At 43.8% G+C, this 989,933-nt stretch overlaps 1 long non-coding RNA gene, 2 other non-coding genes and 1 pseudogene across 3 annotated transcripts; all 4 read right to left on the bottom strand.

Annotated features, from left to right (window-relative positions):
• Positions 1-161,635: 161,635 nt before the first annotated feature.
• Trnas-cga lies at positions 161,636-161,710 on the bottom strand. The gene has a single exon. It is a non-coding gene; the product is annotated as a tRNA-Ser (tRNA).
• Positions 161,711-217,920: 56,210 nt separating this feature from the next.
• LOC124619372 lies at positions 217,921-765,226 on the bottom strand. The gene is made up of 3 exons (XR_006980074.1): positions 764,667-765,226; positions 330,071-330,136; positions 217,921-218,032 (listed from the first exon to the last, which is right to left on the bottom strand). It is a non-coding gene; the product is annotated as an uncharacterized LOC124619372 (long non-coding RNA).
• On the bottom strand, positions 404,405-404,522 carry LOC124620468 (annotated as a pseudogene).
• Trnat-ugu lies at positions 457,953-458,027 on the bottom strand. The gene has a single exon. It is a non-coding gene; the product is annotated as a tRNA-Thr (tRNA).
• Positions 765,227-989,933: the final 224,707 nt, after the last annotated feature.

Genomic DNA, 989,933 nt, shown 5'->3' with positions numbered 1-989,933 from the left:
AAGAGAGTATTCCAGTCAACATTGTCAAAAGCTTTCTCAAAGTCTACAAATGCTAGAAACGTAGGTTTGCCTTTCCTTAATCGTTCTTCTAAGATAAATCGTAAGGTCAGTATTGCCTCACGTGTTCCAACATTTCTACGGAATCCAAACTGATCTTCCCCGAGGTCGGCTTCTACCAGTTCTTCCATTCGTCTGTAAGGAGTTCGCGTTAGAATTTTGCAGCCGTGACTTATTAAACTGATAGTTCGGTAATTTCCACATCTGTTAACACCTGCTTTCTTTGGGATTGGAATTATTATATTCTTCTTGAAGTCTGAGGGTATTTCGCCTGTTTCATACATCTTGCTCACCAGATGGTAGAGTTTTGTCAGGACTGGCTCTCCCAAGGCCGTCCTTAGTTCTAATGGAATGTTGTCTACTCCCGGGGCCTTGTTTCGACTCAGGTCTTTCAGTGCTCTGTCAAACTCTTCACGCAGTATCGTATCTCCCATTTCATCTTCATCTACATCCTCTTCCATTTCCAAATATTGTCCTCAAGTACAGCGCCCTTTTATAGACCCTCTATATACTCCTTCCACCTTTTCTGAATACATCAATAAGAGACAATAATTTATTACAACTGGTAAAAATGTCTTCCTCACGTAAGAGGCACATTACACATGTCCCGGAAGATTTCCAGAATGAGATTTTCACTCTGCAGCAGAGTGTGGGCTGATATGAAACTTCCTGGCAGATTAACATTGTGTGCCGGACCGAGACTCGAACTCGGGACCTTTGCCTTTCGCGGGTAAGTGCTCTACCATATGAGCTACCCAAGCACGACTCACGACCCGTCCTCGCAGCTCTACTTCTGCCAGTACCTTGTCTCCTACCCTCCAAATTTTACAGAAGCTCTCCCGCGAACCTTGAAAAACTAGCACTCCTGAAAGAGAGGATATTGCGGAGACATGGCTTAGCCACAGCCTGGGGGGATGTTTCCAGAATGAGATTTTCACTCTGCAGCGGTGTGTACGCTGATATGAAACTTCCTGGCAGATTAAAACTGTGTGCCGCACCGAAACTCCAACTCGGGACCTTTGCCTTTCGCGGGAAAGTGCTCTACCATCTGAGCTACCCAAGCGCGACTCGCGCCCAGTCCTCGAACCTTCACTTCTGCCAGTACCTCGTCTCCCACCTTCAAAACTTTTTCAGAAGCTCTCCTGCGAACCTTGCAGACTTGCCCGCGAAAGGCAAAGGTGCCTGATCCAAAGGAAACTTATTCTGCGCTTACATAATGAGTGCAAATCTTCTTACGAGACTGCTTAAGTAGTCGGTAGACCTAGATCGACGGTGCAGTCGATAATAGGTCGATTTTGCGCAACAAATACATTTAGAAACCAACAACGTACCGGACGCCCTGACAGGTTCACTGATGCAGATGTGAGATTTATCATGAGGGAAATGAAGAAGAAACCTAAAATCAGCGCTCTTAAGTTGGCTGGGGAGTTAGAGTCTAGGGGAAAGAGGGTATGTGCCAACACGATCAGAAATACCTTCAAAACGTATGGGTATCACAGCCGGGTACAGCTCAAGAAATTTTGTGCCAGTGAACACAATCGAAAGAAACGTCTTCATTTTGCGATGGAACATAGATTCAAAAAGGAAGAATTCTGCAATAGAGTAGTATTTTCTGATGAGAGTAAATATAACGTATTCAGGTCGGATGGCAGGCGAATGGTGTGACGTAAGAAGAATGCGGACATGTTGCCACGCAATTTTGTGCCAACGGTTTAACACAGTGGTGGCTCCCTGATGGTGTGGGGCTGTATGAGTGCTGCAGGTGTTGGAAAATTACATTTCATAGAAGGTACAATGGATCACCGTATGTATATCAATGTTTTAAAGGACAATCTGAATCCTAGCTCCGAAAAATTCGATCTGCAAGGAAATTACATTTTTCAACAAGATAACGGCCCGAAGCATATAGCTCTAAATAAAAGACTGTGGCTACATCTACATCTAGTGTGGCGGAGGGCACTTTACGTGCCACTGTCATTACCTCCCTTTCCTGTTCCAGTCGCGTATGGTTCGCGGGAAGAACGACTGTCTGAAAGCCTCCGTGCGCGCTCTAATCTCTCTAATTTTACATTCGTGATCTCCTCGGGAGGTATAAGTAGGGGGAAGCAATATATTCGATACCTCATCCAGAAACGCACCCTCTCGAAACCTGGCGAGCAAGCTACACCGCGATGCAGAGCGCCTCTCTTGCAGAGTCTGCCACTTGAGTTTGCTAAACATCTCCGTAACGCTATCACGGTTACCAAATAACCCTGTGACGAAACGCGCCGCTCTTCTTTGGATCTTCTCTATCTCCTCCGTCAGACCGATCTGGTACGGATCCCACACTGGTGAGCAATACTCAAGTATAGGTCGAACGAGTGTTTTGTAAGCCACCTCCTTTGTTGATGGACTACATTTTCTAAGCACTCTCCCAATGAATCTCAACCTGGTACCCGCCTTACCAACAATTAATTTTATATGATCATTCCACTTCAAATCGTTCCGCACGCATACTCCCAGATATTTTACAGAAGTAACTGCTATCAGTGTTTGTTCCGCTATCATATAATCATACAATAAAGGATCCTTCTTTCTATGTATTCGCAATACATTACATTTGTCTATGTTAAGGGTCAGTTGCCACTCCCTGCACCAAGTGCCTATCCGCTGCAGATCTTCCTGCATTTCGCTACAATTTTCTAATGCTGCAACTTCTCTGTATACTACAGCATCATCCGCGAAAAGCCGCATGGAACTTCCGACACTATCTACTAAGTCATTTATATATATTGTGAAAAGCAATGGTCCCATAACACTCCCCTGTGGCACGCCAGAGGTTACTTTAACGTCTGTAGACGTCTCTCCATTGATAACAACATGCTGTGTTCTGTTTGCTAAAAACTCTTCAATCCTGTGCAATACCCCAAAACAACTTAACATCCCTCCTCAGAGCGCAGACACTAATCCTGAAGATACATTTCTAACAAGAGAGACCTAAAAGAAGCACTTCAAGACGAATGGGACAAAATTTCAGCCTCTCTGACGACAAACTTGGTCAAGTCGATGCCCAGATGACTGCAAGCAGTAATAGCTGCAAAGGGAAACCCCACTAAATATTAATTTTTGTAACTGAAAACATATTTTCAGATTTTAAATTAAAACAAAAAATATGAGTGGACGAATACTGATTGAAGTAGCCCTTGAATACGTTCTCCATTTTTTCAAATTTTTATCGTTATGGGCGTATTTATTTGCTTGTCCATCAATAAAAATGGCTTACCAAGGTTCGTTGCATATGACTGGCTGGTCACATTTTATGTTCCCTTCCTTTCACGTGACATATAGTTAGTATTTTTTAAAAAAGTACAACTAGACGAATACTTTTTGGACTCACTGTAGCTCTTGGAGCGTCCGGTGTGTAAGGCGTCCCCTGCCAAGTGCGGCAGCATCTATATAGGTCCGAGAATTCACTCAGTTGCAGAGCGTTGTACCGAGCACAAGAGACATATTAAACTAAGGAAGCTCGACAAGTCGTCCATAGATGAGCACTGCGTGGTAAACGGACACAAATTACAGTCTGAGAACACGCGAGTCTCGGCTCATGCTCAACATACTGGGATTCCGTTATGAAACAGGCAACTGAGATCAGAATGAACAGCAACAGTTTTAACACAGGCCAGTTGTACACACTTAATAAGGGGAGGGGGCGGGCTTTGGATGTTGAAAGGAAGTAACGACGGATGCTTGACGCTTGTATGGAGACTAGGTCCCGCACCGCGGCCCACCAGAAAGACAGGTCGCGGCGCGCAAGTCACGACGATAGGCCTTAGCCGTCGGCACACGGACCGTGCATCCGAACGTTGAGCGTTGAGCGTGCCGAGTTTCTGACGTCATAGCGTGGAATAGCACGTCCGGGAGTCTTTCCGAACGTGCAGAGCAATATCTGGCATGTCAGATATTCTGAGCGTGCGTCTGAGCGTTGAGCAATGAGATGGCCAACGCCACCTACGTCACACGCACGCCGTCTCCCTTCAGTACAGAGTCGTGAGGCGCGATATTGGCATTCATTTCAAGCCTATATGTATATATGCCGTTTCTGAGCACCAGAAAATTGAGAATCACTGGAAAACCCGTTGTTTACTGTATGATCCGTTCCAATAAAATAATGAGAAACATCATATTCGTGGCAAAAGAGTTATTGTAACTTGCGTATTATGAGAGTAGGCATTGTTCTTGGTACAATTTGTTAAAATTAAATTTCAATTAGTAATTATCTACGATTAAGGTTTCCAGCGTGCAATAAGATACTATCATTGGAGCCAAGGATTTGTTGTTGGTTTAGCGTAATGAGTAGAATCACCGACTTGTAATGAGATGACTGTTGGGGTGGTGGTTCGTGTCTAGACACTTACAGATCTTTTTCCCCTAACATTGGCGTTTTTATTAGGTTCTGATGCTTTATTATTAGTTTAATATAAGTATACACTATAATATTTGATGTTATGTAAATATAAGTTCACCTTTTTTTGAGGGGTGACTGTTCGATTGGCTTAATCTACTAGACAGCTTGCGCTACTTGTATAAAGATATTTTGCTCCTTTTTCGTTTACGCTTCGTAAGTCATATGTTGCAAAGATTCTGCTACTGGGTAGGAACAGTGATCAAGTAAGACTAACCTTGGGGTTTTACTAAAATGTGGGAATGATGAAATAATAAACATTATTTATTATTCTTATGCGGAGAAGTATTCCAAATTTGTACCGCACTGTTTGTAATGGAAGTTTTATAAGCCTGTGTCCTTATTGATTGGACATAGTACTTTCCTTTTCGTGGGCGATGGAGGAAATGTGCGTTTTAATAGAGCTAACGTGGGAATTTTACGCTGGCCCGTTGAGTAAACAGTGTGATTTACGAACTACAAACATCCCTCAACTGCCGCCGGAGTGCGTTGCGACGTTGGGGCCCACGTACCGTTTGCATAAGTCACATCGTTTCTGAGAGTTCATCAGCACGTTGAACTTGGCACGCTCAACGCTCAACGTTCGAATGCACGGTCCGTGTGCCGACGGCTTAAAGCTCGCTCGCTCAGCTCAGCAAACTGAATGCGTTTCTAAACCTGTTAACTCACCACTAAGTGCTTACATACTTATGAGAATTACGTCTTCTACAGAAATCTGCTATTACAGAGTCTTACTGATTACTAGTAAGAAAATAGAATACACAAACTCGGCAGTATGCTTTGAGATCTGTGCTCGACACGAATGGTATAACGACTTGTTTACAGCATTTAGTCTCTTCTGCTTAACAGTCCTCATTTCTACAAGATGTGTTGACTCATGCAACCGATAATCATAATGGCACAATTCTAATTTTGTTGTACCGCAGTACATTCGTGACAAATCATTAATAGGTCTATGGACTACCGATCGTTGGAGGTCTAAAAACAGTAAGACTTCATAATAGCGGATTCCAGCAGAAGGTGCAATTACCGTTTGTACGTAAACACATAGTTACCAGTTAAGAGGTGTAGAAACGCTGAGTTGAGCGACCAGAGAGAGCTCAGGCCTACCTTGTACGGGCCGCGGCCTGTCTTTCTCTTCTCTTGGGCGTCGGTTCCGCGGCGGGCCGCAGCTGCTATGAGCTGCCCACATCCCCTTCCCCGCATGCCTCGTTTCGGCCCTCTCTGATTGGTAGCAGCAGCCGTAATCGTGGATATATGAGCGAAAAACCATGCCAGCGCCGACCCTCTCTGATAGGTACCAGCAGCCGTAATCGTGGATATATGAGTCAATAGTTTTACTCCTGACGACGATGGTGGAGATAGCCATCGAACGCTGGAGAATTTTATTTGAATTGACGCGGCTTGAAAACCGACAAGATTTTATTCGCTCTGGAGGGTGTCAGGCGAAAATTAAGCTGCACTTCTTAATTTTACTGTAATGGTTTCATTTCTGTGATTCGACTTTAGATTTGCAATTAATTTAACTCGAAAAGATCTCTGGGTGAAGACAGTGATAACGAAAGACTGAAAGGTGTAGCGTCATCAAACATATCAAAACAAGTTCTTAGCATTTTTGGAAAGAGAACATAGACTGAACACCAGTTTCGTCATTCTGTATAATGGGAAATGATGGATAACCAAAAGAGCCCTTTTATATCATACATTACTCTGCCAGGTTATTAGAAACGTATAACAAATACCAAGCTACGTTAACGAGACAAAATTCGTCTATTACTGGATCAAATACGCATTTAAGACGAGAAAAACGTCTAGAAATACCTTCCTAACGGTATGTTACTCACGAAAACACTGTAACATTTTCTGCTTGAAACAACTGTTCCGTGCACATGATGGAAATTAAAAAAAAAAGAACCGTAAAAAGCACCCTGCTAATGTTTTGGGGCATGTAACATGGCGGCGACGGCTTCAAAGCAACGTACAGCGCCAGTCTGTAGCGTCATCTCTCCTCATTATACACAGGATGAGTCAGCTTTACGCAATCTGCAGCGCCTTCAAAAAACACGTGCCGGATTTTCATATTTTCTCGCTCGCTGCGCACAAACTATTAGTTCTACAGAAAAACAGGACAGGATGTTTTTGTACGAAATTTAATATATTGAAATTTTGAATTGGGATACGTTTCGCTGGAGGTAATGTTTTTCGAGTTACTCGAGAAAAACGCGGTTGAGGGTCACTTTTGTACATTTTTCTTGAAAAATTGGAAAACTAGAGCCTCCAGTACAGAATTTTAACTTCATTAAATTTGCTACAAAAAGGTCCTCTTCATAATTTCTGTAGGACTAACAGTTTGCTGTAGTGTGCGAGAGAGATGAAAATCTTGCATGTGGTGTTTCAAGGGTTTGCGGATAGTAGCATAACACGCATCGGTAGCGGCAAATGAATCACCCTGTGAAGCTCCACGATTGTTATGGTCAGACACCACAGAAGACGCACAAAACATGGACTACGTTATGATTCCACCATACGCCACTCAATAATTCCCAATTGGACGTCAGTTCGACAAACGTAGATATAAATGGACGCACAGCTCCACTCAGCCGCGCGGGATTAGCCGAGCGGTCTAAGGCGCTGCAGTCCTGGACTGGGCGGCTGGTCCCGGCGGAGGTTCGAGTCCTCCCTCGGACATGGGTGTGTGTGTGTTTGTCCTTAGGATAATGCAGGTTAAGTAGTGTGTAAGCTTAGGGTCTGATGACCTCAGCAGTTAAGTCCCATAAGTTTTCACACACATTTTAACATTTTTGAGCTCCACTCAATGTATCAATACCACGCTTCAAGACGGCGTCAGGCCTATATACGGTCGTCTTCCAGAAGAGCCCAACTGGGGATGCACGACTAGATCACTGTTCAAGGTCAGAACAGTGTAAGTGAACTTTAGCAACATTTACAAACTTTATCATCACACGCATGATATAATATGTACATTTTCCCTTAATACATTACTGTAAACTGTTGCTTTCAGTTTTGCTGCAGGTTTCCTAAAACCTACTCGGCGCCCTGACGAGGCGCTGTATCAGCTGCGTGCAAGTGAGCCACCTCAAGAACACCAGCTACTATCGGCGGTAGGTAGACTTCTGCCACATTTATGTTTGGCGTCAAAGGTACTTGGTGAGTATACACTGAGCAAGGCAAGGCAGAAAGGGAAAGACCCTACGGCCAGAAGAAAATAATAAATACTAACTTTCTAAAATGCATAATAATGATTCTCATGGCAGCGACGTCTGTCATACAGATATTAGCATCTGAAGACCTACTCAGAGCCGGCCGGAGTGGCCGAGCGGTTCTAGGCGCTACAGTTTGGAACCCCGCAACCGCTACGGTCGCAGGTTAGAACCCTGCCTCGGGCATGGATGTGTGTGATGTCCTTAGGTTAGTTAGGTTTAAGCAGATCTAAGTTCTAGGAGACTGACCACCTCAGCAGTTAAGTCCCATAGTGCTCAGATCCATTTGAACCATCTGAACCTACTCAGATAAACGAACTTAACGACTGCGCGCCAGGGGATGGCCTGATGAGTTTGTTACTGAAAGAAGTAGCCATTAGACAAAATAAAAATTGCGCCTCGATGCCAAAGCAAATAAATTTGTCCTGATTGTTTTGCTCGCTGTTCCAACTGATAAAATGTCGGGAATATGCAAATAAGTTCTACCAAAAATGGTATCTTCCCTAATACACTATGTGATGGAAAGTATGTGGACACCTGGCTGAAAATGACTTACAAGTTCATGGCGCCGGTATTGCTGGAATTCAGTATGGTGTTGGCCCACCCTTAGGCTTGATGACAGCTTCCACTCTCGCAGGCATACGTTCAATCAGGTGCTGGAAGGTTTCTTGGGGAATGGCAGCCCATTCTTCACGGAGTGCTGCACTGAGAAGAGCTATCGATGTCGGTAGGTGAGGCCTGTCACGATGCCGGCGTTCCAAAACATCCCAAAGGTTGTTCTATAGGATTCAGGTCAGGGCTCTGTGCAGCCCAGTCCATTATAGGGATGTTATTGTTGTGTAACCACTCCGCCACAGGCCGTGCGTTCTGAACAGGTGCTCGACCGTGTTGAAAGATGCAGTCGCTATCCCCAAAGTGCTCTTCAGCAGTAGGAAGCAAGAAGGTGCTTAAAACATCAATTTTATCCTGTACTGTGATAGTACCACGCAAAACAACAAGTGATGCAAGCACCCTCTATGAAAAACACTACCGCAACATAACCCCACCGCCTCCGATTTTTACTGTTGGCTCTACACATGCTGGCAGATAACTTTCACCGGGCATTCGTCATACCCACACCCTGCCATCGGATCGCCACATTGTGCACCGTGATTCGTCACACCACACTACGTTTTTACACACTTCAATCGTCCAATGTTTACGCTCCTTACACCAAGCGAGGCTACGTTTGGCATGTACTAGCGTTATGTGTGGCTTATGATCAGCCACTCGTCTATGAAATCCAAGTTTTCTCACCTCCCGTCCAACTGTCATAGTACTTGCAGTGGATCCTGACGCAGTTTGGAATTCCTGTGTGATGATTGGATAGATGTCTGCCTATTACATGTTACGAAACCTCTTCGGCTGTCGGCGGTCTCTGTAAGTCAACAGCCGGCCGGAGTGGCCAATCGGTTCTAGGCGCTATAGTCTGGAACCGCGCGACCGCTACGGTCGCAGGTTCGAATCCTGCCTCGGGCATGGATGTGTGTGAGGTCCTTAGGTTAGTTAGGTTTAAGAAGTTCTAAGTTCTATGGGACTGATGACCACAGCAGTCAAGTCCCATAGTGCTCAGAGCCATTTGAACCTTTTTTTGTAAGTCAACAGACGAGGTCGGCTTGTACGCATTTGTTCTGTACGTCTCCCTTCACGTCTCCACTTCACTATCACATCGGAAATAATGGACCTAGAGATGTTTAGGAGTGTGTAAATCTCGCATACAGACGTATGACACAGGTGACACACAATCACCTGACCACATTCGAAGTCCGTGAGTTCCGCGGAGCGTCCCATTCTGCTCACTCACGATGTATAATGACTACTGAGGTCGCTGATATGGAGTACCTGGCCGTAGGTGTCAGCACAATGCACCTAATATGAAAAACGTATATTTTGGGGGGTGTCCGGGTACTTTTGATCACATAGTGTAGCTTCCTGCTCTGTCCGTGACGCACGTCTCCGATTTTCTTTCCTACTAACGGGCTGCAATTGAGGCAACACTTTCTGCTCTGTCATAGTTGACTTGTATTATGCCTCTTACGAGCAAACAGGGCACGAGAGGAAATTATAACAATACCGAGATAAGTCGTACTCAAATGCGAATAAAATAGCTTGTGAGCTTTAGAGCGCATACAGATAAAGCTCACCGGCTGATTTAATGGCAGCGAAATGACAGGCGCGGAGAGCCTACTTTACAGAACTTGATTCCGAGAATATAACCAGCCGATCTTGTCCTAATTATTGGATATAATGGAAATCACAGCTAAATAAAAGCCTTAAATGAGGACACACACACACACACACACGCACGCGCACACGAGAGAGAGAGAGAGAGAGAGAGGGAGAGAGAGAGAGAGAGAGAGAGAGAGAGAGAGAGCTCATGTAACGATACAATGGCAGCAGAGCATTCGGCGTTATCGAAGCGGCAGGAAGGACAGTCTCGTGGCTCGGTAACTGTCTTACATTGATATTATGATACTGCTATCGTTTATTTAGCCAACTTTATCATGACTAGAAGAGTAATAACACGATTAAAATCACTGCTCGTTCAAACGGTAATTTTTCCCAAAAACTTTTCACGCTTCGGCACTCAGGTAGACTGCTACTAACACGACGTCTAAATTGTTGATCTGTGTGTTCTTGTGACTGACTAAGCCGACCGCGGAAAGACGTGTTGCTCCTTCGAAGTGGCAGACAAAAGTTGAGGACATCTGTACTCGTCGGTCCGGTTTAAAAGTCCCTGCCCAGAGAAAAACCAGGGGCTGACACAAGAGGCGTTACTTTCTATGATCACTTTAACCGGTTTTCTTGAAAGATCACTCTGGGATGTTGCGCTGCCAAGCTCCGGCTACAAACTTGCTGCCAATTCTACGTTGCAGATGTATCGCTACCCGTTTTACCAACAGAGACTCTTTTTCAAGGGAAGCTGTCATACTGACGAAATTGGTAAATTGTTAATGCATTAATCATTTAGTCACAAAAATGGGAGAAAATACCTCTATACCTCAGATCATCATTACGTTATCGTCAAATTTATATTCAATTTTTGGTACTTCATAAATTACAATGTCTTATTACTAATTTTTGACTTTAATTAGTTCTTCTACCAAATTCTGTGTAGGTCTTGACTTAACACTCGGTGTCGCCAACTCATTAGCTAGCCGGCCGCTGTGGTCGAGCGGTTCTAGGCGCTTCAGTCCGGAACCGCGCTGCTGCTACAGTCGCAGGTTCGAGTCCTGCCTCGGGCATGTGTATGTGTCATGTCCTTTGGCTAGTTAGGTTTAAGTACTTCTACGTCTAGGGGACTGATGATCTCTGATGTTATCCCATAGTGCTTAGAGCCTTTTGAACCATTTGAACCTCATTAGCTGCAATGCCTTGGGGATGTGAAGAATAGAATGAACAGCAGCATGAGCACAGAATATGTGCTGAAGGTAAACCAAAGAAAGACGGAAGTGTTGAGCAGTAGCAGATACGAGATCAGCGATAAACTTAACATTAAAATTGGGGGCACGTTCTGAAAGATAATTCCTTTTTCTAGTGTGGCTGTATTACGATAACAGTCATTTATTTCACACGAGAAGCTGATAGGCAATATGTAATTTTCATGTGATTACTCGTAAAATCTAGTTCCGTCATTTAAACATATAATTGTTGTCGTTAAAGACTGGAACGAGAACAGCGTTCCATTCTCGTCACGTAGTAGACGATATGCTGCTATCTACAAACGAAAAGTAACGCATGACGGATGAAGTAAAGGTAATATAACAGGCATGGGCATTCCTCGTAACTGAATTAAGTATATCAAACACAGGCATTAATTAGAGGAAGAGATTTCAGAGAATAGACCTGTGACGCTCAGCACTGCATGGAAAATAATTATGCACTGTGAAAAATCCGGAGAAGAAGAGAAAGTGTCTGAGATGTGGTGCTAAAGAAAAACGTCTAAAATAAGTTGGACTGATAAGAAGAAGGGACAGGTTGATAAGACGTGTGTTAAGACACGTGTTAATACACCAAGGAATAACTTCCACGGTACTAGACGGAGATGTAGAGGGTAAAGACTGGAGTCAATGACTGGAATATATCCGACAAATAACTGAGGGAATTGGGTGCAATTGTAATCCTGAAGTGGACACAGGAATTCGTGGTTCGCCACATCAAACAAGTCAGAATACTGATGATCATCCCACTGCCGCCCCCCCTCCCCCACCACCCAAATAAAAAAATGAAGCTACGAGAAGATTGAAAACGTGTAACTGAAATCTTAAAAGACAACCACAAAGCAGCATGACTTTGAATATTCCGGCTGAAGAAAGGAACTGATATCCTGCATCTGTCTTCCAATTTGTAACCATATGTCGAGCAAAGCAAGGATTTAAAAATATATATAGGTTTATCCGGACCGAACATGTGGACACTAGCGTACATAGACTATGGATAAAGTCCATGAAAGAAACCGCTAAATATGAAACAGTGCAAGTGGGCTACTGCTTTCAGAAGGAAACTGCATAGCCAGTAGCATCCTTAGATCCTGATTTTGTGAAACTATGTCTTAAAGTCAATAAACTCGTAACCAAATAGACAATTTTGTAACGCAGTCTGACTTCGAGGACAGAAACAAGAATAGCCACAGTAGCACGTACTCACCATAAATCGGGCAACTAGGAATTTTGGCTGGCGCAGTTCGTATAACTGAATATCAAATATTATGAAAAACACTCCTACGATCCTATCAAAGTTAAAGAGCGTACAAATTTTCAGCTTGTAACTGAACGGAGTGCAATACTATACTGACCCTTTATTGTAATAACAATGCTTTAACATGAAAATCGTTAACTGTCGATAACACCTCTTCATATCATTTAAATAATGACGTGATTCGTAAGATTAAATTTGTATGAGCTACTACGAAATACTGAAAGGATCAGTACCATGCTCCGTGCACGTTATTTCGTGGGGAAATGAATATACACACACTGTAGGAAAAGTCTGCCATCGCAACGATGCATTCAGAAAACAGTGTCAGAACTTAACTTTACACCCAAAGTTTGTACGTGCAGAGAACGTGGTATTTATTAATATTAATGTGGGAACGCTGTATGCGAAATGAAGCATTTCCTTATCTGCACTATTCGTAGCCATCCGATCGACAAGAGGAGAATGGTTGCAAAGGTGTGCAGACGGTAATGTCAGACAAGGAAGTCACAGTAAATACGTGTAAATCTGCAGTAAATCCTGTGGGAAAAGCAGAAATGAGTAACAGAAAAGTCAAATGAATTACCTATATTACCTTCAAACAGCAGTGGACTCAACCCACGTGCGATTGACAATGTATGTGCGACAGAATATTCACGTTTTATATGCGATGTTTCCACCAAAGTATAGAAAAACCTAAGCGCAGGAGACAATGACAAAACCGAATGCATAATACTTCGGATTGAATGACTATAACATGAGTCAGCAACCAGTTTCTAACTCACAAAAAGCACAAGAACCCTTAAACTCTGTAACATTTAGCAACTAAATATTGGTTCAACGTCATTCATCATAAGTTTATCAAGGGAAATGAAAGCAAAACAAACCGTGCGACACGAATATCACACGAATGAAGTGTCACAAAACCTTGATTTACAGCAATTACTGCAAATCTGCGATCTACTACCGGAACATATGAACTGTTACCACTCCTCGTTCAACAACCCGAAAGAAAATGCGTTTTTCAGGTACTCAAAAGCATGACCCACGCTAACGGCGTACGCAAAGACCACATTAAAAAATGATTCAAATGACTCTGAGCGCTATGGGACTTAACAGATGAGGTCATCAGTCCCCTAGAACTTAGAACTACTTAAACCTAACTAACCTAAGGACATCACACACATCCATGCCCGAGGCAGGATTCGAACCTGCGACCGTAGCGGTCGCGCGGTTCCAGACTGAAGCCCCTAGAACCGCTCGGCCACCCCGAACCACATTACGAATGACACAAAAAAAAAAAAACTGTAGCAATTATTGAAAGTTCTGATTAACACGCAATTTTCAACGTGATATTGGAGGTTTGCATTGAACAGCTGTCTTAAATACTCTGACGGAAAAAATGAAACATCAAAAATCGGTTAATATAGAGTAATGAATTTCTGGATAAACATTTGTCACGATGACACACTAACAATACACGATCACAGGTTGACGTAAGCGCGAGGTGAGCCATCGCAAATGTAAAATACTGGTGCATTAATAACGGGTGTAACCGTCAGACTGTTGAATGCAGCCGCGCTGGGTAGCCGTCCGATCTAGGGCGTCTCGTCACGGTTTGCGCGGCTCCCCCCCCCCCCCCCCCCCCCCCCCCGGGGGTTCGAGTCCTCCCCCGGGCATGGCATGGGTGTGTGTTTTGTCCTTAGCGTAAGTTAGTTTAAGTAGTGCGTAAGCCCGTAAGCCTAGGGACCAATGACCTCAGCAGTTTGGTTCCATAGTCCTTACCACAAATTTCCAATTTTTATGAAGTGTGTCGTACAGATTCAAAAATGGTTCAACTGGCTCTGAGCACTATGGGACTTAACTTCTGAGGTCATCAGACCCCTAGAACTTAGAACTACTTAAACCTAACTAACCTAAGGACATCACACACACCCATGTCCGAGGCAGGATTCGAACCTGCGACCGTAGCGGTCGCGCGGTTCCAGACTGTAGCGCCTAGAACCGCTCGGCCACTCCGACCGGCACAAAATTCCAATTTTTGTTGAATGCAAGCATTCAAATGTGCATGCTGTGTGTCGTACAGGTACCCGATGAGAGTCTGTGGGATGGAGTTCCACTGTTGAACTTGGTCGGTCAATACGGGAACGGTTAAAGCTGTTCGCGGACGATACTGGAGCTGTCATCCGGTGGTGTCCCACATGTGCACGATTGGATACAAATCCAGCAGGTCAAGGGAACGTGTCGACACTCTGTAGAGCATTTTGGGTTACAGCAGCGGTATGTGGACGAGCATTATGCTGTTGTAAAACACCCCCTGGAATGCTGTTTATGAATGGTAGCACGAGACTCATGTACAATTTCGCAGTCAGGGTGCATAGGATAACCACGAGAGTGCTCATACGAAATCGGACTCCAGACCTCAACTCCAGATGCAGGTCCAGTGCGTCTAAGACGCAGACAGGTTGGTTGCAAGCCATCAGCTTACCTCGTTCTAACCAACACATGGCCGTCATTGGTGCACTGGCTGAAGCGGCTTCATCAGAAAATCGTTCTAACCAACACATGGCCGTCATTGGTGCACTGGCTGAAGCGGCTTCATCAGAAAACACTAAAATCCTCCAACAACCAGAGACCTCCACCCTGCCCTGCAATGAGCTCTCACGTGATAATACTAGAGCCGGAAATGGCGGTTGTTTGGTGTCAGTGGAATAGGCGCTACAGGGCGTCTGGTTTGGAGCTAACATTGAAGTACACTCTTCGTAACGGTTCGTTGTGTCACTGTGGTGCCGGCCGGGGTGGCCAAGCGGTTAAAGGCGCTACAGTCCGAAACCGCGCGACCGCTACGATCGCAGGTTCGAATCCTGCCTCGGGCATGGATGTGTGTCATGTCCTTAGGTTAGTTAGGTTTAAATAGTTCTAAGTTCTAGGGGACTGATGACCTTAGAAGTTAAGTCCCGTAGTGCTCAGAGCCATTTGAACCATTTTTTTTGTCACTGTGGTGTCAACTATTGGTCAAATTGCGGCTGCAGATCCAGTACGATGCGCCAGAGTGAACACGACGGTCGTCCCTCTTGGTAGTGTCGCGTGAACGTCCATGCCCGGTCTTCTTGTGGCTGTACATTCACGTGAATAAAGCTGTCAGCAATCATGTACAGAGGCTACATTCGTTCTAAGTTTTCTGCATATCGCGGAAGGATCATACAGCTTCTCCTGGACCTGTTACACGACCTCGTTCAAACTCAGTCTTTGTTGTCTTAAGGGGAGGTTTACTATCTGTGGCCCGAAAAAAGCATGTATCTTGAGGTTTTTTTCTCGGGATGTGTTATAGATATCAATTTGGTCAAAATGTTTATTGATATCTCCTCTACAAACTGGAATCTTTTCGACCGGAAACGTCGAAGAGCATCGGCGGAAGTGCCGTTGGAACGAAACAAAATTTCGATGTAGACCTCCACGTGCGGTATGTCACAGGTCAGCCGGCTCCTCTGAAATCAAAACTGAGTTGACGTTAGCAAAGTATATAAGATTCTTTAGGAGTTGTACGTCGCTTAAGTTATTTGGATCATAGGAAACAAAATGGCGGCCATTTGAAAAAAAAAAATAGGGTTTTCCATCGATTTTCCGACTTCGTCGGCCAAGTAAAATTTTTATGGTTGATGGATCGGAATAAAAGTGGTACAACTCCTAGACAATTTAGTTAGCTTCGTCGGAAACAAAGAATCATGCCAATCGGTTCAGTAGATTTGAAGTTACCTTATGGCGCCATACAAAAAACGTCATTTCGAGAAAAACGCGTTTGAAGTTTTGACTGGATATAAATGCAACATTATGCAACGTACGTTCAATCTGCTATTCCGGGTCCATAAACCAGTCCTTCCTCATAGAGGGCGTTCTGCTCGAACTGGGCCATCCTGCGCTGCTCCAGAGCCGCTCGTACGGTCGGTGACAAGCGGTTTTCGGCCGCTTGAATCCGGTCGTCGTCCGAATGCTTGGCGAACTGCGTCGAACAGTGTCCCAGGGTGACGTCCATCGTTGTCATGGTCTTCAGAATTGCTGAATACCCTTCGTTGAAGCTGCTCACTGCCAGTAAAGAGCAATCTCCACAGTCTTCGCACCAGAATGCAAATGCTTGGGGGCTAATTTCCAAACACACGCGTTGAAACTTTCAATTGAATTTTGTGCTTCCTCCCACGCACCGGTACAATAACTCGTCCTCCGAAAGAAAAAAACTGGTGCGTGAAAAAGGCCGATTTCAGGCAGGTGCATTTTTTTGTTCAACTGCGATAACAAACATTTTCGTTCCGTATTCGGAAAAACCGTTTCAGGGGTGGATTCTAAAGACTTATATGGATCCAAAAATGCAATTAAAAAAATCGATTTTTTGAACCAAAAGATAGTAAAACTCCCCTTAAAGGCATTCTTGACTATCATCAACTCACCACGTCCAGTTCCGAAGGCAACTAACCCTCCCGACCGTTACAGTGTGTATTTAAAGGTAACTTGATTGACAAAGGTGTAAGTAGGCTGTTTAGGTTTTTATGTTGGTAACGCCACGTAGCGCTCTGTATGAAAATCACTGACTGTGCTGTGTGCAGTCTGTGGCTGGTTTGCATTGTTGGAATTTGCTATTGTAGTGTTGGGCAGTTGGCTGTTAACAGCGCGTAGCGTTGCGCAGTTGGAGGTGAGTCGCCAGCAATGGTGGATGTGGGGAGAGAAATGGCGGAGTTTTGAGAGCGGATGATCTGTACGTGTGTCCATCAGAGACAGCAAATTTGTAAGACTGGATGTCATGAACTGCTGTATATATCATGACTTTTGAACATTATTAAGGTAAATACATTGTTTGTTCTCTATCAAAATCCTTCATTTGCTGACTACGCCTATCAGTAGTTATTGCCTTCAGTAGTTGGAATATTTTATTTAGTTGGCAGTATTGGCGCTCGCTGTATTGCAGTAGTTCGAGTAACGAAGATTTTTGTGAGGTAAATGATTTGTGAAAGGTACAGGTTAATGTTAGTCAGGGCCATTCTTTTGTAGGGATTTTTGAAAGTCAGATTGCGTTGCGCTAAAAATATTGTGTGTCAGTTTAGTGTTGATCAGAATAGCTAAAGAGCGAAATGTCTGAGTACGTTCAGTTCTGCTCAGCTGTTTGAAAATCAAATAATGTAAGAGGTTTATCAGCACAGTAATTCATTAATTTTTCTAAGGAGACGTTTCAAAGGTAACATAGTGGCGCTAGGAACTCACTATTATACGACTGGTGCGAAATTTATAGATATGATCAGATGTAGAAACACGCCTACCAAATTTCGTTTACGTCGCACAACTCCTGCTCGGCGTGGTGATTTTTTTTCCGTCAGTGTACATTACTTTCGGCTCTGACATTGGTCGCATCTACTGTGAAGCCACCGACAGATCAACATGGAAACTGTAACAGGCAATAATTTACGCAGTATCTAAAGTTGGAAAATCTGAAAATAAAACGCCTTTTCGCCACGGTTAACTGGTGCGTGTTTGGTGGTGAAATGTAAAAATTGCTCCGCGTTTCACTTTGGCCGGGCAGAGATTGGACGCTTTATATCCGGCGTGCCGTCCTCGCTAATCTTCGCAGCCAGGAGTGAAATCGTTAGCACCCAGGCTGGCACAGCGAGGCGACGTTAATCAGGCGTGCGCTTGGATTGCAGGTAGCACGTTACACGTGCTTAAATAAACCTCCCCAGCCCGGAGCACCAGACTCCGATGCACACGGAGAGCCAGCCAGCTCCATGCATACTAACTAGCAGCTAGCAACCGCCACAGAGGGAGCACTGGCTGAGCGTGGGGTGGGGTGGACTGGGGTGGAGTGCCACGTATAAGCCACTCTACTGAGGGCACGACATCCTTGTATACATCGGTGCTCATACAATGTGTGTAGATCAAAATGTGTTTAAAATTTTAGAAAGCTTTCTTTCAGTGGAGAGTGAATAGCGAATAATTTAAATATTAAAATTTATTAAAACAATCTTGGCTGCAACAAATATTTATTTTGGTTGCCAACTAGTTTCGGTCTATAATTTAGCCCATCTTCAGGCCGTAGGCAGCGTGATGTCGGCGGGTGGCGATGGACAGAGCAAGATCAGTAAGGACACGGACGTCAATTGTAGATTATTTAGCTGAATTTCAAAATGTGTATATCATTTGTGGCGACGAGTTACTGCCATAGTCGCAAACTGTGAGATACCAATTCTTTGCTTATATTTGTTAAATCATTTATTTATAGTGGTTATACTGTGTTGTTGTTGTGGTCTTTAGTCCAACGACTGGTTTGATGCAGCTCTCCATTCTACTCTATCTTGTACAAGCCTCTCCATCTCTGAGTAACTACTGCAATCAATATCCCACTGAATCTGCTTACTGTATTCATCTCTTGGTCTCCATCTACTATTTCTACCCTCCACGCTTCCCTCCAGTACTAAGTTGGTGATCCCTTGATGTGTGCCGGCCGCTGTGGCCAAGCGGTTCTAGGCACTTCAGTCTGGAACCGCGCTGCTGCTACGGTCGCAGGTTCGAATCCTGCCTCGGGCATGGATGTGTGTGATGTCCTTAGGTTGCTTAGGTTTAAGTAGTTCTAAGCCTAGTGGACAGATGACCTCAGATGTTAAGTCCCCAGCCGGCCGTTGTGGTCGAGCGGTTCTAGGCGCTTCAGTCCGGAACCGCGCAGCTGCTACGGTCGCAGGTACGAATCCTAACTCGGGCATGGATGTGTGCGGTGATTTTAGGTTAGTTAGGTTTAAGTAGTTCTAAGTCTAAGGGACTGATGACCTCAGCTGTTAAGTCACATAGTGCTTAGAGCCATTTGAACCATTTTGTTAAGTCCCATAGTACTTAGAGCCATTTGAACCTCGATGTCTCAGAATGTGTGCTACCAACCGATCACTTCTTCTTGACAGTTTGTGCTATAAATTTCTTTTTTCCCTAATTCTATTTAGTACCTGCTCATTAGTTACGTGATCTACACATCTAATCTTCCGCATTCCTCTGTAGCGCCACATTTCAAGTTTATATTCTCTTCTTGTCTAAATTGTTTATCGTCCATGTTTCACTTGCATTCATGGCTACACTCCATACAAATACTTTCGGAAAAGACTTCCTGACACTTCAATCTATACTCGGTGTTAACAAATTTCTCTTCTTTAGAAACGCTTTTCTTGCCATTGCCAGTTTTTATTTTATATCCTCTCTACTTCGACCGTCATCTGTTATTTTGCTGCCCAAATAGCAAAACTTATCTACTACTTTAAGTGTTTCATTCCCTCATCCAATTCCCTCAGTATCACCTGATTTAATACAACTATATTCTATTATTCTTGTTTTCCTCGTGGCAAGATTAAGACCAGTAAAACCTCTCTTACACCAAATAAGATACTCTTCATATACTGCCTGACAAGAAACTGAAGCACCCAGAAGGGGAACAGGAAATTATTTCGGTGATTACAAAATCGAGACAAATTCGCGAAATCTTTGCGGTATGAGCCCACTTATCAGTATGACGTTGCAACCGCTCAGGCCCGGTCGCATACTTTGTTTCGGTTAGGAAGAGTGTCGCTAAGTCTTATTGTCTCCTGAGACAAATTGCTCTGCAGTTTTTTTAAACTGGTCTTTAACATCCTGGATAATGTGACTAGGACGATTCTGACGTACGAGCTGATCGCGTACATGCTATATCGCGAACATATCTGGCAAAATTGCTGGCGATGGGGTACCGCAACATCACACGCACACTATGCAGAAGACTTTGTAAGCGGGACAGCCACAGCCTGAATATGTCTTTCATGGGGATACAACCGCTTCAGCTGTAAGTACTTCATTTACAAGCACGATCGGTTTCACAACATTTTAGCTGCACCATAAGGTGTAATAAAATCAAGTCATGCTCTGAGCAAGAAAAGATAACAGGATGACCCATCGTTCATAGTCAGCAACTGTTCGGTAAGTAGCGGACGTCAAATTTAAAATAGCATAAAACACTGTGGGAGCAGGTTGCTTTGGTGTGTTAGTGAGTTTTGTGGCATCGATAAGGTTGGCTTCAGAGCTATATGTTCTGTGATATCACAAGAGACAAAAGAAGATTGTATTGTTTTTGAGAGTTGTAAAATGTATCGTTTCCTAAGCAACACACCGATTCACGTCTTATAAAATGTTATAATAAAGAAGTTTTAGGTTCTTATTTGTGTGTGTGTTTACCTGTGTTAGACGGTGACCCCGACGTAATCGGCGAGACAACAAAAGAAACCCTACAACGTAACTGTCGGCGAACTGTCCAACGCGGGATCTGCTGGGATTCGGCGCAGATGTGTTCAATAAAATACTCAAAATGCAATCAGGAAGTTGAAGGGGACAATCCTGTGAGTACTCCGGAAATTAATAAGGTAAGCGTAAAGCTTCCTCCCTTTTGGGTAGAAAAGCCCGATATTTGATTATGCCAAGCCGAGGCTCAGTTTAAAATCGCTGCCATAGCAACGGTAGCAACTAAGTTCAGTTACCTGCTGGCCCAGCTTGAACCGAAATATGTCGAAAACATCTGGTATCTGGTAACCAGTGATGAAAATAATTAATATTCGCTGGCAAAAGAACGACTCTTAACAATATTCAAGGAAAGTGAGGAGCGTAAAACAAAAAAACTGTTGAGTGGGTTGGAACTTGGTGATATGAAACCTACCCAGTTATTACGAAAAATGCGAAACTATGCTGGTACCAACTTGTCGGAGAATGCTTTAAAAACATTGTGGCTCGATAAATTTTCTAGTAACAGTCGAAGTATATTAGTGATATCGGAAGAAACGACGGCAAGATCACGCAGATGGCCGATCGTATAGTGGAGATGCAATATGCTGAGGAGTTTCAAATTACCTCAGCGCAATTAGTTCCTTCCACATCCTTATCAGTCCAAGATCTTGTAAAAATTAAAGATGTAGAGGTAATATCGGGAGTACCGCAGGGAAGCGTGATAGGACCTTTATTGTTTACAATATACATAAATGACTTAGTTGACAACATCGGTAGCTCCGTGAGGCTATTTGCAGATGACACGGTTGTCTACAAGAAAGTAGCAACATCAGAAGACTCGTACGTACTCCAGGAGGACCTGCAGAGGATTAATGCATGTTGCGACAGCTGGCAGCTTTCCCTAAACGTAGATAAATGTAATATAATGCGCATACATAGGGGCAGAAATCCATTCCAGTACGATTATGCCATAGGTGGTAAATCATTGGAAGCGGTAACGACCGTAAAATACTTAGGAGTTACTATCCGGAGCGATCTGAAGTGGAATGATCACATAAAACAAATAGTGGGAAAAGCAGGCGCCAGGTTGAGATTCATAGGAAGAATTCTAAGAAAATGTGACTCATCGACGAAAGAAGTAGCTTACAAAACGCTTGTTCGTCCGATTCTTGAGTATTGCTCATCAGTATGGGACCCTTACCAGGTTGGATTAATAGAAGAGATAGACATGATCCAGCGAAAAGCAGCGCGATTCGTCATGGGGACATTTAGTCAGCGCGAGAGCGTTACGGAGATGCTGAACAAGCTCCAGTGGCGGACACTTCAAGAAAGGCGTTACGCAATACGGAGAGGTTTATTATCGAAATTACGAGAGAGCACATTCCGGGAAGAGATGGGCAACATATTACTACCGCCCACATATATCTCGCGTAATGATCACAACGAAAAGATCCGAGAAATTAGAGCAAATACGGAGACTTACAAGCAGTCGTTCTTCCCACGCACAATTCGTGAATGGAACAGGGAAGGGGGGATCAGATAGTGGTACAATAAGTACCCTCCGCCACACACCGTAAGGTGGCTCGCGGAGTATAGATGTAGATGAAGTTAAGACGCTCCGAGAATCAAATAGATCCAGGTCGCGCAGCAGAAGTAGAAACAGAAAACAGTTAAAAAAAAAGGAAAGATAAATATTATCACTTCAAATTTGGCTCACGGTGTAAACCTGAAAAGTGTGTACAACCTTAACAATAGAAAAATAAGGAAAACAAGGAAGGGTAGAGTCAAAAGCGGCTGAGTGTTCTACCCTAGCTCCTACAGTAAGCCGCCAACATTGATTATTTGTTAAAGACAGAACTTATGGACGATCTTATCTGGTAGATAGCGGTGCAGATTTGTCTGTTACACCATTGGCAAAAACTAAGAAATTTGAATCCTCTGACTTTAGTCTCTATGCCGCAAATGGTTCTGAAATAAAAACTTAAGGGTCAAAGCTGTTAACCATTGATTTAGCTCTTAAACCTAAGTTTGAATGGCCATTTATAGTTGCAGATGTATCAAAAGGAATATTGGGAGCTGATTTTCTTCATCATATTGGTTTACTCGTAGATCTGAAAAATAAACATTACTAAGATAAAAATTTCCGAATAGGTAACCGCTGTGGATGCTAACGATTCAGTACGCTCATTCTATGCAAAATGTCAGTATTCAAAGCTGTTAAGAGATCTTTCCTGAGCTAACAAAACCATCTATAGTGCCAAAGGTGTTAAAGCATAAAGTACAGCATTATATCACTACTTTTAGTGGTTCAAAAATGTTCAAATGTGTGTGAAATGTTATGGGACGTAATTGCTAACGTCATCAGTCCCTAAGCTTACACACTACTTAACCTAAATTAGCCTAAGGACAAACACACACACTCATGCCCGAGGGAGGACTCGAACCTCCGCCGGGGCCAGCCGCACAGTCCATGACTGTAGCTCCTCAGACCGCTCGGCTAATCCCGCGCGGCACTTTTAGTGGTACACCGGTGTATAGTGAAGCTCGTAGGTTGGACCCACATAAATTGCAAATAGCTAAGAAAGTTCCTGCTGAATAATGGTATTACACGTCCATCACGATCGCAAAGGGCTAGTCCACTGTACCTTGTTATGAAGTCAAATGGTCAGTGGCGAGTGTGGAGATTATCGTCGGCTTAGTGACAGGACTCTCCCAGACCGGTATGCAGTCCTTCGAGTAGATGAAGTAAATTTGATGATACAGAATAAGAAGATATTCTCCAAGATTGACCTACTAAAAGCGTATTATCAAATTCCTTTGGCCAAAGAAGGCAAAGCAAAGTCAGCGGTTATTACTCCTTTTGGTCTGTATGAATTTAATTATATGCCCTTCGGACATCGAAATGCACCTAGCGCATTTCAAAGGTTTATACACGAAGTTGTGAGAGAGCTGGATTTCTGCTTTCCCTATCTGGATGATATTTTAATAGCATCAGAATCTCCCGAACAACATACTGAGCATCTAAATTTACTCTTTAAACAGTTGAATCAGTATGGTACGGTAATAAATGTTGCAAACTCCGTATTTGGAGTGCAAGAACTCACATTCTTGGGACAATTAATCGCACCCTCAGGAACTAAGCCGGATCCAGAAAAAGTGTCTACGCTAATGAACTACAAGCGACCTGAAACTGTTCGCGAACTTCGAAAATTTTTAGGAATCATCAATTTTTATCGTAGATATTTAGAAAATGCTGCACAAAACAAAGCCTCGTTGAATGATTACCTAAAAGGAACAACTAAAAATGACAGAAGACATATTGACTGGACAGAAGAGGCAACTGCTCAGTTCCAAAAATGTAAAGAAGATCTCGCAAATGCAACACCTTTAACATTTCCGGGTTTGCACAGCCAACTCGCATTATTTGTGGATGCATCCAATTCTGCAGCTGCAGTTGGTGCTGTGTTGCAACAATGGCAAGATGAACAATGGAAACCTATTGGTTTCTTTTCAAAAAAGTTCACGAATCTACAGAAGAAGTATGCCACATATGACAGAAAACTACTTAGTATATAATGGCTGTCAAGTATTTCAAATATATGTTAGAAGGTAAAGACTTTGTTATTTATACTGATTATGCCCCTCTAACATATGCATTCAAGCAGAAGAATGAGAAAGCAACGTCAATCCAATCTGTCACATGTGAATGATCCACGAATCTGGTCATTGTACACTTCGACAGCCGTTCAAACGGAGACCTACAAGAAGGCTCCTTCCAAACTCTGTCAGGTGCTCATAACGCTGTCTCAGTTCAGTACCTCTCCGCCCCCGGTAGCTGAGTGGTCCGCGCGACAGACTGTCAATTCTAAGGGGCCGGGTTCGATTCCCGGCTGGGTCGGAGATTTTCTCCGATCAGGGACCGCGTGTTGTGTTGTCCTAATCATTATCATTTCATCCCCATCGACCCGCAAGTCGCCGAAGTGGCGTCAAATCGAAAGACTTGCACCGGGCGAATAGTCTACCCGACGGAAGGTCCTAGTCACGCGACATTTTCGTTTTTATTTAGTTGACTACGTGGCATCTCCACGTTCTTCATAGCGATCACTCAACATGTGACGCAGTTCACGCCCCTTATCTACGCTACGAGTCCTGGTAATAACAATAACATGAATCCACTGCAGTAGCCGTTCTACCTGTCACAGTTAACTGCAATTCTAATCAATTATTATTGGTTTCTCCGGCTTAGGTTTTTTACACCAGACGCGTTTCGTGTTTATTTGGAAGCATCTTCTGTGGACATTCAGGAAATACGGACACGTATGTTTATATATATTTATACAGTTTCGTTGTTGAAGATTAAAAAAAAAAGTATTTCTCTATGAAGTTGGCATGCAATTTACTTCCTGTCGTTCTGCCTATTATTCATATCATTTACATAGGTGCCAACTGTGTGTACGTGTACGAAGTTACGCCATCCGACCATATGCGTGCTTCACGTTTCTTGTCAGGCAGCATATTTTATGTTATATATATCACCACAAGGGTGATATAAGTTACACCTAATATAGGATACAACAATGAGAAATTGCTTCAGTGCAGAAAAAAGACGCAGTTTAATTTCTTTCGCGATGAATACACACATCAAAAAAAGTTTTGCATCACCGCTGTTCCCAGAACTCTCGATGATAGACGTTGACTGTGGATACAGTATCACAGACACAATCTCTTTGACTGTTCAGAGATGTCACTAAGCCCACCCAAAGACGTAAACAATCATGCATGAGCAGCGCCTAAGACGGAGGGCGTCCGACAGCCGACCAGTTCCAGTCATTCCACCACGAAGGAGGTACACGGCTCGTGTTGTCTGTAGTTCAACCATGCTGATACGGTCGATACCGTGGTTCGATCACGTCTGCATTGTTACTTTGTGCCAGGAAGGGCTCTCAACAAGGGACGTGTCAAAGCGTCTTGGAGTGAACCAAAGCGATTTTGTTTGGACATGGAGGAGATACAGAGAGACAGGAACCGTCGAACATGCCTCGCTCAGGCCGCCCAAAGGCTACTACTACAGTGGATGACCGCTACTTACGGATTATGGCTCGGAGGAACCCCCATAGCAACGCCACCATGTTGAATAATGCTTTTCGTGCAGCCACAGGACGTCGTGTTACGACTCAAACTGTGCGCAATAGGCTGCACGATGCGCAACTTCACACCTGACGTCCATGGCAAGGTCCATCTTTGCAACCACGACGCCGTGCAGCGCGGTAAAGGTGGGCCCAAAAACATGCCGAATGGACCGCTCAGGATTGACGTCACGTTCTCCTCACCAATGAGTGTTGCATACGCCTTCAACCAGACGATCGTCAGAGACGAGTTTGGAAGCAACCCGGTCAGCCTGAAGGCCTTAGACACACTATCCAGCGAGTGCAGCAAGGTGGAGGTTCCCTTTGTTTTGGGGTGGCATTATGTGGAGCCGACGTATGCCGCTGGTGGCCATGGAAGGTGCCGTAAAGGCTGTACGATACGTGAATACCATCCTCCGAGCGATAGTGCAACCATATTGGCGAGGCATTCGTCTTCATGGACGTACCCCAACCGTGCACATCTTGTGAATGACTTCCTTCAGGATGACGACATCGGTCGACTAGAGTGGCCAGCATGTTCTCTAGACATGAAAGCTGTCGAATATGCCTGGGATAGATTGAAAAGGTCTGTTTATGGATGACGTGAGCCACCAACCACTCTGAGGGATGTATGGCGATTCGCCTCTAAGGAGTGGGACAATCCGGACCAACAGTGCCTTGATGAACTTGTGGACAGTATGCCACGACAAATACAGGCACGCATTAGTGCAAGAGGACATGCTACTGAGTATTAGAGGCAACGGTTTGTACAGCAATCTGGACTACTACCTCTGAAGGTCTCGCTGTATGGTGGTACAGCATGCGGTGTGTGGTTTTCATGAGCAATAAAAAGGGCGGAAATGAATTTTATGTTGATTTCTATTCCAGTTTTCTGTACGGGTGCCGGGACTCTAGGAACCGAGGTGATGCAAATATTTTTTTGATGTGTGCACAACAATAAATGTAGATTAGTTGAAGACAGTTTTCAACTATCAGCGCTAGCAGTAATGGACGTGAGAGACAGAGGAGCGGAAGAAAGGAGAGGAAGTGAAATATTATGGAAGATAAAGTAAAAGAAAACAGCGTGATTTATAGAGAAAGGAACAGAGAAAGAAGCGTAACTGGCCTTACTGTTTGACAGAGGGCGAAATTAGGCATGTAGGTTACTGTTTTTGGGAAATGTTACGAGAGTGACAGAAGGAGGTGCTGCAGCTTCTACTTAAAACCAGCAGGACATTTAACTGTGTGCAGGGTGCATGGTAGTTTGTTCCTGAGGCGGGCGGCAGCAACAGAGAAGTTAGTGAGTGATTTATGGATAGGTACAGGTAAGTGAGATCTTACGTTTAGATTAAGATAAGATGACAGGTACTTAATCTCGGCTGCGAGGTACTGGGTATCATGCGTACTGGGAAACCGATCAAACAGGCACAGCGTGTGAGAGCCATGTAATTTGTCTGGCCGCAGTTGAAGCCTGGGCATGGTCGTGCAGGATGTCCCACGAGGAATGTTAAGTGTTCAGGAGTATGACAAGAACGATCATTTGAGGCAACAAAGCCTAGTAATTGGGGACTCCGAAATGCGTGTCTCAAGAGCACTAACCACTTCTTCATCTTCGATACTGTAAAACAAATGTTTTCTGCTGCAAGTTCTTTGCTCTCCATTTTTTGGGAGTGGGTAGTACGGACTAAAACAGGAATAAACATCCATTGAACACGGGCACTAAAATGTAAACCTTAAAAGCTATGAGCTCTTGTTCAGTACAATGACATGCGTTTCAGAAGAAGAGCAATTAATCATAATCTCTTAATGCACTTCAGAGCCCACATTTACTGGACAATTATTTCTTGATCTGGTGCTCGCAAAATATGCCAATCAAAAAGCTTGCGGTAGAAATTTGTTTCACAATATCAGTAGTGGTCATAGCTCTTAAGGTACACATTTTAGAGCACATGTTTACTAGAATTTCGTTTCGAATGATCGTTTCTGTAATATCCCAGAATATTGGCTATTTCTTCTGGGACACGCTGTACATGAAGTAGTGCATACAAGCTTTCATGGCTATTTCCAACCGTCTAAAGTTCTTTAAAAATTTGGCATATTGCCAAAGTGGAAGTATGCGATATTTTAAATATATAATAATAATAATTATTATTATTATTCTTTTTTTTTTTTTTTTTTACAAGTAAGAATTCACATCCGTCTGGCGTTCATTTAAGCGCTACTTGTAAGGTTTCGTGAGAATTTTGCGATCGGTATGTTCAAAGACTGATGTCACTCTATTATTAAAAATGTAATTTTCTGTATCACGCACTGTCCATTTATTGTAGGACACTGCTGTGTAGAATACACAGATTTTGTTTGCCATTCGTTAGCAACGGGTTCCTGACGGGAGCGTTACGACGCAACTTGTTTGCCCGTCGTCATGGGAGTGTTTCTCTCTTCTGCTTGCCTCGCAGTTTCATCGAACTGCAATCCGGTTATGCGACAAGCAGTCTGCAGGAGAGGGGTTCGCATAGGAGTGGGTCAGGGGAGCAGCAAGCGGGCTGGTTCTGCAAGCTACGTGTGTCTTCTCCTGTGCGATTAACAATTCATCTACTGAGGGCAGCGACTTAGCCATACAGGCATGTAGTATGAGATTCTGCTAGTAACTTTCGTCTGAACCACAAACATATGTATTTTTTTCGTTTTGACACTCAATTATTTCTCAGAATTCCGTTCCTCGTGGATGCAACTTTGACGCGAACGATTCCTTTATTGATATGCTGCAAGAGAAAAGCACACGTGGTCTAGGGGTAGTGTCTTTGATTTGTAATCAAAATGCTCTCTGTCCCGGGTTCGAGTCCTGCCACCGCTTAAAATCTGAGTAAAAATCATCAGCAACGGCAGCCGAAGAATTACAGCAAAAGAAGTAACCCCCATTCTGCCAACGGTCTTGTGAAAGAGTGGAGGAGCGGATAAAGATTCAGCGGACCCACTTCTATTTGGGGTGGGAAAGTACACCTAACGGCAAAAGAATCAGCAATGATGAACGGCATGAGGATGCAGAAGGCAATGAAAGCCACTGCATTGTTGTTGTTGTGATCTTCTGTCCTGAGACTGGTTTGATGCAGCTCTCCATGCTACTCTATCCTGTGCAAGCTTCTTCATCTCCCAGTACCTACTGCAACCTACATCCTTCTGAATCTGCTTAGTGTATTCATCTCTTGGTCTCCCTCGACGATTTTTACCCTCCACGCTGCCCTCCAATACTAAACTGGTGATCCCTTGATGCCTCAGAACATGTCCTACCAACCGATCCCTTCTTCCAGTCAAGTTGTGCCACAAACTCCTCTTCTCCCCAATTCTATTAAATACCTCCTCATTAGTTATGTGATCTACCCATCTAATCTTCAGCATTCTTCTGTAGCACCAGATTTGGAAAGCTTCTATTCTCCTCTTGTCCAAACTATTTATCGTCCTTGTTTCACTTCCATACATGGCTACACTCCATACAAATACTTTCAGAAACGACTTCCTGACACTTAAATCTATACTCGATGTTAACAAATTTCTCTTCTTCAGAAACGCTTTCCTTGCCATTGCCAGTCTACATTTTACATCCTCTCTACTTCGGCCATCAGTAGTTATTTTGCTCCCTAAATAGCAAAACTCCTTTACTACTTTCAGTGTCTCATTTCCTAATCTAATTCCCTCAGCATCACCAGACTTAATTCAACTACATTCCATTATCCTCGTTTTGCTTTTGTTGATGTTCATCTTATATCCTCCTTTCAAGACACTATCCATTCCGTTCAACTGCTCTTCCAAGTCCTTTGCTGTCTCTGACAGAATTACAATGTCATCGGCGAACCTCAAAGTTTTTACTTCTTCTCCATGAATTTTAATACCTACTCCGAATTTTTCATTTGTTTCCTTTACTGCTTGCTCAATATACAGATTGAATGCCATCGGGGAAAGGCTATAACCCAGTCTCACTCCCTTCCCAACCACTGCTTCCCTTTCATGTCCCTCGACTCTTATAACTACCACTGCATTATCTACACATAATGTGTATCCACAGGACATGAGGCCTGTAACTGAAAAAGCATTATGATGATCTCTGCATTGGCACAACAATTCGAACTAGTCCCCCATTCGGATCTCCGGGAGAGGACGGACAAGGGGAGGTGAAAATGAGAAAAAGATTGAATATCCACCGAGAGAATAACTGTCTACAAGCCGGGGCGTGGAATGTCAGAAGTCTGAAAGTGCTAGGCAAGCTAGAAAATCTGAAAAGGGAAATGCTAAGGCTCAATCTAGATATAGTGGGGGTCAGTGAAATCAACTTGAAAGAAGACAAAAGTTTCTGGTCAGATGAGTATAGGGTAATATCAACAGCAGAAGGAAATGGTGTGACGAGAGTAGTATTCGTTATGAATAGGAAGGTAGGGCATACGTTGGGTTGCTGTTGTTCTCTATACACATACATGATATGGCTGATAGGATGAACACCAATCTTGCGGTTGTTTTCTGTTAATGCCGCGGTGTACGGTAAGGTGTCGAAGTTGGGTGGCTGTAATAAGACACAACACCACTTAGTCAAAATTTCCAGTTGGTGTGATGAATGGCAGCTAGCCATAAACGTGGACAAATGCAAGTTAATGCGGATGAGTAGGAAGAGCAAACTCGTAATTTTCGGATACAGTATTACTAGTGTCCTGCTTGACACAATCAAGTCGCTTCAATATTTGAGCGTAATGTTGCAAAGCGATATGAGATGGAATAAGCATGTAAGAACTATGGTGGGGAAGGCGTATGGCCGACTTCGGTTTATTGGAAGAATTTTAGGAAAGAGCGATTCACCTGTAAAGGAGACCGCATGTAGGACGATGGTGTGACCTACTCTTGAGAACTGCTGGATGTTTGGGATCCGCAGCAGGTCGAATTGTAGGAAAACATCGAAGCAATTCAGAAGTGGACTGCTGTATTTGTTACCTGTAAGTTCGAAAAACACGTAAGCGTTACGGACATGCTTCAGGAATTCAAATAGGAATCCATGGAGGAAAGGCGACGTCCTTTCCGGAAAACTGTACTGAGAAAATTTAGAGATCTAGCATTTGAAGCTGACTACAGAACGATTCTACTGCCACCAACATACATTGCGCGTAAAGACCACGGAGATAAGATACGAAAAATTAGGGCTCATACGAAGGTATACTGACAGTCGTTTTTCCCTCGTTCTATTTGTGAATGGAACAGGCACGGAAATGTCTAATACTGGTACAGTGTACCCTCTTCCACACACCGTGCGGTGGCTTGCGATGTTGATGTAGATGTGAAGAGATCAGTGATAGGATTGTTCTCATCGGAATCAACAGCAAACCATACCGACAACGGTAATTCGCGTATATATGCCGACGTCACAAGCCGAAGATGAAGACATCGAGAAAGTATATAAGGACATTGAATGGGTAGTTCAGTACGTAAAGGAAGATGGCAATCTAGGAATCAATGGGGACTGGAATGCGTTTGTAGGGGAATAAATAGAAAAACGAGTTACGGGAAAATATTGGCTTGGTACCAGGTAAGAGAGAGGAGAAAGGCTAATTGAGTTCTGCAGTAAATTTTAGTTAGTAATAGCGAATACTCTGTTCAAGAATCAGGAGAAGGTACACTTGGAAAAGGCAGGAAGATACGGGAAGATGCCAGTTATGTTACGTCAAGGTCCGTAATAAAATACTGGATTATAAGTCGTACCTTGGAGCAGATATAAACTCGGATCACAATTTGGTAGATGCGGTGAGTTGGCTGAAGTTCAAGAGACTAGACAGGAAGAATCAATGCTCAAAGAAGTGGGATACGGAAGTACTAAGGACTGAAGAGATACGCTTGAAGTTCTGAGAGGCTGTAGATACTGCGATAAAGAACAGCTAAGTACGCAGTTCGGTTGAAGAGAAATGGATATCTCTAAAAGGGCAATCACAGAAGTTGGAAGATAAACATATGTACAAAGAAGGTAACAGCGAAGAATCCATGGGTAACAGAAGAAATACTTCAGTTGATCGACGAAACAAGAAGGTACAAAAAGGTTCAGGCAAATTCAGGAATACAGAAATATAAGTCACTTACGAATGGAATAAATAGGAAGTGCAGGGAAGCTAAGACGAAATAGCTGCATGAAAAATGTGAAGAAACCGAACAAGAAGTGATTGTAGGAAGGGCTGACTCAGCACACAGATAAGTCAAAACAACTCTCAGTGAAATTAAAAGCAAGGGTGGTAACATGAAGAGTGCAAAGGGAATTACACTGTTAAATGAAGAGGAGAGAGCGCTGACAGATGGAAAGTGTACGCTGAAGGCCTCTATGAGGGCCAAGACTTGTCTGATGAATTGATAGAAGAGGAAACAGGAGTCGATGCAGAAGATATAGGGGATCCAGTATTGGAATCAGAATTTAGAAGAGCTTTGGAAGACTTCAGATCGAATAAGGCAGTAGGGAGAGGTAACATTGTATCAGTTTTTCTAAAATCACTGGGTAAGGTGGCAACAAGACGACTACTCACTTTGGTATGTTGAATGTATGAGTGTGGTGATATACCATTTGACTTTAGAGAAACATCATCCACACAATTCCGAAGATTGGATGAGTCGACAAGTGCGAGAATCATCGCACAATCAGCTTAACAGCTCATTCATCCAAATTGCTGACAAGGATAATATACAGAAGAATGGAAAGAAAAATTGAGGATGTGTTAGATGACGATCAGTTTGGTTTTAGAAAAGGGAAAGATGCCAGAGAAGCAATTCTGACATTGCGGTTGATAATGGAAGCAACGCTAAAGAAAAATCAAGATACCTTAATACACTCCTGGAAATTGAAATAAGAACACCATGAATTCATTGTCCCAGGAAGGGGAAACTTTATTGACACATTCCTGGGGTCAGATACATCACATGATCACACTGACAGAACCACAGGCACATAGACACAGGCAACAGAGCATGCACAATGTCGGCACTAGTACAGTGTATATCCACCTTTCGCAGCAATGCAGGCTGCTATTCTCCCATGGAGACGATCGTAGAGATGCTGGATGTAGTCCTGTGGAACGGCTTGCCATGCCATTTCCACCTGGCGCCTCAGTTGGACCAGCGTTCGTGCTGGACGTGCAGACCGCGTGAGACGACGCTTCATCCAGTCCCAAACATGCTCAATGGGGGACAGATCCGGAGATCTTGCTGGCCAGGGTAGTTGACTTACACCTTCTAGAGCACGTTGGGTGGCACGGGATACATGCGGACGTGCATTGTCCTGTTGGAACAGCAAGTTCCCTTGCCGGTCTAGGAATGGTAGAACGATGGGTTCGATGACGGTTTGGATGTACCGTGCACTATTCAGTGTCCCCTCGACGATCACCAGTGGTGTACGGCCAGTGTAGGAGATCGCTCCCCACACCATGATGCCGGGTGTTGGCCCTGTGTGCCTCGGTCGTATGCAGTCCTGATTGTGGCGCTCACCTGCACGGCGCCAAACACGCATACGACCATCATTGGCACCAAGGCAGAAGCGACTCTCATCGCTGAAGACGACACGTCTCCATTCGTCCCTCCATTCACGCCTGTCGCGACACCACTGGAGGCGGGCTGCACGATGTTGGGGCGTGAGCGGAAGACGGCCTAACGGTGTGCGGGACCGTAGCCCAGCTTCATGGAGACGGTTGCGAATGGTCCTCGCCGATACCCCAGGAGCAACAGTGTCCCTAATTTGCTGGGAAGTGGCGGTGCGGTCCCCTACGGCACTGCGTAGGATCCTACGGTCTTGGCGTGCATCCGTGCGTCGCTGCGGTCCGGTCCCAGGTCGACGGGCACGTGCACCTTCGGCCGACCACTGGCGACAACATCGATGTACTGTGGAGACCTCACGCCCCACGTGTTGAGCAATTCGGCGGTACGTCCACCCGGCCTCCCGCATGCCCACTATACGCCCTCGCTCAAAGTCCGTCAACTGCACATACGGTTCACGTCCACGCTGTCGCGGCACGCTACCAGTGTTAAAGACTGCGATGGAGCTCCGTATGCCACGGCAAACTGGCTGACACTGACGGCGGCGGTGCACAAATGCTGCGCAGTTAGCGCCATTCGACGGCCAACACCGCGGTTCCTGGTGTGTCCGCTGTGCCGTGCGTGTGATCATTGCTTGTACAGCCCTCTCGCAGTGTCCGGAGCAAGTATGGTGGGTCTGACACACCGGTGTCAATGTGTTCTTTTTTCCATTTCCAGGAGTGTAGTATTTGTCGACCTGGAAAAGGCGTTCGACAATACAAAATGGTGCAAGATGTTAGACATTCTTAGAAAAACTGAAGCAGATTATTGGGAAAGGAGGGGTATACACATTTTTTATGTACAAGAACCAAGAGGAACAATAAGAACGGAAGACCAAGAACGAAGTGCTCGAATTAAAAAGTGTGTAAGCCCTCCCCCTTACTGTTCAATCTATACATCTGAGAGCCAACGACGGAAATAAACGAAAGAATCAGGAGTTGAATTAAAATTAAAGGTGAAAGGATATCAATGATATGATTCGCTGATGACATTGGTAACCTAAGTGACAGTGAAGAAGAATTACAGGATGTGTTGAATTGAATGAAGATGGGTACAGAATATGGACTGAGAGTGAATCTAAGAAACAAAACTAATGAGAAGTAGCAGAAATGTGAACAACGAGAAATTTAACATCAGGAGTGGCGATCACAAAGTAGATGAAGTTAAGTTATTGTGCTACCTAGGCAGCAAAGTAACCCATGATGGTCGGAGCAGTGAGGACATAAAAACAGACTAACATGGGCGAGATAGGACATTCCCGGCCAAGAGAAGTCTATCAGTAGCAAACACAGTACTTAATTTGAGATAGAAATTTCTGAGAATGTTTGTAGCACAGCATTGTATGGTGGTGAAACATGCGCTGTGGCAAAACCGAAACAGAAGAGAATCGAAGGTGCTGCAGAAAAATGTTGAAAATGAAGTGGACCGACAAGGTAAGGAATGTTATGGTTCTTCGGAGAATTGGCGAAGAAAGAAATATATGGAAAACACTGACATGGAGAAGGGACAGGATGGTAGGACATCTGTTAAGACATGGGGGAATAACGTCTATGGTACTGGAGAGAGCTGTAGAGGGCAAAAACTGTAGAGGAAGACAGAGATTGGAATACATCCACTACATAATTGAGGAAGTAGGTTGCAGCTCCTACTCTGAGATGAAGAAGCTGGCATAGGATAGAATTTCGTGGCGGGCCGCATCAAACCACCAGGAGAAGACTGATGACTAATAAAAAAAAAATAGTATCCATAACCGTTAATACGTTTATGCCACGGTGAGACAAGGCGATCAATACGTTCACAGAAAAACGTTTGCAGTTGCCTATGGGACCATGGTTGTACCCAGCTGTCCACCTCTTCGTCTGAAGCAAATCGACGGCCCCCAATGTCTTTCTCTAGGGCCCTACAAATATGGAAATCGCGTCGGGAGAGATCGGGATTGTATGGAGTGTGTTGCAAGAACGGGCCCACATATTGGCACCGCCGTTTTGACTACACAGCAGAAGTTTCGCTGGACGTCTTACACACCCTCCGTAGAGTCCCGATCTCTTCTCATGCTATTGCCTTGAAGAAAGATATTCGTGGCTGTCGATTTGCTTCAGACGATGAGGTGGACGGCTGGGTACAATCTTTATTCCGTGGGCAACCGCAAACATTTTCCCATGAAGGCATTTACCATGTTGTCCCAAAGTGGGATAACGGTTATGAAGACTATTGTTCATATAATAAATAGGTTAGTTTTTTTTTCATCTGTTTCGTCTTCATATGTCTCCCACTTACTGAATAGCGCCGAGCTTTCTAAGACTCAGGCACAAGCTAGTGAAGGTTAGACTCTCAGAGAGTGAGCACACGACATGGACTATGTTATACATCCGACTTACGTCACACAAATAGTTCCCAAGTCGTTAGCTACGTAGCACCTCGCGACGTATCAGCGAGTGTCTCAGATCCCTACTACAGTGCAGCCGCCCCCCCCCCCCCCTTCCCAAGAATAGTCAAACAGATTATTCACGTGATTCTCGGTTATTAGAACTGGGACTGTACCAGGATTTAAAGACAAATTCGTGGATGTGAATACTGATCGATATGGCGACACACTGACTCCATTCTGAAGTTAAGTACTGTAAAACGTTTATCAATAAATCGTTGTAAATTACTGCTGATCTGAAAAATTCTTCTACGACTGCCAAAATAGTGTTTCTGTTACATAGAATTCTTGCCTCACTAGGATATAACTTTAAAATTTCTCACTACTCTGTGCAGTCTGCTAAAAACTGGCACGGATAAATGTATTTTTAAACGTAGTAACACAGATTAAATCAATGTCTTGCATTTTAAAGGTACAGTTTTTTGATGAAACTGAATTAATTACGTTGTCAAAATCTATAAGAACTGTGCATCACTTATAGCTCCATTGTACAATATCGCGCACGGTCTCACATGGTTCCCCTTCAGAAAGCATGAAGTATCTGAAGAAATAACCCAAGGGCACCGGCTGCTCTTCAACAATCCTAAACGTCGCGTAAGCCTGCTACCTGGTCCTCTGAGCGACTTTCCTGTTTCTGTGGGTTCCACCTGGGATCTGCTCTCCCCCCCCCCCCCCCTCTCCCCCTCCGCGCCCCTACTCACCCCTTCTCTTCATGAAGAAAAAAGCTTCATTAATGAAAGCACCGGCTTCAAAACTCGGGATCGTGTCTCAGTATAAGGAAAACTGAATTCCTGTCAACAGATGCGACGGTATAGATTTTCCGAAGGCAAATATCATCAATTACCTCGGCTCATAAATCGCTGCCGATGGCTAAATCGTTCCCGAGATGACAAATCGCGTTAGCAATGGATGGTCTAAATGGCGGGCAGTGACCAGTGTGCTTTGTGACAGGAAGATCCAGGACCGAACCAGGTCGAAAAATTACCAACATGCAATCCGCCCATTTGCCTCATACGTTGCAAAATGTTCGTCCACAACGAAAGAGGCAGAGTAACGATTTGCTGTAATGGAAACCAAAATACTTCGGTAGACATCTGGTCAGACACTTTATGTTCATGTGAGCAATGATGAAATTCGCAGGCGCTACGGGGTGCCACCTGTCCTTGAGAAGATGATGCAAAGCAGTCTACAGTAGTGCGGACACGTAATTCTGGCAGATCCAGAAACAATACCAAAACGCTAGTTTACGCTGAAAGTCGGTGGTAAACTAGCTATTGGGGTGCCCGAAGCATCGGTGGCTAGATGCTCTTCGTATAGACCTCAAGATAGTGGATCTCCAACCCGACCAAGTGCAAGATCGTGCCAAGTGGAGTAAGAGACAAACGGGCGGATCCCGCTACGCTGCAGGAAAAACGTTGAGCAAGAAGAAGGAAATAAATGTTTCACAATTTGCGAATAGTTTATTGTGGTGTGCCTAACTCTAAAACCAACTCGTTTCTTTGCGCAATTAAGATCCTGTGAGGTAACGGGCGAGTTGTGGCGCCCTGGAAATACAGGGTTATTACAAATGATTGAAGCGATTTCACAGCTCTACAATAACTTTATTATTTGAGATATTTTCACAATGCTTTGCACACACATACAAAAACTCAAAAAGTTTTTTGAGGCATTCACAAATGTTCGATATGTGCCCCTTTAGTGATTCGGCCGATAATCAAGTTCCTGCCACACTCAGCGCAGCATGTCCCCATCAATGAGTTCGAAAGCATCGTTGATGCGAACTCGCAGTTCTGGCACGTTTCTTGGTAGAGGAGGTTTAAACACTGAATCTTTCACATAACCCCACAGAAAGAAATCGCATGGGGTTAAGTCGGGAGAGCGTGGAGGCCATGACATGAATTGCTGATCATGATCTCCACCACGACCGATCCATCGGTTTTCCAATCTCCTGTTTAAGAAATGCCGAACATCATGATGGAAGTGCGGTGGAGCACCATCCTGTTGAAAGATGAAGTCGGCGCTGTCGGTCTCCGGTTGTGGCATGAGCCAGTTTTCCAGCATGTACAGATACACGTGTCCTGTAACGTTTTTTTCGCAGAAGAAAAAGGGGCCGTAAACTTTAAACCGTGAAATTGCACAAAACACGTTAACTTTTGGTAAATTGCGAATTTGCTGCACGAATGCGTGAGGATTCTCTACCACCCAGATTCGCACATTGTGTCTGTTCACTTCACCATTAAGAAAAAATGTTGCTTCATCACAGAAAACAATTTTCGCACTGAACACATCTTCTTCCACGAGCTGTTGCAACCGCGCCGAAAATTCAAAGCGTTTGACTTTGTCATCGGGTGTCAGGGCTTGTAGCAATTGTAAACGGTAAGGCTTCTGCTTTAGCCTTTTCCGTAAGATTTTCCAAACCGTCGGCTGTGGTACGTTTAGCTCCCTGCTTGCTTTATTCGTCGACTTCCGCGGGCTACGCGTGAAACTTGCCCGCACGCGTTCAACCGTTTCTTCGCTCACTGCAGGCCGACCCGTTGATTTCCCCTTACAGAGGCATCCAGAAGCTTTAAACTGCGCATACCATCGCCGAATGGAGTTAGCAGTTGGTGGAACTTTGTTGAACTTCGTCCTGAAGTGTCGTTGCACTGTTATGACTGACTGATGTGAGTGCATTTCAAGCACGACATACGCTTTCTCGGCTCCTGTCGCCATTTTGTCTCACTGCGCTCTCGAGCGCTCTGGCGGCAGAAACCTGAAGTGCGGCTTCAGCCGAACAAAACTTTATGAGTTTTTCTACGTATTTGTAGTGTGTCGTGACCATATATCAATGAATGGAGCTACTGTGAATTTATGAAATCGCTTCAATCATTTGTAATAGCCCTGTATTCTATGTTCGGAGTTGGGGCGGCCGCACAGTACGCTCGTCAAAGCCGCGCGCGTTAGCAACAGCATGATGCCGCACAATAGCTGGAGCACGTGGTTGCTAGCCGACCGCCTGGCTGGGAATTCCTTGATGAGACTGTGTCGATGAAAGAAACCTATGTGCCGAGAGTGCCAAAGATGGCGGACTTTTTGAAACCTTAATGGCAGACATTTCACATTTCGTGTAGAAATTAATAGTAGCCAGATGAATCATGATATCTCAAAAAGAAACATGTACATTACCATTATTTGCAAAACGATTCTGATGGTGTAATCAAATTTTCAATATCTGTATTAGTTTAAAGTTTAGTATCTGACGATAAATTATACAAGTAACACCCAGCAAATAATTTCCAAAATCAAAACGGTTCATCCGATTTTGTCGATCGACATGTCCGTAGAAAGCTATCAGTATAAACCTAAATTGGTGTGAATTACAGGCATGTAACTTGAATAGTACATGAGTTATTGGTGATCAAAGTGGCCGAATACTATCGATCGCGTCAGGCTATAAGTACTCCACAGCATGCTTAAATATATTTATTCATCTATGTCTTTGTTTATCTCCGATTTATACTATTCATGAAGAAATTGGTTAAATATTTACTGTGTTTTAGAAAGCACAGAGACGTTAGGCTACTGGCCTACCTTTTGTTTCTATTCCTTTGATATATGTTTATTTGATTTGTTTATGTATTTAATAACGTGTGTTAGAGCGTGTTTATAGTCCAGCCGTAAGAATATTTATTTAATTTCAAGTTATTTGAATGTAAAGCCAGTATTTCGAATGTTTTTCATTATGTTTGTGAGTGAGCGTTGGCTTGAAAACGTGACGGGAGCGCTCTAGCCAGTCACAGCGCTCGTAAATGGGGAGACTGGGTGGAAGTGGGAGTTCTGAACAGTGCTGCGCGAGGGACAGGACGGCACAAGACACGGGGAGTGCTGGACGTGAAGGCGCGACGCACGGTCCCAGGAAAGACTTGGAGAGTGGAGCAGTTTGCGTGTGGTCACGGTAGTTAGAAATATTTCGTAGTGCCGACTTGTGCACTTGTGAGATTTCCGTGGCTTCTGCAGTGAAGACGTAGTACACGTTTGGAAGTGAATACCTCGCGAGCTATGTTGTTGTTCATAACTAATTATATGAAGTAGGAATCTATTGTTTCCCTGTTATTCAACTTATATTTTATTTAATTGCTGGACCATCGACACCAATAAGTGTTTTACAGTAATAAAGGGCATTCTTAAAGGTACTTCTGCTATCGAACTCATCATTTAAAGTCTTTAAAATAGTACCTACAGAATTTATTTAATTGCAATGTTTCATGTATAAATGTATATGTAACGTTCAAAATTCTCAATTGCCAAGTGATAGGAACCTTCGACCATTCGATTCTTGTGTATATTCATATTGTATACTGTAGACTCAGCAGTATTTGGTTTGTAATGCGGCAACTACGTATCCCAGCCTCTAGACGACGAAACCAGCCAAAACTTTCAATGTTTCGACCCTGAGTCGGAGGGTACGTAGTTGAGAGCCACCATTTCATTTAGTATTTGAAAGCCCGCAATCCTAAGTCTTTTTCCTAATCTACTGACTAATGAATATATCATATAAAATACATAACGAACTGAGAGGTTTATTTTTATGTTTAGTGTGTTTAGTTTCTAGTAATGTGGGACAGTTACAGGTTATTCCATTTGAATGAGACTGTCTTTCTCCGTAAACATTCCGCAAGCAAGAATGTAGGCTTTCTCGCCGAATCTCTATGACAAAATCTTCTCGGGCTGACAGCCGAGTCAATGCGTCGTTCTCCGGCAAAGTTTCAGCAAGTTTCTTGCTTGCCATCTTCGCCTGAACTTGCTGAAACACTGTCGGAGAACGACGCGTTGACTCGGCTGTCAGTCCGGGAAGATTTTATCATTCCGTAAGCAAATTTAAAAATTCCTTTTAAATTACTTTGCGTCCAGTTTAAAGACGTTCAGGTGGCTTTTCGCTCTTCATTCATCAGTTGCTTCATACGCATCACCTATTAGTATTTCCAGCATCTTACTGAGACCATGTACCTTAGTATAAACTTGGTATGACTTTGGAACACAACTCTCCACTCTTCAATACTGATGGCTGTGCACACTGCAGGAGCCGTTTAGTTTCGATGTTGGACGAGTGTGTCCGCTCGCCCTCTGAACCATTTCATGATACAGCCAGCCAATAAAAACGTAGTAAGGGAAGAACGAAAATCAAGGAGTAGAACAAGAGTGGCGAATACTGAGTCAGGTCTACGGGCCAGTTCAGAAGCAGTGCCCCTTCGATAAAGAGAGCGACAAAGGAATTGTGCGAACGGACAGAAATGATTATCGCTAGAGAGACAGAGAGAAGAGGGTGGGAGGACACCAACGGAGACTGGGTGAGGATGAGATGAAAAAAGAGAAGGGGGGGGGGATGAGAGGGAGAGAAGAGAGGGTGCTATATATGTGACATACACTCCTGGAAATTGAAATAAGAACACCGTGAATTCATTGTCCCAGGAAGGGGAAACTTTATTGACACATTCCTGGGGTCAGATACATCACATGATCACACTGACAGAACCACAGGCACATAGACACAGGCAACAGAGCATGCACAATGTCGGCACTAGTACAGTGTATATCCACCTTTCGCAGCAATGCAGGCTGCTATTCTCCCATCGAGACGATCGTAGAGATGCTGGATGTAGTCCTGTGGAACGGCTTGCCATGCCATTTCCACCTGGCGCCTCAGTTGGACCAGCGTTCGTGCTGGACGTGCAGACCGCGTGAGACGACGCTTCATCCAGTCCCAAACATGCTCAATGGGGGACAGATCCGGAGATCTTGCTGGCCAGGGTAGTTGACTTACACCTTCTAGAGCACGTTGGGTGGCACGGGATACATGCGGACGTGCATTGTCCTGCTCGAACAGCAAGTTCCCTTGCCGGTCTAGGAATGGTAGAACGATGGGTTCGATGACGGTTTGGATGTACCGTGCACTATTCAGTGTCCCTTCGACGATCACCAGTGGTGTACGGCCAGTGTAGGAGATCGCTCCCCACACCATGATGCCGGGTGTTGGCCCTGTGTGCCTCGGTCGTATGCAGTCCTGATTGTGGCGCTCACCTGCACGGCGCCAAACACGCATACGACCATCATTGGCACCAAGGCAGAAGCGACTCTCATCGCTGAAGACGACACGTCTCCATTCGTCCCTCCATTCACGCCTGTCGCGGCATGCTACCAGTGTTAAAGACTGCGATGGAGCTCCGTATGCCACGGCAAACTGGCTGACACTGACGGCGGCGGTGCACAAATGCTGCGCAGCTAGCGCCATTCGACGGCCAACACCGCGGTTCCTGGTGTGTCCGCTGTGCCGTGCGTGTGATCATTGCTTGTACAGCCCTCTCGCAGTGTCCGGAGCAAGTATGGTGGGTCTGACACACCGGTGTCAATGTGTTCTTTTTTCCATTTCCAGGAGTGTATATGTAAGCGGATGAAACTGCGGGTAAAAAGCTCGTAATAAAAATATATCAGTAACCAGACGCCACGCCCTGATGAAGACTGGTTGTAACAGCGACCGAAACGTTGACGGTTTTATTACATGACGCGGGCACACAAGCAGAAGAATTTTACTAGAATGGTCTCCGGCAACGAAAGTCTATGATCTCATACTTCGTGTTCGCCTCTTGCACGTGGTTGTTGTCTGCCAGTCTTTCACATCATCTAGGATTTCAGCTGTAGGTATAGAGCGTACAACAGATGCGCGCAATATTCTCATGCAAGCGAAAGAGAACCGGCACGTTCTTGTCAACTGCAAACGTTGGAAACCGTTCTTTTATTTCTCTCTATACTGCGAGCGTATTTCCAGTAAAACAGAAATGAAACATGTCGCAGTTATCCATTCAAAACACTAATAACGGTATTTAATTACGCTCTACTTAACGAGCATTGTTTCTAGAGTTCCTAGCCTCTATGCGGGGTTTAACGATGTTCGATAAAGCTCAACGCGCGCTTTTTGTTCTATTACCGATACGTTTAGTGAAATACGGCATTCTAACCACAATACAAACGCCATTACTTGTTACTGTTCAAGTGGAGTGTTGTTTAACAGGATGATTAAATTCTTTGTCTGTAATAACCGTACGAGTAACGATATCTTATGTTGTAGCCTTCGTTTTAAAATTAATGATATTGATAAATTCCATGAAAAGTTCTCAAAAGCATATGAATCATCATTTCACCAATATACCTTTCATTATGGAACAGTTTGAAGGTTGTGACCATGCTAATAGGTTTGCCATATCTTAAGTGCAAAGCTACAGGAAACACGGACAGTAGATTTAACAAAACTTGGTTATCGGAGTTATATATTCTCTCCATCAGACTATAGTAAAGCAGTAACTACTAAGCTATAAAAAATTGTAATAAAGATAACAAAGCTGTCTTAATAGGTTGTGTAGTGTTTATTGTTTTGAATTTGGCAACGTCTGGATAAGTGTTACCAACGCCTACAAGTGTCTGAAAGCAAAAATCTTTCATTCATTTAATTAGAAAATCGGAGATAGGGCTTTTGTGCTGGCCCTGCCAAGGTTCATGAAAACAAAGACAAAAAACACATTAGTTTCAGCTACTTTCTTTGCAATGTCTTTGCATTCTATTGTATTAAAGTTCTACTTTAATAAATATCGTAGTATAGTAACAGATGAAGTGTTAAATCCCAAAACAGGTACTCCGACAAGGTCATAATGATACACTTGTAAATAGTCGCTCAGTATAGAAGTGTTCTGAAGATGCGTAGTGATCTTATGTGGAAATACCTCGACGGAAAATCATACTTTTTTTCGTTTAACGCTGTTGGGAAAATTAAAGGAACCATTGTTCTTGGAGGACTGTAAAACAGCTCTACTGCCAGCGCAGTATACCTCGGCAAATAAACAGAAGAAAAGGATCAATGAGATTACGACGTGTACGAAGAAACGTAGAGTTATATTTTCCCTCGCGCGTTTCGTGAACTCTGCAGGAAAGAAAGATGAAATTGCAGTGTGCAGTATTCGAGCACGTAAGCTTTCAGACTTCTTATGCAGATGTGGTTATCTGTGATATTCAGCTGCAGCCGACAATAAAGAAAGATCGTGAGTAGTGAGACCTGAGCAGATATCTGCAATAATATTGTCTTCGCGGATTAACTGAAGCCTTCGATACCGCTTCACAGACTCACAACAAAACTAAATGTGACTCAGTCTAACTTAGACTTTCGGCAACGCTACAGGGCAGTATTACCACAACTAAAATATCTAAATAATGTTTTCCGCCTTCGACAATGCACGACCAAACTGTGACTTTCCACCCCAATAGAAATAAATCTGTCACCACAAACTACCTTCAAAAAATAATAAAGACGCAAGAAAAAATGTGATTGAAAGTTAAAAGACAAAGTCAGTATTATTTTTCGTTTTTTATGTATTACACGCGTCGGTAATAATAACAGTAATAATGAAAACAATAACATATGATATTACATAATAATAATAAGTTATTATTATTACCCATTCCGGACGGAATCCCGAAATATTCGTTTGAAGGGAACAAAAGAAAAATTTGGAGTAGGAATTAAAATCCGCGGAGAAGAAATAAAAATTTTGAGGTTTCCCGATGACATTGTAATTCTGTCAGAGACGGCATAGGACCTGGAAGAGCAGTTGAACGGAATGGACAGTGTCCTCAAAGGAGGATATAAGATGAACATCAACAAAAACAAAACGAGTACAATGGGATGTAGTCGAATTAAATCAGGTGATGCTGAGAGAATTAGATTAGGAAATGACACACTTTAAGTAGTAGATGTGTTTTACTATTTGGGCAGAAAAATAACTGATGATGGTCGAAGTAGAGAGGATATAAAATGCAGATTGGCTATGGCAAGCGTTTCTGAGGAAGAGGAATTTGTTAACATCGCGTACAGATTTAAGTGTCAGAAAGCCCTTTCTGGAAGTATTTGTATGGAGTGTAGCTATGTATGGAAGTGAAACATGGACGATAAATAGTTTAGACAAGAAGAGAATAGAAGCTTTCGAAATGTGTTGCTACAGAAGAATGCTGAAGATTAGATGGGTAGAGCACGTAACTAATGGGGAGGTACTGAATAGAAGTGGGGAGAAGAGGAATTTGTGGCACAACTTGAGTAGAAGAAGGAATCGGTTGCTGGGACACGAACTGAGGCATCAAGAGCTCACCAAGTTAGTATTGGAGGGACGCGTGGAGCATAAAAGTTGTAGGAGGAGACCAAGAGACGAATACACTAAGCAGATTCAGAAGGGTGTAAGTTGTAGTAGTTACTCGGAGATGAAGAAGCTTGCACAGGATAGAGTAGCATGGCGAGATGCATCAGACCAATCCCTGGACTGAAGACCACAACAACAACAACAACAACAACAACAACAGGTGCGGTATCCTGGAGATGGGGGGCGAGTTATTGACAGGTGCGAAGACTAAATATGGCGACATGGCATCTAAGCGATTTTCTGTACAGTTACACTTAAACACTGCTTGCTTTGTACCAGTAGCTGCTTACGTCTTAGGAATTCTTAATTCATTTGGATTAACAAATGTTACTTATGTAATTAAAAAACAATGTGCCAAGCTCGTAACGTGGTACGAATGCTATTCCACGACAATCCCTTAGAATCTTCTCTTCATGGCCTGATTCCCATGTATGTTTCACATACGTCTCAATAACATACGGTACAAATATTTGCAAGTGTAGAATGCAATAATGTCACATTGGTATGTGAAGTACTTTTAAAGGACTTAACGTCATCGCGGATTAACGTACATTTGATAAACGAACCCATATGGCTAAAATTAAACATTATGTAAGATGTGACGACTTATAACATGACTTCATTTGACTTACCAATGTTGAAGTATTCTGCAGAGACTGCAGTAAACTGGCTTCAGTAATTACGTCAGAAAGTTGTTGAGGGACGTATGAAGAATATGACGAAAATATAGCGCAGAGGTAATCCTGTAACTTCATAATTCCAGCGTACCGAATGGGTTAAATTATTTTACAATACCTTAATATCGGAAGATGATGATTAAAGACTTGCGGATATGTCTAAGGGACTTGTGAATGCAATGCGGGTATGGGTATCATTGCCGGTATCCGTGCTAACCTCTACGCATGAGTAACTGGTTGATTCGACCAGTTCTAAGTGGACATACAATTTAACATGGAATCCGTGTCACAATGTATTTGTCTGGGGATAATCATTCAGTCAACCTGCCCTAAGACGATCTTACTATCAACTGAGGATAAAATTTTGGATCCTTGTTTTATTCCAACACTTATCTGCAGTAATTAATGTGTATACAATAATGGTTACTGCTGTTAAAATGAAGATTATAATAACTGATTTATGTTGAAATATTTCACTTTACACAAAATCCTGTTATATAGATAAATAGAACAAATATAGAACCAAGAAATGCTAGAAACATAATACATGATAATCAAAATCTTTCTAATTCTGTTTCTGTTATTAAACGAATAAGAAATGTTTGTAAAATAATAGAGAAAACAGTTACTGACACAGAATGTCTTAATGTGACAGATTTAATATTTATTACATCTGATAATGCTATAATTCGTATTTTAATCGTTTCAGAGGTTTGCTTATTAAAATATCAACTTTGGGGACAGAGGATAGGAATATTTTCCGTCTGTTGATGTTTTAAATGTGGGATTCCGATTTACAATACTGATTTTTTTTGGAACTATTAAAATTAAGATTTATTGTTTCTGTTTTTATTTCCTTATTGGTTTATTTTGGTGGTGCTCATGTTTTTTCTTCAAAACAAAAAAAATAATAATTTTGTTAAGACTGGAATATATTGTGTTTTATCTATTTATATTAACTGTTGTTTTTCTTACTGGCTTTGACTCAGTCTTTTTTACGTTTTTCCTGTCTGTTAAGGTACTTTAGGTCTTTCCGTTTTCGTTTCCATATTTTGTCCGCAAGGTAATGATTTCTTTAATTCTTTTGATTTATCTTTAGTACGTAACCATTTCGTTGATACCTCTCTATTTGTTATATAATTATTGAAGATTGGTTCATACATTGATGTTTCTACAACTTTTCATAGATTGCTCTTTATAGTTGTTACATTATCTGAAAGAAGTATGTCTGTGCCATCAGCTGTACAACTGTCTTTTTATTCACAGTAAACATACAGCTGTACACCTAATGGCACGAATGTTCTTTTTTCAAAGTTAATGTGTATGTATAGCTTCTTTAAATGACTTGTGCTTATTATTATGCTGCTTCAAATATACATAAACATTACTTAGGTATCGATTATTTATTTGGATTTGTTCTTTAATTATTACTGATAGAGACTTATTTACCTTCTTACCATTCTATTTTTTTCTTTTTATCGTTTAAGCACATGACACACCTAATTGGGAAGTGAGCGCGATAACTGTCCTCCTGGGGATGGTCTGATGATTGTTACCCATTAGGCGATGGTTATGGCTAACCATTGCCTACTGGATAACAATCATCAGGTAGACGAAATAAAAATTTGCAATAACGAAGCAAATATTTTTTTGTGATTTTGTTGGTCGCGTATCCAATGCACGGTACGTCGGAATATGTTTATGGTTTTAATTTTAACGGTTATGTTGTGCTGTTCATTTGCTGTATCGAGTTTCACTCTGTGATAGCAGTGGTAAATGCTATGAATGTGAGAGTACAGGCAATTGAATCAGACGTGGGGAACTAGTGATTCATGGTTAGGAGACGTGAGGCGCGGGCGGCGCGGCATACGAGGCGTGAAAGTGTGTCAGCGTGCACACAGCGCGGCGGGCTTAACGACGTGCTGATAAGGCGCTAACGCCGACACATGCGGACGTCGGCCCGCAATTCGGCCGGCAGGCACGTCAGGGAGACGGACGCGCTAAATCGCTCGTTCTGATTCACGGCGCCAAGCGGTGCTTGCCAGATACGTGGTCGCCAATACAGCTCACACCACACTTCCTGGCGATACACTGCTTTGCTTTACTTGCTCAGAGCACTGTGAGGGGGTGCTGAACAAGAAAAACACAGCCTATTCGTGTCAGTATTGTTTTTCATTAGTGTTGTTTCATTTCCCTCGCTCGATGCAGGCGGATGGTGAGCGCAATCAGCGAGAAAATAACTCGCTTTTCAGCCAAAGGGTTTACGCATACACAAAAAGGAAAAATAATAACAGTAATGGTGAAATATTTACAAATGTTTTAAAAATTTGTAAATGAATGGCCGGCCGCGGTGGCCGTGCGTTTCTGGCGCTGCAGTCCGGAACCGCGAGGCTGCTACGGTCGCAGGTTCGAATCCTGCCTCGGGCATGGGTGTGTGTGATGTCCTTAGGTTAGTTAGGTTTAAGTAGTTCTAAGTTCTAGGGGACTGATGACCTCAGAAGTTAAGTCCCATAGTGTTCAGAGCCATTTTGTAAATGAATGAATTATACGAAGGCTTCTATACAGGGTGTTACAAAAAGGTACGGCCAAACTTTCAGGAAACATTCCTCACACACAAATAAAGAAAAGATGTTATGTGGACATGTGTCCGGAAACGCTTAATTTCCATGTTAGAGCTCATTTTAGTTTCGTCACCTACTCTTCCACCTACACTCAATGGAGCACGTTATCATGATTTCATACGGGATACTCTACCTGTGCTGCTAGAACATGTGCCTTTACAAGTACAACACAACATGTGGTTCATGCACGATGGAGCTCCTGCACATTTCAGTCGAAGTGTTCGTAAGCTTCTCAACAACAGATTCGGTGACCGATGGATTGGTAGAGGCGGACCAATTCCATGGCCTCCACGCTCTCCTGACCTCAACCCTCTTGACTTTCATTTATGGGGGCATTTGGAAGCTCTTGTTTACGCAAACCCGGTACCAAATGTAGAGACTCTTGCTCGTATTGTGGACGGCTGTGATACAATACGTCATTCTCCAGGGCTGCATCAGCGCATCAGGGATTCCATACGACGGAGGGTGGATGCATGTATCCTCGCTACCGGAGGACATTTTGAACATTTCCTGTAACAAAGTGTTTGAAGTCACGCTGATACGTTCTGTTGCTGTGTGTTTCCATTCCATGATTAATGTGATTTTAAGAGAAGTAATAAAATGAGCTCTAACATGGAAAGTAAGCGTTTCCGGACACATGCCCACGAAACATATTTTTTTTCTTCGGATGTGAGGAATGTTTCCTGAAAGTTTGGCCGTACCTTTTTGTAACACCCTGTATAAGAAGAAAATGTTTCATTGTACTTCCACTACAAGTTGAACGACTGCACTGGGAGAAATTATTATTATTGTTTTTTTGTTTTGAGGGGAAAAAGTGTTAGGTGATCTGTAGTGCAGAAGGGTGTACGTAAAAGTAGTCTATAGATGTCGCGTATTACCTATGGAGAAGGCGTTGGAGTGAATGTTGGAGCCGGGCGGAGTGGCCGCGTGGTTTGAGACGCCATGTCGCGGATTGCGCGTCCCCTCCTGCCGAAGGTTCGAGTCCTCCCTCGGACATCGCTGTGTGTGTTGTTCTTAGCGTAAGTTAGACTAAGTTAGTTTAAGTAGTGTGTAAGTGTAGGGGCCGATGACCTCAGCAGTTTGGTCCCTTAGGAAATCACACACATTTGAACATTTGATGTTGAGAAGACGGGAAGGCAATAGTACTTTAAGGTGTGGGTAGGGCTATGGCTTTTTTTTTTTTTTTTTTTTTTTTTTTGAGACATCGGTATTCTGACTGGTTTGATGCAATCAGTCTACCACAAATTCCTCTCCTGCGCTAACCTCTTCATTTCGGAGTAGCACTTGCACCCTACTTCCTCTGTTTCTTGGATGTATTTCAGTTTTGTCCTCCACAGCTCGCCCTAATGCCATGCAAATTATTCGCTGTTGCCTTAATACATGTCCTATTATCCTATCCCTTCTTTTTCTCAGTGTTTCCAATATGTTCCTTTTTTTGCCGATTTTTGGGGAACCTCCTCATTAATTATCTTATTAGTCCATCTAATTTTCAAAATCCTTCTATAGGACTACATTTCAGACTCTTCAGTCCTCTTCCCGTGTTTCCACAATCCATGATTCACTAAGATACTGTGCCGTGCTCCAAACGTATATTCACAGAAATTTCTTCCTCAGGTTAATGTTTGATGTTAGGAGACTTTTGTTGGCCAGGAATGCCCTCTTTGCTATGCTAATTTGCTTTTTATGCCCGCCTTGCTTCCGAGGTAGCAGTCAGCCTTAACTTCGTCTACTTCGTGGTTTCATGTTAAGTTTATCGCTAAGCTCATTTCTGCTACTCCTCACTGCCTTTGTCTTTCTTCGGTTTACTCTCAGTCTATATTCTCTCTCTATGCTGTTCATTTTTGGAACACAACCTACGACCAGCTTAGAGACAGAAGTGATGACACTTTCTGCATGACCTGTCCATCATTTTGTAGGACAATGCTCAAGCACGTACAGTGCAAGCTATTACGGATTTGTTTGACTGATGGGGCTTGCTAAGTGCTATACCACCTACTGCACTCCCCTGGCGTAACCCCTCGTAACTTCAACTCAATTTCTAAGCTGAAGGAAACACTTCACAGCATTCGCTTCAGAACTGCTACAAATTCGCCGGGAAATAGACCGCGCCGCTCGAACAGTCAACACAACTGGCACAGCTAAGAGTAGCCCTCGACTTCCACATCGCTGACAACGGGCTATACACAATGCTGGTCAGTAAAACTTTGAAACACGTATCGATTTTGTACGAGCGGCTAAATAAATAGTTGCCTCTATTGAAGTTCCAACCTTCGTATTTTATAACCGGTGTATAGTATGACAATCCAAGGTTACAGAAGGAGAACAGGCATGTCAGTGACAAGACAGAAAGTTCATAGTTTTAAGAAAATAAAAATGGGCACGAGGGAGTTTTGGACAAGGATTTCTCGCTTTACACTGTGGCCGCAAAACGACGACTCCGCGGTTATTCCGTCTCGCTCGATGTTGCACTTGTTGAGTTTGGGCGGTTCACTGTTTCTAATTTTCTTGCTTTTTCACAGTTCGTACACTTTCTGTCTGTTTTCATGCTTCATATGTGTTCAGTTTTCGACGGATTTTCAAGAAATGGTTCAAATGTCTCTAAGCACTATGGGACTTAACATCTGAGGTCATCAGTCCCCTAGAACTTAGAACTACTTAAACCTAAGTAACCTAAGGACATCGCACACATCCATGCCCGAGGCAGGATTCCAACCTGCGACCGTAGCGGTCGCGCGGTTCCAGACTGAAGCGCCTAGAACCGCACGGCCACGCCGGCCATCGTACCACTAAATCTGAGAGGGGTGCGAAGGGGTTCTCCCCCGTTAGCGCTTCCCGTGCGAAGGCGGTGCGGAGCCCTAGGATACATCTACATTCATAGTATGCAAAATTATGAAGTTAATGGTAGTGTTGCAAGATAAGCTGCGTTGTAACAACAGGCGTTGGCTTGTTTTCGCGTTTAATGTTTGTATTGTACAATAAAATCTTGATTAAGAATACTTCTCAGGTTATTTAGGCTTCTCAGTACGTTTTTCTGAACTTAGGGATCGATTATTAAAATTATAGGCAGTATTTTTCTGAACGAGTGCACCGTTAGAGCACGTAATTAATCTTGCAACGACAGACCGATAGGTGTTTTTTTACAATTACGCCCAACAGGGGTAAAATTAAAGATTCTGCACGTCTCTGCACGTTGTGTTGTTGATAACAGAGATAGGTGGTGTGCTTTCAGTGGGCTTAGGAGAGTGATTTTTATTTCGAATCGAACTGCCGAGTTACAGTGCGTTCCAATTATAACGCATGGCTTGCGCATGGGAGGGGGGGGGGGGGGAGGGGGAGAGAGAGAGAGAGAGAGAGGAGAGAGAGAGAGAGAGAGAAGGGAGGGAGGGAACGCACAGTATATGCTACGTTCGCCGGAACGTCCGGTTCAAAGCGGTTTGATATATCTGCAGTTCTTAGAGGGAAATAGCGATGCGGACACGATGCTTCGATATAGCAGTCGATAAATTCTGGGCGAGTTAGGAGCTCACAGTGAAAACAATCACAGACGATGTATCATTTTCGTCCTGTGTTGGTCCCGTAAATAGCTGCACGCACTGTAAATCAAAAGCAGAGATCGCCGGTGCAAACTGTCGCCGTTCGCTTTCGTCCTCACACATCGCCTCTACACTGCCACGCCCTCCCTTCCCCTGCCCCCCCCCCTTTCGGTATCCCATTCCGCTTGACTCTCCCTACGTTGCTACAGTCGTTTCTGTTTGTTCCGATTCCAGATAACTGTTGGCCGCCGGAACCATTACTTCCATTTTTTTTTATGCGACCGTCCGGAGCTGACATTTGAAACGGGAAGCTCCAGGAATGAGAAGCAAAATCATTTCCAGAGAAATATATTCGGTAAATCAATGCGTACACTCACATTTTACTCCTATTTTAAAACCAATGCAAGCAGGCATTATATTAAAAAGCACAAAAATTTAAGAATATCCATAAAGCTACTATCAATTATTGTTTCGTTTCCGTTGTTATGATTTATACACGCTAGTAACATTTAAATCATCTACGATGTAAGTGTATGCAGAATTGATTAACACAACCAAACACATCATGAAAGGAAATGATCGTATGGCATTACTTGGCCAGGAGGCCCCGACTGCGTTTGTTCAGCCGTCTCATGCAAGTCTTTTATGAGACGCAAATGATTAAGACAACATAAATAACAAATCCATCAGCGAAGGATTCTCCGACCCGGCTGGAAATCTAATCCAGAACCTTGTAACCTGGGAAGAGCGGCGCTAACAGACTACGAGATGTGGACGGAAGACGACATAACCTCAATTAATGCAAGTCAGTGCTAGATCCATATCCAACTCGAAACACAGTAAAGCAGTCTTGCAGACGTAGTAAACCCATGCTATGTGTGGGTAGCAGTTCACAGATTTGTGCCAGGAAATTAAAATGCAGAGAATATACTCCAGCTTTTTCCACTAGGAATACTGTTGCCTACCGTCTGATCAACAGTAAAAATAAGATTTCACTTTTAGAACAGACTGGAATTTAGAGAATTTCCTGCTATCAGTGTGGCAAATCACGCTAAGGCTCGGAAAAAACAGAACATTTCGAACGACTAGAGATACGACGTTCGTATTCACAGGAAATGTACATTAGGATGTTCTACAGAAATGATTAACATTTCAGTCACCACGGTTCAGCATGTGTCAAAAATGGTTCAAATGGCTCTGAGCACTATGGGACTGAACTTCTGAGGTCATCAGTCCCCTAGAACTTAGAATTACTTAAACCTAACTAACCTAAGGACATCACACACATCCATGCCCGAGGCAGGATTCGAACCAGCGACCGTAGCGGTCGCGCGGTTCCAGACTGTAGCGCCTAGAACCGCTCAGCCATCCAGCCGGCTCAGCATGTGTCCTGCTGCATAGTAGGCAGAGGGTCCGCCATTTCTTGTCCCGTGAGTGATAGCATCGACGCATATAAAGCGCGAATGGCGTCCTGTGGTGTAGCCATCCATGTTGCGTTCACCTGAGGTTGGCATTCGGTTACAACGCTGCGCCTGTCGTTTCACCATATCCCACACATTTTCAGTTGGCGACAAGTCTGGTGATCTGGCGGGCCAGGGCAAAAGGCTGACACCCTGTGACACCAAGAAGGCACGTGTTTGTGCAGCAACACGTGGTCGTGCTTTATCTTGCTGAAAAATGGCGTCTGCTGTGTTAGGCAGAAAGGAGTGACGAATATGGCTACGGGTCGCTGGATGCCATTTACGTAGGTCACACTTGTCGCAGTGCCCTGGACACGCCCCAACTGTGACCTGTAGTTGTACCCAATAGCACCTAACGCCATATCACCCTGAGTTAGCGCTGTATGTCTATTGCGAAATGCAGTCGTCGTGATGTTAGCAGAATATGGAATCTGTGGGTTCAGGAGGGTAATACGGGACGCCGTGCTGGATCCCAACGGCCTCGTATCACTAGCAGTCGAGATGACAGGCATCTTATCCGCATGGCTGTAACGGATCGTGCAGCCACGTCTCGATCCATGAGTCAGCAGATGGGTACGTTAGCAAGACAACAACCATCTGCACGAACAGTTCGACGACGTTTCCAGCAGCATAGATTATCAGCTCAGAGACCATGGCTGCGGTTACCCTTGACGCTGCATCACAGACAGGAGCGCCCGCAATGGTGTACTCAATGACGAACCTGGGTGCACGAATGGCAATACGTCATTTTTTCGGATGAATCCAGGTTCTGTTTACAGCATCATGATGGTCGCATCCGTGTTTGGCTACATCGCGGTGAACGTACATTCGAAGCGTGCATTCTTCATCGCCATACTGGCGTATCACCTGGCATGATGGTATGGGGTGCCATTGGTTACACGCCTCAGTCACCTCTTGTACGCATTGACGGCACTTTGAACAGTGGACGTTACATTTAAGATGTGTTACGACCCGTGGCTCTACCCTTCATTCGATCCCTGAGAAACCCTACATTTCAGCAGGATAAATCACGACCGCATGTTGCAGGACCTGTACGGGCCTTTCTGGATTCAGAAAATGTTCGACTGCTGCCGTGGCCAACACATTCTCCAGATGTCTCACCAATTGAAAACGTCTGGTCATTTGTGGTCGAACAACTGGCTCGTCACAATACTCTTGATGAACTGTGGTATCGTGTTGAAGGTGCATGGGCAGCTGTACCTGTACACGCCATCCAAGCTCTGTTTGACTCAATGCCCAGGCGTATCAGAGCCGTTGTTACGGCCAGAGGTGGTTGTTCTGGGTACTGATTTCTCAGCATCTATGTACCCAAATTGCGTGAAAATGTAATTAGATGTTAGTTCTAGTATTATATATTTGTCCAATGAATACCCATTTATCATCTGCCTTTCTTCTTGGTGTAGCAATTTTAATGGCCAGTAGTGTAACTAGCGTTCGATCACTCTATTTGAGACAAATCACTCTACAAACAATGTGGCATCTACCATTCGAAATTCGCGAAATCAAAAATTTACAAGTGACTGTATTGCAACAACTACGAAATAAAATTTCGAATGGCAAATGCACACATAAGAACAGTTTTGGAATTTTACTCATCTGTGGGAGGTGTAACTCGCTTATATCCTGATTGCATGATAACTGCAGTGATTAAGGCAACACATTTTGAAATTACTTTTCGTTCATTGCTTCTACTTTCACCAGATAACTGAATACGTTATGATACGTTTCGAAACACCTAACACATATTACCTAGTCAATGGAGGCTAAAATCATACTAAATTGGCGGGCGTTGCCTCCATAGTATAAATAACATATACCTGTCACCACATTATTCAGTATTGTTTAGATAAGTGTATAACCTGAGCTACAATTAAAAGTTCTAAATCTCAGCTTATTCGAATACAGAAGTCGTTATTGTAAAACATGCTTACAAATTGTGCGTAAACAGGCTTTCGATAACAATGTATTTTTACATTAAAAGTTAATGAAATACATTTAGTAAACAGTTAACGCGAAAAAGTTGATTTACATTTCAATTATTCAGTTATTTTACCTGCCAACATTCTCTCTGGCTCTTTGACACAATATTGACAAATTTATTCAGACAAAAGTTCTCCAGAAATTTCGTAAGTATTTTTAAGTTAATCTCAAGTTACTACAAGATATTCTGGAAAGAAGTTTTATCTAGAACATAATGATCTGAAGTTTAATGATACGGTATTCAGCATGATTACAATTTCAGACAGACGATACACCGAACTTAGAGGATGACCGCAGTTTACAGTAAGTGCAAAAGTTTACATAATTCCGATCTATGTATCAGTTCCCATTTCAAAGTTAGGAAATCAGACAGAATAGCAGTTTGTAGCATTACGACAATAGCAGCCATAAAATACCTAGGAATAACCATCCGGACTGACGAAATATAGGAAGATAGTACGAAAAGCAGATGCCTGATTATTTATGTCCAGAAACTCAAGGAAATTTAATCCATTCACCAGACGTTTGATTCATTCTTGATTATTGTTCACCAGCCTGGGAGCCTTCTCAGGACGGTTTAATTGGAGAGACAGGCAAGATCAACGAAAAGCGGCACGTTTCGTCATGGGTTCGTTTAATCAGAACAGGGGGCCTTTCAGTTTTTCAAGGAACTCCGTTGATAGGTGCTACAAGAAAGCGCCGAGCGTTGCGGTGGTTTTTAATACTGAAATTTCGAGAGCGTACGTTACAAGTTGAGTCAGGCAACATGTTACGTCTACCAAACACATCTGGTGAAACGACCAGTACGACAAAATCAGAGAAATTATGGCTCAGATGGAGGTTTATCGACAGGAACAGGCCGGCCGCAATGGCCGTGCGGTTCTAGGCGCTACAGTCTGGAGCGGGGCGACCGCTACGGTCGCAGGTTCGAATCCTGCCTCGGGCATGGATGTGTGTGATGTCCTTAGGTTAGTTAGGTTTAAGTAGTTCTAAGTTCTAGGGGACTGATGACCTCAGCAGTTGAGTCGCATAGTGCTCAGAGCCATTTGAACCATTTGACAGGAACAGGGAAAGATGGAAGGAGGTGGGGATAGTGGTAGCAGAATACCCTCCGCTACACACTACAAGGTGGCTATTGGATTATAAGCGCAGAGGTGGAAATAGTGGGTGTAGTGTAACTACCGAACATTGTTACGCTGCTTTATAAAAAGAACAGAAATAAATTCCTGTGGGGCATCCAAGAAGGAATAATCGTGCTACTACAATTTATAAATAAGTCTGTGTTCGCTTCACGAAACGCAAACGCACTTCTTAAAACGTTGTTCACCTTTCGAGGAATCTCATGATGAAGTACTTCTTAAATTACTGGAAGCAAAACAAACAAAATGTCGCTCCAATCAGGACATCTCACTTTTAACCAGCATATGGGGGAATTTTCTTTAGATGTTTTCTCCTTTAAACCACCGATAATTATGTGGTCAAAACAAGTGAAATATTAAAATAAAGTAAAATATTTAGAGGAATGAGAAAGACACCAAAAAAACAAACAAAAATAACACACGCAAAATGGAAAATGAAATTTTGTGTTAGCAGTAGGAGTTAGTTAAAATGTCAATGTTTTGAAAAATAAGTCAAGGCTGCCATTACGTAGTGTGCTGGCGTGAGCTGCCACCAACACACCGGTCGGCAAAGATGAAGCGCAAAGATCGATTAGTAAGCGCTGGATCAAGCATGGCTGTCACGAGAGAGGCCAGAGACACATCCACAAGCAATTAGCCGCCAACGCCCTCTCGACAGCATGCATTTAGGCCGCCACCGCTGACCAAAGGACCTCACTCAATCGTCCAGTCTGGCATCGGTCAGTTTACTCGCATAGCAGGTTTAGTTCATCACAGGCTACGACAGTACATAGCGACCGGGTTAGTGGCTGTAGTGGGACTATTACTGAAGAGCTATTACTACAAACATGGACTCTGTTCAACTTAAGTAAATGTTCCATTTTGTGTAAATAAAGAACTACATTAATCCACGTGTGGATTGGTGTTGCAGAAAGAGGATATCGGCCACCAAGAACAACATACACTCCCTTGCTTCCTTGTGGTACAGGACTCTACACGAAGTCTATCGCCCATTGGTGGTGATAAATTCGTGTGTTAGTGCGACGAAGTTCTATCAAGCTCATGTTCTAAATCTGCGCGCCGTTGTTATGGAAGCACGTAAAGCACTGAACAAACAAGGCGCAGAGAAGTGACTTTGCGCAACATCTTGCGAGATCTGTTTGTGCGGCATCTTTGTAGTGCAGTGTCACGTGTTGGCAGAAATTCCATTCCTGGAAAAGGCGAGAGGCGAAAACATCCACAAGTTTACGTCTCTTTAGAAGATGGAGGTGTTATTAAGGAAACGAAACGAGAAAGAATACATACACCATCCGTCCGAATAGTTCCGACGCTGTCGTATTCCCGGCGTATAACTTGACATCAGCGCAGTAACTAAGGTAGCAGCTTGAACCAACGACTGTAAACAACAAATGTGCATTCGACTAAGCAGTCGTGAACCGGCCCTGTCAGGTAGTGCGTCAACGTTGTGTCACAAATCGCAGTGGAACAATATCTGTAAATCGTGTGTTCAACGCGTTCTCCAGAATGATTTGGAGAAAAGTGTCTGCTGAGTTTGTCCCGTATACCTTGATTCCCGAAGAGAAAACAACGAAGCGTGCACGCCTGAAGCGACTTAGCTGAAATGCAGAACTCAGGCAATATGGAAAAAACCATCATGGGTGACAAGACTTGGTACTATCAATAAAAACCTATCACAAAGCGACAAAATGCAGGAATTCACATGAGGATCAACTCACTGACTACGTAAGTGACATTCAAGCCAGTGTGATGCGCTGAGGGACACATCCGAAAGAAGAACTTTTCTGGCAGTTTCGCATGGTTGTGTGAACAATCTGTGCGTTGTACTCTCTCTCTCTCTCTCTCTCTTCTTCTTCTTCTTCTTTTTTGTTACTAATCCAATCTCGATACGTTTTGGACTGACATCTGCAGCTGCGGAAAAATATTTTTTAACTCTAAAATTGAATTTTATCTTACGTGGGCCGGGGAATGGAGCTGTAAAACGGGACGCATTGTATGTGTTATAAATCCTACTCCCGAATAACATCTCTGTGCCGTAGAGGATACGAGCGTTCGTTATCAATCAATGGAAAATATAAAGTAATGGAAAACAAAAAGGGATGCTTCGGGAGATATGGCACCAATACTATAGGGGAAGAAAATATGTACTTCGTACTGGAGGTAGTAAATCCATTTTTAATTCTCTCTGTTCTGACACTTCACTTATTTGTGTCAAATTAGATTGAAATTCAAGACAAAAAATAGCCCCTATTCGAGATGCAGGTTTGGTGTCCTACACGAAAATCACATGGTAAGCGCATAAAATTGTACAATTGAAGTGTAGATAAAGACTGGCTGTGACCGAAGATGAAACTATTGCAGTCAAAAGTCGTTCTAAGTCAGCCGCACGAGGATTTTTTTCTGTGTTGTTTTTTCATTGCCATATTGGAACAGGCAGACAGGTCTTGAAAATTGCAAAGCTGAAATTACATAAAGGAGAAAAATATGTAGATGTTATTAAAAAGAGCAACGTTAATGACTATAACTGCGATGGTGAAGTTGGTGTGATTCGCTGCAGAGGATGTTAATGGAGCTACTGCGTTTCTAAAGCTGATGAAGAGCTCGGAGTAAACAGTACAGTGGAATGAGATTGTGGAAAGGAAAGTGGGGGCGAGGACTTGGGAAATGTAAGAGGGTCTCGCCGTGTCTGTGGTGGGGATCGGAAACCGCTGGTTTCGAGATGCTGAGCAGGAGTGTGATTACACCAGGTTACAAAGGTGGGAGCAACTGGAATGGGTATGTGGTGGTCTTATTCAAATGAAGTACAGAACGAGCAATCAGTGAAATTTGCTGGAGGACAAGAGGTGGCTCAAAAAGCAGGGTGCTTCGCAGAACGGTGTTTATAAAACGGATTACATCTTCACCGGCGGAGCAGACAGGATGCTGGAACTCGGTGGGAAGGAGTAAGGATCGAAAGTTTGTGATTTAACGTCGCGTCGATGACAAGGTTAATAGTGACTGTTATTGTTTAGTTTCCTGCAGACCAGTAGGTGTTGTGGGTCTTGCTGTTCTCCACACTCGCAGGGCTCGTCTGCACTGATGTAGCCCCATTTTTCCAAGTTTGCTCTGCATCTTGATACGCCTGTTCGGCTCTGGTGAATGTCATTGACAGTGAGATCTTAGTAAGCTAACAAGAGACGGCCACGATGTGTCGTGGCGCAAATTATATTAATGCATACCGCAGTAAATAGAGCAACAAAATATACATACACCATAAAAATTGTAACTGCTATCGACTATTAGAAGAGGAGGTATCAGTCGTCGAAGTTACGATGAGAATAGTGTAAGTATGAATGTTCTATTACAGGAATGGATTATCTGAAACAAATAGTCAATAATATGACATTAAACACTCCGTAGCAGAGTTTACTTACTTGACTCACTGTCGGAGGCAAAAAATATGCAAATCAGCAGTAACAGCACAGTCAATGCATAGCTAGTTCTCACAGTGGACACAGTTCTCATGGAAACACTTAAAGACAAAATTTTTTACCTAAAGTAAATGACGTCTATAATCATCGCAAGCGGACAGTAAGAATATTGTGTAAAGTGGATAACTGTACCTTTCACAGAAGCCTTTTCGAGCATCTTTTATTACAATCATTTTATCAGCACAATTACTTCTCAGAGATTTTTGTTGCTGACAGTAAAAATCAGTTTGATCTAAAACTGTGATTCAGAATTGAGTGACGTAGTCGGAAAATGCACTGGGAAAATATTTAACAAGCATCCCTCAAACATTAAGCCAAAAATTGGGAATACCTACCAATTCAAAAGACAATTAAGAATTATCTGTTACTCTTTGTTTCAACAAATTATCCGAATATGCAGATTCAGGGACTGAAGAGTTCTGTCAACTACTAGTTATAAATGTAGGTACGTACACTGGTGTGCACATCTTAGGACGAAAGTGTCAATGCCAAGTGACCATAGCTCCATAAACTTGGACCATAGGCAGAAAGAACTGCTCAGTATACTACAGAAGATAACTGAAAAAGGAACAGAAATGACACTTTTATTCAAAGATTATAATTACTTTGAAGTACTGCGATTTATCATGGTCCGCTGGACATTACAAAAGGCAAGACATGGTTCTTAATAGGGTGTTCGATCTCTGCAAGATACTTCCATACTGGCTACAAGGTTTCTAAGGAGTTTGTGTGGGAGGGCGTTCCATTTCTGTACCAGCGCGGTTGACAACATTAATTTACATTTGGTGCGAAAAATGGCAGCTTGCTCAAAATGTTGGAGTATGTAAGTTAATGTTGATCAGTAGGGAAAACGATCCTGTAATTCCCGAATAGAATATTAGTGTTGTGCTACTTGACACTGTTACACCGATTAAATATGTAGGCGTAACGTTGCAAAGAAACATGAAATACAAGAAGCGCGTAAGGTCGGTGGTAGAGAAGAATGGTCGACTTCGGTGTACTGAGGGAATTCTAACAAAATGTTGCCCATCCATAAAGGAGACGTCGTAGAAAACAGTTGTGAGACTCATACTTGACTGATGGTAGAGTGATTAAAGGAAGACATCGAAGCAGTTTCGAGGCGTTCTGCTAGATTTATTAGCGGTAGGTTCGGTCAGCACGCAAGTATTACAGAAATACATGATAGATAAACTCCAGTGGAAGACTCTGCAGGAGAGACGCTCAGTAGCTCGGTACGGGCTTTTGTTGAAGTTCCGAGAACATACCTTCACCGAGGAGTCAAGCAGTATATTGCTCCCTCCTACGTATATCTCGCGAAGAGACCATGAGGATAAAATTAGAGAGATTAGAGCCCACTCAGAGGCATACCGACAATCTTTCTTTCCACGAACGAGACTGGAATAGAAGGGAGAACCAATAGAGGCACTCAAGGTACCCTCCGTCACACACCGTCAGTTGGCTTGCAGAGTATGGATGTAGATGTAGAATACTCCGTGAACACGAATGGGGATCGCTGGAGGGAGAACGACGTAATTTTCGCGAAAGACTATCGAAAAAAAATTACAGAACTGCCATTTGCGGCTGACTGTGGAACACTGTTTGGCAATTCTGGACGCACCATCATATACCGGGACGCGGGAGCATGTAATTCACTCAAGAACAGTGTCGAAAATGATTGTTGTGTTGGTCCAAGTGTCAAGATGTGGGGAGGCATGGGCGTATTGACATCCAAATCTTTGAACGCGTTGCACTAACGGATCAGTGTTATTGTAACACTACTCTTTCCCCATGTATGTCTTTTGAGGGTGCATTCGGCCACGACTTCATTTTAATGGATATCAATGGGTGACCGCATCGAACAGCGCAGGTCGTGGAACTTTTTGAACCAGACGATATTCGGCGAATGGACTGTGCTGCTCGATACCCCAACTTAAAATTCATCGAGAACGTGTGGGATGCGTTGGGAAGACGTAGATCAAGTCCACATGCACCAAAGGCGCACTTGGGAAGACTTAGATCATGTCCACATGCACCAAAGGAGTAGTGTTGCCATGAAGGGCAACAAAACGAGGCGCAGAATTTCGTTAACCTACCGCTGGGCTCTAAAGAGGAAACCAAAAGGGTCCTGGTATGAAAAGAAATGTCACCTCAGACCTCACTCCTAGATGCCGGGTCGTGTGGCGGGCGACAGGTTGGTATCTCACCGTTGTCTGGAGCGTCTCCAGATCTGCCTTCGCTGATTATCGGGGCTCAGTTCGAAGCGGGAAAAATCACTGAAGACAATTCCATTCCAGTCAATGAAACTCCGTACCTGACCTGAGGGTTGCCCGTCATAAGGCCCAACAACCAGGTTTGATGTTCTGGGGTGCCGTTTCTTTTCATAGCATGACCCACTTAGTTGTCATCACGTCACATTGCAGCACAAGGGTAAGTCGACAAAATTCTACGCCCCGTTTTGTTGCCCTTCATTGCAAGACATCTACGTTTCGACAAGATAATGCCCGCCCGCACACGGCGAGAGTCTCTGCTGCTTGTCTTCGTGCTCGCCAAACCCTACCTTGACCAGCTATGTCGGCGGATCTCTCCAAAATTGAGAACGTTTGGAGCATTACGGAAAGGGCCCTTTAACCAGCTCGGAATTCTGACGATCCAACGCGCCAATTGGACAGAATTTGGCACGAAATCTATCTGGAGGACGCCCAGCAATTCTGTCAATCAATGCTGTGCCGAATAACTGCTAGCATAAGGGTCAGAGGTGAACAGCGCATTACTGAATTGTTGCTCTGTCTGTGGAGTTCTTTCTCTTGAATAAATCATCCAATTTTTCTGAAATTATAACAATTTGTTGTTCCATACTTGTACAACACGTCTACCGAATTCCGTCTCACTTGGGGAACCTTTTTTTCTAAATGGACCTCTGTTAACAGTCAGCAGTGGGGTACTGTGTCAAACACTTTCCGGTAATTTAGGAATATGGAATCTAACTGTCGTCCTCCATGCACGGCTCGCAGAACATCACGCGAGAAAAGGGCAAGATCATTTTCCACGAGCGATGATGAGTTGTGGAATGAAGTGGGAAGCCAGTGAATTTATAATACGAACTTAGTAAGGCAAACGTTTTATAGACTAGTGACTGATAAGTAAAGGGGGCAGGGCTTCAGCTGCAGATCTTCCTGTGATCGGCAGCCGCCAAAGTGGGGCCACTCGGAAACAAAGGCCCGCCGGCCCGGCCTCGGCGGCGCCTCGCAAGACGGATCGACCAGCCACGCCGCCCCCATCGCCGCTCGTTCCACTTCAGTCGAAAACACGTCGCTCCAATTGGCCCATCAGTCTGACGAGGAGGCACTGCACGGTCGACTCGAGAGATCCCTCGGATTTAAGGCGCTTCGCCCCAGACAGATGTTACTGTGTACTGTTAGTTTCTCGTGCCGCTCCTAAGGTAGAGACACAGTATCGAAGGAAAAGTGTCGTACTATCAAAAGTATCGAAACAAAAATATCGATACCTTGAAGTAACTTGTTATTATCTTGTTAAGTAAATAATTGTACCTTGCTGTTCTGGTGATTTTTTTTATTAAATACTTTCTCGTTGGAAGTATTACCCAGAGACTAAAAATTTCGAAACAGATTTTTCACCTCACTTTATTATTATTCAGTCAATCGAAATACTGCCAAGTTTCAGTTTTGGTAGGCGCCATTCTGTCTACTGATTTAGTAGTTCTTGCACTTACGCTGCTTTCAACAACAATACCATAACAAGGAAAAAGGGTACTCTTAATTGCGCAATAATGTTCACCATCTGAGATCAGTTGAAAATTAATGAATGATTGTTCTGATAAACCCCTTACGTTATTTGATTTTCAAACACCTGAAAAAAACAGAACGTGCAGAGACATTTCTCACTTTACTTATTCAGATCATCAATAAACTGACACACAATATTTTTAGCACAACGCAATCTGACATTCAATAATCCCTACAAAAGAATGGCCCTGACTAACAATAACCTACACCTTTAATGAATCACTTACCTCACAAAAATCTTCGTTACTCGAACTACTGCAATACAGCGAGCGCCAATACTGCCAGCCAAACAAAAGATTCTAACTACTGATGTCGCTAACTACTGATAGGCATAGTTAGCAAATGAAAGATTTTGATAGAAAACAAACAATGTATTTACCCTAAAAATGTTCAAAAGTCATTATATATATATATATATATATATATATATATATATATATATCAAAAATGGTTCAAATGGCTCTGAGCACTATGAGACTCAACTTCTGAGGTCATCAGTCCCCTAGAACTTAGAACTACTTAAACCTAACCAACCTAAGGGCATCACACACATCCATGCCCGAGGCAGGATTCGAACCTGCGACCGTAGCGGTCTCGCGGTTCCAGACTGTAGCGCCTAGAACCACACGGACACTACGACCGGCATATATATATATATATATATATATATATATATATATATATATATATATATATATATATATATATATGCCGGTCGTAGTGTCCGTGTGGTATATATATATATATATATATATATATATATATATATATATATATATACACTCCTGGAAATTGAAATAAGAACACCGTGATTTCATTGTCCTTGGAAGGGGAAACTTTATTGACACATTCCTGGGGTCAGATACATCCCATGATCACACTAACAGAACCACAGGCACATAGACACAGGCAACAGAGCATGCACAACGTCGGCACTAGTACAGTGTATATCCACCTTTCGGAGCAATGCAGGCTGCTATTCTCCCATGGAGACGATCGTAGAGATGCTGGATGTAGTCCTGTGGAACGGCTTGCCATGCCATTTCCACCTGGCGCCTCAGCTGGACCAGCGTTCGTGCTGGACGTGCAGACCGCGTGAGACGACGCTTCATCCAGTCCCAAACATGCTCAATGGGGGACAGATCCGGAGATCTTGCTGGCCAGGGTAGTTGACTTACACCTTCTAGAGCACGTTGGGTGGCACAGGATACATGCGGACGTGCATTGTCCTGTTGGAACAGCAAGTTCCCTTGCCGGTCTAGGAATGGTAGAACGATGGGTTCGATGACGGTTTGGATGTACCGTGCACTATTCAGTGTCCCCTCGACGATCACCAGTGGTGTACGGCCAGTGTAGGAGATCGCTCCCCACACCATGATGCCGGGTGTTGGCCCTGTGTGCCTCGGTCGTATGCAGTCCTGATTGTGGCGCTCACCTGCACAGCGCCAAACACGCATACGACCATAATTGGCACCAAGGCAGAAGCGACTCTCATCGCTGAAGACGACACGTCTCCATTCGTCCCTCCATTCACGCCAGTCGCGACACCACTGGAGGCGGGCTGCACGATGTTGGGGCGTGAGCGGAAGACGGCCTAACGGTGTGCGGGACCGTAGCCCAGCTTCATGGAGACGGTTGCGAATGGTCCTCGCCGATACCCCAGGAGCAACAGTGTCCCTAATTTGCTGGGAAGTGGCGGTGCGGTCCCCTACGGCACTTCGTAGGATCCTACGGTCTTGGCGTGCATCCGTGCGTCGCTGCGGTCCGGTCCCAGGTCGACGGGCACGTGCACCTTCCGCCGACCACTGGCGACAACAGCGATGTACTGTGGAGACCTCACGCCCCACGTGTTGAGCAATTCGGCGGTACGTCCACCCGGCCTCCCGCATGCCTACTATACGCCCTCGCTCAAAGTCCGTCAACTGCACATATGGTTCACGTCAACGCTGTCGCGGCATGCTACCAGTGTTAGACTGCGATGGAGCTCCGTATGCCACGGCAAACTGGCTGACACTGACGGCGGCGGTGCACAAATGCTGCGCAGCTAGCGCCATTCGACGGCCAACACCGCGGTTCCTGGTGTGTCCGCTGTGCCGTGCGTGTGATCATTGCTTGTACAGCCCTCTCGCAGTGTCCGGAGCAAGTATGGTGGGTCTGACACACCGGTGTCAATGTGTTCTTTTTTCCATTTCCAGGAGTATATATATATATATATATATATATATATATATATATATATATCAGTTCATGATATCCAATATTACAAGTTTACTCTCTCTGATGGAAACAGGTCCAGACCGTCCGCTCTCAAAATTCTGCCACCTGTCTCCCCACCACATCCACCACTGCTGGCGGCTCACCTCCAACTGCGCAACGCTACGCGCTGTTCACATCCAACTGCCCAACACTACAATAGCGAATATTACAACAATGCCAACCAGCCACAGACTGCACACAGCACAGCCAGTGATTTTCATACAGAGCGCTATGTGGCGTTACCAATATAAAAACCTAAACAGCCTACTTAATCAGTGTTAACGGTTTGTGTGACATACTGAAGAAGACTATAGACGAAAAACTACTGACACCCGTTCAATGTATTGCGAAATACATTGTACTACATACGCTTGGTATTGCGCGATTACACCCTAGTTCTTGCCAAGACCGAGGGAAATTCAATTTGCACCGATCGAATTTCCTGCAGAGAACTAAAATATGTAAAAGGAAAAATATTATAAAGTGGACTGAAGAAGCACATGAAAGCACTGTGCGGTACCTCGAAGACATGAAGTTCCTTATTAATAAGGAAACGGCACATACCTCAGACACAAGGCATTTGACACCGTTCCTCACAAGGGACTTCTAATGAAACTGCGTGCCTACATCGCCTCAGTTGTGTAACTGAATTCGTGATTTTCTGTTAAGAACGTCACAGTTCTAAATAACTGGCGGAAAGTCACTGCGTAAAACAGAAGTAATATCTGGTGTTCCCCAAGAAAGTGTTATAGACCCTCTGTTGTTCCTGATCCACACAAATATTTAGGAGACAAGCTGAGCAGCCCTCTTAGATTGTTTGCAAATGGTGGTGTCATCTGCCGTCATGCAAAGTCAACATATGATCAAAACGGATTGCATTTAAACAAGGTATCTGTCTGGTGCAAAAAGTAGCAATTGACTCTAAATCATGAAATATGTGAAGTCATCACATGCACACTAAAACGAATCCGGTAAATTTCAGTTATACGACAAATTACACAGATCTAAATGCTGGAAACGCAACTAAATACTTAGGGATTACGATTACGAATGACTTAAATTGGAACAATTACTTAGATAATGTTGTGGGGAACAAACCAAAGACTACGATTTATTGGCAGAACACCTAGAAAAAATAACAGGTCTACTAAAGAGACTGCTTCACTATGCTTGTCCGCCCTCTTCCGGAGTACTACTAAGCGGTGCGGGATCCGATTCAGATAGGACTGATGGAGAACATCCAAAAAGTTCAAACAAAGGCAGCTCGATTTGTATTCCCGCGAAACAAGAGAGAAACTGCCACGGACATAATACATGAACTGGGATGGCAGTCATTAAAACAAAGGCTTTTTTGTGCGTCAGAACCTTCTCATCAAATTTAGATCATTAAATTTCTCCTCAGAGTGTGAGCATATTTCGTTAGCACCCAGGTACGTAGGGAGAAATGACCATCATAGGAAATCAGCGTTCGCATGGAAATATTTAAGTGTTCGTTTTTTCCGCGCGCCGTTCGAGAGCGTAACTTTACAGAAGTAGTCTGAAAGTGGTTCCATGAATTACAGAACAATCACGCCGATGTAGATGTGGGGAGAGCTGCTAAGAAAATGCTGCTATAGGTTTGAAAAAATTTTTGTTCTCGCTTCTTTAACCCATCTACAAAACGGATTTCGATTGTGATGGAAACCACCCATCCGAAGCCTTTCTGGGTTCCTCTGTGTTCAGAAATCATCTTTCTTTGAGATGTTTCTTGGGGTTTGGGAGCAGACAATAGTGTGAGGGGGCCAACTCAGGTGAGTGGGGTAGATGTTTGAGGATTTCAAAATGAAGATCTGCCAAGAGGGACATTGTCTTGCTGAAACAAGATTCCTTTTTATCACCTTCCCTAAACGTCGGGAGCCCAATTATTGCTTCAGTTGTTCAACATAGCACATTGCCGTGATGGCTTTACCATGTCGTAAGCAGTCAATAATTAGGATTGCATCTTATATCTCAGAAGACAGATGTGAGCAACTTGTCTGCTGATATTTGTGTTTTGAGGGTCTTTGGATGTGTCTCCGTTCTTTGAATCTACATCACAAGTGTATATCCATGTTTTATACACGGTGACGAGACGTTGCAAAAATCACACAGGATCCTGGTGAAATTGGACCAAAATGGACTAGGAAGCGACCACTCGTCCACGCTTTTGGTCTGCATTGAAAGATTTAGGGACTCATTTGGTTGAGAGCTTTCACATGTCCAAAATCTCATGACCTGTGTAACCCACACCGTCTTGGGATACGCCCAGGGTCTCTGCTAACTTTTTAGCAGATATCCTACAACCAAGATCAGGGAATGAACAGTATCCAAGGTTTCCAGAACCGGCGACTTGAGTTGGACTCCCAGGACGTTCTTCGTGTTCAGTGCTGAAATGCACTGTTTTAAGGGCAGTAGCCTTATTCTTGACAGTGGAGTAGGAAGGGCAGTTAGTACCAAACGTACAAGACACATCATTATGAATTTGCTCGACCGTGTTTCCTTTTTCACTTTGAACTCTGCATTTTCTTGCGTTGTATTCACTTCAAACCAACACGGAAAAATAGGAACCAAACTTACCGCTAAGGAGTTACTACATATATAATGAAAAGAACAGGGTTTACTGTTGAAACTTCGGAATTAATCTACATCCACCTTAACTTTGGAAAATCACGGACTTGTCAGTACACCTTGCAGCAGAGGAAACTGAAGATAGTGGCGTCACGACAGTCAACAGAATTGTTTATTTTACCTGTAGCGCTTCTCATCAATGTCACATAAGAGCCCGTCAGCTGTCCAGTGAGCATAAATGTGTATTTTTCTTGCAACAGCACCATAAACAGTAGTTACAGTACAGAAATATATAGAAAACAATCCACTGACATGACTAATTTTACAGTTCACTTGTTTAATTAGTACTTCTTGTCGTTTACGAATCAATGGTGCTATGAATGGCCCACTGGAATCTTAACTGAAGCTTTTCAGGAATGTTTTGCCCGTTCTCCATACTTTCTGCCAGTGTTTTGAAAGTTTAGTAACTGAGTTACTAAACAGTCGCAATACTCACGTACATTGTCGACCGAAGAATTGTTCACTGTGAAAGCGAAGTTCTAACCGACGCGTTCCGGACACAAATATTGCGCAATGATATTGAACATGTGGCCATTAATGAACTCGAATCGTAAAAACACCGGGGTACCAAGTGAACGAACTGCGAACGAAAAGTTGCAAAGGTTGGCGATGCACCGCAAATGTTTTCGTACACTCATTATATTGTTCGTGTATACACTGCACGTTCTATTGTTGGCCTGTTGCGCTCGCACGTTCAGTTATTGATACTGCGAGTCATGCGGAGAAAATTTTAGGTAAATAATAAAAATGTAATAACCATTACTAAGATCATTCGATAGAAAAAAGTGTCGATACTTTTTTTCCGTGCCCCTATCCGGAGCACTGTATCTCGGAGCTCGCAGCTACTCTATCTCTATGCTCTCACACAGTCGAACATGCTTGTACACGAAATGTAACAATATACCTAACATGCACAAGTACTTGGTGTGCATCGCGCAACGTCGCAGCAGTTGTTGCAAATATTCCGAAAGCACATTGTAAGAGTAGGATTATCGATACTCCGCGATATCACGAATGTGCTAGAGGGTTCTGAACGTTACAGATTGGTACCAACGGTGGGGCAATCAAAGAAAACTGCACACGGTTTCGAGACATTGGAGTCAGTCTGTAGCTAGTGGTCAAATGGAGGCGGTCGGGCCATGGCTGAGAGACACGTGCAGAAGGCTAAATTTGAATAATATATAGTGTCCAAATAATACAAAGAAATATTCTGAGTCGCGATAGTAAACGAATATTTACAGGAAATAATATTGCGAAAGTAATTGTGAAGAATAAAAAGTTGCAAGCAGTCAGGAGGTCCCAGAGTGATACGTGTATGGCAGGCATTAATAGCACACTGCATTTTTTTTACATAAGTTGGATATCGGAATAAGCTTGAGCAATTTCGAGGGAAGTATTTAAATAATTGAAATATTTTTAACAGGAACTAGAAAGGAATTGGTTTTGATGGTTAAGCAGATGAGTGATTTTGTAGAGACAAATAAAATGTAACTTACCAGTGTAATTTGATGATGGACATTGGAAGGAAGTACAAAATATAAAAATTTACAGGTGAGTACATTTACTTAAAACTATAATTTTTGTTAAGAAAATAACGAGCTCCAGGCGGGCGCTTACCACACGAGTGTGAAATGGCTATTGCTCGGAGTTATTTCACCATAATGTAGCACTCACCTGAAAGAAGAAAGAGCAAGGGTTTTAGTTCGTACAACACCGTAAAGTTACCAGTGTGCAAAAGTATTACAGCATTGTTATACATTACGGAGACACTATAAATAAATGTGGTGTGACTAGGTCCTCCCGTCGCGTAGACCGTTCGGCGGGTGTAAGTCTTTCGATTTGACGCCACTTCGGCAACTTGCGCGTAGATAGAGATGAAATGATGATGATTACGACAACAAGGGCCCTTAGAATTGACATTCTGTCACGCTGACCATTTTTTTTTTGTTCGTTGTTGATCGTTGTGTTTCTTCGTTGAGGACGTCAACATCCATTCAAGTTCGTTGTTGATCCTTTCACTCAGTGTTTTATTGCAGAGGCCAACCAGCTCTCTGACCGAACACGCTGAGCTACCGTGCCGGCTTCATTTTGTTCTGTACTGTTCGTTGAATTTTGTTCGTGGACGACGTCCGACGATACCGGCTCGGGTTGTTCGTTGATCCGTTCACTCAGTTTTTTTTATTACAGAGGGTAGCTGAACCCTCTGACTGAACACGCTGAGCTACCGTGCCGGCGCTACCGGGGTGGAAACGGAGTCACTGAAGCATAGTTCAATCCCGCGTCCGGCCATCCTGATTTAGGTTATCCGTGATTTCACTAAATCACTCCAGGCAAATGACGGGATGGTTCCTTTGGAAGGGCACGGCCGACTTCCTTCCCAGTCCTTCTCTAATCCTATGGGATCGATGAATTTGATGTTTGGTCCCCTCCCCCAAATCAGTCAGTCAGCCATTTTGGAGGCTACGTACAGTGCTGCCGCCTACTGTAAATGTGTTAACGGACTGAAGCGGAAATATTCCACTATGTGGAGAAAGGAATGATCCGCGCGCGCGCGTGCGTGTGTGTGTGTGTGTGTGTGTGTGTGCGTGTGTGTCAATGAAATCCTAAGTCTGGTACCAAGTCCTTTGCGTCTTACACGACGATGTACAAAAGAAGCAGTTGCTGGCTACGGTCTATGTCTCAGTATAGTTAGTCAAGTCGACAGTGCGACCTGGTGTAGAGCTTTTCGGTGGGGGAAAACGGGAATGTTTTGGGGTGCTGTACCCAGTCAGGCTTTTGCTTGTGTGAAACATTTTGCGAAAACATTAGTTGGAGCCGAGGGGATAGGAACTGTTTCAAATTTTGTGTTAGGTGTAGTATATGTACACTCCTGGAAATTGAAATAAGAACACCATTAATTAATTGTCCCAGGAAGGGGAAACTTTATTGACACATTCCTGGGGTCAGATACATCACATGATCACACTGACAGATCCACAGGCACATAGACACAGGCAACAGAGCATGCACAATGTCGGCACTAGTACAGTGTATATCCACCTTTCGCAGCAATGCAGGCTGCTATTCTCCCATGGAGACGATCGTAGAGATGCTGGATGTAGTCCTGTGGAACGGCTTGCCATGCCATTTCCATCTGGCGCCTCAGTTGGACCAGCGTTCGTGCCGGACGTGCAGACCGCGTGAGACGACGCTTCATCCAGTCCCAAACATGCTCAATGGGGTACAGATCCGGAGATCTTGCTGGCCAGGGTAGTTGACTTACACCTTCTAGAGCACGTTGGGTGGCACGGGATACATGCGGACGTGCATTGTCCTGTTGGAACAGCAAGTTCCCTTGCCGGTCTAGGAATGGTAGAACGATGGGTTCGATGACGGTTTGGATGTACCGTGCACTATTCAGTGTCCCCTCGACGATCACCAGTGGTGTACGGCCAGTGTAGGAGATCGCTCCCCACAGCATGATGCCGGGTGTTGGCCCTGTGTGCCTCGGTGGTATGCAGTCCTGATTGTGGCGCTCACCTGCACGGCGCCAAACACGCATACGACCATCATTGGCACCAAGGCAGAAGCGACTCTCATCGCTGAAGACGACACGTCTCCATTCGTCCCTCCATTCACGCCTGTCGCGACACCACTGGAGGCGGCATGCACGATGTTGGGGCGTGAGCGGAAGACGGCCTAACGGTGTGCGGGACCGTAGCCCAGCTTCATGGAGACGGTTGCGAATGGTCCTCGCCGATACCCCAGGAGCAACAGTGTCCCTAATTTGCTGGGAAGTGGCGGTGCGGTCTCCTACGGCACTGCGTAGGATCCTACGGTCTTGCCGTGCATCCGTGCGTCGCTGCGGTCCGGTCCCAGGTCGACGGGCACGTGCACCTTTCGCCGACCACTGGCGACAACATCGATGTACTGTGGAGACCTCACGCCCCACGTGTTGAGCAATTCGGCGGTACGTCCACCCGGCCTCCCGCATGCCCACTATACGCCCTCGCTCAAAGTCCGTCAACTGCACATACGGTTCACGTCCACGCTGTCGCGGCATGCTACCAGTGTTAAAGACTGCGATGGAGCTCCGTATGCCACGGCAAACTGGCTGACACTGACGGCGGCGGTGCACAAATGCTGCGCAGCTAGCGCCATTCGACGGCCAACACCGCGGTTCCTGGTGTGTCCGCTGTGCCGTGGGTGTGATCATTGCTTGTACAGCCCTCTCGCAGTGTCCGAAGCAAGTATGGTGGGTCTGACACACTGGTGTCAATGTGTTCTTTTTTCCATTTCCAGGAGTGTATTTGATGGCGACAGAAAGGGCATCCGGCCACCCTTAAAATTAACGCGCCAAATCCGGTTAAACACAACAGCAGCCCCCGCCAGTCGCGATTAATGCTTGGAAAGAGAGAGAGAGAGAGAGAGAGAGAGAGAGAGTAAATGTATTTGCGCCTTTGTTTGTGAACTGTGGAAATTTTCTTTAACGAAGAGCTTTTTGTGAATGGAGAAGGAAGTGTTAAAATATTGCTAGTGTACAATTCTTACGTCACGGTATGTCATTAATAAAACTCTCAAGTCATGGTTAACGCAAAGTGGCATGTATCAACTAGATGCCTTTTTTTCGGATAACACGTGCGCACGGATATAACAAAACTTTATGACTCTGGACTGAAGTCTAAATTGCGGCAAGAAGCGACAAATCGATGTGACACATCACGCCTATTATGAGTGAACGACTCAAAACAGAACTGCTATAAGTTATATTATTGTCCAGAATGAGATTTTCACTCTGCAGCGGAGTGTGCGCTGATATGAAACTTCCTGGCAGATTAAAACTGTGTGCCCGACCGAGATTCGAACTCGGGACCTTTGCCTTTCGCGGGCAAGTGCTCTACCATTTTTTTTTTTTTAATCTAATTTTGTTCGGTTTTGTTCGTTGCATCTGCTCGGGGCGGACGTCGTAAGACATCCATTTAAGTTCGTTGTTGATCGATTAACTCAGTTTTTTATACCATCTGGGCTACAGTAGCACGACTCACGCCCGGTGCTCACAGCTTTACTTCTGCCAGAAGGTAGGAAACGAGATACTGGCAGAAGCAAAGCTGTGAGCACCGGGCGTGAGTCGTGCTTCTGTAGCTCAGATGGTAGAGCACTTGTCCGCAAAAGGCAAAGGTGTGTACACTGCTCCATTGTTCTTGTCACTTCTTATAGCACTGTTGAGACTAATGTTCTGCTAACTACTATTCTTTATTACTCTTTTACTTCCACGCACTTGAAAAAGGTTTTGGTTGCTAATTTATTAGTTGTATATTCAAATTGTTTCTATTGCTGACTTCTTTCTTGCTTTATAGATGATTCTCGCCCCTTTTTTGCTGGTCTTTATGCAGTTAATGTAATAGTTTGATCTCTGCTAACGTGTTGTAAGCTATGTATTACAGCAAAGTCCGAATTTTGCTTCTATCTTGGTAGGTGGAAGAATGCGATCTCACACAGAATAATAAGACGTGAATTGTATTTTTGGCAACAGGTATCCTAAAGACTACAAAACGGAACAATACATCAGATGCTGTGTCGACCCTTACTATTTTTAAAAATTGTCTTTCTCTGCCAGGTAAGGTGCAGTTACCTCACGTCATTTCGTTCATTAGTTTTTGCTCTGTTTACATTAACTTACGATCATTCATGCCCGTTGATATTTTACTAGCGCTTCGTGCGCAAGAACGTAACTTCATACATTACGAAGATAAAGAATTCAAAACAAACAACATTCTCGTTGGCGCATATCAGATAAAGAGACGAGAGGCTTTCTCGCAGCTAGGTGCGCTAGTGTCGCTGCAGCCGTCGAACGGAACAAACTTCTACAGCAGTGTTAAGACTAGTTTACACGACGACATTGGGTTGCGCCACTCGTTGCGTGGAATGAGCTGCACCCAAATGGTTTCATATATGACTGTAGACACGGCGAAACCAGTATATACACCAGTTTCGTCGTTTTGTGGGTTCTTGAGTCGTGCCTGAAATGAAAGTTTTGGCAGCTGCACGCGCACGAGTTGTGATGGGGTTAAAGCTTGTTGCGTGGAATCGCTGCATAAGAAAAACATAAGGAACGTATTTCGATTCGTGACTGGATGGAGAAAAAACGTCAGCTCGGTTGCTCAGCATCCTTGCTCAAATAGTTTCTTCTAAATAGAGTTAATTGTGCGATAAGGAATAAAGGTACTGTAATGCATAAAACACTGTCGCCAGAGCTGAAATTACATATCATATTGCATGCACTACAATCGAGAACACTCGGCATGCTATAAGATGCGGTTAAGTTGGTGATGATGCTTTTTCATTAACACCAATAATTATTAACATTAACAGCAATAATTATTAACATTAAGAGCAGTAATTATTCGAAGCAGGCCGCATTAATAAGAGATTGGTTTACAGACGACTCTCTTGAAGATAGATCTGAACAGTGGCAATATTTCAAAATTCTAACATATGTGAATGGGGGACACTGCAGCGACGTTTTAAATAGATGAGTTTTAAAGAAATAATGCAGCTTCTTGAATTTGTATAGCCTTCCCTCCTGTCAACAATATTGCTTAACAAAGAGTTGGGCAAATCGAACGGTGGATTTCAGTCTTGTAGAGGAGAGCATTGCCACAGCTAGAATTATATTTGCTTGTACTTTTCTTAATTCAGTTGTATATGTGCTCCTAATTCAATAAATTTTGCCCTGCAGCTCAGATATTGTCAAACTATCTATGTTGTGATCGCACATGACGGTCTCAGGAGCAGCAATATGTTGCCTATTTTTGTAACCAGCATCACTGAAATCCCACTAACACCTATGCAAAGCATAGATATCCAAAAAGCGAACATGGTTCTCCGTTCCCCACTCGGGGAACACACAACCGCAAAACTCATGCTACTAGTCTCGCCAAAGTTGGAACACGCCGATACTGTTTAGTTTCACCAACGAGTTGCGCATACGCGCGGCGCGCATGCGCAGTGGCTGGTGGCGCAGTTGCGTGCAACTTAGTGTTGTGTAAACTAGGCTTTAGTCGCCACTGTGGTAGGAGCTCCCGTGTGCGTGACTGGTAGCCTACCCGCAGGGGCGCGGGTCTGGGTCGCGCTGCAGCGCAGCGGCTGCGCCCGCGCTTAATAATGCAGCCAGCAGTTCTTCCCCGGTCCCCGATTCTTTACGACCCTCGCCGGCAGTAAACCGACAGCCGCGCGAGGCGGCCCGTCCAGGTACAGGTGGCGTCTGCGCGGCTCGCGGCCCGGCCGCTAATGGAGCGCCCGCGACACGATTATTCACTTAGCGCCCCCGGCGTTCGTCTCAGCCTGCGGTTACGCCCCGCACCTAGGGCGCCCCATATTTTATACAGTGTTTGCCTAACTCACACTGTCGGTGTCCCTCCTTCAGGAGTGAGCGAGGACCAGGACAGCGTAGAGGAAATCCTGAACATTCTTGTCAGCTTAAAAAAACTCAGTGTCAGACATATTACGTACGCTAAGCGGGGTAACTGCTCTAGTGGGAGAGTTATTCAAGCACGGTATGCAAACACACTCTGGTGTCTAGACAGTCACTACGAAATATTTTAGCCGTGATGGATTTTTTTTTTCTGTGTAACTGCCTCTAACATGTGATGGAGTCTGGAGTCAGCCACGTTAGGTAACGGCGGTACTGTTACAGGCGCCAGACCACCCTTGACGTTGTATCAGCTTAAAAGGACAATGAGATATGTTCTGTTTTACCTTATAAGTAAGTTTAAAGAGTGATTCATTTCTGAGTAAAGGAGTGATTCACAAGGAGTTTGTTGCTCGTGGACAGACTGTCACAGGTGACTTTTACGCTGGAATGCTCCGCCGCTTGAGGGATCGAGTTCGCCGCGTCCGGCCGGCGGTCAGGGGCGACTGGATTCTCCACCACGACAACGCTCCCGCTCACACGTCGCGCGCCGCCGCCGAAGTTTTAGTCAAGTACAACGTGACGATACAGCCGCAGCCATCCTGCAGCTCCGACTTGGCTCCAAGTCACTTTTTCCTCTTCCTTGAATCTAGACGGCCTAAAAGGGAAGCGATTCGACTCCATCGACGCCATCCAGCAGGCCTCGACGAGAGCCCTTGACATGACGCCCGAGACCTTCCAGAAGGGCTACGAACAGTGGAAGACGCGTTGGCAGCGCTGTGTTGATGCTGAAGGATCATATTTTGAAGAATTTTAGTTCGCTGCACTTAAATGTCCAATAAATTTCTAGTTCTGAGTTAAATCTTGAATCTTTTGAATCACATGGTACAATTTTGCTCCCATATTTTCGGTGAGTTACGTCATTTTCATGTAAATTGTGTTTTTTCAATTTTTTTCAGATACTCTTTTGCCAGAGATTTTGTCATGATGGTCTATGACCGAACCCGGTAGACGACATACAGGTTAAATAAAACACCTTATAGTTAAAATAAATTTTCTAAAGATCTAACCTTTGTGTTGTCTCATCTCCTTTAGTCTTTAGGATTACGTACTACTCGCTACTGAACACCGTGAAAGTATCTGATAGACGAACCTTTGTCGTAGTGAGTTGCGCAGTATCACAGGGAATTTTGTCGCCTGCATAACGAGCGATATTTTATGTATTTCATCTAATGAATTTATCATCAAACCTTTTTTGTTTGATGTAAAATACAAAGTGTTTTGTTTGTTTTTATTTGTTATACCCGTATGTAAGTCGTGGAGGTTGTCTAAGCGCTGACGAGTACGCTTTGCAGGAAATGACCTTATCACGGCGTCGAGCAGAATACAGTCGCTAACTTGGGACTATCTCGCTTAGATTTTTCCAGTTATTTCCGCATCTTCTTCCGTTCCTTCTGTCGTCCGCAAGCGCCAGGCAGTCCAACTGGGCTCTATGGTCCTGCTTGTGCCCTTTCCCCCTCCTCCCCCTCGTCTGCGCCTATGGTATTCCCATTTCCTCCTTTATTTTTCGCGCCGTTATTTACAACATCCCTTTTCCTTCTCAGGGCTTAACTGCTGTTCTGGAAGATAGTATTTCCGCCCAAAGCTTATCTCGTAACTTTTTCTTAATCCCTTCGCAGATCAGATTTGCATAGCATCCGTTTTTTCAAAACTGTTATTTGGTACTGCTGCATTCAGCAGTGTATCGTTCATCCGAACATACAGTGAGTGGAGCGTAGCAAAAAGTTGTTGATTTCGCTGTACACCCTGATTTATATTCCAGCTTTATTAACGGTGAAAAACGTAGTTCGTTTTTAAAACGTAATTTCCGCGCTTCAACCATGTTTACTCGCATCTACCTAGCTCAGTCAACATATCGAGAGCAAATTAATAGTTCGGCCAATAACTTCCACCGGAAGTTACACATTTTGTCGACAGAGTTCCAATTAACAGACTTTTTTCGCTGGATGAGTACAAATATCTCTTTTAGAGGTATATTCCAATATTCACTTCTGTTTACATTTTTTCCAATAGACACGTATTCTGAAAGCGTAGTGATCGCTTTTTACATGTCACGTTTACAGTTATGCCCACGACCAAAACCGATACGACTGCGAAGTGACAACAATCCAGTCTCTGCTACAGACGGGCTTACCCGCTCTTGTATATGCAGGACAAGGGTGATCGCGGCTTCTTTGAATGTCTGGTTCACGCCCTGGCTCCCTACTACCTCAGTAGCGAGCCAGGATGTAAATCCTACATTCAAAGGAGCTAAGATCCCCCCTGAAAATGTCCTACGCAGATGGGGACGAAACGTTGGGTTTTAAGGTGAAATCCATTCGATCACGACATAATAGCCCGGAACATTTTATTAATTGTAATCGATAAGTAAACCCATAGCAACCGGAATAACAAAATGCAAAGCAAGACGCTACGAACTTTTGCACCAACCTAATACTTGTTCTGCATTTTGTGACGTGCAACATTCTACTTTTCTGTACCTTATAGGCAAGTTACCATCCTTCGCACCACGCTGACGTACTATGAATATCAGGCTGGATACTGGCGGAGATTATTTCGGATAGTACTTCATTTAGAGAACTGTATCACAGTTACTATACAGGGTGAGTCACTAACTATTGCCACCAAGAATAATTCCGAAAGTATGATAGGAGTTGGAAAGTTTGTGGGACAAAAGTTACATGGGACATCGGGGGCCGTAATATGACAGGTTTTTGGTTGCTAGGTGGGGTCGCTTCAGAGGTATGAAGGTCAACTTTGTTTTTTTTTATGGGTGGCTATAGTTTAGTATTTATTTTCTGATAGCGCCTATCGAGACGAATACAATGATGTTTAACAGTGAGGTCTTTAAGGTCAACGAAGGTCACAAAGGTGGCATGAGCGTCAATTCAATTGACAGAAGGTGTTCGAAGTGATGACCATTGGTATCACTCCAATGCTGCAATCTTATTGTCATGGATTGAGTGGTATTCCTTATCACATCAGCACATGCTCTGACAATTCTCTCTCGACTATCTACAAGTGTAGTTGGATCGTCTTTATAAACAATGTCTTTTACGAATACCCACAATAAAAAAAATCCAGAGACATCAAGCCTGGCGAACGAGCCGACCACGACACATCTCCTCTGCGTGCAATTCAACGATTTGTCAACGGTCTCTGCAACTCATTTCTAGCCATAAGCGAAAAATGTGCCAGACACCCATCGTGTTGATACCAGATTCTGTTCCTAGTTCCTAAAGGTATTTCTGACAATAATAGGCTTAATGTTTCTTGCAGGAATGTGGTGCACTTCCTACCATTAAGATATCCTTCGATGAGATAGGGGCCTATAATTCTGTCCTCCAGAATCCCACACAACACCATACATTCACCGATCACGGTTTTTTGTGTGCAACTTGCCGCAGCCAACATGGATTTTCAGTTGCCCAATAATGTATGTTATACAAATTAACATTTCCATTGTTAGTGAACGTAGCTTCATCAGTAAATAAAATCAAATTAATAAATGTGTCATCTCGCTGAATCTGAAGTTGAGCCCATCGGCAGAATTCAATGCGATGCATACAATCCGTACCAGTTAATTCTTAGATGAGACTGATATGGTAAGGATGATATTTATGGCAATGCAGAACACGAACAACACTACTCTAGCCCATACCAGATTCCCTTACGATTTGACGCGAACTAACACAAAGATCTAGAACCACAGTGGCAAGAATACCAATTTCAGATTCCTCGTTAGTAACTTTCCTTCGTCGGATATGTTTCCGATGCGTTAAAGATCCAGTTCTTCTGAATTTATCATATATTTAAATGTACGTTAAATGTACGACGTGTAGGGTGAGTACGTTGAGGATATCTTTCAGCGTGTAAGTCTCTAGCTCTCAGTGAATTTCATTGACAATCTCCGTAAACGTGAAGCATATCGACTTGCTCTTCGAAGGAATACATCATTCACATTCGCTTGATTCGACGATACTAGCCTTACGTTCTTATTAGTGTTGTATTGCGAAACCGTCGAATGGTGTTTACATATCAGTGGCACGGCGACTATTTACTATTTGCACGATATACGAGAGAGAATTGTCAGAGCATGTTCTTCGATAGGTGCCGAAGTGATAAAGATTACCACTCAATCCATGATAAGAAGATTGCAACATTGCATTGATACCAATGGTGATCACTTCGAACACCTTCTGTAAATGGGCGTTCATGCCACCTTCGTGACCTTCGTTGACCTTCAAAGACCTTACTTTTACATATCATTTGATTCGTTCCGATAGTCGCTATCAGAAAATAAGTACCAAAATATAGCATCCCATTTAAAAAAACAATTTTGACTTTACCTCTGACGTGACCCCACCTAGCAACAAAAAACCAACGTCATATTATGGCCCCCGTTGTCCCATGCAACCTTTGTTCCACAAAGTTTTCAGCTACTATCATACTTTCGGAGTTATTCTAGGGGGCAATTGTTAGTGACCCCCCTAAATATTATAGTTGCTATGAATATTGTCTGCGGGTAAAAAGGAAGGGTCCTAGTACACTTCCTTGAGGTATAGAAGAAGTTATTTCTAGTTCTGTCTATGGCGCACCATCCAAGATAACATACTGCGTTCGCCCTGTCAAGAAATCCTAAATCCAGTCACAAAATTTCTTTCTTACACCATATGACTGAAATTTTGTTCGAAAATTTAAATGAGCACCTTTTAAATGTTTACGCATTCTTGCACTGAAAAGGTATATTCAACCATATTAGCTAGAAAATACGCAATTTTGATCAACAGTATGTTGAGTGACAGGGAGATAACAAATACTGATCATATAGAAAAATACAATCGTTGTAGCTATAGTCGTAGTAGAAGTACTACTTCTACATTAACAAAAGTAGCAGCACTAGTAACACCAATAGTTGTAATTATTTTTAAATTGTTCAAGTTGTAGTAGTAGTGGTGCTAGTAGTAGTACCAATAATAGTAGATGACAACTGGCTTGGGACAAAACAAGTAGTCATAGTTGTGAAGTCATCGTAATATTGTGTCACAATATCTGTACGGAGATTATGACGCACCAGTGGTCCAACTGCGGGATTTCTTTAACTTAAAAACACAATACTTTTCGAAAAGGCATGTTCTCATTATCACGTTCTTAAAAGTTTTATGGTTGCTTATTGTTCTGGACTGCCTCTAATGGCGTAATACTTTTAACAACTTGATAAAGGCATCATATTTTCAACTGAAGACATGAAGTCTGTAAATGAGTCCGCAATCATTTTTATTTTTGGTACTTTTATTTTCACAAGTTCGTCTTGATAACACAGATTTCTTTACACTGGCTATAAATATTTTATATTTTTATATTTCATGCATCATTAATAACGTATAGATTTAGTCTTAACTAACTGAACATGGTCGCTTACACAATATTTATACTTACAACAGATTTGAAGATGGCGGTATGCCGAAACCGGTAATAAAGTGTAAAGACATCTGTGTGATCAAACGGACTTGTGAAAATAAAAGTGCATCATGTTTTAATCGACACATCTCTTATAATCTACCTGATTTTTATTTTGGCAATCATTAGCCTTTGCTTCACCACAGCACAATGAATGTTTTTCTCCGTGCTTATACTGTACTTGGGTAAACTTGAGTTTCTCTCATACCGTAACTGCTACATTCTTGTTACGCACAGTATTTACATATTCACTGTATCGCTATGTAAAACTAATGGTTGTATGTGAAACATTAAGTTTGATTCCATTAGAAAACTGCTACAATATAAAATTCATTGAGCAAAGTAAAGAACTTTTTAACAAATTGAGCTGTTACTCTTCAACACAGTTCACAGTTGCAGCGCTCTCCAAACATGTTGAAATTAATACCTCCGTAATTACTTTGTGTAATGAAACATTACGAAAAAGAATTCACAGTCTCCCAAGATCTGAGATGATGTTGAATTATAATCTCTGTGCAATATTTTCGCTATGTTTTCTTTTGAAACAACTAATAGGTTTGGCTCAGTTCTTCTTGTATCACTTACTTCTTAAAATCTTTTCTGTCTGACGAAAAGCAAGAGGTGATGCTGTTACGCAGTTTAGATTAACTACGTACGATTCTAAGCTGTACTATCTTTGTTTGATATTACTAATATTTCCTATCCTAACACCGTTTTAAACCCTTAACCTAAATTTAAGTTCCAACAGCCTAGGCCCAAAATGTAAACACGACCGTCCGCTCTTCGAGCTATTCCACGATTCCGAAAATCGGTCCGACGTCGAACGAATCGCGCACGACTTACACGTGTAAAATCGAACTGGTCTAATTTTGTGAAATGTTTGATGAGTAATTACAACCTCGTGTACTAATTGTGTTAGAAATACAACGCAAGATTTATTATCAGTCAGTAGAATGTAACATAAATCAGTACCATTTATCTCCAATTCCTGAATAATCAATTCACATAATCAGCACTCTTACAAAAAGCAATAACACAAGGCAGTGACCTTCAAGGATGCAATATCTTTCGAAATATACGGTACATGTAATGGAACTTTGCATATCTTGCATTACCACGTTCTTTCACTACGTATTTTTACTTTTTGTGCAAATTTTATAGAGTCTTTATGGCTTTGATTTTGATGCTGTTGGGTCAGTGTGCTTATTAAAATGGGCCCAATATTGCGCATGCAGTCTCCCTGGCAAATCTAAGTACGACAAACATCCTTGTCCTTTGTAATCTGCGTCTGCCATACTCTTCAGTAATTATTCGGCTATTTCAATCATATAATTAACGTAACTCTGTTTTTTTCCCTTTATGTATTTTGTTGCACAAAACGTACGAATGGAAAACACCAACATCGAACAGATAAAATTCAAATTTTTTCTGTATTCTGTCAAATATTTTCTCATATTTGGGATGCATGTCAGAATTTGGTCGTTTACCCATCAGTTCCAATCCTTCCATTTTTTTACTCAACAACAGAAGTCGATTTATAAGTACGATTGGCACATTGAGTAATAATATCCACTGTTTCGTGATTTGTCGTCATAATATGGACACTTCGCTTACATTTCCATTTTACAGATGGTTTCAGCTCCTTATTCTGAATTCCCTCCTCTTTCATTCTATTTAAATCTTTTTGCATATTCTTTCTATTGCACGTACTGTACCAATGCCATTTATTTTATAATTGTGCGATAGTGTCATAAATGATTTTGGTGAAGGGTACCAGTTACCGAGGTGTAAAGTGTGCCAACTGTGTAACATCGACTGTTATAGCACTTTCATAACACTTTTGGAGGCGTTATCATCCAATTTATCTTATCATGGCCTGCATATATTTTGAAGTCAAGAACCTGAATCTGACTCACATAATTTGTAAAATTAAATACCGAATCGTGCCAGACCCATGCAGTTTAAATTTCGCCTGACCGATGTACCGCGGTCCAGGCCCTAATACCGGACCACGAGTCTTACAAGTGGTTAAATGTTTACACAGCCTTTCAAGAGTGCCTAATGAAGATAGGTGTTATTATTACAGCGATGATATTGATCAGTTGCCATTGCTGCTGCCTTAAATGCATACTGCATGAACACCAAAAGAACCTGCGTTTATTTAAAATACGTTTCACGATCCTTTCACAATAAGTGCTACTACGCATCGCAAACACTAACGCTATGATACCGATATTTATTTCACGCTGACGATTCACTCTGTTAGTAAGGGACAAACAATTACTATCTGTGCCCATTTCACCGCCGCTACCGTCATTCCACTTGAGGCTAAACAAGTGCTTTATGCAAGAGGTACAGAGGCTAGCGTGCGTCCCAAGGATTACCCCAGTTCGCTAGTACCAGCGCTACGTCACCACACAGTAGCGCTTGTGCTCGACATAAAACGATGGTGCTGAATAATAAAACTAGAAAGCTAAAAACTCCAGAATGAGATTTTCACTCTGCAGCGCAGTGTGCGCTGACATGGAACTTCCTGGCAGATTAAAACTGTGTGCCGGACCGAAAATCGAACTCGGGACCTTTGCCTTTTGCGGGCTAGTGCTCTACCAACTGAGCTAACCAAGCACGACTCAGGACCCGTCTTCACAGCTTCAGTTCTGCCAGTACCTCGTCTCCTACCTTCCAAACTTCACAGAAGCTCTTCTGCGAACCCTGCACAATTAGCACTCCTGGAGGAAAGGACATTGCGGAGACTTTGCTTAGCCGCAGCCTGTAGGATGTTTCCAGTATGAGATTTTCACTGTGCGCTGATATGATACTTCCTGGCAAATTAAAACTGTGTGCCGGACCGTGGCTCGAACTTGGGACTTTTGCCGTGACACCAACAAGCTACCTCTATTAGTTTTCAAGTTATTTACTGAAAAACAAATCTGGAACGAAAACGTCCTTATTCTTGGTGGATTAAGTATCATTAGTATTTGTAATAGGAAGTTTTAATTACAGCGCTCAATTACATTCATGAAATAACACAGCTGTGCTATGTTTCAAGACTGTACTGTAAATAGCAACGATTACAAGAACGAAATCAGAATTATACGAATACCTTCAGCTGTTGACGGGCCACAAGACTTACATTCTCACCTTGCATGTCCACACATTACATTCGTAGTGTCCCACCCCAACACTCTCATTACTCGTCGAAGACATACTTACCAAGTCCCGTAAGAGTTCGGGGAATATGTGTGTATCCGCACAGAAGAAGGAGGTCATGGCCGGTATTGCTAGAACTATATACTTATGTGGATATGGTGTCTGTTCTTTCGGACATGTCCGAAAGAACAGACACCATATCCATATAAGTATACGATTACAACATGTCATAAAGAGGCAGTTCAGAGATTATGTTCTACTGTCGGTTCCGTTCTAAAAATTTTAGCCGACGAAGTTTAAATGCAGTAGAGCTAAATTTTTTCAGTAACTAAAGCACACTTAACTCTATTTATGCGAAAATTAAAAGATTGTAAATTGTTAAACGACAGAGATATTAATTAATACGAGACACTTCGCACCGAGATATAAATCTGTTCGCGTCAGCCAAATGTCTACTTGTGTTGTGCCTTGGATGACGTCACAGCTGAACAGACTTGAAGGCGTTTTCGGTAAAAGTAGGAGGTGACCTCTCGAGGGCTGTACACCGTCCAGGATCGCTTAGATTTCACAGAAGTAACAGTTTGTGTGCCGTCCGTAGTGTTGACAAAACCGCGTGGCAAGTGGTGAGATTATTTTCCACTTTTGTGGCGAGCAATTAACTTGGATGGTTAGAAGTAAGGTCGATAGACCATTTTAGTTGAAACGTACCGCAGAGGTCCCCTCTGAACTGCTAATAGTGTTGTTTCTGATGGGGATATTAGTTGCAATACAAAGACTTATATTTTTTGTGCGTGAACATTCACAGAATACATCAATCAGTTAAAGCTCAAAACTTTCATTTATAGTCATAGTTCCTGATCCTGTTGGGTAACTAGCAAGTAGGAACATTGTCTTTCAGTAAGCACAACGAGTAATGTGGACTTTGAGACTGGAAAGCATGGTCAATATATTTTCCATCACTTTATTGCTGACCGCAAAAATAGTTTTCAGGCTCTCGCAGACGGCAAAGGTAGGTGGAAGGCACGCACAGACAATTAAAGAGTCTTTTCACAAGGAAATAAACGAAGTAACGATCATTTGATTACTACTCGCCGCCATCACACGCTTTCTCCTCTAGCTAATCACATAAAACAAATACAAGGTGTACAACTTTGCCCCCGCCGTTTTTTCCCCAACATATGAGGCTTTAATGAAACAAACTCGTTACACATGTATCATTCAAAGTATTTTCCATCACTGGCCACTACTTCTCCCATCTTTCGGGCAGTGTACGAATCCCGCGTCGAAAAAATTGTTCATCTTTTCAAGCGATCCACGAATCGATCCAGTTTGTGACTTCTTCATGAGATCGGAAGTGTTGGTCAGCCAGGCCATGCGCCATTGATCTAAACAGGTGATAGTCAGAGGGAGCAATGTCTGGAGAATACAGCGGTTGGGGTAGGACTTCCCATTTTAACGTTTCCAAGTACGTTTTGACGTCTTTCGCAACGTGGGGTCGAGCGTTGTCGTCCTGCAAAACTATTAGCGTCCCTCTCACTGTATTGCGGCCGTTTGTCTTTTAATGCTCTGCTCAAACGCATTACTTGCGTTCGATAACGAGCACCTGTGATTGTTTCACTTGGTTTTAACACCTCGTAGTACACGACGCCGAGCTGGTCCTACCAAACGCAGAGCATGATCTCGGAGCCGTGAATATTCGGTTTGGCCGTCGATGTGGAAGCATGGCCGGGATATCCCGATGATTTTTTGCGTGTAGGGTTATCGTAATGAACCCATTTTTCGTCCCCGATCACAATGCGATGCATAAATCTCTCCCGTTTTTGCCTTTGAAGCAACTGTTCACAAACACACAAACGCCGTTCAACGTCTCTTGGTTTCAGCTCACACGGGACTCAAGTTCCTTCTTTCTGAATCATGCCCATTGCCTTGAGACGTTTTGAAATGGTTTTCTGTGTCACTCCCAGTAATCGTGCCAATTGTTCTTGAGTTTGACTCGAGTCTTCACTCAGCAATGTCTCCAATTATGCATCCTCGAAAACGTTCTCTCCTCCACCACTATTCCGCCCTACGGCGGTAAAAACACCGTTCTTGAAACGTTGAAACTACCAACACCACGTTCTTTCACTAACATCGTCCTTACCATACGTACCTGAGAGCAACAACTCAGGTGAAGAAATTACAAGTTTGTTTTTACACCAAGGATACGCTTTGTGTTGTTATCCTCAGTTTCTCGTTTAGTAAACCACTGTTTCAGGATTCTATCGCAATTGCAACAGCATTAGCATGTTGAAGTTTGTCAATCGATTTTGTTTCTGTATCTCAAGATAGTGCACAATCTTTATGCACGTGCCTGCACCTGCCCCCATTCAAAGTGAACTCCTGTACTGTTTCACATCGAATATCTTTTGATAAGTTAAACATGCATTTTGATTTTTATGAATACTTCATATCGAAACAAAACAGTAACACCTCCCACAAATGACGAGAATTAGGCTCGTAAACTGACATTTTCAGTCAAGAACAACTTTATCACAAATCGACTAATGTTTGAAAGAGGTTATGTTGACCGAGGTCCAAGCTAACTGCCTGACGTCTGCGCGCTGTTTCTCTCGACCTCTACTTACCGTTGTCGCCACCTATCGGCAAACGGCGGAAGCAAAGTTGAAAACCTTTTAGCATTTAACCTTTCACCAAAGAGGAGGAGGAATTATGTGTATCAATCAAACCTGTAATGTTATACTTTTTCCGCATTCGAGACGGTAAGCAAAAATGCACTGAGAGCCAGTGTGTTTGGCAAATGTGGAACAGACTCCAAACAACGTGTATGGGTAGAGCAGCAGCGCCGTAAGCAGTCAGTCGTTATCTCGCTGCTCCACGCGCCACCAGCGTCGTGCCGTAGGCGTCGGCCGCGACCTGTTTGTGGAGCAGTGGGAGGCAATTAAGCGGCGCCCGTAATCTCACCAACCTGCACCGCCTACCTCCACCGACTCATACTTCCAGCGAGGGATTAGCACGGCTAGCGAGCAAGCCAGATCCTGCTAGCACTGACTGCACGACTCGATACGCCGGCAGAGTGCCAAAGTGTAGCCCCAGATAGTACACTACTGGCCATTAAAATTGCTACACCAAGAAGAAATGCATATGATAAACCGGTATTCATTGGACAATTATATTATACTAGAACTGACATGTGATTATATTTTGACGCAATTTGGGTGCATAGATCCTGAGAAACCAGTACCCAGAACAAACACCTCTGGCCGTAATAACGGCCTTGATACGCCTCGGCATTGAGTCAAACAGAGCTTGTATGGCGTGTACAGGTACAGCTGCCCATGCAGCTTCAACACGATACCACAGTTCATCGACAGTAGTGACTGGCGTATTGTGATGAGCCAGTTGCTCAGCCATCTGATCAGACGTTTTCAATTTGTGAGAGATCTGGAGAATGTGCTGGTCAGGGCAGCAGTAGAACATTTTCTGTATCCAGAAAGGCCCGTACAGGACCTGCAACATGCGGTCGTGCATTATCCTGCTGAAATGTAGGGATTCACAGGGATCGAATGAAGCGTAGAGCCACGGGTCGTAACACATCTGAAATGTAACGTCCACTGTTCAAAGTGCCGTTAATGCGAACAAGAGGTGACCGAGACGTGTAACCAATGACACTCCATACCATCACGCCGGGTGATACGCCGGTATGCCGATGACGAATACACACTTTTAATGTGCGTTCACCGCGATGACGCCAAACACGGATGCGACCATCATCATGCGGTAAACAGAACCTGGATTCATCCGAAAAAATGACGTTTCGCCATTCGTGCACCCAGGTTCGTCGTTGAGTGCACCATCGCAGGCGCTCGAGTCTGTGATGCACCGTCGAGGGTAACCACAGCCATGGTCTCCGAGCTGATAGCCCATGCTGCTGCAAACGTCGTCGAACTGTTCGTGCAAATGGTTGTCGTCTTGCAAACGTCCCCATCTGTTGACTCAGGGATCGAGACGTGGCTGCACGATCCGTTACAGCCATGCGGATAAGATGCCTGTCATTTCGACTGCTAATGATACGAGGACGTTGGGATCCAGCACGGCGATGCGTATTACACTCTTGAACCCACCGATTCCATATTCTGCTAACAGTCATTGGATCTCGACCAACGCGAGCAGCAATGTCGCGATACGATAAACCGCAATCGCGATAGGCTACAATACGACCTTTATGAAAGTCTGAAACTTGATGGTACGCATTTCTCCTCCTTACACGAGGCATCACAACAACGTTTCACCAGGCAACGCCGGTCAACTGCTGCTTTTGTATGAGAAATCGGTTGGAAACTTTGCTCACGTCGACACGTTGTAGGTGTCGTCACCGGCGCCAACCTTGTGTGAATACTCTGAAAAGCTAATCATTTGCATATCACAGATCTTCTTCCTGTCGGTTAAATTTGGCGTCTGTAGCACGTCATCTTCGTGGTGTAGCAATTTTAATGGCCAGTAGTGTACATCGAAACCTATCTTCTTATTCATCTGGATGTAATTTGCTTCAGGAAGCTCATTAACAGCGCCAGTATTTGCTCACACAATAAATATTTTGACGATTCTACCTTGAGCAGTCCACCATTTGTTGTTGTTCACTATTTTCCTCATACATAGCCTCGAGGAATCCCAAACTGTTAAACCTTGAAAAAAACCATCAGATGCTGATCAAACTTTGTGGAGGTGACATTCACATAAAGGGTATTAAATAATTAAGCTTTGCTTCCATTCGAAGGACACTCACACCCACGCTCCCACCCACCCGCCCACACACACACACACACACACACACACACACACTCTCTCTCTCTCTCTCTCTCTCTCTCTCTCTCTCTCTCTCTCTTCATGAAGATTGCTGGCTGGATGCTTATGAGAAAGTATATACCTTCCTATTGCATCCGAGACACACTCAATGGGCCAGGTAGGCCAGTCAAAAATCTGAGACACGAGTTTCCCCTGGCGTATACAACTTTCAAATAACTTCTGGGAATTCATCCGCGGTCGCTGAAAGTGTTACCTGGCTGAATTCCCGGAAGTTACTTGAAAGTCAAAAATCTGTAATTGGGTGAAATGCAAAAATTATCTTATTGAAATATGCCACTTGGTGCTTTGGTCATGAAGGATATCACAACAGGCTTCTCCACCTCTTCCTTATCCTTACCAGAACGCAGCTTCCCTTCAAAAATTACCAAACCAGTTCTGTTATATACGAATGCATAAAAGGAGGCCATAGTGATTGGAATGTTTGACAACACCTTCAATAGAGACGGTGGGATCCGGTGTTGAGGGAGTTGAAGCGGACCCGGCGGTCGCGCGGCCAAAATAATACCATATATGGTGCAGGACCGAGCACCAGTGACGTCACGAGCGACGGCGCGGCTATATAAGAACGGCAATGACAACCACACGACAGTCATCCACTTGACAATGGTAGAGGAGATCTCTGCCGAAAGCTCGTGGGCAATAAACCACTTGACACGGCTTGAAACCCGAGAATGTTTTGTTAACAGTCCTTTTATTACATGCAATTGGTTTCCATATGATGACCATACAGCATATTCTTTACAGACACATTTGCGGCGTTCTGACAACCCCAAGGAGAAGCAAGACTCATTGCAGAACACCTCAGAATGCTACTCAACATTTCAGATGGCCGGCCGGAGTGGCCGTGCGGTTCTAGGCGCTACAGTCTGGAACCGAGTGACCGCTACGGTCGCAAGTTCGAATCCTGCCTCGGGCATTGATGTGTGTGATGTCCTTAGGTTAGTTAGGTTTAATTAGTTCTAAGTTCTTAAGTCGCATAGTGCTCAGAGCCATTTGAACCATTTTTGAACATTTCAGATGACTCTGGCAATACGCCACGCATGTCTCTGTTGAGTGTGATACGATGGTAACGATGGACAATGCTTGGGAATCTAAGATATCAACCCAGCTTTTAATAATCTGTTACTGGTTTTTTGTGGTGATATTCTGCCCATAACCTCTGCCGGGGTATCTGCTCTTGTCACCCAGTTGAACACTCATACGATCTTTGTGGTGTAGTCCTTCTGAAGGAAACAACGAAGGTAGTGTGGTACGGCTGGCTGAAGATCACGAATGGCAGATTTAGCTGCCTAATTGGAAAAGTTTTTCTTGTCTTTCATGCTCATTGTCACCTTTCCTTCGCCAACTGTGAAGGTGGGTGTTTAAGGGTATCTCGTAAGTGTTAGTGTCTACAATGTGTGTCTGTGTGTATGTGTGTGTGTACACTTTGATGTCATACTGCTCTAGAATAACACCAAGGGGCTGCCAAACTTAAAGGGCGAGCACACAAAGGAAATTGATTGTGGAGGCCAGCACGAGGCAGCTTAAAGCAGCGCAAAGAATTTCTCCATGTCACCCAGTGGAGCCGTACACAGTAGCAGCCGGGTGGCAGCACTGACTGCAGCGGAAGATCGCCGGCCATGTAGCAAGAATGAAACAACTATTCTTTGCCAACTTCAGCGCTGGAGGTGGCTGATATGCTACACAGTGAAATCGGCAGCATGGTCACCTCGTCTGCCGGCCGGAGTGGCCGAGCGGTTCTAGGCTCTTCAGTCTGGAACCGCGCGACCATTCTGCTCAAAGGACTAAAAAAAACTACTACGTAAAAAAATTATACTTTCGCATCTTACAGCTGCATTCCTCAGTTCCACTGTGCAGTCGTTAAGATTTCGTAAATGGTCACAGTTGTTGTCATATTTCACAGTTAAGTAAGAAACTGCATGGAATTCGAGTAGACTCCAATGAATGTCAGAGATCTCTATGTTTATGTTTGTTGCAGTGCTGTGTATAAAATAGCTAACACATTGAATTTTTCTTTAAACTTTGCAAGAAATGTATATCTACATTCACTCTCGAGAAGATGGATTGTATGTAGTCCATTCAGTTATATTCGTAGGCCTACATGCTAACGATAAAGAGAGAATGAAATATTCATAAAAGCCATTGAATCTCCTAAACGGTTTGGGATATCGAAATGAGTTTTTGCCAAATGATGCAAAGCGGAGAGTATTTCGCCGTATGATTAATATGCAGAACTTTTTTATTTTCTATGGATACAAGTAAGTAAAGACTTTTTGAGTAGAATAATGTTATTTTGTTAAGGGCCACAGATAGATGGTGAAATGAGAATTTGTGTGGTATTATAACAACTCAAGTGAAGAAATTACAAGTTTGTTTTTACACCAAGGATACGCTTTGTGTTGTTATTCTCAGTATCTTGTTTAGTAAACCACTGTTTCAGGATTCTATCGCAATTAGCATGTTAGTGAGATGACATTGTGTGAACAGTCCTGTGTTTTGGCAAAAGGAGGACATTTTAACATGACGACAAGAGAAATTCGACACAAGTGACGCTTCTCTGAAGAAGAAAGAGGGTAAGCAGTCTGGGGCAAATAAATCACTACTCATGTAATTTCGGCAGAGTCCTGTAACCCAGGGCATTTTTAATAATGAACAACGAGAAATGAAACTTGTCAATCGATTTTGTTTCTGTATCTCAACATAGTGCACAATCTTTATGCTCCTCCCCCATTCAAAGTGAATTCCTGTACTGTTTCACATCGAATATCTTTTGATAAGTTAAACATGCATTTTGAATTTTATGAACACTTACAAGTGGCTTATACAAGGAATTAACGATGTAATAATGAATAGAACTATGTGATTTTTTACTATCTAATGTAGGAAGGAAATTTTGTAGAAAGAAGATACTTTGAAAAGTTTCAGTACAAGCTCTTCATTATTGAAACCACACTGCGTTACAGGAATGTGCTGTAACGGCATCAGAAGGAGCGATTTATCTTCACCTACTTTGTTAACCCTTTTTACTTTCAGAGAAGCGTAATCAATGGCCAATCTTAAATAACAACAACATTTCTCTTTTTTCGATATCAAAATTTGTTCCTTTTGCTTAAACACAATGGAATTTACCGAGTTTCGCCCCACTATTGTGCAGTTGCAATCACGATACAATCCTGAAACATTGGACAGGACATGAAAAGCACATACTTGGTATAAAGATAAACGTGTATTTACTTCACTTATATCACTATCAATAATTTGATGATCGCTCACAGAATCCTCTTAACAATTTATCTCCATTGTTGCCAGTCTTCTGCATCTCAGAGTAGCTGGCTCGATGTTTCGTTTGTGTTCTCCTCTCTTTGGTTCATCTATCGGCTCAGTAACCTTCCCCACTTCAGCTTGGTCCATTGAATACGTCTGTAGTTACTCGTATATCACAGTAGATGAAAGTGTTTAACAATATAGCAAAACACTTTCCTCTTCGTGTGCTATCATTTAGCAAAAACTCGCTTCGGTATCCTGAACTGTTTAGGAGATACGATGGATTTTATGAATATTTCATTCCCACAGTATGATTAGAGTGCATGAGTAGAAGTGAATGTGCTACGCACAATTTATTTGCTCGAGATTGGAGGTAGATATAGCTCTCTGGCAAAGTTAAAAAAAAAAATTCTGTATGTTGTCTACATCTCATACGGAGCAATGTATGACCTAACACACACCAAAAATAACCTTATAGCGACTCCCATTTTGCATTAAGACATATTCAAATTTCGTGCATTGTCTTGCTTAATTGTGAAATATGACAATAGCTATGACCATTAACGAAATGAAGGCACTTCACCACGAAGCTGAGGAATGAAGATACAAGATGTGAACGAATCAGATCTTTTTACTGAATAGTTTCTTTAAAACCATGTTAGGAAGATTTCAGAGCAGCTGGAGCGTACGCGACGTTCCGCTCACCGTAACGTAGCTCCGAGGTGAGTTATCAACTGCACTTCTATTCGCCTGCACGCACCTCTGGAGCCATCAATCACCCTGACCCCTGACGCACCACGCTTGCCTCAGCGCCGGTTTTCGATAGAGCCATTTTGCCATGCGCGGTATACTTAAACCAAGGCGGGATGCGAACAGTTTAAAAACTTGGCCACTTAGAAACCTCTCTTGGGCCTAAAGCCAATGATCACGCCCTTCTGGAGGTCATATAAATCGTTCTGTTTCTTCATTACGACAACAACAGCTGCTTTCCACGTCCCCTCATACTTAACACACCCTCCATTTCCGTCTCTGAACGGTTATTGCACACTGACGTCGAACATAGGCGGTGGTCACTTTAATGTGACTGGACAGTTTACACGTTCAGCACCCCATATTAAGTCACACCTGGTATGAGCTGCACACACAGGAACAACATTCTAAAATGGAACACACAAATGTTATGACCGCAATCACCTTTGTAAGTTGACTGCCATTTTCCAGTATGATGTCCACGAACCGAAGTCTGCCACCCGATTTACCTACGAATGAGGCAATGTGATCGTTCCATTCCATAAGCCTACAAATTTTTACATTAAGGTATAATGAGAAGAGCAATTTCAGCTGTGAGCCACTGATATGTAGCCACAGGATACTACGTCTTTTCGTTTTATGAAGTACACAATTTTACAAATGGTTCAAGTGGCTCTGAGTACTATGGGACTTAAAAGCTGAGGTCAACAATCCCCTGGAACGTAGAACTACTTAAACCTAACAAACCTAAGGACATCACACAGATCCATGTCCGAGGCAGGATTCGAACCTGCGACCGTAGCGCTCATGCGGTTCCAGACTGAAGAGTCAAGAGCCGCTCGGCCACGACGGCCGACACAATTTTACATTTTTGAACATTCAAAGCAGGTTTCCAATCTTTGGATCACTTTTAAATCTTATCAAGATCCAATGAATACGTGTGCAGCTTTTTTTAGACATTATGTCATTATAGATCACTGCATCCACTGAAAGAAAGTTCAGATTACTATTAATATTGCTTGCTAAGTTATTAACATACATCGTGAACAGCATGGGATCGAATAGACTTCCCCAGGGCATGAAGTTACTTTTACATCTGTCGATGACTATCTATCCAAGAGAACATGCTACGTCCTCCCTCCCAAGGATCCTCAATCAAGTTTTCGCTTGATATGTCATATGGGCGCATTTGCGATAGCAAGTTTAACTGTGGTACCGAGTCAAATGCTTTTCAGAAGTCAAGAAATACTATATTTTCCTGCCTGCCTCGATCCATGACTTTCAGCATGTCATGTGACAAACGCGCGAGTTTGGTTTCACAGCATTTATATTTTCGAAATCCATTCTTGTTTGCATGGTTCAAATGGCTCTGAGCACCATGGGACTTAACATCTGAGGTCATCAGCCCGCCGGGGTGGCCGAGCGGTTCTAGAAGCTACAGTCTGGAACCGCGCGACCGCTACCTTCGCAGGTTCGAATACTGCCTTCTAGGGGACTGATGACCTCAGCAGTTAAGTCCCATAGTGCTCAGAGCCGTTTGAACCATTTTTTTGAGGTCATTAGTCCCCTATAACTTAGAACTACTTAAACCTAACTAACCTAAAGACATCACACACATCCTTACCCGAGACAGGATTCAAACCTGCGACCGTAGCGGTCGCGCGGTTCCAGACTGAAGCGCCTAGAACCGCTCGGCCACACCGGCCGGCCTTGTTGGCGTGGATGATGTCATTCTGTTCGAGATACCTAATTACATTCTGGCTCAGAACATATTCTAGGATTCTGCGACAAATGTGCTTTAAGGATACTGTGTGGTAGTTTGTGAATCACTTCTGCCACCTTTCTTATAGACGGGTATGGCCTATCACTGGGGACTGTTACTTGTTCGAGGGATCTACTGTATGGCATGGTTTAAAGAGGGGTTAAATAAGCAGCAAATTCGGTGAATAATCTGATAGGGACACCATTGGGCGCTGAGTTTTGCTACATTTTAACAATTTCAGCCGTTTCTGAACGCCAGGGACACTAATAGCTATTCACTAGAGAATTGGTCTTCTACTTTCTGGGCGATAATTTCTAAATGTGTTTCAACAGTAAAATTTGAGGCCTCTCTCTCTCTCTCTCTCTCTCTCTCTCTCTCTCTCTCTCTCTCACACACACACACACACACACACACACACACACACGCAGAGCAATTAGAAAATCAGTTTTATGCGCTTCCGACGAAAAAACACAAATTGATGCATCAGATAAGAAATTTATTAACAGGACACTATCCACACAGTTTGGTATTAACAATCTAAATGTTTCATACTCACATAACACCAGAAACTATCTTTTAAGTTACAACATCCTGTTAATCCCAAGTTGAAATGTGGTCGACCATTCCGTATCATAGGGGGCTACATAAAAAATGTGAAGACAATGTTTATCAGCAAAACATGGGGAGGGACGGGGAGAAACGACGTAAACATTAATTACGGCCGGTACTTCCTCCCCAGGAAGTGCTGAAACTGGCCGGCAAAATTTAATTACAGGGTGAGCAATGTATTACGAGGTTGCCAGCGGGGGTAGCAGCTCGGCTCAGCGAGGGAAAGAGGGTCTGAAAGTCACGTTAATATGCTGGTTGACATCTCCGTGTAACCTGCAGCGCCCTTAACTGATTATGTTAAAACGAGGAGTCCCTAGGGAGCAGGGGAGCATCTGTCTCCATTTGGGAATAGCGTGTTGTCGGGGCGAGGGGAAGATAGGCTGAAGCCTGCCATACAGACAACTACAGGTGACGATGGCCTCATATCGAGAGGTTTCTAAACGCGTACGTAGAATGAGAAATAGTTGTTAAACACGACAGCACCAGAGAGCTTATCTGTCGAAACAACATGTGGCATACATGTCTATTAAGTACGTGCACTCATAAGTTAATAACAGGGGAAAAAATCTTAACAGTCATAAACAAGAAAAGTAATACCATACAGTTTGAAGTAACTGTAGAAAGCATTTCAGGCGATTATCTATGCTAGAGAAACGGCCTTGGTCCAGAAGGATTGCAGAGGTCACTGATGTCACCTACATTTAAAAAGGAGAATGGAATGATTGCAGAAACTACAGATACATAAGCTTAAAACACTTAGGGTGTAAGATATATGCCAAGATATTACCCAAAATATTAAATTCTGTAGCTGAGACTTTTCTTATAGAACCGCCAAACGGTTTTAGACACGGTAGATTATTTATGGGTTGTGTTTCCTCTGTAACTCAGAACTCAGATAATACAAAAGCATGGAGAATTTATATCCCAATGTATCTAGATTTTGCTGATTACGAAAAGGCCTTCGAACAAATGGTGAGATATTTGTTATTGGGAAATTTTAGGAGAGTATGCCGATCGTCTGCATTTAGTAAGATCAGTTAAGATTTTGTATGTCGATAAAATATCGTGATGTGTCACAGATCAACAACTATTACAAGAATGAGAAGAAACACGCGAGCAGCCAGACAAGGGTGTCCTTTATTGCCCACCCTGCTTAACATACGAGGGATATTCAAAAAGTAGGGAAAGTTTCCGTCTGACGCCGCTAGGTGCGCGGCGATCGCGTATATTTTGGTATGTGCGTGCTCGGCAGCTCAGTCGGCATCCATCTGTGACAGCGGGAACGTCTCTGCGCGTCTGGTTTGTTCGATATTCGAATTTGAAATGTGCGCTGCAATCGAGAATCCCGCCAGTTGTGAGGTGCGTTCTGTGATACGGATTTTGTGGGCAAAAAACCTAAAACCTATAGAAATTTATGGTGAACTGTGTGAAGAGTACGGAAACAACGTAATGAGTGAATGTTCCTTCAAGAAATAGTGCATTCGGTTTACAAATGGCCGAACCAACGGTCATGATGAAGGGAAGAGTGGACAAGCGAGCATTGTGACAGACGATCTTGTCGCTAAAATTGATGAAACGATTCATGAAAACAGTGGCTTCACAATAACGGAGCTTTTGTTTTCTTTTCCACAAGTTTCTTGGACTTTTCTGTTTGAAATTATCACTCAAAAGCTAGGCTACCACAAATTTTGTGCACGATAGTTGCCCAACTCAAAAGCTAGGCTACCACAAATTTTGTGCACGATGGTTGCCCAAAATACTAACAGAGCACCACAAAGAAGAGCAAATGGGGGCAACGTTGGCATTTCTGGAGGCCTACCACAAACACGGTGATTCATTACTGGATGGAATCGTAACCGGTGACGAGACTTGGGTGAAACGCGTCAACTGCGAGACAAAATTACAGTCCATGGAGTGGGGGCACACAAGGTCCCCCCCTAAAATCAAAAAATGTTTGCAAACCTTGTCAGCAAGGAAGTTGACGACGACAGTGTTTTGAGTTAAGCAAGGTTTGCTTCTTATTGACTTTCTCGAACGTGGAGCAACCATAAATTCTGCCCGGTAATGTCAAACTTTGCACAGCCTTAGGAGAGCAGTTCAAAACAAACGCCGAGGAAAGCTGACGTCCAAAATTTTGTTTTTGCATGACCACACACGGCAAAGTGCACTAAAGAACTCCTTAATTCCTTCAAATATGAAATTTTGCCTCATCTGCCTTACAGCACCGATCTTGCACCAAGGGACTCCCACTTGTTTCCCAAAATGAAGAACTGGCTTGCAATGCAGCGCTTTGATGACGACGCGGAAATCCAGGCGGGCGTGACTCACTGGCTGAAGTCTCAGGCGGCAGAATTTTACGACGAAGGTCTTTCAAAGCTTGTCCACCGCAATGATAAGTGCCTCAAGGTGTTTGGTGACTATGTGGAAAAGTCGCTCTTTCAGATGCATATAATAAAATGTATTCTTGTAGTTAAGTTTTTTTAATGCCAAAAAGTTCCCCACTTTCTGAATAGCCCTCGTACACTGATAAAGTCATGGGATAGTGAAAGGAACATTTACAGACGGTGGTAGTATCACGTACACAAGATATAAAAGGGAAGTGAATCGGCGAAGCTGTTATTTGTACTCAGGTGATTCTTGTGGAAAGCTTTCCGACGTGATTGTGGCCACACTACAGGAATTGACAAACTCTACACGCACAATGGTAGCTGGTCCTAGACGAATGGGACATTCAACTTCGTAAATCGTTACAGAATTCAATATTCCGGGATCCACAGTGTGACGAATTTGCAGAGAATACCAAATTACAGGCATTACCTCTCACCACGGGTAATGCAGTTGCCGACGGGTTCACTTAACGACCGAGAGAAACGTCGTATTGCGAAGTTGTCCGTGACATCAGATAAGCAACACTACGTGAAATACCCACAGAAATCAATGTGGGCCGTACAGAACTATATCGGTTGGATTTTTTTCCCAGTACTCTGACTGGTTTGATGCGGCCCCCAACGAACTCCTATGCTGTGCCAATCTCTTCATCTCGGAGCAGCACTTGCAACCTATGTCCTCAGTTATTTGTTGCTGGATGTATTCCTCCTTTACATCTCCCTCCAGTACCATAAAAGTTATTCCATCAAGTCTTAATGAAAGATTCTCATCTTTGCCCCTTGCTCCGTCCTCCTTGAGTTATTTTGCTGCCTAGGTAGCAGAGGTCCTTAACTTCGACTGCTTCTTGATTCCCAATTGTTATGTTAAGTTTCTCGCTGTTCTCATTTCTGCTACTTGCCACTACTTTCTCTTCGATTTATTCTCAATCTATATTCTGTATTCATTACATTGTTCATTTCATTCAGCAAACGCTGTAATTCTTCTTTGCTTTCACTGAGGATAGCAATGTCATCGCCGAATCTTATCATGACGTCCTTTCACCTCCAATTTTAATCCCACTCTTGAACCTTTCTTTTATTTCCGCCATTGCTTCTTCGATGTATAGACTGAACAGGAGGGGGGAAAGATTACATCCCTGTCTTACACCCTTTTTAATCCGAGCACTTCGTTCTTGGTGTTACATTCTTATTATTCCCTCTTGGCTCTTGTACATATTGTATATTACCCGTCTCTCCCTATAGCTTACCCCTATTTTCCTCAGAATTTCGAACATCTTGCACCATCTGACACTGTCGAACGCCTTTCCAGGTCGACGAAACCTGTGAACGAGTCAGATAAATGAAGAGCAATATCGACAGCAGCAGAAATGGTATAACTGTAGTAGGTTCAAATGGCTCTGAGCACTATGGGACTCAACTGCTGTGGTCATTAGTCCCCTAGAACTTAGAACTACTTAAACCTAACTAACCTAAGGACATCACACACACCCATGCCCGAGGCAGGATTCGAACCTGCGACCGTAGCAGCAGCGCGGCTCCGGACTGGAGCGCCTAGAACAGCACGGCCAGCGCGGCCGGCTAACTGTAGTAGGATTTGTTATTAATAGGAAGATAGTGCAGGGAGTGACTTACTGTGAAAAGTTCAGTGTTAGGTCCGGGAGATACGATTAGACACCAGACGATTGGAAAACAGTGGCCTGGTCAGATAAGTCCCAATTTTAGTTGGTAAGAATTGATGGTACGGTTTGAGTTTGGCACAGACCCCGTGAACACATGGATCCAACTTGTCAACAAGGCGTTGTGCACGCTGGTGGTGGCTGCATTATGGTGTTGGCTGTGTTTACATGCAGTGGACTGGGTTCTCTGACTGTTAGGCAACATGGGAGACTTCTGCAGCTATTCATGGACTTCATGTTTCCAAAAAGCGCTGAAACTTTTATGGATAACTATGCGCCATGTCCCCGGGCTACAGTTGTTCGTGATTGGTTTGTCGAACATTCTGGATAATTCGAGCGTGTGCTTTGGCCACCCAGATCGCCCGACACGAGTCGTAAATGTACCACGGATTTGTCAAATCCATGCCAAGCAGAATCTCTGTCGTATTGCTTTCAGCAGGTGGACCAATGCTCTATTAAGCAGGTGGCTATGATATTTTGGTTCACCAGCGTATTTTCACCATATGGCGAAAATTTCATTTGGCTTTTATAAATAAAAAAAAGACGTAAGAAATAAATGACTGAACACTTCCCACCGCGCACAGCCAGTTTAATTATAAAGATGCGAGCCAAAAGATGCTGGGAGGGGTAGTTTGTGCGGAACGCGGCACAATTTCCGCGTCCCTTTTTCAAGCGGCTGCCTCGCTGTCGCCGGCCGCGTCGCTGCCAGGCCCTTGTAAAACCGCGCAGCCCGGTATGCCCGCCGCCGCCGCTGTTTTTAATTGCCACGACGTGCGGCCGGACGTGCCGTGTATCAGCCGCAGGCATCCCCCGTTCTGCGCTCCGCAGTTAGCGAAAATGATTCCAGCAATTACCGGCGCACCTGCGAGAGCCCTCCGTTAAATTCCGCGCACGGCAATTTTTTTTTGCCCGCATCGTCACTGCGAGAGGCCCGACCGCACTGCAAACATTCATTAGTAGGTCGTTCCCTAAGCGCTGTTGCGTATATTTCGAACAGCAGACGATGGCTTGCAAGATGATGAAACAGATTCTAGTACAAGAAGACATTCCTCTTATTAATTTAATATCTCGATAATGCGAGATTTAAACGCATAAATGCGACAAAAACTGAAAAAAAGTTCTCGTTGGAAAATTAAGAGTAAAAAGTCTGTGTCTTATCATACGTCTAGATGAGAAACTAGATATTACCCAAATAATAATTTACACCAGTCTTCTTTTAGTCCATCTCCTTCTACCGGCCTCTCTCTATCTCTTCCCATCCCCTCTATCAGCCAACGGCCTTCCCGCAGTGCTAACACAGGTTCCTGTCAGATCACCGAAGTTAAGCGCTGTCGGGCTGGGTTAGCCCTTGGGTGGGTGACCATCTGGTCTGCCGAGCGCTGTTGGCAAGCGGGATGCACTCAGCTCTTGTGAGGCAAACTGAGGAGCTACTTGATTGGGAAATAGCGGCTCTGGTCCCGGAAAGTGACATACGGCCCGGAGAGCGGTGTGCTGACCACATGCTTCTCCATATCCGTATCCAGTGACGCCGGTGGGCTGAGGATGACACGGCGTCCGGTCGGTTCCTCCGGGCCTTCATGGCCTGTTCGGGAGGAGTTATCCCCTCTATCCACCACCTTCTGCCCCTCTCCTCTATCTGTCCCTCCTTTGTCTGTCCGTCTCCTCCCCCTCTGTCCTTTCTCCCTGTCCATCTCCTCTCCCCCTCTGTCACGTCCATCTCATACCGCTCTATCTGTCCATGTCCTACCCCATTTCTCTCTGCTCCTAATCCCCCTTTCCCTGTCCACATCCTCCTTCCCCCCTTCTCGGTCCACCACGCTGTTATCACTGCTATCTGCACCCAGGCTACAGTCAGTCTGCAACCATGCGACCAGTACCGTCGCAGGTTCGAATCCTGCCTAGGGCATGGATGTGTGTGATGTCCTTAGGTTAGTTAGGTTTAAGTAGTTCCAAGTTCTAGGGGATTGATGACCTCAGAAGTTAAGTCCTGTAGTGCTCAGAGCCATTTGAACCGTTTTAACCGGCACCCAAATCCGAGGTTGATGGTTTTTAGTCCCACAGTACTTCTTTCCAAAGTAAGTAATATATCCACCAACTTTGGCTGAAACTTATCCAGGGATTTCGAAGAAAATAGGTGAATTTGACTTACGCTGCACACGTATATGTCTGATTCTCTGCTGTTTTACACCATACAACTCCAGACAGGATGTTAAATTTACCTGTTGTATTCAGCTGGCTTGATCTGAGGTACCGAAATACACTGACAAGATTATTAGCTCGTTGTGTTGCTCACTCTCGCGACCTGGTTGCCACACTGAACAGCACAAATAAGAGACAAACAGCACTTCCTGAAAAATCAACTTTGCCACGATCGCTTGTAATTCTTTTTATTACGATTACTGGTTTCCACAAATCTATGCTGTCATCATCGGATTTTGTAACATTATTAGCTGTACGTGCTTTTTGCAAAGCTGAAAGTCACATAGTTATTTTGTGTCAAATTCTATTAAAAAAGTGCCAGGGAAAAGCAGCACATGTTACAGACAAAAAAACCACACAGTAAAAATATATAATATGTTGTACTGATGCCCGAGCGTGCGCCACATTTTATAATAATATGTGACTTTCAATGTTGTAAAAAGTACGTACATCTAATACTGTTACAAGATCCTAGGATGACAGCGTAGATCTGTAGGATCTAGTAACAGTAATAAAAAGAATTACTAGCGATCCTGGCAAACGTGACTTTTCAAGAATAATGTATGTAATGTCGGCTACTGTGGGAGCCAGCAACGACACAAACAAAGAAGGAAAGACGTTGCGTTGGCCAATGGCAGGTAACACTTACAGATTGTTGGAACACTTTATTTCTAAAAAGGGAAGAAACGTAACTTCTCTTTATGAGGTGGCTTGATGTGGTTCCGGTGCCTCCTACATAAATTACTTTTGAATACTACTACTACTACTCGCAGAACGCACGTTAAGTATCGTCTTTATATTACTCAGTAGCGACTTTTTCAAAGTCTGCAATCGAACTAGGACCCGACCAGCGATGGGCGGCTGGTTAAGCCAGCGTTGACAGGTGGCACTGAACCCTGTCTTCTTGGATGTTCTTGGATGTGTGGTGCTGCCTGCTCTTCCTATTGGCGCGAGGGTAACAGCCTTCTTTATTCCGTTTCGCGGCGCAGCGCTGGTTAGTGCGCAGTTGATTATTTAGGACTGCACAATATCCCCCCCACCCTTCCAACGAACGAAAACTGTACTTCATACTTTTAAAAAGTTTGAAGTCAACTAAATACAGGAAGTAAATACCAATAGGTCATTTTCGAACATTTTTACGTCAGCATTTCTCATCATACGCATCATACCCCCATCCCTAACGGTAGCGAGGAATCTCACTTCCACAGTATTATTGTATAGACAATAAGTCGCGTCGTTAACAGATTTGGTTAAAATTTCTGCAGGCGTTTAAAACTGCTCCAGGTGCTCCTGCGTTATACTTCAGTGTCACCCTCTTTTCAGTCCCACCCCTGTGGGATCTAGGCTGTTTTTAGTCTCACAGTGCTTCTTTCCGGATAGTAAGTAGCCAGTAAACCCACAATTCTTTAAAGGATCGAACACCGCTGTACGAAAAAACTTCAAACTTCTCATTATTTTACAAACGAGTTAAGGTGCTAAGTATATGACGTTAAGCAAGTAAGCGAGAAAAAGTTTAGGAAAGGTTTGAAGTTATGTTTCAAGTTAGCTGGAAGTAGCTACGTCCTCTCGCTATCAAACACTAGATGAGTACAGTCTGGGTAATTTTTGCTCCATTTTAAGGAAACATTTTTTCAAGCATCTCAGTGTCTATAAAGTGATGTTCCTGAACTGTGTGTCATTGTTGTATTTGCTGTTGGGGTCTTCAGTCCAAAGACCGGTTTGCTGCAGCTCTCCATGCTACTATATCCTGTGCAAGCCTCTTCATCTCCGAGTAACTACTGCAATCTACATCCTTCAGAATCTTTTTACTGTATTCATGTCTTGCTCTCCCTCTACGATTTTTACTCCCCACACTTCCCTATTGTACTAAATTGATAACACCATCATGCCTCAGAACGTGTCCTACCAACCGATCCCTTCTTCTAAGTCAGGTAGTACCACAAATTTCTCTTTTCCCCTAATTCTATTCATTACCTCCTCATTAGTTATGTGATCTACCCACCTAATCTTCAGCATTCTTCTATAGCGCCACATCTCAAAAGCTAGTATTCTCTTCTTGTTTAAATTGCTTATCGCCCTATTTCATTCCATACGTGGCTACACTCCATACAAATATTTTCAGAAAGGGTTCCCTGACACTTAAATCTACACTTGATTTTATCAAATTTCTCTTTTTCAGAAATGAATTTGTTGTCACTCCCAGTCTACATTTTATATCCTCCCTACTTCGACCACCATCAGTTATTTTGCTTCCCAAATACCAAAACTCATCTCTAAGTTTCTCATTTCCTATTCTAATTCCCTCAGCATCGTCTGATTTAATTCAACATCGCCTGATTTAATTCAACTACATTCCATCATCCTCGTTTTGTTTCTGTTGATGTTCATCTTATATCCTCCTTTCAGGACACTGTCCATTCCATTCAACCGCTCTTCCAAGTCCTTTGCTATCTCTGACGGAATTACAATGTCATCGCCTAACTTCAAAATTTTTATTTTTTGTCCCTGGACTTCAATTCCTGTTCCAAATTTTGTTTCCTTTACTACTTGCTCAGTAAACAGATTGAGTAACATCGGGATTGGCTACAACCCTGTCTCACCCTCTTCTCAACCACTGCTTCTCTTTCGTGCCCTCGACTCTTATAACTGCCATCTGGTTTCTGTACAAATTGTAAATAGCCTTTCGCTCCCTGTATTTTACCCCTGCCACCTTTAGAATTTGAAAGAGAGTATTCCAGTCATCATTGTCAAAAGCTTTCTCTAAGTCTACAAATGCTATAAACGTATGTTTGCCCTTCCTTAACCAATCTTCTATGAGAAGTCGCAGAGTCAGCATTGCGTGTTCCTACATTTCAAAGGAATCAAAAGTGATCTTCCCCGCGGTCGGCTTCTACCAGTCTCTCCATTCGTCTGTAAAGAATTCGTGTTAGTATTTTGCAACAGTGACTTATTAAACTAATAGTTTAGTAATTTTCACAAACGTCACCACCTGCTTTCTTTGTAATTGGAATTATTATATTCTTTTTGAAGTCTGAGGGTGTTTCGCCTGTCTCATACATCTTGCTCACCAGATGAAACAGTTTTGTCATGGCTGGTTCTCCTAAGGCTATCAGTAGCTCTAAGGGAATGTTGTCTACTCCCGGAGCGTTGTTCCGACAACGCAAATTTTTCACGCAGTATCGTATCTCCTTTATCATCTTCATCTACATCCATTTCCATAATATTGCCCCCAAGTACATCTCATATAGATCCTCTATATTCTCCTTTCGCCTTTCTGCTTTCTTTTCTTTGCTTAGGACTGGTTTTCCATCTGAGCTCTTGATATTCATACAGGTGGTTCTCTTTTATCCAAAAGTCTCTTCAATTTTCCTGTAGGCAGTATCTATCTTAACCCTAGTGATACATGCTTCTACATGCTTACATTTGTTCTCTAGCCATTCCTGCTTGGTCATTTTGCACTGTGTGTCATACAATGATATAATTTTACAGGCCACTTAGGGTGTATCTATATATTGCACGCAAAATGTGTTGTGAACAGAATTAGTAATAACGAAGTAATAAATTAAAAAGTCATGACTTATGCGGCGGTTTTACTGTATGAACTGCAAAATGTAGTAAGCGATAAAAGTTTTTCATCATTTTTTGGAAGGTGCCAGTGAAAAAAGTATCATAAAGGTTTGAAATTACGTGTAAATTTGCTTTCAAGTTGCTAAGAGGTGTCACTCTCAAATTTGGATGAATATAATCACGGGATTTGCGTGCGATACGTTGCACTCGCTTTCCGTCCCCACCCCCACACTTTGAGAGGCAGCTGGTTCCTACCATCTCAGAACTTTTTCCCAGATAGCAAGTGATATGTGTACCAAGTTTGGTTGAAGTCCATCCAGTATTTTACGGGGAGATGTTGAACATACATACCAAACACAGACACATACATTTTATATGATGTAGAGATAAAGACATTGTTGGTCCTAAAGCAGTTTATAATTTGAAGTGATCCCGCGCTAGTAAGAGGCCGAATAAAAATAAAGCTCTAAATAAAAAATTTCATCGGATGTGAAATCAGTTATGTATATCACGAGAATTTATTTGTTAACAAGATGTTTAAGATTAAAATAAGAATTTAGTTGAACATGTTGGAAAATGAAATTATATATACTTTTAGGAAGGGAACAATAATTTAACAAAGATACTGTGTTAAGGAACAAAACATGTTGGAGATACGAAGACAGAAAATTAAAAGAAAATTTGAAATGGAATGAGGCAGCTGTTTATGAGAATGTGCGAATTTCAAGCCAATTGTAGTAGTAACATGATAAATTACGCTGAAAAAGAGCAACTTTTTGATCTTTTCCAGTTCTAACAATCAGAGAACAAATATGTTTTACATGTTGTGGGCATTTCTTGGTCTATGGAGTTGTACTTTGGTAAGTTACTGCATAACGTATTCATGTGCATATACTTGAATATACAGTTTAGTTTGATTTTGTATTAGTTTCCTAGTATTTTAGTAACCCTCTTTTGTTTATTTTTAAACATATCATCCAACGATGAGTTACTAAGAAGTCGGAAACAAACAGTGATGATACCGTTTGTGTATTATAATGTCGTTAATAAACCTGAACTTTAACTGCCGTTTGAAACTTCTCTTAGGTTTCTTTCACTGCTTGCTCAATGTACGGATTGAAGAACAACTGTGTCACTCTTCTCAACCAATGCTTCCCTTTCGTGTTCCTTGACTTATTGCTGTAGTCTGGTGTGTGTGCAAGTTATAAACAACTCTTCAGTCCACGTATTTTCTCCATCTCCAGAATTTTGAGCTGTATATTCCAGCAAAGATTATGAAAAGCTTTCTCTAAATCTACAAATGCAATAAATGTTGGTTTGTCTTTCTTAGGTCTACCTTCTAAGATAAGTCGTAGGGTCAATATTGTTTCACATGTTACTACAGCGCTATTTTCCCGAATCCACACTAATCTTCCCCGATGTCGGCTCGTATTCTTCTGTAAATAATTCGTGGCAATATTTTGCAACCATAGTTCACTAAACAGTTGTTTCGTTAGCATCCTACGAGGTGTGCTGAACAGTAATGTCCCCGAATTTTTTATTCTGTTCTCGATATCAGTTGAGGTATTACCTGTCATGAGTATTACTCGGTCGACTTCCCGTCTCGCCGACGCAAATTGCAACCCTCTACCGCTAGAAGGCTCCGAATTGTAGCGTCAACGTCTCTGTCTGTAACGTAACTATGTGTGTGCGTGAGAGAAGCCTAAGAAAACTGAAAACACGAATTCGAAGATTACGTCCACATATGGAGCACACTTTCAGCATGACAATGCTCGACGGCACACGAGCGCTGCGACATCTGCAACAATTCAGTGCCTTGGGTTCACTGCCCTCTATCATCTTCCATTTCGGGTAAGTTATTCATGATTTCCTGCTTCCTAAAACGACCCTGACTCAGACAAACGGCGAAACGCTGTTGCAAACATTGAATGCTGACGTTCTTGTCGGCGGGGATAGGTCTCCTGATACAACCTTGCTGCCCGCCGCCCGTTCCCATTTGCCTTTCCGTAAGTAAAAACTATGTCGGTAAGCTCTCGATTCGGATAAGGAACCATTGTATACAACGCTGTACCACATCCACTACAACGTGAGTCAGCAACAGTAGTGAATCGGACACAACGTTACAAATTACTATGGCAGGAGAGGACGCTAGGGCATGACGCATGAGGAACAGTACCACCGCCTACGAGGAAACCATGCATACTACTCTATGATTGAATAAATGGTCCCTAGCTTGAAAACTACGCATTTCCGGGCGTAAGATCATTAGACCTTTTTTGACCCGGATTATCTCATTGATCAGTCCGTAGAGTTTGTACACGGTGGAAAAAATCATCCTGTATATATTGCAGCGCATACCGACATCATTTGCATTGTTGTACAGATGTTTTCAGTGTAATGTAGGCACAAAGGTAAATGTGAGTACAAAATCAAAAGAAATGAAATTACTCTGCAACGGACCACCGGAAAGCACCCTCCAGATTTTGTCTGTATAAAACAGCACGGACTTGAAATTAAAGAGACTGCAACGCAAACTTCTGCAAATGTCAGTGGCGGTCGCATGGCCGCGTACGCGTTGCAGAGAGATCAACGGAAGCAGCGTTATTAGTTTTTGCATATAAGCGCGACCAGAGGCAGGGCAAAGGGGGAGAGTAAATAAGAGGACCTGTGCGCTAGCGACTAGCAAACGCCGTGACGTCATTTTGCCACAGGCACTGCCCAGTGCAGGAGCCACGTTCACAGGCTGCATTTGCAAAGCGCTGATGGCACCGTGGGGGCTGTCGCCCCTTATTAAATGTGACCACGGCACGTGCGTGTCACAAGCGCCGCCGTCCAACGGCCCGACCGTATCGACTTTGTCCAAATAGCCGCACGAACCGAACTATGCGCCAAAAATTACTTTCCGAGAGAGCCGTCAGAGGAAAAGCCGTTACAAACCGTTGGTCTGGTCTTAATAGAGTAACTCGGACGTGATAAAAGACCGATTTTCCTCTATTATAGCACAGGACAGTCAACTTGGCGAGATTTTCTGTTTATAGATTGAGAGACCTACCAGTAACAAATGCGCATCGAAACTGACTGTTTCTGTCTGCTGTTGATATGTAAACAACTGAAAAACGTATTTTTACGTGGGGCGTTCAATAATCAATGCAACAAATATTTTTTCTCGGCCATTTTAAGTTGAAAAAATGCGGAAGCTCTTGTGGGACATCGTGGAATATTTATGCTTGAGCTTCTATAGTTTCATGAAGTTTTGGCAAATGGCGACACTGTATGTATCCTCCAAAATGGCGTCTGTAATGGAGATACGTTCCAAACAGAGAGCTGCCGTTGAGTTCCTCTTGGCGGAGAACTCGAGCATCGCAGATATTCACAGGCACTTGCAAAATGTCTGGCAGTGAACAAAAGATGGCGAGTCTGTGGACGAGGCGTTTGTTATCATCGCCACGAGGTTGCGCAAACCTGTCGGATCTCCCGCGTGGCGGCCTGCCGCACACATCTCTAACTCCTGCAGTGTTGGAACGTGCAGACACTCTCATTCGGGGTGATCGACGGATCACAACAAGCATCTCGGTGCGCAACTGGACGTCTGTTGGTAGTGCTGACATATTCCTCCACCACGCGGGAGAAGCTCACAAAACTTCACTGAACTGTTCTTCCTCACCAGTCCTACAGCCCGGATCTCGCACATTCCATCTGTTGGTTCCAATGAAGGATGCACTTGCGGGAAGTAGTACGTGCATGATGGAGAGACTATTGCTGCAGCAAAACGTTGGCCCCGACGTCGACCAGGAGAGTAGTACCAGTAGTAGCCGCGACCGAAGTGAACTATGAAAGACCGTTCCTTAGAATTCGCTCCTCGCTCGTTCCGTTCATCTTGGTGAACCGTTCCTTTGGACCCGTTAGTTCGCGAACGACCCATCTCTAGTCGGAAGAGTCCAGGCTGGAGGGATTCCCTGGGCGATCTCGTCATTGTGGAAGGCACAGTGGATCAACACAAGTACGCGTGTACCCTTGGGACCATGTTCCCCTCTACATGCAGTTCGTTTTACCTCGGTCTCATGGAATCTACCAGCAGGACAATGCAATGCGGCACACAGCTCATACTGCACTTGTATGGTTTGAAGAGCACCAGGATGAGTTTACTGTACTCCCCTGGCCACCAACCTCCCCGAATTTAAGCCCAGTCGAAAATCTGGAGGACCACCTCGACCGAGCTGTTCACGCCATGGAAGCTCAGCTGAGAAATCTAGCGCACCTGGGTACGACACTGGAGTCGGCATGCCTCCACATCTCTGTCGGCACCTTTAAGACTCTCATCGACTCTCTGTCTGCACGTTTCGCAGCATCCCGCGCTGCAAAACGTGCTTATTCAGGCTTTTGATGGGTGTTCACATTAATGTAGTTGGCTAGCGTATAACGGTCAGCCTGGGTGTGGCTTTTAGACCGTTTCCCACGTTTGTTTAGGCAAATGCTGCGCTGGTCCACAACTTTCGACCCTCAGAATATGACACACTAGCAGGACTTCCCTCCATTGGCAACTGTGGCGTCAGAAAGAACACCAGGCAACAATATTAAATAAAATAAAATTTACCAATCCTTGAATCAGCGGACTCCGTACTGGACAGAATAAACGCTACAGATAAGATGTAAAGTGTGTCGGACGTCCTCATCCAATTCCAATGGAAGACGTTACATGTGAGGCGTTGTGCAATACAATGTGACCTGCTGTCAAAATTCCAATGGGGTACGACACTGGAAGAGTCAAACGATTTATGTCTCGAAGAAAAACCATGAAGGCAGAATCAGAGAGATACGAATTCATGTGGAGCGTTACCAACATTCGTTCTTCATATGGACCATTCCTGATTGGATCAGGAAAGGGGAGAAATGACAGTGTTATTCAAGGTACTTTCCGCCACAAACTACAAGCTTGCTTTAGGAGTATAGACGTAGATGTAAAGCACTTTTCAGGTTTGAGCAGCACATCCGTCTGCTCTGTACTATGAAATTCAAGCAATAAATATTTTCTGACTGTTGTAAACACAATCAAGTCAGGTTAGTTCGATCTCTTGGCAGCTGCACTACGCTACAGATAACACCTGTTCCCCTCGCGGAACAACTGCTAGAGCGCTGACTACACAGAGGGTGGGGGCGGAGAGCAGAACTATAACAAGCGACAAGAGGAGGCGCCCCCCGTTGTCTGCGTCTGTGCTTACCTCCAGGGCTGCCCGCCCTGAGGGGGGAGCGCCCTTCACGAGTGCGTCGTTGTTGTTGCTGTCGCGTTGGCAGCCCTGTGCAGCGCGCCACACGCCCAATTAGCGTCACAACGGGCTGGCGACGGCTGCAGCCGCCCCAGGCTGCCAGCCAGTTTGTGACAGGGGCAGCCCCGCCAACGACGTTTTGTGTTGGCAACTCGCCGGTTCAGCGTCGCCGCACCGACGAGTATTTTGACTTTCGCAGGTCCAGCTGACATATTTCTGAGAACTGTGATGACATTTCGCAGGTTTTTCTTACACTATCTCTTAAACGTTATCCGTACACTTACTTGTAATGCGGAATTGACCACTAGATGTCACGAGGGGCAATTCCACCACTATAAAAAGAGGCGGAGATTGTTGCGTTGTCAGTAGGGAACCAGTAACAAAAGAAATGATTGGTCAGCAGAGCTCAGAGACTTGAAACGTGGACTAGTCACTGGAGCTCACCTGAGTAACAGGTCTATCAGGAATACCTCAACCCTTTGAAGCGGCCCAATTCGACTATTGACGATGTGATTGTGCACGGGAAAGAAGGCAAGACGCGGACGTCATGTACTGACGAACAACGTCAGTACAGCGTAGCAGAGAGTGATGGTGAGACATCGTATGAAATCAGCGAAGAGATCACTCCTGAGTTCCAAAGTGCGACCAGCCGTCCAAGTTTGATTCCATAAGGAAGTGTTGTGCACAACGACTGTAGACTATAGAGATGAAGAGGCACACAGCAATCCCATTAGTTTTTATTACTCTTGCATATCTCGATTTCGACTATAAATTTCCATCTTCAGTGCATTTGAGTTACTATCCAACAAACTCGACGCAGTACATGTCACCATACGCTCTTACTGGTGTGTAGTTGAGTTTCCTTCTGCCTACACAACAGTAAGATCGTATAGTGAGATGAACTGCTGTGAGTTTGTTCGAATGTATCTCAAATGCGTTGGAGATAGCTGTTTGTAGCTAAAATCTAGATATGGAAGAGTAATGAAAGTAATAGCAGGGCGACTGACTGCTGATTGCCGGCTGGCCAACTAGCACACTGTGAGTTCGTTTTCTCTGGTCGTCAGTTTTCTGACTGGTTTGGTGCAGCCAATCTTGTATCAACTCCGTCTCAGAGTAGCACTTGCAACCTTCGTCTACAATTATTTGGGCGATGTGTTTCAATCGTTGCTTCCCCTATAGTTTCTATCCTCTACAGCACCCTCTAGTACCACGGTAGTCATTCCCTGCCGTGTTAACACATTCTGCACCTTCGCCTTGTCCATTTTTCCAAATGTATCTTTCTTCGCCATATCTGGGGAAACCTTCTCATTCCTTATCCTATCAGTCGACCTAATTTTAAAAATATTTCTAAATTACAATATATCAAACGCTTCTATTCTCCTTTTATCCGGTTTTCTTGCATAATTTACTACCATGCTGTGTTCCAAACATACATTCTCAGAAATTTTTTCCTCAGATTAAGTTCAAATGTGATTCTTGAGTTTCTCCTGGCGTATTTGATAGTCAAAATATCCACGGGTATGCTGCCGGTCTATAGTGTCCAATGGGCACAATATTTCGGCGATCATACATGTACGCTACGGCTGCTCAGTTCCCTCTGAGCAGCCGTAGCGTACGGATCTCCGTGCCGGCGCGTTCACAGGAGCTCAGTCCGTCAGTTCACCTGATGATGGCGACATGTATGATCGCCGAAATATTGTGCCCATTGGACACTATAGACCGGCAGCATACCCGTGGATATTTTGACTAAGTTCAAATGGTTCAAATGGCTCTGAGTACTATGGGACTCAACATCTCAGGTCATAAGTCCCCTAGAACTTAGAACTACTTAAACCTAACTAACCTAAGGACATCACACACATCCATGCCCGAGGCAGGATTCGGACCTGTGACCATAGCAGTCCCGCGGTTCCGGACTGTAGCGCCTAGAACCGCACGGCCACCGCGGCCGGCTCAGATTAAGTCCGATGTTAGATACTACCAGGCTCCTGTTGGCCAGGAATGCCTTCTTTGTCCATGCTAATCTGCTTTTTGCATCATCCTTGCTTCGTCCGTCATGTGTTATTTTGCCTCTTAGGTAGCAGAATTCAATCAATTCTAATGTTAAGTTTTTCGCGTGCGTGCGTAGTGAGTTAAAAAAAAATGGGGGGGGGGGTGCCATGATCGAGCAGCTTCTGGCCACACACTTCTGCAATCAATTCTAAGCGATCCTTGAGATAGCGTAAAGAGCAATGCGATTGGATAGTACGACTGGATATGAATAATTTTTTGGAGATAAAATCACGCAATACCCTGTGGCAATCCTATGGAAAGGCTTTGGTTTCACAAATAGCTGGAGAGCGTCGCCTGGCATTATGTTTCGTGCTAACAGTGACGTAAAGAGCAGGTAATTTCACGATAGGGGGGTTGTTTTTCTTATTTAGGGCGCGGTCCCCTCAGATGGATTACGAAAACGCTAAATGCCACAAGCTATTAACACATTTTACAGCTTTGTGTATTGCGTACAGCAGGGTAACAGTCTGGAGAAAATGACTGTGTTAGCATGACAGTGCGCCCTGTCATAAAACAGCATCCATCAGGTGACAGTCTGTGAGCAATAACAGTCCTGAAATGCGCAGGCCAAATACGAGTCACGGTCTGAACACAATGGAATACCTTTGGGACGAGATACAACGCTGACTTCGCTCCAGGCTCCAGCAACCAACATCACTGTATTCTCTGGTTTCACCTCTTTACGAAGAATGGCCATAGAGGTCCTGACACATCATGGAAAGTGCCCCCAGTAGAGTTCAAGCCGTCAGTTAGGTGAAGGATGGACACGCCTCATATAAGTGTCTACTAAAACTTGTGCATATACTTTCGATCAGGTACTGTATGTGTACTTTTGATCAGGTACCATATGTGTCGCCATCTTTTTGCTGTAGATGATGGCTATCACTGTTTGGACCTGTGACAACGCTCCAAAGTTGCAAGAAACCCTCCTCTTAACAGCGATTACTTTTAGCAGCAGTTGCTGAAGAATAGTTTACTGATAGCTTTCTCGAAACGGAATGCTGAAATTGAAGATGGAGCTGGTGCCGGCGCGTGATCAGCGTTGAGGGGCATAGGCAGGAAAACAGTATTTAGAACTCTGAGCGTGACGAAAACTTCTAGATGATTCACGCTTGGTTCTGGACAGGCTGTATGGTGTATGACCACTACCCTTACACTCCCCCTTCCGCCTCCTCCCAACTCCCATTCTTTAAGAAATCGAACTGCTAATCCTCCGACACCTTAAAAAGTCAGATCACTTTACAAATTTACAGGTTCGAAGTTATATTTAAAGGTTGTTGGAAATCGCTAAAAGTGCTCTGTTGTCAAACACTATATGTATATTAACGAACTCCTCGTTCAGGCCTTGATGCCCCTGCAGACGTCGACCGGTGCCGTGTCATCCTCTGCCTTGCGGCGAAATGCGGATGCGGTATGGAAGGTCATGTGGTCAGCACATCCCTCTCCCAGACATTCTACTGACTCCCGACCTTGCAGCCGCTATTTCTCATTCAAGTAGACCCGTAGTTGCCATCACCAGTCCCCATCAGCCAAAAGTCCTTAGAAGTACTGGCAATCGAACCTGGTCCTCCGTATGGCAGCCATCTACGCTCACCATTCGGCTATTGGGGCAGACATTCGACGTATATAGTTTGGGTAACTTACGCACATTTTAAGAAAGGGTAGTTCGTCACGCATCTCAATGTTTATGACGACTTATTTCCTAAGCTCTATGTCGTTCAGTGGCCTAATATTGCAGGTGCATTCTGTGGTGGATGTGAATACTGTCTTCAAAATGTGTTACGAATACAGTTATTAGCAAAGGAGTAACAAGTCAAAAAGTGATCCCCGAAACTGAAGTTTTACAGTATGAACAGCAAAAATGTAGCAAGACATAAATTTGATTTTTTGCACAATTCTGTGTGTGTGGGGGGGGGGGGGGGGGGGGGAAGGGGGGGGGGGGAGTCTGTGAAGGTGTCAATGAAGAGGAAAGGTTTCGGTGGTGCAGTTCTTAACGCAACTGCCTTGTAAGCAGTAGATCCTGTGTTAGAATCCAAGTCCGCCACATATTTTGACTCGTCAGTGCTGATTCTGCATTAAATCCCGATGCTGCTGACATCATAAATTCCTTCCTTTTCTTTTCCTTTCTCCACTCTCCACCTTCAATTTACTTATTTTCAGTCAATAACTATATGAAATACCGATAATCAAATTTTCGTAGCCCCTGAAGTCGTTGGCTAGGTAACATGAAATTGGGTTGGTAGCCGTTTTGCAATATATACAGGGTGGTCCATGGATCGTGACCGGGCCAAATATCTCACGAAATAAGCGTCAAACGAAAAACCTACAAAGACCGAAACTTGTCTAGCTTGAAGGGGGAAACCAGAGGGCACTATGGTTGGCCCGCTAGATGGCGCTGCCATAGGTCAAACGGATATCAACTGCGTTTTTTTATATAGAAGCCCACATTTTTTATTATATATTCGTGCAGTATGTAAAGAAATATAAATGTTTTAGTTGGACAACGTTTTTACACTTTGTGATAGATGGCGCTGTAATAGCCACAAACATATGGCTCACAATTGTGGACGAACAGCTGGTGACAGGTAGGTTTTTTAAATTAAAATACAGAACATAGGTACGTTTGAACATTTTACTTCGGTTGTTCCAATGTGATACATGTACCTTTGTGAACTTATCATTTCTGAGAACGCATGCGGCTACAGCGCGATTACCTGTAAATACCACATTAATGCAATAAATGCTCAAAATGATGTCCGTCAACCTCAATGCATTTGGCAATGAGTGTAACGACATTCCTCTCAACAGCGAGTAGTTCGCCTTCCGTGATGTTCGCACATGCATTGACAATGCACTGACGTATGTTGTCAGGCGTTGCCGGTGGATCACGATAGCATATATCCTTCAACTTTCCCCACAGGAAGAAATCCAGGAACGTCACATCCGATGGACGTGCGCGACATGGTATGGTGCTTCGACGACCAATCCACCTGTCATGAAATATGCTATTCAATACCGCTTCAACCGCACGCGAGCTATGTGCCGGACACCCATCACGTTGGAAGTACATCGCCATTCTGTCATGCAGTGAAACATCTTACAGTAACATCGGTAGAACGTTACGTAGGAAATCAGCATACGTTGCACCATTTAGATTGCCATTGATAAAATGGGGGCCAATTATCCTTCTTCCCATAATGCCACACCATACATTAACCCACCAAGGTCGCTGATGTTCCACTTGTCGCAGCCATCGTGGACTTCCGTTGCCCAATAGTGCATATTATGCCGGTTTATGTTACCGCTACTGGTGAATGACGCTCCGTCGCTAAATAGAACACGTGCAATAAATTTGTCATCGTCCCGTAATTTCTCTTGTCTTAAGTGGTAGAACTCTACACGACGTTCAAAGCCGTCGCCATGCAATTACTGGTCCATAGAAATATGGTACGGGTGCAATCGATGTTGATGTAGCATTCTCAACACCGACGTTTTTGTGATACCCGATTCTCGTGCAATCTGCCTGCTACTTATGTGCAGATTAGCCACGACAGCAGCTAAAACACCTGCTTGGTCATCATCATTTGCTGCAGGTCGTGGTTGACGTTTCATATGTCGCTGAACACTTCCTGTTTCCTTAATTAACGTATCTATCAGGCAAACGGTCCGGAGACTTGGATGATGTCGTCCAGGATACCGAGCAGCATACATAGCACACACCCGTTGGGCATTTTGATCACAATAGCGACACATCAACACGATATCGACCTTTTCCGCAATTGGTAAACGGTCCATTTTAACACGGGTAATGTATCACGAAGCAAATACCGTCCGCACTGGCGGAATGTTACGTGATACCACGTACTTATAAGTTTGTGATAATTACAGCGCCATCTATCACAAAGCGAAAAAAGTGGTCCAACCAAAACATTCATATTTCTTTACGTACTACACGAATATGTAATAAAAATGGGGGTTTCCGTTTCATAAAGCGCAGTCGATATCCGTTTGACCTATGGCAGCGCCATCTAGCGGGCCAACCATAGCGCCATCTGGTTTCCCCCTTCAAGCTAGACGAGATTCGTTCTTTGTAGATTTTTTCGTTTGATGCTTATTTCATGAGATATTTGACCCGGTCACTATCAATGGACCACCTTGTATACGGAACGTGTGAATATTAGATCAGAATCGTCGAACCAGAATACAATATACACCTGGCAAAAATATACCTCCAGCGTATTTCGACACGGGAACGGTAACGGCGTTTCTGACTATGGAGAGCCGTCAGAAACTGCATGCATCGTTCAGCATTCTGCCGCGTGCGACGGAGTATAGTCGGTTGGCATTGACTGTCGGAAGCGTACCACAGCTGCTCATCCGCGACGCCGCCTGGCGGCAATAATTCGAAATATACGAGTGGCGACAGCTGGCGCCGTGTGGTTATTGCCGCCGTCGCACTGGCACACACAGTGGCCGGAGGACTCGCGACAAAATAGCGCCGCAACTGGCACGCGAGTAATGAAATACAGCGACAGCGGCGCTGCAGCGAGTTCGAGGCACCACGTGCCGGCGTTATTTATAGAGCAGTGTCCGTATCATGCCAAACCCCCAACCTGATTCTTGGAACGATGGGAAGTGTTGTGTTACAGTGTAAAATATTATTTGCGCCCGAGCGTTTGAGCGCAAGTAAAATATAATGCGCATAGCAGCAAATACGATGTAGTGTTTGTGTAACACTAATATACGGTACTGGCCATTAAAATTGCTATACCAAGAAGAAATGCAGATGATAAAGGGGTGTTCATTGGACAAATATATTATACTCGAACTGATATGTGAAAACATTATATGCAATTTGGGTGCATAGATCCTGAGAAATCAGTACCCAGAACAACCACCTCCGGCCGTAATAACGGCCTTGATACGCCTGGGCATTGCGTCAAACAGAGCTTGGATGGCGTTGTGTACAGGTACAGCTGCCCATGCGGCTTCAACAAGATACCACAGTTCATCAAGAGTAGTGACTGGCGTATTGTGACGAGCCAATTGCTCGGCCACCATTGACCAGACGTTTTCAATTGGAGAGAGATCTGGAGAATGTGCTGGCCAGGGCAGCAGTCGAACATTTTCTGTATCCAGAAAGGCCCGTACAGGACCTGCAACATGCGATCGCGCATTATACTGCTGAAATGTAGGGTTTCGCAGGGATCGAATGAAGGGTAGAGCCACGGGTCGTAACACATCTGAAATGTAACGTCCCCTGTTCAAAGTGCCGTCAATGCGAACAACAGGTGACCGAGACGTGTAACCAATGGCACCCCATACCATCACGCCGTGTGATACGCCAGTATGGCGATGACAAATACACGCTTCCAATGTGCGTTCACCGCGATGTCACCAAACACGGATGCGACCATCATGATGCTGTAAACAGAACCTGGAGTCATCCGAAAAAATGACGTTTTGCCATTCGTGCACCCTGGTTCGTCGTCGAGTACACCATCGTAGGCGCTCCTGCCTGTGACGCAGCGTCAAGGGTAACCGCAGCCATGGTCTCCGAGCTGATAGTCCATGCTGCTGCAAACATCGGCGAACTGTTCGTGCAGATGGTTGTTGTCTTGCAAGCGTCCCCATCTGTTAAGTCGGGGATCGAGACGTGGCTGCACGATCCGTTACAGCCATGGGGATAAGATGCCTGTCATACGAGGCCGTTGGGATCCAGCACGGCGTTTCGTATTACCCTCCTGGACCCACCGATTTCATATTCTACTAACAATCATTGGATCTCGACCAACGCGAGCGGCAATGTCGCGATACGATAAACCGCAATCGCGATAGGCTACAATACGACCTTTATCAAAGTCAGAAACGGGATGGTACGCATTTCTCCTCCTTACACGGGGCATCACAACAACGTTTCACCAAGCAACGCCGGTCAACTGCTGTTTGTGTATGAGAAATCGGTTGGAAACTTTCCTCATGTCAGCACGTTGTAGGTGTCACCACCGGAGCCAACCTTGTGTGAATTCTCTGAAAAGCTAATCATTTGCATATCACAGCATCTTCTTCCTGTCGGTTAAATTTCGCGTCTGTAGCACGTCATCTTTGTGGTGTAGCAATTTTAATGGCCACTTATATATATATACACTCCTGGAAATGGAAAAAAGAACACATTGACACCGGTGTGTCAGACCCACCATACTTGCTCCGGACACTGCGAGAGGGCTGTACAAGCAATGATCACACGCACGGCACAGCGGACACACCAGGAACCACGGTGTTGGCCGTCGAATGGCGCTAGCTGCGCAGCATTTGTGCACCGCCGCCGTCAGTGTCAGCCAGTTTGCCGTGGCATACGGAGCTCCATCGCAGTCTTTAACACTGGTAGCATGTCGCGACAGCGTGGACGTGAACCGTATGTGCAGTTGACGGACTTTGAGCGAGGGCGTATAGTGGGCATGCGGGAGGCCGGGTGGACGTACCGCCGAATTGCTCAACACGTGGGGCGTGAGGTCTCCACAGTACATCGATGTTGTCGCCAGTGGTCGGCAGAAGGTGGACGTGCCCGTCGACCTGGGACCGGATCTCAGCGACGCACGGATGCACGCCAAGACCGTAGGATCCTACGCAGTGCCGTAGGGGACCGCACCGCCACTTCCCAGCAAATTAGGGACACTGTTGCTCCTGGGGTATCGGCGAGGACCATTCGCAACCGTCTCCATGAACCTGGGCTACGGTCCCGCACACCGTTAGGCCGTCTTCCGCTCACGCCCCAACATCGTGCATGCCGCCTCCAGTGGTGTCGCGACAGGCGTGAATGGAGGGACGAATGGAGACGTGTCGTCTTCAGCGATGAGAGTCGCTTCTGCCTTGGTGCCAATGATGGTCGTATGCGTGTTTGGCGCCGTGCAGGTGAGCGCCACAATCAGGACTGCATACGACCGAGGCACACAGGGCCAACACCCGGCATCATGGTGTGGGGAGCGATCTCCTACACTGGCCGTACACCACTGGTGATCGTCGAGGGGACACTGAATAGTGCACGGTACATCCAAACCGTCATCGAACCCATCGTTCTACCATTCCTAGACCGGCAAGGGAACTTGCTGTTCCAACAGGACAATGCACGTCCGCATGTATCCCGTGCCACCCAACGTGCTCTAGAAGGTGTAAGTCAACTACCCTGGCCAGCAAGATCTCCGGATCTGTCCCCCATTGAGCATGTTTGGGACTGGATGAAGCGTCGTCTCACGCGGTCTGCACGTCCAGCACGGACGCTGGTCTAACTGAGGCGCCAGGTGGAAATGGCATGGCAAGCCGTTCCACAGGACTACATCCAGCATCTCTACGATCGTCTCCATGGGAGAATAGCAGCCTGCATTGCTGCGAAAGGTGGATATACACTGTACTAGTGCCGACATTGTGCATGCTCTGTTGCCTGTGTCTATGTGCCTGTGGTTCTGTCAGTGTGATCATGTGATGTATCTGACCCCAGGAATGTGTCAATAAAGTTTCCCCTTCGTGGGACAATGAATTCACGGTGTTCTTATTTCAATTTCCAGGAGTGTATGTGTGTGTGTGTGTGTGTGTGTGTGTGTGTGTGTGTGTGTCTAATACTTTAAGATGTGATAATATTCATCGAAATAAATTTAAAAAAAAGTCCAGTAAACATGGGTCCAGAAACGTGTACGTCCTGCGATAAAGACGTGTGTACAAGAGGTGTTCAACAAGGCGTCCATTCATGACAATGCACCCTTGAGCTCTCCGGTGTAAGCTATGACGCACCCTTTTAAGTACGTCCGGTTGTTGTTGTTGTATCTGCTGGCACGCATGGAAGTCACGACCCGGTAGTGTCCGCACATCGTTGACTGGCTTGGCGTACACTAACTCCTTGAAGTCTGCCCATAATTAAAAGTCTAGGGAATTGAGCTCTGGTGATTTAGCATGCCTCCCCTCCCCCTCCCTCCTTCCCTCTTTCCCCCCTCCCCCTCCCCCCTCCCTCCCCGAGCAATCCAGCGGCCCTGCTGAAATGTCTGCTTCCGATTCCCCCGCACATTGTGACGATAGTGTGCAGGCACGCCATCATGCATGAACTACATCTGTATGGTTCAGCCTCGATCAAGGTAGGCAATACATTAATGAGAAAGTCCATGTAATGCGCCCCACGTAACCTTTGTGGTGGCACGTGTGGCCCTATTAATCTACCGCCAAGTACGCCTGCCCAAATGTCTATTGAGAGTCGGTGTTTATGCCCTCTTTCCTCAATTGCTTGGTGATTTGCATCTGCCGATACATGCTGATTATGGAAATTCACAACACCATCTCTTGTTAACCCTGCCTCATCGTAAATAAAATCTTGGATGTGAACTGTGGATCTGCGGCACACTTCTGCAACAGCCATTGACAGAACCGCAGTCTGCAGCGATGATCCTGTGGCTTTAGGGCCTGAACACTCCGTAGATGATATGGGTACAGCAATCGTTAGTCAAGTGCGTCTCCCCCCCCCCCCCCGCCTCTCCACCTTATAAAAGAGTGAAACACGCGTTCTGCTGCTGCTGTCCGCAGCTCGTGGTCTCGCGGTCGCGTTCTCGCTTCCCGAGCGCGGGATACAGGGTTAGATTTCCGGCGGGGTCAGGGATTTTCACCTGCCTGAGATGACTGGGCGTTTGTGTTGTCCTCATCATTTTGTCATTATTCATCAAATTGGCGAAATTGGGATGAGCAAAGGTTGGGAATTTGTACGGGCGCTAATAACCACGCAGTTGAGCGCATCGCAAACCAAACATCAACATCATCAACATCTGCTGCTGCTGATCATCGCACACTGGTCCCAGGGGTTTCTTCCACTGAACGTAGCACACGCTCCTCCATGTCAGGCGTGCGGATCGTGCGGGGTCTTCCACTGTCAGTCTTCCAAGGTGCTAGGCTACCTATGTCCCTCAGGCGCTGGAAAAATCTGTCGAACAGCTTTTCACGGGGAACTCTGTGCTGTGGGTATTTTTCAGCGAAGAGGGCACGGGCTCGCAAGCTACGTCGAGTAGTAGGCTTCCTTTCCTAACAAGAGGTGGAAGGGAGAAAATGTAAATGTACTACATCATTTGTATGTACAAACAGCGCAAAACACTCAACACATCAGTGAATCCGCTGTTTGGAAGAAGGTAAAACACCATAATGCGTACTCAGATTTGACAGTACTGTACAGTAAAGCGCACAAACACGTCGAGAACTAACGTAGCCTTCAACGTGACTCGAACCACACAACTGACTGAAGACCGCCTAATGGTAGGTAGAGTACAATGAGTAAGGCATCAAAATACCCTGCCGAAACATTTGACGGAGCACCAACGCAACGACTGTGCTAATATCAGCACCCAAGCGTCGCGCAGCCCGTCCTATAAACACGAGTTTATCTCGGAATCTTCTTCTTCTTCTTTAAAGAATGTTTGGGAAATCTTATGGGACTTCACTGCTAAGGTCATCAGTCCCTAAGCTTACACACTACTTAACCTAAATTATCCTAAGGACAAACCCACACACCCATGCCCGACGGAGGACTCAAACCTCCGCGGGACCAGCCGCACCGTCCATGACTGCAGCGAAGTGTACGTCTCGGACCCATGTATTTTTTCTTTTTTGGATGAGTACTGCCATCTCTCAAAGTATTCTACACTTTGTTTTCGAACACCCCGTGTATTTCTCTATAATGAGTTCGAACACACTGCCCACTCATGGAGAGTAAAGCGCGAGCAACGGCAGATTGCTAGACCAGCAAATACATTGGCGATGTGCGCCTGCTGCCGGAGAACAGAAAAACTAGACCAAACACGCTTAGGCCCGTGCAGAACTGAAGTTTTCGAATGTACCGCATGTTGGAAGTATCAGATGCAAACTTATCGCCTACTATACAACCAAACATACAACAAGCAATGTCTTAATACACGCTCTTGTTGTTTGGCTCTTACTTCCACCATTTCCTCCTATTCGCCCAAACCGCTCGCTTCTTTGTTATTAACATTTTAATGGTCGCAAAAGCGCTATTAGACCCTCCTTAGAGTTGAATCGAGGCAAAGCTTCATGCTTTGCCAATGTACAGTCTGTTAAGTAAGATCGCGGTCGGGTTAGTCAGCAAAAAATATATCTGACAATAAATTAAGCATATACACCCATAATATATTAACAAGAGAAAAAATGCAGCTAAAGTTAGTAATACGTCCATTCACCCGCAGCGTCGATAATTGCTTGGGATCCCCGAGTCATGCTTGAAACCAAGTTTTCCTCGTATTCACTTGGAAGAGACCTAAAAATGCATCGAATTTGCGTGAACAGATGTTTCAAAGTGAACAGCTTCTTTCCTTGCAACTTCTTTTTTATGTAAGACCATACATTTTCAACAGAATAAGTGTCAGGTGACTGTGAGCGCCAATACAGTCCCTGCATACCTTTCTCCTTTTCACAGTCGCTGCACAACCTGTTGCGATGCTTCGGATCATTGTCTTCCTCTAGTTTTCAGTCTTCATTTTTGTCGATAAACCAACGTTTGACAGTCGGCATCAAACATTTTTGATGAACGCGACGCGAAAGCTGCAGTCATAACTCTTCTTGTGTATCTCAGTCAAGAATTCAAAGTAAACTAATGCTCGATGGACATTGCGTGAAAGACAAAGGTTCCCTCTGTTGGACTGTGAAAGAACTATGGCGGTATCTTTTACCACCTATGTGTAATGTCGACCACGCTCTTACCTTAAGAGACCGTATCACTTTCACCTTTTATTTAATCCTGGTGTGAGTGAACTGAAAGTGGATTCAGTAAGAGAGGAAAATAAATGTCGTTTGCTTAGGATAGAAGTTATACATTTTTGCGTAATTAGTTGGAACGTAGGTTAGCCAGAGTCAGCGTCTGAAATGGAACTTATTTCCCTGTTTGGAATGTCTGAAATGTAACTGAGAGCAGTGTTAGAGCGGCCCCTCGAGACTGTTATTTTATTTTTGTTTAGAATTTCGATGCAGCTAGACTTTAGAGCGTGGGCCTATTGAATTCTTCATGAATGTGCAGGATTCATAAGTAAGCCACATACCTTGTATAATGAATATAAATAAAACACATTTATTGTTGAATTACTCATTCTTTACTGAAGTATTGAGAAGCTAAAGAAAGTGCAGATTTCTCGTAATTAATTAAAGAATACGAATGCGACAACAGGCAGAAAAAATGTTAGAATAATAATTTAACTGTGGCGGACTTATCTCCATTAGACAACATGTCCAGTTTTCATAACATTGATTTTTACAGTGCCTATACTGGCCACGTTCGTTGCGGGTGTATAATGACATCAAAAGGAAATGAGGTGGAACAGCCCACGACAAAAAGTTAGACCCACTACAGTGAGCCATTTGTGAGTCCACTGACGCAGTTACGCACTGAATAACGAAAATGGTGCCATACCGACCACTCTGAGTTCGTTGAAGCATTTGCAAACATCCCAGGACACTCAGACATAGCTGTCAGCGACGCAAATGACGGTATAATTTATGATGTAATTATCGCTGGTTTTTCACCAGCATACAACGACGATGGTAATGCTTGCTTGGCTGACGAAGTTGGCGTTTTATCTGTAGACTTATGGAACAAAATAATGGTTTATTTGGAACGTCAGGTAAAAACAACTTCGGCCAAACTAACGTTGGAGAAACGCCTGAATTATCTTGCGAATCTCGCTGAAAAGATATTTACGGATTACTGCAGAGTATAAAATTCGTTGCTTTTTTCCCCTCGATCACATCATGTGAAACTAATCTGTAATTCGTGTGTTTACGTGAAAATATAGCGTGTGTGCTTATGGTATTTAACGAATTTCCCTCACTTTTTTTCTGAATTTCCTGATTATTCGGCTTACGTTGACCCGGATGACATAGTGTCCCATCTAACTCCGAATAAATTATTTTACACTGTAATTGTAATTGAAACTGCGACATTTACGGAGAAACCGTCTTCATCTTCTCGAAATTTAGCTCTAGCTTTAGTCAGTAAAACGATTGGCACAGTACTGTATATTTTTCGAGAGTTCAAAAAAATGGTTCAAATGGCTCTGAGCACTATGGGACTTAACTGCCGAGGTCATCAGTCCCCTAGACCTTAGAAATACTTAAACCTAACTAACCTAAGGACATCACACACATCCATGCCCGAGGCAGGATTCGAACCTGCGACCGTAGCGGTCACGTGGTTCCAGACTGTAGCGCCTAGAAACGCTCGGCCACCCCGGCCGGCTTTTTCGAGAGTGTGGTAGTCCTTGAGCCGGTACGATATTGGCAGCGACTTGCCGCCACGTGACTTCACGGTCTCCAGCGCTAGCTCGGCTCAGCCTCGACGATCACCTGTTGATCATCGCCGGCGTTAAGGGGATTCACGGGTTGATCTTTGGACGCTGCCCTTTAGTCCACGAGGTACGGTACTGGAGCACTAGCAGAGTTTATTCTGTAAGCTCCAGTTCTTTTCAGCCAAGACATGATGGGATTGCCACCCCTATTTATACTGAAGCACCAAAGAAACTGGTATAGACATAGGCATGCGTATTCAATTACAGAGATATGTAAACTGACAGAGAATGGTGCTGTGCTCGTCAACGCCTATAAAAGACAACAAGTGTCCACGACGTGCTAGACAAATATGTGCCTAGCAAAAATATAGGGGAGGGAAAGGATCCACATTCGTTCAACAAACATATTAAGAAGTTGCTGAGGAAGCAAAGAATTTTGCACAGTCGTTTTAAACGTAGTCACTGCCCCGCTGATAAACAGAAATGATGCAAAATGAAAGCAGCTGTCAGAAGGACAATGAGAGACTCTTTTAACGAGTTTGAAAGCAATATATTATCTGCAGATTCTAAAAATAACGCCAAAAATTTTGTTCTTACGTAAAATCTATGAACGCTACAAATAATTCAATACCTTCTCTCGCTGACAGTACGGGTAATGTAACGCATGATGATAAACTGAAGGCCGAAATTCTAAACCTAGCTTTCAAAAACTCGTTTACGGTAGAGGACTGCAGCACCATTCCCCCTATCAATAATCGAACAAACGCAAGGATGGCAGACATAGTGTTTAGTGTATCTGGCATTGTAAAACAGTTACGAGCCTTAGACGCCAGGAAGGCATCTGGCTCAGACGGTATCCCCATAAGATTTTATGTTGGCTATGCTACAAATATAGCACCATTCTTATCCACCATTTATCAGAGATCATAGGAAGAGCGGAAGAAGGCCCAGGTCATAGCAATCTATAAAAAGGGTAGAAAATCGGATGCACATAATTACCAGCCGATTTCACTGACATCGATTTCTTGTAGAATCATGGAACATATTTTGTGTTCAGACATAACGACCTTTCTAGAGAAGCTCATCTGCAGAAACCAGCACGGTTTTAGGAAACAGAGGTCATGCGAGACACAGCTGGCCCTCTTTGAGAATGATATACAACAGGCTCTAGATACCGGCTCCCAGGGCGATGCCATATTTCTCGACTTTCGAAAGTTCCGTCTGGTTGATAGTATTGACAGCGACATTAGTCTGTTCGCTGATGATGCTATCGTCTACAGGAAAGCAGTATCACACGAAAGTTGTGAACAAATCAGTGAGGATTTTCAGAAAGTAAATGCATTGTGTAATGACGGCAGTTATCTAACAATATTAGTAAGTGTAACCTGCTGCGTATAAGAAAGCGAAAATCCCCTCTAATGTACGAGTACAAAATAAATGCCCAGTCTTTGCAAGCGGTAACATTCGTCAAGTATCTGGATGTGACTATTCGAAATGATCTCAAATGGAACGATTAGATTACACAAGTAACGAGTAAGGCGAACTCTAGATTGCGGTTTATTGGTAGAATCCTGAAGCGATCCAGTCCTTCAACAAAGTACATTGCTTACAATACTTTGGTTCGTCCAGTCTTAGAGTATTGTTCGTTTGTATGGGACCTCTACCAGTTGGGTCTGATTCAAGAGATTGAGAAGGTCCAAAGAAGAGCGGTAAGATTCGTGACTGGTACATTTAGCCATCGCGAGAGCGTTACAAATCTCATAGAAAGTTTGAAGTGGGACACCTGTAGATAGACGACGCGCTAAACGGAAGGGGCTGTTCACTAAATTCCAAAATCCGATCTTCGCCGAGGATGTAGAGCATATATTATTATCACTAACTTTCAAATCGCGCAACGATCACCATTCAAAGATAAGGGTCGCGCGATCCGCGAGTGGAACAGAGGGAGCGTGGGGGGGGGGGGGGGGGGGGGAATATGACTTTGGCGCGAATAGTGCCCTCCGCCACACACCACTTGGTGGCTAGCGGAGTATATATGTAGATGCACAATGGCAGGTTATCAAGATCTGAGTCAATTTGAACGTGGTGTTATAGTTGGCGCACGAGCGATGGGACACAGCATCACCGAGATAGCGATGAAATGGGGATTTTCCAATACGACCATTTCACGAGTGTACCGTGAATATCAGGAATCCGGTAAAATATCAAATCTCCGACATCGCTGCGGCCGGAAACCAACGACGACGGAAGAGAACCGCTCAACGTGACAGAAGTGCAACCTTTCCGCAAATTGCTGCAGATTTCAATGCTGGGCCAAAGTGTCAGCGTGCGAAACATTCAGCGAAACATCATCGATATCGGCTTTCGGAGCCGAAGGCCTACTCGTATACCATTGATGACTGCACGACACAAAATTTAACGTTTCGCCTGGGCCCGTCAACACCGACATTGGACAGCTGGTGACTGGAAACATATGCCTGATCGGACGAGTCTCGTCTCAAATTGTATCGAGCGGATGGACGTGTACGGGTATGGAGACAACCTCATGAATCCGTGGACCTGCATATCGGCAGGGGACTGTTCAAGCTGGTGGAGGCTCTGTAATGGTGTGGGACGTCTGCAGTTGCAGTTATACGGAACCCCTGATACGCCAACATACGACTGTGACAGGTGACAAGTACGTAAGCATCTTGTCTGGTCACTTGTGTCCATTCATGTCCATTGTGTACTGCGACGGCCTTGGGCAATTCCAGCAGGACAATGCGACACTAAACACGTCCAGAATTGGTACAGAGTGCTCCAGCAACACTCTTCTATGTTTATTTATTTCATTTTATTTAATGAACGCCAGGAGCCTGATGACGACAGCACTGTGCCTTGAAACGCGTAGTTGAACTGCTTTTTTTTTCTTTCTTATCATTAGTCTTGATAGATTTGCTGCAGGCCGCCACCAGTTGGTCTCCTGTGCAAACTTCTTCATCTCAGAGAAGCATTTGCTACCTACATCGTCAATTAGTTGTTGAGTGTACTTCAATGTCTGACCTATCAATCGATCCCTTCTTATTGTCAGTGTTTTCCATATGTTCCTTTCTTTGCCGATTTTGCGGAGAACTTCCTCATTCCTCACCTTATCAATCCACCTTTTTTCAACAGTCTTCTGTAGGACTACATCTCAAAAGTTTACATTTTCTTCTATTCCGACTTTCCCACAGTCTGCTGTGCATCAAATTCTCAGAAATGTCTTCCACATATTAAGTTCGACGTATGTATGATGTAATTTTGATATTGCTGAGCTGTATTAAGTGCTATCAAAGTGTCTGAATACAAATAATTATTACTGATAAAGTGTAACAGCAGCTACTTCACATTAAAAAAATGGATAAAGTTAAAGAGAAGAAAGTTTTTGTGGAATGTAACTTAAATTGTAGTGACTTAATGAATGAATATCTTTACCCAAATAGAGAGTAGTAACCTTCTCAAAATATCATTGTGAAAAGTGACAGGCTATACGTAACAAATTACCGATTACCACGCGGATTGGACGAACGATTTGAGGCGCAGCGTCACGGATTGCGCAGCCTCTCCCGCCTGAGGTTCGAGTCCTCCCTCGGGCACGGGCGTGTGTGTGTGTTGTTCTTAGCATAAGTTAGTTTAAGTAGTGTGTAAGTCTAGGGACCGAAGACCTAAGCAGTTTGGTCCCTTAGGAATTCACACACATTTAAACATTTGATTACCGATTTCAGGAAACAGAGCTCGGTCTTCGTAGATAAAGGTCTCACCCCTCTCTCCTCCCCTCCTCCCCACCCCCACCCTTCGGCCGTTCCCAACATTCCTAGCTCTCATTGCTATCAGCTGCACTCGCACCGTCCGGCAAGCACTCACGGCTCCATCTGGCCCTCAGTAGATCCGTAAGAATGGCTGCAACTTCTGAGCAAAGCCAATTAGCGGGGGATAATGGAGGCGGGCGAGGTACTAATTAGAACGCTTCTGCGGCAGGCCGTGCCTCGCAAGGGGGAAGGACGGAAAGGCAGTGCTTCCCTGCACGTGACATGGGATGCTGTCACTGTAGAGGACGTGGAAGGGCCGACTCACACCAAGGACTTCCCGGCGCTCTCAGCGCTGCGGGAAGTGGGAAACTGCAGCAATAACACATAGCGCGACGTGCACTGTCAGGTTTTGAAAGTACACAGGTGTGCAAAACAGAAGGTCGAAAGTAACGGTCTATTGACACACAGTCAACATGAGTTTAGAAAACATCGTTCCTGTGAAACACAACTAGCTATTTATTCACATGAAGTGGTGAGTGATATTGACAAGGTATTTCAGATCGATTCCGTATTTCTGGATTCCCGGAAGGCTTTTGGAAATCTACCACACAAGCAGCTCGTAGTGAAATTACGTGCTTATGGAATATCGTCTCAGTTATGTGACTATATTTGCGATTTCCTGTCAGAGAGGTCACAGTCTTAGTAATTGAAGGATAGTCATCGAGTAAAACAGAAGTGATTTCTGGCGTTCCCCAAGGTAGTGTTATAGGCCCTTTGTGTTCCTTATCTATATTAACGATTTTGGAGACAATCTGAGCAGTGTCGTCGGTTGTTTGCAGATGACGCTGTCCTTCATCGACTAATAAAGTCATCAGAACAGCCAGCCGAAGTGACCGTGCGGTTAAAGACGCTGCAGTCTGAAACCGCAAGACCGCTACGGTCGCAGGTTCGAATCCTGCCTCGGGCATGGATGTTTGTGATGTCCTTAGGTTAGTTAGGTTTAACTAGTTCTAAGTTCTAGGGGACTAATGACCTCAGCAGTTGAGTCCCATAGTGCTCAGAGCCATTTTCATCAGAACACCAAAACAAACTGCAAAACCATTTATAAAAGATATCTGAATGGTGTGAAAAGTGGCACTTGACCCTAAATAACGAAAAGTGTGGGGTCACCCACATGAGTGCTAAAAGGAACTCAGTAAACTTCGGTTACACGAGAAATCTGTCTAACAAGAGCCGTAAATTCAACTAATTACCTAGGCATTACAAATACGAACAACTTAAATTGGGAGGAACACATAGAAAATGTTGTGGGGAAGGATAACCAAAGACTGCGTTTTATTGGCAGGACACTAAGAAAATGTAACAGATCTATTAAGGAGACTGCCTACACTACACTTGCCCGTCCGCTTTTAGAATACTGCTGCGCGGTGTGGGATCCTTACCAGATAGGGCTGACGGAGTACATCGAAAAAGTCCAAAGGAAGGCAGTACGTTTTGTATTATCGCGAAATATGGGAGAGAGTGTCACAGAAATGATACAGGATTTGGGCTGGACATCATTAAAGGAAAGGCGTTTTTCATTGCAACGAAATCTTCTCACCAAATTCCAATCACCAACTTTCTCCTCCGAATGCGAAAATATTTTGTTGACACCGACCTACATAGGGAGGAACGATCACCTGGATAAGATGAGGGAAATAAGAGCTCGTACGGAAAGGTATAGGTGTTCGTTCTTTCCGCGCACTATACGAGATTCGAATAATAGAGTATTGTAAAAGTGGTTCGATGAACCCTCTGCCAGGCACTTAAATGTGATTTGCAGAGTATCCATGTAGATGTAACTTTCGAATGACGTGTCACTGCCAAGGAACGTAACCAAAAGTATCAGAAAACCTCCAAAAACATACGTTTTTCATATTGGGTGCATTGTGCTGCCACCTAATGCCAGGAACTCCAGAGCAGCGACCTCACTAGTCATTAGACATTGTGAGACAGCAGTATGTGGCGCCCCGCGGAGCTCCCGGACTTCGAACGTGGTCAGGTGATTGGGTGTGACTTCTGTCATACGTCTGTACGCGAGATTTCCACACTCCTAAACATCCCTAGGTCCTTTGTTCCGATGTGATAATGAAGTGGAAACGTGAAGGGACACTTACAGCACAAAAGCGTACAGGCCGACCTCGTTTGTTGACTGACAGAGACCGCCGACAGTTGAAGAGGGTCGTAATGTGTAATAGGCAGACATCTATCCAGACCATCACACAGGAATTCCGAACTGCATCAGGATCCACTTCAAGTAATATGATAGTTAGGTGGGAAGTGAGAAAACTTGGATTTATGGTCGAGCGGCTACTCATAAGCCACACATCATGCCGGTAAATTCAAAACGACGCCTCGCTTGGTGTAAGGAGCGTAAACATTGGACGATTGAAGAGTGTAAAAACATAGTGTGGAGTGACGAATCACGGTACACAATGTGGCGATCCAATGGCAGGGTGTGTGTATGGCGAATGCCCGGTGAACGTCATCTGCCAGCGTGTGTAGTGCCAACAGTAAAATTCGGAGGCGGTGGTGTTATGGTGTGATAGTGTTTTTCATGGAGGGGACTTGCACCCATTGTTGTTTTGTGTGGCACTATCAAAGCACAGGCCTATACTGATGTTTTAAGCACATTCTTGCTTCCCAATGTTGAAGAGCAATTCGGGGATAACGATTGCATCTTCCAACACGATCGAGCACCTGTTCATAATGCACGGCGTATGACGGTGTCTTTACACGACCATAACATCCCTGTAATGGACTGGTCTGCACAGAATATTGATCTGAACTTTATAGAACATCTTTGGGATGTGGGATTTGGAACACCGACTTCGTGCCAGGCCTCACCGACCGACATCGATACCTCTCCTGAGTGCAGCACTCCATGAAAATAGGCTGCCATTCCCCAAGAAACCTTCCATCACCTGACTGAACGTGTGCCTGCGAGAGTGGAAGCTGTCATCAAGGTAACGGGTGGGCCAACACCATACTGAATTCCAGCATTACCGATGGATGGCGCCAAGAACTTTTAAGTCATTTTCAGTCAGGTGTCCGTATATTTTTGATCACATAGTGTAGCTCGATGAAACTTCGACATTACATACGAAGGGAAGTCAGAAAGTGAAAGGACTTTTGAGAAAAGCAATAGTTATTCTAATGATAGAAAACTGACACATACAGTATTTTTCTACGTAGCCTCCCTGCACTTCAACACACTATGTCCAACGTTTCACAAGGTTTTTAGGTGCATTCGTAACCAACTTTGCACTGCAACAATGGCTGCTACATCTGTTGCAAATCATCTTCCACTGAGCGCTTCCTTCAATGGCCCAAACACATGGAAACCGTTGGAGCCAGGTGTCGACTGTGTAGAGTCTTGTACCGCAAGGAAGCGAGGGAGAGGGTGTTGCAATGGTTAGCCGGTATCCTCTTTCTACGAGGGTCATTCGGAAAGTAAGGAACGATCGATCGCGAAAGGGAAAATACAGTGAAAATCTGATGAAGCTTTGCACAGACGCGTTGGGCACTGTGTGTAGAACGCCCGTCGATCGCATCATATCGCTCTTTTCAGTTCTGAACTTACAGTGAGAACGTAAAGATGGCTAGAAATTAGCGTCTCCCGCCAAGAATGAGGGCCTGTCGAAAGATTTCGCCTGAAGATATGCAATCCACATAACATACCTGTCATGCGGTTCGTTCTACACGACAATTCTCGGCAGCGCTCTGCAGGGGCAATAAAGATGCTCCTGCAGCGTTTTCGATGGTAACTGTTTGATCACCCACAATACAGCCCGTAATTGGCTACCCCTGAGGTTCATCTCTGCTCAAATGAACTGCTGGCTATGAAGACAATATTTTGACACAGACAACGAGCTGCAGTCCACAGTAGAAAATTGTCAAAAAGCATTGGCAGCTGTCTTCTATAACGAGGGAATTGAGAAGTTGGTACAACGCCACGACAGATGTCTAAGTCTGAACGGCGACTGTGTAGAGAAGTAGCTGGAAGCTGTAGCTAACCGTTGCTAATAAAACAGTTTTGACTTTCCCTGTGGTTTCCATTTCGCGGCCTATCGTTCCTTACTTTCCGAATAGCCCTCATACAATGCAATTGCACACGTTGATTAATATGGTTCTTTATTTACATGAACTTGAAAGTATCTACTTATCTTGAATAACGTTCATGTGTTGCAATGTAAGCTCAGCAGCAACAGTCCTCTTGCAGACAATATCGGTAATCTTGCTGTTACAAACTTCAGTCTCACTGCAGGTAAGTATAAACCTCGCTATAGGCACTAATCTGGTCGCTATGTACTGTAGTAACCTGCGACGTGAACTGAGCCCGCTCGGCGAGGAAACTACCAGACGCCAAACTGGAAGTGTGAGTCAGTCGCGAGTGAGCGAGTGAGGGCCTCCGGTCAGTGGCAGCAGCCTAAATACTTGCAGTAGAGAGAGCTTTGGCGGCGTGTTGCTTGCGGACGTGTCTCTAGCTTCTCTCGTGACAGCCGTGTTTGATCCAGGGCTAACTAATCGATCTTCGCTTCATCTTTGCCGACTGGTGTGCTGGCGACAGTTTATGCCAGGACAGACGGTACGGCGGGTGTTATAGCAGTTCGAGTCCCAACTCCTTTATTAATTCGACCGTCCGTTTGGCAGAATGTGGCCGACCATTATCATGCTGCAAGATGACACCTTTTGCAGTTCTCTGCTACGTTTGGATCTGATTGCAGGTTTCAGTTTAATCTCCAACATATCACAATAGTTCTTACTGTTCACTGTTTCGCCTCTTAGGGTGAAATCTATGGCCACCACACCTTCCATGTCCCAGAATAGTGTTAGCATAATCTTACCAGCTGATGGCTGATGTTTAAATTTCTTAACTTCTGGTAATGATGGGTGTTTCCAAACCATGATCGCACCCTTACTTTCCAAATATTCATCTACAGTAATGATTTGCTGTAAAAATCCATCTCCCTCGCGATGATAACAGGCCAAATATTTACAAGAGATGTCCATCTGAAACTCCTTTATTAAATTTTTAATTATACTGAAATAACTAGGAAGGTGAAACTTCTTAATTTAACTCTGAAACTGCTGATTGAAATTGAAAGCAAGTGAACCTGGTTAAACTACTGAGTGACACCGAACATACTGTCACTTTGCTTGTCTTTATCATTTCATATCTGACCTGAATTATTCCTGACAAATACAACTCAAACGCAATCTGACTGCTCAGATAAGTAACAAAAAAGAATGGCCCTGAATTAGAAGAAATCCTAACAATAACCTATAAATTTCGTAGGACACTTACCTCACAGAAAATCTTCATTACACGAACTACAGAGATACAGTAAGCACCAATACAGCCAGCTAAATAAAAGATACTAGCTACTGTAGGTTCTAACTACTAATAGGCATGTGGTTAGCAAAGGAAAGATTTTGTTGCAGAGCAGACAACGTATTTAGCAAATTTTGCCTTAATAAGGTGACATCCGATTCAAAAATATATATAATCGTCCGCGACATCCAGTTTCAAAAATTATATGATCCTTAACAATACTACATTTGCGTGACGGACACATGTCCAGATCGTCTGCTTGCGCTAACACTTCTGACCTCTAACCTCCATCACTGCTAACTATTAACTTCTAGCTGCGAGTCCGACCAGTCACAGAGTCTCTTACAGAGGGTGCACAGCGCTGTAGTGATATTAATGCAGTCTATCGCGCTGCCAACATATAAACAGGCTACTTACACATCCTTTGCGCCTTATGCTGCGCTGACAATTCTTCGCTACCCACCTTGCGCACACTATTCGAAAATTTGACCTCTAGTGTATGGTGCAATACACTGAACCATGACTAATGTGTGAAGTATTGGCGATTTCGTCCACTGTAATTCGTCTGTTTTCCAAAACCATACCCTCCATGACTCCCAAACTGCCCTCAGTTATTGACGTCTATGGCCAGTCCGATATTTCCTCGTCACATAGAGAAGCTATTCCCTGTCTTAGGCGCTCTATCCATACGTAGATCTCGCTACGCGATGAACAGCTATCACCATACTGCGCTTGCATTCGATAAATAATTTCCGCATGTCCGACACCTTCCGCAGACAGAAAGCGAATCACTGCCCTCATTTTCTCCTTGGTGCACATCGACAATGGAGCTGACATATTTCACGGTCTGCTACAATACAACGACTAACGCGGGAATAAGAGTGATACGTTGTATAGAATTGTTGCAGACGACAATACTTCAGACCTGGATACTAGCAGCGTTACCAAGCCCTCCGGCAAGAAATTGCAAAAGTCCCTTTACTTTTTGACTTCTCCTCGTAGAAAGAACAACTACAGTACAGTACAGAACAGAAGGCAGTTGAAAGATATACGCTTTGAGCCGAACAGAAATGACACTTTTATTCAGAAACAATGACAACACTGACATCACCGCGATTCACGATGGTCTCCAGCACTTTACAAAGGGGCCGACTTAGTTTTTAATAGTGTGCGATCACAAGAAATGACAGTACATGCTTTGCACCTTACGCCCATGCTTGCCACAAGGTTAGTAATGTGTTCACGTGGTAGGACGTTCTACCCCCCCACCAGCCCAGTTCACAACAGCTGCAAGATCGATGGTACACCTGCGGAGTTTGCGCCATCGCACTATTCGCACCGATGTCCTGTTTTACTTATTTTGACGGCTTACCCTCTTCACGGTCTTGACATTTGACTACGAACGTTGGGCGCGTCTTGAAGTCCTGATGCGACACTGTTTTCACCTGTGGATACTGTTGCAATGCAGCTAAACCCGTTGTGACAATAAAGAAATCACCAACTGCTGCTACCTTGCAGTTCATTTTACTTCCATTCGTTATGACCTCTAGGATGAGTTATAATGCCCACATCGCTCCAGATCCCAGGGTGCAACATCGCTAGCTTTAGAAGTTTTGGCTCGTGAGGAAGAATGGACTGGCATTCCTCTAGAGGCATTCAGATAGATAATTGAAAGTGTTCCCAGCAGACTTCTAGCCATCATAAAGGGAAAGGGTGGAAGCTCTACGTATTAATATCCACTAAAAGGTTTCCGAATGCCTTTGATCAGGTAGTCTACCTAGGCTACTGGAAAACGGAAAATATACAGAGTGGTCCATTGATACTGACCGGGCCAAATATCTCACGAAATAAGCATCAAACAAAAAACTACAAAAAAGGAAACTCGTCTACCTTGAAGGGGGAAACCAGATGGAGCTATGGTTGGCCCGCTAGATGGCGCTGCCATACGTCAAACGGATATCAAATGGGTTTTTTAAAATAGGACCCCCCATTTTTTATTACATATTCGTGTAGTACGTAAAGAAATATGAATGTTTAAGTTGTACCACTTTTTTCGCTTTGTGATAGATGGCGCTGTAATAGTCAAAAACATATGGCTCACAATTTTAGACGAACAGTTGGTAACAGGTAGCACTTTTAAATTAAAATGCAGAACGTAGGTACGTTTGAACATTTTATTTAGGTTGTTCCAATGTGATACATGTACCTTTCTGAACTTATCATTTCTGAGAACCCATGCTGTTACAGCGTGATTACCTGTAAATACCACATTAATGCAATAAACGCTCAAAATGATGTCCGCCAACCTCAATGCATTTGGCAGTACGTGTAACGACATTCCTCTCAACAGCGAGTAGTTCGCCTTCCGTAATGTTCGCACATGCATTGATAATGCGCTGACGCATGTTGTCGGGCGTTGTCGGTGGATCAAGATAGCAAATGTGCTTCAACTTTCCCCACATAAGGAAATTCGGGGACGTCAGATCCGGTGAACGTGCTTCGACGACCATTCCACCTGTCATGAAATATGCTATTCAATACCGCTTCAACTGCACGCGAGCTATGTGCCGGACATCCATCATGTTGGAAGTACATCGCCATTCTGTCATACAGTGAAACATCTTGTAGTAACATCGGTAGAACATTATGTAGGAAATCAGCATACATTGCACCATTTAGATTGCCATAGATAAAATGGGGGCCAATTATCCTTCCTCCCATAATGCCGCACCATACATTAACCCACCAAGGTCGCTGATGTTCCACTTGTCGCAGCCATCGTGGACTTCCGTTGCCCAATAGTGCATATTATGCCGGTTTATGTTACCGCTACTGGTGAATGACGCTCCGTCGCTAAATAGAACGCGTGCAATAAATTTGTCATCGTCCCGTAATTTCTCTTGTCTTAAGTGGCAGAACTCTACACGACGTTCAAAGTCGTCGCCATGCGAGTCCTGGTGCATAGAAATATGGTACGGGTGCAATCGATGTTGATATAGCGTTCTCAACACCGACGTTTTTGAGATTCCCGATTCTCGCGCAATTTGTCTGCTGCTAATGTGCGGATTAGCCGCGACAGCAGCTAAAACAGCTACTTGGGCATCATCATTTGTTGCAGGTTCAAATGGCTCTGAGCACTATGGGACTCAACTGCTGAGGTCATTAGTCCCCTAGAACTTAGAACTAGTGAAACCTAACTAACCTAAGGACATCACAAACATCCATGCCCGAGGCAGGATTCGAACCTGCGACCGTAGCGGTCTTGCGGTTCCAGACTGCAGAGCCTTTAACCGCGCGGCCACTTCGGCCGGCTTTGTTGCAGGTCGTGGTTGACGTTTCACATGTGGCTGAACACTTGCTGTTTCCTCAAATAACGTAACTATCCGGCCAACGGTCCGGACACTTGGATGATGTCGTCCAGGATACCGAGCAGCATACATAGCACACGCCCGTTGGGCATTTTGTTCACAATAGCCATACATCAACACGATATCGACCTTTTCCGCAATTGGTAAACGGTCCATTTTAATACGGGTAATGAAGCACGAAGCAAATACCGTCCGCACTGGCGGAATGTTACGTGATTCCACGTACTTATACGTTTGTGACTATTACAGCGCCATCTAAGCGAAAAAAGTGGTCCAACTAAGACATTCATATTTCTTTATGTACTACACGAATATGTAATAAAAAATGGGGGTTCCTGTTTTAAAAAAAGGCAGCTGAGATCCGTTTGACCTATGGCAGCGCCATATAACGGGCCAACCATAGAGCCATCTGGTTTCTCACTTCGAGGTAGACGAGTTTCGTTCTTTGTAGTTTTTTCGTTTGATGCCTATTTCGTGAGGTTTTTGGCCAGGTCAGTATCAATGGACCACACTGTATAATCAAGGAGTTGACGCAAGAGACTCAATGGGGACAGTGACAAAGGGCAATAAGGCCAAAATTTTCTGACTACCATGGTTATGTTAAATGTTCCAGAAGCTTAGTTCTGCACAGCTTGCGAGAAAAGTGAAATTCTGCGGATTCTTTAATGCAGCGCTGGAAGGATACAACACCGCCACGCTATCGGCTAAGCCCCCGCATACCGCACGGAATTCTGGCGAAGTTTGCTCAAGTATTCCGAGTCCTACGTCTGGCCGCCGCTGGCATTCCCGTCGATATGAGATACTGCGCAGCAACGTAGCGGCTGGCGAGCAAGTTAACGATAGCGTGGCGGGCGGGCAAAGCCCTGTGGAGAGCCAGCACAAACATCTGCAGCCGCAGAGCAAATTTGGCCACAGCCGCAGACAGAGCCACTACACTGATGACATCTGAGGGGCGGGTAAATTGCGTTTGAACGCACGATTTGCTTCTTGGAGCAGGCTCCCGCCGGAACTGGTGGCTGCTGGTATTACAGAGGCGCTGTCGTACAACTTCATTTCTGGCCATTAAAATTGCAGTTCCATGAAGGCAGCTTGCAACAAGCGCCAAATTGGCGCGAAATGTGCTACATGCCTGGATATGCAAATGATCAAACGTTCAGCGCAATCGCACGAAGTTGATAGAGTAACGGCATCTACATTCTGTGTATAGAGGAATATCTCAAAAAGCACAAGCGATAGCACCGAGGAGCGTAGACACATTCATGTAAAATATTCTATGTTGTTAGGTTGTGTCATAGTCCTCTTCAATTTCTTCACGGTTACGTGAGAATCATGAGAATCTTCTTCATGATATTAACCAGATCCTGAAGAACGTCCCAGCAAAGGGGTGGAAATGTCAGTTGTGTAGAAGAAACTGAAGACAAACATAACACGGCCGACCATCCAAGAAGATTTTACCATCAATGTGTCCATACTCTCTGGCGCTAGTCGCGTGGATCTTCTCAGCTCTTCCTTAATACACAGAATTTAGATGGCATTATTCCTATTTTACCTTCTTTGACAACAGCCTCAAACCTCTGCAGACATTGATACAGACATAGTTCGCTCGGCTGTCAGGAAATGAACTTGTTTGCAGCGAAGCTAGTGCGTGCACAGTGCAACGACGCCTGGTGCACCACCGACCGTCGGTACGAAAACCATTGTTGCGGCTTCGCTTAACGCAGCAATAGAGGAAGGCGGCCGATAACTCAATTTAGTGGCACCAGGTTGTCTATTCAGACGAGTCCCAGTTTCGCGTACAGCGTCACAATGGATGAATCAATGTATGGAGGCTCCAAGTAGAAATAACGTTGGCAGACTGCACTCGTTATCCTCGTAAGGATCCGGCACTGGTTTGATGGTTTACGATGCCGCAGGGTACATAACGTGAGCACCTCTGCTTCGCATAGCTGGTAACTTGGACATCAGCCGTTTCGTTTCGGAGGTTTTAAGGTTGATGCTTTACCCTATCTTCGAGGTCTCCCCGATGTTGACATTCAACAAGATAACAAAACCGCACGATGGTCGCACTAAAGTGTTTTGCATCTGTGCAGTTAGTGTTCAACTGCTGCCCTTCAACAAGATAACGCAGAACTGTATGATGACCGCACTGACGTGTTATGCCTCATACAGGGACTGTTCGACCGTTGCAATAGCCTATGCGTTTTCCGCCTCTCTTACCCACTGAAAATTTCTGGCCATAGGTCACTGGGAGACTGGACGCAGCGGTGACTGCTCTTGCACGAATATTCACCAGTTTACAAATGATTCGCTGGAGATCCCGCGACATGACATACAGACAGTTGCTACAGCGTGGTCAAGGGAGTAATACCAGGTACACTTAACAGCTATTTGCTATAATTTAAAATACAGTCACTTTTTGGTTTAAACTGCTTACGCTATGAGGTTCATATGTTAATTTCGATTATTATCCACAGCTACAAAGGCTGGCCAATGCCAGTTTCCCGCCAAGTGCAGCCAACACAGGTGTGTAATTTTACTAAATCGATAGACTCGTCTTGAAAGAGTTAAGCAACTGTATACGAGAAGATACGTAAGATAATTTTCATTTACTGTTCCGTCTCAGTTGCATATTTTTTAAAATTTGATTACATGTTTCAGTCGCTCTGGATCATCTTCAGATTGAAGTATTGCATCTGCAACCCATCTTGTCTACTCAGAACAACATACTTTTAAATAGTGACTACTTTTGATCAAACTTTTCTAATAGTCTGGTGAAATTGGATAAATATTTTTTGAAACACCATGATTTCAATGGCGAAACCGTTTTTATCTTCTTAAAAACTGAGTTGACAAATAAAGTAGACTAAATAGAAGAGTTCAGTCTATGGAAGGTCTTAACCAGAAGGCAGACTTAAGCGCGACGTATGGTACAGTGTCCAGGAGTAATTAGTTTGGCGCAATAGAGGGGAGTTCAGCGGGACGCATTCTACGGTGTCCAGTAGCAGTTACCTTGGTGCTGGAAGGAGTCCATCTGCAATTCCAACAGAAGGCGACACCTTTTGTGGAATCCTTGCAGTCAAGTATTTAGGAGAGTCGAGTTCAGCAAATGAGAGGGAGAACTTGGCAACAGATACCAGATGCTCCAAGTTGGAGAGGATCTACCACTCCCGCAAGGGCATTTACATCTCCAAACTTCCCCCTCCAAGAACGTTAAACTTAAACATCGAAACTCATTAGGAGGGCCTTCCGTACTGTACGACTCAGAATACCTATTGATGAACAAGAAGTTTTCGAACACACTGACGTGCATCATTGCGGATCAGTGTCTTTAAGCAATCTTCTTAAAAACCCGCAGGTCTTCAAGACCGTGAAGAGTCAGTAATGTCAAAACTAGCCTCATTAAAACGAGAATACCATCTTCTTGCCGTGCTCTGTCCAATAGCATTATCCCCATACACGCCGCCCATGTTTCTGGCTGCCTCCGCTTCTCTCAACCCTTTACCGAACTCAAACAGAAGAACACGTCAGGAATGTTCCGATTTCTCCACTTGGCGTTCCATTTTCTAGCGTCTGCAGTTCCATTCATTATCTCCAAACGATAAAATTACAGTATGTAAACCCGAATAGCAGCAGTGAACTACAAATAAAAGTTGACAATCGATACTTAAACTCGTACCAGTCGGAATACCAACATGAAAAAAGCACTTGTACGACCCATGCTAGAACTATCTTGAAGAGAGTGGGACACGTACCAAATGCTGAACGTATACAAAGAAGGACAGCACGAATGGCGACCGGTTTGTTTGATCCAAGGGAGAGTGCTAGATGCTGAGAAAACTAAAGTGGCAGATCAATGAAGATAGACGCAAACTATCCAGAGAAATTTTCAAGAACCAGCTTTGTGTGTTTAATCAAGGAGTGTACTACATCCCCTTACGCATCGCTCCCGTATGAATCGCGAGGACAAAATCACGCTAATCACAGCGCCCACAGAAGCTTTTAAGAAATCATTATTCCCGCGCTTCATATGTGGATGGAATGAGACCCCTAATAACTGGCGGAATGGGAAGTTCCGTCTGCAACGAACTTGTTCTGCAACTGCAGAGAGGTGTGGTATCGGCGCTGGCTGGAACGGACAGGGACAGCAGCAGGTGTTGCGTGCCTGCCAAACACAGCCCCCAGGGAACGGCCGCGTAATTAATTCGCGCGGCGCATCAGCCGGGCCCGGCTGCCCGCTTTTATATTGGCTCCCCGCAGAGGTGGTGGCTGCTCTGCCCCGAAGCACAGCACGCCGCCGCTCTCAATATGGAAGCCACCGCAGGTGTCCGTGCCGCTACATCGAGGCAGGGCGGAGAATTACCTACCTAATGGTCAAAGTAAGTTTCTATTGCATCTTAAAAATTATACACGGAGTTTCAAGGGGAATAGCGAATACACTGATGGAACGTAAATCCCACCACCAAGAAATACTTAAAGCAGAATAAAAAAATTCGGCAATACATTTGACTAGGTAACATGTTTCAATGCTGAAATTCACAACTTAATGTCAGCGTGTAACAGTACTGGCATATCGCTGGCTTAGTTGTGGAGTATCTTTGCGGGCAGCCGCGTCTGCAGAGACGAGCGCGAGATTCGGAACTTTTATGTTGTGTTGTGTGTAGCTCTGCATGTGAGAGGCATTGTTAGTCTGCAAATTGAAGTGTTGCTACAAGTGCTATTACATTAAAGTGATAAAATAAGCAAATGCTTCAGAGGAAAGTGCGTCAAGAAGTAATTAAAAGATGAGCAGTGGCGCCGATAACGTACTTGTGTATCCTCTCGTTGCGTGTCGTACCGCACGGTATCAATCATCCGCGCCGTGTTCGGTCTCCCAGAATGAACTGATGTAATCAGAAAGAAATTAGTTACCACTAAAGAGTGCAGTCAAGTGCCGGTGTCTTGTTGCGAGCGTGAGAACGTGCGTTCGGTCATCGCGTTCCGCATCATCAACAATCAACAGCGCCGCGACGGTTGGCGCACGCTCGTACAAGTGAGAACTGAAAAATTAACTTTACGAACAGTGCCATATCATTACTAGTGTCTAGGAGGACTCGTACCAAATATTTGTGTATGCATGACGAGCGTAAGAACTTTCGTGCGATCATTCGGCTTCCACACCATCAACAATCACCCGCGTCGTGTCGGTTACGCGTACGCTCGTCTGAGTGATATTGTGGACTGGTAATCATCCATTGATTGGGATAACACATCTGATTTAGTATGTAAACAGTGCAACCTGCGATTTTCCTTTAATCGTCTCAGAATATAGTTGTTCATACCAGACGTCCAACAGTGTTGTGTTTTAACGTTGAGTGGCTCCCCTAAACTCGCTTGCATAGTTCGATAGATAATTTCAGGCCAGCCAGCAGCCACCTTGGGGCACAACAGTACGACCGCAGCGGGATTATCAGGTACGTGGTATGGACAGGGCGCACGGTCCGAACTGAGAACCAATTTAAGGGTCCCCCTTCCCCCATTCGTACTCCCGGGCGTGTTACAAGCGCAAGGTAAGCCACTGAAAAAGTAAAATACTGGTACATTAATGACCGATGTAACCACAAGAATGTTGAATGCAAGCATGCAAACGTGCATGCATTGTGTTATACAGCTGTCGGAGATCAGTTTGTGGGATGGAATTCCATGTGTGTTGCACTTGGTCCGTCAATACAGGGACAGCTAATGCTGTTCATGGATAACGTTGAAGTTGTTGTCCGATGATGTCCCGTATGTGCTCGATTGGAGACGACACTATGCAGAGCATGTTGGTTACAACAGCGGTGTGTGGGCGAGCGGTATCCTGTTGGAAATGGCAGCACAACAGGTCCAGTCATCAGAACGACGTACAAATTTGCAGTCAGCTTGCTGGGGTAACCACGAGAGTCCCGATTTCACACGAAATCGCATCCCAGACCGTAGCTCCAAGTGTGGGTGCAGTGTGTGTTGCAAGGAGACAAATTGGTTGCTGGTCCTCAACTGGCTTCCTTCTAACCAACACAGGCCATCACTGGCACCGAGGCAGAACTGACGTTCATCAGCAAACACAACGTACCTCCACGCGGCCCTCCAACGAGCACTTGCCTGACACCACTGAAGTCGAAAACGACGGTGGGTTGGGGTCACTGGATTCCACTCAACCGGGCGTCTGGCTCGGAGCTGTCACAGAAGTAACGAATTTGTAACAGTTAGTTGCGTAACTGTGTTACCAACTGCTGCTCGAATTGCTGCAGTAGATGCAGTACGATGTCGCACAGCCATATGCGGAACACGATGGTCTTCCCTCTCGGTAGTGCCACGTGGACATCCAGAGCCCGGTCTTCATGCTACAGTGAACACCGCTGAGGGGATCAAGTACAGTGGCTACATTCCCGCAAGTCTTTTTTTTTATACCGCAGAAGAAACATCCAGCAAATCTTTAACAAAATGCAGCGCTTCAGCAACCGTGAATTGTTCAGACAGTAAGAAATTCAGCCTTCAGTTGCAAGGTAATATTTTTTTAGTGTACCTAGGTTTCGATGCTAATAATTGCATCTTCTTCAGAACAAAAATTATACTTTGCAACTGAAGGCTGAATTTCTTATTGTCGAAACATCCAGCAGCTCATAAGCCTATTACACGACTTCGTTCAAGCTCACTAAGCTGCCGATAACGGTGTCCTTCGTCGTATTAAAGTCATTCTTGTTTAACATCAACTCTCTACGTCATATCTCAAAGATAACTAAAGCTCGTGGCACTACTAGCGCCACTCTTACGCAACTGGAGCGAAATCCATCTTTCAAGTGTATAAACACGACTGCCAACTTTCAATTATTTCGCATAAATCCTTCATGGTGTCATGTTTTTTCTACCAGTGTATTTTATGATACGGTTTTCATCATCATCATCAGTCTTTCGGCTGGTTGGCAGCTCTCCATCGAGATCTATTATAAGATAATTTCTTCTTTCTTGCAGAATTAGAGAAGTCTGCATTGTGTACATGTCGATTTCAAAATGCAATTCGTGGTCTTCCTCGGGCTATTTTCCTGTGTAATGTTCCTTCGAGCGCATTTATAAGGAACTGTTTGTGCCGTATTATACGACCAATTCACTCGTGTCTTCTTCGCTCTATTGTTCCCGTATCGTCTTTCTTCGCCAGTTCTTTGAAGGACTTCCTGGTTAATGGCGTTTTTTTTACACATGATCTTGAACCTGTTCTCCAACACAATACCTGAAATTACTGAGGTGATTTCATTTAATTTTTTTATCTATTGTCCATATTCCACAGCCATTCAGCGCTGCGCACCACATGCAACTCTTAATAACCTTTTTCCTCTCTTCAATGTTTATGATTTTTTAAAAAGGCATTTTTCTTTTATTCCTGATAATTGATTTTGCTTCTCTAACTCTTTGGTTTATATCTCCTTGCTTTTTCCTTCTTCATTTATGTTAATATCTAAAAATTTCCATGATCTTGTTTATTTTGTTTTATTTCCTCTATTTTTAAAGTTTATTTCCCCATGGAACTTGACGTGTGCCAGTATTTGTGTACTTTTTAAGTTAATTTGCGTATAAAAGAGTTCCGAGAGTAATTTTCTTCCAAGCGTATAAGCGACTTCAGTGGAGCAACTATGATGCCAACTTGAACTAACGACTGTAAACAAGAGATGTGTATTCGAGCAGCCATTTGTGTAGTGATCGCATAAAAGTAATCACAGTTAAGGTCATTTAGTCACTGGAAGTGTAGTCCATCCACAAAGGAGGTAACTTACAAAACACATGTTGGATCAACCGTAGCAGATACGACAGTTAGAGAAAACAGAGAGGATCCAAAGAAGAGCAGCGCTTTTCGTTGCAGTTTCATTCAGTAAGTGAAAACGCGAGAAGGAGATGCTCAGCCAACTGCAGTGGCAGACGCTACAAGAGAAGCGTTGTGGATCGCAGTGTCCTTTACAGTTAAAATTCCTACAGTGTAGGTTCTTAGCAGAGTCAAGCAATATATTCCTTCCTCCTGTGTGTATCCCAGGAAAAGAACATGCAAGTTAAATTTAAGGCGTTCAAGTTCATACTAAGCTTTAGCAACAATTGTTGTCCTCGCAGATCATTCGTTACTGGAAAGGGAAACCATAATGTGGCTTGCGGAAAGTAGATTTATATGTATAGATCACACACACATTCATGGAATATCCACAGGGTGGTTCAAAAACAAAGTACAGATTTCAGTTGCTTATAACAGAGAAACGATGAAAGATCATATTGCGCATGTCACTGGATAGAGGAATACTCAAAGTTATATGTTCGCACAGACAGTATACCATACACTCGACATGAGCACTAACCGTTGCTCGAGAAACATCGAAACGGTAGTCCATTTCATTCCACATGTGAATCAACAGGTCGCTAGTTATTGAATCGATAGCTTCAACAGTTCAATTTCTCAGCTCTTGAAGAGTAGTTGCCATAAGTGGGACAAAGAGTCTGTTTTATGCACCCAAAAAAAAAAAAAAAAATCTTAAGGTGCGGGGTCTGGTGAGCTTAAGGTCAAAAAAATGAACAAGATGTTGTTGCCCACCTCACCCAGTCCAAAGCTGAGGGATGATGTTAAGATCACACAGTATCTCACGGTGAAAGTGAGGTAGGGCGCAGTCATGCTTAAAAATGAAACCTTTGGAATTAACGTGAAATTAAGGAAACAGTCAATTTTGCAACATGTCCAGCTATAACATTCCAGCCAGAGTTTCCTCTGCAACAAAGGAAGGTGTATAAACTTAGTGAACGGAAACACATTCAGTGTCTGCGAGTCTCTTTCACGTTCGACTACGACTCTAAGATCTTTTGACACCCGAAGTCTTACATTATGGTGGTTTACTTTACCGATAGATGAAAAGTCGATTCGTCCGAAAAGATGACTCGTTCGGAAAAACCGTCCTCTCCCATATCTACATCTACATCTACATGGATATTCTGCAAATCACACTTAAATGTCTGGCAGAGAGTTCATGGAAACATCTTCACAGTAATTCTCTGTTGTTCCATCCTCGAACAGCGCGCGGAAGAAACGAACACCTATACTTTTCCGTGCGAGCTATGTTTCCCCTTATTTTATTATGATATTCGTTTCTCCATACGTAGGTCGGCATCAACAAAATATTTTCGCATTTGGAGGAAAAAGTTGGTGATTGAAATTTCGTGAGAAGCTCCCGCGGCATCGAGAAACGTCTTTGTTTTAATGATGTCCACCGCAAATCCCGTACCATGTCCATGAAACGCTGTCCCTTACTTATCGATAATACAAAACGTGCTGTTCTTCTTCAAATTTTCTCAATGTACCCCATTAATACTGTCTGGTAAAGACCCCACAGTGCAGCAGCACTCCAGAAAAGGACGAACAAGCTTACTATAGGCAGTCAGGGGATCGTTCAGCACGAGAGTATTACGGAGATACTCAACCAACTCCACTGGCAGACGTGACAATAGAGGCGTTGTGCACTGCGGAGGGACTTACTATTGAAACTTCGACACTTTCCGGGAAGGGTCCGACTACATCCTACTTGCCCCTACATACGTCTCGGGTAACGGCCATGAGGAGAAAATTCGAGAAATTAGAGTCAATACAGAAGTTTGAAGACAATCATTCTTCCCAAGCGCTATTCGGGAGTGGAACAGGGATGCAGGACTCAGTTAGTGGTACGCGTAGCTTCCGCCACACATCATTAAGTGGCTTGCTACTGGCCATTAAAATTGCTACACCAAGAAGAAATGCAGATAATAAACGGGTATTCATTGCACAAATATATTATACCACAACTGACATGTGATTACATTTTCACGCAATTTGGGTGCATAGATCCTGAGAAATCAGTTCCCAGAACAATCACCTCTGGCCGTAATAACGGCCTTCATAAGCCTGGGCATTGAGTCAAACAGAGCTTGGATGACGTGTACAGGTATAGCTGCCCATGCAGTTTCAAAACGATACCACAGTTCAAGAGTAGTGACTGGCGTATTGTGACGAGCCAGTTGCTCGGCCACCATTGACCAGACGTTTTCAATTGGTGAGAGATCTGTAGGATGTGCTGGCCAGGGCAGCAGTCTAACATTTTCTGTATCCAGAAAGGCCCGTACAGGACCTACAACATGCGGTCGTGCATTATCCTGCTGAAATGTAGGATTTCGCAGGGATCGAATGGAGGGTAGAGCCACGGGTCGTAACACATCTGAAATGTAACGTCCACTGTTCAAAGTGCCGTCAATGCGAACAAGTGGTGACCGAGACGTGTAACCTGTGGCACCCCGTACCATCACGCCGGGTGATACGCCAGTATGGCGACGACGAATACACGCTTACAATGTGCGTTCACCGCGATGTCCCCAAACACGGATGCGACCATCATGATGCTGTAAACAGAACCTGGATTCATCCGAAAAAATGACGTTTTGCCATTCGTGCACCCAGGTTCGTCGTTGAGTACACCATCGCAGGCGCTCCTGTCTGTGATGTAGCGTCAAGGGTAGCAGCAGCCATGGTCTTCGAGCTGATAGTCCATGCTGCTGCAAACGTCATCGAACTGTTCGTGAAGATGGTTGTTGTCTTGCAAACGTCCCCATCTGTTGAGTCAGGGATCGAGACGTGGCTGCACGATCCGTTACAGCCATGCGGACAAGATGCCTGTCATCTCGACTGATAGTGATACGAGGCCGTTGGGATCCAGCTCGGCGTTCCGTATTACCCTTCTGAACCCACCGGTTCCATATTCTGCTAACAGTCATTGGATCTCCACCATACGATAAACCGCAATCGCGATAGGCTACAATCCGACCTTTATCAAAGTCATAAACGTGATGGTACGTATTTCTCCTCCGTACACGAGGCATCACAACAACGTTTCACCAGGCAACGCCGGTCAACTGCTTTTTGTGTATGAGAAATCTGTTGGAAACTTTCCTCATGTCAGCACGTTGTAGGTGTCGCACCTTGTGTGAATGCTCTGAAAAGGTAATCATTTGCGTATCACAGCATCTTCTTCCTGTCGGTTAAATTTCGCGTGTGTAGCACATCATCTTCGTTGTGCAGCAATTTTAATGCCCAGTAGTGTTTTAGGTTACATACACGAGAAGGGACTGGAACAGGCGACCTCCAGCTTACGATGTAGCAGCAGTCGCGGAGGCCCAGTATTGGCGTAATTTTGTCGGCCACTGCACAGTTGAGTTCCCTCTCCTCTTCTCTCTCTCTCTCTCTCTCTCTCTCTCTCATACGCACGCACGCACACACACACACACACACACACACACACACACACACACACAGTTTCTCAGACAGGGATCACGCTGGCTGCCGTGACCCGCCTCAGCCGCTGCCGGACAGTAAGCAGGCAGGCGCTCTTTAATTAAGACGAAGCGCTTTAATTAGCGTGGCGCCGGCTGCCGGGGCCCCGTTTAAAGTAGGATCGCGTCCCGTCTAGTCGCGTGCATTATGTACCGCGGCGTTCCACCCAGGGCTGGCGAGGGCCCGCCGCTTGCCTGGCAGAAGAAGCCCACAGCTCGCGGCCTGCGGTCGTAACTCAGCGCCCGGCGCGCGGCGGAGAGTTGTGAAAGATTTAGCGCGCCATGAGGCGCCGCCGCCGCCGCTCCAAAATGTAAATGCCGCGGCCGCCAGCCTTCGCAGCTGATAACGCGGAGCGCCGCAGATTTAGGGGCTCGTGGCGGAAACAAAGGAGCAGTTTTTTACTGCGCAGCTCGGAAATTTCTTGCGGCACCATTGCCAGGAGGAAAAAGAAAGTCCATACGTTTAATGTCCTGCGAAATATGTGAATGTTTCTCGAAGGGTACTATCTACTAACAGAGGGAAAAGAAACAACACCAAGAATGAGTTGTGCGACCTGAACGAAAGTTGGTAGACGTGTTTCTACGTCTGAAAGATGCTGTCTGTTCAAATTTCCCGCCAGTCGCATAAGAGTGCAAATCAGGTTTGTTTTAAATACAGTGGTGGAAATATTTATTGCATCACCATGAATTACTTCGTCTTTTTTGCCTTTTGCAGCAGTTTCCTTCAGGTTATACCGTTGCTAAACGCTGTTGACATATTCTTGCCTTAATAATCTGACTTCTTCGCGCATGTTTTCCAACAATACACAACTCTTTGTTGTTGTCGTTTGGTTTTACACTGAAACCAGTGTTTATACTGCCATTTTGAGTTGAGACTTTGCAGTGAGAAGATGGGATTGTCAGTTGAATTAACTCCAGAAAAGAAAGCTGCTGTACTTGCTTATCCGTCTGTTGGTCTCAGCACCAGAGAGGTAGTCTCTAAGGATTTAATCAGTCTAAGATTTCGAGGTAACTGAAAAAGTACAGGGAAAAAGGATCGTGAGAAAGGAAGAGGTCGGAAAAGGACGTCTACTGCCAAACAGGACAGGGTATTGAAAAGGCTTTCGCTCAGCGATCGTTGCCTGTCATCAACTGAAGCGAGACTGGGAAGAAATATGCGACATCTCAGTGACAAGTAGAACTGTAAGAAATAGGCTACTGGAGGCTGGACACTCAGGCCGTCGTCCTAGAAGGAAGCCTCTATTGACCAAGATAATGTGACAACAGCGACTACAATGGGAAAAGGCACATGCAACATAGACACCAGAGTTGTGGAACGAAGTAATCTTTTCAGACGAGTCCAAATTTAATCTTCATGCTCAATGGAAAAGTGTTCGTGTGTCGAAGAAAAGGTGAAGAATTTTTGCCATCATGCAAACACATACAGTGAAACAGCCACAAGGACAGATGGTCTGGGGAAGCATTTCCAGTCAGGGAGTGGGTGGTCTGGACTTCATCAATGGCACTGTCAACGCAGACGTCTACATAAGCATCCTTGAAAGGACGCTTATGCCAACCATTAGAGACCAGTTAGGAGATGTTTCCAATTGCACTTTTCAGGATGACTCCGCTCCTTGCCATAGAGCTTTTAAGGTGAGTCCTATGACTAATATTTATTCCAAACACAAAGCTGATTACTTTCTTGGTTATTTATCACGTACTTCTACATTTCAGGTAAAATCTTTCCTTCGACAAAATGGGGTTCGGTTATTAGAGTGGCCTGGAAGCAGCCTCTGTTGAGAACTGTTGGGTGGTTGTGGTAAATGCTATCACCAGAAAGAGGCCACGGAATAAACGGGAGCTGTTGGAGACCCCTGTCTGTGTGTGGTTTCATGAACTGAGTGAGGAGTACATTAAAAATTTAATTCCTTCAATGCCTTCACGATGCCAAGCGGTGATTAAGGCGCGTGGTGGAGCAACAAAGTATTAAATGCATCAGTCTGTTCATATGAGGCAATACAACATTAATATGCAGTGTTTCTTTCAATATTAGTATTCATATTTCAGAATAGCAAACAGAATAGCTGACTCATTTCTCAAGAAAGTGTTAAATTACAAAAAACAAACATTTTTATAGAAACAAAAATTAAAAATAAAAACAAATTGAGATAAATTATTGTGTGTATTCATTTCTAACAGAAATCAAGAGAAATCAGGCGAATTTAGCTCAGTTATTCAATGATTGTAACAAAAATTGTTAATTGTAAGAGGTGATGCAATAAATATTTCCATCACTGTACACGCTGTAGCGCGCTAGAACTTTAGTCACCTTCGACACTGGACGTGGTGAGCTGATGTTAGTCAAGGACACCATTACAGCAGCAAAGAAGCGATTGTCAGCATTTCACCGAGTCTGAACGAGATCATGTATTAGCGTGACGAGAAGCTGGACGTTTCTTCTACCATATTGCAGGAAGAATTGGCAGGAATGTAGCCCCTGTACTTGACGGCTGGCAGCGGTGGATACGGGACTGCACAGTTGCAAGACGACCGGGCTCCGGACGGCCATGTGGCTCTGGTGCATCGTACTGCATCTGCAGCAGCAATTTGAGCAGCAGTTGGCAGCTAAGTGACACAACGAACTGTTACAAACGGTTACTTCTAGGACAGCTCCAAGCCAGACGCCCTGTAGCTGACCCCAAACCACCACCATTTGCGACTCTAGTGGTGTCAAGTGAGACGTCATTGGAGGGCCAGGAAGAGGCCTGTTCTGTTTTCTGACAAAACCTGGTTCTGCCTCGGTACCAGTGATGATCTTGTGTTGGTTAGGCGGAGGTTAGTGGAGGGCCTGCAACCAACCAGTCTGCATGATACACACACTAGATCTGCACCTGGAGTTATGGTGCGGGGTGCGATTTCGTATGGTATTAGGAGCACCTTCGTGATTCTCTCATGCATCCTGACTGCAATTTGTACAGTAGTCTGGTGATTCAACTTGCGTTGCCATTCATGAAGAGCATTTCAGAGGATGTTTTCCAACAGGATAACGCTCGCCCACATGCTCTGCAACAGGGCCGGCCGAAAATTCTGCACATGTGCATACTTATCAGGTATGTAAACACGGAATCGGAATCGTCATCGCTCATTTAGTGTATGTTTATAAGCACAGATATCGCCGTTTCTCTTTACCCACTAGCTAGGACACACTGTAACTGGGGCACTCTCATGCTCTTCTCATCGTGTACAATAGAAACGTATCGCGTTATTCCATCGCTGAATCAACGAAAGCAACGGTTCTAAAAAGAACTAAAAACAAATGGTGCATAAATATGCCGGATTGGTTTTACGCCCACGTTAGGTACCTAAACACCCTTCATGGCTAAAGTATCAACCACGCCTCTCAATAATTAACGGATAATTTTTATGCATGTAAGTATACCTTCAACAATGGGTTTAATACCAAATTTTTAAGGTAACACTGTTCGCCCATGTAACTTGGAGTAGGCTGAGGTTCAATTAGTAAATAACAGTTTTAAATTAGAAAAAAAAAGAAATCCGAACCATGTCTGTTATTGGTGATAAGAAATCCAAGTGATGTCTATTATTGGTGATAAAGTCAATGACAGGTACGAAAACACGCCACAATGATAAACGCTAACAGTTGCGAAGATTTTTCGTCACTAGTAGTCCATCAAAACTTTGATTTATTCATTTTCATTACGAAGAAAAACTTTTCACACACATAAGTAGATCACTACATGGACATAACTCGAGCAGATTCGTGACGCAGGCGTGGAAATTCTTGCTGTCGTAGAAATGTACTTTGCACTGCAAAGAACTTATCCCTCAGCCGTGTACTGCACTATAAGTCGATCAGTTCCATCTGTAGATCATTCAGAGCGACCTAAACTGATGAAAACCCACGAATGATAGGAGACACACTCGAAATATCTACAAATCGCGCTCGATATTGCTCCTTAATTTTTCAATTATTGACGCGTTTTCTTCAATTATAGCACTTTCGTTGACCAGCCAAGGGTGGGGAAATGTACATTGTTTTCAGACAATAGTTGGCTCTCCCAGAGAGCAAGCTTCCTTTCAAAAGCTTTTACTTACCGACACCATCAATCGCTTGCTCGATGGCTTGGAGTAAGTTTGCACATGTCGTAGTCCCTTTCAACGCTACCAAGTTCAAAACGTCCTCTGTTGCATACAGAGCGTTAGCGACACCTCGTATGTATACCACTACCTGAGCTGCATCTGTGACATCTGTTGCTTATTTATGAACTGCCTGTGCACATCACTGTCCATAATACTTATACGTCGTGTCACTGTTCGTTTGGATAGGCCGATTTCTTGAAACTCGCTAACGTTCGTGGGCCAAAAAAATTCTGCAGCATTAGTGAGACAGTCTTTTACAAACGTCCCTTCAAAAAACGCTTTCCCAGGTCTTGCTGTTTTTAATGTAATTTTGAAACTTGCTCGCAGTTCAGATGTACCGCGGTTGTCATTCTGGGAAATTGAACACCGTTGTAGAGTAATATAGATACGAATGCAACACAAGAAAAGAAGAGTTCGAGGCATCAATTATAGAGGTTTACATCAAAAACCTGATGATGAGCCCAATCCATTTTCTTAAGCGCACTTAATTTGGCTTACCGTTCTTCACTGTTCAGTATGCTATACTTTTCTGTATGAAGTGAATTGTAATGTCTTTCAGCCGTGAACTTGCGCTGGCCGCCAGTCATTCAGAGACACAGCAAACACTGTGTTTTCGCCTATTGTAAAGAAAAATTACAGTTCCCATTCGTGTTTAAATGACTGAGAACACACATATCCCGTTATTATCTTTTTTTAAAATACTCGCCATTTCTCAGCATGTATAAAAAAAATGGTTCAAATGGCTCTGAGCACTATGGAACTTAACTGCCGTGGTCATCACTCCCCTAGAACTTAGAACTACTTAAACCTAACTAACCTAAGGACATCACACACATCCATGCCCGAGGCAGGATTCGAACCTGCGACCGTAGCGGTCGCGAGGGTCCAGACTGTAGCGCCTAGAACCGCTCGGCCACTCCGGCCGGCAGCACGTCTCACGTAAGGCTACAGTCGCTAGAGGGAAGCAAGACTGGATGTGCTTCGCTCCTCCTGGTAGCGCGTAAACTATGAATCGGAACCGTTGCCGCTCCTTTTGTGTGCATGTGTAGTCAGGCATATCGTTGTTCCGCTTTACTCGCTGTGGGTACCTGTGCAACACTTTCACACTTTTGCACATTGTGCAGCATTTGGCCGGCCCTGCTCTACAGAGTCTCGAAATGTTGCCTTGGCCTGCTCGATCACCACATCTGTCTCCCATGGAGCAAATATGGGACAAAATCGGACGAAAGAGCTTTAACCGTCCCGACCAAGTGCAACAAGCAGGCACTCCATTCCACGAACTGACATCCGGCACCTGTATAACTCACGCACGTTTGCACGCTTGCATTCAACATTCTGGCGGTTACGCTGGTTATTAATGTACCAGCATTCCGCGTTCGCAATGACTCAACCCGCGCTTACATGAGATGAGAATAGTGAAGGGGAAGTAACCAAGATACCATTCATATGTCTCGGGCAGCACTAGAGTAATCTCTAGCTCAGTTACAGACTGTCGCAGATGCAGATGGTTGTTACACTGAGCAACATTTGCAACCTGGAAAGTATACATAGTACGGAATTACGCGGTGATGTTAAGGTAAACAAGTACCCTGGTACTTGTTAATATTAATCACTTACAATGTTAATCACTTAAATATATTAAATATATTCCCGAAATTTCATTACTACACATATATTATTTTTTGGTGTTTGCGATTTTTTTCGTCAATATTTTAGCAATAACTGTATACACGACTCTGTAGGCGGCCTCATCTTTCATACCTTACTCTCATGATACCTACACGAGATGTGCAATGGCGGCAGTAGAGCCTGCCGAGAACACCAGTTTTTCTAAATCCCGCAATAACAGCGTCGCCATTCTTCTAAAATTCCCGCGACCCTGTGATACACTTCACATGCGCTTACCCTAGCAGCGCGTCTTGGGTCTTTCAATGTCTGCTGTTATTTCTGTTTCCTAAATACAGGGTGATTACAATAAAACTTTCGCTACTTGAGAGGGCCTCCATGGTAAACGGATAATCGTAGTACAATGAAACTTTGTGGAAACGTTTGGAAGGACATCTGGAGGAAAAATAACGAATAAAGCATCGAACGAAACACACATTGTGACTTTTGTTATTAGTCGACCACAATAGTATTGAACCTGAGAGTGAGGGCGCTTCGGTTGACTTACCATGAGTTTTTACCGTGATATTTTACAAGGACACTCTGAACCGGTTGATAGTATATGCATAACTGTCCTGAAAACATTCACAGTGCGATGCGATCCTTAATCACCACGGTATTTGTTTACCTTCAGATCACCGCGTGTTTCCGATAACGGCCACGTGAGGCCAAGTGCAATAATATCACTGTCGAATAGTAATTCCGTACTATGATTACTTTCCAGGTTGCAAATGTTTCTCAGTGTAACAACCATCTGCGTCTACGACAGTCTATAACTGAGCTAGAGATTACTCTAGTGCTGTCCGAAACATATGAATGGTATGTTGGTTACTTCCCCTTCACTATTCTCATCTTCAGCCTCAGATACGTATTAGAGCCCGTTGGTAAAACCCACGGCCAGAAATCACACAACTTTAAATCTGGTGATCTTCGCGACCAATCAGTTTGGAACGATCCTCCAATGATTCGGTTTATCTCCAAATGTATGACAAAATAACCAAGTGACCTCATAAGCAATGTGTTATGGAGCTCCATCTTGCACCAAACAAGTTAAGTTCAAAGCACCTCTCTCCCGTAGAGCAGGGTTCACATGTTAGCGAAGCAGATCACAGTAACGTGTGCCGTTCACGCTGCATGTCCTCGGTCCTTGGGGTCCGTGTTCCAGTACCAGAAACCGCCGCCTAACGGCAAGTCACGCAGCGCAGAATCTGAACATCATTCCTACAAACTTATGTACCCATATGGCAAACAGTTTTTCGTCTACACTGGGTAAAGTAGTGAAAGTTTGATTATAATCACTCCGTACTCCAAATGATGGAATACAACTCTGGACGAGATCGCCCTGTATGGTGTAGGCGCTTTCCTCACAGAGCAATGCACTTTTCCAGAACGTTTCCCACAAATTTAGTATCGCAATTTGCTTTTTCTAGTACTGAGTAGGTTGTAGCAACCAATGTTCTTACGTCTTCGCCAATTACAACATAAGTCGACAACATCGTCAATATTATTCCGTCACGTATTTCAGTTTTGGAGTTATGAAAGTCTGCTACAGTATTGGTGCCATTGTTTGCAGCAGATTAATACTAACCTTCATGTAGAGAACGTTTGTACGAATCATCTGTGTCCTGGTACACAAATTCTTTGTCCTTGGCTTTTACCACTACTGGAGGTCGGTTTTTCTAATCATGCAACGCCATCTATCGAGCTTGTAGGCATCATCTTCACTAACTTTCGTATTCTTCATACTTCGGACAATCGTCAACCAGCTGGTTTGAGTTCTCCCTCTTTTCTTTTTAGCGATGGGAAGGCGCTTATCCATTACATAGTCATCGCGTCTTCGCCTTCTGTGTCCGCCTCCGGTAGGTGAATGGTGCCGGCACGGTAGCTCAGCGTGTTCGATCAGAGGGCCAGTTGCCCTCTGTAATAAAAAAACTGAGTTAATGGATCAACAATGAACTGAAACGGTTGTCTTTCGACGTCCGTCCAGAGCAGATACAACGAACGAAAACGAACAAAATGAGATTTAAAAAAAAAGTGGTCAGCGCGACAGAACGTCAATCCTAAGGGCCCGGGTTCGATTCCCGCCTGGGTCGGAGATTTTCTCCGCTGAGGGACTGGGTGTTGTGTTGTCCTAATCGTCGTCATTTCACCCCCATCGCCGAGCAAGTCGTCAAAGTGGCGTCAAATAGAAAGGCTTGCACCCTGCCAACGGTCTACCCGACAGGAGGCCCCATCCCTTACAACTTCGTCCTCGATTCTGACAGTTTTTCATTTGTGGGGAAGACTTTGAAACTAACTATTTGCGCACTCCTTCTCTCAGTGTTACTCCTCTCCTGCTCATCTCAACATGCGCCACTTCTGGTGAATGGAGCTTCTTTTCGTGAATCTTTTATGATGGCCCGATCGCACTGCCATACAATAACACCGGTCTTACAGCTGTTTTACACAGTTTGCCTTTCTGTGGGCAGTTTTGCTCTACACTGAACTCCTGAAAGCATGCTTCACTGTTCCAACCAATGTTTAACTGAACAGTCCTGTGATATTACTGGTCCAAGATACTTAAAATGTTGAACTCTAGGATGTGTGACATCACAAGCTTGATATCTGAGGTTAGTGTTGGATCGAGACTGAGGTTGCACATCATGAATTCGTTATTTGTTCTACTAATGCCTAAGCCATTTTTTTCTAGTGCCTTCCCCCATACACCAAGGTTCGGTCGAATTTTCTGCGTGTTATTGGATATAATGGCTACATTATCAGCTTAATAAAGATTCCACAGTGTTGGTTTGTGTTTCTACATCTACATCTACTACTTCATGATTAATCTGCTATTCACAATAAAGTGCCTGGCAGAGGGTTCAATGAACCACCTTCAAGCTGTCTCTCTACCGTTCCACTCTCGAACGGCACGCGGGAAAAACGAGCACTTAAATTTTTCTGTGCGGGCACTGATTTCTCTTATTTTATCGTGATGATCATTTCTGCCTATGTAGGTGGGTGCCAACAGAATGTTTTCGCAATCGGAGGAGAAAACTGGTGATTGAAGTTTCATGAGAAGATTCCGTCGCAGCGAAAAACGCCTTTGTTTTAATGATTGCCACTCCAATTCACTTATCATGTCTGTGACACTATCTCCCCTATTTCGCGATCATACAAAACGAGCTGCCATTCTTTGTACTTTTTCGATGTCATCCGTCAGTCCCATCTGATGCGGATCCCACACAACACAGCAATACTCCAGAATAGGGCGGACAAGTGTAGTGTAAGCATTCTCTTTGGTAGACCTGTTGCACCTTCTAAGTGTTCTGCCAATGAATCGCAGTCTTTGGTTTGCTCTACCCACAATATTATCTATGTGATCGTTCCAATTTAGGTTATTTGTAATTGTAATCCCTAAGTATTTAGTTGAATTTAGAGTCCTCAGATTTGTGTGGCTTATCGCGTAATCGAAACTTTCTTTGCGGTTCGATAATTCATTACAAAATTAGACGGTAAGGAACTTTCCACGCTTCCCTGATGAACACTTACCTTAATATCAAAGCCCTTTGATAAGCCTGCAGGCCTTTATAGGCAAGCAGGAGATTGTTATGCATGTCCACAACAAGTCGTTATTAGCACTCCGTGACATTATGTGCGATGTGCGAGCAAGTCAAGAAAAGTGGAGTACGAAAAAACCGAAAAATGACATCACTGACACAGAGCTATGGAAAGTAAACCACCACTAGATACAGATAATTTTTTAACGGAAATTGCTTATTCACCTCTCTGCTGATAACGCATATGCGTCCGAAGATAAATTACCTTTAAGGCAACACGGTGGCGTCAATTTTCCACTGCCCTAACTGCGAATCGAGTCAGTTACAAACGGACAAACCTGCTGTTCCGTAGAAGAGTTGTGCACTGAAGTATATTGGCTGTTATGCACCCAGACAGTCTAACAACGGACCGGCAAAGACACACGGGACTCGTTCACAAGCGCTCCCGGGGCATCGTTAAAAATAATGGTGGGCAACCCAGGGCAACAAGAACTCAAGTCGACAACGTCACTAGTTATCATGAGAACAGTCCGTTCTACTGCATATTTCCATCAATTTAACTGCTCATTTAAGCAACTTTAACCTGTATTACGTCAATTTACCCGTTAATGTAATTGATTTTGACATCTTACCGATAAAGTCGAACATATATACTTGATTTCTTTAATTCTGAGATTAAAATCGGAGGATATTTTGAAGTGTAAATTCAATACTGATGAAAGGTGCAAATGTATTTCCATTGATGGAACAACGGTACTGTGTTCTAAAACCATATCACTCTCCGCTGGAAGTAACTTCAATTGTCTCTTCGAATTGTGGATCTTACAACCCAGTTGTTGCTATATAGCGTGGAATAGCTGTAATAGGCGCTTGCATAGAGCAAAACTGAGTTTGTGTTGTTGTGGATAAAATGCAGTGAATCGAAGGTAAAAATGAAATATGGACCTACTAGAAAACCCCCAAAAGAAGAATCGAGATTAACGTTCTCGTTTTCACTTGACCTCACCAGTGTTTTCCATCTAACTACAACATACGATCATTCCTCTAATTAGCGAAAACTACTGTACAACAATTATATTAAATTTCAGCCCCCAGTTGCATAAGCAAAGAAAATTTACCTAGGTTTCGGCTATAATAATATAGCCTTCTTCAGAAATGTCACAATATGGAATTAAATTAAAACATGCCAGATATTGGCCTTGTAAAACTTAAAATGTTAGTACTACAGTACATAGTCATAAGACTGCGTCACTTCTACTGATGTTTTGCCGATAGGCCACACCAACGGGCCAGACAGGTGGGACACGGGTGCCCAGTTACTACTCCATCTAGTGGTCAATTCAGCATTAAGTACAGGTGTTCGATAGATAAGCTTCTGAGGTTGAAGTGTTATAGATGTAAATGAATGGCTGCGAAATAAAATGACGCTAGTTACTTTGTGATTCCTGTTGACGAAATTATAGCCGTTTGTTCGTCTACAATGTCAGTAGTGATGACGGATTATCTACGAAATTGGCGCCGAATCTGAAGAAATTATGACACAAACGGAGGCAATGGGGCAGTCACTCAAATTAATTGTCTGGAACGCCGGTCGGAAACTATTCCGGCCGAACTAATGCTGATGAAACGTTTACGCGATTGTGTTGCCCATCAACGGTATACGAATCTGACGCAGAAGAAACTTACAGATTATTTCAGTGCCTAAAACTCCCTCTTTTTTTTTAAGAAAAAATTTAGTCAACATTTATATGAAATAAATATAACATACATGTGTATATCATGTACTTCATGTATACTATTTCTTTCTTTTTTCAGGTTTATACGGATTTTCGATTGTACAGATGACCTGAGTCGCACCTGTAAAAGTAGTAGTAGTAGTGTGGATCCTTTTTACAAGGATATTGGACAAGTGAGTGGCATTACAATTTTAGCACAAAAAGGCATCATAATTTATACATAGAGGCACTTACATAGTTACAGGTCTAGTTTGCCAAGGATGCAGAAAGAGGAACCATTCCGGAATTTGCCTGAGTAATTTAGGGAAACCACGGAAAATTTAAGTGATGACGGTTGGACAGGTGATATAGACTTCCATGTTCCCGAACAAAGGGTTAGTGTGTCTAAAAAGGCACAACTCCATTCGATGTATCCCAAGTGTACAATATTCTCTTTTTTATACATTCTTCCAAATAACGCAAACGGTTGGTGCTACACTATTCACTCACTTTCCGACACCAGTTACTGCACATACTAATCACGTACTATTTCGTAATATAAAAAGCTGGTACAACACTACTCACTAACTTCCGTACATCAATGACTGCTTACATTACACTCTCCCCAGCGGCTGGCAACAGGACTGTGATGCTAAAACAATGGCTCGACCCAATGGGAATTTCCGCGATGGAGGCAAAACCCAATAAAACCGTGTCGGCAGCGTTGATCCGCGGAAATGCATGAATATTTAACACTGTCCTGGAGTCGCTCGGATAAAGAGGAGGAGACGTTTCGAGCGCAGGTTTTCTGCGGATGGAAGCTGAGAGCTTTCCTGGGGCGTCCTGAGGGACGCGGTGGCTGAGACGCTAGTGGTTCTGCTGTTTCAGTGGCAGTCGTGCTCCAGAGGGAGTGAAGGATTCACGAGTCAGGTATTTAGAGGTAGTGCGTGGCGCGGTTACATTTCTTTTCGTGGCTACGACACTTCCCCATTGGGAGACCGTAGCAAACAGAGGAGATTAATTACCTGCCAGAGGAGGCTACAGTCGCAAAGAACGCACTTGTAGACGTTGAGTCGACAGAATAAACTGTGACTTACGAACGAAGGTTTTGGGGGCCGTTATCGTCGATGGAAAAAACTTCTTGTAGAATCTATTGGTCTGACATTTCGGACTTCTCCCTGCAGCCTTCTTTCAAAACCTGGCTGCACAATGTGGTACACTGTCAAAACGGAGCTAATTAAAGAAAAATAATAACAGCATTTCCGATGAAACTTCCTGGCAGATTAAAACTGTGTCCCCGACCGAGACTCGAACTCGGGACCTTTGCCTTTCGCGGGCAAGTGCTCTACCAACTGAGCTACCGAAGCACGACTCACGCCCGCTACTCACAGCTTTACTTCTGTCAGTACCTCGTCTCCTACCTTCCAAACTTTACAGAAGCTCTCCAGGTTCGCAGGAGAGCTGCTGTAAAGTTTGGAAGGTAGGAGACGAGGTACTGGCAGAAGTAAAGCTGTGAGCACCGGGCGTGAGTCGTGCTTCGGTAGCTCAGTTGGTAGAGCACTTGCCCGCGAAAGGCAAAGGACCCGAGTTCGAGTCTCGGTCGGGCACACAGTTTTAATCTGCCAGGAAGTTTCATATCAGCGCACACTCCGCTGCAGAGTGAAAATCTCAATCTGGAGTATTTCCGATGTTTATCGCTATAGATGTTGATGACTGGCTATTTAGAGAATTACCGGTCACAATTTGATTGAAGTTTCTGATATTGACAAAACAGACAGCGCGATCTATATTTAACTTGAAGAAGAACCTTTTTATAATCAAGATCTCATCAATTAATATTTATTGATGACAGAGTTCGACGTACAGACCTTAGTGTAGTGCTGCGTGGGGAACCGTGCCATCGCCAAGGATGGGATAGCAGGTTTTTTGAGCGGTAGAATCTTAATTTTTAACATGTCCCCAAAAGGACGAATTAAACAAGACAATGAAAGTTTCGTGCAAATGAATAAGTGTGTGAATAAGTTGCAAATACAAATAATCCACAAAATCTTGCGTTTTGTGTCTGGAAATTAAGTATTTTGGAACAGATGACAGTGGAAGTGCTGCAGCTGCGCCTTTCAAAATAGCAAAGACTGCAACTCGCAGTATTGGCAACTCCATTTCAAACATGCGGCTACACAACATTTGAAGTGTACCTACGTCAGCTTGGAAGGCCCTACAGAAGCGAATAACTTCATAAAAAAGAAACAAATATAAACGTCAGCGTATGATGGCCTAATGATTATATAAAATACTTATAGAGGTATCGCTGAGAAAAACCCTTCGTAATATACATAGAAAGAATAGGTAAAATATGTACTGCCCGTCACGTGACATAATCTTTTGAATCCAGGTGTAGTGATTAAGGGACATTTACACGTGGGAAGATACATTGCGTCCTTCCCACCGCTCCCTCGCCTTTGGATCTGCCATGATTATTACAAGGCTTTCCTACTTCTTCTGACGGTCCTGTAAATTAATTTTTCTGCTTTGTCTGTAACTTCTTTTAAGATTTCCCTCACTCCATTTATTTTATCGGTGTTGGAGCCGTAATCAGTAGGTGTTAAATTTAAGATAATACGGAGAAACCTGTCAGACGTTATTTTGAAGCTGAAGCAAATAAAAATATACGAACTGTTTATCCAGTTTCATCGTATTTCAAACTGTTTACGTTCCAATAACTTTCTTTAGCATAGAACCGTTACTTTCATTACAATAAATGAACGTGCTTTCAAAACCGCTTGTGTTGAGCCGTAACTCATGGTCGTGGCATGTAGGAAAGCACGCCTTATCGGTATTCGACCACAGCCGTTCTTCCTTTGTGTAGTAAATGGCCACTGGCGATTAATACATTGATTTTCAACAGATCAAGCATTTATACAGTAGTCACTCTCTGCCCTATGACCTTGCACTCCGTACACAAGAAGCGACGACGATATACCATCGACAATGGAGTACTCAACCGTGCTGCAGGTCCCGCACAGCACGCTCACTTCTGCTCAGGGAACGAGAAAAAGTGAACAGGTTTTAGTTGTACACGCTGTGAGTATGTATGACACTGTAAACCTTCCGTTTCGCTGACTGGTACCCTATATCTGGCTGGTTTTTAAAGAGTTACCGCGTCAAATAGAGCTATGAGTACGTACGTATGTGAAAGTAAAGTGTAGTGTCTGAAAAGAAGACGTCATGGGTGAATGACGTTGTGAAAATCGTTGACTACGCCTGAAACTGCAAGGATGGAACAGGCCCCTTGAGGGTGACGAGGGGAAGGGGGGGAGAGAGAGCGGCGCTTGAAAATTCCGCACGAGGTGGCAAAATTCCTGAAGCCAGCCAGCCCTGACACCATCTGCTCACAAAAAACCAACATTCATATGTGATATCTGAATACGAAACCCACAGCTTAATTATTCTTTATGTACCAGAGGTTCTCAACCTTTGCTAGACCACTACCTCTAAGAGCAATCAGACACTATGCAGTACCCCCCCCCCCCCCTCACCCCATCCGCACCATCATCATCACCAATATTTGTGCCTAGTTATACTTCAGAATGGAAAAGAATTTAAACTTTTACTTTTAAAGTGATGAAAGATGGTCGATTAAAACGCGAATTAATAAGTCATTGAGACAATTGGTACAGCTTACTTCTAACAATCTTTTATTTATTTTTTGTCAGTTAGTACACATCGCAAAACATGCTCTAAGTCCATTCAGTTCCTTGTTTTCATTGCCTTCACAGTTAAAAATCCAGTTTCCCACCTATAAATCTTGAATGCCTCATTTCTTTCCCATATGCTGTGTTTGGGTAGTTTGTGTGTCTGGGGGGGTGGGGGGTGGGGGAGGGGGGGTGCATCGAGAGTGCTAGCTAAAACTCTTGCTTTCGCAGCTAACTATCCATAGTGAGGGCAGACACTTCCTACTAAACACGTTATCGTTTTCTCTCCATCACTCCTGACCCTAGCGCCATTTGCGTCTCCCATACTCTGCACCCCCATCCAAAAACAACCAAGTTAAATTTTGTGTGCACTATGCTTTTATAAATCACTTGATTGCTGGACTACTTTCATTCTGAATTGTCAGAAAATGGAAGACTGTACGTTGTCGATGTTTTGAGTCTGACCACTGCACTAATAATAATAATAATGATGACGATATTACTGTGTACAGTACTGTAGTGCCATCATGTAGTTACTGTCGTGTGGTACAGTCATTCAGTTCATTTATCTATAGCGATGCCAATAATGAATCAATTTCAGGCATATTGCAGGAACCATCTACAACTTGCAGAAGACATTTTGATCAGATGCTTAGCATTTGTGACGTATCCGTCTTACTTTTACTGTCTTAGATGCATGGCATGAAAGACAACGTACGTCTCTCGTGGGTGAAGTATGTGAAGACGATGTTGTTCATACATTTGTCTACCAAGCAGTGAACTCCACCGCATTATCACGCATTAGTGCTATCAATCGAGAAAAAATGTTGTTACTGACAACTTGTCTTGTATTTTATGTTAACCGGTGGCCTAGAAATGACGTAGAGGCTCTGTCCCCGCCGCAGCCGCAGTGGTCCACAACTCCACGACGACTACCTCAGTCCATTTCACCCCACCACCGCCCCACACCGAACCACTCTTTCAGGGTTATTGTGCGGTTCGGTCCCCGGTGGATCCCCGGAGGGAACGTCTCACACCAGACGAGTGTAACCTCTATGTTTGCGTGGTAGAGTAATGGTGGTGTACGCGTAGTGGAGAACTTGTTTGCGCAGCAATCGCCGATATAGCGTAGCTGAGGCAGAATAAGGGGAACCAGCCTGCACTCGCCGAGGCAGATGGAAAACCGCCTAAAAACCACCCACAGACTGGCCGGCTCACCGGACCTCGACACAAGTCCGCCGGGCGGATTCGTGCTGGATACCAGGCGCTCCTTCCCACTCCGGAAAGCCGTGCGTTACACCGCGCGGCTGACCAGGTGGGGTATTGATAACTTACTCTAACAAGATTAGAGTTTTATAAAATTATGATTATAAAAAAGATCTTCTAAAATTAATTTAGTTTCATGACAAACAAAACGGATCATTTTGGTTTCTGTCCCTTAGAACGTTTCATTTTACACCTGATGGGGTTATTACCCCGACGTTCGCAGCCACTGTCATATACAGAACGCAGGTTGCGTTAATCTTATGTAATTGCGCAGAAATGCTAATCGTATGTATTACCCAATAATGCAGTAAGCTCCATGCCAGTTTCACGAATGTTGTGTGCAGTCTTCACGGTTTTGCAATTTTAATGGCCAGCACTTACAACAAGACTAGTTTATGTGTTGTGGTACGCCGGCCGAAGTGGCCGAGCGGTTCTAGGCGCTTCAGTCAGGACCTGCGCTGCTGCTACGGTTGCAGGTTCGAATCCTGCCTCGGGCATGGATGTGTGTGATGTCCTTAGGTTAGTTAGGTTTAAGTAGTTCTAAGTTCTAGGGGACCTCAGATGTTAAGTCCCATAGTGCTCAGAGCCATTTGTTGTGGTACACCGACTACATAAAGTTTTACAGTTATCTATGCGAACAACACCAGTGTGCTACGCTGTGATTGTCTTCATCAAAGCACTAGACAGGACGAACGAATCAAACAGCAAAGATATTACAGAATTGTTTAAATATTGCCTCTCAACCGTGTACTTCAAATGAAACGATGAGTTCTATGAGCATGCGGATGGCATATCTACGGGGAGTCCCCTAAAGCCCAGCTATGGCGAATTTCTGCATTGAAAACTTCGAGGAGCAGGCATTAGGAACTGTAACAAGAAACCGAATATTTGGTTCCGGTAGGTGGATGATACATTTGTTTTGTGGAGTTGTGATACAGAGCAACTAGGTCTTTTTCACAACCGTCTCAACGGGATTTATCTTACCATGGAGGAGGAGGCAGGCGCAATACTAAATGTTCTCAACAAAGAAGTTCTCAAGAAAGAAGATGGTAGCTTGAGCCACACAGTTTACCAAAAACCCACGTACACCAGCCGTTACCTACACCTACACCGGGATTCGAACCACCATCCACAACAAAATCGAGGCATCATGAAAACGCTGGCGGATAGGAGAAGGAACATCTGCGAACCACAGCTCCTTGAAGCGAAATTAAAACATCTCACCAATGCATTGCTCAAGAATGGTTATTCGTCCGCAGTGGTCCGCGCAGAAACCATAGTGATGCACAAGCGCCTGTGAAATCCAAATTTTCGTGTTTTTCATTTAAGGAATGTACAAACACACCTATAAGATTCAAGATCTTCTAATACTGGCCACGGATGTTCGTAAACAACCAGAAAAATCAGGATTTCTTGTAGTTTTTGGAGAAAAAAACAGCACAAGGCCAATTGTAGAAGGGAGGAGATTGACAGATCAACTGTTGCGAAACATTCTTTGCAGCCAGGAGATCGCCACACTAATTTTGATAGGACTCAAGTACTGACAGCCAAAAGCGGTCACCATGAAAGGCTATACAGAGAGACCATAGAGATTGTAAAACACACCAGGAATTTCAGTAGGAAGGAAAAGGGCGTGGAACTGAATGACATTTGGATCCCGGTTCTGAAGAAGGTATGTATTACCACTATGGGTTAATGGCAACAGCGGGCGACGGCAATCGAACGCGGCCAATTGCACTCGGGTATTCAAAACATGTGACATCTCGCCACTGGACGGAACCATGCGTAAACGGAATTTTTCTGCAGTCAGTAGCGAGCCAGGGTGTGAATCAGACACTCAAAGAAACTACGATCCCCCTTGAAAATGTCCTGCGCATGTGGGGACGAAAGGTTGGGTTCGACCTTGAGATCCATTCGACCACGGCATAATAGTCCGGAACATTCTACACTACTGGCCATTAAAATTGCTACACCAAGAAGAAATGCAGATGATAAACGGATATTCATTGGACAAATATATAATACTAGAACTGACATGTGATTACATTTTCACGCAATTTGGGTGCATAGATCCTGGGAAATCAGTACCCAGAACAACCACCTCTGGCCGAAATAACGGCCTTGATACGCCTAGCATTCAGTCGAACAGAGCTTGGAAGGCGTGTACAGGTTCAGCTGCCCATGCAGCTCCAACACAGTTCATCAAGAGTAGTGACTGGCGTATTGTGAAGAGCCAGTTGCTCGGCCACGATTGACCAGACGTTTTCAATTGGTGAGAGATTTGGAGAATGTGCTGGCCAGGGCAGCAGTCGAACATTTTCTGTATCCAGAAAGGCTCGTACAGGACCTGCAACATGCGATCGTACATTATCCTGCTGAAATGTAGGGTTTCGCAGAGATCGAATGAAGGGTGGAGCCGCCGGCCGCGGTGGCCTAGCGGTTAAGGTGCTCAGTCCGGAACCGCGCGACTGCTCCGGTCGCAGGTTCTAATCCTGCCTCGGGCATGGATGTGTGTGATGTCCTTAGGTTAGTTAGGTTTACGTAGTTCTAAGTTCTAGGGGACTGATGACCACAGATGTTAAGTCCCATAGTGCTCAGAGCCATTTGAACCATTTTTGAAGGGTGGAGCCCCAGGTCGTAACATATCTGAAATGTAACGTCCACTGTTCCAAGTGCCGTCAGTGCGAACAAGAGGTGACCGAGACGTGTAACCAATGGTACTCCATACCATCACGCCGGGTGAAGACGCCAGTATGGCGATGACGAATACACGCTTCCAATGTGCGTTTACCGCGATGTCGCCAAACACGGATGCGACCATCATGATGCTATAAACAGAACCTGGATTCATCCGAAAGAATGACGTTTTGCCATTCGTGCACCCAGGTTGGTTGTTGAGTACACCATCGCAGGCGCTCCTGTCTGTGATGAAGCGTCAAGGGTAACCGCAGCCATGGTCTCCGAGCTGATAGTCCACGCTGCTGCAAACATCGTCGAACTGGTTGTGCAGATGGTTGTTGTCTTGCAAACGTCCCCATCTGTTGACTCAGGGATCGAGACGTGGCTGCACGATCCGTTACAGCCATGCGGACAAGATGCCTGTCATCTCGACTGCTAGTGATACGAGGCCGTTGCGATCCAGCAAGGCGTTCCGTATTACCCTTCTGAACCCACCGATTCCATATTCTGCTAACAGTCATTGGATCTCGACCAACGCGATCAGCAATGTCGCGATACTATATACCGCAATCGCGATAGGCTACAATCCGACCTTTATCAAAGTCGGAAACGTGATGGTACGCATTTATCCTCCTTACACGAGGCATCACAGCAACGTTTCACCAGGCAGCGCCGGTCAACTGCTGTTTGTGTATGAGAAATCGGTTGGAAACGTTCCTCACGTCAGCACGTTGTAGGTGTCGCCACCGGCGCCAACTTTGTGTGAATTCTCTGAAAAGCTAATCATTTGCATATCACAGCATCTTCCTCCTGTCGGTTAAATTTCGCGTTTGTAGCACGTCATCTTCGTGGTATAGCGATTTTAATGATGGTAGTGTATTAATTGTGAGCAAAGAGCCTGCAACACAACTGACAGACATTCGAGCATGTCGACCTCGTCTGTCGCCTCCCCAACCACTGCCGCAGCTATTGTGACGCAGTGCAGATTCGTCGTCGGGTCTCGACACCGAGGCGCCGGCGCCGTAAAGCGTACTCCAGACCGCACAGTGCTGGAGGTAATCAGCTAATAGCTGCAACCATCCCTGCCATAAACTGAGCTGCCGGCACCCCCAGACGCGGCTTGGCCGTTAAAGAGAGAGACCCGACCGTAGAGCATGTCCGCAATTAACAGAGGGCAGTAAAGCACAGCGGCGGTCGTCTGGCGGTATCCGACGGCGCCAGGATCACACCGAGAGCCGCGCTAAACGTCGAGTGTAGTGTGGTCCCGTCTGTAGGGAAATTTCTGGGATTTGCAGGGAAGATAGAAAGAAACATCGTGTTGTGTCAAGGAATTAGTCGGCTAACGTCAGAAGGAACTACCGGGATCATAAGGTGCATCTTACTTTCTCTCAACCCCTCGCCACCCCCCTCAAACTGGACACCGCTCCGCATTAATGAAGCAATAAAGAAAGTGACTGAACGTCAGTGACCTCTTTCAGGTATTGTACAAGGTGCGGCAGAATGGACTCCCTAATTTGACGTGTAAAATGTAAAACAACCAACAAAGATAATTAAAAAAGGTTTTTATTTCTGAAAACTACATTCAATGCCATTTCATTTTCATTAGATTTTGAAAATTATATCATCCAGATGACGACCTTAGCGATCCGGGAGCAGATACAGACTCACATCACAATTAATTAGTGATGAAGAGTAGACTGAATTTGAGAGATTATTCAGGAAGAATAAATGCGCAAAGAAGTGGGATAGTGAATGAAGAGATACGCTGGAAGTTCTCTGAGGATAAAGATACTGCAATCATAAATAGCGTAGTAGGAAGTTCAGTTGAAGAGGAATGGACATCTCCAAAAAGGAAAATCACAGAAGTTGGAGAGAAGAACTTAGGTAAAAGAAAGGTAACTGCCAAGAAAACATGGGTAACAGAAAAAACATTTTGCTTGTTCGGTGAAAGAAGGAAGTACAAAAATATTTAGGAAAATTCAGGAATACAAAAATACTAGTCACTGAGGAATGAAATCAATAGGAAGTGCAGAAAATTTAAGACGAAATGGCTGCGTGAAAAATGTGAAGAAATCGAAAAAGAAATGATAGTCCGAAAGACTGACGCAGAATACAGGAAAGTCAATACAACCTTCGTTGAAATTAGAAGCAAAGGTGGTAACATTAAGAGTGCAATAGGAATTCCACTGTTAAACGCAAAAGGAGAGAGCGGTTAGGTGGAAATGGTACACTGAAGACCTCTACGACGGGGAAGATTTGTCTGGTGTGATAGAAGAAGACAGGAGTCGATATAGAAGAGATAGGGGATCCAGTATTAGAATCAGAATCTAAGAGAGCTTCAGAGAAATTAAGATCAAATAAGGCAGAAGGGATCGATAACATTCTATCAGAATTTCTAAAATCATTGAGGGAAATGGCAACAAAGGGAGTAATCATGTTGATTTGCAGAATGTAAAAGAGTACGGCGATATGCCATCTGACTTTCGGAGAAATATCATCTGGTTGCTGTCAAGAATAATAGACAGAAGAATGGCAAAGAAAATTGAGAATCTGCTGGATGACAATCAAGACTGAAGAAAAGCCAAGACGCGTTAATATTATTTGTCGAGGTGGAAAAAGCGTTAGCCAATGTAAAATAGTGCATGATGTTTGAAAGTCTGACAAAATAGAGGTAAGCTGTAGGGAGGGACAAGAGGGAAGAATAAGAGTGGACGACCAAGAACGAAGTTCTCGGACTAAAAACGGGGTAAGAAAGGGATGTTGTCTTTTGCCCCTACTGTTCAATCTGTACAATGAAGAAGCAATGATGGAAGTACAAGATAGGTTCAAGAGTGGAATTAAAATTCAAGGTGAAAGGATATCAGTGATAAGATTCGCTGATGGCATTGCTATACTCAGTGAAAGTGAAGAAGAATTACAGTAGCTGCTGAATATGATGAACAGTCTATCGAGCACAGAATGTGGATTGACAGTAAATCGAAGAAAGACGAAAGTAAAGAGAAGTAGCAGAAATGAAAACAGCGAGAAACTTAACATCAGGATTGATAATCACGAAGTAGATGAAGTTAAGAAATTCTGCTACCTTGGGACCGAAATAGCCAATGATGGACAGAGCAAGGAGAACACGTCAAGTAGACTAGCACTGGCTAAAAGGACACACCTGGCCAAGAAAAGAAGTCTACTAGTATCAAACATAGGTCTTAATTTGAAGAACAAATTTCTAAGAATGTACGTTTGGAGCACAGCATTGTACGGTAGTGAAACATGGACTGAGGGAAACGGGAGCAGAAGAGAATCGAAGCATTTGAGATGTGGTGCTACAGAAGAATGCTGAAAATTAGGTGGACTGATAAGGGAAGGAATGAGGAGGTTCCGCGCAGTATCGGAGAGGAGAGGTATAAATGGAAAACATTGATAAGAAGGACCAGGATGATAGGCCATCTGTTAGGACATCAGTGGGTAACTTCCATGGTACTAGAGGGAGCTGTAGAGGGTAAAAACTGTAAAAGAAGACAGTGATTGGAATATATCCAGCAAATATTCGAGGACGTAGGTTGCAAGTGCTACTCTGAGCTGAAGAGGTAGACGCAGGAGATGAATTCGTGGTGGACCCATCAAACCAGTCAGAAGACCGACGACTTAAAAAAAATTGAAAAATGCAATACTACCGCCATCTGTACGTGTGAAAAATGCCGTCCTATGACTTTTGTCACCTCATTGTATAGGAATCACACGATGTTCCACAGGATTATAAAGTCGCACTTCGATTTTAGAACAAGCTCAAGTATGCGTCCAAGAAGATCATCTTCTGCATTTATCGCACTAAGAGTTTGCTTCTTCCTGTAATCCCTTGCTTCTAATAAATGCCTCGTTGCGTTATGAGATATAAGAGATATAGCTCAACAATAGTTCACTTCATATCCTCCAGTGTCAACAACGGAGAACAAGTCTGAATCTGTCTGAGATCATGCAAAATGGCGGGTGACACAGGGTAGGTTAAAAACAAGGGAGACCTACGGCTGTAGCGTTTGTAGATTTATAGAATGCTTTTGATAGTGTTGACTGGTAGCAGTCTTTGAAATTCTGAAGGTAGTACAAATTAAATATAGGTAACAAAAGGTTATTTACAACATGTTTAGTAATGAAAAACACGGCAACATGCAGTTATAATAGCCGAAGGACATGAAGGGGAAGTTCAATGGTGGTAGTAGCGGACGTTAAGAAGGGAATGAGACAGGACGTTGAGACAGGGTTATAGCCTCTCCCCGACGTTATTCAGGCCGTAGATTTGAACGACCAGTAAAGGAAACAAAGGAGAAATTTTTAAAGGGAGTTAAGAATTCAGGGACACGAAATAAAATCTTTGAGGTTTGCGGAGGACACAGTACTCGTAATTCTGCTAGAGACCCAAAGGTCACGGAAAAGCATTGAATGGAATTAATGTGCCTCCAAAAGAGATAAGATGATCATCAACAAAAGATGAGCAAAGGTAACGAAATGCAGTAAAATTATGTCAGGCGACGCTGGGGGAATTAAGTTATGAAATAGGAAAGTGAAAGAAGCACAGGAGTTTTCCTGTTTGGGGAACAAAATAACTAATGACGGCCAAAACAGATAGGAGGGAAGAGGAGTCTCTTAAAAAAAACAAAATAAATTTTACTTTTATGAAGGTATTTGTTTGAATCCTTTTGAAACATGTTGCTACAGATGAATGCTGAAGAGCAGATGAGTAGATCAAATAACTGATGAGAAATCACTGAATCGAATTGGGAAGAAAAAAAGACATTTATGGCACAGCTTAAAGAAGAGATTGGTTGGAAGAACATTTGTTGAGGCATCAGGGACTCGTTAATTTGGTAATGGAGGCTTAAATATGTAGAGGGACACCAATGCATGGATACGGAATGCAGCTTCATACGGAGGTAGGTTGTAGTAGTTATTCAGGGACGAAGGGGTCTGCGACAGGATACAGGAGATTGGAGCGCTGCGTCAAACCAGTCTTCGGGCCACAGTTTAAATAATCATTTAATAGGTCTATACCCTGTGGTGCATGAATTTCACTGCAGTGGACAACTTTTAATGGTCAATTCTCCGGCGTTTTCAATCAGTCATGAGGCTGAAAATGAATGCAGGACGCAACACCAGTAGGGAGTGCCCACTGCAGTGAACTGTGTGCATTTGCAGCCCCAGGACTGATTGAAAATGCCAAAGAAACGACCATTAACAGCTGTCCAGTGTAGTGGACGCTAAGCACACAGGGTTAAAAACCTGCCAGACAGCCGAGAGTGTTAACGTGTCGATTTTGGGATTCGGAGAGGTGAGCCCTCCCAGGATCAGGATCACATCTACCTCACGTATGAACGATGAGGCCAAGCCTGAATGTGGATTTTAGGCGGTTTCCCGCATCCAACTAGGTGAATACCGGACTGGTACTCAGATTCCATTTCAGATAGCCGCTACGGAAACGTTTACAAAACTTTCTCATTGGAGCATTAACTCTAGATGCAGACAGATGCGGTAAACAAATTCCTTCCCGGGGCAGTGGTGGCGTCAGGAAGGGAATCTGGCCACCAGCTATCACCAACATTGATAAAGTCCATATAAGAAGGCCGACCACGTAAAGAAACGGAAGAAGCCAGGGAAGAAGAGGAGGTAGAAGAAGAATATATCAGGTCAATGAAAATACCTTAAAAGGAACGAAGTCAAGCTAGTATAACAAGTTTTAAAGCTAGCACAACAGGCAATCTTTCAAGTTAAAACCGTGATGATGAACTTCCCGCACGTCGTGTAGATGAGATGCACATTTGCGTCAAATGGGAACATCCAATTCCGAGAGTTTTGCGTGCAGCAAGGAAGTGGGGAATAATGGAGAGGATGCAGCACGAAGTTTACAGGGCCTCGCTGGCTGGCTAGTACTTTCTTACAATACTTGCGCGCCGCCCGCAGGGAGTGCCGTTTTACGACTGCGCCGGGCCGCGCGATGTCCCGCGCCCCTGGCAGCCCGCTACCCGCGGCGCACGCCTCCCAGGGCGGCCCTAAATTCTCATCGCCAGCCCGCGGCTGCACATCTCGCCAGAAGCGACTCTGGCACTCGCACCGCCGCTGCGCTCTCACGTCCGGCCTGTCGTAAGCGCCTCTGCCCGCCAACTGACACGGGCCTCTCTGGCATAATACTGCTTGCTCCCACAGCCAGGCTGGAGCAACTTTAAACTCGCACTTGCCATTTCAGCGCGCCTGTACAGTGGTCTGCTCTACACAGCCTAGTCCTCTCCAGCACTTTACATTTATACGCTCACTTACAATTCGTGTTTTTGTGTTTTTATTCCACCAGGGGCTTGGACATTTCTTACCCTAGTGGTTCCCAAACTGGGAGTAAAATGACTCAATTTCTATTTTGGTTTGCTCACGACTCTACATTATTTTAAAAGTAGCTGACAAAGTCGTCATGGGTATTCATTTTGCCATTTTTCTGTTAATATATAAGAAACTATCGGCCTCGATTACGGTAATGAAACCAACCTTTACCTAGGTTTCAGCCCAAATAATTGAGCCTTCTTCAGAAGATATACCTGAATCTATAATTTGTCTAAGAAAGCATGGTCTAGAATTAAAACTAAAACAGTCTGAATAGGCGCAGTCACGTTTTAAAAATGCGGTACATAGGTACTAAGTCAATACCCAGACCATGCCCTCTTAGACAAATTATAGATTCAGGTATATCTTCTGAAGAAGACTCAATTATTTGGGCTGAAGCCTAGGTAAAGGTTGGTTGCATTATCGCAATCGAGGCTGATGGTTTATTATATATTAGATTATCACGATTGCTGGCTGTGCTGCAATGCTGAAAGTACAAAAATTTTTCTATTAGAAACGAAAATAATAAACGAACTGTGTTTGAAGTTTACAGTTTCTGCACTCTAGGCACAGCTTTTCGCATGTGTAAAATGCGATTTTGTAAACATCTCTAGGGCAAGGCCTCTTCATGGCCCTATTGGCAGCTATTGTTTTCGCCTAAAGCCTTTTGGGCTTTATAGTTGAAAGCTTTCTAATGCACTGCCAGGTGTCACGGAGTTCCTTAAGTTGAGTCGACTGTAGGAGTGTTTCAGTAGAAAAGATTCAAAAATGGCTCTGAGCACTATGGGACTTAACATCTTAGGTGATCAGTCCCCTAGAACTTAGAACTACTTAAACCTAACTAACCTAAGGACATCACACACATCCATGCCCGAGGTAGGATTCCAACCTGCGACCGTAGTAGTCCCGCTGTTCCGGACTGAAGCGCCCAGAACCGCACGGCCACCGCGGCTGGCAGTAGAAAAGAATAAATATATTAAAACATTATGCAAGACGCGGCATTTTTCACGCATCTCTATGTATAAGGCGTCATATCTCTTGAACTAACTGTTGTACAATGATATATTTATATAGGAACATTCCGTGGCACATGTGTGTACTGTCGGCGAAATATGTTGCTAATAGATTTAGTAGCAAGGAAGTAACAAATTTAAACCTTATACACAAAACAGCAGTTTCTCATGCAGGTCAGTGTTTATGATGTCATACCTTTTAGACCATGTGTGGCTATGATATAATTTTGTAGGTGCATTTAGCGGCACATGTGGATATTGTCTGCGAAATTTATTGCAAATGTAGTTAGTACCACGGAAGTAATAAATTTAGACGTCATACATGATGTGGCAGTTTCTCACGCATCTCATTGTTTATGACGCCATATCTACTGAAATATGATTGGTAGGCGGTTCTTACTCCCGTAGTAATTGTAGCCTGACAGTAAGAAATATGTGTCCAAGTTCGGTTTAAATCGGTCCAGTGGTTTAGGAGGAGATGCGGAACACACACACATACACTGATAAGCCAAAATATTATTATACCTGCTTAATAGGTCGTTGTCCGCCTTTGAAATGAAACACATCACTGATTCTGCGTATCGCGGATACAACAGTTTGTTGGTAGATTTGTGGAGGTATGTGCCATTAGATGGCTACGCACAAGTTGTGTCATTTGCGGGCCGCGCGGGATTAGCCGAGCGGTCTGAGGAGCTGCAGTCATGGACTGTGCGGCTGGTCCCGGCGGAGGCTCGAGTCCTCCCTCGGGCATGGATGTGTGTGTTTGTCCTTAGGATAGTTTAGTTTAAGTAGTGTGTAAGCTTAGGGAATGATGACCTTAGCAGTCGAGTCCCATAAGATTTCACACACATTTGAACATTTTGTCATTCGCGTAAATAACAAGCCGCTGATTTGCATACGCATGGCACCCAATAGCGACCCAGATGGCTAACATAGGATATAACTCAGGCGAATTTGGTCGCCGAGAGATCAGCGTGAGTTCACTACAGTGCTCCTCAAAACACTGTAGCACGGTTCTGGCTCCGAGACACGGACAATATTATACTGCTGAAAGATGACATTGCCGTCGGGGAAGACATCAAACATGGCGGGTTGCAGGTAGTTCGCAGCTGTCAGTGTGTCTTCTATTAGGTCCCATGCAAGCGCAGGAGAGTCTCCCATAGCGTAATACTGCGCCCACCAGCCTGTGTCCGTGGCGTGCTACACGTTTCGTGCCGCCGTTCATCTCGATTACGGCGTCTGTGGAGACGACTGTCCACCTAGTGTAGCAAAAATGTGGTTCACCCAAAAGCTGACACGTTTCAATTAATCGACGGTCGAATCACGGGAACATTCCCGTGACCACTGCAACGTTGCTGACGATGTCGTTCAGTCGACATATGAACATGTAGGGGTGGTTGGCGGCCGAGCTCCATGTTCAACAATGTACGATGAACGATGTGCTCCGAAACATTTGTGCGTGCGCCAGCACTGTGCTCCTTCGGCAGGGATACCACAGATCACCATCTACCCTACCTCACAGAGCAAACAAATCTTCGAACCCCACGTTCTATGAAGATTCTTGGGTATCGCAACCATTTAGCGCCTAGTGCTAGTTTCACTGTCCTTAAAAACTCTTTCTGTTCACTACAGTAGCACATGAACATTCGACCAGATTCGCCGTTTTCGAGTTACTCGTTCACAGGTTCTGCGTAATAATAATCTGTGCTTCTGTGAAAGTCGCTTATCTCAATGGATTTCCCCATTTGCAGCCCATATTTTCTCTACGGTGATCCCGCGTCAGTGTCTGCTCCGCTTACATGCACTGATGTCCAAAATTAAAGCAATAAACCGCTATTTTCCCGTCCTGTGTTTAAAATGATATAAACATGCCGACTATCAATAGATGTTCGTACGATAGTGTTCTGCACGGAAGATGGCATTCCGGTCAACGGACAACCACGCCAGCGATGACGTCAGGGCACCCATCAAACGGGGTAGTATTCGCCAGGTAGTGCTTCATCCACAGTCGCTGTGTACACTGTCACATACAATGCCGCATAGCACAGAGAATACGCCTAACAGATTCTCTGCAATGGAGAGGCGCAGGGAGAATGGAAGCAGGGCAGTCGCAAACTTATGTAGACCGATGGCTTAAAGTGAATCGTTCTATTGTTTCTTGAATGTGGGATAGTTTATAGAGACCGCAACTGTTCTCCAGAGAACAGAGCAGGGCCGACTTTCTGTGACATCGGAAAGACAAGACCGTTATTTGGCTGTAAGGGTACAGCGGTACTGCCTTATACTGCACGCCAACTGGCACCTGAACTCGCAGCATCCACTGGACACGTTGTATCGAGGCAAACGGTGTACAAAAGGCTTCGGCAGAGTGGTCTTTAATGTCGGAGACTTGCTATATGTGTACTTCTGATGCGTCTTCATAGAAGGGAGCGTCTAGAGTGAAGTCGTCAACATGCCACCAAAACGGTCGAACAGTGATCCAATGTTCTTCGCACAGATGAGTCCCGATCTGGTCTGGAGACTGATTCTCGACGAATTCTTCTGTGGAGGGAGCGTGGAATACGATTTCGGGACCCAAACATTACGGAAAGAGATCGATATCGAGGAGAAACCCTAATGGTGTGAGCAGGGATTATGCTGACCACTCGAACAGCTCTTCACAAAATTGTGTGGTTGAATCGGCAAGGTTTAACTGTTGTCAGGTGTCGTGACGATATGTTGAGATCTCATGTGCAGTTGTTGCCAGGTGTTGTGGGTCCATACTTCGTACTTGTGGGCAATAATGCTCACTGTCGTAGAGCACAGGTGGATGATGTTTTCCTGGAAGCAGAAGTTATTCGCACATGACGTGGCCTGCTCGCTCTTCCATTTTGAATCCGATAGGTCATATCTGGTATACACTATGGAGGTGGATTGCATCACCAGCCGCGCGGAATGGCCGCGCGGTTTGAGGCGCTATGTCACGGATTGCGCGGCCCCTTCCGCCGAAGGTTCGAGTCTTCCCTCGGACATGGGTGTGTGTGTGTGTGTGTGTGTGTGTGTTGTTCTCACTATAAGTTAGTCTAAGTAGTGTGTAAGTCTAAGGACCGATGGCCTCAGCAGTTAGGTCCCTTAGGAATCCACACACATCTGAAAATTTGATTGCATCACCTCAGCATGCACCAACCACCCCTCAAGACTTACGAGTAGCTCTGCAGTAAGAATGTCTCAACATGAGATTGTTGACATCATTCACAGCATTCCCCGTCGTTGTCATGTCTGTATTGCTGACAGAGGTGGTCACACCTCATACTGAGCACGGTACTCAGCTGTCGGAATGTGTGTGCAAATCCGTTAAGTTGCAAAAAACGAAGAACATTTTTGTCTATCGTTACGAACGTTGCAACTGTTTACATTTTGCATTCTCTGCATTGTTTCTACTTTACTATGACCTGTTTACACTGTTTTGTGACAAAATAAATGCAACCTTGCAAAGTTTCCACTTGTTGCTGTAAGTTTGGACACCAGTGTACTTTTGCTACCGCAAAGCCACCAGGCGGTATCGAACGTCGCGGTGGGTAGTGGTCATAATATTTTGGCTTATGAGTCTACATTCATACACTTTTATAATATGTATGGATTAATGATTATTGTCAATATTTTGTTAGTTTACAATACCCATTGAAACTTCCTGGCAGATTAAAACTGTATTCCGAACCGAAACTCGAACTCGGAACCTTTGCCTATCGCGGGCAAGTGTTCAGTCGACTGAGCTGCCCAAGTATGGCTCACGACCTATCCTGACAGCCTTATTCCCACCAGTCGTCATCTCCTACCTTCCAAACTTCACACAAGCTTTATACTGCGAAACTTTTAGGACTAGCACTGCTGCAAGAAAGGATACTGCGGAGACAAGATTTAGCCACAGCCTAGGGAATGCTTCCAGAATGAAATTTTCACTCTGCAGCGGAGTTTGCGCTGTTATGAAACTTCCTCACAATTTAAAACTGTGTATCGGACCGTGACTTGAACTCGGAACCTTTGCCTTTCGCGGGCAAGTGCTCAACCGACTGAATTTCCCAAGCAAAACTCAAGAACCGTCTTCAGCGACAAAGGTTCCGAGTTCGATTTTCAGTCCAGCTCACAATTTTAATCTGTCAGGAATTTTCATAACTATGCATACTTCGCTGCAGAATGAAAATTTCTTTCTACAATACTCATTATTTCATCATTAGCCGTTTGACATCCACCGCCGGATAAAGCTCTCCCTCCCTCTAAAATAAGAAACTGGGTCCTTTTGGTGGGCTGCAGATTGCGTAGGTTTGGTACAAGGCGTTTATGTGATCCTTGATAATGTTCTCTCGGAAGCTTGTTGATGTGGACCTGCATTCAATAATAGCAGGAATTTCTGTCAGATTTGAAAATTACTGTTATTGTGTTGCTCGTCCCCGGTTTCTGTCAGGTAGGATAATTTTCCTACGACCGCAGTTTTACATGGTTGCGAGTGGCTCACGTCGGTCAAGGCTGTGGTGGTGTGAATGTGACAATGGGCCTTATGGAATCAGCTAAGTATGACGTGGAGACATGACAGAAAGGGAGAAAGGAGCTATTGTGTTTGCACGTGCCCATGGCAACAATGTGAACTGTGCTGCCCGATTTATTGGTGTAGCATCGCGGACTGTCTGTCGTGTCTACAAGTAATGATGTACCATTAGCAGACGTGCGAAACGGCGCAAGAACATTGGTCGCAAAAAGATGCTAACTGACATGGACTGGAGAAGATTGCCACGCCTCATCAATGACAGCAGGTTTCAAACCCGACAAGAATTCGAATGAAACTATACCTTTTCAAGTCTCAAACATCTACGATGTACATGTGCAGACTGAAGCAACGAATTAAAATTTGCATCAAGGCCGGGATTCGAACCGAAGTCTTCTGTTCATAAGGCATAGACGCTAACCACTATGCCACCCTGGCACAGGGGCTTTGCACAACTACACAGACTACCCTAGCACGCCTGCTTCCTCAATCCAAATTGCGATTGACGCCTGAGTCCACTTGGTGTTTCCCCCAAACTAGATGCTCCAATACAGTTGGAGAGACTCTACAAAGCTGTTCAATTTTGGGGGAAATACCGAGTGAACTGAGGCGTTAAGGGAATTTGGAATGAGGAGGGAGGCGTGCTAGGGTAGTCCATGTGAAGTGACTGTGACAGTGTAGCGTCGTGGTTACTGCATCTGCCTTGTGACAGGGAGACCCACGTTCGAATCCCGGCCTTGGTACAAATTTTCATTCGTCACTTCAATCCTCGTATACACATCATCGAAAAGAACTGTTGCTTTCGGTCAACGCAGGTCTACCTCTACAATTTTTCGAGCGAACGTTGCAAAGAGAACTAATTGGACTGAATATTTGGAGTCTGGTGGTACGCTCACAGTGGCACGTAAAGCTGGAGCCAACACACAAACTGGATTCATATTGTACTAGGCGTCGACTGCGCCGACGTTATAATGAGGCTTTCAGCTAGCAACGTGTGTAGTGTGGAGGGTACAGCTCAGACTTGAGGGTACTATGACGTTTTGAGGATGTATTTGTACTATTCAGCCAGGTTCCTCTGAACGTTAACTAGGAGGTTTATTTCAACATTCGCAGTGACCAAGTGTGGTCCTCTTTCGATATCTTCTTGGTAAATATGCAGTGGACACTCTAGTCTTCGAAAATGACAAGAGGCTTGTTCACAGGGCTGGTCGCATACGTCTGTCGTCTAACAAATCCTCGGACACCCGAGGTCACCCAAACGGAAATGTCTGTGAGAATTTGGAACGTAGCAAACAATATCTTCGCAATTTGGTAGCTCTACGTGATCTAACCATCAGCGAATGGCTTCAGGCGGATACAGCGCACCTGCATAAACTTGTAGACACTCTTCCTCACCGAATTGAGGTCATTATCAAGGCTAGAGACAGTGCCACACGGTGTTAGCGTGATGACTGTTGGGGCTGACTAATTTTGAGATTGGTGTATTTACGCATCTATGTTGCTTCCATTTGGAGGTCGTCTTGGTCATTTTTAACCTCATGTCATCAAACAAAGAACATCCTTGGTCCATCTACGATCCGTTCACGTGGCTACAAGTTCCGTCTAACGCATTTCATTTTCGTTCAGGCAGTTTTCATCATTCATCTCTACACTGCTCAGCTTTTTGAATGGTTTCCGCATTTAAAATCCACATGAAACTGCCTAAGTCAAAACTCGTAACGCACACTGACTCTTAACTGCCTTTTTCAAACACAATAGAGGGTTCAATTGGAAAAGTATTTAGTTTACCAAGCACAACTTCAGGCCCCGTTCAACTCTTCAGTTTGTTTCTTTATACTGTCCATCTGGTCGCAATAAACTTTTGTAGGCATTTTACAAGCAATTATTTTCTTGATTTGGAAAGTTCCTAGGTTCTAAGGCAAGTTTTTGTAAATGAAGGAATATTTCCACAATGACGATCTCGAGCCAGAATAAAATTTCTTGGCCTCCAGGAAAACAATACACTGAAAATAGACTTTAGATAAAATATAAAAGCCTTAAAAATACCAATGCTATTAGCCACAATTGGAAATGTCATAGCAGATATTCCACAATGGTAGCAATGAAAACAAAATCTACAACGCGATTGAACAATGTAGAACGTCTTACCAAATATAAAAGACATTGGTCCACAAAATTGCAAGAATTGACTGCTCTCCATACTGCTGCTAATATTTCAGCTGCGAATCGTACTGTTATCTTGCTCTAAAGACTGGCGGTAAGGCACTCCTGTGCACCTTTTATACCAGTGAGTGCAAGTCAAGTGTCCAGGAGTGCATGGAAAATCATAGTGGGAAAAATACCATTCGAGCGGCTAAGATATAGACTCCTGTGACTCCTTGTGGTGAAGGTTGTTTTTAATATTCTGGTCGACAAGGTGACGACAAGGTGACAGTATCCTTGTCCACACAAACTACTGCCAGTGCCAGATTCCACATTTTGTCAATGTGCAAATCATCATCACAATAAATTGAATTATCCATCAAATATATTTCAGTGGCTATCATGAATACCGCAGCAAAGATGTTAAAATCTGGACGTTCTTGTAATCCATGACATGGCTTTCATATATACAGTTCTCGACCACAGTAGATGAGGAACGGCCACGAATTTGGCATGCGATCGGTGCTCTTGCTCGTGTGCCTTGCTCTCTCGCTTGGCTACACACCTCCACGTCAAGCCCACTGAGTGTAAGTAGGGGAAAAAAGGGGGAACTATGAATGCATTGTATTTACATGGCAATGCTGTCACGTATGACTTGGTTTCATATTTCGCAACAGATCAGAAACAAAACAAATTTTCAGAATTATTTCATTAATTTTAGCGTGCTGAACACACAATATAATTTTTCTTTGGTACAAACTGTTGGCACACGGACAGAGCTAGGCAGTTTCACACATTTTCGCACTCAAGTTTCCGTGTAAACATGACTGACTTAGTTCCGTATCAGAAACAAGCCTTTCGCACAAATATCTTAACCAAAATATTTTTTCACGTCTGCAACCTCATTATGGAGATATGGAAACTCTTCCTTCGGAAAACAATGTAGAACTTTTGGGAAGTTGTAATGTAAAAGAATTAAACTCCTTGCTGATCAGTCAGTTTCTTCTGCACATGCACAGATGCGCTTCCAATTGAAACGGCAAATGGTGTCCAATACAGCTCGAAAACAGATATAGGATTCACAGTCTCCTCAAAACGGTTAGGAAACTGTCCTTGTAATTATTTCATGGACACGATGAATTCTTCAGACCTCGCATTTTCTTTAATTCCAGTGAGCTTAGGGAAATGGAAGGTGGTGTTTTGTCAGAATTTCTACCTTTCAGAAAGCGATTTACTTTTTAAATGCGTCCCCATCAAACCAGAAATAAGTTTCTTCTGAGCTTGCTATGTCTTACTGTGGACTGTGTGCAGTGAAGTCGACTTAAAAGGCAAGGTATAATTTTGGATGTTCTAATTTTCATTCCTGCTCTCCTTTCTCGTTTGTAAATTCAACAATAGAAAACAGTTTCAAGCACGCCCCTTGACTTAACCAACCTTCTTTGCAGTAATATATATATATATATATAAAGTGTGCATACTCTTCGTTCTGCTGTGCCACGCGCGATTAGCCGAGCGGTCTAATGCGCTGCAGTCTTGGACTGTGCGGCTGATCCCGGCGGAGGTTCGAGTCCTCCCTCGGGCATGGGTGTGTGTGTCTTTGTTCTTAGGATAATTTAGGTTAAGTAGTGTGTAAGCTTAGGGACTGATGACCTTAGCAGTTATGCCCCATAAGATTTCACACATTTTCGTTCTGTTGCATCGAAAACTGTTGCAACTGACAAAACTGTGCCGTCGACTTTAGAAAATTCACTATACATATCACAGATTTCATCATGTGCTCCATGCCTGCAAATTTAACACAAAGTGCTTTTTGCTACAGAACAACGGCTTCCTCCTGAGACACTACTTCAGTGCTGCAAGATGACAGAGCTCCGGGCAACGACACGAGGCGTACATCGCGCACGACGTACGGAATGAGTTCTGCCCCGCCGTACAAAAGAAAACAACAGGCTGCAGGCGTAGTGATCACACAGGAAGACGGCCAGCTATACAGGGGAATAACAATGGGCGCGCTTCGCAGTCTGGAAATTATAATTTTTTTTTCTGCGCATTGTCGCGTCGGCCCCCTCTGGAGTTAGGCTTTTTGGGAACGCGAACGTCGCTGAATTAGGCGCTGTGTAGCCAGCACAGGACAGGACGTGGTCCCCCAAGTCAGCTGCGACTGCGGCCCTCTTATAAGGAAGGGGTTGTCACCCGGGGCGGCTAGTTTCCAGATGGAATTCCAGTATGACAGTTGTATATTGTGTGGCGCAGATAATCGTCTCCAACTTGCTTCGAGGCATCAGGTAGCGCTGACGTTTTTCTAACTCATCAGTTTTTTTTACTGGCGTAATACCTTCCAAGAACGATGGAAAGAATATGGGGTTTAACATACCTCGACAGCGAGGTCGTTAGAGATGGAGCACAAGCTCGAATTCTACATCTACATGGATACTCTGAAAATCACATTTAAGTGCCTGGCAGAGGGTTCATGGAACCACTTTCACAATTCTCTATTATTCCAATCTCGTATAGCGTGCGGAAAGAATGAACACCTATATCTTTCCGTACGAGCTCTGATTTCCCTTATTTTATCGTGGTGATCGTTCCTCCCTATGTAGGTCGATGTCAACAAAATATTTTGATACATCCCCTCAGAAAAATTAATGAATTACTGTGCTGATAAACCTCTTACGTTATTTGATTTTCAAACAGCTGAGCAGAACTGAACGTACTCAGACATTTCTCTCTTTACTTAATCTGATCAATACTAAACTGACACACAATATTTTTAGCGCAACGCAATCTGACTTTCAATAATCCCTACAAAGGAATGGCCCTGACTAACAGTAACCTATACCTTTCATGTATCACTTACCTCACAAAAATCTGCGTTACTCGAACTACTGCAATACAGCGAGCGCCAATACTGACAGCTAAATAAAAGATTCTAACTACTGAAGGCACTAACTACTGATAGGCATAGTTAGCAAATGAAAGATTTTGATAGAGACCAGTGTATTTGCCTTAATAATGTTCAAAAGTCACCATATATATATATATATATATATATATATATATATATATATATATATATATCACTACATGATATCCAGTATTACAAATTTACTCTTTCTGATGGACACACGTCCAGATCGTCCGCTCTCAAAATTCTGCCATCTCTCTCCCCACATCCACCACTGCTGGCGGCTCACCTCCAACTGCGCAACGCTACGCGCTGTTCACATACAGCTGCCCAACACTACAATAGCAAATATTCCAACAATGCAAACCAGCCACAGACTGCACACAGCACAGTCAGTGATTTTCATACAGAGCGCTACCTAAACAGCCTACTTTCAATTTTCGCATTCGGAGGAGAAAGTTGGTTATTGGAATTTCGTGAGAAGATTCCGTCGCAATGAAAAACGCCTTTCTTTTAATGATGTCCAGCCCAAATCCTGTTCATTTCTGAGACACTCTCTCCCATATTTCCCGCTAATACAAAACGTACTGCCTTTCTTTGAACTTTTTCGATGTACTCCGTCAGTCCTACCTGGTAAGGATTCCACACCGCGCAGCAGTATTCTAAAAGAGGACGGACAAGCGTAGTGTAGGCAGTTCCTTAGAAGGTCTGTTACATTTTCTAAGTGTCCTGCTAATAAAACGCAGTATTTGGTTAGCCTTCCCTACAACATTTTCTGTGTGTTCCTACCAATTTAAGTTGTTCGTAATTGTAATACCTAGGTTTATAGTTGAATTTACGGCTTTTATATTAGACTGATTTATCGGGTAACCGAAGTTTAACGAGTTCCTTTCAGAACTCACGTGGATAACCTCACAGTTTTCGTTATAGAGTCAACTGCCACTTTTCGCACCATTCAGATATCTTTTCTAAAGCGTTTTGCAGTTTGTTTTGATCTTCTGATGACTTTATTAGACGATAAACGACAGCGTCATCTGCAAACAACCGAAGAAGGCTGCTCAGATTGTCTCCCAAATCGTTTATATAGAAAACCAACAGCAAAGGGCCTATAACACTACCTTTGGGAACGCCAGAGATCACTTCTGTTTTATTTGATGACTTTCCGTCAATAAGTACGATCGATTGTGTCAAGGATGGGGAAGCAAATCGGCCGTGGCCTTTCAAAGGAACCATCCCGTCATTTGCCTGAAGCGATTTAGGGAAATCACGGACAAACCTAAATCTGGATGGCCGGACGCGAGTTTGAACCGTCGTCCTCCCGAATGCGAGTCTAATATTCTAACCACGGCACCACCTCGCTCGTTCATCTCTTCCAATCTAGATCTTTTCAGTGCCTGGGTCCACAGCCGATGTACATTTTTTTTAAAGAAGTTATGTTCTTGCATGACTTTTTTTTTCATTTGAAATAAATATTTTAATAGCTTCTTTATTTTATTAGTTACAAGCAAAGCCCATTTCACCAGTTTCAGTTATGACACTTAATGAAACAAACAAGACTTTTGTCTGCCTATATAACAAAACACATTGTATTAAATAACCGAAGTATATGACGGTTAGTGAATAACTGTAGGAGATAATTTGTCGGCGAAATACACTGCACCATTACAATAAAGTGAGCTGATAAAAGTCATGGGATAGCGATAATGACATACACAGGTGGCGGTAATATCGCGTACAGAAGGTATTAAAGGGCAGTGCATTGGTAGAGCTATTACTTGTACTCAGGTGATTGATACGAAAAGGTCTCCGACGTGATTACCACGACCGGAATTAACATACTTTGAACGCGGAATGCTAGCTGGTGCTAGGCACACGGGACATTCCATTTTGGAAATCGTTAGAGAATTCAATATTCCGAGATCCAGAGTGTCAAATTTCAGGCATTACCTCACACCACGGACAACGCAGTGGCCTACGACCTTCACTTAATGACCTAGAGCAGCGGCGTTTCCGTAGAGCTGTCAGTGGTAAAAGACAAGCAACACTGCGTGAGATAGTCGCAGGGATCAATGTGAGACTTACGACGACGTATCCGTGACGACAGTGCCGTGGGCCCGCATCTCGTGGTCGTGCGGTAGCGTTCTCGCTTCCCACGCCCGGGTTTCCGGGTTCGATTCCCGGCGGGGTCAGGGATTTTCTCTGCCTCGTGATGGCTGGGTGTTGTGTGATGTCCTTAGGTTAGTTAGGTTTAAGTAGTTCTAAGTTCTAGGGGACTGATGACCATAGAAGTTAAGTCCCATAGTGCTCAAAGCCATTTTTTTTTGACAGTGCCGTGAAATGTGGCGTTAATGGACTAAGGCGGCGGACGACCGATGCGAGTGCCTTTGTTAGCAGTACGACATCGTCTGCAGCGCCTCTCCTGGGCGCGTGACCATATCGGCTGGACCCAAGTGGACTGGAAAACCGTCGCCTCGTCAGATGAGCCCTTATTTTGGTTGGTAAGAGCTGATGGCAGGATACGAGTATGCTGCAGATCCCAAGAAGCCATATAAGAGCTGACAGTAGATTCGGAGTATGCTGCAGATCCCACGAAGCCATGTACCCCAGTTGCCAACAAGGTGCTGTTTAGGCCGGTGTTGTCCTCATAATGGGGTGGGTGTGTTTACATGCAGTGGACTAGACCCTCTGGTCCAACTGAACCGATGATTGACTGGAAGCAGTCATTATTGTTACAGTAGATACACCAAATAGCTGCTTATAACAAGTAGTCTTTATTTACAATTACGACAGAGTGTTTCCGCTTTATCGCCATTTTCAGGTACGACTAGATTGATGTGACGCCCATATTGCGTCGTTAATAGACTGTTTTGTAACTGTCCCTGTTTTAATAAGATCGTAAATGTTGCTGTCAAGCCGGCCGCAGTGGCCGAGCGGTTCTAGGCGCTACAGTCTGGAACCGCGCGACCGCTACGGTCGCAAGTTCGAATCTTGCCTCGTGTGTGATGTCCTTAGGTTAGTTAGTTTAAGTAGTTCTAAGTTCTAGGGGACTGATGACCTCAGATGTTAAGTCCCATAGTGCTCAGATCCATTTGAACTATTTGTTCTTATCAGGATGTTAAAATTAAATGTTAATTACGACGTGAAAGCAATTTGACAATTCCACTATTACGACGCTAGTTGGAGATCACTGGCAGCCATTAATGCACTCCATTCTTCCCAAAAACGACGGATTTTGCCATCAGTTTGCGGAACAATCCGGACAATTCGAGCGAATGATTTGGCCACCCAGATCGACCAACATGAATCCCATCGAACATTTATGAGATGTCAGTTCCTGCACAAAATTCTGCGCCGGCAACACTTCCGCAATTATGGACGGCTATGTAATACTGCTGGCAGTAGAACGAAAAACTGTAAATTCATTGGCACACAATATACTGAGAAGTGTCAACTGATTCATCTGTGACGGGTATTGGAACATGTTGGTATCAGGATCATCGAATGTGCAGACCACCTGGCAAAGAATGGCGCAGCATCTACGTCCTATGGAAATATCCCTACCATACAGTGATTTGCATACCACACTTACCAGTCATGCAAAACGGGACACGGACCGTAACATCAAAGGCACGTGGTATTGGGAAATTCAACAACAGATTCCACGCAACCCTTGGTTTCCGAATACGGCCCCCACGAGAAAAGATGATGTTACTACTAAAAGGTAAGAGCATGTCACATGAACACTAATAAAACGAGACAGCTATTAAAATTAACACTGTCCAAGCTACTATTCTTCACTTATTGATGAGGACATGGCACATATACTAACAGAATGTGATAAATACATTTATCCGAGAACAATTACACTATACAATTTTTTAAAAGGACTTTTTCCTCCTAAAGTAGTTATTAGGTCCACGAATAGACCAGCTGTCAAATGTATTTGCCACTTCATCAGTCTTCGTAAAAGGGACCTTTAAAATTAGAGTAACTTTTCACGCATAAAGGGTTTCTCTCTTCAGTCCTCAGGTACATTTTCTCTGGTGTTTCAGCAGATAACTTCAATTTCGGTGTTGCATTGTGCAGCTGGACAATAAAAACACAACTCATCAAGTATTTCGTGCGACGTCCCGTATCGAGGGAAAACATCGGCTTGTTTCCCGTTACAAACAAAGTAACTTTTAAAGCGGAATTTTAAGGCCCATTCGACTGGAAGGTCCCAGATTACTCTAGTGCGACATTTTTTATCGGTGTTTATTAATAGAAACCGTAAAACTCAAAGAATAACCAGTACTCTTGCAGCGATAGCATGCCCTGGCCCGCTGCTACCGCCAAGCATGCGGCGCTGCTGTCACTACAGGACTGACGCCTATTTTTCGTGTTTTACTGGCGCTGACAATATATATCGAAGAAACAAATATCGCACTAGACTAATTTGAGACCGCTCTGTCGACTGCAGACGTAAATTCCGCTTTAAATATAATTTTATTTGTAACGGGAAACAAACCGACGCTTTCCGTCAGTATTGGACATCGAGTGAAAGACTTGATGAGCACTGCTCGCTTGTGCTGACTTTAGTTAAGCCGTCGGCACACGGACCGTGCTGTCGACCTTTAATGTCGAGCGTGCCAAGTTCAACGTGCTGCTGAACGCTCAGCAACGGTACGTGGGCCCCAACGTGGTGTACGCGATCGCAACGCACTCCGGCGGCAGTTGAGAGATGTTTCTAGTTTGTAAATGACACTGTTTACTCAACGGGTGCGCGTAAAATTCCCACGTTAGCTCTGTTAAAACGTACATTTCCTCCATCGTCCACGAAAAGGAAAGTACCATGACCAATCAGTAAGGACACAGGCCTATAAAAGTTCCACTACAAACAGTGCGGGCCGCGCGGGATTAGCCGAGCGGTCTCAGGCGCTGCAGTCATGGACTGTGCGGCTGGTCCCGGCGGGGGTTCGAGTCCTCCCTCGGGCATGGGTGTGTGTGTTTGTCCTTAGGATAATTTAGTTTAAGTAGTGTATAAGCTTAGGGACTGATGACCTTAGCAGTTAAGTCCCATAAGATTAAAAAAAAACAAAAAAAAAAAAAAACAGTGCGGTACAAATTTGGAATACTTCTCCGCATAAGGTAAACATTATTTCGTCATTCCCACATTTTAGTAAAACCCCAAGGTCAGTATTACTTGATCACTGTTCCTACCCAGTAGCAGAATCTCTGCAACATGTGAATTACGAAGCATAGAAGAAAAAGGAGCAAAATATCTTTATACAAGTAGCGCAAGCTGTCCTGTAGATTAGCCAATCGAACAAGGTCACCCCTCAAAAAAAGGTGAACTTGTATTTACATAACATCAAATAATATAGCATATACTTATATTAAACTAATAATTAAGTATCAGAACTGGTCCCGGCGGGGGTTCGAGTCCTCCCTCGGGCACGGGTGTGTGTGTTTATCCTTAGGATAATTTAGTTTAAGTAGTTGTTAGGAAAAAAATTTCGATGCGTTTGGACGCCAACCACCGTCCCAACAAAAACTCATTACTGGGCAAAGACGCTGCTCATTACACTAAACAAACAACACGCGCGTTGTTCCCATACATAGTATTACCCCTTGCTGAAAACGTTAATCGTAGATAATTATGTTACTAATTGAAATTTAATTACAAAAAATTGTACCAAGAACAATGCGTTTTGGGTGGATCTTCAGTGTGTCGCTGCCTTCAAATAGCCTACTCTCATAATATGCAAGTTACAATAATTCCTTTGCCACGAATACGATGTTTCTCATTAATTTATTGGAACGAATCACACAACTAACAACGAGTTTTACAGTGACTCTCAATTTGCTGGTGCTCAGAAAGCATATATACATATAGGATTGAAATGAATGCCAATATGGCGCCTCACAACTCTCGCGCGTGTGACGTAGGTGGTGTTGTGCCATCTCACTGGTCAACGATCAGACGCACGCTCAGAATATCTGACACGCCAGATATTGCTCTGCACGTTCGGAAAGACTCCCGAACGTGCTATTCCCCGCTATGACGTCAGAACCTCGGCACGCTCAACGCTCAACGTCGGATGCACGGTCCATATGCCGACGGCTTAACACAGTTAAAAAGCTGAATTGCCAATATCTGCTGAAACATCAGAGAAAATACGCCTGACGACTCTAAGAAGAGACACACTGTATATGTTTAGCAAAATTTCCGAGAATTTGAATGTGGTACCCAATCATCAGTGCAAACTTCTGCCGCTAGGCGTCTCTAGTTGTGTCTTTCAATGGTCAGTCTTCCACGTGGCGTTATTGGGAGTGAATGTTGTTCTGATTTCTTTGCACGGTGTCCTAAAGTGTCTGCAAAGTTGTAGGTGGCTGACTAGACGGAAAAAAAATCTGCATTGTTTTGTTCGACACCCTGCAGATCTGTAACTGGAACCCACTGCCTGCTGGGAGAGGCTTTTATGAGAAATCTTCGAGCCCAGCAAGAACATTTGAGTGGTTTAAGCGGGCCGATCGTGATCATGCAAAACTCCTAAAACGATAGCGAGAGTAAGTGAAGAGATCCACAGCAACAGAAGGCAAGATGTTTGTGAAATAGCTACTATTTTACACGCTGTTTCAACGCATATTAGCCAATGAACTCATATGAGACGAATGGCAGCGAATTTGGTTCTTCGACTTTTGAAAGCCGACCAACTATGATGTTCAGGTATGCACTGAATTGCAAACGACTCTTCGAGATTGTCTCCATTTCCTGTCCTCGGTCGTATCTGCCGATAAATAATGGGTGTAAGTTTACGACGCTGCATTGAAACAGCAATTTTTGCAGTGGGAGACTTCGTCCTCTCCGCGGCCCAAACAAGACCGCCAAGGCCGCAGTATCTTGTCAACGCAAAAAATTTATTTATTTATTTACTTTTGACATTCATGGAACTGTCTATAAAGAATTTTTTCCATGTGGTCAAACAGTCACACGGAATTTCTACTGAGAGTGACAGAAGATGCTACACGTAAATGGACTCAGATATAGGAGAAAAAAGAGTGATTATTGACTCATGACAGTGTACCTGCACATACCTTCCTCACTGTGAGGGAATTCGTGGCAAAAACATGACAGCTGTCCCCCAGCCATCCTACTCGTCTGATCTAGCCCATAGCAATTTCTTCCTCTTCCAGAAAATACACTCCTGGAAATGGAAAAAAGAACACATTGACACCGGTGTGTCAGACCCACCATACTTGCTCCGGACACTGCGAGAGGGCTGTACAAGCAATGATCACACGCACGGCACAGCGGACACACCAGCAACCGCGGTGTTGGCCGTCGAATGGCGCTAGCTGCGCAGCATTTGTGCACCGCCGCCGTCAGTGTCAGCCAGTTTGCCGTGGCATACGGAGCTCCATCGCAGTCTTTAACACTGGTAGCATGCCGCGACAGCGTGGACGTGAACCGTATGTGCAGTTGACGGACTTTGAGCGAGGGCGTATAGTGGGCATGCGGGAGGCCGGGTGGACGTACTGCCGAATTGCTCAACACGTGGGGCGTGAGGTCTCCACAGTACATCGATGTTGTCGCCAGTGGTCGGCGGAAGGTGCACGTGCCCGTCGACCTGGGACCGGACCGCAGCGACGCACGGATGCACGCCAAGACCGTAGGTTCCTACGCAGTGCCGTAGGGGATCGCACCGCCACTTCCCAGCAAATTACGGACACTGTTGCTCCTGGGGTATCGGCGAGGACCATTCGCAACCGTCTCCGTGAAGCTGGGCTACGGTCCCGCACACCGTTAGGCCGTCTTCCGCTCACGCCCCAACATCGTGCAGCCCGCCTCCAGTGGTGTCGCGACAGGCGTGAATGGAGGGACGAATGGAGACGTGTCGTCTTCAGCGATGAGAGTCGCTTCTGCCTTGGTGCCAATGATGGTCGTATGCGTGTTTGGCGCCGTGCAGGTGAGCGCCACAATCAGGACTGCATACGACCGAGGCACACAGGGCCAACACCCGGCATCATGGTGTGGGGAGCGATCTCCTACACTGGCCGTACACCACTGGTGATCGTCGAGGGGACACTGAATAGTGCACGGTACAGCCAAACCGTCATCGAACCCATCGTTCTACCATTCCTAGACCGTCAAGGGAACTTGCTGTTCCAACAGGACAATGCACGTCCGCATGTATCCCGTGCCACCCAACGTGCTCTAGAAGGTGTAAGTCAACTACCCTGGCCAGCAAGATCTCCGGATCTGTCCCCCATTGAGCATGTTTGGGACTGGATGAAGCGTCGTCTCACGCGGTCTGCACGTCCAGCACGAACGCTGGTCCAACTGAGGCGCCAGGTGGAAATGGCATGGCAAGCCGTTCCACAGGACTACATCCAGCATCTCTACGATCGTCTCCATGGGAGAATAGCAGCCTGCATTGCTGCGAAAGGTGGATATACACTGTACTAGTGCCGACATTGTGCATGCTCTGTTGCCTGTGTCTATGTGCCTGTGGTTCTGTCAGTGTGATCATGTGATGTATCTGACCCCAGGAATGTGTCAATAAAGTTTCCCCTTCCTGGGACAATGAATTCACGGTGTTCTTATTTCAATTTCCAGGAGTGTATGACTCAAGTTTAAAGGAGGGCGTTTTGTCTCTACAGAATAGATTCACGTGGAATCGCATCTAATTTTGAACACGAATCAGCAAGTAGATTTCCAGCTCTGCTTCCAACAAGGGGCAAATCGTTGGAAGCGTTGTACACAAGCATGAGGAGATGGCAGTGCTAATTAAGGTGTAAGGCAAGTTTTCTGATTTTCTACAACGGTTTCGATTCAGATGTTTAATTCAGACACTTCTGCTTGAGGAATAGAATTGGGCGTGACACATTACAAATAGTAGGTAAAACTTAGAAAGGAAACCTGACGAAACACCTATTTATCACTTAAGCACATTTGTTTGTACTAACACTTAAACGTTACGTGATTACATTATTCCAAAACAAAAAAAACAGCATAATATACGTACAGAACAGTAGTGATGCAATACAACAATGGCTCGATATGGCGAACACCAACGTTGTTACATACATTGTATATACGGAGTTTGTTCTGGTACACTCTCTCCACCCCACCTGGCGTCTTTTCAACTACTAGTGCAGTGGCAGAATTAGTGCCAGCAGATCTTCCTCTGCGTTTACAGGAGTCTCGAAATTAAACTTTGCATACTACTTCACACGCAGTAGTCCACAGGAATTAAATCTGGTGATGGCGGCGACCACGAGCTTGGACCACCTCGCCTGCCCATCTTTCATCATATCGTCTGTTTTGCAGTTTGATGGTGCACCATCATGCTGAAACCACTTTTCCTGACGGAAATTCGGTGACACAGTTTTCAAGAACGCATCCAATACGTTTTGTAAAGGTGTGTGTCGGTGCAGCGGTGCGATAGGTAACGCGTTGAGGAAAATAGGCTGGACCCATAGCGTGCAGCCTTTGTAAAAGGTATAAATGTAATTGTTGCACATGCAGAACGTCCCAGACGATACTGTGACTAACACCCACTACACGCACAAGTTTTTGAGTACTCGCTGATGGGGTTTTCAATGCGATTCAGTACATCATATTCCGGCGCTAGGCGTTACCGTGGAGCACCACAGTCCCGCCTCCTCACGGTGAAGGCTCGGAGCCGCTGCGTGACTTGGGCAAAAGTTCGCACGATGGTGTGCTACGCTGCTGAAAACATTCGTGATACAGCCGACTACTAGTTCTCCCGTTGCCTCGCGCTTCGCCATAACAAGAAGCATGTCTATGTACTTCGAAAACGCGTACCGAGCCATGTTTATCGGAGATGCACAGGCACTGTATAGGTTTCGCAGCAAGGCAGACGTTGACACAGTACACGTCACATAGTACACTACTGCCCACCAGGACAAGCAACTCTGAGACTTTTCTCTTTCCCTTAGGAGACGTTGACTCGTTACACAGTTAAATTGAAACCGTCGTAGAACGGAAACAGTAGTTTCCAGACATGAGTTCCTTTCCAAATTATTATGTACTCATTCCCCTCTTACAAGTCCTAGAAGTTTGTAACGGGAATTTCCGAATACCCTGTATATGTAAGACATTGACGAAACTTCTCCTTATAGAGGAGCAACAACAAAGTAAAGATTTCCTTCTTATGCTACTTATCAACGTCTTTCTTGCCCATCATCGTCTAGTCTTTCACTGACAGTCAATAACAAACAGGAATCTCACAGAAACGTTGCATTTTGAGGAAGCCCTTAAACAGGGAAGATATTGTCATTGCGGTTTCCCACGGAACCACGACCCCTCATTACTCAAGAAAGGATTTTCTTTTTTGTCGTTCTCCTGGGCGTGCCACAGCCCCGCTTTGATATACAGCCTGCGAAGCACGCATATCGGCTCTCTCGCTGTCGCGTGCCAGCCGGGACGCACGTTCGCCAAGTTAAGAGCCCCAGACACACATTACGTATTCATGACTCAAAATGGAGCAACCAGCGTTTACGCAGACTCTTAAGCCAGATGTATCACGCTGTGGTTCGTATATTGCTATTTGCATTTCTGCTCGGCGCACGGGTGGAAGTTAGATAGGAAGTGGGGCTTTGCATAAAAACATTTAGATCGTTATAAGCTTCGCATGAACTAAGAACGCTAATTTCAACTAAAAGGTCAAAGTTGCGCAATAGGCAAAGAAAATGTTCTCCGATGTATAGCTCAAAATGCTAAAGTGTAATTTCTTTCGTAGATCATCTATACCGTACTAAATCAATCATTTGTCTGCGTATATATACTGATCAGCCAGAACATTATAACCACAGACCTGCTGTCGATATAAACCCGTCAAGGCGACAGGAGCATCATTTGGTGAGGAATGAGTGCTAGTCAGACACTTGCGCAGTGCAAATAGTGCCGCGCGGGGTAGCCGAGCGGTCTAGGGCGTCTTGCCACGGTCCGCGCGGCTTCCCCCGTTGGAGGTTCGAGTCCTCCCTCGGGCATGGGTGTGCGTGTCCTCCTTAGCGTAAGTTACTTTAAGTTAAATTAAGTAGTGTGTAAGCTTAGGGACCGATGACCTCGGCAGTTTGGTCCCACAAGATATTACCATAAATTTCCAAATTTAGTGCATGTAGTATCAATGAGCGTGCTCTCCGTGTGTAGAAGGGGCAGTCGCGCGATCTATCTGATTTTGACCGAGGGTAGACTGTGATGTTCGAAGGCTCGGTACGATTATTTCGGAAGCTGCACGATTAGTCGGGTGTCCGAAGAGTTCTGTGGTGAGTGTCTTCAACGCTTGGTGAAACCAACGTGAAACCACGTCCAGACGTCGTGGCACTGGACGGCCACATCTCATTACAGACGACGAACGTCGTAGTCTGTGTAAATTGATAAAACATGACGGGCGGCGAACTGTGGCAGCGGAGGTATGAGTCCTCCCTCGGGCAAAAACTGTTTTGTCACCCGGTGAGATGGTGGTCATTGTTTTCTCGGATTCCAAACGAATAATCTTCTTAGATTACTTGGAAAAAGACAGAATCATAACTGGTCTCTTTGTTGGATCATTTGAAAAGTTAGTTGAAAAAAGACCAAGATTGGCACCCTAAAATGTGCTCATCCACCAGGATAATGTACCATCCCACACATCAGCGACAACAGTGGCGAAAGTGCATGAATTGGGATTTGAATTGATTCCTCACCCACCCTCTTCACCAGACTGTCTCAAGTGACTTCTTCCTGTTCCTTAACTTGAAACTTTGGCATGCTGGGAAGGAATTTTCATCAAATGAGAACGTGATAGAAGCAGACAATGAGTGTTTTGCAGAGAGTGCCCGAACTTGTTTCTCCTGTGCGATGAAATATCTGGGACTTGCTGGACCACTATATCGAGAATCAAAGTGAGTTCTTTAAAAAATAAAAATTTTTCTTGCTTTTTAATAGACTTATCAAACCATCCTCGTATTTCATAGCTAACGCACTATAAACTCAATCAGCTCGTACTGCGTGAGAATGAAATATGCCTCTATGAGGGGCAGTGAAAGTTTTAATTAACACCTATGAAAAAATTAAGTTACGTAATTCCTGCGTGTTCCCCTCGTCCATGGTTCGAGAAAAGAGGAATCCGTGCTTCTTAGCCCGTACTGCCTGCTTACCTTGGTTCCTGCTCCCTGAACTGCCGCGTCTGCCCAATAGGAGCTGGATACAGCTTCCAGTAGGCTGGAGGGCGTGTCCAGCGGACGGAAGCTTTCCCCAGCGAGCACGGTAAGCGTCTCTGGCCGCCCCTAGCGGCAGCCGTCGGCGGGGTCCCGACTTCAAACAGAGGGCTCCCCAGGCGGAGGGTCGCGGGGTCGACGCCCCACAACTCGCTTCACGCCCAAGTGGGGGCGCTCCCTCTCGCCAAGCCGCTCGTTACAGCTCTCTCTGCACTCCCCTTCTGTACTACACAGCTTCTTTGCAACCCTCCACTTTATGTTCAGGATTATCTGTGCTTCACCCTCATCTTTCAGTAATATGCCCGAGTTGTCAATTCCTCGTTTTATTCTACAGGAAAATTACGTACGATCCGAGCAGCGCCTCGTTACTCTCTTTTAGCGACTGCTGTTATGCCTATTTGATAACATCTACAAAAGCTGGTGCAGTACTCGAGAGTTGGTTACATCAGCGCTGTGACATACACATGCATCAAACCACTGTTCCAGAATATAAAACGGATAAAATTATGCGTCAGTATTAGAGGTCCTCCTTTTTCTGCATTTCAGTCTTTAGACAACATGCATGTTCCGACTACACATACTTAACTCCCTCTCTTTCTCGATCGTCCTACATTTCTTCTTCCTGAGGCCCTGTACTTGTTCACATTGACTGGAATTCTCTCTTCATCAATTCGTTTGAGGTGTTGTCTCCATTCTTCTCCGTGTTCTTCTATCTCCTCATTTAAATGATAAGTTCCCAATTCCGCACAGGTTCATAATTTGTATGTGGTCCCTATCTGAGCAACATTTGGCACTTCTTAAAAATCTCATTTCGACTGACTATGTTATTTTTATCTCAATTTCTCTCAATCCAAGATTCACTGACATAAGAAGCGCAAGCAATACCATTGTTTCATAAGATTTCAATTCTGTGTCGCTGCTAACTTTATTTTTTAAAGTTTTATCTTTAGTTCCACACATGTGTTTGAAATTTGTTGGTTTTCGTTTCTATGTCTATGTCCACACTTATGTCACTGCCTAAATAACAAACTGAGGACTTGCCGAAGTATCTTGTTTTCGATAGCAATCTTAGATCGAACTGGAAATTTTCTGTAGGAGGCCGTAAGTTTTGTTATAGTAGCAGATATTCTTAGATTGAAATGTTTTCCCAAATGATGTAACTTACTCACAGAGTGTTGTAAGTATACAACTGTGTTTTGTAATGCAATTACATAATCCGCATATAGCACAGTATTTAGATAGTAGTTCCTTTTCATCTGTACACCTTTATGGCTTTCCTTCTTCCAGTTTCTCACACAGTCTTCAACATAGATGTTCAGTAGAGACGGTGAAGTAGTGCTTCCCTGTCTGACATCTTATTTTATTACTACGTTATCTGTTTTTGGTGTCTTGACATATGTTTCTGATTACCTGCATAAGATGCATGGGGTGACCTCGCTTGTCCATTATTGCTCGTAATCTATTTATAATTGCCGAGTCAAAAGCTATTTCGAAGTCAATGAAAGCAACAAGTAATTCTTAATTGATTTCTTGTCATTTTGCTAAAATTCTATTGATATTAAAAATATTACACCTGCACGAGCGTCCTTTCCTAAACCCACTTCAACGTTCTCCCAAAAATGCATGTGTTATCACTTTCAAGCGATTATTTATTCTTCTTGAGTAAGCATTAAAAGTTAATAATAATGTGGCAGCCGGTAAACAGAACAAAAAGTAAGCACTACCAAGTTCTGCCTTCTTCGCACACTGACGCATATGTCTAATCGGAAGTGAGTTGTATCACTCACTAGATACACATGAATAATTTTCGGGTCTGGTACATCAATTATTAATAGGAAACAGTCAAGTTCACTGAGTACTTAAACAACTTCCGGCCGGTCGGATGACGTCTTCGAGAAGCAAACGATATTTCTAAGTGCTAACATCGCCCCCCCCCCCCCCCCCCCTCTCCGCCATTTTCAGTGCAAAAACGACAAATGAAACGACTGATTGCTGTGCGGCGAAATTTAAACCGTTGGTTGGTGGGGACGCGCTGACTAAGAACCATAATACTGTGGAATGTAAAAACACACAGATTCAGGCATGCTCTTCCAACTACTGGAGCAGTGTTATTAATATAGCAGCTGAGATTAAATTAGCATGTAACCTTATAAGTAAAGGAGAAGGTTACTACAAAAATCTCTGATTAGGATCTTGCTCTCTCCCTCGTCAGACAACAGAGGGACAGAGTTAACGCTACTTCCTCATTCGTTGGTAATTAGCATTCACTATCGATAACTTCTGACGTTTATCAGCTTTAATTCTGATCGCTGTCTTTCTGCATATGACTTACTATGGTTTTTTGTTCGAAAACACCCCGCCTTCAGAGGGTCTGAATTTACTTTTACGATGATCTCTCGTTGCAATTTGTGCCTTGAAAATGACAGGGTGCTCACCTGTCGAAATACCGCCGTTTGTCGAAGATGTCACACGGATGCACTGCCGCACGTTGCTAGAACATCTTACACGCCGCCAGAAACTAAAGTTACACAATAATTATTGTTATTAATGGATTAAGGCAAAGAAAAATACAAGACGCTTCTGTCAGTTGGTGACTGTCACTTACACTCCTGGAAATGGAAAAAAGAACATATTGACACCGGTGTGTCAGACCCACCATACTTGCTCCGGACACTGCGAGAGGGCTGTACAAGCAATGATCACACGCACGGCACAGCGGACACACCAGGAACCGCGGTGTTGGCCGTCGAATGGCGCTAGCTGCGCAGCATTTGTGCACCGCCGCCGTCAGTGTCAGCCAGTTTGCCGTGGCATACGGAGCTCCATCGCAGTCTTTAACACTGGTAGCATGCCGCGACAGCGTGGACGTGAACCGTATGTGCAGTTGACGGACTTTGAGCGAGGGCGTATAGTGGGCATGCGGGAGGCCGGGTGGACGTACCGCCGAATTGCTCAACACGTGGGGCGTGAGGTCTCCACAGTACATCGATGTTGTCGCCAGTGGTCGGCGGAAGGTGCACGTGCCCGTCGACCTGGGACCGGACCGCAGCGACGCACGGATGCACGCCAAGACCGTAGGATCCTACGCAGTGCCGTAGGGGACCGCACCGCCGCTTCCCAGCAAATTAGAGACACTGTTGCTCCTGGGGTATCGGCGAGGACCATTCGCAACCGTCTCCATGAAGCTAGGCTACGGTCCCGCACACCGTTAGGCCGTCTTCCGCTCACGCCCCAACATCGTGCAGCCCGCCTCCAGTGGTGTCGCGACAGGCGTGAATGGAGGGACGAATGGAGACGTGTCGTCTTCAGCGATGAGAGTCGCTTCTACCTTGGTGCCAATGATGGTCGTATGCGTGTTTGGCGCCGTGCAGGTGAGCGCCACAATCAGGACTGCATACGACTGAGGCACACAGGGCCAACACCCGGCATCATGGTGTGGGGAGCGATCTCCTACACTGGCCGTACACCACTGGTGTTCGTCGAGGGGACACTGAATAGTGCACGGTACATCCAAACCGTCATCGAACCCATCGTTCTACCATTCGTAGACCGGCAAGGGAACTTGCTGTTCCAACAGGACAATGCACGTCCGCATGTATCCCGTGCCACCCAACGTGCTCTAGAAGGTGTAAGTCAACTACCCTGGCTAGCAAGATCTCCGGATCTGTCCCCCATTGAGCATGTTTGGGACTGGATGAAGCGTCGTCTCACGCGGTCTGCACGTCCAACACGAACGCTGGTCCAACTGAGGCGCCAGGTGGAAATGGCATGGTAAGCCGTTCCACAGGACTACATCCAGCATCTCTACGATCGTCTCCATGGGAGAATAGCAGCCTGCATTGCTGCGAAAGGTGGATATACACTGTACTAGTACCGACATTGTGCATGCTCTGTTGCCTGTGTCTATGTGCCTGTGGTTCTGTCAGTGTGATCATGTGATGTATCTGACCCCAGGAATGTGTCAATAAAGTTTCCCCTTCCTGGGACAATGAATTCACGGTGTTCTTATTTCAATTTCCAGGAGTGTAGTAGCCAAACCACATTCCCTGTTTCGTATGAACATTCTACCTTCCCCGTCTGTTCGCTTGACTGATCCGGGTCTTTCTAGACTTACAGTACTTTGCTAGAACCTTCCCAACAACTCGCAATCTTAAATTAGCCTTTCCTACTACCTATTTTAGGCGTTCATCCCATTTCACACTGCTTTGTAATATTGCCCTTAAATACCTAAATGATGCGTCACGTTTCACTAATAACATATTCGGATACCATCTGTGTCTTTCACGTTACGTCCAGTAATGTCGTCTCAGATTAAACGGAACAGAACGCTAGTACATTACATTATACATTTCAAATGATGGCGTTCACACGGCAGAAATACACCACTGGCCATTAAAATTGCTACACCAAGAAGAAATGCAGATGATAAACGGGTATTCATTGGACAAATATATTATACTAGAACTGACATGTGATTACATTTCCACGCAATTTGGGTGCAGAACAACCACCTCTGGCCGCAATAACGGCCTTGATACGTCTGGGCATTGGGTCAAACAGAGCTTGGATGGCGTGCCCATGCAGCTTCAACACGATACCATAGTTCATCAAGATTAGTGACTGGCGTATTGTGACGAGCCAGTTGCTCGGCCACCATTGACCAGACGTTTCAGTTGGTGAGAGATCTGGAGAATGTGCTGGCCAGGGCAGCTGTCGAACATTTCCTGTATCCAGAAAGGCCCGTACAGGACCTGCAACATGTGGTCGTGTATTATCCTGCTGAAATGTAGGCTTTCGCAGGGATCGAATGAAGGTTAGAGCCACGGGTCGTAACACATCTGAAATGTAACATCCACTGTTCAAAGTGCCGTCAATGCGATCAAGAGATGACCGAGATGTATAACCAATGGCACTCCATACCATCACGCCAGGTGATACGCCAGTATGGCGATGACGAATACACGCTTCCAATGTGCGTTCACCACGATGTCGGCAAACACGGATGCGACCATCATGATGCTGTAAACAGAACCTGGATTCATCCGAAAAAATGACGTTTTGCCATTCGTGCACCCAGGTTCGTCATTGAATGCACCATCGCAGGGGCTCCTGTTTGTGATGCAGCGTCAAGGGTAACCGCAGTCACGGTCTCCGAGGTGATAGTCCATGCTGCTGCAAACGTTCGTCGAACTGTTCGTGCAGATGGTTGTTCTCATGCAAACGTCCCCATCTGCTGACTCAGCTGACTCACGGATCTAGACATGGCCGCACGATCCATTGCAGATAGCAGGAGTGGCCGAGCGGTTCTAGGCGCTACGGTTTGGAACCGCGCGACCGCTACGGTCGCAGGTTCGAATCCTGCTTCGGGCATGGATGTGTGTGATGTCCGTAGGTTAGTTAGGTTTAAGTAGTTCTAAGTTCTAGGGGACTGATTACCTCAGAAGTTAAGTCCCATAGTGCTCAGAGCTATTTGAACCATTTGGTTTGATCCGTTACAGCCATGCGGATAAGATCCTGTCATCTCGAGTGCTAGTGATACGAGGCCGTTGGGGTCCAGCACGGCGTTCCGTATTACCCTCCTGAACCCACCGACACCATATTGTGCTAACAGTCATTGAATCTCGACCAACGCGAGCAGCAATGTCGCGATACGATAAACCGCAATCGCGATAGGGTACAATCCGACCTTTATCAAAGTCGGAAACGCGATGGTACGCATTTCTCCTCCTTACACGAGGCATCACAAGTTTGACCAGGCAACGCCGGTCAACTGCTGTTTGTCTACGAGAAATCGGTTGGAGACTTTCCTCATGTCAGCACGTTGTAGGTGCCGCCACCGGCGCCAACATTGTGTGAATGCTCTGAAAAGCTAATCATTTGCATATCACAGTATCTTCTTCCTGTCGGTTAAATTTCACGTCTGTAGTACGTCATCTTCGTGGTGTAGCAATTTTAATGACAGTAGTGTACAATGTCAGCAGCACGCGAACGCCAAAATCAGCTACTTCGTTATTCTGAAATATCATTTGTTTCGGTGTTAGACTAAACAAAAGCTCAGAGCAGCAAACTTTGAGGAAAAAATTAAAATTGAACTAATATCAATGTATTGTTAACGTATGAAACAGTGGCGTACGTTTAAGTGCGTGAAAAACAAAAGAAAGTATTGGAAGACTGGCAGTGTCAATTCGATAATTAGTCTTGGGCCCCGAAAGAAGGTATTTCAGTATTCGTACCAGGCTGAATTGGCTAGAGCGGCTGCGAACACTGGAAGGGGGTGAGCGCCGTTTCCCCGGAACAATCCGCACGCTCGATGGGGCATCTGGTTTCTGGAACAGGGGTAGGTCCGCCGTTTGATGTGCCGGCCAAGTTGCAGGCGGCTCCAGCTGGTCGCCCAACTCCTGGCCGGACAACTATGCCGCAGCGCGGGCACCGGATTGGCGCGAGAGCTACGTCAGCGCTGCAGAAGAGAGGGCGCGGGTTAGGGAGGCTGCCCTGCGCCCGCGAGTGTTCACCTCTACTCGTCTTGTACCACCCTCTCACACACACTAAAGGGCTCACTCGTGTTCCCTGCGCCTGCGCAGTATTGAGTGATTTGATAAATCTGACAAGAAAGCAGGAAGAAATGTTTGTTTCGTAAATAACTCATCTTACTACTCGATATACAGAGGGGTCCAAACAAATGTATCCACTGTTTAGAAGTCCATAACTTGCAAACTAATTGACGGAGTTGTCTCATTTTTGATGAAAGTGTAGCTTAAAGTCCAACTTAAAGATATCACTGTAGGTGTTCGAAATGGTCACCAATAACATCCACATACAAACGATGCCTCCGAACTGCAGCACTAACTACTGACTGCAACGTGTTCAGTTGGATGTTTGCACATGAATGCACGATGGATTCTCGAAGTTCATCCAATGTGCGTGGCTTTTGTCGATAAACGACGTCCTTTAGTATTCGCCACAGGTAAAAGTCCACAGGAGTTGGGTCTGCGGAACGTGGTGGATACTCCACAGCACCTCTACGGCCTATCCATCTTCCTTGTAGAGTTTCGTCGAGATACGCCCTAACACGATTTTGGTAGTGGGATGGGAACCATCTTGTTTAAACTCTTCCTTCTCCATACAAGTCTCGGATGGCAGGTAAAAAGGATGTCTGAAGCTTCTGAAGGTACACCTCACCGGTAACTGTGCCGTCAAAGAAGAATGGACCAACCATGCACCGGTAAGACAACCCACACCACACATTTACTCCTAGCAAATTCACGGTTTGTCTACATGGACGTTCGGATTTTCGGCGGCCCAGTAGATGCAATTGTGGCGATTTACTGTACTATTGAGTTTGAACTGTGCCTCATCAGACCACACAATCATCTCTGCAAACTCTTCATCGTTGCGCAACATGTTAGTCAACCACTCGTAGTACTCCATTCTACGATCTGGGTCGTCCTCGTTCATTGCGAGTAGCAATCGTGGGAAAGAACACTTCCAATTTGCTGCCTTCAAAATTCGCCGAACACTTGAGCGACTCACTCCAGTTTCACGGGCACACTGTCTCACAGACTTCTGTGGCGAGCGTGTGAATTGTTGTAACACACGACGGGAGTTAGCTGGACTTGTTACTGTTACAGGTCGTCCAGATCGTTGTTTGTGTATATCTTTAACACAGCCTTCGGCTTCAAATTTGTCTCGAATGCGACAAATCGTTAAACGTGTCCGTGGCGCTGTTTGATACTCATTTCGCCATTGCCGTTGAACCTCATTAATGTTTGCGTACTTAAAATACCACTTCAAATCTGACTTCCTTTCATCGATTGTAATCCTTGCACCAGTCATGTTTACTCGAGTAACTAGGTGCAACTAAGAACAAAACACTGACTATCTGGTCACTGTCATCTGACAAAACAAAACAACGTAATACAACGCTTGTGTGGCGATTGCCGGAACTACAAACTATTACACTACCAAAGATGAGACAACTCTGTCAATTAGTTCGCAGTTATGGACTTTTAAACAGTGGATACATTTTTTTGGACCCCTCTGTATTCTCCTTCGAGGGATATACACTTGGTCCAGCGAGTTTTCAGCTTTTTCACCCCATTGGAAAAATATGTGCTGTCAAACTATAGAAAATACTCGGCGACTGCAACTATTACTTCCTCATTTGATGAAAATTTGTTCCTATCAGGCCAAAATTTCATGTTCGCGAACAGGAGGCAGCCACTTGGGGCTAAGTCTGCTGAATACGGTGGATGAGGAACCAATTCAAAGTCCAGTTCCTGCACTTTCGGCATTGCTATCGCTGATGTGTGGGATGGTGCATTATCCTGGTGAAAGAGCAATTTTTTGCCTGCCAACCTTGGTCTTTTTTCAGCTAACGTTAGTTTCAACAATGAAACACAATAGTGTCCAGTTATGGTTCTGCCTTTTTCAAGTAATATACGAGGATTATTCCTTGTAAATCCAAAAAACATTGGCTATCGTCTTACCAGTTGACAAAATGATCTTTGCCTTCTTCGGTGCATTTTCGGTCCACTTTCGCCAGCTTTTGTCCGTTGTTCTGACTGCCGTTTTCACTCTGGCCTGTAATGATGGATCCAGGTTTCATCAACAGCTAAAAATACCGTAGAAAGTCTTGCGGACTGCTATCAAACTTCGCCAGACAGTGTGTTGGAATAATGTGCCGGATGCGCTTTTGGTCGACAGTGATCTGCTTCATAGAGAATTCTTTACACAGGGTATTGTGCCCTCCCTCAGTTGAGATGCCTACACTCTCAGTAATCTCATGAACATTTGTTCACCGGTCTTGCATTACCATAGCATGGATTTTCTCAATGATTTCCTTTGTGTTGACCTTAATCGGAAGGCCGGAGCGTGCTTCATCTTCGGTGCTTGTCCGAGCACGTTTAAATTCATTACTCCAAAAGTAAATGGCCTTCAATGATGGTGCAGAGTCCCCGTGAACTTCATCCAATTATGTTTTGATTTGTGCGGCAGGCCAACCCTTCCAATTGAAAATGTTTACTAACAGAAGGATACCCAGTTTTCACTTTCAGACACAGTTGACACACTGATCGATTCAGACGGCTGTCAACAATGATATGTAAAGTGTACATTGTTGAAATTCTGTATACGATCTGTGGAATAATCAAGCTTATGAACCATAAAGGTACAACAAAAATGTTCCATTCTTAAACGAAATTTTCCAGACTTATCAAATCACCCTCATAGCTGCACATGAGAAACACAATATTGTGTATGTTGCACGGAAGAGGTCTTAACAGTCAGATGGACAGACAGCCGGATAAAAACCGACAATTGTTTGTTCATGTGATATAATTACAAATCTACAGTTATCGGATTTTTTCCTTTGGTTGTTCCGTGAAATCTTGCTTTTTTTCCAATTTCATGATTCTAGGTCAACGGGAAGTATCCGATAGGTTGGCCCGCCCGGTTAGCCGAGCGGTCTAACGCACGGCTTTCCGACTGGGAAAGAGCGCCTGGTCCCCGGCACGAATCCACCCCCCGGACTTGTGTCGACGTCTGGTGAGCTGGCCAGTCTGTGGATGGTTTTTAGGCGGTTTTCCATTTGCCTCGGCGAATGCGGGCTGGTTCCCCTTATTCCGCCTCAGCTACACTATGTCGGCGATTGCTCTGCAAACAAGTTCTCCAAGTATGCGTGCACCACCATTACTCTACCACGCGAACATAGGGGTTACACTCGTCTGGTGCGAGACGTTACCTGGGGGGAGGGGGGGGGGGGGGGTGCACCGGGAGCCGAACCACACAGTAACCCTAAAAGAGTGGTTCGGTATGGGGCGGTGAAGTGGACTGCAGTAGTCGTCGTGTGGTTGTGGACCACTACAGCTGCGGCGGGGACGGAGCCTCTCCGTCCTTTCTAAGCCCCGGTTAACATACAATACCATAGCTTTTGAAGAGTGAGTTTGTGAGTATCAAAATGTGTGACATAAATGGCCGTATGTCAAATGACTTAGAAGCTTAAGTGTTTTACACGGCAGACGGACCACAGACCTTAGAATGTGATATTAATTTCAGCCACCTGCGTCAACCCGTTCCTGAGAAGGAGCGTTTTTGATAGTCGGACAGACGGACAGACACACAAACGGGTAACCAAGTGATTCTGTAAGGGTTCCATTTTTATCAGTTGAGATGTGCAAACCTAGAAACGGTCAATATGGGTGAAGAAATAGACGAGCGGGGGAGAGAAGAGAGGACTCTCGACATTTTTTCGAAAGTGGCACCTTTTAGAGGAATTATTTCGTAATTAATTGAAGGGGAGCCGATACAGTTGTCGGCTGCTACTAGACCTAGTGCGATAGATATTAACTTCGTTGAGAAAAACCATTACTTTTCCGACAAGTTATCGTCTACTCTAAGAGTCCCTACTGCGGTCGATCGAAGTCAGTCAAAACGCTATACTCTAGGTACGTTAACACAAACACTACTAGCACCACTTTTGTTTGACATCTCAGTGACATGTCTTTCTCTGCAAATGCAGAATTTTTATCTCCTTTTTAATTTCCTCCATAGTTTTCTGCGACCTACACTCATCGTCGTACACAATATTTGGTTTAATGCTGTATCTCGTTTGTTCCTGCTGTGACAATCTTCACTTCTGATATCACAAAAGGCACTGCATCAGTTAATATTGTTTATTGAAACACTGACGTGCTCACTGTGTCAGGTTGACATATTCCGCATTCTTTCTTCAAAGACTCTCTTCGTCAGGACGCCGCGGTATGTATGAAGAGCGCGGACGTTTTTATTGCTCGAAGCCAGACGTGTGAGTGAAAGCTTCGGTTTCTCACGGCGGCATTCGTGTGATATCGCATTCGACTTGCCTTCAGTACAGCACTCCGTGCGCATGCGGCAGCTGGGTTGGGGTAATGGATTTAGGCCCGCGACAGATCCGCGAACTCTTGTTGTACGATAAAAACGATGTGTAAATAGGCACATAAAGCTTCAATAACTCGGGTAATCAATTTTTGCACTTCGTGTTATTTCAAGCCTTGGAGAGACAAACCAGTAAACCAACATGCTTTGCTTATTTTCATTCACAAATTCTTTAAGAAATAAAATTCTTTAATAAATAAAATCTTCATTGCACAATTGCGAATTGTAAGATTAATTTTTGGTGCCTACTCACTGTAGACAATTGTTTAAAAAAATAAATGGCTCTGAGCACTATGGGACTCAACTGCTGAGGTCATTAGTCCCCTAGAACTTAGAACTAGTTAAACCTAACTAACCTAAGGACATCACAAACATCCATGCCCGAAGCAGGATTCGAACCTGCGACCGTAGCGGTCTTGCGGTTCCAGACTGCAGCGCCTTTAACCGCACGGCCACTTCGGCCGGCACAATTGTTTATGGAGGTTTGGAGGGTATGAGAGAGATACTGGAGGAAAAAGGTTGTCAGGGCGGGAGGTGAATCATGCTGTTTACTTTCACTACAGCATGAGACTACACATTTTCTCTCGTGAAATGTATTGTCAGTAATCCACTGGAGTCCAAAAGGAATAGTAATATCCATGATGGCAATTGATATTGAATGCCTGACATGTAAAAGCTAATTTTCAAAGTATGGTGAAAAAGTTCATTCTGGATAACAACTGATAGTCTGTAAAAGAATATGTATTTAGAAACTGACAAATCATCTACTGCATAAGTTCAACATTATTAACTGTGTTATGAAGGGCCGGCCTTGTGCCCGAGCGGTTCTAGGCGCTTCAGTCGGGAACCGCGCTGCTACTACGGTCGCAGGTTCGAATCCTGCCTCGGGCATGGATGTTTGTGATGTCCTTAGGTTAGTTAGGTTTAAGTAGTTTCTAAGTCTAGGGGACTGATGACCTCAGATGTTAAGTCCCTTAGGGCTTAGAGCCATTTGAACCATTTTTGTTATTAAGGACCCAGAAGACAAGAGGTAGCATTTTCATTCCATACTCTGTGAATACACAACTCAAGCTATTACCCCTAGGATATTGCGATTATACGTCAACACTGGATGATATTTAGGTAACCGTACTGTTAACATATAGAACACAATCCCATTTCTACGTGACACTGCATATCGTATACCTAATTTATTTAAAAAAATATGACATATCTGTGTCCTTTACCCTCAATAACAAAACCAAGCTGCATTTTGTACATAATGAAAAACTGAGAAATTTCTAAAATCTGGGGTGTATAAAATTCAGTGTAATGTACGTTGAAGTTCTTATGTAGGACAGACACTGAGGGCATTTAAGACCAGTATTCTTGAACGCTTGCTTTCATGTAAGTCACCTTTCACAGAACATCTCAAAGTCGAGAAACATACTCTTCCTCCTCCATTTTTACTTAATGTGGAAACATATATAGCTGACTACGACAGCAAAATGAACCTCTTTGGAGAGTTCAAAGTATAAAAACGTTCCCGCTTAAATTCTAAGGATTTGTTGAAAGATCAGTTGGCATCGAAAAATAAACACTATTTTGGTTGTACAGCGTCTTTTTCTCATGAAATTATGAAAATTACCCAATTTCATTTCCGAATTAACGTCAAAAATAGTTTATGTGGATCAGAGATCCATGTTTCTCTTATTTATTATACACAGCATCCTTTCATAAACCTTAGTTATACTGATGAATTCTTCTCGGGTTATAAGCCGAGTGGTGGCGTCGTCCTGTCACAACGTTTCAATGAGTTTCGTACCCATCATCTTCTGGCAATAATAGATACGAAACTCATTGAAACGTTGCGACAAGACGACGCTATCAATCGGCTGATAACCCGAGAAGAATTCATCAGTGGAATACGCCGAGAAAGACTGCAATCACTTAGTCATACTATTTATATCCTTTTTAATATACTCCTTGGTGCTAGCACAATACTCTTCAGGATTTTTCTGTAGCGCCAAATTTCGAAAGCTTCTCAGCTTCTCTCTTTTTACCTAAACCGTGTATAGTCCGTGTTTTACTTCCATACATGGTTACACTCCAGACAAATACTTTCAGAAAAGACTTCGTAACAATGAACCCTATATGGGATGTTAAAAAATTTCCCTTCTTCAGAAATGTTTTTCTTGCCATTGCTAGTCTACATTTCATATACTCTCTACTTCGTCCACCACCAATTATTTTGCTGCCCAAATAACAAAACTCATCTACTACATCAAGTGTCTCGTTTCCTAAGCTCATTCCCTTAGTATCACCTGATTTAATTCGACTACAGTCCATTATCCTCGTTTTGCTTTTGTTGATGTTAACCTTATATTCTGCTTACAACACGCTGTCCATTCCGTTAAGCTGATCTTCCAAGTCCTTTATTGGCTCTGACAGAATTACAATGTCATCAGTAAACTTCAAAGTTCTTATTTCTTCTCCCTGGACTTTAATTCCTACTCCAAATTTTTCTTTAGTTTCATTTACTGCTTGTGCAACATACATTAGGGAGAGGCTACAACCCTGTCTCACTCCCTTTTCAACCACTGCCTTCCTTTCATGCTCCTCGATTCTTATAACTGCCATGTGGTTTCTGTATATGTTGTAAATAGCGTTTAGCTCCTTGTATTTTACTTCTGCTACCTTCAAATTTCAAAGACAGCATTTCAATCAACATTGTCAAAAGCTTTCTCCAGTCTACAAATGCTATAAATGAAGCTTTGCCTTTCCTAAACCTATCTTCCAAGAGAAGACGTAGGGTCAGTGTTGCCTCACATTACTTATGGATTGTTGTTGTTGTTGTTGTGGTCTTCAGTCCTGAGACTGGTTTGATGCAGCTCTCCATGCTAGTCTATCCTGTGCAAGCTTCTTCATCTCCTCGTACCTACTGCAACCTACATCCTCCTGAATCTACTTATTGATTAATAATAATTAATAAATAATAATAATATGGAAATTTTTGTAATACACTTATACCTTATGTCTAAGTTCTAATGATTCATAATATCTCAAATTCTGTATACTTCTGAAGATGACAGATTAATCTCTTGAAACCCGTAAAGCGAAATAAATTTTCTAATTGCGCAATTAACGACTGAATTTTATTCTGAAATTCTGAAATAAGGAACTTTATTTATCTCCAATAGTTTAATTATTACAAAAATCTGCCTACGAGAGAATTTTGCACTCATTTATAGTTTTTTATGGCAGTACTGGTACATCACGCGCATAATATCATTCTGAGAATGGCAGGGTTCTCTCAGCATCGACAGAAATATGTTATGGCTCACAACTTGTAGTTTGGGGTACGACTGAGGAAATAATTTATTTCACCTAGTGTAATGATTAACGTGTAACGGTGGTATTTTCTCTGTCACAGCGTAAAACAAATGCTCTCATCTTTTCCAAATTACGCTTGTTTTCTTTCTTTCTTTCTTTTTCATTTCTCAGTCAGTCGCATTACTTCGTTTTCCCCTATCTGTATGAACAACGTTTTTCACGATCACGCTTCTCTCCCACTTTGTCATCTCCATAGCAGCTAGCGCTCATAGTTTAAACCTACCTTCCTGTGATCTGCATTTATTGCTGTATTTCTCACGAACGAATGTAAACTCTGTGTTTTTCTGCACTATTGTATTTCTTGAACGCTGTCCTTTAATTTGTAACGTAGTTCACATAATACAGGCGAGTGGGGGGGGGGGGGAGGGGGGGGGGACATCGCGAGAAATGCATGTTTGAACATAAATTGAGATGCTAGCCAAGCCTGCATTGTTGCACTTGACCACTAACGGCATCTGTGCGATGTCCTCAATACGTCGCAAGTGTCAGTCGAGGTCAGAACTACGTTCTGTGTAGTTGTGAGTGCGTTATGTCGGATATATGTGAATTCGCACGCGGGCAAATCGATGGAGCTCGTGTGCTTGTGTGGCCGAGGTGGCCGCAGTGTTTGGAGTTTCAAGAGGCACCGTATTAAAGATTTATACCGCATACAGGGATAGCGGAAAAACGTCATCCGCTAAGTCACGACGAGGGCGAAAGTGTGTGATGCGTGGTCGTGATGGAAGGATACTGAAGAGGATCATGACGGAGAATAAGAGCAAGACACCTGTAAAAGTCACTGCAAAACTGAAAGTCACACTCGCGAACCGTGTCACTACCAAAGCAACACGAAGGGAGCTCCATAACTAGAGAATTCCAGGGCGAGATGGAAATTCCAAAACCACTCATCAGTGATGCAAACTCCCGTAGGAAAATGTTGTGCTGGAGCCGTAAAACCTGGACTATGAAGCAATGGAAGAAAGCAATTTGGCCAGAGGAATCTTGTTTCACAGTGTTTCCAACTCCTGGCCGAAGTTAGGTGCCAAGAGTGAAACATAGTGGGGGTTCGTTGATGATATGGGCAGCCATATCGTGGTACTTCATGGGCCTCATGGGTATGCTACAAGATCACATTACTGCAAACGATTGTGCGACCATTTTGGTTCATCAGGGCCATTGCATGGTGCAACGTTTCTTCCGCAATAGCGACGCTTTATTCCAAGGCGACAGGGCCCTATTCATACAGCTCATATGGTCCAGGACCGGTTTTGCGAGCACCAGGATGGGTTGTCGTCTGCCCTGCCACCAGAGTCCCCAGATCTCAATGTTATTGACACTTCGTCCTCTACTCTGAAGATAACGATGCATGATCACTATTCACCTTCCTCATCGTTACCTAACCTTACCTTCCCTCGGAAACTACACAGGCCCTGTGTTTATCCATTCCGATATGACTGGAAGCTGGTTTCAAAGCCAGCGTATTCCTACTCGTACTAGGCGTAATAGTGTGCTACATTTATGGTGTTTGCATATCTTTGTCCACCTCCCACATATGTAATGGAAAATATGTAAAATGTCTGGCTAAATGCAAGGGAGAACCTAATGGCTCTAATACTGTGAAGTTAAATATAGCAATAAATAAAATGAAAAAATATTCACAACACTAAGTGCCGCAATGTCGGAATCTACCTGAATTTTTTTCCGTATTTGATTTTTCTGCAGATCATTAACGCCAGACAAAGTAATGGTGCAGAATGAGAGGGCCGATACAATAAACTGTAAGGCAGAGCAGAACTTCTCAGATATCAGTCACTATCAATACTACCAACATGACACCTGATTCCAGAGAACGACGATTCAAACCCGTGTTCGACCATCCTGATTTACCTTTTCCGTGATTTCCCTAAACCGCTTCAGGCAAATGCTGGGACGGTTCCTCTGAAACGGCACGGCCGACTTCCTTTCCCATCCTGCCTAATCGGATGGGACCGATGACCTCGTTGTTTGATCTCCTCCTCCAAATCAACCAACCTACATGCTAACTCCAGTTTTATGGGCGAGATCCATCGCGATCTGCTCGGTTTGGAAAGGGAGCCAGTCTACAAGCGACAGCAAGGCGTGAAACGACGATCACAACCTACACGACACGCCGGCGACGTGCGACATTAGCATTCCGAGTGTGCAGCGCGAGACGTGAAAACAGCACTTCAGGAATTCCGTGGCTCGCCCCTACAGCTTAATCAGTAGGCTGGCGTAGCAGCTTCGAGTGTTTTTTAAAGTAAATAGCTACTTGGGGATCCGGCCTGCCGCTTACCGCCCAACGAAGTTAGGAGCCTACATCCTGGGTGTTCCCCACATTTTGAGTCTCACAGTACAGTGCGTAAACTCAGTTTGTTGCAAGCGCTTGACTGATTCTATGAAGAGTTCACATTTGACACTATGCATTAAAGTGTGCCGCCTAAGACGTAAACTTCACTTCATCTAAAAATGAAGTACGTATAATTTATTATTTTGATAAGGAAAAACGGTTCGGGTTTAGGTTACTCTAGTCATCTAACAAACGCTTTAAGGATCTACAATGAAGCGCCAAAGATACTGGTATAGACATGCGTATTCAAATACAGAGGTATGTAAATAGGCAGAAAATGGCGCTGCGGTCGGCAACGCCTATATAAGACAACAAGCGACTGGCGCAGTTGTTAGATCGGTTACTGCTGCTACAATAGCAGGTTCTCAAGATTTAAGTGAGTTTGAACGTGGTGCTGTAGTCGGCGCACGAGCGATGGGACACAGCATTTCCGAGGTAGCGATGAAGTGGGGACTTTCCCGTGCGACCATTTCGCGAGTGTGCCCTGAATATCATGAATCCGTTATAATATCAAAACTCCGACATCACTGCAGCCGGAAAAAGATCCTGCATGAAGGGGACCAACGACGACAGAAGAGAATCGTTCAACGTGACAGAACAGCAACCCTTTCGCATATTGCTGCAGATTTCAGTGCTGGGCCATCAAATGTCAGCGTGCGAACCATTCAACGAAACATCATTGATATGGGCTTTCGAAGCCGAAGGCCCACTCGTGTACCCTTTGCACGACACAAAGCTTTACGCCTCGCCTGGACCCGTCAACACAGACATTGGATTCTTGATCACTGGAAACATGTTGCCTGGATGGACGAGTCTCGTTGCAATCTGTATTGCGCGGATGGAATGGCCGTGTACGGGTATGGAGAGAACCTGACGAATCCATGTACCCTGCATGTCAGCAGGCGACTGTTCAAGTTGGTGGAGGCTCTGTAACGGTGTGGAGTGTGTGCAGTTGGAGTGATATGGGATCCGTGATACATCTAGATACGACTCTGCAGGCGTGTAATAACATTGGTTAATGTAAGGTTCACCATTTATGATTTCAAAGGTTGATAGAGTAAAAAGAAAAAAAACTTGGTTGGTGTAGTAACAATAGAAGACAGAACTAAGACTGACGCCATGTTTAGCTGCCGGTGGCGCAAGTTCAGAGATAGTGGACGCAAGAGCGAGGTAGGAATGCAATCCTAAGACAACAAAAAACTGTCATAAGAAATTAATGACAACTATTAGTGTGAGAAATGCAATTCGATCTGAAAAACCCTCAACACTGAGGACAATGTGAATGTGCTCAGTTCATCTTTGAACAGAGCCCTCCGAAGTCAACAAGACAAGCTGCTAGGGAAACAGGATTGTCACGTCACACGATAATGACCATTTTAAAAATGAGCTATTTTTTCCACCTTGGAAGGTAAATTCCGTGCAACAACTGTTCGATGAGGACTACGACAGGAGAATAGAATTCTGTGAGATTGTGGTTGGGTGGGCTGATGGTTATCTCGAACCGTACGACAGTATCCTATGGTCTGCTGAAGCGGTACTTCATGATGGAGGTTTTGTGAACCGTCACAGTTGTCCTTATTGGTCAGATTTGGATCCAAATATAACGGCTGCAAAATGCAGTCAAGACCGGTGCTCACCGCCTGGTGTGGGATGACGCCAAACACATTCACTGGCCTATGTGTGTTGCGTGACTCCATGAATGGTGCACGACCGAGCGAGGTGGCGCAGTGGCTAGCACACTAGACTCGCATTCGGGAGGACGACGGTTCAATCCCGCGTCCAGCCATCCTGAGTTAGGTTTTCCGTGATTTCCCTAAATCGCTCCAGGCAAATGCCGGGATGGTTCCTTTGAAAGGGCACGGCCGACTTCCTTCCCCGTCCTTCCCTAAACCGATGAGACCGATGACCTCGCAGTTTGGTCTCTTCCCCCAAAACAACAACAACATTGAATGGTGCACGATACTTGGACATCCTTCAAATGCACGTATAGCCCATGATTCGAGAATAGGGAAATTGAACTGTTCATGAAGATGGAGCTCCGCCCAGCTGTGCAATATGAGTGAGAAAATGATAGGTGTTAATGTCCCTAGCAGATGGACTGGCTGCCCGGGACCGGCAGAATGGCCTGCACGCTGCCCTTATCCAACGCCAAACGACTTCTTCCTTTGGGGTTGGGCTGAGGAACAAGAGTACAAGTTAAAACCAAAGGATATTAACAGTCTTGAACAAAATATCTATAAAGCGTTCGTAAATGCCCCAGATGATGTGCCAAGAGAAGCCGTAGATTCTGTTCCTAGAAGACTGAAGGTGCGTACGTTGAAATGTAACTTGATAACCAAATGGTACACTCTTATAATGTATTCAGTAGAAATAATGCTATAATATGTAGTACACTTTCTGAAATATTCGCAGTTACAAGTAAGTACAGACTATACAGCCACCCTGTAGATCTCACAAGGAGACGGCAGGACCGTGGGGTCCGGGATTTATCCTAAATTTTGTGTGGTGAAAGAGGACGCCTAACACCTCACGTGGTTAAAATATTAGGACGCACTACCCGGAAAATCCCGAGAAAAATCGATCCAAAGTTTCTTAGGTGCCTTATGAGTTTAAAATGTTAGTCCATTGCCGAGCTGCCGTCTGGCCTACATGGTTAGCGGTCGGACCCTTACGCCAGAGGTCTCGGGTTCGTTTCCTCCTTCGGCACTTTTTTTCTGTTGCTTGCAAAATTGCAGCGCATTGTTACAGGAGAATCGTGAAATTAATTCCCAGGAAGACTGTATAAAAATTCATTCTATAATTCACCATCAATTATCGTCACCAATATTCCGAGACATGATTAAATATGCCTGGTTTGCCTCAAAATTATCAGAAACACAAAACATTTTCGTAATTGTTAATGGGGCATATTTTTGTACAGAGTTATTGAAAACGCCCTGTGATTGTAAAAAATCCGCTTTTATATGTTGCGCAACATGTCGCAAAAATTATTGCTTTGTTTGTTTTTACGATAATTACCACTGCGGTTCTTGTTTGTAATTATTATATGTATAAAATTGAATGTTTCCCAATCGAATTTGTTATTCTGACTAAAAACCCAATGATTCTCCCTATACACTTTACAATGAAAAATGGAAAACCCACCGCCATGAATTATATTGTTGGACAAAAAGAAAATAATTTTTATTCAATAATGTATCTAATTAAGCCAGAAGCACTGTATGCAGCAGAAACACTTAACATGAATTTCAAAGGCCAAATGGAGAAACTTGAGCTAAAGGAAAGAAAAATTTTAAGAAAAATCATTGGGCCAAAATTTCAAGACAATAAGATTATATACATCAAAAATGAAACTCTCTACAAGAAAATTGAAAAACTTTCAGATTCTATGCGAAAAATGAGAATAAATTTTTATGGTCATCTTCTCAGAATGAATTCCTACAGATTAACTAAACAAATCTTTGACTTCTTCCGTAACCGAAAAACGAAGCCCAACTGGTTTAAAGAAACTGAGAAATGCCTAGTGGAATTAAAGATTTCAGAAAATTCACTTATTGATCGAACTCCTAATTGAATTACTAAAGATGAAAACATAAGGTTCCAAGACAAATCCACACAAAAGTCCAAACCCTTCATCTCGGAAGAAGAGAGGAGAAGAAGATCAGAAAGAATGAAGAAATACTGGGCCCTAAGATAAGAACAACGCACAAAGAAATGATTGATCCAGCGTACCCCAAAGAGGGAGAAACGATGAAAGAAGTATATAATTTGTTAAAGATAATGTAGGTTTGGGAAACTTTCTCATTAATTGGTGGAATAACAAAAGAAAACGAAACAGAAGGAAAAAAAGTGCCAGAGGAGGAATAGAACCCGAGACCTCTGGCTAAGAGTCAGAGCCCTAAACTTCTAGGCCAGACGGCGGCTCCGCAATGGACTAACATTTTATATACATAAGGCACTTAAGAAACTTTGGATCGATTTTCCCGGGATTTTCCGGGTAGTGCGTCCTAATATTTTAACCACGTGAGGTGTTAGGGGTCCTCTTTCACCACACAAAATTTCGGACAAAACCCCGACCCCACGCTCGTGCCGCCTCCTTGTCAGTGTTTTGACACTCGCTGGAAGACAGAGAGTAGAATGCGCAGCTGGCGTTGGGCCGACACGCTGTACTCACCTGTGGTGACGGAGCGGTGCGCCCGCAGGAAGCCGGTCCCCCTGTTGAGCGTCTTGAGTGGCGTCTGGCTGCGAGACGGCATGCGCACCGTCGTGGCCGCCATACTTCCTAAAAGAACAACAAAGAAGCAACAAGTAGCACACGTCATTAGTGTCCACGTGTAGCTTAGCTAGCAAAGCACTGACGTATAAGTGGCACTGCGGCAAAACCAACGCTAAAGTCAGTGGTGAAAATACCCTCTGCGACGTTGTAGGCTCATATTGAGATGCTACATAGAAAATGGTAGAAACAGCGGCAATGGTATGGCGTGGTAATAATTAAAGTACTACTCACTGAAGTCCAGTGTGGGCTGTAATTATGGTATAGCAGCGAAACTCGGTAGATATTCTAGTGCATTAATGCTGAACCGATTTACGCCGGAAAAAAAATTACTTCTAGTTTTGGGCCCCAGGTGCAAATGTGGCGCTGAGAATGCAAGAAAGACTTTAAGGAAAATGTCAATATGTAACGGATTAGGAACGGGATGTGGGCAGAAAAGGCCAACGTGAGAAAAGCATAATGTTCATTTTACACTACTGGCCATCAAACTTACTACAGCAAGAAGAAATGCAGATGATAAACGCGTATTCATTGAACAAATATATTATACTAGAACTGACATGTGATTACATTTTCACGCAATTTGGGTGAATAGACCCTGAGAAATCAGTACCCAGAACAACTACCTCTGGCAATAATAACGGCCTTGATACGCCTGGGCATTGAGTCAGACAGAGCTTGGATGGCGTTGTGTACAGGTACAGCTGCCCATGCAGCTTCAACGCGATACCACAGTTCATCAAGAGTAGTGACTGGCGTATTGTGACGAGCCAGTTGCTCGGCCACCATTGACCAGACGTATTCAATTGGTGAGAGATCTGGAGAATGTGCTGGCCAGGCCAGCAGTCGAACATTTTCTGTATCCAGAAAGGCCCGTACAGGACCCGCAACGTGCGATCGTGCATTATCCTGCTGAAATGTAGGGCTTCGCAGGGATCGAATGAAGGACAGAGCCACGGGTCGTAACACATCTGAAATGTAACGTCCACTGTTCAAATTGCCGTCAGTACTAACAAGAGGTGACCGAGTCGTTTAACCAATGGCACCCCATACCATTACGCCGGGTGATACGCCATTATGGCGATGACGAATACACTCTTCCAATGTGCGTTCACCGCGATGTCGCCAAACACGTGTGCGACCACAATGATGCTGTAAACAGAACCTAGATTCATCCGAAAAAATTACGTTTTGCCATTCGTGCACCCAGGTTCGTCATTGAGTACACCATCGCAGGCGCTCCTGTCTTTGATGCAGCGTCAAGGGTAACCGCACCCATGGTCTCCGAGCTGATAGTCCATGCCGCTGCAAACGTCGTTGAACTATTCGTGCAGATGGTTGTTGTCTTGCAAACGTCTTCATCTGTTGACTCAGGGATCGAGACGTGGCTGCACGATCCGTTGCAGCCATGCGGATAAGATGCCTGTCATCTCGACTGCCGTTGGGGTCAAGCACGGCGTTCCGTATTACCCTCCTGAACCCACCGACTCCATATTCTGCTAACAGTCATTGGATCTCGACCAACGCGAGCAGCAATGTCGCGATACGATAAACTGCAATCGCGATAGGCTACAATCCGACCTTTATCAAAGTCGGAAACGTGATGGTACGCATTTCTTCTCCTTACACGAGGCATCACAACTACGTTTCACCAGGCAACGCTGGTCAACTTCTGTTTGCGTATGAGAAATCGGTTGGAAACTTTCCTCATGTCAGCACGTTGTAGGTGTCGCCACCGGCGCCAACTTTGTGTGAAAGCTCTGAAAAGCTAATCATTTGCATATCACAGCATCTTCTTCCTGTCGGTTAAATTTCGCGTCTGTAGCACGTCGTCTTCGTGTGTAGCAATTTTAATGGCCAGTAGTGTATTATTAGTGATTGCTCAACATGACCACTGGAGAAGTCGACGACATGCCGTACAGTACCACATTTGCACCTGGTGGCCAAAATCAGAGTTAGGCTTTTTCCAGAGTAAAATCGTTCCGCATTAGCGCAATAGCGCATTCGCCAAGTTTCACTGCCACACGATACTTACAGCCCACGATGGACCTATACAAGTAATTGCACCTTAATTTTAACCACCGTCGGCCGGAGTGGCCGAGCGGTTCTAGGCGCTACAGTCTCAGATTCGAATTCTGCCTCGGGCATCGTTGTGTGTGATGTTCTTAGGTTAGTTAGGTATAAGTAGTTCTAAGTTCTAGGGGACTGATGACCTCAGCAGTTAAGTCGCATAGTGCTCAGAGCCATTTGAACCATTTTAACCACCCGGTAGTTCGCTAGTCGGCCAGCGAGTATGCTGCTCCTGCCTCGTACATAACCGCTCGTGCTGAGGGAGTTAACGTCGCACTTTTAAGAGATATTGAGACCCATCAATGGCTGTCTCAAACCTAACCTGTCCGAACGCTACCCTATATGTTATTCAACCGGTTGCCCAAAGGCTAAAATCAAGAAAACTGAAAACTTTTTCAAACTCAATAATTAATATCGTTAGTCATATACGTAATGCATCATTGGAACTAACAACTTTTCCAGACACATAAAAATATCTACACGCTAACAGCGAACACCATCCGTTGCAGGATCGTTCTTTTCTGAGGCCCTTGTAGGATCGAGCAGAAGCTGTCTCATACGCTGAAGGCCTGCCGAAGGAACTGAGCGACTTACGGAAAGTATTCAATGAAAACGGCTACCAGATATCACAAGCCATCTTTCCGAAAACATGTAAGCAAACGGATCCCGAGAAGTACCAGGAAAAGCTAGAATTTTTGCCATTCTGTGGCTCAGTAAATTGGAAATTTGTGGTAAGGACTATGGGAGCAACCTGCTGAGGTCATCGGTCCCTAGATGCACTACTTAATCTAACTTAAACTAACGTAAGCTAAGGACAACACACACACCCATACCCGATGGAGGACTCGAACATCCGACGGTGGGTTGGGGGGGGGGGGGGGGGGTACCGCGCTAACCGTGACAAGACGCCCTACACCGCACGGCTGCCACGCGCGGCGTGGCTCAGAAACAGGAAAGATTGGCCGGCTATTAAAGAGGCATAAAATCAACTCGGTATTCATGACATGAGCAAAACTTCGACAACTTATGATGCCTGTGAAAGACGATATAGGCCTTAGGACGCCAGAGCATGTAAAATATCGTGTAGGTGTGAACAGTTTTATGACGGATGGGCTGTGCGTAGAACACGGGCGATTTTTTCACCTTCGGCACCCTGAGAAATCGGCGATAGCAAACCTAGCTCTAGAAAACGGACATCATATATCATTCGACGAGACATCTGTTATATAGAGACTAATAGTTTCTGGGCAGCGTAATAAATAGAGCGATCTAGATGACAATTTGTCACAACACTCGCAATAAAGGCGGCGGCCTGCAGCTGAGCACGGCATGGTACCAGACCACCGTTAGGTTGAAGCACGCGCGGCGGAAAAAAGAGAGTCTTATATGGTGCTGGAGCGAGTACCAGTAACGTCACAAAAGGCAGCGCGGCTAGGTAAGGACGGTAGCAGCAACCAGAAGACAGTCACCACTTGACAACGGTCGAGGAATACTCGCCCAAAACCCCGTAGATTTCAGACCACTTGACGCGGCTGGAAGCTCAAGAGAATTGTAGCAGTAGACATCGCCGCGAAACCATGCATTCGTATATGAGACAAAAATATGCCACTGTTAGATCTCTTTATAAGAAGTGCACAGTTCGTAGTCTAGTGGCTAACATTGCTGCCTCTGGATCACGGGGTCCCGAGTTCTATTCCCGGTCGGGTTAGGGATTTTCTCTGCCCGAGTACTGGGCGTTTGTGGTGTTCTCATCATATCATCATCATCATTCCTGACAGTGGCTACACTGGATTGCGTAAAAAAAATGTAATGTATAAAAATTGGGACTTTGTACGGGTCCCGATGACCGCGCAGTTGAGCGCCCCTCAAATCAAACATCATCATCATCTTTATAATAAAGGTGACAAGAAAGGCTCAAATCAGGGCTTAACAACTTGCTGATTTTGAGCGTAAGCACTCGCGCCTGCTCATGTTCGCAAGCAGAACACTTGCGGCGTGGTGGGGAGTATGGAAACTGTGAAATTGGTGCAAGGACTCTTACCATTTTACACAAAAACGGTGGTTTCGCAAAATACTTACAAGGGGGACGTGACGTTGGGATCACAGATTTACTTCAAACTTTGTACGTCTTTAGTAGGCCATTAAAACAACATAATGTGAAGTAGTAAGGTGCACTACACTGGCAATTCCGAGGAAATCGCGTCTGTTATGTTCCTTATGTATATGTGAGTAGGTGATGAACGTACGAGTCGGTGGTGAACAGATGGTTAACGTTCGAACTCCGTAAGGAGAACGTGTATGAGGAGATGGTTCGACTCCCACTCAAACAATTTTTAATTTATATTTTTTCATCACTGGTCAGATTATTTAATTTATATGGCATTTGAGAGGTAATATAATTTAAAAAATTCACGTGTATTTGCATGAAGTTTCAGTGAATTTCATGTTATTTGTCTACTGATTATTTTTAATTAAATTTTAAGGCACCCGGAACTACTTTGCACCTCCACGCTTCGAGCTACAGACACAGAGGCAGGCTGCATTTGGCAGTTAACCTGCGTAGGGGTGCTCGAATAGTGTAGGTGCAAATTTTTTGACTATCACAGGATTTACGCTTCGACTCCAAAAATGTCGGTGACTTGCTGTTACTTGACCACTGCAGATAATGAATGACATGACGATTTCGAACTGTTGTCTCGTCCACGACCCTCTTGCAACGCGCGAATTCTAACTACTTGGCCACACAGACTTCTTACAGAAGGCATTTTAGCACACGTACATAATTTACACGATAGATGAGCTTCTCTTGATATTTACTCGGAATTGCGAGGATAGTGCACCTTACTACTTGCACATTATGTTGTTTTAATGGCCTACAGAAGGTTTACAAAGTTTGAAGTAAATCCCTATTCTCAACGTCGTGGTCTCCCCTTGTTAGTGCATCGTAAGGAGCTGAATACTTTCAGAAAGGTACTAAACGCCATACCACCTCGAAAAATAATGAAACGAAAATACGAAGTACTTGAGTCTGTACCGGAGGTCTTAGAACTTAAAAGGAAGCTCTCTGAAGACGAAGAAAAACCATGCGAGTGTGCCGTTAGGCTGAGCTACAAAACTGCATTATTTTTAACGAAGTGCTTGCGCTGTTTCGCGGATGGAAATCTAATAAAAGAATACGTGGCAGTTGCACCTGAATATTCATGTCCACTTCAAGAAAAACAATTGAAAGTGCAACAAATTTGGAAAATTTGTGGTAAGGTCTTATGGGATCAAACTGCTGAGGCCATCGGTCCCTAAGCTTACACGCTATGTAAACTAACTTCCGTTAAGGACGACACACACACCCATGCCCGAGGGAGGACTCGAACCTCAGACGGGGGGAGCCGCGCGGACCGTGACAAGATGCCCTAGACAGCGCGGCTTGAAAGTGCAGTTATCGCAGGCATACAGCTGTGTCATTGGTAGCAGCCTTGAAGAAAATATGGAAAATACAGCTTTCTTACTGAATTTATGAGTTTGTGTGTCTACAGGTGGAGCACAACTCACGTTGGGGAAAAAATCCGGATCCGTAGAACAACTGAAGGGGAAAATGAAAAAGCTTCCATTACTCAGTTTGCGCTGATCTGCGACTTGATGTAACTGATCTATAAATCGACAAGGACTCTACATTTCTCCTAGCATTTCCCTCAATATCGATCTCCTCATTTACACAAGCTCCACATTGTTCCCCACCTATTTCTCAATGACGATGGAGGGTGTACAGTATCCGCTGCTTGCAGGACTGCGCGGAGCACGTTTCCTGTAACGAACTGGCTTAAATAATTATCGTTTAATTTCCTTACTCAAGTTTTTTCCAAAATATTTGAAAAACTTATGTTGTCAAGAGCAGTTTCATATTTAAGTAGGAACAATTTACTTAGCGCATCACAGTTTGAATTCCAGAAGAGTTGTTCGACCAAGAATCATATTTATAGATTCACTCAGCGAAGATTAATACATTTAAATAATAAAATATGACCAGCTGCTATTTTTTGTGATCTGTCCAAGGTGTTTGTGTACCCCAGTAAGCCAGCCATAGAAGAGCACTCTGTCTTTACAAGATGTTATGTGGACCTCTCTCCCACGAAAATCATGGTCTTGACGAGAGCCTTCTGAGATGCACTTATTTAGGAACTTTTGGAAATGCATTTGGCGGAAAATCTTATAATCTTGATAGTCGCTTTCAACTTGATACGGCACGAGACTTAGTTCCTTCTTCAATAGCTTCAGAAAGACAAAAATCATTACAGCTAATAACACATCTAGCGACAATTGATTTTATTATTTTGACCACTGAATTTAAACTCGGTGGTCCCACAATTCGTTCGAGGGCGTGCACGGAATATCACAGTTGCGCATGCACCTGCTCCCCTCAGATGGAACAATATACCACAGACGGTGCTAACTCAACAGTGGGCGGTCATGCAGCGCTACCCACTTCCGTGAGCCATCGCATCAATTTTTTGTATTACATCAGCGACGTGCACCAGCAAACGCCAGAGTGAAACTCACCTGAAGACGAATGTGTGATTGTCATCCGAAATATCGCTGCACGATGTCTATGTCAAAAATTGGTTCAAATGGCTCTGAGCACTATGGGACTTAACAGCTAAGGTCATCAGTCCCCTAGAACTTAGAACTACTTACACCTAACTAACCTAAGGACATCCCACACATCCATGCCCGAGGCAGGATTCGAACCTGCGACCGTAGCGGTCGCGCGGTTCCAGATTGAAGCGCCTAGAACCGCTCGGTCACTCCGGCCGGCGATGTCTATGTCATCGAACTGCAAACTCCAAACCTCACAGAACACTCATTACGCCAGGAAAGTGTCAATAATAACAGTAAATAACATTATTTTCTTGCCTATACTTTCACAGAATGGAACTAGTCAGAACCATGAAGCCATGTAAGCACGACACTTAAATTGGAAGACAGCACCAAATTTACTCAAACTAAAGGTCAAATCAGACGGCCAGTGGTCTCATTGATACGAGATATATTAACCGCATCTGGCATGCTATTGGAAAGAAAATTTGCACAGAAATTGCGCTGGTCAGCTGCCAAGTCGTAGAAAGTAACGATCTGGCTAGGTGCCGAGCCAATATCTTAAGAATACCATAACATCAGAAGCGGCAGCTGCAAAAAGCCGGTACTTAGCTTGATGTAAGACACGTGAATTTTCATGAAAGCTGCTTTGCATTCTACAGCTAGTCTTAATGCTTAGCATTTACCCCTGGGTGTTTAAAAACACGTAAAGATGGCACTGGCGCAAGCTAATTTGCAAATTACGCCTTAGCTTTAATCTGTAGCAGAAACAAGATTTCCTTAATTCAGCATTATGCGATTTATTCGCTAGTTTGCAAGCCCAAATCTACCTCTCCCTTCATATTGCTTTAAAACGTAAATACTCATACTGTGACACACTTCAAATATTGGCTAGTTTGAGTTTTTGTAGTGCAAACCATCGATAGAATTATATGAACTGTCAAAAAAAGACTAATACCCAACAGTTACGCTATCTACAATCTGAGGATGATGTGATTCGAGTATCTGTTATATGAATTCGTAAAAGCCTTAGTCCATATTTGTCTTCACAATAAAAAATCATTGATTCTTTTTGTAAAATAGAAAACTGATTTAAATCATAGGTATCATTGCAATTTATGAAAAATGGTTTTCATCCTTTTGTAGATGTTCTTTTATCTTACTTTTGTTCTGAGCAGCTACTCTTGACATTTGTGCTTTGTGCCTCCTGATAACTCTGAAATTATGACCTTTAATACGAAGATCTGTAAGGGGTCCGCATCCCCTTACGTAAAGATAAATGTAGTTTTGCCTCATACAGGTCGAGGTATTAAGATTTTTAAGACCTGAAGATTACACCAAAGTCTGTCGAAAGCGGTTGTCTTTAATAAAGAAATATTCTATGCGAGCTAGGCTGCTGAATGTTTTCTAAGCAAATGAAACAGCAAGCAAACTGTATAGAATTGTAGCTAAACAACAGCTGATGAGTATTGTCAATAGGAGGATGTGTATAGTGGCTCATACTTGTCAAATTTGGTCTATGCAAACAATACTGTGATATAGAGAGAAGTGGTGTTGTGATGTTATGAAATTGCAAGTAATACTAAGATATAGAGAGAAGTAGTGTTATGAAGTTTATCAGGTTTATAATGTGTGCAGCGTTAAAAAAATTTTATTTGTGGGGATCCACAGCCTCCAGATGCTTAATAAATGTAAACATGGTCAGTAGTAGGCTTTAATGCGATTTTTATTTAATCGTGCAATTAGCTAATTTCGACTACTTTTCTTTGTCAAGCACCTGTAAAACCAACATGAAAAAGGACTACATTATCTACATACGCGCCGTGTATAAATAACAGTTCATAAACGTCACATAAAGATAAAACATTACTACACTAATTTCTCAATGTAGAGAGTTAATGGAGCGTTGAGGAGTTTTTGTGCAGAGATTAATGAAAGTGACTAATGGATGACGAAGGAATATGTATTTGAGATGTTGAGTTGAGGTAGGTAGGTGTGTATCGGTTCATGGAAGTTTATATAGGGTGTAAGACGTATGGTGTACGAATCATGTCTGAAGCATGACGCCTGAATGTCGTTTATGTTCACATTTATATCAGTACGTATTTAAAAATTGTAATGATGAAAGAGGTATGTTGCTGATAAATGGTCAATGACTCAGGAAGAGTAGAGAAACAATGATTCAATGATCTAATTAGCTGCCGCGCGGTTTGAGGCGTCCTGTCACGGAATGCGCGGGGCCTCCCGCAGCAGGTTCCAGTCCTCCCTCGGGCAAGGGTGTGTGTGTTGTTCTTAGCATACGTTAGTTTAAGGAGTGTCTAAGTCTAGGAATTCACACACATTTGATCATTTGAACATCTAATAAGCTATCGGAGTTGATAATTTATTTTAACGGATTGAGTGCAGGGGGGGAATGCTAGCATAATTTATTTTAACGGATTGAGTGCAGGGGGGGAATGCTAGCACTATGTGGTACACAATGAGAACTGATATTTCAAACTTTGAATCTACATGACAAATGGTATTCACCGTCCTATGTGCGACGTTAATAACAACTGTCCAAATTCAGTAAAAATAACCTAGGGCGGACTAATGTAGCCATCTTTTTGGAAAATGGTTCTGAGACAACCTAGTTAGTAATGCTTACATTTGCTAATATGGTAAGGGGTAAGGCACTGCCAATTATTTATATTATTTATTATATGTTGTTTAATATCCTTTTTGTTACTGGTGTGTTAGAGATAGAGAGTGGCATGTTTCTCCCCATCCAAGACAGGTAAACACGTGCAACAATCACGCACACTTCCACCGTTCTCTTAAAAGATGCAATCTGTCACACGCATTTAAATTTCCCTTGGCGTTAGGATTTTGACTGAGTGATCTAACGATAAACAAGTGGAATTTGAAGAGTATTACCGCACATTTCCTTGTTTATGATTGTTTAATACCACGAATAATAAAGACAGACTGACTATCTACAGTTCCCCACAAACAAGAACAAAGTGAAAAGACGATGAAAGGAAAAGGAGTCAAGAAGAAGGAAATGAAGCATGGACGAATGATAGAAGAATGGGAAGAAAAGAAAGTTATTGCTTTACATCTCAAAAAAAAAAAAAAAAGTTCAAATGGCTCTGAGCACTATGAGACTTAACATCTGAGGTTATCAGTCCCCCAGATCTCAGAACTGCTTAAACCTAACTAACCTAAGGACATCACACACATCCATGCCCGAGGCAGGATACGAACCTGCGACTGTAGCGATCATGCGGTTCCAGACTGAAGCGCCTAGAACCGCTCGGCTACATCTCATTAATGACAAGGCCATTCGAGTTCAGCCATGAGCATGTTTCGGATAATGTCGAGACAAGAAACGGGACAAGAACTTTCCGAAAAGCCAACACAGCAGTTTTCTTAAGGCATTTAGGAACTGCGCGGATAACTTAATTCTGGTTGATCGCGCGAGAGTCTATTGTCTTAGGAACTGTGTCACTTCACAGGGTGAGGAAAGGAAAGAAGGCAGAAGGACGAAGAAAGGCAATAGGAAGAAAGAGGAAGGGATGGAAGTAATAGAAGAAGATTATGGCGATAAATCCTCAAAAACGCATGTGTATGTTTATAATACACTCTCGACACTGAATGTAAGTCAGTATTAATTGCAAGTGAATAAAAACCAGCACTTTCCCAAACGTTTGTCATAACTAAAATATTTAAAAATATAATACACCTTGTGCAAAACGCCATGTCGATACAAATATCGCTCACAGATGCTTGTTACATCGCAGTACACAGTAACACATCTGTTTACGTAAGCTGGGCATGTTCTAAACAGTGAAAATTCATTTTAAACGGCGTGTAAGGCACTTAAGATCAAACCGCCACACAGCCGATAGTAAGAATAAGTACAACGACTCATAAGTATATATAAACTAGAATGTGGTCATAGCAATAAATTTTATATTCGAAAGACAAGACTAGAGCATACTAATTCGCAAATTAAATCGGTATCTGAACTACGCATGAAGAATATGAAAATAAAATCACAGATATGAAACAAAATATGAAAGTTTTGCCCGAAACACAGAAAACTATATTAAAAAACCTGCATATTTATTGCAATAATGAAAGACTGCCCATCATAATATTAAATGATCGACTAGAAGCCATCAAAAAAAATTTTCCAGTATTTTCGATGACATCTTCTATCAAATTACCACTTTGCCAGTTTTATGTTTCTGCAGCAAGCACTGAACATCTTATGACAAGAGGTTGTCTGCTACGTATTCCGTTTATGTTCATAACATACGAGTTGTTACACATTCTAATAATGGCAGTATATGTACCAGCCACTACATAGACATAGTTATAAACAAATTACAGAGTGGCTAACTCTTGGTACGATTTACTAGATGTGCAGTTTCTTTGTGATGTTACCTGCCATAATCAAGGTCTTGTGTCTTATACCATTTAACCTTCATGTCATACAGTATTAGCGAGATTACTTATCCTAGACCTCAGGATAGGTACAGCATTTTTCTATTATGCTACAAATTCAAGCCGGCCGGTCGCAGGTTCGAATCCTGCCTCGGTTAGGTTTAAGTAGTTGTAAGTTCTAGGGGACTGATGACCTCAGAAATTAAGTCCCATACTGCTCAGAGCCATTTGAACCATAGATTGTGTATTACCCGTTTTTCTCAATAGCTTACCCCTACTTTTCTCAGAATTTGCACCATTTTATATTGTCGAACGCTTTCTGCAGGTCCCGAAATCCTATGAATGTGTCTCGATTTTTCGTGAGCCTTGCTTCCATTATCAGCTGCAACGTCAGAATTGCCTCTATGGTTACTTTACCTATCCTAAAGTGGAATTTATCGTCATCTAACCAATTTGCACAATAATCTTTGCCGTCCGGAGTGGCCGAGCGGTTCTAGGCGCTACACTCTGGAACTGCGCGACCGCTACGGTCGCAGGTTCGAATCCTGCCTCGGTCATGAATGTGTGTGATGTCCTTAGGTTAGTTAGGTTAAAGTAGTTCTAAGTTCTAGGGGATTGATGACCTTAGAAATTAAGTCCCATAGTGCTCAGAGCCATTTGAACTATAATCTTTCATATTAAAAGTAGAAATACCCTTCTATGGCAAAGATAGTAACCGCACGTCGTATGCAATTACTTGTGAAAGCACCCTGCTCTCGTAGCTACACGTCAAGTCGCGTGAACTCTTCGAGCGCCGACTGACACTTCCCCCTGGCTAGCGGCTTGCTTCACATTCCCCGGACGCTGTTCCTGTCCGTGTACAGGATGTTATGCTGCGGCCTAAGGAAAACAGCGTTGCTGTGTCGGCATCTCGGTCGTGACGACCTTGATGAAAGTAGGAGGGGGGGGGGGGGGGGGGGGGGGGGGTCCGGAGCGCAGTCAGAGACGTTCGAAAGGAAACGCACCGGAAATGTGGGCTTCCTCGCAACATCCCTGACTGCGGCTGGTTACTCCTGCTGCACATCGTGAGGATCCACTCGATCACTAAACTTCCGCGGATCTTGGAATAGCCACGAGTCCGCAGAAGGTGACGTAGGGGCTGTACAGAACCATTGAGCCTGCGTTTTTCCCGAGACTGCAAGGAAAAGGTAAACCTTTCTCAGATTAAATGATAATTAATTGAAATTCTCAGCTGCCGACACGTGTTGATAATATACCTCGATGGGGACAGCTGAAAATTTGTGCCCCTACCGGGACTCGAACCCGTGATCTCCTCCTTACATGGCAGATGCTCTATCCATCTGTTCCACCGAGGACACAGATGAATAGCACGACTGGAGGGACTTATCCCTTGCACGTTTCCCGTGAGACCTACATTCCCAACTGTCACAATCTACATACGTAATGTACCTAATAGACATTTGTCCATCCATTCAATACTCGCGCCAACTAAGGTGACGATTCCCGAACGAGTTCGGGAAACCTGTGCGCATTCGCACAGACGAAAGTCAATGGCCGGATAGCCTTTAACTACATATGAAGATAGTAACTGTTCTCGAAAGAACAGATACCATGATGACCCTCAGCTGCCGACAGGTGTTGATGATATACCTCGATGGGGACAGCTGAAAATGTGTGCCCCGACATCGACTCGAACTTTCTCAGATTACCTTTGTGAATCGACGTGTAGGCGTTTCTCCTATGTGTTCTCTACAAGCCTGGTGTCATCTCTCGCATCAGATACAATAGTGAACTGGAAACGTTCTGAAGGTATCAAATCTACTTCAAAGATCAGTTTGGGGTGTCGTTACGGAACTTTTATTGCTAAGGACCGTAAGATATACAATGACTCAGTTTGTTACAGTTAATTTCGTAGGATACTGAAAATCGAGAGTATGGCTGACACGAAGTTCAGATCAGAAGCACATACCAACGCCAAGTGACTTACTAGTCTCCCAACAAGGATCGCTAACAAACTTTGTACGACATCGGAAGAATTGGTGCTTTGTCGACAGCGTACACACCATCATTTCTTATTTTAATTAGTATACTGGACAGTGTTATAATAGTAAAGAACCTTTAATTGCTGTTCGACTGCACCTAGCAATTATTATGTTAAAAATGGATTCTAATCTAGACAAAAAAATTTAATGTATGTTTGTTCCAAAACGTGTGTCTCTCTTGACCGATTACTTCGAAATTTTGACACAACGTTGTATTGTAAGACAGGCTACAGGCGTGTTTCCGTGTACCTTTAAAAATTATATATTACATGTATTTTAAAAACAGTAGGTACATTAAAACGTTGTGTCAAAGTTTCAAAGCATTCAGGTATAAACTTTCGAAGATTAGCGATTTGGAACATTAATAATTTCTGTATAAGTACAAACGTAGATGTTTGTTTCTCCAAAATCTCAAACCTCCAAAAGTTCTTCACGGGATGCTTTGAAATTTTGACATAGAACTGCATTCGAATACTAACGTGTTTTTATATACCTGCTGCAAAGTCATCTGGTATACATTAACAAAACGGGAAAAGTTATGAAAATGTAAATGTTGGTTTCTTCAAAATCGTTAATCTCTGAAAGTTATTCACCCATTACATGTTGTTAGGAAACAGAAAAGTTGTATTTTTATGGTTTATTGGTTTGCGATTAGAATAATACTACAGAATTTGAATCTGCAACAACAATAAACAAGGCTCAAAGTCAGAGACAAAGGTGAAGAGGGGATAGACGAAGGAGTGCGAGGAAATGGACGTAGAAAACTGGAAGGGGGAGATGGACAGAGAGAGGGAGCAGGCAGAGATGGACTAAATAATAATGTCGCGTGAGTAGGGCCTTCCGTCGGGTAGACCGTTCGCCGTGTGCAAGACTTTCGATTTGACGCCACTTCGGCGATTCGTGCGTCGATGGGGATGAAATAATGATGATGAGGACAATACAACACGCAGTCCCTGAGCGGAGAAAATCTCCGACCCAGCCGGTAATCGAACCCAGGCCCTTAGAACTGACATTCTGTCTCGCTGACCACTCAGCTACCGGAGGCGGACAGGGGATGGACTGAGAGAGGGGGAAAGTGGGACAGAAGGAGACGGGGAGAGAGAGAGAGAGAGAGAGAGAGAGAGAGAGAGAGAGAGGAGAAGATTGCCAGAGAGAGGTGGAGAAGGTGGTGACCAGAGAGAGGGGTATACTAAAAACGTGTGTTTTCTCTTTCGTTTGTTTCCCATTTAAGCACACTGAGCCATAGCAAAGCGTGGCCGGGTGCAGCTAAAAATTAATATTTGGTATAGAAAAAAATTGTTGTTTCGCACCAAAATATCGGGTGGTCCCCGGGGTCTACAGTAGATAGATTCGCTACCACGCATAGTGCGGTTTCTCACACCACCAGCGTACTTCCAGAACTTATGGCCATACTCACTATCTGCCTGCCGATTGTGGGAATTGCCTCGCGATGCATTGCAGTAGTTCTCTACGTTACCGCTCATGATATCAGCTGATTCAGCCTGCGTATAGCGTTCAAAATATAACGTGAAAAATGGCAAATAAGGTATCTGAAACGCAGAGTGACCTCACAATTTTGTCTTGTTGGAGTCCGGCTCGGCCCGAGTCTGTAGTAATCTTCCCATTCGTTCTTTTTACATGCTACGGATCCTGCTGCATGGCAAATCGCTCGCTCTTCGATAAGCGTTTTAAAAGGGTTACGGCGACCGCGTAGTACGTTGCCGTCGCTTGCCACTACAGGCGGCGTTGTCCGTACGGGCGAACTGCCGTGTCTGCCTGTACTGGTCTATGCGAGGAAGCGGCATGGCGGAATAATGTGTAATTACTTTAATATGTCAACCACTAAACACCGCCTCCCACCTCTTCCCCCTGCTCCCTCCCATATGCAAAGGAGTTTTATCCCCGGAAGTATGTCTCGTACAGTGGCATAATTTTGCAGATACATCATGCGTTGTAAGTGGATAGTGTCTGCAAATGGTGTTGCGAATAGAGTCACTAGTACAGAAACAATAAATTAAACCCTTATGCCTGCTGCTAAAGCTTACTTGCATGAACACTGAAGATGTAGTAAGTGATTAACTTTTTCTTTCCATTATTTGGTGGGACGTGTCATCCAGAAAAAGTTTGGGAAAGGTTTGAAATTGTGTGTTGAGTTTACTGGACGTCGCGAAGTGCTCTAATTCTCAAATACTAGAGGAATGTAATTTGAGTAATTTGTGTGTGGCGAGTTAAGCTGCCTCAGGGTGACTGACCTGCCCCTACCGCTGAGTTTTGTGCACCGCACCTTGAGAAGCCACGCGTGAAATTTTCATTACTGAATCTAGGATGTATATCTGTACCTCTATATAAAGACAAGATGTTTAAAGTTTTTTCCAAAAATCTCGAAAAGTTCTTGACCAATGTCCTTGAAATTTTTACACGACACTCTCATTTAGTTTCACACGTACACAGACGATATATGTTTTTAAACAACAATGTGCATGTTTTTTGTTGAAACCGATTACAAAATGTAAATTCTGGGCTTTGAAAATGTGCAGTTTCGTTTTCTCTCTCGTAGTCACATTTAACTACCATGAAAGGGCAGTTGAATCATTAGACAAATTATTTCTCCCATATATATTCTTTCTCCTTATATACTGTTTTGCTTTCCTCCACACAGTCGATTTCAACAAAAAAAAATCTTCCAAAATTTCGTAATACTACCCGTTTGTAGATTAAAATAATGCGAAATACTATCATTGAAGCCTCTATCCCCACAGATCCAGCAGCTGGACAGGTCTGTCTGATACCCAGTACACCAGTGATGTCCCCCCTATTTGCTTATTCATTCGAAATTGTTCAAATGGCTGTAAACACTATGGGACTTAACATCTGCGGTCATTAGTCCCCTAGAACGTAGAACTACTTAAACCTAATTAACGTAAGGACATCACACACATTCATGCCCCAGGCAGAATTCGAACCTGCGACCATAGCAGAAGCGCGGTTCCGGGCTGAAGCGCCTAGAACCGCTCGGCCATAGTGGCTAGCTGCTTATTCATTCTAAGTGACTTCAGTTCCCAATCAAGGTTTTGTTTGCAATAACCATAAACAAGGTCGGAGGGAGGGAAGAAGACATAGACCGAGATGGGGGTGGGGGAAATGGACATAAAGAGAGGAAACGAAGAGATAAAGATAGATAGAGAGAGAGAGAGAGAGAGAGAGAGAGAGTGAGGAGGGGACAGGGGCGGTAGAAGATGACGTAGAGAAGAAGGAGGGAGGATGTGGAGGACAGAGAGAAAGGGAGCTGGAGATGTACAATGAGAGATGGAGAGAAGAATATTGACAGAGAGAGAAAGAGAAAGGGAGGGAGAGAGAGAGAGAGAGAGAGAGAGAATGAGACGGGAGAGAGGGGGGGCGGGGAAGAGTAGATGGTTAGACGTTCATCCATTTACCATACATATTTACCAACTGCGAACATTGCCGGGTTCGTTTCCGAATACGTATGTACGCTGACCAATCGAACTATAGCTCAGAAGATTAAGAAAACCAAACAACTGGACGCAAGGGAATGGGAATTACCGTTGGCTGAAGATTGTGGGAAAAAGAATTATGAGGGAAAGGAAAGCTGGTAACTGACGGCTTTGGTACTTTATGGAGATCCTGGCGGTAGTGCTTAGGACATGGTGGCCACACCTGACGTGCACTTAATGCAGCAGCGCCTAGAGTAACACATGTGTGACAGATCGGACACCTTTCCGATTTAATACCGACGACCGTTGGGTGGTCTGAGTCACAAGAGACAAACGAGAATTCATCATCGTAATTAATCGATTCATTCATTGCTGAGTATCGTATCCAAATTTATTTATTTATTTGTTAAGTAAGCGACTCTTGTCCGTCCACAGCGATCTTCAGCTCTCTTACTACAATGTGATGAGGAAGGCCGGTAATCTTCTTTGCTTGATCCAACCATCCAGTTACTGCCTTTCCTATTGGTCCTGTGCCTTCGAATTTGCCTTGCAATATGGGCTATTCGAAATTGGAAGTATTGGTTCTTCTTTCTGTCCACGGTGCACACAACTTTTTCCTCCAGCACCACATCTCTAAGATATTAACTCGGCTCTTGTCAGTACCTTTCATAGTCTTTGCTCGCAGCTGTACAAGAACAAGGGGAACGTGTAATAGATATTCCAATGATGTACTACGTCTTTTAAAGTATTATGTCATCAGACTTAGCCAAAAATATGCAAAGTCCAAAATGTGCACGCAGCAAACATGCAATGTCAGTAATTTTATCTTGGAACTCTTCCATTTGGTCCGTGTTTGCATAGAAAACAACAATATCAAAAATTTAGTCCGCTTTCGTGCAAAACACCTTGTTATTCGTTTATTTCTTTGTTTTCCCAAACTACTTCCGCCGACAAATATCACCATCATCAGTGGGTTTTTTAATCTTAGCTATTGTATGTTACAGCATGTTTTTGAGAATTATTGTCGCTGTTTGTGACATATTTTCCGTGCTTTTTTTTTTTTTTTTTTTTTGCCGTTTTTACTCAGCGAACATCGTGCCATCTGCAAGTTCGTTTTATGGTATGTAGCTGATTCTATACACGTAAAAACAAAACTTCCGCACTTTGTTTATGATCTAGAATATATAATGCAGATGACATGTAACCCTATTATAGAGCATTGTCAAATTCGCCAGACTCCACTATCCAGACTGTATAGGTAAAATTAAAATCAACAGTGTTTGTCACATTTTATTATTTACAGTGTAAACAGACTGTACATGTAAACTTAAAATCAAAATTGTTTGTTACATTTTATTATTTATAGTGTAAAAGTACGGACCTCACGCACGAGGGGCGTTCAATAAGTAATGCAACAAATTTTTTTCTCGGCCAGTGTACGTTGGAAAAAAGCGGAATTTGTTGTGGCTCATATTGGAATATTCTGGCTTCAGTTTCTATAGTTTATGAAGTTCCAATATGTGCGGTTCGGTATGTAGCCTTCAGAATGGGGCCTGTAAAGGAGATGCGCTCCAAGCACTCAGCTGTCATTGAGCTTCTTTCGGTGGCAAAACCGGAGCATTGCAGGTGTTCTCACACGCTTGCAGAACGTCTATAGAGACCTGTCAGTGAATAAAAAGACGGCGAGTCGTTGGGCGAGACGTGTGTTATCACCGCAACGACATCGCGCAAACCTGTCCGATTTCCCGCGTGCGGGCCTCCGCACACAGATGTGACACCTGCATTGTTGGAACGTGCGGATACTCTCGTTCGAGGTGACAGGCAAATCACAATCAAACACCTCGCTGCGCAAATACTGTTGGTAGTACTGACACACTCGTCCATCAATTAGGGTACGCACAGGGTGTGAACCCGCTGTGTTCCTCGCCTCCTAATAGAAGACCATAAAAAGCAACGAAGGAGTTCAAATGGTTCAAATGGCTCTGAGCACTAAGGCACTTAACATCTGAGGTCATCAGTCCCCTAGAACTTAGAACTACTTAAACCTAACTAACCTAAGGACATCACACACATCCATGCCCGAGGCAGGATTCGAACCTGTGACCGTAGCAGCAGCGCGGTTCCGGACTGAAGCGCCTAGAACCGATCGGCCCCAACGGCCGGCTGTGCGAAGTTGCTTGCACGTTAGGTGGCTGATCGTGACCATTTTCTGTCGAACGTCGGCACAGGCGATGAAACATGGGTTCATCACTTCGAACCAGAAACAAAACGGCAATCCGTGGAGTGGCGTCACACCAACCAAGTGCAAAGCCGCACACTCAACAGCTGAAGCCATGGCAACGGCATTCTGGGACTCTGAAGGTGTTGTTTGATGTACTCCCTCACGGTGCAACGATCAACTCTGAAGCGTGTTGTTCTACCCTCAGGAAACGACTGCAGCGTGTTCGTCACCACAAAAATGTAAACAAACTTCTCCTTCTCCATGAAGACGCAAGGTGTCACTTAAGTCTGCGCACCAGAGTGGAGCTCACAAAACTTCACTGTTCTTCCTCATCCACTCTGCAGCCCGCATGTCGCACCTTTCGACATCTATGTGTGTGGCCTAATGAATAATGCATTGCGTGAGAATCAATATGTAGATGGTGTGGGTGTTATTGATGCAGTAAGAAGTTGGCTCCGATGTCGACCAGTACAGTGGTAACATGCGGGCATACAGGCTCTCCCAGTAAGGAGGCGTAAGGCCGTCGCATTTATCGAAGATCATGTTGCAATACAGGGTTTTGTAGCCAAAAGAATGCTGTATGGAATTCTGAATAGAACCAACATGCTTTCAGAAAAAAAAAATTGTTGCAGTACTTATTGAGGACCGCCCCCGATAGGTCAATGGTCAGCGTGACGGATTGTCAATTCTCTGGGCCGGCGTTCGATTCCCGGCTGAGTCGGGGAATTTTTTCTGCCCAGGGATTGGGTGTTGTGCTGTCCTCATCCTATCATCTTCATCGACTGCAGGTCGCCGAAGTGGCGTGAGATTGAGAGACCGGCACCCAGCGACCGGTGTGACCGACGGCGGCCCCTAGCCATACGATTAAATAAAAAAAAAGTACTTATTGACGCCAAAGTTTTGACATTGTCACGTAAGTCGTTATAAACGACTTTAAGTTACTTCATGACGATCTGGCTGTAATAAAGCTCTATTTATTAGCAGGTCTTGCTGGTGGAGCTGTGATATTTTTAATTATACTACCGGCCATTAAAATTGCTACACCACGAAGATGACGTGCTACAGACGCGAAATTTAACCCACCGAAGAAGATGCTGTGATATGCAAATGATTAGCTTTTCAGAGCATTCACACAGGGTTGACCCCGGTGGCGACACCTACAACGTGCTGATATAAGGAAAGTTTCCAACCGGTTTCTCATACGCAAGCAGAAATTAACTGGCGTTGCCTGGTGAAAAGTTGTTGTGATGCTACATGTAAGGAGGAGAAATGCGTACCGTCACGTTTCCGACTTTGATAAAGGTCGGATTGTAGCCTATCGCGATTGCAGTTTATCGTGTCGCGACATTGCTGCTCGCGTTGGTCGAGATACAATGACTGTTAACAGAATATGAAATCGGTGGGTTCAGGAGGGTAATACGAAACGCCGTGCTGGATCCCAACGGCCTAGCATCACTAGCAGTCGAGATTACAGACATCTTATCCGCATGGCTGTAACGGATCGTAGAGCCACATCTCGATCCCTGAGTCAACAGATGGGGACGATTGCAAGACAACAACCATCTGCACGAACAGTTCGATGACGTTTGCAGCAACATGGACTATCAGCTCGGAGACCATGGCTGCGGTTGCCCTTGACGCTGCATTACAGACAGGAGCACCTGCGATGGTGTACTCAACGACGAACATGGGTGCACGAATGGCAAAACGTCATTTTTTCGGATGATTCCAGGTTCTGTTTACAGCATCATGATTGTCGCATCCGTGTTTGACGACATCGCGGTGAACGCACATTGGAAGCGTGTATTCGTCATAGCCGCACTGGTGTATCACCCGGCGTGATGGTATGGGGTGCCATTAGTTACACATCTCGGTCACCTCTTGTTCGCATTTACGGCACTTTGAACAGTGGACGTTACGTTTTAGATGTGTTACGACCCGTGGCTCTACCATTCATTCGATCCCTGCGAAACCCTACATTTCAGTACGATAATGCACGACCGCATGTTGCAGGTCCTGTAAGGGGCTTTCTGGATACAGAAAATGTTCGACTGCTGCCCTGGCCAGCACATTCTCCAGATCTCTCACCAACTGAAAACGTCTGGTCAATGGTGGCCGAGCAACTGGCTCGTCACAGTACACCAGTCACTACTCTTGATGAATTGTGGTATGCCGGCCGCGGTGGTCTCGCGGTTGTAGGCGCGCAGTCCGGAACCGTGCGACTGCTACGGTCGCAGGTTCGAATCCTGCCTCGGGCATGGATGTGTGTGATGTCCTTAGGTTAGTTAGGTTTAAGTAGTTCTAAGTTCTAGGGGACTGATGACCACAGCTGTTAAGGCCCATAGTGCTCAGAGCCATTTGAACCATTTTTTTGAACTGTGGTATCGTGTTGGAGCTGTATGGGCAGCTGTACCTGTACACGCCATCCAAGCTCTGTTTGACTCAATGCCCAGGCATATCAATGCCGTTATTACGGCCAGAGGTGGTTGTTCTGGGTACTGATTTCTCAGGATCTATGCACCCAAATTGCGTTAAATGTAATCACATGCCAGTTCTAGTGTAATATATTTGTCCAATGAATACCCGTTTATGATCTGCATTTCTTCTTGGTGTAGCAATTTCAATGGGCAGTAGTGTACTTACAAAATGTGGAACACCACCTACATGAAATAAAATGGTGCATATCATATTGTTGTACTAGCTGTCACCCACAGCTGTGTTCGAGTATCATTGCAAGTAGGTCCCCATGTGTCTGCCTGTTCGGGCAAACACAACACGCGATGTGTTTTCCGCTCTCGTCCCCCCCCCCCTCCCCCTCCCCAACAGGCTGTCACGATGCACGATGAGGCCGCATTAGCAGCGCCGCTGTCGAGCGATGTGTACACTGATTCATGTGCAGGAGCGCGCATTGTGCTAGCACAGTACTATACATTATACAACTTGTGCGTTATTCAGTAAATTTAACAATTTTTTAACATGGCTTATATTTACTGTCGTAAAAGAGAATGTTCCATTCCATTCTTCACCCTCTTAGATGTGGAATTTTTTTACTTTTTTATTTATTTTTTACTTTCAAATGTAGCCTCTGTTCTTCCTCGTCTCTACACCAAATTTGGTTGAGCGGTTTAGTCGTGGAAACGTAACAGAGTAAGTTTCGTATTTGTAATATTACTGTGGACAAAATTTTAAATTACGATATCTTTTTCTTTTCCGATTTTGATGAATAAAACCTATACGTTGCCCCAAGCTACGGTGAAGTTACCTGTGACAACCACACACACGAAAATTCGTAGAGTAGTTTCGGAGATTAGTGTCTTCGAGTAGAGAGACAAGAAGGCTTTTCATTTTTATTATTGGTACTGAAGACTGACATTTTCGCGGAAGAAACACGCCATACTGCGATCTTTCACAGGTATCGCTAGAAGAGTGTCTTGGCTGTTGTTTACAGGCGAGCGTAGTGACGCATGTGGAAACCCCCGAGCGCCGTTTAATGTCGCGCGGCTGAGACCAGGCTGCTCCTTCGATGCGAGATAACAGCATACGGGGCCCCTCTTCGCCGTCGCGCGGATTAAGATAACGCGGCGCGCACAAGAGCTCTCCAATTCCATTAACTGCCGCTTCCGTCTCCACCGCGGCGGAGTGGGGGGGGAGTGCAGACTGCGACAAGTTCCGCTGGCCCGCCCGCAGTTCCGCGTGGGATCCACTTTGGATGCAATTAATTCATGTTCACCGAGAGACCGCTTTGGTGAGCGGGAGAGTGTAGTAGCGCGCCCTGGTCTATCGCAACATGGGCGAAAGAGAGAAATGACAAAGTGTGCGTAGTTGGTGCACTGCAAGTAAAAGGAACGTAATTCTTTTTGGGTTGATAACAGACGCTTTACACACTGACTCACGGTGCTTTTGTTCACTGCCAGGTCTCCGCAAACATTCTCTGAGAGCCTATCTGCGATGCTCTAGTTTTCCGCCAAAGGAAATTCAGTAACAGCTCTCTGCTTGGAACGCACCTCTGTTACATACGCCACTATAAAGGCTTCGTATACCCCAACCCCCTTCCTATTGGAACGAACTTCGTGAAATTGGACGTGAAAAAAATGTGTTACATTACTTATGGAAGACCCTCGTATTGTGCCTGTACGTCTATGCTGAAGCATTTAAAATTGAAATTATAATTCAATGTCTAGTTATTGAGCGCCTCGGCAAAACATAGCGTCAACACGATTATTTTTATATGTCTCGGCGGAAGAGGCCATACTTATTGCTTCTACATAAAATTATGACGTAATATTTCGAGATTTTCAAAACGAGATTAATCACACGTGTTTGGCAAGATTTATTCAAACTGAAAACGATGTATGTGAAATTATGTCCCATAGTAGCTTCCTTTGTTACAAGTTGCATGTCATCCCGAATATGGCAAAATAAGTTTGACATCATCAGCAATTTTATTGTATATTTTATGGTCAAGCATTACAAAATAAAAGTTTGTATTGCAAACACTGAATGTTCTATGGTTGATACTTACTGCTTTACAACAGAATCGTTACGCATGTCCAAATGGTTTCCCATACTTCTGAGAAGCTGGAAAACTGTTAGTGCCACCAGTTTTATGTGACTCCATTGCTGAATGGAGGCTTTCTTCTGTCTTTTCCAGATAACGGGAGGGGGAGATGCAAGTCGCAATACAGCATGGCAGCAAACACAACGGAAAGTAACCGGACGCACGCATACTTCAAGATATATAGTACATCTTGAACACACCATTAGAACTGGTAAAACACAGAAGTCACATTTATTGTTTTTAAATACATCTGCGATTATTTTGCAACGTAAATTTTAATACTTGCCACAGTTTTTTGGTCCCAAAGACGAAAAACATCGTTTAGAACTGCACATGCCACTCGAGACTTGCACTCAAGGATCACTGAGTGCGCTTGACGTAGTGAAGTAACACGAGCAAACAGCCATCATTCCTTGATGCCATCTTCTCCCAATTCATTCGAAATGACAATACCATACTATCAGTAAGAACTAATGTACGAGTATTCATATCAAACTACAATTACATACGCTCTTATTACCAGACATAACACAACATAGCAGTGATCGCACAGTGTTTTTTCGATACTTGTGACCTTGAAATTTCCTCTCAATCGTATTACTGCCGTCCTTTCACACTTCATCATTCGCATACGCCATCTGTTCTGCTGACGTCTCTGAAATGCGTATCTCTGTCTCTAATACCTACTGTGAGCTTCTTTTAGTACATATATCGTTTGTTACTATGTTGAGAAACTTTAATGTGTTGGCATTCTTAATTAGTAACATTTCGCCCTAGGGGGTTTATGTATCCTAGCTTCCACTCGGGGTGGTAATGTGAACATCAAATGCTCAGGGGATCCTAAATCTCCAGTTACACAACGCTGAAGTTACTGGGTCAGGAAGACGGCCACCTCGACACTCTTAAGAGAGACTGAGAGCAACTCAGCAGACCGAACTGCCTTCGTTACATCCGAAACACTGCGTAAGAGACACCAGATACGACGCAGCAACGGCTAGCAGCAGTTTGACAAAGAAGCAAAGACCCTGCAAAAAATTTGTTCAGCAAATGTAGCGGAACTGAAGACGCTGACAACTCTGCAAGAGTAGAATCAATTCGGCCAATACGAATGACGTTTTACAGCAGAGCCTCTCCGCGGCGACATAAATACTCCGCCCCACTAGCTTTTGGCACTCGATCAGTACGATCGATGGCGTTCTTATCGTTTGCACTCGATTCTCTGGTTCAAATGGCTCTGAACACCATGGGACTTAACATCTGAGGTCATCAGTCCCCTAGAACTTAGAACTACTTAAACCTGACTAACCTAAGGACATAACACACATCCATTCCCGAGGCAGGATTCGAACCTGCGACCGTAGCGGTTACGCGGTTCCAGACTGAAGCGCGTAGAACCGCTCGGCAACACCGGCCTGCGATTCTCTGGCTATAATATGGTATCATCTTGTGTGTGAGATTGTTCCAGTGTTGATCTTCTACTTGCTGCCCCGTGTGATGATCAGCCATCCAAAGCTACGGCTGAGGGAGTACGGTACTGGCGTCAGTACAGAATCCAGCGCTGATATGTTGCCCATGGGTCTACCAACAGGACTCCGGGCCAGGGCAGAAGGTACCTTAAACTCCAACGTCCCAATGGTCTTGAGGCTAACGTACCAGCGGTCCAGGTTCATCATTCAGCACGACTACACAGCACCCAACATCTGTCAACCTGAGAAGACAACGCGGACAGTGATCTGGGAAGGATCAAGTACACTCCGAAACGGCGTCTGAATCAAAACACACGCGTCGTGGCCATCGATATCTTAGATCCGAGCTGCCGACAGCGTGTGCCTACCTTGCCAGCGGGCGGCAAAACCACCGCATCAAGTTGTCATCGACTTCCACTCCGAGCTGATGCAGCGTCCTCAGCAGGCGTAAGTCCAATGTTGGATTCAGAAGATTTTTCTCCGGATTACCTTGCCGCCAGTCGACGCAAAAGAAGCAGCAACGATTCGTTTTTTCAGTAATAAGTGGAATAATTTTGAATATTTTACTGCGTCTAACGACGGCGCAGAGTTCCTCGGTCTGCATCCTGACGAATTAATAGGGGTTCGCAGCCCGACAGAGGGCGTCTCCTGCACGAATCTACGTATCCATTGAGGTTAAGGGGTGTGTACAGTCATAAAATGAACCGTCCCTCTGCTGGGGACGAAGTGATTCATGTGTAATATCTGGCTGATGTTCGGAAGACGACTGTAAACCCGACGTGTGGTGTATCCATGGGCGTCCCTTAGTAGCGGGCCACAATGTGATCTTGACAAAGCCGGCCGGAGTGGCCGTGCGGTTCTAGGCGCTACAGTCTGGAACCGCGAGGCCGCTACGGTCGCAGGTTCGAATCCTGCCTCGGACATGGATGTGTGTGATGTGCTTCGGTTAGTTAGGTTTAAGTAGTTCTAAGTTCTAGGGGACTGATGACCTCAGAAGTTAAGTCCCATAGTGCTCAGAGCCATTTGAACCATTTTGATCTTGACAAACTCGCAATCTGCCGCCACACAAACAGACGTATCATTGCTGCATCGGTGTGAAGAAAGGCGGCGCCTGTAATAGATGCTGTTAGGAAGTGCACCGAGAACCAACGCTACTGTGCCGTCCTCATTGAGCTAAACAATTTTTTACGCGAAAGTAATACGAGTCCTTTTTCCATTCCCCGCCCGCAAAGTTAAGATCCTAGGTACCCTCTTGTGTGCAGAATTCACCCGCAACTTCCGTAGTTGAGATTTAATACGGAAGTAGCTGCTGTATGATTACACTAAAAGAAGAGGTTAACTGAGTCTTGAAGAGGAGCTGTTCACAAGTTCTCACAGTCGTTGGTACTGTGAAAGTGAAATGTCATAACACAATAGTAGGGAACGCTGTAACACTATTATTAGGATACTGTCTAAGAGTTTTAAGTTTCCCCACCTTACTCCTAAGAAAGCAACTCATTGCTTTTAATCGATTCCGGACATTAATTACAGATAATTATGTATATAATTTTATCTCTGATTCTCCTTTAGCGTTAAGTTAATTTCCTTCTCACATTCATGTCGCATATAATATCGTTTACAGCTGTGCCATAAGTGAAAGGAAGGTGGGTAATTTTCTGAAATACACAGACTTACGTGAGGGCATTCGTCTCTTAATTGTTGTCATAACGTAGTGCTCGTAATTGTTACAAAGACTCCTTGAACACTAAAGGTGGAGCAAGAAAAGTCGTCTAAAGGCATTGTATAGTCAAGATTACCATTGCATCCATAATTATTTAATAACAACCTCATTAAATCCTTTCAACTTCAGAGGAGTGTTTCTGAAATTTTCTTCCTTGTTTATGTTTATGAATAAAACGAATGTTGTACTGGTCCGTGGTAAGCTCCGGCACAGTTTCATAAGATTTTGCCACGTAACCGCACACAGTTTTTATATATGGGATATAAGTAATCTATACGTAGCAATAACTGATCTGTCACACTTTGTGACTGTTTCGTTTTGCTACTGTACCTATATCCAGTTTCGATTAATTTCCTTTGAAGGCTTGCATAAAAGCAAACATAAATTGTACACGCCTACACGTAAAGATCACATATAGAATGTCAAATGAAATCTGAACAATTAGTACCTCTGATCAGCTTATTATAAATTCCATATATTTTGGTTTATATTCCAATCTTACCCACTTAATATCGTACACTATACCGTATCTAAAGGCGACGATAAACTTTCTCACGTTTAAAGGTTGAACGTCACGAAATGGAGTTAAAAAAACAAAAGAAGTGAGATGGCCCTGTAGACTTACGCTGTAATTTGTTTTGCAGCCAGAGTGGGCGGAGCCTGCTGCCATCTTAAATAGCCCAAAACATTAGCGGAGCACTGTTTACGCTGCGCAGAATGGCCGCGCTGTTTGAGGCGTCCTGTCACGGACTGCGCGGCCCCTCCCGCCGGAGGTTCGAGTCCTCCCTCGGGCATGGGCATGTTTTTTGTTCTTAGTATAAGTTAAAGTTAGTTTAAGTAGTGTGTAAGTCTAGGGACCGATGACCTAAGCAGTTTGGTCCCTAAGGAACTCACACACATTTGAACATTTTTGGCCGGCCGCAGTGGCCGTGCGGTTAAAGGCGCTGCAGTCTGGAACCGCAAGACCGCTACGGTCGCAGGTTCGAGTCCTGCCTCGGGCATGGATGTTTGTTATGTCCTTAGGTTAGTTAGTTAGGTTTAACTAGCTCTAAGTTCTAGGGGACTAATGACCTCAGCAGTTGAGTCCCATAGTGCTCAGAGCCATTTATTTTGAACATTTTTGAGCACTGTTTACGATTGCTTCTTCTTCATTATTTCTGTCGTGTGGACGCAACAACTGTTCTGAACACTGAAAATTACAGTGCTGGCATGATTTAACACAGTGCCAGGAACGCAATTTTCAACCATAACGCGTAGGTCTTCACGGCCGGCGTGTTCATTAGTTAAAACTTCCAAGCTGAGAGGCCGTGGTCGATCTGTAAAACTAATTCTTCCTGAGGTTTCGTTGCCAATTGCGGGAAACATCTTCTGAGGTGAGTCAGCGACTATCGCTGACTCACCTCGGTAGATTTTGCCCGCAGTTGGCAACGAAACGTCAGGAAGAAGAAATTTTACGGATCGACCACGGGCTCTCAGCCCGGAAGTTTTATTCAATGCAGTTTTCAACCTTTTTCTGCTCTTGATTGCTTACTTGCTCAAGTAATACGACACATTTGACCTCGTTAGTGTAGCTTGTTTTATGTTTATATATTTCAGATAACCAAGAAGGGAAGGAAGTGATGTGAGACGCATGCTTTCGTAATCCATTAATTCCATTTCTACTGTATTTGCATCGATAGAAAATTAAGCTGGAACTGTGAAACAATGCTTATTTGATTGCTGGTACTGTTTCTTGTTTGTTGTATTTTCAGCTTTCATTTCGTATGCACAAGATTTTTAATGTTCACATTTGAAGAACGAAAAAAAAAAATAACCTACGTGTTCTTTGCTAGACCTTAAACGTGTGCAACGAGGAAAGAAGCAAGGCATGCTATCGTATCTTACGCATGTCAACAAAATGAATGATTATTGAAATGTCAAAGGAACAGAACTATATGTAGAGGAATACCTCCATGCAGAATATAGTTTTCACTTTAGTAGACTGTCAGTGCATTAGTCTCACTGTAGTTTACACATCCTCTCACGCTGAAATTTTACCTACTATGTGTCACTCAATAGTGAAAAAGATATACTTTTTTTAAACATGCTCCAACATTGCGCAATATTGTATTTGTAAAAGTGATCAAGGGAATGGTCTCAAACGCTCAGACCCTGTAAAATGGATATTTTGCTTTAACATGTATGTAAGTCAGTTATTTAGCAATGGTAGCCTAATCAGTGCAATATATAGGCCGGCTTTTCAACAGTACGGTATTTGCTTCTTTCTCTCTGAATATTTCTCGCCAGTAACTGTACGTTTTTCAGGAATAACCAAACGTATCGCAATTGGAATGTACGTCTACTTTTATCATCTGCTTCATTTTACATTGGAATTCCATTTTGAGTTTTCCAGCGTTTATAAGTCTGTACATGGTGCGTGTTACAGGGTGACAGTTATTGAATTATATGACAAAAAACGAAAATTAGTTACAAACTACGGAGTGTGCACACTTCATTCAACATCTAATCGTCACTAATATTCGGATTTAGGTTGTGACATGTTCGATAGGCCTGCCATCATTGGGAATGACGTGGCTCATCGATGCTGCCGATGACCTTCTGAATGGCTGTTTTCAGCTCAGCAACAGTTTTAGGGTTATTGCTGTACACCTTGTCTTTAACATAGACCCACTAAAAGGAGTCGCATGTGTTAAAATCCGGAGACTATGGCTGCCAGTCGAGGGCCATGCCAGTGGCCTCTGGGTACCCCAGAGCGAAAATGCGGTCCCGAAAGTGCTCCTGCACGATATCGAATACTTTCCTGCTCCCATGGGGTCGAGCTTTGTCTTGCATGAACCACATCTTGTCGAAATCAGGGTCACGCTGGATAATGGCGATGAAATCATCTTCCAAAACCTTCACGTACCGTTCGGGAGACACCGCGCCAACAAGGAATATCGCACCGATCATTCCGTGACTGGAATTGCACACCACACAGTCATCGGTCGAGGATGAAGAAACTTCTCAATCGCGAAATGCTGATTCTCTTATTGACGAAACCATCCAAATGAAAGTGGACTTCGTCGCTAAGCCAAACCATACTAATTCCCATAATGCCCCGCGGCCAATAGCTAGTTAGTTTCATGTAACATGTATCGCTTGCTTGATAAATCACAATGATGTGGAACAAGTAATTTTAAATTACATTACTTTTTTTGTAAATATGCCTCCTTGCTGATCATTTATCAGTTTTTTGTTTTTAAATTAAAGACATACAGACCCTAGTCAGTAATTCTTCCCCATTACCGTTTACGGATTATAATAACAGGCAGTGTTCTGCGAAATGGAGGAGTTGTCAAAGGGAAAACTCTTCAGTTGAGTTTCAAATTTTACTTTACTCTTTGTCAAGTATTTTATATCATTAGGTAACTCATCAAAACTTTTGGTTGCAGCATTGCGATCCTTGTTTGTGCTACAGAGAGCCTTGATGCGGCTAATGATACTCATTTTTTTCGTCTCGTTTATTAATTATGTACATCATTGTTCCTGTCGAAGTGACATAGATTATTTTCAACAAACTTCGTGAAGGAATAACTATACCCTGAAGGAGATAGATTGCTACTCACGGGCCAAGTAGCAAGCAGGTACGACGAAAAGAGTGTCTACATAAGTTTTCGGTCAAATATTTCTTATAAAGGGAGCAAAGTGCGCGCCCACAAATACAAACACACACACACACACACACACACACACACACACACACGCACACACACGACCGATGTCACCGGCTGTTCTAGCCAGAATCTTTAAAAAATAGGAAGGAAATGTAAACAATGAATAGTTATTGGTGGGAGGAATTTAGGGCATGAGATGCTGCACCAACAGTCAGCGCGGTTAGGTGACCGTGTGTTATGCAGGGACGACACCGTTGATACAGTGTGGCACGGATGCCGGAGGAAAAAATAAAGGTAAATCCATGTAAACAAATGAAATTGTTGCTAGAACGGTTCCACTTACCAATGAAATGTGATTCCTATAAACTTTAGATTACGATCGGATCAATTAGTACATCTGTAAACGATGTAAGGTGGCATTTTTGATGAAATAAATACGTCTCCACACAATCAAAGCACCAGATATTGTTTATGACACGACTACAAAACTCGATAGATATCCCCAAAGGTTAAAACTGGACACCGGTATGTCAATGTGACGTCATGAGGAAGTATCATTGCAGTGAATCATGGCGGTATAAATGAGGTGAACCTGATGTTTTGGACTATATAGGAAGGGGGACGCCGGCTTCATACTTGTAAAGTAATGAGTAATGACAACTCCCTTCCTTTTTTACCTCCATGGGTAACACCGATCTATCAATTCGCCAGTTAGACATATTATAAACATGATAATGGTCAATTAGTTAATTATATTGAAAATACAAGTCACACTTTCAAAGTTATTTTTAGTTAAAAATAATGCGTTTCGCTGTGATTAGGCATCATCAGATTATGTAAAACTGACAAACTAAGTTCACTGCGCCGGCTACAAAACTTTGTGTCAACCACATAACATAAAATCGTTTGAATGAAAATCTCGTCTTCATAATAACTAGACAGTATTGTGGGAACCTTTGAACTGACAGGTACAATCATTAAATGTTCAACAATTTCAATTTTAGTCTAATTTTATCCTTCTTAACAGGTTAATCAGTTCCATATTAGCCTTGTCCATAACGTACAACACTAGCGCCATCTGCTGTGCTTTAGTTGCATTGACTCAGCTGCATGTGGCCATCAGTCGTTTAGTAATTCCAGTGCCGTTTGTGGTTAAACCACTCAATTGTTTGGCACGCAGGCCAATACTTTGCACACATCGCTCTACGCTGTGCTGTATTTGCTGCTAAACAGTTCAAATGTATTTGTAATTCTTCGTTGGTTTTCTTTCTCAGTTTGTCAGACCTCGTTTCCGTTGTCGCTGTAGATTGATTTCCGGAGTTTTCCGTCCAGGTTCCCACAGTTTCTTTTAATTATTCTCAGGACCGGATTTTTATCCAGACGGTTTTATGAATATATGGTTGATATAGAGATTTAGCAGCCGGCGCAGTGAACTTCATTTAACAGTTTTAGGTGAGTGTTGTTCACGGTTTTAATTAAAACATTGGCGCAGCTTAGAATCATGCCTTATAATGTTTGTAAGATAGTTATTTAATTGACCTTCTTTTGGCTTTTAGATAGTCTGGTTATTAATATTTGTGAAGTAATAGAATGACATCATGCGGCTGAGACATGCTTTAATTTCAAATGCAAGTAGATTCGCTTTTTAGTTTCTCAGATATTAATAACAGAAGATTATCATTTTGGTGCACAACTTCCGAATGCAGCAGACAGTCTCGAAGAAGGATCACAATTTAGGCGGTCTTTCTGATGATACCTGTACGGAACAAATCATCTGTCATTGGTACGCCGGCCGGGGTGGCCGAGCGGTTCTAGGCGCTACAGTCTGGAACCGCGCGACCGCTACGGTCGCATGTTCGAATCCTGCCTCGGGCATGGATGTGTGTGATGTCCTTAGGTTAGTGGTTAGTAGTTCTAAGTTATAGGGGACTGATGACCTCAGAAGTTAAGTCCCATAGTGCTCAGAGCCATTTTTCTTTTTTTGCCATTGGTACCTCATACCACATTACGTCACCTTGCCACTTCTACCTTCTTAACTGCTGTAAGAACAGTTTCTTGTAATTGAATATGATGGCTGCAAAGCCAATAATGCACCGTAGCAACTGATGGAGAACTATCTGCATACATCCCACACAGACGGTTTTTTCAAAGCCAACAGACATAAACCTTGCATAAACCTTGCATAACAACAGGATGCAGACTTTTGTCCCCCCTCTCCACCCTCTCGCCCCCCACCCCCAAAGAAAAGAAAAAATTGAAAGTTGTGGATTCAGAAAAAAATCCTTTAATAGTCAAGATCGCAAATATAACTTTCATTGATAATTGTTTTTGTCTAATTTAATTAACCATCTTGAAATCTGTATTAGATAAAAAACTGCAGCATACAGAAAAGAAAAAGTCAATATTGTACATAGTAAACTACCAGTTTCTGGAGCTGAACGTTTCACGTTACGCCTTGCTTTCTCTTTTGTCCGGTACGCAGGGTCTGTGAATCCACATAGGGCTTTTTCCAGGTGCCATAAATCGCTGGAGAGCGCTGGCATGGCCGCAGAACTCGGACCCCAGAGCACGCAGCATTACCCTGCAGAGCCCGACTATTCCGGGTCGTATATCTGCCAAATGAACTGAAACTGCAATCTGCTCGATTAATGCAGGAATTTTTCAAATGAGGTTTAAGCTACAATCTGGAGTTTGCGCACCCTCGCTGGCTGTGTGCCAAGCTTCAGAGCGCTTGCCTGACCTACCACAGATACGTGGGAAGTCAATAAAATTTACCTTAAATTTAGTGCGTTCCCAGCGAGATTCACATCCACTTAAATGAGAATGCTGTGTGAAAAATGTGAGGCTAATGATGGCTCTAGTCTGCAATGCTACCAAGTAATCAGAAAGCAGGAACGTCGAAATGGCAGACATTGCTATAACCGGACACGGAACAGAAAAGCAACTACAATCACTCAGGAACGGAAAGGCATCATGATACCTGTAAGATTCTGCAAAGATTTCGCGAAAGAGTTTGTTCCCCATGTACGAGCACTTTATCGTAGATCGCTGGAGCAGCGAAGGTACCACCTGACTAGAAAAAAGCTCAGGTCATTCCCGTTTATAAGAAGGGTCGTGGAACAGATTCACACAATTGTAGACCTATTTCACTGACGTCAATCTGGAGTAGAATTATGGAATGTTTTATGCTCAAGAATTATGAAGATTTTGGAGAACGAAAACATCTTCTACAAAAATCAGCATGGATTCCTCAAACATGGATCCTGCGAAACTCAACTCTCTCTGTTTATCCATGAGATCCATTGCGCAGTAGACAACGGCGCTCAGGTTGATGCTGTGTTCTTTGAATTCAGGAAAGCATTCGATACCGTCTCGCACTGCCGTTTTGTAAAAGAATACGAGCTTGTCGAGTATCGGACCAGATTTGCGACTGGGTCTCAGACTTCCTTGTAGACAGAACTCAACACGTCGCGCTTACCGGAACAAAATTGACAGATGTAAGGCAGTACCCCAAGGAAATATGAAAGGACCGTTACAAAAAATGGTTCAAATGGCTCTGAGCACTATGGGACTTAACATCTGAGGACATCAGTCCCCTAGAACTTAGAACTACTTAAACCTAACTAACCTAAGGACATCACACACATCCACACCCAAGGCAGGATTCGAACCAGCGACCGTAGCGGTCGCGCAGTTCCAGACTGAAGTGCCTAGAACCGCTCGGCCACAGCGGCCGGCTGACCGTTACAGTTTACGATGTGTATAAATGAGCTAGTAGAAAGCATTGGATACTCGTTAAGATAGTTTGCAGAAGATGGGCAACGCCAGAAGACATAGTCGATTCGCTGAAAGACCTGCAGAAGCTTGGTGAGTGGTTTAGGCTCTGGTAGTGACCCTGAAGGTGAATAAATGTAACAAATTGCGCTTACAACAAAGCCACACTGTACAATTACGCTATTGATGGTGGTACAGTATATCTACGAGTTACTATCTAGGGCGACATTAAATCGGATGACCACATACAACAAATCGTAGGAAAAGCAGGTCCAAGTGAGATTCATGGGACCAATGTCTAGGAAATTTAACTCATCCACCAAGAAAGTCGTTTATAAGGCGCTTGTTCCACTGGTTCTTGAGTACTGTTCTTCAATGTGGGATCCTTACCAGGTAGGACTCATAGAAAAGAGAGAACGGAGCGCTTTGTAGCAAGATCGCTTAGTCGGCGAACGAGATTCTCAACAAACTCCATTGGCAGTCGTCACAAAAGAGGCGTTGTGCATCACGGAGAGATTTACTGTCAATATTTGGAGAGAGCGCTTTCCGGGTTCGTTGGTTCATTGATTTGGGAGAGGGGGACTAAACAGTGAGGTCTTCAATCTCATCGGGTCACGGAAGGTTGGGGAAGGACGTCGGCCGTGGCCTTTGAAAGGAACCACCCGGAAGTTTCCTGAAGCGATTTAGGGAAATCACGGAAAACCTAAATCAGGATGGCCACACGCGGGTATGAACCGTCGTCCTCCAGAACGCGAGTCCAGTGTGCTAACCATTGCGCCACCTCACTCGGTCGGAAAGATTTAGACAACATATTACTTCCCCACATACACAGTACATCTCGCGTAATGACAACGACGAGAAAATTCGAGAAATTAGAGCCAGCAGAGAGGCTTACCGACAACCATTCTTCCCACGCGCCATTCGTAATTGGAACATGGTATGGGGGGACTAGTTAATGCTACGAGAAGTACCTTCCGCCATACACGATAAGATGGCTTGCACAGTATGATATAGACGTAGAATGGCCGTGGAGATGGAGAGAATGATACTCAGTTGTCGACCTGACTCATGTGTCAATAAAACACAGCAAAAGGAAAGCTGAGGTTTTAAATTTAGCGTTTACAAAACCATTCAAGCAGGAGGATCGTATAGGCATACCATCGTTTGACCATCTCACAGACAAACGTACAGAGGACAAAGAAATAGATATCCCTGGCGTAGAGAAGCAACTGAAAGAGCTGAAAACAAGTAGGTCGCCAGGCGCAGATGTAATCCCATTTCGGTTTTACAGACACAGTACTCTTCGGCATTGACCCCTTACTTAGCTCGCATTTGTAGTGAATGTCTCGCCCAGCGTAAAGCCTGAAGTGAGGTAACGCCTGTATGTAACAAGAGAAAAGAACGTACCACCAGAATTGCAGATCAGTATCCTTAACATGGGTGTGCTACAAAATTCTTGAACATATTCTAAGTTCAAATATAACAAATTTCCTGGAGACAGGAAAGTTTCTGGCCACAAGTCAGCAAGGATTTAGAAAGCATCACTCGTGCAAAAATCAGCTTGCCCATTCCTCACACGATGTCCTACGAACCTCGGATAAAGGGCAAAGGACAGATTCCACGTTCCTAGATTTCCGGCAAGCGTTTGACGGTGCTCCATTGCAGACTGTTATCGAAGGTCTGAGAATATGGACTAGATTCTCAGATACGTGCGTGGTTCAAAGAATTTTCATGCAATAGAACCTCGACAGCGCGTGTTCATCAGAGTCGAGGGTGTCGTCAGGGGTGTTCCACGGAAGAGTAATTGGACCGCTGTTGCTCTCTCTAAACACATAAACGATCGGAAGGATAGGATGAGCAGTAACCTGCGACTGCTGACGACCCTGTAGTGTATAGTAAAGTGTCGTCGAGTGACTCTACGATGATACAGAATGACTTAGGCGGAATTTCTATTTAGTGTGGTGAAAGGCTACTTGCTCTAAATGCAAGTTAAAGTAGATGAAAAGAAAAAACAATTTTCTAATGTTAGAATACAGTATTATAGATGTCTTGTTTGACACAGTGACTCAATTAAATATATAGACGAAACGTTGCAAAGCGATATGAAATATACGGTCGGTAGTGGCGGAAGCGAAAGGATTTCGATTTATTGGGAGAATTCTAGAAGAGTGTAGCTCATCTTTTAAGGAGACCGCGTATAGAACAATAGTGCGACCCCCTTTCTTGAGAATTGCTCGAATGTTTAGAATCACCACCAGGTCGGGTTAATAAATGTCAAAAAATGGTTCAAATGGCTCTGAGCACTATGGGACTTAACATCTGAGGCCACCAGCCCCCCAGATTTTGAACTACTTAAACCTAACTAAACCTAAGGACATGACACGCATCCATGCCCGAGGCAGGATTCGAACCTGCAACCGTAGCAGCAGCGCGGTTCAAGAATGAAGCGCCTAGAACAGCTCGGCCACAGCGGCCCGGCTAATAAATGTCGAATCTATTCAGATGCGTTCTGTTAGATCTATTACTTGTGGGTTCGCCCACCAAGCGGCCATTAAGAAGATACTTTTTGAATTCAAATGGGAATTCCTGGATGGAAGACGACGTTCTTTTCACGAAACGCTACTGAGAAGATTTAGGGAACTGGTATTTGCGGCTGAGTGCAGAACGATTATGCTGTCGCCAATGTGCATTACGCATACTGATTACGAAGGCAAGACAAGAGAAATTAGAGCTCGAACGGAGAGATGTAGACAGTCGTTATGCCCTCGCAAGGTTTGTAAGTGGAACAGGAAAGGAAATGACAGGCAGTGGTACAAGGTATCCTCCGCCATGCACCATACGGTGATTACGGGGTATGTGTGTAGATCTAAATGTCAATCAGATAGTGTAATTTTGTATATATGTGAAGTGGGAAACGCACGCACTTGATTGGCTGCACACTTCAAATAATTCGATTCACCAATACCTACTAGAGCCACTACATATGTTCAGGACACTGTGCGATTATCTAACGAAACACGATAAGCCATCTACTCCTCGAAATATAGCAAAAATTACAAGACCTCTGTGCATTTTCTGCTAGTCAATGCTTCTTTCATCTGCCATTCGGAATTCTATGTCTTTCGTTTCCAGCCACGCTATCATTGCTGCGATACTATTGCTGTCATATTATTGCTGCCTCGACAAAATAATTTACTGTTAGCCCCAAAAGTTATCTTTATCGACCATCATCTTCAGTCTCCCATTGCCTACTCCACCTTCACGTTACCTACATATAGCAGACTAAGAATTTTACGAAGTTGATGTCTAACAGCCGCTGTGGCCGAGCGGTTTTAGGAGCTTCAGTCTGAAACCGCGCTGCTACTACGGTCGCAGGTTCGAAGCCTACCTCGGGCACGGATGTGTGTGATGTCCTTAGGTTAGGTAGGTTTAAGTAGTTCTAAGGGACTGATGACCTCAGATGTTAAGTCCCATAGTGCTTAGAGCCATTTAAACCATTTGATGTCAAACCAACGAAGGATGATGGTAGCTGAAATATTGTATTTATCCTGTTGGCATCACCAACATCAACATTTGTACCGTGCAGCGTACTTCCGGTATTTCTGTTACTCCCACTGTCCGCTTCCTTCGCTGAGTGGCCGGCGTGACTGACTGGCAATCAGAAGGTCCGGGTTCGATTCCCAGCCGGGTCGGAGATTTTCTACGCTCGGGGACTGGGGTGTTGTGTTGTATATGGCTACCATGCGTAAGACCCGGCTTCGATTCCTGGTCCTGCCAAGGGTTTTACCTCGGTTGGAGGACTGCAACGGAATGCACTCAGCCTCGTGATGACAACTGAAAAGTTGCTTGAGTGAGAAGTAGCGGCCCCAAGGTCAAGGAAACCGACAACAGCCAGGAGACCAATGCGCTGAACACACGCCCCTCTACAGGGTGTTACAAAAAGGTACGGCCAAACTTTCAGGAAACATTCCTCACACACAAATAAAGAAAAGATGTTATGTGGACATGTGCCCGGAAACGTTTAATTTCCATGTTAGAGCTCATTTTAGTTTCGTCAGTATGTACTGTACTTCCTCGATTCACCTCCAGTTGGTTCAATTGAAGGAAGGTAATGTTGACTTCGGTGCTTGTGTTGACATGCGACTCATTTCTCTACGGTACTAGCATCAAGCACATCAGTACGTAGCATCAACAGGTTAGTGTTCATCGTTCATCACGAACGTGGTTTTGCAGTCAGTGCAATGTTTACAAATACGGAGTTGGCAGATGCCCATTTGATGTATGGATTAGCACGGGGCAATAGCCGTGGCTCGGTACGTTTGTATCGAGACAGATTTCCAGAACGAAGGTGTCCCGACATGAAGACGTTCGAAGCAATTGATCGGCGTCTTAGGGAGCAGGGAACATTCCAGCCTATGACTCGCGACTGGGGAAGACCTAGAACGACGAGGACACCTGCAATGGACGAGGCAATTCTTCGTGCAGTTGACGATAACCCTAATGTCAGCGTTAGAGAAGTTGCTGCTGTACGAGGTAACGTTGACCACATCACTGTATGGAGAGTGCTACGGGAGAAGCAGTTTTTTCCGTACCATGTACAGCGTGTGCAGGCACTATCAGCAGCTGATTGGCCTCCACGGGTACACTTCTGCGAATGGTTCATCCAACAATGTGTCAATCCTCATTTCAGTGTAAATGTTCTCTTTACGGATGTGGCTTCATTCCAATGTGATCAAATTGTAAATTTTCACAATCAACATGTGTGGGCTGACGAGAATCCGCACGCAATTGTGCAATCACGTCATTAACACAGATTTTCTGTGAACGTTTGTGCAGGCATTGTTAGTGATGTCTTGATTGGGCCCCATGTTCTTCCACCTACGCTCAATGGAGCACGTTATCATCATACGGGATACTGTACCTGTGCTGCTAGAACATGTGCCTTTACAAGTACGACACAACATGCGGTTCATGCACGATGGAGCTCCTGCACATTTCAGTCGAAGTGTTCGTACGCTTCTCAACAACAGATTCGATGACCGCATGGATTGGTAGAGGCGGACCAATTCCATGGTCTCCACGCTCTCCTGACCTCAACCCTCTCGACTTTCATTTATGGGGGCATTTGAAAGCTCTTGTCTACGCAACCCCGGTACCAAATGCAGAGACTCTTCGTGCTCGTATTGTGGACGGCTGTGATACAATACGCCATTCTCCAGGGCTGCATCAGCGCGTCAGGAATTCCAAGCGACGGAGGGTGGATGCATGTATCCTCGCTAACGGAGGACATTTTGAACATTTCCTGTAACAAAGTGTTTGAATTCACGCTGGTACGTTCTGTTGCTGTGTGTTTCCATTCCATGATTAATGTGATTTGAAGAGAAGTAATAAAATGAGCTCTAACATGGAAAGTAAGCGTTTCCGGACACATGTCCACATATTTTCTTTCTTTGAGTGTGAGGAATGTTTCCTGAAAGTTTGGCCGTACCTTTTTGTAACACCCTGTATATCGCATTCAATCACGCTAATGGCAGAGGAGGACACGGCGGTCGGTCGGCGGGTCCCGGTTGACCCATCAGCGGCATTTTCGTTTTTTTTTTACATTATTTCCCGAAGAATTTGACCATGAATGAAGTATGCGCACTATTAGAAAGAGTCTGAGGCAGCTGTCTTTGTTTGTTATGAAGAAAAAAAAACTGATATTTCTAAGAGAAAAAAAAAACAGTTGCTACGTAAAGTACATTTATATGAAACCTAACAGACCAGAGGATTCTCGTAGAGTCGGTGTGCGAGGCACGATGGATGCATCCAATGAACATCATATTTAGAGAGAGATTTAGACCGCATGCCATTTGGAACGCATGTAATCAATCGCGTGGCAACAACAGGCAAATGAGTTCCGCTGACCTCTGGCTATTTCCATCCACTGCCACGAGAGAAAGTAAATCAAACAGTTCATAGAATCATAATTAAAACGCTGCTATTCGGTGTACCAGTAAACAGTGATTTCTGTTCTCTGGCGTTATTATACCTTCATCACGTCAGGTAACAAATTTACGAGCAGTCCAAGCTTGATATGATTACGCGTAGGCTTCCGCGCCGAGTGGAACTTACGATGCTTTAAGAGCTCCGGACACTAATGAATGACGTGACATTTCTAAAGAACTCACTTTCGCCATGCTAGGGAACGATGGTGAGTGTGAATCTCATAGAAACGTCTTTCCATCAGTCTCATTCAACTGGAAGTCAAAGAATTCTTCACTAGTATTAAATAATGCAAAAAAAAAAAGATTCCATATGTGATTCTGGCCCGTCTTTCCATCAGTCTCATTCAACTGGAAGTCAAAGAATTCTTCACTAGTATTAAATAATGCAAAAAAAAAGATTCCATATGTGATTCTGGCCATTTACAATTTGATGCTAGCTCTTATTTCATGTTTATAACATCTATTTGTGCTAACTGAAATGGATCTGGAACTGGAAAATGGATTCTTGCCTATTGCCCATCTTGTGTACACCTTAAAGACTCAATTTTCCAGTATACCTGGACCAGAGTAACTAAGTGACATGAAAGTAACAGTGGTAAAATACAGGGACCGAGGGGTTATATGCAACTAATACAAAACCAGACTGCTATTACAAGATTCGCACGGCATGAATGAGAAACAGTGGCTGAGATGAAAGTAAGACAGGGTGGTAGCCTACCCCAGTGTTATTCAATCTGCACACTGAGCAAGCACTAAAGGAAGTCAAAGAAAAATTTTAAGAAGTAATTAAAGTTCTGGGAGAGCTTTGATGTTTGCCGATGACTTTATAACTCTTTCAGACACAGCAAGGGACTTCGAAAAGCAGTTGAATGTAATGGATAGTTTTTTGAAAGGAGAATATAAGAACATTAACTAAATCGAAATCAGGGTAATGAAATATTGTCGAATTAAATCAGGTAATGGAAAGGGAACTAGTTTAGCAAATGAAACAGTAAAAGTGGTAGATGAGTTTTGCTGTTTGGGCGATAAAATAACCGATGATGGCCGAAGAAGAGGACGTAAGGTGTAGCTGGCAAGGGCAAGAAATTAGTTCATATCGAATATAAATTTTAGTGTTACAAAGTCTTTCCAGAAGGCGTTTATCTGGCGTGTAGCCTTGTGCGGAAGTAAAAGGTGGACTATATGCAATTCAGACGAGAAGAGAATAGAATCTATTGAAATGCGGTGCTGCAGAAGGATAGTGATGATCAGGTGGGTAGGTCAGGTAACTAATGGGGAGGTACTGAATAGAAGAACTAGGGAGAAAGAAACTGTGGAACAACTTGTCTAAAAGAAGATATCGATTGATAGGACACATTCTGATACATCAAGGGATCATCAATTTAGTATTGGAGGGAATTTGTGGAGGGGGGGGGGGGGGGGGGGTCAAAATTGCAGAGGAAGACAAGGAGATGACTACAGAAGTAGTTTGTTATGGATATGGTTCGCAGTTTTTATTTGTAGATGAAGAGGCTTGCGCAGGCTAGAGTACCATGGAGGGCTAAATCAGTTTCAGTCTTCACACTGAAAACAACAACTTACAAGGGAAACTCCCATCGCACCCAGTCAGATTTAGTGGTAAGATGGTCCAGTGGACAGACCGTCATAAACCGAACACAGATCAAACATGGAAACAGGAAGAAGGTGTACTGAACTGTGAAAAACATATGCATAATGGAAACGGTGAACGGTCCAAGCTGAAGATGTGCAACATCGAGCGAATTTGAACAGCCACGGCGTCGCAGTTGTATGGTCACAGTGTTCGACTGTGAAAGCGGAGATCCGTGTTCAAATATCCCTCGTTCCCCATTTTTTTAACGAAATTATGAAATGTTCGTCCGATCATTGACGTGCCTGCTCACTGTACCCAAATTTGTCTGTGTCGTGGTGTAACATCCGTTTGCAACAGCGAGGTGTAAGCAAGGGACCTCCAGACGTATGTAACTCCTACTTGTTCTACACAAGTTCTCACCTGCTCTCGCTATTCATCGTACTTACTTGTGACGGTAATACAGGGTGTAATTAAAGTCCGGGAACACGTTCAATTGTTTATTGCACAATAACTAAACATTGTACAGATGTCATACATATTGCATTTTGAAGAGTAATTCTGAAAGTTTTTCTTACAAACATTCGATATGCGATCCATGAGTTACCCGATAGACGTCAGTACCGTAATCGAATTCTTGCCGTATCCGTCACATCATGGCATCGTCGACTGTGGCATCGCTTCCCGTATTCTCTCTCGGAGCTCTGCTACATGACAAGGTAGAGGCGGTACATACACCAGATCTTTAATGTGTCTCTACAGAAAAGTCACACGGAGTGAGATCTGTCCCTACAGAAAAGTCACACGTAGTGAGATCTGGTGATCGGGGAGGCCATCTCATGAAACAGTTGTCTCCTTCTGTAGCACGGTCGATCCATCGATGCGGCAGCTCCGTGTTCAGGTACCAATGAACTTCACGATGGAAATGGGGTGGAGCCCAATCCTGTTGAAAGATGAACGGAGAGTCCGACTGCATATGAGGCATCAGCCATTGCTGCAACACGTCCAAATAGGAATATCCAGCTACAGTGCTCTCGGCGAAGAAGAATGACCCGAACAGTTTTAGACGTAAATGCGAATGATGTATTCCTTCGAAGAACAAGTCGATATGCTTATCATTTATGGAGAATGCTAACGAAATTCAGTGAGAGCTAGATGCTTATACGCTGAAGATGTCCTCAACGTAATCACACTACACATCGTACATTTAAATAAGTGTATGATAAATTGAGAACAACTGGATCTTTAACGCATCGGAACCATATCCAGCAAAGGAAAGATACTAACGAGGAAGCTAAAATGGGTACTCTTGCCACTATGGTTAGAGATCCTTGTCTCAGTTCGCGTCAAAACGCAAGGAAATCTGGCATGAGCCAGAGTAGTGTTGTTCGTGTTCTGCATCGTCATTAAAAATCTTACTTAGCATATGTCTCCACCAAGAATTAACTGGTACGGATTGTATGTGTCGCATTGAATTCTGCCAAAGGGCTCAACTTCAGATTCAGAGGGATAACACATTTATTAATTTGATTTGATTTTATGGCGAGGCTACATTCACGAACCATGGAAATGTTAATTTGCATAACATGCATTATTGGGCAACTGAAAATTCATGTTGGCTGTGGCAAGTTGCACACCAAAAACTGCGGTCGGTGAATGTATGATGTGAGATTCTGGAGGACAGAATAATAGGCCCCCTATTTCATCGAAGGAAATGTTAATGGTAGGAAGTACTCCACATTCCTGCAAGAAACATTAGGTCTGTTATTGGAAGAAATACCTTTAGGAACAAGGAACAGGATGTGGTATCAACACGATGGGTGTTCGGCACATTTTTTGCTGTTGACTAGAAATGAGTTGCAGAGACAATTCCCAAATCGTTGGACTGTACGCGGAGGAGATGTGTCGTGGCCGGCTCGATCGCCAGATTTGACGCCTTTGGATTTTTTTCTTGTGGGGATCCGTAAAAGACATTGTTTATAAAGACGTTCCAAATACACCTGAAGATATGCGAGAGAGAATTGTCAGAGCACGTACTTCGATGAGTGTCAATGTGATAAGGAATACCACTCAATCCATGATAAGAAGATTGCAGCCGTCCGGATGGCCGAGCGGTTCTAGGCGCGTCAGTCTGGAACCGCGCGACCGCTACGGTCGCAGGTTCGAATCCTGCCTCGGGCATGGATGTGTGTGATGTCCTTAGGTTAGTTAGGTTTAAGTACTTCTAAGTTCTAGGGGACTGATGACCTCAGCAGTTTAGTCCCATAGTGCTCAGAGCCATTTGAACCAAGATTGCAGCACTGCATTGATAACAATGGTCATCACTTCGAAAGCCTTCTGTAAACGGACGTTCATGCCACATTTGTGACCTTCATTGACCATCAAAGACCTTACTGTTACACATCATTGGACTCGTCTCGATAGCCGCTATCAGAAAATAAGTACTGAAGTATAACATCCCATTTAAAAAAACAAAGTTGACCTTAATACCTCTGAAGCGCCCCCACCTATCAACAAAAAACCAACGTCATATTATGGCACCCGATGTCCCATGCAACATTTGTCCCACAAACTTTTCAGCTCCTATCATACTTTCGGAGTTCTTCTTGGTGGCAACAGTTAGTAACCCACGCTGTAGATTTCCGGAAAGCATTTGACAATGTGCCCAACTGCAGACTGTTAACGAAGGAGCGAGCGTGTGGAATAAGTTCACAGATATGTCGGTGGCTCGAAGACTTCTTAAATAATAGAACCCAGTATTTAAATTTTTTTTATGCAGATCTAGATTTCAGATAGAGGCTAGCGATTCTTAATGCACTATTATTTTCGCTCAAAGCATGTAAGTCCCTGTTGATCGGGCTTCACCCACAGTTCACTGAATACTGCGAAAATAAAAATAAAAAAAATAAATAAAATAATAAAAATAGTGCATTGAGAATGGCTAGCCTCTAGCTGAAATCTAGATCTGCACAATAAAATTGAAGTAAGGACGACTGATTGCTGCAATCTATAATTTAAAAGTCAATATAACAGTCGCTGAGTGCAACTGCTTTCCAAATGGAAGGTAGCCTGAAGAACCCAGTATGCTGGACTCGACAGCGAGTGTTCATCAGACACAAGGGTATCGTCAGGAGTGCCCCAGGGAAGTGCGATAGGACCGCTGTTGTTATCTATATACATAAATAATTTTGCGGTCAGGGTGAGCAGCAATCTGCGGTTGTTTCCTGATGATACCATCGTTTACGGTAATGTGCCACAGTTGAGTGAATGTAGTTAAGATACAAGACTTCTTAAACAAAATTTCCAATTGGTGTCATGAACGGCAGCTAGCCTTAAATGCGGAAAAATTTAAGTTAATGCAGATGAGTAGGAAGATCAAACCTGTACATCTACATCTACATTTATATTCCGCAAGCCACCCAACGGTGTGTGGCGGAGGGCACTTCACGTGTCACTGTCATTATCTCCGTTTCCTGTTCCAGTCGCTTATGATTCGCGGGAAGAACGACTGCCGGAAAGCCTCCGTGCGCGCTCGAATCTCTCTAAGTTTACATTCGTGATCTCCTTGGGAAGTATAAGTAAAGGGAAGCAATATATTCGATACCTCATCCAGAAACGCATCCTCTCGAAACCTGGACAGCAAGCTACACCACGATGCAGAGCGCCTCTCTTGCAGTGTCTGCCACTTGATTTTGCTAAACATCTCCGTAAAGCTATCACGCTTACCAAACAACCCTGTGACGAAACGCACCGCTCTTCTTTGGATCTTCTCTATCTGCTCTGTCAACCCTACCTGGTACAGATCCCACACTGATGAGCAATACTCAAGTGTAGGTCGAACGAGTGTCCTGTAAGCCACCTCCTTTGTTGATGGACTACATTTTCTAAGTACTCTCCCAATGAATCTCAACCTGGCCCCCGCCTTACCAACAACTAATTTTGTATGATCATTCCACTTCAAATCGTTCCGTACGCATACTCCCGGATATTTTGCAGAAGTAAGTGCTACCAGTATTTGTTCTGCTATCATATAATCATACAATAAAGGATCCTTCTTTCTATGTATTCGCAATGCATTACATTTGTCTATGTTAAGGGTCAGTTGCCACTCCCTGCAAGTGCATATCCGCTGCAGATCTTCCTGCATTTCGTTGCAATTTTCTAATGCTGCAACTTCTCTTCATACTACAGCATCATCCGCGAAAAGCCGCATGGAACTTCCGACACTATCTAATAGGTCATTTATATACATTGTGAAAAGCAATGGTCCCATAACACTCCCCTGGGGCAAGCCAGAGGTTACTTTAACGTCTGTAGACGTCTCTCCATTGAGAACAACATGCTGTGTTCTGTTTGCTAAAAACTCTTCAATCCAGCCACACAGCTGGTCTGATATTCCGTAGGCTCTTACTTTGTTTATCAGTATTACTAGTGTCCTGCTTGACACAACAACGACGCTTAAATATCTGGGCGTAACGTTGCAGAGCGATGTGAAACGTACCGAGCATGTGAAGGCAAATGGGAAGGCAAATTGTCGACTTCGGTTTATTGGGGGAATTTTAGGGAAGAGTGATTCAACTGTGAACGAGACTGCACATAGGACGCTGGTGTGACCTATTATTGAACACTGCTCGAGTGTTTGGGATCCGTACCAAATCGGAATGAAGGATGACATCAAAGCAGTCCAGAGGCGGGCTGCTAGATTCGTTACTGGTAGGTTCGAACAACACGCAAGTGTTATGGAGATGGTTCGGGAACTCAAATGGGAGGCCCTGGAGGGAAAGCGACGCTCTTTTCGAAAAATACTACTGAGAACATTTAGAGAACCGCCATTCGAAGCTGACTGCCGAACTATTCTACTGCTGCCAGCATACATTGAAGGACAACGAAAATAAATATGAGAAATTAAGGCTCATACGGAGGCATACAGGCATTCGTTTTTCCCTCGCTGTATCTTCGAGTGGAACAGGAAAGTAAACGACAGGTAGTGATACAGCGTATCCTCCTCCACGCATCGTTCAGTGGCTTGCGGAGTATCTAGGTAGATGTTTTGTGCTTGTCTTATTGTTGTAAAATGACTAAGCCTATCACCTTCTATCAAAATCCGCATTGACTGATGGGAGTGAAATCTACTTTTTTCTAGCTTTAAGATCGATCTAAGAATAATGAGGCTGTGTCTCTTCCTGTCTCGCACTATAAGGAAGCGAAAACACAGTACTGGACATTAAAATTGCTACACCAAGAAGAAATGCAGATGATAAACGGGTATTCATTGCACAAATATATTATACCACAACTGACATTTGATTACATTTTCACGCAATTTGGGTACATAGATCCTGAGAAATCAGTACCCAGAACAACCACCTCTGGACGTAATAACGGCCTTGATACGCCTGGGCATTGAGTCAAACAGAGCTTGGATGGCGTGTTCAGGTATAGCTGCCCATGCAGCTTCAAGACGATACCACAGTTCATCAATAGTAGTGACCGGTGTATTGTGACGAGACAGTTGCTCGGCCACCATTGACCAGACGTTTTCAATTGGTGAGAGATCTGGAGAACGTGCTGGCCAGGGTAGCAGTCGAACATTTTCCGTATCCAGAAAGGCCCGTACAGCATCAGAACATGCGGTCGTGCATTATCCCGCTTAAATGTAGGGTTTCGCAGGGATAGAATGAAGGGTAGAGTCACGGGTCGTAGCACATCTGAAACGTAACATCAATGCGAACAAGAGGTGACCGAGACGTGTAACCAATGTCTGGAGCCGAGCGACCGCTACGGTCGCAGGTTCGAATCCTGCCTCGGGCATGGATGTGTGTGATGTCCTTAGGTTAGTTAGGTTTAATTAGTTCTAAGTTCTAGGCGACTGATGACCTCAGAAGTTAAGTCGCATAGTGCTCAGAGCCATTTTGTAACCAATGGCCCCCCATACCATCACGCCGGGTAATAGGCCAGTATGGCGATGTCGAATACACACTTCAAATGTGCGTTCACCGCGATGTCGGCAAACACGGATGCGACGATCATGATGCTGTAAACAGAACACGGATTCATCCGAAAAAATGACGTTTTGTCATTCGTGCACCCAGGGTCGTGGTTGAGTACATCATCGCAGGCCCTTCTGTCTCTGATGCAGCGTCAAGGGTAACCGCAGCCATGATCTCCGAGCTGATAGTCCATGCTGCTGCAAACGTCGTCGAACTGTTCGTGCAGATGGTTGTTGTCTTGCAAACGTCCCCATCTGTTGACTCAGGGACCGAGACATGGCTGCACGATCCGTTACAGCCATGCGGATAAGATGCCTGTCATCTCGACTGCTAGTGATACGAGGCCGTTGGGGTCCAGCACGGCGTTCCGTATTACCCTCCTGAATCCACCGATTCCATATTCTGCTAACAGTCATTGGATCTCGACCAACGCGAGCAGCAATGTCGCGATACGATATACCGAAATCGCGATAGGCTACAATCCGACCTTTATCAAAAGTCGGAAACGTGATGGTACGCATTTCTCCTCCTTACATGAGGCATCACAACAACGTTTCACCACGCAACGCTGGTCAACAGCTGTTTGTATATGAGAAACCGGTTGTAAACTTTCCTCACGTTAGCAGGTTGTAGGTGTCGCCACCGGCGCCAACCTTGTGTGAATGCTCTGAAAAGCTAATAATTTGCATATCACAGCATCTTCTTCCTGTAGGTTATTGTTCACGTCTGTAGCACGTCACCTTCGTGGTGTAGCAGTTTTAATGGCCAGTAGTGTATCTCCCATAATCGGAAACCTACGTACTAACATTTCGAGTAGTTGGAATTTCCTTAGCTGCAAACCAGGTGTTGACCCAGCATCCCCTAAGTTTCCACCACCAGTTTGAGAGAGAGAGCCTGCATAGCTGTGCACATTACAGCGGTAACAGGTATATCCTGGACCACAGGCCGGACAGCGGGTGGCGAACAGCGCGCAGATCTATCTGGGGACGCGGGAGCAGCATTAATTTATAGCGGTCCCTTAGCGCCGGCTGCCGGCTGCTCCATTGTGGCCGGGCTATTGTGCTGACCTCGCGGGAGCGCCGGAATTCGGCTGCTATGTCCGATGCACTGCGCACTCCCCGCGGACGCGTGTATTTACAGCTGGCGCTCGCAGCAGAATGCCCGCCCGGCCGCGGCGCTGCGTATAACGCGCACAGACGACCGAACGCCGGAACTGCGTCCAGTTGGCGTGCTGAAAAAAAAAAAAGGGGGGGGGGGGGTAGTGCCATGCGGCACGGGCGCGTAATTGCTGTTTCTGGTTTCCCCACCAAATTCTCTCGGCGCCGCGGATGCGCGATGGAAATATTGCGTACCATAAACCACGCTGCGAGCATTCCGTGTTGAGCAACTGTGCCGACGTGAAACTGCTGCAGTAGTGCAAACTGTTGGCAGAAACAATTCAGATTAGCTCGTGTATAGATAATAGCTCCACATAACCCTCGCACGTGAATTATGGCGACCTTAGTTTCAAGTGTTTAAGGTAAATTGGGATATTGTCGATGAAAGAATAGGGTGTCTCATAAAGAACGTTTTTTTTTAATTTAATAACAAAACACACAATTTGTTTGAAAATTGCTGGTATTATTATGTCAATATGAAACACAAAGCCGGCCGTGTGGCCGAGCGGCTCTAGGTGCTACAGTCCGGAACCGCGCTGCTGCTACGGTCGCAGGTTCGAATCCTGCGTCGGGGATGGGTGTGTGTGATGTCCTTACGTTAGTTGGGTGTAAGTAGTTCTAAGTTTATGGAATTGATGACCTCAGATGTTAAATCCCATAGTGCTTAGAACCATTAGAACATTTAGAAACACAAAGACAATGATTAAACATGAAACAAAATATCAGAGAAATGTCCTCCTCAGCTGTTTCTGCTCACATCCACTTTGGGGACAAAATTTTCGACGACTCTAGAGAAAATTTCCACTTGATTAGACCCACGACAGGCCTAATTTCTGTGTCGAGTTGAGGGATGGTTCGAAAATTGTTCACATACAGGCAACATTTGACATAACCCCACAAGAATGTCACATGGTGCCAGAATGAGTTTTTCACTCTGCAGCGGAGTGTGCGCTAATATGAAACTTCCTAGCAGATTAAAACTGTGTGCCGGACCGAGACTCGAACTCGAGACCTTTGCCTTTCGCGGGCAAATTCTCTACCATCTGAGCTACCCCAGCACGCCCCGTCCTCAGAGCTTTACTTCTGCCAGTACCTCGTCTCCTACCTCCCAAACCTCACAGAAGCTCTTCTGCGAACCTGCAGAGCTAGCACTCCTGGAAGAAAGCACATCGCGGAGACATGTCTTAGCCACAGCCTGGGGAATGTTCCCAGAATGAGGTTTTCACTCTGCAGCGGTGAGTGCGCTGATATGAAACTTCGTAGCAGATTAAAACTGTGAGCCGGACCAAGACTCGAACTCGGGACCTTTGCCTTCCTCTTTCTCGGTCCGGCATACAGTTTAAATCTGCTAGGAATTTTCAAATCATATGGTTTTATATCACACGATCACAGTGGCCAGTTGTGATCGCCACTGCCAGAGATGAGACGAAACAGGCAATCTTTCTGTCAACAGTTCATTAAACAGCAGTGTGGCAGGTTGCCCCATCCTATTGGAACCACATGTGTTCCATGCTCACTGTCACTGCTCTTTCAAAAAAAATGGTTCAAATGGCTCTGAGCACTATGGGACTCAACTTCTGAGGTCATTAGTCCCCTAGAACTTAGAACTAGTTAAACCTAACTAACCTAAGGACATCACAAACATCCATGCCCGAGGCAGGATTCGAACCTGCGACAGTAGCGGTCTTGCGGTTCCAGACTGCAGCGCCTTTAACCGCACGGCCACTTCGGCCGGCACACTGCTCTTTCAGTCTCGTCTTCTATATCTAAATCTACATAGATACTCTGCATATCATATTTAAGTGCCTGGTAGAGGGTTCATCGAACCACCTTCACAATAATTCCCTATTATTCCAATTTCAAACAGCGCGCGGAAAAAAAGGAACACCTGTATCTCTCCGTGAGAGCTTCCAGTTCCCTTATTTTATTATGACGATCGTTTCATCCTAAATAGGTCGGCGTCAAAAAAAATATATTCGCATTCAGAGGAGAAAGTTGCTGATTGAAATTTTGTGAGAAGAATTCGCCGCAACGAAAAACACCTTTGTTATAATTATGGCCACCCCACTTCCTGTATCGTGTCAGTGGCACTCTCTCCACATTTCTCGATAATATGAAACGTGCTGCTCTTCTTTGAACTTTCTCGATGTACTCTGTTAGTCCTATCCAGTAAGGATCCCACACCGGGCGCCGGCCCATGTGGCCGAGCGGTTCTAGGCGCTTCAGTCTGGAACCGCGCTCCTGCTACAGTCGAATCCTGCCTCGGGCATGGATGTGTGTGATGTCCTTAGGTTAGTTAGGTTTAAGTAGTTCTAAGTCTAGGGGACTGACGACCTCAGATGTTAAGTCCCACAGTGCTTAGAGCCACTTTTTGAACCACACCGCGCAGCAGTACTCCAAAAGAGGACGGACAAGCGTAGTGTAGACAGTCTCGTTAATAGAACGGTTGCATTTTCTTTCTGCCAATAAAAAACAATCTTCAGAGAAGTATAGCCAAATTAGTCCGCTAGCCCATAACCCACACCAAACAGTGGCTCGTTCTACATAAAAACATTTCTCACATATCATGTGAGCATTCTCTGTGTCCCAAACCCGGCAAGTTTGTTTATTCACATAACCATTAAGCTAGAAGAGTGCGTTGGCACTGAAGATCATTTCCTAACGAAAATTACTATGGAGTTCTTGTTTTCCGAATACCCAATCGGTAAACGTTCGACGCTTCAAATGGTTCAACGGTTTCAGCTCTTGTATTAGTTATATCGTAAAAAGATGCAAATACAGAGCTTTTGTTAAAATTCGATGCAGACTGCTTTTTGGAATGGCCGACTGTTGAGAACTGTGGCGACTTCACTGAACTCGTTGCCACGTGATTTCTGACGAGAGCGATATCCTGTATCCATCGACGAGAACCAGGACGTCCAGGTCATTTGATGTTCACTGTCGAACGTTTATCTTCAGCTTTCCTTACCAGTCTGTGGACTGTTTACGCATTAGGCGCATTTCGGCTGCCAAAAATTACACAAAATCTTCGAAAGGTCTCTGCACAGCATTCACCGCGCTTCAAATACACTTTCAAAATTTGGACGCATTAGTCCATCGTGTATCGCTCCAGTTTAGCTGATGATAATATAATAATAATAATAATAATAATAATAATAATAATAATAATAATAAGCACAAATGCCAACTGACAAAGACAGTCGGTGATCGCAGTACCAGCAGATGACGGACGCTTAAATTTCAGGTTCAGCAACCTAACACTGAATTCAAAAATTGCGTTCCTTATGGGACACGCCGAGATTCTCGCCTAACGTCTCGTCTCTTAATGCTAAAGACATCATTAGAGGCTACAAATATTGGTCGACCACAATTTTACCGCACCTGAGAGTGGGGGCACTTCGTTCATCTTATCGTTAGTTTCTATCGTGATATTTCACGAGGACATGCTGAACCACTTCACAGTATATGCACAACTAACTTGAAATCATTCACAACGTTACCACCGGTCTCGTTTACTGTTAAGTCACCGCATGATTTCGTAAACAGCCCTGGAAGCCCAAGTGCAAGAATATCGAATATCGTGGTCGAGTAATTCAGCTTCGTGCATGAGTTCGCAGCGTTTTTGTTTTTCATGTTTGTATTCCGGCTGCTATTGTTTATTTATCGATTGTCATTTTTTATTCGTAGTTCACTACTGCTATTTGAGTTTACATATTGTCATATTACCATTTGGAGACAATGATGGAGCTGTGGACGCTAAGAAATGGAGTGCCAAGTGGAGAAATCGAAACATTTACGACATATTCTTGTGTTCGAGTTCAATGGATGACTGCAGCGGAGGCAGCAAAAAACAGTTGCGCCTTGTGTGGGGATGATGCCATTCTACAGAGTTCGGTAAGAACACGTATTCTTTTCGTTTTAAGGAAGATCGTTTGGCATTAGTGACTTCACGTCCACGAAGATTTCAGGGTTCGATGAAGATCGTTTAAACGCATTAATCCACAATGATCCAACTAAGTGTACACGAGAACTGGCAAATGGGGTCTAGTGAAGCAGGGGCTACAACCCGTCGGCTTTGACCAATGACGTCATACCTTAGTAATAGATAGTAAAGTCTTCACTTCGAGGCATAGATAGTAAAACAGTTCTGTGTTCCAATAAGCGCTATCATTAAAATAATTGAATGTGAATCTGAAAGCAATCGCTTGGTATTCGTTAAATTATTAATCGTGCGATTTAATTAATAGTTTGTTTCTTATTCAGAGGATACTTAATATTTTTCGTAATGATATTGAGGTAATTTGGAGTATTAGTTTTTTTATTGTAGAACAATTTTTAGTGTCTTATTTTCGTTTATAGGAATGGATTTGTCTATCCCAATGAATCTTAACGATTTAAGAGAAGCCATGGGCGAAGACATGTTGACCACAATTTGCTTCTTGTAAATGTGCGGTCTCACTGCTGAATACGTCCGATGTCGTGAGTGCGGCGAACACATGCGCCTCACCAATGTATCAAGTCGCCGTACTCACGACTTATTTGTTGGAGGTGCAGCAGAGACCGGTTATGGCGACCTATTAGGAGGGGAACGTGGTTCGAGAAATCTCAGGTCCCCCTGAGAGACATAATGAAAATCACATACTGTTGGTGTTTAAAATATCCTGTGTGGCTCTGTGTGCATGAATGTCGTGTTAGTAAGCGTACGGTAGTAGAATGGTACTCGTTTTGTAGGGATGTTTGTGGGGAATATATGAAATATAGGGGGCAGTTGGGAGGGGGGGGGGAGTTATGGTCGAAACTGACGAATCGCATTTTGGGAAAAGGAAGTACAATAGGGGGGAAGCTCCGGTGGGATTATGAGTGTGGGGGGCAGTAGTTTCAGGTCAGCATTTTGACGATGTAGTGTTCAGAGTAGTACCAAATAGAAGTAAGGAAGTTTTGGTTAGGTTAATTGAAGATCAGGTTGAAGAGGGATCTATTGTTATTTCAGACGGGTTTTCTTCATATAGGGATTTAGGGAATAGGGGTTATCAACATCTAGTAGTAAACCACAACATTGAATTTAGATCTCTATCGCCAGGCGCCTGCACTAACAGCATAGAGGGGTACTGGTCAGCGGTAAAATCTCTTATAGGGAAAGGGAAACGTCAGATTTCGACTTTTCAAAGCCACTTAGATGAGTATTCGTGGAGACAAAGTATTCCGCGGACATATTGTCCGTTTAAATGTTTTATTAAACACGTTGGCAAAATGTACCGTCCCAAACATCTCAGTTAATTTCAGAGAGGGGGGAGGGGGGGAGGGAAGGGGGATTGGTGAATGAGAGAGAGAGAGAGAGAGAGAGAGAGAGAGAGTTGGGAGAGGGAGGGAGGGAGAGCGAGAGAGAGAGAGAGAGAGAGATTTCGTAATGTTGTGTTTGTTGTGAGTGTGGGTATGTGATTTCGTTACTGTCTGTCTAGGCGAGCTTCCGTTATTCCTCGATATTCCCATGTGGTAAGTTCACTTTTCCATTTGCTTCTTTCACTATTTTGCCATATTTCACTGTTTTATTCCACCAATGTGTGTATTTTCGTGTTGTGAAGTACGTAACAGAAATTTGAGAGCTGTCGATCTTGTTTCGTTTTCCAGCTCTAGTATCAGTAGGACATTTTCGAATGTGTACTTGCGAAATCCCCGACACAACTAAAATTTGTATCCCGTGTTTCATTTAGGGTTTACTGAAGCGGAGGATACATCGTTCAAGTGAAGAACACTACAGTAATGCTAGTGAAATCGAAGAAATCGACCTACGACAAACTCGTATTCCGTACTGTACTTAGGCAACACACTTCGAATGAGCTTTTAATTTGTATCGGGTGTTTCATTTATGGTTTAGTGAAACAGGCGATACATAGTTCAAGTGAACAATAGGACAGCAATGCTACTTAAAACTAAGAAATCGACGTACGCTAAACTTGTATCCCGTACTGCACTTAAGCAATATAGTTCGGAAGAGTTTCGAGATACAACTGACATACATGTAACGTGATGTATTCTTTGCTAGTAATATATTTCATTCATTTCTTTCCAGTGTATTTTACGGAGAAAAACTAAGATATAAATACCCGAGATCGTTAACGTGAAAATACTACTGGCCCTTATATACGTGAAGTACAGTTTTTCTCTCTACATTCCTTTGTTTCTGAACATTCTTCTCAGCTCTTTCATCTTTGTAATACATGCTCTCTGGCGAATTCTGACGTCATTGGTCAAAGCCGAAGGGTTGTATCCCCGGCTAAACTAGACCCGGCAAATGTGATGAACTGTGATCATTGGACCAACGTGCGACATTTGCAAGCAATGGGGAAGGTACAAAAATGGAATGTATAGGTATCGCGCGTTCTAAGTCAATACCACGAAGATCAGCTGGTGGCCATATGTGCATTTCTGCTTGCTCGTCATCATTTGTTCGTTAACAACACCGACCTTTCCTATCCTGTATCGTTACTGGTGACGAGAAATGGTGTCTTTATGTGATGGCTGAGCCCAAACAAACAGCAACACTCCGTAAAAACACCTGTGCGTATCTACTAAACATAATGTTATGCATCTGGAGAAACAGCGACGGTGTAGTGTACGACGAAATCTTCCCAATCACTGCTGACATTTACTGTCAACAACTGAGACGTCTTACAGCCGCAATCTAAGAAAAAAATGGTTCAAATGGCTCTGAGCACTATGGGACTTAACATATGAGGTAATCAGTCCCCTAGAACTTAGAACTACTTAAACCTAACTAACCTAAGGACATCACACACATCCATGCCCGAGGCAGGATTCGAACCTGCGACCGTAGCGGGTACGCAGTTCCAGACTGAAGCGCCTAGAATCGCACGGCCACACCAGCCGTCCGCATTCTAAGAGCAACGTCCAGAAACACTGCGTGAATTGATTCTACTCCACAATAACGGCCGCCCGCATTTTGCTAGACGGACAAAAAACACTAAACGGGTACACAAGTGGGTTGGAGAAGGCATTCTGCACCCACCTTATTCACCTGATCGTTCGCTCTCAGATTTCCACCTTTTCCGCTCTCTATCGAACAACCTTAAAGGAGCTTCCTTTCCGGATGAAAATGAGCTCCCAACATGACTCGACGAGTTCTTCTTCCCAAAGCGTCTGATTTCTACAACCGACAGTCGCGGAATCGAAAATTTACTCTAAAGTTGGCAGAAAGTTGAACGTAGTGATGGGGTATATATTATTGATGACTAAAAGTCTGTTATATGTATCTGTTGTGTTTGTTAAACGTACGGAAAAATGCTACAACTTATGCAACAACCCTTTTGAAACATCCCCTTAGAAAAATTAAGAATGACTATGCTTTTTTTTTTTTTTTTTTTTTTTTTTTTTTTTTTTTTTTAGCGCAATCAATTTGACTTTCAATAATCCCTACAAAAGAATGGCCCTGACTAACAATAACCAATGCCTTTCATGCATCACTTACCTTACAAAAATCTTCGTTACTCAAACTACTGCAATACAGCTTGCGCCAATACTGCCAGCTAAATAAAAGTTTCTAACTACTGAAGGCACTAACTATTGATAGACATAGTTAGCAAATGAAAGAGTTTCACGAAGAACAAACAATGTATTTACCTTAATAGTGTTCAAAAGTCATAATATACATATCAGTTCATGACATCCATCTTTACAAATTTCCTTTTTCTGACGGACACACGTCCAGATCGTCCGCTCTCAAAAGTCTGCCATCTCTCTCCGCACATCCACCACTGCTGGCGGCTCACCTCCAACTGCGCAACGCTACGCGCTGTTCACATCCAGCTGCCCAACATTACAATAGCGAATATTCCAACTATGCCAACCAGCCACAGACTGCACACAGAACAATCAGTGAGTTTCATACAGAGCGCTACGTGGCGTTAGCAACATAAAAACCTAAACAGCCAAATTACACTTTTAACAAACGCTGTGATACTGTTCAAGGTGGCGTTGCTACACCAAAGTTGGCAACGCGACTGGATGCGACAGTCGCGCTTCTGAAGACCAAGCCTCCCCTATCAGATCTGCAGGGCCCTCACGCTGAGGTTAATATAGCGTCGATCTAGCGAGAGCTCTGCCGCAATTCAAGACCTCAGCTACACCAGTCAACATCACCGAGTAGGGCAGTGACAGTTGTGAAGTTTCAGATGAACTTTTAGTGTTTTTTGTTATGGCGTTAAGTCAAACGCCGGCACGGCAGTCGGGAACGACAGGGAAGAGAAGGATGTGAAAAGAAGCCAGCCAATCGCACGCTGACCGACCTCCCTTCCAGGACGACAATACGACAGCAGCGGGTCCTAGGTGCAGGGGACATAAGAGCGGCGACCGAGTGGTGGTGGCCCAGTTCAACAGCAACTTCAAAATTAGCCACTTGGATGTTGTTGTTGTTGTTGTTGTTGTCTTCAGTCCTGAGACTGGTTTGATGCAGTTCTCCATGCTACTCTATCCTGTGCAAGCTTCTTCATCTCCCAGTACTTACTGCAACCTACATCCTTCTGAATCTGCTTAGTGTATTCATCTCTTGGTCTCCCTCTACGAATTTTACCCTCCACGCTGGCCTCCAATGCTAAATTTGTGATCCCATGATGCCTCAGAACATGTCCTACCAACCGGTCCCTTCTTCTTGTCTAGTCGTGCCACAAACTCCTCTTCTCCCCAATTCTATTCAATACCTCCTCATTAGTTATGTGATCTACCCATCTAATCTTCAGCATTCTTCTGTAGCACCACATTTCGAAAGCTTCTATTCTCTTCTTGTCCAAACTATTTGTTGTCCATGTTTCACTTCCATACATGGCTACACACCATACAAATACTTTCAGAAACGACTTCCTGACACTTAAATCTATACTCGATGTTAACAAATTTCTCTTCTTCAGAAACGCTTTCCTTGCCATTGCCAGTTTACATTTTATATCCTCTCTACTTCGACCATCATCAGTTATTTTGCTTCCCAAATAGCAAAACTCCTTTACTACTTTAAGTGGCTCATTTCCTAATCTAATTCCCTCTGCATCACCCGACTTAATTCGACTACATTCCATTATCCTCGTTTTGCTTTTGTTGATGTTCATCTTATATCCTCCTTTCAAGACACTGTCCATTCCGTTCAACTGCTCTTCCAAGTCCTTTGCTGTCTCTGACAGAATTACAATGTCATCGGCGAACCTCAACGTTTTTATTTCTTCTCCGTGAATTTTAATACCTACTCCGAATTTTTCTTTTGTTTCCTTTACTGCTTGCTTAATATACAGATTGAATAACATCGGGGAGAGGCTACAACCCTGTCTCACTCCCTTCCCAACCGCTGCTTCCCTTTCATGTCCCTCGACTCTTATAACTGCCATCTGGTTTCTGTACAAATTGTAAATAGCCTTTCGCTCCCTGTATTTTACCCCTGCCACCTTTAGAATTTGAAAGAGAGTATTCCAGTCAACATTGTCAAAAGCTTGCTCTAAGTCTACAAATGCTAGAAATGTAGGTTTGCCTTTCCTTAATCTATTTTCTAAGATAAGTCGTAGGGTCACCATTGCCTCACGTGTTCCAATATTTTTGCGGAATCCAAACTGATCTTTGCCGAGGTCGGCTTCTACCAGTTTTTCCATTCGCCTGTAAAGAATTCGCGTTAGTATTTTGCAGCTGTGACTTATTAAACTGATAGTTCGGTAATTTTCACATCTGTCAACACCTGCTTTCATTGGGATTGGAATTATTATATTTCTTCTTGAAGTCTGAGGGTATTTCACCTGTCTCATACGTCTTGCTCACCAGATGGTAGAGTTTTGTCAGGACTGGCTCTCCCAAGGCCGTCAGTAGTTCCAATGGAATGTTGTCTACTCCCGGGGCCTTGTTTCGACTCAGGTCTTTCAGTGCTCTGTCAAACTCTTCACGCAGTATCATATCTCCCATTTCATCTTCATCTACATCCTCTTCCATTTCCATAATATTATCCTCAAGTACCTCGCCCTTGTATAGACCCTCTATATACTCCTTCCACCTTTCTGCTTTCCCTTCTTTGCTTAGAACTGGGTTTCCATCAACGCTCTAGATATTCATACAAGTGGCTCTCTTTTCTCCAAAGGTCTCTTTAATTTTCCTGCAGACGGTATCTATCTTACCCCTAGTGAGATAAGCCTCTACATCCTTACATTTGTCCTCTAGCCATACCTGCTTAGCCATTTTGCACTTCCTGTCGATCTCATTTTTCAGACGTTTGTATTCCTTTTTGCCTGCTTCATTTACTGCATTTTTATATTTTCTCCTTTAATCAATTAAATTCAGTATTTCTTCTGTTACCCACGGATTTTTACTAGCCCTCGTCTTGTTACCTACTTGATCCTCTGCCGCCTTCACTACTTCATCCCTCAGAGCTACCCATTCCTCTTCTACTGTATTTCTTTCCCCCATTCCTGTCAATTGTTGCCTTATGCTCTCCCTAAAACTCTGTACAACCTCTGGTTCTTTCGGTTTATCTAGGTCCCATCTCCTTAAATTCGCACCTTTTTGCAGTTTCTTCAGTTTTAATCTACAGTTGATAACCAATAGATTGTGGTCAGAGTCCACATCTGCCCCTGGAAATGTCTTACAATTTAAAATCTGGTTCCTAAATCTCTGTCTTACCATTATATAATCTATCTGGTACCTTTTAGTATCTCCAGGATTCTTCCATGTATACAACCTTCTTTTATGATTCTTGAACCAAGTGTTAGCTATGATTAAGTTATGTTCTGTGCAAAATTCTACCAGACAGCTTCCTCTTTCATTTCTTAGCCCCAATCCATATTCACCCACTATGTTTCCTTCTCTCCCTTTTCCTACTCTCGAATTCCAGTCACCCATGACTATTAAATTTTCGTCTCCCTTCACTACCTGAACAATTTCTTTTATCTCATCAAACATTTCATCAATTTCTTCATCATCTGCAGAGCTAGTTGGCATATAAACTTGTACTACTGTAGTAGGCATGGGCTTCGTGTCTATCTTGGACACAATAATGCGTTCACTATGCTGTTGGTAGTAGCTTACCCGCACTCCTATTTTTTTATTCATTATTAAACCTACTCCTGCATTACCCCTATTCGATTTTGTATTTATAACCCTGTATTCACCTGACCAAAAGTCTTGTTCCTCCTGCCACCGAACTTCACTAATTCCCACTATATCTAATTTCAATCTATCCATTTCCCTTTTTAAATTTTCTAACCTACCTGCCCGATTAAGGGATCTAACAATCCACGCTCCGGTCCGTAGAACGCCAGTTTCCTTTCTTCTGATAACGACGTTCTCTTGAGTAGTCCCCGCCCGGAGATCAGAATGGGGGACTATTTTACCTCCGGAATATTTTATCCAAGAGGACGCCATTATCATTTAACCATACAACAAAGCTGCATGCCCACAGGAAAAATTACGGCTGTAGTTTCCCCTTGCTTTCAGCCGTTCGCAGTACCAGCACAGCAAGGCCGTTTTGGTTAGTGTTGCAAGGCCAGATCAGTCAATCATCTAGACTGTTGCCCCTGCAACTACTGAAAAGGCTGCTGCCCCTCTTCAGGAACCACACGTTTGTCTGGCCTCTCAAGAGATACCCCTTTGTTGTGGTTGCACCTACGGTACGGCCATCTGTATCGCTGAGGCACGCAAGCCTCCCCACCAACGGCAAGGACCATGGTTCATGGGGGCAGGGCCACTTGGATAGCAGCTTCAATGATAGCGACTTCGACAGCAGTTCAGGACAGACGTTTGTCAGTCAGAGATCAGCAGTCACTGCAAAGACTGATTATTTCGTATGTAGCCCTTTGCTTGCGACACATCTGTGTAACTGCCAAAGTTAAGTATTCTATTTAAGTGTCATAAAACTCATTAATACGAGTAGTTTGATCGATTGTCTAGCGAACCGAGTACGCAGGATTCCTAAACACAACAAGATTGACGAGGCTGGACGAAACATTGTTAATGTTGGACATTGCACTTCAAGAGAACAGGTTATTAGTTATCGCTTCAAGTGATGCTTTGCTTGTCCACGACGGTTGTAAATTATCCATTGCTCGTGTGGCAATGTCCTGTGTCATAGCTAAGTAAATCTTTTATGCATTTATGTTATAAAGTGAAATAATATTCCATGTTTCCTAGTGCGATAAGCCTTCTCCCAGGGCAGTCAACGAGCCCATAATTGTGGCCAGACGAAAGCAGTATCGTCTGGTCACAATAGATTGAAACTTAAACAAGCTCGTCAAGCCGAACGGTTTACGCTTATACAAGCAACGGTCAGTTCGTGACGTCATCTGACTCTTTAAGATCGTGGAGACGCACCGACGTGTCCTACGGAGCTTGTAGCAGGGGAAGACTTGACGCTGCTTGCTTTATTTAGCACTTAGGCCCACAACTTGTCTAATTTTAATCATTCTTCTTTTCTGTCAACGTAGTTCTGAATTTCTTTGGCCTCGCTGTACGTAAGGTCTTAGAAATCATTGGATCTTGATGAAATTAGAACATAGGAGAAACTGGTTCCAGTGCATGATCTGCTACTGCCGATTTATCTGCGTTCCGCAGACTACAATTGCTTTTGTGGTCCTCAAGCCGCGTGTTACAGCTTCTTTTTGTTGTTCCTACGTACAACTCTCCGTATGTGCAAGGGATTTTATATACTTCTGCTGTCTGAAGTGGCGGGTTAGGACTTTTGCAATGTTCAAATAATCGCTCTGATGCGATCTGTGACTGTTTCTACGAATAGGAGGAAAACTGTCCGTTTAGGTGGTTCTTTTTCATTCCAGACACTACAGGGTAAGTTAACTGGACTCTACACGGCGTTTAAAGTCTGTCTTTTACAAACATCACGTACAACATTTGAAGTTAACGTACGGTACGGATCTATTTAGTGTCTCTAAGTGTGCAAAAACTATTCTTAATTTTTATTAGGACCGGCGGTTAGTTAACGCTCTCAAGACAGCTGATATTTTTCGATCCGGAAAATAATTTTGAACTTATAACGTCATATCCGTAAATCTATTAAGCTCACTGAGATTTCCTTTTCCCTTATTATTTAGGTATTTTGCTCGACATGGTTCGATCCAAATTTGCGTGACGCAAGATGTTTGCTTCGGCTACAGTTCAGTCGTGGGCGCAAACCCCTGCTAAAAGTGAATGGAAAGGAGTGCGCACGTGAAAATAAGTGGAACTAATGTGTGTAGATCGTTTTTGAAATAGAATTGCGATCAATCGTCCTACAGTTGTAATTCCGACCCGTGGTTCCCGATGAAGACGAGTGGGTTACTCATAAAAATATCGTGCGAAAAAATGTATTCGCGAACCCAGGTGGGCGCCCGATAGTATAACGTCTAATACTGAAAGCATTTTATTTCTTCGGTATACTTATTTTCAATGCAGTTTACCTGTTGTGGTGCACGAAAGCGTTACGTAAGACCCATCTCTTTAATGAGGGAATTCATGGAATATTTCGTGATTCGTAAGCTCCGAGATCCTGTATCTACTAGAAAAAAAGTCTACTAGAAAGTCATATATGAAACAAGACAGGCAGCAGTCGGAGAAATGAAGATGCTATTTCTGCCAATCTGATATTTCCCAATGGGCCATAAAAATTTCACCGCTATATTTTACTTCTTGAAGCTGCTCCATTAATGTCTATATCCGATATCAGAAAATACTGGGTCATACTCATTCTTTAGAGACAAGTAGGCGTGGTTCTTGATATGCTGTACTGTTCAATAACTATGAAATTAACTATATACATATAAATGGTAAAATCTTCTTGAGACTATATTTCGAGGACTACAGAGATTTTTTTAAGTTGGAACAATATATGTACTTTATTCCTGCACTCAGTGGAAGTTTCATATAAATATCGTATAAAAATAGTTTCATTACACTAATATGTATGGAGAAATTAAAATACTTTTAAAGTCTGAAATGTGGTATCAGTCATTACTGAAAATCAAACTACAAATGGCCATACAAACTAAATTGGAAAAAACAAATTCTCAAACTCTGGAACTGGCTCTCTGGTGCCTGGAAAGGACTGTCTACAGTACTCTGCGATGTACAGACGATAAATTTAATGTCAGAGGTGAAATTGTAGACTTGACAACGCTTCTTACCCTTATCTTCTTCAGGAATTTCTGCAGAAATTGTTGCTGCGGACGTATTGTGGAGGAAGACTGGTGCGAATTACAGTTCTTTAACTGCAGCTTGATGACACTTTCTGTGGGTACAAAGTTCTTAGTCAAAGTATTTTACGATGTATTGTGTCTCACAGTGGCAATCAATACTTAATCAAATTTACGAAACTTATCTCTCTGTGTTAATACTTCATCAACTTTTCAAGGACAACCAAGTGCGAAAGCAATCGCACAATCAGCTTAACAGCTCATGCATTGCATTTGCTGACATGAATAAAATACAGAAGAACGGGACAGAAAACTGAAGATTGTTAGGTAACGATCAGCTTTGCTGTAGGGAGGGTAAGGGGTCTAGAGTGGTTTTATTTTATTATTTTTCATTTATTTCGTTCCGTAAGACCAAATTGAGGAATAAATCTCCAGTGTCAAGGAACGTGTTAGTATATGAAATTAGAATATAAAAGCAATAACAGACAAAAACAAAATGTTTATGAACCAAAAAAAGTAAAGTCATACGTTTAAGTAAACGCAATCAACAATATAACATAAGAATCAGCTTAATTTTTTAATGAACTCCTCAACAGAATAAAAGGAGTGACCCATGAGGAAACTCTGCAGTTTTGATTCGAAAGCGCGTGGATTACTAACAAGATTTTTCAATTCTTGTCGTAGCTTATCGAAAATTGATGCAGCGGTATACTGCACATATTTCTGCACAAGAGTAAAGGAAGTTCGATCCAAATGCAGGTTTGATTTCTGCCGACTATTAACTGAGTGAAAGCTGCTAACTCTTGGGAATAATCTGATATTGTTAACAAGAAACGACAGTAAAGAATATATATATTGAGATCCCAGTGTCAAAATACCCAGACTAATGAACGGGGGTCGACAGGAGGTTCGCGAACTTACACCACTTATTGCCCAAACTGCCCGATTCTGAGCCAAAAATATCCTTTTAGAACGGGAAGAATTACTCCAAAATATAATAACATAAGGCATAAGCGAATGAAAATAAGCAAAGCAGACGAATTTTCGTGTCGAACGATTACTTACTTCAGATACCGTTCGAATAGTAAAATGGCAGCAATAAGTCTTTCAACAAGATCCTGAAGGTGGGCTTTCCACGACAGTTTTCTATCTATCCGAACACCTAGAAGTTTGAACACTTCAGTTTCACTAATCATATGCCCATTCTTTGAAATTAAAACGTGGAGATTTATTGAATTGTGTGTTAGAATCTGTAAAATTCGAGTCCTACTGTGATTTAGCGTTAGTTAATTTTATACAATCCATGAACTTATGGCATGAACTGCACTGTTTGAAACCGAGCTAATGTTGCATACAACATCCTTTATTACCAAGCTAAAGTCGTCACCAAACAGAAATATTTTAGAATTTCCCGTAATACTAGAGGACATATCATTTACGTAAATAAGGAACAGGAGTGGCCCTAACAGTGATCCCTGGGGCACACCCCTTTTGACCATACCCCACTCAGACCCCACATCACAGCCATTCTCAACACTGTGAATAATGACCTTTTGCTCTCTGTTGTTATGACGTTGTATTTGCTAATGGAAGCGAGACTTAAGAAAAATGTAGAAACAGTCATAGGATTTGTTGACCTAGAAAAAGCGTTCGACTATGTAAAATCGTGCGAGATATTCGAAATCGTCACATAAATAGGTGCAAGCTATTTAGGCGGATAATATACAATACGTACAAGAACGGAGAGAGAAAAATAAGGATGGAAGACAAGGAAAAAGTTACCAGATTAGAAAGTGTATCAGACAGAGCGGTGTTTTCTCACCCCTGTAGTACAATCTACACATCGAAGAACAATTGATGGAAATAAAAAAATTGGATTAAAATTCACGGTAAAAGGATATCAGTGACAAGATTGGTTGATGACACATTGAAGCTGAAAAACGGCAGGACCTGTTGAATGGAATGAACAGTGTTGTGAGCACACGCTGTAGATTGAGAGTGAATCGAAGAAACACGATTGTAATGAGTAGCCGAAATGAGATTAGCAGTAAATTTAACATAAAAATTCGGGACCATGAAGCAGATGCACCGAAGGACTTCTGCTACCTTGCAATCAAAACAACACATGACCAAAGAAGCAAGGAGTACATAATAGCAGACTAGTACAGACAAATAGAGCATTCCTTGCCAAAAGAAATGTGTTAACATAAAAAGTCGACCTTCATCTGAGGAAGAAAATTCTGAGAATGTACATTTGTAGCACAGCATTGTATGGGAGTGATTCATGGACTGGGGGGAAATGGGAAAGGAAGAGAATCGAAACGTCTGAGATATTGTATTATAGAAGGACAGAGTAAATTAATCATACTGATTAAGAAATGAGGTGGTTCTTCACAGAATCGGCGACGAGAGGAACGTCTGGAACACAACGACAAGAAGAAGGTACAAGGTAGTAGGACATGTGTTAAAACGTCAAGGAATCACTTCCATAGCACTTGAGGCGGCTGTAGTGGGAAAAACAGTACAGGAAGACGTAGACTGGAATACATTCAACAAATGGCTGAGAACGTTCAGTACAAGTGATACCCTGAGATGAAGAGGTTGGCACAGGAGAGGTAGTTGAGGCGAGTCCCATCCAAGCAATCAGACGACTGATTACATAAAATTAAATGAGATCTGTTTACTGGACTGAACCAGTTGGCTCACTGCTTAGGACTGTGGACTGGTGTTAAAGAAAAGTGAGGCTCTATCCCGTCCATCGCCTGTCGCCTTGTCTACCTCACCAGCAACAGGCAGTTCAGATTTTCCGACTCTAATGTGGATCCGTAAACATTCCCAATGCTGTACAATGCTAGAAGGGGGTACTGTAATGTGAATTCATCCTATCGCTTCTTCTCATTTGCATCACCGTCTATAATAACACAAACAAAATTACACTACGCAACAGTGCTGAAGCCGGCCGCTGTGGCCGAGCGATTCTAGGCGCTTCAGTCTGGAACTACGCGACTGCTACTGTCGCAGGTTCGAATCCTGCCTCGGGCAGTTAGGTTTAAGCAGTTCTAAGTCTAGGGGACTGATGCTCTCAGATGTTAAATCCCATAGTGCTCAGAGCCATTTGAACCATTTTTTGAACAGTGCCGAAGCACCTATTAAACACGTCCATAAGAGATATACCAGGATAGTCCAAAAGGCTTACAGAATGGATTAACAAAGAATAGAGCGAATTTAACACGGAGGTTTTAATGCTTCCTATCTCCTCCCACTTCGGCCCAACACAACCAAGTGAAACTGTTAGCAAAGTTATTTTTTGGAACAGTGATCAAATCGCGCGTCACATTGGCTTGAACATCGGTAATGGTCATCAAAGCATTAATCCCGCATGTGAATTTTTACACTTTGTCGGTTTGTGGTCGGTCCGTATGGATAGCACAAATTCCCGTCACTAGTAATTTCTAAAGAGTAGAATTTCCCGCATTTTGCATTTCAATCAAATCTCAGCAGACGTCTATGCGTCACTGTTTTGTTCAAGCATCATGATATGAGGGACAAATTTTGTACACATTTTTTTCTGTTTTACAAAACATTCTGGAGAATGTCTTTAACACTTTATTTAGAGAAGTTGCTCCATTGCGATTTGGGACACAGCAACTTTGACACACTACGGCCGCTCGTCCACTACTTACACTGCCTGCTCTAACTGATGGCCGAACGTACATATGTTGTTTACAGCTGTTAGTTCAAGCAGCCACCGTAGATACTGCGCTGACGCCGCTTATACGCCAGAAATAAAATCGGTATCGGAACTTTTTGTAGTACTTAGACATAAGCATTTAGTGTTTGGTAAGCCTCACGGACACTTATGAAAATCTCTCGAAATGTGTGGGATCGAGTGAGTGCATTTACTTGGACAAATCGCAGTTACGCAAAGAGTCAGACTGGCGACATTAATTTCTCAGGCACTCTACGACTACCAACGTAGCAGTTTATACACTTCACTAAACAAACCGTCCGCCCCTGGTAGCTGAGTGGTCAGAGGGCTGCTTGCCCTCTGTAATAAAAAAGCTGAGTAAAGGAATAAACGATCAACTTGAACGGATGTCTTCTGACGTCCGCCCAGACCAAAAGCAAAGAACAATACCGACAAAATAAAAACAAAAAATCCGGATCGTTTAAAGATGCCGGCACGGTAGCTCAGCGTGTTCGGTCAGAGGGTTAGCTACCCTCTGTAATAAAAAAACTGAGTGAACGGATAAACGAACAACCTGAACGGGTGTCATGAAAGTCCGCCCCGAACATATACAACGAACAAAATGAGATCAACAAAGAATTTAAAAAAAAAAGTGGTCAGCGATACGGACTGTCATACCTAGCGGCCCGGGTTCGATTCCCGACAGGGTAGGAGATTTTCTCCGCTTAGGGACTGGGTGTTGTGTTGTCCTTAACATCATCATTTCATCATCGCACGCAAATCGCCGAAGTGGCGTCAACTCGAAAGACTTGCACCAGGCGAACGATCTCCCCTACGGGAGGTCCTAGCCACACGGCATTTACATTTTTACTACACAAAATGGGAAAATAATTTTTCCTGCATGTTGACGTAGTACAGTTCTGCATGACAGGACTTAATAAATGATTCACTCACGATGAAAAGTCTTGACTGTGCTGCTTCGGTGCTGTGAGGTAAGAACTGTGTTTTGCTGAGGTCTGAGCCGCCTCTAGCGCAGTGCGCCGCTTACCTGTGTACACGAGTCGGCCTCGGCAAGTGCACAGTACAGACAGGGTGCAGGTACAGAGGACGCAGGCCAGCGAGCCGCCGGCAGCGTTCTGAGCAGCTGGCTGCAAGCTGCAGGTCGCGAGTTTTGAAAGCAGCGCGGGGCCGACACGCAGCAGGCGCGTCGGTGGCTTGCGACAGCACGGTCGCCCCCCGCATACGGCCTCCCAGGGGCGGACAGCGTCAGGGTAATAACCACGCACGCCGCACTGTTACTGCCGGCACGTCCAGTATGTTCAGACTGAACAATAGTCCCTGAAGTTGTCCCGAACTTCCTTTCTAATTCCCATCACAATTCCCATTTCCCATTCCCCATTATTTATCCCATTTCAATTCCCCACTCTTTCTCATTTCCCACTCTCGTTTCCTTTCCATTCCCATTTATTAGCCTTTATCATTTCGTCACCCTTTCACATCTACTTTTCCTTCCGGTTACCACTCCAATTCCAGTTCCAATTCCACATTCTGTTGTCCTTTTCCCTTGTCTTTCCCATGTACTCTGCCTTCTAATTCAAACTCCGATTTTCCTCACCTTTCCCATTCCCTTTCCCCATCCCATGCCCTTTCCTTTCCCATTTCCATTCACGTTCTCATTGGCTTTCCCTCTCCCACTGCCTTTTCTTCTCCTTAACTGAACTTGTTATGTAGACAGATTTGCAAATCAACATACGGCGTTCGCGAGAGCCGGCCGGAGTGGCCGTGCGGTTCTAGGCGCTACAGTCTGGAGCCGAGCGACCGCTACGGTCGCAGATTCGAATCCTGCCTCGGGCATGGATGTGTGTGAAGTCCTCAGGTTAGTTAGGTTTAATTAGTTCTAAGTTCTAGGCGGCTGATGACCTCAGAAGTCGCATAGTGCTCAGAGCCATTTTTTCATTCGCGAGAACCCATCATAAATGTACACTACCCTCTACAAGTTTAGAAACAAAAATGGTTCAAATGGCTCTGAGCACTATGGGACTTCTGAGGTCATCAGTCCCCTAGAACTTAGAACTACTTAAACCTAACTGACCTAAGGACTTCACACACACCCATGCCCGAGGCAGGATTCGAACCTGCGAACGTAGCGGTCGTGCGGTTTCAGACTGTAGCGCGTAGAACAGCATGGCCACAAGGGCCGGCGTTTAGAAACACTATGTTGCGTATTACAACGGAGCAAGATGGGAGTGAGTTACTGGTTAGAATACATATCCGTTCGCTCAAATAAAATTTAATGACACTGTGTGGTGCAGATAATTATTGTACATATACATATTCGTACATATTGGTATTGCTCAGTAATTGCAGGGTAATTCAAAAGTAATCTCCACACACTTCGTGGTTGTAAAATGGCTCTAAGCACTATGGGACATAACATCTGAGGTCACCAGTCCCCTAGACTTTGAACTACTTAAACCTAACTAAACCTAAGGACATCACACACATCCATGCCCGAGGCAGGACTCGAACCTCCGACGGTAGCAGCAGCGCGGTTGCGGACTTAAGCGTCTAGAACCGCTCGCCCACAGAAGCCGACTCTTGGTTGCAATGTAGGCATCAAAATAAGAGTAACATGTTGATGGCAAGTTTGTCTGAAGCTGCTTTATTTCCGAGTCATCATGCATAACGTCATTTGTGGTAGGCATTACGTCGTGGTCCAGTACAGGGATTTGCCGTGTCGTATTCGCCTGCATGTCCACCAACGTTGCTTTGTACACTCCTCTACACTGCTCGCTCACCTCTGACAACAAACGCCTTTCTTTATTCGACTTTGCTGCGACCCGTTGTGCAGAATGATTTGAACGGAGCCTGCAACTTTCCGTGAGCGTTAAGATGTCGAGCACCTGATTGTCTTCATCTACATGGACATTATTTTGAACATGTCTTGAAGTAAACGTACAGTACGTAGTTGTGTTGAATTTCGGCTCCCTTCATGTCGCTGTCATGTGAGACGAAATAATTTTGTGTTGTTTGTGTTGCACTTTTGATCTCTACTCTACTACACAACACTCAAATAAAGCGAATTCAGAAAAAAATTTATTTAACCTTTAAGTCTTATTTTCATGCATACATTACATCCACGATGTGTGTACAGCTATTTTTGAATACTGTCCGACAAATATCAAGGAAATGGAAGAATTCGGTCAGTGTTGTCAAGACCATACATCGGTGTCGAGATATACGCGTAGGCTCCTATGATGACCTTCACCGCTCAGGAGTGCCCAGGAAAATATCAGAACGCCAGGAAAACTATTTGCTAGTGACCAGTAAACGTAATAGATTCACAAACGTCCCTGAATTGACTGATGAACGATACACTACTAGGGGATACACCCAGTGATTTAGTCAACATTGACACGGTGCCTGGCGGAAAACGAATTCCAGGGTCACGTAGGGGCAAGGAAACCACTGCTGCACATAGTTAACAAGAAAGAAGGCTTGAATGCGCTACGACATACAAACACTGGACAGCGAAGGATTGGAAAACGTCTTATTCACTGATGAATCCAACTTCGAAATATTTGGAAGTAAACGCCCTCAATTCGCACGCCGTTTACCCCATGAACACTTGAATCAGTGCGTAGTTCCAACTGTGACGCATAGCAAGCGTTCTGTGATGGTATGGGGATCTTTCTGAGCGAATAAAGTAGATAGAAAATTTAGCCAAAAGGATTATCATGCCATTCTCTAGCGACAGGCCAAGACATCTGATTTCTGTCCGATTCAGAAATGGAATTTCTTGCAGTAAGACGACGACCCTACACATACATCCCGCTTGGGTCAGAACTACGTGAAGTCTCCAGTGGTTCAAACATTTTGAAAAAATCATGGAATGGTCTCCTCCGTCCCCTGATCGAAACCCAATCGAGTTATAATCAGATGACACCGACAGAAGGATCAGAATACAGGAATCATGAGTGGGACACACTTGCGGGAGGTTCTGCAGCAAGAATGGAGACTAATTGCAGCTGAAACCGTGGTGAAATTGACCCATCGCATGACGAGCTTATGTAAGGCCGTGATTAAGGGAAAGGGTGACAATTTTGAGAAATTCACAGTTTAATAGTTGCATTTGCCCACATATAGTTTGAGCGTAATAAACATTTAGAAGGCATAAATGCAATTTAATTTGATAATGTATTTTCTTTCCATTGTCCACAATCACTTGGTGTTTACAAACTTATACAGGTTAGTGTACTTTGTTCTTATTGGTCAAGAACCGCAGCAAGCTCTGCATTCAAATGTGACAGTTGGTGTACACGGGTTTGCGGTTACTTTGTTTAAAAGGTCACCCTAGTTGCTTGGGTTGGACGCGTCAGGGTATTTCGAGTAACTGAGAATATTTCTGGCTTCATGACTGTTTGTTATTCATCAACTTTGGCACTACGCATGTTGCCCCAGGAGCAATCGTCAATATGCAGGGAGAGCCAGAAACCGTTATTTGAAGCAAAAAAACTTCATGTGGACATAAACGCTATTACGGATGGTTTCCGAGACAGAACGCATTTAAAATGGTTCAAATGGCTCGAAGCACTATGGGACTTAACATCTGTGGTCATCAGTCCCCTAGATTTAGAATTACTTAAACCTAACCTAAGGACATCACACACATCCATGCCCGAGTCAGGATTCGAACCTGTAGCAGCTGCGCGGTTCCGGACTGAAGCGTCTAGAACCTCTCGGCCACAACAGCCAGCACAGAATGCATTTAATGAACATTTTCTGTATGATTCAGTACACTGTGCGGTTCACACATGTACCTAAGTACAACAATTAGTAAACACTACAAAATGCGTTTTACGAAATATCAATTGAAAAATACGTATCTGTAAGACGTTTAGCTCTAAACATTATCGTACACATCACATTACAGCTGTTGTACGGGTCACAATAAAAGTTCGATTATCCCATCGTCAACGCCAGTTCATTTGTGAGCTCTTCGAATAACGTGTTGGATTGCTTGTCTGAGTGCCTCTATACATTCTCTAATGATGGCAGCAGCGTCCATGATGCGAACAAGCAGTCCATCTCGCTTATTCACCTTCCGTTTGTACACCTCAGACTTCATCCGATTAATGGCAGAAAGACATCCCGATCAAAGAGGTTGAAAGCAACGAGGTAGCTACGGCTAGAATAAAACGTCAAAGAGATTGGGTGCGTAAGATACATACGTGCGCGCCACTAGCACAAAAACAAATGTACATTAAATGTGTTCCATTCGGAACAGGGCATATGCCCATATGAAGTTCTTTGTTCCAAATGGGCGTCGTTAACACATCCCTGCATATTCAATGGTTCAAATGGCTCTAAGCACTACGGGACTTAACATCTGAGGTCAGCCGGCCGCGGTGGTCTAGCGGTTCTAGGCGCGCAGTCTGGAACCGCGCGACTGCTACGGTCGCAGGTTCGAATCCTGCCTCGGGCATGGATGTGTCTGATGTCCTTAGGTTAGTTAGGTTTAAGTAGTTCTAAGTTCTAGGGGACTGATGACCACAGTAGTTAAGTCCCATAGTGCTCAGTGCCATTTTTGAACCATCTGAGGTCGTCAGTCCCCTAGACTTAGAACTACTTAAACCTAAGTAACCTAAGGACATCACACACATCCATGCCCGAGGGAGGATTCAAACCTGCTACCACAGCAGCAGCGCGGTTAAGGACTAAAGCGCCTAGAACCACTCTGCCACAACGGCCGGCCCTGTATATTGACCTATATTGACCATTCCCTTTGGAACACACTGTATACTTGTGGGAATCATATTTAACGTTAAACAATGATGTTTAATTCCCTAGATTGTTGCTTTCTGTTCTTGGGTAAAGGTATAGGAACAGTTTTACGGATTTCAAGTTGGACAATAAACTTTATTTCACTCCTTTTTCCTCATTTTCCCACACGTGGAATTAATCATTCTTGCCTAATACACTTTCGTTATTTCAGTGTCACATAGTGAATTAGGTGACTACTTCATGAGACGGCCAGTTACACAATTTAGGTCGACCACCAAGTTGTTTCCCAATATCTCAATTACGCCACCTAATAGGCTACAATGAAAACGTAAAAGGCAACCCTCATATTACATCTCTGATCCACCTAGCCATTGTAACTGACTGTATCCTCAGTCATTCGCGTGAACCTGTACGTCCATTAGATCGCGCTGCTTTCGAGACGTTTCCCGGACGATGTTTCGGCGCAGGAAATCATCCTCAGGGCTGACGGAAACAGGGTGCGTTGTGGCGGCGTTTCGAGAGACTACGACCTTGGAACTGTCGGCACGCAAACTGTGGCAGCAGGCGGGGCAGGAAACATGCCGGAGACACTCGGTATCGTTGCGCTGCTCGTTGGGGCGACGACAGCAGAACAGCGATAGGAAGGGAGAGTCACCGAGTTGTTCCTGTCTTGCGACGCCGGCATTTGTGACGTAGCCAGGAAATACGGATGAGCAATTTTACGTCCGCTCGCTGGTCTGCCGCGAAGCAAGCACACAATTTTACACTACTGGCCATTAGAATTGCTACACCACGGAGATGACGTGCTCCAGACGCGAAATTTAAGCGACGGGAAGAAGATGCTGTCATATGCAAACGATTAGCTCTCCAGGGCATTTACACAAGGTTGGCGCCGGTGCCGACACCTACAACATGCTGACATGAGTAAAGTTCCCAACCGATTTCTCATACACAAACAGCAGTTGACCGGCAATGACCAGTGAAACGGTGTTGTGATGCCTCGTGTAAGGAGGAGAAATGCGTACCATCACGTTTCCGACTTTGATAAAAGGTCGGATTGTAGCCTATCGCGATTGCGGTTTATCGTATCGCGACATTGCTGCTCGTGTTGGTCGAGGTCCAATGACTGTTAGCAGAATATGGAATCGCTGGGTTCAGGAGGGTAATACGGAACGCCGTGCTGGATCCCAAGGACCTCGTATCACTAGCAGTCGAGATGACAGGTATCTTATCCGCATGGCAGTAACGGATCGTGCAGCCACGTCTCGATACCTGAGTCAACAGATGGTGACGTTTGCAAGACAATAACCATCTGCACGAACAGTTCAACGACGTTTGCAGCAGCATGGACTATCAGCTTGGAGACAATGGCTGCGGTTACCCTTGACGCTGCATCACAGACAGGAGCGCCTGCGATGGTGTACTCAACGACGAACCTGGGTGCACGAATGGCAAAACGTCATTTTTTTGGATGATTCCAGGTTCTGTTTACAACATCAGGATGGTCGCATCCGTGTTTGGCGACATCGCGGTGAACGCACATTGGAAGCGTGTATTCGTCTTCGCCATACTGGCGTATCACCCGGCGTGATGGTATGAAGTACCATTGATTACACGTCTCGGTTACCTCTTGTTCGCATTGACGGCACTTTGAACAATGGACGTTACATTTCAGATGTGTTACAACCCGTGGCTCTACTCTTCATTCGATCCCTGCGAAACCCTACATTTCAGCAGGATAATGCACGACCGCATGTTGCAGGTCCTGTACGGGCCTTTCTGGATACAGAAAATGTTCGACTGCTGTCGTGGCCAGCACATTCTGCATATCTCTCACCAATTGAAAACGTCTGGTCAGTGGTGGTCGAGCAACTGGCTCTTGATGAACTGTGGTATCGTGTTGAAGCTGCATGGGCAGCCGTAACTGTACACGTCATCCAAACTCTGTTTGACTTAATGCCCAGGCGTATCAAGGCCGTTATTACGGCCAGAGGTGGTTGTTCTAGGTACTGGTTTCTCCGGATCTATGCGCCCAAATTGCGTGAAAATGTAATCATATGTCTGTACTAGTATAATATATTTGTCGAATGAATACCCGTTTATCATCTGCATTTCTTCTTTGTGTAGCAATTTTAATGGCCAGTAGTGTATTTACTACAACCCCCAGATACTTAGTCTCTTCTGCTTCTTCGAACATGGGGTCATCAATCTGTATGTTTTCCCATTTTTTTGTCTTGTAGTTTCTTTCTATCTTCATGAATCTTGCGTTTTCAACATTTACGTCCTATCCAATGTCTTTTGCTTTTTGAAATAGGTTTCTTGCCAGTATTTCCAGGTTATACATATTTTCAGCGAACAGTGATACATCATCTGCAAAGATCAGTACATTCAGTTTTATTCATACGATAATCCCCTCTTCGGCTTGGCTTGCTGCATCTAGTGTTCCCTGTATTACTACGTTGAAAAAAAAATCGTGATATTCCATTTCCTTGCGTGTCTAAAACCATGAAATATCCTCCATCCATTTTCACTGTTCCGTTCGGACTTCTGGTTCTAAGACTTATAATCTTCTTTAGTATTCCAGACGTCTGTATTTTCTCCCACAGATTTTCCTCTGTTTACGCTGTCATAGGCTATCTTAAAACCAACAAACAATAGCGCCATTGCTTTTTTTATTCTTTATATTTTGACTGCTTTCAGTACATCACATCAGAGGTCGACTAACTCTTCATAAATTCGCTTTGTTCCTCATCTATTACCTCTTTTAGATATGATTCCAATCTCTTACGGAGAAAATAATAATTAAAATTAAACCTACATACGGGACGCTGAAATTCCAATTAATATTTTTGAAACCCTCCGAATAACACTTACGAACTTTTCGTTGTCTTGGAACCTTCTTATCGAACTGAATCCGTAGAGAGTGGTCATCAGTACGCTGGTGTTGAATTAGAGAAAAATTTTAAGCCTTTAACCGTGCAACACTTCAACAACCATACTCTGGCGTGCCGCTGCTCCAAGGAGGCGTACTAACATTTCGTTATTATTTATCTAGCTATGAGCCTTCATACCACTCACTGATCAAAAGTACATGAAACAATCGCAGATACTTTTTATGTTTTACAACGATTAGTCCTAAATTTTTACCGAGACAGACGCGGAAATGTCGCAGCTGTGTCAGGTCAACACAGATTACTTCTTCAACCGCCTAATCATGATAGCCGAGTGCTGGGTAGACCACTGTGAACGCGAGACAAAGGAGCAAAGCAAGCAGAGGTAACGTGTGGACCCAAGCATCATAGGGGAAGATAGTGTGGAGCGTCTTGGGAATGTAAAGGTGTGGTGCTATCAGATTGTGCTCGAAAGGGACAAAACACACAAGAATACATTACCGAAATCTCCTGACGAGGTAACGGGAGCTTTTGATGTGGAAGCATTGCATGAAGCAATCGAAGGGGATGTTTCTACATACCGACAATGCTCCAACACATGGTGACCAGAACACACATTCACATGCTTACGTCTAAGCAATCAAATTTTGCCTCGCCCCTCCCCCACCGTATTGTCCTGACACTGCACCCAACGACTTCTTCCTCTTTCGTCGTCTGAGGAAACCATTGCGCAGAAGGCATTTTCGTCTGAGGAAACCATTGCGCAGAAGGCATTTCCAGAATGATAAACAGGTGATTTCGAGACGGAAAGTTTCCTGAACAACCACATACTGCTACAACCAAGGTCTCCATCGAGTCATCCATCGATGGGGAAAATGTGTGGTGTGATAGAAGTGTGAACATTAAGTGTAGGGTGGAGCAGCCGGGGGCCTAATCGCTTTACATATGTAAGTCGACCACATCTAGAGCAGCTTCCGATTGGTCACTGTGACAAGCCGGCAGGTCGTCCCGGTAACCTATCACGCAGGAGCACTGAGTCACCAGTTAGCTCCCTGATCGCCTGTTGCACACACTGTAGCTTTCATTTATGAAGATTGGACGTTAGCGCTGGTTATTTTCTACAGCGAAGCAGATGACTTAAATCTAATTTGACTTTTAGCTAAAGTTTTTCGTAATGTGCAGAAAACTTCGCATGTCGACGTCAATTTACTGCAGCTTGTCGGTAAAGATACAAGGCACTGTAAAGACCAACCATCAGTAATACGGGTAGCATTAATAATTAACATGTTTAGTTTTATTTAAGCCAGTGTACTATTTAGAGAACTGGGAACGGTCAATATTTAACCATACTCACAAAAGATCATGCATGTGTAGCCTGCAAACTGCCTTGTTCCACATAAAAAAGTCCAACCGCCGTATGGCAAGGATTCTCACCTATTTCAGCCCTTTCTTCACTCACATTGTTCACCACCTTCCTCCTCCTCCACCCCCCCCCCCCCCCCACTCGTCCACCTTCCTCCTCAAATCTCTTTATTCGTCACTGCCACCTCTCTCCCTACTTTAAAAGCAATCAAAGTTTATCTTGTATATAAAAATTTCAAAGTACAATATATTGCCGTAATCACAGATGGAAAAATGAGAAAGAGTCTTTGTATGCAATAACTTTACTGTAAATGGAAATGTAACTACTCCAATTACAATGCAACAGAAGTTACAACAAAATGTTGACCAGTTTCCGTATCTTGGCAGTATTATCTGTAATAACGAGAACGTATATGCAGACATCAACAGCAGAATTAGAAAAGCTTCTGCAGTCTTCCAGATGACAGTTAGGCTGTAAAAGTACGTCCGCAAAACTGCGGCTGTACGTCCCTACCATACTAGCGATGGCAATATACGCACGTGACCCGGCCGGTGCAGCCGAGCAGTTCTAGGCGCTTCAGTCTGGAACCGCGCGACCGCCACGATCGCAGGTTCGAATCCTGCCTCGGGGAAGGATGTGTGTGATGTCTTTAGGTTAGTTAGGTTTAAGTTGTTCTAAGTTCTAGGGGACTGATGACCACAGATGTTAAGTCCCATAGTGCTCAGAGCCATTTGAACCATTTTTTTACGCACGTGAAACATCGAAAACGTCATTAAAATCAGTCAACAAGCTCAATGTTTCCCGCCGGTGATGTGTGCGGCGAGTTTTGAAGATTAGTTATTGCAACTACGTTTCAAATGATGCACTAGGAAAAGTGGTCTACGCAATCTGCATAAAATCGATGTTGAAAGAAGAATAATTGAAGAACTCAAGATCAGCAGTGTTGTGCAAATCAACAGATGAATACAGAAGTAAAGGAAAACCTCTTAATACCTGGAAACGAACTTTTGCAAAGGATCTTCAATACATGAACATGAACTGGGAGGAAGCGTGGTGCCCGATATGCTACTCAGCATTTAAGGAACTAAGTAAAACAAAATAAATTTACTTGTCTTCGTATAACCATCGTAACATAGGTCGGGGGACACCAGCTGTTACTATAGCTTTTTGGAGTATGAATGAATCCTTCATCTGTATTTAAAGGACCTGCTTTACCTGCAATCGATTTCGGCGCTACAATGCACCATCTTCGGCCTTATGATAAACCGGATGTGGATAGCCTGGTAACTGGCAAAACACACCTGGGTAGAGGGAATAATCAAATAGACGTAAACGGTGATGAATTCCATCCTTTATGCTGCATTCCAGTTACAGACCACAATATTATACAATGGGTAATTAATTTCTGTCTATGGTGACCCTCCTTGAGATCTGACAAGACTGCATTTAGCTGCTGTGCTAGCGCTGTCAACACCATTCGCAGGGAGGAAGGAATTCATCATCGCGGACATCCGATCGATTGTAGCCCCTATCGCGGTGTATTACGGGTGTTGAATGGCTGTCCGCACGATTGCCCCGTTTATCATAGATGAAACAGTCTTGATCATGTTGAGCACCAGAACTGATACTAATGTTAATGATAACGAAAACTATGTCAGCTGTATTATTAGACATTTGTCACGATAGGCTTCATTCGTTGAACATATTCAGCTTGCCTGCAGTTAAAACAGGAAATTACGCTGACACTACAGCGTCTTGACGAATTGAACAGGAAAATTGCACTGATAACATGTTTACACTAAATCCTCACCGAGTTTTAATATAAATGGTCTGGTTGTCGTATGTAAGTCAAAAGAGGAATCCATAACAACTTATCATAAACATTCTGTCGACAGTCTGGCGCCATCTATCATAAAGTGAAAAAAGTGGTCCAACTAAACCATTCATATTACTTTACGTACTACACGAATATGTAATAAAAATGGGGGTTCCTATTTAAGAAAACGCAGTTGATATCCGTTTGACCTATGGCAGCGCCATCAAGCGGGCCAACCATAGCGCCATCTGGTTTCCCCCTTCAAGCTAGACGAGTTTCGTTCTTTGTAGTTTTTTCGTTTGATGCTTATTTCGTGAGATATTTGGCCCGCTCACGCTCAATGGACCACCCTGTATATCGGTCATAATCGAGAGGTCAATTCGTGCACAAAATCCTGAGAGCTGTTGAGTGCATGCCGCGTCGAGTTTCTACAATACGACGGGCAAAACGAAATTCGACACGATATTAAGAAGTATCCCATGACTTGTCACCTCAAGAATAGTATGAATACAGAAATCGAGGTTTCTAATGTCCGTTAATTAGGTATGTGCAGCACCACGGAGCACACTGCATTGTGGTTAGTTACAAGCTGATTGTACAGTTATTCGTAAACTGCCCTTCCAGTCCAGACAAGCCCGGCACACGGAATGACTACGCCCCACTCCCCCGCCGGACCCGGTCTATTGGGAGGACGCTGGTGCGGCGGTCTGCCATCAGCGCGCAGTTAACTGTTCCCTGATTGCCGCTCCCCTTCTGGCAGCCCGCGGGTAATTGCAAGGCGGCGGTGGCTGCAAGAGGGCCACACCGCGAGTGAGACTGCCCTGATTAACCTGTTAGCACTAGACCCAGGTCGTGCCGCTTCTCCTCCACTTGCATCTCTTATTTCCTGGGGCAACGATCACGTCTCCTGACTTGCAGTCGGAAGGAGTGGACTTCGATTCCCCGTCCGGCCCTCAAGAGCTCGTTTTCTGTGGTTTCTTTAAATTCGTTAGGGCAAAACGGTGGGTCGAATCCTCTGAATAGGACACAGCCGATTTTATTTTGTATCTTTGTCCAATCTGAGTTGTACTTCGCTTCGCTGATGAAACATTAAACCTAAAATTTCAATTTTTTTCATCCCGTCGAGCTACATTTGTCTCTACTCCTCCTCCCCTACCTTATCCCTCTCCAATTTCTCAAAAATCCAGAGAAAACACATTATTCGCGCAAGAAAGTCGGCTTCCCACTTACTTAATCCCATCGTCCACCTACATCTATCGTGTAGACCAGGAATGGGCAATCTTTATTGACCTGCGGGCATGATTCACATACGTAAGCTAGCGGGCCGCATTACCTCGACGTGACAGCAACGCTCCCAGCGCATAAAGCCAAAACTGCAGCCTCTGTAACTTTAATGTTTATAAAGTAACGCACCGATATGAATGACACCCCTTTCACTACACGCCATGCCAACAAATTATGAATCGAGAAACGTGTTTTTGAGGAAACGTTCATTTTAGGTTCACCCGGAATTTCTTCCGTGGGCCGGATTGAAATCAGTCGCAGGCTGGATGCGACAAGCGGGGCGCCGGTTCTCCTCCCCCCGTGATGTAGACAAAAGATCCTCGGAAACCTGTTTTTACAAGTCTTTATTTTTGCCCATGCCTACATCATTCTGCTACTTATTCCAGAGGTTAGGTTAAAAGCAGCAGGCTGCCTCACTAGATGTTTGACTCGTCTATTCCTCCTTCAGCTGCTGCCAAGCTTTTTAGAACCCACAGTCCGTGGCTGTACATTAGGGTGGCTCTTACTTTTCAGGTTCGATAGCTTTTTGATTGTGGAACTCCGTGGAACTCCCAAGTTTGGTTCCGTACATCATTTCACAGCGTTATCCATTCCATTCAACTGGTCCTGCAACTCCTTTGCATCCCTGACAGAATTACAATGTGGCCGACAAAACTCAAAGATTTTATTTTTTTTCTCCCTAAACTTTAATAACCTTTTCGTAATTTCTACTTGGTATTCTCGCTGAGTGTACAGACTGAATAACATCGTGGAGTGGCTACAACCTTGTCTCACACTCCACTCAACAACTGCTTCCCTTTCATACCCTCCGGTCCTTGTAACTGAAATATGGTTTCTGAACTAGTTGTACGTAGTTTTTCTTTCGTGTACTTTACCCCTGATATCAACAGGACGTCAAAAAAATTCTTCCAGTTAACAACGTTATCTATAAATCTACAAATGTTGTAAACGTAGGTTTAACTGTTTCTGGTCTATCTTCTAAGAGAAATTGTAGGATCAGTTTTGGTTCGCTTGTTCCTAATCGTAGGCATCTGTGGCTCGTTGAAACTAAGGCTGAGGGCACGGTATATTTTGGGGCAGTTTGTGGACTTCTCGCCAGCCCACTCCCCCCCCCCCCCCCTCCCCAGAAGCGAACCTTGTACTTGCACCTGCGGAAGGAGAACTATGTAATTTCAGGGCCGGTATACACACACTCTCTGTCAGGCACTTAAGTGTTATTCGCAGAGCATCGATGTTGAGGTAGATATGGCTCTGAGCACTATGGGACTTAAGTACTGATGTCATCAGTCCCCTAGAACTTAGAACTGCTTAAATCTAACTAACCTAAGGACATCACACACATCCATGCCCGAGGCACGATTCGAACCTGCGACCGTAGCGGTCGCGCGGTTCCAGACTGTAGCGCCTAGAACAGCTGGTCCACCAAGGGCGGCTGATGTAGATGTCTGAGAGACGATCAGTAGGTGACTGAAACAGATTTATTTACTGAAAGTAGGTTCTTTTCATTCAGGACCCCAATTTATCAGACTATTCCCAACTCTTTTGGCTCCTGAGACCTATTCAACATAATCTCCGTTCAATGCGACGGCCTTACAACACCTGGTAATATTCTACCAATCGACGTCGAGGCCAGCGTCTCGCTGTATGAATAACCTCAACATCAGTCACGTACTGCTTCCCGCGGAGTGCATCCTCCATTGGGCCAAACACATGGAAGTCGTCGGAAGGTGCGTGATCGAGACTGCACGGTGGATGAGGAAGAATAGTCGAACTAAATCTTTTGAGCTCCTGTCCGCCCCAGTAGCTGAGTGGTCAGCGTGACGGATTGCCGTCCTCTGGGCCCGGGTTCGATTCCCGGCTGGGTCGGAGATTTTCTCCGCTCAGGGACTGGGTGTTGTGTTGTGTTCATCATCATTTCATCCCCATCCGGCGTGCAGGTCGCCCAATGTGGCGCCGAATGTAATAAGACCTGCGATATGGCGGCCGGACCTGCCCCGCGAGGGGCCTCCCGGCCAATGACGCCAAACGCTCATTTCCATTTCCATTTTGAGCTCCTTTAGGGTGCGCAGACTTGTGTGAGGCCTTGCTTCGTTATGGATATTCTGATGTACATTTGCTTTTTCCTGGCAACGAACACGCTGTAGTCGTTTCTTCAATTTCACAGCTGTGTGCGGCCGGACAGGTTTGCGCGACCTTCCTGCGATGGTCACAGACTCCTGGGCCAACGATTCGCCGTGCTTTTGTTCAATGCCAGGACTACGGAGAAATTCTGCAAGCGCCTGTGAACATCTACGATGCTCTAGTTTTCCGCCGCAAGCAACTCAATGAGAGCTCTGTGCATGGAACGAAACTCCCGTAGAGACGCCGTTTTCAAGGATCCTGATAGCGCCGCCACCGACTGGAATTCCGGGAAAATATAGGGACTGAAGCGGGAATATTCCACGATGCCGGACAACGAATTACGCATTTTTGAAACCGAAATTGGCAGAGAAAAAAAAATGTATTACCTTATTGGAAGCCCCTCGCATGCAATGCGCGGCCCTTTGCTGCTTAATTTCTCAAGTTGATAGCGTCTGACGACTGAAACAAGCCAATAATGAAGGATGAGAGCTGTGGCTGCCCTGCAGTTTTAGCCTTATCTCCCATATAACGCTGCGAACGTTGACAGAGGGAGATTCCCACGCCTCGCTACTTGCGAGCGCCTGGATTTCCTCTCTAGGGAGCGGCATCGCCGACATACGCCAGGCGCGAGCTCAGAATGCGCCAAACGGCCGATAACCGCACCAGCGGGCGCGACGCCCGGCGTCCGCAAAAAGCCGCCACTCTGTGCTCGGCGCGTCGCCTGCGACGTGTCGGCTGCGCTGACGTTTTTGCCCGCCCTCTGGCGAACCATAACAAATTAAGTAGGACGCGCCTCTGGGGACTGATAGTGGCCGCTGCTGCTTTTGGCCAGTTCACGACGCTGACTTCATCGGCTCGTTGTGGGGAAAAAAAGGCCGGCCAACTCGCGCTCCAGCACGAGCAGTTCACTGGCCTCCAGTGAAGCTGTGACTCATCTAAGTAAACGGTGCGAGAGAACTTTCTCTCACTTTGTCAGCACAATTGTGTGCTGGAAAGAACTACAAGAAAATGGAAAATAAAGAAAATACGAGGGTCACTCCAAAAGAAATGCACACTATTTTTGTAAAAATACAGTTTTCATTCTGCATGTGTGAAAGTTTTACAGTGTGAAGATACATCCTTCCCGCTTGTTTTCGAACTTAGTTCAACCTGTTCCCGTGAGTGGCGCCGTCACAGCACGTCTTCAAGATGGCTGCTACACTTGACGTTCGTCAGAAGCAACGTGCTGTCATAGAATTCCTGTGCTGTGAAAACGAGACAGTGGGAAACATCCACAAGAGGTTGAAAAGGACATGCTGCTGTCGATCGCAGGATAGTTAGTCGATGGGCAAGCAAGTTACGTGATGAAAGTGGGCACGGCAATATTGAGGATTGTCCTCGTAGCGGCAGGCCTCGCTTGTTTGTGGACATCATGCCAAGTGGAACCACCATAAATTCTGATGCATATGTGGCGACATTGAAGAAACCAAGCTCGACTGAGTCGTGTTCGGCCATATCGGCAAAAGCAGGATGTTTTGCTGTTGCACGACAATGTACGGCTACATGTCAGTCAAAAAACCAGGGAAGCGATCACAAAACTCGGATGGACAACACTGAAACACCCGCCTTACAGTCCTGACCTGGCTCCATGTGACTATCATCTCTTTGGGAAACTGAAAGATTCTCTTCGTGAAACAAGGTTTGAAGATGATGACTCCCTTGTGCGCACTGCCAAACAGTGGCTCCAACAGGTTGGTCTAGAATTTTACCATGCGGGTATACAGGCACTGGTTCCAAGATGGCGTAAGGCAGTTGAGAGGGATGGCAATTATGTGGAGAAATGAAAATATTGTTCCTAAAGGATGTATCTACACACTGTAAAACTTTCAAACATGTAGAATAAAAGATGGATTTAAAAAAAATAGTGTGCATTGCTCTTGGAGTAACCCTCGTAACAAAAATAGATACAACATTTTCCAGCTTTTAATTGTAATTATTATTTATTTACCAATGACGCGTTTCGACTGATTCAGGCAACTTAACGGGAGGACGACGGTTCAAACCCGCGGCCGGCCATCCTGATTTAGTTTTTCTGTGATTTCCCTAAATCGCTTAACACAAATGCCGGGATGGTTCCTTCGAAAGAGCATGGCCGCTGTCCTCTGTCCTTCCCTAATACGAGTTTGAACTCCGACTCTAATGACCTGGTTGTCGACGGGACGTTAAACACTAATCTCCTCCTCCCTCAGGCATCTTCCGATTGGCATACACAGAAGAATATATATTTTGTTAAACATGGCATGAACCCATTTTGCAAAAATGGAGTTACTAACCAAAGACTGCGTTTTATGGGCAGGGCACTTACAAAATGTCACACACCTACTAAGGAGACTGCTTACACTACGCCTGTCCGTCCTCTTTTAGAATACTGCTGTGAGGTGTGGGATCCTTACCAGATATGACTGACGGAGTACATCGGAAAAGTTCAAAGAAAGGCAGCAAGTTTTGTATTATCGCGAAATATGGGAGAGAGTGTCACAGAAATGATACAGGATTTGCGCTGGAAATCATTAAAAGAAAGGCTTTTTTCGTTGCGAAGGAATCTTCTCACGTAATTCCAATCACCAACTTTCTCCTGCGAATGCGAAAATATTTTGTTGAGACCGACCTACATAGGGAGGAGCGATCACCACGATAAAATACGGGAAATCAGATCTCGTACGGAAAGATATAGTTCATTCTTTCAGCGCGCTATACGAGATTGGAATAATAGAGAATTGTGAAGGTGGTTCGATGGACCCTCTGCCAGGTACTTGAATGTGATTTGCAGCGTATCCATGTAGATGTAGATACCAAGGAATTGTAATATCAGTAAGTTTCTTAACAATTTCTTGCTAGTACTCCAATTTTGCAAAATTGGGTCATGCTACTTCTAACAAAACGTGTATACCAATTTGAACATGCCTGAATCAAGGGAAACGTGTCATTGTTAAGTAAGAAATAATTACAACAGTGAAACCAACGCTGTTTGATCCTTCATAACTACATAAAGTTGAGTAAATGGAAAGAAACAATAAAATATTTGATTTTTGCTAACGATCTTGTAATGATTGATCGAACGTTAAACTACGCAGAAAATACAACAGAACTTCTAAAGGAGGAAGCTGAAAAGACAGGTCTACAAATATTTCAAAAGAATGATTACTTGACCAGTGACAGTAACTAATGGAGACTTCTAAAAAGCAACTACGGCAACGTCAGCAAATCAAACATGAACTGAATATTTCTTTTGTCTGCTGTTCTACGCCACAAATTGTGTAAAATGTGTTCTAATGATAGTCTACCAGAGATGCTTTTTTACATATTTTTCATTTATTGCTACGGGTTTCGAGTATGGCGCATTTTCATTTGAAACACAGCATTTACGATATCATTGTCTACCGCTTTAAAATGAGCCGTCGTCGAAACAGGTAGCAATAAATGAAAAATATATTAAAAAAGCAGCTCTTATGGACTATCATTACAATGCATTTTAGACAACTTTGTATGCCTGGGTTAAAACATAAAAGAAGCACTTAAAATCATAACCGAAGTACTGAAAAGAGTATACATGAAAGTGAGAAATGTGTACAGTAAGAGTGTTTTTTTAGTGTGTTAAATTAAAGTATTACAACACAGTTGTCAAACCAGCAGACCTCCATTGGTCGGGAACTCTTTCATCTGGATGTAAAATGATGTGGTAAAGTTCGGAAAAGAAAGAAAAAAAATCTTCAGAGAAATATTAGATGTAATCAAGAACAAAGATGGCAACTACGTTTTTTGGACCAAAAATGGAGATATGCTTACTCTGCCCCAGAGCAAGAGATGAGATCAGGATATTACGTGTTACACTCTATGGACATCTAGAGAGAATGAAGGAACACAGATTAACAAAGATGATCCACACATTCTTTCAAAATAGGGAAACAGACAAAAATAGATTGGTAAACAAAACAAAAAAGGCTTCGAGAACTACAAATTGAACAGGAGACTCTGCTCAACAGAGACAAATTCAGACTAGAAGTCAAGAATTCAAAAGTTTTAAGGACAAACAGAAAAACAACTGGAGTCAAATGGTCAGATGAGAGGAAAAGTCATTCTGAGTAAATGAAAGTTTTTGAGAAGGCTGGAGGGAAGAGAAATAAGTAATTATCTTAACATGGTCCTTGGGTGGCCTGAAATGAAATAAAAAAGAAAAGGGAACTGTGACTGCAACGTTGCAACCCGGTCAAGAACACGGTGCTCCAGTCTGGGTTACGTATCTCCCACAAATCTGCGCCGCCTCATTCAGAACAAGCCATGCTTCATGAAAATCACGCACCGCGGACATGCGCAATTAATTCCGGCTCGAAACCATCCTGCGGGTATTCAAGAAACTCACCAGACGACTACACGGAAACTCGAAACTTTCGAACTCCCGCTTCATCCTAAATCTGGGAAATTACAATCAGAACTATAGGTCGAAGCATAACAGACCAAAGGCACTTTAACAGGGAAAACAGATGACTTATGGCTACTTTAAAATGAAAAACATAAGCAAACCAAAGGGCGGCGAACCCTTGTATCACAGCTAGTCTGGCTGGCTCTCCCAGAAACAATTACATAGCCAAACACATTGCTGCCGTTGGGATGCTGACAACACGCACGTCAAAAACAAATACCACTTTGTAACTTACGCTGTGCAACTGATCAAAATGAACAAGCTGATGACGACCTCGGCATGTTACAGCATCGATACCACTGCGGTTTGCATAGTCGGTGCTCACCATCATCGGGAACTTCCTGTCAGTAAGAGTCCCTGCACCCTTTCCTGAGCTGTCGCTTAGCAGTAGAGTCCCGTCAAGGGCCCTACAACCCGTCCAGATTGTCACAGAGGCTTTCTTCCCAAGGCTTGCCGCGACACTGTTTTCCCTCTGCCCTAAATTGCTACCGTTCAAAAGTTTGTGCATATTGTACCCCAGATGGGACCGTGTTAACAGACAGACATCACAGTCTTGCAACCTGTTAATTCCTAACAGAAATATTAACAGTGGAACTTTTTGAGGACGTCACCTTATTAGGGAGGGCGTGGACGGACTCCACCCTTAAAAAAAAAAGTTTCTTATTTATATGCTGCTGATGATAATAATTGGCAATCACTTTCAATCGTTTTTAGAGTTAATGGCTGTCGCAGAAGGTTTGTGAATCAAAAATCTTTGAAACTTCTTGGCAAATTAAAATTGTGGTCCGATCGGGACTCGAACGTGAGACCTTTCCCTTTCACGGGCAAGTGGTCTACCGATTGAGCTGCTGAAGCACGACTTCCGACGGCCATCACGGCTTAACTTTCGCCAGTTCATCATGTCTACCATACAAACCTCACAGTAGTTCTCCCGGATATCTTGCGGGATCTTGGAAGGAAGGATACTGCAGAGACATGGCTTAGCCACAGACTAGGGCATTCTTTCCAGAACGAATTGTCATTCTGTAGAGTAGTCTTGAGTTGTGCTTTGATAGCTCGGATGGTAGAGCACTTCCTCGAGAAAGGCGGAGATCCCTGGTTTGAGTGTCGGCCCGGCATTCGGGAGGACGCGTCCAGCCAACCCGATTTAGGTTTTCGGTGATTTCCCTAAATCTCTTCAGGCAAAGTCTGGGATAGTTCCTTTGAAAGTGTACGGCCGACTTTCTTTCCATCCTTCCCTAATCCGATGGGACCGATGACGTCGCTGTTTGGTTGTAATTGAACTACCTGTTACACTTTATAACGACGCTTCATGTCATTTGATACAATTTATTAGCTTTAAGCTATTCTCGTCGAAGCACACACTTACTATCTTCTGAATCTATTTTACCATCAAGTTAACAATGCTACACTACGACTGCATCCCATTATGATCACATCACAGTCTTGCACCCTGTTATTTCCTAACAGAAATATTAACAGTGGGTCATACAACGTCCGTCCACATAGTTCCGAGAAACTTGTTTTACTCCTGGCGTATGAGCGACGTCAGCGCAATAGCTACGGTGTTCAAGATATGATTCTGAATGGTTAGAAGAAGAGAAAAGTGTGTGGAAAGTTTGTCCTGCACACCGTGAGACCCAACAAAAACAACGACGCCTCGACGCGTGCCGCGACTTGACTGAAATGAAAGACGTAGAAAAATCGTAATGGGTGATGTGATTTGCTGTTGTCAATACGAACCTACCATAGTGCGACAAAGTACAAAACGGGTCTCTGGTGGTTCGCCACGACCGAAGAAGGTTGGAATGTGACGCGCGAGTTGAAGAGCCCGAAGAACTACTTTTCTGACCGTTTCACATGGTTATATGAAAGTTCTGTGCGTTGTAATCAAGTGGGGAGGGGAGGAGAGGCGGTAGACAACGTAGAAAACCTGAAACATTAAAACCACCATCCTAAGTTTTCTCTTTTCTCTGATTTTATTAAAACCGTATCGAAACTTTTCGGATTGACCAGGTACTTTAGCGAAGCAGTAGTATCCACTGACTTTAAAAAATCATTGAAATATTAAAAGCTTCAGTGAAACATCGCATCATAGAACACCCTCATGGTACATACTTTAATTTAGCTGTTAACGGTGTAGCTGGATCCTGGCAGTTTTTAATCCTAGTACATACTCTGATCCCAAGAGTCGAAAAAGTTCTAGATTAAAATTTAATTTTACACATTCATTTCACTTGCTTTGCACACTGTTTTAGGCGTACCAGTTAAGAAAGGAGAAGCGAATTCATTAAAAGCAGCGGATGAGTCAGCTGCAGCAAAGATTGTTACCTTTTTATTTTCTCACGTTACTTTTTCGCCTGCTTCTGCAACTGCACAAGCATGATTTCTTGCATAGAAATGAAAACAGAGAAAGGAAAAACATCTGTACAAATGTACTGAAACGTCCCCTTAGAAAAATTAGTGAATTACTGTGCTGGTAAACCGCTTACGTTATTTGATTTTCAAATAGCTGAGCAAAACTGAACGTACTCAGATATTTCTCTCTTTACTTACTCTGATCAACACTAAACTGACATACAATATTTTTAGCGCAACGCAATCTGACTTTCAATAATCCCTACAAAAGACTGGTCTTGACTAACAATAACCTATACCTTTCATGAATCACTTACCTCACAAAAATCTTCATTACTCGAACTACTGCAATACAGCGACCGCCAATACTGCCAGCTAAATAAAAGATTCTAACTACTGTATATGAGTTCATGACATCAAGTCTTACAAATTTACTGTCTCTGATGGACACACGTGCAGATCATCCGCTCTCGAAACGCCGCCATCTCTCTCCCCACTTCCACCACTGCTGGCGGCTCACCTCCAACTGCGCAACGCTACGCGCTGTTCACATCCAACTGCCCAACACTACAATAGCAAATAACCCAACAATGCCAACCAGCCACAGACTGCACACAGCACAGTCAGTGATTTTCATACAGAGCGCTAGGTGACGTTACCAACATAAAAACCTAAACAGCCTACTTACAGGACCTTTTAGTCGACTGTGATGCGATATGCAATCTGGACAACTTCAGTAACTAATGGTTGGTTATACTACTTCTGTGGTTGTATGAATTGCTTTAGCTTTTGCTACGGCAGTTCCCGCGTTGAAACAATGGACTCTACTGTTCCAGCTTCCGCACAAATGAACATTTGCTCATATCTGTTAATAATGCTGTTGGTGGATATTAAACAAAGATTCACATCAAAACGATATAGGGAAAGACAACCACGAGAACTATGGCTATACAAAATTATACCGGAAGAGTGAAAACGCTGTTTGTAACAAAAATAACGACGATGATAGCTGGGTAGATGTAGTTGACGTCTGACGTTTGCTGGTGGTGTGGTGGTTGCCTGAGAGCATCAATAGAAGCGTGATGTAGCGCTGCTCCTGGGCGTCATGGAAGGCAAGTTTATTACGGGCGGAGGCCCCAGAGGTCTCCCTTTTCACGGAAGCACCGCCTCGGGACTGACTATAAAGCACCAGCACAGACATCCCACGCGGCGTCGTGTCGGGCGAAGATCTATAGGGGCCGCTTCAGAACGACCGTGACACCAACACAACGCCACACTACGTTGCTCTAATGGCGGCGTACGCTCGAGTCGTCGAAGAAACGCTGACGTACGGGGTCTGTCAATTTTTCTCAACACTTATGTCTTTCCGTTAAGACAGAGGTGCTCAACCCGTCGATCGCGATCGACCGATCGATTACTTTATGAGTATATTCTTCAAAACTTTTGTCCGAAATCTGTTTCAACGAGCTGTCTTTGTAAAATAGCAGTTTGCTGACACTGTGTATTTGTAGGCGGTAAATTTGACAACATTGTCTCCATGTGTTTCAAGTTCACCTGCATTTCACCGCCTTTAACACTCTCGCCAAGCGTAAACTGTAATTAAAAGTGAAACACTTACGTCAAACAAGTCAAAACTGTCGGATCAACAAAGATCAGTGGATCGAGAAGCTGCTAACAAGTGTATGGCCGAGCTGACAGCACCGACGACAGAGTTTGAAAACCGATTTTCAGATTTCAAGACAATATAATCTCTCCTAATATTCACAGCTGCACCTTTCCAAACTTTTTATCGAAAGAAAAATACCTTTTACGTATTCTTTGTAATTAAAGCAGTTAATTTTGGCTACGGTGTTGTTTTATGCTTAAACCTTTACGGATTTTTAAACCAATATATTTGCAAATGAGCTAAACTGCATGTAACAGATCTTAACACTAAAAACGTTGAGCAGTCCTGCGTTACGTTGACGAAACGGTTGTTAGATGATCGTAAATCCAATGGGATACGTATTGGTACTGAAATTGTTACGCCATCAGTTATCAAATGTGTGATATTTTCAGCACAACATGTTTTGGGACTATATTATTCCATTATTATTAAACGCTATAAACAAGGAAAACAATAAATCGCAATACTGTACGCACCGACAACCATACAAAGTTATTTGTAACGTCATGTGCGTACAACACACCTTAAAGCTTCTGATGCCGTTACGCAAGTGAAAAGTAAAAACCTAGCAGCAAAAATGCATTTTCAAACAAAAAATTCTTCTTAGTATCTCTCATATTGGCGTGTTCTACTCTAAAAGCACAGTTGTTAGCTAAAGGCAGCCACTTTCACCTACCAAAGACAGTACTTCCGTGCAACGCCTATGTAACAACCCCAACGATGCTACTATCGTAAAAACTATGAACATTTTGTGTGAAGCCTCAGTAAATTAAAAACCTATGTTGCAGTGTTAGTCCATGTAGAATATCCCATAGAAAACATAAAAACTAAAGCCACTAATTTGAATTAGTTGGTGACTGCTTTCCAAGGAAGACATCGCTGAAGTGGTCCCAGAAATGTCCCTTGGGCACTTCTGCCTTCTCATTTAACATCTTGTCGCATTCTTTTCATGAAGCACAAAAATTCTCCACTTCCTCTAAAATTGACAACCACCACCCTATATCCTCAAAATGCGATACCCTCGTGCTGTCTGTGAAGTTACCGAACGAATGCTACTCTTTATTGAGGTGCTTCTCCGCCACTGACGAGCCATTCTCTTTATTATTATGTTCTTTAAACGTCACTCTAAAGTTTCTTCCCGTTTGCTCCGCGTACGACATTTCGCAATCTTGACACTTAATTGCATAAACTTTCCCCTTCCCCGTGGTGTTCTCCTCTGTGCCACCGCTCCACGTTGTTGTCCATCGTGAATGCAATTCTAACCACTTTCTTGTTATATATTCTCGCTAATTTATGTCAAATAATTCCCCAATATGGCATTATTCTACTTTATGCATCTTTTTCTCGTTTTGTTGGTTTCTGTGCCCTACCGCTATACCCATCCTATCCATTAAACCTACGTCAAAATCATTTTCTACGGCTTTTTGTTGAAGTGTTTTCGTTTCTTCATCCTCGTTCTTAGGATGGAATTACCTCTGTGCATAGTGTTTTTAAAGGATGCTAACTTACATTCATGACCGTGAGATATTCCTATCTCAAATTTTTTATGCTTAGGCTCGATCCACAAATCAAGATTATTTAAAACTCCCTGTTTCTCAAGTTGTATTACATTCTTATGCATTTTGTTAACATCACTCGGCAATATAACGGTGCCTAATGCCATGGATGCTTTAAGGTATGTTATACTACAGAATGTTATACACTGAGGAGCCAAAAAAACTGGTACACCTGCCTAATAACGTGTAGGACCCCCGCGAGTACGCAGAAGTGCCACAGCTCGACGTAGCATCGACTTGATTGATGTCTGAAATACTGCTGGAGGGAACTGACACCATGAATCCTGCAGGGCTGTCCATAAATGCGTAAGAGTACGAGGGGTGGAGATCTCTTCTGAACAGTATGTTGCAAGGCATTCCTGATATGCTCAATCATGTTCATATCTGGGGAGTTTGGTGGCCAGCGGAGGTGTTTAAACTCAGAAGAGGGTTCCTGGTGCCACTCTGTAGCAATTCTAAACATGTGGGGTGTCACATTGTCCTACTGCAATTGTCCAAGTCCGTCGGAATACACAATGGGCATGAATTTATTCAGGTGATCAGACAGGAAGCTTACGTACGCATCACCTGCCAGAGTCGTATCTAGACGTATCACGGGTTCCATATCGATCCAACTGCACACGCCCCACACCATTACACAGCCTCCACTAGTTTGAACAGTCCCCTGCTGAAATTCAAGGTCCAGGGATTCATGAGGTTGTCTCTATACCCGTTCATGCCCATCCGCTTGATTCAATTTGAAACGAGACTCGTGCGACCAGGCAACATGTTTCCAGTCATCAACAGTCTAATGTAGACGGGCCCAGGCGAGGCGTAAAGCTTTTGTCTTCGTACGTCCATATTTAAATTGGATGTGGTGGGACATCAGCTGGTATAATTTTTATTAAAAATGAAACTCCTCCAGCTGTACGTAAGATTTCATATTTAATTGGCTACTAGTTTCGACGTTTCGTCAACGCCATCTTCAGGCCCGTACACTTCCATTATATCAATTGTGTGTGGCTGCGTATTAGAAGTCCGCGGTGAGACCAATACGTGTTCCACATGGATGGCGGGCAGTAACTAGTGTGGCACACGCTTTATATACCCTCCACTGTTAACACTGCCACCTGCTGTCTGTAAGTGGTTATTGCACGGTGACGTCTAACATACGCGATGGTCACATTAATGTGACTGGATCGTGTAAATCAAGCTGCACTAGCACGAAACCTCGAACATTTGCAAAGAAAGTGCGAGTTGTTTCAAGCTCGTTTGAATGGCGCGAGTGTCTTTCAGTAATGTTGCCAAAGAGTGAAGTGGAGATAAAAAACTGTACTAACAGCTCACACAGAACGCAGAAGCCTACGAAGCAGCCCCCAACTGTCACACGTTTCACCCGTGGATGTACGCAAAGAAATCTTTGCCAAAACCTGGAAGAGAGTGTTCTCCGGGAGCGGTACATGTCTCGTAGGCGTGCGCTCCACCAACAGCTACAGGATAATTACTCGCTAAGGCACCCTGCCTCATTTCCTGCACTCGCTGCGCACGCGGATTAGGGAACTGAATGGCGCCTCGTTAGGATTTAAATACTTTTTGGAATCCTCTTCCCCCGTAGCCCCTTGCCACATTGCCAAGTTCTTGCTGCGTCTTCAGTGAATTCCACCTCTCTTAGTTCACTGACTGCATTTGTATCTTCACCCATTCAAGACAACTTTATATTGCGTCCGTCTCAGCGACCTGCTTTCTGTGCCGTATTCTCAGGGAACTCATTTTTTTAAAAAAGTTTAGAATGGGGGGAACCACTGGTAACGGGTACACATTCACCAACGACAAATTGTTCGTTCACATTCAGCAATTTAAGAAAGTATTCTAATCCGTTCTCCAAATTTTTAACAGTCTGTTTTTTAACTGTCAATCAGGATTTCGGACAAATTTCCTATTCCCACTTACATACTGAAAGTGGGACCCTCTAACAAATCTTCTGAACGATACTACACCGTTATAACATTCTGTATGCAGGGACAAATGACGACACAACTGTTAAATGCGAATAATTTAGGGAAGGTTTTACCGTGACTGTTATTAATATCGAATGAACGTATTAGTTTATTGTTACCGGTCAGAATTTATTTTCTTTCCTCTACGCGTTTCAGAGCCATCACGTGGATTTCTGTCAATTAATATGACGTGTGTGTTATTTGTACGAATTTTGGGACAAAACTTTGAGAGATGTTCTAATTTAGTGTTCTGGTTCATTTTCTGTGGATGTTAACCCAAAAGCACTACACACAACACATATACGTCGTATTAATTGATCAGTTTCCGATCAACCATTGGAAAGGAAAATGCATCTGCACAAGAACCAGGGTATTCCATGAGGTTTCGGATTTGCATAAAGATGACGTTAGCATCACGATATTTCGGTTTACGTCTATTCAACCATCCTGAACTGCGGTTACACGTGAGACTGTTGATGCACGTCGCTGGCTTTATACTGAAGGTAGCTTCCGGTGGCCCAGGTACACAGGTTTTCATCACATAAATCACCCTATGCCGAGTTTAGCGCCATCTGACGTTTCTATTTTTAATTTATTGGCGTTTGGGACGCGCCTATATAATGATCTCAATAGTGGAAAGCCAATTACGACCATACAAACATAAGGGCACACGACACCCAGTCTTCGAATGGAGAAAACCTCGCACCCGTGCCCCTTCGGTTACCCATCCGTCGCCAGACCTGTCTAATACGCTGAGTTGACAAAAGCTATGGAACAGCGATATGCACATCCATAGACGGCGGTAGTATCGGTACACAAGGAATAACAAAGGGCGGTGCACTGGTGGAGGTTTCATTTATTTTGTATTCTGTTGATTCATGCGAATATATTTCCGACATAATTTTGGCCACAGGACGGCAATTAACGGACTTTGGACGCGTAATAGTACTTGGAACCAGACACGTGGGACATTCCATTTCGGAAATCGTTGTGGAATTAAATATACCGAGATCTACAATGTCAAGAGTGTGCCGAGAATACCACATTTCAGTCATTTCCTCTCATCGTGGACAACGCAGCGGCCGAGGGCCTTCACTTAACGACCGATAGCAGCGGCGTTAGCGTAGATTGTCAGTGCTGACAGACAATTAACACTCCGAGAAATAACCGTAGGGATCAATGTGGGACGTACGACGAACGTATCCATTAGGACAGTGTGACCAAATTTGGCGTTAATATGCTATGGCGACAGACGACCGACGAGGGTGCCTTTGCTAACAGCACATCGCCTGCAGCGCCTCTCCTAGATTTCTGACCACATCGGTTGTGTTCTGGCGAAACCACAAGCTCCGGAACGAAGGGAACGGTCGTTAGTGGACGGCTGTAGACAGGCACTCGCAGAACAGATTGTAGTGATCCGTATCAAGTGCTTATTTGGACTTTGTCTACAGCGGAGATTAATAAACTGTTCGCATTAACTCTGACTTGGTTGCATGTCACTTGCGACACCTTTGTGAATACAAGTTAAGTATTACTCAAATGGTTCAAATGGCTCTAAGCACTATGAGATTTAACATCTGAGGTCATCAGTCCCCTAGACTTAGAACTTCTCAAACCTAACTAACCTAAGGACATCACACACATCCATGCCCGAGGCAGGATTCGAACCTGCGACCGCCGCAGCAGCGCGGTTCTGGACTGAAGCGCCTAGAACCGTTCGGCCACAGGGGCCGGCGTTAAGTATTGTCATTTTGCTTTATAGAAATAAAACTACTAATGTTATTTGCTTGAATTGGTGTATAGCATTCCGAGAACGCAGCAGCCTTTAAGCACCCTATAAGCGACGAGTGGGCAAGATCCGACAGGTTGGACCCTAGATGACTGGAAGACAGTGGCCTGGTCAGATGAGCCCCGATTTCAGTTGGTAAGAGCCGATGGAGCGTTCGTGTGTGACGCAGAGATCACGAAGCCATGGGCCCACATTGTCAGCAACGCACCGTGCAAGCTGGTCGTGGCTCATATGGTATGGGCTACGTTTACGTGGAATGAACTGGGTTCTCTGCTCCAACTGAAGATCATTGACTAGAAATAGTTACGTTCGGCTACTTGGAGACCATTTGCAGCCATTCATGGAGTTCATGCTCCCAAACAAAGATGGAATTTTTATGAATGAAATTTCGCCATGTCATCTGGCCGCAGTTGTTCGCGATTGGTTAGAAGAACATTCTGGACAACTCAAGCGAATGATTTGGCAACCCAGACTGCCCGACATGAATTGCACCGAACATTTACGGAACATAATCAAGAGGTCAGTTCGTGCACAAAATCCTGCACCGGAAACAAATGCTATAGTGGCAAACGGTTCAATATTGCTGCAGAGGACTTCTAACGAGTTGTTTATATCACGTCGAGTTTCTGCACTGCACCGAGCAAAAGGAGGTTCGACTCGATATTACGAGGCATCCCATGACTTTTGTCATCTCTGTATATTGCTCCATCTATTGCGCGCAGGCCCAGGAACAACGGTGATACTGCATCCACGCCCTCCGTATAACTACGGGCCCGCAGAATCAAAATTCAGTTGTGTAAAAAATATAATTAATTGTCACTGGATGTGCCATTAGGCGTAAAATTACAAATTTTCAAAGATATATAAGAAATCACCGGATCCAGTATTTTATCGAGTAGAAAGCTCCCGTTACGATTAATGTCTTTAGGTAAACGTATCTTCAGAGACTGCTTGATAACTGAATCCCAGAACGATCTAGTCGTGACCAAGACTTTCGTGGCAGCATAATGCATAGAATGTCCATAGGAGATACAGTCTTCGACTATGACTGATGTGCTGGGCGGCGAAAGGCGAGAGTGGCGACCACGCACCTTTCGTGTATTGTGTGTGTAGTCTGGCCAGTGTAGGCTTTTCCACATTGACATGGCATTCTGTTGACTCCAGCCTTTCGTAAATTCTCGTCATCCTTTGCTGAAACCGAGAAGACCATAAGTTTTTGTAGGTGGTCGGTAAATTACTTTAAAATGGTGCTTCCTAAACATTCTGCTTAATTTAAGGGGGAATGCCCTGGATTTAAATAGCTTCTCCTCTTCCTTATCTTGTGAGTGATAACGTTTACTCCTGGTTAAAGCTGATCTAATTTGATGTGACTACAGTCCATTCTCTTTAAACACAGACTGTAGGTGTTGTATAGCTTCTTTACCGGACACACCCTGCGCCATGTGCAACAGCGTATGGAGAACGCTCATAGTTTGTGAAGGGTGGTGATAGATATTCGCATGCAAATAATAGTCCGTATGTATGGACTTACAGTAAATAGAATGCCGTATTGATCCCTCCACTTTCCGACTGACTAAGACGTCTAGAAACGGAAGACAACCATCTTTTTCCATATCTATTGTAAAGTGGATATTCTCGTGGATAGAACTGAGACGTGAATATCTTTATAGCTCTTCGTGACCATGGTTGTACTTGCATCTTTCTGATTCGACGAACATTCAGGCACATCCCTACCTCACAAGGACTGACTCACTAAATCACTTATCACAGAAAATGTCTGGTACTTCAGTTCACTTACCTTGAGTGGTAAGTTGCGATGTGTAGTAATTACTTGAGAGACAGTAACTTTTTAGCCAAGATCGCTTGTAAACAAACTTTATTATTGATTACTAGTTTTGGTAGGTATGGTTACGATCTTCAAATCTCGATAAAATGCTACTCCATGTCGATTGCCACGAAGCACACAGTAGTGAGTGGATGAGACACAAGCATCTGGCTAGTTACTATGAATATTGTGGTTTTAACCTTGACCTGCCGATGCATCACACAACCCATTCCTCACATACCTGGCAAGGTTTTAGGAACAGTACTTGTACAGCTGGTATAGAAGACATCTAATAACCTTTTATAAGAACCTGGAGATGGTAATCACGCTTAGCGAAACAAGTAATCAACAATAAAGGTTGTTTGCAAGCACTTGGCTAAAACGTTCATCTTCTCTCATGTAACATCTGGGACTATTTGGAGCAGCAAATGAATCATCCTTACAGTACTGTGGCTCTGCTGGATTTAAACATGACTGATTGGTGTCAGGTGGGTACAGTACACTCCAAGTACCTGGCAGCCGTCAGTGAGTAGCGTCAGGTGGATACGGCATACCACAAGCTTCTGGTGGACATCAGTGAGTGGTGTCAGGTGGATACGGCACACCCCAAGTCCCTGGTTGACTTAATTGACGCTCTTATCAAGGTTAGACGTGATATAACATGATATTTGCGTCAAGTCAGCTGGGAATGAACAAATTACGAGGGGCATTCAACGAGTAATTGAACACATTTTTGCCTGAAAGAAAGTTGGTTTTACTCTGGATTCCAGTACATAACATTATTCGCCATTATTCTGGCAACAAAACGCTATTTTTCAACATAATTTCCGTTCACTGCGTCAAACTCACTAGGAGGGCCTTACGCCCGCATGGTACCACTCTACTGGTCGACGTCGGAGTCATCACCATCCGCAAACTGCCTTCCGCGGAGTGCATCCTCCATTGGGCAAACCAGGGTAATTCGGAAGGTGCGAGATTCTGACTGTAGGGTGGATGAGGAAAGACAGTCTAATTAAGTTTTGTGACCTCCTCTCGGTCGCAGGTTCGAATCCTGCCTCGGGGATGGATGTGTGTGATGTCCTTAGGTTAGTTCGGTTTAATTAGTTCTAAGTTCTAGGCGACTGATGACCCCCGAAGTTAAGTCGCATAGTGCTCAGAGCCATTTTTTGACCTCCTCTAGGATGCGCAGACTTTTGTGAGGGCTTGCGTTGTCATGGAGAAAGAGAAGTTCGTTTGCATTTTCGTGGCGACGAACGCGCTGAAGTCCGTTATTCAGTATCCTAAGGGCAGCACAATACACTTCCGATTTGATCGCTGCATCGTGAGGGAGGACATCAAACGCTGCAGCTTTGAACTTTTTCGTCGGAGGAGATGTTATGAGGCGCCACTCCATGGATTGCCGTTTTGCTTCCAGTTCGAAGTGTTGAACCCATGTTTCATCGACTGCGACAATTCTGGACAAAACTGTCACGATCAGCCCCGTAACGTGCAAGCAATGCCGCACAGACTTTCTGTTAGGCGGCGAAGAAGCCAGAGGGCACACACCTTCGAGTGCCCAGCTGGTGGGCGAGTGCATCAGCACTGCCAACAGAGACGTCCAATACAGCAGTGAGATGTTTGATAATGATCCGTCAGTCGCCACAAATCAGAATACCCGCACGTTTCAGCATTGCAGAAGTCACAGCGGTGTGCAGCCGCCCGGCACGCGGATGATCGGACCGGTTTGCGCGAGATTGTTGCCGTGATCACAGGCGCCTCGCCCAACGTCTCACCGTGCTTTTTTTCACTGCCGGGTCCCCTTAGATACCCTGCAAGTGCCTCTGAATACCTGCAAGTGACACAAGAAACTCAATGACAGCTCTCTATTTGGAACGCATCTCCGTTACAAACGCCATTTTAAAGGCTACGTATACCGCCGCCATCTATCGGAATTTCATGAAACTATAGTGGCTGAAGCAAGGATGTTCCATTATGTCCTAAGGGCGGTATTACACTATCAAATTTCTTTGTCAAGAATTTGATCAAAGATGTGATCAAATATCCCGTCAAATATATGTGACAAAGATCTTTGACGTAGTACTAGAAGGGGTATTACACTGTCATCATATTTTTTGTCAAAGTTCACGATCGCTGACAACAACAACTTGGTATTAACCGCAGTAGTTGCATGTGCCACAATTGCAGTATGTGCACATGCGGAAGAGGAGGAGGGGAAAAAAGGAATCATATCTGGGTGAAGCCGTGGGTTTTACGACGACACGATAAAAGCATTCAACAAAACTTGTTACATGAGCTTATAGAGGTGGATGTCAAGTCGTACACCAATTACTTAAGAAGAGATAAGCATACATTTCTTTATGTGCTCAGTGAAGTGTATCCTCATATCACAAAGCACAATATTCACTTAAGATCTGCTACATCTGCAGAACACAGGCTCACTGTAACACTCCGATTCCTTGCTACAGGAGAGGGTTAGGTTAGGTCTCCAATCTTCTTAATCTATTTTTGTATTCAGGGTGCCTCACGTTCTAAAGCGCCTCATCAGCTTCATACATCTCTATTAATTTTGTAGTTGTCCGCACACACCAATTGTATTTACCGGCAATGTTTATAAAAACACTACAGATGACAGAACGCTGCAGCGATGCTAGCGCTCCATGTGGTAACATGTCATACTGCAGTGAACAGAAGACAAGCGACTTCTTTGATCAAATCTACAGCGAGGCCCTAGATTTGATCAAATATTGGACGACATTTGACAAAGTTCCGTATTACACCATCAAATATCTTTGACAAAGATTTTTAACAAAGAAATTTGATAGTGTAATACCGGCCTAAGACATGCTGCGCTTTTTTCAACAGAAATTGACCGAAACTGTGTGATTCACTGTTGCACTTCCGTATATATGCAACTTGTGGAACGCTCGTGATGAGTCTCATCACAACAGTGATGTACCCCATCACAGCAGTTGCGCAGGTGTGATGGCCACGTGCAGATAAGCGCGCTGCGACCGTGAAGGTGCCTTTGAGCTGCCACGGCTGGCCCAAGGAGACTGCACAAAGCCAGCAGGTCCGCTGGGCGACCACCGCGCTGGAACTAATTACTGTTCTGCGTCGCAGCTCTCCGTGGCGCGCTACGTCTCAAGCCGCACGCGAAGCATTACTGCTGCAGCATACACCCTGCTGTGTGAAAAGCACAGTGCACAAGGTCAGGCTACCTGCTCTGTTCCGGCTGCACGCTGCAAGGACTCTACGATTACTTACTCAGCATTATTATTTGCCTATTCGCAGAGGTCACGAGTGTGTGTGTGTGTGTGTGTGTGTGTGTGTGGTGGGGGAGGGGTTCGATTATCGAGGTTAAAATGTAAATGTCGTGTGACTAGGGACTCCCGTCGGGTAGACCGTTCGTCGGCTGCAAGTCTTTCGATTTGACACCACTTTGGCGACTTGCGCGTCGATGGGGATGAAATGATCATGATAGGACAACACAACAGCTAGTCCCTGAGCGGAGAAAATCTCCGACCCAGCCGCGAATCAAACCCGAGCCCTTAGGATTGACATTCTGTCGTGCTGACCACTTTTTTTTTAATTTTTTTTTTTAAATTCTCATTTTGTTCATTTTCGTTCGTTGTATGTGCTCGGGGCGGACGTCGTAAGACATCCGTTTAAGTTCTTTTTGATCGGTTAACTCAGTTTTTTTTTTATTATAGAGGGCTACTAACCCTCTGACCGAACACGCTGAGCTACCGTGCCGGCTATCCACTCAGCTACCGAGGGAGGACAATTATCGAGGTTACAGCGTCTAGAGAGCTGTGTCAGTGTTGTTGATTCAACAGCACTAGTGGTGTGAAAATCAGCAGTCGAGGACGATTGCAGCGATTGAGCACGTTGTTCTCGTCCTGGACAGATCCTCAAGAGTAATAGTAATTACACTAACATGTGAGGAGAATGTTTTTATTAACAGAGGTTATATTAGGTTGGTGCATAAGTTCGAACCGTTTCTGTTTTTGCATGTTGGTATTCCGGTTGGTAGTGGTTAATTTATAGATTGTCATTTTTTATTTGTAGTTGCCTGTTGCTATTTGAGTTCACGTATTGTCATTTTGTCATTTGCAGATAGTGAGTGGAACTGTGGACGCTAGAAAATGGAGTGTCTACTGGAGAAATCGGAACATTTCCGACGTATTGCTCTGTTTCAGTTCAATAGTGGGGTGACAATAGCGAAGGCAGACAGAAACATTTGCGCTGTGTATAGGGAAAATGCTACCAGACAGAGCACGACAAGAAAATAGTTTTCCGGTCTTAAGGAGAATCGTTTTGCCATTAGTGACGCTTCTCGTTCACGACTATCTTCGAGGTTTGGTGGGGATCGTTTAAACTCATAAACCCACATTGATCCACATCAGTGTACTCGAGAACTGGCAAAAGTGATCATTTGCACGCAATAGCGAAGGTTCAAAAATCGGGTGAATGGATACCGCATGCTCTAAGCAAAGAACACAAAAATCAGCGGGTGGCCATATGTGCATCTCTGCTTGCTATTCATCAATGAACGTGAAAAAAACCGACCATTCCTATCCCGTATCGTTACTGGTAACGACAAATGGTGTCTTTATGATAACATAAAGAAATTTAGAAATTTTTGGTAAGGACTATGAGACCAAACTGCTGAGGTCATCGGTCCCTGGGGCTTACGCACTACTTAATCTAACTTATGCTAAGGACAACACACACACACACACACACCCATGCCCGAGGAAGGACACGAACCTCCGACTGGGTGGTGAGAGGGGGGGGGGGGGCGGGGGTGAGCCGCGCGAACCGTGACAAGACGCCCTAGACCGCTCGGCTACCCCGCGCGGCATTTAACGTAAGGAAAACGAAGGAATGGTAGAGCCCAAACAAGGCAGCAACTCCCCGTACAAAGATCTGGACGCATTCACAAAAGATAAATTTATAAATCTGGTGGAACAGCGACGGTGTGGTGTACTACGAATTGCTTCCCCGAGGTGTAACCATCAGTGCAGACAGTTACTGTCAACAACTGAGACGTCTTGCAAACACAGTCCAAGAGCAACGACCAGGAAGTCTGCTTGAAGTGATACTATTCTGCGATAACGCCCGCCCATATTCTGCTACGCTGAAAAAAAGACGATACAGGAGTGGGGTTTCCAAGTCATTTCGCACACACCTTATTCACCCTTTCCGCTCTCAATCGAACAACCTTCGAGAAGCTTCCTTTCCGGGTGACAATACGCCCGAACATGAGTTCTTCGCCACGTGATTTCTACAGTCGCGGAATCTTTAAGTTACGCCAGCTCTGGCAGACTGTTGTAAACATTGAAGGAAAATGTATTCCAATTCCATGGTTCGGTTTTCATTTGATTGAACCTCATTTTTGACATCTTTCTAATGAGTTTGTAGCCTTTCAGCCCCTTTCAGTTTGATTTGGTTATAGGTACGATTTGTACGCCAACAGACCAGCCAATTCGCGAGGGACTCCGAATATCGTTTCGATGCACACAACTGGGCATCAGCGTTACTTAAAATTATATGAAACTTACTTTGATTCTCAAGACATATCGTAATTCTGATGTACGGCCTGTTTGGTGCCACTAGAATGGCAACAGAAGCCACACAATAAGAAAACTGGCCTCAGATGAAGGTACGTGCATTTGAGGTGAGGTTCTTAACAAGTTATCAGTGGATGTAGCGAGCAGGCCCTTTGACAACAACAGTCGTGCATGTTTTCATGATTGGCTGTACAATTTTGGCTACTAAGTGCAGTGACTAGAGTTGTAAAACTAGTGTAGGCTATCGCAGACTATCGTAAGTAAATGCAGACTACGACAGTTTTCCTAGTAGCCGTGGTCAGTTAAGACTAACGGCATTACATGTATGTTAGGTGTGTTGCGTACTTATCAGGCGTTGCCTCATTTCGATCTCTTTGCGCATACAATCAGTATCTTACTAGATTCTCCTAGAAACTGGAAGCCCTGAAATGTCTAGAAGCTGGTCGAAGATACACTGCTGGCCACCGTAAATGCAGCACCCTGAAGGAAGCATCCGAATCAAGTGAAATTTACACCATGGGTTTGCAGCGATGAGATATGCAACTGATTAGAATTTCAGCGCAGACGCACATCACGCGCGCCTGTGGCGCCACCTCATAGCGCCATTTAAGGCTTGGCGATTTCGACGAGTGTACGTTCGGCACGTGTGTTTACCTTGTGGTTGTTTCACAAGACGATCAGTTATGCCTCGTAGAAAACAGCGAACATCTTTTGATCAAGTATCCGAGTTCGACAGAGGAAGGATAGTGGCTTACCGAGATTGTGGATTATCATACAGAGAAATCGCTAGTCGTGTTGGACGAAACCAAACAACTGTAATGCGGATATGTGACCGTTGGATGCAGGAGGGTACGACGGACCGACGTGGTCGATTGCATTCACCTCGGTGCACCACTGCACGTGCTGATAGGCAAATTGTGCGCATGGCAGTGATGGATCGCTCAGTGACATCCCGAACCATAGCACAGCACATTGCGTCTGTAACGCATCATCCAGTGTCTGCGCGTACCATTCGACGCCGTTTACAGCAGAGTGGTCTGTCCGCAAGACGTCCATTGCTTCGTCTACCATTGACGCAGAACCACAGACGTCTCCGTCGCCAATGGTGTGATGACAGACGGATGTGGACGGCAGAATGGAATGATGTTGTCTTTACTGACGAGGCACGCTTCTGTCTGCAGCACCACGATGGTCGGTTTCGAGTGTGGAGACACCGTGGAGAGAGGATGCTGGACAGCTGCATTATGCACCGCCACACTGGTCTTGCATCGGGTATTATAGTATGGGGCGGTATTGGATATTACTCTCGCACGCCTCTAGTACGCATTCCCGGTACTTTAAATAGCCGGCGCTATATATCCGAGGTGCTGGAGCCAGTTGTCCTTCCTTACCTTCAGGGCTCGGCCACAGCCATATATCAACAGGATAATGCGCGACCACACGTGGCACGCACTGTCCAAAGGTTCTTCGTCAATAACCAGATTGAAGTGCTTCCATGGCCGGCTCGCTCTCCGGATCTTTCGCCGATAGAAAACATGCGGTCCATGGTTGCTCAACGAGTGACCCAGGTTACATCCCCAGCTGCCACACCAGATGATCTTTGGCAACGTGTGGAAGCTGCTTGGCCTGCTGTACCCCAGGAACACATCCAACGTCTCTTTGACTCAATGCCGAGACGTGTGGCAGCGGTGATCTCCAACAACGGCGGCTACTCTGGCTACTGATTCTGGCAGGAACCACATGTCACAGACGTCTGTAAAAGTAATCATTTGATACTTGGTCAACATGTTATCTACAAAATAAATTTTGTTGTGCTACCTCTTGTCTTTCTTGGTGTTGCATTTACGGTGGCCAGCAGTGTATATTAAAGGGCTGCGTAACATGTCGAAGAGTTTTGTTCTATGTAGTTATCTTCCAGTCAGTTACTTAAAAATAAAATATATTTACACCAAATTTCAAACTGTCAAAATTAAATTTTGGTTTTATTGGAAAGTTGTTGAATTTGTTACATCAATCATACACATGCGTTCGTAAAAATGAAAAAAAAAAAAATTATCATACAACGCTAGGAAACGGAATTTACTTAAAAAAGGTAAGACTGAAGAAACACTGCAAAGCAAAAAGTATCAAACTTCACTTCAATACTTCGTCAAGCTTATATAGAATATGTTTCTGTTATTTACAAACAACTTTCACACTTACGAATAACAAGAGAAAACTCTTGCCTTTGACCATGAAGAAGAAATTTTTATTGAGTATAAAATAACAACAATAATGATATAGATATTTTTATGTTGATGCATGCATCGAAAGTAATTGCTTAGTTTGCATAAAAGTGCAGTAGTCCCGTGATTAACTAATTTTTATCACTCCCAAAATGTAATTTATATTTTGCACTAACATTGAACGATATATGGTTGTAATTATGTCTAAAACAAACAAACAAAACGTAAGTCGTTGGCTCTCTGTTTCTATCACACATTCACTTGTATTTCTTTCCCTGCCAATGCAACCAACAGTACCCGCAATCTTACCATTTACTACGTCATTTATATATATATTTATACCGTAGTTATGGTAGCCCGCAATTCTAGCAGTGACATACTTCAGTTAATAATACTAATATTATTCTCGTATCAATGAAAAATGACGAACAAATGTAACTCGAAGTTTTTGTTTGTTATTTATAAGCCTAATATCATCGCAGTGATAAAATAGACCTCAGTGATAAAATAGACCTGTGGACCTGCAACTCTGGACAACCAAAATATAAATGTATCCATAGAAGTTGTGGGCCTGGGACTATACGTTATTAATGGAACCTCGTAGTAAAGCCATTTCAAATTAGCTGTAAATAGCACGATATCGTGTCGCCACAGTAAGCCGAGAAGCCCGCACAGCGTTCTGATAGAGCGTTCACAGTGCAGTAAGTGACCGGAGATGCAATTACCAAACTTCAGCGGCGCGGAACACGATCCTAGCTCTGCCGGACGAGTTTATCTGTTACTGTTTGACGTCAAAGCACTGAAGGAGGAGGGTAGATAGGGGTTGTTGGGTATCCTAACGGGACGTCTGGTTTGTAATTACTCAAGACACAATTACGGCGAGAAATGGGAATACGTCAACGACGTCCTTTTGGAGAGGATACACAAACCATGACACAACGATCGAACAAACTGATACGAACAACTTGAGCGTCATGTGTACACAGTTAGTAACCCGACTCCCGTTTTGAATTTGTTTCATCTCGCCGAGTTCGATGGCATTTATAATTCAACCTGAATATGCAAATAATAATTTCACTTCTCATTCTACGAAAATGTATAAATATTCAAATTTCATTCAGTTGCACTTGGAGGCATGTCGAACTCATATTTCAGAGAGAAGGTTGCGTATGAAAATTACCCGCAACTGTTCATCCGTGGAAAAGAAACGAAGAAACTGGAACTCATTGCTTACACACACCAAAACAATATGTAAATGGCGCGTTTCTACCAGTTAGTCCATCTCCTTCGCGTGAAAAACGTTATTTTTTTTCTCTCATGCGAAGAATTCTTGAATTAAATGTTTATCGGCAAATAATGAGAAGCAAAGCAAAACTCACTACAAAATATTTTACTAACATATTACTGTCATTCAAATAGTGCCCAGTTTGCCCTATTTGTGTACAACTATGCACTAAATATTCAAAATGCGTCGTGGAAATAAAATATATTTGTAACTGTATGCAGTAATTTTTTTGTTTTCATTACGAGGAAGACTCTGGAGGTACAAAATACCGTTATCAGATAGCTCAAAAGTGCTTGTTGGTTGGTCGATTTGCGGAAGGGGTCCAAGCAACGATGTCGTCGGTAACATCGGAGTGGGAAAGGATGGAGAAGAAAATAGGCTGTGCCCTATCAAAGGAACTGTCCTGGCACTTGCCCGAAACGATTTAGATAAGTGACGGAAAGCCTAAATCAGAATGGCCGTATGCGAGTTTGAACCGTTTTTCTTCCGAATGCGAATCCAGTGTGCTAACCACTGCGCCACCCCGGTCGATTGCTTCATAGTCCTACAGTTAAGCGTGTATAGTAAGTTGAGAGGAGATTTCTCTCTCTTCTCAGAAAACAAGATTGGAGATCGAAATAATGAAATATAATGTTGGTGAATCTTTGCAGCAACATGACATATTTGATTAAAATTAATGGTATATATAGTTCTTCCTCATACAGCTGACAAAAAGTCGAGCTTTGTAGCTGTTATTTCTTCTCTTCCGGTTTCAATGCCTGCATTTTCCTCAATTGGTTATTACCCATCCTTTCAGTCATTGTATCAGTACCTACCTTCACAACGTTTGCAATTCTAAAATTATTCCAGACTTCTCCGATCTGCTCTGATATTAGCGCACACATACGAGGGGCATTCAATATGAAATGCAGCCCTTTTTTTCTTGGCCACGTTCGGTTCAAAAATGAGGAATTTGTTGTGGGTCATCGTGGAATATTTCCACTAAAGTCCCTATAGTTTCATGAAGCTTTGACGGATGGTGCCTTCAAAATGGCGACTATAACGAAGGTACGTTCCAAGCAGACAGCTGTCATTGAGTTCCTTTTGGCGGAGAACCAGGGCATCTCAAACGTTCATAGGCGCTTACAGAATACCTACAGATACCTAGCAATGAGCAAAAGCACGGCGACTCGTTGGGCGAGGAGCCTGTCGTTATCGCAACAAAGTCGCGCAGACCTGTCCGATGTCCCACCTGTCAGACGTGCGGACACTCTCATTCGAGGTGGTCAACTGATCAGAATCAAACACCTCGCCGCTCAACTGGACGCCTCTGTTAATAGTGCTGACACACTCGTTCATCAGATGGGGTAGTCAAAGATGTGTGCCCGCAGTGTTTCTTGCCACGTAACGGAAGACCATAAAGAGCAGAAGGACCATGTGTGCGGAATTGCTTATGCATTACGAGGCTGAAGAAAAAGTTCAAAACCACACTCAAAGCCGGTAAAGTCCTGGTGACGACCTTCTGGGACTCTGAAGGTCATTTCTGTTTGATGTCCTCCCTCACGGTGCAACGATCAACTCTGAAGCGTATTGTGCTACTCTTAGGAAACTGAAGAAACGAATACAGCGCGTTCGTCGCCACAAAAAGCTAATCAACTTCTCCGTCTCCATGACAAAACAAGGCTTCACTCAACTCTGTGCATCCGAGAAACAGCTCAGAAAACTTCATTGGCCGCTCTTCCTCAACCACCCTAGTGCCCGGATCTCGCACCATCCGACTTCCAACTGTTTGCCCAAGGAAGGATACTTCCCACGGGAAGCAGTACGTGGATGATACGGAGGTTACTGATGCAGCAGGACATGGGAACCGACGTCAGCCAGTGGAATGGTAGTATGAAGGCATAAAGTACCTCCCACCAAGGCGGCGGCGTAAGGCCATCGCACTGAACCAAGTTTGTTTTGAAAAACAGGGTTTTGTAACAAAAAGAGTGGCGAGTAATACGGTGTACTGAAATTCGAAATGAAGCCGACCTGTTTTTAGAATGAAATGTGTTGCACTGTTTCTTAAACGCCCCTCGTATATATCTACATCTACATCTACATGGTTACTCTGCAATTCATACTTAAGTGCCAGGCAGAGGGTTCATCGAACCATTTTCATACTACTTCTCTACCATTCCACTCTAGAATGACGCGTGGAAAAAATGAACACCTAAATCTTTCCGTTCGAGCTCTGATTTCTCTTATTTTATTATGATGATCATTTCTCCCTACGTAGGTGGGTGTCAAAAAAATATTTACGCATTCGGAAGAGAAATTTTCGCAAATAGATCTTGCCGCAAAGAAAACCGCCTTTGTTTCAGTGGCTACCAACCCAGCTCGTGATAACACGATGCACTTTTTCGATGTCCTCCGTCAATCCTACCTGGTCAGGGTCCCATACCGCGCAGCAGTATTCCAGCATAGGACGAACAAGTGTAATGTGGGCTGTCTCTTTAGTGGGTTTGTCGCATCTTCTAAGTGTTCTGCCAACGAAGCGCAGTCTTTGTTTCGCCTTCCCCACAATATTATCTATGTGGTCTTTCCAATTTAAGTTGCTCGTAATTGTAATTCCTACTTACTCATTCGTATTGACAGCCCTTATATTTGTGCGATTTATCGTATACCCAAAATTTATGAGATTTCTTATAATACCCGTGTGGATGACCTCGCACTTTTCTTTGTTTAGTGCCAATTGCCACTGTTCGCACCATACAGAAATTCTCTCTAGAGCATTTTGTAATTGGAATTGATCGTCTGATGATATTACTAGACAGTAAATTACAGCGTCATCTGCAAACAATCTAAGGCGGCTGCCCGGATTATCACTTACACATTTATATAAATCAGAAACAGCAGAGGACCTATGACACTACCTTGCGGAACGCCCGATATCACTTCTGTTCTACTCGATGATTTACTGTCTATCACTACGAAATGTGGCATCTCTGAGAGGAAATCACGAATCCAGTCACACCACTGAGACGATACTGCACATGCACGCAATTTGATTAATAGTCGCTTGTGAGGAACGGTATCAAAAGCCTTCTGGAAATCTACCGTCTTCGAAGTAGTTCTACTTCCGAAACATGTTTTGAACTTGTAACTTACCGAATCTTCCACGTATGATGGCTAATTAATTTCTGCAAATGTTCGCATCTTGATTTGGTTCACGACAAATAGAGTGTGGGTAGTAAATCCCTCGTTACCTTATACGCGCGCAGATGTTGCCGACTGGAGCTGGTGTGACGCATCCTATCACATGGTGGCAGGCCTGGTGAAGAGCAATGTTAACGTGTTTCGAGTGGCAGTATTGGTACGACGCAGGCGAAGCATATTCTTTTGCAGACGTCGGTAGCAAATGAGGATTTGTTCCCCAACTTGTAACTTTTTTCCTTAAGATACTGTTTCGTACTACGATCTTCAATCTGACACTACAACATAGCTCCTTGAGATGCCGCCAGTGTGGCGCTCTTATTACAGAAAAAAAGATGCCGATGGTCCAGCCAAAAGTCGCGCCACGACGACAAGCAAAGATTTACGGAATAGGTACTTTTCAAGACCACCCTTAAGAAAAATCTCGGTCAGCATAGGTGGATTTTCGTCAACCAGTTTCACTAACAATCACGAATAACTGCAGCAATTTTTGATATCCCGACCTTGTTCCTTCAGATTCTGAAAGAGATACTTATGCTTCAGTGAGTCGTAGGATGTTTTAGAATCTTTGAACGTACAAACTGCTGTTTAATAAATTGTTTGACGTCTGACAGTTTCAGAACTAAAATTTCTTCTGGACTGTTTTATTCAATTTATTCAGCACAAATTACAATAGGCTTGTTGCGCAACATGACTTACATTAAAATTGACAGTTTTGTGTTAATGGCAACTTACATCCAATATCATGAGTACAGTGATAGGTCGACCTGTGCTCACACTGTTTATACACACTACCGGCCATTAAAATTGCTACACCACGAAGATGACGTGCTACAGACACGAAATTTAACCAACAGGAAGAAGATGCAAATGATTAGCTATTCAGAGCATTCACACAATGAAACTTCCTGGCAGATTAAAACTGTGTGCCCGAAAGAGACTCGAACTCGCGACCTTTGCCTTTGGTGGGCAAGTGCTCTACCAGGAAGTTTCATATCAGCGCACACTCCGCTGCAGAGTGAAAGTCTCATTCTGGCACTCACACAATGTTGGCGCCGGTGGCGACACCTACAACATGCTGACATGAGGAAAGTTTCCAACCGATTTCTCATACACAAACAGCAGTTGACCGGCGTTGCCTGCTGAAACGTTGTTGTGATGCCTCGTGTAAGGAGGAGAAATTCGTACCATCACGTTTCCGACTTTGATGAAGGTCGGATTATAGCCTATGGCGATTGCGGTTTATCGTATCGCAACAACGCTGCTCGAGTTCGTCGAGATCCAATGACTGTTGGCAGAATATGGAATCGGTGGGTTCAGGAGCGTAATACGGAACGCCTTGCTGGGTCCCAACGGCCTCGTATCACTAGCAGTCGAGATGACAGGCATCTTATCCGCGTGGCTGTAACCGATCGTGCAGCCACATCTGGATCCCTGAGTCAACAGATGGGGACGTTTGCAAGACAACAACTATCAGCACGAACAGTTTGACTACGTTTGCAGCAGCATGCACTATCAGCTCGGAGACCGTGGCTGCAGTTACCCTTGACGCTGCATCACAGACAGGAGCGCCTGCGATGGTGTACTCAACGACGAACCTGGGTGCACGAATGGCAAAACGTCATTTTTTCGGATGAATCCAGCTTCTGTTTGCAGCATCGTGATGGTCGCATCCGTGTTTCGCGACATCGCGGTGAACGCACATTGGAAGCGTGTATTCGTCAAAACAATACTGGCGTATCACCCGGCATGATGGTATGGGGTGCCACTGGTTACACGTCTCGGTCAGCTCTTGTTCGCATTGACGGCACTTTGAACAATGGACGTTACATTTCAGATGTGTTACGACCCGTGGCTCTACCCTTCATTCGATCCCTGCAAAACCCTACATTTCAGCAGGATATTGCACGACCGCATGTTGCAGGTCCTGTATGGGCCTTTCCGGAAAGAGAAGAAGTTCGTCTCCTGTCCTGGCCAGCAGATTCTCCAGATGTCTCACCAATTGAAAACGTCTGGTCAATGTTGGCCGAGCAACTGGCTCGTCACAATACGCCAGTCACTACTTTTGACGAACTGTGGTATCGTGTTGAAGCTGCATGGGCAGCTGTAGCTGTACAAGCCATCCAAGCTCTGTTTGACTCAATGCCCAGGCGTATCAAGGCCGTTATTACGGCCAGAGGTGGCTGTTCTGGGTACCCAAATTGCGTGGAAATGTAATCACATGTCAGTTCTAGTATAATATATTTGTCCAATGAATACCCGTTTATCATCTGCATTTCCTAGTGGTGTAGTAATTTTAATGGCCAGTAGTGTATGTACGTGTAGCGCCGCCAGCTGCCTGTGGGGTTTGTCTACTCACCTCGCGGCGCGTGTCCGGGACGCTGCAGAGTGGTTCAGTGCGGTCGCCTAGCGCGCCATCCGGAACCTGCAACACCACAGCCAGCTGTCACACACAAGTCTGCGGCTCTTAGCAAGGGGTGTTCCTAATAGTCAAATAATACACTCTCACAGGACCAATTCACTGTTGGTGAATATGCTGGAGTCGTGTGGTGGAAGAGTTGGGTACACTAGACATGTAAGGGCAATCTGTGCATGACGCTGAACCCACACACCTCTGTCTCTCTCTTTTTTCTTTTATACGTCAGCGTGAGTACACTACACACCCATCAACAGTTACATTATTTGGCCTTCTACAACTACAAAAAAGTACTTTTTTGACATAGAAAAGTACTACGTTCAAGTAACTAAACAATATATCTTCGCTATCAGCACTAATAGGAATCCTTGATTAACAAAGATACAAGTAATAACTAAGTTTCTCTGACCAAAAAATTTTAGAAACAGGTTTGTAAAGTCACCGCTCTTTGATGGAAAGATAATTAACCAGAAGAAATGGTGGCTGCACCTTCTCCGTACGCCTATCTTCAGGTTTTAAAATGAAAATTTATGAATGAAAGGCACAAAACTGGTGTAATATTCTACAATATTTATTATTTCCTACACTAACCAGTTTTCGGCTCTTACGCCATTATCAGGTACAAAGATAAGTACGTGGTGCTGTGAAATTTTGTTGGTTCAAAGTTTTAAACTAGTGCATGTACAGAGTATCACCATTTCCTAGGATGAAGATGTTAATGTTAAAGTTAGGAATGAAATAGGCCGGATTATTTCAGTATAAATGCGATGTTACATTATTTAACTAAGATAAAATATGTGGCATATTAATTAATGAACTACGGAGGAATTACAACAGTTTTACGTAGAAGAACATAGCTGAACACTAAACTTGGTGATATGTTCCAAAGGTGTGGCTGAACAAAGTAATATTATGTTTAATAGATCCTAAATTACAAACAGATAAGATATAATAGTGATATTAAGCAGGTGGATGAAGCATGTTTGATTAAACAAAGTAAAATTTCTTAACACAACGAGAGAAATTACAGTAGTTGAACTAAAGGAAATGTGACATGTGAGTAAGAGGGGAAATTTATGACATGGTCTGGGTGGGATTCTGAGTAGTAACTGCAGTTAGAAGTGACGAGTAAGTGAACTGTGTCTGGTCATTCAGTTCTAAGCTTTGGTTGATAGACATGTGTCTATTAATTTCCGCTATTTAAGGATAGTTCATCTTCTTTCCTTTATGGATGTGATGTAACACTTCATGATTCACCTTGCAACTAAGGCCTTCTTTAAGCAGATGGTCTGCAAAAGCAGAGTCTCCTTTTCTAAGTTGCCAATTTGTGTGGTGTTCCTTCGAGTGTATAGATATTGCCCTGCCAGACTGACAGTTATAAATAATTTTATATATTCCACTCCCATTCTTTTCCAAAGCTGGAGTGCTGTCTTTACCATTTGGCAAAACGTGTCCAACAATGTTGCGCACATAAAAGAAGGCCTTACTTTTGCAGATCTCCTACTTAAAGAAGGCCTTTGTTGCAAGGCGAATCATGAAGTATTGCATCATATCCATAAAGGAAAGAAAACGAACTATCTTTAAATAACGAAAATTAATAAACACATGTCCATCAATCCCAAGCTTAATACTGAATGACCAAACACAGTTCCCTTACTCGCCACTTCTAACTGCAGATACTACTCATAATCCCATCCAGGCCTTGTTGTAAATTAACCCTCTTACTCACATGCCATATTTTCCTTTATTTCAGCTACTACAATTTCTATCGTTGTGTATGAAACTTTTTACTTTGTATAACCACAGCTGGTTCACTCACATGCTTAATATTATATCTTATTTGTTTGTAATTTACTTTGTACAGCCATATCTTTGAAGTATGTCGCCAAAATTTATTGTTCAGTTATTTTCTCCTCTTTATCACAGCTACAATTTGTCTACAGTTCATTAGTTAATGTGTCACACACTTTATCCTAGTTAAATAATCTTACATCACATTTACACTGAAATAATCCCACTTGTTTTATTCCTAATTCTAACAATAACATTTTCCATCTCTGGAAATGGAGGTACTCTTACATGTACTAGTTTAAAATCTTTGATCCAAAACAAAATTTAACTGCACCACTTACTTATCTTTGTACCTGATGATGACGTAACGGTCGAAAACTTGTTCGTGTAACAAATAATAAATATTGTAGAATGTCCAGTGTACAAAATATTCTACCAAAAAGCGACGGAGCAGTCAATCAATGCAATGAAATAAATATTATTATACATGAAACAACAGCCTAATCGGTTTTTATTAGGAGAGCAGTAATTCTTGTAGGAAATTGTAGCTAAGTTTTCTTAATCCTGAGATTGATTGTTCCCTATGTTGGTGGAAGTTGGAACAGGGAAGATTAACTGATTAATATCTCCAAAGTCTGATTTATTACAATCACAAATGTCTGAATGTCTTAATGCCAAGAAATACAAATGAACAGGGAGGACGCTGTGACAATCTCATCACATTGATGGTACAGATCCCTGTGTGGTGTAGCGACATGTTGTGAAATCAAGAAAGATGAAAAATTCTGTATGTTTTTCTTGGTTTACGTTTGATGTTTCCTGTTTCATTTCGCACTCGGACATGACTTGTTCCCTGGCGCTTCCCGGCGACGCCTGATGTCGTTTTATTGAATTTGTCGGCACCGGGACAACGACATTTCATCGAACTAGCAGGGCCTGCATCTACATCTACGTGATTACTCTGCTATTCACAATAAAGTGCCTGGCAGAGGGTTCAATGAACCACTTTCAAGCTGTCTCTCTACCGTTCAACTCTCGAACGGCACGCGGGAGAAACGAGCACTTAAATTTTTTTTGTGAGACCCCTGATTTCTCTTATTTTATCGTGATGGTCATTTCTCCCTATGTAGGTGAACCTACTAACAGGGTATGCTATATGTGGATACTACCTATCCCAACGAACTGATAATGATTTAACCAGAAAATGTTTACAATGAGTGTCTCAAAGCGGAGAAAGATGTCAGAAGCACGATCTACCTGCTTCCAGGCGGCGCAGGCTTATAGGCAACACACATTGCACACGACCCCGCACATTGCCTGCCACCTCTCAGGGATGTTATCAGTTATGAAGACGCCTAGGAAGCATCAGGGGACTGTCTTTAACAAAAGTTGATCCCCGTGACATGGCCCATCACCCCTATACATTTGTCGCGAACACTTTGAAACATGCTTCGTATATGGGATGCTGCTGATAATGGATGTGTTTGTCCCAAACCAGTCTGACAATCGATAAATAAATAAAAGTTCTCTCTGCTTGGTTCAAATGGCTCTGAACACTATGGGGATTAACATCTATGGTCATCAGTCCCCTAGAACTTAGAACTAATTAAACCTAACCAACCTAAGGACATCACACACATCCATGTCCGCGGCAGGATTCGAACCTGCGACCGTAGCAGTCGCGCGGTTCCGGACTGAGCGCCTAAAACCGCTCGGCCACCGCGGCCGGCAAAAATTTCTCTCTATTGGGCAGCTTACGTGAACTTTATAATGATATATTTCCAGTATTTGCAAGCTGTAGAACACCATCTGTTCAAGGATGTATTATGCGATTCATCGTTACTGCCAGCTTTCACCATTAGGCCGCTGTGCCTTCACATTAATTTAGGGGGCAGCAGCGAAAACGTCTGCCGAACGCGTTTTTGGTTTTCTGCGGCGTATAAAAGGGCCGTGGTCCGCGATATGAAACAATTCCAGCGAGATTTAACAACCAGAGTTGTCACCTGAAGATGGGAAAATGGCAGCCGTATTGACCACTGAAATATCGTGTCAAGAAGTTTGTATGATTCGGCTATATATCCGACAATAGTATTGTAATGAAGATCTGAGTTTAACGTGCCGACGCCGCCGAGATCATTCCAGACGAAGGACAACTACAGACAAAACAACATGGCTGGTACGTGGATGTCGGAGCAAATACACTTTTAATAAGGGTGGTGAAACAGGAGCGGTGTTGGTACAGGCTGATTCAGTTGTTTATTACAGACGAACTATCAAAGATACAGACACGTAGCGCATGTCATTGGATAGAGGAAGGCTCAAAGTTTTATGTTCGCACAGACACTATACATACGTTCAATATGAGCACCATGCGGTGCTCGAGAAATATGGAAACGGCAGACCATTTCATACCAAACACGGATCGTCCGCAGCTCGTGGTATGCGGTAGCGTTCTCGCTTCCCGCTCCCGGGTTCCCGGGTTCGAATCCCGGCGGGGTCAGGGATTTTCTCTGCCTCGTGATGACTGGGTGTTGTGTGATGTCCTTAGGTTAGTTAGGTTTAAGTAGTTCTAAGTTCTAGGGGACTGATGACCATAGATGTTAAGTCCCATAGTGCTCAGAGCCAGAGCCAAACACGGATCAAAAAGTCCTTGACTATTGAATCGACAGCTTCAACAATTCGATTTCTCAGCTCTTGAAGAGTAGCTACCATCGGTGGGACGAAGACTGTCTTTTATGTACCACCACAGAAGAAAATCGCAAGGTGTGAGATATGGTGAAGTGGGAGGCCGAAACCAACGAACAGGATCTTGCTGTACACTTCTTCCAAAGCAGCGTAGAGGGATGGTGTTGTTAAGATAACGCCGTACCTCAAGGTGAAATTGAGCGGAGTGCGTCATGCATAAAAATGAAGTCTGTGAAATATTCGTGAAGTTGAGGTAAAAAAAAAAAAAATTGCTGTGTGTCCAGGTATGACATACCTGTCACAGTTCCCTCCGCAAAAAAAGAAACGTCCATAAACATTGTGAACAGAAACAACACAAAACACAGTTTCGATTAGTCTCTTTCATGTTCGACGACGATGCAAGTATTTTGAGAGCCGCATATTCTTGCATTATGGTGGTTTACTTTAGCCAATATATGAAACTTAGATTCGTCCGAAAAGATGACTCGTTCTGAAAAAGTTTCCTCTGACATATCCTGGTGAATCGAAATGCAAAACCCGTATTTTCTGTTATGGTCACCGGGAAGCAGCTCCTGCGACTTCTAAGACTCCATACACAGGCGCCATTTCAAAACACACAGCATCGTTGTTTGAGGAAATTCTTGGCCTAACTCGGATACGCTCGACATTTTCACCAGATGTGCGCGGTTGACCAACGATCTTTCCTTTGCATATGCAACCATATCCCAAGAATTCTGTATGCCAGTCATAAATCTGCTTGTGCACAGGCCGCTTCTTGCTGAATTGATGGTGGAATGCACATTGCACTTCGACAACAGACTGACTTCGACAACAGGCTGACTTCGACAACAGGCTGACTTCGACAACAGACTGACTTCGACAACAGACTGACTTCGACAACAGACTGACTTCGACAACAGACTGACTTCGGCAACAGATTGACTTTGCGCAAATTCCAAAACACAAAATGATTTCTCTTGCAGTGTAGCCACCATCTTGCTACAAACAAAAAGCGCAGTTGTGTCAAAACTTTGAACTTACTGTATCCAGTGACATGTAGACGGTTTATTTTATCGTTGGTCTATAGTTAACATCTGAAATCTGTTCTTTTTTTAATCACCTGGTATCATGTTAAAAGTAATCATTGCCACAGCAAAAAATGCAGGACCGAGGCGTTTTCCAGAGTATTGTAAAATTTATAATGTGTTAGGCCAGAGTTAATTTCTCCAGAGAAATGATTCGTTGTTCAGTGTGTTGATGTGCTCACACCCTTTGCCATTGTTTGCTCTGCTCATGTTCGATTATCGTTAACAGAGCTATCGTAGCTATTTTACGCATGCCCATTTTCGTAAACAACGTTTAGCGGCTTTGGCGCCTGACGTGGCTGAGAACTGCAGCTGGAGAGCGCTGCTCTCGAAAATCATACTGAGCAGATACGTTCGATTTGATGGACCAGCACATTTCTGAAGGTCCACCGACCGTGTCTGGTGCGATTCACAATAAGAAACACACCATGTGTTAAGGCGACTTTAACATGACTTTACAGTATTTGGTAATGCGAGGAGCCACAGTTCTGTTGTCTCGAACTTGTGCAGTACACAACACACGCAGGTTCGCTCAGTAACTGCATCCTACTCAGGGCCAGTGCGAAGTGTGTTGCTACCCTAGACGAGAATTGAAAAATTATGCCCCCTCTTCTTTACTAACATTGGTCCCCTTGGTATCACCACCTCCTCCACCATTATTACCACCACCACCACCACCATCATCCAATGGCACAAAAATGCAAATCTCCTATTATACTTTTAAAAATTAAACTAAAGTGAACAGACGTCCTCATTTTCTGTTGACTGTCCTCAATTTTCATGTCTTGTCATCAATTCCTTTAAAGGTGACTGAGAACTGAATATACCAGTGCAACCAAATTTGGCATAATTTACTTATTTAACTGCAAGAAAATGGACTGATAAAGATGTGGAACTATTTTCTGATGTGAAAGAATTTTTCCTTGAATTTGGAAATGATGCAATAATGGTGGGAGACATGCCGAAGAATCAAACTATGTCGTTTCTACGATGTTACTGCACAAGGTGAGTGCTACTGAAACTTGACTGATCAACCAACAACCTCGTCACATTTTTTGATAACATAGCAGATTCGTTTATACCTATCGAGTGAGGTGGCGCTGTGGTTAGTACACTGGATTCGTTCTCAGGAGGACGATGGTTCAAACCCGCATCCAGCCATCCAGATTTAGGTTTCCCGTGACTTCCCTAAATCGCGCCAGGCAAATGCGGGATGGTTCCTTTGAAAGGGCACGGCCAATTTCCTTCCCATCCTTGACACAATGCTAGCTTGTGCTCTGTCTCTAATGACCTCGATGTCGACGGGACGTTAAACCCTTTTCAGTTACAACTTAACCATGAAACCCATCATCACTGTTATTAATAATACGTGTTTCAACGTTCAAGATTACGAATGATTCTAAGAGTTCATGCGCTAACAGTGCACGAAACCTAGTCTCTATATGCTTTAAATCAGAAAACGCCCTTTCGCTGGTTGCTTGTGTAAGTGCAACCGTCAGCAAAGTGCAATATGCAACATAGAGACTGCAGTACGTACTAATGTGTAAACTGTACTTGTAGAGTCTTGTACTGTGGTTCAATGGCTCTGAGCACTATGGGACTTAACAGCTGTGGTCATCAGTCCCCTAGAACTTAGAACTACTTAAACCTAACTAACCTAAGGACATCACACACATCCATGCCCGAGGCAGGATTCGAACCTGCGATCGTAGCAGTCGCGCTGTTTCGGACTGCGCGCCTAGAACCGCGAGACCACCGCGGCCGGCCTTGTACTGTGAATAAACAAGGAAGTGGATGTTGTTATGGGTGCCGGTATCCTCTTTCTGCAACACAATTGCACATACGGATTAATTGGTCCTTACTTACAGGATGCTGCTACTTAACTTGAACGGAATCCATGTCGTGGTACAAGCTCATCAGTAATAGCCCTCTTGCAGACAATATCGGTAATCTTGTTATTACAAACTTAGACACTAATCTGGTCGCTATATACTATCGTAGCCTATGAGCCGCTCTGCGATTGCACTGACAAACCCCAAACTGGAAAGTGAGCTGCTGAGTCACTGAGGCCCTCCGGTCAGTGGCTGCGGCATAAATACATACTGCCGAGGGGGCGTTGGCGACGTGTTGCTTGTCAGTGTGTCTCTGGTGTCTCTCGTGACCGGTGCGCTAGATCCAACGCCTGCTACCGATCTTCGCGCTTCATATTTGCCAACCGGTGTGCTGGCGACAGCTTACGCCAGCACAATACATAAAAGTAGTCATCTTAGGTGTTGCAAAACAACTCAATCACTTAAGAAAGGCAAATGTTCCGGTCCAGATGGTATACCAATCAGGTTCCTTTCAGAGTATGCAACACATTAGCGCCTTTCTTAGCAATCATTTACAACCGCTCACTTGACGATAAGTCTGTTCCTAAGGACTTGAAAGCAGCACAGGTCACACCAATATTCAAGAAAGGAAATAGGAGTAACCCATTGAATTACAGACCCATATCACTGTCCTCAATTTGCAGTAGGATTTTGGAGCATGTACTGTACTCGAACATTATGAACCACCTTGAAGAAAATGACTTATTGATACATAACCAACACGGATTCAGAAAATATCGTTCTTGTACAACACAGCTAGCTCTTTATCCCAATAAAGTAATGAGTGCTGTCGACAAGGGATCTCAACTCGATTCGATTCCTAGATTTCCAGAAGGCTTTTGATACCGTTCCTCACAAGCGACTATTAATCAAATTGCGTGCATATGGACTATCCTCTCAGTTGTGTGGCTGGATTCGGGATTTCCTTTCAGAGAGGTCACAGTTCGTAGTGATAGACGGTAGATCATCGAGTACAACAGAAGTGATATCTGGCGTTCCGCAAGGTAGTGTCATAGGCCCTTTGCTGTTCCTGATTTACATAAATGATCTACGTGATAATATGAGCAGTCCCCTTAGACTGTTGCAGATGACGCTGTAATTAACTGTCCAGTAAAGTCATCAGACGATCAATTCCAATTACAAAATTATCTAGAGGGAATTTCTGTACGGTGCAAAAAGTGGCAGTTGGCACTAAACAAAGAAAAGTGCGAGGTCATCCACATTGATACTGAAATAAATCCGATAAATTTTGGGTATACGATAAATCGCACAAATCTAAGGGCTGTCACTTCGACTAAATACCTAGGAATTACAATTACGAGCAACTTAAATTGGAAAGACCACATAGATAATACTGTGGGGAAAGCGAAACAAAGACTGCGCTTTGTTGACAGAACACTTGGAAGATGCGACAAACCCACTAAAGAGACAGCCTACATTACACCTGTGCGTCCTCTGCTGGAATATTGCTGCGCGATGTGGGATCCTTACCAGGTAAAAAAAGCAAAGAAGGGCCGCTCGTTTCGTGTTAGCGCGCAATAGGGGTTCAAATGGTTCAAATGGCTCTGAGCACTATGGGACTTAACTTCTGTGGTCATCAGTCCCCTAGAACTTAGAACTACTTATACCTAACTAACCTAAGGACATCACAGACATCCATGCCCGAAGCAGGATTCGAACCTGCGACCGTAGCGGTCACGCGGTTCCAGACTGAAGCGCCTTTAACAGCTCGGCCACACCGGCCGGCGCAATAGGGGTGAGAGTGTCACTGATATCATATGCGAGTTGGGATGGCAGTCACTGAAACAAAGGCGATTTTCTTTGCGGGGAGATCTATTTACAAAATTTCAATCGCCAACTTTCTCTTCCGAATGCGAAAATATTTTGTTGACACCCACCTACGTAGGGAGAAATGATCATCATAATAAAATAAGAAAAATCAGAGCTCGAAGGAAAGATTTAGATGTTCCTTTTTCCCGCGCGCCATTGGAGACTGGAATGGTAGAGAAGTAGTATGAAAATGATTCCGTGAACCCTGTATCAGGCACTTAAGTTGAATTGCAGGGTAACCACGTAGATGTAGATGCAGAATACTGAGATAAAGCTTACAGAGACAAGGCGCACAATTTCTACAATTATGTCCTTTTGACAAACAATTCGTGACATTCCGTTCCTTGTTACTTTTTGTGCACATGTCAAATTTTAAGAAAACGACAGCTAATTTGTTCGAGTAAAGGTAATGCAGTTCTATTCTCGTGGTGTGACTCAAGCACTCAGGACAGAGGGACAAACTGACACCAATTCATTTTTATGCATGGATTTGATGAACTGCACTTACCTTTTACCCCTTTTAGATATACTACAAGAGAAGTACAAAATCTAACTTCATTATGATGTTGATGTTTGGTTTGTGGGGCACTCAACTGCACTATCAGTGCCCATACAAAGTCCCAATTTTTACATGAATGATGATGATGATGAAGATGATGATGATGATACACTCACTTCCCGGACAGAGAAAATTCCCAACGCGGCCGGGAATCGAACCCGGAACCCTGTGAACCAGAGGCAGCAACCTAACTTGAGAATATGCCATCAGTTATGCACAGGGAATAATAGCAGAACTTAAAGTATCCAGAGAACCAGTGAATACAACTGAAGCTTGGCAAATGATCTGCAGGTACAAAAACAAAAAGACGGACTGAGGGAGCTACGGTGCCAAGTTGCTACACGATCGCAAGCCAACGTACATGGACCGCTCCAGCGCTAGACAGAGACGAATAAATGTCTGCCTCGTACCCAGTAGCGGCTGCTTAATTCTGAGGTAAGCAGTGTCAGTGTGTTCAAATTCGTCAAAGTAACTAAAGACTTACAACTTTTAGCATATTGCAGCCCCGTCAGCAACTGTCATAGAATAATGATTTGAAGAATCAGCCTCTGTTGCGCAAATTTTTCTAGTCTGCACCAGGTTTCGGCTAAATTAATATAGCCGTCTTCAGAAGCATAAAATTACTATAACATGCCAGAGTAAGGCACAGTCATCATTAAAATTAAAACCTATACAATCGTGGTACCACGTCGAATTAAAGCTACTTAATCGAAGTCCAGCCCCGGCATCTCTTCACCACGCGGTCGGTCGGCAGCGTCAAATACGTTGGCACTCTGAAGAAGGCTAGATTAATTTAGCGGAAACCTGGTAAAGACCAGAAAATTTGCGCAAATGAGGCTGATTCTTCAAAACATAAATAAAGACTTATTAAGTAACTGTTCGGATTGCTTTTGAAAACAATTCGTTGTTTTAATTTTTCCTCATTTTCGTTTCTTCTTCTCATTTGCTCAATTTTTTCGCTGTTTCATTTAAAATTAATTTTTCCGCTCTTTGCTGCCCATAAAATTTGCCTAGTTTTCTCTGATGGTAGAAACGGCACTGACCTTATTTCCTCCAGAGTACGAAACCCGCTTTTTCACGACTGTGCCAAGTCGGAGAAGAGGGGTAGCAGGATACTTTTGGGACGGGAAAGAGGGGGAACGGCGAGGTGGGGAGTAACCGAGCTGAAAGAATGGAGAGGGGAGGTAGGGAGTGGGAGAGAGTAGTAGAGACCAGACAGAGAGGGAAGGCGACAGAGGGAGTGTACAGAAAGAGTTGTCTGGCGCCGGGTGACACGCGAGCGGCTGCGCGGAAGTGGTTTTGTTGGGGCGGCGGTCGCTTCCGGGCGATACGGCAGGCCGGCTGCAGCAGCGAGGGCGGGGGTGGGGGCGTGGGCGTAGGCGCGTGCCGGCGACAGCCCGACACGACGCCACCGCACCAGCCCCAGCCGACCCCGCGCTGCTGCTGCTGTCTGCCGGCCGTATCCTCAGTCATCATCTTTCTGAAGCTCGTGTTACACGATGCGCGTAATGCTGCGCTCACTGTAGCACCGACATAGGTCGCCCGACTGTTATCGCCCTTGACAGCCTCGCGACATCACGTCCGCCCTCCCTCGTCAGTCTTTGGCGGCATCGAGGAAGTTGGGTTGGATTAAGATAGAATCTGTTCTACCAAGGATGTTAGATTTTAACCTTCTTGGGCAGAATAGATGCCACGACGTCTCTGTGCTAGGACACGAGTGCTACATTACGCCTTTTGCTACAAAAAAAGGCTACGTTGACTTCGAGACAGAAATAGATAGCTCAGTAACACGTATTCGATAAGTATGATACGTTCCTTCCTCGCTTACTGCAATAAACAGGCAAGTTTAACGATTATACATGAGAAGACGGGAGAGACGTTGTATTACATACTCGAGATGTTTCTGTAAATATGGCGATAGGGATGCTAGAAATTAAAATGGCTGTCTGACTTTCGATTCCCACTTAAGGGGTACATGTGATCCTACCTGTTAATTTTCTGCTGTCTAGGCTGTGGCGTGCATCTGACCTCATCTCTTCCAGCAGCAGTTTCTGATTATTAATGCTATTTTGTCGAAAACTGACATGGTGAGACCGTGGCTGTGTACAATTAATGTAGGTTGATTCTTACAAAGAAGAAGACAGCAACCAGCTACTATTAATACTGCTATTTATTTAAGTAATTAGCGCCGTAACAGGTTTCGAACTGACATCAGATGGCTGTTCACAAAATTTGCAAGATAAACTTTACATAATCGTCAGTTTTCGAGTCTTATTCTTCCACTATGACGAAATATTCTTGGTGTGTTGGTGTCCTATGGTAGAAAACAGTGTTAGAAGCGCTCTATGTCAACATTAATAACCTCCAGACGATGAAATACAGAGTAAACAAATATGTGAGTTTAAGTTGTTATGGTACTTACATCGAAAATTCCGCGCGATTTTGTCGCGAAGTTTCAGGATTGTTTTTTTCAAATATTCCAAAATACAACCCTTAGCCGTCTGATGATGAACCTGTCAGATCGAAACCGGTTACGCTGCTATTTACTTAAATAAATAGCAGTATTAATAGTGGCTGGTTGCTGTCTTCTTTTTTGTAAGAATCAATCTGATTACTAATTAATGCGTTGTAGGAGGCAACAGGGGAATTCTACAGATCAGAAGTTGGACAGTTCTATTCAAATCTTGCATATATTTCCATAACCACACATATGGAAATGCGAGGTAGCCTGTTAGAATTAAAATAGAAGGCTAGGCAAGGAGTGTACAAAGTCCCATCACGCAAACGTGGTTAGCTCTATCGCCCACCGATCGATACGAAAACCGTTGCAGTTTTGATGGCTCACGATCGAAATGATCGCGGTTGCATTAACTTTAATATGGAGCAGTACGAATCGGAGTTTTAAGGTCAATGGCTGCTACTGAGAATAGTAGGCGACCACAAAGAGATACAAATGGCGGCGACTTCTGCGGTTATGGACTCCACGGAGCTACACCAACTAACAACAGCAAGCAAGTGAGGTCGAAAGGGCCTCTCCCGTCAGTTTCGTTAGCGGGAGTATCGCAAGCGACTAAGTGTCAGGTGCCCGTAGCCAACCTAACTAGGGTGACGGTTAAGTTTTGTTCCGGCTCGGAAGTCCTGGTCTCCGCAGTATCCCAGGCCTGCAAGTAACGTAGACCAACTTCTGTAAATTTTGGAAAGTAGGAGATGAGGTATTGGCGGAAGCCAAGCTGTGACGACGGGTCATGAGTCGTGCTTGGGTAGCTCGGTATAGCACTTGCCCGCGAAAGGTAAGGATCCCGGGACTTAGTCCCTGTCCTGCATACAGTTTTAATCTGGAAAGAAAGTTTCTTAACTTCAGTGAAGTTTGGATAATAGAGAATTAGGTACTGGCGAAAGTAGGGCAGTGAAGGCGGCTCGTGACTCGTCCTTCGATAGCTCATTCGGTTTACCATTTGTCCGCGAAAGGCGATGGCCCCAGGTTCGAGTTTCGGTCCGTCACACAGTTATAATCTGTCAGGAATTTCCATACCACAATATTGCGAACTTCTCTACGCTGTTTATTGAAGGAGCAGCGTTACATCCAATTACCTCAGGAAACAGTGGGTGGACATTGTCAGAATTGCGCTAGTCTCACACTGTCCGTTGCAGTCTAATTGCGACCACCTGTCAAAAGCCTGAATAAGCACGTTTATGCAGTGCGGACTGCTGCGAAACTTTCAGGAAGAGAGTCTGTGGGGTCCTGGAAGGTACCGAGAGGGGTGTGGAGCCGTGCCGCCGAGTCCAGCGCCGCGGCCAGCTGCCATAGGTTTCTCAATTGAAGATTCATGGCGCGAACAGCAAGATCGAGGTGGGGCCACAGTTTCTCAAATGGGTTTAAATCTGGGGAATTTGTTGGCCAGGGAGTACGGTTAACACTTCCTGGTGCTCTTCGAGTCACGCACGTACACTGCCAGCTGTGTGACACATTGTGTAAGTAGGCTGTATTGGTTTTCTTTATTGGTAACGCCACGTAGCGCTCTGTATGAAAATCACTAGCTGTGCTATTTGCAGTCTGTGGCTGGTTTGCATTGTTGTTGGCTATTGTAGTGTTGGGCAGTTGGCTGTTAACAGAGCGTAGCGTTGCGCAGTTGGTGGTGAGCCGCCAGCAGTGGTGGGTGGATGTGGGGAGAGAGATGGCGGAGTTTTGAGAGCGGATGATCTGGACGTGTGTCCATCAGAAACAGTAAATTTGTAAGACTGGATGTCATGAGCTGATATATATTATGACTTTTGAACACTATTAAGGTAAATACATTGTTTGTTCTTTATCAAAATCTTTCATTTGCTAACTATGCTTATCAGTAGTTAGTCCCTTCAGTAATTAGAATCTTTTATTCAGCTGGCAGTATTGGCGCTCGCTATATTGCAGTAGTTTCAGTAACGAAGATTTTTGTGAGGTAAGTGATTCATGAATAGGTATAGGTTATTGTTAGTCAGGGCCCTTCTTTTGTAGGGATTTTGCAAAGTCAGATTGCGTTGCGCTAAAAATATTGTGTGTCAGTTTAAGTACAGTCATTTATAATTTTTCTAAGGGGACGTTTCAATTGGATAGTCCTGCTGGTAGATGCCATTGTGGCTGAGAAAAGCAAGCTGCATCTACTTGTGGACACGGTCACCAAAGATAAATGCATACTGGTGATGATCCATCGTGTCTCCAGAATGAGGAGATCATCCAGGGAATGCCTTAAAATTTCCTAGATCATCACGCTCCCTCCACGAGCCCAGAACCTTCCGACGATTGTTACAACGCGTTTGCTTTCAGACATTTCACACTGTACGTGTCCGATGCGGCATAAAACGTGATTAATCTGAAAACTTGACCTGTCGCCGCTTAGTGGACGTCCAGTAGCGGTACTGCCGTGCAGCTCCCAGTCTTCGTCTCCGATGAACAACAGTCAGCGTGGGTGGTGCATGAGCCAGGCGCCTGCTGCGGAGGCGCATATGCAGCAACTTTCGCCGAACGATCGTCGAGGAGACAACATTAGTGGCCGCTTGGTTCATCTGGGCGGCCGGCCGTAGTGGCCGTGCGGTTCTAGGCGATACAGTTTGCAACCGCGTGACCGCTACGGTCGCAGGTTCGAATCCTGCCTCGAGCATGGATGTGTGTGAAGGCCTTAGGTTAGTTACGTTTAAGTAGTTCTAAGTTCTAGGGGACTGATGACCACAGCAGTTAAGTCCCATAGTGCTTAGAGCCATTTGAACCATTTGGATAGCGGTATTTTGCCGCGCACGGTATTCTTCAGCCCCGGCGGTACGCGAACAGTCCCACCTTGGCCTGATAGCCAGTGATCATGTCCTTGTAAACATCAGATTAATCACTCCGTTTCCGTAAATCGGCAACGATTGCACTGTTTTCCACATCCCCCCCCCCCCCACCACCACCCCGGACAACCCCCCCCCCCCCCCGGTCACAGCACGCCTTATATACAGCGGCAAAATAATGTGAACACCTATACTTACTTGGGAATCATTTATTAATAAGAGGTTGGACCACAATTGCTCGTAATACAGCTGCGATTCTTCTTGGAGTACTGGCATATACTAGTCTCCAGCGGAACGTTATGCCACTCTTCAATTAGAACTTCTTTTAACTCCTGTAGTGACGAGGGAGGCGGAAATCTGCTCCGGAGTCTGCGCTCCAATACCGCCCACGAGGGTTCGATAATGTTCAAGTCCGGGGACTTTCCTGGCCAGGGAAGACGCTGCAGTTCAGTTGTATGCTCCTCGTACCACCATTGTACTGTCCTGGCTGTCATGAAATCGTCATGAAATATGGCATCATTGCTGGGAAACAACATTTGAATTATGGGGTGCTCCTGATCACCTAAAATGTTCACATAATCGTTGGCTGTAACACGGCCTTTGGGAGTAATGATGGAACCAGCAGAATACCATGATATGGCTGCCACACTTTCGCCTCAATGCTTAACCGTTGGAATCAAGCAATCAGGATTATACGCTTATTTTGGCGTTCTCCAGGCGTAAACTCGGCCCGATGTCAGAAATAACGAAAATGATGACTCATTGGACCATATGACGTGTTTACACTGATCAGCCGTATACTCCTGACACCATGTTTTATACTTCTTTGCGTTGGCTGTCGTCACTAATGGTTTCGGTATAGCAGCTCGTCCATGAATATTCGCTTTATGGAGTTCTAGGCTGACAGTGGTTCAAATGGCTCTGAGCACTATGGGACATACCATCTGAGGTCGTCAGTCCTCTAGAACTTAGAACTACTTAAACCTAACTAACCCAAAGACATTACACATATCCATGCCCGAGGCAGGATTCGAACCTGTGAAAGTAACGGTCGCGCGGTTCCAGACTGAAGCGCCTAGAACCTCCCGGTCACAAGGCCCAGCTCGGCTGACAATATCGATAGATACAGATTCTCGAAGATGGCTATCGAGCTCTGCAGTCACTTTAGCCGCTGAAGTTTTGTGTCGCTTTGACACAATTCGTGTTAGCGTAAGATGGTCTCTGTCATTTAGTTTCGATTCGCGCCCACTATTATCTTTACACGGTGATGTCTTCGCATGTTCTGTGCCGGTTGTCATGACTGTTGAAGCAGTTGCTCTTGAAACATTCAATAAGTTGGCTGTCTTGGGCTGTCTCGGGCCCCCACAATCTGCCCTCTTTGGAACTGTGTTAGGTCTTTCATTGCATGTCGTCCTCGGACTCTGAATGCAAATACGAAGTGTGCACTACTCATAAAATGTCTGCACTGATGCCTAGCCCGTACCGAACATGCACAGTCCAGCACGACACGTGCTGTAGGACGTCATGGTCTCCTGACCTTCATTGCTTACATATTCCGCCCTCACAATCATATTCCGCACATCAAGACACTTCATTCGAACACAAACTCGATAAGATAAAGTCAGTGTTGTATGGATTCATGTAAATGATATGCAATTGACAAGTAAGTGCACCGTGGTTGAAATACTCGAGGCTGGCGTACACACATGCATTCCAGACACGGCGGCCACAGAAGCTTTTAGTTTGGGAGAGAAACCGCACAATGGGACGCCGGTCCCTTCAGAGGACGACCCAGCCTACGTTGGCCAGTGACCGCCCGTGTAGCGGACAGTGTGGGCCCGAGTGAAAGGGGAGAACAACCCCGTGTTTGGCTTAAAAGAAAATTCCGCTACGTTGTGTGGAAGTGGCCAGCCTACACATTCTTTACACATAGCACGCAGTTTCAGAAATTTTCACAGGGAGACAGCAAACGCCAAACGCCAATGCTACAGGTTTCCGGATTGGTCGCCTTAAACGAAAGGTCATTCTCCCGTTTTAGAAGAGAAATGCTGATTGGCAGACGATATTTCTGACGCCTTGAGCTGAAGGAATAATGGAAGAGACCAAAAGATATACCCCTTCATGTCTGGCGTGGAGAGGCGCCGTTCCGTTCTCGCTCTTGGAACGAGGAACAAGTCTCTCCTCAGTACTTCACTGGGAGGGCACCTCTGTCGAGAGCAAATCGAAGTGCTACTCTATATTGAGTCCTTGCGATTAAGGGTTGTTCACTGTGTTGGCCGACACACTTATTGTGCGGTGTGAATGGACAGAGCTATAGTTAAACGCCTGCGAGCGAATTTTGAGTGGCATCGCGATGGACTGGTTATCTGACCGGTGTACCACGCCAATACTTAGACTAGGGGCGAATAGGAATCCTTGACTTCATCAAGGTATAGGGAGAGTTTGATTGGCAAAGGTGAATCCAGATAGAACGAGAGTTATCTTATTTGTCAGCAGCAAGTGTCGCAGACAGCAGTCATCGCAGCTTACGGTATTGTGCGCTACCGCTATTGCGAGCCCCATATTTCCTCCACAACAGTACACTTCACTGCATTTCACACGCGACAGCCTCTACCGTACCTAGCAACATTCTAAAGGATAATTATTCAAGTTGAGTAGGTGTGCCTCTCAGCCATTCTGCCAAGTCAACAAGCATCTTAAACTTTGTATAGAAATTTCATTAGCGAATCCTATCCTTGAGAGGTAACTTCACATTCCGAAAAGAACCAGGATATAACTTGTTCAATTCATAACTAAAAGTGCCATTGTGATTTCTCAGAATTTTTGCAAAATAAATAATAACTTTCGTTAGTTTCATGTTTTTCTTACACTAACTAGCACTACTCCAGTACCCAAGTTTCCCACTAGTTACGTAAGAAATTTTGTGAATTTTTGTGTCATTTCCTTACAGCGGACGACTCCAGAAGATATTTATTGCTGAAACTTTTTCAGGCACTTCTCTTTAGAACGTTAGGAGCGTCTGTCTGACTTCTGTAGTAGTGTGGGGTTGGAAACTGCATCTTGCAGGAGCCACAGGGTAAAGGGTACATCTCAGATTAATCCGTTGCGCAGAATAACAGATCAACCCCACACCTCAGAGTGCCTTTACCTGCGTTGTTGACCGTCAAACAGAACCATTCCGTTACTACCACTGTGCCCATCCCCGTACCCTCCAATGCTTGTGCTGCCACCTACCGCCGGTGAGTTGTTATTTTACGTTGACGTCGAACACACGTGGTGACCACATTAATGTGAATGGACCGAGTACAATGGTTAGTAAAGGAAGCACGTGGCGGGCGATCGCAGAGGCCGTGTGCGGTCGTCGCCAGCCGCTGCCGCCAGCAGCTGCCCCAGGTGTTACGACCGTTAGCACACGCTGGCAGGGCGGTAACAAGTGACTCTGCAACACTGTGCGCAGGAAGTACTCCGCCACAGCTGAATGGAAGCACACGCTGCAGCAGGTGCGACGGCCCGAGGCTTCCGGCTCTGTTACGGCTGGGCGTGACCTGTATCACGCGCGTTGGGTAGTCGTTTCCTCATAGCGGAACACCGTAGGGAAGGCTGAAATGCCGTTGTCCTCGTAGAGTGCGTGAGTAATTTACACTGACTTCGAACGTAATACACCGAGCGGTGTGGCGCAGTGACAAACTACTGGACTCGCATTAGAAAGGATGTAGGTTCAAATACTGGTCTGGCCATCCAGGTTAACAACTTCACTGCCGGCTAAGTAAACCTTGTCGTTCCAATTCTTATCGTTTTTCAATATTTGTTAAGAAGACTATCCAACAACGAAGACCAATAGAACCCGTCCCTATACGCGATTTCGTGCTTAAAAACGGGAGAAATAGTGGCACTAGTGGCCACAGAGTTAAGGTTTCCATAGTTTCTGAAAATCGATCAGGCAAATGCCGCGATGGTTCCTTCAGAGAGAGCATAGCCACTTTTTTAACATGCCGCAGACGCGTTCGATTTCCGTATAAACCCATTAGGACTAGGATTTGCCAACTTTTCGCCCAATTTCCTTCATTCTTTGCCTGTGAGACTACTTTCTCCCCCATACCATGTTATTCCAGTCTTCTTCTTTGGTTTTTCCTTTTGGTCACCTAGCCATTTCTAAAATTTGAACCGGCAGATTTCGCCGTTTTGGATTTCTTCTGGTACAGTTCCTGACAGTTTAACATCAGTTTCTATCGTGTCCATTTTATCTTTACTCCCATTGTCAAAGAATTCAAGTATTTGTTTTGTAAATCTGTCTGGGCTCATTCCTTGAAGATGTCCACAGAATCTTAACCTACGTTTTCTAATGCCACTATAGTTATTTGTGTATTGTTTGATTTCATGTTGACCTCTCTGTCGGTATTGTTTGTGTACAAGTTTTGCGCCTAGAATTATTCTTATTCTGCTACAAGTAGCTTATAATTTGTAGAATTCCTTGCCATTTCCGAGACATTTAGGATTCATGTTACCACACATAACGACAGTTAACTGTGAAATTTGTAAATTGATGTATGTAAAAATACAGTGTGTGTGTGTGTGTGTGTGTGTGTGTGTGTGTGTGTGTGTGTGTGTGTGTGTGGTCGTCGTCGTGGAGCGTGTAAATACATCTACACCGTTACTCTGCAATTCACAATTAAGAGCCTAACAGAGGGTTCATTTCTTTACCGTTCCATTGTCGGACACCGTAAATGAATACTTTAATAATTTTGTGCGAGATCTGATTCCTCTTGTTTTCTTATGATGATCATTCCTCCCTACTTGGGTGGGCGCCAACAAAATATTTTCACTCTCTCAGGAGGAAGTTGGGGTTAGAATTATCATGAGAAGATCCTGCCGCAATGAAAAACGCATTTCTTTTAATGATTGCCGCTCCAATTAACGTATCATATCCGTGGAGCTCTTGCCCCTATCTCGCGATAGTACAAAACGAGCTGCCCTTCTTTGAACTTTTTCGATGTCCTCCGTGAATCCTGTCTGATGCTAACCCTCACATAACAGCAATAAGCCAGGAAAGGGCGTACAAGGGTAGTGTAGGCACTCCTTTTAGTAGACGTATTGCATATGCTAAGTGTTGTGCCAATAAATCGTAGTCTTTGGTTTGCTTTTCCGTGTGAGCGTTCCAACTTAAGTTATTCGTAATTGTAATCGCTAAGAATTTAGTTGAATTTACAGTCTTTAGAGTTGTGTCATTTATCGTTTAATGGACATTTCGCGAATTCCTTTTGGTACTCATGTGGATGACTCCACACTTTTCTTTATTTAGAGTCAATTGCCATTTTTCGCACCACACAGATGTCCAAACCGTTTTGCAATGCACTCATTGAAACTCTGAAGGTAGCATGGTTAAAATACTGGGAGAGAAAGGTTAATTACAAATATGTCAGAAACCAGACTGCAGTTATAAGGGTTGAAGGACGTGAAAGGAAAGCAGTTGAGAAAGACGAGAGACAGACTTGTAGCATGTCCCCCATGATGCTCAATGTGTACACGGAGCGAGAAGTAAAGGTAACCAAGTTTAAATTTGAAAAGGGAGCTTGGAGGAAGGAGGAATAAAAACTTTGATGAAAACTGAATAAATTTTTAGTAGCAAATTTTCAGCTGCAACTCTGCTGCCATTTTCGGAAGGCAACAGAGAGTTGCCGAAAGCGGTAATCTGTGTGACTAAATGATTTTAGCGATCTTGTTGAAAATTTACACACAGCTACCGATTGCCCCCACGCCGACAAAGTCAGGAGTGTATAAAAACTTTGATGTTTACCGACGACATACTAATTCTGTCAGAGAGAGCAAAGCACTTTCAACAGAACTTGGCGGAATGGATAGAGTCTTCATAGAGGTTATAAGATGCATATCAACAATAGAACAAAGGTAACGACGTTTCGTAGAACAAAATCAGGTGATGCTGAGGGAATTAGATTAGGAAACGAGGAACTGCAAATAGTCGATGGGTTTTGCTATCTGGGCAACAAAATAATTGACGATGGCAAAAGTAGAGAGCATATTAAATGCAGATTGGCAATAGCAAGGAAAACGATCCTGAAAAAGGAAATTTTGTTAACAATGAATATAAAGTTTAAGTGTTAGGAAGTCGTTTGTGAAGGTATTTATATGGAGTGTATATATTCGGTTCGAGTACATCCTAGATGTATCCACAAATGGCAAGAATCATTCTACTAAAATGTTCTGTAGCTGTATATATACCGTACGTGTTCTGGCCGGAGGCAGTTCGCTCCGCTCTTGTATGTGCAAGTGTTGAATAAACCTTCGTTAAGTGAAGTTAGTGTTCGTCATTCATCTACTTACACCCTCCTCTACGTGACAATATTTTGAAATGTGGTGCTACAGAATAATTGTGAAGATTAGATGGGTAGATCGCGAAACTAATGAAGAGGTACTGACTCGAATTGGGGAGAAAAGAAATTTATGGCGCAGCTTGACTAAAAGAAGGGGTTGGTTAGTAGGAGACGTTATGAGGCATCAAGGAGAAGGCATGCATAGGACGGACAAGCATGGAGACCTGCGGTAAAACTACCTTTATTCATAAGATTAATTGGATTTCTCTGTTGATACTGAAAACAGGTGCGCTCTACCGGTCATTTAAGTGTGCCTCGTGTTAAGACTCGCCGTCTTGTTCGTGAGTTGTTCCACGAAGATACAAAGACACAGTGAAAAAAAGATAGGATTTGCACTATCTTCTTGCAATCGACTAGCATTTGTGACTGAAACGTCGTACTGATATCATAATGGTGATTAAATTAGAGCTGCTGTCCTTGGAAAGTACGACTCATTCACACCATTCTATCACATTCACAGTACAAAATTATTCGCTGTGTACGGAGACCAGCTGTTGTTAAACGATGCGGTGCGAGTTGCCTCGGATCAGCGACCTTCAATTCTGTCAAATCTTAGGTGTAAGTAGGCCACTACGAAAAAAATCTGAGTAATGCTTTTCATTACATGTTTTCCAATACTACGTAAGTGTTTTGATAATCAGTCTAATGTATTTTCCTTTTTTTACCTTCCAAGGTTTCGAATACATGTTATTCGGTTTCAGACGAGAAAAAAATCTCCTAAAATAAAAAATACATAATTTATTGATAGTTATTTTGATGTGTACACTGTTTAACGGCCGTTACCTTACTGCCCAATCCTGTAAACTGTCTGGCTCAATGAAAGAAACCAGTCGCTTTGCTTGGGCCGATGACACAAATGTTTATTTCTCAAATATTTCATTAACGGTGAATAATTATAGCTGTAGTGAAATTTAAAACATAAGGTTCAAGTTACACTGAAAATAAAATATTTATTACAATATTCCATTATTTTATTACACGTTTTCTTTCGGTGGCCCATTCGTAGCAACCTCCCCCCACAAGCTCTACTGCCGCATAGTTTACCACAGCAGCCCTACACACTTCAGATTATCTTTAAGCTTAACGCATGTTTGGGTTTAATTTATGAATTATACACAATTATTAGCAAATGGTGTGGGCGCAGGAAGTGTGATTGTGAAATGATGAGATTGACTGGGCCTATAGTGTTTAGCTTACAGCCGGTAGAATGAAGTAATACTGCATCATATTCAAATGGCTGAAGCAGGCGCAAATTTTCATTACGTTACGCTTCATTGCTTCGAGGGACTAGTTTTAATTCTAAATTAGGAATCGGCAGCAGATTAGTTCAAAACAGAGTTAGTGTAAACTGGAAACTAAAAGCAGACATTCAATTTCGGCGTAAAAGCGCCATGAAACTGATATTGAGCGAGTCGCATTTAACCAGCAAATAGACTACACGTTTGTTTTCCAGAAAACTCCCTCGGAGCTGTACCTTGACGCATGTTTCGTAATAAAGAGGCAGTTATATCATGACTAACGGTAGCGAACGAATATGCGTTTCGTGAAACGCTTCTCTCGCATCTCAGAGTGATTTACAGTGGCTGCAGTAGAAGTACTGGGTGGTTGTAACTGACGTGCAGTCACTCACGGTGGTAGAGTGTGGGTCCTGTAATTATCGTATGACAGCGAAACTTGGTAGATATGCTAATGCGTCAATGCACCAACAATAAATTAATAAAATTATTGAAGTATATTTTTGTGTACAAAATTAGAATCGATGAAAACGGAATATTAACGAATAAATCCAGGTTTTGGGAGCAAAATGAGAAAGTAACAGTTACCACGAGCTGCAGCTTTGTCCCACGAATATGAAAGAAGCTTCGTACAATTATCTTTTTATAATGTGGCTTCTGATTTGCTTTTTAACGATACTTCTAATACGGAACACAAAGCAGAAACATCAATGAATGTACTCACATCTAGTCTGTAATGACGATTTCCCGCACGAAATAATGTACACATTACCTATTAACATCCAGAACATCTGAATCGAAGAAGAAAATAAGGAATAAGTTAGCCGAAATTATGATTCAAGTGTTTGACAGTGTCGCTAGAGATAAAATGTGCAACGTAATGAAATACAGAGGATACGACTCCACAAGTTAAAACCGCAGTTAAAAGTTTTCATGTATATTAGAAAATTGATATATATTGAAGGAAAATTAACAGATTCAATACCAGTAAATAAAATGTTAGGGTAGGCTGTGGTTTATCAGCTATGTTATCCAATATTCACGTTCAAAGGAGATTTTACAATTGGCACAGGACGTTAGCTGAATAGCCCAACACTACTGAATTCACGCTTTATGCTGATAGCCTCATCCTGACATTTAGAAAAGAGAATAACCCACAAAGCGTATTACATGTTCTTAAGAAATATTTACTAGATTTAAATTGAAAAAAAAATCCTATAACTGAAACGCATAAACTAACATTATTCTCACCTTCCTCTCGTTCTCCCCTATATGTAACCAAAATAGCATCTGCATGGGTGGGTTAAATGCATGACCGTGTATGATATGCCCATGGTAATATCCATCTTGTGAATTGTAACGCCCTAACACCAGGGATTAATCAGCGGTTCCTTTTAGCTTTGTCGCCCGGCTAATTAAGCGAGATGATAGCAATTACAGTCCATTTTTCCTCAGTGGACACACTGTAGATATGATTCGGCTTTCAGTTGCGTTGTAGAGAGTTGTAGATTCCAGATTTTAGATATCAAAAGACTCACTTAAAAGACTGATAAATAAGAACACATTGTAGATTTGATGTATCTACGTTACTGTACAAATAAACACAAAAATACCTCAGTATTGTTAGTGAGAATGGCTAACGATCAAGATGTCAATGATTGTCACAATGTCACACACCTGTCCCACGCGTAACTTCAGCTCCAAGAGCTGTTGACGTCAAGATAGCATCTCTTTACTAATGGGATCAATTATCTCACGAAGTCTGGCTCAAAAGTCGGGGTAAACAGTTGATTGCTGGAGGCCAGTTACGGATAAAAATAAATAAAGAGGAGCTATGAAGACTGTCCAGAATATTGTTTCTTTAGGTATGGAATCTTTAATTATTAAGTTTTTGTTAACCATGGTTTGATTGACCACAAAAATATATGCTTATACAAAAAAAGCTGATAAAGTTCATATAGCTAAGATCGCATATATTCTTTACTTTTGACAACCGGTTTCGACTGGTATTCCTGTCATTTTTTGGTTTTCAAATATTTTTTGTTACAAAACATGTTCATTGACAAGCCATTGTATAATGTGTTGCGTTTCATCCACCATAACGACATTTTTGAAGACCAGAAGACGATAGTTAATGTCTATCGAAAACGGTTGTCAAAAATAACGAAGAGTTAATGCGATCTTAGCTATAGAATGTCTTTCACCACGTAAAACAGATTGCATCTTCTAATTTATTGCCATGGGGAAATTAAAAGATATAAAAACAAATCTCCAAAAACATTCTCGGAATGCTGAACTGATGTATGTCAGTCGTTTGGGTTATTTACGTCCAGATAGATTTGTTAACATTTGCCTGAGTTTAGTGTACATAAAGTTATTAATGTTTCAATGGATTAATTTCAATCACTTAAGTATTTGTTCAAATACAGCCCACTAACTGTATCCGTTTACCTGTGCCGAAGCGGTTTCACAACTTGCGTCGCCTGCGGTAGCACATTTACTCTGAAACGTAATGCAATCAAAATGATGAACACTTCACGTACAAATCACCACATTTCAACTACGGTGCAATTAGTTTAATGAAGCAATCACCCACAATGCCTGTTATACCACTGTGTACACTGTACGCAAAATAGAACTACAGAGGGAGCTCATATATCTGGCTCCCATTAATCGGGATCTCTGTTTCATATGGACTGATATTTTTTCCATCACAGTGACTGCAGTAAGTATACAGTATTTGATAATCCCGTAGTAATAGCGGCAAATATCGACGACGACTATTAAATTTAAATGCAGCCAACCGCCGTAACGGATTTTGACACGGTATCAGTTAGCAAGTTGACAATAGGTTGTACATTTCTGTATTGCCCCGGATGTTGCAAGTGTAAAATGACATCAAAGAGAAAGAAGGTGGTTGCGTCGATGGACAAAATGCAGTATATGGCTAAGGACACGTACTGGAAAACATCGCTGCTGAATTTGACGGTTGAACTTTGTTAGATTCGAAGAATACCTGGAAATAAATTAAAGCCTTCTGTTTGAAAATGACGTCCTCTCATACCAAGTTGGCACCTAGTTATAGGGCATTATACCAACAAAAAGGCAGCAGCGCAGCTGGAGAAAAGAATGGTTTATCTGGAGCGCCTCGGCCCAACCACTACTACTACCGCCTGCGCGATCGTGCTGCGCATAAACGGCATATGAATATGGCTGAAAAGAAACTTACTACCGTAATTATTTCATTGCAAAAAGTCCCTAATATTTTCAGTGTCTGGTGTAAATTTATGAGAAACTTTGTGTCTAATTTGTGTGCATACGCGTGCGATTATAGCATTTAATACATGTTAGTCTAATTATTTTCTGAACCCGCCGGGTTTTCCCGAGAGCGCTAATGCGCTGCTTCCTGGACTCGGGTAGGCGCGCCGGCCCCGGATCGAATCCATCCACCGGATTAACGACGAAGGGCCGGTGTGCCAGGCAGCCTGGATGTTGTTTTTAGGCGGTTTTCCACATACCTCTAGGTGAATACCGGGCTGGTCCCCACGTCCGAACTCAGTTACACGACTCACAGACATTTGAAACACATCCGCACTTTTCCATGATTTACACTAGACGCGGACAGATGGGGTACTCTGATTCTGTCCTGGGCGGTACGGGGTGGCGGCAGGAAGGGCATCCGGCCACCCCTTCAAACTAACATGCCAAATCCGATGTAACCACGCCAACCCGGCGCACAATGCGGGACACAGGCGCAAGCGATAGCGGCAGTCTAATTTTCGATTATCCAGATGAGCACTGCTATCAGATCAAATATATCTGAAGACCCGCCAATATAAGAAGTAATAGCAGAGTGGTCGGCAGTAGAGCTGAGTGACGGAACGTGACTAGTCATTGGAGATTACCCTTCTGACGTTGTCCAAGTCTGCTGTCGATGTGATTGTGTAGTGAAAACGCGAAGGAACAATCACAGCTAAATAAAGACCAGCCAGACATCACATACTGTTGAATGGGACCGTCGAGCATTGCGGACGATGGTTCTCAAAAATCGCATGAAAGTAGATGAAGAAATCACTCGTGAGTTCCAAAATGATATCAGTCTAACTAGCACAATGACTGTGCTTGGGGAGTTAAAAAGAATGAGGTCGAGCAGCTCCTCACAACGCACAAATTTCTGTAGCCAGTGCTAAGTGATGCTTTATGTGGTACAAGAGCGACGCTACTGACCAGTGAACGAGTAGCATAAGTGATTTGGGGTGGTGGTTCACGCTATAGGCTGTGGTAATGTGTAAGGATTCGGGTTTGGCGAATGTGTGCGCTAGCAGTGGAGTGCAGAGGTAGTGATGTTACGGCATGAGGGTTTTTTTGTGACTCGGTTGTCGTTCCCTAATTCCACTTAAAAAAACGCTGAATGCACAAGGATATGAACAAGTTTTACAGCATCGTGTACTGTGAGCAGCAGTGGAACAGTTCGAGCGAAGATTATATCGGCGTGACAATGGAAATGAGCGTATGGCGTCAGTGGCAGGGAGTTCCCAGTCGGGAAGTTCGGCCGCCAAGTGCAAGTCTTATTGAGTGCGACGCCACATTGGGTGACTTGCGCGTCGACAGTGGGGATGAAGTAATGATGAGGACAGCACGACACCCAGTCCCTGAGGGGAGAAAATCTTCCACCCCAGCCGGGAATCGAACCCGGGCCCCCGTGCGTGGCATTCCAACGCGCTGACCATTCAGCTATTGGGGCGGACGGCATGACAATGCAGAATGTCGTAAAGCAGTTTATGTGAGGTAATAGTTTGTAAGTTGACTTGCCTGCCCATAGTCCCATCCTGAACCCGATGTAATACCTTTGGGATGAGAATGTAGACTTCACTCCTGACCGCGGAGTCCAACATCATTGGGTTTCGGGCTTGAGGAAGAATGGGATGCCATTCCTCCACAGACATTCAAACACCTCATCGGAAGTTCAGCATCGTTCAGACTGACTTAAGCTCGAAGAGTGGGCGCAGGTCATGTTGATATCCACTAATAGGTGTCCGAACACTGTTAATGTGGTCGTGTATGGCACCACTGGCTTCGAGGACATTCTGATCGTGGTGCTCCCGATCGTGGCATTCCCAACACTTTCGTAAGTTTCGCAGGTACCATAACACTTCCTACCAAACGGTTTTGCACCGTGGCACTTCCGGCCAGTTTTGTGACTTTCGTTGACGCGCAACAGAGAGATGTACTCTTATGTTCCTGCCTAACTACATCTTCAGAAATCACGACATATTCGAGAAAAAAAAGCAAAATATTTGTGACAAGCAAGAATACAAATGTCATTATTCTCATTTCAATGGCAGCAATTTAATCTTTCGTTTTTTATCAGACTAAAAATAAAATAAAAAATAGGCATTTAAAGATATCATTCACGTAGAGTCAACATGGAAAAAGGAGGAGTTGCTACTTATATAAAAACTGGAAACAAAGTCAAAAATATTGAAACAAATAGTTTTTGTGTAGATCAGATCCTTGAAGCATGTGCTTGTGAGTTGCTACTGCAATATACTTCTACAGTAATTAACAATCTACGGATCCCCTCAAGGTAACTTTCAGCTATTCATGAAAAATCCTGAGGCATTATTGAGCTACCTATCAGACAAAAAAGTGTCTGGCAGGTAGCAGATCAAGTTTTAAATCCAGCTTAAAATCAATTCTTTTGGACAACTCCTTCTACTCCATGGACGAGTTTCTATTTCATAAACGGTAAAAAAACGTAGCTTCAAATGTAGTTGCATGTGTAGAACTAAAAATTTCAGTAATATTAATATTAGCACTATTTATATATGTATATATATCTTGTAATCTGACCTGTTCCACATCGTATCGATAAAATAATCAGGAAAATGATCTACGGAACATGACATAACAAAAACTAAAACTAAAATAAGCTTAACCAGTCCCAATCTTGGATTTCGTGAAGAGATATTCTCACTATAAATCATTCGGAAATGGCACGGCTAACACCAAACAGTTTTGTACCATGGTATTTCCGAGAATGCCCCAGTGTTGCGACTTCCTTTGACGGTCGCTCGGCTAAAAGAGTTGTGGTCGGAAATACCACGTCCACGTCACGGGTTGCAAGTCCGCGGTCAGACAGTCCGCGACACCGTTTCTTCTAGCCCGGGCAAAGAAGGTTCCACTGTAAGAGTTCAAAAATGGTTCAAATGGCTCTGAGCACTATGGGACTTAACATCTGAGGTCATCAGATGGGACTTAACATCTGAGGTCATCAGTCCCCTAGAACTTAGAACTACTTAAACCTAACTAACCTAAGGACATCACACACATCCATGCCCGAGGCAGGATTCGAACCTGCGACCGTAGCGGTCGCGCGGTTCCAGACTGAAGCGCCTTTAACCGCGTGGCTACACTGGCCGGCACTGTAAGAGTGTATGTCGAATTAAACAAGTTAACCCTATAAACATAAATGTATCCACCCTGTTTGCTACGAAGACTAAAAGCAATAATATGCTGTTGTACGCAATAATCATCAGAGTCCAAGTTGATTCGGATTCGCCCGTCGAGTGCGGTGGCGCACCGGAGACCAGAGTTCACCCTCGACTAATCATATTTCGCTTTAACGTGCTGCCTCTAAAACATTTAACAAACGTCGGAATGGTTCGTGTGACAGACACACGTTCCATTTCCTTCCCAGATTCGGACTTCTGTGCTCCGCCTCTAACCATCTCGTCGTCGACTGCACAGTAAACCAAAGACGTACCAGTCTGTAGCAGTTATCTGCCTTGTATAGGCAGTCAGTATTTACTTGTACAGGCTCTACATTCCAGACATTAAGTTTTAGTATCTAACTATTAAACTTCCAAATCTTTTAATCGAATTCACATCCCTAAAACAGGTTCAAAGGTCTGATTACATTACAAACGAGATAATGTGTTAAATATTTGACGTTAAGCATGAAAGCAAGAAGTTGTTTGGAAAACGTTTAAAATTATGCACAAAGTTTGCTGAAAATCGCTAAGTGGCCTCTCATTCTCAAATAGGCCTACTGGATGAGTACTTTCCGGGTAATTTACGCACCGTGAGTTACGCTACCGCCGGCAGCTATTTTTGTTACCGGTAGTAAAGAAAATTTAGAAATATGTGGTAAGGGCTTATGGGACCAAACTGCTGAGGTCATCGGTCCCTAAGCCTACACACTACTTAATGTAACTTAAACTGACTTACGCTATGGATAACACACACCCATGCCCGAGGGAGGACTCGAACCTCCGACGGGGGGAGATGAGATCACGGACCGTGACAAAGCGCCTTGTACCGCGCGGCTACCCCGCGCGGCACTAGTAAAGAGATGGTCCGTGAAATCAAGTGAGACATTTTGGAGGGAAGGTCACGTTCTTTTCGCGGAACACTGCTGAGCCAGTTTAGAGAACTTGCTTCTGAAACTGCAGAACGTTTCTACTGTTATAAGGGAATGCAGGCTTTCTCGGCGAATTTCGATGATGAAGTCTTCTCACGGATCTGTAGCTAAACGCTAATAGCTGTCACCACAAAGCACAACGCAAATCTATGCTCGCTTCCCCACCACTCTGGCGCACAGAGCAGAGACATATGCGACAAGGAGAGCCTACCCACAGGGAGACACAGATAAGACGTGCTCTCCAGCCGAGCAAGAAGAAGAAGGAAGACGATTCGGAAGAAGACATAAAGCGACTGGCAATCCTTCCGTTTTCTGGGCCACCCACGGTCAATGTTGTCGAGATATTGATGAAAAACAACATTCAAGCCATTTTCCGCTTATTGGCTTCAATCATAAATATACGAGGGTTGGAACTTTAATAGTAGCAACTATTTATTTACAGCTCGTACAAAATAGATACGTGTTTCAAAGTTTTACTCACCTTCAAAGTAGTCACCAGCATTGTGTATAACCCGTTGCCAGCGATGTGGAAGTCGTAGGATACTCTTAGCAGTGCCAGTTGTGTTGACAGTTCGAGCGGCGCGATCTATTGCCCGACGAATTTGTAGCAGTTCTGAAGCGAATGCTTTCCTTCAGTTTAGAAATCGAGACGTTCAAAATGTGTGTGAAATCTTATGGGACTTAACTGCTAAGGTCATCAGTCCCTAAGCTTACACACTACTTAACCTAAATTATGCTAAGGACAAACACACACAACCATCCCAGAGGGAGGACTCGAACCTCCGCCGGGACCAGCCACACAGTCCACGACTGCAGCGCCGAAGACCGCTCGGCTAATCCCGCGCGGCAAATCGAGATGAACTCACCAGGGCTTAATTCAGGGAAGTGCAGTAGGTGGTATAACACTTAGTAGCCCCATCACTCAAACAAACAACAGCTTGCACTGTACTTCCTTGAGCATTGCCCTGCAAAATGACGGTCAGATCCTGCAGAAACTGTCATTACTTCTGCCTCTAAGCTGGTCGTAGGTTGTGTTCCAAAAATGAACAGCACAGAGACAGAGGAGATGACACTTTCTGCAGGACCTCACCATCATTTTGCAGGACAATGCTCAAGCACGTACAGTGCAAGCTGTTACGGATTTGTTTGACTGATGGGGCTTGTAAGTGCTATACCACCTACTGCACTCCCCTGAATTAAGCCCTCGTAAGTTCAACTCGAGTTCTAAACTGAAGAAAACACTTCACAGCATTCACTTCAGAACTGCTAAAAATTCGTCGGGCAATAGACCGCGCCGCTCGAACTGTCAATACAATTGACACTGCTAAGAGTATTCTACGACTTCCACATCGCTGGCAATGGGTTATACAAAATGCTGGTGACTACTTTGAAACACGTATATATTTTGTACGAGCTGTAAATAAATAGTTGGTACTATTAAAGTTCCAACCCTCGCATCTGGCCCAGAGAAAGACGAAGTAGGACTGGAGTTTACAGCATCTTCGCGAATGTGGGAAGCAATATAACGGCCAAACGCAACGGTGCATTTCACAGCGCCGCTCAGAACATGTGAGAAGCTGTAGTTGTAATATTTGTGGCTTTACAGACTTCACATTCACCTACAAGAAGCTGTTCTTACAGCAGTTGGTAAGGCAGCAGTAGGAAGATGACGTAATGTGGTGTGAAGTACCGGTGCCAGATGGTACACTCGGTACGTGTGTCGTGAGAAAAACCGGCAACATCGCGGCCCTTCTCCGTGATTGACTGCTGCATTCGGAAGTAGCACGCCAGAAGGATAAGCTTCTGTTATAAATATTACAAAAAAAAGTAAATTTAATTGTATTTCTTATTAATACCTATCTCAATGGCAGGCTGTCATTCCATTATCTCAAAGTGTTAACTACCAACATGATAATAAACAATTGCTAAACCAGAAGGCAGGCGGAGCACCACGGAGATCTTAGGATCGCGCCTAATTCGGATGGCGGGCGAGGTGGTTCGGCTGCAAGATCAGAGATAGTTTGATTGTAATTGCGCAAATACGCAGTTCATTGTTTTTTTTATGAAAATGTCAAGAATGGAAATTATTTGTGATTCATAAAAGGGGACTATAAGTGTGCAGTTTCTCCTATTCTGCTAGTAAAAAGTGAGTGGCATCCCGAGTAAACAAATGAGTTCAAAATATAATTATTTTTACTATAACAGTTCACAGCTTAAGATAACCGACTTACTTGCCGTTATCTGCGCAAGGGACAACTATAGAAGACTGCAGCTCGGTGAACATTATTCAGAGCTTATGCATTCTACTCAGGGTGGTGGAAGCAGCTAGACAGCTCGCATGTACCGCAATCTTAGAGCAAATCAGATCAGAGACACGTCATCTGTGGTACCACGGAGGAGGTATGAACGAGAGAAATTTTGGACAGACGGGATTTATCATACGCTTGCCGTAAAGCGTTCACCTCGGTCAAACGGACAAATCTGCAGTGGCAGAGCACAGCCTCAGCGAAGGTCATTCGTTTCATTTTGAACAGGCAGAGTTGTTGCGCCGACGAACGGGCTCTGGGACTCGATTATCGAAGAGGCCGTGGAGATACGGGTCCTTGATGATCTTGTTAACAGGGATATCGGTTTTCAACTGAGCTCTTCATGATACACTCCTGGCCATTAAAATTGCCACACCACGAAGATGACGTGCTACACACGCGAAATTTAACCGACAGGAAGAAGACGCTGTGATACGCAAATGATTAGCTTTTCAGAGCATTCACACAAGGTTGGCGCCGGTGGCGACACCTTCAACGTGCTGACATGAGGAAGTTTCCAACCGATTTCTCATACACAAACAGCAGTTGACCGGCGTTGCCTGGTGAAACTTTGTTGTGATGCCCCGTGTAAGGAGGAGAAATGCGTACCATCACGTTTCCGACTTTGATGAACCTCGGATTGTAGCCTATCGCGATTGCGGTTTATCGTATCGCGACATTGCTGCTCGCGTTGGTCAAGATCCAATGACTGTTAGCAGAATATGGAATCGGTGGGTTCAGGAGGGTAATACGGAACGCCGTTCTGGATCCCATCGGTCTCGTATCACTAGCAGTCGAGATGACAGGCATCTTATCCGCATGGCTGTAACGAATCGTGCAGCCACGTCTCGATCCCTTAATAAACTGAGTAAACAGATGGGGACGTTTGCAAGACAACAGCCATCTGCACGAACAGTTCGACGACGTTTGTAGCGGCATGGACTATCATCTCGGAGACCATGGCTGCGGTTACCCTTAACGCTGCATCACAGACCGGAGCGCCTGCGATGGTGTACTTAACGACGATCCTGGGTGCACGAATGGCAAAACGTCATTTTTTCGGATGAATCCAGGTTCCATTTACAGCATCATGATGGTCGCATCCACGTTTGGCGACATCGCGGTGAACGCACACTGGAATCGTGTATTCGCCATCGCCATACTGGCGTATCACCCGGCATGATGGTATGGTGTGCCATTAGTTATACGTCTCGTCACCTCTTGTTCGCATTGACGGCACTTTGAACAGTAGAGTTACATTTCAGATGTGTTACGACCCGTGGCTCTACCTTTCATTCGATCCCTGCGAAACCCTACATTTCAGCAGGATAATGCACGACCGCAAGTTGCAAGTCTTGTACTGGCCTTTGAGGCTGCATGGCCAGCTGTACCTGCACACGGCATCCAAACTCTGTTTGACTCAATGGCCAGGCGTATCAAGGCCGTTATTACGGCAAGAGGTGGTTGTCCTGGGTACTGATTTCTCGGGATCTATGCACCCAAATTGCGTGAAAATGTAGTCACATGTCAGTTCTAGGATAATATATTTGTCCAAGGAATACCCGTTTATCATCTGCATTTCTTCATGGTGTAGTAATTTTAATGGCCAGTAGTGTATCTAGCGCTAGCAAGAACACGTGAAGAGCACTCTGATGTGAAAGGGGCGAAGGCAGCGGATGGAATACACGGCAGCACAAGGACGCGACGCCATTGACTCTCCAGCACGCCGGGAGTGCCCCCGCCATCGTCCGCGATCCCCCACCCCTACTACGGTTTACGTCGCACCTTCCGGAGACGAACGATTGACCCGGCCGTTGCAGACGAGGCAGAGGATCCTGCAGTCGAGCGTTTACAAACATACCAATTTGACACGAACCCGACACTTCGGCTGAAGATGACGATTAGAAAACGTGTCGAATCGTTACGACAGAACGATTCCTTGTCTCGGCTGGTAAGCCGAGAAGGCTTCATCGGCGATTGCGCCAAGGTACGTTTTGCGTAAGGACCACGAAGATAAGAGAAATTAGAGGCCTATGTAGGTGTACAGGCAGTCACGTTTTCCTCGTTCTATTTGCGAGTGAACGGGGAAGGAAGTGACTAGCAGTGGTGCGTTTCCTCCACCATATGGTGACTTGCGGAATATGTTTTTACACTACTGGCCATTAAAATCGCTACACCAAGAAGAAATGCAGATGATAAACTGGTATTCACTGGACAAATATATTATACTAGAACTGACGTGTGATTACATTTTCACGCAATTTGGGTGCACAGATCTTGAGAAATCAGTACCCGGAACAACCACCTCTGGCCGTAATAACGGCCTTGATAATCCTGGGCATTGAGTCAGAGCTTGGATGGCGTGTACAGGTAAAGCTGCCCATGCAGCTTCAACACGATACGACAGGTCATCAAGAGTAGTGACGGGCCAGTTGCCCGGCCGCCAATGACCAGACGTTTTCAATTGGTGAGAGATCTGGAGAATGTGCTGGCCAAGGCAGCAGTCGAAAATTTTCTGTATCCAGAAAGGCTCGTACACGACCTGCAGCATGCGGTCGTGCATTATCCTGCTGAAATGTAGGGCTTCGCAGGAATCGAATAAAGGGTAAAGCCACGGGTCGTAACACATCCGAAATGTAACGTCCACTGTTCGAAGTGCCGTCTATGCGAACAAGAGGTGACCGAGACGTATAACCAATGGCACCCCATACCATCACGCCGGGTGATACGCCAGTATGGCGATGACGAATACACGCTTCCAATGTGCGTTTACCGCGATGTCGCCAAACACGGATGCGACCATCATGATGCTGTAATCAGAACCTGGATTCATCCGAAAAAATGACGTTTTGCCATTCGTGCACCCAGGTTCGTCGTTGAGTGCACCATCGCAGGCGCTCCTGTCTGTGATGCAGCGTCAAGGGTAACCGCAGCCATGGGCTCCGAGCTGACAGTCCATGCTGCTGCAAACGTCGTCGAACTGTTCGTGCAGATGGTGGTTGTCTCGCAAACGTCCCCATCTGTTGACGTGGCTGCACGATCCGTTACAGCCATGCGGATAAGATGCCTGCCATGTCGACTGCTAGTGATACGAGGCCGTTGGGATAAAGCACGGCGTTCCGTATTACATTCCTGAACCCATCGATTCCATATTCTGCTAACAGTCATTGGATCTCGACCAACGCGAGCAGCAATGTCGCGATACGATAAACCGCAATCGCGATGGGCTACAATCCGACCTTTATCAAAGTCGGAAACGTGATGGTACGCATTTCTTCTCCTTACACGAGGCGTCACAACAACGTTTCACCAGACAACGCCGGTCAACTGCTGTTTGTGTATGAGAAACCGGTTGTAAACTTTCCTCATGTCAGCACGTTGTAGGTGTCGCCACCGGCACCAACCTTGTGTGAATGCCGTGAAAAGCTAATCATTTGCATATCACAGCATCTTCTTCCTGTCGGTTAAATTTCGCGTCTGTAGCACGTCATCTACGTGGTGTAGCAATTTTAATGGCGAGTAGTGTAGATATAGCTAGCAGCTGTGCAGTGAGTGTCAATCAGAATGAGCAGAGAGTACGAATGGTCGCCCGCGGGGACGCACAGCAACTCACCGTGCGTCAGTCGGTGCGGGCGCGCTGCCGGAGCGGGGTGGACTGTGGACCAGCCTGCCAGTCCGCTCTGCCACAGCCGAGCCCCACGCCCCCAGCCCTTATCTGCTCGCGTGTGGGGTCGCTGCAGGCGCAGCCGCCGTCCTGTCACCGCCGGTACGGCTCAAAGCGGCCTTATCACGCGGGACCGCTCTGCCCGCAGCGACACAACGGGACAGCGTAACGAGCTTCATTTCACCCCTGACCCGCGATTATACCACTGCAACCACGTTTCCTGTCTCGTCGCTTACAAGCCGCCTCCACACATGACGCTGACGTGAAGCTGTACGAGTTTTGTGACGTCACTTCCTGCTGTTCCACACCGAATAGCCATTTTGTCACATGAAACGCAAAGTTGGTTCTGCGTACAGTTGCTCTACCAAAACTGTGATTCGGTAAGATTTGGTACAGTACACAAATGATGGTAGGAGTACCGGTACTATTGGTAGCATTGTTAAGGAAAGAAACGTAAATGGATGTGTGTGAGAGAAATCGGGAACCGACCAATTCTCTTTGTTTTTGTTGCCGGCCGAAATGGCCGAGCGGTTCTAGGCGCTTCAGTCTGGAATCGCGCGATCGCTACGGTCGCAGGTTCGAATCCTGCCTTGGGCATGGATGTGTGTGATGTCCTTAGGTTAGTTAGGTTTAAGTAGTTCTAACTTCTGGGGGACTAATGACCTCGCCGGCCGGGTGGCCGAGCGGTTCTAGGCTCTAAAGTTTGGAACCGCGCGACCGCTACGGTCGCAGGTTCGAATCCTGCCTCGGACATGGATGTGTGTGATGTCCTTAGGTTAGTTAGGTTTAAGTAGCTCTAAGTTCTAGGGGACTGATGACCTTAGAAGTTAAGTCCCATAGTGCTCAGAGCTATTTGAACCATTTTGAACTAATGACCTTAGAAGTTAAGTCCCATAGTGCTCAGAGCCATCTGAACCATTTCTTTTGCTTTTGTTTGTTAGTTTGTTTTGCACATAATTAGAACCACACATCTTTCCATGTTTTTCCAAACTGTATTTTACATGCTTACAAAATATAAATAGCATTTCATAAGTAATATAAATTAGCTGATTAAGTAATTAGTGAGCTTCTATTTAATCAAAATAATTATTTTTGATGCAAGTGCACACACAAAAAAAGAAACCTATTTAATTATTGTTGTTATTTTGTACTCGATAGAGAGTTTTCCATCGCGATCAAAGATCCTTTTATTATCATCAACTGGGAAGGTTTTTTAATGAGTAACAGTGACATGTTTTAAATATACGCTCTACGAAATATGTTTATTGAGGAAATGGCGTTACTAGCGCTGTATGGTAAACTTAATAGAAGCTTTTTTCGTTTTCACTTCAACCCCCTTACGTTACAAATCAATAATTTTCAAATAAAACCTGTATTAAAAATTTATAATTTCAATTTTGCTATAAATACTGAGTAACAGACGGGAGGATAACTATGTAGAACAAAAATGTTGGGTAGGTTACCCGGCCCTTTATACTATATGTGATCAAATGTATCCGAACACCTGGCCGAAAATGACTTACAAGTTCCTGGTACCTTCCATCGGTAATACTGGAATTTAATATGTTGTTGGCCCACCCTTGGCCTTAATGACAGTTTCCACTCTCGCAGGCACAGAATCAATCAGGTGTTGGAAGGTTTCTTGGGGAAAGGCAGCCCATTCTTCACGGAGTGCTGCACTGAGGAGAGGTATTGATGTCGGTCGGTGAGCCCTGGCACGAATTCGGCGTTCCAAAATATCCCAAAGGTGTACTATAGGATTCAGATCAGGACTCTGTGCAGGCCAGTCCATTACAGGGATGTTATTGTCGTGTAACCACTCCGCCACAGGCCGTGCATTATGAACAGGTGCTAGATCGTGTCGAAAGATGCAGTCGGCATCCCCGAATTGCTCTTCAACAGTGGGAAGCAAGATGGTGCTTAAAACATCAATGTAGGCCAGTGCTGTGATAGTGCCACGCAAAAAACAAGGGATGCAAGCCCCCTCCATGAAAAACACGACCACACCATAACACCACTGCCGGCAGATGAGGTTCACCGGGCATTCGCCATACCCACACCCTGCCATCGGATCGCCACATTGTGTACCTTGAATCGCCAGTCCACACAACGTTTTTCCACTGTTCAATCGTCCAATGTTTATGGTCCTTACACCAAGCGAGGCGTCGTTAGGCATTTACCGACGTGATGTGTGGTTTATGAGTAGTCGCTCGACCATATAATAAAAGTTCTCTCACCTCCCGCCAAACTGTCATAGTACTTGCTGCGGATCCTGATGCAGTTTGGAATTCCTGTGTGATGGTCTGGATAGATGTCAGCCTATTAGACATTACGACCCTCTTCAACTGTCGGCGGTCCCTGTCAGTCAACAGACGAGGTCGGCCTGTACGCTTTTGTGCTCTACGTGTCCCTTCACGTTTCCACTTCACTATCACATCGGAAACAGTGGACCTAGGGATGTTTAGGAGTGTGGAAATCTCGCGTACAGACGTATGACACAAATGACACCTAATCACCTGACCACGTTCGAAGTCCGTGAGTTCCGTGGAGCGGCCCATTCTACTCGCTCACGATGTCTAATGACTACTGAGGTCGCTGATGTGGAGTACCTGGCAGTAAGTGGCAGCACAATGCACCTAATATGAAAAACGTATGTTTTAGGGAGAGTCCGGCTACTTTTGATCACATAGTGTATATCCTCACTCAGTTTCTAGTCGGTTCACTGCTTCCCATTTCCGTGGGAATGCAGTAAGACAATGATCGCATACGCAAAGAGCTCAAAATGAGGTTATGTCTGATAGGTATCCAACACACCTAACATACAGATAGCGGTTACGATTTTCGCTGAGTAAAAATGGTGGGAAAGCTACCGTAGTGTACGCTTACTTATGTCAGTCTGTCGTAGCCGACGCTAATCTTATAATTCTGGTTCCGCGACATTTCGGCAGCATGCCACGTAAAGTAGAACCAATAAGAATCAAGAGCGATCTCTACGTCACAAACAAAACTTGCGAGACGCCATTTTCAATTTATCATTTTCATCTGAAGCCTGTGGTGGCGTATTTTTTTATTATAACTTATTCCGTATTAACATACGCCGTTTCTAAGCACAAACACATCGAGGATCCCTCGAAAACGCTTCGTTATTCGTATGATTTGCTGTAATAAAATGAGGAAAAAGTATTTAGATATTTTCGTATTTTAACTCAAGTGTTACAAAAGTACGGCGTTTTAAGGCAACGGCACACTGAAGACTCGTCAAAATCGTGTCGTTCTTGGTAGGATTTGTTAAAATTAAAAACAAATTAACAAGATATGGGCGCGTTCGCGTCCCACTGTATCCAGCGCATTTTCTAAAGGGTTCTGCGACTTTTTCATTAAATTAATAGAAATAATTTCTGTAATATTGGATGTTATAAGTGCGCTGTCTGTCAGGAACAAGTTTGTCCGATTTTCTGCAGTTGTATAATATTCTTACTGACTGGAATATTTGTTTCTGTCTTATAACGATTTGTAGGTTATTGAAGCTTTTGTTTATATAGACTACAGACAAAACATGACCAGCATATGGATAAGGGAGGAGCTAACATAGCAATTTTATGCACGTCCGTGTTTGCGAGCCAAATAAAGCCGACAACTGCCACTGGAGAGCGCTGAGACCGCCAAACAAATTAACCAGCTCGTCCTGCGTGACGATGGCGCTGTCTCTCGTAAGATCTGGTGCCCTGTCCACGTACACGTCATCATTAGATGCCTAGTCCTGGATGAGAACGAGTTTAGTTTGTGTAAAAGAGAGAGAGAAAGAGATATAGAGAGATTCTTGAGTATTTCCTGTGTTTTACAAAAACGGTAAGTTTTGTCTTCTTTTGGAAACAACGTCAACTGCCAGTTTCACCTGTCATTGTTTCAAAATACTGATACGAATTATTTACAGAAGATTGGAGAAACTGGTAGAAGCCAACTCTGGTAAGATCATTTTGCCTTCTGGATTAATGTGGGAACACGAGAGGCAGTACTGATCTTACAACTTATCTTAGAAGATAAGTCACAGAAAGGCAAACATTCGTTTATAGCATCTGTAGATTTAGAGGCAGCTTTTGACAATGCTGAGAGGATTACGCTCTTCGAAATTTTTGGAGGAAGCCGGGATAAAATTCAGGGACCGTAAGGTCATCTACAAATTGACCAGAAACCAGAGGAAGGAGAAGAAAGGCAGGGACTCAGTGAGACGAAAGCCAGTGAGAGTTGTCCCCAATAGTCCCTTATTTTTCAATCTGTATGTTGATCAAGCAGCAGAAGACTACAATCTCTAAACGGAATTATGGTTCAGGAAGAAGGAAAATGAACTTTGAGGTTGGCCGAAGAGATTGTAATTCTGTGAGAGACACAAAAGGATTTACAAGAGCAGGTGAACGGTATCAATAGCGTCTTGAGATTATAAACTGGAATAGAACCCAATTAAATCAGGCTATGCTGAAAAAATTAGATTAGAAAAAGAGACTCTAAATGCAGAAGATCATCTTCCCTATTTGGGCAAGAAAAAAAATTGATATTTGCCGAAACAGAGGAATAAGATGCCGACTGGTTATAGCACGAAACAAATTTCTGAAAAAGAGGAAGTTGTGAACATCTGCTACAAATCTTTTCGGCCGGTATTTGGAGCGTTGCCTTCTACGAAAGTGAAAAAGAACGATAAGCAATTCAGACACGAACAGAGAACATCGTTTTGAAATACGGTGCTACAGAAGAACGTTTAAGGTCGGGCGGATAGATCGAGTAGCTAACGACGAGATACTGAACTGAATTTTAGGAAAAAATATATTTTTAACGGAACCTGACTAAAAGGGATCGACTGATAAGACACAACGTGAGGCATGAATTAAGTTGGTTATAGAGACAAATGCGAAGGGTCAAAATTATAGAGAGGGTACAAGGTGTGAATACAGCAACCAGGTTCAAATGGACGTAAATTGCAGCATCTAAGCAGAGGTGAAGAGGGTAGCACAGGATAGAATAGCGTGGAGGATTCATCAAATCAGTCCTCAGACTGAAGGCCTTAAAAACAACATCAATGTGTCCCCTAAAAAATAGTTCTTTTAGATATTGCACATTAATGTTAGCGCTTTTTCCAATCCCTGAAACACTTCTGGAACTCGGTCCTTGGGATATCTTTCAACTCTCCCATCGATTCGTTTTTAATCTACGCTTAGAAAGCCCAAAGCGATCTTCCCCGCGGTCGGCTTCAAGCGATTTTGCCATTCTCCCACTAGTGTTACTAGTATTTTGAAACCCTGAGTGATTAAAAAGGTGGTACGATAGTGTTGACACTTGTCAGCATTAGAACGAATGAATCAAAAGTTCTTCCGTCGGCAGAATTTCAGCCCGTTCAATTTTGGTCGAGCGTCAGCTCATTGTCTTGGTGAAGCAGCTCTGACGTGTTTGCTCAGTCGTACGTCGGGGACTCTACGGGGTGCACGTTGCCTGGGACAGGGCTTGTACAAGCGTAGACAGGAGGACTATAGCAGCAGAGGTAACACTGCAGAAAACAACATCCGGCAGGCGGCTGAAGGCCGAGGGACATCTGGGATGCAGCCGGCGTGAGGGGGCGACGAACAACACAAGGACAGCGCGAGCACGCGTGAGCCGTCGCGGAACCTACACGCGTCCTCCCGCGCGCACGGAGACCGGCGCTCGCTTATCGAGCATACCCCACTTGAAGCGTCGCCGAAAACATACTGTCTGTAGGCATTTAACAGGCCGGCATTTCACTTAATCAGCATATCTGGAGCATTCTTTCAGTAAATGCAAAGTGGTTAGAAATACAGCTTCATCTTCCGGTAATTTCATTTGTGAGAGACTGTACTACAGGAAAATGGGAAAGGTTGGTCATAAGGACCACAAAAATTTCCCCGCAAACTGGACTTATGCAGTTTTCAAAGGAATATTTATCCATTTGTTGATATAGGTATGGAACTTGGCAAGATTAGAGAGCTGTTGGTAAACTTTTCGGGGTGTGGCGTCGTGATCCAAGAAACTCTTCTGTTCCTGACGTTTCGTCCAGGACTGCGCTGGATATCCTCAGCGGCGCTCCTCCACTCAGTCTTGCCAACTGACCGGTCGGACGTCCGACAGCGACGTATATACTGTAGAAAAGGGGGCGTGGTCGAAGTAAAACGTGGTGAACAGAGATAATCCTTGTCAAAGATAAAACTTCACTATCGATTGTCGTCTTGTCAAAGATAAAATTGTCTAACGATTCTTTGAGGTTCGCTGATGACATGGTGATTCTGTCAGAGACAGTAAAGGACTTGGAAGAGCAGTTGAACGGATTGGACAGTGTCTTGAGCGGAGGGTATAAGATGAACATCAACAAAAGCAAAACGAGGATAATGGAATGTAGTCGGGTGATGCTGAGGGAATTAGATTAGGAAATGAGACACTTATAGTAGTAAAGGAGTTCTGATATTTGGGGAACAAAAAACTGATGATGGTATAAGTAGAGAGGATATAAAATGTACACTGGCAATGGCAAGGAATGCGTTTCTGAAAAAGAGAAATTTGTTGACATCGAGTATTGATTTAAGTGTCAGGAAGTCGTTTCTGAAAGTACTTGCATGGAGTGTAGCCATGTATGGAAGTGAAACATGGACGATAAATAGTTTGGACAAGAAGAGAATAGAGTTTGTGGCACAACTTGACTAGAAGAAGGGATCGGTTGGTAGGACATGTTCTGAGGCATCAAGGGATCACCAATTTAGTACTGGAGGGCAGCGTGGAGGGTAAAAATCGTTGAGGGAGACCAAGAGATGAATACACTAAGCAGATTCAGAAGGATGTAGGCTGCAGTAGGTACTGGGAGATGAAGAAGCTTGCACAGGATAGAGTAGCATGGAGAGCTGCATCAAACCAGTCTCAGGACTGAAGACCACCACCACAACAACAACAACAACAACGAATCTGCAGAGCTACCGTCCTTATGTCGCTAAGTTTCATTGCCTCCTCTTTCCTATTAAAATTGCAGGAGTCACAGTCGTGTGCGGTCGCCTGGCACATGCGAGATCTGGCAGGTTCGCGCGATGTTTTTACGATGATGACAGGCGCCTCGCGCACTGACTGACCGTGCTTTGTTCACTGTCATTCTGCAAACCACTATGAATGTCTGCGATTCTCTGATTTCCCGCCAAAAGAAACTGGGTGACAGTTCTCTGCTTGGAACAAACCTCCGTTACAGATGCCGTTTTGAGGAGTACGTATAGTGCCGCCTGTTTTCAGAACTCCATGAGACTATAGGGGCTGAAGCAAGAATGTCCCACAAAAAATGACGCATCTTTTCAACCGAAATTGGTCGGGTAAAAAAGTGCTGCATTAGAATGAAATTTTCACTCCACAGCGGAGTGTGCGCTGATATGAAACTTCCTGGCAGATTAAAACTGTGTGCCGGACCGAGACTCGAACTCGGGACCTTTGCCGTTCGCGGGCAAGTGCTCTACCATCTGAGCTACCCAAGCACAACTCACGACTCATCCTCACAGCCTCAATTCCGCCAGTACCTAGTCTACTACCTTCCAAACTTCACAGAAACCCTCCTGCGAACCTTGCAGAACTAGCTCTCCTGGAAGAAAGGATATTGCGGAGACATGGCTTAGCCACAGCCTGGGGGATGTTTCTAGAATGAAATTTTCACTCTACAGCGGAGTGTGCGCTGATATGAAACTTCCTGGCAGATTAAAACTGTATGCCGGACCGAGACTCGAACTCTGGACCTTTGCCTTTCGCGGACAAGTGCGAAAGGCAAAGGTCCCGAGTTCGAGTCTCGGTCCGGCACACAGTTTTAATGTGCCAGTAAGTTTCAAGTGCTGCATTACTTACTGAACGCCGCCTCGTAGAACGGAAGCCTGCACTGATACACCCCAATACGGCTCACCGATGTGCATGAAGTTTAATTCCCCACGTGCGCGCTGCAGCAGACGTGGCAAGTGGGTCGCACGTGACTTGGTCCTCCCGCGCCACGGCGTGTCGTGCTGAGCAGGTTCTCTTTTTTCCTCCTCCAGAGGCAGATAACCCAGCGGCTTTCCACAGGAGCCGGGCTCCAGGCTGTGGATGGCGGGGCACGGGTCACCGCCGGCGCTAACGAGCTGGACGCGCTCCGACAGCGCCGCTGGCGGTCCACACTGTGCACAGGCTTCGCGCCTCAGTGGCTCCAAGGCCGCAACCTCCGTCACCTACTAAACTGCGGCCAACAGCGTGTCCCCTAAATAATGGCCTGTAACTGGAGCGGGAGATCGTGAGATATATGGGGGTCATTCAAATGAAAACACTGAAAGTACAATAAAAATCCTAAAAGTTGGTTGTACATGTGGCAGACGGCAGCAGTTTATCCTCGGACTTCGACAAGTGAGCAACTTTTGACAACCTGTTTCATCACAGAAAACTAAACTGCAGCAGTGCAAAGATGGCTGTCCCATTGTCGACGAGAGACATTGTTTCCACCCGATAAACAAGTGCCAAAAAAGTGACGCAGTCTAGCACCTGCGTCCAACATTTGATGGTTTATATCTACTGTACCTATTGCTTTCAGGAACTTGGCACACGCCGCAATGGAATCGCTCTTTTTTATTATTTATTAGAAGCTCATATTTGAATGGTTGTACGCTACATCTTATCTCGTATAAAAATATAATATTTCAGAACACCAGTACAGTGCTGATTGCTCGATGGTTTATATCCACTGCACCCATTGCTTTCAGGAACTTGGCAGACGGCGCATTGGAATCGCTCTTATTTTATTATTTATTAGAAGCTCATATTTGAATGGTTGTACGCAATATCTTATCTCGTATAAAAATATGATATTTCAGAACATCAGTACAGTGGTAATAATATTAGTGGTTAAAGAGTTTCCGTATTTGGTTGGTTTCGTATTATTTGGGCGTACATGTCCGTTAGGGAAGTATGCTGTTTCAAGACGAAGGTGCATTGAAGATTTATCAAATGCACGTCGTTCTTGGTAGGATTTGTTATAATTAAACGTCGGTTACTGACACATCGGCGACTAAGCCATTCAGGGGCTCCTAGGATAAACAAATGGTCACAAGTCGCGGAGTTCAACGCATTGTAACCGACACTAGCGTGCGGTTATAGTGTCAGAAGTACTTGGTTCGCGTCCTACTTCTAAATACTGTTTTTTCCATTTCCAGGTTTCTGAAAGACTCTGTGACTTTCATATTAATTTAATAAGGTAGGTGTTCAAAAAGTCTCTCCGCAGTGCCGTATGATTGTTAGCAGCGCGCCGGCCGGAGTGGCCGTGCGGTTCTAGGCGCTACAGTCTGGAGCCGCGAGACCGCTACGGTCGCAGGTTCGAATCCTGCCTCGGGCACGGATGTGTGCGATGTCCTTAGGTTAGTTAGGTTTCAGTAGTTCTAAGTTCTAGGGGACTGATGACCTCAGAAGTTGAGTCCCATAGAGCCATTTGATTTGTTAGCTGCGCGTGCCGCATGATTGTTCGCCTGCCTGGGTTACTACCCTTCAAGTGGACTCTCCCAACATTGCACTGTTTCGTTTATCTCAACCAGCGTCAGTAGTATCGTTGGTGTGTGTCATTACGTGTTGACGTGAACGCTTAAGTTTAGTTCCTTTGTTCGTTTGTTTCGTTTTTGTCTCTGTTAAAATGCTAACCATTGAAGAACGTGTGTTTTTAGTCGAACAAGTGTTCAAAGTTGGTGGTAAATACACAGTTTCAGTTCGTCAAACATTTAATTCAGTTTTCCCGGAGACAACACTCCTACAACGCGATACTGTACGAGATTTGATTAACAAATTTCGAATTTTAGGATAAACTACTCGATATTTCCGATAAAATGTCCATGAGTCAGAACGAGTCAGTAAGAAAACTCGCCCAGGAAATCCATGTTAGTGTCGGAACGGCCCACACAGCTGTAAGGAAAAAATTAGAACTTTTCCCATGTAAATGGTTCAAATGGCTCTGAGCACTATGGGACTTAACATCTATGGTCATCAGTCCCCTAGAACTTAGAACGACTTAAACCAAACTAACCTAAGGACAGCACACAACACCCAGCCATCACGAGGCAGAGAAAATCCCTGACCCCGCCGGGAATCGAACGCGGGAACCCGGGCGTGGGAAACGAGAACGCTACCGCACGACCACGAGATGCGGGCTTTTCCCATGTAAAGTGACAGTCGTGCAAGAAGTGAAAAATACTGATAATGGCAAGAGACTGCATCACTGTCAATGGTTCAAAAATTTCGTTCAACAAAATGGAAGGGATATTCTTAATGAAACGTTTTTCACTGATGAGGCGTGGTTTCATTTATCCGGGTACATGAACTCGCAGAATTCTCGTATGTGGAGTACTGCAAATTTATTGTGATTTCATGAAGAACCACTTCATTCTGTGAAAATAAGAGTTTGGATTCCAATTTCTATACGTCGGATTGTGGGTCCCGTATTTTTCAACGAAAGAATAAACGTACAGCGATACTGCAGTGATATTCTGTACCCATTCATAGGAGAACTTGTGTTAAGTGAAATACTGAACGGTTATTTTCAACAAGATGGTGCAACCGCAGCTCACGTTTCAATGTCATTGCTTGCTGATGATTTTGGTGATCGCATAATTTCACAGGGACTATGGCCTCCACGATCGCCTGGCTTAACACAACCTGACTTTTTCTTCTGGGGTGCAGCGAAAGCAACTGTCAATAAAAACCGTCCAAAATCCATCGATGAATTGAAAACTACAATATCCACTTTCACTGCTTTTGTTACAGAAGAAATGTTACAACTTGTGTTTGGAAACATGATTAGACGAATTGAATTGTGTATTCAACAACAGGGGAGACACTTCCAACATTTAATGTGAAAATCTATAAGTAAAAATGAATATTCAATACATTAATAACTTGTATTTCACTGAGTTTCATTTCGGTATATTTACTGCGGCATATGGCACGCGCGGCTAACAACCATATGGCACTGCGGAGAGACTTTTTGAACACCCCGTATAAGTATATTGTGTAATATTCCATGTTATGTACATATAAAATCTCTCTCTCTCAGGGTTGTGTGTTCAGTTCTGTGAACATGATAGGTAATATGAACCAAGGAATTGCAACAATGCTCATATGAACAACGTTCACATTAATTGCGAAAGGTGATAATCAACGTTACAAATGGCGTGCTGTTATAATGTAGTTTTATATACTTACTACGAAATACAGGAAGTATTGGACCCTCCTGTCCAGCCGTGCGTGTTAAAGCACCGTTTCCCGGACGCAGAGGTGCGCCGGGAATACAAACGCCGTATTAACGACGAGGGCAGCTGTACTCGCAGCCTCTACGAGGCTTTTAGGCGGTTTCCCACATCCAGTTAGGTAAATACTGGGCTGATCCCCATGTCCCGCATTAGTTACCCGATTCACAAACATTTAGGTAACTTTGCTCACATTCAGGTAGAAACAATAGACGCAGATAGTAGGGCGTACACATATTCCGTGGGGGGGGGGGGGGGAAGAGACAGGGGGGGGGGGAGGGTAACGGCATGGCGACAGGAACGCCATATGGGAACCCCTTAAACTACAATGCCAAATCCGTGAATCATCATGTCGAACCTGCTCCGATGCAGCACGGAAGTGCAATAAGAAGAAGAGTAAAGAGAAGAACAAGGAGAAGACGAAATATAGATGAATTATTCTGTGATCACTTTTATCAGTCTCAAGTGTATACTTTGCAACAAACTGCCTTTCTTCTTTTACTGCCGAAGCAATTACACACGTTTTCGACTCTATGTGTAATGTTTTCTGGAGTATGTGTACTAATGTTGTTAGGTATGGAGAGTACGTAAACTTTTGGGAAGATAACTAGAAGACATAGGTAGAACAGCTATTATACCACGGGCGAATCAACACACATGGTGTAATTAACTCGAATACGACGACAGTGTTAGTTACATGGTGTTATTTCTGAATAATAACAATAAAGATCACTTGTAAATTTCATCATTTACGGAAAATTATTGCTGCTTGGTATACACTTTCACATCAGCTGGACTTGTAAACGACGAACGACATACGTCGACAACAATCGACATGATTGTGACGTCACTGTCTGTGGGTGTTAGGATAGAGACTATTTTTGTCGTCGACTTGCGCCGCTTTTGGTGGCGATTTCTGATAATTTTTTTGAGTAGTGAAGCTCTTAAATCTGTGGAAATCCATCGCAGAATAAGAGTGCAGTGCGGTTGATTCGTCAGTGCCTTGCAACAGGCGTACGAGGGAGTAGTGCAGAAAGATTGAAAGAGGCGTAACTTTTATGGGAGACGCCCTGCGCTCACACCAGGCACACTGCGCCGTCACAAATGAAAACACTGCTGCAGTGGACAAGCTTGTGAAGGAAAACAAGTATATTACAAGGAATGAAGTGGCTACTGCTTTGGATACTAAGCGCACATTACAGTCCATGATGTGATACGATTCAGTAAACTGCTCGTGAGATTCGTGCCACGTCAATTAACTGCTGACTAGAGATCTCGTAGCGTCGAGGCCTGCGAGGAACATTTCTGTCGTTCCCAGGTCAAAGGTAATTGATGTCTGGACAATATTCTTACAGGAGATGAAAACTGGGCCACCTATCACTATACTGAAATGGAAAGATCGAGCACGGAATCCTGTCACAGTCCTTCGCCAAAACCACAAAACTTCGAGCCTCAACCACCGACGGGTCGTGCTGACACTATTTGGAGTTGCAAAAAGGGTAATTTAAAGGATTACATGAAAAAGGGATTAATAGTCACTAGTAACTGATACTCAGATCTGCCACGAAATCACCTTCGCGCTGCAGGAAGGAGTAACTTTTGACTGCACCTATTTTGGTGCATCACTACAATGGTCGTCCAAACCCTCCCCTTTCAACTGAACCAGCAATACAGGATATTAAAACTGTGCAAACGTCAAATTCACCGGACCTCGTTCTCTGTGACTATCATGAATTCAGACGACTTAACTAAGCGCTGCGAGCCGGCCGCGGTGGTCTCGTGGTTCTAGGCGCGCAGTCCGGAACCGTGCGACTGCTACGGTCGCAGGTTCGAATCCTGCCTCGGGCATGGATGTGTGTGATGTCCTTAGGTTAGTTAGGTTTAAGTAGTTCCAAGTTCTAGGGGACTGATGACCACAGCAGTTGAGTCCCATAGTGCTCAGAGCCATTTTTTTTAAGCGCTGCGAGGCAAACGTTCCAGAAGCGATCAAGAGGTGAAAACTGTGGTGCATGAGTGGCTACATTCACAATAAAAAAAAAAAAAATCTTGTCACGAGTTCTCCATGCCTTTCCGAAGAGGTGGGAATGCGTGTATTACACGCCTTGGAGATTACGTCGAAAATCTAAATAGCATACCTGTAATTTTTCTGTATCATCTGATAAGCAAAATAATAGTAATAATAATTAAAATAGATGAAGAGGCAATCTCCCTTTACATAATTATGGAAACCAGTTGCTATACCAGTCAGCCCATCATGAAATGGAACAATCCTGAATGATCACGACTTTACACTATAATCGCTCTAGTTTTACCTTGCATAATTTGTAGTTCAGGGACAAATTTCCTGGAAGATTAAAACTGTGTGCCAGGCCGGGGCTCGAACATACATACCAATTTCAGAACTCTAATACCAAGAATCAGAAGCAGTTCGATGCAACCCTCAAGAATTTTTGAGAGTTGCACGGAAATTGTTCTGGAGGATTAATATTTGAAACGTTTTCGGTGGTGCTGAGCCACCATCCTACCATATTTTTTGAAAGAATAAACCGCCATTTGACTGTGTATTACTGTATTTATCTTCTGTACGATCTAGATTTCAGCTTTTATGCCATTATCGATTACAATGGTGAAGTTTCTTAGACCATTAGAAAGCCATATGCGTTAAGGCAGTCGATAGCAGCGGAGCGTACGCTAATACGAAACTTCCTGCCAGATCAAAACTGTGTGCAGCATCGCGACTCGAGCCCGGTATCTTCGCCTTATGCGGAATTCCAGGTTCGGCACACGATTCTAATTTGTCGAATAATTTCAAATCGGCGCAAACGACTCTGTAAACTAGAAAATTCATTCCGGGAGAGTCAAAATATTTTGAACCCAGAGATAAGGTGTGCGGTGGACTGTACCTCTGGTACCACTATCATTTCCCCCTCACCCTGTACCATTCGCGAATGCTGCGTGGAAACAACGAGTGTCAATAAACGTCTGTTATGATCACCAATTCCTCTAATTTTCTTTTTGTGATCATCTCGCAAGACGTATGTGGAAAGAAAGAACTTGGAACCGGACTCTTCTTGTGTCATACACACTAGAAATTTCAACAGTGAACCTCTTGGTGATGCACGACCCCTCTCCTGTAGCGTGTGCCTCTGCCCTTTGACGAGCACCTCAGTAACACCTCCCGCAGACTAAACGATCTCGTGACGAAACGCTCCATTCTTCGTTGGATCCCTATCTCTTATATTAAGCAAACATGTTAAGCGTCCCATAATGATGATTTAAACTCAAACATCGGTTTTATACCTGTTTTTTAAGATAGTCATTTAGCTCGATGAATTATATCTCCTTAGGTTTCTTTCAATGAATGTCAACCTGGCAACCCTTTTCTCTACAATTAATTTTATGCGGTCATTACACTTTATGTCACTTCGTACTGTTATTCCCAAGTTTTTTTATGGAGTGACTCAGCGATGTCATTTCGCCACACCGCTCAGCAAATAAACGAGGCCCCCTCCCCTGCTCCGCGACTCGCCCCCCCCCCCCCTCCTGATTCTTTAAAGAAGCAGACTCTCCCATGAATAAAGAATCTGACTACTTTCCAACTGAATTTATGTCTTAAGCTGGCTTTTCAAGCATCTGACTGTTTATGAACTCATATCTCCTGAATTACGTGTAATACAACGCTACAGAGGTGGGACATTGCTTAGAACACTGGACTAGGATTCGGGAGGACGACAGTTCAAACCCGCGTCCGGCCATCTTGATTGAGGTTTTCCGTGATTTCCCTAAATCGTTGGCCGGCCGGGGTGGCCGAGCGGTTCTAGGCGCTACAGTCTGGAACCGCGCGACCGCTACGGTCGCAGGTTCGAATCCTGCCTCGGGCATGGATGTGTGTGAAGTCCTTAGGTTAGTTAGGTTTAAGTAGTTCTAAGTTCTAGGGGACTGATGACCTCAGAAGTTAAGTCCCATAGTGCTCAGAGCCATTTGAACCATTTGAACCTAAATCGTTGGGATGGTTCCTGTGAAGGGGACGGCCGACTTCCCTCCTGATCCTTCCCTAATCCGATGTCACCGATGACCTCGTTGTTTGGTTCCGTCCCTCGAATCAACGAACCAACAATGCTACAATTCTGCAGTAATTGGGTTGGGGATTTTCTCTGCCCGGGGTCTGGGTGTTCGTGTTGTCCTCCTCATTTCATCATCATAATCATCATCATTAGTGACAATGGTTAGATAGGGCTGTGTAAAAAATTGGACTGAGCAAAGATTGGGAGTCTGTGCGGGCGCTGATGATCGCGCAGTTGAGCGCACCACAAACCAAACATCATCATCATCTACAGGTATATTCAGTGGTATATGTGAATACACCCTGCAAAATGTGTTTCAAATACATTTAGCAGTAAAAAAGCAATAAATTAAAACCTCTCGCCTGATGCTGAAGTGTTACTGCAGTCAGCAACTGGAAGCAGTTAATTCCATAAATTATCTGGGAGCAGGGATGGGGAGTGGTTTAAAATGGAATGATCATATAAAGTTGATCGTTGGTAAAGCAGATGCCAGACTGAGATTCATTGGAAGAATCGTAAGGAAATGCAATCCGAAAACAAAGGAAGCAGGTTACGGTACACTTGTTCGCCCACTGCTTGAATATTGATCACCAGTGTGGGATCCGTACCAGAGGGGGTTGATAGAAGAGACAGAGAAGATCCAACGGAGAGCAGCGAGCTTCGTTAAAGGATCGTTTAGTAATCGCGAAAGCGTTATGGAGATGGTAGATAAACTCCAGTGGAAGACTCTGCAAGAGAGACGCTCAGTAGCTCGGTACCGGCTTTTGTTGAAGTAACGAGAACGTACCTTCACCGAGGAGTCAAGCAGTATATTGCTTCCTCTTACGTATATCTCGCGAAGAGACCATGAGGATAAAATCAGAGAGATTAGATCCCACACGGAGACATATCGACAATCTTCTTTCCACGAACAATACGAGAGTGGAATAGAAGGGACAACCGATAAAGGTACTCAAAGTACCCTCCGCCACACACCCTCAGGTGGTTTGCGGAGTATGGATGTAGACGTAGATGTAAATGTAGAACAGCGAAACTATACTAAGAAGTCATCTTTTTTTCTTTTATTATTTTGCGCGGGGCGTTTTTCAGGACTACTACATTTAGTTGGGTTATGAGAAGTAAATAGTTAACAAAAGCGCCGCTTAGGTACAGGTTTATTACAACTGACACTGTACTTTTTTTATGAGTTGCAAGTTTTGTTCTTGGCAACAGTAGAAACATGATAATAAATGACATTACGCAGAGCGATCTCGACGGACTTATTCGTAAAAAATACTGTTTTGGCGATCCTGTTTGTGTAGGAATAGGCAGAACATAATCTACCGGATGATCAAAAAGTCGGTATAAATTTGAAAACGGAATAAATCACGGAATAATGTAGATAGAGGGGTACAAACTGACACACATGCTTGGCATGACATGGGGTTTTATTAGAACCAAAGAAATACAAAAGTTCAAAAAATGTCTGAGAGATGGCGCTTCATCTGATCAGAATAGCAATAATTAGCATAACAAAGTAAGACAAAGCAAAGATGATGTTCTTTACAGGAAATGCTCAATATGTCGACTATCATTCCTCAACAATGGCTGTAGTCGAGAAATAATGTCGTGAACAGCACTGTAAAGCATGTCCGGAGTTATGGTGAGGAATTGGCGTCGGATGTTGCCTTTCAGCATCCCTAGAGATGTCGGTCGATCACGATACACTTGCGACTTCAGGTAACCCCAAAGCCAATAATCGCACGGATTGAGGTCTAGAGACCTGGGAGGTCAAGCATGACAAAGTGGTGGCTGAGCACACGATAATCACCAAACGACGCGCGCAAGAGATCTTTCACGCGTCTAGCAATACGGGGTGGAGCGCCATCCTGCACAAATATAGTACGCGTTCCAGCAGGTGTTTATCAGCCAGGCTGAGGATGATGCGATTCTGTAACATATCGGCGTACCTCTCACCCGTCAAGGTAGCAGTTACTAAACCAAAATCAGCGTCGTCTGTCGGACATTTTGTGAACTTTGTTTTTTTTTTGTTCTAATAGAACCCCATGTCATTCCAGGCATGTGTGTCAATTTTTACCTCTCTATCTACATTATTCCCTGGTTTATTACGTTTTAAAATTTATACTGAGTTTTTGATCACCCGGTATAAAGTGTGTGAAATTATAAAACAAAGTTGTCGGTAAAAGAGAATCTAAAGGCTATATGTGTCATTCATCGGCGTCACACAATGAAATTCAGAACACACACACACACACACACACACACACACACACACACACACACACACACATGCTGAGATCGGAAGGCGGCTTCGGTTAGAGACAAGAGTCACGTGACAGGTGCCGCCAGAGGAGACAGAGAGAGAAGCCAGGATGTTGAGGAAGCGAAGTGGCTGAGTTAGAGCCGCACTATTTCAGTGAGTGTCATTGACAGCTCAGTAGATTCCCGCGCGTGTAGCGTGCACTGACGGAAGTGGCGACGGCCCACTGTGATCGGAACCCTTGTGCAGTTCATCAGCGGCGGCCGGTGCCGCTCAACATGCTATGTGTGTGTGCGTGGGAGAGGGCGGGGGGGGGGGGGGGGGGGGGGGTGGCGACCACTCCATCACTGGTACAGAGCGCGCTGCGTGGCTACCCCGACAGCTAGGCCGGCCGGTGATCCGTCACCGTAACTCGCTCTGCCACCAGCAGCACGCCAGGGCGGGGCACTCGCTGACCCCGGGGCAACGCCACGCACCGCGTCGCACGCCAACAAAGTAACTCGCCGAGTAGTTACAAAGGCACCTGTAATTATCTAACGCTAATCTGTTGCGGCTCTCCATTTGTAGCAGCATTCTGCAGGGTGTTTGGTAATTTGTAGCTGTAAAGTAAACATACGAGTACGGTAGTTAACTGCATTACCTGTACGTTAGGTGTGTTGCAGTCACCTCGTTTCAATCACTTTGTTTGCGATCAGAGCCTTAATAGATTCTCCTAGAAAACGGAAGCGGTGAACTGCCTAGAAAGAAGTAAGGACATATAAAGGGTCGCATAGCCTATGGAACCTTTTTCTTGTATATTGTTAGCCTTCTGCCTCTTGCTTAGAAATATACAGTATTTACTGCAAAATCGAAATTGACAATATTTAATTCAGGTTTTATCCGAAAACTATTGATTTGTAACATGAAAGAGAACGATGTCGTAAAAAAATAGAAAATAAATAAAAATTAGGAACGCAAAACAAAAACGTATCAGATATCGATTCAATAGTTCTTTATGCTATAAAATATGTTTCCCTTATTGCTAAACAACTTTTTCGCTTATCAATAATAACAAGAAACTATTACCTTTGATCATTGTGAACAACATTGTATCCAGTACAAAATAGAAACAATAATGACAGAGATTTTTTATGTTTGTGCCTCTAAACTGTACTTGCATCAGAAGTAATTGCTTTGGTTACATAAAAGCGCAGAAGTTACATGAGCAGTATTTTTATTACTTACAAAATGCGATGTTTGTTTCGTAAGGATATAAAATACACAGCGGACCACCGCTGAACGATGTTCGGTTCTAATTATATGTAAAACAAACAAACAAATACGGAGGAATCGTCGGCTCCCAGTTCCTACCTCACACATTCATTTATGTTTCTTTCTCTACCGATGCTACCTATATTACCGGTAATATTACAATTTACTATGTGATTTACGTACTGTTCCATAACTACCGAGCCGCGCCGGGTAGGTGTGCGGTCTTGGGCGCCTTGTCACGGTCCACGCGTTGGAGTGTTGAGTCCTCTCTCAGGGATGGGTGTGTGTGTGTGTGTGTGTGTGTGTGTGTGTGTGTGTGTGTGTGTGTGTGTGTGTGTTTGTTGTCCGCAGAGTAAGTTAGTTTAAGTTAGATTAAGTAGTGTGTACGCTTAGGGACCGGTGACCTCAGTAGTTTGGTCCCATAAGATCTTACCACAAATTTCCATAACTACCAAAATGGTTCAAATGGCTCTGACCACTATAGGAGTTAACATCTGAGGTCATCAGTCCCCTAGACTTAGAACTACTTAAACCTAACTAACCTACGGACATCAGACATATCCATGCCCGAGGTAAGATTCGAACTTGCGACCGTAGCAGCAGCGCGGTTCCGGACTGAAGCGCCTAGAACCGTTCGACCACAGCGACCGGCCCATAACTACCGAACCGTGGTTTTGGTAGAGCACAACTTTAATAATTCCTATTATACACTTCTAGGGGGCTATAGAGGGGACACAGTAGACAAACTTTTGTTAAGGAAATTGTTTCCAGAAATGTACCGTTTGGATAAGTTTTAATATAAATTCACTTTCAGATCTTCCGCTTGAACGGTTCGTACACGACGGAGACAAGGAGCTCTGGGCCGAGTGTTCTGCAGTACCTGCTTCACGCGGCGACGCCGTTAACCGTTGCACAATGTGTACCTGCGAAGCACGCCTTCATACACGTAGTCTACAAACCACGGTGCTCTCCGTACAGAAGCACAGTTTACATTCAAACGGTACGTTCCCGAACCTGAGTTTCTTATCAAAACATTATGTACCAAGTCACCTCTGCAGCCTGTAGAAGCGTGTAATAACAACTATCCAACTCCCTGTAGACGGTGTTCTGAAAAACAGCTTCCTTTAAACAACTTGAGGCAATCCAGCCAAGTGACGCCTTTGACAACCGTTGATATTGTGACAGGTGAGTGAACACTCGTCCTTTTCAAGGCAACGGCAGGGCGCTGTGCAAGCAAATACCTACCCGGGTTGGCGGGGATGACGGGTTTGATGCGGACCGCCACGAAATCCTCACCTGCGTCAACCTCTTCATCTCACTCAGAGCAGCAGTCGCACCCTACGTCCACAATAATCTGTTGCACGTATTCCATTATCGTCTCCCCCCTACAGTTTTTACCGTCTACAGTACCAAGAAAGTTATCCCTTAATTTCTTATCACATGTCCTGTCACCCAGGCCCTTCTTCTCGTCAATGTTTTCTATATGTTTCTTTCCTTGCCGATTCTACGGAGGACCTCCTCACTCCTTATCAGATCATCTGATTTCTGACTTTCTTCTGCGGCACCACATCTAAAACGCTTTGATTCTCTATCGTTTCGCCGGCCGAGGTGGTCTAGCGGTTCTAGGCGCGCAGTCCGGAACCGCGCGGCTGTTACGGTCGCAGGTTCGAATCCTGCCTCGGGCATGGATGTGTGTGATGTCCTTAGGTTAGTTAGGTTTAAGTAGTTCTAAGTTCTAGGGGACTGATGACCACAGATGTTAAGTCCCATAGTGCTCAGAGCTATTTGAACCATCTCTTCCGTTTCGGTTTTCCCACAGTCCATGTAAATGGAAATGAGCGTTTGGCGTCATTTGCCGGGAGGACCATTACGGGGCAGGTCCGGCCGCCTTGGTGCAGGTCTTATTACATTCGACGCCACATTGGGCGACCTGAGCGCCGGATGGTGATGAAATGATGATGAAGACAACACAACACCCAGTCCCTGAACGGAGAAAATCCCCGACCCAGCCGGGAATCGAACTCGGGCCCCTTAGGACGGCAGTCCGTCACGCTGCCCAGTCAGCTATCGGGGCGGACCCCACAGTCCATGTCTCCCTAACATACAATGCTGTGCTCGACACGTACATCCTTAGAAATTTCTTCCTCAAATTAATGCCTATTTTTTATATCAACAGACTTCTCTCGGCCAAGAATGCCCTCTTGTCCTGCGTTAGTCTGCTCCTAATGTGCGGCATGGTTGGTCCTGTTGCGATGTTTGGTTTGTGGGGCGCTCAACTGCGCGGTTACCAGCGCCCGTACAAATTCCCAACCTTTGCTCAGTCCAAACTCGCCAATTTCATGAATGATGATGAAATGATGCGGACAACAGAAACACCCAGTCATCTCGAAGCAGGTGAAAATTCCTGACACCGCCGGGAATCGAACGCGGGACCCCGTGCTCGGGAACCGAGAGGGCGACCGCGAGTCCACGAGCTGCGGACAATTCACATTGAACTTTCAATAGTACCACCATTGCTTTTAATTTCACGGAAGATCGTTTTGACTTTCTACACGCACAGTCAGCCCTTCCGACGATCATTTCTTCTTCGATTTCTTCACAACTTTCCTGCAACCATTTCGCCTTGGCTGCCCAGCACATCCTGTTTATTTCATTCTTAAGTGATACACTGCTATATTCTTGTCTCTTCCTGAACATTCCTGCAAGAGGGGTTGGTGGAATTATTAGAAGACTTGCAAGTGTCACTCCGTCAACAAATGTGGTTCCAGCATGACCGCGCGCACTCGTGCAACGTTGTATGTCTAGAAACATCTCAACAAAAAAACTGCATAGGTCGAGGTGGACCACGGTCACCATAATTAATTCCTCCCGACCTTTTCTTGTAGGGCCAAATGGAGTGTGTTGTGTATGAGACTTCTGTACAGTTGGAGAAAGATCTGAAAGAACTCCTTGCGCGAGATCTGACAGCGGCAGAAATTAATCAGCAAACACCATGATTTGTGGACCGCGTGTTTGAAAGTATGCGTCGCAGATACACATTGTACAACCGACAGTACGGTCCGCTGTCTGTGTACCGTGAAGCGAAAGATTTGAGTGTGATGCAATATTCGAATTTGTTTTACATCTAAACGGCGCATATCCGGACATGTGTTCCTTGTCAGGACGTTATCCAATAAGCCTCTCTCAAACCCCTAGAAGGTTGTGTTAGGAACTGTGAAATACCCTGTTATTCTTAGTGGTTTACTGTTCCTGTTAACACAGATCGATAAAACTAAAATCACGCTAGTCAAATTTGGGACTAATTTCACTTTAATTTTTTTTTTTTTTTTTTGTAACAAAAAACAAATCTCATTTTCCACTGGCTCTAGACGTCGCGTGAGAGACGTGGTGAGCAGTATTTGTTTGGGTTGACTCCAACTACAATATGCAAAAGAGAAATTAGATATATATCTGCTGGAAGACCAGAGAAATTGCGCCTGACGACTCTTAAGGGAAGGAACCCTATATTGCAAAAAGTAATGGTTCTACTTTGGGATACGCGTGGAGTTACTTTTATGGCTGGCTCTGAGCACTATGCGACTTAACTTCTGAGGTCTTCAGTCGCCTAGAACTTAGAACTAAGTAAATCTAACTAACCTATGGACATCACACACATCCATGCCCGAGGCAGGATTCGAACCTGCGACCGTAGCGGTCGCTCGCTTCCAGACTGTAGCGCCTAGAACCGCACGGCCACTCCGGCAGGCAGTTGCTTTTATGTCTGAAGATTTCTGTCCGTTACAATTACAGATAGTTTCTGATTTTTCGGTTTGAAAACGTTCATAAAACGTTCATATAACATTTTCCTCTTAGGCACTGACATTTTCTTCCAATTAATTCAAAAATACTGAAAGAAAGCGGCTTATATATATAACTACATTAACGTACGCCCCAACAACTTGCCTAACTGGCTCTTTCCACCACGTTTATGCTTCTAGTTGACCCCTCACCCACAGCCTTGCAGAGAATCGTAGGCCTGATTGTCCACGTCCCACAAACCAGCCGACGTATTAAGAGCACTTGCAAGCAGTGCTTTAATCAGGACGTCCAGACCCACGCAATCCTCATTCCAGCTGGCTCGGGAGCGTAATTCATGTTCTCTTGCACACTGGCCCCTGCTCATAAATTACGCATTTTCGATTAAAGTTGTCTACCATTCTGTTCTCACAGGACCAGCGCTTCAATTACTTTGGGCCTGTTCTCCGCTCCTTCCCATTTTGGGCGAATCCCGTCGAGCATACAGGGTGTATCACAGTTAACAGCCTGCCCGGTGGCCGAGCGGTTCTAGGCACTTCAGTCCGGAACCGCCCGTCTGCTACGGTCGCAGGTTCGAATCCTGCCTCGGGCATGGATGTGTGTGACGTCCCTAGGTTAGTTAGGTTTAATTAGTTCTAAGTTCTAGGGGACTGATGACCTTAAATGTTAAGTCCCATAGTGCTCAGAGCCATTTGAACCATTTTTGAACGATTAACAGCGAAAATTTGTCACGGTCAAAGTTGACAACAATAAAGGCACAGACATTTCCGTAAACTTGGGTCCATAAATGCACCGGCTGCGAGATAATTGCGATTGTATGATTACGAGCTGCCACTGCCTTCAGTATGAAATGTTGCCCTGGTTAGAACAAACGCACTTGACCATCTAATTTCAAATTGCACCTTGTAGACAGCATGCTACGTCACTGCCAAACACGTTTCACAAATAGGGATATTCATACTCCCTTTTAACAGTGTTGTGGTGACAGACAGTCTTCTATACGGGGTGGAGAAAACTTGTGTCTCGAAATTTTAATCCTGGATAGCTGGTGCCAGTAAGAACCAGAATTACTAATGCCGTCTAGGTCGACAACTCACCATTTTTAAACTGTGGGAACTTGGCTCCACGCTCTCCAATTGGCCGTGGGATTGCCCTGTTGCCGTTCGTCGGTTGACGGGCAGCGCTATGGTTGTCGGTTCACACATACAAACGTCCCTCGCCCCGTCACTGCCCAAACGTGATGCGCACACGTGTTGAGTATGTCTTGCTGTTTGTTTCCACCTCACGTCAGAGGCATTCACACGTAAGCTTCGCCTCGGTACACACACACGTCACCTGCAATTTAGTCTTACAGTAAGCATGGCGGCAGAGTATTCGTTTGAAGAACAACGAGATATGGTTTTTGTTTATGGAATAGCCGACGATAATACGTATGAAGCTCGACGGTTGAATGAGGAACGGTACCCTGCAAGACGCTACCAACACCCGCAAACGTTTACAGCAATTCACCGGCGACTGGGCGAAATAGGCTCGTTAGCGGGATATCATGGTGATGCTGGAAGACCTTGATGTTGCATTTGAAGATACTGTTCTCGAGCGCTTCGAGGAAGCACCTACGACAAGTACATCCAGCGGTTGGACACGTCATGAGGGTCACTCATAGGTTAGTCTTGGACGTTTTGAGAGATGACGGCCAGCATCCGTTTGGTTTCCACCCTGTCCAAGACCTAAACTTGTGGCGGACTATGAACACGGGCTAGGGTTTTGCCGGTGGTTTCTGCGACGTGTTGCACGAGATCTCGACTTCCCCGCCATTGTGTTGTTTACCGACGAGTGCACCTTCCATCGGGATGGCCTTTACAACACTCTAAACGTTCAATACTGGGCAAGGGGAAATCATCACGTCACGTACGTCCACGTACACCAGGAAAGATTTTCGCTCAACATTTGGACAGGCATTGTGAGTGACCATCTGATTGGTTCAAATGGCTCTGAGCACTATGGGACTCAACTGCTGAGGTCATTAGTCCCCTAGAACTTAGAACTAGTTAAACCTAACTAACCTAAGGACATCACACACATCCATGCCCGAGGCAGGATTCTAACCTGCGACCGTAGCGGTCTTGCGGTTCCAGACTGCAGCGCCTTTAACCGCACGGCCACTTCGGCCGGCCCATCTGATTGGGCCGGTCCGTCTACGTCCTCAATTTACCGAGGCAAATTACGTTCATTTTTTGCATTAACGGGACGTTTTGGCACTTGTGAATTTGTCAGAGTGAACATGGTACAGGTGTCAGGCTATGTTTCTTAGAGAAGGAAAAAGATACCTGCGAGCGTTAATAAGTATTCATTTCATATGAGTGGAGCAAGACGTGTATTAATGTCACGAGCTGCAGTGTAAATGTCCTTCGGCAGCACAGGGCTCGTCAAGATCGCACAACTAGCTCAATGGACCGCTTCCTCATCCCGTGTGCCCGTCTGCAGTCAAGAAGTCATCTGTCAATGTCACAGCGGCCATACGTTTCCTAGTTCGCATCTGCGTGTCATCTTTACTCGCAAGGAAACGGCACCATTTCGATATCATATTTTCAGGGGAGAAACTGACGAGATGCAAGTAGGACTCGCGCACTGAGGGTTCGGTAAAACTTAATTGTGTATGTAGTTAATACATTCCGGTAATCGAGAAACCCAACGATGTTTGCCTGTCATCGGTATTGATACTGGCAAGATATTGGTCCCAACGATTCAGAGATTTTCGAGAATGTATTACACTGAAGAGTTAAAGAAACTGGTACACCTGCCTAATACCACGTAGGGCCCCCGCCGGCAGGCAAAGGTGCCGCAACACGACGTGGCGTGGACTCGACTAATGTCTGGAGTACTGCTAGAGGGAATTTACACCATGAATCCTGCAGGACTGTCCATAAATACGTAAGCAAGAGCGAGCGAAGATCTCTTCTGAACAGGACGTTGCACGGCATTCCAGATCTGCTCAATAATGTTCATGCCTGGAGAGTTCGGTGGCCAGCGGAAGTGTTTGGACTGAGAAGAGTGTTCCTGGAGCCATTCTGCAGCAATGCTGGATGTGTGGGGTGTGGCACTGTCCTGATGGAATTGCCCAAGTCCGTTGGAATGCACAATGGTCATGAATGGATGCAGGTGAGCAGACAGGACACTTACATATGTGTCACCTGTCGGAGTAGTATCTAGACGTATCAGGGGTCTCATATCACTCCAACTGCACACGTCCCACACCATTACAGAGTCTCCACCAGCTTTAACAGTCCCCTGCTGACATGCAGGGTCCATGGATTCATGAAGTTGTCTCCATACCCGTATACGTCCATCCGCTCGGTACAATTTGAAACGAGACATGTTTCCAGTCATTCAACAGTCCAAAGTCGGTACTGACGGGCCCAAGCGAGCCGTAAAATTTTGTGTCGTGCAGTCATCCGGGGTGCACGGTTGGGCCTTCGGCTCCGAAAGCCCATACCGATGATGTTTCGTTGAATGTCTCGCACGCTGACACTTGTTGATGGCCCAGCATTGAAATCTGCAGCAAATTGCGGAAAGGTTGCAGATCTGTCAAGCTGGACGATTCTCTTCACTGTTGTGCCGTAAAGTCATCGAGGGTACACGAGTGGGCCTTCGGCTCCGAAAGCCCATGCGGATGGCGTTTCCTTGAATGGTTCGCACGCTGACACTTGTCACATTGAAATCTGCAGCAATTTCTGAGAATATTGCACTTCTGCCACGTTAAACGATTCTCTTATGTCGTCATTGGTCCCGCTCTTGCAGGATGTTTTTCCGGCCGCAGCTACGTCGGAGATCTGATGCTTTTATCGGATTCCTGATATTCACGGTACACTCGTGAAATGGTCATACGGGAAAATCCCCGCTTCATCGCTAGCTCGGAGATGCCGTGTCCCATCGGTCGTGCGCCAATTATAATACCAAGGTCACACCCCCTTCAATCTTGATAACCTGCCATTGTAGCAGCAGTAACCGATTTAACAACTGCGCCAGACGCTTGTTGTCTTATACAAGAGTTGCCTGTGTACATACCTCTGTATTTGAATACGCATGCCTATACGGGTGTCTTTGGCGCTTTAATGTCCAGTATAGCATAACGCTTCCGCGATGCAGCCATTCTCCTAAATGACGGTGTATTCGAACACGATTAACGACCAGATGCAAGAAGAAACGAAACGTGCCCATCGTAAGTGACGATGTCGTTGGGTCAACCTGGGAAAGAGAACTCGCAAGCGCGAAGCATATAACAGCAAAGGAATCTAGCCGAGTATGCGAGAAAATTCTGGTCCTACGTAAAATCGCTAAAGGGGTGGAAGGCTTGTGTCCAGTCGCTCGTTGACCAATCTGGCGTGGCGGCAGAACATAGCGGAAGTTTTAATTTTCGCGTTTAAGAAACAGTTGACGCAGAAGAATCGTAAAAACATACTGTCCTTTGACCGTCGCACCGAGTCCTGTATGGTGGATGTTGGAATAGGCGTCCCTGTCGTACAGAAGTAACTGAGAGTTGAAAACAGACAAGTCATCATATCCGGATGGAATCCGAATTCGGTTTAACAAAGAGTACTCTATGGCACTGGCCCCTTACCTAGTTTCCATTTATCGCGAATCTCTCGCCCAGTGCAAAATCCCAAAATCCGAAGAGACTCGAGAAAAGCGCAAGCGGTTGCTGTATAGAAGGGTGAAAGAGAAGAGCCGGAAAATTACAGAGCAATATCCTCAAGATCGGTTTCCTACATAATTCTTGAACGTATTCTAGGTTCGAATATAATAAAGGTTCTTTAGGCAGCAAAACTTCTGTCCACAAGTCAACACTGTTTTGGAAAGCATCGCTCGTGTAAAACTCAGTTAGCCCTTTCCTCGCACGATATCCTGCGAACAATGCATGAAGGGCAACAGGCAGATTCCATATTCCTAGTTTCCTGCAAGGCGTTTCACACGGTGCCCCATTGCAGTGTTGAAGAAGGTCCAAGCATTCAGATTAGGTTCCCAGATATGACTCAGTACGTCGCCCATGACGGCGAGGATATCGTCAAGAGTGACCCAGGGAAGTGTGGCAGGACCGCCGTTGGTCTCTATACACATAAATAATCTGACGGACAGTGTGAGAAGCAATTTACCATTGCCTGCTCAGACGCTGTTGTGTACGGGAAGGAGGATACCACATGAATTTCTAGTTGGTGTGGACAATGGCAGCTAGCTCTAAATGTAGAAAATTGTAAGTCACTGTGTGGTAGATGAGTAGGAAAAACAATCCTGTAACGTTCGAACACAGTATTAGTAGTATGCTTCTTGAATCTGTCATACCGGTTAAATATCTAGTTGTAACGCTGGAAAGCGATGTAAAATGGATCGAGCATGTAAGGACTGTAGTGGGGAAAGCGAATGGTCGACTCAGGTTTACTGGGAAGGCTTTAGGTAAGTGTGGCTTATGTGTAAAGGAGACGGAATATAGAACACTAGTACGACCCGTTCTTGAGTACTGCTCTAGTGTTTGGGATCCGCGCCACATCAAAGCAATTCACAAATGGTTCAAATGGCTCTGAGCACTATGGGACTCAACTGCTGAGGTCATTAGTCCCCTAGAACTTAGAACTAGTTAAACCCAACTAACCTAAGGACATCACAGACATCCATGCCCGAGGCAGGATTCGAACCTGCGACCGTAGCGGTCTTGCGGTTCCAGACTGCAGCGCCTTTAACCGCACGGCCACTTCGGCCGGCCAGCAATTCACAGGCGGGCTGCTAGATTTATTGCCGGTAGGTTCGAAAAACACGCAAGTATTACGGAGATGCTTCGGATGCTCAAATGGCAATCCCCGGAGTGAAGGCGACGTTCTTTTCTTGTGAAAACTTAGAGAATCAGCGTTTGAAGCAGACTGCAGAACGATTCTACTGCCACCAACATACATTTCACCTAAGGACCACGAACATAAGAGAAATTGGGGCTAGTACAGAGGTATATGACCATGCGGTGCATTTGACCTGCGGTCGTCGTACGGTGGCGCTGGCAGCAGTCCACATAAGCAGAGGTGTGTTGGTGCATGTGAGAGTGCGGTGCAGCGAGTAGGTGTGCAGACATTTTCATACGTGCTAATAGTAACTGTGTGTTGAAAATGGCTCAAAGAACACATATTGATGACGTTATGAGGGGTAGAATACAAGGGCGACTGGAGGCTGGTCAAACACAACAGGTCATAGAACGGGCCCTCCGTATGCCACAAAGTGTGATCTCAAGATTATGGCAAAGATTCCAGCAGACAGGAAACGTGTCCAGGCGCTACAGTAAGGGTCGTCCACAGTGTACAACACCGCAAGAAGACCGATATCTCACCATCAGTGCCCGCAGACGGCCACAGAGTATTGCAGGTAGCCTTACCGCAGTCACTGGAACAGCTGTCTCCAGACACAGCAGTCTACAGACGACTGAACAGACATGGTTTATTCGCCCGGAGACCTGCAAGGTGCATTCCACTGACCCTTGGTCACAGGAGAGCCCGTAAAGCCTGGTGCCAAAAACACAGTACATGGTCATTGGAACAATGGTCCCAGGTTATGTTCACGGACGAGTCCAGGTATAATCTGAACAGTGATTCTCGCCGGCTTTTCATCTGGCGTGAACCAGGAACCAGATACCAACCCCTTAATTTCCTTGAAAGGGACCTGTATGGATGTCGTGGTTTGATGGTGTGGGGTGGGATTATGATTGGTGCACGTACACCCCTGCATGTCATTGACAGAGGAACTGTAACAGGTCAGGTGCATCTGGACGTCATTTTGAACCTGTATGTCCGTCTTTTCAGGTGTGCAGTGGGACCCACCTTCCTCCTGATGGATGATAACGCACGGCCCCACCGAGCTGCCATCGTGGAGGAGTACCTTGAAACAGAAGATATCAGGCGAATGGCGTGGCCTGCCTGTTCTACAGACCTAAACCCCATCGAGCACGTATGGGATGCTCTCAGTCGACGTGTCACTGCACGTCTTCAAACCCCTAAGACACTTCAAGAGCTTCGACAGACACTGGTGCAAGAATGGGAGGCTATACCTCAGCATCTGCTCGACCACCTGATCCAGATTTTGACAACCCGTTTTGCGGCCTGTTTACGTGTGCATGGTGATCATATCGCATATTAATGTCGGGGTACATGCGCAGTAATAATAATAATGTCGTGTGACGAGGGCCTCTCGGATCTCGCATCTTCTATCTTACATCTGTTTGGCCCAATGAAGAATGGACTCTGCGGGTAGCAGTACGTGAATGATGGGGAGGTTATTGATGCAGCAAGACGTTGGCTGCGACGTCGACCAGTAGAGTGGTACCATGCGGGCATACAGGCCCTCCCAGTAAGGTGGGTGTGGCCGTCGCCCTGAAAAGAGCTTATGTTCAAAAATAGGTGTTTTGTAGCCAGAAGAGTGGGGAATAATACGGTGTACTGAAATCCTGAATGAAACCAACCTGCTTCCAGATAGGAAATGTGTTTAGCCCAATGGTGATTGCTCCCTCCTACGTATATCTCGCGAAGAGACCATGAGGATAAAATCAGAGAGATTAGAGTCCACACAGAAGCATACCGACAATCCTTCTTTCCACGAACAATACGAAACTGGAATGGAAGGGAGAACCGATAGAGGTACTCAGGGTACCCTCCGCCACACACCGTCAGGTGGCTTGCGGAGTAAGGATGTAGATGTAGATGTAGATGTGATGCATTACTTAATCAATGCCCATCGTAGAAAGGTCACAGACGAAGACTCATACACCATACGTTTACCACCTGATGTTGTTGTTGTGGTCTTCAGTCCTGAGACTGGTTTGATGCAGCTCTCCATGCTACTCTATCCTGTGCAAGCTTTTTCATCTCCCAGTACCTACTGCAACCTACATCCTTCTGAATCTGCTTAGTGTATTCATCTCTTGGTCTCCCTCTACGATTTTTACCCTCCACACTGCCCTCCAATACTAAATTGGTGATCCCTTGATGCCTCAGAACATGTCCTACCAACCGATCCCTTCTTCTGGTCAAGTTGTGCCACAAACTTCTCTTCTCCCCAATCCTATTCAATACTTCCTCATTAGTTATGTGATCTACCCATCTAATCTTCAGCATTCTTCTGTAGCACCACATTTCGAAAGCTTCTATTCTCTTCTTGTCCAAACTATTTATCGTCCATGTTTCACTTCCATACACGGCTACACTCCATACGAATACTTTCAGAAATGACTTCCTGACACTTAAATCTATACTCGATGTTAACAAATTTCTCTTCTTCAGAAACGCTTTCCTTGCCATTGCCAGCCTACATTTTATATCCTCTCTACTTCGACCATCATCAGTTATTTTGCTCCCCAAATAGCAAAACTCCTTTACTACTTTAAGTGCCTCATTTCCTAATCTAATTCCCTCAGCATCACCCGACTTGATTAGACTACATTCCATTATCCTTGTTTTGCTTTTGTTGATGTTCATCTTATATCCTCCTTTGAAGACACTGTCCATTCCATTCAACTGCTCTTCCAAGTCCTTTGCTGTCTCTGACAGAATTACAATGTCATCGGCGAACCTCAAAGTTTTTATTTCTTCTCCATGAATTTTAATACCTACTCCGAATTTTTCTTTTGTTTCCTTTACTGCTTGCTCAATATACAGATTGAACAACATCGGGGAGAGGCTACAACCCTGTCTTACTCCCTTCCCAACGACTGCTTCCCTTTCATGTCCCTCGACTCTTATAACTGCCATCTGGTTTCTGTACAAATTGTAAATAGCCTTTCGCTCCCTGTATTTTACCCCTGCCACCTTTAGAATTTGAAAGAGAGTATTCCAGTCAACATTGTCAAAAGCTTTCTCTAAGTCTACAAATGCTAGAAACGTAGGTTTGCCTTTCCTTAATCTTTCTTCTAAGATAAGTCGTAAGGTCAGTATTGCCTCACGTGTTCCAGTGTTTCTACGGAATCCAAACTGATCTTCCCCGAGGTTGGCTTCTACTAGTTTTTCCATTCGTCTGTAAAGAATTCGTGTTAGTATTTTGCAGCTGTGACTTATTAAGCTGATAGTTCGGTAATTTTCACATCTGTCAACACCTGCTTTCTTTGGGATTGGAATTATTATATTCTTCTTGAAGTCTGAGGGTATTTCGCCTGTTTCATACATCTTGCTCACCAGATGGTAGAGTTTTGTCAGGACTGGCTCTCCCACGGCCGTCAGTAGTTCCAATGGAATATTGTCTACTCCGGGGGCCTTGTTTCGACTCAGGTCTTTCAGTGCTCTGTCAAACTCTTCACGCAGTATCATATCTCCCATTTCATCTTCATCTACATCCTCTTCCATTTCCATAATATTGTCCTCAAGTACATTGCCCTTGTATAGACCCTCTATATACTCCTTCCACCTTTCTGCTTTCCCTTCTTTGCTTAGAACTGGGTTTCCATCTGAGCTCTTGATATTCATACAGGTCGTTCTCTTATCTCCAAAGGTCTCTTTAATTTTCCTGTAGGCGGTATCTATCTTACCCCTAGTGAGATAGGCCTCTACATCCTTACATTTGTCCTCTAGCCATCCCTGCTTAGCCATTTTGCACTTCCTGTCGATCTCATTTTTGAGACGTTTGTATTCCTTTTTGCCTGTTTCATTTACTGCATTTTTATATTTTCTCCTTTCATCAATTAAATTCAATATTTCTTCTGTTACCCAAGGATTTCTACTAGCCCTAGTCTTTTTACCTACTTGATCCTCTGCTGCCTTCACTACTTCATCCCTGAAAGCTACCCATTCTTCTTCTACTGTATTTATTTCCACCATTCCTGTCAATTGCTCCCTTATGCTCTCCCTGAATCTCTGTACAACCTCTGGTTCTTTTAGTTTATCCAGGTCCCATCTCCTTAAATTCCCACCTTTTTGCAGTTTCTTCAGTTTTAATCTACAGGTCATAACCAATAGATTGTGGTCAGAGTCCACATCTGCCCCTGGAAATGTCTTACAATTTAAAACCTGGTTCCTAAATCTCTGTCTTACCATTATATAATCTATCTGATACCTTTTAGTATCTCCAGGGTTCTTCCATGTATACAACCTTCTTTCATGATTCTTAAACCAAGTGTTAGTTATGATTATGTTGTGCTCTGTGCAAAATTCGACCAGGCGGCTTCCTCTTTCATTTCTGTCCCCCAATCCATATTCACCTACTACGTTTCCTTCTCTCCCTTTTCCTACACTCGAATTCCAGTCACCCATGACTATTAAATTTTCGTCTCCCTTCACAATCTGAATAATTTCTTTTATTTCATCATACATTTCTTCAATTTCTTCGTCATCTGCAGAGCTAGTTGGCATATAAACTTGTACTACTGTAGTAGGCGTGGGCTTCGTATCTATCTTGGCCACAATAATGCGTTCACTATGCTGTTTGTAGTAGCTTACCCGCATTCCTATTTTCCTATTCATTATTAAACCTACTCCTGCATTACCCCTATTTGATTTTGTGTTTATAACCCTGTAGTCACCTGACCAGAAGTCTTGTTCCTCCTGCCACCGAACTTCACTAATTCCCACTATATCTAACTTCAACCTATCCATTTCCCTTCTTAAATTTTCTAACCTACCTGCCCGATTAAGGGATCTGACATTCCACGCTCCGATCCGTAGAACGCCAGTTTTCTTTCTCCTGATAACGACATCCTCTTGAGTAGTCCCCGCCCGGAGATCCGAATGGGGGACTATTTTACCTCCGGAATATTTTACCCAAGAGGACGCCATCATCATGTAATCATACAGTAAAGCTGCATGCCCTCGGGAAAAATTACGGCTGTAGTTTCCCCTTGCTTTCAGCCGTTCGCAGTACCAGCACAGCAAGGCCGTTTTGGTTATTGTTACAAGGCCAGATCAGTCAATCATCCAGACTGTTGCCCTTGCAACTACTGAAAAGGCTGCTGCCCCTCTTCAGGAACCACACGTTTGTCTGGCCTCTCAACAGATACCCCTCCGTTGTGGTTGCACCTACGGTACGGCTATCTGTATCGCTGAGGCACGCAAGCCTCCCCACCAACGGCAAGGTCCATGGTTCATGGTCCATGGTTCCTGATATGACTGTCGAATGGCGCTGCAAATGCCGCCGAACCGTGACCACAAATGTAAACTCTGGGTACAGGGCGTCATGTTAACGACGACACGACGTAAGCTAGCCAGTCAGATGGAGTCAGTCCTCGAAGCATGAGAGCCAGTCAGATGCAATCCACGAAACGTAAAATTGGAGCCTTCGCCAATTTCACAGTAGTCATTGTAAGACTACTGGTAGCGATGACCGTTATCCAAAGCTTGGCATTTTACGAGAATAAATCTCAAGTCCATCGTACACTTTTTATCTAAGGACTTGGTAGCCTTACTGTGGAATGTTTCGATGTGCCGCGACGTGCTGCTTCATCCTCCACGGCAGGTTCCCACGCAGCGGGCTGCAGCCAGCGTGGAAGACATAGCGGTCCTGCCGCAGCGATAGCGTCAGCGTTACCAAACACAACGGGAACCCGCCGCCTGCTTGCGTTCCGCAACACACCATCAGTAAGGCATCGTTCACGTCTTGGCGAACGCCTGTAATGCACAACAATCGTCACTTACCTTCCTCTTCGAACGCTTCAGTATTCAATTAGGTGGTTAGCTAGGTCGTGTGACTAGGGCCTCCCGTCGGGTAGACCGTCCGCCGGGTGCAAGTCTTTCGATTTGACGCCACTTCGGCGACTTGCGCGTCGATGGGGATGAAATGATGATGATTAGGACAACACAACACCCAGTCCCTGAGCAGAGAAAATCTACCACCCAGCCGGGAATCGCACCCGGGATTGACAGTCTGTCGCGCTGACCACTCAGCTACCGGGGGCGGACAATTAGGTGGTAAAATCACGGTATATCTCTTAATATCGTATCAAACCACCTTTTGCCCAGTGTAGTTCAACAACTCGACGTGACAAGGACTCGTTGGAAATGTCCTGCAGAAATACTCAGCCATGTTGCCTCTATAGACGTCCATAATAGCTAGTGTTGCTGGTGAACGAACTGACCTCTGGATTAAGTTCCATATGTGTTCGATAGGATTCATGTCGGGAGCTCGAATTTTGCTTCTTCAAACCAGTCGCGAATAAATGTGCCCCGGTGACATGGCGCATTGTCATCCATAAAAATCCCATCGTTGTTTGGGAACATATATTTCATAAATGGTTGCAAATGCTCTCCAAGTAGCCGAACATATCAGTCAGCGATGGGTTCAGTTGGACGAGAGGACGCAGTTCATTTCATGTAAACACAGCCCACACCAATATGGAGCCACCACTAGCTTGCACAGTGCCTTTTGACAATCTGGGTCCATGGTTTCCTAAGGTCTGCACCAAACTCTAATCCTACCGTCAGCTCTTACCAACTGAAATCGGTACTCATCTGACCAGGCCACGGTTTTCCAGGCATCTAGGGTCCTACCGACACGGTCACGGGCCCAGGAGAGGCGCTGTATGTGATTTCGTGCTGTTATCAAAGGTACTCACGTAGGCCGCCTGCTGTCGTAGCCCATTAACGGCAGATTTTACGCCACAGTGTCCTAACGCATACGTTCGTCGTACGACCCACATTGATTTCCGCTGTTATTTCACGCAGTGATGCTTGTCTGTTAGCACTGACAACACTACGCATACGCCTCTGCTCTCGTTCGTTAAGTGCAGGCCGTCGGCCACTGCGTTGTCTATGTTGAGAGGTAATGCCTGAAATATGGTCTTCTCGGCACACTCTTGACACGATTTCCGAAATGGAATTTCGTATGCATGTAGCACCAACGATTATTCCGCGTTCAGAGTCTGGTAATTGCCATCGTGCGGCCAGTCACGTCGGTAACCTTTTCACATGAATCACCCGAGTACAAATGACAGCTCCGCCAGTGCACCGCCGCCGGCCAGAGTGGCCGAGCGGTTCTAGGCGCTTCAGTCTGGAACCGCGCGACCGCTACGGTCGCAGGTTCGAATCCTGCCTCGGGCATGGATGTGTGTGATGTCCTTAGGTTAGTTAGGTTTAAGTTGTTCTAAGTTGTAGGGAACTGATGACCTCAGAAGTTAAGTTCCATAGTGCTCAGAGCCATTTGAACCAATGTACTGCCCTTTTATACCTTCTATAAGCGATACTGCCACCATCTGTATACATGCATCGCTATCCCATGACTTCTGTCAGTTCAGTGTTTTTCGTACGGAGGATGAGACACTCAGAGACAGCTTTCTTCGAACTATGATTCAAGAACTTGCAGTTATTTCTGGGCAAAGACATTACAATGCCTGTTTTTCGTATCACCGTCAGCTTAATTCTGAGACGAAAATAGTTTCATAAATTAATTAAAATTATGCACGTTACGAGTTACGTCAATGCATTTCGTACACACAAATGGTCGTAGAAGATTTTATTATATTACCTAAGGCCTCCAAGAACCTGAGAAACTGATAAGACACAACCGATGTCCAGTTGTGGTTTTACCATATGTTCTAGTGGAATATATTGAACCACAAAAATGGTGTCCAAAAACTTTAGCGTCGAAATTATACAGACTGTAGTAGATGACCAACCCCACGACTTACTGGATGTACATTTAGAAAGTACATTTATCGGAGCAGACTGCAATACACTATTTTAAGCCGGCCGGAGTGGCCGAGCGGTTAAAGGCGCTACAGTCTGGAACCGCACGACGACTACAGTCGCAGGTTCGAATCCTGCCTCGGGCATGGATGTGTGTGATGTCCTTAGGTTAGTTAGGTTTAAGTAGTTCTAAGTTCTAGGGGACTTATGACCACAGCAGTTGAGTCCCATAGTGCTCAGAGCCATTTGAACCATTTTTTCAACACTATTTTAAACTCTGAAGGTAACAGGGATAAAATGCAGACGAAGGGATTATAGACAGATTGCGATTATAAGAGTCGAAGGATGTGAAAGGAAAGCAGTGGCTGAGAAGAGAGTGGCGTTATTTCATCTGTACTTTGAGCAAGCAGTAAAGGAAAAATACAAGAAATTTTGAAAGCGAATTGAAGTTCAGGCAGAAGACGTAGGAACTTTGTGGTTTGTCGGTAACGTCGTCATTATGTCAACGACGGAAACAGATTTGGAAGAGCGGGTCAACAGTATGGACAGTCTCTTGTAATAGATTTTAGGATGAACACCAACAAAAATAAAACAAGGCCGCCGGAATCGGCTATTGCGGCATATGCACTGTCATGGAGGCTATGGAGCAAGCTCTGTCGTTGTATCAAGTCTTTCGACTCATAACTTGTTTCCACTAAATGCAGCTCTCTAGCATAAAATAACACGAATGACAACAGCTATATATGGATATCAAGGAATTTTATATATTTATCGCTCCAATCGTCTCTGTCAGGAAATCTTCGAAAGGACCGTTGTAGGCACGTGCGGGTCATGCTGACACAACATGAACAACTGTCTGACGTTCCGCACCACAGTCACATAGCATCCCGTCTTTAGGCCACAAGTGTCCCATCGGGACCATCCGACCGCCGTGTCATCCTCAGCTGAGGATGCGGATAGGAGGGGCGTGTGGTCAGCACACCGCTCTCCCAGTCGTTACGTTGGTTTTCTTTGACCGGAGCCGCTACTATTTGGTCGAATAGCTTCTCCATTGGCATCAAGAGGCTGGGTGCACCCCGAATCACAGTCACATGATGGTGATAAAAGATCCGCCCCACTTGTGGAGAGTACCTGCACATCTTCCATGGCCCGTTCGGATGCGATTCAGGGTAGTCCAGATTGCCAAGGCTTGACATATCCTGGTGGTTTCTTCTAGACGCAGGGCAGTTTCAAGCATTGTGGAGGACAGTTTTGTTGCGAGGAGCGTTTCCATTTATCGGTGGTTTTGAATTCAATTTCCATGAGAGTCATGACTGTGATGAGAGTGGGATGTCTTAATCTTAATCTTTTTCTCTTTTCGGGAAATACATCGTTCAGTACACGAAGATGGGCGTTATCAGCAGTCTTCTGGTATTCACGAAGTAGCGCTCTCTTCCGCCTGATTCAGGAGGTGACTGTAGCTCAAGATAGGTAGCCAGCATGTGGTCGTAGATCATATTGACCCACTAACAATGCGCTTAGCTTCTTTAAGTTGTACGTCTATGGCTTTTTTATTTTTTCATTTTAAAACAGACAGGCGCTGTTGAGTATACCAATCCGAGTGTTCATACTCTGAGAGCGTCAGCTGAAGACCCCCAACGATTGCCACAAAGTTTAGTCCTCCCACACGGGTCATGAAGGCCGAAAGGTACCGACCGGCCGCCGTGTCATTCTGAGACTACAGGCGTCACTGGATGCGGATATGGAGGGGCATGTGGTCAGCACACCGCTCTCCCGACCGTGTGTCAGTTACCGAGACCGGAGCCGCTACTTCTCAATCATGTAGCTCCTCAGTTTGCCTCACTAGGGCTGAGTGCACTCCGCTTGTCAACAGCGCTCGGCAGATCGGTTGGTCACCCATCCAAGTGGTAGCCCAGCCCGACAGCGCTTAACTTCGGTGATCTGACGGGAACCGGTGTTACCACTGCGGCAAGGCCGTTGACCACAAAGTTTATGGAAAAGGGTTATCTGCTTTTCAGCTTAGCAGAGATTCGTGTCAAGGACTCCTTAAAAGAAAGCGTCCTATCTAATGAAGCGCTCGTGATTCGCATGTCGGAGAGCACGAGACTGTACACTATTACCTTCAAGTCACCCCGTCTCCCGTCCTTGTTCGAGGCGAGCCAAATGGGAGGAGACGGTGAAGACTACGGCTGCCCCCACGACTGAGATAAGTAAAAGGCGTGGAGCACTGTTGCTGGCTTCCAGAGTGCCGGCCGACTAATCCTGGACGGCGCCGCGTGGCTGATGAATACGCTTAGGCCGCGTCGATAACGAGCGGCTCAAGGGGATCCGACTGCTGCAGCCGCCAGAGGGACTCGCGAAAGGCTCAGAGGGGGGTCCGAAAGCGGATTAAGGGCGGGCCGCCCGCGGTGACGACGCTTCACTGCCCTACAGAGCGGCGAAAAAGGGCCCGCAATCAGGTCGGGGAGTCTGCAAGAACTGCCGGGGATTTTCGAACAGTTTAGCCGCGGCCGCCGAGGGCGAACTTCCAGAGCGCGGCCGCAAAGCCCTGGCTGCCCTGCAGCCAGGCGGCGAGAAAACTCTCTTCCCTGCCCTCTTTCTCCGACGGGAGCACCGCTGTTCATTTCCAGCGAGCAGCAGGAGTAGCTGCCGAACTTTCTTTCCTCTGCTATTCTTGCACGGTGCGAAACACGACATCTATAGCTAATGTATAAAAGACAAGGTTGTCTCCAATTTTCAGAGTTTAATTCGTGCTACAAATGACGTCAAAGCCATCTTGTGTCACCCAATGCGCGGTGCCACGCCCCTTTCTGTACACAACTTTGTCTTTTTTTGCGACATTTTATTATTTCCTGCAGTCATAGAAGACATCTGTCGAGTATAGAATGCTGTGTGTCCACTTACGATTCTATTAATTATAATGTATTAAAGATACACTGGCCATTAAAACTGCTACACCGAGAAGAAATGCAGATGATAAACGGGTATTCATTGGACAAATATATTATACTAGAACTGACATGTGATTACATTTTCACGCAATTTGGGTGCATAGATCCTGAGAAATCAGCACCCAGAACAACTACCTCTGGACGTAATAACAGCCTTGATGGGCCTGAGCATTGAGTCAAACAGAGCTTGGATGGCGTGCACAGGTACAGCTGCCCATGCAGCTACAACTCGATACCGCAGTTCATCAAGAGTAGTGGCTGGCGTATTGTGACAAGCCAGTTGCTGGGCCACCATTGACCAGACGTTTACAATTGGTGAGAGATCTGGAGAATGTGCTGGCCAGGGCAGCAGTCGAACATTTTCTGTATCCAGAATGGCCCGTACACGACTTGCAACATACGGTCGTGCATTATCTTGCGGAAATGTAGGGTTTCGCAGGGATCGAATGAAGGGTAGAGCCACGGGTCGTAACACATCTGAAATGTAACGTCCACTGTTCAAAATGCCGTCAATGCGAACAAGAGGTGATCGAGACGTGTAACCAATGGCACCCCATACCATTGCGCCGGGTGATACGCCAGTATGGCGATGACGAATACACGCTTCCAATGTGCTTTCACCGCGATGTCGCCAAACACGGATGCAGCCATCATGATGCTGTAAACAGAACATGGACTCATCCGAAAAAATGACGTTTTGCCATTCGTGCACCCAGGTTCGTTGTAGAGTACACCATCGCAGGCGCTCCTGTCTGTGATGCAGCGTCAAGGGTAACCACAGCCATGGTCTCCGAGCTGATAGTCCATGCTGCTGCAAACGTCGTCGAACTGTTCGTGCATATAGTTGTTGTCTTGCAAACGTCCGCATCTGTTGACTCAGGGATCGAGACGTGGCAGCACGATCCGTTACACCCGTGTGGATAAGATGCCTGTCATCTCGACTGCTAGTGATACGAGACCGTTGGGATCCAGCACGGCGTTCCGCATTAGTCTCTTGAACCCACCGATTCCATGTTCTGCTAACAGTCATTGGATCTCGGCCAACGCGAGCAGCAATGTCGCGATACAATAAACCGCAATTGCGATAGGCTGCAATCCGACCTTTATCAAAGTCGGAAACGTGATGGTACGCATTTCTCCTCCTTACACGAGGCATCACAATAACGTTTCACCAGGCAACGGCCGGCCGGTGCGGCCGTGCGGTTCTAGGCGCTTCAGACTGGAACCACGTGACCGCTACGGTCGCAGGTTCGAATCCTGCCTCGGGCATGGATGTGTGTGATGTCCTTAGGTTAGTTAGGTTTACGTAGTTCTAAGTTCTAGGGGACTGATGACCATAGCTGTTAAGTCCCGTAGTGCTCAGAGCCATTTGAACCATTTGAACCAGGCAACGCTGTTCAACTGCTGTTTGTGCATGAGAAATCGGTTGGCAACTTTCCTCATGTCAGCACGTTGTAAGTGTCGCCACCGGCGCCAACCTTGTGTGATTGCTCTGAAAAGCTAATCATTTGCATATCACAGCATGTTCTTCCTGTCGTTTAAATTTCGCGTATGTACCACGTCATCTTCGTGGTGTAGCAATTTTAATGGCCAGTAGTGTATGAACATATGGTGGAACACAAAACCCGAATGAAAGTTTTTATATCCTCACTTAGAAGAGACGACAACAGACAACATTTTCCTCATCTACTATTGCTAAAATTTCCTCATATGATGCTTATCTGGTATTAAGTAATGATAAGACTGGAAGAATTAGGACTCCTGTAAGAATAAATTTGATGCAGGTCGCATCACTGACAACCTATTAAATAAGATTGATGATGTGCGTATTCCTAGTTGTGAGATGTCAGTGAAGGATAGTACCCAAAAGGCACGCGAGGAGAAGCAGACTAAAAGAAAAGAGTTACATATAAAGTTCAAAAAGGCCAAATCTATGGCCACGGCTGACATCAAGCTACTTGTTTCTGGTATAAATACTAATAAAATCTTTTTCCTGCTTTTCATTGTTCAGTGTACAAGGAACATTTCCTGCTGAACCACTCCAGATTAAAAGCTGAAATTTGCTACAGACTTTTAAACACTATAACACAATTTCCTTTGGCACAAAATTTTTCAAAGTGCATTACCGTCGAATTAATTGAAATTTTTGCGAAACAAAATTTTTTGTATATCATGCACATAAATCAAAATAATTGTTGAGAGTGCACTAATACTAATATTACAAAAGCAGGAACACAGATTCGTTATCTATTTACTAAGAATAACCCATCACATTTTGAAAGTTATAAATGCAGTGAACTTTGAGAAAATGTTCCTCATGTTATAGTATGTGATCTGAAATTATCCGGGCACGTCCTCATCAACTCATTTGCCAAAAAAATTGAAAAATCCAGTTTTCAGCCAATAACTTAATAACAACGTAAAACATTCTCGGTATTCTTGCCGCGTCAGTTCTGGATAAAATCTCGAGCAATTATATAGGTCAGACGATTCGTACCGTTTCCGACAGCTGTGCAGAACACCAACGCCATATTAAAAATAGAAAACTGGCGAAATCGGCAATTGCGGAACACAGCCTCCGAATAAAAATACTGTTCGATGAAACAAAAATTGTGTCCCATGCCTCCACGTACTGGGATTCTGTTATTAAGGAGGCTGTTGAAATAAGAATGAGCCAAAAGAACTTTAACCGCGATAGCGGATACCATCTGAGCTGTGCGTGGAAACGAGCGCTTGATGCAGAGAAGCAGCAGAGACGTTCCTTCCAAGGCTTACGTTCAAACGGAAGCGGTGGCGCCACCGGCGCACGCAGTGACACCGTCTGCGACAGCAGTACGTAATCGCCGACCAATCATAAGCCGATCAATCAGAAGCCGTCCACGGTCTATAAAGAGGCTACCACAGCAGCAGTGAAGACAGTCAGCTCCTGACAATGGAGGTAATCGTCGAAAGCTCGCGATTTTATCCAGAACTGACACGGCAAGAATACCGAGAATGTTTTATATGTAAGTGCCGTCGCGAAAATCTTCGATCCCAACTTAATAACGACGTATACAAAATTTGGTTACGCCTGAAACAGCTTATATGTGCCCGTGTATTTTCTCCTACGTCCCCTCTCAAAACAATTACCAGTGTCAGTCACCATTTATTTATAATGTTTATGTAAACTTTGCCATTCAACATAAAATCCAATAAAGACGAATTCTCCACATCAGGTATTTACAAGATACACTGCAATGAATCCACAGTACAGTATGTGGGTATCAGTTACTGAGCTAGGTTTAAAGAACACACACACACACAGTTAAGTACATAGATCACAAACTGAAAATTAATTTCGATGGACAATGCAAAATTATAAAATTTGCCGGTCGACGGATGAATATGTGGGCCCTGCAGCACAATTTCATCCCGCAGCTGACAAAGATAAAAAACAGGGGACATGCCGGATTTCATTCCGTGTACTCAACTGGACAGTAAGTACGCCTCACAAACAGGCGGCGGTGGTTGTGGTAATTTCCTATGGGACCATCTGCTGAGGTCATCGGTCCTTAGGCTTACACACTACTTAATCTAACTTAAACTAACTTACGCTAAGGAAAACACACACACACACACACACACACACACACACACACACACACACACACACACATGCCCGAGGGAGGACTCGAACCTCCGCAAACAGCCGCGTGAACAATATACACAGATGCTAACATTTGAGAGAGGACGTGTAGTTGGGCTCAAAGAAGCCGATTGGAGTAATCACCGAATCCTCGACATCCGAATAGGAGCGATGCCGCTGTTCGACGCTGTTGGCAGAAATGAGTGAATCATTGCGAAACACAGAGTCAGGAAGAAAGCGGTCGACCCAGAGACACGACAGAACGTGAGGGCCGAGCAATTGTCAGAGTGTCAACATAAAATCCGGAACTCCCCGAGTCGACGTGATGCAAAACTTTTTTTTGATGTGTGTATTTGGTGCTATGAATTGCAGCTTGCTCTAAATGTGGTAAAATGTAAGTTAAAGCGGATGAGTTGGAGAAATGGTCATTTAGTGTACGAATGAAGTATTAGTGGTGTGGTGCTTGACACAGTCACATCAATTAAATATTTAGGCGTAACATTGTAAATGGATATGAAATGGAATGAGTATGTAATGACAGTAGCAAGGAAGGCGAATGTTCGACGTCGCTTTATTGGGAGAATTCTGGGAAAGCGCATCCGTAAAGGGAACGGCGTACAGAACGATAGTGCGACGAATTATTGAGTACTGCTCCACAAGATCGGGTTAAAGGAAGACTTCGAAGCAATTCAGAGGCGTGCTTCAAATAGTTCAAATGGCTCTACGCACTATCTGAGGTCATTAGTTCCCTAGACTTAGGACTACTTAAACCAAACTAACTTAAGGACATCACACACATCCATGCACGAGGCAGGATTCGAACCTGCGACCGTGGCAGCAGCGCGGTTCCAGACTGAAGCGCCTAGAACCGCTCGGCTCAGAGGCGTCCTCGTACATTTGTTATCGGCACGTTCGATCAGTATGCGAGAAAATAAAAGAGTCAGCAAATGGAAGCACCTCCTGTGTACTTCTGCACAATCTAAAGTAACATACTTATCTCAGACACCTAAATCATTATTTTTGTTTCTTTTCCCTAACATTTGTCACGTCTAGTCTGATTCTGATCCAGGCTTTCGTAAGTTTTATTTTGTTATTTAAATCCGTGGACGGGTGCCCTTTCTAGAGGCACAGTCGTCAAGGTAATCTAAGGGAGGGACGTCGTGTGCACCGTCTATATGTGAATGCTATAAACTTTGTTCTGTGTAGTGTCGAGTTTTAACTGTTTATGTTTTGCATTCTTTGAGGAGGAATTTAGGGAGCAGCCCAACATTTGCCTAAACGAGCGCGAGAAACCGCCTGAGAACTACATTCTGGTTGGCCAGTGTCCCGTCCCATCGCCCTTAATCTGCCGCTCGGATTCGATCAGGGTCTGGTTCATCCCCCACTCTCGTAAGCTAGCGCGCTACGCGTTACACTGTACCAGCAAGTGGGTATCTAAATTACGATACCTAAGGGAGCAATCGTACAACGTTCACTACTAAATCGTTAAGCAAACAAAGAAAGAACTTCTAAGCCAGAAATGTTCAATGAATCACACAGAGCGAATCGATGCACTATACAAGATGAAGATTGTCGACAAACTGCACGGGCAGATTTCTGACTGTAAATGGAGGAAAAAAAGATCCCGATGAACATCTGTCTGGAAACGAATCGGTGCCACGTTAGACGGCGCTGATAAATGACAGTTCCTCTTACCACGTGCCGTGTGTTGCTTGTGTGTTGCAGATTTTGTGATGGACCCAGCGTAATGTGAAGAGGAATGATGACAGAAATCCCATAATTTCGATGCTCTGGTGCAAAAACCATCGAAAATGTCCTTTCCGAAGACGGAAATCTGCTGCTGGTAATACTTGCACTCACTGCAGGTGATAGCGATAGTAGCGGTTGTTATGCAGGATACACATAATCGTACTTTGGGTTACACCAAGTTGCTTGGCCACTTGTCTGAAGATAGTGCTGGGGTTAGTCTGAATACCCAGTAGAACCCCGTCCTCGAGATCTGGTGTATACACTGTCCGTCGCCTCCCTGGACGTTTTTCTGACTTGTATAAGGTAAAATATAGTGGTACAAATACCACGTATAAGTTTTCAATACATATTTCGAAGAAAATTTTAACCGAAATTTCGGAAAACCACAAATTGACACCTGTCGCTTTTATGAGCCAAAAAAAGGTGCGAATACATGGTCCTCATTTACAGGATATTGCTGAAAGAGTCGTGACTGCAAAATTAATGGTGCACATGAGGTGAGCTAAATAGTTCATATATGCTCTTAAATAAACAACTAAAAACAATAAAGAAAGTCAAAACATCTTAGGCCTTGTATTTGACTATATGCAAAATGTAAACTTACGGAAGATTCCTGTTCAGGAAATTTATCACTTCAGACAACTCACAGTGGACGCTTTTGTATCTTGAACACTTAAGCTGATGTAGCCAATTTCCACATGTACCATGAAGATCAGGCCCACAAAGGACCCAATTCCTCTTGGAGTACATTAAAAATCAAGTATCCGTTACAGTTACCGAATTATATCGATTTTCAGATAATTGTCCCGCACAAAGCAAGAACCATACATTGTCAAGAGATTGTCTTGCCCTAATCGATGCGTGCAGGTTTAAAACTATTAAACAGATTTTTTCTTTTTTTTGCTTTACATGGGCGCTCATACAATCCATGCGACCGAAAATTCTGCGTAATAATACGTCCCATTAGGAAATGTGCCGACCCCAACTGAGCTACCTAAGCACGACTCACGACCCGTCCTCACAGCTTCAGTTCTGCCAGTACCTCATCTCCTACCTTCCAAATTTCCCAGAGCTCTTCTGCGAACTTGGCAGAACTAGTTCTCCTGGAAGAAAGGATATTGCGGAGACATGGCTTAGCCACAGCCTGGGAGATGTTTCCAGAATGAGATATTCACTCTGCAGCGGGGTGTGCGCTGATACGAAACTTTCTGGCAGATTAAAACTGTGTGCCGGACCGAGATTCTAACTGTCTAAACGTTCTTGACCAATTTACCTCAGATTTTTACATAATATTCTAATAAACATTCAGACGGACATACAAACGACAGTGTATGGGTTTCTGTTAAAACCAACTGCAAGAAAGAAAATGCTATGCTGTACTATAGTATATTATGAAAACGTGTGGTTTCGTTTTCTCTCTCGCAGTCAGGGTTAGCTATGATAGCAAGGCATTTAAAGCACTAAGCTAATCGTTTTAATCGTTTATCTCAAATTTATTTTTCCTTGTTATGTAAAATATTAAACAAAACTTGAATACACAACTATGTGCTGTTCTGTTTTCTTTATTGCAGTCGTATTTAACAGAAATTACTGAACTACAATGTTTGGCTTTTCGCCTTATGACTGGAAATTACTATGGGATCTGCATCGTCCAAAATCTCTTAATTCTACGCGACTGCGTATTAAAACCATGCGAAATACTGTCGTTGCAGCTACTATCTCGCACTACCCACATACCAATGTTCTCAATTGATTTACTCATCTATTTTAAGTGACTCCAGTTCCCAATAAAGTTTTCATTGGCTATAACAATAAACAAGTCTCAGGGTCAGCGAGAGGGGGGACGAAGAGATGGACAAAAGGAGGGGGGGGAAGGAGGAGATGGTTAGAGAGAGAGAGAGAGAGAGAGAGAGAGAGAGAGAGAGAGAGAGAGAGAGAGAGAGGAGGGGGGGAGGAAGAGGAGTAGTAGTTGGAGGAGAGAGAGAGAGAGAGAGAGAGAGACGGAGAGGAAGTGGACACAGAGAGGGAGACGATAAAGGACAGAGAGAGGAGAGGAGAAGGAGATCAGGACTTTTGTCCAATTCCCACACACATTTAGCAGTTGTGAAGCATTGCCTGGTTCGCTAGTATAATATAAAGTCAACATCCTGGAATGTAAAACTGAGACACTACTACAATGCCGTAATCGAATGCAAACATTATACGTATCGGCGGTCTTCATAATTAGTGAGAGATTATTTATTTAAAGCATAGGAAAACAAGAAAGAAAAATTTTAGTGAGTTTCTTGTCCACTGCGCATAGTTGAAATTTGCACGGAAGAGGAATCCTCAGGATTTGTATTAGCATACTGAGAAAAATGTACTACATTTACAGGAAGAGAGAGAAAATTATGCAGTCATATCGTCAGTCTTGCTTTCTCCGTGAAACCTGAGAACAACTGATTGCTCGAAACTGAAAGAGATCAGATGGAAATTAGCATCCCGCATGACATAGTACAAGCCAGAGGTGCTTGGAGAACATTTATCGAAAATTATTAATTTGCAGACACACTGTGAACTGAATACAATACATCATGGCCTAAAGAACGGAAAAAAAGCAGAGAGAAAATAATGAGATTTTGGAAGAAGACGAAAGCTAAGCAAGTTCAAGTGCGCTCATTAGCGAGGACAGAAACATAAAAAGGTAGTAGTTTAACAGCGTTACTAACGACATCAATATGACGAGCAGCCGCTAAGGTGTCTGGATAATGTAATGCAGCGTATGCTTTTTAACAGCTATGTATGCTAAACAGCGGTACTTGCATTCCCCGAGCGTATCTCAGCGCCTAGTTCCCTCGTCGCATCTTACAGTAGGTACAGCTGGCGGTGCCCCTAGCCGAGCTACGTCGTACAACTGTCGGCAGCGGCTGCCTCTGTGACTGGACATGCAGTCGGGTCTTATCGCGCTCACCACGAGACCAGAAACTCCAGCTGCACTACTGCCATAACTCTCTCACTCTCTCTCTCTCTCTCTCTCTCTCTCTGTCTCTCTCTCTCTCTCTCTCACACACACACACACACACACACACACACACAGAAAGATAACAGAGAGAAAGAGGCAACTGTCACCACTCCACATCACTAGTCTGCAACTTTCGAGCCTGTTCTCAAACAGGTGTTATCGTTTAAAATCTGGTTCTTAGTGCGAGCAGAGGTATACAGAAACACTATTTGGGGGCATCAGAAATCTGATGATGCGGTAACTCTGGTAGCCGTACTTCATTCTCAACGCCCTTGTGCAGCTCCTACGTCTAAATTCATACTCGGCAAACCAGTTTTCGGTACCACTGTCACTTTCCCACCTTTCCTGATCCTTTTATAGCGATTGCTTTTTAATTCATGGTAATCCATAATTATATATATTACGGATTGCCATGAACTAAAATCCATTCGCTATAAAAGGAAAGGAAGGGGAGAGGGAGGGGGGCGGGTAGTGACAGTGGAAATGGAAAAAAGAACACATTGACACCGGTGTGTCAGACCCACCATACTTGCTCCGGACACTGCGAGAGGGCTGTACAAGCAATGATCACACGCACGACACAGCGGACACACCAGGAACCGCGGTGTTGACCGTCGAATGGCGCTAGCTGCGCAGCATTTGTGCACCGCCGCCGTCAGTGTCAGCCAGTTTGCCGTGGCATACGGAGCTCCATCGCAGTCTTTAACACTCGTAGCATGCCGCGACAGCGTGGACGTGAACCGTATGTGCAGTTGACGGACTTTGAGCGAGGGCGTATAGTGGGCATGCGGGAGGCCGGGTGGACGTACCGCCGAATTGCTCAACACGTGGGGCGTGAGGTCTCCACAGTACATCGATGTTGTCGCCAGTGGTCGGTGGAAGGTGCACGTGCCCGTCGACCTGGGACCGGACCGCAGCGACGCACGGATGCACGCCAAGACCGTAGGATCCTACGCAGTGCCGTAGGGGACCGCACCGCCACTTCCCAGCAAATTAGGGACACTGTTGCCCCTGGGGTATCGGCGAGGACCATTCGCAACCGTCTCCATGAAGCTGGGCTACGGTCCCGCACACCGTTAGGCCGTCTTCCGCTCACGCCCCAACATCGTGCAGCCCGCCTCCAGTGGTGTCGCGACAGGCGTGAATGGAGGGACGAATGGAGACGTGTCGTCTTCAGCGATGAGAGTCGCTTCTGCCTTGGTGCCAATGATGGTCGTATGCGTGTTTGGCGCCGTGCAGGTGAGCGCCACAATCAGGACTGCATACGACCGAGGCACACAGGGCCAACACCCGGCATCATGGTGTGGGGAGCGATCTCCTACACTGGCCGTACACCACTGGTGATCGTCGAGGGGACACTGAATAGTGCACGGTACATCCAAACCGTCATCGAACCCATCGTTCTACCATTCCTAGACCGGCAAGGGAACTTGCTGTTCCAACAGGACAATGCACGTCCGCATGTATCCCGTGCCACCCAACGTGCTCTAGAAGGTGTAAGTCAACTACCCTGGCCAGCAAGATCTCCGGATCTGTCCCCCATTGAGCATGTTTGGGACTGGATGAAGCGTCGTCTCACGCGGTCTGCACGTCCAGCACGAACGCTGGTCCAACTGAGGCGCCAGGTGGAAATGTCATGGCAAGCCGTTCCACAGGCCTACATCCAGCATCTCTACGATCGTCTCCATGGGAGAATAGCAGCCTGCATTGCTGCGAAAGGTGGATATACACTGTACTAGTGCCGACATTGTGCATGCTCTGTTGCCTGTGTCTATGTGCCTGTGGTTCTGTCAGTGTGATCATGTGATGTATCTGACCCCAGGAATGCGTCAATAAAGTTTCCCCTTCCTGGGAGAATGAATTCACGGTGTTCTTATTTCATTTTCCAGGAGTATATATATATATATATATATATATATATATATATATATATAAGTTTGATTGAACTAACAGCTCCATTTTGGTCTTACCTTACCAACCGTTTACAATGAAGGCGCTATAGTTGTCGTATGTTCTGGACAACGTATTGTAATAGAAACATTTACCAATTCCGTAAGTTGTTTCTAACTGGTAACAATGCAGTTAGTACCAGCAGCAAAATACTTTTATAAAAACACATTTGTATTTCAAATAGACAAATTTGTTTATTTCAATTTTGGATTTCCTACTAAATTCTTCCAGTGACTGTATGACCTTGCTATTACGTCACGAGTCAGTAAGTATTTGTCAGACGCTATGGATCTAAAGACATGCTGCACGTTTCTAAATACCTTGGTAACGAATCAGTTTGCCTGAAATTGTTTTCCTCGGCATCAAGAGCTTATGAATCCGTCAGGAAGGAAATATTTTTATGGTTCTTGGCTTGGATGAAAAACGGAATGGAAAAATTTTCCTTCTGCGAAACTGAACTCACTTCCATTCCATTAACTGTTCTTTTAAAAGCCTTAGCAGTTTTGGCAATTCAAGTGCGACGCGTTTGAACAGACACCATTAGGAATGTGGAGCGACGTTTGGGAGGTTAAGCGGGTAAAGTCCGCACAAAATACGAGAGAGTGCTGAAAAGTAATGCCTCCGAATTATTTACGTGAAAAATATTAAAGTTTTTTAAACAAAAAAATGTTATTAACGTTCTACATCTATATTCTTCATTTCTACATATTTGCAACCCTCAGTCGCTAGAGGTTGTGTGTTGTGTGTGTGAAACCTTGTGGGACTTAACTGCTACGGTCATCAGTCCCTAAGCTTACACACTACTTAACCTAAATTATCCTAAGGACAAACACACACACCCATGCCCGAGGGAGGACTCGAACCTCCGCCGGGACCAGCCGCACTGTCCATGACTGCGTCGCTAGAGGGATCCGAACTGTTGCGTTTAACATGGTGGTGAGTAACATAATTATATCTCTGCGTGAGAGACGTCGTGCTGTAATCGAGTTTCGAATTCAAAGAGTTCGTCCACACACGGCGCACCGCGTCCTTCAGCTTGACAAAGCCGAACTCAGCCGAGCGCTGCGACGTATGCAACAATCTGATGCCTTGGGTTCACTGTCATCGATCACCCTACATAACAGTCCCTACTTGACTCCATCCGCTTTTTGTTTCCAGATCTTAAAGGACACCTTCGAGGACGTAACTTTGATAGTGATGAAGCAGCCATGCAGAGGTGAGGTTCTGGCTCAGGCAACTAAGTCTTTCCACTGTGACGGTATCAACAAACAGAACTCTCGTTGGGAGAAATGTGTTCGTTGAGGAATAAATATACAGACATGAAGAATAAAGATATATACCGTTAGTAACATTTGTTTTATTTAAAGAGTTTTAGGAGTCTTCACATAAATTCCGAGACATTACTTTTCTGGACATCGTCGTAATTACATCTACGACTTATATGAGTCTAGAAGGGTTTGCGTCACAATATTAAAAGGAAGATATTTTTTGGTGCGGCTCTCTACGATGAGGCCTAGATAGCTTGTGGCCTGTGCATTTCAGGACAAGCTAAAGCGTGCTTATCGACAATTTTTCTCCCAAGCTATTCAATGTAATCGCTTCATGCAATTATGTCACATGATGACATGGTTGGAGACGTGGCTGTTATTTGAAGACAATTGTTGATGGTGCTGGGACAGCAAACTGAAAGTAAATTTGCGGCTGGTTACTGTCCCAACACCATCAACATAATCGCTTCAGATTCTTCTGTTCTGCCTCCAGAACCTTGACCACCATTCTTTAGCTTGAACGAAGTTTCTATCAACGACGGTAATTTTTTTTAATGGCTCTAAGCACTATGGGACTTAACATCTGAGGTCATCAGTCCACTGGACTTAGAACTACTTAAACCTAACTAACCTAAGGACATGAGAAACATCCATGCCCGAGACAGGATTCAAACCTCCGACCATAGCAAAAGCGCGGTTCCGGATTGAAGCGCCTAGAACCGCTGGGCCAAAGCCGCCGGCGACGATAAATTTCTTCCAATCGGGAGGACTGTTGCGAAACTTTTCCTTCTTCATTCGATAGAGAATTGGGCTCTGCATTCTGTCGCAAAATACACGAAACGGATGTATGCAGGTTCCTGTAAGAAGTAATACACCCAATTCACGATAAAACCCACCGTGGAGACGTCAGACTAGTGGGTACTGTTTTCAAGTCGACGAAGGTAGTTGTTCCTTTTGTGAAACACGAGCTCACAAACACATGCCACATACGCGCAATCCTCATTCAAGACAGCGTACCGCCTGGAACAGACATTTCCACACACTAGTTGCGTATGTGAAAACACTCTCTTTAGGTTTAGCTGCTATCTGTAACTTCTCTGGTACTAGAGGGAGGTGTAAAGGGTAAAAACTGTACAAGGAGTTTGGAATACATCCTGCAAATAATTGAGGACATAGGTCGCAAGTGCTACTCTGAGATGAACAGGTTAGCACAGGAGAGGAACTCAGCAAATCAGTCGGAAGATTGATGAAAAAAAAAAAAACTCAGTGGCTCGATGACTTTTTAAGTAACAGGAACTAGTACGTTGTTGAGGGTCAAAGGTCTTGTTGGGAGTGGTCCAGAGAAGTATGACATCATTGCTATATCGATAAAAGACCTGACGGACAGGGTGTGTAACAGTGCGCTTTAGTGCGCTTTATTGCAGATGACGCTGTGGTGTATGGGAAAGTGTCGTCGTAGACTGAGTGTAGGAGGATACAAGATATAATTTTTATTTGGTATGATGAATGGTACCTTGCTCTAAATGAGGAACATTTTAAGTTAATACAGAAGAGTAGGAAAACAAATCCAGTAACGGTCGAATATAGCATTAGTGGTGTGTTGCTTGACACAGCCGCGTAGAACAGATGTCTGGGCGTAACGCTGCAAAGTGACACGAAATGCTACCTCTAAATGGTTCAAATGGCTCTAAGCACTATGGGACTTAACATCTGAGGTCATCAGTACCCTAGACTTAGAACTACTTAAACCTAACTAACCTAAGGAAATCACACACATACATGCCCAAGGCAGGATTCGAACCTGCGACCGTAGCAGCAGCGCGGTTCCGGACTAAAGCGCCTAGAACCGCCCGACTACAGCGGCCGGCCACAACCTCTCTGTATGTCCATCTTTTCAGAAATGTTTGAAGGACTCGGCATTCAGTACAGAATGTCAACTCAAACACCTCTCAGCAGTGTAGTTTCCAAATTGCTACATTATTGGGCTACCAGTCTCGGCTCTTTATTACGCCATCTTGACGCCCCAGGACTCACGTGTAAGAAAGATTCCAACAGTCGGCAGATAATGTGTGAAGTGATCGCTATATTAAGCAGAAATCTGCAGATACCAGTCTTTGGATGCTGGCCCCTATTTTGACCGGAACCGAGGTTGGAATCTTCCTACACGACGGTCAGGGGGCCTGAAGATGGCGTAATAAATCGCCGAAACTGGTAGCCCAATAAAACAAAAGTTTGGAAATTAGATGGCTGAAAGGTGTTTGATGTGACATTCTGAAATGGATCGAGCACGTGAGGTCGGTAGTATTGACGACGAATTGTCGACTTCGGTTTGTCGGGAGGATTCTAGGACACTGGAGCACACGCAAATACGATTTATTCCTTAGTACTGCTCGTTAGAGATCCCCAACATATTGGATAAACGAAGGCATCGAAGCAATTCAGTGGGATTCTACATTTGTCATCGTTAGGTTCGATCAACGCACGGAAACGTTCCGTGAACAACGAGGGAAGAAGTTCTCTTCTCGAAGTGATATTGAAAAGATTTAAGAACCGGCATTTGCGGCATACAGAACTACAGAACAATCCTGCTGTCATCAACAGCAAGTTGAGAGAAATCAGGGTTCGCACGGAGGCATAGAGACAGTCGCTTTTCCCTCGCATCACTTGCGAGTGAACAGGAAAGGAGATGGCTAACAGAGGTACTCTTTGCCGTACACTTTTCCAGAGCGTGTAGGTGTAGACGCTTCTACACCCTGTATAGAAACAGATGGATCAAAACAGTGATCAGTCCATCGTGGATGAACAAATGATGAGATGAAAATTAATGAGTTTATTTTAAATAAACAGTTGACTCTGGATGTGCAAAAACTAATTAAAATAAGGAATATCAGCCAGTTGCTCATTTCAGAGTGTTTATCTTTACCGTTTATGAAATGTAAGACACTAGTCTGTTGAGTCTCCAATCATCAGTTGTATTAATTTACGAATGTTTGAAATGCCATCAAGCGAAGAAAAATCGACAACTGAATTATTAAAACAGTCTATTGTCGTACTGATTTGTTCAAAGATCACCTGTTTCGTTCGTCACTGAACAAATTCAGGTCAATAAAAATGGTTCAAATGGCTCTGAGCACTATGGGACTTAACATCTCAGGTCATCAGTTCCCTAGACTTAGAACTACTTAAACCTAACTAACCTAAGGACATCACACACATCCATGCCCGAGGCAGGATTCGAACCTGCGACTGTAACGGTCCCGCGGTTCCAGACTGAAGCGCCTAGAACCGCTCGGCTGCCAGCGGCCGGCTCAGGTCAATAGAAGTTGTAGAGCAAGCAAGCAGTTCCACGTGTTCTACACACGAGTCACTAAGGTATGGGAAGAGAGAGAGAGAGAGAGAGAGAGAGAGAGAGAGAGGGAGAGAGTGCGGGGAGAGAGGTAATTGGAAACGTAACGGAAAGTACACCCAATGATACGTTCCGTAAAACAAGAACGAAAGTGAGGTGGCTGCTGTAATTTCGCCCACAGCATGGCATTTCACCTGTGCGGGACTCATCACCTGTTACAACACGTGTGAAAACTGGGTGGCGCAGCAATACTCTGGCGCCAGCTTTCCCTACCCGCAGGTGTCCTACTGATCGTTTCCGCATAGCTGTCTGACAAATTTAGAATCCGTGCGTGACTGCTGTCACGTAGAGGCCAGCGGTTATCGATGAAATAGGACAAGCTCTCCCAACCTCACCAATAGCTGGATTTAATGATGGCCACGAACTACGTAACCAACCCTCCCCCCCCCCCCCCCTTCCGTTATCTCTCTCTCTCTCTCTCTCTCTCTCTCTCTCTCTCTCTCTCTCTCCGCCCCCTCTCCCCCTCGCTGTGTACCTACCTAACTACCTCCATAGAGTCCAGACAAGTATTTTCTGTACGAACGGTGAAAACTAGCATACGATAATTTTGAGCAGCAGTGTCCCACATGTCTAAGGTTAGAATTCAGCGCTCCGTTCACTCCGAAGCTGCGAGATCATTATTGGGGGTTTCCACGGGCCTTATTTTACAGCACTATGTGGCCGCAACAGCGTCGCCGTCAATATTAGTGCAATGTGGCTGCGTCACAAAAAAGCGGTATGGCCGGGCAATACTGCCGATGAAACAGGCTGTTGCCGGTAGTTGCTAAGGTATGGCCAAGGTGTTGCAGATGTTTCTATCAAGCCATTTCGTATGGCTGCCCCCCATCTACCAATGTCCTTGCCTGTAAATGCTTCCTTCTCACTTGCAATCTTGCTTCCTTCTTTTCTCACGTCGACAGCGATGCAGTACTCAGCTACGTAATTCAAAGATCTGTGCCGGACCAGGACTCGAATCCAGACGCTCCGCTCCTCTGGAACGGTTGATTCAACCGCCTCGGTCGTCCGAACCCGCTTCCCGTCCAATCAAATTCTTAAACTGTCACGCGCAATTAACGCCCCCCATCCATTAGCCCCATTGCCCGTAGCAATTCGCTAGGTCCCGCAGGGTTTCCGAAGATTTGGTGCATCTGCACTGAAAGTACCCCTCTGGGCGTTATTGCTAATGTATACATTAATATGTGATGTCTGTTCTGTCGGATATGTCCGACAGAACAGATACCACATATAAGAGCTATTTCACTTCAGTTTGAAAACTGACGCGCACGTAGCAGCACATGATTTTATCTTCTATAGGGGTGTAAAAGAGGGCAAAAGAGAGAAGTATGTATTTCATTAATGTTACACGTACATCTGCGACCAGGGCAATGTAGTACAGAAAGTAACGTATACAAAGACCGCATTCGGGAGGAGAAAAGGTCTTGCTGCTACCGTTGTAGTAGATCTTCATTAATAATGTATCCTACATGGATCTTAACTCTCTTGTAGCTTCATCACGTGTGTTTCCGCGTCCATCGTCAGCAACCTGCCAACTCAGAGTACTTGTACACATTAATTTTCCAGTCCCATAACATTGTATCGCATTTATGAAGTTCACATAAGCATTTAACTATTAGGATACTTCAAAGTACATTAATGAATTCCTTTTATCTCTTCACCAAGCGTTGAAGGCGTATGTTATCACGAGGCACAGCCATGAAAAGTGCACTTCAGTTGCCAATAACTGAAGGATGATCACCAGTCTAGTTAAAACTAGTATACAATCTTTCGTACTGGCCTTGCCAATTATGAGGAGATTTGCTTTTAAACGATGTATTCAGAATCGTGTGTCAGCATTCTGGGAAAGGTAAGCATACCACCATCAGTTGTCCGGAAACTTTGCCACGCTTTTTTGTCGGCATAATGCATTTCCATGATGGATGTAAGCGTACCTTTAGATACAAAGCTTCATCTTACTTTGAGAAGGACGGGGAGGAGGTCAATAGCGTTAATTTTGAGAGAACTATCGCGACATCTGCTTGAATTTACCGAAACCGGGTAACACCTAAACTGAGATACACTAGGATTGGAATGTTACTGCCGGCCGTTGTGGCCAAGCGGTTCTAGGCGCTTCAGTCCGGAACCGCGCTACTGCTACGGTCGCTGGTTCGAATCCTGCCTTGGGCATGGACGTGTGTGATGTCCTTAGGCTAGTTAGGTTTAAGTAGTTCTAAGTCTAGTGGACTGATGACCTCAGATGTTAAGTCCCATAGTGCTTAGAGCCATTTGGACCATTTGGAATGTTACTTCTCCCCAAAAACGAAGAGATGTCATCCCGTCGATACTCATGCTCATTAAAAGCAGACCATGAGTTTTGTTTGAACAAAGACACATCTTACATCTCTTTGGGCAAATCATCAGAAAAAAATTGGAAATTTGTTGTAAGGTACTATGAGACAAAACTGTTGAGGTCATCGGTCCCTAGGCGTACACAATACTTAAGCTAACTTACGCAAAGGACAATACACACATCAATGCCCGAGGGAGGACTCGAACCTTCGACTGGGGCAGTCGCGCGAACCGGGGTAAGGTACCTCAAACCCCGCGGCTACCCCGCATGGCTGGAAAGCATCAGACCAATAACTTTACGACCCTGTCCACTGCGACACATCGACTGGTCTCCATAATGAAAGAGCGAGTGAAGGAGCAAGCTGAACGGGGTAGATACCTACATGCCACCAAAAGAACCGGCAGTTCACAACTGGCACCACGGTGTTAGTTTCGATGACTAAGTTTCAATTCACATTCGTACATAAGATACAGTTCTGAGAAATAAAATGAATCTTTCTGAAACATCCTTCGCTTTGGTGTGTCTCGGCTATTGTTTTCTTAGTACAACAACTTGATAAATTACAGTGTGCTTGTCAAAAGAGGAAATACTTGTCACAAGGCGTTACCTGTTTAAATTCTCATTAGTATGGACGCGCAAAATGTTTGAATTTTCATTCCTAGTTATTATATCCTCACAATGAGTTACGTTTGTCGTTGGTGTGGTCGATCTAGATGTGCAGAACTGTGTATTTTTGAAATTGAGAGGATGGCCATTTGCAGAAAACCACACAATAATACTGTTATGAACATTATTTAGGAATTTCCTCTGTTTCTACATGTATTTTTGGATTGATTACGGTACTAGCGTCGTCTACAAAAAGGAGTAATCGTACTTGGTGTACGAGGTGTGTCAGAAAAGTAACGAGACTGACGTCAGTGCGAGCTATTTGGCAATGCTGTGTTGTTCTACTTGTGCAGTCAGGTGCGTTCATCCCTTCTAGATGCTTAGGTCGAGTTTCATCTCCGTACAGAAATCACATGAGCTTTGAGAGCCCCATAAGTGACGTTATGTTTTTGATGTGTGTTACGAAAACGGAACAGCAGACTTTAGAGCAACGTTATGCAATCAAGTTTTGATTTAAACTTGGGCATCCCGCGAGTGTGAGTTAAAACAGGCCTATGAGGAACATTCCGTATCAGAAGTTCCTCACTGGTACAAATCATTTTTTGAACGCAGAAAACTCGTTGAAGATGAACCTCGCTCAGGCTGACTTCTACTTCGAAAACGGACGAAAGCGTCGAATCCGTGTATGTCCTTGTGAGATTAGCCCGACGTTAAGCAATAATGATGATGGGCGACCTGTTAAACGTAAACACTTTCACCGAACATCAAATTTCGAACGAGGATGCTGCATCATGGCAATGCCCCGTCCCTCATCTACATCTACATACATACTCCGCAATCCACCATTCGGTGCGTGGCGGAGGGTACCTCGTACCACAACTAGCATCTTCTCTCCCTGTTCCACTCCCAAACAGAACGAGGGAAAAATGACTGCCTATATGCCTCTGTACGAGCCCTAATCTCTCTTATCTTTTCTTTGTGGTCTTTCCGTGAAATATAAGTTGGCGGCAGTAAAATTGACTGCAGTCAGCCTCAAATGCTGGTTCTCTAAATTTCTTCAGTAGCGATTCACGAAAAGAACGCCTCCTTTCCTCTAGAGACTCCCACTCGAGTTCCTGATGCATTTCCGTGACACTCGCTTGATGATCAAACCTACCAGTAACAAATCTAGCAGCCCGCCTCTGAATTGCTTCTATGTCCTCCCTCAATCCGACCTGATAGGGATCTCAAACGCTCGAGCGGTACTCAAGAATAGGTCGTATTAGTGTTTTATAAGCGGTCTCCTTTACAGATGAACCACATCTTGCTAGAATTCTACCAATGAACCGAAGACGACCATCCGCCTTCCCCACAACTACCATTACATGCTTGTCCCACTTCATATCGCTCTGCAAATGTTACGCCCAAATATTTAATCGACGTGACTGTGTCAAGCGCTACAGTACTAATGGAGTATTCAAACATTACGGGATTCTTTTTTCTATTCATCTGCATTAATTTACATTTATCTATATTTAGAATTAGCTGCCATTCTTTACACCAATCACAAATCCTGTCCAAGTCATCTTATATCCTCCTACAGCCACGCAAAGACGACATCTTCCCGTACACCACAGCATCATCAGCAAACAGCCGCACATTGCTATCCACCCTATCCAAAAGATCTTTATGTAGATAGAAAACAACAGCGGACCTACCACCGTCACTTCCATCACGGAATTTTTGAACTAAATGGCATTTCGGTTGTTCCACAGCACCCCTGTTCACCTGAGTTCTTGTGACTGTTTTCTTTTCCCGGAATTGAAACACATCTTAAAAGGACGTAAGGACATCATTCTGAGACTCTGAAGAACATTCAAAAGAATGTGACCGATATGCTGAAGGTCCTACAGCTGAAGCTTTTCAGCGCTGCTATGGAGACTGAATGACGACTCCCCCGGTCTGTAGCTGCCGAAGGAAACTACACTAAAGGGGCCATACTGTTGTTTGAAAAAATAAATAAATAATAACTAAAAACATTGCTAAATAAAAAAATCATTCTCATTACTTTTCTCACACACCTCGTCTGTTGGATCGATGGCAGTTGACATATATGACAAACAATAGTGGATCTATGATTGAGCCTTGTGGAACCCCACAGGTGTTCCACTGCAGCGTGAAACGTCTGTGCCTCTGCGTCCCCGCTTACTGTGTTAAGGTTCAACGGCCAGAGACGCGTGGCGGCGGCCGCATCGGAAAAAAAAGGAAAGCGATAGTGGACTGTGCCGGGTTAGACTAGACGGTCACAGCGCAGATTAACCCGCTAATCGGCCGCGCTGTGCGTTCGCGGACTAACGGAGCGCGAAGCGCATACGCTGCCTGCGCCGTCCTTTCTCTAGCGCTAGCGTTCGCCGATCCGTCAAAGAGCGCAGGTCACCGCTCCTGCCCTCTGTATTTTTAAGAGTTTATTTCGGAGTATCGGAAAAACGAAATTTCGAGTAACGGAGGGAGGTCGCGTATTTCGAGAGCGTTATTCGTATTCCACGAGCCTATTACCTTCAACATGAACTCGAGGTAAATTCTAACTTAACTCATAAGATTGCTGTATGTTGATAATTTTTATTTTGGGACGGTGTAATTAGAACTGAACGAAACAAAATTCTTGTGCCACAAACGTTTCGCCTTTACTCTTTACAATGCATCTTCATCTTCAGTGGCCTGGAATATGTATATACTTTTATTTATCTTATTTATTTTACATTTAGGACGTTGTACGCATAGGTTATGAGCAATTCAGGCACCTCTTAAATGTAAATTAATAATATAAACAAAAATTTAGACATATTCCAGACCACTGAAGATGCCTTGCAAAGAATAAGGACGAAACGTGTATAGCAAAAAATATATAAAATAAAATAAAAAATGTGTTTCATTCTGTTGCGTTTCTTTCCTTCGAGTCACCAGTATTTTGACTGGTTTGAGTGGCCCGCCACGAGTTCCTCTACTGTGCCAACATTTTCATCACCGAGTAGCACTTGCAACCTACGTCCTCAATATTTGCTGGACGTATTCCAATTTCTGTCTTCCTCTAAAGTTTTTACCCTCTACAGCTCCCTCCAACACCATGAAAGTGATTCCCTGATGTCGTAACATACATCCTACGATCTTGTCCCATCTTTTTGTCAGTGTTTTCCATATATTCCTTTCATCGCCGATTCTGCGGAGAACCTCCTCATTCCTTAACTTACCGATTCACCCAATTTTAGACATTCTTCTGTAGCACCACGCCTCTAATTCTTTAATTCTCTTCTCTTCCGGTATGTTCACAGTCCACGTTTTATTATCATACAATACTGTGCTCCAAAACTACATTGTCAGAAATTTCTTCCTCAAATGAAGGCCTATGTTTGATACTGGTAGACATCTCTTGGCCAGGAATGCCCTTTTTGCCATTGCTAGTCGGCTTTTAATGTCCTCCTTGCTCTGTCCGTTATGTGTTACTTTGCTGCCTAGGTAGCAGAAGTCCTTAATTTCATCCCTGCAGTTGTAATTAGACGGTCCCAAAATAAAAATTATCAACATACCGTAATAAGAGTGACATTTTTCACTCTGCAGCGGAGTGTGCACTGATTCGAACGTCCTGGCATATTAAAACTGTGTGCCGGACAGAGACTCAAAATCAAGACATTTGTCTTTTACGCCGTCCACACTGCTTTGCTTCGGCCAGTACTTCTCTCCTACCACCCGAATTTCACAGAAGGAGCTTGCAAAACTAGCACTCCTGAAAGAAAGGATATTACGGAGACATGGCTTAGCCACAGCCTGAGGGATGTTTCCAGAATGAAATTTTTACTCTGCAGTCCCCGCAATATCCTTTCATCCAGGACTGCTACATTATGTGACCAAAAGTATCAGTACATCCCTAAAAACATACGTTTTTCATATTAGGTGCGCTGTGTTGCCAACTACTGCCAGGTACTCCATATCAGCGACCTCACTGTCATTAGACATCGTGAGAGAGCAGAATATGGCGTTCCACGGAACTCACGGACTTCAAACGTGGTCATGTGATTGAGTGGCACTAGTGCCATACGTCTGTACGCGAGATTTCCACACTCCTAAACATCCCTAGGTCACTGTTCCGGATGTATTAGTGAATTGGAAACGTGAAGGGACAAGTACAGCACAAAAGCGTACAGGCCGACCTCGTGTGTTGACTGACAGAGACCGCCGACAGTTGAAGAGGGTCGTAATGTGTAATAGGCAGGCATCTGTACAGACCATCACACAGGAATTCCAAACTGCATCAGGATCCACTGCATGTACTAAGATAGGCGGGAGGTGAGAAAACTTGTATTTCATGGTCGAGCGGCTGCTCATACACATCACGCCGGTAAATGCCAAACGACGTCTCGCTTGGACGGTCGAACAGTGGAAAAACGTTTTGTGGAGTGGCGAATCACGGTACACAATGCGGCGATCCGATGGCAGAGTGTGGGTATGGCGAATGCCCGGTGAATGTCATCTGCCAGCGTGTGTCGTGCCAACAGTAACATTTGCAGGCGGTGGTGTTGTGGCGTGGTCGTGTTTTTCATGGAGGGGCTTGCACCCCTTGTTATGTTGCGTGACACTATCACAGCACAGGCCTACATTAACTTGTAAGTCACTTTCAGCCAGGTGTCCGGATACCATTTATCACAAAGTGTAGTTCTGCGAGGTTCGAAGGAGAGCATCCGTGAAATCTGGAAGGTAGGAGATCAGATACTCACAGAAGTGAAGCTCTGAAGACGGGTTGTCAGTCGTGCTGGGGTTAGTTCAGTCAGTAGAGCAGTTGTGCACAAGAGAGGCAAAGGTCAAGAGTTCGAGTCTCGGCCCGCCACACAGTTTCAATATGCAAGCAAGTTTCGACATACAATGATATCATAAGCAAATGGGGACGATAGGACTACAAAAGTTGAAGATGTTAACAACCAACCGCCCGATTTTACAATGTATATCTTTTACATGCATGCACATTGAAATATGTTTTACAGTTCCCTATGTCTAGGTGCAAAGTTTTCGTTTACCTTCTCTATACTGCTAGACATTCAGTTGATGACGATTCTTGCCCTATTTATGTTTAACGCTTTCGTATCGGAGTGGACAGAGAAGACACTTCAGCTTAATGAAGGGTATGCTGCATCTCGTCACGATTTTATGGGCGCTAAAGCTGTTGATGTATAATGTTAGTTTCAAAGAATCGTTTCAAGGCTTGCCATCTCTTCCTGAATGTTGTATAATGTGACGTTCAAAATAACATTTTCGTATGCTACGCGCTTATATCTAGCGTTGGGTCACGAGGGCGGACTTCCTCGTCGCAGCAGTAGTGTTAATTACAACAATTGTTATTCTTTACGTCTGGGTTAGGGCCTTCATTTCTTCAGACCACTCAGCGATATTGACCGTCTCTTTAGTTAGGCTACTGTCGTCCATTTTGTAAACGCGTCTCAAGAACAGCAGTCTCCCCGTCATCATTCTGATATTTCTTTGTTTTGATAAACGTCAAATTCGTGATTTCCAAAGTTCTGAAGTTTTCAGAGGACCTAAAGGTTTCCTGATACTTCTAATTTTTGAAGGTTATGATTTAGTACTAAACATTTGCTGATACATTGACATTCAATGTTCCCTACCCTTTAGTAGTGCTTTATTTTATGATTATTAGAAACGTACTTTTTATTATAGGCATTACTAATTAGTAATTACGCTGTACGCACTTTGCACCTTTCGTATCCACTCCTGTGTAGCAGATTTTGTGAACCGTTTCCTGGGACTGTTTCCCCCAATTGTTCGATTTTCTTTGTTTTTTCCATTTGACTAACATCCGTTCTAGAAATTTTAGAGGACTTTTTATATTCGTTATAAATTTTATTTTCTCTGCATAGATTACTTTGGATACCATATTGGCTGTCTTTTCTAGGTAATCAAATTGTAAGACTTCATTTCCCAAGTGCTCATGAAATGTTGGCAAATCATCTGCAACTTATTATTGTTACTATTATTATAGGGAGACATGGGTGCCAAGCACGAAAATAAACACCAGAAGTTATAATAAAAGTAATATAAATGATAACAGTGAAAAATAAGAAAGTACTAAAAGGTAATTACTTGTGAAGTTACCAAAAACAGGAAGCTGTTCCGACATTCGTTGTAAATTACAACGCCGAAGGTAATAAAATGAATGACAATCTGGTGACTTTAGCGGACACAATACTTTTTTTCACACTGAAGTTAGAGTTTTATTCACTCCTTTTGCTTCACTGGTCTCAGATTCAAGCACTGAGTATTATTGCTCTATCTTTCATTCACCATTTTTATTTAGTTTTACAGAAGGTCATGTGGAGCACAGATATAAACTAATACATACGCAGTTTCGTTCTACGTGAACAAAAATGTAGTACCTCCATCGAATTCACCATTTGATAAGGTGCAATACGAATGTCATCTTACTTCATCGCATGTAAATACTCGAGGGCACATTAACGAGGATAAAAAAAATCTGAAGCTCTTGGCCATCATTAACTAATCTCCTGCTGTTTTTCCTTTTTCGGAATATGCTTATTGTGTACCAGAAAAAAATTAATTAATTAACCAGAGACGAACTGTCGTCATCTTCTGCAGAGAACAGGTAGCAACTAAAAAAAAAAAGAAATTAAAAAAAGCTCTTAGCAGAATATCAGTCAAAGGGAATTGTTCCAGATATACATTTCGGAGGTAAAAGTAGCAGAGAATCTAGTTGCTTCGTTGTTTACACTTTTTATGCCACATTATACAAAGAAAGGGCTAGGAAGACAAACAGATGTCCCAATATAATGGGAATTAATGAGCAGTTTATAAAGAAAATATGGGTTCCACAACTATTAAGATTGAGGAAATATTGAGTTTTCATAGTATTTTTGTTTAAACCTGTAATCGACACAGTAGGAAATAACTGATGTTAAAATATTCTATCACATAATAATTTCACGAATACCAGGTGATCAAAAAGTCAGTACAAATTTGAAAACTGAATAAATCACCGAATAATGTAGATAGAGAGGTACAAATTGACACACATGCTTGGAATGACACGGAGTTTTATTAGAACCAAAGAAATACAAAAATTCAAAAAACGTCCGACAAATGGCGCTCATCTGATCAGAATAGCAATAATTAGCATAACAAAGTAAGAAAAAACAAAGATGGTGTTCTTTACAGGAAATGCTCAATATGTCCACCATCATTCCTCAACAATAGCTGTAGTCGAGGAATAATGTTGTGAACAGCTCTGTAAAGCATGTCCAGAGTTATGGTGAGGCACTGGCGTCGGATGTTGTCTATCAGCATCCCTAGAGATGACGGTCGATCACGATACACTTGCGACTTCAGGTAACCCCAAAGCCAATAATCGCACGGACTGAGGTCTGGAGACCTGAGAGGCCAAGCTCCTTTTATACACGATTGTCATGAGCAGTCACTGACGTTTTGCTGTCCAGCGGCATCTGTCGGACATTTTGTAAACTTTGTTTCTTTTTTTTTTTTTTTTTTTGTTCTAATAAAACCCGATGTCATTCTCAGCATGTGTGTCAATTTTTACCTCTCTATCTACACTATTCCCTGGTTTATTAAGTTTTCAAATTTATGCTGACTTTTTGATCACCCGGTACATAAGAAAGCGCTAGGAAGACAAACAGATATCCCAATATAGTTGGAATTAATGAGATGTTTATAAAGCAAATATGGGTTCCACAAATATTAAGATTGAGGAAATATTCTGTTTTCATAATATTTTTGTTTGAACCTGAAATCGAATCAGTAAGAAATAACATACGTTAAAATAGTCTATCATATTTCACAAATACTTGTAGATGCGGATAGCAACTTTATTCGTAATCCATGCATCCAAATGTCTACAGTGGACTTCCCGTTATAAACATTAAACTATGTTTACATACAGTCTCTAAAGAACAAAATACTGTTATTCAGTCTATTGGGTAAAGACAGCTATAGGAGCGCACTAACTGATGACGAAATTCTCTCGCCCAGCGCTTATCCAGAACGCATCGACCCTCTCGCGGTGAATTCAGATCATCCAACTTCCGCCCGACCGATGCCTGTTTCCTCGCCGTGAACAATGCAGCTGCAGCCACCGTCCCTGGAAACAATGTAATTTCCTGGTACGCCGCGGTAATGAACTAATAGCGGACCACGCTCGCAATTACCTGGACGGAAGAGGGTAACGAGGAGGCTCATATACGCTCCCAGTGCTGTCAGAAAAAAGGAAAAATGACCTCATTTCCGTCCGCTTTACCACCAATAAATGGAAGCCTGCCACCCGGAAAATTATGAAGCCGTTGTCGTAATCTGCTTTGTTTGAAGCAAATAACTGTCGCAGTTTTTGCAGTGACATCGCTGCGCACTATGAAAATAATTTTAACGTTCTATTTCGAATCCCCGTTTATATTGTATCAACTCACATTGTTGTTATGGATGAAACGGGCACAAATCATTATAATTAAGTGGGGTCCGCAGCTCGTGGTCGTGCGGTAGCGTTCTCGTTTCCCACTCCCGGGATCCCGGGTTCGATTCCCGGCGGGGTCAGGGATTTTATTTGCCTCGTGATGACTGGGTGTTGTGTGATGTCCTTAGGTTAGTTAGGTTTAAGCAGTTCTAAGTTCTAGGGGACTGATAACCATAGATGTTTAGTCCCATAGTGCTCAGAGCCATTTGAACCATTTTGATTAAGTGGGCATTATTTTATCCTGTTAATAACTAAGTATTCGGCATTGCGTAATATTGTATTTCGTATAACAAGGTCGCGACTCCTATAGATTAGTCTAGAATTAACGAACGCTACTGCTTCAAGAAGAATATAATAATTCCAATCCCAAAGAAAGCAGGTGTTGACAGATGTGAAAATTACCGAACTATCATTTTAATAAGTCACAGCTGCAAAATACTAACGCGAATTCTTTACAGACGAATGGAAAACCTGATAGAAGCCGACCTCGGGGAAGGTCAGTTTGGATTCCGTAGAAATGTTGGAACACGTGAGGCAGTACTGACCCTACGACTTATCTTAGAAGAGAGATTAAGGAAAGGCAAACCAACGTTTCTAGCATTTGTAGACTTAGAGAAAGCTTTTGACAATGTTGATTGGAATACTCTCTTTCAAATTCTGAAGGTGGCAGGGGTAAAATGCAGGGAGAGAAAGGCTATTTACAATTTGTACAGAAAGCAGATGGCAGTTATAAGAATCGAGGGGTATGAAAGGGAAGCAGTGGTTGGGAAGGGAGAGAGACAGGGTTGTAGCCTATTCCCGATGTTGTTCAATCTGTATATAAAGGAAACAAAAGAAAAGTTCGGAGTCGGCATTAAAATCCATGGAGAAGAAATAAAAACTTTAAGGTTCGCCGATGACATTGTAATTCTGTCAGAGACAGCAAAGGACTTGGAAGAGCAGTTGAACGGAATGGACAGTGTCTTGAAAGGAGGATATAAGATGAACATCAACAAAAGCTAAATGGACACGGCCCGGAAGCCAATAAAACGAAACAAAAGGTGTTCACCTGCTCAGTCATAGTAAATCATATTGGGAAAACAATCTGTGGCCAGGCCCGTGTTTATTAGGATCATTTGTTTGTTCCAGTGTCCTCTACTCGCTATTGCAGTCGAACACCCTGTAAATGACGGGTACAGCTTCGCTTAAACTGAGACGACCATGACATCATGCCCAGAGCGGGCAAAATGGGTCAATTGGACGATTTATTGACGTCCCGACAGCGTCGCCAGCAACGAAGTGATGTGGGCAGGGCAGAGTTGTCTCGGCCTGCCCGGAGCGTTGTGCGCAACAGTCTCCTCACAACAGTTCTACAGTGGGCACATCGTCTACTAGTTGAATCCGAACAGCAAGCACAGAATTTTGAAGGTGGTTCTGGCATATTCTCTGAATACTTTGGTATAATGGACTCATGGCCTCTACTGCCAACAAAATGGAAAATGGTTCGTGAGTCCATGACATTCCAGAGAGAGAAAGAGAGGGGCGGGGACAGAGGAAATGTCTGAAAGAAACAGTTAAGTCGAAGTAGTCCCAGACTCAGAGAATGAACGTAGGGGAGTAGATGCAGGAATGATACATCGCCGTTCTAAGCAAGGTCTTAGTGCAGGCGATTTGCCGTTGCCTTCGACCTGTCGTGAAGTGTCAGTTGTGTATCTGTAAATGGCTGTGGTGAGCGCGTCTACAGAGTACTGTTCGGTTTGTTGTATTATGGATGAAGGGAGAGGGAGGAACCAGGTGCCGACACACAGTCGATTTTCTCGAATAGCACCAAGGCCGCTGCTGTGATTAACGTCCCAAACTTACCGACGGATCACTATCAACAGTGTCACATACTCTCATCTCATGAGATACTGCGGAGAGATTCGGAATTTAATCCACGACATTGGCGACCGAGTGAGGAGGCCCAGTGGTTAGTATACTAGTCTCGCAGTGCTGGAGGGCGACGGTTCAAATCCGTGGGCGACGGTTCAAACCAGCGTCCAGTCGTCCAGATTTCGGTTGTCCGTGATTTCTCTAAATAGCTCCAAGCAAATTCTTCCATGGTTCCTACAGAAGGGCACGGTCGATTTTCTTACCCATCCTTGAAACACTCCGGGCATGTGCTCCATGACATCGATGTCTACGGGATATTAAACCCTTATCTTCCTTCCTTTTTCAGGTCACTGGCACAAAATATTGATGACCAGGAACTTTACGCCACCACCTCTCCTCCCCTTAACAGCCAAACACTGGCAGTGAAAATTTTCCACCACCAGGATTTGAATCTGCTTACCTCCTATTCGAGGGCAACCGCACATTCGTGCATTACCAATCTTGCCAACAGAGACGGGTATTTACACATTCACTTATCCATAATCTATACACCAGCGTACAGAATCGTAGTGATAAGTAGAATACTGATAATGGTGAGAGCACACTTTGATTTTATACGGGATGTTCAAATAGTCTCTCCCCACCCTGATTGTTAGCCGCGCGTGCCGTGTGCCGCAGTGAATATACGGAAATGAAACTCAGTGAAATACAAGTTATTAATTTATTGAATATTCATTTTTACTTACCGAGCGAGGTGGCGCAGTGGTTAAACACTGGACTCGCATTCGGGAGGACGACAGTTCAATCCCGCGTCCGGCCATCCTGATTTAGGTTTTCCGTGATTTCCCTAAATCACTCCAGGCAAAAGCCGGGATGGTCCCTCTGAAAGGGCACGGCTGACTTCCTTCCCTAATCCGATGAGACCAATGACCACGCTGTCTGGTCTCCTTCCCCAAAACAACCAACCACCCATTTTTACTTACAAATTTTCACATTAAATCTTGAAAGCGTCCGGCCTGTTGTTGAATACACAATTCAATTCGTCTAATCATGTTTCCAAACACAAGTTGTAACATTTCTTCTGTAACAGAAGCAGTGAAAGTGGATATTGTACTTTTCAATTCATCGATGGATTTTGGACGGTTTTATAGACAGTTGCTTTCGCTGCACCCCAGGAGAAAAAGGCAGGTGGTGATAGGTCAGGCGATCGTGGAGGCCAAAGTCCCTGTGAAACTATGCTATCACCAAAAACATCTGCAAGCAATGACATTGAGACGCGAGCTGTATGCGCGGTTGCACCATCTTGTTGAAAATACCCTGCTAATAATCATATGGCACTGCGGAGAGTTTTTTAATGTTGGGAGAGTCCACTTGAAGGAAAGTAACCCGGGCAGGCGAACAATCAAACAGCACGCGCGGCTAACAATAATACGGCACTGCGGAGAGACTGTTTGAACACCCCGTATCATGCAAATCACGAACAGTCGAAGTCTTGGGAGTTCGTTGCTTTTTGACTCATCAATCTTCTGAACAGTTTGGCACGATCCGCCACGAGTTCCTCTCCCGTGCCAACCTTTTCATCTCAGAGTAGCGCTTGGAACCTACGTCCTGAAATATTTGTCGTTTGTATTTCAATCTCCGTGTTGATCTATAGCTTCTGCCCTCTACAGCTCCCTGTAGTACCATGAAAGTTATTCCCTAATGTCTTGACCGATCATCTTCCTTCTTGTAAGTGTTTTCCAATTTCCTTCGCTGATTCAGCGGAGAACCTCCTCATTCCGTACCTCATCAACCGATCCAATTTTCAGCTTTCTTCTGTAGCACCACATCTTAAACGTTTCGATTTTCTTCCGTTCTGTTCGTTGCTTTATACTTCTCCAAACAATTGTATGACACAGGCTGCTTTCTTACACATCGGATGAACGGTTTTCAAATGCCGTATATCTCTGCAAACCAATTCTTTTTGAGAATTATGCTGAATCAATGTCCCATGCAGTGATATAAACAAATGATAATATTATTTTTATTATTGTATAAACATTTTATGAAATTTGTTATTACTAAAATCGTAAGTACTGCGCACGTTAAAAGTGGCGGATGGTTAAGTTATGTTTCGGGAGGATGCGAGGTGGGCGTGCGGGGGGCAAGACAGTAACAAACTGTGATTCCTCCCCGCTCCCCCTCCCTCCAGGACTAAATCCTGTATACCTGACTGCAACAACGAAGAAAAAGTAAAGAACAGAAGATTTTTTTTTTCAGAAGATATCGCTCTTAAGACACCGAAAGAATACGTTGCCTGAGAGAACAGAAGACGAGAAAGCTTATTTACACCCGAGACCGAAATTGACAAAAATATGAATCCCGAACGATAACACAGAAATGCGTTGCAGGAGTTGCATAGACAATATCTGAACTGGAAAGAACATTGTTTTCGAATTTTTCTGGTGCAGCGGGTCCACTGTATAGCCGTCTAGCATTTGATCCATATTTCCATGAATTTAAGGGGAGGTTTACTATCTTTTGGTTCAAAAAATCGTTTTGTTCTTAAATTGCATTTTTGGATCCATAAAAGTGTTTAGAATCCCCCCCTGAAACGGAACGGAAATGTTTGTTATTCGCGGTTGAACAAAAAAATGCACCTGCCTGAAATCGGCCTTTTTCAAGCACCAGTTTTTTTTTTCCTTTCGGAGGACGAGTTATTGTTCCGGTGCTTGGGAGGAAACACAAAATTCAAGTGAAAGTTTGAACGCGTGTGTTTGGAAATTAGCCCCCAAGCATTTGCATTCTGGTGCGAATATTGTGAAGATTGCTGCTTTCCTGGCAGTGAGCAGCTTCAACGAAGGGTATTCAGCAATTCTGAAGACCATGACAACGATGGACGTCCCCTTGGGATTCTATTCAAGCCAGTTCGCCAAGCATTTGGACGACCACCGGATTCAAGCGACCGAAAACCGCTTGTCACCGGCCGTACGAGCGGCTCTGGAGCAGCGCAGGATGTCCCAGATCGTGCAGAACGCCCCCTATGTGGAAGAGGAAGGACTAGTTTATGGAACTGGAATAGCATATTGAACGTGAGTTTCATAATATTGCATTTATATGTAGTCAAAACTACAAACACGTTTTTCTCAAAATGACTTTTTTTTTTATCGCGCGGTATGGTAACTTCAAATCTACTGCACCGATTGGAATGATTCTTTGTTGCCGACGAAGCTAACTAAATTGTCTAGGAATTGTACCACTTTTATTCTGATCCATCAACTATAAATATTATTACTTGGCCAACGAAGTAGAAAAATCGATGAAGAAAACCCTATTTTATTTCAAATGGGCGCCATTTTGCTTCCTATGGTCCAAATAACTTAAGCGCGGTACAACTCGTAAGGAATCTTATATACTTCGCTAACGTCAACTCAATTTTGATTTCAGACGAGCCGGCTGACCTGTGACATACCACGCGTGGAGGTCTACATCGAAATTTTGTTTCGTTCCGACGGCACTTCCGCCTTTTCTCTTCAACATTTCCGCTCGAAAAAATTCGAGTTTGTAGAAGAAATATCAATAAACATTTTGAACAAATCTGACATTGATATCTGTAACACATCCCGAGAAAAAAATTCTCAAAGAACATACTTTTTTCGGGCCAAAGATAGTAAACCTCTACTTAAGTTTCTTAAGCTATTTGAATTTTACAATCAAATATTATGGCTCTGCCAGAAAGCATACATCTGAGATGCTATGCTGCACTGTTAATTTTTGTATTTATACAATACATTTCACAATATTTTTGTTTGGGGGAGGGTGTCTAACTTTGTAAAGTCCTTACCCACGCTGTGCTTGCTTATGCGTTTCACGTCAGCAGCGGCGGTTCTCTTAACGAGCCCCGCCAAGTTTACGAGCTCCTGTATACATCAGTACCTGCTGCGCTCCGTAGTTAATGTGGCCAGCTTAGACCGGTGGCGCCGCCGCCCTAAGCTGCTTAGTACATCGGCGAAATTGCGCTCCACGCCTGAGGGCGCAGCGGAGGGCGTTCGCCTCTGCGGCGCTCTGTGATAGGCTACTAACACCGGCGGTTCACACGGCGCTGGCGTCGCTATGCGTTTCGTAACGGCTGTATTCCATTCGCAGCAGCTAAAATCGCACGCTCATTTAGTTATAGATCTCTATTTATTAAAGCGGTGACATCAGATTTTGTGCATGTACAAGTGCGTGTATGTGTGTGTGTGTGTTTTGCTGAGCTTCGGGACGAGCATACTAGTTTTAGGCTGGTGCATAAGTTGGTAAAAATGGTTCAAATGGTTCTAAGCACTATGGGACTTAACATCTGAGGTCATCAGTCCCCTAGAGTTAGAACTACTTCAATCTAACTAACCTAAGGACATCACACACATCCATGCCCGAGGCAGGATTCGAAACTGCGACCGTTGCGGTCGCTCGGTTCCAGACTGTAGTGCCCAGAACCGCACGGCCACTCCGGCCGGCTTCTGGCAGATGTGATGCACTGTGATCCTGCAACCATCGTGCGACATTTGCATGCAATGGGAAAGGTTCAGAAATCGTGTGTGAGGGTGCCGCATACTCTATGCCATTGCCACAAAAATCAACGTAATGCCATATGTCCATCTCTGCTTGCTCATCATCAATTCGCTCGTAAACAATATCGATCGTAACTATCCCGTATCGTGACGAGAAATGGTGTTTTTATTGTGTCTCACTGTTTAGAGGCACAAAACGCGTGGGTGTTTTCAGCTCGTTACTAAATGCAAATAAGTAGGAGGCCGAGTTGATAGGAGTTCAAGGAGTCCAGGTTGCAATAATATGAGCCCGCATCTCGTGGTCGTGCGGTAGCGTTCTCGCTTCCCACGCCCGGGTTCCCGGGTTCGATTCCCGGCGGGGTCAGGGATTTTCTCTGCCTCGTGATGGCTGGGTGTTGTGTGATGTCCTTAGGTTAGTTAGGTTTAAGTAGTTCTAAGTTCTAGGGGACTGATGACCATAGATGTTAAGTCCCATAGTGCTCAGAGCCATTTCAACCATTTGCAATAATATGCGGTACGGCACACTGTTAGAGAGAAGGATTATGTGGTGTCACCGCCAGACACCACACTTGCTAGGTGGTAGCCTTTAAATCGGCCGCGGTCCGGTAGTATACGTCGGACCCGCGTGTCGCCACTATCAGTGATTGCAGACCGAGCGCCGCCACACGGCAGGTCTAGAGAGACTTCCTAGCACTCGCACCAGTTGTACAACCGACTTTGTTAGCGATGATTCACTGACAAAACACGCTCTCATTTGCCGAGACGATAGTTTCGCATAGCCTTCAGCTACGTCATTTGCTACGACCTAGCAAGGAGCCATGTTCAGTTACTATTGATATTGTGAATCATGTACCATCAAGAGCGACGTTCACCATTAATGGATTTAAGTTAAGTATTCCACCAGCTACGTCCGTTTTTCTAAATTATAATTTCCTTGTCCTGTTCCAGACCTCACGCCAGCCTGCGTTAGCTGAAACGCGTGCATTTCGCCCTCCTCTAGTAACACAGTGTTGGCTCTCCTGCCAGCCACAACAGATTATTATTCAAGAAACACATAGCACACTGAAAATTACTTGTCTTCAGTAGTTTGTAGGACTGCAGCTGCGGCTATGAACTAACAACCTCGAAACATGGAATACCATGAACTAACACAACATATTCTCAGGGACTAAGCCTGATGGGCCCTCCTCAGAGAATCAATGCAAACAGAACTGACTGAGGGCCGATTATGAGAGTGCGTCTGCCTAGGTTGAAATCTAGCTAAGAAGTGAACGAGGCACACTCCAGTTTCGTCGAGGTGCACAGCCCGCTAGAGTGCGCTGTGCTCGGCAGACGACGGGCTGCCAACCTTGTGTTGGCGCGGCGTTGCAGTATTATCTGTGGCAGTGACACTACAGCTTTTATCTGAACGTAAGGAAAAGAAAAGAATGGTTGGCCCCAAACAAAACAGCAGCTCCCAGTAAAAAGACCTGCGCGCATCTATAAAAGATAATTTTATGCATCTGGTGGAACAGCGACGGTGTGGCGTCCTACGAAATGCTTCCCCAAGTAACCACCACTGCTGGCATCTATTTGTCGACAACAAAGAACAACAGCCAGGAAGACTGCATGAAGCGAAGGTACTCCACGATAACGGCCGCCCGCAGTCTGCTAGACGACAAAAGACACTACACAGGAGTTGGGTTGGGAAAACATTCCGTACCAACGTTAGTCAAACGATCTTGCGCCTTCATTTTTACATATTTACCGCTGTGTATCGAAGAACCTGTTAGCAACTTCCTTTCTGAAAGAAAATGCTCTCCGAACAAGAGGAGTTCTTGGCCTCAGATACTGGTGACTTCTACGGTCGAATTATCGAAAAGTTAATCCAGCGTTGGCAGATTGTTGTAAATAGTGAAGGAGAATATATTATTGACGACTAAAGTAGCTGTATCTGTTGTGTTTATTAAATTTACGGAAAAACGCTACGAACTTACCCACCAGCCTAACATGTGGCACATTAGATGGGGAAACTGAGGGAGTAGGGGGCTAATGGCTAGAAAATAAATATTATACAAAATTAAAAATTGCTAAATTCCTGTTCTGGACGCTTTTTATTGAGATAATCTGATTAAAAAAGCTTCTGTTACAACAGCAACACGTAAACAGAGATCGAAATTACTGCGTAAAGTGCGGGAGCGAGTACTTGCTAGGGAAAAGACGTTACAGTAATCGGCAACAGCTCAACGGCAGTCACGGACAGATGATGCATACCGTTTCTACTACGCAGAACGGCCGGCCTGTTAACTACTTTCTACAAACGATGCCCCTGCCAACATAGACAGTCCATCCAAAAAGTTCCGAGAATTATTTTATTCCTGTCGTATAAGCAACGTCATTGCAGGAACTACGGTACCAACTAGAACTAGCTACTGTAAATAATGGACGTGTATTCGACCAGTCAGTTGTGAGCACACAGTGGTAAATAGCGGCCTTGTGGCCATAGCGTGTTATTGTGGTCGTGTCAAAAATCGCATTGGAGCAACATCTCTAATCCACGTATTCAATACTCTCTCCAGAATGTTATGAAGAAGAGAAAAGTATGTGCAAAGTTCATCCCGCACATCTTGATACCCGAACAAAAACAATGACTCGTGGACTCGTGACTGCAAAACGGGGACAGTTATTTTCCGGCTCATCACAGGTGACAAGTTTTGGTGTTAGCAATACGAACCCACCACAAAACGGCAAAGTGCAGAAATTGACACAAAGAGAGACCTAATCGACATTCAAGCCAACGTGCTGCGCGGGTTCAAAACCACCATGTCAACTTTTCTGTATTTTTTTATTAATCCAGTCTCGAAAGTTTTTGGACTGACAGAGTGTAGAGGACATTCGACGGAAAATATGTTAACAGCAAAATATTTCTACTTGTACATGCTTCACCTGCCTGAAACCTTGTTTCAACACATTTAACCTTGACAAATTCCTAAGAGTAAAATTACTTGAGAATTCTGAATTTTGTGTATGTTGTTCGTGACAACATTATTTTATAATTATACATGCACCTGCTATGGGCTGCCACAGAACAACACTGGGAGTAACGAGAAATTACGAATACTTCGGATAACAACGCGCTGTAAACGCACTGGAGGCTGCATAGCGTACGTTCTAATTTCCACAAGTAAAAATGCATGACAAAATATTTACCCTTTGAAAGTATTCTGGAAATCACAAACATTATTCTTGCATCAGGCCTAGCAAAAACCCGCTGTACATTGTGAAATCCAACCAGGAGTTTAGAAAGTATCACAGACTTGCCATTTGTAAATGTGACGATTGTTTTCTCTGCACTAACATTTACTGCTTTTATCAATTTATGATTTTTAAGCTTTGGCAATCAAAGCACGTAAATTACAGTTCTTCCTACGTATTTATTTTTGAGTGGTTTCTGCACATTCTGTTTTCAAGTAGCCCTTGTCCTCTGGGATATCGTCAAGTCAACAGCCACTTTTTTTTTTTTTTTTTTCACACAACAACCAATTTGGAAGAATACTTGAGAACAGTCACCTGTAAATTCGTACTGACGTCTTTTCTTTTTTTCTTTACAAACAGATGCCATTATTACTCAATCCTGATAACATTCGCAATGCGAAAGCTGCACACGTCAATGGCAACGGAATTTTACAATTAATTTGAAAACCTCTTTCTTCAAAAAGATGTCCGTACGAGATGATAAGAGATTTAATGTAATTTTCGCGAAGAGTTATTTACTTGTGGCAGTACTTACGCAAACCTCGTATGTCATATGTCTACAATGTAGCGTGCTCACCTGAAACAGAGGAAGAAGAACACTAATTAAAGAATTAAATACGAAACAGAAAGAGTTAGTAATTTGTTGTGCACTTAATTACTCTACAGAACACTTCAAACACAGGGTGCATTACAAACATAAATGAAAAGCCTTATTTTTTAGGCTTGTCTAGTAATATCTCTGAGCACTATGGGACTTAACTTCTTAGGTCATCAGTCCCCTAGAACTTACAACTACTTAAATCTAACCAACCTAAGGACATCACACACATCCATGCCCGCCGGCCGAAGTGGCCGAGCGGTTCTAGGCGCTACAGTCTGGAACCGCGCGACCTCTACGGTCGCAGGTTCGAATCCTGCCTCGGGCATGGACGTGTGTGATGTCCTTAGGTTAGATAGGTTTAAGTAGTTCTAAGTTCTAGGGGACTGATGACCTCAGAAGTTAAGTCCCATAGTGCTCAGAGCCATTTGAACCATTTGAACCATGCCCGATGCAGGATTCGAACCTGCGACCGTAGCGGTCGCGCGGTTCCAGACTGTAGCGCTTAGAACCGCTCGGCCACCCCGGCCGGCGCTTGACTAATAAGGTAGTATCGTAACTATGAAGGATAGAAACTTAAAACGGTGCAAGTGTTAATAGTAATCTCTTTTACTTGTGTCATCGCTAACAGATCACAAGAACCAGATTCCAACTGTCATTAGAAGCTCTTAAATGCCTTTGATAGTGGTATCAATAGGTGATAGTTCGTCGCACTTTTCACTGAAGATAGTCGAATGCTAAACTTACAGCATAGAGATGACCTCATCGTAGCTGCGAAACGTGGACTGTTAGCGGAAATGACTTCATGATCATCTTGTTCTCGAGCGTAAAGTCTTAAGGAAGATCTTTCGCCAGGCACAAGATAAGATCACTCGTGAATGGACGATCCGGTGTAATTATGAACTGGACAATATCTACAACAGCCGAAATTTGTAGGCCTGTTGAGGACCAAAAGGCGTGCACGATTATGTCATACTCGGACGAATAAATACCGATAGCGTCTGAAATCTATAAATTTTACTCCTCGCCGAAGAAGACCACACAGAAAAGGCGGAGAGGCGGGAGACACGAGGACTTACTGTAGTTCGGCACAGCGGGTGACTCATGAAATAGAACCCAGTGGAGAAGCAGCCTTGTACCTGCACGAGGTTCTCCGCGCCTGACCACAAAAATTCAGTATAAAGAAAGGCATAAAAGTACTGAGGTACAGCCAGGGTTGCCAGCTTTTTACTACACAAAGTCGGGATTTTGCACGAACTTCTAAGCTGAACGAAGTCCGAATATTTTGAAACAGACTTCTCTAAAGCTACAGTTAACACATGTATGCCTAAAATTGCAATTTCTATATTCTACAATTCAAGGATTATTATTTTCAACGCTAAGGAAAACTTACTATCATTTGCATTTTCGAGACAGACTGTTTGACGGAGATTCTAAAGAGTGTTCATTTTAACTGAAGACATTGAAATATCTTGAAAACTACACATCGGATCAAAAAATTTATAATCCAGATTTGTTCGTCTCGGCCCCCATCCCACCACGTGCTTGGGTGGAGGGGGACAACTTTGAAACCTTCAGTGGGAACCCCCGTTTTTTATTGCAGACTACGAGTCTACGGTAAAATCTACATACGTTTTGTCTGAAGCATTTTCTTCGTTTCGCCACAGATGACGCTGTAATCCGAGGAATAGAAATGGGTACACAATCGTAATTTACGATATGCTACCCAATGGCACATCCGACCCCACCTCCATGCGGCAAGGGTAGGACAGGCCAGTACTTATAACTTATACTTGGTAACGCCATTCGCATTGCTGTATTCCTCCGACATACAGAACAGGGAACTACTCGACGAGCCGCTGTGGCCGTGGCTCGAGGCAAACGCTACTCTACTTCTCCTATTAGAGTGTCTTCAAACACAGTACTGCCAACATCAATGTACTTAGTGATCCGCTTTTCAAATGATCGCACACAGGACAGAAGCAAATCTGCGGGCATACCAGCACAGGCGTTTCCGACGTGACCGCCCACGTCTACACGGACTGTTGGCACTTGCTGGTACACCTTATCTTTGAAATATCTCACAGAAAGAAATCCGGCAACCTAGCGCGCCAATTAATAGAGCCATCACTGTCTACCCACCGACCAGTGTAAACACGGTCTAATAACTACCGTGCTTCAGTTCCGTGACGCGCTGGGCAACCTTCATGCTGAAACCACATATGTTGTCGAACGTCCAGGGCAGCATCCTGCAATAGTACCGGTAGTTCCCGTTCCAGAAACATTCGACATTTGCGTCCATTCAACGCGCCGTCATAAAATGCGGATCAATGAGTTTGTTCCCCCTTATGCCGCTCCATACGTTAATCGATCAAGGATGTTGATGGTCAACTTTCAGTAACCATTGGAGATTGCTTAAGCTCCAGTGATCCTTTTTATGCCGGTTAACGCTACAATGGTCTGTGAATGTAGACTCATCGTAGAACGGTGCCTCGGCAAGAAACGTGGGGGGCGTTTGTATTTTTTGACGTGCTCATTCACAAAACACTGCCCGGTTATAAACATCGGCGCCATGAAGATCTCGGTGCAGTGAAACGTGGTGTGGATGATGGTTATGACGATGCAGTAATGTGACAGTACTGCCTGCAGATATAATGGAGTAGCGGTGTAATTACCGGGCGCTTATCCGCGGGTTGTGAAGCATTGCCGCTAGCACATCTGTTTCATTAGCTTCTCCTGTAACAAGTTTGCTTCGTTTTCTTTTGTCGGGTTGTACGCTGCGTTCAGACATAAAGGCGTTCACCATCTTGTAAAATAACGAAAAGCGCTCGATATACAAGACAACAGCTGCCTCAACAAGTCTCCTGCATTCTCCGTAAATCAGGATCATTTCTGTTTTTTCCTTCTGTGGTGCAACATTTATCGTCCACTTGCACGTCTGTCCTTCAAATGATAAGTAGGTGTGCAAGCATTAACATTGCGCAAGTACTATAACGTTTAGAGCCGCTATCTGTTCTATTTCTGCATGATATGCCTGCTCTGGTCTCGTTGTACTGCCAATTATGATACGCCGTAGTTCGCTAGAAGACCACGGTGGCGCGTCGAGAAGTCCCCTGTTCGATATGTCGCAGGAATACAACGTTGCGAATGGAGTTTCCAGTTATACGTTATGAAATACTGGCCTCTACCCTCGGTGCACGGAGGTGAGATCCCATGTGCCATTGGATATTCAAGGGCCACTGAATACCATGTCGTAAATTACATATGTGTACCCGTTCCTCCGATTACAGCGCCATCTGTGGCGAAACGAAAAAAATGCTTCAGACAAAACGAATGTAGATTTTGCCGTAGAATCGTAGTCTACAGTGAAAATGGGGTTCCCAACGAAGATTTCAAAGTTGCCCCCCCTCCCCCACAAGCACGTGGTGGGGTGGAGGATCGAATGTGATATCATTGGATGTCCCCCTCCGGGACAAACAAATTGGAGTTACAACTTTTTTTATCCGATGTGTAGTTTTCGGATAGTTCAGTGACTTCCGTTAAAATAAACACCCTATATATGCTCCAGCGCTTTCGTGTTTTTAACGTCATTTTCAATTCCGTGAGACACGCTAGAACATGAGAGGCACACAGTACAGTGAAATTATCATTTTTGTTGAGCCATTAGTAAATCTTATACCACTCATTATTAAACTTCGCTGTTAACTTCAACGTCTGCGTCATTTTTGTCACTACTACCTATTTAGTTTCGTGGTCGAACAAAGAGTCTTTTTGTAAAAGTCCTTCAAGAACTATAAATTTGATAGTATCAACGAACACTTTTTTTCACTAACTGCTTATTTTTTATGAGCCACCATTTCTTATGGTGGATCGTATGTTGCCACTTAGCCGCTGTGACTGGGTCGGGGGTCCAGTGTGACAAAGTAACACCACCCCGGCTCCCGTCCCCACTCACACCGTTGCCCGTGTCCCGCCACGTGGAAGCGGGCTCTATTTGTTTACATGCATTTGATTTTTTCTTTCTTCTGACTCTTCAGTGAACTAGGTAGTGCGGTTATCGCTGAAGCTTGCGGTTTTCGGCTACATCACTTTTTTTCAATGCCATTTTAACCCATATCTTAAAAGCGCTCAAAATAACTCGTTACTGAAATTACCGATTTCCGTTCTTTTATTCCTATTATTTCCTGTAATTAAAATAGAAATCGAACAAGGACTGAATAATTTTGACTCTCTCAGTTTCAAGATACATAGAATCAAAATATTGAATAAAATGGGCAAATAGAGAAAACTTCCAGAATGAGATTTTCACTCTTCAGCCGAGTGTGCGCTGATACGAAACTTCCTGGCAGATTAAAAGTGTGTGCCGGGCCGAGACTCGAACTCGGGACCTTTACCTTTCGCGGGCAAGTGCTCTACCATCTACTCAGATGCTCTCAGAACCACGCACGTACGCTGCGAGCTGAATGATGCGGTCGTGCTGAGGAAAAACAAACTGCATATAACAGTGGACATGGTCCCCACGAATAGATGCATACTTGTGTTGATCCACTGTTCCTTCCAGAAAAACCAGATGACACGGGGAATGCAACGAGAACATTCCCGCGAACGCTCCCTCCTCCGACCTGGACCCTTCCGACGACTGTTGCAGGTTGTTTGCTTTCAGACGTTTCACGTCGTACACGCCAACGGCGGCCATCTGTCTGATGGAGGATAAAACGTGATTCATCTGAAAAGGCCACCTGTCGCCCGTCAGCGGAGTTCCAGCTGCGGTACCGGTGTGCAAATTCCAGCCTTCGTCGCCGATGCACGAGTTTATGAACCATGCATCTGTTGCGGAGCCCATACGCAACCCTGTTCGCTGAACCGTCGTTGAGGAGACGCTGTTGGTAGCCCCTTGGTTCATCTGGCCGGTCTGCTCCCCAACAGTTGCACATCTTTTCGCCCGTACACTTCTCAGCATCTGCCGTTCACTCCTGTCATCTATAAGCCAATGGTGCACCAAGGTTGCCTAGGAGACGATTTTGGATCTACATCTACATCTACATCCATACTCCGCAAGCCACCTGACGGTGTGTGGCGGAGGGTACCTTGAGTACCTCTATCGGTTCTCCCTTCTATTCCAGTCTCGTATTGTTCGTGGAAAGAAGGATTGTCGGTATGCCTCTGAGTGGGCTCTAATCTCTCTGATTTTATCCTCATGGTCTCTTCGCGGGATATACGTAGGAGGGAGCAATATACTGCTTGACTCTTCGGTGAAGGTATGTTCTCGAAACTTTGACAAAAGCCCGTACCGAGCTACTGAGCGTCTCTCCTGCAGAGTCTTCCACTGTAGTTTATCTATCATCTCCGTAACGCTTTCGCGATTACTAAATGATCCTGTAACGAAGCGCGCTGCTCTCCGTTGGATCTTCTCTATATCTTCTATCAACCCTATCTGGTACGGATCCCACACTGCTGAGCAGTATTCAAGCAGTGGGCGAACAAGCGTACTGTAACCTACTTCCTTTGTTTTCGGATTGCATTTCCTTAGGATTCTTCCAATGAATCTCAGTCTGGCATCTGCTTTACCGACGATCAACATTATATGATCATTCCATTTTAAATCACTCCTAATGCGTACTCCCAGATAATTTATGGTATTAACTGCTTCCAGTTGCTGACCTGCTATTTTGTAGCTAAATGATAAAGGATCTATCTTTCTGTGTATTCGCAGCACATTACACTTGTCTACATTGAGATTCAATTGCCATTCCCTGCACCATGCGTCAATTCGCTGCAGATCCTCCTGCATTTCAGTACAATGTTCCATTGTTACAACCTCTCGATACACCACAGCATCATCTGCAAAAAGCCTCAGTGAACTTCCTATGTCATCCACAAGGTCATTTATGTATATTGTGAATAGCAACGGTCCTATGACACTCCCCTGCGTCATTTTGCCATGCACGGTATACTAAAACCACGGCAGCACGTGAACAGTTTACAAACTTAGCCCTTTCGGAAATGCTTCCAACGGAAATGCTTCCGCCCTTCACCCGAAAGCCAATGATCAGGGCGTTTTGGACTTCAGATAAATAATTTAGTTTTTCCATTACGCCCCCTACATGCTTTATAAACGCTCCACTGCTGGTGCTTCCACCTGCCATCTGTTATCGGTTATTGCACATTGATGTCGAACCTAGGAGGTGGTAACGAGAGTGGACAGTGCAGATCACTGAGTATTGCTTTCTATAAACTGAGCATGCATCCACTGGTTTCATTTGAAGTTAAGCCAAATGAACTGAGGGATATTATGACACTAACAGATGAAACGTGTCAGTCCAGATTCTGACTGCCAGGTATCAACTTAGTTCAACCCCATAAACAGAAATATAATGGCGTTAAGCTCTGGCGGTCATTAAGTTTACTACCACGACCACTCCAGCGATGAGACTAGGACACGTACGCGCGTACCACTAGTCCAAAAACAAAAGTACATTACATGTTCTCTACCTCAAAAACCATTCGGAATAGGGCACACGTGCATGTGAAATTTTTTGCTTCAAATGAGCCTTCCTGTCATTACCTGGATATCGAACATTCCTCCTGAAGCACCAGTATGTGAAGACAATTTGTCTTGTGCATTAACGAACAGTGTTTGAGTTAAAATTCTGGTTATCAACGTACTCATCGTCCGGCGCCAAGGTACATCACCAAGGTTGTCATTCACAGCTACATATGGCGGAAGGTATACAGAGCGCGGGAAAAACGACAGCATGTTTGCCTCTGGACAAGCCCTAATTTCTCTTAACTTTGCGGTCCTCACGCGAAATGTGCGTTGGCAGCAGTAGGAGCGTTCTGTGGTCAGCTTCAAATGCCAGTTCTCAAACGTCACCTTCCCTCCAGCGATTCCCATCTGAGTTCCCGAAACATCTCCGCAACATTTGCGTGTTGTTCCAACCTATCGGTAACAAATCTAACAGTCCGCCTCTGAATTGCTTCGATGTCTTCCTTTCAGGGGAGGCGGAAGGCAAGAGGGCTTAAAAAAATTCGATTTTTAGATTTTAGCATATTTGAAATGCCTGGTCTCTCTTGCTTGAAACAGTTTTTGTTTTATACTGGGTGGCCCAAAAAGGATGGTCGGATTTGAACTGCGTAGTACCATTGAAAGGTGAGGAGGGGGGACCACTGCCGGCCGTCTGCAAGTCGGCCATTACACCCAGTTTGCCACGAGATGGCGCAGTGGACGGTCGAGCATCGTGTTTTTGCTGTGGAACAGTTTTTCAGAAATGATGAATCGTTTATTACTGTGCAACGATTGTTTCGACAACGTTTTGGTGTAGCGCGTGATGGACCCATTCCAGATCGCAGATCCATATCACGTTGGGTGACTGCATTCCGGACAACAGGGTCTGTCAAAAGTGGTAAATCTACAGGGCGTACACGTACGGCAGTTACTCCACAGAACATTGATGATGTTAGAGCGTCAGTGCTGCAAAGCCCGCGTCGTTCCACTAGGCGTCGTGCTCAAACTTTAGGCCTCAGCCGTAGTTCGTTGCAGCGTATTTTAAGCCGTGAGTTACAGTTTCACCCATACAAAATTATGATCACGCAAAAGCTGTATGATCGTGATTTTGAGCACCGAAGACGATTTTGTGAATCAATGCTTGACATTTTGTACTCTAATAATGATGTTGTGCTTCTTATGTCAGATGAAGCCCATTTCCATTTAGACGGCTATGTCAATAAACAAAACTGCAGGTATTGGGCAGCAGATAATCCCAGAGAATTGCACCAAAAGCCTCTTCATAGTGCTAAGGTAACAGTCTGGTGTGGAATTTCAAGATTGGGGATTGTTGGTCCTTATTTTTTTGAGGAGAACAACGCTACAGTCACAGTGAACTCGAAACGTTACGTTAACATGCTATGTAGCTTTTTGGTGCCGAAACTGCGAGAGTTACATGTAAATCGAGATCGAATTTGGTTTCAACAGGACGGGGCCACGGCCCACACAGCCAATGACTCCATGTGTGTTTTAAGGCGGATGTTCCCCCACCACATCATCTCGCGTTTTGGAGATGTCCACTGGCCCGCGAGATCACCTGACCTCTCAGCCTGTGATTTTTTTCTTTGGGGATACCTAAAGTCAAAAGTCTACGTAAAGAAGCCCCGAAACTTAATTGATCTGAAGGAGGCAATCAGTGCGGAAATTATGGCAATTCAAGAAGAAACAGTAGTGAAAGTGATGGAAAATTTCGAGGAAAGACTTGTGGAATGCATCACCGAGGAAGGACACCATCTTCCGGAAGTCATTTTCCGTACATGATTTTTTGTGGTTAGTTCTTGTAATTGGGTGCCTGGGAGCATTTAGTTACGTAATTGAATAAAATTAATTTGTAAAACTGATGGAGTTATAGTTATTTAAAATGTGACCATCCTTTTTGGGCCACCCTTTATAAATACGACAATTTTTTCGTGAGATATGGTTTTCCTGACACTCTCTCCAATCTGGGGACGGTGACAGCAAGGCTTATGACCGGGGTATGTCCAAAACAACCTTATGGTCCTAATGTCACAATTTCTAAATTTCTAAATTAGAGTGCACTGGACATGTCCAGAAGAGAATGAGGTCCAGGTTGGGAAGATTATTGAAAGAAAAGTCAAAAATAGTATTGGAAGATGGTAAGAAGATAGGTGGTAAATGTCGCCTGACAAATGTTGAAATAGATAGATAACAGAATTATTATGGCTTGGCCATATGAAGAAATGTAGGGAATTTAGAAAACTTGAAGAAGCTGTATGGGCTCTCTTTTTCCATAAGCTTTCCACAAATGAAAGTCCAGTGCACGGTCTTTGCCTGAATGATCCTGACACTTGGTGCAAGTACAGGAGAAGTGCCAGATATGACCACAAACATTCCTTACCTGCATCAGTAATGAATGAAATTAAACCCATATTTAGAGACCTTTGTAAAGATACCTTGTTGAAGAAATATCTCCATGGGAAAACCCAAAATTTAAACGATGGTGTGAATTCTGTCATTTGGAACCGGTTACCGAAAACTGTATTTGTTCAGCTTACGACCCTCACATTTTGCTGTTTAAGATGCTACTTTATGCTTCTATGATGGTGTAATTAGAAAACTGGATGTTTTGGAAATATTGGTCATAAAATCTAGTGGAAATACTGCAAAATCCTTGGTGCAAATAGATAAAGAGAGAATGAGCAAAGCAGATATTGCTAATTTAAAATGCACAAAAGAAGCCAGACAGAAAAGAGTAGGGAACAAGAGAAGAAAAGAAGATCAGTATGCTTCAGATGATGCTCAGTATGGTGCAGCAAAATATTAGTGGTAAGTAATTCTCATGAATATCTGTACTAGAATTGCAATATTAAACTTTAAATGGGTTTTTCTCAAAACTACTTTTTTTTACTTACAGGTACTATTATTTGATAAAATATTGGGGTTAGGAACATGAAATTTGGTCAGTTTGTGCTGCAGATGGTAATAAGTTATTACAAGTAAATTGAGAACCACCAAACAATCAGTAACTGTTTTATAATGATTAATGTACGAAAAGAAGTTAAATTTTACTAGTGAAAGAATAAATTTTTTTTCTTCAAAACCATAAAAGGTATTATGTTCATTTTATTTGTAAATTGAGGCATGAGTGTTATAGATATGCAGTAAAAATTTCATTGTTTTATCACTTCTTTTGAAAAGTGTACCAATTCAAAGGGTAAAATAGCATTGGCAGAATCATCATCATCATCATCATTTAAGACTGATTATGCCTTTCAGCGTTCAGTCTGGAGCATAGTCCCCGTGATAAAATTCCTCCATGATCCCCATTGATAAGGTAACCTGAATCCACACAGCTTTCGCTCCCATACAACAAAGTTGGTCAAAAGATTGATTGGTACACAGATTACTTAGTCTTGGTACTGATTTCCTTCTTGCAGAAGAGAGTAGATCGTAGCTGAGCGCTCACTGCATTAGCTTTGCTACACCTCGCTTCCAGTTCTTTCACTATGTTGTCATCCTGTGAGAATATGCATGTTCTTGAAACGGTCCACCTGTTCTAACTTTGTTCCTCCTATTTGGCACTCAATCCGTTTATATCTGTTTGGCACTGACATTACTTTTGTTTGGAGATGCTAATCTTCATACCATAGACCTTATATTTCTGATGTAACTCTGAAATATTACTTTGCAAACTTTCAATCGAATCTGCCATCACAACGAAGTCATCCGCATATGCGAGACTGCTTATTTTGTGTTCACATATCTTAATCTCGCCCAGCCAGTCTATTGTTTTCAACATATGATCCATAAATAATATGAACAACAGTGGAGACAGGTTGCAGCCCCATTGTCAGAATAGGGATGAAAATTGCCTTCCGTCTCCCCGTAATCCGACCTTGTATACACCGCAAACACTCGAGCAGTGCTCAAGACTAGGTCGCACTACCGTACTACATGCGATCTCCTTTACAGATGAACCACACTCCGCCAAAATTTCCCAATAAGCCGAAGTCGACGATTCGCCTTCCCTACCACAATCCTCACATGCTTGTTCCATTTCATATCGTACGACCTTGCGGCCAGATATTCACTGTATCACATATTACTGTCTAGGCGGTGTGTTCTTGACAAGAAGTTGTTCAACGCAGCCACGTTCCGTGCTCCATCCAGTAGGCACTGCGGCCCCTACTTTCTCCTCGCGTCATTTGCTGCGCCTATTAGACTGCAGGAGGAATTACCACGGCCGTCTCGTGCGCGCTTTCCACGCCTTATCGCCGTACTTCCATCGTACTGCGCGGCTGAGAACAACTCGTTAAGAATCGCATTCCCCGTCAGCTGGCCGGTCGCCGCCGCTCCGGGCAGCTCACCGGTGCGTGACGCCGGCCGAAATGGCGACCCTGCCAGTACGACTCGCACGTGAAATGCTCCCAAGTGCGTGAGGGTGACGCTGTTCTCCAAGTCCGCACCGTTTTCGGCCCTCCACCCCTAAACTTTTTAACGAGCTCAGCGCGTCCGCAGGGCAGACCAGAACATAAACTCCAAACCGCACCTCGTTCCATTGCGCCGTCGCTGTTTTGTTTTCGTTCGAGAGGCGCAAACACGACTCGAGCCCACGTCCTCCACATGCAGTTCTCGTTAAAAGTCCCCGTAGTCGCGCAAGTTTAATGGCTGTACTGCACAGCATTCGCAGTATGAGTCAACAGCCTCGCCTTGCCCTCACTGTTCTTTAGAATACGAACACCCTATGTCCCCCGCTTCACGTTTCAGTGACGTTCCCAGCAAACTTAGGTTTATAACTGCAGTTTACGAGAGAAGTATTCATTTCATACGACAGACTCGTGTCATCAGCGGTTATACGACTCCAGGAAATAGTTTGGCCAAGTTCCCTTACGCTTGTAGATAAATCTTCTACCGATCGCAAGTTGCGCTTTATCACAGACGCCTACACGTTGTATACAATTTTAATCTAATGGGTTTACTATGATAGTATTTTTGATTACTATAAACTAAAAAGTATTTTAAAATACACTACTGGCCATTAAAATTGCTGCACCAAGAAAAAATGCAGATTATAAACGTGTAATCATTGGACAATACTAGAACTGACATGTGATTACATTTTCACGCAATTTGGGTGCATACATCCTGAGAAATCAGTACCCAGAACAACCGCCTCCGGCCGTAATAACGACCTTGAGACGCCTAGGCATTGAGTCAAACAGAGCTTGGATGGCGTGTACAGGTACAGCTATCCATGCAGCTTCAACACGATACCACAGTTCATCAAGAGTAGTGACTGGCGTATTGTGACCAGCCAGTTACGCGGCCACCATTGACCAGACGTTTTCAGTTGGTGAGAGATCTGGGAAATGTGTTGGCCAGGCCAGCAGTCGAACATTTTCTGCATCCAGAAAGGCCCGTACGGGACCTGCAACATGCGGCCGTGCATTATCCTGCTGAAATGTAGGGTTTCGCTGGGATCGAATGAACGGTAGAGCCACGGGTCGTAACACATTTGAAGTGTAATGTCCACTGTTCAAAGTGCCGTCAATGCGAACAAGAGGTGACCGAGACGTGTAACAAATGACACCCCATACCATCACGCCGGGTGATACGTCAGTATGGCGATGACGAATACACGCTTCCAATGTGCGTTCACCGCGATGTCGCCAAACACGGATGCGACCATCATGATGCTGTAAACAGAACCTGGATTCATCCGAAAAAATGACGTTTTGCCACTGTGCACCCAGGTTCGTCGTTGAGTACACCATCGCAGGCGCTCCTGTCTGTGATACAGCGCCAAGGGTAACCGCAGCCATGGTCTCCGAGCTAATAGTCCATGCAGCTGCAAATGTCGTCGAACTGTTCGTGCAGATGGTTGTTGTCTTTCAAACGTCCCATCTGTTGACTCAGGGATCGAGACGTGGCTGCACGATCCGTTACAGCCATGCGGATAAGATGCCTGTCATCTCGTCTGCTAGTGATACGAGGCCCTTGGGATCCAGCACGGCGTTCCGTTTTACCCTCCTGAACCCACCGATTCCATATTCTGCTAACAGTCATTGGATCTCGACCAACGCGAGCAGCAATGTCGCGATACGATAAACCGCAATCGCGATAGGCTACAATCAGACCTTTATCAAAGTCGGAAACGTAATGTTACGCATTTCTCCTCCTTACACGAGGCATCACAACAACGTTTCACCAGGCAACGTCGGTAAACTGCTGTTTGTGTATGAGAAATCGGTTGGAAACTTTCTTCATGTCAGCACGTTGTAGGTGTCGCCACTGGCGCCAACCTTGTGTGAATGCTCTGAAAAGCTAATCATTTGCATATCACAGCATCTTCTTCCTGTCGGTTAAATGTCGCGTCTGTAGCACGTCATGTTCATGGTGTAGCAGTTTTAATGGCCAGTAGTGTATTAACTCAAAAACACCTTCAGCTGTCTATATTTAAAATTTTATTTTACTTATGTGACCCGTTTCGGCGTTTCAGTACGCCATCTTCAGGCCCACTGATCGACGATTCGGAAGAATACAGGCTCATGCGAAAATGAATTAGGGCCAGCGTTCAGTCCATGGTACCCACAGATTACTTTTATAATACCGTGATCTTTTCGTTTATCAATTGCAGACTACAACGAAGGGCTCGACTTGTTATAAAAGTAATGTACGGATACCAGTTACTGTACAAAAGCAATCTTCGGATACCAGTTACTGAATGTTTGCCCCTATTTCCATTGTACATGAGATTCAATTCTTCTGATTCGGTCAACGGGCGTGAAGATTGCGTTGTGAAACGTCGAAATTGGTCACATAAGAAAAATAAAACTTCAAATATAAAGGGCTGTGTTTTTGATTTGACGTTTTATGCTGAACAGCCGAAGTCCATCAACCATCCTGTATAAAGATGGACTTAAAGGGGAAAAGCGTTTTGTTTGTTTTCACTGTTTCATTAAGTTTCGGACATGGAGCCAAAGCTTTTGGCCACACTAAGCGCTTAGAATAAACAGCACTTCAGCACTGAAGGAGCAGCGCTCTGGCCTGCACTGATTTCTATCGCCAAGCAGAAGCGATACCCACGTTCTAATGTTCCTTTTAATACATATCGACACAACGAATATCGCAGTAGACTAACGTGCGGCCGCTCGACAGAATGGGCACGTAAAATTTCGCTTTAAAAATTATTTTGTTCACAACAGGAAACACTCCGACGCTTTCCGTCGACAATAGGCGTCGCATGAATGATGAGATGAGCAGAATTTGTTTGGGGGGGGGGGGGGGGGCGGGAATTCCAGACACACATTGCAAAAACGAAATTGAAAATATCTGTTGAAACACCAGAGAAAATATGCCTGACGACTCTTAGGAGGTACACCCTATATGTGTTTAAAATTTTTCAGTTCTTGACCACTCTCGAATGAACTTCATTTTCATGGAATGCGTTAACACTCTTTATTTTGTGACTGGTCCTTGTATATCGTTAGTGGAAATCAATCATGTGAGTTTTATGAAAAATAACTAATTTCGTTGAATGAGTTGTACTATCTGTCGAAGACGAAGATTATTTCACTTTTGGCTATAAAGGAATTGTAATTAACTGGTTAGACGCCTAAAAGTCAGAAGTACATCTTTGGTTTTATTATAATCTACGAAGTAACATACCAGGAAAGGTAGGTGTGAATGATAAAGCACGCTATGTGAACAAATTAAAATCGGGTGGAAGTGGCATTCTGAGGAAAGAAAAACATAATACAGCGTAAACTGTCAGAAATTGTGAATAAAACAGAAACGCGTACAACCACACTTAGCAACAGGTACATCACTAGAAAGATGTGGACACTTAAAAAAGAAATAAGCAGATTAAAATATGATAAAAACGGAGGGGGAAGGGGCGGGTGAACCAATAGGGTGCATTAAATGTGAAGTAATAAAACACAGAAAGTAGCTATGTATGACAAAGTATGCTATCTGAAATTAGAAGCTGAAAGATTCATAACTGGAAATAGAACTCTGAGGAAAACAAACATCATAACATCACAGAGTTCGAGAAAATGTCTGTATGCAAAGTGGAGTTGATCGTTTAAAATATTGACGTCATTATTCGCCAAGTGTTTGAAAATTTCAAGTTCTTCTCTTAGATGCATCTAATCTCCTCCTTTTTAACTATTTGCGTACAATAACGGTATCCTCTATATCTTTCGGAAACTGGTCAGCAATAAGCAAATTTTCTGCGAAGGTGGAACTGTGTATATTATCATCTTTCTTTTCGTATAAGATGTTCTTTGTATCTCATAAGCAACGAAAACCACTTCCAATTACCTGCGTTTGTTATTTTTCTGTTCACAAAGGAGAACAGATGCACTGAAACGACGGACGTGGCTTGCTGCCTCAGCCAATGTTGCCACCTGCAAAAATGGCTCTGAGCACTATGGGACTTAACATCTATGGTCATCAGTGCCCTAGAACTTAGAACTACTTAAACCTAACTAACCTAAGGACATCACACAACACCCAGTCATCACGAGGCAGAGAATATCCCTCACCCCGCCGGGAATCCAACCCGGGAACCCGGGCGCTGGAAGCGAGAACGCTACCGTACGACCAAGACTTGCGGACTGTTGCCATCTTCACCCTAGGCAAAAACAATACAGCACTATCTTGCGAACATACGGAAATCTGTCGTGTACTACATCTCTCCAAAGACTCTCACCATAACAACTGCCCACACAAGGGCTTCTTGCACAAAAGTAACCCCCCCCCCCCTCCATGCATTTCAGAATGCTCGACAATGAGCAATAAATAACTGTTTTAGCAACCAGTTGCGAAATGATTTAACTCAATACTTACACTAACGCTATGGATTCAGTCCTCATCAAAATTCTAGAACCTTTTTGGTGATCTTGTCAAATGGACAGAAATAGTGACGAGATATAGGGCTTTCCTCATCTTTTTCTCGAAGCCACAAGCGCCTGTTCTGCAAAATCGAACCTGGGATGTACCGTGTTAGCAAATGATCGATGCTGCATTCGATGTTATCGTCGACATCTATCGCAGGCCAATAGTAATCGACCCAAAGCATTTAATTTTATAACATTGGTGTCAAATGATGTCGTTATAGAACTATGTATAAAAAACAACATACAAGTACATGAAGATGGTATCTGTTCCCGAAAGAACTAGTAACATTGATGACCGTGCAGCTTCTCTAGAATGAAATGATAATAATTCGAAACCCTTAGCTGCCGACAGGTGTTGTTGATATACCTCAATGGGGACAGTTGAAAATATGTGCCCCGACCGGGACTCGAACCAGGGATCTCCTGTTTACATGACAGACGCTCTATCCAGCTGAGCCACCGAGGGCACAGAGGATAGTACGACTGCAGGGACTTACCCCTTGCACGCCTCCCGTGAGACCCACTTTCCCAACTGTCCACAACCTACATTCGTAGTGTTCCTACTAGATAATTGCCCATTCACTCATTACTCGCGCGCCAGACTAGCTGACGAGTGCCATAAGAAAATGCGCACGCTTTGCCCGAACTCTTACGGGACTCGTCAGCTTAGTCTGGCGCGAGTAATGAGTGAATGGGCAATTATCTAGTAGGAACACTACGAATGTAGGTTGTGGACAGTTGGGAAAGAGGGTCTCACGGGAGGCGTGCAAGGATAAGTCCCTGCAGTCGCACTATCCTCTGTGCCCTCTGTGGCTCAGATGGATAGCTGGTTGACCTCTGTAATAAACAAAACTGAGTGAATGGATCAATAATGAACTTCAACGGGCCTCAGGGGACGTCCACAACGATCAATAACGAACAAAATGCAAAAAATTGGATAGAGCGTCTGCCATGTAAGCACGAGAACCCGGGTTCGAGTCTCGGTCGGGGCACACATTTTCAGCTGTCCCCATTGAGGTATATCAACAACACCTGTCGGCAGCTAAGGGTTTCGAATAATTATCATTACATACAAGTACATCTACGATAATATTTATTTACCAATAAATACAGTAATAATTACGACTGTAAAAATAACATATTTGAGCGAAGTTTCCTCTTCGCTCCACTGTAGTGTAGACCATATACTACTTCTGAAAACAGTCTCTCAAAATCTTGCGACATGGCTATATAGCTTAAATATTTAAGCGTAACTTTTTGTCCAAATGGTTCAAATGGCGCTGAGCACTATGGGACTTAACATCTATGGTCATCAGTCCCCTAGAACTTAGAACTACTTAAACCTAACTAACCTAAGGATATCACACACATCCATGTCCGAGGCAGGATTCGAACCTGCGACCGTAGCAGTCCCGCGGTTCCGGACTGCATCGCCTAGAACCGCACGGCCACCGAGGCCGGCCTAACTTTTTGTAGCTTGGGATAGGTAATGGCGATAATGTGATTCCATGCTCCTAATGAGTGTCGTTTCAGATCAAGAAGGCAATCATTCAGATAGTAACTGAATTGTGTTGGTAGTCCCATTTCAGTTCCACTTAGAAAACTGTTCTATTCTTGTACTATTTTATAATGTTCACTCCGTGAACTAATTTGGTTTCTCTGTTTTCCTGTTATATGTCGACATGTTGTCTGTCCTCATTGACAGTCGTTTCAGTATCTGCAAGCAATCCTTGATGATTCTGATTGTCTTGGAACATGGTAGACCATTTTGAAAGTTTGTTTTCTAGAATTTAGGATGGAGTAACGTTGACACGGGCGATATGCTGACATGTTCAATTTGTAGTAAACGTGCAAAATGTAAGCATAATACTTTCTAAAAAATATATTTATTTTTTTCTGAATTGTCGGCGAAGTGTCATTCTGAATTTCAACAACCACTCGACGAATTTTATAGAGAGAAAATACAGGAAGAGTTCAAATTCTAGCGTCAGATCTAGTAAATTAAGCGTGGGTTTTACGGAATAATTCGTTTTGTTTTTTACCCAACTACCTTTGTGTCAGAACTGCACTGATAGTGAGATTAACTGCATTTCGGTGCACCCCGTGTATAGAATGATGTGACATCGTAGTTTTCGTCCCTTTTTTAGATAAAGAAAAGATCCCCCCTTCCCCCTTCCTACACTGGCAATTTTAACAGCTTGCCATTGTGTTGCACATCTTCGGAAAAAAAATCGCTTCAGTGACGAAAATATTATTGACAGCACAAACAACTAGTTTTTTCTACATTTTGTCTTTCACATCAACGCTACGATATTTCAATGAGTATAATACCGATATTACTCGTAAAATGTTGATATCGGAACCACTGATATTTTGTAAATATAATTGAACCCTAAAAGCTTGGTGAAACTAGTTGCCGTGACCCTGTGTGTGCAGCTGTAAGCACAACACGCTGTAACCATTGCCTGGGCGGACCGCGTAACGGTTACATAAGCGATTTTTTTTTTTGCTCCTTGCGGCCCCGTTGGCTCCATTAGGCAACTGTGCCGCAGCTGGAGACGTCTTCACTTAACAGCTTCTGAAGGCCGCCAGCGGAAGAAAAAAACTTTGTGAACTCACAGTACAGTCTGATCCAAACAAGTTCTGGTGTGTCGGAAGGAGAGTAGAAGAGTCTAAGCCTTAGAACTAAGTTGTAAACCTACCGTAGGGTACCGTAAACTATCGTAAGTAAAGGTAGATTAAAGTAGTTTTCCTAGTAGCTTTGGACGCATTACCTGTATGTCAGGTGTACTGCATACCTATCGGGCGTTACCTCATTTCGATCACTTTGAGTTTGCGATCAGTGTCTTACTAGAGTCCCCTAGAATCAGGAAACGGTGAACCATCTAGAAACTAAGGCGATCATTCAGACAGTAACTGCACTCTGGCCGCGTCACCTATAGAACAATTTTGTTCAAGTTTTGTTCGGAAATTGCCGGGCGCTGTGGCCGAGTGTTCCTAGGCGCTTCAGTCCGGAACCGCGCTGCTGCTGCGGTCGCAGGTTCGAATCCTGCCTCGGGCATGGATGTGTGTGATGTCCTTAGGTTAGTTAGGTTTAAGTAGTTCTAAGTCTAGGGGACTGATCACTCAGCTGTTAAGTCCCACAGTGCTTACAGCCATTTGAACTATTTTATTCGGAAATTGTTGAACTGTAACGTGAAACAGAGGGATGTTTAGTAAAAATAAAATAAAAAAATAATAAGATTTGTCATACAGCAGTAGGAAACGAAATTTTCTCAAAAAAACGACAAAATTTTAAAAAATGGGAATCATAAATATATCAAACATCTCTCCAACACTTCGTCGAGCTTATATAAAGCAAATTTCTGTTATTGCTAAACAATTTTCGCACTTATCAATTATAACAGGAAACTCTTGCCTTTGATCATGATGATGAGCGTTCTATTGAGTACAAAAAAACAAAAATAATTATACAGATTTTTTGGGTTTGTGTTTACTTGTGCAAGTGTTTACTTGCATCCAAAGTAATTGTCATGATAACCTGAAAGCATAGAACTTGCGCGAGCAGCTAATTTTTTTTTTTTTTTTACTTACAAATTGCTATTTATATTTTGTAAGGATATGAAACACACAATGGACTAACACTGAACGATGTGCAGTTCTAATTATATGCAAAACAAACAAACAAAAAACAAAGAGAAGTCGTCGGCTCCCAGTTCCTCTCTCACACATTAATTTATGTTTCTTCCCTTACCAATGCTACCAATGCTATGAATACCACCAGTAATCCCACCATTTACTACGTCATTTATGTGTTGTACCGAACTGTAGCTTTGGTGTAGCACAATTCTACTTACTTGTATACCACAGATGATATAGACCGCACATGAAGACATTATACTGAAACCACCATATCGATCACCTCACTAATAGGGACGGGGGGTATCTATTCGCAGGCGACTTCTGGAATAATGTTAAATATATCTCAATTGTAGTATTTTAGTTAAGGTTTCTTTATTACAATGGCGAAGTGTTGTGCTGCGTTTTGTTGCATAGAAAGATATGTGAAACGAAGTAATATTTCGTTCCAAAGGTAAAGATTTTTTAAAAAATAAACAAAAAAAAATACTAACACTATTTTCGAGATTAAGTCAGCGAATCTGTAGACTGAAGCTAAGACGTGATATCGTTGCCAACATGATTAAACTGGTCTTCTACTGAGTTTGTGTCTAAATATTGCAAACTGAATTATAATTATTATTACACGTCTATTTCGGAAAAATACGTTGGTCCTTAGATCTAAAACTCAATTAATGACGAGGATTTTAGAACAGAAAGATAATATCTAATTCACTGCAAGTATTTTCTCTATAATCAACGTTATCTAATGTATTATGCTTCTTATTTGATATGATTCGGTCTCTGTAAAGGATTAAGCAAAAAACCATAAAACATACTAGTAAACGCTTAATTTGTGTAAAAACTGGGTATTATTAGTAGAAATGGATGTCATTTTTTAGAAATATATAATAAGTCGTTTCACACGTACAGGCGTTTTTGAGGAATCGAGATAACTAAATGCTTTTTCCTAGTCTGCTATTTCGCCATTTACTCCTTTGGAAATGGTGAACTAAATGAATCACACTGGATTAAAAAAAAGGACTTCAATGAAGAGAGATAATGCTGTCACTCGTAAAAAGAAAGAGCTGCCATACACTGCTCCAAACTGTTTGTTACTCTATCACTTGGCTAAAAATAAATACCATAACCATCGCACTCATGTCAGAGCAATGAGGTTATCTGTTCGCTAAATCATGTACCGAGCGTATTGTCAGAAGTGTCTGTGCAGATCACATTTCGCCACATTTTGTGTAAGTGCATGTGAGGTGAAGTAGCGAGCGGACGTTTGTGATAAAATGAGTGAAACCAATGCACTAAACAGCAGCTGATTGAGACACCAACCAGGGACACGAAACAGGACGGAAAATTTTGCAGATGACATGCTGTCAAAAAATCGACGAAAACGAGCACTAAAATCGATGTATAATACAGTTCAGTTAGCGATGTAATTTTAATAAATAAAAATTTGACCCACGGAAGATGACACATTGGTGTCGAAACATGTCTGGGTAAATATAAAAATAAACTTATTGTGTTTGCATAAGCCTGATTTCCAAAATCACCCAGTTTTTAAATCGCAAACACGGAAGAAAGAAAGTAGCAGCTTCAAACCTTAGTAACATGAGAGTGCTATAGTATATGTTATGAGCAATGGAAGTCTTAAATGTGACCTAACAATTGGAAACATATCCATGCGAATCCAGGACACACAGGAGATAATATGGATACACGAAAATGACATAAAAATGAATACTATTGATGCCTAGCATGAACAGGTGAAACATGATTGGTAGACACAAATAAAGCATTCAGTTGCAAAACACGAAATTTCTTCTTATCTATATATTAATCCGTAATTCAAGTAGGAACTGAAGAAAAATGGATGAAAATACTAACAAAATTAATGTTGTGACGAAATTTTCGATTTAGAGGCATATTTCTTTCTTTTCCCAAGTTTACCAAACTGAAACGTTCCTCAAAGGCTGCTGAGAACGATTTTGGTGATGTGAAATCTCGTTGCCTGACTTCACACGCAATATTGAATTTTCCTGAATAAACCAAATTAAATCAGGGCTCGCACAGAAAAATTTAAGTGCTCGTTTTTCCCGCGCGCCGTTCGAGAGTGGAACGGAGGAGACACAGCTTGAAGGTGGTTTATTGAACCTTCTGCCAGGCACTTCCTTGTGAATAGCAGAGTAATCACGTAGATGCAGAAAGCTGTAGTATTGATGTTTACATTCTTCAGCGTGCTGACGTATGCAAAACCTACGTCTCAGTATACAGTCATACTACATACAATTTATGCTTCATTCCGCAGGCCGCTATACGCTGCCTAGGTCCAATTAATTCGGACTAATTGCGGGGAGTTTCAGCCCGAGCTATTAAAAATTTGAACTAAAGAACTGTTTTCTCAAATACTTACCTGTAGCTATAATTATGAATTTTTAAGTGAAATCATTCAGCTTTAGGCTGTTAAAACAAACTTCATAATTATGAATAGTCTATACAGTGTATGTAATGGTTAAATAAATAGTAGAGGATCTGTAATATTACGTGAAACGTGACACAGCATATTTACTTCAAGAGCAACAAATGTAATATCATCACAAGTACGAGCAATAGCATTACACAAATTAATGCAATAGGATTACTCAAATTAATGCTACAACACATATTCAAAAGTTAAATTAAACACGCATGGTATATACGATGCTGCACAGACTCCCGTGCAATACTCTATGTATTCGACAAAAAAAGATCTACACTATACTGAAAATTTATACACAACTGGCCATTAAAATTGCTACACCAAGAAGAAATGCAGATGATAAACGGGTATTCATTGGACAAATATATTATACTAGAACTGACATGTGATTGCATTTTCACGCAATTTGGGTGCATAGATCCTGAGAAATCAGTACCCAGAACAACCATCTCTGACCGTAATAACGGCCTTGATACGCCTGGGCATTGAGTTAAACAGAGCTTGGATGGCGTGTACAGGTACAGCTGCCCATGCAGCTTCAACACGATACCACAGTTCATCAAGAGTAGTTACTGGCGTATTGTGAAGAGCCAGTTGCTCGGCCACCATTGACCAGACGTTTTCAATTGGTGAGAGATCTGGAGAATGTGTTGGCCAGGGCAGCAGTCGAACATTTTCTGTATCCAGAAAGGCCAGTACAGGACCTGCAACATGCGGTCGTGCATTGTCCTGCTGAAATGTAGAGTTTCGCAGGGACCGAATGAAGGGTAGAGCCACATGTAGTAGCACATCTGAAATGTAACGTCCACTGTTCAAAGTGTCGTCAATGCGAACAAGAGGTGACCGAGACGTGTAACCAATTATAATAAATTTAATGCCATCTACTGTCCACTTTGCCTGTTAAAAGGTTTCTAAATGCAGGAAGTTGCTAAATCGGAGTCCACTCGCTGTTTTCCTGGAAAGTAAAATCAAAAGAAAGTTTTTAACTTTATTGAAGTCCCGAATGGTTATCGTCAATCCTTTTAAATTCTGTGTTGAAATAAAGGCTTTATTCCTTTCAATAGTGAATCGTGTTTTAAATTATTCGAGGTCCACTCCAACTCAACAGCATTTTCTGGCGCCAACTTAGGCACAGTTACCACGCTTATGCGCGAATGATTTCCTGCGACGTTTCACTTCGCAGTCCGAATCATCGTGAACAGGAATTAGTACTACTTCTATGATCATATGAAAGCGTGGTGTGTTCTTTCGGACAAGTCCGGCACACATTTTCACTCGTCGCAGCTGATTCCGCATAATGTCCCGATGCAGCTGACACTGTGCGGCTGGTCCCGGCGGTGGTTCGAGTCCTCACTCGGGCATGGGTGTGTGTGTTTGTCCTTAGGATAATTTAGGTTAAGTAGTGTGTAAGCTTAGGGACTGATGACCTTAGCAGTTAAGTCCCATAAGATTTCACACACATTTTTTTGCAGCTGACATCTGTAACCCCTTTCCTTTCCTTTCCTTTCCTTTCCTTTCTTCCCTCTCCACATCCACCTTCAGTTTAAATAGTTGCAAGGTGTCAGGCAAATCCAACACCTTCCATGAAAACCCTGACATGATAAGCAAATCCAGTAGTATGTCACATAGCTCCGAATAAATCGTGACATCAAATTAACCAAAGTAATACGAGTAAGGAGTGAGCAAATGGAATACCACAGACTAACACAAGAATGCCTAAATGCATGTCATACCTTACCACCGTGAGACAGACGCAGTTCCGAGTGGACAAACGAAAACGGAAGCCGAGATCAGAACCGTGTTAAGCTGGAAGGCCCTACGATAAGGGACGGACACCCACGCCGCCAGCTAACCGCTACGACTACACCACCCGCAAGTTTTTTAGCGTGAGACTTTTCCGCGTCTCTGTTTCGTTAGGACCACCCCCCAGCCCATGTTAAAAGCTAGAGCTCTCCAGAAGAACAGTATAGATCTTACGATAACACAAAAAGGGGTACACCACCCGCAAGTTTTTAGCGTGAGACTTTTTTGCGTCTCTGTCACGTAAGGACCACCCCCCAGCCCATGTTAAAAGCTAGAGCCCTGATCATTTCTCCCGTCGTTCTTTCCGGTTGTGGTAGATCCATTGGATATTGTCCACTGTAACTTTCGCCTACCCTTGCGTAGTACAACCCCTTCCACTATATTTAGTTAGTATTAAGATTCTTTTACAGGGAGTGCAGTGGAGCTGACGCTGAAATCATTAAGTATTTGGTTATATCATCGCTAGTCTCACTGAACTCTTCTGAATTCTACATGTCATGTGTGGTCTGGCGTCTCCTTACCAGCAACAGGTCCCAGGTTCAAACTAATCAATTCCCTAAAAAACACGCTCAGAGCGTCGTTGCGCGAAAGTGGTAGGGAGACACGATATAGAACAAACAGACACCACGCAGAATGTTTAGATAGTACTACTTGTTTCAAAATGTAATGTATAAAGCGTATATTTAGTTAGCTACTTGGCGGACCATTAAATAAGAATAAAGGTAATGAAATAATTAGGTCCTTGTCTCACAGCACTCACTTGAGGATCGTCTACCAACTGTGTAATTTTGATCCTATGATTCTAATTTATTTGGACCCCTTTTATCGCGTGGGCAAATGCTTCTCGAATAACTGCAGTTGTGTAACAAGTAATGTACTGTAATTATTAGCAACTTTTATAACTACTTCTGTATTTCCTTCTTATTATTTATTGGCTGACAATGAATGATGATCGAAGGGATCGCTGTATTAAGAAATAATCTAGGATACCGGTGACTGTATTCTGACTCGTATTTTGACTGTAGAAGAGTGAGATTCTTCCTACACGTCGGTCAGGAGGCTGAAGATAGCGTAATGTAACGCTGAAACTGCTAGCACAAATAAAATATAACTGAGAATTTAGACGACTGAAGGATTTTTGATTTGACATCTTAGTTGAGCAGGCGAAGTCCCGCAAACATCTTGTATCTACATCTACATCTACATCTATACTCCGCGAGCCACCTTACGGTGTGTGGCGGAGGGTACTTATTGTACCACTATCTGATCCCCCCTTCCCTGTTCCATTCACGAATTGTGCGTGGGAAGAACGACTGCTTGTAAGTCTCCGTATTTGCTCTAATTTCTCGGATCTTTTCGTTGTGATCATTACGCGAGATATATGTGGGCGGTAGTAATATGTTGCCCATCTCTTCCCGGAATGTGCTCTCTCGTAATTTCGATAATAAACCTCTCCGTATTGCGTAACGTCTTTCTTGAAGTGTCCGCCACTGGAGCTTGTTCAGCATCTCCGTAACGCTCTCGCGCTGACTAAATGTCCCCATGACGAATCGCGCTGCTTTTCGCTGGATCATGTCTATCTCTTCTATTAATCCAACCTGGTAAGGGTCCCATACTGATGAGCAATACTCAAGAATCGGACGAACAAGCGTTTTGTAAGCTACTTCTTTCGTCGATGAGTCACATTTTCTTAGAATTCTTCCTATGAATCTCAACCTGGCGCCTGCTTTTCCCACTATTTGTTTTATGTGATCATTCCACTTCAGATCGCTCCGGATAGTAACTCCTAAGTATTTTACGGTCGTTACCGCTTCCAATGATTTACCACCTATGGCATAATCGTACTGGAATGGATTTCTGCCCCTATGTATGCGCATTATATTACATTTATCTACGTTTAGGGAAAGCTGCCAGCTGTCGCACCATGCATTAATCCTCTGCAGGTCCTCCTGGAGTACGTACGAGTCTTCTGATGTTGCTACTTTCTTGTAGACAACCGTGTCATCTGCAAATAGCCTCACGGAGCTACCGATGTTGTCAACTAAGTCATTTATGTATATTGTAAACAATAAAGGTCCTATCACGCTTCCCTGCGGTACTCCCGAAATTACCTCTACATCTGCAGATTTTGAACCGTTAAGAATGACATGTTGTGTTCTTTCTTCTAGGAAATCCTGAATCCAATCACAAACCTGGTCCGATATTCCGTAAGCTCGTATTTTTTTCACTAAACGTAAGTGCGGAATCGTATCAAATGCCTTCCTGAAGTCCAGGAATACGGCATCAATCTGCTCGCCAGTGTCTACGGCACTGTGAATTTCTTGGACAAATAGGGCGAGCTGAGTTTCACATGATCTCTGTTTGCGGAATCCATGTTGGTTATGATGAAGGAGATTTGTATTATCTAAGAACGTCATAATACGAGAACACAAAACATGTTCCATTATTCTACAACAGATTGACGTAAGCGAAATAGGCCTATAATTATTCGCATCTGATTTATGACCCTTCTTGAAAATGGGAACGACCTGCGCTTTCTTCCAGTCGCTAGGTACTTTACGTTCTTCCAGCGATCTACGATAAATTGCTGATAGAAAGGGGGCAAGTTCTTTAGCATAATCACTGTAGAATCTTAAGGGTATCTCGTCTGATCCGGATGCTTTTCCGCTACTAAGTGATAGCAGTTGTTTTTCAATTCCGATATCGTTTATTTCAATATTTTCCATTTTGGCGTCCGTGCGACGGCTGAAGTCAGGGACTGTGTTACGATTTTCCGCAGTGAAACAGTTTCGGAACACTGAATTCAGTATTTCTGCCTTTCTTCGGTCGTCCTCTGTTTCGGTGCCATCGTGGTCAACGAGTGACTGAATAGGGGATTTAGATCCGCTTACCGATTTTACATATGACCAAAACTTTTTAGGGTTCTTGTTTAGATTGTTTGCCAATGTTTTATGTTCGAATTCGTTGAATGCTTCTCTCATTGCTCTCTTTACGCTCTTTTTCGCTTCGTTCAGCTTTTCCTTATCAGCTATGATTCGACTACTCTTAAACCTATGATGAAGCTTTCTTTGTTTCCGTAGTACCTTTCGTACATGATTGTTATACCACGGTGGATCTTTCCCCTCGCTTTGGACCTTAGTCGGTACGAACTTATCTAAGGCGTACTGGACGATGTTTCTGAATTTTTTCCATTTTTGTTCCACATCCTCTTCCTCAGAAATGAACGTTTGATGGTGGTCACTCAGATATTCTGCGATTTGTGCCCTATCACTCTTGTTAAGCAAATATATTTTCCTTCCTTTCTTGGCATTTCTTATTACACTTGTAGTCATTGATGCAACCACTGACTTATGATCACTGATACCCTCTTCTACATTCACGGAGTCGAAAAGTTCCGGTCTATTTGTTGCTATGAGGTCTAAAACGTTAGCTTCACGAGTTGGTTCTCTAACTATCTGCTCGAAGTAATTCTCGGACAAGGCAGTCAGGATAATGTCACAAGAGTCTCTGTCCCTGGCTCCAGTTCTGATTGTGTGACTATCCCATTCTATACCTGGTAGATTGAAGTCTCCCCCTATTACAATAGTATGATCACGAAACTTCTTCACGACGTTCTGCAGGTTCTCTCTGAGGCGCTCAACTACTACGGTTGCTGATGCAGGTGGTCTATAGAAGCATCCGACTATCATATCTGACCCACCTTTGATACTTAACTTAACCCAGATTATTTCACATTCGCATTCGCTAATAACTTCACTGGATATTATTGAATTCTTTACTGCTATAAATACTCCTCCACCATTGGCGTTTATCCTATCCTTGCGGTATATATTCCATTCTGTGTCTAGGATTTCGTTACTGTTCACTTCCGGTTTTAACCAACTTTCCGTTCCTAATACTATATGCGCACTATTTCCTTCAATAAGATATACTAATTCAGGAACCTTGCCCTGGATACTCCTGCAGTTTACCAATATTACGTTGACTTTTCCTGTTTTTGGTCTCTGAGGACGGACGTTCTTTATAAACGATGATAATGTCCTCTCTGGTATGCCGTCAGGTATTTTATCGTTTCGCCCAAGGGGGGGTCCATCTAACCTAAAAAACCCCCGTGTGCACGCCACACGTACTCTGCTACCCTAGTAGCTGCTTCCGGTGTGTAGTGCACGCCTGACCTGTCTAGGGGGGCCCTACAGTTCTCCACCCAATAACGGAGGTCGATGAATTTGCAACCATTATAGTCGCAGAGTCGTCTGAGCCTCTGGTTTAGACCCTCCACACGGCTCCAAACCAGAGGACCGCGATCGACTCTGGGCACTATGCTGCAGATATTAAGCTCAGCTTGCACTCCGCGTGCGATGCTGGTTGTCTTCACCAAATCAGCCAGCCGCCGGAAGGAACCAAGGATGGCCTCAGAACCCAAGCGGCAGGCGTCATTCGTTCCGACATGTGCTACTATCTGCAGCCGGTCACACCCAGTGCGTTCAATAGCTGCCGGAAGGGCCTCCTCCACATTACGGACGAGACCCCCCGGCAAGCACACCGAGTGCACACTGGCATTCTTCCCCGACCTACCCGCTATTTTCCTAAGGGGCTCCATAACCCGCCTAACGTTGGAGCTCCCTATAACTAATAGGCCCGCCCTCTGTGACCGTCGGGACCTTGCCGGAGAATCGGCCACTGGCCCAACAGGCGAGGCATCTTGTGGTGGCTCGGAAACGATGTCATCACCACTAGGAAGCACCCCGTACCTGTTGGAAAGGGGTAAGGCAGCTGCCACGCGGCCAGATCCCACCTTCGCCTTTCGGCCAGGCACGCGCGAGCCCACCACTGTCCGCCATTCACCCTGGAGTGATGGCTGACCGGTAAGATGCTCACTGCCGGAAGACGCAGCGACATCAGGGGTTCCATGCGATTCCAAGGCCACCGAAGTAGGCATAGGTCTCACCACAGTTGCCCCAACGCCACTACGAGCCGACGCCTGCGCCTCGAGCTCGATGAGCCTAACAGACAAAGCCTCCACCTGCCCCCGAAGAGTGGCCAATTCTCCTTGCGTCCGCTCACAACAACCACAGTCCCTACACATGACTATGTTTACCCTACAAGCGAACGGTGTACTCGCCTTATTAGCAGCAGGAAATCGAAGTGCTCTCTCACTGACGGTCTAACCGACACTGAACTGTTCTAACCAAACAAACAAAAGCCTGTACGATACGAGGGTCGATAGCAACGGCGATACTGTACACTACACTGTTATTAAAATAAACGGTTGTGTCTAGTAGGCACTCAAACACGCAAGAAATTACAAAAATAAAATAGTAACTACCCAGATAACTGAAAATAAGTTGTACCTGTTTGAAGCTCGCAAAAATGTGTAACAAGCGAACGGTGTACTCGCCTTATTAGCAGCAGGAAATCGAAGTGCTCTCTCACTGACGGTCTAACCGACACTGAGCTGTTCTAACCAAACAAACAAAAGCCTGTACGATACGAGGGTCGATAGCAACGGCGATACTGTACACTACACTGTTATTAAAATAAAAGGTTGTGTCTAGTAGGCACTCAAACACGCAAGAAATTACAAAAATAAAATAGTAACTACCCAGATAACTGAAAACTGAAAATAAGTTGTACCTGTTTGAAGCTCGCAAAAATGTGTAACAAGCGAACGGTGTACTCGCCTTATTAGCAGCAGGAAATCGAAGTGCTCTCTCACTGACGGTCTAACCGACACTGAGCTGTTCTAACCAAACAAACAAAAGCCTGTACGATACGAGGGTCAGTAGCAACGGCGATACTGTACACTACACTGTTATTAAAATAAAAGGTTGTGTCTAGTAGGCACTCAAACACGCAAGAAATTACAAAAATAAAATAGTAACTACCAAGATAACTGAAAACTGAAAATAAGTTGTACCTGTTTGAAGCTCGTAAAAATGTGTAACAAGCGAACGGTGTACTCGCCTTATTAGCAGCAGGAAATCGAAGTGCTCTCTCACTGACGGTCTAACCGTTAGAATTCTCTCAAAAAATGGTTCAAATGGCTCTACGCACTATGGGACTTAACATCTGAGGCCATCAGTCCACTAGATTTAGAACTACTTAAACCTAACTAACCTGAGGACACCACACACATCCATGCCCAAGGCAGGATTCGAACCTGCGACCGTAGCAGCATCGTGGTTCCGGACTGAAGCGCCTAGAACCGCTCGGCCACAGCGGCCGGCAGAATTCTCTCAGTCCGTGCAAAGTATAGTTTACTTTTTAATTATTACTGATAAGATTGAAAGCGCTTTTGACATAACAGTAAATACCGTTTGATAACTTTTCAAATTTCTAATTAGTCTGACAATTTTTGAATGAAATATCTGTCAAATTAACAATAAAGAACTGACCGACAGATGTGCCTCATAACACCACTTTAAGACTGATTATTATGAACACAGAATCAAGCCTTTGATATCATTCGTTAAAGCTACCTTCGGTATGACGTCTCTCTTAGTCAATACAGTATTCTCAATTTTTTTCACTGCCAAACTGAAATAAAAAGCCGAATGAATAGCTTTACATATTTTTCGTCATTTCTTTATCTTTCGTTCCTCATGCACGTGTGTTATTCCCGGTCACGTCGTCTGAATAAAGTAAGTGACACATTCACGGACGAGTATAATTATCGCATCAACTTAGTCAATAGCACACGAATGTGGAGACCATTCGTATTTCAGTCCTCGAATGAAGCCGGCGGTATTTTTACAGGATCACGTCACACACGCGCCCGTGCACCTGTTGCACAGGTGAATAGCGCTCAAAGATTGTCTGCTGCAACCACTCAGCTGTCATTTCTGACAGGCAGCCATATTCAGGCGCTATGTGGAATCGCTGTCTGGTATTGCTAACTGAATAGTCCCGTGAGATCTGATGAAGCAGGGGCCACCGCTATTCAGTTTCGCCCTGTACACGTTCTCCCACATATACTAATTGCGGGCCAATGTCATTCGTTAGGCCTTCATCAAATAATTTTATTAATACCGAACTGTATGCCTCCCATCATCCAATGAAACGAACTGAAGCACACAGAATAACCAGGGTTCGAAGACATCAATTACGGATCCTGTGCAATTAAAATACCCATACAGATTGTCGATTTCAACCCATAGCATATCCCTTTACATATATACAAGTGCTTATTAGCCTCTCTCGACAATCCAGAGATTGGAAAAAAATAATTATGTTGCAGAAGGCGATCGATATTTTTAAATTTGCTCGTTCAGTGGCCCTCGCATTTTCGGTTGATACTAGAAACTGGTTATTTGATCTGTTGTTTGCAACCACTTCTCACATATTTGAGCTATACAGTTTTCATTTCTTTCCGAAAACATGTTACTTTCTCTTGCTTGGTTTACTACTTAGTGATAATCCAAGGAAACTGGTATAGGCATGCGTATTCAAATACAGAGTTATGTAAATAGGCAAAACACGGCGCTGCGGTCGGCTACGCGTATATAAAACAAGTGTCTGGTGCAGTTGTTAGATCGGTCACTGCTGCTACACTGGCAGGTATCAAGATTCAAGTGAGTTTCAACGTGGTGTTACAGTCGGCGCACTAGCGATAGGACACAGCGTCTCCGCGGTAGCGATGAAGTGGGGATTTTCCTGTACGACCATTTCACGAGTGTAAAACATCAGATTTCTTACACCGCCGCGGCCGAAAAAAAGATCCTACAAGAATGGGACCAACGACGACCGATGAGAATCGTTCAATGTGACAGAAGTGCAACCCTTCAGCAAATTGGTGCAGATTTCAGAGCTGGGCCATCAACAAGTGTCAGCTTGCGAACCATTCAACGAAACATCATCGATATGGGCTTTCGGAGCGGAAGGCTCTCTCGTGTACCCTTGTTGACTGCACGACACAAGGCTTTATGCCACGCCTCGGGCTCACCAATACCGATAATGGACTGTTGATGACTGGAAGCATGTTGCCTGGTAGGACGACTCTCGTTTCAAATTGTATCGAGCGGATGGACGTGTACGGATATGTAGATAACCTCATGAATCCATGGACCTTGCATGTCAGCAAGGGACTGTTCAAGCTGGTGGAGGCTCTGTAATGGTGTGGGGCGTGTGCAGTTGGAGTGATATGGGACCCCTGATACATCTAGATACGATTCTGACAGGTGACACGTACGTAAGCATCCTGTCTGATCACCTGCATCCATGTCCATTGTGCATTCCGATGGACTTGGGCAATTCCAGCAGGACAATGCGACACCTTATACGTCCAGAACTGCTACAGAGTGGCTCCAGGAACACTCTCCTCAGTCTAAACACTTCCGAAGGTCACGAAACTCCCCAGACAGGACAGCCCTGCTGGATTCATGGTGTCAGTTCCCTCCAGCACTACTTCAGATATTGGTCGAGTGCATGCAGCGTCGTGTTGCGGCATGTCTGCGTGCTCGCGGGAGCCCTACGCCATATTAAGCCGGCCGTTGTGGCCGAGCGGTTCTAGGCGCTTCAGTCTGGAGCCGCGCGATCGCTACGGCCGCAGGTTCGAATCCTGCCTCGGGCATGGATGTGGGTGATGTCCTTAGGTTAGTTAGGTTTAGAGTAGTTCTAAGTTCTAGAGGACTGATGACCTCAAGTGTTAAGTCACACAGTGCTCAGAGCCAATTGAAGCATTTTTTTTTTTTTTTTTTTTGACGCCATATTAAGCTGGTGTATCAGTTTCTTTGGCTCTTCAGTGTAGAAGACCGATAAAAAAATGATAAAAGCAGACCTCTCAGAAGATCAGTGTGGGCTCCAGCATTTGTATACTCAAGAAAGTTTTCGGCAATGTTGACTACAGTATACTCTTTGCGATTCTGAAGGTAGAAGAGATAAAATACAGAGAGAGAGAAAGATTATTATCGGCATGTATAGAAAGCTGATTGCATTTTGAGGAGACATGATAGGGAAGTGGTGGTTCGTAAGGGAATGAGAAAAGATTGTGGCCTAACCCCGGCATTACTCAATCTGTACACTGAGGAAGAAGTAATTGAAACCAAGGAGAAATACTGAAACGAAATCAGTGTTCAGAAAGAAGAAATAAAAGCTTTGCGGTTTGCCGAGCCGGGGCAGGCCACTAGTCCAGTGTTAGAAGTTTTTACTGAAGGCATTTGTCTGGAGTGTAGCCTTCTACGGAAGAAAAACGTGTGGGCTAAAAATGTTCAAACAAGAATAGAGGCTTTTGAAACGTACTCATACAGAAGAATGCTGAAGATTAGATGGTTAAAGAGAATAACTAAAGAGGTACAGAATCGAACTGCGGAAAAGATAAATTTGTGGTACAACCGGACTAAAACAACGGATTGCTTGATAGGACACAGGATGAGGTTTTCAGGGAATCGTTAATTTCATAAAGAAAAGATGGAAGAGGGATAAAATTTTGTAAGGGTACAGGTATAGAGCCTGTCCCTGACGGATCCAATCTAACCTTGTTCCACAATTTGACTGTATTTCGATACTCAGGAAACCACTATCAGTTCCAATGGTTCAAGTGGCTCTGAGCACTATGGGACTTAACATCTGAGGTCATCAGTCCCCTAGACTTAGAACTAATTGAACCTAACTAACCTAAGGACATCACACAAATGCATGCCCGAGGCAGGATTCGAACCTGTGACCGTAGCGCGGTTTCAGACTGAAGCGCCTAGAACCGCTCGGCCACACTGGCCGGCCACTATCAGTTCAGTGACGACCCTACGAATATCAATGGCAAGCAGAACGCAAGCGGTGTTCATTGAACGACTGTAGCTGTAGATGGAATGGAAACAGATATGTAGGGACATGTTAATAAAGTATAATAATTCGCGTGTTTATTAAATCAGTGCTAACATCGTTTAACCTATCATTTTAATGCTAGTATTTTGGTGGGGATTACGAAAATAGTTACAGGAGAGGTAGACACGACGCGTATCAGTAGGGTCAGGGTCAGGACGTTTCAAGATCTGGCCTGTGTACCTTGAGTGTAAATTCGCTCTTATGTGCTGTCAGAATTGTCAAGCCCGATGTCTAGGAATTTCAGACAGCTAAATTACTGAAAGAATTTTTAATTATTAAGAAGGAGAGCCTTACAAATTGTACAGGGAGATCAAGGCTCGAATACAGTAACCAGATTCAAATGGATGTGGGGTGCAGTACTTATACATATATGTACAAGGGGCATTCAATAGGTAATGCAACACATTTTTTATTTGAAAGCACATTGGTTTTTTTCAGGCTTCCAGTACATACCGTTCCCCACTCTTTTGGCTAAAAATGGCTATTTTTCAACATAATCTCCGTTCTTCAATGCGACGCCCTTAAGCCACCTTTATGTGGGGGGATATATGCCCGCATGGTACGACTATACCGGTCGACGTCGGAGCTAAATCAATGACCTTACAATTATCCACGTACTGTTTCCCGTGGAGTGCATACTTCATTGGGCCAAACAGAAGGAAGTAGAAAGGTGCGAGATACGGGCCGTAGGTTGATGAGGAAGAACAGTCCCACGAAGTTTTGTGAGCTCATCTCGGATACACATACTAGTGTCAGACCATGTGTTGTCCAGGAGGAGTCGTTCGCTTTCATTTTTGTGTTGATGAACACGCTTAAGTCGTTCTTTCAATTTCCTGAGGGTAGTACAGTACACTTCCGAGTTAATGGTTCCATCATGGGGGATGACATCAAACAGAAAAATCTCCACAGAGCCCTAGAAGGCTCTCACCATGACTTTACCGGTGCTGCCTTGAATTATACTACTTCGGAGGAGAGGTAGTGTGGAGTCACTCCATTGATTGCCGTTTTGTTTCTGGTTCGAAGTGGTAAACCCACCAAAACAAGCACCCTCGCTAACACGAATTACATCACACAACGTTCGTCTCTTCTAAAGGACCAATGATCACCAAGAGGGCCAAAAAGGGCTTGAAATGTCTTATGATGTGGTTGGTGTCTGTGAGGGTACTTGTTTTGGTATAGTCGTGCTGCCCCTCGACCGTTTCCATCTGCTTGGCCGTACACAATCATCATCTCGGCTTATTCCTGACGTGAATACTGGATCATTCTCCTGCTTACTGTACGCTGCGTGAGTCATACACATTGCAACACACGGCCCTTGATCTGAGGAACTTTCATTTGTCAGCACCGTGGCAACGACACGTTTCCGGACACACTTTCCCAGTCAGGAAGTCGGCCGTTGTGGCCGAGCAGCTCTAGGCGCTTCAGTCCGGACCTGCGCTGCTGCTACGGTCGCAGGTTCGAATCCTGCCTCGGGCTTGGATGTGTGTGATGTCCTTAGGTTAGTTAGGTTTAAGTAGTTCTAAGTCTAGGGGACTGATGACCTCAGATGTTAAGTCCCATAGTGCTCAGAGCCATTTGAACCACTTGAACCAGTCAGGAATCCATCCTTGTAGTTTCTCGGTTTTATTAATGTTCACCCTGCATAGGCTAAGAAACCTGCGTTCCGTTTTGAGAAAAAGCAAGTTTTTCACGCATATCAGTGTTAATGACGTCGTATCTCCTGAATATATGTCGTACAATGATATAATTTTGTAGGTATATTTAGTGGTAGATGTGAATACTGTCTGCTTTCCGGGTTGTGAACGGAGCTGGTATTAAAAAAGTATTAATTTAAAACGTCATGCCTGCTGCTGTTGTTGTTTGTATGAACAGCAAATATGTTGTAAGCGATTTTTTTTTCCTTTCATCATTTTACTCCGGGGGGGGGGGGGGGGAGAGGTTGTTAGCGAGAACGAGTTTCATATTACGTGAAAAGTGTGTTGGAAGTCTCTTAAGTGCTCTCATTGTCATATATTGAATTAATAAAGTCCGAGGATTTAGGTGTCGTCTGTTACTTTTCTTCAAGAAAAACCCACAAACTGTGATAGTCTTATTATGCTGAACTTTTAATCTAATATTATTCCTCTTCATCAGTAGTTTGTGACAGCACTTAACATTTTTAAATTTGATCACTAATCAAGTCTGCAAATGGTAGTGGGGACAGAAGTTTAAATAATGTACTTTTACCTCGTTTTACGTGAATTTTGTATGTTTAGCTCCAGCGGAATTCGTTCTTTTGTTTTTGTGGCAACGTGTCTATTTTCGAGCCCGCTATTCAACAGTGTTTTTCTGTGCAGAGCAGACAATAGATGTACTGGCACAGTCACAAAAGCAAAACAAAAGACCATCGGATATGGCACGAGCGAAACACACAAAGTACCCGTGACCAGCAGGTAAATGTAGATATATATACGCCAAAACATCGAATGAGAAAATAATATGGCTATCGCATCGAAATAGAGTTCACAAGGGAATAATCTTAGGAGTCAAAAACATGATTACTAAAAAAGGAATTGTAAACCTGAGAATTGTGTGTGATCTCGTTAAACCAAGATGTATACAAAACCACAATTATTACAATGGCCAGTGACGATACTTTTAGATAAAACGAAATACGGTTCATCTAAATAAGACTTCAGTGACAGAAGACGGCACAGTCTCAGTACTATTTGTAGGACTATGTTTCTCAGTCTCTTATTCATGGAACAAGTATGGTAGCCTATCAGCTTACTCGTAATTGTTTTGCTCTTTTATTATTCACGTTACCATGGTCACATTATGGAAAGCTGTGTCACATATGGTAGAAATTCATTCACTCTTTAAATTCGTGTAACTTTTTAATCCATATTACAACACTGTGTCTCAGGGCAAAGATCATGATGCGGTAAAATATGACGTCTATCATATTCATCATCTTTGTACTTATATTCAACGTTTACTCATTGTGAATTAGAGTAAAAGCAACTGCAGCTAAATACTGTGCATGTGATTATATCCTAAGAATCTACATGATGAGGACGATTTGCCATGGAAGTCACGAGGCAGTGCACTAGAAGTGCCCGAAACGTTACAACACTTTCGTTTCATAAACGTTTCTTTATGGGTAGCTAAAATTCCGTCATTTCTGCTAGCACCACGACCACAGCGTCTAGCTGTACATGATCCAGATAATGTTCCTGTAACACCTCCGTCTGCTAGGCCCGCAGCAGTTCGAAAAATTGTTAATTGGGCAGAAAATGAATCGTATTAAAAATAAAAAAAGAAGGGATGCACATTTATACCCATATAAATCGCCAATTTAAATCACCGTTAGGTATACGATTAATTGCACAAATCTAAGGGCTGTCAATTCGACTAAATACCTAGGAATTACAATTGCAAACGACTTAAATTGGAAAGACAGCATAGGTAATATTGTGGAGAAGGCGAAACAGAAACGGGACTTTGTTGGCAGAACACTTATAAGATGCGACAAACCCACTTAAAGAGACAGCCTACATTACACTTGTCCGTCCTCTGCTGGAATATCGCTCCGCGGTGTGGGATCCTTACCAGGTAGGATTGATGGAGGACATCGAAAGAGTGCAAAGAAGGGCAGCTTGTTTCGTGTTATCGCGCAATAGGGGTGAGAGTGTCACTGATACGATACGCGAGTTGGGGTGGCAGTCACTGAAACAAAGGCGGTTTTCTTTGCGGTGACATCTATTTACGAAATTTCAATCACCAACTTTCTCTTCCGAATACGAAAATATTTTGTTGACACCCACCTACGTAGGGAGGAATGATCATCATAATAAAATAAGAGAAATCAGAGCTCGAACGAGAAGATTTAGGTGTTTCTTTTTCCCACGCGCCATTCGAGAGTGGAACGGTAGAGAAGTAGTACGAAAATGGTTCGATGAACCCTCTGCCAGGCATTTAAGTGTGAAATGCAGAGTAACCATGTAGATGTAGATGTAGATCGTCATCTTTCTTTTGAGTCATCAGTCTTCTGACTGGTTTGATGTGACTCGCCACGAATTTGTATTCCGTTCCAAATGTCTGAGTAGGACTTGCAATGTAAGTCCTCAACTATTTGCTGGGTGTCTCCCTATCTGTGTCTCCTCTACAGTTTTCACCCTCCACAGCTCCCTTTAGTACCCCGGAAGTCACTCCCTGATGTCTTAAGAGATGTCTTATCGTTATGTTACTTCTTCTGGTCCTTGTTCCATTCCTCGCCGATTCTGCAGAAAACCTCCTCATTCCTTCTCTTATCAGTCCACCCAATTTTCAGTATTCTTCTGTAACACCACATCTCAAATAGTTCTATTCCCTTCTGTTCCTGTTTTCCCATAGACCATGTCTGACTGCAATACAATGCTGTGTTCCAAATGCACAACTCCGAAATTTCTTCGTCAAATTAAGGCCTATGTTTGAAATTAGCAGGCTTCTCTTGGCCAGGAATGCCCTTTTTGCCAGTAGTAGTCTGCTTTTTATGTCTTCCTTACTCCGTCCGTCATTGGTTAACAGAATACCTTAACTTCATGTACGCCTACTTCGTGACCACGTTGTCTTCTCATTACTTCCGCTTTTTTTTCGATTTGCTCTCGATCCATATTCGGTTCTCATCGCTCTATTCATTCCAATCAGCAGTTCTTGTAATAATTCTTCAGTTTCACCGTGGACAGCAATGTCATCAGCGAATCTTAACACTGATATTCATCCATCTTTGATTTTTATCGCACTCTTGAAGCTTTATTTTATTTCCGTCATTGCTTCTTCGAAGCAGGAGCGAAAGACTACATCCCTGTCTTACACCCTTTTTAACCCGTGCACTTCGTTCTTGATCTTCTATTCTTATTGGTCCCTCTTTGTTCTTGTACATACTCGTACGAGGGTGAGTCAAATGAAAACCTTAAATATTTTTTAAAATATTATTTATTGTGGAGAAATGGTACAAAACTGTATCACTTTTCAACATAATCTCCCCCACGCTCAATACAAGTTCTCCAGCGCTTACAAAGTGTATGAATTCAGTTGGAAAAAAATTCTTTTGGTAGTCTCCGCAACCACTCATACACCATGACTAATCTGTAAACATGCTGCAATTTCATTCAGTGTCATTCGGCGGTTTTCCTTCACTATGGCTTCTGCTGCTGCATTGTTCTGTGGAGTCACAACTCGTTGTGCCTGACCTGGACGAGGAGCATCTTCCACTGAAGTCACACCATTTGCGAACTTCCTACTCCATTCGTAGACTTGCTGCTGTGAGAAACATGCAGCACCGTACTGAACCTTCATTCGTCGATGAATTTCAATAGGTTTCACACCTACACTACTCAAAAACCGAATAACAGAACGCTGTTCTTCCCTGGTGGAAGTTGCAAGTGGGGTAGCCATCTTTATGCTGATACTGTGACGGTATGTGTGCATCTGCTCAGGCCGTTCTGGACGCTGTTTGTAGCACGCTTACCAACTTACAGGATAACGGCGCGGAATTTCGATTTGTTATTACAAATTTAAGGTTTTCATTTGACTCACCCTCGTATATTATGCGGCTTTCCCTATAGCTTACCCCTGTTTTTCTCAGAATCCGTAATAAGAAATCCTAACACAGAAATATTGTCTAACGCGGCAGAGGTTAATCACTTTGAAATCTTCAATGAGGAAGTACATACGAGGCCTGTTCAGAAAGTAAGCTCCGATTGATTTCCAAATTGAAACCACAGTGAACATCAGAAATGTTTTACTTGTAACAATTAGCTACACCTTTCAGCTACTTCTCTACGTAGTCGCCGTTCTGACTTAGACTTTTGTCATAGCGTTGTACCAACTTTTCAATAGCCTCATCATAGAAGGCAGCCGCCAGTGCTTTCCGCCAATTCTCCACGCTGGCCTACACCTCGTTGTCTGTGTCAAAATGTTGTCTTCAAAGACAGCGGTTCATGTGACCAGAGATGAAACTCAGGGGGAGACAATTGCGGACTGTATTGTGGGTAATCTAACATTTCCATTTGAAAACGATGCAGGAGCATCTTCATTGCCCCTGCAGAATGCGGCTGAGAATTGTCGTGAAGACGAAACAGCACGACAGTTATGTAATGTTAGCTGCATAGCTTCAGGCGAAATTTCTCACCAGGCCCTCGTACTTGGCGGCAGACACTATTTTCTAGACATATTTACGCACTCACTGCGAGCTCAGAAATGAGAAGAGCGACGTGATGCTAACTGGGGTTATACTAGAGACACTACCCAACACATCTGTGCAAAGCTTTATCGGATTTTCATAGTCGTTTCCATTTCGCGACCGATCGGAGCTTACTTTCTGAACACCCCTCGTACAATCCGCAGGAACAGACCTTTGGCGACACCTGAGAACAAAAAGGCGAAATCCACACTCATTTGCCTCTAGACGTCTGGAAAGATCCGCAAGTTTTGTGTAGGTCCCTGCGTGGATAACACGAGACAAAGAATCCACTCGGTTACACGTCACCGTCCCTGCGGCGGCTCCTTAAGGAAGGTGGTGTCAGCGACTTGGCGAGACGGCACTCCCCGCCTACGTCAAGACGGGCCACTCCTCTTCCGCGCGTCGCGTGTCGGCGCTGACGCGCGCGCTCGTGCGTGTGTGTGTGTGTGTGTGTGTGTGTGTGTGTGAGTGTGTGTGTGCGGGCGGGCGTGCGTGCGGCCGCTCTGGAGCAAACTAACCGCGTGCCAAAACAAACAGCGTCACATCTGCTGGCTGAGCCGGGTCCGCCTCTCGATTAACACAGAGGCGCTGACGAGAGCAGAAAAACGTCTCGCAGCCCAATCAACAGCGTCCACGTCACAGCGCCGCCCAAACAAGTACCACCAGCTGCCATACAGGCAGCGAGAGATGAAATATGACACTAGGCAGACACGTGTCTCAGACATCACGTTGAGTATGTTAGGGAACGGAAAAACACGAAGGGACATTCACCACACCTAATCCGGCCAGTGAGAATACAGGATTCAATATTAATCAGTGTAAAACAACACACACCGGTGTGCAAAACTTAAGGACGAAATTAACGTCCGCATGATGTGCCGCTGCAAAGTTACATAGCTCGATGAAACTTGGGCTGTACACAGTAAGAACAGTTATAGTGTGAGACGAACAGAAATCACGCTTCTGTTCAAAGACAATAGTTAGGCTGGAGTCAAAAAAATGGTTCAAATGGCTCTGAGCACTATGGGACTCAACATCTGAGGTTATCAGTCCCCTAGAACTTAGAACTACTTAAATCTAACTAACCTAAGGACATCATACACATCCATGGCCGAGGCAGGATTCGCACTTGCGACCGTAGCGATCGCGCGGTTCCAGACTGAAGCGCCTAGAACCGCTCGGCCACACCGGCCGGCAGGCTAAAGTCACTGCGAACGGTCCCCTTAGACGTTACAAATAGCGGAACATAATTCTTATCAGGGTTTGCATTCCTCCACCAGAGCGGTTACAACTGCTGGGGGGTAATTTTTACACGCGGGGCTGTTGCAATATGCCCCTTCACCGCATCCCACACGCACATGATGGGATTTAAAGAGAAGGAGCGAGTAGGCCATTCGCAGAATATCCCCTCGTTCCAAGTGCTGCTCGACCTGCTGTCGCGCATTGGCACCCATAAAAATCAGGTCAGGACCGAATGTACCCCAGAAAAGTCGCACTTGGGGAAGGACAGTCTCACAAGAATAGTGCTGCAATAACGCTGACTACTGAGAGTACCGTTTCCAAGTATTTGGAGGGCAGTATGCCTATGCAGCATTATGCCTCATCACACCATAATAGCTGGACTACCAGAACGATCACATTCGACAATGTTCCTGGGTGCATTACACATTTCATACCACATACGAGGTGCGACAATAAAGTAATGAGATTGATGTGAAAAAAAATGTTGCTTACCGTTTTAGTCAAGTTTAGTGTTGTCTCCTTCAAAGTAGTTCTCTTCTGATTGCACACACTTTTACCAGCGCTTCTGCCATTGATGGTAACATTTCTGGAACTCATCTCCAAGACCCTCGTCACAGCTTTTTGGACATCTTTGAAAGTGGTGTCTCTTGACCGCCGTTTTGACTCTTGGAAACAGAAAAAAGTCGCATTGAGCGATATCTGGTGAATAACGTGGCTTTGGAAGTACTGAAATTTGTTTTGAGGTTAAAAATTGCTGTACTGAAAGAGCAGTATGGGATGGCGCATTATTGTGATGCAGAATCAAATTATCAGCAATGTTGGCACAGATACGAAGAATTGTTTTACGAAGTCTTTCTAAAATTTCTTTGTAGTAATATTGGTTAACTGTTCCAGGAAGCACCCACTCGTTATCAACAATTCCCTTGGAATCAAAGAAGCACACAAGCATGAATTTCACTTTTGACTTTGACATGCAAGCTTTTTTTGGTCTGGGTGATCCCTTTGAGCACCATTGCAAAATTTGTCGTTTTGTCTCTGGATTGTACTGAAAAAAGCAGTGATAATACGGCTCAACAATTCTGGATTCATTTCCGTTTGCTCTAACAGATCGGCTGCCACAGTTTCCCGTGTTTCTTGCTGTTGTGGTGTGAGATTTTTGGGGACCATTTTTTCACAAATCTTTCTCATACCAAGATCTTCATTTTATTATTAGACGAACCGTTTCTCGATTGATGTTCAGTTCTTCTGCAATCATGTTCACGGATAATCTTCGATCCGTGCGTGAGGTTGATGGTCGTCCACTGCAGTCTTCATCTTCAACATTCGTTTTGGCTTCACTAAACATTTTATGCCAATGAAAAACTTGAGCGCGACATAACCTCCTCTCCAAAAGCCTTCTGAAGCTTACCGTAAGTTGTCGTCGCGTTTTCACCCAATTTAATGCAAAAAGAAATGGCATACCGTTGCGCAATATTATGCGGTTCCATTTCCGTGACGAGAGACACAAACACGCGTTACCTTATTACAGCAGAACTCACGACTGAGCAGTTGCATCAATTTGCCACTTGGACCAGAAGCAGCTTATAGACCAAGGTCAAAGATATTGTGCCTACGAAAGCCCGCAGGGTTGCCACATCTTACAAAGAAAATCAGTCTCATTACTTTACTGTCGCACCTCGTATGAAGGTACCTCCAAAATCACTACTCAGACATCTGCTCTAATCTGAGAAGAGCATGCGATCCCACTTCTCATTTTTCCAGTCCCTATGCCCGTGATACCACCATAAACGGTTCCACTGATCTGCTGGTGTCAGTCGAATACAACGTACTGGTCATCAGACAGAGAGGCCCCCACCATGCGGTCGCCATGCCACTGTGGAATGGGAGACTGTGTGCCTTGCTGTCCTCTTAAGAATTGTTGCAGTTGCACCCACTGTTTGTCGTTGGTCCCGTCTTGTCTGTTACAAAACTGAGCGATCATCTGCTGCAATAGCTGACCGCGGTTGGTCACCTCCTCTCCTTCAGGAAGTAGCGCCTGTGGTTAGGTTCAAATGGCTCTGAGCACTATAGGACTTAACTGCTCAGGTCATCAGTCCCCTAGAACTTAGAACTACTTAAACCTAACTAACCTAATGATATCACACACATCCATGCCCGAGGCAGGATTCGAACCTGCGACCGTAGCGTCGCGCGGCTCCAGACTGTAGCGCCTAGAACCGCTCGGCCACTCCGGCCGGCCCTGTGGTTAGGAATGCTCCCCATGCATGCGAAACAATGTTGTGAGCAATGCCAAATTCCCGTGCTACCCTCGTCACATTTCGTCCAGCTGTCAGTTTACCAATCATTCTTCCCCGTGTGAAGTCATCCAAATGTTGTCTCCAGGGCCCCTATTCTGTATCTTCCTGCCATTTTGCCGATCGGTTCGGTACTCTAGCGCACCGAATGGACAGCCCCAAAATTTCGCAATGCCGAACGGTCCTAGCGAACCAAAACACTGCTGTCAGTTTTCCTCGTGCCAACCAATCAAAAGCAATCTGCCTCACATCCGCGCATTCGCACTGCAGCGCCACAGCGGCACGAACCCGAAACGGCTAGCAGCCGACACAGGCACGCTATTCTTCACAGTACCGAAAATTGCGGTTAGAGTACGTAATACTGTTCAAATTTCGCTGACCACGTGCTTCCATGAATGCATGATAACGTTAGAATATTGACTGTGTTCTGGAAACTGTCATAAATGTCACATTATGTCATTTTATTTTCATTCACATCGACGTCTTGTTCCGGATTTTACGTTTTGTAATACGAATTAGGAATGGAGTGTAGTACCGCATTGTACAAATACATGTATAGAAACACCCGAAAAATTCGTCAAGTTTTCTGTTTTCCGTCGTTCCTTAGTTGTTTCAAAATGCATGGAGGTACGTTCCATCCAAGCAACTAATTTGAAGGCAGTTTCTTTATTGCCATGCGCGTTTCGCTTCTTTTATTCATGAAGATGCTTCACAAGTAAAATAAGCGAAATGCATATGGCAATAAACAAACTGCCTTCAGTTAGTTGCATAGACAGAACACATCTCCACAAACCCGAAAAATTGTTTAATAGTGTGCCAAAGAATAAGAACATGCATAGAATGTGGTTGTACCTCGCTCGTCAAGATCCAAATCATGAAGTAGCCTACTTCCTTATATGATACATCAACGATTTGGTTCATAAAAACAAAATTTAAGAAAAAACTTCTTTTCGAGAGTGTGTGGCGAGTGCAGCTATAGAAGTTCACTGCAGTTTATAACATGCATCTGATGAATCAAAATGTTTCATATATGGCGGTATAGTCCAAAAATATTGTAGCGGGAATCTTTCATCTCTGTCTACTGCTGTTAAGAGTTCGATCGCAGATAAATACTTGTGACAAGCTAAAGTATAAAGAAGATTGCTGCAAGTTTCATTCGCAGTAATTCAATTTTTGGTCTTAGATTCCTGTCTGACCACACACTCGGAAATCGCTACGCATTCAGAAAAAAATGGTCAATTATTTGTAACAAGAAAAAGTATAAATGTCACTGTCATTTGTTTCACGCACAGCAATTTCATCTTTCATTTCTTAAACATATGGAAGTCATGTAAACGAAGATACTCATTACTGAGAAAGCGCGCTCTTGCGTGTAAATAACAACGAATATATCAAAAAATTGCTTAAATTTGACAATTAACGAAGTCTGAGAACATGTTACAAACACGAAGAGGAGAAAAAATATTTTGGTACCCAATAGTATGCGAACCTACTTCTTTTGACACAGCAGTTCGTTGCCTTACCCATTGTGTCACTACAACTCCTTTGTCTGCAGAGATTTATACTTATAATTCCATTGGAGAGATACACAGGCTGACTTTGTTGGCCAATGATGTGGGTGTGAACCGTAAATGCACGTAATTTTGGAAGCATTCCTCTATCAGGCTTCACAAAATGCCTTTGCATTGTTACTTAAACGTTTTTTATGCGTTTAGATAATCAATATGCAAACCATTTGTGGAAAAAAATACGCGAAGTCACTAGTAATTTCAGCTAATATTCACGTGATACATTTAAACAGAGCCGACCTTTTGAAATCTGATGATTTTTAGACTCTTAATTAGGTAAAAATAACAGGTATTTTGTGAGAATATTTACCAAAATTGTTTTTTTATGTTAAATCGTTCACAGTGACAACAATACAAACCATATTTCTAACAAAGGAAGATAGTTCATTATGAACTCACTTTAGACCCAGAAGTGCCCTGGTGATTCCTCAGTAACACAATAACTAAACCTGAAGCTAAAACCGCTCAATATGTTTAAAATAACAAATTCTAGATGTAAATAAATCACACCAAACCCAACGAGAGGGCCATACCGAAATCTAAAACCTCTCAGTAAAGTTGTCGAAAAATCGGCAGGAGGACCGATCGGTAACAGGTCTCAGAAGCCTACTGAATAGGAACTTCGGATAAAGAACCGAAAATGACGTCACTATCAAGGCTAACCTAATGCACGATACAAAGTAGGACCCCTAGTCGTGTTGTAATGAAGAACACCGTCATAGTGCACGCTAGCTGCTCGCTGAGTGACACACATTGCCATTTCCCCATTTCTTCAACTGCCTCATGTTTCAGGCCCTGCCCCATTTGGCAATATGACACGTGACTACGAGGTGAAAGAAGAGGTTCATAACTTTCTGAACAGCATATCGGCGAGTTGGTACGACATGGGCATACAAAAACTGCCGCAGCGTCTACAAAAATGCATCGACAGAAATGGTGATTATGTCGAAAAATAGCTTAATGTTCAAGCTGTAAACTGATGTAAACCATTGTAGAAATAAACAGGTCTATGTACTTATAAAAAATAGGAGACCTTACTTGTGGGATTACCCCTGTACAATACCTCTTCAAGCTGTCTTGTAATTTTATTTTATTGTGATTGCCAGTTTAATTTAAACTGTTATATAAGCTATTAGGTTGCTTTACCACATGTATATATTCTCTTCTGTAGAGTAATTATTTGCTAATAATGCCCTCCACCGTCCTAACACCCCCTAACACCCCCCCCCCCCCAAACACACACAGTTTTTTGATGTTTAGTATAAATGTTTTATTGCCTTGAAACTTCCTGGCAGATAAAAACTGTGTGCCGGACCGAGACTCGAATTCGGGACCTTTGTCTTTCACGGGCAAGTGCTCTACCAACTGAGCTACCCAAGCACGGCTAACGCCCCCGTCTTCACAGCTTTAATCCGCCAGTACCTCGTCTCCTACCTTCCAAACTTCACAGAAGCTCTCCTGCGAACCTTTGCCTTGCTTTCTTTATATTTATTTATCACTTTCGATTACATTATCACTTCACTGTCAAAGATGGAATTTACTCAGTATCTGCACCTCGTCATTACCGATTTCGTCCAAATTCATGGTATCTGATAGAGGTTGGCCAAAAATGAAAATGACAGTAGATGCAGTGGTTAGACACTGGACTCGCATTCGGGAGGACGACGGTTCAATCCCGCGTCCGGCCACCCTGACTTAGGTTTTCCGTGATTTCCCTAAATCACTCCAGGCAAATGCCGGGATGGTTCCTCTGAAAGGGCACGGCCGACTTCCTTCCACATCCTTCCCTAATCCGATGAGACCGATGACCACGCTGTCTGGTCTCCTTCCCCAAACAACCAAACCAACCAAAGACAGTAGATAAATATTGGCAATGGAATGTATTATGATGCACTGTCCCAGGGATCTGATTTCTGTTCAGGCGTATCGACAAGTGCCGGCAACAAGACGAAGAACGCGAGACCAGAGAAGGCGGTGAGACAACGTCAGCCAATAGCGCGCTGACCAGGACGTCTCCACGATAGGAGCGGCCTCTACAAGAAGAAAATATAAGCGCCGCTCCTGCCAGCCTTGGTCGCACCGTATTAGGACTGTACTAGGAGAGCACTACGACAGCAGTGATGTGTGATGCATATCAATTGCTTACATGGACCTTGTATACAGCAAAGGACTTTGCTTGTTTGCATGTCGCCCATCGCTTGCGGCTACTCCTTGTAAATCTCAAAGTTGTCCATCTTCTTACTTGTAATAAAAACTATTAATGTGATTTTGCGTGAATTGTTGTATAGCATTCCGAGAACGCTGCGTCCTTTAGGCACCCTATACGAGACGAGTGGGCAAGACTCCACAATTTCTTCTGCCCCCCCCCCCCTCCTCCCCCCCCCCCCCCCCCCCCCGCACTCCCCGAAGAAATAAGAGCAATTTTGAAACTTTTTTTATCAAAGTCTTTATCGGAAGATAGAAACAGAAATCGCGGGGTTGCACTAGCGAGTCCATTTGGAAAGGAATCATTTTAATGCTACATGATGCCAAGCCTTCTTCATCTTGAATAATCTCTTCGCAAAATTGTGGGTTTGTTTGCCCATTCCAGGAGCCAACGAACAGAACGAGTTTGTTCGCCTGCACTTAAGTCTTCATCACATCAGTCAAAAAATTTTTGTGTAAGGTAAGTCTCGAAGATTTTGATAAAGTAATGACGGGATTCCTGTAATTTGCCATGTACTCATTTACCAAATCTTTCTTTTTCTTTTCTTTTCACGCGTTTTATGAAAATATTAATATACACAATATATTTAGCAATATTTTGGTTTATCTCTTGTGTCAGTAAAGAAAAAATTGGAAATGGAAAAGTTTGCGCACACGAACTCGACTCCGACCTTCGGATTCCCGTTCTGTATACTCTACGCTGCGGCAACCGTTGCCTGGAATCTACGCTAATATAAAAGGCCCATGCTGCTCCCTACCCGCTGTTTTTTTCCAAATGCTTGGACATTTGGAGCTCCCATTCCGTCATTTTCGTTTCTGATCAACACTGCTTGTAAGATAAACCTAAGCCCGCCCGGTTAGCCGCGCGGTCTAACGCACAGCTTTCCGGTGTGGAAAGAAGCGCCTGGTCCCCGGCACGAATGCGCCCGGCGGACTTGTGTCGAGGTCTGGTGAGCCGGGCAGTCTGTGGATGGTTTTTAGGCGGTTTTCCATCTGCCTCGGCGAATGCGGGCTGGTTCCCCTTATTCCACCTCAGCTACACTATGTCTGCGCAAACAAGTTCTCCACGTACGCGTTCACCACCATTACTCTACCACGCAAACATAGGGGTTACACTCGTCTGGTGTGAGACGTTCCCTGGGGGGGTCCACTGGGGGCCGAACCGCACAATAACCCTGAAAGAGTGGGTAGGTGTGGGGCGGCGAAGGGGTGATGTGGTTCAAATGGTTCTGAGCACTATGGGACTTAGCTGCTGAGGTCACCAGTCCCGTAGAACTTAGAACTACGGAAACCTAACTAACCTAAGGACATCACACACATCTATGCCCGAGGCAGGATCCGAATCTGCGATCGTAGCGGTCGCGCGGTTCCAGACTGAAGCGCCTAGAACCGCTCGGCCACACCGGCCGGCCGGTGAAGTGGACTGCGGTAGTCGCCGTGGGGTTGTGGACCACTGTGGTGGGGACGGAGCGTCTCCGTCGTTTCTAGGCCCCGGGTTAATATACAGGGCTATTACAAATGATTGAAGCGATTTCATAAATTCACTGTAGCTCCATTCATTGACATATGGTCACGACACACTACAGATACGTAGAAAAACTCATAAAGTTTTGTTCAGCTGAAGCCGCACTTCAGGTTTCTGCCGCCAGAGCGCTCGTGAGCGCAGTGAGACAAAATGGCGACAGGAGCCGAGAAAGCGTATGTCGTGCTTGAAATGCACTCACATCAGTCAGTCATAACAGTGCAACGACACTTCAGGACGAAGTTCAACAAAGATCCACCAACTGCTAACTCCATTCGGCGATGGTATGCGCAGTTTAAAGCTTCTTGCCTCTGTAAGGGGAAATCAACGGGTCGGCCTGCAGTGAGGGAAGAAACGGTTGAACGCGTGCGGGCAAGTTTCACGCGTAGCCCGCGGAAGTCGACGAATAAAGCAAGCAGGGAGCTAAACGTACCACAGCCGACGGTTTGGAAAATCTTACGGTAAAGGCTAAAGCAGCAGCCTTACCGTTTAGAATTGCTAAAAGCCCTGACACCCGATGACAAAGTCAAACGCTTTGAATTTTCGGCACGGTTGCAACAGCTCATGGAAGAGGATTCGTTCAGTGCGAAACTTGTTTTCAGTGATGAAGCAACATTTTTTCTTAATGGTGAAGTGAACAGACACAATGTGCGAATCTGGGCGGTAGAGAATCCTCACGCATTCGTGCAGCAAATTCGCAATTCACCAAAAGTTAAAGTGTTTTGTGCAATCTCACGGTTTAAAGTTTACGGCCCCTTTTTCTTCTGCGAAAAAAACGTTACAGGACACGTGTATCTGGACATGCTGGAAAATTGGCTCAAGCCACAACTGGAGACCGACAGCGCCGACTTCATCTTTCAACAGGATGGTGCTCCACCGCACTTCCATCATGATGTTCGGCATTTCTTAAACAGGAGATTGGAAAACCGATGGATCGGTCGTGGTGGAGATCATGATCAGCAGTTCATGTCACGGCCTCCACGCTCTCCCGCCTTAACCCCATGCGATTTCTTTCTGTGGGGTTATGTGAAAGATTCAGTGTTTAATCCTTCTCTATCAAGAAACGTGCCAGAACTGCGAGCTCGCATCAACGATGCTTTCGAACTCATTGATGGGTACATGCTGCGCCGAGTGTGGGAGGAACTTTATTATCGGCTTGATGTCTGCCGAATCACTAAAGGGGCACATATCGAACATTTGTGAATGCCTAAAAAAACTTTTTGAGTTTTTGTATGTGTGTGCAAAGCATTGTGAAAATATCTCAAATAATAAAGTTATTTTAGAGCTGTGAAATCGCTTCAATCATTTGTAACAACCCTGTACAATACAATACAAGATAAACCTCGGAGAAATGTTTGATGACGCGTAGGATCGATCTTCTTGTCAATGCCTTAATCATACAGTACAGAATAGGTCTATTATAAATTAAACAAGTCACATTTGGTCAGCTGGAGCATTACAATCTCCTTACTGTTGTCAATAGCGTTTGTGAACGAATTACTCGCGAAAGAAAACGAAAGTGAGGAAAGATGTGCAGCGACGGACTGGTGAGCTAAGTAAGCTCCTGTGTCTTGGCCTCTGACCGCCACGTCCTTCGGTCACTCGACTAGAATTTCAAGTACCTGCCGTGGCTCGGGAAGCTGCCCGCCGACGTCTATTCCGCGGAGAGCCGACAGAGGGCATCCACGTGGCCAGCTGTGTGGAACTCTCCGCCGGTGCTCTGGAGGCACGTCACGCGCGCGGCTGACGTGTACAGCACTGGCGGGAGGATTCCGCTGGCCGCGTCCGGCGGCCCTCGCGGGGGTGGGGTGCGGGGCGGGGCGGGGCGAGGCCTCAGAGGCAGTGAAGCCACAGCCGGCACACAGGCAGCCAGCTGGCCAGGCCGCTGTGATTCACTGCCGGCGTCGGTCCCGGCGGAGGGGGCGTTGCAGCTGATAGCGCACGCCGTCTGCACTGCCACGCACTTGTCACGTCTCTCCGACTCAATCAGCGACACGCAGTCATGTGAAACATTGTTCCCTTTTTGTTAACAGTTCGACACAGTGGACCTCACGAGTTTGTCAGAGAGAGCGTGCTACAGTGCCGCATCCATAGCGACTAATTAAGCTTATCCATTATGAGTGTCCAAGAACATGTGTATTTATTATACGCTACCTGGCCAAAAGTAACCCGACACCTATTAGTGTAGACTAATATGTCGTCTGTCCACCCTTCGCCTTTAGGACGGTTGTAGCTCTGCTGGGGACACTTTCGATTAAGTGTCTGTGAGGGAATGACAGGTCATTCTTTCTCAAGGGCCGAAACCATAGAAGGTAGTACCGTTGCACACTAGGGTCTGGAGCAAAGTCGACCATCTAACTCATCCTAAAGGTGTTCCATTGGGTTCAGGTCGGAACTCTGGGCAGGCCAATCCATTTCAGCAATACGAGGTGTGTGAGAAAAGTAATGAATGAGCATGAATGAACAAACCAAAGATCAAAACAATGGTGATTTGCTTTTTTGACAGAAGGGTATCTTGCATAAGGAATTTGTTCCTCTGGGGCAAACTGTCAACCAAGTGTTTTATAAACATGCTCTTGAAAGGCTCAGGAAAAGTGTGCATCGAGTGAGACTAGACATTGCAGACAAGTGGAAGATGCATCATGACAACGTCCTTTGTCACACAGCCGCTTCCATTACGGAATTTTTTATTTCAAAACGCATTCCTGTCGTTCCACAGCTAGCTTATTCACCTGATCTGAGTCCCTGTGCGTTTTCCTTTCCCCGAAAATGTCTTAAAAAGTCTGGATAACATTAAAAACACTGTGACCCTCATGTTAAAGGTCCTACCAGTTGAAGCCTTTCAGCACTGCTACGAAGACTGGGTACAACGACTCGGCCAATGTATAGCTAAAACTAAACTAAACTCCTCCCGAACAGGCCATGAAGGCCCAAAGGTACCGACCGGCCACCGTGTCATCCTCAGAACACAAGCGTCACTGAATGCGGATGTGGAGGGGCATATGGTCAGCACACCGCTCTCCCGGCCGTACATCAGTTTCCGGGGCCGGAGCCACTATGTCTCAATTAAGTAGCTCCTCAGTGTGTTGCACAAGGGCTGAGTGCACCCCGTTTGCCAACAGGCAGACCGGATGGTCACCCATCCAAGTGCTAGCCCATACCGACAGCGCTTAACTTCGGTGATCTGACGGGAACCGGTGTTACCACTGCGGCAAGGCCGTTGGCAGTTTATAGCTGCCGAAGGGAAATACTTTGTTTGCAGATAAAAATAATCAATATCATTACTTTTCTTACACACGTTGTATTATTGTCCACCAACTGTTGTCTCACCCAGGGTGCATTGTCATGTTGATAAATCCATTGTATCCGAACTGTTCCTCTACTGTACGCAGTACACAATTCTGTAAAATACGTTCACATCCTTACGAATTTAGCCTAACCACGAGATAACACCCTCGTAGATCCTCCGTTCTTCACCGTCGGCACTACACACGATTGCAAGTAAAGTTTTCGAGGATTTCGCCAAACCCAGTTGACAGAGCGTGATTCATCGCTCCCAGTTCAGTCACTTCCTGTCAAGCGTCGCTAAGCATTGACTACGGAAACGTTTTAATTACGACGAGCTGTTCGACAATTGCAGCCCGTTCCCTTTCACTCCTTCCGCACAGTCATTCTGCTACTTGGATAGCTGGCAACACTTAGGAACTCACGAGTGATTCGTTCCGCTGATTTCATTCAATTTTTTTACAAATACCCTCTGCAATGCTCAACGGACGCTATCCGTCAGAATATGGGATCTGTTTGATGTCAGTCTAGCTGTGGCTCCGCCGCGCGAAGTGGCCGCACGGTTTGAGGCGTCATGTCACGGATTGCGCGGCCCCTCCCTCCGGAGGTTCGAGTTCTCCCTCGAGCATGGGTGTGTGTGTTGCTCTTAGCATAGGTTAGTTTAAGTAGCGTGTAAGTCTAGGGACACATGACCTCAGCAGTTTGTTCTCTTAAGAATTCACACACATTTGAACATTTTGATGTCATTGTCCCTTCGCGTTTCCACTTCACAATTTTATCACCAACGGCTAACTTGGGCAGCTTTAGGAGAGTTGAAATCTCCTTAATGGATTTATTACTCAGATGACGTCCAGTGACTAGTCCACGTTCGAAGTCACTGAGCTCTCACGCGTAATCCATTCTACTGTTGGTGCTTTTCTGCTGACAACACGACACTTCCCTTCGCCTGTATACTCTCGTGTCACGTAGTGAGCAATTCCACGTCGCATAAAAGTTTGCGGATACTCGTGACCAAAAAGGCCAAATGCAGTACACTGCCACCAGTCACTTTTAAAAAATTTTGTCGATTACCTTGAAGTATTTTTCGAGCCTTTTCAGGCTCATCGTTTGTTGGAGCACGTGTAAATTACATCTTTATTTCCGTAGCACGATTCTAGATACTGGCCCTGTGTCAAAAAGAGAGACAAAAACTTTGTCTTGTCATGAGTGATAGTTACATGACGAGTTTCTCGAAAAAAGAATTCTCTTACTTACTGCGACTGTATGGGCGGCACAGTTCTTTGTATGCAACTGGCAGCTTCTACTGTGGTTGGAAACTAGCGATAGTTAAATCGCCTTTCATTATAAATATAAAACCTGACTGCCAACATAATTCCCCCAGCATCCAGCATGTGCTGTAAAACTTATGTATGTTACCAAGATCTTCACTCAAAGACGTAACTTAATTCACTCACAAACAATTATTTGATTTTTTTGTACGTATAATACAATCGATATATGGACAAATACATTGATCTGAACTGGAGTTATCGTGAACGCCGAAAAGTAGTGTCACAGTAGTTACAATCAGAGAAAATTGTAGTTTCTGCAACAATACTAATGATAAAACCGTTTACTTCAATGCATTTGCCGAAAGATCTACTGTATTCCACGCACAAGAACTAAAGACATGATTCTGAGCGAAGTAGTTTAGGACTGAGTTATTATTAAAAAAAATACGTTGCTGTTTTCTGCATTTATATTCTATTGTCAAGTGTTGACCCCTTTTTGTCTTACTCCTCATTTTCCCTTTATTTCATATTCTTACACCACTGTTCACTTCATCTTACTCGAATTCCTTCGATAATGTCCTTTGATTTTGATCCTTGTAAGGATACAGTAATGAGCAGCTTTCAGAAAACTTTATTGAACAGCAGCTGCAATTCACCAGAAAATGTTAGACGAGCGGTTTTAGCCCTTAGGCCATTGTCAAACGTTCAGAACTGACTATAAAAGCCAGATATAAAGTATGGTAAAATACGGTACTAGTAGCTATAAATGGAATACCTAACAATAATGACGAATAATAATTCATAGCCCGCAGCTCGTGCTCGTGCGGTAGCGTTCTCGCTTCCCACGCCCGTGTTCCCGGGTTCGATCCCCGGCGGGGTCAGGGATTTTCTCTGCCTCGTGATGACTGGGTGTTGTGTGATATCCTTAGATTAGTTAGGTTTACGTAGTTCTAAGTTTTAGGGGACTGATGACCATAGATGTTAAGTCCCATAGTGCTCAGAGCCATTTGAACCATTTTAATAATTCATAAACCTCTATATATAAAACGCAGTGTCCTGTGTGACCGATTGACTGACTCACCACCACCCAGCCTGCTACGGAAAGAAATTTGAAATTTGGAGAAGGTGTGGATCTCATACTACAGGCGTCACTGAAGACCGAATATTTCGAAATTTCAACTCTACAGGAGTAAAATAGGGCAAGAGATTTTTTTTAAAAAATATTTTATTATGAAAGCATTTTTAAAACTAAACCTATGAAAATTTCAATTTGGCTTCTCATTTAAAAATTTTAAAAAATACATGTTTCAACGTTTTTGGAAATTCGACCTCTACGGGGGTGATACGGAGGATGAAAGTTTTCATGGAAATGTTTCACTGTGCAAGCATTATTGATGCTGTATCTAGGAAAATTTGTATTTGGCTTCTCTGTTAGAATTAAAACATATGCATTCACTGTTTTTAGAAATTCAACCCCTAAGGGAGTGAAATGTTTTATGACAATATTTCATTGTGAAAGCATTTTCAAATCCAAATCTTTGAAATTTGGTGTTTGGCTTCTGCGTTAGCGATGAAAAAATACGTGTTTAACTGTTTTTGGAAATTCAACTCCTAGGGAGTGAAACAGGGTCAGGCTGAGTCGCGGACTCATTATCGCCCAGCCTAAACCGCTGACGATAGAAACTTTAAGTTTGGAGAGGGTGTAGATCTTATACTGTAGGCATCGTTTAAGATGGAATTGTCCGAATCTCCACTCCTTAGGGGATGAAATAAGAGCTGAAAGGCTTTTTGAAAGTATTTGGCTTTTTAGGGAATTTTGAAGCTAGAATACGGAAAGTAGTATTTGGCTTATCAGTCAGAAAAAAAAAATATCATTCAGCATTTTTGGAAAATCAAGCACTAAGGGGATAAAATAGTGGGTGAAAGTTTTTTTAAATAAATAGTTACTAAAGAACTACTAATGGATTTTTAAGGTTACATCCATGGCAACTAGTATTTGACTTCTCGGATAGAAATAAAAAATTACGTTTTTCAGTGTTTCTGGAAAAATAATCCCTAAGGGAGTGCAATAGGGAGTAAACATTTTTGAGAAAATATTTCGTTAGAGTAAATGAATTTTAAAGCTAAACTTATGAAAATTGGTATTTGATTTGAGGGTTAGATATAAAGAAATATTTGTTAGCGGATGACAGTTGCTATGAAAATACGAGGTGCATTGAAGTTCTAAGGCCTCCGATTTTTTTTCTAATTAACTACTCACCAGAAATCGATGAAACTGGCGTTACTTCTCGACGTAATCGCCCTGCAGACGTACACATTTTTCACAACGCTGACGCCATGATTCCATGGCAGCGGCGAAAGCTTCTTTAGGAGTCTGGAAAATCGCTGAGGCAATAGCAGCACAGCTGGTGAATGTGCAGCCACGGAGAGTGTCTTTCATTGTTATAAAAAGGCAAAAGTCACTAGGAGCCAGGTCAGGTGAGTAGGGAGCATGAGGAATCACTTCAAAGTTGTTATCACGAAGAAACTGTTGCGTAACGTTAGCTCGATGTGCGGGTGCGTTGTCTTGGTGAAACAGCACATGCGCAGCCCTTCCTGGACGTTTTTGTTGCAGTGCAGGAAGGAATTTGTTCTTCAAAACATTTTCGTAGGATGCACCTGTTACCGTAGTGCCCTTTGGAACGCAATGGGTAAGGATTACGCCCTCGCTGTCCCAGAACATGGACACCATCATTTTTTCAGCACTGGCGGTTACCCGAAATTTTTTTGGTGGTGGTGAATCTGTGTGCTTCCATTGAACTGACTGGCGCTTTGTTTCTGGATTGACAAATGCCATCTACGTCTAATCCATTGTCACAACTGACGAAAAGAAAGTCCCAGTCATGCTGTCGTTGCGCGTCAACATTGCTTGGCAACATGCCACACGGGCAGCCATGTGGTCGTCCGTCAGCATTCGTGGCACCCACCTGGATGACACTTTTCGCATTTTCAGGTCGTCATGCAGGATTGTGTGCACAGAACCTACAGAAATGCCAACTCTGGAGGCGATCTGTTCAACAGTCATTTGGCGATCCCCCGAAACAATTCTCTCCACTTTCTCGATCATGTCGTCAGACCAGCTTGTGTGAGCCCGAGGTTGTTTCAGTTTGTTGCCACATGATGTTCTGCCTTCATTAAACTGTCGCACCCACGAACGCACTTTCGACACATCCATAACTCCATCATCACATGTCTCCTTCAACTGTCGATGAATTTCAATTGTTTTCACACCATGCAAATTCAGAAAACGAATGATTGCACGCTGTTCAAATAAGGAAAACGTCACCATTTTAAGTATTTAAAACAGTTCTCATTCTCGCCGCTGGCGGTAAAATTCCATCTGCCGTACGGTGCTGCCATCTCTGGGACGTACTGACAATGAGCGCGGCCTCATTTTAAAACAATACGCATGTTTCTATCTCTTTCCAGTCCGGAGGAAAAAATCGGAGGCCTTAGAACTTGAATGCACCTCGTATCTCCACAGGAGCGCAGAAGACATGAATAACACAAACCTTGAACTTTAGCTACCATAATCGCATTTTGGTCAGAAGTAAATTCGGAAACACCATGTTTTGTATCCTGCCTGGGAGGCGGCGCGTGGGTAAGGAGCAGGAACAGGAAAAGTTACTAATCTCTCGGTACTGCAGAAACGAGTTAAGGCACCTTTACTAGCGAATAACATATGCAAACATATTACATAACTTGTAAGGTGGTCCTGGCTGTCTGCACCTGATGAAATGGGCTGAAGCAGTCGCGGAGCTCGTAGACCTCGACAGCACCGGCTAGAGGGTGCTGTCGTCGGTGTCTCTCGTAGTACCAACCTAGCAGAGCGGAACTACGTTGTGGCATCGTAGCTATCGATACCACACCATGCTTATAAGATCTTAATTAGCGTGAAAAGCTTAGAAGATGTTGTAATTTGTAAACAACATAAGAATTCTATTAAATAAAAAAAAAAATCTACGCAGGTCATATAATTCACGCGAGCGAAGCAGCGGGCGCTAAGCTATTAAAATGTACATGTCTGACTCTTTATAAGCAAAATGTACGCTGATAAAATTATAAAACTTACGCAACATGAGTCCTACTGTCAGTGCGAGTGATCAGGATAAACTCGCGGAATAGGAGAATAGCAAACAACTGAACGACACATAAACCCTAATATTTTCAGAACTAAAAATGACAACTATCATAATGATCTACAGGCTGTCCCAGCAGTTATGATCAATATTCGTGGATCTGACAGAAACAATCATTCGAAGCAAAAATTTGTTGTAAACATGGGCTTTATAATGCATACCTTAATTGCTATCAGCACTATTTCATTTTCGGCAGTGGGAATGCTAGCTCTTTGCTTTCCATATTTTGGGAGGAAGTACTATGGTTAAATACAAGAAACTATTGTCTGGTAAACATGAGCTCTAAAATGCATACTTTAACGGAATTGGAAATTTGTGGTAACGTCTTATGGGAGCAAACTGCTGAGGTCATCGGTCCCTAATCTTACACACTACTTAGCCTAACTTACGGTAAGGACGACACACACACACACACACACGCCCATGCCCGAGAGAGGACTCGAACCTCCGACGGGGCGAGCCGCGCGGACCGTGACAAGACGCCCCAGACCACGCAGCTAGCCCGCGCGGCCTTTAACGGCTTTGAAGTCTTGTTCAGTAGAGATGTGGTTCACAGTAGAGAAGACGAACAACTGCTCATTGCTCTTAACGTGTGCATTTTAGAGCTGATGTGCACTAGGCGTTTTTGCTTCGAATCATCGTTCCTGTCATATCCATGAATATTGATCGTTCCTCCTGGGACACACTGTATATTACCAGACTACTAAAAAGTTGCTCGTAGCCAGTAGCCTATCAAGAGACTTCGATAGGCACCAAAAACTTGATTTTGAATGTATCACATCATTATTGACCCAATTTAGAAATTTGAAATTCTGTCATAATCTACTCATTAAGAGGTATAATCTTACGTTTAAGGTTTAGCACAGTAAGTCACGTATTAAAGTGAGAAACTGTATACATGTCCTGAGGTGGAGTAACTCAGAGCGCGCAAATAACCCGGACCATAATCTCTGAGTACTTGAGATTGAGAGCACTTACCGACTTCCAAAAATCTTTACTCGATTTCAGACCTTTTACAAAAATTTTCTGGTTGGCATCCCCCGCAAAATTAAGAAAGAAAGAAATTTTATTGCTGACTACATTTCCGATGTTCATGCAGTTCCACCTCAGCATCAGGCACAACATTTTAATTTATTACTTCTCTACTGTTTATTCGCAATACCTTTTACAGTGTCGAAATATACCACTGAATGTGCCTGGAAAAGTATATCCATTGCACCAGTCATAGTTCGTGAGATATGACGTCATAAACTTTGGGCTGCTTCAGAAACTAGTTTTTTCTTAAAAAAAATGGCAATTCGATAGTTTAAAGAAACAGGGTTAGGGAGAGGGGTTATTGGCTGTAAGCTGATCACAGACCTCAGATGGCCGACGAACGAAATGAAAAATGGAATGTCGTAGTGCTTCCTAACGGTTCAGTTTACTTTGGGAACCCACTTACTCTGCTAGACGCTTGTGGAGTTTCAATTGCTCGCTCTGGATACCTACAGGTATTACCAGCTGCTGGACGATATACACTGGAGTTGGCGTACAGTGAAGTGTGTGTTGAGAGGAGGTGAAAGGTCACCGACGGCTGCCTTGTTTGGCGTGCGAGACGTAAGGTGGAACACGAGATGGGGGCGTTACGTGCCAAGCCAGCCAACAGCGGCGAAAGGGCAGGGGCCGTCTCAGGTGTCCCCGCTGGGCTGCACCGGAGTACACCTGGCTGTCTGTCTACCTACCTATCTACCTACTCCTACTTCTGCTGCGTCACTAAAGCCGTTCTCGCACGCAGGGGCTGGTTGAGTTTTGTGACGTCACAGGGTGGATTTCCACGTTGTGGAGCATTCGTAGGCGTAGAAGGCAAATCATACATTTTTGCACCTGGGAGAATAATATGGCGAATGATGTGCAATCTTCCTCACTTCGGTGACGCCGAATTAGATTACATCCCTTGCAGTAGCTGGCCGTATTTGTAATGCATGTGTTACGAATATATGGTTGTTCCAAAACATCGACACATTGAAGATCTCATTACAAAGCGTAGTTTTGGTACGATTTGTTATAATGTCATGACATGAAAAGACATGTTGGTGATTAAAAAGCTTTTCGTATTTGGATCTTTTCATATTAGAATTTGCATACTATGAAAGTATGTCGTTTCAAGTTACTGGCGCGTTTGAGATTTATCAAAAACACAAACTTTTTTGTACAATTTGCTATAACCTCTCAGTTAAATATCGGCAGGTACCTTCAGAACAATGCTCATAGACTGGTAACCAGTGCTGCAGACAGAGACATGGACTTTGTACCAAATGATTAGCTGTTCATATCCTGTTTTATGCAAACATTTCTTATTCACTTTAATGTTTTCTAAAAGATTCTGCGACTTCCTTATTACTCGTAATTTAATAGAACTACGTTGTAGAATGTTCGATTTTATTTGTAAATAAGAGCATTCTCCATTCAGGAGTGAGTTTTTTCGATTTTTTCGGAAGTTCTAGCGAACATGGAGCAATGAATTCCAAGACTGCCGTCCACGCTATTCAGTACAACGTGTACTATATACAGACAGAGTAGCATTGCTACCATGTGGACAAGAGCGCAATGCTACGCTTTAATATATGCAGTGGAAGAGAAGCAGTGTTTGTGAAATTTAAAAAAAAAAAAAGCAATTACCACAATATACGTTCCTGAGCCGAGGTGTTTTCCTGCGCATTCGTGAAAGTATAATCTGCTAGGTCGGAGTTGATGATTCTAAAGAAATGATAGGTATATTAAACATGGGTAACAATTCGTTGTTCAATCCGCTGCGAGTCCACAAACTTCTTTGCAATTGCTCCACTCATCTTCGATGAACACTAACATAGCTATTTTACTTGCGTCTGTTTTTGTTAACAAACTGCCGTCCGGTGTGGCCGAGCGGTTGTAGGCGCTTCAGTCTGGAACCGCGCGACCGTTACGGTCGCAGGTTCCAATCCTGTCTCGGGCATGGATGTGTGTGATGTCCTTCGGTTAGTTAGGTTTAAGAAGTTCAAAGTTACAGGGGACTGATGACCTCAGATGTTAAGTCTCATAGTGCTCAGAGCCATTTGTTAACAAACTGTTTCTTCTTCCAATCCATTGGCTTTCGGGTCATTCCCATTTAGCCATCTCAATAGTAACGTCAATTATGACGATGCGGAGAACAACCTAACACCCAATCCCAGAGAGGAGAAAATCTCCGACCCAATCGGGAACCGTCCGTACCCGTCCCCATTCGCTTGCAAATTGCGTTGAGGAAGGTCATTACTAGACGGGTCTTGAAAGCAAACACCGACGTGTAGCTCGTCCAGTTTTGTGATGTCACAACGTGGAATTTCACTTCCCACAGCATTCCGTAGCGTGATAGGCTGAACAAGACAATCCAGATTTTTGCTGTGTGGAGAGTGAAGTGTTCGATGAGATGCACAAACGCTTTCTACGTCACAAATTGGATTATGTATTTTGTAGTTGAAGCCATGTTTGCTGGTTTTTATATTATAACATACATTCTATAAACATATGCTGTTTCAAAGTGCGTAAAATGATATCACTCAACTCTAGCCTAGAGGACAGAGCTGCGAACTATGAACAGAAGGATGCTAGTTCGCATTCGCCTTTCTGTAAATATTTTTTTCGATGCACTTCTTGTTTTCTAAAACATTATAATCCTGTCTTATTACTTTAATAGAAGTATATTCTGGAATATTCGATTCTGTAAGAACGCTCTCCATTCCACAATGAGTTTGTAAACGTAGTAGGGAACATAGACCAATGAACTGCATGACTGCTGTCTATTGCATTGCCTCATCTCTCTGCGCTTCAGTACGGTAGACGAAACTGTTAGTACATGTGCAAAGGAACAAATGTGCGTTTCACTGAAACTGACTCCACATGTCCGTAACTTGAAGTTTACTTCGTAGTGTTCACTCGAAAGCTGGTTGAAATAGAACCGAATTCAATGACAGCAGCAATTCGTGTCGGGTTTGAAACTTATCACAATTAACAAGGCGTGTCTCTCGCCTCTGTTGGTTAGTACCTTTTTACAAACACTGTTAATATTACGTCTTCCATGGCTGCGAGAGGCACACCACAGAGATCAGAAGTGAGCTCCGTATACTCGCTTTAAACTCGCCAGCGGATCTTATAACGTTGTATCTGACGTTGCAGAGTATGCCATTACAATGACTCATCGGTTAGCAGTGAATGTTGTTATATATCAACAAAGTTTGGAATATAATAAAGTTTACTACAATGGCTTCCTATAGTACACCTACTGAGGTTTGTACAGAAACTTCTTAACAAAATATACATAATTCCTTCTGAAAACAAAAACAGTTTCGGTTGGTTACAAAAAAATCGTTACAAAACAAAGCAGGCTCTCTCCTAAGTGGACATTATGAAAACAAAAACAGCGTCAATCTTTATCTCATGATGATGATGATCAGTCTTTAGCAGTGAGTATGTAGTCCCGACACACGGATAAGTTCTTCCAGGTTGCGAGGCATGCTCTGGATGACACCATCAAGTTTATCTTGAGGTATGAGGTCCCACTCCTCAATGGCAGCCTCAGTAAGGTCCTGAAGATTCTCGGGTGGATGGGGACTGTGCTGGCCAATGCATTCGGTTGATTTTGCATCTTTGAAGATACCAAGACGCTGCTAGAGCACGGTGCGGTCTGGCATTGTCATTGACTAGGATGAAGTTGTCACCGATTTAACTTTTGTAGTGTCTCAAAATCGTTTTTAAGACATCTTTGAGGTGACGGGAAACAGTAACATTGCCGTAGATGGAAATTAAAGGTGTTGCCGGCCGATCGTTATTGCCGCCCACAACATTACATTTTCACCTGCAAACAGATGGAATTCCTGAACGTATCAGGGTTCATGGTGTCGTCTAAGGCTTCTACAAACCCTAACACGTCTAGTGTGCAGTCGCAAACCAATCCTGGTCTCGTCAGCAAACATGATATCACTCTATTCTGCAACTTTCATTAAAGAAGAAACTTTCATTAAAGAAAAATTCAACCTCGCACCACAAAATAAAGTAGGTCCATGAATAAGAACAAATTGAGTAGTTTTACCAACTCCTCTTATTTCGTTCTTTTTACCCTTCGCAGAAGATGTCGGAGCACCAAGAGTGCCGTCCACATTGACAAGTGATTTGTAAACCAGCATTCGCCGGCGGCGACGAAAACAACGTTTCGCAACCCTTCGCAAAAGATGTCGGAGCACCAAGAGTGCCGTCCACATTGACAAGTGATTTGTAAACCAGCATTTCAACTCTTGTTGATGTGCAAGAGCCCAGGTCCTTCGATTGCGTCGTTCCGTTGGTTCGGTGCAAAACTTCTCACTAGTATTCTGGAATGAAGACCACCCTGATGTAATCTTGTAATCACTGTTTGGTCTAAGATACGAATCCAAGTTGCCCGAGAGGAGTCATTTCCAATATTTCTTGCAGCTCACGTTGGGCGTCTGCGGTCCGTCAGTTGGAGCAAACGATCCTACATTGGTGCTGTCATACGAGGACGACCTCTGCGAGGTGTGTCGTTCACATTTCCCGTCTCTCTGAACTTTCTCCACACCTTAGACACTCCACTTTGAGTGACATGTAACCGATAGTCAGCATCTTGATGTGAATGACCTGCTGGAAGTAAAGCCACTATCCTGATTCTATCAAAGTGTTGTAAGCCTCTACGTGGCATGTTACTGCAGTGCTGAACACATACTGAACGAAGCTGTTGTTGATACTAGACTGCTCGCGGAGTGAGCTGTGGCAGCGCTATGTTTACATGACTGGGAAACGGCCACAAAGCATGCCAGTAGTAAACACCGTTCCAGTATATTGGCTCTAACTGTATAATGCAGGAAGTGACTAGGTCATTGAGACCTCTAGTATCGTAGACCGTATTTTACAATAGTATTCGAAACTTTTTTCACTATTGTATATATGCAATAATAATAATAACGATAATCGGGTGCGATTGGATGCTTTTAGATCACGGAAAACTGTTTGTTTCAAATTTCGGAGGTTCCAGGCAGTTCTCATTATTCTTCGTGGATTCTTTTTCTTTCGTCGGCCCCCTTTGGTCTATGCTATTTTTTGTCTCTATGAGTTTCCATTTATATATATATATATATAGGGTGGACCACTGATAGTGACCGGGCCAAATATCTCACGAAATAAGCATCAAACGAAAAATCTACAAAGAACGAAACTCCTCTAGCTTGAAGAAGGGGGAAACCAGATGGCGCTATGGTTGGCCCGCTAGATGGCGTTGCCATAGGCCATTGGATATCAACTGCGTTTTTTTAAATAGGAACCCCCATTTTTATTATATATATATATATATTAAATCGCTATTCAGAAAACATCTAACCATTATACTGACATGCACACTGAGGTGACTATAAAGTCATGGGATAGCGACATGTTCATAGACATTTGGCGGTAGTTTCGCGTGCACAAGGTACAAACGGGCACTGCATTTGTGGAGCTGTAATTTGTACTCAGGTGATTCATTTGGAATGTTTCCGACGTGATTATGGCCGTACGACGGAAATTAACAGATTTTGAACGCGGAATTGTAGTTTGAGTTGGACGCAAATCGTTTGAGAATTCAATATTCCGAGATCAACAGCGTCAACAGGTGCGCCGGGAATGCCAAATTTCAGGAATTACCTTTCATCACGGACACCGCAGTGGCCGACCGCCTCCAGTTAACGACTGTGAGCAGCGGCGTTTGCGCAGAGTTGTCAGTGCTAACAGACAAGCAACACTGCGTGAAGTAATCGCAGACATCAGCGTTGGACGTACGACAAACGTACACGTTAGGACAGGGAGGCGAAATCTGGCGTTAATGGGCTGTAGCAGCGGGCGCCCGACACGAGCTAAACGCACGACATCGCCTGCCGCGCGGAGGCTCTCCTTTGCTCTTGACTATATCGGTTGAAACCTAGACAACTGGGAAACAGTGGCATGGTCAGATAAGTCCGATCTCAGCTGGTAAGACCTGATGGCACGGTTCGAGTATGGTGGAGACCCCATGACACCATGGACCCAAGTTTTCAACAAGCACTGTGACAGCTCGTGATGGCTCCATAATGGTTCAAATGAACTTGTCGTTGGCAGGAAAAGGTTACGTTCGGCTACTTGGATATCATCTGCAGCCATTCATGGATTTCATGTTCCCAAACAAGGAATATGGAATATTTATGGAAGAGGATGGGTCTTCTACTGGGCCACAATAGTTCGCGATTGGCTTGATGAACATTCCGGACAGTTCGAGCGAATCATTTTGCCGCCGAGATGACTCACCATGATCCAATCGAACATTTATGGGGCACAATCGAGAGGTCAGCTCGTGAACAACATCCTGCGCCAGCAACACTTTCGCTCTTTCTGGAGAATTAAAGGGAATTATTTGGCCACCCAGATCTCCCAACTCAACTCCCATCAAACATTTATGGAACGTAATCGAGAGGTCAGTTCGTGAGCAACGTTTTAGTATTATGGACTGCTATGGATGCAGCACGGCATGGATGCAGTATTTCGGCAGGGGCTTCCAACGGCTTGTGAGGCCAAACCAAGTGGAGTTACCACAAAAAGAGGTCAGGACGTATCTCACGGCTTTTGTCAACTAAATGTACACGCTTTCGACACTTTACAGAATCTGTGACGACAGTACAAGAATACAGGACACGAAGACGAAGTCTATTCTCTAAATGGTCTACCAAAAAGCTACAGAAATGGTTCAAATGGCTCTGAGCACTATGAGACTTAACTTCCGAGGTCATCAGTCCCCTAGAAATTAGAACTATTTAAACCTAACTAACCTAAGGATATCACACACATCCATGCCCGAGGCAGTATTCAAACCTGCGACCGTAGCGGTCGCGCGGCTCCAGACTGTAGCGCCTAGAACCGCTTGGCCACTCCGGCCGGCGCCACAGAAATGAATGATAAATTACACTGCCCGCTATTACCCCATAAGAGTTACCATCACCAAAAGAATACAAAAATAGCGCGCTTTTTGGTCGTAAGGACATGTCTGTGACGTTGCCCTGAATCCTGTTTTCATTTGACAGACCGCGTGTTTTCTCATGGTCGATGTTGAATAAACAGGAATACAACTATTTTGTGTGAACTGGACTAGCTTTGTATGTTTTTTGATTGAAAGGTGTACTGCAGCATCGAACTTTTTCGGACATCGCTCTTCGTGTACACGGAGCACATATGGAATTTTATATACAGAACCACTTAATTTTCGTCTTGCACTGAGACAGAAAACACGGTTACGTTAGAAGCCAATCGATCCCGATAATCGGTAATTACAACCTATCAGCGCCACTTTACAACAGTCACGGCTAGCCTTGCACTCCTGCACGCTTCAGTAAGCGAGAACGAGCCAACGGGTAGGAAGTAACGGCAACACCAGCGTTCATACTCGTATACGTCTCATATAATTAAATTTTCCTCGAGATATTTGAGTCTAATCTTTATTGTGGTGTAACTACAGGACAGAAGGAAGCACTGACTACAGTTGTAAAACTCCCGTAGGCTACGGCACACTGACATTTACTGAAGAGCCAAAGAAACTGGTACACATGCCTAATATCGTGTAGGGACCCCGCGAGTACGCAGAAGCGCCGCAACACGGCGTGGCACGCACTCGATCAATGTCTGAAGTAGTGCTGGAGGAAACTGACACTATGAATCCAGCAGGGCTTAAATCCGTGCGAGGGGGTAGAGATCTCTTCTGGACAGCACGTTACAAGGCATCCCAGATATGCTCGATAATGTTCAGGTCTGGGAAGTTTCGTGGCCACCGGAAGTGTTTAACTCAGAAGAGTGTTCCTGGAGCCACTCTGCAGCAATTCTGGACGTGTGGAGTGTCGCATTGTTCTGCTGGAATTGCCCAAGTTCATCGGAATGCACAATGGACATGAACGGATGTAGGTAATCAGACACGATGCTTACGTACGTGTCATCTATCATAGTCCTATCTACACTTATCAGGGGTCCCACATTACTCCAACTGCACATGTCTCACACCATTAAAGAGCCTCCACCAGCTTGAACAGTCCCCTGCTGACATGTAGGGTCCATGGATTCATGAGAGTGTCTCCATACCAGTAGTCGTCCATCCGCTCGCTACAATTTGAAACGAGACTCGTCGACCAGGCAACATGTTTCCAGTCATTAATGGTTCAATGTCGGTTTTGACGGGCCCAGTCGAGGGGTAAATCTTTGTGTCGTACGGTCACCGAGGGTACACGAGTAGGCCTTCGACTCTGAAAGCCCATATCGATGACGTTTCGTTGAATTGTTCGTACACTGACACTTGTCACAATGAAATCTGCAACAATTTGCGAAAAGATTGCACTTCTGCCACGTTAAACGATTCTCTTGAGTCGTCTTTGGTCCCGTTCTTGCAGGATCTTTTTCCGGCCGCAGCGATGTCGCAGATTTGATATTTTGCCGGATTCCTGATATTCACGGTACACTCGTGAAATAGTCGCATGGGAAAATCCCCACTTCATCGCTAACTCGGAGATGCTGTGTCCCGTCGCTCGTGCGTCGACTATAACATCATGTTCATACTCACTTAAATCTTGATAACCTGCCATTTCAGCAAGAGTAACCGATCTAACCCGTGCGCCAGACACTTGTTGTCTTATATAGTCGTTGCCGACCGCAGCGCCGTATTCTGCCTGTTTAAATATCTCTGCATTTTTGAATATGTGTGCCTACAACAGTTTCTTTGGTGCTTCAGTGTAAGTAAGTGGATACTACGGTATTGTTCGTAGTTGCTTTCGTCTTAAGGCCGTACCCACACTACCTGTACATTAGGTGTGTTGCGCACTAATCAGGCGTCACTCTTAACAACAGCTTTCTTTAAGCATCCGATCAGTGTCTTACTAGATTCCCCTACAAATCGGAAGTGGTGAAATGTGTAGAAACTGAGCGAGGACTCACAAAGGGCTGGATAACCTACCGAGCATCCTTGTACTACAAAGTCTTCCTCCTGTCTGTTACTTACAAATAAATAGTATTTATAGCAAAACTGAAATTCTCCATTTTTAATTTAGGTTTTATTCGAAGAGTGTTGAATTTTAAAAAGAGGGATTTTGTGCTAAAAATAAAGAAAACCGTACACATCTATCACACAGCGTTCGAAAACACAATTTCCTCAACAAGAAGGTAAAAGAAAAAAAAAACACAAAACAAAAATATATCAAACTTCACTTTACTACTTTTTCGAACAGATATAAATCATGTTTCTTTTATTCGTAAACAACTTTCGCATTTACCAATAATAACAGAAAATTCTTGCGTTTAATAATCATGAAGAAGGTTCTGCTAGAACAAAATGACAACAATAACTATATTATTATTATTATTATTGGTGTTTTGCCCTTAAAGAGCGCAGTTGGACTAAACTACACGGCCAATACCTTTTGCTGCCTCCTTGCTGCCCAAACTTCCCTCATTCGCTCGCTGTGTTTCTGTTTCCGGTCCTCTGTCTATGCTTCTTGTCGGCTTCATGTCTTCAGCTTCATCTTGATTGCCTTTTTCTTGCCCATATTTCTTTCATTTTCCGATTGTGATCTTGCTTGCGTTCTTCGGTCCATTTTACGCCTTTTCGTTTCTCACAGTGTACCTCATGTAGTTTACTTTTCTTAATGATGTTTCTGAATTTTATTCTGTCGTTTATTGTGCCTGCTCTTATGTTGAGTATGTTCATGTCGTTTTTTACCTCTGCCACTCATTTGTTGTTTCTAATGGTTACCCAATCAAAGATCTGTTTGGCCAGTCTGAGTGATGGCATTCTGTATGGGTGTCCATAGAATTGTAGTCTGCGTTTTCTAATCTTTTCTGTGATTGTCTCCGTATGTTTGTATGGTTCCTCTGTAGGTTTCTTGATCCATATCCCATTGTTGTTGCGCCAATTATTTTCCTAAGTATTTTCCTTTCTACTTTTTCTCGTTGTCTGATACGTGTATGCCCTAGGATTAGTGTGGTCTCTGCTGCATATAGTGCCTCGGGGAGCACCGCCGTGTCGTAGTGGTTTATGCATGTTAACTGTAGCTGCATCAGAAGGAATTGGTATGGTTACGTTATATCGAAGAAGTTACGCCACAAAGTATTTATTACTTATAAACTTCCTTTATGAAATACAGAATGACTTAAAAAATAATAAAAAGAATTGTGTAATGAAAACTTATGTTAAACTGACACGTTCTACAGCATTACGAAATGTTTTATTCATGATCTATGGAACAAGTATGAAGGTTATGTAATGAAACACTGAATGATGTGCGGTTCTAATTCTGTGCAAAACAAGAAACAAAAAAACAAAGAGAATTCGTCGGCTCGCAATTTCTCTTTTACACATTTATTTATGTTTCTTTCACTACCAATGCTAACAATACTATCGGTGCCTTACTTCGTAATTTATGCACCCCTCAACATTAGATTCGTACTCGCCCCAATTCTGCTCGCTGGTAGACCTTTACTTGAAGAGACATTGACAGTTCCAGTTGATACACGAACAATTTGGGCAACATGATTGAGAGTGGGGTAATGGACACGTCAAAACCGGATAAGTCTCTCTGTTATTCCGTCATTTCTCCACGCCGCACTGGTTGCATACAGCGCTCCAATGCGGCCAGTATTTTCTTTTAAGGAAGCGACTAATATTTTGTCTACATTACACGCATTCGCAATTGTGAACATTGACAATCATCAGCTGTAGCGTGGAATGACGACAATGGAAATTTGTGCCGGACCGGAACTCGAATCCGAATTTCTGGCTTATCGCGAGTGGTCGCCTTACCATTTGGCTATCCGTGCCCGACTCACGGCCACACCCAAACTTCATTTGTCGTCAACCATGCGTCTACATCCTGTGCTCTTACACCCCATGCATGTCAGACATTTTACTTGAAAGTCACTTGCCCGGTGTCGGCGGATAAACACGATACTGTAGTACCTGTGTTCTGAATTAGCTTGCAAAGTTCCTTTCGACATGAATGCTTGTCCAAAGGAACTTTGTATCGCAATCCAGAATAACACAGGCACTCTGAGGATGACACGGCGGTCGGATGGTCCCGGTAGGCCACTCGTGGCCTGAAGACGGAGTGCTTTCAGTGCTTTCTGCAATATCTTAGTATTTTTGTCTGGTTGTCTGTGTACTTCGTGTCGAGACAGCATCAAATCTCGTTTGGAAATGAGACCTACGACAATAAAAAAATGGTATCGACGACACAGACAGCGACAGGAATTTTTGAAAGTAGGCAGAATGGCAAGCGGGCTGTGAAACTCGGGGGCACGGGTCGGCGGCGCCCTCGGTACTCGACGCGGCAGCGGCCCGGCCCGGCCCGTCAGCTGTCGCTCTCCGGCGCGGGAACCATGTTGAGGACACCCTTGACCGTATTCGGGCGCGCCACGCCGGCCGCCACCCTTTCTGGGCATGTGGGTTAACGCGTCCTCGCCACTCCGCTTCACAAGCAGGGCATCGGCTATAGCCGTGAGCTAGGCTTCTGGGCTTGGATGTGACCTGGTAGGAAGAAAGAGACAATTCCAACCACGAAACTGCGAAACGCCGAGCCGTTGAGAAAATTTAAGACTTCTTATAACTACAACGAAAGCCCGACATACCGCGATGTAAAAATAATAACTGTGTTTTTGTCTAAAAGCCTAACGCCTTTCAAAATCAAATGGCTCTGAGCACTATGGGACTTAACATCTATGGTCATCAGTCCCCTAGAACTTAGAACTACTTAAACCTAACTAACCTAAGGACAGCACACAACACCCAGCCATCACGAGGCAGAGAAAATCCCTGACCCCGCCGGGAATCGAACCCGGGAACCCGGGCGTGGGAAGCGAGAACGCTACCGCACGACCACGAGATGCGGGCCTAACGCCTTTAATTCAGCCTCTGGATCATTATCAGTTATACGACCACTTAACGTTATCGTCATGACCTGTTCACTCTAATAGTAACTTCAATGAGGAAATGGAAAAGTTCTCCAAATCCAAAAAAACTGAATACCGTCGCGTGTTCCGGAGGCGTGGCGTGACAAAGCACGTCTGACTACTATTACAAGCGTTCCATTGAAGGAAACGCCAAGGATGAATAATTTAGTGACGCGAGTTTTTACTACCTTTATTTCAGTCGTTGGTCTTAATATACAGGGTGTTCACGGAAGAGCGTGAAGAAATTAAAAAAGAAAATGGTTCAAATGGCTCTAAGCACTATGGGACTTAAGATGCGAGGTCATCAGTCCCCTAGACTTAGAACTACTTAAACCTAACTAACCTAAAGACGTCACACACATCCATGCCCGAGGCAGGATTCGCACCTGCGACAGCAGCAGCAGCACCTACAACCGCTCGGTCACAGCGGCCGGCGTGAAAAAATTTAACAGGACATAGACGATGCTCCTCTGAACAATTTGAGGCAGGGAACCTGCCAGATTTAAGACTTTCGCTCTTTGTTTCTGATCCAGCAACAAAGTGCGAAAGTTTGTTTTTCTGTGCATAAAAGCAGCTACATACCATCCAACGAACATGACATGATGTTCGCTAAGCAAAAAAAAAACGGCGACAGAAAACAAAACACAGAAAATATGTCGCAAACAGCGCCAATAATTGCTTAAAACATGCTGTAACATACAATAAATAAGATTAAAAGCCCCCACTGATGATGGTGATAATTGTCGCCGAAACTAGTTTGGGAAAATAAAGAAATAAACGAATAACAGAGTTTTTTGCATCAAGGGGGACTCAATTTCACATATTACTGTTTTTCTGTGCAAACACGGACCAAATGTAAGTGTTCCAAAATAAAATCATTGTTCAAGAAGGAACTTTGCATGATGACTCTAGGATTATATTACAGCCTCTACGTATCGCTATGGCAGGGATCGCCAAGTCAAGATTAGACTAATTACGCAGCGCAGAGAGACGTTTAAGCTATCATTACCCCAGCGCTCCATACGTGAGTGGAACAGGAAGACGGCCTCATAGCTGGTACAATGGGACGTACCCTCTCCCATGCATTTCACAGCAGTTTCTCAGAGTATTGATGTAGATGTAGTGTGTGCGTGCGTATGTGTGTGGGCGCAAACTGAACGGTGCATTACACTGGGCCAAGTCGAGGTTCCTGCGAAGGGAGCCCCAAATAATGACCTACTGGGCTATCAGCGTGAAGCCACCCACACGACCAGTCTTCACAATGCGTCTGGAAGGCAGCAGCGGTCGAGCCTTAATAAAAACGGTATACGGCGGGCCACTGCCGCAAGATCTCACGCTATCTGAAAGCGCCGTTTACACGGGAAAGCACTCCGCTCGCCGACTGTGGCGTTCGCTCGCGCCTGCACCTCATCCCTGAATGCGATTCCGCTGATATCGTTTCCGGGCTCACAAACGTGGGAGTTAATGCGATAAAGTTTACTATAGCCGCTTATCACGACCCACAAAGTGTACGCTAATATTAACTTCCCATATCCGGATACAAGCGCTCTAATGGCACTGGTAATTTTTTTCGGACGATTACATAAGAAAGGCCGAGAGCCTGAATGTACGTAAAACCTAGCACTTACGCCAACACATAACGCACGAGCTTGCTCCCTATTACTGCTGAAAACTAGTGCTTGTATTGCTTCTGCGCTTACATCTACATCTGCGTGCATATTCCGTAAGACACAATACGGTGCATGGCTGAGGATACTTTGCACTACTACTAGTCATTCCCTTTCCTGTTCCATTCGCAATTGCTGCGAGGAAGAAACAAATCTATACGAGTGTGCGTCCGTACGAACCCTAATTTATCTTGCCTTTTGTAAGTCGGCGTTATGCAGTCAGGCGCAAATTTCGGTTTTCTAAATGTTCTCAATAGCGTTTTGCGAAAAGAACGTCTTCTGCCGTTCAGTGATTCCCATTTGATTTCACAGAATACTACCATAATACTCGCGTACTGGTCTAAACTGCCGATGACAGACCTAACAGCACGCTTCGGAATTGTTTCGCTGCCTTCCTTTAAGGAGGAACGATAGGGTGACGGACTAAAATATAGCTCCAATTCAGGATTTTTTTTTCTCCGTACTGGAATGTAGTGGAGAAATAGGGTTTGCTGCAATGAATGAAGCATACATTGAAGTTTTTATTCGTATTGTGTTATTGAAAAATATTGATATCTTCACTGTGTAATTGAGATTTTCCCGAGGCAGCTCTGAAAGGAGGTAGATCGACGGTTGTCGCTTTAACTCCGGTTGTGGTTATCTGAAACATGAGATTAACATATCACACTGATCTTTACAGATGTAATTGTAGTTCATCGTAGTTAAAAAAATTAGCAAAATTATAAATATTTGGAAAAAATGGCCATTTATTTGACCACTCTATTTTGGCCGAAAAAAATACTACATATCAAAATAAAATTCTTTCTCGAAATCTGTCAGAGAACCCAAAGAGATTCTGGTCATACATAAAGCACACCAGTGGCAAGACACAATCAGTACCTTCACTGCGCGAAAACAATTGTGAAGTCACTGATGACAGTGCCACTAAAGCAGAGTTATTAAACACGGTATTCCGAAACTCCTTCGCCAAAGAAGACGAAGTAAATATTCCTTAATTCCAATCAAGAACAACTGCCAAGATGAGAAACATAGAAGTAGATATCCTCGGTGTAACAAAGCAGCTTAAATCACTTAATAAAGGCAAAGCCTCCGGTCCAGATTGTATACCAGTTAGGTTCCTCCCAGAGTATGCTGATAAAATAGCTTCATATTTAGCAGTTACATACAACCACTCACTCACAGAAAGATACGTACCTAAAGACTGGAAAATTGCTCAAGTCACACCAATACCCAAAAAGGGAAGTAGGAGTAATCCGCTGAATTACAGGCCTATATCACTAACGTCGATTTGCAGTAGGGTTTTAGAACATATACTGTATTCGAACATTATGAAGTACCTCGGAGAAAACGATTTATTGACATGTAGTCAGCACGGATTCAGAAAATATCGTTCTTGTGAAACACAACTAGCTCTTTATACTCATGAAGTAATGAGTGCTATCGACAGGGGACGTCAAATTGATTCCATATTTTTAGATTTTCAAAAGGCTTTCGGCACCGTTCCTCACAAGCGTCTTCTAATCAAACTGCGTGCCTACGGAGTATCGCCTCAGTTGTGCGACTGGATTCGTGATTTCCTGTCAGAAAGGTCAAAATTCGTAGTAATAGACGGAAAGTCATCGGGTAAAACAGAAGTAATATCCGGCGTCCCCCAAAGAAGTGTTATAGGCCCTCTATTGTTCCTGATCTATATTAACAACATAGGAGACAATCTGAGTAGCCGTCCTAGATTGCTTGCAGATGATGCTGTCATTTACCGTCTTGTAAAGTCATCAGATGATCAAAACGACTTGCAAAATGATTTAGGTAAGATATCTGTATGGTGCGAAAAGTGGCAATTGACCTTGAATAAAAAAAAGTGCGAAGTTATTCACATGAGTACTAAAAGAAATCGATTATGCAATAAGTCACACAAATCTGAGTGCTTTAAATTCAACTAAATACTTAGGGATTACAATTACAAATAACCTAAATTGGAACGATCACATGGATAATATTGTGCGTAGAGCAAACGAAAGACTGCGATTCATTGGCAGAACACTTAGAAGGTGCAACAGGCCTACCAAAGAGACTGCTTACACCAGGCTTGTCCGTCCTATTCTGGAGTATTGCCGTGCGATGTGGGATCCGCATCAGGTGGGACTAATGGATAAGGGCAGCTCGTTTTGTATTATCGCGAAATTGGGGAGATAGTGTCACAGACATGATACGTGAATTGGAGTGGCAATAATTAAAACAAAGGTGTTTTTCGTTGCGACGGGATCTTCTCATGAAATTTAAGTCAACAGTTTTCTCCACCGATTGCGAAAACATTCTACATAGGGAGAAGTGATCATCACTATAAAATAAGAGAAATCAGGGCTTGCACGGAAAAATTTAAGTGCTCGTTTTTCCCGCGTGCCGTTCGAGAGTGGAACGGTATAGAGACAGCATGAAGGTGGTTCACTGAACCCTCTGCCAGGCACTTTATTGTGAATAGCAGAGTAATCACGTAGATGTAGACGTAGAAAACATCGGCTTCGACGAAGTGAAGAGAATTCGATTTTCTTCAAGGGACACCAAAAATAATTAAAATCGGATGAAAACTGTAGCGTGGGGGACGACAATCATGCCGTAAAACATGCTTTTGAGACAAACGCGTTTAAAGTTTGGTATAATCTACGCCTGGTCCATAATAACTATCGTCCTGAAAGCCCTTTTCGTAGCTGAGCGTATCGCCGTTGACGTCTCTACTTCACAGAATCGGCGCACTTCATCGCCGATTTTGATTTGAAGGGTATTTACCACGTGCATTAATGCAGTATGGCCTACATTGTATAGACACACGGCCAAATTTGTAGCGATGTTGACATTTTCTCTTCGTCTTGATGTTACTTTTGGAGCGTATCAAAAAACTAGACTTACTGAAACTTTCGTTCACGTTTTCAGTAAAACCACCCAAACAACGCCCCTGCAAATCGGGTTTACTAAAATCGGTATAAAAAGGGCATCGATAACGACCTATGGCAATGGCATTTTGTGCTTATAACCTTCCAATTCACCCTTTGCTTTAGCTTCAAACGCTCACAGAATCGTTATTTTCTGAAGTTCGCGCATAATATTTTGGGGAATAATTCTTCGTTCGATATATATGCATTAGAATTCTGTAATAAAAAAATTCCGACTTTTTTCGACCGTCACTCGGTCGTTTCCCGGCGGGGACCCCCTAAACACTAACAGTACTCAAAGAAGGGTCGCACTACTGTTCTATGCGTGGTCTCTTTTATAGATAAACTACAATTTGCAACAACTCTCTCAAGAACCCGAAGTGAGCCATATGCCTTTCCTACTACCGTTCTCACTCTCCATCCTTTTCATATCGCTTTGCAGCGTTACGCATAGGCATTTAATCGCCGTCACTGTGTGAAGCAGCAGAACACTAATGCTGAGTGCAAACATTACAGGCTTGTTTCCCCTACTCACCCACAGCAAGCAACCATATCATCACACCAAATAGAAATTCTAAAGCATCCTGTATCGTCCTAGAGTCAGTCCAGACATTCCCGTAAACTGCAGGGTCACCATGTCGCCAACAGTCTGAGATTGTTGCTCATACTATTCATCAGATAGTTCAAGTATTTCGTTGGTGCAAAGGTTCGTAGCGATTCTTTCTGCATGTTGTGTTGAGGATTGGCAGAAGAGCCAACCCGTATGAATAGAGGAAGCCGAAAGGCACGCGTTTAGCTCACGCGGGCTGGCGTGAGGACTGGAACAGGACAAGGATATTAGAACTTAGAAAAAAAGGAGGTAACTGGTGGAATACTTAACTTTAATCCATTAATGATGAACGTAGCTCTTGTCTGTACATTATTTACAATATCAATAGCAACTGATAATGGCGCCTTGCTAGGTCGTAGCAAACGACGTAGCTGAAGGCTATGCTAACTATCGTCTCGGCAAATGAGAGCGTATTTTGTCAGTGAACCATCGCTAGCAACGTCGGCTGTACAACTGGGGCGAGTGCTAGGAAGTCTCTCTAGACCTGCCGTGTGGCGGCGCTCGGTCTGCAATCACTGATAGTGGCGACACGCGAGTCCGACGTATACTAACGGACCGCGGCCGATTTAAAGGCTACCACCTAGCAAGTGTGGTGTCTGACGGTGACACCACATGTTGTTCTTCCGGTTTCTATGGGTTTATTTATCGATTCTGATTTTTCATTTATAGTTCACTCTTTTTATCTGTGTTAGCATATTGTTATTTTGTCATTTGGAGACAGTTAGTGGAGCTATGGACGATAGAAAATAGAGTGTCAAGTGGAGAAATCGGAATATTTCCGACATATTCTTCTGGTTGATATCAAAGAGGTGTGACAGGAACGAAAGCAGCCAGAAACAATAGCGCCGTGTATCAGGATAACACCATTGGTCAGAGCACGGCAAGAATATGGTTTTCTCGTCTTAAGGAGGATCGTTTTGATATTAGTGACTCTCCACGTTCAGGACTTTCGGGGTTTGATGAGGATTGTTTAAGCGCATTAATGCACAGTCATCCACGTCAGTGTACGCGAGAACTGGCAAATGTGATAAACTGTGATCGTTCCAACAATGTGCGACATACGCGTGCGATGGGGAAAGTTCAAAAATCGTGTGTATGGGTACCGCATGCTGTAAGCCAAAATCACAAAAATCAGCGGGTGACCATATGTGCATCTCTGTTTGCTCGTCATCAGTTGGCTCTTGAACAACACCGACCATTGCTATCCTGCATTGTTAATGGTGACGAGGAATGGTCTTTTTATACTAACATAACGAAAAGAAAAGAATGGTCGAGCTCAAACAAAGCAGCAACTTCCCGTACAGAGACACCTGCGCGCATCCACAAAAGATAATGTTATAAATCTGGTGCGACAGCGATGGTGTGGTGTACGATGAAATCTTCCCGAGGTGTAATCATCACCACTGATGTTTGCTGTCAACAACTGAGAAGTCTTACGGACGCAATCCAAGAACAACGTCCAGAAAGACTCCGTGAAGTGACGCTACTCCACGATAACACCCTCCCACATTCTGCTAAACTGACAAAAACCTTCACACACGAGTTAGGTTGGGGAGTCATTACATACCCACCTTATCCACCTGGTCTTCCACCCTCAGATTTTCCCCTTTTCCACTCGATATTGAACAACCTTCAAGGAGCTTCCTTTCCGGATGAAAACGCGCTGTGAACATGGCTCCGAGTTCTTCGGATCAAACCCAAGTAATTACTACAGTCGCGGAATCGAAAAGTTACCCCATCGTTGGCAGACTGTTGTAAATAGTGAACTAAAATCTCTGTTGTGCGTATTTGTTGTGTTTTTTAAACTTATGAAAAAACGCTACGAACTTATGCATGAACCTAATAATAATAATAATAATAATAGATGTAGCAGGTAGAGGAACACTAGATAAAACCCTTAAATAAAATGAGCAAACGTAGCTCCTAAAACTAAAAAATACGATGTATAAAGTTAAATGTATGGGAGAAATATCTCAGCCGTTTAAAATGATAACTTGTGTAAGAGAAAGGGATGGTTTATCTCATTTAGTTCGAGCTAAAATATTCTGAAACTGAACCAAGAATTCAAAGGATGAAAATCGAATGGAATTAAAATAAAGGGCCTAGATCTTGAAATACTTTCAGAAAATCTGACACAAGCATCTATACAAATAAATCTTACGGAGGGAATTTGTCCACAGATACAAAGAAAAACCTTATGACAAATACAATAAAAGCTATAAAACACATAGAAACACAAGTAGACAAATTATGACAAATCTTCTTTTCTGTAACTTAAAATATTGCCGCATCCAGAGCTGCAAGCAATATCACGTACCGGTTAGTCTGATGTACTGCGGGCCACCAGTTCAAAACCATCCACCAGCATTCATTTGTTATTTAGTATTTATCATATCTGCAAAGTTGTCGATATATCTTATCTTTGCAATGTTTGTAGATTCTGAAATATTCGGTGTTTATACGCAATGGGCAGCCAAGTGAAATCGAGACACATGGAAATAAAGTAAGTAAACAATTATTCAAAAAGTAATCGCCACATATGTTAATACATTTATCCCACTGTGAGACAAATCGACCAGTGCCTTCATATAAAAATGTTTAGGGTTGCCTACAGAACCAGGATTGTACGCAAGCATGCACCTCTTTCCCGTAGAAAATGACGACGACGAATGTCTTTATTCACGGCTCCAAAAATATGGAAATCGCATGGAGAGAGATCGGGAGTGTATGGGAGATGTATAAGGACTTCCCAGCGAAGATGTATAAGGGCTTCCCAGTGAAACTCCTACAGCATCCTCGAAACAACCAGTGAACAAAATGCCCGCCCCCACGTTGCCAACTTTGTTTTGAATACGCTGCAAAAGTTTACCTGGAAAGTCCTTACACATCCTCATTAAGTCTCGATCTCTCTGTATGCAATCTCCATGTATTTGGAGCCGTGAAGAGAAACATTCGTAGCCGCCGATTTGCTTCAGACGAAGAGATGCTCAGCGTATGCAACTGCAAACATTTTTCTATGAAGACTTTGGTCGGCTTGGCTCACAGTGGGATAAGTGTACTAACATCTATGGCGATTATTTTTGAAATAATTGTTTACTTACTTTATTTCAATGCGTCTCGTTTTTATTTGACTGCTCCTTATAAATAACGACACTCTCCGTCCACGAGTTGAGTTCTGTTCTGGCTGTACGTTGGTGTCAGTAATAAACGAGAGTACTGTGTTATTTGCTATATTTCGTTGACGAAGTTGGATTCGAATTTGGCTACGACGTGACAATATCAGAGAAAGCATACAGGAGAACAGATTAGAAAAATTGTTTAAATGTGAGAATTAATAAAATACAAAAACTATCAGAAGCAATGACAGAGCAAAGATTGGTCTTTTTAGTGCAACTCTATCGAATGAGTGAGAAAAAGTGAACAAAACGTATGTTCTTGTATTTTTGGAAAAAATATGACAGTTATCGTTATTTCAGAAATGAGAAAAGAGCTAAACAGAAACAAACTGTTTTAATACCGAATTTGAGAAGCTTTGTAGGCAGAAAAAATAAGAACCGTTTAATATCTGTGTTTGCATGGTTTGTGCAAACCTGTTCCGAGGTCGTACTCGTTGACGACCTTGCCGTAACCATGCATGACTTAGCATTGCTTTTATACATCGATTACGAAGACGTGTAGACACACATTGCGCACTTGAGAATGAGCACATGGTCGAAAGTATCCCGCAGTTCTAAATTAAGTATAAGGTGCAAACGAGGCTTTGGTGCTCATCCATGAAAAGTCAATCGAAAATAAGAGCGTTCAACTTCATAGCGTTTCGTTATTCGTGGAAGGCACCTTGAAATATCTGGAATACGTTATCGGTATTTCCATTTGTCTACTTGGTTTCCTGTTCATTGACTCTGGTGATCTGTAATGAACATACACGATGTTCCAACCAATACATACGTATATAAACGCAATAAGGGGAAGAAATAACCTGTCGCGTAGTTAATGTGGCGAGAATTGAAGTCTACGGTCGCAGGCAAGACGTATTCTGTTGCACATTTCGCTCCTCCCACACTACTGCAGCAACCTTTCCAGAACATTATTTACGCCGTCGAGAGGCGCACGAACCGGTCAACGGCTGCGCAGCTGAAAATATTGCGCACCTTATTCTGACACATCGAGCAGTAAACAGGGCGACGACTCCGGAAATTCCTGCGGTGTGAACATCGCGGCACCTCGAGCTGTCCCGACTTCCGAGAACCTGTGGATTTTCCGCGGTCAAGCGCAGGCTTTGTAACAGGGTACTCTGCAGTGCAGTGGCTTCGCCGTGCACGGTTACAGAGAGCTCAAGTGTAGAGACTGATGGGAAAAAGGGGGCCAGCGTATACGAGGGCTACAGTGACCTCCGTTAGGCCGTAAGTAAATTACTGGAATATTTAAGGCAAAGAGATTAGAAAAAGCTTAAAATTATAGCTTTGTACTACTTCTCCGTATTATTTTAATGGAGGCAGCTATGTACCGAATATCCACAGAACTATCAGCTGTTATTTATTCCAATTACAGTTAACTTCCTTGTAGCTGTATATTTTATTTTACTTCGATGTTTGTACGCGCTATTTCAAGACACTATTGTCTCATTTTCATGGACCTGTTGGGCGTTTTTCATGAATCGAACACCGTAAGTACTGTAACTGTTCTTCCATCAAGGGAGACGCCTAGAACCCGTCTGCCACAAAGTCTCCAACGATGGGCAAATCATGTCAAACGCCTCCTATTCTCTGTGTAAAAAAAAAGCAACAATGACGGCGGTGACGTATGAAATAGAGAGGATGTAGCCACTAATCATCCAGAAGCATTCTAGGCGCCTCCCTTGCTAGAAGGACAGTTACAGTACTTAAGGTATAAGTCATGAAGCATACGCAATAGATACCCGAAAATGACGCGACAGTGTCTCGACACCTATCACACAAACCAAAATACGATCAAGACTACAGTTGCAATGAAACTGACTTTAATTGGGATAAATATCTCCATTATTACTAATGAAATTTAAGTATTTATCACATATATTAGCGGATAGACATGTTCTCTCTGAATAAAATTATGCCACGTGAGAGTCTGGGAGCATAACGAACAAAGAACTTGTGGTAGCCTAACTGTGTAGTAGTGACATAACGTAAAACACGACTACTATCTGCAGAAAGTTACACTACACTGGAGATAACATGAAACGTCGTTTTTCGAAAACTTTCCCCTCAATTTTCCGCACCAGTTACAGTCTTACTATAGCAGGACAGTCACATCTGTCAACATTATGAATGTTCGTCCTTATATACTTAAACAAACCTTACTTACGCACACCACTGCCTCGCATCACGTTCCCTTCGTATATAAAACAAACTTTTGTAGAACATTTAAGTTAAATGAATCATAAGCCAACAACAAGAAAGAGAGAAAACATAACAGTTAGAATAAGTAAAGGAAGACACGTGCTAACTTCCAAAAAAAATTATCACATTTACAAAACAAAGGCATAAAAGAAACTACGACTGATTGACGAAGTGAATATGAGAAGCAACTCATTCTTTAAAATAATTGATTATATGATAGGCAAACACTTGTATCAACACAAAAAAACAAGTGAAAGCAAAAATCGGTAAAGTAGTGAGCACTTACAAAAACAAATGACATTCTGGACACCGAAACAGGTAGTTAACATGTTATGTTACGAAACCGCAGTGGCTACACGAAGAGGTGGAGGTTTTCAATCTATTCCACATGAGAAAAATCTGTATGGTTTTCGAATAATGAAGTAGACGGCTTACTGTAAGCATCTCTTGCATTTTATAATGAGAACTTCCGTGAATTGTTTTCAAATCTGCAACCAATATGTGACAGCGAAAAAAATCGTGTAATATTTCAGGACCTGTACTTAAGATGCCTTGTTAAAAAGGTGAAACGTGCCTGGGAGCGTAAATAAAATAAAAAAATAATGTGCAGCAAGCAAAAGGGGTTTTTCTTGCAAACTACTGTAATGTACATGAAGATGCTGCGAAAAGTAGCCACCACCATAAACTTGCCTTTAACAATAACTGTGACACACTGTCAGTTCTTAAGCCGTCCTCACATGGGCCGTGCTTCTCTCGGTGCTGCGACCACAGCGCTCTCAAGAGGCATTTGTCGGCCACAGCTGGCACGCAAATCACACAATTTTGTTTACGAAAATGGACGCGCGTAAAACTAGTACGTTTATGAGAAAGTCCCAGAATCTTACATGAAGGTGAATAAAAAGTATGTAACTATATATGAAGGTAGTAACTGTTCCCGAAAGAACAGATACCATTGATGACCGTGCAGCTTCTCTAGAATGAAATGATAATTAAATCGACACCCTAGCTGGAAACAGACTTTGATATACATTATTGGGGACGTGTTGAAAATGTGTGCCCCGACTGGGACTCGAACCCGAGATCTCCTGATTACATGGCAGACGCTCTATCCATCTGCGCCACCGAGGGCACAGAGGATAGCGCGGCTGCAGGGACTTACCCTTGAACGCTGCCCTCGGTGGCTCAGATAGATAGAACGTCTGCCATGTAAGCAGGAGATCCTGGGTTCGAGTCCCGGTCGGGGCACACATTTTCAACAGGTCCCCAATGATGTGTATCAACGCCTGTTTGCAGCTAGGGTGACGATTTAATTATTATTTCATTCTAGAGAAGCTGCACGGTCATAAATGGTATCTGTCCTTTCGGGAACAATTACTACCTTCATATATAGTTAAAACATGGCTACCTGGCCATTGACCTTCTTGTGCGAACGCACACGCTATGCCCCAGCTCGTACGGGACTTGGTAGATTAATCTGCCACGAGTAAAGAGTGTGATGGGCAAACATCTATTAGGCGTACTATGTGGACATGTTCGGAATATGGGTCTCACGGGGAGCGTGTAAGGGATAAGTCCCTGAAGGCGGACCATCCTCCGTGCCCTCGGTGGCTCAGATGGATAGAGCGTCTGCGATGTAAACAGGAGATCCCGGGTTCGAGTCCCGGTCGGGGCACACATTTTCAACATGTTCCCAATAATGTATATCAACGCCTGTTTGCAGCTAGGGTGTTGATTTAATTATCATTTCAAAAAGTATATATCCAATAGGCCAGACGCAAAAGAGCATCTTTTCTGATCGTAGTTCACGTCTCCATCCACCATGCTACCGTTAACAGATGTCACTTAATATGAACATGCTAGGCAAAATGTCCGGAAAATGTTTTATGCATCTTAAGATAGGCAATCTGTCTTTTTTTCTCTTAAATTGGCTATCGGTCAAGCAAACATACGTCATCCACAGCCTGTATCATCCGCACCACGGTACGGTTGATGCAAGTTGGGTTTCCTATGTCGAGGTGCATCAGATATTTTGCGGGCACACCCTGCCCACCGTGTACATCTTATAATGTCCATGTGTTACGACGTCCTGAAAGATTTCACCAATACGTCATTAGGTGATACTTAATTGTAACATACTGTACCAAAACCAATCGTTTGCGGTACAACCTCCAATTTTCCGGCGTCTTGAAACGGAGTAGTTTCAGAGAACACCAGTTACAACAGATATGAAAACCAGCGATATGTCGTTTCCCGTAATTTTGTTACAACAAATCGTGCGAAAAATGACGCGTTTTTTATGTACCGGTGCTTTCAAACAGTATATATTCATAGCACGTAACTTATAATGTGAAAAATCAGCGAATAAGGACTACAGCTGCAAAAGACTTAATACAACATGACGTGAACTAATTTCTGCTCGTATCGTAAAAGCAATCTTGCAGATCGTTGACTACGTTCCCCTCCAAGAAGCGAAAGATCCGACGCGTCTGAATTTATCTTTCAGGCTTGAAAATGCTCCCGATGGTAAATTCCACAAAGCTCGTCCAGCTCCAAGTCCACGGGCGCTTTCACGTCCCGTCTGAGGACGGCATTACTCGCGCACTACAGTAGCGCATAGCTCTTTACTCACCGCAACGTTCGCGGCTGGTGCTGTCTGTCGTCACGCGCCTCTTCTACTACTACGAACAGCCATACGTCAAAAACACTCCCAAACGTACTTCCAGCGGGCTGGACATGGCGTCGCTCACGCATATGTCGTGTGTAGGCATGGGTGAGAAAAGCGGGCAGGAGCATGGGGGGGGGAGGTGAAGTAGCAGGTGGGGGGGGGGGGGGAGAGGGGCAGATGGACGCCACAGCTATCTCGGACTGATATAACATCCGGCTTCGCGGATAAGCCTGCTGACGAGAAGCGACAGCCAAATGTAATAGATGCGAGGTACAGATAGATACGTTTGGTGAAAAATTACTGTACAAAAAAATTGTGTCTCCTTTGAGCCGGTTGTCGACATACAGGGTGTTTCAGAAATAGTGGTCTATAGTTTAGAAGGTAATGTTACAGACTATGCCGGAAAACAAAAGAAAAGAAACTCATTCCGTATACCAGTAGCCAAATTTTATTGGATTCAGAGATAAGATTACATTGCGCGTGTTGGTACTCCAGTTGTGTTGGCTTTATTTATTGGATGTGAAGCTCAAGTTGTGCTAGAGTTTACATAACTAAATTTTTCAACTTTGATTGTTTGAGTGTGTGGGTTTTATTTTGTCAAGTTGCGCAATGGATTGATCCAACAAGTACCCTTTGGCTCCCGCAAGAAACAATTTCCACCTCACACTACTGCAGGAAGTCAGACAGACGCTCCTAGTCTACCAACAAGAACTGCTTGAAAAACATTCAGCAACAAATATCTTCTGGAGTCGTCTGCTGTAAGGAAAAGACACGAAAATATTCTATATTCTTACGTAACTAGTTGAATACTTGGATACTGGAGTATTGCTAGTTAGTGTAAGAAAAACATTGAACGAACGAAAAATATTATTATTGTAAAAAATTCTGAGAAATCAAGTGAAACTTTTTCTTATAAAAAAACAAATTTCCGGGTTCTTTTCGGAAGAGTAGATTGCCTCTTATGGATAGGAATGCTATTGTTTAGCAAAGTATGGAAAGGTTCTTTTCTCCCTTACAATTGTGATCGTGGTTTGTTGGCCAGTTCTACTGTATTGTTTAGGCAAGTCGCACGTATTCACATATGCTGAATGTGGCGATACGGTATTTGGGTACGGGTTTTGTAACGGAAACGGTGTTGCTGCTTCCACAATATACAGTAGAAGATTTCATAATGGCAGAGTTCACATTCAAGAGTGTTTTCTCATTAGACTAAGATTGAGCCTGGTACAAAACAAAAGAAATGGCACACCATACCACCACTCGTGGTTTTCGAACCGTATAGCGGTTCACCGCATAATCGGCGAGGGAAGGAATATATGGAAAACACAGACAAGAGCAAGGGACATAATAATAGGGCATCTGTTAAGGCATTAGGGAGTAACTTCTACGGTACTTGAGCAAGCTGCAGAGGGTAAAAACTACAGGGGAAGACGGAGATAGGAATACATCCAGCAAATAATTGAGGACTTAGGTTGAAAGTGCTATTCTGAGATGAAGAGATTGGCACAGACGAGGAATTCGTGGAGGGCTGCATCATACCAGTCTGAAGCCTAATGGGAAAATTTTTTGGAAATTTGTGGTAAGTTCTGTGGGACCAAACTGCTGAGGTCATCGGTCCCTAGGCTTATACACTACTTAAACTAACTTACACTAAGGACAACACACACTGAACCGTGGCAAGGCGCTGCAAAAATTACCTTGCGCGGCATGAAAAATAAATAAATAAATAAATAAAAAATAAAGGCGGGCGACAGGTTGGTACCCCACTGCTGTTCGGGGCGCTTCCATACACGTCTTCGACGGTGATCGGGACTCAATTCGAAGCAGGACTATCACTGAAGACAATTCTACTCCACTCGATGAGATTCCAGGCCGATGACTTCTCTGGTGAAGCCCCAGACAGCGATGAGATAGCGACCTGACTGTCGCCTGCCATATGGCCCGACGGTGGTCTGGGGTGCCATTTCCTCTCATAGCAGGACCCGTTTCGTTGTCATCCGTGGCACAGGGTACGTCGACGATACTCTACCCTTTTTTTTTGCCCCTCATAGCAAGCCGTCCTAGGCTTCCATTTCAGCAAGTTAATGCCCACCCGCGCACGGAAGGAGTTTCTGCTGCTTGTCTTCGTGTTTGCCAAACCCTATCTTGGCCAGAAAGGGCACCGGATCTCTTCCCAATTGAGAACATTTGGAGCATTATGGACAGCGCTCTCCAACCAGCTAGATATCTTGACGATCTAAGGGGCCAATTGGGCAGCGTTTGGCACGATATCGCTCAGAACGACATCCAACAACTCTGTCAATCAATGCCAAGCCGAATAACTTCTTGCATAAGGGTCAGAGGGAGACCGACGCGTTATTGAATTGCTCAATTTGTACAGATCTCTCTCTCTTGAATTAATCAGCCAATTTTGTCAAATTGAAATCATTTGCTTGTCTGTACATGTACATCACATCTACAGATTTCATTCAGATAATTGCTTCGGGGTGCATCGTTTTCTTTTTTCACTATTTTTCTCGGAGTGTATTCTTGTTACCCACGTTATCTGAAGTAGGCCTATCACCGATTATTCAATGATATTAAATGTACAAGCACATTAACAGCGGCAGTCTCAGCAGGAAATAAACAAGAAACGCACGGAAAGCTCTGGCCTCAGATAGGCCAATCGAGTTCGATCGACCGCCATGTCATTCTCAACCAATTGCGTCATTTGGATGCTGTACGAAGTGGGTTGGGGTCAGCACTCCTCTTTCCCGGTCGTTGTCAGCTTTAAACATCTTGGAGCCGCTACTTCATGTTCAACAAGCTTCTATTTAGCATCACGAGAATGAGTGTAGTCCCTTCAAGTCCTCCTACAAAGGAAAAGTCCTTGGCAGTACCGGAGATAGTACAGTTTTTATACCCCAGCCATCCTCTCTTTACCAAAGTGACTATTCCTTAATGCCTCAGGAGGAAGGCATAAAGATTAGAGTTTTAACGTCCCATCGACAGCGCGGTCATTAGAGATGCAGCAAAACGTCGGGTTACGAAAGGACGGGGAAGGAAATCGGCTTTGCCCTTTTAAAAGGAACCATCCCGAAATTGCTTAGCGCGTTTTACGGAAATAACGGAAAATCTAAATCACGATGGCCGGACGGCGATTTGAACCGCCGCCCTCCCGAATACGAATCCATCTTTCTTTACATCACTTGATTTAAACCGACTACATTCTATATTTTTATTTTACTTAACCAGAGACGAAGTGGCTAGTCCCAAATACACACGAAAATACAGATGATGCAAATGAACAAGAGGTTAAACATCGTACTTCACTGGGTTGTTTACATAATCCGCCTTGCTTCCCGTTAGTACTTTTAGCATATTAAATCTCCACTTCTATTACGACGCAAGATATTAATGTTTAACATTTTACGCTAATTTTGTTCAGTGGATATTTAAGAATGCAACGGAACTTCACTAGCATGGATTACAGAATTCGTCTTTTATAACATTCCTCATTTCAAACGAAATGCCGCTTCTATATGCTTCTAAGCGTTAGGGGTACATCGTATAACAGTCGTATACAGTTGACGACGCGAACAACTTTTACGAGCATTTTATACGAGGACCATAAATATGAAACGTAAGTACCCGCAGTTCTACATAGCGCCCAAACGTAAGGGATTATTAACCCTTCTCTTTATACTTCCTGCTTCCAAGTTTAATGTCGTGCTGTAGCTGTCCCTTGTAGATGTCAGACAGAGATAAGTTTCACCTACAGATAATAAAGAAGTGAACACTCAGCATTATTTGAGAACGTTTTACATCAGGTGGAGCTTCTAGAAGTTATAGGAAACGTAGCTCGTGTTGTCAACTTTTTCAGAATACATTATCGAAGTCGCAACCGCAGACACTCGCCATTCTGCATTCCCAGCGCAAAAGCACGAGATAGGCAATGATGTAAGCTGTGTGCAAAACAAGAAACGAAAATGAACTCCATGGTGACACAGACAATGTGTTTGCATGTTAGTTTGCTAATTTAATCTTCGTAATACAAATGTGTCCTCCGACTGCCAGTTAAGTAATTTCAAATTTAAGAAATCATGCTGTGGATGTTCTGCAGCGATTTAGTTGCATTACAATTGAACTATCCAGGTGCAACGAATTACTATCTTCAGAGGTGATAGCATCAGGAAAAAAATGAAAATACACTTTGAAACAATAGTACAAATGGAAAATAATGTTATACACAGTGTGTCCCGGAAATGTTGCAACAAACTTCGAAGGGTTGAAAATGGAGGATACGAACCCGTGTCCGGAAACGTCATGCAATAGTGCTACAGAGCATCGAAGAAATTAATTAGTACCGGCGCGCCGGCCGGTGTGGCCGAGCGGTTCTAGGCGCTTCAGTCTGGAACCGCGGGACCGCTACGGTCGCAGGTTCGAATCCTGCCTCGGGCATGGATGTGGGTCATGTCCTTAGGTTAGTTAGGTTTAAGTAGTTCTGAGTTATAGGGGACTGATGACCTCAGGTGTTACGTCCCATAGTGCACAGAGCCAATTGAACCATTTGAAGTACCGGCGCCTGCGATTAGGCTACCCCTTCGTCTGCATACGTCTTTGTGCGCTGACGGACTGTAGGTGGAGCGTCTCGAAATTTTGTTCATTATGCAGCGATCGCGACTGATTGCAAAGTTCGTCAGTGCAGAAGTTGGAGTTAGCTGGTATCTAGACAGGCCTTGTCTGCCACGAGTGCGATACTCTATTGCCTCCGTGGATGACGGTTCAGAACACAGGTTTCCATTCACAATTTATTTTCCTCCTGTATACCGAAAACTATTGGAGATTTTACAGGGTTCCAGAAGAAAAAATAAACTGCTGATGGAAACCCTTTTACAGAAGCGTCTTGCATTGAGACAATAGAGTTCTGCATTATTAAGAGACAAGGCCTTTCTACGCAGCAACTAGCTCGATGTTCTCGATTGGTGATCTTGGCAATCAGTCGCGATCACCGAATAACAAACAGCGTTGCGAGACGTTCCGCATACGGTTCGTCAGTGTACAGAGTCACGTTTGATGCCGAAGAAGTGGTGTAGTGGCATCGCCGTTGCCTATAACTTCGGCGCTCTGTAGCGCCATTGGATAAACTTTCTGGATATGGGTTCCTATATTCGACTTGTTCCTCACGACATCCTCTACAATGCATCGAAGTTTGTCGCTACATTTCTGGAACATCCTGTAGGTGGAGAAATTACAGCTTCGTTAGGCGTATGGTACGAGGAGGATTAATAAACACAAATAATATTTCGAAAAAATGGGTACTCAGAGAGGCAGATTCAACGTGCTCTCCGCCCAACCACTACAGCACAACCTGTGAAGATGGATGAAATCACGAGGGAGGAGGTAGGCACTGCGTTTATTCCATACCCAGGCGCACTCTCGGGGAAAATCGCCTGCATTTTGAAGAAACACCGGGTCGGACCTGTGTTTTGTCCTCCGAATAAAACTCGTGCACTGGTGGGGAGCGCCAAAGATGACCCCGGCTTGAGGAAGGCCGGCTTGTACTAGATTCCGTGTCAATGTGGCAAGTCGTATATTGGTCAGACGATACGTACCGTCGAGAATCGATGCCGTGAACACCAGAGGCACACTCGACTGATGTATCCGAGCAAGTCGGCGGTCGCTGAACATTGTTTGTCGGAAAATCACGCTATGGAGTATGAACGCACGAGGATTCTGGTACAGACGTCGAGATACTGGGACAGCGTTGTTAGAGAGGCCATCGAAATTCGCACCAATGACGACCTCATAAACCGTGACTGTGGCTATAATTTTAGCAAGGCTTGGGAACCAGCGATTGGGTTAATCAAGAGTAAATCGAGCAAACGTATAGTTGTGACGACCACGGTGGACAGAGCCATCACACCGACGTCATCTCAGACGCCGTCGCAATCTGTTCCACCGCGCGACCGTGGCGCGGGGCGCGGACGGCGGAAGGAGCGCGCCGCGGGCGGAGGGTATTTAAATCGGCCGCCGCCGCGACCGAACCCAGTTCCCCCTGAGCAGCCATAGCGTACGGATCTCCGTGCCGGCACGTTCACGGGAGCTCAGTCCGTCAGTTCACCTGATGATGGCGACATGTATGATCTCCGAAATATTGTGCCTGTTGGACACTGTAGACCGGCAGTATACCCGTGGATATTTTGATTAACACAAATCCACGTACAGAAACCAAGATATAATGCTCCCAAATACATTTGCAACACATAGAATTACTGATATCGTGGAAGAGGTACAAAAAAGCACGGAATTAGAGATTCATCATCTCCCACAAAGTCATAAATTCCTTGAAAACCAATTCGACTATGCAAGACATTTCAAAAGTGAATAACAGACACCACGACATCATCCGTAAGCGCCACATGTGGACAATAAGGACTCTAATTTGCCTCTAAGATACCACCTTTCCCAGTCGGAAGGGTCGACGAGAGTCGGCCGAAACTCCTTTAAAATGCTCAGCCCTGAAGGGCGACAGCAGGCAGTGTAGGCCTCGACGTAAGGCCACTATATTGCTTAATGAGCCTGCAATACCGCAGAAACAATGGAAGCTCTCTTCTAATTTCTCTTCCATCAAAAAAAGGTTCAAATGGCTCTGAGCACTATGGGACTTAATTAACATCTGAGGTCACCAGTTCAAAAATGGCTCTGAGCACTATGGGACTTAACATCTATGGTCATCAGTCCCCTAGAACTTAGAACTACTTAAACCTAACTAACCTAAGGACAGCACACAACACCCAGCCATCACGAGGCAGAGAAAATCCCTGACCCCGCCGGGAATCGAACCCGGGAACCCGGGCGTGGGAAGCGAGAACGCTACCGCACGACCACGAGATGTCACCAGTTCCCTACAACTTAGAACTACTTAAACTTAACTAACCTAAGGACATCACACACATCCATGCCCTTTCACACCTACGCATAGAATTGTATAAACGTATATTTTTATGAACAGGAACACAAACTGACGCGCTAAGCGCTAAAACGCTATGATCACTGCCCACTGCGAGACTGTGAAGCCCTCTGGCTTTGCGGGCACGTGACGCGAAGTACATAGCGTGTCCAAAAGAACACCAAAAAACCTTAGGGACAGCTTCCTTAAACAGAAATAAGTAAAAAAAAAAGGTCTAGTAAACATTCATACCGTAGGCAGTATGAGCACTTGTTCATCTTCGATACTACGAATCAGCTCTTTTCTACTGCAAGGACTTTGCTTTACATATTTTGGGAAGAGGAACTACTGAACAAACCAAGAAAAAATATCCAGTAGATATTTTATGAGCTATGAACACTAGCTCATCTTCGCTAGCGTCCGACACATCTCTTCTACTAAAGAAGTGCTCATAGCTCTTAAGGTATACATTTTAGTGCCTATGTTTACTAGACTTTTGTTCTTATTTTGGTCCATATTTCCTCCTCCCAAAACATGAAAGCCAAAGAGATTGCAGCAGAGGAGATGTGTTTCATAGTTTCGTAGACGAACAAGGGCTCATATATCTTATAGATAAGCCCTTTAGAGCTCTTGTTTATTAGACATTTTTTCTGGTTTTGGCGTAATGAAGCAGTCCCTAAAAGTTGTCGGTGTTCTTTTTTGGATATCCTGTATAAGCGAAGCGGTGAGGGATGGGACATAGTATCACTGACGTGAGTCACAGTGACATAGACCAGATCGTTATGGTTCCGCGTCTGGGAATGAGCGAAGCTGCTCGTTTCTTCACATAGAGCTGTCGTGACCATCCATGAACAGTGGCTGAAGGACTGTGAAAGCAAGAGAAGCGTGTGATGTCGACGCCTCATCACACAACCTGCAGGTCGGAGGCTTGCCCCTTCTGTGAAGCAGAATAGGCAGCGATCTACGGACAAAGCACTATACTGGTGCAGCCACAAGTGCCTCGGAGTATTCTTCTTAGCGAACGTTGTTGAACATGGGGCTGCGCAATAGACGACCACAAGATCATTTGGACTTTACTGTAGGTCAATGGAAACGTGGATGAATCACGTTTCTTGATACACCGAGTCGCTGGTTGTGTCTGGACACGCCATCATGCAGGTGAACGGCTGTTCAGAACATGAAACATGCCACGGACGCAGACGGGTTCTATTGAGGACATGTACCTATGCTTCCGTGAAATCTGCAATGGTAATCAAAGGCACCGTGACGTCTGTTGACTATGTTAAAGTTATTGTGGACTAGCTGCATCGCCTCATGCTTGATGTCGTCCAGTCGGTGATAGCATCTTCCGCATCTTCCAGCACGATAACTGTGTCATATGGCCAGAATCATGTTACAGTAGTTTGAGGAGCATGATAGTAATATCACGTTGATGTGTTGGTCATTAAATTCACATTTGGAACGCCATGGTGCGGTAGGTCCGCGCCCACAAACCACCGGCTCATAATTTACGGGAACTGCATGATCTGTCCTTAGACATCTGCTGTCACGTACCTCCAGAAACCTAGCAGTTACTTGTCAAACCCACGCCATGCAGAATTACTGCTATACATGTTGCAATGGTTGGCCTACATCCTATTAAGCAGATGGTCATAGCGTACAGTGGCTATACTACCACATATATGACGACATGGTTGGAGACCATGGCTGTTATTTGAAGAGAAATGTTGATGAGACAGCAACCAGCCACAAACTTAGTTCCAGTTGCTTTCTTCAAAAGGCAGCGTTACCGGTTTCGAATCATTACGGTTCATCTTCAGACGGTTTTCATGCTTCCATTACAACACGTGGTGCGTTTTTTTTTACAGATTCAGTGTTCTAAAATATAAATAATACATAATTACAAGCACGCCACACAGATGGTTGCGTTACAGATTTGCATTGGATGTGACTTACGTCAAATGTCGGTTTGGAGTGTTTGTTTTCATAGTTTTCGTCCAACAGATGTGAATACATTCCCACTGCATTCATATCGTTACACACGTAGATTTTTCTCACTGAACACTACAGATTTGTCACAGATTAGATTTATAACGTTAACCATATGTTTTGATACATACAAAGGACTTACAAATATATGAATGTCAAAGATGTTATGATATACCCTAACAGTATAAAGATGTCCCATGTTTGGAAAAAGACCATATATTCACTTATGCAACTGAAATGCCTTTTACACTAGTACAGAGAGACATTGATTTTGTGAGTCTTAGAGCGAATGCTGTTACATTAATTATAAAGTTGTTCCATTTTTCTATGAGTACTGTATAGGAAAGACAGTACATTATTTATTTACATTTAGCATCATAAGAATTGTTGTAGTAACATATAAATTTGCAACTAGATCTGCAGATAGGCGTAGGAATATTATTTGCTTTGGAGGGTGGAAAATAATTTTTGGAAATTTTTCAGGAAAGGGGTGTTAGCTAACTCGGTTTGTCCATTAAGGATGTAGTCTGGGGTGCTATTTGTGTGTGTGTGTGTATTTCTATTTCTTCTAATATATTCATAGTGGTTCCTTTTACTGCTATATGTTATAAATCTATTCTGTGACAAATCCAAAGAGTCCAGTGAGAAAAATTTACGTGTGTACCGATAAGAATGCAGTGGGAATGTTGATGTGTCGACAGAAGTGCCGACACAGTGTTATTTTGAGGGGGCCGATAGGCACGCTATAAGCTCACGCAGAATATCTTGAAGTCTGAAACAGGACGCTCAATGAATTGCTATAAAGAAAAGTACGTTGCTTTGGGATAACTTAACTTTTAATCCGTGTTGTATACATCGTTCTTGATGAGACATTTCATACGATAACTATCAACTATGTAAGGCTAATGGCGCCTTGCTAGGTCGTAGGCATGGACTTAGCTGAAGGCTATTCTAACTGTCTCTCGGCAAATGAGAGAAAGGCTTCGTCAGTATAGTCGCTAGCAAAGTCGTCGTACAACTGGGGCGAGTGCTAGTCCGTATCTCGAGACCTGCCTTGTGGTGGCGCTCGGTCTGCGATCACACAGTGGCGACACGCGGGTCCGACATGTACTAAATGGACCGCGGCCGATTTAAGCTACCACCTAGCAAGTGTGGTGTCTGGCGGTGACACCACAAATGTATTCACATCTGTTGGACGAAAACTATGAAACAAACACTCCAAACCGACATTTCACGTAAGTCACATCCAATGCAAATCTGTAACGCAACCATCTGTGTGGCGTGCTTGTAATTATGTATTATTTATATTTTAGGACAATCAATCTGTAAAAAAACTCACCACATGTTGTAATGAAAGCATGAAAACGCCTGAAGATGAATCGTAATGATTCGAAACTGGTAACGACACCTTTTGAATAAAGAACTGAAAATAAATTTGTGGCTGGTTTCTCTCTCAACACCACCAAAAAAACTTTTATTTCTTCCATTTTTCCATGGGTCGAGAAATTGTATAAGACAAAAGATCGTGATAGTTACATTGAGAAAGACACATTATAATTTTTTCCCCATCCTTTCCGAATCAGAGGCACTGCTTTGTCCTTAATTACCGTTCATCATCGGCATGATGTTAAGAATTAATATTCCTTCCATCCTACTCCCTTTCTTCTCTGCTGAAGAACTTTATACCTCTACTTCTAGTGGCCAATACTCATTCCACGCCTACGTTTCGTTCGTTATAATCTCCAAGTCGAACACTAATCGTGCGTTCTGATGGAATATGACAAATCTGCTGCTAAGAAATAACATCTACTTTAGTATTACTATTGATGTTGATGATAACGTGCAAGGAATTTAAAATACGTTTACCTCTCGCAAAAGTATAGTGACACATAGAGCAAAGAAAATGTTGATCTCAACTATTTCTGGGAATGTTAAGATATCTAAACAATATTTGCGAAAAATAATAGTACGTGATGTGGTGAATCTTTTGTTGTACTGTCAATGCTAGTAATTTTCTTTTTACCAATGAATGGTGGAGTTCAGCTACACTTTTTTCCCCCTAGGGCACATTTACGTTACCTTTCTCTCTGAAGAACACTCACCGTTAGGACAACGTGCTGGGTTCTATTACCAAAAACATTTCGAGCCACTCACATATCGGATAACCTATTCCGTATGCCACGTCCTTTTTTAATATTGTACAGTTGGTACACAGTCGAAAGATTCCTGGAAATATAGGAATTTATTTAGTCTGCCGTTAGCTGTGTTTCGCAAAAACGATGCTATCTGATTGTTGCTCGATTTTGGAGAGAATTCCTCCCTAGGAAATTTAGTATATTCGAGCTTAGAATGTGCTAAAGGAACCCGATGGTAGGAACAATGGTCAACAATTTTCCGCATCCGTCCTTTGTCCATCTTAAATATTAGAGTAAAATACACCTTTAAGTCACAAGACTTACACGATAAAAGCGAGCTAAGAAAGGGGCCGGTCCCTTGCAACATAACTGAATCACAACCAGAGATATACATTCCTGTGATCCATTTCAGAGTTTTTCCGCTGTCGAACAATGGTAACTTCGTATGACGTCCTCATGTTACTGTTTTCTTAAATGCCATGATGGTGGTGGTGATACAATTACAGGGGCACACGACATCGATGTATTTAGCTTCCATACTTAAGTCTGGAGTGACGAATGTTGTTAATATGAGTAACAGTGTAAAAAATTGTAGAATAAAAATAGAAAATATTTCCTAAAACTTTTCTTGTGTAACAGACATCCAAACGCATAAACAAATATACTATAAAAGTTTCTTATGGGTCAGTTCTTAAAAGGCGGAAAAAAGGAAAGGGACAGCTCAAAACAAAGTTATTAAAAGACTATAATACGAGGGTGTGTCAAATGAAAACCTTAAATTTGTAATAACAAATCGAAATTTTGCGCCGTTATCCTGTAAGTTGGTAAGCGTGCTACAAACAGCGTGCAGAATGGCCTGTAGGTGGCAGCATAGTGCAGATGCACACATACCATCGCAGTATCAGTATAAAGATCGCCGCCCCACATGCGACTTGCACCAGGGAAGAACAGCGTTCTGTTATTCGGTTTTTGCGTAGTGAAGGTGTGAAACTTATTGAAATTCATCGACGAATGAAGGTTCAGTACGGTGATGCATGTTTGTCACAGCAGCAAGTCTACGAATGGAGTAGGAAGTTCACAAATGGTGTGACTTCAGTGGAAGATGCTCCTCGTCCAGGTCAGGCACAACGAGTTGTGACTCCACAGAACATTGCAGCAGTTGAAGCCATAGCGAAGGAAAACCGCCGAGTGACACTGAATGACATTGCAGCATGTTTACAGATTAGTCATGGATCAGCACACCACATTGTGCATGATGTGCTCGAGTTTCACGAAGTGTCTGCAAGATGCTGCAAGATGAGTGCCACGGCAGCTGACTCCTGAAATGAGAGAACGACGTGTTGATGCTTGAAAGGAACTTCTTCGGCGCTTTGAACAAGGAGGTGATGGCTTCCTTGCAAGAATCGTTACTGCGGACGAAACTTGGGTTCACTTCCACCAACCGGAAACGAAGAGAGCGAGCACAGAATGGCGCCATTCCTCATCACCAAAACCAAAGAAGTTTCGAAGAGAACCTTCAGCAGGGAAGGTTATGCTGACTCTTTTTTGGGACGAAAAAGGCGTCATTTTGGAGCTTTACAAGCGTAGAGGGACCATTGTCACCAGTTCATCACACACAGATCTCCTAAAAGATAATCTGCGGCCTGCAATCTAATCAAAGCGACGTGGATTGCTGTCAAGAGGTGTCCTTTTGCAACATGACAATGCGAGGCCCCACACTGCCCGTACAACAGTTGCAACAATCACAGACCTGCATTTTGAGTGTCTTCCTCATCCACCATACTCACCAGACCTTGCCCCAAGTGATTTCCATATGTTTTGACCACTCAAAGAGGCAATGGGAGGAAAGAAGTTCCGTTCTGATGATGGGGTACTCCACGCGGTGCATGAGTGGTTGCGCAGACTACCAAAATAATTTTTTTCTAAAGGAATTTATGCGCTTTGTGAGCGCTGGAGGACTTGCATTGGGCGTGGGGGAGATTATGTTGAAAAGTGATACAGCTTTGTAGCACTTCTGCACAATAAATAATATTTAAAAAATATATTTAAGATTTTCATTTGACTCACCCTCGTAGATACGCGATGCGCCATATGTTCCGCAACACACTAAAACCTTCAACGTAATACACTCCTGGAAATGGAAAAAAGAACACATTGACACCGGTGTGTCAGACCCACCATACTTGCTCCGGACACTGCGAGAGGGCTGTACAAGCAATGATCACACGCACGGCACAGCGGACACACCAGGAACCGCGGTGTTGGCCGTCGAATGGCGCTAGCTGCGCAGCATTTGTGCACCGCCGCCGTCAGTGTCAGCCAGTTTGCCGTGGCATACGGAGCTCCATCGCAGTCTTTAACACTGGTAGCATGCCGCGACAGCGTGGATGTGAACCGTATGTGCAGTTGACGGACTTTGAGCGAGGGCGTATAGTGGGCATGCGGGAGGCCGGGTGGACGTACCGCCGAATTGCTCAACACGTGGGGCGTGAGGTCTCCACAGTACATCGATGTTGTCGCCAGTGGTCGGCGGAAGGTGCACGTGCCCGTCGACCTGGGACCGGACCGCAGCGACGCACGGATGCACGACAAGACCGTAGGATCCTACGCAGTGCCGTAGGGGACCGCACCGCCACTTCCCAGCAAATTAGGGACACTGTTGCTCCTGGGGTATCGGCGAGGACCATTCGCAACCGTCTCCATGAAGCTGGGCTACGGTCCCGCACACCGTTAGGCCGTCTTCCGCTCACGCCCCAACATCGTGCAGCCCGCCTCCAGTGGTGTCGCGACAGGCGTGAATGGAGGGACGAATGGAGACGTGTCGTCTTCAGCGATGATAGTCGCTTCTGCCTTGGTGCCAATGATGGTCGTATGCGTGTTTGGCGCCGTGCAGGTGAGCGCCACAATCAGGACTGCATACGACCGAGGCACACAGGGCCAACACCCGGCATCATGGTGTGGGGAGCGATCTCCTACACTGGCCGTACACCACTGGTGATCGTCGAGGGGACACTGAATAGTGCACGGTACATCCAAACCGTCATCGAACCCATCGTTCTACCATTCCTAGACCGGCAAGGGAACTTGCTGTTCCAACAGGACAATGCACGTCCGCATGTATCCCGTGCCACCCAACGTGCTCTAGAAGGTGTAAGTCAACTACCCTGGCCAGCAAGATCTCCGGATCTGTCCCCCATTGAGCATGTTTGGGACTGGATGAAGCGTCGTCTCACGCAGTCTGCACGTCCAGCACGAACGCTGGTCCAACTGAGGCGCCAGGTGGAAATGGCATGGCAAGCCGTTCCACAGGACTACATCCAGCATCTCTATGATCGTCTCCATGGGAGAATAGCAGCGTGCATTGCTGCGAAAGGTGGATATACACTGTACTAGTGCCGACATTGTGCATGCTCTGTTGCCTGTGTCTATGTCCCTGTGGTTCTGTCAGTGTGATCATGTGATGTATCTGACCCCAGGAATGTGTCAATAAAGTTTCCCCTTCCTGAGACAATGAATTCACGGTGTTCTTATTTCAATTTCCAGGAGTGTAGTTCAGGTTATAATGTGGAGAGTGCATACCACGATCGTCTCGTCATCGGCAACTGGTGCCCACTTAAATTTACCGCTGCACTGTTGTTCGCATATAAAAAGTACACCGTTATAATGTGATGTATCTACGTGCACACTCCACAATCTCCACAAAGTGGTGACGCCTCTTGCTGAAGCCATGGCCCAGAGGATTATGATCTATAAGGAGACGGGCCAGTACCACGTCATCTGGTCTCTCTGACCGAAGGGCCACTTTGCCACCCAATGGCTCGACAGACAACGGCGAGAAAATTGGTCGTAAGAGGGCAGCACATGTTTCTGCAGCGTGTCACTGACAGGTTTCCTTTGCTATACTGTCAGAGTCCACGATCGCTTTTATTCCGACGTGTCCTGGTATCTAATTTGAATGCAAGATTTAAGACTTCGGCTGACTTACATTTCCACGCCAGGCTAGTAGACAAATCCGCTTCAAATCCGCTTAGCCCAATCCACCGCTGAAGCAGCGCTTGCAAGCAGTGCGCCGCAGGACGCATACAGTCACTCAACGCCAACACACCCATCGAACACTGTTCGCCAATGATATGCACTATACCAGCCTTGTAACTGTCCAAGTGCCAATGTTACGTTTGCTTCAAAGTCATTAATATACAATATTCAGGAAAGTGGTTCTGAGACTATCATTAACTGAATCGGCATATTAATTTTCTGAATGATATTTTGTGGTGAAAAGATTCAACTTGTTTGAACATCTCAGATAAGGTACTCCCTAGCATTGTAAAGCTGGTCCACCATGAATATATCGTAGGGAAATAACTTACAGTATACATTAATTACATTCTACAGGAGGCGTACCTAATCATTTATGACGGAGGAAATCCTTTAATTATACTGATTTCTAATGCCACATTTGTGGATATTAATTTACTTACTATACCTGATTGCAGTTTCCCACACTTAAGGATACTGTTTATAAATAACAAATATAATAAATGTAAAGCAGCCCCCTAAGCTAGATAACTTAGTAGATTCATCACCACATAAATGACTTGAAAGAAAAAATATATACTTCGCTGTCAGTCACGAAATTTTATCTGCTGCGCCTTTCGATGGTTAACCATCACCATCATCATATCATCATCAGGTGAAAGGAGTCTTTTACATGACCGTTCTTAGTGGTAATCATTGGTGATTTCGTGGCGGCAGCATATAAGATACCCTTGAGGGTACGTTCTGACTTACTTTGTTAATAATTAAGTGCGCTGGCCACATAACCTGTAGATATGTTAATGCATATGGTTTAAATATATCAAAGGTACTCACAACGCAAGAAGAATGGTACAGGTGTCGCAGCAGAATGCAATTCAAGCTCCATCTGGTTCAGACTTTGTACTTGGTCATGCAGTTGTCACCCACCTACGCAGAAAAGAAACATTTTCGGGTATTAAACACAATTTTTCTCGTAAGTCTGGAAAGAAAAATAAATTTAAACAATAATAATCAAAAATAAAAATATTTCATCAGTTGCTTTATAGCTAGAATCTACATAATAATGATAACACTAATAAGAATAAACTTCACAGACCATTTCGTGGCCACATGCTAAGTTGCCTCATATATATAATTCTGTGCGCCGTATTTCATTGGAGGAGTGGCAACCAAACGACTATTCACGTTGGTGTGTATAAGGTGTGTATAATGTATGAGAATGGAAAAGAAAATTGATAATCTATTAGATAACGATCAGTTTGTCTTTAGAAAGGTACCAGAGAGGCAGTTTTAACGTTGTGCTTGATAATGGAAGCAAGACTGAAGAACAATCAAGACAAATTAACAGGATTTGTCGACCTGGAAAAAGTGGTCGACAATGTAAAATGGTGCAAGATGTTCAAACTTCTGAGATAAATAGGGGTAAACTGTATGGAGAGATGGGTATAAGAGACAAGAGAGAACAATAAGAGTGTAAAACCAAGACCGAAGTTATCGAATTAGAAAGCATGTAAACCAGGGATATAATAGGCTTTCGCCCCTACTGTTCAACCTATGCATCGAAGAAGCAATGATGGAAATAAAAGGAAGTTTCAAGAGTGGGATTAAAATTCACAGTGAAAGGATATCAACGACAAGATTCGCTGATGACATTGCTATCCTCAGTTAAAGTGAAAATGCATTACACAATGTGTTGAATGGAATGAACAGTCTGATGAGTGCAGAATATGGACTGAGAGTAAATCGAAGAAAGACGAAAGTAATTAGACGTAGCAGAGATGAGATCAGAGAGAAATTTAACATCAGAACTGGTAATCACGAAGTAGATGAAATTATGGAATTCTGCTACCTAGGCAGGAAAATAACCCAAGATGGATGGAGCGAGTTGGACATAAAAAGTAGGCTAGCACTGGCATAAAGGACATTCTTGCCAAGAGAGGTCTGCTGGTATCGAACGTAAGCCTTTATTTGAGGAAGAAATTTCTGGGAATGTACGTTTGGAGCACAGGATTGTATGATAGTGAAACATGGACTGTGGGTAAACAAGAACAGAAGAGAAACAAAGCATTTGAAATGTGATGCTACTTGAGAATGTTGAAAAGTAGGTGGACTGATAAGGTAAGGAACGAGGAGGTTCTCCGCAGAATCGGAGAGGAGGAATATATGGAAAACATTAACAAGAAGAAGGGACAGGCTAGTAGGACATCTGTCAAGACATCAAGGAATAACTTCCATGAAGCAGAACGGTCGAAATACTCGACATCAATGTCCTTTAATAGGTGTCTTTACTTCTGATCAGATCGTGTGTTTCCCTGTTACTAGTTTCTTACAACAGCTGACAAAACACAGTCCAAGACAAAAAAATGCGGACCACGAAGAACTTTTCCGAATGGGATGGAAATCGGTAGATGTGATGCGCATGTACAGACAAACGAATTATTACTGTTTCGTGAAAATTGGATAAAAGAATGAGCTTCACAATCTGAGAAAGGCAGCAACGTGAGAGTCCACCTCTGGTCCTTATGACATTGATTGATAGAATCGTTGCATGTCTTCCAGAGGGATATCGTCCCAAACTCACCCCAACTGGCGCGTTAGGTCGTTAAAATCCCTAGCTAGCTGGAAGGCTGTACCCATAATGTCCCAAATATTTTCTCATGCGATGAGAGATACAGCGACCCTGCTGGCCATGGTACGATTTGGCAAGCCCGAAGACAAGCAATACAAATTTTCACCATGTGCGGGCGGGCATTATCTTGCTGGAATATAAACCCAGGATGAACTGTCAAGAAGGACAACAAAACGTGGCGTAGAATTTCATCGTCGTACTGCTGTGCTGTAACGGTGACGCGGATGACAACCAAAGGGGTTCTGCTGTGAAACACAATGGCACCCCAGATCATCACTCTTGGTTGTCGGGCCGTACGGCGGGTGTCACTGAGGTTGGTATCCCACTGCTGTCCGCCGTCTCCATACATGTCTTCTCTGGTCATCGGGGCTCATTATGAAGCAAGATTCATCACGCCAGTCAATGAGTTTTCAGGCCAAATGTGCCCGGCACCACTGCAGACTGCCTTGTTCGTGTACAGAGGTCATTGGTAGTCGGCGCATGGGGCGTCGTGAGCTCATCCCTCTTTCTGTGAGTCGCATATTAACTATCTTTGTGATCACTGAAGCACCGGTTGCACGTCGGATCGATGATGATGAATCCAGGGCCCTCAACGCCTCTCTGCCAACTGCACGTTTCTCACGTTCTGTTGTCTGTCTCGGTCGACAGCTTTCTTCTTGACCGTGTACTTGGCCATGGTTCCAGCCATTCCTGCCAACATCGTCAAATAGTGGCACCACTCCTATGGTAAGACGTCGTGGCCTCCTGGCCGTCATTGCTTACATATTCCGCCCTCACAATCATATTCCGCACATCAAGACGCTTCATTCGAACCGAAACACGATAAGATAATGCCAATGTTGTATCAATTCATGTGAACGATATGCAAATAACTAATAAATCGCAAGTGCGCACCGTGGTTGAAATACTCGAGGCTGACGTACACACATACATTCCAGACACAATGGTCACAGGAGTTTTTAGTTCGGAAGACTCAAACCACACAACGGGACGCCAGTCCCTTCAGAGGACGAGTCAACGCCAAACGCCGAGGTGACTGCCCGTGCCGGCCAGAGTGGCCGAGCGGTTCTAGGCGCTACAGTCTGGAGCGGCACGAGTGCTGCGGTCGCAGGTTCGAATCCTGCATTGGGCATGGATGTGTGTGATGTCCTTAGGTTAGTTAAGTTTAAGTAGTTATAAGTTCTAGGGGACTGATGACCTCAGAAGTTAAGTCCCATAGCGCTCAGAGCCATTTGAACCATTTTTTTGACCACCCGTGAAGTGGACAGCGGGTGCCCGAGTGAAAGGGGGAACGACCCCGTGTTCGGCTTAAAAGCAAATTCCGCTACACTGTGTGGGAGCGGCCAGCCTACGTATTCTTTACACATAGCACACAGTTTCAGAGATTTTCACAGGGAGACAGCAAACGCCAAACGCCAATGCTACGGATTTCCGGATTGGTCGCCTTAAACGAAATGTCATTCTCCCGTTTCAGAAGAGCAATGCTGATTGGCAGACGATATTTCTGACGTGTTGAGCTGAAGGAGCAATGGAAGAGACCGAAAGATATACCCCTTCACGTATGGCGTGGAGAGGCGCCGTTCCGTTGTAGCTCATGGAGCGAGGAACAAGTCTCTCCTCAGTACTTCACTGGGAGAGCACCTCTGTCGAGAGCGAATCAAAGTGCGACTCCATATTGAATCCTTGCGATTAAGCGTTGTTCACTGTGTTGGCCGACACACTTATTGTGCGGTGTGAACGGACATAGTTATAGTTAAACGCCTGCGAGCGAATTTTTGAGTGGAATCGCAGTGGACTAGTTATCTGACCGGTGTTCCACGCCAATAATTAGACTAGGGACGAATAGGAGTCCTTGACTTCATCAAAGCATAGGGAGAGTTTGATTGGCGAAGGTCAATCCAGATAGAACGAGGGTTATCTTATTTGTCAGCAGCGAGCGGCGCAGACAGCACTCATTCCAGCTTACGGTATTGTGCGCTACAGCTGTTGCGAGCCCCATATTTCCTCCACAACGGTACACTTCACTGCATTTCACATGCGACAGCCTCGACCGCACCTAACAACATTCTAAAGGATAATTATTCAAGTTGAGTAGGCACGGCTCACAGCCATTCTGCCAAGTCAACAACAATCTTAAACTTTGTATAGAAATTTCATTAGCGAAACCTATCCTTGAGAGGTAACTTCACATTGGGAAAAGAACCAGGATATAACTTGTTTAGTTCATAACTAAAAGTGCCATTGTGATTTCTCAGTATTTTTGCAAAATAAATAATAACTTTCGTCAGTTTCATGTTTTTCTTACACTAACTAGCACTACTTCAGTACCCAAGCATCCCACTAGTTACATAAGAAATTTTGTGAATTTTTGTGTCATCTCGTTACAGCGGACGACTCCAGAAGATATTTATTGCTGAAATTTTTTCAGGCATTTCTCTTTAGAACGTTAGGATCATCTGTCTGACTTCTGTAGTAGTGTGGGGTTGGGAATTGCATCTTGCAGGAGCCACAGGATAAAGGGTGCACCTCTGATTAATCCGTTGCGCAGAATAACAGAATGTCAGATCAACTCCACACTCACACTATTAAAACGAGCGATTCGCCGGGTTCTCTAACCGGCTTCTTTGAGACTGACTATATGTCTGCGAGGTGTAGTTCTGTCCAACTGATGCCCTGGTATCGATACGTCCCGTGTTCACTATCCTTGTCAGTTGCGCGGTGAAATTGAGCAGCAGCATCACACTTCCATCCATCAGCCGCCAGAGTTGTATAATTTTGTATTTTCCGTCGATACCTGTACGAATACAGATTTGTGTCCAATTTGCATAACTCCTTCTTGGTTCGTCTTTTTTTTCGTTTTAGAGCGTATTTTCAAAACTGGCAGAGATAGCGCTCGCCTTATCAGGAGGGTAGGCCATGACTCCGTAATCAATAGCTTAGTAATGCGTGGTAGCTTAGCTTGGCGGGAATAACGGAGGCGGGCTACGCATACAGGCCTGTGTAGAGCGCACCGCGGCTTATCTGTCGGCAGTGGCCGTGCTAACGCCACACAGGGCGGATGCGGGGCCACGTAACCCGCTGGAGGGCCGCATCAAAGCGATACCCCGGCGTCACAGACACGCCGCCTGGTTACTGATTACCCCGCAGCGAATGCGCTCGCTCTGCCACTATGCACGGGTCGTCTAATACTATACGGCGTCTTACACCTCCTATTACTTACCAAAAGAGTCTGTCTGCACGAAGGTTCCTCGGCTTGGAAGCAGAGTGCAGGATGAGTGTAGTGGAAGAATGAAATTCGATAAATGTTTTAACACCGACCTGGTAATTAGAGGCGGAGTACAAGCTCGGATAGGGAAAAATGGGGAAGTAGATCGACCGTGCTCTCTCTCTCTCTCTCTCTCTAATTTGTTATGCAAATGAGCGTGATCACGTGATCCTAGCCGGATCAGAAAATTAAGACAATCGTTTCCTAAGTAACGACTCATCAGTGGGGAAAGTGTATAACACTTTACTTCAAGTAGTGCAAATCACACACAACAGAGACAACGAAAAATACTATGAACATAAATCAATGAAATGGTTTCTAAATTCGTTCAACAGGCCAACTGGCAGCGTGCAGACAAAGTACACTACTGGCCATTAAAATTGCTACACCAAGAAGAAATGCAGATGATAAACGGGTATTCATTGGACAAATATATTATACTAGAACTGACATATGATTACATTTTCACGCAATTTGGGTGCATAGATCCTGAGAAATCAGTACCCAGAACAACCACCTCTGGCCGTAATAACGGCCTTGATACGCCTAGGCATTGAGTCAAACAGAGCTTGGATGGCGTGTACAGGTACAGCTGCCCATGCAGCTTCAACACGATACCACAGTTCATCAAGAGTAGTGACTGGCGTATTGGGACGAGCCAGTTGCTCGGCCACCATTGACCAGACGCTTTCAATTGGTGAGAGATCTGGAGAATGTGCTGGCCAGGGCAGCAGTCGAACATTTTCTGTATCCAGAAAGGCTCGTACAGGACCTGCAACATGCGGTCGTGCATTATCCTGCTGAAATGTAGGGTTTCGCAGGGATCGAATGAAGGGTAGAGCCACGGGTCGTAATACATCTGAAATGTAACGTCCACTGTCTAAATTGCCGTCAATGCGAACAAGAGGTGACCGAGACGTGTAACCAAAGGCACCCCATACCATCACGCCGGGTGATACGCCAGTATGGCGATGACGAATACACGCTTCCAATGTGCGTTCACCACGATGTCGCCAAACACGGATGTGACCATCATGATGCTGTAAACAGAACCTGGATTCATCCGAAAAAACCACGTTTTGCCATTCGTGTACCCAGGTTCGTCGTTGAGTACACCATAGCAGGCGCTCCTGTCTGTGATGCAGCGTCAAGGGTACCCGCACCCATGGTCTCCAAGCTGATAGTCCACGCTGCTGCAAACGTAAGATACGTTACAGCCATGCGGATAAGATGCCTGTCATCTCGATTGCTAGTGATGCGAGGCCGTTGGGATCCAGCACGGCGTTCCGTATTACCCTCCTGAACCTAACGATTCCATATTCTGCTAACAGTAATGGGATCTCCACCAACGCGAGCAGAAATGTCGCGATACGATAAACCGCAATCGCGATAGGCTACAATCCGACCTCTATCAAAGTCGGAAACGTGATGGTACGCATTTCTCCTCCTTACACGAGGCATCACAACAACGTTTCAGCAGGCAACGCCGGTCGACTGGTGTTTGTGTATGAGAAATCGGTTGGAAACTTTCCTCATGTCAGCACGTTGTAGGTGTCGCCACCGGCGCCATCCTTGTGTGAATGCTCTGAAAAGCTGATAGTTTGCAAATCACAGCATCTTCTTCCTGTCGGTTAAATTTCGCGTCTGTAGCACTTCATCTTCGTGTTTAGCAATTTAAATGGCCAGTGGTGTAATTCGCACAAAACCAACAGAATATGTTGAAAAAACGAAGAGAAATTTTAACTATGTTCTTTAATTACTTAAGGAAATCAAATCTAATTAATTTTAAACAAAATTTATATAATCGTTACAGAAGTGATTAAATGGTGAGCTCTCCCTACTGCAGTCAAAACTACGTTATCTCGCAGTAACGTTTCCTACACAGGAGAAACTCATCAACTTCACAAATAAAGATCATAAAATTTCAATGTTTTAAGGAATTTAGAACTATTTGCGTCAGATAACTCCACTCCCGCTTTAGGTCTTGAGTGCGAGTTGCAAAAGACCAATTATGTTTACGGCATCATTCGACGCCCCACATATTGTCTACCATGCAACCAAAATATTGGCTGCTAACAGTAACATGAGGCGGGACTGGAGGTATCGAATGGTGAGCATAGCATGAGGCTACAGAGCATAGGTGAACTGCTTAGTTGACGAGTAGCTCACAACAGTGCTAGTGGTGTTGATATAAAGCAGTGCAGTGGCATCGACAAACAAAGAAAACAGTGCATTATATCTACAGCAACAGTTGCAGAAGTAGACACTTCGTCACAAAGGAACCCAAGGAATTTTGCAGAATGAGAAACAAGTGGCAGATGAAATATTAACATTTCTGCAAGATGAGTCAGTAGAATGTATGGCGTCTTATACGCTCGACTGCGCGGACAATGTACACAGGAGTATAATGATGATACGGGCTTAACAAGTGAATATGATACTGAAACAAGTGACGAGCCACGCAGTCGCACAGGCAGCCATTCATTCAAACGCAGTAAAGGACAATCGTCCCCAACCAAGACGCATTACTACACATAACTGCGTACACTGTGATATCACCCGCACCATAGAAGAAAAAGAAGATAAAAACAATGATTTACAGATTTCGAATAATTCTGCAGCAGTATGACCGTGTGGTGCATAAGAAAAACTAACTACGGATATTCAAGTGAAGGACAAGACACACCTGTTGCAGAAACTGGTGTTTGCGAGTTCCAGAGATACTCGATACAATTTACAGGATGTTGGTTGGTTGGTTTGGGGGAAGAGACCAAACAGCGAGGTCATCGGTCTCATCGGGTTAGGGAAGGACGGAGAAGGAAGTCGGCCGTGCCCTTTCAAAGGAACCATCCCGGCATTTGCCTGGAGTGATTTAGGGAAATCACGGAAAACCTAAATCAGGATGGCCGGACGCGGGATTGAACCGTCGTCCTCCCGAATGCGAGTCCAGTGTGCTAACCACTGCTCCACCTCGCTCGGTTTACAGGATGTGCGTGATAGTGGCCTACTACGTTATGCACGTCAAATTACGAGCGACGTAGATTACAGTTATTTGACGGGGAAGCAGTGGATGGTTGCGTAACTTCAAACAGTGCTACAGAACTGGGAGACGCAAGATAAGGAAATTTCAAACAAAGCGTCAACTTGACGATGTACAGCAAACTGCGGAATCGTCACGAAAAATTGGAGATGAGATAAATAAACTTATCCCATCGTTCAGTAAGGAATTTGTTTTAACTTTAACTACAAAGGATATGTATATGAAAGAAACCCTGGAAATAAGAGGTATCAAGATCAACTAACATTAATGCCTTAAAGCATCCGTTTACAATTATGTCGACTGTTAATCTGGATGGTAAATTGGCTGGAAAGTTATTTACTGTGCTGCGAGAAGTTGGAGGTGCTCTGCCCCCTACGAATCTTTCTTTGGTGCGTAATGTTGTAGGGGCGGTAGGGAATATTTTTTAGGTCACAGCAAGCAAGAGTGGGAATATGGACGTAAGAGAACTAAAAGTATGGTACGAGCACTGATTTTGGTCAATAGTTGGTAAAAATAACTTGCCTTTGCTTGATTCCTGGTCTTCGTATAAAATCATTCTACTTTAGAGCAAACCACCCCTTCTGAAAAGTGTGTGACATTGTAATTCATACTACCTAGCACTACTGGGCAAATTCAGCCTCTGGATCTTTGTTCCTTCCGTGTCTATAAAGCATATTATCATACTATTTGCAGCTACGCCTTAAAGAATAGCCAATTTCATGATACGCACCACGACAGATTATTTCGCATTCTGTTGCATGCCATCACAATCAATCAGTTCTCATCACCCCGATGCACCAAATATGATTCCACGTGCATTCCTTAAGTGTGGGTACCTAGCTGAACGTCCTGCATGGTTTGAACTCCCAAGGACCTCGCGTTCGATCTTGATGCTGCGAACTTCGTGATCACTGTGGGACGCCATTTTTGATTCAGTGTTCCTGGTGCAAGTTAATGGTTTGTCTATCATGTCCATTTTGACAAGCATAATACGTGCATCCCATCGAAGGTTGATGTCTGTACCTCCCGGACACTCATTTTCTGTCGTCCTCCTGACGCACATGGTGAGTCATTAGCAGCCACTATTTTTTTCCTGTTATAACTGTTAACAAAACACTCTCAAATGAGCCTTACTGAAGATTGAACTTGCGACCTCGCACTCAAGGGGTTCCTTGTTAGGGCTTTCCGTCTGGCTGACTACTGTCTGCCCAGCAGCACGAGGAGCGAAATCTTTATTCAAGCAGCTCCCCTTTTGGTCTCACGAGGCTGAGTGGGGCCCCGTTCCGGACCTCCCTAATTCAGAAAAATCAGGGGATGTACCAAGTCAATCCACGAAGAAAGTATCCGTAGCCGGCTCGGCATGTGTGACAATGTGCCCTTAGCCCAGTCGTTACGAGAACGCTTTTGTTAACTGTATTTCTGGGCAGGCTTTATGTTCTTTTGGGGTTCATTCATCCGACTACATATGTCGCCCTCACTGTGCCGCGTAAGGGATGATATAGTCTCACATTAACCAAGTTCTCGTCTCCCATGATACGCACACCTACTTTGTATCGTGGCTAGTACTGGAGTGCCGAGCGTGTGCAGTCTGACAAACATGGTTGTTAAAGGTCGTTTTACAGAATGCGGAACAATATGAAAAACATATTTTGTTTCACTTATAGATGAAATTTCGAACTTATAGAAAAACAAAATTTTCTGCATCGCCTTTGCGTGTTCGAAATTAGATGATACTTCAGAAAAATACAAAAATCACATCTGTGTTATAGTGTTACAAATCGTCCTAGCATTCGTCTTAAACGATTTCGGAAAATCATGGAAAACATAATTCTGAATGGTGGAACGCGTATCTGAACGGTTGCTTCCCGAATACAGTACACTGGAACCACAAATTGTACTGCCAAGAGTACCGTACTCAGATGTTTGCTTTTTGAATGAATCTCTCTCTAAGCAACTTTACAAGAAAGGAGACAAAGGATACAAAAGCTATAGGGCTATCAGTCTTCTCCGTCTAAAGTATAAGACAGTCACTAAAGTTATCATTAACCAGATAGAAAAACAGGAACATTTTAAGTGGGTAAAGAAATAATCGAATAAGGGATTACCATTATACTCTTTTAACCTTAAAATCCAAATGACGAAATTTGCAGGTGACAAGCTAATAATTACGAACAATGAGAGTAATCCACAAAGAGAGGGTATCAACTATAAAGAACCTGTGCTTCATATAACTTACACAAATGGGAGAACATAAAGATGGTGGTTTATTACGTGAAGGACTAAATTAGGAGTAAAACTGTAATAAATGGCAATATGTAGAGCAAGTAAGACATTTTAAATACTTATGAAACAATATATCACACAGAGACGAAATTAATTTTCAACGTAAAAAAGTGAAACAGACTTAGTGAGTGGTATTGTCACACGAAACTTACAAATTCAAGTAAGAGTTTGAAAAATTGTCACTCCCAGTTGTGATATACGGAAGTGAACACGAATAAAAACAAAAAAGGATACACTACGAATCCAGAGTGCGTAAATGGAATCTCTCAGACGTACGGCACGATACGCAACGCAATACAGAAAGCTAAATACAGAAATAACAGCAACATTAAAATCAGTTTCTCTAAATGTAGGTAATTATTAAAATAAAAATGAATTTTTATAATACCGCGTATTTGAATCAGACTAAAAAGTGCAAAATAATTTCTCCTAGCCCCACGCAGATTCATAATTCAACACCGATAGTCCTGAAAATTTATGATTGTAAATTTTTAATAGCTATTACAATAATGGTGAGATTTAAAACGAAAAACGTGGGGCGCATGCAGTAGATAATTGTAAGAAGGTGACCTAATCAAGCATCAATTAATAAACAGTGTAATAGTACATCAATTATGTATTGCATGTGACCCGTGTTTTACGTTTTAAATCTTACAAGTATTTCCATAGCTCTTAAAAATTCTCAGTCAATAAGTTTCAGGACTGTCTGTGTGAGGTTAGGTATCTGTATGGGTCTACGAGAATTTGTTTTATACATTTTAGTCTGATTTAATTCGTTGTATACTAAAAACTCATTTTTATTTAAATAATTATTTACTGCTTTTTAGTCTTGTGTGTGAAATGTTTCAAATATCTTGATCAGATTATTCATGTGGTAAGTATCAGGTTTGTTTCGGTTTCCCCTAACCTGGCACAAACAGTATGTTGCTTCCTTGTATGTAAATTTAATAAAAAGACTGAAGGCTTATCAGCGATCGCTCTTCCCACAAACCATTCGCGACTGGAACACGAAATGGGGAAAATGGCAGTGGTACACGAAGTACCCTCCGCCACACACCAAACGAGAAAGCACCAACTTTTGTATTTTTTTTTTGGGGGGGGGGGGGGGGGAAGGGAGAGAGGGAATGGTAACATTTTCCCACATTTATATAGTACTGTGCTGTTAAATAACATAAATAATTCACCGGCCGGAATGGCCGAGCGGTTCTGGGCGCCACAGGCTGGAACAGCGCGACCGCTACGGTCGCAGGTTCGAATCCTGCCTCGGGCATGGATGTGTATGATGTCCTTAGGTTAGTTAGGTTCAAGTAGTTCTAAGTTCTAGGGGACTGATGACCTCAGAAGTTAAGTCCCATAGTGCTCAGTGCCATTTTTTAAATAATTCTGTTTTTTTTTTTTTAAGTACTGCGATGAACAGAATTGCATGATCTATAAACAGATCACTGGGATGTTACAGTATCTAATGTTTATACAAACATGTAGATGGTCGTATTTCTGTTACTCATTCATTGTCATACATAATAATTACAGATTTATTTTTTGTAAGAGTAACTTACATATACTCAACAAAATTATATATCTTCATTACGTTATCCATTGTTAGTATATTTTTGTATTACAAAAATCTCTCAGTTTTAGAAAAAAAGCTTTATTCCTTGTAAAAATTACTTTACATACACTTGACATCGTAAAACCGAACGATTTTCAGTTCTAATCACCTATATTACATGTTATTTTGTGTTGTAACGTTCAAAGCAGTTGCGGAAAGGGTGATGTTACACTTCTTACAAAATATCAGTGGTCTGCCTTAACAACCAGCAAACTGACAACATCTTTGGGAATTACGTATTGACACAAAGTGGTCCTTTCCTTCATATCTAACCTCATGCAACACTTTTCTTCCTGTTGATAGGGAACGTCCAACTCTGCGATTGGTAGTCATTTTCAGACACTGGAAAGCAAGACATCGTCGCAACTCCGACAAATGCAAAGATCTTTCTGCATGTACCTTGCACTATATGATCAAGCTGTTCACAGTAGCCATATGAGCTATTCTTGTAAAGGCAGCCCAGTTCCACTTTTTGCCGCGTAACGAAGTGGAATTCACTGAGGTGACAAAACTCATGGGATTCCTTCTTTTGCCCGTCGTAGTGCAGCAACTCGACGTGCCATAGACTCAGTGAGTCTTTGGAAGTCCTCTGGAGAAATACTCAGCCATGATGCCTCTTTAGCCGTCAATAATTCTGGTACTGCTGATTTAGGCATTTATTCAGGAACTGACCTCTCGATTACATGCCATAAATGTTCGATGGGATTCACGTCGGGCGATCCGGGTGGCCAAATAATTCGCTCAAATTGTCCAGAATCTTCATCAAACCGATATCGAACAATTCTGGCCCCGTAACATGGCACATCATTGTCATCCATAAAAATTCCATCGGTGTTTGGGAACATGAAGCCCCTGAATGGCAGCAAATGGTCTTCAAACAGCCGAACATACCCATTTCCAGTCAATGATCGGTTCAGCTGGACCAGAGGACCCAGTCCATTCCATGTAACACACCCCACACCATTATGGAGCCACCACCAACTTGGACAGCGCCTTGTTGACAACTTGGGTCCATGGCTTCGTGGGGTTTGCGCCGCACTCGAACCCTACCATCAGCTCTTACCAAGTGAATTCGGGACTCGTCTGACCAAGCCACGGTTTTCGATTCGTCTACGGCCTAATTGATATGGTCACGAAAGCAAGGCAATGTCGTGCTATTAGCAATGGCGCTGACGTCGGTTGTCTACTGCCACAGCCCATTAACGCCAAGTTTCACCGCATTGTCCTAACGTATATGTTCGTCGTACGTCCCACATTGGTTTCTGCGGTTACATCACGCAATGCTGCTTGTCTGTTAGCACTGACAACTCTACGCAAATGCCGCTCCACTTGGTCGTTAAGTGAATGCCGTCGGCCCCTGCACTGTCCATAACGAGAGTTAGTGCCCAAAATTGGTATTTCGGCACACTCTTGACACTGTGGATCTCGGAATATTGAATTTCCTAACGATTTCCGAAACAGAATGTTCCATGCGTCTAACTCCAACTACTATTCCACATTCAAGGTCTTAATTCCCGTCATGCGGTCATAATCACGTCGGATACTATTTCAAATGAATCACCTGAGTCCAGATGGCTGCTCTGCCAAAGCACTGCCCTTTTATACCTTGTGTACACGATATTACCGCCAACTGCATATCGTTATCCCTTTACTTTTGTCACCTCAGTGTATTTCCCGACAAGCCAGTGTTGATGGTCTACTCCCGCCATATTCATCACATTGTAACTTTTTACAATCTGGGGTTACTGAATGTTGGTTTTCTGCTTGCTTATTCTATTCGACATACTTGCAGAAGTGAGTGGCTTCACAGAACCATAATTGGTACTAATACAATTACATTTATTTGCATCCCATTTGACAAACAGGATTACACCACTTGTATCAAAGTTGTAAGTGCCACAAAGGAATTATTCCAGTTGTTTTATTTCGTTAAGAAGGCACTTTTCAGTCCTGATTTCTGGCACTGTACCTGTTGCTCTAAATCCAATATTTCGCAGATGCAGCAAACGATTTCGACTAGCAAAATAGTTGTCGCAGTTAATAGTCTGACAGAGGATTTTCAGTACACTAAAGCATATTTAGCACTATTCTAGATCCAACACCAAGGTCAGTATTTTTATTTTTTACTTTCTTGGCAGAGTAAAAAATCAAAATTGAAACAGTCACCATTAGAAGCACACGATGCCCACAGTTTATAGTCAAATCTAATTGGCTTGCCTCGAATGAAATTTTATTGTGTGATGGCCATAATTCTTCAAAATCATTTCATAGATTCTCGCGTTTTTCGAAATTATACCTAATGCTGGAAGGACTCGTTCATCTTTGTAATTAGTGGCCTAATCTTGAACCCTATATCATGTTTGTTGTCTTGAGCTACATCATTATTATTGTACTGAATTAGAGATTTCATCTTCTGTTATCTATTTAGCGGCGTAGATTTCTTAACGATAACCACTTCTAAATCGTGGTCTTCAGACCAATAATGTGATTCTGATGGAAACCTGTGGTACGCTGACAAAAGCAGACTACCTCGCATCGAAAGAGAACTTGTATACGTTCTAGAACAACTTGCATATCACACTGATTCTCTCACGATGTAATCAAATGCATTATCGAAATTCAAGATATTTTCTGCAACTTAAAGTGGCGAGAGATCCTTTATTTTGTTTTCGATTTCTTCTAACCCTACATCAGCTGAACGTTGCAGTATACATTAGCTTCATTTTAGTGTTCGCCGGTAGTTGGCTGCAAAGTTTCTTCTGTTTTGAGTTTACTTGATCTTCCGCGCCCATTACTACGTTACCCAATCCCCAAACACGTATTTTCAGTACTTTGACAATGAACTTCCACCGATCCAGGAACACCCAGAACATTCAAAGCCCCTGTTGCACCAACTTCTACCTTATCTTATTCTTTAAAAACATCATTTTCTGAAGGAACAACAACCGCACTACATTTTCGCTGTTTTCGTCAATGAGTCCTTCAAAATTAATATTACTTATAGTGTCTAAAAGTTAATCCACCGTAATGCCTTTGAACACTAGTCATAGTTTGCACGCATTTTCTCTACTGTGCTACACTGAATATAGTAAACTTAGCTCATCAGTTCCACTACTAGAATTGAATGTTGCACTACTGGCCATTAAAATTGTTACACCACGAAGATGACGTGCCACAAACGCGAAATTTAACCCACAGTAAGAAGACGCTGTGATTTGCAAAACTATCAGCTTTTCAGAGCATTCACACAAGGTTGGCGCCGGTGGCGACACCTACAACGTGCTGACACGAGGAAAGTTTCCAATCGATTTCTGATACACAAACAGCAGTTGACCGGCGTTGCCTGGTGAAACGTTGTTGTGATGCCTCGTGTAAGGAGGAGAAATGCGTACCATCCCGTTTCCGACTTTGATAAAGGTTGGATTGTAGCCTATCGCGATTGCGGTTTATCGTATCGCTACATTGCTGCTCGCGTTGGTTGAGATGCAATGACTGTTAGCAGAATGCGGAACGCCGTGCTGAATCCCAACGGCCTCGTATCACTAGCAGTCGAGATTACAGGCCTCTTATGGCTGTATGGCTGTAACGGATCATGCAGCCACGTCTCGATCCCTGAGTCACCAGATGGGGACGTTTGCAAGACAACAACCATCCGCACGAACAGTTCGACGACGTTTGCAGCAGCATGGACTATCAGCTCGGAGACCATGGCTGCGATTAACGTTGACGCTGCATCACAGACAGGATCGCCTGCGATGGTGTACTCAACGACGAACCTGGGTACACGAATGGCAGAACGTCAGTTTTTCAGATGAATCCAGGTTCTGTTTACAGCATCATTATGGTCGCATCCGTGTTTGGCGACATCGCGGTGAACGCACATTGGAAGCGTGTATTCGTCATCACCATACTGGCGTATCACCCGACGTGATGGTAGGGGGTGCCATTGGTTACACGTCTCGGTCAACTCTTGTTCGCATTGACGGCACTTTGAAGAGTGGACGTTACAATTCAGATGTGTTACGACTCGTGGCTGTACCCTTCATTCGATCCCTGCGAAACCCTACATTTCAGCAGGATAATGCACGACCGCATGTTGCAAGTCCTGTGCGGGCCTTTCTGGATACAGAAAATGTTCGACTGCTGCCCTGGCCAGCACATTTACCAGATCTCTCACCATCTGAAAACGTCTGGTCAATGGTGGCCTAGCAACTAATTCCTCACAATACGGCAGTCACTACTCTCGATGAACCGTGGTATCGTGTTGAAGCTGCATGAGCAGCTGTTCTTGTACACGCGATCCAAGCTCTGTTTGACTCAATACCCAGGCATATCAAGGCCGTTACTACAGCCAGAGGTGGTTGTTCTGGGTACTGATTTCTCAGGATCTATGCACCCAAATTGCGTGAAAATGTAATCACATGTCAGTTCTAGTATAATATATTTGTCCAATGAATACCCGTTTATCTTCTGCATTTCTTCTTGGTGTAGCAATTTTAACGGCCAGTAGTGTATTATTGCGTTGCTTTTATTACTGTTCTTTTCAGTGATGTAAAACTAGACCGTTTGTCTTTAAACTTGCTAAACAAGAATATAGGCTAATAATGGGAAATCATTTACTTGCAGTATTATTTATGAACCTTATCCCGCACAACCAAGAGTCAACAGACACTAAGAAATGATTGATAAACATAGAGAGGATATGAAAAGTAATTTGCTGCATTTGCCGCAATTGTGATCTCATTGTAAATCATTCTAAAATATAAGAAAACTCCCGTTGTTTGTATGTTCACTAATAAAAAATTACTACAATTACTGTCAATAATGTAGATTTATAATGTAATAATTGGAATTCAATATAAGTTATCGCATTATTAGTAACAAAATAAAAAACAATAGAGTCTACAAATAGATCACTGGGAGATAATGGATTAATGTTGCATAGTCATCCAATTCGAAGCTGTATTGAAAGTTTGAAGTTACTAGCTCATCGGGATACGACAGTGGTAAACAAAGTACCCTCCGCGACACCAGACGAGAAAACGAATTAATATAGCATCGACGTTCAGTTCTAAGCTATGTTTCAGAGCTCCAAAGACAATTCAGGCAGCCTGACAGATGTCAGGGCCGATCCCCAGGCAGCGTGAAGAGACGCTTATGGGAGGAGGGTGCGCGCGCGCGCTGGTGGCGCAGCCATCTGCTAGCCGTCCCCGCTTACTTTGCTGAAGGGGTTCGAGTGGAAGCAGCTACAGCTGTACGCTGGGCTTTTGTTTGCGAATCACACGCTTCCAAAGGGGGTCCCCGTCTCTCCGAGCTCTGCTGAGTGGCTCTGACAATGTCGTTCGATGAACAGGGCTCGCTGGGCGGACAAATTACACCTCCCTTCATCGTTTTAGGTCCTTCACTCAAGTGTTATTCATTCGACCGGGGAACTGCCAGTAACGGTTCAAAAGTATTGCACGGGATGCGTTGATTGTCGGGGTGACTGCCCGGGCGTGTATTCTGGCTTCAGTTCCGCAGGCGGGAGGAGGGGGTCACAGACTTTTCAAGTTTTATGGTGATTTTCAAAAGACGTTTTATCATCGACGTCTGAGTTGTGGAGTGAGGGGGATGGTGAGACTAAATCTAGACTCATCCAGATATTTTGGTTATTCTTCATTATGCATGCTTTGTTTTGTTGAAGAGAATACATATATTCCAATTCTATTATTCCATCACCTACTCCTCCCTCTGCCCCTCCATCTCCTCTGCCCCCCTTTCTGTTCATCTCGTCCCTCATCTCCCTGTCCACCTCCTCGCATTTCTCTGCCCATCTGCTAGTCCCCCCCCCCCCCCGTCTCTGTCCATCTGATTTTCCCACACTTTCTGTTCTTCTCTTCCTCCCCACATTCTCTGTCCATCTGCCCCTCCCCTCTGACTGTCTCCTCTTCCTCACTGTAAGTCCATATTCTCCTGTCCCTTATCTCTTCTCCTCACCCCTCCCTCAATTCATCTCCTCCACTCTCTAAGTTAATCTCCTCCTACCCCCTCTTTTTCCTCCCCCCCTCATTCCGTCGATCACCTCGTCTCCCCCCCCCCCCTCTCTCTCTCTCCACCTAACATTGCCACACATCTTTGTCCGTCTCCTCCTCTTCCCCTTATCCATTTGCTCCATCTGTGTCCATCTCCTCAAAATGGTTCAAATGGCTCTGAGCACTATGGGACTTAACTTCTGAGGTCATCAGTCCCCTAGAACTTAGAACTACTTATACCTAACTAACCTAAGGACATTACACACATCTATGCCCGAGGCAGGATTCGAACCTACGACCGTAGCGCTCGCGCGGTTCCAGACTGTAGCGCTTAGGACCGCTCGGCCACCCCGGCCGGCTCCATCTCCTCCTTCCCCCTCCTTGTCTGTCCATCTCTTACAAACCCATTCACTCTCCACGTTATAAACCCTACCACAGTACGAGGTCGCTGGTTCTTATCCCCACAGTAAGTTAATATGTGTGCAAAGTTTGGTTGAATTTGATCGAGGGGTTTACGAGTGTTTTTCTCCGAGGCTTTACGCGAAAAACGCACATGTCACATTTATTTACCATATTTCACATAAGTTGGTGACATATTTCACCTGTATCTCTAGCGAATTTGGCCCTGTAATTTTGTTTTCAAGCATGTCAGTGTTAATGACGTCATATCTGCCGAACTATGTAGTGAACAGAGTTAACAGCAAAGAAGTAACGAATTTAAACGACAAGCATGGTGCAGCTGTTTTACGGCATGAATAGCGAAAACGTAGTAAGTGATAAACTTTTTTACTTTCATCATTTTGTAGGGGTTGTCAGGGAGAAAAAGTTTCAAATGACTTGTAAGGTTTGTTGCAAGCTCAGTCACAAATACTGGATGAATAAAACCTGGGAACACGTGCATCAGGAGCTACACTTCTTTTACATCCTCTTCTTTCAGATGTCTGACACAGGCGTCGAACGCATCCGCCGTAGTTTCACAAGGAGTCCGCAGAAATCCGTTCGTCGTGCAGTTAGACAATTAGACAATTCAACATGCCCCCGATGTCCGTCTGGTGCGTGTTTCCTCGACGTTTACATAAGAAACCGTAAAAATTTCAGCTACTGCAAACTCTTCGTGAAGGTGACAAACAACAACGTGTGGAGTTCTGTAATTTCGTTCTCGGCAAGATGGAGGACGACAGTTTTCTCCCACGCTTAGTGTTACAGGAAGAACATATCTCGATATGCCTGAGAGTTTCCTTTTCCCACAGTTGGAGGCAGATTCGAACGACTTTATTTACCAACAGGATGGAGCACCGCCACACTGGCGTTTGGAAGTGCGGGAATTTTTAAATCAAAGGGTTATTGAATGAATCACCGGACCTGACTCTCTGTATCTGATTCTTTCTTGTGGGGGCCTATAAAAGACTTTTTTATGTGCCTCAATTACCAGCAAAAATGAATGAACTGAGACATTGCATAATAGCAGATGTGGAAGCTGTAACTCAAGGCACGCTCGCTGCAGTGTGGCAACAATTTGAATACCGCATCGACATAGCCTTGCATTTCAAGGGGGGCACATTAACACATATAATAAGGAACGAAAAAAAAATTTTTTTTTGAGTTTCCCGTTCACTAAAAATTCATTTGATACGTTTATTAGTTTCAGAAATACCGACGTGCCAAATCGCATGATTCTTTTTGATAGACCCTTTATATCTTAAATTTCAACATGCAGTTGAGAATGACTATAAAGTCGGAATCATGACTGTGTAAAGTAAATGAACAATTAACAGTCAAGTTACGGAAATTTCTTTTAAAAATTTCTACATGACTGTGGTCGCCCAAGAAGAAACCATTTTCGTAAACGGCAACTACAGCCGAACCCTAATAAAACTGAAGCCGCTTGCTTTCATCTTAGTAATATCCTACGCAAGCGTGAATTGGACTTTATGAGGATAATCGCCTGGCCCATAACAAATAGCCAGCGTGCCTTGGAGTTATACTTGACAGAATGCTGTAATTTAAACAGAATCTAACAAAGACTGCAGCTAAAGTAAGGTCAAGAAATAATATTCTGCAAAAATTATGTGGTACAAGTTGGAGTTCTGCAGTTTAAACCTTACTATCATCTGCCTTTGGCCTTGTCTACACAGTGGTAGAATATTACAGCACAGTCTGGGTAAACAGCAGGCACACGAAGATGGTAGATACGCAACTAAATCAAACAACGCAGAATATTACAATTAACCTGCTCTAGTATTCTGGTTACCTTCCCCGAGCCGCATTCCATCACCTAACGCGAGAAGAAAGAATATCCTTCTGAAGCAATGTAAGAAAATTTGCAATAAATACCGGCGGCCATCATTCGTTGTATACAATGTTTTTATGGGAAACATCCGTAGACTCTTTCATAGTATGACTAAGTGAACCATAGCTCCGCTTCATAATATACTTCAACATACAGTTATGTTATTCTGCTTTTACAACTAACCCACGTTGCACTAATGCATGATTATATTACATATTCAATGTAGCATATGATGTATAACGGTCTCTTCCAATCACTGTTAAATTTCTTGGTATAAGCGATTTGTTTACATTAAGAATTCACAACTTAGAACGACCATCCAAAGATATATGAATCTTATTCAGTTTATGTTACTCTCGTCAATGTTTTCTTAAGATCAACCCATCCAAAACCCTGACAATAATTACAGTACAAACCACCCGCACCTTCCGCCTCCATTGCTTGTACCTTACCATTTACGACCGTTCCATTACCCTGAAGTATCTTTTACTAACCCTCGAACGGTAACTAACGCAGAAACCTTGCCTACTATCCATCCAACAGAAATCCCATAATCGACTAAAACTATTAACAGACCGAACTTGGGTATTACACCTGTCCACTAACCTTTGCACCTACAGAACCCTGATCCGACCCATCCTCTGCTATGCAAGTGTTGCATGGATCTCCCTCCAGATCCTCGAACGCTAGGCACTCCGCCTCGCTTTCTGGATCTGTTTACCTTCCCACACACAGATACTCCACCATCACATCAAATTCCAGCCCCTCCTCACCTGCGTTGAATACCTCTGCATCTCTTATACTGTCTGCAAACTAGATTCCAACAACCCCATTGTCTTCCTTCTGATCAACAACCCTGGTATGCTGCGGCGCCTTGACATACGCATCCCTTCTTCCGTACGCCTACATACATTCCATATCCTATCCCAACGCAACTAACTACCTCTCCCAGACAATGAAATCCGCCCTCACATTTACCCCTCCTACCAATTTTTACTCGCCGGCCACTGTGGCCGAGCGGTTCTAGGCGCTACAGTCTGCAACCGCGCGACCGCTACGGTCGCAGGTTCGAATATTGCCTCGGGCATGGATGTGTTGATGTCCTTAGGTTAGTTAGGTTAAGTAGTTTTAAGTCTAGGGGACTGATGACCTCAGATGTTAAGTCCCGTAGTGCTCAGAGCCATTTGAACCATTTGAACCAATTTTAACTCTTCTCCGCTTATCCTACTCCACATCAGGACTCCTCTCTCTCTATCCCTCGCCATCTTCCGCCATCCCTTCCCTCTTGTTACCACTACCCTACCGACGCACCAGACTCCTCCTCAACCTTTATCTTTCCCAGCTTCTCTATTCCCACTACCAACCTCAACACTGATTCTCATCTACCTAAGTATTCTCTACCTCTCAGCCCTTTGAAACACATTCTCCCAATGCAAGTCCATCAGATTTTAAGTAGAAATGTAGTGCTTCAGTGTTTTTTTTTCCCAAGAAGAATTTCACCATTCTGTACTGTCTTTTTAAGATGTGTATATTTTCGTTTTCTGCATGTCTGTCTTTAATTCTGTTAATTTAAAATAGTAAATTAGTCCTCATGCCTTGTTATATATTTAAAAATGCTCTCGGGTGAAAAGTGGAATACGGTACCGCTGTCAGCCTTCCTCCTCCCCCCCCCCCCCTACCTATGGGGTGAGGAGGACGGAACAAATAAAGGAAAAAAATTCGATGATGACTTCGTTTATACAAGTCTGATCATGTTTGACGCGTAAGTAACACAACTTCAATAATTTTTTAATTACAAAAAATAAAAAATTTTTTGAGCCTACATTGTATTGACATAACCTTACCTACTTTCTGTATTCATGCAGTCTGTATGTATATATCTTTTCAGTGTGGTGTTTGAGAACGGCACAAGGTCGACATCATGATTGTACAATAGAACAAACAACATATATAGTCAAACTTCAGAACTTTCATTTAAACAGTATTACAAAACTGTGGTCCCAAACCGTGGAAAAAATTAGAGAGTGTCTTGGAAAGAGGCTATAAAATAAACTTGAACGGAACTAATACGAGAGGCGTTTGAGAAGTCCATGCAAAAATAGTAACTACTTGCGTGTTTGGGGTAAAGCTTTTTTTATTTTTCGACATAATCACCTTTTAGACTACTACACTTCGTCCAACGCTGTTCTGCTTTGTTCATCCCTTCCGAATAATAGGAATTGTCCAAGTTTCCAAAATAGCAATTAGTTGCTGCAATCAACTCCTCGTTTGAATAAAATCTTCGTCCCACCAGCTATTTCTTCAAATTGGGAGCAAATAGTAGTCCAAATAGTAGTCCGAGGGCGCCAAGTCTGGAGAATAGGGGGGATGTGAGTTGGAATCCTGTTTCCATTAATTTTGCGACCACAACTGCTGGGGTGTGTGCTGGTGCATTGTCATGATGGAAAATATTCACCTGTAATAGATTTACCCTTTTCCAGACAGTCGATGAGGATTATCCCTTGCAAATCCCAAAAGACAGTCCCCATAACCTTTCCGGCCGAAGGAATGGTCTTCGCCTTTTTTCGTGCAGATTCTCCCTTGGTAACCCGTTGTTTAGATTGTTGTTTGGTCTCAGGAGTATAGCAATGTATCCATGTTTCATCCAGAGCGAAGAAACGACGGTCAAAGTCCTGCGGATTCTTCCTGAACAGCTGCACACCATCCTTGCAACACTTCACACGATTCCGTTTCTGGTCAAGCGTGAGCAATCGCGGAACCCATCTTGCGGATAGGTTTCTCATGTCCAAATGTTTATGCAAAATATTATGTGCACGTTCATTCGAGATGCCCATAGCACTAGAAATCTCACGCACCTTAACTCTTCTGTCATACACCACCATATCATGTATTTTATCAATGATTTCTGGAGTCTTAAGCTCCACAGGGCATCCAGAACGTTCAGCATCACTTGTGTCCATATGGCCACTCTGAAAATTTTGAAACCACTTATAAACTTTTCTAATCGAAGGTGCAGAGTCACCGTAATGTTTATCAAGCTTCTCTTCAGTCTGCTGAGGCGTTTTGCCTTTCATAAAGTAACGTTTAATCACCACACTAAATTCTTTTTCGTCCATTTTTGACAATCACTCGACTTCCTTGATTCACACGAATGCCAAACACAAAGAAATAGACCAATATGGCTGAAACTTGGTGTGCGTTCTTTCCAAAAATGCTACTAACTAAACATGACCTCGATACGCGCCAGTGGTGCCATTTCTCGGGCTCTGAACGGACTTTTCAAACGCCCCTCGTGCAAGGGTAATGGAATGCAGTCAAATTAAATCAGGCGATGCTCAGGAAATTAGATTAGGAAGTGAGATGCTAAAAGCTATAAGCTTTGCTCTTTGAGCGACAACGTAAGAGACGATGGCTGAAGTAGGGAGGATTATTATAAAATACACACTGGCAAAAGGGAGAAAAGCATTTCTGAAAATGAGAAATTTCCTACCATCAAAGATAATTTTAAATATTAAGAAGTCTACTTTCAAGGTACTTATTTGGAAGCTTTTGAAATGTGGAGCGACAGAAGCATGCTGGAGAAGGGATGAGCAAGTCAAATAACTAGTGAGGAGGTACTGAACAGATTTGGGGAGAAAAGAAAAACAGGGCACAACCTGATTAAAAGAAGGTACTGGTTGCTAGGAGACATCTTCAGGCATCAAAGAATCGTTAGTTTTTTAATAGAAGTGTGGGGGGTAGGGGAGGGGTTAAAATTGTAGAGGGAGACCGAGCGTCGAATACTGTAAACAGGTTCAAATTAATGTAGGTTGCAGTAGTTATGGAGAAACTGAGGTTTGCTCAAGAAACGCTAGCATGGAAAGATTCAGACTGAAGATCACAGTGGGATGGCGGTTATCGCTGAAAGCAATGGTTTACGATTACATCAGATCTTTTCGTCTCTAGTTTAACCTGACTGTTAAAAATGCTCAAAATAACTGATTTTCGATTTTTTATTGCTATTACTTCCAATGATAAACATAGCCTTCCAACATACATTGAAAAATTCTAATGACGGTGAAGGAGATCACGTTCGACGTGGGGTGTCAGCTGCGACAGAAATCGGACTCGTCTCCAAGGAACATTGCGAAGGTGAAGGAGGTGGGCGCAGCGTCAGCGAGAGCGAAAGGTCACAAGCTGTTGACTTTCTTGCATCGTCGCTTTCATCCTGAAGCAAGTCCGCAGCTCGTGGTCCAGTGGCTAGTGTTGCTGCCTCTGGATCAAGAGGTCCCGAGTTCGAGTCCCAACCGGGTTAGGGATTTTCTCTGCCCGGAGACGGGGTGTTTGTGTTGTCTTCATCATTTCATCATTCGTGACAGTGGTTAGATTGGAATGTGAAGAAATTGGACTGTGTGAAAATTGGGACTTTGTAAGGGCGCTGATGACCGCGCAATTGAGCGCCCCATTCACATTAGAGAAAAAAAATAATAAAAAATATATAAAAATCCTGAGCAGCTACAAAATCAACGTTCAGTTATCAATAAAATTATAGGTATATCAATAAAATTTACATTCCCTTCCAAGGAACAGCATAGATGTTTTCTCCTTATATGCTGTCACAATTTTTCTGTGTCTGTTCCCTGAGGCAAATGGAGCATTGTACTTCACTGCTATGGCACTTCGTAAAACAGTTCTAAACTAGGTATGGTTCTGTTCTACTAAACAACTAACGTTCGAGGACGACAGCGAGAAACTACGGAGTTAGACTAGATGGGGACAAGTCTTTGGACTGCAAGGAGACGCGTACCGTCTAATAGACCATGTCACAAGGCATCAGCTACATTATTGTGTCTACAATGTTGTACAGATTTATACGTCATGTATCTGTTGCTAGGTTATAACTGTAGGCGTTGTTATTAAAACGGTGCTTATCACTTTTCCCAATTACTATACTACACTAGACGCACGCTAATCAGGACATTCCTTGCACATATGGGTGCCATATTAGCGGAAGTGTCGGATAATTCTCTGAAATTTTGTTTACACCCCGATGACTATCAGCCGCCGCACGGCATGTCGATTTTTACAGTTTGGTAGCCAACCCTCGCTATTTCCAAATAATTTAAAAATTGTTCGTTAACTTCAGTTATTTTTTACTTTATCATCGAGCAACTGGAATCCCTTTACTGACTATCAGCCGCCGCACGGCATGTCGATTTTTACAGTTTGGTAGCCAACCCTCGCTATTTCCAAATAATTTAAAAATTGTTCGTTAACTTCAGTTATTTTTTCCTTTATCATCGAGCAACTGGAATCCCTTTACTGCATTGTACGAACCATCAACAAACAGCTAAGCCCAGTTCTTCATTCTGTCTTTCGCATAACCTTCCCTCTTCCCAATTTGCTCTCTACTTCGGTTGCATACTGTAGAAAAAATCTTTCCTTTTGATGTCATAAATAGTTGCTCGTTCAACATGTGCTCAGCAGCAATGTCGTTCTTCGAAGAACCTCTGTTCCTCTTACCCTGAAATTTCAAGTTCCTGCTGAGGCCTAGTGTAAAGTGTTTCCTTTTAGACGCCATGATACTGAACTGTAAAGAAAGCCACAATTTCAAATATGTATAGCATTATGTGATCTGAGGCTTTCCCAGCGTATATATTCTGTTTGAAGGCTTCTCGGGTGTCCAGCCGGATACGCTAGTCGAATGCCCACGATATTTCGGCGAATAACCGTTCCGCCATCATCAGGTGATGCTGATGCAATGATCTGTCCGTTCTCTGCCGCTATTATTTATCTCTCACGGGAAGTGGTGGCTGCGGTAGATGGTAGGGCCGGGGGGAGGGGGGGGGGGGGGGGGCGCAGTATCTCTTCGGCGACCGTGGCGGAATGATCTCATGTCTGCTTGCACCGTTGCTCCTTGATGCAGCTCCATCCATAATAACATACAGTTCACTATGGCAATCAGGGAAGATGGACATCTACCCTTTTTTGATGTCCTGCTGCAGCGCAGGTCAGATGGCTCGCTAGATAACAGTGCGTACGCCAAGGCCTCACATACTGACCTCTACCTCCACGCCTTCATCTGCCAGCGTCCAGCTCAAACGGAGATCTAAACACCTTGTTACACAGAGCACATACGATCTCATTCTCCTGGAGACTGTGTTCCGCAAGAATGGGTACGGCAACCGACAAATCAAAAGGCCCTTCCGACAACAGAAGCGCAGTAGGGACCAAGATAAAGAACAAACGGAAGAAGAAAAAAAAAGTCCTGCCGTTTCTACCTTTTGCAGGCAACGTGTCCTCCAAAATAGTAAGACTATTGAGACAACACAAGATCGACACAGTCTTCCGACCGCCGCCTAAGACGCGCTCCTTACTGGGAACGGTGAAAGATGATGTCGGCCTCAAGAAACTGGGTGTATACAAAATTCCGTGCGGCTCAGTTAAATTCTATATCGGCCGAACAGTTCGTACGGTGATAATCGATGCAAACAGCACCAGCGGTATACTCGCCTATGCCAAACAAGCCAATCTGCCCTAGCAGAATGTTGCATAAACAGTGGACATGCAGCGAATTATGACGACACAAAAGTACTGACCACAACAAATAATTACTGGGGCTACATCTTCAAAGAGGCCACGGAATATTAATAATTTTTACTTATGGACCGTCTGACAGCAACTGAATAAAACACAATTTTAGTGCCACACGCGTTTCGCCTTTATTTTCTGCAAGGCATCATCAGTGGCCTGGAATATGTACATATGTTAGCTATTTTATTTACATTTTTGTCATTGTGCCTATAGGTTATAAACAGTTCTGGTGGTTCGTATTTCCTATTAAGTAGTAATGTTTTGAACTGTATTTACAGGTTGCGTGAACAATTTCCTACTTACTACGCTCCTGTTGCATTTTTGGTGTTGTTCATCTTCTTATGAACGCCAATTTGCGGTTTTTTTCCCCATTCCATAACACTATGCACTGAGCGCTTGTTTTAAAGCAATGTTTTGGTTTCTGGAATGGGGAAAAAAACGCAAATTGGCGTTCATAAGAAGAAGAACACCAACACCAAAAATGCAACAGGAGCGTAGTATGTAGGAAATTGTCCACGCAACCTGTAAGTACAGTTCAAACATTACTACTTAATAGGAAATACGAACCACCAGAACTGTTTATAACCTATAGGCACAATGACAAAAATGAAAATAAAATAGCTAACATATGTACATATTCCAGGCCACTGATGATGCCTTGCAGAAAATAAAGGCGAAACGCGTATGGCACTAAAATTGTGTTTTATTCAGTTGCTGTCAGACGGTCCATAAGTAAACATTATTAATATACCGTAATATTACACGCAACTGAGGAAGACAGGACTATAAAAGTTGAAGAGGCCACGGAAATTCGCGTACCAGACAACCTCGTCAACAGGGACACTGGTTACCAATTCAGTAAGGTCTGGGAACCAATACGTAAACTCTATCAGGGAGCAACAGTGCAAGTGGACACGAGGTCATTCCGCCATGGGCACCGAAGAGATACTGCCCCCTCCCCCCACCATCGACGGCAGCTTCCGCTTCCCCCAGCACCGCACACGCTACGCGCTGTCGGCGAAGGGAATCGCACCTGGACCCGCGAGAGATAAGTACTAACGGCAGAGAGCGGACAGATCATTGCGTCAGCATCACCTGATGACGGCGGAACAGTTATTCGCCTAAAAATGGTGGGCATTCGACGATCGTACCCAGGTGGAGACCCGATACCCCTTCAAACATGTGTAGCATTAGAATGAAATTTTCACTCTGCAGCGGAGTGTGCGCTGATATGAAGCTTCCTGGCAAATTAAAACTGTGTGCCGGATCGAGACTCGAACTCGGGACCTTTGCCTTTCGCGGGCAAGTGCTCTACCAACTGAGCTACCCAAGCACGACTCACGCCCCGCGTACTGGCTGAATTAATGCTGTGAGGACGGGGCGTGAGTCGTGCTTGGGTAGCTCAGTTGGTAGAGCACTTGCCCGCGAAAGGCAAAGGGCCCGAGTCTCGGTGCGGCACACAGTTTTAATCTGCAAGGAAGTTTCATGTATAGCATTGTTTAACAATGTAATTAACAAATAACATTGTTGCGCATGACAATCCATCGTACGAGTCATTTCTGCTTGAGGGACTAGCGAAAGGGTTACTGAGAGGCCGGAATACTAAGAGACGGATGTGCAATACAGTATTTCAGAGAAATGGAGATTTTACACGAACTTTACTCGTTCCTAAAAAAAGTTTTAGTAAAAAACCAAAAATATTAGGACTGCTGGTGTGGCAAATATATATGTCGGATTTTTACTCGATTATTAGCAAAAAACTATAAAAACCCGTTATAGCCGAGACCGAATAAATGCTGAAAAATACCGGTTATCCAGAACTAAAATCCATTATCTGTTTTAACCGGTCGATATTTCCCATCCCAACCACAACAGCGGGGTGCAGACATGCTCCTGCCAACGAGAAAAATTAACTATGTATTTTTATTTTTTCGAGGTGATAATTGAAACATTATCCCTCGCATCATTATCAGCGCAACAAAGAATGGAAATGTGCTCCAGCGAACAAGTAACAACGACGCTGCGTATCTGGATCCCACAGGGCACACTACTGCGTTCGCACTGCGGCGGACTCGCGTTCTGCGTGAACTCGCGTGCGCGGAAGAGCCGTACTAATCTGCAGTTGGGTCACAACAGCCGGCTGCGTGAAGCTGAGGGCCGCCTAATTCACTTAGCGGCCCCTGCCCCCTGCACGTGGGGCCCACTCCCGCTAATGAAGCTTCCCAGTGGAAATGGGGGGGGGGGGGGGGGGCGTGGCAGCTGGGCGTGACCGGGCGCTCGCTGCGGTGCATTTGCATGCGGGCAGCGCGGTCGAGCGGGTCTTTGGCAGTTCAGCCTGTCGCCTGCGCCGCCACCTCTAGCTACAGCGTCACGTAGACTTCACCGTCACACGCGCATTCGCTGGCGGCCGCAAGGAACGGAGGAATACAGAGTGAGGGAGGGAGTAGGAAGGGAGCAGCGCAGTTTCAGATCACAGCGGACCGCACTTTTGGCGGAAAGCTAAAGCATCGTGCGAAAGCTGCTATCGGTTTGCATCCGTCACTGTGCCAGAAACGTATTCAGCCACGCAAAAGCACTACACTTTCCCTTCATTTGCAATGAGTCGTAGACATACAGTGTTTCAGGTTCGACACAGACACGTGCAACAATAAATGAACTCCGACGGAAAACAAATCGCGATACTAAAAGGAGCTGTGCAACATAAGCGAAAGTTCATGTAATGTATTCGCAACTGCGAGTATGAACAACCATCAACTGTGTAATGGAACGACAACAATGGAAATTTGTGCTGGACTGTGACACGAACCCGAATTTCTCGCTTATCGCGAGCGGTCGCCGAACCATTAGACTATCCGAGCATGACTCACGGCCATTCGACCAGTGCCTGTGCTATTCTGAATTACGATGCAATGTTTCTTTGGACATGCGTGCATAACACAAGGCACTGCAGTATCGTATTTACCGCCGATGTGACTTTTCAAGTAAAATGTCTCACCTGTACGCAAGTCGTTTGATACAGTTCCCCACAGTCGTTTAATGAACAAAGTAAGAGCATATGGACTATCAGACCAATTGTATGATTGGATTGAAGAGTTCGTACATAACAGAACGCAGCATGTCATTCTCAATGGAGAGAAGTCTTCCGAAGTAAGAGTGATTTCAGGTGTGCCGCAGGGGAGTGTCATGGGACCGTTGCTGTTCACAATATACGTAAATGACTTGGTGGATGACATCGGAAGTTCACTGAGGCTTTTTGCAGATGATGCTGTGGTGTATCGAGAGGTTGTAACAATGGAAAATTGTACTGAAATGCAGGAGGATCTGCAGCGAATTGACGCATGGTGCAGGGAATGGCAATTGAATCTCAATGTAGACAAGTGTAATGTGCTGCGAACACATAGAAAGATAGATCCCGTATTATTTAGCTACAAAATAGCAGGTCAGCAACTGGAAGCAGATAATTCCATAAATTATCTGGGAGTACGCATTAGGAGTGATTTAAAATGGAATGATCATATAAAGTTGATCGTCGGTAAAGCAGATGCCAGACAGATTCATTGGAAGAATCCTAAGGAAATGCAATCCGAAAACAAAGAAAGTAAGTTACAGTACGCTTGTTCGCCCACTGCTTGAATACTGCTCAGCAGTGTGGGATCCGTACGAGATAGGGTTGATAGAAGAGATAGAGAAGATCCAACGGAGAGCAACGCGCTTAGTTACAGGATCATTTAGTAATCGCGAAAGCGTTACGGAGATGATAGATAAACTCCAGTGGAAGACTCTGCAGGAGAGACGCTGAGTAGCTCGGTACGGGCTTTTGTTGAAGTTTCGAGAACATACCTTCACCGAGGAGTCAAGCAGTATATTGCTCCCTCCTACATATATCTCGCGAAGAGACCATGATGATAAAATCAGAGAGATTAGAGCCCACACAGAGGCATACCGACAATCCTCCTTTCCACGAACAATACGAGAGTGAAATAGAAGGGAGAACCGATATAGGTACTCAAGGTACCCTCCGCCATACACCGTCAGGTGGCTTGCGGAGTATGGATGTAGATGTAGTTGTAGATGTAGATGTAGAATTTGTACTGGACTGCGACACGAACCCGGATTTCCAGCTTATCGGGAGCGGCCGCCGAACCATTAGACGTTTTCCGAGCGCGACTCAAAGCCTTCCGGCCAGTGCATGTGGTATTCTGAATTACCGTGCAATGTTCCTTTGGACACGCGTGCATAACACAGGCGCTGCAATATCGTACTTATCGCCGATACCGGGCAAGTGACTCTTCAAGTAAAATGTCTCGCCTGTATGAGAATATACGTTAATGGATGTACAATTTGGTCACATATGGTTGACGACATATAAAAGTTTGGGTCTGGCCGTGAGTTGTGCTCGGATACCCGAATGGTAAGGCGATCGCTCGCGATAAGTGCGAAATCTGGGTTCGATTCCGGGACTGGCAAAAATTTTCATTGTAATTTTCATGTATTTCATAATGGCTGTAGTTACCGCAGTGCCTGTTCTTTTGGACATGCACATATCGCGAAAGGAACATTGAACCGTAATTCAGAATAACAGGCACTGCAATATCGTATAAACGAAAGTTGATAGGTGAGTTTCTATAACTGGAAGATGATGTCAATTCAAATTTCCATTTCGCGCCAGTCGCATAAGAGTGGCGCTAGTAACGCCACTATCAGGATCCAGGTTTGCTTCAAATAGACTCAGTAACCGTCGCGATCGTTAGTTACCTTTGAAACTGAACATGGTGAGTTGATCTAAGTCAAGAATGCCTTTAAGGCGACAAAGACGCCATTATAGCCCGCCCGGTTGGCCGTGCGGTGTAACTCACGGCTTCCCGGAGTGGGAAGGAGCGCCTGGTCCCCGGCACGAATTCGCCCGGTGGACTTGGGTCGAGGTCCGGTGAGCCGCCCAGTCTGTGGATGGTTTTTAGGCGGTTTTCCATCTGCCTCGGCGAATGTGCGCTGGTCCCCTTTATTTCGCCTCAGCTACACTGTCGGCGATTGCTGTGTAATCAAGTTCTCCACGTACGTGTACGCCACCATTACTCTACCACGCAAACATAGGGGTTACACTCGTCTGGTGTGAAACGTTCCCCCTGGGGGAGGGGGGGGGGGGTCAACCGGGGGCTGAACCGCACAATAACCCTAAAAGAGTGGTTCGGTGTAGGGCGGCAGAGGGGTGAAGTGGACTACGGTAGTCATCGTGGGGTTGTCCACAACGGGGACGGAGCCTCTCCGTCGTTTCTAGGCCCCCAGTTAACATACAATGCAAGATGCCATTATGAGCACCTCACTGAGTATGAACAAGGTCGTGTGATAGGGCTACGAGAAGCTGCATGTTCCTTGTGCGATATTGCAGGAGCACTTGGCAGCAATGTAGCCACTGTAAGGTCGCTAGGAGTCAAGGCTCTGGACGGCCATATGACACTACCGAGAGGGAAGACCATAGTTTTCAGCATATGGCTCCGGCACATTGTAGTGCATCTGCAGCACTGCCATCACGTTGACACAACGAACTGTTACGTATCGGTTACCACAAGGACAGCTCTGAGCCAGACGCCCTGTAGCGTGCATTGCACTGATCCCTAGCCACCGCCATCTGCAACTTTAGTGGTGACAAGCGAGAGCTCACTGGACGGTAGCTTCTGCAAGCTGTTATGTTTTCTGATTAAAGCTCGTTCTGCCTCGGTGCCAGTGATGGCTGTGTGTTAGCTAGGAGAAGGCCAGTCGAGGGCTTGCAACGAACTAGTCTGCGTGCTTGACACACTGGACTTGCGCCTGGAGCTATGATATGGGATGCGATTTCGTTTGACAGCAAGAGCATTCTCTTAGCTATCCCACGCACTCTCACTGCAAATTTGTACGTCACTCTGGTGATTCGACCCGTTGTGGTGCCATTCACGAATATCATTCCTCGAGGTGTCTCCCTGCACGATAACGATCGCCCACAGACCGCTCTTGTAACCCAACGTGCTCTACACTGTGTCGAAATGTTGTCTTAGCCTGCCCGATCAGCAGGCCAGTTTACAGTCGACCACATGTGGATCACCATCAGATGACAACTCCAGCGTCATCCAAACTAAAATATTACAACGATATTTAAATAAAGAAATGTCATAAACATTCAGCTACACTAAGATCATTTGCAATAAATAAGTGTAACAGCTTGTTCGTAAATAAATAAGCCTGCATTCTTGAGCAAGTGTGTTCACAACAAATGACAACAGATGTCATAAATATCTTTTAAACAATTCTGTATGCTTTCTTGACTGAAGTATCTTTTGGCTCTCTCTTCAATTGCAGTTTCCGCTAACTCATGTGACTGACCACTTTTAAATTAGCACATATTTTTAATAGCACTTGCAAATAACATTTTAATAAAGGTACTGGCAAAATAATACACGAGTATGACAAAATGTGAGGTATTCATGCTGCATTTATTTCCATTGTGTTTTTGTGGAGAATACGATGTTCTGACAAATATTTGCATAATGAAAAAGACATAAAAGACATCGTAAATCAATAAATAAAATAGATAGGTGTAGTAGTTTTCAGGGATGATAGCTATAGTCCACGACTATCATCTGAGATATTGCATGAAGCGATTAAGAGTTGTTAGTTCCGAGGTTCTTGTGTAAATATTAATTCACTGTGAAATATTAACTTCTGTAGTTTTAAGGTATTGAAATATCGTTACGTCACTGGATGCACCTCATTTATCTGGGATCACTGATGTATTCAAATTTGCTTTAATACTTGACTGTTGAATTATTATTGATTCTTGAAGAGCTGCAAGAAGACATATTTCAGCTTGTCTGACACTCCACCATTTCTTGGAGCATTGTCTCCTGCACAAAGGCCATGCAACCACCAGCTGTCCAAACTCCCAGCTTTGGGACTTACTCATTTCCGGCACACAACCCTTGCCTCTGCACATGAGCTCGCCCGGGACGTCCACGTGATATCCCAGCCAAGCAAGCAAATTCAGCTCTCCTCAGTACCAGACCACGGTGGATGAATAACTCACCCGCGTACTCGTAACACTGTATGGACTGTAGGCGGTGGGTAGGTTTTCATAAAATTTTGACAAAGTGTTTGTAAGTAACTGTTATTACTCGTTGTATCTCTGCTTTATAAATTTTATAAACTAAGTTACCTTCCAGCTTTATAAACCACAATTACTGCCGGACCAATGATTAGTTTTCTTCCCACTACTAAGAGAGGTACAAAAGTGGGTGTCAGGTAAAAAAGGTTGACTACTCCAGATCTAGTGTTTCTCGCACATTAAATATTATTGAAAGGTAAGTGGAAACTTTGATCGTAAGTGTAATTGTAAAGACTATTCCAATGTGATTTGTGCATGCATACGTAGTACAATCGCTTATGTATTTGAAAAATAAATACATTGCAGCCCTATGTCTAAGATAGAGTTTACTCCAAGCTTTATTTTCATTCATTTAGAAGATACAGTCTTGTCAAAACGGGCATTTTTTTTAAAGATAATCGACGCGTAATGTGTAGGGGCAGTGCACGATCATATCTCCCCCATCTGTGGTCAAATCGAGGCGATCAAGATTCCATCCTTTACCAGCGCCGGCCGGGGTGCCCGAGCGGTTCTAGGCGCTACAGTCTGGAGCCGCGCGATAGCTACGGTCGCAGGTTCGAATCCTGCCTCGGGCATGGATGTGTGTGATGTCCTTAGGCTAGTTAGGTTTAAGTAGTTCTAAGTTCTGACCTCAGAAGTTAAGTCCCATAGTGCTCAGAGCCATTTGAACCATTTTTGAACCTTTACCAGCGTTGCATCACCACTTTTTATTGCACACGGTAACGCTTGTGTTACAGTGTTAAACCTTTAACTTAAGATTATACTTCTTAATGAGGAGGTTATGATAGCATTTTAAATTTTTAAATTCGGTCTACGATTACGTGAAATACTGATATTGAATTTTTTTTATTGCACCTGGAAGCAGTTTGCTAGGCAACCTGCAATCGGGTGTGCACTATGCACCGCTTTAGTTGTTTATAGTCGATTTCACGAACGATGCCGGATCGGGCAGGTAGAGGTAAGTAAGGGTATTGCAGTGATGCTGATTCCACCGTTTTCTACTTCGCGCTTGAAGAAAATGCGTATCCTTTAAATTGTATCTGTCTCTTATGTACAAACTGTCGCTTTACGCCATCAGCCATGACAACTCGCAACAAATGGAATAAAAATTCTCTAAATAACTCGCTGTGACATTCACGGAATAGGGCTTAGAAAAATACTAAGCGCCCATTGGCCGATGGACAGTGCATGACGTCAATTAAACAGAACGAGTCTAAACTCGACCGACTTCGTTCGTGACTGACTATAGTAATACACAGGGTAAGTCACTAACTGTTGCCACCTATAATAACTCCGAAAGTACGATAGTAGCTGAAACGTTTGTGGCACAAATGTTGCATGGGACAATGGTGGCCATAATATGACGTTGGTTTTTTGTTGTTAGGTGGGTTCGCGTCAAAGATATGAAGGTCAACTTTGTTTTCTTTAAATGGGACACTATAGTTTGGTACTTATTTTCTGATAGCGGCTGTCGAGACAAATCCAATGATGTGTAACAGTAAAGTCTTTGACGGTCAACGTAGGTCAAAAAGGTGGAATGAACGTCCATTCACAGAAGGTGTTCGAAGTGAAGACCATTGGTATGAATGCAATGCCGCAATGATCTTATCATGGACTGAGTGCTACTCCTTATCACTTCGGCGCTTATAAAAGCACATGCTCTGTCAATTCTCTCTCGTATATCGTGCAAATAGTAAATATTCGCCGAATACGGCGTATCCATCTAACGTGCCTTTGACATGTAAACACCACTCAACGGTTTCGCAATACGACACTAAAAGGAACGGTAAGACTAGTATCGTCGAATCAAGCGAATGTGAATGATGTATTCCTTCGAAGCACAAGTCGATATGCTTCTCATTTACGGAGAACGCCAACGAAATTCAGTGAGAGTTAGAGATTTATACACTCAAAGATATCGTCAACGCACTCACCCTACACATCGTACATTTAAACATGTGTATGACAAACTGGGAACAACTGGATCTTTAACGCATCGGAAACATATCCGGCAAAGGAAAGTTACTAACGAGGAAACGGAAATTGGTACTCTTGCCACTGTGGCTCGAGATCCTTGTGTTAGTTCGCGACAAATCGCAAGGCAATCTATCATAAGCGAGAGTAGTGTTGTTCGTGTTCTGCATCACCATAAATGTCATCCATGCCATATCAGTCTCCACCAAGAATTAACTGGTGCGGATTGCATGCGTCGCACTGAATTCTGCCGATGGGCTCAAATTCAGATTCAGAGGGATGAACGTTTCTTAATTTGATTTTATTTACTGACGAGGCTACAATCACGAACCATGGAAATCTTAATTTGCATAACATGCATTATTGGGCAACTGAAAATCCATGTTGGCTGCAGCAAGTTGCATACTGAAAATCGTGGTCGGTGAATGTATAGTATGGGATTCTGGAGGACAGAATTATAGGCCTCTATTTCATTGAAGAAGTACACTAGGAAGTACACCACATTCCTGCAAGAAACACTCAAAGATATCCTCGACGTACTCACCCTACACATCGTACATTTAAACATGTGTATGATAAATTGGGAACGACTGGATCTTAAACACATCGGAAACATATCCGGCAAAGGATTATTGGAAGAAATACCGTTAGGAACAAGGAACAAAATGTGGTATCAACACGATGAGTGTCCGGCATATTTTTCGCTGATGGCTAGAAATGAGTTACAGAGACAATTCCTAAATCGTTGGGTTGGACAGGGAAGAGATGTGTCGTGGCATGCTAGTTCGCCAGACTTGACGCCTGTGGATTTTCTCTTGTGGGAATTAGTAAAAGATATTGTTTATAAAGACGTTCCAACTACACCTGAAGGTATGCGAGAGAGAATTGTCAGAGCATGTGCTTCGGTAAGTGCCGAAGTGATTAGGAATACTACTCAATCCATGATAAGATTGCAGCACTGCATTGATACCAATGGTCATCACTTCGAACACCTTCTGTAAATGGACGTTCGTGCCACACTTGTGACCTTCATTGACGTTCAAAGACCTTACTGTTACACATCACTGAATTCGTCTCGATAGCCGCTATCAGAAAATAAGTAACAAAGTATAGCATCCCATTTTAAAAACAAAGTTGACCTTCATATCTGTGAAGCGTCCCCAACTAGCAGCAAAAAAACAACGTCATATTATGGCACCCGTTGTCCCATGAGACTTTTGTGCGACAAACTTTTCAGCTCCTATCATACTTTCGGAGTTATTCTAGGTGGCAATAGTTAGTGACTCACCCTGTATATAAGCGCTGCCTGGACATGTCTGCGCACTGCGACAACACTGGTTCAAAAGGTTCCCTGCGTACTGTCATGAAACAGCATGTAGTTGCTCCTTGTGACCGTAGCTCGGTTGACGGGGAGGGGCGCGGCTGCTGGCTCTTTTATTTGCCTGATGCCCTCACCCATTCCAGTGGCATGTGACGTATCGGTTTTAAGTTAAACTGCAACCCGTCTGGACCAGGCAGTAGTCATCTTCACACTGAAGCTACACGCTGCGAGTGGTGACGCGAACGTTACGTAACCGATAAATTATCTGTGAACTACATTAGTAAAAAATGGTTCAAATGGCTCTGAGCACTATGGGACTTAACATCTGTGGTCATCAGTCCCCTAGAACTTAGAACTACTTAAACCTAACTAACCTAAGGACATCACACACATCCATGCCCGAGGCAGGATTCGAACCTGCGACCGTAGCAGTCGCGCGGTTCCAGACTGAGCGCCTAGAACCGCTAGACCACCGCGGCCGGCTACATTAGTAACTAGACATTTTGCACCCGTTAGATGGCTGATTAATTTCGGATCAAGAAACAGTTGTTTACAGTAAGATAATGGTACAAACTATCCAGTCTATGAAAGTACCTCTGTCGTTTGACAAACTCCGCTTAATGGCCTGGCCCTCAATTTGCCAGATTTAAACATTACATCTGTAAACTCATAGATAATCGGCTCATTACTCACTGTTCCGTCGTAATTTACAAGAGCGCATGCCCTGTGCTTTAACTCCTTCTGCGACATGCCTTGAATCATGAATCGGTCTTTTATATCATTTATTTATATGGTTGAATGTACCATAAATATTTTTATAGTCTTAATGTAACAACGGATTATTAGGATTACTCTACAACAATCGTACAAAAGCGATAACAGTGAAAATATTTTTTTAAATATATTTTTATCTATTTAAAAGATTTTTGTAGAGTAATTCTGATGATGAAGGCTTGCCCCTTTGAAACGTGACAATTCTAGTGATTTTTCATTGTGATAGATGGTTGAGTAAATTTTAACATCTGTGACCCCACATATATCAGGGACAAAAAGTACATCTTATCAAACTATTTCATATCCTTTTGAAGATGACAATGGCCGAAACGAGTCAGGAAATTTGTTTAAAAATTAAAGTACAACTATAACTGCTGGATCCCATTTTGCTTTCACGCAATATATTTCCGTAAATCATTGCCGTTCAGAATAAACATTAAGATCTTTGCTGCCAAAGACGAAGCAAAACGCTGTTCAGTGCGTGATCGAAAGATTCTCGCTTTCAGGATAGCCGGAACGCCATTAGGATGATGATGATGATCATCATCAATAGCATGATCGCGTTTTTCACTGTCGTTGTCGTTGTCATAATTTTGATGATCGCATCTGGTCTCCTCCTCCTCCCGGATTGCAGTGTGTGTGTGTGTGTGTGTGTGTGTGTGTGTGTGTGTGTGTGTGATCAGGGATGCGTGTGACGATTAAGATTTCAGTTTTGGCCTGTCCCAGAATTAGCCACCGTTAATGCATAAGACGAAGAGGTGACTGCCTCATACCTGTGTTTTCAAAGAATACAATGGTGTATGTTACAACTCAACACAGACTGATTACACTGGAACCTAAATTTAGTTGAGTATTAGAATGATGCTCTGCAACATCTCCCTTTCCAAGCTGTTTTTATCGATTAGCCACGACCACAAACTGATGTATTCCAACAAACAGTTTCGACAAAATGAACTGAAGATTGCTGTGAAATAAAAGAGCTTCGATTTTAAATTTGACATATTTGCGAAGGGAAGTATACGGTCTTTTTAATTTTTTTTATATATGATATTTTTCAAAATGTATATACATTCATTTACTATGTCCGAGATCGCTTAAAAGTAAGACTGTTCATATTACCCTTTTCAGCACTTGATTGCCCTCTTCAGATCTGATTTACCAGTAAGAGTTTCGTCAAAATATACGATATCCCAGTTAAGAACTCTGAACATACAGAAGTTTTATAAAAAGTCATTGAATTAAATCACATCGTCACGTATTAGTACGTTTTAATATGCAGCGATGTTATGTAATTTAGATTTTATAAAGCTTCATAACATTCAGGAACTGTTATGTATCTTGACGAAACTATTAGTGTATAAATCAAGTGCTGAAACCGGTAATCGACACTTTGGAGTTTTTAAGCGATTTTGGACATGATGAATTATCGTGTACAGAGTTCGTTGTCAAATCTCCTCTCTGCAAATAATACGACACGAGTTGCCCAGAAACCGCACTAACAAAGCCAGGAGAGATGTTTTCCACGGGTGGAAAATGCCGTGAGCTTGTAGCCGTGCGTATCACCTCTCAGCAGGGATGCGGCCCGACCACTAAGCTTGGCTGTCCTGTCGCCGATTTCCCGACCGCAGGTTTCAGCTGCGGAGACGCCCCCCCCCCCCCCCCCCCCCCAGTCACGATCCCTCTCGCTGCAGTCCGGTTTGCTGACGGCCGCGGAAATGCGCTGGCGTCAGGGATTACCGTCCATCGGGTCGCCAGCCCTAAGCCGCCGGGAGAGCCAATCTGGCCACTCGGCCGAATGGCTGCAGATTTGCATCTGATTCAGACGCTCTGCGGAGCGGACCTCAGGGCATCAGCCCTACAGCGCAGCTGGCGGTCACCTCTCGCCGCCTGTAGCTTCACTATTCGCCCTCCCCAAACGTTCCATCCCGTATTCTACAGAGCACCGCTGCAGAAAACAATTTTGTACTCTAGAGAATTTTCTACGTCTAGAAGCTGTCCCTGCCCGTTACATGTTCAGATTACCTTCCCAGCCCTGGTATATACACCACCAAGCGGTGTGGCGCAGTGACTAGCTCAATGGACTCGCATTCGAGAGGACGACGGTTCCCGTCCTACCATCCAGATTACGTTTTCACTGATTTCCCTACATCGCTCCAGGCGAATGCCGGGAAGGTTTCTTTGAAGAGGGCATGGCCAATTTTCTTCCCCTTCCTTTCATAATCCCACCTAGTGCTCGGTTTCCAATGACCTAGCTATCAACGAAACGTTATACTCTAGTCTTCTTTCAGGTATCACCGTGAACTACTGAAACGCTACGCGGCTTCACAGGAACTGGGTCAAGTGGTGAATGGAACAGAAAGAGACTAGTTAATCGTTACGAAAGCATAGAAATAAAATCACACCGAAGGAAATGGGCTAAATATTAAACTTGGAGAAGAGAATTTTTAAAGAGACAGACGAATTAAAAATCCACCCTTTGTCGCCGGACGGTTTGTTATTATTCTATTGACGCCACAATATATATGATATCATACAGGCTGCATTAATAATTTTACACTACTGGTCATTAAAATTGCTACACCAAGAAGAAATGCGGATGATAACCGGGTATTCATTGGACAAATATATTATACTAGAACTGACATGTGATTACATTTTCACGCAATTTGGGTGCATAGATCCTGATAATTCAGGGCACTGAGTCAAACAGAGCTTGGATGGCGTGTACAGGTACAGCTGCCCATGTAGCTTCAACACGATACCACAGTTCGTCAAGAGTAGTGACTGGCGTATTGTGACGAGCCAGTTGCTCGGCCACCATTGACCAGACGTTTTCAGTTGGTGAGAGATCTGGAGAATGTGCTGGCCAGGGCAGCAGTCGAACATTTTCTGTATCCAGAAAGGCCCGTACAGGACCTGCAATATGCGGTCGTGCATTATCCTGCTGAAATGTAGGGTTTCGCAGGGATCGAATGAAGGATAGAGCCACGGGTCGTAACACATCTGAAATGTAACGTCCACTGTTCAAAGTGCCGTCAATGCGAACAAGAGGTGACCGAGACGTGTAACCAATGGCACCTCATACCATCACGCCGGGTGATACGCCAGTATGGCGATGACGAATACACGCTTCCAATGTGCGTTCACCGCGATGTTGCCAAACACAGATGCGACAATCATGATTCTGTAAACAGAACCTGGATTCATCCGAAAAAATGACTTTTTGCCATTAATGCACGCAGGTTCGTCGTTGAGTACACCATCGCAGGCGCTCCTGTCTGTGATGCAGCGTCAAGGGTAACCGTAGCCATGATCTCCGTGCTGATGGTCCATGCTGCTGCAAACGTCGTCGAACTGTTTGTGCAGATGGTTGTTGTCTTGCAAACGTCCTCATCTGTTGACTCAGGGATAGAGACGAGGCTGCACGATACGTTACAGCCATGCGGATAAGATGCCTGTCATCTCGACTGCTAGTGATACGCGGCCGTTGGGATCCAGCACGGCGTTCCGTATTACCCTTCTTAACCCACCGATTCCATATTCTGCCAACAGTCATTGGATCTCGACCAACGCGAGCAGCAATGTCGCGATACGATAAACCGCAATCGCGATATGCTACAGTCAGACATTTATCAAAGTCGGAAACGTGATGGTACGCATTTCTCCTTCTTACACGAGGCATCACAACAACGTTTCACCAGGCAACGCCGGTCATCTGCTGTTCGTGTATGAGAAGTCGGTTGGAAACTTTCTTCATGTCAGCACGTTGTAGGTGTCGCCACCGGCGCCAACCTTGTGTGAATGCTCTGAAAAGCTCATCATTTGCACATCACAGCATCTTCTTCCTGTCGGTTAAATTTCGCGTCTGTAGCACGTTATCTTCGTGGTGTAGCAGTTTTAATGGCCAGTAGTGTACGTTGTTTTATATTCGTTTCAATAGAAATTGGCAGCAAACAATATTTTTTAAAAAAATTGAAATACGTATTGTTGTTGATGTTGCACAATAAAATTAATTTTATAGCTCTTTGTGAACAGCGTGTCGGCTTTCTCAGCCATTCTCAGACAGCTTAAGACTAAACAGATACACCACACAGCATGAGCGAGACTTTATTGTTGAACAAAGATTGTTTGTTCAAAGATAGTGATATTTTACGATTGTCTAGCTATAAAAAAAACATAAGCATAATAAAAGGACAAATAAGCTAGGAAACAAATAAACCTTGTAAGTATAACATTATTCTCAAAGCCTGAAACCATAAGAATGTACAGGCCAGAACAGGAAACAAATGAGAGCTGGTACAGTCTGCTATGTAATAGCAGACTGTAAATGGTGACGTAATGAACTGGCAAGAAAAAGAAGGTTGAGAAAAGAGGGGAGGAAAGAGTCAATGAAATGTGGATGAGGAACTGTTATACTGTTTACAACAAGCATGTTATCCTACGGTGAAAAAAATATTAACTAGCTGCTGCTACTTTAACAAGAGTGAATAATGGAACTATACTTGATGATTAAGGATCGAGTTAGCATTTTGTGTTGGGTGTTCTCTGATAGCCAGAATTTCAAGTAATGTTGGTCTTCTGCTGTTATTTGCTCTATGGAGAATGTCACATTTATTATCACAACAGTAACATTCATTCAGAGCATGTTCGGCAAAGGTGGAATCTTTCTTCTTTTCAGTCACCAATTCCTTTCATGTTCATTCAAAGAGTTATAGCCCTACCCTATTAAATTACATATAATTTACCTCATAAATGGCAGAGAATTCATCTCTATTCTAAAGATAGAATATTGTTTTTATTGCTGAATAGTATTCCTAGTATAGTATTTCCGGGATTTTAGTTTGCTAGCAAGTACCTGTGAAGTCCCACCTACATATACCATTGGGACCCACATGTTATCAGCGTGATTTAGTGCTTGTTCTGGGGTGAATACTATTAGCCTTCGTCTCTTCTTTCCACAAAGCATCTTATCAACTAGGATAGGACTACATCTATTAGAGTATGCAATATCTTTAACTACTTTAAATTCATATTCAGTATCAGATTTTGTTTGCGGCGTAGACACCAGGATGTGCACCATGGAATAGAAGGTTGCATATGTGTTACAGGACGCTGGGAGTTGGCAGGTATTAAAGTGTCTTTAGCACTTCCTTTCCTGTGTTTCTAATATAAATGTTTTTACTTGAGATGTATTCGTAGTTGCGAATACGGACAATGATCAGCCGTACAATGGAATTACAACGAAAATCTGTGCTGGGCGCGGACTCGAACCCGGATTTCTCGCTTTACGCGAGCCGTCGCCTTGACCGCTATGGCTATCCGCGCACAACTCACGGTCGGACCCAAACTTCCATAAGTCGCCGATCCTGCGCGCATGCACGCGTATATGCGAGTCCGAAGGAAAATTGCATCGTTCCTCTTTACAACACAAACACTGCATAAATGTTTTTGGTTGCTAATGGTAATGGTAAGGCGTGAAGTAGAGGGGTTAGTAACGATGGTCTGTGTTTTCTTTAAACGATTTAGTATGTTAATACCTAATATTTAGGATGTTCAGCACACCGTGCTTCCGGTTTAAGAGCGCCTTTGCTCCACATAAGTGATTATTTGTGTCATGTAAAACGGTTGTTTAATGAGCATCACAATTAAAGTACGTTTTTTCAGAAGATGTCCTCATTCTCGGACGTATTCCAGCGGCGACCCTAGCTACGGACTTTATGTGACTGCTACTTCAGAGCCATTTCCCAAACCTACCTACACTCATTCTCACAATTTTTTTGAGTCATCGGGAAAATTCGCAGCGCAATATCGTACTGGTTTTCTTTCATTATTTATATTTTTAAATTTGGAGTCGATAGGTATACACCAGAGACAAATTTTGATTATGTCATCAACGGCCGACCGTTGTGGCCGAGCGGTTCTAGCCGCTTCAGTCTGGAACCGCGCGACCGCTTCGGTCGCAGGTTCGAATGCCTCCTCGGGCATGGATGTGTGTGATGTCCTTAGGTTAGTTAGGTTAAGTAGTTCTAAGTTCTAGGCGACTGATGACCTCAGATGTTAAGTCCCATAGTGCTCAGAGCCATTTGAACCATTTTGTCATCAACATTCTTCGGCTGTAAACATTAGGATAAATATTAAATGTTTTCTTTGAGGCATCAGTCTTCTGACCGGTTTGATGTGGCCCGCCCCGAATTCCTCTCCTACGCCAACCTCTTCATCTCGTAGTAGCACCTGCAAACTACGTCAATTATTTGTTGGATATATGCCAGACTCAGTCTTCCTCTACAATTTTTACGCTCTATAGTTCCCTCTAGTTCGATGGAAGTTATTCTCTCATGTCTATCATCCTGTCCGTCCTCCTTGTCATTATTTTTCATATATTCCTTTCCTCGCCGATTCTGGAGAGTACCATCCCATTCCTTAGATTATCATCCACTTAAATCTCAACATTCTTCTGTAGCACCACATCTCAAAGGCTCCGATTCTCTTCTGTTCCGGTTTTCCCAGAGTCCAATTTCATTACCATACAATTCTGTGCTCCAAACACACACTTCACAAATTTCTTCCTCAAATTAAGGCCTTTGTTTAATATTAGTAGATCTCTCTTGGCCAGGAATGCCCTCTTTTCGTGTGCTAGACTGCTATTTATGCCCTCCTTGATTCGTCCGTCATCGGTAATTTTGCTTCCAAGATAACAGAATTCCATAACATTGTCTACTTCGTGGTCACCAAATTTGGCGTTAAATTTCTCGGTATTTTCATTTTTGCTAATTCTCATCGCCCATGTGTTTATCCGGTTTACTCTCAGTCCATATTATGTATTCTTAAACTGTTCATTCCATTCAGCAGATCTTCCCAAACTGATTCTTTCAGATGATTCTCTTACGCCTCAAGTCACATAATGCACCAAAATTCTCCACCCCAACGCCTTATGATGTCGAACCTATATTAAACGTACAGTACCATACGCATGTGTTAAAATTTCACTAATTATCGACTAGTGTAACAAAATTTCATCTTTTCCATCAGCTCTCATCCTTCCTGATCCTCGCCTAGGTACTTCTTATTGCAAACTTTGAACAACGCCGTATACAAATTCATGATTCCAGCCTCAATTTACTTGTCATTTACGTTCGACAGAAACTGACAAAGTAGCACAGAAAGTTACAGAGAACGAGATGACGTCTTGATTAATAAACTGGTATCAAATTTTGAAAGGGTGCAGATCGAATTGTGCCCAGTAAGCCTCATTTATGTTTCCTGCAGTTTCACAAAATCATTTTAGGAGAAAGATGGAATAGTTCCTTCGTTCTAAATTTGAGTTATTCCTAGTGGCATCACTGTCTATGAGAGACTGAACTTCAAGTCTCCCTTTTCCTTTCACCAGCACCACTACCAAGGTCCCCTAGCAAATATTGGAAATCGAGAAAATCGTTATTATTTGTGGGCAACTATCACTTTTTCACTCACTGAATTTTGATATATTGTGCTCTAGCTTCACCGAAGACTTGTGGCGTTATGTTTGTAAGTAGGCTGTTTAGGTTTTTATGTTGGTAACGCCACGTAGCGCTCTGTATGAAAATCACTGACTGTGCTGTGTGCAGTCTGTGGCTGGATGGCATTGTTGTAATATTCGCTATTGTAGTGTTAGGTAGTTGGCTGTTAACAGCGCGTAGCGTTGCGCAGTTGGAGGTGAGCCGCCAGCAGAGGTGGATGTGCGGGAGTGAGATGGCGCAGTTTTGAGACGTGTGTCCATCAGAGACAGTAAATTTGTAAGACTGGATGTCAAGAACTGATATATTATGACTTTTGAACACTATTAAGGTAAATACATTGTTGTTCTTTATCAAAATCTTTCATTTGCTAACTATGCCTATCAGTAGTTAATGGCTTCAGTAGTTAGAATCTTTTATTTAGCTGGCAGTATTGGCGCTCGCTGTATTGCAGTAGTTTGAGTAACGAAGGTTTTTGTGAGGTAAGTCATTCATGAAAGGTATAGGTTATTGTTAGTCAGGGCCATTCTTTTGTAGGGATTTTTGAAAGTCAGATTGCGTTGCGCAAAAAATATTATGTGTCAGTGTAGCGTTCATCAGAATAAGTAAAGAGAGTAATGTCTGAGTACGTTCAGTTTGGCTCAGCTCTTTGAAAAGCAAATAATGTAAGAGGTTTGTCAGCACAGTCATTCATAAATATTTCTAAGGGGACGTTTCATGTTTGACTGACTGATTTAATTTCTTGTAGCGACCACTTAGCCGAAATGACTTCTGGCTAAGTTAGCCCGAAGTACGTACGGTTTCACAACTTTCTAGATCGCTGATAAGAGTGGATGATCCATCACAATGTCACTAGTGAAACAATAAAGCATAGCGTTAAATGACAATGAAATATCGATTTTCCCAATAAAAATTCAATCAGAACTTTGAAAGATGAATGTGCAGTGTTTCGAATTTTCCATTTTTAGATTAATGAAACTCATCAAAGGAGACTGCGGAATGTTTCATTCGTCGACTATCTCTCGGCAATAAACGGTCCAATCGCTTAAATCGGTTAACGCCTCCAGCGGACATAACGAAATAACGTATGCAACTAGCATACATAGCACCACAACAGAAATCGTTTCAGAGAATGGTTTCCAGAAGTTACCGACAGCTCTTATCACCATTCGTAATTTGTGTGTATCGACAGTGAAGAATCACTTTGTCCGGTAGATTCAATTCCCTGGAATAATAGTCGATCTCCCGAATAGCTGCTCTCTCTCTCTCTCTCTCTCTCTCTCTCTCTCTCTCTCTCTCTCTCACACACACACACACACACACACACACACACACACACACACACGAATGCACGAACGCTCGCGCGTTATCTATGTCCGTTCCTTGGTTTTTGTACTTCTTTCTGACACCGTGAATAGCAAGCTTAGACAGACTGCAGTCTTCAGTGTGATGAAAGAAGAGTTACCTTAGATAGAGGTGGCACGCGACACCGGAAAATACGAGTAAATTTCTAAGTTGCTTCGATGGTGCTATACATAAATACACACTAGGTAATCAGATAGCAGTAAGATTCGACAAGAATATTTACTAAGACGCGTTCAAAAAATTGTAACAAATTGTCTTTTTGTTCACATGTTTAACATGAAAATATTAGTCATAAACCTTTAAAAGATCTGACCTTTTGCGGAAACATAGATCTAACTATGTACGCATCTATGAAAACAGTTGATAAGCCATGTACATTTGTGAGAAATAGCATAATTATCCGCTGCAGCGCTAGATCTGACCTGACTGACAATGTGGAGAGAAGACCGGCAGTGGCTTCCATAACGGAGGTAAGCCGGAATCTGACTCACGTGAGTTAGGGATACAACGGTGTACTTAGATAAGAATGATAAGAAAGAAAAAAAATATATTGATCAAGTGCCAGTAGGACGTACAAAATCTTCACAGTAGTTACTCAGACTAGCCCAGACATATAAAAAGAAGAGAGCAGGGGCTTCAGTTTACATATGGAGATATGGAAGATTCAATAAAATATTTTTTATTTAGTTAGGTTACTTAAACGTGGCTACAACTTACATTTTATGTTCGCATGCAGAATATTCGTCTATTGTTCTTTTGACAGATGATGAGTGCAAGGTATGTTTTAATACAAAAAGGTATTTTTTGTCATTTAAAATTTGACAATTTTCAGTTTTTTCTTTTTTCTACTTGTTCTCTGAAACCTTGCTTCTTGACAAATTTCATGATTCTACGTCAATAGGGGGTAACCTATAGGTTTCGATGAGCCTGTATGCGGATTTCGGAATACGAGTATGTCACGTGAATGGCTGAACCATTTGACTGAATTAAATTACAACCTTAAACGTTTTACACCGCCAAGAAATCACAGACTTTAATATATGACATAAACTTGAACTTCATAGGTCCACCGTTACCTGAGAAAAAGGGTTATTAACAGTCGGATAGACAGACAACAAAGTGATCCTAGAAGGGCTCCGTTTTTACAGCATGGAACACTAAAAAGAAAAGATTCAAAGAAGAACAGCGCGTTTCGTTACAGGTTCATTTAGTCAGCAGGAAAGTGTCACAGAGATGCTCAGTCATCGCTAGCGGCAGACGTTGCAAGGGAGGCGTTCTACATCACGGCGTGCGTACTTTCCTAAATGAGTCGATCAACATATTGGTTTCTCCTATGTATATCTCACGAAAAGGCCACAAAAAGCTAAATTATATCTGAACTCACACGAAGACACACATGCTTGGCTAAAGCTTTGTTTCTTCGTTAATAGGTAGGCATGAATATTAATTGTATTCTCCCTCGACGAACCTCCGTCCAAGCAAGTTCAGATAGGCTGCAGTCTTCAGTCTACAGAAAGGTGGGGTACCTCACACGAAGATGGCACATGTTACCAGCAAACGGTTTTATGAGCTCCTTCGGTACTACTGAACATAGTTGGAGCACATACTTAGGAACTGATAAAATTATAACTAGCAGTGTACTTCTAATTTCTTCTTGCTGAAAAAAGTGGAATCCTTTTTCTTAGCTACATCTTTAGGTTGGATATAGGATAGTCAATTTGAGTTGAGGAAAGGTAAAGACACATGAAGAGGCAGTTCTGACTTGCACTTCATAATAGAAGCAAGACTTAAGAAAAATTAAGACACAACAGAATTTGTCGACCTAGAAAAAGCGTTCGACAACGTAAAATGGTGCAGGATGTTCGAAATGGTCACAAAACTAGCTTTAAACTGTAGGAGAAGGCGGGTAACATACGATATGTATAAGAATCAAGAGGGAATGAAAAACAAAATGCGAAGTGCTCGGATTACAAAAGGTGCAGGACAATCTTTCGCCTTTACTGTTCAATCTATGCATCCCAGAGGTACTGACAGAAATGAAATAAAGATTCAGGGGTTGCACGACAATTCACGGTGAAAGAATGTCAGTGATAGAATAGGTTGATGACACTGTTATCCTCGGTGAAAGAAGAATTACAGGAAGAACTGAATAGAATGAATGGTTGAATAAGTGTAGAATGTGGACTGAGACAATAGACGAAAGTAAAGAGGAGTAATAGAATAGGGGAATACAAAGTACTGTATATGAAGTGATGGAATTCTACTACCTGACAACCAAAATATCACATGATGGGCGAAGTAAGAAGGGTACAAAAAAGCAGGCAGGCAAAGAGGAAATCCCTGCCAAGGAGAAGTTTACTGGTGTCAAACAACGGCTTTTATGTGAGGAAGAAATTTGTGAGAATGTACGTTTGGAGCACAGCATTGTATAGTAATGACTCATGGACAGTGGGAAATTCTGGAAAGGCAGAGAATCGAAGCGTCTGAGATATGGTGCTACAACAAGATGTTGAAAACCAGTTATAAGTGATGAGACAAAAAATGAGGAGGTTCTCCGCATGAGGAGGTTCTCCGCAGAATCGGCGAGGAGAAGAACACGAAGAAAACTTTGACAAGAAAGTGAGACAGGATGATAGGACATATGTTAAGTCATCAATAAGTATCTTCCATGGTATCAGAGAGAGCTGTAGAGGGTATAAACCGTAGGAAAAATTATAGATTGGAACGTATCCAACATATAATTGAAGAAGTTGCGTGGAAGCAGTCCTCCAAAATGACGAGGTTGGCAAACGGCAAACGAGAGGAATTAGTGGGGATGGGGGGGGGGGGGGGGTGCACCAAACCAGTCAGGAGTGTTCTCGTCGGTCACCGACTCCCTCGGTGTCTTGTGAGGCTAAATTTATTTTGTTAAGGAATTATGTCGCTCAGAAGCGAGAGTGACGGCAGTTTCGTATCACCATTCCCTCAGCTCAAGAGCAATTTAGGGGCAGGTTGATTTCAATGCAGCGCCCTTAAAACCGTAATTATTGGTGGGGATCAAGATGGCGCCGACCGTTAGAGGTGCTCCTTGGGTTAAAGGACGCCAGGAGCGCAGGGATATCTTCCTGGGAGGCAGGTGACGGTTAGGGCCAGCCAGGTAACGCCATCCGAACAGATCTGAAGAGTTCCCTCAGAGCTCGCATGTAAGACGGACATAGCTTTCAGTAGGAACGGCCTATCGGGGTGACAATGCAAAATAGTTCCCACCCTAACAGTTCGCTGTTTTCTTGCTGGAACCGCATAGTTAAACAGGACCCAGCATGGTCACTCAGCCTCACTCGGGTGTATGTGTCGCGAAGCAGTTACACGTAGCACCCACGTAGTCGGTGCCACTCACACGGGATCTTACGCTAGGCGCCACGCTGGCGAAAGTCTCAACGACATCACGCACCTACATGAGCAGAGAGAGCCTTTGAAATTCGAGTATGTCGCTTGCTATTCACCAGACGTAAGTGATCTACGTTACCCTTGCTGTCAAAAGGCAATCGCCTGCCACCGTTTGCATAACACGCCGAGATGTAACGGTTTACAGCTAAGGTAACACGCGGTCATGGTCCACTGTTGCTCCTCATTATTAGTACAGGGTGTCCGGGTTAAACATACAATAAAATAAAATGTAATAACTCGAGACGAAATCGAGATATTTATTGACGGTTTGCTTCTACAAATATGGTAACTCAAAATGTTTTCTGTGTTTGCTTGCGGTAGTTGGTACCGCGTGCGAATGATGTGACTACTGTGTTCAAGTAAACGTGTGTCAGTAGCCATGTGGACTCCACAGCAGGTGTTCTGCGTGCTTTCTGTCGAGGAACTAAAGCCTCTTATACTCGAACACGTTGTTTTCGGCGTGAGTATGGACTGCAACCAAATAACGATGTTCCCTCTTACGTAACAATCAAGAAATGGGATAAGTGGCTTCGGAAAACTAGGAATTTGATTTCAATGTCGACTCACCACGACAAGCACGCAGTTCCAGAGGCTACTGTTGAATAAATCCATACGTCCTTCCAGCGGAGCCCTCGAAAGTCAGTCTAGCGTACCAGACACCAGTTAGTGATCTTGCAAGTCTGTACCATCGTATTCGTGCAGCCGTCGAAAATATAACGCCTGCAACGCTGCAAATCTCTTGGAGAAGAGTGGAATAGAAACTACATGTCCATTCCGCCTGTAATGGTGCGCATATGGACGCGTGTTGGGTATGTAAAAAAAACATTTTGAGTTACCGTACATGTAGAAACATACCACCAATAAATCTAAATTACTTCTCAAGTTATTGCCTTCCATATTATTATATATTTAACCCGAATACCCTATGTTTCCCTCTCTCTTTCTCTCGCTCCACTCAATCCTATAGCGGGTTTCTTGATATCATTTTGAAACTCTTATTTCAATCACTTCTAATCAAATTTCGTGCCAATCGGCTATCGTCGCAATTGTGCCACTGGACTGTCAGAGAGGCCACAGTTCGTAGTAATTGACGGGAAGTGATCGAGTGAAATCGAAGCTATATTTGGAGTTCCTAGAAGGAAACATTAAAGGTCCTCTGCTCCTCTTAATCTATTTAAACGATTTAGGACGCTGCCTGAACAAGCAGCTTAAACTGTTTACAGCTGATGACGTCATATCAAAACTAATTTCATAATTATTCAGTCAGAACGTCTAAATTACGAGAAAAGTGGCAACTGTCTATAAATAACAAAAAATGAAGGGTCATTCATATGGGGTACTAAAGAATATCCGTTAAATTTAGTTACTCGATAAATAACGCACTTTTAAAGGTTGTAAATTCCACAAAATACCTATAGATTACAATTACCAACAACGTAAATTGGAAGCAGCACAAAGAAAATGTTGTGCGGAAGGGAATCCAAAGACAGTGTTTTACTAGCAGAACACTCAGAAGATGCACCAAATGTACTAAATTGACTGCCTACACTACACCTATCCATCTCTTCTGGAGTATTGATGCATTGTATTGTATCGATACCAGATAGGATTAACGAAGGACACCCAAAAGCCGGCCGGTGTGGCCGAGAGGTTCTAGGCGCTACAGTCTGCAACCGCGCGACCGCTACGGGTGCAGGTTCGAAGCCTGCCTCGGGCATGGATGTATGTGATGTCCTTAGGTTGGTTAGGTTTAAGTAGTTCTAAGTTCTAGGGGACTGATGACCTCAGAAGTTAAGGCCCATAGTGATCAGAGCCATTTTTGACACCCAAAAGTTCCGTTTTTGTGTTATCGCGTAAAAGGGTATGTGTGTCACATGTGATATACCAATTGGAGGGCAGTCATTAAAAAATAAAGATGTTTATCGTTGCAATTACCATCCTTCTCCTCCAAATGTAAGAAAAATTTGTCGACTCCCACCTACCTGGAAAGATTTAGGTGTTCATTTTTCTCATGTGATATTTGAGAATGGTACGGTAGAGAAATAGTCTGAAACCATGTGCCGAACATCTGAGTGTGAATAAAGTTGTGAATAAAGTACGTATGTAGTTGTAGATGTAAATCATAAACGCAAAGTACATTTCAGTTAAACTGTCAAATTTAAGTTTCTTCTATTTTTATGATTTTGATACGGCCCTTTATGTTCTCTTAGATTACCATGATAATATTTGATTAATCAGTGTTCATAACGACCGTTTAATTCAAGCCCGTAAATAGGATCGAGTCAGATGCTTCGAAGGCCGCACGATACATCCATCACTTTCTTCGGGCTTCACTTGTTGCAGGAAGCGGTCGGCAGGCAAGGCGTGCCACCACAACCTCCTACAATAGTACCGACGAAAACTGAGGGAAGCCCACGGCAAGAAAGCTCCGGCTTACCCACCGGTTACCTGACTCTGCTGGTCTGTTTTAGCCACAATACAGTGACCCCAGGCACAGAAGCGGCGTGCTGTAAGTGTGTCGAACAATGTGGGTGGCGGGTCTCTGCGTGCAGCATAAATTTCGTCTCCCGGTTATGGCACAGATTTCAAACCACTGAAGAAACCCCACGATGACCCAGACCAAGCCAGGTCCCCTAAGCGGCACCGCTGTCACCAGCGACCTGTAATCATCGCATGTCTGCGCGTTTCTCAACGTGAGAGGTCACAGCGGCTCCAGGACCTGGCGTTTCAAGTTCCACAGCGGACAGAAAACCAACGGCTGCCTACAGATACCTTTTACACCTGGCGACCGTCTACCAACGTCCCCAACCGCAATGCGAATCGACGGAATCGCTATTGTGGAGTCGTGATTCAGTTTACGAAGGTAATTTGGAAAGTTCTCAGAATGGAATAGAAACAAACGATTTAGCAAGGTGAAGCTTTTTTACCTTTCTATGTAGTCTTCCTATGCACTAATGCATTTAGTCCAGCGATGTTGCAATGCCTTGAACCCATCTCCGGCTGTCAGATCTTCTTCTGAAGAGAGACAATCTCTCGTAGTACAGCGAAAGATATGCTTTATTTCCATACAGTTTACAAGATGCCATCTCCAAGATAGTTTCATTCGTCGTGATTGCTTCTTTAATGCCGTACTTTATATTCATAGTTTACACTTCCATCTGCTGCCTCACTGCATCTTGCGAGAGCAACTTCCCTCATTTCTCTATTCTGCTAGCGCTGTTTTCCATTTCATAGTTGACAGCTTATCCCCTTCAGGTTTCACAGTAAGCAAGGACGTAGTTTCACCTGTCCTGCAACCTTCTCTATGCTGTATATTATCCACAATGACAGGCACCAATCTGAATCTAGTCTTCTGTCTAGTATATTCGCTCTTCATATCAGAGAGCGTCTTATACACCATGTTGCCTGAAAACTTTTACACTGATTACAGTGCGCGTTTTCTGCGCTTTTGATGTTAACATCTTCCTCCGAAGACTAATGAAGATCTAAAAATTCCGACTTTGGCTCTCTCTTCTCTCCCACATGCCATTATTATTCTCTTGCACTAATTTTCGTATTATATTCTTCCTCCATAACCCTGCATATTTTAATTAACGTGGTTTCATGATTTGCGTTCTCGGCTAATTACGAAAATATCTTTTTTATAGAAATAAATACAGACAACAGCCTAGCCTGCAGGTTACACCGTTGTATTGACCACGAACGCCGTCGGAAAAATGTGTCACTCGTACTTAAAACAGTGCTCTGTGTAGTCGTGAGTCTATTACGTCGGAGCTAAGTGAACTAGAACGTGGAAAAATTATTGATTCTCGTTTGGTGGGTGTTCCGTAACAAAGGTAACCGAAGTATTTCGTGTTTCAGGAGGCATTGTATCGAAGATTTATACCGGAGCGGAAAAACATCATCCGATAAGTCACAACGAAGATGGAAGAGTATATTTGAGTGGTCGTGACAGACGGTCACTGAAGAGGATTGTGACGGAAAATGAGAAGATAACAGCGGCAAAAATTATTGCGGAACAGAACGTCGCAATCGTGAACCCTGTCACCAGCGAAACAACACGAAGCTCCACAAGCTGGAAACTGCAGGGTAAGCATGAATTTCGAAATCACTCATCAGTGATGCAAATGCCCGTAGTAGGAGAACTTGGTGCCAAAGCTATGGAGGAATGGAAGAATGCCATTTGGTCGCGTAAGTCTAGCTTCAGACTGTTTCCAACTTTATGTCCAAAGAGTGAAACATAGCGGCGATTGGGTGATGATTTGGGTAGCCATATCGTCGTATTCCATAGCCCCGTGCGTAGTCTGCAAGTTTGCTTTACTGCCAAGGATTATGTGATCATTTTGGCTGATCACATCCATCCTACAGTACAACGTTTGTTCCCCAATGGCGATGATGTGTTCCTCGACGATTGGGCCCAGGACTGGTTTTGTGAGCACGAGGATAAACTGTTCCATTTCGCGTAGCCACCTCAGTCACCAGATCTTATTTTTATTGAGACTCTATGGCCTATTTTGGAGAGAAGAGCACGTGATCGGTTCCACTTCCATCATTGATACCTAAACATGCCATTATTTCGCTGGGAGAATCTACGTCTACATCTACAGCCATACTCCGCAAGCCACCCGACGGTGCGTGGCGGAGGGTACTTTGAGTACCTCTATCGGTTCTCCCTTCTATTCCAGTCTCGTATTGTTCGTGGAAAGAAAGATTGTCGGTATGCCTCTGTGTGGGCTCTAATCTCTCTGATTTTATCCTCATGGTCTCTCCGCGAGATATACGTAGGAGGGAGCAATATACTGCTTGACTCCTCGGTGAAGGTATGTTCTCGAAACTTCAACAAAAGCCCGTACCGAGCTACTGAGCGTCTCTCTTGCAGAGTCTTCCACTGGAGTTTATCTATCATCTCCGTAACGCTTTCGCGATTACTAAATGATCGTGTAACGAAGCGCGATGCTCTCCGTTGGATCTTCTCTATCTCTTCTATCAACACTATTTTGTACGGATCCCACACCGGTGAGCAGTATTGAAGCAGTGGACCAACAAGTGTACTGCAACCTACTTCCTTTGTTTTCGGACTGCATTTCCTTAGGATTCTTCCAATGAATCTCAGTCCAGCATCTCCTTTACCGACGATCAAATTTATATGATCATTCCATTTTAAATCACTCCTAATGCCTACTCCCAGATAATTTATGGAATTAACTGCTTCCAGTTGCTGACCTGCTAAATTGTAGCTAAATGAAGGGATCTTTCTTTCTATGCATTCGCAGCACATTACACTTGTCTACATTGACATTCAATTGCCATTCCCTGCACCATGCGTCAATTCGTTGCAGATCCTCCTGCATTTCAGTACAATTTTCCATTGTTACAACCTCTCGATATACCTCAACATCATCCGCAAAAAGCCTCAGTGAGCTTCCGATGTTATCCACAAGGTCCTTTACGTATATTGTGAACAGCAACGGTCCTACGGCACTCCTCTGCGGCACACCTGAAATCACTCTTACTTCGGAAGACTTCTCTCCACTGAGAATGACATGCTGCATTCTGTTATCTAGGAACTCTTCAATCCAATCACGCAATTGGTCTGATAGTCCATATGCTCTTACTTTGTTCATTAAAGATTAACAATGGTACAAAATTGCCTTGAAAACCGTACGAGACTGATATTTACCCAGTCCGAGTCGACTGGTCGCTGTTTCGAATGCCAAAGGGTTTTCTACACCGTGTTAGACATAATAAAGTGTGGCGTTTTCGGTGTTCTCTTTTTTTTTTGTCAAAATCCTGTACACTGAGGTGACTAATATCGTGTGGGACGTCCTTTTGCCCAATGTAGTGCAGCAACTCTACGTGGCAGGTACTCAACAAGTTTCTGGAAGTCCTCTGCAGAAATACTGAGCCATCCTGTCTCTATAGCCGTCCATAACTGCGAAAGTATTGCCGTTGCAGGATGTTGTGCACAAACTGACCTCTCTGTTCGGTGAGATTCATGTCGGGCGATCTGTGTAGCCAAATCACTGGCTCAAATTGTCCAGATTGTACTCTAACCAACCGCCGGTGACATGGCGCATTATCATCCATGAAAACTCCATCGTTGTTTGGGAACATGAAGTCCACGAATGTCTGCAAATGGTCTCCTACCACTCAATGATCAGTTCACTTGGAGGAGAGGACCCAGTCCGTTCCATATGAACACAGCCCACATCATTACGGAGCTACCCCAGCTTGTACAGTGGCTTCTTGAAAACCCGGGTCCATCGCTAGGTGGGGTCTGTGCCGAACTCGAATCCTATCATCAGCTCTTGGCAACTGAAATAGGAACTCTTCAGACCAGACCACGGATTTTCATTTGTCTAGGGTGCAACCGATATTGTCACGAGCCCAGAAGATGCGCTGAAGGCGACGATGAACTGTTTGGAAAGACACTCGCAGCATTCATCTGCTGCCATATCCCATTAACGCCAAATTTCGCCACATCGTCCTAAAGCCGTCGGCACACGGACCGTCCATCAGAACGTTGAGCTTTGAGCATGCCGAGTTTCTGACGTCACAGCGTGGAATCGCACGTTCGTAGAGCAATATCTAGCATGTCACATATTCTGAGCGTGCGTCTGAGCGTTGACCAATGAGATGACACAACGCCACCTACATCACATGCACGCCATCTCCCTTCAGCACAGAGTTGTGAGGCGCCATATTGGCATTCATTTCAAGCCTATACGTATATCTGCCGTTTATGAGCACCAGAAAATTAAGAATCACTGGAAGATCCGTTGTTAACTGTTTGATTCGTTCCAATAAAATAATGAGAAACATCATATTCGTGGCAAAAGAATTATTGTAATTTGCGTATTATGAGAGTATGCTATTTGAAGTCAGCGATACACTGAAGATCCACCCAAAACTCATTATTCTTGGTACAATTTGTTATCATTAAATTTCAATCAGTAACATATCTACGATTAAAGTTTTCAGCAAGTGGTACTATGCTATGATTGGTTGTAATCAGTGTGTTGTCGGTTTAGTGATAAAGGAAAGACGAAGAAGACGCAGGAATTTAATACATGAGATCGATCTCGGCGATGGACGTCGTTATACAACACAAAGGGGCATAGCACAGGCGTTCACGGATCATTTTAGCAGATTCTATGCGAGCAACGGGGAGGGTCAGAGGGAGCTGGGGAACGTCCTGGAAGAGATCCCTGACGCGACGACTGTGAACGGGGAAGCAGACGGGTTATCCGAAATTACGTGTGAAGAGCTGGAAGAAGCGATTACACGAGGTGCTTGCAACAAGTCCCCAGGTCCAGATGGATTCCCGTTGGAATTTTACCGTGCCTTCGTGACCATTATGACACCGATGTGGCTATGTATGTTTAATGAGCTTCTGCGGCAAGAAGTACCGGTTCACATTCAGTTCACGGAAGGACTCATGATACCGATACCGAAGCCCCGTGGTGGCAAACGGCCTTGTGATTATCGCCCCTTGACCCTCCTTAATAGTGACTACAAGATCTTCATGCGCATCCTGGGAAGTCGTATCAAAAAGTCGCTGGAGCATCGAATACATGCCGATCAGACTTGTCTTGGCGGCATCAGTAATATCCACACAGCCTTGGGAGACTATTGTGACGTCGTCGCCCTCGCGGCTGCATGCCGCCTCCGGGGGGCGATGGTTGCTGTAGATTTCGATCATGCTTTTGATCGCGTGGATCATGTGTACCTCGCGGCGGTGATGAACAGGATGGGTGTCTCGCCATTATTGACCAATGCTGTGATGCGGCTGTTGCACGGCGCCAGATCAGCGATGGTGGTCAACGGAGGGAGAACTGAGTATTTTACGATCTTAAGATCAGTGAGACAGGGTTGCCCCTCGTCGATCCTCCTTTATGCGATTGCCTTAGAACCGTGCCTCGCAGGCCTTCGCCGCCGTCTTACCGGGATCTCCCTACGGCATTTATCGTTCAAATGCAGAGCATATGCGGATGATATTGTGTTCCTCGTACGGAATGAGAGGGAGACTCAAACAGCACTGGATTGGCTACAGACGTATGGGATGGCAGCTGGAAGTGTGGTCAACTACCGAAAATCACAATTCATGCATGTGGGGCGTGGCCTAGAACCAGGAACGGAAGGACCCTTACCTGCGGTGGAAACCCTTCGCTGTTTGGGTATCACCTTTCATAAAGAGACAGCGGGAACGGCTGCGGACAACTACCGAAGATTGTTACTCAGAGTCCGCACGGCAGTACGACTAAACGCCCTACGGTCGATGGATATGTTGCAGCGAGTGTTACTCGTCAACCTTTATCTCGCGCCCATGATGTGCCACCTGACACACCTTCTCCCCTTGACGCGTACGATGGCTATGAGGATTCAGGCGGCTTTTGGGTACTATGTGTGCCTGGGACAACTCTTTAAGGTACAGTACAACACGCTTACCCTCCCAGCGCGAGAGGGGGGCGTTGGTTTAGTGAACGTGTACGAGAAGGCGCGTGCCATGTTTATTAATACTATGCTCAAACGGTGGCGCAACAGGGACCACTCGCTTACGGGGACGATCATCGAAGAACTCGTACCAACATCGCATCTTCCTCCAGTCAGTGTCGGCCATATATCGCCCCCTTTCACGTATGTGCGCACGTTCATCGTGGAACACAGTTACGTTCGAGAGCGTTTACCGACGACCCGACAGTCGACATCGAAGGACGTGTACCATCTGCTCCTCCGACAGATCGCCCGGAATAGGGTGGAACGCAAACATCCAGCTGTTAATTGGCACGTGGTGTGGAGCACGGTCCACCACCCCCACCTACCTACATCAGTCAGATCAACATGGTACCTTGTCGTCAACCGAAAATACCCTACAAATGATAAAAAGCACGCAATACATTTGGCGGATTCGCCCTTGTGTCAGCAATGCGGCGTGCTGGATACGGACGACCATCGGCTGGTCTGCGGCGAGGCATTGGCTGTCTGGACTCTCGCAAGAAAGATAATAGCGTTCATGCGGCGCACTATCTATACAGCAGTCTCTTCTGACATAGTATTTTTTCCAGAGGCAACGTATTTTCCGCGTCATAAGACGAACGCGGTGGCGTGGATCACAGGTATGACGGTCCATTACATCTATAGAGACACACGTACGAACTTACTGAACGTCCTGGATTACTGGCAATACTTGCAAGATGGACACACAAAACTATTACGGCTACAAACGTACAAGGATTGGTATGCCAATTTCCTAGTAACGGTTTTTGCGGACCCGCCATATACCTGGGGTGTGCCGGGTGCGCAAAGATGAGCGGCGGTGCTGTCTTGTGAAACCGACCAAGTTAAAGTGATCGACTAAGAACACTATGCGAGTATGCGACTTGCGAAAAACTCGCGCTTGAACAGTTATCAAATGGATGTATTTCAAATTTTGTTTTCATATCCAAAATACTTTTCTTTAGGGTGCCGGAGGTGGCCCCACTTCGATTTTGTTGTTATTTCATGCTGCATGGTAGGACGGCAGCAAGGATCCTTCCACAACAGTTATCATGTGACAGGACGTACTATGTTTATTTTGTGAATAATAAAGGTTAATGTTTCTCCTACCTTCCTTCATATAAAAAAAAAAAAAAAAAAAAAAAAAAAGTGGCCGCGCGGTTCTGGCGCTGCAGTCTGGAACCGCGACAATTAAAAAGAAAAAAAAAAAAAAAAAAGAGCAGTGAGTACCGTCGCTGATCCGTATGAAGATTGAAACCTTGGGGGGAGTTTCATGTCCCGGAACTTTCGAATTTTTTTGTTTCTAACATTTGCGTTTTTATTAGGTTCTGACACTTTTTTATTAGTTTAATATAAGTATATACTATAATATTTGATGTTATGTAAATATAAGTTCACCTTTTTTCGAGGTGTGAGTTTGTTAGATTGGCTTAATCTACAGGACAGCTTGCGCTACTTGTATAAAGATATTTTGCTGCTTTCTCTTTTACGCTTCGTAATTCACATGTTGCGAAGGTTCTGCCTCTGGGTAGGAACAGTGATCAAGTAAGACTGACCTTTGGGTTTTACTAAAATGCGGGGATAATGAAATAATGTTTATCTCATGTGGAGAAGTATTGCAAATTTGTATTACACTGTTTGTAATAGAACTTTTATAAGCCTGTGTCCTTACTGATTGGACACGGCACTTTCCTTTTCGTGGACGATGGAGGAAATGTGCGTTTTAATAGAGCTAACGTGGGAATTTTACGCGCGCCCGTGTAGTAAACACTGTGATTTACGAACTAGAAACATCCCGCAACTGCCGCTGGAGTGCGTTGTGATCGCGTATACCACGTTGGGACCCACGTGCCGTATGCACAAGTCGCATCATTTCTGAGCGCTCAGGAGCACGTTGAACTTAGCACGCTCAACGTTCACGTGCGTCAGCACGGTCCGTGTGCCGATGGCTTAACGGATACGTACGTTATTTCACGCAATGTTGCTTGTCTGCTAGCACTGACGAATCTACGCGAACGTCGCTGCTCTCGATTGTTATGTGAAGACCGTCGACCACTGCGTTGTCCGTTGTGAGAGTTAATGCCAGAAATTTGGTATGTTCGACGCATTCCTGATGCTGCGGATCTCGGAATATTGAATTTCCTAACGATTTCCGAAATGGAACGTCCCCTGCGTCTAGCTCGAATATCACTCTGCGTTCGAAGTCTGTTAATACCCGTTGGAACTTTGTCACATGAATCGCCTGAACACAAATGATACCAACACCAATGCGCTGCTCTTTTATGCCTTGTGTACCCGATGCTACTGCCATCTGCATATGTACATATCGCTATCCCATGACTGTTGTCACCTCAGTGCATATCATCGGCATATGTTAACACATCCACGAGGGTCACTCCAAAAGAAATGCACACTATTTTTTTAAAAATCCATCTTTTATTCTACATATCTGAAAGTTTTACAGTGTGTAGATATAGAACATAGGAACAATATTTTCATTTCTCGACATTATTTCCATCCCTCTCAACTGCCTTACGCCATCTTGGAACCAGCGCCTGTATACCCGCACGGTAAAATTCTGGGCCAACCCGTTGGAGCCACTGTTTGGCAGTGTGCACAAGGGAGTCATCATCTTCAAACCTTGTTCCACGAAGAGAGTCTTTTAGTTTCCCAAAGAGATGATTGTCACATGGAGCCAGGTCAGGACTGTAAGGCGGGTGTTTCAGTTTTGTCCATCCGAGTTTTGTGATCGCTTCCATGGTTTTTTGACTGACATGTGGCCGTGCATTGTCGTGCAACAGCAAAACATCCTGCTTTTGCCGATGTGGTCGAACACGACTCATTCGGGCTTGAAGTTTCTTCATTGTCGACACATATGGATCAGAATTTATGGTGGTTCCACTTGGCATGATGTCCACAAGCAAGAGTTCTTCGGAATCGAAAAACACCGTAGCCTTAACTTTTCCAGCAGAAGGTGTGGTTTTGAATTTTTTTCTTGGGTGAATTTGCATGATGCCACTCCACTGATTGCCTCTTCGTCTCTGGTGTAAAATGATGGAGCCATGTTTCATCACCTGTCACAATTCTTCCAAGAAATTCATCTCCACCATTCTGATACTGTTCCAACAGTTCGCTGCATACCGTTTTTCTTGTTTCTTTGTGAGCCATTGTCAATACCCTGGAAACCCACCTGGCACAAACCTTTTCTAACGCCAACACTTTCTTCCCCTATCCCAACGCCGTGTGACAACTCGTTGACTGTGATACTTCTGTCAGCTGTCACCAGTTCGTTAACTCTCTGCACATTGTCTGGAGTGTGTGCAGTACGTGGCCGGCCGCTGCGACGACAATCCTCAATACTGCCGTGCCCGCTTTCATCACGTAACCTGCTTGCTCACCGACTAACTGTACTGCGATCGACAGCAGCATCTCTATACACCCTTTTCAACCTCTTGAGGATGTTTCCCACTGTCTCGTTTTCACAGCACAGGAATTCTATGACAGCACTTTGCTTCTGACGAACGTCAAGTGTAGCAGCCATCTTGAAGACTTGCTGTGACGGCGCCACTCACGGAAACAGTTTGAACTAAGTTTGAAAACAAGCGGGAAGGATGTATCTACACACTGCAAAACTTTCACACATGCAGAATGAAAACTGTATTTTTACAAAAATAGTGTGCATTTCTTTTGGAGTGACCCTTGTATTCTTCGTCCGTGTGTTAGTGCTCGGCCGGCCGCGGTGGTCTCGCGGTTCTAGGCGCGCAGTCCGGAACCGTGCGACTGCTACGATCGCAGGTTCGAATCCTGCCTCGGGCATGGATGTGTGTGATGTCCTTAGGTTAGTTAGGTTTAAGTAGTTCTAAGTTCTAGGGGACTGATAACCACAGCAGTTGAGTCCCATAGTGCTCAGAGCCATTTGAACCATTTTGTTAGTGCTCGGTTGTGCAGTGCAGAAGCAATCAGCAAGTTGTTACTGCAGTTTGCTACGCGGTCGGTCGAAGATAAAGTGGTGGGTCAAATGCATCGGCGTATCAGAATGCCGAGCGGCGGCGACTCGATAAGGAGCATAAACACGGCCGCTACGGGCGGCCTCGCGGGTAACCGGAGCCGCGGCAGTTGCCATGTTAGGATGGAGGGGGGGATTGGTGTGGGGGGGGGGGGAAGGGAAGAGGGCTGGTAATGGGAGCCAGGACCCCGTAACGCGACGCTGGCCCGCTAATGAGAACGCGCCGTCCCAGCCTCCAAACAGCCGCCGCCGCCTCTCCATTACTGTGCCGCTGTGTGCGGGGTCCCGCCGCTTGCCTCTCTACCGTGACGTCACGCCGCGAGCAGCCCGGCTAATAACGCACAGCGGGAAACGGTGCTGTTAGGCTGCGGTCACGGTGGCACGACATCAGCCGCCGGAGATCGGTCGGTAACATCGGCCGACATCTTGGACACAGAGCGCCCGACCTCCTCCGTCTGTTTTTGTCAGGATCGAGGGGTTTAGAATCTAAAATGAAATTTTGACTCTGCAGCGGAGTGTGTGTCGACATGAAACTTCTTGGCAGATTAAAACTGTGTGTCGGGCCGGAGCATCGATGCAAAAGACTCGAAGTCTTTTTACTTTCAAAAATCCAATGTAAAAAACCACATTAACATCGCCGGCTTCTCCCTGACAATGTCAGGCTTCCTTAACAAATATTTCGAGTTCTACACTTTTACGTGCTGTATAATACAGAGTGGTCAGAAACAGTCTGAAAAGGTTGTAAGGATGTTGCAGGGTAGGTTGTGCTGAGAAATAACTGATAAAAAAAAATTCGATACGATCCGCCGTTTGCAAGTTAATTAGCACACGAGTTACCAATCAGACAGCTGCGAGCGCAAATTCAAGTGTCCCGACAGAGACGTTGTCGCCAGACGAATTCTTCGTTTGGTTTCCTACAACCGAACAATACAGCGATGAAAAAATTGGACGTGATGGGTAGTATGGATCGAACCAGAGCCAAAAGCTGAACAGTATCATGCGCTATCATCTACGCTTTGAGAACAACTAATTGTATCTGTGCGGGCCGCTTGAATCTGTGCGTGCAATGGCCTGAATGACTGCCTTCAGTGCTAATTAAAACAGGGGCAACACATTGAATATTTTTCTTAACAACCATTTCTCAGCACGACCTGCTCTCCAACACCCTTACGAGCTTTTCAGGCTTTTTTTTGATGAACCTGTGTTCAAATGGTTCAAATGGTTCTGAGCACTATGGGACTTAACATCTGTGGTCATCAGTCCCCTAGAACTTAGAACTATTTAAACCTAACTAACCTAAGGACATCACACACATCCATGCCCGAGGCAGGATTCGAACCTGCGACCGTAGCAGTCGCGCGGTTCCGGACTGCGCGCCTAGAACCGCTAGAGATGAACCTGTGTATTAAAGCTATTTGGAAGATACTGTTAGTACTTTAGTTAGAATGTTCCTGGTGAGGATCTATACATTTTTAAAACTAGTTCATCTTCTGGACTGTGGACTGCTAAAACATACGTCGTCTGTCATGCACCATCTTCTACCTTGAAACGAAAGGTCTCTTTACCTTGGCATACGTGATATTTGCAAATGAACTGAGTTTTTTAGTGTCACAGCAACTTTACCTATATTGAATATTGAAATTTGTGTACCTTTCCAATACCTTCTATTTCCTAATGTATTTACATTGTAACTCGTTTCTGATCATACTTGATTTAATTTGGCTCAATGGTTGTTGGTGTGTACTAAAGTAATAATGTAACAGACAATTAAATGTGGTATTGACAACATTTAATCAATTAAAAAAAAATGTTCAAATGTGTGTGAAATATTATGAGACTTAACTGCTAAGGTCATCAGTCCCTAAGCTTACGCACTACTCAACCTAAATTATCCTAAGGACAAACACACACACCCACGCCCGAGGGAGGACTCGAATCTCCGCCGGGACCAGCCGCACAGTATCAATTTCAGCACTTTTAAATTTTAGCCGTCCGTGGTGGCCGAGCGGTTCCAGGCGCTACAGTCTGGAACCGCGCGACCGCTACGGTCGCAGGTTCGAATCCTACCTCGGGCATAGATGTGTGTGATGTCCTTACGTTAGTTAGGTTTCAGTAGTTCTAAGTTCTAGGGGACTGATGATCTCAGAAGTTAAGTCCCATAGTGCTCAAAGCCATTTGAACTATTTGAACTTTTAAATTTTAAAAGAATATTTGTTCGTAGTGCATGACAACGGTGAAGCTTGGATCATTTATTTCACATTTCGAAAAATCTTGTTTTTCTGAAGTAATTTTTGTAACGTCAGAAAAAGACTGCAGCATGCAAAACGTGAATGCTATCATTTAAAAATGGAATAAAAATTATTATACGTCTCTTGAAGGCTGCCTAAAGGCAAAAGTCTGAAAGGTGCTCCACGATACACTCTCCCCTACACTCTTTCCTCAGTTATTGGAAAAACCAGTCTAGTTTTACGAATATATGCACTTCGTCTTCAGGCCACAAGTGCACCGCCGGGACCATTCAACCGCCGTATCATCCTCAGCTGAGGATGCGTATAGGAGGGGCGTGTGTGCAGCACATCGCTCCCCCGGTATACGAATATATGACATGAAGGGAAAAAAGCTCTATAACACAGTCACGATGTTTCGTGGCGATACTAAAAAGCAAGAATACAAACTCTCTACACAACTTGAAATAAAGTCATCAAAGGAGACATATGTCAACTAACCTTCAATGACTGTCATTCGGCAACATGCGGGGAAGACAAAGATCACTTTTGGAATAAGGTACTCTGATCACCTGAAGTACTCAACAGAGGAAACATACGCCACATTTGCATACCACCTAATATAACAGACATAAAAACACTAGCAAACAGTAACAATAGTTCGTAGATAGCTAATGCCCACCCACCGCAACCTAAAACATCACTACAGTAACTTAAAGCATTAAACTTTACATACGCACCTTTCTCACTTGAGTACAAAATTTTTTGACGTTATACCCTACAATTTCCAACAGATATTTTGCCTGTGCTGCAGGCGTCATGCTGCATGAAGTATATATATGAGGATGAAATGGATAGACAGAGAAAATACATAACGTAATATAAGGTAACGCTCAATTGTTTATTGTAAGGGACGATCAAGAAGTATGAGTTCGAAGGCCATACAGTCCACAATCGGTATACCATTCAGTCAAAATCACCTTGAGCATCGATGCAATCATCTCACCAATGCACCAGGTTCAAGATAATCGTTTGATAAAATACCGTGTCCTGCTGCGTCAGTAAGTCGGTAACTGCCTGCTGCAGTTCCTCCTCCGACAAGAATCGTCGAGTCTCCGAGGCCTTTTTTAAGGGACCAAAGACGTCATAATCGCATGGGGAGAGGTCAGAACTACGCTGATGAGCCGAAACTTTATGACCACTGCCCACCGCGAGGTTGAGTGCCTCGTGGTGGTGGTGTTGGCACGTGACGCAGTAAGGAATGACGGTAAGCGGAAGACAAACGAATTGGCAGTTAGACGAATTGGCAGTTAGTATAGCAGAGACACGGGCCGCAAAATGTGGAAATCCACTGATATAAGCGGTTTTGACAAAAGGCACATTGTTGTGGCGCTACGGCTGGAAACGAGAATCTCCGAAACGGCGAAGCTGATCGACTCTTGACGTACTACTGTCGTGAGCACCTATGGAAAGTGGTTGAAGGATGGTGAAATAATGTGTAGGACGTATGGTATTGAACGACCACATCTCAAAACGTAGAGGTTGGAGGCATCCCCCCCACTCCCCCCCCCCCCACCCCCCCCCCACCCCCTACCCCCCGCTGTGTAATCCAGGAGATAGGCAGCGATCTGTGGCAGATATGAGGACAGAATACAATGCTGGTGCAGACAAAAGTGTTTTGGAGCACTCCGTTCAAAGGCCATTGTTGAATATGGAGCTGTACATCACACAACCCTATGTGTTCCTGTTCTGACCCAATGACATTGTCAGTTATGATTGCAGTGGGAACAGCATCGCCGAGTTTTCACTGTGGATCAATAGAAACTTTTCGCCTGTGGAGTCAATCTTATTTCTTGCACACCAGGTCGATGGTAGTGTCCTTGCACGCCGTCATCCAGACGAATGGCTGCAGGAAACATGCACCGCACCACAGAAGCAGAAGGGCAGAATTATGCTATGGCGTACATTGAGTTGGGCTTCCTTGGCAGATGTGGTGCTAAGCGAAGGTATCATGGCAGCAGCGAACTACGTAAACATTAAGCATTACTGTGGACCACCTGCATCGTATAGTGCTCGAAGTCTTCCCCCTATAGCGATGACATCTTCCAGCAGGATTTATTTATTTATACGATTCCAGAACAAAACATATTAAATATGATTTATCATACATAGCAAATCATACATATATATTACATGTATAACAGAGAATATGTGCATATTTATATTCCATCTGCTGCCCAGAATTCCGCTGCACAGACTGCCTTATCATTGGCGATAATCAGATCGTCCATGGACACAGGTTCCGACAGTTTCCTGCAATTGAGTAGGTGCTGATGGTCTTGGGGTTCACCATACTCACATATTTCGTCCCCTGAGATGTATCCCCATTTCTTCATGTTCTCGTTACACCGACATACTCCAGTTCTCAGTCTATTGAGTACCTTCCACGTCGTGTATGGGAGATGATGACCTCTAGCAAGTTCTTTCTTGGGGTTGTCCCAATATTTCTCTGATGATGAGCTACGCCACAGAGTTGTACCCTATGGTCTGCAGGGGATGTCTGGATTGGTTGCGTTGTCCGGAGAAAACTTTTTCTCGACTTGAGTCTTTGTGTTTGATGTTCGCATCCAAACGGGGGGTGTCTCTGATCCGTCTCCTGCTTCTTTCTTTCCACTTCAGCTGCTGTTCTCCTTCGTATGTCTGGAGGTGCTACGCCCATGAGGTGGTAGATTTTGTCAACGGGGGTTGTCCGCAAGCAGCCGGTTACAATTCGTCCTGTTTCAATTAGGGCAATAATTACCTGTTTGGATGGCTGGAGTTCTGCCATACAGGTGCTGCATATTCAGCAGTGGAGAAATACAAAGCGAGGGCAGACGTGCGGAGGTCCTGTGGGTGTGCTCACCAGTTGTTGCTGGTCAGTTTCCTAATAATGTTGTTCCTCGCACTGACTTTCATTTTTGTATCTGTACAGTGCTCCTTGAAGGTAAGGGACCGGTCCAACTTCACTCCGAAGTACTTTGGGGTGTCACAGTGGATCAGCTGTTGTCCTCTCCAGGTTATTCTCAGTTTCCTCCGTGCCTCTCTGTTCCGTAAGTGGAATGCACACACGTGTTTTGGACGGGTTTGGCTTCAGGCAGTTGCTACCGTAGTAGTTACGTAATGCCTCAAGACTTATTGAGAGCTTTTCTTCCACCTCCTCAATAGTTCTACCTTGCGCGGCAAGTGTTGTGTCATCTGCATAAATGAAAGATCTTGTGATAGGATTAACTGGCTGGTCATTAGTGTAAATATTAAACAGCAGTGGGGCTAGCACACTTCCTTGGGGGATACCATTTCTCTGTGCCCTCCACCGGCTCCTCTTCTTTTGTAGAGTAACAAAGAAACGTCTGTTTTGTAGCAGGCATCCTATAAACTGTGTTAGGTGGAATTCTTTCGTGGTTTCATAGATCTTTGTTAACATTTTCCTGTGATTAATGGTGTCATATGCAGGATAACTGTTCGTGTTGCAAGGTCAGAATAGTGCGACAGTGATTTGAGGGGTATTATAATGAACTCACATTGATTTATTTGCCGACAAATGTGCATGACCTGTACCCACTGGAACACATATCGGGCGCCAGCTGCGTTTCATTAAACCACCATCCTGTAATTTGAAGGAATTGACTGACCTGTGCATTGACATATGGTGCCACATACTTTTAGAATCCCGTCAAGGCCTTGTATAATGCATGCCAATCTGAATCTCTGCTGTACTATGTTTGAAAAGTGATATAACACGCTAATTAAACAGGTGGTAATAATGTTTTGGATCATCGATGTATATGGCAAGTGCCTGAGCGTCTCCCATTCGAGTTGGCGTAACTTCAGCGATACGTCACTTGCGATAGAGGGGCTCTTGAGTCGAGACGCGACAAGCAGGAAACTTGGCGCACTATTCCACAAAGGTGGTTTTCGACAGACATACTGCTTCACAAGTATATTCTTCAATTTCCAATGGATGTCTACCGGTGTTTGTCTTTGGGCAGCCGACGAAAGAATCAGAGCACGTTGGAGATACACGTATGGCACACTAATGCCTTGCCTGGATGTCGGTGCTCATATACACGCACAGGTGTCGCGCTTTGTTGCATGTAAGCTGCAACAACGCCTTCAAACCGAAACATTTTGATGGCGCCGTATATTATATTTTTAAGTTATTAGAAAACGCAGGCTTCGAACAAAGTAGCAATTTCAAACCATAGGTTCATAGACTCATCCCTACTATTATATTTATCATTCTCATGATTCCAAGAACTACTCCTTTCTCGTACTAAACGTACAAATTTCTCACCATCCATGTTTTGCGTCTGGGAACGTCGGCCGATTCGACCGAAGCAAACTGATTTGAATTCCGCTGACCGTCGTCCGAAGTCTGTAAGTTCGGGCGTTGAGATAGCTTGCACAGGAACCATGCACGTACTGGTGCACTTAATTGAAAATATCGGCCGACTTCGACCGGTGTCGGTCGTCGTCATAGTCCCCCGATGTCGGTGACACTGTGACCGCATCGTTAGGGTGAGATCAGCGGAATCAGATCAGGAGATGAATCGGATCAATTCAGCGGACTGCAAAATAAAACTGGTCCGAAAATATTTCATGCACCGTAAGTCGTAAGTTGGGCAACCCAAACTACATCGTCTGCCCCCCCCCCCCAAAAAAAAACAAACAAAAAAAAAGGTTCAAATGTGTGTGAAATATTATGAGACTTAACTGCTAAGGTCATCAGTCCCTAAGCTTACACACTACTTAACCTAAATTATCCTAAGGACAAACACACACACCCATGACCGAGGGAGGACTCGAACCTCCGCCGGGACCAGCCGCACAGTCCATGACTGCAGCGCCTTAGACCGCTTTTTTTCCACAAAAACAGTAACAAAAAATGGCTACAATGAAATGACATAAATAAGGTGATGGATAATTGCAGTCATAAATTAAAGCATTCAAAGAATGAGTCTTTAGCAGTAGCACAGTTTAGCACCTTCACTGTCACCTGCAACTGGTGGCAGTTCAGCATGCACATTTTCTTATTCTGCAGCCGGTTCCTCATCATCATTTCCCAGACCCAAAATGAATCATTCAGTAAATCCTCGATGTGTGTTCCTTCCAGGGTAAATTGCGTGGACAGAAGAGAAGTCCCGAACAGCGACATCGCAAAATACCTCACTGCCTTGTTATTTTTGTCAGTTCCAGCCTTTTAAACGCATCCATAAGGAGTTCAAGATCTTCCTTTATATCAGACACCAGATGTTTGTCGCCATATTCTTGTATCTGCTGTACTACTGATTTATTTTCATGTGTGACTTGCAGGTGAGGTTAGGGTATTTCTTATTGTGATTCTGATATTTAAGTATTTTCTCGAATTCGTTTTCCATATACATATGTTCATCGCTCCCAATATTGTTAAAAACATAACTTGTATATTTGCCCATTAACGAAATCACTGCGTTATTTTTTGCCTGAGGGTAGTAACTTTCCTCTGGTCTGACAAAAATGTTAGTCGGTACATTGTTTGCTGAAGTTCTTGTTATTTGAGCAATTTTCTCCCTCGTCCACCTCCAGTTAATAATCCTTACTCCACATGTGTAACGATGAGGCACACTATCAACGAGGTTGCATTTGCTGCAGAGGTTAGTGTCACTTAAACCGATGGCAAAGAGACGCTCATTAGTGCTGATGATGTTATTGACTACCTTGTACTACGCTGTTCTCACGTCAGACGAAAGAACATCGCTACTGATATTTTTCCAGACCACATTCCATGCTATTCCAGCATATTTAGGTTCTATGTTATTTTTCCTTTCATGTTTTCGTCTTTCAGCTAAAATCGCCGTTGCTGTAACGTTTTTGGAGTTTAAAAGCTTTTTGCTGAGATAACTTAGTTCAAGATAGTACTCCCTAATGTGTTTCAGCTTAAAACTTATTTTTTGTATATTTATCGGCGGCTCTACACTTTCTGGCCTGACAATATCGTATAGTTTTGCTGTAATGCACCCTGGATCATTACACATTATGCTCCATGTTCGTTTGACATACAATGCCATAGCTTTAGACTTGATGTCGGTTAGACCCATTCCTCCATTGCTTGGATCCAAAACTGCTGTCTTCACCGGCACTCGAAACAATTCCCCTTTCCACAAGAGCTTTGCTGAGGTGTACATGATCGTCTTCGCCACCATTGATCGGCTAATACCTGCGCCCCAAGCACAGACAATTTACGAGTAATTTGTACTTCCTTTCTAAAGGTGCGTGAAGTATTTTCGGGCCAGTTACATTTCGTCCGACCTGTACAAATTTCCTCCTAATCATCGTATACGAAGAGATACAGTAAGTGCTACCATACAGCGGTGACTGTTGGTACTCAGTGTATACGTCTAAAGTGGAGAGCAGAAGACTTCGTCAGGTGTGTTCATTACTGTGTTAAAGCTTGTGGAAGACTGTGCTGTGGTATTACAACCCACCCGCACTCTTCGGTATTAGTAATGTTATCTAACGATCTGCACGTCACAGAAAAGGCATCGATTCCGAAGAATAAATGCTGAACGAATGAATGCCAGCAAGATAATAACTTCATCGTTGTCGAATAAATACTTGCACTGAACAACAGCAGTCTGAAATGAATTTTGTAATCAGTTTAAATAATTTAGTGTAGTTAACTAATTTCGTAATTAAATATATATCTGAGATTGGTTGGAATGTTAATTGCTGAATAATTATGTAGGTCGCCATTTAATGCTTGAGCAGAAGTCATGAAATTGTCTATGATTATTTGAAACTGATGTTACGTAAGTATTACTGAAATATGTTTAGGCGGTTTACGCTCAAATGCAAATATATCATACAAAAACATGAACTAAATTTAATAATTACTGTGATAGATACTTTAGATTCCCTGAAACTAATACTGATTAGCCACTGGCAACAAGTAACGCCACGTGTATCGAGTAACATCACTCACAATAATGTTCTCTGTCGTCAGGTTTCCTGAAGCAATACCTGCGAGTAATTAATATTCTCCAGTAGATCTCATATTTGTTTTTCTCAGGACAATTTAATAAATAGTAGCAAACGCTATAAGTAGCGATGAAATCACGAGTCCCAAGATTACATAAAACGTAAATGAAACCCAAAATATAGTAACTTTTGTGATGTATATTAAATCACTACACTTTATCAGTAATTTGAAGTTACTTTGTTGTTACGCATTGAGTTCTCTGATCATTACGCGGTACAATTTAATGTGCTACAATGCAACAAGTATTTAGTAATTATCATTGCTGCTAGTTTTCGAAATAGTTAAGGTTAAGTTTTAAATGGCAAGTGCACTTCTCTCAGATCACATAATATTTCATTTTATTTACGTGACATTCGGTTGTAACAATGGTGATGGTAAAGGTTCCTATTAATGGTTGATTACGTAGGTAAATTATCAATACTGAAGCAAAGTACAGTTTAGCATAAATACTCCGATACTCACTTTAGATGAATCTACAGCACTGGCAGGCCCCATACAAAACAACACTGCTAATTGACACAGTCTTACTGTGTGATGAGTTGGAGATGGTGAGGCATAATGCATTTTTATGGCAACAATAATTAGCATCGGCTCTTCTTTCACTAACGAGGAAATTATATTAGCTTTGGCTGCACAGTTCTCCTCTTCCAGTATTCCACTTGCCACATCCTCTTGATTACAAAACGTACTGTGACCCAGTTATACGCTAGCTCATTAAACATTCACAGTGCTTGCCTCACTTTTAATTACCAAACTACAGTGCACTTCATTACGACATTATCACAGACCTCTTCCGTCCGTGTATCCACTGTACGGTTATAACCGTCTCCCTCTCTCTCTCTCTCTCTCTCTCTCTCTCTCTCTCTCTCTCCCTCCCTCTCTGCCTGCACACCCGCGCCTCAACGATACTAGTGCCGTACTCTTAAAAAACTGTTTGGTTTTTACACGGTGCGCAAGTTCGTAACTTGGCTAGCGTTTCTACTACAGAATTTTACAATATTGTTTCTGAATGTAGCGTTACAAATGTACATTACAGTACTTTAACTGATCATCATTGCCAACAAAATACTAAAATACATATTCAGATAGTAATATTAATATTCCAAAATAAATGAAGTGGTGATTACGAAGCACTGTGTTGTGGTGTTGTATTTTCTGAAAACATTCTACTTTGTAAAATAGTTTTGGATTCATTTCAACATAGCTCTGATAATTCGCCTGGCAAATTATTAAGTATTCGGGTGTATAATAAGTTTATGTACCGGAGACGAGATGGTTGCGCAGGACTATAAATTTAAGGGAAAACATATTTTACATTTTTGGCGAATTAGGTCAGTAAAATGCCTATGAAAAGAGTCAATATTTTCGTGTGCATTTATTTCAATTATTTTATTTCCGTTTTGCGTAATTGTGTTTCAGTTTGTTTTGCAGATGGGAAAATATAAATCTGCCGGCCGCGGTGGTCTAGCGGTTCTAGGCGCGCAGTCCGGAACCGCGCGACTGCTACGGTCGCAGGTTCGAATTCTGCCTCGGGTATGGCTGTGTGTGATGTCCTTAGGTTAATTAGGTTTAAGTAGTTCTAAGTTCTAGGGGACTGATGACCACAGATGTTACGTCCCATAGTGCTCAGAGCCATTTGAACCATTTTGAAAATATAAATCTTCTTCTTTGTGGACCGAGAATGACACGCAAGAAGCCATTAAAGCTTATCTTGAGAATAGAAGTCACGGCAAAACAGCGGAATTATTTGGGGTGCATACGAGGACGATTGCATTGTGGAGAAGAATCTCCAGCAAATGTAAAATGAAGTCAAACAGTATTTGGTAAGGAATAAGAAAATGAAAACGTTTCTAGAATTCTGAAGTTCCATGCAAGTGGCTTCCCGTTGGATTCAAATAATGTAATGTTAGCTATTTACGTGTCCACCAAACACAACAAAATGAAGCATACCTTTTCAGACTTCAAAATGACTCCTAAAGAATGGCTATAATGGTTCTGTTATTTCAAAACCAGTCGCCAAAACTGTTATTACACTTATCCCACTGTAAAACAAGACGACCGATGCATTCATATTAAAATGCTTGCGGTTGCCTACGGAATCATGATTGTACCTAGGCGTGCACCTGTTCGTCCGAAACAGAACGATGGCCTCGAATGTTTTTCTTCAGTACTCCAAAAATATAGAAATCGCATGGAGAAGGTCGGGATTGTATGGAGGATGTTTCGTCTACATTGGACAAGTACCGCTGGGAAGCCCTTACAATCCTCCATACAGTCCCGATCTTTCCCCCTGCGTTTTCCATATTTTTGGAGCACCGAAGAAAAACATTCGAGGTCATCGTTTTGTTTCGGACGAACAGGTGCACTTCTAGGTACAATCATGATTCCGTAGGCAACCGCAAGCATTTTAATATGAATGCACTGATCGTCTTGTTTTAGAGTGGGATAAGCATATTAACAATTTTAGAGACTAGTTTTGAAATAACAGTTTACTTACTTTTTTCCATCTGTATCATTTTCATTCGAGGCCATCGTTTAGCTTGGAACGAACAGGTGCAGGTCTAGGTACAATCATAATTCCGTAGGCAACCGCAAACATTTTAATATGAATGCATTGATCGTCTTGTTTTACAGTGGGATAAGTATATTAGCAGTTATGGTGATTGTTTTTGATATAATTAATTCATTATTACTTTCTTTCCACCTCAATTTCATTTGACTGCCTCTTATACGTGTGGTACACTTTCCGAGAGTTACGCAATAAATCATAGTCGGCATTTCGTATTCCATATAAACCAACCTTGCCTGCTCATACCATTTCACGTCGTTTCACAACGCTGCACCTGATAAAGTAACATTAATACTTTAGCCAAACATGATACCTTCCATCCGTCCATTGCAACATGCATTCAACAGCATCTGAAGCAGCGTGTCATATATCGCACAAAGTAAAAATTATGCCCAAGTCATCCTGACCCCATATAGTCATTCAGCTACTGCATTATCCTTATACAACAGCGTCATCAGCCAGGAGTGTCTAATTGCTGCCCATCACGAGTAAGTAATGTGTCCCATGTGTGAATGTCATACAGGGGACCAGGGTCAGTTTCCCATTGGTAAGGATTTTTCTTGCCAGAGCAACTATTTCAGATAGAAGTAGCGGCTTAACAGTACCGGAATCTGACAAGATGCTGTATATACTGTTTCTTGGTACTCACACTTGCTCATGATCACGAAGTCTTTTTTGGAACAGCGTCACTCACCTGCGAAAGAAGAACAGAAACACTTAGTGAAGATTGTGGTTTCATTTGTCATTTGACAAATAGTAGATATATCTCAAAACAATATACAGTGCATGAGTAATAGATTTTATGTTAATCAATAATAAAAGAAATTTTGTAATTTTTGTAATTTAGAAAAGTTAAGTGAACTGAGTTCTGTAATTGAAACTACACCGTTTATGCCTGTCTCCAACTGATCTCTTGGGACTATGTGTCTGGTTGCGTTCTCTCTGTTAGCATAACGCTCCGAGGAAATGTATGAAAACGGTAGTAACTTAGTAACTATCGTTTTCTTTTTGTTGTCATTTGTCCCGCATGTTGGCGCGGACGCCATGGTTATGAACTAATTTGGCAAGGTCAGTTTAAGGAGCGGCCAGATGCCCACCCTATCCCCCTTCCGCGCCCCCCTCCTTCCCTCCCTCTTCGCACTTCCCTACCACATCCTCACCTCCTTCCGCCACCCTGCAATTCATCATCCTTTTACTGGAAGCCAAGATAAAGTTGAGACAATTTTAGTTTGTTTCAGTATTTAATGATTATGACTTATTAAAATTAAAAAGAAGGTGACTTTTCAACATTGCAGTTATCCAAAACACATGTCGAATGCGAAGGTAGTACTTTCTGAGACCCACTGATTTGACCCAGAAGGTAGAAGAAAAATTAGACTTTAACATTTCATTGACGATGAGGTCATGGAGAACAGAGCACAAGCTCAGATTAGGAAATATGGGGAAGGAAATTGGCTGTGTCCTTATCAAAGAAACTATTCCAGCATTTTCCTAAAGCTATTTAGGGAAATCACAGGGATTTCAACCATTGTTCTCCGAAATGAGAGTCCAGTCTGGTAACCACAGTTCCACCTCACTCAGTGGTATGATCCAGTCACCACTTGTTCATCTAATAAGGTAGTTGTGTGATTCACTAGAAATCCACTTTCGAAAAGTTTGGACCAAGAGCAGGGAAAACGACGTAAGATACAGTTTACATAGCATGTTTCTGGGATACTTCAATGAAAATTTAATTTTCCTTTGCATTTTCTGCACTTTGATCATATAGTTTAGACTGTTTGTTTCAGTTGGAACAAAGATCAAGATACAGTTCACATAAGGATTGAGTCAAAGTTTAATCAGATCAAAACACATTCAGAAAGCAAAATAAAGCAGAAAAAAATAAATAGTGCTTGCAAATTTTATTCCAGTTTAATGTATCATTACACAACATTCCTATGATATAAGAACAGTGAAGGATATATAAAATGAAGAGTAAAGAAAAAGAGTGAAGTGAAAACAGGGCTACAGGGAGAAATGTCTAAGGAAAGAAATGGTCATGGTAGGAATAATCAGATAGGGAAGGAACAAAGGAAATGAAGATTCAATAATAGAAAAGACAATTCGTAGAATGGACAAAGGGGATAAAAAATAAAGATGATGGATAACAAAGGGAGAAGATAGGGAAAAGGGGAACAGAGGGGTGAACAGGAAAATAGGGGGAAAGAGAAGGTAGGGGGAAAAGAGAAGAGAGAGGGAAAAGAGAAGAGAGGGAGAAATGGGATTACAGGTGGAAAAGAGAAGATAGGGAGAAAGGGGATGAGAGGGAAAAATGGGAAGAAAGGGAAGAAAGTGAGAAAGGGGAAGAAAGGGAGAAAGGGGATGAGAAGGAGAAAGGGGATGAGAGGGAGAAAGGGGAAGACAGGAAGAAATGGGAAGAGGGGGAGAAAGGGGAGGAAAGGGAGGAAGGGGAAGAGTGGGGGAAAGGGGAAGAGTAGGAGAAAGGGGAAGAATGGGAGAAAAGGGAAGAGTGGGAGAAAAGGGAAGAGTGGGAGAAAGGGGAAGAGTGTGAGAAAAGGGAAGAGAGGGGTGAATAAGAAGAGAGGGGGGATTGGGAAGAGAGGAAAAAGAAGGAAACAGAAGAGAGGGGGGAAAGGGATTAGATGGGAAAAAGGAAGAGAGGGAGACAAGGAAAAGAGGAGTGAATGAGAAGAGGGTGGGGGGGAGGGGGAATGGGAAGAGAAGAGAAAGAGCAAAATAGATTGGAGGGGGAAAGGGAGGAGAAAGGGGAAGGGAAGAGAAGGTGCAGGGGTGAAAGGTTGCAGGGGAGGAAAGTTGCAGAGGAGAAAGGTTGAAGGGAAATAAAGGCACAGGGGTCAACAGATTACAGAACAAGAAAGAAAAGACAAAGACATGGACAAATGGACAAAAGGGCAAAGAAACACTTGGACAAAAGGGCAAAGGGAACAAAATGTCAAGACAGAAAAAGGTAAGTATAGAAGGGGCAAACGAACAAAAGAATGAAAATGAAAGAGAAAGAAATCTTAGTGAAAGGCAGAAATGGTAGCAAAGGTGGGTATGGAAGCACGGATGGAAAGAGTAAAAAGGCTGAAAGAGAGAAAGTGTAAAAAGAATGAAAGGATGGAAAAAATGGAAGTGTACAACGAGTTAAGGGTAAAAGAAGGATGGATAGACACAGTAAAAATTAGAAATAGTGAAAGAAATAAAACAGTGACAAGAAAGGAAAGAAACGTCAGTTAGTTGGGTGCATGCTTTGCACATGGGACAATGGTCTTTACCCGTAAAAGAAGGCAGTCCTTCTCCGGTTATTAAGAGAGCAGCATTTGCTCGCGAGCCGCCTCGGCCGCTGGCAGCAGCTGGCCTTTGTTGTATGGTCGCAATCTGCGTGGCTGCACCGTGACTAATAAATAACCACTGCGGACACACCCACCGTCTCAAAGGCACAGCGCAGAGGTGTCACACCGAGCTGAGTGTCACTTGCATCAAGCAGACCTTTCATAACTGTAACGCCACAGCAACTGTTGTAGAAGTTCAAAGTATCTCAACGCCCACAGCTGGCAGTTCCTTCCAACTATCAGGTTCGTCCAGGTTATCAGCAATGCGTGGAAATGGTGCATGGTTTTAACACTAACCTCGTAATCTGGTTGTTCCTCAAAACAACAGTGTGCCACTAGCATCATATTTGCCGTCTATCATCTGTTAATCGTTCATTGAAGTATCCTGCTCGTCAATGTACTTCTCATGTTTGAAGAAGCTTCGTTATGTTATTTGTAGGCTATATGGATGTGATGTCAATTGGGGAAAAATCTCAACACTTCACACACATAACAGTTTTTGAATTTAGTAAAGAACAAAGACAATGACTGCGATACATGACTTGTACTGTGATAGTGTCATTAAAGAAATGACGGTGAGGAAATTGATTCCTGCTCAAGTACGGCATTAAGGACGAACACGATCCGTTACGTTCACGAACACCATCGCATTTGATGACGAGCTACTATTCACGTCAAATCATAACGAACGTTCATCAACGTGAAAATTATCAGTGTTGAACTATGAAAAGCCAACTATTTCCTGATATATGCAAGTATTGAACTATGAAAAGCCAAGTATTTCCTGGATTTGGATTTCACAGACTAATTAAAATATTATGGGTACCATTCATTGTAAGTGAAAGTATAAAATTTGGCTCGTGACCATTTGTGCATTTCTTCCTGAGCGTCATCAATAACCTGCGTATGTTACAATATTTGTATCCAGTTAATGCCTTTTATTCTCTTTCTAAAAGAGAAAGGAATGTCTGAGACCTGAGAAATAAATAGCGTAGAAGATATGTTTTTCTTGTGGTGAAGTAAAGAGATTCCTACCCAGGAGTGTAAACAAACTGCCAGTTTTTATTGTCACCAGCTCAGAGATTATGCCACCGAAAATACAAAAAAATAACCAACACGTCTACACGGTGTTACGATGAAAGTGACAATTCAGGAACTTGGGTGAGAAATGACTCGTATCACCAATATCTCCTCCCGAACTTGTTCCCACTGACATGTATAATTCATTCTCCTAATGATCTTCGATACAGTTTCCTTGCTGACGCAGATTCTTGGAAAGAGGTGATAAAATGAAAGGCCTTCCACAAACGTTTAATTCTGAAGGGTGGAGTGGAGGCAGAAATCTATCCCGAGGGATGTGGAAATATGTGTTACAAGATCTTCAGCGCCCCAAATTACTTGACACTGATTTAGAGTAGTAATTGACCGAGCCAGCCAGTGCATAATAAGATGTGATGTGCTTGCTATTCTGATAGGGTGTCATCCAGGAGGTATGCCATTATTTCGCACAGTTTCTCCTAGCTCTGTTCATGTTCAGTAGTACTTCGACTGTCTATGACTCCATGGTGCTCAGTAATGAAAAACTAGAGGACAATTACCAATCATCGCACAAAACCCTGCAGTAGGAGCAATACATAAAAGTTATGAAGAGGACAAGCGCAGATTCAGCCGAAACGAGGAGGACGAAATGCAGATCTGCTGAACCACACCCTCCCAGCACGGTAAAAACATACTATTGACGTCGACCGTGAAAGTCTCTGCATATGCATTGGGCGCATAATGCTTAATGAATTCAAGTACCAGACTGGCCTCGGGCACACAGTCATACCACACTTAAATTCACGACAACCTTTCACCGAAGAAGTTTTGCTCACAATAGTTAACGCAGTCCGGATCCATATATATTATTCAAGACGGCCGTAAACAGTGTGAAAGCTTGTAAGGACGTTGCAGGATAGGTTGTCCTGAGAAATAGTTTTTAAGAAAAAAATTGGGTACGTTACACCGATTCCGAGTTAATTAGCACTGAAGCTAGCCAATCAGGTCGTTACTTAAATTCAAGCAGCCCGCCAGATACAATTAGTGTCAGTTGTTCCCATAGCATAGATGACAGCGCACGAGGTTGCTGAGCCTTTGGCTCGGATTCGATCCCTACTACCGTCCAACGTCCAGTTTTTCTATCACTGTCTTGTTCGGTTTTAGGAAACCAACCAAGAGTACGTTTGGCGTTTGAACATGCGCGCGCAACGGCCTGGTTGGCTAACTTCAGTGCTAATTAACTCGGAAACGGCGCAACGTATCTAATTTTTTTTCTTAACAATTATTTCTTAGCACAATTTACCCTGCAACACCCTTACAAGCTTTTCAGACTGTTTCCGACCACCCTGTATAGTATATTAGTTTTCAGATTTCACAGCTAATTTCCGAAGGATAAAAAGGGGTGCAAAGTAAGGGTCTCGAAAATGTCAAGGATTTCTAGAAAATTACAAGCTATGTTTAACACAGGGTACTTTTCAGCTAGCCGGCCGGGGTGGCCGAGCGGTTCTAGGCGCTACAGCCTCGAACCGAGCGACCACTACGGTCGCAGGTTCGATTCCTGCCTCGGGCATGGATGTATGTGATGTCCTTTGGTTAGTTAGGTTTAAGTAGTTCTAAGTTCTAGGGGACTGATGACCTCAGAATTTAAGTCCCATAGTGCTCAGAGTCAGTTGAACCAATTTCTCAGCTGTTTGCATGAGTGCCTGTTCACGTGGTACGACAGGTAACTTTATAGCTAGGTAAATGCGCACATTCACATACGCACCTGGTGTCAACAACGAATCAGGGATGGTTCACGAACCCACCTGTAGAACCGGGAAACCACAGGAAGTCGAGTAAGGAAATACAGAAAGGGGAAGATCTTCCACTATGAGAAAAAAAATTACCTCCTGAACGTAGGGGGAAATGAGTGAAGAAAACAGCGTTCTCCCTATTTGCACACTCCTATGGCGATTGTTTGCAACTAGTGATCACAATGGTAGTGCTAGTAATACTGATAATTTTTGGAGCACGATTCGATTTTGTATTGAGTATATTACGACGTTATCAAAGTAGGTGGCGTTCGTTGGTATTGCGGATGTTAACTTAATTGCGTGGCACATGTCCATCCACAGTTTTCGAAGGTATGCTCGTCAAAGGCTATTTTTTCTGAACAGTGATTTATTTCACACCATGCTACAGCTGTGAACTGCTCACTGATGAAAGCAAATTATTATTGAATTATTACCCCTCAGCTCCACGTTAAATGTGGGAATGGCAGCAAGATAAAAATTATAAGCCCGAGGGGTGAGTGGGTGTTGGCCGTAACGAACTGCGATTACTTCCCCCCCCCCCCCCTCCCCCATCGCCCACTACCAGTAACCGAACCCTGCATCCGCACCTGAGTTCATATGGGGCTTAGGTCAAGCCCAGACGGAAAAATCTGAAGATGTCGGCAGTTATTGCAAACAGCTAATTGCAAAAAATAAATAAATAAAAATAACATAGTAGAAATGTCTTCCTGCAGGTGAAGGCAAGCGATTGCTCATCGTCTGTACTAGCGTTCTCTCTGTTCTGTGAGACGTTTATGTGAAAACGACGCTGTATTCAACCCTTTACAAGGGAGAAAATGGACTCTCAGTTGTTACTACAACATGAAAATGAGAGGGAACTGATGCAGCTAACACAACTGCGGTGTGATTGCAGTAAAGAGATTTACTGTTGTGGCCAATTGCTGTGCTCGCGACTCCTCGCTTCTTCTGATTACGCGCTGTCTGACAGCATAACCACTGATTTAGAAACGCTGGGTAATTGCAGGCTGGTTTCCCTGAGTCCCGGCGTTCTGTTCTTAAAGAAAGCTGTCTCAGCGCCGTTATGAAGCAGCCGGGGAGATGAGATGGCTGCATCGGTATTGGCTCGGAAAGCAATGTACTGTCTCACGAGTTTTATAAGTTCGGTAAAAATTTACAGCAGTCCATTTCCGAAGAAGTCTTAAAACAGTTCTTCTACAGGAAGATAGCAAATAGTGTCAATTTCCTTCCCCAAACTTCATCTAGTTGAGCTTGTGCTGCGTCTCTCTTGACCCTATCGTCGACGGGACGGCATGCCCTAATTTCCTTCTTTCCCTTGTTGTTGATTTTCAGGAAGGATGAAAAATTTCACACAGTTTCGTAGTTGAGGCCACTAACGATACTGCGATGACACTCGTCCAGAATCTAGGCAATTGGTATCCTGGTGGGATAAATTTTCCGTTTAATATCAGCCAAACAAGAGGAGCTGAAGTGGTTGTCTGCATCTAAATCAATACTCCGAAATCCACCTGACGGTGTTTGGCGGAGGGTACTTCTGGTACTACTAACTGATCCTCTCTTTCCTGTTCTACTCGTGAATGGCGCCTGGGAAGAATGATTGTCGGTAAGCCTCTGTGTTAGTTCTAATTTCGCGAATTTTTTCATCTAATTCGTTTCGTGACATAGATGCGGGAGGAAGAAATACGTTATCCGGCCATTCCTGGAATCTCTCGAGATTTCAATTGTAAACCCCTCCGTGATGCACAACTTCTCATGCAATGGTTGCCACCGGAGTGTGTTGCGCATCTGTGTAACGCTCTCGCGCCAACCAAACGATCCCGGGACGAAACGCGCCGCTCTTCGTTGGATCTTCTCTATCCCTTCTATCTGACCTCCCTGTTAAGGGTCCCAGATTGATGGGCAATATACAAAAAACGGTTTAACAAGCCAATTCTGCCATGGATGATCTACACTTCCTTACGATTCTTTCTATAAATCTCAGTCTGGCGTCTGTTTTTCCTACTATCTATATTACGTGGTCATTCCACTTAAGCCGGCCGCGGTGGCCGAGCGGTTCTAGGCGCTTCAGTCCGGAACCGCGCGACTGCTCCGGTCGCACGTTCGAATCCTGTCTCGGGCATGGATGTGTATGCTGTCCTTAGGTTAGTTAGGTTTAAGTAGTTCTAAGTTCTAGAGCACTGATGACCTCAGATGTTAAGTCCCATAGTGCTCAGAGCCATTTGAACCATTCCACTTAAGGTCGCTCTGGATAGTTGCTCCTATAGGTTTTACGGTATAAACTGTGTCCAGAGATCTGTCATCAGTAGAGTAGCAGTGCAGAAGCTGGCATCTTTTCCTACGTTTGCGCAATATGTCACATTTACATTAACAATTTCTGATTTTCCTCTGGTAAATTACGTTCGAGATCGCCACTTTTTCAGTCTCCGTGTGACTACGCATTTCTATTTTTATCAGTGTGTGTGACAAGCTGTGTATTTTTTTATTCCTACGGGTTTCCTTCGTATGAGAATCGATTCCTTTTGTCTTTTCCAGCACTTAAATTTATATCGCTATTCCAGACAATTATGATTTGCCAGCCACAGAATTTGCCCACGCCTCCTCTGTCTCTTCCCTTCATTTTATATAAATTTTAACAAACATACCGAAACGTTTGACTTCGGCACAAACGGCATGCAAAAGAGCGTATGTCCGTATACCACAGGGATAGTCAACCCTTTTCATCAACCGCCTACTTTTGTATGTCTTTAAGCAGAGAATTTTCTAACCGTCTACTACCGTCTATGGTTAACAATGACGGTGGTGGTTACCTATCAAGCACCTTTCTCTCCGTCTAGACCACAAAAGCTCAACAACATATATCGGGTGACAGTGGTCACCAGGAGATACGTGACAATTCATTCTCACGCTCACAAAATCAGACAGTGTAAACAGGAGCCCTGTAGTCTTGGAAAACAGCATCACCACTGGGGAACAAACATTGTGCCCTGGGATGGACCTGACCACCCAAAATGGTCGCATAATCCGTGGCAGTAACGTGACCTTGCAAAGTACTCATGGGACCAACCGAATACCACGATAGGGCTGCCCAAATTACCACCGAGCCCCGGCCTAGTTTCATTCTTGGCACGTAAATTCGGCCAGAAACTGGAAACAGCGTGCAACAAGCCTAATCTGACCAAAAGACATTCTTTCATTGGTCAATAGCTCAAGTATTATAGCTTCGGAGCCCCGTTCGTGGGGCCACGTTTTTCTGTTACGGACATTTGCATTACAGATGAGCGGTTTTATAGTTCCAGCTCGCCCTACAATTTCCTGCTTATGGAGTTCCTTTGTGTTTTTCTAGTGCTGACAGGGTTCCTGAGTGCGACATTCAGTCCTGCAGTGACTCTGAAACTTCCCCTTTGTATGTAAAGAACGACTGTGCTAGTAATCTACGTTATTTGATACAGAAACGGCTGAGTAAAATTGAACGTACTCAGACAGTTTTCTCTTTACTTATTCTGATCATTTCTAAAATGACACACAATATTTTACCGCAACGCAATGTGACTTTCAATAATCCCTACAAAAGAATGGCCCTGACTAACAATAACCTATACCTTTCATGAATCACTTACCTCACAAAAATCTTGGTTACTCGAGCTACTGTAATACAGCGAGCGCCAATACTGCCAGCTAAATAAAAGATTCTAGCTACTGAAGGCACTAACTACTGATAGGCAGCCGGCCGGAGTGGCCGAGAGGTTCTAGGCGTTACAGTCTGGAACCGCGCGACCACTGCGGTTGCAGGTTCGAATCCTGCCTCGGGCATGGATGTGTGTGATGTCCTTAGGTTAGTTAGGTTTCAGTAGTTCTAGGTTTTAGGGGACTGATGACCTTATAAGGTAAGTCCCATAGTGCTCAGAGCCATTTGAACCATTTTGAACTGATAGGCATAGTTAGCAAATGAAAGATTTTGATAGAGAACAAACAATGTATTTACCTTAATAGTGTTAAAAAGTCATAATGTATATATCAGTTCATGACATCCAGTGTTAGAAATTTCCTATTCTGACAGACACACGTCCAGATCGTCCGCTCATAGAAACCTCTCAAAACTCTGGCATCTCTCTCCCCACATCCACCAGTGCTCGCGGCTCACCTCTAACTGCCCAACGCTATGCGCTGTTCACATCCAACTGCCCAACGCTACACTAGCGAATATTACAACAATGCAAACCAGCCACAGACTGCACACAGCGCAGTAAGCGATTTTCATACAGAGCACTACGTGGCGTTACCAACATAAAAATCTAAACAGCCTACTTACAACTTTTGCAGCTGTCGTCCTCACATTTTTAATCCTCTTCAATGACTGTCATGATCAGTCAACACACACTTTCGTCCGCGTTGTGTCTCAGAGGATGACGTTTTTCCGCTTTCCCTGCATGCGGTGTAACTCTCCGATACGGTGCCTCTTGAAAGCCAAATACCTCGGCTACATTGCTTACAGAAGCACCCACCATTCGAGAACCAACAATTTCACAACGTTCTAATTCCCTTAGCTCCGACATACTGCACCCGCAACTACGCAGAACACTGTTCTGATAACGACTGAAACTTGAATTTATTGATAACATTGCACAGGGGCGGTTGTCGTCAAACACAAAAGCACCACCTGCAGACTCGGCTAGTATCTGTATTCATGTTTAAGCATACATGTCTTGCGGTATTTCCATATTTTTACCCAGCCTCTGTATTTGATATAAGAACGTAGGCTTCCGCGGCCAGTGTCATAGTGATTAAAATTCTTCTGGGTATTATGCCGCGTCATTGCTAAAAACTAACAACAATAATAAACTAAAACCGACGTTTCGGCCGAATTGCAACGGTCCTGAGGAAGGCCGTTGCAATTCGGCCGAAACGTCGGTTTTAGTTTATTATTGTTGTTAGTTCTTAGCAATGACGCGGCATAATACCCAGAAGAATTTTAATCACTCTGTATTTGACTTTTTAAAGTCAGCAAGAAACAACAGGATCTAGCCTCAAAAAATGGTTCAAATGGCTCGGAGCACTATGGGACTTAACATCTATGGTCATCAGTCCCCTCGAACTTAGAACTACTTAAACCTAACCAACCCAAGGACATCACACAACACCCAGTCGTCACGAGGCAGAGAAAATCCCTGACCCCGCCGGGAAACGAACCCGGAACCCGAGCGTGGGAAACGAGAACGCTACCGCGCGACCACGAGTTGCGGACATTCTAGCCTCAGCAACATGATTTTTGGCTATTTTGTTAACTATTGGGATTCAACACCCCCCCGCCCCCATAAGGCTGATTGTATTTTTAAAGTTGTCTGGATTAAGTATTCTACTACCTTATCTTTTCGGGATGAGCTGTTAACTAGTTTGAACAGTGTCTGTTTCAGTGTGCTATTTGTATGTTGTCTGATGTAGGCTCAGCCTATGACTGGAGAGTTCCGCGGCTGTCCCTGCTGCGGTGTCTGGACACTGGGCGGGACCTTTGGTTTCTGTTGGTGGCGTCGCCCGCTGCAGCGGGTCGCTGACCTACCAGCAGCCAACTTCCTGTTTTAGGCTGAGTCGTGGTGGGGAGACGACGGATGGGCGTTGTTTACCTGCGTCACGCAGACAACACAGCTCACTTCGAGCCTCCATCAGCTGATTGCCTGCTCTCTGATCGCTCCCTCGCACACTGTTCCTAACTGGCAGCTTTGAATTTGCGAGATAAGAAATACGGGGTGATTAAAAAGTCAGTATAAATGTGAAAACTGAATAAATCACGGGATCTACATCTACATTTATACTCCGCAAGCCACCCAACGGGGTGTGGCGGAGGGCAATTTACGTGCCACTGTCATTACCTCCCTTTCCTGTTCCAGTCGCGTATGGTTCGCGGGAATAACGACTGTCTGAAAGCCTCCGTACGCGCTCGAATCTCTCTAATTTTACATTCGTGATCTCCTCGGGAGGTATAAGTAGGGGGAAGCAATATATTCGATACCTCATCCAGAAACGCACCCTCTCGAAACCTGGACAGCAAGCTACACCGTGATGCAGAGCGCCTCTCTTGCAGAGTCTGCCACTTGAGTTTGCTAAACATGTCCGTAACGCTATCACGGTTTCCAAACGCGCCGCTCTTCTTTGGATCTTCTCTATCTCCTCCGTCAACCCGATCTGGTACGGATCCCACACTGATAAGCAATACTCAAGTATAGGTCGAACGAATGTTTTGTAAGCCACCTCCTTTGTTGATGGACTACATTTTCTAAGGACTCTCCCAATGAATCTCAACCTGGCACCCGCCTTACCAACAATTAATTTTATATGATCATTCCACTTCAAATCGTTCCGCACGCATACTCCCAGATATTTTACAGAAGTAACTGCTACCAGTGTTTGTTCCGCTATCATATAATCATACAATAAAGCATCCTTCTTTCTTGTATTCGCAATACATTACATTTGTCTACGTTAAGGGTCAGTTGCAACTCCATGCACCAAGTGCCTATCCGCTGCAGATCTTCCTGCATTTCGCTACAATTTCCTAATGCTGCAACTTCTCTGTATACTACAGCATCATCCGCGAAAAGCCGCATGGAACTTCCGACACTATCTACTAGGTCATTTATATATATAGTGAAAAACAATGGTCCCATAACACTCCCCTGTGGCACGCCAGAGGTTACTTTAACGTCTGTAGACGTCTCCCCATTGATAACAACATGCTGTGTTCTGTTTGCAAAAAACTCTTCAATCCAGCCACACAGCTGGTCTGATATTTCGTAGGCTCTTACTTTGGGGATCACCAATTTAGTATTGGAGGGCAGCGTGGAGGGTAAAAATCGTAGAGGGAGACCAAGAGATGAATACACTAAGCAGATTCAGAAGGATGTAGGTTGCAGTAGGTACTGGGAGATGAAAAAGCTTGCACAGGATAGAGTAGCATGGAGAGCTGCATCAAACCAGTCTCAGGACTGAAGACCACAACAACAACATACTTTGTTTATCAGGCGACAGTGCGGAACTGTATCGAACGCCTTCCGGAAGTCAAGGAAAATGGCATCTACCTGGGAGCCTGTATCTAATCTGGGTCTCATGAACAAATAAAGCGAGTTGGGTCTCACACGATCGCTGTTTCCGGAATCCATGTTGATTCCTACAGAGTAGATTCTGGGTTTCCAAAAACGACATGATACGCGAGCAAAAAAACATGTTCTAAAATTCTACAACAGATCAACGTCAGAGATGTAGGTCTATAGTTTTGCGCATCTGCTCGACGACGCTTCTTGAAGACTGGGACTACCTGTGCTCTTTTCCAATCATTTGGAACCTTCCGTTCCTCTAGAGACTTGCGGTACACGGCTGTTATAAGGGGGGGCAAGTTCTTTCGCGTACTCTGTGTAGAATAACGTAGATAGAGAGGTACAAATTGACACACATGCTTGGAATGACATGGGGTTTTATTAGAACCAAATATATACAAAAGTTTAAAAAATTTCCGACAGATGGCGCTTCATGTGATCAGAATAGCAATAATGAGCATAACAAAGTAAGACAAAGCAAAGATGATGTTCTTTACAGGAAATGCTCAATATGTCCACCATCATTCCTCAACAATAGCTGTAGTGGAGGAATAATGTTGTGAACAGCACTGTAAAGCATATCCGGAGTTATGGTGAGGCATTGGCGTCGGATGTTGTCTTTCAGCATCCCTAGAGATGTCGGTCGATCACGATACACTTGCGACTTCAGGTAACCCCAAAGCCAATAATCACACGGACTGAGGTCTGGGGACCTGGGAGGCCAAGCATGACGAAAGTGGTGGCTGAGCACACGATCATCACCAGACGACGCGCGCAAGATATCTTTCACGCGTCTAACGATATGGAGTGGAGCGCCATCCTGTATAAACATCGTACGTTCCAGCAGGTGTTTATCATCCAGACTGGGGATGATGCGATTCTGTAACATATCGGCGTACCTCTCACCCGTCACGGTAGCAGTTACTGACGTTTTGCTGTCCAGCGGCATCTGTCGGACATTTTGTGAACTTTGTTTTTTTTTTTTTTTGTTCTAATAAAACACCATGTCATTCCAAACGTGTGTCAATTTTTACCTCTCTATCTACATTATTCCGTGATTTATTAAGTTTTCAAATTTATAATGACTTTTTGATCACCCGGTATGTCCATAAACATCGGAAACTACTGAACGATTAATGTAGCCATTTAACTATCTTGTAAACTCTTCGCAGTGTTTCAACGCTAGCGAGGTTAGAAGGAGGGGATAACGACACCATCCTCCCTCAGCCAGAAAAAAATGTAACAGCGTTTGCAGTGAAATCTCAGAAATTCTGACTAATATCGGTAAGTCCCAATCTGAGCCAGAGCTATATCAATGCTTTCTTGACTAGCTGTAACTAGGAATGCAAGACGCAGTGTATGTAATGGTTGCATAAAAACCAAATGAACTACAATTGAATAACTAGATGCAGAAATTAACCAATATATGTGAAAATGTTCAGTAGACACCAAAAACGTCATAGATAGCTTGAAACACAAAATTTGCACGTGGATCTTTTCTGCAACATTGCAGTCATTTTTTTATCACAATACTAAAAGAAAAACTAATCCACCATGTGGAATATCAAGCAACTATTAAGCATTATACACATGATGATTCAGGAGGAATGTCACATAAGGGAAAAGAAACCGAAAAAGTCCCATGAACATGTGTCCGATTGTGAGGTGGATCATATTTACAACACACTAAATGTTGTAGGTCTGATGAGAACCAAATGGCTTGATGGGCAGAACTTGTCACTCGGAGGGATAAATACCGCTGGCTTTTGAAATCTACGGATTTAACCCCCTGCAGAAGAAGACCACTGGAGAGACCAAAGAGGAGAGACGGAATCCACGAAGACTTGCTGCAGATGGACACAGAGAGTGATTAGACGCAGAAAGCAGGTGACAGAAACCAATGGAAATGGAGCCTTGTAGCTTCGTTCGATCCTCTAGGCCTCATCGTGTACTGTAAAGTGCATAATAATTATATAACGTATGTGTAATTTAAAAGCATCTAACGTAATTATATCGTAATGATGATAATTTGTTTGTTAGAGTGCTAGACAGCAATTGTGAATACGTTTGCTGTGGTTCACACAGATGTAGATCATCTTAGTGAATGCAAGCAAGCATGCATGTCTGAGAGACATTGAACAGTAGACCACAGACACTGGCAGTAGTGTTACTTGTGTCAGAGATGGAAAAAGGCTTGGAAGACCGTTTGCGGAGAATGGATGGAGCCTCCACAAGAGATTGTAAGATCAACATCAACAAAAGTAAAGCCTGCGTAATGAAATGTTGTCGAATTAAGTTAGGTGATGAAATACATACGTAAAGGTTAGGAAGTCTTTTCTGAAAGTATTTTTCTGGAGTGTGTGAAATGGTGCAAATGGTTCTAATGGCTCTAAGCACCATGGGACTTAACATCTAAGGTCATCAGTCCCCTAGACTTAGAACTACTTAAACCTAAATAACCTAAGGACATCACACACACCCATGCCCGAAGCAGGATTCGAAACTGCGACCGTAGCAGCAGCGGCAGTGTGTGAAATGTTGACGATAAGCAGCCCACACAAGAAGAAGATAGAAGGTTTGAAGATTTGATGGGTAGATCGAGTAGAGTAGCTAATGGGGAGGTACTGACTCAGAGGTCCTAAAAGAAGGGATTTGTTGATGGGACGCATCCCGAGGCAAGAAATCGGCAGTTTATTAATGGAAGGAAGTGTGTGTGTGTGTGTGTGTGTGTGTGTGTGAAGCGGGAGGAGGGGGCGGGGAGGCTCATGCAGAATTTTACCAACGTGCTATAATATTACAAAAACAAACAGAAAACAAATTCACAAATAATATTTGCGACAAGGAAAAATATAAATGCCGTTGCTGATCTCAGAATCTGTTAAAATTGCGAAGAAGGGGAAAAAACATTACCATACAAGAGGATGCAGACCTACTTCATTCGGTTATTTAACTTGACATCTCTAATCTCACAGCTATGCACAACATACGCAACATGTAACAGTATTATTATTTATTTTAAGATCTACTTAAGGCTTCTGCTGCCCTTGTGACATTAACTGGCATTTAATTATAAGAAATTGTACTAAGGGTGACGTGTTTGCGATAAATCTTCAGTGCGCGGCACTCAACACTTTGGTTTCTAGCTATCAGGAAGTGAGCACCGCAAAATATACTGAAGAGCCAATGAACTTGGTATACCTGCCCAATATTGTGTAGGGCCTCCGAGAGCACGTATAAGCGCCACAACATGCCGTGACATGGACTCGACTATGTCAGAAGTAGTGTTGGTGGGAATTTAACGATGAATCCTGCAGGGCTGTACATAAATCCGTAAGAGTACGAGGGGGTGAAGATCTCTTCTGAACAGTACGTTGCAAGGCATCCCGGATATGCTCCATAATGTTCATGCCTGGGGAGTTCAGTGGCCAATGGAAGGGTTTAAACTCAGAAGAGTGTTCCTGGAGCCACTCTGTAGCACTACTGGTCGTGTGGGGCGTCACATTGTCGTGCTGGAATTGCCCAAGTCCATCGGAATGCACAATGGGCCTGAATTGATGCAGCTGATCAGAGAGAATGCTTACGTACGTGTCACCTGTCAGAGTCGTATCTAGGCGTATCAGAGGTCCCGTATCATTTCCACTGAACACACCCCGCACCATTATAGAGCCTCCACCAGCTTGAACATTCCCCTGCTGACATGCGGGGTCCATGGATTCATGAGGTTGTCTCCATATCCGTACACGCCCATTCACTGGCTTCAATTTGGAACGAGACTTGTCCGACCAGGCAACAGTCCAATATCGGTGTTGACGGGCACAGGCGAGGTGTAAAGCTTTGTGTCGTGCAGTCATCAAGAGTATACGAGTCGGCCTTCGGCTCCAAATGCCCATATCGATGATGTTTCGTTGAATCGTTCGCACGCTGACACTTGTTGATGGCCCAGCATTAAAACCTGTAGCAATTTGGGAAGCGTTGCACTTCTCTCACTTTGAACGATTCTCTTCAGTCGTCGTTTGTCCCGTTGTTGCAGGGTCTTTTTCCGGCCACAGCGATCTCGGAGATTTGATGTTTTACCGGATTCCTGATATTCACGGTACACTCGTGAAATGGTCGTACCGGAAAATCCCCACTTCATCGCTACCTCGCTCGTGCGCCGACTATAACACTACGTTCATACTGACTTAAATCTTGATAACCTGTCATTGTAGCAGCAGTAACTGACACAATTGCGCTAGACACTTGTTGTCTCATATAGGCGTTGCCGACCTCAGCGACGTATTCTACCTGTGTAGATATATCAGTATTTGAATACGCACGCCTGTACCAGTATCTTTGGCGCTTCAATATACAGGATGTTACAAAAAGGTACGGCCAAACTTTCAGGAAACACTCCTCACACGCAAATAAAGAAAAGGTGTTATGTGGACTTGTGTCCGGAAACGCTTAATTTTCATGTTAGAGCTCATTTTAGTTTCGTTTTCCAACTACGCTCAATGGAGCACGTTATCATGATTTCATACGGGATACTCTACCTGTGCTGCTAGAACATGTGCCTTTACAAGTACGACACAACATGTGGTTCATGCACGATGGAGCTCCTGCACATTTCAGTCGAAGTGTTCGTACGCTTCTCAACGATTCGGTGACCGATGGATTGGTAGAGGCGGACCAATGAACTCCACGCTCTCCTGACCTCAACCCTCTTGTCTTTCATTTATGGGGGCATTTCAAAGCTCTTGTCTACGCAACCCCGGTACCAAATGTAGAGACTCTTCGTGCTCGTATTGTGGACGGCTGTGATACAATACGCCATTCTCCAGGGCTGCATCAGCGCATCAGGGATTCCATGCGACGGAGGGTGGATGCATGTATCCTCGCTAACGGAGGACATTTCCTGTAACAAAGTGTTTGAAGTCACACTGGTACGTTCTGTTGCTGTGTGTTTCCATTCCATGACTAATGTGATTTGAAGAAAAGTAATAAAATGAGCTCTAACATGGGAAGTAAGCGTTTCCGGACACATGTGCACATAACATATTTTCTTTCTTTGTGTGTGAGGAATGTTTCCTGAGAGTTTGGGCGTACCTTTTTGTAACACCCTGTATGTCATCCTCCGTTTTGTCTGCATACCAGCACCGCATACTGACAAATGGAATAATTTTAGTGAAATTTCCGACTTGCATTCTAAGACAAATGGTGTAATCTTAGTGCGATATTTATAGTGTGCAGTAGCACATTAGCACACGATCACTGGCTGGCACTGCTATTGTGAGGACTGCATCTAGCGAGTCTTCGGACAGAAGACAATAGTAACAAGAGGAACTGAACATTCTGGAACAGCTTTTAATTAATTTGTGCCTAGCTATGGCCAGAAGGCCGCACCGTTCATTAAGACGAGCGAACGAGCCTTTGCCCGAGAGGAAGTGTGTGTAGTCTGGCTGGTCCACTGTGAGGGCGGCCGCGCCGGCTCGGCAATACTGTCGGGCTGACGGCAGCGGGGAGTCGTTAGAGGGGCGGAATGTGCGAGCCGGGGAGCCCAGCGCCCGCAAGGCTGGACTGGGCGCGTTAAATTAAATGAGTGTCCCGCGGAAGGGCTGCAATATACGGCGCGCCACCACCAGACGCTGTTTCGCCGGCTGTCACATCACAGCTGCGTCTGGGGTCGCCTCGGGTTCAGTAAGAACTTCCGTTACAGCGGGCACGTGACTCCGTGGTCGCCGGGCAGAGCAGAGGTCGCTGGCATTCGTCGTTCTGCCTGCAATAAGTATGCACCGTCAGGCACTGTGCGTGAGGAACCTGCGTCGAATCGGCAGAGCCTCGGGAAACAACGTGCCGCCGGCGCGGAAACGCATTCTCGTCTTGAGTTCTGGTCGAGTCCATCCCGTTGTTCCGAAGGTGCCCTCACCTCAGTCAACAATCGCCTGCCGACCTGAGCAGTTCGAGCTTTCTTCGTTATAAATACCGGGTGTATCAAAAGGAATCATCCAATTTGGCACGTCTATATTTCTGAAACTAATAAACATATACAGAATGTCCGAAAAATCTTTCCCTGATTACATAAACTGATAACTCAGGCTAGAAGTAAGATGCAAATATGAAACTGGTGTCTACAGCTATCAAAGTTTTTTTCACACATCAGTACATTCCACATGAGCACCCTTGGTAGCATGTAGCACATCTAGGCGATATTCAATTTCCGTCCACACATTAGCCAATATCACTGGAAGGATCGATTCAACGACTGTGGATATCCGTTGCCGCAGTGTTTCAAGTTCTGGTACACGTGTTCGGTAGACCTCGTCCTTGACATAACCCCATAAAAAGAAGTCTAATGGGGTTATGTCAGGAGAGCGTGGAGGCCAAACCGCAAAGTCATATCGACGTGTACTGTCATTGGGCAACAAGGCCTGAACGATTTGCACTTTGTATGCACGAAACAATAAATGTTTGTGTAAAATGTCATGGAGAGAGCTTTTTGGCATCTGTAATTCACGTGAGGCCCTGCGCACCGATTCCTTCGGACTTCGCAGAAAAGACTGCCTTACAGCTTCCACCCTGTCTGCTGAGGTTATTGGTCGACCAGACCTCGGAAGGTCAGCAACCAATCCTGTGTTCTTGAACTTCTCATACCAGGCCTTAATGCTCTTGACATCAGGTGGATTCCTTCCAAATGTTGTCTGGAAGTGTCTCTGTACTGTGGTTGGTGATCGTGTCTCATGGTACCACAGGACACACTGCGCCTTCTCCTGATTGGTTAACACGGCGTCTTTGGCACTGCACCTCATCCAATACTTACGTAATGCGAACCTAAAACCAAAAAAACTTTGATAGTTTGTAAATAATTAGACACCAGTTTCATATTTATATCTTACTTCTAGCCTGAGTTATCAATTTATGTAATCAGGGAAAGACTTTCCGGACATCCTGTACAATGAATTTTGTTTTTTGGTGAACGAGAAACTCATTAAGGTTTTTTTCATACCTTTTCATGCGTGTTCACGATGCCCTCCTTGAGATTCACGGCATCCTTGTAAAACTATGGCGGATGCGTTCGACCTCTGTGTCAGACACTCGGGGAAGGCCCGGCCATTTGCCTTTACACAAACGACCTGTTTCTCGGGGCGCAGCCCCGAGTCCTCCCGAAACCAGGTGGGTAAGCAGGTAACAGGACCGAATCCTCCCAAACTGACACACTCTATGTTGTATTATAGACAATAATATAATTATCTCTGCCATGTTCCTTATCTCCTTCCCTGCCATGTTTTAAACAAAAAATATTGATTCACTTACGCACGCTTTGCGCGTCGCCTTGAGCGGGACTTCGTCGCTGGCGCTGTGGCAGCTGGACTTTATCTCAATAAGATAACCGATAAAACTTTTAAACATACAATACACGCGAAAATTTTTTACATCTTCTACTGTAACTTCATATGCTTTCCTTTGCCTGCTTGGAGCATTCATAACGTTTAGAACTGCTACCTGCTTCAAACGGGAGGATTCGGTCGCATCGTTTTTCAGACCCTTGCGGGCTTGGGAGGATTCGGTACCATTTTTCTGACCGCGGGAAAATTCGGGGCTGCGCCCGTTTCTCGGAATTGTTCATGCCATCGTCCAATGCTCCGTGCTATAGGAGGAATCCACACCATAGGTAGTATGAGTCACACTGAACAGTTATCACTGACACGCTCTGTGTAAAACGTCGAACAGAAAACGCTCTCTGTTGTCCCGACACAATTTTTACTAGAAATGAAGTGGGTGCACACTGCTGCTACCTAGCGGGAACCATGTAAAACTCAAAAGTTTCCTCTTTCCAACAGTACGTTGTTCAATCAAATAACATAACAGTTATGATTTTTTTTAAATCGGATGATCTTTTTGATATGCCCTATATTTTAGCACACAACCACTAATATTAGTAACATGATCTTACGTTAAATCAGTAAGTGGCTCGAAACAGCATATCCAGACACTCTGGGATGATGATGGCATTGAAACAGAGGATGACACGCGTAAAGCTGAAATACTAAACACCTTTTTCCAAAGCTGTTTCACAGAGGAAGACCGCACTGCAGTTGCTTCTCTAAATCCTCGCACAAACGAAAAATTGGGTGACATAGAAATAAGTGTCCAAGGAATAGAAAAGCAACTGAAATCACTCAACAGAGGAAAGTCCACTGGACCTGACGGGATAACAATTCGATTCTACACAGAGTACGCGAAAGAACTTGCCCCCCGCAAATCTCTAGAGGAACGAAAGGTTCCAAATGATTGGAAAAGAGCACAGGTAGATCCAGTTTTCAAGGAGGGTCGTCGAGCAGATGCGCAAAACTATAGGCCCATATCTCTGACATCGATCTGTTATAGAATTTTAGAACATGTTTTTTCCTTGCGTATCATGTCATTTCTGGAAACCCAGAATCTACTCTGTAGGAATCAACATGGATTCCGGAAACAGCGATCGTGTGAGACCCAACTCGCTTTATTTGTTCATGAGATCCAGAAAATATTAGATACAGGCTCCCAGGTAGATGCCATTTTCCTTGACTTCCGGAAGGCGTTCGATACAGTTCCGCACTGTCGCCTGATAAACAAAGTAAGAGCCTATGGAATATCAGACCAGCTGTGTGGGGATTGAAGAGTTTTTAGCAAACAGAACACAGCATGTTGTTCTCAATGGAGAGACGTCTACAGACGTTAAAGTAACCTCTGGCGTGCCGCAGGGGAGTGTTATGGGACCATTGCTTTTCACAATACATATAAATGACCTAGTAGATAGTGTCGGAAGTTTCATGCGGCTTTTCGCGGATGATGCTGTTAGTATACAGAGAAGTTGCAACATTAGAAAATTGCAGCTAAATGCAGGAAGATCTGCAGCGGATAGGCACTTGGTGCAGGGAATGGCAACTGACTCTTAACATAGACAAATGTAATGTATTACGAATACATAGAAAGAAGGATCCTTTATTGTATTATTATATGATAGCGGGACAAACACTGGTAGCAGTTACTTCTGTAAAATATCTGGAAGTATGCGTGCGGAACGATTTGAAGTCGAATGATCATGTAAAATTAATTGTTGTTAAGGCGGATATCAGGTTGAGATTCATTGGGAGAGTCCTTAGAAAATGTAGTCCATCAACAAAGGAGGTGGCTTACAAAACACTCGTTCGACCTATACTTGAGTATTGCTCATCAGTGTGGGATCGGTGCCAGGTCGGGTTGACAGAGGAGATAGAGAAGATCCAAAGAAGAGCTTCGCGTTTCGTCACAGGGTTATTTGCTAAGAGTGATAGCGTTACGGAGATGTTTAGCAAACTCAAGTGGCATACTCTGCAAGAGAGGCGCTCTGCATCGCGGTGTAGCTTGCTGTCCAGGTTTCGAGAGGGTGCGTTTCTGGATGAGGTATAGAATATATTGCTTCCCCCTACTTATACCTACCGAGGAGTTCACGAATGTAAAAGTAGAGAGATTCGAGCGCGCACGGAGGCTTTGCGGCAGTCGTTATTCCCGCGAACCATACGCGACTGGAACAGGAAAGGGAGGTAATGACAGTGGCACGTAAATTGCCCTCCGCCACACACGGTTGGGTGGCTTGCGGAGTATAAATGTAGATGTAGATGTAGAACGCGTTTCAGAAGTCAGACTCCCATGATCTCACTGTCTAACTTAACCCTACACAAAATTCACTTCTAAAACACTCGAGGTCAGAGTACAAAAATAAAAATATTTGGATACGAAAGGTGTCAACGGAAGTGATCGTCGGGAAACTATACCGCCCCCATGGAGTCGCCGCTGTGGAGCGTGAGATTGCATGGCTCGTATTTCTGCTAAATGCGGTTGCAATTGCATCCGCTGTTTGAAGTGGGTCCCTTCTTCCCTGTTACACAATTTACCGCCTTCTCCTGCATTTGAACGTGATCGACTACCTGCTCTCCTTCAGGCAGTAGTCCGTGTGTTTCCAAACGCACCCCATGAACGTAAAACAATGCTGTGAGCAGTACCAAACACCTCGGCCACACTTGGTCCGCTTTCCAGTTACCCGACAATCCTTCTCCGGGAAAAGTCATCCGAATCTTGTCTCGGGGCCACACTGTAATGAATAACACCACTACTGTGCACCGTAACTGCACGCTGATTAGCACACACTGCCTTTTTCCCGTTCCTCGTGTTGCGTGACCAGCTCCATTTGGCGCCAAAGTCACGCTGATATCACGCCCTGCGACCTCCAACTTTCTGTGCAAGACTGCAACACGGTCCCTCACTTTCATCCACATCAAATGAGGGGATAATATGAAATGTTTATTTATCTAGCTCTTCCTTTAATTTTGCAGAGCAATGTACACTCCTGGAAATTGAAATAAGAACACCGTGAATTCATTGTCCCAGGAAGGGGAAACTTTATTGACACATTCCTGGGGTCAGATACATCACATGATCACACTGACAGAACCACAGGCACATAGACACAGGCAACAGAGCATGCACAATGTCGGCACTAGTACAGTGTATATCCACCTTTCGCAGCAATGCAGGCTGCTATTCTCCCATGGAGACGATCGTAGAGATGCTGGATGTAGTCCTGTGGAACGGCTTGCCATGCCATTTCCACCTGGCGCCTCAGTTCGACCAGCGTTCGTGCTGGACGTGCAGACCGCGTGAGACGACGCTTCATCCAGTCCCAAACATGCTCAATGGGGGACAGATCCGGAGATCTTGCAGGCCAGGGTAGTTGACTTATACCTTCTAGAGCACGTTGGGTGGCACGGGATACATGCGGACGTGCATTGTCCTGTTGGAACAGCAAGTTCCCTTGCCGGTCTAGGAATGGTAGAACGATGGGTTCGATGACGGTTTGGATGTACCGTGCACTATTCAGTGTCCCCTCGACGATCACCAGTGGTGTACGGCCAGTGTAGGAGATCGCTCCCCACACCATGATGCCGGGTGTTGCCCCTGTGTGCCTCGGTCGTATGCAGTCCTGATTGTGGCGCTCACCTGCACGGCGCCAAACACGCATACGACCATACGGCTCTCATAGCTGAAGACGACACGTCTCCATTCGTCCCTCCATTCACGCCTGTCGCGACACCACTGAAGGCGGGCTGCACGATGTTGGGGTGTGAGCGGAAGACGGCCTAACGGTGTGCGGGACCGTAGCCCAGCTTCATGGAGACGGTTGCGAATGGTCCTCGCCGATACCCCAGGAGCAACAGTGTCCCTAATTTGCTGGGAAGTGGCGGTGCGGTCCCCTACTGCACTGCGTAGGATCCTATGGTCTTGGCGTGCATCCGTGCGTCGCTGCGGTCCGGTCCCAGGTCGACGGGCACGTGCACCTTCCGCCGACCACTGGCGACAACATCGATGTACTGTGGAGACCTCACGCCCCACGTGTTGAGCAATTCGGCGGTACGTCCACCCGGCCTCCCGCATGCCCACTATACGCCCTCGCTCAAAGTCCGTCAACTGCACATACGGTTCACGTCCACGCTGTCGCGGCATGCTACCAGTGTTAAAGACTGCGGTGGAGCTCCGTATGCCACGGCAAACTGGCTTACACTGACGGCGGCGGTGCACAAATGCTGCGCAGCTAGCGCCATTCGACGGCCAACACCGCGGTTCCTGGTGTGTCCGCTGTGCCGTGCGTGTGATCATTGCTTGTACAGCCCTCTCGCAGTGTCCGGAGCAAGTATGGTGGGTCTGACACACCGGTGTCAATGTGTTCTTTTTTCCATTTCCAGGAGTGTATTTGATGATGTTCATTATGCATATAACTGAAGTTTACGAATCATGACGAAACTGTACATGGATTATTATTTGTAGACATACTAAATAGTTATATGAAGATTTACAAGCTCGCATGCTGCCGTTTGATATCAACTCTTAAAAAACAATTCATCAGAAAATCAAAATCAATTGCAAAATGATGTAGACGAAGTATTTTCATTGTGCGAAAAATTGCAATTGACCCTAAATAATGAAAAGTGTGAGGTCATCCACATGAATACTAAAAGAAATCCGTTAAATAAATAAAAAAATCTAATGGCGGTCAGTTCAGCTAAATATCTAAGGATAACAGCAACGAAAAACTTGAACTTAAATGATCACATAAATAATGTCATGGCAAGGAGAACAAAAGACTACGTTTTATTGGCAGAGCATTAGAAGATGCAACGTATCCACTAAAGAGACGGCCCACACTACGCTTCTCTGTCCTCTGCAAGAGTATCGCTATGCGGTATGAGATCCTTACCAGGTGGGATTGATGGAGGACATCGAAAAAGTTCAGAAAAGGGCAGCTCGTTTTCTATTATCGCGAAGCAGGGGAGAGAGTGTCGCGGATATGATATGCGAGTTGGTGTCGCAGTCAGGAGAACAATGGCGTTCTTACTGCGGCGTGGTCTTTCCGCCAAATGTCGATCTCCAACTTTCTCTCCCTTATGCGAAAATATTTTGTTGACGCCCGCCTACATAGGTAGAAATGAGTATGATAACAGAGTACGAGTGACCATACCTCTTACGGAAAGATTTAAGTTTTGGTTTTTAGTACGCACTGTTAGAAATTGGAACGGTAGAGAAATAGTGCGAAAGTGACTCGATAAACCCTCTGCCAGGCACCTGAGTGTGAACTGTAGAATAATCATGTAGATGTCGATGTAGAGTGATGGTCCAGTGTTTGGTACTGCTATCAAGCAGGCATAACGATTGACATCGGAAGACTGCAGAGAAGCGTTGCTATGATAAAACAGATTGGTTTAGTCGGTAACAGAAGTGTAACAGGAATGTTGGTTGGTTGGTTTGGGGGATTAAAGGGACCAGACTGTAACAGGAATGTTCATGGAGCTTAATGGTAACCTTGGAAGGAAGATGACCAAGTTGTTGCGACACCTGTATGTGAAAAAGGCTGTGCAGCCTTTATGCTGCCACCGCTAGCAAGTAAAACTATCGACCCTTCAGTATTCTCAAAGTGAGAAAATTCTACTATGGTGCCATCATCGTATACAGGGTGTTACAAAAAGTTACGGCCAAACTTTCAGGAAACATTCCTCACACACAAAGAAAGAAAATATGTTATGTGGACATGTGTCCGGAAACGCTTACTTTTCATGTTAGAGCTCATTTTATTATTTCTCTTCAAATCACATTAATCATGGAATGGAAACACACAGCAACAGAACGTACCAGCGTGACTTCAAATACTTTGTTACAGGAAATGTTCAAAATGTCCTCCGTTAGCGAGGATACATGTATGCACCCTCCGTCGCATGGAATCCCTGATGCTCTGATGCAGCCCTGGAGAATGGCGTATTGTATCACAGCCGTCCACAATACGAGCACGAAGAGTCTCTACATTTGGTACCGGGATTGCGTGGACAAGAGCTTTCCAATGAAAGTCAAGAGGGTTGAGGTCAGGAGAGCGTGGAGGCCATGGAATCGAGGAAGTACAGTACATACTGACGAAACTAAAATGAGCTCTAATATGGAAATTAAGCGTTTCCGGACACATGTCCACATAACATCTTTTCTTTATTTGTGTGTGAGGAATGTTTCCTGAAAGTTTGGCCGTACCTATTTGTAACACCCTGTATATGCCGTAGGGATCGTGAGAGAATAAGGGAGAAATTAGAGAATGTAAAGGGGCATACAGGTGGACAGAATACACAGACAGAGTGAAAAGGAAATCGATAATATTGGTACGATGTATCCTGTACCATGCACTGCCCAGTTAGCTGCAAAGTACGTATGTAGTTGCAGACTCCTAGCACCCACCCTGAATGCTCTACTTTGAACAACTTTTTATACCATAGGATAGGTTGCCCTTCACACATCATGGTGACGTCGGTCTTACACGAGAAGAAACTCCTAATTGAAAGACTGCCAGCTTACAGCCGTCAAAGTAGCCCATTACAGTGTAGACCCGACAGAATTTGTAACGCAGCCAGTGGATGTTACGCTCCATCCGTCAGCCCGTTGTACTCGTCAACCAATACTGTTTCCAGCCGCCAAAGAGAGCTGTCAGCCAGGAACCACTTTGCTTCCGTCTAATACTTGCGGAGAAGAAATCCTCCTGCCGACAGGCAGAAAAGATGACTCGCCACTGTTCCGATCCTGCAGTCTGACAGCACAGTTAAATGCATGCAGCTAGAGTTGCACTCTACAGTAAATAAGTGACGTAGTAAATGGTAAGATTACCGATAGTATTGGTAGCACTGGTAGGGTAAGAAACATAAATGAGTTTGTGAGAGAGGAACTGTTTCTTGAACAGCTCATTGTTCACTATTAGTCCACTCTGTATTTTATATCCTTACAAAATATAAATTGCAGTCCATAAATGATAAAAATTAGCTGCTCATTTAATTTCTGCACCTTTATGTAATGGTAAACAATTAACTTAGAAAATATACATAAATATTGTTCTCACTTAGTACTCAATAGCACGTTCTTCATCATGATCATAGGCAAGAGTTTCCTGTTAAATTTGTCAAGTTCGAAAGTTGTTTAGCAAGAAAAGCATGTGTTTTATGTAAGCTCAACAAAGTAATGAAGTGACGTTTTATATGGTTTTATTTTGCGTTTTTTTTTTCAATTTTACCTTCTTTTGAGGAAATTGAGTTTTTTAGCGCTGTTTGATAAATCTCTACTTTTTCTTATTTTTACTGCAGCAGCTCTCTGTTGCGCGTCACAAATCAATAGTTTTCGAATGAAATTTGAATTAAACAATATAGATTTGAATTTTTAAATTTTTAAGTAACAGACATGAAAACAGAGCGATGACCTCAGCAGTTTGGTCCCATAGGAACTTGCCACTACATGAAGATAACTGTTGTTATGGTGGTCGTGGTGGTGGTCTTCAGTCCAAAGACAGGTTTGATGTAGCTCTCCATACTACTCTATCCTGTGCAAGCCTCTTCAACTCCGAGTAACTACTGCAAAGTACATCCCTCTGAATCTCCTTACTTTGTTCATCCCTTTGTCTCCCTCTACGATTTTTAGTTCCCACACTTCCCGCCAATAACTGAACTGGTGATCCGTTGATATCTCAGAATGTGTCCTACCAAGCGATACCTTTTTCAAATCGGGTTGTGCCACAAATTTCTCTTCTCCCCAATTCTATTCAGTACCTTCTCATTAGTTACGTGATTTACCCGTCTAATCTTCAGCATTCTTCTGTAGCAACACATTTCGAAAGCTTCTATTCCTTTCTTGTCTAAACTATTTATCGTCCATGTTTCACTTCCATTCATGGCTACACCCGATACAAATACTTTCAGAAAAGACTTCCTGGCACTAAAATCTATAATCGATGTTAACAAATTTCTCCAGAAACGGTTTTCTTGCTATTGCCAGTCTACATTTTATATCCTCCCTACTTCACCCGTCATCAGTTATTTTGCTTCCCAAATAGCAACACTCATTCTTTAAGTGTCTCATTTCTTAATCTAATTCCCTCAACATCATCTGATTTAACTCGACTACCTTAACTATGTAGAACAAAAATGGTCTGTACATTTTGTGGTCATTTATACATCCTATACTCAGTTCCTAAACGGTTCACCGCTTCCCATTTCTAGGGGAATCTAGTAACACACTGATCGCATACGCAGACAAAGTGATCGAAATGAGGTAACGCACAACAGGTGTGCAACACGCCTAGTGTACAGGTAACACGGTTACGATCCGAACCGACCAAAGCTACCAGGAAAACTACCGTAATCTAACCCTTCCTTACGACAGTCTACAATAGTCTACGGTAGTTTTATAAATCTACCCCCCTCAACTCGGTGCAGCTCCTACAGTTTCGCTGCAAAGCAAAGTTCCGTTCGAAGACTACATTCCGACTTAGAAGTGACTACACGGAGCAATAGATACAGTAAAATGAGTGTCTGCATATGTGCTTTCAGTCAAAGTGACAGTATCATAGACTACCAGGGGTCACAAAAGTTAGATTGCATTGTATTAGGTGCTACACATAAACTGTTTGCAAACGTTAAGTAACGTTTGTATCATAACTCTTAATAAATGTTATTGGTTATTTCTTATTGTGTTGCCAAAGTTCTGCTCTAATCCCAATATGTCACGTAAAAGTTTACCATTTGATAGTACTAGTGTGCAAATTGTCACCCATTTTAATGAACCGCATCAGTATACAAGTTTTTTGCTACAGCGCACGATTGGTCTGAATTAGTGTTAATATTCGGTCAAAACATCCCAATATACACAAGCCTTAGATAGAGCCAATCCACTCAGTGGCGTGGCTAGATAGAGCACCTGATGCGCCGTTTTGTTACCCCTCTTCCCCCCCCCCTCTTCGTCCTCCCCGCAATTCCCACCACCCCCACGAAAACATAAATCAGTTTTTGCGGGGAAGCAATTTTTGATACAAGTGTTTAAGTAAGTAAAGTAAATGTTAATTATTTTCTAAACAGTTTTATAATTCGAAACAAATAAGTATAATGAATTTTTATAAATAACACAATGGTATTGAATATTAATGACGCAGCACAAATAACTAAAGGTCTTCTTAGTGATAGAAGACTACAACACGCATCTCTGAATCTCTTCCTTCGAACTTTTTCTGCTCGAAAATATGAAATTATGTCATAAATACGGTATAATTACTATACTATTTTTAATCGACAAAACTGCCAAATTAGAAAATCGTGCCTGACTCACAGTGGACCTAACTATTCTTTATTAGTCTGAGTATTGACAAAATTCTTTCACATGACGGTACCAGAAAACTCTTAACGCCAAAATGAGGTTGGGAAGTTCATACCAGTCCACTATCAATAACAGTTTTAAAGAGGTACAACTTAGAGACACTTCTCTTAGAACTTTGACAGCCTGCAAAAATCTTCTTAGGCGAGCAATGATACCATCTTCAGAAATCTCATCATAATTGTCAACCAAACTTTTTAGAGTCGTGAAAAGTTCCATTTCTGAGATTTTAATTAGCCTACTGGGCTCTAAACTGCAGAACAATCTGATAAACGTTCCATGGCGTTACAACGAGTCTCGATTTCTTGCAGAACCCTATTGATGCACTCTAACGTTGACTTTCCTAGTTTCTGGGGCAAAGTCACCATCTCACATGCAGCCTTCTCGCTAGCCATTATTTTCTTCTTCCTGATAGTTCTACCTTTTTCACAAGAATACCCATCTGGTCACATCCGTTGTATATGCGAGACGTAGAAAGTTTCCGAATAGGTAAAAGAAAATTTTTTCAGGCTCCTTTGAACCGACGCAAGTACTTATCTATTCGCGCTACATCATTTAAAAATGTAAAAGTACTCCTGAAAGAGCGCTGCATCCAAGAATGTGCTTTCGCACTTACATCATTTAACAATCATACGACCGACTATAGTGTGTGGTCTTAAAGGAATTAATAATTTTATTTACTTCCATCGTTACGTACACGTAGCTACATATTTTATGCAAACACACTTTTTTTGAATACAGGAGACTCTAAATTGGGTACCTCTTTATCCATAACCTCAATTTCTTTACGATCGAAGTACGTTCTCTGATAAAGGATTGTTTTTTTTTTATTTTGCGATCGGAAATCTTTACTTAAGGCAAAATAATAACCGCACGAAACTTTCACAGCACAACTAAATCATAAAAACGGTTAAGTGACTGAGAAACTATGTTAACAATACCCTCTGTAGAAAAACATAATACATTGGACGAAGATAGCTGACATTACTGTCTCAAGTGTGGTACTGTGTGACAATATTTTTTATTTACACGCTATATATGCATGCATACGGGGGCCTGTCCCACTTCATAATCTCACTATTGCCCGCTCCCATAAGTGTCAGCCATAAACCGACGAAAAAATATTTTTAGTACTCGTGCCGCAGAACATGGCATCTTTTGTCACCCCTAAGGAGCTGGTACCCAGTGCGGACCGCACTCTCCGCACTACGACAATGAAACCAGTTGCAGCGACTAGTAACTGAAATAATTAAATAAATCAGGTCAGTAAGCTCCTCCATTACCCCAAATAATTCCTCCATTATTTGTCTCACACTACGGACATCCAGGCCACCAAAACCGATTTTATTAGCTGCCGTTGTCCATTTGGAGCCCACACACCCATTAGTAGCACATTCCGCCGAGGGAATCCTAATGGGATTTCGGGACACATGCGGCTGAAACTGCGCTGCCGTTAACAGCGATGCAGTGTTCCCCGGACAATTACAGCTTTTGAAATGTAACGTCGATGCCAGGCGCGCCGAAAACTCTGCAGGTAGCGTAATTTGTGACGCTGAGGGGCTTTCCGTGTGCACACCCACAGGGGTGCTCGTGCTGGTGGCTGGGGCCACGGTTTCATTAGCGGCGCGTAGCGCGTGTAACATGTTAACAGCGATGTTAGCAGCCGCCGTGCGCTGCTCATTGGCTGCCCGCCGCAGGCGCTACACGAGGGCGAGGCACCAATGACGTCAGCGGACCCAGTGGTCCTCCTGCAATGTCGATGGGCTGCGAGCAAATCAGCGTCCCTACGCACGGCCTCGAGTCCGCTTCTGAATCATCTGTAGGGAACAAAATCTGCCTACGCAACGTCTCACGCAAGCTATCATGAAAAAGTGATGCACATTATTTTTCTTCCTATTTCTTATTCTTCTTGTGTTTATTAGATTAAGCTTCGACTCTACCCTGCCTCCACAAATTCTACATCTACATCTAAATCCACGTATACACTCCTGAAGGTACCTTACTGTTCCTAATCAAATACTTTTCTGTTCCACTCGCAAACTGAGCGAGGGAAAAAGAATGTCTGTATGCCTTTCTACGAGACCTAATTTCTGTATCGTCATGGTCCTTACGCGAAATGTACGTTGGCGGCAGTGGAATCGTTCTGCAGTCAGCTTCAAATGTCGGTTCGCAAAATTTTCTCGGTAGTATTCCTTAGAAAGAACTTCGCTTTTCCTCCAGGGGCTCCCATTTGAGTTCCCGAAAGAATGTCTGTAATACTTGCGTCTTTTTCGAACCCAACAAAAACAAATCTAGCAGCCCGCGTCCGAATTCTTTCGATGTCTTCCCAAACACCCTAGCAGTGTTCAAGAATGGGTCATACTAAAGCTCTAAACGCGATCTTCTTCATGGATAAACACACTTTCCGACAACTCTCCCAGTAAATCGAAGTCGACCGTTCGCCTTCGCTATTACAATCCTTACATGCTTGTTCCATTCCATATCAGTTTGCAATGTTACGTCTAGGTATTTAATCGACCTGATTGTTCAGCAGCACACCACTAATGTTGTATTGGAACACTACGGAATTGCTTTTCCTGATATAACTATGTGGCGAATCTTTATGAACCGCTAAGTAATTTAAGGAATATTCTCAATTTTCAAAGTAGTTCTACGTATACAACGGAAATAACTGTACCCTACAATGTTTAGATGTATGTAAGGTGCCATGTTAGTCTAACAACAAGAGGGCAGTAAGGAGGTAGAACTCATAGATTTGTTTCAGTAATCACACGTTCATTCCCATTGTAGCATTTTGCGACGCAAATAACCTGTCGTAGAGTGCGACGGACTATTAATAAGATCATAAATGTAATAAACCTGCGCGAGAGATAAATACTCAGTGGAATTCAAGCATCTCCGTGCGAACTCGATAACAAAGATATACAGGTTGTATTAAGCTACGGCAAAGAGATAATTAATACATGTTGGACAGTGGAAGAGAGATGTTCTATGTCGGATTGAGAGGAGATTGTTGGAAGCCGCCATTAAGGGAGTAATCTATGTTTTATGGTATTGCAGAAAATAAATACATATAAAAGCACAAAAGGAGTACCGGTAGCAGGTGTGTAGAGTTCATAATCCTTAATCATTTCACAAGAAATATTCAGTTATTATAAAGACGCAAGTCGTTCGGAAGTTTTGTGTGGTTTGATGGTGCGAACATGCAGTTTCACACGGTTTAGGGATTTGTCGAGAATATTTCACCGAAGACCTAAACAATCTCACGAACTAAAGCTGGACGCCACATTCCATACACATGACACAGCATAGCACTTGATTGTACAGATCGATTTCCGTAGAGCGATAAATCATCTTTAGCGGTTTCAAGTGGAGAAGTTCCAGCAACGAGACTCAACGAGATCTGCTGCTGCGAAACGCATATGGTTTTACCGTATTCTTTAACTTACTGTGAACAGTAAGCAATATAGACTTCATAACCACCGCAAACATAATTAAAAGGGCTCAAATAAAAGGAGCAAACAGTGAAAAGGAATCGCTAGACCAAACTATAAATAAAAATCTATTAATAATAATACGCAATCATATCAATAAAACGCTCGTTAAATAGCAGAGAAAATAAAAATAAGGACTTTAAACCATTACTCTCTCATTTGCATTCTCTTCTGTTTGTTTTTACAATTACCATTGAGACTGCTGCCTTTGTTCTGATGAATGTATAATGGAATGTAGTCTAATTAAGTCGGGTGATGCTGAGGGAATTAGATTAGGAAATGAGGCACTTTAAGTAGTAAAGGAGTTTTGCTATTTGGGGAGCAAAATAACTGATGATGGTCGAAGTAGAGAGGATATAAAATGTAGGCTGGCAATGGCAAGGAAAGCGTTTCTGAAGAAGAGAAATTTGTTAACATCCAGTATTGATTTAAGTGTCAGGAAGTCATTTCTGAAAGTATTCGTATGGAGTGTAGCCATGTATGGAAGTGAAACAAGGACGATAAATAGTTTGGACAAGAAGAGAATAGAAGCTTTCGAAATGTGGTGCTACAGAAGAATGCTGAAGATTAGATGGGTAGATCACATAACTAATGAGGAAGTATTGAATAGGATTGGAGAGAAGAGAAGTTTGTGGCACAACTTGACCAGAAGAAGGGATCGGTTGGTAGGACATGTTCTGAGGCATCAAGGGATCACCAATTTAGTACTGGAGGACAGCGCGGAGGGTAAAAATCGTAGAGGGAGACCAAAAGATGAATACACTAAGCAGATTCAGAAGGATGTAGGTTGCAGTAGGTACGGGGAGATGAAGAAGCTTGCACAGGATAGAGTAGCATGGAGAGCTGCATCAAACCAGTCTCAGGACTGAAGACCACAACAACAACAACAACAACAACAACAACTATTCCGAAACATTAAAGATAAATGCGGCCACTGTAATTGTACTAGTGGAAGCTAGTGTGGTTTTTTGTAACTCCATTAATTTATTTTCATTTTTAATAGGCTTTACCTGTATCTACCGTTCAACAGAACCTGCAAACAGTTTATTTGCATTCGAAGTCCGATACTTTACTGGAGTACGCGGAGTCGATAATTTTGCACTACACTCAGAGATATTATTTAACTTAGATAAAAATTTCTCTCAATTGCGACGAATTTATAGCTAATCCTCTTGAAATATTACTGCAAGGTATAAAAGAATGATATAATGATCATCTTGTTGCGATAAAAACTCAAATCATAATGAGCGGGCCGCTGTGGCCGAGCGGTTCTAGGCTCTTCAGTCCGGAACCGCGTTGCTGCTACGGTCGCAGGTTCGAATCCTGCCTCGGGCATGGATGTGTGTGATGTCCTTAGGTTAGTTAGGTTTAAGTGGTTCTAAATCTAGGGGACTGATGACCTCGGATGTTAAGTCCCATAGTGCTTAGAGGCATTTGAACCATTTCAAATCATAATGGAGATTAGTTACAACTAACTTTCATTTTTCTACATTTAGAGCCAACCCGTTCTTCACACCAACTATAAATTTTGTCTAAGTCGTCTTGTATCCTCCTATAGTCATTCATCGACAACACCTTCCCGTATACAACAGTATCATCAGCAAATTGTCGCAGATTGCTACTCACCCTGTCCGCCAAATCATTTATATTTATAGAAAGTAACAGCGCTCTCTCTCTCTCTCTCCCTCTCCCTCTCTCTCTCTCTCCCTCTCTCTCTTCTTACTCTTCCCGTAGGTCTTCTACCTGTTGGTTCATAAAGCAAAGCAAAGCTCCGCATTCTGGCCCAGATGGACCAACCGGGACCGACTGACTGCCGTGTCATTCACTGCCAATTCCGTCATTTGGATGCGTATGTAAGTGGTATGGGCTCGTGCACCGCTCTCCCGGTCGCTACCTGCTTTCTTGACCTTGCAGTCACTACTCAATCATGCCTATATAGGCATCATGATGTCATGTGCGGCCCACTCCAGTCCTCCCAGCAAAGAAAAATCTCTTGCATTATTGCGAATCAAATCCAGGTCTTCCGCATAGTGGCCAGACACGGTGACGAGTCAGCTGCTGAGGACTCTTGCTGGTTCAAAAGCTTATCCTAAGTTGGGAAGCAACGCCTTGTCCGTTCTTCGTACGTGTTCAAACCTGATGTTGCGTCACTTAATCATTTTACATAAATTGTTTCTATTCCAGCAATTGTCGCAATTTCAGGTCTCCTTGGTTTGCTCCCGAACAACCCATGGTTCTTGTTTGAAACTGCGTTTCAGCATCTCTCATTTTTACTTATTGAATTTACACAGGAAAACACGCTGTTTTTGCTGTTTTATTTCGCCTATGTTTCGAGGTAAAAATTTTGTGAAATATAGGGAAAAATATGTTTCCTTGTATCATTATTTACAGGGAAGATTTCCGGCCACACACTACCACTAACATTGCTAAATCCGAAAATAATACGCCGACGCCGACCCCGTAGTGGCACGGGAAAGGGGCGGGACGACGGCGACGCAGAAGAAGAACAATGAAAACACATGTAAAAGCGTTTAAACAATACGGTTCCCTGTTCACGTTTTCCTCAAAAAATAAAGGTCCAATAATGCGCCATCTTCATATTGCCATCCACACTCCAGTTTTACGATCATCCAATGGCGTTTCAAGCACAGCACGTTGACAATAATCGTGTGTTTTGTATATGAACAGGGCCAGAGAGGTGGAACCAGGTCTCTTCTGTGTGGAAGATGACATTAAGAATATCAATGGTATTCCTCTAAAAAAATTAGTAAGCTATTTGCAATAACGGATTAGCTTTTCATGATCCGCATCTTTCAATTAATACACTGCTGTCATTTTACGCGGAAACAATTTTAATGTTTGCCTAACCTCCTTAAACGCAACTGCAAGCCCTATGTCTTTTTTTGTGCCAATTTACACAAAAATTTTGCTAGGCACTGGTGCATAGAGCTAGAAATACCCAACAACTTCTGTTCGTTTAGTTTAAACCGTCTTCCAGTTCTTTCGGCATCTAATACTGCACCTGTCTCAAATTTCCGAATAAATAGACGAATCGCATTACGATGAGGTACCGTTGTTTCGGGGAATTTTCCAGCAAATGCTTCCTGCACTAAGTTTGTGTATTTATCGCCATGTCGAAATTCATGTTCAACAAGTACAACATGTTTCTCATTGACAGCAACGTAATTTTAAACCAAACTGAACTTCTTAATATTACACATCGCATTCAACAGCTTTCATCAAGTGAACCAAAGTTTAATGTTACGTGACTGCAGAACGAATTAAAAACCAATCACTTCTATGAAAAAATAGTTTCGGGAACTTTGTTTGGAATTCCCAACATAATCTACATCTGTAGTCTGTAATCCAGTGCACAGTCACATTCGGAACGCATCGTGTAACGCTATTAATATACTTACTGAAATTAGATACCGATGAAAGAAAATATGATGGTTATATCGATCACCAGTAGAACATAGCAGCCTCAATTTCGTAATTTATAAATTGTTTCTAAATAACTGTAAGGAAAGACTGGGTGGCGAAACCCTGTCTGCAGACTGGCCAATTTTTTAATTTCTTTCCATGGTCCCGAGAGAAACACTTCTGGACCTCAGGCTCTGGTTCTCGGAGCTGTTTTAGAATACGATGGTCTGGTTGTGTAAATACACTTAGAATTTTTCTAAGAATGCTTTACTTGCATAGAATAACACAAAATTGAATGGATACTTTCGTATCCCAGTGGTTTGTTAGAGCTTTTTTCTATTTTTGTATTTACATGCTATCACGCAAAAGTAATGGCTTACGCATTTCATTATAGATCACGTTTTCATTCCGGGTGTATACCAGAACCTTATTCTGATGATTTTTTGCCATCAGCTGCAAGAGTTGTGACAAACATCAACGAAACCATCCCTCGTAGCAGGTAGGTTCAAAAATGGCTCTGAGCACTATGGGACTTAACTTCAGAGGTCATCAGTCCCCTAGAACTTAGAACTACTTAAACCTAACTAACCTAAGGACATCACACACACCCATGCCCGAGGCAGGATTCGAACCTGCGGCCGTAGCGGTCGCGCGGTTCCAGACTGTAGCGCCTAGAACCGCTCGGCCACCCCGGCCGGCCCGTAGCAGGTAGGTGTGTGCATAATTAATGCGATTTACATATGCATTGTTTTACAGACTCTACAAATACAACAAAGAATGAAAGCACAGCTATAAACGCCGCTCTGTGACGTAACAAGTGATGAACGCATAACTGGACAAACATCGCGTCATCTCAGCTGCAGTACGGAGACCTTGAGGCGAATAGAGAAGTGCAGGAAGTCCTGTCTCAGGCACTTTGCACAGAAGACACTGTGCCGCTAGAAGCAGGGATTACTGTTGCTAGTTGCTTCTCTCAGGCTAAGGAGTGTTCATGCTGGGAGCATCTCCTATCACACTAGACTTCAACACGCTCTCGCAGAAAAACACAAGTTAGAGTGTATACGTCTGTGAGCATGCATAGACCTAGTCATTCCAGTTTCCGGTAGGTCGCTGTAACAACAGAGCAGACGTCATTCTAATCAACGAGAAGCATCGTAAGACATATTTCTTGTAGAATTATGGAACACGTTTTATCCTTCTATACGATGAATTTACTGGAGACACAACAACTTAAATGCAGAAATTAACATGATTCCTGCAACAGTTATCTTGAGAAATCCAGCTAGGTCTCCTCATTCACCATATGCACAAAGTAGAAGACAGCGGACGCCTGGTTGATGGCACGTTTCTTGGCTACACGAAAGCCTTAAATACAACGATTTATTCCAGCGCAACCATACAATGTAGGAAGAGCGCCAACTACACTCCGTCTGCAGGGTTTCTAGCTGCCCCTACCAAGGTCATTTTGTGCAAGCCCCAGTGTTATAACAGGCCTTCAATAACCACAAGCGAGATTTTCATATTCTCTCACTCACTACGCACGAACTACTAGCCCTGCAGAAAAAGTGAACAGGACCTTTCCGTAGGAAATGTAAAGTAGTTTTCGCTCGAGGCCGCAGTTTTCCAGTTATTCAATAAAAAAAAAATACAACAGTGATCCTGAAACGCACCCCCACTCTGACAATCAGCCATCACCGGTCAGGATTGCTAGGATGTTGTTCATGCCATTCTTACCTTCACTATACAAAAATTTGCCACTGGCGAATTTTTCCCCATATTTGACCTTTTTTGGTCTTCATTGACTGGCCGTACTACGCCACCGGATTAGTCGAGCACCTACAAATTGTAAAACTGCCGTTTGTGTATGTTTTACCTAACAATTTTGTGAGTTTTAGCAGCGTAACATAAACAATTACATCGTTGTGTTCGTCAGGCCTTCTGACTACGAAAGTACTGTGCTTGTAGGTTTAAGTTTGGATCGAAATGTCAACGTAATCAGTTTTAGCGTGACGTATACAAATGTCGTTTTTATTTCATTACCTTCACGGGCACGTTTAAATTAGTGATGTTAACGAAATAGCCGACTATGCTAGTGGCATAATAGCCTAATCAATGGAGACCATACAAGGTCGAATATCGGGAATTGTTCGTGTAGTCGGAAATTTTTGTACAGCCATAGGAGGGAATGCCACGAACAACGTACTGGAAATCCTGATGGATACAGAGCAGGATTTCTTACAGTTGCAGTGTAATGTCGCAATTTGACATTCCGTCACAGATTTTTCTTGCCATGTGTTGTTTTCACCGCATACCGAAGCTTCTGAAAAAGCTGTGCCCTGTTTACTTCGCTAATATATATATATATATATATATATATATATATATATATATATATATATATATATATATATATCCATTAAGTGTTGCATAAAACGACATCGATAGGAGTAGCTGAATCACCCTGTATAAAAAAACATTACGCAGCACGTTTCTCATACGGAAAACGCACTTAAATGTTGTATGTTCGTGAGATAATCGTCCTATACCTCGGTTAAGAAGGGGAAACGCCCATCAACAAAAAATGGCTCTGAGCACTATGGGACTTAACTTCTGTGGTCATCAGTCCCCGAGAACTTAGAACTACTTAAACCTAACTAACCTAAGGACATCACACACATCCATGCCCGAGGCAGGATTCGAACCTGCGACCGTAGCAGTCGCGCGGTTCCGGACTGAGCGCCTAGAACCGCGAGACCACCGCGGCCGGCCGTAGCTTTCCCTATAACTCGGCAGCAGTGGAGGGGCGGGGGGGGGGGGGGGGGGAGGGGGGGGGGCGCACGCTGTGAGTAGTGCGCCCAAGAAGAACACTGGGCACCGGAATAGTGGCACCACGTTAACTTTTCACAAGAGTCCCGGTTCTGCGCAGAGCATCACGATGGACGTATGTGTGTGTGGAGGCTCCAAGGAAAACTAACGTTGCCATATTGCATTCATCAACATCATACGGGCCTGGCATCGGGTGTGATGGTTTGGGACGCCACAGGACACACAATACGAACACATCTCTGACGCATTTGATTGCATATCCAGCCATTTGGAGAGTACGCGTGACGTTTCCGACGTTTTAAGGCCAGTTGCTGCACCCCGTCTCCGAGATCTCCCTGACGTTAAATTCCAACAAGACAATGCATGACTGCATGTTGCCCATGAAGTCCTGACCTACATCGAGACAGAGGGTGTTGGACTGTCGCGCTGATCGGCACGTTTCCAGATATCTCACTCATTCAAAACATCTTGTCATGAGTTGCTGTGAGACTGGCACGCAACCATGTGTCAGCCACTATAAGTGATGAACTCTGGCATAGAGTTGAAATAGCCTGGAATGATATTACTCAAACTCAGTTCGTGCTGATGCCCAGCTGGGTTAGACCCAGGGATGTAGCCAGAGATGGCACCTCTATGTATTAACATGTTCACGCCAGCACTGAAAATCGTGTTTCTCACTGTAAGGTGGTGTTACCCATTCTTCCCTTCGTCTGGTACTTTTCCTTTATTCAAATGCCTGAGGCTAATATTTTAGTATTGCCTTTATTTTGAAAACAGTGGAAGTCCATTCTTTTAGAAACACAAGAGGTCACATGAAATAATTTCATATGCATGCATGTCCAAGGAACTTTGCATTGTAGTTCAGAGTTACACAGCCACTGCAATACAGTATTTATCCATCAACATCGGACAAGCGACTTTCAAGCAAAATGTCTCATCTGTACGGGAAAGTACGTAACGGTTCTACGAGCACAGGTCGTAGACGCAAGTTTGACGACATGTAGAAGTTTGGGTCTGGCCGTGAGTCATGCACAGATAGCCAAATGGTAAGGTCACCACTCTTGATAAGCGGGAAATCCTGGTTCGAGTTACGGTCCAGCACGAATGTTCATTGTCATTCCATTCCGCAACTGATGGGTGTCGACATTGGCAATTGTTAATACATTTATTGTACACAAAGTGTATTACAAGTATTCATTGCACCTGGCTGATAGGTAATGTATCTGAGCCGCTTTGGTGCCATTGGTAGGTTGGCACCGTGTAATAGGGATAGTGGCGTCTCGTTTTCTTCTTGTGTTTATAGACGTCACTACGTTTGCTAGCACTGTCTGTCCACGAGTGGCAGCAGCAGCGGTTATCGATACCTAGTACTGTGGTACTATCTTTGGAAAGACGTCAAGTGTTTTCTGGGTCAGAGTGTGTCGGGCAGTTCGGTTGGGACTGAGCTGCAGTGAGGTCCGGACCCAGGACGTTTGAGTTGAGTGAACATTAAACCAGTAGTGAAACCTCCACTATTTTGAGATCATGCCGTTTGTTCGCACGTTGCTGTTCACAGGGTCGCTGAGATGAAGAGCACCGAGTGGAGTGATTGGAGTTGGCGAAATTAATTAGCTGTCCTCCACCTTTTATTATTAATTATTGACTTCCTTGTGTTAATCGATGAAGTTTAACCAGCGGTATTTTTCTGCCTAGTGGCCGCTAACGCCCCAGTTACCTGCCCTGGAGGTTAGCATATTTTCGCGGCAGTTTACCTTAGCTCGCCTTGCTGCTGCTGTCCGGTAAGGCGTGTAGTTCGACAGCCTCCTTGATTGTTGTTCGGATATTTACTTCTTTTGGAGTACTTTGGTCGTAGTGGGACCTCCTGCTTCTGGATGTTCTAACACCGGATTCAGAAGACGCAGTGCTGTCCGCCGGTTCCACCTTTCCTGGGTTATTCCATCATTGTATTGGTTATCAGACGTTAGGTAGATGTTGCAAGAGTGTTGGCCGGCGTTTAAATTGTCACTAGTTTGAGTTACCATTCGGTTAAGTGAATACAACTCCTGGCTGCCTGTCTCATCGTTTACGAAATTCAGCGACTTTGCCAGGTTCATCTTTGGAGCACTGTCTGAGGCCCATTTCTCTCTTGATTTGATCAGATTGTGATGACTGTCAATACGTACTTCAGCCGTGAATGCAATTTGTCTAAATAATTTTTAATTAGATATTGTCTTAACAGTCAAATTTGATAATTGTTCCTTATTGTCAACCTTATATGCAATTGGTTCCAAGTAAAGTGTGATGATGATGATGATGATGTCCGACACTCCGAGGAGCGTAGGGAACGATGCGGGAGACCCGCACCGCTGTACTGGGCAAGGTCCTAGCGGAGTTGGTTTGCCATTGCCTTCCTCCGACCGTAATGGGGATGAATGATGATGAAGTGAAGACGACGCAACAACACCCAGGCATCTCGAGGCAGGAAAAATCCATGACCCCGCCAGGATTCGAACCCGGGACCACGTGCGCGGGACGCGAGAACGCTACTGCAAGACCACGAGCTGCGGACGTGTCCGTGTACGTGATTTAAAAAAAAAATACAAGCTGAGCAGCCAATAGTAACACCCAAATCTGCTTTTTCCCTAAGTAAACACATCTCAATATCGTACGTACGTTAGTGTGCTGCTGGTAGCATAATTGGTAGAGTCGGGCGTGAGTCATCGGTGGTATCTCCCGATGGGAGGATATAGTGTGAGCTATCGATGGCACATGCTGGCGTGATCGTGTTAAATTTCACACTCCGTATAGCTTCAAATTACCTAGAAATTTAATTATGCGTTCTTCCCGCTATACTGTGTTCGCGCATTAAGTAAAATTTTGCTATTTGCTGTTCTTCGCCGTGTTGCAATTTTGACGGTCAACAGTGTATCCGTGGTTTCTCATTTCTGCGCCATACCAAAGCTGAATAATGGAGAGCGTAACTTGAGAGGGCTCAAGCATCGACGCAATACCGAGAAAAGTGAATCGCAGTTTGCAAGCCAGAGCGGTTTCCTCCCGCTGTGCGCCAGCTCAGGTAGGCAGGCAGGCGACTGTGGGTGCGCCGCGCACTCCGGGAGTGTTGACCGCGGCGTGCGCAAGGGCGTCCGCAGAGCCACCGCCGCCGCCACCGCTTTCACTTGCCGCCCACGCCAGCCCAGCCGCGCGGCCACCAGCCGCCGCCAGGCGCCACCGACCCGCCTCACACAACACCACCTGCTGGCTCACCGTACCTTACATACAATATCTGGACCCCAGGGGGCGTCCACCATTATGACGGCTTCAACTCTGCTCGGGACACTTTCAATCAGGTGTCTGCATTTCTCCAGAGGAATAATAGTCCATTATTGCTCAGGAGCCGCAACTAGAAATGGTACTGAAGTTGGACGCTGGGGTTTGAAGCGAAATTTACATACTAACTCATTTCAAAGGTTGTATGTTCCATTGGGTTCAGGTCATGGCGCACAGCAGGCCAGTCCATTTCAGGAATGTCATAGTCCGCAAATCATTCCCTCCCCTCACAGACGCTGCTTTGTGACACAGTGCATTGTCATGATGACATAATCATCGTCTCTGAAATTTTCCTCTGCTACACGCTCTAGAGTCTAGACAGTGCTACAAAATACACTACTAGCCATTAAAATTGCTACACCACGAAGAAATGCAGATGATAAACGGGTATTCATTCGACAAATAAATTATACTAGAACTGAGATGTGATTACATTTTCAAGTAATTTGGGTGCATAGATACTGAGAAATCAGTACCCAAAACAACCACTTCTGACCGTAATAACGGCCTTGATACGCCTGGGCATTGAGTCAAACAGAGTTTGGATAGCGTGTACAGGTATAGCTGCCCATGCAGCTTCAACACGATACCACAGTTCATCAAGAGTAGTGACTGGCGTAATGTGACGAGCCAGTTGCTCGGCCACCATTGACCAGACGTTTTCAATTGGTGAGAGATCTGGAGAATGTGCTGGCCAGGGCAGCAGTCGAACATTTTCTGTATCCAGAAAGGCCCGTACAGGTCGTAAATTATCCTGCTGAAATGTAAGGTTTCGCAGGAATCGAATGAAGGGTAGAGCCACGGATCGTAACACATCTGAAATGTAACATCCACTGTTCAAAGTCCGTCAATGTGAACAAGAGGCGACCGAGACGTGTAACCAATGGCACCCCATACCATCACGCTGGGTGATACGCCAGTATGGCGATGCGAATACACGCTTCCAATGTGCGTTCACCGCGATGTCGCCAAAGAAGGATGCGACCATCATGATGCTGTAAACAGAACATGGATTCATCCGAAAAGCTTGACGTTTTGCCATTCGTGCACCCAGGTTCGCTATTGAGTGCACCATCGCAGGCGCTCCTGTCTTTGATGCAGCATGAAGGGTAACCGCAGCCATCGTCTCCGAGCTGATAGTCCATGCTGCTGCAAACGTCGTCGAACTGTTCGAGCAGATGGTTGTTGTCTTGCAAACGTCACCATCTGTTGACTTAGGGACCGAGACGTGACTGCACGATCCGTTACGGTCATGCGGATAAGATGCTTGTCATGTCGACTGCTAATGATACGAGGCCGTTGGGATCCACCACGGCGTTCTGTTTTACCCTCCTGAACCCACCGATTCCATATTCTGCTAACAGTCATTGGATCTCGACCAACGCGAGCAGCAATGCCGCGATACGATAAATCGCAATCGCGATAATGTACAATCCGACCTTTATCAAAGTCTGAAACGTGATGGTGCGCATTTCTCCTCCTTACACGAGGCATCACAACAACGTTTCATCAGGCAGGGGCCGGTTAACTGCTGTTTGTGTATGAGAAATCGGTTGGAAAGTTTCCTCATGTCAGCACTTTGTAGGTGTCGCCACAGGCGCCAACCTTGTATGAATGCTCTGAAAAGCTAATCATTTGCATATCACAGCATCTTCTTCCTGTCGGTTAAATTTCCCGTCTGTAGCACATCATCTTCGTGGTGCAGCAATTTTAATGGCCAGTAGTGTATGTTCATATCCTTCCGCATTTCGCGTTTTCATAAGCGTAGAATGGGACCAAGCACCATCTCGTCTTTACTTCACTGTTGGTACTACACACGATGGTAATCGCTAAATCCAAACCCTTCCATCGGATTGCCACAGGGTACAGAGTGATTCATCCCTCCAGTTCACTCGTTTCCCGTTACTCACTGTCCTGTGGCGATGGTTTTTACACCAATTCAAGCGTTGCTTAACACTGACTCAGAAATGTATGGCTTATGAGGAGCTGCTCGAACATTGCACACCGTCCTCTTTAACACCCTACGCACAGTCACTATGCTAGTTGGAGTGGTGGCAGCACTTTGGAACTCACGACTGAGTAATTCCGCTGTTTTAAAAAGATTTCTTAGATTACAGTCCGCAATGTTCGGCAGTCATTGTCCGCCAGTACATTGGGTCTGCCTGGGCTTGGTCAGCTGTGGTTGTTCCTTCGCGTTTCCATTAACCACATCACCAACAGTCGAGTTGGACAGCATTAGAAGGGTAAAAATTTCCCTGATGGATTTGTCACCCATTGACTAGTCGACGTTCGATGTCAGTGAGCTCTCCTGAGCGACACATTCTGCTCATACAATGAAGGCTTTCACGGCCGGATGTTTCATCTGCTGAGATATCTTCCGGGCTGTATGGCCGTTGTCCATGGAACTCTTCTACCCCTGACGTTTCGTCCAAAGCTACGTTGGACATCTTCGGAGGTGCTCCTGGTTGTGCTGAGTCTTGCCGACCAAGTCGCCAATCACGCATTACGTGTGGCGTACATTTGGTCCGATAGTGTACACACATAACCCAAAATGACAACTGTATTGATTCCTCAACTTGAGAGAGCGCACTGTGACAAAAAGTTTCTAAACCGTGACACAGATGATCTCCAGTGTTGACTTGCTGCTCCAGATTCAGAAGATGTAGTGGAACCTCTTTTATACAGCCTTCATTAATCCAAATCACCCGTTATCAGAATCGATTAATTAATAACAGAAACAACCGAGGAGAAAAATCATAAAATTTAAATGCAGTCAATCGCCAAACACGGATCCTGGCACCGTACAATTAACAAAGTATCACTGTATAGTGCACTCCTGCATTGCGCCCCCCCCCCTTTGTTGCAAGTGTGAAAGTATATCGAGGAAGATGGGAGTGCCGATGCTGCTTAGGACGGATGAAGGAGAATTGTTGGAAAAAATTGCTGCCGAATTTGGTGTCTGACTTCAAAAACGTCAAATTGCAAGAACAACCGCAGAAAAGTTGAAGACTTTCGTCTCTAAATGAATTTTGCAACGAAATTATCGCAGTTTCTTTGTCTGTGCAGAAAAACAGTAGTAACAGTGGTTCTGGTGTCCAAGTTGACGCACAATCTGACGACATGTGTCACCTACAGAGACAACTACGCCGTTGGACAAAATGAGGGTTTATTCGCAACGCCAGGTACGAACAATTTTGGTCGAACTAATTCTGGCGAAACGCCTGGAAGATCGTGCTGCCCGTATACGACTTACGAATCTGACTCAGGAAACTTAGTGATTATTTCAGTGTATAAACCCAATTTGCTTTTTCTTCAATATCCTGTCAAAATTCAGGGCCACATAATGTGCAATTTACGTGAAAATAAATGTAACGTGTCTCTATACGGCATTTAACCCATGGCATTCTAATTTTTTTTTAGTTCCCTATTATGTGGGTTTTCGATAATGCGGATGACCTAGGGACCACCGAACGTTTATAATGAGTTCCCATTGTAAGCACAATCAAAACATGAGAACACAACGCAAAGTTTTATCACAGTTCGTTTAGCACACTTCAGTATACAAAACAAACTTACGGAAATGGGATGTGTTACGCAATGAAGCACCGGTTCGATGTTTATCGAAATTTATGGAGAGGTTCATTGCATAAAGGATATTAAATATGTAAATTTTCATTACATTTAGAACTGATCGCCATCAATGACATCAGTATCAACTGTGACCCCACACGGCCATGAATACCCTCTCGTATTCACTGTGCCATGACAGCAAACGACCTTCGAATGGCATCTTGATGCATTTCTTGTCATGCCTTATACACATGCGGTGTCAGTTCATAAATGTTTCTGGACGGAGGCTGGTATGAAAGTATACGTTTTCCCATATCATCTCACACATGCTCAATGGGTGACAAATCTGGGGACTGGGCAGGTCAGTCAAGGACCCGTACATTCGTTAAGGAGTCTCTGATGTGAAATGCAGTGTGAGGTCTAGCACTCTTCTTCTTCTTCTTCTTCTTCTAACTCAGGATTTATCCGCAGTCTAGTGGGGTCTGCCGTTTTTGACTCTTTGTCTTCACATTGCGCGATCCTGTGCTTGGTCAGAGTGGAGGCCATGATATTTGGCAATCGTTACAACGGTTTCCCAATATATCTATTACCATCGACTTTCTGAGAAAACCCAAGTTTCGCTATTTTGCTATTATTTCTTGACCTACATGAAATATGTGTCCACACCATCGCAGATAGCTTTCCCTTACTTTTCCAATGATAGGTGCCTCTTCGTATCACATGAGAATTTCATGAAATGTCAGGTCAGGTGTCCACCGAAGTAATTGGTACCCTCATCAGGAAGAGTTTGCAAAACAGGATTTACAATTCTTGCCACATACTGCTGAGTATTCAACCTCCATTCAACTATTATCACAACAGCCCTAATGTTATATCTAATAGCGTCTCAACAGCAGTTGGAGGAGTATGGGTTTCGAGAATCGCTGCAACATGTGATCTTTCATCAGGTCGGCTACAGACATGGCGTTGATCTGATCAAACAGAAACGAGATTAATAACTGAACACCATGGACTGCAACTCAGTGTTCAATTTGATTCTGGCTCTACGTCATACAGATATTAGTTTGTGGTATGGTATCACCGATAAATGACTCACGGGAATCCGAGATCTACATCTACATCTACATCTATACTCCGCGAGCCACCTTACGGTGTGTGGCGGAGGGTACTTATTGTACCACTATCTGATCCCCCCTTCCCTGTTCCATTCACGAATTGTGCGTGGAAAGAACGACTGCTTGTAAGTCTCCGTATTTGCTCTAATTTCTCGGATCTTTTCGTTGTGATCATTACGCGAGATATATGTGGGCGGTAGTAATATGTTGCCCATCTCTTCCCGGAATGTGCTCTCTCGTAATTTCGATAATAAACCTCTCCGTATTGCGTAACGCCTTTCTTGAAGTGTCCGCCACTGGAGCTTGTTCAGCATCTCCGTAACGCTCTCGCGCTGACTAAATGTCCCCATGACGAATCGCGCTGCTTTTCGCTGGATCATGTCTATCTCTTCTATTAATCCAACCTGGTAAGGGTCCCATACTGATGAGCAATACTCAAGAATCGGACGAACAAGCGTTTTGTAAGCTACTTCTTTCGTCGATGAGTCACATTTTCTTAGAATTCTTCCTATGAATCTCAACCTGGCGCCTGCTTTTCCCACTATTTGTTTTATGTGATCATTCCACTTCAGATCGCTCCGGATAGTAACTCCTAAGTATTTTACGGTCGTTACCGCTTCCAATGATTTACCACCTATGGCATAATCGTACTGGAATGGATTTCTGCCCCTATGTATGCGCATTATATTACATTTATCTACGTTTAGGGAAAGCTGCCAGCTGTCGCACCATGCATTAATCCTCTGCAGGTCCTCCTGGAGTACGTACGAGTCTTCTGATGTTGCTACTTTCTTGTAGACAACCGTGTCATCTGCAAATAGCCTCACGGAGCTACCGATGTTGTCAACTAAGTCATTTATGTATATTGTAAACAATAAAGGTCCTATCACGCTTCCCTGCGGTACTCCCGAAATTACCTCTACATCTGCAGATTTTGAACCGTTAAGAATGACATGTTGTGTTCTTTCTTCTAGGAAATCCTGAATCCAATCACAAACCTGGTCCGATATTCCGTAAGCTCGTATTTTTTTCACTAAACGTAAGTGCGGAACCGTATCAAATGCCTTCCTGAAGTCCAGGAATACGGCATCAATCTGCTCGCCAGTGTCTACGGCACTGTGAATTTCTTGGGCAAATAGGGCGAGCTGAGTTTCACATGATCTCTGTTTGCGGAATCCATGTTGGTTATGATGAAGGAGATTTGTATTATCTAAGAACGTCATAATACGAGAACACAAAACATGTTCCATTATTCTACAACAGATTGACGTAAGCGAAATAGGCCTATAATTATTCGCATCTGATTTATGACCCTTCTTGAAAATGGGAACGACCTGCGCTTTCTTCCAGTCGCTAGGTACTTTACGTTCTTCCAGCGATCTACGATAAATTGCTGATAGAAAGGGGGCAAGTTCTTTAGCATAATCACTGTAGAATCTTAAGGGTATCTCGTCTGGTCCGGATGCTTTTCCGCTACTAAGTGATAGCAGTTGTTTTTCAATTCCGATATCGTTTATTTCAATATTTTCCATTTTGGCGTCCGTGCGACGGCTGAAGTCAGGGACCGTGTTACGATTTTCCGCAGTGAAACAGTTTCGGAACACTGAATTCAGTATTTCTGCCTTTCTTCGGTCGTCCTCTGTTTCGGTTCCATCGTGGTCAACGAGTGACTGAATAGGGGATTTAGATCCGCTTACCGATTTTACATATGACCAAAACTTTTTAGGGTTCTTGTTTAGATTGTTTGCCAATGTTTTATGTTCGAATTCGTTGAATGCTTCTCTCATTGCTCTCTTTACGCTCTTTTTCGCTTCGTTCAGCTTTTCCTTATCACCTATGATTCGACTACTCTTAAACCTATGATGAAGCTTTCTTTGTTTCCGTAGTACCTTTCGTACATGATTGTTATACCACGGTGGATCTTTCCCCTCGCTTTGGACCTTAGTCGGTACGAACTTATCTAAGGCGTACTGGACGATGTTTCTGAATTTTTTCCATTTTTGTTCCACATCCTCTTCCTCAGAAATGAACGTTTGATGGTGGTCACTCAGATATTCTGCGATTTGTGCCCTATCACTCTTGTTAAGCAAATATATTTTCCTTCCTTTCTTGGCATTTCTTATTACACTTGTAGTCATTGATGCAACCACTGACTTATGATCACTGATACCCTCTTCTACATTCACGGAGTCGAAAAGTTCCGGTCTATTTGTTGCTATGAGGTCTAAAACGTTAGCTTGACGAGTTGGTTCTCTAACTATCTGCTCGAAGTAATTCTCGGACAAGGCAGTCAGGATAATGTCACAAGAGTCTCTGTCCCTGGCTCCAGTTCTGTGCAGCTTCGTTTCTGTTCCCGGTGGACAACATGCTTGTAACTGCTGCCTGCATTTCGGCTACTCTCATCCATCCAGAGTCAGGAAGACAATCCTAAAATAATCTCGTGGAGTACTCCTCGAACGACTTTTGCCTACTCTTCTTGCCACACTTTTGACCTGAGTACGCCTCGTTACCACTCGTTCTGCAGTCATTACACCGCACCCAGTTGTCTGCGCGATCTGTCGATACCAAACTCGGATGTCCCTCACGCCAATAATTCGACCTTTTTGAATGTCCGACAGATGGGGTAATAGGCTACACAAACGCATTCTTTGGCAGACTGTGTTGTCATCTCCAGTAATTACCTTAGAAAAATTAAAACAGCCACCATGTACTTGTACCATCTGACGGACTGGCTTTTTTATGTAGTTAAAGTACTGAAAATAAGCCGTTTCCCCCACAGCATCGCCCACATATGCGTTCGACACATATGTAATTTCATCCTCCTCCTCCCTGTGTCCATCTCTCCCTCCCTCTGCCTGTTCACATCATCCTCCCACCTTTACCATCTATATCCTCCTCCCCACTCTCTCTGTCTCTTCATCCCCTTCTCCCCTGCTCTTTGTCCATTTCAACCACTGCCTTTCTCTGGCGACATCTTTCTTCCCTCCCTCTGACTGTATCCTCCTCCCCTCTCTCTTTCCATCTCTGTCTCCTCCTCTTCCTTTTCCACCTGCACACTACCCCTCTACAATTTCTGCCTGCATCGTGTACATTCCCTCCCCTTCCCCTCTCTCTGTCCATTTCCTCCTCCACCTCAAATTGTCCATCCACTCCTCTATCCATCTCAAGTTCTTCCTTACCATGCTCATCAGCATGTGTATCCCTGCATTACAGTTCATGAAGCAGGCCAATATTACTCCCACAACACACTTGTCAAGCAAGACAGGGTACACATCAGGGGCTTGAAAATAATTTATTTACTCCTGATGTTCATAATGCCATGCAAAGCAGGTTGATACTATTTCAAAACAACATGCTTGTCATGCAGGTCAGCCAAAACGTCAGGGCCCAGAAAACAATTTGTTGCTCATAACATGTACGCTTCCCAGCAAAGTGCGGGGAAAACACATTTGTGCCTGCATCTCAGCTTCTACTGGAGCTGGAAGGTTACAAACGGCACTATGCTGATACTTGTGAGGCCTGCTGTTCCCGTGCCAAATTTATCTGGAATCGATCCAGTGGTTTGGCAGGCTATCCTGGACATACTCTCATACATACATACATTCATAAATACATTACATACATATATACAATCTGCTTCACATAAATACGAGATAAGCTGTTATAAGGATGAAATTTTAATCAACTTATATTATAGGTATGTAAATATTAGAGAATCAGTTCCTGTTATATTTCCTTGTGGCCTATCATCATCCTGTTGCTTTTCTGCATTCATTCGATGGCCATGGTGATAAGTGCTTGATAAGGACTCTATTGGATCAGTCAGTCTCTCTCTCTCTCTCTCTCTCTCTCTCTCTCTCTCTCTCTCTCTCTCTCTCTCTCTCTCTCACACACACACACACACACACACACACACACAGTGAAAACATTATTCCACCGTGTGACAGTGTCGACCTATATAGACAGCTTTTCTGAAATTTACATTAGTTGTTTCATTTCCGCATCTTGTGCTGATGATATCTCATAACTTCCACTCCCTGTTTGTGACCTCATCATGCAGCTGATCATGACGTCAGATTCCACTCAATCAGGCACTATGAAGATGACACTCCAACACCTCTCTAAGGACGGGGTTCTCCTCCAGATGTTGTCATACCAAGCATAAACTGGTATTCCCTGTCCCCCTGTAATCAAGAAATACTGTGATGGAATTTAGGAACATCATTGTGAAGCTAAACCTCGGAAGCTCAGCATTTTCTGGAAGGGGAAAGCAGGCCGTGGGAAAACCACACAAAAATAAACGAGAATACGACGGTAAAGATGTATGTTGAAAATTTATATGTCAGGTAGCAAAGTGAAGTGGTACTAGAAAGAATATAAGAGGAATGAAGTCTGCAGAGAATCCTTGCCACAGGATCTGAAAGGTTAGTCTGACATCAGGTAAGTCAAATAGGAAGTGTTTTTTTTTTAAAAAAAAATGGTTCAAATGGCTCGGAGCACTATGGGACTTAACGTCTATGGTCATCAGTCCCCTAGAACTTAGAACTACTTAAACCTAACTAACCTAAGGACATCACACAACACCCAGTCATCACGAGGCAGAGAAAATCCCTGACCCCGCCGGGAATCGAACCCGGGAACCCGGTCGCGGGAAGGGAGAACGCTACCGCACGACCACGAGCAGCGGACTGTTTTTTTCGCACTTGAAAGACAAGCGTTGGTTAAATTTAGACTACATAAATCAGATTACTGGCGGTAATAGGTGCAGTGAACAAGGGGAGATGTAAATATTAGCACAAGAGCAAAGAGAAGGCGGACGACATTAAACCAGTCGAAAAATTGATGACCACAAAATTTTATATTAATTTGCACAAAGGATCACTGTTAATCGAGAGGTTCAAATGGTTCAAATGGCTCTGAGCACTATGGGACTCAACTGCTGAGGTCATTAGTCCCCTAGAACTTAGAACTAGTTAAACCTAACTAACCTAAGGACATCACAAACATCCATGCCCGAGGCAGGATTCGAACCTGCGACCGTAGCGGTTTTGCGGTTCCAGACTGCAGCGCCTTTAACCGCACGGCCACTTCGGCCGGCCTAATCGAGAGGACTAACACACATGCAACAAAAATAATATGGTGGAAAAAATGACTTAACCACAACGTAATGGATGTTCTAGGTGTGAAACTCGTCTTAATCGATCTTGACAGGCGAACCAAAGGATAGAATCGCTACCGTACAGGAAAATTTCATTCTTCTAATAATGCCAGCATCTGACAGCTGTTATCATCTAGGAACGTTAAGGCCACCAAATTATCTGAAGACCTACTTTTCTTCGACAGACACAATAGTGCATAGCATTTAAGTTACTGATAATAAATTATTACTCTGTACATAGCACGTTATGTTATAAACAATAAATTGGTACTGCTATACAAATGCCCCATGGCTAGTGCAAGCGTTTCAGTTTGACACCACTTCTGTGGCTTTAATGTCTTTTGCTGCTTGTTTATTCAAGCAGCTTCTGATTTGTCCTTGAGAAGCTGTGTGGAAACGGTTATAGATATACAGGGTGTCCCTAAAACACGCCGATAAACTGTAGGGACAGGTTCCTTATATAGAAATAAGTAAAAAGTCTAGTAATCGTGGGCTCTAACAGCTATGAGCACTTGTTCATCTTCGATACTATAAACAGATCTGTTCCAAGGCAAGGTCTTTGCATTCCACATATTGGGAGGAGAAAGTATTGAGCAAAACAAGAAAAAATGTCTTGTAAACATGGGGGTCTAAAATGCATACTTTAAGGACTTCGAGCACTCGTTCCTTTTCGCTAGTGTGACACATATATCTTTTACTGAACATGTGCCCATAGCTATTAAGGTATGCATTTTAGAGCGCAAGTTTGTTGAATTTTTTTCTTGTTTTGGTCCATACTTCCTCCTTCCCAAATATGGAAAGCAAGGACCTCGCAGTAGAAGATGATGGTTTGGCTTGAGGGATGCTCAACTGCGCCCGTACAAAGTCACATTTTATACACAATCCAATTTTTTTCCACAGTCCAATCTAGAGCCACAGTCACAAATGATGATTATGATGAAATTTATTTTTTTATTTATTTACACGTCAAGTTCCGTAGGACCAAATTGAGGAGCAAATCTCCAAATGGTTCAAATGGCTCTGAGCACTATGCGACTTAACTTCTGAGGTCATCAGCCGCCTAGAACTTAGAACTACTTAAACCTAACTAACCTAAGGACATCACACACATCCATGCCCGAGGCAGGACTTGAACCTGCGACCGTAGCGGTCGCTCAGCTCCAGACTGTAGCGCTTAGAACCGCACGGCCACACGGGCCGGCAGCAAATCTCCAGGGTCATGGAACATGTCAGTACACACAATTACAGCATAAAAGTAGTAACAGATAAAAATAAAATGTTTATGAACCCGAAAAATGTCAATCCATAAGTTTAAGTAAACGCAATTAACAATACAACAAGAACCAGCTTAATTTTTCAAGGAACTCCTTGGCAGAATAGAAAGAGTGACCCATAAGGAAACTCTTCAGTTTCGATTTGAAAGCGCGTGGATTACTGCTAAGATTTTTTAATTGGAGCGGCAGCTTATTGAAAAATGCGTGCAGCAATATACTGCACACCTTTCTGCAGAAGAGTTAAGGGAGTCCGATCCAAATGCAGGTTTGATTTCTGAGTGAAAGTTGCTTATTATTGGGAATAAGCTAATGTTGCTAACAAGAAATGAGAATAAGGTTTCTTTTTTTTTTTTTTTTTTTTAATTTTTTTGAAGAGACCAATGTCAAAATATCCAGTCTCGTGAACAGGGGTCGACAAGAGGTTCGTGAACTTACGCCATTTATTGTCCGAACCGCCCGTTCGTGAACCAAAAATATCCTTTTAGAATGGGAAGAGTTGCCCCAAAATATAATACTATATGACATACGCGAATGAAAATAAGCAAAGTAGACTAATTTTCGTGTCGAACGATCACTCACTTCAGATACCATTCAAATAGCAACAATGGCAGCATTAGGTCTTTGAACAAGATCCTTAACGTGGGCTTCCCACGACAGTTTACTATCAGTCTGAACACCTAGAAATTTGAACTGTCCGGTTTCACTAATCATATGCCCATTCTGTGAAATTTAAACTTCAGGTTTTGTTGAATTGTGTGTTGGAAACTGTAAAAACTGAGTCTTACTGTGATTTAGCTTTAATTTATTTTCTACAAGCCATGAACTTAGGTCATGAACTGCACTATTTTAAACCGGGCCAATGTTGCACACAACATCCTTTACTACCAAGCTAGTGTCATCAGCAAACAGAAATATTTTAGAGTTACCCATAATACTAGAGGGCATATCATTTATATAAATAAGTAACAGGAGTGGCCCCAACACTGATGCATAAGGCATCCCCTGCTTGACTGAACTCCACTCAGACCCCGCAACACAGCCATTCTCAACATTGTGAATAACGGTCCAACATCAATATTTTATGATCAACACAATCAAACGCCTTAGTTAAATCAAAAATATGCCTAGCGTTAGAAACCTTTTGTTTAACCCATCCAGTACCTCACAGAGAAAAGAGAATATTGCATTTTCAGTTGTTAAACGACTTCTAAAGCCGAACTGTACATTTGATAGCAAATGATGACGACAACACAAACGCCCAGTCCTCGGGCAAAGAAAATCACCTACCCGGTCGGGCATCGAACCCGGGACCCCATGAACTAGAAGCAGGAACGCTGGCCACTAGACCACGAGCTGCGGACTCTGGCAGTAGAAGACATCTGCTTCATAGTATCGAATACGAACATGTGCAGATATCTCTTAAGGTATGTGCTTTAGAGCTCTTGTTTACTCGACGTCTTCTTCTTGTTTTGGTGTGAGAAACCCGTCTCTAAAGTTCGTCTGTGTTTTTCAGGATTTATTGTGTACAAACAGATTGAAGTGACTAAAAAACTTTGTATCAAGGCTGAGATTCGAACGCAGGTCTCCCGGTTACCACGTACATGCGCTAACCATTGCGCCACCTTGGCACAGTTACTCTGCACACCTGCAGTGACTACCCTAGCACGCATTGGTATCTTAATTGAGGAGGGAGAAATGCTAGGGTTGTCTTGGTGTTGAGCAAAGCCGCTTTGCCATGGTGGCGTAGTACTTCGAGCATCTGGCTTGTTAGCAGGAGATCCGGTTCCAAATCACTCTGCATATATACATCATAGATGTTTGAGGCTAAAAGGAGAACTGGAGATCACTATCGGCTATACAAGCCAGTCGATGACTCCGTACTGTACCATAAAGGAGAAGTTAACATCAAGATCTCCATATTTCTGTGCACTTAAAAATCACGTTCTACGTTATAACCAGTTAATATATGTAGAAGGAAGCAAAAATTTCCGAGTATCCTCTTAGCGAAATTAATCCTTTATTACTTAGGTGTGGGAGACAAACAATTAACTCACATTTAATTATGTATATCTAAAGGTAGGTCAAATCTAAATACCTGCTAGTTCACTAAAGACTCGTTCAACTTCGAAGCTATTATTACTACTACTATAACTATCACTACGAATATCTTGATACGTGACAAGGCTGCACGCATCTGCTATCACCTCTCGACCGTGAAATGCAAGCAGCTGGTTCTGAACGGAGCGTGCTCCCCGCATTGGCAGCAGACTCTTGCAGCTGCCAGGCTGTTGCTGCCAACATTCTGTGCCGGACTTCGATTGGGACGCTGCTGAGACAGCTGCAAAGCTTTAAAATAGAGTGACATAGAAAGCGCCGTTTTGCAAGTTTCCGTGCAATCTAGACTGTTTCAATCCGCTACGATGTATTTTATTTCCGCTAATTTCGACTCCCTGAAACTGAAAAGCGTCTACTTTATTTCTAAAAAAAAACAGCACTGCGTGCTACATTAATCGCCTACTGTACGTTGTATGTAGTGTTTTGGAATAAGTGGCGTAATAATTCGAAAATGAAAGAGTCTAAAGTTTCTGTCGCTTCTTCTGTAACCTCGCTCTGAACCCACAATTATATTTCATTGTAGAAAATCCACATCATTAAAAATACCTATTTCATTTCAGTGCTGTTTACTGACCTATGTTAAATGACATTCACCTCAGTCAAAGCTGGTACTTGTTCAACTTAATCGCACATTAGTTACAAACAGGTAAGAAAATTATCGTAACTAAATTACGTTTGTCAGGTGTTCCCACTTTGCTATCTCCTTTTAAACATTCTCGGGAACCTTACTGGAAAGAATTTCCAGCTTGCTCCCGTAAGACAGGACAGGAACTTGTGTTAACCTGTTTTATGTAAAAAACAGCCAAAAAGTTGCGAAATTCTGTTCTTTTTATTTAACTGACGACCGGTTTCAACATCAAACTACTAGAAAGGGACTGTATGTCTGTATGTACTGAAACAGCATGGTGCTGCAAAATCATTTAAATCATTTTATCATCTCTTATGTGCTCCGGAAATGCTTGCAAGCTGTCATCTGATTGGATGCTTTAAAACCACATAGCTGTAGTACTCATCCAAATTAAACTTGTTCTCACCGACGTCAACAAGACACAACCTCTGCTCACCTGAAATACAACGCCATTCTCAAGGACGTCACTCTTACAAACATTGTGATGCAGTAACAGCAATGACAAGTTGCATTTCTGATAATATGTCTAATCAGAGAACAGTTTGTATATATCTGTTACCTCTTATGTCGATGGTATACAGTTTAACCGCTTTTATCACGAAAGTTGTAATCTCATAAAATTTAAGACAAGATGAAACATAAACATAACAGCTTTCTGTACCAACCAACAATCGCTCCAGATTTCTGAGCGAAGTTTTACCAAACATATCGTTCCTGATAAATTATAAATATGATTTCATATTTAATGTAATACGTTTACTTGCAGCATCTCCAGGTAAGTAACATTACCTGTGGTCGTTGTATACAAACAAGTCAACCAAGACAATTGGTACTGAAAGGGACGATATCTGACATACCTCAAAAATAAACCGAGCGTGGTGGCGCAGTGGTTAGCACACTGGAATCGCATTCGGGAGGACAACGGTTCAATCCCACGTCCGGCCATTCTGATTTAGGTTTCCCGTGATTTCCCTAAATCGCTTGAAGTAAATTCGGGGATGGTTCCTTTGAAAGGGCACGGCCGACTTCCTTTCCTATCCTATGAGACCGATGACCTCGCTGTTTGGTCTGCTCCCCCAAACAACCCAACCGCCCCCCAACCCAAAAATGACCATATTGGTGCATAAGTTCGTAGCTTTTTTTGTTTTGTATGTTGATATTACGGTTGCTATAGTTTTATTTATCGATTGTCATTTTTTATTTGTAGTTCATTGTTCCTGTTTGAATTTGCTTATTGTCATTTTGTCATCTGGAGATCGTGAGCGGAGCTGTGGACGCTATAAAATGGAGTGACAAGAGGAGAAATCGGAACATTTCCGGTACATTCTTCTGTTTGAATTCAGTAGAGAGGTGACACCAGAAGTTTCAGCCAAAAACATTTGTGTCGTGTATGGCGATAATGCTAGTGGACAGAGCGCGCAGCCGCGCGGGATTAGCCGAGCGGTCTCAGCCGCTGCAGTCATGGACTGAGCGGCTGGTCCCGGCGGAGGTTCGAGTCCTCCCTCCGGCATGGGTGTGTGTGTTTGTCCTTAGGAAAATTTAAGTTAAGTAGTGTGTAGGCTTAGGGACTGATGACCTTAGCAGTTCCATACGATTTCACACACATTTGAACATTTTTGAACAGAGCACGCAAGATTATCGTATTGTCGTTTTGAGGACGATCGTTTTGACATCAGCGTCAGGAAGATCGTTCAAACGCATTAATCCACAATGATCCGCGTCGTGTACTAGAGAACTGGCAAATGTGATGAACTGCGAAGGTTCCACAATCGTGCGATATTTTCATGCAATGGAGAAGGTTTAACAACCATGCGTGTGGGTACCACATGCTCTAAGCCAAAATGACAAAAATTAGCAGGTGACCATATGTGCGTCTCTGCTTGCTTGTCATCGATTGCCTCGTGAACACCACCGACCATTGCTATCCTGTATCGTTACTGGTGAGGGGAAATGGAGTCTTTATGCTAACATAAGGAAAAGAAAGGAATAGTTGACTCCAAACCAAGTAGCAACGCCCCGCCAGAAAGACCTGCCCTCATCCACAAAAGATAATGTTATGCATCTGGTGGAAAAGCGCCGGTGTGGTGTACTACGAATTGCTGTCCAGAGTTGTAACTGTCACTGCTGACATTTGTCGTCAACAACTGAGATTTGTTGCAGACGCAATCCAACAACAACGACCAGGAAGACTGTACGCAGTGTTAGACTGACCTTATTCACCTGATCTTGCACCCTCGGATTCTCACCTTTTCCGCTCTCTATCGAAGAACTTTCAAGGGGCTTCCTTTCCGGATGAAAGTGTGCTCCGAACATAGCTGGACGAGTTCTTCGCTTCCAACCCACGTCATTTCTACGGTCGCGGAATCGAAGAGTTATCCGAGTGTTGGCAGACCGTTGTAAATAGTGAAGGAGAATATATTATTATTAATGAGCAAAGTCTCTGTTATGTGTATCTGTTATGTTTATTAAACTTATGGAAAAACACTACAAACCTATGCACCAACCATGCACATGTACATATAATTAAAAACAAATTTAAGTATACTCTGTGACGAGAGCCAATTTGAGAGAAAATTCAGTAGTTATTTGAAGAATGAAAATGACAATCTTTCTAAGAGCCAAATCTCACATTTGTCAGGAGAATCAAAAAATAGTGTACCTCTTTTTGTAAACGACTTATCTGTATCCAAAGTAACTTGGCTTGGCTCTGAGCACTATGGGACTTAACTTCTGAGGTCATCAGTTCCCTAGAACTTAGAACTACTTAAACCTAACTAACCTAAGGACATCACACACATCCATGCCCGAGGCAGGATTCGAACCTGCGACCGTAGCGGTCGCGCGGTTCCAGACTGTAGCGCCTAGAACCTCTCGGCCACTCCGGCCGGCTCCAAAGTAACTGAGAAGTTATTTTGATAGCACAGAATCGTGCTGCTCACCTCATCACTGCAAAAAATGAGACAAATTAGAAAATGAATAATTTATTAAGAAGGTCAGTACCATGGATGGGACTCGTTCAAGGTGCCAACAAGAAATTCGTCTCATGTGACATTAATACTGAAGCACTATGTTTTATTTGTGTTAATGCAAGTACAGAAATGCAGAAGTAATGTTTCAACTAACAGAACTCCAGTCGACAAAAACCACATCTCATATCTTTTAATTTTTTTAAAATAGAATAAATTTAAATTCAGGAAATAAATTTCTCAGTACAGAATCCTGTTTCTCACAAAGCTCAATTCTTGGGATCAGAGGTAGTAAAGTTTATATAGTTTGTTATTGAGTAACATATGACAACTTTGTCAACAGGTGTTTCTCTTTTGCAACTGATAAATATGGCTCCTCTTTCTGACGAAGTACGACAAAGCATACATCACCCAAGGTCTTTCTCCTCTTGAATATGTTGGCATTTTTTCATTCTTCTGTTTCAGAGTAGACTTTTTAACAGTTGTTTGAGATGGATATGAGGCACTTTGATCGTACTGCACTTTGAGATCTTACAAGAATGCGTTGACAACAATGTTTAAGCAACATCTTTAAAATTAAAGCAGTCAGTTGTATGTACTGGATTTACATAGAATGGGTTCATAGCTGTAGCTGACTCAACGGTTTTGTGTAAATTATGCGGAACGAGGAGCTTGTCGAATGACTCATAACTCCAGAGAGAAGCAGTGATTGGCACTTCATGCCCCGTCTAGCAGTGAGTTACATGATATGTAATTTTTCTTTACCATATTGCTTTCTTGTACACAAGAAGTAGTGGTGCTATGTTGTGTCGTATTTGAAACGAAGAAAAGCGTAGTAATCAGTCCCAGGAATTGCAAGACTTCTATTTTAAGTCTGAAGTTGAATAACAAATGACAAAAATATTTGTTCCGTGTAGTATAGTAACAATTTAACAATTACCGGATTTTTCCACTACTTGTACTATGAGACCTTTCTCCTTGCCAAATTCCATGGTTCCACGTCAAGGGGAAGTACCCATAAGTTTTAAATGAGTGATCAAAATATGTGAAATAAATATCCATGCCTTTTGATTCCATTGGCTTAGAAGCTTCATTTTTCTATCGTCAAGGATCCGTACAACCTAAATGATACGCCTACCAGTTCCTGAAAAGAAGAGGGTCTTAACAGACGAACGGACAGACAGTCCGATAACAAAGTCAAAAATTTTTTTCGTGTGATATAATTACAAATTCACAATTTTCGAATTTTTTCCTATAGTTGTAGTGCGAAGCCTTGCTTCTTAGCAAATTTCATGATTCCAGGTCAAAAGGAACTACGCTGTAGGATTTAATGATTGGATTTGCGAGTATCAAAAAAATGTTCAAATGTGTGTGAAATCTGATGGGACTTAACTGCTAGGGTCATCAGTCCCTAAGCTTACACACTATTTAACCTAAAGTATACTAAAGACAAACACGCACACCCATGCCCGAGGGATAACTCGAACCTCCCCCGGGACCAGCCGCACAGTCCATGACTGCAGCGCCTTGGACCGTTCGGCCGGCCTCGGTGGTCTAGCGGTTCTAGGTGCTTAGTCCGAAACCGCGCGACTGCTACGGTCGCAGGTTCGAATCCTGCCTCGGGCATGGATGTGTGTCATGTCCTTAGGTTAGTTAGGTTTAAGTAGTTCTAAGTTCTAGGGGACTGATGACCACGGATGTTAAGTCCCATAGTGCTCAGAGCCATTTGAACCATCTGGACCGCTCGGCTAATCCCGCGCTGCTTACGAGTATCAAAATGTATGACAAATGGCCGTACATTTTGACTGCATTGACTTGGCAGCTTCATGTTTTTTACATCGCCAAGTGATCGCAGATCTTAATATGTGACACAAATGGTTCAAATGGCTCTGAGCACTATGCGACTTAACTTCTTAGGTCATCAGTCGCCTACAACTTAGAACTAATTAAACCTAACTAACCTAAGGACATCACACACATCCATGCCCGAGGCAGGATTCGAACCTGCGACCGTACGGTCACGCGGTTCCAGACTGAAGCGCCTTTAACCACACGGCCACACCGGCCGGCAATATGTGACACAGATTTCAAACTGATACGTCTACCCGTTGCTGATACAAATGGTATGGAAAAGTCAGTCACACAGACATCGGACAACAAAGTTATCGTGTAAGGATTCCTTTCCTACCGATTGACATACGGAACCCTAGAAACTGTGCAAGTAGACTATACTTCGTGGTGCAAGCGAAAATCTAACGTAAAATCCCACCATTGGTAAAATTTCACAGCATTAAAACGAAATGCTTATGGCGATATGCATTTTCTTGTAGTTGAAAAGACGGATATTAAATACCTTTAATAACTGCGAAGCAGCTCCGGACGCAATAGCGACACAAATGTTTGATTTTTATACACTACTGGCCATTAAAGTTGCTACACCACGAAGATGACGTGCTACAGACGTGAAATTTAACCGACAGGAAGAAGATGCTGTGACATGCGAATGGTTAGCTTTTCAGAGCATTCATACAAGGTCGGCGCCGGTGGCGACACCTACAACGTGCTGACATGAGGAAAGTTTCCAACCGATTTCTCATACACAAACAGCAGTTGACCGGCGTTGCCTGGTGAAACGTTGTTGTGATGCCTCGTGTAAGGAGGAGAAATGCGTAACATCACGTTTCCGACTTTGATAAGGGTCGGATTGTAGCTTATCGCGATTGCGGTTTATCGTATCGCGACATTGATACTCGCGTTGGTCGAGATCCGATGACTGTTAGCAGAATATGGAATCGGTGGGTTCAGGAGGGTAATACGGAACACCGTGCTTGATCCCAACGGCCTCGTACCACTAGCAGTCGAGATCTTATCCACATGGCTGTAACGGATCGTGCAGCCACGTCTCGATCCCTGAGTCAGCAGATGGGGACGTTTGCCCGACAACAACCATCTGCACGAACAGTTCGACAACGTTTGCAGCAGCATGGACTATCAGCTCGGGGACCATGGCTGCGGCTACCCTTCACGCTGCATCACAGACATTAGCGCCTGCGATGGTGTACTCAACGACGAACCTGGGTGCACGAATGGCAAAAGGTCATTTTTTCGGATGAATCCAGGTTCTGTTTACAGCATCATGATGGTCGCATCCGTGTTTGGCGACATCGCGGTGAACGCACATTGGAAGCGTGTGATACTGGCGTATCACCCGGCGTGATGGTATGGGGTGCATTGGTTACACGTCTCGCTCACCTCTTGTTCGCATTGACGAACTTTGAACAGTGGACGTTACACTTCAAATGTGTTACGACCCGTGGCTCTACCCTTCATTCGATCCCAGCGAAATCCTACATTTCAGCAGGATAATGCACGACCGCATGTTGCAGGTCCTGTACGGGCCTTTCTGGATACAGGAAATGTTCGATTGCTGCCCTGGCCAGCACATTCTGCAGATCTCTCACCAACTGAAAACGTCTGGTCAATGGTGGCCGAGCAACTGGCTCGTCACATTACGCCAGTCACTACTCTTGATGAACTGTGGTATCGTGTTGAAGCTGCATGGGCAGCTATACCTGTACACGCTATCCAAGCTCTGTTTGACTCAGTGCCCAGGCCTATCAAGGCCGTTATTACGGCCAGAGGTGGTTGTTCTGGGTACTGATTTCTCAGGATCTATGCACTCAAATTGAGTGAAAATGTAATCACATGTCAGTTCTACAATAATATATTTGTCCAATGAATATCCGTGTATCGTCTGCATTTCTTCTTGGTGTATCAATTTTAATGACCAGTAGTGTATTTACTAGACAAAGCAAACTGCACCTTGACTATTACAAATGACAACAGTGTTATCCCACAGGTGGTGGTGCTGGAATATGCCAGAAAAGACTGAGCCCGCTGTACTGTACGGTCCTCCGCAACTTCTAACGCGACCAACTGCCGCTACAACAGGCAATTAGACACGGTGGCAGCACGGTCGCCGACGCCACGGTCTGTAATTCTGCCGGCATTGTACGAGAGCCGCGAGCCAATTCCCGCGCACAGCGTAAAACCCCTCACGTCTATGGGCCGGGATTCCTTTCTTTAACGTCGCAGTAAAACAGCGGCAGCTGTCGGCTGACCACTAATTGGTCATTAGAGGTAACATCGAGCTCTCCCTCTCCGCGGCTGACACGGACACGTGGATCTAACGGGGATCGATGTTGAGAGAATGACAGTTTCCCTCTTAAAAACTGGCAAATTTTCTGTAATTTTTCTCTTTACATTCATCTCGACAAAGTAATAATTACTCGCAGTGCGAGTAGTCTATAGAGAGTAACATATCACCTTCTGAAATTTTCAAAATACTGTCGTCCATACTTTAATATATGGAGGCAAAACGATGTATCAAGAATCCACGGTTCAGAAATGAGATTTCCCAGACATGTAGCAGGTTCAAATGGCTCTAAGCACTATGGGACTTGACATCTGAGGTCATCAGTCGCCTAGACTTACCGGGTGATCAAAAAGTCAGTATAAATTTGTAAACTTAATAAACCACGGAATAATGTAGACAGAGACGTAAAAATTGACACACATGCTTGGAATGACATGGGGATTTATTAGAACCAAAAATAAAACAAAGTATTGCTAGACGCGTGAAAGATCTCTTGCGCGCGTCGTTTGGTGGTGATCGTGTGCTCAGCCGCCACTTTCGTCATGCTTGGCCTTCCAGGTTCCCAGACCTCAGTCCGTGCGATTATTGGCTTTGGGTTTACCTGAAGTCGCAAGTGTATCGTGATCGACCGACATCTCTAGGGATGCTGAAAGACAACATCCGACGCCAATGCCTCACCATAACTCCGGACATGCTTTACAGTGCTGTTCACATTATTCCTCGACTACAGCTATTGTTGAGGAATGATGGTAGACATATTGAGCATTTCCTGTAAAGAACATTATCTTTGCTTTGTCTTACTTTGTTGTGCTAGTTATTGCTATTCTGATCAGATGAAGCGCCATCTATCGGAAATTTTTTGAACTTCTGTATTTTCTTGGTTCTAGTAAAACCCCATGCCATTCCAAGAATGTGTGTCAATTTCTACATCTCTATCTACATTATTCTGTGATTTATTCAGTTTTCAAATTTGTACTGACTTTTTGATCACCCGGTAGAATTACTTAAACCGAACTAACCTAACGACATGACACACATCCATGCCCGAGGCAGGATTCTAACCTGCGACCGTAGCAGCAGCGCGGTTCCCGACTGAAGCGCCTAGAACCGCTCGGCCACAGCAGCCGAGCATATAGCAGGATAGCAATGGTAAGACAGACAGCGAAATACAAAAATAAGAGCAGGATTAGGATTATTGTCTCAAAATGAAAAAAAAGCACTGAGAAGAGCACATTTCTAGGCTAGAGGATGACAGAGTGTCAAAACACTATGCAGATACAAGCCAATGGGAAGAAAATTTGTTGTTGTTTCTTGTTGCGGTCTTCAGTTCTAAGACCGGTTTGAAGCTGCTTTCCATGCTACTCTATTCTGTGCGAGCCTCTTCATCTCCAAATAACTACTGCAACCTACATCCCTCGGAATCTGCTTAGTGTATTCATCTCTTGCTCTCCCTCTACGATTTTTACTCCTCACAATTCCCGCCAATAACTATACTGGTCATCCTTGATGGCTCAGAGTGTGTCCTACAAACCTATTCCTTCTTTTAGTCACGTTCTGCCATAAATTTCTTGTCTCTCTATTCAGTACTTCCTCATTATTTACATGATCTACTCTGCCAACCGGTTTCAACCCACGATGGGGTCATCTTCAGAGCAATTTACACCATTTGGTCGCTCACTGGAGTCGTCACCCTGCCTGTGCATGGTTGGTAACTATAATAACTATAGTAACTACAGTTACCAACCGTGGACAGGCAAGGTGACGACTCCAGTGAGCGACCAAATGGTGTAAATTGCTCTGAAGATGACTCCATCGCGGGTTGAAACCGGTTGGCAGCTAAATAAATAATGCGATTGTGACTGTCATTTTGAATAATTGATTATAAGTAAATTTAATCGCTGTTATCTCCACACAACTACGTTGTCAAAAAATTTATTCTTCTGCACCACAACATATCAAAAGTTTTGTTATCTTCTTGTCTAAACCGTTTATCGTCCATGTTTCGCTTCCATACAGGGCTACACTCCATACAAAAGAAACACTTAGATCTATATTCGATGTTAACAAATTTCTTTTCTTCAGAACGCTTTTCTTGCCATTGCCAGTCTACATTTTATATCCTCTCTACTTCGGCCTTCATGATGAGTTATTCTACTGCCCATATAGCAAAACTCGTCTACTGCTCTAAGTGCCTCGCTTCCTAATCTAATTCCCTCAGCATCACCTGATTTAATTTGACTACATCCCATTATCCTTGTTTTCCTTTTGTTGAAGTTAATCTTATATCCTCCTTTCAAGACAACTATCCTTCTAAGTCCTTTGCTTTCTCTAATAAAATTACAATGTCATTGGCAAACCTCAAAGATTTTATTTTTTTCTCTGAACTTTAATTCCTACTCTAAATTTTTCTTCTTTTTTCTTTGCTGCTACTCCAGTGTACAAATTGAATAACATCGGGGATAGGCTACAACCCTGACTCACGCCCTGCTCAACCACTGCTTCCTTTCACGCTCCCTCGACTCTTATTACTGCCGTCTGGTTTCTGTACAAGTTGTAAACAGCCTTTCGTCCCTTTTATTTTACAGGAGACCCAAAACCAGGCAGATGAATCTGTACTGTAAGAATCCGTAACTGTCAAACCTCATACGTGCACAAAAAGATGATGGTGGTGGTGTTGGTGGTGGTGGTGGTGGTGCTGCTGCTGCTAATGATGATGATGATGATGATGATGATGCTGATGATGACAATGTTGACGGGGATGGCAATATACACTCCTGGAAATGGAAAAAAGAACACATTGACACCGGTGTGTCAGACCCACCATACTTGCTCCGGACACTGCGAGAGGGCTGTACAAGCAATGATCACACGCACGGCACAGCGGACACACCAGGAACCGCGGTGTTGGCCGTCGAATGGCGCTAGCTGCGCAGCATTTGTGCACCGCCGCCGTCAGTGTCAGCCAGTTTGCCGTGGCATACGGAGCTCCATCGCAGTCTTTAACACTGGTAGCATGCCGCGACAGCGTGGACGTGAACCGTATGTGCAGTTGACGGACTTTGAGCGAGGGCGTATAGTGGGCATGCGGGAGGCCGGGTGGATGTACAGCCGAATTGCTCAACACGTGGGGCGTGAGGTCTCCACAGTTCATCGATGTTGTCGCCAGTGGTCGGCGGAAGGTGCACGTGCCCGTCGATCTGGGACCGGACCGCAGCGACGCACGGATGCACGCCAAGACCGTAGGATCCTACGCAGTGCCGTAGGGGACCGCACCGCCACTTCCCAGCAAATTAGGGACACTGTTGCTCCTGGGGTATCGGCGAGGACCATTCGCAACCGTCTCCATGAAGCTGGGCTACGGTCCCGCACACCGTTAAGCCGTCTTCCGCTCACGCCCCAACATCGTGCAGCCCGCCTCCAGCGGTGTCGCGACAGGCGTGAATGGAGGGACGAATGGAGACGTGTCGTCTTCAGCGATGAGAGTCGCTTCTGCCTTGGTGCCAATGATTGTCGCATGCGTGTTTGGCGCCGTGCAGGTGAGCGCCACAATCAGGACTGCATACGACCGAGGCACACAGGGCCAACACCCGGCATCATGGTGTGGGGAGCGATCTCCTACACTGGCCGTACACCACTGGTGATCGTCGAGGGTACACTGAATAGTGCACGGTACATCCAAACCGTCATCGAACCCATCGTTCTACCATTCCTAGACCGGCAAGGGAACGTGCTGTTCCAACAGGACAATGCACGTCCGCATGTATCCCGTGCCACCCAACGTGCTCTAGAAGGTGTAAGTCAACTACCCTGGCCAGCAAGATCTCCGGATCTGTCCCCCATTGAGCATGTTTGGGACTGGATGAAGCGTCGTCTCACGCGGTCTGCACGTCCAGCACGAACGCTGGTCCAACTGAGGCGCCAGGTGGAAATGGCATGGCAAGCCGTTCCACAGGACTACATTCAGCATCTCTACGATCGTCTCCATGGGAGAATAGCAGCCTGCATTGCTGCGAAAGGTGGATATACACTGTACTAGTGCCGACATTGTGCATGCTTTGTTGCCTGTGTCTATGTGCCTGTGGTTCTGTCAGTGTGATCATGTGATGTATCTGACCCCAGGAATGTGTCAATAAAGTTTCCCCTTCCTGGGACAATGAATTCACTGTGTTCTTATTTCAATTTCCAGGAGTGTATAGCTAACCGGACGACTTCGATATTATTTCATTTTTTAGACTCCACATATCCACACAATGAGGACACAATATTCCTTTTTTTTGTTGCTAGTTTCGCCTTCTCAGTTTCTTGCCAGTTTTTTTGAGCTGTTCTTGACAAATTCATCGGCATAGCAACAAATGGTATAATGTGAAAACACTCTAGGGATAATCAAACAAAAAAAAACGTCCATTTCTTGAGATTGGTAACAAACTGCTTGTTGCAAATTACCGAATGATAATTACTCGTTGGCAAGAGAACTAAAAATGCGACGACATTTGTACGTTGTAAGATAAAAGTATTCTATGAACAAGGAAAAACTGATTAGCTCTGAAGTCTAATTACTGTGAGGACACGTGTTTGAGCCTCGGTGCAGACTGTGTGGTTTGTCCTTTTTCTTTTCCAATGTCTTTCTCGCAAAATCCTTTTCCACGGAATCTAAAGATGGTAGATGGTGAAGCGGCAAAAGTTGATCAAGTTATTGCTCGAACCCTCCTCCCCCCACCACTCTCTCTCTCTCTCTCTCTCTCTCTCTCTCTCTCTCTCTCTCTCTCTCTCTCTCTATTATTTATCTTCTCCCTTCAGTGGTAAGCCTTTGCAGTTCGTCAAATGGTAGTATGCTAATCACAGAAATGGGGAAAGTAGACAAATTATTCATCAAACACACAGCACGCTAGATTCAAACTGCCAATCCAAAGGACCAGGGCTCAACAGCCGTTAGTATCTTACCTGACAGCAATTTACATATGTGAAGAATGCCGAATTGTACCATGGTACAGAATCCACGTTAACGTATAGGTCCCCTTATTAGTGACTGTGTAAATCAATTCAGAGGTGAGAGGAAGACAAGGACATACCTCCTCCAACAGTATCATACTCAGCAAGCCACTGCGATGATCAAATCAACTTTCGGGCTGAGAATATGTTTACTCTTTTTCATGTGTTGGAAACCAAACTTGTTTACTTGCATGAAGACACGCTCACGGAGGTCAGTTTCCACGCGTACAATAACGTCGTGTGAAATATTGGGATTGCCGAATGATTATGTTCAAAACTACATTTCTCTATGTAACAAATACCTATGGCAAGACATGAGATTGGAGCACTAGAGCACGTGACTGGACCGTGATTGGCTTACGCTTCCGTTAGCACGGGCAATCTTCCTCAAGTGCTCTCCAACAGAGCGAAATTACAAATTAAAATGTAACAGTCTGCAGGCCTGAGATGTAGTAGCGTAAATAGTATTCCTTATTTTCGAGTGTTCTAACTATTACACCTTGTCGGAACGTATCCTGCGGCAATACCTTTGGCCTAGATTTTTTTGGAACACTAAAGTGCAGTGATCTAAACCTTGCCGTATAAACTATTTTCGAGAGAAATCCGGCTAGTAGGCCGAATTTTGTCGAAATCGGTTTTGTCGCAGTCTGCCTCCCCCCCCCCCCCCCCCCCCCCCCCCCCGCCTCTCTCACTCACTCTCTGCAATACATTGTAACTTCATATTACAGCTTCCACGACACGACAAGTACTTTTCTCGTTACGATCTGCAGCCACCTATCGCTGATAATGATATCTCTTCAGGTGCATCCCCGGCCACTATCAGAAGTGAGGTGAGCCCAGGAAAGTTCGCAGGACGTTACATCATCTGCCTCCGAGTAGGACCGCTGGACTGTAGGATTTACTGATGTCAACAGTTTCTTCTGCCAGATGGATGGTGGTGGTTTCAAGGCACTTAAAGGTTCGGCTATGCCAAATATGAACATACGAATCAGGTAACTGACACGATGTTTTGACTGTCAAAATATACTGCTTATTGTAATATGTTTTCACCTCGTCGCATCTTATTTCTTTCATCATACTCCACGAGCGCACCGAGTAATGAAAACATCTCCGATGCTCCAGAATCCTGCAATGTACGAGGGGGTACCCAAAAAACCGGAATTATTTTTTAAAAGCTATATATTTTCAAATTGTTTACAAAACAACCTTATCTTCTTCAAAACATTCCCCATTAAAATTAATACATTTGTCCCACCGGTGCTCCCAATATTCGGAAGATCTTTTGTAGTGATCTTTAGAAATGGTTGACAGCTCAGTCCTCGTTTTTTCTCTTGGCTCCTTCAGTATTGTCACATCGGTGTCCTTTCATGCCCCTTTTCAATCGTGGAAACAAGAAAAAGTCGCACGGAGCCAGGTCAGGAGAGTAAGATGCTTAGGGGAGAGGAGCTTTGCCATTTTTAGCCAAAAACTGTCTAACAGGGATGGCTGTGTGTGCAGGTGCGTTGTCGTGGTGGAAGAACCAGTTCTCCTGTTTGCCACAAATCTTCCGTTAAAATTCGCTGAACGGTGCTCCACGATAACCCCACTAATCTCTGACAGTTGACCAATTGTCTCTCGACGGTCTGGAAGAACAAGCTCCCGAATTTTTCAAATTTTTTCGTCGATTCGGGCACATGATGGACGTCGACAAGGTGATTTGTCATAAACCAATCGTAAAGGACTTTTTCCCATAGGATTATCTTAGTAAGCTGTTTTCAACAACAAAACAGTTGGTTCAAATGGTTCAAATGGCTCTGAGCACTATGGGACTTAACATCTGTGGTCATCAGTCCCCTAGAACTTAGAACTTCTTAAACCTAACTAACGTAAGGACATCACATACATCCATGCCCGAGGCGGGATTCGAACCTGCGACCGTAGCAGTCGCGCGGTTCCGGACTGTGTGTGTGTGTGTGTGTGTGTGTGTGTGTGTGTGTGTGTGTGTGTGTGTGTGCGTGCGTGTGGTGTGTGTGCGTGTGTCAGTGCAGTGCTGTGCGGTCGTAATTACTGTACACGACGTCTGTGTAGATCCGCGCCCAACCTCTAGAGGCGCTGTGTTTTCTATCTTTTATATACATTCTGTTTATTATTATTATTCCTTGTTTTTTGAGGGGTCGACCGAGAGGGTACAGCATGCTGAAAATCCCACAAAACGATGCATTATCTATCCTAACTACGTAATGAAAATGAAACCGTTTCCAGATTCACTAATAAGATTCCTGTTGGGAAGCGCATTAATTCATCACGTCGTTCAGTCAGCGGACGGAGACCGATGCAGAGCGAGATTAATCTTTAAAAAGCCTCGCTGCATTCATTTGGGTGCTACTAATGGGAAGCGTGGCAGGGCCCAATGGCTACTGCCGACGCGGCGAATGAGTTATCGATTATCGTTCCGCTCTTCATTAGTCACTGCATCAGATTCGTTAGCGACACTCGAAAGCCATTATCTGTCAACATCGAACACTGTATGGAGACAAAAAGAGAAACACGCACGTAAAGCACACAGAAAACAACGACGCAGCTTCAGTTTCTCGAAATGTAACGTCAGCATATTCTTCGGTGAACAGAAGCAGCTCTCAATAGATATTCAATACAATCGGATAGTAACAATGAGACACGGCAAGAAGAAAGGCGTCTGCATGGCAGATAAAAGGAGATCGATGTTGTTGTTCTCCCAGTCAACACGGATTTCGATTCTCGAAAGTCGCTGCACCCGTTGTAAACTTCATTTTTGTTTCAGATTTGGCGTCGCACAATAAAAGAGGCCCGACGCCAACTATAGTACTGTATAGCATAAAACGGCAATCCACCAGATATGAAAATAGCGGTGATGTGGTCGACAACTTGGAAAGCATTCGAGTTGAAGGAACAGTAAGCATCTTAACAGTTTGCCGTGCTCACGTCTTGTACAAATTCATTCGCTTGGCGCCGGCAGCGTTCATTCCTATTACTTGGCATGTCGCCGGCCGCTTGTCACTTTTTCGTTGATGACAAGCTTCAAACACATTGACTTTTGCGCACTTTAACTTTCCGGAAATCCTCTACTTTGACGTATCGTTCCACAAACTCGAATTTTCTCTTCAAGTAACTTGTCTGTAAGTTCTACACTGTTATAATAATTATCCATGCAGAGATGATGCCACTTTCCAACAGAAGGTGTCAATAGTTCCATCACTGTTTTTGCTAAAGGCTGTCCAGCGCCGGAATATATCTTGAATGAGGAAATGTATCCCGTACTCGAATCACACAGCATCCGAATGAGTATGCCGTATTTCGTAATTTTCGACGGACTGTAAACTTTAAAATTTAACCGTCCATGCCACGGTATCATTCCTTCATGAATTGAGATGTTTTGACTTGGATTAAACGTTTCTTTAAACTTTTTGGAAAAATAATCAATTTCGAATTGCACTTTGAGAAGCCGGTCGGCATTATCCGGTTTATTAAACTTCCTGGCAGATTAGAACTGTGTGCCGGACCGAGACTCGAACACGGGACCTTTGCCTTTCGCGGGCAAGTGCTCTTGCCCGCGAAAGGCAAACGTCCCGAGTTCGATTCTCGGTCCGGCACACAGTTTTAATCTGCCAGGAAGTTTCATATCAGCGCCCACTCCGCTGCAGAGGGAAAATCTCATTCTGGATCCGGTTTATTGTTGCTGTCGGAAAAATTAAAAATGATATTTGTCTGAATCGGTTGCGGGACATCGTTTTGCGAAATATCGGTTTGTCTGTCAACGGATTCGTTGACGAATAATCATCAATCCTTGCTTTTTTTTACAATTCCCATAAAGACAACAAGCCCAAACCATTTCCTAAGTTCGGGTCCCGTAACATCGACAAATTTGGCATTTTTTTAAAATCCAGTTTCCGTCTATTGCAATTTTGACTGTAGTACTTGTCGGTTTCGTTGCTAATATATTCAGATAGATCGTTCCCAATATATAATTCTACGATATCCTCAACACTCTGTGTATCTTTGGGAAATATGCTTGGTCCCGGGGATCCTTCAAATTTATTGTTGGTCCTCGGTAAATTACAGTCTGACCACTCTGCACTGTCTTCACCTGATTCAGCCGAATCAGTTGGCAACCGTAGCGTTCGCCGGATTCTTCTTGGACGTATTTCACTATCTTCCTATGATTCTGCTCCACTTTCATTTTCTTGATATCCAATGTCTTCTTCCCAATCGGCCAAGTCGTCCGGAACGTCAGACAAGACGTCCACGCATTCATCGTAAATAATCCTATTGTCTCTTTCGTCAGCCATCATGAAAGGGCACAAGTACTTATAAAAACAAAAAACTTGTTGACGTGTGTAAATTATTGTCACCTAAAGAAAACACCAACAGAATGCAAAAGATGCTAAATTGCTGTCGCTGGCCACTGCGCGATACTATGCTCATGACAACACTGTGGTGTCGCCAGCCACTGAGCGATACCATGCACAAGACACCACTGTGGTGTCGCCGGACGGCATAGTGTTAAGGGGCTCCGGAACGCCCTATACTTGCAATGTTAAAATAACGCTTATAAATTACATCTTTCCTCACAAAGTATTTGAGGTAGGAAGTTGAACTTTTTACAGATTATTTATTGGAATATGGGCTACAACTTAACACAGGGATTTTACAAAATTTTAGTTCAGTTATTAAAGATGATTTTTTTTTCAATTGTAATGAAAATTCACAACATTTTTTTGCAATTTTTTATTTATATATTCAAAAATATACAGTTTTTTTTGGAAAAAGGCTGTGTTAAGTTATGCAGAAGGTACTGTGTAACATTTACTGAAAGTTTGAAACAAATATGTTTGGAAGATCCTTAGAAAACATGTAATTAGTATGAGAAAATAAAAGTTTTGGGAATCGAGCGACAAAGATTGGATTAACTTTTTAGTGCATTCCAGGTCCATAGGATGGATTATCTTCATCCTCTGCAAACTCCTCCTCCAGCTTCCTCTTGTTCCTCCTCCTGTTTACTCTTGCTTGTATTTCTAGACTCTTTACAGCCCTGTCTGCAGCCCGAAGGCGTTCCTTGTCTAAAGCAAGCATCGCTCGTTGTTGTGTTCGTAGATTTTGCTACCATTTTCTTCAGTTGCAGTTACTGCAACACTGTTCCAAAAGGTGGTCATGTATGAACACTTATCACATTTAAGTTGTATTTCACTAGCAAGTCCTACGTGCTTTATTATGGAGAGTTCCAGACCAACTTCACTACAATGAATACATCTTACACAGTTTGAAAAAATTCCTTTGAGAACCGACATATCAAATATTTCATTCACATCCGATTCGCCCATAAAACATTCACAGTTTTCACTCATTGAACCAAGCTTCTTCTGTGAAGTATTTTCTTCCCACTTTGACTGCTATGGGCAGGTGTACTTGAGAGGTTAGGTTCACTCACTTGGTTATCGTCTTTATTGTTTACAGTAATAACACATACCTTTGGCTTTCCAACATTTCTCCTTTTCTTAAAAGCCTTCAGAGGATTTCTAATACCGTTACTTTTACTCATTATTATACTTCAACAAAACAGAGACTCAAGAAACAGAATTAATTACGAATATTTTCGTGATAACGACAGAGTAAATAAACATGAAACAATCGACAATCACACCAGCGATATATATTGAACCATCACAGGTTAGCCACAACACATACTTTATCTCACATCACTAAAATGTACCTGATGAACACGGACGTTAATAATAACACCATTTGGCAGCAGTTTAACAGCGCCACAGTGGGTCACGCCCATGTAGAACACATTTCAAAAAAAAAATTAAAAATAGTTGTAGTCTTCCGAATTGAATAAATTATATATCTATTAAAAGGTAACAGTCTGCAGATTCAGAATACGCAAAAAAGTAAAAATTGAACTTTTCATGATTTTGAGCCTTTCCGGAGCCCCTTAACAAAGAAATACAGTGTCCCCTCACGTTAATGTGACCACCTGTCAAAGGCCTGCGAGACGTGCAGGAAGAGAGTCGACGAGGTTCTGAAAGGCGCCGACAGGAATGTGGGACCATGTCGACTCCAGTGTGTTGGCCAGCTGCGCCAGGTTTCTCGGTTGAGGATCCGTGGCGGAAACAGCCCGATTGAGATGGTCCCATAGGTTCTCAACTGGGTTTAAGTCCGGAGAGTTTCGTAGCCAGGGAAGTAAGGTAAGCTCATCCTGGTGCTTTTGCAACCAAGCACATACACTGCAAGCTGTGTGACGCGCTGCATTGTTCTGCTGGTAGATCTTATCGTGCCGAGGAAAAAGAGGCTGCATGTAGTGGTGGACATGGTCCCCAAAGATAGACGTATATTTCTGTTGATCCATTGTGTCTTCCAGGGCGACGGATCACTCAGGGAATGCCACGAAAGCCGGCCGCGGTGGCCGTGCGGTTCTGGCGCTGCAGTCCAGAACCGCGGTACTGCTACGGTCGCAGGTTCGAATCCTGCCTCGGGCATGGGTGTGTGTGATGTCCTTAGGTTAGTTAGGTTTAAGTAGTTCTAAGTTCTAGGGGACTTACGACCTAAGATGTCGAGTACCATAGTGCTCAGAGCCATTTGAATCATTTTGAATGCCACGAAAACATTCCTCGGACCATAACGCTTCCTCCTGCGGCCTGGAACCTACCGACGATTGTTGCAGGTTGTTTGCTTGCAGACGTTTCACGCCGTACACACCAACGGCCATATGTCCGATGGAGCATAAAACGTGATTCATCTGAAAAGGCCACCTGTCGCCACAGAGGACGTCCTATTGCGGTACTGGCGTTCAGATTCCATTCTTCGTCGCCGATGAACGGCAGTCAGTATGGGTCCACGAAGCAGGCGTCTGCTGCAACAGCCTATACCCAGCTAAGTTCACTGAACCGACTTTGAGGATACAGTGCTGGCACCCCCTTCGTTCATCAGAGCTGTCAGCCGCCTAATTGTAGAAGGTCTGTTCGCCCGTAGACAGTTCCGCAGTCGCCCTTCACCCCTGACATCTATGCCCTGTGGCGGCGTACTGCAGTTACCTTGGCGCCGGTTTTCGATAGCACCATTTTGCCATGCGCAGAATACTTTAACCATGGCGGGACACGAAGAGTTTAAAGAGTTAACTGTTTCCGAAATGCTTCCACCCTTGTCCCGAGAGCCAATGACCATACATTTTGAACTTGAGATAAATCGCCTCGCTCCGGATTCGGCCCATTTGATACGTTTCATATGCCCTCTATTGCTAGTGTTGCCACCTGTGTCTGTGTGTGTTTACTACGCGTTGATGTCAAACATAGACGGTGGCCAAATTAATTTGACGAGACTGCTTCTAAAGTCACACACAAGAACAGAACCGTATGTCGTCCATGCTGGACTGCAAATGTTTATCATATTGTGCAGGTCCTAAAGCATCGACTACACACCGACCAGCACAGCGCCGCTCGAATGATGTGTCGGCTACTGTGTGTGTGGGTGTGGGTGTGTGTGTGTGTGTGTGTGTGTGTGTGTGTGTGTGTGTGTGTAAGTGTGTGTGTGTGTGTGTGTGTGTGAGGGGGGGGGGGGCAGCACCGCCACGTAGCCACAACGCTTCCGCTATTTATGTATTTGCCTAGCTTATAATCAATTTGTTGCGGCGCTCCTCTCATTACAATGGCCTCCTACACCACCTGCGCCTACTGTGTTATCGATAGCTACGATGCCACAACGTAGGTGCGCTCTGCTAGGTTGGCACTACGACACCGACACCGACGGCACCGCCCTCTAGCCGGCGCTGTGCAGCTCTACGAGCGCCGCTCCGGAGTCGGCCCATTTGATTACGAGCAGACGACCAAGCAACATTGTTTCTATTTCATAGTGGGCGAGCCACTACAGATTTTGTCTTTGTAACTTCTAGCCGATGTTAGATTTGATGTACAGCTTCGCACCTTCGTGCTCGTCTCAGCCAAAGTTAAGTTAGAGTTTATGAATTCAAGTTATTGTGTAGTGAGATAGTAAAACCATTTCTACCAGCAGTACCGAGAGATTTTTACCTCACCTGCTCCTACTCCCTTCCTAGATTCGGCCTACCCTTCAGTTTACAGGAGCAGACGCACGCGCCGCCTACCAGGTGGGATACAAGACCTACACCTCCGGTTGCCGCTGGCTTTGATCTAATGCAGTTTATTCAGTTTCAGAACCATCAAATGTCGCAGTTGATGACGGCAGTCCATCAGGTCAGTCATGCACAAGCAGCTGCTGCATCAACGCCGCCAGCTACGTCAACGGCACCGCCTCCATGCATTCCACCATTCCCAGCTTTCAATGAATAACAAGAGGAGTGGAACGAGTGGCAAGCTCAGTTCGACTCTCATTGTGCTTCACATCAAGTGCAAGGTGCAGGAAATGTTTCTTATTCCTTGTCAACGGCCGGTATAGGGGTTTACCGTGTCACTCATATGTCATTCCCCACTAGTAGGTCAGAGAAATTTGAGTTCTTGGAGCACCTCAAGGCATTGACAGTAACATCCAGTTTACCATGGAGGTAGAAAAAGACGATTCATTGCCCTTAGTCCGCCACAATCGAAATGGACGCCTTAGCCACAGCGTCTATAGAAAATTCACCCAGACGGATCTGTATTTGCACGCCATCAAATGGTTCAAATGGCTCTGAGCACTAAGGGACTTAACATCTGAGGTCATAAGTCCCCTAGAACTTAGAACTACTTAAACCTAACTAACCTAAGGACATTACACACATCCATGACCGAGGATTCGAACCTGCGACCGTAGCAGTCGCGCGGTTCCAGGCTGAAGCGCCTAGAACCGCTCGACCACCGCGGCCGGCTGCACGCCCCAGCCACCATCACCCGGCACAGAAACGCATTGTTTTACAAACACTGCATAGTACAAGAATGATATCAGACACTGATAACCTGCTCCACGACCTGAGGCACCCAAGCAAGTCCTCAGGAACAACGGCTATAGCACCTATCAAATAAATGAAGTGATTTAAAGCAAGACTCACAACAAAACCACCGGCGAGGAACAGCAAAAGAAACTTACATTCTTGCTGTTCTCTGGCGCTGTGTCGGGCAAGATAAGCCGGCAGCTGAAGCGGCACAATATCGACCTTCAGGCCTCCGACAACAATCCGTCAATTTTGGGGACCAGTTAAGGACGCAGCCGCTCTCAGAGCACGTGGGGTCTACAAGATACCTTGTGAGTGTGACCTGTCTTACGTCAGACAAACAGTGCGCACTGAGGAACAACGCAAGAAGGAGTCTGTGGGGGTCTATCGCCTACGCTACCCAGAGAAATCTGCTTTAGCTAAGCATGCTTTAGAAAACGGACACCGGATAAAATTTGAGGAAACATCCGTCGTTGCTCGAACAAAAGGCTTCTGGGGTTGTGTAATTAAAGGAGCCAGTGAAATAAAAATCAGCGATAACACCATAAATAAAGACGGTGGCCTGCAGCTCACTAAGGCATGGGATCCGGCGATCGTGAGGTTGAAATGGACGCATCGAACGCTGAGTCAACATATGCCCGTATATGGCGATGCCGCGAGCACGAGGCCCACGAGAAAGACAGGTTCAAATGGTTCAAATGGCTCTGGGCACCATAGGGTCATCAGTCCCCTAGAACTTAGGACTACTTGAACCTAACCAACCTAAGGACAGCACACAACACCCAGTCATCACGGAGAAAGACAGGCCGCGGCGCGTACATCACGAAGGTAGTCCTGAACTCGCTCGCTCGCAAGCTCAGCAGACAAAATGCGTTTCTAAACCTGTTAACTCGAAGGGGTGGGCGTGTAAGTACTAACGAGAATTGCATCTTCCACTGGAATCTGCTATTATGAAGTCTTAGTGATTAACACTACTACAGCAAAATTTACGGGGCGTGTTTTTTAAGTAAGTGCCGTTTTGAATTTAAAAAAGACGTGCTAGGATATATGAATAATTTTATTTTTACATGAAAGCCTGTACCTTAAATCTACTTTTCTACATAATTTCCGTCAATATTGAGGCACTTGTCATAACGTTGTACCAGTTTTTGGATACCCTCGTCATAGAAGTCTGCCGCCTGACTTGTTAACCACTGCATCATCACTGTGTTGACTTTGTCATCGTCTTGAAGACGCTGACCGCCCAGGCGTTTCTTCAAGTGCAGGAACAGATGGTAGTCACTGGGCACCAGATCGGGGCTGTACGGAGGATGATCTAGAGTTTCCCATCGAAAAGATGTAGTGAGATCTTTGGTCTGATTCGCCACATGCGGATGGGCATTGTCTTGAAGCAAAACGATGCCATTGCTCTACTTCCACGGACCGTTGCTTTGATTCTGATGTGACGTAGGCCACCCATGTTTCATCGGCCGTAACAATTTGGCTTAAGAAATAGTCACCGTCGTTGTGGTACCACTCAAGGAAAGTCAATGCACTGTCTAAACCTTTGGTTTTGTGCACATTCATCAACATTTTCGGTACCCAACGTGCGCACAATTTTCGGTAATTCAAGTGCTCGGTCACAGTGCCATACAAAACACTACGAGAAACATTAGGAAAGTCATCCCGCAAGGAGGAACTCGTAAAGCGTCTGTTTTCTCTCACCTTATTGTCCATTTCCTGCATCAAACTTTCATTAACGACCGAAGGACGCCCACTCCGTTGTTCATCACGCACATTTGTGCGGCCATCTTTAAATGCTCTCACCCACTTTCTTACCATTCCATAATGTTTTCTCCGTAAACTGCACAGATCTCACGATGAATATCGATCGCTTTTAGGCCTTTATCACTAAGAAATCTTATAACAGTCCGTACTTCACAGTCGACGGGACTCACGATTATCGGAGGTGTCTTAAACACTCAGTACACAACGTAAACAAGGAAGAATCATATTGTAATGGCGTCAGTGCGTAGATTAAGGTACAGGCTTTCATGTAAAAATAAAATTATTCATATATCCTAGCACATCTTTTTTTTAAATTTCAAAACGGTACTTGCTTAAAGAACACGCATCGTAATATAAGATCAATACCCGATATAAATGTTACAACGGCTTGTTTATAGCATTTAGTTCAAATTGGTTCAAATGGCTCTGAGCACTATGGGGCTTAACTTCTGAGGTCATCAGTCCCCTAGAACTTAGAACTACTTAAACCTAACTAACCTAAGGACATCACACACATCCAAGCCCGAGGCAGGATTCGAACCTGCGACCGTAGCGGTCGCGCGGTTCCAGACTGCAGCACCTAGAACCGCTCGGCCACTCCGGCCGGCTAGCGTTTAGTCTCTTCTGCTTAACAGTACTCATTACATGCTAGGAGTGGTGCCTTATGCAACTGATAATCATTCTAGCATGATTTTATTTCATTGTATGCCAGCACAGCTGTAACAAATTATAAGTAGGCCCATGGACTTCCCATCATTATAGGACTAATAAGAGTAAAATTCCATAATAGCGGATTCAGTAGAAGATTCGGTTTTAGTCTGTACGGACACGCCTAGTTACGAGTTAACAGGTGTAGAAACGTAGTTTGTCTGCTGATTTGAGCGAGCGAGCGAGCGCAAGACTACCTTCGTGACGTACGCGCCGCGGCCTGTCTTTCTCGTGGGCCTCGCGCGAGCACCAGTGACGTCACAGTCGGCAGCTAGTGTACGTAAGGGGTGTTCCAGCAGCCCATTAGCAGTCATACCATTTGACAACAGCCAAGGAATGCCTGGCTAAAAGTTCATGTAATTTTAATTACTTGAGCCGCTCGAAACCAGAGAACTTTTTATTCATAGTAGTGGGATGTTTTGCTGGCGATAAAGTCGCTGATCTAGTGAAAATTTATGGAACATTAAAGACGGAAGGATATTATAGGATGGTGATCAACAAGGCAGTGCCAACTGGCAAGACTTTTACTGGTCTCGGTTTTGTTGTGCAGCAAGACAATGATCCTAAACATACTTTTGAACTGTACACAGAGCATGTCAATAGAAAAGAGAAATTTGAGGAACTGAAAAATATAGTTTGACCACGTCAGTCACCTGACTTAAAAATCCTATTGAACTCTTCTGGGGTGAAATTAGGAGGGAGGTCAGAAAACCGAAATCATCTATTGTTGAAGATCTATAGAATAATTTACAGACTTGTTGGGACTACAGTATCTGCAAAAACACTGTGAACTCTTATCTCCAGAATGCCAAGACTGGGCAGCTAGAGGACAAAGTGTGCGTACTTTAAAGAGGCTAAAATCTAAACCATACTGTATTGTATTCGGTGACAGGGAAAGAAAATAGTTATTTTGTTTCTGTATTTAGTCTGTACGATGTGCTTGTGCTTTGAAGTAAAATATATAGCTTTTATCATGGGTGATCGAAAAATTTTGACGGGTGGAATATGTCAGATATGGTCTTTTCACTTCAGTTGTATTTTTCCATTATGTTTCTAACGGGTTCAACATTTGGTTCTTCTTTAATATTGCTGTTCTTTTATGGCCCAATAATGAATATCGTGCAACAAAGGAGAAGACACTCATCTCTGATGATTCGATGTTTAGGTCCAAGACCAGCTAACATACAGCAGCAAAGGCGATGCTATTACATTGTGAACTGTAATGAATGTTTTTCCGTACGATATGTTTTAATGTACGTTGTATGGTTCCGCGGAAATGTCTCTATCTCGCCAATTTTATGTATACACGATATGACTCGGGAAATTTAAAAGTGCGCCGTAAATATTTTACCTCTTACTTTTTCAATTATTTGTCCATTAATTATAGTTATGGCTCAGGTGCTCCAGTCATTTAAATGCCATCACTTTTGTTTTATCTGTCGGTATTGTCAATCCGTATTATTTTCACCACAACCATTTGAACTTAGGAATTAGCTTAACTGGACATGACTTTTCTTCTTCTCTTTGTTTAGCAATAGAAAAAGAATTTACGATCGATTTCTCTTACAGGGGAATGCCTATGTCGTAATTAATTTAAAATAAAAAACAACTCACTTTAATCATTAGACGTGGATTTATTTTAAAAGGTCTTATTAAGAACCGAAAGAAAAACAACTTTCTTCTGAGGGATAAGAGGGTGCATATGTAGCTTGTGAGGAGACATGTTTTGAACCGACTGCTGCCGACAGCCACCACATGTGGTACCATCTTCCACGAGACTAACAATGATTGGATTAAAATATTCCTTTGCTAGAGGAAGAAGGTATGAGAACAGCAAGCCACTAGTTAAGAGCGAGCGATGCACACGACACGAAGTCCCGTCTCGTGCGTCATTCCGTCGTTTGCTAACGGGAAGCCGAGGGAACAGTAACGGGAGGCGAGACGCTGTGACACGCTACACCTAATGCTTTGTCGTTTACTCTCACAAGGGGAGGTCGCAACGTTCGCATCACTTCAAACTTCAGACTTTGTACACCTTAATAGGCCATTAAAACAGCGTAATGTGAGGTAGTAAGGTGCACTACTTTGGCAATTCCGAGAAAATCGCAAGAGAAGATTTACGCGTCTACTATGTAACTGGTGTACCTGTGTGAAGGTGGAACCTGTAAGAAGTCATTGTGGGTGTGTGGTTAGCGTTAGCCGCTAGCAAGAGTGTTGCGGATGAGGCGACTGTTCGAATCCTGTTGAAATTTTTTAATCTATATTTGCCCATCTCTGGTCACATTACTTAATTTATACGACATTTGAGAGGGAATATAATGAAGAAACAACACGTGCATTTTCATTGAGTTGTAGTGCATTTCATATGTTATTTGTGTATTTACTATTTTTAATTAAGTGCCAGGGATAGGCTTGGAAAGCCCTAGTCAAACATCGGTAAATAATGATGCGAATGATGTTATTCAGTAATATAGTAATCCGTATCTACCTTCTTCACATGTACACTTTCCAACCAGACAGGTGCACAGTACTCGGCAGAGTACACAAGACTGATGCCAGTTAAACTCAGACAGTCAGCAGAGGTTCCCCAGGTGGTACCACTGAGTTTATGTACTCTGTTGTTCCTTGCAACAACTTTATGAGAAAGCTTGGTGATGTGCTCTTTGTAGCTCAGGGCTCTGTCTAGAGTGATTCCTAGATATTTTTGGAAAAGATTGCACTTCAACGTTTGTCCACTGAGCAGAAATCTTGGTTTGTAGTTCGCAGCACGATTCGCTAGATGGAAACAAGAGACTTCAGTTTTTGATGTGCTTGGGATCAATCTCTAGGTCTTAAAGAAAGTTGACATTCTCCAGATCCTCCATAAGGATTCGTTCATCATCTTCGAAATTCCTGCTCTGTGCTACCAGTGCAATTTCATCAGCATAGATGAATTAAGTTGATATTGTGGTTGGTAAATCATTAATGTATAAATTGAGTAGTGATGGGGCTAAAACAGATCCCTGTGGTAGTCCATTATTTAGTTTCCGTTTGTGGCTTTTAGAGCTGCCTAGAAACACTTCAAATTGCCTTTCACAAAGCATGCTGGATATTAAATCCACAATTCTCGACTTGGTACAAAACTTAACGACACAATGCGCTGCATTACTGGTTCCATCAAATCAACCCCATGCCACTGGTTACCTGTACTGAGTCACATCCCTCCACCTCACTTAAGGCGGAAACAAGCTCTACTGAGGGAGGCCAAGAAAATCTCTGCATCACCTACTCTACCACAGCACCAGGAATTCTGTCATCCGCCACAGCAACGATTGCGATCAAGAAGACCAGCAAGTATTACTGCAGGACAACTCATCGCGGATGGTTTTCATCTAAATGAAAGCTGGAAGCATGAATGGTCAACAAAACATTGGGAACAAGAGTCCATCACCTTGATCCCACAAAGAAGCCAAAAGGTTTTGACCTACCGAGGAAACTTTGGTGCCGCCTCAACAGGACTGGACATGGTTGTTGTAGCTACTTCAGGTACCAGTAGGGCTGGATCAGTTCACCAATGTGTGAATGTAATCAGGAAGACCATACAATTGAACATGTAGTCCAACGCTGTCCACTTCATTCATATCCTGGAATTCCCGATGACGTTCACTCTCACACCCAGCTTAATTCACTTGTTGAAAAACACGGACTTTAAGGTTTAATCTTGTCTTATATCATATGTATATTGTATAAAATCATTTGCCTTATATCAACTGTATATTGTATAAAACCACCATACGATTAAATAAATAAATAGTAATCCGTAATGTACCAGACCACAAGATTAATGAACAATTGCTGGTCGGATGTGCTCTCGACATCACACGTTGCAGGACGGTGTTTATCTTACAGACATGGAAAACAAATTGTAACGGCATCTACTACATCGAATGAATGCAGTTTACCCGCATTTACGGGGTATGTTCAGACTTTCTAAGAATTTTTTTTTTTTCTTCCGATAGCATAGATTAAAAATTGAGATTGAGCGGGAGTCGAAACATCGCCTCGTACTTGTGCCTCTAGTGAAGCTCGAAAGCCAACCTCTTGACCACCATAAACCCTAACGTCTAGCTCCTATGCACAGATGCATACGCCACATAACAGACGAGTAAAACTTCTCTCGGATTTTTCTCGGAATTGCCACGGTAGTGCACCTTACTACTTGCAGTTATGTTGTTTTAATGGCCTACTAAAGGTGTACAAATATTGAAGTAAATCCGTGGCCCTAATGTCGTGACCTCCCTTTGTCAGTTACCACGACGGGCCCGGCTCCCCAACTGTCACTTGTCTAGTCGATTTATTGTGGGCACTGTTGACTCTTCTACTTCGTCTCATGCCTACAGAATTTCCGTTGTATAGAGTTCCTATTACGAGCTTCTATGGATTGTAGAAAGGACTTAGTAGGGCAAAGTTTTGATAACGAACCCATGTCAGTGTACCGTTTGGATGTAAAATGAGTTCGCACGGTCTGCTTGTAAGCCTGGAAGTAATATCATGATAAAAGTCAAACGTCCTACGCCATTTGCCATACTTCACTTGTCGAAGAGAATCAAACATCTGTCACAGCTTATTGTGCCATTCGGATTTGACCGACACCAGCGACATGGTCTTTTCTCCTTCAAACTCCGAGCTGTTTATAAGAAGCTACTATCGCTGTAAGTAATCTTTCTACTGTCTATGACATCATATACGTCAGATTTAGTAGGTAAAATAAGCTGAACAAGATTACTAGGGTCAATGAAGCGGCAGATTTGAAAGTGGTCCGATCTTCAACCTTATTTTACATCCAAACTGTGCAGTTCTCAACGTGGGTCCGTCATCACTACTTTATCTACCGAACCTGCACTGCAACTACTACAAGACTGAAATAGGAATTCTAAAGCACGCTGTGTTCTTCAGCTAAACATGTCTGTTTCGGTGACACGAATTTCCGTTAGACTTGTTCTTTTACAAAGGGTGTTTCAAAAAGATGAATCCTATTTCACAGTATCTTCTATGTGTCCGACGATAGAAAATAAACATAGAACTGCAAACGTTATATTTTCAAAAGAACCATCTTATTTTACAAGTGCGTAATATTTTCTCAAATCACAAATACCGACAACGGCCGGGAGAGCAATGTGCTGATCCCACGTAACTCCACACCGCACCCAATGACACCATTGGCGGAGAATGACACGGCGGTTTCGATAGGCCCAGCAGGGCCTGTGGACGAAGTTTACATTTACGCTTATAATATCTTTTACCCACCCACATCGAAAACCATGCTTTGGAGGTATACCACTGGCCATTAAAATTGCTAAACCACGACGATGACGTGCTACAGACGCGAAATTTAACCGACAGGAAGAAGATGCAGTGATATGCAAATGATTAGCTTTTCAGAGCATTCACACGGTTGGCGCCGGTGGGGACACCTACAACATGCTGACATGAGGAAAGTTTCCAACCGATTTCTCATACACAAAGAGCAGATGACCGGCGTTGCCTTGTGAAACGTTGTTGTGATGCCTCGTGTAAGGAGGAGAAATACGTACCATCACGTGGTAGCCTATCGCAATTGCGGTTTATCCTATCGCGACATTGATGCTCGCGTTGGTCGAGATCCAATGACAGTCAGCAGAATATGGAATCGGTTGGTTCAGGAGGGTAATACGGAACGCCGTGCTGGATCCCAATGGCCTCGTATCACTAGCAGTCGAGATGACAGACATCTTATCCGCATGGCTGTAACGGATCGTCCAGCCACGTCTCGATCCCTGAGTCAACAGATGGGGACGTTTGAAAGACGACAACCATCTGCACGAACAGTTCGACGACGTTTGCAGCAGCATGGACTATCAGCTCGGAGACCATGGCTGCGGTTACCCTTGACGCTGCATCACAGCCGGGATCGCCTGCGATGATGTACTCAACGACGAACCTGGGTGCACGAATGGCAAAACGTCATTTTCTCGGATGAATCCAGGTTCTGTTTACAGCATCATGATGGTCGCATCCGGTTTGGCGACATCGCGGTGATCGCACATAGGAAGCGTGTATTCGTCATCGGCATACTGGCGTATCACCTGGCGTGATGGTATGGGGTGCCAATGGTTACACGTCTCGGTCACCTCTTGTTCGCATTGACGGCACTTTGAACAGTGGACGTTACATTTCAGATGTGTTACGACCTGTGGCTCTACCCTTCAAAAAAAATGTGTATTTAATCTTATGGGACTTAACTGCTAAGGTCATCAGTCCCTAAGCTTACACACTACTTAACCTAAATTATCCTAAGGACAAACACACACACACCCATGTCCGAGAGAGGACTCGAACCTCCGCCGGGACCGGGACCAACCGCACAGTCCATGACTGCAGCGCCCGAGACCGCTCGGCTAATTCCGTGCGGCTCTACCCTTCATTCGATCCCTGCGAAATCCTACATTTCAACAGGATAATGCACGACCGTATGTTGCAGGTCCTGTACGGGCCTTTCTAGATACAGAAAATGTTCGACTGCTCCCCTGGCCAGCACATTCTCCAGATCTCTCACCAATTGAAAACTTCTGGTCAATGGTGGGCGAGCAACTGGCTCGTCACAATACTCCAGTCACTACTGTTGATGAACTGTGGTATCGTGTTGAAGCTGCATGGGCAGCTGTGCCCGTACACGCCATCCAAGCTCTGTTTGACTCAATGCCCAGGCGTATCACCGCCGTTATTACGGCTAGAGGTGGTTGTTCTGGGTACTGGTTTCTAAAGATCTATGCACCCAAACTGCGTGAAAATGTAATCACATGTCAGCTCTAGTATAGTATATTTGTCCAATGAGTACCCGTTTATCATCTGCATTTCTTCGTGGTGTAGGAATTTTAATGACCAGTAGTGTAGTTAATGAGTAAGTTCATCTGGGGCATAAAATACAACTTGGGAACGATAACCGCACAGCAGCGATCAGCCTGCGAATTGAACTCACCGGGATGGCATTCGACTATGCCAATAAATTTAAAGACGAAGGCTTATGACACCTGCACCCTGCCAGTAACGACACGCGTGCTCGAAACAGTGACACAAAAAGCTGCGCAAATTTACTCCGCATTTATCAAAGGGCGATAAAAAAGCATTGGTTGGAGTGAGTCTGAGAAGCAGGATCAAGAACGAAGATATGAGCTGAAAAACGGGAGTTGATGACGTTGTCGTGCGGACAGCGAGTCTGGAGTGGCGTTGGACAGGACGCTTAGCCAGGAACAACTTCAAACGGACCAAAGACGTCCTCTTGAGATATGGAGAGACGACATCCAACGACATGCGGGGAAAAAGGATCCGGACCGCCCAAGAGAGATCAACAGGAGTCAATGTCTAAAGGCTGAAGAAGAAATCTTTTGCAAATGTGACACTTTTAAAATTACGTTTAGGATCTAAGATTCATTACGTCCCTTACGGGCAATCGATCGTTGAAGCAGAAAAAAAAGTACTAATTGTAGGTGCCTGTGACGATTGTGCTCCGCCTTGTTGGATATGACAATTTTGTCCTGTTCCCGCAACAGGAAAGAGCCGAATCTTCAACCTGTCCACGTGATTCCTGTACGCTAATCGTTTTTTCCGAGAAAACGAACGGGCCACTAAGCCTTCGTGAATATTTCGTTTACGCTGTTCCGGCTAAAGCGTTTCATTGAAACCGTGATCGTTAGCCGCAGCCGTTCAAGACACCTTTAGCCGCATTAAGCCTGAGTAGGCAATATGAACCGCTACAGTGATTTCGTGCGCTCTTTGCAGAGCAATGTACGAGAGGAGACTCCTGAAGAACACAGAGCGTGTGAGTTTGGGTGGGATTCGTTAGACTGCGTGTAGAGTAAATCGCTTTCAAAACAGCAGTGCAGCGCTGAAAGTTCGGATGAAATGCAAAGAAATGCGCGGCTACATGTTGATCTTGAAAGTAACTTCTGGTTTTGCGCACGTACGCCGCTGCTTTCAGAGGGTTTACCGAAAATGGTAAAGGCAATTTAGAGGACGATAAAAGCAATCACTGAACATGCTTTTTTAAACAGATGCAGCACAAAGCGACTTATCCGCAGTCAATACCGAGCCAGATGACCATTTGTTTGCTTCTGAGTTTAATGCGAGGGGCAGTTAAAAAGTGTTAACTATCACCTCGATAAATACACGAGGACCCAGCTGGCCTCTGCCGATAGGTTTTATGCAACCCACGACGCCTTCAAAAACCACGCGCGAAATCTCATACTCTCTCGCTTGCTACGTACAAACTACTACTCCAACAGAAAAAAATTAACAGGACCTTTATGTAGGATATTTGAAGTAGTTAAATTTTGTACTGGGGTACCTTTTCGCTAGAGGCCACAATTTTTCGAGGTATTCAGGAAAAATCGTTTGAAGGTCACTTTTTTACTGTTTTCCTGAGTAAATTGAAAACTGTGGCCTCCAGGGAAAACATGTACCAGTAGAAAATTTAACTGCATTAAATATTCTACAAAAAGGTCCTGCTCATTTTTTCTGTAGGACTAATAGTTTGCACATAGCAAGAGAGGGAGAGAGACAGAGAGTGATAATCTTGCATGTGATTTTTGAAGGCATCGCGGGTTGCATAAAACACGTGAGAAGAGGCACCTCAAATAGTTCCAATGGCTCTGAGCACTATGGGACTTAACATCTGAGGTCATCAGTCCCCTATAACTTAGAGCTACTTAAACCTAACTAACCTAAGGAGATCACACACATCCATGCCCGAGGCAGGATTCGAACCTGCGACCGTAGCGGTAGCGCGGTTCCAGACTGAAGCGCCTAGAACCGCTCGGCCACCCCGGCCGGCGAGGCACCTCAATCAACCCCTAAAGCTACGTAATAAAATATTCGTTTGATTGTAGTTAAATGTCCACAGTCCTCATAAACACTGAAATCCCCATACCATGGTACCGTAGCAAGCTACTGGAGCCGGCCGGAGTGGTCGAGCGGTTCTAGGCGCTACAGTCTGGAACCGCGCGACCGTTACGGTCGCAGGTTCGAATCCTGCCTCGGGCATGGATGTGTGTGATGTCCTTAGCTTAGTTAGGTTTAAGTAGTTCTAAGTTCTAGGGGACTGATGACCTCAGCAGTTAAGTCCCATAGTGCTCAGAGCCATTTTTGGAAGCTGCTGGAGGGGTCAGAACCCAATATACAGCCGACTGATCAAGAGAAATATCGTTTGGTAATCAGTTTTCTGCATTTGGAGCGCTGCACAAATCCATGCTGATGTGTTGGAAATGTATGACACCAACGCGCCATCATATGAGGCACTGGTTAGGTGTCGCAAGTGTTCCAGCGTGAGACGAGGAAATAAGCGAGAAGTGCACCAAAAGGCCCTAGTTCTCTAAGACTGCTGTATCACAATCGAGACGGTAGAGTGAAAAGTGGAAATCACTCATGGATCAGTTTTCAACATCTTGCTGTCTGAAATCCACGACTGCTCACACTCATTCGAAAAGCCAGTTGCCTCAGCACCGGAAATATTGCGTGTGAGTTAGACATAATTTCTTCAGCCTCTTAATCACCACGGACTAGTGCTTGGTGTATTACTATGACCGCCAGACGACCAAAGCACGCAGTGTAAACATTGAAAGTTACCTATTAAATTTGTCGACTTCCAGTTTGTCAAGTTTCATGCATTATTGAACTAGCGAGTAGTCTTTGCTATGATAATCTGTGCCCGCTGTTCGACATCTCTGGTGTAGCCACTCCAGGCTCAGCAGCAATGGTTTGTCTTCACTACGGTCTTTTGAGGGAGCAGTGTCTCGGGCAACAGAAATTTTACGCGGCCACAGTGTGCAGCATGGACCGTACTCTACGGGAGAATAAAGGTTTCATACTTATCTTGTCTGTGCTGTGTTATGGTTGGGAGGTGTGGCTGCTCTGATATGCAGTGAGAGAAAAGTAGAATGACTGATGATTATGATCTAGGTTTATATGTGGAAGCTTATAATGAGAATTACGACAGCATTTCTCTGTGCACAGGCAGCGGAAGACAAGGTAAGATCTGCAGCAACGCGTAGCTCAGCGAGCCATACTGATGCAAGATGTTCCCGTCTGTAATGACCCATTGTTGGTAGTATGGTGGGACGCACAATTTCGATTCGTGTGTGTAAGAATCCCTTTTTACTTACATTGCATTTTGTTTGCAGCCGAACTAAACAATATCCATTCTTTGTTCAGCAAATGATTCGTTATATTTTTGTGGATTTCTTGAATATTTTGTAAATAAGTCTTCGCCTCGCCATGGCGAAGTCATCAATTGGTTCTCGTAACAATGGTCCGTGTATTCACATGAAACATTATTGTACTCTTGAGCTGCAGAAATTTCCAAGCTATACGAGATAGTTCTGTACCGGGTGTTCGGAAATTCCCATTACGAACTCTTAGGACTTTTAGAGGGGAGTGAGTACATGCTATTTTGAATAGGAACTCATGTCCGGAAACGAACCGTTTCCGTGCTACAGCCGTTTGAAAACATGTTTGCTGGGTAGGTATGCAACAGGTCAGTCATGGTGGGAGGTGGTCACGTCGGATAGGGTGACGTTATTTGACGTCTGTCCTACCTCTCTGACGTGATTCGAGCCTCATTCACGCGCCTGTGCGTGTTAGGGCAACATGCTACACGTTTGCAGAATACACCAATATGATCCTTCTGCGTGGCGAAGCTCACGGTAATGGAAGTGATGCTCGTCGCCTTTATCACGATCGTTTTCCACAACGTCCGACTCCACACCCTTTTCGCCATAGTTAAACAACGGCTTCAAGAAAAGGCACCTTCATCGTCACCAGGAGCTCCAAGGCGACGCTGCATCATGTAGAAGTGATCGGTCAATGAGTACAAGAGTGATTTCTTTGGCTTCCCTTTATTAAACTGGGTATCTGTTCGGGAATTGATATACAGGACATAAAATCCCATCTGAGGCCTGCGATCATTTTTATGTTAATAATTGGCAACCAATGCTGTACAATCGCACTTAAGCCATGAGGTGTTCAATTGACTCTTTTGTTAGAATATGTTACGCGTTTCGGGATTACACCCATCTTCAGACATCATAAACTTCAACTCCTTTCTAACCAACCAGGCGTACAGCCTTGACAGCTCAAAGAAAGGCTGTGCGCCTGGTTGGTTAGGAAGGAGTTGAAGTTTGTGATGACTGAAGATGGGTGTAATCCCGAAACGCGTAACATATTCTAACAAAAGAGTCAATTGAACATCTCATGACTTTAGTGCGATTGTACAGCATTGTTGGGGAATTCCCGTTACAACCTTCTCTTAAAGGAACCACGTGGCTTAGCTCTCATCACAAGTTATTAAGTAATAGGGGTCAGCTGAGATCATTTGCCTTCAACGCGGTTACTTGGTGACTAAGAACTATTTTTCATGTGGATCAATCACAGACAACGTAAGATAACGTGCAGTATTTTTGGTAATATCCTTACAGGTTCCAGAAAGAGAGTTTTCATGGAGACCTGGCAGCAGATGCGATGTTATGTTCCAGACAATATTCTTCGACTGTTCAGTACTTTCGAGTCCTTGTAGAGACATATTCTGGATCACATTTATGAGCCAAGCATGCTCACTGTACATGTTTTGCTTGTAAGGTCTGACATATTAAACTTTTCCAAGGCTTTATGTTCGTCATGAAGTTAGATTTCATTATCATAGTACTTTTGTGAGTCATTCACAGAGATACAAAGGCCATTTAAGACACGGCAAATTTCAGTAGACATATTTGATGTCCTTTTGATTAATTACAAGCACAGTCCACTTGCAATACGTAAATTCACTACTAATGAAGAAGCTGAAGACGGAACCATCATCGGGCAAGGTGATACTGAGTGCTTTTTTGGACTTCATTCTCTTTCTTTGGATGAAGAAACCAATGGGTGGCAGAGAACACTCCACGAAGATAGGTTTCTGACGTTGTCACTGGTGATGAAACGTGCCTCATGAACACTGGTATTATATCGGTTGGAGACTTTTTGTGTTTTAATATATATATATATATATATATATATATATATATATATATATGGTTTGACGACCCAAAACTAATCACAATAAGTTGCAGTATTGTGTTATAACCGTTAATACAGCTATTGAGATGAAACAAGCAGTTACCAGTTCATTCCGATAAACATCCTGAAACCGTAAGCTGAAATCAGATTAAACCCTCTGAAATTTGGGCTCGAGTCTTAATGCGTCTTCAGCAGCCTTTCGTGCGATCTGTGTTTCTTCCCAAAGCCAACTTTACTGTGATAAGGAATACACGTTCTTCTACTGGTTGATAACAAGAGATGTTTACGCCTGAAGCGATCCAGAAGATGGATCTCCATGTTCAACAAAGGTCCCAATGCTTGAATTGCCTCACTGTTTCGACGACCTATCAGAATACAATACATCGAATCGAAAATCTCTCTCAGAATCAATACCAACATGGCAGAGTTAATTAATATAGAAGGTACATCTTCAAGGTTAGGAAATGACATATTACATAGTTAATGAAAAATTTCGAATATTGATGTTATTAAAAGATTCAGATCTCCTTTGTGGCCCGCATCTCGTGGTCGTGTGGTAGCGTTCTCGCTTCCCACGCCCGGGTTCCCGGGTTCGATTCCCGGCGGGGTCAGGGATTTTCTCTGCCTCGTGATGGCTGGGTGTTGTGTGATGTCCTTAGGTTAGTTAGGTTTAAGTAGTTCTAAGTTCTAGGGGACTGATGACCATAGATGTTAAGTCCCTTAGTGCTCAGAGCCATTTTCTCCTTTGTGCATGCCTTCAGAAACAAAATCTGTAAGTTACAGCTGTTTAAAAGTCAGCAGGAGAGAGACGATCATGTGCTGCTGCTTAAATGTTTCCAGTCCATACAATACGATACGAATAACATACATAAAAAAACATTAGTTAAAGGAGACGAAAATATAATTGTGATGGGAGACTGGAGTTCCATATCAGGAAAAGGAAGGGAAGGAAAAATTGTAGGTGGATATGAACTGGGGGAAACGAACGAAAGAGGAAGCCACCTTGTAGAATTTTGCACACAGAATAATTTAATCGTCACTAAAACGTGGTTTAACAACGTCGAAAGAAGGTTGCATAAGTGGGAGGGAGATGGAAGCACCGAAAGGTTTCAGATTGATTATATAATGGTAAGCCAGAGATTTCGGAACCACATTTTTAATTGTAAGATATTTCCAGAGGCAGAGGTCCGCCCCGATAGCTGAGTGGTCAGCGCGGCGATCTGTCACGCCAAGGGGCCAGGGTTCGATTCCCGACTGGATCGGAGATTTTCTGCGCTCAGGGAGTGAGTGTTGTTGTGTTGTCCTCATTATCATTTCATTATCATCAGTATAAGGCAACGGGAAACGACCACTGGAATCACTTCCCTAGACGCTCATGCGGTGGACCTCTCTGACGAGGCGTCCCCCTGGCAAGACCTGCCATAAGGCAGAACACAAAGCTCCAGAGCCAGATGTGGACTCCGACTACAGTTTTTTTGCTTATGAACTGTACATTAAAACTAAAGAAATTGCAAAAAGATAGGGAATTAAGGAGATAGGCCTTAGATAGATTGAAAGAACCAGAGGTTGTTGCGAGTTTCAGTGGGAGCGTTGGGTAACGACTGAGTAGAACAGGGGAAAGGAATACAGGAAAAGAAGAATGGGTAGCTTTAGGAGATGAAATAGTGAAGGCAGCAGAGGATCAAATAGATAAAAAGACAAGGCCTAGTAGAAATCCTTGGATAACACCGAGATATTAAATTTAACTGATCAAAGGAGAAAATATAAAAATAAAGCAAATGAAGCGGGCGGAAGGGAATACAAACGTCTAAAAAATGAGATTGACAAGAAGTGCGAAATGACTAAGCAGGAATGGCTAGAGGACAAATGTAAGGATATAGATGCATATATGACTAGAGGAAAGATAGATACTGCTTATAAGAAAATTAAAAAGGCCTTTTGGAGAAGAGAGAAGCAGCTATATGAATATCAAGAGCTCGAATGGAAAACCAGTCCTAATCAAAGAAAGGAAAGGAAAGCTGGAACGTGGAAGGAGCATATAGAATATCTACACAAGGGAGTTGAACTTGCAGGCAGTATTATAGATATGGAAAAGAACGTAGATGAAGAGGGGATGGGAGAGATGATACTGCGACAAGAATGACAGAGCACCGAGATCTAAGTCGAAACAAGGCCCCGGGAATAGACGACATCCCCGTCAGACTTGCTGATAGCCTTGGCAGAGCCACCCATGACAAATCTCTTACAACTGGTGCGCATGATATGAGTCAGGAGAAATGCCCCCAGACTTCAAGAAAAATATAGTGCTGACAGACTTGAATATTATCGAACTGTTAGTTTAATAAGTCATGGTTGCAAAATACTAACATGAATCCTTTACAGAAGAATGGAAAAATTGGTACAAGCCGACCTCGGGGAAATATGGGCACACGCGAGGTAATACTGACGCTGCGACTGATCTTAGAAGATAGGTTAAGGAAAGGCAAACCTACAATTATAGCATTTGTAGATTTAGAGAAAGCTTTTGAGAATGTTGACAGGACTACTACCTTGAAATTCTGAAAGTAGCTGAGGTGAGAAAGGCCATTTACAACTTGAACATAAAACTAGGCAGTTATAAGAGTAGAGAGGCATGAGGAGAAAGTAATGTGTGAGAAGGGAGTGAGACAGGGTTGTAGCCCATCTCTGATATTGTTCAATCTGTACAGAACAAGCGTTAAAGGAAACCAAAGAAAAAATTGGCGTAGGAGTTACAGTTCAGGTAGAAGAAACAAAAACTTTGATGTTTGCCGATGACATTGTAATTCTGTCAGAGACAGCAGAGGACTTGGCAGAGCATTTGAACGGAATGGACAGTTTCTTGAAAGGAGGATATAAGATGAACATCAACAAAGGTAAAAAAAGGATAATGGAATTTAGTCGAATTAAATCAGGTGACCCTTAGGACATTAGAAAAGGAAACGAGACACTTACAGTACTAGATGAGTTTTGCTGTTTGGGCAGTAAAATAACTGATGATGACCGAATTAGAGAGAACACAAAACGTAGACTGGCAATGACAAGAAAAGTATTTCTGAAGAAGAGAAATTTGTTAACAACGATTATAGATTTAAGTGTTGGGAAGTCTTTTCTGAAGGTATTTGTCTGGAATGTAGCTGGTCTGGGAGTGAAACATGGACGATAAACAGTTTAGACAAGAGGGTTTTGAAATGTGGTGCTACAGAAGAATGCGATCAAGGTAAGATTGGTATATCACATAACTAATGAGCAGTTACTGAGCGGAATTTGGGAGAAAAGAAATTTGTGGCACAAACAGACTAGAACAGGGGATTGGTTGATAACACACATTCTGAGACATTAAGGAATCAACAATATAGTATTGGAGGGAAGTTCGGGGAAGGGGGAGAGGTAAAAATCATCGAGCGAGACCAAGAGATGAATACAGTAATTAGATTCAGAAGGGTGTAAATTGCTAGTCGTTACTGGGAGATGAAGAGGCTTGAAGAGGATAGGCTAGCATAGAAGGCTGCTTCAAACCAGGTTCCGGACTGAAAACAACAGAACAACACATGAGCCCGACAGTGTAATTACATTTGAAAAATACCCTGTATATCAACTTTATACTAAAATGTGGATTGTACTGCTTTTAGTCATGTCGGTAATAAAGAACAACAGTAATTATTGTAACAGTGAAAGTGGAGGGAATAGAACTCTAGTGTACTTGAACTGTATGTAAGTATAGGGATGAAATCGATCCCAAAAACTCTTTACAGTTGACAACATTAGAAATTGAATTTAATGTATAACTTTCAAAGCAGAATTAAAAAATAGAAAAGAAGTTTTGTTTTGTCGCATTTACCTAGAGTAGACTACCCTTGCGCATAACCTAAAAGGTGAGAGTCACTTGTATTGTGAGCAAAAGTGTTTTTGAAATACTTCAGCGGCAAACAAATTACGAGAGTTAGTCGTGTAAGTACACAGAATGGATTTAAAAAGGATGATAATATATCCTAATTTATTTCCTCGCCAGTCTAACGGTCCTTTTAAAGCTGTAAGCTACTACCTTGTATTTCTCTCATTTCTTCTATCGTCGCATAAATATGCAAAGACTAGTGACAGTCACATGTTTCACACTAACACTTCTCCAAGGTTAGTATCCTCTACTACTCTCTCTATTGCTACAGACGTTTAGTTCTTTCCTGGATATCTACTGAACACTGCAACTAAGTTTACTCGCACATGCCTTTTTAATGTGAGTCTCTTAATGTAACACAAAATTTCAAATTTTTCCATTTCTTATTTCCTTGTGAAACGTCACCTTAGAAAAATTTATGAATTACAGTGCTGATAAACCTCTTACGTCATTTGATTTTCAAACACAAACAGCTGAGCAAAACTGAACGTACTCAGACATTTCTCTCTTTACTTATTCTGATCATCACTAAACTGACACACAATATTTTTAGCACAACGCAATCTGACTTTCAATAATCCCTACAAAAGAATGGCCCTAATTGACGATAACCTATACCTTTCATGAATCACTTACCTCACAAAAATCTTCGTTACTCGAACTACTGCAATACAGCGGGCGCCAATACTGCCAGCTAAATAAAGGATTCTAACTACTGAAGGCACTAACTACTGATAGGCATAGTTAGCAAATGAAAGATTTTGATAGAGAACAAACAATGTATTTACCTTAGTAATATTCAAAAGTCATCATATATATATCAGTTAATGATATACAGTATTACAAATTTACTCTTTCTGATGGACACACGTCCAGAGCGTCCACTCTCAAAATTCTGCCATCTCTCTCCCCACATCCACTACTGCTGGCGGCTCACCTCCAACTGCGCAACGCTACGTGCTGTTCACATCCAACTGCCCAACACTACAATAGCAAATGTTCCAACAATGCAAACCAGCCACAGACTTCACACAGCACAGTCAGTGATTTTCATATAGAGCGCTACGTGGCGTTACCAACATAAAAACCTAAACAGCCTACTTACACTTGTCCTGGCCACATTTTATTTCCAAACAGCTTCAGACGCATTAAATCGTTATATTTCGTTGAAAACGCTTTGACATTTTATTTCCTAAAGTAGACTTTTTTCGCATGTTCTTCGTATCATAAGTGTTGTTTAATTTCCAGTCCTAAAGTACTCAACTCCTTGTCATTGCTGGTATAAATTTGTCTCTTTGCTCGTTAGAACGTTCTGATTAGCAGTGTAAATATATTGTCGAGAATGGAAGAGAACTGAAGAATATTGGAGCTCATTTGCACTATTCAGAATGCGGGTTGTAGCAAGCTATCGCTTGATAACAACCACCATCACCACCATCAACAACAACAACAACGACGACGACGACGACGACGACACAAAATTCCGGTACTGAACTCACGACAAAGAGAGTAAAATACCAATTAACATAGAAACAAGTTCACTATTTTCCTTAAGAGGTTGATGAATGTCCCCTTTATGCAAGCATCAGATGTGCCACAAGACCACAAAGAAGTAGAAAGGCGACAGAATTAGCATACAAATGAGTTTAAAATTTCCTCCTGCGCTGAAAGAGGAATGCTGCTTAGCGTTTTTGTCTTTCTGGAAAGGCGTGCGAACTGAAGGATACACACTGCGGGGGCTATATGTCTCTGTTGCAGACATACGCTGATGCATATAGTCACTGAACAGTTGTGGTTCCGTTGTAAGTTTGTGAAATAACTTGTCTTGCAGAATATTTCCGTTCGAAATCAAAAACGTTTACACTGAGGTAACGAAACTCATGGGATAGCGATGTGCACATGTGTAGATGGCGGTAGGACCGCGTGCACAAGGCGTAAGAGGGCAGTGCATTGGCGGAGATGTCATCTGTACTCAGGTGATTCATGTGGAAAGGTTTCCGACTTGGTTATGGCCTAACGACGAGAATTATTAGACTTTAAACGCGGAAAGGCAGCTAGAGCTAGACACAAGGGGCATACCATTTCGGAAACAGAGAATTCCGAGATCCAAGTTGTCAAGAGTGTGCCGAAAACACCGAATTTCAGGCATTACCTCTCACCACTGACAACGTAGTGGGCGTCAGCCTTCACTTAATGACCGAGAGCAGCGGCGTTTGCGTAGAGTTGTCAGTGCTAACAGGCAAGTAACACTGCATGAAATAACCGCAAAAATCAAAGTGGAACTTACGATGAACTCATTTGATTGAACAATGCGGCGAAATTTGACATTAATGAGCTATGGAAGCAGACGATTGACCCGAGTGCCTCTGCTAATAGCACGACATCGTTTGCAGGGCCTCTTGTGGGCTCGTCACCATACCGGTTGGAGCCGAGACTACTAGAAAACCGTGGGCTGGTCAGATGAGTCCCCATTTCATTTGGTAAGAGCTGATGGTAGGGTTCGAGTGTGGCGCAGACCCCAAGAAACCATGGACGCAAGTTGTCAACAACGCACTGTGCTAGCTGGTGATTGCTCCATAATAGTACGGGCTGTGTTTACAGGGAATAGGTAGAGTCCTCTAGTCCAACTGAACCCATCATTGACTGGAAATGATTACATTCGGCTATTTGGAGACCACTTGCAGCAGTTCGTGGACATCATGTTCCCAAACAACGATGGAATTTTTATGGTTGACAATGCGCCATGTCACCAGGCCACAATTATTCATGACTGCTTTGAAGAACATTCTGGACAATTCGAGCATATGCTTTGGTCACCCAAGTGTCCCATTGAACATTTACGGGACATAATCGACTTTGTGCACAAAAATCTGCACCGGCAACACTTTAAAAAAATTAATTAAAATGAAACAGCTGAATTTCTCAAACGATGCTATATTGTGGTTCGACATCCACGTTGAAAAAATATAACATTCATTCGTCTGTGGGTCGTATAAATCATCATGTAAACTTTGAGCCCCTTAGGATTCAGTCTTTGGTACATTTTTTCGCCGTTTATCAATAACATTTCATCTGTGCTCCACTCTTAATTACTTCTTATATGTTGACATTATACCGTAGACAGCATGTAAAATACAGACTGACAACAGTAAGAAAAATGTTTCTGAGAAAGAATAATTCGTTAACGTCTAATATAAATGTAAGAGGTAGGGCGTCTTTTCTTGACGTATTTTTCTCGATTGTGGCCTTGAAACACGGATACTAAACAGTTAAGACAAGAATAGAAGCTTTTCAGACGTGGTGCTAAAGAGGAACACTGAGGGGTTGGGTTGTTTGGGGAAGGAGACCAGACAGCGAGGTCATCGGTCTCATAGGATTAGGGTATGATGGGAAAGGAAGTCGGCCGTGCCCTTTCAAAGGAACCATCCCGGCATTTGCCTGTAGCGATTTAGGGAAATCACGGAAAACCTAAATCAGGATGGCCGGACGCGGGATCGAACCGTCGTCCTCCCGAATGCGAGTCCATTGAGCTAACCACTGCGCCACCTCGCTCCATGGGAACACTGAGGATTAGATGGGTAAAATCGAATAGCTAACGAAGGCGTACTGAATCGAATTGAGAAAAAAATAAATTCGTGGCTCAGCCTGACTAAGCGAGAGGCTCGGTTGACTGGTAACATCTAGAGGCAACAAGCAATCGTCAATTTGGTGAATGAATGATGTTTGAGGGGAGGGGTAAAACGTGTAGAGGGAGACATAAGCTTCACCACAGTAAGCAGGTTGAAAAAGACGTATGTTGGAGCAGTTAAGCAGAGTTACAGATGCTTGCACAAAACGGCCTAACGAGGAGAAGAGCATCAAACCAGTGTTCGTACTGAAGCTCACAAGAGCAACAAACGAGTTCTGTCTTTGAGCTACAGATAGAGTACAACCAACTGAATCGACAGTTCCACTTCCAAACAGAATTGATCTTAGTTTTTGCTGTAAGTGGTTTACAAGACATTAATTCATCCTGCATATTTACGGATTTTGTTTTATCTCGACGTACATGATAAACTTTTCCACATTAAAGAACCCCATTCTAAAACCAATATGTGAAGTTCGCTCTAGAAGGAGTTCATATTTCGGCAAATGTTCCACAATTCATTACTATAATTTGTGGTTTCTACATTTATTCCTTCTTCGAGAAACAGTGCGACGCATTAAATGGTGTCAGATAAATGCGTGCACGTATATTAGTCACCCAGCCACAGTTCGTTAAATTTTTTATGGTTAATATGAGAGGCCGTGCAGAGGAGTAATGCCTCAGAATTTTTCATTCTGTTCTCGATATCGGTTTAGGTATTACATGTCATGCATACTGCTCGGTCGACTCTCCCGCTTCACTGGCCCAAGTTGGAACCCTCTGCCGCTACAGGGCTCCGGATTGTAGCGTGTAACGTAGCGTGTGTAACGTAACCATGTCGGTGCGTGAGAAACTGCGTGGTGTAACTAAGTTTCTAGCTCCAGTCGAGTTCGTCTACATCTGTTTCCAAAGCTTGAAGAACACCTTCGAGGACTTCAATTTGATAGTGATGAAGCGGTGCAAACAGAGGTGAGGTTGTGGTTCCGACACCGAAGTGAAACATTCTACAGTGACAGTATCCACAAACTGGTCTCCCTTTGGGAGAAATGTGTTCCTCGCCCGGGTGAATGCGCTGAGAAATAAATATGGAGATCTGCAAAATAAAGATGTAGAATGTTAATGATGTTTGTTTTATTTAAAAATCTTTAAGAGTTTTCATATAAAAAATTCGTAGGCATTATTTTAAACACGCCCTCGTAGATCAGTTTAGGAACGAATAAATTTTCTGTTCCGCAAATCTTGCTTCACTGAAGTGACTCCTAAAATTTGTGTGTTAGGTTACAATGTTTTTAACATTAACACTTAAATATTCTGCACTGCACTTGAGTAAAATATCCCAGAGACTATTTTTCGTGGAATATCTAGTATACGCTTAATGTAACACAGCGCTAAGAAAATTTCATAAAGACGGGAGAAACATAGCTCATGTTCCAATAAAAAGCACGTAATATTACAGGTATATCGACACTGTCAATGGTAAGGCTACACATGTTGTTTCAGGAAGAATCGTAAATATTTTAGGAGCTCGTAGGATACACTAATTCGAATACGACATTCTATGTCGTCAACGCTACGAGTCAAGTGGTTTTCTCAGTGAACAGTGTTAATGAGATCACCCGACAATCTGCAATTAAACAACGCCAACATTCCAGTCACCAGCTTCCATTTCTTTTTCGAAGATGTTGAATCTGTTGTAAATGTAAAGGATAGAGGCTGTGCATATGTAACGTACGCCATATTCTTGTATATAGAACACCGATACGTGTAGACATTCCGCTCGTGCTTATTGATGGACTGTGTTCTTCCAGCTGAATAATGTCTTCCAGTCTATCCACACACTGTTTGCATGTACAGATGAGATATGACTTCTGGGAACTGCACCAGTCTCTCAGCTTTTAGTGGAAACAGGAGTAACACGCTTGAATCTGGCGCTCTGTGGGTAGGAGATCCTCCATATTACCTATAAGCTTCAGCAGCGTTCACATTACAAAACCGGTGCATAAATACAACATCTGCATACTCAGTATTTGTAAATACGTGAGGTATGCGTAAATCATACAGTAGAATTACTCAAAGAATCAAAATCATACTCGCAATTGAAAAATTCAGTTATGCAGTTATGCTTTATCATATAGGTAAGAATAAAACCGTCTATCGCAACTGAATTTGTTTCTTTGTAGTAAACGTGTATCGCATATTCATGCTAGTGACCTCTAGTAGTCTCCAATATAAAGAAAATTATTTAATTATACATATTTTGATATCAGATTTGTAGTGATTCTTGGCAGCTCATTTAGATCCAGGTATTTGTGTTTACAACTATATGGTTATGATTTTTACTTAGTTCATTTTACGTCCTATTCAGGCATCCATTTGTTGTTCCATATGTGCTAAATGCACGTAGTATAGGTTTCTTCCAGTTGATATGAGATACTGAAACATTTCTTTGCACGTAACCTGTACCGTAGCATACTGCACATGTTCTTCCTCGTATACTTTATGGCTGACTACAGGATCATGGGAGCTGCAGAGGGGATAGTGGAGTTGAGTGTTGGTGTGGGGATGGGGAAAGGGTGGATGGGTTGGGGGCACTGTGTGTGTGTGTGTATCGAAACTGTCAATTAGTTTGAAAATTATTCTTCTGTTATTGCTCCTTTGGTTACTGACAATATTTTCATTTTTGCTTATGGCCTTCTGTATGAGATACTCTTCTTGTAGAGTGAGCATTCCCTTTATTTTTGTTATTATGGCATAAGATTGCCATGTCTGATTTTGTCCCAGCGTGATGGTGTGATTTTCTGTTATTAGCTCTTCGGCATATGTGCATGGGTACTTTCGCTCTTTGTATTGTGGACCATTTAAGAAACATGCATGAATCATGAATCATAAACATGAAACATGTTTAGCACAGGCAAATACATTTCCAAAAGACGGGATCTTTCTTATCTATACGCTAAAGCATAACTAAGGAGAAATGACTGCAAATATTAATATTATCAATTACGTAGACTCGAACACCACTTTTCATCAGTTATTAGTGGTTTCTCCGTCGTACTTCCACATCCTTAACTTCAAAAGCAAAAAAGCAATCGATAAATAAACTCAAGGCGACTGAATTAGCAAGACGCGAAATCAGAACTTACATATGTTACAGCAGAAGCTACATCTCTGTAACCAGTAACAATTTGACACACATTGTTGTTGTTGTTGTTGTGGTCTTCAGTTCTGAGACTGTTTTGATGCAGCTCTCCATGCTGCTCTATCCTGTGCAAGCTTCTTCATCTCCCAGTACCTACTGCAACCTACATCCTTCTGAATCTGCTTAGTGTATTCATCTCTTGGTCTTCCTCTACGATTTTTACCCTCCACGCTGCCCTCCAATTCTAAATTGGTGATCCCTTGATGCCTCAGAACATGTCCTACCAACCGATCCCTTCTTCTTGTCAAGTTGTGCCACAAACTCCTCTTCTCCCCAATTCTATTCAATACCCCCTCATTAGTTACGTGATCTACCCATCTAATCTTCTGCTTCTATGCTCTTTTTGTCTAAACTATTTATCGTCCACGTTTCACTTCCATAAATGGCTACACTGCATACAAATACTTTCAGATAAGACTTCCTGACACTTAAATCTATACTCGATGTTAACAAATTCCTCTTCTTCAGAAACGCTTTCCTTGCCATTGCCAGTCTACATTTTATATCCTCTCTACTTCGACCATCATCAGTTAATTTGCTCCCCAAATAGCAAAACTCCTTTACTACTTTAAGTGTCGCATTTCCTACTCTAATTCCCTCAGCATCACCCGATTTAATTCGACTACATTCCATTATCCTCGTTTTGTTTTTGTTGGTGTTCATCTTATATCCTCCTTTCAGGACACTGTTCATTCCGTTCAATTGCTCTTCCAGGTCCTTTACTGTGTCTGACAGAATTACAATGTCATCAGCGAACCTCAAACTTTTTATTTCTTCTCCATGGATTTTAATACCTATTCCGAATTTTTCTTTTGTTTCCTTCACTACTTGCTGAATATACAGACTGCGTAACATCACACACGTTGTATGGGACGTTTTATTCTAATTTGTCTATACAACCACCTCCCAAAATATCTAATATATCTCCGAAAAGACGCTGTAGAGAAGAAGAGAAATTTCCGTGGGCAGAATACGGTTGTGTGAGTCTTTGTTGGCCCGGAGCTCTGTGTGCGCACTAATTGCTTCTCTCAGGAACAGACGCACTAAGTGGCAGGTATTCGCAGGCGGAGCGAGCGCCCTGACGCACGGAGAGTTTGCCCAAATTGAAGTGGCAGCCAGGGCTCCGGCCGGAGGTGATGGACGCTAATGGTCCCCCTGCCTCCCGGCCGCCTATCGATTCATCGCCGCTGCCACGTGCGCCCGTCCAATCGCAGGCGCCCGCACGATCGAGTGTCTGCCGCTCTCGCGGTTATCTGCGCCAAAGTGGCGGCACTGGCAGGCGTAGCACCAAATGTACGAGCGGTACAAAGATAATCCTACACTGTGTACATCACCACTCTGCTGTACTTTTATTTAAGACTAGACGAGGAATCCGGTGTCGCCCCGGTATTTATTTATACCGGGCGGTTATAATGAAAGTGTACCAACTTACTGAGATCCAGTGTGGGCTGTAAGAATCGTACGGCAGCGAAACTTGGTAGATATTCGTGTTAATGCGGAACCGATTCATGCTGAAAAAACATTAGTTCCACATTTGGCCACCAGGTGCCAATCTGGCGCTATGATTGCAAGGAAGATCCATAGAAATGTTTCAACATCTAATGTTTTAGGAGCGAGATGTGAATAGAAAAGTTCAAAAAATGAGAAAGGCACGATGTTGATTTTTATTGCTACACAGTTTATTCAGCATGAGCACCGGAGACACTGACGAGATGCTGCATCCGTAAGACGGAGTGATCAATCGTTGCTCACAGCACTTCCAATGGAACCTCAGCAATGTGTTCCTGTATACTGCCCTTCAGGTAGAAATAGAGCGCATCTTTAGCAAACGCGTTTTTTTTTAGATACCGCCAGAGTCAAAAGTCACATGGATTCAGAGCAAGTGATCTTGTAGGCCACGCCTCTGGAAAAACATCTGGAGATAACACGTTCATGAAAGGTTCCATTGGCCGGACGCGGTGGCCGAGCGGTTCTAGGCGCTACAGTCTGGAACTGCACGACCGCTACGGTCGCAGGTTTGAATCCTGCCTCGGGCATGGTGTGTGTGATGTCCTTAGCTAGGTTTAAGTAGTTCTAAGTTCTAGGGGACTGATGACCGTCGAAGTTAAGTCCCATAGTGATCATTTGAAACATTTGAAAGGTTCCATTAAGCAGTTCTTTCACTGGGCGAGCGACATGAAGTCTTGCCCAGTGGTGCATGAAATCACTGGTTTTCACTGAGTTGCCCTCTTCCAAAGCAGGAAGCACATGCTATAGGAGGAAGTCTTGATAACGTGTAGACGCCACGGTACATTTGAACGTCCCTCTCGCTGATGATGATGATGATGATGATGATTGGTTTGTGAGGCGCTTAACAGCGGGGTCATCAGCGCCTGTACAAAGTCCCAATTTCTACACAGTACAATCCAGCTACTATCACGATTGATGACGATGATGAAATGATAAGGACTGCACAGACGCCGGCCGCTGTGGCCGATCTGTTCTAAGCGCTTCAGTCCGGAACCCCGCAGCTGCTACGGTCGCAGGTTTGAATCCTGCCTCGGGCATAGGTGTGGGTGATCTCCTTAGGTTAGTTAGGTTTAAGTAGTTCTAAGTCTAATGGACTTATGACCTCAGATATTAAGTCCCATAGTGCTTAGAGCCATTTCTGAGACATTTTTAAACAACACAGACACCCAGTTCTCGGACAGAGAAGTCCCTCAGGGTGTATTCTCTTCAAAGAAGAACGAAGTGAGAATAATGCGGCGCTTGTGAATTCACACCACACAGTCACACAAAGCGAGTGCAACACCTCTTCGTGCAAAACACACATGTTAACAAAATGTTCAACTGTGTGTGAGTTCTTAAGGGACCAAACTGCAGAGGTCATAGGTCCCTAGACTTACACACTACATAAACTAACTTATGCTAAGAACAACACACACAGCCGGCCGCGGTGGCCGAGCGGTTCTAGGCGCTTCAGTCCGGAACCGCGCTGGTGCTACGGTCGCAGGTTCGAATCCTGCCTCGGGCATGGATGTGTGTGATGTCCTTAGGTTAGTTAGGTTTAAGTAGTTCTAAGTTCTAGGGGACTGATGACCTGAGATGTTAAGTCCCATAGTGCTCAGAGCCATTTGAACAACACACACACACCCATGCCCGAGGGAGGACTCGACCCTACGGCGGGAGGGGCCGCGCAATCCGTGACATGGCGCCTCTAACCACGCGGCCACTCCACACGGCACACAGCCAATTACGTACAGCACGTTGCATCCGCCTGTAAAACTAAACTTTGGTGGCTAACGAACTAAAACCAATAAAAATTTGAGTTTGCTCGATTTATACACAGTAAGTTGAAATACATCAGCTAAGTGATACAAAAAAAAAGATGTTCTGTTTCAAAAATTGTATCTCGTTGCTACCACTATAAGGAAAATAACGAAATTAACTTACGTATACATGCAGACTGAAGCGACGAATGAAAATTTGTCACAAGGCTAGAAGAACCGGATCTACTGTTCACTAGGCAGATGCACTAACCACTATTCCACCCTGTCACAGTGGATTTGCACAACTGCATAGGCTTCCCTTGCATGGCTCCCTGCCCAATTCATATTGCCATTCACGCTTCGGCCCACTTACAAAGGCATTTTGCCAGGTGGAATAGTGGTTAGTGAACAGGAGACTCGGGTTCGAATCCTGGCCTTGGTACAAATTTTCATTTGTCTCTCAAGTATGCATATATACATCACAGTATTTGAGACTTGAAAAGGTCTCTCGAACCATGTAGTTTCATTTGCTAAATGAAACATGTTCATAACTCTGCAGAAGGAATAACGATTCTTAAGGTTACCTATATAAAATGGCTCAAATGGCTCTGAGCACTATGGGACTTAACTTCTAAGGTCATCAGTCCCCTACAACTAAGAACTACTTAAACCTAAGAAAATCACACACATCCATGCCCAAGGCAGGATTCGAACCTGCGCCCATAACGGTCGCGCGGTTCCAGTCTGTAGCGCCTGTAGCTTTTGACAATGTTGACTGGAATACTCTCTTTCAAATTCTGAAGGTGGCAGGGGTAAAATACAGGGAGCGAAAGGCTATTTACAATTTGTACAGAAACCAGATGGCAGTTATAAGAGTCGAGGGGCACGAAAGAGAAGCAGTGGTTGGGAAGGGAGTGAGACAGGGTTGTAGTCTCTCCCCGATGTTATTCAATCTGTATATTGAGCAAGCAGTACAGGAAACAAAAGAAAAATTCGGAGAAGGAATTAAAATCCATGGAGAAGAAATAAAAAGTTTGAGGTTCGCTGATGACATTGTAATTCTGTCAGACACAGTAAAGGATCTGGAAGAGCACCTGAACGGAATGGACAGCTTCTTGAAAGGAGGATATAAGATGAACATCAACAAAACCAAAACGAGGATAATGGAATGTAGTCGAAGTAAAAGGGTGATGCTGAGGGTATTAGATTAGGAAATGAGACGCTTAAAGCAATAAAGGAGTTTTGCTATTTGGGGAGCAAAATAACTGATGATGGTCGAAGTAGAGAGGATATAAAATGTAGACTGGCAATGGCAAGGAGAGCGTTTCTGAAAAAGAGAAATTTGTTAGCGTCGAGCATAGATTTAACTGTCAGGAAGTCGTTTCTGAAAGTATTTGTATGGAATGTGGCCATGTATGGAAGTGAGACATGGACGATAAATAGTTTGGATATGAAGAGAATAGAAGTTTTCGAAATGGGGTGCTACAGAAGAATGCTGAAGATTAGATGAGTAAATCACATAACTAATGAGGAGGTATTGAATAGAACTAGGGAGAAGAGAAATTTGTGGCACATTTTGACTAGAAGAAGGGATCGGTTGGTAGGACATGTTCTGGGGCATCAAGGGATCACCAATTTAGTATTGGAGGGCAGCGTGGAGTGTAAAAATCGTAGCGGGAGACCAAGAGATGAAAACACTAAGCAGATTCAGAAGGATGTAGGTTGCAGTAGGTACTGGGAGATGAAGAAGCTTGCACGGGATAGAGTAGCATGGAGAGCTGCATCAAACCAGTCTCTGGACTGAAGACCACAACAGCAAAACAACAACTTAAACTCTCTGTATATTCCTCTTATGTAATCAAAAACATTTTAAAAATAAGTAACTGCGTCATCTTTTATATAATACGAAGAGCGCACAGAGCTCGCATATTCTCCTTCTGTGGTGATACCGGGCCGCAGAGTATTTTTCCCTGCCACCAGGCGCCGCTCGGCTTTAAAGGCGACGAGCCTTCAACGCGGTGAGCGCAATCTCAGTTCGTTTCACTTCACGCGCCGCGCCACAGCGGCTAAAGGTCAGTGGGTGACGCCACGGAGCCGGGCATTCGCTCCGGGAAGCATCCCGGGACTCAACTGGGCGAGAAACGACGCATTTCTTCTGCATGACGGAACATCACGCGTATTTACCGGTCCCTCCTACGATGGGAAGGTTCCGGGGAAATGACATGAGAATAAGCCCCCTACTTAGCAGGGCAGGGGTGACATTTCTGGGGCTGGCCATAGAGAGCGTTGACGCCAATCTATTTTTGTTTCACAAGTTTGTGATAATCTATAACTAACAAAACTGTATCGTTATAGATCCCACTGATGATGCCTTAGAACAGGAGAAGGCGAAACGCGTATGGGATAAATAAAGTAACTAGAAGCAGGAAAAGGCAGTTTGATTTGCAAAACAAATATTTTTGTTTCTACTAAGCTGGTGTATCTTGCACCGTTACTTAAGTCAAATGTCACGTTTATTTCCGCAGTAGCTTTTTTATATGGCTCTTTTTAAAGTAATGGCATTGTGTCTTTTGTCATGTACGAGATATGGCTATAAAATTACGGGGCTATCGCTGTCAGCCATTTTATTTAAAAAGACACACATATTTAGTTGTTTTCATCCTAAATATACTCCCCTCCTCTATTCATACATTTAGTCTCCCCCCCCCTCCTCTATTCATACATTTAGTCTCCCCCCCCCTTAAACATCCCAACAACCACCACCACCATCTATTCATACAAATCTTCATGAGAATTTTCTGTTGTAGTTAAAATCTTTTGGGTTATTAGGCCGCGTCATATTTCTACTAAAATGATCGACGTTCCGATCCCTCTGCTGGGATCTTCCTCAGGATATTATGGTGTCCACTACTGCTAGATCACTATCAGAGACGAGTGTCGCGTCCTCTTATGAAGGGGGAGTTTTCTCGCGTTCGTGCTGGAGAAATAGTATTGGTTAAAATTCATATGGCTAATATTTCCGCTCTGATGCGGAAGAAGGGGCGTTGTTGGCTGATCTCCTGTGGATACCATTGGCGGCCCATCGTTATTGGATAGAAAGGCACTATTCCACACTTACACTGGGAAAGGGGTATTGGTTGAAATTCCTGCTGCTGCTAATGGTTGGTCGTCATCATTAGCTAGATTCGAAACAGACAGAGCAAGAGAGGGGGACTGTTTGCCTAAAATATTATTGTCCGCCGAAGTGACTTGCAGCGCGTTGTTTATGTCGCTCGGACACTGTTGCCGCGTATTTACTTCCTTGACGGCGGAAAGCCACGATGCCGGAAGCCTATAGCCGTCCTCTCTATTGAAATTACATGCATTCTGGGAAATTTCAACCGCTTCTCGGACTTTCTTTCTATAAACGTTTTCTTCTGCATCAGAGCGGGAATATTAGCCTATGACTATGGTCCACCAATGGTAGCCATATGAATTTTAACCAATACTATTTCTTCAGCATGAACGCGAGAAAACTCCCCCTTCATAAGAGGACGCGACACTTGTCTCTGATAGTGTTCTAGCAGTAGTGGACACCATAAGATTCTGAGGAAGATCCCAGCAGAGGGGTCGAAACGTTGATCATATTAGTAGAAATATGACGCGGCCTAATAACCCAGAGGATTTTAACTTCAGTGAAAACGGACACGAAAACCCTCAGAATTGCATGAATTTTCTTTTGATGGAAAAACTACTGGATGTCTTCCCCTGTGAATTCCTTGATGACGAGTGTCAGTTTTTTTCCACTGCATATTTGACCTTGGGGAGTAGATAAAAATAACATATGTTGTAAGTAGGCTGTTTAGGTTTTTTTTATTGGTAACGCCACCTCTGTATGAAAATCACTGGCTGTGCTATGTGCAGTCTGTGGCTGCTTTGCATTGTTGTAATACTCGCCATTGTAGTGTTAGGCAGCTGGCTGTGAACAGCGCGTAGCGTTGCGCAGTTGGAGGTGAGCCGCCAGCAGTGGTGGATGTGGGGAGAGAGATGGCGGAGTTTTGTAATTTGTCATGAACTGCTACATATATTATGACTATTAAGGTAAATACATTGTTTGTTCTCTATTAATATCTTTCATTTGCTAACTATCCCTATCAGTAGTTAGTGCCTTCCCTAGTTTGAATCTTTTATTTAGCTGGCAGTAGTGGCGCTCGCTGTATTGCAGTAGTTCGAGTAATGAAGATTTTTGTGAGGTAAGTGATTTCTGGAAGGTATAGTTTAATGTTAGTCAGGGCCATTCTTTGGTAGGGATTTTTGAAAGTCAGATTGCGTTGCGCTAAAAATATTGTATGTCAGTTTAAGCACAGTCCTGTATAATTCTTCAAAAAAGGGGACGTTTCATGTCAAGTGAATAGGGCGGGTGGCCTAACACTGGGATTCTGTATTTCGCTAGAAACCTCTTAACAGATAATGCGGCGTGAGCCAGTGTGTCGTCTAGATGCAGAACCCGTGACTTTTCTCGCGGCGTTGAGCAAGAACTTCAAGGCAGTGATACGATACTGCAGTGCCTGTGTTATTCTCAATTACGATGCAAAGTTCCTTGGAACATGCATGCATTTTCATCGTCATCACTCCATTCTACCGCTGATGGTTGTCCACATTCGCAATTGCGAATACATTTAATGTTGATTAGTAGTTCGACATTCAGGAACCCAGGGAAGGTACACAATTCCACGAATATGGAAAAAACAAGCACACAATTTGGGTCTTTTTCCCTTACTTTCCCATGGAGTGGAGCAGGAACCTGGATGTAGTAATGCTGATTAATTGTATGACCTTTAGGAACGCAGTGAAGTACACAGTTCCACAAACATAAAAAATAATCATACCCGCTGCGAATCTTACTTGATTTGCTGATTCGAGCCTTTTTTTGCTCTTGTCGAAGCTGAGCCTTTCCAGTGCATGAATTGGCGCTTCCTTTCTGGATCATAAGTAGGAAACCGAGATCCGTCACACGTTATCACTCCTACCAAGAAATCAGATTCATTTACAGTGGTATTCAAAGTGTCAATACAAACATTTTCACGAGCTTCTTTGTGTTCGGTCGTAAAAATTTTCGGTGCCAGTTTCGGAAACACTTTTCTCAACTTAAATTTGTTATGTAAAATTTGCCTTCAGCATTCTTTGTGAATTCCTACAGTTTTAGCAATCAGTCGAATACTCTACCGTCGGTCAAATCGAATTACACTACCTACCTTTTCGATATTTTCATCCGTTTTTGATGTTGAAGGGTGTCCCGTGCGTTAGTCACCTTCAACGTCTTTTCGGCCGCCTTGGAAACGCCTGAATCACTCAAAAACTCGCGTACCTGATAAACAGCCTTCAACATACACTTCTTTTGGAAAAATGGTGGTTTACTCCGTCCGAACTGGCCTCGGGAGGCACAGCGGTGCCTACCGATCTCCGTGTCGTCCTCAGTCAACATGTGTCACTGGATGCGGAGGGGGATGTGGTCAGCACACCGCTCTCCCGGCAGTTGTCAGTTTTCGTGATGGAGCCGATACTTCTCAACCAAGTAGCTCCTCAGCTGGCCTCGTGAGGGCTGAGTGCACCCCACTTGCCAACAGCGCTAAGCCGACTCGGACAATCACACATCCAAGTGCAAGCAGCCAAGCCTGGTAGTTACACTTTCATCTCTGTATAGACGACAGACAGGTCGCATTTGATTGACAAGGCTTCACGCTTGACAGCTATTGGTCGTTCATCTTTGGTGCAAGCGTAGTTACTATGTTACATTTTATAGCCATTCCGCATACACTCATGTTCATCAACACTGAAACACCAGGATGGCACATACCAAAATTTGGGATATAACCACCGTCAAATTTAGTTCAAATGGTTCAAATGGCTCTGAGCACTATGGGACTAAACTTCTGAGGTCATTAGCCCCCTAGAACTTAGAACTAGTTAAACCTAACTAACCTAAGGACATCACACACATCCATGCCCGAGGCAGGATTCGAACCTGCGACCGTAGCGGTCTCGCGGTTCCAGACTGCAGCGCCTAGAACCGCACGGCCACTGCGGCCGGCCAAATTTAGTACACAGAGGTCAAGCATCTGGCAGCAAAAAACCAGCTGGGCATCGAGTCGAATTGTGCTTGGATGATAATGGGGGGGGGGGGGGGGGGGTACATCGTTCTTTTTGTGTTAGCAGAAGAGCCAACACCGTGGTACGAGTGGAGGCCGAAATGCACGCGTTTTAGCTTACGCAGGCTGCCGTGAAGAGGGAAGAACTATACTGACGTGAGGTCTGGAACATGACAAGGAATGAGAATTCAGAAAGCGGACGTAATTAGTTTGATACTTAACTTCAATCCATTAATGATGAACGTCGCTCTTGACTGTACATGATTCACAATATTATCTGTTCAGAATACAGTCTTGAAGACATGAATTCTAGTAACTGAATAGGGCGCCTTGCTAGGTCGTAGCAAATGGCATAGCTGAAGGCTATGCTAAACTGTCGTCTCGGCAAATGAGAGCGTATGTAGTCAGTGAACCATCGCTAGCAAAGTCGGCTGTACAACTGGGGCGAGTGCTAGGGAGTCTCTCTAGACTAGACCTGCCGTGTCTCGGCGCTCGGTCTGCAATCACTGATAGTGCCGACAAGCGGGTCCGACGTATACTAACGGACCGCGGCCGATTTAAAGGCTACCACCTAGCAAGTGTGGTGTCTGGCGGTGACACCAGAGTTCTACACTGCTTCAGCTGTACAACGGAGTTTTGGTACGTCTGGCACAAAAGCAAAAAAAAGAAAAATTGTTGTTTCGTAAACAACTCATCTTAATTCTCTACATAGTCTCCTTCGAGGGATGTACACTTAGTCCAGCAATATTCCAGCTTTTTCATCCCGTCGGAAAAATAGGTTCCGTTCAAATGGTTCAAATGTCTATGAGCACTATGGGACTTAACAACTGAGGTCATTAGTCCCTTAGAACTTAGAACTGCTTAAATCTAACTAATCTAAGGACATCACACACATCCATGCCCGAGGCAGGATTCGAACCTGTGACCGTAGCGGTCGCGCGGATCCAGACTGAAGCGCCTGGAACCGCTCGGGCACAGCGGCCGGCATAGGATCCGTCAAACTCTGCAAAATACTTGTTGAGTGCACGTATCACTTCCTCATTTGATGAAAATTTCTTCGGAGCAAGCCAACGTTTCAAGTCAGAGAACAGAAAGGACTCACTTGGGGCTAATTCTGGTAAATAGGGTGGAAGAGGAACCAAATCAAAGCGTAATTCATGCACTTTCGCCATTGTTGTCGTAGATGTGTGGGATGGTCCATTATCCTGGTGAAGGAGCACTCTTGTGTCCCAACTTAGGTATTTTTTCAGCCACCGCAAGTTTCAAACGATCCTACAATGAGACACAATAGGGTACAGTTATGCTCATTCCTCGTAAACTAACAGGATTATTCCTTGGTAATCCCAAAAAACAATGGCCATCACCTTACGAGCCGACAGAATTGTCTTTGTCTTCTTCGATGCACTGTCACCAGCCTTTACCATTGTTTTGACTGTCGTTTTGAGTCTGGTGTCTAATGATGGATCCAGGTTTCATCAACAGTCATAAACTGGGGCAAAAAGTCTTGTGGATTTCGGTTAAACATCGCCAAACACTGTTTTGAAATGTGCCGGATGCGCTGTTGGTCGACTGTGAGCAATCGCGCTACTTCATAGCCGATTTTCCGCGGAGGATATTATGCATTCTCTCAGCTGAGTTGCCTACAGTCGCTGCAACCTCCGAATTTTTATTCCGCGGTCTTTCATTAACAAATCATGGATTTTGTCATTGGTTTCCTTTGTGGTGACCTCAACTGGACGGCCGCAGCGCACTTTATTTGCGGTGGCTGTAAGACCACGTTTAATTCATTAGTCGATAAGTAAATGATATTCAAGGATGGTGCAGAGTCCGCGAGAACTACACTCAGTTCCGTTTTGATCTGTGCAGCAGCCCTAACCTTCAAATCAAAATTTTTACTGATGACACGGAACTCCGTTTGCTCCATTTTCAACCGCAATCAACACACAGGCCAAGTCAGACGGCTGTCATCAATCAACTGTACGTTCCAATGACACAAAGCTCCATCCAGCCGGTTGCAAACAGAATTTAAAATTCTTTAACTAGTTTTCAACGCCAACTAGGGGCGCCTTCTTCAGAAGAAACTGTTACCTTACCCTACAATATCACCGGAAGGTACATTAATAGCAGGTAGTCCCAGAACAATTTTTACAAGTTAATTCGGAATTTTGCACTGCGACAGAAAAGGTTTTAGAGTAAATATTTTGGAAGAGTTACAGATCTTCAAACATTTTTCTCTGAAGGATGGCCTTATATTAAATGAACAACTACAGTCCCGTAATATAATTTTTTCAGTGGCTTAAAGCCGTTAATAAAAAATGTTTGACAGCTAAAGTTGCTTGTCCGTTTCCCTGTAAGCCCTTAAGTACATTTTTCCTCTCCCTTGCTTGTATAACTCACATTTTATTAATTTGTTAATCACTGTTATATTAATTTCCTGTAGATGTTGTTAAGCTTTTATAAATTCTGCAACCTGATGGCGCGATCTGTATCATGTTCACGTCGTTATTTGGCACGGCCTGCTCGCACAGCTGCTGTTACTTACTTGTGGCCTACACCACTGTAGGCATGTTTACACATTGTTTTAAAATTTTGACTGTATCTGTTATGAAACCAGGAGGAAAACGTTTTAGTTGTGGTTTTGACGTCTTGACTAGAGCGATGTTGCTCATATTTTCCTTTTAACCACATGTGAGTATTTTTATGCAATTTAACTTGTAAAACTTAAGAATTTGTTCTATGCCTGCCTGCTATTAATGTACCTTCCTGTGATATTGTTAGGTAAGGTAATAGTTTCTTCTGAAGAAGACGCCCCTAATTGGCGCTGAAAACTAGTTAAAGAATTTTAAATTCTATTTTCAACCGGCTGGCTGGAAGTTTGTATCATTGTAATTAATTACGGTTGCTGAGCAAAACCATGTTCAAAACATTAAGAACTGAACGTCGTAAATTGTTGAAATTCTTTATACGGTCACTGGAATAATCAAGCTTACCAACCATGACGGCGCAAGAAAGATATTCCATTTTTATGGAATTTACCAAACTTATCAAATAATTCTCGTATGCCAGAGTTCACTAGCCGTGGTGGCTTGCGAGTTCTGTTGTTCCTTGGCAATCCATGACTAGATGTTCTCAGCGGTTTTGAAGACCTCGAAAATAGGGCACAGCGACCATTCTTTACACCCCAGAAATGCTGAACATATTGCCGGTTTTGTGATCGACAGGTGATCGTGTTGTGCATCCAATGGTGCCCCTTACCATCGGGAAGATAAAGCAAAATGTCAATGTTAGTTATCCTCTCAGGCCACACACACGAACACAGCCTTCATGGTGCTAGACAGAGAGTCGGCAATCGTCTGAAAAGACGGACAGCTGCCACTCGTGTGTCCAGTGCTGTAGCTGACCTCGCTGCTGTTGACACATGCTGTTCTGCTGCAATGTCAAGGGAAGCCGCAACAATGGATGCCGTGCTGACAGTCCCTAGCGCTCCGTATGTCATCGAACTGAACATTGGATACTTAGTGCAAACAAGCCCTTTTCCTGACTAAGGGTAAATGGTGTGGTACACGATCTTGTACGGACGAGCGAAAAATGTGTTTGTCCTCTCGAGCACTAGGTGCGAGAGGCCATTGAGACACTGCATGTCTTATGCTTGTTTACAGATCTGAAGATGGCTATTACTTACAACCGACACTAGACACTGCTATGACCAGACGAAACTACTTTCGTCCATCCATAACTGACTGCTCTGTGAGGTGGCATATACGAACTGAAACTCACGAAATATCAGTTTACTTCATTTCATTAATGAATAAAAGATTTTTAACAAACATGAGTACTGGATAGTTTACAACTGTCACTATGAAAGCGTCACTTGATGCACTAAGTAACAATCTGTTCTCTACAGGTACCATGGTCGATATTTTAAACAGTACAAGCCCATCTGAAGCTTTGACAGCTCTGGTCCTGCACTACGATGGTGACTCCTTCAGATGAGGTAACGAACTGCGCTGAGCTCTTGCATGATCGACACTATCTTGACCTCAGTAAGAGGACGCTGCTGGGTTGAGAGGAAGGCGTTGTCTCCTGTAGCGCTTCCCATTAGCTGCTGCACATTGCAGTAAACCCTCACTGATGATTGTGGTATCGATTCGCATTGCCGCCTTCGGTGTGACACCACGATCTCTGGTCGATACCACAGACAGTCATTATATTTTAATTTTCTAATGTAAATGCGATCTAGGCATTAAAAGATTTTTGCAAAGCTTTTTTTAAATTTTAACAAATTAAACAAAGATCACTTTCTCCATTCCCGATAATGTCAGACACCAACACCTGATCAAGGTAGACTACACCATTCCCGTTGAGTGGGATCCCAATTAATTAGGAGAGAAGTGCACATGGGACACAACACCTATTAAAACTGATGAATGTTGAACAACAGGATATACACTGTCCAGTCACATTAACATGGGCACCTTCCAAAGGCCTAAACAGCCATCTCTTGCAACAAAAAATGGTTCAAATGGCTCTGAGCACTATGGGACTTAACATCTATGGCCATCAGTCCCCTAGAACTTAGAACTACTTAATTATAACTAACCCAAGGACATCACACAACACCCAGTCATCACGAGGCAGAGAAAATCCCTGACCCCGCCGGGAATCGAACACGGGAACCCGGGCGTGGGAAGCGAGAACGCTACCGCACGACCACAAGCTGCGGACCCCTCTTGCAACACACACCGCTGCAAGACAAGCAGGAAAAGATTCAGTGAGGTTCTGGAATGTACTAACAAGGATGTGGAGCCATGCCGACTCAAGTGCTGTGACCATCTGCGCTAGGTTTCTCGGTTGAGGATTCGTGGCGCGAACAGCTCCCACAGATTTTCGGTTGGGTTTAAATCCAGGGAGCCTGGCGACAAGGGGAATAGAGTACACTCATCTTGGCGCTCTCTGAACCACGCACGTACACTGTCAGCTGTGTGACACGTTGCATTGTCCTGCTGGTAGGTGTCAGTGTGCCGAGAATGAACTAACTGTATGTAGGGTGGACACGATCCCCAAGGATAGATGCACATCCGTGTTGATCCACTGTGCTTTCTACGATGACGAGATCATCCAACGAATGCCACGAGAACATTCCCAAACCATGACACTCCCTTCTCCGGCCCGGACCCTTCTGTCGATTGATGCTCATTGTTTGCCGATGGAGCATGAAACGTGATTCATCTGAAGAGAACACCAGTCGCCACTCAGTGGATGTCAAGTTGCGCTGTTGGCGTACAAATTCCAGCCTTCGACGCCGGGGAACAGCAGTCAGCGTGTGTACATGAACCAGGCGCCTTTTGCAGAGACCCATTCGCAGCAACGTTTGCTGAGAAGTCGTGTAGGACACACTGTTGGTAGTCCCTCGGTTTATCTGGGCAGTCAGTTGCTCAACACTTGCACATCTATTTACCCGTACACATCTCCACAGCCGTTGTTCAGTGCTGTCATAAACCACAATTGCCTTAGCGCCACTTTTGGATAGTGCTATATTGTCGTGCATGGTATACTTCAACTATGGCAGCACGGGAACGGTTTCCAAACGTAGCAGTACCAGAAATTCTTCCACTCTTGGCCTGAAAGCCAGTGACTAAGCCATTTGGACGTGAGATAAATCGCTCTGTTTCCGCATTACAACGAACGTACTGCTTTCCGCGTCCCCTAACACACTTCACTTCATATATCTTCCACCTTAGTGCTGTCACCTGCCGTCTGTGAGTGGTTACTGCACGTTCAAAAATGGTTCAACTGGCTCTGAGCACTGTCGGACTGAACTTCTGAGGTCATCAGTCCCATAGAACTTAGAACTACTTAAACCTAACTAACCTAAGGACATCACACATATCCATGCCCGAGGCAGTATTCGAACCTGCGACTGTAGCTACAGCACGTTGACGTCGAGTATAGGCAGTGGTCACATTAATGTGATTGTACCGAGTATTTTCTAGAATCTACAGACATAGTAGTCTCATTCATGCAGTTGTACCGTGTATTATTCTGCGGGGTGTTCAAAAGGTCTCTCCGCAGTGCCGTTTCATTGTTAGCCGCGCGTGCCGTATGATTGTTCGCCTGCCTGGGTTACTTCCCTTCAAGTGGACTCTCCCAACATTCCACTGTTTCGTTTATCTCAGCCAGCGTCAGTAGTATCGTTGGTGTGTGTCGTTACGTGTGGACGTGAACGTTTAAGTTTAGTTCCTTTGTTCGTTTGTTTCGTTTCTGTTACAGTTAAAATGCTAACCATTGAAGAATGTGTGTTTTAGTCGAACAAGTGTTCAAATCTGGCGGTAAATACACAGTTTCACTTCGTCAAACATTCAATTCAGTTTCCCCGGAGACAACACTCCCATATCGCGATACTGTGCGAGATTTGATTAACAAATTTCGAAGTACGGGTTCAGTGACAGATGCACCGAGAAGTGGTCGAGCTAGCGTTTTGTCTGAGGATAAACTACTCGATATTTCCGATAAAATGTCAATGAGTCCGAACAAGTCAGTAAGAAAACTCGCCCAGGAAATGGATGTTAGTGTCGGATCGGTCCACACAGCCGTAAGGAAAAAATTACAACTTTTCCCATACAAAGAGACAATTGTGCAAGAACTGAAAAATACTCATCGTGGGAAGAGACTGCATTATTGTCAATGGTTCAAAAATTTTGTTCAACAAAATGGAAGCGATATTCTTAATGAAACGTTTTTCACTGATAACGTGTGGTTTCATTTATCCGGGTACATGAACTCGCAAAATTCTCGTATGTGGAGTACTGCAAATCCAATTTGTATTCATGAGGAACCACTTCATTCTGTCAAAATAGGACTTTGGATTGCAATTTCTAGACGTCGGATTGTGGGTCCCATAATTTTCAACGAAACAATAAGCGCACAACGATACTGCAGTGATATTCTGTACCCAGTCGTGGGAGAACTTGTGCTAAGTGAAATACTGAACGGTTATTTTCAACAAGATGATGAAACCGCGCATAGAGCTCGCGTTTCAATGTCACTGCTTGCTGATGTTTTTGGCGATCGCATAATTTCACAGAGGCTTTGGCCTCCACGATCACCTGACCTAACGCCACCTGACTTTTTCTTCAGGGGTGCAGCGAAAGCAACTGTCTATAAAAAACCGTCCAAAACTCATCGATGAATTGAAAACTGCAATATGACTTTCACTGCTTCTGTTACAGAAGCTTGTGTTTGGAAACATGATTAGACGAAATGAGTTGTGTATTCAACAACAGGGGGGACACATTCAGCATTTAATGTGAAAATTTGTAAGTAAAAATGAATATTCAATAAATTAATAACTTGTATTACACTGAGTTTCCTTTCGGTATATTCACTGCGGCATACGGCACGTGCGGCTAACAATCATACGGCACTGCGGAGAGACTTTTTGAACGCCCCGTAGAATCTACAAACGTACACCGATCAGCCAGAACATTATGAGCACCGGACCTATTATCGATATAAGCGCGTCCACGCGATAGCAGTGTCACCTCCCTAGGAATGACTGCTAGTCAGACACACACACACACACACACACACACACACACACACACACACAGTAAGAGTTTGACCGCGGGCACATTGTGATGGCCTGGAGAACCAGCAGGAGTATTTCGGAAACTGCACGACTTTTCGGGTGCTCGAGGAGTACTGTGGTGAGTGTCTTCAACACGTCGGGAAACCAAGGTGAACCGACGTCCGGACGTCATAGGCTAGTCAGTCTGATAAAACAGGAGAGGCGGCGAACTGTGGCGGAACTAACATCAGATTTTAATCCTGGGCAGAGTACAAGTGTGTCTGAACACACAGTGCACCGAACACTCCTAACAATGGACCTGCCTAGCCAACGACCCATGTATGTGCCGATGTTAACACCATGACATCCGCAGTACGACTGAACTGAGCACGTGAACATCGACACTGGAGGTTAGCGCAGTGGCAGAGCGTTTCATGGTCTGATGAATTCCGATACCTTCATCATCATTCCGATGGGAGGGCGTGATTCCGTCGTTTTCCACGGGAACAGCTCCTAGACACCTGTACTGCAGGACAGAAGCAAGATGGCGGGAACTCCATTAAGCTCTTGGGAACATTCACGTGGGCAGCCATGGGTCCAGTGGAGCTCGTGCAAGGTACCATAACGCCCACGGAGTATCGTGTAGTTGTAGACCACGTGCACCCTTTCATGACAATCATGTCTCCCAATGGCAGTGCCACTTTTCAGCAAGATAATGCACCATGTAACGAGGCCAGGAGTGTTATGGAGTGGCGAGTTCAAATTGATGTAATGGCCCCCCAATTCGGCAGATCTGAACCCGATCGAAAACATCTGGGATGTGATCGAAAGTACCGTCACAGCCCATCGCTCCCCTCCCCGGAATTAATTGGAATTGGGTGAACTGTGTGTGCTGATGTGGTGCATCTTCCTCCAGCGACCTACCAAGACCTCATTGCTTCCACTGCATGACTCGTCACCGCTGTAATTCGTGCCAATGGTGGATATACCGGCTGAGTCCACGAGACTCAGAGGGCCATAGACACGTGTTCCCAGGTAGATGCCGTGTTTCTTGACTTCCGCAAGGCGTTTCATACAGTTCCCCACAGACGTTTAATGAACAAAGTAAGAGCATATGGACTATCAGACCAATTGTGTGATTGTATTGAAGAGTCTGAAAGGTGGCTACACTGTGCCACTGCGCCAGAGATTGCGCCAAAGAGTACTATTAAGCCGCCTCCACAGTGCGTGTTAAGATCTCATGGCAGTCAGTGGTTGTTGAGAGTTCGTAGAGGACAGTGTGTGTTAAGAGCTGGTGGTTGTCGTGAAGTTGGAGTAAGATGTTGTAGTAAAGAGTGTTGTTCCATGTTTTATGCAGTTATTTGATGGGAGAGATAGCAGATGTTATTGTGTGCATTTCGTCAATATATATGAAGGTAAAACTTACAATGCTCTTTTATTAATTGTGTATCTGAAATAATGCGTCACTACAGGTTCAGTCAACAAAGCATCTGGCTTGTGTTCTTGTATTAGAGTGAATTCTGGTTTTCTTACGCAATTACAGTTTTTCTAAATTTCCTTTGTCACGTCAGCATAGTTGGTATTTAAAAAAATTCTTGTCTTGTTGGAAAAGAACCGTGCCAGATGTGGACGTTGAGTCACACTCCCACATACAGAACAGTTACATTTGTGCTTGGATTTTGTAGGTTTTATAGTTGCTGGGGACTTAATTAATTAACTGTATTTACGAAAATTTTCTTACATTGTTTGTTGCAGTCAGATAGCGTAATAATACTAGTCAGGGCCAACCGATTACGAGACACAGCGTAATCGGACAAACAGCTACATAAATCATTTTCAATCAAATTTATTTAATTAAGCCCCCATGCAAGTCCCTATATAACAGAACACAGCATGACATTCTCAATGAAGAGAAGTCTTCCGAAGTAAGAGTCATTTCAGGTGTACCGCAGGGGAGTGTCGTAGGACCGTTGCTGTTCACAATATATATAAATGACCTTGTGGATAACATCGGAAGTTCACTGAGGCTTTTTGCGGATGATGCTGTAGTATATCGAGAGGTTGTAACAATGGAAAATTGTACCGAAATGCAGGAGGATCTGCATGGTGCAGGGAACGGCAATTGTATCTCAATGTAGACAAATATAATGTGCTGCGAATACATAGTAAGAAAGATCCTTTACCATTTAGCTACAATATAGCAGGTCAGCAACTGGAAGCAGTTAATTCTATAAATTATCTGGGAGTAGGCATTAGGAGTGATTTAAAATGGAATGACCATATAAAATTAGTCGTCGGTAAATCAGATGCCAGACTGAGATTTATTGGAATCCTAAAGAAATGCAGTCCGAAAACAAAGGAAGAAGGTTACAGTACACTTGTTTGCCCACTGTTTGAATACTACTCACCGGTGTGGGATCCGTACCAGATAGGGTTGATAGAAGAGATAGAGAAGACCCAACGGCGAGCAGCGCGTATCGTTACAGGATCATTTAGTAATCGCGAAAGCGTTACGGAGATGATAGATAAACTCCAGTGGAAGACTCTGCAAGAGAGACGCTCAGTAGCTCGGTACGGGCTTTTGTTGAAGTTTCGAGAACATACCTTCACCGAGGAGTCAAGCAGTATACTGCTCCGTCCTACGTATATCTCGCGGAGAGACCATGAGGATAAAATCGGAGAGATTAGAGCCAACACAGAGGCATACCGGCAATCTTTCTTTCCACGAACAATACGAGACTGGAATAGAAGGGAGAACCGATAGAGGTACTCAAGGTACCCTCCGCCACACACTGTCACGTGGCTTGCGGAGTATGGATGTAGATGTAGATGTAGATGTTAGGTAGGTGGTCATAATGTTCTGGCTGATCGGCGTATTGCCGAAATCAGCCTTCGCTGACTGGAGAACTACCGTCATGAGCCAATAATCAATGAATTAAGGAATCAACGTATGTAATTATTAAACGAACTCTGGAGTTTAAGTGAAGGAGAGAGGAGATTTACATGAGAATCCTAACATATTACAGAAAAGTGTGAACCCATGAGGTAGCGATCGAGTTGACGAAAATGGGATGACTGCAATGATGACTTTCACACGGCGGAGCGTATCGTCTAACTGCAATAGTGCGACAGTCACACTCGTCGATTGTAAACGGTGGTAGCTACACGCCATCTGCATTCTATTTTCCTCTTACGCTAACAAACAGACAAACATTACTCTGACTCAAGGCAGCAAATGCCGAGAGTCGCTACGCAAGAGAAGTCTCGCCAGGGTTGTGGCGCTATATCATTCACCCAAATCCAAAGATAGAAAGGCCAGATAAATGCGACAACTACCGCACAGCTGGCTTAACAGCTCATACATCGAAGTAGTTGCTGACAAGGATAATATACAGAAGAATCTGTTAGATGACAATCAGCTTGGCTTTCGGTAAGGCAAAGACACAAGAGAGAGAATTCTCTTGTACCGATTGTTAATGGAATCAAGACTTGCAAAAATTAATACACATGCATAAGATTTGCCGTCCTGTAAAATGCATAGGACAATGTAAAATGGTGCAAGATGTTTCAAATTGTCAGATAAATAGCGGTAAATTACAGGGAAAGACAAGTACTACGCAATGTTCCTGCGGGGTTAGCCGCGCTGCTTCCCGAACGGGAAGGCGTGTCGGTTCCGTGTACGAACCCGACCGTCCACTGGGGACCGAATAGCACAATAACCCTGGGTTCGGTGCGTGGCGGCGGTGGGGTGGGTGGACTGCTGTGGCCTGTCGTGGGGTTCTGAACCACTGAAGGCTACGGCGGGACGAAGCCTCTCCGTCGTTTCTAGGTCCCCGGTTCAATACACACATATACACACGCTATACAATGTTTATGAGAACCAAGAGGGAAAATGAGGATTGAAGACCAAAAACAAAGTGCTCCGAGCAGATACGTTGTAAGACACAGATGTGTTCTTTCGCCTTGTACTGTTCAGCCTCTACACGGAATAGCAATGACGGAAAAAAACAAAGGCTCAGGAGTATTACTCAAGTTTAGGCGAAAGGACACCAGTGATGAGATTTGCTGATGACATTGTCTTCTTCAGCGAAGGTGAATCGCAGGTCCTGCTGAATGGAAAGAGTAACATAGTGAGCATGCAGTATGTTTTAGAGTAAACCGAAAAGAGACGAAAGTAATGAGGAGTAGCAAAATAGAGATCAGCGATATACTGATCGAAGTTGAGGACCAAGAAGTATTCAAAGGACTCCACTAACGTGAAAACAAAGCAATACATGGCGGACGAAGGAAAGAGGACATAAAAACAGATTGGCATAGGCAAACATGGCATTTCTGGCCAAAAGAATCCTACTAGTATCAAACATTTGCCTTAATTTGACGAAGTAATTTCTGAGAATGGACGTCTGGAGCACAGTATTGTCTGCAAGTGAGTCGCAGACTGTGGGGGAACTGGAAAACAAGATAAGGTAGGAATGGGAATGTTGACCTACTGGCTGAGACGGACTAGTGGCGTATTTCGCAAATGCGCCACTACAGAGTAGCTCCTGCTACTTTCTAGGGAGCTCTTATGTGAATAAACGTGGAGAAAAAGTATTGTCGTCATTTTCGAGTTAGGTCTGGAAAAAAATTGCATTCTCTGTTCTGGTGAGCCGAAAAGCTTTATCGTACAGTTACATAATTCTAATAGTAAGGCGTAATTTGTAGAATATTAATGCAGTTTTTACTGCGAGCTTGGCAAATGCGAAGGCATGAAGTTAACCTAAAATGACCACCTAGTTCGCTACCTGTAGACAGAAGTCGCGATAGTCCATCTTTCCCAGACAATCGGGAGAGAGAGAGAGACCAATTTTATTCTGTGCGAATAAATGAAAGAGCAGAATCTCACACACAAGCCAATCGACCATCAAACGCTCGTTAAAGATGCAGTGGTCCCAAGCACATCAAAAGAGCAGCATTATCTGCACAAGTAAAATTCCTTCATCGACACAACTTCGGACTCAGCTCCTACTAAACCTGAAGCTTCCAAGATCATCAACTCGAAACTGACTACTCCTAAGCCAACACAGTCAAAACTTTTGTATGTAATATCACCTGTTCCTACTATTGATATAACCAGGAATTTTAAAAGGAAGGCAGCAACTGTATCCAAAGAGCTAGACTCTGCCGAAAATATTGAAACTGTAAAGAAAAAGAGGGATAAGAAAAGAAAGGAAACGGAAAAAGGCACAAAATATCACCAAAGGGAATTAATAGTGAAGAGAAAAACACACTGAAGAAGCTAAAAAGAAAAATACTGCTAATAGCTCACTGCGTTTATCAGACGCAGACATTGTAGAAGATTACGAAAATAAGTTTGATGACTGGGATAAGATGAATGTGTTGAGTGTGGTGAAGTCTACCACGAAATTAATAAAAGTGACGATTGGATTTAGTGTTTATCCTGTTCACGATGGTCACATGGACATTGTTCGACATTTGGTAATATGTGTAACTGCTGTGGTGAGAGAAAGATAGGCTAATGCTTGAACAAAACCAACAATTCGTTAAGAGGCCAATATTCAATCACGATTTATAATTAACTGATAAAATTATTTTGGACTAAAATATTTCTATATTTAACACAACATATACCAAATAAAACATTTAATTGTAATTGACTCCGTGTACAGACACTTTCATATTGTTCTTTTCTCACAGTTCATTGGCATAGTTTATCCATACACCTACAGTTGAGATGGACCACTCATGTAGTCATTTTATTATATCTCTTGTATTGTAACTGGCAGTACCTCAGTAAGATATTACGCTTAAATTTATACGACACACAGTACGAGCACGCTGCCAGAAGTCAAAAAATTGAAAAACACACAAATTTTATGCTGAAAAAAAAGGTGGTCCAACTTTCTCGCACTTACCCTAATTTAGGCATTTGAGGTGTAGAGCTATAGAACAATGATCAGAAATAAATACGCCGATAAGGTAAGAAATGAGGAGGTTCTTCGCAGGATCGGCGGGCAAAAGAATATGTAGAAAAACACTGACAAAGAAGAAGGGACAAAATGACAGGTCATTTGTTACGACATAAAGGAATATAAATAAATAAATAAAAAAGTAAAAATTATGTTACAATTATATCAAATACATGACACAGTACACTTGATTAACTCTAACTTACAGGATATAGGTTCCGCATTTTATGCAAAAACATTGTTTTTTCTTTTTACGAAACTATAAAAAATGAACATATTTTAAATATTAACTATTAAAAACAGTCTTGATCACAATTTATTTATTACGGTGACCGGTTTCGACCACTACTGTGGTCATCTTCAGACCTACAAGTCGTATACAAAGCTTTAATTAGAAGGCTACATACATTAAAGAAAATACATAACATTATAGAGCTATAAGACGATGAATTACCAATGAATAAGAATCTCTTTCTGCTGGAGAATCGCTACTGGAGAAACCAGTGCACGTCTTACTATATATAATGGAGGCTCCGCCCACTTCTGACGGAATGATGTCATTACTAACTAAGAGTTATAAGTCGAATAACAATGTACAATTTCGTAGTTAAAAGAACATTGTCAAGAAATAAAAATAAACACACACTAAACTTAGCTTATTTAACAGCTATTGTCAATTAAGAAGCGTTAAAATGAACTTCGTTTTGACAGTACATGGGTTGCCCTCTCAAAGCCTATTAGTGAACCATTTGGAACCACTGGTTGCCATGGTGAAGTTGGACGCCGTTCCAAAGATGAGGCAGCAGGCTTCTTTCCACCGAAGTTGTAAAGTCGATAGGCAAACTAGTGGTTGCCATGGTGAGGATAAACGCCAGTGCAAAGATGTGGCAGAAGGCTTCTTTCTAACGAAGTTGTTGCGAAAGTGGAATGGCAAAGACTGTCACGTCAGACGATGTACTATTGAGCCCTCTAATTAAAGCTTTGTATACGTCTTGTAGGTCTGAAGATGACGACAATAGTGGTCGAAACCGGTCACCGTAATAAATAAATTGTGATCAAGACTGTTTTTAATAGTAAATATTTGTAACACACTGAATACTGTCACTCCCACAATGTATTCAAAAGTAAACATATTTTAAGTTGTAACTGAGCTAATAAAGTGAGATCTAAAGAAACTTCTTGTTCGTTTTCCTTCTTGCCGTGATTTTAAATTATATGGTTTTGCAGGACCATCTGTAAGGTGTCCTGCACTGACTGTTTATCATCTGCAAACCAAACAAAGTAAATGTGAACTCTGACGTATAAGTAATTACTTACTCGATTCAAGGGGAGGCAGCAATATTTTTGCGAAGTAAGATTTTTTTTGTCTTCTTGACTAAGTGCTGTTCTAAATCTTCTTTTCTAGATTATAACTATAGCTTTATTATAGAGGTAAATGACTAGCTTACATTTCTTACATAATGTGTTATTGTGTTGTTTTTGTATGGTAACTACGGCCCGCCTGCTGTTGAAGTTCTCAATACTCATTGTAATAGCATATGTTAATAACTACAAAGGGTGTGAAAACACAAGATGTATCCTTGCTGAAAAGCCGGACGACAGGCCCAGAGGAAGGGAAGCAAGTGAGGTAATAAACGTGCAATCTACTGACGCAAGCGGCCGTTGCGCACTGTTTTATTAGTCAGTGGAAACGGCGGATAACAATGGGAACGCCGGCGTCGACATTATGCGCGCTGCCATTGACAGCTAACGACGCGGCGATGTTTACTTCCATCAGCTGTCCAACAAGCCGATCAGCTGTCGGGCACTTTCCACACATTTACAAGAGTAACGTCTGAGGTAAGCCACCCGTGTTCTTCGGCTGCACGATCCACTCGACGAAAAATTCACGCCTGCGACGTATCTTATCAACTAAATACAATAAAGTGACTAAAGTCGTGGGACAGCGATATGCACATGTACAGATGGCGGTATTATCGCATGCACAAGGTACACTGTATGATCAAAAGTATCCGGACACATACGTTTTTCATATTAGGTGCATTGTGCTGCCACCTACGCCAGGTTCTCCATATCAGCGACCTCACTAGTCATTAGACATCGTGAGAGAGCAGAATGGGGCGCTCCGCATAACTCACGGGCTTCGAACGTCGTCAGTTGATTGGGTGTCACTTGTGTAATACGTCTTTACTCGAGATTTCCACACTTCTAAACATCCCTATGTCCACAGTTTCCTATGCGATAGTGAAGTGGAAACGTGAAGGTACACGTACAGCACAAAAGCATCTGTTGACAGAGAGACCGCTGCCAGTTGAAGAGGCTCCTAATCTGTGATAGGCAGACATCTATCCAGACCACCACACAGGAATTCCAAACTGCATCAGGATCCACTGCAAGTACTATGACAGTTAGGCGGTAGGTAAGAAAACTTGGATTTCATGGTCGAAAATGTTTCAAATGACTCTGAGCACTATGGCTGGCTCAAATGGCTCTGAGCACTATGGGACTCAACTGCTGAGGTCATCAGTCCCCTAGAACTTAGAACTACTTAAACCTAACTAACCTAAGGACATCACAAACATCCATGCCCGAGGCAGGATTCGAACCTGCGACCGTAGCGGTCTTGCGGTTCCAGACTGCAGCGCCTTTAACCGCACGGCCACTTCCGCCGGCTGAGCACTATGGGACTAAACGTCTGAGGTCATCAGTCCCCAAGAACTTAGAACTACTTAAACCTAACTAACCTAAGGCAGAGCTCGCACGGAAAGATATAGGTGTTCGTTTCTTCTGCGAGCTGCTCAAGAGCAGAGAATTATTGTGAAGGCGGTTCGATAATTTTCTGCCAGACACTTTGCTTTGACTTACAGAGTATCCAAGTAGATGCATATATATGTTTTACTGATTGCGTGTTACCTGGTTTTTCAATTGTTATGAAAATATGTTCACAGAAACAATGGCAACTGTGATAAAAAACCAAATAATAATAATAATAATAATAGGTTCCTTTTTTGAAATTATGCCGATGGCGATAGTTTACGGCAGTAATGACGTTATCAACATGTATTTATGAATTTCTTTCTCTTGTGGCAGAGTTTATTTTCATTTGTGGGTGTTTCGTGTCAATTGGTTTGCTCTTGTTTTTTTTTTACTTATCTTTCTTTATATTCCTCGATCTGGTGAATTCCGGTATTCACCTTACAACTGAGGGAAACAACCAGTTAGCCGGCCGAGGTGGCAGAGCGGTTCTAGGTGCTACAGTCTGGAACCGCGCTACCGCTCCGGTCGCAGGTTCGAATCCTGCCTCGGGCATGGATGTGTGTGATGTCCTTAGGTTAGTTAGGTTTAAGTAGTTCTAAGTTCTAGGGGACTGATGACCTTAGAAGTTAAGTCCCATAGTGCTCAGAGCCATTTGAACCAAACAGCCAGTTAATACCCAGTAGGGATAGATACTGATTACTGAACTTGTTACGATTGCCTCGGTTAAGTATTTTACTACTTCGTCTTTTAAGGATATGGTATTCCGTGGTCCAGGGATAGCGTCCTTAGTTAGTAGTCACGAAGAACTGGGTCCCTAATTCCAACCCAGTCACTGTTTAAACTTCGTATAAAAATCATCAGAAATGGTCTTCCGATGTAAGAAGTTCCTCTCGTTCTGCCAATAGCCTTGCCAAAGAGGGCAGAAAAGTGGACAGAGGTTCATAACAGTCGCTTGCCCTTAGGGTGAGAAACTGTCTATAACGGCGGGAGAATAAGCAATACTCAGCGACATGAGGCTGAAGAAAGCAGTATAAATCACTGCATCAAACACAAGGCTTATCTACAGGACATATGGCCGGCAACTGAGAAAGTGTCATGATGGTCTCCCCACTGACAAAAGATACCGGATTAGTATCCCATTCGGATTTCCTGGAGGCACTGCCAACGACCTTGCCAAAAGATTAACTACTCAACGAGAAGGTAACACACTAGAAATCTGAGTGTGAGTTAAATGGTTCAAATGGCTCTGAGCACTATGGGACTTCACATCTGAGGTCATCAGTTCCCTAGACTTAGAACTACTTAAACCTAACTAACCTAAGGACATCACACACATCCATGCCTGAGGCAGGATTCAAACCTGCGACCGTAGCAGCAGCGCGGTTCCGGACTGAAGAGCCTAGAACCGCTCGACCACAGCGGCCGGCTGAGTGTGGGTGTCACAAGTCTGAACATTGTGCGGAAGCTAGAAAATCTGAAAGCGGAAATGCAAAAGCTCAGTCTGTACATTGTGGGTGTCAATAAAGTGAAATGGAAAGAATATTACGATTTCCGGTCAGACGAGTATAGGGTGATATCAACAAGAGAAGAAAATTGTGTAACTTGAGTAGAATTGTTAGGAATAGGAAAACAGGACAAAGAGCGAATTACTGCGAACACTTCAGTGACAGGGGTTTTCTCATCAGAGTCGACAGAAAACGAACACCAACAACAATAGCTGAAGTGTAAATAGAAATGTCGATATCAAAAACAGAAAGTAAACACACAGAGAAAACCTATGGGGCTATTGAACTTTTAATTAATTACTTAAATGGAAGGCCAAGAATGAAATGCTCTAATTAAAAAGGGTGGATGGCCACTACTTTTTCATGTATACGTCTTAGAAGCAATGTCGAAAGTAAAGGAACAGTTCAAGAATGAGGTTAAAATTCAGGGTGAAATGATATCAAAATTAAGATTCGCTGATGACACTGGTATGTTTAGTGAAAATTAGAAAGAATTGTGGGACCCGATGAATGGAATGAAGCCAAATGAGTACAGAATAGTGGACTGAGAAAGTTGTAGGAATAGCAGAAATGAGATTAGCGACAAAGTTAGCGTCGAACTTGCGACTACGAAGTGGATGAAGTTAAGTAACTGTGCTACCTTGGAAGCAAAGTAACACATGACAGACGAAGAAAGGAGGCTACAAAAAGCAGACTAGCCCAGGAAAGAGGGCATTCCTACCTAAAAGAAATCTACTAGTGTTAAACAACAGTCTTTATTCGTGGAAGAAATTTCTAAGAATATACATTTGGGTCACAACATTGTATGTTAGTGAATCATGGGCTACAGAAAAACCGGAAAGGAAAAGAATCGTAGCATATGAGATGCGCTATAGAAGGATGTAGAACATTAAGTGGATTGATGAGATAAGGAATGAAGAGGTGCCCCACAGAAACTGGCAAGGAAGGGCATTCAGAATACACTTACAAGAAGAAGGTTCAGGGTGGTAGGACATCTATTAAGAGATCAGGGAATAACTTCAATGGTACGAGAGGGAACTGTAGAGGAAGGCAGAGATTGGAGTACATCAAGCGAATAACTGAGGACGTAGGGTAGGTGAGCTACTCTGAGACGAAGAGGTTGGCACGAGAAAGGAATTCGTTGCAGATCGTATCAGACTAGTCAAAAGACTGATGACTATAAAAACGAAACAAAAAGATCTAAGCCGGCCGAAGTGGCCGTGCGGTTAAAGGCGCTGCAGTCTGGAACCGCAAGACCGCTACGGTCGCAGGTTCGAATCCTGCCTCGGGCATGGATGTTTGTGATGTCCTTAGGTTAGTTAGGTTTAACTAGTTCTAAGTTCTAGGGGACTAATGACCTCAGCAGTTGAGTCCCATAGTGCTCAGAGCCATTTGAACCAAAAAGATCTATGCTCTAGCTCTGATAAGTTATTGTTACTGCCGACAGTGCACTTCAGTATCTGAGATAGAAGTCTGTTCCAAACTAGATCTAATTCTGTTCTGTGGGAGGAATTTCTATGCAGTTTCACTTCACTATTGTCGGTAAAGAGCCCCTGGAGACCACGTGTTCCTTACACCAAAATAAAAATAAAAAAAACCCTGAACAGCCGTAAGGTGGCTTGGTCTCCTGAGCATCATTCCTTACATATTCCGACCTCACCATCGTATTCTGGGTATCAAGACGTTTCATTCGAGCACAAACTCGATAGGGTAGAGCCAATTTTACATATTTCCATATAATCGATATGCAAATCCAATAAACAAATCGCAAGTGCGCACCGAGATTAAAAAGTCAAAGGTGGTGTAAACAAACATTGAAGATATGACGGCCACAGGAGTTTCGTTCGGTGGAGGCAACCAGCCCACTGGAAAGTCCGTAGGAGGGTGAGTTAGCACGCAGCTGCGCCAGCCGGCCGACCGCTCACGGACCAAATCAGTTTTTGCCAGAGAAAAGGGATAATGGCCTGCATGTTCACCTTAAAAGCAAAACCCGCTGTATTGTTTGAGAGAGCCCCAGCATACGTATTTTTTTGGCAAACCTAATGCACAGTTTCAAAGTTCTCACAAGTGGACAGTAAACGCCTAACACAGATGCTATATATTTCTGGATTGGTCGGCTTAGCCATTCTCCTGTTTGTAAGAGTAATGCTGATTGGTGGACTATTTCTGACGCTATGAGCCGGAGTAGTGAGGGAAAGACAGCGGATGATATACCCTTTCGCTTTTTGCGTGGAGGGAAGACTTCTGGTGACACTCTTGTAGCGGGAACATGTACAGGTAGCATGAGCGAGTGCGCTCGTGCATGTATGCAAAGTCTCTACTCAGTACTACACTGAGAAAGCACCTCTGTCACTAGTGAATCAGAGTGATACTCTATATTGAGTCGCTCGCGATTAAGAATTTGCTCTCTGTGGTGGTCGCGACACTTAATTTGCGGTGTGAACACAGACAGAGTATTAGTTAGCGCCTGCGAGCGAATATTGAGTGGTATTGTGGTGGACTGGTTATCTGACGAGTGTACCACGCCAATAGTTAGATTAGGGTCAGATAGGAGTCCTTGACTTCATCAAGGGGTAGTGAGAGTTCGATTAGCCGGCCGAAGTGGCCGTGCAGTTAAAGGCGCTGCAGTCTGGAACCGCAAGACCGCTACGGTCGCAGGTTCGAATCCTGCCTCGGGCATGGATGTTTGTGATGTACTTAGGTTAGTTAGGTTTAACTAGTTCTAAGTTCTAGGGGACTAATGACCTCAGCAGTTGAGTCCCATAGTGCTCAGAGCCATTTGAACCATTTGAGAGTTCGATTGGTAAAGGTCAATCCAGATAGAAAGAGATAGTTTTGTTTTTTTTCAGCGGCGAACGACGCAGGCAGCAGTCGTCGCAGCTCATGGTATTGTGCGTTACAGTGTAGGCGATCCCCATCTTTCCTCCATTAGAAATAACATACTTCGTTCATGTCACTCCATTACATTTATCACGTGGCAGCCTCGACCGTACTTAGAAAAATTCAATCGGATAATTATTCAAGTTGAGCAGGCGTGGCTCTCATCCATTCTGCCGAGTAAATAACATTCTTAAAGAAAACGGAAAAAAAGACCGTTCCCACACTTTGTATATAAATGTCATTAACAGGATTCCTGTCCATAAGAGGTAACCTCCTATTCCGAAAAGAACCCAGAAATTTGTGTATCAAAGTTTCACTTGATTTTCTTAAATTTTGCAATAAATAATATTTTTCATTCGTTTAATGTTTTTCTTACACTAACAAGCAATACTCTAGTACCCACGTATCCCACTAGTTACGTAAGAAAATAGAATATTTTTGTGTCTTTTCCTTACAGCAGACGACTCCAGAAGATATTTATTGCTGGAAGTTTTTCAGGCATTTCTTTTTGGTACGTTGGGAGCGTCTGTCTGACTTCTGTAGTAGTGCAGGGTGGAAATTGCTTCTTGCAGGAGCCAAAGGGTACTTATCAGACCAATCCGTTGCGCAACTCGTCAACATAACACACACACAATGACACAACTTTCTGTGATGTCACCCTACATACTGTAATTAGTGCCAGCTTACAACACTCCCTTGGAGTTTCCGATGTTACTTCACACACACACACACACACACACACACACACACACAGAGAGAGAGAGAGAGAGAGAGAGAGAGAGAGAGAGAGAGCGCGCACGGAGGGAGGGAAGATTACGTATACGAGGCAGCTTGACAACAGAATTGGTTCTATTGTTCACTCCCCCCCGGGTCGCCAGACGTGGAATCGTTCTTGTGCCGTATTGCATGGAAGGCGCACAATGACACGGCGTTTATTCCGGTATGAATCAGACGCGCCCGCCGCCGAGGGCGTTAACTCCTGGCCTTGCAGCGGGAAGGTCAGGTCTGAGCCGCCGCCAAGTGTCTCAACTGGCGACTGATAGCTAGGCCCCCCCTTCCCTCCGCTCTTCCCCCCTCGCTCAGTCCACTCTGACTGTGGTCGAGGCTCAGACAGCAGCGCCAACGAGATTCCGAGACTACACGTGGATTTCACGCCGACTGTGTGTTTCCTAGAACAGTATATGGTTTTTTTCCATGGACGCAGTAACATTATAACTGTCTCTCACACTAATGCGGAAGCAACTGCACCAGCCTCTCACTGTTTAGGTTATCAGACTGAAGAGTTGAAATAACAAAAAGCTGTAAGAGCCAAAATCATGAATTTGAGGAAAATGAGTTTTAAATGTACCAAATAATTAATAGTCATAATAACACTATTAATGTATTTTGTTTGAAGGTTAAGCTTAGCATGGACCTAGGTTCCAAAGGAAATTACAAACATTGTATTGTAATAGTATGAAAAAATGGTAGTGGAAATGAAATGAAAAGCTCTAAGTGCCACAGTTCAATACTCAGCAAAAAGATAGTGGAAATACATTCCGTTTCCTGAAACCGTATGTGATCATTATTTGACTGGTATTGTAGGATTTCAATCAAATGTTTCTTCTTAACTTCACAGATGTGGCTTGCAACATCCAGAGCAGGTACGTTTTCTTGAGGTTCTGCACTCTTACACCTTTTCGCAAAACAGGGATCCCCTCACAGGCCTCCTTGGTCTTAATTACATGAGACTTACGTTTATCCAACCACAGCCTCTGTACTTCGGATATGTTTAGATTTCATTTGTTTATATTACATTCTGCTGTTGTCTTGAAATCTAACAAGTCATATGCACTCATGTTATTGACGGTAAATAGTTTCATTCGTCTTGACTGCTGTATCATGTCCTTTACATCTTCTGAAAAAATACGTCTGTTTACTCAAGCGTAAACATTCTGTCCTATTATGATGAAGGTTATCGATCAGTAATGGACTTACTCCTGTGCTGGAAGAGCTTTTGCACAAATGGTTTTATTACTTGAACTTACGTATTGATTCCTTCCATTTTCCAGCTTTTCTCTCATTCCTGCCACAGTACGTTTTCCTTCAATTAGTCATTTATTTCCATTCAAACTGTTACGAACACCTGCTGCCTCCGCCATTATCTAACACAGAGGAGTAATAGCGCGGAAATTAGAGCGTTCCACATGTTAACAGCAGTGGCCGTTAAACTGCATTCCATATGTCGATCGCATTTGGTACTTCATTTTCAATCGTGGCAGTTTGAGCCTTTTATACGTAACTGGGCATGGCGTTTAGTTCACATTTGACACAAAACTTCAGAATTCCTTATTATGGCATTTAAATCCATTTTTATTTCAAGTCTTTAATTCATTTTATTGCCGTTTACCGATTTCACGTGTTGTCACACCCTGCTACGGAAAGTACACACGTAATTTATGGTATAAAACAGATAGCAGGTCTTATATTTGTTCTTAGAACTTGCATTTCTTTCTTTCCGTAGGTGTGGCTACCGATGTATGAAGATAATATTAAACAGTTTCGAGCTAATACAGAAGCCGTTCGCCACTGGAAAAGGAAAGGGGAGAAGTGACCGTTAACAGCTAATCCTGTGGACGATCCCAGTTGCACGAAGCCTATTTAACAGCTTTCAGACGTGACAAGGATTTAATTTTCAATATTTCATACAATTATTAACTGTGTTCAAAAAGATTAAAAGCTGTCATGGTCTGCTGATAAACAGATACTGTCTTAAAGGTTTGGCGCAATAAGTCAAGCATTAAAGTTACAAGATGTGTACAGATCATCACTTACTATATTTTGCTGTTCATGCAGTAAAGTTCCAGCATCGAACATGAAGTTTTAATTTATTACTTCATTGCTACTAGGCGCTACAGTCCTGAACCGCGCGACCGCTACAGTCGCTGGTTCGAATCCTAACTCGGGCATGGATGTGTGTGATGTCCTTAGGTTAGTTAGGTTTAAGTAGTTCTAAGTTCTAGGGGACTGATGACCTCAGAAGTTAAGTCCCATAGTTCTCGGAGCCATTTGAATCTTTTTTTTCTTTTGCTACTAGCTCTATTCGCAACACGTTTTCTACACAATATCCACGTATAACACTGAAAATACCTGCAATACATCACTGTTTGACACGTAGTCTAAGAGACGTGACGTCATAAACATTGTGATGCGTGGAAAAGCTACCTTCTTGCTTAAAACGGAGCGCCAATTACCCTGACAACACCTATACTTACGCACAATTTGATAATGATAGCCCTTAGCGACTTCCAACAAACTTTACACATAATTTCAAACCTTTTCTAAGCTTTTTCTCGCTTACGTGCTTACATCAACGCACTAACACGTTTGTAAAGTAGACATACGTTTGAAGCTGTTCATACATTTTTGTTTTAGAACTGCGGGTGGAGGTTTACTCGTACTTACTGCTAGACAACAATGCGTTACGATGGGCCGGCCGCAGTGGCCGAGAGGTTCTAGGCCCTACAGTCTGGAAACGCGCCACCGCTGCGGACGCAGGTTCAAATCCTGCCTCGGGCATGGATGTGTGTGATGTCCCTAGGTTAGTTAGGTTTAAGTAGGTGTAAGTCCTAGGGGACTGATGACCACAGAAATTAAGTACCATAGTGCTCAGAGCCATTTTTTTTGTTACGATGGAATTTATGCTATTTGACGCCCAGGTTTTTATGTCGCAATATAAGCTGTTTTATGGCTCTAAGCATTATGGCACTTAAATCTGAGGTCATCAGTCCCCTAGACTTAGAACTACTTAAACCTAACTAACCTAAGGACATCAAACACATCCATGCCCGAAGCAGGATTCGAACCCGCGACCGTAGCAGCAGCGCGGTTCCAGACTGAAGCGCCTAGAACCGCTCGGCCACAACGGCCGGCAAAGCTGTTTTAGATGTTTTAGGATACTTAATGATGGTCTGACGACTGAAACTGATCATAATAAGGAAGTATTTTTTAGCAGCTCCTGGCGATTGTTCTACGACTTTTTTCAAATACTTAAGAGCCGTAGAAGAAGACAAATCACGAAGTATAAAAGCATTTTAGTCGTTTGGAGACGCCTGTGTATGTGTGTGTGTGTGTGTGTGTGTGTGTGTGAATTCCTAGGGGACAAAATTAATTTATGCTAATAACAACACACACACCCATGTCCAAGGGAGGACTCGAAACTCCGGTGAGAGGGGCCGCGCAATTAGTAACATGGCGCCTCTAACCGCGCGGCCATCCCGCGCGGCGGAGACGCCTGTGACAACAACATTTTTAGAACTTTTTTTCCTGACAATTACATTTTCTTCTAGCTCTGTCATATCTGTAACTTCAAAAACGAAAAAGAAGCATGGTAATCTCAATCTCGTTGAAATGTAGGAAGGAAGGAAGGTGAGAGGTTTATATCCCATGAACGATGATGTCATTAGAGATGGAACTGGACTTCAAACTGCGGATGGAAGAAAGTCGGGCGTGTCCTCTTCAAAAGAACTATCCCGCATTTGCTTCAAGCGATATCAGAAAACAACAGAAAACCTAGATCTGGATGGCGGGACTTGAACCGACAGTCTCCTGAATGTAGCCCACTGTCAACCGTTGTGCTACCTCCCCAGCTAAGTTCGGTTCAGGACCTTGTCTCTCCCCTCAGCGCATAGTCCTATACACGCTAGTACTACCGCGCTGCAAATGAATTAGAAATTGAGCTCTTGATACGGGTGAAACAGCTAATGCAATTGTGAGTGTAAATTAAAATTCTTTCAGTAGAGAGTAGCGAGACATCGGCAACCATATAAATATAGCCGTGATTATTGCATTCCACAATGTACTAAAAATGGGCTGACGGTAGCACTATACGAGCGTGAACCCTTTGACAGGCAATACACGAAACGTCATCCCTTATGAATCAGTCTTATATGAAGATCAAATGATTTCGAGAGTCGCTTCTGGACCAGTAACAGCCATGACGCCACCATCTCCATTAAAAATACGCTATACGCTCTGATCAGTTGATTCTCTCTCCTCCAGATTAAGATTAATGGTATATGTGGCAATGAACGTTTCCAGTCCAGTCTATATTATAATTCAACAATGTCGTTTCACTCTCTTTTAGAGCGTATGTAGAAAGAGAAGATGGTAGTCAGGTGATGCTACAACACTGATATTCAGCTAGCCGAATCTGTTTCGGAAGCAGCCTAGATAGTTGCTCTTGTGTGTCAGAATCTCCATACTCACTTCTTTGACTCGTTTGGCTGCTTGAGTGTGAGTGTGTGTGTGTGTGTGTGTGTGTGTGTAAATTGGAAAGAACACACAGAAAATGTTGTTGGGAAGGCTAACCAAAGACTGCGTTTTATTGGCAGGACACTTAGAAAATGTAACAGATCTACTAAGGAGACTGCCTACGCTTGCCCATCCTCTTTTAGAATACTGCTCCGCGGTATAGTATCCTTACCAGGTAGGACTGACGGAGTACATCGAAAAAGTTCAAAGAGAGGCAGCACTTTTGTATTATCGCGAAATATGGGAGAGAGAGTCACAGAAATGATACAGAATTTGGGCTGGAAATCATTAAAAGAAAGGCGTTTTTCGTTGCGACGGAATCCTCTCACGAAATTCCAATCACCAACTTTCTACTCCGAATGCGAAAATATTTTGTTGACACCGGCCTACATAGGGAGGAACGATCACCACGATAAAATAATGGAAATCAGAGCTCGTACAGAAAGATATAGGTGTTCATTCTTTCCGCGCGCTATACGAGATTGTGAAGGTGGTTCGATGAACCCTCTGCCAGGCACTTAAATGCGATTTGCAGAGTATCCATGTAGATGTAGATGGAGAGAGAGAGAGAGAGAGAGAGAGAGAGAGAGAGAGAGAGAGAGAGCATTTAACGTTATCGATTCGAGTCTTATCATATCACAAGTTAAGGCAATCTGTCACTTTCCTTTTAGAATGTGCCATTTGGTACTATCAGGAAGAGATTTGAAATGAGCCATTTTAAGCTCCATAAAGAATGCACTTATGATTTCATAAGCGCTTAATAGGAGGTACAAGTCGTGTTGCATACTTTTAACATGTTTACTTTTAACGTGTTTATTGTCATTACCAGGCCTGGCAGGGGCGTGGACAGCTTCAGATATTGAGTGTTCACTGTAAAGGACACGCAGACGCCGCATACTTGTATGAGGCAGCGTTATAAAAATCTGACAGAGACCGAAATGGCCTCATTATGGACCTCCATTTCGTCGGCTGATCGAATCATTCAGTATCCAAATACGTCGGACATTCGTGTATGGCAGTGGCTCCATGGTGGACTGCATAGGATCGAGAGGGCTGGCGTATTCGTCGTCAAGGTTCTGGTCGACCACGCCTGACCACCATAACGGAGGATCGCCGTGTTGTGCACCAAACATATCACAATCCCTTCCCATCAGCGCCTAACATCCGAGAACACGTAACATTCTGTGTCATCCTGAACTTTTGGTCGGGAACTAGCATTATCCTGACCAGAGAATTACGGACGCGAGCTTTGGTTAGCGTAAACACCGCAACACAAACGGCTACGTTTGGAGTGGTGCCATGACGGGGAAGTATAGACTGCTAATGAATGGCTTGCATTGGGTTCAGCTACGAATCGCCGACCTGCACTACCGCGAAAGATCGTCGTTGTCGAGAATGGCGGAGACCTGGGCAGAGATCTCGTTCTTCCAATGTTCTGGAGAGGGGCAGCAGGTTCACGACGTGGAGAACCACCGGGTACGACTGCAGGTTACGCCTGGTAGTGGTAGAGGGAACTCTGACGGCATCCTGCGTCCTCACATGTTACTTCTTCTGTGACAGTAACGTGGTTTCATTTTCCAACAGGACAATGCTCATCCATACTTGGTAATTGTCTCCATGACCTGTCTGCACGATGTTGACGTAATCCACTGTCCACCGAGGTCCTCATCCCTCTCCGATACGTAGGGGAGAAGCTCGGACGTCAACTCCACTTCCAGTGCCACTGTACCAGATATCAAAGACCATTTACAACAGTTGTGGACCGGCTTGCCTCAGGAGAAGACACGAAGACTTTATGACACCCTTCCCAGCAAAGTCAGCGCATTCACCTAGGACAGAGAGGATGCAACATCATACTGATAACTGACCTTATACTGTCAGGTTTTTCTAAATATGGCTAGATTTTCCAATCACTGAAATAATACCGCATACGCCCTCAACCCGTGAAGTTTCATTTCGTCTCCTCGTCCCCTTCTGGCTCCTTCACTTTCTTGTCAAGCAGTGTGTTCTAACTGCATTTCAGTGCACAAGATATAATGATAGGAATGCACAGAAATCGATGAACTTAGGAGTCAACAGGGGAGCAACTGACGCGGGATTTAGCTTCGCACAGAGGGTTTTACCTTCACACTGCAACGTGCACTGCTGCGTCGGCAATGGCCTCAATATCGCACAGTCCCAGCATCAGAAGCAGAGGACCATCGTTTATTGAGATGGCTGTACAACACATCTCGTGCCTAATATTGTTCGTCTGCGAGTGGACTCTTGTACCACCCCGAAAACCGCTGACCATTCTTCCGAGGCCTCCCCAGCCCCTCCCAGACTGACAACCCAATGGTTGCCACCCCAATTGGAGGACGACGAAGAGGAGGAGATTATGTTTAACTTTCCGTCGACAGCGAGGTCATTACAGACGGAGGGCAAGCTCGGACTACAGGAGGATGGGGAAGGGAATCGTCCATGCCCTTGCGAAGGATCCATCCCGGCACTTGCCTGAAGCGATTTAGGAAAATCACAGAAAACCTGAAAGTGGATGTCCGGGCACTGGTTTGAACCGTCGTCCTACCGAATGCGAGTCCAGTGTGCTAACCAGTGCGCCACGTCGTTCTGTGCCAACTCAATTGGTGCCGCAGGAACGCTCCTCCACGGAGGACGACGCAAAACAATTGTTTCTGTTAAGTTTCCTGCTGAAGTCGATTCTCACAAGGCCTGGCACTGACATCTGTCTTTTTGGCTGAATTTGAAATTGACGACCTCACTCCCACTTCCTGACCCAAAAGGCGGCCATTGTACTAAATTCATTCTAAGACACTCGCGTCGCCCAATATGCTTCAGGCCATTCATCCGCCATGTCTCGAACTCACGCCACTGACACTTAAAAAAATGTCTGTAAATACTCTTTGCCTCAGTATCAGACGTCCGGATTTTTTGTGTCTAATCAAAATACTAGTATCATTACAATTTCATAACACTGCATTTACAGTGATTACATCGCAGTCCATCCGTAGGTTTCATTTCAGTGCATTTTCTTCATTTCATACAGGGGTTGGACAAAAATATGGAAACACAGCGATAAATGCATGCTTGAACGTAAGTGCAGATGCTACGCCGCCTGTAGATTGCGCTCTTGTATGTGACCACGAACAGCAGCCGTGCAATGTCCTCAACACGTCGCAAGTGTCCGTCGTGGTCAGAACAGTTTGTTTGTGTGTGTGCGTGAAGTCTTATGGGACTTAACTGCTAAGGTCATCAGCCCCTAAGCTTACACACTACTTAACCTAAATCATCCTAAGGACAAACACACACACAACCCATGCCCGAGGGAGGACTCGAACCTCCGCCGGGACCAGCCGCACAGTCCATGACTGCAGCGCCTTAGACCGTTCGGCTAAGGTCAGAACAGTGTTCTCTGTAGTCGTGAGTGCATCATGTCGGAGCTAAGCGAATTCGAATGCTAGTAAATTGGTAGTGCTTCCATAACCAAGGAAGCCCTTGTGTTTGGAGTTTCAAGAGGCATCGCATTGAAGGTTTATATCGCATACAGGGAAGCCTGAAAACATCATGCCAAGTCGCAAAGCGGACGAAATTGTGTGTTGAGTGATCGTCACAGACGGTCACTGAAGAGTATTGTGACGAACTTAATGAGATGGCAGCTGGAAAAGTCACTTCAGGAATGTCGCACTGAAGAGCCCTGACAGCACCGAAGCAACACGAAGGGAGCCCCAGAAGCAGGGAACTGTTGGGCGAGATGGAATTGCACAAACACATATCAGTGATGCAAATGCCCTTAACACGAAAACGTTATGCCCAAGCTACAAAACCTGTACTATGGAGCAATGGAAGAAAGTAATTTGGTCGGATGAGTCTTGTTTCACACTGTTTGCGACTTCTGGCTGAGTTTACGCCCCAAAAGTGAACTATGGTCAGGGTTCGGCGATGATTTGAGCACTCATATCTTGGTATTCCATGGACCCCATAGTTACTCTGCAAAGTAGCAGTACTGCCAAGGACTGCTTGACCATTTTGCCTGATCAGGTCCGTCGCATGGTATAGTGTTTGTTCCCAAATGGTGAGGATGTGTTCCAAGACGTCAGGGATCCTGTCCACAGTTCGCATCGTTCAGGACTGGTTTTGTGAGCACGAGCATGAGTTGTCGCAACTCTCTGGCCACCACACTCACCAGATCTCAATGTTATTGAGCCTTTTTGGTCTGTTTTAGATTAAAGAGTGTGTGATTGCTATCCACGTTACCATCGTTCCCTGAACTTGCAACTATTTTGTATGAAGTTTGGTATAAGATTCTCTTCAAAGCCATACAGTATTTGTATTTATCCATTTCGAGTAGCTGTTTGGACTGCCAATCAGTGTCCTACATAGTATTATGCATGATACTCTGTTGGGTTTTTGCTGTTACCGTATTTTTGTCTACGTTCTGTGTATCCCTTGTGGCAGGGTAAACGACCGCCCTCCATAGATGCTATTCCGATATAGGCCTTGGGAGAACCTGTGGTAGTAATATTCTGAAATTATAAAGAAAGCATTGGTGATAGTAAAAATTTCAGTCATGCCTCAGATAACAGCCAATGCATTTTCTCGCGATAAGCAAGAAATCAAGATTCTGTTACCGCTTGGTCCAAAACTGTCAACTGACACTGCATTTCAAAACATCCAGTGATGCGGCAGTCAGTTAAGTAAATCTTTAGACATACGATACGATGCATCAGTTTAGATCGATAGAAGACAATAAGAAGTGTGTATCATTACATTTTATACCTTTCACCGAGAGGAGGAAGTAGTCTCCTAGCTTCAATTAGATTTCTCACTCCTCTACATGGCAGGATATTATCTCTCTTTCCCATCATCGCGCTGCCCGTGCGCCTCGATTGATCATTCCGGCCATATAAGCCGTATGAGCAGAAATGTCATGACAAGTGTTCCCTTAATTACTGATAAATATCGAAGACGTTTCATCCGTGTGTTCAGTTTTAGTGACACACATTTCACGAATATTTCATGTCTATTTTCAGCATAACCGAGAGATGTGACCCTATGTTTAAGTCGATTAAGGCATAGCATGGAGAATGGGCGGTTCAAACTGTCGGTTAAAAGTACTTTATTAGCTTCTGGAATTTTGTTCTGTCAATGCAGCCAAATTCTGGGATCGTTCTTCAAAATTTCCTATTCCTTGTCGCATGTATCTCTTGCTGACTCGGGTCTTATCAATGAAATCTGTGTCGACGACGCACTGCAGTGTGATCTAACTCTCCTACGGTCTTAGCATAACTGTACTAATTTCCCCAAATTATCATAACAGTGTAATCAAACACACTGAATTATAAATAACACGCCATTTAAACGTCAGGTTCGTCATCTTCGTGCTAATCAGGACACAGAACATGTTTGATATGAGGAAAGCGGCGAAGACATTAGCACATTATGACTGTATCACAGAGTAAAATACAACGAAATTGTGCGTTCACATGACTATTTCTTTCTTCTTTCGGCTCTTATAATGGAAATGGAGCTATTAAAAAACTATTATAAGTTTCCGTAAATTTAGTAAAGTCTGCGTGTGCGTGCGCGCACGCGCGCGCGCGCGTGTGTGTGTGTGTGTGTGTGTGTGTGTGTGTGTGTGTGTGTGTGTGTGTGTAAGAGGGGGACGGAGGGGGGGCGAAGGTGTTTAAAATCTATGCAACGTTTTATTCTGCAATTTTAAAATCACAACTCTTTCTTGCTCATATACACAGGAATCCTTCCGTTTGAGCTTTATTTTTCGGTTTTTTTCTTTTTCCAGTAACGAAGCCTTTTCTGTATAACAGCAAAGTTTTACAAAAATCGTAGTGTAACTAATGCCTTGCCTTCTCCTCTATTCCGTTGCAGCGCCGCTAATAGTCCCTTCTTCACGATTAGATAAGAGTAACATGCCGACAACAGCCATAACAACAACAATAACAAGCGGAGGTTGAATCAGTAATGGACCCGTGCCCTGTTTCCGTACGAGCAGAAATGTAGCCACATTTCTCTCGTAATTTGTACTATAATTGGTGCGTGACAGTTTACGAGCTCCTTAACCGAGTTACCTACTGGTCCTACAGAAACTGCTTCACGTAAACCCTACGAGATAAACGGTCTTCCCGTGGAAGTCAGGCGTCTGGGATTTTAGTTAGAATTTTCACTTGTCGCACATGAAAAGTATTTTGTTCATTTACTATCTATCGGAACTGCCTCATTTCATTACTTTAATCGTGCCTAGTGGATGAAATTCTTATGAGAATGGAAGTGCCGAATTGCGTGCACTCTCGTGACCGTGTAAATACACTTTTCAATTCGCAGAAAAGATGCGGAAACTTCTAGTGTACACACACACACGCACACACACACACACACACACACACACACACACACACACAATGAACCTACCATACGCCACGTTTACAGGTTACATAATCAGCGGAAGACGAAAAACGATTTTCGGAAAACGATTTTCGTTGTAGTGTTTACGTGTTAGTCCTTTATCGATTTTGGTCAGCCGATTAAGTATTTGTTGTTTTGCAAAATTCAAATGGCTCTGAGCACTATGGGACTTAACTTCTGTGGTCATCAGTCCCCTAGAGCTTAGAACTACTTAAACCTAACTAACCTAAGGACATCACACACATCCATGCCCGAGGCAGGATTCGAACCTGCGACCGTAGCAGTTCCGCGGTTCCGGACTGCGCGCCTAGAACCACTAGACCACCGCGGCCGGCTATTGTTTTGCATAAATGGCATCTGTGATCAGCTGTTCCAGTTTCGTCAACGTGGTGAACTGAGGTTATCAGTAACATTGCAGGTTTTTAACGAAGGGAGATTGCCTTGTGGATACCATTGAGTACCTCGCATGGAGATGGGTGAGATTGTTTCAAGACAGGATGTTTAATAACCTTACTCATCCCAGTTAATGAGTGGGAAACTGTTGTATTACACTAATCCATATCAGGCGCTTTTGCGGGAATAAGCGTGAACACTGGTGGAATATTATTGGACTCCAACAGTCTGGTGACTCGGAACGAACAGAAACTTTCGAATGCGTGAAGGTACTTTCCCATTTCTGTTTACAGAATTAGTGAATGTTGTGTTACGAATCATTGGCTGTTTACGAAGCACTTTGACACTAAAAAGAGAGAAAAGATACAGCAGTTTGCAAATTATCCAGCTGCACAGGATATTGGATTGTTACCAAGGAATTAGATTTTGCTAGGGGAGGAAATGTATCTTTTGCGTACTTCTTTACATTAATCAAGTGATGGATGTTCTTATCTTCAATTAAATAAATAAAATGAATAGGTTTCTGATAAGTCAAATACTCTCTTTTCCTTCAAACCACATACGTGAAACAGCTTCACTGCATGATGCTGTGCAGGTGATGCCCTCACAGCTCGTAAATATTTGAAAGTAATGTTTACGTATGCACAGAACACTCCACATAAGAGCAGCGAACGTGTGAATGTACGATGCTCTACAGGTATTTAGATGTAGATTTTATCCTTGACACAGAACAATTTTTTATGATTACACATTTGTTAGTGACATCATGGTAGTGGTGCTCTTTAAAATCACTTTGTCCTCATTTGCTAACATTTTGAAAAGGGTAGTAACAGCTTTACAATCCAATGACGGGTCCAATGCGTTAGGGCGTGGTTTTTTTTTTTTTTTTTTTTTTTTTTTTTGAGCGAAAATCAGTTTATGTTTGGAGCTGAAACTGGCAACCAAAATCCCCATTTTGAGAATCGACATTCGAGAGTTTAAAACGCCAGTCAGAAGCTGTAATTCAAAACTGGTTTACAGAAAAACTTAATTCGGGAACGCATGTAAACTTACAATATCAAAAACTGTATCGTAGGAGTTAATGTTTGGGGAGTATATTGCCAGAGCAACTAAAATCAGAGTAAAGAGTTGTAATAAATATATATTTGCTCTCACTTATGCACAAAAAACAACTGTAACTTCTGAATTCCGTCAGGATATATTCATCGTATCTGACCGTGTTCTTTAGTTACTGGCTTAACCATATCAGTTTACAGAAACTAAAACAATATAAAACTGGATTTTAAACATCAAAACACTCACAATAATGTCCTTTCACGTCAGCAGCGCCGGTACGCTTCTATGATGAAATGATCGAGACAGCGGTGTGATAGTTTTTTGTTTTTTTGGAGAGGGTGCAGATAGTGAACTATCACAGCCAAAGAGTTTCCTGTGCATGGTGCCAACTCAGTGCTATTTTAAGTGTTAAAACTACAAACTGACGCAACGGGTTATACTTACCACACGCGTTTTGTGGCATTTATGTTAATTAATAAAGCATGGATGTACTGCAAGCACGACTTTCGATTAATTTGTGATCAGAGAATCCTTTTCCATGTGGGCAAGAAATAACATACGTATTTTTATAAGTTACTGAGAACTCACAGTAACTTGTTATTTATAATACGTACGTTATTTCTAGCCCACCCGAAGTGTTCTGATGTTAAGCACGACTGGAAAACAACCCTGTGACCACAGAAAGACGATGCTACAGGTAATCCAGAAGTCGTACATACAATATACCAATGCCTTACTAATTAATATAAATTCAGCTGATGATGGACCGTACTTAAACTCTTTGCGATGCAGTACTGTCACAGTCTCTTTCTACAGTGTTATGATTTTAGGTAAGCAGCCTGAATGATGGTGTGTGTGTGTATGTGTGTGTGTGTATGTGTCCCCTAGAGAACACAAACAGATGATTGCAGAGAGAGATAAGAGAGAGAGAGAGAGGGGCACAATAGACACATATAGTCAACACATGAAATACAATGTTTGTTCTCACAGAACTTGCAAAGAGAAATAAAATCCTGAAACTTGTCGTGCTATGCATGGCAAAAGTAACTGATCCAGTACTTATTACTTAAATTACTGTCCGAAAAGGGAAGTATTACATAATAATGTGATTGCATTACCTAATAACGTGATTCTGCCGGGGAGACAACCTTTTAAGGGAACACGGCCTTTAAGGAGGCCTCATAAGCCCAATAATATTGTCAATCAATCAGTATATCGACCGTCTGAGGATGGGTATTGACGCACTTTCAGTACCAGAAATACTGGCGAACAGTACTGATGGCTCCCAAAATATTCGCAGTATTGAGTAATGACAGTCTACAAACATTCGCCATTCAGATGTTCACTGAGCTTTATGAACGAGATATAAAATGTTAGCGTGCAGTGTTTACATTTTCACTTCGTCTAAGTTCCTTTTGCTAGAAGTTCACGGTTCAATAATATGGTTTCCAAAAGGAACAAAGATTTGATTGTTGAATTTATTGAGTGCTTCAGAAAAAAGAAAGGCGTATGGGCTCAATCTTCAAAGGACTATATGTACAAAATTGACCAAAATACAGCCTATGAGGAATTACTAAACATGCACATTAAACAGTTTTATAGGCTTCTGCGGGGATAGTTATCGTATTTTCCAGTTTAGGATGATCATTGGAAGATATATTGTCATTTTTTTCGTTACCGATTTGAAACGCTGCATTTCACGGCCATGAGGCAATACGCTTCTATTTCGAAAAGAATGTCATATACATGCAATTATTAATAGGAGATATGCGAAATGCATTGTCTCAGATTTATCTCACAATGCCAAAAAAGTTTTACGTCAGTTAACTGAATATGAGATGGGATGCCTGTACTCAGAAATCTGAAAGAGTTTCTCGTCGACTGCGATTGTCTCTCTGATTATCGTGTTTTGTTTCCCTATGTCATGTCTTACCAACATTAATAATTTGTCGTACGATGCAGCGCTCATTCAAAAATAGTTTATGAGATGTTTCGGGTGTATGGTTCTGATTACGTTCAGTATGCTAACATGAGACCAGTCACTTTTTTTTTCAGCCATTCCCTGATCCATTTCTTCCTCTTCGTTGTGTCTTGGCAGCTATGGCCAAACTAGTATTTTCAATAAATACTGAATGTGTGCAGGCTGCTTTAGCTGTCGAAGTTTGTATTGTGGGCTGGGTGCTCTGTTTGACAGCGGTCTGCTGTTGACATGGGCAGGTGACCCGACTTGACTCCGTCGACTTATTATTGTGCGCCCGCCGCTGCGCCAACGCTTGCGGGACCGGTTCGTCGGGTGCAAGGTAGCACCACCGCCACCAGCAGCAGCAGAAGCAGCAGCAGCCGGCTACAACCTGCAGCAGCCCGCGGGACCAGGCACGTACTCACCTTGCGAGCAGACTATCCCGGCAGGGCGCTGCGCCGCTATCCATGGCTCATCCCACCCGCTGACAGCTGACAGCTCGAGGCTGCCGCCCGCCAATCGGGCCACCACTGCCACGGCAAACAATAACAAACAACACACTGGCGTACTATTGGCACACGTCCGAGGTCGGCGCAGGACCGGGCGCTGTCGGAGGAGGCGCGGCCGAAAGATCAATATACAAACTCCATTGAAGACGGCGCGCTGCTCGTACGCGCACACATACACTCACACACACACACGCACACGCGGGCGCGCGCCGATACTCTTTGATAATGCTATTCGGACGCAGTGTCGGTTCTGCGCATGCCCGGCGACCCCCTGGCAGTGTCCCGCGGCGGGGTGGTGAAAGGGGCGAGAAGAGGGCAGCAGCGTGATAACAACGAGAAGGGGCTCTTGACAGTTGGCGAAACTGGCAGAAGAAAGAGGAACGGGGCGAGGACGCGAGAAAAAGAGGGTGCGGGAGACGGCGACGTCACGGAGGCGAGGCAACACGGCGCGACAGCACGCGACCGCGTAGTCAGCCCGCGAGGCCGTTACTGCTCGCGAGCGGCGGCGGGCGCGCACACGGCCCAGGCGAGCGGGGCTGGCCGCCGTGACGGCCAAAGAGCTCCGGCCGCGAAGACGCCACAGCGCCGGCACAAAGAGCAGCGCGGGCAGCGGCGCTGGCGGCCGCGCTTTCACAGTCGCCGAGACGGCCGCGCGCTAGAGGCGGGATTCACACAAACCGTCAACGTCCTCATGACGTCAAATACGGCAGTATCCATAATTCGCTATTTCAGACATGACGATATCAAACTTCAACTGTAACGAACATCGACTTGCGAGGCTCCTTTTTTGTTTACACGCTCCACGATGTTGACGGAGCTAAACCACTTCTGACAATTGTAGTTTGTCCAGGTTTCAATATACTAAAGCGGCCCACTCACCATAAATAACGTTGTCAATGCGATTTCGTAAGGTTATCATGTACAGTACCCTAAAGAAAGCATATGCCGCAAGTATATTACCTATAGCAAAAAATAGAAGAAATGTATGATGAAATAAAGGAAATTATTCAGATAGTGAAGGGAGACGAAAATTTAATAGTCATGGGTGACTGGAATTCGGTAGTAGGAAAAGGGAGAGTAGGAAACTTAGTAGGGGAATATGGATTGGGGGTAAGAAATGAAAGAGGAAGCCGCCTGATAGAATTTTGCACAGAGCACAACCTAATCATAGCTAACACTTGGTTCAAGAATCATAAAAGAAGATTGTATACATGGAAGAAACCTGCAGATATTGACAGGTTTCAGATAGATTATATGATGGTAAAACAGAGATTTAGGAACCAGGTTTCAAATTGTAAGACATTTCCAGGGGCAGATGTGGACTCTGACCACAATCTATTGGTTATGAACTGTAGATTAAAACTGAAGAAACTGCAAAAAGGTGGGAATTTAAGGAGATGGATAAACTAACTAAACCAGAGGTTGTACAGAGTTTCATGGAGTGCATAAGGGAACATATGACAAGAATGGGGGAAAGAAATACAGTAGAAGAAGAACGGGTAGCTTTGAAGGATGAAGTAGTGAAGGCAGCAGAGGATGAAGTAGGTAAAAAGACGAGGGCTAGTAGAAATCCTTGGGTAACAGAAGATATATTGAATTTAATTGATGAAAGGAGGAAATATAAAAATGCAGTAAATGAAGCAGGCAAAAAGCAATACAAATGTCTCAAAAACGAGATCGACAGGAAGTGCAAAATGGCTAAGCAGGGATGGCTAGAGAACAAATGTAAGGATGTAGAGGCTTATCTCACTAGGGGTAAGATAGATACTGCCTACAGGAAAATTAAAGAGACCTTTTGAGAAAAGAGAACCACTTGTACGAATATCAAGAGCTCAGATGGAAACCCAGTTCTAAGCAAAGAAGGGAAAGCAGAAAGGTGGAAGGGGTATAAAGAGGGTCTATACAAGGGCGATGTACTTGAGGACAATATTATGGAAATGGAAGAGGATGTAGATGAAGATGAAATGAGAGATATCATACTGCGTGGAGAGTTTGACAGAGAACTGAAAGACCTGAGGTCCCGGGAATAGACAACATTCCATTACAACTACTGACAGCCTTGGGAGAGCCAGCCCTGAAAAAGATCTACCATCTGGTGAGCAAGATGTATGAGACAGGCGAAATACCCACAGACTTCAAGAAGAATATAATAATTCCAATCCCAAAGAAAGCAGGCGTGAAAATTACCGAACTATCAGTTTAATAAGTCGCGGCTGCAAAATACTAACGCGAATTCTTTACAGACGAATGGAAAAACTGGTAGAAGTCGACCTCGTGGAAGATCAGTTTGGATTCCGTAGAAATACGGGAACACGTGAGGTAATACTGACCCTACGACCTATTTTAGAAGCTAGATTAAGAAAAGGCAAACCTACGTTTCTAGCATTTGTAGACTTAGAGAAAGCTTTTGACAATGTTGACTGGAATACTCTCTTTCAAATTCTGAAAGTGGCAGGGGTAAAATACAGGGAGCGAAAGGCTATTTACAATTTGTACAGAAAGCAGATGCCAGTTATAAGAGTCGTGGGACATGAAAGGGAAGCAGCTGTTGGGAAGGGAGTGACACAGGGTTGTAGCCTCTCCCCGATGTTGTTCAATCTGTATATTGAGCAAGCAGTAAAGGAAACAAAAGAAAAATTCGTAGTAGGTATTAAAATCCATGGAGAAGAAATAAAAACTTTAAGGTTCGCTGATGACATTGTAATTCTGCAATAGTGGACTGTAGTCGAATTAAGTCGGGTGATACTGAGGGAATTAGATTAGGAAATGTGATACTTAAAGTAGTGAATGAGATTTGCTATTTGGGAAGCAAAATAACTGATGATGGTGGAAGTAGAGAGGATATAAAATGTAGACTGGCAATGGCAAGGAAAGCGTTTCTGAAGAAGAGAAATTTGTTAACATCGAGTATAGATTTAAGTGTCAGGATGTCGTCTCTGAAAGTATTGGTATGGAGTGTAGCCATGTATGGAAGTGCACGATAAATAGTTTAGACAAGAAGAGAATAGAAGCTTTCGAAATGTGGTGCTACAGAAGAATGCTGAAGATTAGATGGGTATATCACATAACTAATGAGGAGGCATTGAACAGAATTGGAGAGAAGAGAAGTTTGTGGCACAACTTGACTAGAAGAATCGGTTGGCAGGGCATATTCTAAGGCATCAAGGGATCACCAATTTAGTACTGGAGGGCAGCGTCGAGGGTAAAAATTGTAGAGGGAGACCAAGAGATGAATACACTAAGCAGATTCAGAAGGATGTAGGTTGCAGTAGGTACTGGGAGATGAAGAAGCTTGCACAGGATAGAGTAGCATGGAGAGCTGCATCAAACCAGTCTCTGGACTGAAGACCACAACCACAACAAGATGTACAAAGAAAGCATATGCCGCAGTTATATTAGCTATAGCAAAAAAGTAAATAGATCCGAGAATGGCCGAGAAAACGAGCAACTTACCGCATGTTAATTTATTGACTGAAATCAAAACCATTGGTGTGAAAAGAAGTCCACTAGTGTAACACTAATCTTAATCGGAGGAAGAAATTTCTGAACATGTACGTTTGGAGCACAGCATTGTATGGTAGTGAATTATGGACAGTCGGAAAACAAGAAATTAAGAGTAACCTAAGCATTTGATATGTGGTGTTGTAGAAGAGTCAGAAAATTTTCTGGACTGACAAGCTAAGAAACGAGGAGGTTCCCCAGAGAATTGGCGAAGAAAGGAACGTATGGGAAACACAGGATGATGGAACATGTGTTAGACATCAGGGAATAAGTTGCGTACGGTTACAGGGGCTTAAGAGCGTAAAAACTATAGGGGAAGACAGAGACTGAATATATCCAACAGTTAAAAAAAAAAGAAAAGAGACACAAACAGTAGAGAGATTCCTGGAAGATAGGTGTTACTGTAGATATAAATCGTGAACGTTCCTTCCATGTCATCTGATGGTGCGATGCAATCTGAAATTGATATATGCCGTCTTCTATCTTAATAAAAACAAATATTTTAGAAAACATGCGTTACATTAACATCTGCATCAATTAAACTCGCTACGTTCTGCATGAACCCGTTATATCCCCCCCCCCACCTCCGCCGCCCCTCTCCCCCCACCCACTTTATCTACAGCGTCAGATATGTACATCAAAAACATTAAGAACGTTTCGATTCAAATTATTTGCTGCAGAACAAAGTTGGTCATGACGCATGTGTCGTGATACACGGCTGCCTTTGATTAATATACATAAAGCAAACACTTCTGACGAGGCCACACAGTAATTGCAGGCATGCGTTGTTCAGCGAATGAAACGATTCTGACGCATTTTAGTGACTCACTCCTGAAGCACAGCTTAATTGCAGTGCGTGACTAACAAGGGGAGGCCGCCAATTGTGAAATTCAGATTCGATTCATATTGCGCATAATAAAAGCTCATAGCCAGAGGTGTAATGTGGCAAAGCACCAAGATGCACTTCTCAGCCGTTGTCGAGAAAATCGACAGTTAAAAGAAACCGTTGCGGTGAAATACTCTCGACGATTAGTAATTTTCTACAGTGTCGTGGCGCAGCAGTAAGCCGGATGCAATTTTTTTTGTTATTAGTTTTTTGTAATCCAAATATATATATATATATATATATATATATATATATATATATATAGTACTAATGAATCGCTTATGCATGTTGGTGAAGGCGGATCGCTCTCCAATTGTACCGCCTCCATTTTCCCGTTTTTTTTAACAGGGTGTACCAAAGCTCTACCGTCCGCACTGATTTTCGCCGATGTTATAAGTTGCGCTAGGGACCGCATCTACCTTCTTTCGAAGTTAGCAGGCAACTACGCTGTTATGCGGCGGCTCGTTTCGGCCCATTCAACATTTGTCATTCAAGTGTAACGAGCGAGTAACGGAGTTTATATTTCATACCCGCCACAGCAAATTTGTGTTCGTGGGGTCTCTATTCTAATTCGAACGTTTGACTCACGCTATACGTATTCGTTTCGGAATATCGTTTCTACGTCTTCCGTTAACTATGCGTGGTTAACATTATGAAGACAATTAATAACATTTGTGAAATACAACTTTGTTTGCGGAAAACATAATGATGTTCGAAGTCGCCAGTTTTTCCACGACAAACGACTTTCAACAACTTATTACATGCATAAGTGTTGCAACTGATTGCCGGGAATTTTTTATATATATATATATATATATATATATATATATATATTTGAATTATAAAAAACAAATACTAAAAAAAAAAGTTGCATAGCGCGAGATTCGACCCGGCGACCTTCGGATTACGAACCCGAGCGCTTACCGCTGCGCCACGACGCTGGAGAGAATTATTAATCGTAGAGGGTATTTCACTGCAATGGTTTCTTTTAACTGTCGATTTTCTCGACAACGGCTGAGAAGTGCATCTTGGTGCTTTGCCACATTACACCTCTGGCCATGAGCTTTTATTACGCGCAGTATGAATCGAATCTGAAGTTCGCAATTGGCGGCCTCCCATTGTAAGTCTGCAGTGCCGTGGTGTGACGTAACATCAACACACATTTTGTAGGCTCTCGGATCGTAGAGAAACACGATATTTAGAGAAAAATATATAGAAAAATATATAGTATTCCGAGACACTGTAAGTGTTTCGTGTTTCAGTTCATTTTCAGATGGTTCCACATTTTGTACATAATTTGTAAATCAATAACCGACAGTCTACCGATGATCTCCACAATTATCGTGCGTTATTAGTGTTTTACACTGCTCAGTGATGTTAACGACTTTTGATTATTAATTCGCAGTCATGACGACCATAAGCCGCTCTTATGCTGTGACCGGCTATAACCTATCAACCATTGTGGTTCATCATCACACGTCCGATACTCTAAAAAACAAAAGAAGTCCGTACAAATATCCACTCAGACTGCAACAGGCATCCAAAATTATACAAAGGCTGGCAAGTTAGTTGTATTATAAGTGAGAGATAGACGAATTCCTCTCGTCTAAATGATCCAAAAAATCGATTTAGTCGCAGTTGCTGTTACATGAAAAACATCTTAGGACAGCCAGTATTATTATTATTATTATTATTATTATTATTATGTAGTATTCTGCCAAGTGGTAGGTCCATGTCTTCCTACGGAGAATTTCTGATTCTATTGTTCCCTGTCTTCAGCTTCTTCCTCCAGTATGTTGTATCTCCTTCCATCTTTCATGTCGTCCAGATGTTGAATTTTTCTTCTTCCTCGTCCTGCGTTTCCTCTGACAATGAGTTTCCCTTCGATGACATCATGTATGAGTTCCTCGAGTCTAAGTACATGTCGAAGCCAGTTGGCCTTTCTCTGAAGAATTATTGCAGAATACTTCTCTTCTCTCCTGCTCTTCGCAATACATCGTCATTTTTTATACGATCTGTCCACTTGATTTTTTCCATTGTCCTCCAGAACCACATTTGAAAGCTCTCTTAGTATTTTTTTCCCTTTTTCTCATCGTCCATGTCTCTGTTCCATACAGTGCAATGCTCCAAATGTAGCACTTTATCAGTTTTTTCCTCAATGCTAAACGTAGCGTGCTGGTCAGCAGAGTCCTCTTCTTGTTGAAAGCAGCTTTGGCCGTGGCAATTCTTGCTCGGATTTCGTTGGTGCAGTGGGCATCCTGTGTGATAAAACTTCCCAGGTTCTTGAACTGATTCACATTTTCCAGTTCCCGATTGTCAACAGTTATCTTCAAGTGTTTCTCACGTTTTGATATACGCATCACTTTTGATTTTTCGATGTTGATTTCCATGCCGTATTTTCTTCCCGTTTCCACCAAACTGTTCATCATGTGTTGCAGCTGTCTCTGATTTTTGGCGAGCACTACCAGGTCGTCTGCTTACTTGATGGTGTTGATGAGATGTCCTCCTACGTTGAAGTTTCCGAATCCTCTCAGCGCTTCTCTCGCCAGCATTTCTTTGTACAGGTTGAAGAGACTTGGCGGCAGACAGCATCCTTGTCTCACTCCACTTCCTATTTCCACACTGTTCGTTTCTCCATAGTTTAGTCGTACCTTTACCCTTTGTGCCAGGTACAAGTTCCTAATGAAGTTGTTATAAACACAATTACTAGTAAAAGATGAGTAATTCAACTCAACTACTAGTAAAAGATAAGAAGCTAAAAAAAAAGTTGTATTTTACACTGAGGTGCCAAAGTCATGGGATAGCAATACGCATATATGCAGATGGTGGTAGTATCGCTTACACAAGCTATAGAAGAGCAGTGCGTTGGCAGAGCTGTCCTTCCTACTCAGGCGATTCATGCGGAAAGGTCTCCGACGTGATTACGGCCGCACGAAGGGAATTAACAGACTTTCAACACGGAGTGGTAGGTATATCTACGCGCGTGGGACATTCCATTTCGGAAATCGTTAGGGAATTCAATATTCTGAGATTCGCAGTCTCAAGAATGTGCAGAGAATATCAAATTTCCGGCATTGCCTCTCACCACGGACAACGCAGTGGGCGACGGCCTTCACTTAACGACCGAGAGCAACAGCGTTTGAATAGAGTTTTCAGTGCTAACATACAAGCACCACTGAGTTAAATAGCTGCAGAAATCAATGTTGGACGTACGACGAACGTATTCATTGGGACAGTGCCGCGAAATTTGGCGTTAAAGGGCCATGGCAGCAGACGACCGACGCGATTGCCTCTGCTAACAGCATGACGTCGCTTGCAGCGCTTCGCCTGAGCCTCTGACCATATCTGTTGGACCATAGACTGGAAGTAGGCTGTTTAGGTTTCTACACTCCTGGAAATTGAAATAAGAACACCGTGAATTCATTGTCCCAGGAAGGGGAAACTTTATTGACGCATTCCTGGGGTCAGATACATCACATGATCACACTGACAGAACCACAGGCACATAGACACAGGCAACAGAGCATGCACAATGTCGGCACTAGTACAGTGTATATCCACCTTTCGCAGCAATGCAGGCTGCTATTCTCCCATGGAGACGATCGTAGAGATGCTGGATGTAGTCCTGTGGAACGGCTTGCCATGCCATTTCCACCTGGCGCCTCAGTTGGACCAGCGTTCGTGCTGGACGTGCAGACCGCGTGAGACGACGCTTCATCCAGTCCCAAACATGCTCAATGGGGGACAGATCCAGAGATCTTGCTGGCCAGGGTAGTTGACTTACACCTTCTAGAGCACGTTGGGAGGCACGGGATACATGCGGACGTGCATTGTCCTGTTGGAACAGCAAGTTCCCTTGCCGGTCTAGGAATGGTAAAACGATGGGTTCGATGACGGTTTGGATGTACCGTGCACTATTCAGTGTCCCCTCGACGATCACCAGTGGTGTACGGCCAGTGTAGGAGATCACTCCCCACACCATGATGCTGGGTGTTGGCCCTGTGTGCCTCGGTCGTATGCAGTCCTGATTGTGGCGCTCACCTGCACGGCGCCAAACACGCATACGACCATCATTGGCACCAAGGCAGAAGCGACTCTCATCGCTGAAGACGACACGTCTCCATTCGTCCCTCCATTCACGCCTGTCGCGACACCACTGGAGGCGGGCTGCACGATGTTGGGGCGTGAGCGGAAGACGGCCTAACGGTGTGCGGGACCGTAGCCCAGCTTCATGGAGACGGTTGCGAATGGTCCTCGCCGATACCCCAGGAGCAACAGTGCCCCTAATTTGCTGGGAAGTGGCGGTGCGGTCCCCTACGGCACTGCGTAGGATCCTACGGTCTTGGCGTGCATCCGTGCGTCGCTGCGGTCCGGTCCCAGGTCGACGGGCACGTGCACCTTCCGCCGACCACTGGCGACAACATCGATGTACTGTGGAGACCTCACGCCCCACGTGTTGAGCAATTCGGCGGTACGTCCACCTGGCCTCCCGCATGCCCACTATACGCCCTCGCTCAAAGTCCGTCAACTGCACATACGGTTCACGTCCACGCTGTCGCGGCATGCTACCAGTGTTAAAGACTGCGATGGAGCTCCGTATGCCACGGCAAACTGGCTGACACTGACGGCGGCGGTGCACAAATGCTGCGCAGCTAGCGCCATTCGACGGCCAACACCGCGGTTCCTGGTGTGTCCGCTGTGCCGTGCGTGTGATCATTGCTTGTACAGCCCTCTCGCAGTGTCCGGAGCAAGTATGGTGGGTCTGACACACCGGTGTCAATGTGTTCTTTTTTCCATTTCCAGGAGTGTATATATGTATATCAGCTCATGATATTCAGTATTACAAATTATATATATGACGTTTGAATATTATTAAGGTAAATACATTGTTTGTTCTTTGTCAAAATATTTCATTTATTTGCCAACTATGCCTATCAGTAGCTAGTGCCTTCAGTAGTTAGAATCTTTTATTTAGCTGGCAGGTGTGGCGCTCGCTGTATTGCAGTAGTTCGAGTAACGAAGATTTTTGTGAGGTAAGTGATTTATGAAAGGTATAGGTTATTGTTAGCGTGGGCCATTCTTTTGTAGGGATTGTTATTGAAAGTCAGATTGCGTTGCGCTAAAAATATTGTGTGTCAGTTTAGCTTTGTTCAGAATAAGTAAAGAGAGAAATGTCTGAGTACGTTCAGTTTTGCTCAGCTGTTTGAAAATCAAATAACGCAGAGGTTTTCCAGGGCTGTCATTTATAAAGCTTTTTCCAAGGGGATGTTTCAAGACGACTGAAAAATCATGGATGGCCTGGTCAGATGAGTCCCGATTTCACGTGGAAGAGCTGAAGGTAGGGTTTGAGTGTGGCGGAGGCCCTACGAAGCCATGGACCCAAGCTGTCAACAAGGCGCTGTGCATGGCGGTGGCGGCTCCATAATGGTGTGGACTGTGTTTACAGGGAATGGATTGTGTCCACTGGTCCAAATGAGCCGATCATTGACTAGAAATGGTTATGTTCGGTTGTTGCAGCCATTCATGGACTTCATGTTCGGAAACGTGTCACCAAGCCACAACTGTTCACGATCGGTTTAAGAAACATTCTGCACAATTCACAGTTCGAGTGAGTGATTTGGCCACTCAGATAACCCGACGTGAACTCCATCAGACATTTATAGGACATAATCGACAGTCAGTCCGTGCACAAAATGCTCCAATGGCAATACTTTCGCAATTAATGGATAGCTATAGAGATATCACGACTCAATATTTCCGCAGGGGACTTCCAACGGCTTGTTGAGTCCGTGTAAAGTCGAATTGCTGCACTGAACCGGGCAAAAGGAGGGTATCATATTAGGAGGTATCCCGTGACTTTTGTCATCTCAATCTGATTTCAAAGATTTGTCTCAAAAATAATTCTCGAACAAATTTCAGACCGTTTTTCAGCAAACATAGAATGTGGGAGTGGAGCTAATTTGTGAGAATAATGCCCACGGGTCGTGATTTAGTCGTTAGTGTGGTTGGCTTTAGAATGTGGGGTCCTGCTTTCGACTCCGGCGGGGTCGGAGATTTTCTTCGCTCAGGAAGTGGGTGCTTGTGCTCTCCTAATCATTTCATATCCTCTACTACGCGCAAGTAGCCGGATAGAAAGACCTCGACTAGGTGGTCGAACAACCCCAGACGAGGTCTCCCGGCTAATAATGCCATATATTCATTTCAACATTGTAACGAGTAATTTAGTAAAGGATTAATGAGTCACAGGTATAGCGAATCATTCCAGGCGAAAATCTAGAGGTAACAGTAAAAAGGACGTGGGACAGAATTGATAACGTGGCTTTATGGCTTTAGTGGGCGAAGTAGTAGGACCAGCGCAAAAAGGCGACTATGCTCCTGTTTATTAAAAGAGTGACTGAAAAGCTGGGTACCAGTTGCCTCATTCTATCTTCCTCAGGATCTTTAAAATTTTTCGTAAAACTCTTCGTATGTGAACATATCCGCGCAATTTTTAATATGCAGCTCGCCTCACACCCACACAAGCTTCCCTCACTGCAACCCGCTCACAGCCATTAGTCGATCGTTGTAAGTATGAGGTGTGTGAGAAAAGTAATTTTTTTTATCTACAAAAGATTTTTTTCTCAAACAATATTGTCACCTTCAAAGAAGTTCCCTTCGGCGGCTATACACATGCGGAGACGTCGTTCCGAGTCTTGATATGAGCACTGAAAGGCTTGAACTGCTACGGCCTTTACCATGTCAGTCACATTTTTTAATATTCTTCAGTCCTAAAATGACGACCTTTTAATACATTTTTCAATTTCAAGTAAAGACGAGAGGTGAACGTGGGTGGCGGGTGGGTGGCAGGGGTGGGGGACTGTGGAACAAAAGAGATACCTTTTGAGATAAAAAATTCGTGAAGAAGTGGCTTGTGACCTGGGGCGTTGTCATGATGCAGCAGCCACTTGTCTGTAATGTCCAGACTCACTCGATTCACCTTTTTCCTGAGCCTTTCAAACTTTTTGTAGAACACTTTGTTGGGAGTTTCTTCTCAAGGCCAAATCCTTGCAACAACCCAACAGGAAAATAAGTATAGCATTCACATTCAGTGTAACCTCCAAACAGTTTATTATTCCGTAACCTCGGAATAATAAAGTGACTAACCTCCCAATAAAAATGTGACTCATATGTAACCTTTCAATAATTAACTGACTGTGAATCCAAACTGGTAACTTTGGACGTCAGCAGCGCTGCATCATGGCCCTGAAAGATCATTCTGAATAAATTGAAAATTCTTACCTCAATGAAGTCGCCGGATAACCCGTATATATCTGCTCCTATAAGAAATTTTTCTGGCACAGCCCAGTGCAATGCTGGCCGCTAGATTTGTCATGTATAAAACGAAACAACTGATTTTTCTTTACGATAATCGGGATGACCATGGATTGCAGAAATTAGTAACTTCTTTACATTCAAATGAATGATTGTCAAAAAAGTTAATTTTATAAAAAAAAAATTATTATTAAAAGATTTTTTTAAATCATTTGCATGGGACTTGATATAACAATAGTACAGATTTTGTTGTAATAAACTACATATGCGCGCGGCTATTTTTATCGCTCAGGCACCGCCATCGCTCCCCACGACCGGCCTCGCGAACCCCATACACCCGACTGCTAGCAACTACTTACTCCTACTGACACTGCTCTTACTGCAGCCAACACTGCTCTCTGGTCTGTGATCCTCTTATAGCTTACATATCGCAGGCAGCGCGTGAGCAATCCATCGAAATTACATCTGCTCGAGTGCGCCAGCAACAAATTCCTTAGTCACGGACCTCTTACATCCTTTATTCACGGATTCGTTCGACGTTTTCCTCGGTTTTTAAAGTTGAATGAGGTTCATCTTCAACGCGTTTCCGGCCCTCCAAAAACGATTTGTGCCAGTGAAAACCTTGTGCTATTGATAAGGAATCTTCTCCATGCGCCTGTTTCGATTTTTCAAAGTTCACACTCGCGGATGTCCCACGTTTAACACAAAAATTAAAGACGTAACTCTAAATTCCGCTCTGCATTTTCGAAACACACAACGAAAACACAGCTTCACTGATGACACTATGAAAAATCAAGTGATGGCTGTACGGAGCTGAAACTCTGACTGAATACCTGGAAGAGATGAACAAACCGGTCAAACGAGGAAAACAACACAGCGTTGCCAAATCGCTTGCAGTACTGTCAGTTTCATTTCTCAGACACCTCATAGTTTATAATATGACGTAGCACGGAGAAATACGATGCAAAATGTCTCTGTTATCATCATAAGGCTACTGGGAATCCCAAATTGTCCACCGAAGCACATGCACCCACCCTCACTTGCCCTTTCTCACTTATTCAGTCGAACACATTGTCATCTCCTTGTGTCTGTAACTGTTACTGTCTCTTTCGTCTGTCCTATTGTTTCCTCTCACCATCACTGTTTCCCTCTTACTGCTACTATCTCATTCACTCCTTCCCACTGCTGATATCTCTTCCCACTGTCAGCATCTCTCTTCTCCTCCTCGTTATCACTGTCATAAAATCTGCCTGTCATTATCGCTGTCTCTCACGCTCACACACTTCCATTTTCCCCTTCTCTTGTTTCCTCTCCCACTGGTACATTCCCGTTCATTCTTATCCTGCATCGTACTGTCACTGTCAACTATGTTCCACTGCCGCTGTGTTCCTCTCTTTCGCTAGCACTACGCCTTTTTCGCTCTTTCTATGGCACAACCACTGTTTACTATCTTCACGTATATATTACTTTTCTGCATCTTTCCCACTGTCACTGTCTGCTCCTCTCTCAGCACAAAAACGGGCGAATAGGTTCGCATGCCAAAATTTTTGGGAATTTTTTGAAGGTACTGGGGAAGGTAGAATGACGCAGCTGGTACCCCACATTTCAGTCGGAGTCTTTTAAACAGGAGTGTTTTGCCGTTTTTGTGCTCTGAGAGGAGCATTTTTCCGCTGTTTCCCAGATTTTCCCTGCCACAGCAGCGAATGGGTCTGTAAAATTTTAACAGTTTACTTATGTGAAATTGAAGTAACGCAAAAATTAATAATTTTACATCTCAGATCGGAATTAGGTACACAAAAATTTTGATGTGCCTCAGTACTAAAACAACATGGGGTTCCCAGACCCTAATGATGATAATGGCGAAACTTTACAGCATACTTCTCCGTGCTAAGTCACTTTATAAGCTACGTTTTGGCGCTCATACTGGATTTTCATGTGTATTTTAGGTATACAAGTAGGGTAAATTAGAATTTCTGTATCTCGGAAACGCATGAAGGTGTCAAGAAAATTTTCGAGTTTGATCGAGATCGAGATCGTTTGGACATGTAACACTTCTTTGTCCATTTCCTGTGGTTAGCCGTCTTAGAATCCACGGCTCGGTTTTGATACACAAAAACCTTGTTTCTCGTGTTTATTCAGGAACCCTCCCCCCCCCCCTCCATGAACTAAATGGTGCGTCCATAAACCCCTTAAGCCTACGATACACCACATCAAATGCAAAAAGAACCAACCGATTTGTTCCATTTACCTAAGTTGGAGAAAACGCGTAGTGTTCAGAAATCGGCCTTTTACTGTAGGATAGTTAGAGTGAAATGATTCTTCTGTTGGGTATACACCTGGTCTCTAGCCCAAGCGTTATCCAAATTACGTAACAAAATACTGATAAACAATTATTAATTGCAGATAATGTATCCTGCCTCGGGCATGGATGTATGTGATGTCCTTAGGTTAGTTAGGTTTAAATAGTTCTAAGTTCTAGGGGACTCATGACCTCAGAAGTTAAGTCCCATAGTGTTCAGAGGCATTTTTTTTTTTTTTTTTTTTGCAGATAATATATTCTAAAGCAATAATTGTAGCTGTGCTGCGAATACCAAACAGATTTATGAACACTAGTATTTAATAATAAGGTACGAATATATATTTATTCTTCACGTCAATATTTCTGTCAATAGGTATTGTATTGTAAATAATGTGATCTCAAAAGCTGGTAACTATCACATGCATAAATTCTTTGTATATTGTTCAATGGATGATAAGAAAAACCTATTGAAGATGGAGGAACTTCTCCGAAACGTGTATTGGTGGTTGTTGTTGTTGTTGTTGTTGTTGTGGTCTTCAGTCCAGAGACTGGTTTGATGCAGCTCTTCATGCTACTCTATCCCATGCAAGCTTCTTCATCTCCCAGTACCTACTGCAACCTACATCCTTCTGAATCTGCTTAGTGTATTCATCTCTTGGTCTCCCTCTACGATTTTTACCCTCCACGCTGCCCTCCAATACTAAATTGGTGATCCCTTGATGCCTCAGAACATGTCCTACCAACCGATCCCTTCTTATAGTCAAGTTGTGCCACAAACTCCTCCCCAATCCTATTCAATACCTCCACATTAGTTATATGACCTACCCATCTAATCTTCAGCTTTCTTCTGTAGCACCACATTTCGAAAGCTTCTATTCTCTTCGCGTCCAAACTAGTTATCGTCCATGTTTCACTTCCATACGTGGCTACGCTCCATACAAATACTTTCAGAAACGACTTCCTGACACTTAAATCTATACTCGATGTTAACAAATTTCTCTTCTTCAGAAACGCATTCCTTGCCATTGCCAGTCTACATTTTATATCCTCTCTACTTCGACCATCATCAGTTATTTTGCTCCCCAAATAGCGAAACTCCTTTACTACTTTAAGTGTCTCATTTCCTAATCTAATTACCTCAGCATCACCCGACTTAATTCGACTACATTCCATTATCCTCGTTTTGCTTTTGTTGGTGTTCATCTTATACCCTCCTTTCATGACACTGTCCATTCCGTTCAACTGCTCTTCCAAGTCCTTTGCTGTCTCTGACAGAATTACAATGTCATCGGCGAACCTCAAAGTTTTTATTTCTTCTCCATGGATTCTAATACCTACTCCGAATTTTTCTTTTGTTTCCTTCACTGCTTGCTCAATATACAGATTGAATAACATCGGGGATAGGCTACAACCCTGTCTCACTCCCTTCCCAACCACTGCTTCTCTTTCGTGCCCCTCGACTCTTGTAACTGCCATCTGGTTTCTGTACAAATTGTAAATAGCCTTTCGCTCCCTGTATTTTACCCCTGCCACCTTGAGAATTTGAAAGAGAGTATTCCAGTCAACATTGTCAAAAGCTTTCTTTAAGTCTACAAATGCTAGAAACGTCTTTCCTTGTCTTTCCTTAATCTAGCTTCTAAGATAAGTCGTAGGTTCAGTATTGCCTCACGTGTTCCAATATTTCTGCGGAATCCAAACTGATCTTCCCCGATGTCAGCTTCTACCAGTTTTTCCATTCGTCTGTTGGTGGTTAAACAAGATAAATTGTATTTGCTCAAAGCAGAACCACATTGCCTTAGCAAGTTTGCATCCAACTGAAAATTCAGAGAGAATAGAGACTGGCAGATTCCTGCCTACTGAGGAACAATATGCTGGAATCTAAATTCAAATGCGACCATTTTCAGAGGATTTCATTATTTGCTCAAGATGGTGGCAACCATTATATTCAGACCGAAATTCATACTGCTCTTCTAGTTTCTAGAGGAGCGCAGTGCTATAAAAAACGACTGTGTTTCAACCGTTGGTACAAAGGCAGGAGGAGAAAACTGTGAATAAATGACGGTGTGTGCCTTCTAAGTCCCAGCAAGCAGTCCTCGACCTCTGCGCTCCCAGCAGCTGGATCTGGTCCTCGTTTTTGAAGTCGGAAGCACACCAGCATGTGCACACAAAGAAACCTATAAAATAACCTATAAAACTTAAGAGTGCAGCCGCCGCAGTTTGCCGGCTTCTTCCTGGCCAAACGTCAGAACAAGATGCAGCTAGATGCCAAGACAAAACGTCGCTGCCCATTGATAAAATGGAGCTGGGTTGTGCCATTTTATTGTGGCTCCTCCAGTGCCGTATTAACATTTTCAACACCGGGATTTCAACTTCATACAAACTAAAAATTAATTACGTAAATTTATTTTTCTGAGACGATAGTTAAAGTTTTGTGACTACCCCTCGCATGTCTTCTCTGTAGTTACGTATTAATCTCCATTTTTATTTACATAAACTTGTCATTTTGTATGCTCGTCTGCAAAACTTAAGGACGGCAATAGCATTCGCTTGATGTGTCACTGCCGAGTAACATAGCTCGATGAGGCTTGGGACACAAATAGAAAGAACTGCTTCAGTTTAGTACAGAAAGTAACTAAAAAAATACGCACTGAGACGAACAGAAATTACCCTTTCATCCAAATAGAATAATTACACTGAAGTCACCGAAATTAATAATGGTCCCCCGGACATTAGAAAAGGTGGGGCATGGTTTTAATAGAACAACATGGCAATGTATGCCCTGGAAGCGCTCTCGCGAGGGCCACAAAGTTGGTAAGGAGTTCCTGTGGTAGGTCGTGCTATTCCTCCACCAGCACACACATATGTCAACTGCTGGATGGTAGAGGGTTCACGCGCATTCCTCTCCCCAGCGTGTCCCACACGTAATCGACGAGATTGAAGTCGGAGAAATGGGTAGGCGAGTCCATTTGCCAATGTCCTCTCATTTCAAGAGCTCGTCCACCTGCGCTGCTCTATCTGGTCTCGCTTTGTCATTCATAAAAATGAACTCATGGTCGAATACACCCCTGAAAAGACGCACTTGGGGAAGGAGTATAGTGTCACGACGACATGACCGGTTGGTGTTCAGTGTTCAAAGAGCTGATGGTTGGTAGACCCATGCAACATTATACCTTACCACTCCTTAACACCTGGATCACCAAAATGAACACGTTCGACAATGTTCCTGGATGCATTATGTGTTTCCACCTGTCGCCAAATGAAGGTATCTAGAGCACCGTAGAACACGATTATAATGGTGATACAGGCTTTATGGTGTTTGCAGGCATAATTTTCCATAGGGGTACTGACCTCCAAATCTTTGAACCACGTTACACTCACTGATCAATGATAATATGACAACGTACTTCTTCGCCATATGCTTTCGGCCCTCCCTTCATTTTTCTGGACGACAATGCTTAACCACATCAAACAGCGCATTTGCGGGAGGCTTCCAACCTTCCTCTGTAATTATGCAAAAGCGTGGCGCTCTACAATGACACACTTCAGCCGAGTGTTGCTGCATTGCTGCTTTAGCGCCTGCTTATGGACTTGCGAGATTTGAGGTATGTCGAATTGGTTGCCTACCTGCAGGTGCCTAGGAATTGGTCAAGGGTTGTATCGATACAAATACACATTTAAGTGCTCAATAAACGTGGCTGGATGGCACTGAGGGTGCAGCCGAATCTTGGAATGACCAGTTCCCATTTCATTCATGCGCATGTCAATGTCGTACCCCCACCTCCTTGATGACGCCATGGGTGGGTGCGAAACAGGAGAGCTGGAAAAGTATATACACCCTTTTCTGCTTTGGATCACGTTCAATTTTCATCGAATTGTTTTGAACAGTCGCTGATGCTTCCAGCCGTATACTGGAGCAAAAATTGTGGTCGTGCTATACGCTTAGGGTATGAGCCCGTTCATTGGAGTTGCAACCCCAAGATGTCCTTGGAGATGGGTTGAAACGACCGGGGGGTGTCAGCAGTGTCTGAGGCTGTCAGAAACATCCTTCTGTTGCCCAACGCACTGCAGACTGTCTTTTCGACTACTAAATGCGTATAAATGTATGCCCCTAGGGAAGGAGTGGTTTCATTAACGCCCTTTACGCCATCTCCTGAGGTCTTTTTGGGTCGATTCTGAGAATCAGCGTGTATGAAATGCTTTCCTCAACTATCCGTAAGAAAAGCGTGTGATTTCAATGCCCAGCCTCACGGTGCTGACCTCCATCGCAGAGGCGTCGACAGAAGGGTTCTAATATGGGTGGGTGGGTGGATGGGTGGGTGGGTGGGTGGGTGGGGGGGGGGGGAGGGGGGTGTGACGACCTTCCCATCGTGTGACACGTCCGCCGTGGCGTTGTGATGAATTGTGAAATTTGGTACAAATGTGATATCATTAACCCACCTTACACCTCACATGGGCTTCTGGGCTCTGGCATTTCTTTTCGTATGTGTCGAATCTTGCTTTATAAACCGCCGCAGAGCCTGAGGGTGACATCGCAGCGCGCCACGCGTTTGCACCATTTCAGAGGCTGTGGACACCTCTGAGCCAGGTTTAAAACTTGAGTATTCCAATGGGGGAAAGTAAGGAGTTTCAAAAAAGTGACACTCTAATTCTTTTGCACAATAGAATTACATAACGTGACGACGGTTTAAACCATATTTCATAGATAATGTACCATTTTATATCTCTAAGCACAAGGTCCTTTACCATAGAACAAGTAATAATTGCAAATTAACTGAGCTCCGCTAGCGTCTTAACGATTTTTCCTGCCTGGAAAATTAAAATTTGTGCTAGTTTCCAACAGCTTCAGTTTCAAACTGTATGTGACTTTTACCTGGCTTTCGATAATACTTCTGCTTAATTGGATTTCATTTACTGTATACTGGTGTGTAGTGCAGTTATTACTGTAGTAAAGTAACAGACAAACTACTTAGCACAACATACACAAGACTTTCTCGACTGCAATCCTTTTACATTTCAATAGAGTATTTGTTACTATGTATATGAACATGGTGTACCTTAGAACGTTTGTTCACTTTTGGAAAAACCTTAATTTGCTGGAGTAATTTTTGTAATTTCAGAAAAAACATTCAGCACATAAAAAAGGAATGCTATCATTTAAAAATCAAATAAGAAACTATATTAAACATGCGATACAGGGCAGGCTAGAGGCTAAAGTCAGGAAAGTGTTCCAAGGTACTACGCTCTCCCCTACTGACAATTGAACAATTAAGCATTACAGTACAGTAGAATGTATTAACAAGCGGATATCTAGTGTGAATAATAAGTTTGATAACTTGCAAATTTTTCAAATAGAAATTACAGGAGAACACTGCGTTCCCTAAAACCTGCAACCTCCTGGTTACTGAAAAGTAATTTTACAACGTTTCAGGACACAGAAAATTTACGGTCGTGATAGGGAAGAGGAGAAGTCTTTGGTCGTTGAACGGATAAAAATAGAGTAACCAAACAGACCTTCAAATACCTGTGGTAAACGTAGTAAACAACAAACTAGGTTAAAGAGATCGAGAACAAAATAAGAAGAAACAACGGATACAGACAATATTAGAATAAAATAATTACCGAGGGAAGGATTACGAGGTCGAAGCAACAGAAGAAAACCACAACTTCTTCTGATATTTAAAATTTCATATGCAACTACGTACAAGGTGACAATTATTGAACTATATGAAATAAAATCGTGTGCGGCTGGTCCCGGCGGAGGTTCGAGTCCTCCCTCGGGCTTGGGTGTGTGTGTTTGTCCTTAGGAAAATTTAGGTTAAGTAGTGTGTAAGCTTAGGGACTAATGACCTTAGAAATCAAGTCCCATAAGATTTCACACACATTTTTTGAAATAAAATCGTCACAAGTTCTGAACGATTTGCGTCAGGTCGTTCAAACTGCACGGTTGGCCGCAGTGCATTATGATGCGCAAGTGACCCTGATTTCGACAAGATGTGGCTCATCCAAGACGGCGCTCGACCCCATCGAAGCAGCAGAGTGTTTGATGTCCTGGAAGAGCACTCTGGAGACCGCATTCTGGCTCTGGGGTAAGCAGATGGCACTGGCATGGGCCACGATTGGCCGCCATATTCTCCGGATTTGAACACATGCGACTCCTTATTGTGGGGCTATATTAAAGACTGAGTGTACAGCAGTAACCCCAAAACCATTGCTGAGCTGAAAATAGCCATTCAGGAGGTGATCGACAGCATCGATGTTCCGACTCTTCAGTGCAGAATTTCACTATTCGTCTTGCGCCACATGATCGCCAGTGATGGCAGGCATATCTAACATGTCATAACCTAAATCCGAATATCTGTAGTGATGTTTACATGTTGAATAAGATGTGTGCACGCCGTAGTTTGTCACTAATTAACTTTTTTTTATATAGTTCAGTAATTCTCACCTTGCACATACTCCGCAAGCCACCACATGGTGTGTGGCAGAGAGTACCACTAGTAGTAGCTTCCTTTCCTACTCCACTCGCAGGTAGAACGAGGGAAAAACGGCTGTCTGTATGCCACCGTACGAACCTTAATTTCTCGTATCTTACCTTCGTGGTCCCTACGCGAAATGAGTGTTGACGGCAGTAGGATCGTTCCGCAGTAAGCTTCAAATGCTGGTTCTCTAAATTTTCTCAACTGTTTTCCTCGGAAAGAACATCACCTTACCTCCAGGGATTCCCATTTGAGATCGCGAAGCATCTCTATAACACTTGCGTGTTCTTAGAACCTACTGGTACCGAATTTAGCAGCCTGCCTCTAAATCGTTTCGATGTCTTCCTTTAATCCGACCTGGTGCAGATCAAATGGTTCAAATGGCTCTGAGCACTATGGGACTTAACTTCTGAGGTCATCAGTCCCCTAGAACTTGAACTACTTAAACCTAACTAACCTAAAAACATCACAAACATCCATGCCCGAGGCAGGATTCGAACCTGCGACCGTAGTGGTCGCGCGGTTCCAGATTGTAGCGCCTAGAACCGCTCGGCCACCCCGGCTGGCTGGTGCAGATCCCGAAGACTTGAGCACTACTCAAGAACAGGTCGCACTATCGTCCTACGTGCAGTCTCCTCCACAGATGAATCACACTGGCCTAAAATTCTCCCAATAAACCGAAGTCGACCATTCGGCTTCTCTACCACAATCATCATGTGCTCGATCCATTTCATATCACTATGCAACATTACGCCCAGATAAACGACTTGACTGTGTCATCAGGGCACTACTAATGATATATCCGAAAGTTATGGGTTTGCTTTTTCCTACTGATCTGCATTAACTTACATTTTTCTATACGTAGAGCTAACTGCCATTCATTACATCAACTATAAATTTCATCTTCGTCACATTGTATCATCATACAGATACCTATCTTCGACATCTCGTGCACCACAGAATTATCAGCAAACAACCGCAGATTACTGCCTACCCAGTTCCCCAGATCATTGAAGTCATAGAAAATAATAGTGGTCCTGTCACATTTCCCTGGGCACTCCTAGCGATATCCTTGCCTCTGATGAACGCTCGTCGTCGAGGACTACTGGGTTGTATTACTTAACATGTCTTAGAGCTTCGCACAAATATGGAGGAAACCTGACGGTATATAGTTACTGACGTGAATGTTTTTGAGTTCGCCTCAGTTCATGAAGAGTATAGTCAGAAAGAAAAATTCTTTCTATTGTCGTTACCAGAAGCTGTCGTGATACTGTTTTCTTTGCCCAGACAACCATCGATGATATTTAATCAGGCATACAATCTAAATTCGTGAACCGCTGATTTGTGTGCTTTCAGTTGCACTTGAAGTTAATAGTTTGCCACCTTAATATACGTCGAGGTAATTAATATATCTTAGGGTAATCTGCCACCCCCACACAGATTGTAGCTCATTCAGACCTTTCAATAAACACAATACGACCAGATGATTAAAAATTCTCACAGTAGGTACGACTGAATTACTATTCTTCGCAGTCGTATCAGATAGTATGAATAATTCATTAATTAATAATTATTTTCACAAATTCTATGGTTGGGTTCGTTTTCAGCAGAGGCATACAATGGTATGCCACGTAACTAAAAATATATTGAGGTATTTAATAGAAACTGAACTGGATTCTAGTGTGAGCAAAAAGGGACTGAACACAATTTTAAAGACATCCATTACATCCATTATTCATTCAATTATTTCATTACAAGATCATAAACGCCGCAAGAGATGTAGTACAGCTTCAGGCTTCTTTCTTGCGTTGGACGGCCGGCGACCAGGTAGATACTGTTTACTTGTGCCGCGTGAAGAATAATTTGCAGTGCTTGTCAGATCTCCGCGACGTAGACGCAGTAATAATAATAGTGACAACAATAATAATAATAATAATAATAATAATAATAATAATAATAACTTCAAAGTACTCTCAAATTTTCATTAAACACAAATATTATTATAATACTATCATTAAATTACATACAGTACCATAGAATACGTAAGTGGCAGTTTTCTCAGCGATACTGCACAACTTCTATATCATTATAATAATGAGTCGCCTTTACTTAAAAAGACAATCTGTACAGGTCTTAGCTTCTAACACACCATTTTTACTTTTTTTCAGTTTGTAGAAACAGTATATGCTCGAAACGCGGTCTGTGACTCCACAATGGCGTTTACATTTACATTAGTGGTTAGCTTTTCAGTCAAAGTATTCCCATAACTTTGAGTCAAGTACTAAAATAATTCACAGTTCAAAAGTTTGTCCAGAAAAAATCCTATATTGAAACTATCAATGACACGTTAATTTTTTTAAAAATCCAGCCCTATATGGAGGAGGAACAATCCTCCAAAGTGCATAGTGGGAATGTCAATTCAAGAGACTGCTTACAGTCAATTCTATATTTCTACTGAAACGAAAGACAATGAAAAGAAACAGGTATGTAGGAAGGAAAAGAAAGAAAACTTTTTTCTGTGCATTTTTCTGGAAAACTACTGGCAAAATTTTTCGAATGACTGACTGCTCGTGTTTTCTGTTACTTTTCGATTACGCGGTAAAAATCGTGGCAGCAGCAACTGAAGTTAATGCCGTTGTGATAAAGAATTGGTTCTTATGTCAGTGGAAATCGTAGTTTATTATTCAGTAAATCTGGACGTTCAAGTCGCTGTGAGTTAAAGGAAGACACTGTAACTTGCGAAGATAAGATCGAGATAACGAAGCTGGAGCTGATAGCCCCAGACGGAACTCTCTGCGAGGCATCTCTACAACTCTGATGTTTCCGCGTTACATTCTCAGCACTCTGCACGTACAGCACCGCATTATCAGCTGAAATTCGTCGTATGTGAATGACACACGATGACGGTCATTCAAACACGTGCAGCAGTAGACAGATATAACCACAGCGGATTTGCGTGAATGATCCAGTGGTACTAATAACAATGCAAGAGTAATCTCCAATTTATCTTCTTTTATTTCTCGGCATTCTTTTAACTTCTTTGATGTGGTCAGTCAAAATTTTATCTCGCAACAGTCACTACAGCCAACGCCGTCAATTCGTTGAATGTATTCCAATTTCTGTATTGACCTTTAATTTCTGTTCTGTTCAGGACCCTCTAGAACCATGTAAAACTTACTACATTCCCTATAATCTTGTCCCTTGTCACAGTCGTTTACATATATTCATTTCGTAGCCTATTTCTCATTAGATCGTTTGATTTCCAGCGTCCTTCTGTAGCACTACATCTCAAACTTTTTGATTCTTTTCTGTTCCGATTTTCTCACAGTCCATGATTTACTACTATACAATGCTGTACTAAAGACGCACATTCTCAGAAAGGCTTGTATTTGATACTAGCAGAGACGTTGCGCACTTTATCGACACTGGTCTGTTTGTTACGCCCTCTTTGCTTTATTCGGCACCTTTCCAACGTATGAGAATTCTTCACTTCTTGACTCGTAATTTTGATACTTAAATTTGTAAGGTGGCAGAATAAATGAAGGTCATTTTCGCACCTTACATTAGAATTTTATATATCGCAACGGGAAGGTGAGTATGACACCTAACTTATTTCGGCGGTAATGAGCTGATTTACCTGTAAGTATGTAATGCAAAAGGGGTGACACTCAATCGACGGTATTAACACTCCTATATAATGCGTGTCAATGAGAGAGAGGAGATTAGTGTGTTTAACGTCCCGTCGACAACGAGGTCATTAGAGACGGAGCGCTAGCTCGGGCTAGGGAAGGATGGGGAAGGAAATCGGCCGTGCCCTTTCAAAGGATCCATCCCGGCATTTGCCTGAAGCGATTTAGGGAAATCACGGAAAACCTAAATCAGGATGGCCGGAGACGGGATTGAACCGTCGTCCTCCCGGCGTGTCAATGAGCAGAAGGTGGAACAAGCCGCTAGAGGAAACGTTTTATGTGGAAGCCTGTGCGGGCAGACGCAGACGCACCCTGAGTGCCACTACGGATAGCTCTTAAGGGGGGCATCCCACGGCGGGAGTCAGAGACCGGAAAGGTGACGTATGCTGCAGAGCGAGTAGGACAGAAAGAAGCTTTAGAAAGCTGCGTTTCGGAATCCCAAATGGATATGAACAAAGCCAATGACACAGTTGATCACGTCAACAGCCAGTGGTACTCATGTGAGCGGGCACGAAACGTCCGATTGGCGGAAACGAACTAGGAAAGAGTAAAGTGCCGAGATTTCAATGCAGTTCAATGGTAGGGCCTTTGTGATTGGTAGAGAGAGTTTCCATAAAATAAGAGGAACGCTCCTACTGGTCCAAAAAAAGCATTGACGTGTAGAACGAAAGAACCCAGGTGGGGAGAGAGTTCGGCTACGAGAAAAAGGAGAGCAAAATTTTGGTGGACTCGTCTCTGAACTGGCGTCAAGTGCAGAATGGAGCGCATAACGCTGTGTATGATGCAGAGGAGAAGTTTGAGTGAACACTGCTTTCACTGTGGGTGACATTCAGCTAGATATTAGCTGTAGCATCGTTGAGCTCTCAACGAACCAGGCAGTTTGTTAATTGTTCTTGCAAGGACAGAGGGCATTTTAATATGCATGCTGCTCCAGCCATGCACATGCGTATCACCATGTTCCAAGACTAGGGATGAGTGCATGTTTTCTCACATCACGAGAAAAATGGTTCAAACGGCTTTGAGTACTATGGGACTTAACTTCTGAGGTCATCAGTCCCCTAGAACTTACAACTACTTAAACCTAACTAACCTAAGGACATCACACACATCCACACCAGAGGCAGGATTAGAACCTGCAACATCACGAGAAACAAAGGGAGAATTTCTGTTGAAAAAAATCAGCAAAGGTTTAACTAGATTTTATAGGAATTTCAGTGGGCGAGAGCAGCCTTGCAGACGACAGCTCATCGCAGCTAAGGTAAATACCGCAAGCAGAGGCATAAACCTGTTGGTTCACCAGCTTGCGTCCACTGTAAACTTGAGCGACCTTGGGTAATCTTTTGCACGACTTGTCCCAAAACTAACCATCCTCTGTGGACTTGATTGTCATCCTAAATAGTACCAAACTTTAAACCGGAATTAGATGATTTATCATAGTACTAACCAACATCATAACGTAGTCATAAGAATAATTTTGTAAAGAAACTTCTAGTTAAATTTTACCATTGTTGTGTTTAGGATTATTTCACTTTCTGAGGACGAGATGCGTTCGTTTGACAACTGTAGTAACATTGTCACATTGTAAACTGAGTAAAAGCGTGTATTTCTGTGATACGTTTGCAACATTAAACCAAAGTTATAAATAACTTACACAGTTGCTGTTGATCAGACATTAACCTTACAAATTTATTGCTAATCTCATTTATGCTGCTCATTTCTTGCATACTTGTTTGATTTATTTTTAATCCATGATCTATGCTCAGTAGATTTCCACATTTATAGCCTGCATTTTAATGACATTTAAATACATAGCAACACCGAAGCATAATTACTGTAGATAATGATATTTCGAGAATACATTTGTGTAGGTAACATATTTAAATAATTGACATTGGATTATCACAGATTGATCTATGATCGAGATGAATCATTGTAAATGTGATATGCCGGTACATTAATAACCCGTGTCACCGCCAGAATCGAACTCAAGCATGAGAACGTGCATAAATTGCGTTGTACAGGTGCCGGTTGTCAGTTTGTGGGAGGCAGTTCCATGCCTGTTGCACTTGATCGGTCAACGCAGGGACGGTTAATGGTGTCTGTGCATGACGCTGGAGTTGTCGTCCAGTGATGTCCCATATGTGCTCGACTGGAAACAGATCTGGTGATCGAGCAGGCCAAGACAAGATGTCGACACACTGTAGAGCATGTTGGATTACAACAGCGGTATGTGGACGAGAATTATCCAGTTGAGAAACATTCCATGGAATGCTGTTCATAAATGGCAACACAACAGGTCGAATCACCAAACTGACGTACAAGTTTGCAGTCAGGTGCATGGGATAATTACGAGAGTGTTCCTACTGCCACACGAAGTCGCACCCCAGACCGTAACTCCAGGTGTAGCACGCAGACGGGTTGGTTGCGGTCTCTCAGTTGGCCTCCTCCTAACCAACATACAGCCACTACTGGCACCGAAACAAAACCGGCTTTTATCAAAAAACACAACAGACCTCCACTCTACCTTCCAATGAGCTTTCGCTTGACCTACTGAAGTCGCAAATGGCGGTGGTTTGGGATGGAATGCGCGCTGCAGCACGTCTGTCTCGGAGCTGTTCCTGGAGAACCTATTTGCGACAGTTCGTTCTGTCACTGCGGTGCCAACTGCTACTCAAATTGCTGCTGCAGGTGCCGTACGTTTCGCCAGAGCCATACACGGTGGTCTTCCCTCTCGGTAGTGCCACGTGGCCGTTCGGAGCCCGGTCTTCTTGCGAACGTACATTCTCGTGACCCTTTCTCCTAGCAGTCTGTACAGTCATTCTGGCATGTGCATTTCACGACTTCGTTCAAACTCGGAGAGATGTTGATAATGGCGTCTTGTCGCGCTAAAGGCATTCTTGACGAACGTCAACCCACCACGTCCAGTGTCAAATGTAACTAAAAAAAATGGGATGTGTGTGAAATCTTATGGGACTTAACTGCTAAGGATATCAGTCCCTGAGCTTACACACTACTTAACCTAAATTATCCTAAGGACAAACACACACACCCATCCCCGAGGGAGGACTCGAACCACCGCCGGGACCAGCCGCACAGTCCATGAGTGCATCGCCCTAGACCGCTTGGCTAATCCCGCGCGGCCCTAAAACTCAAGACCGTCACACCGCGTATTTAATGCAAACCTGATTTGCAACCTCATAATGGCGCTATTAGCGCGACTGGTGTGAAATTTGAACAGACATCGTTCAGATGTGGAAACAAGCCTACCAACTTCCATTTATGTCGCACAGCTCTTTGTGTTTTGATGTTCTTCTCGTCATTGTACGTACATATTTTCATTTATTCTACATTCATGATGACAGAGGCAAAAACTGACCACTGAAGATGCTTCAAAATAAGTGAAAAGTTTCTGGTCCAAATAAGACTTTATACAGTTGCAAAATACGGAATACTTTCAAGTTGCGACTGTGAGAGAGGGGCCTCAAAACCAAAAAGATAACCATCATTTTACTAGGAATTTATGGAAGGAACTTCAACAGCCGGCCGGGGTGGCCGAGCGGTTCTACGCGCTACAGTCTGCAACCGCGCAGGTTCGAATCCCGTCTCGGACATGGATGTGCATGATGTCCTTAGGTTAGTTCTAGGGGACTGATGACCTCATAAATTAAGTCCCATAGTGTTCATAGCCATTTCAACTATTTTGAACTGCAGCATCTCACTTTTATTTTTAAATATGTGTCATTTAAGTATTTTGTTTTCTAATATGTCCCACGTTCTCGTGGCTCTCCTCATTATCGCTGTACAGAAGTAACGAATTATCTAATGTCATCTAAGGGCTGATGTACTTGAAGCCATGTCCGACCATGATGATTTACGATTTTCGTGTCTCATCCAATTTACTGTAGGTGAAACCCTCATCTCAGATGTTAAGCTCTAATCTTCCTACCATAAAACACCAAAGATGGATTTTATTCAACGTTTGGCATAATAATAATAATAATAATAATAATAATAATAATTCTACACACAATTGGAAAGCCCCTGGAAAAGATAAAATAGCAAATTTGTGGCTAAAGAAGCTCACCTCAACACATTCACATCTAACTAAATTATTTAACAGTTACATTGCAGACCCATACACAGTCCCTGATACACTTACACAAGGAATAACTTATCTGAAACCTAAAGATCAAGCAGACACAGCAAACCCAGCTAAATATCGCCCCATAACATGCCTACCAACAATATACAAAATATTAACTTCAGTCATTACACAGAAATTAATGACACATACAACACAGAACAAAATTATAAATGAAGCTCAAAAAGGCTGCTGCAAAGGAGCACGAGGATGTAAAGAGCAACTGATAATAGATGCAGAGGTAACATATCAAGCTAAAACTAAACAAAGGTCGCTACACTACGCGTACATTGTTTACCAAAAAGCTTTTGATAGTGTACCCCACTCATGGTTACTACAAATATTGGAAATATACAAAGTAGATCCTAAACTGATACAGTTCCTAAACACAGTAATGAAAAATTGGAAAACCTCACTTAATATCCAAACAAATTCAAATAATATCACACCACAGCCAACACAGATTAATCGTGGAATATACCAAGGAGACTCATTAAGTCCTTTCTGGTTCTGCCTTGCTCTGAACCCACTATCCAACATGCTAAATAATACGAATTATGGATATAATATTACTGGAACATACCAACACAAAATCACACATTTGCTATACATGGATGATCTAAAACTACTGGCAGCAACAAATCAACAACTCAACCAATTACTAAAGATAACAGAAGTATTCAGCAATGATATAAGTATGGCTTTTGGAGCAGACAAATGTAAGAAAAATAGCATAGTCAAGGGAAAACACACTAAACAAGACGATTACATATTGGATAACCACAGCGACTGCATAGAAGCGATGGAAAAAACAGATGGCTATAAATATCTAGGATACAGACAAAAAATAGGAATAGATAATTCAAATATTAAATAATAACTAAAAGATAGACAAAGACTAACAAAGATACTGAAAACAGAATTGATAGCAAGAAACAAGACAAAAGCTATAAACTGTCATGCTATACCAATATTGATCTACTCATTTGGAGTAATGAAATGGAGTAACACAGACCTAGAAGCGCTCAGTACACTTACACAATCACAATGCCACAAATATAGAATACATCACATACATTCAGCAACAAAAAGATTCACATTAAGCAAAAAGGAAGGAGGAAGGGGATTTATCGACATAAAAAACCTACATTATGGACAGGTTTTAAGAAAATTCTTTATAGAACGAGCAGAAACTAGCAAAATACACAAATCAATCACTCATATAAATATATCGGCTACACCATTGCAATTTCATAACCACTTCTACAACCCTCTAGATCACATAACATCAACAGATACGAACAAAGTAAATTGGAAAAGGAAAACACTACATGGCAAGCACCTGTATCATCTAACACAGGCACACATCGATCAAGACGCATTCAACACATGGCTAAGAAGAGGCAATATATACAGTGAGATGGAAGGATTCATGATTGCAATACAGGATCAAACAATAAACACCAGATATTACAGCAAGCATATTATTAAAGATCCCAATACCACAACAGATAAATGCAGACTTTGCAAACAACAAATAGAAACAGTAGATCACATCACAAGCGGATGTACAATACTAGCAAATACAGAATACACCAGAAGACATGACAATGTAGCACAAATAATACATCAACAACTTGCCATACAACATAAACTTATAAAACAACACGTTCCCACATACAAGTATGCACCACAAAATGTACTGAAGAATGATAAATACAAATTACACTGGAACAGAACCATTATAACAGATAAAACAACACCACATAACAAACCTGACATCATACTCACCAATAAAAAGAAGAAATTAACACAACTAATCGAAATATCCATACCCAATGCAACAAATATACAGAAGATAACAGGAGAAAAAATTGAAAAATACATCCAACTGGCTGAGGAAGTCAAGGACATGTGGCATCAGGATAAAGTTGACATACCAATTATACTAACAACTACAGGAGTAATACCACACAATATACACCAGTACATCAACGCGATACAGCTACAGCCAAACGAACGTATTTATACAACTACAGAAATGTAATTATTGATACATGTTCAATTACCCGAAAGTTCCTAAATGCAATGTAACATATACCGTACAGTTAAAAGGAAGTCACGCTTGATCAAGGTCCGTGTCACTTTCCATTTTTAACCAGACATAACGTCTGAGAAAGGAAAGAAATAATAATGATATCGTATGAGAAGACTCAATACATGGAACGACAAACCAACTATGCACACATCTTGCAAACGATGTATGGAACCGTAAAAAGAGTCGAATACATATAAATAGGAGGATGAAACATGGCATCCAACATAGAACGAACAGAAAGACTCCACAAAGTATACAAACTCACATGGTCACATTATAATAAGAAAAGCATATCACGACAGGCCAAAATTAGACACTAAAAAACACTTGTATTACTGAAAGCACTATATGCGTCAGAAACGACCACAATTGGAGCATCAGGTATTATAGAGACAGAAAAAATAGAACGCAAAATTCTCAGGAAAATATTCGGACCAATACACAAAGATGGCATATGGGTGAAAAGACCTACCAATGAGTTATACACTGACAGACTCACAGACATGATCAGAAAACGCAGACTAAATTTCTACGGACACATACAGAGAATGGACAACACCAGACTTAGAAAGAGAATCATTGATGTAGTAAAACATTCAATGCCTTAAAACAACTTGGTATCATGAAATAGAGGAAGACATAAGGCAGCTGGGGATCAACAAACAAATGATAAAAGACAGAAAGGAATTCAGGAACAAAATTAGGAACGCAAAATTTATGGTAAATGAGAAGAGGAAGGCGGGAGCATTATGGACGGAACAAGGGAAACTAGAGCATAGTCAAAGGATGAAGAGATTTTGGGAAGAGAAAAGGAAGAAAGGAAAGAAGTGAAAATTGTCACATCGTGAGATGAGTTCAAACAATGTCCTAAAGGACAAAAATGATATGAATGAATGAATAATACTGGCATACAGAAGGTGGGGCCAAACAGTATCTAAACAATATATTTGTAATTTATTACAAGAGAACAAAAGAAATGCTTTACAGTGCAGTTGTTCATGGTTGGACGAGATTTCTGTCACAGAAAAAAACAATTTTCCATTGAGCCACGTAAGCACCGTTTCCGTCACTACTTCGTCGGAATGGATCGACGGCCTCTTGAACCGTCTGTATGCGTTAACAACAAATGGAAAAGTGACGGGGCGAGAGCTGTATTCAGGACGACCCAACACCCCTAAATGCATTTTCTGATGAGCTTTAACGCGTGTTTTGATGCAAAAGAAAAGAGCGTTGTCTGACAACAGATACCGTATTTGTTTCGAATTGGAGGCTCCAGCATGTCACTGATACGTTGAGTGTTTGATGTCGACACCGTTTCTAAGTAATTTTCCAAAACTGACCCTTGTGCTTCCCATACGCGTTTGTTCTCTTGTTCAAAGTGATGAACCTGTTTCATCTCCAGATGATAATTTGTTTTAAAAAATATTTTTCCTTCCCCTAGCATGACGTCCAGAAGTTGCTGACGGATTTCCACGTGATTGTGCTTGTGGTCTTCACTGAATTGTTTTGGGGCCCATCTTGCACAGACGTTACGCAACTTGAGACAATTGAGGATGATGTCATATTCAAAACTATAATTGATAGATATTTGATTAGGCACTATGAGCAGTCACTCGTCGGCTGTGCGGACTGAGGTCACGGACCTGATCCTTGTTGACATCAGCGGTGGATGTGAAACAATGCCCTGCTGCTTCCCCGTCCTTCACACTTTTCCGGCCTCTTTTGAACTGTTCAGTCCACTGGTAATCTCTTGGCTCTGATAAATGTTGCCCCCTTATTGTGCTGGAAGTTTTCTATGGATTTGAGCTCGCAGAACACCTTTACATTAATAACAACAGATTACAGAACGCTGTTCGTCGAGTACGGGGTGTGTGGGAAACCTGCTTTCTCGAATCGCTAGACAAAAATTCATACAAATTGTATTAAGGAGATGTTTAACCCGCCTGGGTAGCCGAGAGCTCGGCGTATTAACGCCGGTGTGCTGGCCAGCCTGGATGTGGTTTTTAAGCGGTTTTCCACATCCCGTTAGGTGAATACCGGGCTGGCCCCCACGTTCCGCCTCAGTTACATGCGTCGCAGACATTTGAAACACGTTCGTACTATTTCACGATTTACACTAGATGCAGACAGCTGGAGTACACTGATTCCATCCCTGGGGGTACGGGGTGGCGGCAGGAAGGGGATCTGGCCACCCCTAAAAGTAACCTTGCAAAATCCGTTGTAACCACGCCGACCCTGCGATCGCTGCAGGACTATGGCGTAAGCGAAAGCGAAAGTACTAAGGGGAGGTTTTGGTTCAAAAAATCGATTCTTTTAAATTGCATTTTCGGGGCCATAAAAGTGTTTAGAATCCACCCCTGAAACGGTTTTTCCGAATACGGAACGGAAATGTGTGTTATTCGCGGTTAAGCAAAAAAATGCACCTGCCTGAAATCGGCCTTTTTTACGCACCAGTTTTTATCTTTCGGAGAATGAGTTATTGTACCGGGGCTTGGGAGGAAACACACAAAATTCAAATGAAAGTTTGAACGCGTGTGTTTGGAAGTTAGCCCCCAAGCATTTGCATTCTGGTGCGAAGACTGGAGATTGTGACTTTCCTGGCAGTGAGCAGCTTCAACGAAGGGTATTCAGCAATCCTGAAGACCATGACAACGATGGACGTCACCCTGGTACTCTAGTCGAAGCAGTTCGCTAAGCATTCGGACGACCACCGGATTCAAGCGGCCGGAAACCGCTTGTCACCGGCCGCATGAGCGGCTCTGGAGCAGCGCAGGGTGGCCCAGATCGAGCAGAACGCCCTCTGTGAGGAAGAGGAAGGACTAGTTTATGGACCCGGAATAGCACACTCAACGTACGTTGCATAATATTGCATTTATATGTAGTCAAAACTTCAAACGCGTTTTTCTCGAAATGACTTTTTTTTATCGCGCGGTATGGTAACTTCAAATCTACTGAACCGAATGGCATGATTCTTTGTTTCCGACGACGCTAACTAAATTGTCCAGGAGTTGTATCACTTTTATTCCGATCCACCCACTATAAATATTTTTACTTGGCCGACGAAGTCGAAAAATCGATGGAAGAAACCCTATTTTTTCAAATGGCCGCCATTTTGTTTCCTGTGGTCTAAATAACTTAAGCGAGGTGCAACTCCTAAAGAATCTTATATACTTAGCTAGCGTCAACTAGATTTTGATTTCAGACGAGCCGGCTGACCTGTGACATACCGCGCGTGGAGGTCTACATCGAAATTTTGTTTCGTTCCGACGGAACTCCCGCCTTTGCTCTTTGATATTTCCGGTCGAAAAAATTCCATTTTGTAGAGGAAAAATCAATAAACATTTTGACCAAATTTGACATTGATATCTATAACACATCCCGAGAAAAAAATTCTCAAAGAAGATGCTTTTTTCGGGCCGAAGATAGCAAACCTCTCTTTAGTGAGTTTTATTACGAAAAGAAAATGACAATCCTTAATTTTGTGTTAAACAGATGCGTCGCAAACAAAGGGCGACAAGCAAAATATAAAATCTCTTCAGTAGAACAACGCCAAATTTCAGCTGCATAGAACGTTCGAGCAAAGTAATAAGCTTTGACGCTTTTATGGTCGCTAGTCTTGAAGCTTTTCGCAGAACTGGGCCGCGGCCAGTCGGGCGTAGGCTTATATTCTCCTCGCATAGAGGCCGCTGCTATCGTATTGTCGTCCTGGAGAGCGGTCAGTCAGCGTGCAATTGGGGACGTCATCTTCACAGCCCTCTTTGCTCTCTCCTCCCCGACTGGCGTGCCGGCGCTTGACTGTACGCCGTAACACAAACGGTGACGCAGCCATATTTACTTCGCAAGCTGCAAAGTAAACTGATGAGGCACCGTTTATGTATACTAATCGACCACAATATTATTGCATCTTGCAGTGAGGGCACTGCAGTTGGCTAGTGTGTTTACCTGTGCTTCTTCAGTCCACATCAAACTGTCTATTGTTATAAATACCAGACAATTTGCTCGTGAAGCATTCCGGATTTCCACAGTGTATAGGATAGACGAAAAACTGGATACGGTTTTTGTTTAATGTGCTGTCATCGGGTTTCAGATAGCGGCCACGTGAGGCCAAATGCGAATAAAATCACGTAATCATCATACAACATTTGATTCATAAATCGATAAAATAATAACCTGCGCTAACAACAGTTCATAAAAACAGTAATCATGCACAAAAAATAAGCTACAGTTACACACATGTTCAAGAAAATAACAATATAATTTTTGTACCACATTTGTCAAAACAATGACACATGAACCTCATCTCTCGAATAGGCCCAAATGACCCTGTCAATAATCTGATAGGTGCAACTTCCTTTAAATAGTCATTAATAACATAAACGTTTGAAAAGTTATTCATTGTGAAATGTCATATTACCGCCTTGAGCTGCTGGCAAAAGACTTTATCTATACAACCAGTTTTAGTCGTCTAACCATCATTAGGTTCATAAAGATACTCACAGCACGTCGTCAGGCGGAATACAAAATCGTTATTGTAAGGTGAGAAAACCATCGCTCCTACGTGATGTGAAATCTGTTTACAGCCTTATATCCGATTACAGTTTTAGCATAAATGGCAACACTTCCTAGCAGAGTTTTTATAGATACACGACTTAATTTTGAAACGTCCCCTTAGAAAAAATTATACATGACTGTGCTTATACTGACACACAATATTTTTAGCGCAACGCAATCTGACTTTCAAAAATCCCTACAAAAGAATGGCCCTGACTAACATTAACCTATACCATTCACAAATCACTTACCTCACCAAAAATCTTCGTTACTCGAACTACTGCAATACAGCGAGCGCCACACCTGCCAGGTAAATAAAAGATTAAAACTACTGAAGGCACTAACTACTGATAGGCATAGTTAGCAAATGAAAGATTTTGATAGAGAACAAACAATGTATTTACCTTAATAGTGTTCAAAAGTCATAATATATATAACAGTTCATGACATCCAGTGTTACAAATTTCAAAACTCCGCCATTTCTCTCCCCACATCCACCACTGCTGGCGGCTCACCTCCAACTGCGCAACGCTACGCGCTGTTAACAGCCAACTGCCCAACACTACAATGGCAGACAAAAATGCAAACTAGCCACAGACTGCACACAGCACAGCCAGTGATTTTCATACAGAGCGCTACGTGGCGTTACCAATAAGAAAACCTAAACAGCCTACTTATAATTTATATTACGATATGATGACTGCATTGTCGTCAGACGATAATGATTTTATATTTCCCCTAACATGATGCTGTGAATACTTTTATAAACCTGATGATGGTCAGACGACTGAAACTCGTTGTACCGATAAAGTGTTTTACCAGCAGCTCAAGGCGGTAATATGACATTTTTCAAATATATAAGAGCTGAGTGGCACTACCTTCTGTCCCGGTGACAACACAAATGATTATGGTTTGGTATTGGCAACGATCTGGAGATCATACGTGATTTCATCAAGTGGGCTGTCTTCATTAAACATAGATCTTCAGGACTTCACCGAAGTGTCCGTGCAGAATAATTTTAGTGCCAATTATTGTTATACACATTAAATCAGGAATGATATATTTCGTCGTTCAAGCTCAAACAAAACTCAGTCAACAGCAATTAAGAGAAGACCGCCAGCTAGGAATTATACTGCGGTGGGTTCTGTCTATTGTAGGATACTGAAAGGATCTCGTGCACTGAGAAATCAAAATTTTACTTCACTGAAGTGCTAGAATTCCTCTTAGAAGTGCTAAAAGTCAAAATACGCATCTTGATTTCTGTTTCACGCTGTATCCAGGCCATTCGTTACTGTCCTCGGCCTTTCAGTTTTAATCATTCACGTTCTAATTACTCCTCTGCAAACGAACTGTTCATCAGCAACGAACCACCAGGCAACTGCACTTTAACTGCATCGGCTGCTGTTTACCTAAACTAAATCAAAACTGCTGCTACCTGAAGCCAGACACATACCAGCGACTGCTGTTTTCTACTCTCTACTATCGATCACTCCTCATTATCGACTTATCGATTCAGAGGCGTTCACGTATCGCACCGTAGCTGACGTACAGTTTCAAGCTTGAAGAGAACAGTTGTTGTTGTAGTGGTTGTTGTTGCTGCTGTCGTGTTCTTCAGTCAGAAGACTTGTTTGATGCAGCTCTCCACCCTGATCTATTCTGTGCAAATCTCTTCTTTGCGTAACTACTGCATCATACACCCATTTGAACGTACATTGGCCTTTCTCTACAATTATAAGAATTAATTTAATTTTAAAACTTTTACTATATACTTCATTGAATATTGGAAACCTTGCAATCAGTTTCCAGAAATATCATAGAAGAGTTCTTGTCATGACTTCTTCCTCCACTCGTACTTAAATAAAAATCGATAAGCTTCAGCTTGATAGCGGACCAGGTCGCTTCTGAGCTATTTGCGTGGACACCTATTACAGGATCTCGGAAAATTATTGTGTGCACATTATGTGCGTGGTTGGACACAATCGTAAATCAGTTGTTCCCGGTATTACCTTTTTTAACGACATTTGAAAGAACACGTGTCGTTTTTCTTCGAACAACCTGAAAAAATGGTTCAAATGGCTCAGAGCACTATGGGACTTAACTGCTGTGGTCATCAGTCCCCTAGAACTTATAACTACTTAAACCTAACTAATCTAAGGACATCACACACATCCATGCCCGAGGCAGGATTCGAACCTGCGACCGTAGCAGTCGCGCGGCTCCGGACTGAAGCGCCCAGAACCGCTCGGCCACACCGGCGGGCACAACCTGAAAGAAACACTTGTTTCATCCTCTCTGAACATCCCCAAGCACCATCTCAGCGCAACAGATTTACTTATGCTTTTTTTTCCAAAACATGCTGTTGCGGCAGTAGCACCGACACCTCGAAGTATGACAGCATGCCTTGTGCAAGCTTCAATACAAATTTAACTGCTGAAGCTCCTCCAGTCAACAAAAATATATGCAGACAATTGCCGATCTTCAGTAATAAATCTACCGCTACATTTTTTTCACAGACAAATAGGTAATTTTTCAAAATATTTCCTATCGTCGGCACGTTTCCTGCAAACCAAATTCTCTGACGAACGCTGTATAGGCAATTACGTAACTCTTCCTTACAGCGCCATTCATAATCATGACTTCTATCTTTCTTTAGTAAGAGCATCACTGAACGCGAATATTTCTCACAAGAAACTGAAAGACGGAACATTATCACAAGAAATCCTGTCACTTTGCTGCAAACTCACAATGAAATAAATAAATAAGGAAATCAGTAACAAACATAAAAATTCGTAATAGACAATGTGTTCTCCACATCGAAAACAAAAGTAATCAATTTGTAGCTTCCGCCAAAACAAATAATTAAATTCATCGACTTTTGATTGGATACTGTACACTGTCACTCGTTAGGCTACGACCAACGACAACGAACTGCCAGCACCAGAACACAAGAAAAGAGCTGTGTAAACCGAAAGTGAGTTTTAGCCAACAGATTATTATTTTGCTGGGGGCTGGATGTTCCTGTGACGCTGTTTCCGTGTCTCCGAATGAAATTTGGATGTTTAAACACCAAATGCTGCAAAACACAACGTTTTCTGAGTCATCAGTTTTCTGGTTGGTTTGGTGCGGTTCGCCGTAAATTCCTCTCGTGTGCCAACATCCTCATCGCAGAGAAGCATCCTCGACCTACGTCCTCAACAATTATTTGTTAGATGTACTCTGATCTCTGTCTTCCTCTACAGTTTTCACCCTCTACAGCTCCCTCTGCTATCATGGAAGTTATTCTGTGAAATCTTAACAGATTTCCAGTCATCCTGTCTCTTCTTCTTGTCTGTGTTTTCCATAAATACCTTTCCTCGCCGATTCTCCGGAGAGTCACCTCATTCCTTACCTCATCATTTCACCTAATTTTCAACATTCTTCTATAGCACCAAATCTCAAATGCTTCAATTCTCTTCTTTTCCGTTTTCGCACTGTCCATGTTCCACTATCATACAACGCTGTGCCCCGAAAGTACATTCTAAGAAATACCTACCTCAAATTAAGGTCCACATTTGATACTACTAGACTTCTTCTGACCACAAATGCCCATTGTGCTAGTGCTAGTCTGCTTTTTATGTCCGCCTTTCTCCGTCCGTCATGGGTTGTTTCGCTGCCTAGGTAGTAGAATTCCTTAGCTTTATCTACTTCATGATCACCATTCGTGATGTTGAGTCCCTTGCTGTTCTCATTTCTGCTACTTTTCATTACATTGCCGGCGGTGTGGCCGAGCGGTTCTAGGCGCTTCAGTCTGGAACCGAGCGACCGCTACGGTAGCAGGTTCAGAATCCTGCCTCAGGCATGGATGTGTGTGATGACCTTAGGTTAGTTAGGTTTAAGTAGTTCTAAGTTGTAGGGGACTGATGACCTCATATGTTAAGTCACATCGTGCTCAGAACCATTTGGACCATTTGTCATTACTTTCATCTTTCTTCTGTTTACTCTTAATTCATGTTCTGTACTCATCATTCTGTCCAGAAGATCCTTCTTCAGCAGATCTTCTTCACTTTCCTGAGGACAGCAATGTCATCAGCGGATCTTATCACTGGTACCCTTCCACCTTGAATTTTAATTCCACTCTTTCCGTCATTACTTCTTCGATGTGTAGATTGAATAAGGGGCGAAAGGGTGCATCCCTGTCTTACACCGTTTTTAATCCGAGTACCACGTTCTTTGTCTTCCGTTCTTATTATTCCCTCTTGGTTCTTGTACAAATTGTATATTGCCAGTCTTTCCCTATAGCTAATCCATATTTTTCTCAGAATTTCGAACATATTGAACCGTTTTACGTTGCGGAACGCTTTTTCCAGATCGATAAATGCCATGAACATGCCTTGATTCTTCTTCAGTCTTACTTCCATTATTATCAACCGCAACGTCATAATTGCCTCTCTGTTGCCTTTCCTATAGCCAAACTAACCGTCATTTATCAGATCTTTCATTTCCTTTTCCATTCCTCCGTATACTATTCTTATCAGCAACTTGGATGCACGAGCTGTTAAGCTAACTGTGCGATAATTCTCACACTTCTCGACTCCTGCAGTCTTCGGAATTGCGTGATGTTTTTCCGAAAGTCAGATGGTATATCGCCAGACTTATATTCTACACACCAACGTGAATAATCGTTTTCTTGCCACATTCCCCAATGTTTTCAGAAATTAGGAAGGAATTTATCAATCCCTGCTGCCTTATTCTACCCTAGCTCTATCAAAGCTCTCTTAGATTCTGATTCTAATACTCGGTCCCCTACCTCTTCATTATTGACTCCTGTTTCTTCTTCTATCACATCAGACAACTCTTTCTCGTCATAAAGGCCTTCAGTGTACTGTTTCCACATATCCGCTCTCTCCTCTCCATGTACTAGTTTTGCTTTTCATTTCATCGAAAACTTTTGAATTTTCTATACGCTGTGTCAAGCCTGACAATCATTTCTTTTTCGATTTCTTCGCGTTTTTCAAGCATCCATTTCACCTTAGCTTCCCTGCACTTCCTATTTATTTCATTCCTAAGTGACTTGCGTTCCTGCATTCCACTTCCCTTAATATTTTTGTACTTTCTTCTTTCATCGATCAGCCGAAGTCTACCTTCTGTTAACTACGATTCCTTCGCAGTTACCTTCTTTCTACCTATGTCCTTCACAACTTCCGTGATTGCCCTTTTTAGAGATGCCCATTGAACTGCCGCTACGGTCGCAGGTTCGAATCCTGTCTCGGGCATGGATGTATGTGATGTCCTTAGGTTAGTTAGGTTTAACTAGTTCTAAGTTCTAGGGGACTTATGCCCTCAGCAGTTGAGTCCCATAGTGCTGAGAGCCATTTGAACCATTAGAGCCAACCCATTGAACTGCCTACTGAGCTATTCCCTATCGCAGTATCTATAGCCTCAGAGAACTTCAAGCCCATCTCTTCATTCCTTAGTATCTTCGTATCCCTTCTTTGCGCATCGATTCTTTCTGACTGTTGTGTTAAAACTTTCAACCTACTCCTTTTCTATACTTATTGAAATCCGTGTGTCCTCTGCTATGGGTTTCGATTTTTTTCTGGAAATACATTAATTTTGGATGTGGATTTGTACACGTCAGCTCGTTTTCACGCCTTTTTGTCGTTTGACAGAGTGTCAAGTTTCTGAAGAGACAGTCTGTGGTGTCACCGCCAGACACCACACTTGCTGGGTGGTAGCCTTTAAATCGGCCGCGGTCTGTTAGTATACGTCGGACCCGCGTGTCGCCACTGTCAGTGATTGCAGACCGAGCGCCGCCACACGGCAGGTCTAGAGAGACGTCCCAGCACTCGCCCCAGTTGTACAGACGACTTTGCTAGCGATGCTAAACTGACAAATACGCTCTCATTTGCCGAGACGATAGTTAGCATAGCCTTCAGCTACGTCATTTGCTACGACCTAGCAAGGCGCCATTACCAGTTTATATTGAGATTGTTATTAATGTTTCAACAAGAGCGATGTTCTCCAATTATGGATTAAAGTTCAGTATTCAGGCAACTACGTTCTTTATTTATTAGACTCAGCTCCTTTAATTGTTCCAGACCTCACGCCAGTCTGCGTGAGCGTAAACGCGTGCATTTCGGCCTCCTCTAGCTACACGGTGTTGGCTCTTCTGCCAACACATCACAGTCGGTAAGTATAGCGACCGAAATGTTTTCTCCAATCTTGTTTTTGTGCAAAATTAGTGTGAAAAGAGATGAAAGTGTATTATAAAAAGGTGCGAAAAGCAGTATATGTAATTACAAAATAAAAAGAAAATACACCAAGACACACACAACTGGAAAGAAAACATGACTTGATATCGAACGATAAAACGTTGGAGGAGGCGACATGTAGCACCGTATCTATTTGTTCAGCCAAAAAAGATATGACTGACATCCTGTTCTTCGCCAAACATCGAGACCCGCAGTAGGTGACACGTACATGATGAAACACGTTTGGGTAAACAGAAAAAGAAATGCGTTGTGTTTTGTAAAAAACGGAGTTTAGAAACCAACATTTAGCCAACTCATGGGAAATCACGTGCGGGTTGGCAAGCTTAAACTTCAATCTGTTTCCTTGAAAAAACACAAAAAGTATTGCAGACATGTGTAAACCGAGACGACGTAGTGCACAGCTGGGTGGTACAGGGGCCTTGACTAGCTGCTAAGATTAACCTTGCCAGCCAGGTAACTCTGCGCATGCGCCTTTGCTACTTTCCTTACGAGTCTATATAACCGGAAGTGGTGAAATTCCGCTGCGTCAGCCGCACACGATAGCAAGCGCAGCGCTGGCGAAAAATGTACTTGAAAAACACGGGTTGGTTTCTTGCAGGTAACGCGTCACTCTGTACACAAAATCTGAGAACCGTCCGACAGCTGGTTGCTGAGCGCACTGCGATTCCAATTTCCGTACAGCTTCTGTGAATTCAGATTTCTCTCTTGTTATATCAATAAATTTGTTTCCACTGAACTGCACTTTTTGGTCAGAGTTAGTTCATATTGTTGTTACTTCCAGAATATTGTCATTCGAGCGCTCCTGTAACGATGTCAAGCAAATCACCACTGCACAAGCGAAATCATACAGAAGGGTCTTTTAAACCAGAGAACAGGAGTTGAAAATTGTATCTAACGTAGATATAAGATGTCAAGTGACAAATGTCACAACATTTAGTTAAAAGGACGTAATATGTAACTGCTCTAATAGAACCTCGGTATATCGAAAAACATGCTACAGTGTACTATTTCTGTATTTGCTGATATATTTCAACAATCGACACACACACACACACACACACACACACACAGCCGGCCGCTGTGCCCGAGCGGCTCTAGGCGCTTCAGTCCAGAACCGCAGTGCTGCTACGGTCGCGGGTTCGAATCCGGCTTCGGGCATGGATGTATGTGATGTCGTTAGGTTAGTTTGTTTAAGTAGTTCTAAGTCTAGGGGACTGATGACCTCAGATGTTAAGTCCCAGAGTGCTTAGAGCCATTTGAACCATTTTGAACACACACACACACACACACACACACAAACACACACACACACACAGGTTCTGCTAAAAAATTCATCGCTGGAGTTAATACTGGCTTCTTACTTTTCATTTACTGCTGGCATTCAACCACCCGAAGATAAAAGACGCCTAGTACTGCCGCAGATTTTCAATACAGGAAGTAGCTTGGAATGAGGGAGCTTGAAACTCGTGCCAACATCATGTTTATTTGCTCCTATATTACATTCATGTTCCGAAAAAAAAAACAGCACACCTTCAACAACTAGAGGTAGGATGTTCTGCAGAAATGATTATCATTTGAACCTTGTCGGCCCGCGGTTCAAGGTTAACATCGATATCGCCGCGCAACACTCTAACCGGTAAACTGTGCCTGCGGCTCTCGTTGTCGCTATAACCGGAGGTAATGGATCACTGTGACTTGGGCAGACCTGCAGGATGCCTCGCACACTCCTGCGTGAACCGTGTCGTCAAATCAGTGATACCAATTCGATTCTACACAGAGTACGCGAAAGAACTTGCACCCCTTCTAACAGCCGTGTACCGCAAGTCTCTAGAGGAACGGAGGGTTCCAAATGATTGGAAAAGAGCACAGATAGTCCCAGTCTTCACGAAGGGTCGTCGAGCAGATGCGCAGAACTATAGACCTATATCTCTGACGTCGATCTGTTGTAGAATTTTAGAACATGTTTTTTGCTCGAGTATCATGTCGTTTTTGGAAACCCAGAATCTACTATGTAGGAATCAACATGGATTCCGGAAACAGCGATCGTGTGAGACCCAACTCGCTTTATTTGTTCATGAGACCCAGAAAATATTAGATACAGGCTCCCAGGTAGATGCTATTTTTCTTGACTTCCGGAAGGCGTTCGATACAGTTCCGCACTGTCGCCTGATAAACAAAGTAAGAGCCTACGGAATATCAGACCAGCTGTGTGGCTGGATTGAAGAGTTTTTAGGAAACAGAACACAGCATGTTGTTATCAATGGAGAGACGTCTACAGACGTTAAAGTAACCTCTGGCGTGCCACAGGGGAGTGTTATGGGACCATTGCTTTTCACAATATATATAAATGACCTAGTAGACAGTGTCGGAAGTTCCATGCGGCTTTTCGCGGATGATGCTGTAGTATACAGAGAAGTTGCAGCATTAGAAAATTGTACCGAAATGCAGTAAGATCTGCAGCGGATAGGCACTTGGTGCAGGGAGTGGCAACTAACCCTTAACATAGACAAATGTAATGTATTGCGAATACGTAGAAAGAAGGATCCTTTATTGTATGATTATATGATAGCGGAACAAACACTGGTAGCAGTTACTTCTGTAAAATATCTGGGAGTATGCGTGCGGAACGATTTGAAGTGGAATGATCATATAAAATTAATTGTTGGTAAGGCGGGTACCAGGTTGAGATTCATTGGGAGAGTGTTCAGAAAATGTAGTCCATCAACAAAGGAGGTGGCTTACAAAACACTCGTTCGACCTATACTTGAGTATTGCTCATGAGTGTGGGATCCGTACCAGATCGGTCTGACGGAGGAGATAGAGAAGATCCAAAGAAGAGCGGCGCGTTTCGTCACAGGGTTATTTGGTAACCGTGATAGTGTTACGGAGATGTTTAATAAACTCAAGTGGCAGACTCTGCAAGAGAGGCGCTTTGCATCGCGGTGTAGCTTGCTCGCCAGGTTTCGAGAGGGTGCGTTTCTGGATGAGGTATCGAATATATTGCTTCCCCCTACTTATACCTCCCGAGGAGATCACGAATGTAAAATTAGAGAGATTAGAGCGCGCACGGAGGCTTTCAGACAGTCGTTCTTCCCGCGAACCATACGCGACTGGAACAGGAAAGGGAGGTAATGACAGTGGCACGTAAAGTGCCCTCCGCCACACACCGTTGGGTGGCTTGCGGAGTATAAATGTAGATGTAGATGTAGATGTAGTCTGAAAGACGACGCATTATTGGCATGAGAGAATGTGATGCTTCCATCCGGGGAATTGCTCCTTGCGTGGGACAAAGTGTATCGGCAGTGCAACGGGTGTGTGCAGAATGGTTCTCCACACACCGCCGAGATGATCGACACCTCACCCGAAGTGCACTGCAGGACAGAGCTGCGTCCTCCTCGGCTCTGGCGCAACAGTGGAAAAGTCTAACTCATGGTGCACTATCAGGCGTCACAGTCCGACGTCGTTTATTATGGCGTGGGCTACGTACACTTCGTCCAATTCTCCGCCTATGGAACGGGGGAGGGGACATGCCGAAACATGCTATATGGCAATGGTGTATGGAACGACATCACTGGGGGCAGGAGTGGCATTATATAGTGTTTTCGGACGAATCAAGGTTGCTTTTGTTTGAAAATGATGGCCGCATTTTGGTTCGCCGCAGACAGGGGGAGCGGCATCACAGTGACTGCATTCGCCCAAGACATACAGCACCAACTCACGGTCTCTTGGCGTGGCTTGCTATTCGGTACAGCCACATATCACAGTTGGTGCGTCTCTAGGACACTATTACCAGCGTGACCTTCGTGAATGACATCCTGCGACCCATAGCCATGCACTTTCCGCACAACACCCCAGGCGCCATTATTCAACAAGACAATGCACAACCAAATATTTCTGCACGAACGCGTGCCTTCTTGGTGTCATAGGATGTCAGCCTTTCGCCTTGGCCCGCCAGATCACCAAACTTGTAGCCATTGGAAAACATGTGTGATTGATTAATCACCAGTAGTCTAGGGGTAGCGTCTTTGATTAGTCCTTGGTCCCGGGTTCGAAATAGAAAAAATTTGATTACTCATCAGTATTGGCAGCCGAAGACTTCTGGCATAAGAAATCACCCTCATTTGCCAAATGCCATGTCAGAGAGGGCGGAGGAGCGGACAGAGGTTCAGGGCACTCTCTCGTGCTTGGACTGGCAACTGCTCATAAAGGCGGAAGAATCAGCAATGATCAAAGGCATGAGGACAGAGGAGGCATTAAAGACACAAATCATGTATCCTTTTTTTTTAGGATGTGGCCTTTAGTTGAAAAAGTGTCATGATGATCTCACCATTGGCAAAAGATTCCGGAATAGTGCCCCATTCGGATCTCCGGAAGGGGACTGTCAAGGAGGAGGTGACCATGCGAAAAAGATCGAATAATCAAGGAAGGATAAGGTTCTACGAGTCGGAGCGAGGAATGTCAGAAGCTTGAATGTGGCAGGGAAGCTAGAAAATATGAAAAGGGAAGTGCAGAAGCTCAATCTAGATGTAGTGGGGGGTCGGTGAAGCCGGACGATGTGGCCGAGCGGTTCTAGGCGCTACAGTCCGGAACCACGCGGCTGCTCCGGTCGCAGCTTCGAGTCCTGCCTCGGTCATGGATGTGTGTGATGTCCTTAGGTTAGTTAGGTTTACGTAGTTCTACGTCTAGGGGACTGATCACCTCAGATGTTAAGTCCCATAGTGTTTAGAACCATTTGAGTCGGTGAAGTGAAACAGAAAGTAGACAAGGATTTCCGGTCAGCGGAGAATAGGTTAATATCAAAGACAGCAGAAAATGATAACAGGAGTAGGGTTCGTTATGAATAGGAAGCTAGCGCAAAGTGGGAGTTACTGGAAACAGTTCAGTGATAGGGTTGTTCCCGTCAGAATTGACAGCGAATCAACACCGACAACGATAGTTCAGGTATACATGCCGACGTCGCAAGCTGACGGTGAAGACATGGAGAAAGTAAATGAGGATATTGAAAGGGTAATACGGTACGTAAAGGGAGATGAAAATCCAATACTCATGGGGTCTGGAATGCGGTTGTAGGAGAAGTAGTAGAAGAAAGGGTTATGGGACAGTATGGGTTTGCTACTAGGAATAAGAGAGAAGAAAGACTAACTGAGTTCTGCAATAAACATCCGCTGGTAATTGCGAATACTCTGTTCACGAATCGCGGAGTAGAAAGTATACTTGGAATACGCTGGGTGATACGGGAAGATTTCAGTTAGATTAAATCATGGTCGGATAGAAATTCAGAAATCAGACTCTGGATTGTAAGGCGTACCCAGCAGCAGTTACCGATTCAGATAACAATTTAGTAGTGATGAAGAGTGGGATGAAGTTTAAGAGACTAGTCAGCAAGAATCAATGCACAAAGAAGTGAGATACAGAAATACTAAATAATGAAGAGATACGCTTGAAGTTCTGAGGCTGTAGATACAGCAGTAAGGAATAGCTCAGTTGGCACTTCAGCTGAAGAAGAATGGACGTCTCTAAAACTGATGCTCACGAAAGTTGGAAACAAAAACATATGTACAAAGAAGGTAGCTGCGAAGAAGCCATGGGTAACAGAAGAAACACTTCAGTTGATCGATGAAAGAAAGAAGGTCAAAAATGTTCAGGGGAATACAGGAAAACAAGTCGCTGAGGATTGAAATAAATAGGAAGCGCAGCGAAGCTAAGACGAAATGGCTGCAGAAAAAAAAGAAGAAATCGAAAAAGAAACGACTCTCGGAAAGACTGACACAGCATATAGGAAAGTTAAAACAACCTTCGATGAAATTATAAGCAACAGTGGTAAAATTAAGAGTGCAACGGGAATTCCACTGTTAAATTTAGAGGAGAGAGCGGATAGATGGAAAGAATACATCGAAGGCCTCCATGAGGGGAAATATTTGTGAGATGTGTTCGAAGATGAAACGGGAGTCGATTTAGAAGAGATAGGGTATAAAGTTTTAGAACCAGAATTTAAGAGAGCTTTGGATCACTTAAGATCAAATAACGCAGAAGGGACAGAAAACATTCCACCAGAATTTCTAAAATCATTAGGGGAAGTGGCGATAGAACGACTATTGACGTTGGTGTGTAGAATGTATGAGTCTAGCGACATAGCATCTGACTTTCGGAAAAATATCATCCATGCAATTCCGAAGACTGCAAGAGCTGACAAGTCCGAGAATTATCGTACTATCAGCTCAACAGTTCATCCATCCAGTTGCTGACTGTTCAGAAGAATGGAAAAGAAAATTAAGGATGCGTTAGATGACGATAAGTTTGGCTTTCGGAAAGGTAAAAGCGCCAGAGAGGCACTTCTGACATTGCGGTTGATAATGGAAGCAAGACTGAAGAAAAATCAAGACACTTTCACAGGATTTGTCGACCTGCAAAAAGCGTTCCATAATATAAAATGATTCAGGACGTTCGAAACTGTAAGAAAAGTAGGAATAATACAATATGTACAAGGGCCACGATGGAATAATAAGAGTGGACGACCAAGAACGAAGTGCTCGGGTTAGAAAGGGTGTAAGACAGTAAAGTATTTTTGCCCCCCTACTGTTCAATTTGACCAGACGTCTTCAATTAGATCTGGAGAATGTGCTGGCCAGGGCAGCAGTCGAACATTTTCTGTATCCAGAAAGGCCCGTACAGGACCTGCAACATGCGGTCGTGCATTATCCTGCTGAAATGTAGGGTTTCGCAGGGATCGAATGAAGGGTAGAGCCACGGGTCGTAACACATATGAAATGTATCGTCCACTGTTCATAGTGCTATCAGTGAGAACAAGAGCTGGCCGAGACGTGTAACTAATGGCACCACGTACCATCACGCCGGGTGATACGCCAGTATGGCGATGACGAATACACGTTTCCAATGTGCGTTCACCGCGATGTCGCCAAACACGGATGCGACCATCATGATGCTGTAAAAAGAATGTAGATTCATCCGAAAAAATGACGTTTTGCCATTCGTGCACCCAGGTTCGTCGTTGAGTACACCATCGCAGGCGCTCCTGTCTGTGATGCAGCGTCAAGGGTCTCCGAGCTGATAGTCCATGCTGTTGCAAACGTCGTCGAACTGTTCGTGCAGATGGTTGTTGTCTTGCAAACATCCCCATCTGTTGACTCAGGGATCGAGACGTGGCTGCACGATCCGTTACAGCCATGCGGAAAAGATGCCTGTCATCTCGACTGCTAGTGATACGAGGCCTTTGGGGTCAAGCACGGCGTTCCGTATTACCCTCCGGAACCCACCGACTCCGTATTATGCTAACAGTCATTGGATCTCGACCACCGCGAGTAGCAATGTCGCGATACGATAAACCGCAATCGCGATAGGCTACAATCCGACGTTTATCAAACTCGGAAACGTGATGGTACGCATTTCTCCTCCTTACGCGAGGCATCACAACAACGTTTCACCAGGCAACGCCGGTGAACTGCTGTTTGTGTATGAGAAATCGGTTGGAAACTTTCCTAATGTCAGCACGTTGTAGGTGCCGCTACCGGAGCCAACCTTGTGTGAATGCTCTGAAAAGCTAATGATTTGCATATCACAGCATCTTCTTCCTGTCGGTTAAATTTCGCGTCTGTAGCACGTCATCTCCATAGTGTAGCAATTTTAATGACCAGTAGTGTAAGTTTACATCAATTTTCTATTGGCAGTCCACTTGCGCTTTGTATATTGGAAAGCAGCAAACCTGTAGAGTACAAACAATCGCAAAAGAAGAATAAAGAAAACACTTGCAGCACACGTGCGGAAGTATTCATAGAAATAATAATAACAACAATAACAATATTAATAATTGACGTGTAGATGTCAGTACCCCTTTACATCTATAAAGTCAGAACAGTCCTATTACATCAGGAACATGTTGTCCCGAATAAAAGACGAACTAACGCACTACCGAATTCCCGACGGGGTGTGCACACGACGGACGCTCACGGTTATGCTTTTCCTGTGCTCCGTAGATCGTGTGGTACCTATGAGTTACCTTTCACGCACGTCCTCCTGGACGATAGCGCATAGCACAAACTATATCTGTGTTCTGAATGATCCTCTATTGATACGCAACATCTGGTACCGATATGACTGACTGACTGACTGACATCTGTAGGTTTGGATGTTAGTAACATGGATACGTAGTGTACGGTACCGGAAGTATCTGGTAACAAAATAGTCTGATAATGGTACAATCAGTTAATTGTACACTTCGCACATTCCTGAAAGCTCATTTCTGTGACTGTTTTATGCCAGAAATGTACGCACAAAGCAGAAGACGACGTTCGTAGACAGAACGCAATGAAGGCAGCGGTAGTATGATCAAAGCGGGCACGTCCCTATCTGATACAGACGCCGACGGGAGCACCATCCGAGCGATGCTATCAGTGGGGTCGTGTCTTTGGCTATCGCAGGGACTGTTCCCCGGAATGTTTCATTTCCTGGAACAGCTTCCTGTTTCTTTGAGACGGGCTGTGAAACTCGAGACGTCCAGCGAAGGAGGGGTGCAAGGAGCAAGCAGCGTTGTCCCAGCCCAGCGCCTCAGCGGCGGAGTACAAGGAGCCCTTCCTGTGCACTAAATTTTTTATGGGTGTCTGCGATGATGCAGTAAAATCAGCTTTTGTAAACTGAAACTAACGATGTGTGATGTATCCGGAAACGGTTGCGTCTTTTTTTAACGACTGGAAATGTTTGTTAGTTGGGTGTGCAAGTCTGTCGAAATATATGTGAAGATGATTTGACGTGGTCTAAAACGGGTCATTAGTAAAGACATTTATATCGTGTTTAAGACTTAAGACAGGTACCTAAGACAAACATTAGCCTTCTTGCTTTTTTGGCCGACACTGGTGTGCAAAAGGACGAAAGTATACTTTCATATGTTGTTTCACTGTCAAGTAACATAGCTCAGTGACTTTTGGATCATATATACGAGGGTTGGAACTTAAGTAGTGGCAACTATTTCTTGACAACCGACGCAAAAGAGCTACATGTTTTCACCTGTTACTGTCCTTCAAAGTAGTCACCAGCGTTGTGTAGAACCCGTTGCCAGCAATGTGGAAAACGTAGTATACCGTTAGCAGAGCCTGTTCTGATGATAGTTCGAATGGAGCGGTCTACTGTCTGTCGAATCTCTGGAACAGTTCTGAAGCGAATGCCTCGAAGTGGTTCCTTCACCTTCGGAACCAAATCAGTCACAAGGACTTAAGTCCGGGGAGTATGATGGATGGTAGAATACTTCCAAGCCCCATCGACTGAACGGAGCAGCCCCAGCTTGCGCTGTACGCGCCCGCACATTGTAGTGCAAAATGATGGGTGGGTCGCGCAGAAAGTGTCACCGCTTCTTTCGCAAAGCTGGTCACAGGTGATGCTCCAAAAAGGAACAGTGATACGACATAAGTCCTCGTGACTGATTTGATTCCGAAGATGAAGGAACCACTTCATGGCATTCGCTTCAGAACTGTTCCAGAGAGTCGACAGGCAGTAGACCGCTCCATTCGCATCATTAACAGACCAGGCTCTGCTAACGATATACTTCCAAATCGCTAGCACCGGGTTCTACACAACGCTGGTGACTTCTCTGAAGGACAGTAACAAATGCAAACATGTAACAATTTTGTATCAGTTGTGAATAAATAGTTGCCACTATTTAAGTTCCACCCCTCACAGGAAAAAGTGCTGCAGTGTAGTACAGAAGACAACTCAAATATGCAGTGAGACGAAAGGAAATGACAGTTTTATTCGAAGAGAATAATTACACTGAAGTCTTTTAGTTTACTCATTTCGAGTCGCAAGGAGCGATCTGTGATAATATTAGGGAGGATAAACTTCTTAGCCAAGATCGATGAAAATTACTTTTATTCACGATAATCGGTTTCTGTAATCAGTCTTACCATCTTCAGATCTGGAAAGCATTTGTATAGAGTGACTTTATACAAAATTGTTATGTACAGTGTCAGGTACAATATCCTCTTCAACAAGAAGTGTCTGGAGCTAACTGTCGTACCAAACTTTGCAAGGATTTATATTACTTCTTCTAGAAACGTAAGTAAAGTTAAAGACAAGTCTCAAATTATGTGGCTCAAATTGCAGCAAAGAAAGTTTTGTAAATCAGTTAACTTATTGTAGGTTAAGTTAGGCAAAGTAGAAGAGTTTTCAAAAGAATATATTAACTAGGGCTCAATTTGATGACATGGAGAATTTCTTTCAAGACAGATCACAAAAACTGCTACAGCACGTAAATCATAGGCACAGCGTTAAGTGAAAGGGGTAACGGCAGGGGCACATAGATGTAGCATGGTGACGATGACGTACGTCTACCATCCGGAAAGAGAATCTCAGCAATATTTGTTTTAATGAGATAGAAGTTATACCAATAGAAAGAGGCTTGCACTGTCACATGCCAAGTAGATGTACAACAAAAGATATCGAAGAAATTATAGCTGATTTTAAAATTGCACTAGACTACTCCTATATGAAAAAAAGTAAGGCTACAGGAACGGCAGTAAAAACAGATAATATTAGTAGTGAGCTTAACGGGCCAACACAAGCAAATAATTAAATAAATGTTTTGACCCGTATCAACAAAAAATTACAAGAAAACCAAGCTATTGTAGCGAAAGCTGACAAAAGTAATACGGCAGTCGTAATACATGATCGGGATCACATCTCGAAAACGGTAAAATTTTTTTGAAAATATTTTTACCGGCGTAAAGACCCAACGCATAAGATCAATTTAACTCTCTGTAAGAAGGTTAAAGATTGCAACTTCATTCTGGACGATAGTGAAAAGCGTAATCTAGAAATGATGAACTTTTTCGTTCGAACCTTACGTTAGCAAGTAAAGATACATAAATAAGCCTGAACTATTTGGCCTACAGATGATGGAGGGTTTACATCAAATTACAAACCGAGGAAGTTTATGAAGAGAAAATCAAAAGAATCCAGCCTCTCTGTAGATACATTATGGGATGACAGCCATAAGAATAATTTTGTAACAATCGCAAATATTAAATATTTGGTAATAACTTTTTAAAACACGCTTTTAGAGCTCTTCCACGTTATTCGCATTCACACTATAATGTAATTACAGTCTATGGATAGACTGCATCTCTGAAGTAGGTGATCACATCGACGAACTACTTCTAACGCGCTGAACTAAGTGTCTTACTATTGCTGCTGTAATTATTTCTATTTGGCTCACATAGTTCTCACACAGGTGTTTCTGAGGCATGGATATACCCAGAGAGGCATGTGTAAGCCCTGCTGATAACTACATATCCTCATCTTTAAAAAATTTAAATTATTTTTAATTTTCGTTTTTACTATGTCGCTATTTGAGTACATTGTTGTTACTCTAGCCGCAACCGCAACTTACACTGCTACTTAAATGACTTAGGAAATGCCAAGATTATGCAAATGACTTTTTGTAAGCCCTGCTGATGATTATATTTCCGTATTCTATAATATTTTTTTTAAAAATATGTTATCAGCCGAGTCCAATGTCATTACATGAATATCCATGTTACACTAGCGATACCAGTCGGTCCAACTGTCAACGTCAATCCTTTAGTGATCATCGACTGTCAGTCCAGCGGCGCTCTGGTTGCAATGTGCTATGTTGTGAGTGGTATGAAACAATTTATATGCACTACTGGCCATTAAAATTGCTACACCAAGAAGAAATGCAGATGATAAACGGGTATTCATTGGACAAATATATTATACTAGAACTGACATGTGATTACATTTTCACGAAATTTGGGAGCATAGATGCTGGGAAATCAGTACCCAAATCAACCACCTCTGGCCGTAATAAGGGCCTTGATACGCCTGGGCATTGAGTCAAACAGAGCTAGGATGGCGTGTACGGGGTATAGCTGCCCATGCAGCTTCAACACGATACCAAAGTTCATCAAGAGTAGTGACTGGCGTATTGTGACGAGCCAGTTGCTCGGCCACCATTGACCAGACGTTTTCAATTGCTGAGAGATCTGGAGAAAGTGCTGGCCACGGCAGCAGTCGAACATTTTCTGTATCCAGAAAGGACCGTGCAGGACCTGCAACATGCGGTCGTGCATTATCCTGCTTAAATGTAGGGTTTCGCAGGAATCGAATGAAGGGTAGAGCCACGGGTCGTAACACATCTGAAATGTAACGTCCACTGTTAAAAGTGCCGTCAATGGGAACAAGAAGTGACCGAGACGTGTAACCAATGGCACCCCATACCATCACGGCGGCAGATACGCCAGTATGGCGATGACGAATGCACGCTTCCAACGTGCGTTGACCGCGATGTCGCCAAACACGATTGCGACCCTCTTGATGCTGTAAACAGAACCTGGATTCATCCGAAAAAATGACATTTTGCCATTCGTGCACCCAGGTTCGTCGTTGAGTACACCATCGCAGGCGCTCGTGTCTGTGATGCAGCGTCAAGTGTAACCTCAGCCATGGTCTCCAAGCTGATAGTCCATGCTGCTGCAAACGTCGTCGAACTGTTCGTGCATATGGTTGTTATCTTGCAAACGTCCCCATGTGTTGACTCAGGGATCGAGACGTGCCTGCACGATCCGTAACAGCCATGCGGATAAGATGTCTGTCACCTCGACTGCTACTGATACGAGGTCGTTGGGATCCAGCACGGCGTTCCGTATTACCCTCCTGAATCCACCGGTTCCATATTCTGCTAACAGTCATTGGATCTCAACCAACGCGAGCCGCAATGTCACGATACAATAAACCGCGATCGCGATAGGCTACAATCCGACCTTTATCAAAGTCGGAAACGTGATGGTACGCATTTTTCCTCCTTACACGAGGCATCACAACAACGTTTCACCAGGCAACGTCGGCAACTGCTGTTTGTGTATGAGAAAACAGTTGGAAACTTTCCTCATGTCAGCGCGTTGTAGGTGTCGCCACCGGCGCCAACCTTGTGTGAATGCTCTGAAAAGCTAATCATTTGCATATCACAGCATCTTCTTCCTGTCGGTTAAATTTCGCGTCTGTAGCACGTCATCTTCGTGGTGTAGCAATTTCAATGGCCAGTAGTGTAGTTGTTTCAGTTTTGACGTAACTATGCCACAGTCTTCTAGTGTGTTACGTAACTGATAATTCTTGACAAATAATACATTTACTGCTATTTTCCGAAATATCCAATAACTCGTCTGTCTAGGTATATTGTATCTCTGGTTTTTCTTTTATATTGTACCTGATACTGTATATTACAACTGTTTTGTATATAACACTCTTTATACATGCTTTCCAGATCTAAAGATGGTAACACTGAATACCGAAACTGGTTGTCGAGAATAAAGGTTGTTACTAGCGATCTTGGCAAAGACGTTTATATTCCCTAAAACATAGTAAAGTGGCCGCGATTTATGATGGCCCCCTGGACATTAAAAGAGGCGGGACATGGTTCATTACGTGGGCATGTTCAACAATCCTGGACGAACTCACGTGTCTTGGAAAAAGAGATTATTGAGCGGATGAACTGGCCTGTCAGTTCCCCCAACTTAAATCCCATGGAGGACGTGTGGGACGCGCTGCGGAGACATAGGGGCTATTGCAGCACGTCCACATCCACATGACTGGCCAGCGTTTGTGAACGGCCGTGGTGCAGGACTGGAATGCCCTACCACAAGAACGCCTTACCAAATATGTGCATAGCATGGGAGCACGCTGTAGAGCATGCACTGCCGCCCCTGGTGTCACACACCATAGTAAGAAATATTACTTGGCAGCTACACACCATGCGAATGTTATTTTAGTTCTTCCGTTTTGGATACCAGTGTAGTATTACAGGTACTTGATTCCATATGGGGTAAATTTTCCGTTTTTGAGAATATGTGGTATTGTATTTCCACCGAGTCTCTTGGAGGACAAACAATATGTATGTAAGAAGCAATGCGACACCTCCCTTGAGAAGCGGCAGATGAGCAGAGGCTTCCTCCTAGTGACAGCCAAGTCCCAACATTAGAAACAAGGACTGAAATCGTTGGAGAAGGACAAAGGATTAACGGTCTTACGGGCAGACAACAGGAATGTTACTTTTATCCTGAGTGCTACAGATTATCACAAGAATGTGGGTCTGTGATTCGAAGATAGCACATACCAGATTCTCATAACAGGTTCCACATCATTACTTAACAGGAAGTGGGACTGATAAAAAGAATTCAGATTGATGCAATCCTTGTACAAAAATTTTATCATGTCACTTTGTAAGCCATCTGGATTTTACGGACCTTACATGAGCTTGATCCATAATGACACTACAATACACTATGAGAACCTCAGAAAATAATAATTACATTATATCAACAAAAGGCAACTGCAGTTAATGTCATGTACTAAAAACTAACAAAACAATATCTACCAATATATGGAAAGGGGCATGAATAAACAAGTTAAAGTGAAACGCATTTTGGAGATGAATTGAGCAGGTGGTTAATGGCATCGCAAAACCCCACTTAACAACAGAACAGCGAGCTTCAGTGCAGAAAGGCATAAAGCCAGTTCCTTTCAACGAAAATACAGCAGGGACTGAGGGTAAGTGGCTGCATGGCATTAACAGGGCTAGGCTGCAACCCAGCAAGAAAAATGAAATTCACCCCCACTGAGACGGTGATTGGCTGAAGCCATACTGGGCGACACAGATGTGACACGGTGGGGAGATCCCCATTATATAAAAGCATTTTGAGGACAAAAATGGCTAGATCTCTCTCTTGTCTCACAGTGGATTGCACAAGTGTGTGGAAAATAGTGAGGGTGTTGAGAGCTTTGCTTCCTGTGAAGTGAGGATGATATGCATCATATACCAAATGGTTCAAATGGCTCTGAGCACTATGGGACTTAACTTCTGAAGTCATCAGTCCCCTAGAAATTAGAACTACTTAAACCTAAATAACCTAAGGACATCACACACACCCATGCCCAAGGCAGGATTCGAACCTGTGACCGTAGTGGTCGCGCGGTTCCAGACTGTAGCACCTAGAACCGCTTGGCCACCCCGGCAAGCTGCTTCGTGGCAACAGATAGCAAAGACGTATATAATCATTCCTGCAAGAATTTTAGTGGGCAAAGAAATTGTGCATGTCACTCCAACCTTTAGCGAGTGTGCAACAACCATTGTTTCGGCTAGGGAAAAAATAACATTCTATGGAATGCAGGAAAATTTAGACTGATAGAATTCAGTCAAGGCCAGAGTAGGGAATTAGCATTTCAGATCCAGCATGGAGGCAACACCGTTGCAGATGCCGCTTGGTAAAGTACCATCACACATTAGGCCACAGTAAATGTTGAGTCTAGAATTGCTCACTCCAACTTGCGTACACTTTGACCATTGAATATCAAAAGCTGGGATGCTAACCTACCTGGTACAAAATGTAAATTTATTCTCCACCAACTCTGTGCATTGACTAGCTATGACAACACAGATAAAAAATTGTGAAGTGATAACGATTTTAATAATTGTCAATTCAATATGTCCAAGAGTTAAATATCTTGTTATTGAGTGTCAGAAGTAATTGAACATAATTGTTGTGTATCACTTGACCCCTGAAAGCACAGTTGATAAACTATACGTGGAATAAAAAAGATAATAGCTGTTTTGTCTTTCTAGAGTAGACATCAAATTTTCACCTTTATTAATTCACGCACTCTAGTTGCGTGACAGCAGCATTTCTAATGATTTTTGTTGCAATCAGCAGCTGATATTAGCTGTCATACAGGGCCAAGTTCATATGTATTTAGAATGTCTGTTTAACACCCTGGGCTTGAGAAGACAGTTCAGATGTTTTGTCCATTTGTGCAATAAGTGGTAAGCTAAGTTTGCACTCATTAGCACACTCACTGTGCAGATGCAAAGGTCGGAAAATGACAACCTGTACTTTTGATACTTTTAGCAGTGGCATTGGAAGTACATCCCTGTTTTACGTATCTATAGCCTTTATTATGTAAGCGCTGAATGTGCTGCATTCTTATTGCTTTGTGTCCTGTCATATGAGTTGAAACTCGTGTAAGTTCTTTCCGAGCAGATGTCCCTGTTTGTAATTGTCACAAATAAATACGCTACATTGATAGCGTTCCCATTAAGTAATGATATAACCATTATCTCATACAGAAAGCTAATCCTATCAGAAGATGAAATATTTTTACTCTCCAGCTGTCTATGTGAGGGGGAGAGAGAGAGAGAGAGAGAGAGAGAGAGAGAGAGAGAGAGAGAGATCACTTTGATGCTCCTCCATTCTTAAAAATCTCGTCGCATAATTCTGAGTTTGTTAGTCCTCCCCACGACTCAATTAACAGATGGAATTCGTTCTCCTGCAGAGAGGCTTTCATTATATCAGGTACAGTATATAGGCATGATCTAGATTTACTTGCAGTATAAATAATATAAAAATTGAAAATAAAGTTTCCGCACGAAGACTCGATCGCATGCCACTTTCCTTACTGTTCTGCACTCTCTCCGGTGCGCCAACCACGGCGTGGAAATCAAATTAACATAATTGGCTCATGCCTTGTCCGACCCACGCCTAAACGCTTGGCCTTCTGGAGTTCCCACGTCTGCTACTTTCATTTCTGGCCAAGCCCTGCATGGACCATAAATTTAGACGAAATCGTTGATATGTAGGAGTGGTCCCCTTCTCACTACAGCTGAGTCGAGCACCGTGCATACATTGGTGACATCTGTTGTGGGAAGGCTACATCATTGTAACAAAACAGCCGTAAATGATCATAGCGTATCGGCAAGAATCGGTTTCCTGAGTCCAACAAGTGTCTAGCGTGGACCATCAGTATCGCAGAGGCAATGTTTTTGCGCAAGCAATTGCCGTAAAGGTCGACGACAGGTGAAGAGTGGAAATGGGAAACGATCTAAGTGCCATTTTTTTCACAAAACGCGTTTTCCGTGCTTTTGTCTTCTCGGTATTCTGTTGCGTATCCCCAGACTATATCCAAGTGCCAAGCTCTATTTCCCTCTCAGAGTTCCGAAATATAAAACAAATGAGTAGTGGTTTTTGTTTATTACAGTTCTATTAATTAAAAACCTATTGCTGTTTCTCTGTATTTGTATTATCACAAATAGAATGAAGAGCCTCAGTATTAATAGCACTTAGAACAAAAACTTTCTTCCTGTTCTTTTGTCGAAGACATATTTTGAGACTGTTTCTGTGTAAAAAAAAAAAAAAAATTATTGTTGCTAAGAAGAAAACAGCAACCAGCCACTGCCAATAATGGTATTTTTTACACAAATAGCACCGTTGCCGGTTACAAATCGACCCGTTGATCTTCAGACGAGTGTCCACGTTTGTATTACATGTGTCATTTACATTAGGGGTTGAGACAAAGCAGCCAACGTTTGTTGTTGTTTACATTAGTTATCGAAGAAACTGTCTACAACTAACGTAAACAACAAAAAAATATTAATATCAACGTGGACAGCCGTCGGAGATAAGCCGTCGGTTCGAAACCACCATGTGAAGTGACCGTGCGGTTTGAGGCGCCATGACACGGACTGCGCAGCCCCTCCCGCCGGAGGTTCGAGTCCTCCCTCGGGCATGGGCGTGTGTGTTGTTCTTAGCACAGGTTAGTGTAAGTAGTGTGTAAATCTAGGAAGCGAGAACCTAAGCAGTTTGGTCCCTTACGAATTCACACACATTTGAACATTTGGGTTCGAAACCGGTAACAGCGCTATTTGTGTAAATAAATAGTATTATTAATAACGACTGGCTGTTGTTTACTTCTCATGAATCAGTTTGTAAAAACTATCTTATCAGTACTCTGTTTGCTGGCGTTGTACATATACTGACACGGTGGTTTTAGCAATATCTACACTCATGCTAATAAATTAAGGATAATTGCAGAATGTGGCGCCACACAACGTGGAACCACACAAAACTGGCGCTAATAGCATACGCACATAGGGAATACACATGACACAGATCTGTAAGTCCACGGTACTGGTGATAAGTTGAGAAAACCGTCCCGATACATGTGCTACAAAACGCCACTGTTTCCCGCGCATGTACCCCAACATCAATATGGGATATGATCACCACGCACACGTACACAGGCCGCACAACGAGTCGGCATACTCTGGATCAGGTGGTCGAGCAGCTGCTGGAGTATATCCTCCCATTCTTGCACCAGTGCCTGTCGGAGCTCCTGAAGTGTCCCAGGAGTTTGAAAACGTGCAGCAATACTTTGACCGAGAGCATCCCAGTCGTGCTCGATGGGGTTTAGGTCTGGAGAACAGGCAGGCCACTCCATTCGCCTTATATCTTCTGTTTCTAGGTACTCCTCCACGATGGCAGCTCGGTGGGACCGTGCCTTATCATCCATCAGGAGGAAGGTGGGACCCACTGCACCCCTGAAAAGGCGGACATACTGGTGCAAAATGACGTCTCGATACACCCGACCTGTTGTTACAGTTCCTCTTTCAAAGGCATGGAGGGGTGTACGTGCACCAATCACAATCCCACCCCACACCATCAAACCACGACCTCCATACAGGTCCGTCTCAAGGACATTAAGGGGTTGGTATCTGGTTCGTGGTTCACGCCAGATGAAAACCCGGCAAGAATCACTGTTCAGACTATACCTAGACTCGTCTGTGAACATAACCTGGGACAACTGTTCCAATGACCACGTACTGTGTTCTTGACACCAGACTTTACGGGCTCTCCTGTGACCAGGGGTCAGTGGAATGCATCTTGCAGGTCTCCGGGCGAATAAACCATGCCTGTTCGGTCGTCTGTAGACTGTGTGTCTGTGGTATTGTACACTGTGGACGTCCCATTCTGTAGCGCCTGGACACGTTTCCTGTCTGCTGGAATCGTTACCATAATCTTGAGATCACACTTCGTGGCACACGGACGGCCCATGCTACGACCTGCTGTGTTTGACCAGCCTCTAGTTGCCCTAGCATTCTACCCCTCATAACGTCATCAATATGTGTTCTTTGAGCCATTTTCAACCCACAGTCACCATTAGCACGTCTGAATACGTCTGCACACTTACTCGCTGCACCGTACTCTGACATGAACCAACACACCTCTGCGTATGTGGACTGCTACCAGCGCCACCGTGCGACGACCGCAGGTCCAATGCACCGCATGGTCATACCCCGAGGTGATTTAAACCCACAAAGCGCCCACCAGAGCGTTGTTTCGCCATGTATCAGCATTATCCTTAATTTATGAGCATGAGTATAATAATTACGACGCTATGATGTACAGAGTGATCATATAAATACAATAGCAGACAAACAATTACACCAGAGAAAAGAAGGAGTGAAATTAGAGAAGTTGTGTGCCTTAGCGCTAATGAAACAAACAACGCCAACTCTTCCTCAGTACAAGCTCCGTAGTATACGTTCTCGCGACTCCGCGATCTTAGGCGGCAGTCGGTGTCGGCGAGAAATGCAAGCTTTGCAACGAGCTCGTGACGTCACAGTGTCGGATGGGAAATCAATACGTAGTTGAGAAGCTGTCCACTGAAAGCTATGTGCTATAGAGACCTGGAATGCGTTTAAAGTCGCAGTCAGGAGTTACTAAATTCGCCTGAAACAGTTTCTCGCTGACCGCCGGAGACGGCTGTTGATACTCGTAATACGTGCTGTGACGTACACGCCAAGGGTGAAATGGCTCTGAGCACTATGGGACAACATCTGACGTCATCAGACCCCTATAACTTAGAACTACTTAAACCTAACTAACCTAAGGACATCACACACATCCATGCCCGGGGCAGGATTCGAACCTGCGACCGTAGTAGTCGCGCGGTTCCGGACTGAAGCACCTAGAACCACTTGGCCACAGCGGCCGGCCACGCCAAGGTCTTTATTTCTCGCCGGTCTCAGCAGCATTCTGATGATGTCAGAATCGACCGTTGCGCGTATACATATAAGCAGTTAGGCTTGTTGAGCTTCTTTCAGTCCGTAACTGCTTTACGAATCGTTAATGCCTCTGATGAAGTCTTCACCGTTGGAAGACGAAACGTTAGGCAGAGAGTTATGCCTCGGACCGCGGCCTAATGCCCATAGCACAAATATCAGCAATATCGCAGAGACACCTTTCTTTTCAATCTCCTCACAAAAGTGAAATTTGACACACATAACGTTTTACATTTCTATTCTTCAACGAACGGGTGTCGTGTCGTTTCCGCAAAGCTATGCTGGGCGGTCAACAGTCTACTGCGAGTCAGATAATTATCTTTCCAGAACGAGTCCAACATCTCTGACAGTCCGTGCATTGACAAGCTGCTGCATTTTTGAGGGCTCCCAAGGAGTGACTCGATATCCAGTGCCTTTCCACAACTTTTGGGCACTTAGTTTATTACTCCCGTCGTTACATATGTCGTGAAATCATTTACACGTAAAAATCACAGAAATTCATGGTAATACGGAGGCCTACTGACAATCTCTCGTCTAGTTATCCTTTCGGGAATCACAACTGAGGGGTTGAAAATGATGGCGGTGCCACGCATCGCAAGACGGCTCAGAGAAAATACGTAGACGTGGCAGGTCTAGTCTGGAGGTCGTAGCTTTGTCCAGTGGGCGGTGAATGGACGCAGCAGCGGCCTCCTGGGACCGGTCTGTGCTGAGAGCCGGAGTGAAGCGCGGCCGATGCCGCCAGCGGCCTTGGAGCTCTTTTTCCGCTCGCCGTTGCGTCCGCTGGAAGTGGGACGCTTTTAAAAGACACCACGCTGCGGGGGCGGAGAAAGCCTCGGCAGCATCGGCGGTGCTCTTCTCTGCGCTCACTGGCAGGTCCTCCGCTGCAGTTCCTGAAATGCGTGAAGTAAGCTCTTAACTACTGCCACGTCTCCGCTTGCTCGATTTGTGGACTTTTACGTTCGTAAATATCGTTTCGCTTTCCTCAGCCTAGTTCACTACCATATACTAGCTAAGCACCCAGCTTTGCCCGGGTATGATTTTTAGTATTATTGGTGGCTCTCTCCCTTCTACCTCTTTCTGATCTTCTCTTACACCCTTCCATCTCCCCCCACCTCCTGCCCTGTTCGACTCCTTGTCGCTCCTCTCTCCCTCCACCTCCTCCAACGCCAGCTATTTCCTCCTGCTCTTCCCTCTACCGAACGCCCTACCCCACTCTTTGTGCATTTCCTCCTGTTTCCTTTCTCTGTCCATTTCCTCTTCCCCTCTTCCTTTCCATCTCCTCCTCTTTCTTTCTCTGTTAATTTCCTCCTCCCATCTCTCTGTTCATCGCCTCCTTTCCCATCTCTGTCACCTCCATACCATACCTCTCTCCACACCATCCTCTTCCCTTCTCTGTCCATCCCCAGCTTTACCCCCTCTCTGTCCACCTCCTACTCCCTTCTCCCTCGTACTCACTGTGTCCACATCCTCTTCCAACCTATCTGTGTCCAGCACCCCCTTCGTCCTCTCTGTCTGACCACCTCCTTCTCTCCGTTCTCTCCCACATTATCTCCCCCACCACGATAGGATATTGCTCGTTCTTACACACAGAGCATTTGAAACTTCCTGGCAGATTAAAACTGTGTGCCGGACCGAGACTCGAACTCGGGATCCTTGCCTTTCGCGGGCAAGTGCTCTACCAGCTGAGCTACCCAAGCACGACTCACGCCCCGTCCTCACAGCTTTATACCAGCGCACACTCCGCTGCAGAGTGAAAATCTCATTCTGGAAACATCCCCTAGCTTTATCCTCACAGCTTTATATCAGCGCACACTCCGCTGCAGAGTGAAAATCTCATTCTGGAAACATCCCCTAGGCTGTGGCTAAGCCATGTCTCCGCAATATCCTTTCTTTCAAGAGTGCTAGTTCTGCAAGGTTCGCAGGAGAGCTTCTGTAAAGTTTGGAAGGTAGGAGACGAGGTACTGGCAGAAGCAAAGCTGTGACGACGGGGCGTGAGTCGTGCTTGGGTAGCTCAGCTGGTAGAGCACTTGCCCGCGAAAGGCAAAGGTCCCGAGTTCGAGCCTCGGTCCGGCACACATTTTAATCTGCCAGGAAGTTTCATATCAGCGCACACTCCGCTGCAGAGTGAAAATCTCATTCAACACACAGCATTTCTTTCTGGCTGTAAACAATGTGTGTACCAAGTCTGGTTGAAACCGATCGAAGTGTTTAAAAGGAGCTTTTTAAACTGCAGCTTTGCTCGCATATACACATGTCACACATGTTTCAGATATATTTATTATATTTCACACATATTTGTACGCATATTTCACCTGTATCTTTAGCGACTTTCGCTCTGCAGTTTCGTTTTCACACAGCTCGACCCATAGTACGTCATATCTCCTGAAGTATGTGTCGCACTATGATATAATTTTTTAGGCACATTCAGCAGCTTATTTGCGAAATGTGTTGCCAGTACAGTAAGTAGTAAAGAAGTAACAAATTAAAAAGTCATGTCGGATGCTGCATGCTTACTGCGTGAACAGCGAAAATGTCGTAAGAGGTATATTTTCTCCTTTCATCGTTCTGTGGAGGTTTTCAGGGAGAAAAAGTTTCAGAAAGGCTTCAAACTGTGTGTAAAGTTCGTTGCAAGTCACTAAATGCTCTCACCTCTAACATTGATTGAGTTAAGTCTGGTATTCTCGAGTCGTGAGCTACACTCCTTTTTCACCCTCGTCCCTCTGACACACAGATGGTTCTTGCCCCACAGCGAATCTTTCCAGACAGTAAGTGATACGTGTACCAAGTTCGGTTGACATCGGTCAAGTGGTTTAAGAGGAGATGTGGAACATACATACATACATACATAAGCACATCTATTTTTATAAAATGTGTTGGTGTACAGATTCAATAATTAAGTGTTGAAATTTACGATCTAACTCGTAGTCAACAGCGTGCAGGATGATTGCAGCGTTCTTCCTAACGTTACTGCGAAGAAGAAAGTTTTTGTTCCGAACACTTGTGCAATTGTTGTTGTATTTAGATTCTGGTACAAAAGACCACGACAGAGGGGGAGAGCTCGTGTGAAAGCATTTCTTCTTGTTGCCTTCAGTCCGAAGACTGGTTGATGCAGCCCTGAATGCTAGTCTATCTGGTGCAACCCTCCTCATCTCTGAATAATGCAACCTACAACCATTTTTATGTTCTTACTGTATTCACCCCTATGTGTTTATCTCTCTCTACAACTTTTACGTCCCATATACTCCTCCATTCACTATTCCTTGATGCCTCAGGATATCTCCTGTCAATAGATATCTTCTTTTAGTCAAGTTGTGCCATAAATTATTTTTTTTCCGAAATCCGATTATTAACTCCTCATTAGTTAATGGAATTAGTTATCTAATCTCCAGCATTCTTCTACAAGGCCACATTTGGAAAGGTTCTAATCTTGTCTGTTTGAGCACAGAGTCACATCCCAAATCAAAATTGGTACAGTCTAAACTCAGATTACTGCAAACGGTCTTTTTTAAATCCTTCCTCAAAGATTGGCTTCTTTTTGCAATCACGGAATGAATGAATGCATGTCTGCAATGATATCTGATTGAAGAAGTCTAAGAGAAACGCGGCGAGAGTACGTACATCTACTGCGCTAGTCGATCGAAGTGGGAGTGAAGATTTCTGCCACAGTGCACATCGAACAACGAGCAAACGCAAAACATTACCGAAAGTTGCGTAAGGAAGTGACGGAGTCACAAACTACGGTGTATTTCACAGTGTTTTGACGATGTCAGATTTTAACAACACACAAACTCATCGTGAAACGAAATTGAACATTTTACACAAGGTTGCTTGTGAAATACTACGTAGGACAAATGATGACCATGAGGGGCTACTCGAGCTGTTTCACCCAATTTTTGAACACATCTTTTGCAACTTCTGGAGGAATTCTGGAAATTTCATCGTGAACTTGATCTTTTAACTGCTGCAAGCTTCTCGACCTGTCGGAGTACACTCTCGCCTTAAAATAACCCCATAGGTAAAAGTGTGGCACAGTCAAATCAGGCGAGCGAGGCAACCGTTCGACACAAGCGCGTTTCGATGACAATACGGATTTCACAGGATTATGGGGTGAGTGGGCGCTTGCGAAATGCCCAGTGTTTGGAAACGTTTTTAGTAACGAACGACGAGTGCTTCACTGCAGGACGCTGCCCACACGTTCGATGTTCGGTTGACTTTCGATTCGACGCATCCACTCAATTCAATATTTTTCCACGAGCGGGAATTGGATGGCATGGCTGAATCTTGAAACACCTGCGAAAGGCGTGTTGCACGCGCACAACAGATTCGCCGTAGCGGAAATAGCACTCCACCGCGAACGCACGACATTGCTTCCACCAGTACGACATGGTTACTGTTCTATATATGGGATGAAACTTCACATCCCACACAACTAACAGACGACGGCATCGTAGCTGTATCTTGCTTTTAGCTCGCGTTATTCGCATCTGAAATCGTCAAAACATTGTGAAACACCTTTTATCTTAGTGCAAGGGTTCGTAACTGTTGCTGTGAAGGGAAAGGGTGTATACCTCTGAATCAAATTATATCGGTTCCGAAAGAAACAGCTGACAACGTTTCTGTTGACTTTCAACAAGCAGGAAAACACTTTTTTTTCTTTTTAGTCATATAGTTTGGTCCACCGTCTGGAAGCTAAGATGGAACTGTTATTTCTTCGTGCAACACTATTCCATCGACACACAGTCCGATATCTATGATCCTGTGGCCACTACATTGACGAGATCGGTGGCTCAGCTTAGTATGTGTCTGGTAATTGACGATGTCAGTGGCTCAGCTTAGTTAGTATCTGGCAGTTGACGATGTCGGTGGCTCAACTTAATATGTAGGCGTGGTCAGCTGAGGAGCCTCATAATCAACATAGAACGCTGAACGGTGTGCTCCGAAACACTTGTGCCTACACTACATTGCCGGCCGAAGTGGCCGTGCGGTTAAAGGCGCTGCAGTCTGGAACCGCAAGACCGCTACGGTCGCAGGTTCGAATCCTGCCTCGGGCATGGATGTTTGTGATGTCCTTAGATTAGTTAGGTTTAACTAGTTCTAAGTTCTAGGGGACTAATGACCTCAGCAGTTGAGTCCCATAGTGCTCAGAGCCATTATTTTTTTACACTACATTGTACTCTGTGATCAATTCCTTCACAGTGACCGCCTATACGGCATTTTAGAGCGCGCAAGCCTCCGACCTCCAAGTTTGGCCTTGAAACGTTGACATCCAGCATCTTGTTCTTTTTAAAAAAATTGACATATTAGCAACTGGAAGTATGCGACCTTTGTAATACAGGGTGATCACAAAGTCTTACCCTGATTATAAAAATTTATAACAGAATAACCGTTTGACATAATAAGTTACATGTGATGCCATTACATAGGTTAGTGTTGCTAGTTCTTTTTAAGACCACTTACGTTAGTAAACCTCAACGTGTGCTCCTTTGGTAGCTCGGAGAATGTCGAGGTGGTATTCCAGTTCCCGCCAGGTGTTTCGTAACATGTGTTCTGTCACAGTACCCCCAGTATCTTGTATCCCAGCCTTCAGTTCGTCGACATCAGCAACTGGTGTGACGAAGACTCTGTCCTTGAGATAGCCCTAGAAAAAAAAGTCAAGGGGCGTAATGTCTGGAGAGTGGGGTGGCCAGGGTGTTGGACCGTTCCTTCCAGTCCATCGATCCGGACATTGCTCCCCTCTCCAGACATTACGCCCCTTTGCTTTTTTTCCTGGGGCTATATCAAGGACAGAGTCTTCGTCACATCATTTGCTGGCCGGGCGCTGTAGCCGGGCGGTTCTAGGCGCTTCAGTCCGGAACCCCGCTGCTGCTACTGTCACAGGTTCGAATCCTGCCTCGGGCATAGATGTGTGTGATGTCCTTAGGTTAGGTTTAAGTAGTTCTTAGTCTAGGGGACTGATGACTTCAGATGTCAAGTCCCATAGTGCTTAGAGCCATTTGAACCATTTTTGAACATCAGTTGTTGACGTCGACGAACTGAAGGCTAGGATACAAGCTACTGTAGGTACTGTGACAGAACACATGTTACGAAACACCTGGCGGGAACTGGAATACCACCTCGACATTCTCCGAGCTACCAAAGGAGCACAAGTTGCGGTTTACTAACGTAAGTGGTCTTAAAAAGAACTAGAAACACTAACCTATGTAACGGCATAACATGTAACTTATTATGTCAAACAGTTATTCTGTTATAAATTGTTATAATCAGGGCAAGACTTTGTGCTCACCCTGTATTTTTATAAAAATGTATTACATCAACGACTGCTTGGATATAGAACAGAATATTCACATTACCGGTCTCGGAAAATACTTCCTGTCTTCAGATATGCTTGTAACCCAGAGACTCTTTTAGTCCATACAAGCAGCCATTCACATCACAAAGAAAGATGACAAATTAAAATTATTTGATAATTTCAGCCAGACTCCAGCTGCCTACAAATTTCCGAAGTCACTGGTAATAATCTGAGACCTTTTTGGGTTATTAATGAACAATGCATGAAACTAAATCACTCAGTTCCAGCGGTTAGATTAATTTTCTCCAACCAGGTGGTACTGCCTAAATGGAGGACCAGCAAATGGAGTGGTCAGAGTAATTTTCACATCCTACAGTTGTTTAATGTAGAAAATGCTCAAAATCGCGAATTTTCTTCACAGTTCTTGGCCGTTACATTGAATGTAAGCTGAAGCCAAGCGGTGGCGTAGGATTACCAGTTCCCCTAATTCGGAGAATTCGCGCTCGAACAGGTGTCCCAAACTGTGTTACACCCAACAGACCCGGCCGCCCGCCGGCGTGAAGCTGCACCTACGGTTCGTTTCCTCCCCGTCACGTTGGCTGCGGGGACCTACTTGCTAACTGCGGAGGCACACTAAGGCTCGGTGACCTAGTTTACAAATAGACCCGACAGCCGCACTCTAGGGTCTTTTTGGTTGCTGATCTCTGACGTCGTCGCATCGTATACAGTAGTATTGCTGAAGTTTGTTTTGTGATTCAATTGATGTCTCTTATTATCTTATGAGCAACCTTATGTTAGGAGGGTCCGTGTGGGTTTGCATGGTTCGCGTTTGGGAACCTTCGGCGGTTACGTTGGTCACTAACGCGCCATTACACAGTTTGTATCGCGAGCACCGTGAAACGCGACCTCCGACCCCTGTGCCTGTTTTCGTAATTCGGATTTCATGACTAGCATCTTATTCTCTCGTTCAACGATTCCTCGCTCTCTCTAGGGATTGAAAGTAGTATCGTTTGCTATAAAGTGCTTTTTTATGTTACTTCTTCCATTATTCCCTGTTCTACAGCAAGGTGGTTTCGTGCCAAATCTCTCAGATTAAAGAGCACATCTTAAAAAATTTGTAACAGGGCTACCTCTCATTCGTGAGTCTTCCTGCAAAATATATGCCTAATTTCTCTCATTACAGCCTATAATGTTCTGTAACCCTCCCATTGTCCCAATCTTATTTGAGCCTTGGTGAGATTGCTGGCGTTATCTTTCGGATTCCTGGCGCCACTAGCTCGATCTGTCGTGTGATGTCCCTCTGGTTTGAGGCCACGAAGATACTTGCTCGTGGTGGTTGATGGGGTACACGAAGTGTCGTGGCGTGGCGAGTTGGGTAGTGGTAACGGAGCGAGGTAACGGTGTGAGATGTCCGCCTGGCGACTAAGGCGAGGCCGGCTGGTGTGGCCGAACGATTCTTGACACTTCAGTCTGGAACCGCGCGACCGCTACGGTCGCAAGTTCGAATCCTGCCTCGGGCATGGATGTGTGTGATGTCCTTAGGTTAGTTAGGTTTAAGTAGTTCTAAGTTCTAGGGGACTGATGACCTCCGATGTTAAGTCCCATAGTGCTCAGAGCCATTTGACTAAGGCGATCACTTGCGCAAGCGTCTTGGGGACGAAATCCAGCCAGCTCTGAGACGTCGCACACCGATGAGAGAGTTGAAGCCAGTTCCGCTGTGCTGAATTCTGGACTCCCTTTGGAAACGGCAAGCTTCAGCTTCCATTAGTGAACGTCAGTTAAGTTTTGGATTTTGAGGTCTTAACTGTTATTTTCTTACTGACAGCTATGGGTCTGTTGTGATGGTTGCGACTTTTTAGCTGATCTATTTCACCATCAGTTGGTTCCTTTAATTGTGGCTGTTGTTTGTTTTTCCTCAGTCGGTACTGGCCTTGGTTCTTTGTTAACAGGATATCTTAAACTGTGTGATCCGATTGTGTTTTCTGAGCAGGAGCGATAATGTGTTTCTTCTATGCTGTGGTTATCCCCCCTCCCCCCATGCCCCACCCCCACGTCACGCACTACCTCGCTGGTTGGATTTTAGCCGACCTCCCTGCCAAACGTCTTCGAACACCAGCCAAGTACCTTTTCCCTTGTAATACGGCCGGGTACTAGTTTCGAAATACCTTCGGGCATTGCAGACGTCATCGCACTGTTAATTATATTGACTTAGGAGGTGCCTGCACCTCAAAATTTGCAGTTTTCTCGGGTTATGTAACTGGGCTTGGTAGCCTAGTTTTCTTTCGAGCGTTTCGCCGTTGTTGTAGAGGCGTTTCTTGCAGTGACGCGGATATATCGTTTTGCTAGTTGTTGTTGCTTCCACGTAATTAACCTTGTTGTGGTAATATTTTTTTGCCGGTCTGTACCCAACGAAAAGGGCTTTGGAAGGCCGGTCCACTCGTTGTAACCTTTCTTGGTCTCACTATTCGGTGTAGCTTTGTGCTCCTTGCATATAAGCCTTCTGGTGTGAGGAAGCAATTCAAACTCTTGTTAACTTAATTGAAGCAAAAATTCATGACGTCCTACCTGTTTTCTATTGGTAGTCTTACTTAACTGAAGCTGTTATCCTTGAAGGCCTGCCTGTTTTCTATTCACATGTGTGTGAAATCTTATGGGACTTAACGGCTAAGGTCATCAGTCTCTAAGCTTACACACTACTTAACCTAAATTATCCTAAGAACAAACACACACACACACACACACACACACGCCAGAGGGAGGACTCGAACCTCCGCCGGGACCAGCCGCACAGGCTGTGATTGCAGCGCCTGAGACTGCTCGGCTAATCCCGCGCGGCGCCTGTTTTCTGTTTGGTAATTTTACATAACTGAAGCTCTTATTATTGAAGGCCTACCTGTTCCCTTTTAATTAAATTAAGAACTATTTTATAATTTGGGTTAGCTCAAACTCTTATTATTCAAGACCTACCTGCTTTTATTGCCCTATTATTGAGATCTGATATCTTATTCAATGTGTGTTATAATTAACTGAAATTGTGATTGCCAACGGCCTAACTGTTTCAGAAGTATTTACGTCAATAAGGTACTAACAGGAAATGACACATCATGGTACATGGGCCCTAACCTTTCATCTTACATCCCTTTATCTGTAATTGTAGGTTTCATTATTAAATGAAGTTGAAGATTAGGTTACGAAACACCTACCGAGTGAAGAAGTCCGACAGCTTTATGGTGCAGGGACAGTAGATCAGCAGGTGAGTAACTTTCTGTCTGACAGGGGAAAGTGATAGGCAGCAGAGCATCATACGGCCACTCACACTGGTCTACCCACAGACCAGACAAGCTACATGCTTAATCCCCAAAAACATTCGTACAGATAAACAAACACAGAAACTTTACATATATAAATAAGTCATTTAACATTTCAAGGAATGTACATCATATTTTCAAATGATAAAAGACTGAAATTAAAATACTGTGTGCCATGTCTTATTGGGACACAGAAGAGAAGGGGTAAGAGGGAGAGTGGGAAGACAGGCCACCTGTAAGGATAGCAGCATACTTTACAACTGCTTACGTTTCCTGTGGCCAGTTGAGTAAAATTAATATCTCACAAACTTAAAGATGGCTGGTAACAGCAACTGTGAGTAAGTTCCAATTAGTAAAGCAGACAGCCAACCAATTGCTGGACATCAACTCATTCAAATTTGATCCAGGCTTTGCCATCACCACCATGAGTATCTTCCCCCCCTCCCACCCCTCACCTCAAAAGCATATGCAGTTACATGGCTGCAAGAATCAACATGTGCTGAAACTTTCCAAATATGATTCTACTATTCTGACTGAATGAACATGATGCGACTATTACCTGGAAACTGTGTGATTTTTTAAATTCCGATTGCAGAGTCGCCCACGTATGCTGATCCAGAATAGCCTTTGCTACCCTACTTTTGAACAGGGACATAACTGTGCAAATTACTTCGTATGTATGTGATACCGATTAATCTAAACCGCGTCTGACTATCTGTAAATGATATTGAATGTAAAGAAAAGTTATCCGTAATACTAAGAATGGCTTTCTCATGAAACAGTTACACACAGTGGCTAGCTGTTACGTATTAAAATTTTCCCCTGTTATACAAGCTCGTCTACCGAATCTGAAAAGGTTCGTTTGGGCCCTACAATTGTTTCTTACATTGGAACAAATGACTCTGTTCAGCTCCGTTTCCACACTGCCAGAATATGAAGAGATGAACTGCATGACCTGCAATATGTCACCCTGCAGCAAACTGCCTCAGCTTAATACATTTCATATTCGGAAATTATGTTTTTGTTCCTTTTCTAAAAGTACGATTCACTGGCCACGCAACAGCGTGATAGTAGTGGAATTATCAAACCTGTCTGTCACTTGATGTGTGAGAATATCGTCATTAAATATTTATAGATGACAAAAGTAATGTGTTCTACGACTACGCTGAATCCTTTTAATGAGTCAGAAAAGTAGCTCGAACAAGCATGAACAATAACTTTTTCTCAGCATTGTCTATACCATAAAAATTACCTCTACACAAAGTATTTAAACAATATAAAATTCAGTCTTTTCAAATGAAACTCTTTTGACTAACAAAGGTAGGAGGAAACTAAACAGCATCCTGAACACATGACTGATAATACAACCTGGACTCCAACACGTAAATACACTCCTGGAAATTGAAATAAGAACACCGTGAATTCATTGTCCCAGGAAGGGGAAACTTTATTGACACATTCCTGGGGTCAGATACATCACATGATCACACTGACAGAACCACAGGCACATAGACACAGGCAACAGAGCATGCACAATGTCGGCACTAGTACAGTGTATATCCACCTTTCGCAGCAATGCAGGCTGCTATTCTCCCATGGAGACGATCGTAGAGATGCTGGATGTAGTCCTGTGGAACGGTTTGCCATGCCATTTCCACCTGGCGCCTCAGTTGGACCAGCGTTCGTGCTGGACGTGCAGACCGCGTGAGGCGACGCTTCATCCAGTCCCAAACATGCTCAATGGGGGACAGATCCGGAGATCTTGCTGGCCAGGGTAGTTGACTTACACCTTCTAGAGCACGTTGGGTGGCACGGGATACATGCGGACGTGCATTGTCCTGTTGGAACAGCAAGTTCCCTTGCCGGTCTAGGAATGGTAGAACGATGGGTTCGATGACGGTTTGGATGTACCGTGCACTATTCAGTGTCCCCTCGACGATCACCAGTGGTGTACGGCCAGTGTAGGAGATCGCTCCCCACACCATGATGCCGGGTGTTGGCCCTGTGTGCCTCGGTCGTATGCAGTCCTGATTGTGGCGCTCACCTGCACGGCGCCAAACACGCATACGACCATCATTGGCACCAAGGCAGAAGCGACTCTCATCGCTGAAGACGACACGTCTCCATTCGTCCCTCCATTCACGCCTGTCGCGACACCACTGGAGGCGGGCTGCACGATGTTCGGGCGTGAGCGGAAGACGGCCTAACGGTGTGCGGGACCGTAGCCCAGCTTCATGGAGACGGTTGCGAATGGTCCTCGCCGATACCCCAGGAGCAACAGTGTCCCTAATTTGCTGGGAAGTGGCGGTGCGGTCCCCTACGGCACTGCGTAGGATCCTACGGTCTTGGCGTGCATCCGTGCGTCGCTGCGGTCCGGTCCCAGGTCGACGGGCACGTGCACCTTCCGCCGACCACTGGCGACAACATCGATGTACTGTGGAGACCTCACGCCCCACGTGTTGAGCAATTCGGCGGTACGTCCACCCGGCCTCCCGCATGCCCACTATACGCCCTCGCTCAAGGTCCGTCAGCTGCACATACGGTTCACGTCCACGCTGTCGCGGCATGCTACCAGTGTTAAAGACTGCGATGGAGCTCCGTATGCCACGGCAAACTGGCTGACACTGACGGCGGCGGTGCACAAATGCTGCGCAGCTAGCGCCATTCGACGGCCAACACCGCGGTTCCTGGTGTGTCCGCTGTGCCGTGCGTGTGATCATTGCTTGTACAGCCCTCTCGCAGTGTCCGGAGCAAGTATGGTGGGTCTGACACACCGGTGTCAACGTGTTCTTTTTTCCATTTCCAGGAGTGTATTATTAAACACAATGAAATATTTACACAACAACAATTACTCGACTAGCGCTTGCAGCAAACTAAACTGAATGCAAATTACCTTTTTCCAAATGAGCCGTCTCTCTATACAGTCCTCTGAAAAACCATCCTTAATCCTCAGTTACACAACAGAGAGCATTCGAAATAAAATTCCATTCTCTGTGCGGTACGGCCGCCATTCAAGCAAGCTCCTAACTCTATAACACAACACTCTCTCTTCCTCTCTGGCTGACAACTGTTTCCCTCACTCGCCAGAGCTCTACAAACACCTAGGTGGTGCTGAGTCTACTCAATAATACCACAGTCTAACAAAAACAGTCGCGACACGTACTGCTGTGAAAATTGTTACCTTCTCACATTTAGTGCGACACTAGCGCCCCAAGCGGCGATAAAGCAGTCGTAGGATTAAAAGTCTTATTTTTAATCGTTTTTCTAGTTAATTATCGAAATAGTTACTAAATTTTTGCTTTTCAAGCATTATTAAATTATCAAGAGACGTGAATAATCATGAGATACATGTAAATATAGCCGAATCTCGTTAATTCAGTGACATAAGCTACAAGTTAATGATGATAAATGTGTGTGTGATTGCAGGTTACTCCACTGAAAACAAGAAAATATAAACACATATCTCATGCACGAGAAGAATATATTTCTTTGTTGTCTATTCTTATTATGACAGGCACTTTCCTTCACACACGACAACTTTGTAGGGAACATAATGTTTCGCACAGCCTTACACTTCATTCGACTTTCTAATATACAAATATTTTTGTGCATTTAATTACTTTCGTTTCAAAAGCGAATGTGTTGAGAATTCTTGCAGTTTGTGGCTCAAATGCAGCAACAATTGTGGAATTGGTTTCTTCTATCTTTTGTTCTTGTCTTATCCCGTCTGTGTGGTTTTTCCTTAATCTAAAATTGATGTGCCTTATCTGATATGTTAAATAAAGTAGGTATTCCATTCCATAATTTTTCCTATGTTCACATTCAGTGATTTGACTGGAAATATAGCGAAGAAAGCTTCACTTTTGGAACAATCGTATGACGCCTTTAGGTTACAAGAAAATCGTAAGTAAACTGTTATGTAATGTAGCGATTCACACTTCCTACAGTCGTTAGAAAACCTAAAACACGATAAATCTGGTGTCTTATTCTTGTTATTGTAGAAATTTTTCTGCGCTCCAGACGCTCCCGTTTGTAAAAACCATTCTGCAGAAGAGTATAAACAGTTAAGTTTCTCGTTCGTTTTCACAAGATCTCGTCGGACTCCAACAGTAAAGCTTCCTGGTCGCTTGACGCGCTGCAATCGCAATGAGTTATCAAGGTGTAAAATATATATAATCTTGTGGGTAATAAAAAAGAGACGGTGTGTCGCGACTGTCGTCTTAGACTGTGATAGTACTACAACCTCTGGTAGCCAAAGGGTACGTATCACTGAGTTCAACTATTCGAAAACGCTCAGTGGCAAACATTCCAAACACCCCGACAAATAACCAGACAAACTGTCATATGTACACGTTTCACAACCATTTCTTATAATATGTATACCTTTCAATTTTACGTGAATCACGAGCTAACCGAAAGTCAAATGCAATAATTACAACTGCGAGAATAAAACACGTATGGCTGTTGAACAGAGGCAAACGTCGAACTAAACTGCATGTGACCTGAATCGGCCAGCTCTTGACTCTTATAACATCCAGCCAATGAAATCAAGCAACCCCATGTACCCCCAAAGAAGACACCCACAGCAATATCGATATCCAGGTCCCAATACACAAACTTCCGGCAACCGACTGGCCGTCCACTCTATTAACTGAGACTGACATTTTAACAAATATTGAGAAGAAAGTAAATTAAAGTCAAAACATTTTGAAAGTAATATGAAAAAGTATAAACATAAGCACACGTCAGCAACTGTCATATCGTAAAACCATTCAAAATGTAGTGAGTCTGCACGCCTAACTTAGCATTGTAAGCCAAGTTTCTAAAATGTGTGTTCACAAAAGCACATGTGTAAACTATATGATTTTGTTAATCATGATGAAGTACATTTTATATAACATGTACCATAAGGAAAACGTTTGAATTTTCTTGAAGAAATGACCTTTGCATGCTTATATTTTTTTCGTTAATGGTAGATATTGTATAAAATGTACATCATGGTTCTGTTAATCATTTATTTCTACACCTGTAAGTGTTTATATGAGCACACATTTTAGAATGCTTGGGATGCTTAATTAGGCGTACAAAGTATATACATTTTGTGTGTTTTTAAGATATGACAGTCGGTTCATAGAAATAGATACCCTCAGTGTATCAAAGCAGCTTAAATCACTTAATAAAGGCAACTCTTCGAGTCCAGACAGTATACAAATTAGTTCCTTTCATAGTATGCCGATACAATAGCCCCATACTTAGCAATCGTATGCAACCTCTTGCTCGACCAAAGATCCGTACCAAAAGACTGGTGAGTTGCACAGGTCACACCAATACTCAAGAAAGGACATAGGAATAATCCGATGACTTACAGACCTTACATTACTGTTGTCGATTTGCAGCAAGATTTTGGAACATTCTATCCGAAAATTGTGAATTACCTCGAAGTAAAGGAGCTATTGAGGCACAGTCAGCGCGGACCAAGAAAATAACGTTTTTGTGGAACACAGTTAGCTCTTTATTCTCACTCACACTAAGTAATGAGTGCTGTAGATAGGGGACCTCAAACTGATCCCATATTTGTAGATTTCCAGGTTTTTGTCATCGTTTCTTACAAGAGACTTCTAATCAAATTGCGTATCTATGGAGTAACGTTTCAGTTGTGCGCCTAGATTCGTGACACTCTGTTTAGTACGTAGTTATAGACGGAAAGACATTGAGTAACACACAATTGATACCCGGCGTACACCAACGAAGTGTTATAGGCCATGTCCCTAATGTACACTCCTGGAAATGGAAAAAAGAACACATTGACACCGGTGTGCCAGACCCACCATACTTGCTCCGGACACTGCGAGAGGGCTGTACAAGCAATGATCACACGCACGGCACAGCGGACACACCAGGAACCGCGGTGTTGGCCGTCGAATGGCGCTAGCTGCGCAGCATTTGTGCACCGCCGCCGTCAGTGTCAGCCAGTTTGCCGTGGCATACGGAGCTCCATCGCAGTCTTTAACACTGGTAGCATGCCGCGACAGCGTGGACGTGAACCGTATGTGCAGTTGACGGACTTTGAGCGAGGGCGTATAGTGGGCATGCGGGAGGCCGGGTGGACGTACCGCCGAATTGCTCAACACGTGGGGCGTGAGGTCTCCACAGTACATCGATGTTGTCGCCAGTGGTCGGCGGAAGGTACACGTGCCCGTCGACCTGGGACCGGACCGCAGCGACGCACGGATGCACGCCAAGACCGTAGGATCCTACGCAGTGCCGTAGGGGACCGCACCGCCACTTCCCAGCAAATTAGGGACACTGTTGCTCCTGGGGTATCGGCGAGGACCATTCGCAACCGTCTCCATGAAACTGGGCTACGGTCCCGCACACCTTTAGGCCGTCTTCCGCTCACGCCCCAACATCGTGCAGCCCGCCTCCAGTGGTGTCGCGACAGGCGTGAATGGAGGGACGAATGGAGACGTGTCGTCTTCAGCGATGAGAGTCGCTTCTGCCTTGGTGCCAATGATGGTCGTATGCGTGTTTGGCGCCGTGCAGGTGAGCGCCACAATCAGGACTGCATACGACCGAGGCACACAGGGCCAACACCCGGCATCATGGTGTGGGGAGCGATCTCCTACACTGGCCGTACACCACTGGTGATCGTCGAGGGGACACTGAATAGTGCACGGTACATCCAAACCGTCATCGAACCCATCGGTCTACCATTCCTAGACCGGCAAGGGAACTTGCTGTTCCAACAGGACAATGCACGTCCGCATGTATCCCGTGCCACCCAACGTGTTCTAGAAGGTGTAAGTCAACTACCCTGGCCAGCAAGATCTCCGGATCTGTCCCCCATTGAGCATGTTTGGGACTGGATGAAGCGTCGTCTCACGCGGTCTGCACGTCCAGCACGAACGCTGGTCCAACTGAGGCGCCAGGTGGAAATGGCATGGCGAGCCGTTCCACAGGACTACATCCAGCATCTCTACGATCGTCTCCATGGGAGAATAGCAGCCTGCATTGCTGCGAAAGGTGGATATACACTGTACTAGTGCCGACATTGTGCATGCTCTGTTGCCTGTGTCTATGTGCCTGTGGTTCTGTCAGTGTGATCATGTGATGTATCTGACCCCAGGAATGTGTCAATAAAGTTTCCCCTTCCTGGGACAATGAATTCACGGTGTTCTTATTTCAATTTCCAGGAGTGTATATAAACGATTTAAGAGACAATCTCGGCAACCCTCTCAGATTGTTTGCAGATAATGCTGTCATTTATGGTCTGATAAAGTCATCAGAAGATCAAAACTCTTTGCGAAATAACTGAGGCACAATGTCTGTATGGCTCGAAAAAGTGGGAATAGACTCTAAATAAGGGAAAGTGTGAAATCAACGACAGGTGTACTAACAGGAATCCGTTAAATTTATAAACCACACAAGACCAAAGGCTATCAAGTTAAATACCTAGGAATTACAATTACGAACAACTTAAACTGGAACGCTCACACAGATAATGTTGTGAGGAACGTAAGCCGAAGACCACATTTTGTTGGGAGAACACTTACAAGTTGCATCAGATCTTCGAAAGAGCCTGCCCTGTCCATACTATGCTCGATTAACGCTATGCTGTACGGGATCGTTGCCAGACAGGATTGACGTAAGACATCGAAAAAGTCCAAAAAAGGACAGTTCGTTTTGTATTCTCGTAAAACAGGAGGGGGGGCGTCACGGATATCATAAGCGAGTTGCGGTGGCAATCATTAAAACCACGGCCTTTTTCACTGCAACGAGAATTTTTTTACAAAATTTCATTTACCAACTTTCTCCTCTGAACGCGAAAACAGTTTACTGTCGCCAGCCTACACAGGGAGAAATGATGATAGTAATAACCTAAGAGAAACTGGAAATCACACGGAAAGATATGTGTTCGTTTTCTCCACGCGCTGTTAGATAATGGAACGGTAGAGAAACAGTCTGAACATGGTTCGAAGAACCCTCTACCAGACACTTACGTTGAATTTGCAGATTAGTCATGTGATGTAGATGCAGAAGTTTTTGATTTTCCGTATTTTTGAATTTTTTTATCTTTGATTTGCGTTCTTGGCAAAGTTTTTTTAATTTTTTTATTTTTAAATACGTTTCAATTGATAAAGTGGACTGCTGGCCAGTTGCCAGAAGCTCGTTTACTTGTGGTCGACCTTTTTTACGTTCTAACACAGCCAGCTAAGAAGAGAAATGTCAGTTATGACGCTACAAACGTTTAGACCAACAATACACAGTCCGTGAGAAGAGGAAATCTCCAACCGGACTGGGAATCGAACCCAGGCGCCTTCGGTTAGCAATCCGTCTTGCTGACTGCGCAGTTCTGAGGCAGACGTACCTTGGTTTTGGATACTGCTGTCGGCCCCTTCATTGGGGGTGCAGGGGGTTGCTTGGTTGCTTCGGGAGGGGCAAGCTACGTGAATCGCGAGCTGGCCGGCTAAGATAACATGCAGATTAGTTCTAAGTTTGCTTTTGTTCAACAGGCACACGTGTAGTTTACAGTGGATAAAAAAATGGTTCAAATGGCTCTGAGCACTATGGGACTTAACATCTGTGATCATCAGTCGCCGAGAACTTAGAACTACTTAAACCTAACGAACCTAAGGACATCACACACATCCATGCCCGAGGCAGGATTCGAACCTGCGACCGTAGCGGTCACGCGGTTCCAGACTGAAGCGCCTAGAACCGCACGGCCACACCGGCCGGCTACAGTGGATATTTTAATTCATAATTATTTCATGCTACTTGTATTGGTTAGCTCGTGATTCATGTAAGATGTTCTGATTAGTGTAGCCAGGTGCTTCACGTCTAATGTGGTGGAGGGGGGGGGGGGTGGCGGGGGTAGTCAGCAACCGACTGGGCTGTTTGCTTTACTAACTGAAGCATACTCACAGTTGCCGTTAGCAGCCATGTGCAAGACTGTGAGATATATTTTTACCTGACTGGTCACAGAAAACGTAAGTAAAGTACGCTCTTATCCTCCCACTTTGCCCACGTTTCCCCCCTCCCTCTCTAAATCCCTCTTCCATATCCTTACATACACTGGTGTCCAAAATTAAAACAACAAATCGCTGTTTCTCTGTCCTGTCTATAATTCACGACGTAGTCATTCAAAGTGTCAAGAAATGTCCGTACGATCATGTTCTGCACGGAAGATGGCATTCCGGTCAAAAAACAAGCACACCAACGATGACGTCAGGGCACCTATCAAACGTGGTAGTGTTTGCCGTGTAGTCCCACATCCACAATCGCTGTGTAAGAGTGCAGTGTGGCACATAGAAGAAGCCGACCACACTCTCGCCGGTGGAGGACTATAGGAAGAATGGAAGTAGGACAGTCACAAACTCATGTGGCCCGACGGCTTAATGTGAATCATTTTATTGTTTCTCGGATGTGGCGACAGTTTAGAGAGACCGAAACTGTATCCCGAACACACAGGGCCGATCACGTGTGACATCAGAAAGAGAGAACCTTTATTTGGCTGTGGCGGCTCGACGGCACCGCCTTAGTACTGCATGGCAACTGGCATCTGAGCTCGCAGCATCCACTGGACGCGTTGTATCGAGGCGAACGATGTACAGAAGGCTTAGGCAGAGTGGCCTTTATTGTTGGAGACCTGCAGCATGTGTACCTCTGATGCATCTTCAGAGAAGGGATCGTCTAGATTGGTGTCGTCAGTGTGCCACACACACACACACACACACACACACACACACACACACACAGTCGAACAGTGGGCCAAAGCTCTTTTCACAGATGAGTCCTGATTTGGTCTGGAGAGTGGTTCTCGACGGATTCGCATTTGGGGGAACGTGGAACACGATTTCGAGACCCAAATATTGTGAAAACAGACCAATATCGTGGAGGATCCCTAACGGTGTGGGCAGGGATTATATTGACCAGTCGAACACCTCTTCATGCAATTGTATGGGTGAATCTACAAGGTTTAGCTGCTGTAGGGCGTCGTGGCGAGATCTTGGGACCTAATGTGCGGTTATTGCGAGGTAGTGTGGGCACAGACTCCGTACTGATGGACGATAATACTCGACCTCATAGAGCACGGGTGCTTGATGTTTTCTTGGAAACGGAAGATATTGCATGCATTGCGTGGTCTACTAGTTCTCCCGATTTGAATCCCACAGAGAATATTTGGGATGCACTAGGGAGACCGGTTGCATCACGTCAGCATCCACCAACGATTTTCCAAGACTTGCGAGAAGCTCTGCAGGAAGCATGGGCGTTCTGCCTCAATATGAGATCACAGCATCCCCCGTCGTTGTCTAGCATGTATTGCTGCCAAAGGGGGTCACACGCCATATTGAGCAAAGGGTCAACAGAAACATCCGATCTCACGCGTCGGCTTTGACCCGTGACGTAAGGGTGTTGTGGTGTGTGACGTCATTACGTCGCGGAGTTTGGTTTGTGAGTGTGGCGTGTTTGTAGATGTTGCCTCGTTGACGTTACCTTAGTAGGAGTTTTAGGGCCTGTAATATATAGTTTACCTTTTTTGTTTTAACGTCGTCTATGAGGCTTTTATCAGTTTGCCATTAGATTGTTCAATCTTTATGGTCTATATGTTTTGTCGCTACTCGTTATGTCTAATGAATCAATATTGTTTTTTTCTTTTTTTTTATTTGTTTCTTTTTTTTATCTTTTGATTGACCTACACATTGATCTGTAGCGTAGCCCTGAATACGAGGTTAGGTTGGGAGTTTTTTTTTGGCGGGGGGGGGGTCAGGTGGGGGCGCAGCCCCCCCCCCCCCTGCCTGGCCTTGAGTACCACTTGTTTATTATTATCTTTGTTTGCTATCAATGTTAGCAGATTGTTCTTGTGAAACCTTTGTGTGTGTTGTTTTTCTATGTGTTTTCGTCTTTGTGATACGTATGCAACGTTTCTATATCCGCCATATTGGAATTGTCGTTTCCGCTATATTTGTGACGTCATGGGTTAAAGCCGACGGGTTAGATCGGACGCTTCCGTATTTCCTGAGCAAAGTAACCAGTCGTTGGAATGTGTGTGGAAATCCGTTAAGTTGAAAAAAACGGAGAACATTTTCGTATACTGTTATGCGTGTTGCAGTTGTTTATGTTCTGCATTCTTTACATTGTTTCCACTTGACTAGCATCTGTTTACACTGCATTGTGGCAAAATATATGCAACCTTGCAAAATTTCCATTAATGGTTTTAATTTTGGACATCAGTCTAACAATGCAGGACGATATACTAATTTCAACAGAGGGGTTCCACCACGAAATGAACACGGTGCAACCCGTTCTGATATGCCGAACCTACAATGTAATGAAACGGCCTCATTAACTACGTTTCCCAAGTGGTGGTGTGACCTTTCCTTTTTGGCCCTCTCTTCCTTCTCTCTATTCTGCTCTTCCTTCTTCCTTCGTCGTACCGTGGCTATATCTCAGGGTTTTCAACACAAAAAGGGAGGGAGAAAGGGGCCACATGTGTGTGTCGATCACGATGACGTAGTGCTGCGTGTGAGTGTCACCCTTATCTCCGTTTTGAGACGATTGATGACTGAAGCAGAAACATTCCTCTAAAAGAAAAAGTTAAGTGCTGTCTTTCTGAAAAAAAATGGTAGTGTAGACTATAATGTCTATCGTTCTACAAAACTGAAGGAACACGACACAGTTTGTAAAGTTTCAACTTTGGATAAAGTTTATTGATCCCAAGGAGCTGAAACAAAACTCATCCGTTCCAAATGTCGTTCACAAAAGAGTAGTTAGTTTTCTAGTGTGTGTGTGTGTGTGTGTGTGTGTAGTGGTCACTAATGATTGAAATGATCGTTCCGGAATTCTATAACAATCTGTTTATGCTTTGCTAAGCAACGTATCTCCTAGCTGATTATTCCGTGATTAATATCTGTCGTACTCAAACAGTAAATGCTTTAAGCATCAAGAACACTTGCTATTCCCTCAGATAATTGTTTGATAATTATTATTAAGTTCATGTCAATAAATCACGGTCAGTGTCACTTGCACCGATATTTCAAAGTTCGCGCGTGGTTTGTTTGTAACAAAGTCTGGCCATGGTTCCCTAGAATATTTTCTAGGCCAACTCCGGGTTGTGAATTATCAGCTCTATGTCCATTCATAAAAATTTACAGAGGGCCCGCACTCGATTACGCATTCGAGCAACTCAGGAGGTATCATCCTTGTCAAAGAAAAAAAATATGACACATAACACAGCATTGTAATCTGCTATGTAAAAACACTTTTATATGCATCTCATAAAGACTCATTACCTATTGATCCTAAACATATTATACTTCATTAAAGTCTTTACTCCACAGCTAAGTAATCAAATTTAGAAATGATTTACACGTATACTGTGGTAATCACTCAGCAAAGATTTCACAACAACAAAATCTTGACTTGAGATGACGTCGTGTGTTACTACCTGTTTTGACTCTCCTTCTATCACGTGACACAGGGTACAGCCGACTGTGATGAACATCCCCACAAGATTATTTCTTAAAGATTTCGAGGGCTATACGGACGATTACCCGTGTAATGCTACAGTGTCATTCCCAGATAGCCCACAGATGAGTCTCTAGTAGTAATGTTCGGAAACCATAGATGGAGACATACAATGGCGGAAAAAATCTCCCAACACGAAGGAGAAGCTGTGCGAGATAACCGAAAGTTGGCAGGCCTGTTTCTACATATTAAAGATGAAGTCTATTCAGATTTCGCGCCAGTCGCGTAATAGTAGCGATAGCAGTGCCACTATGAGGATGTAAATAAGGTTTGCTGTAACTACAAGCTCTAATGGTCATGAGCGTTCGTTGCCTCTGAGACTGGACATAGTGAGTTGACTTTGCTCAAGAATGCCTATAGGATGACAAAGACGCCATTATCAGCACCTCACCGAGTGTAATACGACTACGAGAAGATGGATGTTCCTCCTGCGATATTGCAGAACGACTTGTCAGAAACGCAGCCACTGTACGTTATTGCTCGCAGCGGTGGTTACGACAATGTAAGGTCGCAAGAAGACCGGGCTCTGGACGCCCACGTAGCACTGCCGAGAGGGAAGGCCACCGTGTTCGGCGTACGGCACTGGTGCATCGTACTGCATCTGAAGCAGCAATTTGCGCAGCAGTTGGAACCACAGTGACGCAACTGAATGTTAAAATCGGTTTCTTCAAGAAAACCTCGGAGCCAGACGCCTTGTAGCGTGCATTCCACTGACCGCAAACCACTGTCATTAGCGGCTTTAATGGTGCCAAGAGAGAACTCGTTAGAGGGGAAGTTGGAAGTCTGTTGTGTTTCCTGATTAAAGCTGGTTCTGCCTCGGTGCCAGTAATGGCCGTGTGCTGGTTAGGAGGCGGCCAACTGAGGGCCTGCAAACGAACCTGTCTGAGTGGTACACACGCTGGACCTGCACCTGGAGTTATGCTCTGCAGAATGTCAACAAGTTGTTTTGGCCTGCTGTAACGTTCCCTGGCAACACTCACACTATTAATAAACTAAAATTTGATTGTACCATATACGCCGCTATGAAGCAATTTGTATATACTGTAATTATTTAACAAAAATATTATTTAATTTTGTGTAAAGGTCATTCGTTATTATTGTAATATTTTCTGTGGTAATATTCTCGATGTATTTATGATTGTAATATTTCTATACTCATAATGTAATTGCGAAATGTGTCAATACCTGCGATAACAAAAATGTAAAATTCAGCCACAGAGGAAAATAATGTTGTAAGATTACAAAGAGATGTTAATGGTCAGCAATAATATAAATAACACCGCATGGTGTGCTTCTTTGTCGTCTTCCTAGAGAGCTGAAAGTGAGAGGAACCTGTGACGTAGCATTTTATGAATGGGTAGACTTCTTTTGTCTGTATCTAGATTTAGCCGCCATTAGAGGAGAAATTACAAAATCATGTAAGTTGAATTATTGTTGTGGTCTAAATACATTATAATTTATCAAAAGTGTGTATTACTAATGTAAATTAGCTTGCCCATGTCATCTATAATATTTCTTTAAAGAATTTTCAGCATTTTTAGCGGTGTTGCTGGGCTGCGCCGCGACCGAACGATTTGCAGCGGCGGCACATTTAAAAAATTGTTCCGCTAAGAAAAATTAACCAAACCCGTAAATCGGGAGCAGATAAAAATTAGCAGAGAATTAAGAAAATGTTTTTCTCTTACAACGATCCTGAGACTGACGGAATTTATTACTAGTTTCACATTTGTGCATTCATAGGCGGATAGTTAACGTTGAAATTTAACAATTTTGGTTCTTTCAAATAACTTAAATGTATAGTGAAGTGTGTTTTATCAATGATAATTAAACGTCGGCTTGGCAATATTTAACCATTTTCTGCTAATAGAGACAGTCTTGTGTTCCATAGCTAACGCCGGTAAAGAATTCAGTAAATATTTTAAAAAAACCACTGCATTTAGAAAATAAGTGCCAAGGCCGAATAATGTAAAGGATTTAATTCTCAACTAAATATTCTTAATCAGTTAATATGAATTAACGTAATTTTAAATGTACTTAATTCTGTGTAAATGAATTTTTATTACCACACGTAAATAAGAGGTTCTACAACAAAGTTCGTACGTACAGAAGGAAAGAAAGGCAAATTAACTAAAAACAAATTTAAAAAAGGTAACTGATTATTCTTTAACGTAATTTCATTAAACTGCTCGATCACCGGGTCTAAAAAATGGCTCTGAGCACTATGGGACTTAACATCTGTGGTCATCAGTCCCCTAGAACTTAGAACTAGTTAAACCTAACTAACCTAAGGACATCACACACATCGATGCCCGAGGCAGGATTGGAACCTGCGACCGTAGCGGTCACGCGGTTCCAGACTGAAGCGCCTAGAACCGCTCGGCCACACCGGCCGGCGATCACCGGGTCTGTTTCCAACTGAGTACATACGGGACATCATCAGACGACAACTTCGGCATCATTTACAAACATCATTAACCGTCCCTGTACTGACCGACCAAGTGCGACCGGCATGGAACTCCATCCCACAAACTGGCATCCGGCACCAGCACAACGCAATTCATGCACATTTGCGTCTTGCATTTAATAGTCTCGCGGCTACACCGGTTATTAATGCACCAGCATTTCACATTTGTAATGGCTTAGCTCGTGCTTACATTAATCTGTGATTCTTTAATGTTAATGATTTAAGTGTGTTACCTGGACATATGTATTCCCGAAACTTCATTACTCTAAATTAATTATTTCCTGCTGATGCGATTTTTTCCATCAGTGTATATTTATTTGTCTATAAGAAGCTCTTTATGGATTAAGCGCATCTGAAGATAGGCAATATTTGCCGAAACCGGTAATGTGAGTATTCGTTTGTATAACTAAGGGATCGTTAACGTAATAAATCGTTATACAAACCATGTCATATGCTCGTATTTTTGCTGTCTCTCTTTCCCTTTCCTTAGACGCTCACCACACGAGCACGTCAACAGCCTATGCGCTTCAGCGTTTCTCAGTTGCTCCGTCCCAAGAGCCGGACGAACAATCTTCCCTTTTTCAAAGCCAATTATGTCAGTGGATAACCCACTTACGGTTTGTATTGATGCTACGGTGGTTCCCAATTTGTCTGCTCCGCTTAATTCTCTTACCACGCCACGTGGCCTCAACGCCAAAAGGCTGCATTCATTCACGGGGTGGTCCTAATGTTTTGGGTTATAAGTTTACATTTTGCTTTCGTTTTTCTGTTATTCTCGAGAAATTACGCCGATTCTTTTCTGCGACGTCGACTTTGGCGTTCTCCATCTCAAGATGGATGCGAACCGTGACAGAACAGTGGAGAAATAGTGTGTTCAAACGTCTCTATGTCGCTACTTTGTAAAGCCCTTGCGATCATATTGCAGCCTAAAATATCCTTCTCAAATTTATTTTATAGACGACTTTTATAAAATATTTGATCGTGCACTAAATATTTTTCTTTCAAGTCAATCATAAAAGACCAGCTGGGTCTCCACGTCAATCGGGTACATACTCGTATTTATTAGAACCCCTATCAGTTCATCTCCTCCTCTGCGGCCCCTCTGTTAGTCCGCTCCTCCTCCTCCCTGCTGTCCATCTCCTCCTCTCCTTCTAATTCCACCTCTCCTCCCCTCTCTTTGCCAATCTCCTTCTCCCCCTTTAACTGTCCATCACCTTCTCCCCGTCTAACTGTCCATTGCCTCCCCCCAATCTGTCTCTCTTCCCATTTCCTCTGTGTGTTCATCTCCTCTTCCCCTCTCTCCGGCTATCTCTTCCTCTCCCTGTCTTGGTCTTTGCTCTGTCCATCTCCTCCTCTCCCCCCTCTTTGTCCATATCCGCCTCCTCCCATCTCTGTCCATCACCTGCTCCTCTTCCTCCTCTTCCTCTTCCTCTTGTTCTTTTTCTTCCTCCTCCTCCTCCTCTTCCTGCCTGTGCCTATCTTCTCCTTCTCCCTCGCTATTTCTTCATCTTCGCCTTCCCCTCTATCCCCACATTATCACGCTTACCGTAATAGGAGGCTGGTGGTTCTTATTACTTTCCACATCTTAAGTGATATGTGTACCAAACTCGAATGATATAGTTCCAAGAGTTTAGGATGAGCTTTTTACCCATGAATTGTCCATGTGCGCACATGTCAAGAAAGATTTATATTTAAAATACTGCACATGTATTTGTAGACGTATTTCACCTTGTCTAGAGAATTTCACGTTGGAGTTTCTTTTTTTATGCAGCTCAGTGTTTATGACGTCGTATCATTTAAATTTCACGGGTCTCCGTGTTCATGACGGCATATCTCTTAAACAGAGTCATGGAATGATGCAATGTTTCTGGTACATTCAGTGGTATATATGAAAAATGTCTGCAAAATGCGTCACGAACACAGTTGGTAGAGAAAGAAGTAATAAAACGTCATGCTTCATGTTGAAGTCTTAATGCTCTAATTCTAAAACTTGGATTTGTCAAAAATCCTCTTGCAGTGTAATACTGACCTTATCGAGCCGCAGAAATGGATCCATTAAACACCTTGACGCACGGTTTTCCAGTCTTGTACAAACATTGGAATATTACAAGTGGCCGTTATACGTCCTCAATTCCCAATTAGACGCACCCTCCCTTTTTTGAGCAACTGAATCACGAGACTTATATTCCGTCTGTCTGTGGGCCAATAAGACCCGTTATGGCTTGCTGAATCGACATTCAGTTTTACGCGACAGGCCTATTATAGTAGACTCTAAACCACCGCCTATGTAGGCGTGTGCGTCTATACTTAATCTATAGCTCCAAATCATTAGTCAAAAAACGAAAACATTTTGTGCGCTAGCAATTGGCATGGCTCACAATAATGTGACAGAAGGGAGATGCTAGCCAGTGGTCGTCGAACGTTTTTACGTAAGAGCCAATGATGACAATGAAGACGACACGTTGAGCCGTATAGGAAAGAGGAGAGGAGGTGGGGGGGGGGGGGGGGGGAGCAGGGACACCCATTGAGAAATCCAATTTTCACCGAACCATTGTTATTGATAGAAGCTTACCCGTTACACGTTTTGAATTTACACATTTTGAGGTCACTGCCATCGTAATAGGACCACCTCCTGGTTTTTCTGATTTCTGGGCACATTTTCTAGAAATCTTCACGACCTTCTATCTGAAACAATGCCAAGCGCCTGCAGCAGACCGTTTTCAATCAAACTTTTGTATTAGGCCTAACAGAACAGAGACGGTTTTAAATAATATAACTATATTAATTCAAAATTGCCACAAAGCGATAGAATGGCGGAAGATAGCTTCGTATATAAAATAGCTTATCAGTCAGTTTGATCCATTGTATTGTGAACATTTTTTGGAAAGTAACTAACTCTTATTGGAATAAATGAAACCCTCAGTTGCCGACAGGTGGTATTGATATACCTCGATGGCGACAGCTGAAAATGTGTGCTCGACCGGGATTCGAACCCGGGATCTCCTGCTTATATGGCAGACGCTCTATCCATCTGAGCCACATGAACAGCGCGACTGCACGCTTCCCGTGAGACCTACATTCCCAACTGGCCACAATCTATATACGTAATGTACCTAATAGACATTTCACCTTCCACTCATTACTCGCTCACACTAAGGTGTCGATTCCCTTAAGAATTCTGACAACCTGTGCGCATTCGCACAGACGAAGGTCAATGGCTGGGTAGCCTTTTAACTATATATATATATATATATATATATATATATATATATCTGAAGATAGTAACTGTTCTCGAAAGAACAGGTACCATTGATGACCGTGCAGCTTCTCTAGAATAAATGATAATTAATTTAAACCCTCAGCTACCGACAGGTGTCGTTGATATACCTCGATGGGGACAGCTGAAAATGTTTGCCCCGACCGAGGTATCTGTTCTTTCGACAACAGTTACTACCTTCATATATATGACTCTAATTGGGGTAAGCTCCTTGGCCACTGTTCCCGATATGTAGTGTGGCCACTTTTCTCTATCGGATGTCATGTCGGCATTAGTAATCCACGAAAGAAACTATCAAACTGAAGTAAGAACTGCAGCTGTTGTATAAACATTGGTGTTGTAAAAAATTATTTGTCTCCGTACAAGTGGAGTGACGAGAGCAATATAAATAACGTATCTTACTTCACGCAACTCAAAAACAAAAATTTCTTACCAGAAAGTAGCGGTACAAACTTCGTCTGCCAATCTACTGACAACTATAGCGATTTACATTAGGACAACGGCGACAATTTCTCGGCAAGCAGCAGTGCTGTTGAGGATAAAAATATGGCACGGCCATTTATCCTGTCCTGGCCACCTTACCACGCCTTCCCCTACCGATCTTACTGTTAATTGGTTATGTACATAAATCAGTATGCCATATTAATCAATAGCAGTTATTGGAATATGAGACATGATCACAAATGGTTACTAAACGTCTTTAACGTAATTTTCCTTTTAGTCTTTGGAGTGTATTACAACAGCCTTAATTTTAATTAGTATTACTTGCTACAAACATATATCGCATTTGATATTGATTACCTCTGTAATGTGAATTCACGAATCCATGTTACTTCCGTTTGACATTTATATCACAGGTTCTGATCGGAGCTCGCTGTGCGCGTTAGTGTATTATCATTGGAAGACAAGCAACAAAATACTTCCCCTTTCACTTCTATTAACACCGCAGTGATCGCGCTACAAACCCCTATGCTCCTTACGCAGCTCACGAACGAATCCGTCAGCCTGAATTAAAATTAAGCACATCTTAAAATATTACTCTCTGTAAGTAGTTTTGTTTGTTATTGAGCAGGAAAAATAAATGAGAACGAAGTCCTTCGCGACGGCACTGTTGTATAAAACATTCTCGGACTTCTTGTGGCGTCAGTTCAGGGTAAAACCTTGAGTTTTCGACGATTTCCGCCATCGTATTCGTCAGAAGCAATTGAATGTCAAAATTCTGCTCACCTCCTTCCATCTTCATTTTATCGTTATTTTCACGACACGTTTATGGTTTGGCCACGCGGAAAGAAGCTCTTGAGCACTTCCAGGAACATATGAGCAGCATGCATCCAAACATCCCGTTCACCTTGGAGACGGGGAAAGAGGGAAGCTGCCGTTTCTAGATGTTCTGGTGCAATGAAAGTCGGATGGACGCCTCAATCACTCCGCAAGCTTTTTATTTTATTTTTTCCTTTATTGATTTTCTATTTCTCCCAAAGGGAAACGGGCTGGCAGCAGCTTAACACGCCGCTCTTCAGCCTACAGAATTTTTAAAACATAAGAAGAAGATAAGAAACAATAAAAGCAGGCTATAAAATGGTGAGTTAAACTGTGAAACGGCTGAAAACGTGGAAATTTAAAGCATAAAACAAAGGGTTGGCGATGATAATAAAATACACAGGAAGCAGACAGGTAAAATAGTAGACAGACAAAAAACATGGCGAAGTCTGGTTTCTGTTCGAAAGAGATATAAAAATCACACCCAGCGACAGTATGATTTCCGTTCACAACACTTCAGAAAAGACGCACAACACTGAACATTCACTGGAAACACAGCACTAAAAAATCGGCACGAAGATTGCACACCACAGCCAAGGGCAGAAGGGGGGGGGGGGACCTGGACAGATGAGCAGAAAAAAAGAGGGGAGGACAGGAAAAACGAAGGGTGAGGGGGGGGGGGGGGAACCGACGGAGGGAGAGGACTCATAATGGGAGCAGGGCAGACGTGAGAGGAAATGGGGGAAAGGCAGAGGAGGGAAATGCAAAAGTACTCGGGGGGCAAAAGGGATGCAGAGGGAGGTTAGGTGGGGAAAAAACAGGATGGAAGGGGGGGGGGGAGAGGGAGCCCAGGAAAAGGACAGAGGAAAGGAGGGGGAGGTGAGGACCAGAGTTGTTAGGAGGGATAAATGGAGGGAGAGAGGGCATCATCTGGGAGGGGGAGTTGATGGAAGCCACCTTGGGAAAGGAGATGAAGGGTGTACAGATGGAGGGTAGGGGGGGGGGGCACAATGGTGAAGGCACAGCAGAGGGTGGGGGTTGGAAAGGAGAGGATCAACCAGGGGATGAGGGGGATCAAGGCGGCAGGAGATGTAGAGTATGCGGATATGTTCAAGGAGGAATAGGAGCAGATGGGGGATAGGAATCAGGTCGTAGAGGATCCGCGTGGGGGACGGGAGGCATATACGGAAGGTGAGCCAGAGTGCATGATGCTTGAGGATGTGGAGGGAATTGGGGGGGGGGGGTGGATATCCAGGTGGGACTGACATAACAGAGGAATGGATGGATTAAGAATTTGTAGATGTGGAGGATGGTAGAGGGGTTCAACCCCCATGTCCGGCAAGAGAAGAGTTTGAGGAGTCAGAGGCAGTTGTGGGCTTTGGATTGGATAGAGCGGAGATGAGGGATCCAGGTGAGGTAACGGTCAATGGTGAGGCCAATGTAGGTGAGGGTGGGGGAGAGGCGGACAGGACAGGTGCAGATGGTAAAGGAGAAATCAAGGAGCCAGAAGGAGCGAGTGGTATGACCTACAATGATTGCCTGGGTCTTGGAAGGACTGATTTTCAGGAGCAACTGGTTACACCATGAGGCAAAAAGGTCAAGGTGATTCTGGAGAAGGCGCTGGGAATGTTGGAGGGTAGGAGCGAGATCAAGAAATATGGTGTCATCGGCATACTGCAGGTGGTGTACTGGAAGGGGGGGGGGGGGGTTGAGCACGTCTGCCGTGTACAGGAGGTAGAGGGGAGAGGACAGAGCCCTGGGGCACACCTGCAGAGGGGTAGAAGGTGCGGGAATCGGCGTTGTGGATGGTAACATAGGAGGGCGGCGGGAGAGGGGAGAGGAAGGAGGGAATCAGATGGATGTAGATGACAGGAAGGGCGTAGGTCTGGAGCTTGAACAGGAAACCAGGATGCCAGACATGGTTGTAGGCCTTGTCGAGATCGAGGGAGACAAAAATGGCGGAGCGACGGGAGTTAAGCTGGAGGGCGAGGAGATGATGAGGCGTAGGAGTTGGTCAATGGCAGAGGAGGAAGGTCGAAAGCCACATTTGGTGTTGGGGAGGAGGTGGTGTCGGTGGAGGTGGTGATGGATGCGCCAGGTAAGGATGGATTCCAACAGCTTGTTGAACACCGAGGTGAGATATATAGGGCGATAGGAAAAGGCATCAGATGGAGGCTCGTTGGGTTTGGAGAACATCAGGATACGGGAGGTTTTCCCCAGGTCGAGGTAGAAGTCTGTGGCAAGAACTGCAAGGAAGGGGGGAGGGCAGTGTTTGATGTGGCGGTAGGTAACATGGTCGTGGGCGGGAGCAGTGTTGCGTTTAGTGCGGAGTGTGAGGTTGATGTCCTGAGTAGTGATGGGAGTGTTAAGTTCAGATGTTGGTGTGTGGCCCAAGTACTGGAAGCTAGGAGCAAGGGGAGGAACAGAGGTATCCGTACGGTCGATGACGTCAGGGAAGAGGGAATAATCAAATTGGGGATCATCTGGGATGGAAAAACGTACCGCAAGCCGACGCGCACTGTTTTGTATCTTGGTCAGAGGTTTTCGTCCCAATGTTTACGCCACAGCAGGAGCTGTGGCGCCAGCAGCGTAGACGTTGACACCATCTGCGACAGCGTGACGTAACTACCGACCAATCAAAGCTGTCTTTGGGCTATATAAGGCCACCGCAGCTCGTATCAGTCAGGACTAGCAGACAAAGCACAATAATACACAATACTGCACCCACATGTGCCTGAGGATGGCACGTCATGTAGCGACAGCGACAATTTTAACAGTCAGTTGTTCCCGACGAAGACGACGGTGTAAATCGTCGGAAACTTAAAGTTTTACCCCGAAGTGACGCAGCGAGAAGTCCGAGAATGTTTCGTACAAGGAAAACACCACTAAGAAGCTCTTAAAGTTAACCGACTTTTTTCTGCTATTAGTTGCTAGAAGCATATTTTTATAAATTACGGCTGGGAACCGAGGGCCGTACGGACACATGATCCGACGGCATGTGACCCACGGGCCGCGATCTAACGACCATTGTACTAGCTCTTAGAATTCGATTCTACGGGAAAATAAGAGGACGATTTCGAGAGTTTTCTCACGAACAAAAAATAATATTTGTAAATTAAAATACGAATGAAGACCAAAATTTCAAGAAAGAATAAGAACAATCCCTAATAAAATATGTAACTTTCTGTTGACTAATACACAGATCAGTAGATGCACTATCATGAATCCAAAGGGTCAAAACTTACATGCCAGTCTAAAATACACATGCTTTGCTATCTCAAGAGGCCTGCATCCGACAGGCGAAGAATATTTATTATGTGTATGGTGTACTGTCACAATCTCATCTGCGTCATCCGTTTTCCAGAACTGTCGACCAAATGTATGTACCTCGTATTTTAACAAGATTTATCAGGTTTTAAAGTTGATGTATATCTCTTTTTTAAACGTAAACCCGACTCACGGATTAGGTCTTAGCGTGTTCCTACTGGCCGAGTGCCTCCTACAAGGGTGCACGAGGAGTGATATATGTGACCAGCATGTGTAGCCCATCCCTCCAGCCGTTATTTGCCGGTATGCCCCTGGTTCCTTATTCAGGCTCATCTGGCCTCTCCTTATGCTGAGTGGACCCGTGCCAGACCTCCCTGCCTCAGAAAATATCTCATAACGTTGCCAGAATTGAACCCGGGTTCTTCGGCCCCGAATGCAGCGACGCTGAGCCATTGTTCGATGAATTTCCATTCCCTGGACTTCTTCCACTGTAAGGATGCGAACAACAGCCTCTTGCTTCCATGTCTGTTTTCAGCACTCCTGAGTGCAGTGGATTATCGACCCGTGCACGCGCTAGCTCACTCGTCACGTGGGTGTGTTCCCATGTCCCTCTAGCAGAGAGTTTTGGATCTCAGCGCTGTTATAGGAACCACATATTCTTCCACAAGCAATGGCATTACGATCCATTCAGCAGTTTTCATTTTACAGCTCCCAGCTCGTTTCCTTTTCGGTGATCCCAATACAAGCTAGACAAAACAAACATGTACAGGCAAAGAAACGATTACAATTTAAGAAAGAATAGATGATTTATTCAAGAGAAAGAGTTTCATAAATCGAGCAAGGTAATAAAGCGTTGTTCCATCTCTGGCCTCTATAAAAGCAGTTATGCGGTTTGGCATTGATAGAGTTGTTGCGTGTCTCCCTGATGGATATCGTGTCCAACTGATGCATTGAATAGTCAGAATCCCGAGATGGTTGGAGCGCCCAACCCATAATGCCCCAAACGTTTTCATCTGTGGCGAGACCTGGCGACCTTACTGGCTACATCAGTGTTTAGCAAGTGCGAAGACAAGCAGTGTGCGGACGGGCAGCATCTTGCCGAAATGTAAGACCAAGATGGCTTGTCATGAAGAGCAAGAAAAGGGGTGTAGAACATCGTCTACGTACCGCTATGCTGTAAGGGTGCCGCGGGTGACAACAAAAGGGGTCCTGATTTAATTCCGTCGTTACGTCTTCGATGTATAGATTGAAGATTTGGCGCGAAAAACTGCATCCCTTTCTTACACAATTTTTAGTCCGAGTACTTCGTTCTTAGTCTTCCATTCTTGTACATATTGTACATTATCTTCCTTTTCCTATAATTACTTTTTTGTCAGAATTTCGAACACTTTGCACCATTTTACGTTGTCGAACGGTTTTTCTACGCCTACAGATCATATGAATGCGTCTTCTTTTTCCATCGTAGGTCTTTGATCCACAATCAATCGCAACGTCAGAACTACTTCTCTGTTACCCCTATCTTTTCCCAAAGCCAAACCGATCGTCATTAACAAATCCTTAATTTTCTTTCCCATTCTTCTCTATATTGTTCCTCATGGCAACTTCGACATACGAGTCGTTAAGCTGAGCGTGCGATAGTTCTCGCAGTTATCTGCCTGTAGTATTGTAGCTTATCAATAGCGCCGGAGCCGGCGCCTCGGAGATTTCTGCGGGCGTCACGAGCGGCGCTTTGAAGATTGTCACCAATGAAGAACCTCCAGGCCACCGAACAATGAAGACCACTAGGAAGCATTTTATAAGCTGCGGGCACCAGGCCACCAGTCTTCTAGTTCAATATTACTTCTAGTTGCTAGTTGGTGTCGAACGTTACAGCGACTTGTTGGTAGCCCTCTCGGCAAGCATTTATTGTACTTACAAGGGAACCTCCCCATCGCACCCCCCTCAGATTTAGTTATAAGTTGGCACAGTGGATAGGCCTTGAAAAACTGAACACAGATCAATCGAGAAAACAGGAAGAAGTTGTGTGGAACTATGAAAAAAATAGCAAAATATACAAACTGAGTAGTCCATGTGCAAGATAGGCAACATCAAGGAGGAAGTGAGCGTCGTGGTCCGGTGGTTAGCGTGAGCAGCTGCGGTTCAAGAGGTCCTTGGTTCAAATCTACCCTCGAGTGAAGAGTTTATTTTTTTATTTTCAGACAATTATTATCTGTCCGTCCGTCCGTCCGTCCGATGCGAGGTAACTGCGCCGTAGCATGAGGATACTACACCTAAACAAACATCGAAACACACGACGTCAGTCGACAACAGCGCACGGAAGAGGAGTATTCCTGCTAACTAGGCTCCCTGGCTGGCAGTTGACTGCTCGCTACTTTGGACAGGAGTGCATTAAATTCGTGAGATGTATACCGTGGGCAATATGAATCCAGCAAATATAGCTCGCGACTTCAATAACAAGGTCAATGAATATTTTCCGAACTGTAAGTTTGCGGTGCGGTCGCAAAACATAGACACTAAACTTATTACAGTGAACAGAGACGTCAATGAAAGAAAGGACATATCATAACTTTGCGTAAATAAAGGACGAAAAATTTTCAGACGAGGGAAGGTTTTTTTTTTTTTTAATCTCATTTTGTTCGTTTTTGTTCGTTGTATCTGCTCTGGGCGGACGTCAAAAGACACCCGTTTCAGTTCGTTGTTGATCCATTAACTCAGTTTTTTTTATTACAGAGAGCACCTAGCCCTCTGACCTAACACGCTGAGCTACCGTGCCGGCTATGGTTTGAATCAAGGACCTCTCACTCCGCAGTTGCTCACGCTAACCACGGGACCACGGCATTTCTACGCTCACGTTATCCTTGATGTTGCATATCTTGCACATGGACTACTCAGTTTGTATATTTTGCTTATTTTTTCATACTTCCACACAATTTCTTCCTGTTTTCTCGAATGATCTGTGATCGGTTTTTCAAGGCCTATCCACTGTGCCAACTTATAACTAAATCTGAGGGGGGTGCGATGGGGAGGTTCCCTTGTTAGATGCACACCCGAGTCGGATCTCTGCTCAAAGCTAGCCACGTCTCCACAAGTTGTGAACAGTGTAGGCGTTTCTTCACACAAGTTGAATACAATGTATGTATTTATAATTCATTTGTGTCAACTGATCTTTCGCTTGCTTGTCTACGGTAACAGAGCCCTTTGGCCACCCTCCACTTATTTATCACTAGCAAGGGGGTCATAACATTTGGCCCATCGGAACGTAGCGGCTACCGACTCGCAACATAACACCGTACTTTTTATTTTCGAATTTTTGTGGATGATATTTTTCCGAAAGTCCGCTGGTATGTCTCCATAGATTCTACATATCAAGTTGAATAGTCGTTTGTTTGTCACTTCGCCTATTGATTTTACAAATTCCGAAGGAACGTCATCAATTCTTTCTGAGTAATTTGATCGCAAGTCCTGCAAAGCTCTACTGAACTTATACTAGATCCCGTATGTTTTCCGTATCAACTCCCATTTCTTCCTCATTCACGTCATCAGACAAACCTCTCCCTCGTGCAGAAGAATGATACATATATATATATATATATATATATATATATATATATATATATATATATATATATACTACGTGATCAAAAGTATGCTGACACTTGGCTGAAAATGACGTACAATTTAGTGGTGCCCTCCATTGGTAATACTGCAATGCAGTATGGTGATGGCCCACCCTTAGCCTTGATGACAGCTTCCACTCTCGCAGCCATACGTTACAGTGGGAAGCAAGAAGGTGCTCAAAACATCAGTGTAGGCCTGTGCTGTGATAGTGCCACGCCAAACAAGCAGCTCCCTCCATGAAAAACACGACCACACCATAACACCACAGCCTCCGAATTTTACTGTTGGCACTACACACGCTGTAGATGACGTTCACCGGGCATTCGTCACACCCACACCCTGCCATCGGATCGCCACATTGTGTACCGTGATTCGTCACTCCATACGTTTTTCCACTGTTCAATCGTCCAATGTTTACGCTCCTTACACAAGGCGAGGCGTCGTTTGGCATTTACCAGTGTGATATGTGGCTTATGAGCAGCCGCTCGACAATGATATCGAAGTTTTCTCACTTCGTACCAAACTGTCATATTACTTGCTGTGGATCCTGATGCGGTTTGGAATTCCTGTGTGATGGTCTGGATAGGTGTCTGCGTATTACACATTACGACCCTCTTACACTGTCGGCGGTCTCTGTCAGTCAACAGGCGAGGCCGGCCTGTACGCTTTTGTGCTGTACGTGTCTCGTCACTTGTCCATTTCACTATCACACTGTCACATCGGAAACAGTGGACCTAGGGATGTTTAGTAATGTGGAAATCTCGCGTACAGACTTATGACAAGTGACACCCGATCACTTGACCACGTTCGAAGTCCGTGAGTGCAGCGCTCTCTCACGATGTCTAATGATTACTGAGCTCGCTGATATGGAGTACCTGGCAGCAGGTGGCAGCACAATGAACCTAACATGAAAAACGTATGTTTTAGGGGGTGTCCGGATACTTTTGATCACATAGTGCACGTGTATCCATACAGGGTGAAGAAAAATTCGCGTACTCGAGCTTGGCAGCGCGATTCCTCACATGACAGCAATACAAAAATGTCTCACAAAATTTTGTGCTTAGCATATTTCAGGCAGTAAATGGGCGTTAAAGATTAGATGTCTGGCAACACTGTGATCACATGTACGGTAATAACTCCTGTCAGCCTGTAGGAGTACTGTCGTGCAGTTGGTGCAGGGGGGCATGCAGGAGGTCGAGGGTTTGATTCTGGGTCGACGAGTATTTGTTTTTATTTGCCAGCTTGATTCTACCGTATAATACAGTAGTACAGACCGTTTCGCAAGCGACACGTATCCGACAGTTACATAGCAGTGTTTTGTAACGGCGAAGATAACGAAAATATGGTCAAACAAGACAGAAATAGTCAATTGAAACAAATGAACTGTCATACGACAGAATAACTGCAAAAACAATATCATTTTCGAGATGCTAAAGATAATTACACATTTAAATAACTCAACATCTACTAGTCACTTATACAACATGCAACACGTCCGCTCAGCTGTAACACATTAACAACTATTAACAATAATGATTTCCATATTAATATCCGTATGACGTTTATAGAAGTAGACGGTGTCCTCAGAGAAGATGTTCAAAGCGACTTCCCTGCACGTCCAAACATTGCGCAACCCGTTGGATCAGACAACTTTGGAGTCTTCGTAACATGGCTGCACCTACAGATACAAGAGCAGAATGAAAACACGCTATCAGTTTTTCTACATATGTCGGCGGAGTAGAGTACACGTGCTCCATCCAGTATCCGCACCCGAAGAAATTCAGGGGATTTTGGTTAAGTGAACACGGAGCCTGTACAACTGGACCTCTCCTTCCGAAACATTTCCCTGGAAATGTTGTGTGTAAATACCGTCGAACATCAATTCCAAAGTTTGGGGGTGCATCATCATGTTAGAACCTTAAATAGAATACGTGACACCCTCGTGCAGTCATCCGATCAGGCAACAAGTAGGGACCCAAACTCCTGTCTCCCAATATCGCGGCACTTGACGTTGATGCCAAATCGAACTTGATAATCACGGTCGCGGGGACGTGCGGGTTAACGTCACACCAATGGCGGGCATTGTGTACACTGTAGACACCCTCATCAGTGAACGGTACTTCATCCGACCATATGACAGTGTTAAAGAAGTCATTGTTGGTTTCCTGTTGTTGTTGGAACCATTCACGGAACTGCATCCGCAGACGTCGTTCTGCAGGATGTAGGTGTTGCGCTAAAGAATAATGATAGACGTGCAGCCCATACTCGTGCAGCGCGTCAACGTCCGTCCGTTGCGAGACACGCAGCTATTTACACTTACAGTGACAATGTCCTTAATTCATTGGACAACAAATTAGAGGCAACTGACATATTCTGTGACCTGTCAAAAGCGTTTGACTGTGTGAATCACAGCATTCTTTTAAGTAAATTAAAATATTATGGCGTCACTGGTAGTGTTGCAAAGTGGTTTCAGTCATATCTTACTAATAGAAAACAAAGGGTGTCATTACGTAACACTTCAGCAGTAGGCAATCAGACATCATCTGACTGGGAAGAAATTGCATATGGTGTTCCCCAAGGTTCCATACTAGCTCCATTACTGTTTCTTGTGTATATTAATGACCTGTCATCTTTTACATTACCAGATGCCAAGTTTGTCTTATTTGCAGATGATACAAACATTGCAATAAATAGTACATCAAATATAAATTTAGAAAGGGCAGCTAATCAAATTTTTACTGATGTTAATAAGTGATTCACAGCCAATTCACTTTCATTAAACTTTGAAAAGACCCACTATATGCAGTTCAGAACTTCCGAGATATTTCCTTCTGGTGTGTGTATAAAATATGATGACATGGAAATAGAAGAAGTTGAGAGTGTAAAATTCTTGGGATTACAACATGATAATAAATTCAGTTGGGAGCAACATACTAACGAACTACTAAAGCGCCTAAACATGTCTGTGTTTGCAATGTGAATGATGTCAGACATAGGAGATATAAATATAAAAACACTGGCATATTTTGCTTATTTTTACTCCATTATGTCATATGGTATCATATTTTGGGGTAACTCCACAAACAGAGAAAATATTTTTAGAGTACAGAAGCGTATAATAAGAGTAATGAGTAGTGTAAATCCAAGAACATCATGTCGAAACCTGTTCAAAGAACTGGGCATATTAACCACAGCTTCTCAGTATATTTATTCCTTAATGAAGTTTGTTGTAAATAATACATCCCTTTTTCCAACTAACTGCTTAGTACACAGTATCAAAATTAGGAATAAGAACAATATACATAAAGATTTAAAATCACTTACTGTTGCCCAGAAAGGAGTCCAGTATTCAGTAACACATATTTTCAATAAGTTACGAGCAACCATTAAGAGTTTAGTTTCAGACAAGGCACAATTTAAACATAATTTAACAGAATGTTTGGTGGCCAACTCCTTCTATTCCATCCATGAGTTTCTCAACAAGCGCAGTAGACCATTTTAATGAAAATTTATTATACTTTAATTTTTGAAAATACTTGGTTGTAACAGCCAAGTAACTACATACTGTGTGAATGATGGATGTATGGAGAGCAGACATAACTATTAAACCTGTAAATATTAGAAGTTTAAATTTAATTCAAGTACATAATTTTACTGTTTATTGACTGAGGATCATTAAAATTAATGAAACTCAAGTTTTTATAATTACATTTTTATAATGTGTTTATCTGACATGTTCCACACCCAGGAGGATCCCTCTTTTATGGGTCTATGGAATGAATAATTAATCTAATCTAATCTAATCTACCTTGCTACGCTACGTGTACTTCGCTGGGGTTCTTGCTGTATGACCTCCAGAATAGCTTCCTCAGTAGCTGGAGTACGGCTAGTCTATGGACGACCTCCGTCACGCGTTGGTGTAAGGAGAGAACCTGTCTCCCGAAGGCGCAGCTCCAGGCAACAAAACACGTTTTTATATGGATGACGTCGATCAGTCCATGTAGCAGCATATTTACGAGCGGCAACACCGGCCCGGTTATTAGATACACCAAGGACCAGAAGCACATCCACATTTTCATCGTATGTGTTTGCCATACGGCCACCACATTGTTTTAAAATAACACAAGAAGAAAACACGATGTGTGTAGGAATGTACATGGAGTGTTAAGGGCGCGTTGCTCCTCTAGCAGCTAGTCCCCCTGTAGTGAACAGAGCATACGGTGCAATCACCTCATTAGCCACAGCTGGCTGTCCTACCAACGCGGGTCACCTCTATTACAGATTGTTTTCTACGTGATTAAACCGACAATGCTAATTGCGAAATGTTCGCTTTCGGATTACACTGTTTCCCAAAAGGTAATGGATGTAGTTTTTGCACATTTCCATCCATTGCAACAACAATACTAATAATAGTATGGAGATACTAAACAGCATGCGCTTATCAATGTTTCAGGGTGACAATACAAACAAATGGTAACAGAGTTTGAAAATTATGTACAAAGCACGTTGTTAGCCCTACTGGTGACGTAAGGCGGTAACGGAATGTAATGGACCTGAACGTGGGAAGAATAATAGTTGGTACTCATCGATCAGGCCATTGGGGTAGGTTTAGAATCTAGTAGATGCAGTATTGCTATAAGGTACAATATTTATGGTTTACTTATTCTAGGTTTGAAGACAACTGTGTAAGCTGAAATGACATGTTTAAGGTCGCAATATTAGCACAAAAATACACGCTTTTACAGTTTTCAATGTGTCAACAAAAAACAGTTGTCAAGATAACGCATCTCGTCAACATCAAAAAGTGAAATAATCCTAAACACAACAATATTAAATATTAACTCTCAGAAGGTTAAATTATCCTAAACACGACAAGTTTAACTACAATTTCTCTACAAAACTGTTCGTACACTTACGTTATGAGGTTGGACAGTACTACGAAAGTCGTCGATTCTGGTTCGAAGTTCGGTACCATTCTAAGGATGACAATCAAGTCTACGGAGGATGGTTAGTTATGTGACAAATTAAGCAAAAGGTTACCCAAGGTCGCTCAAGTTTACAGTGGACGCAAGCTGATGAACCAACAAGTTTATGCCTCTGCACGCAGTATTTACCTTAAGCTGCGATGAGCTGTCGTCTGCTAGGCCGCTCTCTTCCGCTGAAATTCCTATAAAACTAATTACACCTTTTCTGAATTTTCCAGCGGAAACTTTCCCTATGTTTCTCGTTATGCGAGAGAACATGTACTCATTCCTAGTCTTAGAATGTGGTGATATACACGCGCATGGTTGGAGCAGCATGCATATTATATTGCCCTCTCAGTTCTTGCAAGAACAACTAACTAATTGGTTGGTTCGTTTCCCCACAGTTGGAGCTAAACGATGCTACAGCTAATTTCTAGCTAGATATCAGCCACTGTGAACGCAGTGGTCACACAAATTAATCCTCTGCATCCAATGCAGGGTTATGCGCTCCATTCTGCACTTGACGCCAGTTCAGAGAAGAGTCCCCTGAAAATTTCCATTTTGTCTTACTCATAGCCGAACTGTCTCTCCACCTGGGTTCTTTCATACTTCACGTCATGGCTTTTTCGACCAATAGGAGCATTCCTCTTATTTTGTGGAAACTTTCTCTACCAATCGCAAGGTCCCTACCATTAAACTGCGTCGAAACTTTGGCTCTTTTCTCTTTCCTAGCGCGTTTCCGTCAATCGGACGTTTTGTGCCCGTTCCAGACGCCTAAATGAGTACACTGACTCTCTCACGTGTGTACCACTCACTGGACACGTTATCGAAAATGTGTGACTGGTCTTGTTTCGTATCCATATGGAATTCCGAAACGCAGTTTTCTAAAAGCTTTCTTTCCTGTCCTCCCTCAGATGGGCCATAATACACGCTCTCCCTTGTCTGTGTCACCTGGTCTGTCGTTGACTTCCGCTTGGAACACCCCTTTAAATGGTTTCCGCGGTACCCCCTGTAGCGCGGCCTTGCCTCTGCGTCGTCCCTCTAAATTCTGAACTAAAACGCCTCTCGCTGCTTGTTTCACCTTCCACTCAAACATGCATTATAGGAACGGTGCGAATTACTGTCGATCGAATGTCATTCCTTCTTGTATTACATACTGCTAGGCAAATTTGCTCATTACGGCCGAATTAAGTTAGGCGTCATAATCACTTTCCCGTTGCAATGTACAAAACTCTCGTGTAAGGTGTGAATCTGACCTTCATTTATTCTGCCACCTTACAGAGCGAAACAATTCGCATCCATGATGTGCATGAGGCTTCTTTAAAAGCTGACCAATGAAAACAATGGTACTTCCATTTCTGTGTTCGTAGTATGTAAGTGCAAACTGTTGAAAGCCCACCCTATCACTGTATGACAATTGCGACACTAGATACTGTACCACACAGACTACGTTTAGCAAGTAAAAACAAATACGCCTCAACCCAGAATCGATCCCTCGACCTCCTGCATGCTAACTCAGAACTAACTTTGCACCATCTGCAGAGCACTGCTCCAGTATGCTGACAGAGAGTTACCGTACAAATACTTACAATGTTTCCAGATTGTCAGTCTTTAACGTCCATTTACTGACGGAAATATCCGCAGGACGAAATTTTGTGGGAGACGTTTTTGTATTGTTAGTATGTGAGGAATTGGGCTGCGAATTCTGAGAGCGCTAATTTTTTTTGCGCCTGTACATGTACTGTATCGATTTCAACGGAACTTACCGTGTGGAAAGAATCGCTTTAACAGTAACAACCACCTACCTGTCAAAGAGATGGTGGTGGCTGTGAAAAGTGAAGTGTAGCCCACGACGCACCAATACCAGCCTTTATGCGTCCAGTATTTAATAATGACAGCACTTTATGACTTACAACACACTTTACACGCGAACTCAGACCCTTGCGAAACGTTTTCTCGCAGACAACCCCCAGAGAGTGATGGAAGGAAAAAAATTTATTACTTACTACATTTTCGCTGATCATGTATTAAACTACCGCATTAGGCATTACGTTCCAGTTTATTATTTCTTTACTACTCGCTGTATTCACGACATATTTTCCAGCCACTATTGACATAATATGCGTATTGTGTATTATACCACTGAGTGTGCCTGCAAAATCGTATCACTGTACGACACGTGCTTCAGAAGATATGACGTCATAAACACTGAGATGCGGGAAAAACTGCCAAGTTACGTATGAAGTTCTAATTTTTTGTGTCTTCACTACTAACTCTATTCGCAACACATTTCGCACAGAGTATCCAAATATCCACCGAAAGTGTTAGTATACACTCCTGGAAATTGAAATAAGAACACCGTGAACTCATTGTCCCAGGAAGGGGAAACTTTATTGACACATTCCTGGGGTCAGATACATCACATGATCACACTGACAGAACCACAGGCACATAGACACAGGCAACAGAGCATGCACAATGTCGGCACTACTACAGTGTATATCCACCTTTCGCAGCAATGCAGGCTGCTATTCTCCCATGGAGACGATCGTAGAGATGCTGGATGTAGTCCTGTGGAACGGCTTGCCATGCCATTTCCACCTGGCGCCTCAGTTGGACCAGCGTTCGTGCTGGACGTGCAGACCGCGTGAGACGACGCTTCATCCAGTCCCAAACATGCTCAATGGGGGACAGATCCGGAGATCTTGCTGGCCAGGGTAGTTGACTTACACCTTCTAGAGTACGTTGGGTGGCACGGGATACATGCGGACGTGCATTGTCCTGTTGGAACAGCAAGTTCCATTGCCGGTCTAGGAATGGTAGAACGATGGGTTCGATGACGGTTTGGATGTACCGTGCACTATTCAGTGTCCCCTCGACGATCACCAGTGGTGTACGGCCAGTGTAGGAGATCGCTCCCCTCACCATGATGCCGGGTGTTGGCCCTGTGTGCCTCGGTCGTATGCAGTCCTGATTGTGGCGTTCACCTGCACGACGCCAAACACGCATACGACCATCATTGGCACCAAGGCAGAAGCGACTCTCATCGCTGAAGACGACACGTCTCCATTCGTCCCTCCATTCACGCCTGTCGCGACACCACTGGAGGCGGGCTGCACGATGTTGGGGCGTGAGCGGAAGACGGCCTAACGGTGTGCGGGACCGTAGCCCAGCTTCATGGAGACGGTTGCGAATGGTCCTCGCCGATACCCCAGGAGCAACAGTGTCCCTAATTTGCTGCGAAGTGGCGGTGCGGTCCCCTACGGCACTGCGTAGGATCCTACGGTCTTGGCGTGCATCCGTGCGTCGCTGCGATCCGGTCCCAGGTCGACGGGCACGTGCACCTTCCGCCGACCACTGGCGACAACATCGATGTACTGTGGAGACCTCACGCCCCACGTGTTGAGCAATTCGGCGGTACGTCCACCCGGCCTCCCGCAGGCCCACTATACGCCCTCGCTCAAAGTCCGTCAACTGCACATACGGTTCACGTCCACGCTGTCGCGGCATGGTACCAGTGTTAAAGACTGCGATGGAGCTCCGTATGCCACGGCAAACTGGCTGACACTGACGGCGGCGGTGCACAAATGCTGCGCAGCTAGCGCCATTCGACGGCCAACACCGCGGTTCCTGGTGTGTCCGCTGTGCCGTGCGTGTGATCATTGCCTGTACAGCCCTCTCGCAGTGTCCGGAGCAAGTATGGTGGGTCTGACACACCGGTGTCAATGTGTTCTTTTTTCCATTTCCAGGAGTGTATCTCTGTACGATACATATAGGACGTCGTAAGGACTGAGCTCCGTGAAGAAACTGCAGAGCGCAATTCGCTACAGATACAGGTGATATATGTATACAAAAATATGTGAAATATGATAAATATGTGTTACATAGGCAAACTCAGCCAAAACCACGACTAAAAAGCACCTCCCAAAGCCGTGGTACGATTTCAACCTCACGTCGTACAAATATTAGACTGAAGAGCCAAAGAAACTGGTACACCTGCCTAATATACTGTAGGGCCCCACGATCACACAGAAATGTTGCAACGTGACGTGGCATGGACTTGACTGTCTGAAGTAGTGCTGGAGGGAACTGACGCCACTAATCCTGCAGGGATGTCCATAAATCAAACAGTACGAGGGGGTGAAGATTTCTTCTGAACAGCTCGCTGCAAGGCATCCCAGATATGCTCAATGATGTTCATGTCTCGGGAGGTTGGTGGCCAGCGGAAGTGTTTAAACTCAGAAGAGTGTTCCTGGATCCACTATGTAGCACCTCTGAACGTCTGGAGTGTCTCATTTTCCTGCTGGAATTGCTCAAGTCCGTCAGAATGCACAATGGACATGGATGGGTTCAGGTGGTCAGACAGGATGCTTACATACGTGTCACCCGTGAGAGTATCTAGACGTATCAGGAGTCCCATATTACTCCAACTGCACATGCCCCACACCATTACAGAGCCTCCACTAGCTTGAACAGTTCCCTGCTGACATGCAGGGTCCATGGATTCATAAGGGTATCTCCATACCCGTACACGTCCTTCTGCTCGATACAATATGAAATGAGAATCGTCCAACCAGGCAAAATGTTTCCAGTCATCAACAGTCCAATGTCTACATCTACATCTACATCCATACTCCGCAAGCCACCTGACAGCGTGTGGCGGAGGGTACTTCGAGTACCTCTATCGGTACAGGCGACGCGTAGGCTAGTTGGCCTTTGGCCCCGAAAGCTCTGTGATCTTTCGTTGACTTTTGTTGAAGACCCAGCACTGAAATCTGCCATAATTGAAGGGTTGCATTTCTGTCACGCTGAACGAATCTCATCAGTCGTCATTAGTTGTGTTCTTGCAGGATCTTTATCCGGCCACAGTGATGTCGGAGATTTGATGTATTACCAGAATCCTGATATTCATGGTATACTCGTGAAATGGTCATACTGGAAAATCCCCACTTCACAGCTACATCAGAGATGCCGTGTCCCATAGCTCGTGCCCTGACTATAACACCACATTCAAACTCACTTAAATCTTTTCATTGTAGCAACAGTAAACAATCTAACAACTGCTCTAGACACTTCTTATCTTATATAGGCGTTGCTGACCACAGCACCATATTCTTCCTGTTTGCATTTTATGTATTTGAATATGCGTGCCTGTACCAGTTTCTTTGGTGCTTCAGTGTACTTACTATTTGGAAAGAAAAACTGTTGGGATAAGAACCATTAGACTGCTATTTGGGTTGAGGTGATAATTTGGAGAGAGAACTTGGGGAAAAGGAGAGGAGGTAGAGAGAGAGAGAGAAAGAGAGAGAGAGAGAGAGAGAGAGAGAGAGAGAGAGGAGGAGGAGGAGGAAATGGACAGAGAAAGGAAGATGATGAGATGGAGAGAGAGGGGGAACTGGAGATGGACTGAGATGAGGGATGAAGAGACTGACAGAGAGAGGGAGATGAGGAGATGGACAAAGTGAGAAAGGGGGAGAATATTAACTTTGAGGGTACGAGGAAATGAACTTAGAGGGGTGAAGAGGGTTAGAGCAGGTGGGGGGAAGGAAATTACGGACACAGAGAGGGGAAGGAGGGAAAGGAGAGGGAAAGGCAGACAGAGAGTGGGTGGAGGAAGAGAGTGGGTGGAGGAAGAGACTGACAGAGGAGGAGGAGGAGGAGGAGGAGGAGGAGGAGGAAATAGAAGGGGAAGAGGAGATAGAGGAGGGAAGAGGAGATAGAAGGTGAAGAGGAGATAGAGGAAGGAAGAGGAGATAGCTGGGGAAGAGGAGATAGGGGAGGATGGAAGTGATTTACCCAGAAAGGGAGGCAGAGAAGGACGTAGGGAGGGGTAGACTAGATAGACAGGGAGTGGGGGGAGAAGGATATAGACCGGGGGGGGGGGGGGGAGTTGGATATCGGCTAATAGAAGACTGGAGTAAGTACATACCCAGACCATGCCAGGTAGTCAGCTAGTAATGAAACAAAAATGTGCACTGGGACACAGAGGATATCACCACGGAGACAGGGAGGAATGACACTGCCTGTTTGCAACGATGGACTAAGGAACAGAAAAAGTGGAACAGTGGCATGTCTGCCCGTCAAGTCTAATCGCTTGTGCGATCTGAAGTGGGGCTCGCACTACCAGAGACGTCGTCACTGCGGTGCTGCCTTTTCTCAGATGCGTCACAGCGTACGCAGGGCCGTTGCAGCTGGCCACAGCCTGCGTCTGGTGCATCCGCGAAGGACGAAAGTTGTCGCGGAACCCGTTCCGGCCGCGGAGTTCCCCCACCCACTCCGATCTGCCCCTCCTGGTCCGACCGCTCCGTCTCCTCTTTCTGGTGCGGCGCTCCTCTTTTTGGCGAGACGCCGGCGCAAGAAAAGACCAGCCGTAACCGTCGGCTGCACTCCGACCAACCAGGCCCAGTCGCGCGTCCATTTAAAGCAGCAACGGCGCGGCCGACATTCGAACCTCCAACGGACGTTGTGGCTGCTCTACCATTGATTGCAATGGGGAAGAGCCGCCGTGCTCCTACAGCAGCGCCGTATCAACGTGGTCTTGCATCCCTGGCATAACTGCTATAGCTGCGCCCCTCACGCCTCCCCCATTTAACACTACAATTCTGCAAATTTTCCTGTGCAGTTTTAGTTCAAATGTGTGTGAAATCTTATGGGACCTAACTGCTAGGGTTATCAGTCCCTGAGCTTACACACTACTTAACCTATATTATCCTAAGGACAAACACACACACACACACACACACACACACACACACACACGGCCGAGGGGGGACTCGAACCTCCGTCGGGACCAGCCGCACGGTCCATGACTGCAGCGCCTTAGACCGGCAGTTTTAGTAAATGTTATACTTATGTGATTTAATAAAAATTGACCACTGTTGGAAAACATTAAATAAATGAACTATGTTGATGAAAAATAATGCACAAAACTGGCTAGTAGTATAACTGTAGTATATACGGTGGCTATTCGAAAAATACGGGCCGGTCGGTGGCGATATTGAAACCACAGAGAATATCAAAACTGTTTTATTTGCAACGGTTTGCTATATCTTCCAGCTACTTACCCACATAGTCGCCGCTCCGACTTAGACATTTGTCGTAGCGTTCTACCAACTTTTCAGTGCCCTCTTCATAGAAGGCAGCCACCTGTGCCTTCCACCACTTCTCTACGCTCTTCTGCAGTTAGATGTCTGTGCCAAAATGTCTACATAGGCAGTGGTTCATGTGAGCAGAGATGAATACCGAGCGAGGTGGCGCAGTGGTTAGCACACTGGACTCGCATTCGGAAGGGCGACGGTTCAATCCCGCGTCCGGCCATCCTGATTTATGTTTTCCGTGATTTCCCTATATCACTTCAGGCAAATGCCGGGATGGTTCCTTTGAAAGGGCACGGCCGATTTCCTTCCCCATCCTTCCCTAACCCAAGCTTGTGCTCCGTCTCTAATGACCTCGTTGTCGATGGGACGTTAAACACTAATCTCCTCCTCCTCCAGAGATGAATATCAGAGGGAGCCAATGCCAGGCTGTATGTTGGGTGACCAGACACTTCCCATCGAAAATGCTGCAAGTGCGTCCTCATTGCCCTGCAGTGCGCAGTCGAGAACTATCACGAACAAAGAAATGCATGTCAGGTAAGTTATGTGGAGTCGTACGAAATCTGTCGAAACCACGCAGCTGGCACCCATACTTGACGGTACTTGGTCTAGGCATCTTTATACAGGGTGAAATGTATTTAAACCGACGAACTCTGGGAGGTTGTAGGGGACATCAAAACAAATGTTTTTCCCTAATGTCATTTTTTCCTATGAGGATTATTTAAACCGGTGGAGGCCGTATTACGCTCTTCAGTTGTTAGAGGCCGTATTATGATCTTCACTTGTTTGAGGGCGTATTACGCTCTTCAGTTGTAGGCAACTGCTGTCCATCAGTGTAGTAGTGCACTGTCTCTGTTTACTAATGGAGCAATACACCTGGAGTGAGTACACTCATATGGTTGGTGCGTACTACGTAGCGCACCACAACGGACGAGCTGCACAGCGGGTTTATCAACAACAATATCCTAATCGCCGTATCCCGCATCATACGACCTTTGCTGCTGTGTACCAACGTCTGCGTGAGACCGGGTCATTTTGCAGATTACCTGGACAGGGACGCCGTCGCACGGTAAGAACGCTGCAATTTGAGGAAGCTGTCTTGCAGCATGTGGAGCGGGACCCTTCAATCAGCACTCGTGCAATTGTACGTAACATGGGAACGAATCAGACGAATGTAAGAACAGTCCTTCGAGAGCAATTGTTACGTCCATTTCGCTTACAGCGTGTCCACAACCTGAAACCAGTTGATTATCCACCCAGAGCACAGTTTTCGCAGTGGTACCTGGATCAGTGTGAAAAGCGTCCTACATTTCCATCCTCTGTGTTGTTCAACGATGAAGCAACGTTCGGGCGTGATGGAGTCTTCAACATGCACATTTCGCATGTTTGGAGTGAGGATAACCCACATGTCACAGTTACTAGCGCTCATCAAGTGCGGTCTTCGTTAATGTGTGGGTCGGTCTTGTTGGTGATTGTTTAATTGGGCCGTATCTGCTACCTAGGCCATTAAATGGCAGGCACTATTACAATTTTCTCGCCAGAGCATTGCCGGAATTGCTGGAAGACGTCCCGCTCCCTACAAGACAACGCATGTGGTTCCAACATGACGGGGCGCCGGCACATTTCGGTCGTCGTGTGCGTCGATTCCTGGACCGACGGTTCCCAGAAACGTGGACTGGCAGAGGAGGTCCTGTACCATGGCATGCTCGATCCCCAGATATGTCCCCTCTGGACTTTTTGTGTGGGGAGATGTACAACCTTGTTTACGCAACTCCTGTTGCATTAGAAAAGGATCTGGTTGCCCGGATAGTAGCAGCAGCACGAACAATTCAGGATAGTCCTGGGGTTTTTGCTCGTGTCAGACAGAACATGATCCGACGGTGTAACCTTTGTTTACGTGTAAATGGAGGAATTTTTAGAAATCTACTGTTAATGTGTTGTCTCTTGGTCATAAAAGATTGGAAAAGTGTTTGTTGGTTTAATTAATTTGCCGCCAGAGAAACTCCCTCTATCGGTTTAAATACCTCTCATAGGAAAAAATGACAGTAGGGAAAAATATTTGTTTTGATGTCCCCTACAACCTCCCAGGGTTTGTCGGTTTAAATACTTTTCACCCTGTATACTGTGTGCTCAGAACTGAAAATAGCAACGTGACGCGATCGACGGCAAACGAGAGACACTGCCCAACACATTTGTGTGGATTTTCACTGTCGTTTCCACTTCACGACCTATAGGGAATCACTTTCCGGATAGCCCTCGTAAAATGCAAGTTCCATACACTTTCTAAGGCCACTGAAAGTTGTATGTGGCAGCTGTTGTACATTGATTTGAGTATGAATTATTGTATAAAACATATTTTTACTCTTCTTCCCCTTCTCTTCTATCTTCTTCTTCTTCTCCCTGTTCTCCATCCTCTTCGTCTGCCTAACCATTAATGGATGTTGGCGGCAACACGATGCGTCTTTATTCAATGAACCGCATTATGTAGTACGAGGGAAATTCAGTAATTACAGAAAAAGACTGATGTAGGAAAAGAAACTGTGTATTTTTACAAAATGAGACTTACTACCACTGAATATAGGTTCAAATGGCTCTGAGCACTATGGGACTTAACATCTATGGTCATCAGTCCCTTAGAACTTAGAACTACTTAAACCTAACTAACCTAAGGACAGCACACAACACCCAGCCATCACGAGGCAGAGAAAATCCCTGACCCCGCCGGGAATCGAACCCGGGAACCCGGGCGTGGGAAGCGAGAACGCTACCGCACGACCACGAGATGCGGGCGCTGAATATAGGCCCCACCAATATTAATACATGTTGCCCAACGATGAACTGATCTTTTCATACCTAATGCAAAGAAGCCACTTTCCCACAAGTTTTTTGACCTCCACGCTGATGCGGAATTTTTTCAGGTCTGTGCTTGTGACAATTTTCGTAAGTTTTATGAAGGGTTACCGGCGTTCTCTATGCTACATTTTATCTTTTTGTCTGATTTCCAATCTCCACAGAGCCACGTTCCAAGTACTTAAACTAGTAAACGCCTTGTATTAACGAGCCAGTAAATCGTAGATTTGCATTTGTAAAGGAGTTTGGCTGCCGAGTGAAAATCATAAAATGAACCTTTCTGGTGTTAATATTTAGACACACATTACTGCTGTAATCTCCTATCGTGTCGACGAGTTGTTGACGATCATCTAAACTTTCAGCAACTGTATCATCAGCATAGCGAATATTTTTACGAAGATTCCGCTAACCTTCTACATCAACAAGTACTTCCTGAAACATATTCCGAGTAGAAATTGAATAAAGAATCTTCCATAGATATTAACCAAGTCGATGGCTTCATTGTCAAATTTAACCTATGTTTTCTACAAATGCCGTAAGATCAGGCCGCGAAAGGCCCAACGGTACCGCCGGCCGCCGTGTCATCCTCAACCGGTCGGCGTCACTAGATGTGGAAATTCAGGAGCTATTAATATCATTAATATATTTATTTCATTAACGGTGCAGAATATCTACCGCCTTGTAATGTAAGGTGGGTCGTATGCTTCTGAATCTAACAGCAAAGACTTCTCATTGTCACAATCTTATTGGTATACAGTTGTTAATGCTTTTTTATAAATAATATAGAGAATATTATATATAAAGATTTCTCTGAGTTTACAACGAATGCTTAAAATTGTTAAAATGGTTCCAAATGATTTGTTACTACCCATTTGATGAGAATATAATTTATATAATGCAAATGTCAAAGAAAAATAAAATAAGAAAATGTAATACAATGATTGTGGTGTAAATAATTTGCAGCATGTAGAGGAACGTGATACGCTGTATTTGGATAATATAGTCTAAGTAGCATGTTGGTTGACTATGGCCTATTTCTACCTATTTCAGATGAGAAGGTCTCGGTAGAACCTCGAGCTATTCTTATCTGAAATGGTTTGTGTTAATGTACGTTTACACAGGTTATACAGACTAAACACTGATTGAGCACTTCATACATGGAATACATGAGTTTTAGCTTTACATGAGAAATACACTTTTGTTTGTAATTTGGTAGTAGAAATAGAATTCAGTTAATTGCTACTTGAATGCATTATTACTTATATAACTTAATACATTACTGATATATAAAATTAATTGATTGTAGCTTTGAATAGAGAAGATAATATACTTCTGTCAGAACACAGTAAGACGAGCAATATATTACTGCTTGAGTGCAGTATACTTTAAACACTATGAAATATGTCATTGGGGAGGAGAAGCCTCGGAATAAAATTTCTTCGAGCCTTCTCCTCCCAAGCGTCATTACCTTATTACTACAGCCTTAGTTTGTGGTGCTAGTGTTTATTTGTTTTATGATTGTGTTGTTTGTGACTGTGTTGTGGCATGCAGTGCCACGCATTGTTGGTTTTGATCCCTTACACGTTGATCCCTTCTGAGTCATGTTCACTTAGTGTTCCTCGGTTTCGGAATCTGTGGTCGTGTTTGTGTCTTCCCATGTGGTTTGTTGTGTTGTTTGTGCTTGTCTACGCCTCCTTCCATATGGGTTTTGGCGCTTGTATTCTTCGTGCAGAGTGTTCGATACAATATCGGCTACGCTATTTATTGTGTTCCGGCCATCGGGATCACATATTATTCTGCCGATGTCATTGTCGCTCTGTATAGGTCTCATTTGTGCAAGCGTGTTGCACAGCAGTGTGACATGTTTTGGTGTCCCAGTTTCTCCGCATACGCATACTTCATCGTTAGTTAGTCCCGTACGGTTTAAATGTACCGGATATGGACCGTGGTCTGTCAGGAAATTGACCATCCCCCGGCTTGGGTCGACATGTTTCAGTTGTAGTCATTTGCGTACATCAGGAAAGAAAGAGTGTACTCGGTGACCCTTGTCGGATGCATCCCCCTCTCTCTGCCATGTCTAAATCCGCCATTGTTTCATTTGTGTTTTGTTCCTAATGCTGCCTCCTGTAATTTCGGTGACTTTATCGAGCCCGTCCCTCTTAAGCCAGTAAAGTGCAGCTCTATAACGTATTGTTATGTCTACATGGCAGGCCCCATCACAACGCAAAATGCCTCTAGTGACATGGTGTTGAAGGCTCCGCTCATTCTTAGGAATGCCGTACGCTGACCTCGTCTTGTAATTGTCTTGTTAGTCTGCATGTTCAATCTGTGAGCCCAAGCACTTGCGGCGAAGCAAGCGATGGATTCAAATATCGCAATGTGGTAGGTCCTCATCATCTTGAAAGGTAATTTGTACTGAGTTGTGTTTAGTCTTGCTAGTTTGTGCATAATTTTGGAGGCTTTGTCAATTTTATACGATGGTTGAAAGTCTGTTTTTCGTCAAGATGCAGTCAGAGATAACGTGTGGCTTGTTTCCTGTGTATGCTTGTATTGTTTAATTTTAGAACTGGGTTACTCTGTAGTGTCCCATTGAACAGCAAATATACAGTTTTGTTGGGAGCTATTTTTATTTTCTTTGCACCAACTGTTAATTTTCTGAAGCAGTTGGGTGTCTTGTGTCTCTAGTGCTGCTCTCGAGTTGGCTGGCACCACCACGAGCGGGTCTTCTGTGTAAGCCACTGTCGCCACTGTCCAGTGTGTCCAGCAAGGGCTCGATTACAATGTCTCAGAATATTGATCCGTAGATCGATCCCTGTGGACATCCCTTTGTTATCTCTTGACAACCTTCCTTGTACCAGCCCTCCACTCCGCCATTCTGCCTCTGCAGTAGTCGGGGAGGCTATTGCAGAGGGAAGCTGACAGCCTCATTTTCCTTAATTTGGCGAAGAGGGACGGCTACCACAGGTTGTCAAAAGCCCCGGCTATGTCCATTGGTATGGCGGCCACGTATTTGTCGCTGATGCTATTTGTAACTGTCAGTGCTTGGTTGACGGTATTTTCTACTGATCTACCTTCCCTGAAGCCGAATTGATGGGCCATTAGGTCGAGGAAGCGTTTGTGGGATTGTAAACGGTCACACAGGAGCATTTCCTGTACCTTGCCGACAGTGTTTAAGAGACAGATCGGTCGGTACGTTTTGGGGTCTGTTGGTTCTTTGTCTTGTGATTTCCTGATTATTACTATAGTATATAAGCAGTCTTCCAGAGGATTGGAATTCTGTCTGTTAGTAGTGCCTCGTTGAACATGTTAGTAAGAAAAGGTGTGATGTGTGTTACTGTTTGTTTGAGTGTTTCTGAAGTACTTTGTCTGGGCCGAGTGCTTTGCGGTTTTTAAGCCTGCTGATTGCCATCGCGACTACTTCTTGAGCGAATGGCATGGTTCCACTGTCACTGATGTATAGTTGCCTCATGCTCTCTCTTAGGTCAGCGTAGTGTCGCTCGTCTTGTGTGGGATCGTCATCTGGGAAGAGCCTGTTCAGAAGATATACTGCTGTGCTTCTCCATCCTCTGGTCATTGTGCTGTCAGCTTGTTTTAGTGTTGACAGAATTGTCACTGTCTTAATTCGTTCTGTTTCCATCTTGAATTGTTGTCCCCAGATGTCGTTCTGTAGCTGGGTTTTTACAGAATTGGTCCAGTAGTCTTGCCTTGTTGTCTTTAGTTGTTTTTGGTATTTCTGTTTAGCGTCACGATACAGGTAAAGTCTTTTCTGGTTTCAGGAACTGTCTTTGCTTGTTGGTAGTACTTTCTTTTGTCCCGTGAATCCTTCGTTAGTCTGTGTCGACCACGGTTGTTTCTGTCCCCACCCAGTTTTTGCCCGTGGTATAGCTGCTTCCTGTGCTCTTTATAGGATATTTGTCAGTACATGTCTTTTGTAGTCTATACTACCTTGAACAGCGTGTAATGACGACGTCTCAACAATATCTCGAACTTTCTCCCAATCGGCTCTTCCTATCACTATATGCTGCTGTTCATGGTCCATGTTATGTGTATCGATATATCTGTCCGTAGTTATGACGATTGCGTTGTGGTCGCTGTGTGTGACTATCTAATAGCCTCCATGATTTGACTAGTGGAAGAGATTTTGCGTTCCTTAGAGGAAGGTCTATGTTACTTACACCACCGATGTCTCCGCAGTAGGTAGGTGGCTGATCTTCCCTATTCAGTATGAAGAGGTTGCATTCATTTACCACGTCAAGCACAAGTTGCCCACTGTCATCAGTTCTATCTGAGTTTCACGAAGGGGGTTTTGCGTTAATATCAGTTAAAATGAGCAGCCCTTTTTTTTTTGAGTGTCGTGCAATGTCTTTCATTTTGTCTAAGAAAGGTTCTATATCATAGAGTACTGAGCGTAAATATACGACATGAGCCATACATTCTGTCCGTCTGTTATTTCTTGCAATGTGTTCAGAGCAAAACTGGGTGATCTGTGTTACTATGAGGTTTTTATTAACTACTATTATTGCGGCTTTCGCGTTTGGTGTTCCTGCTATTGTGATGTAACGTGAGGGTAGTCCTGAAATCTTCCCGCCTCGCAGAAAAGGTTACTGAACGCAGACGATGTCTGCTTTTGTTGCTTCTAAGAGCCTACCTGGTTCCATGTTTACTGGGGTACTGCCCTGGCAGTTTAGTTGTATTGCCTTCAGAAGGGATATCTAGTGAAGGAAAAACACTTGGGTGTGGTTTCTTTAAAATCCAGAAAAACACGTCCATGAGCTCTCACGAAATCCTTCTATACGGTATAGGCCCTCTCCCCTTTATGCACATTCCTCCCGTAAAAGCTTATATAGTTCTTTGGGGTTCGTTGGCAGATTTTCGACTCTTAGGATCATCCTGTCAGTTTGTTCTGTAGTTTGGAAGCAGATTTTATCTGCGTTTTAATGCTTGGTTCGTATTACATACCGAAGAGCTGTTTGAAATATATCCTTGTTTTCTTGTCTGCTAAGCCGTGCCGGCCGAAGTGGCCGTGCGGTTAAAGGCGCTGCAGTCTGGAACCGCAGGACCGCTACGGTCGCAGGTTCGAATCCTGCCTCGGGCATGGATGTTTGTGATGTCCTTAGGTTAGTTAGGTTTCACTAGTTCTAAGTTCTAGGGGACTAATGACCTCAGCAGTTGAGTCCCATAGTGCTCAGTGCCATTTGAACCATTTGCTAAGCCGTAGGTTAACTTGTAAGTTTTCATAGTTTACGTAACTAACGGTATTCAGGTTGAGGTCCTAGGTTGTGACTGGTTGGTGTTCATGACTGCTTGTTTGTTGCTCCGATTTCGAGTAATTTTTTAGTCCAGCACGTCTTTCCTGCTTTATGGTTTCTGGTAGTATGGAGTTTGATTTTTTTTCGCTGAGCATTTCCCCTGATAGTATCTTGTGTTTTGATCTCTGCCGGGGTCTCGTTCGTAGAAGTCACTGTTCTTTGTCCGTTTCTGGGGTGGTTGTGTCTGGTATTGTGCCGGTGCAGGCTGTGTCTTTCTGCTCAGATACATTACTGTTTGGTTTTCGTAGTGACTGTGTGTGTTACCCGCGTAGACAAAACGAACTGGTATAATATAGAGTCTACATTTGGTTGTATCATATTCTACTTGTTGTGCGGGTGGTGTGCAACTGTCTTTGTTTGTTTTTGCCTGTGGTGTTGGATTTCTTGTGAACTCAGTGACGTCTTCATTCTCGGGCTGTTCAAGGACGTCGTTCTATTTCTCTGTACTATCTCGCAGTATTTCGTCCTCCTGTTCGTCAATTCGTAAAAGGAGACTAGCCTGGAAGATGGTCCAATCAAGCATGTGATGTTTCAGGTGCCTGGCAACTTCACATTCAATTGTACCCTGCATGCACGTATCGTCTATATAGTCGGTAATGCTGAAGTACCTACACTGTATTGTCTCCCAGAACTGAGGCATTACATTATTATTGGTATCTGCATTTGAGGTTTGTAATATCCCAATGTGTTGGCGCTAGGCAACGGCTTGCCGTCTGCCTCTCATCCTAGTCGACGGCGATTTGTACCTTTGCTGTTTGTGTTATTAGTGACGTCTATTTCTGACAGTTCTGGTAGCACTCCTTATTAATGGGCGTTGTCCAGAACACCGTATTCGGTGCGCTCTATTTGTCTTTCGTAGAGCTGTTTATATGTAGGACAGTCTGGCACCCCTGCCTTATCGCATGTTCTGTTTCTGTGTTTGGATGGCATGCAGCCTACAGGATTCTCCTGTCTGCATTCTGACTTTGTGTCCCTGTTTTGCACATCTCCCGCATGCTGTATCTTTGTCGCAACGCTTCGATCTGTGGTGGTGGTGGTGGTGGTTAGTGTTTAACGTCCCGTCGACAACGAGGTCATTAGAGACGGGTTAGGGAAGGATTGGGAAGGAAATCGGCCGTGCCCTTTCAAAGGAACCATCCCGGCATTTGCCTGAAACGATTTAGGGAAATCACGGAAAACCTAAATCAGGATGGCCGGAGACGGGATTGAACCGTCGTCCTCCCGAATGCGAGTCCAGTGTGCTAACCACTGCGCCACCTCGCTCGGTTTCGATCTGTGACCGAAGACCCAACAGTTAAAACATTTTTGTACAGCAACAAAGTCGTCGATATACAAAGATTCAAACTGAATAGAAACGCTTTGTTTTTGAAGCAGCACTAATCGTACTCTTGGCGACACTTCTAGAATAATGTTTACTGTCTTTTTGCCCTTTGGTATTGTTTTAAATTTAATATTAACCTCCTTATCGAACTCGTCTTTAGTAATGTGTTAGGTTTATTTCATAGAGCTCTTCTAAGAATTCCTGGTCAGTTAAATATGTTGAGACATGGTGCACTGCCAGCAAGGGTCTGAATTTCTTGGGTTCTTCACACCTAATGTCCTTAAGCTGTTCTGTTTTTTCTATTATCTTTTTCTTGTCTACTTGTGAGTCTGTTTCAATTATTACGGTGTTTGCTGTTGACCTGACTTAATTTTAATTTTTCATTCTTGGGGTTAATTGTTTTAGTCATGGTTTCTCTTATGTTGCTCGCATCTTGGTTGGTTTCTGATTTAAAGAAAAGTGTGCTGGACTGTTTAGCTTTTGTTTGTTGAATGCGTTCCTGTACTTTGCTTGTAGGTTTTTCAATCTGACCGGCAACCGCAACCTCTGGAGATGAGAGTGAGAGGGGTTTAACTTCTGACTTTAGTCTCTGATTTTCGTACTTGAGTTCCGCTATTTCTTGTTCCAGGTTCTGAATACGTTCCTGGGCATCTGGTGAGTTTGCAAGCGCTAGTTATTTTCTGAGTCTGGCGTTTTCAGTTCTGAGCTCTTCATTTTGTCCATGAAGCCTTGCTTGACCTAGTGCGAGTGCCCAAATTTTGTCTCTAACCTGCGATATAATTGTGGTTGACGCCCTTTTTTGTTTTAGTTCATTCTGGAACTACATCTACATCTACATTTATACTCCGCAAGCCACCCAACGGTGTGTGGCGGAGGGCACTTTACGTGCCACTGTCGTTACCTCCATTTCCTGTTCCAGTCGGGTATGGTTCGCGGGAAGAACGTCTACCGGAAAGCCTCCGTGCGCGCTCGAAACTCTCTAATTTTTCATTCGTGATCTCCTCGGGAGGTATAAGTAGGGGGAAGCAATATATTCGATACTTCATCCAGAAGGCATCCTCTCGAAACCTGGACAGCAAGCTACACTGCGATGCAGAGCGCCTCTCTTGCAGAGTCTGCCACTTTGCTAAACATCTCCGTAACGCTATCACGCTTACCAAATAACCCTGTGACGAAACGCGCCGCTCTTTTTTGGATCTTCTCTATCTCTTCTGTCAACCCGGCCTGGTACGGCTCCCACACTGATGAGCAATGCTCAAGTAGAGGTCGAACGAGTGTTTTGTAAGCCACCTCCTTTGTTGATGGACTACATTTTCTAAGCACTCTCCAAATGAATCTCAACCTGGCACCCACCTTACCAACAATTAATTTTATATGATCATTCCACTTCAAATCGTTCCGTACGCATTCTCCCAGATATTTTACAGGAGTAACTGCTACCAGTGTTTGCTCCGATATCACATAATAATACAATAAAGGATCCTTCTTTCTATGTATTCGCAATACATTACATTTGTCTATGTTAAGGGTCAGTTGCCACTCCCAGCACCAAGTGCCTACCCGCTTCAGATCTTCCTGCTTTTCGCTGCAATTTTCTAATGCTGCAATTTCTCTGTATGCTACAGCATCATCCGCGAAAAGCCGCCTGGAACTTCCGACACAGTGTACTAGGTCATTTATACATATTGTGAAAAGCAATGGTCCCATAATACTCCCCTGTGGCACGCCAGAGGTTACTTTAACGTCTGTAGACGTCTCTCCATTGAGAACAACATGCTGTGTTCTGTTTGCTAAAAACTCTTCAATCCAGCCACACAGCTGGTCTGCTATTCCGTAGGCTCTTACTTTGTTTATCAGGCGACAGTGCGGAACTGTATCGAACGCCGTCCGAAAGTCGAGGAAAATGGTATCTACCTGGGAGCCTGTATCTAATATTTTCTGGGTCTCATGAACAAATAAAACGAGTTGGGTCTCACACGATCGCTGTTTCCGGAATCCATGTTGATTCCTACATAATAGATTCTGGGTTTCCAAAAACGACATCATACTCGAGCAAAAAACATGTTCTAAATTCTACAACAGGTCGATGTCAGAGATATAGGCCTATAGTTTTGCGCATCTGCTCGACGACCCTTCTTGAAAATTGGGACTACCTGTGCTCTTTTCCAATCATTTTGAACCTTCCGTTCCTCTAGAGACTTGCGGTACACGGCTGTTAGAAGGGAGGCAAGTTCTTTCGCTTACTCTGTGTAGAATCGAATTGGTATCCCGTCAGGCCCAGTGGACTTTCCTCTGTTGACTGATTCCGCTAAGACGTCATCTACAGCGCTTATCATTTTAGTTTCCATTTTCTTTCTTTTGGGAATTAATTCTTCACTAGATACCACTCGTCTTATTGCCCCCGTGCTCCTGCCCGTCGGAGTCGCGTCACTGTTTCGACGTCCTCCGACTGATGTGTAGCTCACATTGATTCCGGGAGCACGTTCGGCATTTTCGAAAGTAGCAGCGGCTGCCGCCAGCGTGAAACAGGTTGTATGCTCCAGCGTCGACGTATACTCGCGGACGTGGAGCTTAACTTAGTCAAAAGCTGATGCACAAGTCTTTAATGCTTCACAGAGTGTGGCAAAGAGAGCGCGCATTGGAGAAAATTTGCTGTACAGCAGCCGATTCCCAAATTCTGGAACCATTGCGCATGTAGTTCGTCTCTAAATGGAGTTCAAATGGAACTTCCTGGCAGATTAAAACTGTGTGCAGGACCGAGACTCGAACTCGGGGCCTTTGTCTTTCGCGGGCAATTGCTCTACCAACTGAGCTAGCCAAGCACTACTCACGACCCCTCGTCACATATCTTCCTGTTGTAATTCACAAGAACAAGCATCTACACCGTAATGTATCTACCGTATTGTTTTTTTGTTTTTCTGTTAGAAATGTGAAGAAAACGTTAGAAACAAATCCAGTCGTTTTCTTTTGCAGAGAACGAATATCTGAGTTCCTCTGATCTTATCTGTAAAAGGTGAGAGTGTGTCACATCCCTATATATATATATATATATATATATATATATATATATATATATAGTTGGATCCTCGTTGGCCGCTTTTATGTCGTCTTTTTTTCATAATCAAGCAGCTACTTAACTTAAGCTTCGATGTGCTGTGGCACAAGCTCTCCTATATAGTCCACTTAAGCCTCACTGCTGTTGGTGTACATATTCCTCTCTGTGCCGTCTGATTCGAAGCTAGAGGCTGTGACTGAGGCTGTGACTACAGCTCCATCTCGATGACATGCTGGAAGTCACACGGTGTACGGACTCAAACTGTGCTCAACAGGATTCAACTAATTGACCTAACTGAATTGGAACAGCTTTACTTCTGCCAGGACAGGGGCTGAGGATGGGGCGTGAGTCCCGAGTTCGAGTCTCGGTCCGGCACACAGTTTTAATCTGCCAGGAAGTTTCATATCAGTGCACACTCCTCTGCAGAGTGAAATTCTCATTCTGGTTCACATGGCTCTGAGCACTATGGGACTTAACATCTGAGGTCATCAGTCCCCTAGACTTAGAACTACTTAAACCTAACTAACCTAAGGACATCACACACATCACGACGCAGGATTCGAACCTGCGACCGTAGCGGTCGCGTGGTTCCAGACTGAAGCGCCTAGAACCGCTCGGCTACAACGGCCGGCTCTAAACCGAGTGCAACCAGTTCCGTTAAGCGCAGTACGCTCTGTGATTTGTTCCACAGTTTGCCTTGCTGTTACTCGGTAACGCCAGGAAATAAGAGCCACACGCCAGCTGACAGTACTTGCTGCCAGCTTTCCGTAGCCGGCGTCCGCTGAGTCGGCCGCTGCTGTCTGGGACGCCTGACGCAACGAACAGCTGTGGCTCGCGCAGTCAGCCCGCTGCACTCCGCGCCGTCAGCAGAAAGCGCAACGCATCGCAGCCCACAGAGAAGACAATAGCCTCCCGTTCCGCCGACAAAACTTGCCACACGGCACGCAAGAATACATTCACTGTCACGGAAAAAAAAGACCTCTCACGGTCAAACTACGGTCTCCGAACTAAATACGTACCGTGACAGATTACGCCTTTAGCTATCCACGCTGAAACTTGCAATGCACTCCGACCATTTTTTCCCACCACAAATGCGAAAACAAGCGGAGCGCTCGACGAGCACGTCCGCACGCCATGTCACTCGCCACACGCAAAATTCAAGAACATGTGGTCAGCACACGGCCCTATTGGCCGTTGTCAGCTTTCGTGCCCGGAGCCGCTTCTCAGTCAAGTGGCTCCTCAAGCTGCCTCACATGGGCTGAGTGCACCCCCATGCTAACAGAGCTCGGCAGACCAGGCCGATCACCCATCCAAGTAATAGCCAAGCCCGACAGTGCTTAATTTCGGATGATCTGTCGGGAACTAGTGTCACCTCTGCGGCAAGGTCATTGAGAACCAATGCCGTTTGATACTAATATACACAGATAAGTAAAAACATCATGACCACTGTCCACCGCAAAGTTCGATGCCGCCTGGTAGCGTTGCGGTAACAAAATTATGTAAGCGGAGCAGACACGGGCGAGGGATCACCCTAGCGAAGGTATGGGCTGCAAATGGGGAAATCCATTGAGATAAACCACTTTGAGAGAGGGCAAATTGTAGTTACGCAGAGCCTGTGAAAGAGTTTGTCGGAAACGATGAAGCTGGTCGAATGTTCACGTGCTACTTTCGTGAGCATCTACGGCGAGATATATGAGGATAGTAAAACTACCACTAGGCGCTAAATGGTTTGACGTCCACGATTCTTCACAGAACGTGGGGTTCGTAGACTGCTTTGTAAACTACACTATTGGCCATTAAAATTGCTACACCACGAAGATGACGTGATACAGACGCGAAATTTAACCGACAGGAAGAAGATGCTGTGATATGCAAATTATTAGATTTTCAGAGCATTCACATAAGGTTGGCATCGGTGGCGTCACCTACAACGTGCTGACATGAGGAAAGTTTCCAACCGATTTCTCATATACAAACAGCAGTTGACCGGCGTTGCCTGGTGAAACGTTGTTGTGATGCCTCGTGTAAGGAGGAGAAATGCGTACCATCACGTTTCCAACTTTGATAAAGGTCGGATTGTAGCCTATCGCGATGGCGGTTTTTTCGTATCGCGACATTGCTGCTCGCGTTAATCGAGATCCAATGACTGTTCGCAGAATATGGAATCGGTGGGTTCAGGAGGGTAATACGGAATGCCGTGCTGGATCCCAACGGCCTCGTATCACTAGCAGTAGAGATGACAGGCATCTTATCTGCATGTCTGTAACGGATCGTGCAGCCACGTCTCGATCCCTGAGTCAACAGATGGGGACGTTTGCAAGACAACAACCATCTGCACGAACACTTCACGACGTTTGCAGCAGCATGGAATATCAGCTCTGAGACCATGGCTGCGGTTACCCTTGACGCTGCATCACACACAGGAGCGCCTGCGATGGTGTACTCAACGACGAACCTGGGTGCACGAATGGCAAAACGTCATTTTTTCGGATGAATCCAGGTTCTGTTTACAGCATCATGATGGTCGCATCCGTGTTTGGCGACATCGCGGTGAATGCACATTGGAAGCGTGTTTTCGTCATCGCCATAATGGCGTATCACCCGGCGTGATGGTATGGGGTTGGTTATATGTCTCGGTCACCTCTTGTTCGCATTCACGGCACTTTGAACAGTGGACGTTACATTTCAGATGTGTTACGACCCGTGGCTCTGCCCTTCATTCGATCCCTGCGAAATCCTACATTTCAGCAGGATGATGCACGACCGCATGTTCCAGGCCCTGTACGGGCCTCTCTGGATACAGAAAATATTCTACTGCTGCCCTGGCCAGCACATTATCCAGATCTCTCACCAATTGAAAACGTCTGGTCAATGGTGGCCGAGCAACTGGCTCGTCACAATACGCTAGTCACTACTCTTGATGAACTGTGGTATCGTGTTGCAGTTGCATGGGCAGCTGCACCTGTACACGCCATCCAAGCTCTGTTTGACAATGCCCAGGCGTATCAAGGCCGCTATTGCGGTCAGAGGTGGTTGTTCTGGGTACTGATTTCTCAGGATATATGCACCCAAATTGCGTGAAAATGTAATCACATGTCAGTTCTAGTATAATATATTTGCCCAATGAATACCCGTGTATCATCTGCATTTCTTCTTGCTGTAGCAATTTTTATGGCCAGTAGTGTATATGACATGGATCGAGCACGTAAGGACTGTAGTAAGGAAGGCGAATACTTAACTTCGCTTTACTCGGATCGTTTTACCAAACTGTAGCTCAACTATAAAGGAGACTAGTGAAACGCAATGTTGAGTACTGTAATAGGACTAGTTATAGGATAGTTATTGAATGTTCGTTACCACTTAAAATTTAGCAGATTGTATATTACCCGATGCACAATATGTAGTGGGCAAAAGTTAGAAGGTGTGGTTTTTCTTAATTTCAATCAGCAAAATCAACTGTGTGGTTCACTTATATACCAAATAGAAATCATTAACATTATTTCAGATAGTTTAACTGTAATTAACAGAAACTTATAATTAGTTAGAAAACATGATGTCAATTAACATACTATCGTAAATTTCAGCAAAATTTATAATTTCATTACCGTAATTGCATTAGTTCATTCCCACAGAAATGTTAGGAGAAATATGTATGTTCTAATTAAACCAATAATTATTCAGCAAAATTCGTAAATTTCAACTTACCTCAGAACAGACTTTTGGATTTCAGTTGTAGGCCTAATCAACTTTTCGATTAATGATTCTCAAACATTCTGACGTAAACAGTATTGATTTTCAGTCATTTTGATGCTATGAAATTATGATGCAGAGCTTTAACTGATATTGCGCTTAGGTATTTTGTACTGTACCTCAGTTAATGTCAGGAATAAAATCCAACATAAAACCAAGATATATTTAATGATTTATTTGATAGGTATTTTTACTGCAACTTCTGACCGAATTTCCACACAAGTCCAAAGAACAATATTTAGAAATGTATTAAAAATGTTTCTTTTATGGTCTTTATAATCGCACTAACAATTTATTGTAAATCATTAACTTTTCATTATAAATCAGTAAATGTAACTGTTTTTGACAACAGGCCAAAGAACATACATTGTTAAGACAGTATATATATTGAGCGGTGCAAAGCACTTCCCCTCAGTTGCAGTTTGGCCAAGATAAACACACAAGGTGTGTAACTGTTGCCGTTTTGTTGGTAGAAAATAGTTTGTGTGTGAACATCTTCGTAAATGCTTACGGAAAATAAATCTGCTATTGAAAAGATTCATCAGTGTGTTGGAAAATATTTTAACATATCAGTTTTCAGTACGTCCGAAATCCAGGCAAATCTGAAATACACTCCTGGAAATGGAAAAAAGAACACATTGACACCGGTGTGTCAGACCCACCATACTTGCTCCGGACACTGCGAGAGGGCTGTACAAGGAACGATCACACGCACGGCATAGCGGACACGCCAGGAACCGCGGTGTTGGCCGTCGAATGGCGCTAGCTGCGCAGCATTTGTGCACCGCCGCCGTCAGTGTCAGCCAGTTTGCCGTGGCATACGGAGCTCCATCGCAGTCTTTAACACTGGTAGCATGCCCCGACAGCGTGGACGTGAACCGTATGTGCAGTTGACGGACTTTGAGCGAGGGCGTATAGTGGGCATGCGGGAGGCCGGGTGGACGTACCGCCGAATTAGTCAACACGTGGGGCGTGAGGTCTCCACAGTACATCGATGTTGTCGCCAGTGGTCGGCGGAAGGTGCACGTGCCCGTCGACCTGGGACCGGACCGCAGTGACGCACGGATGCACGCCAAGACCGTAGGATCCTACGCAGTGCCGTAGGGGACCGCACCGCCACTTCCCAGCAAATTAGGGACACTGCTGCTCCTGGGGTATCGGCGAGGACCATTCGCAACCGTCTCCATGAAGCTGGGCTACGGTCCCGCACACCGTTAGGCCGTCTTCCGCTCACGCCCCAACATCGTGCAGCCCGCCTCCAGTGGTGTCGCGACAGGCGTGAATGGAGGGACGAATGGAGACGTGTCGTCTTCAGCGATGAGAGTCGCTTCTGCCTTGGTGCCAATGATGGTCGTATGCGTGTTTGGTGCCGTGCAGGTGAGCGCCACAATCAGGACTGCATACGACCGAGGCACACAGGGCCAACACCCGGCATCATGGTGTGGGGAGCGATCTCCTACACTGGCCGCACACCACTGGTGATCGTCGAGGGGACACTGAATAGTGCACGGTACATCCAAACCGTCATCGAACCCATCGTTCTACCATTCCTAGACCGGCAAGGGAACTTGCTGTTCCAGCAGGACAATGCACGTCCGCATGTATCCCGTGCCACCCAACGCGCTCTAGAAGGTGTAAGTCAACTACCCTGGCCAGCAAGATTTCCGGATCTGTCCCCCATTGAGCATGTTTGGGACTGGATGAAGCGTCGTCTCACGCGGTCTGCACGTCCAGCACGAACGCTGGTCCAACTGAGGCGCCAGGTGGAAATGGCATGGCAAGCCGTTCCACAGGACTACATCCAGCATCTCTGCGATCGTCTCCATGGGAGAATAGCAGCCTGCATTGCTGCGAAAGGTGGATATACACTGTACTAGTGCCGACATTGTGCATGCTCTGTTGCCTGTGTCTATGTGCCTGTGGTTCTGTCAGTGTGATCATGTGACGTATCTGACCCCAGGAATGTGTCGATAAAGTTTCCCCTTCCTGGAACAATGAATTCACGGTGTTCTTATTTCAATTTCCAGGAGTGTATGTATCCCCTAACAGACTTTATTGATGCGAGAGACTCCACGGTTCAAAGCTAAGTCCACTGCAAAAGCTACATCACTCTCATACTACGACGAATCTCTCGTAAGGAGAAGTATTTTACCCAGAACTGCGGCTAGTGCAGGAGAGTACTACTCGAGTGTTTGGGATCCCCGCAAGGGAGGATTAAAGAAAGACATCGAATTAATTTAGAGGCGTGCTGACTTGTTGCGGGTAGGTTTAAAGAACATGCAAGTATTACGGAGGTGCTTCGTGAACTCAAATGGGAATCCCTGGAGGGAAGACTACGTTCTTTTCACGAAACATTGCTGAGAAATTGAAGAGAAGTGGCATTTGAAGTTTTCTGCAGAATTATTCTACTGATGCCAAGGTACATTTCGCACAAGGACCACAAAGGAAAGATAAGACAAACTAGGCCGCGTACGGAGGCATGTAGATAGTCGTTTTTCCCTAGCTCTATTTCCGAGTAGAACACGAAAGGAAGCGACTGTTAGTGGTATAAGTTTCTCTTAACCATGACCCATACGGTGGCTCGCAGAGTATGTTTGCAAAATATCCAATTGGGGAAACATGTCATTGCTCTTCATCAACTTTTTTATATGAACTTTGAAGCAGCTATTTCTTAAACTTAGTTCGCTGTATCAATTACTCTGCTGTATTTTCCACCAAAATCAGCACATTTTTCAGGTTAAGACAGAACTTTCATTTATGGTGTAGATGCTTGAGCGTATGTTGCAGTTTTATTCGTACTGACTTTGGATAAATGTTGTAACGTGTGTACACCAACTTAATTGGAGGACAAAGGGCCTCTGTAATATATTTCACAGTACCAATCCTTTCCAGAGTATTATTGTTTTTACGTGATGTTCTATGAGGTTGACATGTGAAAGTGCAATGTAGGAAATGCAACACAGCTAAGGGCAGGTAAGTTATCAGGCCGATGTGTGTGGCTGGACTTCAAGTACACAACATCCCAAGCTAGATCTGTGATGCAAATACGTCACACACTCCTGCTAGCCACCGCTTACCATCCCAGGCAGGTTGTTCGATATTACGTTGCGGAAGTGCGTTTTTGGCTGGTTCATTCTCTTAGTGTAAACCGATGTATGTGTATTGCTGGAATAATTGGTAGGTGCAGTTACATATGACTGGTTTTTATTTTAATTAGCATTAAGTTTATAAAAGTATTAATAAATATCGGAGGGGAAGTAAACCACGTTTCAAGGTGCCTGAACTGTAGAAAAATGTTGCAGTCTTTCTTCTAATACGCTGATTGCGTTATAGTTCACCGAAAGACACATATTATGTGAATAATTTTCCAACAATTAGTCTGCGATTCAAATTGTTCAAAGGAACACAATATCATCACTTGAAATTATTGAACTAAATGCCATACCCAGATGTACTACACCAAATAACTGAATGAGTTAGTAAAATCATACCACTATGTAACACATAGAAAACGGTAGAAATTAATTTTTAGGGAAAGAGAATGAGGAAATGTGTGTGCAGAAATGTGGATCCAAGCTATGCCGTGAAATGCGAGACAGTAATAAACGAATTTGATTCAAACGCAAATACAAGCAGTGTAAGAAGTCATTTCATTCAGCAGTTATCAGTAACTGGAGGTCGGAAGTAACGCCAAAGTGAGATGAGTCTATAATGGAACACTGTCCCATTCCAGAGATAAAGAAGGGCAATAAATGATGCCAGAATACGACTAGTTACATGCATAACAAGTAAAAGCTTGTACCGATAATTATTGTTTATAACTCTTTCTGAAGAAGAGAAATTTGTTAACATCCGGTATTGATTTAAGTGTCAGGAAGTCATTTCTGAAAGTATTCGTATGGAGTGTAGCCATGTATGGAAGTGAAACATGGACGATAAATAGTTTGGACAAGAAGAGAATAGAAGCTTTCGAAATGTGGTGCTACAGAAGAATGCTGAAGATTAGATGGGTAGATCACATAACTAATGAGGAAGTATTGAACAGGATTGGGGAGAAGAGAAGTTTGTGGCACAACTTGACCAGAAGAAGGGATCGGTTGGTAGGACATGTTCTGAGGCATCAAGGGATCATCAATTTAGTATTGGAGGGCAGCGTGGAGGGTAAAAATCGTAGAGGGAGACCAAGAGATGAATACACTAAGCAGATTCAGAAGGATGTAGGTTGCAGTAGGTACTGGGAGATGAAGAAGCTTGCACAGGATAGAGTAGCATGGAGAGCTGCATCAAACCAGTCTCAGGACTGAAGACCACAACAACAACAACAACAACTGTTTCATTTTAAGTTTGTCAAACCTGGTCTCCTCTAATAATCTTCACCGAATATAAATCCAGTGTGACGTCTTCTTCTTACACTTGCACGATTTACTGCGCTGCACATGCTTCCGTTACTGAAAATCATCATACAACCCGCTATAACCCTCACAATCCGCAGTCGCCAGAGGCTTTAGTCAACAGAGCAGCTCAGTATCGCAGTGGACAACAAAAATGAGCAAGAGTTTTGTGACTGATGAAGTTTGCCTACACCAAAATCTTGGTTTGAACACCGCAGTGGCGTGGTCCTGATGGAGTTTGTATGCTCTTGGCTTCTTCCTACCTTTGAAGTAACTTACTCACCTGCGTATTGCAGGGATGACCTAGTGTTCAACGTGAACACCGTATCAGGGTGCAACTTAGCACTTTTCACGTACATATAGTAGTCCGTTAAGGCGACCAGAAACGTTTCTTCCTGATTCTTTTCTCGCAACTCACTTCTTTAACGTTTATCATATTGTTTCAACCTTTGCTTCCACCGACTCAGTAGACCAGTGCGTTGCCATTGTTTGCTTGCGCTGTTTATGACCTACTGTCCAATGCTTGGGGATTTGATGGAGCTAAGCATCACAGATTTGTATGCAAGAGGTAGCTGTAGTCTTACTGCGTAGCTTGAGATCTCCGCTTTCGAAGTATGCGGCAACTAAAGTCATTCGCCATCTGTCAGCTGTGTTACGAATTACACTATCAGTTGCCCCCTCAGAAGGAAGTGAGTACCGGTGTCCCAATGTCATCTAGTGAGATACACAGACGGCAGTTATTTGCGGACGCTATATTCAACCAAGCACATGTAATGCGTCATCTCAGTGCGGTGTCAGTTGCAAAGACAATTTGTTTGATCCAAGAAGAATGGAATTTCCAGCGCGCTGCTGCAGATGCCAATGACTCTCCAAGTGTCATCCATAGGCTGTGGAGACGCTGTAGGGAGACAGGTCAGTACACAACGCGAGTTGGGGACGGTTGCCGACGCATTACAACCCCACGTGAAGACCGATATTTGGCCATCTACGGCTACCATCGTTGCACTGCAAGACGATCTGAGAAGGGCCACTGGAGTAGCTGTGTCCAATCAGATTTTAAGGAACAAGTTACGAGAAAGGACCTTACGACCCATACGTCTCGTTCGAGTACTCCGGTTGATACGATAATATCTCGCAGCTCGTCATCAGTCCTACTGTTCCCATGTCAACTGGCAACTTCGCCATTGGAGAAACGTGTCCGTCACAGACGAGTCCAGATTTCCTCAGACGCTAGGTGATTGTCGTCTTCGTTTATGAGGAGACCGTTATGTTTCCCACGAAATATTGTCCAGGAAAGCAATACCAAGTTCTTGAGAAGGTGTGAGGAGGCCTCAGTATTGACAGCTGTGTGTATTTTGTTGTCCGTGATCCACATACCGCCAGGCAGCAAATCGAACAGATTCTGTTGGACATGTGGTGATGGATCTGCATTCGTCATCATGTACGACAATTCCCATGTGGAGGACATCACCAGGGATGTCTTGCGAGGCCGGACATTGAAGTAAAAGAATGGCTGCTACTTAGTCCACACCTAAACCCCATGGATAAATTTTGATAATGGAGCCTACGGAGAGCAGCGATCTGATGTTATATTTAAGTTAAAATGAACAGTCGAGGTCGCAATAATACTTCTTTATTGTCCGGTTTCGGCTTATACACGTGAGTGTACGATCGTGATACCACAATAAATCCGAGGAGCTGTCAGCACCAGCCATAGGGGGCCAAAAAATTCTGAAGATGGCTTGTATATAAGCCGAAACGGGTCAATAAAGAAATATTATTGCGATCTCGACTATTCATTTCAATCTATACCCCATGAGTATGTGTGGGAGCGGATACCTCCACAGGGTAACGGGATAAATGATTGTTTCCACTTTGTTTTCGACAGCTGTCGGACATTTCAGTTCTTGTTATGCTAACGAAAGAGAAAGTAATGATGGTCTGTTGTCTATTTAAATAGTGAAAATGGTATAATTTGGTAACGTACACAGTCCTCAATTAGAGCTCAATGGAGTATGGCAGACGCCCAACGTTATATTCGCCTAATTCTTTTGAACAGTATATCAAACATGCACCAAGAGATTTCTAATAACATATGTCTCAAGGACAGTGTAGTAAGGGTGTGTATCATGGATTGTAGGGAGGCCTCTACCTTAATGGTAGCCATGGTATGAGAGCGAGAAGTAAACTACAGCGCTATAAAATACCTGCATGATAAAAGAATTTGCCTTACTGATAATCCATGGTGGAAATCCTCTAATACGTTTGGTTTTTAGTGTTGATACACCGTTCACAAAAAAACCAAAGAAGATACTGTATACCTGGACACAAAATAAGTTTCTTTTGGATGTTTCCATTTCAGTTTGTTGAGGATATATACTCTCCAGTAACATTATGTGACCGCCTGTCAGAACTCTGAATAACAACTTCTTGTAGCGCGGACCCCAGCGGGACGTACAGCAGGGGAGCCGACGACGGTCAGTAGATACTGACAGGGATGTTTTGTTTTGTTTTTAGGGAGAAAAAAAATGGCTCTGAGCACTATGGGACTTAACATCTGAGGTCATCAGTCCCCTAGAACTTAGAACTACTCAAACTTAACTAACCTAAGGACATCACACACATCCATGCCCGAGGCAGGATTCGAACCTGCGACCGTAACGGTCCCGCGGTTCCTGATTGAAGCGCCTAGAACCGCTCGGCCACACCGGCCGGCTTAGGGAGCAAACACAACTGGGTCTATACGCGCCCAAGTCAAAACTATAGAACACGATGACAGAGGAGTTAAAAAACGAGTACACGTCAATCCCAATTTACGTAAGAGAAGACAGCTAAAAACAGGGCCGTGGAGAAAGCGCTACAAAAAACACCATACAGAAACGGGGGTCCAAAACTAAAAGTTAAATGGCCTTCGCCATATTGCTTCGACGGATAAAAATTAAACACAGTCGACAGCCCGCGCGTCATTTGCTAAAACGGCCGGTAACTCAGACGGCAAACCCAAGCGGGAACGTAAGAAATGGGCATTCCGTCAAGAAGTGGCGGACAGTTAAAACTTGGGCCCAATGCGTATAAAGTGGTGGGGGAGCGCCACTTATCAAATGACGGTGGCTGAAAAGGCAGTGCCCAATACTCAACCGAATTAAAATGACTTCTCCCGGCGGGAAGGTCGAGAGGAGGTCGTCCAAGCCGCTGGGAGAGGCTTAATAATCCGGAGCTTATTACCATGAAGGGTGGACCAACGGCGATGCCAAAGGGACACCACCTCCTGACAGACGGCAACACAGAGATCATTGGAGGGAATATAGGAACTAGTGAGCTGAGGTGCGAGGACTGAAGCCTTGGCAGCAGCGCCAGCAGCCTCGTTTCCTGTCGCACCGATATGACCAGGAAGCCACATAAAACATCAGAGTGGCTCCACCAAGAGTGAGCGAGTGACAATTTTCCTGGAACCGTTGCACTAAGGGATGGTTAGTGTACAGTCCAGATAGACTTTGAAGAGCGCTGAGAGAGAGTGAACAGAGGACACAATTGAAAAGTCTGTGTCGCCAGATGTACTCCGTAGTCTGATACAGGGCGAAGAGCTCGGCTGTGAATACTGAACAGTGTGCCGGAAGCCGATATCGAAAGACGTGGGCGCCGATGACAAAGGCACGCCCGACACCACGGTCAGTCCGAGAGCCATCAGTGTACATAAAGGTACTATCACGAAGTTCCATGCGAAGGTCGTGAAATAGAAGGAGATAGAGCGAGGCTGGAGTAGTATCCTTAGGAAGCGAATGAAGGCCAGCGTTAACACAGGCCGCTTCACGAAGCCAAGGTGGTGAAGGGTTCACACCCATCGGAAAAAATTCCAGACAGTGTGAAGTTAAACCGCCGGACCAAGTGCCGAAAGTGGGCTCCAGGAGGTGAGAGAGAAGAGGGACGCGCCCCATACTGGCGATCAAAGGAATCATCGAAGAAGGAGGCATAGAATGGGTGGCAACACATGGCAGACAAACGGCATTCATATCTGCCGAGGGGAAAGTCACGGCGATAGAACAGTGGTAGTTCAGCAGCTTCAGCACACAGACTCTCAACCTGGCTAGTGTAAAAGATGCCAGTGGCCAAACCACCGCCACGATGGTAGATGAGATGGCGTAAGAGGGACGGACGTTCAGACGCATAAACAAAGCACACAGTCTAGTTTCGAACGAACAAGGGACCATGTACAAACGGAGGAGGGTGGTTCGATCTGCACCACAGGAAGTACCATTGGGGACACGCAGCTGCATGCCTGGTAAGACATGTGGGAGGACCACCTATTGAGCATGAGCCCCAGGAATTTCGTAGTTTCAATGAACGGAAGATGAAAAGGCCCAAGATGTAAAGATGGTGGGAGAAACCAATTGCGCCGCCAGAAATTCTTACAGACAGTTTTCTCAGTGAAGAAAATAAAGCCATTATGGATGCTCCAGGACTAAAGACTATCAAGACATCGCTGAAGACGCTGCTCGGTGGGACAAGTCCGTGGAGAACAGCAATAGATGGCAAAATCGTCAACAAAAAGGAAGCCAAAAATGCCCGGCGGGAGAGAGGCCATTATAGGGTTAATGGCAATAGCAATGAGGACGACGCTCAGGAAGTAACCCTGAGGCACACTGATTTCCTGGATAAAGGTGTCCGACAAGGCAGAACCCACACACACCTTGAAAACTCTGTCTTTTATAAATTCCTGAAGGAAACAGGGCAGGTGGCCAAGGAAGCCACACGTGTAAAGAGTACGGAGGATACTAGTTCTCCAGCAGGTGTCGTACGCCTTCTCCAGATCGAAAGACACGTCACAGCCTGGGATTTCCGCAAGAAACCATTAATGACATGGGTGGACGAAGTAACGAGATGGTCAACTGCACAACGGTGCGTTCTGAATTCACACTGTGCAGTAGTTTGTAAACTGTGAGACTCCAGCTACCATAACAACGGGGCATGAATCATACGTTCCATCACCTTGCAAGCACAGCTGGTGAGAGAGATGGGACGGTAGCTAGAAGGAAGGCTTTTGTCCTTGCCGGGCTTAGGTATTGGTATGACGGTGGCTTCAGGTCAAGGTCCAGGAAATGTGCCCTCTGCCCAAATGGGGTTGTACGTATTGAGCAGAAAGTGCTTGTTAGCAAGAGAAAGGTGCTGCAACATCTGAATGTGGACAGCGTCTGGCGCTGGGGCGGAGGATCTGGATAAACTGAGAGCATGACCTAGCTCCCTCATAGTAGAGGCGGCATTGTAGCACTCACGATTCTGAGAAGAGAAGGTTATCGCCCGCACCTCCTCCACTCGTTTCCGACGCAGGAAGGCGTCTGCTACTGTCAGACCGGAAATTGGCGAATGGATCTTGGTCCCAGAGAGCCGACGTAAGTTGGTTCACACGAAAGAGGAAAGGGTGGAACTGTTAAAAGAACTAGAGAATAAAATCTAGCTAGCTTTTTTGCGATCCCGAAGAACGTGACGATACTTTGCACGCATCTGTTTATAATGAATGGAGTTTGCCCTTGTAGGATGACGGTTAAAAACGCGGAGAGCACGTCTTCGTGCGCGAATTGCGTTGCGGCATGTCTCAGTCCACCAAGGGACTAGGACACGGCGTGGTAAAGAGGAACTGCCAGGAATGGAACGTTCTGCAGCAGTAAGGATGACGTTTGTGAAATATTCCACCTGGTCATCACAACTGTTCTTCGAAGGTCGCCAGAGAGGAGTAAAGCTGCCAGTCAGCTTTAGAAAGCTGCTATATGGGTGCCCACACAGGTGGGGTAAGAGTCAGCAAACGGACAGCATTTGGGAAATGGTCGCTCGAGTAGGTATCAGAAAGAACGGACCTCTCTAGACGATGACCAAGCTGGGCAGTGCAGAAGGATAGGTCCAAATGAGAATAGGTGTGCGAGGAGTCGGAAAGGAACGTGGGTGCTCCAGTCTTAAGGCGAGAGAGGTTAAGTTGATTAAGGTGGTCAGCCAAGAGCGCACCTCTCTGACAGGTTCTGGGAGATGGTGCGCTTAAAGTCATGAGTAGCAGAAATGGGGGAGATAGCTGCCCAATAAGCTGAAGAAAGTCTGCCCTGGTAACATTGAATGACAGAGGGACATAAATCGTACAGAGGGAAAAAGGCAGGTGAGGAACCAACAACCGAACTACAGCAGCTTGAGTCTGCAGCTCGTGGCCTAGTGACTAGCGTTGCTGCCTCTGGATCAAGGGGTCCCAGGTTCGATTCCCGGCCGGGTTGGGGACATTCTCTGCCCGGGGACTGGGTGTTTGTGTTGTCATCATTTAATCCTGATCATCGACATTCGTGACAGTGGCTCGATTGGGCTGTTAAAAAATTGGGACTTTGTTCAGGCGCTGACGACTGTGCAGTTGAGCATCCCACAAACCAAACACCGTCATGCAGCAGCTTGAAGATGGGTAGGTAGGGAGATGAGTTGACAATGAACGTCATCCTGTAAGAGCAGCATGATGCCCCCATGAGATAAAATGTCGACCTTAGGGGGAAGGTCAAAACCAACAGGGAAGAAATGTGAAAGCTCAAAGTGGTCGTGAGGACGCAATTTTGTTTCCTGAAGGCGGAGTAAAAGGGGCACTGTGATGCTAAAAACAACAGTAAATCCTCTTTGTGGGACCGAAGGCCGCGAATGTTCCATTGGATGAGAGTCTTGATGAGGAATAAATGAAGAGGGTGTCATCTTGGCGGCGAAGCTCGCTGCTACAGGGCACAGAAGCAGGAGGATCGTGTACCATGATGTCCGCGGAAGCATTGGCTTGCTTTTGCTGTCGGTCTGTGGAGTCCAACGCAGAAAAACGGTTGGTGGTACACGCCGGCGACACGGAGGCCGGCCGAGCTAAGATATCACGTGGCAACACCATCGAAGAGTATCTTCGAGTCGCTGAAGGAGAAGACTGTTTGCCTTTGTTGACCTTCTTCGAGCCTTTCCGGGTGGCAGAGGAAGACTCAGGTGTTGTGTGACTGGAGGGACATATGACGTCTTCACAGGAGCACTCCTTCTTTCTCTGACCTACCAGTTGTGTAGCTGGTGGCTTTAACCATTGTAGCGATTGTTTTATGGCTTGTCGCACAGCTCGACGGGGGAATGTCGATGCTAACTTGACTCTGGGCGATTCACAATCTCAGAGTTGAATTTGAGGTCACATGTCTGTGTGGTGATGTCCATCATGGAGCGAGAGGTAACAAGAATAGAACTGTAAGTGCCAAACAGGAGAAGGCAGGTTTTGCGACTAGCCTATAACTTGCGAGTTGAGACGCCCTGCTAAACCTGCAGGACAGGAAGTTTAAGTTGTGGAAAGTGGCCAAAATAAGCAGCTCTCAGTCACACTCGAACATACAATCTTTTATTTGATCAAACATTACAAGAGGCAAGAAAAATAAAAAAAACAGAGCTTTAGTTTTGGAACTTAATTAGTGGCTGAATGCGCCGTATAGTCTCATGCCTTAAAGGCAAGACCACTTTACTTTAAAAACGGCTGAAAGCCAATAACTTAAAGCTCAACCAAAATCAGAAAATTTTAAAGGCAAAGCCTTATCTTAAAACAGTTCCTTAATTGGGTTGAAGGCCCAAAGCATCTGACGCCTTATGGGCAAAATAATCTTAATCTAACAATCGGCTAGAAGCAATACAAACAACAAGAACAAACAAGAAAAGGCAGTACAACCAAGGGCGCTCAGAAGTTCCGAGGGTCAGCCGGGAATTCAAATACTAACGCTCGCTTAGGTGAGACAGGCAGTCGGCCCAACCATTGTCGATCTGACGACAACCCAACTGACAGACAGTCAACGAACCCACCGACAAGATAACCTCCGCTTCACCGGACCAGCATAACACAGGGAGTTCGATGGAACAACGTAGAAGGTATTGGCGCCCACAACCAATTATACATTGAGCTGTCAAACTACACACCGTGCTGGACAGCGACAACACAATGAGGAAAATACACTGCCTGAATTTACGTCAACGGCCAGGGCAGGTAACCAGAACGTTAACGGCCACAAGGCAGTTAAACCAAGTACACTTATGCTCCACCGGAGGGTGGCTAAAATTTGCCAACTTGAAAACACGCGTTGTTGCTCGCGGGAATATACCAACAGCCGACAATGACCTGCAAACGACACAATGTGAACAGTCGTGACTTGCTGGTAGATTAAGTGAAAACTCAACCTTCATGTCCAGGATCGGTGAGCCACGAACCTCGTAACAATGGGAACAGCACCACACACTCCGATACCGCATAGAGGCCGCCAGAGGGCCCAGCCAAACTATGCGCCACGGAGTATTTCCTCGCTGCTCCACGCCAACCGACCAACTCTCCAGGCCCGGGAACAGTGAAAGGACAAAATATACGTCGGCTGATGAGACAACCAACCGAACGACCAACCAGCGGTCGTCTCACTCCAATCTCCCTAAGCCGGACAGTTCATGTGTGTCGCCAGCGGTCAGGGAGCTCTGGCTGTCGGCGCCTCACCGGCGCTCCTTCCATGACTTCACTGCTGCTGTGTCCCGACTGCAGTGCTGATCCTTCTCCAACTGACTGCCAGACACACGACGACCCGGAAATACTACCGGTCGCTCCAGAGATGGTACGACAGTGCACTTATTGATACGCGATGTTGCTGCCACTCACAGGCAAGTAAGGCAGGAAGTTAGTGACGCCAGTAAATGGAATAAGAAAACGAGGCATAATAGAAGATGACAAACAATAAATGGGATAAACGCGAGCCGTGCAAGGCTCACGAGTGACTGGGTAAACCACTTTTCCTTTACCTGGCTCTCCTGTACAGCCCGTTCGTCAAGATTCACGGGACAGTCCCGAGAGGAGGCGGCATGGCCGCCATTGCAGTTGGCACAGTGGGCAGAAGGAGGCGGACAATCGCTCTCGTGCGCATCCGTACCACAGATTACATATCTGGCTGGATGTCGACAAGTCGTTCTAGTGTGGTTGAAAAAATGTAACTAGTAGCAGCATATCGGGTTAGGAATGTACAGAGACTGCGATAATTTCATAGCCTGCTTTGATCATGGACGGAAGCACCACTCTATCAAAGGTGAGAAAAAGGGTGCAGGTCGGCACTAAGGAGGAATCTATTTTTTTTTAATCACCCGATGAACGGCAATGACACCCTGATCAGAGAGTTAAGACTGAATTTCGGCCTCGGTCAGACCGTCGAGCAGCCTAGTGTAAGTAACACCAAAGGAAGAACTCATAGTTCTGTGGAACTTGACACAAACAGGGCAACCGTGGAGAAGCGAGGTGGCAAGCAGTTGTTGTGGTTGAGAATCAGAAATAGTCTCCAGAAGCAAAATGCCATTCTGTAAACGGGAGCAGGATTTCGCAGGGCCAGCAGTGGCATCAGCACCTTTCAGAATAATAAACGGATTTACCGTTGCGAAGGATTGACTGTCTTCAGTAAGTGAAAGCATGATGGACAGTGGTGCAGCTGGAAGGGTCTTTGAATCGTTAGCCTCATTCTGTCTACGTTTCGGGTAGACGTTGATTGTGAAGATGATTGGCTCGTTGTGAGAAAATACCTCATGATTTTCGGCATCTCCGATGGCGCGCTTTCCTTCTAGTTGTGGGGCCACTTTCACAAGGGGGCGCACCCACCTTAGGTGACTGCTCACACCTCGGGTCACACCTTCCGAACACCTGAGAGAGGAACCAATCGGCAATTTGGGAAGGTAGCAGCTCAAGCAGTCACCCCTCCCTGGGCCTGGCCTGCACCAGGTGGTACGTGCGAACTCTACCTGTCGACCTGAGGTTGGAAATTACGTGTCCGATGTGTGGGCCGGCCGTCAGGAGCGCACAGGGAGGAAGAAGAAAAAGAGGAACCTCAAACGCCAAAGCAGAGGAACGAGAGGAGAAGGGAAACTAAAAAAGGAAAAGGGAACGAAAACAGTGGTGTGACTGTTCTTATGTCAGCGACAGACAATGTGGAACACCCCAGACATGTTCCGCAAGGGAGGGGAAAAAGAATATCAAGAGGAGAGATATGCAGCACAGAATGGAAAAGATGCTGCAAAGGCTGGGGCCCCTGGTAGTGAAGCACTAACCCGCCGTAGAGTGGTGAGCCCCCTGGGGTGGGAAGAGAGGGAGAGGGGAGGGGGGGCAGGGATGTGGAGCCATCTACATCTACATCCATACTTCGCAAGCCACCTGAAGGTGTGTGGCGGAGGGTACCCTGAGTACCTCTATCGGTTCTCCCTTCTATTCCAGTCTCGTATTGTTCGTGGAAAGAAGGATTGTCTGTATGCTTCTGTGTGGGCTCTAATCTCTCTGATTTTATCCTTATGGTCTCTTCGCGAGATATACGTAGGAAGGAGCAATATACTGCTGGACTCTTCGGTGAAGGTATGTTCTAGAAACTTTAACAAAAGCCCGTACCGAGCTTCTGAGAGTCTCTCCTGCAGAGTCTTCCACTGGAGTTTATCTATCATCTCCGTAACGCTTTTGCGATTACTAAATGGTCCTGTAACGAAGTTGGGAAGGAAAACATAGGTACAAAGAAGGTAGCTGCGAAGAAACCATGGGAAACAGAAGAAATACTTCAGTTGATTGATGAAAGGAGGAAGTACAAACGTGTTCCGGGAAAATCAGGAATACAGAAATACAAGTCGCTGAGGAATGAAATAAATAGGAAGTGCAGGGAAGCTAAGACGAAAAGGCTGCAGGAAAAATGTGAAGACATCGAAAAAGATATGATTGTTGGAAGGGCAGACTCAGCGTACAGAAAAGTCAAAACAACCTTTGGTGACATTAAAAGCAACGGTGGTAACATTAAGAGTGCAACGGGAATTCCACTGTTAAATGCAGAGGAGAGAGCAGATAGGTGGAAAGAATACATTGAAAGCCTCTATGAGGGTGAAGATTTGTCTGATGTGATAGAAGAAAAAACAGGAGTCGATTTAGAAGAGATAGGGGATCCAGTATTAGAATCGGAATTTAAAAGAGCTTTGGAGGACTTACGGTCAAATAAGCAGAAGGGATAGATAACATTCCATCAGAATTTCTAAAATCATTGGGGGAAGTGGCAACAAAACGACTATTCACGTTGGTGTGTAGAATATATGAGTCTGGCGATATACCATCTGACTTCCGGAAAAGCATCATCCACACAATTCTGAAGACGGCAAGAGCTGACAAGTGCGAGAATTATCGCACAATCAGCTTAACAGCTCATGCATCGAAGCTGTTTACAAGAATAATATACAGAAGAATGGAAAAGAAAATTGAGAATGCGCTAGGTGACGATCAGTTTGGCTTTAGGAAAAGTAAAGGGACGAGAGAGGCAATTCTGACGTTACGGCTAATAATGGAAGCAAGGCTAAAGAAAAATCAAGACACTTTCATAGGATTTGTAGACCTGGAAAAAGCGTTCGACAATATAAAATGGTGCAAGCTGTTCGAGATTCTGAAAAAAGTAGGGGTAAGCTATAGGGAGAGACGGGTCATATACAATCTGTACAACAACCAAGAGGGACTTAACATCTGTGGTCATCAGTCCCCTAGAACTTAGAACTACTTAAACTTAACTAACGTAAGGACATCACACACATCCATGCCCGAGGCAGGATTCGAACCTGCGACCGTAGCGGTCACGCGGTTCCAGACTGAAGCGCCTAGAACCGCACGGCCACACCGGTCGGCTACCCTATCTGGTACGGATCCCACACCGCTGAGCAGTATTCAAGCAGTGGGCGAACAAGCGTACTGTAACCTACTTCCTTTGTTTTCGGATTGCATTTCCTTAGGATTCTTCCAATGAATTTCAGTCTGACATCTGCTTTACCGACGATCAACTTTATATGATCATTCCATTTTAAATCACACCTAATGCGTACTCCCAGATAATTTATGGAATTAACTGCTTCCAGTTGCTGAGATGCTATTTTGTAGCTAAATGATAAGGGATCTATCTTTCTATGTATTCGCAGCACATTACACTTGTCTACATTGAGATTCAGTTGCCATTCCCTGCACCATGCGTCAATTCGCTGCAGATCCTCCTGCATTTCAGTACAATTTTCCATTGTTACAACCTGTCGATACACCACAGCATCATCTGCAAAAAGCTTCAGTGAACTTCCGATGTCATCCACCAGGTCATTTATGTATATTTTGAACAGCAACGGTCCCATGACACTCCCTGTGGCACACCTGAAATCACTCTTACTTCGGAAGACTTCTCTCCATTGAGAATGACATGCTGCATTCTGTTATCTAGAAACTCCTCAATCCAATCACACAATTGGTCTGATAGTCCATATACTCTTACTTTGTTCATTAAACGACTGTGGGGAACTGTATCGAACGCCTTGCGGAAGTCAAGAAACACGGCATCTACCTGTGAACCCGTGTCTATGGCCCTCTGAGTCTCGTGGACGAATAGCGCGAGCTGGGTTTCACACGACCGTCTTTTTCGAAACCCATGCTGATTCCTACGGAGTAGATTTCTAGTCTCCAGGAAAGTCGTTATACTCGAACATAATACGTGTTCCAAAATTCTACAACTGATCGATGTTAGAGATAGAGGTCTATAGTTCTGCACATCTGTTCGACGTCCCTTCTTGAAAACGGAGATGACATGTGCCCTTTTCCAATCCTTTGGAACGCTACGCTCTTCTAGAGACCTACGGTACACCGCTGCAAGAAGGGGGGGTAGTTCCTTCGCGTACTCTGTGTAAAATCGAACTGGTATCCCATCAGGTCCAGCGGCCTTTCCTCTTTTGAGGAATTTTAATTGTTTCTCTATCCCTCTGTCGTCTATTTCGATATCTACCATTTTGTCATCTGTGCGACAATCTAGAGAAGGAACTACAGCGCAGTCTTCCTCTGTGAAACAGCTTTGGAAAAAGACATTTAGTATTTCGGCCTTTAGTCTGTCATCCTCTGTTTCGGTACCATTTTGGACACAGAGTGCCTGGACATTTTGTTTTGATCCACCTACCGCTTTGACATAAGACCAGAATTTCTTAGGATTTTCTGCCAAGTCAGTACATAGAACTTTACTTTCGAATTCATTGAACACCTCTCGCATAGCCCTCCTCACACTACATTTCGCTTCGCGTAATTTTTGTTTGACGGCAAGGCTTTGGCTATGTTTATGTTTGCTGTGAAGTTCCCCTTGCTTCCGCAGCAGTTTTCTAACTCGGTTGTTGTACCACGGTGGCTCTTTTCCATCTCTTACGATCTTGCTTGGCACATACTCATCTAACGCATATTGTACGATGGTTTTGAACTTTGTCCACTGATCCACAACACTATCTGTACTTGAGACAAAACTTTTGTGTTGAGCCGTCAGGTACTCTGTAATCTGCTTTTTGTCACTTTTGCTAAAATCTTCCTACCTTTTTTAATATTTCTATTTACGGCTCAAATCATCGAAGCCGTAACCGCTTTATGATCGCTGATTCCCTGTTCTGCGTTAACTGTTTCAAATAGTTCGGGTCTGTTTGTCACCAGAAAGTCTAATATGTTATCGCCACGAGTCGGTTCTCTGTTTAATTGCTCAAGGTAGTTTTCAGATAAAGCACTTTAAAAAAATTTCACTGGATTCTTTGTCCCTGCCACCCGTTATGAACGTTTGAGTCTCCCAGCCTATATCCGGCAAATTAAAATCTCCACCCAGAACTATAACATGGTGGGGAAATCTACTCGAAATATTTTCCAAATTATCCTTCAGGTGCTCAGCCACAAGAGCTGCTGAGCCAGGGGGCCTATAAAGACATCCAATTACCATGTCTGAGCCTGCTTTAACCGTGACCTTCACCCAAATCATTTCACATTTCGGATCTCCATGCCGACTCCAGTGCAGTGCCCAGCTGTGGTAGGTTTCTCGGTTGGGGATCAATGGCGCATACGGGCCGTTCGACGTGCTCCGACAGATTCTCGACTGTGTTAAAATAAGTTCAGTTCAGTAAGAGGGGAGTACAGTAAACTCATTCTGGTGTTCATCGATCCACGCACGTACTCTGCGAGCTGAGTGACACATTGGACTGTTCTCCAACGAAAACCAAATGGAAAGTAGTGGTGGACATGGCACTCAAGGATGATTCATTGTGCCTACCAGAAAGATGAGATCACCCAGGGAATGCCACACATTCTCTGGGCCATAACATTTCCTCTTCTGGCCTGGGTCCTTCCGACGACTGTTGTAGGATCCTTGCTTTCAGACGATTCTTGCCGTACACGCCAACAGCAATCTGTTCGGTGGAACGTAAAGCAAGATTATTCTCAAAAGGTCACTTGTAGCCACTCAGCGTTGCGTTATGACCTGTAAATTACAGCCCTCGCCACCGATGAACAGAAGTCAGCATGGTTGCATGAACCAGGCACCTGCTGCAATGGCCCACACACGGCCACGTTCGCTGAACGGTCGTTGAGAACACACAGTTGGTAGCCCCTTGGTTCACCTGGGCGGTCAGGTTGCCAAAATTGTTCGCACACCTGTGTATAAAATATTCTTAGGTTTTTCGGGTTTTCGACGATTATCTGGCAAAACCATGCAACTCTATAAAACGTTCTTGGTTTTCAAGCCGCGTCAGTTCGAATAAAATCTTGGAGCTTTCGATGACCATCTCCGCCATCGTCGTGAGGAGTTCACTGACTGCCGGGGCTGCTACGGTTTCTCGCTTATACAGGTATGATGATATTATCAGGAGCCAATCAAATAGACCCAATGTGGCGCGCGCGCGCCTAAGTCGACCCGAGAAGCTAGCGGAGCTATTGGCCGTGGCAGCACCGGTGACGTCAGGTGGCGCCAGGGGCAGGGGCAGACGCCACGTTTGAAACTGCCGCTCCCGCGTCGCGCGTCTGTCTTTGCTTTCTTTCGATGTCCAAACCCCGCCCCCATGCCCTATTGAAAGTGTACCCCTGGTCTCTGTCGAAATTCTTGTTGTTTAAACGAATTTCGACCGCTTCTTTTATAACGGAGTCCCAATTTGTAGATTCATGAGCCAACACTTTTTGTATCTTCGAACTGCCGTCGCGAGAGACTCCGAGGACACATGCAACTGTTGTGGCTGCTGCTGTGGTAGCGTTTTATAGCCCGTGGACGGTTTGTGATCAGTCGGCGTATGTCGTCATTTCTTCACGTTTGCATGAGCGTCTGTGCTGATGGCACTAACACTCCCGGGGAAACATAAAAAGAATTCAACGAATTTCTCTAACTGCTCAGCTGGCCTCTACGCAAGACTAAGATTATAGCAGCACATTCAAATTTCTATTTCATCTATAATAACAGTCCCAGTACGTAAAACATTGGGGCAGGATTTTAGTTTCATCAGACAAAAACCTCTTTTGTATGAGGCCATCATATTAGCCGTTGACTGTAGAAATTATTTATTACACAACTGCAGTTACGGCCACAGGGTCATTTTCAAATGGTACTGCAGAAGATTTTGCTTCAGCACATGTCATGATTCAGAATCCTCCAACATGTAAGCCTGTACATGTTTTTCGGAGGACTTCAACGTCTGACGTGCTGAAGCAACATCATTTGTGGTAACACTTAAAAATTGCCCAAAAACTGTAACTTAAATTTTGAAAATAAATAATTTCTGCAGACCTTTAAAAATTCTACGTGACTGTGAACCCCGTCCAGGAGAAGTTAAACAACGACTTAGGTTTATTTGGAAGGCTGTGCTCAGCAACTGCTAATTTCTCAAATTCTCGATTTTTAATGCGCCATTGATATCTTGCACAGCCGTCGGAAACGGTACAGACAAACTGACGTAGTTGCTTCCGCACTCACAAGGACTTATAAATCACAACGACCCTGAACCGATACTGTTTTCAACATGGCATAGCATCTTTTCTTGTAGCGGCAGAAAATGTGTCTTTCGCCTAATCTTTCCAGAAACCCGCCTATTTTGCTAGATGTCCCACCGCAGGAAGGAAGGAACACAACATGTTTATCATACCATGATTGTTTAATATTTTCGCGTTTACGTTTCTATGAGAGTGCTGTAGCAGAATTTCTGTGTCAAAAGTTTTACGTCAGTAGAAAAACTCACCACTACCGAAACCAGAATACTCTCTGAGGATGGCCGCTGTAACATTACTGCAACAGCAGGTATTTAATATTTCAAATATTTTCTGTTCTAAAGCGGCAGTGCTCCTAAAAGGATTTTAATGATGTATCCGTTCCACCCAACAAAAGCAGTTCGTGCTTCCGTCGATAGCTAGAATATCGAAAAAACATTTCATATTAATGCTCAGAATAGTGTGTACGATTTTCAGATGTAACTCACGCTGCAGCTGCATGTAGGACTTGTATTGTCGGTACCTTTATGTTACGTATTCCTTTGTGGAGTAGAATTTCACCGCCTGCAGGCCTCGTATTTTGTATTTTGTATCTCATTAAATTCTTCAACTCAGACGAACCGTCGTGTAGGTGCACGAGACAAAGTTTCCAAGTTCAAATGTTGCATATTAAAAGTTATTTTCGCAGGGGAAATGCGATTCTAATTATGAGCGGTTTTGCAGATGCTTCGATTCATTTTTTATTCAGACAGAGAAGAGAGTACGATTATTTATAACAGGTAATGAGTTTCTGCATCATTAAACATTCTATTTTGAAGTTTTATTTAGCCTTTTTCTTGCTATAGTACACGCTTTGTAATCCCGCTTCGTCCTTAGAGAGATTGTAGTAGGCGAATGGATGAGGAAAAGCGCTTTTGTATTCGCGATTTTAATTTTAATTTCCTGGAATTGAATTACGGCCGAATCATTACCGTGGAGGGAGAGGTATATTTTTTTCCCTTTTCCGTTGTGGTGGGCGTTCGTTCGAAGTAAAAGTGATATCAGATGTGCCCCAAGGCAAAAAATAAAACAAAAAAAATATGGCTCACTCGACCTCTACGATTTTTAAGTTAAAAGAAAATTGACTTAAAATGCAGAGTGTTTTGTGACCACTACAAGAATGGAACGGAGACAAATCATTGTTTGGTATAACTCTGTAAGTGTGTGCTTTCTTTTTTTATCAACTTTATTATTATTTTAAGTGAAATAAAGGCCATTATATGTTTTGCATCTCATAACTACACCATTTAACTAACAAAAATTGGACAGATTACTTCCATCTACAAAAAATTGGAGTGCATCATTCATTTACATAAATATCACTTACCTTCAATTACTGGTGGAACTCTTATTTTAGGAAGAACTTAAATACTACGGCACTTTTTGCAATTCTGTTGCTTCATTTCTCCAACTTAAATTTCAAAGCGGTTAAAAGAATGTGCAAGCTGTAAGAAACAGCTGATGGAAGACGGGGGAAATAACTGGTCGCGGCTTTATTAGCGGAATCAATCCGCCGTTGGCCCGGAGTGCTTCAGTGGAAGCTCAGAGAATCTGGGTATGAAGGACTTAAAGGGGATATGAACCTTGATCTTCTGGGACACGGACAAAGTGAAGCAGCCAACATGCTACTTTGTTTAGTGTCCATCCGAAAGCCTCTTGTTAATTTCTTAAAAAAACGACTAAAGAAAAACTTTTTGTAGAAATTGTTTTATCGTTTCTTTAAAAAATTTACATGCGTTCGAATCAAACATCAGACGCTCACCCGCAATTGATTATGAATTTGACTTCCAGGTAGGAAATGCCATATCTCCAGAACTTTGTGTCCTACAAAGACAATGTTGTAACCGGGACAGGAACCGTCGCGGGGTTGCCGCTAACGGAAACGCGGCGGGACCGACGGGACGGGAGCGGCCCGCGAACAAACAAGACGTACGAACGGGAATGGAAGGAAAGGGCACGACGACAGACAGCCGAGCAAGACACCAAGATCAACAACAAAGTATTAAGCAATGGGGTCACAAGAGACAACCTCACGAAATCAAAACAACGCCCACTCTTAAAAGAGAAGTAACCACACGCAACGTAAAAACAATGTCTGTAAGCGAGTTGTCAACAGAATCAACGCGAATACCAGACTGCCTCGCTGAGTTTTTTTTCCCCTTTATTGTCATTTTCAAACCTTATACAGGTAGGCCGGCAGTGGCAAAATTACGCCACTCTTCGGCCACAGATAATAAAATTACTACATAAAGAGACATAGAAAAACAAAACAAAACAGTGGATAAAAAACAGTAGCCAGACAAAGTAAAAAACATGGAGCCGTTCACAGACGCAGTGAAATGAAAAACGTTCAGCGCTTGTACACGAACATAGACGACAGAAATGACATGTGAACGATGGAGCACAGACGGTGAAACATTAAAGCACTAACACGAAGGCACACAAAAACCGTTGGCGGTGATCTCCAGCACACGAATAGTCACTGTTCACGTACAAATCCGGGGACCTGCCAAAGGGGAAAAGGTGGGGGTAGGAGGGAGAGGTGGAGGGTGTAGATGCCAATGCCAGAGGAGAGGGGGAGGAAAGAAGGTAGGGGGTAGGGGAAGCCCGGGGGGAGAGGAGGGAGGGAGGAAGAGAGGGTGCCCTTGGGAAAAACACAGTGGGGAGGAAGTGGAGGATCAAAGTTGGTAGGAGGGATAGATGGAGGGGATGAGGGCATCATCAGGGAGAGGGAGTTGGCGGAAGCCACCTTGGGCAAGGGATGGAAGGTGGAGAGATGGAGAGCGGGTGGGATGTGGGAATACAAGTGCAGCTGCGGACAGGGGTGGGAAAGGATGGGAGAGACAAGTGGGTAAAGGGCATCAAGTTTGTGGGAGGTGTAGAGGACCCGTATCTGTTTGAGGAAAAGGAGGAGGTGCGGGAATGGACTTAGGTCATACAGCATCAGCGTGGGGGAGGGGAGGCAGATGCGACAGGCGTGGCAGACCGCATGGCGTTCCAGGATTTGAAGGGGTTTGTAAAAGGTAGGAAGGGCGGAGATCCTGGTGGGATAGGCATAGCAGAGGATAGGGCCGATGAGGGATTTATAGGTGTGGAGGATGGTGGAGGGGTCAAGACCCCTTGTGCGGCCAAAAAGGACCTTGAAGAGGTGGAGTCGGGAGCGTGCCTTGGCTTGGATTGTCCGGGGATGAGGGGTCCAGGAGAGGCGACGGTCAAGGGTAAGGTATTTGAGGGTGGGGGTGAGGTGGATACGACGGCTGTAGATAGTGATATAGAAATCGAGGAGACGGAAGGAAGGGGTGGTTTTGCCTACAATGATCACCTGGGTCTTTGAAGGTTGACCTTGAGCAACCACTGGTTACACCAAGTGGTGAACCGGTCAAGATGGGATTGGAGAAGCTGTTGGGACCGTTACAGGGTGGGGGCGAGGGCAAGGAAGGCAGTGTCATCGGCGTACTGGAGAAGGTGGACAGTAGGTGAAGGTGGCGGCAAGTCAGTCGTATAAAGAAGGTAGAGAAGAGGGGAGATGACGGAACCTTGGGGCACACTGGCGGAGGGGTAGAACGAGTGGGAATCCATGATATGGATGGTGACATAGGAAGGACGTTGGGAAAGAAAGGAGTCGATCAGACGGACGTAGTTAATAGGAAGGGCGAAGGTTTGGGGCTTGAAGAGGAGGCCGGAATGCCATACACGGTCGTAAGCACATTCAAGGTCGAGGGAGAGGAAGATGGCGGAGCGACGGGAGTTGAGTTGTTTGGAGAGGAGGTGAGTGAGGTGAAGGAGAAGGTCATCGGCAGAGAAGGACGGTCGAAAGCCACACTGGGTAGCGGGAAGGAGGCAGTGCTGGCGGAGATGCTGGTGGATGCGTCGGGTGAAGATGGATCTCGCTGAGTGAGATGCAGCCGCCTAAATACACGACAGGGTGTGTCGCTATTGGCCGCTGGGACCACGTGCACCACAGTGGCGCCCTCACGTTAGACTCGGGCCCAGGGGCGCGCGCAACCACAGCTTACGGCGCGACTGCTGCAGCGATCTCTAGTTTTCATCGAGTTCCATGCCGTCTCACGCGGATTCGAAACCCGCGGCGCTCGGTACCAGACATAATTGTACAGATTTTTTTAGTGGTGTACGTGGATACTGTCAGCAAAAAGTGTTAAGAGCGGAGTTAATAGTGAATAAGTAATAAACTGAAATGTCGTGTCTGATACTGAAGTTTAACTGCATGAAGAGCGAATTTAAAATACTTTCATAACCTACTCGTCAAGAGCTAAACGCTGAGCGTGAGAAGTCATGGGATACGTCCTAACATCGTGTCAGACCTGCTTTTGTCCAGCGTAATGCAGCAACTCGACGTGGCAAGGACTCAACACGTCGACGGAAGTTCACTGCAAAAACATTGAGCCACGCTGCCTCTGCAGCCTTCCATAATTGCGAAAGTGTAGCCGGTGCAGGATGTTGTGCACTGACTTACCTCTAGATTATGTCTCATAAATGTTCGATGGGATTCATACTGAGCGATTTGGGTGGCCAGACCATTCGCTCGAACTGTCCAGAATGCTCTTCAGACTACGAGGGCAAGTCAAAAATTATCTACACTTTCGCCATAACGTTCGCTACATTGCACACGTTATCTTCTGTCCTCGCACATGCCATTGTTATACTTGTTGTGGTTCTGCTGTGACAGTTTGATCTTAGTTCCACCATTATTCTTCCTTCTGTTGCAAATATAGCATGGCAGTTCCATTAGAAGTGTGCACCAAACAGGAACAACGGGCGGTGATCCGATTTCTCTGATCGGAGGGTGTCAAAGGGGCCGACATTCATCAGAGATTATCATCGCAATATGGGAAAAGTGCACTGTCACGTAAACCTGTGTTTTTGTGGATCGAGAAGTTTAAAAGTGGTCGAACAAGTGTAACGCATGAAGAGGGAGCGGGACGGCCATCAACCTCCACCACAGATGACAGCATTCAGCAAGCTCGAGAGATGGTTCTGCCAAATAGGCGAATCACAATCGATGAGGTAGCATCCGCTTTGTAGATCACCCATGGGTCCGCCCATCACATCATCCACGACAAGCTCGGTTTCCATAAGGTCTGTACACGGTTGGTGCCAAGAAAGTCTACCGACGAGCATAAGCTCACCTATGTTAGGGTGTGTCAACGCTTACTCACTTGTTTCAACAACGAAGGTGACGCATTTTTGAGCAGAACTGTCACCTGAGATGAAACATGGGTGCATCACTACGAGCCTGAGTCAAAGGGGCAGAGTATGTAATGGGAACACCCTGGATCGCCGACGAGGAAAAAATTCAAGAAAGGACATCCGTAGGAAAGTTTATGTTAACCGTCTTTTGGGACTCGCAGGGGCCCATACTGGCAGAGTTCATGGTAAATGGAACGACTGTCAACAGTGCGTGATATGTTGGAAAAGAAGCAGAAGCCAGCAATTCGCACCAAACGCTGAGGTTAGCTGTCGAAGAATGTGGTGACGTTGCATGACAATGGATGGCCACGCACGGCCCGGCACACTATTGAAACTATCAACAAGATGAAATCTGAGGTACTGGAACAACCTCCCTGTATCCTACACCTTGCTCCAAGTGACTTTCACTTGTTTGGGCCACTCAAGGATGCTTTGCCTCAACTGTGGACGTGCGAAATGCGGTTCAAAAGTGGCTTCACGACCAACCGGATACCTTTTATTTGGAAGAAATACGTAAGCTCGTTGATCGTTGAGCCAAGTGCGTTGAGAAGGAGGTAGGTTAAGTAGAAAAATGATGTGCATTGTATACCCCTAGATTAATGTTAATAAACGGTAGAATGAGAAGTGTAGATAATATTCGTAATTCCGAACAAATGTGGTCCGGTGACATGGTCCATTATCATCCATAATAATTCATGCCATTTCCAGTCAATGATAGGTTCAGTTGGACAAGAACCCGCATCTCGTGGTCGTGCGGTCGCGTTATCGCTTCCCACGCCCGGGTTCCCGGGTTCGATTCACGGCGGGGTCAGGGATTTTCTCTGCCTCGTGATGGCTGGGTGTTGTGTGATGTCCTTAGGTTAGTTAGGTTTAAGTAGTTCTAAGTTCTAGGGGACTGATGACCATAGATGTTAAGTCCCATAGTGCTCAGAGCCATTTGAACCATTTTCAGTTGGACAACAGGACGCAGTCCACTCCATGTAAAGCAGCCTGCACTTTTATGGCGCCACCACCTGATCGCACAGTTCCTTGTTGACAACTTAGTTGCAACTTTTCGTGGCGTCATAGCCCCACTCGTATCCTACCACCAGCTCTTACCAACTGAAATCTGGAGTCATTTGACCAGCCAATGTTTTCCAGTCGTCTAGCGTCCAACCGATACGATCACGAGCCCAGAAGAGGCACAGCGTGATGTGCCGTTACCAAAGGCACTCGCCTCGGTCGTCTGCTGCCATAGCCCATTAACGCCAGTTTTCGCCCCACTGTCCTAACTGATACGTTCGTCGTACGTCCCACATTGATTTCTGCGGTTGTTTCACTCCGTGTTGCTTGTCTGTTAGCACTGACAACCCTACAGAACCGGCTCTGCTCTCGGTCGTTAAGCGAAGGCCGTCGGTCACTGCGTTTCCGTGGTGAGAGGTAATGCCTTAAATTTGGTATTCTCGGCACACTCTTGATACTTCGGACCTCAGAATATTTGTCCAACGATTTACAAAATGGAATTTCCCATGCGTCTAGCTCCAACTACTATTGCGCTTTCAACGTCTGTTAATTCCCGTCGTGAGACCATAATCACGTTGGAAACCTTTTCACATGAATCACCGGAGTACAAATGATAGCTCCGCCAATGCACTGCCCTTTCATACTTTGTGTACGCGATACTGCCGCCATCTGTATATGTGAATATGACTATCCCATTACTTTTGTCACCTCCGTATAATGTAACGTTAAAGGTTTAACACAATACGTATCATAGTTAGAAACCGTGTGTACATCTTGAGGCAGCGCAATTCACAGCGTACATATTACTCAGACTATATTCATCCAGTATTTGACAATTAGAGTACTTACACATAACTTCAAACCTTTAAGAACTTTTGCTCGCTAACATCACCCGTAAAATGATGAAAGGAAAAAAGAATATCGCTTCCAACATTTTCGCTGTTCGTGCAGTGAAACACCGGTATCTGGTATGGCTCTGAGCACTATGGGACTCAACTGCTGTGGTCATAAGTCCCCTAGAACTTAGAACTACTTAAACCTAACTAACCTAAGGACATCACACACAGCCATGCCCGAGACAGGATTCGAACCTGCGACCGTAGCGGTCGTGCGGTTCCAGACTGTAGCGCCTTTAACCGCTCGGCCACTCCGGCCGGCAGATATCTGGTATGACGTTTTAATTTGTGACGTCTTTACTACCAACTCTATTTGCAAAACATTTTGCACACTGTATTCACATATACAACTGAATGTGCCTGCAAAATTATACCGTTGTACGACACATAATTCGGGGTATTTGACAGTTCGATTATTTTGCAAGGGTTTACTAATCTAGGGTTAAATCCGAGAGGGAATAAACTTCCTTCAACAGGGATGAAATCTTTATTTCAAATCAAATTTTCAGCTAGCCGGATAAATTCGTGTTGCTGCGGAACTTCCAGAAACGTATTTGCGGAGAAGAATTCTCAAGTTCCACTATCACACTATCTGAGATCTTTTCAGTTTATCAGGTGTTTTAATATACAGAGTGCAAACTCATGTGCATTGCACGAATTAAATCTATAATGTGTCACTCAAACACACGTATGGTTGGAAGAGGTATGTTGCAAGATCTCTGTTTTCAGCTTTGTCTTGGTTTAACTCTTGTTAAAATTCCATTCAATTTTTATGCTGCGCTATGAGGAAGTCAGTGGCACAACGACATAAAAACAAAGTTAATCAGATTGTGGTTTATTCATATATAAGTCAGATTTCATACAGAGGGAGGTAATATTGCACGGTAGTAAAAACCCGGGACATAGCCTCTTATGAACTCAGAGCTTAAAGTAGTACAAGACTTTCAAGCCCTCCATTGTATATTTAACACTAAGATTTAAACAGTATATTTAGGAAAAATTATGAAGGATAACGTTATTGCTATTAATTTGGTTGGTAATAGAAGTACTCGTCGTTGTCAGTAATACCGTGTAATTAAAATATTTTCATAAATTGCTCTGGAGAACGTTGGAATTAGTGCCACCCGAGTCAAAACTGTAAGTTACGCATTTAATGTCTTATACTAAAATTGTGTGAGTCAAAATGTATCAATGTTTATTTAAAAACGGCTTCGTGAAATATCAATTTCCATTGTAACAAATTTATGTAAAAATTGTAATGCTATCAAACACTGCAACACTCGGGAATGTTACATGTGAGCGCTCGCCAAATGTACTTCTTCGCAGTAGTGCAGTGCCAGAGTTCGCACAGGGAAGAAGTTTATTCATGCAGGGTGAAACATTCCGAAGTGCTTGACTGTTGTGGAACTGTTTCAGGAAGTGCAAACTTCGAGGACAATGTGAAGAAAAGAAAACCTAAATAATTCCATTTATGACAACAAGCACTCATGGAAAAATCTAATGAACCTCACGCAGCAAGGAAGCATTCCAGAGACAACTGAAGCACCAGCAACAACGACTGAAGAAGGATGAACCAAAGATTCACACAAGTGTAAAGCTTTCTCAGTTATCTTGATCCAAAGATCCGTCAGTTGTTCTGACCCTTTATTCAGGGGTATTCAGGGACACTATAAATAGTTCATTATATTTCCTAAACTCTTACATCACAATATCAGTGATGCACGAATAGAGCCGAAATTCATCAAGTTTGGTTTTTACACTCCACAGATATGCTGTTGGTGCCCCCCTCGACAAACGACACACTAATTACATACCTTACACAGCAAAATCCTGTCAATAGTCATCGCACCAGCAATGATGCTTTTCCTGAGCTGTTCCAGTGTTCTTGGCAGTGGGGGTACGTGAACACATTCTTTAACGTAACCCCAAAGGAAATAGTCAGAAGGCGTTAGGTCAGGCGACCCAGGGCCAAGAGAACAGTGCCACATCATCTTCACTACTACGCCCAATGCAGTGACGTGCAAGTTCATCGTTTAGGTAGCATTGAACATCGCTGCTCCAGTGGGGGTGTGACCAGTCTTCTTAGAAGATTAAATTCTCTGAATCGTTGGTCATTTGTGGAAAAAGCGCACCTGTAACATATCAAGGTAAGAGGTACGTGTCAGTCTTCTCATGGAAGAAAACGGCCTATACAGCTTCGTCTGTGAGTTGTGCAGAAAACAACCTTCAGCGAATCTCGTAATTGCGCCTCAATTTCATGGGGATTTTCGGTGCCCCACACTCACACATTGTGGCGGTTAACCTATCCAGGTAAAAGCTCGTTTCGGGTTTGAATATCAGCCTGGAGGCGAAATGCTCATCCTCAAGGGATTCCTGCAGGGTGGTGCAGGACGCTGGCCACAATCTTTATATTTTAACTGTTGCACGATCTGCAGACGGTTCGGTTTGGAATGTAACCACCATCGCAAAATCTTCCACACAGTCTACTGCGGTATTTTAACTCGTTGCCTGCGCGGACTTTTTTTTTGTGTGTACGAAACATTCCCCCACCCTCTCCGTTGTAGCATATGGGGCTCTTGGTCGACCGGTACTTCTCTGTTTACAGAGAAAACTAGTCTTCCTCAGTTGTCGACACCAACTAACAGTACTCTGTTTAAAGGCGCGGTTCTCTTCCTTACTTCCCTCTGACTGGATGCTGCACTGTTGCAACAGAAAAACATCTCGCATATTCGAACAGCCGAAAACTCTTTTCTCGTTGTGTCACCATTTTGTCAAGGCTCTGCGCTCCGAACTCCGACTGGTGGGCACAATGCAAACTTTAGTTTATAGTTCTATTCAAGCAGCAATCGGTTTTACGCGTATTTATTTGGAAAATATAGAATTTCGAAAACGAATGAAGCATTTATAGCAGCCCTGTATGTCACATGCATATGTTCACAGTAGGATTAGTGCAATGCAAACTGATTTATCAATGATCAACAAAGAAAGAGAATGAGAGGTCAAGTATAGGATCATGGCCCTGAGTTATCTACTGATTTACTTTTTAAATTGTAAGACATTTCCAGGGGCAGATGTAGACTCTGACCACAATCTATTGGTTATGAACTGTAGATTAAAACTGAAGAAACTGCAAAAAGGTGGGAATTTAAGGAGATCGGATCTGAACAAACTGATTAAACCAGAGGCTGTGCAGAGTTTCAGGAAGAGCATAAGGGAACAATTGTCACAATTGGGGGAAAGAAATACAGTAGAAGCAGAATGGGTAGCTCTGAGGGATGAAGTAGTGAAGGCAGCAGAGGATCAAGTAGGTAAAAAGACGAGGGCTAGTAGAAATCCTTGGGTAACAGAAGAAATATTGAATTTAATTGATGAAAGGAGAAAATATAAAAATGCAGTAAATGAAGCAGGCAGAAAGGAATACAAACGTCTCAAAAATGAGATCGACAGGAAGTGCAAAATGGCTAAGCAGGGATGGCTAGAGGACAAATGTAAGGATGTAAAAGCTTATCTCACTGGGGGTAAGATAGATACTGCCTACAGGAAAATTAAAGAGACCTTTGGAGATAAGAGAACGACTTGTATGAATATCAAGAGCTCAGATGGAAACCCAGTTATAAGCAAAGAAGGGAAAGCAGAAAGGTGGAAGGAGTATATAGAGGGTCTATACAAGGGCGACGTACTTGAGGACAATATTCTGGAAATGGAAGAGAATGTAGATGAAGACGAAATGGGAGATATGATACGGCGTGAAGAGTTTGACAGAGCACTGAAAGACCTGAGTCGAAACAAGGCCCCGGGAGTAGACAACATTCCATTAGAACTACTGACGGCCTTGGGAGAGCCAGTCCTGACAAAACTCTACCATCTGGTGAGCAAGATGTATGAGACAGGCGAAATACCCTCAGACTTCAAGAAAAGTACAATAATTCCAATCCCAAAGAAAGCAGGTGTTGACAGATGTGAAAATTACCGAATAATCAGTTTAATAAGCCACAGCTGCAAAATACTAACATGAATTCTTTACAGACGAATGGAAAAACTAGTGGAAGCCGACCTCGGGGAAGATCAGCTTGGATTCCGTAGAAATATTTAAACACGTGGGGCAATACTGACCTTTATACTTATCTTAGAAGAAAGATTAAGGACAGGCAAACCTACGTTTCTAGCATCTGTAGACTTAGAGAAAGCTTTTGACAATGTTGACTGGAATACTCTCTTTCAAATTCTAAAGGAGGCAGGGGTAAAATACAGGGAGTGAAAGGCTATTTACAATTTGTACAGAAACCAGATGGTAGTGGTAAGAGTCGAGGGACATGAAAGGGAAGCAGCGGTTGGGAAGGGAGTGAGACAGGGTTGTAGCATCTCCCTGATGTTATTCAATCTGTATATTGAGCAAGCAGTAAAGGAAACAAAAGAAAAATTCGGAGTAGGTATTAAAATCCATGGAGAAGAAATAAAAACTTTGAGGTTCGCCGATGACATTGTAATTCTGTCAGAGACAGCAAAGGACTTGGAAGAGCAGTTGAATGGAATGGACAGTGTCTTGAAAGGAGGATATAAGATGAACATCACCAAAAGCAAAACGAGGATAATGGAATGTAGTCGAATTAAGTCGGGTGATGCTGAGGGAATTAGATTAGGAAATGAGGCACTTAAAGTAGTAAAGGAGTTTTGCTATTTTGGGAGCAAAATAACTGATGATGGTCGAAGTGGAGAGGATATAAAATGTAGACTATCAATGGCAAGAAAAGCGTTTCTGAAGAAGAGAAATTTGTTAACATCGAGTATAGATTTAAGTGTCAGGAAGTCGTTTCTGAAAGTATTTGTTTGGAGTGTAGCCATATATGGAAGTGAAACGTGGACGATAAATAGTTTGGACAAGAAGAGAATAGAAGCTTTCGAAATGTAGTGCTACAGAAGAATGCTGAAGATTAGATGGGTAGATCACATAACTAATGAGTAAGTATTGAATAGAATTGGGGAGAAGAGGAGTTTGTGGCACAACTTGACCAGAAGAAGGGATCGGTTGGTAGGACATGTTCTGAGGCATCAAGGGATCACAAAGTTAGCATTGGAGGGCAGTGTGGAGGGTTAAAAATCGTAGAGGGAGACCGAGAGATGAATACACTAAGCAGATTCAGAAGGACGTAGGTTGCAGTAAGTACTGGGAGATGAAGAAGCTTGCACAGGATAGAGTAGCATGGAGAGCTGCACCAAACCAGTCTCAGCACTGAAGACCACAACAACAACATACTTTTTATACAAAGATATATTAGTCAAAGTCTGTTCAAACAAAAGACTATCGAGACAAAGTTCATTTAGAATATTTTTTTCTTTTAAAAGTCGTCGACCTTTGAATCATCTCTGGCTATGAGAAGGTACTATAATCTGATGGTGACACTTCACGCGTTTGAGCTGTCTTACTCCAAATGGAGCGTTCAACGTTTCGACCGAACTGTTCGCCGTTGCCAGACTGCCACAACAAACGGTCAGTTTACTTACAGTTCCTTGTCTGGCCTTTTTTCTTTCTCAGGTGAGAGAGAATATCGAATCCAGGCTCCGGCCCTTTTATTTCGCATTTCATCACACATGATAAACACAACCAAAACAACATGCACAAATCGATGGCAACGAAATACAGCATGTTTCGTACACACCACTAGCCAAAGACCACTAGATTACTTCGCAAAAGACGCGATTCGATCGTTATCAAAGAGGTTAGCTCACAACAGGCAAACTTCATGCCATACGGCGTGAAACCGTACTTTTTGAAGGCAGCAAATAGTCGTTGCAACTCGTTCTAGGCGTATATAAATATATGTTCTAATGGTCGTCCGTAGCGCAGTGGCAATGTAACAGTTGGAGACTCGGAGGGATGTGCGTGATATATTTTCATTTTGAAATCTTTATCAATTTTATTTTCAGTTAATTTGTTTCAATACAAGTTTTTTTTTATTTTTAATTTTTTGTAGCATCATTTTCACCATCGTGCTGACTTTTATTTGCTCTTATTTGTCTTCCTATCATTTTTTCACGTCGAATTTGCCGTGTCGCCTACAACCTTAAATGATTTCCAACCAGAATTGCCCATCGGTCGGTATCGCGTCAGCTCAAGTAGCAAAAGGGAGATGCTACAGTTCGCTTTTAACGGTGAAACTGATTTTTTTCTGTCTCGAGTTTGCTCGTACAGATCAGCTTTAATTGCCGTCAGCAGTACCATCGCGATTAATATTTCTGCCGCAGATTGCCGACCGCCGTTTTCTCGGACACATTGCACATCAAGAGGTTGTGTTTAGGTTAGGACACGAGTGTAAATTCAGGGCTGCAAAACGCGTTGTCTGCCGTAGTTCAGTTTTTGGTCAGAGCATCAGCTTCCAATATCCCTCTGCGTTACATGATAAGCATTTCAGCACTTGCTAAGTGATCCGCCGTGTTTGCGTGATAGCCGATGTGGCAACACTGAAGCGCCAGGTGACAGACGTCAACAATCAAGTAATGTTAAACGGACTCTAGGTCTGTCCCATAAGCGGCTCCACAAAGTAGGCGCGGGCGTTTGGGAAGTAGCGCCAGCAACCGAGCTTCAGTGCGGGATCACAGCACGTTATCTTATCTCGGAAAACACACTGCAGATAGCGGAGTGCTGGGGGAACAGGAATCAACAGTGTGGCAGGTCCAGCGCCACAGACATAACACTCTCCAGCAAGCGTCACAACTTCCGGCAGCGCATTCCCATGGAATTTATTGTTCATAGGCAGATGCGTCGTTATTAACAAACAAAATCTTATATGATGAAGCCAATGTTAAGATATTCTAAAAAACGTGAAATTTAAGAGGCATTGAAGACAACTTCGAATCCTTCAAAAATGGAAAATCAGCCGACCTAACAAAGTGAGATCAGAGAAAGTTATAGGTAATATCGACAACCTGCTGGTGTTGTTCAACTGCATTTACAACAATGGCAGAAAAACCAACATTGGTTCATAAACCTGCCAAAGAAATGTAATGTTATTACAGTATGGAATGCAGATTAATCAGCATAATTCAGTTCTCAACATATTTTGGGTAATTCTGCACAATCGTATGTGCAGAAAACTGAAAGGAAACATGTCTGAACATTCAGATCTTAAAAATTCCGAAACATCTCGACCAACAAGTAAACATCTTTGCTTGCATTGCAAGTTGTGAAAATGCGTCTGAAAATACGTAACATCGCATCATTGTCGATCATGTGAAATTATAGGGCGTATTAGTGAAAACATCAGCAGAATTAGATAAGTATTCTGCTGTCATCAGGTCCAAATCACAGTTGCAGATTTCATATCAGACATCAGAATATTGTAATGTGTCACCTAAGGATGCATATACATGTGATTCCGTGATGTTATATACTATCAGGTCTGAATGAAAACGATGAATGTGTCAATTCGACGTAAGGAACCATAGGCCGGAAACGACGGAATCTGAAGTTACAAGCGAAAATCGATATGACGTCAGGGAGAGTGGACATCATCTACTGTAAGCTCTTTGCATTTCATATTTTGGGAGGACGTAGTGTGGACCAAAACAAGAAAAACTGAACTGCTACACATTGGCTCTAAAATGAACAGCTTACGAATCAGGAGGACTTGTTTAACAGTAACAACGATAAACAACTGCTCTTAGCTCCGAAGGTATTCAATTCAGAGTCCATGTTTACTTGGACATTTTTTTTCTTGCTTTTGTTCATACCACGTCCTCCCAAAACGAGGAAAGTAAAGAGCTTGTTGTAGTCGTGGTTCATGATATTCGACTCGATCGTTTCTGGATCAGATCCTCTTATCTCAAATTGATACATTTACCATTCTCCAGCATCCCTGAAAGTTTGTAACAGCATCACGGAATCACCATGTCTCTCTGAACCTTTCCAAATTATTCGAGAAGCGATTTTTCGAAATGCCCTGGGCGATATTAATAAAGGACTAAAGGTCAATGACAAATGCATAAACAGTATCCACTATGCAGATGATACTGTAATACTTGAGAATTACGTAGAAAACTTCCAATTCTTTACCGACAGAAATAACATGGAAAAGCCTATTTTAAAGTGTTTAGACTTAATATCAGATACCAAAACAACTAGTGCCGTCAGTAAGAAGAGGGATGACAAATGGGTTCGTACATTTTTTATGGGAACAGTTAACCAAAATGAAATATATTTGCCGGCCGGAGTAGGCGAGCGTTTCTTGGCGCTTCAGTCTGCCTCGGGCATGGATGTGTGTGATGTCCTTAGGTTAGTTAGGTTTAAGTAGTTCTAAGTTCTAGGGGACTGATACCTCAGATGTTAAGTCCCATAGCGCTCAGAGCCATTCGAACCGTTTTTTTAATTATATTTGACACTGACTGACAGAAGAATGGGATCACAGTGATGAGGTAAAAACTAAAATTATCATTGTAGGTATGTGATATGCTGTGATCTTCAATTTAACACCCACTGTCTAATTACTCCCCCTGAAGTGCTTTTCTTAACAGTACTGCTGTATGGAGTAGAAGCTTGGACAATCAAAAACTCATCCATGAACAGACAAAATCCCTTTGAAATGTGAACGAACCGCCATGAGTTAAGACTCTCATGGACAGACCACGAACTTCATCGTTATGTTATAAAAATTTTGAAATCCTGACTACCATCAAATGCAGAAGGAAAGCTTATTTCGCGCACATTTTTCGAAATGGAAAGTACCTCATGTAACTTGTCACTAAAGGATAGATGAAGGAGAATAATTGGTGTAGACGGAGAAAAAGAGTTTTGTTGTCGCTGAATCTTTAAGAGTGGCTCATCATCTCTGACACGTTCGCCATCGTCAGAAGAGCTGAGAAAAGAATACTCCATGATGCTCGCCAACCGTCTATAAGGAGACGGCACTGAAACAGGAGTAAGTTGGCTAGAACAGTAATATCTTCCCAGTGAGAGGAGTTTGTAATTCGTGATTAACTTTTCCCAGTTTCTTGGTGCACAGGACAACCTATAATTCAAAAATACGTGTTTTCTGGTACGTTTGTGATTTGGGTTCTCAAAGGCAGCTAATTAGTGCCAACATACCTTACGAACATACCTTACGAATGAAGAGCGTGACAGCTCCAGTTGTTGAGCTTTTTTGTTGACAAATCACGACTGATTCCAGTCTCATGAAAGGTCATTATCAAATGGAGATTTGTTTTTGGATAGGTATAGTGAACTACATCTAATTCGCAGAAAGTTCGTCTGAGACATCAACAAAAATGGTTCAGGGCCTGGAAAGAGTATACTTGACTGATGTGAAATCGTAAAGTAAGATCCAAATAGCGGCACTGGTGGCAAAGTAAGTGAATATTACTTACCGAGAATGACTGAGCCTAGGTACCCATTCCTTTTCATATCTCTACAAATTTTTACATCCAGGTACAAGTCGTATCCTTGAGGAATGTGGGGATCTTAGTAGTGATACCATATACGAGGGGACTTCAAAAAGTAAGACACACATTACTCGGCAGGCCAAGTAACTTTTACTGAATGCAGTACCACACATCGAAATGACAGACAAGACACTATTTGCCAAAATGGTCACCAAATCTCTAAACCACGGTCGGAAGTTTCCACCAATCGTTCACCTCCTCGACGATAGGAATTCGCTACTCGGTCACGGAGGCATTCGACAACCGCTGTGTGAAGTTCTTCAGTGTTGGTAAATCTCTCTCTACCCTCCGCCCCCCACCCCTCCCGCCCCCTTCTCTGGCCCGTCAAATGTCTTTCAGTTTGCCGAAAAGCTGTAAATCGCATGGTGATTGACCTGGACCTCACTATCAGCGTCATCCACGTCTTTGCGGATTTGGTCAAATTATTGATACTATTTCACTCCGGCTGAACGCGAAATTGCATTTGGTCCATTTATCGAAGGAATTTCTTTGGGGGCAAGATTTCAGTTGCTGCGTCATTTCACTCACGCACTGATGTATACGTCATCCGTATCGCAGCAGAACTGTGTATGCAGTAAGCCGTGAAGTCCACAACGTGCCACTCTTGTTGCACAACTGTCTCAGTGTGTGACGGCATCGGTAACATTTTCTGAAGTCCCTACGAGCTAATGATTGATTACGGGGTACTATTCTCATTTCTGCGAGGAATCCCGGTGGTAGCCCTTTGACTACATATCCTGGGTCGTTGCGGCGACATCCACGAATGAAGGCCAGTTGTAGATAAATCTGACGGCCTGCCGCCACCTCGCAATACATTGGGATCCTCATAAGAAGGCGCAACCACATTGCAGCCCATTGATACATGGTTGTTTCGTACTATACTACAGTGCTGACAGCATGCGCAGCTTACCTGTATGTATATGATAGCATTACTGCTGTTTTTATTTTTTCCTACACTATGTTCAAATGGTTCAAATGGCTCTGAGCACTATGGGACTTAACATCTATGGTCATCAGTCCCCTAGAACTTAGAACTACTTAAACCTAACTAACCCAAGGACAGCACACAACACCCAGTCATCACGAGGCAGAGAAAATCTCTGACCCTGCCGGGAATCGAACCCGGGAACCCGGGCGTGGGAAGCGAGAACGCGACCGCACGACCACGAGCTGCGGACTCTACACTATGTAATCCAGTGCCCCTTTATTCGATTTTGTAAAGGATGTGCATCACATTGTTTCTGTTGATTACAAACACTATTTCATTCGCAAAATTTCGCCCCCTTCAGCACTGTCAAGCAAGGCCAGACAAAAAATATTAGCGCCCATTTGTAAGACTCATGTCAGGATGCACAAAACGAAGTGGAATATATCAACCACAAAACGAGATGGAATATATCAACATTTAACAGCGTACCAAATTCTTGTCAAAACGCATAATACCGTACGTTCATTTATACCAGATGCTTCATCCAGGACGAGGAAGTGCATGCCATATAGGGACCTAATATGGATCTACACTATATGCATTTACGATAGTATGTGAGCTAGTGCGGTGACTATGTTACACTCCGGTATAGGTTGCACCTTTTCGTTATATGTGAAGAACATAATATCTGTCAACGTAAACAATCACACAGTTAGGAATACAAAAAGACGTAGCGCTTTGATAAATTCCATACCGAGTTGTTGATCATGATAGACGTCCGAAAAAATGAACGCTAATAACATATTTCTTGGTTAACAATGTTCGACAGTTTCCAAAAGGCCATACTCGCTAATTACCAATAAAATAGTGCCGATTGTCTTATGCAGGAAAAAAATACTTCGCACAGTAAATGTAATGCTATGAACTTAAAAGAATACTATCAACGTAAAGTACATTATGAAAGTTTCTATAGATACGAAAACCAAATTTACACTAGAGGTAAACACAGAAAAAACTATATCAGTTGGCATGTCATAATTGAATAGATACGTAGCAATTCACTATAGGAAAAATAACGCTAGCCTGAACTTCAAAATATGGAACAGATCTATAAACCAACAATGAAAGGTCTATAACGGATACTAAAAGATGAATTGTGGGGCTTGAAACAATAGTTGTGTTATTACTAAGAATATAGGAGGAAAGCACGTAGTAAGATTCCAAAAAATCAGTTCTAAACTGATATTTTTACCTCTGCAGGTTCTTGCAAAAGAAATTTCATGCAGCCCACTTAAACATGTAATCTTTAGGTCCAAAGGTACAATAGTGCATAAATTATGGCAATTAAATCGAATTGTCAAAACTGTCAAGACAATCGGAAGAACACGCCACTGTAGAATGTGGCCTTCAGAATGTGATGGTGACTGTCGCCTGATTTTAGTTCAAATGTGTGTGAATTCCCAAGGTCCCTAGACTTACACACTACTTAAACTAACTTATGCTAAGAACAACACATACACCCATGCCCGAGGGAGGACTCGAACCTCCGGCGGAAGAAGCTGCAAAATCCGTGACATGGCGCCTCAAAGCGCACGGCCACTCCGCGCGGCTATGATTTTAGTTCTTTCATCTACTTTTACAATAAGAGATTCCGAAAAATGAGCGTCATTTATGTATTTCAGTAGTCGATACATGGGCTTCATGATCTGGATTACGTTTTTCGGGTCGACAGAAGCGTCCGATCCCACGCGTCGGCTTTGACCCGTGACGTAAGGGTGTTGTCGTGTGTGACGTCATGACGGCACGGAGTTTGGTTTGAGTGTGGCTGTCTCCAGTTCCGTTTTATCTTATTTTATTTACTTTTCTGATCTGTTCGTTCTATCTCGTGAGATTTTTTTTTTTAATTTAAAAACACTTATTACTTATTTTAATTATCTGTTTCCTCCAATTTCTGTTTTAGTTTATTATATTTATCGTTCTGATCGGTTCGTTCTATCCCGTGAGATTTTTTTAAAAAAAAGACAAAAAACACTAATCAGCTACTGAAGCATCTTTATCTTCTATGGGTTGGAGGGGTTACGACCCCTGGGGAGGTGGGTGGGTATTCATGCATGGCTGTCTTCACTTACACGTTGTAGCTACGCAAGGCGTCTAAATTTGTTTATATTTAGTTTGCCCCCCACCCAAAACACCCCATTTGCCGCGCTTGTCCCGTTAGTGTCATTAGGCTTCCTGTGGAAAGTGTGTGTGTTTGTTTTTGTTTCCGCCATATTTGTGACGTCATGGGTCAAAGCAGACGGGCGGGATCGGACGCTTCCGTATTTCCCGTTTTTCAATTCCTTTTTCATATTCTACATATTTGCTAGCTTTCATTTTATACTTACCCACGATTCCGGTGAATTATTGAGTAGATATGTCACTGCTTGTTCATTATCATCTCCAGGCAGTATTCGTTCTCGTGCAACTTGCAAGCTGCGCATAAACCACCTTGGAGTCAGGGTAATGATATGCAACAAACACAAGACGTAGCTCTAGTCTGCACAGTCGCACGTAAACATTCCAGAGATAACATTGTACGGATACGCGTACGCTATGCAAAGTACTTAGCCCGAAGTTAATACACACAACCGAGCAAAATTCTCTCTGAAATGTTTACAACTGATCACGCAGGCTGACATGTAAATGTGGCGACATTCCGGAATACAATTACAGCCAAACTCAGAACCCGAAGTGATTTGAATTTCACATGCCACACAGTTCTGCATTATTCTTTCGTTTGCTAGTTTTCGGAACACGTGGATAAACATTTTACTTGTTGTTCTCGCATATTATTGGAATAGTGGCCTCTGAATAAAATGATGTTAGTGCTGAGTGAACCGTAGTTTTATATGCAGCACATGATGCATTATCTATTGTCCAGGCTCACTAATTACAAACTGAAACGCGTCTTTCATCGCCACGAAGGTGAACTCTGTCTACCACATACGATCTTTAGAGGAGTTCTAACGCAACAATGGAGCCTGGCCGTGTTTCGAGCAAAAAACTACTACAGTGTAGTAAGCACATGTATTAAAGATACTTTCAAAAGAGGTTATCTTCATGTAGTTGAAAAGAGGCTGTGTAATCAAAATTATTAAATTAATTCACCATGCCATTATGGATTGAGTTAATTTAAAAAAGTGAAAGACCTCTCCTGTGAGAAAAACATGAAGCAACGACTTCGTAATTTTTGTTTAGCTTCCTTGTCTCGCAAAGCAGAAATTTATTGCTAAGAGTGAATCATCGTTTAAAGTAAAGTCATTATACAGGCAACTTTTCTCGAAAACTGAAATTGTTACTATATTACCGTGCACTAAGTCATAGTTCGTCCAGCGATTTCACGTAAAATTATTTGTGTTGTTGATATTAGTCTCTCACAGTTGCTCTGTTTATCTTCTAAAGCAGTAACCACGGCAAACATTCTCAAAGTTGAAAGCACTGAACTTCTACAGTATATCTGACAGTGATAGTTCATATCCCAGACAACATTACAACATAGAATATCACATATATTAATGAAATCCTTAATAACACTATGGGCATACCCGGTTGTACCACACACCTTTTATTTGTTCCAACATTCGCGCGAAATGATAGATGAATTCAGTGAAGTGTACTGTAATGTTAGGAACTTAAAACAACCGTGTTTCTGGCGACGTCAAGTGCTTAAATGAGTCCGAGTTTTTGACATAGTTCTCTTCTGACAAGAGACAAACGGCCATTGAAACTTCTCTGACTTACAGACATGACGTTATCTTGTCATAGTTCCTTGATTTGCAAACATATTTCATTCCGACATTACATTTAAATCACTTATTTGTTTATTACGAATGCATATTGTAGCTGTTCACTTATTACTACAACATCCAAAACGGGCTCGTAGCTAATCTACACTATCTGAACAAAAGTATTTGGATAAAGAACCAACAAGCATTTCGAAAACATCGTTCTTGTGAAACACAAGTAGTCTTTACTCACAGGAAGTGGTGAGTGCTACTGAGAAGGGATTTCAAATTGATGCTGCATTTCTAGATTTCCAGAAGGCTTTTGACACTGTATCACACGAGCAGCTTGAAGTGAAATTGCGTGCTTATGGGATATCGTCTCAGTTATGTGACTGTATTTGTGATTTCCTGTCAGAGGGGTTGCAGTTCGTAGTAATTAACGGAAAGTCATCGAGTAAAACGGAAGTGATTTCTGGCGTTCCCCAAGGTATTGTTATGGACACTTTGCAGTTCCTTATCCATATAAACGATTTGAGAGACAATCTGAGCAACCGTCTTTAGGTTGTTTGCGTATGATGTTTTCGTTTATCGACTAATAAATTCGTGAGAAGATCAAAACGAATTGCAAAGCGATTTAGAAAAGATATATGTACGGTGCACAAATCGGCAGTTGATCCTAAGTAACGAAAAGTGTGAGGTCATCCACATAAGTGCTGAAAGGAATTCGTTAAACTTCGCTTACACGATAAATCAGTCTACTCTAAAAACCGTAAATTCAACTAAACACCAAGGTATTACAATTACGAGCAACTTAAATCGGAAGGAACACGTAGAAAATGTTGTGGGAAAGGCTAACCAAAGACTGCGTTTTGTTGGCAGGACACTTGGAAAATGTAACAGATCTGCTAAGGAGACTGCCTACACTACGCTTGTCCGTCCTCTTTTAGAATACTGCTCAGCGGTGTGGGATCCTTACCAGATAGGACCGACGGAATACATCGAAAAAGTTCATAGAAAGGCAGCACGATTTAAGTAGCGAGAAACAGGACAGAAAGTGTTACTGAAATGATACAGGATTTAAGGTGGACATTATTAAAACAAAGGCGTTTTTCGTTGCGGCGGAATCTTCTCACGAAATTTAAATCACCAACTTTCTCCTCCAAATGCGAAAATATTTTGTTGACACCGACCTACTTAGGGAGAAATGATCACCATAATAAAATAAGGGAAATCAGAGATCGCACGGAAAGATACATGTGTTCGTTTTTTCCGCGAGTTGTAGGATATTGGAATAATAGGGAGATACTGTGAAGGTGGTTCGATGAACCCTTTGGCAAGCACTTAAGTGTGATTTTTGCAGAGTGTCCAGGTAGATGTAGATGTAGACATCTATTAGTGACCATCCTACACCCTTATGCTGGCTTTAACTCTATGGGGGACATTATCAATGAGGTGTCTGAAATGTCTATGCTGGAATGACAGCCCATTTTCTCTCAAGAGCCGAAACCAGAGAAAGTACTGATGTTGGACGGTGGGCTGGAGCGAAGTCGACATTCTAAATCATCCCAAAGGTATTCCATTCGGTTCAGATCTGGACTCTCGGTAGGCATGTTATCGTCCACAAACCACTGCTCACAGAGGGTGCTTTAATGGCACTGCTTGTTGTAATGCTGACACAAACAATCGTTGTCTCCGGAATGTTCCTCTACACTGAGGTCACAAAAACCGCGAGGCAGCGATATGCACGTATACAGATGGCGGTAGTATCGCGTATACAAGGTATAAAAGTGCAGTGCATTGGCGGAGCTGCCAGATGATTCATTTAAAAATGTATCCGACGTGATTAGGCCCGCACGACGGGAATTAACAAACTTTGATCAAGGACTACCTATTTTTCATACAAAAAGTAACTATGGTGTAGAAATCGTTGAATTTTTTCTTTTATGTTGAAAAAATAAGATACATTTCAAATTACAGCATAAATTGAAATTTCTCTGATTCTCTTGTTCTATATAATCTTGATAATAACATACTAGCAGCCAGTATTTAAATATGTTTATTGTTTTCTGAACAAAATTTGAAAATAAAAATTTGAAAGAAACAGTAAGATGTTTTGTGACATTATTCACCTAAAAGTACATGATTTCAAGCATCATTCTAAGGCGCGTCAGATTTTTCTGTAGTCTAGTTTATATCTTCCTTTTACTACTACTATACCTCGGCTCTATAGTCCTTGGAGGGCCTTGGCCTGCATCACAGTATCCTGCCATTCTATCCGATCCATGGCTTTCAGTCTCCATCCTCTGACACCCAGCTTCTTCATGTTTTCTCCAATTCCGTCCATCCAGCTCTTTCTAGGACGTCCCTTCCGTCGTCTGCCTCCAGCCTTGCCATCAAAAATCTTCTTACAAGTCCTGCCCATGGCAGTCTTCTTATTTTAATGGTAGTGACAATGCCAGGTTCTTCAAAAAGTTGTTCTAATTCTGCGTTCGTACGAATGCACCAACCTTCTTGATCGTATATTGGGCCACATATTTTTCGCAGAACCTCTCTCTCCCAAATGGCAAGGATCCTTTCTCCATTTGCAGTCGTGGTCCATGTCTCGACACCATACATAACAACTGGCCTTATAACTGTTTTGTAAATGAGCTCCTAAGCATGGGTAGTGTGGCAAAGTAGTACCTGTTGCCTGCTGCTATTCTCGCCTTCATCTCTCTGCTGATGTCATTTGTCTCTGATTTCTTCCTTTTAGACAAACCATTTAATGGAACATTTGACCGTTTCTCCCAAAAAAAAAAAAAAAAAAAATTGTTGAATATATGGAAGTTGTGGAGGACCACCTGCACAATATAAACGAACCTTGTTCTCGTGAAATCCTTTGACAGAAATTTAGGACAAAGTAAATAAATTCCGTCAGAATAGGCCTCATAAGGCTCAATGGTTCCGACCGACCGCCGTCTCATCCTTAGCTAGTAGCGTCACTGGATGCGTATATGGAGGGGTATGTGATCATCACACTGTTCTACAGTTCGTTGTCAGTTTTCGTGACTGGAGCTGCTAATCTTCAACCAAGTAGCTCCTCAGTTAGCCTCGAAAGGGCTGAGTGCGCCCCACTTCCCAGCAGCCCTCGGCAGACACAGACAGTCACCCGTCCCAGTGCTAGCCAAGTTCAAAAGCGCTTATCTTTTGTGATCTGCCGGAAGCAGTGTCACCACTGCAGCAGGGCGGTTGGCTTCAAATTTAGAGCGCCAGTGACAATTTTGCTGTCACGATAGCAAATCGTAAGAATAAGATAAGAGAGATTAGGGCGAATGTAGAACCATATTTTTTATGAATTTATTTTTTGTTGGCTCTGATAATGTCGCTTCTGGGCAGGCGTGGTTGAAAGAAATTTACTGAAATTCCAGTAGCCTCTAGGACCCCGCGCAATCGCAAGTGCAGTAGCACTCGTTGAACCGTCAAACTTATTGACTGACGTCACAGTGCAGCATCAAAGTCGATAGCGGGATGGGTTCCGTAACAGCAATATTTCGTACTGTATAGAGAGAAACGGTTCGGTCGAAGTTTGGGGTCACCTTGGGGCTAACTCCTGTCACTGGTAATCTCTGCTACAAGCTACACTAAGAGCCAAAGAAACTGGCAGAACTACCAAATATGGTGTAGGGCCCTCGCGAGCACGCAAAAGTGCCGCAACTCGACGTGGTATGGAATAGACTAATGTCTGAAGTAGTGCTGGAGGGAATTGACACCAATAATCCTGCAGGGCTGTCCATAAATCAGTAAGAATACGAGAGGGTAGAGATCTTCCCTGAACAGCACGTTGCAAGGCATCCCAGATATACTCAATAACGTTCATGTCTGGGGTGTTTGGTGGCTAGTGGAAGCGTTTAAACTCAGAAGAGTTTTCCGGGAGCCACTCTGTAGCAATTCTAGACGTGTGGGATGTCGCACTTCCCTGCTGGACTGCCCAAGTCCGTCGGAATACACAATGAACATGAATGGATGCAGGTGATCAGACAGGATGCTTACGTACGCGTCACCTGTCAAGAGTCGTATGTAGAAGTATCAAGGGTCCCACGTCACTCCAAATGCACCCGCTCCATACCATTACAGAGCTTCCACCAACTTGAACCAGCTGCTGACATGCAGGGTCCATGGCTTTATGAGGTTGTCTCCATACCCGTATACGTCCATCCGCTCCACACAATTTGAAACGAGACTCGTCCGACCAGCCAATATGTTCCCAGTCATCAACAGTCCAATGTCGGTGTTGACGGGCCCAGGCGAGGCTTAAAGCTTTGTGCCGTGCAGTCATCGAGGGTACAAGAGTGGGTCTTCGGCTTAGAAAGCCCATACTGATGATGTTCCGTTGAATGGTTCGCACGCTGAACTTGTTGATGTCCCAGCACTGAAACCTGCAGCAATTTGCCTAAGGATTTCACTTCTGTCGCGCTGAATGATTCCCTTCAGTCGTCGTTGGTCCCGTTCTTCCAGGATCTTTTTTCGGCCGCAGCGATGTCGGAGATTTGATGTTTTATCGGATTCCTGATATTCACGGAACACTCGTGAAATCGTCGTACGGGAAAATCCCCGCTTCATCACTACCTCGGAGATGCTGTGTCCAATCCCTCTTGCGCCGCCTGTAACACCACTTCAAACTCACATAAATCTTGATAACCTGCCAGTATAGAAGCAATAATCGATCTAACAACTGCACCGACACTTGCCTATACTAGTTTCTTTGGCGCTTCAGTGTAGATAGTGTCGAATACAAGCGTGTTCCGCTTCGCGAATGTACTACAGCCCGATTACGTGTCTCACAATGAAAGCCATCCTGCAGCTGTTGACTTTGTACACAAACACGTCCTCTGCGTTCGGTACTGGATTTTCTGTTTACCCACTGCTCTTGGCGGCAGTACAGTTGTAAAGCCAACAAGGTGATATGTAACTGTTTTTTGTAGAATGCACCTATTTGTTTAAAACAATTACTTACGACATCTTGAAGTACTTCATTTAAGTCAAGTTCAATGTATTCATTCCGAATCATCTTCTGAATCGCGTATAAAACCTTCAGTCTGTAGTTAGGGGATTCACGTGTAGTTACGTTTATACAATGGAAAAAAATAAAAATTCACTGGTTGATACTAGCACAGATACCGTGGAAGGCCAAGTGAATATCTTACCGGCCTGCGTGTATGAGTAGTCGTTAGCCTGGATGACCGCTTGCCTGGACAATGTGATCGACCTGATATTATAAGAAACGTGATTTATCCGACCAAGTGACACCTCTCCATTGATCCACGGTCCAGTCTGTTTATTCTTCTTGTTTTACTGTCCCTGTTAGTATCTATCGCTACACCGAATCTCTCACTAGACTAATTTGGGACTAATTCATCGAAACTGCACGTGAAATTTCGCTTTAAAAATAATTTTCTTTCTAATGGAAACAAAGTGACACGTTTCGTTGACACAGGGCGTCGCATGAAAGACGTGATGAGCAGTATTTACTTGAGATGACTGACAGCATACTGCAAAAACAAAATTGCAAATATCTGCTGGTGAAAATATCTGTCACAATATCAGAGAAAACGCACTTCATTATTTTTAGGAAAGACTCCACACACACAAATTCCCACACGCACGCGCACACGCACGCGCACGCGCGCACACACACACACACACACACACACACACACACACACATTGCTTGCCGGCCGTTGTGGGCCGAGCGGTTCTAGGCGCGTCAGTCCGGAACCGCGCTGCTGCTACGGTCGCAGGTTCGAATCCTGCCTCGGGCATGGCTGTGTGTGATGTCCTTAGGTTAGTAAGGTTTAAGTAGTTCTAAGTTCTAGGGGACTGATGACCTCAGATGTTAAGTCCCATAGTGCTCAGAGCCATTGCTTCCCAGAAAGAGCCATTTTACGTCAACTCTGATACATAGGTGGCTACCTATTTCCTCAACAAAAGACACTGATTCATCTCACCAAACGATAATTCAGTTTGGCTCAGTAAATGCTTCAAGCAGTCACTCGATTAATATTAGGTGAAACTATTTTGGCAATAAGCTAGTATTTTGCTTTTATTCAAAAATTTGGATAATCTTCCCTGCATGGCTCTCAAGTATTTAAAAAATTTGAGACAATAGTCTGGTATGTATTTTGCAGGAGTGAAATTGAGAACCACAAAAAGAGTCAAGCAAGGGCATTCAGCATAAGCCAAAATTATTCGCAGCAGACTTAGCCGGCGTCTTCATATACTCAAAAGGAATAATCAAGAATATGAGTTAAGAGTGTAGCCAGGGTAGAAATTTTTAAGCCTTATTTTTATTAGCTTCAAATGTTCATTATAGCATTCGTTTTGAAGAGTCGTTCGTGTAAAGTGTGCCAAAAATGTTAAAATGTGTTAAATTCGCAATTTACTAGTTGATGGTATAGCTCATACAAGTGTGTTCCGACATCGGCGAAAAACAACTGTAGGCTCCCCGATGAAAGATTTGTTCAGTTTTGATATTAAAAAAACACAAGCTGGAACAAATCTTATATCTCTGGCAGGAAACAAAGGGTGTTATTAGGAAAGAGACATGTATTAAGCTATCAGGCATCATCCAACTGGGAAATAATTACATGTGGGGTCCCATTAGGTTCCATTTTAGGGCCCTTACTTTTTCTTGTGTATATCAATGACCTTTCATCAGTAACATTACCAGATGCCAAGTTCGTTTTGTTTGCCAATGATACAAACATTGCAATAAATAGCAAATCAAGAGTAGTCTTAGAAAGAACGGCTAATAAAATACACTCCTGAAAATTGAAATAAGAACACCGTGAATTCATTGTCCCAGGAAGGGGAAACTTTACTGACACATTCCTGGGGTCAGATACATCACATGATCACACTGACAGAACCACAGGCACATAGACACAGGCAACAGAGCATGCACAATGTCGGCACTAGTACAGTGTATATCCACCTTTCGCAGCAATGCAGGCTGCTATTCTCCCATGGAGACGATCGTAGAGATGCTGGATGTAGTCCTGTGGAACGGCTTGCCATGCCATTTCCACCTGGCGCCTCAGTTAGACCAGCGTTCGTGCTGAACGTGCAGACCGCGTGAGACGACGCTTCATCCAGTCCCAAACATGCTCAATGGGGGACAGATCCGGAGATCTTGCTGGCCAGGGTAGTTGACTTACACCTTCTAGAGCACGTTGGGTGGCACGGGATACATGCGGACGTGCATTGTCCTGTTGGAACAGCAAGTTCCCTTGCCGGTCTAGGAATGGTAGAACGATGGGTTCGATGACGGTTTGGATGTACCGTACACTATTCAGTGTCCCCTCGACGATCACCAGTGGTGTACGGCCAGTGTAGGAGATCGCTCCCCACACCATGATGCCGGGTGTTGGCCCTGTGTGCCTCGGTCGTATGCAGTCCTGATTGTGGCGCTCACCTGCACGGCGCCAAACACGCATACGACCATCATTGGCACCAAGGCAGAAGCGACTCTCATCGCTGAAGACGACACGTCTCCATTCGTCCCTCCATTCACGCCTGTCGCGACACCACTGGAGGCGGGCTGCACGATGTTGGGGTGTGAGCGGAAGACGGCCTAACGGTGTGCGGGACCGTAGCCCAGCTTCATGGAGACGGTTGCGAATGGTCCTCGCCGATACCCCAGGAGCAACAGTGTCCCTAATTTGCTGGGAAGTGGCGGTGCGGTCCCCTACGGCACTGCGTAGGATCCTACGGTCTTGGCGTGCATCCGTGCGTCGCTGCGGTCCGGTCCCAGGTCGACGGGCACGTGCACCTTCCGCCGACCACTGGCGACAACATCGATGTACTGTGGAGACCTCACGCCCCACGTGTTGAGCAATTCGGCGGTACGTCCACCCGGCCTCCCGCATGCCCACTATACGCCCTCGCTCAAAGTCCGTCAACTGCACATACGGTTCACGTCCACGCTGTCGCGGCATGCTACCAGTGTTAAAGACTGCGATGGAGCTCCGTATGCCACGGCAAACTGGCTGACACTGACGGCGGCGGTGCACAAATGCTGCGCAGCTAGCGCCATTCGACGGCCAACACCGCGGTTCCTGGTGTGTCCGCTGTGCCGTGCGTGTGATCATTGCTTGTACAGCCCTCTCGCAGTGTCCGGAGCAAGTATGGTGGGTCTGACACACCGGTGTCAATGTGTTCTTTTTTTCCATTTCCAGGAGTGTATTTGTGAACATTAATCACTGGCTACTAGCCAATTCTTTGTCACTAAACTTTGAAAAAACACACTACATGCAGTTCAAAACTTGTAAGGGGTCTCTCATGAGCATATGCCTTACATACAATGAGAAGTAGATAGAAAAGGGGACAGTGTTAAATTCTTGGTATTACAGCTTGATAATAAATTCAGCTGGGAGGAGCGCACAATAGAACTGCTGAAGCATCTTAACAAATCTCTATTTGCAATGGGAATTGTGTCAGACATAGGGGATATAAAAATGAAAAAGATGGCATACTATGCTTACTTTCATTCCATAATGTCATATGGGATTATTTTTTGGGGTAATTCATCAAGCAAAGCTAAAGCTTTCTGGGCACAAAAACGTGCAGTAAGACTTATATGTGGTGTGAACTTAAGAACATTCTGCAGAAGCCTGTTTAGGGAACTAGGGATACTAACTACTGCTTCCCAATATATTTATTCCTTAATGAAATTTGTCATTAAAAATATATCACTTTTTCAAACCAACAGCTCAATTCATAGAGTCAATACTAGAAATAAGAATAATCTTCACAAGGATTTAAAGTCACTTACTCTTGTACAAAAAGGTGTGCATTATTCAGAAACACACATTTTCAATAACTTGCCAGCAGCCATAAAAAGGTTAACAACCAATGAAATTCAGTTTAAGAGAAGCCTAAAGGATTTATTGGTGGCTAACTCCTACTCCATTGATGAACTTCTCAGTAGAACCAACAGATTTGTGTGTGTGCCTATTGCACAATTTCAGTGCAGTAATGTGTTCATTGTAAATAAGTGTGTGTGTGTGTGTGTGTGTGTGTGTGTGTGTGTGTAAGTACTATCTAACTTCTGTACCATTTCAGTGCAGTAATGTGTTCATTGCAAATAAGTATTATGTATTACATGTTTATTACCTTATAAATAAAAAAAACTTTTTTAATTTGAATTCAGTGCATTAGTGTTTGTAAAATGATTCTTTCATATAGTGTTAATTAAAAAAATGACGATCATTCCACTTGGGACCTGTGGATGGTACATTAGCTTATTTGTTTCAGCTGTAAATATTTTTCATGTATAATTGTTTTTCTGACATGTTCTACATCCTGGAGGACCTCCTCACTACGGGTCAATTGGAATGAAAGTAAATCTAATCTAATCTTAGCATCTTAAGAAATGGAGGTTGAAACATTTTTTGTCGTCCAACATCTCTGAGCTTCCATAGCGTCGGGCGAAATCATACTCACGGTCACTACTGGAGTACACGCACTCTTAACAATGAACCGTGGCCCAGACAAATCACGCCAACGTATTCCTCCGTAGCCTTCCTCCTAAAGTCTGTTGTCGGATCTGGATTACTCCTGTGCGCTGTTCCACAGATACAAGGTTAAAGAAGTCTCTCACACTATACCACTGCCGTATAGCAAAACTAACTTTTTTTCAAAAGAATCGTTCAAATGGCTCTGAGCACTATGGGACTTAACAGCTGAGGTCATCAGTCGCCTAGAACTTAGAACTTGTTAAACCTAACTAACCTAAGGACATCACACACATCCATGCACGAGGCAGGATTCGAACAACCTGCGACCGTAGCAGTCGCGCTGTTCCGGACTGAAGCGCCTAGAACCTCTCGGCCATCGCGGTCGGCCAGTTAAAATTGGTAGTAGGGGTAAACGACTTTCAAATATAAGCACTTGATTGGAAAACGAGCACCATAAATAGTCAGTACACCGTTTCCAACCGATTTATAGTGGTAGTAGTAGTAGTAGTAATAGTTGTTGTTTTTCCTGTGGTGGTCTTCAGTTCGAAGACTGGTTTGCTGCAGTTCTCCATGCTACTCCATGCTCTTTATCTCCGAATAACTACTGTAACGTATATTCTTCTGAATCGGCTTACTGTAATCATCTCTTTGTCTTCCTCTACGATTTTAACTCCTCACATTTCCCTCTAATACTGAATTGGTGATCTGATGTCTCAGAATGTATCCTGTCAACCGATCCCTTCATTTAGTCAGGTTGTGCCACAAATTTCTTTTCTCCCTTATTATATTCAGTACTTCCCGTTAGTTACGTGATCTAGCCATCTAATCTTCAGCATTCCTCTGTGGCACCACATTCGGAAAACTGCTCTTCTTGTCCAAAAGGTTTATCGTCCATGTTTCACTTCCATACGTGCCTTACACCACTCCCGACTTCGTGAGCTACTAAAACTCTGCATGAAACTGCTTTAACACTTGCTGCGCCAGGTGTGCGCTGAGATGTTTCTTTTTCTTTGTAAGTAGGTACACATATACAAAGCAGATACGTGTGTATATATGCGCACAAACAAACATATATGTACATGAAAGTATCATAGGAGCTGAAATGTTTGTGGGACAAATGTTGCATGGGACAACGGGAGCCATAATATGACGTTGGGTTTTTGTTACTAGGTAGGGTTGCTTCAGAAATATGAAGGTCAACTTTTTTTTAAAATGGAACGCTGTAGTTTGATACTTATTGTCTGATAGCGGCTGTCGAGACGAATCCAATGATGTGAAACAGTAAGGTTCTTGAAGGTCAACGAAGGTCAAAAAGGTGGCATGAACGTCCATTTACAGAAGGTGTTCGAAGTGATGACCACTGGTATCAATGCAGTACTGCAATCTTCTTATCATGGATTGAGTGGTATTCCTTATCGCTTCGGTACTTATCGAAGCACATGCTCTGACAATTCTCTCTATCATATCTTCAGGTGTAATTGGAACGTATTTACAAACAATGTCTTTTAATAATCACCACAAGAAAAAATCCATAGGCGTCAGGTCTGGCGAACGAACCGACCACGACACATCTCCTCCGCGTCCAGTCCAATGATTTGGGAATTGTCTCTGCAACTCATTTCTAGCCATCAGCGAAAATTGTGCCGGACACCCGTCGTGCTGATACCACATTCTGTTCCTTGTTCCTAACGGTATTTCTTCCAATAACAGATCCACGGTACTTTTATGCAAATATTGAGTCCTGTATACACCAAATTTGGTTGAAATTGCTTCACACGTCCTGAGTTACGCTTTTATGTCGCACATTTCCGCCCCGAATCATCAGCCGTAGGGATAGTAGGGATCACAGTAAATTTTTCCAGACAGAAAGTAAAACGTGTGTGTTCCAGTTTTGGTAGAAATTCCTTCAGACTTTACAGGTATATAAAAATTATTCCATTCCATGTTGGCATGGTGGTACAGCAACCTTCTATTGCTACTATTTATCAACAGTAGTAGGTTTATTATGAACAACGCGTTTCGGCCGGATACGGTATCATCAGATTGTCTCATGGAGGCAACGACAGGTGTAGCAGCGCAAAACAGAACCTATACAGGTACATATGCCTTTGCATATCCCCTCCTCCTCTTTTCCCTTTCTCTAGAGGTGAAGCATCATCGAGACTGTCACTAAGGAGTCCAACAATCCCGAAAAGTGTAATTTGATGCCGATATGGGTCGTTGTCGGATATTTTTAGACGTAATGTCTTCTCTGCCCCAGCTCCACCAGTAGGCGTGCTTGGGGTACACTACCGCCGCAATATTTTAATACAAAAAATAAGTTTTATTTTAGCGCGCCCCGGTTAGCCGTGCGGTCTAACGCACGGCTTTCCAGAGTGGGAAAGAGCGCCTGGTCCCCGGCACGAATCCGCCCAGCGAACTTGCGTCGAGGTCCGGTGAGCTGGCCAGTTTGTGAATGGTTTTTAGGCGGTTTTCCATCTGCCTCGGCGAATGCGGGCTCCGCCTCAGCTACACTATGTCGGCGATTGCTGCACAAAGAAGTTCTCCACGTTCACGTACACCACCATTATTCTACCACGCAAACATAGGGGTTACGCTCGTATGGTGTGTGACGTTCTCGGGGGGGAGAGGGGGGAGGAGGGGGGGGGGGGTCCACGGGTACCGAACCGCACAATAACCCTGAAAGAGTGGTTCGCTGTGGGGCGGTAGTCGTCGTGGGGTTGTGGACCACTGCGGCTGAGGCGGAGACGGAGCCTCTCCGTCGTTTCTAGGCCCCGGTTAACATACAATACAATACAAGTTATATTTTGATGACAGAGTCATGATGGGTTGCCACAAAAAATAAAAACAAACCTTCTAAGTACGAATAATAGCAATAATCCTTGTAAATTAGATGGAGATATACAGTGCCAGTTCATCATATGGTCATAAACAATAAGAAATCGTTGCTGTCACGCTCACTGATAGCGAATCTGGCACAAAAGCGACGCAGTCACGAACCATCTACACTGATGAGCCAAAACATTATCACCACTGGCCACTGCGAGACTGAATGCCTCCTGGTGGTGTTGCGGGTACGTGACGCAGTATGGAAGGTTTCTAAGCGGAAGAGAGATGAATGAGCACTCAATAAAGCGAAGATACGGGCCGCAGGTACAGGAATCCACTGATATAAGTGGTTTTTGACGAAGGGCACATTGTCGTGGCGCTACGGCTTGAAACGAGAATCTCTGAAACGGTGAAGCTGGTCATCTGTTGGCGTACTACTATCGTGAGCACCTATGGAAAGTGACTGAAGCATAGTGAAATAACGGGTAAGCCGTATGGTATCGGAAACGTAGAGGTCGGAGGATCCCCCACTGGGTAATCCAGGACAGGAAGCGATCTGTGGCAGATCTGACGCTATAGTGCAATGCTGGTGCAAGTACAAGTGTTCCAAAGGACACCGTTCAAGGCCCACTGTTGAGCATGGAGCTCCACATCAGACGACCCCGACTTGTTCCTTCATTGACCCAACGACATCATCAGTTAGGACTGCAGTGGGCATAGCTTCACTCAGTTTTCACCGAGGATCAACCGAAATATGTCACCTGTCGAATGAATCGCGTTTATTGTTACACCAAGTCGATGTTTGGTCCCTTACGCGCCATCATCCTGGCGAATGGTTGCACGAAATATGCACCATGTCACAGATGCAAGCCGGTGAGGGCAGATTACGCTAAAGGTTACGGTGAGTTTGGCTTCCTTGGAATCTGTGCTGGTGATAGAAGGCATCATAACACCAATGAACTACGTGACCATTATTGCAGACCACCTGCATCGCTTCATGCTTGAAGTCTCTCTCCATGGCAATGACATCTTCCAGCAGGATAACTGTCCGTGTTGCAAGGTCAGAATCGTGCTAAAGTGGTTTGAGGGGCATTGTAGTTAACTCACACTGATGTCTTGGCCAGCAAATGTGCCTGATCTGCACCCATTGGAACACATTCAGGCGCCAGCTGTGTGCCCATAAATCACCATCTCGTAAATTGTGCGAATCGCTTGACCTGTGCGTGGACGTCTGGTATCACATACTTCTGGAATCCTGTCAAGAATTTTTAGACTCCATGCCAAGCAGAATATGTGTTGTACTGTGTTCGAAAAGTGGAACAAAATGCTATTAAACAGGTGGTCGTAATGTTTTGGCTCATCGTGTATATGCAAATAGGTATATAAAGGTCGTCAAACGACAACCAGGCATAGAGTTCCAGCCAGCAGCAAAGTTCGATTCCCACGTACTTCGAAACCAGCGCCTCGGATTAATTGTTACCAACCGACAATAGGAACTAGGTGGTGAGAAGTGCTGAACTCAGTTGAATACTAAAAAGACGGCGTAAAACTTGCGTTATACACCTCTGGACTATGTTTAGTGGCTTTATTTGTACATTCCCTCTGTATACCCATATGTGGTTGTCACATTGTGACGTGTAACTGAACCTAAGTTTTCGATTAGAGAAATAGTAACAGGCTGTTTTCATTATTCCAGCCTTGAGGCTCATCTTAAGCCTTAACTGTGTGTACAGTAATCGTAACAGGGTTATAGGTTAGTGACCGTTGGTTCTGATAATTAGTTGGAGCAGCTAGTAATTTCTCGAGGTTACAAGCACTGTCTGTGTTCTACAGTTATTGTAAACGTCTCAGGATTCTGTGTCTGTGAATATTCATGTAAAAACGTGAAGAAGCATTAAAAGTCTAACATTCTGCGTGGTGTCTGTTTGTTCTAAGTCGTGTCTCCCTACCACTTTCGCGCAACGACGCTCTGAGCGTGTTTTTTAGGGAATTGACTAGTTTGAACCTGGGACCTGTTGCTGGTAAGGAGACGCCAGACCACACATGACGTAGAGTTCAGAAGAGTTCAGTGAGTCTAGCGATGATATAACCAAATACTTAATGATTTCAGCGTCAGCTCCACTGCACTCCCTGTAAAAGAATCTTAATACTAACTAAATTTAGTGAAAGTGGTTCAAGGCTTTCCTATTTTTAGTTAGCTGGGAAAATAACGTCGAAAAAGCAGTTAAGTTTACCATTGGAAATTTTATTCTACTCACAAAACATTGTTTATAAATTGCACTATTGATAAAAGGAAATGTTTTAATACAGTATGATAAAAACCAACTGTGTTCAACAAAAATGTGAACGAATATTCCGTGAATGGGTTTCCAAGTTCTACAATGAATCGAAGGATGACCTATGAAATATCACATCTATAATCTAGATTTCAATTAAGTGTCACGAAAGAGAAAACTATCAAAATGGTCTACAGTGACCCTCAATTATCTTTAATTACTTATCTAACTTGTCATAAATTACAGTGGCTGATGTGGCTTCTCAATAATTATGTAACAGAAAAATCATCGCATTTCAGATTTTTACTTCAAGTAGCAAATGTGAACACCATGAGATTTAATTGACGATCGTCACTAGTATTACATAAAAAAGGGGGTGTAATAGATGAGACTTCTGCAGTTCTGAGTGAAGCCTTATGTGCTCAAAAATGCGGCATCGCGTGCGTTCATTACCTTGTCGTTGGTTAGGCAGTGTCAGGGGGCGGCAGGCGGCGCAGCTCCGTACAGCTCGCCGTCTCAGAAGCAACTCTCTCCTAGCTTCTCCTTACTGCAATTTACCGAAGTTGGTTAAAAAAAAACTATCTGGCTGTACGGAGACACGAAAAAGTCTCACGCTAAGACTTGCAGCTGGTGGGGCCCTTTTAGTGTTATCGTAAGATCTATACTGTTCTTCTAGAGGGCTCTATCTTTTAACATGGGCTGGGGGTGGTCCTGGCGGTTGGCTGGCAACGTGGGTGTCCGTCCCTTATCGTAGGGCCTTCTAGCTTAACACGGTTCTGCTCTCAGCTTCTGTTCTCGTTTCTTCCCTCGGAACTGCATCTGTTTCACGGTGGGAAGGTATGACATGCATTTAGGCATTCTTGTGTTAGTCTGTAGTACTCCATTTTCTCACTCGTTAATCGTATTACTTTGGTTAATTTAATGTCACAATTTATTTGGAGTTATGAGACATACTGCTGGATTTGCTTATCATGTCAGGGTTTTCATGGAAGGTGTTGGATTTGCCTGACACCTTACATATCATCACCCTTCAAACTTAATTTTTGCACTGAAGTTAGGCAATGATTTAATTGTTGTCTAAGTCAGTCAAAAATTATTCCTTTATCTAAATTTTGTTGCCTACTGTTCAGCCACGTTATTCTGTTCTATGCTAGTTTGTATTACTAATTTATATTTTTATAGTCTTCCACATTATTCTCAAAAATATGTTTATATTGACAAGATAAGAATATTTTTATCCTACTATTATTATTAATTTTTAATTATTTTCTTTCTTTATTTAAGTGTGAAGTTTGTTTTTTAAGAAGTTTGTTATCGAAAGTGAGGAGTCTTTCACATCGATTTTCTTAGAAATATTTTTTTTGCAATGTAGTACTTAAGTAAAATCTATTCCTAACACATTTTCTAAATATCATGTACAAATAAAATGTTTTTGTTTCTAGACACTCATTTCAACATTGTTACACTAACGAATAAGAATTATTATCCAAGAATTGCTTTGACAAAGAAATATACATACCCAAGTATTGAGATATTATCCTAACAAATGGTACAAATGTTAAAAAAAGGAAAAACATCCAACAAGATAATCTTTTATTCTTTTTTTTTATAAGGAGAAAATAAGTAAAATATAGTTATATTTTTATGAGGAGAAAATAAGTGGCATATAGTTTTAGTGTTTATTATGCCTTACTTTTGTTCTTTACATACTATCCATTTCAGAACTAATGACTTATTTTTATCGATAGTCTATTTTTTTATTTAAGTCCATAGTCAATGACTATTATTTTGTAGTTTATTAGCTGTCTGGTGTGCTTAACTTATTTAGTTTTTCACACATTTCTTTTGCACAATTCCTACATCACATAATTTGATTTCACACATTCACACAATCCTATGAATGTTTAAGCATGAAGTTGGCAAATGTTTTTGCATGAAGGTGATGGACTTGAGCGAGATGGATGTCGGCAAGTATTTGATGTACAGCTTTGTTCGTTGTTCCTTGTTTTCTTTGCAACTGTGTGTTGCATTTGTGGAAGTCCCATAACGGAATGGAGCTGTGAGTGCAGAATTTCGTGGTTTACTGGCTTTGTATGCGTGAAAGTCATCGTTATGTGTCGCTGAAACCGGTCGTTTTTCGTTGTAATACTTCGCAGACGACTAGTTTACAATAGGATAGGGATTTGGGAAGGTATGTCGTCTATTCTTCACCCATCTTCTTTCTTGGTCTCAATCTTGCAAATCTTCAACTTCTGTTCTTCCTGCTTTTTCTCTGCTTCTTAGTTGATTCTTGGTTCTTGTCTGGGCAGGATATGGGAATATTTATTGATAACTAGTCACTTTGAAGTTCTCCTCTTAGTAACAGTTTGATAAATTGTTTTGACATGTCATTTCTACTTTGTGGACGTTTTCTTCAGTTTTGTGCATCAGCGTGCTGTTTAATAGCAGTAGTGTGACTTTTACACATATTTTTTGCCAGTGGTGGCTTGCCTAAGCGGTCTTCTCGTCGGGCCGTTTTTTGCTCGTTCCGCTAAGTCCGGGTGTTCCGGGGCCCTCTTCCCCTTCTGTGTTCTGTCCCAGCAGGGTTCCACCACTCTGTGGTTCCGCTTAGCAGCAGATTTACTGCCCACTTCGGCTACAAGGGCCCTCTGTTGGTCTCGCTGTCCTTTCCCTTCTCTTGACACTTCTGCCTTGTAGGAATCATGTCTTGCTAATTATATCCTTTTCTTTCTTGATACTTCTCGCGTTGCAACTTGTGGGTCGTTGCATCTTGTCCTTGATGGAATTTCTACAATGGTTCTTACAAAAAGTTTTACTTATAATCATCTAACATATGTCTAGTACCTACATTGTTTTATGCCTTTTTAAAAAGTTTACAAATTTTGGCGCTATTTCCATGTTACAATTCTAAAATATTTTGAGTCTTAACTTCTACAAGAATCCTCAAATTGGTTTTTTATTTTTTGTGTAGTGTCGTGGTGTATAGCATTTTAGTATTTCATGCTGTTAGACTATCTATGCTTTATCCATTCACCTTAATCTATGGTACTATTGGTGTTATTTTTGTTTTTATTGAAACTACTTTCTTTTTCCCACCTTCCTCTCTCTTCATTCTTCTTTCTTCTGACGATCTTATCTGCAACATAAACTTGAAATATTGTGCTGATTATGTACCAGTAATAAAATTAATCTTCAAACTTTTTAATATGGCTCACTTGGTGAAGTCCTAAGGTTTTGCCTGTTTTTGGGTTCATTAGTTCCACAAAGCTATCAGGAGCGATTTGGCTAATTACGACAGGTCCTTTGTATGCAGTGTAAAACTCATGTATTTTGTGTTTCTGTTTGATGGAGAGATGGTGTGTTTTTACAAATACTTTCTGGCCTACTGAGAATGTTCTTTTAATTGCTGTTCTATCTCCTCTTTCTTTTCTTTTAATAGCTGCCTTTCTTATGTTGGAGAGTGCTGTTGCTATGACTTGTTTGTGCTGTCTGCATGGTACAATAGGACATCTAACATTTTCTCTGGTTATGTTTGGGGGTTCAATATTTTTAAGTACAGTAACTGGAGGTAGTAGCGTAGTGCTATGTGGCATTTCATTTATTACTTCTTGAAAATCTTTAAGGTATACATCCCAAGTGTTGTGTCTTTTGCCTGCATGTGTTGTTGTGGTCTTCAGTCCTGAGACTGGTTTGATGCAGCTCTTCATGCTACTCTATCCTGTGCAAGCTTTTTCATCTCCCAGTACCTACTGCAACCTACGTCCTTCTGAATCTGCTTAGTGTATTCATCTCTTGGTCTCCCTCTACGATTTTTACCCTCCACGCTGCCCTCCAATACTAAATTGGTGATCCCTTGATGCCTCAGAACATGTCCTACCAACCGATCCCTTCTTCTGGTCAAGTTGTGCCACAAACTTCTCTTCTCCCCAATCCTATTCAATACTTCCTCATTAGTTATGTGATCTACCCATCTAATCTTCAGCATTCTTCTGTAGCACCACATTTCGAAAGCTTCTATTCTCTTCTTGTCAAAACTATTTATCATCCATGTTTCACTTCCATACATGGCTACACTCCATTCAAATACTTTCAGAAATGACTTCCTGACACTTAAATCTATACTTGATGTTAACAAATTTCTCTTCTTCAGAAACGCTTTCCTTGCCATTGCCAGTCTACATTTTATATCCTCTCTACTTCGACCATCATCAGTTATTTTGCTCCCCAAACAGCAAAACTCCTTTACTACTTTAAGTGCCTCATTTCCTAATCTAATTCCCCCAGCATCACCTGACTTAATTAGACTACATTCCATTATCCTCGTTTTGCTTTTGTTGATGTTCATCTTATATCCTCCTTTCAAGACACTGTCCATTCCATTCAACTGCTCTTCCAAGTCCTTTGCTGTCTCTGACAGAATTACAATGTCATCGGCGAACCTCAAAGTTTTTATTTCTTCTCCATGAATTTTAATACCTACTCCGAATTTTTCTTTTGTTTCCTTTACTGCTTGCTCAATATACAGATTGAACAACATTGGGGAGAGGCTACAACCCTGTCTTACTCCCTTCCCAACCACTGCTTCCCTTTCATGTCCCTCGACTCTTATAACTGCCATCTGGTTTCTGTACAAATTGTAAATAGCCTTTCGCTCCCTGTATTTTACCCCTGCCACCTTTAGAATTTGAAAGAGAGTATTCCAGTCAACATTGTCAAAAGCTTTCTCTAAGTGTACAAATGCTAGAAACGTAGGTTTGCCTTTCCTTAATCTTTCTTCTAAGATAAGTCGTAAGGTCAGTATTGCCTCACGTGTTCCAGTGTTTCTACGGAATCCAAACTGATCTTCCCTGAGGTTGGCTTCTACTAGTTTTTCCATTCGTCTGTAAAGAATTCGCGTTAGTATTTTGCAGCTGTGACTTATTAAACTGATAGTTCGGTAATTTTCACATCTGTCAACACCTGCTTTCTTTGGGATTGGAATTATTATATTCTTCTTGAAGTCTGAGGGTATTTCGCCTGTTTCATACATCTTGCTCACCAGATGGTAGAGTTTTGTCAGGACTGGCTCTCCCAAGGCCTGCATATAATCGGCATAAAGTGTCTATGTCCTTCATAGATCGTTCTGCTGGATTTACGCTAGGTTTGTACTTAGATATGTAGATGGGTTTTATTTTGTGTTGTTTTAATGTGTTCTGCCATTGCACTGATTTGTATTGTGGGCCATTACCCGAAATTATTCGTTCCACTCGACCTAGTTGTCTGAGAATATCTTGTCTAAATGCTTTACTTATAGTAAGACATGTTGCCCGTTTTAATAGTGTCAAGGTAACATATTTAGAAGTAAGTTCCAAAACGACAAATATGAAAATACATCCATTTTTGTGCGTAGGAGGGGCCCCATTAAATCTGTTGCAACTATTTGTTTTAATTTTTTAGGGATTATTGGAAACATAGGTGGTTTCGTTTGGAAAGTGACGTGTTTAGCCCTCATACATTTTTTGCATTGGACTAATACTGTTCTAATTCGTCTTTCCATATTAGGAAAATGGCTTGTTTGTTTTATTTTTAAAAAGCATTTCTTTGGTCCAAAGTAGTCATTACTTAAATGTGTATACCATATGTACTTATTAATTAGTTCATCTGGGGTATAAATTAACGATTTATTCGCTGCAACATTTCGTCTAAAAAATAAAACATTGTTTTTTACGAGATAGTGCTGTCGAATGTCTGGAAAATCCTTACTTCTCCACTTGTGTTTGATTCCTAGTATTTCGGAATCCTTGTCCTGTTCTTTGCCTATGTTTTTCAATGCCGTCGTAATGTAGTTTTCGAAAGGTACTTGTTTCATATAGTACATTGTAAACTGGTCTTCTGCTGCTTCCAAACCTATGTTACTGCATGCACCCTGTGGACATCGTGATAAAGCATCTGCTAATACATTCGCTAGTCCTGGTATGTGTGTAATAGTGAATTCAAATTCTTGTAGTATTAACATCCATTTGGCCATCTCCCATGAGTTAGTTTGGCGGATAACAGAAATTCTAATGCTTTGTGGTCAGTGTATACTTTTGTTTTTCTTCCGAATAGGAAGTATCGAAAACGTTGGAAGCCCCATACAATGGCCAATGCTTCCAGCTCCGTGACTGAATAGTTTTCCTCGCTTTTTGTGAGTACACGACTGGCAAATGCAATTGTTCTACATGATCTTAGCCCCGACTGTTCGTATTCTTGGAATAAAACAACTCCTAAACCTGTTTTCGCGCTGTCAGTGGCCATACAAAAATTTTGTGTTAGATCAGGATGTGCTAAAATCGGTGCTGTTGTTAGTGCGTTTTTCACTTCTAAAAATTCTTCATTGGCTTGTTGATCCCATACCCATGGCGTGTTTTTTCCAGTCAATCCACATAGGTGTGGTGTTGCGAGAGAGTCGATCCAAATAAATTTTTTATAGAATCCGGTGAGACCTAGAAATCCTCTGAGAGTTTTCTTATTATATGGAGTACAGAATTCTTTGATTGCCATTAGTTTTTCTGGGTCGGGCATTACCCCTTTCTCTGAAATTATATGTAATAGAAATTTGACCTCTCGCCTTCCAAATTTGGATTTTGTTATATTTACTGTGACCCCATGCTCTTTCATGATCTGTAAAAACTGATTTAATGTGTCATTGTGGTGTTCCCAAGAGGGTTCTGCTATAATCACATCATCAACATAACAAGCAATTTTTTGTAAAATTTCAGGACTGAGTATAGTATTAAATCCCCTAATAAACGCTGCTGATGATATGTTTAAATCAAATGGCAATCGTTTAAACTGGTAACATCTACCGAATACGATAAATGCTGTAAATTTTCTACATTCTGGGCCCAATTCTATTTGCCAGAAACTACTCCGTAAATCAATTGATGAAAATATCTTAGCACCGTGGAAGTTTTGTATAAATTCCTCTAATTGTGACAGCCAGAGCGAGAGCACCAGCAGCAGCGAGTACTGTTTGTATAAAGCGTTTATTTTGCATTTTGTTTACGACCTTCCACTAAGGAAGGGATTCTATTTGTGTTTATCTGCTCTGCATAGTAACTAACAGTTCTTGATAAAACTTTACGTAGTTTTTGTGTTAGATTTCTTAGTGTTTTCTTGATCGTTTAGAACAGAAAGCGCCCTAAAACCGTCTTTTGTTTGTTTCGCGGCCGTTAGCCACTAGTCACTTGAATCAGCAGTTGTCTTGTGACAGCCAGAGCGAGAGCACCAGCAGCAGCGAGTACTGTTTGTATAAAGCGTTTTTGTACTTATTTGCTGCGCTTAGCTTTTAAATAGTTTTTCTGGGAAAACCTAGCGTAGTTTTCGCGTCTCGTATTTCAGTGAGTGTTTCTTGATTATCAGAGTAGCTCATCAGAAGATTATCTTGGGAATTTGTCACCGTATAGAGTAGGGTAAACATAGTCATGTGTAGGGACTGTGGTTGTTGTGAGCGGACGCAAGGAGAATTGGCCACTCTTCGGGGGCAGGTGGAGGCTTTGTCTGTTAGGTTCATCGAGCTCGAGGCGCAGGCGTCGGGTCGTAGTGGCGTTGGGGCAACTGTGGTGAGACCTATGCCTACTTCGGTGGCCTTGGAATCACATGGAACCCCTGATGTCGCTGCGTCTTCCGGCAGTGAGCATCTTACCGGTCAGCCAACACTCCAGGGTGAATGGCGGACAGTGGTGGGCTCGCGCGTGCCTGGCCGAAAGGCGAAGGTGGGATCTGGCCGCGTGGCAGCTGCCTTACCCCTTTCCAACAGGTACGGGGTGCTTCCTAGTGGTGATGACATCGTTTCCGAGCCACCACAGGATGCCTCGCCTGTTGGGCCAGTGGCCGATTCTCCGGCAAGGTCCCGACAGTCACAGAGGGCGGGCCTATTAGTTATAGGGAGCTCCAACGTTAGGCGGGTTATGGAGCCCCTCAGGAAAATAGCGGGTAGGTCAGGGAAGAATGCCAGTGTGCACTCGGTGTGCTTGCCGGGGGGTCTCGTCCGTAATGTGGAGGAGGCCCTTCCGGCAGCTATTGAACGCACTGGGTGTGACCGGCTGCAGATAGTAGCACATGTCGGAACGAATGACGCCTGCCGCTTGGGTTCTGAGGCCATCCTTGGTTCCTTCCGGCGGCTGGCTGATTTGGTGAAGACAACCAGCATCGCACGCGGAGTGCAAGCTGAGCTTAATATCTGCAGCATAGTGCCCAGAGTCGATCGCAGTCCTCTGGTTTGGAGCCGTGTGGAGGGTCTAAACCAGAGGCTCAGACGACTCTGCGACTATAATGGTTGCAAATTCATCGACCTCCGTTATTGGGTGGAGAACTGTAGGGCCCCCCTAGACAGGTCAGGCGTGCACTACACACCGGAAGCAGCTACTAGGGTAGCAGAGTACGTGTGGCGTGCACACGGGGGTTTTTTAGGTTAGAGGGACCCCCCCTTGGGCGAAACGATAAAATACCTGACGGCTTACCAGAGAGGACATTATCATCGTTGATAAAGAACGTCCGTCGTCAGAGACCAAAAACAGGAAAAGTTAACGTAATATTGGTAAACTGCAGGAGTATCCAGGGCAAGGTTCCTGAATTAGTATCTCTTATTGAAGGAAATAGTGCGCATATAGTATTAGGAACGGAAAGTTGGTTAAAACCGGAAGTGAACAGTAACGAAATCCTAGACACAGAATGGAATATATACAGCAAGGATAGGATAAACGCCAATGGTGGAGGAGTATTTATAGCAGTAAAGAATTCAATAATATCCAGTGAAGTTATTAGCGAATGCGAATGTGAAATAATCTGGGTTAAGTATCAGAGGTGGGTCAGATATGATAGTCGGATGCTTCTATAGACCACCTGCATCAGCAACCGTAGTAGTTGAGCGCCTCAGAGAGAACCTGCAGAACGTCGTGAGGAAGTTTCGTGATCATACTATTGTAATAGGGGGAGACTTCAATCTACCAGGTATAGAATGGGATAGTCACACAATCAGAACTGGAGCCAGGGACAGAGACTCTTGTGACATTATCCTGACTGCCTTGTCCGAGAATTACTTCGAGCAGATAGTTAGAGAACAAACTCGTGAAGCTAACGTTTTAGACCTCATAGCAACAAATAGACCGGAACTTTTCGACTCCGTGAATGTAGAAGAGGGTATCAGTGATCATAAGTCAGTGGTTGCATCAATGACTACAAGTGTAATAAGAAATGCCAAGAAAGGAAGGAAAATATATTTGCTTAACAAGAGTGATAGGGCACAAATCGCAGAATATCTGAGTGACCACCATCAAACGTTCATTTCTGAGGAAGAGGATGTGGAACAAAAATGGAAAAAATTCAGAAACATCGTCCAGTACGCCTTAGATAAGTTCGTACCGACTAAGGTCCAAAGCGAGGGGAAAGATCCACCGTGGTATAACAATCATGTACGAAAGGTACTACGGAAACAAAGAAAGCTTCATCATAGGTTTAAGAGTAGTCGAATCATAGCTGATAAGGAAAAGCTGAACGAAGCGAAAAAGAGCGTAAAGAGAGCAATGAGAGAAGCATTCAACGAATTCGAACATAAAACATTGGCAAACAATCTAAACAAGAACCCTAAAAAGTTTTGGTCATATGTAAAATCGGTAAGCGGATCTAAATCCCCTATTCAGTCACTCGTTGACCACGATGGCACCGAAACAGAGGACGACCGAAGAAAGGCAGAAATACTGAATTCAGTGTTCCGAAACTGTTTCACTGCCGAAAATCGTAACACGGTCCCTGACTTCAGCCGTCGCACGGACGCCAAAATGGAAAATATTGAAATAAACGATATCGGAATTGAAAAACAACTGCTATCACTTAGTAGCGGAAAAGCATCCGGACCAGACGAGATACCCTTAAGATTCTACAGTGATTATGCTAAAGAACTTGCCCCCTTTCTATCAGCAATTTATCGTAGATCGCTGGAAGAACGTAAAGTACCTAGCGACTGGAAGAAAGCGCAGGTCGTTCCCATTTTCAAGAAGGGTCATAAATCAGATGCGAATAATTATAGGCCTATTTCGCTTACGTCAATCTGTTGTAGAATAATGGAACATGTTTTGTGTTCTCGTATTATGACGTTCTTAGATAATACAAATCTCCTTCATCATAACCAACATGGATTCCGCAAACAGAGATCATGTGAAACTCAGCTCGCCCTATTTGCCCAAGAAATTCACAGTGCCGTAGACACTGGCGAGCAGATTCATGCCGTATTCCTGGACTTCAGGAAGGCATTTGATACGATTCCGCACTTACGTTTAGTGAAAAAAATACGAGCTTACGGAATATCGGACCAGGTTTGTGATTGGATTCAGGATTTCCTAGAAGAAAGAACACAACATGTCATTCTTAACGGTTCAAAATCTGCAGATGTAGAGGTAATTTCGGGAGTACCGCAGGGAAGCGTGATAGGACCTTTATTGTTTACAATATACATAAATGACTTAGTTGACAACATCGGTAGCTCCGTGAGGCTATTTGCAGATGACACGGTTGTCTACAAGAAAGTAGCAACATCAGAAGACTCGTACGTACTCCAGGAGGACCTGCAGAGGATTAATGCACGGTGCGACAGCTGGCAGCTTTCCCTAAACGTAGATAAATGTAATATAATGCGCATACATAGGGGCAGAAATCCATTCCAGTACGATTATGCCATAGGTGGTAAATCATTGGAAGCGGTAACGACCGTAAAATACTTAGGAGTTACTATCCGGAGCGATCTGAAGTGGAATGATCACATAAAACAAATAGTGGGAAAAGCAGGCGCCAGGTTGAGATTCATAGGAAGAATTCTAAGAAAATGTGACTCCTCGACGAAAGAAGTAGCTTACAAAACGCTTGTTCGTCCGATTCTTGAGTATTGCTCATCAGTATGGGACCCTTACCAGGTTGGATTAATAGAAGAGATAGACATGATCCAGCGAAAAGCAGCGCGATTCGTCATGGGGACATTTAGTCAGCGCGAGAGCGTTACGGAGATGCTGAACAAGCTCCAGTGGCGGACACTTCAAGAAAGGCGTTACGCAATACGGAGAGGTTTATTATCGAAATTACGAGAGAGCACATTCCGGGAAGAGATGGGCAACATATTACTACCGCCCACATATATCTCGCGTAATGATCACAACGAAAAGATCCGAGAAATTAGAGCAAATACGGAGACTTACAAGCAGTCGTTCTTCCCACGCACAATTCGTGAATGGAACAGGGAAGGGGGGATCAGATAGTGGTACAATAAGTACCCTCCGCCACACACCGTAAGGTGGCTCGCGGAGTATAGATGTAGATGTAGATTTTTCTGGGCGATGTGTCTCAGTGATTATGATTGTGTTGATCTGTCTGGAATCAAGCACTAACCTGATGTTCCCATCTCGTTTTTGTACAATATGGAGCCGGCTGTTATATGTGGAGGTAGCTGGTTCAATAATATCATCATCTAACATTTTAGATATCTCCTGGAATACTTTACTCCTGTAGCTTAATGGGATTGTATAGGGTGGCACTCTAAATGGTTTTTGCTGTTTTACTTCAAACTTGTACTGAAAGTGTTTAATACTGCCAGTCTTAGGTAAAAATACCTCTCTCTATCTCGTAAAATACCCTCTAATTCTCTTTTTCTGTGTTCCGAAACACCTTGAACTTTTTGCAATTTTTCGTCGATTTCTTTATGGACTTCTAACATGAGTTGAGGCGATTCCCCCTTTTGTGCATACCATTCTAATTCTTCATCCTCTTTATCTCGCATCATTCTTAATTGTTTGCTTATAACTGGTATTTCTTCTAATTTTAGCTTTTGCTGAAAGAGAAGTGTGACATTCCCGAATGTTGCGCTACCTTTCCCCATATCTATTATCGCTCGTCTCTCATTTAAAAAATCTGCACCTATAATCAAATCTATAGTTAGTTTAGGTATAATCACGAAGTTGGCTTCGATCTTTTGACCTTGACACGAAAGAGTGAACCCTGTTTGTCTCGTAACTTCCGCAGCATTGTTTCTAATAGGACCTCTTACTTTAATCTTACGTGTTTTCAGAACTAGCAATTCCTCATTGGCATTACACTGCATGAGTAAGTTTTATGAGATCGCGGTCAGTTCACTTCCGCTATCAATTACAATATTGACCGGATATGCTTTACCATGGCCTTCACAACTGGTTGAATTTGAAAGGGTTGGTTCTGTTCTTCTTTTTCTTGCATCAACGAATCCTCCACTGAATCATACATGAGTCTTTTCAGGGCTTTCCCCTGTGAATTCGAACTCTCTGTAGGATAAGCTTCGACTTCTACTTCTCTCTCTTTTATTTCCTCTTCTCTCTTTCTTCCTTCATTTACGCTTTCTTCAACATTCTCTACATTTTTCTCATTCTCGTCTATCTTCGCCTTCTTCGTAACTACTTCCACATAATCGCTTCTAAATGCTCTAATTATCGCTTCATAGCTTCCTTCATTATATACGTTGGGTTCTGTGCCCCCCTAGTAACTTATTTTCAACTTCTGTCAACTGCGCATTATACTCATTGGATTCGCTTTCCCTTGTTTCCATCTCAAATAGCTCTGCAATACTCATTCTTCGTCCTTTCCTCCTACATTCGTTGTGCATGCCTCTGGTAATTCATCTTCCTCGTCAGTATTCTCCCAATTAATTTCGTCCCAACATGATATTGTTATTTTCCTGTCACCATTTTCATCGGGCCCCTGCGGTTTTGTTTCTTACTTCTTCTCTTCTCGTGATAAGGTATTTACTTCTCTGTTTACGGTGCTGCAATTGTCCAGAGTCGGTGCGTCATTCTCTATGGCATGGGCGCTTAGCTGTCAATTCGAACGTTTTTCGGGGTTTGGTGGTCTTACCTCCACCTCTTCAGTCTGTATTCTCTTTTCTTGCTCCGCTTGTTGATATTGGTTTCTTTGTTGATAATTTGTCGGTCTATTGGTTCTCCAATACCCGTTCCGGTTGTCGTTATTCCCTCTGTAACAGTTGTTGCCGTTCCTGGGTGAATTATAGCTATTGCCATATACTCTTCTAAATCCATAACCGTTTTTTTTTTTTTTTTTGTTGAAATCTGTTGTCGTTTCTTGGTGCGAAGTTATCACGTGGTTTGTAATTATTGTTTCTTCGTACTGTGTCTTGTGGATTCCACTGCGTTTTGCTTTAGTTTTCAGGTGCGCTTCGTCTTTTTCGTGCGTCATCTTCCGAAAACATGAACTCTAGTTCCCTTAGAATACCTTTAATGCTTCGACGTCATTGCCTCCGCGACCTACCAATGATGGCTGGAATTTCAATGGTAACTTCATCGCGCATTATTTACTCAACTCTCCGTCACTGTATGGTACATCTAAGCGTTGATTTTTCTTTGCCATTACTTCGAAAAATTTCACGGGACTCTTCTCTCCTGAATTTTCAAAATATGGGTTCTGTAATAATTCGTACTTCACTCTGTTCTGTGCTTCGCTGGACCAATATCGTGAGAGAAACTTCTCTCTGAAATCTTCGTACGATCGGCATGTCGCTGCAACATTCTGCATGGTTTCTGCGACTGTTAGGTTAGGGTTAAGTTAATGTTGTTTAACGTCCCGTCGACAACGAGGTCATTAGAGACGGAGCGTGAGCTCGGGTTAGGGAAGGATGGGGAAGGAAATCGGCCATGCCCTTTGAAAGGAACCATCCCGACATTTGCCTGAAGCGATTTAGGGAAATCGCGGAAAACCTAAATCAGGATGGCTGGAGACGGGATTGAACCGTCGTCCTCCCGAATGCGAGTCCAGTGTGCTAACCACTGCGCCACCTCGCTCAGTCTGCGACTGTTCCTGACATGTGTGCACATATAAAGTCTAATTTGTGTGCTAGCGTCCAGTGTTCTGGTAATCCTACTCGGAATTGATCAATAAAAGTTCGTGGATGTAATGAGTTTCCTTCTCGAAAGTGTCGAAATTTTCTGACTGTGAGGAAATGATCGTTGTCGTACTTCTCATAGTTCCATATGAAATTCGCGATTCTTCGCCACTTTTGTTTCTGATCATTTCTCCCGTCGTTCTTTACGGTTTTGTTAGATCCATTGGCTATTGTCCACTGTAACTTTGGCCTACCCTTGCGTAGTATTGTTGGAGTGGTACGCAATAATTTTCTTCCATCGGCTGTGAACGTGTAGCTGAATGCATTGCACTGTACTCTTCTCGACCTGGCTTTCCACTGTCACGTATTGGTTCGGTATCTTGTCTGGCTAACCTTGCCGCTTCATTGCACGATCCAAACTGTCTTGAAACATACATTTGTGGTTCTGCGTGTGTTTGTGGTGCCGTTTGTTCATCAAGAATTTCGAAACGTGTTTGTTGCGGTGCAGGCTGTCTGATTTCACGTATGTTACTTTCCGCCTGTGATTGGAATCGAAAATGCATGATATCTTCGTTAATTGCTTGTTTTTCTGGTGCTGTTACAGATACGGATGTTGTTGCAGACTCAGTGCTTGTTCGATCCTGTTCACTACGCTCTTCAATACTTTGCAACAACTCTGTTCGCAATTTCTGAAATAGTTGCTTCGTTTGCGCTTCTATTTTGACTATGCGACTATCATATCTTTTCAGCGCTGCTTTTGTGATACGTTTGTGTAACACACTGTTTTCAACAATTTTACGCGCTGTACCTTCTGCTTGTCTAGTAATTGCGTTTATCTGTTTCTCTAGTTTCTTGAATTCCCCTGGGTGTTGTTACGTAATGTTTTGATCTCGTTCTGAATGTCATTACGCAATGTTTGTACGCCCGCTTGTACCTTGTCAATGTCTGTTCTCAATTGATTGTGACCTGTTACTAAATTTCCTATCACTTCTCGAGATTCATTTGCCTCGTCTTCAATATGACTTAGGTTTAACTGAATTTTTTTGTTTTGTTCTTTAGTCTCACGCATTTGTCTCGTGGTTTCTACATTCTGAATTTGAATTTGATTCGCTATTTCTTTATTTTGCCTTGTCATGGTTTCCGTAATTTGTTGTAATAATTCTGCCAGATTGGTGGGTCCTATTGCGTTTTCTTCCGACGTCCTACGCTCTGTGTTTTCGCCCAAGTGTTGGTTCGCAACCGATTGCACTGAACTGTGCTGTGACACGTTTCTGATCGCATTCATTGTACTCTGTGGTGAGGGAGCTCTGATTACTTGCACTATGGGTTCTACGCATTCAAGACGCAAGTTAGAATCCTTATCGACTGTCTCTCTACTTTCCTGCTCCTCTGTCGTATGCTGACCTAGGTTTTCTGTGCCTTGACGTACATAATCCTCGTTATGGTGTGTTATCTGTCCTATTTCTCGCGATACTGCATCGTCTGTTGTACTGTCCTCTATTATCTGTCCATCTTCATGCTGGGTCTCTACCTCAATTCGGTCAATGTCTCGATCTGTCATTGCTAATCTTTCCGAATCCCTTATTTTCTGTTTTAAAAGCAATTCACGCGCCCTACTTCGCGTCAACATGCGCTCATACGATCTCACGCCTTTCATAAACTTTTTGCTCACACGACTTGACACTTATTATACCCAAGACTGACAATCCATTCACCTATTTGTTGGGTCAGAACCAACTTGTCAACGATGTATCCGCCACCTGTGCGTTTGCATTGGAGAGAGAACTTAATTCTAACAATATTAAAATTCATAACTTAATTATGCTATTGTCTCTGCTAGAATGTCTCACTTTCTATTGAGTACTTTCTTACTATCTATCGTTGCAGCTACTGTTTTCAACTATTTATGCCTTTCAAAAAAAAATATTACGAAAAATTTTTAACAGGATATTTTTCTGACCTAGTTGGGCATGTGGTCGACCTTCAATCATGGTATTTTACCATCCTGGCAGGGTCGCCATTCTCTAACATTCTGCATGGTGTCTGTTTGTTCTAAGTTGTGTTTCCCTACCACTTTCGCGCAAAGATGCTCTGAGCGTGTTTTTTAGGGAATTGACTAGTTTGACCCTGGAACCTGTTGCGGGTAAGGAGACGCCAGACCACACATGACATGTAGAGTTCAGAAGAGTTCAGTGAGTCTAGCGATGATATAACCAAATCCTTAATGATTTCAGCGTCGGCTCCACTGCACTCCCTGTAAAAGAATCTTAATACTAACTAAATTTAGTGAAAGTGGTTCAAGGCTTTCCTATTTTTAGTTAGGTGGTAAAATAACGTCGAAAAAGCAGTTAAGTTTACCATTGGAAATTTTATTCTACTCACAAAACATTGTTTATAAATTGCACTATTGATAAAAGGAAATGTTTTAATACAGTATGATAAAAACCAACTGTGTTCAACAAAAATGTGAACGAATATTGCCGGTCGGAGTGGCCGAGCGGTTGAAGGCGCTACAGTCTGGAACCGCACGACCGCTACGGTCGCAGGTTCGAATCCTGCCTCGGGCATGGATGTGTGTGATGTCCTTAGGTTAGTTAGGTTTAAGTAGTTCTAAGTTCTAGGGGACTTATGACCACAGCAGTTGAGTCCCATAGTGCTCAGAGCCATTTGAACCATTTTTTTTGAACGAATATTCCCTCAATGTGTTTCCAAGTTCTACAATGGATCGAAGGATGGCCTATGCCATATCACATCTATAATCTAGGTTTAAATTAAGTTTCACAAAAGAGAAAACTATCAAAATGGTCTACAGTGACCCTCAATTATCTTTAATTACTTGTCTAACTTGTCGTAAATTACAGTGGCTGATGTGGCTTCTCAATAATTATATAACAGAAAAATCATCGCGTTTCAGATTTTTGCTTCAAGTGGCAAATGTGAACACCATGAGATTTAATTGACGATCGACGCTAGTATTACGTAAAAAAGGGGTGGAACAGATGAGACTTCTGCAGTTCTAAGTGAAGCCTTAGGCACTCAAAAATGCGGCATCGCGTGCGTTCATTACCTTATCGTTGGTTAGGCAGCGTCAGGGGGCGGCGGGCAGCGCTGCTCCATACAGCTCGCCGTCTTGGAAGCAACTCTCTCCTAACTTCTCCTTACTACAATTTACCGAAGTTGGTCAAGAAAAACTATCTGGCTGTGTTTGCAACTGACCAATCAGGGTCTCAATGTTAACCTTAAGCTCCGCCTCCAAAAATTTTGTCTATCCAATGAGAAACGTCATACTTTTCGTGGTGGGGCAATGTTTTTAACCTTTGCAACGTAACAGAGACGCGAAAAAGTCTCACGCTAAGAGTTGCAGCTGGTGTGGCCTTTTAGTGTTGTTGTAACATCTATACTGTTCTTCTGGAGGACTCTATCTTTTAACATGGGCTGGGGGTGGTCCTGGAGGTTGGCTGGCGACGTGGATGTCCGTCCCTTATCGTAGGGCCTTCTAGCTTAACACGGTTCTGCTCTCGGCTTCTGTTCTCGTTTCTCCCCTCGGAACTGCGACTGTTTCACAGTGGGAAGGATGGCATGCATTTGGGCATTCTCGTGTTAGTCTGTGGTACTCCATTTGCTCACTCGTTAATCGTATTACTTTTGTTAATTTAATGTCACAATTTATTTGGAGCTATGAGACATACTGCTGGATTTGCTTATCATGTCAGGGTTTTCATGGAACGTGTTGCATTTGCCTGACACCTTACAAAAGCAGACCAAAAACCAACCCAGAGTCTCATTTCCTAGAAACACTGTATCTACCTCCTTAGCCTGACACCCGAATCATTGTGCATTTTCTCCCACCATCCTCACCTTGACTTCAGTCGCCATCTCAACCCCCTCACGTAGCCATTCGCGTGTCGAAGGCAGATGACCTATAATTCCACCAGTCCCTCCAGTCCGAGTGTGACATTCAAAGTAAGTGTGTAGCGACCCATGTCACGTTGCGACAATGTACAGTATATACAAAATTGACTGAAATTGCTTTCCTGAGTCATGCTTGTCTGTTACCTCCTTTACACTTTCACCCTTACTGGCCAGTCACTTTCAGAACAGAATATACTTACTTTAACTTGCCATTTCCTGCTAACACTCATAGTAGTTGCGGTAAGGCGCTGCTGCCTGTGACTGTCTCAAATCTCTCTTCACCATGAACTATTACTAAACATCGGCCACCTAGTGAAAATCACTCGAGTTTGAAAACAGCATGAACGGTCCGGACCAAGGGAAGACTGTGGCCCTGAAGTTGGAAAATACCCCCATTTTTCAGACACCGGAAAAACTGGCGCTGACATTCACATTGGATACCAGTACTTGTCAAAGGGCGCTTCGTGAAAATGGTATGTTATGAGCAATTGCTCCAGCAAGGATTTCGAAATCAAATTAAATTGTCTCAGCGTCGACAGTGCTTTCAGCACCAAGGACGGGTGTGCTGCTGGGAGGGGGGGGGGGGGGGGGGAAGAAGGGAGGGGAGAGGTAAACGGCTGTCCAGTCAACACACAGTTGTAGTTCGCCGACCTATGGCTTTACTGGAGAGTGAATCCCAGCTATTTGCCTTGTGGAAAAGGACGAGGAGGAGCAAGTCTACAGAGAATACCAGAGAAACAGGTTCTGCTGTTTTCAAGCGCCAACGTCTGTCGCCGGCTTCCTGCAGGCTTTAGCGGATTTTACTGCAACCACTCGCACTGCCAGCCACATACGAGCGTCTCAGAACTGACTGACTTCAAGTCGTCGCTGTAAGGAATTTGCAGACAGATTAATTCTGGCATGGTTTCCTGGGTATTTCAAAACTACAAAAATCTTGTTTTGTAGCTGTGACACAATTTTTTTTCCGCTTACGCGCTTTTCAATCGTACACTTTCATTTTACATTTTACAGTCACTAACAGCATAAAAACATGTTTTTCGGACTAGCTTGAGCTTCTTCTAAACCGTAATGAGCATGGAAGAACAGTTTTTAAACTGGATGGGGAACTGGTACATTATTTACCTCCATTGTTAACGTTACTCCCTTAGACGCACATTAGGGCTAGTGTTGAAGGTCGCGAGCTCTATCTTCTTATTTCGTGTTTTCTACTGAAAATCTCGTGCTTGTGCTCTTGTTAACTTTACTATTAAAGAGATCGCCTAAAGTTTTTTTTATTGGCCCTGTGCGCAAGAAATACACTCCTGGAAATGGAAAAAAGAACACATTGACACCGGTGTGTCAGACCCACCATACTTGCTCCGGACACTGCGTTAGGGCTGTACAAGCAATGATCACACGCACGGCACAGCGGACACACCAGGAACCGCGGTGTTGGCCGTCGAATGGCGCTAGCTGTGCAGCATTTGTGCACCGCCGCCGTCAGAGTCAGCCAGTTTGCCGTGGCATACGGAGCTCCATCGCAGTCTTGAACACTGGTAGCATGCCGCGACAGCGTGGACGTGAACCGTATGTGCAGTTGACGGACTTTGAGCGAGGGCGTATAGTGGGCATGCGGGAGGCCGGGTGGACGTACCGCCGAATTGCTCAACACGTGGGGCGTGAGGTCTCCACAGTACATCGATGTTGTCGCCAGTGGTCGGCGGAAGGTGCACGTGCCCGTCGACCTGGGACCGGACCGCAGCGACGCACGGATGAACGCCAAGACCGTAGGATCCTACGCAGTGCCGTAGGGGACCGCACCGCCACTTCCCAGCAAATTAGGGGCACTGTTGCTCCTGGGGTATCGGCGAGGACCATTCGCAACCGTCTCCATGAATCTGGGCTACGGTCCCGCACACCGTTAGGCCGTCTTCCGCTCACGCCCCAACATCGTGCAGCCCGCCTCCAGTGGTGTCGCGACAGGCGTGAATGGAGGGACGAATGGAGACGTGTCGTCTTCAGCGATGAGAGTCGCTTCTGCCTTGGTGCCAATGATGGTCGTATGCGTGTTTGGCGCCGTGCAGGTGAGCGCCACAATCAGGACTGCATACGACCGAGGCACACAGGGCCAACACCCGGCATCATGGTGTGGGGAGCGATCTCCTACACTGGCCGTACACCATTGGTGATCGTCGAGGGGACACTGAATAGTGCACGGTACATCCAAACCGTCATCGAACCCATCGTTCTACCATTCCTAGACCGGCAAGGGAACTTGCTGTTCCAACAGGACAATGCACGTCCGCATGTATCCCGTGCCACCCAACGTGCTCTAGAAGGTGTAAGTCAACTACCCTGGCCAGCAAGATCTCCGGATCTGTCCCCCATTGAGCATGTTTGGGACTGGATGAAGCGTCGTCTCACGCGGTCTGCACGTCCAGCACGAACGCTGGTCCAACTGAGGCGCCAGGTGGAAATGGCATGGCAAGCCGTTCCACAGGACTACATCCAGCATCTCTACGATCGTCTCCATGGGAGAATAGCAGCCTGCATTGCTGCGAAAGGTGGATATACACTGTACTAGTGCCGACATTGTGCATGCTCTGTTGCCTGTGTCTATGTGCCTGTGGTTCTGTCAGTGTGATCATGTGATGTATCTGACCCCAGGAATGTGTCAATAAAGTTTCCCCTTCCTGGGACAATGAATTCACGGTGTTCTTATTTCAATTTCCAGGAGTGTAGCTTACTTGGTCTTTCTGCTGCCAATGCTTGATCTGCTGCATTCCATTATTTAACAAAAACAAAAAACCTACTATTCATGCTGAGTGCAATGCATGTTCTGTATGGCGGCTCCTGCTGTTGCTGCGGCTGCTGCTGCTTACTACAACTACATATAATTCAAGAGAAAGGGTTTGGTCAAATCTAAACTCGATAAATGATAACCCAAACAAGTAATTCCTTTTTTCAAAAACTATATTCTGAAAGCGATTCTTTCTCATTCAATTAACAAAACGCTAGAAGCTCTTTGATCAATCGCTTCGTATGTAAATCTGCCTCCAGTGGCATTAAAGCAATATTACAAATTAATCAAACTCTTGAGATAGATTGAAATACGTCTCAATTAAATACATAGTGAAACAATTCCCTGACAATTACAAAAGAAATCATTGACAAAAATCAATACTTAATCTATTCGCCTAATAATGGTTTTCCTTAAGAATTCAACTCCTATCATTATCAAAATTACCGTCTGCTGCTACGCACATACACAAACCCTTTTCTTTAAATTAATAAGCGCGCTGCAAATTATAAAAAATATCAGCTCAATACCAAATCCTGTGTCGCTGCTGGCGGACACGGCAGTGTGGCAGCTCGGCGACGACCCCTCGCCCAACACACGTGCGTACCACAGCAGGCGGGCTCCTGCACTGGCTTCCAAACTGCCACTAGTTAATCCGTGTGCTGCGAAGCGCGACAACAATACCTTAGATTCCAGAGCTTGTGTATGCGCGCTGTAGTCAACCTTTAAATCCTAAGAGAGTATTGCCAACTCTCAGTGTGTGCGCTTAAATAATTGCAGTTAATCTGGTAAGCGGAATCGATTCGAGTCTGTCACACCACCCTGTCCCGCAAGACAGCGTGGTGGTGTTAAGCTACACGAGAAGATGGCAGTAACTACGATTATAAATCTTCTGTTGAAACGCTTACATTTACTACTGCAGTGGAGGACGTTTGCACTGAATGGATATTGGGACTGGATAAGGGAGTTTGAATAGTTATGTTTAAATGATGAAGGTTGGTGGAGGATTGCATCAGATTAACTTTGGCGTTGAATGGAGACCGGAGGATTACATATATTTTTACAGTGGAGCGGCTGGACTACTTTTACTAGTCCAGAGGAATGGTCAACGTGTATACTTATTATCTACATCTACGTGGTTACTCTGTTATTCACAATAAAGTGCCCAGCAGAGGGTTCAATGAACCACCTTCGAGCTGTCTCTCTACCGTTCCACTCTCGAACGACACGCGGGAAAAACAAGCACTTACATTTTTCTGTGCGAGCCCTGATGTCTCTTATTTTATCGTGATGATCATTTCTGCCTATGTAGGTGGATGCCAACAGAATGTTTTCGCGATCGGAAGAGAAAAATGGTGATTGAAATTTCATGAGAAGACCCCGTCGCAACGAAAAACGCCTTTGTTTTAATGATTGCCACTCCAGTTCACGTATCATGTCTCTGACACTATATCCCCTATTTCGCGATAGTACAAAATGAGTTGCCCTTCTTTGTACTTTTTCGATGTCACCCGTCAGTCCCACCTGATGCGGATCCCACACCGCAGTGCAATACTCCAGGATAGGGCGGACAAGCGTGGTGTAAGCAGTCTCTTTAGTAGACCTGTTGCACCTTCTGAGTGTTGTGCCCATGAATCGCAGTCTTTGGTTTGCTCTATCCACAATATTATCTATGTGATCGTTCCAGTTTAGGTTATTTGTAATTGTAATCCCTAAGTATTTAGTTGAATTTACAGCCTTCAAATTTGCGTGACTTATCGCGTAATCGAAATTTAGCTGATTTCTTTTAGTACTCGTGAGAATAACTTCACACTTTTCCTTATTCAGGGAATATTGCCACTTTTCGCACCATACAGATATCTTATCTAAATCGTTTTGCAAGTCGTTTTCATCATCTGATGACTTTACTAGACGGTAAATGGCAGCATCATCTGCAAACAATCTAAGACGGCTACTCAGATTGTCTCCTGTGTCGTTAATATATAATTGAAAGCAATCTCTGTGCCTTTAAGCATTAATTTTACTTTCCATTTACAAACGAAGAAGGCTCAGTGGTACCGACCTGCCGCCGTGTCACCCTCAGCCCTGAGGCGTCACTGGGTGCGGATACGGAGGGGCACGTGGTCAGCACACCGCTCTCCCGGCCGTTGTCAAGTTTCGTGACTGGTGGCGCTCTTCTCAAACAAGTAGCTCCTCAGTTAGCCTCACGAGGGCTGAGTGTACTCCGCTTGCCAAAAGCACTCGACAGACCCGGATGGTGACCGATCCAGGTGCTGGCCAAACCTGATAGAGGAACCGGTGTTACCGTTGTTGCAAGGTCGTTGGCTACTATCCGTTTAACTGTCCTGTTTCTTAACTTTTCTGTAGGTCGTAGTTACTACTACCATCTGATGCTCATTTAAGGGAACTCGCAACATGGTACTATGTTTCATACACTACTGGCCATTAAAATTGCTACACCAAGAAGAAATGAAGATGATAAACGGGTATTCATTGGACAAATATACTATACTAGAACTGACATGTGACTACATTTTCACGCAATTTGGGTGCATAGATCCCGAGAATCCAGTACCCAGTACAACCACCTCTGGCCGTAATAACAGCCTTGATACGCCTGGGCATAGAGTCAAACAGAGCTTGGATGGCGTGTACAGGTACAGCTGCCCATGCAGCTTCAGCACGATACCACAGTTCATCAAGAGTAGTGACTGGCGTATTGTGACGAGCCAGTTGCTCGGCCACCATTGACCAGACGTTTTCAATTGGTGAGAGATCTGGAGAATGTGCTGGCCAGGGCAGCAGTCGAACATTATCTGTATCCAGAAACACCCGTACAGGACCTGCAACATGCAGTCGTGCATTATCCTGCTGAAATGTAGGGTTCGAATGAAGGGTAGAGCCACGGGTCGTAACACATCTGAAATGTAACTTCCACTGTTCAAAGTGCCGTGAATGCGAACAAGAGGTGATCGAGACGTGTAACCAATGGCACACCATACCATTACTCAAGATGATACGCCAGTGTGGCGATGGCGATGGCGATGGCGATGACGAATACACGCTTCCAATGTTCGTTCACCGCGATGTCGCCAAACACGGATGCGACCATCATGATGCTGTAAACAGAACCTCGATTCATCCGAAAAAATGACGTTTTGCCATTCGTGCACCCAGGTTCGTCGTTGAGTACACCATCGCAGGCGCTCCTGTCTGTGATGTAGCGTCAAGGGTAACCGCAGCCATGGTCTCCGAGCTGATAGTCCATGCTGCTGAAAAGGTCGTCGAACTGTTCGTGCAGATGGTTGTCTTGCACACGTCCCCATCTGTTGACTCAGGGATCGAGACGTGGCTGCACGATCCGTTACCGCCATGCGGGTAAGATGCCTGTCATCTCGACTGCTAGTGATGCCAACTCGAGCAGCAATGTCGCGATACGATAAACCGCAAGTGCGATAGGCTACAATCAGACCTTTATCAAAGTCGGAAACGTGATGGTACGCATTTCTCGTCCTTAAACGAGGCATCACAACAACGTGTCACCAGACAACGCCGGTCAACTGCTGTTTGTGTATGAGAAATCGTTTGGAAACTATCTTCATTCAGCACGTTGTAGGTGTCGCCACCGGCTCCAACCTTGTGTGAATGCTCTGAAAAGCTAATCATTTGCATATCACAGCATCTTCTTCCTGTCTGTTAAATTTATCGTCTGTAGCACGTCATCTTCGTGGTGTAGCAATTTTAATGGCCAGTAGTGTATTTAGCATATTAATTAAGGGAATACAATAGGACGTTTAATTTCATCAATCAATCAATCTCTCAGTTTTCTCTTCCACAGATATATTAAATTTTGGAAATGGGATGTTTTTCTAGAAATAATGGAATATTTTAGCATATGACCCAAAAGATTTATTCGATAATCAGATTATTAGTGGACCAACTCCAGGCAAGGCAATAGTGTTCAACTATTAACATATTGATGTGATCTACGTTACACGAACGTTTAACGAACTATCTTAACGCACGAGTTCTAGACACTGCTGTGAGTTGGATGGAATGGTCAAAGGAAACAGAAATTCGGGAAACTAATCCGACATTCTTACACTCGCTCAGTCAACAACAATCACACAATAAATATTGTGCTACTACAGCTAGAAACTACCACAATATCCAATTCAGCAGAGGGTATCTGGGCTAAGAGATGGAACGTGAATTCATCAACACGTGGGCGCATAAGGAACGAGGCATACAAAGAGAATCCGCGCTACAACTTCGTCGAAATTTGCGGAACCTGTCAAGCATACAAATGATCCATGAACTCTGAAGGGATGGCTATTTACCGGATATTTAATGAAAGGATGATTCAAATGTGATCAAGTACCAAAAGTCGGGAAAAAACTTTTAACTGGTCAGTTGTCGAAACACTAAATAATTTGGTTAAGTGAAGATATTCCACATAATGGATCGACTGGATAATGCAGTATATTTTTACTCTGCTCACCTGCGGTTCAAACCCTGAATCGCACAATGGAAAACCATCAATTTACAACTTAAAATTCAGTAAGATTTAAAAATGAGTTCTATGCAATACTCACGCACTGAAGGTGCACAAATTTACTATGGGTTAGCAAAGAATGAGCTTAGATTCTATCGTCAAACACGTGGCAATGTGGCTGTGCAAAGCAGCCGACTTTCAAGTTACAAACTTACGAACGCACAACATTCAAACTCGCGGTTCTCACAACTCAGTCTAATAGCTTTACTCTATATTTTAGAATGAATACATTACCATACCAGTCTCAGAAATCATTTTTTTCTACTACACATGGAACGCACGCAATACATGTTCACACTGTTCTTACCAAAACTCTGAAAATGATGTTGACTAATATAATTACCCTTGATTCGAAAAGAAACTGCAATGAAAAGACTGAAAATTCGCACCTTAAATATTTCAGATTTCACCATCCATGTCCTCCCCACAGATCCGCCTGAACTTCCAAACCTCAGCAGAACATTCCTTACGCCTTATCTGCCAACCTAACTCTGTTGTGTGTTACTGTACCAGCTCTAAAGACCAAGCTAGACCCCTCTCTTATTTTCTGCTTCCCAAAAGCTACTGGCAGAACTGGAGGAGCAGACGAAATAGGATCAGCAGACAGCTACGGGCTACTCTCACTAAAACTGTCATTCACTCTTTTCAGTCATGCACAACATGTTAAATGATGGATCAAGTATGTGGGAGTGATTCAGTTGTAACACAATAAAGAAAATAAAAGGCACATCCATGTAAACAACACACTTCCTTCCGAGAGGCTAGTGGCACAGAAGCAACAGATACCATAACACGAGGGATATTCGGAAAGTAAGTTCCGATCGGTCAAGAAATGGAAACCACCGTGAAAATCTAATAAAGCTTTGCACATGTATGTTCGACAGTGTCTCTAGTATGCCTGTCGCTTACATCACTTCGTTCTTTTCAGTTCTGAGTGAATGATGAGCACATAAAGATGCGTAGAAAATAGTGTCTCCCGCCAAGTATGTGGTCCCGGTGAGAGATTTCGCCTGATGTTATGCAGCCCACATTACAGAACTGTCATACGGTTCCTGCTTTGTGGCCATTCTCGGTTGAAATTTGCAGGGGCAATGAAAATGCTCCTGCAGCGTTTTCGATGGGAAGTGTTTGATCATCCGCATTACAGCCCATAATTATTCCGAGAGAATAATATTTTGTATTCTAGTATCTTTAAATTAGTAGTAATTTCGTCAATTTAACTCGCCCAGTTCTTATTAAAAGCTGTTAAATATGTAGAGCTAAAACATGTGGAGCTGCTGCCTCCTCATGTGTCACAACAACAAGAACAGCAGAAAATGACGGAAACTGACTGTAGTGGTCTCTAGTGCGCATTCTGTCATGTGATTTTAAAAACGATGTCGGTGCCACACTGCCGACTGTTAACGAAGGTGTGTGCCTACGGAATAGGTTTCCATGTATGTAAGTGGCGAGGAGACTTGCTAAGTAACAGAACACAGCATGTTGTCCTCAACGGCAAGTGTTCATCAGAGACAAGGGTATCGTCATGAGTGCCCCAGGGAAGTGTCATAGGACCGCTGTTATTTTCTATATACATAAATGATCTAGCCGACGGGGTAAACAGCAGTCTGCGGTTGCTTGCTGATGATGCTGTGGCGTACGGGAAGGTGTCGTCCTTGACTGACTGTAGGAGGATACAAGGCGACTTAGAAAAAATTTCTAGTTGCTGTGATGAAAGACAGCTAGCTCTAAACGTAGAAAAAATTATGTAAATGCGGATGAGGAAAAAGAATTTGTAACGCTCAATTTCCGGCTTGCAGTCTGTCGTCGTTTAATTCACCACACGATATTTCTACTGGGTATCTTTCAGTCATCTTCAGGTAAGCCATCAAAGACCGGCTGCAAGCCCTAAATTAGTCTAAACATTCAGTTCACCAGGAAAATTTTAAAATTCACTATCTTATAACGTTCGAATACAGCATTAATAGTTGGTGCTTGTCACAGCCACAGCGGTTAAATATCTGGCCGTAACGTTGCAAACCAATATGAAATGATCATCCAAAACTAAAAATAATAAATTTAAATGCGAACACGACTGTGTGTATTGAAATAAGTTATAATATTACAAATATCGGTGGTTTTCTGGAAATATGTACTACAAATTTTAATACGTAATAGAATGAGCATATAAGGACTGTAGTAGGAAAGGCGAATGGTCAACATCGGTTTATTGGCGGAGTTAGAGGAAAATGTGGTTTGTCTGTAAAGGACGTCGCATATAGAATACTAGTGCAACCCATTATTGAGTCCATCTACATCTACTTGGATACTCCGCAAATCACATTCAAGTGCCTGGCAGAGGGTTCATCGAACAACTTCACAATTCTCTATTCTTCCAATCTCGTATAGTGTGCGGAAAGAATGAACACCTATATCTTTCCATACGAGCTCTGATTTCCCTTATTTTATTGTGGTGATCGTTCCTCCCTATGTAGGTCGGTGTCAACAAAATGTTTTCGCATTCGGACGAGAAAGTTGGTGTTTGGAATTTCGTGAGTGGATTCCGCCACAACGAAAAACGCCTTTCTTTTAATGATTGCCAGCCCAAATCCTGTGTTATTTCTGTGACACTCTCTCCCCTATATCGTGATAATACAAAACGAGCTGCCTTTCTTTGAACTTTTTCGATGTTCTCCGTCAGTCCTATCTGGTAAGAATCCCACATTACGCAGCAGTATTCTAAAAGAGGACGGACAAGCGTAGTGTAGGCAGTCTCCTTAGTAGGTCTGTTACATTTTCTAAGTGTTCTGCCAATAAACCACAGCCTTTGGTTAGCCTTCCCCACAACATTTTCTATGTGTTCCTTCCAATTTAAGTTGTTCGTAATTGTAATAACTAGGTACGTAGTTGAATTTACGTCCCTTAGATTAGACTGATTTATTGTGTAACCGAAGTTTAACGAATTCCTTTTAGCACTCAAGTGGATGACCTCACACTTTTCGTTATTTAGGATCAACTGCCAATTTTCGCACCATTCAGATATCGTTTCTAAATCGTTTAGCAATTTGTTTGGATGTTCTGATGAATTTATTAGTCGATAAACGACAGCGTCATCTGCAAACAACCTAAGACGGCTGCTCAGATTGTCTCCCAAATGGTTTATATAGATAAGGAACAGCAAAGAGCCTATAACACTTGGGAACACCAGATATCACTCCTGTTTTACTAGATGACTGTCCATCAGTTACTACGAACTGTGACCCCTGTGACAGGAAATTACAAACCCAGTCCCATAATTGAGGCGATATTTCATAAGCTACTTGTATGGTACAGTGTGAAAAGCCTTCCGGAAATCCACAAATACGGAATCGATCTTAAATCCCTTGTTAGTAGCACTCAACACTTCATGTGAATAAAGAGCTAGTTGTGTTTCACAGGAACGATGTTTTCTAAACCCAGCTGCCTGTGTGTCAATAGACAGTTTTCTTCGAGGTAATTCATAATGTTCGAATAAAATACATGTTCCAAAATCCTGCTGCATATCGACGTAAACGATATGGGCCTGTAATTAAGTGGATTACTCCTACTACCTTTCTTGAATAGTGGTGTGGCCTGTGCAACTTTCCACTACTGTTCGAGTGTTTGGCATCCGCACCAGGTCGCATTAAAGGAAGACATCGAAGCAATTCAGAGGCGGGCTGCTAGATTTGTTACCAATAGGTTCGATAACAAGCAAGTGTTACGGTGATCCTCCGGAAACTCAACTGGGAATCACTATATGGAAGCCGACGTTCTTCTTGAGGTGTGTTATTGAGAAAAGTTAGAGGACCGGCATTTGAAGCTGACTGCGGAACGATTCTACTGCCCCCAACGTACATTTCGCGTAAGGACCATTAAGATAAGATTCGAGAGATTGGGACTCACATGCAGGAACATGGATAGTCGTCCTCCCTAGCTCAATTTTGGAGTGGAACAGCAAAGGAAATAACTAGTAGTGATGCAGAGTACCCTCCACCATGTACCACACCGTGGCTAGCGAAGTATGCTCGCCGAAGTAGATTGAAAAACGAACCAGCAAACATGTATTCCTAGGTACACTGTACTCAAGATACAACACTCTCCCGACCGTTTTCATCATGATTTCTTAATCATATTCATAGGCAACACAGCACGATTCCAGACGTATTAATGTCAAAACTGGGATTGGGAAAGCAACAGCCCACAGATGAAGCTGAGGGTCGGGATGGCTCAGCAGGCAGATGGCCAGCAACAGATGCCGCCGCTAACTCTCTTGCCTGCAGATTAGGAGCCCTAGGGCGGCGTGGAGTGGATTAAGCCCTCACTCTGAGTGTAGGCGGGACGCGAAATTGCACGGCCCGCTCCAGCTTCTGCTGCCGCCCAAGGCTATTAAATGCTAGCTTCGTCTCCAGGCAGTTTTCTTCTGCAAAACAGAAAATAAAAACTAAAATTGATCCACGCTATATGGATTTAATTGAGGGCTGCGACTGTCTTGTAAGATTATTATGAAATAATATATACTACAAAAGTCACTTGTTACTAACGATTGCAAGGTGTCAGGCATATCCAACACCTTCCATGAAAACCCTGACATGATAAGCAAATCCAGTAGAATGTCACATAGCTCCGAATAAATCGTGACATTAAATTAACCAATGTAATACGAGTAACGAGTGAGCAAATGGAATACCACAGACTAACACAAGAATGCCTAGATGCATGTCATACCTTCCCACCGTGAGACAGACGCAGTTCCGAGGGGAGAAACGAGAACAGAAGCCGAGGGCAGAACCGTGTTAAGCGAGAAGGCCCTACGATAAGGGACGGACACCCACGTCGCCAGCTAACCGCTACGACTACACCACCCGCAAGTTTTTAGCGTGAGACTTTTTCGCGTCTCTGATACGTTAGGACCACCCCCCAGCCCATGTTGAAAGATAGAGCCCTCCAGAATAACAGTATAGATCTTACGATACCGCTAAAAGGACCACACCAGCTGCAAGTTTTAGTGTGAGACTTTTTCGCTTCTCTGTTACGTTGCAAACTTTAAAAACATTGCCCCACCACGAAAAGTATAACGTTTCTCATTGGATAGACAGAATTTTTGTAGGCGGAGCTTAAGGTTAACATTGAAACTCTGATTGGTCAGATGAAAACACAGCCAGATACTTTTTTTAACCAACTTCAGTAAATTGTAGTAAGGAGAAGTTAGAGGAGAGTTTCTTCCGAGACAGCGAGGTGAGCGGAGCTGTGCTGACCGCCGCCCCCTGGCGAACACCGACAAGGTAATGAACGCACGCGATGCCGCATTTTTCAGCGCATAAGGCTTCACTCACAACTGCAGAAGTCTCATCTGTTATATCCCCTTTTCGCGTAATACTAGTGTCGAGAGTCAATTAAAGCTCATGGTGTTCACATTTGCCACTTGTAAAAAACTGAAATGCGATGATTTTTCTGTTATATAGTTATTGAGAAGCCACATCAGCCACTGTAATTTAAGACAAGTTAGATAAGTAATTAAAGATAATTGAGGGTCACTGTAGACCATTTTGATAGTTTTCTCTTTTGTGAAACTTAATTTAAACCTAGATTATAGATGTGATATGGCATAGGTCATCCTTTGATCCATTGTAGAACTTGGAAACCCATTCAGGGAATATTCGTTCACATTTTTGTTGAACGCAGTTGGTTTTTACCATCCTGTATTAAAACATTTCCTTTTATCAACAGTGCAATTTATAAACGATGTTTTGTGAGTAGAATAAAATTTCCAATGGTAAACTTAACTGCTTTTTCGACGTTATTTTACCAGCTAACTAAAAATAGGAAAGCCTTGAACCCCTTCCACTAAATTTAGTTAGTATTAAGATTCCCTTACAGGGAGTGCAGTGGAGCTGACGCTGAAATCATGAAGTATTTGGTTATATCATCGCTAGTCTCACTGAACTCTTCTTAATTCTACATGCCATGTGTGGTCTGACGTCTCCTTACCAGCAACAGGTCCCAGGTTCAAACTAGTCAATTCCCTAAAAAACAAACACAGAGTGTCATTGCGCGAAAGTGGTAGGGAGACACGACATAGAACAAACAGACACCACGCAGAATGTTTAGAAAATGGCGACCCTGCCAGGATGGTAAAATACCATGATTGAAGGTCGACCACATGCCTAACTAGGTCAGAAAAATATCCTGTTGAAAAATTTTCGTTGCAAAAATTTTTTTTCCTGAAGTTTTAAATACTCGAAAACAGTAGCTGCAGCGATAGATAGTAAGAAAGTGTCACAGACAATAGCATAATTAAGTTGTGAATTTTAATATTGTTAGAATTAAGTTTTCTTCTCAATGCAAGCGCACAGGTGGCGGATACATCGTTGACAAGTTGGTTCTGATCCAACAAGTAAGTGAATGGATTGTCAGTCTTGGTAGTGTCAATTCGTGTGTGCAAAAAGTTTATGAAACGCGTGAGATCGTATGAGCGCATGTTGACGCGAAGTAGAGCGCGTGAATTGCTTTTAAAACAGAAAATAAGGGATTCGGAAAGATTAGCAATGACAGATCGAGACCTTGACCGAATTGAGGTAGAGACCCAGCATTAAAATGGACAGAGAATAGAGGACAGTACAACAGACGATGCGGTATCGTGAGAAATAGGCCATATAACGCACCATAACGAGGATAATGTACGTCAAGGCACAGAAAACCTAGGGCAGCATACGGCAGAGGAGCAGGAAAGTAGAGAGACAGTCGATGAGGATTCTAACTTGCGTCTTGAATACGTAGAACCCATAGTACAAGTAATCAGAGTTCCCTCACCACAGAGTACAAGGAATGCGAGCAGAAACGTGTCACAGCACAGTGCAATGCAATCGGTTACAAACCAACACTTGGGCGAAAACACAGAGCGTAGGACGTCGGAAGAAAACGCAATAGGACCCACCAATCTGGCAGAATTATTACAACAAATTACGGGAACCATGACAAGGCAAAATAAAGACATAGCGAACCAAATTCAAATTCAGAATGCAGAAACCACGAGACAAATCCGTGAGATTAAAGAACAAAACAAAAAAATTCAGTTACACCTAAGTCATATTGAAGACGCGGCAAAAGAATCTCGAGAAGTGATAGGAAACTTAATAACAGGTTACAATCAATTGAGAACAGACATTGACAAGGTACAAGCGGACGTACAAACATTGCGTAATGACACTCAGGACGAGATCAAAACATTACGTAACAACACCCAGGGAGAAGTCAAGAAACTAGAGAAACAGATAAACGTAATTTCTAGACAAGCAGCAGGTACAGCGCGTGAAATTGTTGAAAACAGTGTGCTACACAAACGTATCACAAAAGCAGCGCTGAAAAGATATGATAACCGCATAGTCAAAATAGAAGCGCAAACGAAGTGACAATTTCAGAAATTGCGAACAGAGTTGTTGCAAACCATTGAAGAGCGTAGTGAACAAGACCGAACAAGCACTGAGTCTGCAACCACATCTGTATCTGTAACAGCACCGGAAAAACAAGCTATTAACGAAGATATTACGCATTTGCGATTCCAATCACAGGCGGAAAGTAACATACGTGACAATGGAAAGCCAGGTCGCGAAGAGTACATTGCAATGCATTCAGGTACACGTTCACAACCGATGGAAGAAAATTAATGCGTACCACTCCAACGACACTACGCAAGGGTAGGCGAAAGTTACAGTGGACAATATCCAATGGATCTACCACAACCGGAAAGAACGACGGGAGAAATGATCAGAAACAAAAGTGGCGAAGAATCGCGAATTTCATATGGAACTATGAGAAAGTACGACAACGATCATTTCCTCACAGTCAGAAAATTTCAACACTTTCGAGAAGGAAACTCATTACATCCACGAACTTTTATTGATCAATTCCGAGTAGGATTACCAGAACACTGGAGGCTAGCACACAAATTAGACTTTATATGTGCACACATGTCAGGAACAGTCGCAGAAACCATGCAGAATGTTGCAGCGACATGCCGATCGTACGAAGATTTCAGAGAGAAGTTTCTCTCACGATATTGGTCCAGCGAAGCACATAACAGAGTGAAGTACGAATTATTACAGAACCCATATTTTGAAAATTCAGGAGAGAAGAGTCCCGTGAAATTTTTCGAAGTAATGGCAAACAAAAATCGATGCTTAGATGTACCATACAGTGATGGAGAGATGATTAAATTATGCGCGATGAAGCTACCATTGAAATACCAGCAATCATTAGTAGGTCGCGGAGACAATGACGTCGAAGCATTTAAAGGTATTCTAAGGGAACTAGAGTTCATATTTTCGGAAGATGACGCAAGAAAAATACGAAGCGCACCTGAAAACGAAAGCAAAAAGCAGTGGAATCCACAAGACACAGTACGAAGAAACTATGATTACGAACCATGTGATAACTTCGCACCAAGAAACGACAATAGATTTCAACAAAGAACCGGTTATGGATTTAGAAGAGAATATGGCAATAGCTATAATTCACCCAGGAACGGCAACAACTGTTACAGAGGGAATAACGACAACCGGAACGGGTATTGGAGAACCAATAGACCGACAAATTATCAAGAAAGAAACCACTACCAACAAGCTTAACAAGGAAAGAGAATACAGATACAAAAGGTCGAGGTAAGACCACAAAACCCTGATAAACGTTCGAATTGACAGCTAAGCGGCCATGCCAAAGAGAATGACGCACCGACCCAGGACAGTTGCAGCACCTTGAACAGAGAAGTAAAAATCTTATCACGAGAAGAGAAGAAGGTAGAAACAAATCCGCAGGGACCAGATGAAAACGAAGACAAGAAAATAACAATATCGTGTTGGGACGAAATTAATTGGGAGAATACTGACAAGGAAGATGAATTACCAGAGGCATGCACAACGAATGTAGGAGGAAAGGACGAAGTACTGAGTATTGCAGAGCTATTTGAGATGGAAACCCGGGAAAGCGAACTCAATGAGTATAATGCGCCATCGACAGAAGTTGTAAATAAGTTACTAGTGGGCACACAACCTAACGGATATAATGAAGGAAGTTACGAAGCGATAATTAGAGCATTTAGATGCGATTATGTGGAAGTAGCGACGAAGAAGGCGAAGACAGACGAGGATGAGGAAAAAGTAGAGGATATTGAAGAAAGCGTAAATGAAGGAAGAAATAGAGAAGAGGAAATGAAAAAGAGAGAAGTAGCAGTCGAAGCTTATCCTACAGAAAGTTCGAATTCACAAGGGAAATTCCTAAAAAGACTCATGTATGATTCAGTGGAGGATTCGTTGATGCAAGAGGAAGAAGAACAGAACCAACCCTTTCAAATTCAACCAATTGTGAAGGCCATGGTAAAGCATATCCCAATCAATATTCTGATAGCGGAAATGAACTGATTGCGATCTCAGAAAATTTATTCATGCAGTGTAATGCCAATGAGGAATTGCCAGTTCTGAAAACGCGTAAGATTAAAGTAAGAGGTCCTATTAGAAACAATGCTGCGGAAGTTACGAGACAAACAAGGTTACCTCTTTCGTGCCAAGATCGAAGCCAACTTCGTGATTATACCTAAACTAACTGTAGATTTGATTATAGGTGCAGATTTTTTGAATGAGAGGCGAGCGATAATAGATATGGGGAAAGGTAGCGTAACATTCGGGAATGTCACACTTCTCTTTGAGCAAAAGCTAAAATTAGAAGAAATACCAGTTATAAACAAACAATTAAGAATGATGCGAGATAAAGAAGATGAAGAATTAGAATAGTATGCACAAAAGGGGGAATCGCCTCAACTCGTGTTAGAAGTCCATAAAGAAATCGATGAAAAATTGCAAAAAGTTCAAGGTATTTCGGAACACAGTAAAAGAGAATTAGAGGGTACTTTACGAGATAAAGCAGAGGTATTTTTACCTAAGACTGGCAGTATTAAACACTTTCGGTACAAGTTTGAAGATTAATTTTATTACTGGTGAATAATCAGCACAATATTTCAAGATTATGTTGCAGAAAAGATCGTCAGGATAAAGAAGAATGAAGAGAGAGGAAGATGGGAAAAAGAAAGTAGTTTCAATAATAACACCAATGGTACCATAGATTAAGGTGAAGGGATAAAGCGTAGATAGTCTAACAGCATGAAATGCTAAAATGCTATACACCACGACACTACACAAAAATAAAAAACGAATTTGAGGTTTCTTGTATAAGTTAAGCCTCAAAATATCTTAGAATTGTAAGATGGAAATGGCGCCGAAATTTGTAAAGGTTTTAAGACATATGTTAGATGCTTATAAGTAAAAATTTTTGTAAGAACCATTGTAAAAACTCCAGCAAAGACCAGATGCAACGACCGACAAGCTGCAATGTGAGAAGTACCAAGAAAGAAAAGTACGTAATTAGCAAGACATGATTCCTACAAGGCAGAAGCGTCGAGAGAAGGGAAAGGACAGCGAGACCAACAGAAGGCCCTTGTAACTGAAGTGGGCAATAAATTTGACCGCTAGGCGGAACCATGCTGGAACGAACACGGAGCCGCACTGTGATGGAGCCCTGCAGAGACGGGACGCCAAACGCCGAACGCTGGAGAGGTCTCCGAGCGCCCCCACTCAGCGGAGCGAGCAAAAAACGGCCCGACGAGAAGACCGCTTGGGCAAGCCACCACTGGCAAAAAATATGTGTAAAAGTCACACTACCGCTATTACACAGCACGCTAATGAACGAAACTGAAGAAAATGTCCACAAAGCAGAAATGACATGTCCAAACCATTTATCAAACTGTTACTAGGAGGAGAACTTCAAAGCGACTAGTTATCAATAAATATTTCCATATCCTGCCCAGAGAAGAACCAAGAATCAAGTAAGAAGCAGAGAAAAAGCAGGAAGAACAGAAGTTGAAGATTTGCAAGATTGAGACCAAGAAAGAAGATGGGTGAAGAATAGACGACATACCTTCCCAAATCCCTATCCTATTGTCAACTAGTCGTCTGCGAAGTATTACAACGAAAAACGACCGCTTTCAGCGACACATAACGATGACTTTTACGCATACAAAGCCAGTAAACCACGAGATTCTGCACTCACAGCTCCATTCCATTATGGGACCTCCAACACAGCAACACACACTTGCAAAGCCAACAAGGAACGACGAATGAAGCTGTACATCAAATACTTGCCGACATCCATCTCGCTCAAATCCATCACCGTCGTGCAAAAACATTCGCCAACCTCATGCTTAAACATTCATAGGATTGTGTGAATGTGTGAAATCAAATTATGTGATGTAGGAATTGTGCAAAAGAAATGTGTGAAAAACTAAAAAAGTGAAGCACACGAGACAGCTAATAAACTACAAAATAGTCATTGACTATGGACTTAAATAAAAAATAGACTATCGATAAAAATAAGTAATTAGTTCTGAAATGGACAGTATATAAAGAACAAAAGTAATGCATAATAAACACTAAAACTATATGCCACTTATTTTCTCCTCATAAAAATAAAAGAATAAGTATATTTCACTTATTTTCTCCTTATAGAAGCAAAGAATAAAAAATTATCTTGTTGGACGTATTCCCTTTTTTTTAACATTGGTGCCATTTGTTAGGATAATATCTCAATACTTGTGTATGTATATTCCTCTGTCAAAGCAATTCTTGGAAATAATTCTTATTTGTTGGTGTAACAATGTTGAAATGAGTGTCTAGAAACAAAAACATTTTACTTGTACATGATATTTAGAAAATGTGGTAGGAATAGATTTTACTTAATTACTACATTTATAAAAACAGTATTTCTAAGAAAATCGATGTGAAAGACTCCTCACTTTCGATAACAAACTTCTTAAAAAACAAACTTCACACTTAAATAAAGAAAGAAAATAATTAAAAATTAATAATAGCATAAAAATGTTCTTCTCTTGTCATTTTTGATAATAATGTGGAAGAATATAAAAATATAAATTAGTAATACAAAGAATAGAACAGAATAACGTGGCTGAACAGTAGGCAACAAAATTTAGATAAAGAAATAATTTTTGACTGACTTCGACATCGATTCAATCAGTGCCTAACATCAGTGCAAAAATTAAGTTTGAAGGGTGGTGATATGTAAGGTGTCAGGCAAATCCAACACCTTCCATAAAAACCCTGACATGATAAGCAAATCCAGTAGAATGTCACATAGCTCCGAATAAATCGTGACATTAAATTAACCAATGTAATACGAGTAACGAGTGAGCAAATGGAATACCACAGACTAACACAAGAATGCCTAGATGCATGTCATACCTTCCCACCGTGAGACAGACGCAGTTCCGAGGGGAGAAACGAGAACAGAAGCCGAGGGCAGAACCGTGTTAAGCGAGAAGGCCCTACGATAAGGGACGGACACCCACGTCGCCAGCTAACCGCTACGACTACACCACCCGCAAGTTTTTAGCGTGAGACTTTTTCGCGTCTCTGATACGTTAGGACCACCCCCCAGCCCATGTTGAAAGATAGAGCCCTCCAGAATAACAGTATAGATCTTACGGTAACGCTAAAAGGACCACACCAGCTGCAAGTTTTAGCGTGAGACTTTTTCGCTTCTCTGTTACGTTGCAAACTTTAAAAACATTGCCCCACCACGAAAAGTATAACGTTTCTCATTGGATAAATAGAATTTTTGTAGGCGGAGCTTAAGGTTAACATTGAGACCCTGATTGGTCAGATGAAAACACAGCCAGATACTTTTTTTTTAACAAACTTCAGTAAATTGTAGTAAGGAGAAGTTAGAGGAGAGTTGCTTCCGAGACAGCGAGGTGAGCGGAGCTGTGCTGACCGCCGCCCCCTGGCGAACACCGACAAGGTAATGAACGCACGCGATGCCGCATTTTTCAGCGCATAAGGCTTCACTCACAACTGCAGAAGTCTCATCTGTTACATCCCCTTTTCGCGTAATACTAGTGTCGAGAGTCAATTAAAGCTCATGGTGTTCACATTTGCCACTTGTAAAAACCTGAAACGCGATGATTTTTCTGTTATATAGTTATTGAGAAGCCACATCAACCACTGTAATTTACGACAAGTTAGATAAGTAATTAAAGATAATTGAGGGTCACTGTAGACCATTTTGATAGTTTTCTCTTTTGTGAAACTTAATTTAAACCTAGATTATAGATGTGATATGGCATAGGTCATCCTTTGATCCATTGTAGAACTTGGAAGCCCATTCAGGGAATATTCGTTCACATTTTTGTTGAACGCAGTTGGTTTTTACCATCCTGTATTAAAACATTTCCTTTTATCAACAGTGCAATTTATAAACGATGTTTTGTGAGTAGAATAAAATTTCCAATGGTAAGCTTAACTGCTTTTTCGACGTTATTTTACCAGCTAACTAAAAATAGGAAAGCCTTGAACCCCTTCCACTAAATTTAGTTAGTATTAAGATTCCTTTACAGGGAGTGCAGTGGAGCTGACGCTGAAATCATGAAGTATTTGGTTATATCATCGCTAGTCTCACTGAACTCTTCTTAATTCTACATGCCATGTGTGGTCTGACGCCTCCTTACCAGCAACAGGTCCCAGGTTCAAACCACTCAATTCCCTAAAAAACATGCTCAGAGCGTCGTTGCGCGAAAGTGGTAGGGAGACACGATACAGAACAAACAGACACCATGCAGAATGTTTAGACGATGCCTCAGCATAACCCGACGTTTTTGCTCGAGTAATGGCACGTGAGTCAGTGTAGTGGAAGGGCATGCTTGAGCTCATTGTTTTCCCCAACAGCAGCAGTTTAGTTACAAAGGAGAGGTGGACTGCACAACACTGAAAGGTCGTTGTAGAGACATTCTTCAAATATTCAGTATCTGTGACCACCACTAAGACGATGTTCCAATTCAACGTTCCCCGTTGGAGGAAGAACCTGGAAATGTGATTTTAATGTCAGATAAAGCTCATTTTCACCTGAACGGCAGAATTAATAAACATCGTTATTGGTTTCCAAACACTCCACTGCAACTTTGCCAGCCGCCACTGCATTGTCACAGAGTTATAATATCGGCTGGACCTAATTTCTTCGAAGAAAATAGGCCTGCCGTGACCGTGAACTCTGAACATTATTTGACCATGTTACGCGAGGTTCTCGTCTGAAACTTCGTCGCTGGGACACAAATCGTCGAAATGTTTGGTTTCAGTGTGTGTATATCTGAAATAAGGAAGATAATCCACCTGCCAGGTTAGGTTTGACACATGGTAATGTGCTCCTTATATGAATGTATCTGCTGTCAGTTTTTAGTATAGATGGAGTCTTATTCTTGGAATTTCTGTATTCGAGTGCAGATTGTTTCATAAATAAAAAAAATATTTCAAATGGCTCTGAGCACTATGGGACTTAACATCAGAGGTCATCAATCCCCTAGAACTTAGAACTACTTAAACCTAATTAACCTAAGGACATCACCCACATCCATGCCTGAGGCTCGGTCGCCACGGCCGGCTTGATAAATAACATATTGATGTGATTCAAATGGTTAGTTGTCAAGACAGATTTCACTATTTCAACGTACTTTGTAGACATATATGGTTCGTTGATCTAGTTACCGTTGGTTCAGCAATTCCAGTACCCTGCTTCTTCACTCTTTGTACTTCTACTGTACATTAATAGAATAATGAATCTTGTATATGTCACCAACATTGTTAATACGTTATATAGAGGTGGAAAAGCTTATGGACAGGATATGTAATAACTTGGACGAGCCACACAATTACAAGATTTAACCTTATCATTTCACTAACTTTAAGTAGATGATTGATGTTGAATCATTTTTGTGTTAGACCTCATTTTTATTTCAGTCTGTACTATAATTTGTAAAATACTGTAATTTATACAATGCTACATTCTCAGTCTTTACGTAGTTACCGTTCAACTGAGATATTGATGTATGTTTTTCATTATGTATTTTTCTGTGTGTTAGGAGGACTTTATTGTATAAAAAGATTATTGTGCTACATGACAATAGTGGAATAATATTTAACTTTCTTTACAGTATTTGTCACATTTTTAATTGAATAATGTGCATATGGACATATCTTTACAGGTATGGCTTCAGCATAATGAGACGTTTGGGCTGTGATACCAAGTCACTTTATATTTTTTGTTGTCATCTCAGATGAATAGAACGATTGCTGCACTTGTAAATGTTAAGAAGAGTTTTTTTATTACATCTTTCATGTGGATTAAAATATTCAAAGCTTTGTGTTTCGATATTGAAGACAAATGTTTTAAGTGATTTTCGTAAGTACATTGTTATTTCATTGCTAGGTGCCAGTTTGTGTTGTCTTAATGATGTTCTACAAATTGGAATGTTGTGTTGTCTGGTACCAGACGATGGCTTATGCCAGAACCGATAGTACTAATAAAATCTAGTTAATACAGTTCAGTGTCATTGCTAGCAAAAACCTATGAAATAAGGAAATTGTTTCCAGAGAAAGTGATATCCAACAGAGGAGATACTGACTAGCCATCACACTCTCCAGACCTTATGCCATGTGACTTGTGAGGTTTCCTCAACAACAAAGTGTATATCAGGAAGTTAAAGGATACCACTGACCAAGAGTTTTGTGCTATACGCTGTAACATGTTGAGGGAGTAATGACAAACTTCTCACAGAGGGTCGATGAGTGTGCTGTAAAAGAGGGCCAGTAATTAAAGGGCATTACCTTTCACTAATAACCAATTTTTGTCAAAATCAACATACAACATGTCAACTATTACTGATTGTGTATTCTTTGAAATGAAATAAGTTGCTACATCTATCTTAAAATGTCACTGTGTACTATAAATTCAAAAACCATCAAACAAGGCTAACTCACCCTGGCAGCATACTTCCATCATCAGGTGTATTCACAGCTAGTTTTACATTGGAATTGGTAGGAAGTGAGACTAGTTTCCTTTGATGTATTTGCCAGGAGGTTATGTGTAAAAAAAGAAGACACCTTCTGAGGAAGGTAAATATATTATAGTGTGTACATTATGAGGTAACATGATTAGTCATTTTGTTAGTGCATTTACTTACGTTTTAGTTGTAATTTTATCGTCTGACACATGGAGCACAGTAACAAGTAAATCAGAAGGTAACATTTTCACAATTATCTGTTTACATCAATCCAAAGAGTCTTAAAAACCAAGACAAACTAGTTTCTATCGATAAAATAGTAGTTTACATTGAGTATGAAAGATTTATATCTAGATGTAATTTATGTAATGGGAAATATTCGGTAAGTAGTTGTTAAAGACAATTTTTTCTCAATCAAATAGACATTCAACAATGGAGAAGTCTTGAAAGAAGTTAATACCGTTACTTTCAAGTTTATCATTTAGTAACACATCTCCATGTGCACTGAGTGAATATTTCCAATTCTTCATGAAAGCTCATGTGTAATATATACAGGGGCACCAAATGGACTTACCCCTGTATGAAGAATTGGAAATAGTCATTCATGGCACAGTACAGGAAGACATCTTACTAAATGATATACTTAAAAGTAATAATATTAACTTCTTTAAAAACTTTTCCAGTGCTGAATGCCTATTTCATTGGGAAAAATGTCTTTAGCAACTACTCACCTAATATTTACTATTATGTAAATATATCTAGATATCAATGTTTCATCTCCACAGTATACTATTGTTTTAGCAATAGAAACTAGGTTCTCTAGCTTTTGACACTCTTTGGATTGATGTAAAGAAATAAACGTCAAAATGTTTTGGTGTACTTATTACTGTGATCTGTATGCCAGACAACGAAATTACAACAAAAATGTAAGTAAATGCACTAACAAAGTGACTTATCATGTGTATCACCTAATGTACACAAGATAACAAATTTATCTTCCTGAACAGGCATTGTTTTTGACCACTCTCTCCCTGGCACACACAGCAACTAACTCCACTTCGTATTAATTAGAATGTCAAATTAAATGTAAATGCACCTCATGATGAAATAATGAAGCTGAAATGTGTCCTCCTAATGAAATTTTAGTAACAAATGGCTGTTGAAGTATATATTATTTCATAAAAAATAAAAAAGTGTTCCAACATTACACAGCACAAAGTACATCAGCCACTCTGGTATGAAGACTCGTTTTGAAATCCAGAACAACGAAATGTCTCTAAGATAAAGATCTGCCTCCTTACGAGGAACAGGAAGTCATTAACAAACATACAAGTGATTTGAATAATCAGCATACTGTGTGTGGAATGAGGCAGTACCAGATATGGGAACTCAGATTTGTATCTCATGAGCCGCGACTATCAGTTACTTTCCTATTATATTCGGGGCGGGGGGGAGGGGGGGGGGGGGGGGGAGGGTGTCGTCAGTCTTCTAACTGGTTTAAAGTACCCTCCTATGTATTCCTCTCGTCTCCTAGCCTCTTCACCTCTTAAAATTTGGACTCGCATTTTATATCGCCAATTTTTTGTTTGTCATGTTCCAATCTGTCTTCCAGTCAGATTTTTTACTTTCAATAGTTTCTTCTAGTACCATGTTAAAATTGGCAACGTGTACATATCATGTCTTTCACATCATCTTTCTGCGAGCAATCTTCGCTGTGATATCTGTATTCAATAGTCGATTATGCATGTAGACAGTCTTGTTTCTGCTGAGTTGGTTTGTCATGACTAAGATCTTGGAGGTGAATGTGGGCTCAGTCAATGAGAATTAAATGCAGTTTTGCGGATCACATGGCTTATAAATTCGAAGGTGAAGAAAGCTTCACTCTATGGCTTTCTGCTTTGATGATGTTCACATCTTGTGTGTGTTATGATGTACTAATAGGAGTGGGTGCTCTGAATTACTTACACTGAGAAGGAACCAGTGATCTGTGATAGCAGCCTGGACTTATACTGAGGGTCTCCTCAAAGAGTCATCAAGTGCATTTTTTCTGGTGTTTCGGCAGATTTTTTGCAATGTCAAGCTGCAGCTGCCCACAGAAATATTGCTCATGCGATGTCCAATGTCGCTTTAAGTGTACAGTGAATTGGAGGTAGAGGAACACTACATAATGCTGAACAACGATCTGAGATACATGTCAGTAGAAGTTATTTGTTAACGCAGTTGGATCTCCATCTAATTTTCGGTTTTAAATTGAATGTAGTTAAAGTGTAGTCTAATGTTAGTTTGCGTATGCAAAATACATATGATCGATGTTGTAATTGACTACCATCTCTCTGAAGTAACGTACTTCATCTCATGGATTTCAAAATCTGAAGTCGTTCCATAATTTCATTTGAATGGAAGAGAATATTTTCTCAAAGTTGCTCATCGTCATTGAAAAAAATTTTCACTAGCAAGATAAGAGTATGAGGCAGTCCATAAAACCAAGAGATAGGTATATATATTTTATACAAAGTTTTAGAATAGCAATAACGTCCAGTGTGTAGCTTGTGTTTACTTTCTGTCACAGACCGGCAGTCATGTTAATATCTCTGACCACTGAGGGAACATTCTGACTGTTAGCCTATGCAACAAGATTTGCAGCAAATACT

Source organism: Schistocerca americana, chromosome 6, assembly GCF_021461395.2.
Source record: "Schistocerca americana isolate TAMUIC-IGC-003095 chromosome 6, iqSchAmer2.1, whole genome shotgun sequence".
Classification (NCBI taxonomy): domain Eukaryota; kingdom Metazoa; phylum Arthropoda; class Insecta; order Orthoptera; family Acrididae; genus Schistocerca; species Schistocerca americana.
This window is presented reverse-complemented; position numbering and strand designations above follow the sequence as displayed.